Source organism: Geotrypetes seraphini, chromosome 4 (assembly GCF_902459505.1).
Source record: "Geotrypetes seraphini chromosome 4, aGeoSer1.1, whole genome shotgun sequence".
NCBI lineage: Eukaryota > Metazoa > Chordata > Amphibia > Gymnophiona > Dermophiidae > Geotrypetes > Geotrypetes seraphini.
Window position 1 is genome coordinate 267276983 of NC_047087.1, and position 855146 is coordinate 268132128.

Here is an 855146-nt window from a genome sequence, read left to right on the forward strand (position 1 = left end):
AAGTATCTTCCACTAAATTATATAGAAAACCCCACTGGCAACAAGAAATAGAGCTGTAAGGTCTAGTTTTTTATTTTTATTTTATAGGGTGAAAAGCTTCAGAATATGGAGATAGGTACCCAATCCAGGTTTTACCATGAATAAATTCTCTGGCTCCTGCTCACGTCACAGGCAAAACCCTATAGGTTCCTTTTATTTAATTTTATCTTTAACAGAATCTGCATGAAGAATCAGCATAGCCAAAGATATCGTTGCTATGAAATTCCCTGATGCAGCAGGAGCAAATATGGTCCCGCGAAATGCAGGCCGTGCCGGTTAGTGAAACGAAGCAGCGGTTCAGTGCTAAACAGTTAAGGAATTTGCTTCAATAAACTAAGAAGCTCCAGAAATAGAAGAAAATCAAGATTTCTTGAGATAAGTAACTGTTTTGATTAAATATATCACGGGCCGCATCGAGGTGGAAGACGATATCTTCTTTCTTAAAGGACCTTCGTCCACAAGAGGTTATCCGTTGAAAATCAAAGGCGGGCAATTTCATGGCGACGCCAGGAAGTATTTCTTCACCGATAGGGTGGTTGATCATTGGAATGAACTTCCACTGCAGGTGATTAAAGCCAGCAGCGTGCAAGATTTTAAAAAGAAATGGGATATGCATGTAGGATCTCTAGCGGGGTGAAGATTGAGGGTGGGTCATTAGCGTGGGCAGACTTGATGGGCTATAGCCCTTTTCTGCCGTCATATTCTATGTTTCTAATTATTCAGAACGGATTTCAATATCAGAATTCTAAAGATAATTTTGCAAGATTTGATGGTTCTGTGTATTATGAATAGTCTGTAAGGCTAAAAGTATAGAGTATGCCACAAAAAAACAGTTAAATGGTGGGTACCTGCTATAACTAGAAAAAAAACAAATCGCTATACGAAAGGTTTTTAAGAAACAATAGAAAGGAAAGAAGATAAAAATAAATAAAAGGAACTTATAGGGCTTTGCCTGTGACATGAGGAGCCAGAGAATTTCTTTACAGTAAAACCCGAAATGGGTACATAGCTCCCTATTCTGAGGCTTTTCACCCTATAAAATAAAAAAATTAAAATAAATAAGTAGACCTTACAGCTCTATTTCTTATTGCCAGGGGTTTTCTATATAATCATGTAAGGACAGACACACTATGCATTCTGTCAATTACTCCAGAACTACAAAAAAAGTTTAAAAGCTTTAATATGTGCAAAAACAGCCAGTTTTTATTTGTTGCAAGTTTTTAAAACTTTAATTGACACACGTGTTAAATTTAAGACATCTATACCAATTTCATTAAGCTGTGGGTCTCTGCCTATTATTAAACATCTCTCAGTTAAGTTGAAAGATCATAGCCCTAATCTAATGATTTTGTGAAATCGGTAAAGTAAGCAGCAGAAAAAAGTTTTTGATTTATTTTCAACCTGAATAAAGCTAATATTCCTTAGGTAATAAATATATTCCAAGGTTGTAGTATTTACGATTCTCCTAGCATAAAGCAGCAGAGTAGTGCTATTACAGATTGAATGTCTTCTATGAGAACATCCTCAAGGTTTTCCCCCGTCTCAGCTGGGTACAGGACTGCCTGCAAATTCTGGTCCAGGTACCTGTCACCCTTCAGAAAGGACAAGTCGTATAGTCCGCCCAAAAAGAAAACTCATCCTGCTGTCATGTATATGGGAGTGGAAGGGAGGAGGGGAACATTTCAGGATGGTTACAGGCATAGTGAAAATCCAGAACAGCTGTGTTCGTCTCTTCTCTTACCTTAAAGAAAATAAACAGAAAAAAAAAGCAGAACATTACTTCAATAAGTATACAACACATTAATAATGAACGGTGCAAGATAACTTAAAAAAAATTGAAAATATTTAAATAACTATCTATTGGACAATGACAGTTATGGTTTTTATAATGAATAATGCTTGCCAATTTTAAATCTCAAAGCAGTACGTCAATTATGGAAAAGGTAGCACATAGCATTATACTGAAAAGGCAGGAGCTAAATCCAAATTAGACCATGAAATAATTACAACAGGAAGCTGGGAGTGGTGGTAGATCACAGAGGATGTTCAAGAATCATAAGGAACATTCTCTGAACAAGTTCATCTTTTGATCAAACTTAAACAGGAAGTGGACAGGTGGCCATGCTGGTATTCTGCAAAACAAAGAGAAATGCAAAAAATAAAAAATAAAAAAAAATAGACAACCAGGGAAACCTTGGAGGCAAGTGAGAGCAGAGGAGTCAAAAGTCAAGATTACGCCTACCGTATCTCAATGTAACCCATTAATAATTTTCCCTTTGCCTTGATATTATATGTATAAGTTAAACTATGTATAGAAATGTTTGTATTTAGTATTTTAATTTGATCTGAATATTGTTTGTCTGTTCTGTTCCCTATATTTGATTATTTATGTAAACTGTACATCGCCTAGAAATTGTGATAGGCGATTAATCAAATTATATAATAAACTTGGAAACTTAGGATATGTCGCACAACTTAGTCCATGCTGTTAAACATGAAAATGATTACAAATTCATATTTGTTTCACATTTTTAGCCTTTTACCTCATTCCTTTGTTTAATTATTTTCATAGCACTAATTGTTACTGTCGGCGTTTCTTCAAGACCCAGCATACCATGATTTATCATACTCTGGTTCCTCATTTTTATTTTCTTCTGTCAGTCCTCTTTTTCATATTCTAAAATACTTTTAGCAACGTTGTCCATTTTGATATCATTAATTTGTTATATACCATATTTTTATGTCCCTTTTCAGGGTGTATTAGGTCAGTGCTTTGCTTCTTTACCTTTATTTCCTCTCTCCACTCATGGCACGGTATACATTTATATTGAAGCAATCAGCTTTAATATCCCTCTTTCCCTTAAGCAATTTTAGCCCTATCGCGCTGTTCACATTATTTTATTCTTTTCTTATATCCATTTTTAACTTTTTAATACAGAAATTGTTTTTAGCTTTTCATCTTTACCTATTTTAACCGATGAACTTTTATATTTTAGCTTATTATCAATTTATATTGTGGTTTAATACAAACCCTATCAACCCTGGTAGGTTTCTTTTACTTTATTAACTTTATTCACATTTTATCATGCTTCTATCAGCTCACTCATGTCCACTAGATAGCACTTTTGCACATATGCACTTTCATTGCTTCTCCCATGTTATTACACCATATTTATCTGCACTTATTTGCACCTTGGTTTGACCAGTAATTTTATGTGCTCATATTTGTCATGCATTACTTTATCACATAGTTAATCACATTATTTAGTTTATGAGCTAATTTTTTTACTGATCGTTTGTTTTTATTGTCTTATGACATCACATGTCCAGTTTTTATGTTTTCACATATTTGTAATTGCATATTCTTAGCCATCTTCATTTGTTAGGACCCCTGAGGAAGGCGTGTTTTCCGAAACATGGACCGTGTCGGGTCCTTAGGTTTATCTGAAGGATGGTAACATTAACCATATTTATTTTTGAAATAATAAACAAAGCCTGCATCTTGTACACTTTGGGGTTAATAATAAAAAAAAAAAACCCGTCTAAAAAGTGTCCTAAATGGCTACTTGGACAATCAAAAAGCCTGATCGTCCAAGTACCCATAACCAAAGCTGATTTTTAGACATATCTAAAAACAGCTTAGGCCTTTCCCCTGCCACTAAACGCACAGAGAGAAAAGAGGTGTGTTTAGAGGAGGGGAAAGGGCGGGCAGTGGGCGGGAGGTGGGCCGACCTACACCTAGGCATACAACAGGTATAACCAAAACATTAACAGGTTGCCTAGTCGGCACTTACACCTTTTTGACTTAGACGAAGTCAAACCAGGTCTAAGTGCCGAAAAAGGGGCCGCTGAGCTGATGGCTGCTGGCGTGATCAGTTCAGCGGCCCAGCAACCTACCCACCGCAAGCATCACAGCAGGAGAGATGCCTCATCTCCCCTACCGCGATGCCATCACTCCTCTACCCGAACTGCCGCAACCCACAGCAGGAGAGATGCCCTATCTCTCCTGCCGCTGGTCGCGGCAGCTTGGGTAGAGAAGTGATGGCATCGCGGTAGGGGAAATGAGGCATCTCTCCTGCCGCAATGCATCACCCCCCCCACACACACAACATCAGGGCAAGAGGGAGCTCAAGCCCTCTTGCCCCGCCGACTCCCCGACGATATCGGGGCAAGAGGGAGCCCAAGCCCTCTTGCCCCGCCGATTAACATCAGGCCAGGAGAGAGCCCAAGCTCTCCTGGCCCCAGCGATCCACCCCCCCCCCCCGTGATGGATTGGGCCAGGTGAGAGCCCAAGCCCTCCTGGCTCCAGCGACCACCCCGCCGCGATGGATTGGGCCAGGAGGGAGCCCAAGCCCTCCTGGCCCCGGCGATCCCCTATCCCCCACTACATTACGGGCAGAAGGGATCCCAGGCCCTCCTGCCCTCGACGCAACCTCCCTCCCCCCAACAACCGCCCCCCCAGAACCCCCGATCGCCCGCCCGCTGACCCGCGACCCCCCCGGCCGACCCCACGACCCCCCCACCCCCCTTCCCCGTACCTTTTAAAGTTGGACGGATGGACGGGTGTCAAAATAGAATGGGCCCGGATTGGCCCAGCCATCCTAAAGTCCCACCTATGCTCCCTCCTGGCCCAATCCATCGCAGGGGGGTGGTCACTGGGGCCAGGAGAGCTTGGGCTCTCTCCTGGCCCGATGTTAATCGCCGGGCCCAGGAGGGCTTGGGCTCCCTCTTGCTCCGATATCATCGGGAGGTCGGCGGGGCAAGAGGGCTTGAGCTCCCTCTTGCCCCGATGTTGTCGGGGGGGGGGGGGGTGTCGTGGTTCGACATGGCAGGAGGGCTTGGGCACCCTCCTGCCTGGATCGTTGTGGGGGCGGTATTTTTTCGGCTAATGCATGCTAATCCTGTGCATGCACTAAAAACACTAGCGCACCTTTGTAAAAGGAGCCCATAGTCACTGCTAGGTCAAATACACACAATACAACTCAACGGCCAACTATAAAGATCAGAGTATGAGATCAGATAATTGAAAAAAAACAACAACCCCACAACATATATATAAACCATATGTGGTAAATTCATCAAAAATCACTGAATGTAAGGATCTCAATTGACTTATGACAAATAGCATGAATTGTACAAATAGATTTCTTGAAGTTCACTAAAAAAAAAAAAAAAAAGGCATAAATACAATGTATTCAATTGAAACAGACTTAACATTTTCATTGGGGTATTTAGTTGTCTATAGTATTCATATATCCCCACCTAAGATGCAATATTAGAGAAATTGATCGCAGTGGCGTACCTAGCCTATGTGACACCCGGGGCCCATCATTTTTTGACACCCCCCCACACACACACATCTGTATGAAAAACATGACTTTTAGTAACAATCCACACGTCACACAAGAGTGTATCTAGGAAAAGGCAGTGAGCAGTGAGCAGTACAACATCAATACACCCATTGTAAAACTAAACAAGCCAACAAGCCAGACTAGTACAGATCAATCCTACACAGTCAATCCTAACAGAAAACCTTGCCTTTCAAACATAGAAAACACCTTCGCCTAGTATGGAATATGTAATCACAAACTAACCCCTCCACCTTTTATAAAACTGTAGTGTGCTTTTTAGCTATAGAATTCTGAGCATCAGAGCTGTTACCACCACGGCCGGTGCTAAAAAACGCTATACAGTTTTGTAAAAGGGGGGATAAAATAGAAATACGTAGGCAAAGGTTAAATTGAACCACCAAGAAGCTGGACTCTGCATACAATGCAACACCATAGAAATAGCGATTAATCTCCCATAAAGCAAAAAAATAAATAAATAATTTTTTTTCTACCTTGTTTTCTCTGATTTCTGCTTTCCTCATCTTCTTGTCACTCTCTTCCTTTCATCCACTGTCTACCCTCTCTCTGCCCCTTCTATATGGCATCTTCTCTCCTATTCCCCTTCCAGAAACTTTATGTCTCCCCCATTCCATCTCACCCTTCACCCCCATTTGTCTGGCATCCATCTTCTTCTCTTCCCTCCTCCAATGGTCTGATATCTCTCTCCTCTCCTTCCCTTCCCTCTCCCACACCCCCATGGTCTGGCATTTCACTCTCTCCTCTCCACTTCCATCAGCATCTGTCCCTTTTCTTTCCCTCCAACCCAATTCCATCCAGTATCCTTTTCCTGCACACCAATTCCATCAGCATTTGCCCTCTTTCTCTCCTTCCACCACCCTTCCATAGCACACTGATCCCCTTTCTCTCCCTCCACCACCCTTCTATGCTCCTCTCTCCCTCCAAATCAGCAAGGTCCTGCGATGACTGCTTCTGCTGCCTCTGCTCCAGAAGAGGTAAGTGATGTCTGGGGGGGGGCGTCAGATGCAGGAAGATGCGGCAAGGTCCCATGATGACTGCGGCTGCCGGTCCACCCCCCTCTAATGTCACCTGGAGTAGAGGCGGCAGACGGCAGTCATCGCGAGACCTTCCTGCTGGCTTCAGAATAAGTACGGTAGTCGCGCTGAGGTGCAGGTGCCATTTAGAGCAGCGCGGGAGGTTCCGGACCCGGCCGGCTGTGCACCCCCCTTGGGCTGGCACCCGGGGTGGTCCACACCCCCGCCCTTAGTACACCACTGATTGAATGAAATATCAACTTGCCTGTTGCTCTCTCTTATGCCCTTAGAACAGTGATCTGCGCTATTTTTCAAGCAGGGCCACACTGGCAAACAGACAAGCGTGAGTCAGAACCAGTGTTGGATAAAGTGACTCGTGTACAGCATCTCAGGCAATGAAACAAACAAGAGGGATCCCTGCAATTATGTACCCAACCCAGATGTTCAAGCATAATCAGATTAGCATGGAACTAAAATGAAGTTTAATTCCCTAGATTCACTCTCTTCCTGAGCCCATCTGGTCTCCCCCCCATATACTGCCCTGCTCAAAACTCTCCTCCAACCCTATCTTTATTTATTGGAATTTGACAACTGCCTTTTTGAAGGAGATTCACCCAATGTGTAAAGCAGGTACAGTTTAATATAAAAAAAAAAAACCTCTTAATTTTGTTAACAGCATAACAATAGTAAAAGGACGAAACATAAGCATAAATACGAACAATGAGGGAAATGGCAATGTCTGAATTGAAACAAAACAAAAAAGGTCATTTGCCCCGGGGGGGGGGGGGGGAGAATAACATGATAATATCCGATATGTACAACTTAACAATAGTAAAACAATCATATAGCAGAAATTCGATAAATGTGAAAATAGAAATGATTTTTAAAAAGTTGGGAAAAGGAGAAGCTTCTGCTCAGGATGATTCTAAAAAGGGGTATTTATTCATCAGCTTTGGCAATACAGAAACTGTACTCTACACCAGTGTTCTTCAACCTTTTTACATCTATGGACCGGCGGAAATAAAATAATTATTTTGTGGACCGGCAAACTAATAAGACTGAAATTTTTAAAAGCCCCATCCCCGCGAGCTCGGTCCCATTAACCATCTGATCCCATCCGCACAAGCCTCAAATAGTTATGATTTTATATTGAACATATTTTATTAAAGTATAAAAAGAAAAAATATTCTGTACAATTGTCATTTTATAAATATAAATAATACAGGGAAAGGATCAACAAAACCCCCGTCTCCCCTCCCCTTCACATATATCCCCTCTACTATCAAGAAAACTGAATAAGCCAAATTATTACAGAATGCTACACAAATAACATGCTAACAGAATACCACAGTCACACATGGCAGGAATGGTGTTAGGGGAGTGGAACTAGGGCAACTGCCTCCTGGTCAGAGAGAGCCCTAAGCCAGCTGAAAGCTAAACACGCACTGCCTGGGCTTTGCACTCCCCAGTTATGTCTAACATCAGCTCTAGCAGGATACATATTTTAAATCTGATATATTCTAATCACAAGATAGAAATAAAATTATTTTTTTCTACCTTTTGTCGTCTCTGGTTTCTGCTTTCATCTTCTTTTCACTCTCTTCCATCCAGCGTCTGCCCTCTGTCTCTTCAATCCAGCATATGCCTCTTCCATCCACTGTCTGCCCTCTACCCCTCCCCCTTCCATATGGTATCTGTGTTCTTTCTATGCCCCTCTCTCCTACACCAGATCTAGCATCTTTGTCCCTCTTTCCTTATTTTTCATCTGATTCCCCTTCTCAGCATCAATCTCTTTCTACTTTGTCATTCCTCTGTCTCTCCCCTTTCCCTCATCTGATCTCTCCATTCCATCCTGACTCCTTCCCCTCCTCTAATTTCCCTGCCAGCTGTTTCCTTCCAATGTTCCTCCTCCCCTGTCCAGCAGTACCTTCTCCCTTTCTTCCTCCTCTTATCCAACAGTAATTCTCATCCCTTCCCCTTCTCCCCTGTCCAGCAGTACCTTCTCCCTCCCCTTATCCAACAGTAACTCTCTTCCCTTCCCTTTCCCTTCTCCCCTGTCAGCAGTAGCCCCTTCCCCTCCCTTGTCTAGGAGCACCTCTACTCCCTTCCCTTCTTCCCTCTCCAGCAAATGTTTCCTCGATGTAGGCTAGCGGAAGCTCTGTGTGCTTTTAACTTGGCACACAGCTGCCCCTAAGCAGTATTTTAGCCGCGCTTTCATGAGGCAGCCTTGGGGCCTTTGGTAGGCCGGCCCACTTTGATAATGCGATGTGGGCTGGCCTATCAAAGGCCCCGAGGCTGCCTCATGAAACCGCGGCTAAAATACTGCTTAGGGGCAGCTGTGTGCCGAAGTTAAAAGCACACAAAGCTGCCCCTGCTTGTCTGGAGGTGCGGAGACACGCGGCAGGAGTAGGAGGTGGAAGGCAGGAGTGTCGGCATAGCGACGGCAACAGGAAGTTGCACGTCAGCTGACGCCGGCACTTTTTGCTGTGGCTGGGGACCTGAATCCTTCGCGGACCGGCAACATTTTTTTGCGGACCGACACCGGTCCGCGGACCGGCGGTTGAAGAACTGTGCTCTACACAGCTAGTGTTTCAGCACCTTACTACCTTCCAATCCAATAAATAATATTAATAATCTTACAAGCATACATATATACATGTTTACACACAAAATATGTTGATGCAAATAGAATATTAGGAATTATCAGGAAAGGAATAGAAAACAAAGGTGAAAATGTTATAACGCCTTTTATCGCTCTACGTTATAGCCGTACCTCAATACTGTGTGCAATTCTGGTCCCGTATCTCAAAAAACATATAGCGGAATTAGAAGAATTACAGAGAAATGCGACAAAAATGATAAAAATAATGGGACTTCTCTATGAGAAAAGGCGAAAGCAGCTAGGACTCTTCAGCATGGAGAAGAGATGGCTCAGGCTGATATGATAAAGGTCTATAAAATACTGAGTGGAGTGGAAAGGGTAAATGTGAATCATTTGTTCATTCTTTCTAAAAGTACTAGGACTAGGGAGCATACGATGAAGCTACTAAGTAGTAGATTTAAAACAAACTGAAGAAAATATATCATCACACAACTTAAAAACATAATAGCCTTACTGGGTCAGACCAATGGTCCATCTAGTCTAATATCCTTTCTTCATGGAGGTCAATCCAAGTCACAAGTACCAAGCAAAAACCCATATAGCAGCAGCATTCTATGCCACCGATCCAGGGCATTCAGTGGCTCACCCCATGTTTGTCTCAACAGCAGACTATGGACTTTTCCTCCAGGAACCTGCCCAAACCTTTTTTTTAAACCAGCTACATTGACTGCTCTTACCACTTTCTCTGGCAACACGTTCCAGAGCTTAATTATTCTCCAAGTGAAAAAAATATTTCCTCCTATTGGTTTTAAAAGTATTACTCAGTAACTTCATCGAGTGTCCCCTAGTTTTTGTAAAACCTGATGCAGTAAAAATCAATCCACTTGTACCCGTTCTACACCACTCAGGATTTTGTAAACTTCAATCATTTCTCCCCTCAGCCATCTCTTTTCCAAGCTGAAGAGCTCTAACCCCTTTAGTCTTTCCTCATATGAGAGCAGACTATGGACTTTCCTTCTATAAATGTCCAAACCTTTTTAAAATCCAGCTACATTAAACTCTCTTACCACATCATCTGAAACACGTTCCAAAGCTTAACTATTCTCTGAGAAAAAAAAATATTACCCTCTATACAGCAACAATACAAGAACTGTGGGACCAGATAGAAGATCTTGAAAAATGGTCCCACAGATATAACTTCCGATTCAAAAAGATACCAGAGTTTGAGGCATAGAAACATGATGGCAGATAAAGGTCGAATGGCCCATCTAAGCTGCCCATCCACAGTAACCATTATCTGTTTCTCTCTCTGAGAAATCCCATGTGCCTATTCCATGTCTTCTAGAAGTCAGACAGTTTCTTGTCTCCACCACTTCTTCTGGGAGACACTTCCACACATCTACCATTTTTTCTGAAAAACAAACAAACCTATTTCCTTTGATTACACTGGAGCCTATCACCTCTTAACTTCATCTTATGAACTCTCATTCATCCTATGACCTCTCAATTGAAAGAGACTCGACTCATGTGCATTTACATCATGTAGGTATTTACGGTAAATGCCTCTATCATATCTCCCCTCTTCTGCCTTTCCTCCAAAGTATACAGATTGAAATCTTTAAGTCTGTCCCCATACGCCTTATGACGAAGACCACATACCATATTAGTAGCCTTCTTCTGGACAGTCTCCATTATTTTTATATCTTTTTGAAGGTGTGGCCTCCAGAATTGTACACAATTTTCTAAATGAGGTCTCACCAAAGTCTTATACAGGGGCATCAATACCTCCTTTTTCCTACTGGCCATACCTCTTCCTATGCACTCTAGCATCCTTCTAGCTTTCACCGTCACCTTTTCAACCTGTTTGGCCACCTTAAGATCATCACACCCAAGTCCCGTTCTTCTGTCATGAACAAAAGTTCTTAACCCCCTAAACTGTACCATTCCTTCTGGTTTTTGCAGCCCAAATTCACGACTTTGCATTTCTTAGCATTAAATTTTAGCTGGCAAATTTCAGACCATTCTTCAAGCTTCGCTAGGTCTTTCTTCATGTCATTCACACCATCTGGGGTGTCTACTCTATTGCAGATTTTGGTATCATCTTTAAAGAGGCAAATCTTACCCGACAGCCCTTCAGCAATATCACTTACAAAAATGTTAAAAAGAACAGAACCTTGAGGAACACCACTGGTAACATCCCTTTCCTCAGAGCAATCTCCACTGACCATTAGCCTCCGCCATCTTCCACTTAACCAGTTCCTAACCCAGCCTGTCACTTTGAGGCCAATCCCTAGAGTTTATTTATTAACCATCTGCATGTCAGTGGTTAAAGAATTTTGTTTAACACTTTTGATGGACAATCTTAAAATACTGCAAGCACACTGTGGACTTGGTCAAGCATATGAAGGTATTCCTCAGGACATAGTGGTTTGTTTTGCAGACTAACAAAGGAAAAGATTTTGGGTAAAGTGCAGCAGTTAAGGGAGAAAGACCTGGTGTGGACCACATTGTTGAAGAGATGCTCTTTTCGAGATGTCACATAATTTATATGTATGGGAGGCTATTAAGTACAGATGGCTTTTCCCCTTTGCATTATGGATAATGGTGGCTGGTAAATCAAGGAGAGCCAAGACAGTGGATGACATCTGGGCAGCCCTTAAAGATCTGGACTTTAATAACATTCCTTTGCAATCTCAGCCCTGCCTGATCCAAGGACTGATTCTGCTTGGCAGACAGCTGTAAGAAATTGTAAAAAAAAAAAATATCTAAGTCCTTAGGTTGAGATACCATACCTGGATACTGACTTTGGACACTGTTTTTGTGTGGAGTTTATTCTCAAATGTTTAACAAAAACAAAACCCTGCCTTTCTGCTTCATCCACCTGTTTTTAAACTATTATCATTGATGCAACCAATCTTTTTGAATTATTGTTGGCAGGTTTGGAGCTATAATGAATGCAGTGTCCAGAGCACAAAGTTGCTTTGTACTATGTTTTTTTATTTTTATTTTTTAATTTGTTCTAGGTTTTAAAGTAAGAGTGTCATGGTCCATGCTTTGATGTTTGTTTTCTATATTTTATTTTAAAAGTTGTCTTTTAATTGATATTATACTGCTGTTCTATTAAAATTAAAAGGAAAGGGAAGATTTTTTTTAGTTTTCTTTTTTATTTGTCAGATTAATAATGTATGCTAGTCTTTCCGACGTGGTGCTACTTTCTTGGTAAGGGGGCTGATCCAGGAGAGTGATCAATGTCTTTTGAAAGGGGGAGGGGGGAGAAAGATAGGGGGGAGGGATTATTTCCATAGGATCAAAAGGAACTACATGAGCAGCAGTTTACAGCTTCAGCTACTAGTATGATGACTCAACAGAAACATTTTTAAATGATACAAAGTGACAATTATGGTTTGCTGGGTGTACATTCTAAAGTGTAGTACAAAGGGATATTAATAGACACCTATATAGAGAGAAATTAATTTGTACACTCTCCCAGCTGGGCCGGTTCCCATGGCAATTGAAGGATCTGGAAAATCAGGGTAAATGCCAATAGTGATAAAAGGATGTTTCTCCAGTTTTATGCTGCAGGCCCAGGGGCCATCCCATATCGTCAAAGTGCCCAATTAAAGGTCTAAGGACCCATTAAAATGTAATAAATGAAACAACTAAGTGGACAGTTCCATCAACTATCCCTTCATTGAGAGGAATACACTGCATTAGTGCATTTTTAAGTGCCTTTGCTATATTGTAAACAAAATATACCCAGCAAATGCCTCTTGTTCTGGTATCACAGCATGCATCCTAATAAGGGTGAAATTTCCTAAATTTGAGAGCATGAATACATTTTGTTTTCCACTTAATTCCGGAGCAAGAGGTACTAATAGTTATTTTGTTAAAAACACATCTCTAAACTAGTTTTGTCCAAGTACACTACAGAATGTTATTCCCTACTGCAGCTACATAAAATTATGTAGATAGTATACCACACCACAAACACAAATGCAATGAGTAGCCCTGATACTTTGCGGGGCTGGATAACTTAATGTGAGTTATATGACGTGGAAGGATTTAAGTAGCATGCCTTTACTGTCCAGTAGTGCTGCCCGATTCGAATTGATTCACCGATTCACTTCGGGTGAATCGATTCTAATCGATTTACCACACCAAAAAATCGGCCTCCCGATTCGTTGACTGACCATCCCCCCTCGTCCCTAAAGCAGGAGAGGCAGCGCTGCCTCTTGCTGGCCTGCCGCTCCTGCTTTAGAGGGCGAGTAGAGAGGGTCAGTCGGGAAGTGGCTTCCCCGCTGGTGTCAGGCTTCCCCACATCAATTTAACTAATTTCAGCAGCCTGTCCTGCATAAGATCGCTGGCTCTAGCGATCTTTACGAACTGCCATATGTCGTCCGAGTTGTCTTCTCTCTGCTGCAGTCCTGCCCCTCCTCTGACGTCAAAGGAGGGGCGGGACCGCAGCAGAGAGAAGACAATTCGGACGACATATGGCAGCTTGCAAAGATCGCTAAAGCCAGCGATCTTATGCAGGGCAGGCTGCTGAAATTACGTAAATTGAACACACAGGCCTTCCGGGGGAGGGGGGGTGTAGTCCTCCATAGAGGGGGGTGCAGGCCTTCCGGGGGGGTGGTACATGCCTTCGGGGGGGGGGGGGGGGGGGATGCAGCCTTCCGTGGGGGAGTACAGGCCTTCAGAAGGGACAGGCAGGCCTTCAGGGGTGGGGTGTAGGCCTTCAGAGAGGGTGCAGGCCTTGAGGGGTGGGATGTGGGCCTTCAGGGGGGGAAATGCAGGCCTTCAGGGGTGGGGTGTAGGCATTCAGGGGGTGCAGACGTTCAGGAGAGGGGATCCTGGTGTAGAAATACACGGATGGAGGGAAGGGGGCGGGGTTCAAAGAGACGTGCATATGCTGGACTTTGGGGGGAAGAAATAATGGGTCTAAAAACAGAGGAAAGGGAGAGAGATGGTGGACAATGGGATTTAGGGATTAAAGGAACAGAAAGGTAGACCCTGGGGAGAGATGCTGGATGAAGGAGGGAGGAAGGAGGGAAGAGATGTTGGATGAAAGGGTAGTTGAGAAAAGGTGGCTCTGTAGATGGAGATGAAAGAAAGGAAAGATGCCAGACCTCTAGGGGAAGGAAGGGAAACGGAAGAGAAGAACAGAGATGGCAGATGGATGGTTAGCATGGAGAAAGAAGAAAGAAGGAGACCCTGGCAAGCAAGTTATCAGAAGACAACCGGAGCCTGGGACCAACAAGATTTGAACAATGACCAGACAACAAAAGGTAGAAAAAATAATTTTATTTTCTGTTTTGTGATTACAATATGTCAGATTTGAAACATGTATCCTGCCGCAAACGGTGAGCTAGGATTTAACAGAGAGGAAAAATCTTTTTTGTTTGTTTATTTTGTTTACACCACAGCGCTAGTGTGGTTAGAAGAAGGCAAAGGGGGTGAAGAGGCTATAAAATAAACCCACCAGGATGTTTCATAAAAACACCCAATTGGGCAGGAAAATCAAATCGAATCAAAATTTTTTTCCCTGAATCGGGCAACACTACTGTCCAGAACAAATATTCAACCACAAAAAAAAGAACTTTAAAAATTCCTAAAGTTGACTACACTTCTCCCTCCAAATTCACGGGTTTAGGACTCACAACTTTGGTTATTTGAGAGGTTCTAAACCCTAACCCACCCCTGCCTCCCACTACCTCTCCACGCCTTACCTGGTGGTGTAGCGGTAAAGCAGGGTGGAGTGATCTTCCTACGCTCTCACCCCGTGCAATCAACAAAAATGGCTGCCGTGAGTTCCTGTGGTCTCAGGTAAGGTGTGGAGAGGTCCCAGAGGTGGGAGGGAGGTGGGGGTGGGTCAAAATCAGCCCTAAAGATATTCACAATGTTTCCATATTTGCAGGCCAGCTCAGCCCCTAACCCCCGCAAATTTGGAGGGGGAAGTATATTTTTCAAAAATGAAAATTATGCAATAGTTAAGGGAGGAAGTTATCATGCTGCCTTAGGGCAACAATCCATGCTAGCTGCCCCTTAAGGTGACTTAAAGACCATCAACACAGATTGTATAAGGGCAAGACAATAGTGAATTCAAAACATGCAAATGCATGTAAAGCAGTTCATTATTATATGAACTGTATACTGTGGCTTGCTCTGAGCACTGGGTGCATACCACAAGCTGCTGTATAGTCCAGTGATTCTCAAATGTTTTCTATAGTGGAACTCCTAAATATTTTTCAAACACTATGGAATCTCCCCCTCAAAGTAAGAACTAGAGAATGACACAGGGGACAAATTTTTCCCCGTCCCTGCGGGAACGGAGTTTCCCATCCCGTCCTCACAAGTTCTTTTCCTGTCCCCGCCCCATTCCTGCAAGCTCCATCCTCATCTGCACAAGCCTTAAAATCATAAGTGTCTGGGGCTTGTACAGTTAAGGCAGAGCTTACAGGAATGGGGCAGGGGTAGGGACAAAACACACGGGGATGGGGTGGAGAAATTGAGTTCCTGTGGGGATGGGGAAAAATTTGTCCCCGTGTCATTCTCTACTAAGATCCCACCCTTCCTGGCCTCTTGTATTACTGATGGTCTAGAGGAGGCAGAAGCAGAAGCACAAAACTTCTGCTGGAGGTCTCGGCAGCCATTTTGAGATTGGAGCTAGTATGGGCAGAAGCAACCGAGGATTGCTCCTGCCCCAACTAACTAGAACTAATAATAATAATAATAATAATAATAACTTTATTTTTGTATACCGCAATACCACAAATCAGTTCAGAGCGGTTTACAGGTTAAGAGACTGTACATTTACAGCGAAGTTACAGCATATCAGAAAAACAGTTCAAATCAATTTATGCATTGCAGGTGCAGAGAATAGTTAACAATTATTTGGTATAAACTAGTGAACAGTTACAAAATGATCCAATAATAACTTTATTCTTCTATACCGCCATAGGCGGTTCACACTGAAGAGAGCTGGACAGTCAGCGAGTTACAATATGTTGAAGTCCGGGATACAGTATATAGAAACTTACAAAAAGCATATAGAGTCTTACAAAAGGCAGAGAAAATACAGCAAACAGAGTCTTAAAAAGGCAGCAAAATATAATGTTAGACATTTCAGACTTGAAAGCAGGAGAGGACATATGTAGTATTAGGTGTAGGTACTTTTTTAGGTGACAATTCTGTTGAATAAGGCAGTTTTTATGGCTTTTCTAAAGGCATTATATGTCAGTCTTGCTCCATTTATGTAGCTGTCTAACCAGTGTTGTTGTTTGTTAGCTTGGTACATAAAAGTTCTATCCAGGAAGGTTTTCTATTTGCAGCCGGTAATGCTTGGGTATGCAAATAGGTTGCTGTTTCTGGTTTGACTCGTAGGACTGTATAGAGTGAAGTGAGGAAGCAGGTATGTAGGAGCTAGTCCCCAAACCAGCTTGAAACATATGCAAGAGAACTTGAATATTATTCGTGCCTCCATTGGCAGCCAGTGAAGCAGTCTGTAGTAGGGGCTAACATGGTCGCTCTTTTTTAATCCAAATATCAAGCGGACCGCTGTGTTTTGGACAATCCTAAGCTTCCTTACAGTTTTTTGGGGGGTATACCCATATAAACAATATTGGGGAAGAAAGTTCATGGAACCTAGTTTAGAAATTGCTTGTTTAGCCAATAAAGTAACCCCAACAAAAAGTTGGTGTTATTTCACTGTCTTGGCAGCACTGGAAAACATGACCCTTAGCGGTAGTAATGAAAGATTAACACTAGGGATCGCCGGTGCCACTTTGAATCCCAGCATTTGTGAGCCTTTAACAGGAGGGGCTTGAATGGGGGCAGGACACTGTGGCCACTTACATTACATTTGTGTGTCAGGCCCTTTAAGATATGGATGGGCAGCATTGGGCCACAGCTTGGTAGCCTGATATTGTTGGGGTAGCCTGACAATGTTGCTCACGAATATCATTATGCATTTACCATGAGAATTAGCAAGCTGTGGTACTGCGATATCACAGGTTGCTAATTTCTATGGTAAATGAACGTGTGGTAAAAGTTTGCCTTTTATTGCACCTTGATAACTTATCAAGTTTATTAAAATTTTGATATACCACCTTATCATTTATTTCAAGGTGGATAACTTATCCCCTAAATTAAGCTATTGAGTCATATCACTAAGGGCTCCTTTTACAAAGCCACGCACGCTAAACTGCTACTGCCTCCTCTTGAGCAGGCGGTAGTTTTTCGGCCAGCGCAGGGGTTAGTGTGTGATGAAAAGTCGTGCGGCTTTGTAAAAGGAGCCCTAAATTGTCACATCCTTATATGCTAAGTGAAAAGAGGTATGTTTGACTATCAAATAACATAAAATAACATAAAACTCACTTCTATATCGCAAATACCATTAAGTTCTATGGGGTTCACAAAGACTAATAATACAAATGAACAGACATCTAACTTCCGATGTATTTGGCAATTCCTTTCTCTCTCAATAAAGCAGTCGATACTCCTGGCATTTTACAAATAGTCAACATTACAGTTATAAAAGAATTAAACTATATAATCTTACAGGCCAACTAGGGGTAGTTTATTCTTACACACAGTTGACTGAAAAGTGCCTTGAATTAATTATAGGAGTGAGTTTAATTTACTGTGCAACAAGTTGTGTTTACTTGGTATGAAAATTATGTTCTAAAAGCTGGTGAGAGCGATCGGCACATACACAGAATACACCTACAAATTTTTTTTTTAAAGACTCCCAAATCAAAGATCGGCAGGAGGGCTACCTACACCCTCCCGCCGCCAGGGAGTGGGGGTTTCGGTTGGGCGGGAGAGTTGGGCATCTCTCCTGCTGTTGTGTTTTTTTATTTTATATTTCTTCAGCGCATGTGCCCATCTCTGTAACCAGCGATGGACACATGCAACGTTAGTGAGTCTTCGCTACTCTTCACCAACCTTATCTGCATGAGCGTTTTGGGGAGAATGACTCACTTTTTTTTACAATCGCTACTATAACAGATGTGACGGCAGCCCGTCATTTTTTTTTACGCAGTGTTTTGAAAATCTAGCCCTTAAAGATGTACCTTGATGACGCACATGGAGTTCCTATTCTATAACCCTGATTCTGTTACAGAATAGTAACATAACCTACTATATGTTTTCCTTACATTTAGGCACCCCACAGTTACACCAGCCTTAGAGCTGGCATAACTGAGCACACTTAAATACGTTAAGGGGGGGTGTAACTTATAGTACTGCATACTGAATTCAAAGGAGATGCACTCAGATCTGCATAATACAATTCTAGAGAATAAACAATATGATCTACTAGTAAAGACTTTGAAATCACAGAGCAAATTAGCTGTCACTGGAAAAAAAAAATGGAGGAAAAGACCTTAGAAGCCTTTGAGTCAGCCACGCAAGGGTCAGTTCTCTATAGGCTCAAAACTCAATCATTAGTCTGTAAAAACTTCCAAAATTTAAATAAATAGTTTCATTAAAATGAACACTTATGCTCAATATAGAGCTTAAAATACTGCCTAAAACTATCACTTTTCAGAAGTATAGCAAAGATCAACTGGCTTCAAAGGTATGATCTTTTGTATCCCAACAAGCCCATATCACCATTTATTTTTATGGTTTCTTCAGGGGTTTGAGATCATATGCAATAAGCATGCAATAAGCTGATGTGGTTTCCTATACACAATGTAGTGTGGAGATGACTTCTGATCTTTGGTATACTTCTAAAGATCCGACAGTTTGAAGAAGTACTTCAAGTACTCACTTTAATAAAATTATTTAATTTTTGGAGAATTTTTATTTTTTAACAGACCAGTGACTGAGCTTTTAAATTATAGTATCCCATCAAGTTGCATGCATAACTGGGAAGACACTAATGTCATGCTCATGATCTGACTACATGTATGGTCTCCTTCAGTGTGCACTATAGCCAGGGCTGTGGAGTTGGAGTCGAGGAGTCGGAGACAATTTTGGGTACTGGAGTCGACGTCCTGGGTACCAGAAACTGAGGAGTTGGCGTCAAAGGATTTATCTACCAACTCCACAGCCCTGCCACGGCTGCGGAGTCAGAGTTGGAGTCGAGGAATCGGAGACAATTTTGGGTACCTGGAGTCGGAGTCATGGGTACCAGAAATTGAGGAGTTGGAGTTGAAGGATTTATCTATCAGCTCCACAGCCCTGACTATAGCACTTAGGCATTTAGTTTGCTTGTGTGAAAAGGAGTACTTAACTTCAGATACCTAGTTATAGAATTATTTTTTAAGTTTGTACCTGAGGCAATGGAAAGTTAAGTGAATTGCTTAAGGTCACCAGGAGAAGTAGGATGTAAACCCTGGCTTCTGAAGAAAAAAGTGCCAGAAAGAACACAGTGATTTGTATTTTGCATTCCTAGGTTTTGAAATGCACTTGATTTTATTTTTAGAACTTTGACATTCATTGTCTCAACCAGGAAAGCTTCTCTTATCTCTCTGCCGTTGTAGGGAGGATTCTAGAACTGAAACTCTCATTTAACTTCATACATATTTTTAGTGATGAGAGATAGCACAATTTTTTGCCCCTGTTTCTCCTACATTTTACTGAGAAAACTAAATAGTTAAAATGGCAGAAGTTTTAGATAACATCCAACATGACATTTTGAAATAGCTCACAAAAAAATGAAACAAATCCAAAGAAAAGCTGAAGCAGTGCCCTAAGATGACAGAGGACTGAACTCTTTCCCCGGTCTTCTTGGGAATGAAAGCCAGGAGTGTATTTAAAAAGAAAAGGTTCTGAGATAACTTCAATACCAAGCTGCAAGAATTCTGATAACATACTTGAGGTGTATTTCCAAACAAAGGATCCATTCTGAGTACATGCAATTGGCGATTTTGTGGAGCCACACAAATATAGCAGTACCACTGTGTTATGATTTCTTAATGAGACCAACATAGATGTTTAACTATAATAAAGGGTTCATAACTGTCTGAATTCATTTCTGCCATGGTAAATTTACACTGAAGTTACAGCCAACTCATGAAACACTGAATTTTATGCAAACTACTTGAAAATGTGTTTATTTATTTAATTTGATTTCTATCCCGTTTTCCCGGGGGCTCAGAATGGGTTACAAAAAGAGAACATATAAAAATACACTCCTCATCTAAGCTGTTCACACAACATACACCTATGCATGATTTTAATTGAAGATAATTTTAGCAAACCCACTTAAGAGACAGCAAAATGTTGAAAGGAACCAAGAACCAAAAAAGTTGACCCCTTGGATCCAAAGAAGAATGAGTGTCCAAAACAAAAGAAAGTGTGGAGTCTGATGTTTACTGATACAGGCTTTATTAAAATTTAGAAGTATATTCAGTCTTTAAAACAGGAAAGTTCATCCATAACTTTGGTTATTGCAGAGGGCCCAACATGGTCCGTTTTTCGGTCCAAAAAGTCTTCCCGGAAGTAGGTTGACATATCCACGGAACCTTTGGAGAGACCAATTGAACCCCCGAGAAAGACTTTTTTTGATTGGAACACGGACCTTGTTGGGTCCTCTCCAATAACCAAAGTTGTGGATGAACTTTCCTATTTTAAAGATTGAATATACTTCTGAATTTTAATAAAGCCTGCATTAGTAAACATCAGACTCCACCTTTTCTTTTGTTTTGAAAGGAACCAAGAAAACAGGTATGACAGTAGATAAAATTAAAATGTTCAATGAATATTGCACAAAAAAATCTAATTTCAATTTTCTAATATGCAAGGTGGGTACGAGGAGGGTCCCCCATCCTACATTTAAGCCTAGTGATTAGAGCAGCAGGTTGAAAACCAAGGAAGCCAGGGTTCACATCCTATTGGTGTTCCTTGCGACATGGACAAGTCCCCTAAACCTCTTTTTCCCTTGGGTACAAAATACAGCTTGAGTTACTAATGTGTGCTTGCACTTAACACCACGTTATTAATAACTAGGAGGTCTTTTTACTAAAGCACACCAAAATATGAGCTTAGTGTGTTTTAACATGGGACCTTCCTGCGTGCTAAGACTATATTTAAGTTGCCAGTATTTTACTTATTTTAGCAGACTTCATATACCGCCAAAAGCCTACATATAAGCATCAAAGTGGTTTAAAAAATTAAACAGAAATAAAAGTAGAAGGAACAGAGCATGGTGTAGTTCATCTCAGAGAAAGAAGTAGAAAATAAACAAGTCTTTAAAACTTGTTTGAAGGAGGAGACTGTTTTTATCTTGGCAGGTCCTGCACTAATTTACATTAGCAAAAAATTTTACACCGGAGCACTTTCCACCTACTATAAACAGTAAAAGGCAGCAAGTTCTCCCATGTTAAGTCCAGATTATCCAGTTAGTGCATGCTAATCAGAATGTGCTACCTGGAATAATGCTGGAATGCCCATTCCCTGTCCACATTGCACCGCTCCTGAAAAAAATAGAAAGAAAAATAAACACCACATGATAAGCGAATTACCACAAAATGCTTTAACTCATTTTCCAGTAAGACTTTTTTGGTGCAATAACCGTGTATTAGGGCTTAACACCCTTTAGTAAAGGGCCACTAGATCTCATGCTAACCTAGTAGCTCATACTAACTCTAGCTGGTGTCCTTATATTTTGATATGTCTAGATGATTAGTGAACATGTGTCTTATTCAAGTTTTATGTATTGTATTATTGAATGTTTTCCATTTACGGTGAGGCTCGTTTTTGGCATGTAGTGTGATGTTATTTCTATGAAAAAATATGACTTATGATGTTTGAAAATATATTATTATAATCGATTGTATATTTGAATTGAATTTATAGAAATAAAGAAACATGATGGCAGATAAAAGGCCAAATGGCCCATCTAGTATGACCATCTACAGTAACCATTATCTCTTTCTCTCTCTGAGAGATCCCATGTGCCTATCCCAGGCCCTCTTGAATTCAAACACAGCCTCTGCTTCCACCACCTCTTCTGGGAGACTGTTCTACCACCCTTTCCGTAAAAAAGTATTTCCTCAGATTACTACGGAGCCTATCACCTCTTAACTTCATTCTATGCCCTCACATTGCAGAGTTTCTACTCAAATGAAAGACTCGACTCATGCACATTTATATTACATAGGTATTTAAACATCTCTAACATATTTCCCCTCTCCCACCTTTCCTCCAAAGTATACAGATTGAGATCTTTAAGTCTGTCCCCATATGCCTTTTGATGAAGACCGCATACCATTTTAGTAGCCTTCCTCTGGACCGACTCCATCCTTTTTATATCTTTTTGAAGGTGCAGCCTCCAGAATTGTACACAATTTACTAAATGAGGTCTCACCAGAGTCTTATACAGAGGCATCAATACCTCCTTTTTCCTACTGGCCTTACCTCTCCCTATGCACCTAGAATCCATCTAGTTTTTGTCGTCACTTTTTCAACCTGTTTGGCCACCTTAAGATCATCACATATAATCACACCCAAGTCCTGCTTTTCCGCCGTGCATATAAGTTCTTCACCCCTAAATTGTACCGTTCCTTCTGGTTTTTGCAGCCCAAATGCATGACCTTCTAGCTTCTTCAATATTTTGTAATTAATATGCATGAGAGAAATTTGAATATAATGGAGGAAACAGGCATGCAAATATACATATTCATTAGGGATAAAACGCAGACCTGATGGAACTGACAGACCTTGCGGATCTAAAACCGCATGTCCTTAAAAATCTGAGGTCCGTGCCACTTATATTTAGTTTCTGGCTCTGACAGACCTCGATGACAATTTAGCGCTGACGGATCCGTCTCAGCATAGGGAGGGAAAAGTATTAGGATCCGTCAGTGCCAAAATGTCATTGAGGTCTGTCAGAACCAGAGACTAGTGCTGGAGCGGCTCTAAAACGAATCCTTTAAACCGGTTTCCTGCAGCCCCAGTAAATTTAAAAATCTGAGGTCCACGGCTCTGACAGGCCTCAATGACATTTTAGCGCTGACGGATCCTAATACTTTTCCCTCCCTATGCTGAGATGGATCTGTCAGCGCTAAATTGTCATCGAGGTCTGTCAGAGCCAGAAACTAACTATAAGTGGCACGGACCTCAGATTTTTAAGGATGTGCAGTTTTAGATCCGTGAGGTCCGTCAGGTCCGCGTTTTACCCCTTCCCCATCCCAGATTTTATAAAATTTAGATATGTACGCCGCTTAGAAATGTGATAAACAGGTTAACAAATTTTAATAAACTTGAAACTCAGTGCTGAAGTTGACTCATGCAGTAGACATCTGCACACAGCATATTATAATATATGGCAAGGAGATTTTTTTACAATCACTTGATAAATCTTAACCTATTGTTAGTGTAGTCCTTAGTCACTTCCCTCTAAATCACTAACTTTCCTCTGTACTCTTTTCAAATCTCTAATCTTGTAAAGCTATATGGTGCCTATTTACATATTGTGGCCCCATATATACTGTAAATAAAGAGATTATTGATCCAATATTAACATATACTTCATTATATATATTTATGTATATGTATATTAATTCCTTTATTTTTACGATTTTTTCATTTGTACGGACCTTCGGATATTGACTGGACCATAAATAACGCCCAGCAATCTTTTGTCTTCATCAGTCCACTTTATTGTTTATTTAATGAGAACTCTAAAATTCATTTAATTTCATGATTATTCCTACTTTATAACTCCATATCTATTTCTTCATTGTATTTCATTTTGATGTACTTCATTTCTTACTATCTTTTTCTTATTTAATCAAATTAATTAGCTACTTAGCTTCGAGGTTAGCTATGAAAAGTTCATCAATGCCACCTCTCCCGACATGCATGTTTCAAACAACGTTTTTCTTCAGGGTCGAGGGGAACAATTAAGTATGTGCAGTTATGCTTAGACTGATGCTGGCTTTCAGTTTTAGCAATTTCATCTCCTACAAAAGGGCCGAGACATTTGGATGCCAAGTCATTGAAAGCTTACAGACCTCTTAGTTTGGGCATGCATGCAAATGTGGACAAAACCTACCGCACAAAGTCCTAGTGCTTTTGGATGCCGGTCTTATTTTGATTTTTGGAAATAAAAGTACTGTAATCCAATAAGCCAGTATTTACATACTGTGAAGAATTTTAGAGTCAAAATTTAATCTCCAGATGAGAAAAAGCAGCACAGAAGAGATGAAAAAAAAATGGGCATAATGTAATCGGTAAGACATTGTATTGAGTTCCATTTTCAGAGGAATATACTATTCTATGGGCAATGGAACTGCTTGACAGAATGCGGCCTCTAGCAGTGTGGCTGCTGCAGTCTTTGCAGTTCTATGACTGCTTGCTGACTCGGAACAGTTTGGGAATGGAGATGGGAGCAGTTAAGGGTAAGAAACAAGACAAAGACTTCATGCTGCCCTCTCTGTTGCCAGAAGAGAGCAGTTCTTGATTAGCAAGGCAAAAAGAGTGATGCATTGTGAAATGCTCCTGAAGGCTTTTTTATTTTTTGGTGGGGGGGCTAGAGATGGTGACAGCACCAACAGATTGGTCAAAAGTAGTATGTAAAAGGTTTCTTGGGAGCGTCCACAAACAGGTAGTGCAGTATTGGGTAAGTATGTGAAGCTAGGAAACGGGGTTTAAAAAAGGAACAAGGAAGGATTAGGTTCTTATCTCAATAATCCTCTTTCCTATAGAACAGCATACAATTCCTTAAGGATGGGTTGTGTACCTCAACTCATGAGTTAGACTGTAGAAGGCATCAATCATTTTTCTCAGCTCCACCTTTGTCTCCCTGGGCAGTACTCTCTCCCAAAGCTAAGCAAGCGATAACGCCTAAGAGGAAATGATAACAAGGAGGAGTTTGGGGGACTCCCTGATAATGTTAACTTTTGTTCTGCTCTGCAATAGGAACAAAAAACAGTAAACAAACATTGCAATTGCAAAACTAAAGGTGGAACCAACTCACCACCTACCTGCAACCAGCACTTATATAGCTCTGTGAAAGCAGCGTGCAGTGAAACTTACCCACTGCCTTACAATAATTTTATTTTCTTCTCTTTTGGCTGCAATGAGCCAAGCTACTAGAAATTGAGCCTGGACTATTATTCAACACAGGTTGTAACCATCTCTGACAAGGCAGGGTGTAAGGAATCCTATGTTGTTCTACAGGAAACTCCTGTGCAAACCTCATATGATTCCTTACGGATGGGACATACCAGAGCAGCCCCTTGAGTCTAGGGTAGAACAAATGAGCCTGCAACAAGCACCAAGGATCCAAAGGCCATGTCCGCCTGTGCTGACACATCCACTCTGTAAAACTTCATAAAGATATTAAGAGTGGACCAAGTGGCTGCCCTGCAAATTTCATCAGACAGCATGGCCCTGGACTCTTCTCAAGAAGCAGCCAAACTTCTGGAAGAGTGAGTTATCAAGGTGACTGGCAGTTGTTTATCATAGCCAATGTACACCGAGGAGATCGCCATGCGAATCCCGTGAGATAGAAGCCTTAGAGGCTGGTCTTCCCTGATGATTAGAGTTGGATATGACAAACAAATGGTCTGAGAACCTAAAATTATTTTGTCACCTCAAAATAGCGGAGAAGCACCCTCAGCCCCTCCAGCAACCTCAAAACCTTGTTCTGCTTCTTTTCACCTGTGGGTTGAAATGCAGGTAATCTCACTTCCTGATTAATATGGAATACCAAAACCACCTTCAGCAGAAAGGAAAGCATAGTGTGCAAAAGACATTCCTGCTTCCATGAATCTGAGAAAAGGCTCTTTGAATGATAATAACTGCAGCTCAGACACCCTCCTAGCCGAAATGATTGTGACCAAAAACACTGTCTTCACAGTCAGATCCATGATAGACACTTCCGATAAAGGTTCATTCAGAGCCTTAGTGAGGGCCTGTAATACGATATTAAGATTCCACATTGGAAAAGGCTGCTTCACCAGAGAGCGGAACCTCAGTGCTCTCTTTAGGAACCTGGCAAAATCTTGATGAGAGGCTCAATCTACTCTGGCCGGAAGCACAAAAAGACTAGCTACTTGAACTTTAAGAGATCCGACTGCCAAGCCCTTCTCTATCCCTTCCTAAGCCATAGATACTAGTATCCATTGTTAGTATCACCCACAATGCTATGTGGAGAGGAAGGCCTCTGGATAACGACTCCAGTTGGAGCCATTTTAAGCTCTGTCACACCTCCATCATCCAGGCTTACTCCTTCTAGAGTGAGTGACTGAGGAGACCAATGTGCCAGCAGTGAGCTCTGTATGGGGTGCAGATAAGCTCTTTCCCATGTAATCACCTCTATGGTCACCACCAGGGACCGAAGAACCTGTAGGTAACGCCAAGCCATAGCAGCCAGTTTCACTGAGATGTTTCAAGCAAGTAAACAGCAGTCCTGGTTAGGTAATTACATCAATGGAGCCAGGTTGACCTATGGCACATTTTGGAAAGAAATTAAGACTTTATTGTTTGATAGATTCATTTCCTAAAGAGAAGTTACACTAATTACAATAATTTTACTCTGTCTATTCTTAAGAAATATGTTGTACTTTTGCTATTTGTATTTCGCTGATTGTCCAACTCTCTTCAGTGTAAACTGCCTAGAAATCGTCTGATTGTGGCAGTATAGAAGAATAAAGCTATGTTATGCTATGTCTAGGATCTGGCATCTGAGCTTCAGTTTGTGTAGCTCTAGAAGAAACATTCGGCCCTCTGCTGAGTTTAATAGGATTCCCAGATACTCCAGACACTGAGCTGGTTCAAGGTGGCTCTTTCTGAAATTGATAATCCACTTGAGATCCTGTAAGAGCTGGACTACCTGAGCAACTGCCTGGTAGCAGTCCAGAAAGGACAGTGCTCTTATCAGCCAGCCATCCAAGCAAGGATAAACCTGGATTCCTGCCTTGCTTAGGTAAGCTGCTGCCATCACTATTACTTTGGTGAAGCTGTGCGGTGCAGTGGCCAACCCAAGGCAGTGCAACGAACTGCAAGTGCTTCTCTAGCACATGAAACCTGAGCAATTTTTTGTGATCTGGGAATATGCAAGCAAGCCTCTGTCAGATCAAGGGATGTGAAAAATTCACCTGGCGCCACTGAAGCAACGACTTATCTCACATTTTCCATCCGGAATATGGGAACTTTCAATGCCGCATTGACTGCCTTGAGATCTAAGATTGGCCCCAAATTGTCTTGAATCTTTCTTGGGCACAATGAAGTATATAGAGTATTTCCATAAGCCTGAGTCTGGAACCGGCTCTATGGCTCCAATTTGTAACAGTCTTTGTACTGTTGCTGTAACCTTAGCAGCCTTCTCCGATCTTCCTGCCAGAGAGTCCAAGAAGAGGTCCCAGAAAGGGCAATAAAATTCAAGCTTGTAGCCCTCTCGAATTATGTCCAGCACCCACTGGTCTGACGAAATCTGTGCTCAAGTCTCCCATAATTGCAAAAGTCTCCTTTTGGGAGAGGTCGGAGGCTGACCTGGAATCACTGGAACTTCTTAGAACTGGCTGCTGAACGCAAACTGGATGTCGGGCTCTCCTGGAGCTACCAAACCTTTGTCTAGATCCTTGATAGGAACTGCGTGATCCTCATGGTTTACTGTTTGGCAAGGTTTTAGGATGACGGCTCATTAAGAACATAAGAATTGCCACTGCTGGGTCAGACCAGTGGTCCATCATGTGCAGCAGTCTGCTCGCGTGGCGACCCCTACGTAAAAGACCAGTGCCCTAACTGAGACTAGCCCTACCTGCTCTGAAACTAATCATGTGAGAAACTGAATGTTGGGACCGAGTTTGTTCCGTCAGAGAGCAATTTGTTTTTAGAAATCATATTAAACTTTATTTAGACATTTTAGTGTTCCACTTTGTGTGCGTTTTTTGGTCCATTACACTTGTCATCAGGTCATTCAGTCCTTTGTCAAAAAGCATTTGCCCTTTAAAGGGGAGTCTTTTCAAAGTAGCTTTAGACACAAATCTCCTGTCCATTGCCTGATCCAGAGCATTCTGAGGAGGAGACTGAACATATCATAGATCGTGTCAGCCACATAATACACCCCACCAGGGCTACAGGGGGGGAGGGGGGGAACCGCCTCCTTTGCGCCCAGATTCTGGTGTAGCATTTTGTGGCAGGCTCATACCACAAAGGATGCTGTGGCCACTGTCTTAAAGCCAAAAGTCAGTGCCTCATATTATCTTTTGAGGAATCCACTCTGCGATCCTGCTATCCTTCATGATCACACTCCCTTTACTAGGCAGCGAATTCCGTTTAGTAACCTGCGCTACCAGTGAATCCACCTTAGGTGATATAAACAATTGCTGAAATTCTGAAGCCATGGGATACAATTTTGTCTTTGCTCTCACCCCCGTTAAGGGATCTTTTGGGGTGTCCCAATGCTGTTATCCTGGTAATCTCTGGGCAAGAAGGAACTGTGACTTAGTACTGCATAACAGCGAAAGCTGAACGGCCGAGACCTGTGAGGACTCTAGATCCCAACTCCCACAATGAAACTGTAATAACTTCACAGTTAAATCCAACAGTTTTGAAAAGTCTTCACACTTTCTAAACCTCTCCCTGGTCTACGGCTGCCATAGATTCCTGGATGTCTGCCCCAAACTGTGAAACAGAATCCTTCAAAGAGGATGTTTCCTTGGAGAGCAATGGCATAGTGCACGACCTCAAATCATCCCAGTCCTTTTCTGACTGGACCTCTGGTTCCTGCAGCTCCACAGACCGTGAAGGGGCTTCAGCCTGAGGAGGTAATCCTCTCTGTGCACCTCCCTGCTGACACCCTGTGGGTGTTCGTTTATATTTTTGGAAGGCTGCATACATCAAGGTCACAAAATTGAGATAAAAGACCTGATCTGGATCCTCTGGAGACCTCTGCCAGTATAAAATTTGCCTCCTCTCAGAGTCAGGCGCGTCCACACAGCAGCTCCAATTTGTAACAGCAGCACTTCACCATAGTCGTGGTTTAGGGGCTCTAAACCAGGGGTGTCCAACCTGCAGCCCAAGGGCCGCATGTGGCCCCATGAAGTATTTTGTGCGGCCCCGGTCAAGGACAATGCAGTGTTTTCTTCTTCTGTCCCTGGGTGTTTACCGTCTTGCCGGCTCCCTCCTCTGTCTTGCTGCAGCGTTTGTGCGGTCCCAGAAACATTTTTTTCGGCCAATGCGGCCCAGGGAAGCCAAAAGGTTGGACACCCCTGCTCTAAACTGTTTTGAGACCCAGCTCACATGCTTTCTGCAACTCATGACTCACAGAGGGACCAGAGGGAGCTAAGCCCATGGCTCTCACCCTCCATTGACATTCCTCAGGTGCCCATCCAGCACAAACGTAGCATGATGTAGGGGTCAAATTACCTGAGGAGTCTATTACAATCAATTTAAAACAAAATCAAGATGTTTTGGAAACAGATAGAGACTTTTAAAATAAAAATTGGGAAATCTAAGATGGCTGCCACAACAGCATTTTGGCACAAAAGAAAATGACCCAAGGGAGCAAAACTAAAAGTTAAAAATTGCAAAAAATGGGATTTTAGAGGTCAGGGGTCCTTGGGATATCCCTAGAAATCCTTAGTTTTGCCAATTTCTGGCTCACCCTGATTTTCCCATAGACAGTAATGAGCTGTACTCACAAAACTGCCATGTGCTGTGCCTGCATCAGCTTCTCACTGCAGCTGGAAATGGAGAAGAAATTTCTGCCTCAGACAAGCAAGAGTGGCTCCAGTTGCTTTTCTCTTCGGGATACTTTTTATTTAGGTTCCAAAACCTGAAACTCTCGACCCCTCACACTCCCACATGATTATTCTGGGGAGGGGGGGGGGTAGATGCAGCCAACCTCCACCAAGCCTCCCGTCTGTCACAAGGTCTAATTAGCCTGCACTCTAGCACCTGACTCCACAGGACCCTATTCCTGAGTTCCAAGTGTTAGAGAAGGCTGTCCAGACAAGTGTTCTTTTAAAAGTGTGGTTCTCTCCTGGCTTCAGACACTAACATCTGACCCTCCTCCCAAGCAGAGCTGTCTCAATACCACTGGGAACTTAGCACAGGGAAGCCTCAACAAAAATCAGATTAATACCCGAAAATAACAAATCAAGGGCAGAGAAGAGGAAAAGTCACCTCCTCAACTCGTTTGTAGAAGTTAAGACTGAAGAGAAAGGGTACTGCCCATGGAGAGTTGAGAAAAATGATTAATGCCTTCTACAATCCAACTCACAAGTTGGAGTACATAGCCCATCCATAAGGAATCATATGCTGTTTGCACAGGAACTAAGCATTTGAAAGTAAACATAACAGAGGTAACAGTTGATGGACACAGCCAGTTTTAGAAATATTGTAAGGTTTTGACTTTTTGTTATTATTATTTTTAATTAGGTAAAAATATCTTACCAGATGCAACATACTTTCTATAAAAACATCCAGATATAAATCTGATAAGATTAATAGACGTCATATTGTTTTTATATAGTTGGTACTGCTGGCAGCCTATTTTTATATACACTATGCAGAGTAGACGCAATGAAGAAAATTGCACGTTCATTAATACAATTTTTTATTCTCCAAGGCAAGGATATGAGACAAACTCTGCAGGCCCATTTTTTTATTTTCTTCAAATTTGATTAAAATTCTATATTTCAAAAACTAGAGAATTATGTAATACTGAAGAGTGACATCACCATCATAATTTGCTTTTTGAAAGCAGCATATCCCATAACCAGGGCTAGAAAGCTCTCAGCTGTCCAACACCTACTGAGGCTTAAGAGTCATCTTCATGTTTGGGCCCAGCTGGCCTGCCACCACTGCTGTAGTTAGAGAGGGTGTGGGCAGGCTAGAAGATGGGTCAAACTGGATTTTTTTTTTTCTTTTTAATCATCTACTATTTTACCAGGCAGGAAAATAAAAAGTGCAAGAAGAATAAATACAAAATAAACACAAAATATATTAATGAAATGACAGCAAAGGAAAACACACTACAGATTCTAAATAAACATTTACAACTTGAATTGCTCTCAGCTATATTCAGATAAGTTTTGATCTGTTTTGGTCTTCTATTTTTGAATACTCTTTCCTCTACCAGTCCTGCTCTGCTGTAGGAGTAACTTTTTCCTCTTTTTTTTTTTTTTTTTTTTAATATTGTCAGCTTTTTTGGAGCACTTGGTGATACATTTTTTTCAAAGTGCTCTTTTTTTCTGGTAATATCAGCTGATGATATGTTTCTGTGTTCAAGTGTGGCATAGTTTGCTTAGACAGCTAAGGCTGCTTTCTATGTGTGTTGAGTCTCTAAGGCAGTGTCTCTCAAACTTTCTCGAGCCAGAGCACACTAAAGGTAGCGGCCACGGCTTGAGGCACCCAGAAGTGCGCGGACGTCGCCCTGATATCACGCATATGCGTGACATCATCACTTCGACGTCTGCACATGTGCACAGGCCTTCCAAATGAGCCCTGAGATGCCAATAGGGGATGCCAGCAGGGAAGAGGGCCAGAGAGGAGAGGCACTGGCGCCAGCTGATTGCCTACAGCACTACTTCAAACTAAGTACCCCCTAAAATATCAACTGAGTACCCCAACCACAGACCTCCCTAGGCCCACCCAAGCTCTGCTCCAGATCCCATCCCCTTTCCTAATTGTAATGCAATTTTTCCATTCATTTTTTTTCTATAAACACAATATACACAACAGATATAAATTCTCAAAACTGACACATTTCAATCACTATATTGAAAATAAAATCATTTTACCTACAGGCTGCTGTAATTATCTTTAAAGGTGAGGCCAGGGGGGAAGCCGGAGGACGCTAGAGAGAAGGGGGAAACATGCTGGCTTTTGGCGAATCAGGCAACGCTTGCGCTGTACCATGTAGGAAAGTCAGATGGCAGGCGCCTCTCTTCCTCCTAAACTAAACTAAACCTTAAGTTTGTATACCGCATCATCTCCATAATGATAGAATTCAGCACGGTTTACAGGTAATACAATAAATGAGGGAAGGGCATAATAAGAAATTAGAGGTTATGAAGAGGATAGCTAGCTTTACATTTTAAATAGATAGCTTTACGTTTTGGAGAAAAGCCAGGTTTTCAGATGCTTTTGGAATAATTGGAATGAGCCTAGGTTCCGCAGCGGGGCAGGGAGGTTATTCCAAAGCTCAGTGAATTTGAAGAAAAGGGATTTCCCTAATTTACCTACATACATGACGCCTTTTAACTAGGGGAAAGATAGTTTGAGTATGGGGGCGGATCTGGTAGTGTCAGGTCTCGAAGAATTCCAAGATAGTAGGATTAGGGGAGGAAGAATGCCATGTAGGATCTCAGGAGACACACTAGTGTGCCCCAGCACACAGTTCGAGATACACTGCTATAAGGCTACTTTGAGTAATTCTTATGGTGTTTTTCTGTCTCCTGAAGCAAAGATAAGTACTTTGTTAATTGATTGTGTATAGTGTGATCTTCTCTTTTTTATACTACCACAGGAAAATAAATTCTCTGTTACACCTACAAATTGTCTGACTATAAGCAGGGAACGTTATCAGAGTGTAGTAAAAGGCAGGCTTTTGCCACACCTTGATTTATCATGGAATCATCAATCTGTGGTATCTCAGTCAAGTGCTTGACAACCCCCTTGTTAAAGGACCAACACTTCAAACCCCCTTTTGAGTTGTGCCCTATGAGATTTAGGCACTCGGGCTTATAGAATACCGGGGAGGGGGGTCGCAGTGTATTCGGTCCATAAGACACCCCTCCTTTTCAACCCCCCTAAGTCACTGTGTTATATTGGAAGAGCTCTTCTCTCATTCAGCGCAACAGACTACAAAAGGTATGGGATATAGCTTCTAAGAAATTTCTTGGGATGAAGAGGGTGAGTAATTTCTGGATATCTGGACTTTCTCTGTGAACTATGTTACACCATAATTACCAATCCTTTTCCAGGGCACATGACTCCATGTTTAGTGTTCAATATGTGCACTCTGTTATAGCTTTTCCTCTCTATAGTCCGCTGATATGAAGTGTCTGAAACAAGTCTGATAGACGATCTACTCACTTGCTCCTTTCAAGTCTCTTATTCTTTTACTGATTATAGCATTGATTGGGGAAGAGGGAGAGTAGTGAGGGGCTGCTATAAGCATGCCTTTTCTTTAGTTTACCCCGATTCAATATCAAATGAAGGGTTAGAAGTAAAATTGTTGATTTGCTTGTTAAAATGCTGACTCTGATCAGTAGGAGGAGCCCAGGGCAGTTTTCTTCTACCCCCTACTCCTTCCTCAACCCCCCCCCCCCCCCCGTGCCTCCCCTTCCCCTCCTGTACCTCTCTAGCACTTCACTGGTGCAAGCAGCATCTGCAACCTGCTGCCTGTGCTGGCCTCGGCTCTCCCTCCAACATCAGGGTGACGTCAGAGGTAGAGCAGAGGTAAGCGCAAACAGCTGGTTGGAGACGCCGCTCATGCTGGTGAAAAACCAAAGAGGTATGGGGGCAGAGAAAAGGTACCAGTGCACCCACCAAGCTAACACCTGGGGTAGTCCACCCTCCCCCCGGTACACCACTGCCTCTGATAGAGCTACCTTCCTTTTTTCTCTCGTTTCGTACGTTTGCACTAGAATCCATGCTCAATTTATTGCTTGTATTATATTTTAGAAATCTCTTTAAATAACTGCAGAAGGTACAGGCAGCGCCGCAGTAAGGTGCAGTGGTGCCCCCCCCCCCCCCCCCCCCCCTGTGACCCAGAAGTAATTCAGAGGAGAATCAGGCTGGTGCGAGCAACAGGCAGAAGTTGCTCACACTAGCGAAGATCTACAGAGGTACAGGGTGGAGTGAGGGGAGGGATGGAGCAATAGTGGTGTGGTGGGGTGGAGAGGTGCCGGTGCCCCCAACGGCACCCGGAGCGTTCCGCACCCCCCTCCTTACTAAGCCACTGACTGAATGGCCCTGTGGTTAGAAATGTCAGTCTTGTTCTAGGTGGCAAAAAACAGAGAGACAAAAGCTTGAATTGCCACTACGAAGGGGGGGGGGGGGAGGAAATCAGTGGGTTGTCCTTATGGAATATACTCTGCCTATTCACTCTGGTAGTGCTTGGCTGCCCCTACCACTTATATCTCGTTTGTGCACCTGTGTCACTAGACCCAACCTCTGCTATCAGGTGTCACCAACAAACTGAAAATATTAGCACCTTTTCAATAAAGCATGATAAAATCTCAGGGTCCTGCAATTTGTCAAAAGGTCTCCAATTTAATTGTTAAGCTCAATGTGGCTCTTTATATACCACTCTTGACATTTAACAACAAAATGGTTTACAGTAACAAAATGATTTATAATACTCAAACATCTTGCTAATATCACAAAATGGATGGGACGTCATATATCACCTTTTTATGCTAGATTACACCACACCACCTCATAGAAACATAAAAAGAAAAATTCATAGTAAGTTAGACAGAGGTCCATCAGACCTGATATCCTGTCTCTGACAGTGCCCAGACCCGGCCACAAGTACCCAGCAGATCTGCTCTTTATGATCCATTTCCCACAGTTCATTTCCAACAGCTCTCCTAAATCTGTTCTTAATTTAAGGGTCCAAATCAGTAAAACTGGTCTCCCATTCTGCATCTACAGTACGTGAAAAGACCCCTCAACGAATAACCTTAAGAGAAATTATGGCATAAAAAATGCTGTAGCCATGGAGGTGAAGGGGGCAAAAATTTCAGTACCTGTTGCAATGGTTGGCGAGGATGCCCAACCCTGACAGTGGAAGAGGTCCTCCTTCCAAGCCCTCCCCATGTTGTCTGAATAGTGAGGAAGTCAGCCGCATGCTTCCAGCCATCAATGCCAGCACTCCTTATGCATGCTCAATTGAGGTGCATGAACCGAGTTTGCACGAGAAGTGCGCTGTTGACTTCTCAGCTGTTCAGACAGCAGAGGGGCTCAGGCGTCTCTGCCAACCAAGATATTAATTTTAAGGTGTTGGGAGAGGGCAGAAAGAAAATGCACAGCTGCTTCCCCCACCCATTCCAAAATGAACTTCAAACTATGCTATTAAATATACCGCGGCCATCTTGGTATGTTACTGGGTGGTCGATATATGGGTGAAAAGCTATACAAAGGTACTCGAGGAACGCAGAGAGGGGAGACACGATCGAGACGTTCAAATATGTCACGGGCCGTATCGAGGTGGAAGAAGATATCTTTTTTCTTAAAGGGCCCACGACAACAAGAGGGCATCCGTTGAAAATCAGGGGGGGAGGGGAAATTTCATGGTGACACCAGAAAATATTTCTTCACCGAAAGGGTAGTTGATCATTGGAATAATCTTCCACTACAGAAAATTGAGGCCAGCAGCGTGCCAGATTTTAAGAAAAAATGGGATAGGCATGTGGGATCTCTTCATGGAGGAAGTTAGGGAGTGGGTCATCAGAGTGGGCAGACTAGGTGGGCCGGGACCCTTTTCTGCCGTCATTTTCTATGTTTCTATTACATTATTGTGGATGCTATTTTTAGATGTATATTTTAGATGTAACCTTATAGTTTGGTAGTGTATAGAACAAAGGGGATTAAATTAACATAACTTCTTGTTCATAGGGTTAATAGCCTTGAAGAAACCCTTCGGGTGAAACATGTTAGTCCCCGAGAGCTTGACCACTAATACAAAAGCTAAGTATTTAAACATCTTATGAACCTTAAATGGCAGATTTAACTAGTAGTTAGACGTGTTGCAAATAAGACCCGGTGAGGACTTGATGCATAAAGCACAGTTACTTACCGTAACAGGTGTTATCCAGGGACAGCAGGCAGATATTCTTAACGTATGGGTGACGTCACCGACGGAGCCCCGGTACGGACATTTTTACTAGAAAGTTCTAGTTGGCCGCACCGCGCATGCGCGAGTGCCTTCCCGCCCGACGGAGGAGTGCGTGGTCCCCAGTTAAGGTAAGCCAGCTAAGAAGCCAACCCGGGGAGGTGGGTGGGTCGTAAGAATATCTGCCTGCTGTCCCTGGATAACACCTGTTACGGTAAGTAACTGTGCTTTATCCCAGGACAAGCAGGCAGCATATTCTTAACGTATGGGTGATCTCTAAGCTGACAGAGAGGGAGGAGGGATGGTTGGCCATTAGGAAAATAAATTTTGCAACACAGATTGGCCGAAGTGTCCATCCCGTCTGGAGAAGGCATCCAGACAGTAGTGAGTAGTGAACGTGTGAACTGAGGACCAAGTGGCCGCCTTGCAGATTTCCTCTATAGGTGTGGAACGGAGGAAAGCCACAGAAGCAGCCATAGCTCTGACCCTGTGGGCCGTGACAGCACCTTCCAGTGAGAGGCCGGCCCGAGCATAACAGAACGCAATACAGGCAGCAAGCCAATTGGACAGCGTCCGTTTAGAGACAGGACGACCCAGACGGTTAGGATCGAAGGTCAGAAAAAGCTGAGATGAGCGGTGAGCCCTGGTACGGTCAAGGTAGTATGCAAGGGCACGCTTACAATCCAGCGTGTGCAACGCCTGTTCTCCAGGATGAGAATGGGGTTTTGGAAAAAAGACAGGCAACACAATGGACTGGTTGAGGTGAAAGGCCGAAACCACCTTGGGGAGGAATTTAGGATGGGTACGCAGAACCACCTTGTCATGGTGAAAAACAGTGAACGGTGGATCGGCGACCAGTGCATGCAGCTCACTGACCCTCCTGGCAGAGGTGATGGCAATGAGGAAAAGCACCTTCCATGTTAGAAGTTTGAGCGAAGTTGTAGCAAGAGGCTCAAAAGGAGGTTTCATGAGGACTGATAAAACCACATTCAGGTCCCAGACGACAGGAGGAGGCTTCAGAGGTGGTTTGACATTGAAGAGGCCTCTCATGAACCGGGAGACCAGAGGATGAACCGTAAGAGGTTTTCCGAGGATAGGCTCATGAAACGCGGTGATGGCACTGAGGTGGACTCTGATTGAGGTAGACTTGAGGCCAGCATCGGACAGAGAGAGCAAATAGTCCAGTACAGTTTCCACCGCCAATGAGGTGGGATTGTGATGATGCAGGAGACACCAAGAGGAAAACCGGGTCCACTTCTGATGGTAACATTGGAGAGTGGCAGGTTTCCTGGAGGCATCCAAAATGCGACGGACAGGCTGAGATAGATTCCCTGGAGAGGTCAGCCCGAGAGAAACCAAGCTGTCAGGTGGAGTGAAGACAGATTGGGATGTAGTAGAGACTGATGCTGCTGTGTAAGTAGAGTAGGAAACACAGGAAGAGGAATGGGCTCCCTGGAACTGAGCTGAAGCAGGAGGGAGAACCAGTGCTGTCGGGGCCACTGAGGAGCGATGAGAATCATGGTGGCCCTGTCCTTGCGGAGTTTGAACAAGGTCCGCAACATTAGAGGCAGTGGAGGAAAGGCATAGAGGAACCGATCCGTCCAGTCGAGTAGGAATGCATCCGGGGCCAGACGATGCGGAGAGAAGAGTCTGGAACAGAACTGGGGCAGCTGATGGTTGTGAGGAGCTGCAAAGAGGTCCACCTGCGGAGTGCCCCAGCGAGTAAAGATGGAGTGGAGTGTGGGAGGGTCCAGAGTCCACTCGTGAGGTTGAAGGATGCGGCTGAGATGGTCGGCCAGGGAGTTCTGTTCGCCCTGGACATAGACAGCCTTGAGGAAGAGATTGCGGGCTGTGGCCCAGGTCCAGATGCGGAGGGCCTCCTGACAAAGGAGGCGAGATCCGGTGCCACCTTGTTTGTTTATGTAGTACATGGCGACTTGGTTGTCTGTGCACAGGAGAAGAACCTGAGGGCAGAGAAGGTGCTGGAAGGCCTTGAGAGCATAAAACATGGCTCTGAGTTCCAGGAAATTGATGTGATGTTGACGCTCCTGAGGGGTCCAGAGTCCCTGGGTGCGAAGATCTCCTATGTGAGCTCCCCAAGCATAGGGGGAGGCATCTGTGGTTATGATCATGGAGTGAGGGGGTAGATGAAAGAGTAGACCCCTGGAAAGATTTGAGGAGTTCAACCACCATTGAAGAGATTGCTGAAGAGACGATGTCACAGAGATGGGATGAGAAAGAAGATCCGTGGTCTGTGACCATCGATTGGCAAGGGTCCATTGAGGTGTCCTGAGGTGGAGTCGCGCCAGAGGAATCACATGGACTGTCGAGGCCATGTGGCCCAGAAGGACCATCATCTGTCGAGCAGGAATGAATTGATGAAGGAGCACCTGCCGACAGAGGTGGAGCAGGGTCCGGTGCCGGTTGGAGGGAAGGAACGCCCTCATCCGATTAGTGTCGAGAACTGCTCCGATGAACTGAAGGCGCTGCGTGGGAAGCAGATGCGACTTGGGGTAATTGATCTCGAACCCCAAGAGATGGAGGAAAGAGATGGTTTGATGAGTGGCTTGCAGCACAAGTGGAGATGTAGTTGCTTTCACTAACCAATCGTCCAAGTAGGGGAACACCTGTAGGTTGTGAGACCTGAGAAAGGCCGCTACCACAATAAGGCACTTGGTGAACACCCTGGGCGATGATGCGAGACCAAAGGGCAGCACTTTGTACTGATAGTGGTGATTCTGTATCTGGAATCGGAGGTAGCGACGTGAAGCCTGATGGATTGGAATGTGTGTGTAGGCCTCCTTGAGGTCTAGGGAACATAGCCAGTCGTGTTGAGATAGAAGAGGGTAAAGCGTGGCAAGGGAGAGCATTCTGAACTTTTCCTTGACCAAACATTTGTTGAGGTTCCTGAGGTCGAGGATGGGACGGAGGTCTCCCGTTTTCTTGGGTACCAGGAAGTAGCGGGAGTAAAATCCCTGACCTCTTTGGTCTGGTGGAACTTCTTCGATGGCATTGAGAAGGAGGAGGGATTGGACCTCCCTGAGGAGGAGTGGAGTTTGGGAGGAGTGCGAAGCAGACTCTACGGGAGAATTGTCTAATGGAAGAGTCTGGAACTTTAGTGAGTATCCGTGACGGATGATGTTGAGTACCCACAGGTCTGATGTGATGACCTCCCAGCGTTGGAGAAAGATGGTGAGGCGGCCTCCGATAGGTTGAGGGAGAGGCATTGAAGGTTGGAGACTGGCTATGCCCTGGAGAAAGGAGTCAAAAGGGCTGAGGAGGTTTAGATTGAGGCAGAGGCTTGGTCGGCTGGTGAGATTGAGGGCGAGCCTGAGCATGATGTTGCTGGCGAGGACGGCGAGATTGCTGCTGAGGAGGATTAAGCGGTCTGGCAGAGAATCTGCGTTGATAAGAGGACTGAGGCCTGTAAGGTCGTGCAGGTTGAGTCTTCTTTTTAGGCTTAATCAGCGTGTCCCATCTGGTCTCATGAGCCGAAAGTTTTTGTGTTGTGGAATCTAGAGACTCTCCAAAAAGTTCATCACCAAGGCAGGGCGCGTTGGCGAGGCGGTCTTGGTGGTTTATATCAAGGTCGGACACCCTCAGCCAGGCCAGGCGTCGCATGGCCACAGCCAGTGCGGAAGCTCGGGAAGTGAGTTTGAAGGAATCATAAATCGAGCGCACCATGAATTTTCTGAGCTGAAGGAGGCTGGAAATCTGTTGTTGGAAAAGCGGGACCTTACGCTCAGGAACGTATTTTTGCAGGGCGGAAAGTTGTTGGACCAGGTGCTTCATACAAAAGGAGAAGTGGAAGGTGTAGTTGTTTGCCCTGTTAGCCAGCATGGCATTTTGATACAGGCGCTTTCCAAATTTGTCCATTGTCTTTCCCTCTCTGCCAGGAGGGGTGGAGGCATAAACACTGGAGCCCTGGGATTTTTTCAAAGTGGACTCTACAAGGAGGCTCTCATGGGGCAATTGAGGTTTATCAAAGCCCGGAATAGGGATGACTCGGTATAAACTGTCCAGTTTTCTGGGGGCACCCGGAACAGTAAGGGGGTTTTCCAAATTTTTATAAAACGTTTCCCGTAGGATATCATGTACGGGCAGTTTAAGAAATTCCTTGGGAGGTTGGTCGAAGTCCAAGGCATCTAAAAAAGCCTGGGACTTTTTAGAGTCGGACTCTAGTGGGATTGATAGAGCCGCTGACATCTCCCGAAGGAATTTCGTGAAGGAGGATTGCTCAGGCTTGGAAGTGGTATCAGCCATGGAGGGTTCCTCATCTGTAGAAGAGGCATCCTCCTCGGTACCGAGTGGGGATTGCTCCCATAAGTCCGGGTCCCTGATGGCAGGCTCAGTATGGTGGGTTTTAGAAAGGGACTTGCCAGAGCGCATGGATACGGTACCGGGAGATGAAGACCGGTGTCGATCCCTGTCCCGGGAGGAATGGTGCCGATCACGGTCCCGGGAAGACCGGAGTTGATCCCGGGCCCGGGAGGGGTCCTCCGCAGTGCAAGTCTGAAGCTCAGGCTGGGCAGATAAGACCGGCATGGAGGTGTTCATCGGTACCGAGGGGATGGACACCGGTGGGATGGTGCGAGGCTCGGGCCGGTCTGGTACCGGAAGGAGCGGTGCCAGCAGGGTCGGAAGGAGGTGTTGGAGTTGCTGCTGTAGCTGCTGCTGCAATTTGTCCTGGAGGATGGCCGAGATGCGATCCTCCAATGGGGGCACCGGTACCGTTTTAGTTTTCTTTGGTACCACAGGTGCTGCTCGACGCTCCGGCGATGAGGAGGCCGATGACGAGGCACTCACCGAGATCGGAGCGGAGCGTTTACGGGATCGGCGGGACGCCGGAAGGACCGGTGTCGCCGCTGTGGCTGGAGGGCGCTCCAGGGAAGTGGGAGGCTTCTTAGCCGGCTTACCTGGCGCTATCGACCCCGAAGAAGGGTCAGGCGGTGTCGATGTGGTCGGTGCCGATTTAGGCGGTGCCGTCGACGTCGGGGCCGGATCCATGGCAGAACCGGTGCCGAAGAGGATATTCTGCTGGATTTGCCGGTTTTTAAGTGTGCGTTTCTTGAGAGTAGCACAGCGGGTGCAGGTGTCAGCCCGATGCTCTGGACCCAAACACTGTAGGCACCAATTGTGTGGGTCAGTTAGAGAGATCGGGCGTGCACACCGCTGGCACTTCTTGAAGCCCGGTTGGGGGGGCATGAAGGGAAACACGGCCTCCGCGAAATCAAACCCGGAGGCTTGTATGATTACAACCGGCCCTGCCGGGGCCGGTTGAAAAAACAATGAAAAAACACGAGGTTTTTTTTTTAAACAGAAAAAATAAAGTCGAAAGGAAAAATTAGAAAAAAGGGTCAAAAAAGCGCGAGCGGGAAGGCAAAAAGAGAGTTTTCAACAGCTGTTGAAAGCACATGCGTCATCTTCGCTCCGCGGAAACGAAGAAACTGGGGACCAAGCACTCCTCCGTCGGGCGGGAAGGCACTCGCGCATGCGCGGTGCGGCCAACTAGAACTTTCTAGTAAAAATGTCCGTACCGGGGCTCCGTCGGTGACGTCACCCATACGTTAAGAATATGCTGCCTGCTTGTCCTGGGATAAAGCCAGATACTATGAAACTTTTGAGTATAATGGTGGCATCTCTGAGGGTCTTTTCTCAGTAAACAATTTAGTGAGAGCCTAAAGAGGAGGTCTAAATCGGATTATCCTCTAATGTGATGAAGTATTGAATTGCTCTCCTATAATTATTTATTATACTAGTGTTAAAGCTTGTTACATTAATGGGTGCTACAAAGCAGCCCCCTTTCCCTCTCCCCCTCCAGTTCCTCCCTGTCTCTCCGTGGTCCCCTTCTGTCTTCCACCCCCAGCACACGCGTCCACCAAAGCAGCCCCCTTTCCCTCTCCCCCTCCAGTTCCTCCCTGTCTCTCCGTGGTCCCCTTCTGTCTTCCACCCCCAGCACACCCGTCCCCCAAAGCAGCCCCCTTTCCCTCTCCCCCTCCTTTGAGAATTTTTACCTGCATGGGACACCTGCAGCATCAGCACCATACCTTCCAGACGTTCCTCTGTGCGAAACTGCCACCACCGCTCAAACTCCAGCGAACTGCCACCACCTGTTCAACTCCTTCACGCACCGCCTGCCTACGCGCACCGTCCCCGCAGTCTGTCCGGCTCCCTTAGTCCCTTGCCGCCCCCTTCCCTGCCCGTGGTCCCGACAAACGTCCTGACTCCAGCAGCGGCCGCAGTACTCTAAACACACTGCTTCGCGGCCTTCTACGGCCCTGATTTGCTCTGCCGTGTGCATATACTCTGTATTCCTTCTCAGCTATAAAAATGTGTTCTATTTTGTTACCAAAGATGATGAATTTTGCTAAGGTATTCTTTAATTATACAGAAAACACATTACCTCATGAACCCAGGACGGAGTTAATTTTTCCAAGATGAAAGCTCCATGGGAGATGCATTTTGATTTTGCTCCTGCCACCAAGGTGCTTTGCTGGAAAATCAATCCTCTCCAAGCTTCTCTCTCCCCTGCCACCTCCTTTCATCTGTCTGGATGTATTCCAAGGTGTTCTAAGCACTCAATGAACCTTCCTTTCTGAGCAAGTGAATCCAGTCCCTTCTTTTGTATTAATCATACAAACCTCCATGCGTGTATTTTCAAGGTAACTGTCTCAATTCTGTCATATTGCTATTTGGAAGTCTTCTGTTTCTCAGCAAAATGATTAGAAGTTGCTATGCTTGTGCTTTTAACTGCAATGATACCTTTTCCATACAGAGCTATTTATCTAAATCTACAACTTGATGAGTTCAATAAAAAGAGAGAGACAGCTTATCATTTTGAGAGAACTAGATTATACAACATAAATAACAGACAACATTTACATTTTTATTGGGGGGGGGGGGTTTATTTACATGAAACAAATGAAATGTTAAGTTCTGAATAAATGTGAAGCCACCACACTAGTACAAACTTGACAAAGTCCATAAGAAAGTGCTTATCTGTTGTGCATAGTAATGCATTCTGAATCACAAGTGTTGGGGGACCGAAGCTCAAAAGCTTACCGTGCAAGCAAGACTAGCTGTAGCCAGTCTAGCTTGCACGTTGGTTCAGCCTCCAATGCACAAATGGATTCTTGGTGGCTTCTACTATTCACGATAGCAGCCACAGATAATCCTATACAAATGCAAGGAGCTCATTTAGTCTTAAAATGAACATCCGGTGTAATGCACAGCAACGAACACCCACTTTTTAGTGTGCAAACTTTTCCGGAAGGTCTAAAACCTCAGCAGCATGAAGGTAGGAACATTTTGCCTGTATTTAGTGTCTACACATGGCTACTCTTGCAGGTTTTGTGTGCCCCACGCCTAACAGTCGCATCTAAAATCACCATAGAAAATCAAAATTAAGACTCTCAAACTCGCCTTAGCAACAGAAGCTTCAGTTGCAACTGGAAGGAAATTATTTTTATCCTTGCTGGTGCTTGCCTCTTGTTTGGAACGCCAGCAATTGTGGCCATGCACTCTACTGGGCCTGCGCACAAGAGCTGTGCCTACCGCTGAGCTCTTGCATACAGGCATTAGGCGTGGTTCCCCCCACCCCACCCTTTTAATGCCAATGATCAGCACAAGCAGTGAACATTAGTGCTGCCCAATTCACAATTCGAATCGGTTCACCGATTCATTTTGGGTAAATCGATTAGAATCGGTTCAAAACAAACAAACAAAAAAAAATCCGGCTTCCCAATTCGCCTGACCCTCCAACCTTGCCCCCTAAAGCAGGTGCGGCAGCTACCCCACCTGCTTTAGAAGGCGAGGGGGGAGGGTCAGTCGAGAAGTGCTGCTGTCGGCTTTCCCCCCCCCCCCCGGCGTCCGGCTCCCACCCCCTCGGCCATCCGCTCCCCCAGGCCTCCCCGCACTGTTTACTTTCCTACCGGAACAGCCTGCAAGCAAGATCACGGTGCTAAGATCGCTAACACCGCAATCTTGTTTGCAGGCTGTTCCGGCTGGAAGGTAAACAGTGCGGGGAGGCCAGGGGGGGAAGCGGAAGGCCAGTGGGGTAGAAGCTGGATGCCGGGGGTGGGGAGTGAGCAGTCCTTTGGGGTGGGACAGGCAGGCAGGCCTTCAAAGGGGGGACAGGCCTTCAGGGGTGGGATAGGCTTTCAAGGGGGGAAGGCAGGCCTTCAAAAGGGGACAGATCTTCGGGGGGGGGGACAGGCAGGCCTTCAGGGGTGGGATAGGTCTTCAAGGGGGAAACAAGCCTCCAAGGGGGGAGGCAGGCCTTCAAAGGGGGGACAGACCTTCAGGGGAGGGGGGCCCTGGTATGGAAGTACACGGAGGGAGGGAAGGGGGGTTCAAAGAGATGTGCATATGCTGGACTTTGGGGAGGAAGAAATGGGTCTGAAAATAGAGGAGAGGGTGCTAGGGAGAGAGATGATGGACAATGGGATTTAGGGAGAGAAGTTGGACGCAAGGGATGGTGTGAAGAGGGGGATAGAGATACTGGATAGGAGGGCAGTTGGGAAAAGAAAGGGAGAGATGGTGGACCCTGGGGTGGTGGGGAAGGAAGGAGAGATGCTGGATGAAAGGGTAGTTAAGAAAAGGTGGATCTGTGGAGGGAGACGAAAAAAAGGAAAGATGACAGACCTCCTGGGGAGGGAAGAGAAACGGAAGGGGAGGACAGAGATGGAAGATGGATGGTTAGCAGGGAGAAAGAAGAAAGGAGACCCTGGCAAGCAAGTTATCAGAAGACAACCAGAGCCTGAGACCAACAAAATTTGAATAATTACCAGACAACAAAAGGTAGAAAAACTAATTATATTTTCTGTTTTGTGATTACAATATGTCAGATTTGAAATGTGTATCCTGCCAGAGCTGGTGTTAGACCGCAAACGTGAGCTAGGATTTAACAGAGAGAGGAAAAGTCTTTTTTGTTTTTTTATTTTGTTTACACCACAGCGCCAGTGTGGTTAGGAGAAGGCAAAGGGGGTGAAGAGGCTGTAAAATAAACCCACCAGGATGTTTAAAAAAAAACACCCAATTGGGCAGGAAAATCGAATCAAATCGAAAAACCAATTCAATAGGCTGAATCAAATCGAATTGAATTTTTTTTTCCTGAATCGGGCAGCACTAGTCAACATATCATTTGCATGTTGTTTGTGTTGAACATCGCTTGATAAAATAAAACCACTGTGTAACCTGGTTTGCAGAATTCTCTGTATCTGCCCCGGGTTCTCTGGAACTGCAGTGAAAGAAACAAAAGACAGGCATCAGACTGGAAGCGCTGTAATTATAAAAAATAATTTTGTAACCTCCACTGCCTTCTGACTCCCCTTGCTTTTGCGACTATCAAAGCACAGAACTCCAAAAATTAATACCATGACCCCCAGTCTTCCATTTCTGATTGCTATTATCATATTATTGGGACTTCCTGAAACGAAAACCACTCGGATCTGGATTTCAATCAAGGCTTCTTTCTTAAAGGCAGCAGTTAGCAAGAGAGCTTAGCTTATGCTTGCAAAACTTACAAAAGGCAAAATATATCTTAAGATCCAGACACCTTCCTCTAGAGCAGTGGTCTCAAACTTGCGGCCCGGGGGCCACATGCGGCCTGCCAGATACTATTTTGTGGCCCTCAGTGTATTTATCATAATCACCAAAGTAAAATAAAACAGTTTCTTCATCATGTCTCTTTAGCTATAAATTACAATATTATTATTAAGATTTGTAAAGATTTATAAACTATAAAGAGTTTTACCTCAGGCAAAATTGTCATTTCTTTAATAAAACATTAACTATTTTTTTTCTGCGGCCCTCCAAGTATCTACAAATCCAACATGTGGCTCTGCATAGGGTTTGAATTTGAGACCACTGCTCTAGAGCAGTTTCTCTTAAACCTTTTGAGCCGGGGCACACTAAAGGTAGTGACCACGGCTCGAGGCACCTGGAACTGCACGGATGTCACCGTGATGACATCACACACATGCACGACATCCGCACATGCGCAGAAGCCTTCCAGACGGGCCCCAAGATGCCAGTAAGGGAAGAGGGCCGAAAGAAGGAGAGGCGCTGACTGCCTACAGCAGTGTTTCGCAACTACTTCACTATAGCACTGGTGATCCTCTGCAGGCTGCCATAATTAACTTTAAAGGGGAGACCGGGAGGCCAGGGGGGAAGCCGGAGGATGCTAGAGAGAAGGGGGAAACAAGCAGGCCTTCGGCAAATCAGGCAGCACTATGCAGCGCTGGCACCGTACCGCGTAGGCACGTCAGCTGGCAGGTGCCTCTCTTCCTCCTGAGTGTGCCCCGGCACACTTGGAATCTTAGGAGGCACACAGCTTGAGATACACTGCTCTAGAGGCTCCCAGTTCAGCCTCTGAAGACCTGTTAATGCACTTGCAGGACCTTGTCACTGACAGGAATGGGGCTGTAAGTTCAGGCTTTCTCCGGCCTTATAGCTCCAATCTACCCTTTGGTTCCCAGCCAGAGCTCCAGTTAAAACATATCGAAAGCATTTTACTTTTATTTTTTCATTGGTTTAACAGGAATTGCAATTATGGAATGTATGTGTATTTTCAGAAGCTCTGAACAACCTGCTTTAGTGAAACTTTCTGGTTGGCTGTAAAACTAGTACTAAGGGCATGTAGTTATGAGGGCAGAGAAAGGCTCTGGCTGGCACTGAGCCACCCTTCGTTTTATAGATAACTAGCTTCACCAAAATAGATCTTACAAAGCTTCCTGAATAAACAGATAAATGCCATAACAGGAATTGCTATTTAAACTGACGACAAAATGAAAGTTGAATAATTATAAATGGATGGTAAAAATGCTATGCCTCGCTCTTTTCAGATTAAGCACCACTGTAATTATGTATTTGCAGATAATAATCTCCCAAGGGCTTAGTTTTATTCCCCACAAGCACATCACTAAGTGATGGCAAGAGACAGCAGTGACCCAACTGTTTACTCACCTGGATTTTACATCCCAGCATGACCACCACGAACTGGCGGACAATACCACCACACCAAACCCAGTCTGGCATAATGGAGAGCCAAACACATCCGGTTTTAATACCAGCCCATTATTCCATGGCCGTTTACTGCTGCATCGATGTTGAAAACATATTTACTGACTAGTCAGAATTTAGGCTGCAGCAGTCAGGCTGATATGGGCTGCATTAAGATCTGGATATTCAGTGCTGAGCCATATCCAATTATTCAGGTGGCTGCTGGATGTTATCTGGGCACTGCTAACATTCAGTGCCAAGATAGTTATTTGAGAAAGTCAGAACTGCTATCCATGCGGTCCAATTGGCCAGAAAGTTATCCGGGCACCAGTGCTAAGTATCAGTGGTGGCCACATAACTTCTGGCTGTGCATCTGCTCCGCTTAGAGAATGACACAGGGAAAACATTTGTCACCGTCACCGCCCTGTCCCCACCGTCCCTGTCACCGCCCTGTCCCCGTGACCACTGTCCCCGCAGCATCCATACAAGCCTCAGTACTGCAATATTTAGCTTATTCCTTCCTTATAAATCAAAGTTCTGGTTGTAGAACTAGAAAAAGAGATGTTCAGCTGGCAGGGCTTTGTTTATAAATTTTTATTAACACAACTAATATACTACTTTATCCTAAAGAAAAAAAAAAATAGAATTTTTTTTTTTCCTACCTTTGTTGTCTGGTTTCTGCTTTCCTCATCTTCTCATTCAATTCCTTCCATCCACTGTCTGTCTTCTCTCTGGGTCTTCCATTTTCTCTGTCATTGTGCCTCTCCCTTCACTCCCCCCAATTGGTCTGGCACCCATCTTCATCCCTCCGCTCCCCCCATATCTGGCATCTTTATCTTCTTCCCTTCCAGCGTCTTCTCCTCACTCTGTTCCCCATTTCCCTTCAGCATCTTCTCCCCACTCTGTCTTCCACATTTCCCTTCAGCGTCTTCTCTCCACTCTCTGTTCCCCATTTCCTTTCAGCGTCTTCTCCCCACTCTCTGTTCCCCATTTCCTTTCAGCGTCTTCTCCCCACTCTCTGTTCCCCATTTCCTTTCAGCGTCTGTTCTTCTCCATCCCCCTTCAGCATCTGTTACTTCCCTTTCCACCACTACCCTTCCCTCTCAGCACCTCACCGCCCTTCAGCACCCCTCGTGCTGTCTGAGCATCTCCCTTCCTCCCCCTTACCTTTCCGGCGCATTTTAAGTTTACAGAGTAACTTGCTCAAGCAGCCGGAGTCCCATACCCGCAGTGAGCACTTCCCCCCCCCAACCATTTCGGCGGGTTACCAGCGGGTAGCTGCGGTAACAGCCACCGTGTCATTCTCTTGCTCTGCTCCCAAACCACCCAGCAATATCTGGGTAATGCCACGGCAGTTTGTGCATATTCTTAAATACTGTGTGCAATTCTGATCACCGCATCTCAAAAAAAAAAAAAAAAGATATAGTGGAATTAGAAAAGTACAGAGAAGGGAAATGAAAATTATGAAAGGGTTGGGGCAACTATCCTGTGAGGAAAGGCTAATGAGGATAGGGCTCTACAGCTTGGAGAAGAAAAGGATGAGGGGAGATATGATGAGATCTATAAAATACTAAATGGAGAAAAATGGGTAGATGCAAATTGCTCATTTATTCTTTCCAAAAACACAAGGACTAATGGGCATTTAATGAAAGTAAGCAGAAAATCTAAAACAAATTAGAGAAAAAATTTCTTCACACACGTGTAATTAAACTGTGGAATTCATTGCCAGAGAATGTAGTAAAAGCAATTAGCTTAGTGGGGTTTTAAAATGGTTTGGATAGTTTCCAAAAAGAAAAGTCCATATGCCATAATTGATGTGCATGGAGTGTACCCTAGTTTCTGTATTTTTGAAGCAGTAAACAATCAATTTGCTTTCACCCCTTCCACTCAATTCACGTTTTGAGACCTTTATCATAAAATAACATAAGAATAGCCATTCTGGGTCAGACCAATGGTCCATTAGCCCAGTATCCTGTTTACAATAGTGGCCAATCCAGGTCACAGGTACCTGATAAAACCTCAAACAGCAGCAACATTTCAAACTACCAATCCTCTCAATCGTCTCTTCTTAAAGCTGAAGAGCCCTAACATCTTTAGTTTTTTCCCTTTGTGCTCAGTTTCTTTTGGGGGGAGGAAAGAAAAGGGACGAGGATCAGTACTTTCTGCTGAGGTTTTAGATCAAACTGGAATCGGGATTAAGAATCCAGCATCACAGGCCAATCAGAACCTTAGGCTCTTCCCCGGTACATCCCAGGAAGCACCAGGAAGGAGAAGGCACACCATTTTGAAAAGGAGGGCCTTCGTCGTAAAGGTACCAGGGTGGGGGACCCCAGCAGCATCCCTCCTGCCTATCTTGTTCAGGGGATGGGGCAGGGCAGCAGCAGGTGAGGAGGGGGGGGGGGTGTCGGCAGGAGGGGTGAACATTTTCTTCTGCTGCTCTCCCCGCCTGTCAATCAGCTGAACCTGCAGGACTCGATGAGACCTGGGGTTAAGTTGATTGGGGCAGGGAGAGCAGCTTTGACAGAATGGAGGAGCTGTGCTTAGCGATTGCTCTTCTGAGCAAAAGTGCAAGACATGGTTCCTCTTGCTCTTGAATGGCGATTCTCCGCACAAATAGCATGCATATAATTTGCATGCTATTATGCTGAGAAATTGCCCATAAAATAAAAAAATCACTCCCACTATGGCAAGTTTTGAGAATCTGGCCCTAAGTCTCCAATTTAAGGAGACGTTACTGCTTGTAATCTTCATATTAAAAAGCTGCCTTTTCTATGGCAGAATGCTATGGTAACACCATGACAACACATAAAAATGAGGAACCTGTACAAGACAGGCAGTCCAAACAGAATACACAATCTTACATAGTTTATATAAAAAATAAAATGAAGCATCCCTTCCAGCCATGTAACAGGGCCTTTTTAACATAAGGCACCACAGCCTACCTCAGCAGGTTACTGGAATATACCAAAACATTTTCCCATGAAAGTTTGATGCAAAAGTATAAGGATAAAAATCAGTCGTTTCCTCTGGAATTTATGGCAGCAGCAGGTCCCAAGATAAGCCTATGTGGCAAAGGTGCTGGTGGTGTATCAAACAGCTCCTTATCTGCCAGCTTGAGCTTGCTGACAATACCTCGAGATTACCACTAGGAGTCAGAGGCAACATTTGGATTCAAGGCTCCTGATGGAACAAGAGCAGTTAAGAGAGTGTCCATGCCTCTTGCTTGACAGCAGGAAAGGCCCCCAGAAAGAGCTGTGGAGTTTCAGAAAGGGAGTCGAAAGAGGAGCTGTGGAGTGTTGTTGGCTTTTGCAATGTCCCTTTGCTTAAGGCCCCAGAATTTAAGTGAGAGCTGGCACTTGCAAGTGCCTTGGGTCAGGTGCAAAACTCAACATGGATTTTTTATTTTTTTTAATCTAGACATTTTAAATGCATCTTTCAAAATTGCCATAAGTTTCACCTCTTGTTTAGATTTAGAGGAAATTAAACTCTATAGATAGGTGGAATAGATGATTCTAGAAGCTCTAGGGAATCTAAAATATATTTTTTTAAACATTTCCTCAGCAGAGATATTGGAAACCTTGGAAAAATTAATCAGTCTCAGGTTCTTGTGTATAACATTTTCCATATTTTCTCAATATGTGATATACAATAAATTATCCTTAATCAAAACTATCTATGGATAAACAAGATCCTGGCATAACAACATTTTTGGAAACATCGTTTGAGGTACAGGCAATTCCTGCAACTTTAACTGTATTATTGACTTTTGAAGTTGATAGAGATTCGATACTGAAATTATTTTCCCAATATTTAAACTCTGTTCATGTCTTTTGCGTGCACATGCTACTCAAAAAAGGCTGCAATTTTTGCTCATGTGCTACAAAATTGGGGCAACTTTTTAAATCAAATATTAAGGTATATGAGCTGACATCAGAGGGAAGGCTTGTGGGTCAGCCATGTGCAGCATGTAAGAGCCGCTGCCCGCAATGTGTCCGTGCTGCTGAAGGCAGGAAGGAGCAGACCAACTGGATGGCCCTGAAGGGAACGAGCGTATTATTGCAAGTAAGGGAGAGAGGGGACATGATTGTGGGACAAAGGAAGAAAAGAGGGGGGGAGGAAATTGGGACAAAGGCTGGAAGGCAGGGAGGGGGGGCACAAACACAGGACATAGAAGGAAGGGAGGAGGGCACAAACTTAGGACACAGAAGAAAGGGAGGGGGCATGAACATGCAACAAAGAAGGGAGGGAAGAAGGAAGCATTAACTTGGGAGAATTGTTGGGCATGAGTGTGTGAGTGAGAGGGAGAGATGGTGCACATGAGGAAAGGAAGAAAGAGGAAAATTGTTGGGCACAGAGAGAAATGAGATGCATGAGGAAGAGAAGGATGAGAGGGAGAAATGTTGGATATGGTGATGGAGAGGGAACAGAGGGACAGATTGAAGAGGATGCAAGGGGGAGGAATTTTGGACATAGTGATGGAGGGAGAGATGTGGCATGGTGCTGGAGAGGGGTTATATAAGGAAAAATGGGCATGGGGCTGGTGGGCAATGGTGAAAAATGCTGCACATGATCCAGGGGATGTTGGAATGAAGAAATGTTGGATGTGGCAGTAGAGAGGGCGAGAGAGATGCACCATGGATTTCTCTCTTTCCCCACTCCCTTTAAAGCAAGGGAGGGAATGAGAGAAAGACAAATGGACAGTGAGAGGGAGACATGTTGTCAATGGGGTGGAGGAGAGAGGAAGAAAAGTTGGACTCATGGAGGGACAGAAAGAGATGTTGGTTGGGGAAGGGAATGAGGTCCAGAGGAGAGGAAGCATGTAGGAGGCAGAAAGAAAAATACTGGATGCACAGTTTAAACTGTATATATATTATATACAGTTTAAATTATATATATATCTATAATTTATATATATATATCTAAATGCTTCTAAAATCAAAATAAGCAAACAAAAACCCCCCACTCCTGTTCTACAATACCAAAATATATGAAATACTAACAAATAAATCTGCTATTCTCAAAAGTTTTTACCAGACTTCTGTACATAGGATAGGAAACTTTTACAGACCTATCTTCTGCTTCTGGAAAAATTACAATATTACCAGGAAAACATCAGTCTAAGACATTCTATAAAGACAGGTTCAATATGCCAAAAGAGAAAATTAGCACCACACCAATCTTTCGGCTACTACACACTCACCTGCCTTTATGTTTCACACTGTGTTAGGAGTTCTTTTATTTCTGGGGTTAAGTGTTCAGCAGCTCTAGCAGCCTCTGCAATAGCTTTCCGATACAATCCTTTCTTTTTGCGATTAAACCTCAGTTTGAAGAAGTCGCAGAAAGGGGAGAGTTTTGTAACTGATAAAAAAGATGTTGTCGGAGAACCAAACCATGCAATCTTTGCTTCTTGCCAGGCAGGTTCTCCGTTTTCCTTTTGGCTGATACTAATACTGAGAACTTGGGCAGGCCACCAAGGAGAACCATGGATTTTACCCCATACAACATCTCCCACAGAAACAGTTCTTCCTTCATCAGTGATGCACTTTGAAACATTTTTAGTGTGTAGTTTAACAGTTAACGGTGGGACAGTTTTACGCTCATCTTTGGAGGACGAAGAGACAGAAATTTCCTCACCAGGTAAAAAGTCACAGATTTCTAATGATGCTAGTTCCGAGCTGGATGATTTGGATTCATCTAAACTGTCATTACTACATACCGATATGTTTGAAGAATCTGCTTTTCTTGTGTGATAATTCATTACCAAAGTCAAGTCATCATGTCCATTTTTACTGTGGGGAAACACCTTGAAGTCATCTTCATCTCCTGAGCTTCCTGAACACATCTCGGGAAAACTTCTTCTTGTAGGTTCAACAGTATAAAATGCACCAGAATTGGATTTTCTAGGGCTCTGCAATGAATTCATTCCATCAATAAGTTCTGCTTTATAAATAGATACATTTTCTCCATCATTCATCCTATGAGGTTTCAGTCTAATTTTAGGAGGGGGAACATCCACACTTGCAAGCACAGGCCTCGTTAACTTCAGTTTCGGAATGGATGCAAATTTTCTGTTTGATGACTTTTCCACGAAACCATTGGTTTCTTGACATTTGTCAGAGTCTCTGTTTTTTTCTTGGTTCCCATCCCTATTCAGCAATATGCGCTTGGGACAAAATGGTTCTACAGACCCATGAACACGGGACGGAATTTTCACCACTTCTCCTTTACCTTGTGGAGTGCTGTAAGATATTTTTATTACTGGACTCCTGTGCACGAGTTCTCCAGGATACTTTTCTTCTTTCTTCTCTCTCTTATTTCTATGCTCCTCATAATCTGATTCATCATGTCTTTTTTTTACCTTATTCAGAATATTTAATTTGCCCACTGTTCTTCCTGCTTGCCCATCTTTGCCGTCTTCATTAGGGTCCAAAGTATTTTTGCATTTTTCACAAAGAACTTGCCTTGGTCTTAGTCTTATGGTGCTCATTATAAGCCTCCCAGAGTCTCTATTTCGAGACAATCGCCTCTTTGTCCTTTTTATAGTCCTTGGTGGAGGCTGAGGTACCCACTGGTTGTAAGAATGCCTTAACCATAAAGGGGGAGGAAAAGGAGCGCCTTCAAAATATGGGGGGCAAGGAGGTATACTTCCAGGGGACAGCAGAAGAGAAGGAACTAGACCATTGTTATTTTCCTTGGACATCACAGCACATCTTTCGGACTGTGACTCCACCTCGGATGCTGGCTCTACTTGCACTTCATTATCAAAGGGTCCGTTAGTGCAACTGTCACTTGGTGGTTCATCTTGCTTTGGCGACAAAGATGGAGGAATGCAAAACAACCCAGACCTGCATCAGCCAAGAAAGGTATATGAAACATTAGAACCTATTAACAAAAGATAATGAATAAAGCTTTAAAGGCAATATTTGAATTATCAACATATTGCATAGTTTGTTTAAACAAAAGTCTAGACAAATGCTAAACATTGTGGTTTTCAGATATTAATCAAGGACCCTCTTTACTAAGCTTCCCGGAAGTTTGGCATCTAATATGCCTTAATTTTGGTTCCAAATGCATGTTACGTGCAACACCACTGGGTTAACTGTTGGTGAAGGCAGCTGTGCAGAGAAACCACACAACTTGGAAACAGGGAAATGGAGTATGAGAAGCAATTTTGGGTGGAGTAGATAAAAATGTACATTGTAATATATGGTAAATTTATCATTTTAAACATATATTTATTGTTCAGGTTTTTTTGTTCAAATGTCAATTAAATATATTTTGTGGTCTATCAGTTCTAATTTTGTTCGTGAAAAATAGGACCAACTCCACAGCCCTGTCAGGAGGTCTAGTGAATGTACTACTATCTGCCACATTTGCAGTTAATGTATTCTAACATCCTTTGGGCTAGACCAGGGATTTCAAAGTCCCTCCTTGAGGGCTGCAATCCAGTCGGGTTTTCAGGATTTCCCCAATGAATATGCATTGAAAGCAGTGCATGCACATAGATCTCATGCATATTCATGGGGGAAATCCTTAAAACCCGACTGGATTGCGGCCCTCAAGGAGGGGCTTTGAGACCCCTGGGCTAGATGAACTAAGATATCGATTCAATTGCTGTTGGCCGATTCTCCAGCAGCGATAGATGTGCTATCAAATTTGCATGCAAAAGATTTGCATGGAGATGCAAATCATTTGAATGCAAACGCAACTGATCAATCGTCAGGAAGGGGGCATCAGCTTCAGGCTGGAGGCATTCTCCTATCCAAACTGTAGCTGATGCCCCCTTCCTGACGACGCTTTTTGCGAAACTCGGGTCGTAGGGAGGCTATGGGAGTTTCAAATTCGGGGAGTCTTTATTGAGATGGATATCTGTTACGAGCGCTGGATTTGAACAAAGCAATTGCTACCTTCTTTTTGCTTATTTGAAGATAAGTGTTTTTTCATTTCTTCTTGACAATTATTACTGTATAAGGAAGGTTTAGGGACTGTGAGTGCTATGATGGTCCCTGCTGTACAACCGGCGCTTGTACTTTTAACGGTACTTTATGCACGGATCGGTTGGTGACTGAGCACTTCACTTATATTAATGAATATTTATTACTATTACACAGCATATTGTGTTTTTTAGATATATATTGGTTCTATAACTTGAGGAGCATTTTCATGAAATCAATCAAAAGAAGCAACTGCTGGGGACCAGTCATACACATCTCTGCCGACTCTCCTGCTCCATTGCCGCCCTGCACTCTGCCCCGATCTTCCTGAAATGCTCTCTGCCCTTATCTTCCAACCCTGCTTTCTGCCCCAATCTTCCAGCCCTGCTTTCTGCCCCGATCATGTCCTCTCTGCCCCGAGCTCTGGATCTCTGCCGCCTTCCCTGCAGTACGAGCCCACCGGTTTAAAGAGGGGCTGCACACTGCAGTGCGGCACAGCTTTAAACCCGCGGGCTCGCACTGCAGGGAAGGCGGCAGAGATCCAGAGCTCGGGGCAGAGAGCAGGGCATGACAGGCTGACAGGAGAAAGCAGGCTTCAGTGTCGACGGGAAAACTTTTGGACAGAATACAAATCTTCCTGCTTCAAGAGAGCACCAAGCAGCAGAAAGGCGACAAGCCAGCGTCGGCGAAAAGACTGCTGGTGCAGGGGATAGCACTTCCCTGGGAGAGCAGGAGAGTCAGGGCCCAAAAAAAACCACACAAAAAAACAGACACAAAACGCATACGCAGACCATCTGCAGGGAAAGCAGATGGTCTGCGCATGCGTCAGGATCTCACACTAGCAATCCGTGTGGTCAGAGGGTGGCGTTCCTCCGATCACCCTCATTAGAATTTTTTGCTGTTGTGAACTAGTCGGGCTTGCTGGAATTGGCCACGGAAGTCAGGTTAGTGAATCTAGCCCTTAATGTGTTAAGACATTAAAATCTAGGTTATCCATGAAACTCCAGGTGCATGCAACACATCAACTGTATAGATTTAATATATATAAGCAATCTGAGTCTGTTATTCAACAAAATCCTTAAATTTAAGCAAGTGGTATATTCATTAAAAAAAAAAAAACATTTTCACAACAAAATAGCTGTAACAAGAAATGAGCATTACACTTTTCAGTACCAGAGTTCTGGCCTGCATATAATACAAATAAAATGTAACCCCCTCATTCTGTAGCACCTACATGTGTGCACCATTTGTGAATTCAGATTGTAGAATACTAGCACTTAGGCATGTGAAGGTAAAATTATGTCCTTACTTTTAGTCACAGCAGATGAATCCAGAGACTAGAGGGATTATATCCATCAACCAGCAAATGGAGATAGAGAAAACTGAGTTGTCCTCAGGTATATCTTGGATGCACAGCCTCCTGGCCAACCAGTATAGGTCTTCTATAAGCAGTTGAAATAAAGCATATAAAAGGCATGAAATATATGAGACATGAAACTTTTCCTCACATGCACTACCCAAACCACTGATGCTTTAAAATCGAGAATGCAATTTCAGCCAAAAAGCATGCCCAAACTGCGCCTGAGAGCGACAAATCCCGCAACAGGGCGTGGCTCTGGATTCATCTGCTGTGACTAAAGGAAAGAAAATTATCAGGTAAGGACATAATTTTACCTTCCTTGTCATCAACAGCAGATGAATCCAGAGACTAGTGGGATGTACCAAAGCAGTCCCACACATAGTGAGGGAAATAAACAAGCAAACTTGAAATCCCCCACCCCCAAATCCTGCTCTGCAGCACACGTCCAAAGAGATATGAAATTCCAGAGAGAATGTATCCCATGATCATATAGAGGCTAATCCTCATAGCACATGTGAGCAGGAGCAATCCTCGCCCGAGAGCACCACGCTGCAGAATTCATAGCTACAGTGCCCCTCCACGAACAGAATGAGTGCAAAGCAGCCTCCTATCGTGACCACCAGGCCCCAAATAACCTCCTGTGGAATGAAACCATCATGTCTGGCAATGGTCCTTAGCTGTTAGCAAAACCCATGAGCACCGCCGCCGACCAGACCCTCTCCCCTCGCAAGGTTCTAGGGCATCAAGCCTGAAAACATGACAAGTAAAGACTAACTGCAGCCCTCTCAAAGCACAAAGTCCACAGAGATCCCACAAGAGGCAAACTCCTGACCAAAGTCAAGAAGAATGCCACGAACTGACAGGTGTCTTCTCGAGTCCCAAGGAGATACCTTGGAAACCTCAGGCACTGAGGTAGCTGACCCATCTTCCAGTCCATTCTTCCACATGTATGACTAAGAAGGAGTGGAAAGAATAAACTCTGATCACGAGAGAAGGAGCTGTAAACTAATCCGCAACTAGCCTAACTGTCTGCCGAACAGGCTAATCAAGGTACACTAGGCCATAAGTGAACTGGTGCCTTGGCCAAGGCTAACCTCCCACCCGTGCGGCGGCAACTGGGGCTGGCTAGTCAGTGGCGGCAAAGGCAGCACTGCCGGAGGAGTCGTCCACGAATATGGTTTTTATAGGCAGGAGAGGGCAGCTAGGGCGCTGAGGCAGGAGAGGTCAGCTGGGGCACTGAGACAGGAGAGGGCAGCTGGGGTGCCAGCGGGTGCAAAATCACTTATGGTATGCTCCGACCACCTCTTCCTGTTGCTAAAGTCAGGCTACACCAATCAGGAGCTGCTTTGACATGCAGCTCTTGAGTGGAGTAGCCTGAATTTAGTACAGGAAGAGGCGGTCGGAGAATACCGCGAATTAGTGAATCCGCGCTTCGCAAACCACAAATTCATGGGGGAACACTGTATTTCTCCTCTGAGGCCTAAGCCACAGGAATATTTTTCTTTTCTGATCCAGAAAACTAAAGCTGGTAGCTACCAAACCTGGTTCGAAATCCACCGCAAAATCCAAGAGCTGTGAGGAACCCATCCAGCAGCCTGCTAGAGATAGAGTATACTGGTTGGCCAGGAGACTGTGCATCCAAGATATACTTGAGGACAACTCAGTTTTCTCTATCTTCACCTGCTGGTTGATGGACGTAATCCCACTAGTCTCTGGATTCATCTGCTGTTGATGACAAGGATTATAGAATATTGATTTTCACGCAACGGCAAGGGGGTGCTTAGGTGTGCATGACTTGGGCATCTCCCACAATTGCACACAAATTATAGTGCCATTTCTGTGCCAAACTGCAGCCTTTGGTGCACACATCCTATGCCCGCTACAGATATGGCATAAATGGATGAACCTAAATGCTGGCATGTAAATGCCAACTTACGCAACTATAACGGAATCTGGTGCCCAGATCCTGTTATAAAATTTACGCTTAGCATCCAGTATTCTGATACACTTCAAAGAACTGACCCCTCAGTTCATATGCAGCCTGTTTCCTTTGAAAGGGCATACTGGCAGCGGAGGCTCAATTGAGCATTAGATCTTGCACCACTTGGTGGAAAGCTGCCTCTTATGCCCACCACATACCAAAATTGTGTAACACTTAACTAAATCTCAACAGAAACAAAATAAAAAATATTGCATTATGTATACAGAAACCTTCACAACATTAGGATTTCTTTCAGTCCTTTTTTAATCACAGGAAAAGACACCAGTTACTAGCTAATTTATTGATCTTCCTTTTAGATCTTTATTTTTGGTGGGCATAGCCTAATTGTTAGAGCAAGGGGCTAAGAGCTAGGATTCAGCTCTACTTCTCCTGCTGAAGCTCCTTGTGCCATTTTCCATTCCACTGCCATAAGTAAGCCCTCTGGGGAAGGGAGCTGCATCCTGTATCTTAACTGTGGACTCACCTTGAGTGTGCATTTGAAAACATGCAGTGGTAGCAGTGTTTATACATAGTATGTCCTCATTTGCTTATAACAGTGGACAGACATTCTGTAAGGGTTATGGATTTGATATACTGCCTTTGTGAGGTACAACCAAAATGGTTTACATTTATTATATGCAAGTACTTTCTCTGTCCCTAGTGGGGACCAGAGAATTCCAACAATAAAAATTATTCCAAGCATCTGATGTGGACAAATAGTTTATAGTTTAATATTTCTATTCCGTTTTTATCCAAATCGGATTACAAATATTACATACATAATAAAAACACTTAAAATCACAACATATAAATCTCATTCATAAACCTATACAGGTAATGTATAAACATGAATGAATGAACTGGTTCACTTGAAGGATTTTGCTTGTTTTATACTCTTTTAACAGGACTATTTTTGGAAAAATTTGACACTGCCTAGGCCCTGGACTCATGTTGCTGTCCATTCATATCTCAGATCAATTTTGAATAAGAATTGCTAAAAGTGCCTAGAGCACTGCTTACAGTCAGCTGTAATTTCATGTCCCCTCAAGGAAAAATTATGCCTTACCTGATAAGTTTTCTTGTCTTTAGTCGGCGTCGCTGTTCTGAACCAGCAGGGTATATTATCCCTTCTCACCAGAAAATGAAGGCACAGAAAACTGAATTCAACCAGTAACATCACTGGCTATATTGTGCAATACTCAGTGAGCAATCCAGTACGCATCTGCCCAAGCAGCAGGAGGTCTTTTTTTGATAAAGTACCTAGGGCTAGATTCACAAAGGGCACGGATCAGATTCGATCCGTGAGGGATCCGATCCATGTCCGGGGGGGGGGGGGGGGGCTGATTCACGAATTGCCCTCATGCAAATGAAGGCAATCGGAATCACGCTCCCAAACGACCGCCGGGATTACTCAGTAGCGATCCCGACGCAAGCACAAACCATCTGTAGTCTGCGCATGGGTCTAAGAGCCGCAACTTTTTTGTTTTTTTACTTTTACTAGCCCAGTGAGCCCACAGGTTTACCACGGGCTCGCACTGCGGGGGGAAGGCCAGGGCAGCACTTGTGGCAGAGAGCCACGCAGGAGATTCGGGGCAGAGCAGGGCGGCAGGAGAGGAGATTTGGGGCGGGGCAGAGAGTCGGGGCTTAAGGAGAAGGAGAGCAGATTCGGAGGACTATAAAAGAGCACTCTCAATTAACTTATTAAATTAACTTTTTTTTTTTTCATTTATGGTAGCAGTTCTTAGTGATTGAATTTTAAGACTATATTCTTCTAAAGATATATTATAAGGATGTCTTCTTCAATTTCTTTCTGCCATGGGATTCTATGCATGTCAGGGATTAAAGAGCAGGAGAGCAGATTCGGGGCAGAGCAGGGCAGCAGAAGAAATCGCGGCAGAGTCGGGGCAGAGCGAGCAGGAGAGTCGAGGGCAGAGAGCTGGAAAGTCGGGGTAGACAGCAGGCAGAGCAGGAGATGGCAGTCGGAAAGTAGTGAACAACTGGTCACCAGCCGTCGCTTGTTTGTGATCGGCTAGCCCAGTTGATGTTGCAGGGTTCTTGTTTGTGAAACGCTGCCTGCCATCATTTCAATGCTGTTCCCCCTCATTTGCATGTGCGGATCGGAGGATGATCGGGACAGAGGTTAGTGAATCAGGTCGGAGGGAAATCGGGTCGCAAACTGATCAGTACACGATCGATTTGCTTAGTGAATCTAGCCCCTAGTCTCATCAAGCACTGAAGCTGCAATGGTAAGTGTAAGCAAGCAAGCAAACGACCACAGAGTGCCACCTGATACCCTGCAAATACCAGGGAATATCCATGTCATAGGAACCCCCATATGGCTGCCAATTAGAATCAGATCTTTTTATATCCTCACTTACTTTAAATAGGAAAACACAGAGCGTACTCAGAACCTCAGGTCAAGATCTTGCAAGGGAGGGATTTCAGAACAGCGATTCTGACTAAAGAAAAAAAAAAAAGATTAGACAAGACAATTTCACCTTTCTTACCGTCAGCTTACACTATTTTCAGTGGCACAATAAAGTGTGTGTGGGGGGGGGGAGGGCAGGCCGCCCCGGGCACCGTCTTGGTGGAGGCACTGGCACCTCTCTGACCACCCCTCATGCCATGCTCGCAACCTCCCTTCCCTGCCCCTCGTACCTCTAGCCTGTTGCTCATGTAGGCCTGGATCCCTCCAAAATCACTTCCAGGTCACGGGGCCAGGAAGTGGCATCAGAGGGAAAGCCAGCATGATCTGCAGGTGGAAAAGCTGCTCGCGCTGGCAAAGATTTAGAAGTATAGGGGTGTGAAGGGATGATACGAGTGAGGGGGTGGGGGAGTGGAAGGAATGGGGGGGGTGGAGAAGAGGGCACGGAGGTGCCACAGATCCGGGCGCCTCCCACCCTCGCTATGCCACTGACTATTCTGAACCAACAGGATGTACTGAAGCACACTTAATGGGCAAGGGAAGACAAGACTACCTGAATGACCACTCTGCTAAAGTAAAAATGGGCCCTGCTCAAAATACATAACCAGTAGTGCCTAGCAAAAGAACACAGCAAAGACCATGTCGCTGCCCTGCAAATCAATCCAGGCCTCTGCCCAGAATGCTGCCTTGAGCCCTGGTCAAGTGGGCCTTCAGTCCTGGAGTCACCAGATGACCCATACCAATTTAGGCACATTCAATAACCGCCTTAATCCACCTCACAATGAACACCTGAGAGGGCTTTTGACCCTTACAAAGGCCATGAAAGACCACAATGAGATGATCCAAGAGACGAAACTCGCCTCCTTCAGGCACCAGAGATGCACCTTCCGGACATTTAGTTTGTGAGTCTCTGGTCTGCAGGAGAAGAACCTCCCAACACAAAGGAGGGCAAATGCACTTCCTGATTTACACAGAACGGAACACCATCTTTGGCAGAAGAATTGAACTAGATTTATCTAATTTATTCATTCAATGTTCTATACCGTTCTCCCAAGGGAGCTCAGAATGGTTTACATAAATATATTCAGGTACTGAACCATTTTTCCCTGTCTGTTCCGATGGGCTCACAATCTATCTAATGTAACTGGGGCAATGGAGGGAATAAGAGATTTGCCCAGAGTCACAAGGAGCAGTGTGGGGTTGAATCCACAACCTCAGGGTGCTGAAGCTGTACCTTTAACTACTGCACCACACTCTCCCACTATATAAGGCTGTACCACACTCCTACACAAGGTCACCAAATCCTCTGCAAAGGACAGATACGGTTCTTGGCTCGATAAGGCCTGAATTTCAAGATCCTCCGAGCAGAGGTGATTGCTACCAGAAGCACAGTTGTGTTAGGTCCTTGATGGAAATAAAGCGCAAGGGCTCAAACAGAGCCCCTCACAAAGCTCAGATAACCAAATCGAGGTCCCATGATGGAAAGGAAGGATGAAGAGGAGGGCACAAACGTACCACTCCTTTCAAGAATCTAGCCACCTCCCTGTGGACAGCCAGAGATGTTCCCTTCACCTTCTATGCTGCCAGTGAATGATATGACACCCCCACTCTGGTTAATGGCATTTGCATGGGCTATTTTCTGTGTATATTTCCTACGGTCTTGTGAGCCACATAAAATTTAATGACAGGCTGCAAGTTGTCTGCCCCGGGATAGAGCAACAGCATAGTAGGCACTTACCCTATGTTGATCATTCTTATCCATTCAAAGCATGTGCCTTGAATGGATAAGAATGATCAACAGGTAGAGGCAATTTAGAATCTCTTTGTAAAACGTGTTAAGATTACGAAACAGGTTTATGAAATGCAGAGGTGTTAGGAAAATATAACCTAGGTGCTGAAGGGGAAATTTATTGAGTTGCGTTCATCTATGTTGGGGACATTAACTATAGTTTAGATTCTGTTGTAATAAATATGTTTCCCATCACACTTGGATTTCTATCCATAAGGATTCCATAGTGCACTATTTCCTGCAAGATGCATATCCTGTTGGACTATAAGAAGGCAATTAATAATTCGGCATCTCTTTTTAGGCATCCAGATGCTGTGCAGCGAGAACCTGTTCTATGCCGGTAGCTGGGTACCCTCATTCCATTACAGAATATCATCATGACCCAACGTTGGCGTGCCTACACGTACATGGCTGCAGTCAAACTAATCACATATATGGCTGAACCGTTGTCAAGTAAATGGAGTAAGGACATGGGTAACTGACAGTATTCTGCAAGTTACACAATGTGGCAGCTCTACATAAGAACATAAGAATAGCCCCACTGGGTCAGACCTATGGTCCATCAAGCCCAGTAGCCCGTTCTCGCAGTGCCAATCCAGGTCACTAGTACCAGGCCAAAACCCAAGGTGTAGCAATATTCTATTCTACCGATACAGGGCAAGCAGTGGCTTCCCCCTGTGTCTTCCTCAATAACAGACTATGAACTTTTCCTCCAGGAACTTGTCCAAAACTTTCTTAAAACCAGCTTCACTATCCGCTCTTACCACATCCTCTGGCAATGCATTCCAGAGCTTAACTATTCTCCGAGTGAAAAAAAATTTCCTCCAATGGGTTTTAAAAGTATTTCCCTGTAACTTCATCGAGGGTCCCCTAGTCTTTGTAATTTTTGACGGAGTGAAAAATCGATCCACTCCACTCAGGAATTTGTAGACTTCAATCATATCTCCCCTCATCCATCACTTTTCCAAGCTGAAGAGCCCTAACCGTTTTAGTCTTTCCTCATATGAGAGGAATTCCATCCCCTTTACCATCTTGGTCGCTCTTTGAACCTTTTCTAGCGCTACTATATCTTTCTTGAGATAAGGAGACCAGAATTGAACACAATACTCCAGATGAGGTCGCACCATGGAGCAATACAGGGGCATTAAGACATTCTTAGTATATCCATGCCCCTAGCATGTTGCATCCAAGCAAATGCCCTCTTGCACTTATGCATGCCATTACAGAATAGCACTCTATGCGAGTTAAGTGGCAGCAGGGCAACTATGTATATACTTACCCATAGAAATGCCAGTATTCTGTGCAATCAACCCAAAGGTTGACCCGATGAATCCACAGAGAGACGAAAGTCCAAAACAAAAGATGCTGTGGAGGCTGATGCAGACTTTATTTCAATAAGATAATCCACAATTTTGAACAATGAAGAGGACCCAACACGGTCCGTGTTTTTACCAAAATGTCTTCTTAAGGGATCCCAATGAAGTCTCTTCAAAGGTTTTGGGGATATAATGGCCTAAAGCCCATGTGCATTATCTTGCTGAAATAATAAAGTCTGTATCAGGAACATAAGCCTCCACAGCATCTTTTTGTTTTGTAGCATTCTGTGCAATGACATGTTCAAGTGCATGCAAATTCAGGCACTAGTTACAGAACCGTCCTTTCTGCCATTCTTATAATGGAGTGATGCCGGCTGCATATACTTTTAGCATAATGAATCAAAGAAAACTCCTCCCTTATAAATATCATTCAGAGAAAGCTTTACATATGGTAGGATTTAGCTCAGAGACACGGAGGGGCTATAAAGGGGCGGACCCCCAACCACCTCACCACCCAATCATCGCTTAGTCCTCCACACCTTTTAGATTTTTCTTTACTTATATTTTATCCAAACCAAAGAACCGCTACATAGCTAAGTGATTTATTTATAAGTGATATTGACTTTTAAACACTTTTCACTCCGTGTCTCTGAGCTAAATCCTACCATATGTAAAGTCTGACCTCGGTACCGGGAAAGATGGTAGAGGCGCTGATAAATGACCGCATAATTGATCACCTAGACGGACTCAATCTGATGAGGACCAGCCAGCACGACTTCAGCAAAGGAAGATCTTGCTTGACGAACGTGCTGCACTTCTTTGAGGGAGTAAACAGTCCGATAAGACAAGGGTGACCCAGTCGACATTGTACATCTGGATTTTCAGAAGGCGTTCGACAAGGTCCTGCATGAACGACTACTTTGAAAAATTGCGAGCCATGGAATCGAGGGTGAAATACTCACATGGCTTAAAAACTGGTTGGCGGATAGGAAAACAGAGAGTGAGGGTAAATGGACAATCCTCAGACTGGAAAAGCGTCACGAGTGGAGTGCCGCAGGGTTCAGTGCGTAGACCCATGCTCTTCAACATATTTATAAACGACCTGGAAATTGGTACGAGGAGTGAGGTGATTAAATTTGCAGACGATACAAAGTTATTCAGAGTAGTGAGGACGCAGAAGGATTGCGAAGACCTGCAATGTGACATAAGCACGCTTGAGAAATGGGCCGCGACATGGCAAATGAGATTTAACATGGATAAGTGTAAGGTGATGCATGTCGATAAGAAAAATCTTATACACGAATACAGGATGTCCGGTGCAGTACTTGGAGAGACCCCCAAGGAAAGAGACTTGGGAGTACTGGTCGACAAGTCAATGAAGCTGTCTGCGCAATGTGTGGCGGCGGCAGCAAAAAGGACGAACAGAATGCTAGGAATGATTAAGAAGGGGATCACGAACAGATCGGAAAAGGTTATCATGCCACTGTACCTGGCTATGGTACGGCCCCACCTGGAATACTGCGTCCAGCACTAGTCACCGTATATGAAGAAGGACATGGTACTACTCGAGAGGGTCCAGAGAAGAGCAACTAAAATGGTTATGGAACTGGAGGAGTTGCCGTACAGTGAGAGATTAGAGAAACTGGGCCTCTTCTCCCTTGAAAAGAGGAAGCTGAGAGGGGACATAATCGAAACATTCAAGATAATGAAGGGAATAGACTTAGTAGATAAAGACAGGTTGTTCACCCTCTCCAAGGTAGGGAGAACGAGAGGGCACTCTCTAAAGTTAAAAGGGGATAGATTCTTTACAAACGTAAGGAAGTTCTTCTTCACCCACAGAGTGGTTGAAAACTGGAATGCTCTTCTAGAGGCTATTATAGGGTAAAACACTCTCCAGGGATTCAAGACAAAGTTAGACAAGTTTCTGCTGAACCAGAATGTACGCAGGTAAGGCTAGACTCTGGTCTTTGACCTAAGGGCTGCCGTGTGAGCGGACTGCTGGGCATGATGGACCACTGGTCTGACCCAGCAGTGACAATTCTTATGTTCATACTTTTTACTCCCTCACTGATATACACTTCTCCCTTCAAATCTGCGGGTTCAGCATCCAAAGATTCGGTTATTTGCAATTTTTTTAATTTTAAAATTAAAGCTGTATGCCGGACCTTCCCACCTCCCTCCCGCTTTCCCCGGAATCCTTTAAGCCTTACCTGGTGGTCTAGTGGGTTTTAGGGGCAGGAGAGATCTTCCTACGCTCCTGCCCCGTGCAGATCACTCATAGGAAATGGCTGCTGTAGACTACGGGAGCTCATGGCAGCCATTTCCTATGAGTGATCTGCACGGGGCAGGAGCGTAGGAAGATCTCTCCTGCTCCAAAAATCCGCTAGACCATCAGGTAAGGCTTAAGGGATTCCGGGGGAAAGCGGGAGGGAGGCGGGGAAGATCCAGAGCACAGCTTTAATTCTGGGGGAAAGTGGGGGGTGGGTCAGAACCGACCCGAATATTATTCACAGTTTTTTTAATATTCACGGGCTGGCTCTGCCCCCTAACCCCAGCGAATATTGAGGGAGAAGTGTACCTATTTGGTATTTTGTTCCCAATATTGTTTTGACTGCGTATACTTTTAGCATTCCTACCCTAGCTGAGATCATTTTCAAGCACCATTCTGACCTCATGTGCACCTTTCTTTAAATAAGTCCCCTTATTTTCTTACTCCTATTACAATATCTATATACTCCATCTTTGCTTACACCCTATACTGTCTTATTAGATAAGAAACAATAAGGCATTACACTCAGCTTTTACTAACTGGGGTTTGGACTGTATGTTTGTAATTTTTGATACTCCAGATCCTCCATTTTTTTTGGAATTCATTTAGTACCATACAGTCCTATCCTTCAATCTTATTTTCAGACTTTTGCTATTCATATATAGGTAATTGAATGTACATTTTTTATTTGTATTTACAGTCTGTCTAGCAGTTGACAGAGGAATCACTTATTTTTCTCTGCTCTTTCCCAAAGTGCACTTTGGCTACTTCAGTCTTTATAAACAACATCTTGATGAGATATTTCTAAACTTCCCCATTTTGCTAGTATAATTTTCAAACCACGTGGCTACTGAGCAACTGTCAGCTTTTTCCCACAAACTAGTTTAAAAGCTTCAGAGCGGTGGTCAGAGAATTAGAGAAGCCAGGGTTCAGGTCCCACCACAACACCTTGTGATCTTGGGCAGTCACTCACCTTTCCCCTGCCTCAGATAAAAAAATACCTACAGAATCTGAAAAGTCGAGCTAAATCCAAATTCCCCTCTCTTGTTTTCAAATGTTAGCACCTGCAGTCTGCTTAAAGTGGAGACCCTTGCTGAATGTTTTAACCAGTCTCTAACAAAACTAAAGCCATACCATACCATATTGTTTCTTATACCCCTTAATGTCAACTGGGAATCAATGTGGCTTACATAAGATTAATAGGGTTAGCAACATAGACATTAGAGAATGACACGGGGAAAAAATCTGTCCCCTTCATTGCCCCACCGCTCCATCCCCGCCATCCCCTTCACTGCCCCGTCCCCGTTGTCCCCTTCCCCACAGCATCTACCCTTCCCTCTCGCCACCTCACTGCCCTTCAGCGGTCTGAGAATCTCCCTCCCTCCCCCTTACCTTCGTGGCGCGTTAGTAAATAAACTTAAGGGAGGGAAGGTGCACGGTCACTGATCGCGCGCGAACCCCTCCCTACGGCCAAATCTATCTCTCTCCCTCCCCCTTACCTTCGCGGTGCTTTAATAAAGAAACTTACTGAAGCCGGCGAAGCCTGCCTGTGCCTGCATTCGTGTGTTTGTGGGCAGAAGCTTCTCCTCTGATGCAACCGGAAGTTGCGTCAGAAGAGAAGCTTCCGCCCACACACACGTGACTGCAGGCAGACAGGCTTCGCCGGCTTCAGTAAATTTCTTTTCTAAAGTGCCGCGAAGGTAAGGGGGAGGGAGATAGATTTGGCAGGTAGGGAGGGAGGGAGCCGCTTGCGATCGGTGACCGTATGTCTTCCCTCCCTTAACTGCGGGGGCAAGGCCATTCAACGCTCCACAGGGCGGTGGATGGCCTTGTCCCCGTGCCCACAGTGAGCACTTTTTCCCCCCCACCATTTCAGCGGGCTACCCACCGTGTCATTCTCTAATAGACATTATGAATTATAGCAAGACTATAATGAAAACAGGTGTGTTTTTAGCACCTTCCTAAATTGAAAACTGGGAGGAGGTCTTACATAAGTAGGTCAGGAGGCAGTTCCAAATTTGGGGGCCTTGAAACTTGAAGGTGGATTCGAATAGTGATTTCCTACACCATCATATACAAATGGGCAAATTCTGTAAAGGATGTCTAAAGATAGGCGTTCATAATTTGGACATCCAGCAACTCAGGCGTCCAAATAAATTAGATAAGCAGCCCAATTAACAACTTTAACAAGCAATAATTGAAAGTTAGACATCCAAAGGCTCTGCGCGATTCACAAAATAGGCAGACAGAATTTTGTAGACACCCATCGGAAAAAGCAGCGCCTAACAGAATAGGCGTGGTTTTAATGTCAAATGGCACTGAGACCTCTTCCCTTTTATCACTGACTTAACACATGGTTCATAGTCATTTGCGCAGGAGACTTCAGGGTGCCGACATTGCAGTGCAGACAATTCGACGCAAGACCTCAGCGCGCCGCCGAAAAAGTTACTTTTAAAGAGCTCTGATACGGGGTGTAAGTGGGGAAAACTCCCCCCCCCCCCATTTACTTCATACTCTTCGCGTTGCACTTGGGGGGTTTGGAACCCTCCATTATAGAGTAAACTTAACTTTTTCCCGATTTTTTAGGGAAAAGTTAAGTTTTCTCCATAATGTGGGGGTTGCACTCCCCCCCAAAAGCAGCGCGAAAAGTATGAAGTAAAGTGGGGGGTTCCCCCCACACACACCCCGTCGGAGCTCTTTAAAAGTAACTTTTTCAGCGGCGTGCTGGGGTCTTGCGCCGAATTGTCTGCGTTGCAATGTCGGCGCTCTGAAGTCTAGTGCACTTTTATCTCGTCACCTAACATACAGACTCCAATGCTCTACCTGCCTCGGGAACAAAAACATTTCTGAATTGCTATCCTGAAGGTTCTGTAGATATCAATTTCCTCTCATAAAAGTCTTAGAGAATGACATGGGGACAAAAGTATAAAAAGAAACAATATTCTGTACAACTGTCAATTTATAAATCACAAATACAGAATAAGGATCAATTTGCCTCCCCTCCCACCACACAAATATCACCTCTACTATCAGGAAAACCGAACAAGTCAAATTACTGCAGAATGCTACATAGTAAATTTATGCTAACAGAATACCTTGGTCACATATAGAACACAAATGCCAAATACATAATGGCTGACCAAAAATGATGAACATACATTAAACTAAAATCCAAAGAAGCCACACCTTGCATGTAGTACAAGATCCATTTCCTCCTATACTATGCAAAATAAAGAGATTATGTACTTACCCTGGTAAGCTCTTTTCCAGTAGATAGGTGAGACATTCTAGGCAATAGGGTGTTGTTACCCATATTCGAATGCTCTGCAGAAGGAATCCACTCCGGATTTTTCACTCTGCCTCTGTAGTACTTTACTGATCGGTTTAGCACCTTCTACAGTTAGTACCCATGCACCGAGAGGCACCCAACTATGTGACACAGAGGCACCTATAATAACAGACTAAACAAAGTGTTCTGCTGAAAGAAATGAAACAGTACCATTAACTGCCAACACAGGCTCCTATTCCCTCCAAAAATGAACATAGAAATAAATTCTTCCCAGCCCTCAAGGGCTGAGAGGCCTCCAAGCAGCACCCTGGAGAAGCATAGACAGACTGAAACTGTAAACAGGCGGGGAGTCTAGAATGTCTCACCTATCTACTGGAAAAAAGCTTACCAGGGTAAGTACATAATCCCTTTTTCTGGTACATGATCGGTTTGCTTTGTGAATCTAGCCCAAAATTATTTAAAATTGGTTGGGGGGGTTGAAGATTAAATTGGATTAACAAAGGGCTAGATTCACTAAGACCACCGATCAACTTCCTACCACTTAGCGACCCCTTTACGACTCAATTTTCCTCTGACCCAATTCACTAACCTCTGTCCCGATCGTCCTCCAATTTGCACATGCAAATGATGGGGAAAAGCATTCAAATGCAGGCAGGGATTCACTAAAATAAAAAAGAAACACCAACTGGGCTGGCCTTTCCAAAAATAAGAGACTGCTGAGGACCAGTTGCTGAAGTCCTTTCCTAACACCCTGCTTTCTAGCTCTCTGCTCTGCTTCTCTGCTCTCAGTTCCGATCTCATGCCTGCCCTGAATCTCCTCTTCTCTTCTGCCTTCCCCGAATTACCTCTTCTCTCCTGCCTGCCTCGAATTGCTCTCGCCACGACTCTCCTGCCCTTCCCCCGCACTACAAGCCCCGCAGGTTAAAACCACAGGCTCACAAAGAAAAAGTAAAAACAGCTGAAAGTTAAAAAAAAAAAAAAAAAAAGGCATGTTTTACCCTGTTATTTGCTTCCTTCTTGATTGTATGTTCCTTATGCAATTGCTAATAAAGATATTTTTTTTTTTAAAAAAAGGTTGCTATTCTTAAGCATGCGTAGACCATCTACAAATAGTCTGCGCATGCGTCGGGATTGCTAGAGAGAGATCCCAACAGTCAGATGGGGGCGGGATTCCAATCGCCCTCATTTGCATGAGGGTGATTCGTGAATCAGCCCCCCCCCCCCCGAGCACGGATCGGATCCAATCCATGCCCTTTGTGAATCTAGCCCAAAGTCCTTAAATAAATTAAGCGTACTGAATTTTAAATTTGTTGACCTTTAAAAAGAATAAAAAAGTTAGTCTATTGCTAATGTCACAATTACTCACTCACGAATGTAAACCCCTGACTTGTTAAAATGTTTCCTCTTAACTTCTTAATTTGGATAAAAATTTCTAAATCGGAACAGGCATCTTGGGTGGGTGAATTTGAAACATCATTGACTACTTTACAGGATAAGCTCTCTCAACTTCTGAAAACAAGGCAATATCCCTTTTGTAAAGTGTTCAAAACATTGTTTCACCCACTTTGCAAGTTTACACATAATTAACCTCTCTATCTTTCTTTCAACAGCACATACACACTTTGGACTAGATTCACAAAGCAAACGGATCGTGTACCTTTTGCAACCCCTTTGCGCCCTGATTTAATTCTGGCCTGACTCACTTACCTCTCTGACAACCGCCCACCGATCCGCGCATGCAAACGAGGGCATGCAAAGTAGGCAGGGACGCGATTCACAAACCAAAACCCAGCAACACCGACTGGACTGGCCAAATCACAAACAAGTGACTGCTGAGGACCAGTCGCTCAAGCCCTTTCCGACTACCCTGCTCTCTGCCGCCCTGCTCTCTGCCCTGTCAGCCCCGGATCGCCTGCATCCCTGGAGCTGCCTGCCCCGACTCTCCCACCCTTCCCCGCAGTGCAGGCCCGTGGTTTTAACCTGTGGGCCCTAAGCAGGTTAAAACCACAGACTCCAAAAGTTGTTTTAAAAACAAAAAAACAAACAACTCTCTGCCGGGCCTAGAGGTCCAGCGTATGCACAGACCATCTACAGATGGTCTGCGCATGCATTGGGATCGCTATAGAGCTATCTGGGCAGGCAAATAGGGGCGTTCCTCCGATCGTCCCCATCTGCATATTATAGTTTGAGGAATTCATTGGACCTGCCCAGATCGGTCCCGATTGGGCAGGTTCGTGAATCCAGCCCTTAAAACAGGCTTTCTCCTCTTTTCAAGCACAATTTAAAGTCCTGTGCATTCACCAAAAGAGGATGCTTAGTTTCTGCTACCAGTTCTCCCACACAAAACCTCCAGCAATGCAAGTAAAATATTTTGTGATATTTAGCTAAAGCAGTGTCTTGCAAACTATTTCTAGTCGCGGCACACTAAACGGGTAGCCGCGGCTTGAGGGCACCCGGAAATGCACAGACATTGACGTGACATCATCACGTCGACGGTTGCGCATGCACGAAGAATCTGCAGATGGGGCCTTCAGCTGGCAGTGGGGGGGGGGGTGAGGAGGGGGTCAACTGGAGAGGTGCGGAGAGCAGTAGAGGCACCGGCTGTCTACAATGTCTATATGCCTCTCTACACGAGGTGCACACCCTGTAGGTCAGGGGTGCCCAAATGGTCGATCGCGATTGACCAGTAGATTGCAAAGTTAAAGCGAGTCAATCGCGTTGCCTTTGCAATCTTGTTCTTCCTGCCTCCCCAAGCCAGGCCAGGCACGTACAAGCGCCAGACCCACAAGCCTTCACTTCCGACGTCAATTCTGACGTCGGAGAGGAAGTTCTGGGCCAGCCAATCGTTGCCTGGCTGGCCTGGAACTTCCTCTCGGACATCAGAATTGACATCGGAGGTGAAGGCTTATGGGTCCGGCAATTGTACGTGCCAGTACTGGCTTGGGGAAGCAAGGAGAAATTGGTGTGGTGGCTTTGGGGGGGGGGACAAGGAGAGAGAAAGAATAGGGGAAGTGGAAAAATTGGCGCAGTGGCTTGGGGGCAGGGGGAGAGAGAAAGAAAGACAGGCAAGGGGAGACAGAAAGAAAGACAGAAATAAAGAGGGGGCAGGGGGAAGAGAGAAAGAAAGAGAGACAGAAAGAAAGGGGGGGGGGCAGAAAGAAAGAAATATTGGATTTAAAGTCAGAAGAAGGAAGTGCAACCAGAGACTCATGAAATCACCAGACAAAAGGTAGGAAAAATGATTTTATTTTCAATTTAGCGATCAAAATGTGTCCGTTTTGAGAATTTATACCTACTGTCTATATTTTGCACTATGGCCCCCTTTTACTAAACCGCAATAGTGGTTTTTAGCACAGGCATTCAGTGTAGCTCCCTGCGCTAAAAACCGCTATCGAGGTTTAGTAAAAGGGGAGGGGGTATATTTGTCTATTTTTGTATAGTTATTACTGAGGTGACATTGCATATTTTAAAGTCATCTGCCCTGACCTCTGAAAAAAACCCCAAATACAAATGATAATTAACATTTTCTCTACGTACAGTGTGCTTTGTGTTTTTTTTTAATTTTATTGTTGGTAGATCATTTTGACTTGGTCATTTTAAAAGTAGCTCGCAAGCCAAAAATGTGTGGGCACCCCTGCTGTAGGTAGTCGGCCGACACCAGCAACTCTCCTCCCACCAACATCTCGTGGCACGCTTTGAATCTTGCCGCAGCATATAGTTTGCGATTCACTGAGCTAAAGGATATAGATGAGCTAGGTGCTCCTCTGCATCTCATAGCTAAGAACTATAAAAATGGCTGCAAACCCTCCAAAAATTTTGCATGTTAGAGCCTCAGTCTTGAAATGAGCAAACATTCGATCCCATTAATACCAACCATCTTTTGTCCACAGTGGAATCCATTAACATTTCCAATCTTCTCTCTGACTCACAATGGCAACTTCCTGAACTGCTTAAGGGAACAGAAGGTACAGCAGAGTCATGCATTACTGACAAAGGCAACATTTTCGCTTCTCACACTACTGACAATGGAAATAATGAGCAACTGATCTCAAAGATGAATCAAGCTGCTGAAAACTATGGGCTCCTTTTACTAAGCTGCGATAGCGGTTTTAGTGCGTGCTTAGCACGTGCAGAATTGCCGCGCACGCTAGATGCTTACTCCAGCATTGAGCTGGCGTTAGTTCTAGCTGTGTAGCGTGGGTTTAGCGCGCGCTAAAATTCTGTGTGCGCTAAAAACGCTATCGCAGCTTAGTGAAAGGAGCCATATATATTGTATATACAGAGAAATAAAAAAAATTCAGTAATTTTTTTTTTTTTAAAGATAAAAACATGCCACATGGCTGAGCAGAATTAACCTCTTATACTTTACCATGAAGGGCATCCAAGCAAATGCTTTCACATCCTGATCTGCTTTAATCCGAGCTCTACCAACAGAAATATTTGCGATACGTTCTGCCAAACTTAATAATGAAGCGGTGTGTGCAGGAAAAGGAATTCTGCCAAACTTACGAGGTTGTAATGGGTCGGAAAAGGGAGAATGAGAACAGAATGAACTTAACAGCCGAGCATCTCACCAGGATATTTTGTAACCGTGATGGCACTAAGTCAAAAGAACATAAGGACTGCCATACCGGGACAGGCCGAAGGTCCCATCAAGCCCAGCACCCTGTTTACAACTGTGGCCAACCCAGGTCCCAAGTACCTATCAAGATTCCAAATAGTCTAAAAACCATAGAACACTGCAGGAAATAATTATTGTTAACTGAGAAAAGCCAACTCTGGAAAATCTACCAGTCAAAGTTAGGATTGAGAGAATGAGAGGCACTTTCTTCCGTGATGTACAAAATCAGATTGACTGACCAAGCTTTCTTATTACCCTTCTCTTATTTACCAAAACTAAAGGCCGGAGTTCAGAAAGGCTAGAACAAGCATACTTTTAAGTCTCCGATATCAAAATCGTTCAACTGACCTGCATTGGTAACAAAATTCATGGAGAGTGATCAAAATAAAGTTTATAAAAATACTCAGAGATATGGAACTCTGTAGGGAAAGCTTGAATACCTCCCTTGGGTGAAGAGTTCACCTTCCAGTCATTGTGATTTTATAAAAACTTTGATCACTAACTCCACAGAATATTGCTTAATTCAGTCTCAAAAAAACTTTCATAATAAAGATTTTTAACGTATTTGAGAGTCACTGTGTGTTATAATATGTTTAGAAATAACACTTAGCTTAAACAGGACTTGGGGGGTCCCTATGATTTTGATATCATAGCCTATTTCTGACCTCAGGTCTGTAATCATTGTCCCTGAATTTCACAGCAAATTTATTTTTAAGTCTCAGCAAAATTCCTGCTGAACAAGGACGTACACTGATAGGGATAGTCTCAGTCAGGGCGCTGGTCTTTGACCAGAGGACCGCCGCGTGAGCGAATTGCTGGGCATGATGGACCACTGGTCTGACCCAGCAGCGACAATTCTCATGTTCTTATGTTTCTCTCTCAACAGTCCCAAGTACAGTAAATCAAAATATACTGATTTTGTTAAGAGCTATTTTTCTTCTCCCACACTGGTGAGGGGAGGGGGGGGGGGACACACGTTATCACAGTTTGCAGCTATCAATGCAAAATATGGCAACTCATATTATGGAAAACTACCTATCATACAACATTTCATATGGCCCTTAAATCATCCAGTTAGCCCCATAATGATCAAAACAGAAAAGGTGGCCTCGTTCCAGAGATTCAAGGACAAAGCCCTGCTCTAGGACTGTTTAAGACAAGTTGCCTACCAATTTCTAATGCACCCCAACCCTGCAAATTATTCTCAGTATGGGCCATACAAGAGGATGACTTAAATTTAGACCAGGGTTACAATGTGGGATTAGTGTAAAAACGTTCTGTCTGGTCTGAGCTACCTGAATTTGTGCTTGCCTTCAATCGGGCACAAGCACTTACAACTGCCTTTGGCAGATGTAAGTTCCTGCACGCTAGTCTAGTGTTCTATAAAGGACACTCCATGTCGAATGACCTTTACAGAATATTAGCTTAGCACATATCATCTTGGCACCTAATTTGGGAGCTATTTATTGAATCTAGTTCCTATGAGGCAATAAGTTGCCAAGTGCGTGGACGTTTTTTTCCTGCACACATATACAGCAATTTGCACACGTTATTTGTGCAACACCTTTGTGAAAATGAGTTGCCTGTGTCCATCTTACCACTCTCTCTGCAAGAAACTCCCCAACCCCTATCCGTCCCATTTGTTCTATCTGCCTGTCCTAATTAGATCGTAAGCTCTTCTAGGCAGGGGCCGTCTATTACCTATTGAATATACAGCACTGCATACGCCTTTCAGCGCTATAGAAATGATAAATAGTAGCAGTAATGTGCACCTGTTTGTGTGAGCAGCTAGTGGTGAAATACCAAGTACTACTTCTGAAAATGCTCTACGAAGGCACCGTTTCCCTCCCTAAACTGCCTTTATCATTCAACTAAAAGTAGGCCTGGGGGGGGGGCTAAAACTGAAAATTTGTTTCGCCCTCCTCTTATGGTGGCTCCAGACAGGTCCAGGCCTAGGGTAGGGCGATGGGGGCTTTTGCTCCAGTGCAGTTGTTTAAATGATTCTTCTGTCACTGATCTGCAGGGGAGGAAGGGGCAACTGGAGCAGTGGCTGGAGGGTATGTCCTGGGCACCAAACTAGCTCACTCTGATGCTGGCTCCCTATTTTATCCCTCTTCTCTCTCATCCTACTCTTTATCTAGCACTGCTATACCCCAAAACCTCTCCCCTCCCCCCCCCAACCACATTTTCTACGACACAGGGGGCCTCAGGTACAGCTACAAACCCTAAAATCTAGCTCCAAAGCTGTTACATATTCTAAAAGAACCTCCCCCTCCCCCAAACGTAGCCAGACTGAGTGCAGGGTTCCGGTATGCCAATTTACCCAAGGTAAACGGCTTTAAAAAGATCATTTCAAGCTTAAATTTCTTAAAACTAGATTTCTTCAGATTTCAACAGCTAAAGGAGGTAAATTCTAACTCCCTTGTCCCACTGTAAGACAGACAATGCCATCTGGTTAACCCTTTCAGGACCAAGGGACCTATTTGTCCCATAACTTTAAAATCCTATAAATTTTGATTGGGATAGTCTACAGTTCTAAATTTGATATGTACGGATTCCATATGATACTGCCTTTATGTAAACAAACTGGCTCCGACATTCATTCATTAGCGTCGTTGCTAGATTGACGAGAAGATTCACTTGCCACACTGTCCATAAGCCAGAAGTGTGATTTTTTTAAATAAAAATAATGATATTTCACAAAAAAAATCAATTTTTTGGCATCTGCAAGCCCTTTTTACCATAAAAATGTCGTCAAAACCACAAAAATTGGCCTACGATCCTTATGGTCCTGAAAGGGTTAAAGGAGATTTAAGCCCATACAGTTAATTAAGAAAAAATGTCAAGGTTACTCTTAAAACTTAAAAACAGATTTCTTTTTTAAATAGAACTGGAAACATAAGGTCAGCAAGCCAGACGCCCCTCCCCCCCCCCCCGGGGAGGGGGGCAGATCTATAACTGGGCTCCATAATTTAGGTACCCACTTTAAGTCAGCACCAATGCACCTACCTTTAAGTGCTAACAGGTATGCCAAACCTATGACTGGCATAATACAGTAACACCTAAATGTGACATTTACATATATTTATTCATTTTTCTACACCGTTCTCCCAGGAGAGTTCAGAACAGTTTACATGAATTTATTCAGGTACTCAAGCATTTTTTTCCCGTCTGTTCCGGGCGGCTCACAATCTATCTCATGTACCAGGGGCAATGGGGGGATTAAGTGACTTGCCCAGGGTCACAGGGAGCAGCGTGGGTTTGACCCCCAGGGTGCTGAGGCTGTAGCTTTGACCACTGGCGCCACACTCTCCCCTGCCTTGCAATTGTGAGCACACTAAACCATTTTAGCACATAATTTCAAACAGCGGTTGGTCTTACTACTTTGGTGCTAATATCCTATACATTTAAGCACACAAGAAGCACTTAAGTTAGGTGACCGAAAGAAGGGATCATAGAATGAAGGGGATGGCGAGTTCAATAAAAGCAAGTTCCTAAATACAATAAAATGTGTTGTTCCTTGCACACTTAAAACAGAAATTCAACTGAAAAATTAAGTTTTGGCTTTTTAAGTTTTATCTCAACTTCAGTTTCTCACGTCGTCATATAAGTGCTCGCCTTTCTCGACCCAATTCCCTTCTCAAACATATGCCCTTGTTCATATTTTAGCTGTTGCTAGATTTGAAATGTAGCTGTATCATGCATGACTAGACGTATTTCTATAAAGATCAAAGCAGAACCTCACTTTATTTCAAGGCTTTATAACAAGATCAGGTTTCATTTTTCTTTCTTTCTTTGGAGGGGGGGGGGGGGGGAAGAAGGCAAGCTTTAAACCAGTGGTCTCAAACTCAAACCCTTTGCAGGGCCACATTTTGGATTGGTAGAAATAGTTAATATCTTATTAAAGAAATGACAATTTTGCATGAGGCAAAACTCTTTATAGTTTATAAATCTTTCCTTTTGGCTAAGTCTTACTAATAATATTGTCATTTATAGCTAAAGAGACTTATGATCAAGAAACTGTTTTATTTTACTTTTGTGATTATGATAAACATACCGAGGGCCTCAAAATAGTACCTGGCGGGCCGCATGTGGCCCCTGGGCCGCATGTTTGAGACCACTGCTTTAAACATAGCCCGCTTGGTTATTAATTAAAAACATTGCACTGCACTACACTGGGTATTGAAGAGTAGAGGTTTATACTTAAAAGTTTATTCTCTCATAAAATAAAAGGCTCCCCAGGATTCTGAAAAATAATAGCCTTCCATCTGTCTACTCTATTAACTGTAGTACTGTATATAAAATAACAAAGAGATCATGCATGACCTGTATCCCTTTAAACTGGTGGCATCTGCTTTGACAGATCATCAGGTCAAATCATTCACAAATTACTTTGGACTACTAGGCTAAAAGAGAATCTTAAGCGAACAGATGAAACCTGAAACAGCTGAGTGCACCAGCAGCACCTCTCACGAGCCCGGCCTAGTCCTTCTCCCCGGCCTGGCTCCAGCCTCGGGCCCGGCCCGGGATAAACTTTTTTTTTTTTTTTTTTCCCATCAGTGCACAAAGAGAGACGGTGGCTCGTTCGCTTACTTTTTGCTGCAGTCCAGGAGGAGGCCGGTGAAGCTGCGCTCGCCGTGACTCAAGGTGACCAGCAGCGTGTCGTTCACTACCTGCTCGACCAGCACCGGCACCCAGGAGCCGGCCTGCAGCTCCCTCCCACCGGCGTCCATGCTCGCCGCTGCTCCGTGCACACTGCCAGGTCGCCTCGGCCGCTGCCCCTCCCCCGCTCCGCTCTGGACGCTCACGCCAGGCGCGCCGATGACGCCATCGCCTCCGACTCCCTCTCGGCTGACGTCACAAGCCTCAATTGCCCGGAGCCGAATCCTGTAAGAAGTGAAAAGAAGGTGGAAAAGTCCAGGCAAAGGTGGTGCTTTTTTTTAATCGCACTAAAAAAAGTCGTTTTGGATTCTCCTAAATTTTTATGCTTTCCATATACCCTCCCCCCCCCTTCCCTTCATGCAAACATTAAGATTGCACGGATCTTTACGTAAATTGTTATTATTTAATTCGATCTATCATTTTAGTGGAGAAAAAAAAAGTATCTCATTGAACACATCTAAACAGAATGTGTCAAGAAATTTAACAGTAAGCATAAAGACACAATTTAATTCCTTCTCACCCACCAGCAGAGTACTGTATTTTCTATGACTGTACTTTCATTTTTTCCTTGAAATGCTCTTCGCCAGTTTAAAAATCTCCAGTATGTGGCTAGCAATGATACTAGGACAGGGGTAGGGAACTCCGGTCCTCGAGAGCCGTATTCCAGTTGAGTCTTCAATATTTCCCCAATGAATATGCATGAGATCTATTTGCATGCACTGCTTTCAATGCATATTCATTGGGGAAATCCTGAAAACCCGACTGGAATACGGCTCTCGAGGACCGGAGTTCCCTACCCCTGTACTAGGGGCTCCTTTTACAAAGGCGCGCTAGCGGTTTAACGCGCATAATACCACGCGCTAAACCGCCATCCGCGCAAGCTGCTACCACCTCCTCTTGAGCAGGCGGTAGTTTTTAGGCTGGCGCGGGGTTAAGGCGTGATGACATGTCTCGTGCGTTAACCCCGCTAGCGCGCCTTCATCAAAGGAGCCCTAGGACTGTGACATTGGAGAAGCTCAAAAAGTCTACGAACCTGCTTTAACTTGGGTGTTAGAGTTAGTTCAGGGATCTCAAAGTCCCTCCTTGAGGGCCGCAATCCAGTCGGGTTTTCAGGATTTCCCCAATGAATATGCATGAGATCTATGTGCAGACACTGCTTTCAATGCATATTCATTGTGGAAATCCTGAAAACCCGACTGGATTGCGGCCCTCAAGGAGGGACTTTTAGACCCCTGAGTTAGTTGATGTCAAAGGTTTTCTTTAATGAATCCCAAACACAGAACATGGGGCTCCTTTAATCAAGCCGCGCTAGCGGGGTTATCGCGCATGACTTTTCATCACGCGTCGACCCCCATGCTGGCTTAAAAACTACCGCCTGCTCAAGAGGAGGCGGTAGCGGCTAGTGCGGCCAGCGGTTTAGCGTGCGGTATTACGCGCGGTGAACCGCCAACACGCCTTTGTAAAAAGAGCCCCATGGTGTTTCAGCACAGCTGCAACAACTGCATCATACGTGTTTATTTTCCAACGCTGAAGTTATTGTGGGTATTTTTGACCCTTAAAGGCGCTCAGACCAAGTCTAATCCAAAACGAGTTTAGGAAGTTGCTTATGTTCGACTTATAAGAGAGCAACTCTGGTCTCTGTGAGTGAATTGTAAGGAGAAGCTAACACAAATAAGCAAAATCATTCAAAGCTTAAACAAATACAATGGTTCTTTGTTTTTCTTTTACAAGTCTAGGTGCCAGATTTACTAAGAAGTTTCTCCCATCTTTAGTCGGTGAGAAAAGCTATAATGCTTCTGGCCCTTCCTAGTCGTCATGACTGTGTGGAATTTCATACCTTATGAATACCAGTATTTTTGTATTTTCCCATCAACCACCACCAGCTGTACAGTGTACAGATATTTGTATTTTTACCTTCAGGCATGTTTTTACCAAGTTAGTCCTGGAACACCCCCTTGCCAGTCAGGTTTTCAGGATATCCACAATGAATATGCATGAAATTTATTTGCATACAAGGGCTCCATTATATACAGTTCTCTTTCATGCATATTCATTGTGGGTATCCCAAAAACCTGACTGGCAAGGAGATATAAGGAAATAGAGAAGCAGATCATCAACAAAATAGTCTTTTATTGAAATCTTTAAAAATGCTCCCAGGTTTCAACGTTAGCTGCCCGATATGAGCCCATTTCGCTGGTCAGCTGCTTCAGGGGCAAAGATAGCTGCATAACACAACCGATCACAATGCACTCACTAACGAGAAGCAGCCTGTCAAGATTTCCCTGCAGTTAGACTGCTTCACATTAATGAGTGCATTGCGATTGCTTGTGTTATGCAGTTATCTTTGCCCATAAAGCAGCGGAACAGCAAACATGGCCAGACCGGGCAACTACGGTACTTTTGAAACCTGGGAGCATTTTTTTTTTTTTAAAGACTATTTTGTTGATGATTTTCTTCTCTACATCAGGGGTGTCAAAGTCCCTCCTCGAGGGCCGCAATCCAGTCGGGTTTTCAGGATTTCCCCAATGAATATGCATAAGATCTATTTGCATGCATTGTTGTCATTGCATGCACTGGATTGCGGCCCTCAAGGAGGGACTTTGACACCCCTTCTCTACATTCTTCCATCTTGGACACTGCGGATCGATTGCCATGCTGTTTTCTTTGGCCAAGGAGAAATTCCAGGACCAAATTAGAAACACTATGCTAAAGCACCCATTAGGGGAGCTCAATAGGCCCAAGTAATAAGCAAACAGCAAATGGTCCATTTACTGGCTTGCCCTAAAATTGTGCAACTAATGCAAGTTAACATCTAAGTCAGGGGTGTCAAAGTCCCTCCTCGAGGGCCGCAATCCAGTCGGGTTTTCAGGATTTCCCAAAGAAAATGCATGAGATCTATTAGCACACAATGAAAGCTGCGCATGCAAATAGATCTCATACATATTCATTGGGAAAATCCTGAAAACCCAACTGGATTATGGCCCTCGAGGACGGACTTTGGCACCCCTGATCCAAGTTAAGACACATTGAACATGGGCAATTCTATAAGGAAGGCATCAAAAGCACACAGAAATGATCTGAACATTAGTGTACACATAGGTCTGCAGTGGCACTAAGGACTGCAGTGACTTGTTTATGGCCAGATCTAAGGGCCTTTACTCTATCCTCATCCTTCTTGACCTGTCTGCTGCCTTATACTGTTAATCACAGCTTACTCCTTGATAACGCTGTCCTCGTTTGGATTCCTTGAATCTGTCCTCTCCTGGTTTGCCTCCTACCTTTCCCAACGCACCTTTAGTGTATATGTTGGTGGGTCCTGCTATCCTGCTAGCGGTGGGCGTACCCCAGGGTTCTGTCTTAGGATCTCTTCTCTCTCTACACCTCTTCCCTTGGTGCCTTGATCTCCTCCCATGGCTTCCAGCATCACCTAAATGCTGATGACTCCCAGATCTACCTCTCTACACCTGAAATTTCACCTAAAGTCCAAGAAAAAGTCTCTCCTTGTTTGGATGACATTGCCACCTGGATGTCCTGCTATCATCTGAAACTAAATATGTCCAAATCTGAGCTGCTCCTGTTTCCTCCTAAACCCTCTGCTCTTCCTTTCTCCATCTCAGTAAATAATACTGTCATTGTTCCAGTCTCCTCTGCTCGCAATCTTGGAGTGGTCTTCGATTCCGATGGTCTCATTTTCTACGCACATCCAACAAGCCGCTAAGACCTGTCACTTCTATCTCTTCAATATCACCAAAAATTCACCCCTTCCTCTCTGGGCACTCTACCCGGACCCTTGTCCACATTCTTGTAAACTCACGCTTAGATTACTGCAATCTACTTCTAACTGGTATCCCGCAGTGTCACCTCTTCCCCTTGCAATCTGTGCAAAGCTCTGCTGCATGACTCATCTTCTACCAACCTCATTACACTCGTCACTCCTCTCCTTAAGAAAATGAAAAAAAAAAACCCACCTATTTTCTTTCATTTGATTTTACGTGGGGTTTCTGTTCCCTCTCTTTTTTTTCTATATTTGCTCATCCCTCTCCTTAAGTCACCTCACTGGCTCCCTATCCACCATTGCATTCAAGCTCCTATTGCTGACCCACAAGTGTGTTCATTCTGCTGTCCCTCAGTATCTCTCCTTATCTCTCACTGCCTAGAAGACTGATTGGGCGGTATAAGAAATTTAAAATAAACTTGAAACTTAAACACCTCCCCGAGAAGTCCGTTCCTCAGATAAGCTGCTCTTAGCTTTACCTTTCTCCTCCTTTGCCAATTCCAGACTTCATTCCTTTCATCTAGCTGCCCCCTAAGCCTGGAATAAATTACCTGAGTTTGTCCGTCAAGCCCCTTCCCTTGTTTAAAAGCAGACAGAAAACCCACCTTTTTGATACAGCCTTCAATCCTTAACCCTACTCCTCTGCCCTCCAACCCAGCCAGCTGATTAACCGTTCCCCTTAACTGTATCCATGACATCTTGTTTCAGTCTTTGGGAAGCAGAGCTGAGATTGTGATGTCACAATGCCTCATTCCACCAATAAGAGCCAACCTCATCAGTGATGTCACAATGGCTTGATTGTCCTGTACTCCCCTCTGCCCTCCTACCCAGCCAGTTGATTAACCATTCCCCTTAACTGTATCCATGACATCCTGTTTGTCTGTCTTGCCTGTTTAGATTGTAAGCTCTTTTGAGCAGGGACTGTTTTCTTTTTGGTGACTCTGTACTGCGCACGTCTGGTAGCGCTATAGAAATAATAATATTAGTAGTGTGAAGAGTTTCAGTGTTTGGGAAGCAGAGCTGAGATCCTGATGTCATAATGCCTCATTCCACCAATGCCTAAGAGCCAACCTCATCAGTGATGTCACAATGGCTTGATTGTCCTGTACTCCCCTCTGCCCTCCTACCCAGCCAGCCGATTAACCGTTCCCCTTAACTGTATCCATGATATCCTGTTTGTCTTTCTTGGCTGTTTAGATTGTAAGCTCTTTAGAGCAGGGATTGTTTTCTTCTTCTCTGTGACTCTGTGCAGTGCTGCGTGCATCTGCTAGCACTATAGAAATAATTAATAGCAGTAGTAGTAGTGTTTAAATGCCAGTATTCGAGCTAAATATTCTATCAACTTGTGCATCCCAAACCAAGCAGTTTTGGTTGCAGGCAAAACTGATTCTGCAACCAAAATCAATAGCTCAGTTTCGGCCGGAACCAAAATTGTGGCCCTGTCCCCCACTGCCTCCCCATCCTCCCTCTCCCTTCCTGCTTTAGTCTCTCCCTGGATGTACCTTGTAAAGGTCATTCTCAGTTTGAAAATGGCAGCTGGAACTTCCCATGGCAGTCTTGCAAGGCTGCTGAGGGAAGACACAGCCACCATTTTTTCAGCACAGAGGAAAAGGGCAGGAGCAATTCAAAATGCTTCTGCCCTGAAGACAAGATGACACCATCAGGGTCTTTACAAGGGCCTACTGGGGAAAGGGCATGAGGGTGGCATGGTGGGCAGCCCAGGGGAGACATGCTTTCTGTCAGGTGGGGAGAGGTCAGCTGGCAGCAGTAGGAGGCAGGATAACAGGGTCAAGTTTCCACTGAAATGCATGGCATTTCTGGTGGAGACCCAAAACCAGATTTCAGGTTTCAGTGCCAAATCTGAAGCCAAAATTCAGTCATTCTCTACTGAAACTTAAATGCAATGGATGCACACCTGGGCAGAGTATAGGTGGCCATACCCATCAGCCTTAGAAACAATAAGGTTTATTAGGTATAATCACACATCAAAACATATTTCATATATTAATATAAAGTCCTTTTCATTTGCTGCTGGACCCAACACGGTCCATGTTCTGGCTTTGGATAGAAGCCTTCCTCAGGGATGACAATATCATTCCAGTGGATGGCTCCAGGCTCGTGACCAAATGCACGAGGTCTTCGATGCCTGCACCCGCACAGCTACATAGCGTTCTTTGGGGCTTGTAAATATGCAATTCTCACTCAAAATCAAACAACGCTATGTGGCTGTGCGGGTGCAGGCATCGAAGCCCTCGTGCATTTGGTCACGAGCCTGGAGCCATCTACTGGATTGATATTGTCACCCCTGAGGAAGGCTTCTATCCAAAGTCAGAACATGGACCGTGTTGGGTCCAGCAGCAAATGAAAAGGACTTTATATTGATATATGAAATATGTTTTGATGTGTGATTATACCTAATAAACCTTACTGTTTCTAAGGCTGATGTGTACAGACCCTTCTCCACTGGTTTTCTTGTTCTGGCATATTTGACGTGGCATCATTTTCCTTGTTTATGTGGAGCATGGAGAAGATGTGTAAACTAAAGAACAAACATAAAATTGATCCTTTAGTCCCACAGGCGATGCAAATAACAGTGAAAACAAAAAGATCTGTGGAGATGGTGATGTTCAAGATGCAGGCTTTATTGAAAAATATATAATTGGATAATCCACATAAAATATATCTAGGACCTAAACCATAGAGAGCTATTGACCCAACACGGTCCGTGTTTCGACAATGATGTCTTCCTCAGGGGTCCCTATAAGTCCTGATATTAAAGCACGTGGATTAAACACTGAAAACAATGAGGAATCCTCGTTCGCGCAGAGTTACGCTCGGTATTGTTTTCAATGTTTAATCCATGGGCTGTGTTGAAACACAGACCGTGTTGGGTCCATACCTCTCTATGGTTTAGGTCCTAGATATATTTTATGTGGATTATCCAATTGTATATTTTTGAATAAAGCCTGCATCTTGAACACAGATCTTTTTGTTTTCGAAGGTGTGTAAACCGACACTCTCCAGAGAGTTAACACCCAGTAATGATCATTGCTTGCAGTAATGACACAGGAATGCCCCCAATAGTTAATGCTGAGATCTTGCATTCAATAAGGGCAGTTCTATAAAAGGAAGCCTATTTTATTAAGGAATGTAGGTGCTTTCCATTATGAAATACTAGCATAACAGGTAAAATATGCACATTTAACACACTATAATTTATGTAATAATAATAATAATTTTATTCTTATATACCACCAAAGCCATAATAGTTCGAGGCGGTTTACAATAAGAAGAGTTGGACAATCAGCGAAGATAGGTACAATGAAAAGTCGATTGAATACAAGTGAGCAGGATAAAGAGATAAGAGGAGCTGGGACAATCAGCACACAATCAGCGAAAATAGGCACACTGTGAAGTCGTCAAGTAATGTAAGCAGAGTACTAAGAAGGCTTGAGAGATCTTGGCTACAAGTCGGTTAGAGTATAACGGGAATAGGCTTTAGGAGATCTTAGGTTACAAATTTATTGTACAAGTTTGTTTTTACTAGTTTTCTAAAACTTAGATAGGATGAGGAGTGTGTAATAATGTTGCCAAGACAATTGTTCAGATGACCTGCTCGGAAAGTGAGTGTTCTGTCCAAGTATCTTTTATATTGGCAGGCCTTTATAGATGGATGGATAAACAAATGGACTCTGCGTGTAGGTCTAGTGGAACAATCCAAGTTGAAATGGGAAAGCAAGTACATAGGGGCCAAACCAAGAATGGATTTGAAGCTAAGACAGACAAATTTGAACAGAACTCTTGCCTCCAGGGGCAGCCAATGAAGTTCTTGATAGTAAGGAGTAATGTGGTTCCATTTTTTTTATACCAAAAATCAATCGTACTGCTGAATTTTGAATAATTTGGAGTCTTTGAATGGTTTTCTTGAAAGACCCCAAGTAAATGATATTGCAGTAGTCGAGCATGCTTAGAATGGAAGATTGCACCAGTAGACGGAATGAAGTTGCGTCAAAGTACTTTCTGATGGTTCTTAGTTTCCATAATGTCGAGAAGTCTTTTTTAACCAATAATTCCGTGTGTGCATCTAGAGTAAGGTCCAGAGTCACTCCCAGAATTTTTATGGAATTGACAATTGGAAAGTCTTGTCCGTTCAAAGAAATTGAAGAATCTTTGAATTTGTCATTCGGACTCGCCAGGAATAATTTGTTTTTTTCTGGGTTGAGTTTCAATTTGAATTCGGTCATCCATTGTTCAATTTGCTTTAAAATAGATGCCAGATGGTTCTTAGTCTCAGGAGACAGGTTTGTTAGGGGGAAAACTATAGTGATGTCGTCGGCAGAGATGTAAAATTTGACTTTTAGACTTTGCAGTAGATTACCCAATGAGGCAAGGTAAATATTAAACAGTGTAGGGGATAGGGGGGAACCCTGCGGAACCCCACATGAGTTAACCCAGCTGAAGGATAGTTTGTTGTCACTGTAAACTTGGTACGATCGTTGTATCGGAAAGCCCTGAAACCATTTTAACACGTTACCCGAAAGTCCAATTGACTCCAGACAGTCAATTAGGATGACGTGATCAACTAAGTCGAAGGCATTACTTAGACCAAATTGCACTTGTGCCCTGACTGAATAAGCTAATAATCCAGGCACAAGCATTTACACCAGCTCTATGGCTTGTGTGTCTATGTTTATTAAACTTTGATATCCCGCCAAATCTTACAACAGTTCTCAGCAGTTTACATAATTTAAAAAAATTCAATAATATAAAGAAAAGAACTCTAGAAAGCATAGGACAGCACTAAAAGAAACACAATCATACAACATGTAAACCATTATTTCAAAGAGTGTGAAGTGGTTAAGGAAGGCCTGTTAACTTCTCAATCAGTGAATGTGATCCATCAGAAAGGAATCTATGCCAAAAAAGCTAATTGAAAAAAATGGGCCTTTGATATTGTCTTAAAAGCCTTAAGATTTACTGCAGACTGAATATGGTTCGGAAGATGATTCCAAAGACTAGGTGCACTTATATACAGGAACATAACATAAGCATCACCCAGCTTTATGACCTCGCCCAAGCACCCTTCCCTGCCTTCCACCAATCAATTTAAACAAACCTAAATTGACATGCCCACCGCCCAATCCCTCCCCAATTACTTCCCCCCCCCCTCGCCCCACTAACCCAACAAACTCCTGGCCGATGGGCGACACAAGGGCTCTACCAGCTCTATTCCGCCAATCGACACAGGGGTCTCGGGCTCCCATTTAATGTTGCTTATCCTAGAAATAAGCACTAGATTTCCCCAATTCCCTCTTAATAACAGCTTATGGACTTTTTCTTGTCTAAAGCTTTTTATTTTTTTTTTTTTGTTAAACCCTACTAAGCTGACTGCTTTTTCCACATTCTCTGGCAATGAATTCCAGAGTTGAAGAGATATTTTCTCTGATTTGTTTTAAATTCGCTACTTGGTAGCTTCATTGTATGTCCCCTAGTTCTTGATTTCTGTAAAGAATAAACCACCGATCCACATCTCCTAGTTCCAATCCACTTAGCATTTTGAGACCTCTTAAAGACCTCTATCCTCCTCAGCTATCTCTCCTGCAAGCTAAAGAGCCCTAGCATCTTTAAAATTTCCTTAAGGGGGGAGTAGTCTCATCCCCATTATCATTTCTGTCACCCTTTATTAGCACTTAGCCAAAAATACCTTTTTAAATTCCTCTATATCTTTTTTTGAGATGGAATGAGCTAAATTGTACACATAATTGAGGTGTGTATTTTATCTGTTACATTAATATCTACTGTATAAAGCAGCGTATCGCAAATTGTGTGCTGCGGCACACTAGTGTGCCCCGGGAGATTCTGGTTGTGCCGCCAGGCGCCGTGGAGGAGGAGAGGCGGCGGCCGACTGCCCACAGGATGTGTGTCTTGCGGCGAGGCACATTCCGTAGGCAATTAGCCGGCATTTCTCCTCCTCTCCACGCCTTTTCTTTTTTAGCACCCTTCCCCTCCCCCCCGCTGCCATCGCAGGGCCCCATCTGGAGGGCCTCTGCGCATGCGCGGATGTTGATGTGATGACATCACGCATGCACGTGACATCATCACGTTGATGCCCATGCACTTTCAGATGCCCTCGAGCCGCCACCCCCAATTTATTAATAATAATAATAATAATAATACAGTGGTACCTTGGATTAAGAGCATAATCCGTTCCAGGATCATGCTCGTAATCCAAAATGCTCGTTTATCAAAGCGAGTTTCCCCATAGGAAATAATGGAAACTCTCTTTGATGCATTCCCCCCCCCAACGAGAACTGGCATTGCTCCCCCCGAAGATCCCCCCCCTGCGATTCGGCACTTCCCCGCCATGATCTTGCACCCCCCCACGTGATTGGGCACCACCCCCCCGCCATGATCCGGCACCCCCCCAACGCGATAGGGCACCCCCCTGCCACAATCCAGCACCTCCCTCATGCGATTGGGCCCCCCCCCACCACGATCCGGCCCCCCCCCCCGACGCAATTGGGCACCCCCTGCCATGATTTGGCACCCCCCCCCCTGACGCTTCTTACCCTCATCTGGGCACCGGCATGTCCTGTGCTTGGTGCCGGTGCCCGAAGATCAGCCTCCTCTTCTGCTAGGCCTTGAGCATCTGAGCATGCTAGGCCTTGAGCATTCAGAACGTGAACTCGCAGGCCTTGAGCATGCTCAGATGATCAAGGCCTAGCAGAAGAGATCGATCTTCGGGCACCGGCACCAAGCACAGGACATGCCGGTGCCGGTGCCCAGATGAGGGTAAGAAGCGTCGAGGGGGGTGCCGGATCGTGGCGGGGGGTGCCCAATCACGTCGGGGGGGGGGGGTGCCGGATCGCATCGGGGGGGGGGGGGTTGCCGGATCGCGGGGGGAGGGTGCCGGATTGCAGGGGGGCGGGGCGCTCGGTTTCCGCGGCACCGATTTTGCAAATGTTTTGCTCGTCTTGCAAACCGGTGCACTCATAAACTGAGGTACCACTGTAATTTTATTCTTATATACCGCCAAAGCCATAGATGTTCGAGGCGGTTCACAGCAAGAAGCGCTGGACAATCAGTGAAGAGTTTACAGTCAAAGTCAGCAATACAATCTTACATAATGAAGGAATATGAAAGCTATGTAGTTCATCAGGGTTACTGGTTGAGTAAACAGAGCTGAGAAGATTCTTAGTTAACAAGTCGACTGAACAAGCTCGTTTTTATCAGTTTTCTAAAATTTAGTGCGCCGCCGGCCCGCAAAAGCTTGTGAGATGCTGGTATAAAGGAAAGCAGGCACCAACTTTCCTTTCTCCCCTTTATAGAAGTGCCCTAATTGAGTGATCTCAACATGAACTGTTGAGGACATTCCTGTGCCATTACTACAAGCAGTGATCCCTACTGGGTGTAAACAGCATGAAGCAGAATTCAATTAGCTATACTTCTGGAGGTGTGGCAAATTTCACTGTGCTGTTTGCCACATTAGCAGTTAATTCCCCCCCCCCTGCTTTTTACTAAGCCGTAGCCCAGAACACTAAAGGCTGGATTCACTAACAATAGCGACTCAATCACTATTGGCCAATTCTCTGGCCGATTTTCCAACAGCATCACTGTTAAGTTTGCATGCAAATGATGTGCATGCAAAACCACCAACTCAGTCGCTCAGTGAGCGATTGACACAATGCAGAGCTCTAACAGTAGTGACAGGGGAAGCAGCCTCCTGTCACTAAAGTCAGGGCTTCTGCTTTTTTTTTTGTAATGGGTCAGATGTTCTGCGCGCCATCTGTTCCATTAAAATAGCCCTGCCCCACCCCGCTAGTACTCCCAAGCCACCGTCCCCCATCCCCCCCCCCCCGAACTCCAAAAAGATGGCAGGAGGGATGCCCACTCTCTGCTGCCATGAAGGACCTCCTCCCTCCACCCCCAAAGAAAAAGGCAGGCGGGTATATCAAATCTATGACCCTTTACCTTCTAAACAGGAAGTACTAAAGCTAACTCCGTGTAGTAGCTGCCAAGTTTCATATGGCCCAGCAGATGCTGGGAATATCAATAGTTGCTGTATGAAATTTGCTGGTTTTAAGAAAGGTTTAGACAAGTTCCTGGAGGAAAAGCCCATAGTCTGTTATTGAGAAAACACGGGGGAAGCCACTGCTTGCCCTGTATTGGTCGCATGGAATATTGCTACACCTTGGGTTTAGGCCAGGTAGTGGTGACCTGGATTGGCCACCATGTTAATGGGCTAGTGGGCTTGATGGACCATTGGTCTGATCCAGTGAGGCTATTCTTATGTTCTTATGCAGCTGCTGCATGGTAAACTCCCGTGTTAAGCCACGGTAACTTCAAAGTTTTACTGCGGTTTAGGCAAAGGTCTTCTCAATGTGCTTCTCTGATGAAGGAAGAAAGAACTAACGATTGTGCCATTTTCAGCTGAATAAGTATACTGTATTCTATTCTGATAATGTTGGGGGGGGAGGGGGAAATACCTTTCTTTTGCCATACCAATTTTTTTTTAAATGTCTAATGGACAAAATTCCAGACTACATTTATAAACTTACTCTCAACTGCCCACTGCTCACCACCCTTGCCAGCAGATTCTGTAAACGGTGCCTAAATCAGCCGGTGCCTACACAAACGGTGCCAGCCGCGTTTCAATCACGCTTAGGCACCATGAACCGAATTGCAGCCACCAACACCTAAGAATAAACTTAGGCACCGGTAATCTAGGCCAGAGCTTTAAAGGCCTAAATCTCTGGCACCTAAGATTTACAGAGAATCAAGCCTAGTGAAGCCTAAGGTCATCTCTGCCCCTAACTACGTCTACTTTGACCGTAGGCGCGATGCCAACACCTACTTTTCTTAACGAGTTTTTTTAATTGGTTTTAAACGGTGCTGTCCATTACCGTGCCAATTAAAGCAATTAAGTTAGTTCCCAAGTTTATTCACATCTTACTATCCCGCTCAAAGGGTCAAAACCTTCTGGGTGGCTTAAAATCTAAAATCCTAATTAACTGAAAATTACCCACCCCCTTCCAAAACCACAAAAGCGGTTTTTAGCTCTACGCTGCCCCCGACACTCCCCCCTCCCCCCTCCATAACTGTATCCCCCACCCTGGCATCCTGTTTGTCTGTCTTGACTGGTTAGATTGTAAGCTCTTTCAAGCAGGGACTGTGTCATCATGACTCTATAAAGCACTGCGTACATCTGTTAGAGCTCTGGAAATAATAGTAGTAGTAGATGAAAATAAATACACACAAATAGAAAGCACGAGGCGACGTCAGAGCATTGCATGTTAAAAGCCGTTGTATGTAAGTGAACATGCAGCTTTTCTTCTACAGACTTTGGAAGCTCACATATTAAGGGCTTTCTATGATTTCTGTATGCAGATACAGTACTTCAGTTCTGGGTTGGCAATGAAAACATTGCCTTAGATCAGTGTCTCACTAAACGTGGTGGCCGCGGCTCGAGGGCATCTGGATGTGCATGGACTTCGGCGTGATGATGTCATGCACATGACATGATCAAACGCGCATGTGCAAAGGTCCCTCCAGATGGGGCCCTGAGCCGCCCCAAGAAAGAGGCGCCGGTGCCAGCTGACTGCCCGCAGCAGGGGTGTCAGAGTCCCTCCTCGAGGGCCGCAATCCAGTCGGGTTTTCAGGATTTCCCCAATGAATATGCACGAGATCTATTTGCACGCACTGCGTTCATTGTATGCTAATAGATCTCATGCATATTCATTGGGGGAAATCCTGAAAGCCCGACTGGATTGCGGCCCTCAAGGAGGGACTTTTGACACCCGTGGCCTACAGGATGTGCCTCTCGCCACAAGAGGTCCCGGCGCCTCTCTCCCCCCCCCCCCCCCCCCGGCATCTTGCGGCATACAGTTTGCAATACTGCCTTAGATAATAGAGGATGGTCTTTGCAGGGCCTCCTGCAAATGAAGGTGGCACTTACACCAGGTAGAAGCAAAAACCTTGAGAATTTTGTTTTTAATATTGTCCCAGTGACCCAGCAGTTAAATGGCACAATCTGTTTACTAAACTAGAAGTTAAAACAGGGGTGTCCAACCTTTTGGCTTCCCTGGGCCGCATTGGCCCCCAAAAATGTTTCTGGGGCCGCACAAATGCGCAAACGCTGCAGCAAGACCGAGGAGGGAGCCGGCAAGAGGGTAAACACCCGGGGGCAGCAGAGGAAAACGCTGCATCGCCCTTGACCGGGACCGCATAAAATACTTCACGGGGGCAGCAGGTTGGACACCCCTGGGTTAAAATATTAGATCAGTGGAGGCAGTACAGTAACACATTTTTTTCTTATGTGTGCTTAAAGGGGTCAAAGCCATGCATTTACCCCACCGGCTTTATCATGAAATTTGAAAACATTATTTCAGTATTAAATAACATGAATTTGATTGGATATCTGGCTTTCAAGTTTTCTTTTTTTTAATAATGTTTTTATTGAATTTTTCCAAAATTATATAAACCAGCAATAAACCAGCTTTCAAGTTTTCTAAGTACTGCAGATGGCAGCAATCAGCTTTTCACATAAACTCCCCATACATCTTCCCTATTGTTATCTAGATGACTGAAGGAACAAATTGAAAGCAGGTTTCAATTTTATGAGGGTGAGAAATCTGCAACTTATTCCAGATGCGTTTGGTATCAAATAACATCGCTGGATCGTTTTTAAAATTTTGACAATTTATGTTCAGTGTTGACGACAAACAAATCTTGAACGCAAACTACACATTCTACTACCCCGGCAACAACGCTGTTTGTAAGTGCCTTTGAGATGGCCGTATGCAATTATTACATCTGTAAATCATTTCAGTAAGTTGAGACCCCGGATGCAGCTATTTTAACATAAGTCTGACGCGGATCTAAAAAAGATGCGCAGATCATACATAAAGTATTGGAATGTTTAAAAAAAAACCCAAACGGTTTAAAATGCTCAAAGCTTGTCACTTGGTATATTGAACTTACAGCATTGTGGCTCTTGCTTACTTGAATACTTCTTTCAGCCATTCTATGACGGTGCAGATTTATAAGATAAAAACTAAAAGAAAGGTTGCATATTCGCAGACGCTCACCCCAGATGAAATACGTGTCTACTGTAAACAGGAGAGAAAGTGGAGCCAGAGCGATAGAAAAGCCAGGGCTAACGTCTAACAGGAAACAACTGGTGGAACACAGGCAGGAAATAAGAGAGAGAGAGAGTGAGAAAGAGAGACGAAAGTCCACGGCTCTTGTTACCTGTTTGGTCTTCATCTTCAGCCCTTAGCAATTAAATGTTTGACAATATGAAGAGGTTACGTGACATTTACTTTTCAGACCATAGCTCCCTCTAGTGGTCAAACGGGAAATCAAAGATTGCACTTACCGTAATACACAACACAGGCACAGGGCATCGCTCAATCTTCCCTCCTTTTACTCTCTACATCCTCCCCTTAATACTTCAATCAACCACTCAGCCCAGTTTCTTCATGGGTTGTTGTTTTGTTTTTTTAACCAACCATAATACATTTTTAACATTGGAATAAATAGGCATTTTGCAGCTGCAGTTAAAAATCAACAAAGACTATGAACACTTTAAGCAAGATCCTAAGTAGGCACCATATGGTTTGCTGATAGGTGTCACTATATTGCAAGAAGGGATATATTTACCATGTGACAAGTATTAACATCTTCATCAATATTTCCCATAAGCAGCATAAGAATGCTTGCTCTGTTACCATTTAAGCAATTAAATAAATCGTTGTTGCAAATATATTGCTAAATCTATTAGGGAAGAATTTTTTATTCATACTTTCAGTCCCATAGCTCTGTGCAAAATGTGTAGTAAGGGGCAACAGGCCAGGATTTAATATGATACTTTTTTTCAGGGCCAGCATGCAGGGCCAAAATCAGTCATGCCAAGCGCTTGAAGGTAGTGCCACCTGGATGGAGCTAACTTAACCACTTACTGAAATTCATTATCTGGGCACACAGCTTCTAACTGCGTGCCTCTGGAAGATAGAGATGGCCCTCTGCCCTGTTGAAGCACTTACACTGTGTGTTAGCCCGGAAGGAGAACTTCTTGCCTTTGATTCACAATTTTTGATTATTTATACTATAATGGTGTTCTCCGCATGACTCTCTAAATATGACACATCGAACATCTCGGACCCCTGAGGAAGGAGTGTTTCTCTAAAACACGAACCGTGTTGGGTCCGTACTCCATGTATACAAGGCAGGGTTAATTTGTCGAGGGCCCCTAGACACACAAGTACACTGGGCCCCCTGCCCCACCCCACCCCACCATGCACCCAGGCAGAAACAGGAAGCTGCGTCAGAGGGAAGCTTTAGGCAAGCAGAACCGCTTGCACAATTACAGTTCCTGTTTCCTTTCTTATCCACGTTGCTTGCTTGTCTTACTTTCCGTCAATGGGGGGGGGGGCTGTGTTGCCGATCGGGGTGGGGCCGCGTTGCCAATTGATGCTGGAAGGGCCCATCACTGTTTAGAAAAAAAAATGTTGATTCCCTCCTTCATCGGGCCCTAGGCATGTGCCTACTTGGCCTATTGGTTAATCCTGCCCTGCATGTATATGAGAGCTGTTTTTTATGGATTACAATTTTGTATAGACTTTTAATAAAGATTCCTGCACCTTATACATTCTGCTCTGCAGTTCTTTTTTTTGTTTCTGCTGTTGAAGACTCCCAGGAAGTGCAGGGATTGGGATGGAGCTAGTTGGCCCCTTTGGAAATTCATGATCCAACCTGTGCAAGCAACCACTTATTCTCCTTCTGAGAACGACAGGGCTCCGATTGGCCAGTCATCCAGATAGGGATGCACCTGCAATGCTGCCCTGAATTGATATGCAGCTACCACCACCATCACCTTGGTACACATGCGATGTGCTCTTGCCAGTCCAAAGGGAAGAGCTGAGGACTGGTAATGGTTCTCTAGGACATGAAATCTTAGGAACTTTCTGTGCTCCAGAAAGATGGGAATGTGCAGGTAGGTCTCCGTCAAATCCAGAGAGACCAGAATTTCTCCCGGTGCCACTGCTGCTATGGCTGATCATTCTGTCTCCATGCGAAAGCATGGAACTTTCAGCGCGGCATTGACATGTGTAAGATCCAGAATGAGTCTCCAATCGTCTGAGCCTTTCTTGGGCACTATGAAGTATATAGAGTATCTGCCTGAGCCTGGATCTTCAGGTGACACAGACTCTATGGCTTGAATATCTAACAGCCTCTGAACTGTAGCTGTGACCTTGCTTGCTTTTTCTGGTCGCCCCACTGGGGAGTCCACGAACCAGTCCATTAAGGGCTGGATGAATTTGAGTTTGTAACCACTCTTATAAATCTCCAGTACACAACAATCTGTTGAGATCTGCACCCAGGCCTCTGCATACTCCGAGAGCCATTCCCCTATCTTGAGGGGAACTGCTGTGGACCTGGCTTCATTGTGCTTTCTTGGAGGATGTAGCGGGACAAAAACTGGAGACCTGATAAACTCTGTTTGGCTCCTTGGAAGGATCTCTGAGAGGAAGCTTCTCCTCCTGAGTACTGCTGAAAGTGCCTGGAGCCAAGAAAATCAGACCGCCTGGAGCCTTTAGATGTTCATGGTCTGCTGTCAGGCAGAGATTTTGGCCAACGATCTGCCACACTGGTCATGAGATTACCCAGTCCCTTTCTGAACAACATTTGTCACTTGAAAGGAAGTCCAGTGGCGTACCTAGGGTATGTGGCACCCGGGGCCCATCATTTTTTGACACCCCCCCCCCCCTCATGTAAAATTTTTTTTTTTTTTTTTTTTTTTGCAATAACCATGAAATGGAATAAATGGTCAGAATAGAAACAGGCAGTGAAAATTTTTTTTTTTTTTTTTTTTCCAAAGTATTTTTATTGAGAATGGCAAAAGGTCCAGACAAGCAACCATGGTCTGTACAGAAACTTATACATTATCAAAAAGAACACAGAATGAGAGTAACAGCAACAACAAGCATGAACAAGCCTCTCCCAAGAGAAAATTGCCAATGAGAGGCATAGCAATACACAACAAAAGGCCAAAACTTGGGGCAAGCAAACAAATCCCACCCCAGAACCCACAAGAATAATAAGCCGGACTAGACCCTCAGCCATATTTTATAATGAAAAAAACCCCCACAAGCAACAACACCCAGACCGCTCACCAGACACACCAATCCGCACAACAAGCACCCAAGAAACACCCAGCCACCACCCAGACAAAACTACCAGACACACCTACCCCACCAAGCCCAGACCCAACCCCCCCTCCCCAGAGAGTGCAAGCGCAAAGTGGACCGTGAAAAGGGCAGCTGCAGAAGTGGAAAGCCCCAGATAAGTAGGTTAGCTAAAGAAAGCCCACAGATAGAAGAAATCAGGATAACAGAAGTTCCAACAAATGCTCCCACAGAAAATTTTCTTTTATTGAACCTCATTTATGTAACCATTATTCCAAACATAACATAACATAAATTATGTCTGAATTGTCATGACATCAGAAGTACATATGGAGTAGTTGCAGGTGATGCTTGGGACAGTTCTGATTATGTTAGTTTGGTTTTATGTGTTTTTTTAATAGAAGGGTTTTTATTTCTTTTTTTAAGGTTTTGTAGTTTGTGGTCGAGGTCAATAGGTTGTAGAGTTGGGGGTCAAGTGTTGCAGCTCGAATGGCTAGGAGGTTGTCGAACAGTTTTTTTCTTTTGACGTTTTTGGTTGGAGGGTGTGTGAATGGTGCGTGAGTTCTCCTATGTCTGTTTGAAGTGGATTGAATTATTTAGCTGAAGAAATTAGTTACCCCCCCCCATTCCACACACATTAATTCTCTTCCATTTTTGTTCCCATTATAAAAAAACACTGATAAGTTCCCAGGAAAAAAATACATTAAAATAAGAAGTGAAAACAAAGGCCCCTACAGATGAGAACATAACATAAGAATAGCCTAACTGGGTCACACCAATGGTCCATCATGCCCAGTAGCCCATTCTCATGGTAGCCAATAGTGCTGCCCGATTCAGAGAAAAATATTTCATTCGATCCGATTCACCCTGTTGAATCGATTTTTCGATTAGATTCACTGTTAATGACACCGCTTTTTAAGTTTAAACAAAGTATAACAATAAATTTCACAACAACAATAAATTTCACAAAGTACTTAAAAAAAAAAAAATCACATTTTTCCATTAAAGCAGTTCTGGAGACATTTGCTTGAACAGTCTTTTTTCCCAGTCCATAAGCAAGCAATATGAAAAAGATTTCCTTAATTATCTACTCAAACATTTTTGCTATTTACTTTCATTGTACCTATACTATTATTCAGTAGAAAAAATGGACTTAACTGTGCAGGAAATGAATCTCCTCATACACCCACCATATAGTGCAAAAATGTGCAAAGGTCTGTTTTTTTCTTTCGATCACTACATAGCCTAATGCCACACAAGCAGCGCTGTTACAAACATATTCTGAAGGTCAATGCTAAGGTTGACAAAGTTTCCTTCCTTGGACCAGAAGGAGATACTGACAAACCACTGGAAGAGATTCTAAAACAACTACCCAGAAATAACACCCAAAGACCCACTCAGTGTGTGAACCAGTTGAGTGGAGTGGACTAACTGGGGGTGGAAATGGGCCCAGAGTTTGCTCAGCAGAATTTCCCAGACTACCTCTTCCTCTCAACACACTGACATGCTACCACCACCACCAACACTAGGAACACCTCACCGAGTATGCCAGCAATGCTTATAAACTTTATAAAACACATTATTATATTTTCTTATAAAGCATATATTTTAACTGAACTCAGCCTTGCCATTCACAAAAATAGAAAAGTTCCCATTTCAAGCTGTCTCATGTACACTTTTCAAATCTAACATATTGTAATCACAAAACAGAAAATAAAATTATTTTTTCTACCTTTTGTTCTCTGATCAATATTCAAATCTTGTTGGTCCCAGGCTCTTGTTGTCTTGCTTGCCAGGGTCTCCTTTCTCCGTGCTAACCATCCGTCTGCCATCTCTGTTCTCCCCTTCCGTTTCCCTTCCCTCTCCCGGAGATCTGGCATCTTTCCTTTTTTTTGTCTCCATCCACAGATTCACCTTTTCTCAACTCCCCACCACCCCAGGATCCACCATCTCTCCCTTTCTGTTCCCAACTATCCTCCTATCCAGTATCTCTATCCCCCCTCCACACCATCCCCTGTTTCCAAGTTCTCTCCCTTTCTGTTCCTTCCCTCCCTAAATCCCATTATGCACCATCTCTCTCCCACTCCTCTGTTTTTAGACCCATTATTTCTAACCCCCAAAGTCTGGCATATGCATGTATCTTTGAACCCCCCCCTTCCCCCTCTCCCTCTGTGTACTTTTACACCAGGACCCCCCCTCCCCCGAAGGTCTGTCCCCCCTCCGAAGGGCTACACCCCACCCCTGAAGACCTGCACCCCCCGAAGGACTTTACCTCCCACCCGAAGGTCTGTCCCCCTCTGAAGGCCTAAACCCCACCCCTGAAGGACTGCACCCCCCCCGAAGGCCTGCACCCCCCCTTGAAGGCCTGCACCCCCCCCTTGAAGGCCTGCACCCCCCCCTTGAAGGCCTGTCCCCCCCCCCTTGTAGGCCTGTCCCCCCCTTGTAGGCCTGTCCCCCCCCCCTTGTAGGCCTGTCCCCCCCTTGAAGGCCTGCCTGCCTTTCCCCCCTTGAAGGCCTGCACCCCCCTTGAAGGTCTGCACCCCCCCAAAGGCCTACACCCCCCCCCCGAAGGTCTGCACCCCCCTGAAGGCCTGCCTGCCCCCCTTGAAGGCCTGCACCCCTTGAATGTCTGCACCCCCCCCCCGAAGGCCTGTCCCCCCTTGAAGGCCTGCCTGCCTGCCTGTCACCCCCCTCCCCCTTGAAAGCCTGCTTGCCTGCCCGCCCGCCCGCCCCACCCTGAAGGCCTGATGCCCCGACCCACCCCGAAGGACCGCTCGCCCCCCTGGCCTCCCCGCACCACCTATGAACAGCCGCAGCAGGATCGCGAAGTCAGCGTCGGGTACCAGCCCTAAGGGGGTGTTCCCGGCCTTGCCGTTCAGTCCCCCGCCACCCCCGAAGGACCGCTCGCCCCCCTGGCCTCCCCGCACCACCTATGAACAGCCGCAGCAGGATCGCGAAGTCAGCGTCAGCGATCCCTGCTGCTTCCTGCGCCACGGTCCCCGCCCCTCCTCTGACGTCAGAGGAGGGGCGGGATCGCGTCGTAGGAAGCAGCGCAGGGATGCTGACGCTGACTTCGCGATCCTGCTGCGGCTGTTCATAGGTGGTGCGGGGAGGCCAGGGGGGCGAGCGGTCCTTCGGGGGTGGCGGGGGACTGAACGGCAAGGCCGGGAACACCCCCTTAGGGCTGGTACCCGGGGCGGCCCGCCCCCCCCGCCCCCCCCTAGGTACGCCACTGAGGAAGTCTGCTGAAAGTAGCTCACGAGTGACTTGGAGGTTTGCCAGTCACAAGAGATCTCTCCACATTCACAAATCGTCTCACACGCTTTTAGGAGGGTCATTTCATAAATAATGTACAAGTTGGCAACATTGGGGTGTGGATGATGCAATTGCAGTAAACCTTGTTTCACTTTCACTTCAGTGCTTGAAGCAGCAGGACGTGTGCTTAGGAGCTCCGTAATGTACATAGTGTGGCTGTGACAAGTGTGGGAAATGGAGGCTGCAGGTGTCTCGGGTACTATGTCTGTTGACGAACAGAGGTAGTACATTAAGATTGAAACTCTATGTGGCAAAAACCCGACAGAAATCCACAGTGCATTACATGAAGTTTGTGGTGAGTTAACAGTGGACCGTAGTAAAGTTTCTCTGTGGGCAACTCATTTTCGGAGTGGTCATGTGAGCATAGATGATGATGCAAGACCAGGAAGGCCGAAATCAACAACCGATGAACAATGTGTTAAACTCGGTGCTGATACTCTTGAACAAGATCGTCGTGCAACATGCGTGGAACTTTCTAAAACCATAGCGATTCCACCAACATTAGTATACCGAATTCTGACAAATGATTTAAAAAAGAGAAAAAATTTCTGGGCGATGGGTCCCCCACTTCTTGACTACTGAACAGCAGCAGAGACGCCTGGACAATGCAACCGTGCTAAAACAAAGATTTGACATTGAAGGTCAGGCATTCTTGAATTACATTGTTGCTATTGATGAAACGTGGGTCAGAGATTTTGAGCTGTAGCTGAAATCACAGTCCAACGAGTGGAGAGCTCCATCTCCTCCATGACCACAAAAACTTCGATGAGCTCAATCAAAAGTCAAACAAATGATGATTTTTGCTTATAATCATGAAGGCATCATCATCACAGACAAAGATCCATGTGAAAGAAGTGTCACAGCAGTGTATTATCATGATTTTTTGCAAAAAATGTGCAGAAAAAATGCACAAAACCCAACCTCAGTTGCTCTTGGCTGGGCCACTCATTCTTCACGACAATGCTCGCTCTCACATAGGGAATGTCATCATTGAAAAACTTCTCAAATAAGGCTGGGAGATGTTACCTCATGCTCCCTACAGTCCAGACATGAGTCCACTAGATTCCAAAGTTGAAACAACCTATGCATGGACATCGTTTTGCATCTCTTGAAGAGCTTTCTTCCGCCGTTACCCAAGCCATTTGGCAACTGAACAAAAACGGTGTCTTGGATGGAATAATGAAGCTTCCTGGATGTTGGGACTCATTCATTGCAAAGCAGGGACACTACATTGAAGGATTGAAAATAAATACTTGAAAATAAAATAAAACTTAAATTAAAAAAAAAAAAAAATAGTGTGCATTATTTATGAAATGATCCTCATATTTATTTATTCAGTTTTCTTTACCATTTTCCCAAGAGAGCTCAGGATGGTTTAGATGAATTTCTTCAGGTACTAAAGCATTTTCCCTATCTATCCTGGTGGGCTCATAATCTATCTAATTAATATACCTGGGGCACTGGGGGGATTAAGTGACTTGCCGCATGTTTTGACACAAGCATTACACAGATACTGAACAGCCACCATAGACTCTTGACAAAGGCAGAATTGCCGAAACATTGCCAGTGTCGAGTCCACTTGTTGATATCGTGCTGTTCCTCAATAAAGTACACTGTGGAATAACCCATTGCCGAGTGACTGACATTTTTTGCCTCACGACTCCTCCCATTGGATTGCTGTATTCATCGCTGAGACCTATCCGGCTTTTCTTCAAGTGAGGAGATAAGAAGAGCCATGTGTGCCGCAGATGGATGCAGGAAGGGCAGTTTCTTGTCTTAACCTCCTCATTCGACCTCCAGCCATGCTCCACTACCCCCCACTCACCGGTATGGCCACTGCCTTGATCTTGTCTTCTTCTGCAACTGGTTTCTCTCTCTAACTTCTCTACCTCACTGCTCCCCATTTCTGATCGTCATCGCCTTCACAATTACTCCCCCTCCCCCTAGCCATACCCAGTCATCCATGAGAGGTTTCAAAATCTTCATGCCCTCAATCCTTCCACATCCAGCAACCATTTCACCTTTCCTCGCCTCCACTATGTTACCCAAGTCTGTCCACGAGGCTGTCTCGTCGTGCAACTTTATTCTCTCCTCTGCTCTGAACACCCTTGCTCCCCCTTGTTCCCTGCTCTGTCAGGAGTACCAAACCTCAACCTCAACTCCCAGTAGCCACTACTTATGTTCCTGTGCCGACTGTTCAGGATGCCTTTGGCTCAAATCTCACACACATGCTGACTTCCTTCACTTTATGCTGATCTCCTTTAATTCGACTCTTAGACTGGTCAAGCCAGACTACTACATCCAGCTAACTCCCTTTCTTCCAACCCCTGCTGTCTCTTTGCCATGCTGAACTTCCTCCTCAAAGTGCCCCCCCCATCTCTCTCTCCCCAGCCAATGGCTGAATACTTCCATAACCGATGGATACCCCCTCCAGAAGGGGGGAGATGAACAATGCAGCTGGCACCTTACGTGACACCACTGAGCCTCCTACTGACGCCTAACGGCCTGTGCTCAAACCCCTGCTAAGCAGTAGGTGAGGATTAAAAGCAAGGACACCCCTGAGCTCCAAAAATACTTGTGCAGGCTGGCTAACAGGTACCACCGGGAATAGGCTTGTCAGCTGCAAAACTCAGTCTGCTTCTTCTCTACACAGGCAGAGCTGAAACCAAGGTGAAAGCACTGAAAACACCGAATAAAAATAAAAAATACTGAATAAAATAAGAAAAGGGGAGAGCAGAACAGAAACACTCTTTCTGGCTTGCCTGCCGAAGGGAAAAATTGCTCTCAATGAAGTAGGAGGAATCGGATCACAGAAAAAATCTGAAGTGGATTCCTTCTGCATATGGCTCGCAGCCATGGGGAGATTTATTTTTATTTTAAGGTATTTATATATCGCCTATCTAGTTATTTAAGTACAATCAAGTACTCAAGCATTTTCCCTATCTGTCCCGATGGGCTCACAATCTATCTAACATACCTGGGGCAATGGAGGATTGAGTGACTTGCCCAAAGTCACAAGGAGCAGTTTGGGATAACCTTCTTGTCCAGGATGACACACCTATTGCACTGGATATATTTCTTCCTATTTATTTTAAAAGTATTTCCCTTTAAAATGTCCCCTAGTCTCACCTTTTTTATATAGCCTTCAAACCATAACCCTACTTCCCAGTGCTCACTGCTCACCAGTGTTCCCTCTAAGCGGGCGGGTGTTGTGAGCAAACTTTTTTCACCGTGAGCCAAAAATATCGGGCGCCAGCAAGTTATGAGCCAACTCGCCCGATTCTCCTCTCGCCGCCCTGCCATCTGCCGTACGCCTCTTCCGATCGTGCGCTGTGACGAGAAACGTGTGCGCTGCGATGTAATATTTTGTGCGCCAGCGCACGCCAGCGCAGCTTAGCGGGAACACTGGTTCAAATGGTTTTATTTATTTCCCCAAATTTATTTTTGTTATACGCATTGAAAATATTTGATATTGCGTTTAAATCAAAATCTCAATAAACTTGAAACGAGTGCCCGTGAGATTGTGGGAGGGTTAAATACTCAAAACTTAGAAGTTTTTGCTACGCCAGCTTTCTGGTATCTTTACATACAGTGGCGTACCTAGCATATGTAACATCCGGGGCCCATCATTTTTTGGCACCCCCCCCCCATCTGTAAGAAAAACATGATTTTTAGTAACAAACCACACGTCACACATGAGTACCTAGGAAAAGGCAGCATCTTACATATTGCAGTGAGCAGTACATCAATACACCCATTGTAAAACTAAACAAGCCAGACCAGCACAGATCAATCCTACACCGTCAATCCTAACAGAAAACCATGTCTTTCGAACACACAGAACACAGAAAACACCTTCGCCTAGTAAGGAATATGTAATCACAAACTAACCCCTCCCTCTTTTACAAAACTGTAGTGTGGATTTTAGCTACGGAGGTAACAGCTCTGATGCTCATAAAATTCTGAGCATCAGAGCTGCTACCACCAAGGCTGGTGCTAAAAACGCTTCACAGTTTTGTAAAAGGGGGGATAAAATAAAAATACATAGACAAAGGTTAAATTGAACCAGCAAGAAGCTGGACTCTGCATACAATGCTTCACAGAAACAGTGACACATGTCTCCTAAAGCAATAAATAAATAGAAATTTTTTTCTACCTTTGTCTTCTGTGGTTTCTCCTTTCCTCATCTTCTTGTAACTCTCTTCCTTCCATTCACTGTCTGCCGTCTCTCTTCCCCTATATGGCATCTTCTCTCCTTCTATGCCCCTTCCAGAAACTGTATGCCTCCCCCTTCCATCTCTCCTTTCACCCCATTGGTCTGGCATCTCTCTCCTCGCCTTCCCTCTCCCACACCTCTCCTCATAGTCTGGTATCTCCCCTTCCCTGATTCTCTGGCATCTCTCTCCTTTCCTTTTCTTCCATCTTTCGTTCCCCCTCCATGCTCTCACATCTCCCCCTTCCTTTTCCCTTAGACTGGCATACCTTCCTCCTACGCTCCAAGCCCTGGCATCTCCTTTAATTCCCTCCCTCATCTTCCTTCTCCCTCCAGCTGGGTACCGCAACACTCTTCCCTGCAGCTCTGCACTTCCCCACAATTGCCATGCTTCGGTTCCTCTTCTTCCTTCCTTCCTCCCCCCCCCCCCCCGCGGGACCCTGCGGCACCATCAACTCTTACTCCCTCTAATGTCGGCCCTGCAGCTCCAGACTTCCTCGCACCTTCTCCCCTCCCCCTTTGGATCGCTATTATTTTAAATGTTATAGCCGCGGAGCTGTATCCATCAGTGGAGATGTCTAACCTCGGCCTGCCCCGGAACTCTTACTGCAGCAGCCGCCCGTCTAGGCAGGAACAGGAAGTCACTGTTGCAGTAAGAGTTCCGGGGCAGGCCGAGGTTAGACATCTCCACTGATGGATACAGCTCCGCGGCTATAACATTTAAAATAATAGCGATCCAAAGGGGGAGGGGAGAAGGTGCGAGGAAGTCTGGAGCTGCAGGGCCGACATTAGAGGGAGTAAGAGTTGATGGTGCCGCAGGGTCCCGCGGGGGGGGGGGGAGGAAGGAAGGAAGAAGAGGAACCGAAGCATGGCAATTGTGGGGAAGTGCAATCCCCCCAATGCGTCCCCTTACCTTACCTCCCCTTACCTTTGCGACGCGTGTGTGCGCTGTGAAGAGAAACTTTGCGCTGCGATGTAATATTTTGTGCGCGCGCACAGGCCAGCGCACCTTAGCGGGAACACTCACCACCCTAGCCAGCAGATTAACCATCCCCCCTAACTGTATCCCCAAACCTGGCATCCTGTTTGCCTATCTTGTCTATTTAGACTATAAGCTCTTTGGAGCAGGGACTGTCTCCTTCGAGACTCTGAACAATGCTCCTTACTCCTGGTAGCGCTCTAGAAAAAATTAATAGTAGAAGTAGAAGTTTAGGACCTGCAAAGGGCATCTTACAGACTGCTTTATCTTTTGTTTCATGAGTAAATCAAGGAAAATTTTTATCTGCAATTACATCACTTTCTTTTCCAGAGATAAATAATAATAATAAAAAAGATTTGACATCGATATGTGAACATTTCTTAAGAAAGAACTGAATATTTCATGGGGTATCCTAATTTTTTTCACATGATTGTATATCCTATTTTGGTAAGAATCTATATCATGCTTGTCCTTAATCAGATTTATAACTAAATACATAACAGGAAACATCTCATTGTAACTTCTCTTGTTTCTTGCGTTCAGTTTGGGTGAGTATAAAAAGCTAGTAAGTATAGGTTTTTTTGTTTTGTTTTTACACATTGTAACAGCATGAGCGAGGTGGGGTCTGGACCAGTACACAAACAGCCAGACACCGAGAAGATAAAGTAAAACTTCTTTATTAACTCAAAAAGGGAAATCCAGAACCTTGTTACTTCACAGGGCCAGGCATACATGGAAAAGTCTCTTATTCAAAAAGTTCTAAGAGAGGCCTGTAATTGACAGGACCCAAAAGCATGGACCATGGCTTGTGACTGCCACACCCCAAACACAGTCTTCCAAAAGTTTTCCTCTGTCAGGCAACAGGGTCTGGTGTCTGTCAGGCCTCAGAGCAAAATCACAGGTGTTCAGCAACAAGAGGTAGATAGCTTGGCTGAGGTAAGCTAGAGTATCTAAGGGTTGTAATCAGGGTATATACAAGAATCTCCTTCTCCCTTTCCCCTAGGCCCGGCCCCTTATACTTCCTGGTTCCTGTCTCCCTAACTCTTCCTTCCATGTCACTTCCCCCTAAAATAGAGCTACCTATACTGTATTAAGGTGGCTCTGGCACTGTGAGGGAGTATCCAGCAGGGGGAGTGGTTGTGTCCTATAGACTCTGTCACACAGGTTCTTGCAAAGTTTCTCTGTCAGAGAATATTGACTTGGGAACCTAAACATACCAGACTTCTTGAGAAGCCCTTGTTAAAATGGCTCTCTCAGTTATGAGCTTGTGCTTGCAGTTCCTGGGACTGGAGGGTAATAATCTTCTTTGGGTTTAGCAGAGGGCTGACAATTTTAAGCTCTGAAAATTCCCAGTGGGCCGCACTGGTTCATATTCACACAACCAAACTTAAAATTTTCAGTATAGGTTTAAAAATGGCAATAAGAATCAGAGGAATTATTGGTTGCTACACTTTTTGTTCAACTAGCGTTAGATTCAGATAGAGAATGGCTTTTGAAGTTGTTTTTTTTAATATAAAGATCTTTTGTTTCTGAATCAAAAAATAAGAATGTATCCAGATGTTTCTAGGATAACTCAGAAAAAAGGAAACAGTTTTTGCTCTTGAGACCACAGGTGTTAAAAAATTGGAGCTACGTTTATACTGAGATACCCCTGTAAATGTTTAGTTAATTTTAGGGGAGCTAAATATACTTTTTTTTAAATCTGCACAGTTATCGAGGTTTATTTTGGATAAGGAGGTGATGACTGCAAGTACCCCCATTTGTAACCAAGATAATGTTCCTAGTTAGTAAATTGGGTCCACTTCAGCCTGCTTAAAATGTTCCTGATAAAATGTTGGATTAAATAGTTTCCGATTTGTGATACTCTTCCCTCAATGATTGTGGACTAATTAACAGTAGAAAGAATGTTGCTTTATGTATATTGCTTTATGTGATTTAATGTATGGTGGACACTGTTTTATTTCATTATGATTGTTGTTATCATAAAATTTAAACTCAATAAAGATTATAAAAAATTATTATGGCCTGCAGATCCTTTGCTACCAGACAGATTTAGTAGGGCATCAGGCTGCCCAGTGGTATAAACTAATTTCTGAATTTTTGAATAAAAAACCAAAAAATAGTCTTAAAGATATTTGGAACATCGAGATTAAACAGGATATTTTTGTATCTCGGTGACCATGTATTTGGACTTGGAGGTTGAAATGTACAGCGTCAGCATCTATGAGGCAAACATGGTTATTTTTATTACATAGGATTTTCTGGACCCCAGTTCGTTTGCAAAAATTAGATAACTCAAAATTTAATAGATGCTGGTACTATCATGCTGATATTGGGACTTTAGATCATCTGTTATTTTTTTGTCCGCTGATATTTAGATTCTGGAAATCAATTTGGGGACAAATAAATATAAGCATAGTCAATGGAGATTATGGGGATGATATGCCTGCTATAGCTTCCCACTAACTGAAAAGATTTTATTTTATTTTTTTTTTAATTTGGATTCCTACACACCCCAGAGGCAGAACAGATTAGGTACTTTGCCAGAACCAGGGAACTGGAATATAATGAAAGAGAAAGCCAGTGATTAGATTAAGATGACATCACTGTTTTAAAGTGATACATTTGCACCTACATTGGCTTAAAGAAAAACAGTCATTGATTGTGATGTGACTATTCTTGATAGGAACAGCTTCGTTTGGTAAGGATGGCTCTATCAATATGATTAATGAGGTGATCATAAGAGCATGTCAGAGCAGAAACTGGTAATAGAAACTTAGACTGCAGACCTGTGATCTCCATATCCATCTCATAGCTCTTTTAGTTGAATTAAGTACGATTTAAAGGGTGTACACACATTTGGAATGGATATTCTTATAGAAGGGAGAAGTTCTCAACCAGCTAAAGGTGACCAGATGAGCTTGTAGAGGCTGAATATTCCACCAGCATCATTATTAGTCTCTGAAACAGATGGATTTTAGGAACTCAATGGCAACAAGGAAGCAGTGAACAAAGCTGCTTGGAAAAGTTTTATTCCTAAAAAATGTAATTTTTTTTTTTGGGGGGGGGAAGGGGTTGGTATCATCCTCAGAGGCTTAAGCAAAATGGACTGGGCCACAGAGACCATGATCTGACCAATATTTTGCCCAACACAGCATCAGAAACCAGACAGCTTGGTGGTGGGGCAGGAGATTGGTTTGTTTGGCCCCTCCAGTCAAAATGGTGTTCTACTGCCCTTGCCTGAAACAGCGGTAGAAATATCTGAAATATCTTTTTTTGAAGCACAATTAGTGGTCTTTATTTATTAAGGAGAATTAAGTCAAGACCAACTGCTTGAAACCAATAGATAGGGGTATTGTTGACCAGTGAGCAGCCTATTAATAGGGAATAGGACAGTTGTTCTGAAAGCTTCTCTATAGATTAGGAGGTGATAATTATTGGATTTTTGAAAAAGGGAATCTTCAGGCATCTCCTAGATGGCAATATGTGGTTATGAATTTTATATATTGCTTTACTGCGGGCAATGGAGGGTTGAATGATTTGCCCAGGGTCCCAAGAAGCTGCAATGAGAACCAAATCTGGTCCCTGGGTTCTCAACCCACAGCACCTAACCAATAGGTTACACTTTCAATATGCTTCATTGCCCAAGGAAAATTGGATGTGAAGCTCTATAATATGACTAAAAGCCAACTGCTTAGAAAGAGAAATAAAGAAGGATTTCAAAAGAGGACCTTAATTCACTTGAAGAGAGTATCATATTTTAACCAGTTCAAAGAATTCAAGAATACACCTATCACAAAGATCAAAACTCATACGAAGTGGGGGAAAAGTGTGGGAAAAGAATATTGATGGGTAATGGCTCCATCAATATTCTGCCCAGCTCAGACTCCATAAACTACAATAGTTGGGGCAGGGGAAGATATAGTACTTCTTAGCACCTCCAACCAGAAGCGATAAGGCTGGGACTCTAGAACAGTGGTTCCCACACATCAAGGAGGACCCCTAGGCCAGTCGGGTTTTCAGGATAGCCCTAATGAATATGCATGAGAGAGATCTGCATATAATGGAGGTGCCAGACATGCAAATCTGCTCCATGCATATTCATTAGGGCTATCCTGAAACCCCGAATGGCCTGGGGGTCCTCCAGGACAGGGTTGGGAACCACTGCTCTAGAAAGTACTGGAAAAAATATCCAGTGCAACAAGGTTTGCAGTCCATGCTAAAACCCAATTAAGACGATTGAAGAACACATGAAAGAAGTATAGAAAATTCTACACACATTTATGGCTTACTGGGATACAAACATGAGATGCATAAGAACATATGAACATAAGCACTGCACACTGGGTCAGACCAAAGGTCTATGAAATCCAGTATCCTATTTTCAACAGTGGCCAGTCCAGGTCAGATTTTATACTGCTTATCCGAGGAATAAGCAGTGGATTTTCCTATCTTTATCTTAATAATGGGTTATAGACTTTTCTTCTTTTTTTTTTTTCCAATTCTTTATTCATTTTCAAAATTACATAAAGTGTAAGTATATCTTCTTCTTCTTCTTCTATCTTCTATCTATCTATATACAGTGATGCCTCACACAACGGACGCCTCGCACAGCGCACGCTGCGCACAACGAACTTTATGTCTTGATTCGTACAACGAACTTCGTTTCACACAACGAAGTCGCCCGACCTGCATCCTTCCGCGCAGGCACTGCGCTTAACTGCCCTCTCTCCGCCTGGCTCCCTCTTGCCCCCCCGACTCCCCGACACGATCGGGGCAAGAGGGAGCTCAAGCCCTCTTGCCCCCCCGACTCCCCGACACGATCGGGGCAAGAGGGAGCTCAAGCCCTCTTGCCCCCCCGACTCCCCGACACGATCGGGGCAAAAGGGAGCCCAAGCCCTCTTGCCCCGCCGATTCCCCAACTCCCCGACAATATCGGGCCAGGAAGGAGCCCAAGTCCTCCTGGCCACGGCGACCCCCTAACCCCACCCTGCACTACATTACGGGCAGGAGGGATCCCAGGCCCTCCTGCCCTCGACGCAAACCCCCCCCCCCCCAACGACCGCCCCCCCCAAGAACCTCCGACCGCCCCCCCAGCCGACCCGCGACCCCCCTGGCCGACCCCCACGACACCCCCCAACCCCCTTCCCCGTACCTTTCTGTAGTTGGCCGGACAGACGGGAGCCAAACCCGCCTGTCCGGCAGGCAGCCAACGACGGAATGAGGCCGGATTGGCCCATCCGTCCCAAAGCTCCGCCTACTGGTGGGGCCTAAGGTGCCTGGGCCAATCAGAATAGGCCCGGGAGCCTTAGGTCCCTCCTGGGGGCAGGGCCTGAGGCACATGGGCCCAACCCGACCATGTGCCTCAGGCCCTGCCCCCAGGAGGGACCTAAGGCTCTCGGGCCTATTCTGATTGGCCCAGGCGCCTTAGGCCCCACCAGTAGGCGGAGCTTTGGGACGGATGGGCCAATCCGGCCTCATTCCGTCGTTGGCTGCCTGCCGGACAGGCGGGTTTGGCTCCCGTCTGTCCGGCCAACTACAGAAAGGTACGGGGAAGGGGGTTGGGGGTTTCGTGGGGGTCGGCCAGGGGGGTCGCGGGTCGGCTGGGGGGGCGGTCGGAGGTTCTTGGGGGGGGCGGTCGTTGGGGGGAGGGGGGGTTGGCGTCGAGGGCAGGAGGGCCTGGGATCCCTCCTGCCCGTAATGTAGTGCAGGGTGGGGTTAGGGGGTCGCCGTGGCCAGGAGGACTTGGGCTCCCTCCTGGCCCGATATTGTCGGGGAGTTGGGGAATCGGCGGGGCAAGAGGGCTTGAGCTCCCTCTTGCCCCGATCGTGTCGGGGAGTCGGGGGGGCAAGAGGGCTTGAGCTCCCTCTTGCCCCGATCGTGTCGGGGGTGCCAGGGACCACACGGAGTCACCCACCGTACCACCCGATTCGGGTAAGCGCAGGTATCGGTGGGTGGCTTATTTGCGGGGGGGGGGGGTGCCTTATTTTACATTTTTTTCTAAAAAGGGGGGGCTGTCTTATTTGATGGCCCTGCCTTATCATCGGGGAAACACGGTAGAAAAAAAAAAAAAAATGAACAGTTAAGTCCCAGTTTTTGCCGCTGAGACTCTGCCCTCTCTCACTGTAAAATTAGACTCTACTTAGTCTGTCTTTAAATTTAAAAAATGTGTGTTGTTTTAAAAAACAATTATGTTTTTAGATGTATCTAAATAAAAATAATAACCAAAAATTTATCTTTTTTTATGTCATCTTAGCATATTTTATGCTACAGAACGAATTATTTTTTTTAACATGTATTGTTATGGGAAAACACGTTTCACATAACGAACTTTTCGCATAACAAACTTGCTCCTGGAACGAATTAAGTTCGTTGTGTGAGGCACCACTTGTATATAAAATCGGAGGTATGTATGTGTGTATGTATGTATGTGCCGCGATCACGCAAAAACGGCTTGACCGATTTGAACGAAACTTGGTATGCAGATCCCTCACTACCTGGGGTGATATGTTCTGGGGTTCTCTCGGCCCACCTGCACACGTGGGCGGAGCTACAAACAGAAAATCAGATTTCACCCATTCATGTCAATGGAAAAAATGTAAAAAGCTGCCATTCTCACAATAATTCAAAAACGGCTTGACCGATTTGAACGAAACTTGGTATGCAGATCCCTCACTACCTGGGGTGATATGTTCTGGGGTTCTCTCGGCCCACCTGCACACGTGGGCGGAGCTACAAACAGAAAATCAGATTTCACCCATTCATGTCAATGGAAAAAATGTAAAAAGCTGCCATTCTCACAGTAATTCAAAAACGGCTTGACCGATTTGAACGAAACTTGGTATGCAGATCCCTCACTACCTGGGGTGATATGTTCTGGGGTTCTCTCGGCCCACCTGCACACGTGGGCGGAGCTACAAACAGAAAATCAGATTTCACCCATTCATGTCAATGGAAAAAATGTAAAAAGCTGCCATTCTCACAGTAATTCAAAAACGGCTTGACCGATTTGAACGAAACTTGGTATGCAGATCCCTCACTACCTGGGGTGATATGTTCTGGGGTTCTCTCGGCCCACCTGCACACGTGGGCGGGGCTACAAACAGAAAATCAGATTTCACCCATTCATGTCAATGGAAAAAAATGTAAAAACTGCCATTCTCACAGTAATTCAAAAACGGCTTGACCGATTTGAACGAAACTTGGTATGCAGATCCCTCACTACCTGGGGTGATATGTTCTTGGGGTCTAGTGACCCCCCTGCACACGTGGGCGGAGCTACAAACAGAAAATCTGATTTCACCCATTCATGTCAATGGAAAAAATGTAAAAAGCTGCCATTCTCACAGTAATTCACAAACGGCTTGACCGATTTGAACGAAACTTGGTATGCAGATCCCTCACTACCTGGGGTGATATGTTCTGGGGTTCTCTCGGCCCACCTGCACACGTGGGCGGAGCTACAAACAGAAAATCAGATTTCACCCATTCATGTCAATGGAAAAAATGTAAAAAGCTGCCATTCTCACAGTAATTCAAAAACGGCTTGACCGATTTGAACGAAACTTGGTATGCAGATCCCTCACTACCTGGGGTGATATGTTCTGGGGTTCTCTCGGCCCACCTGCACACGTGGGCGGAGCTACAAACAGAAAATCAGATTTCACCCATTCATGTCAATGAAAAAAATGTAAAAAGTTGCCATTCTCACAGTAATTCAAAAACGGCTTGAACGATTTGAACGAAACTTGGTATGCAGATCCCTCACTACCTGGGGTGATATGTTCTGGGGGTCTCGCGGCCCACCTGTACACGTGGGCGGAGCTACAAACAGAAAATCAGATTTCACCCATTCATGTCAATGGAAAAAATGTAAAAAGCTGCCATTCTCACAGTAATTCAAAAACGGCTTGACCGATTTAAACGAAACTTGGTATGCAGATCCCTCACTACCTGGGGTGATATGTTCTGGGGGTCTCGCGGCCCACCTGCACACGTGGGCGGAGCTACAAACAGAAAATCAGATTTCACCCATTCATGTCAATGGAAAAAATGTAAAAAGCTGCCATTCTCACAGTAATTCAAAAACGGCTTGACCGATTTGAACGAAACTTGGTATGCAGATCCCTCACTACCTGGGGTGATATGTTCTGGGGTTCTCTCGGCCCACCTGCACACGTGGGCGGAGCTACAAACAGAAAATCAGATTTCACCCATTCATGTCAATGAAAAAAATGTAAAAAGTTGCCATTCTCACAGTAATTCAAAAACGGCTTGACCGATTTGAACGAAACTTAGTATGCAGATCCCTCACTACCTGGGGTGATATGTTCTGGGGGTCTCGCGGCCCACCTGCACACGTGGGCGGAGCTACAAACAGAAAATCAGATTTCACCCATTCATGTCAATGGAAAAAATGTAAAAAGCTGCCATTCTCACAGTAATTCAAAAACGGCTTGACCGATTTGAACGAAACTTGGTATGCAGATCCCTCACTACCTGGGGTGATATGTTCTGGGGTTCTCTCGGCCCACCTGCACACGTGGGCGGAGCTACAAACAGAAAATCAGATTTCACCCATTCATGTCAATGGAAAAAATGTAAAAAGCTGCCATTCTCACAGTAATTCAAAAACGGCTTGACCAATTTGAACGAAACTTGGTATGCAGATCCCTCACTACCTGGGGTGATATGTTCTGGGGTTCTCTCGGCCCACCTGCACACGTGGGCGGAGCTACAAACAGAAAATCAGATTTCACCCATTCATGTCAATGGAAAAAAATGTAAAAAGCTGCCATTCTCACAGTAATTCAAAAACGGCTTGACCGATTTGAACGAAACTTGGTATGCAGATCCCTCACTACCTGGGGTGATATGTTCTGGGGTTCTCTCGGCCCACCTGCACACGTGGGCGGAGCTACAAACAGAAAATCAGATTTCACCCATTCATGTCAATGGAAAAAAATGTAAAAAGCTGCCATTCTCACAGTAATTCAAAAACGGCTTGACCGATTTGAACGAAACTTGGTATGCAGATCCCTCACTACCTGGGGTGATATGTTCTGTGGTTCTCTCGGCCCACCTGCACACGTGGGCGGAGCTACAAACAGAAAATCAGATTTCACCCATTCATGTCAATGGAAAAAATGTAAAAAGCTGCCATTCTCACAGTAATTCAAAAACGGCTTGACCGATTTGAACGAAACTTAGTATGCAGATCCCTCACTACCTGGGGTGATATGTTCTGGGGGTCTTGCGGCCCACCTGCACACGTGGGCGGAGCTATAAACAGAAAATCAGATTTCACCCATTCATGTCAATGGAAAAAATGTAAAAAGCTGCCATTCTCACAGTAATTCAAAAACGGCTTGACCGATTTGAACGAAACTTGGTATGCAGATCCCTCACTACCTGGGGTGATATGTTCTGGGGTTCTCTCGGCCCACCTGCACACGTGGGCGGAGCTACAAACAGAAAATCAGATTTCACCCATTCATGTCAATGAAAAAAATGTAAAAAGTTGCCATTCTCACAGTAATTCAAAAACGGCTTGACCGATTTGAACGAAACTTAGTATGCAGATCCCTCACTACCTGGGGTGATATGTTCTGGGGGTCTCGCGGCCCACCTGCACACATGGACGGAGCTACAAACAGAAATTCAGATTTCACCCATTCATGTCAATGGAAAAAATGTAAAAAGCTGCCATTCTCACAGTAATTCAAATACGGCTTGACCGATTTGAACGAAACTTGGTATGCAGGTCCCTCACTACCTGGGGTGATATGTTCTGGGGGTCTCACGGCCCACAACTCTATGTTGCTTGCTCAAGGGTGGGTTCACCCAAGAATTTATATGTTCTTGCTCCAGGAGGTGAAACTAAAATTGTTGTTTATAATCACGTTTTGCGTTAGTTGTATTGTATTCATTTTGTCAAATATTTCACATTATAATTTGAATATTGTACTTTTTATTAAGTTGTAAAAAAATAATTTCATTCACCACTATAAAGTATCTTTATTTGAATCCATTTACAGTGTTATTGCTATAATTAAATACCCGTGCAACGCCGGGGCATCAGCTAGTATCCAATAAAATTAACAATACACAATATACAATAGACTTTTCTTATAGGAACTTGTCCAAACCATTTTTAAACTGCTGTTTTGGGGGGTGTGTGTGTGTATTTTTTTACCACATTCTCTGGCAACAAATGCCAGAGTTTAGTTATAAAGGATGCCCACAAAAACACTCCTTGATTTTAAATGGTTACAAAATCCAAACTTATTGGAATATGTTTATAAATAAGATGACAGCAAATACAAGTCCCAAAAAGCATGGTTAGCAAGATCTTACACAGTCGCTTGCACTTTCACCCTTATATGCTGTAATTGGTGCCAAAAGATACAACCTTCAGACGATGCAAAGCGGGAAAATGACCAGGTGTTCCTCAAGTGGCCCCCGAGATCATCGGACATTACTGTTTGTGACTGACAGACATTACTGTTTATGAAAGACATAGTGCAACTATGGATGATCTGCAGGAATGCATAACTGAAGCTAGAAACGCGATCATGCCAGATATGTTTCGGAGAGTCTGGTCCGAGCTCCATTAAAGCATCGATGTTTGCTGAGTAACAGGTGGGGCACACATCGAGTGTATGTAATCAACAGATACCATATGAAACTTATGAGTTGATGAAACTGTAGCCTCAAAAGTGAAAGAATAAATTCCAATTCCAATAAATTTTGGTTTTGTAACCATTTAAAATCAAGGAGTGGTTTTTTTGTGGGGTTTTTTTGAAATAATTTTTATTGGAAAAGCAGCCAACACCATAACAAAGGATCATAAGTCACAACATTACAGTATAACAGTATGAGTGAATGAAGAACAGCAAAATAAACTGAGCACCCTGTATGTTGAGTGGAGAAATATTTTCTCATATTTTATTTTACATTTACTACTTAGTAGCTTCCTTGTATTTTTGAACAGAGTAAACAAGCTCTATCTGTTCCACTCCGAATTTTATAGACCTATATCATATCTCCCCTCAGCTGTCTCTTCTCCAAGCTGAAGAGTCCTCCTCATAGGGAAGTCATCACAATACCTTTATCCTTCTCTGTACCTTTTCTAATTGAGCTATATCTTTTTGAAATGTGGTGACCAAAATTGCACATAGTATTTGAGGTGCAGTTGTGAATGTAAAATTCTCAGTTTTGTTCTCTATTTCTTTCTTAATATTTCCTAACATTCTATTTGCTTTCTTAGATGCCATTGCACACTGAGCAGAGGGTTTCAACATATCAATGATGATACCTAAATCCTTTTCTTGGGTGGTGACTCCTAAAGTGGAACTCTGTATCATGTAACTATGGTTTGGATTCATCTTCCCTACATGCATCACTTTGCACTTGCTCACATTAAATGTCATCTGCCATTTGGATGTCCAGTCTCCCAATCTACCAGTGTCATTACGTCCTCCTTGGATGGGGGATCGTACTCATACCTGCCCTGCAAATCAGAAAACTGAAATTAACTTTTTTCTGAAATAGTCATTGAACTGTCACACCTGTTATCTTGGTTCCTTTCAACATTTTTTTGTCTCTTTAAGTGGGTTTGCTAAATTGTCTTCCATTAAAAATCATGCACAGGTGTGTGTTGTGTGAACAGTTTGGATGAGGAGTGTCTGTGTGGTACATTTTCAAGTAGTTTACATAAAATTCAGTGTTTCTTGAGTTGTCTATAATGTCAATGTAAATTTATCATGGCCCAAATGAATTCAGACAGTTATAAACCTTTATTAAAGTTAAACGTCTATGTTAGTCTCATTAAGAAAATCATAACACCGTGGTACTGCTATATTTATGTGGCTCCACAAAATCGCCAATTGCATGTACTCAGAATGGATCCTTTGTTTGGAAATACACCTCAAGTATGTTATCAGAATTCTTGCAGCTTGGTATTGAGGTCATCTGAGAACCTTTTCTTTTTAAATACACTGCTCATTGAGTTGGTTAATCCAGTGTATAAATGACTGAGATTTCCAAATGCAACCCCTGGCTTTCTTTCCACGAAGACCAGGGAGAAAGTTCAATCCTATGCCATTTTAGGGCACTGCTTCAGCTTTTCTTTGAATTTGTTCCAGTTTTGTGAGCTGTTTAAAAAATGTCATATTGGATGCTATCTGAAACTTCTGCCATTTTAACTATTTGGTTTTCTCGGTAAAATGTAGGAGAAACAGGGGCAAAAAATTGTGCTATATCTCATCACTAAAAATGTGTATGAAGTTAAACATGAGAGTTTCAGTTCTGGAAGCCTTCCTGCATAGATAGAGAGATGAGAACCTTTCCTGGTTGAGACAATGAATGACAAAGTTCCAAAAATAAAATCAAGTGCATTTCAAAATCTAGGGATGCAAAGTAAAATTCACTTTTGTATTCGTTCTTGCACCTTTTTCTTCAGAAGCCAGTGTTTACATTCCACTTCTCCTGGTGACCTTAAGCAAGTCACTTACCTTCCATTGCCTCAGGTTCAAACTTAAAAAGAGCCTGATTCTGTATAGGATGCCCGGTCTTAGCAGCCGCCTAAGCGGCTTTTGAGAATCACACACTGGCGTTCTATACAGAATCGCATCCCGCCTAAAAGCCCTGATTCTCTAACCAGTATCCATGTCACAGGCACAGGTTAGAGAATCGCGTTGCCACTGAGCTGATAGTGGCAAGGGAATCTCCCTGCCATGATCAGCTCAGTGGCAAGGACCCCCCATGCCCTCAACACTGTCTGCGGCAGGAAAAGTACCCAATTCCTCCTGCTGCCACCACTGAAGCCCCCTTGAAGTCCCATGGTAGGAGGAATGCCCACTCTCATGGGCCCATGGAAGTGGCTTTAGGTATCTGATCAATCTGAGTCAGGCCACTCCCTGTGCATCCCAGAATGGGAGGGGCCTTAGGCACCTGGGCCAATCAGGGCCTTAGGCCCCTTTCAGGGGGCCCCTTCCCAGGAAGCAAAAGGAAGGGGAAGGCCCGCCATTCTGAAGAGGCGGGCCTGCTGGCTGGAGCTGTAGGCATCCCTCCAGCTGGCGGTACTTCTAAAGGTACAGGGCAGGTGTTGGGGCGCCGGGGTGAGTTCTCTGTTCTGGGGGGATGCCAGGGGGTGGGGTTTCTGCTCTACAGGGATGTTGGGGTGGAGGGTTGTGCACTGGAGGGCTGGCCTGTTGGTAGGAGGGAGTGGTAATCCCTCCTGCCTATTGCAGTTGGGGGGGGATTTCAGATATTCTGGTAGGAGGGAGTGGGCATCTCTTCTGTCTATTGTGGTTGGGGGAGGTGGGCATCCCTCCAGTCGGGGAACTTTGAGGGAGGTTTCAGGAGTGGTGGCAGGAGGAACTTGGCACCTCTAATGCTGGGGGTTGTTTCGGGGTTTGTGGCAGGAGGGATTAGGCATCCCTCCAGCCGCAGACAGTGTAGGCAGGTTCAAGTGGGCATCCTTCCTGCCAGCAGACTTCAGGGGTTCCCTGCCATAGGCGGCTCATCTGATCATGGCAGGGAGATTTTCTTGCCATAAATCAGTTTAGTGGCAGCGTCTATTTGAAATGTAGGCCAGCATTTTAATGGTCTACATTTCAGAAGCCTAGGGCTGCTTAAGCTCACCGAAGGCCACTTCTGGGCAAAACCATATCCACACCCAGCCTTGGGCAAGCTTAAGCATCCCTAGGCACCTTCCTGTACCCGCATCAGATGTCTACAGTGTAGATGACATGCCTTGGGGGTTTTTCCCCCCCAGAAAACATGTGTCCCAATTGGCTGGTTAAACAGCGGTATGACGCCTACCACCGCCAACAATCAGGACGCTGTTTATAGAATATGGCCCTAATTCTATAACTAGGCACCTGAGGTTAAGGACTCCTTTTCACACAATATGTGTAAGCAAACTAAATACTATTCTATATGGTAAGTACTATAGTGCACAGTGAAGGGGACCTTACATGAAGTCAGATCATGGGCATGATATTAGTGTCTTCCCAGTTATGCATGTGACTTTATGTGATACTATAATTTAAAAAGTCAATCACTGGTCAGTAAAAAAGAAAAACCCTCCAAAAATTAAATTGAAAGAAAAATCCTCCAAAAATTAAATTGTTTTATTACAGTGAGTACTTGAAATACTTCTTCAAACTGTCGATCTTTAGAAGTACTGTATACCAAAGATCAGAAATAAGTCATCTCTACACTACATTGTGTATAGGAAACCACATCAGCTTATTGCACACGGACTGGGCACGTGATCTCAAACCCTTGAAGAAACCATAAAAATAAATGGTGATACGAGCTTGTTGGGATGCAAAAGATCAGTGCCTTTGAAGCCAGTTGTTTAATGACACTCTATGATCTTTGTTATACTTCAGAAGAGTGATAGCTTTAGGAAATATTTTAAGCACTAAATTGAGCATAAGCATTCATTTTAATGAAACTATTTAAATTTTGGAAGTTTTTACAAACTGATGATGAGTTTTGAGCCTATAGAGAGCTAACCTTTGTGTGGCTAACTCAATGGCTTCTGAGGTCTTTTCCTCCATTTTTTTTCCAGTGACAACTCATTTGCTCTGTAATTTCAAAGTCTTTACTGGTAGATCAGCTCTTTTCGTCTCTAGAATTGTATTATGCAGACCTGAGTGCATCTCCTTTGAATTCTGTATGCAATACTATAAGTTACATACCCCCTTAACATATTTAAGTGTGCTCAGTTATGCCAGTTCTAAGGCTGGTGTAACTGAGGGTGCCTAAATATAAGGAAAACATAGAGCGGGTAATGCTAGTATTCTGTATCAGGGTAGAATCAGGAATCAGGGAAGACTAGAATAGAAACTCCATGTGCGTCATCAAGGTACCTCTTTTTGTCTTTTGGAATTATGCGAGGTACTTGTGACTTGGATTGGCCACTGTTGGGAACAGGATACTGGGCTTGATAGACTTTCGGTCTGTCCCAGTATGGCAATTTTTATGTAACTACAAAGAGGTGCCCACTGCTAGATTGCCACTGTGTCTCAACCTCTCAAATCCTATCAGAGGGATTCAGATGTGATAATGTCTTGAATGTGCATGCATGAATGCTCAAAGGTCCATTGCTGACATTAGTTTTAAAGGGCTGTTTTTTGGTCGTTTTTGCTGATTTTTTTTTTTGGGGGGGATACAGTAGCAGTTGTCGAAAGTTGGGCACTCAATTTTGCTTGTAATTGGCTAAACTGGTGCTAAGAAACAATAATTGGCATTAGCAATTATTTGTCAGTTATTAATAGTTATACACAGATCTGCTCTGCACCCTATTCTATAACAATCATGCCTAATTTTCACAGAACACAACTCCAAAGGGGGCATGGCCATAGTTGAGTCATGGGCGGTTCAGGGCATTCCCAGAATTTAAGTACAATGTTATAGAATACCTGTATTTGCCATTATTTGGGCCCAAGTATTTACACTAACCTTTGACAGGCGTAAATGTTCACACCTAAAGTTAGGTGTGGCATTTGCGCTAAGCCAGTATTCTAAAAAGGCCGCTCTGTGTGTAACAGCTGGATAGAATACTAGCTTAGCATGGATCATCCTGGTACCTAATTTCAGGTGACCTATACAGAAGTTCCTTGATTGTACTGGCACTACATTGCTGCTTCCAAACCTGCCGTCATAGGCGGACATCTATTTTGTCTAGGTTTACGGCCGACCCCAAAAAGATGACTTCTGGATTCCAGGAACAACCTCTCAGAACTGAGCTTAAAAATGGCATTGCTCTTAGCTGAAGGAAAGCAAGGTTGAAAGCAGAGATGTAAGTAAAGTCTATAGCTTTGAGGCAAGCAGGGAAAATGAGACTAGGAGAACCTTATGATGTTTATCTGCTGTCGTATTTTCTTTTTATGAAATGAGCTTTTAAGACTGAATTTACCAGTGCTACACTTAAACTCTTTCCCATGACCTCCATGGATTATCTTGGTGGTGTACAGAACAGAGAACCACAATCATGTAAGTTGCATCACAATATTGTTGTTAAATAGTAAAATCAACATTTAGAGAATGCATGACAGCATATCGGTTTTTATTCTGCTCTTTTAATGTAGTCATTTAAAATGTCATGTTGCAGAAAATGTTATGAGGCTGTGCGCTGAGCACTTCTTCAGGTAAGGTCTCGCCCGTGAATGCAGTGAACCGATACTCCATTGGAAATTCTAGGTCTATTCTCCTTTGAATTAGCTCACATTGTAATTGTTCAGCCTAAAAATAAAAATGTATTAGAAATCACAACCTTCCACCATAATTAGAAAATACATCAGGGATAAGCTAACATTAAAATTTTTTTCAGTTCAAAAATGTTTATTGGTTTTAGTATATAAAAGTACAATAAATGAATGTTAACATGGCAAGAGACATGCACGCTGCAGCTAACCAAATTTTAACACTATAAATATGCATAGATTTCTTAATGATGTCCGGCTCCAATAATATGTTGAGGGGCATTTTCGATATAATGTCTAAAATCCAAGTTTAGACATTTTGGAGAAAATTTCCAAAAATCTAGTGATCATGACCATTTTAAAACAGGAAAATGCCTATTTTTTGTTTCAAAAACAGTTATTTCCTAGATATGGTTGTCTTCACTTCTATCTTTTTGAAACATTAAAAAACAACAACATAAAAACCAGCCAAATGAAAATGCACAAAAACCAACCCCTATTTGTCCTGTTTGTCTCATTTGATTAGATTGTAAGCTCTGTCGAGCAGGGATTGTCTCTTACATGTTTAATGTACAGTGCTGTATACATTTGGCAGTGCTATATAATTACTAAGCAGTAGTAATAGTAGTAGTAGTAGTAAAAACCAGCCATTGGAACATAGGCAGACCCAGCATTCTTGGTAGACTGGTCACACAGACATTTCAGCAGAGCAGTGGAGCACCCTAGAGGGCACTGCAATGAAATTTGCATAAAAGATCCCAGGTATACAACTCACTTACAGTATGAGGAGGGAGTCCTTCAAAACTTACCCAAAAACCTACTGTACCTAACTGTATTCCACCTCAATAACCCATATGCCTGCAAGTGTCACCTCTTAACTTCAACCCATGCCCTCATACTCTGGAGTTTCCTTTCATTTAAAAGAGACTGGCCTCATGTGTATTTATACCACGTGTATATTTAAATGTTTCTACCATATTTCTCCTCTTCTGCCTTTCCTCCAAAGTATACATATTGAGATCTTTGAGTCTGTTCCCATATGCCTTATGATGTAGACCACCGACCATTTTAGTAGCCTTCCTCTGGACTGAATCTAACCTATTTATATCTTTTTGAAGGTGCGGTCTCCAGAATTGTACACAGTATTCTAAATGAGGTCTCATCATACAGGGGCATCAATACCACCTTTTCCCTACTGGCCATTCCTCTCTTTATGCACCCTAGCATCTTTCTAGCTTTTGCTGTCACCTTTTCAACCTGTTTGGCCAACTTAAGATCATCACATACTATCACATCCAAATCCTGTTCCTTTTTCATACAGAAATGTTCTTCACCCACTAAACTGTACCATTCCCTTGGGTTTTTGCAGCCCAAATGTAATGCTAAGAAATGCAAGGTCATACATTTTAGCTGCTAAATTCCAGACCATTCTTAAAACTTTGCTAGGTCCTTTCTTATGTTATCCACACCATCAGGGGTGTCTACCCTATTGAAGATTTTAGTACCATCAGCAAAGAGCCAAATCTTACCAAACAGCCCTTCAGCAATATCACTTACAAAAATGTTAAAAAGAACAGGCCCAAGAACAGAACCTTGAGGCACACCATTGGTAACATCCTCAAAAAGATCTCCATTGATCAGTACCCTCTGTCGCTTTCCACTCAACCAGTTTTTGATCCAGTCTGTCACTTTGGGGCCCATCCCGAGGACACTCATTTTATTTATTAGATGCCTGTATGGAACACTGTCAAAGGCTTTGCTAAAATCTAAATATATCACATCTAGAGCACTCCCTCTATCCAATTCTCTGATCATCTTATGGCACACCCGTGCTCTATGTGGACACCCTGAGCAGCCGGGTAGTGGCACGATGTTCACTCCTGGCGTGGTCCCTTTAGAATTAGTGTATCCTTTCAAGTTGGTTGCCCCTAGGCAAATGCCTACCCAAGCTTACTTCCAAGGACTTTAAAGAAAAACACGTTTGTCAGAATGGCCTTGGTGCAAAACATAAGCTTTTATTCGGCCATTGGCCGTAGGATCATTGTGTAATCCAGGTTTCCCTGGTAGCATGAAAATAATACAAACAAAAAGGAAAAAGTTTCATTTCATTCACTAAACTCAATGGTTAGCTCTGGGCTTGCTTGACAAATCATATACAGTCCTTTAGCTTTCAATAAAGCTCAGTGGTGAAACAGTTGGCAAAAATAGCTTTTCAATGCAGAGCTACAGAAGAGACATTCATATTCATGCCTAAGAGACAGTCTGTGTCTTTCCCACAGTGCACTCACTCTCCAGCTGGGCTGGACTTTCCCCAAAGAAACGGAGCAGGTTTTACTCTCAGAGTCTTAATCTCTGTTCCTAAGAGGCATGCAGGCTAATTACATTACACAGTTGTTAGGAAATCAATTCCCAGCTGTGCTCTTGCACAGAGTCCTGAAACCAGGGAGCCTTAGGTTTTACCAGGCTGAATTTACTGACTAGCGTTTGGCTCAACAGCTCACATTTCATGTGTAGAGGAGAATACTATCCGTTTGTTAGAGTCCAGCAAACTATCATGTGGGAAACACTGCAGTTCAGGATTACATTTCTTTGTTAGCCCACACAGACAGTCTCTCAACAAGAGGAACACACACACAAAAAAACAACCAGCCAGAAAAAGAAACCATTTCCTCTGGCCAGCTCTCAACCACAGCACTATTATCTTCCACCACCATTGGCTCTGGGGGAAGGAATTCTTGAGACAAGTTACCAGCCTGCTCTTCAGTCATCTCCCAGTCAGTGCTGTTGAACTGCCCTACAGGGTCTGAGGCAAGCTCAGCCCCATTCTGCCCTTCCTGCCTCTGCTCTCGTCCTGCTGTTTCTGCCAAGCCTCTTTCTCCTCGTTTCTTCCTTCTTCCTCCCTAGCTCTCTACAGAGCCTCGCTTTAAGCTGAGGGAAGAACCACTCCCCCTTGGCTTCTGATGGGGGAAGGGCATTCCTTCCTCAGCCTGTGCCGTTTCTCTAAGGGAAACTGTTTGTGAGCTTTCTGCCTTACAGGCACTGGATAATAGAAAGGCAGATTCTTCTTGCCTGGCTTTGGGACTGCTCTAGGTAAGTCCAAGCTTTATTGTTCTATTTCCATTTCTTCTTCATCACTCACAGGATAGTCAACTAACTTATTGTCTTGGGCACTGACCTGGTCAGCCCTTCTGCATCGGGGTTTATATACTTTCCTACATTTTCCTGTGACAAACCTTGGGAATGCAGTAGGTTTGTCACACTAGTCAAACAAATTGATCAAATTTGTCCGACAAGACCTGCCTCTAGTGAATCCATGTTGTCTTGAGTCCTGTAATCCATTGTATTCCAGAAACTTTACTATTCTCTTTTTTAAAAGCATTTCCATTAATTTACTTACCACAGAAGTCAGAATTAAAGGTCTGTCGTTCCCTGCTTCTTCTTTACTTCCATTTTTGTGGAGAGGAATCACATCTGCCCTTCTCCAGTCCTCCAGTACCACTCCCGACTCTAGAGAAGCATTGAAAAAGTCAGCCTGCAGAGTAGCCAAAACTTCCCTAAGTTCCTTCAATACCCTGGGATGTACACCATTCAGCAGCAATACTTTGTCCACCTTTAGTTTAGCTAGCTCCTCACGAACACAATCCTCTGACAATTGGTCAGGGTCTACCATACTTCCAGCCCTATTTGCTTTTGACTTCTGTGATCCCACTCCCAGCGCTTCAACTGTGAACACAGAACAGAGATATTTGTTAGCAATTAAGCAAAATTCAGATACATTCTTCATCCATCCAGGAGGCCATTCAATGCATTCACCATCCTTTTCATTAAAAAAGTATTTTCCAAGGTTACTTCTTAGTCTGTCTCTTTTCACCTTCATCCTATGTCCCCTCATTCCAGAACTTTCTATCAAATGAAAGAGACTTGCATTTATGCCATGTATTCATTTAAACATCTCTATCATATTTCCTAAATCTGCCTTTCCTTCAATATATATATATTGAGATCTTTAAATCTGTCCTCATACACTTTATGGCGAACATCACCAACCATTTTAGTAGTGTTCTAAATCAACTCCATCCTGTTTATATAGAAACTTAGAAACATGAAGGCAGACCATATGGTCTGTCCAGTCTGCTTAACCATGCCATCTACTACCCCTTCTCTCCTTTAGAGATCCAACATATTTATCCCAAGCTTTCCTGAATTCAGTAATACTTTTTTGTCACCATAACCTCCACGGGAGTCTGTTCCAAGCATTCACCACCCTTTCCATGAATGTCCCTTCATTCTAGAGTTTCTTTTCAATTGAGAGACTCACCTCATGCTCATTTATGCCATGTAGGTATTTAAACATCTCTATCATATTCCTCCTTTCCTCCAAAGTATACATACTGAGATCTTTAAGTCTGTCCCCGAATGTTTTATGATGAAGATCACTGCCCATCCTGTTTATATCTTTTTGAAGGTGTGGTCTCCAGAATTGTACACAATATTCTAGATGAGGTCTCTCCAGTGTTGTATACAGGGGCATCAGTACTTCCTTTTTCCTACTGGCCATTCCTCTCCCTATGCATCCTTCTAGCTTTCACCGTCACCTTTTCTACCTCTTTGGCTACCTTAAGGTCATCACAATCAAATCTAAGTCCTGCTTTTCTTTCATGCACAAATATTTTTCTCTCCCTAATGCATTATTCTGCACTTCTTAGCATTAAATTTTAGCTGCCAAATTCCAGACTATTATTCAAGGTTTCTAACCCCAGTATTTCTCACATTGTACATATAAGTCCCAGAGAAGAGCGACTAAGATGGTTAAGGGGTTAGAGGAGCTGTCGTACAGTGAAAGATTATAGAAACTGGGCCTCTTCTCCCTCGAACAGAGGAGATTGAGAGGGGACATGATCGAAACATTCAAGGTACTGAAGGAAATGGACTTAGTAGATAAGGGCGGGTTGTTCACCCTCTCCAAGGTAGGGAGAACGAGAGGGCACTCTCTAAAATTGAAAGGGGATAGATTCCATACGAACGTAAGGAAGTTCTTCTTCACCCAGAGAGTGGTGGAAAACTGGAACGCTCTTCCAGAGTCTGTCATAGGGGAACACACTCTCCAGGGATTCAAGACAAAGTTAGACAAGTTCCTGCTGAACCAGAATGTACGCAGGTAGGGCTAGTCTCAGTTGGGGCGCTGGTCTTTGACCAGAAGGCCGCTGCGTGAGCGGACTGCTGGGCACGATGGACCACTGGTCTGACCCAGCAGCGGCAATTCTTATGTTCTAATGTTCATATATATGGAATACTTAAGGAACTCTATGGCAATTTTTAGGGAAAAGTTTTGAAGTCCTGTGCCTGGATGAGAGAAATAGATCTTACTGCTATAGAGTCCACAAAACAAAGAATTAAACAAGTCTGGCAAACAAATATTTCTAACTGAACCTTCCATGCCTGATAAAATATTTTTTTACAAAGTGCAGATCTGAAGATAAAAAGTCTATAGTTCTTAAAATATAGAGAAAGATGAAAATAATTATTTTGCTGTGTTGTCTACCAATATGGATATTGAGTGTTTAAGAAGGCAGACATGGTACTTACAGTTTCTAGGTCTCTTTTTGCTGCCTCTATTTCTGCTTGAACTGTCTCTTTTGGCATTTTCCTTCTTTCTTGCAGCATTAGGAGATGCTGTTTGATGCGCTGATCTAATTCAAGGACTCTGGAGGGTCTGTGCAAAAAATGGAATAGAGAGATTATAATTGCTTATCATACTAAACCTTCAATTTGATTTATAATTTAAAACATTTCAGTTCAAATTTGTTGCTTCATTTTTATATAGACCGAAAAAAACCTCATATCTTATGGGAAAGGATGGGACAGAAACCAAAGCATAAGGTGTCAAGACTCTGGAAAATAAGGGCCAATTGTACAGCCAACCCTACTGAAAATTGATGGGTGCAGTAACAGGAAATCATTAAGCAGTTAAGAGTTGACCAAGACACAACGTAATTCAACGAAGAATTACCAACATTTATAAAAATGGCAAGGAACACAATTACCAGCAAAACAGATCAATCAGTTTCATTTATTCATGTTTGGTTAAAGGGAGAGGCCAATAATGAAACTGCTCGTTGGGTTTCACCTTGACAAATGCTGCTGGCAGGGCCGCCATCAGGGCAGTACTACCAGTCCTGCATTCAGGGGCCCGGAGCTGACAGGGGGCCCGGGCTCCCCCAAGGTCCTAGGCAGTGTTCTAAGGCAGGGGCGCCAGTAGCTCGCCAAGGCAAAGTGAGTCGATCACCCAGGACTCACTTTGTCTTGGCGATCTAATCTATCGGGCCGATCAGTCTTCCTCTCCCCGACGTCAATTCTGCAGTCGGAGAGGAAGTTCGGGCCAGCCAATCGCTGCCTGGCTGGGCGGAACTTCCTCTCCAACGGCAGAATTGACGTCGGGGAGAGGAAGACTGATCGGCCCGAAGCAGGGAGAGCATTCGTCGGCATCGGCTTTGGGGCCTGTTATCCATTGGTGGGTCCTGTTCCCCGATGGCAGCGGCAGTGGCTTGGGGAACGGCAGGGAGAAAGAAAGAAAGGGGGCAGGCAGGGAAACAGAAGGAAAGAAGAGAAACAGAAAAAAAGAAAGAAAGGTCAGGGAGAGAGGAAGAAAAAGTTGGGGGAGGGAATGAGGTGTGGAGGGGAGAAAGCATACAGGCTGATAGAAGGGAAGAAAGATTGGATGCACAGTCAGAAGAAGAAAGTGCAACCAGAGACTCATGAAATAACCAGACAAGGTAGGAAAAATGATTTTATTTTAAATTTAGCAAAGTGGAGGCAGTATTACCACAGTTTTCAAAGGAATTTGCCCAAATAACTTAATAATTAACTGGATAAATTCCCAGAGATGAAAACTTCCCTTCACTTACTATGCACAGTTCTGAATTTATATCTGCTGTCTATATTTTACAATATGGTCCCCTTTTACTAAACCGCAATAGTGGTTTTTAGCGCAGGGAGCCTATGAGCGTCAAGAGCAGCGCTGGGCATTCAGCGCAGCTCCCTGCGCTAAAAACTACTATTGTGGTTTAATAAAAAGGATGGAGGGTATATTTGTCTATTTTTGTATGGTTATTACTGAGGTGACAATGCATAGAGTCATCTGCCTTGACCTCTTTGAAAAAACCCCAGAATAGGAATGATAATTAACATTTTCTCAGCGTATAGTGTGCTTTGTGTTTTTTTATTTTATTGTTGCCAAGTTTCCAAGTTTCCAAGTTTTATTGGTAGATCATTTTGACTTGGTCATTTTAAAGTAGCTCACAAGCTCAAAAAGTTTGGGCACCTCTGAGCTAGAGCGTTGAAACTGTGTATTTCTATTTTATCCCCCCTTTTACAAAACTGTGGAGCGTTTTTTAGCGCCAGCCGTAGTGGTAGCAGCTCTGATGCTCAGAATTCTATGAGCGTCAGGGCTGTTACCACTGTGGCTAAAATCCACACTACAGTTTTGTAAAAGAGTGAGGGGTTAGTTTGTGATGACATATTCCATACTAGGCGAAGGTGTTTTCTGTGTTCTGTGTGTTCGAAAGACATGGTTTTCTGTTAGGATTAACGGTGTAGGATTGATTGGTCTGGCTTGTTTAGTTTTACAATGGGTGTATTGATGTACTGCTCACTGCAATATGTAAGATGCTGCCTTTTCCTAGGTACTCATGTGTGACGTGTGGTTTGTTACTAAAAATCATGTTTTTCTTACAGATGGGGGGGTGCCAAAAAATGATGGGCCCCGGGTGTTACATATGCTACGTATGCCACTGTATGTAAAGATCAAAATGAATTGACCCCAAAATATCCACAAAGAAGAAAATCCAGAGAAAACAAAAAAAACTCTGTGGAGTGACGATGTTCCTAAATGGACTTTATTTGAAAGTATCAAAGTTCTAAAGGTACACTAAAATCATCCACATAAAATAATTCCATCCACATAAAAGTAAATCATCCACTTAAAAGCCTTAAAGGACCTAGTCCGCTCGGGATACAGGACCCAACACGGTCCGCGTTTTGACAGTGTCTCACTTCCGGTTCACCACACAATTGTTTCCCACTACATACCTTTATAGGACCCCCAGGGACCCCTGAAGAAGTCTTTTTGTCAAAACGCGGACCGTGTTGGGTCCTGTATCCCTAGCGGACTAGGTCCTTTAAGGCTTTTATGTGGATGATTTACTTTTATGTGGATGGAATTATTTTATGTGGATGATTTTAGTGTACCTTTGGAACTTTGATACTTTCAAATAAAGTCCATTTAGGAACATCGTCACTCCACAGAGTTTTTTTGGTTTTCACTGTATGTAAAGATACCAGAAAGCTGGCATAGCAAAAACTTTAAGTAAATTGTTATTCTTCTAAGTTTTGAGTATTTAACCCTCCCACAATCTCATGGGCACTCATTTCAAGTTTATTGAGATTTTGATTTAAACGCAATATCAAATATTTTCAATGGGTATAACAAAAAATAAATTTTGGGAAATAAATAAAACCATTTGAACAATAAACATACAAACATATCCATAGATGATTAAAATTACATAAGGATAAACTCCATTTGTTTAAAAATGCATTCTCCGCGCCTGCTCATAAATTTGTTGACTGGAAGGATCCAGCAATGTGGCCAGATGCCATTCAGGACAAAGACAGAGAAAGAATTGTGCAATTTGGATTAATGATGGAAGATGATTTAAAGCAAATGGCACAGTCTATGAGTAAAGATCTTGACGGACGTTCTTTTTATGAATATCTCCTCTATGACAAATCACCCAATGGATGTGAGAAAATTTTACGGGACTGGCTTAGGTTGAGCATTAGCAGAAAAGTATGTGTGTATTCGGCCCATGGAAGAAGCGGGGGGGGAGGGGGGGCGTCGGGGGCCCAATAGGATTGCTCAGTAAGGGGCCCAGAAATTTCTGATGGCGGCCCTGGCTGCTGGTGCACAGACACAGGGCATAATGTACCTGCATACTTTGGCCATGCTTAGGAATCAACTTTCCAGGAAGGTGGTTGAGTATGTCTGATTTATCTTGCTGCTATGGATTACCTCCATTATAGATTAGCAAATCTGCTTTCTCTGCCAACAAACAGGATGAATCAGCCACACAAATCCCTTTCCTAAGCGTTGTCGTACTCGATTTGTTTTAGTTTGAGGGAAAACTGGCAGGTGCACATACAAAGAGGATCTAATTATTAACTTAAAAGGAGTTGTAGAACTACTTATCTATATACACACTTGTCTTTTTGAGACAAATTGTCTAGACAATAATGAAATGGAGTGACTGGATGCCCATTGAGCAGAGATTAGCAAACAATGTTACTGTGGCTTTGACTTGATATGTCTTTACTCCACTATTTAGATTCAATCCTGCAAGGCTATAAAAAGAGATTAGGTTCTTAACTTGCTAATATCTTTTCCAGTAGATAGGTGTGTCATTCTGGACAAGTGGGTTATCTCCCTATGGCCGCAAGCCATCTGCAAAAAAGAATCCACTCTGGATTTTTTCTGTATCCTTCCTACTTCACTGAGAGCTCTACTACCACCTACAGTTAGTATCCAAGCATGCAAGAGCTCTTCTGAAATAAGGTGAACTAAGGAAATGGGAAAATATCCCAACTATTAAGTCTGTTCTGCTCAAATCAAGTTACACAATAACTATAAACAATGAAACAAAGCAACAAACATGCCAGCAGAATATTAAAGGAGCTCAAATAAGACCACAAAATACACCAGTAATAAATCACTCTGCATGGCACCAAAGGGCTGACTGGCTTCCAAGGATCAGAATTGAAGAAGAACATTCATAATGAGACAGTAGGCAGGCGCAGGAAATAAATGACAGGGCGGGGGTCCAGAATGACAGACCTATCTACTGGAAAAGATATTAGCAAGGTAAGAACTAATCTCTTTTTCCAGTGCAATAGGTGTGTCATTCTGGACAAGTGGGACTTACAAAAGCAGTCCCATAAATCTAGGATGGGATGACTATGTCAGCACGTAGCACTGAGGACCCAAAGGCAGAGTCCTCCCTTGCCGCTACATCCACTCTGTAAAACTTAGCAAATGTATGTAGAGTGGACCAAGCCGCCGCCCTACAAATCTCTGCTAGAGAGACTGCCCTAACTTCTGCTCACAACGAAGCTACACTTCTGGTCAAATGTGCCATCATGGAAACAGAGGACTATTTCCCACAAACAATGTATGCTGATTAAATGGCCCTTTGGATCCACCTGGAAATCGTGGCCTTAGAAGTTGGCGCTTCTCGCTTAGCTGGATTAGTCAGCACACAAAGATGGTCAGAGAGCCTAAACTCGTTGGTGACCTCCAGGCATTGAAGAAGTACTCTTCTCACATCTAACTTCTTCAAAATTTGGTCCTGTTTCTTGGAACCTGTGGACTGGAACGCTGGCAATCGAACTTGCTGATTGATATGAAATGCTGAAACCACTTTCATTAGGAATGAAGGAACAGTGCGTACAGAGACTCCAGTTACAGAGATTTTAAGGAAAGGCTCCCTACATGAAAGAGACTGAAGTTGTGAGACCTGCCTCACTGAGGTCACAGCTACCAGAAAAACTGTCTCGAGTGTCAAATCCATGAGTGATGCCTCTTTGGCTTGATCGGAGCTTGGCTGAGACCTTGCAGAACTACGTTAAGATCCCATGAAGGGAATGGGGTTTTGACCGGAGGTTTGATGTGCAGTGTACCCTTCATAAATCTGACTATGTCTGGATAAGATGTCAGCATAGATCTACGGCCTCGAGCCCTGTTATAGAGAAGATGCGGTATATATGCCTAAGGTTTAGTTTAGTTTAGTTTAAATCCTGGCAAATTGGACCCGAAGGGAAGCCACTGTTAGTCCCTTGTCAAGGCTGGCTTGGAGGAAAACCAACACCACAGAAATCGGAGTTGAAAAGAGCTCCACCTTTTCTTGGGCACACTACAGTTGGAAAATCTGCCACGCCTTAGTACAGTCCAAGACCATTGTCAATTTCTTAGAGCTTAGAAGAGTGGCAACATCCACTTCCGAGTACCCCTTACACATTAACACTTTGAATTCAAGTGCCATGCTGTAAAAGCAAAGCAATCCAGATATTCTATGCACACTGGCAAAAAAGATCTGGATGTACTTGCAACCCGAGATCGGGGTCAGTCCGAAGACGCACCAGATCTGTGTGGCCAGTCTGGAGCTATGAGAATGACTTTTCCTCAATGACTTGCAATCCTTTGAAGGATTCAGTCAATCATGGGCCACGCGGAAAAAACGTACAAAAGTACACTCCTTGGCCATGGCTGGACCAGAGCATCCATCCTTTTGCTGCTGGGCTCATATCTTTGATTGCAAAACATGTCCACTGCTTTATTCTTTGCCATAGCCATCAGGTCAAATTGCAGTTGACCCCAGCAGCAAACAATGGCCTGAAAAGCTGTGTCCAATAGCATCTGTTCACCTGGATCCAAGGTTTGTCTGTTGAGGAAGTCGGCTTGGCCATTGTCCACTCCCTCTACATGCACTGGTGAGAGCGCCTGCAGATAACATTCTGCCCAGGTGGGCCTCCAGACTCAGATGGGAACTTTTGATGCCCCCCTGCTGATTGACATAGACCACTGCTGTAGCATTGTTCAAGAAGACCCGGACCACCTGATCCTTTAGAGACTTCTGAAGCTTCACCAGCGCCAGCTGAATGGCTCAAAGTTCCAGCTGGTTGATCGACCACTTCCTATGAGTGGATAACCAATGTCGCTGAATTGGTCGATGGTTGCAATGAGCTCCCCAGTTGAGGAAACTGGCATCTGTCATTATGACAACCTAAAAAGAGATCTGAAGGAGCAGGCTCTTGGAAAGAGACTGTGGGTGAAGCCACCAATCCATGCTGGCCCTGGCCTTCAGGGTCCAAGGTAATGATTTCTGTAACGAGTCTGTCTGTGGAAACCAACGCATTAGCAATGATTGATGGAGAGGACGCATGTGAGCCCTTGCCTAAGGAACCACATCTATTGTTACCACCATGGAACCCATAACTTGAAGACAGTCCCATGCTGACAGAGCTGGCTTGGCTAGGAGGCATGTTATTTGAGAGCAAAGCTTCTGTCTATGTGCCTCTGGAAGATAGATTCAGCCTGCTGCCGTGTCGAGCAGAACACCCAAGTACTCCAGAGAGACTATGTCGCAGACAAATGACTTTTGATAATTCACAATCCAACTGAAACTCTCTAGGACTGCGATCACATGATCTACCATGTGCCGACCCTCAGAGCATGAGGGATGCACCTGCAACCCCATCCTTCACGCCACTACCATCATCACTTTGCTGAAAGTTTAAGGAGCTGTCACCAAGCCAAAGGTTAAGGCTAAGAATTGAAACCTGAGGAATTTTTTGTGGTCTGGGAAAATGGGAATATGCAAGTAGGCCTCTGCTAGATCCATAGAAGCCAGGAACTCTCCCGGAGAGACTGCCACTAAGACAGATCGAACTGTCCATGCAAAAACGTGGAACCTGGACATGTGTCAAGTCCAAAATAGGTCTCCAATTGGCACAATAAAGTATATGGCATTTCTGCCTGAGCACGGGTCTTCAGAAAGTAGAGGCTCTATGGCTTACATGTCTAGCAACCTGCTCAATGTAGCTTGCACCCAGGCTGCTATTTTCTGGGTGCCCCACAGAAGAGTCCGCAAACCAATCTGCCAGAGGCCAGGCAAAGTCTAGTTTGTAGCCATTCTGGTTGATGTCCAGAACCCGGACGTAATCTGAATCCAAGCATGAAGAAATTTCAAGAGTCGACCCCCTATCTTGAGAGGAACCTTCCCGGATCTGGTGTCAATGCAACTTCTTGCAGATGATACCAAAACCCGCAATAGAGCAGATACCCCTGATGGTGCTTTAGGATCCAGTTTAAATGTGCATGCATAATCTTTAAGCTTTTCTATGGAATATTTGATCCTTTTGTCCCCTTACGTTGAAATACCCTTAGACTTTGCCATTTGAGGAACACACAGATATAAATTAGCCTAACCCTTCCTTTAAGGGAATTAAATCTGCTGGAAAGCTCAGTTGATCTTTTGTTTTCAAGTTTGTAGAGATCTGAAATGAACTTCCTGACTCCATTAGGCTTTTAGGCCAACTGCAATTATTTCATAAATTACTGAAAACTTTGTTGTTCTCACAATTTTTAAATGGTTTAACTACAATCTCAATGAAATGATAATATTATAGTTATTTTTCTTATTCTTTTATTATGTACTTTAGTTTTCAATTAGTTCTTCTTTCTCCTGTGTTTTCTGCTCTTTACTCTAGTCTTAATTACATGTGAACCAAGTCAAGCTCCACAGAGAGATGACCCGGTATATAAACCAAAGATTAGATTAGATTAGGTTAGAGGGACCTACTGAAGCTTGATGAATGGTCTGAAATTTGGCAGCTAATATTTAATGCTAAGAAATGCAAGGTCATGCGTATGGGCTGCAAAAAACCCCAAAGGAACACTACAGTTTAGGGGGTGAAGAACTTTTGTGCATGAAAGTGGAGCGGGACTTGGGTGTGATTGTATGTGATTATCTTAAGGTGACCAAACAGGTTAAAAAGGCAATGGCGAAAGCTACAAGGATGCTAGGGTACATAGGGAGAGGTATGGCCAGTAGGAAAAAGGAGGTACTGATGCCCCTGTATAAGACTCTGATGAGACCTCATTTAGAATATTGTGTGCAATTCTAGAGACCGCACCTTCAAAAAGATAAATAGGATAGAGTCAGTCCAGAAACTGGCTACTAAAATGGTCAGTGGCCTTCGTCATAAGGTGCATGGGGACAGACTTAAAGATCTCAACATGAATACTTTGAAGGTAAGATGGGAAAGGGGAGAAATGGTAGAGACATTTAAATACCTACGTGGAATAAAAGTGCATGAGGCAAATCTCTTTCATTTGAAAGGAAGCTCTGGAATAGGAAGGCATAGGATGAAGTTAAGAGGTGATAGTCTAAGGAAATAATTTTTTTTACTGAAAGGGTGGTAGATGCATGGAATAGTCTCCCAGTAGAGGTGGTGGAGACAAAGAATGTGTCTGAATTCAAGAAAGCATGGTACAGGCATATGGGATCTCTTAGGGAGAGGAAGAGATAATAGATGCTGTGGATAGACAGACTGTATGGGCCGTATGGCCTTTATCTACCATCATGTTTCTATGTTTGTTTCTATAGTTGTTCAGAAGGCACCTGTTAGGTATTCTTAAAAGGAAAGTAGGCACTTAGGTGCAAGCATTTACACTAGCCATAGAGCTGGTGTAAACGTCTAAGCCTTAAGCTTGACGTATTCTTTCTTCACTGGTTCTTTTTTTCAAAAGATGCATTTCTTAGTTTATAATTCACTATAAAATATTCTTTAGATGTGCTTAAATACCTTTTAAATAACAAATTTAAGAGGTATTTAAGCACATCTAAAGAATTTTTTTATGGTGAATTATAAACTAAAAAATGCACCTTTTGAAAAAAAAGAACCAGTGAAGAGAGGACATGTCAAACTTAAGGCTATGAATTGCTTAAGCCTTGAGTGGTGTCACTGAGGTTCTGTGAAACATGTAGAAGCTTGTGATGACTGGTGTGTATTCCAATTGGATAAGCATATGAGTGATGATATAAGATTGAGGTAAATCCCAAGCTGAAAAGTATGTGCTGAAAAGACTATAATTAAGTACCAGTGACATGCATGGAACGTATAGTAAGTAGCCTGTAAATTACACGTAAGTGTGCAACCCCCATACTTTGCCCACTGGGTTGACATGTGCACTCCCACCTGTAAAATACACACCATGTAAATGTTAATGCCTACTTGTCTAGGAGTACATGACATGTTTTCAGTAAACAAATTAAATTCCTGTTGTACTGAAGAGAAATCCTAATTATAATTTTTCTAGGACATACTGCATACGCATAATAGAGTTAAAATACTTAGAAAAGGATACTAACCTTGCTTTTTCAATTTCGTTTACCGATTTCATTGAAATTATTTTTCTAATTCGCTCTTGTTGTTCAGGTACTTGCTGATTATTTTTTTGCCAGTTATCTATCGTGTGATCCGTGGCATATGGGGCACTTTTTGATATCTATGCAAAACAACACAGTTTTAGTAAACCTTAAAGAAAGGTTACTAATGTTTACAGAATGTATCCCACAAAGTCATACCCAGATATTTTTCTCAGCCAGAATGAAGTTAATGCCGGACCAAGTTTTATGTTACAACTCTGACTAGCAATAGTGGTGGAAGGTGGAGAAATGAATTGATACAGTATAGAATAAATATGTTTGGCTTTTAAATGTATTACTACATTATATAATGACCTAACTTTACTGAGGACATTCATTAAATAAACAAAAACACAAAAGGCATTTGTATCATACTGCATCCAATTTCACATGAGCTTACATCACTATATATTTTTTAAATTACTTTTCCACTTTCAGTAGAAGCCACATCAAAAAAACGATCTCTTTAGTTATTTGTTTTACACCAGACTAACAGTTTGCAGCTGTGCTTGGTTTAACCTGCTTAAGATTAACTTGTCTCTTGAATATCTGAGGGAGTATATTATCTCTGTTTCTGATGTGAAGTAAAGTGGTGATTGAGGATTGATTGTTAACCATAGAACTGATTGTAAACCCTCTTAAATCTAGAGTAAAGGGTGGTATATAAAGTATATGAATAGAATAAAATGTAAGAATTAGGAATGCATTATATATTTATGTAATAAGGGCTAGAATCACTAACCTCCTTTCCGTGTCCGATCTGTGCCCGATTGCATGCAGGCTGACAAATTCACTAAAGGCCTGCATGCAAATGGGGGCGATCTTTGGCACGCCCCACCCCCCCCACCAACCACATGGATCGCTGGAGAGCGATCCTTGAACATGCACAGACCATCTTCCTAGACTGTAGATGGTCTGCGCATGCGCTGGTGGTCCTTCGTGCCTGGTTTTTTTTTTTCTTTTTTTAAACTATTTTTTTTAACTTAGCGAGCCCGTGGTTTTAAACCGCTTTAAGCCCGCGGGTTAAAACCACAGGCTCGCACTGTGGGGAAGGGCAGGCGAGTTGGGGCTGAGCAGGGCTGGAGAATCGGGGCAGAGAGCAGGGTTTTAGAACAAGCGATTGGTCCTCACCAGTCGCTAGTTTTTTGATCGACCAGCCAGTCGGTAAGTTTAGTGAATCGCATCCTTCCTGCTTTGCATGCCGATTCCCCTCATTTGCATGCACGGACCAAGATCAGATCTGAGGAGAGGTTAGTTAATTGGGTCGGAGGGAAATCGGGTCGCAAACCGATTGGTACATGATCGGTTTGCTTAGTGAATCTAGCTCTAAGTGTTTTATCATTCTAAACTACTTAGACACTGATGTAAATTGTGGTATATCAAATTAATAGATCCAATCCAATCCTCTCCAGGCTGTTTGTGCTACTGTAGATGAGTTGCGGGTAGGTATAGACCAGGGTCATTGTTACTGTGTAATCTCAATGGATATATCTGTAGGGTTTGACTCATTAAACCATTATGGGTTGTTGGAGCGATTGAAACAAATAGGAGTTGAGGGCAAAATCTATGAGTGGTTGCCAATATCACACCGTATCATATATAAAATAGCTATCCTTTCTTTCAAGGCACAAACCACCAAAGAACCGGCCTTTATCCATAAACCTCTTATTTCACATGAACCTATAAGAGCTTTAAGATCCTATTCTCAGTACCTACTTCATATATCATCTTTGAAAATTATTAGCACACGTCGGGCTATCTCGTTCGCAATTATGGCCCCTACAATATGGAATTCCTTACTTCTTTATATTAGGGCAGAAAACAACTTAGATAAATTCAAGACCTACCTTTTCCAAGATGCATTTGACTGTTAATTGATTTGGTTTACAGCCAGAGTCATTCTTTAATCTTTGCTCCCTAGCTTCCCCATTGTGGTTTACCTTCTTTGTATTCTTTACTTTTAATTTGTAGTTTTCTCCATTTTCCTATTGTTTCTAATTGTTTATGTATTGTTTTGTGAGTATTTATTCATTTACTGTCTCTCCCTTTTTAATTATAAATTGTATAACGCTTAGAAGTTTTGATTTGCATTTCATCAAAATTTTAATAAACTTGGTTTAAGTCATTTCTTGATAATAGGAGATTGTGTATTGGTAGCAATGGTGAAATATCTGATGAATTTAAGTTACAGTTAGAGAATGACACGGTGAAAAAATTGGTCCCCGTCACCGCCCCGTCCCCGTCTCACCATCCCCGTCACCGCCCCGTCCCCGTCTCACCAACCCCGTCACCGCCCCGTCCCCGTCTCACCATCCTCTTCACCGCCCCGTCACCGCCACTGCCACCCCATTCACCGCCCCGTCACCGCCATTGCAATCCCATTCACTTTTCTTTATTTACGTATAAAGGAAACATTCTTTAAAACTTTAAAACTTAGTTAAATATTAGTTAATAACTATACAAAAACAAAACACGCAGAGAAAAAATTAATTAATAAAAATTCTCAAAACTGACACATTTTGATCACTAAATTTAAAATAGTTATTTTTCATACAGTTTTTCAATCACTAATCTTCCACCACCCCTGGGGCTAGCAATGCAAAAACAAACACGACATGTACTTTAAATGCTGCCGTAGACCCTGTAGACCCCCCCAACGGCCCTCCCGACAATCGCAGCAGAAGGGTACCCAACCCCTCCTGCCGGTCCTCCCAATGGCCTCCCCTAAGATCGCCGGCAGGAGGGTACCCAACCCCTCCTGCTGGACCCCCCCCCAACGAACCCTCCCACCCCGGAACCCCCTTAGTCTTACTTTTCAAGTTGGACCGGACAGCTCCTCGCTCGTCTGGCCAGCAGGCCTGCCTCCGTCCAAATGAGGCGGGCCAGCCCCTCCCCTCCCCTCCCCTGCCTCCCAATGGCCTCCCCTAAGATCGCCGGCAGGAGGATACCCAACCCCTCCTGCTGGACCCCCCCCCAACGAACCCTCCCACTCCGGAACCCCCTTAGTCTTACTTTTCAAGTTGGACCGGACAGCTCCTCGCTCGTCTGGCCAGCAGGCCTGCCTCCGTCCAAATGAGGCGGGCCCGCCCCTACCCTGCCCAACCCACAGGATCCTAGGGCCTGATTGGTCTAGGCACCTAAAGCCACTCCCGCTATAGGAGGGGCCTTAGGTGCTTGGGCCAATCAGGCCCTAGGATCCTGTGGGTTAGGCAGGGGAGGGGAGGGGCGGGCCCGCCTCATTTGGACGGAGGCAGGCCTGCTGGCCAGACGAGCGAGGAGCTGTCCGGTCCAACTTGAAAAGTAAGACTAAGGGGGTTCCGGGGTGGGAGGGTTCGTTGGGGGGGGGGTCCAGCAGGAGGGGTTGGGTACCCTCCTGCCGGCGATCTTAGGGGAGGCCATTGGGAGGCAGGGGAGGGGAGGGGAGGGGCGGGCCCGCCTCATTTGGACGGAGGCAGGCCTGCTGGCCAGACGAGCGAGGAGCTGTCCGGTCCAACTTGAAAAGTAAGACTAAGGGGGTTCCGGGGTGGGAGGGTTCGTTGGGGGGGGGGTCCAGCAGGAGGGGTTGGGTACCCTCCTGCCGGCGATCTTAGGGGAGGCCATTGGGAGGACCGGCAGGAGGGGTTGGGTACCCTTCTGCTGCGATTGGCAGGAAGGGTTGAAATGACAAATGAGGAGCACGGTGAAATAGCGGTTCCTAGAAGGGGGTACATTGGCCCGCGGGGACAAACCTGTTCACCGTTTCCGCGGTCGGTGAATGGCCTTGTCCCCGTCACCGCAGCGACTGCTATTTTTCTTCCCCGTTTTCGGCGGTGACCCGCGGCTTAAATGCGGTGGCCGCGGGTAAACCGTCACCGTGTCATTCTCTAGTTACAGTGTGGAGTTCTGCAGAGATCATCTTTATCTGCGACCCTGTTTAACATCTATATGTCCCCCTTTGGAGCCCTATTGGATGATTTAGGTGTCTCCTATAGAATATACACAGATAATGTTCAGGGTTTGTTTTTTTTTTTTAAATACAGGACTGGGGAGATCAGTTAGTCAAAGACCTAAACAAATATATGCAAAGGATTACAAAATGGATGAGTGGTAGAGGATTTGAACTTAATGTTAAAACCCCCCCAGAGATCTTGATTGTTAGTTAAGTAGATGAACATCTATGGCCTAAAGAGGTGTATGTATGTGATCATTTGATCAAGTTTTGTGAAGAAGTTAGAATACTTGATGTGCACCAACATTTAAGGCTCAGATTTCAAAAGTAGTTCAATCTGCCTATTTTACCTTGCGTAAATTGCTTCATTTGAAGAATGTAATATCAAATTGTGATTTGAGGCAGATACAGTCGACTCCAACTAACTGCACGTCGATTAAGCGCACACTTTGGTTATCCGCACCTGACCACCACGGTCCATTTTTTTACATTAAAGTCAATGGATGTAAAGTCTGGATAATTTCAATTCTGATATGCACACATTCCATTATGCGCACTGATGTCCGGTTAAATACAATTGCATTTTGACGTGGTTGAGCCGCGTGTTTTGGAACTGCAGCCTAGGCCAGGTGTTCAAACTTTCAGAACTGAACCATGGCGTCGCGTGGTCAAAAATCATTGTCTTTGGCCGAACGTGTTGATGTCTTAAAGAAACTTGACCAAAGGGAGAGTCAGGTCTCTATTGCAAAACATTACAGCGTTCATCCTAGCCAGATTTCTCAGATTTACAAAAACAAAGCAAGCCATATTGAAAGACTGGCAAAACAGCAATTCTACCAGAAAATGGAAAATAATTGGGAAGGCTGGAAACGTTGAACAGGCATTGCTGTGATGATTTGTTGAAGCTAGAAGTTGACAACTGCCAATCAGTGGACCTCTGCTGATGAAGAAAGCGGCATAGTTATCTGAAGAACTAGGCGTAGAAGACTTCAAAGCAACAAACGGATGCTTAGGGAGGTGGAAAGTTCATAACAGCATAAAATTTAAGAAGCAGCATGGCGAAAAACAAGATATGGATGAGTTTGATGCAGAAAGATGGGTCATGGAAGTGTTGCCATCAGTCATTGGTGCATATGAACCATGTGACATTTTCAACGCCGATGAGCTGGGCCTGTACTGGCATGCCATCCCTGACAGAACACTGGATTTCAAACACAGTGAAGCTGTTGGCATCATTGTGCCAAAGGAATGATTGACATTGCTGCTCAGTTGCAATATGGATGGTAGTGAAAAGCTCGAGCCACTGGAGATTGGGAAGAATCAAAATCCTCGGTGCTTCAAAAACATTAAATGCCTACCTCTTGAATATGAAAGCAACAAAAACACATAGATGACAGCGACATTGTGGATTGAATGGTTACAGAAGCTTGACAATCTGATGAGAAGGAGTAAGAGGCACATTGTAATGCTGTGTGATAACTGCACAGCACACAGCAATAACCAACATCAAACTTGTGTTTCTGCCACCAAACATGACCTCTTTGATCCAGCCAATGGACCAAGGAATAATCGCAAACTTCAAACGTCATTACAGGTCACTCGTCCTACGATATGTGATGGCAGTGATTGATGCAAGCATGGAATTCAGCTTCTGAGCTGCTGATTTCATGAGAAAAATGACGGTGCTCGACTCTCTTCATATGGTACGGGATACATGGAGTTGAGTCTCATCATCAACGATTTCAAATTGATATCGACGGGCAAGCTTCGTTCACGCATCTGATGAGACAACTGAAGCAGACGCTTCGTCCACTGAACTCCCAGTTGGACTCTCGTCACAAGAGTTTGAAGCTGTATATCGCCATTGACAAGATTTGCCCACATCATCTGACAACACTAATTCCGATATCCGTACAGTCATAAAGGATACTGCAGACAACCAAGAGTCTGATGACGACGGAGATACTACTGCTGTCATCATGACTAATGAACCAACTGCAGAGATTGTTTCCTTCTTGGACGCGCTGAAGTCCCTACACATGCTGCGTTGTTATCTGGAGATAAATGGCTGTCACGACTATGGACCGTTTTACAGCATCAGTAGTCAGATACACAGCCTGAATTGTGCAATCTGTGTGCAGAAAACAATGATTATTTCAGTAGAATGTTGGTTTCAAAAAAGGTTTATTGCATTAGACTGAACAGTACTGTTTCTATAACTGAACCATATTACCTTATATTTGCTGTGTTTTTGGTTGAATAAAAGTTTTATTGCATTTGACTACAGCTACTGTGATTTTTCATGACTAAAAAGGGTACTCTGATTAAGCTCACACTCTGTTTAAACGCACATGGTGATCCGGTCCAAAGGGCGTGCACTTAAGCGGAGTCGACTGTACTCCAAGACTTGGTACTATCACAGGTAGACTACTGGAATGGTATCTATTTGGGTCTACTGCTGGTGGGTATCAAAGCATTACAAATGATACAAAATTCTGCTGCATGGTTTCTTATTGGAGAGGCCTGATATGAGCATCTCTCTCCTATTTTGAAGAGAATGCATTGGTTGCCCATAGCATTTTGTATTAAATTTAAAGTTCTGAAATTCATACACCAGGGTGTTTATGATTTTCTGCCATATTATCTGGAAAAATGTTTGACATTGTATATTCCACCACGGAAGTTGAGATCTGAGAATCATAGGTTGCTGGACACAAAGAGTGAGAACAATACTCGCTATGTATGAACGAAGAGTTCTTATTTCTCTATAGCCAGACCACTGATGTGGAATGCTTTGTCTGGAATGTTACATAGAAACACGATGGCAGATAAAGGCCACATGGCCCATCTAGTCTGCCATCCGCAGTAACCATTATCTCTTTCTCTACAAGAGATCCCACGTGCCTATCCCAGGCCCTTTTGAAGTCAGCCAGTCTCTGTTTCCACCACCTCTTATGGGAGACTGTTCCATGCATCTACCACCCTTTCTATAAAAAAAATATTTCCTTAGATTACTCTGGAGCCTATCACCTCTTAACTTCATCCTATGCCCTCTCATTGCAGAGTTTCCTTTCAGAGACTTGACTCATGTGCATTTACATTACATAGGTATTTAAACGTCTCTATCATATCTCCCCTCTCCTGCCTCTCCTGAGGATTAGGCACTGGGCCAGCATTTCTCCCCTCAAGGGTCACCTGTGGAGTCTGATCTCTTAAGAAAGTCCTCAGAGTTCAGTCTTTGTAGAAATCTCCTGCAATTCAGGAAGTTGTTTAAAACCCATCTGTTCAAGCCTTCTCTAAGTTAATATATAACATCTTTTGAGTTATATTTTATTGAAAAATGGTATATTAAATTGAAGAATGGTGTTATTTGATAATTAGTTTGGATGCAGTCTTATTGAGAACCCGATGATATAATACTGTGACTTTGTATTGTCCTCTAATTGACATATGTCTTCTTTTAAAATGTTTATTTTATTATGTATAGAAATTTGTGAGCCGCCTTGGATAAAGGCAGATTAAAAATGTTTTAAATAAAATAAATAAATAAATATCCAAGTCTGACTGAACTGTAGATCCACTAATTGTATGATCCTTGTGATTCTTTCACTCATTTAAACAATTTTTAAACATCTTCTTGAGGCATATCTAAAGAATGTGCCACAGGTGCAAGCTCCATCACTTACAGTATTTTTCAAACTATTCTTGCAGTATCTCCTAGCCTAGAGGAAGTTCCGGGCCAGCCAATCGCCTCCTGGCTGGCCCGGAACTTCCTCTCCGATGTCAAAATTGACGTCGGGAAGAAGGCAAGAAGCAGCGGGCCAGGGTTTGAATAGGCGTGGCAGGGAGGCAGGCTGGCAGGCAGCGGCGGACGAGTGGGTGGGAGGTTTGAATCCACGGGAGGAAGGGGTGGGACAAAGGCAAGGCAAGACATAGGAAGGAGGCACTGGGGGCACTATGGACATGGGAAGGAGGCATTGGGGGCACTAAGGACACAGGACAGAGGCACTGGGGGCATATGGACATGGGAAGGAGGCACTGGGGGCACTAAGGACATAGGAAGGAAGGAGGGAGGGAATAGAAAGGGACAATTGTTGGGCCTGAGTGCAGAAAGAAAGAAATGAAAGAAAGGATACACAGACAGAAGGAAATGCAACCAGAGACTCATGAAATCACCAGACAGCATAGGTAGGAAAAATGATTTATTTTCAATTTAGTGATCAAAATGTGTCAACTTTGAGAATTTATATCTGCTGTCTATATTTTGCACTATATTTGTCTATTTTTCTATAGTTACTGAGGTGACATTGCATATTTTAAAGCCTTGACACCTTTGAAAACCCCTTAAATATAAATGATAATTAACATTTTATCTGCGTATAGTGTGCTTTGTAGTTTTTTTTTAAATTTTAATTAAAATAAGATATTATGTATATTATGTAAAATAAGATTAAAATTAAGATATTATATGTACATGAAAAAAGAATGGAAGAAATTTGGGGCGGGGCTAGGGCGGGGTTGGGGGGGTGGGACTGACAATTAATAGATGTCTCATTTTGATGAAAAAAATAAATGGTCACGTTACCTATGCTACATAATAAAAAGTCTTTGGGGAAAAGGAGGCCTGGGACTGAACTGTGGCTTGGGAGGAGAGGAAACTGGAGGGGGAGGCTGTGTTGACAGGCTAAGTCTGCCCTTTAGCTGTGGGTGTGGGTGTGGGTAGGTGGCAGTGTTTCTCTGTGAGCAAACTTTTAACTGGGTAAATAAATCATGAAAGTTTCTAACTGTGAGAGGTAAATTTTAACTGGGTAAATGTCTCATGAAAGTTTCTTACTGTGAGAGGTAGAAGGCTTGAGAACATGAAAAAGGTACCGTGTGTTGATAGCTTTTGATATGCGCTAGTGAGTGAGAAAACAAGCACAAAATAATGAAAAGAATGTGCCACAGGTGCAAGCTCCATCAAAGCTGCTCAATCAAAAACACAACAGGCAGCACTCTGTGACAATCAATAAAATGTTTCTTAATGGCTACCCTGAGCTTTATTTCTTTACTGTGTCTAAGCATTAGTACAGACGTGCCATTACAATCTTTTTGTATTATTTTTAGGTTGTTAGGTTTATTTATCCTCCTTGAGACTTTGCATGTGTTTTCATTAGATGGTAAGATCAAATCATAAATGTATACTGAAAATAGGCAAAGCTTTGTTTTTCTTGAAGTATAACATAGAATCCAAATGTGCCCAGCAAATTTTATGAAGCAGAAAAGTCCAGTGACATGCTATCAATTTTTATCCTTACGGCACAAATAGGACTTCAGATATTCACATCAAAATTCTTATCAACCATTTGCTACAGTAGTCAATTTCCTATTGGCAGGTGTAGACTGTACAATAGGCATAGTAGACAACTGCCTAGAGGATGATTACCCTGCACTAGAAGTTCACTCCAGAAGGCATATCATGACAGCTGGCCAGTGCAGGCTACCATCCTATCCTGGGCCAGCCATGATGTGAATTTGGAGAGGGCTACTAGCTGTTCAATTTCTTAGAGGAGTGAAGAGAGTAGCCCAATGAGAGCAATGATTTGAGAGCCAGGGTTCATCTCCCATTGATACACCTTGTGACCCTAGTGGGTCAACTCATTTCATTCTGCATCGCAGAATTTTGCACAGGAATCGGGAGGCAGTGAGAACCGACATTGCTGCTTTGCATCCACCTCCTTCCCCCCTCTCCATATGTTTATACACATTCTTCCTTTGTGTTCTCCTACCTACTTGCTCTCTTATTTTCCTCTTCAATTCCCTCATGCTCATTAACTTGCAGGAATCCCTGGTCATGTACTGATCACCACAAATAGAAGAGGAGAAAAGCAGTTGAGCAGAGGGCTGCATCCTATGGCTCTGCTACTCTACTGTTGAATATAAACTATGGTGTCCTGTGTGGTTCAAAGCTTCACATTCAGTGCCAAGAAATCCAGAAGGTGTCTACCATAGAAATGGACAAATATTACTGTGGCCATGGGTCACAGGAAGTGAGAGAAAACCTATAGTAGGAATGACATTCAAGTTAGTTAGGGAGTGAAACTGCTGGAGCAGGGGCTCAGTCTGAGCAAGGAAGAAGATGGATTGGGGGGAGGGGGTCATGCCTGGGGTATGGAGGATACATGCCTTCATGAAGAGGAATTCTAACCCCCCCCAACCCCTCCCCCCAAAAAAAAAACCAACAACAAACCCCAAAACTTGCAAATATAGAAAATGCAGGATTTTCAAATATTATGTGCAGAATTTTCTCAAAAGCAAAGATACTTACCTGTAGCAGGTGTTCTCTGAGGAAAGTAGGCACATATTCTCATATATGAGTGGTCATCCACGGAACCTGGCACAGACACTGCTAAATGCATAATCACTTAAAAAATTTTTAGACAGTGCCCGTACTGCGTGCATGCCAGTGCCTTCCTGCCTTACATTGGCTTGCGGGACCTGCAGTTCAGCAATAAAGTTAAGTTGCCAACTAGGGGAGGTGGGTGGGTTGTGAGAATATGTTCTTGCTGTCCTCGGAGAACACCTGCTACAGGTAAGTATCTTTGCTTTTGAGAAAATTGCTTTCTCTGAGGATAAGCAGGTATTATATTCTCACATCAGCATCTGACTCAGACGTTGGAGTTCATAGGAGCTCTCTTGGACACAATTCAAGGGCAAGCTTTCCTACTGTAAATGACAGTCAACATTCTCCTTCACTTGTGTCACAAAGTCTCCACCCTGCCAAGCATAACAGTACATCAAATGCTACACCTTCTAGGTCACATGGCCTCCAAAGTACATATCACTTTGTGTGCACTATCTCTACCTCAGAATCCCACAATGGAGTCTGTAAACCAAATGGTCTTAAGCCACAGGATCTCTGTCTGCTCCAATCCAAATCACTTTGGACCTCCACCACTCCCAATTGTGGATGGTTCCTTTCAACCTCCTCGCCATCAAAATCTCCTCAACACAGATACTTTGATATTAGACTGGGATGCTCATCTCAACGGCCTCCACACTCAAGGAATCTGGTCTCCTCATGAGAAAACTCTCCATATAAATCTTCTTGAGCTCTGAGCAATATGCAATGCTCTCAAAACATTCCAGGACCGACTCTTCCACCAAGCAGTCCTCATCCGGACCGACAATCAATTTGCCATGTTCTATCTGAACAAACAAGGAGGCATTAGATCTCACCCTTTTTGCATAGAAGCAATTCAGATTTGGACTTGGGCAATTGCTCATGGAATTCTTCTCAGAGCAGTTAATCTGGCAGGGGAACAAAATGTGTTAGCAGACTCCTTCAGCCTTACGAATGGTCTCTCAACATAACCTTGCCTAAGATTTTCTCTACATGGGGGACTCCAGACATAGACCTCTTTGCTTCCCACCACAACCACAAACCTCCGATCTTCTGCTCCAGACTGAATACTCCCAATCTCTTGGAATTGGATGTCTTCCTCATTGAGAGGGGGGATAGATTTCTTTGAGTGTTCCCTCCAATCCCTCTCATAAGGAGGACTTTATTCAAACTTTTCCAGGAGTGGGACATCATAATCCTCATAGCACCTGGTTGACCACATCAACCATGGTTCCCACTTCTACTAGACCCCTCGACTCAGGAACCCAGCCACTTGTAGCCGTTCCCAATGCTACTAACACAGAACAACATCTTTCTCACTCATTAGCGTTCACAGTATGGCTTCTTTCACTGGTTTCTTACCTTCACCCTCTCTGCTGCAGTCTCTGCTGTCATTGAAGCATCCAGAAAACCTTCCATGCAGCAGTGTTATTATTTCAAATGAACCAGATTTTCTGCCTGGTGTGTTCTTCATTCTCTTGAACTTGTCACATGTCCACTCCTATTTATTCTAGGATTACCTTATCCATTTCTCTAATTCTGGCCTAAAGACAAACTCTGTTCGAGTACATTGCAGTGCCATCAGTGTGTTTTATGGACAAGAAACCTTTATCTGTTCATCCCTTGGTATCCAGATTCATGAAAGGACTTTACCACACTAAACCACCAATCAACCCTCCACCTTTTGACTGGGATATCAACATAGTACTATCTGTTCTTATGAAGTCTCCTTTGCTCTCTCAAACTTCTCACTTGGAAAGCGACTGTTTTCATATGACTTCCAACATCAGATGTGATGCATTGCTGACATTCTGAGCTAACGCACAACAAATTTCCACTCACATATCAAAGAAAAACAAAATACATCTGGTAGTGAATGACCAGCCTGTATCTAAATATCAAGAACAGGGCAGGTAATGTAGATAAATCAAAAGCTAGGGTCCTGACACTTTCTCCTACAGGTTCATGGAAAACGGAACACGCAGGTAAGAGTGCGCATGCGCGTTTAGGGTTTTATTATATTAGATAAATGTTAATAAAAAAGAGTATTGTGCTATATGGAAGCAAGCTGGTGATAGTCACTTAATCAGAGACAAATTTAACTCGCTGCCTATACTTGACTTATAAAAAAAAAAGTCCTTGTTTGATAGCCTGACTTGGGCTCCTTTTACGAAGGTGCACTAGGGTTTTTAGCACACACACAAAATTACCACGCACTATCGTGCAAGGTAGCCAAAAATCTACTGCCTCCTAAAAAGGAGACAGTAAAGGCTAGCGCGCTCAGGAATTTAACGCGCGCTACTGAGCGCATTAAGGCCCTAGCGCACCTTTGTAAAAGGAGCCCTTTATGGTAGTAGTGGGAGACTAGTGCAAGGAGTCATAAGGCAGCAAAGAGGCTACACATTGTTCTGTAAGGAAGTCAGTAGCACCCTTGCCACATATAGATGCCTGCAGTTAGGCTATACCTATGTCTGGTGTAACTGCGGATACCTAAATTTTAGGTGCACTGATGCCAGATTATGCTAGTATTCTATATTGGAATTCTGATATTCGGCTATTATTTGGATAGGCTCTTACTATGTAGCATTGGGGCACCTAAAAGGAGGTGCCCACTTATAGAATTGCCTCCTAAATGTGTTCTCAAGGACTTTAAAGATTTTTAATAATTTTACAATGCTTAAGTATGCTTATAGTAGATAAAATTCTTCAGTATTTATAAAAAAGAAAAGCTGTAGTGAGGCCTGACCCTAATGTTTTCAGAAGGCCTTGCCTTTGTAAAATAAGCAAGCAATATTTTGACATAAATCATGGAAGCTTTGTAAATTGACCTTCAAATATTACAATCTGAACTTTAACTCGTGTTTTCAGATAATAAATGCAGATTTACTGCAAGTTCACATGGTGATGAAGGTCTTCCTAAAGCTTTTAGCTGACATTCTGGACTTACACAAGATTTGTTATTGTAATAAACTATGGATTAACTCACCTCTCACATTTGAAAAATCAAAGTTCTTGCAGTTCTGTTTATATATTTATCTATTCGCAATGGTAGTAGAAAGTGAAATCTTTCTTCATACTATGAGGTATCTGTATAATAGCATGGTACTCTACTTGTCTGGCTAGGAAACACTGAGATTTGAATCTGAACTCTTCTGGCTCTAGACCAAGGACTCAAATGTAGAGCTAAAGGACAGATTTTGTAATGAAAGATGGACACTACTCACTTTACTTTGGTTGTTAATGTACCTCACTTCATCATTCTGAAGTAACAGTAAAAATGTGTTATAGTAGCCTAATGTTTAGGGCACAGGGCTGAGAACCAGGGAAGCCTGATTCAAGTCCCACGGTGCCTCCTTATGATCTTAGGCAACTCACTTCACACTCCATTGAACTCAGATACAAGTTTACATTGTGAGCCCTCAAAGGACAGGGAAATGCCTACTGTACCTGAATATAATTCTCCTCAAGCCTCAACAATAATAGGTCCACAAGCAGCCCCCCAAAAATGCAAACAGTGGTCAAACAAAATCCCAGTCTAGAAAAGCAAGGACAAGAGGTCAAAAGACTAAGATTACAAAAGAGATCAGTATGGCAAGAGAGAAGTTTATTAAAATGTCACTCAAACCCCATGTTCTCATTTTATAAACATTCAAATCAGTCCTTTCAGGATCCTCAAATATATAGTAGATTATTTATGGATCATATTCTAATGGTATCATCACTGAAATTTAAAATGTTTTCTCATTCTGAAAACACCATGATGCTGTTAGGGTCGGGATATGATCTCTAAAGAATCGATATTTGAATATCCTAGGAGGACTGATTTGAATACTGAAAAGTAGGAACATGGGGGTATAGGCTGATGTTTGAATAAACTTCTTCCTTCCATACACTGGAGCCTTTTGTCATCCTGGACTTTTGGCCTGTAGTCCTGGCTTCTCCAGATTGGGTTTTTGTTTGCCCACTCACCTTGAGCTACAACTAAAAAGGTGTGAGCCAAATCCAAATAAATACATTTCTGGAAAAACTGACATGACCATATTCAGTGAAGATTTTTCCAGACACGGAATGGAAAACTCTCCTTTTGAATAAGATCATACGGCTGTAAAGAAAAATAGCAACTTACCTGAATAGCTTTCAGGATTGCAGGTGGTTTTATATTTAGGTACAGTAAGTATTTAACCTATTTCTGGAGGGCTCATAATTAAAAACAAACAAACAGAGTTAAAGTAGGATTTGAACCTGAATCTCTTGGTTTAACGATCACTGCAGTGCACTAACCACTAGGATACCCCTAACATACATTGCCTGCTTTGGTCAGAATGCCTTTCATACCTTAGGCCAGTGGTCTTCATTGCAAGACCCGAAAGACAATGGTGGTCCTCTGAGACCTCTGGGTGGCCTACAGAACTTGTGCAGAATATCATCCCCCCATTACCGTTGGGATCCAGCACTTTTTTACTCTTTTTGTTTCTAGCGCTGTACTCTTTGGGCCATGGACAGCGTGAATGAAGTAAACATGCTGCCTTCGGTGGTCCTGGAAGTGTTCCCTTTACTACAGCTTCCTGTCCTCATAGTAGGAAGCTCTAGCAAGGAGAAATTAGGTCCTTACCTGATAATTTTCTTTCTTGTAGTTCCTCCACATGGCACAGAAATGGATGGATTTATGCTCCTCTGCCAGCAGGTGGAGACTGAGACACTAATTTTTGGCTACAGTACAAGTGGGCTGTGCAGTCCCTATTACAATCAGTCTTAATGAAAGCAATGCAGAAAACAAGGCTGAAAAACATCCCAACTCCCCACTTACAAGGAGAAGACAAAGGGAAAACACTGATTAGAACACTGATTAGACATTGTTGGACACTGATTAGAACAAGAACTTTTCAGAAACACCTCACAGTTTGACAGCTAAACCAACCAAACCAAACGCCACTGCTCTTTAAACTCTCTGAACAACCAAAAAAACCCAATTCCTGCAGAAAAACCCATACTCTTCACAAAAACACCAAACAAAATGGGTGGGGGTCTGTGCCAGTCTGGAGGGACTAAAAGAAAGAAAATTAGCAGGTAAGGACCTAATTTCTCCTTCTTTAGCGTTCCTCCAGACCGTCACAGAAACGAATGGGACGTACCAAAGCAGTAGCCATAATGGGTGGGACTCCTGAAGAGCCGTCACAAAAACATGCTCACTGAACACCGTATCCAGACACACCTGAACGTCCACATGGTAGTGTCGAACAAAGGAATGGAGGGAAGACCAAACCACAGCTTTACAGATATCCACTGGAGGTACAAGAAAAGATTAATCCCAAGAAGCTACTTGACCCTGAGTGGAATGAGCTTTGAGAAATTCTGGAACAGGCTTCTTTTGGAGAATGTATGCCTTGATCCTGAGCCTTTTGAGGACCCACTAAGAGGACAAAAAGATAATACGACTTATGGAACTCCTGGGTCTGCTGAATGTAAGAGCAAAGGACCCTGCAGACATCCAACTTGTACAAATGTCTCTGCTCCAATGAGCCCTCCTGATTACCCAAGACCGGGAGGATCATGGACTGGTTAACATGAAACAGTGAGACCACCTTTGGAAGTAGAGAACCAGCTGCAGCATGAACCACTCCCTAGAAAATTCCAGGAAAGGAGGCCTACATGAAAAGGCCTGCAGTTCTGAAATGCGTCTTGCAGAAGTAATGGCCACCAAGAAAACCACCTTAAGAGTAAGGTCTTTTAACATACAGGCTTTGAGAGGCTCAAATGGAGGACGCACGAGCACAGAGAGAACTAGATTGAGATCCCAGGCAGAAACCAATGGCCGAACTGGTAGCCAGAGCAATTTTGCAGCTCTCAAGAACCGAATCACATCCAGAGAAGAGGCCCAACGCTTACCATGCAAGAGACCACGAAAGGAAGACAAAGCAGCAATCTGCACCCAAATGGAGGACCAGGCAAGGCCTCACTCCAGGCTATCCTGCTGAAACTCCAAGATCTGAGGCAAAGCAGCTCGAAGGGGAACCATGCCATACGTGGAACACCACTCTTCAAAAATATGCCAAACACGGACATAAGCCTGAGAGGCCCGAGAGCATTTTGCAGGCCTACATTTCAGGTGTCCATTGTGACTCTAGGGAGATGCCTATGGTCACTTAAACTTGCCCAAGGCCACTTCCGGGTGAAACCACGCCCAGCCTTGGGTGAGCTTATGTGTCCCTATGCTTCTCCCTAGACCTATGACAAATGCCTACAGTGTAGGCATCCTGCCTCAGGGAGGTTTTTTAAAAAAATGTGCGTCACGATTAGTTGCCAGATGGCGGCATGATGCCTACCATCACCTAAAGTCAGGATGCCCATTTGCAGATTCAGGCCTGAAACATTTAATTGAAGTTGATGATACTCAAATATCTGCCACCAGTTATTGAATGAAGGGTTTACACACTTTTAATAAGGATACTTAGGGGAGAAGTTATCAATATAAGCTACTGTTAAGACATGTTATTTTACTGTTAGCCCCAGTTATTAGTAACTAGGTCTCATTGCATTAAAAAAAAAATCTGTGCTAAAATAATATGAGTTACTGATAAAATAACACATCTTCAGAGCAGCCCATGTTGATAACTATGCTCCTTATTTTTGATTCTTTTTTTTAATAATCTGAAAAAAATAAGCCCACTGACTTATTCATTCAGTGAGTTTCTCTCTCTTATAAGTTGTACTAAATTACAGACCTTCCTTTTTATCAGCACTGTACCTACTATACTACTGTCTGCAAGCTACTGTACCTGGTCTCTAATTCCATGTGGGAAAGTGGATGGCTTTTCCTTTTTCATTTTCTTCTCTTGCATCGACTTGGATTGTTTTCTCCATTCACGAAGCAATTCTTGATCTCTAAAGTGAATATATTTATAAATTAAAATTTAACACGTGAAAACAGTAATATTGTACAAGGTGACCACAAAAACACTCCTTGATTTTAAATGGTTACAAAATCAAAACTTATTGGAATATGTTTATAAATAAGATGACAGCAAATACAAGACTGAAAAAGCACGTTAGCAAGATCTTACACAATCGCTTGCACTTTCACCCTTATAAGCTACAATTGGTACAGATGTTACAATCTTCAGACAATGCCACATGACAACATGACCAGGTTTTCCTCAAGTGGCCCCCGAGATCACCGGAGAGTACTGTTTGTGACTTTTTCCTTTGGGGGTACGTGAAAGACAGTGTACGTACTTCTACTATCCACGACTATGGATGATCTGCAGGAACGCAATACTGAAGCTATAAACGTGATTACGCTGGATATGCTTCGGAGAGTCTGGTCTGAGCTTGATTATTGCATTGATGTTTGCTGAGTAACATCAAGTGTATGCAATCAACAGATACCATATGAAACTTTGAGTTGATGAAACTGTACCTCAAAGGTGAAAGAATATTCCAATAAATTTTGGTTTTGTAACCATTTAAAATCAAGGAGTGTTTTTGTGGGCATCCTGTATATTAGAAGTTTACTTGTCTTTTCCATGTAACTGTTTACCGTATTTTTCGCTCCATAAGATGCACCTGACCATAAGACGCACCCTAGATTTAGAGGAGGAAAACAAGAAAAAAACCATTCTGAACCAAATTCTGTACTAATATATACCAGGCTCTCCACCTAGTCCCCTTCACTCCTTGACAGGCTCTGCACTCTGTCCCCCCTCTCTGCCAGGGTCCCTCCTCCCCTCCCTGTCTAACGTGAGACGCTATGAGTTTTGTCAGATTGAATTGCTCCATGTGCCAGTTTTTAGATTTCATTTTAAAATTGGTACTTTCCAAGTGTTTTGGCATCAAGTCTATTTTTTGTTCTGTGATTCTTAAGACTCCTGAGGCAGGCCTGTTGGCCGAAACATATACGTGTCGAGTCATTGTATCATTGATTGTGCCACGATGATATTGGAAGAATAAAGATCTCTACATCTTCAAATGAGTTTGTGGACACTTTTTTTAGTGCACATCATTCTTTTTTGGACAATCCCATTCTTGGTTTCTGGTATTTTATTTGTGGTTTTGTTGTTCCCCTGTTTTGTAGGACTGAACTTTATCCTTCTTTGAATTAGCAAAGTGTACTTATTTGTTTGTGAAGGCAGTGAACCTTAACACATAGAGTCCTTAAGTTCTACATTATAAAGGAGTGTGGATGTCAACTTATACCTGCAAATTTTTTAGTGCCACAATTTTGATAGTGGTGGTGTTTTTTTCTGATCTAAAAAAACAAACTTAAGTCTTTTTCTCCACACTATTATTTTTTGTGAAGTATATTTTTGTGAAATGTAGGCTTATCTGATGGTTAGGTTCTTGCCTTATCTTTTTGAGGTGTGTAGGAGTAGTGATTGTGATGGAGGATGCACACCTTCTTCCTATTGTTTGTAGTGCTATTGTAAGAGCCCATGTCTTAAATGTAAGCACTTTTTGGCCCCTTACACTAATGCTCGTAAGTGGGCCCCTTACTTTGCCTTATAGAATAGACTTGAAATAGGAACCATAACAAGTGCTTTTATTAGGTGTCCTGTTATAGAATTATCCTCCACATGTATTAGAAAATGCAGAATATAATAAGTGCATTTTTTCCTATAGACACAAAAACAAGGGGGGAAAAATCCCTTTAGGACATCTGCCACATTACAAATGATGTGTTTTTATTTTCTAGGCTAGGTTCAAGTTACAACATGAGAACATGGTTCTTAAAAGTAAGTCTAAATCACTTAAAAGTTATGAAATAAACTATATGACTTGCAACTATGGGAGGAGCATTAGGCATCTGAGCCAATCAGAGCCTTAGGCCCCTCCCCAGTGCATCCCAGAATGCACTCGGAAGGGGAAGGCCCACCATTTTGGTGTGTCAGACCTTAAATGAGGCTGCTGCAGCAGCTTTGATACCCAAAGCTAGAGCTTCAAATTGCCTCCTAAGTACTGTAACGGAGCCGGTACCTGTGCCTTCAGTGTTGCCGGTCTCCGCTCACCTGAACGCCACCTCGACGTGCTTCCTTTAGGTAGGAAGTCCCGCTGGACCACTCTTCATAACTCAAGCAATATAAATGATACAAAAAATGAGTTCATGGAGCAAAATCAATTGCTTTATTGAGGATTGGAATGAGGGAGTCTGTTTTCACACACAGTCCTGACTCCACAATTATAGGGAAAATCCATAAACAAAAATATAACTGAGTCCAAACCACAAGGCTCAGCTATCACCTTAATGCAGGTAAGTAAAGTTATCATATAGTCCAAACACACATCCAAAATGCTGGTTCATTAAACTTCAATAGTCTTTCAACAATATAGCAGGCACTGCTGGTAGTGCTGTAATCAAGCCCTGAAGTTCAGCTGGCTTCTTCCCACTCAGCTTAACTGAACTGATGTGGGGGAGGGGAGTAAGTGAATCCACTATAAACTTTTCTGAATAACAGAATGCCACGAATGGCCCCACTAACCCTCCTTGTATGGAAAGTGGATTCTCCCCAAATATCTCCTCACTTCCCTCAGGTAATTACCACAGCCAGAAGGAAAAATAATTACACTTCTGGTCTTCAGGTATTCAAAGTTTAGTACAAAAAGAAAAACGTTTTTTTTTTTTCTTTCTTTTTTTCTCCTGCTTCCCTCAAGCAGGGCAGTCACAGCCAGCACAAGTCAATTAAAGGAATACAAGAATCAAACATTCCTTCTCACACAGTGTAAACCCAACCCAGGAGGTTTATAAATCTTACAACCCTCAGCCCTGCCACTTAACTCATTTCCATTGGCACCTCTTCAGGCAGACTGAAAGTTTCTCCAAATTCCATGGGTTCCTCACTGAGTAGCTGGCTGGCCAAAGGGTCTGTGTCAGGCTCCTGCATTTCCCAGTCAGGAACACCTTCACCAGGAGAGATCCTTTCCAGGTCTGGCCCTGAGTAGACTGCCCTCCTCCTTCTCAGAGCAGCCTCTAAAGTACCCAGGGGAATCTGACCTGCCCTTGGAGGGGGGGGGGAGCTTTCTGCCGATTTCCCCTAGCTGTCTTTGGGAGCCTAATCATTCCCTTCAGCTGGGAGAAGCCAGGGGAAGGGAGCTCTCTCTGGGGCTGTTGTGGGTTGTCCCAACTCTCCTCTTCCCCTCCCTGGAGCTCAGCCCCACCTGAATTAAAGGGCAAGCTAGGTTTTTCCTTAGGCTTGGTCACAATCCTATCCCCATGATTTGCCCTCTGGATCACTGGACCAGGCTTGACAATAGCCTGCCCTGGCAAAAGCTGCATTTTAGGGATAGGATTGTGACAGTACCACATCTATTTTACAATTCAGCACATCCTTTAACATCATACCTCCCTCCTACTAGGGAGGGAGGTACATTTTGTCACTTGAGCCACCATGGAATCCACTTTCAGTCGAGTAAACAGCTGCTGAAATTCCAGAGCCATAAAGTCTGGGCATAATCTTGGCTACCCTTAAGGAACCTTCTGGAGACTCCCATTGCTCAGTGATCAGCAAGGTGATGTTCTGGTGCACAAGAAAAACTGTAGACAACATTTATGCCACTCATGACTGTGCACTGTGAGGTTGATGCCTGTTGAAGTTCTAGTTTCAATTCTCTGAGCGCATCCATAATAACATGAGGAACTGTAACCAATTTGAAAAGCCGCCACACAGAGGGATCCTTGCCCTGGTTGAGCAGGACTATTGCCTCCTGACTTCCAGTCTCTGAAAGGGAACCAGAGTCTTCTAGGCAAGAAACCACACTCTGGGAAAGTAAAGGCATGGAGACCAATCTCCAATCCTCCCAGTCCTGGTCCGCATGGTCACTCAGGCTAGGAATGAGATTCCTTAGTGGTAGGAAGGATTCCTAGGGAGGCCTCTCTCCTCAGTCCAAGGCTGGTGTACTCACAGGCAGTGCAGAACATCCCAGACCTGTAGTTCCAGGATATTCCACAGGATGTTCACAAAGTCCAGGGTAAGCTCCTGAACAGGACGCCCCACAGACCCCTGCAAGACCTCAGACTGGCTTCTTTTGGGCTCTGACACTTCAATGAACTTGTGTTTCACATAATTACAGTTCAGGATCTCCGTGAAGGATTTCTTCCCAGCTACCTGGACCCCTGCCATTTCCCAGTCCTAAAGGACTAAGGGGAGATTAAGCCCAAAGCTCTCGCCCCTCCCTCTGTTGCTCCGCAATACACGGTGCATGGTTGTACCTCATCTGGCCATTCAGCACAAAACTGGCATGATATGAGGCAGAACAGGCAGGGGAGTCCATCCCAATTGATTTTGAAGCAAATTGAGGAGTTTTGAGGCAGATAGAGGCTTTAGGAAAAAAAGATTGTTTAAAATCCAAGATGGCCATTGCCAGTGAATTTGTGCCAAAAACTGCCCATGGAGGCTCCCCTGAAGTTCAAAACCTCTAAAAAGCAAATTTTCAGACACCCCCCCCCCCCCCAAAAAAAAAAAAAAAAAAAAAAATTCCCCATAGGGAGTAATAGGCTGTACTCACTATGCTGTGCTGGTGCCTGCCTGAATGGAGGAGACTTTCTGCCTCAGTTCCTGTCAGAATGATCCAAAACTAGAGATCTTCGGGCTGCCAGTCAGTCCAGCATTGACCATAAGCTCAACCCCCAGTGGATCCTCAAATCATGACCAGGTTGGGGGGAAGGGAAAAATATAGCCTGCTCCCTGAAGCCCGAAGGAATTAACGCAGGGGCTCCACAGCCTGCACTCAAATGTCTGATAAATCACAAGACAATTTAGCTCCCAGGGAGACAGTCCCCGAGTCTCCAAGTTGCGCAGAGCAGGCTGGCTGAGCAGGCACATCTGGGGAATGCCCCACAAGCTGCAGACCGCTTTTGTGGAATCTATGTCCTCTCCCAAGCAGAGTAGCCCAAATAAGGGACTTCTCTAGGCACCTAAGCCTCACAAGATGTATTTAAAAAAACACCCGAAAATAATAAAACCGAATAGAGCAGATCAGAACACACTTTCTCAGTTCACTTGCACTATACTCCACTGGTGAAGGAGCAGCTGAAAGATGTGATTGACATCCCTCTGCAACAGTTTGCAACCAGAGAATCAATGTTACTTACCGTAACAGTTGTTATCCAGGGACAGCTGCGTGCTTCTGCTTGCCAGTCTTCGGCACCTTGAGCACCACCAGTGGAACTGTCGGGGTCGATACCTGCTCCGAGGAGACGGAGGAAGGCTCCGGCGCCGAAGCCGGGGCCGAAACCGGTGTGAACGATGCTGGTTTCAGGAGGCCGAAGCAGCCGGGGAGGCAGAGGGCTTCGCGGAAGGAGTCGTAGCACCCGTCGATGTCGATGTCGAAGCTGCAGGATCCGATGAAGCTTCCATCTTGAACATGGACTCCCACAGCAGACAGCGGCGCTTAAACGCTCTCGCAGTCAAAGTGGAGCAAGGCCGGCACGATTTCAGGAAGTGATCCGGTCCCAGACACTGTAAGCAGCGTCGATGAGGGTCCGTGAGCGAAATCGCGCGCTGGCACTTGCTACACTTTTTAAAACCGGTAATCGGCCGGGACATAGGCCGGAAAAGCTCCGCCGCAAGGTCGAAGGCGCGCGGCCGACCCGGTATCGGAAGGAAAAATTTTTTTTTTTTTTTGAAAAAAGAAATCAAAGAAAGAAATAAATGCACAGGAGAGCCAAAAGAACTCAACCCGCGGCAAAATAGAAGGCAAAAAAAAAAAAAAGATTCAATGGGCGCAAATTGAAGATAGACTTCTCAGCTCCGCGGAAGAAAAAGAACTGAGGAGACACGCCCAGAGCATCGGGCGGGAAGGCACTGGCGCATGCGCGGTGCGGGCATCTCAAAACTTCTGAGTTTCTTCAAGCAAGACATGCTTGCAAGATGTCCGTATCGGGGCTCTGTCGGATGACATCACCCACTAGTGAGAATACCTGCCTGCTTGTCCTGTGATAATATTCATCTAGGAGTACAGATTTTTATGCTTATTTAACAGAATTCTCAAATCACTGGATGGCATTTGATTCTAGGATATTGTTTTATAGATTCCTGAAGTTTAAAATCTGTAATCATATCCTTATATACTGTTACATGAATGGATGCCTTTTATTAGCAAGTGGTAGTAGTAATAACTTAATCTTCACAGAATTGAATTACTGTAATACAATTATATACCATGTTTATCATGTTATGTTTTTACCATGCTAAACTTGTAACCCATTCTGAACTTTCCTGGGAGGATGGGATATAAAACAAAATAAGTCAATAATACTTACTTTCTCTTCTGTTCAAAGAATGCTTGTTTCTCTTTTATTGCCTTTAATGCTGACAATTTGCGTTCCTCAATTTTCTTTTTCTGTATTTTTAATTCATATTTTGAAATTTTAGGAATTCTCTCTTTCGAGATAGATGGCTTCCTTTGAAATAAAGATACAAATACCACTGCTTAACATGCAGTTGTTATATATAATATTTATGAGTTTTGCAAGAACTCATCCACAGAGCAGCATGGCAGGGTAGTGTCCAGCATTTATGCATGCAACCTATAGAATGCCTTATGTTATGCACTAAAGTGCTGCATTTAGGCATGGACATTTATGCTTGCTATTGACATGGCATAAGTAGGTGTAGGCAGAAGATACTGATTTGCACTAATATTCCATATGAACATTTAAGACACTTAAGAGGGTTCCAGTGATGGTGTGCAGGTGGAGGGTATTATATCTTCACCAGTGTGTGTGTAAAGCGCTGGAGAATTTTCTCCCTTCGCTTATCCTTCACACGGAGGATCCCTCCTTCACATATTATATCTTGGATTGTATATTGGTGCTTGAGATAGAGTGGGCCGCTCTGAGAGTCTATTAGACTTTTCACTGCTTTATGTGGTTTTTATTTAGTATTTTTTTTAATTACTGTGTGCTCTTAAGAGTCACAGCACAGCAATTTGGGTGCTTAACTTGTAGCATCCATTCAAGGAATTACCCCCTTATGGGTAATTCAGTAAAGAACTACCTACTTTTAGGTGTCAGGAAGGCATGTAAGTGACCTCTTATAGAGTACCAGCTAGAAAGAAAGTACGTGCCATGATTTGGTGGTGGGCATCCACATGTACTGTATAGAATTTGGACAAAATGTAAACGGCAAGCTAGGGTACATGTGTAAATTATAGAAGGCTATCATTTATGCATGTACATACTAATATCTAGATGTGAACAAAATTCTGAATACACCAGCACAAATCACTCACATCCCACAATCAAAATAGTAAATCCATTTACTATTTTGAATGTGGGATATGAGTGAATTGTGCTGGTATATTCTGAATTTTGTTCTTTGATTTACCTTGCACTGTGAGGATATTTGACTCATAAAATTGAAATATCTATATGTGAGCATTTTACACCACTATAGGGCTAGTATAAGTGATCATGTCATCATTTGTGTTTGTTTCCAGCCATTTGCTCTTAAGGGCGAAAAAATTGCTTACTTTTCTTCATGGAAAAGGCTTAAAACAGGTAAAGTGGATGGGATTTGATAAGCTGCTTTTTCTGTGTGGTTTACACAATCAAAGCGGTTTACATATGAAGTGTTAAGTGACTTGCCCAGAGTCACAAGGAGTTGCAGTGGGAATCAAACTCAGGGTGCTACGGCAACTGCTCTAACCACTAGGCCACTACTCCATATTGAGTACATATAGTAGGTATCCAGTTATAGAATTACCCTTTCAAGGCTTAAATTAAATGCTTTTTTGGACCAATAAGGGCATAGTTATCAATATGAGTTACCTTGAAGACATGTAATTTTAATCTTAACTCCAGTTATTGGTTACCATTGGTTACACACAATGGGACCAACAGTAAAATAAGGCATGCTATTTTATCACTAATTTGTGATAAAGGAAGCTCATGTTGGTAACTATACCCCTAAAGTAGGCATTACAAAAAGCCCATGGAGGGCAATTCTAAAATAAAGGGGTGCCTTTTTAGAACTTACTCGCATTACAGGTATACATGCATATATATGTTTAGGCACAGCACATGCCAGCCAGAGAGCTAGTGTACATGCTCATGACTAGATTTAGGAGATAAATATGTAAATTATACTTTTCTATAAGTTGTACAGCCCATAGTCTGTGCAGCCCAGACTCCACCATGTAAACACCCACCTGAAAAGTATCAAAGATATGCACGTACATACAGAATAGCACGAATCCAGATTATTGCAAATTTATGTGTATATGAGTGCACATATGAATATAGACGATTGGAATATCAGAATGTAACTTTAGGTGACTCCTAATAGAATTACCTCTTAAATGATCAGCTTTCTTAGTGGAGTACTGGAGTGCCTCAGGGATCTCTACTGGGACCAGTGGGTTTTAAATAGATATAAGATTCTGGAAAAGGGAACACTAAGTGAGGTGATCAAATCTGTAGATGAGACAGAATTATTAGCTGTGAAAAATTGCAGGAGGACCTCATGAAACTAGGGTACTGGGTATCCAAATAGCAGATGACCTTTAATGTTGTCAAGTGCAAAGTGGTAGTAGGTGCCTAGGGGTGTATGTGCATGTGTATATAGAATAATGGATGCCTGCTGTAGGGGTGGTGGTCTACAGGGTTTTCATATGGCTACCAGAAAAAGGAGGACGGATTGAGACATCTGGATTTTACTTCCATTGAAAGCAAAGGGAATAAAGAGGACAGATTGAGACATCTAGGTTTTATTCCCACTGAAAGCAATGAAAGTAAAACTGGGATGTCTCAATCTGTCCTTTTTCTGGAGTCAACTTATTTATGTAAATTAGAAAATCAAAATAACTATACTATATATAAATGAGTAAATTAAAAAAAGAACAAATATAGTAAAAGACATCTGTGATAAGGTTCAATATCACATATGCAACACATATGACATCACACTGCAATGTGGTGTTTGCTGTGTGTAGCACTGGGCTTTGCCAGTAGGAGCTTGAAGAAGAGGATTTAATACACTGGATAACTGAATGAAGCTGTAATCTGCTAGTGAGCCTGATAAGGGCCATTTCTTTTTCCTTTTTTTAATTAATTAATGATTTTTCAATACAATTCACATGGAAGAGTAAATAATGGATTCCATCAGACATATGAAATCAACAATCTATAATAATAAAATGCTAGCCGCGCATGCGCACTCTCGCCACGTGTTCCCTGAGATCTGATCTGTCGCACTAGGCGAGAGTGCGCATGCGCGTTGCACGTCACCAGCTGACGATCGCCTCCACAAGCCAGGACTGGGGCACAAAGAGCGCCTCCTGCCCCCCCCGGGACGAACCAAAAAATGGAGCCGAGAGGAGTCCAGCAACTTTCCGAACCGGCTCTTGCGATGACCCCGCCGCCCGGGACCCGAGTCCTTTGCTGCCCCACCCTTCCCTTCCCGTGGACACGACTATGAACCTGGCAATTCCAGCGTGTGCAGCAGTCTTCACACGCTGCTTCGGGCCCTTCTACTGCCCTGATTTGCTCTGCCGCGTCTCTGATGATGTCATCAGGGACGTGCCAGAGTAAATCAGGGCAGTAGAAGGACCCGAAGCAGCATGTGAAGACTGCTGCACACGCTGGAATTGCCAGGATCGTAGTCGGGACCGCGGGAAGGGAAAGGGGGGTAGAGGAAACGCTAATGCTGCTGCACAGGGAAGTGGTGCGGGGGGAGGGAAATGGAGGGGGAGGGAATGCTGCTTTGTACAGACAGAGGGGGAGGAAGGGAGACAGAAAGAAAAGAAGAAAGACACAGGGGCAGGGAGATACATAGAAAGAAAGACAGACAGACAAAGGGGGCCAGGGACAGAGAGAGACAGAAAGAAAGACAGCAGGAGGAAGAGAGAGACAGAAATAAAGACAGACAGACATATATTCTAGCACCCATTAATGTAACGGGCTAAAATACTAGTAGTAAAATAAAAGATAACACTTCCATATGGCCCACATTATGAGAGGATATAAACTGAATTATATGACCAATAAATTTAAAAGAAACTTAAAAGGCTTAAATTAAGTGCTTTTTTGGACCAATAAGAAATGCCTTCCTTCTAAGCTGAGAAGCTAGAGCCACATCTGGAAATATTAATACTGCATCTCCACAAAATTTTGTATTCTTATTTTTAAAGAATCTTTTCATAATTAATACCTTTATCAACTTCACTTGAATAAGTCAGCAACAGGTTAGATCTAATTTGCACCACATCCTGTGAGTCCTCTAAAAATCCAGTTAGGTCAAAATCAATTGGAGCTTCTTTTTTAACTTTGACATGATGGTGGTTGGAGAAAATATTTTTGCCAGTGCCTTTGAAATAGCTTATTTGCAAAACAGGGCCATTGTCGGGTCTGGCTAAAGAAACTGTTGGTGGATATGTATTGGAATTAGCTTGTGAATAACTCAACAGTATTCTCTTTACTATGAACCAATTTATGTACTTTGGATATGTTACGTACAGTACTGTTTTGTAGACTTTTTTGGATCTTGAATTTTGTCCCTGGGTACTTCTATGTTTAAGAAGATAGTACTGCATGATTATATGAAGATTGATGTTTTGAACATTTACGCTTTGTGGAGATTTTTTTCTCCCTAGAAACCAATGCAATGGCATAGGGAGGTTGGATCCCAGAGTGGTGGTGCCCGGCATCACTGCACTTTGCACCTCCCCCCCACTCTTCCTCACCTCCTGTGTACCTCTTGTTTATTGGCGCGAGCAGTACTCCACCTGCTGCTCGCGCCAGCCTCGGCTTCATTCTGATGTCATGTCCTGGTCCCGTGTACCTGGTCTCTTTTTTTTCCACATGTGTTATAGTAACCTTATCTTAGCAGTCTTTTACTGTACTTGCTTTTTTGTAATGTAACCTTATATAAAACCATATTCTTCTGTTTTAGTTTTTATATTCTGTACTGTTTAAATTAATGATTGTAAACTGCAAGAATGTATTGACGAATGGCAGTATAAGAAGAACTATAATAAACTTTACCAAGAGTGGTGAGGGATGGATGGAATAAGTGTGTAAGTAGATTAGGAGGTTATGAGCGAGTGAAGACAAAGTGTGGGTGAATAATAACAAAGAACAAAACAGTAGAAAAAGACTGTGTGCCCTATGCAACTTCCCATCCATATCAACTCGAGCTATCTATTCCCTTCCTCTCCCATAGAGAACTTCTGTAGTTGTTTTGGTGATGGGTCAAAAGCGTGCAAGACAATTGCGCACAGACAATACCACCCAGACAATCACGCGCGGGATGTCAGCATGCTGGATTTAAACTGTATTTTAAAGTGCTCGGAGGGGGTGTGTGTGGGGGAACCCCCTACTTTTCTTAGAACTGTTGGCGCTCCCAATGGGGTGGGTGGGGAACCCCACATTACAGAGGAAACTGTAATTTTTCACTAAAAAAACAGGGAAAAAGTCTGTTTTCTCTATAATGGGGTATTCCCCCAACACCCACAATGGGAGCGCCAACAGTTCTAAGAAAAGTGGAGGGTTCCCCCCCCATGATCCCCTCAGAGCGCTTTAAAATACAGTTTAAATACAACACGCTGACATCCTGTGCGGGATTGTCTTGGCGGCATTGCCCATGTGCCTTTGTCTCGCTCGGTTTCGTCTATGTACCATTGTTTCAGGTTTCTTTGAATTCAGATATGGTCCTTGTCTCCAGCACTTCCACTGAGAAGATCTTCCTTGCATCTATCACCCTTTCTGTAAATAAATATTTCCTTAGGAGTGGAGGCATAGCCCAATAGAGCAGTGGATTGAGAACCAGGGGAATGATGGTTCAAATCCCACTTCCAAGCCTTGTGATCTTGGTTGTCGCCTAACTCTCATAGCTTCAGGTACAAATTTAGATTGTAAGCCTCCGAGGAGCACAAAAGTACCTATTATATCTGAATGTTACTTGCCTTGAGTTACTACTGAAAAAACTGTAAGAACTAAATCCAAGCATCCTTTCCCTCCCTTTAAATTATTCTTGAATTATGTATGACAGAGAGATAAGGACAGAGCTATGGGGTAATGGGTAGTGTCAATTGAGTGAATAGAAGCTGCCAACTTTCACATAATACAAAGTTAAACACATTACTCTGCAAATGCAAAATTATTATTTATTTAGCAAACTACAAATAACAAAAAAGTAAATACAAGTGAACGCTGAATACCCTTACAGTTGATTCATTGTGATTATTTTCATAAAGTTGTTAATAAGGCCCCAAAAAGTTGATTAATTGACCTATTAGACCTTAATCATGTGAAGAAAAATCCAGAGTAGAATCCAGAAAAATCCAGAGTAGACTTGTTCTGATCCTTCTAATTGCTCAGGCTGTGACATTTTTTGAACATGTACAGGAGAACAACAAATTTCTCTAAGCAGCTGTCTGAGCATTTGAAAATTAAGGTAAATTCACTTTTAGAAAAGAGGGGAAAGCTATATAAAAAAATTCATTGAAAGGTTCCAGCTAGCAGTTTCAACTAAGCTAACAAGGGACTTTATGGTCAAGATCTGGAAGACCAAGAAAATTCTCTAACAGAAAAATATATGATAAAACCTCCTAAAACCTGGTAAGATTTTCACAACGGAACCCACACATCACTGCAAAACCGACTTAAAGGTTTAGCTAGACAATGAAGCAGTTGTCCACAGGTTCACAATACTGCATTGCTAACACAACAGTGATATGCATGTGAGAGTTGTTAGAAGAACAGCTTTTCTATGACCTCATCAGAAAAGCCACATCTAAAGTATGCCAAAGAAAACCATGATAAGCCTAAAACATTGTGGGCCAAACTGCTAACAAAAACTGAACTGTTTTGCCAAAAAGAAATAACGCAAGATATATTTGGAGAAAGAAAAAAAACAGTGAAGCATTTGAAAAAAAGAACAAGTGTGGGAGGGTAAGTTCTGTTATGCTTTGGGATTGTGTGACATCTAGTAGCACAGGCCAACAGAAGGGCACCTCGACTTCGAGAAAGGACAGTCAAACAAAGAAAGGCAAAGGTGGTATTTTTTTCAACCAGTGATAAAGGTCTTTATTAAGCAAATAATAGACCCAATAAGGATCCCTGTTTCGGCATATGGAGACACCTTCCTCATGGGACACGTGAGTAGTTGAGCAACCGCACAGTGCTTCACTGAAAGTGAAAGTAAAAAGACACAAGCAACTAGAGTGCTGTTAAGTCAGGGGGCAAGTGATCACATAACCACGTTGTTTTGAAAAAACACCATGGGCTCCTTTTACTAAGGTGCGCTAGTGTTTTTAGTGCACGCACAAAATTATCACGCGCTAACCGCAGGCTACGCTTCTAGAATAATGCCAGCTCAATGCTGGCGTTAAGGTCTAGTGCGCACGGCAATTTAGCGTGCGCTATTTCGCTTAGTAAAAGGAGCCCCATATGATCACTTGCTCCCCGAAATAACAGCACTATAGTTGCTTGTGTCTTTTTACTTTTACTTTACAGGGATCCTTGTTGGGACTATTATTTGCTTAATAAAGACCTTTATCACTGGTTGAAAAGACACCACCTCTGCCTTTCTTTGTTTGACTATCTAGTAGCACAGGAAATATTAAATATCCCATAATCAGTGAACTATTACAATCAAAGAAAATAAATTCTTGAGTTAAGAAATCATTAAATAAGAACAATTAAAAAGCTAGGAATATCTCAACATCAGTACAGAAAATATAAAACAAAACAGAGATTGGATAGAAGAATCACTACTACAGCTGGTTATGCGAATTACAACCCATATGGGTCAACTTCTACCAGAATAAAGTTTAAATGTGTTTGTATTTCATCACTGCAGCAAAGGAGGTTGCAAATGATCAATATCTTTACTTAAATTAGAGTGGGTACAAATCTGTAATTTGGATTATCTACTTGGATGACTATTGGAGACAATTTGGAGACTATATTGGGACTCTCTTGCTCCAAATATACACAGCTACTTATTGAAAATTTGATATGATTTTTTTTGTCTTCATATTTTTCCACCTGTCTGCAAGTTTTGTTGTATTCAGGGGATGGGTGGGAAGGGGAAGAGGATGGGTGGAGGGCATAGGTTTATTGGCTTGGCATTGAGTTTTCTGGTTATATTTTAATAATAATAATAATAACAACTTTATTTTTTCTATATCGCCATAATCTTATGACTTCTAGGCGGTTCACAGTGAAGAGAGCTGTACAATCAGCAAATTACAATGTACAAATAGGGAAGATGTCATTGAGAAGTCAGTGATTATAGAGTACAGAATAGTAAGAATTATAATATTAATATGTTACAATATAATATTACTTTCACACCATGTAAGGCCAACAATAGAACTAAGAAATCTACTCAGCTCACTCTCAGAGACGAAGATTAAATTACTCAAGAGCCCACATTTAACACCCAGAGCGAATCATGGATGTTTAAACTATTGTTAGGGCCAACAACAATGCACCACTCCTTGGATATACCTGGTGCTGAAAATTCACAAACGTCTGAAAAAACCCCCAGGGCATCCGATCATTTCTTCTAAACAATCAATTCTAGAACCCCTTTCCACTTTCGTGGATTATCATCTAAAACCGATAGTGGAAACCAGTCAGTCTTATATCAAGGATACAAGCCATTTTTTGTCATGGTTACAAGATTTAGTATTGCCAGATGAACCGATCATATTAGTAACCATGGACGTAGTATCTTTATACACTTCTCTGCCCCAAAGCCAATGTCTACAGGTAGCTCAAAAAGCCCTAGATGGTAGACTTCGTCCGCATCAGTGCCCGACAGAATTTATCATATTGCTGCTGCGATTAGCCCTAATGGAAAATTTCTTCACGGATGGCAACTCCTTATATCTACAAAAAAAAGGAGTAGCCATGGGAGCTACATGTGCTCCCTCCATAGCATGTTTATACATGAAATATTTTGAGGAATTGTTCATTTATGATAACCAATGGGCTAGTAACATTATTGGATGGAAAAGATACATCGATGATGTGTTTCTAATATGGGAAGGTTCAAATCAACAACTTAAATTGTTTTTTGAATGGGTCAATACACGAGATCCTCATATACAGTTCACCATGCAACAATCAATCACAGGCATCAACTTTCTAGACACATGGGTTTATATATATCAAAGGAAATTAGAGACCAAATTATATATAAAACCAACTGATACATTTAGCCTACTTGAGTATACCAGTTGTCATCCAGCTAGACTTAAGGATAGCTTACCTTTTTCGCAATTCTTAAGGTACCGTAGGATTTGCTCTCATACTCAGGACTTTAAAGTGTCAGCTAAACGTCTGGCTAAATCTTTATCTGACAGAGGCTATCCTAAGAGGGTGGTTAAAACCAGTTACAGGAGGGCGAAAAATAATCACCGCGAATGGTTACTAAGTTCTAACAGGGATAGAAGTAAACAGAATGCCAGCAATGAACAGTTGATGACTTGCGTCCTTAGACATAATACTCAGTCTGAGGCATTATCAAACATCATTCACAGTCATTGGAGAATATTAAAAGGACATCCATGCTTTGAGGATGTCCATTTACGACTAGCGTATACCAGGTCTCGCAACCTCAAGGAGCACTTTAGTCTCAAGCCAGATATGTATAGTCCAAGAGAGAGCTCCCCGGGTCATCATTCTAGCTGTGGAGGGTGTCAAATTTGCAGCATGACAACTCAGGGTTCTACATTTGAAAATCCTCTCAATCATAGGATATACACCTTAAGGCATAAAACATCATGTAGATCAGATTACGTAGTGTATATGATTAAATGTCCCTGTTCAAAATTGTACATAGGGAAGACCACTAGACAACTCAGAGTGCGCATGGCGGAGCATAAATCATGTTTACATCTGCAAAGAAAAGAGGCTCCGCTGGTATCCCATTGTTTATTACATCAACATACATTTCAACAACTGACCTGTATGGTCATTGATCAGGTGCTAGAATCATGCAGAGGAGGAGACATGAGCAAAAAGTTATTGCAATTGGAACAAAAGTGGATAGATAGGCTCCACACAGTACAACCTAAGGGTCTAAACATAGCCGTTAATTGGCAAGCTTTTTTCAACTAAGAGTCCAATTTCAACATCAGATTTTAACCTTTAACTTTAAATGTTAATTTCCATCAAGTATCAACATTTAGTGTGATCATAATTTCTTGTATTGGATCAATATTACATTTTCCAACCCAGGTTGGCAAAGATCCTGAAGGGTCCGTGTTCCGGATATGACATCAGACGCCGCCAGCGAACTTAAAGATTGAGGTTCGCGTCTGGTGTCTCGGTCATTTTCCTTCTGTCAAGATCATGGCAGGGTCGGCATAGTCCGTATTGCTGAATTACAGTTAGCAAAAATACTAAGGAGAAAAGTAAGTGTTTTGTAACATCACTAGTTAAACCTACGTAGTTTTAGTATTTCCTGAAGGTAGTGAAGTCACGTGATATTTTCTTAGGACATTTGTACTAAGGAATTTCAAAATAATATATAGAAATTTGAGTATTAAGTGCTTGATAAATAGATGAATGTCTGTTCTCTTTATAGATTGGCTGTTTATAAAATAGTGGTTCTGAAGAAGCCCGTAGTAAATTCGTGGGGCGAAACGGAGATCCTCCGTCTGCATTTTCATCAAGTGTGGACGTCAGTCGGCTCATATCATTGAGCTAAGTACCACACTGTTTATAGCATTTTCAGCAGAAAATAACAGTATTATATCTTACAAAAGAGCACTAGATAGAGCATCTGATATAAACAAAAAAATATATTTATTCAGAAAACTTGAGTAAAAATCAAGTAGTATTTATTGAGAAAACAACAAAAATTAAATAAATATAATATAAGGCTCACAGAGAAAATAAGGTTATATGCGATGATGGCCCTAACAATAGTTTAAACATCCATGATTCGCTTTGGGTGTTAAACGTGGGCTCTTGAGTAATTTAATCTTCGTCTCTGAGAGTGAGCTGAGTAGATTTCTTAGTTCTATTGTTGGCCTTACATGGTGTGAAAGTAACAATATAATATTAACATGTTACAGTGAAGGGGGCTGGATAGCCAACGAATTTCAGGATACAGATGGTGAGGAAGTCACTGAGTGTTCAGTGAATACAGAATGCCATTAGTGGGAATACGCAGTATCAACATGATGAGTATTAGCTTTAAAAAGGAGAGAGTTGTCTGACTAGTAAATGAATCTATTGAACAATTAGTTCAACATGAAGAGAATTAGCTTTAAAAAGGAGGGAGTTGTCTGACTGGTAAATACATTTTGTGCTTTTATCTAATAAAAATAATTAAACCTTTGAAAGTGTGAATAAACATGTGGATAAAGGCGAGCCAGTTAATGTAGTGTATCTACAGTAGATTTCCCAAAAGCTTTTGACAAAGTTCCTCATGAGAGGCTCCTGAGAAAATTAGAGTCATGGGATAGGAGGCAATCTTCAATTGTGGATTAAGAATTGGTTATTGGACAGAAAACAAAGGGTAGGGTTAAATAGCCATTTTTCACAATGGAGGAAGGCAAATAGTGGTGTGCCACAGGGATCTGTACTGGGACCGGTGCTATTTAACTTATTTATAAATGATCTGGAAATTGGAATGTCGAGTGAGGTGAATAAATTTGCAGATGACACTAAACTGTTCAAAGATGTTAAAATTATGCAGTCTGTGAAAAACTGCACAAATACCTTAGGAAATTGGAAGACTGGGCATCCAAATGGCAGATGAAATTTAATGTGGACAAATGCAAAGTGATGCACATTGGGAAGAATAATCCAAATCATAGTTACTGGATGCTGTCTATTTTGGGGGTCAGCATTCAAGAAAAAGATCTGGGTGTCATAGGTAAGTTAAACTCTATATTATGTTCGTTGGTATTAGACCCCTAGTATGTATCGAGTTAGGTTATATAACCTTGTTTCACATACTTGTACTGTAACTATGTCAAATTGTAACCTGTTAACTGTATATTATGTATGTTTACCTGTAACCCATTCTGAGCTCTTTGGAGAAAACAGGATAGAAAACAAATTCAATAAATAAATAGTGGACAATACACTGAAACCTTTTGCCCAATGTGTGGTGGAGGCCAAGAAAGCAAACAAGATGCTAGGAATTATTAGAAAAGAGATAGTAAACAAGACTAAAGATGTCATAATGCCTCTGTACTACTCAATGGTGCAACCTCACCTTGATTATTGCATTCAGTTCTGGTCTCCTTATCTCAAAAAAGATATAGCGGCACTAGAAAAGGTTCAAAGAACAGCGACCAAGATGATAAAGGGAATGGAATTCCTTTTGTAGGAGGAAAGACAAAGAAAAACTTGTACACATATTTTATCATTTCCATCATTAAGAGGAGTTCAGTCTAAGACTCATCTTTCTCATTTATCTTTACATCATTTTGGAATGATCTTCCATAAAGTCTAAGAAGATGGACATCTTATTTTATTTTTGGGAAACTGTTAAATACTTTACTATTTCAAACTTTATTTGAATAATTGAACATATTTTTCTGGTGTTCATTGTATATGAGTAAGTCTATTGTTAAACTGCATCAAGCCCTAAATTTGGAAAGGGAAGAGGCAGTATACAAGTTGAAAGATTAGATTAGAGGTATTTCTTGACAGGGATGGGAGATGGGGTACTGCTAAACATGGGGAGCAGGGAAGGGAGAAGTGGTACTGCTGGACAGGGGGAGAGGAGGGAAGGGAGAAGGGGTAATGCTGGATGGGGAGGAGGGGAGGGAGAAGGGGTACTACTGAACATGGGGAACATGGAAGGGGGAAGCAGTACTGCTGGACAGGGGAGGTGGAGGGAAGGGAGAAGGGGTGCTGCCGAACATGGTGAGCAGGGAAGGGAGAAGTGGTACTGTTGGACAGGGGGGAGAAGGGAAGGGAGAAGGTGTACTGCTAGACATGGGGAGCAGAGAAGAGGTACTGCTGGATGGGGGGGGAGGAAGGAATGGAAAAAAGGGATAATGCTGGAGGGGGGAAGGGAGAATGGGTAATGCTGGACAGGGGGAGGGGGTGGGGTACTTCTGGACAGGGGGGAGGTAAAAGGAAGGGACAAGAGGTGCTCCTGGACCTGGCAGAAAGGGAGGGAAAGGAAAGGTGCTATATACTGGAGGGGAGGGTAAAATGGTGCATAGGGAGAGAGCATTTTGGGTTGGGGGTGGGAAGGAGGGATGACACTTGAGGGAAGAGGCAAGGACAGAGAGAGAAAGTGTGCAGGGGGCAGAAAGTGTTGGACTCATGGAGAGGGCGAGATGGATGGGGAGGACAGAAAAGAGGGAAGGAGAAATGTTACACTCTGGGGAAGGGGGAGAGGGCAGAGAGTGAAAAGTTGGACTCATGGAGGGGGGAGAGAGAGAGAGAGAGATGTTGGTTGGGGAAGAAAGGAGGACCAGAGGAGAAGCATGCAGGAGGAAGAGAGAAATAAATGTTGGACTGGTGGAAAGGAGGGAGAAATGTTGAACTGGGAAGGGGCCAGAAAGGAGGAAGGGAAGGGTGATGGACTGCAGGGGGCAGAAATGAGGAAGGGAAAGAGAAATGTTACACTGGGGGAGGGGGGAGAGGAGAGATGACTAAAGGGAGACATACCAGACAAGGGAATGGAAGGGAAGGAGGGGAGCTTGGTAGTGCTATAGAAATAATCATAGTAATGGTAGTAGTAGAGAGAGATGCCAGATTATGGGAAGGAGAGGAGAGAGATGCCAGACTGGGAAGGGGGAAAAGGAAGGAGAGATATGTCGGACCACGGGGGAGGGGGGAGGAGAGAGATGTCATACCATGGAAATATGGAGGGAAGGAGAGAGAGAAGGGAAGGTAAGACATGGAAAAGTAGATTTTGAGAAGAAAGCAGAAAAATGGAAATATTGAATGTTAAGTTAATGCCAAAGATGGATGTAAAGCAGAAAGTGAAGACAGAGAGAAAAACAGTCAATGGATAAGAAGGCCCTGGAAACATAGTTAAAAACATAGGAAAATAAGGTCACCAGACAACTAAGGTAGAGAAAATGATTTTATTTTCAATATAGTGATTGAAATGTGTCAGTTTTGAGAATTTATATCTGCTGTGTATATTGTGTGTATCTGAAAAATGAATGGAAAAAAATTGCATTAGAATTAGTAAAGGGGGAAGAGCTTGGGTGGGTCTAGGGTGGAGTTTGGGAGGTCTGTGGTTGGAGGTACTCAGTTGATATTTGTTAGACTTCCCTGCTGGCACGCCCTACTGGCATTTCAGGGCCTGTCTAGAGGGCCTCTGCACATGCGTGGATGTCAGTTTGATGATGTCATCATGGCGACATCCGCACATTTCTGGGTGCCTCGAGCCGTGGCCACTACCTTTAGTGTGCCCCGGCTTGAGAAAGTTTGAGAGACACTGGATTAGGCTCTCATAAAATCAAAAACTCCAACAGTTGTTTGAGTTCAAAGAAAATAATTTCAGCCTTCACATGCCAATGCTTAGCAGATGGATTTAGGGTCTACAAATACAGAGCTCTGGCTAAGGAGTCAATTAGAATTGATGGGTGTGAAATGTTATAGCTATGCAGCTGATATTACTATTCTTCTTCCAGTTCTTATATTACCATCAAAAGAAACTAAGGGCTCCTTTTACTAAGCTGCGATAGCGGTTTTAGCACTCGCTTAGCGCACGCTGAATTGCTGCACGCGCTAGACCTTAACGCCAGCATTGAGCTAGCGTTAGTTCTAGCCACGTAGCGTGGGTTTAGCGCGCGCTAAAATCCTGCGTGCACTAAAAACGCTATCGCAGCTTAGTAAAAGGAGCCCTAAGCATATTGATGAAGTAATGAATGTAGTTGAAATGTGGATGATAGATTTCAGATTAAAATTGAACCCTAAGAAAACTAAGTTCTTTTTTGCAAATTGTTCAAATTTGAATGAGGATAATATTGTTATTAGGGGTAAATTTTTCCATTAAATTCCACTATTAAGATCTTAGGTGTAATATTGGATCAGAAATTAACTATGAAAACTCAGATTAATGAAGTTATATGAAAGGGTTTTGCTGCTTTTTTGAGATTTCAATCACGTTCGTTCTTATTTTAATATTGCATATTTTGATTTTTATACCAATCATTGATACTTAGGGGCTCATAATCTAAACAGAAATACGCCCAAAATCCAGCCTAAATCGGCACTTGAACAATCAAACAAGTCGTCCAAGCGCCGATAATCGAACTGGGTTTTGATTGTCCAAGTGCTGATAATCGAATTGGGTTTTGGACGTATCTAAAAACGACTTAGGCCTCTTCAGTGCTGCTGTATGCCCAGAGCTAAAAGGGGCATTTTAGGAGGAGTGGCGAGAGTGGGATTTGGGCGGGACATGGGCCGGATTAGACTTAGTCGTACTGCAAGTATAACTGAAAGTTTAACGAGGCTGTCCAGACGGAACTTGTACGTTGTGACTTAGACCATGTAAAACTGGGTCTAAGTGCCCAGAATGTATCCAAAGTGAACAGATAACCACTGCAGGAACAAAGTACAGACCCACACACACTCCCCCAGTGATCACTGGGGGAGTGGCTTCTGCTATTCCACAAAGCATTTATATACCTTGATGCTTTCTACCTATTCATGATACGTGCCTCATGTGTACCTTTGAAAATGCTATGTGAATACCATCTCCTTCCCCAATCACAGCTTAGGAATGCCTCTTAAAACTAGTTGTGCATACTTTTAGTCAAGCTAAGGAGGGCAATTTTCACAGTGGCTAGTTTACCTGTGTTAATGGCTTTAAAAATTGTCTTTTACATGTGCAATATATAAAATGTGTAAAATCTCATACATAGAATCACATGAGTTATTTACAAACTATATATATTTTTTGTTACCTGGTACTATTATTTGATGTATTCTGGGGAGTTTCTTCTTGTCTTCTGGACATTAAATCTCCATGAATCATGGTTTGAAGTTCTATATCTTGTCTTAAAAATTCTTTCATTTCTTCTTGGATAATCATTTGCTTCAGCTTTTCAAATCGTTTCAATTCTTCTTCATTCGACCACTCTTCTGATGATTCTAAACTGGATTTCATTAAGTCCGACAGCTGCAGTTTTTCAATAGGTGGCATCTCTTCTGAAATAGAACATAAATGCACACTTTTTGGAAAACAAATACATATATAAGAGGTAATATTCAGCCCATGGAATTCAGACATTTTTAAGACACTGCCAAAGGCTGAACTGAGCACAGATATTCAATGTTGGGCCATAGAATATCCAGGTCACAGTAACTATATTTCATTTGATATCAGACCAGTGTGTGGTTAGCTCAGTGGATAAAATTAGGAAAGCCTTAAGCATGTCTCTTTTCTTAGCCACAGATAGAAAGTGCTAGTACTTGTTACAGTGGGTAAAACCATATGCCAGAATGTATATTTTTACTCACATATACTGCACAATACACTGCCCAAGTCTCAGTCTGCTTTGCTGATATTACATAAGAACATAAATCTAACCATATTGGGTCAGATCAATGGCCCATTTAGCTTAGTATCCTATTTCCAACAGTGATCAATACAGGTTCCAAGTACCTGGCAGAAACCCAAATATTAGCAACATTCTATGCTACCAATCCAAGGGGAAGCAGTGGCTTTCCCTTTGTCTGTCTCAATAGCAGGCTATGGATTTTTCCTCCAGGAACTTGGCCAAACCTTTCTTAAACCCAGCTATACTAACCACAACATCCTCTGGTAACAAGTTCCAAAGCTTAACTATTTGTTCAGTGAAAACAAATTTCCTCCTATTGATTTTAGAAGTAACGTAATTGAGTATCCCCTAAATTTCATAATTTTTGAAATAAATGAAACAATTTTTCACTTTATCTATTCTACACCACTCAGGATTTTCTATACCTCAATCATATCTAACATAAGAACAGCCTTACTGGGTTAGCCCAATGGTACATAAAGCCCAGTAGCCCATTCTCACGGTAGCCAATCCAGGTCCCTAGTACCTAGCCATAACATAACATAATAACATTCCATGCTACCGATCCAGGGCAGTAGAACAAAAATAAAGTCACCACTAGTTCATCAATACACTTAAGGAACTAATTTTTGTTTAGAACTCTGCTCAGAGACATGAAGGCTGAAAACTCGGCCTCACCTACCAATCATTGCAGTGTTCAAAAAAGATTTTAAATTTAAAGTACCTTTGAATATGCTAGCTAAAAGCTATGCTGAGAGAATAAATACTTCCATGAGTTTTATAGTTATGAAAAAAAACTTAGCTTTGAATAGTGACTGGTTCCGACGTGCACGTTTCGTGGCTGCGTCAGGGAACCGACAATACAGCTGGATTTGGAGCTGGTAGTGAAGTCACATGCACTTAAAAAGCTAGATCTCTCAAAAAGACGTTTCTTCTCTAATGTCTCAAACATATATATATTTTTGACCGATCCAGGGCAAGCAGAGGCTTCCCCCATGTCTTAATAACAGCAGCCTCTTTTTCCAAGCTCAAGAACCCTCACCTCTTTAGCATTTAATCAATCAAGAGGAGTTCCATCCCATTTATCATTTTAGTTGCTCTTTAAACTTTTTCTAATTCTACTTGATCTTTTTTTGATATATGGCAACCAGCATTGAATGCAATATTCAAGGATATGACTGCCTGTATGTTCCAATGCAGTTTGAAACTGAACATGACCAAGACTGAGCTTCTGATCTTTCCCCTAAACCCACCTCTTCTCTTTTCCCATTCTCTATTTCTGCGGATAATAATATTATCCTTCCTGACTCCTCCGTTTTTAACCTTGGAGTCATTTTTTAGTTCTCTCTCTTTCTCTGCTCACATCCAACAGACTGCTAAAACATGTAGTTTCTTTCTCTATAACAGGGGTCTCCAAAGTCCCTCCTTGAGGGCCGAATCCAGTCGTGTTTTCGGGATTTCCCCAATGAATATGCATGAGATTTATGTGCATGTACTGCTTTCAATGCATATTCATTGGGGAAATCCCGAAAACCCGACTGGATTCGGCCTTCGAGGAGGGACTTTGGAGACCCCTGCTCTATAACATTACCAAAATGTCTCTCTTCCTTTCTGAGCACATTACCAAAACCCTTATCCATGTTCTAATTACCTTCTGCTCAGATTACTGCTATGTACACCTAACAAGACTCATATTAAACCAGGTGTTTTACCTTTAATCTGTTGCTATGCTGATATAATCCCTCTCCTCAAGTTACTTCATTGACTCCCTATCCATTTTTGTATACATTTCAAACTCCTCTTATTGATTTACTAGTATATTAATTCTGCATTTCCTCAGTATCGTCTCCCTACACCCCTCCCTGGGAACTCCATTAATCAAATATGTACTCTTCTCCAACGCCAAGCTAGACTCTGCTCTTTTCATCTTGCTGCACTATACTAGAGACTAACGCAGGGACAAAGATTCATCCCCATTCCCTCCCAGCAACCAAAGATTTTTTTTCCTTTTCCAAAGTGTTCAATGTCTATCTCATGCATGAGCCCAAGGCTCAATGCAGCACACCATCATGGGATCTTCCTAGGTGCATAATTAATAGTGCGGAGTGTAAAAGAACACACTCAAATAATAATGTGAACATGCTAAATTTCTGGAGCAAGCCCCTGACCAGGATGCCCAGAGGGCCTCAGGATTAATAGTAGATCCTACTACTATTACTACTTATCATTTCTACGGCACTACTAGACATACACTGCACTGTACATCAAAACAGAGAAGAGGCAGTCCCTGCTCAAAAGAGCTTACAATCTAGTCAAGACAGATAAACTGGACAAGGTGCATCTATACACAGTGCTCAGGTGTGGGAATTACAGAGGGAATGATAAGACAAATATTGGTACTTAGCAGGTGGTTTGGACTTTGGAATTGAAAACAGCTTCAAAGAAGTGGGCTTTATGTCCTGATTTGAATACAGTACTCCTCTGAAATTCACGGGGGTTACATTCCAGGAACCCCCCGCAAATTTTTAAAAACCGCGAATACGGTTTTTAGGCAGGGGAGACAGGAGAGGGCAGCTGGAGAGGCAGGAGAGGGCAGGCGGAGCGCCGGCGAGTGAAGGAAATCACTCGCTGTATGCTCCGACTTCCTCTTCCTGTACTAAAGTTGGGCCTCACCAATCAGGAGCTGCTTTGACACGCGGTTGGAGCATACAGCGAGTGATTTCCTTCACTCACCGGCGCTCCGGCTGCCCTCTCCTGCCCGGTCATTCGCGGTCAGAAAAAACCATGAATGACCGGGACCATGAACCGCCGACCGTGAATTTGCAGGGGATCTCTGTACTGCCAGAGACAGAGCCTGATGTATTGAGTCAGGCAGTGTGTTCCAGGCATACAGTGCAGTAAAGTATTTATTTGATATTTTTAGCCCGTCCTCCCAAAGGAGCTTAAAACCTGTTACAAATCAGGCACTCAAGTATTTTTCCTATCTGTCCAGGTGGGCTCACAATCTAGCTAATGTACCTGGGGCAGTGGAGGATTATAAGTGATTTGCCCAGGGTCACAAGGAGCAGCACGGGCTTTAAACCCACAACTTCAGGGTGCTGAGGCTGTAGCTCTAACCACTACGCCACGTTCTCCTCAAAGGACAGATCTCGAGTTGTCCTTAGAGAAGAGTACAGATAAAGACTTACCTGATGAGTGGAGTGCGGGGGAGGGAGGGGGGGAGAAGAAGTATAATACTGAGGAGCAGTGGCGTACCTGGCATGTGTGACACCCGTCATTTTTTGGCACAGTCCCCCATCTGTACGAAAAACATGATTTTTAGTAACAAGCCACACGTCACACATGAGTACTAGGAAAAGGTAGCATCTTACATACTGCAGTGAGAAGTACATCAATACACCCATTGTAAAACTAAACAAGCCAGACTAGTACAGATTAATCCTACACTGTCAATTCTAACAGAAAACCATGTCTTTCGAACACACAGAACACAGAAAACACCTTCGCCTAGTATGGAATGTCATCATAAACTTACCCCTCCCCCTTTTACAAAACTGTAGTGTGGATTTTAGCCACGGTGGTAACAGCTCTGACGCTCATAGAATTCTGAGCATCAGAGTTGCTACCACCACGGCTGGTGCTAAAAAATGCTCCACAGTTTTGTAAAAGGGGGGATAAAATAGAAATACATAGACAAAGGTTAAATTGAACCAGCAAGAAGCTGGACTCTGCATACAATGCAATACCACAGAAACAGTGACATCTGTCTCCTAAAGCAATAAATAAATAGAACATTTTTGTTCTACCTTTGTCTTTTCTGGTTTCTGCTTTCCTCATCTTCTTGTTACTCTCTTCCTTCCATCCACTGTCTGCCATCTCTCTGCCCCTATATGGCATCTTCTCTCCTTCTATGCCCCTTCCAAAAACTGTATGCCTCCCCCTTTCTTCTCTCCTTTCACCCCATTGGTCTGATATCTGTCTCCTCTCCTTCCCCCCTGCTCTGGCATCTCTCGCTCCGCTCCCTTCCTCCTGTTCTTCCCTCGTCTTCCTTCTCAATTTATTTTCTGCCTCTGTCTAAATTCTTTTTTACTATTCAGTCCTCAATGTCCCTCTTTCACTGTGTCTACCTATAGCTTGCCACCTCTTTCCCTCACCCCTTCCAGTAACTAACTCTATCCTCTTCCCTCAATCCTGCATGTGCCCTTTTTTTCTTTCTCCTCCCCACTTCCTTCCAGCATCTGCTCCCCCTTTCCCTCACACTTCCATTCAGCAGCTGTCCTTCCTCTCCCCACTTCCATTCAGTGTCTGTTTCCCTCTCTCTACCCCTTCCATCTACTGTTCACCCTCTATCTCACTCCTTCCATTCATTGCCCTCTGTGCTCTTTCTATCCAGTGTGCACCCTCTCTCTCTCTCTTCTATATGGCATCTTCCCTCTTTCTATGCTCCTTCCATAAACTATCTATTCCGTGCCCCTTCTCTCCTTTGTACATAATTGATTTCAACTCTGTCACCTCTCCGTTTTTCTCTCTCTGTCACCACCCCTCCCCTATGCTCTGCCATCTCTCTCTTCTCCTTTCTTTCCTTCCCACCTCACGGTCTGGCATCATCCCTTCCCTGATTCCCGGCATCTCTCTCCTTTCCTTTTCTTCCATCTCTCCCTCCCCCTCCATGCTCTGACATCTCCTCCTTCCTTTCCCCCTTCCTTTTCCCTTGATCTAGCATACCTTCCTCCTTCCCTCCATGCCCTGGCGTCTCTTCTTCCCTCCAAGCCCTGGCATCTCCTTTCATTCCCTCCAGTTGGGTACAGCAACACTCTCCCCAATTCTCTCCCCCTCTGCTCTCTTTCCTCCTTTTGTCACCCAAGGCCTGGTGTCCTGAACTTCATCGGGCAGCAGCAGCATTCACAATTCATTGCTATTGCCCGCTTCAGGCCTTCCTCTCTGTCGGGTCCTGTCTTCATGAAAATAGGAAGTAGGCAGGACCCGGTAGAGAGGAAGGCCTGAAGCCAGCAACAGTAACGAATTGTAGAAGCTGCTGCTGCCCAAAGAAGGTAATGGCGCCAGGCCTTGGAGTACTGAGGCAGACCGCTTCTCCCCCCTCCCAGCCGAACCCCCGCTGACACTCCTATCTCTCCTCCCCCCAAGTGAACCTTTCTGACCCTCCCAGCGAGAGCAGCAAACCTCCCTCCAGTAGCGTCAGCTGCTTCGCGGCTTTCTCCTGCCGGTGAAGCGTCACTGATGATGTCTTTAGTGACGCGGCAGAGGGAAAAGAAAGCCGCGAAGCAGCCGATGCTACTGGAGGGAGGTTTGCTGCTCTCGCTGGGAGGGTGGGAGCGCAATAGGGACCGGGCCCACTGTGCAGCCCCCTAAGGCTGCACCCGGGGCGGACCACCCCACCGCCCCCCCCCCCAACTTGGTACGCCACTGCTGAGGAGCTGCAAAGCGGAAGGCCAGTGAGAAGCAGGTTGCTGTGATCTAGGTGAGAGGCAATGAGGGTACGGATGAGGGTCTTAGCCGTGTGCTCAGAAAAGAAGGGTCTGATTTTAACGATATTATAGAGAAGAAATGACAGGTTTAGACAGTCTATTGGATATGTGAATGAGAGAGATGAGTCAAAGATTATCCTGAGGTAGCAAGATGATGAGATGGGCAGCTGTGCTTCACCGGGGACGCACTTTCACCATTTTCAGGCTCCAACCAGGATTTTTGACCTGGAACTCCAGCCATCTAGGATCCCATATACCCAGATGGACTAGAGGAGGCTAAGCCAGTGGCTCCCGCCCACCTCATGTGCCATGTGGGATACGGAAAGTCCTCATCTAGCCATCCATTGCAAATCTGGCATAAATTTTGGGTATCCTGGCCTGAGGAGTCCAAGACAATTTTTTGAACCAAACTGAGGTATTTTAAGGCAGATAGCAGCTTTTATTGCAAAATCTGGAAATCCAAGATAGCCACCATTGCAGCAATTTTGGTGCCCAAAATGGCCTGTGGGAGCTATATATAGGGTATAAAATTATGGGGAATAGGGTTTTAGAGGTGGGAAACCTTGTCTCTAGCCCCAGAAACCTTCAAAACCACTTTTGGAGACTCCCTCCCCCCTGATTTCTCTCATAGGCTATTACAGCCTGTACTCACTGTGGCATGCAGGTGCTGGGAGCTGTCTAAATTGCAACCAGAAGAAAGAGCACACTTCTGCATCAGACAAGCCTGGAAAACCAGACAGCTTACTTCTTCAGACTGCCCTTCAGTCCCACCGGCCAGGCTGAGACATCCACAGGAACTCACGTGCGAAGTTGGGGTGAGAAAATGCAGTCAGCACCCGATCCTGGTGGAAAACTGCCAAGGGGCCAATCAGCCTGCGCTCAAGCACTTTGCGAACCAAACTTGGAGTGAGCCTTGCTCCCAAGGGAAAGGCCCCTGAGCTACTAAACTGTTAATGCAGGCTGGCCAAGCAGGTACCATGCAAAGCAGGCCGCCTCTTGGCTAGACTTCTGCCATCAGATTCAGTGTCCGCTCGCAGCCAAAGATGTCCTATAACAGTAGGGGTGTCAAACTCAAACACATAAGGGGCTGAAATCTAAAACATAGGCTAAGTCACGGGCCAAATTATTTATTAAGATACTTAGGGGTCCTTTTATTAAGGCACACTAACCGATATAGCGCGTGCTAAAGATTAAATGTGCACCTTAATAGGAACTTGCTTCCTTTCAACATAAGAGAAGAAAAATTACTTAATAAGTTCAAAGGCCTACTAAAAAGTTGGCTGTTTTAAGAACGCCTTTAACTGACCCATTTAAAATCATATGACCTCATTCTGGAATTTATCTGGACATGGAACACTGTTAAGCAGAAATTAAGTGAGTAATATTTCCTAACCTTTTGTCTCCTTACCCATCCTTTTTCATTTATTTTGGAATTGTATTTAATCCAATTTTTTTAAACCTCCTCCTTCTCAATTGCATTTTTATGTCATAATTGTTTTTAATGTCCTGTTTGTTGGATATTTTATTTTTCCTATTTTTAATCTTTGTAAAATCGCATTGGATTTCGATATTGCGATTATATCAAATATCTTAAATAAACTTGAACCCTTAATAAAAGGACCCTGTGACAGTGTGTATGAAACCCTGCCACTTCCCCTGCGTGACACTGCTGCTCAGACTCAGAATAAACCTCAGGAAAACCTGCCTAGATTGTCTCACAACCACAGCAGCACTGAGAAAGAGTTTCCCCCAGGGAGGGGGGAGGGGAGAAAAGGAAACCAGGAAGTGACTCAGGGGAACTTCAAAGGTCAAGCCAGACCCAGGGGGAGAGAAGGTGTGCTAGAGCAGTGTTTTTCAACCTTTTTTGGGCAAAGGCACACTTGTTTCATGAAAAAAATCACGAGGCACACCACCATTAGAAAATATTAAAAAATTTAACTCTCTGCCTATATTGACTATATATAAAGTAATTCTCTTGAATAGGAATCAAATAAACACAAAGAAAGTATTTTATAATTACTTTATTACGAAATAAAAATTATAAAAATTATAAAATACTTTATTCAGTGCGAAACCTGGGCCTGTTTGGCTGAACACAAAGCTGATATTCTGGCTGGAATCGAAGAAAGACACACACGTAGCTCTTCGTCAACAGCTCTCAGTCTCTCTCTGTATTTGGTTTTTATAGCATACAAAAATAGACAAATATACCCTCCATCCTTTTTATTAAACCACAATAGCAGTTTTTAGCGCAGGGAGCTGCGCTGAATGTCCAGCGCTGCTCTTGACGCTCATAGGCTCCCTGCGCTAAAAACCACTATTGCGGTTTAGTAAAAGGTGACCATATTGTAAAATATAGACAGCAGATATAAATTCAGAACTGTGCATAGCAAGTGAAGGGAAGTTTTCATCTCTGGGAATTTACCCAGTTAACTATTTGAAAACTGTGGTAATACTGCCTCCACTTTGCTAAATTTAAAATAAAATCATTTTTCCTACCTTGTCTGGTGATTTCTGGTTGCACTTTCTTCTTCTGACTGTGCATCCAATCTTTCTTCCCTTCTATCAGCCTGTATGCTTTCTCTCCTCCACACCTCATTCCCTCCCCCAACTTTTTCTTCCTCTCTCCCTGACCTTTCTTTCTTTTTTTCTGTTTCTCTTCTTTCCTTCTGTTTCCCTGCCTGCCCCCTTTCTTTCTTTCTCCCTGCCGTTCCCCAAGCCACTGCCACTGCCGCTGCCATCGGGGAACAGGACCCACCAATGGATAACAGGCCCCAAAGCCGACGCCGACGCATGCTCTCCCTGACGTCAATTCTACAATCGGAGAGGAAGTTCCGCCCAGCCAGGCAGCGATTGGCTGGCCCGAACTTCCTCTCCGACTGCAGAATTGACGTCGGGGAGAAGAAGACTTATCGGCTCGATAGATTAGATCGTCAAGACAAAGTGAGTCCTGGGTGATCGACTCACTTTGCCTTGGCGAGCTACTGGCGCCCCTGCCTCGGGCCCCCTGTCAGCTCCGGGCCCGGCGGCCCTGCGGCACACCAGGCAACATCTCGCGGCACACTAGTGTGCCGCGGAACAGCGGTTGAAAAACACTGTGCTAGAGGGAACATAGGAGCTGGAGAAGCTGGTTGGAAGGACTTGGTATGGACAGAATTTGTAGGAGGTAAGACTCTACTGCAGGGGTGCCCACACTTTTTGGGCTTGCGAGCTACTTTTAAAATGACCAAGTCAAAATGATCTACCAACAATAAAATAATTTTTAAAAACCCCACAAAGCACACTGAAAGGCAGAGAAAATGTTAATTATAATTCATATTCCGAGTTTTTTTCAAAGAGGTCAAGGCAAATGACTCTATGCAATGTTGCCTCAATAACAGCCATACAAAAATAGACAAATATACCCCCTCCCTTTTTACTAAACCACATAGCAGTTTTTAGCGCAGGGAACTGCGCTGAATGCCCCACGTTGCTCTCGACGCTCATAGGCTCCCTGCGCTAAAAACCGCTATTGAGGTTTAGTAAAAGGGAGCCATAGTGCAAAATATAGACAGCAGATATAAATTCTCAAAATGGACACATTTTGATCACTAAATTGAAAATAAAATCATTTTTCCTACTTTTGTTGTCTGGTGATTTCATGAGTCTCTGGTTGCACTTTCTTCTTCTAACTTCTTCTCCCTTCACTCTGGCTGCACTTCTTCTTCTGACATCTTCTCACTTCAGCCCACTCCTGCATCCAATATTTCTTCCCTTCTTTCAGCCTCCTATATGCTTTCTCTCCTCCAGACCTCATTCTCCCCCCAACTTTTTCTTTCTTTCTCTTTCTCTCCATGCCCACTTTCTTTCTGTCTCCCTGTTCCCTCTTTCTTTCTGTTTCACTTCTTTCTTTGTCTCCCTGTCCCCCCTTCTTTCTGTCTCCCTGCCTGCCCCCTTTGTTTTTTTCTCCCTGCCCTCCCCCAAGCCACTAGGTTTGTCACCGCTACCGGGAAACAGGCCTCCAAGCCACCACCGCCCCAAGCTTTCCTTGCAGAAGCCTTGCGCTGACCAGGGTTCCGCTCCCCTTCAATTCTGATGTGGAAGAGGACGTTCCGGGCCAGCCAGGCACGATTGGCTGGCACAGAAATTCTTCTCCGATGTCAGAATTGACGTCGGGGAGAGGAATGCTGGTCAGCGCGAGGCTTCTGCAGGCCCAAATCTCCGGACGCCCAAGGCCGAGGAAAAGAAAAAGCCAGTCTATAAATCCTTCCATGAGAACCATTCCAGTCTCCTTTCAGCAGGGCACTTACAAAAATGTGTAGCCCCCCCCCCCCCCTCCTCACCTTCCCATTTTCAGGCTCAAGATGCCAGAGCAGCAGCAGTTCTTGCATTTTTGGGCAGAGCACTTCCTGCTCCCGACCCCCTTTCTCCAGTCTGGCGGCTTGATTCCGCCAGGGGCAGCTGGCGCTCAGCTGTCCAGTGACGTGACTTCCCTAGACCTCCCTCCAGCCTTCTCCCAAAGGAAGTGACATTATCCCCCAGTCTATCAAAGATTTTCTATGGGAGAAAGCAAGGGTGTCAGGTCAAAAGCGCGCCGGGACAAAGGCGCGCGAGGAAGATGGGTTCTGGCAGTCGGGCAAGGAAGGATGCAGCGAGCATGAAGTGATGACCGGTGGGGAACCTCGGGGAGAGGAAGGCTGATAGGCCGGTCGATCGGGACGGCAACATGAGTCTATCACGGAACCCGGGATGGGTTCCGTGATTGATTCGCATTGCCTTCCCGAGCGACCGGTCGATCGCAATCGACGTATTGGGCACCCCTGCTCTACTGCATTTAAAAACCCTGCATTTGTTCAGTACCTGCTAAGACCTGGGACCAAATGCTGCCTAGCTGTTTCCTGCACCTAAAATAAAGACTGGGGCATGTTAAGCCTTATTGAGTTTAGGACTTGTGTTTGGGAAAAGACTGGGAAATTTATAGGAGCCTGTGAAGAAATAGGCTCTGCACTACTGTTTAATTAAAGAGTTTGTCTTGAATGCCCAGAGTGTGGTCTGTCTGTCCATCTGTGCAACCCTTCTACGGAACACGCTGCATACCTCTATCACAGACCCCTTAGTCTTAGTAGGCATATAGGGTTACAACTAGAGAATGAGACGGGGAAAAGTTTATCGCCATTCCAGCCCCGTCCCCGCGAACTCAGTCCACATCCCTGCCCCATCTCCATGAGCTCAGTCCCCGTCCCTGCCCCACAAGCTCGGTCCACACCAAGCAAACTTTCCCATCCGCACAAGCCTCAAATAGTTATGATTTTATACTGAACTTATTTTATTAAAGTATAAAAAGAGACTATTCTGTGCAATTGTCATTTTATAAGCACAAATAATACAGAGCAAGGATCAACAAAACCCCTGTCTCCCCTCCCTTTCACAAATATCCCCTCCACTATTGTGAAAACTGAACAAACCAAATTACCACAGAATGCTACATAGAAAAATCAAGCTAACAGAATACTTTAGTCACACATGGCAAGAATAATGTTAGGGGAGTGCAACTCGGGCAACTGCCCCCTGGTCAGAAAGAGAGCCCTAAGCCAGCTGGAAGCTAAAGAACACAGCCTGGGCTTTGCGATCCCCAGTTATGTCTAATACCAGCTCTAGCAGGATACATATTTAAAATCTGAAATATTCTATTATTTCAAATCTGAAATAAATTTATTTTTTCGACCTTTTGTTGTCTGGTAATTTTATTCTTCAAATCACATTGGTCTCAGGCTTTGGTTTTGGGTTCCTTCTGTCTTCATCGTGGCATGGCTGGCTCCTGAAGGTAAAATAGGCGATGCCGAGTCTGACACGGGCACAATTTTTTTTACCACAGGAGCAAGACTTTTCACCGCTCCCACAGGGCGGTAAAAGGTCTTGTCCACGTTCCAGCAGGGCAGTGAAAGGTCTTGTTCCCATTCTTGCAGTAAACCAGTTGAAAATGTCTCCATTCCTATGGATTTACTGCAGTGACCACGGTTTACCACGGTAAATGGTCCCCATGTCATTCTCTACTTACAACCTCTCCAACCCCACGCTGGCTCTGTGATTAAAAATACTTTTCCTCTCTCTTTTAGGTTCTAGTTCACGCTTGTTGTCTAACATCAGCTCTGGCAGGATATACTGTACTGTACATTTCAAGTCTGACATATTGTAATCACTAAACAGAAAATAATTTTTTTTTTCTATCTTTTGTTGTCTGGTATGTAACAATAATGTTTGTCCCAGACTCTGGTTGTCTTCTGATAACTCGCTTGCCAGGATCTCCTGCCCATTTGTCATTTCCTTCTTTCTCCGTGCTAACCATCCATCTTCGATCTGTGTCCTCCCCTTCCGTTTCCTTTCCCTCACCTGGAGGTCTGGCATCTTTCTTTTTTTTTCATCTCCATCCCCGCAGCTGCAGCGATGGGCCCCACCATCCCCATATCCAACATCTCTCCTTTTCTTAACTACCCTTTCATTCAGCATCTATCCATCCTTCCCCACCACTCCAGGGTCCACCATCTCTCCCTTTCTCTTCCCAACTACCCTCCTATCCAGTATCTCTATCCTCCCTCCCTCCACACCACCCCATGGGTCCAACTTCTCTCCCTTTCTTTTCCCTCCCTCTCTTCCTCCATCCCATTGTCCACCATCTCTCACCCTCTCCTCTGTTTTTAGACCCATTATTTCTTCCCCTTCCCTCAGTCCGGTATATGCACGTCTCTTTGGACCCTTCCTTCCCTCCCTCTGTGTACTTCTACACCAGCCTGCACCCCCCCCCCCAAAGGCCTGTATATTTTTTACCCTTCTTTCTAGCGTCCTCTGGCTTCCTGGTCTTACCTTCAAAACAGCCTGCAGAGGATCGCCGGTCGGCTGTTGTGATCCTAGCAGGCTGCCATCGGCCTCCGCAGCATGTTCCCTCTGCCGTGGTCCCGCCCCTCCTCTGACATACGGGACCGCAGCAGAAGAAACATGCTTCGGAGGCTACGGCAGTCTGCTAGGATCGCTACAGCCCACTGATGATCCTCTGCAGGCTGCTTTGAAGATTAGACCGGGAAGCTGGGAGAGAGATGGTGGACAATGAGATGGAGGGAGGTAAGGAACAGGGTATTTTTTTGTGGGCCAAATTTGGTCCACGGGCCTCAGTTTGACACCCCTGTATAACAGGGATCCTCTGCAGCACTGAAAAGTCTCACAATAGGATAAATAATTAGTAATAGTAGTAGTATTTGGAAGAGCATTGTCCACACATACAAACATATTCAACCACAGAAAACACAGTTTAAATAAATTATGTGAGAGGATAATTCTCAATGAGATACTGAGAGCAGACTCCAAGCAAATGAAATCAAAAGCAATCATCAGTCTGAAAATCCAATATACTATAAGTTTAGTTTTTGGATGTGACAGCATGGAGTTCATTTTTGAAGCATATGGACTTCTCAAAATGCTCCAATAGATGTCCATGTGCTTGAAACATTCAGCACTACAGGATTTCCAAATATTTGTAGCAGGGGGGCATGTTTTAGACAGGACTAGGGAGGGCCCAAATCAGGACATCCAATAGAAATTACTGAATGAGAAGAAACGTCCAAGCCAAAAAGGATGTACTAAGTTAGATCTATTTCAGTCACATCCAGGGTACAAAAAGGTGCTCTGATTGAGCAGCTGATCACTGGAGTGATTAAAGCAGACCCCTGTTTAATCTCCCAGTTTTTGCTGTTCCCCTCCCTTCCCCCTGAAAGTGAAACTGAACGGGATAAGACACTGTGACAGCTTCAGGTATTATGGGCATTCTTAGCAAAGTAGAAAGCAAGTCTGAAGTAGCCAAATGGACTCTAAACTAAGAAACCCAGGTTCAAACCCTATTTTAACTCTTGCTTTATTATGAGCTCTCCAGAAACAGAAAAAAATGCGTGAAGTATATTTAAATATATACAGTAAATCACCTGCAAGCCTGGCTAGTGAAGGTACAATGCTGTATATATTTTTCTGTTCCTGGAGGGCTCACAATTACAAAATAAAAGAGTTAACATAAGATTTGATTCTGGGTTTCTTGGTCCACTGGTCTACATCTCTGCTCTGCAGGGACATCCATGTGGCCATTTTCTAAGAATGCTAACAGATGTCCTTGCCTCAGCTTTTTTTCCAATTCATATGTTGGACATTCCAGTTTGTAAAATAGCTGGACATGCTGGACATCCATAGCACAAGGATATCCATTTCATGCATTTTCAAACCGGTAATCCTGACATATTTCCTACTGGAAAATACATGTGAGATGGATGTCCACTTTGGATTCTATGAGCTGGACATATCTATTCTGACTTGGATGCCTTTTTGACAATGCCCCTCCATGTGATTAACACAAATTGGTTGAAAAAAATGCTATGAAATTTTTTTTTATATTCAGTGGGAGTTATCCAGATTAAGGAGTCCTTTTATTAACACAGGTCAATGATTAGTGAACATTAAATGCTAAGACACCCATTATATTGCAATGGACATCTTAGCATTTTTTGCATGCTAATTGTCAATGGCCTAGATTCACGAAGCCTACCTTTGCTGGGCGATCTGTGTCCGATCCGTTTACGAGGCTTCTTGGGCAATCGATTGAGCAAGCCTCCTCATTCAAATTAATGCACTCAGAGGCATGCCCACACAGTCACTGGACAGATCGCTGCAGAGCGATCGGGACGCATGCACGGACCATCTTATTTTCTTGTAGATAGTCTGTGCATGCGTTGGCTCTCGGTACAAACAGGGGAGGGAGAGGGGGGACGAAGAGGTTATGAGCTATCTTTACAAATCACGATGAAAATATTTGCAGACAAGCACACAATAAGGTTGCCTGTACTTGTAACAGGGAATGCTGACATGCCTGCTCCAACACATGCCGATTTTCTGATCGCCTCTGACCCTGCAAATGACGTGGCGATCAGCCAGGGCTGGTGGCGAGAAGTGCAGCCCTGCTTTTAACCCGTGAGTTACAAACATGGACTCGCCACGGGGCATGGCAGAATAGGGCAGAGAGGCAAGGGGAGAAGAGAGCAGGGCAGCATGGTGGAAGAGAGGAGAGCGGCAGAGAGCTGGGCACTTGTTTCAGGGCTGCAGGGCTGGGATTTCAGGCAGAGAGCAGGACAGTCCCCAGCAGTCGCTTCTTTTGATCGGCCAGCCCAGTCGGCATTCCTGAAGTTTTATTTTGTGAATCACTTCCTTCCTATATTTGCATGCAATTTCTTTGCATTTGCATGCGCAGATCAGATCAGGCAGAAATCGGATCGGGATTAAGGTTAGTGAATGGGAGCGGGGTTGCAATGTGATCGCATACCGATCGGTACACGATTAGTTTGCTTTGTGAATCTAGGCAAATGTGTGTTAAATCAGTTAGTTCACCTTAGTAAAAGGACCCCTAAATGTGTTACATAGTTTATCAAAGTCACACTGAATAAACATTTGAAAGCTAAGTGGGAATTTTTTTCCTGTTTTTTGCCATTGAAAATCAGTTTGAGTGTTTGAACACCACGTTCATTTCAAGTCTTCTCTAAAACAAGTCATACACAGTGATGGGGCGGTGGGTTTGGCTATAGGAGCTATCGTTCTTGGTCAAATCTCACAATTCTGAGTGTATGTGAATACTAGAATTAAATAGTATATCAACATAACTTTAAAAAACTTTTTGTATCAATCAATTTGTCTGCATAATAGTCAGCACTGAAGAACTCCAACCCTGCTTATTCTTATGAGGTACATTTGGTGCAGGTAAGGATTTGGCTGGACAAAATATACCTACTTCACAGGAAGGGAAATTTGAACCATGAAGATGTTCTAATTCTCTAACTCATCTAACAAACCTTTGAATAGGAGATGGTCAGAATCATTTTAGAAAGGTCATAGAAGCTGGAACTGAAATGTACAGGTCATACATCTCAAGTTTCACTAGTATTTAAGAAACACTGATATAGAGACTGTTCTAAAATACTGGAGAAGTGGGTATTTATGCTCCAAATGCATGAGGCACAAACATTCATTTTAGAAAAAAAAAATGTAGACAATTTCAAAGGGTTGAAAACCAGCACATGAATGTGTATGTGCTGGCACATACATATTTATCTTAGTCCATTTAAAAATACGAGTATAAACATCCGTTTTCCTGATGTGGTATTCCTTGACAGTTTGGCCTTTTGGGGGGAGGGCACAAAACCAATGGAGAATTAAGGGGGTAACCTCCCCTAATCCCTCCAGTGGAATGTTTCTCAATCAGAGAAGTATGACAAAAGCTAAATGTGCTGTCAAGGGTTTTTCCTATATCTAGAAATTCAAACCGGGCCACACCTGAATACTGGCACTGAACATGCAGGTATAAAGTGGCTGTCAGCACTTATTTGGGTACCAACTATATTCAGACAGTACCAGGATAACCACCCAGAGTTAGGACATACATTTTGCTGGCCAGAGAGTGGCATTGAGGGAATAGTCTCAAAGGAGAATCCGTCCAGTTCTCATGCAAATATAACTGAACTACCTACACAAGACATCTGAGTTGAGCATTCAAAATACTGAAGGGATTTATATGGGTGGACATAATATGGCGAGTAGGAAGTGGAGAAATATACTTTAGTATGTTTTATGTAACAAACTGGATGCTTTATATTTTAAAGTATATTTGGTTATGACACTATAAGGTTTTTATTTTTGCAATATGAATTTTTATTACCTTCAATCTCTGCATCTGCCTTCAAAGATAGACATGTCTTTTCATTCCGGAGAAAATAAAGAATAACTTGAAGACCTTTCTGCACAATATACTCAGGTGGAAACTCAATAGGGCAATGTCTTAGATTCAGGGCCGTCAATGAACTTAAATCACCTAGAAAATGAGTTTACATTTATAAACTTTCAAAACATATATAGATAAGAAACAATAGTCCCTGAGTTAATTGCTAAATCATACTGCCCTCTTCTGGGTGTTTGTCATTTAAGACTGTACTTAGAAAAACACAGTAAATGTTATGATGCAGAGACTGAAATTCTTTATTTATGTTTATTTTCATCATTAAGGATTCCTTTTACAAAGCCACAGTAGCGATTCCCACATGGCATATGTGACGACGCCCATTCAATTCCTATGGTCTTTGTCACATTTGTCTCAATGGGAATTGCTACTGCGGCTTTGTAAAAGGAGCCCTAAATATCTTACATCAGGTAATTCAACAGAAAGTTATTATAAAACCATTCTGATCTCCCCCCCCCAAAAAAAAAAAAAAAAGATAAAAAGAAAAAAACCCTCTCAGTCTCATTCTTCCTTTGCCTCGAATTTAGGGTGGTCTTGAAAATTCACCTTTTCGGCTTGGCTTTTGTGAGTGTCTAACCTGCAAACAACAAAAACATAACCCAGCCCATGTGCCTAAGGCCACGCCTACAGAAGGGGTCTACGGCTACTGGGCCGATTCAGGTTGGCCCAGGCGCCTCAGGCCACACCTGTGGGGGGGGTTTGAGGTACCTGGGCCAATCAGGCCCTAAGGCCCGCCATTCTGAGGATGGCGGGCCTGCCGGATGGGCTTGGGACCTGTCCGTCCGGCCAACTTGTTTACAGGTACGGGGGTTGTTTGGGGTGGGAGGGTGTCGCAGGGTCAGCGGGGGGGGTCTCGCGGGTCAGCGGGTGGGGGGGAGGTGTTCGGCAGACCAATCGGGGGTTTGGGGGGCGGTTGTGAGGGGGGGTGTAGCTGGGCAGGAGGGCTTGGGATCCCTCCTGCCTGGTTCGTTGTCGGGGGGGATTTCACCGAGCAGGAGGGCTTGGGCTCCCTCCTGCCCAGATCGTTGATGGGGGGGTGTCGCCGGGCAGGAGGGCTTGGGCTCCCTCCTGCCTGGATCGTTGTCGGGGGGGGGGAGGGGTAGATTCTGACCGGTGTTGTTTTTGACAGACACCAGTTACAGAATCCAGGTTTTAGGTGAAGTACTGGTCCCTCCTTCGCCTAAAAGCCCTTGTTTTGGGCTTTTGGGACTTAGGCTTTTATTAGGTTGATTATATGGTGTAAATTTAGACGTAGTGGTGGTCTGGGCATTTAAATAGCTGAATGTAGAGGCAGGCCATTATAAAAAAAAAAAACACCTCCTTTTTGGACGGTTTTTTTTTTTTTTTGTTTTGTTTTTTTATAATGGACATTTTCCCTGCTTCTACTTTCAACGTTTATGGCCTTAGACCAAAAGGGGACTTAGACATTTTTTTTAATTATGCCCCTCCACATTCCTTTTTCTTCTCCTTCTTTATTCGTTTTCAATTAACTTTTGCTATCAATTTCCTGTCTGATAAATTGGCATTCCTTTCTATTTCATGACTTGGGTGCAAACTCCTTTGTTTTGCCTTAAGAAGGGTGGTATATCAAGCACATAAACATATAAAGTCCTCACAATTACAATATTATAAATTGTATATGCTTATACTGTATATTTAATATCCATGCATTCAGATCAATAACCATTGCTATGATATAACAAACTTTTACAAAATATGCCATTATTGATGAGTGCAATAATACTAGCTTGATACTGAATGTACATAAGAGTATAAGAGTTGCCATATTGGGACAGACCAAAGGTCCATCAAGTCCAGTATCCTGTTTCTAACAGTGGCCAACCTGGGTCACAAGTACCTGGCAAACAGTAAAACACTTAAACAGATTTTATGCTGCTTATCTTAGAAATAAGCAGTGATTTCCCCAGGCCCATCTTAATAATGGCTTATGGACTCTTCTTTTAAGAAGTTAGCCAAACCTTTTTTAAACCCTTCTAAGCTAACTGCTTTCAACACATTCTCTGGCAATGAATTCTAGAGTTTAATTACATGTTGAGTGAAGAAATATTTTCTCTGGCTTATTTTAAATCTACTATTTAGTAGCTCCATTGCGTGGTCTCTAGTCCTAGTATTTTTGGGAAGTGTAAACAAGCGATCTACATCTACTTATTCCATTCCACTTAGTATCTTATAGACCGCTATCATATCTCCCGAGCTGTCTCTTCTCCAGGCTGAATAGCCTTAGCCACTTTAGACTTTACTCATAGGGAAGTCATCCCATTAATCATTTTTGTCACCCTTCTCTGTACTTTTTCAAATTCCATTATATCTTTGAAATGTGGCAACCAGAATTGCTCACAGTATTCAAGATGCAGCCGTACCATGGAGCAAAACAAAGGCAGTACAACATTCTCATCTTTGTTTTCCATTCCTTTCCTGATAATTCCTAATATTCTATGTGCTTTCTTAGCTGCCACTGCACACTGAGCCAAGGGTTTCAATGTATCCTCAATGATGATGCCTAACTCTTTTTCCTGGTTGGTGACTCCTAACATGGAATCTGCATCATGTAGCTATAGTTCAAGTTATTTTTTCCCTTATGCATCACTTGGCACTTGTTCATATTAAACATCATCTGCCATTTTGATGCCCAGTCGCCCAAGGCCTTAAGAATAGTCTTACAGGGTCAAACCAATGTTCCATCTAGCCAAGTAGCTCGTCTTTACAGTGGCCAATCCAGATCACAAGTACCTGGCAAAAACCCAAATAGTAGCAACATGTCATGTTACCAAACCAGGGCAAGCAGTAGCTTCCCTCATATCTGTCTCAATAGCAGACTATGGACTTTCTTCCAGGAACTTTGTAATTTTTGATGGAGTAAAAAAATAGATCCACTTATACCTGTTCTAAACCACTCAGGATTTTGTAGACTTCAATCATATCTCCCCCTCAGCCATCTCTTTCCCAAACTGAAGAGACCTTTAGAATTCTTTAGTCTTTTCTCATATGAAAGAAGTTCCATTCCCTGTATCATCTTGGTTGCTCTTCTTTGAACCTTTTCTAGTTCTGCTATATCTTTTTTGAGATAAGGTGACCAGAATTGAATGTAAGGTGAGATCGTACCATGGAATGATACAGAGGCATTATAACATTCTTAGTCTCATTTACTATCCTTTTTCTAATAATTCCTTTTTTGGCCATCACCGCATATTGGGCAGAAGGTTTCAGCATGTTGTCTACAATGACACCTAGATCTTTTTCTTGGGCGCTGACCCCAAGGTGGACCCTAACATCTGGTAACAATGATTTGCGTTATTCTTCCCAATGCGCATCACTTTGCATTTGTTCACATTAAATTTCATCTGCCATTTGGTCCTCTTGCAATTTTTCACAATCTTCTTGCAATTTAACAACTTTAAACAACTTTGTTTCTTTGGCAAATTTAATTATCTCTAGTTATTCCCTTCTTTAGATCATTGATATATTTGTTAAAAAGCAGCGGTCCCAATACAGACCCCTGGGAAATCCAACTATTTACCCTTTTCCATCTACTATAATAAAATGCTAAGCGCGCATGCGCACTCCTACCTGCATGTTCCGTGATACGTAGGTCCATGGCAGGCAGGAGAGCACATGCGCGCTTACAACGGGCCCACACTCAAACGCTGTGGCCTACTCTTTTACACTGCACGCCCGAACTCAGGAGCCGCACCTGTTGAATTTATTAAGAGCGGCGGCAGCTCCTCTCAAGAGCCTCCCCAGCATTCGAGTGATGTAGCTGACTCATAGTGCACACCCGAACTCACAGCCACACCTGTTGAATAAGGCGCATGAAGATGGGGATCGTGGGAGGAGGCGTCTCGCCAAGTGCTGCACAGGGACTGGAGGGGGAAGGACATACCGCTTCTCCTGCACATACCGGCACAAACCTCCCTCCAGCGTTGGCAGCCGCAGCACGCTAAACAGGTTGCTTCGCTGCTTTCTCCTGCCGGTGAGTCCCTCTGCCGCATCACTGATGACATCATCAGTGACGCGACAGAGGGACTCAACGGCAGGAGAAAGCCGCGAAGCAGCCTGTTTCGTGTGCTGCGGCTGCCAATGCTGGAGGGAGGTTTGTTGTTAAGGTCATCTCGCTGGAAGGGTCGCATGGGAGGGAGAGATAGGAGAGTCAGCGAGGGTTGGGCTGGGAGGGGAGAGAAGCGGTCTGCCTTGGGTGCTTCAGGCAGCAGCAGCGTTTACAATTCGCTGCTGTTGCCGGCTTCAGGCCTTCCTCTCTGGCGGGTTCTGCCTACTTCCTGTTTTCATGAAGACAGGACCCGTCAGAGAGGAAGACCTGAAGCCGGCAACAGCAATGAATTGTGAATGCTGCTGCTTCCCGATGAAGTTCAAGGAGGAAAGGGAGCAGAGGTGGAGAGAGTGGCTTGGAGGGAAGAAGAGATGACAGGGCATGGAGGGAAGGAGGAAGGTATACCAGACCAAGAGAAAAGGAAGGGGGAAAGGAAGGAGGAGATGCCATATGGAACAGAGAGAGAGAGAGAGATAGCGGACACTAGATGGAAAGTGAAGAGAGGGCAGTGAAAGGAAGGGGCAAGACAGAGGGTGAACAGTAGATGGAAGGGGTAGAGAGAGGGAGACAGACACTGAATGGAAGTGTGGGGGACAGGGGGAGCAGACGTTGGGAAGAAAGTTGGGAAGAGAAAGAAAAAAGGGCACATGCAGGATTGAGGGAAGAGGATAGAGTTAGAAATAAAGATAGACAGACAGGGGGCCAAGAAAAGACACAGACAGAAAGAATGACAGACAGACAGACAACGTCCAAGGAGAAAAAGACAAATAAAAAAAACAGACAGACATCTACTCTAGCACCCGTTAATGTAACGGGCTAAAACACTAGTTGAGAATATTGACCATTACTGTTTTTAATCTTTTAACCAATTCATAATCCATAATAAGACATTATCTTCTATCCCATGACTTTCTAATTTCCTCAGAAGTTTTTTATGAGTTGTCAAATGCCATTTAAAAATCCAAATACATAATATCAACCAACTTACCTTTATTCACCTCTTTGAAGAAATGTAATAGATTGGTGAGGCAAGATTCCCGTGACTAAATCCATGTTAGTTTTTTCTCATTAATCCATGCTCTAATTTTGCCTGGCACAGATATCACACTCATCTGTCTAAAATTTGCATTATGTTGGTCACCCTCCAGTCTTTGGGTACCACACTGGATTTTAAAGATAAATGATCAATTCATAACAATAGCTCTGCAAGTGAATTTTTCAGTTCTATCAATACTCTGGGATATATACCATCCAGTCCAGACAATTTGCTACTCTTCAATTTGTCAAGCTGCCCTGCTACATCTTCCAGGGTTACTGAGATTTGTTTCAGTTTCTCTGACTCATCAGCATCTATGAAGACCAAAGCAAAAAATTCATTTAGGGCTCCTTTTACTAAGCTGCGGTAGCATTTTTAGCGCACGCTGCAGATTAACGCGCGCTAACCCCCGCGCCAGCTCAATGGAGGCGTTAGCGTCTAGCACGTGCGGCACTGTAGCGTGCACTAAAACCACTAGTGCAGCTTAGTAAAAGGATCCCCTAAACTCTCTGCTATGGCTTTGTCTTCCCCGAGTGCCCCCTTTTATCCCTCTGCCATCTAGCAGTCCAACCAATTATTTTCCCAGCTTCTTGATTCTAATATACCTAAAAAAAAGTTTTTACTCTATGTTTTTGCCTCCAGCACAATCTCTTTTCAAGGCCTCTCTTTGCTTTCCTTATCAGCACCTTGCATTTGACTTGCCATTCCTTATGGTGTTTTATATTATTTTCAGTTGGATCCTTCTTCCACTTTCTGAAGGATTTTCTTTTGGCTCCAATAGCTTCTTTCACCTCACTTGTTAATCCTCACCGGCTGCCTTTTGATCTTCCTTCCTCCTTTTTTAATACATAAAATATATCTGGTCCAGGCTTCCAGGATGGTATTTTTGAATACCATCTAAACCTGATGTAAATTTTTTACCTTTGCAGCTGTTCCTCTATGGAAAACAAACAAACAAACAAAAAAAAAAACACCTTTCTCCTGATATTGCCATAGTCTCCTTTTTTAAAAGTTAAGTATTACAAAACAGCCATATATAAATTTCATCTACATATTATACAAAAAAGTGCTCAGTGCCCATACATCTTGTCACAAAACAGATGTCTCTTCAAAAGCTTCTTAAAAACAGTCACATCCTTTTGCTTTCTAATGTACAATGGAATCGAATTCCACGCTTCTGAACCAGTGCAAGAAAAAGATCCCATTCTTGTAACTTGCAACCTTACCTGCCTTAAAGTAGGGATGTGTAACTCCATGTTTTGAGCAGAGCGTAAACTACATGATGACACATTCTCAGATATACAGTTGATTAAATATCTCGGCGCCATACCATGAAGGCAAAGATAGGTTAATAAAATCAATCTTCAACCAGTATAGTTTCACATAAAACTCAGACACGGTCAAATTTCCCAGTACCAAACAGAACGTGAATAATCAAGTTTTGTGTAACTTGTAGCGCATAATCCGCACTCTTGGAAACACCTAGCAGCACCAAGTTACAATAGTCCAAACTGGACAACAATCACAAGGCTGCTAAGGACGAGGTCTAGAATTGCATCGTCTCTTGTTGGTTCCTGGCGCAGCTGCTCTCTAAGGCAGTCCTTGATTTCAAGGAATTTTACCTCTCTAGCATGCCCTGATATTACATTTACCCAGCCAATATCAGGGTAATTGAAATCACCCATTATTATTATGTTACCCAGTTGTTATGTATACAATTTTGTTAGAGCTAGGGTGTTCAGGTTTTAATGAAGTACTTTGAGGGGAATTCTATAAGGGGGCAATTGGATTCAGGTATGCGGAAATGCTTATTTGAATCCTATTCTATAAAGAAAAGTGGCCGCCTACTCTTCTTTATAGAATATGTTATGTTGATCAAGTTTTCTATCCTGCCTTTACCTATTCAGTTCTAAATCGGATTACATCATAAGAGGTTGGGTCAGTTGCCCAGGAAGTTACAATGGACATGGACATTCAATAGGGTTGCTAGTGCAGGTAGATCAGTACAATTATGAATACAGTTAGGTCATAGTTTCTAATACATAGTTATAAGTACAAGTAGGTCATTGTTGGCTCATTGTTTTTTGCCTAAGTGGCAGAAAATGTGCCTATATTTAAGCTGGTATAAATGGCTATGCCTAATTAATAAAATTTTATAATCTATGCACGCATGTGCCCCACCTGCGCTCATTTAAATTCCAACCAGATCAATGCCCATCTTCAGCATACATGCCATCACATCAAGATGCATACTTACAGAATACCATTTAGCTGGAAACCACTCATTTACATGTGTATGTGTTCACATACAGAATTTCAGCATTTATGTGCATTCTTGCTGCTTGACACTAGGCATCTCCTTACTTATAGAATTACCCCCTATATCTGCATTTTTATTAGGCAGTCTCCCACCAAAACAATTTTGTTACTTTATATAATTATTTCTACTAATATCAAGTTATTTTCTGCACCACATTACTATAAAAATATTTATCTATGCGTTTATTGCCACCATATAAACTGAATTTCTAACTGAAATAATGAGCTATAAGCTAAAGTGTCCTCAGAGTAAGTGCAATTGCCAAAGTGCATCATCAAATAATTGTGTGCAGCAGAACAGAAAATAGATGCAATTAATTTTATAATGCATATGAAAATGCTGCCATTAAAAAAGAGGGTTCAGCAAACAGGATTAGAAAATTCTCAGAATGGAATTACCAAGATTCAAATTAGTTTAGGACTATGTAGTTTAACATTTATTTTTATAGGCAGATGTCGCTAAAATGGCTGACAGCAGTTAACACACACTCCAGAGATTCTCAGCAGCCACAATACCATCCATTGTCTTATTGTCCAATTATGCTTCTGGAGTATCTTCAGCAACTAAATCCCAGCTCCTCTACTACCTTCTCCCTTGTGTTTCACTTTTTCTCTTCCTCCTCAATTCCTATTGTCCTATTGTCCTTTGTACTGATCTCTCACTTTCTCCTCCTTCTTCCATAGCACATCCTTCCACAGATTTGCCTCATATCAGCTTCACAATCCATACCTCTCCCCCTCTCACTATACAGTGCATATTTTATCAGGGAAACCAAAAAAATTAAAAGGGGGAGGGGCAACACACAGCAAATGTGTGTGCAATCTATAGATATTAATTTTCAAACCATTTAGATTGTATAAATGACAACTTATGAAAGCTGTGCTATTAACTACGAAAGTTGTGCTATTAGCTAGATTCTTCAAAAGATCAGATTTCCCATTTCATGACTCTCTAGCCTCCTCCTTTCCTCTAATTCTTAAGTCTCATTTCTTGTATATGATATTATTCTTACTGTTTTAGATATTCTAAGAATAGTACCACCCTTTTACAAAACCGCGCAAGAGGTTTTAGTGCTGGCCGGCACGAAGAATGCTCTGCGCTGCTCTGATGCTCATAGGAACTCTATGACCATCAGAGCGGCACAGAACATTCAGGGCGCCGGCTGGCACTATAACCTCTTGCGTGGTTTTGTAAAAGAGGAGGGGGATAATTTGCACACTTTTTATTATTCATATATGAAATCTGAGCATCTCTCTAGGAATAAATAAATAAATACCACCATATAGCCATAATGTATGTGCATTCAGCAGTAATTTATCCCAACTCCCACCCCCACCCCTTTTACAAAATCGTGGCAAGGTTTTTAGTGCCAGCTGTGACGGTAACAGCTCCAATGTTCATAGGAATTCTGTGCAAATAAATTCAAAGTTATGTGCAGAAAATTAGCAAAATTCTGCAAGTTTGTCAAAATTTAAACAATATTTTTGCTAATTATTACCCATATTCCATTTAAAACAGTTACAATAAAATGTTTTTCTTCTACCTTTGTTGTTTGGATATTTTATTTTTTCCATCAGGTTGGTTCCAGTTTCTTTTTTCTGCTTTCCTATTGTCTGCTAATTCTCCTTCAAAAGGCTGCTACCCATTTGTCTTTTCTACTCTTTCCTGTCTGTTCCCTCACTACACCTGCCTCAGACATATTGATCATTCCTTTTTAGCTCTTTTCTGTCTCTCTCACCCTTGTTCTCTTTTCCACTTTTCAGATACCTATCACAATTCCATCTTCTCTCCCATTCCCCATCTTATGCCTTCCACAGTCCTCCATCCCATTTCATCTTCAATGTACCTCCATTATCATATTTTTTACCCTCTGTTATATGTATCTTCTTATCTGTTTCCTTAACACCTTCTCCTTCCCCTCAGGGTTCTACTATTCTCAGCATCTTCTTTCCTCCACCCTTATAGTCCAGCATCTCCTCCCCACCCTCATAGCCTGACATCTCCCTATCTCTTCCCTGTTGCACTTTCCCCCCATGGTCCAGCATTTCTCCCACTCTCTTCCCTCACTCTTATTTCCAGGCATCTCTCCATCACTCCATTCTATTCCTGGATCCATCTCCCTCCTTCTTCCCTTCCACCTCCTGTATATCTGTCTATCCCTCTCATCTACTCCAATGCCTCTCTCTCTCCCTTCCCTGTGCCCTATATCAAATCGCTCTATCCCCCTCCATGCACCATCCTTCCCTTCCTCCCCTCCATTATGTGCAATTTCATCCTCTCCCCTCACCATGCATGTCTCCCTCTGATCCCCCCTGTGCCACCAACTTTCCTTCCTCTTCCCTCCCCCTGTGCCAGCAACTTTCCTTCTTAAAGTTCCTTGCACCCCCTTCCCTCCCCCTGTGCCACCAACTATCCTTCCTCTCCTCCTCTATACTCCAAGGTTTGTTTCTTCAGGTCGCGGTATTGGCAGTGACTCTCACATGTTGCCTGCCACTATCCTGAAAAGAGAAAATTGGCCCAGTATATACTAATCTCCAAATCTTATAAGGAGAACATAAGATACAACGATCCTCAGAGGGTGAATTACCCACAGGTTCAAGTGAGTCGCTCTCACTCAACCACGATCTTCACTGGATCATATACATATCTCTATTTAATTTGTTATTTTTTTATTTTTTTATATATAACAATATTAAAGTTTTGTTCATACTTTAAATGACTTAAATTAATGACTTAGCTTGCTATTTTAGATAAGGGAGCGCCTCCACCAACACATGTTTCACAATGCTTTCCTCAGGTTTGAGCCTCCCGATTTGTATCTGAAAAATATATAAATATCAAATATTACTCCCAAAGTTCATTTTGTCATGTTCTTAAAACAACATTTATAACTAAAAGTAATAAAACTATTTAATAATGGCCAATCAAGACCAATAGCTTTTTCAACTTACTCATGTGTGAAATGAAAATCGCTCCGTTCGAGTAAATTTCATAGTGAACGAGCGCGTCTGTCGTCAGATCCGGTTTTAACCCCAAGAGGAGGGATCTCAACCAGAGAAACGTCACGTACTTTTTTGATTTACCAGACTTAATTCAAAGCTTTCAGCGGACTCAGACTACTGACATCCAGTCAATTTCTTCGTTTAATCCATGAGGAGATAAAGCATTCAAAATAAAAATCCATTTCTGTTCTTTGATGTTAAGAGCTGATTTATAATTCCCACCCTCCTTCCCTATTTTTACAAAATCAATAATGCGCCATCTAATGTCATGCCAAGAGTGCTGCTTTTTTATCCAATGATTCACAATAGGTGCTGTATCAGTTTCTGTATGAACTCGCGATTTATGTTCATTCAGCCGGGTTTTAATCGAACGCTGAGTTCTTCCAACATAAATCAAGTTACACGGACACTGGATAATGTAAATGACATTGGTAGTATTACAAGTAGTGATGTCCTTAGATTGAACCACCAATCCCGTAGTGGGATGACACCAAGATTCTCCGGGGATGGTGAAAGGACACCATTGACATCTGCCACAACTTGTGTGATACCCTCGTTGAGAGGGGGCTGAAGTACTTTGCAATATTTCTCCTATATTTCGGTGTCTCTTGAAAGCAAACAACGGTTTTTCAGGCATATCCTCCAATAGGACATCACTACTTGTAATACTACCAATGTCATTTACATTATCCAGTGTCCGTGTAACTTGATTTATGTTGGAAGAACTCAGCGTTCGATTAAAACCCGGCTGAATGAACATAAATCGCGAGTTCATACAGAAACTGATACAGCACCTATTGTGAATCATTGGATAAAAAAGCAGCACTCTTGGCATGACATTAGATGGCGCATTATTGATTTTGTAAAAATAGGGAAGGAGGGTGGGAATTATAAATCAGCTCTTAACATCAAAGAACAGAAATGGATTTTTATTTTGAATGCTTTATCTCCTCATGGATTAAACGAAGAAATTGACTGGATGTCAGTAGTCTGAGTCCGCTGAAAGCTTTGAATTAAGTCTGGTAAATCAAAAAAGTACGTGACGTTTCTCTGGTTGAGATCCCTCCTCTTGGGGTTAAAACCGGATCTGACGACAGACGCGCTCGTTCACTATGAAATTTACTCGAACGGAGCGATTTTCATTTCACACATGAGTAAGTTGAAAAAGCTATTGGTCTTGATTGGCCATTATTAAAGTTTTATTACTTTTAGTTATAAATGTTGTTTTAAGAACATGACAAAATGAACTTTGGGAGTAATATTTGATATTTATATATTTTTCAGATACAAATCGGGAGCCTCAACCCTGAGGAAAGCATTGTGAAAAATGGCATGTTGGTGGAGGCGCTCCCTTATCTAAAATAGCAAGCTAAGTCATTAATTTAAGTCATTTAAAGTATGAACAAAACTTTAATATTGTTATATATAAAAAAATAAAAAAATAACAAATTAAATAGAGATACGTATATGATCCAGTGAAGATCGTGGTTGAGTGAGAGCGACTCACTTGAACCTGTGGGTAATTCACCCTCTGAGGATCGTTGTATCTTATGTTCTCCTTATAAGATTTGGAGATTAGTATATACTGGGCCAATTTTCTCTTTTCATGATATATTGAAGGTTCCAATTGGTGGTATAGCCATTGTGTTATCATTCTATGGCCTGCCACTATCCTGGCAGTATCCACTCTGTCACGGACAGACTTCCATGTCAGTGGCAGGCAACAAGCAGGAATTGCTGCTGATACTGCAACACCACAAAATTTGATGCTGATATGGCTGGCATGGTGAGATTCTGCGTGGGAAAAGGGAATTCCATTCCTCCCTCCCATCCCCCCGTGCAGTAGTTTTCCATCTCTCCCTCCTGTCCCCATGTGCAGCATTTATCGATTAACACCCCCCCGGCCTCAGGAAACCTCAACTTTTGGGCCTCCTAAAGCAGCAGCAGCAGCAGCAGCAGCAGCAGCAGTGAATAGGTTGCTCGCAGCCTGCCCGCCAGGGCTTTCCTCTGCTGGACTGATGTTTGACATACAAATTTGGCATGCTCGTTTATGCACAATTGATGCTAGGAAGAAGATGGCTTCTTAGCAGGCTTCCCCAATGTAGGAATCATATTCAATGTTGATTCCAGTACTACCGATACTGAGGGCTCAGATTTATCCCTGGAATCCATGTTGGAGCTGAACAGCTTCTCACTGGATGCGATGAGCTTTCAATGAGCGTATTTGTATGGTGGAGCAATGAATACAGGTGTCTACCCGATGCTCAAGGCCCAAACACTGCAAACACCAACTATGCGGGTCAATGATTGAGATAGGACAATGGCACCAACAGCATTTCTTAAAACCGCTCGATGGTTTCTACATTGATGGAAAAATCTCAGCAGCAAGATTAAACTCAATGGTAATAATGAAGTAGGAAACACAACCGCTGAGGCAGAAAAAAGAGAGCTGAAATGCCCAACTGAGGTACAAATATATATATATATATATATATATATATATATATATTGTGATATTTCCGCTCCCAGATACGATCATGTCAGAGTAAAACCCAATACTAAATCCTTTGACCGAGACCAGAGACTGACCGAGAATGATCAGGCAGGAGATCCTGAAAGCAGAGCTGCCTATCCTGAGCCATCTGAACCTGAGCAGGTGCCAGAATACAGGTTAGCTCCACGTCCTAGTAAGAAACCCAGCCCCCTTAAGAGGTTTAATCAGGCTCCCAATTGTATTCTGCCCAGCAGCCTGGGGGGGGGGGGGGGGAGCCAAAGAGCATGAAAGCTAGGAACACAGACACATAGAACAGGGAGTGGCACAAACACTCTTAAACAGCTCTCCAAGGCAGTAAGGGAGGCTGCACATGAGGACCTGGCAGAGAAGGTTCTCCAGGCCAGGCAAAGGCCAGACCTTGCACAGGAGCCTATGGAATGGGAGAATTCAATTGACCAAGAGTCAGCAGAGCAGTTGGGTGTTCCAGAAAACATGGACACGGCTGAATGGGTGCTGCCTGGAGCTGAGAATGTGGAAGCCATGGATGTCAGCTTGGCAGTCTCTCACTAAGGACTGGAGGTACTGGTTTCCATAAGAAGATAGTTATTGGGACTGTTTGTTTTGGTATAAAAGTTTTGGTTCTACTGAAAAACCAAGCTGAGAGCAGTGCTGCAGCAGCATTCAGCATTAATTACATTGCTGCACTCCAGGTGTGTAAAAGCCAGGGGAAACTGAAAGGAGTTTTCTTTTGGGCTTGTGGAGCAGTTTCCCTGTTTCCTGTTATACTCCAAGGGACTTTCAGAATTGGGGTAGGATCCCGAAGATCTAAGGGTTGGGATTCTGCGGGAGCTTGTTAAAGCTATTTAATAAAGGGGAACCAGCAATTCTGTGGTCCAACAGCGAGAAGGACTGGAGAGTAGCTATTGCTGGAATGACAAGAGCCTGCAGTAATGCCTTACTTTTCTTTTTATGTTTGAAGTTTGCTTTGCAATACAGAATATAAGAGCCTGGTGAAGAAACTGGATTATATGCTGAAAAGTCCAGGACTCAAGAATATTCTTGAGGACTTTTCCTTTTTGGGACTAGTTTTGTTTTCTCTTGCTGAGAGTGTGGTTCAGTGCTGGGTGAAGCAGCTAGAACCGTTATTGTGGACTTCTATGGACTTACCTAATATAAGAACTGCTGTTCTTCCATTGAACTGTTTTGGGAGGATAGAAACTTTTTCCCTTTGGAGCAAAAGGAAGATAGTGCTAGTGCTTCCTTGTATGATTTTGGTTTTCTATTTTTTGTTTTTTGGTGACAAATTAAACCTTGGACATTTTTGATTTGACTTGGCTCTCACTGTGATTTATTGTAGCGAAGCCCAGAGTATTGAGACACCAGTGAGGTCTTCCACTTTGGGGGCCACGCCAGGGTCGTGCTGCCGCCTGTCGGTGGTCCTCCACAAGCTTCCAGAGACCCCGGCAGGTAACAATATATATATATATATATATATATATTTTTTTTTTTACAGATCAAAAAAGAAAGAAAGAAAAGGAAAATGAGAAAAAAAGGCCAATGCCAAAAGTAATGTCGTTGATGGAAAGGCAATGCAGGCTGGACAGAGTCCAGAAAAACAGTACTTCACTCCACGGAAAATGAAGAAATGAGGTACCACAAGCTGGCATCAGGTGGGAAGGCACTCACATATGCGTGGTGAAGGCAGCCATGAAGTTTCTAAAAAAAATTAAAGTGCAAGTACACTTTTACCACTGTCTGTACTGGGCTCCATGGATGACGTCACCCACACGTGTGAATATGCTGCCTGCTTGTCTTAGGATAAAGAGCATATTTTTTAAACTCAGAATGCAAAAAATATAAACTAAGTGATACCTTAGAAGAAAAAGATAATAAATGAGATTGAAGAAAGGGATTAAAAGAGGAGGCAAGAGAGTCATGAAATGGGAAGCCTGATATTTTGAAGAATCTAACTAATACAATAGCTTTCACAAGCTGTCATTTAAAAAAATCTAAATGGTTTGAAAATTATTCTCAGTCAAAAAAGCACAAAGTATCACTATAAATGAAGTACTTACCAAGCTCCACGGGCAGTGATTTTATAGGATTTCCTTCTAGAAGCAGAGATTTCAGTTGCCTTTATAAAAAGATAGAAGGTGGTCAAAATATAAAATTATAAAATTAAACAGCAACCATCAGCACAGGTTGAGTAGAACTATTAATTATTTCTTTTCACTCCACTAACTGTAACAAAGATGGGAAAAGATTGATTTTATTTTATGAAATGATTACAGTTCCCTAGCACAGAATGCGGGAAACAGTAAGACTATGACATTTAACAGTGCACAAAAGTCTATGCCTTCTAAAAGCCTACTCCTGGTTGGAGACCTGTGTTTCAGTGTTCCAATTCTATGGCAGTCTCATAGGGAATGACCAACAAAAGAGCCCAAAGAGAGGAGTACTAGAAAGTGAGTCTGGAAAACAAGTCTCCCCTGACCCAAAAAGAAGAATCTCTTCCCTTCACCCTTCTTTTTGGGTCAAGGGAGACTTGTTTTCTAGTCTCATAGGGAAAGCATCCTTAGATAGCAAATCGGTATTCCGATTCTGGAACAGTTGATGAATCTTGTCTACATTTTAAGTGTTTTGAATGAGGATAATTATGTTTACCTTCTTCATGTATCAGTATTTTCCTAGTGAATGTTTTTAACCATGAGTCAGATCTTGTGTCCAATAACCGTGAGGTAGATGCGGTATATAAGAATCCATGTTATGTTTATGTTATGTTAACCTTAAGGTAAGCAGTACAGCAAGTTCAAGCTGGTGGCCATAGACAATGAGATACTAATGTATGTAGGAAGGAGGTATAACTATTACAAAATGTGATTTATCTGTGTATGTTGTTGGTGAGATTATCTTTGGAGAAAAACATTATAACCAGAAGTATTTTTTTCATATTTTTATGTTAAACGCTCTGCTTGATTTCTTTAAAAAAATGAGTTTAAATAATGATTTATATTGCTGGGCTATGTAGGGTTATGTCATGTTGCTTTGTTAGAAGGGGGTTATTTTAAGATTATTTGCTTACTCTTGAGCTTTCTTTTTTTTTCTTCTTTCTGTAGCTCAAAAGGGAGCTGATTAATTATACTTTCTGAAGTCAAAGCACTTCTGAGATATTAGTTTTGTCTCTCCCTCCCCTATCTTCCAAATCTTGTAAAACAGTCCCACTCATGAATTAGCTGGATTGGAATTAGTGTTTGGTATCAATTGGAAGGGAAAATCAAGGAAGTAAATAGGTTAATATTATCTATAAAAATGGAACAATTAATTATTTTCAGGGGTTTTTGCTTAATATTTTACTAAATCTTTGAGGAAACATACTGGTTCACATATCTCTGATACATAATCTTTAAATAGTAGTATTAGCAAGATAAACTGCTGCATACCCAATAATAGAAGGGAAGTCAAGCGACAGGATAATACACAGGGAATCAGAAAAGAGAAAACTGGAGCCCAGATGAAAGAGGCCTGCTGACTTAAAGAATAGCTGAGAAAAAGGTAGGGACTTTGGTAAGGTGTTTTCTATTTTCTTTTTTTTTATTATTCTTCTTTTATTTTTATTGAGTTTAATATACTTTACAAGTATAAACTACTTGCTATAGAAATACAGAGTCATGTTCCAACAAAGATAGCATCATAAAGCATTGTAACATATCAAATAACAAAATTATGAAACTTAACTCTTCCTTAGACCTCAATCGAATTAAGAGAGAGAAAGGAAAAAGAAATTACAGGGAATAACATTCCAATAAAATTCAAAGAAAAGACTTAAATGTCTACAACCCGGCTTTATTTCTTTGAGCTACCTCCTACCACTAGATAAACCCTTGAGATCTAGAAAAGATTGTAGATGATCTGGTGTGAATAACACATATTTTAAACCCATAAACTTAATTGTTTTCTATTTTCTTTCAACAAGTACCAAAGCTACAACTGAAATTTAGCTGGGAAACATTATTTATCAAAGCTGTTACCCCCTGTTAAATTTCTGCCTGTCCAAAGAGACAGTGTGATCCAAAGTGAGGAACTGGTTCTGAATGCAAGATGCCTGCAGGTTGAATCCCTCTTAAACATATGGAAGAACTGAACAAAAAGGCAATGAGGAGCAAGAAGCATTCGTGATGAGAAATACATCAATTAAATACTTTTTTAGAGGTCAAGGGTCTCCAGCAGACAAAAAGATGAAAACATGCTGAAAGAGGACAACTTGACACAAATAATGAAAAAATGGACCTAAGCCTGCAGTATCAACACTCCACCTACCCTCAAACTAAAGAATTAGTATGCAGCCTAAAGAAAAGTAGAAGGCTACCTTTTAGTCTTTCTGGGAGGAGAGGAGAGGAGCAGAGGACATATTTCTCTCTGAGAGGAAAGGAGATGACATATCTTTCAGAGAGAAGATAGGAGGCAGGATATTTCTCTGGGTAAGTATACATTATTTTGTTCTGAGATTTGCTATTTTGGGGAATAAAAGCTAAACTGTAGGTTTCTTTATAAAGATAGTTTTAGATCTTAAAAGAACACGATTTACTTATCTAGTTTCCATACAGTAAAAGCCTACAATAGTTTTTAAACTTGAACTTTCTGCCAGAGATAGTCTCTGGCAGGCAGGGTCTAACTTAGTCTGCATTAAAAAAAAGAAAGGTAATGTATAGTGCTGCTTACGTCTAGTAGCGCTATAGAAATGATAAGTAGTACTAGTATTGCTACCCTGTTAATTTTCTCGTAGTACTAGTATTGCTACCCTGTTAATTTTCTCATTTTCTCTACTAGAGGCACAATAACAATTACAGTTCAGTGTTTCTCAACTTGAAGCCAAGTATTCCGTAAGTCTAACAAATGTCAACCAAGTACCCCCGCCCAGGCTCCACCCCTGACCCCACCCCCATAATAATAGTTCTAATTGTAATGCAATTTCTTCCATTCATTTTTCATATATAATATAATCATATACACACAATATAATTGTATTAATACATAATGGTAACCACCAGACAACCAATCCAAACATGATGCACCTTTAAAGTCTTGGTTTTAGCCTTCAAGACATTCTACAACATGATACCAAACTATATAGCATCAAAACTACAAATTTATGTCCCCAACCGATTACCGAGATCCCAAGCAGAAAAACGGCTGATCCTACCACTTGGCTGCTCTTTGCCCGGAAACGCTCTTATTCACATTACATACTCAGACTATGGCACATCATCCCCCTATCCATTAGATTGTTAAACAGTCTATGGAACTTCAGAAAAGTCGTGAAAACCTTCCTCTTTACAAACCCAGCTCTTTAACAACCTGTGTCTGCACCTCTGACTGATGGATCTCAAACCACCGCCTAATATACCAAACGGACCCTCACCAAAACTTGTTTGCCACCGCATGCATAACTTGAACTACTATAAAACTTACAAATCACTCCAAACGAAATCAAATTGCTCCATATTCTAAAAACAAACCTCATTCTCAGTAAAACTTATCTGTGACACCCACAGGATCAAAAATCGCCATACTTCAATGATGCACACACCTGCAAAGCAAAAGCTATTTTACCTCTATTTTAGGCTATGTCTATACAGAAAATGCTGGAATTTAAACTACCCTATGTCCACTAAGGGTTTTTTTTTGGTTTTTTTTACTAAGGCACACTAGCCAATTTAGCATGCGCTAAATGCTAATGCGTCCATAGAATATAATGGGCACGTTAGCATTTAGCGCACACTAAATCAGCTAGGGCATCTTAGTAAAAGGACCCTTAAGTCTGTATTTTCAAGTCTGTATGTTATGACTATAATGTAAAAGCTGAAATTTAAACCCCCTATGTCCACCAAGTCTATATTCCATACTAAAGTTTGTCCTGCTTATACTGTGAATGTAACTCTTGTGACTTGTTCTGAGCTCTTTTGGGAGGACAGGCTAAATAAATAAATGATTTTATTTTCAATTTAGTGATCGCAATGTGTCCGTTTTCAGAATTTATATCTGATGTCTATGTTTTGCACTAAATTTGTCTATTTTTCTATAGTTGTTACTGAGGTGACATTGCATATTTTAAATAGCCACTAATGACCCAGATATGATGAAAACATAATATGTAAAAAGATTAACACTTTCAATATTGATTATGTTAATGTCCAATGATGTAAAATAAGAACAGCATAGGCTATAAACTCAATCAAAAAATGAAGGAAAAAGCCTCAGAAAGGGCCCTCCACCTCACCAAAACGTCTTTAAAGAAGTGATCGAGCGGTCACCTCACTGGCAAAAAAGCTTCACTATGTGTTAAAGTTTCACAAATACATGCTGCCTCAGGGTGTATCCCGATTGATCAGACTGATCAGGCTGTGCTGTGCTTCGATTTGGCGTCCCCTTTTTGAAAGAAGTCTGATCAGTCGGGATACACCCTGAGGCAGCATGTATTTGTGAAACGCTAGCCACCATTGGTGTACCAATCAGTGAAGATAAGTTGAAAATTTTCCTCTATCATTTAACTTTCATTAGCGAAGCACAGCACAGCATAAGGCTTTAACACATAGTGAAGGTTTTTTGCCAGTGAGGTGACTGCTCGACCACTTCTTTAAAGCCATTTTGGTGAGGTGGGAGGGCCCTTTCTGAGGCTTTTTCCTTCATTTTTTGATTGAGTTTATAGCCTATGCTGTTCTTATTTTACATCATTGGACATTATCATAATCAATATTGAAAGTGTTTATCTTATTGCATATTTTAAAATCATCTGCCTTGACCTCTTTTTGAAAAAACCCAAAACAAATATAAATGATAATTAACATTTTTTGTGCATACATAACATTAGTTTCTTTTAATCCATCAATACCTTGCGGTTCTAGGCAGATTACAAAAGGAAGAGATTCTGCTCATTTCCAGAAGATTACAGGGAAGCTATTGGTTGTAAAATTTGGAGTCTGGTGATGGAGTGAGGATATTGGTTGTATCAGGAGTTTGTCTTGACATATTTCTTGAACAGCCTGGTTTTTATTTCCCTCCTGAAGGTTCTGTAGTTTGGTGCTCAAATCAGTAGATTGAAGATGTAGTTGTCTAGTTTCGCTGCTTGCATGGCGAGTAGTCCATCATGTATTTTTTTTACGCTGAATGCCTTTGATTGGGGGGTGGGTGAAAAGTGTCTAAGTTTTCCTTGGTCTGGAAGAGTTGTTCCAAGTTAGGCAGGTGTTTAGGTAGGATGGTAGTATACATTAGAATTTAAAAAGTATTCTTGCTTGTGAAGATGGCGGCACTCACAGAGCGTTTGTAACATTGCTCGCGGGGCTGCCAACTTTGTTATTTACTTTTGAGATGCCGCATAAACAGAAGGGAAGTGTGAGGATGCCTGCCTCCTCGACATCCTCACTGCCATTACGGCAGCACCTGATTGAACATTTTTTGCCCGTGGTCTGCATACGAATAGGCGAAATGAGCCCCACTTCGAGAGAAGTAGGAGAAGGACCTCTCTCCTTGGGGCATGAGATCTCATTGTTGCTACTTCCAGATGCTCCTCCCTGTCCAACTGAAGCTGCTGCCAAAGTAGCTGGGAAAAAGGCAGCTGAAGTTGTCCCGGACCCCGCTGAGGAAGAAAGTTCAGTAAATGAGCTTCTAATGAGGGATACTATCATAGGGGCATCGGCCCCCACCAGAGAGGTGACATTGGAGGCAAAAAATTGGACATTGGAAGGTGCTCCAAAAACTGGATATGGCAATCCTGAAAACATCGAAGGAGGTAAAGGCTCTTGGGGGAAAAATGGATGAAATCTCAAAATGTTTAAAGCAATCTAATTCTGAAATGAAAACTTCAGTTACTCAACTACAAATTAATACATGATTTTTTTTTAAAAAGTATTCTTGCTTGTATTGGTAGCCATTGTGTGTCTTGGTATGCTGCGGTGATGTGGTCGAACTTCTTCAGTGAGTAGATCAGTCTGAGGGCTGTGTTTTGCACTGTTTGTAGTTGTTTTATCATGGTGGTGGGGCAGGGTAGGTATATGATAGTGCAGTAGTCTTGTAGGCCTAGTATTAGTGCCTGGACCAGGAGTCTGAATTGTGTTCTATCGAAGAATTTTCGAATTTGCCTTAGGTTATACATGACTGTGAAGGCTTTTTGGACTGTTTTGTTGATATCTAGTTGCACAGTACAGCCTCTATTGTCACCCCTAGTACTTTTAGGTGGGGTTGTTTGGGGTATGAGATGGAGTTTATTTCAAGGTTCATTATGGTAGGGGTTCTGTCATTTTCAAGAAGTAGGAACTTCGTTTTGTTTCGGTTTAGTTTTAGTTTGTGATTTTTCATCCATTGTTTTACTTTTTCTAGTGTTTTGTGTAGTGTGTTTATTGCTACGGGGGCAGTTGGTCGAACGGAAGGAAGATGATGTTGTCTGCATAGCTGTATGATGTTATGTTTAGTTGGTCTAAGCAGGTGCCTAGGGAGGCAATATATAGATTGAAGAGTGTTGGGGACAGTGGGGATCCTTGGGGCACACCACAGGGGTTGTACCAGGATTCTGATTTTTCTTTGTTTTTACACTGTAATTTCTGGATTGTAGGAATCTTTGGAACCATGAATGTACCCTGCCTGTGATTCCTATTCTCTCCAATATTTGTAGTAGTATGTTGTGATCAACCAGATCAAATGCTGCAGTGAGATCTAGTTGTACGATTAGCATTTTTATTTTTTTGCCTTTGCTCAAGTGTTGTCGGGCTGAGTCCAGTGTGCTTTGTGTATTTTTTAAAAATTTTGTGGTTACTGTTTTTATAATATCATATTAAAGAAAAACAAAAAAAGTAAATTAAATTGCAAAATAAAAATAAATTAATAAAAGAATTGCAATTAATAACAGGGATTGCAATTCGATTAATTTGAAGGTTTTTTAAGATCGATGAATGAAACCCCCATCCACAATTGAGACATTTTGAGATTGTAATGATCTTTTGGCATGGATTTCTGAGATCCTTTTTCCTTCATTATTAAGCACTTTTTTTGACAAACTTTTTGAGTGTCTAGTATTTGCTGTAGTTTATCTCATGTTCACTACAAATGCACACAGTATTATAGTATTTGGGGGATTCACACCTAATTTACATGTGAGGATTTACACCAGGTTTCAGTTGGTGTAAATCCTAGCACCCAAAGTGGGGTCCGTATCACAGTGCTCTATGTTATTGAATAAGCAGTAAAACTTATAATTATTAGGAGTTCAATATATCCACTACTGGTATTTCAGTATAACTACTATTCTTGGAGTTACCAGCTTTATTTCTTTTTTGTATATATATACATATATCTTATCTTAAAAATATTCACATTCTATCTATATAAGTGTTCAGTCTTGTATTTCCTGCATGAAGACCATAGCAAGAATATTCCAGGACCATCATTGCGCTTATAGGTCCTTCAACTCAATCATACTAATCACCCTAAATATTTCTAATAAAGTTAAATAAATATTTTTCACTTATCTCAATCAGCTTGAATGATGAGGTGATTAGATAATATTGCTATGGCTTCATGATGATTTTTTCTTCTTTGCCAGTTTAATATAGTGCAAAAGTGCTATTCATGTGCTCCTCAACTCAGTCCTGAGTTTTGCCCCTTTGGCTTCATCAGGAGGAGTTCAATACTGATCAATCTTTCCACCTCGGGCAGGATATCATGTCCTTTTCTCTTTAGCGTCCCAGATTAACCGCTACCCAAATTCTGAGCACCGTAAATAGCACTCAGCGTGCATTTTTTTTCAGCATCCACATTTGAATCTAGTCCTAAGTGGTCTCTAGCACATAACTCAGTGAATAAAAGCATGGGTGGGGAAAGGGCAGGTAGTTAAATTGTGTGTTAAAGGGCTCCAGTTACACGTGCTGACACATCTGCTATTGACATTGTGGAAGTGGGCATGCTTAAATGTTGTTGCATAAATGCCCAACTTACTCTAGTAATCTATAACTGAATCTGGGCACCCTGATGCAGTTACAGAATTAGTGCTCAGCACAGTGGCATAGTGGGGGTGAGCGGCGCCCCTCTCCCACCCTCTTTCCTGTCCCCCCATCGCACGCACACACACCTCTTCCCCGTACCTTTTTATCTGCAGCATGAGCAGCCACGTGTCGGCTTTGGCGCTCTCTCTGATGTCACTTCCTAGGCACGGGTCCTGGAAGTGACCTCAAAGAGAGTGCCGAAGACGATGCCAGCAGCATGTTTGTGGCTGCTCGCACCAAAATTAAAAAGGTACAGGGGGAGGGGAAGGGGTGCACACATGGCAGGGGGAGAGGTGGGAAGGGGGAGGAGAGTAGGAGGGGTGCCAACACCCCGAGGAAGACCGTGCCCAGGGTGGACCGCTCCTCTCCCGCACTCCCTTTACTATGCCTCTGGCTCAGCTGCTGCATTATGGTGCCTAACTTTTGATGCCCATTATAGAATTGTTCCTAGTGCTGATGTATCCCATTTGACACTATTTAAGAAAGAAAATGAAATAATTTATTTTGCTACCTTTTTAAAAATCAAAGAGATTACCTGTGAGTTCCAATTCCAGAGGGAAGGGCCGCAATATTATTGTTTCTGAGATCTAACCAAAGAAGGTTTGGCAGTTGCTGAAAAAAGTCTTCTGGAATTATGGACAAGGCATTTCCTTCCAGATGCAAATGCTAGCATAAAAATATATATATATTCATTTCAAGTCACAGCAAATGTGTACATACTTTCTCTTGAACAAGAACAATAAAGGAATAAATGCTGAGTGAAAGAAAAGCCTGTAGAAAGGCAAAATGTTGCAATGACAGAGAATCAGAAAATGGAGTGAATAATGTAACATCTAACACTAGCTATTGTCAGTATTATATTACTGTGTGCTGGCTGTGTCCAGAGTGCAAGCAAAGGATTCTGGGATATTATATTAGAGTAAATCATGTAACATAAGAACATAAGAATTGCCAGTGCTGAGTCAGACCAGTGGTCCATCATGCCCAGCAGTCCTCTCACACGGCGGCCCTCTGGTCTAAGACCAGCACCCTAACTGAGACTAGCCCTACCAGCAGAAACTTGTCTAACTTTATCTTGAACCCTAGGAGGGTGTTTTCCCCTATAACAGCCTCTGGAAAAGCGTTCCAGCTTTCTACCACTCTCTGGGTGAAGAATCAGCAAATACACCATACAAAATATTAGGACAAAAAGGTCGAGAGTACCAAAAGTACAAAACAACTTTTTGAATAAACCCCTGTTCCAACTCCCATACACCCTCCACCCCAGAATCCCCCCTCAAATCCCTCACCATACCAGAAACAAACCAGAGAGACTGCTGAGCAAGCTGTGTTCTTATGCCGCTCAGCAAGCACCAAACAGGGCAACCTCACCTTAATCACCTCCCCCATAGAATCGATCCCCACCCTACCCAACTAACAAACCACACTCACCTGTCCATCCACACCAGCCATCCATACTCAGCCAAACAGCAAAACATCCATCCCGGGAAAGCAGCCAAGGGCTCACGGTATCATCAGCTAAAATGAGTTTAAAACCAGACTTCTGCCCCTAGGGGAAAGCGATTGAATATAGGAGTCCCAGGTCTGCAAAAAAAACTTTTTTCCTCTGGAAGGATAATCGGGCATGGTGTTGCTCCAAAAGCATCAAGTTATGAAAATGATTCCTCCAAGCCCAGTAAGCAGGTGCGGTCGCTTGCATCAAGACACTAAGTATGATCTTTTTTCCTATAATCGCAGCCTTCCGGATCAGCATCCGATGTCCCGAGCAGACACCCTCAAAGATTCATACCGTTCCAAAAGCAAGCCCACCGGCGACATTGGAAGAGATTGGCCAAAAAGCCTTTCCAAAAATCGGATTATGGCCCTCCAAAAAACTTTCACGTGAGGGCACCCCCAAAAGGCATGAAAAAAAGAATTACAGCCCTGTTGACATTTAGGGCAGGCTGGAGAAGAAATACCCCCGGCTTTATGCACCCGCTCTTGGGAAAAATATGCTCTATAGACCACTCGAAATTGGCATTCCCTCAGTTCGGCGCTAATAGAGAGGAAATGCGGTTAATAAGGGAAGGAAAATTCAGAGACTCGACAAGTATACCCAGATCTCTCCCCCAGCGATGCTCCAAAGCCTCATAAGACTGCTGAGGAGAGAGGCAGCGTAGAGCGCCATGTAACACAGACACCGTCAGGCCACTAGCATTAAACTGGGCAAAAAAGAGACGAAGACAACGGCCCAAATGAAACCGTACGAGCCAAGGACTCCACATAATTATGAATTTGTTTATAGGCAAATAAACCTCCCACCCCCAAGGAATGGAGCATGGAAAGATCTCCCCAAGATTTCATAGCCCCCTCAGAGTCCAATAAATGTTCAAGATAAAGTAGACCCTCTCTGGACCTTCTTACAAAGACGGGGTTATCACTTCCAGGAAGGAACTGTGGATTACCCCGAATAGACAACTGATCCGAAACCTGATGGTCCCCTCCCAGCAACCCAATCAGGGCTCTCCAGCAGAAGCGCCAAGAGCGAAGAAGAACACTGAACCGAAATACGGGGGGCAAAAGGAGAACGGGTATCTGAGATAACAAAAACAAGTGCCAAGGTTGAAAAAGAGCTGATTCAAAGTTCTGAGAAATATAATCATCGCTTCGTAAGCACCAGTTATCTAAGTAGCGAAGCAAGCAGACCTATATCTGGAAGTCCCAAGCCACCGGTCCTCCTCGGGCCAAACAAATAAGTAAGCGAGATCTGAGACTTCTATGCTGACATTACCCTGCCAGAGAAAGCGAGTCAACTGCCTATGAAGCTGTTGAAGATCCCTGCGTCTAAGACAAAGGGGCAGCAACTGAAGCACATATAGCCAGCGGGGAAAAACAACCATCTTATACAACTGAACTCTACCATAGAAGGAAAGAGGCAGGGACATCCACTGCGCAAAACTACAAGTCGTAGCGGCCAACAAAGCATCTACATTAGCATGACATAGCCGTCCCACACAACTCGTGAACTGCACCCCCAAATACTTGAACGAACCTTCCACCCAACGAAAAGAAAACCGATCCGGCCACTCCCGACGCACAGAGTCTACAGTAACTAACACCAAGGATTTATCATAATTAAACTGAAAGCCAGAAAAATCACCATACTCTTCGAAAAGCGACATAAGAGTGGGGAAGGAAGCCCATGGTGACGTCAAATGAACTAACAAATTGTCGGCAAATGCCAAGATCTTAAATTCCCAGACAGACTCCCCGAACCTCCGTATTGGCAGTGATCTCGCGAATCAAGGGATCTAACGTGAGCACAAAGAGGCGACAAGGGGCAACCCTGTCTAGTACCCCTCTGAATCGGAAAAGCCTCCGAGGAAACCCCATTGACCAACACTGTGGCTTGCGGATTATGATACAACGCTTTCACCGCGGCACTAAAGAAGCCCCCCATACCATAATGTTGAAGAGTACAAAACAAAAAGTCCCACAAAACTCTATCTAAGGCCTTGTGGGCATCAAAACTGACCAACAAAGAAGGAACCCTTTCACGCTCCACCCACTCCAGGGATGCTAGAATAGTACGCAAATTCCAAGTGGAAGACCTACCCTAAACAAACCCGACCTGAGGGTCCGCAATAAGCGAAGGCAAAATCATCGCTAGCTGGTTGGCCAATAATTTCGCAAAAAATTTTGCTTCAGCATTCAAAAGGGAGATGGGGCGGTAAGAGGAGGCCATAAGAACATAAGAACATAAGCAGTGCCTCCGCCGGGTCAGACCACAGGTCCATCCCGCCCAGCAGTCCGCTCCCGCGGCGGCCCAAAACAGGTCAAGACCTGTCTGAATCATCAGAAGGGGCTCCCTTGCCACCTTGGCTTCCCATTTAAGTCCTGCCTTCCTATCGAAGTCCTAGCCCTCCGGTCTTGCACATGCACGACCAGGTTAGTTTATACTCATTACCTGATTTACTTCCTATACTTGTGTTACCTCCCAGCTCCTCCCTCAGTATCCCACGATCCCTTTATCCCTCAGGAATCCATCCAATCCCTGTTTGAATCCTTGTACCGTATTCTGCCTGATCACTTCCTCCGGTAGCGCATTCCAAGTGTCCACGACCCTTTGGGTGAAAAAAAACTTCCTTGCATTTGTTTTGAACCTATCTCCCTTCAGTTTCTCAGAATGTCCCCTCGTATTTGCTGTCCCCTTCAGTCTAAAGAATCTGTCCCTATCCACCTTCTCTATGCCCCTCATGATCTTGAAAGTCTCTATCATGTCTCCCCTGAGCCTCCTTTTCTCCAGAGAGAAGAGCCCCAGCCTATCCAGCTTCTCGGCGTATGAGCAGTGTTCCAGCCCTCTTACCATTTTCGTTGCTCTCCTTTGGACTCTCTCAAGTACCGCCATGTCCTTCTTGAGGTGCGGCGACCAATACTGAACGCAGTACTCCAGATGTGGACGTACCATCGCTCGATACAAAGGCATGATGACTTCCCGTGTTCTGGTTGCTATTCCCTTCTTTATGATGCCCAGCATCCTGTTGGCTTTTTTCGAGGCTGCTGCGCACTGTGCAGATGGCTTCAGTGATGCATCCACCAACACACCCAAGTCTCTCTCTAGTCTGCTGTCTCCCAACAATACCCCCCCTAATTTGTAGCTGAACAACGGGTTCTTTTTCCCTATATGCATGACCTTGCATTTGTCCACGTTGAAGCGCATTTGCCATTTGTTTGCCCAGTCTTCCAGCTTGTCCAGGTCCCTTTGCAGGTCCTCACACTCCTCCCTGGTCGTAACTCTGCCGCACAGTTTGGTATCGTCTGCGAATTTTATAACCTCACACTTTGCCTCCTTTTCCAGGTCATTGATGAATATGTTAAAGAGTAAAGGCCCCAGCACCGATCCCTGTGGCACACCGCTCGTGACTCCCCGCCAGTCAGAATATTGACCCTTTACTCCAACCCTCTGCAGTCTTCCCGACAACCAGTGCTTGATCCATCTGTGCACATCCCCTCCCACCCCGTGGTTCCACAGCTTCTTAAGTAGCCTTTCATGTGGCACCTTGTCGAAAGCCTTTTGAAAGTCGAGGTAAATGATGTCTATGGGCTCCCCATTGTCCACCCGACTGCTTATTCCCTCAAAGAAGTACAGAAGGTTCGTTAGGCACGACCTTCCCTTACAGAATCCGTGCTGGCTTGTTCTCAGTAGGCCATTTCTCTCGATGTGCTCGCAAATGCCGTCCTTGATCATAGCTTCCACAATCTTCCCTATAATTGAAGTAAGGCTCACCGGCCTGTAGTTCCCGGGGTCACCCCTCGATCCCTTCTTGAAGATGGGTGTGACATTTGCCAATTTCCAGTCCTCCGGCACCTCACCAGTTTTCAAGGATAGGTTGCAAACATGTTGTATTGTGCCCGCTATTTCATGTCTTAGTTCCTTCAGAACCCTTGGGTGGATCCCATCCGGGCCCGGTGATTTGCCGCATTTTAACCTGTCTATCTGTTTGAGGACATCCTCCCTACTTACCTCTATGTGCTCTAATTTTTCAGTCTGTTCCCCACTCATGAGCTCCTCTGAGTCTGGTATATTAGATTTGTCTTCGCTCGTGAAAACCGACGAGAAGAACGTGTTCAACCTCTCAGCTACCTCTTTATCCTCCTTAATCACTCCCTTCCTGTCCCCATCGTCCAACGGCCCTACTTCCTCTCTCGCTGGTCGCTTCCCCTTAACGTAACTGAAGAATGCCTTGAAGTTTTTCGCCTCCTTGGCCAGCCCCTCTTCGTATTTCCCTTTTGCTTTTCTAACCTCCCGGTGGCATTCCTTTTGGCATTTCCTGTGCGCCTGGTGATTTTCCTCTGTTGGGTCCTTTTTCCATCTCCGGAAAGATACTTTTTTGTCCTTTATCGCCCTCTTTACTTCTATTGACATCCAAACCGGGTCCTTTGATCGCTTGTTCTTGCAGCCTTTCCTGAAGTTGGGGACGTACATTCTCTGTGCTTCTTGCAGGGTGTCCCTGAATAGGGTCCAGGCGCTTCCCACAGTCTCCATCCTAAAGATGTTTCTGAGCTTCCTCTCCACCATTTCCCTCATAGCAATGTAGTTCCCTTTCTTGAAGTTCAGCGCAGTTGTTGCGGTCCTCCTAACTATGGGTGTCCCTCTTTCTAATGTGAATCTGATCGTGTTGTGATCACTGTTGCCTAGTGGTCCTCCCACTTCTACCCCTCTTGCAGGCCCCCCTAATCCGTTTAGGATGAGGTCAAGAGTAGTACCCCCTCGCGTTGGTTCTTTGACTAGTTGCTCCATGAAGCAGTCCTTCACAGCTTCTACAAATCCTATCTCCCTATTGCAGTTGGAGTGACCCGTACTCCAGTCTATCCCTGGGTAGTTGAAGTCCCCCATCACTGTTACATTTCCAGTCCTGCACTCCTGTCTCAATTCCGCTTCCAGGTCGTGTCCGACTCCCTCTGGTGTACCAGGTGGTCGATAGTACAGCCCCAGTTTTATGCCCGCACCCTTGTTTCCCGGTAATTTGACCCACATCGATTCCAGCCCCTCTGCCTTCGTTGCCATATCCATCCCGACCGAGTGGATAGAGTCCTTTATATATAGTGCTATGCCTCCCCCCTTTTTGTGGGTCCTGTCCCTCCTATAGAGCTTGTACCCCGGCAGCGCTACATCCCATTGATTTTCCTCTGTCCACCAGGTTTCTACAATTCCAATTATATCCAAGTTCTCCCCCTTGGCCATGACTTCTAGTTCACCCATCTTGGCAGTGAGGCTTCTTGCATTTGTGTATAAGTAAAACCACAATCTGAGCTACCTGAAGAGAAGGCGGAAAAGCCCCAGCATGGACTGCACCATTAAACACGTCAACTAGAACAAGAGCAACGTCCGCGAGTAGAAGTCGATAAAACTCATTCTGAAAGCCGTGGGGCCCCGCCGCCTTATGCAACAGGGAACCTCCAATGACCACCGTTAACTCATCAACCGTGAAAGGGGCCTGCAATCGTGCATTCTAAGTCTCCGACACCACCGGGTGAGAGACCTGATCAAGGTATAGCTCCCCCACCAGCGCAGAAGCCGGTGGAGCAGCGTACAACTCCTGAAAGTAATGTTGAAATACCGCTGCCAAATCTTCATCCCTGTGGACCAGCTCCCCAGCAGCCGTATGAAGTTGCAGAATAGGGGAAAATCCCATAGCACGCCGAATTAGGTTAGCCAACAACTTCCCGCTTTTATTAGCATGCAAATACAGTTGATATTTATAATAAGCCAAAGATTTCATAGCCCGGTTATGGAGAAGTTCCCTCAATGCCAGTTGCGAGGCCATCAGGAGCGCCCTATTTACTCCAGTAGGATTATCCCCATAGCAGCGACGGTCAACCTGAACCTGACGTTCCAACCAGAGCACCTGACGATCGCACCATTTTTTCTTTCTGCTGGAGTAAGCAAGGATCTCCCCCCGCAAGACAACTCTAGCAGCTTCACAATAAAGAAGCGAGTCCCCCCTATGAGACACATTATGAAAAGCATAATCTCTCCATTTGTCAACCAAAAAAGAATGGAACCCCTAGTCAGAATAGAGCGAGAGAGGAAACCGCCATTAAAAGCCCCTAGGGGCTTCTCCAGGAAACTCTAAAGTATCATAGCATAATCAGAAACATCATACCCCCCGATCTCCGCTGAGCTTACCTGAGGAAACAAGGAGTCTGTAAGCAGCCAATAATCAATACGGGACTGCGTTGCATGGGCGCTAGACGTATGAGTGTATTCGCGATCTCCAGGATGTAACACCTGCCACACATTGATCAACGATATGGACGAGGCAAATAATGGAAGGCCTCTGGTCGGGGCATACCTGTCAAGGGGAAGGGGATTAGATTGACAATAGTGGGATCAAAAAGTTGGTTAAAATCTCCCCCCATCACCACAGGAAGGTCCTGATGGAGGAGTCTGGTGAGAAAAGACATAAAGGATTTATCCCAAGTGTTAGGAGCATAGATGTTACACAATAGCAAGTCCTGCCTATTAAGAGTGACTTTAGCTAAAAGAAAGCACCCCTGCGGATAAGACCAAACCTTGTGAGTAGTAAGATGCAGACCTTTGCGGTATAATATGACCACACCTGCTCTCCGGTGCAAACTTGGGGACTCCAAAACCTCACCAACCCACCAACGGCGAAGCTTAACATGTTCCTCAGAAGAGAGGTGGGTCTCCTGCAAAAAAGCTATATCAGTCTTCTGTCGATTCAGTGCACTAAGAATTTTTTGACGTTTAACAGGAGAAGTGATACCATAAAAATTCCATGATACAAACTTAATCACCATAAAAAGTTAAGAATAGGGTAATAGAGAAAAGAACCTCACATAGTACCAAGGAAACCGTCCCAGCCAGCGGTTTTTCCCCAGAACCAAAGACCGCCCACTGCCCTAGAAGAAGCAAAACCAATCCACTGCCTCCCGGGTCCCATACGCACAACCAAGCACACCCATTCACAACCATACATATACTCTCCCCAACCCAAACCTCCCCACTACCCCCCACCCCGGTCCACTCAACACCCTCCCACCCCCTCCTCCTTCAAAACCCCCACACCCCAGGTCCAATGCAGTGAACTGGGAAAACCCAGAAACGAGTCCCACTGAAAGGCCCTCCCGAGCCCACCCCCCAACCTCCATGGAAAACAAGTGGTTCCCCGCCGGGCAAAAACTCCAGCCTAACATAAAAAGGGCAGAGAGAGAAAAAAAAAAGGAAGGAAAGGAAGCAACTACACCAAACCAGAACCCAGCTAATCCCAGCGAAGCAGGAAAATCTATGCCTGTAAGCATAAATAGAACAAAACAGGAGGCAAGAACAAATAAACACACAATGGCAAGAAACCAAAATCCCTACACATGAAGAATAGAGCAAGGAAGTCCAACATCTTGACGGACAATGTCGGCAGAAACATAGCCAGAAATCAGCTGGAGTCCTTGGATAGGGAACCGGCAGAAGAAAAGCAACCAACTACAAGGCATCCAACAGGACTTCTCCACCGGCCGCCAGCGGCAAGGCCCCTAGGCTCCCTGAGAGCCATAGCCACAGCGGAACAGCATGGTCTCCAGTCAGGAAAAGCCCAAGAACCTGGAACAAGGAAGATCAGCAAGATCATGGTCCCAGAGCAGCTCCTGCCAGGCATTGCACGACTGAGGCAGCGGACGCCGAGTCAAAAAAATGAGACCGACCCTCATGTTGAACTTTGAGACATGCAGGGTAGAGAAGCGCAAACTGGATATGCAGTGCATGGAGTTGACGACAAACCTCTGCAAACTCCTTCCTCCGGGCAGCCAATTGAACCGAGAAGTCCTGGAAACATAGAACTTTCTGATTGTTATATGACAAGGGGCCCTTCGCCCGAATAGCCCTCAGGATCTCCACTTTGTGGGCATAGTTCAGCACCTTAAAGATCACCACCCTAGGACGGGCAGCATCTGGGCGACGCATACCCAAGCGATGTGCCCGCTCAATCCGCAGGGGCCCCGCAGTTGAGGAGAGCTGAAGAGACTGGACCAACCAGGATTCCAGTGCAGCTGGCCATCCGTCAGATTCAGGGATACCAACGAGCCGCAAATTGCTGCGTAAGGAGCGATTCTCCAGGTCCTCCACCTTAAGCTTCAGCTGTTGAATTGTATCAGTCACCATCATCTGGGCCTCCTGCTTGTGAATGGCGGAATCCTCCAACGCAGACACCCTCTGCTGAAAATGCCAAACTCCGCTCCCAAATGGCTCACAGAGTCATCTAAGCCATCTAATTTTTCGGAGAGCTTTTGGAGCTGAGAGGTGAGGGTGTCCTGAATTGCCGCTTGCACCTCCGTAATAATATCAGCCACCCATTCCGAGCGCGGTGAAGGTGGAGACACGAGGGCCGACTCTGCCATCTTGGATTTGGCTCCGCGAGGCTTGTCCCGATCTTTGTGGGTCACTCGCACCTTGCACAGAGAGCAAAATAGCCCAATCCCCTGACCAAACAGAACGAAAAGGCAGGTTAGTCAAAGCACCACCGATAAAGCTGCCGACGGAGCAAAAAAACAAGAGCAGGCCCAGGAGCTCCTCTCACGCACGCCCGTTCACCATGACGGCATGACTCCTGGTGGGATATTATATTAAACAAATCTGATCCCGGGGAATGTCTACAGATAGAATGCCACTAAATGACTTCTAAAAGATCACTACTTGATATTAACAAAGAATCTTTTGCATACTAGGGAGTATCCTGCCGCGATCAGCTTAGCAGCCCCAGGAACCTGCCCACTCCTTGCTGTGATCGCAATCCTTCCCCCCATCCCACCCAGGAACTGCCGCAAATACCAGCAGGAGAGATGCCAGGCCCTCCTGCCCACGAACACCCTCCAAGAATTCAAGACATAGTTGGACAAGTTCCTGCTAAACTGAAACGTACGCAGGTGAGGCTGAACTCATTTGGAGCACTGGTCTTTGACCTGGGGGCCGCCACATGAGTGGACTGCTGGGCATGATGAACCACTGGTCTGACCTAGCAGCAGCAATTCTTATGTTCACCCCACTCCTTTGCCTAAAAGGTCTGGATTTGGGCGTTTGGGACTTGGGTGATTTTTTGATCAGTAATGTGGTATAGGAATAGACGTAATGGCAGTCTGGGCCAATACATTGCTAAACATGCAGATAGGCCATTCTCAAAAAAAACCCCTCAATTTGGACTTTTTTTGAGAATAGACATTTCCCTGCTGCCAACTTCAATGTCTACTGACTTAGACCAAAAGGAGACTTAGACCTATTTTTTTTATGCCCCTCCACATTTCTAAAGCCTATACCAATAAAATATATGCACCACCTGACTCTTGTCTCATCTTACTTCCCACTGCCTCTGAAGAAGCCTGAGCCTGGGATCCAAAAGAGACTAGAACATATAGAAAACACAAAAGATTACAGCCATAATCTGGAGGAAGAAAGGCTCTCATGAGGGTGGTGTCTAGGATGGCCCCAATAAACTGCAGATCTTGAGTCAGAATGAGATGTGATTTGGGGAAGTTGACTTTGAATCCTAGAACTTGAATAAAATAAATGATCTAAGATGTTGCTTGGACCACTTCCTGAGACGACACAACCTTGATCAATCAGTCATCCAGATAAGGAAAGACTTGAAGGCCGTGCGAACAGAGAGATGCGGCCACTACAATCAGGCACTTCATGAAGACTCTGGGAGTTGTTCTTAACTACTTGGATTTTTTGTGACTTATGTTTTTATATTTAAACTAAACTAAAACTTGGATTTGTAGACCAGGTCATCACCAACAAAGGAGCTCGACTCAGCAATAATTTAAAAACAAACAAACACTAAAACATAGAAAAAGGGAAAAGAAAAACAACAAAGGGAACATAAGTCAAAGAAAAAATAATAGGAATGATTTCCAAAATGATTTGCAAACAAGATTGTTTGCAAAGTTTTACAAAATGACAGCTAAAGACCCTATAAGACCCCTGAGAAAGGCATTTTTATTTTGCCGAAACATGGCCCGTTATGGGGTCATTTTTATTATATACATTATTTGGTTCATATCCTGTGGGTAACTTGTGACAATATACACTCTTTGTGGATTGTTTTTATGATTATTGTGTTTTAAGTTATTTGGACACTTGTTAAACTACAAACTGGTACATTTGATGTTCTTTTCCACAATCCTTTTATTTTACCCTTTAAATTGCTCCCGGGAAGGAAAAACAGCAACATCTCTTGAAGTGTTGGCCTTTCAATGTTTAACACAGATTGTGAGGTTTAGTACAGGCTGCACTATTCATTTGGTGTAAAGAACAACTTTGCTTGCATCTGCATACTTCACATCTCATTATTATTTGCATGCGGTGTAGTAGAAAAATCCCCCATTAACACGTGCTTCTTAGATTTGATTAACCACGCTTTACAAGCTCATATTATTACCAATTAATGCACATTCATAATTAATTGACACAATGTAGCTTTGTAATTGGATCCTTAGATTGTAAGCTCTTTGGTGAATCAACTTGTATCTGATTTTGAATAATGCTATCTACTGCTTAGAACATTTTTTTGAAAGGTACAGAAAAATGAATTTCCAAATACTATCTTTGCACAACTGTCAATTATTTTACATGCAATTAATATACCCTCACATCAATGACTGCTAGATTCTTGCCCAAAGTTTGGAAGCCCTTGGAATAAGACAAAATATTGATGTTCATGTCTGAAATACTTAGCCTGAGCAAACAAAAAGACATCCTTTCGCCCTTCAATAAGAACATAAGCATTGCTTCTGCCGAGTCAGACCATGAGTCCATCATGCCCAGCAGCTTGCTCCCGCGGTGGTCCCCCCAGGTCCATGACCTGTAAGTGATCCTTTACCTACAACTTTTTGTTCTCTAATCATTTAATATCCTGTATAGTAACCCTCTATCTATACCCTTCAATCCCCTTTTCCTTCAATAAGAACATAAGCACCCTGTTTTTACTTTTGACCTTATTCTGAACAAAAATATATTCAACACTTAAGTAAAAATATATGAATCAGAGAAATAAATTTAAATATGAAAATACATAACATTATTAGCACAGAGTAGAATTAATTTACAAATGTAAATATAAGCATTCACAAAACTTACTTGAACATTAGAAACTTTGTAGAGGTCTTTATCAATATAGTGAATATTTTTTCTACTAAGGTCCAGAGTGCCTGAAGAAGATGATTTTATGTTATATATATTGCCCCTAATCTCATCAGGTAAACTAGAATCATTGGGAAATTCTTTCTTAATAATTTGGTGAATTTCATTGCTCAAATTATCTCCAATGGCTTCTGTTTCTATAGGAATGCAGTCTATATCCATTTGTCACTAAAATATTGATTCAATGTCTCCACATTCTGCGACTAGTAAGCAGCAACCTAAAAGTAATGGCAAAAAAGGACTGTTTTAGAAGCCTCAAATAAGAGAATAAGCTTTATAACATTTGAATTAAAATACACTTTGTTATGCATTATCAATTCATTGATATCAAGCCAGGATAAATTTACCTTTCAATTTCTAAAGCATTTCTCAGGTATTCTGTGAACACCAGCTCCCAAAGAAAGAGAATATTAGACCATTGTTTCTCAACTTCTTCAAGCCATGTACCCCCTAAATCTAACACATCAATTGAGTACCCCCGCCCCTGACCCACCCCCATAATAATAGCACTAATTGTAATGCAATTTCTTCCATTCATTTTTCATATACACACAATATAATCTTATTACTTTATAATGGTAACCATAACATTAAAAAAAAATACAAAGCACACTGTATGCAGAGAAAATGTTAATTATCAGAGGTCAAGGCAGATGACTTTAAAATATGCAATGTCACCTCAGTAACAACTATAGAAAAATAGACAAATATAGTGCAAAATATAGTCAGCAGATATAAATTCTCAAAACTGACACTTTTTGATCACTAAATTGCAAATCAAATAATTTTTCCTACTTTTGTTGTCTGGTGATGTCATGAGTCTCTGGTTGCACTTCCTACTGACTGTGCATCCAATATTTCTTTCTTTCTGTCTCCTGCATGCCTCCTCTCCTCCAGACCTCTTTTCTTCCTCCCTCCTTCACCCCTATTGGCCACATGTATCCCTCTCTCTCTCATTGTCCATCTGTCTTTCTCTCATACTCTCCCTTGCTGCAAAGGGAGTGGAGAGAGAGAGAGAGAGATCATGTGTAGAATTTTTCACCACTGCCCACCAGCCCCATACCCATTTCTCCGTCTCTCACGCCTCTCCAGCACAATGCCACATCTCTCCCTCCATCACTATGTCCAACATGCCTCCCCCTAAATCCCCTTCAATCTGTCTCTCTGTTCCCTCTCCACCACCATATCCTACATTTTTCCCTCTCATCCTTCTATTCCCCATGCATCTCTATCTTACACCTTTCTCTCTATGCCCAATTTTCCTCTTTCTTCCTTTCCCCATGTGCACCATCTCTTTCCCTCTCACTCACACACTCACGCCCAATTTTCCCTTTCTATTCCCTTCCTCCTACGTCCCAAATTAGTGCCCCCTTCCTCCCTCCCTTCTGTGTTCCTTGTTGATGCCCTCTCCCTTTCTTCTGTGTCCTGAGTTTGTGCCCCCTCCCTGCCTTCCAGCCTTTGTCCCAAAATTGGGCCTCTCCCATGTTCCAATGTGCTCCTTCCCCCACCCTCTTTCTCCCTTTGTCCCAAATCATGTCCTTTCTCTCCCTTACTCGTTCCAGGGTGGCACTCGCTTCTTTCAGGGCCATCCAGCTGGGCTGCCCCATTTGTGGTACTTGATGCAGGGACGTGCGGGCAGCGTCTCACAAGCCTTCCCTCTGACATCAGCTCTGATATCAGAGAGAAGGTTTCTGGGTCAGCCACATGCAGCATGAAAAAGCCACTGATACATCCCTGCAACAAGTGCCGCTGAAGGCAGAAATGAACAGCCCACATGGAAGGAGGTAACTGGATCCCCCGCTGACCCGGAAGGCTTTCCTCCGACATCAGCTCTAACATCGGAGGGAAGCATTCTGGGTTGGCTTCGGTGGAAGGGGGTGGGCAGGAAGGAGGGCACGGGATTCCTTGTGGCAGCGGCGACTTCAGCGGAGGGGGCCAGGCAATAAGGAGGGCATGGGATCCTCGGTGGTGGCAGCCATTAAGGAGGAAGGGGGCGGGAGACCTGTGCAGTGCCGCATACCCCCAACAAGCGGCTTGCGTGTTGAGAAATACTGTATTAGACCATTCCTTTTAGAGTTATAATATTAAAGTCCCCTTTTACAAAGCATTTTAGCATAGGCCGATGTGGTAAATGTGTTTGGGGATTTTGCTGCGCAGTATTCACTAGCGCCGCTTTGTAAATTATTTCATAGTAGATGAAATTCTATTTCAGTTTCCATATATTGCTGGACTATGATAGAATTATTTATAACAAAAACAAAAAAAAAATGAACAAAAGAATAGGTTCTTACCTTTGCTAATCTTCTTTCATGTAAATCCACACTTTATTCCGGGACTAGTTGGTTATTTCCCTCCACCCACCAGGACTTTGTAGGAAGCCTCAAACTTCAGTGAGCTAAACTCCTCCCCATCATACCTCATCACTGTGCCTGATCCTCAGTCAGTCTTAAAGCAGCCAGGAACATCTGAAGAGGATAATAATAAGAGAGAGGGGAATGGGGAAACTCACCGGCAAATAAATCAATTCTGCTCATAACAACAAATGAAAAAGAGCAACAATGAAAAACGAGAGAACAGGTTATAAAACGACAAAACAGTGCTATAAAGAAACACAGCCTGCACTGTCAGAAGGGGGCCCCTGAACCTGGGACCCTCCGAAACTAAGTGCTAAACCCATTCTGATGGCACGTTTATAAAGGCTGGTCAGAAAACAGAAATCCAGCTTACCAGTACTTATAAAGGCAGATGATCAGTGAATCAGCATAGTATAGGGTGGGTTCCCAGAATAAAATCTGGATTTACAAGAAAGAAGATTAGTAAAGGTAAGAACCTAATTTTTCATTCTTGTGAAATCCACTTTATTCTGGGACCGGTGGGATGTAACAGAGCAGACCCGAAAATTCAGAGTAGGACTGATGAGTTGGCTGCCAAAACAGAGGCACTAAAAACAGCATCCTGCTTGGTCGCCACATCGATCCTGTAAAACTTGGTGAATGTATGCAAGGAGGACCAGGTAGCGGCAAATCTTGCCCAGACAAACAGCTGACTCTGCCCAAGAGGATGAAACATCTCTGGTTGAATGAGTCCGCACCGCAAAGGGGGGCTTCTTGCCAGCCGCCACATAAGCTGCAGAAATGGCCATCCGAATCCACCTAGAAATGATGGCCTTAGAAGTTGGCCTACATTTGCAGGCAAGACCTGCCAAAACAAACAGATGGTCAGAGAGACAAAACTCATTGCTGACTTCCAGATACTGCAACAAAAGCCTGTGCACATTCAGGGACCGCAACACCCAGTCCTGCTCCCTTGAACCAGAGGAAGCAAAAGCAGGAAGCTGGACTCCCTGATTCACATGGAAAGTAGAAATCACTTTTGGAAGAAAAGAAAGAACAGTACGCCGCATCACTGTGGAATCTGTAATACAGAGAAAAGGATCACTGAAGGAGAGGGCCCAAAGCTCCAAAACTCTATGGGCTGAGGTAACAGCCACTAGGAAGACAGTCTTGATCATGAGATCCATCAAAGATGCCTGCTCCAGAAGCTCAAACGGTGGACGAGTCAAAGGAGGAGAACCAGATTAAGATTTAAGGTTGGACAGGGAAGGGGCTCTTTGTCAGCTCATCTGGATGTAGCTTGGTTTCTATGGGGTGCTCTGCGACTTAGGCCTCCCTTGAGCCAACAACTTTTTGTGCTTTTGATAAGCTGCATACATCAAAGACACAAGGGTCAAAGACCTGACCTGGAATTTCCAGGGCGCTCTGTCAGTCTACCACATGTCTCCTCTCAGGGTCAGGGGCATCTGTGCAAAGACACTTCATTGGTGATGCTGAGTCACGGTTTAGAGAATCTAACTGGGCTTTGCGACCCAAATCATGAGCTTTCTGCCCTTTCTGTTCCATAGAGTGACCAGAAGGTCTAAGCCCATAGATCCTGCCCCCCCTTGTGTGCCCCATGGCACATGGAACAAGGATATTCCTCAGCTGACCATCCAACACAACGCTGGCATATGGGCTCTAAACCACCTGAGGGGTCCATAACAATAGATATTCACCAAAAACAAGGCAATTTGATGCAGGAGGAGGCTTTTAAAATAAAAATTGGGAAATCCAAGATGGCTACTGCAGCAGCAGCATTTTGGCACCAAAACGCAACCTGTGGGAGAAAAACTAAAAGTTAAAAATTATTCAAAAATTGGATTTTTGAGTTGGAGGACTCTTGGGTAAACTCTGAAACCCTTAACTTTGCTTAGATCAGAGCCACCCCGATTATCCCAGAGACAGTAATGAGTTGTACTCATAGACCTCCCATATGCTGTGCCTGCATCAGCTTCTCAGTGCAGCTGGAAATGGAGAAGGAATTTCTACCTCATACAAGCAAGAATGGCTCCAGTAACTTGTCTCTTCAGGCTGCCTTTTATCCAGGTTCCAAAAACCTGAAACCCTCGACCTCCTCACGCTCTCACATGATTCTTAAGGAAGTGGGGAAATGCACTTCACCTCAGTCAAGTCTCCTGGCCAGTCACGGGGTCAAATCAGCCTGCGCTCAAGCACTTGACTCCACAGGGGCAAGCACCGCTCTCAGGGGATCTAACCCCAAGCTCCAAGTGTTAAAGCAGGCCAGGCAGCATGTGCTCTTTTTAAAAGTGTGGTTTTCCCACTTACAGACTCCAACGTCTGACCCTTCTCCCAGGCACAGTTGTCCCAGGACTAGTGGGAACCTCTTAGCACAGGGAAGCCTTGATAAGACTGGATTAAAACCCCCAAATAAAAAAATCTAGTTCAGATCAGAGGAAAGGCTATCTTCTAAAGTTAAAACTGAGGAGAGAAGGTGCTGCCCGGAGAGACAAGGGGGGCAGAGAGAAGAAAATGATTGATATCTTCTGCAAGCAGCTCGTAAGTTGGCTAACCTCAGAGCCCTGATTGGAAGCTTGCATATGGCAGCACTCAAACAGTAATAGGCATCAGCTTGTACGACATTTACATAGAATCTGGAATCTAGAAAATGGTTTATGCATACTATGTAAAGTCATAGGTTGTTCCATAATTCTGTTATTCTGGCATTTTTCTTCATCACAGTCTACAATATTGGGAAAACAGAGAACGCTTTCAAATTAAATTGATGCTAAAGGAAATAATTGAGGTACACTTTTATACAAAAATATTTCATGGGATTGTGAGTTATACACAGATGGATGGCTATGGTATGCCCCTCTGATTATTCACATATTATTATAAAGAACTTTTAGTTGTGATCTGAACTTTGTGTTCTTCCAATTTTTGGGTTTTTTTTTTGCATTGTTAAAGGAAATAAGGCATTGTGTATCCAGGGCTGGTACAAGAGTACTAAGCACCCTTGGCGAACTTGTAGCCTCAGACCCCCCTCCTGTTAACTTTCAGGCCTCTAATCTGCTCCCTTTTCCAGAAAACATCACGCTTTTAAACTTTAAAAAAATTTTGTGTGTATATGTGTACCAAACACTCACTAATGTGAAAGTGATCTCTAAAAATCAAGTTCAAGTTTCATGTTTATTCATGGCTTGATATACCGACCATTACATGTATCTGGGTGGTTTACAATATTAAAAATTAGAAAGATCTAATATAATTTTTTTTTAAATTATTATTTATTTATAAATTTTCAAATAAAATTCACAAGAACATCTTGCTACATGAAACATGAAAGAGAAGGAAATTATTTCAAAAGAACAAAAAAGAAAATTTCTTACAATATAACCAAATCTTAATCCCCTTTTCTTAGACTACAATTTCAATAAGGGTAGTCAAACATATTAAGGGAAAAATTAATTACATATCATTTGCAGTAAAGCTTAGTGTGAATCAACGACTAAGTCAATAAATCCCTTTTCCATTCATTCCTTGATTTTCTTAATATCTAGAAACTGCTTCAATTGTTCTGGAGAATAAAATGCATATTTGACACCCAAGTACTTGACCAGGCACTTACAGGGATAAGCAAGAAGAAATGTAGCACCTAATTGAATTGTCTCTTGATGCTAAGAGAGGAAATCCTTTCTTCGTTCCTAGGGCTCCTTTTACGAAGGCGCGTTAGCGGTTTAACGTGGGTAATAGTGCACGCTAAACCGCCGGCCGCGCTAGCCGCTACCGCCTCCTCTTGAGAAGGCGGTAGTTTTCCAGCTAGCGCGTGATGAAAAGTCGTGCGCGTTAAACCCGCTAACGCGCCTTCGTATAAGGAGCCCCTAGTCTTACCTAATGTTTGGGCCAGCCTTGCATGTATTATTGTTCTAAAGGCCTGAGATCTAACATTGAAGAACTGCATACATTTTTATGACCATAGATTTTAAGGGTGCTCTAGTCACATGGTAGTAACTTTATAACAAGGGACCTAAGACTGTGCCTTTATAAAATAGCCTTCTCAAATCCTCCTGCACAAAGTTACACCTGTTTGAAGGCAAGAGTAACTTTGCATGTCCACATGTGTATATTTTATAAAAATGCATGAATAAGTGTCAATCTTGCTCCCACTCAGCCCATTTTCCTCTCCCCTCTCCAGGAACACCTACACACACATATATCACATAAAAGTTGATGCTATATTTTCCAGGCACCTACTGTTATGCATGCATACAATAGGACAATTTTATAAACACCTACTTGAGTATTTAAAACACTGTTCCACATGCTCAAGTTGCTTATAAAATTATCCACAAGATGTACACGTTGTGAAATAAATATTTTTAGATAAAGAATATTTTTATCGAGCTGGAAAAAACAAGTGCCAGCTCAACTGAGTGACTATATTTCAGAATTTTGCCACATGATGGCAGATAGAGAAGTGAGGACTGAAAAGAGAAGACATAGAAGTACGCCTGGACCCAAAGCCAAAGAGAATGAGAAGGGAGACGAAGCTGCTGGGGCCAAAAAGGAGCAACTGAGGCTTAAGCCATGAGGTGAGAAGAGCATCAGGGAACTCAGGCAAGGCCTGCAATGAGGAGCAATTCACTGCCAAATTCTATATGTGGAGCATAAACTTAGGTGTGCAATTAAATGCCCAGTTTAGAATAGAGTCAGTTATACACATATCATAATTAATTAATTTGCATTACTAGGGCCACCTGCACAAGAAGCATGCCGTAAGCCCAAAGTGTTCCGAAGTATCTATGGGTACTGGACCCTGTGTTGGGAGATCCACCTGAACCTTCAATCTGAGGCCTTTGTCTCTCTGTAGGTAAACTAGAACCATATACCACAGTCTGCAGGGCCAATTGGGTGCCACTAGGACAACCAGCCTTGGATGACTCACAGTCCTGCAAATGACTCAACCTAGCATGGACCATGGGAGAAATATGTAAAAGAGCCCCTTCTCCAACCACAGCTGGACCATTGCATCCAACCCTGCACTTCTGAGCTCATATATTGTGTTTGCTGCTGAGGCTATGAGATCCATCGCTGAACATTGGTGTTGAACACTTGTGGGGAGAGTGAACACTCCCCTAGGTCGAGTATCTGCTGACTAAGATAGTTGTCCTGAACATTCTTCACTCCTGCAATGTATATGGCTAAGCCTACAGATGAGTTTCTGCCCACCAAAAGAGGAGCAGAGCCTCTAGACATAATGGGGCCCTCCTAGTGCCTCCTTGTCAGTTGATATAGGCCATCACTGTTGCATTGTCTGAGAAATCAGTGTTCCCGCTAAGCTGCGCTGGGGTGCGCTGGCGCACAAAATATTACCTCGCAGCGCACAAGTTTCTCGTCACAGCGCACACAGTGTAGAGCACAGTTCTTCAACAGCCGGTCCGCAAACAAAATCTTGCCGGTCCGCGAAGGATTCGGTCCCCGCCGCAACGAAAGGCCGGCGTCAGCTGACTTGCAACTTCCTGTTGCAGTCGCTGTGCCGGGACTCCTGCCTTCCACCGCGTTTGCCTCCTGCCTTGTCTCCGCACCTCCAGACCAGCAGCGGCAGCTGTGTATGCTTTTAACTTCGGCACAGAGCTGCCCTTAATCAATAGTTTAGCGCGGTTTCATAAGGCAGCCTCGGGGCCTTTGCTAGGCCGGCCCACATCGCATCATCGAAGCGGGCCGGCTATCAAAGGCCCCGAGGCTGCCTCATGAAACCGCGCTAAACTATTGATTAGGGGCAGCTCTGTGCCGAAGTTAAAAGCATACAGAGCTGCCGCTGCTGGTCTGAACTCTTGGGCCGCTGAAGGAGGGCAAAAAGCAGCTGTCCTGGAGGTTTCCCTTCCTCTCGCCTTTACAGGTTCCTTTTTTTCCACCTTTTTTTTTTTCCTTCAAACGGCAACGGGCCCCAGCATCGACATCAATCAAGTAAGTTCCACTGTCAATCAAGCGGTTCTGCTCGGCCAAAGCTTCCCCTGTGACATGAGCCACCCTCAGGGGAAAGAAAGTGACCCACAAAGGTGAGGGGAAGGGGGGCAGATGATGGAAGTTGGGGGGGGGAGAGAGAGAGAGAGAGAGAAGGGGCAGATGATGGAATGGAGGAGGTGAGAGAGAGAGAGAAGGGGACAGATGATGGAAGTGAGAAGAAGGGAGAGAGAGCAGAAGGCAGATGGATGTCAGTTGAGAAGGGAGAGCAGATGCTGAATGGAAGTGGGGAAAGAACACATACTGGATGGAAGGAGGAGATAAATAAAGGGGGAAGAAAATAGTAAGATAATGGAGGGGTGAGGGAAAGGGGTGACAAGCTGTGTGTAGACACAGTGAAAAGAGGGAAACGGGACTAAATAGTAAGAAAGAATTTAATTTAGATGGAGGCAGAAAATAGAGAAGGAAGACCAGAGAAGAAAAGGGAAGAGAGAGCAGAGAATGATCAGATCTGAGTGGAGGAAATGAGAAGAGAGATATGCTAAAAACCACAGGGGGGAGGGAAGGATAGAGATGCCAGACCATGAGGGGAACAGAAGGAAGATGATGGATGCTAGACCAAATTGGGGGGGGGGGGGGGGGGCAGGAGGAGAGATGGCAGGGAAAGACAGACAGTGAATGGAAGGGGCAGATGCTGGACTGAAGAGACAGAGAAGGTTATCATGCTGCTGTACCGGGCCATGGTACGCCCTCACCTGGAGTACTGCGTCCAGCACTGGTACTTTAAGAAGGACACGGTACTACTCGAAAGGATCCAGAGAAGAGCAACTAAAATGGTTAAGGGGCTGGAGGAGTTGCCGTACAGCGAAAGATTAGAGAAACTGGGCCTCTTCTCCCTTGAGCAGAGGAGATTGAGAGGGGACATGATAGAAACATTCAAGGTACTGAAGGGAATAGACTTAGTAGCTAAGGCAGGGAGAACGAGAGGGCACTCTCTAAAGTTGAAAGGGGATAGATTCCATACAAACGTAAGGAAGTTCTGTGGTAGAAAGCAACATATTTATTTGGCTCATAACTTGCTGGCGCCCGATATTTTTAGCTCACAGTGAAAAAAGTTTGCTCACAACACCCGCCCGCTTAGAGGGAACACTGTCTGAGAATGCCCTGACTGCCTTGCCTCTCAGGGACTTCGGGACTGCAATGCCAGCCGATTGCCTCTGAGTTCCAGATGATTTATGGTCTACTTTTGCTGAGTTGGGGAACTATTTATTTATTTAAAAACTTAATATACTGCCTGGAGTCACAACGGTTCCAATTAAACATACCCAAAGCAAGAAAAACAAAAAACAGTAAAAAAAACATTCTTCAAAACATCAACACATATGAAAATCAAATTTACAAATCCTTCAATAACATATTTAAAAGAATACAAAAATGGCTGACAACTTTAGGAAAGACAGATCAGAAATATGCATCTACAAACAGTTTGTCTTCTTGAAGCTATAATGATCTGCACAAAATCTTAATTGCCCAGTAAGCTTGTTCCAATATGATATTCTGGCAATGGAAATCATTTGGAATTGAGTTGCCATATATCTTACATTATCAGCTCTCAATGCTATCAATTTCATTTCCCCCTCAGATCGTGGTGCCCTTGGAAGTTTATAAATCTCCCATAGAGATTGAAACCAGAATGGCACGGTTTGATATACTATTTGATGTACCAGGGACAGCACTTTAAACTGAATTCTTTGCTCAGTCAGCAGCCAGTGCAAGCTTTTCAATGTGGGAGTTATATGGGCAGCCCTCGTTACCCCAGTAATCACCCTACAACCCTGAACTAGGCGTTTGTTTCAATGACCACTCCCCCTAACTATAAAGGCTGGCATTGGTTGTCAATGTCTCCCAGGAGGATATACAGAGAGAAGCTGTCTGCAGCCACCACCTTAAGCTGTTCCTCACATCCAGTGTCCATGGAAGCAGTTGCTGAAGCGAATCTATCTGAAGAGACCAGGAGATAGGAGAGAGTCTTGAAGGGGACTCATGTGTTTCCTGGCCCAAGGGACCACCTCTATGGCTCCCACCATCAACCCCTGGATGTGCAGATAATGACACACCATCAGAGGTGGACTCAGAAGCAGGTCCAATATCTGCTTCTGGAGTTTCTGTCACTCTCATTTAAACACGTTAAGAAGAGAGTGGACCTAGTCTGTATCAAATCCTGAGAATCTTCAAGAAATCCAGTATGATCAAATTCAATAGATACCAATTTATCCACACCCTGTTCAACTGGGAGGTTTTTTTTTTTTTTTTGGGGGGGGGGGAGGGGGTTGGAATATAATAAGAGCAAGAAAGAAATTGTATCAGCATTTTGTAACCCTAAGACCTCCCTAAGATATATCTGAAAAAGAATCTCAGAGAATAGCAATTAGGTAATAGGAAAATTAATCAAACACAGATTTATAGATCTTGCAGCATTCTCCATCATTTCAAGGTTTAAATGTACATTATAGGAATCTTTAACAGCAGAAGTAGAGTGTAAATTAGAAACCTGTTTTTCAACCACCAACATTTATTTATCAAGAATCTGAATCAAAGTAGCCCACTGTCTGATCCAGAGCATTCTTTGGGCAGAGACGGAATAAGCAGATACTTTGCTCATGTTAAAAACTTCATATAGGGTATCTGCTAAATAATCCACCCCCGACAGTAATACCTTAGGGCAAGGGTAGGGAACTCTGGTCCTCGAGAGCCATATTCCAGTCGGGTTTTCAGGATTTCCCCAATGAATATGCATGAGATCTATTTGCATGCACTGCTTTCACTGCATATTCATTGGGGAAATCCTGAAAACCCGACTGGAATATGGCTTTCGAGGACCGGAGATCCCTACCCCTGCCTTAGGGTATGCGTTCTGTTCCACGGATGGAGTCTGGCACAGCATTTTATGGCAGGGGTGCACCACGAAGGAAGCCTCAGCTGCCGCCCGCCACCACTTTCAGACTTAGAGCTAAAGCCTCAACTGTCTTTTGAGGATCAAGTCCACCCTGTAATACTGTGAATCCTTTAAGATCATTCCTCCCTTACTAGGGAGCAAAGTACACTTAGGGCTCCTTTTACGAAGCTGTGTTAGTAGCTTTATCACACGCACCTTTTTAGTGCACGCTAACCCCATACTAGCCGAAAAACTACCGCCTGCTCAAGAGGAGGCGGTAGCGGCTAGTGCAGCCGGCAAATTAGCACGCGCTACTATGTGCGTTAAACTGCTAACGTGGCTTCGTAAAAGGAGCCCTTAGTTACATGCGCTACTAACAACTCCACCTAGGTGGGGTAAAATGCTGCTGGAAATCAGGAATTATCAGGTACAATTTTGTCATAGCATTGGCTATCCTCAGAGGGCCCTCTGGTGCTTCCCAGTGCTCCGTCAGCATCATGGTTATCTTTGGATGCGAAGAAAAAATATGGACTTGGTCTTAGATCTGCTCATAAGTGAAATTTGAGCTGTGGGAGTTGCAAAATTTAATTCCCACAAAGATTCTCTAATAATAAAAGTTCACATAAGCTTCAAACAGCAAACTTATACAATCAGAGTTAAATCCCTCACCTGGATCTCTGCAGGGGAACTTCTTGTACCCCCATAGGTTCTGAGGCATCTCCGCATTTGCCGCTGACATTGAGTCACCATATGAGGGCTCTAGGGGGGATTTATGCCCCCCAAAACAAGTTTCTTGTGACTCTAAGACCTTAGAGGTACCAGAGGGGGGCTAAGCCCAGTGCTCCCGCTTCCCTCACATGCCCCACAGCTCCTCAGCCAGCCAGCCAGCCAAAACAGGCATGATACAGGAGTAGAAAGGCCTGGGGAGCCCATAAATATAATTTATTATCAAAAACAAGGTGTTTTGAGGCAGGTAGAGGCTTTTAAAATACAATCAGGAAATCTAAGATGGCCGTTGCAGCAGCCAGAAAATGGCCCGGGAGAGCTATATAAAACTTCCAAAAATGAAGAAAATAGTTTTTTGGAGGAGGGGGACCCTATAGGAAGCCCCAGAGACTTTCAGAAGTCCAGTTCCTGAACCACCCTTAAGTCTCCCATAGATAGTAATAGGCTGTACTCACAGAACTGCTTGGTGCTTTGCCTGCATCAGCTCACACAGCAGCTACGTAGACAATGGAGAAGATTTCTGCCTCAGACAAGCTTCTAGAATTCTTCAGCCACTTGTCTCTTCAGGCTTCCTTTTAGAAAGGCTCTTACAGCCTGAAACCCTCGACCCCACTAGTTCCTAATGTATCTTTGGGGGGAGAGGATGCAGCTGGCACCCACTACAGTCCTCTGGACCAACACAGGGACACTCAGCTTGTACTCAAGCACCTGACAAATCAGGGGCAAGCTTAGCTCCCAAGAGAACATTCCCCGAGCTGCCTAAAAGTTAGTGCAAGACAGCTAGATAGGTTCCTTGTAAAAGGGTTGCTCTCCCGGCTATAGCCCTCTGGTCCAGAGACTGTATCTTCTCCCAGGCAGAGCTGTCCCAGGAATCCTGAAAACCTCAGAAACACTAGGAAGCCTCAAAAGTAGGATAAAAACCTGAAAATAATAAATCAGATGTAGAGCAGATGAAAAGACACCTTCCCCTACCACTTGCAAAGGAAAAATTGAGGAGCTGAAGCACTGCCCAGTGACACAAGGAGGTGGAGTTCAAAAATGTAGTTAATGCTTTCTGCAAACTTCACTGGTGAAGGGAAGGAACCCACATGTGAAGCCTACTGAACCCTTTGCACTGGAAGGTAGCTCTTGCTCTTAAATGGCTATCATTTAATCCACAGTTACCAGGGTATATACTGTAGTTCTCACAAGCAGAAATTGATTTTTTAAAAGGGCTAGATTAAGTCATCGTAATAGCCCCCCCCCTCCCCCCGGTACTTTTCAGTTTGCCTATGCCTTAGTCCAGCCCTGCCCAGAGGCAAGGATCAGCCAGAGGAGCACCATCAATGATTTATTCTCAGGACACCACCATTCCAGCATCTGCCTTAGCTCCAGTTTACTAGATATGACTATGTATATATTTTAAGAGTCTTTATCATATTTGAAAAAAATGAAGTTAGTCTCTGCTGGTTCTGGCACTTTAAAGATAAGTATCTTGACCCATTAGAGTTTTATAACCAAGCATGAACACTTTAGGCCACTGTATCTAAAACTGTGTGCCTCCTGAGATTTCAGGTGTGCTGCGGTACACTGGGGAGGAGGAGAGGCGCCAATGCCAGCTGACTGCCTACAGGATGTGGCTCTCATGTTGAGAGGCACATCCTGTAGGCAATCAGTGGGCACCAGTACTTATCCTTCTCTTGGCCCTCTTGCCTTCTGGCACTCCCCACTAGCATCTCAGGGCCCGTTTGGAGGGCCTTCAAACACACACGGACATCGACATGATGATGTCACGCATGCGTGTGATGTCATCACGGCGATATCCACGCACTTCCAGGTGCTTCGAGCCACAGCCATTACCTTTAGTGTGCCGCGGCTTGAGAAAGTTTGCAGGACACTGCTTTAGGCTTTTGAACTTGAGCACATAGGCAGTTTCAACATGCAATAAAAAAAAACAACATCAAATTTATACTCACCAGTTGCTATAATTATAAAAAGTGAAAATTTTGATGTAATTGCAGTTTGAAAAAAAAACAAACCAACCCAACAACAAAAAAACAGACACCATATTACTTATATTAATGCTCCCAGTTATTTAAGTAAAAATCCTATTTTATAGGCTCCGTGCAATTAATTGTTTTTCATAACTAGTAAATTTTGTACTTTTCATCAAAATAATATGCAATATATAATTGCAGCTTTTTTCCTTAAACATTGCCATAGCACATACTAACTCTGAATACAACCCATTCAATAAGATCACTATGCCAAAACTGCTTTTGCTAGACTCCATTTCCCCATCCTTCTTGGCCTCTCACCTGACAATCAACCCTGCCAAACTCCTTTCCCAATCATTTCCAGGCTTCCTCCCTGCCATATATACCCCCTAACCACACCCCTGGCTCTTCCTCCTTATCCTAGGCTCGATGTTCCCTCCTTCTCATGGGCTTCACCCAGTCTCTCCATTCTCACCTATTCCTCCCTTCCCCACTTTGGGCTAGATTCACTAAGCCCACGGATCCGATCCGATCCGTGGCTGGGGGGCTGATTCATGAAGTGTCCTCATGCAAGTAATTACAATCAGAGGCATGCCCCCAAACCTACCACACGGATCACTGAAGAACGATCCCGAAGCAGGGGCAAACCATCTTCTTTGCCTGTAGATGGTCTGCACATGCGCTTGCTCTCCGTAGAAAAAACTTTTCTTTTTTTTAATTTTTAGCAATGTTTGTGCTTTATTTTACTCACCAGCGATCCCGGTTCCCTTCATGCCCATGCCGGCAGCCATGCCAGCTCTCTCGGCTCTCCCGGCTGACCCAGCTTTTCTGTACTGTACCAGAGGAGACCAAAATGAAGTCCGTGCCGCCCCGACTCTTCTGCTTTCTGCCGCCCTTCCCCACAGTGAAGCCCCGCTTTAAACCTGTGGGTTAAAACCACAGGCTCACACTGCAGGGAAGGGCGGCAGAGAGCAGGAGAATCAGGGTGGCAAGAGCAGGAAAGTCGGGGCGCTGATTCCTTTTGGGGCACAGCGGCAGAGATGCAGGCATTTCCTCCATAAGCAAAACAAATAGCAGGATAACTATTAATGTGGGTTGCCTTCTTTAGAGCCAAAAGGATTTTTTTTTTTTTTTTTTTGCAAACTTTAAGGAATTTTTCAGCTGGGTTGGAAAAGAAGGAGGCAAAGCAGCAGAAAGCAGGGTTTTTGCTGCAGGGCAGGGATTTGAGAGCAGGAAAAGACGAGAGCACTGGTCCTCAACAGTCGCTTCTTTTTTGATCGGCCAGCCCAATCGATGTTCCTTAAATTGTTTAGTGACTCGCTCCTTCCTACATTTTCATGCCATTTCCTTCATTTGCATGCGCGGATCGGATCAGAGGTTGATTGGCACCAAGGTTAGTGAATCGGGTCAGAGGAAAATTGGGTCGGTACACAATCGCAAACACGATCGGTGGGCTTATTTAATCTAGCCCTTTGTAGTTTGTGTTTAGAAGAGGGAAGGAGCACACAATAGCAAGCAGCAGGAAGTACAGATGGGCTTTAGAAACGGCAAAATTGTTTCTTTAAAAGATAAATTTTTGCACAACAGCACATAAAATACCTAATTCGCATATGTGAAAAGACATAAAAGCTTTTGTTTCAGAAACTCTCTATGTTGAATTACTAATTTACTATTCCTACCACTACTCATTTTTAAGTCTTAAGTGACAACCGGATCCAAGTACTTTTAAATCTCCCCAATCAGCTCTGTTCTGTGCATTTCCCAGACCTTATTCCGAACGTGCATTACTATATGAACCTTCTCATATAGGCTGTGGGGAAACATGAAAAATGCGAGAGATTATTTAGGTTGAAAAAGAACAGTGCATTTTAAATTACAATTGAAACCCTACTTCTTTTTCCACCTGTAATGTGCTCTTTCTATGCAGCTCCTTTACAGTATACTCCTACCCCAACAGCACCAAGAGGAAACACTGCTCCAGTGTTACCCACAGGTTGCTAAGGCTATTTTAATGTTCCCTTGGCAACCACAACAACAAGAGGAAATGCTCTACGGATGCCTAGAAGTTACATAATTCCTGAAAACGTGGAGTTTGAGAAGGCAGTTCCAATCTGTCAGATCTCTGGAATGCCGAGTCCTGTGTCAGCTGTTCAGTCTCATCCCTGCTTAATTATCAGACCATTTTGATGGACTGCAGCTGCCCCCACTGTCCGTCATTTCAACAGCACGCTAGCCTTTTCACAGCCAAACGTAGTCGAAGAACCAAACTAGCAGCAACACCACCACCGCCACCGCCAAATATCGTTTTTCCTCTCTCATTTTATTATTCATTTCTATTAAGTTTCACAATATAGAACAGAACACAGACTACTATGTTATCCTTAATCATGGTTGCATCCAAATGTTATTGAAAAAAAGAGTACCCCAAAAGGGGAAATAATAGAAAGTAAGTTATAACTGTTTATGATGTTTGGCAAACTTTGGGGCCCTTTTACTAAGCTGTGATAAGCACTATAGTGGCTAACAGTTTAAAATGGCTTAAAGTGCCTGGACTTCCTGGTAATTTCCAAGTCTGCAAGCTAAGTCAGAGTGCTAATAATATTTGTTATTTTTTTGTTGGGGGAGGGGGTGTCTGAGGGGTAGAAGTGAGTATTGCACTAATTAGGGAAGGGGTAAAACATGGACCTTGCAGATCTCAACCGCATGTTCTTAAAAATCTTCATTTATTGACAGCTGTGGTTTCAGATTTCATGTCTGCAGGTCCACGTTTTAGCCCCTCATTCTACCACTGTAACTGTTGCTGTTTCTGACCCCACTGATCTGTGCTGACAGTCTTACTAATAATAATACATTTGAGGAAACATTTCAGCTAAGGGAGGTCTGCATTTTAGCCCAGAGCTGTGGCAGGAAAATGCATTTTTGCTTGGTTCAACCTGGTCTTCAACCCAGATCGGCAGGGCCCAAGACAGCTGTCTTAACCTCTAGGCTATTTTCTTAGTATGTGAAATAATAAAGTTTTGCCTCTTTTAGTCTTAGCATAGGTTATCGCTCTGACAGACCTGCATGACACTTTAGCTCTGATGGATCCTACTGCTTCTCCCTCCCTATGCTGAGACTAAAAGTGGCAAAACTTTTGCCCTGAGGTCCGTGCCACTTTTAGTCTCAGCACTGGATATTCAGCACCAGCCAGTATCTGGATACCAGCACTGAATATCTAGTGGTTTTTTACTCACAGAGATGTTGTTTTTAAAAATGCTGACCACTGCAGGATTAATATTAATTGGCCCTTAGGCCCAAATTCTCTAAACATTGTTTTAATTGGTGTTAATTGGCGTGGTCATTGATCATGTCATTTATTTTCAAACATTTTTTATTGATAGCAATGGAGAGTCAATGATACAGCATAACAAGCAAAACATTACTAATAGGAAGACCAAAACAACAATGCAAGGAATAAGGCTCCAGCTATCAACAGTTTTATATTAAGGCCTAATTTAATGTAGTCTTTCCCCACCCCAACCCACCCCAAGCAGCGCCCCTCTCCCAAACTCAATAGCCTGACAAATCCATAATACAAAGGAACCCCCTCCCCACCTTGACACCCACATCAAATCCTACAGTTGTACTCTCTTAAGACCAAGTTTCTTAAAGTCCCAGAGGGAACTAAATCAACCCCCCTCTATCCAAAAGTAAAACCAGAAAGCTATCCATCAATGACTTGAATGCAACTGAGGGACAAGGTTGCTAGCTCATGGTCCCAGCATGTTTAAGAGCAGACTACACCCCTGTGGGGCTAACAAATCTAGATAAACCACCCAGGTGAGCAAGAACTATACACACCATTTTGGTTGGAGTTCAACTGCATGAACCTTCCAGGTGGCCAGGTGGACCGGTGCTCTCCACCTCTAAAATGAAGGTATGACGGCCAAAGTCCAGGATTGTAATTTGTGAGCCAAGAGACCCACCTTACGACAGAATAAAGTCACTCCCCTCCCCTTCGGCACCCCTTGGAAAGCACCCGGCAGAACCAACAATAACTGCCCACAATGGGACACTGGAGGAGAGAGCACAAGTATCGCACCACCACCCCCCAGTAGCTTTGAATAGGCCAACAGTCCCAAAAAAAGAATGTGAAAAAGAATTGGGCTTCCTACCAGATTTAAGGCACGGAGGGGGGAGGGGAATCAAGACCACCAATTTTAGAAAGTTGAATTTGAGTGAAATATAACACCCTTGCATAGCATTCACACAGCCCTCCTCCAGTAACTAACCTAGGAATCTCTTTGATATTGCTTAATATATCTTAGTGTTGTCAAATCGATATGAAGCTCAGTCTAGAGAGCTGCACGGGGACGACAGGAATCCCGCAGGTTCCCCCTTCGGGTCGCGGGGATCCCGCGGGGTTGGAGGCAGCGAGAGAGAGGCTCCTCTTCTTTTCCTACCTGCGTCCTGCAGCACACACACTAGCCGACCGGAAGTCTAACCCCCGACATCAGAACTGGCGTCAGAGAGAAGGCTCCAGTCAGTCACGTGAAGGGTAGCGAGCAGATCTCTTCCTGGCTGAAGGACACATAGCTTTCACCTCTGTCCAGCTGATGAGGGGCCTTGCAGTCCTTTTCCTCCAAGCACCCATGAGCAGTGGAAAGGCTGGTCAGAGGTGGCGTACTTGGCCGCTCTGTAGAGCAGGGGAGCGGTGTTGGAGAACAGCACCTACCCCCCCCCCCCATCTTCCGAATGGTTCTGCCCACTGGAAGCCGAAGTGTTCATCAGAGCCTTGCAGCCCTGCTGCACCCATTCGCAGATGGACCAACATGGCGGGATGGCTGGCTTGCTCCAGCACCGTGCACACCGGGGCATACATGGAGCAGAGGAAAAACTTGAGCTCCGATGAGCAGTGTACCTTTACCAGCGGGTAGAACTGGTGCACCTCCAGGCCGGCGTCCTCCTGGTCCTTGTGGCCCAGCAGTTCCAGTTAATTAACAGGTAACAGTAACTGAAAAGGCACCAGTTACTGTTTGTTTGGACTTTTACTGCTTTATTTTCATGATGCCAGTTATGGAAAAATGCTCAATATATAGGGCCATGACGGTCTGGTTGTAGGCGATGTCCATGCACAGGGGGATGGAGATGGGCTGGCAGAAGCCATGGTCCTGGATGGAAATGCCCCTTTCCCCGTGGAACTGGCACGCCACCCAACAGTTCAGGAAGGGTAGCAGTGGAGAGGCCGGACGGTGCCAGATTCCAGGGACAGGCATGGCAGGTGAATCGGAACAAAAAATTACTGCAAAAAAAAAAAAACTTGGGGGGGGGGGGGGAGAAATCCTCAATTCTGTGGCTTGTGGAGACCAAACGGATCCGCCGTGCAAAGAAAGTTTTCAGGACACAAGCTCATGGGCACTCAGTATTTCCAATAGGCCCTGCATGCTGCACATAACTGATGCAAAGCCTTTCCTCTGACGTCAGCTCTGACGTTGGGGGAAGACTTCAGTCGGCTACATGTTCGTGCTGTAGGCAGGAAAAGAAGACGAGCCTCTCGGCTCGAGCTGCCTCCAACCCTTGCTGTTATCTGGATGCAAACGTGGGACACAGAAGGGGTCAAATGTGGGAGGCAAACACGGGACACAGAAGGGGGGGAGGGAGTGTGTTTTGGGACACAGACCTTCAAGGCATGAGCTTGGGAGAGAGGATGAAGGAAGGTAGGGAAAGAGATGCTGAGGTGGGGGAGGGAATAGAAAGGGAGAATTAGGTGTGGGTGTGTCAGTGAGAGGGAAAGAGAAATTATTGTGTACATGGGGAATGGAAGAAAAGAGAATTTTTGGTCATAGGGAGGGAGTGATGTGATGGAAAGAGAACAGTGGGACAGAATGAAAGGGATGCAAGAGGGAGGAATGTTGGTGGGTTGGTGGGCAGGGGCGAAAGATGCTGCACATGGTCCGGGGGATGAGAGAGGGATAAATGCTGGACCATTGTAGGAAGAACCAATGGACAGCAACAGAAGAATTTACAGAAGATGGGAAAGCAGAAAAAAGAAACTGGGACCAACTTGATGGAAAAATAAGTCTCCAGATAACAAAGATAACAAACAGAATTTATTGACTAAAATATATTAGCTTTGGGAAATGTATATAGCAGATGTCTTTGTATTGTGTTCAAAAGAAAAGGAAATGCATTTCTGGTTTTATTTCTACAGTGTTGAAGTACTTGCTGACCCTTGCTTTGGCTGGTGGGGATCCCCAAGCACTGCCAGCAAAGGACCTCCTCTAGAGACGGCCAGAACTCCCCTCCACCAAGCGCAGCAGTTGCTGGCAGCATCCATGAGCCACTGAGATGTCAGCATCTGTGACTCAGGGACACTACTACTGCCTGCCAAACTTGGCAAAAGGGACCCTGGCCAACTGCAGAGGAAGTCCTCAGCTGAAAGCTTGGCGGTCCTCATCAGCTGAGTATTTATATTTTATATTTACATTAGAGGCTCTGGTAGAAACCCATTTACAAAGCATGTATTCTTCCCAATTAATATTTCCAAATTAATAAAGTGTCTTTGCTTATTTGTAAATGGATCTCTACCAGAGCCTTTAATTCAGTAGCATAATTAAATGAAATAACTATTTCTGAAGTTTATAGGGACGGGCAGGGACGGAGGGGATTCCTCACGGGGACGGGTGGGGACGGAGGGGATTCCTCGCGGGGATGAGTGGGGAGAGAGGGATTTTTCACGGGGACAGGTGGAATTTTGGCGGGGACTGGTGGGGACGGGTGGAATTTCTGTCCCCGCACAACTCTCTAGCTCAGTCTCCCACCGTGCCTTCATTGAGCACAGATCTTTGGGACTCACAAAGTGAGTCAAAGCCTTGTGTAGCTTCAACTCTATCAAAAAACATTTGAAGCTGAGGACCCAAATAAGGGAGCAATTGCATTTTCAGCAGGGATGCTATATAGTGCTTAGCCTGGCAGAATGCAAATGTGTCACCCCATTGAGTCCCAACTGAGGCACAAGAGAAGCCACAGGGATTAACTGACCCACCTCATCCAAGAGATGCTCTAAGAGCGAAATACCACCAGCTCCCCATCGCTCAAAAACTGGATTGCCCATCCCAGGCTCAAAAGCAGAGTTCCTTTGTAAAGGTGTGGTGACTAAAGCTCACACCAGAAACTCACATGCTGCTTGCATAGATTTCAAAAGAACACTGGTGTGGATTCTGCAGAAGGGCTGCTCATGGTAGGTGTAATAATGCGAATCTAGAGTATGCGATGTAAAAGGTGGATTCAAGAGAAGTGGGGGTATACTGATGCTCCAAAGAGCCCATCCTTCAAATGGCGCAACATACAAGCTATATTGGAGCCCAAATCGGGGAGACCTAACCCCCCCCCTCTAGCCAGTCCACCACAAGATAGAGATGCCATAGCTTAGGTTTTCATCTGTTCCAACAGAAACGGGAAAACAACCTAACTCCCTCAAGTCTCTCTTCATTAACTTCAGAGGCAGCACTTGCAGCACATAAAACCACCACAGAAAGATCACCATCTTTGATCAATGTGATTCTACCTAAAAGGGTAAGAGGAAGATCCTGCCACCACTCCAGCTGAGCCCGTGTATTCTGTAAGAGCAACGGGATATTGACTGAATAAAGTTTATTCACCTGCGACAGGAGCTGTATCCCCAGATATCTGAATGATTTTGTTGCACAGCATAATGGAAAAGAGGGACCCCACTGACCCAGCAAAGTTGCTGAAGATGGCAATGCCTCTGATTTAGAAAGATTCAGCCAGAAGCCTGAGAAATCACTATACTTCCGAATATTCTCCAATAAAGCCCCTAAGGAACAGAGAAAGCGGCCAATTTAAAAAAATTAACCTGAAGGGAGAGGAGGTTGAGGCGCCGTGACTACCTGTTGAGACAAACACAAGATCTCCCTGCCTCGCACTTTCCTAACCTGACTAACGCCTCGGAAAACTGGGATTGTTCACCCTCGAGAAGAGAAGACTGCGAGGGGACATGATAGAGACTTTTAAAATATTAAAAGGATTCGACAAAATAGAGCAAGAAACATCGTTATTCACATTGTCCAATGTGACTTGGACAAGAGGTCATGGATTGAAGCTGAGGGGCACCAGGCCTAGGACAAATATCAGGAAATTCTGCTTTGCACAACGAGTGGTGGACGCTTGGAACGCACTCCCGGAGGAGGTCGTGATGGAGACCACCATTCAGGGATTCAAGGGCAAGTTGGATGCACACCTTCTCGCAAATCACATTGAGGGATACAAGTAAACAAGGTTTCTCAACAGGGAACACCTGACTTGGCCTCCGCGGGTGCGGGTCGCCGGACTGGATGGACCTAGGGTCTGATCCGGCGAATCCATTTCTTATGTTCTTATGTTAACATAACTGATAATATGCCCCATAGTATGGCTTTCACGACTACCCAATATAAAAACAGATCATCCACATGGTATTGATAATCCCGCTAACATTTCAGCAAAGAATCATAAAATTTTGAGTCACCTGCTAACCACAAAGGATAGGCCCAATGGGGATGTCGCCCAAGCATGCCCAGAGGCATCCAGTCCATCCAAACCCAGGCATGATCAGAAATCGCATATGGCCCAATCTCCATCTTCGCAATATGTATAAAAAGTTCCCTGGACCCCCAACAGATAGTCAATGCAAGACTGCATAGAATGCGCTTAAGACAAGTGGGTAAAATCCCTGTCAGTCGGATGTAAAACCCTTCATACATTTATGACATCCAGAAGTTGACACAAGTGGGGAAGGCCTCTGGGATCCGATGACAGGCCCCTGATAGGAGGGACCAATTTGTCCAGAAATGGATCCCAAGGAGTGTTGAAATCGCCGCCCAGCACAATTGGGATCGAAGTATGTGAAAGCAGAATAGTCTGCAATCTCTTGTAAAAAAAAAAAAAAAAAGTGATCTTAAGTGTTAGGAGCATATACTGTACATTGCCCAGCAACATGCATTGGCCCACAATTGTGCAGAAAATAAAGCGGCTCCCTGGATGAACTGCAACCATGGCTGAGAGGCCACCCCCTTAAGGAACAAAATCGCCACTCCACTTCTCTTTCCCTGCGCCACCGCTGCAATACAAGTATTTACCCAGCTTCTTTGAAACGTAGCGTGTTCAATTTGGGTAAGTTATGTCTCCTGAAGCATCATAGCATCTACATTACATTACATTAGTGATTTCTATTACGCCATTACCTTGCGGTTCAAGGCGGATTACATTCAAACTAAAAACAAGAATTACATTCAAAATTTGAAAGAATAGAATAACTTTGTAATTTTTGTAAAATTTTAATTCATTTCACTGGGGAGTTAACACCTCTCACATTCCAAGTCACAATGCGAACCATCAAAAAAGACCAAGTTGTGGAAAAAAACAGAAGATCAAAAAAGCTATACACATGTCCAGAGCTCCTTCCTAGTCACCGAGCCCTGGACCGTAAAAGTTGCACACCTGAGAGAGTGCAGTGAAACACAATATTCAACTTTTAAATAGTTACAGAGTGAAACCATGAGCCAGACAAGTCGATACCAGAGAAATAATCAGAACTGAAACCCCATTAACACTGTTCCGTATCTCCACCCCATTATCCCACAGAAAACCCCTTGACTTCACCTCTTCCCTTAACTGACCGTGTCATTTGAAACTGGGAGTGTGTGGCACAGTGGTTAGAGCTACAGCCTTAGCACCCTGAGGTTGTGGGTTCAAATCCCATACTGCTCATTGTGACCCTGGGCAAGTCACTTAATCCCCTTATTGCCCCAGGTACACTAGATAGAGTTTGAGCCCACCGGGACAGATAGGGATATATGATAAAGTACCTGAATGCAAACCACTTAGGATATAAGTGATATAAATAAATAAATTTAAATAACCATAGGTGCCTCCAAAAAAGGACACCATAACTGCATCTACAGAGGCACCTACATAACAGAAAAGCAATTTCTAGACTGTATAACCATTAAGTTCTATGTAGTTAACAAAAGATTAAATAATAAAACTACAATTGAATGAAAAGAGAACCTAAAAGTTGGTGGTTAATTGAACAAAAATTTGGAGAACAAATAAAGTTTTGAATTGTTTCCTACAATGTAAATAAGAAACAGAGGACAATAGTAACTGTTTGAAATCTTTATCCCAAGTGTCTGCTTGATAAGAAAGAATGTGCTCATGATAACATAAAATAAAAGTTTCAAGTTCAAGTTTATTAGGATTTTTATATACCGCCTATCAAGGTTATCTAAGCGGTTTTTACAATCAGGTACTCAAGCATTTTTCCCTCTCTGTCCCGGTGGGCTCACAATCTATCTAACGTACCTGGGGCTATGGAGGATTAAGTGACTTTGCCCAGGGTCACAAGGAGCAGCGCGGGGTTTGAACCCACAACCCCAGGGTGCTGAGGCTGTAGATCCAACCACTGCGCCACACAAATTAGCTGTGGTTTACATCGAAAATGATCTTAGGCGCAGCTAGACGCCTCTGTAGACATGATTCTCATCAAACATAGGCGCCAGGAATGTAGGCCTTCAAAACCCTGGCCTATATTACCAGTGTATATGTTTAATGGTAGGCATGATTCTGCAAATGGTGCTGTAGCATGATAGAAATACTATCAGTGACATTTTCTAAATTGCCCGCCAATGTAGGCAGTGATTGCAGAATCTGGCCCTTAACAATTAGAACACTCTGACAGGTAAATGTATGTATGCATGTATTTAACAATCTTATATTCCGATAAACCTGTACAATACAGTTCTCTGTGGTTACACCTTAAACTAGGATAAATTGATGAGGCTGCACAAAACATAAACACAAATTAATATACATTGTTAATTAAAGAATGATCTTTAAAATCTTGAGAAAAATAGGAACACTGTAAGTGATCTTCTGAAAATATATAAAAAAAATAACATTTGCAGCTTGAAAAGAAATGGGCAATAAAGCTCCAAGGTGCAGACTGGCAATAGAAATAGCACAGCTTTCTGTTCCAGCTACATTATTACACTGCTTTCAGAGAGGGATAAATAACTGCACAGTTAAATTAGAACACAACTACCAGAAGGGTGTATGGTGTGCCAAAAACTTATGCAGATAACGGGCCATCCTCTTGAAAGAATGCAAAAATCAAAGAACATATTTGAAGTTTAACCCTTTGGTCTACTGGGAGCCAATGAAGCACCAGCAGCATAGGAAAAATGGATTCAAAATATTTACTGCCTGTCGAGACAGGCTGCAGTGTTCTGCACCAACTGGAGAGCTTTTAAAGAGGTTGGAAGAAAGCCCAAATATACCAAGTTGAAATTGTCTAAACCACATAGAAACACAGACTGGAGGAGGTTTCTAAAATCTATACAGGCAGGAAGTCTCAGGATTGAAAGGTAAATTGGATAATTTCACTTTAGATGAGGGAGATTACTAACAGTAGATTGGGTTAGCAAGCATATGGGTAAAAGCTAATTTGACTAGCATCTGCCTGTGGTTGTTATCCATCTGGGAACAAATGACCTGGCCAACAACTCCACACTTGCAGCACAGAAAGCTTTTCGGGAGCTTGGTGAGGGCGTGAAACCTTTTGTAAAGACTTTAGCTTTTTCTGAAATACTGCCTGCATATGGAAAAGGAGAGCAAAGAGTGAAAAACACAGAGGACTTTAATAGATGGCTCAGAGCCTGGTGTCATCAAGAAGGCTTCAGGTACATAGGAGGATGGGGAAATACATGGAAGGACAAGAAGCTATATTGCACTGATGGGCTACATATTACTACAGCAGGAAAAAGAAACCTTGCAGAGAAATTTAGACAATATTTTTCTAGGCATTTAAACTAGAAGGTGGGGGTGGTGTATGTACGAAGGATAATTATAGAGACCACCCCTGGCAAAAGAAAAGATGTGATAGTAGTAAAGACTGCAACATAAGCAATATTACCAACTCATTTCTTAGTATTGCAACGGAAAGTGAAACGACACAAAAATCCATACGAAAAAGGAGATTATCGCTGAAAAATAGCTGGAAAGCGATGACCACAAATGCTCGCAGTCTAAGCAACAAAGTTCATGATCTGCAAGCCCTGATATTAGAGGCAGATCTAGATATTGTTGCTATCACAGAGACATGGTTCAGTGAATCACATGGATGGGATGCAAACATACCGGGATATAATCTTTTTAGGAAGGACAGAGATAGTCAAAAAGGTGGAGGAGTAGTTCTCTATGTAAAGATCAATATCCAAGCGACCGAAATGCAAGGGACTTGGGGAGAGGAAGAAGCGATATGGATTGCTCTGAAAAGAGAAGATGGAACTTCTATCTACGTGGGTGTAGTCTACAGACCTCCGACTCAATCGCAGCAAATTGATAAGGATCTGATTGTGGATATCCAAAAGTTTGGAAGGAAAGAGGAGGTTTTGCTGTTGGGAGATTTCAACCTGCCGGATGCAGACTGGAATGTTCCGTCTGCGGAATCGGAAAGAAGTGGGGAGATTGTGGATGCCTTTCAAGAGGCTCTGCTCAGACAAATGGTGACGGAACCCACAAGGGAAAAAGCGATATTGGATCTGGTCCTCACAAATGGAGAGAGTATCTCTAATGTTCGAGTGGGTGCTCACCTGGGTAGTAGCGATCATCAAACGGTTTGGTTTGATATAACGGCTAAAGGGGAGAGCGGCCGCACGATACTTAAAGTCCTAGATTTCAAACGTACGGACTTTAATGCAATGGGAAAGTACCTGAAGAAAGAGCTGTTAGGATGGGAGGACATAAGAGAAGTGGAAAGACAGTGGTCTAAGCTGAAAGGAGCGATAAAAATGGCTACGGACCTTTATGTAAAGAAAATCAATAAAAACAAGAGAAAAAGGAAGCCGATATGGTTCTCCAACCTAGTGGCTGAGAAAATAAAGGCGAAAGAGTTGGCGTTCATGAAATATAAAAAAACCCAAGAAGAGGAGAGCAGAAAGGACTACAGGGTGAAACTGAAAGAAGCCAAGAGAGAGATACGTTTGGCGAAGGCACAGGCGGAAGAACAAATGGCTAAAAATGTAAAAAAGGGAGATAAAATTTTTTTCAGATATATTAGTGAAAGGAGGAAGATAAAAAATGGAATTGCTAGGCTAAAAGATGCTGGGAACAAATATGTGGAGAGTGATGAGGAGAAAGCAAATGTGCTAAACAAATACTTCTGTTCTGTGTTCACAGAAGAAAATCCTGGAGAAGGACCGAGATTGTCTGGCAAAGTTACACGAGAAAATGGAGTAGATTCTGCGCCGTTCACGGAGGAGGGTGTTTATGAGCAACTTGAAAAACTGAAGGTGGACAAAGCGATGGGACCAGACGGGATCCATCCCAGGATACTAAGGGAGCTCAGAGAGGTTCTGGCGAGTCCTATTAAAGACTTGTTCAACAAATCTCTGGAGACGGGAGTGATTCCTGGGGATTGGAGGAGAGCGGATGTGGTCCCAATTCATAAAAGTGGTCACAGGGATGAAGCAGGAAACTACAGGCCGGTGAGCCTCACTTCAGTTGTTGGAAAAATAATGGAAGTTTTGCTGAAAGAAAGGATAGTGTATTTCCTTGAATCTAATGGGTTACAGGATCCGAGGCAACATGGTTTTACAAAAGGTAAATCGTGCCAAACGAACCTGATTGAATTTTTTGATTGGGTGACCAGAGAGCTGGATCGAGGACATATGCTAGATGTAATTTACTTGGATTTCAGCAAAGCCTTTGATACAGTTCCTCATAGGAGGCTGTTGAACAAACTTGAAGAGCTGAAGTTAGGACCCAAAGTGGTGAACTGGGTCAGAAACTGGCTGTCAGACAGACGCCAGAGGGTGGTGGTTAATGGAAGTCGCTCGAAGGAAGGAAAGGTGACTAGTGGAGTCCCTCAGGGTTCGGTGCTGGGGCCAATCCTGTTCAATATGTAGGTAAGTGACATTGCTGAAGGGTTAGAAGGAAAAGTGTGCCTTTTTGCAGATGATACCAAGATTTGTAACAGAGTAGACACCGAAGAGGGAGTGGAAAATATGAAAAAGGATCTGCAAAAGTTAGAGGAATGGTCTAATGCCTGGCAACTAAAATTCAATGCAAAGAAATGCAGAGTAATGCATTTGGGGATTAATAATAGGAAGGAACCGTATATGCTGGGAGGAGAGAAGCTGATATGCACGGACGGGGAGAGGGACCTTGGGGTGATAGTGTCCGAAGATCTAAAGGCGAAAAAACAGTGTGACAAGGCAGTGGCTGCTGCCAGAAGGATTCTGGGCTGTATAAAGAGAGGCGTAGTCAGTAGAAGGAAGAAAGTGTTGATGCCCCTGTACAGGTCATTGGTGAGGCCCCACTTGGAGTATTGTGTTCAGTTTTGGAGACCGTATCTGGCGAAAGACGTAAGAAGACTTGAGGCGGTCCAGAGGAGGGCGACGAAAATGATAGGAGGCTTGCGCCAGAAGACGTATGAGGAGAGACTGGAAGCCCTGAATATGTATACCCTAGAGGAAAGGAGAGACAGGGGAGATATGATTCAGACTTCCAAATACTTAAAGGGTATTAACGTAGAAGAAAATCTTTTCCAGAGAAAGGAAAATGGTAAAACCAGAGGACATAATTTGAGGTTGAGGGGTGGTAGATTCAGGGGCAATGTTAGGAAATTCTACTTTACGGAGAGGGTGGTGGATGCCTGGAATGCGCTCCCGAGAGAGGTGGTGGAGAGTAAAACTGTGACTGAGTTCAAAGAAGCGTGGGATGAACACAGAAGATTTAGAATCAGAAAATAATATTAAAGATTGAACTAGGCCAGTTACTGGGCAGACTTGTACGGTCTGTGTCTGTGCATGGCCGTTTGGAGGAGGACGGGCAGGGGAGGGCTTCAATGGCTGGGAGGGTGTAGATGGGCTGGAGTAAGTCTTAACAGAGATTTCGGCAGTTGGAACCCAAGCACAGTACCGGGTAAAGCTTTGGATTCTCGCCCAGAAATAGCTAAGAAGAAGAAAAAAAAAAAAAATTTAAATTGAATCAGGTTGGGCAGACTGGATGGACCATTCGGGTCTTTATCTGCCGTCATCTACTATGTTACTATGTTACTATGGTATGGTTTCTGTGGTAACAGTTACTAAATCAGGAGATAACTTACAAAGTGGCTGTTGCAGGAAACAGATTTTTATCAAACTCTTGGACAAACATCAAGATGCATACTTGAATATTAATCAGACACCATGGACAATATGAACTGGCTTTTTGATGGATGAGTAAAATATTAAAGGTAGGGCTTCTCAAATCTAGCTTTACAATGCCACAGCCAGTCAAGTTTTCAAAATATCAGTCATGAATATGCATAAGATAAATTAGCATGGATCAGATTTCCAATGTATGCAGTTTCTGTCATGCATATTCATGGATGATGCCCTGAAAACCTGATTAGCTATGGGATCACCAGCACAGGATAGGGAAACCAATAGAGCCAGGCTGACCTAGGCACCTTTCGGAAAGTATTTAAAACCGTACTGTTTAACCGATTCATCGCCTAATCAGAAGCCACACTAAATTTATTTTTTCTTTCTGTCTATTCCTTGTGTAATATGTTGTAGCTTTACCATTTGCTTTCTGTAATTCGCTGATGTGAGCCGCCTAGAAGTCATCTGACTATGACGGTATAGAAGAATAAAGTTATTATTATTATTTATTATTGAAGGCCTCTGGCATAAAAAATACAGAGTTTAGAAATAATCTAGACACAGCAGTGAACATCTGCTAGATTGAACCAAATAACTCCTTAGCTGAGAAGGGGATTCGCATGTGATGAGTATTTTCCATTAGTCCACCATTTACACAGTTCAGGATTTTTTCAGAGTCAAGGCAACTTCTTTATATCGCGTTTGACTACAGTTGTCCTATAATTTTCCATGAATTCCTATGATTTGGAGTTGTTCTGTGTATAGATCTGGTATCTACCAATATTTAATAAAATCTAACCCCCTTTTACTAAGGCACGCTAGCCGATTTAGCATGCGCTAAATCGGCTTGCGCGCCTTAGTTAAAGGACCCCTAAGTGCTGAGTTGTGTCAGCTCATGTATGTTCAGATTGTTGTTCTTGACATTGAAAAACAGAGGATGTCTTGTCAGGGCAGGATTAATTCATCGAGGGCCCCTAGGCATGCAAGTATACTGGGCCACCTGCCCCGCTCCACCCCACCATGCGCCTAGGCAGAAACAGGAAGCTGCATCAGAGGGAAGCTTTGGGCAAGCAGCACCGCTTGCAAAATTACAGTTCCCGTTGCCTTTCTTACCCGCGTTGCTTGCTTGTCTTTCCGTCGATGGGGGAGGGGGCTGCATTGCCAATCGGGGTGAGGGGGGCGCATTGCCGATCGATGCTGGAGGAGCCCATCGCTGTTTGGAAAAAACAATGTTGATGCCCTCCTTCATCGAGCCCCCCTGACCATTTCGAGCCCTAGGCACGTGCCTAGTTGGCCTATTGGTTAATCCTGCCCTGTGTCTTGTTAAAAAGGTAAATTACTTCCTTGTGAACTACAACATGGTATCCACAGGTTTTAGATGTACAGTGATGTGGTTTCCATGCTTAAAACACAAGCGTATGTGATCAAAAACAGACTTGAGCAAATGCTTTATTTATTTGTGAATTTTTATTGAATGACATTTGCTCAATATTGAAAATGACTTATGCACGAGACTTCTGAAGTTACACAGATATGTCATTTGCTTTCAAATCCCTCCTCCTCAAAGAGATAACTTACAGCTGCATAAGTTGGTAGAAAAGCAAAGGTCACACAGATAAAATGGGGTGGCATTAGCTGTGATATACAGTTGCTATCTAGATAATGCATCTGTACTGCACTGTATAAGTCTGAAAATATAGAGGGCTGACTGTACCATTAGCCAGACTAGGCAGTAGTCTAGGGTTGTACCCTCCGGGGGGGGGGGGGAGAGGGAGTGAGAGGCATCAAAATAAATCAATAAATCCTAATAAGCACACAAACTCAAAGGATCATCGGCGCATACCTTTGTCTGAAGGGAAGGTGGGCATTTTTCAAATATCTTGTATCTGAATTATTCTGGAATGATTGCAGCTTTGAGAGGAGCTTGTGATAGGCCTCCAACACTGCTCCCCAGACAAAAGTCTACTTCACTGTGATGTCATTACCAGTAAGCTGGTACCCCATTTCCACCCAAATAATGATAATTTAACATTTCTGAACATAAGAAAATTGCTGGGTGGTGACATTAGCATTACTGAGAGATATGACCTAAATCCAAATCCAAAATCCACTACCAAGTATAGTGTGAGCTTAAGTAATATTTTTATTTATTTTTATTTTATTGCATCTTTATTGTAAACTGCTTTGAACCTCACGCTATAGCGGTATATAAGAAATAAAATAAAATAAATCAATAAATAATATAAAACACTACAAATGTCTCTCAGGACCTACAGAGCAATTACAACATTCCATAATAGCAGTAACTTCCACAAGTCACACATGCACCTACCTAGGAAAAGACAATACCAAAAACACTGCAGTGTCCACTAAAACATCAATAAACCTATTGGAAAGCTAAATAAAACAGATCAATCATGCACTTAGGGCTAACAGAAACCTATGTCTCTTTCAAACATGCAGAACAGAGATCTTCACCCAGCATAGAATAAGTAACTACAATATAGCAATAAAAATTAAACTGAACCCCCCAAAAGCTAGACTCTTCATACAAAGCAATACCAGAGAAAGAGAAAGCAATGTGTGTCCCACTGACTGTACTCTGCAAAATATAATGACAGAAGACTGACATATTTCAACCACTACATTACAAATTAGCAAATGCAAATTTTAACAAAAAGGAAAATGATACCATTTTATTGGACTAAATGTAATTTTCAATTAGTTTTCAGAGGCCAAAACCTCCTTCCTCAGGTCAGGACAGTGCACTACTATTATGGTATCCTGTTCTGACCTGAGGAATAATATTTTTGTCTCTAAAGTTAGTCAAAAGGATATTAAAATTAATCCAATAAAAAGATAACACCTTATTTCCATTTTCTATTTTTACTTATTAATGTTTATTAACACAGCTACTTTATCTTAAAACTAAAACTAAAATTATTTTTTCTACCTTTGTTGTCTGGCTATTTACTTTTTTCAATTGTATTGGTACTAGTCTCCGGTTTCCAGCATCTCCCCTTTTACTTATCCTCTTCCATCATCTCCCTCATTTCTGTCTCCCCTCCACAACATCTACCCTCTCTCTCCCTTGTTCTATCCAGAATCTGTCTTCCCCACTTCTACATAGCATGTTTCTGCTTTAAGATACTTTTTGGCCTAGCCCCCAGATATATAACTGACCTTTTCTCTTTCTCAACCAATCGACTTAAGAGAAGCTCAAACTTGAATTTTGTTTCTGCACTGGTTAAAGGATGTAAATTTAAAAGACATCATCAACATCTCTTCTCTTATCAGGCAACTTTATGGGGGTAAAGATCTGAAACAATTACTCATGCTTGCGAATACTTATGGGGAATTTAGGAGACACTTAAAAACATATTTGTTCCTAAAGTACTTAGGCAGCTACACTGCACAATCTTTCCCCACAATAACTGACCACTAAATCTTAACTTTGTTAGTACTACTCAATCTGTATCTTTTTTAATCATTGTAAACCGCATAGAACTTCATGGTTCTGTGGTATATAAACTGTTATTATCATTATCATTATCTGCCCCCTCCCTCTTTCTCCCCTTCCATCCATTATCTTCCTCCTGTCTGTATCCCCTTCCATCCAGTGTTGGCCACCTCTTTATCTCCCCCCACAATCATAGAGTGTCTCCTTTTCATTCAGGGTCTCCCCTTTCACATCCCCCTTCAATCACCTACCATCTGCCCTCTTTCTCTTCCATCTTTTATAAAGCACCTGCCCCTCTCTCCCTTTCCATCCAGTATCTTCCTCTCTCTCATCTCCTCCATCTTTCATTACATCTGCCTATTGTCTCTTCTTTACCCTGGCTGCTGCTTCTTTTGCCTTCCCATCCTCCCTCCAATGGCCACCCCAACCACTGCTGTTGCTTCTCTAAATGAGCAGGAGCAGCTGCAAAACAGCCCATCTCATTCTCCTTGGTCTGCACTCACAGTTCAGTCTGCATGGCTGCTGGTCACGCCCCTCAGTCGTCATCTTCCAGTTCTGGGGCTGCAAGTGGGGCTCCACGGGAGGGAGTGGGCACGTTGCCGATCGATGCTGTTTTGCCACTTCTGCCGCTCATTTAGGATAGTGGCGGCAGGGAGGTGGGAAAATGCTAGTCCTGGTATGCAGCAGTCCTAAATTGCTGCGTAGGGTCTTCAAAAGAGGTGTGCATCTGCACAGCTTAGAGCAGGGGTGTCAAAGTCCCTCTTTGAGGGCCGCAATCCAGTCTAGTTCTCAGGATTTCCCCAATGAATATGCATGAGATCTATTTGCATGCACTGCTTTCATTGTATGCTGATAGATTTCATGCATATTCATTGGGGGAAATCCTGAAAACCCAACTGGATTGCGGCCCTTGAGAAGGGACTTTGACATCCCTGGCTTAGAGGGAACATTGGGTCACACTCTTCTCCTCCTTAACCAAAAAAATGATTTCCCAAACCACCCAAAAATCATTTTTCTTCTGTCCCCAGAGGGTACTTCTACACCTACCCCTCATATCCCATATAGCGATCTAGGTAAATCGCATTAATTTACTTGTGGGTTCCAATACAGCTTAACAAGTTTTATAAACTCCTACATAACCAGTATTATACCAAATTAACATTAGAATCTCCTCATAAGGTTCCCATTTCATGGGTACACATTTTCCAACATAGTATTTATTGTTTCTTTATCTTTTAGAATCATAATGTTTTCCTTCATCTAATAAAGGGTAAACACTCTTCTCTTCTGCACTCATACTCTCATTATGCATTTCTTATCACACAATTTGTTGGGATTTACATTTAAGTTCTCTTAACAATGTGATAACAGATTATTTCTATTAGTAGAACATTATATGAATTTAACTTTCATTAAGTTTTCCTGTATTCATCTCAATGTGATAATAGAACATTACCCATATTAGCAGCACATTGAATGTTTCTTTCCACATCTTATCTTCCAACTACTCATTCAACAAACTGCAAAGCCTTAATACTTCCTTAAAGTTCCATGCCCATACACGTCTGTCAAATATCACACAACATTTAAGATATCATAGTTCTTTTTTTTGTTGTTGTTTAAATCTTTATTGATTGTCAAACTTTGATAGTGCAATACAATTGATAAATCATAAAATACTGCGTAGAACACACTAACTATACAATTATTACATTAAACAATCATTTACTCCCATCCTCATCTTAATTATTAATACAATAAAACATATGATGGGATTTCAATATTATAATTAAATAATTTAACTCCTCAAAGTACATTTCCCTCCCTCCCCCCACCCACCCACCCTCCCTGGATGTGTAAAGAAATCTAATGAAAAGAGAAGAAACATGACCCTTATTGTAATGCAACAAAAGTAGTCAATGAACTCCATACATCATTAAAGGACTTACTAGTCCCCAAATGTTCCGCCATCATTCTTTCATACTTATATGTGGTACACACATTTACCCATCAAAAAGGGTAATTAATCCTATCATGGTTCTTCCAATTATGTGTGATCAGTTGAACAGCTATTCCTGTCATGATCAGGAAAAGGCGACTTTTATACTTATCTAAAGTAGGCTTAACATGTAGTAATGTACCATAAATTACAGCTTCATAGGTTAAGGGAATAGATGACTCAAGAATAAGATTTATTTGTCCCCAAATTGACTTCCAGAAACTAAGTATCAATGGACAAAAATATAACAGATGATCCAAAGTTCCTATATTAATATGACAATGCCAGCATCTATTAGATTTAGAATTATCTATTTTTTGTAATCGAACATAGTTCTAATAATGCAACTTTATTTCAAATACGTTAACATTCTTCCTTATATTTTTTGCATAACACATACTTATACAGTAAACCCCTGCAAATTTGCGGTTCGCGAATCACAGACTCAGTTATTTGCGGTATTTTTTGACCACCACTTCCTGGTACTAAAGTCATGGTTACACCAATCAGGAGCTGCTTTGACATGCTATCTGGTGTACCAAAGCAGCTCCTGATTGGTGTACCCTGACTTTAGTACCAGGAAGAGGTAGTTGGAAAATACCGCAAATGATTTTCATCATCCGCCAGCACCCCAGCTGCCCTCTCCTGCCTTCGATCAGCCCTTTAAACTGCATTTGTGGTTTTTCAAAATTCTTTGGTGTTCCTGGAACAGAATCCTTGCAAATTTCGGGGGAGTATTGTAACTCACAACATTATCTGTACATATCATCTCAAAAGCCAACACAAGAATATATCTTTTCCTAAACCAACAGGCTCCTACAACTGCCTATATCCCACTCCACTACTCCTCTAATTAAATATACAGAACTTACTTCTGTCCATGGTCAAACTGTTTCACCCATACCATAATGGGTTGGGCTTCTTCACTAAATATCCCCCAGGTAAGGTACGAGTAACACTAAAAAATTTCTTAGTATAATGTCTGTCCGCCATAACTACAAAATGTTTGTGGATGGTGTGCCCGACTTGCCAATCGAGCCATTGTTGCTGCATCACCCCGATACTGGCATCTTACGGGGTGTAATCCTTGCAGGTTGGATCAGGTCACATTCGAATGAAGATTTCCTCTCAGATCAAGGCTTCCCTCTGGGTCTCAACTACCACCATAACATAGATAGGAACATAGGGGTACCAAAGTTTCCATAGGTTCCATACTAAGTGTTAGAGATAACACTCTGATGTACTCAACCTTGGAAGCTTTTTCGCTATAGTCCTCCCCTGCTCCACCCAGGGTTCCCAAAGGTACTCCTAGGGTATAGGAACAATTACCTCCTTCTGTAGTCCTTTGGACTCTGCACTGTCCATTCAGTAGCCAGTTCAGTTGGCAGAGCAGGGTCCACTTCCCCCAGTGTGAAACATAGAAATTGAAAAACAGTCTCTGGTTGGGGTAGTCCTGTTTCCAGGTCCTTGGAGATACACCACATCTTTCCCGAACTTCATTGCTTATGCACAAGACCCTCAAAAAGAGATCAGGATAGTTTTCCCATCATATGGAGAGGAACAACCGCAAGGGATACTCTCCCCTTAGTTCCTTATTCTTTGGAAGGTGGCATTACTCCTTCATTCCACTCCTTCCAGAGACTTCTGATTCGCCCTGTGGGTCGTGCTGTTTCCCCACCACCACATGGGTGGTTGAGACTCCTCTCTCCTGACACAGGAGTGGTTGAGACTCCTCTCTCCCGACTACACCCTCATGGTTATACTGGTTTTGAGTTTTCTTTATCTCAGATCTTTACCCTGAGGGACCCCAGCCCCAAAATTTAGATCTCCCAAACCATACTCCTACAGAGGGTTCCAGGAGCTCCTCTACATCCAAGATGCCATGTGCTCCCAGCTAATCTGCAACTGAAGAACTTTTCTTCTAGCAAGGACATTATCTACTCTGCAAACAGACTTCCTGGGCCTTTATCATAGTGAGGTACTTTTTTTATTTTTTAGGTTCAAACAATTTTTTATTGATGCAAACAGCAGTAAATACGCCAATGCACCCATGGGTGCACAGTACAATCAGTGATGCATCATATACAATAATATAACAAGCATGTACAGAAGAAGAGTATCAGCAACCAAACTCTCCCCCTTCCCACTCTACACAGGGCAAGCGAGACTAAGGGGGCAGAAGGCACTCCGAGTGAGGTGCTTTTAATCGAGCTTAAATTAATAATTCTGCTTCTCTAACAATATTTTATCTTGTGGCACATTTCCCTTGTTTAAACAAACCTAAATTGTAACTAAAATTACTGCATTGCCTGCATAATCATATAAACACATTTTGCTCTATAAAAATAAAATTCTAGTTCCTCCTTAAATGTTCTAAGTGTCTGTTCTTAAATATTATACACAGCTAAGTTATAAGTAGGCAGTGCATTCCCCAAATTAACATCTACTTATATATATTATTCTCTCTTCTTGTGTTATAGCTCAAGGCAAGTTACATTAAGTATAGTAGGTATTTTTCATGTTCTTGGAGGGCTTATAATTTTTAAGTTTTGTATCTGAGGCAATGGAGGATTAAGTGGCTTGTCCAAAGCAATATCAGTGGTATTTGAGCTCTAGTTCTCAGCTGGCTGCTCTAACCATCCTCCCCTTTTACTAAGCTGTGGTAGAGGTGTCTACTGCGGCTCAGAGCGCTGAATGTTAAACACTCATAGAATTACTATGAGTGTTGGAGCATTTAGCGCTCTGGGTCACGGTAGAGACCTCTACCACAGCTTAGTAAAAGGGGAGGGGGTATGTTTGGCAATCAGCAAACTAAAGGCTAGTGGAACTGAAGTCTGGTGGCCCTTTGGCAAAAACATTGCTATTTTAAAGTTGTAGTGCAGTGTGACATATTGAGAATGGAGAGGGGAAGGGTTTAAAACTTTTTCACATCACTATATTCCTATTTAAGTTACTTTTTAATATTGTTTTAATACGTATATGATTATAAATATAGTTTATGTACAGTTTTATATTTTATTTCCAGTTTGATGGACTCAATTAAGAAGAAAATAATTTTTACGTTTTCGTGATAAAGTGATTTCCTTGGGTGCCTCTTTTCAGTTAAGGTTTCCATGCAAGTGTTTTGTATTGTTTCAGAATAATGAGTATATATTTTATGACCCTGATCAGCTGCGTTTCTTTTTAGAAGGGAAAAGGATTTCTTTTGCACCCCAGTGAATAATAGAGTAACTCAAGTCTGTAATTAAAGCCAAACTTAATCTGCTCTAATTTCCTTTAATAATATTAATAAGTTGTTTTCTTTCCTGGAAGAATTTTTTTCTTGTCTCTTTCCTCCTTTATTTGAGGACTATGTATTAAGGTAAATTGTTTCTTAAGCCAGCTTTGGCTTTAATTATAATTTCCAAATCCAATAGTTAACTGGATGTAGTAATTTCTGTATATTTCCTGTTAAGCACAATTATGTACTTAAACGAAAATCAATCAATCAATAAAAATTTTTTTTAAAAAATTCTCAATTTTTTAATATACAATTTGGTATAATTTTCAAATATTGCTTGCCTTTGCATGCCCCACTACCTCAGCCCAAATCAATTTAGAGGGCTTAGCCTTAGAGGGAACACTGAGACCTAGAGAATGACACGAGGACATAATTTGTTCCCGACCCCATGCTTAACCGCGGGAAACCATCCCCGCGTCGTTCTTTAAGGAGATAGGGAAGAATCAGAGTATGAATGGCACAGCCACTGACTCTCAAGCCTTGCATTGAAGCTTGCTGTTGTAGAAGGACCAAGGTTGAGATAGACACTACAGAATGACAGTCTCTGGTATCCAGAGCAGATATTGTGATGTCATAATGCCTAAGAGCCAATCGCATCAGGGATGTCATAATGGCTTTATTATCCTATACTTGGCTCACATAAGAATCAGAGTATGAATAGGCACAGCCACTGACCCTCAAGCCTTGCACTGAAGAATGCTGATGTAGAAGGACTGAGGTTGAGATAGACACTAAAGAATAACATGGGATGGTTTCCCATGGTTAACTATGGGGATAGGGAAATATTCTGTCCCCATGTCAGGTGACCCCCCCCCCCCCCAGAAAAATACAAAACAGGCAGGAAGGTATGATCAGATTTCTTCCTACTGGTTAGACCACTTGGTTTACTTCTCTAAGGCTTCTCTCTCATGAAAGCTATGATCAAGAATCTTGATTCAAGATAAGTACACTAGTACTGAAGCTCTGCTGAGTGAGAAATAGGGCTCATATGAGTGTGTCACAGTCCTAATGAGTGAGACTTGGCATCTCTGAGAATGTCATACATTTCAGATGTCACCTGGCAAGTGGAGAATTCTAGTAAGACTGCTTAGCTGCTTTCTTTACTTGGAATTGTTTTTTTTTTTCCATAGGAAATGGATTCCAAAGAGCACAGGTTTCATTAGACTGTCTTTTCTTCCACAGAGTACACACTATATAAAGCGTAGGCAGAAGTGATCTGAACACACAGAGAGACCTTTATATTTAAAACAAAAGACCTTTATTTTTGTCTTTAATAAGTTGCAGCATGACACAAGATATATGGTTGGAAACACTGTTTTTTTGACACAAATATTAGGCTTATGTGTTAAATTTATCAGCAATCACACAGTAAATAACTACTCTAAATAGCATTGCTGCAATTAATGCTATTGGAAAGTCAAAAAGGAAAACAAATATCTTAGCAGTAGTAATTGGAGGTCACGGATCAGGGCTGAATAGTAAGTTTGAAATGCAAATACCAGCTTGTTATAATCAGAATGTGTGAACTTATGATGCCACTGTGCAAAACCTAAAGGGCTATCAGGGGTGGGCAACTCCGGTCCTTGAGGCCGGAATCCAGTCGGGTTTCAGGATTTCCCCCAATGAATATGCATTGAAAGCAGTACATGCAAATAGATCTCATGCATATTCATTGGGGAAATCCTGAAAACCCGACTGGATTCTGGCCCTCGAGGACCAGAATTGCCCACCCCTGGGCTAGTTTCACTAAAGCCCACCGATCATGTCCCGACCACTTTGCAACCCTGACCCCATTCACTAACCTTCCTCCCAAGCATATCCACATCCGATCCGATCCGCACATGCAAATGAGGGGAAACGGCACACACAGGAGGAAGGGCCTTGATTCATGAAACAAATTCAGGCACACCGACTGGGATGGCCAATCCAAAAACAAGCAACTGCTGAGGACCAGTCGCTTGTGCAAAAATCCTGCTCTCTGCCCCGACTCTCCTGCAATTGTCAAGCAGCAAGCGCTAATCTGCAGTAAGAAGGTGCACTTTTCCAGCCTGAATGCTAAATTAGAAGTTTGCAGAAGAGTCAGCTTGCTCCCATCAAAAAAAAAGGAACTATAAAATCTAGGGCAGGGGTGTCAAAGTCCCTCCTCGAGGGCTAGAATCCAGTTGGGTTTTCAGGATTTCCCTAATGAATATGCATGAGATCTATTTGCATGCACTGCTGTCATTGTATGCTAATATATCTCATGCATATTCATTAGGAAAATCTTGAAAACCCGACTGGATTACAGCCCTCAAGGAGAGACTTTGACACCCCTGATCTAGGGGGAACTGGGCAAAAGTGCTCCGAAAGCAGACCTGCTCTCTGCCGCCCTGCCACACTTCGAGCCCATGGTTTTAACCCATGGGTTTAAAGTGGGGCTGGACTGCGGCATGTTCTGTTCTGTTCCAGAACACGCCGCAATGCAACCCCGCCTTAAACCCTCGGGTTAAAACCACAGGCTCGTGAGAAAAAAAAAATCAATGCGCGAGGAAGAAAAAGTTCATGGAAAGCAAAGTAATTTTCGGAGAGCAAGCCCATGCACAGACCATCTACAGGCAAAGAAGATGGTCTGCGCATGCGTCAGGATCGCTCTTCTGTGATCCGTGTGGTCGGTTTGGGGCGTGCCACTGATTGGCCTAATTAGCATTCGGACACATTGTGAATCAGGCACCCAGCCACCTCACGGATCGGATCGCCCACGGATCGGATCGGATCAGATCCGTGAGGTTTGTGAATCTAGGCCAAAGAATGGTGATGAAATTTTATGCCATATTATCTAGTTTTAGTAAGGACATTTTAGGTATGTTCTCAATTTCTTCTAACCCTTTCCTGTTATATGAGTGAATTGATAACACAGCACATAGAAACAAGAGCTATACCATACTGCATTGGGAATGGAAGCTAGAAACCACAACTGGCCTGAAATATCCCTACTAGAGAACTAGCTAAGACGGCAGATCTACATACATAAAATGTCACTACCATTTTTTAGGTCTGATATTTCTAGGATTAGAGCCATATAAAAATTGCAATATTGTAGGACCTGCAGTTTCTGTGAAATTATAATTTATGTATAACCTTATCAATCAGTTATGTCCCACTGGTCAGCCACCAATCATTTATGCCCCACAGATTGCAGTCCTGAGTGTACGAACCACAACTATTTGAATTTCATCCTATAATTCAGGAAGGACTCTAATTCTGGTCAACTAAATTGTTCAGTAGATCAAATCATTATTTTTCCTGTTTATTATGTAAGCACTAATATGCATTTTGTACTAAATCATTGTGTTTCTAGCTTCATAAAACATTCACATGCATTTAATACCCAGGTAGATTACCCCACAAAACTGCGACATCTTCAAAGATGACTCTCTTTTCCTGAATTTCAATTGTTTATTGCAATGTAAGTAGAAAAGTACTTGCGGCATAGAGAGAGGTTGAAACTGGAAATGGAGTCTTTGCACTGGATATTTACAGCTCAATAGATATTGTAGGGAGATGGGTGTGGAAAGTTAGTAGAATTAGTTGCTTTATTATGGAGAATGGGTTTAAAGGAAAAGGGAAGTTTGGATGGGAATGCTTGTAGAGCAGGGGTGTCAAAGTCCCTCCTCGAGGGCCGCAATCCAGTCGGGTTTTCACGATTTCCCCAATGAATACGCATGAGATCTATTAGCATACAATGAAAGTAGTGCATGCAAATAGATCTCATGCAACTGGATTGCGACCCTCGAGGAGGGACTTTGACACCCCTGTTGTAGAGAAAGGAAAATATGGGAACTAAAGGTAGGGTAAGAAAGAGAGTCCACTTTCTCAGGAGGAGAGGGCAGAGATGAGCTGCATGCTGTCAGATAAGATGCAGGAGGGAGGAAGAGGCAGACCCATAAGCAGGGCTTGCTTAACCTATACAGTGGACCAGTTGAGGATTTGGTCCAGGACACCTGTGAAAAAGAGCGCCAAATGCCTCTTAAAAATTTTAACACACATTAATGCAAGTTTCTCTTCCTCAGGGCTTTTTTTTGTGCTAGTATCATACCATGAGTCAGCCCGAGTTCCACATCTCTTGATTCCATTTCTCTTCCCCCAGGACAACCTTCGAACCTGCTAGTTTTCCTCTCTCCCTGGACACAGCATCATTCTTTCCCTTGTCATCCACCCTCACCTTGCGATTGATTCCCTTACTCCTGCCCCCAGGCATCCCTCTAACCTGCCGGTCTATTCTTCATGGTGTCAGAGATTGATGAAGGACACCACTTGCCAGCTCCAGAGACTCTCTCTCTCTAGCAAGTCCTGCCTCCTATGATGTAACTTCCTGTTCTTGCATAGGCAGGGGTTGGCAGGTGGTTCCCTGTTTCAGTTGCTGACACTGTGAAGAAGGAACCAGCAGGTTAGAGGGCCACCTGGGGGCAGAAGCAAGGGAATCAATCATGAGGCAAGGGCAATGGACAAGGGGGAGAATGATGCAATGTCGGGGTGGGGGGGAGGGGGAGAAGAAACAGATACTTGACTGCGAGATAGGGCCTGTGTGGTGAGGAGAAAGGAGACATGGAATGGCTGCTAAAGAAAGAGGCTTTAGTTATTTGAGAGAAGCAGGTATTCAGAGGGCAGATAGGAGAGTGAGAGAATGGGGGTGGAGGGTGGTGAAGGTTCAGAAAGGCAGGAAGAGGTGTCAGAAGAAACAGAGAGATGTGGATGGGGGGTGATATTTGAAAAGGAGAGAAGTTGGAAATAGACAGAAAAAAGAAGATGGTGACCGTGGATGGAGGAGAGGGAAGGTGAATAATTGTGACAGTGGTGGAGAAAGAGAAGGGAAGAAGTGGTGGACCATAGATAGAGGGAAGAGATGGGGAGGGAAGATGGAAGGAAAAGGAAAGGAAGAGATGGGAGGAGATTGTGCCCATGAATGAGGAGAAAGGAAGGGAATGGAAGAAATGAAAACTAGATATTTTTGAAATGGAGGAAGAAAAATGGAAGAGTTTAATGTGAAAGATTGGTTTAGAGCAGAAAGTAAAGGAGGAGAAAAATAAATAAACAGTGAATAAGAAGGCTCTGGAAACAGAGTTGACAGCACAGAACTGTGCTGCATGTACAGAGATGCAGCACCAGAGTCAGAAAATGAGAAATTAGAAAGATAAAATCACCAGACAGCAAAGGTAAGATAAATGATTTCATTTTTAGTTTAGTAATTGAAATGTATCAATCTTCGGAATTTACATCTGCTATCTCTATATTGCACTGTACTGGGGACACTGTATGCGATAAATCATGCAATCAAAATTTTTAATTGTAATTAATCATGTCAATATAATTTTTAATTGCTATATAGCCCTAGAGCTAGCTACTGTTCAGACAGAGAAAGAACAGTAGAGAATAACAGAGGCATCCAGCCCTGTACTAGAAAGTCAGCAACCCCTAGAAAGCATCCCACAATACACAGGGAGAGCTTTAGGAGCTCATTCTTAAAGGGACAGTTGGAATAACCTGCTACAGGCAATGCATACCTGTCAAAAGCCATTTTAAACATAAATTTCAACACAAACAGCCTGTTTTCATGAATATGGGGGCAGAACAGTATTGTCATTCCTCAGTGTGAATAACTAGGTAGCATTGTGAAACATCTGTCATGTACCTGCCACTCAACCTCCCTCGCCTTCTCTTTTTCTACATGTTGTCTCCATACAGATGGAAAATCTGAGAAAAGGAGCTGGTATCTACAACAGAACAAATAGAATTACCTCCCAGGGGGTGAGACATCAACTGGAGACAAAAGCAGGTGAGAAACAATGCAGAAACCATTGGCTCCCTCTCCACGTCTCACTCATCTCTGTGGTAGTTACTTGGGGGCAGGTACTCATCTATGGTGCTACAAAGTACAGGATGATGAAAATGCTAAAAGGGATGGGACAACTTCCCTATGAGGAAAGGCTAAAGTGACTAAGGGCTCTTCAGCTTGGAAAAGAAACAGCTCATGGGTAATATGATAGAGGTCTGTAAAATACTGAATGGAGTGAAAAGGGTATATGTGAATTACTTGTTTACTCTTTCCAAAATACTAGGACTAAGAGGCATGTGATAAAGGTACTAAGTAGTAGATTTAAAACAAACTGGAGAAAATATTTCTTCACACAATGTATAATTAAACTCTGGAATTTTTTTGCCAGAGAATGTGGTGAAATCAGTTAGCTTAGCAGGGTTTTAAAAAGGTTTTAGCTAATTTTCTAAAAGAGAAGTCCTTAGGCCATTATTGAAATAGCTTGGGGAAATCTGCTTAGTCTTAGGATAAGCAGCATGAAATCTGTTTTACTACTTGGGATCTAGCTAGGTTCTTGGGACCTGGGCTGATACTGGGCTTGATGGACCTTCGTTCTGTCCCAGTATGACAATTCTTATGTTCTTATGTCCCCTCTGAGGGAGAGGACAATGACTTCCTGCACCACTCCCCATTTCCCCTCTTCTCCCTCGAACAGAGGAGATTGAGAGGGGACATGATTGAAACATTCAAGGTACTGAAGGGGATAGACTTAGTAGATAAAGATAGGTTGTTCACCCTCTCCAAGTTGGGGAGAACGAGAGGGCACTCTCTAAAGTTGGAAGGGGATAGATTCCGTACAAACGTAAGGAAGTTCTTCTTCACCCAGAGAGTGGTGGAAAACTTGAAAGCTCTTCCGGAGTCTGTTATAGGGGAAAACACCCTCCAGGGATTCAAGACAAAGTTAGACAAGTTCCTGCGGAACAAGGACGTATGCTGATAGGAATAGTCTTAGTCAGGGCGCTGGTCTTTGACCAGAGGTCTGCCGCGTGAGCGGACTGCTGGGCATGATGGACCGCTGGTCTGACCCAGTAGCGGCAGTTCTTATGTTCTCTGCCAGTTCAAGAGCCAGTTGAAACCCACCTTTGCCTGCACCTGCCTCTGGAATTGACGCTATGCTGAAAGAGCTGGCTATGATGTGGAAAACTATTAACCACATTCTACAGGCACCAGAGGTGGCTGTGGAGAGCTCTAGCATGGTCAAGGGTGCATTTATGCCACCCTAGAGAATGCTAGGATCTGAGAACCCCACACCTCTCAGCACCCATAGTTTGCCCCACCTCCTGATACAGCTCCTGGAACTCTTGGGGTAGTCTCCCTCTCTTCTTCCCCTTTGACCACAGTGTTCTATCCAACTTCCCTAACCCTTTTTGTTAAGTGTATATAGTTTTTTTTTTTTATTAATCTTATTTTTGACACTTTTTTATATTTTTATTTCTTTTTTTATCATAATTTATTTTTATGTGCTATTGATGATTATATAGGTTTTATTTTATATTTTTATTCTATATTGTTACGATATTATTCTATACATTTTATATAAAAGAGTTTGTTAATATGAGTGTTCTGTGTTCTCCTTTCAATCTGCTCAGGGCCTCTGTGTCAAACTGTCCTACAGAAAGTTGTCACAGATGTATCTCACAGAGCAGCTCCCACAGGTGGTTTTGTGGTACAAAAAGATGTATTGATAGAAGTTGGTGTAGATGCTGCACTGGGACTTGAAACCAGTTCTGTAGCTTCTAAGCCAGCTGTGCTAACCACAAGGTACAGCAGCAGGCTGAACACCAAGCTTTTCATTGGAATTTGTCCCTGTCTCTACAGATAACGGTGGGAAACCTTCCCCATGTCATTCTTTAAGAAGGGGAGAATCAGAGTATAAATGGGCACAGCCACTGACCCTCAAGCCTTGCATTGAAGAATGCTGGTTGTAGAAGAACTGAAGTTGAGATAGACACTAAAGAATAACAGTCTCTGGTATCCAGAGCAGATAATGTGATGTCATAATGCCTTATTCCACCAATGCCTAAGAGCCAATCATTATCCTATACTTGGCTCACATAAGAATTAGAGTATGAATAGGCACAGCCACTGATCCTCAAGCCTTGCACTGAAGAATGCTGGTGTAGAAGGACTGAGGCTGAAATAGACACTAAAGAATGACATGGGATGGTTTCCTGCGGTTATCCACAGGGACGGTGTCGTGACAAATTTTACCAAGTCATTCTCTAATTGCATAGTTAGGTAGGACACATCTCTGTGAAGCACCAAAATGTTGCTATGTCCAGGAACAGGATTCCACTGTATAGCAATGCAAAACGTACTCTTAAGTCCCAAATGATATATGTAAGCAAACTTAAGCACTATTTATAGAACCTGCAAATATCAGCACCAAACAGTACTCTATAAATGGTGTTCCAAGTGGGGCACTGTTTATAGGTTACCACATAAAACCAGGATCCATACTGAACTTTTAGGCACAAGGATTTACATCAGCTCATACTGATTAGCATTCTATGTGAATTTTAGGGAATGACAAGAGAAACATAAATGCAGTGCTAATATAAAATTGAGCACAGGGAAAACGTTTCTCTCCCTAAGATGGCTGACAGGCAAGGAATACATGGTAAGCCTAGCTTGTTTTCTATGAAAACAGGATTCATCTTTGGTTGTTATTTTCATGCCACAGTGTTTAAATTGGACCTAAGTAAACTCAAGAAAAACCAGGGTACATGTGCATGGTACATGTGCATGTGAAAGTCTTCTATCTGGTCAAGCTGATATTGTATTCTCAGGAGGAGAGGACCTGAGGTTAAGCAGCTCACTCTGAGCTCTGATCTATTGAGCTGGACAAATGAAGCACCTGAAATAGGGGGTCATGTGATGGAAATATCCAACTGGGCCAATGAAGAGAGACCAGGTTGTTTGTGCTGTCCCATCCTCTATTAGCATCAGCTGTACCCTAGGACACATGGAATATGGTGTAGGCATTTTCCATTTAGGTCCATTATGCGGATTTGCTTTATGTCATGAACTTGTTCAAACTTGTTCAACCGATTTGTAACGTAATTGCTTCCATTGCCCTATCACTTCACTCCATCTGATTTTTACCACGATCTCTCATTTCCGCTCTTCTCGGCCTACTTGTATTGATGTCTGTCCAGTGCCCCTATTCTCGCTGAGTGTTTGCAGCATGTTCCAGCTCTCTTATTCCTTTATCCGCTTCATGTACTTAAAACCTTACTTTGTACCTATCTTCTCTGATTGTCCAGCTCCTCTTATTGTAAACCGCCTCAAACTACTATGGCTTGGGTGGTATATAAGAATAAAATTATTATTATTATTATTGACCCATGAAAAAAAGAAGAAAATTGGTGAATTCCTTTTCCCTAATGCTTCTTGAAGCTGAACAGAGAGATAAACTTTGGGTTAATATGCTTTGTTGATTTTATAGGCCAAAAGTTACTGAGAACAATGAAGCCTGGACCAATCAGGCCTTGGGCATAGCGGGTCCGCCCATCCCCACTAATCCTAAGGCCTGATTGGTCCAGGCTTCTAGAGCCTGGCCAATCAGGCCTTAGATTTAGCGGGGATGGGCCTGGAAGGGGCGGGCCCGTCTCATTTCCATGAGGCGGGCCTGTCGGCTGGACGGCAGCAAGACCCGTCCAGCCGACCAACATTTAAAGGTTAGTTGGGGAGGGAGATTAGTTGGGGGGGGGGGGGCGTTGGGCTTTCCGGCAGCCTCCTGTCGGCGATTACCAGTTTGGGGGGGAGGGGGGAGAGGGGGTCCGGGGTTCCGACAGGAGGAGTTGGGCATCCTCCTGTCGGCGATTACCAGTTTGGGGGGAGGGGGGGTTCAGGGTTCGGGGTTCCGACAGGAGGAGTTGGGCATCCTCCTGCCGGTGATGGGACAGGCGGCCGCGGCCGCTATACTTATTGCAGCAGGGAAATCCCTTGCCGCGATCAGTATAGCGGCCGCGTCTACTTACAATGTAGACCAGCATTTTGCTGGCCTACATTTTAAGCGTCTCTTCCTCTACTAGGGAGACGCATAGGGCTGCCTAGGCGAGCTTAGGCGTCTTACGGGCCTCCCTAGGCTCCCGGAGGCGCCTTCAATATAGGCGGCCTGCCTGGGGAGCATTTTTTTAAAAAACGTGCATCCCGATTGGTTGATTAGACAGCTTTAGGACGCCTACAGCTGCCTAAAATCGGGACGCACTTTGTAGAATCAGGGCCTAAATGCTGAAAGTAGAAGCAGGGAAAATGTCCATTCTCAAAAAAAAGTCCATTTTTTTTTTAGAATGGCCTGCTTCTACGTTCAGTTGTTTAAATGCCCAGACCACCACTATGTCTAAACTTACAACACATAATCAACCAAAAAAAGCCTAAGTCCCAAACGCCCAAAACAAGAACTTTTAGGCGAAGGAGGGGCCAGTCCTTCGTCTAAAAGCTGGATTCTGTAACCGGTGTCTGTCAAAAACAACACCAGTTACAGAATCCACCCCCCCCCCCACCACACCCACAGCAACGATCGGGGCAGGAGAGATGGCTCATCTCACCTGCCGCAATGGCGAGCGCCCACCTCCCCGAACTTTGGGGTGAGAATCGCAGCAGGGGAGATGAGGTATCTCTCCTGCTGCGATCCTCACCCTGAAGTGCCGCAGTTCGGGGGATGATGCCATCACGACAGAAGAGATGCCCAATCTCTCCTGGCGTGACCCCCCCCCCCCCCCCCAAACTGATATGGGCAGAAGGGAGCCCAACCCCTCCTGCCACAACGCAGCCCGCCATCCCCATGATAGGAACGGGCAGGAGGGAGCCCAACCCCTCCTGCCCTGGCAAACCCCCCCCGATCGGATTGGGCAGGAGGGAGCCCAACCCCTCCTGCCACAGCGAAACCCCCACCCTCCCCGATCAGATCGGGCAGGAGGGAGCCCAACCCCTCCTGCCCCGGCAAAACCCTCCCCGATACCATCCGGGCAGGCGATAGCCAAACCTCACTTTCCGCTGCGACCCCTCTGCCCCCCACCCCCACTAAGAAACAGGCAGGAGGGTCCCAGGCCCTCCTGCCCCCGACGCACCCCAAACTGCCCCCCCCGAACCCCCACCCAACCGCCAACCCCGCGTTCCCCCACACCGACCCTGGGACACCAGCCCTTTACCTAAAAGAAGTTGGACGGGTCCCAAGACCGTCTGCCCGGCAGGCCAACCATCTGCCGAATGGCGGGCCTTAGGGCCTGATTGAGCCAGGCGCCAAAGGCCCTGTCCACAGGTGGGGCCTTAGGCGCCTGGCCCGGAATTGGTAATTGCCTTAGGTAACACATGCTAATACTTGTGAATATATGCTAAATGAATATATCACTATCTGAGTTTTATTCATTAGCTAGGTTAACTTTAATCCTAGGGTTAGAAAACTGCATCATTTTCTGTTCAGTTCGCCTGCAAGACATCTGAGTTTCAGCATATTAAAGAAATGGAAATTTGCAATATTTTTTTTTTTTTTTAGATTATTGTGATGAAATTGCTGCATGGACTTAGACAGTGATTGGCTTATTTGGACTTTAACTTTCTAATATATTGCAACAGCTTGGAAAAAAAAATCACAGCCACTATGGGCTCCTTTTACTAAGGTACGCTAACGTTTTTAGCGCATGCACAAAATTACTGCACGCTAAACCACACGGTACACTTCTAGAATAACTGCAGCTCAATGCTGGCATTAAGGTCTAGCATGCGTGGCAATTTAGCATGCGCTATTCCATGCGTTAAGGCCCTAACGCACCTTAGTAAAAGGAGCCCTATATGTTTTGACACTAGTTTTATAAAAGCATTTTTTTTTGTCCATGAAATTATATTAAGTTTTGTGAGAACAAAATATAATACGGTATGGAGAATTGATAATATGAATTATACATCATCAGTAAACAGGAATAAATAAAAAAAATCAAATATAAACTGTAAGTATAAACTTTAATGCATGGATTAGAAAGCTGGAGTCAGTTCTTATTTTTAAAGTGTTAAAAATGAGAAACCTGTTTATCCCAAGTACTTTATGTGAGGCAGCAAAGACATATACCTGTGGCTAGCCTGCTTGAGTTTGCTAGTCTCAGGGAGGATGCCTCCTTTTGGATTTGAGTGTAGTTATAGCATGTGCCAGAGGGTGGCATAAATAAGCCTTATTAGGCCTCAGTTTGTCATGCATCTACACCTGGAGCTGCAAGGAAAAAAAGGCAGAGAAATGTAGTGCTCGGGCTCTGTGGAGCCCTGTGCAGAGCTGGTTTTGCAGGCGAAGATCAGCCGTCCTTCCCTGCAGCTCCCGGCGTTGTGCCTGCGGGGGACCCGGGAGCCCTTGGCTAAGTGTTGCCGCTGAATTTGCAGCCTGGCAGGAGCTAGACGACCGAGCAAAGACAAAAAGACCGAGAGAGAGAGAAATAGAAAGAGAGATCCATCTTTGTAGGTGCTCTGATCGCTGGCACCCAGCTTCCCTCAGGTTTCCGGCACATAGGGAATGCTATCAGGATCCCTGCCGAAATGTTTCACTGGAACAAGTGGCGAAAAAGGATGGGAGCGAACACTTCCTCCAAAAGACCTGTTTTTGATGACAAGGAGGATGGTGAGTGTATGTGTGTGTATATATATATATATAAAAAAGAAGACGATAAGATTATATACATTTATATGTACAGCTCCCGGGCACTAGAGAACTGCTTTTGGCATGGGGGTTTTTTTTCCTGTTCTTTTCGTGTTTTGGTTCCCTAGTCCTCAGAGCAGTGAGGGAAGATCTAGAAACCTGGGACCTCAACTTTCACATGCAAGTACTATAAAATACTGACGGCAATTGGGAGGCAAATGATAAAAATCTGCTCCAACTGGGTTTAACACTAACTCAGACCAATGACCTCACGGATTCTTCATGTGAGATGCTATATGAATGGGACATTAATAAAATACGATATGAAAAAGTGTTTGGATTCATCTGTGTTGTACAGTACATGTGAAGTATATTATATGGAGGTTCACCGAGACATTTTACCATAAATCGCCTAGTTTTCTTTGTATGGCGTTTGTTTAAGACGACTGAAAATGAACGCAAACTTTTCAGACTATCCTAAGCTAGCATTATATTGCTAACAGTTCATTAGTGAAAGCCAAAGCCCTTCCCCTCATTCTATGATTTTATCATTCGTGAAGCCAGATTGGCGATTGTATATTTTATTATTTTACTTTTGGTCGTATTTTATAAGCGGTTTTCATGTTTGCCACCACTCCATGATGCATAATATAAAGGGAGCAAGCAAGAGGTGCGCTATCTGTTCAGCGTCAGTGCAAATTGGATTTGTAGCGTAGTGGATTAGTCCAGCGATCCAAACTGGTCATCCTCAGGGGATTTACTGCAAATTACATAAGAGTCTGCAATTTGATCCCAGAAATCCATGCATATTGCTGCTGGATTTCTTTCGCAAAGCACCAGCCCAGTTCTGCAGCACTGATGCTTTCATGCTGGAATGGCAAACCTTATTACGTTCACTTTAACGTTTTTATTGTTTGTAACTTTTTTGAAGAACGTTTTGTTCTAGGTTTTAACATTTTTTAATTCTGCATATTTAATGAGATTTCTTAATTGAATAAATACACCAACTGCTCTGCACCTTGACCATAAACTCATGGCATAGTTTATCCAGTAAGACTTTAGGGAAGTTAGCAGGAAAAAGTTGGGGATCCAAGTTGATTAGCAGCATTCTTGGAATGCCTGTATGGAACAAGTGCGTATATACTAAGGGCTCCTTTTATTAAAGTACGCTAGCGTTTATAGCGCACACAGGAAATTACCACTTGCTATGCTTCTAGAACTAATGCCTGCTCAATGCTGGCGTTAAGGTCTAGTGCGCGGGACAATGTACCACATGCGTTAAAGCCCTAGTGCACCGTAGTAAAAGGAGCTCTAAGTGAATCTGAAATATGAATGTTTTATGATTTTATTTTAGTTTTTGGTTTTGAAAATGTTTGATATCATAGTTATTGTACTATGTATTTACTTAAAAGCATTGTCTGGATCTGTGCACATTATACTATCATATCGGACAATCCTGTAGAGCAGGGGTCTCAAAGTCCCTCCTTGAGGGCCGCAATCCAGTCGGGTTTTCAGGATTTCCCCAATGAATATGCATGAGATCTATGTGCATGCACTGCTTTCAATGCATATTCATTGGGAAAATCCTGAAAACCCGACTGGATTGCGGCCCTCAAGGGGGGACTTTGAGATCCCTGCTGTAGAGTGTCATAGAACCTCAACAATCAACTGTAAATTTTGAGGAGAAATTGCAAGATTTTTCTAGAACTTTTTGATACGATTAAGTATATCAATCTTTATGTTACCATTCAACAAACATATTTTCTGAAACTAAATTAACTTGGCATTACAGCTAATGAATTTAATATTTATTTTAAACTAGAAGGGAAATTTGCACGAGTGATAAATTTATTTTTCTTCCAATTGTAAATGTCATAATCCCAGACTATAAATTTGCAATAGCCTGTGTATTTCAGGCACAATTAATGATATTTTCTGGTCATTGAATATGCGTGGCATACATGGGAAGCAGAGCAATAGCACTTGTGTTCTTAAGCTGAGAGAGAGAGAGAGTGTTTTGATTGTTGGAAAGCCACACTGCAGTTCCGTAGTGATCAGCTCTTCGCAGAATAAAGAAACACAAATTTTGTGCAGGAAATTGTGCTTTGTCTTTCTTGTTTCATTTTCACACTGGGGTGTGAACATGTTGACTTCTGAAACAGCTAAGAAACCTGTGCAGATGCTGGCTTTTATCTGTGGATAAATGCATAACTATCACAAGTTTTCCCATGTGGACCCTTCAACCATTGTATAGATTTTTGGGTTTTTTTTCTGGATCTTGATCTTGAATGATTTTTGGAAATTGTTAGAATAGTGTAATTTTAATTTATATATACCGTATATACGTCGATCCGAACATAAGTCAAGACCCCCTTTTCCCCTCTCAAAAAGGAGGAGAAAAAAAAAATAATAAAATAAATGGTTGACTCGAATATAAGTCGGGCGGCTTAATATTCAAGTGCCCTGCCCTGTCAGGAGCTTCAGCTAGAGCATAAACAAGGCATTTGCAGCCAGTGTAAATAGTTGATTTGCTTTCAGAAATTTTAGGGCTCCTTTTACTAAGGTGCGCTAGCGTTTTTAGCGCACACAGGGAATTACCGCGTGCTACACCGCGCACTACGCTTCTTGAACTAACACCAGCTCAATGCTGGCGTTAAGGTCTAGCGCTCATGGCAATGTAGCGTGCGCTATTCCGTGCGTTAAAGCCCTAGCACACCTTAGTAGAAGAAGCCCTTAGTTTGGCATTCAGATCCCCTAGAAACTGAATATCCTGCAACTTAATATTTTATCACAAAATTAAAAAGCAGGGTAGTCACATAGAGAGAACAGGAGCTTTTTCTTTAAAAAAAATGAAAATTTAGAGAATGTATTTGGTAGAAATCCATTCCTTAGTTCATTGTGTAGTAAGTGTGCTTGTATGTAGTGTGTTCTCAGGGGGCTTGATAGGTGCACACATACCACAGCCCCTTCCCTGCCAAGCTCTGCACCCAACCCCTTTCCACCCCGTCAGGCACTTCACCCAGATCCCTTCCTGCCAGGCATTGCACCCAGCACCCTTCCTTCCCTCTCTCCCTCCCGCCCAGGTTCTGCCCCTTCCCTGCCCTAGCCTCATCTTGCTTATCCCCAGTGGAGGTGTAGCGGGCAGGAGCAAACTTTCCAAGTTCCTGCCCTGCTGCTAACCAGCTGCCGCGAGTTCCTTCGGCAGCTGAGCGGCACGAGTAGGAGCGCGATTTGGTGCTGATGCTCGGTACTGAGAGGCTTCCTTACTGGCTCCCGCGATTTCTCATGAGAATTCGCTCCTGTCCACTGCACCTCCACCATGGATCGGCAAGATGAGGTAGGAGGCTAGGGTAGAGAGGGGGATCAGGGGGCAGAGCTGGCAGCGGTGGCCTGCAATAATTCTGGGAGGAGGTGTATTGTTGGCTCTAATATAAACCGGTACCCTATTTTTGGGCCATTTTTTTAACCCAAAAATCCTGGTTTATAGTCGAGTATATACAGTAGTCTGAAAACTCTATTCTGAATAACTGTGAAGAACATTAGTGTCCAATATAGAAGTCAATTGTTCAACATTATTGAGGGGTACTAAACCCAAGGGAAGTTTCCCCTTCCTAGACACAGTCAAGGAGTTTGCTCAATATTGGGGGTGCTCAAAACATAGAAACATAGAAATAGACGGCAGATAAGGGCCACGGCCCATCAAGTCTGCCCACTCCAATGACCCTCCCTATCTATCTTTGCAGATAGATCCCACATGTTTGTCCCATTTGGCCTTAAAATCTGGCATGCTTCTGGCCTCAATAACCTGAAGTGGAAGACTATTCCAGCGATCAACCACCCTTTCGGTGAAGAAGAACTTCCTAGTGTCACCGTGCAGTTTCCCGCCCCTGATTTTCCACTGATGTCCCCTTGTTGCCGCGGGACCCTTGAAAAAGAAGATATCCTCTTCCACTTCGATGCGATCCGTGAGGTACTTGAATGTCTCGATCATATCTCCCCTCTCTCTACGTTCCTCGAGTGAGTAGAGCTGCAACTTCCCTAACCGCTCCTCATATGGGAGCTCCTTGAGTCCCGAGACCATCCTGGTGGCCATTCTCTGGACCGATTCCAGTCTCAGTACATCCTTGCGGTAATGTGGCTTCCAAAATTGCACACAGTACTCCAGGTGCGGTCTCACCATGGATCTATATAGTGGCATAATGACTTCAGGTTTACTGCTGATGAAACTCCTGCGTATGCAACCTATGATTTGCCTTGCTTTGGATGAAGCTTGCTCAACTTGGTTTGCAGACTTCATGTCATCCCTGACAATCACCCCTAAGTCTCTTTCTGCTTCAGTTTTTGTCAAGATCTCGCCATTTAGGGTGTAAATCTTGCATGGATTTCGGCTTCCCAGGTGCATGACTTTGCATTTTTTGGCATTGAAACTGAGTTGCCAGGACCTAGACCAGCGCTCCATTAGAAGTAGGTCATGCATCATATCATCTGCCATCGAATTATTGTCTGTTGTGCTCTTGTTCACTACATTGCTTCGCTTGGCATCATCGGCGAATAATGTTATTCTTCCTCGGAGCCCTTCTGTCAAGTCTCTTATGTAGATGTTGAACAAGATTGGGCCCAGGACGGAGCCCTGTGGCACTCCACTTACCACCTCCGACATTTCGGAGGGGGTGCCATTCACCACCACCCTCTGAAGCCTACCTCCAAGCCAGTTCCCAACCCAATTTGTCAATGTGTCGCCCAAACCTAAAGAACTCATCTTGCTTAGCAACCTGCGGTGTGGTACGCTATCAAATGCCTTGCTGAAATCTAGGTAGACAATGTCCAGGGACTCACCAGCATCCAGCTTCCTCGTCACCCAGTCAAAGAAGCTGATCAGGTTGGATTGGCAGGATCTCCCCTTAGTAAATCCATGTTGGCGGGGATCCTGTAGTTTCTCCTCGTCCATGATTTTATCCAATTGGTGTTTGATTAGGGTTTCCATTAGTTTGCTCACTATCGATGTGAGACTCACTGGTCTGTAATTTGCCATCTCCATCTTGGAGCCTTTCTTGTGGAGTGGGATGACGTTAGCTGTCTTCCAGTCCATCGGGACGTTACCTGTACTAAGGAAGAGATTGAAGAGCGCGGACAGCGGTTCTGCTAGGACATCACCCAACTCCCTGAGCACCCTAGGGTGTAGGTTGTCAGGCCCCATTGCCTTGTTGACCTTGATTTTTGACAGCTCGCAATAGACGCTGCTGGGTGTAAACTTGAAATTACTAAATGGGTCAACTGATTTAACCCTTGTCTGTGGCTGAGGGCCGATTCCCAGCGCCTCGCGGGTGAAGACTGAGCAGAAGTATTCATTTAACAGTTGGGCTTTTTCCGAGTCCGTTTCTACATAGTCTCCGTCTGGTTTTCTGAGACGTACTATCCCTCCCGAGTTCTTATTTCTGTCACTGATATACCTAAAGAAAGATTTATCTCCTTTCTGGATGTTCTTTGCTAGAGACTCCTCCATGCGGAATTTGGCCTCCCTAACTGCTGCTTTGACGGCCCTTGACTTGGCCAGATATTTTACTCTAGAGTCCTGTGTCCCTGATTGTTTGTAAAAAATGAATGCTTTTTTCTTCTCTTTGATGATGTCCGAGATCTCCGTAGAGAACCACTGTGGCTTGTTGTTCCTATTCCGTTTGCTTACTGATTTAACATAGCGGGTTGTTGCTTCCTGTATGGTGGCTTTCAGAGTTGACCACATTTCTTCCACGCTGTCAGTGTCTGCTTGGCTTTGTAGCGCCTGGTGAACGAAGTCTCCCATGTCTTGGAAGTTTGTGTCTTTGAATTTGAGAACCTTGGTCATTGAGGTAGATTTTGTGAAACCTTTCCTGAGATTGAACCATATCATATTGTGGTCACTGGTACCCACAGAGCTGGCTACTATGGTGTCACATGTACCAGATGCAAGTCAAGTTGAATTTATTGGCACACAACTAGGGGGATGTAGTTCCAGTGTCCTCTCAGGTTCATCGTCATATTTGAAGTTGGATATTTGAGGCTTTTGACACATACTGCTTGCAGTAAACAGATAGCACGGTATTTAGTAATACAGCAAACTGTAAATCACAACTATTATACATTAATTGATATATATTGTCACACCACAAGCTCTACCTAGTTTGCAGGTAGCCTGCACGGTGTCTTTTCTGAGGCCTTGGCGTGGCTTCCCTAGGAAGAGGGAAGACTCTCTTCAAGTAGGTAGGACTCATGCACTGTTTCACCCAGTCAGAATGCTGTTATAGAAAAATGGAAACTTAGGCCAGTGTAGTACTTTTAAACCAAAATCAGATTTTTATTGGTTTGTTACATAAGCCATATTGGACTTTCCAAATAGAAACAGTCCTCCATAGAACATAAGTAATTGTTGCAGTTCAACAAAAAAAGAATGAAAGCAATTTTTCTGGATAAAGTTCCTCTTTCAAAAGTTCCTTTCCTGGTCTGAGCAATACTTGCTCCAGTATGGTCCTTTCAGGTAAGAGTATTTTATGAAAGTTAATACTTCATAACTTCCTGTCTATATGAAAAAGTTCACAGGCAAAAGAAATTAGATCAAGAGCCCAAAATCTAAGCCCCAGCTTCAGAGCTTGGGAGCTCCCAGCGCTCAGCCCCAGCTCTCTTCAAGGGATTTATCTCAGATTTTTAAACAAACAACACAGCAGGGATCTGGAGATTAGCTTTCAGCTTCAATGAGCTCCTTCTAACCAGAAACTCTTATCACTATTGCTTCTTGATTAGCACCAGCTGCACACAGTTCCCTTCTTGAAAGAAAAAACACATAATGCCAGCAAGGCAATGCTTCCCTGGACAGCTTACAGACACTATTAAAGACTGGCATCCATATCTTCTGGACCAGCATGCATTTCCCCAAAAGGGGTAGAGGTATCCATTAATTCTTCTATGGAAATAAGCACAGGGTCTGAGCTCACACCTGGCAGTTCTTCAGCCATTTTTACATCGTGGTTGCTGCTTGTGTGAGGGGAATGACTCCTCTCTTCCACCTCCTGCTTGACTCCTGACCTTACCTCAGGTCTGTATTCCTGCTGTCTATGTTGCCAGATCTCCCTCTCCTTTGCTCTCAGAGCAATGAGCTTAAATTGACCCAACCCCCACACTTCTCTCCTGGGAAAGAGGCTTGGCTCCAGCTCATCCAGGTAGTGAGCCTGATTACCCCTACTGGGTAACAAGGGCTGAGCTTTCCTTAAAGGAGCATGTCTCAATTTCCTGCCCTCATGGACCTTACCAGGTTTTCTACTTCTTTTAAACCTGGAAAGCACATACTACTGTGGAAGCTTACACTTCTGCCTTCCATTAGCTGATTCATCAATTCCCCCTTGTACCTCATAAGAATAGCCTTACTGGATCAGACTAATGGTCCATCTAGCCCAGTATCCCATCTTCACAGAGGCCAATCCAAGTCACAAGTACCTGGCAAAAAACCAAATAGTGGCAGCATTTAATGCCATAGATCCAGAGCAAGCAGTGACACCTCCCATGTGTGTCTCAAAAGCAATTTATTGGCTTTTCCTCCAGGAACTTGTCCAAACCTTTTTTAAAACCAGCTACATTAACCGCTCTTACCAAATCCTCTTGCAATGCATTCTAAAGCTTAACTATTCTCTGAGTGAAAAAATATTTCCTCCTATTGTAGGGTCATGAAATGGTTAACTGTTGTTTGAAATACTGCTTTGGTCTACATAGCTGGAAACAGTGTACAATCTGCTGACATCATCAGCTTGAAATGTATGTCCCTGCCTTACCACATTGTAAGCTAAATAGATAAGAGTTTGAGCCATGAAGTACCCTGCCCTCCTAAACATGTAACAGTTAGAACTGCAAGGCTTAGATAAGCAGGTAAATGAACTAGCTTCCTATAGGACTATAAATTGTACCCCTGAACCTATCGCAAGTGCTGGCTTAGGACCAATAATAATTGTAGAAAAGTTATAGAAGTAACAAATGAGAAGTTATAGATTTTGCATATATTAGTTTGCATATGTTTAGTGAAAAGGGCATAAAAGGCCATGCATTTCCTGTTTCTGGCACTCTTGTAAGCAGGCTGCTCACTGCACAAGAGTCCAGCATGCTGTAAATAAAACTCTTGTACTTTCTTCACGCCTCTGACTTTGTGTGTCCAAGTGACCTTTCACTATTGGTTTTAAAAGTATTACTCTGTAACTTCATCAAGTGTCCCCTAGCCTTTGTAAATCTTGATGCTGTAAAAAAATCGATCCACTCGTACCAGTTCTACACAGCTGAGGATTTTGTAGACTTCAATCATATTTCTCCTCAACTGTCTCTTTTCCAAGCTGAAGAGCCCTAACCTCTTTAGTTTTTCTTCATACGAGAGGAGTTCCATCCCCTTTATCATCTTGTTTGTTTTTCTTTCAACCTTTTCTAGTGCCGCTATATCTTTTTTGAGATAAGGAGACTAGAACTGAACATAATATTCAAGTATTACCATTGAGCAATATAGAGGCATTATAACATTTTAGTCTAGTTTACCATCCCTTTTCTAATAATTCTTAACATCTTGTTTGTTTTTTGGCCTCCAGCACACATTGGGTGGAAGGTTTCATCGTATTGTCCACAAGGCACCCAGATCTTTTTCTTGAGTGCTGACCCTCAAGGTTGATCCCAGCATCCAGTAACTATGATTTGGATTATTCTTCTCAATGTGCATCACTTTGCATTTGTCCACATTAAATTTCAACTTCCATTTGGATGCCCAGTCTTCCAATTTCCTAAGGTCTTCCTGCAGTTTTTCCCAGTCTGCATGCATTTTAACAACTTTGAACAGTTTAGTTCATCTGCATATTTAATCACCTCACTCATAGTTCCAGTTTTCAGATCATTTATAAATAAGTTAAATAGCACCAGTCCCAGTACAGATCCCTGCGGCACTCCCCTATTTACTCTCCTCCATTGAGAAAAATGGCCATTTAACTTTACTCTTTGTTTTTTGTTCGAGAACTAATTCTTAATCCACAATTGAACATCGCCTCCTATCCTATGACCCTTTAATTTTCTCAGGAACCTCTCATACAGGGTTAAATACTCACATCATTCATATGCCTTCTAAAATCCATGACCAGGTCAGGTCTTCCCGACTCCTCCTGATCATTCTTTGAGTCCTCCCTGGACTCCGTACACCTAGGTCCTCCCTGGGCTCCATCTCCTCCAGGCCCTTTTCAAGTCCTTCCTCTGACACTCCATTGGCCCTCCAGGTCTTTGGCAGCTTCCAGTGCCATTTAGCGGTCACTCTGCTGGTTGCCATTGGCCCAGCTGGTCCCTCCATTGGATTCTCCTTAGAACTCTGGCCAATGTTTCCAGGGTCTACCAAGTTGCTTCCTGGGGAGTCTTCTGCCAGCCGTTGGTGTCATCATCAGTCTCTCTACCAGTCACCACCAGCCCCACTGCCGATTAACCACCAGACCCCCTCAGCCTTGGACCTTGGACTCCAACTCTTCTAGCTGCATCTTGTGGGGCCACCACTGGTCCCTGTAATCCCCAACCTTTTGGGTCTCCACTTCCTGGATACTTCTTCATCGGTCCCACCACCAGTCATCAAGCATGAGCCCCTCCCTGGTAGCATAAAATGAATAAACAGCCTGCACATACAGTATACAGAAGTAAAGTGTTTTTACTTATCTTTTTAACCAGTCTTCATTATTTTTTCTAATGCCATTATGGGTCCTTCTATCACCCAGCAGCAAACATTTAGAGCAAATAGTTCACTCTGTGCAGAGTTGCTGCTTCATGGAAGGGGTAAAGCGTGGACCTGACGGACCTGGCGGATCTAAACCCGCACGTCCTTAAAAAAATGAGGTCCGTGCCACTTGTAGTTAGTTTCTGGCTCTGACAGACCTCGGTAACAATTTAACTCTGATGGATTCGTCTCAGCATAGGGAGGGAAAAGTATTAGATCAGCATAGGGAGGTCCGTCAGGTCCATGAGGTCTGCGTTTTACCCCTTCCCCTGCTTCATGCATCACTTCTACCTTTTCTGTCAATATGCATAGATCAGTGATATTGGGCAATGTGAAGTTTTCTGTTGGCCGATAGAGGGACAGAAATGGCATTAGAAAGTCCTGCATGGAACTGTATTAAATGCCGTGCTGAAATCTAAGCAAAACACATTCATTGCTCTCCCTCATTCCAATTCCCAGGTCACCCAATCAAAGAAATTAAACAGATTCAACTAAGACCTATCTCTAATAAAATCATGCTGCCTGGGATTTTGTTTTTCAGATATTGTGCTACAATGGCATAGCCACGGGTGGTCCCAGGTGGGCCTGGGCTTACCTCCTTTGGGCAGGCCCACTCAAAATTGTGGCACCCCTGCTATGCCTGGCAACAATCCTCAAGTCCTACCAGCTGAACAAGTCCTCAACACTCTCCTATGCTCTGCAGTCAGTGGCTCTCTCTATGGCCGCTGTTACATCAACCCCCCCCCCTCCTTGCGCATGCTCATTTTTTGTGCATGTGCAAAAACTAAGCATACATGGGGGGGGGGCTGGTGTAGCAGTGGCCCAAGGACAGTGCTGCCAAATGCAGAGCATAAGGGAGTATTATGGCCTTTGGAGTAGAGAGTTGCGCGGGGACAGAAATCCCATCCATCCCCGCCCGTCCCCGCCAGGATCCTCTACGTCCCCACCCGTCCCTGTCAGGATCCTCTCTGTCCCCACCCATCCCCGCAAGGAATTACCTCCATCCCCATAAAAAGCAGCAATTACTTCTGACCGAATCATCAATTCCACAGTTTCTTTTGCTGTTTTCCTTGTGGAATCTCTTTGGTGGAACCCTTTTTTTTGTTTTCTGTTCAGGTAATTAACTTATAAACTCCCTCTTTTACTAAGGCTGACGTGTCCATTATATTATATGGATGAACCCTGCTTCCAAAGCCTTCCATCCCCATGGGAGTCCCACTGGCTAGAGGGGGGTCCCCATGGGGCAGAGGGGGGTCCCTGTGGGAGTCCCGTGGGTTGGAGGGGGATTCCTGCGGGACTCCCGCGGGACCTGCAGGATTCCCGCGATCCCCGTTCCCATGCAGACCTCTACTTTGGAGAAGGATTCCTTCAACTGACAGGGCTTGGGGATCCCTGCCAACTCATGTATTCATATTTTGAGTTGGAGGTCATTGGGGGTGTGGCAGGGTCTGAAGAAAAATTTGCTCTTCCAACATTGCGCCTATGACTGTTCTATTATCCACTGTTTTAGCAGTGCATCCATTTACAGTGGATAATAGGACAGTGGCATAGTCATAGGGGCAATGTTGGAAGAGCAAATTTTTCTTCTGCCCCTGCCACACGCCCAATGACCTCCAACTCAAAATATGAGTACATGAGTTGGCAGGGATCCCCAAGCCCTGTCGGTTGGTCTGATCCAGTATGGTTATTCTTATGTTACCACAAAAGTGAAAGCAAGGAGGAGGTGGTGCATTGCACGCCAGGTAGTCTGACCTCTTGTGGCAAGTGGCAACTAAATTGAGGTCGGAGCAGACCGCGAGTGAGCGAGCCCACGATTTGTGAACCGTGAATTCGCGGGGGAACACTGTACGGCTTTTCTATGGTTACAAACCAAGCACTTTACATATTATATGCAGCTACCTATCTTGTACCTGAGGCAATGGAGGTGTAAGTTAGAGATACAAGGGGCTGCGGTGGAAATTGAACCTTGTTCCCCGGTCTTCAGGCTGCAGCACTAACCATTAGGCTACTTTTCCAATATAGCCCCCTCTGATGCACATTACCAGTCGCTGGAACAGTTGTCCCTGTAGAGCACAGGTGTCAAAGTCGGTCCTCGAGGGCTGCAATCCAGTCGGGTTTTCAGGATTTCCCCAATGAATATGCATGAGATCTATTTGCATACAATGAAAGCAGTGCATGCAAATAGATCTCATGCATATTCATTGGGGAAATCCTGAAAACCCGACTGGATTGCGGCCCTCGAGGAGGGACTTTGACACCCCTAGAATCTAAGATTTCTACACTTCTAAATGGCCCTGCAGCAAGGATGTTCCACTCATCATCCAGACAAATCAATTCCATCTTGGCTACAATATTACTTATTAACTGTTATAGTAATGCAATTCAGCAATATAAAACAACTGGTCGTGACTTAAGAAACATCATGTTCTGCAGGATTTAGTTATCTGAATCTCTTTGGACCTCAGATTGCCGTGTGGTAGCGTAACTTACACTGCCTCACATCTTCACAGGACAACTTTATATAAGATCTATAAGACAGGTTGATCAGACTTCTAAATCATATCACTTATCTTTACATTGTAGCATATAGCTTCACCCCTTCCAACGCGTTTCAGAAACTTTCTTCAAGGTTGTTTGTTTTTGTTTTTTCCCAGTATTTAAACTGGGAATATACTCTGTAGTAACTTTCATTGCTAGCACAACCAGCCTGCATGTCTCTCATATATATATATATATATATATATATATATATATATAAACATTAGCAGGGAAGATGGAAAGAATGCCATACTTTCCCTACTGATATATATAGGCTTAAAATGTTTATATGCAATACATAAAGGGCTCCTTTTACGAAGCCGCGTTAGCGGTTTAACGTGTGTAATAGCGCACGCTAAACTGCTGGCCGCACTAGATGCTGGCGTTAGTTCTAGCCGCGTAGCGCAGGTTTAGCGTGCGCTAAAAAGCTGCATGCACTAAAACCACTAATGCAGCTTTGTAAAAGGAGCCCAAAATATTTATATGTTTCTATGTTAAACTGTTTATATGTAATGCAATATATATATGTATGTATATACAGTGAAACCTTGGATTGCAAGTAACTTGGTTTGCAAGTATTTTGAAGAACAAGAAAACATTTGATTAAATTTTAACTTGATATACAAGCAATGTCTTGCAATACAAGTACATACAGCATACACACATCACAACTGATCCGATGGTTCTTTTCTCTCTGACGCTGCAAAAGTGTAGTGACTATTCTGAACAAGCAAAGTCTTGCAATACGAGTGCATACAGTATACATGCGTCACATCATCACAGCTGAGCCGATGGTTCTTCTCTCTCTGATGTTGCAGGAGTGTAGTGACTGTTCTAAACGAGCAAGGTCTTGCAATACAAGTACGTATAGTATTTTGTATTAAAGTTTTTGGGTTGTTGGACAAATCGTCTGAGTTTCCATTATTTCCAGTGGGGAAATTTGCTTTGATATACAAGCATGCTTCTGGAACGAATTATGCTTGTAAACCAAGGCTTTATTGTATACATATATATATATATTTATATAGGCTTAAAATGTTTATATGCAATGCCCTAGACTCATAAAATTGCATAAAATCATGTTTCTGCTTTGAGCAGGGAAATGCGGGGAAGAAAATGAAGACGACAGGGACGGGGAGGGGATGGGGGATGAAAATGCACTTCACTGCAGGGATGAGAATGAAAATGCGGGGACGGGGATTAATTTTTGTCCCCACGTCACTCTCTACTCCGAAACTCACCCACCACCTACTGTACCATGAAGTTTTTGTGGGCTCACCCTTCTTACCACATGTGTACTAGTTAGAATGCATTCCACTGTACCGACCACCAGGCTACTCCAGGAAGCTGCTCTAATAGGACTGGCCGTAATATCTGAAGCTGTCACACAAACAATGGTGTAGCGAGCGTGACTCACTGCTCTTTTCTCCACACACACTCTTCCTGACACCCCTGCTGTGTGCGCGCCCCCTTGCCTTTTTAATTTTCCAGGCTGCATGAACTGCGTGAACTTTCTGCCCGCGTCATGCCAGCCATTCCTCTGACGTCGCTTCCTAGGTGCGGGGCTCGGAAGTGACGTCAGAGAGTGGTGACACTGACGTGGGCAGCACATTCATAATCCTGTTCACAAAGGGGAATATTAAAGAGGTACGAAGGAGGGGAAGGAGTGCCGCCCGCAGGGGGCAGAGAAGAGGGAGGGTGCCTGTGCCCTTACAAAGACCGCGTCCAGGGCAGACTGCCTCTCCTCCACCCCCTTACTAGGCTTCTGTATACAGGCTAGTATGTACTGTTTCATTCATACCTTTGAGGGGTGTGAGGGGGTCAGTAACCATGCCTTTCTGCCTCCAGTGGTCATCTGGTCAGTTTGACCACCATTTTGGTACATATTCCTTACTGAAACAGGTCTAGCCTCAAACGTCCAAGTTTTGCCCTGGACATTTTCTGCAATATTCCATTATATCAGAAAAGCATCCAAATCAAAGTCCACCATCATCTGCCCAAAACATGGCTCCAACACGCCCCCTTGACATTTAGACATATTTGAGACAAACAGCATAGCAAACTGTCTAAGAAAAAATCTGTTTTGAAAATGGCAATTTTTGGATGTTTTAGCAAATAAAATGTCCAAATACCAATTTATGCCAATTTATGGACATTTTTCTCTCTTGAAAATGAGCCCCATAGTGGCACTTTTCTCCCTTTTCTTCCAAACTTGTCCCAAATACATTATAGTCTGGTATAACTATATCACGTCTGTATTCTCTTCCATGATTACAGTCTCTATATACAGGACCTTATTTCCCATACAACAAGCATTAGCATGAACAGCTTTCTAGAAGTTGTACTTATCTTGGGGTTTTGTTCACCCATACTTGATGACGCTGGTTTAAAGTCTTCTTCACTAGGTTAGCCATTCTGCTGCAAATGACATTTTGTTTATGTTTGTTTATTTTATTTATAACCCACCTTTCACAAGTATCAACATGCACAATAAAATATACATAAAATACATATAGAAAACACAAACAAATACGTGACCAGCTCTTACATAATCATATATGCCTTAATGCCCATATTTCATGTCACAGAATAGATGGCTTTTCAGTAAGTTCTTAAAAACATCAAAATTACTCTGCTTTCGAATGTACAAAGGTAACCGATTCCATTCCTGAGGGACCTGCAAGAAAACATGCTTACACGTGAGGTATTCAGTCTCATTTCCCTTATTGGTGGCACAAACAAGTCACCATGATGAACAGAACGCAACTTGGTAGTGGGACATAAGCCTGAATAATACCCACCAAACTTGTAGGAGCCAAACCGTGCATACACAAATAAACCATCACAAGCAGTCTAAAGTATATACAGTCTTCTAACTTCAACCAATTGTCCTTTCTTTGATAGAAGGATGCCATCTTTACTTGGCAGCCCTTGGAATATCATCCCATGGTCCATGGAAACTGAAACACTTTTGTAACACCATCCATGTTGCCATGCTTCCTTCTCAAGCATGCCAGTCTCTTTTCTCGGCCTTTGCCTTTAACAGGGAGGATCTACTGTGTCTGTTAAGAAGAACTTGGTAGAAGTAGCTGAATGTCAACTTGCATTATACCACGTAATGAGCTTTTGTATATTGTAAAGGGAATATGCTATTTTCATAAATAAAATTTCTTGTATGCTGGGGGATGGGGAGGAAAACAGTTTCCTTCAATTCTGTGGGGTCTGCAAGAACAGATCAGTTTTTTGTGTCTCTAAGACTGTAATGGATCTTTGCTACCATGTTTCTCTGAAAATAAGACAGTTTCTATTAATTTGGGGTCAAAAAATGCACTAGGGCTTACTTTCGGGGATGTCTTATTTTTTTCATGTAAAACAATTCTCTCCCTTCCTCTCCACCCCAATTCTTCCTCTTTCCTTTCTAACCCCTCCCCCTGTTCAGCATCTTTCCTCCCCTCTCACCCATCCCCTTGTGTAGCATCTTTCTATCCCTCCCTCCCTCCCATCCCCCTGTGCGACAGACCTCCACCAACCCTCCCACCGTAAGACTGACATACCTCCGCTCTGAGGCCTCCTAAAGCAGCAGGGGTGGGGGTTGCTGAATCGACGAGTCCAATTTTTTCAGCAAATCAGGCAGCACTAGTATCAGGGATGGAGTCAGGGAGTGTCGGGGATATTCGGGAGGGGGGAGCTTCGGGGGTCGATCTTAACTATGGCTTATTTTCAGGATAGGTCTTATTTTCAAGGAAACAGGGTAGCAAGGTTGGGTTCTGTATGTGGGTTCTCTTTTCTATTTCATTCAGCAACAACTTTTTATTGACCATGAGGTAAACTAATGAATTGGAAAATTGTATTGATTGCTATTATTATAAATTATGGCAGCATTGAGACAAGTGTGCAAAAGACAATACATTTTAATAACTTAATCTATCAAAGCTTAGTAATATGATTAGGAAGGCAATATATTAAAGCTGCAACATGAAAACATAATACAGTCTGAATATAATACAGTATAATCATAGCTAAAGATGCTGGGTTCTAATTTCACCTGCAAAAGGGAAAGCACTAATGGACCTTAAGAAATAATAATTTTATTTTTGTATACCGCCACACCACATAGGGCTCCTTTTACGAAGGTGCGCTAGCGATTTTATCGCATGCACCGGATTAGCGCACGCTATGGCGCGCGCTAGCTGAAAATCTACCGCCTGCTCAAAAGGAGGCGGTAGCAGCTAGTGCATGGGCAATTTAGCGTGCTATTCTGCGCGTTAAGCCCCTAGCGCACCTTCGTAAAAGGAGCCCATAGTTCTAGGCCAGGGGTATCCAACCTTTTGGCTTCCCTGGGCCACATTGGTCGAAAAAAATGTTTCTGAGGCCGCACAAACACGCAAATGCTGCAGCAAGACAGAGGAGGGAGCTGGCAAGACGGTAAACATCCAGGGGTAACAGAGGAAAACACTGCATTGCCCTCGACTGGGGCCGCACAAAATACTTCACGGGGCCGCATGCGGCCCTTGAGCCGCAGATTCGACACCCCTGTTCTAGGCAGTTCACATATAGAGGAACTGTACAATCAGTGAATAAAATACAATTAACTTAAAAATATATATAAGATCAAATTAAAATACACATTTTAAAATATCAGTATACAGTTTACCAATCAAAATTGAAACTTCAATTTACCACACAGATCAGTTTTCAACAGCTTCCTAAAAGACGTATAAGAATATGCCTGAGAAATAATGGTACATAACCATTAATTCATTTTGCCTGCCTGAAATGCAAATAATTTGTGAAAAAAATCTCTTATATGAGCAAGATTTTATGGTTGGATAAACAAACAGATAGTGTCCTCGAGTGATCCTGTTTGGTTTATATTGTTCAAAACATGAAGACAGGTAAATAGGAGCCAGACCAAATAAGGTCTTAAAACAAATACAACCAAACTTGAACAATATTCTTGCCTCAAAAGGCAACCAATGCAACTGTTGGTAAAATGGAGTAACATGGTCATGTCTTTTCAGGCCGAAAATCAAATGAACCGCTGTGTTCTGAATAAGAAACAAAAATGTATAACAATCTTTCCTCAGTATTTTAGTTAATTAATTAATTAGCTATGATTTGATACTTTTCGTATGTTAACATAAATAGCTTTACAAAAATATTAACACTTTGTCTAGGGTTTACTGTCTACGGAAAACATCAGTGAGAATTGTTTGTGAGGATACAAATCCTTCTCTAGACAATGATTGACCCTGGTAAGTTTTGAGTTCGCACCAGCACAGCTTGATCCATCGACCATTGCTTTGCTTTTGCCTTGGCTCTCCTGCAAATAATGAGTTTTCAAAAGAATTTGCCAGGGACTGGATGGTCAGCGTTACTGCATTCTTTTTAGCCGATTATCATTAATGCGATCCGGGATGTTTCGTGTGCTCGGAAAGGCATAAATGTTACTAAATGGGAAGTCGTACTGTTGGCAGGATTTAATGGTCTCTGAAAAAAAAATTGTTCAGCGGTGCACTGGAAATCTGCTGCTGTGAATACCTTAAAGAGTCATTTAGGAGTCCTCTAATGCGGGTTGAAATGGTTCAGAGCACAGATGTTGCAAAGAGCTATACTGGGTTATTAATAGATTTGAGTTATAATATGTATAAGCTTGTTTTGCAACCAGCACAGGGTTAGTACATTGAAACAAAAAACACTTTGGACAGCTGAAACTTGTGGTCTCATATCAACAAAATTTTTACTGTGTGGTGATTTTTTTATAGTGTTTATAGTGTTTTATATATATATATAAAAAAAATGCAGAAACTGAAGGATAAAGCTGAACTGTTTAACAATTATTTCTGTTACATAGTAACATAGTAGATGATGGCAGATAAAGACCCGAATGGTCCATCTAGTCTGCCCAACCTGATTCAATCTAAAAATTTGTTGGGGGTTTTTTTCTTCTTCTTAGCGATTTCTGGGCAAGAATCTAAAGCTCTGCCTGGTACTGTTCTTAGGTTCCAACTACTGAAGTCTCCGTCAAAGCTCACTGCAGTCCATCTACACCCTCCCAGCCATTGAAGCCTTCCCCAGCCCATCCTCCCCTAAACGGCCATATACAGACACAGACCATGCAAGTCTTCCCAGTACTAGCCTTAGTTCTTATTATTTTCTGATTCTAGATCTTCTGTGTTCATCCCAAGCTTTTTTGAACTCTGTCACTGTTTTCTTCTCCACCACCTCTCTCGGGAGCGCATTCCAGGCACCCACCACCCTCTCCATAAAGAAGAATTTCCTTATATTGCTCTTCAGTCTCCCACCCCTCAACCTCAAATTATGTCAAATTATGTCTTGTTCTGTGTTGACAGATAAAAGACCATTTGGTAGAACTGCAGAAAACAAATGCTAATTTGAATGGATGTATGGAAGACTGGGAGGGATTCTCAGAAGACTGTTTGTGAGGAGCTAGCAAAATTAAAAATAGACAAAGCAATGGGACCTGATGGGTACTCAAGGAACTCAGGTTCTGGTGGCTCCGTTATCTCATCTTTTCAATGCTTCTTTAGAGTCTGGCATGGTCCTGGAGAACTGGCGAAGAGTGGATGTAGTCCCTCTGCACAAGAGCAGGAGGTTGGGAATTACAGGCCAGTTAATCTGATCTTGGTAGTGAGTAAACTAATGAAAATGCTTCATAAACAGAGGATTCTGAAATTTCTAGAATCAAATGGACTGCAGGACCTGAGGAAGAATGGTTTTACAAGAAGCGGGTCTTGTCAGACAAATCTGACTGACTTCTCTGACTGGGAGACCAAACTGATATGGGAGGGGTGCTAGATGTGGTATATTTGGGCTTTAGCATAAACAATTGATAAATAATATAAAATAAGTGCCTTTGGTATGGGCCCTAAAGTGATGAACTAGATTAAAAGATGGTTAAGTGGAAGGAGACAAAGGGTACCCTTTGGAGTTTGCTCGGAGGAAAAGGATGTTGTAGAGGAGTGCTGCAAGGATTTGTCCTTGGGCTGGCTCTTTTTACATCTTTTGTGAGTGATGTTGTAGAAGACTGTCTGGCAAAGTTTGTCTTTTTACAGAATCTCTGTAATGGATTAGATACTCCAGAGGGTGTAGATAACATGAGACGGGATCTGGTAAAGCTTGAAGAATGGTCCAACAATTGGTGACTAAGATTTAATGCTAAAAAATGCAGGGTCATGCATTTGTGCTGCAAAAATCCAGGAGAACGGTATAGTATAGGAGGTGAAGTACTTCTGTGTATGAAAGAAGAGCGGGACTTGGGGGTGATTGTACCTGATGATCTCATGGTAGCAAAACAGGTAGAAGAAGTGACAGTCAAAACCAGGTAGATGCTTGGGTGCATAAGGAGAGGAATGGCCAGTAGGAAAAGGGAGGTAATAGAATCATTCTATAAGTCTCTGGTAAGGTCCCATTTGGAATAATTCTGCAATTTTGGAGACCACACCTTCAAAAAGATATAAATAGGTTGGAGTCGGTCCAGAAAGCTGCTACAAAATTGATTAGTGGTCTTTGTCTTAAATCGTATGGTGACAGACTTAGAGACCTTAATATTATACTCTGGAAGAAATATGGGAGAGAGTGGATATGATAGAGAAGTTTAAATATCTCTGTGGCATTAATGTACAGGAGGTGAGTCTTTTTCAAATAATGGAAAACTCCGGAAAGAGAGGGCATAAGATGAAGTTAAGAAGTGATAGGCTCAGGAGTAATCTAAGGAAATACTGCTTTACAGAAAGGTTGGTAGCTATGTGAAATAGTCTCCTGATAGAGGTGGTGGAGACAAAGACTGTGTCTAAATTGAAGAAAGCATGGGACAGGCATGTGCAAAGAGGAGGAGATAGTGGATGCTATGGATGGACAGATTCATGTAAACCATTCTGAGTTCTCCTGGGAGGATGATATAGAAAAAATGAATAAATAAATAAATCTGCCTTCATGTTTCCATGTTTCTAGCAATCCAATAAATAAGGCTTGTTTCAGATGTGGATGAATGTGAAGGAAGCTTCTTAGTAGTACTACATTACAGCTCTCTCCTGTAAGCATACCATGTGAGTCAGGTTTTCAGGATCATCACAATAAATATGCATGAGATACATTTGCATAAAATGGGTCTATTCAATATGCAAATTTCTCTCATGTAAATTCATTGTGGTAATCCTGAAAACCCAACTGGCTAGGTGTGCCTCCAGGAGAGGGTTGAGAAACACTGCTATATAGGATTAAAAACAATTTGTGGGCTTCACAAAAGCGCTTTTCTCCCTAAGGGGTCAGCGCCCAAGAAAAGGATCTGGGTGTCATTGTAGACAATACAATGAAACCTTCTACCCAATGTGTGGCGGTGGACAAAAAACCAAACAAGATGCTAGGAATTAAAAAAAGGATAAGGTCTTAATGTTTCCCGATGTGGTAAAATCTACTCAACACAGGAGGAAAGCCTTTTTTGCTTTACGACCTAAGGTTCTTGAAATTGATGCTACATTTTTCTTAAAATTTCCCTGCAAATGTTTATTACATATCCAAGAAAAAAATTATGTTTTTTGGGACCCAATTCAATTAGAATTATTTCTTAAAGGGAAAGAAACCTGACTTGTTTATTTGCTAATCTCAATGGGGATTTATATATGAGTAGCACTAATATCTATCACGTATATAGGTTGTGAAAGGGGGAAAGGTTTTCCCTCTTCCACTCCTATTTCTGATTTCTTGTTGTTGTCTGAACTATAGAGTTGTCTTCCTTCAAGTTGTGGGCTAGATGGATATTCACCTTAATTGGTTTATTTGATTTTGACAGTGTATTAGTTGCTTTGGAATCCATATCTTAATTATGTTCATGTTAATGTACTATGATGAAAATATTTCAATAAAAAAGGGATTGTTAGCAAGACTAAGAATGTTATAATGCTCCTGTATTGCTCCATGGTGTGACCTCACCTAGAGTACTACCGTATTTTCGCGGATATAACGCGCGCGTTATACGTGATTTTACGTACCGCGCATACCCCTCGCGCGTTATATGCCTGAGCGCGGTATACAAAAGTTTTTAAACATAGTTCCCACCCCGCCCGACGCCCGATTCACCCCCCCAGCAGGACCGCTCGCACCCCCACCCCGAACGACCGCTCGCACGCGCTCCCACCCGCACCCGCATCCACGATCGGAGCAAGAGGGAGCCCAAGCCCTCTTGCCCGGCCGACTCCCCGACGTCAGATACATCCCCCCCCCCGGCAGGACCACTCGCACCCTCACCCCGAAGGACCGCCGACTCCCCAACAATATCGGGCCAGGAGGGAGCCCAAATCCTCCTGGCCACGGCGACCCCCTAACCCCACCCCGCACTACATTACGGGCAGGAGGGATCCCAGGCCCTCCTGCCCTCGACGCAAACCCCCCTCCCTCCAACGACCGCCCCCCCCCAAGAACCTCCGCCCGTCCCCCAGCCGACCCGCGACCCCCCTGGCCGACCCCCACGACACCCCCACCCGCCTTCCCCGTACCTTTGTGTAGTTGGGCCAGAAGGGAGCCCAAACCCTCCTGGCCACGGCGACACCCTAACCCCACCCCGCACTACATTACGGGCAGGAGGGATCCCAGGCCCTCCTGCCCTCGACGCAAACCCCCCCCCCCCCCAGCCGACCCGCGACCCCCCTGGCCGACCCCCACGACCCCCCCACCCCCCTTCCCCGTACCTTTGGAAGTTGGCCGGACAGACGGGAGCCAAACCCGCCTGTCCGGCAGGCAGCCAACGAAGGAATGAGGCCGGATTGGCCCATCCGTCCTAAAGCTCCGCCTACTGGTGGGGCCTAAGGCGCGTGGGCCAATCAGAATAGGCCCTGGAGCCTTAGGTCCCACCTGGGGGCGCGGCCTGAGACACATGGTCGGGTTTGGCCCATGTGCCTCAGGCCGCGCCCCCAGGTGGGACCTAAGGCTCCAGGGCCTATTCTGATTGGCCCACGCGCCTTAGGCCCCACCAGTAGGCGGAGCTTTAGGACGGATGGGCCAATCCGGCCTCATTCCTTCGTTGGCTGCCTGCCGGACAGGCGGGTTTGGCTCCCGTCTGTCCGGCCAACTTCCAAAGGTACGGGGAAGGGGGGTGGGGGGGTCGTGGGGGTCGGCCAGGGGGGTCGCGGGTCGGCTGGGGGGGAGGGGGGTTTGCGTCGAGGGCAGGAGGGCCTGGGATCCCTCCTGCCCGTAATGTAGTGCGGGGTGGGGTTAGGGTGTCGCCGTGGCCAGGAGGGTTTGGGCTCCCTTCTGGCCCAACTACACAAAGGTACGGGGAAGGCGGGTGGGGGTGTCGTGGGGGTCGGCCAGGGGGGTCGCGGGTCGGCTGGGGGACGGGCGGAGGTTCTTGGGGGGGGGGGGCGGGGGGGGGGGGGGGGTTGGCGTCGGGGGCAGGGGGGCCGGGGATCCCTCCTGCCCGTAATGTAGTGCGGGGTGGGGTTAGGGGGTCGCCGTGGCCAGGAGGGTTTGGGCTCCCTCCTGGCCCGATATTGTTGGGGAGTCGGCGGTCCTTCGGGGTGAGGGTGCGAGTGGTCCTGCCGGGGGGGGGGATGTATCGGACGTCGGGGGGGGGCATCAGGCTTTCAGGATGGGGACAGACCTTCAAGGGGGGACAGGACTTCAAGGGAGGACAGTGCACGGAAGTCAGGGGGGGTGAACGGAGAGTCGGGACAGGCACGGAAAGTCAGGGCGGGCGAAAGGAGAGTCGGGCAGCATGCGCGTTATATGCCTGAGCGCGGTATAGAAAAGTTTTTGTACATATCATCGTGATTTCTGCGCGCTATACCCCTGTGCGCGTTTTACAATGGTGCGCGTTATATCCGCGAAAATACGGTACATTCAATTCTGGTCTCCTTATCTCAAGAAAGATTTAGTGGCACTAGAAAAAGTTCAAAGAAGAGCGACCAAGATGATAAAGGGGATGGAACTCCTCTCATATGAGGAAAGACTAAAAAGGTTAGGACTCTTTGGCTTGGAAAAGAGATGGCTAAGGGGAGAAACGATTGAAGTCTACAAAATCCTGAGTGGAGTAGAATGGGTAAAAGTGTATCGATTTTTCACTGCCTCAAAAATTACAAAGACTAGGGGAACACTCAATGAAGTTACAGGGAAATACTTTTAAAACCAATTGGAAGAAATTTTTTTTGACTCAGAGAATAGTTAAGCTCTAGAACTCATTGCCAGAGGTTGTGGTAAGAGTGAATAGCGTAATTGGTTTTAAGAAAGGTTTGGATAATTTTCTGGAGGAAAAGTCCATATTGAGAAAGACATGGGGGAAGCCACTGCTTGCCCTAGATCGGCACATTGGAATGTTGCTACTCTTTGGGTTTTGGTCAGGTACTAGTGAACTGGATTGGTCACCGTGAGAACGTGCTACTGGGCTTGATGGACCATTGGTCTGACCCAGTAAGGCTATTCTTATGCTCTTAAACATCATTCTTTGGCATGGTTCACCAGCTTCTGTGTCTGTGCCTTTTATGATGAGAAAAGAGTTTGAAAAGCAAAGGTTCAAAGTCCTATGCTGTGCTTAAAATTTTTTTTTTTCCTGATTAACCCCACCCTTCTTTCTCTTTAAGCCAGCTATCATTTTTGACAGTCCTCTTTATAGGGAGTGGGGGTTGTCAGAGCATCATTTTCTTCAGAACCTGGGGCACACCTGTAGGTACTGCTGGTATACAATGATTGATTCCTTTTTGCAGAGGTTGAGAATGTGGAGGAGTGGCCTAGTGGTTAGAGCAGTTGCCTCAGCACCCTGAGATTGTGAATTCAATTCCCACTTTAGCTTCTTGTGACTCTGGGCAAGTCACTTTAAAACTTCATTGACAAAATAAGTGTCTGCCTAAAATATATAAACTGCTTTAATTGTACCTAAATGGAAAAAGCAGTATAGAATTTCAAAATTAAGCTTAGGTTGCATTCACTAGACCAGTCCTTCAATCTAAGCATCTTAAAAATAAGAGTCAAAGCTGTTGTCACTTAAATCTGGTATTTGTGATAGGTGAGAATGTCACTTCCTGTAAAGCTGACCAGGAAGTGCTTTCTGGGTAATTTTGCTTTGTGATGATTGTAGACCTGTTCTTATTTTTAAGCTCCAGGTTTTGAAACAATTCAGCTTTATTACATTTCCTTTTTCTACTCTCTGGTACTGAAGCATTTCTTATTAAAGTGCTCAGAGCAATTACATAGCGTTCTGGTGTCCTCACATTTGCAGGAACACCATTGTTGCTATGGAGACCTCAAGATATTCTGGCAATAATCTGAAAAGAAAAAAAATATTAAAAACCAATTAATACTTTCAATTAGACATGGGAAGTTATGTATGAATAAATTGAATTTTAAAAACTGTACCTGTAATCAGCCAAAGTATTTTACCATTTTATACAATTTTGTCAAAGTTGAAACTTAGGTTTCTTCCCTTCTACTTTAATAAATGCACTTATTCTACCAGTCTTGAAAAATCATTTTCTCCTATCCACAGTAGCGTGGCAGATGATGGCAGATAAAGACCTGTATGGTCTATTCATTCTGCCCAATAAGATAACCTCATAGCATAAACTATGATGCGATATTACATATGCATACTTGATCATGATTTATCCTTGCCATTTTCAGGGCACAGACTATAAAAGTCTCTAACTACTGAAGTTGTCATCAATGTCCCACTCCAGCTCTTCCAAATCTCTCCAGCCATGATCGGGGCAGAGACTATAGAAATCCGCCCAGCATTGTCCTTATTCTCCAACTACTGAAGCAATCCATCAAGCTAGTGCCTTTTTCTTCTTTCGTTTACTTCCAAATTTCTTGACTGCTTTTCCTATTTTCACACTCTTAACTTTTGTTGCTCTTACTCTATCCTTGACCCTTTTCCTCCAACTGCCGCACATCATTAATAGAAGCTGTGTCCAGGGATAAAGTATCAATTTAACTTTTTCTGATCAACTCTCAAGTTGCTACTCTGTCCTCCTGTTTCTTGATCCCTTATAAGTTTTCAGTATCATTGACTACTGTTTGTTTTTCCCCATTCTTCCTTTGTGAGATTCAGCAACTCTGCTTTGCTATTTTATGGTCTTCTCATAGCTCTTAGTCACTCTTTTATGCTTCCCTCTCGCTGTCGTATTTTGACAATGCTTTTCTTTTCACCTTGCACTCTTTCTGTAGGTGACTTCATCCTGCATTTATGTTCAAATGTCCCTACAGCCAATGATCTCTCTATCTATTTTCTACCCTTGACCTCTCATCATGTCTAGTCTTGAGTTTCTGATTGGTAAATATTACATTACATTACATTACAATAGTACATTGTTTTTAGTTTGTCTATTTTAGCTGATTTTAACGCATTTTTAGTAAATTGTATTTTATCTATTGTTTTTTTAGTTAATTGTATTTTACTTACTGATTGTATAATTTTTTACTGTATGTGACCCGCCTAGAACTATGTGGTATGGCGGTATACAAAAATAAAATTACAGTGGTACCTCGGAATCCGAACGCCCAAGAACTCAAACTCTTTGGAATCCGACCTTTTTTTGTAATAAATTTTGCCCCAGAATCTGAACTCTGCTTTGGAATCCGAACACCCTGCACATTGTATGTGTGTGTTTCTGCCCCAGAATCTGAATGCTGCTTTGGAATATTTGTTAATATTTTACCTTAAAATCCAGTGTATTTACTGTTCAAATTTGAGTTTGTGGGACCCAGGAATGCATTAATCCAGTTTCTATTATTTTCAATGGGAAAAATTGTCTTGGAACTCGAATGGGGTTCTGGAACGGATTAAGTTCAGATCCCAAGGCATCATTGTATTATTATTATTATTGATTTGTTATGGGTTAGTTCTTCATGGATATCATATCTCAAATGCAAAATGTCAGAAACTGAATAAAATCTTTATTCTACTTTATTTTCTGTTCTTGATTACAATAGATGACACCATACCATCTCCTAAGCCTGTTGTAGGAATTCCATTTAAGTTCCCCATTTTGCTCTTCCTATCTGCTCCATTAACAAACATAATTTCATTTCGATTTACAACATATATAAAATCAGTCCTTTCCTCTTTCTTTTCACTACTAAAATCCTAGTCCATACCCTGATTAAAGACAATATGTGGGCTTCACAAAGGTGTTTTCTGTGCAAACATCATTCTTTGGCATGGTTCACCAACTTCTATGTCTGTGCCTTTTATTGGCTACTGCAAGCTCCTTCCTTCTGATGTCCCTATCTCTCACATCACATTCTTTGCTAGCAAACCTTATGGAATGTTGCTGCAAAATCATTTTCTTCTACTGTAAATCTGTCTCTCTCTGCCTCCCCCTCTTTGAGTCTCTTCATGATTCCCCATCTCTCACATCACATTCTTTGCTAGCAAACCTTATGGAATGTTGCTGCAAAATCATTTTCTTCTACTGTAAATCTGTCTCTCTCTGCCTCCCCCTCTTTGAGTCTCTTCATGATTCCCCATCTGTTGTCCTATTAAATTCAAACTTTTCCTTTTTATCAAGGCTTTGTATTCATCTGCCCAGCTATAGGTCTTGGCCCTTATGTCTCATTAAACCCTTTCCCACATGGAGAACTTAACACAAGTCTATCTCCTTTTCATTCTCTTCTTTAATTGCTGATTTATATTCATTTGATATTGCACCTTTTCATAGGATAAGACACATGGCCGATTACGTGCAAACTCTGCCAAAATGGAAACGTATTGTTTATAAGTATTGTTGGGACCACCATTCAAACAAATATAACTGATATAAATCATAAAAGACAAAGTGGAGAAAAACAGATCTCAATATCTTGGTTCTTGGACCCGCAAGGTGCCCATTGGAACCCATATCATCATGGGTCTGTAAAAAAAATTCCACAAAACATAACCAATAATCACTCACACTAATTCTTTTATATTTTTCTTCAGTATGTATTATTTTTCATTAGGGGTCTGCAGCAATAAACTTGAAAAAAATGATGGCAACAAAAGTGCAAAGAAATGCTTGTGGATGCCGCAACCACAGCGATAATATTAGATCCAATCATGTCCCAGAAAGTAAACATAAAGTCACTTGGCCCACAACGTATCTTCAGTATATTCCAAAGTAACTGAAACAGGCTGTCCAGACGATCTCCCGTCCAGACCTTCTCCCGACAAGGGTCCACCTGTTTCGCTGCTTTAAGGCGCTACCTCAGGGGAAATTAAGCAGTTTTCATTCCAGTTGCATTGCACTGCCGAACACCAAAGCAAGGTTTTTAAAAATGGCCAATTTTGCTAACCTATACTAAGCGTTCTCACCTATTGTATATTAACAGTCAACATTAATGCACATTTTTTTTTTGTTGTTGTTAAATCATTTTTATTGAGGTCAGTCAGGGAAACAATGGAAATACAATAAGAACAGAAGCAAACAGAAGGGGCTGTGTACAGAGTAATACAATGTAATCATCATCAAAAGCAGTGAACATATTAAGGAGATAAAGACCACAATATGAACAAACAAGAAACACAAAAGAAATAAGGAGGAGGAGCCCTTGCCCCCCCCCACCTAGAATTTATCAAAAAGAATGAGTACATGAGTGTGGGGCCCCAGAGCACACCAAGCTCCGCAAGCCTGAGAAGGGAAATAAGAGGCAGAAAACTCCAAGCTGCTCTCTTAAGACACACCAACCGCAAGATCATCCCGGTTCCCCCATTTGACCCCAGAAATTTTCAATGTATAGTACCAAACCTAAGCACAGGGCCTCACTGTATCACAGAGATGCTTTATCTATCTGACTTTGCTAACGGTTAAACGGACGATCCTACAGTACTGGACCCAGGACAGGGATATCCCCTTGGATTTCTGGCTCAATGAGATGTCTGAGCAGGCACAGTTTGAGCTCTGCTATCATAAACGCAGATCCGGGCATACTTGGCTCTATGGAGAGTGTTCCTGCAGTTACCTCTAGTCTCTCGACATGGGTTGGGGGGAGGATAAGAGGGGTGTCTGCATGGGGTGGATGTGTGCTGACTGAATGATTGCTTGATTGGTTTGTGCTGAATGGTGTGGGTGTTGTATATTAATGCGCATTAAGTCCCTGATTCTACTGTACAAAAGGTGCCTACTGAATCAGGCGCCTAACTTTATTATTTTTTTTTAATTGACGACCTGTAACCCATTCTGAGCTCATTGAGGAGAACGGGATGGAAAACGAATTAAATAAATAACTAAATAAATAAATGGTGCTGATAACTGAAAGCAGCATTAAAAATCAATTTAAAAAATGAATTAGCTGGTAAGATGCCTAACTCGGTAGGATTTACACCTAGGTGCCTACACGAAAAGTAGGCATGGTAAGGGGCAAAGTTTGGGCATGGGCTGAGTTAGGCCAAGAAAACTCTGGCTTAATATATCAGCACCTTACATTATGATGCCTACTGGCACCTAAGTTGACTTAAGCTCCGCTAGGCGCAATTCTACAAAAGGCACCTAACTTTGATTGACATATGGCGGAGGCTGATTTGCTTGGCAAGACAGATGTTGGGTTGTATCCGTAGAAGTTTCGTCAGCCGGAAGCCTGAAGTCATAATGCCATTGTACAGAACCATGGTGAGACCTCATCTGGAATACTGTGTGCAATTCTGGAGGCCACATTACCGTAAAGATGTGCTGAGAGTTGAGTCGGTTCAACGGATGGCCACCAGGATGGTCTCAGGGCTCAAGGATCTCTCGTACAAAGAGAGGCTGAACAAATTGCGGCTCTACTCTCTCGAAGAATGTAGGGAGAGGGGAGACATGATTGAGACGTTTAAATATATCACCAGACGTATAGAGGTGGAGGAAGATATTTTCTTTCTCAAGGGACCCTCAGCCACAAGAGGGCATCCGCTCAAACTCAGGGGAGGGAAATTTCATGGCGATACCAGGAAGTATTTCTTCACCGAAAGAGTGGTTGATCATTGGAACGAGCTTCCGGTACAGGTAATCGAGGCCAACAGCGTGCCAGATTTTAAGAGTAAATGGGATGCCCATGTGGGATCCCTAAGAAGGTAGAGTTAAGGAGTTGGGTTGTTAGGAGTGGGATCTCTAGGAAAGTAAACCTAGGGGGGTGGGTCAGTTGGGTGGGCAGACTTGATGGGCTATGGCCCTTTTCTGCCGTCATTTTCTATGTTTCTATGAGTTACTACTGCTACTATTAATTATTTCTATAGCGTTACCAGACGCACGCAGCGCTATACAGAGTCACAAAGAGTAAGGAAACAGTCCCTGCTCGAAAGAGCTTACAAAGGGCTAGATTCACTAAGCAAACCGATCGTGTACCGATCGGTTTGTGAGCCCTTTGCGACCCAATTTCCCCCCCAACATGATTCACTAACCTGTGTAGCAACCCTCTTCTGATCCACACATGTAAATGAAGGGAACAGCATGCAAAATAGGCAGGGACAAGATTCACTAACCATTTTTTAAATCCGACTGGGCTCGGAAAAAGCGACTGCTGGGGACCAGTCGCAAACGTCTTTCCTACTCTCCTGCTCCATAGAAGTCCAGCTTATAGCCCTGCTCCCTGCCGGCCCTGCTCTCTGCTGCCCAAATCTCTGCTGCCCGATGTTCTTCCCCAGATCTCTCCCCGAATCTCCGCCCTGCTCTGTCCACATCTTTCCTGCCTGCTCGCCCTGACTCTCTCTGCCTCCCCTGACTCTCCTGTTCTCTGCCGCCCTTCCCCACAGTGCAAGCCCATGGTTTTAAAGCAGGCCATCACTGCAGGGAACGGTGGCAGAGAGCAGGGCCGGCAGAGAGCTGGAGAGTCTACAGTAGCCCACCCACCAGCACCGTATCAGCCCCGACTGGCCCACTGGCCCCACCACCTAACCCATGACCGGCCCACCCCCTGGTTGGGCCAGGTGGCTGGGCCAGGCCCACCTCCTCAGTGTACCTAACAAATCGTTGGGAGCAGGCAGGGTGCCCGGTCCGTCCTGCTCCTGCTGTTCTACCAGCCGCTATGCCATAGTGGCCTTAGGCCACGCCCCAGTGCATCATCTTATGCATGGGGAGGGGCCTAAGGCCCTGATTGGCTGAGGCACCTCGGTCTCCTCCCTTGGGGAGCAGTCTAGGGAAGTCTCTGATCAATCAGGCCTATCAAGCCTGTCTATCCATAATAAACCTTGGGGGAGATACAATATGATGCAAATGAGACTTGCATTACCATTCAGATGCCTCATCTAGCCATGAAAAATTGCATGTCAAGGCAATTAAAGAGCTCACATGTATACGTCATTTGCGTGCATGAATCTACAGAATAACTGCGCTTAAGTGGTGGCAATGCAATTAAGTGCCAGTCTGTAAAGATGCCTGCGAATGGTATAGTGCATAAATGCAAAGGAGGCATTTAGAAGGATGAAGGATGGGAGAGGAGTGGGCGGTGCTACCCTTACACGTACCGCTTACACAATATTGTAATTTACACATAACCTTGCTACCTTTAAATGCAAACAGTTATATCAGGTCTATGGCAGATGTAACTACAAGCGCCTGGATGTTAGATGCCCCCATACTGGGTTGTGCTAATATTCTATAATGGAATCCAAGTGTTTGAATGCCCAATTATAGAATTACATAACATAACATTTGTAAACCGCAAAACCTTGCAGTTCTATGCGATTTAGCAAACTAAAAAGACTGAACAATCTCAGTGATTAACAAGTCAATTCTACAAGAATTTTGCAAATAAACTAGATTTTAACAATTTTCTAAAATGCATATTTATTTTAAAGATTTCTATACCGCCAAAAGTCTCAGCGGTTTCCAGAGACATAAATAAAAAAACATAAAATTACACATAACAATTCAAAATCATATAAGATAAAGAGATAATAGTCTGTGAAACTGTATCCAAACTAGCTGCTTGGTAAGACAGTAGTTTTTGTAAAAATCTTTTATATGAACAGCTATGAACTGAAGGGAAAACAAACAATGCAGTGGCTGGCAATGAGCAATTGGGATTGATGAATGTTAATTGATCAGCTAAATAATTGGGTGTGTAACCATGCAAGGCCTTAATAACACTTGGTTCCAAACTTGAAAAACACCCTAGTCTCTACTGGCAACCAATGAAGTTCTTTATAATAAGATGTAACATGATCTGTTTTCTTCAAATTAAAAGTTAAATGCACGACGATATTTTGTACAATACGTAATCTTTGAAATTTTTTTGGATAACCTAATTATCCTATGTGCCCTGTAGCTCAACCAGTCATTAAGCTGGGAACCATAATGAATATTGTATAGTTTTGTAGAATTTCATAGTGAATTCTGGGTATGTTCTGGATGTTATATTCCATCATGCTGCAATGACTTGGTTTCTTTGTAAGGCATATGCGCTTATGGAATCGTGGTGTACGGTTCACACTGAGTAACATTACTCTATTATGCCTTGGCAGGGAAGCTCTTCTTACATAATTTAGCTGGCAGGTTTATTGTTTGACCAGCTGCCAAGTGTTTTATTTTGTAGATTGTTTGATTAAAGTGGAAAAAATGAAGTAGCTTTGATGATCTATTTTCTGCTAGCTCAGTTGCAAATTGTAATATCTACAGCTTCAAAAAACTCAACTAAAATAATAATCTCTGCATGCCAAAGGAGGAAGAAACCAAAATGCCAGAGATCAATTGGAATCAAAAAGTAAATCGGTCAAAGCTATATGGAGATTTGTTGCAATTATATGCCATTATGTTCCACCCCCACCCAAAAAATCCAGCCAGGAAGAGAAAAAGATGTACAGGTGTTATTGTCAACACTATCCGTAGTGAGTCTGTGAGCATGGGTATTATTTTCTTCTTTTGGATTAATATAGATAAGCAAAAGATGAATTTGATTGAAATGTGACTTCTTTCAACCTCTTACGTGTTCAACCTCTATGGTGACTTCTTTCAACCTCTATAGCAGTTTTATAGCCGTGGGGGCCAATAAGATTCATGCAGTCAAAATCGGCTTTTAACTGCCCAAGTCTTACTGATTAAAAATTTCTTCCTTCTACTTAATGGCTAAATCATGTCTACATAACATTGTTTTTGTACATAGGCTAGGCAGGCCATAAAGGGGCCAGGCTAGGAAATTCCTGAGCAGAATTTTCAAATTTAATCTGTTACGTGTAGGCAAAAAGGGGCAATTTGAAATTGAATGGAAATTGGAAGGATGTTGTGGATGTAGTCTTTTTTAGAACTGGGAATACAAGTGCTGTTTCAAAAGCAGATAGATAGTATAGACCCTAATGGAAGACTCTCTGCAATTATTTGATGAATGGAGTAAATCTAGTATGAAACTAGTACGGAAGCAACATTTTAGGAAAAATATATGTTGGAAAAACTAAGGGCCCTTTTGCAAAGCCACAATAGTAATTCTCCCAAGGCAAATGCACTGAAGCCCATAGGAACTGAATGGCTTCAGTGCATTTACCATGCAAGAATCACTACCATGGCTTTGTAAAAGGGACCCTAAATTAGACAGCCATACAATAGATTTAATGGATTAAATGAGGTATCTCTAGTGGAGTGCTCATTTCAACAGGCTTATGTATTAGGTAGTGTTTGCAATGATGACTTTTTCATGATTGGCTTTCTCTGTCATGGTTCTGCCAATAAAGTTTAATTTAAAAAAGGAAATAGTATAGAGAGCTTGATAGGAGTATATATGACAACAAGGTCAACACTTTTACATAGAATGATAAATTAGAGCATCCTAGTAGCAACTGTGCACACATTGCATTTCTTATTTCCTTCCATTATATTACACTAAGTAACACAATCTTTGTTCCTGGGCAGTAAGGGGCAAATTCTATAAATGGCATCCCGATTGTGGGTGGACTACTGCTTTCTAACCACCAATCGGGAGGCACGTTTTAAAAAATAAACATTCCAGGCAGGCTGCCTACATTGTAGGTGCATCCGTGAGCCTAGGGAGACGCATAGGGCTGCCTAAGGCTGGGTGTGGGCGTGGTTTTGCCCAAGGCTAGGTGTGGGCATGGTTTCACCTGGAAGTAGCCTTAGGTGGCCCTACGTGTCTCTCTAATCCCTCGATAGGTGCCTGAAATGTAGGCCAGCAAAATGGGGCCTAAGTACGGCATGCTTGTAACATAGAAACATAGAAATAGACGGCAGATAAGGGCCACGGCCCATCTAGTCTGCCCACCCCAATGACCCTCCCCCACCTTTCTCTGTGAAAAGATCCCATGTGTCTATCCCATTTGGCCTTAAAATCAGGCACGCTGCTGGCCTCAATAACCTGAAGTGGAAGACTATTCCAGCGATCAACCACCCTTTCAGTGAAAAAGAATTTCCTGGTGTCCCCGTGCAGTTTCCCGCCTCTGATTTTCCACGGATGCCCCCTTGAATGCGGGACCCTTGAAAAAGAAGATATCTTCTTCCACCTCTATGCGGCCCGTGAGATACTTGAATGTCTCGATCATGCCACCCCTCTCTCTGCGTTCCTCGAGTGAGTACAGCTGCAACTTATCCAGCCGTTCCTCGTACGGGAGATCCTTGAGTCCCGAGACCATCTGGGTGGCCATTCTCTGGACCGATTACTAGTATTGTTTGCTGCATGGCAAAACCCTACTGTGCCTTAGTAAAAGGGCTCCTAAGTTTACTCAGCTTGAAATCAATCTGGAATGTTCTGCAAGAAAGGTAAATTTCAGAATTTCAATGTCCCGGTCTCAAAAGCAAAGTCTGAGAGGAATGATAGCCATATTTTGTATGTGATTTTATTATGCATGTTTTACTGTAAGCCGCTTTGGCTAAAGTGACATATAAATGTGGTAAAAAAATAAATAATATTCTTGTGTATTTATAAATTGCAATATATTTCAAAAGAAAGTTAGGCATTAGAGGTATTTACCATTATATAGGTACCAAGTCATAAGACATTCATTTATCATAAAACAAAGTTAAAGGGTATGTTCTAAATTAAGACATCTACTGCCCGATAGTAAGTCATTGGCAGAATGTGGCATCTAAACTGCTCACAGTCATGGGCTGACCTGACCCCATGCTCGGCTCCCAGCATTGAATATCCAGGTATCAACGATCGCCTGGAAGTTAACTGGGCACTGGTCGATATTCAGACTGGTGACTGGTTATCTTTAGCACGCAAAGTTAAGACAGCCTTTTTGCTATCCTATCTTTATGCATTTACCTAGCTGTTTAGCAGACTGAAAACCACTGCTAACTGGCTAAGTAATTGCTCCACCCACATTCTGCCTCTGGCCCGCCCTGAGCCCACCCCAGGTGCTGAGTCTTTCAGTGAGGTTTAACCAGATAGGAGCCTTTATATCTGCTTAAGTTTAAACTCATTTTAATATAATTGGAACGGTTTTTATAAATATGTATAGGGTATGGAGGCAGATTTAGAAATAGTGTACAAATTGGAATTGAGATGTTCAGGTCAGGATAGGGTTACCAGACATCCGGATTTCCCCGTACATGTCCTCCTTGCAGAAAACGCGTCTGGGTGTCTGGACGGCTTTTCAAAACCCGTCACTTTGTGAGCCATGAACAGAAAAAGTTTGGGAACCAATGATCTATATCAGCGGTTCCCAACCCTCAGACCACCAGTCCTGTCGGGTTTTCAGGATAGCCTTAATGAATATGCATGAGAGAGATCTGCATATAATGGAGGTGCCAGGCATGCAAATCTGCTCCATGCATATTCATTAGGGCTATCCTGAAAACCTGACTGGCCTGGAGGTCCTCCAGCACAGGGTTGGGAACCACTGATCCAGATAATATTTGAACAACTTTTTTAAAATTTAGAATCGTTATCCAAATATTGTCACTCTAGGTACAGGGGTCTCAAAGTCGCTCCTTGAGGGCCGCAATCCAGTCGGGTTTTCAGGATTTCCCCAATGAATATGCAAGAGATCTGTGTGCATTCACTGCTTTCAATGCATATTCATTGAGGAATTCCTGAAAACCCGACTGGATTGCGGCCCTCAAGGAGGGACTTTGAGATCCCTGCGAGTAATTCATTGCTCTACATATGCAGTGTCCAGGCATCATTTTATTTATTTAATTAGGGCTCCTTTTACTAAAGTGCGGTAGCGTTTTTAGCGCACGCAGGAAATTACCATGCGCTATACTGTGCGCTACGCATCTAGAACTAACGCCAGCTGAATGCTGGCGTTAAGGTCTAGCGCACGCAGCAATGTAGTGCGCGCTATTCCGCGCGTTAAAGCCCTAACGCGGCTTAGTAAAAGGAGCCCTTAGTTTTATATCCCGTTCTCCCCAACGAGCTCAGAACAGGTTACAGGTCCAGATAATACTGCGCCTGCCTATAAGGATATTCAGGGATGGGGGAAACTTATTAAAGGGCACTACCGCGTTGGCTCATGCTAAATGCTAAAGATGCTTATTCCTTTGAACACCTTTAGTATTTAGCACCTGCTAATTGTTATTTATTTATTTATTTCTAACATTTCTTAACCGCCTATAACTAAGCGGTTTACAGCATAAAACATTCACAATGATTCAAAAAGCAACATATAACAGTACTTTCAGTACACACATTTAGGGCTCCTGTTACTAAGGTGCGCTAGCGTTTTTAGCGCGTGCTGAAGATTTACGCGTGCAAACTATGCGCTAAATGAAAAATACTAACGCAAGTTCTATGGAGGCATTAGCGTTTAGCATGCGCGGCATTGTAGCGTGCGCTAAGTGCACACTAAAACCGCTAGCGCACCTTAGTAAAAGGAGCCCTTAATCCACTAAAAATAGCAGGGAAGTACAGTAGGATTACATATCATCAATCGTTAATGAATCAAGAGCATTATTCATAGTTCAGAATCCTCTTTAAACATCTCCCTTCCACATAGCATCAGAGGAAGGCACTACTAACGCATTTACTAACACAGTTAGTGTGTGCTAACGCGGTAGCACCCTTTGATTAATTCCCACCTGAAAGATCGGGGAATATCTAATCTAATCTAATCTTTGGTTTATATATAGGGTCATATCCCAGTGGAGCTTGACTCAGTTCACATATAATTAAGTCTAGAGTAGATAGCAGAAAATATAAGAGAAGGAAGAACTAATTAAAAACTAAAGTACATAAGAAAAGCATTAGAAAAATAACTATTATAATATCATTTCATTGAGGCTATAGTTAAACCATTTAAAAATTGCGAGAACAACAAAGTTTTCAGGAATTTACAAAATAATTGTAGCTGACCTAAAAGCCTAATGGAGTCAGGAAGTTCATTCCAGATCTCTACAAACTTGAAAACAAAAGATCGACTGAGCTTCCCAGCAGATTTAATTCCCTTAAAGGAAGGGAAGGCTAACTTATATCTTTGTGTGTTTTTCAAATGGCAAAGTCTAAGGGTATTCCAACATAAGGAGACAAAAGAATCAAATATTTCATAGAGAAGCTTGAAGATTATGCATTCCAACGCAAGCAGTGTCTCACTTCCGGTTCACCACACAATTGTTTCCCATGTATTCACCTTTATAGGACCCCCAGGGACCCCTTAAGAAGACTTTTTGTCGAAACACAGACTGTGTTGGGTCCTGTATCCCTAGCGGACTAGGTCCTTTAAGGCTTTTATGTGGATAACCTAATTTTATGTGGATGAATTTATTTTTATGTGGATGATTTTGGTGTACCTTTGGAACTTTGACTCTTTCAAATAAAGTCCATTTAGGAACATCGTCACTCCACAGAGTTGTTTTTTTTTTGTTTTCTCTGGATTTTCTTCTCTGTGGAAATCTTGGGGTCAATTCCTTTTGTTTTTTGGAATGATTGGCCTGCCAGACAAATAGGAGGTAGGTTGGGGGTAGAGTGGGGGTTTGGGTTAGGGAGAGTGGGATGGGTAGATAATGGTATGTTTCTGTTAAGAATTTTCTTGTGTATGTTTACATATGTTTATAATATATTTATGCATTGCATTTCTCTGTAGAATGTAAAAATTTAATAAATACTGAACTAAAAAAAAAAAAATTCCCACCTCAGTGGCTCTATCCATGTAGCTCTTCTGAACATCCTTCTGGCTAAGGGAATTATGGATAGCAGCTGCCATCATCTGGATTATTCCTTTTGAATATCAGGTCTTTTAGATTATGCTACATATTAACAGATTCTGTGGATAATTTAATATTGCAAAATGCCGTGAGGTGGCCTCACACCTAAAGGAAGTGATAGACATAATCCAGGCATAAAAAAGAGGTTAAAAATGAATAATGCATAATGCCCTTTTCTTTGTTTTTCATTAGTATTATGTTGTGATTATGTTTTGGCACATTCCTGTCTCCTTCCAATATGTTTTGAAAAAAACATATAAAGTGCTGATGAAACATTTGAAAATATAGTTAGTGTACTGTTCCCCTACAATGTTTCTGCATTGCTAAATAAAGTCCCTTGTGTACATAATAAAAACCTGTTAGATACTCTGAGTAATATCTTTTATAAAACAAATTCAAGGCTGCTGGGTTGTTGTTTTTTTTTTTTTTAGTAATGATATGCTAGAATATATACAAATTATATGTGGCGCTATAGTTTGAGCATATTACATGCAGTCCTTAGCAAGTGTGCCTCTTATGAAAGTGTGAAGCTTTAACTGCATAGGTCTAACTCAATATTCTGCTCGTAGATAATGAAATATTGAATTATTATTACTTTTTAAATGTGCATGCACCTATGAATGTATTAAACATTCATGACTGCCAGCACAACAATTTCTGAATGCCTCTTATTGGCAGAAGAGTAGAAAGGCATTTTTAATGGACCAGATCAATTAAAAAGCGTTCCTTATGGGTTCTTAATGTGACACTAACCTTCAGAGTGCAGTGTTTATGTGACTATGATGTCATAGAGAAACCAGCATTTGGTGTTATATTACAATGCTGAATGCAGTACCAGCCTGTAAGCTTCATCTCATGGAGACAGAAAGAATTTAAGTAATATTGCTCACATGGTGATGAAGGAAGGAGATGAATGTGCTTGGTGGGGTCTTTTAAGAAGGGAATAGATGCTCGAGAAGAGGCAGGAAGGCACAATGGTGAATAATTGCACAGGGCACAGTTACTGGGGTACGGTGGGCAGGGGTACAGTATGTGTGGAAGGTGTGAGTTGGAGATGCAGCAGTTTCTTTCCCTCTTTGAGCAGCGGGTATAAGATTTGATGGGTGTTGGTGTGCTGGGTAGGTGTATACCTGGGTGATTGTGGGTGTGATTACTTGGGAGGTGTTTAAATGCAAGGGCGTTTGTGGAGGGACGTTTTTGATATGACATCCAAATGCGAGTTTGGATGTTTTGGGGCACACACCCAAAAATCCAGTAGTGAACTGAACATGACCATTTTGGAAACAGAAAAACGTCTCCATGTTTCAAAAATGGCCTTTTCTCAGATGTTCTTGTCCTCAGCGTGCCTATCTTTTTGAACCATAAAAAAAAAAAAAGTCTAAAAGAAAAATGCACAAAACAAGCTATTGGTATATAGGAGGGGGGGTCAGCATTTTTAGTACACTGGCCACACAGTGGCTTTATATAAAGGGCCCTCAAATTTTCTCCTATACATCGTTTTGAAAATTACCTTCACTCTACATAAAGTATCAGAAGCATTTAACTTTGTCCTTCCTCAGCTCTTTTCTTACTGTGAATGGTGATAAAAAGTCTGTTGGGGGAAGTTATCACATGGTGTCATTTTAACATAACAAAGAAATCTCTAAAATTACAGAAACTTGCAAAGTAAGAATGAAATTCAATTTAGAAAAGAATAGGCTAATTAAATGATTTATCCAACTGGGGCAGGAAAGAACCTTGTCAATTTTATTTCCAGATATCCTTTTAATTACATGAGATGGTCTGTGACTATGTTTTATCTATAATCAAAAATTAGATTTACATATTTACAGATTACAATGGCTCAGTTGTAAAATGTAGTTAATACATTAGAAACGGAAGTATGACTAAGAAAAAATAACCAAGAATAACATAGGGTTAGATTCACTAACCTGCCCAAATCGGAACAATCTGTTTCCGATTCGGGTAGGTCCAACGAATCGCACATGTGTGATCCGCAAGCATGCGCAGACTCGTCTGAGCCGCAACTTCTTTTTTTTTTTAAACTTTTGCGAGCCCATGGGTTTAACCTGCTTCGGGTTAAAGCCATGGGCTTGCACAGGCAGTCGGGGCAGGCATGTCTGGGGTCCAACTCTCCTATTCCTATGTGGCGGCGGCGGCAGCAGCCTCTTCCCTCCTTCCCTTCAGTGTGAGCCTGTGGGTTTAAAGCTAGTGCTGCACTGCGGCGTGCAGCCCCGCTTTAAAACCACGGGCTTGTACTGCGAGGAAGGGTGGCAGAGAGCAGGAGAGTCAGGGCAAACAGGTAGGAGAGATCGGGGCAGGCAGGCAGGGGGTTCGGGTTCGGGGCAGGCAGGCATGTTCGGTAGCAGGCAGGCAGGCGCTTTCGGGGCTGCAGGAGATGGGTTTGACAGGTTAGAAAGTAGGGCGGCAGAAGGCAGGGCAGTCGCAAAGGGCTTCAATGACTGGTCCTCAGCAGTCGATTTTTGCAAGCCCAGTTGGATCGAAAAAAAGTTTAGTAAAACGCGTCCCTGCCTACTATGCATGCAGTTCCCCTCATTTGCATGCACGCATCGGAATCGGATCGCTACACAGGTTAGTGAATACTGCAGGAGGGAAATCTGGTTGCAAAGGGCTCGCAAACTGATCGGTACACGATCGGTTTGCTTAGTGAATCTAGCCCATAGTAACATAGTAAATGAATGCAGATAAAGACCTGAACTGTCCATCCAGTCTGCCCATTAGTTATACCCATTAAAAATACATGATTAAATTAACTTGTCTCTTCTTTGATATTTCTGGGTCATAGACTGGTATTGTTCTAGGTTCCAAATGCTGAAGTTGCTGTCCAAGCTCTCTCCAGCCTATCCAACCATCCTGTTTGCAGGGTATCTACTAGTGCTGCCCGATTCAGGAAAAAAAATTTGATTCGATTCGATTTTCCTGCCCAATTGGGTGTTTTTTTTCAAACATCCTGGTGGGTTTATTTTATAGCCTCTTCACCCCTTTTATAAAGCCTCACCCCCTTTGCCTTCTCCTAACCACACTGGCGCTGTGGTGTAAACAAAATAAACAAACAAAAAAGACTTTTCCTCTCTCTGTTAAATCCTAGTCCACGTTTGCAGTCTAACACCAGCTCTGGCAGGATAAATGTTTCAAATCTGACATATTGTAATCACAAAACAGAAAATAAAATTATTTTTCCTACCTTTTGTTGTCTGGTCATTATTCAAATCTTGTTGGTCCCAGGCTCTGGTTGTCTTCTGATAACTTGCTTGCCAGGGTCTCCTTCTTTCTCCATGCTAACCATCCGTCTTCTATCTCTGTCCTCCCCTTCTGTTTCCCTTCCCTCCCCCGGAGGTCTGGCATCTTTCCTTTTTTTTTTGTCTCCATCCACAGATCCACCTTTTCTCAACTACCCTTTCATCCAGCACCTTTTCATCCAGCATCTCTCCCTCCTTCCCCAACTCCCCAGGGTCCACCATCTCTACCTTTATTTTCCCAACTACCCTCCTATCCAGTATCTCTATCCCCCTCCACACCATCCCTTGTGTCCAACTTCTCTCCCTTTCTGTTCTTCCCTCCCTAAATCCCATTGTCCACCATCTCTCTTCCTCTCCTGTTTTTAGACCTATTATTTCTTCCCCCCCCCAAAGTCCGGCATATGCACATTTCTTTGAACCACCCCTTCCCTCCCTCCCTCCGTGTACTTCTACACCAGGGCCCCTTCCCCTGAAGGTATGTCCCCCCTCTTGAAGGCCTGTCCCCCCCCTTTGAAGGCCTGCATCCCCCCCGAAGGCCTGTACCATCCCCACCCCCAGAAGGACTGCACCCCCCCCACAGAACGCCTGTGTGTTCCCCCTGGCCTCCCGCGCACCATTTACCTAATATCAGCAGCCTGCAGAGAAGATCACCAGTGCTAGTGATCTTTGCAAGCTGCCAAAGGTCTTCCGAGCTGTTTCCTCTGCTGCGATCCTGCCTTTGACGTCAGAGGAGGGGCAGGACTGCAGCAGAGGAAACAGCTCTGAAGACCTATGGCAGCTTACAAAGATCGCTAGCACCGGTGATCTTCTCTGCAGGCTGTTGATATTAGGTAAATGGTGCATGGGAGGCTGGGGGGATGCTGGACACCAGCGGGAGGCCAGGGGGCAAGCCGGACACCAGCACTTCCCGAATGACTCTCCCCCCTCGCCCTCTAAAGCAGGTGCAACAGAGGCCGGCCAGCAAGAGGCAGTGCTGCCGCTCCTGCTTTTGGGGGCTTGGGGGGAGGGTCAGTTAACAAATTGGGAAGCCAATTTTTTTTTTTGTTTAAAACAATTCGAATCGATTTACCCAAAGTGAATCGGTGAACCGATTTGAATCATGAATCGGGCAGTACTAGTATCAACCCTAAAGTCTGGACAATAACATCTTCATGTTCCAAGTTAGTGGAGTTCCCATTGATGCCCTCCCCAGCCCAATCCTACACCAAATCATCACATATTGGACACAGACCATGCAAGTCTGTCCAGCACTGGCCTTAGCGCTTTAATTTACATTCTTCGTTTTCTAATTAAAGATCCTCTATGTTTATCCCATGCTTTTTAAAATTCCTCCACCATTTTCCTCTCCACCACTTCTCTCGGGAGGGTATTCCAGGCATCTACCACCCTCTCCGTCAAAAAATAATTTCCTAATATTGCTCCTGAGTCTTCCTCCCTGCAATCTCAAATTGTGCTCTCTAGTTTTACCATTTTCAATGGAAAAGATTTGGTTCTATATTAATATCTTTCAAGTATTTAAACATCTGTATCATATCTCCCCTGTCCCTCCTCTTCTCCAGAGTACACATATTTAGGCCTTCTAGTCTCTTCTCATACTTCTTTTGGTTGAAACCCCTTACCGAGCAGAACTTGGTATTTCATCAGGTGAAAAGGAGTTAACTCATGCTGACTAGATCCTGAGCTGAAAGGTAGGCACACTTAACTGGAGAGGAGTAGCCTAAATCATTCTGAGCTCCCCTGGGAGAATGGTATAGAAAATGGAATGAATAAATAAATATATCATTTATTTTTATCATCAAAATGGGACATCTATTAATTGTCAGTCCCGCCCCCAATCCCACCCTAGCCCCACCCTGATTCCTGCCCTAGCCCCGCCCCCAATCCCGCTATCTGGCTGGCCCGGAACTTCCTCTCTGATGTCAGAATTGACATTGGAAAGAAGGCTTCTGGGCGGCAAGCAGCGGCGGCGGACCGTGGGGGAGGGGTTGAACGTGGCTATAGAGAGGTAAGAGAGACTGGCAAGCAGCAGCGGCTGCGGACCCGGGGGGGGGGGGGGGGTGTTTGAATCGAGCGCAGGAGGGAGGCTAACTTAGTGGCAGGGAGGGAGGGGAAGCAATCACCTGTCCTGTAGGCTCCGCGCATAGCTTCGGCACACTGTCCCTGAAAACGGGACATTATGAAGATGTGTGTGGATAACGGGACAGGGGATCTAAAAACGGGATGGTCCTGTTCAAAACGGGACATATGGTCACCTTAATTATACAGTAATTACACTGGTCAACAAGCATTTTGCTACTGGATTTCTGTCACCTGTACCTTAACAAGGGCTACATGCTGACTATAAATCTGAAAACAGTTTTTATCTATCACATCCTGTTTTTACGTTATGTGTCAGTTTGTGTTTATATCATTTTCGTCAATAATGCTACCATGAAATGTCAGTATTTTACTGTTTCTGTAACACATTATTGCATCGTAGGACAGCTCATCGATCACATATACCATAAGAACATAAGAATTGCCGCTGCTGGGTCAGACCAGTGGTCCATCGTGCCCAGCAGTCTGCTACCGTGGCGGCTCTTAGGTCAAAGACCAGTGCCCTGAGTCTAGCCTTACCTGCGTATGTTATGATTTAGCAGGAACTTGTCTAACTTTGTCTTGAATCGCTGGAGGGTGTTTTCCCATATAACAGCCTTTGGAAGAGTTTTCCAGTTTTCTACCACTCTCTCGGTAAAGAACTTCCTTATGTTTGTACAGAATCTATCTACTTGTGAATTTTTATATTTTGTTTGTTTTTTGTAAGATATTATAATTATTATGAACAGACAAAAGGCTGTGTTAACCATCTGCGGACGAGGTCATGTTAACTATCTGCGGACAAGTTACTGCACAAGATCAGTGAAAGAATCTGTCCAGCAGACTTCAAAGTGCATACAACCATTATTTTGCCTGTAAGGTTGGCGGCCAAGATAAAGCGTGGGCACCTCATGTGTGCTACACTGTCTGCTATTCCGGATTAACAGCATTCATGCTGGTTGTTCAGAATTTTCTTGGTAATTATAGATCAGAGAATTATGCTGAGCTTGTGGAGAACATGCATCTAGTAGGTGCCAGAATATCATTTAAAATGAACTTCTTACATTCTCATCTCAACTTCTTCACACCCAATCTTGGTGATGTCAACGATGAGCATGGGGAAAGATTTCATCAAGATATCAAGGTGATGGAAAGCAGATATCAGGGAAAGTTCAATCCCAGACTATTGTTGGTTTTTGCAAAGAGAGACAAAAGTAAAGTACAAGCGTAAAAGCAAGTGTCTCAAACATTTCTGAACATGCTGACATCACTTTTGTGTGAGCTAAGAGAGGTGTAAATATATGCTGTAACATGTCTCTTTATTGTCTTCGTGTTTTTTTCAGAGTAAACTCCTTAACACAAGTTTGGAGGGACACAGTTCATACTTGCAATATTGTGCTGATATGGCAAACTGTCTAAAAAACCAGTAACGTGTATCTCAGAAACCTGACATGCTAGCTGAATTTCAGTTACAGATCTGATATCTACATCATTAAATTAACTAAGAACACTTCTTAAGTTCTCAGTAGCAAAGAAAAACTTTTTTTTGTTGACCAGTGTTATCCATACTAATACCTCACATCATCTCTGACCACCTTTATACTATCTGGGCAGGGCTGGGGTGATCCAGAGGTGGAGTCAGAAGTATCCAGTCACTGTCAATATTTAGTCCTGGTGGCTGGATGACAACTGGTGGCAAGTTGGGTCATGTAAAAGGCTGTCCCAGTTTGCCCATCTAACTGAGTACCAGTGCTGAATATCTGGATAACTTCTAGCAGTCACTCATGAACCACTCTTTGTTCTGTCTCCAAAGTTGCAAATCGATCACTTATGTTCCGAGTAGCTGGACCTTTACTATGCAACTCGGTTCCAGATTCTATTCGTCTGACCATTGAGTTTTTGGCATTTCGGAAAAGTATGAAAGTCCATTTTTTTCAACCTGCGGCAGATAGACGTCCAAAAAAGATAGACGTAAGATAGACTCGGTACGTTTCATCTTCTAGTTCTCCTTTCAAACATAACATATTTTTTTACTTTGTATTAATGGTAAACTGTACAATTCTGATATCTTAGAGGAAAAAGATACAACACAGCAGTGTTCTCTGTCTGCCATTCCCTACCTCACTGATATTCCCAGATCAACTCCCACTAAAACTAATATATTACAGAAAATATATAGTTTACAAAATGGTATACTGTGTTTTGATTATCCTTTTCATCATCCTATACTTTGGGTTAATTATGTGAAAGCTTACAATGCTGAATGACTGATAATAAATCAGTAAAGAGTATAAAAAAATCAGTATAATTAAAAAAAACAAAAACAAAAAAACATCGTACAGACGTCTATCTGGCGTCTAAGCACTGCCATTTGGAGACGTCTAGATGACGTTTCAGTAAGCCGCGTCTATCCTGCGCTCAGCGCCTGTACAGACGTCTACCAGACGCCTAAGTAGCGTTTGATTGGCACTTGCGTTTCCTGGACGTCTAAAGCACGCCTAAGTTAGACGTAGTATAGAGAATTTACCCCTAAGTGTCTTAAATAAATATTCAGCACTGGAAATCTGGCCGTGGCTAAGCACTGAATATCCATTCTAAATCAGTTCACAGCAGACAGTATTTATAAAGAACTGGTTGCCACAAGCTGAATATTGATCAAAATATTCGTTTGGCAGAAGTGTGTGCTCTGGTGCATACATTCAATTTGCCGAATTTTTTTCTAGGTAATGCAGCACTTCAGTGAATCTTTTTTCATTTCTAAATGTACCCGCAATCTATTATAGATACATAGCTGAATATGGCATTTTTTTATTTTACTTTAATAAAATATTTATATCTATATGAAAAATGTATGTATGTTTTCAGTTTTATTTCTTATCCATAAAATCATCTGAAGTTATCATAAAAAACAAACAAACAAAGATGCAGTAGTAAATCCCAGCGCAGCATATGTGACGCAGCTCGTAGGAATTGAATGGGCTGTGTCACATTTGCTGCACAGAAATCGCCACTGCAACTTTATAAAAGGGGCCCAATGTTTCTTAGGGGAGAAAATATTGCTCATAGTTTCTCACTAATATCAACCTTTAAATTTGATAATAATAATAATCATTTTATTCTTATATACCGCCAAAGCTATAGAAGTTCGAGGCGGTTTACAGCACGAAGCGCTGGACATGAGCAAAGAGGTTACAGTCAAAGTTATGCACCATGTGAGAGGCCGAAATGAACATATAAATGAACATTAAGATCTTATAGTCATTTCTTATACCGATCCTTTTTGTACCATCAGGGTACATATTCGTATTCTATTGTCCACTAAGGTTATATTGATATTATTAGAGTTTGAATCCAGGTTGAGAAGGATCAGTGTGACCTGGAGACTAAGAAATCACTGTTTGCATAATCCATAAAAGCATTTTATATTTCTGGAATAAAAAGTATTTCATACATGTTTTCTTGACCAAGGGGTCAAGACTTAAAGGACAGACTTAAAGTTTGTTTACTTTGGAGGATAGGTGGGATGGGGGAGGTATTATAGAGATGTTTAAATACCTACATGGCATAAATGTGCATAAGGTGAGTCTCTTTCGATTGAAAAAAAGCTCTGGAATGAGTGGGCATAGGAGAAAGGTGAAAGGGGATAGACTAAAGTACAAGAAATACTTTTTTTCATGGAAAGAGTAGTGAATGCGTGGAATGGCATCCCTGTGGAGGTGGTGATAAATATATCTGAATTCAAGAAAGCTTGGAATAAGTGTACAATACATTGGATTTCTAAGGGAGAAGAAGATGGATAGGTAGACTAGATACGCTATATGGTCTATGCCATCATTTTTCTCTGTTTACTAAGCTTTATTATGCACTAGCTTGGTAGATGTTAGTACTGATGTGTGATAACCTCTAGTATACTACCAAACTAGCCAGTGAGGTAAAAAAGAATCTGTGCTTATAGGTGCTAGCTTAGACATTAAAGCTGAAATCTTCCCAATGTAGAGCTGCAGGGGAAAGCAGGAAGTAAGGCTGTGTCTCCTCAGCTACTGCTCCTGCCTCACCCTGCAGTCTACTAGTCAGACATTCCTTAGCCAGCCAATGAGCTATAGCTTAGGAGTTAGGACCAGTAGCTTAGGAGACACCATTGGTCAGATAGTCAGCCAATAGGCTTCAGGGAAAAGCAGGACAGAAGGTTGAAGTCTCCTAAGCTACTGATCCTGCTTCCCCCCTGTGGCCTATTGGATGGCTAAGGAATATCTGAACAGTATAGGTCAGACAGGCTTTGGTCTACCATAGAGAGGGGGGAGAAGTGCTGAGGGAACCACTGGGAATAGGGTTACCAGATTTAATTGATAAAAAAGAAGACATGTGGCCATGTATCATTCCGCTTCAGTCTCTTCCCACCCTGTCCCCAGCCCTACCCCGCCCCCAACCCCACCCACACACAAACTTTGTCTCTTCTTTTCTGAGCTCAGGGCCTTGTCGGGAGGACCTCTGAGCATGTGCGGATGCAACATGATGACATCATGTTGCATCCACATGTGCTTGAAGGCCCTCCAGATGTGGCCCAGAGCTCAGGGCCTTCTAAAACCTGGACAAACTGCCGGATTTTGGAAATCCCCCCAGGCATCCAGACAGTCCTCTAAAAAGAGGACATGTATGGGTTTATCCGGTAACCCTAACTAGGAAAGGAATGAGAAATTGATGGAAAAGCAGGCAAAAGAAAGAGTAGACTTAGGCACTGGTAGATTGTGAAGGAAGAGATATGGACTGTGAAAGGGAGAACAGAGCTGAAGTGAATGGAAACTTGGGAGGGGGGGGGACATGGGCTGTGATACAAAGAAGTGGATGAGAGATGGGCTGAGAAAAGAAACAGAGGACAGCGACAGGAACTGTGTGAAATTTAAAGAGAAGGGGGCTGATAGGGGAGATTTGCAGGGAAAAGGGTTCTGAGAAGAGTGAAGATAAGATTGCAAGGAAGAAGCACTGATGGGTGAAGAAAGGGATGGAAGTGGCAGTGCTCGGAGTTGTTCTTGCATTAAAAAAAACATATTTCAAGCTTAGATATTTAATTAAACATTTACAAGGAAATGCCAACAAAAATGTTGCTCCAATGATCAATGTTTCTGATTTCATTGCCAAGAACAGCTTCCTCCTCTCCTGCGTGTTCCTCGAGACGTCAGGAAAAATCCACACTTTTTCCCCCCAGAAACATCAAATGAGGATTCCGAAAATATAATTTCAAAATTGCATTTAAGTCTTTTTCAAAGGCTAAGGGCTCCTTTTACTAAGCTGTGCTAGCGGTTTTAGCGCACGCAGAGTGCACGCTGAATTGCTGCGCACGCTGGCGCTAATGCCAGCTTTGATCTGGCATTAGTTTTTGGCACGTAGCGCGGGGTTAGCGCATGCGGCTATGTAGCGCGCGCTAAAAACGCTAGCGCGCCTTAGTAAAAGGAGCCTTAAGGAAACCATTAATGTCGCTCTTTCTGCTTCTGACTATAGTGTAATTTCTAGTAATTCCGTGACATTGAAGGGATCTGCTGTAGTAGGAGATCCTTCACCTGCAACCAAATCTGGTTGTTTTTTTAATAGGTAGATAGTAAATCTGATTCAATGGAGGTTTATGCTCAGGTGAATATTTGCAGCGATTTGTGTTGAGAGTGGGCATTGAAGAACACACAACACTTTGCAGTATGTGCAATGTATATTGTTTATTAAAATTAAATATTTATTAAAAAAAAAAAGGAAATAAGATACTTTGCTAGATAAACTATTGGTCTGACCCAGTATTGCTATGCTTTTGCTCTTTGCAGGATTTTGTATTACTTCTTTGGTACTGAAAGGGAGTTTTCTGTAGCAGTTACTGAAGTGACATTGCATCTACCTTGACCTCTATGAAAAAAGCAGAATATAAATGATGGTTAAAATTTTCTCTGCATGCAGTGTGCTTTGTGTAGTTTAATTATGTGGTTACCATTATGTATTGTTAATAAGATTATATTGTGTGTATGTGAATGAATGGAAGAAATTGCTTTACAATTAGTACTATTAATATGGGGTGTGGTCTAGGGTGGAGCTTTCGGACTCCCCAAACAAAAAAGCTCTGTCTATGCATTTAGATACAGGCTGGTCATCACAAGCATTCACTATCAGATGTATTTTGTTTTTCCCTTTTTTTCCTTTGCTGGGTGAGGGGAAATTTGTTGAGTTATGAGTTGAGCAGCCCCAATCATTTTCAAAAACTGGCTCCTATGCCTGTGCTGTAGGAATGGGTGTGACAGAGGTGGAGCAAAGGATTGCGCTACTGTAACATCTAGGCTGCAGGCCACAACTGCAAATAGTGTGGCTGCACTTACCACTACCTCAGGAAGAGATGGCAAGGTGTAGCTGCACTTACAGCAGTCCAATAGCATGCTGCTGTTTTAATCTCCCCCCCCCCCCATCATCCACATACAACCAATACTCTTAGAATCCTTGTCCCCAATGCCCTATGAATTCTCAAAGTGTAAAACCCCATCTCTGGATAACAGCTCTCCAGATCTTCTGCTACTCCTACGCCTTCATTCCCCTCCCCCACCAGGACCAACACAGGATCACCATTGGAGGTCCAGGGTGACCTAGGTGGAGCAGTATCCTTCTCATAATACTTCTGCTAGGAAGACAACCTTTCATACAAGAAGAAAATCTCCTTATGTGGAAGGATGCTCCCTTATGATAATACTATGAGACTGCTGCTAGGAATTTTGGAAGGGATGTTATTAAATGAGAGTACCCAAGAAAGGGACTTGGGGGTAATGGTGGACATGACAATGAAGCTGACGGCACAATGCGCAGCGGCCGCTAAGAATGCTAGGTATAATCAAGAAGGGTATTACAACCAGAACGAAAGAAGTTATCCTGCCGTTGTATCGGGCAATGGTACGTCCGCATCTGGAGTACTGCGTCCAATATTGGTCGCCGTACCTTAAGAAGGATATGGCATTACTTGAGAGGGTTCAGAGGAGAGCAACACATCTAATAAAAGGGATGGAAAACCTTTCATATGCTGAGAGATTGGAGAAACTGGGACTCTTTTCCCTGGAGAAGAGGAGACTTAGAGGGGATATGATAGAGACTTACAAGATCATGAAGGGCATAGAGAGAGTGGAGAGGGAAAGATTCTTCAAACTTTCAAAAAATAAAAGAACAAGAGGGCATTCAGAAAAGTTGAAAGAGGACAGATTCAAAACAAATACTAAGAAGTTCTTCTTTACCCAACGTGTGGTGGACACCTGGAGTGCGCTTCCAGAGGAGTAATAGGGCAGAGTACGGTACTGGGGTTCAAGAAAGGATTGGACAATTTCCTGCTGGAAAAGGAGATAGAGGGGTACAGATAGAGGATTACTGCACAGGTCCTGGACCTGTTGGGCCGCCGCGTGAGCAGACTGCCGGGCACAATGGACCTCAGGTCTGACCCAGCGGAGGCATTTCTTATGTTTTTATGTATAATCCAAGGTGGGAGAAGTCTAGTACAGTTCATACCCCGGTCCCACTGAAATTCTGATGAAGACTTCTGAGTATGTTCTGGGGGGTTGAGAGGAGGGTGTGATTGGAGGAGGTGTTTAGTCCAAGGGGCAGGATTTGGGACCTTTTGGAGGGTGGGAATATGAACCTGGGGAGAGGAAGAGAATTGGAGATGGGTTTGAGCAAGAATGGGGATGGGACTGGAGATCAAGGATATTGGGTGGGGGGATCGGATGTGGGGAGTGATGTGTTGGGGTTTGGTGGTAAACTATCACATCAGTTTCTGACATCTGTGATAAGAAAATTAATGGAAACACTTTTAAAACAGAGAATGGTCAAGTTTCTGGAATCCTTTGGATTACAGGACCGGGGGCAACATGGATTCATTAGAGGAAGGTCTTGTCAAACAAATCTGATAAATTTCTTTGACTGGGTGACCAGAGAATTGGAAAGAGGATGTGCACTAGATGTGGTGTATTTAGATTTTAGCAAAGCCTTTGACAGTGTTCCACATAGATGTCTAATAAATAAACTGAGTGACCTTGGGATTGGTCCCAAAGCGACGGGCTGGGTCAAGAACTGGTTGAGTTGAAGGTGACAGAGGGTAGTGATCAATTGAGATTACTCTGAGGAAAGGGATGTTACCAGTGGTTTGCCTCAAGGTTCTGTTCTTTTTAACAATTTTATAAACGATATTGCTGAAGGGTTGTCGAGTAAGATTTGCCTCTTTCAAGATGATATGAAAATCTGCAATAGACACGCCGGATGGTGTGAATAACATGAAGAAAGACCTGGTGAAGCTTGAAGAATGGTCTGAAATTTGGCAGCTAAAATTTAATGCTAAGAAATGCAAGGTCATGCATTTGGGCTGCAAGAACCCGAGGGAACGGTACAGATTAGGGAGTGAAGAGCTTATGTGCATGACAGAAGAGTGGGACTTGGGTGTGATTGTATGTGATGATCTTAAGGTGGCCAAACAGGTTGAAAAGGTGATGGCAAAAGCTAGAAGGATGCTACATTGCATAGGGAGAGGTATGGCTAGTAGGAAAAAGGAGGTATTGATGCCCCTGAATAAGATTTTGGTGAGACCTCATTTAGAATATTGTGTACAGTTCTGGAGGCAGCACCCTTCAAAAAGATATAAAAAGGATGGAGTCGGTCCAGAGGAAGGCTAGTTAAATAGTATGTGATCTTCATCATAAGGCATATGGGGACAGACTTAAAGATCTCAATCGGTATACTTTGGAGGAAAGGCCGAGAGAGGGGAAATATGATAGAGACGTTTAAATACCTACGTAATGTAAATGCGCATGAGTCGAGTCTCTTTAATTTGAAAGGAAACTCTGCAATGAGAGGGCATAGGATGAAGTTAAGAGGTGATAGGCTCTGGAGTAATCTAAGGAAATACTTTTTTACAGAAAGGGTGGTAGATTCATGGAACAGTCTCCCAGAAGATCTTCATCTTCTGGTGGACACAGAGACTGTGTCTGTATTCAAAAGGGCCTGGGATAGGCACGTGGGATCTCTCGGAGAGAGAAAGAGATAATGGTTACTGCGGATGGGCAGACTAGATGGGCCATTTGGCCTTTATCTGCTATCATGTTTCTATGTTTCTTCTTTTTTATTAAATTTCCTTTCTTTTGAGTGGGCTTGCACTCAGACAGTGGTGGATAGCACAGGTGCAGTCATGCGGCTTGGAACTGCATGTAACTTGGTGCCATGCGATAAGTATCTGCCCTGTGTAGTAATTGCATAGCAGATGCTGTAAAGGCCCCTGCATTTACCACAAAGGCTTTACACTTTACCCTGTGACATTTTTTGTTATTATTGCACAGTAAATTCTAAAACTTGCTATGCTTTATTAAAAGAGCCCCGATGGTTTACTATACGTTTCTAACTGAATCAGAATAACTGGGTGTATAAAAAAAAAATAATAATAATGGAAATGCCATAGCAGGCTGAACTACTAAATATAGAAAGTGCCATTTTAGTTAAAATGTTTGGCTTGACTCCCAGGAATATATTTAAAAAAATACAATAGTAAGGTATATTCTTTAGATGGAAAGAATCATGAACTTGATACACTACAAATATTTTGGAACAGCTGGTAGGAACCTTATGGTTTATAGAAGAAGGGGCTACCACAGACACTCCATTATACCCTCAACTTCATCCACAGAGCAATTCCCCAAGCTTTATTACCTCAAAATTAGATGCTGATTTTATGCAGTGCCAATGATTTTCCTTTATGGAAATAAAAGTCAGCAAATAGGTTGTAAGTAATAACTTTTTACTAGAGTAACTTAATATATCTGTGACAAACTTTCAAGAGTTATCCTGTCTTCATCAGGTGAGTGAACAGACAATGTAATAGCACTGGGTTTAAACAGTTTGGGGCTCATAATAATAATAAAAAACAAAACACGTTCAAAAAGTGACCTAAATCGATACTTAAAGACAGATCGTCCAAGTACTGATAATCAAAGCTGGTTTTAGATGTATCTAAAACCAGCTTAGGCCTTTACCCTGCCTCTAAATGCCTAGAGCGAAAAGAGGCGTTTTTAGAGGGGAAAGGGTGGGAGGAGGGCCAACGTACACTAAGTATAACCAAAAGTTTAACAAGGTCGCCCAGTCGGGACATATACATTTTGACTTAGTTCAAGTCAAAAAAGGTATAAGTTCTGAATAGGGGCCGCTGAGCTGATTACGGCTGCCACGATCAGCTCAGCAGCCCTGGCAACCTGCCGACCTCCACCCCACAGGAGGGGGCCTAAGGCAATTTGGTAAATTCTGGTTGGCCCAGTCGCCTAAGGCTCCTCCTATAGGTGGGGCCTTAGGCACCAGGCCTAATCAGGCCCTAGGCCTGTCATTCGCAGGGTAGCAGGCCTGCCAGCTGGCTGGGCTTGGGACCCATCCATCCAACTTAAAGTAAGTTGAGGGGGGTGTTGGGGATTGGGAGTTTTGGGGCGGTGTCAGGCATCTCTCCTGCCATGGTTTGCAGCAGTTCGGGGGGGAGGGGGGATCACAATGGCAATCACGGCAGGAGAGATTAGGCAACTTTCCTGCCGTGATCATTGCGGGGGAGGGGAGAGGGGGGGGATTCTGAACTGGTGTTGTTTTTGACAGATGCTGGTTACAGAATCCAGCTTTTAGGCAAAGGACCTAAAAGGTCTTATTTTGGGCATTTGGGATTTGGGCAATTTTTTGGTTGATAATGTGATCTAAGGTTAGACATAGCGGTGGTCTGGGCGATGAAACTGCTGAATGTAAGGCAAGTCTCAAAAAAACCCTCAATTTGGATATTTTTTTTGAGGATGGACATTTTCCCTGCTGCTACTTTCAATGTTTAGGGGCTTAGGCCAAAAGGGGACATAGACTTTTTTTTAATAAATTTATCTAGGTCTTAGGTACCTGATTATGGGGGTAGATAGATGTGATTATAAAATATATACAGGTCATGTGAAAAAATTAGGACACCCCATGAAATATTCAGTTCTTTCTTAAGAAATGTTCACATATCGATGTCAAATCTGGTTTTTTTTTTTTTTAAATCTCTGGAAAAAAAGTGATGCAATTGCAGGTAAATAACAAAAAGGTTCCTTGATTTACTCAAACAAAAGATATCCTCAAAAATGTGTATTCTAATTGAGGAATAAATTAGCATACCCTAATATCTAGTGTTACCCCCTTAGGCTGAAATAACTGCAGTGAGTTGCTTCTGATAGCCATCTACCAGTCTCTGACATCGGTCTGAGGAAAGTTTGACCCACTCCTCAATGCAGAATTCTTTCAGCTATGATATGTTTGAGGGGTTTCTTGCATGTACAGCCTGTTTCAAATCACCCCACAGCATCTCAATGAGATTAAGATCAGGGCTTTGACTTGGCCACTCCAGGACTCTCCATTTCTTAGTTTTCAGCCAGTCCTTGGTGGATTTACTGGTATGATTTAGGTCATTGTCATGTTGCAGGGTCCAGTTCCACTTCAGCTTTAATTTTCTTACAGATGGTCTCAATGTTCCTCAAGCACCCTCTGATACACGGTAGAATTCATGATAGATTCTATGATATTGAGCTGGCCAGTCCTGTTGCAGCAAAGCATCCCCAAACCATGACACATCCACCTCCATACTTCACAGTTGGTAAGAGGTTCTTTTCCTGGAATGCTGTATTTGGTGTATGCCAAACATGTCCCCTTTCTGTTGATCAAATAATTCAATTTTAGACTCATCTGTCCATAGAACACTATTCCAGAAGTCCTCGTGTTTGTCTATGTTCTCTCTGGCAAACTTCAGTCTGGCATTGATGTTTCTCTTAGAGAGTAAAGGTTTCCTCCTTGCACATCTCCCATGCAAGTTAAATTTATGCAGTCTCTTTCTGATTGTAGAGGCATGCACTTTCACATCAACAGTAGCAAGAGCCTGCTGTAGATCCCATGATGACATTTTAGGGTTTTTGGAGACTTCTTTTAGCATCTTGTAGCCTGCTCAGGGGGTCAAATTGCTTAGACAGCCAGACCTGGGCATATTGGCAGTTGTTTGGATAGTCCTCCACTTGTACACTATTTTCCAGACCTTGAAATGGCTAATGTCAAATTCTTTTGAGATCTTTTTAAATCCTTTTCCAGGCTTATAAGCTGCTACAATTTTCTTTCTGAAGGCCTCAGACAGCTCTTTTGATCTCACCATGGTGTTCATGCTCACCACAGCAGTCATGAGCACACCAAACTAAATGTCTGAGGTTTAAGTAGGACAAACCTCCTTCAAAATACTGATTAATGATATTCTAATAATGTGCACCTGATGTGATACACCTGTGTGGATTTGAGCCACTTTAAGTGGGAGGATATGTGGGGGTGTCCTAATTTATTCCTCAGTTAGAATACACATTTTTGTGGATATCTTTTGTTTCATGAGTAAATCAAGGAAAGTTTTGTTGTTTACCTGCAATTACATCACTTTTTTTCTAGAGATAAATTAAAAAAAGATTTGACATTGACATGTGAACATTTCTTAAGAAAGAACTGAATATTTCATGGGATGTCCTAATTTTTTCACATGACTGTAGTTTAAAAGACCTATATTTGTCCTTTTGTGTTTGATTACTGAGAGAAGAGTTATTACATCTAGTTCAGTGGAGTAGCATTATTGATGCACTTGAATTCTTCAGCATATGTTTCTTGATGCATGCTGCACAGGCTTGAATTTTCTGCTCAGGAAAGCTCATTAACTGTGTGGCATTTTATGAAGAGGTACCATTGGTAACAAGTACTTATGTTACGATGAGAGGAAGGCTTAATTTAGATGAGGCATGCTAAGTGTTGTCTGTCTTGAGAAGTGGTTGAAGCAATGTGCACCCAGGTTACCTCCAGGAGCACTGCTAGAAGAAAGGGTAGGTTTTTTATTTTTTTTTTGTGGATAGACTTCTGAGTTAGATTTGGAATTTATTTTTTTTTTTCAAATGAAAGCTTTTATTGAAAAATATACATAGGTATACAGCAATGACACACAGCAACAGCAAAGCGCAAAGGAAAAGATCAACAGTGCTATCAGCAAATTAAACAGTAGTTATAACCCCAACATGTCAAAAACCAACCACAAATCCAGCAAAACCACAGCAAAATCCCCCCTCCCACCCCCCCAGGGATAAAGCACAATGCCCACACCCACCCCTTTGGGTAAAGGATCTCCTAACCCCACCTATAAAAGATTTGGAATTTATGAACTAAAAAGAATCTTCAGGTAGGCATTGTTAGTTGTCGAAGGGCGCTTCGACTTAGGCGCTGCTCTGAGTTTCACACAAAACTTAACTTTTTAAAAATCATTTAACTTCAATGGTTTGGTCAATTACCAGCAGCACAGAGAGGGACTGAGCACACCAAACACAATACAGCAAAAAAAGCCCAAAGGGCCTCAATGAACAGGGACTTGTCTTTATTGACCCAACATGAGCCGTGTTTCAGCATACAACACCTGCATCAGGGGTCGGCCAATAAGCAAAATGCAATTATCAAACTTTGGGGATCAGAATCAGTCTTAAAACCCAAGCACAGAGAATAATATATTAGTCATGTGTTTCACATTAATGCTGAAGCAACACAGAGGCTCTGTGCAAACAAAAAGTGGCAGGAGGGATACCCACTCCTCCTGCCAGGTGAACTCCCCCACTGTGGCAGAAAAAATGGCAGGAGGGATGCCCACTCCTTTCTGCCAATGGAGGCCCCCTCCCCCACACCAAGCGCCCTCGAACCATCCCCTCCTAAAATAAAGGCAGGACAGATGCCCACTCCCTCCTGCCACTGGATACTCCCCCAAACTTCCCCCACCCTGAACTCCCCATACCTAAGTGAGAAGTTGAGAGCAGGATGGATGCTCGGTCCCTCCTGTTCCGAGACCCGCCAGTCCAAAATGGCGGGTCTTCCCTTCCTCGGTACATCATGTGATGCATGGGTAGGGTCCTAAGCCTGATTGGCTCAGACACCTAAGGCCCTTCCCAAGATGCAGAGGGAGGAGCCTAAGGCCTGATTGGCTCAGATGCCTAAGGGGAGGGGCCTTAGATGTCTAAGCCAATCAGGGCCAGACCTGGGCATATTGGCAGTTTTTGGATAGTCCTCCACATAATGCACTGATGCACTGGGGGGGTGGAAGGCCCACCATTTTGGAATGGTGGGCCTCAGAGCAGTAGGGGCCGAACATCCCTCCTGCTCTCAACTTTTCACAAAGGTACCGGGGGGGGGGTTTTCAGGGTGTGAGGTTCGGGGGGAGCATCCAATGGCAAGGGGAGTGGGCATCCCTCCTGCCTTTTTTCTTTGTGAAGGGGAGAGTTTAGGAGATGGTTTGGTGGGGGGGGGGGCTGGTGCAGGGGGCCTCCATTGTCAGGGGGGAGTGGGCAACCCTTCTACCATTTTCACTGCCATGAAGGGGTCTCCTAGTGCATTTTCATGGGGAGGGCCTCATTGGTGTGTGGGGAGAGGGGCAGCATGACTTTTTTTTTAATGGGGCAAATATTGTGTGTAACACATGCACATCTGTGCCATTAAAATAAAAAATCCCCAACAGCTGAGGGGCTTCCCTTGACATTCAGCTGTTAGGGTGTCCCCAAACCAGCTCTCAACACGTGTCAGTCACTCTCAGAGTGGCTGATCAAATAGGGATTACCACGAACCTCTGTGCACTGTTGGTGCATCAATCGCTATTTCAGAGTCTGCCCAAAAATCAGTCAACAGCGATCCGTGTTTTGTGCATCTAGCCCTGAGTAGGTAGCTATCATTTGTTGAACACTGGAACAGCCTATAGCAGGGGTGGGCAACTCCGGTCCTCGAGGGCCAGAATCCAGTCAGGTTTTCAGGATTTCCCTAATGAATATGCATGAGATCTATTTGCATGTACTGCTTTCAATGCATATTCATTGGGGAAATCCTGAAAACCCGACTGGATTCCGGCCCTCGAGGACCAGAGTTGCCCACCCCTGGCCTATAGTATTGTGACCTTTTCAGATTAGCTTTGATTTTGATTAAAGAAATGTGAACATTTCACCTAATAAGAAACCATTAAAAATCCAGTAAAGATGAGGAGTGATACAGGAGACGAAAAACATTGTTAATTATGTAGGCATTTTATAGCAACAGTGAGAACTCTAATTCATAACAAGCATATTTCAGAATTTATGAGGAGCCTCTATTTAACCTTTACTGCTTCATGCTTGTTTACAAGCGAGTGCTTAACACTTAATTGTGCAAAATCCTCAGGAATAAGTGATGCACAGATTGAGTGATTAGATTTCCATTGTAAGAAGTTTAACTGCAGTTATTAAAAGCTCACATGCCTAAAGATTATCCTGAAGAAATATGCTATGTAAATACAACATTTCAATAAGAATTTGGATTTACCTAGCACCTTTTCATTCAAGCATCTAAGCATCTTTTTTAAGAAGTATATATGTGGTGTCTTCTCTGGGATGAATAACCTGGCAATATGTGAGAAATCTTAAAAAAATTTCCACACTTTTATTTTTTTAACACTATAAATTAATTATCTGAAAAACAAATTACACCGCTTTTCCACATACTCACCCTGTTTTGTGATACATTTTTCCCAATGTCCTACTAACTTTATTAATACCAGCTAAAAAGAATGTTTTTGATTGAGCCCGTAAAAACATGAAAATGTGGAAACCTTTTGAAAAACCCTCGCATTTATGACATAAGTACTTAAAAAAAGACTGATGGGAAAACAGTTACTATTATTTCTTCTCTTAAATGTTTTTTTACAAGGTTCCAAGCATTCCAAGCATCCACCACCCTCTCTGTAAAGAAGAATTTCCTTACATTGTTCTTGAGTCTACCACCCCTCAGCCTCAAATTATGCCCTTTGGTTTTATCAATTTCCTTTCTCTGGAAAAGATTTTGTTCTATGTTAATACCTTTCAAGTACTTGAATGTCTGAATCATATCTCCCCGTCCCTCCTTTCCTCTAGGGCATACATATTTAGGGCTTCCAGTCTCTCCTCATACATCTTTTGGCACAAACCTCCTATCATTTTCGTCATCCTCCTCAGAACTGCTTCAAGTCTTCTCATATCCTTCGCCAGATACGGTCTTCAAAACTGAACACAATACTCCAAGTGGGGCCTCACCAACGACCTAGATAGGGGCATCAACACCTTCTTTCTTCTACTGGTTATGCCTCTCTTTATACAGCCCAGCATCCTTCTGCCAGCAGCCACTGCCTTGTCACACTGTTTTTTCACCTTTAGATCTTCAGACACTATCACCCCAAGGTCCCTCTCCCCATCCCAGCACATATGGTTCCTTCCGATTATTAATCCTCAAATGCATTACTCTGCATTTCTTTGCATTGAATTTTAGTTGCCAGGCATTAGACTATTCCTCTAACTTTTGCATATCCTTTTTCATATTCTTCGTATCATCCGCAAAAATGCAAACCTTTCCTTCTATCCCTTCAGCAATGTCTCTCACAACCATATTGAACAAAATCGACCCTAGCACCGAACCCTGAGGGCCTCCACTACTCACCTTTCCTTCTTCTGAGCGACTTCCATTAACTACCACCCTCTGGCATCTGTCCGACAATCAGTTTCTAATCCAGTTCACCACTTTGGGTCCTAACTTCAGCCCTTCAAGTTTGTTCAAGAGCTTCCTATGAGGAACCGTGTCAAAGCCTTTGCTGAAATCTAAGTAAATGACATCTAGCATATGTCCTTGATCCAGTTCTCTGGTCACCCAATCAAAAAATTCAATGTTGCCTCGGATCCTGTAACCCAATAGATTCTAGGAAGTTCACTATCCTTTCTTTCAGCAACACTTCCATTATTTTTCCAACAACCGAAGTGAGGCTTACCAGCCTGTAGTTTCCCGCTTCATCTCTGTGACCACTTTTTATGAATAGGGACCACATCTGCTCTTCTCCAATCCCCAGGAACCACTCCTGTCTCCAGAGATATGTTAAACAAGTCTTTAATAGGACCCACCAGAACCTTTCTGAGCTCCCTCAGTATCCTAGGATGGATCCCATCCGGTCCCATCGCTTTGCCCACCTTCAGTTTTCAAGTTGTTCATAAACACTTTTCTCCATGAATAGCACAGAATTACTTAATTTTCTTGTGTAACTTTCTCAGACAATCTTGGTCCTTCTCTGGGATTTTCTTCTATGAACACAGAACAGAATTATTTGTTTAGCACATTTGCTTTTTCCATATATCGGTTCTTAGCATCTTTTAGTTTAGCAATTCCATTTTTTCATCTTCCTCCTTTCACTAATATATCTGAAAAACTTGTTGTCTCCTTTTTTTTTTTTTTTACATTTTTAGCCATTTGCTCTTCTGCCAGACATATCTCTCTCTTGGCTTCTTTCTGTTTCACCCAGTAGTCCTTTCTATATTCTTGTTTTTTTTAATATTTCAGTTTTTTTTTAATATTTCAGGAATGCAAAATATCTGCCCCATTAAATAAAAAAAAAGCAAAAGCCCACACCGCTCGCAACAGCCCTCCGCCAACGACCCCCGACAATCACTCCCTCTGACAAACATGCACCCCCCGTCATGCGGTGACACACAAATGGTTGGAGGGATGCCCACTCCCTCCTGCCACCGCAATGCCCCTTCCCCTCCCCTGTGTCCATACCTTGCATTGGGAGCAGGAGGAACCGCAAACACCTCCTGTTTCTGCTCCTCCACCCGGCCTGCTACGCCACTGGGCCTTAGGCCTCTCCCCGTGCATCATGTGATGCATGGGGAGGGGCCTAGTGCCCTGATTGGCTCAGATGCCTCATGATCCTCCCTTGGGAGGAGCCTCAGGTGTCAGAGCCAATCAGGGACTTCCTTAGGAAGGATCCTAAGGAAATCCCTGAGCATGAGATGTTTGAGCCAATTATCCACAGAATCCACCTCTCTCCAAATCCCTCACCTGCAGGCAAAAGACTATGCCCAGCAAGCATAGCAACACTTCGTGTAGCTCTCACTTGAGCACATCCAGGCATTGTAAGGTCCTGACTACATAGGAAGTGTGCGTCAAAGGGAGCGGAACTCATCAATACTTGAAACATTCCTGAGCAGGAGACTCTAAGGAGCACCAGTTCCTCACCCAGAAACGGAAGTCTCGAAGAGAGGGGGACCACAGGAGTGAGGGGGCAGGAAAGGGATAGGGGGAATGGACAGCAACGAGGCACTCTGTGCTGCAGCCTATCCCTGGCTTTAGCATCTCTATGTCTCTTGCACCCTGTGCAACCGCACTGCTCACACATACCTTGCTTCGGCCCTGCCTTTGAATCTAACCTTGGATCTTGCTATGCCTGGCATGTTAGACCTGTTCTTTAGCAAAGGGATTCTGAGCCAGAGGTCAAACAGGGTGAATTTTGTAGCAATTTATTGAAACTTTTGAGACAGAATGAAAGAAGTTATTAGGTCAGTTATCGGTAGTTTAACTGTGTACTACTGTAATTTCACTGACATGCTAGCAGTTAGCAGTTAACAGTGACATTTGTAGCTGTCAGCAGTCACTAGTAGACATTTGGTTTAGGAAAGGAATGTGAGGGTTTCATTGAGGAATCCAGGTACCAGAAAAGGTTAAACACCCCTACCCTAGAAGAAGCGAGGCCTACCCATGCATAAATGAGCTTTATTACTTATTTTTAACAGTTATTTAAAATTATTAATAAAAGGCTGTCTTCCTGTGGTTGATAGTTTGTGCACACCCCACCATGATAAATTATCACTTCTTTAGAAGTGACAGAAGCTTAACCCCCTGTGGTGCCTATTAAACCCAGCAGGGAGTGGGTGGACAAACATCCAAGGGCTGAAGGATGCTTTATGTGAATATTCAGAAAAAACTACTTTAAAATACAGTAAGTGAGAAAAAAAATAATTTCATCTTGCACATTATCTGCAGGTGTGGAGATTGTGTGGGGGGTGGCAGTCAGAAATTGATGTAGATGAGTGCAAAACTGAAAGTCCTGATTTGCATGTTTTCCTTCCTACACTGCAAACCTCTTCTTAGAAGAGCTAAATTTGTATACCCCAAGAAAGGAGAGAGGGATTTAATAGAGATACTGAAATACTTCAAATGTATTAATAATGTACAAGAAGCAAACCTTTTCCAGCAGATAGAAAGTTCTAGAACAATGGTTATGATTTAAAGTTCAAGGAGGGCGGTAGACACAGGAGCAAAATGAGGAAATATATCTGTCTATAAGTGGGCCACCCAGTGTACACTATAGTGTGGAGCAGTGCTTCTCAACCCAGTCCATGGGGCACACTCAGCCAGTCAGGTTTCAGTATATCCATAATGAATATGCATGAGATCGATTTGCATGCCCTACCTTCTTGGTATACAAATCTATTCAATGAATATTCATTGTAGATATCTTGAAAATCTGACTGTCTGAGTGTGCCCCGAGGAATGGGTTGAGAAGCACTGGTATAGAGCAGGGTTTACCAAGTCCAGTGGCTTACAAGGGTGGGAGGCGCCCAGTGATGTGGTGCCCCTGCCTCACTCTCTTCTCCGCACCCCTGCCACGCATACTCCCCTTCCCTTGCCCCATACCTGTTTCGCTTCCCCGGCTTGAGCAGCATCTCTAACTTGCTGCCCACGCCGGCGTCAGCTCTCCTTCTGATGTCACTTCCTACTGGCGGGACCCGGAAGTGACATCAGAGGGGAGCACCGAGACTAGCCCGAGGAATAGGTTGCAGCTGCTGCTCATGCCGGCAAAGAGCTTGAGGTTCGGTGGGGGTGAATTGAAGGTGCGTGCACGCAGTGGGGGAGGAGTGGGAAGTAGTGGGAAGCAGAGAGGAGGAGAGGTGCCGGCGCCCCCACCAAGATGGCACCCGGGGCGGACTACCCCTTCCCCCATACTTTGCCACTGCCCAATTTGTCCTGGAGTATCCCTTTTGCTGGTTAGGTTTTTAGGATATTCACTATGAATATGCATGAGATTGATTTGCATGTGTTGTCTCCATTGTATGCAGATCTCTGTCATGTATATTCATTGTGGATATTCCAAAAAACCTTACTGGCAAGGGGGTACTCCAGAAATGCCTTGGGAAACACTGGTGTAGAGGAACTAGATTCAATTACTGGATCAGGTTTTCCACTCCCTGGGCCAGTTGGGGTTGGGGATACAATTGAGCCCATATTCACAGCTCATGAATCAACGGCAATAACCAGTAACTGGTTTTAGGGCCCTCGTTAAGGAATGTTGCTGCACTGATTGGGAAAGTGAAATATAATATGGGAAACAACCTGGATAGTTGTGAATCAGACTTGTGATGTCAGTTGACGGAGAATAGATGCCACGAAGCAGGAAGAAATTCCAAGGCTGTTGTATCATTGCTGTTATGATTGCAATCACTGTTCCAGACAGGCAGTCTGGATATTTTCTTGAAAGTTTATATCACTGGTATTGTAACCGCAGTTTTGTTTTGGTTTATTGTAATCGCCCCTCAATGAAGATTACTCCAGTGTGCAGGCTGTGCTAATTCCTTCTTGAAAGCCCATTGCTGTTTTGAGCTGATAGATTGTAAGCCCACCGGGACAGATAGGGAAAATGATTGAGTACCTGATTGAAACCGCTTAGATAACCTGATAGGCGGTATATATATATACCTAAATAAATTAAAAAAAAAAAAAAAAAAAGCTGCAACTTGGCAGTTTAAAATGTCTTCAATTTAATTTGATTAACTTAATTATAACCTACCTTCTTGCAGATGTATACAGCTCTACCTATAGTTCTGAAAAAAGATCAAGACCAGCATAGAAATGTACATGATGGAACTTTCAGGGCAGATATACCATGGGTGTAGTTTGGGGACGGGAACAAAGGAGCATTGATCTCCCAAATGAATTGCTGTACCTGGGCAAGGGTAAGGAATATAAATGAGCAGTGTTACAGCCACGAACAGCATTAGCTCTACTCCCTGCTCCTGCGGTCTGGAAAATCTCTCATTCTTTATTCTCCCCGTTCAGTTGCCTGACATCTCTCATTCTCCAACCTACTATCCCCGGGCACACTGCGAACCTTGCCTGTCTGGAAAGCAGCACTGAAGATGCTACTTCTGGATGGCACAGGCCTCCTCTATGCTACTTCCTGTTTCTGGTTCATATCAAAGTGCATATGTTGCTTGTTGACATTACACACTACACATTTATGAAAGAAGTTGTTTCTGACACAATGAAAAGCGCTGAGATGAGCATTAAGGACTCAATTTTGTAAATGGTACCCAAATTTGGGTGCCAAAAAAATGTACACTAAGAGATATTCTATAAATGGTGCTCAAAGTTGGGTGCTGTTTATAGAATAGTACTTAACATCAGGACAGTGGTGAAGTAAGGGTGGGATGTGCCCGGGGTGGTGGCACCTCCTTGCCCTCTTCTCTGCCCTCCCTGCTCCTTCTACGCTCCCCCCCCCGCTACATGCGTGCCCCTTCCCCCAAATCTCTTTAACTTCACCACACTGAACAGCATCTACAATCAGCTGCCTGTGCTGGCCTTGACTCTCCCTCTGACATCACTTCCTAGTCCTGTGACCAGGAAGTGACATCAGAAGGAGAGCTGAGGCTAGTGTGAACAGCAGGTTAGAGCTGCTGCTTGCAGCGATAAAGAGTGATCAGGATAATTGCACACAAGCGTACTTATAGCTATTCTAGGGTTGTAAAATGAAATGACAAAAATAATGATGCAAAATATTTTAATAAAATCCAAAATCTTTTTTTTATTGGTTATCAATATTAGATCATAAGAATTATCAATTAATTATCAATTGATTATCATTTTTATCATGAGAATTATTACAGAAGCCAAAAGCTGCCTTGCTCATAATAAATTCCAAAGTTTTACCAGTTACATATCCATATATATCCTAAATGACGACATTCCTTCGTTACAATCCAACTGCAATCTAATTGGTCCACATTATTTGTTTCCATATAAGGCTAGCTTCATATAGGCGTGTCACAAATAACATTCTTATACCTAAAAAGTTACATTCTCACATTAAGCTTACATCTATCTATATATATAAAATCGGAGGTATGTATGTGTGTATGTGTGTGTGTATGTGTGTATGTGCTGCGATCACGCAAAAACGGCTTGACCGATTTGAACGAAACTTGGTATGCAGATCCCTCACTACCTGGGATGATATGTTCTGGGGGTCTCGCGGCCCACCTGCACACGTGGGCGGAGCTACAAACAGAAAATCAGATTTCACCCATTCATGTCAATGGAAAAAATGTAAAAAGCTGCCAACGCAAAAACGGCTTGCCCGATTTGAACGAAACTTGGTATGCAGATCCCTCACTACCTGGGGTGATATGTTCTGGGGGTCTCGCGGCCCACCTGCACACGTGGGCGGAGCTACAAACAGAAAATCAGATTTCACCCATTCATGTCAATGGAAAAAATGTAAAAAGCTGCCAACGCAAAAACGGCTTGCTCGATTTGAACGAAACTTGCTATGCTGATCCCTCACTACCTGGGGTGATATGTTCTGTGGGTCTCGCGGCCCACCTGCACACGTGGGCGGAGCTACAAACAGAAAATCTGATTTCACCCATTCAAGTCAATTGAAAAAATGTAAAAAGCTGTGGGACCGATTTGAACGAAACTTGGTATGCAGATCCCTCACTACCTGGGGTGATATGTTCTGGGGGTCTCGCGGACCACCTGCACATGTGGGTGGAGCTACAAACAGAAAATCAGATTTCACCCATTCATGTCAATGGAAAAAATGTAAAAAGCTGCCAACGCAAAAACGGCTTGCCCGATTTGAACGAAACTTGCTATGCTGATCCCTCACTACCTGGGGTGATATGTTCTGTGGGTCTCGCAGCCCACCTGCACACGTGGGCGGAGCTACAAACAGAAAATCTGATTTCACCCATTCAAGTCAATGGAAAAAATGTAAAAAGCTGTGGGACCGATTTGAACGAAACTTGGTATGCAGATCCCTCACTACCTGGGGTGATATGTTCTGGGGGTCTCGCGGCCCACCTGCACACGTGGGCGGAGCTACAAACAGAAAATCATATTTCACCCATTCAAGTCAATGGAAAAAAATGTAAAAAGCTGTGAGACCGATTTGAACGAAACTTGGTATGCAGATCCCTCACTACCTGGGGTGATATGTTCTGGGGGTCTCGCGGCCCACCTGCACATGTGGGCGGAGCTACAAACAGAAAATCATATTTCACACATTCAAGTCAATGGAAAAAATGTAAAAAGCTGTGAGACCGATTTGAACGCAAATTGGTATGCAGATCCATAACTACCTGGGGTGATATGTTCTGGGGGTCTCGCTGCCCACCTGCACACGTGGGCGGAGCTACAAACAGAAAATCAGATTTCACCCTTTCAATTCAATGGAAAAAATGTAAAAAGCTGTGGGACCGATTTGAACGAAACTTGGTATGCAGATCCCTCACTACCTGGGGTGATATGTTCTGGGGGTCTCGCGGCCCACCTGCACACGTGGGCGGAGCTACAAACAGAAAATCTGATTTCACCCATTCAAGTCAATGGAAAAAATATAAAAAGCTGTGGGACCGATTTGAACGAAACTTGGTATGCAAATCCCTCACTACCTGGGGTGATATGTTCTGGGGGTCTCGCGGCCCACCTGCACACGTGGGTGGAGCTACAAACAGAAAATCAGATTTCACCCATTCATGTCAATGGAAAAAATGTAAAAAGCTGCCAACGCAAAAACGGCTTGCCCGATTTGAACGAAACTTGCTATGCTGATCCCTCACTACCTGGGGTGATATGTTCTGTGGGTCTCGCAGCCCACCTGCACACGTGGGCGGAGCTACAAACAGAAAAGCTGATTTCACCCATTCAAGTCAATGGAAAAAATGTAAAAAGCTGTGGGACCGATTTGAACGAAACTTGGTATGCAGATCCCTCACTACCTGGGGTGATATGTTCTGGGGGTCTCGCGGCCCACCTGCACACATGGGCGGAGCTACAAACAGAAAATCATATTTCACCCATTCAAGTCAATGGAAAAAATGTAAAAAGCTGTGAGACCGATTTGAACGCAAATTGGTATGCAGATCCCTAACTACCTGGGGTGATATGTTCTGGGGGTCTCGCTGCCCACCTGCACACGTGGGCGGAGCTACAAACAGAAAATCAGATTTCACCCTTTCAATTCAATGGAAAAAATGTAAAAAGCTGTGGGACCGATTTGAACGAAACTTGGTATGCAGATCCCTCACTACCTGGGGTGATATGTTCTGGGGGTCTCGCGGTCCACCTGCACACATGGGTGGAGCTACAAACAGAAAATCTGATTTCACCCATTCAAGTCAATGGGAAAAATGTAAAAAGCTGTGGGACCGATTTGAACGAAACTTGATATGCATATCCCTCACTACCTGGGGTGATATGTTCTGGGGGTCTCGCGGCCCACCTGCACAAGTGGGCGTAGCTACAAACAGAAAATCAGATTTCACCCATTCATGTCAATGGAAAAGTGTAAAAACCTGCCATTCTCACAGTAATTCCAACTACCTGGGGTGATATGTTCTGGGGGTCTCGTGGCCCACCTGCACACGTGGGCGGAGCTACAATCAGAACATCAGATTTCACCCATTCATGTCAATGAAAAAAAAAGTAAAAAGCTGCCATTCTCACAGTAATTCAAAAACGGCTTGACCGATTTGAACGAATCTTGGTATGCAGATCCCTCACTACCTGGGGTGATATGTTCTGGAGGTCTCGCGGCCCACCTGCACACGTGGGCAGAGATACAAACAGAAAATCAGATTTCACCCATTCATGTCAATGGAAAAAATGTAAAAAGCTGCCATTCTCACAGTAATTCCAACTACCTGGGGTGATATGTCCTGGGGATCTCGCAGCCCACCTGCACACATGGGCGGAGCTACAAACAGAACATCAGATTTCACCCATTCATGTCAATGGAAAAAATGTAAACAGCTGCCATTCTCACAGTAAATCTAAAACGGCTTGACCGATTTGAACGAAACTTGGTATGCAGATCCCTCACTAACTGGGGTGATATGTTCTGGGGGTCTCTTCACCCAAGAATTTATATGTTCTTGCTCCTGGAGGTGAAACTAAAAATGTTGTTTATAATCAAGTTTTGTGTTAGTTGTATTGTATTCATTTTGTCAAATATTTCACATTATAATTTGAATATTGTACTTTTTATAAAAGCTGTAAAAAAATAATTTCATTCACCACTATAAAGTATCTTTATTTGAATCCATTTACAGTGTTATTGCTATAATTAAATACCCGTGCAACTCCGGGCATCAGCTAGTATTTTATAAAAATAAGAAATATATAGACAGATATTGTAATATACTCACAAAACTATTCAGCTTTTAAATCCTTTCCTGTAAAAATCAGTGTGTCCTCTCTATACTGAGAATATTTCTGTCTCACTAAGACTGAACAAAGAAAAAGATGGAAAGAGCAGTTAGCTCCCCCTCCCATCAATTCTACGAGTAGAAAAAAGTTGCTTAAGGTCAGAGGTCAAACACCAGCTGTAGCCTTATCAGGATCTCTTCAGGATTTCAGATATATGAAAATCAAAATAAAATATATTCTTAATCTATACTTGTTAACTTATTCTTGTTAACTTATTACCTATAGCTACCTAAGTAAATTTCTATTGTGTAATTTTACTGACTTACTAAAACTTAAATTTGGATCAACACATACCATGATACACATATGGTTTTGATTTGTCTTTCCCACAGCAAAACTCATGGCAAACTTAGGGCCCCCTGGTATGTGGATACCAGGTCAAAAGCCAACTCCTGTCTGCCTATATCTCCCTGAGGATTGGCCTAGTTCAGGCTGGTCACTCTTCAAAACAAAGGAGTCCTATAAACTTAAGCTTTTCCATCTGGGGTAAATTTGGTATGGTAGTTATCAATCACAAAATGTCTTAGCCTGCCTTCTTGTACCCTCAAGCACATGAGACATGTGTCAAATCAATATGTTAACTTAGATTCTCTATCTTGAACTTTTGTATTTCTGATTATTTTATTCCAGCTTATCCAATTTTCATTTATTCATTTATAGCTACTAATCCACATTCTCACCTGCTCTTGGATTAGGCCCTATCTATCAACAGGTTTTTCTAACTAGTAAATCCTGGTGCAATGTGAGAAAATGTAATAACTGAATTTTTTTATTATTTCATGTTTGCTCACCCGTACCTGTCCAGGGAAACCAAGCTGGCCCTCCTCAGAACTACTTAAGGCATAGGACAGGTCAAGAGTTAGAGACACGGGGGAGGGAAGGTGCATGACGGGGAAGGTCTAGGGAAAGACCGGGGGGGGGGGGAGGGACAGAGAGGGGAGAGGTGCCAGTGCCCTCACCAAGATGGTGCCTGGAATGGTCCACTCCCCACCCCCCTTACTATGCCACTGCATTAGTATCTGTGCCCAATTTTAGGTGCAAGGATTTACATCAACTGAATGCTGGTGTAAATACCTGTGCCTAAATTAAGCACAGTCCCCCCAATTCTCTAACACTAAGCACATCCTAGAAACAACCCTGACCATGCCACTCTCATGACCATGCCCCTCTCTTCAGATTCACGCAGAAAAATTTATACATACATCTTTATAGAACAGTGACTATAAAGATACTCGTGCAAATTCCATTCATTGGCAATTAGTGCTGAGTGCCCAGTAGTCAGAGCCCAGTAGTCAGAGCTTATTTAATTACACGAACAATTTGGGTGCACATCCAAATTTATGTGCATAGTTTTGAGAACCATATATAGAAATAGGGGGGTAACAGTACATCTAAAAGTCTGAGATAAATCCAGGCAACAGACCCTGATTTTAAGAGTGAGGTTCATTCCTGTAATCGTTGTGGTATACTCAAAACTAACCCATCTGCGGATGCTATGCTGGAAGATAACAAAGTACTTGCTTTCACTGATTGCCATTTTTCCTCCCAAATCCGGCATTTGTACATACAGAGCCTGTGTATTTCTAAGGTCCACACAATGGCATAAAATAGGGAACTATGAGAAATACTGGGGCACCGGAGAAAGAAGAAGTGCTAGCTAAAGAAGGAGGGAGAAAGAGATATCAGGCTGCAGTAGTGAGGGGAAGGGGACAGTGACAGAGTGTGCTCTCATTGCTAATTCATGTGGATGTGAGTGGGGGCACATGATTTTGGTGATGGCTCATTTCAGTGAAAAAAAAAAAATCTTCATTGTTCAACAAGCCGGGTTCTATATCTGGCCTATTATTATTATTATTTATTTTTTAGATAACCATAATAAATATGCATGGTTGCAGATATGCAAATAAATATGCCCCCCCCTGAAATATTTAAACTAAACTTATGAGAAATACAGCTATAAATAATACTTAGGGGTGTAAGAAAAGCCATAATAATAAATATGTATGGTTGCAGATATGCATATGCTACGGTATGTAACAGCCCACACTGCCCCCTCCCCTAATGAAACATTTAGGACTCCTTTTATGAAGGTGCGTCACGCGTTTTAGCGCACACACTGGATTAGCGTGCGCTAGCCAAAAATCTACCGCCTGCTCAAAAGGAGGCAGTAGTGGCTAGCGCATGCGGCAATTTAGCGCATGCTATTCCACGCGTTAAGGCACCAGCGCGCCTTTGTAAAAGGAGCCCTTAAACTAAACCTATGAGAAATGCAGCCATAAATAATACTTAGGGGTGTAAGAGAAGCCATGTTGAGCCAGATCAAGACCCATCAGCTCCAGCATTCCATCTCTGACAGTAGCCAATTCAGCATACAAGTCCCAGCAGATCCCAAAAAGTAGATCTACTTATCATAGCTCCTTTTCAGGGTCAAACAATAGCTCTCTGAAGTCTACCTGGCTCATCATTTATTATGGGCTTTTCCATCAGGAACTTGACCAAACCTCTTGGAAACCCCCTCTACGTTAGCTGCCTTAACCACATACTTCAGCAACAGATTAATTATGTACTTTGTGGAAAAACAAGCTTCTGATGATTTGTTTTCACTCTACTGGCCATTAGTTTCGTGGACCATCTTGTTTACGTGCTGTATCACAGGAAGGCGGTATATCAAGTCCATGGCCCGTTACTAGGGTTACCAGATGCACGCATGCTCGGAGGCCCTCTAGACATGGCCCCAAGCTCAGGGATGGAGAGGAGACAAGGTTTGAGTGGGGGCTGGGGGCAGGGTGTGGCAATTGGGTCCACATGTCCTCTTTTTTTACTTAAACAAATATGGTAACCCTACGCTTTACCCTTTACAGCCATTTCCTATTTTAACTTTTCCGCCCCACTCAAGATTTTATAAACTTAACATAACATAACAAAATTTCTTATATACCGCAGCTACTTCGCGGTTCTGTGCTGTTAACCAAAAATTAAAATACAAGTATACATGGTATAAACACAATTAATTAATTAATTAATTTAAATATTTACCAAATGGATCAGTCTTCATAAATTTTCTAAATGCCAAATAAGAAGTACAGATAGAAAGATACATACTAATTTATTTATCCCATCATGCTGCCTGATACGCTAATGCTGCTTATACACACATCTTTTTACAGAAGGAAAATCAAAAAGCCAAAAATGACGTAGATGTTTTCTATTGGCAAATATAAAATGATCCATGAAATAACTGGGTAATAACCCACTGATTGGTACACCTAACTTACCCCCTCTTTTACTAACACATAGCGTGGGTTTTAGCGCCGACAGCGGCAGCAACTGCTCTGACGCTCATAGGAATTCTATGAGCGCCGGAGCAGTTATTGCCACTGCCACTTAGTAAAAGAGGGGGTTAATTTTAAAATTAGCTTAATTGGTGCCATTAATGAGCTCATAATTAGTAAAAAAAAAAAAAAAAAAAAAAAGAATTGGGTGGTAGATGTCTAACTTAGTAGACACCTACTGCTTTTGGGTCGGCACCTACCAGAAAGTGGGTGTGGTTATGGACAGATCTTGAGCGCATTTTGTGGCTAGATGCCTAAACTGGCTGATATTTAGGTCAAGAAACCCTGGCACAAATAGAGGGTGCCTAAGATTTGATGCCTAGCGGTGCCTGAGTCCAATTTAGATGCAGCTAGGTGTGATTCTATAAATGGTGCCTAACTGAATATGATCAGCCACTATGCACAGCGTTCCTCGGCACTTATTTTTTAGGCACTGTTCATAAAATCGGGGCTTTATTGAATAATACTAGGTGAATCTACAGGCCCCAGAAGGAACCAAATATTAGGTCGCTGGACAAAAAGGAAGTGGAGGGACTGTGTCATGTGGACAACTGGTAGGTTGAGGAACTGCACCTTGAAGAAAATTTCAAACTCATTCAAAGCAATTAAAACAGTTTTTTGGCTGGGATGGAGAGTCAGACGGCACACGGAGCCAGAAGCCTGATTAATTAGGAAGGCTGCAGCTGGGAAAGCGAGAGATGAGTTAACCTCAGCTTGCATGACCTATGGAGGAGATAAAAGTGACTAGGAGTTCAGGAACTCTGTTCAAAAAAAAACAAAACAACCTACTCAGGTACATTATAAGTAAAAGTGTGCATTTTATAAGTATCCTGTAAAAGCAGGGATACTGCCTGCTTAAATGGTCTGTCAAGCAGAGAAACTTTCTGCAAAGCATAGGCTTAAGCAGTCAGCGGGGTAGAGTGATTTGTAAAGCAGTAAAGCTATAATTCTAGGGAAAACTGGGAACCCAGTAGGGAACAAAAGGAGTTTGGTACAAGTGTTTTCCCAGAATGCCCTGATAATAGGTATCAATAGTAAATTTACCCCTCTAATCACTTGTATTAAATATCCATGTGATCCTCAGCGGGTTCTTCCCTCATGCATCATAATAGGCATGAGCCATCATCTTCACCAGATCATTTATGCATATATTTTTTAAAGTTATTTTTTATCTTTTTATCTATATATATATATATATATATATGTATAAATATTTTTAACACTTATCTTAGAATTTATTAAACACATATATATTTATAAAAATTAAAAGATAAAAAAATAACTTTAAAAAATATATGAATAAATGATCTGGTGAAGATGATGGCTCATGCATATTATGATAGTAAAAACCCCAAGACAAAATATCCTTAAAAGACACTAAAATATAAGTTGGGCGTGCTCTAGGACATTGCAGGAAAGTTAACTCCCTATACTCCACCAAAAATATATAAACCTTAAATCTAAAATCTAAGGGCTCCTTTTACTAAGCTGCGTTAGGGCATTAATGTACAGAATAGCACATGCTACAATGCTGTGTGCGCTAGACGCTAACGCCAGCATTGAGCTGGCGTTAGTTCTAGCCACGTAGCTTGGGGTTAGCGTGCTAATCTGATGCGTGGGCTAAAAACACTAGCACACCTTAGTAAAAGGAGCCCTAAATTTTTAAGATAAGGAGCACCCTCAGCGTGAGTTTGAAAGCTTTAAAGAGCGACTCAAGGAGCAGCTCTAGTGCTTAGAATAGCAAAGCCAGCAAACACAGAGCAGAGAATCTTGGAGAGAGCGAGAACTAGAAGGCCTTGAGCATGCGCAGATGCTCAAGGCCCAGCCTAAGGAAGAGGGAGGATTTTCGGGCACCAGCATGTCCTATGTGTTGGTGCTGGTGCTGGTGCCACATCGGGGTAAGAGATTATGCGTTGGTGGGTGGGTGGGTGAGTGGGGGATGCTGGATCGTGGCGGTGGCGGGGGGGGGGGCGATGTGAGCGGAGGGGATGCTAGATCGTGGAGGGGGATGCCAGATCGTGGGGGGGAGGGGGATGCTGGATCACAGGTGGGGGGTGGAGCAGCGCCGGTGGCCTCAGGGGTGGGGGGTAAGTTGGAGCAGCATCGGTGGCCTTGGGGGTTGGGGGGGTGGAACGTATCAAGTGAGTTTCCCTTACTTCCTATAGGGAAACTCGCTTTGATATACGAGTAAATTGGTTTACGAGCATGCTTCTGCAACGAATTATGCTCGTAAACCAAGGTTCCACTGTATATATAAAAGTGGAAGACAAAAAGTTCACTGACCTGCAATGCCCAAATGCCTAACCCACTGACCTGAACAGAGAATGAAAAAATTAGTCACTTGTCCCTCTAGCTAATTAGCTGAATAAAGGTGCTGTAGTCAAATAGTAGCAAGGAGAGGCCAGCTTTTTTTTGGATCAAAGACCAAAGTTAAGCTGCAGTCCTCTTTCAAAGCGGCTCGACCCAGCAGGGTTTCAGGGCCATAGCCCCTTCCTCAGGAACCGAACAGGCCAACACAACTGTAGGTCAGAGTGATTCCAGGCAAGCAAGGCAAAAAGGGGAATAGCCCGCTGAGGATCACATGGATATTTGGATATTTAATACAAGTGATTAGAGGGGTAAATTTATTATTGATATTGAGTTTGAAAACTCCATGACAAGAATAGCTTCTAAATATTGATCTCTGATAATAGGTATGCCCATAAAAGCAATTTATTTTTTGATTTTGTGGCCATAACACTGACCAATAAAGCCTGCTCAATAGCTTTAAAGGAAATGTATTGAAGATGGGACGGTGAATGGTCTTTTCTCCAAGGTAGAGCCTTTACCTGTTAAATTTGCCATACTGCCTTATTTGTAGCCCAGGTGAAGGTGGTTTACAAGCTTATAAAAACAATGGGAAAGGAACTCTATAATTAAAATAGGATATTGATTATTTAAGGTATACATACATGTATAGTAGCTTCCATTCATCATGTTTCTCCTCTATTTTTAATACTCTCCATTTTTTATCTCTATTTTATCACTCATCTCTAAGGCACAGGTTCCATGATATGCAGTAATGTTTTTCTCAGTTCTGTACACCATCTCATGGGCCGCATCGAGGTGGAAGAAGATATCTTCTTTTTCAAGGGTCCCACGGCAACAAGGGGGAAAATCAGGGGCGGTAAACTGCACGGGGACACCAGGAAATTCTTTTTCACTGAAAGGGTGGTTGATCGCTGGAATAGTCTTCCACTTCAGGTGATTGAGGCCAGCAGCGTGCCTGATTTTAAGGCCAAATGGGATAGACATATGGGATCTATTCACAGAGAAAGGTAGGGGAGGGTCATTGGGGTGGGCAGACTAGATGGGCCGTGGCCCTTATCTGCCATCTATTTCTATGTTTCTATTCTAGATGCTTTTCAGCAGTCACTTCACACTTGGCCGAACATTTCAACCTATTTTCCACAATGACTCCCAAATATTTTTCTTTGATGGTGACTCCTATGTCAGAACCCAGCGTTTGCACCTGCATCAGGGTTTATTTATCTCATATGCATCATTTTGCAGTTGTCTACATTAAATTTCTTCTGCTGTTTGGATGCACAGTCTCCTAGCTGTGAAAGATCCTTTTACAAGTTCTCTTGGGACTACCAGTCATCTCTGTATGAGAATCAAAGTAGCTCAAGATAAATGGTTTTCTCCTTTCATCTGCTCCCAACCCTAGTTAGCCAATTCTGATTCAGTGCTTTGAACTATCAGTTCTGAATCATGTACTTAATAAATATGGGAACCCATCCGTTTGCTGTTATTGTATTTCACTACATATGATGCATTCTTCCCACAAATGAGGCAGGGAGCTATTTCTGATCCAAATCTCTATGACAAATGCATCAGATTATAGTGTGTCAAGAAACATAATAGAGAGATGCTTAGATAGGTATCCAAGAGCAACTCACACATTGGCTTGGAGTATAGGATTGTTTTTTTGTCCAGCACTTCTCAAACTTGTTTTTAAGTGCTCCCAGGTAGTTGGGTTTTCAGGATATCCAGGATGAATATGGATGAGATATTTTCTTGCACCACCTTTATTGTATGCAAATATATCTTATTTTATGTATTTATAAGGACTTTCTTCCTGCCTTTTTGAAGAAATTTACTGAAGAAAGAGTACAGAAATCAGTTAGCTTAGCAGGGTTTAAAAAAGGTTTGGCTAATTTCCTAAAACAGAAATCCATAGGTCATTATTGAGATGGCTTGGGGAAATCCACTGCTTATTGCTAGGATAAGCAACATAAAATCTGTTTTACTACTTGGGATCTAGCTTGGTACTTGGGACCTGGGTTGGCCTCTGTTTGAAACAGGATGATGGGCTTGATGGACCTTACATCTGTCCCAGTATAGCAATTCTTATATTCTTATGTTCTTACAGCAAGAATAAACTAATCATAGGCAATAGATAAATACAGCAGTAAACATTTTAAACCACAATACACATTATGGTATAATATGCTACTCACAATGCCAATACAATATGGGGCTCATAATTGAAATGAAAATACATCTAAAAACCTGCCTAAATCGGCACTTGAATGATCAAAAAGACAGGTCATCCAAATGCCGATAATCGAAACGGGTTTTAGATGCATCTAAAAGCAGCTTAGGTCTTTTCACTGTTGCTGTGTGCCCATAGTAAAAGGGTATGTTTTTCAAAGAGTGGTTAGGGCGGAAGATGGGTGGGATGTGGGACGGCCTAGACTTAGTCGTCCTGCAGTAATAATCGAAAGTTTAACGAGACTGCCTAGACGGAACTTATACGTTGTGACTTAGACAATCTAAAAACAGGTCTTGGTGCCCAGAAGTTATCCAAAGTGACCAGGGACAAAGTACAGCCCCCTACACACTCTCCCAATGATCACTGACACCCCCCCCCCCCCCGCTATAAAAATCAGAATAAAAACATACATACCTGCCTCCAGAACATCAGCACCTAGCATAGGAAAGCCTAGTAGAGCTACAAAGAGGTGGATTAAGTAGTCATAGAGAGGAGGACCCTGGCCCATAAGCCACTCTAACCACTGCATTCATGGTGGAAAATGTAAGCCCACCAAAAAACCCCAAACTCTACTGTACTGCCATATGGGTGGCACCTGTAGCCATAAGGGCTATTGGGGTAGTAGACAAGTGGATATAGGTTTGGGGGTGTTTTGGGGGGCTCACCATGACCTATAAGGGAGTTGTGGTGAGATGTTTATGTGGCATCCTTTTTGTGAAGTTCACAGCAGTACCCTGTAAGGTGCCCCACTACTCCGTTGCCATGTCTGGGTGTCCAGTCCATCATTTTGCTGACCCCTCCCATTTCCAAAAGGTCTCGTTCTAGGCGTTTTAGACTTGGACAATTTTTTGGACGAGAATGCAGTATAAAGATAAATGACTTGGCGGTCTGGATGATCAAATGGCTGGACAATTTTTTGGATGAGAATGTGGTATAAAGATAGATGACTTGGCGGTCTGGATGATCAAACGGCTGGACATAGAAGTAGATGATTTTTTTAAAAAAGAATATTTTGGATGCATTTTTCGAGAATAGACTTTAGACGCCGCTGACTTTGGACGACTAGCGCCTTTGGCCAAAAATGGACTTAGATGGTTTTTTTTATTATGCCCCTCTATACATTAAAAGGTGTTAACATACTGTACACCATAGGATGTGAACAGAAAATGATCACTTAGATAGATAAGATGGAATAACAGGAGTTAAATAGAAAAATAAAAGTGCATATTTATTGATAATATTTTGATAATCCAGCTGGCATAACTGAGAGGCACTGTTGTAGTACAGAAGATGATACATATTGTATCCGAACGTAACTGGCCTTGAACTATGATTGAAAAGATGTGAGCTCAATCCATATACATAAGCAGCAAAAACATTTGCCTTTTCATAATACACCTCTATTCATCAGTTCATGTACAGTGAAAGTTTTAATGACTCTACTCAATTTATGCGAGGCAGCCATTAGTGAAGCCACTTTGCATAGAAAATGCCATAAATTGAATAATATAAATATATAGATACGAGGGTAAATAAAAAAGTAAAGACAAAATACATTTAACGGCTTTAATAGAAGTAACTGTGAGCAATTGAACATATCACATTTCCACATAGTCAATATGTAAGATGATGCATTTGTTGCATCATTCAACTAGCTTCTGCATTCCTTCAGAGAAGAAGTTTTTCGGCTGCTCCTAAAGCCAGGTCAGCACCACTCCCCTTATTTCATCATGCTTTTTCTTTTGCTCTCCTGGTCGCAGTGATGCACCCATGTCTCGTCAACGGTGACAATTCTCTCCAGAATACTCGGATCTTCATACCGTTTCAAGAACTGGGTCGCAACCTCCACATGCTGTTGCTTGTGCAGATTAATAAGCTGTTTGGTAACCCATCGTATGCAGACTTTCTGTATCCCGAGTCATCTTGCATTATGGCAAATGCAGATCCATAGTAGAGAATGACACGGGGAGCGATCCACGCAGGGAGCCGCGGTGTGGCAGCGGTTTGGCTGCGGGCTATGGAGACTCCATAGCCAAATCACCGCAGACACGGGGACAAAAGTTTTCACCACCAGCAAAAACGGTGAAAAGATTTGTCCCCGCAGGCAAATGTCCCCCCTTCTATGTACCGCTATTTACCTTGTCTTCACCGTGTGTCTTTGGTTCGGGACCGGGTGTCAGATTTTTTCCGGCCGCCATGTTTGTCTCCGCCATGTGGTCTGTCTCCTCCAACTCTCTACCCGACTTGCACGTTGCCGCATTGACTCCGCCCCCTAATATACAGGCTCTTCATTGGTCAGTTCTTTTTGCTCAAAGAAGGGAACCAATCGCTACTGCGCACCTGATATTTAATGGGTTGTAGTGCAGCAGTAGCGATTGGATTTCGGACCTGAGCCCAGGATTTGAATTTTGTTTGCAGTCGCTGCCTCGATTGGATTCACTCATTTCACTAGGAGGAGCTGAAAGCCTGAAAACTTCGTCAGGTACAAGTAAGTGTTCTCCCCGGCTGATTTAGATGACCGCCCAGCTAATCCTGCTCCTTCCCGGGCTGACTCGCCGCCGAAAATTTTGTTTGACGCCTGCCTTTTTTTTTTTTTTTGCCAGCATGCTTTTACTTGCTTTGGGCCTTCCTCGTTGCCGGATCCTGCCTACTTTCTGTTTCCGCGAAGGCAGGACCCTTCTCTTCCTTCCGAAACCAGAAGTAGCGTCCCTGGGGGGAGTGGGGGGGGGGAGAGAAGAGAAGGGAAGCCGGCACGCACACGATAGAGCCCCGGAGGGAAGCTTACAACTTGCTGCTTTTACTTGCTTCGGGCCTTCCTCGCTGCCGGGTCCTGCCTTCGCGGAAACAGAAAGTAGGCAGGATCCGGCAACGAGGAAGGCCCGAAGCAAGTAAAAGCACAAGTGTAGTGGTATACCATTTGAGAAAACCAAACACATGGACATCAGACCCGATTCTGCTTGCTCTTTTAAAGCTCCGATCCAAGCAACCTTGGTGCCTATTGTGGAAGATAAAGTAGTCAGCCAGTAAGAATGAAATCAAGAAAGTTCAAGTTTAGTCAAGCTGTGATTTGAACTTTATAGGCATTTGTTTTTCATCCTTTAACTGGCAGGCAGAAGGATGCTCCATTTATTAATCTTGCAGAGTCTGATACAGGAAAAGCTAGAAGTGTATCAGGATTTAAGGAGCTTGGGGTGTGCAAATCTACTTAATGCAGAGATTACAGTAAAACGAAATCACTTTTCTATTTCACTGCAGCTCTATGAGGTTCTTTTGCCCTTAGCTATAGTCAAATGATGGACAGGAATATGTTTATTTCATTTAAGTTAAGGGAAAACAATATTTTTTCTGAGTATCCTTTAAATAATGGTTCACAAATTAATTCAGCCTGTTTTAAGGCTGGGTTTTGTTTTTCACATTATTGCTTCTGTTTTTATAATCCTTAAAAAAAATAAGGGGCATTTCTCCAAGTGGGTTCTTCCTCGTAGGCACCCTAAGACTGTACAGGGAATGCCTATTCTATAGCAATGAATGGGCTCCCAGAGGTTCCTTTACAGAATGGTAGCATATAGCCTTAGATTCAGGCGCCTTACAGTTAAAGCAGCCATAGAGCTGACGTAACTAAGCATGTCCACTTGTGGGAGAAATGATTTTATTTTCAGTTTAGTGATCAAAATGTGTCTGTTTTGAGAATTTATATCTGCTGTCTATATTTTGCACTATGGCCCCCTTTTACTAAATCGCAATAGCGGTTTTTAGCACAGGGAGCCTATGATCATCGAAAGCAGTGCAGGGCATTCAGCGCATCTCCCTGCACTAAAAACCGCTATTGCGATTTAGTAAAAGGGGAGGGGGTATATTTGTCTATTTTTGTATAGTTGTTCCTGAGGTGACATCGCATAAAATCATCTGCCTTGACCTCTTTGAAAACCTGCGGAATATATATGGGGTGAGGGAAGATTAGTGATAGAAAAATTGTATGACTTTTTTGAAACATTATCACCTCAGAAGGCTGCTGTTAATGAGGTGGATAGCTATCTTTGTTCTACTGATGTTGATGCTGATGTTTTAAGATTTTGGAGAAATAAACAAGAATGCTGGCCAAAATTAGCAAAAGTTGCACGAGGGATACTGTGCATTCCAGCTACCAGCACATCTTCAGAGAGGGCATTCTCTATTGCAGGAAGGACTGTGGAAGAAAGGAGAACTAGACTGAATCCAGAGATTGTGGATGATTTGTTGTTCATCCACGGGTTAAAAAATAAGGACAATTAAAAGTACAGGTTGTGTTTTGTTTTTGTATAGTTAACTAAGTTGTAAAGTTGTAAAGAATGTTTCCTTTATACGTTAATAAAGATAAGTATATAAAATCATACCTGTTTGAGGCTTTTATGCATGCTGCGGTGACGGTGACGGGGCGGTGAATGGGATGGCAGTGGCGGTGACGGGGCGGTGAAAGGGATGGCGGTTACGGTGACGGTGCGGTGAAGGGAATGGCGGTGACGGGGTGGTGCAGAGGATAGTCGGCCGGGGACGGGGCGGTGACGGGGACAAATTTTTTCCCCGTGTCATTCTCTAATCCATAGCTGATATCCAAATTTGCAGCCATGTATCTGTCGGTCTTCTCTAATCAAGGCATCCACCCTGTCAATGTGTAGTTGTGTGCATGATATTGATGGGCGACCAGAACGACCTTCATTGGTTACATCTGTTCTTCCCACTTTAAACCTTTTTACCCACTCATAAACCTTTCTTTGATTCATGGTGCTATGTCCATACTGAGTCAATTTCTGACAGTGAATTTCTACAGATTTCATTCCCTCTGCCCAAAGGAAGCGCACTGCTGGACAATGTTCTTCGATGGTGCAATCTTGCAATGGAGCATCTACGTTTCTGACCTCATACTACATGACTAACGGCCGAGCGCTGCACTGTGCGTGGACAAACTATCAAATAGGCAATGTCTGAGTATGTATGTTGCTAGCTCTGTTCCGATTATCATGTAATTTAACAATTGCCTTTAATTTTTGATTTGCCCTCGTACAAATGAATTCATGATGGAGTTCCAAGGGGTTCACTGTACTGGTGATTTTGTGCTTGATCATGCCAGACCATTGGGCCAAAGAGAAGTAGGAGGCCTCAGCAACCTGCACTGGTTAGCGAGAAATTGGTGTTGGCACAGCAAAGCCAAGACAGTGTCTCCTCCCTATTGGCTGAGATACTGTTGGTGAATATGGTAGAGAGAAATTCACTCTTGCATGCACAGCCTTTGTTTCCCGATCCAGCATCAACCTCCACCTCAACTTGGCTATCATTCCTCTATTCCATTTTTGGTTTTCAGAAAATCATTCTCTAAAGTACTAAAATTTATCACTCATGGATTCCCAGATATTTGAATTGGAACTCTTGTACTTCACTTTATACATTCAGATTCCTTGGGGCTGATATTCAGACTGCAGGAAGCAGCCTAGCTACTTCCTACAGTGGGTGGTGATCCTGGATATTTAATGCTGGGGCTGTATCTAGCTACCAGCATTGGATTTCTGGGTTAAATGCAGCTTCTGATGACAGCCAGCCAAGCCAATATTTATGGGCTGGCAGCTAAGGCATAGTGGCTGAAGATAGACCTGCATTTAGGGTAGGCCTATCTGGCCGCCAGGCTTTAGCCGATCAGCTAATAAATATTGGCGGTGTCTGGCTATGTCGCATGAAATAGCTGGTCACTGGACAATCTGCTGACTGGGATATTCAGCGGGAGAGAGCCACTATTTCCAGCCGGCTAAATACCGTTGAATATTGGGTAGTTTGTTACTGTCATTCCTATTTCAGATACTCCTGCTAGCCCACTGTAAATAATAAGTTACTTACATATACCCTTAGGACCATCTATTCTTGTCAGTAGCATGTGGTCAGGGCCTTCAGGGGATTCACCCCATCCCCTACAGGCCCCGAGGGCACTGCTCTGACTTTGATTAGTTGAGCAGGCAATAGGCAGATGCTGCTCAGCCAAATTCAGATCAGTACTGTCAGGACCTTCAGGGGGTTCGGAGAATCCCCAGCTCAAGAGCCCTGCTTTTTGTTTGTTTGTTTGTTTGATGCATTTTGACTGGTTGAACAGGCTGCCTACTCAACAAATCAACCTTCATCAAGCAAAAAGTACATAAAATAATAAAAGAACAGGGCTGTAGAGCTGGGAATTCACTGAGGGCTCCTTTTAAAAAGGTGCGCTAGCGTTTTTAGCGTACGTACCAGATTAGCACGCGCTTGCTGAAAAACTACCACCTGTTCAAGAGGAGGTGGTAGCGGCTAGTGTATGTGGCATTTTAGCGTGTGCTATTCCATGTGTTAAGGCCCTAACGCACCTTCGTAAAAGGATCCCTGAATCTCCTGAAAGCCCTCACTGCATGCCACTGATTCTTTTGCTTATTGACCGTACTGGCTACTGGAGTTAATTAAAATTTAAAAAATTCATTTCTGAAAACATAGACCAGTATATTTTTACCACTTTGGTTAGCTAATAAATCAGCCCCATCTAGAAGTTAGTTTAGAAAGTAGCCAGATATATGAACTTGATTAAGTATTCTACCCTGGTGTGCAGCAGTGAGGATATTTATAGAAGCACGTCCTCGATTGCTGGGAAGATGAATGAAGGTAGGTTTCTTTCCAGGCAGTAGTGAATATGAGATAAAAAGTATTTCATTTGTGCTGTGTTAGCCCTCGTATCTTTTTAATATATGAGAATTTTCCTATTTTGCTATTTATTTATTTTTGTTAGTTTTGCTTAAGATTATTATAGGAAGCCTTGTTCATTTCTTTACAATTTACAGAGTTCTCTTGGGGGCAATTTTTCCAAATGGTTTAGTTTTGCACACATCTGGTACAATTCTACAGTATATATGGTGCTCAAAATTGAGTGTGCAAATTTGGGCATGTGTTTGAGTGCAACTTAATTGAGTGCTAACAATCAATTATTGGTGCTAATTGCCATTAATTAAAATTTATGCATGCATTTATTTTTTTTAATTCTTTATTCATTTTTAAACTTTCAACAAGAAAGTTATAAACAATCATATCCACTTTAATATCACTTTTAAATCATACATTTATTAAATCATAATATAATTTATCCCTCCCTCCCATATATCAGTATAGTTTCAAAGAATTTGAAATTGAACCCTTCCACCCCCCCACCCTATACTTCAATTAATAAAAGGGGAAGCTATAAATATATTAACTATAATCAATCTTTACAATAATTTGTTAATGGCTCCCAAACTTCAATACATTTTTTATACCGTCCCTGTTGAATAGCTAATATTTTTTCCATTTTAAAAAATATGGCACAATGAATTCCACCAGAAATTATAACTTAATCTATCATAATTTTTCCAGTTTTCAGCAATTTGTTGAATGGCAACTCCTGTCATGATAAGTAATAATTTATTGTATTTAGAGCATATTTGACTCATTTTTAGGCACCAGAATTCAAACATAAGAATAACCTTACTGGGTCAGACCAGTGGTCCATCGAGCCCAGCAGCTCACCCCCATGGTGGCCAATCCAGGTCCCCAGTACCTGGCCAAAACTCAAGGAGCAGTAACATTCCATGCCACCGATCCAGAGCAAGCAGTGGCTTCCCCCATGTCTTTCTCAATAACAGACTATGGACTTTTCCTCCAGGAAATTGTGCAAACCTTTATATGCGGAGCTAAAGAGGGGGGAGCACCATTGAGAGTGGCATGGGCAGATTGGGGAAGTTTCTGGAATTTCTAAGTGGTTTTATAGAATAAGGTAGGTCTGTGCATAATTTATGCAATATAATTTGCACCCGGTATTACTTGTTGTAGATCCTCACACTTAAAAGTTGGCATGGATCCCAATGCTAAATGCTACTCTCTAAATGATGCCCAACTCTGAGTGCCATTTGTAGAATAGCACTTAGGGAGAATTTATCAATGGATGCCCACTAGTATATTCCTATGGGTAATTTTAGTATTTAGGGGGAAATTCTTTAAGAGGTGCCCAAAGACAGGCACTCAACTTAATTCGTAAATTGGCTTCAATTATGAGCTTTAACAAGATCATAATTGAAAAAGAATATAAATTGGGCAACAGGTGCCTATCTTCTTGGGCATGATTCTACAAAAGGTAGGTGCCTATTGAAAGGTACCTAGTTGTGCTTAACCAACAAAAGTTTTATGCGTGGGCCGTGATAGGCAGTTGCCATTGTTACCCCACATAGATAGTCATAGATGTTGTAATTCCTGTTTTGCATCAGTGTACTTAGGATTCAGCATTATTGTTTAAACCCCATGTGGTGTCCCAGGCATTGTTTAAACTTAATTTACTACGTAAATTAAGAGATTATAATAATAATAATTTTATTTTTTATATACCGCCAAAGTCATAGTAGTTCGAGGTGGTTTACAACAAGAAGAGCTGGACAGTCAGCGAAAAAAAAAATAACAATGAAGTCTTTGATTACATAAAGTCACAATGTAGGGATATCGAGTACATGTGATAAGAGTATGGTACAGGGGAAGGTTTAAGAGTTCTTGGTTACAAATCGGTTAAACAAGTTGGTTTTAACTAGTTTTCTGAAGTTAAGATAGGATGAGGAGTGCTTGATTATGTTGCTTAGCCAGCCGTTCTGTTGACTTGCATGGAAGGCTAGAGTTCTGTCAAGGAATCTTTTGTATTGGCAGGTTCTTATTGTAGGGTGGCTGAATATATGTATTCTGCGTGTAGGCTTGGTGGAACAATCCAATTTAAAATGGGAGACCAGGTATAGGGGGGCCATACCAAGAATAGATTTGAAACAAAGGCAAGCAAATTTGAACAGCACTCTTGCTTCTAGGGCAGCCAATGGAGTTTTTGATAGTAGGGGGTTATGTGATCCCATTTTTTTATGCCGAAAATCAGTCGCACTGCTGAATTTTGTATGATTCAGAGTCTTTGAATGGTTTTCTTGAGGGACCCCAGATTGATGATGTTACAATAATCGAGCAGGCTTAAGATGGAGGATTGTACCAGTAGGCGAAAGGATGCTGTATCGAAGTACTTTCTGATGGTTCTAAGTTTCCATAGTGTCGCGAAGCCTGTTTTTAATCAGTGACTCTGTGTGAATATCTAGTGAGGTAACGGTCTAGTGTCACTCCCTGTTGTCTGTTGACAACTTCAAGACCATTATTAGTGTGCTGTTGACTCCCCAGTATTTGACTATTGTAATGCTCTGCATCTTGATTTACCAAAATGTGTGATCCAGGCTTTACAGTTAGCTCAGAATGCTGCCGCACATATTATTGTGCGAGCGTCAAAATTTGATCATGTCGTCCCAATTTTACGAGATTTGCACTGGTTGCCAATTTGTGCGCTTGTTGAATTTAAGGTTTTGCGTGCAATTTTTAAGCTTGTGAATGACGATGGCCTACCTTTAGGTGCCTCTTATAGAATGTCTCTATTAGTGCATCCTTATTGTTAGTGCGCATTAACGCAGTTAGCATGTTCTAAATCACTTAATATCCATTGTTGAATTCCCCTTTAGTGTGAGATTTTATTGGTGATGAACCTCACTCCTAAGTTAGGGTATGCGGCCACTGCTGGAAACAGGATACTGGGCTTAATGGACCTTCGGTCTGTCCCAGTACGGAAATTCTTATGTTCTTATTTATACCGTAGTATAGTGTATCGCAAACTGTGTGCCTTGGCACACTAGTGTGCCACAGCAGATTCTAGGTGTGCCCCGACGAGATGCTGGTAAGGAGGAGAGGTGCCTGCAATGGCTGACTGCTTATAGGATGTGCCTCTCTCAGCGAGAGACACGTCCTGTAGGCAATCAGCCAACGATGACTCTCCTCCTCGCCGGCATCTCTCCTCCTCTCCCCACATCTCCCCTCTTCCAGGATCCCCCACCGAAGTGACAGCTTCGGGGTCGTGGCCGGAGGGCTTCTGCACATACATGAACATCAATGTGATGATGTCAGGCATGCACATGTCGTCATTTGGCAACAACCACGCACATCTGGGTGCCTTCCAGCTGGGGCACCAGGTTTAGTGTGTCACCAGCCGAAAAGTTGGCGGGACACTGAGTTCAGAAGATGTAAAAGGTTTAGGCAACCAATTCAGGTGTGTTTGGAAATTTTATTTCTGTATCTTTGTGACACATGTTCTTGATCTCGGATGCATTTCTTTGTACTTGAGAATCTTCTCTTCATAGAGTAATCACTGGAGATTGTTCTTTGTAATTGCAGGTTCTCTGTTTGGTGGACAATGATTCAGTTATCTGTAAATGTAAAGCACATTTTATCTAAAAAAAATAAAAAATGAAATGAGAAAATTCTGCAGATATAACTGTCTCTCTTCAGTGGTGCAAAGTGAAGTGAAGGTCACTTTGTTCAGTTGAAAATGTTTTATTTTTCTTCCCACTAATTTTTCTTCAAGACATTTTTGTTATGCTCCAAGGATTCTTTAAACTGAAAATAATTCTTTCTTAATAATACCACTAGGGAAAGGATCTTAATGTTACATATAATTTTTTTATTTATGCATTTATTTATATTTATTTTATATCATGAGTGTCTATGCAAAATAAAGTCAAATGTAAAAAGTGGAATATAAAGATCCTCAGTAGTCACAACTTCAAAAAACTATAAAGGAGTTGGAAACTTGATAACCCAAAAGGATTTAATAAGTGTGATACATCCTTGGACCTATTAAATAATAATGTGCAAAGTCACCACAAAAATATTTGTAAACACACCCGACTAGCACTTAGCCCTGTGGATAAAACACAAAAGTATTTTTGCAAATCAAGATGAATCAGAAGGGAGAAACAACTTCTAACATTCAACATGTGGAGAAACAATATCAATACTGGGAGTACAAAAAAGTACTTATCTCCATTGGCGAAGTTGGCAATCAAAATGTTCCTTTCAAAGTCCGTGTTGGAATTCAGCTCTACAGAGCTCCGTTGCGGAGGCATCAGCCTCCTTCCTCAGGTGCAAACGCACTGGAAGGCGGCAATATATGCCGGAAGAATAGTCTAACTAAACTAAACTAAACCTTAGGTTTGTATACCGCATCCTCTCCACAATCGTAGAGCTCGGCACGGTTTACAGGAGTTGGGATAGAGAGGAACTACAATGAGGGGTTAAAGGTCAGAGTAAGAAGAATATTTAGAGGGCATAGTATGCCAGAGATGGAGTAAGTATCACCTATTTGAGAATAACCAGGTTTTCAGATGTTTGCGGAAAAATTGGAGAGAGCTCAGGTTCCGAAGAGGGGAGGTAAGGTTGTTCCAGAGCTCAGTGAGTTTGAAGGGGAGGAAGGTCCTAGTTTTCCTGCATGGGAGATGCTTTTTAATGAGGGGAAGGATCATTTTAATTTGTGGGTGGGTCTGGTGGTAATAGGGTTTGAGGAGTTCCATGAAAGTTGGATAAAGGGAGGGAGGATGCTGTGTAGGATTTTGAAAGCTAGACAGGCACATTTAAAGTGGACTCTGGCGATTATCGGAAGCCAGTGAAGCTTGGACAGGAGCGGAGAGACATGGTCAAATTTGATTTTTACGAAGATAAGCTTAGCCGCGGAATTCTGAATCCGCTGAAGTCTGTGAAGGTTTTTCTTAGTTAGGCTTAAGTAGATAGAATTGCAGTAGTCCAATCTGGAAAGGATGATGAATTGGACAAGGATGGAAAGGATGATGGATTGGACAAGGACAGGAAACAGGATCTTACTTTCCTCAGCATGTGCAGGCTGAAAAAGCATTTTTTTTTACTAAGGAATTGAGGTGGTCATTGAAGGACAATGTAGAGTCAATGATGATGCCCAGGACCTTGCTTGAGAACTCAAGCTGCAGAGTGGAGCCAGAGGGCAGTGGGATGGAGGTGGGTAGTTGGTCTAGTTTTGGGCCGAGCCAAAGTAGTTTTGTTTTGGACTCGTTCAGTTTCATTTGCACAGTGTGGGCCCAGGATTGGTGGTTCATTATACAGGAGGTTGGTGAGGTTCGAGTCAGTCTCGAGGAGGACGAGGATGTCATCAGCGTAAGTGTAAATTGTTTCTAGGGGAGATAGATGGAGGAGTTTTAGGGAGGACATATAGATGTTGAAGAGAATAGGAGATAGAGGTGAGCCTTGCGGGACTCCACATAACGGTTTCCAGGGGGGGGATGCGGTGCCATTCATGTTGACAGTGTAAGAACGAGAACGTAGGAATTTTGAGAACCAGTCTAGGACTGTGGAGTTAATGCCTATCTCAAAGAGTTGGTAAATTAAAATATCATGATGGACAACGTCAAAAGCAGTGGAGAGGTCGAATTGTAGGAGGACGGCGAACTTATTACGAGCATGAAGTTGTTGAACCTTTGAGATTAAGGAGGATATTAGGGATTCGGTGCAGAAGTTGGGACGAAAGCCATATTGGTAAGGTAGGAGAATAGCAAATCTCTCTAAATATGATGAGAGTTGGGTAGATATGATGGACTCTAGCATCTTGGTTAGAAGAGGGATATTTGCTATTGGGCGATAGCTGGATGGTGTGGAAGGGTCAAGGTCAGATTTTTTCAATAATGGGGTCAAGGTAATGTGACCCATTTCTGGGGAAAAAAGGCCCAAATGTAGGGCAGAGTTTATGTGTTTGGTAATAGATGAGATGGCCTGTGTGGGGATTTTCTCATATAGGTAGGAGGGGAATGGGTCCAAGGAACAATTGCAGGATTTCAGTTTGAGGCAGAGTTTGAGCACCAGGGATTCGGATACGTGCTCAAAGGAAGTCCAGGATCTGTCCACTGGGATAGGGTTGGAGACCGTTAGGGTAGAATTGGAGTTGGTGGATACCAGAGAGTTGTAGGAGACTGTAGGTGGGAAGGAGCATCTCAAGGTAATGACCTCGTCGTTGAAGAATTTTGCCATAACATCGGCTGAGGGAGAGAAGGAGAGCAAGGTGGAGTCTTTTTTGGAAGTTAAGGAGCACCAGATGTTGAATAGTGTACTACTCTGGTTGTTGGATCTGGATATTTTGTCACCGTAGAAGTTCTTTCTTGCTTTTTTTAGTGCTGTATTGTACAACTTAATATTGACTCTCCAGGACTGTCTATCTGTAGGGGATTTAGATTTTTTCCATTTGCGCTCCAGAGCTCAACATTTCTGCTTTAGGTCTCTATGATATGGGAGGTACCAAGGGGCCTTATGGGAGTAGGAAATGATTTTAGTGGAAAGAGGGGCGAGGGAGTGGAAGGTAGACTCAGAGAGCGTGACCCAGTTATGCCAATTGGTTTCTGAGTCTGCAGGCTTAGGAGCAGAGGGGAATAGGCTGAGAAATTTAGTCCAGAATAGATTGCTCGTAATTTTTTTGTGGAAGGTAATGGAATTGGAAGAGCGGGATGGAGCCCCAAGATGCGAAATGAAAAAGGGGAGACAGAAAGACCCTAAGAAGTGAAACTCCAATTGGATGGAATAATATGGCGCTTCGGCATGGAAAACATTCACGATAATCCTGCAGATCAAGGGAAAATGTGATGAGATCAGAGGAAAACGTGATGAGCTCATCCTCTGCATCATAGCATGTAGATAAAATTAGCCAATAAACACAGGAGCTTAACAAAGCCCGCTAGATATGCTCAAATTCAAAAAAAGTTAATAAACTTAAACAATGAAAAATAAGAAAAAAGAAAGAAAAAATTTGAAAACATTTGAAAAAAATAATAGAATGCCACTCTATCATATCATTTAACCCATTAGGTCATACACAGTTCAATGTAAATATACAATATTGCTCCTGAATAATCAATCGTTCAATTTTGTTGCCACAATAATCGTCGGGGATTTGTTCTATCTCCAGCTATTTAAGATCTTGAAAAGTATGTTGAAGTTGCTGGCAATGTGGATCCAATGGAGCTGATTGTGTACCTGTGTGTATCCTGCTTTTGTGTTCTGTTAACCGAGTCCATATTTGACGTTGAGTACATCCTACGTAAATAAGAGAACAAGGACATATAATTATGTAGAAAACCCAGCTCGATTTACAGTTAGTTGTAGTTCTAAGAGTGTAAGTGATGGAAGTACTGGGATTTGTCCAATGAGTAAGCATTAATGAATTATGGCACATATCACATTGGCCGCATGGTGAATGGGAACCTGGATTGACAGTGATGCGAGTATGTGACGTAAATGTAAAGTGAATCAGCTGATCAGCAATGTTCTTAGGTCGAGTATATGCGATGCTTGGAACATCCTGAAACACTGAAGACAATTGTAACACATGCCAGTGCCATCTGATACTCTTGGAAATAGTTGATGCTTGTTCTGAAAATGTAAGATGTCATTAATGATAAAGCATGTCATTAATGATAAAGACCTGTGTGGTCCATCCAGTCTGCCCAACAAGATAAACTCATAACGTAAGGTATGATATAACATTGCATAAGCATACTTGATCTTGAATTGTCCTTGCTGTTTTCAGGACACAGATTGAAGAGGTCTGCCCAGCACTGAACTTGTTCTCCAACCACTGAAGTTGTCATCAAAGTCCCCTTCCAGCCGATCCAAATCTGTTCAGCAATGATCAGGGCACAGACTGTAGAAATCTGCTCGGTACTGTCCAGCCATGATCACTACCTGCACTACCATCTACACTTTGCCTTTCCTACATTTAAAAATACTTTAAAGACATATCTATTCATGGAGGCCTTTGGCAATAGACTGGGTGGGGGTTTAGCTTCTATCAGAAAGGATAAAGCTATAAGCAATAAGATTACCACCACTATATGATTGTCTGCCTCCTGTTACCCTTATTATTTGTAATACTGTTCCCTTTCATTTGTACGCTAAGATTAGCGCACTCCCTTATAGTGGGGGAAAAAAAAGAACCTAGAAAGCCCTTTTTCATGGTCATGCTAAAAATGGCCTTAGCATGTGGGAAAGACCTGAGCAAGGTTGCACTAAGACCAATTCTTACCATAGCTTTTTTGTAAAATGACCCTTAAATTTGTTCCTGAGGCAATGGAGGGTTAAGTGAGTTGCCCAAGGTCACAAAGAGCTGCAATGGGATTTGAATAAAAAAGTACTTTATTTATGTACACTAAAAGGCTGTAGTCAGCTCTGTTGCTTCACAACAGAGCTGACTTTCTTTTAAACAGAGTCTCTTTCTCACAATATTGTCCCAGTCAATACTCTTCATGGGGCTGGCTTCTACCGAGACCCAAACACTGTGGCAACTAATGCCGTTTGAGGACCCTTCTGGACACCCCCCAGATTCATATACTTTAGGAATATTCTGAAAGGTTCTTTCCTACCATTGTTGTCTTCTTTCCACATTTAATCAACTCCTGGAGGCTGATTGGACACACATAGGGCTCCTTTTACTAAGGTGCGCTGGCGTTTATAGCGCACGCAGGAAATTACCATGCGCTACACTGTGCGCTACGCTTTTAGAACTAACGACAATGTAGCACGCGCTATTCCGCGCGTTAAAGTCCTAGCGCTCCTTAGTAAAAGGAGCCCATAGTTTCCAACCCAGGAAAATACTCAGACTATTCCTTTTCCTTGGCACTTCCCTCAGGTACAACATAGCCTTCTCTCTCACGTTATATCATTTACTGGGAGTTCTTCTTTCAGCTGCCCCCTAGACGTTTCTTGACTCAGACCTCTCTCACTACCCCATTTCAACTATTACTACCGCTAATCATTTCTATAGCACTGCTAGATGTATGCAGTGCTGTACATTAAAACATTCAAGAGATAGTCCCTGCTCTGTAGAGCTTACAATCTAATCAAATAGACAAGCAGGACAAGTAGAGAGTCAGGAAGTTTCTCATACATGGGTGCTTTACAAGTGAGTGGGAGTTAGGAGTTAAAAGCAATCTCAAAACCTCCATAGAGACCTCTTGCCTCAGGACCTCCCTGATCTGTTCTACTTTAAGGCATGGAATCACCTCTTTGCCTGAACCCCGCCCCTCTGAATCAGCAGGTTTAACTCCACCTACCCTATGGTGGCTCACTTTCAGTCTCAATGAGTGATTCTATGGGAACTTGGCCACGTAACACCCCTCCCAGGGTTACCGGATTTTCTGGAATGAAAATCCGAACCCACGGCCTTGCCCCCAGGCCCCCAGTTCTGCCCGGCCCAGCCCCGTTCCACCTGAATCATACCCTGTTCCACCCCGCCCCCCTCTCAACCTGTATGCTTGGCGGGAGGGCATCTGTGCATGCACTGGTATGATGTGATGATGTCACATGCATGCAAGTGATGTCACCATGTTGCACCGCGCATGCGCAGATGCCGTCCCGACGCCACTGCTAGCTGGAAGGTTTTCAAAACCCGGACAAAATGCCGGGTTTTGAAAAGCCATCCAGACCCCTGGACATGTCCGAGGAAATCCGGATGTCTGGTAACCCTAACCGGTGACAGGGACTAAATCGCGCGCCGACAACTGAGCGCAAGGTTGACGGCAAGCCAAAGAAAAGCACTATTTTAAAGGGCTCCAACGGGGGTGGGTGGGGGGGAACCCCCCACTTTACTTAACAGACATTGCGCTGGTGTTGTGGGAGGTTTGGGGGGTTGTAACCCCCCGCATTATACTTAAAACTGAACTTTTTCCCTAAAAAACAGGCAAAAAGTTTGGTTTCAAGTATAATGAGGGGGGTTACAACCCCCCAAACCCCCCACAACTCCAGCGCAATGTCTGTTAAGTAAAATAGGGGGTTCCCCACCAACCCCCCCCGTCGGAACCCTTTAAAATAGTGCTTTTCTTCGGCGCGCCGTCAACCTTGCGCTCAGTTGTCTGCGCTCAGTTGTCGGCGTGCCGTTGTATCGCGCGATTATGTCTATGAACCACCCTAACCCCACCCCACTTCTTCACAAGCATAATAAATAAATTGAAATAATGTGATTCAGTTTATTTATTAATTTATTTCTGAAACTTCAGAGTTGTAGATAATTGCATTACATGCTTTGGCTGTACTGTGAATGTGTGGTAATGATCCTTGTTCTGCATTAACAGCATAACTACCTTACTTAAAGTGCTGGAAATGTCCCCAGTAGATAATGCAGATGTTATGCAGCTAATGTGGGTTTATTTTTTACCTTAGTCCAAGTTAATTAATATTGTTTAATTATTTAAAAAGTTTTTAGACTGATTTCCCAATGTTGAGGATACGTTGAAACCCACAGCTCAGTGGGTGGTGGTGGCTAAGAAAGCAACTAGAATGTTAGGAATTATCAGGAAAGGAATGGAAAACAAATATAAGAATGTTATAATGCCCCTTATCACTCCATGGGGCGGCCGCACCTCGAATACGGTACTATATGAAATACTGCTCGCTGTATCTCAGAAAAGATATAGTGGACTTAGAAAAGGTACAGAAAAGAGTTATGAAAATGATAAAAGGGATGGGACGGCTTCCCTATGAGGAAAGGCAAGAGTGGCTAGAGCTCTTCAGCTTGGAAAATAGAAGACTCAGGGCATGATACGATAGAAATCTATAAAATACTAAGTGGAGTAGGGGGGTCATGCAATGAAGCTACTAATTGGTAGATTTAAAACAGGGATCTCAAAGTCCCTCCTTGAGGGCCGCATTCAAGTCGGGTTTTCAGGATTTCCCCAATGAATATGCATTGAAAGCAGTGCATGCACATAGATCTCATGCCTATTCATTGGGGAAATCCTGAAAACCCGACTGGATTGCGGCCCTCAAGGAGGGACTTTGAGATCCCTGATTTAAAACAAACTGGAGAAAATATTTATTTGCTCAACGTGTAATTAATCACTGGAATTTGTTGCCAGTGAATGTGGTGAAAGCAGTTAAAAAAGGTTTGGATAATTTCTTAAAAGTCTGTAAGTTCTTATTAAGATTGACATGGGGAAATCCACTGTTTATTCCTTGGAAAATCAGCATAAAAGCTGGGACCAAGAGAAAAAGGAATCACTTAGAACAGTGGTTCCCAACCCTGTCCTGGAGGACCACTAGGCCAATCGGGTTTTCAGGCTAGCCTTAATGAATATGCATGAGAGAGATTTGCATATAATGGAAGTGACAGGCATGCAAATCTGCTTCATTCATATTCATTAGGGCTAGCCTGAAAACCCGATTGGCTTGGTGGTCTTCCAGGACAGGGTTGGGAACCACTGACTTAGATGAAAGACAAAGGGCTTCTTTCACTAAGCTGCGCTAGCGTTTTTAGCGCACGCTAACCCCGCGCTATACAAAAAAAATACTAACGCTAGCTCTATGGAGGCGTTAAAATGTAGCGCGCGCGGCAATGTAGCACGCACTAAAACCACTAGCGCAGCTAAGTAAAAGGAGCCCAAAATATTGTTTGGTGACACAATCATGCTCCACCCCTTGCTCCACCCATATGTAAGCTCCCTTGCAGTTATACACTATGAGGGGCATTTTCAATAAGACGTCTAAACCTGACTTGGATTTTTTTTTAAAACGGCCCAAAATTGGGTGGAGAAAATGTTAATTTTCGATCCCACAAGACATCTATCTTCTTTCAAAAATAGCGCACCTAGACGTTTTGTCAAGCTAGATGTCTATCTTTTTTTTAATGGCCCAGCTATATGTTTTGTCTAGCTAGATGTCTAATTGTTTTTGCCGTTATTGAAAAAAGTCCAAAACAAGTCATTTGTATTTAGGAGGGTCCAGCATTTTTAATGGACATGCCAGCAGAGCAGTGGGACACCTTAGAGGGCAATGCAGTGGACTTCACATTAAGGATGCCTGGTACACATCTCACCATAACCCCCACACGTTATGTGGTGAGCCCTCAAAACCTACTGTACCCACCTGTCTGCAACCCCAGTAGCCCTTATGTCTGTAGGTGTCACCTATATGGCAGTATAGTGGGTTTTTTTGTATGCTCGCACTTTCAAACACTATTGTACTAGTTAGTTTGGCATATGGGCCTGGGTCCCCTTCTCTGCAGTCCACTGCACTGCCCACCAGGCTATTCCAGAGACCTGATTGCAGCTTACTAGGATTGGCCACAGTATCTGCAGTTGTCATAGAGACAGAAATGTACTGTTTCATGCAGATATTTGGGGGGTGGGGGGTGGAGTCGGTGACTACTGGGGGAGTGTGTACAGGCCTCCAGTGATTATCTGGTCAGTTTGGCTACCTTTTTGGTTGGCTCTTATTCTTTTTAGAAACGGGTTTAGCCCAAAATGTCCAAATTGTGCCCTGGATGTTTTGTAAAATGTTTGATTATTGCTGTAAAACATCCACGTGCTAAGCCCGCCCTAATCCCACCTAAACTACACCTCCTTAAGATTTAGACACACTGGAGACAAAACAACCAGAAAGACATCTAAAAAGTCAGATTTGAAAATGTCCACGTGGACGTTTAGACTAGTAAGACATCCAAGTGCCAGTTTATGCTGACTTTTAGAAGCTATGTTCTTTGAAAATTAGTCCCTATAGCACTTAGGTACTACCTTATAGAACAATGTCTATTCCTCATCTCTCCCACTTTCCCACTGCCTAGGTTCTCTCCCAAACCACACCTCCAAAATGCCCCCTTCAGATTTAATAATAATAATAACTTTATTTTTCTATACCGCCACAATCTTGCGACTTCTAGGCGGTTTACATTCAAGAGAGCTGGACATTCAGCGATTTACAATATGCAGATATTTAGAGGAAATACAGAGTACATCAACTTTAAGAATGCGAAAGTATTAAGTGTACAGTACGCTAAGACATTTTCAAGAGGACCTGTTAGAAAAAGGTCGCGAGTTCCAAAAAAATACATCGAAAAATTACAATATACAGTTTAGGAATTTTCAGAGGGGCATATTAGAAGATATGTCCCGGATTGCAAAATACGGTTTGTTTAGACACATTGCAGACAACCACCATATAAATCAGTCTACAAAATGGGTTTCAAAATTAGCAAATTGGAAGGGTTTGGCAAGAAAAATGTCCCATCTGCCCCTTTATGCCACTTTTTAGACATTTTTATTTTTTGAAAATAACATAACACAAACATTCATTTCTATACCGCAATACCATTAAATTCTACGCGGTTTACAAAATAGAATTTAAAAAACTGCATATATACAGTTGACTGTAATACATTAATTTCCTAAGAATCTTGTAAACACATACGTTTTTAATTGCCTCCTAAAATGCTGGAGATTGTTGAACTTCTGATTAGAGAATGACAAGGTGACAAAATTCATCACCGTTCCCGTCCCCGCGGATAACCGCGGGAAACCATCTTCATGTCATTCTTTAAGGAGAGAGGGAAGAATCAGAGTATAATTGGGCACAACCACTGACCCGCAAGCTTTGCTTTGAAGAATGCTGGTGTAGAAGGACTGAGGCTGAAATAGACACTAGAAAATGACATGGGATTATTTCCCGCGGTTATCCGCGGGGACGGGAACGGTGATGAATTTTGTCACCGTGTCATTCTCTACTTCTGATCCATAATGAACGAAGACAGGAACTGTGGCATAGCTAACTGTGGCATGTGGAAAGCTAACTTAAAGCAAGACTCTGTTTGCTGGAATTGTTTGAAAGAGGAAGGAACTCTTGATCATATGTTATTTCATTGTACTCTAGTCCGCTCTTTTTGGACCTATGTCTGGAACACCATACAATCTATTACTAACTGCTCAGAAGAAATCTCTATAGACATTGTAATCCTTCGATCTCAACACCCATGTTTCACACAATCAAATTGTCCACCTAAACTCATTGATACCATGTTGGTGACTGCTCTCATGCACATTCTAAAAAATTGGAAATCACCCTCGCTATTAGATTATACCTTTTGGTGGAACTCTCTGAGTATGTATCATAGATTTGAATCCTATGCATATGAGAAGAGAGTTACATTCCGAACCTACATGAACTTGAAATACAACAAATCTCCATGGTCATTCTTAGACTCCTATGTACGCTCATCTTCTTAGACACTCCTGTTATCCTTTTCTTCTCCTCTCTTCTCTCTTTCATTTTTCTTTCCTTTTTCTTTTCTGCTCTCTCTCATCTTTATCTTATATATCCCTTACATACATTTTTAATAATTGGAGCCTTTGCTCCTATACAGTTAAACATAGATTTATATATTTTATATACAGAAAGCTTTATTTTGTTTCTATGTACTTTAAATGATTCTTGTATCCTTTAAAATACTTAATAAAAATTATTGAACTGAAAAAAAAAAAAAAGAAGTCTGTAATATAATGAATGTTAGCTTTGTTAGAATGGCTAAATGAACTACTTTGGATATGCACTGAGAGGAGTTTTCCTCAGCTTCATATTTTTAATGGCATTTTGTTCTGAGAGGAGTTCCATTATTACTGGATCGTTTCTTTGCAACAAAGAAACAAGGCTTACTTTGCACACAAAAAGGAAGCAGAACTGTGGAGCGGGTGCAAAAGGAGACGATGGGCTGGACTGGGAGTACAGTGATCAGTCTCTGCTTTGTTCCAGGCTCATCCTGTTCTTAATGAAACTGCAGGGAAATACTTTCAAAACCAATAGAAGGAAATATTTTTTTCACTCTCAAAACCAATAGAAGGAAATATTTTTTCACTCAGAGAATAGTTGCCAGAGGTTGTGGTACAAGCGGATAGCGTAGCTGGTTTGAAGAAAGGTTTGGACAAATTCCTGGAGGAAAAGTCCATAGTCTGTTATTAAGACATGGGGGAAGCCTCTGCTTGCCCTGGATTGGTAGCATGGAATGTTGCTACTCTTTGGGATTCTAGAATCATAGAAACATAGAAAAAAGCAGCAGAAAAGGGCTATAGCCCACCAAGTCTGCCCATTCCAAGTATCCCCTCCCCTGAATTTACTCCCTTAAAGATCCCACATGAGTATCCCATTTTCTCTTAAAATCTGTCACGATGCTGGCCTTTATCACCTGGAGTGGGAGTCTGTTCCAATGACCCACTACTCTTTCGGTGAAGAAGTACTTCCTGGAGTCGCCATGAAACTTCCCTCCCCTGATTTTCAGCGGATGCCCTCTGGTGGTCGAGGGTCCCATGAGCCAGAAGATATCATCTTCTGACTCGATGCGTCCCGTGATGTACTTATATGTTTCAATCATATCTCCCCGTTCTCTTCTTTCCTCAAGTGAGTACAGCTGCAATTTTTTTAATCTTTCTTCATACGTGAGATCCTTGAGCCCCAAGACCATCCTGGTGGCCGTTCGCTGAACCGACTCGATCCTCAGCACGTCCTTTCGGTAGTGTGGTCTCCAAAACTGAACACAGTACTCCAAGTGAGGCCTCACCATGGCTCTGTACAACGGCATCATAACTTCAGGTCTCCTGCTGACGAAACCTCTGCGGATACACCCCATCATTTGTCTTGCCCTGGAGGAAGCCTTCTCCACTTGATTGGCAACCTTCATGTCCTCACTAATGATCACCCCTAGGTCGCGTTCCGCCGTGGTCCTAACCAAGGTCTCACCATTTAGTACATAAGTTCTACGCGGGTTTCTCTTACCCAGGTGCATTATCTTGCATTTTTTTAGTATTGAAGCCTAGCTGCCAAGTAGTTGACCATTGTTCCAGCAACAGTAGGTCGTGTGTCATATTATCAGGTAATAAGCTTTTGCCTACTATGTTGCAAAGTTTGGCATCGTCGGCGAACAGTGATACCCTTCCTCTAAGTCCTTGCTTCATATCTCTTATGAATAAGTTAAATAGAATCGGGCCCAGGACCGAGCCCTGCGGCACTCCACTGATCACGTCCGATGCTTCGGATGGGGTACCGTTCACCACCACCTTCTGAAGTCTACCGCTCAGCCAATCCCCAACCCATGTAGTTAGAGTGTCTCCTAATCCTATCGATTTCAGCTACTCTTTGGGGATTCTGCATGGAATGTTGCTACTATTTGGGGTTCCGGAATCTTGCTTACTCTGAGATAATGGAATGTTGCTATTCTTTGGGTTTTGGCTAGTGATCTGGATTGGCCACCGTGACTACTGGGCTTGATGAACCATTGGTCTGACCCAGTAAGGCTATTCATATGTTCTTAAGGAAGTAGTTTCTCAAATAAATTATTCAAGTATCTGTAACTTTCACTTTTTACTTCAGTGTTGTAGTTTCCATTCTTTTCTTGTAATTTTCATAAAAGTATTTATTTATTGGGATTTAAATTCCTTTATGAAGAGATTCACTCAAGGCAGTGCACAGCAGATGCAGTACACATCTTGTTTCTCTTCTGTTACAACACAGTTTTCTTCAGACAATTTATAAGCATATAAGAAGCAGTAATTTAAGGGCATGCATGAGTCATAGGGTAGTCTTTCATTATCTGGGACAGGAACATTCCATCTGTACGATTGCAAAGCCTTGTCATTGATTGCTATGGAGGACTCATAGGTTGTCAAATCTGCTAATCTGGTTTACACTTGGAAAGATTTTTTTTTTTTTTTGGCAATTAGCAATTTTTATGCATTCAGCTCCCTTTAAATTAGTAGGTAAAAAAGGCCTTAGGTGAAATTCTTCTGCAAGCAGACTAATGACACGGATGACTGTGTGATATGTCTGTTATACTGTGCAATTATATTTTATTTCTCCCACCTCACCATCATTTCCTCAGTGTACTCCCCTCTCGTTCACCTGCTTGAATTGCAAGCCAGCGGTCACTGTCTCTCCGTGTCTGGTATGATGGGCTCTGCCTGTTCCAGGCATAAACTGGTCTTTGACGGTTGGAAGTTCAGAGGTCTGCTAGAGCTCACCTTGCCGAGCGCAACAGCAGCCCTTCAGTCTTTGGCATAGCAGCGCTTTCCATGCTTCCTCTGGTACCCTCCTGATCCCTCTTTCTTCCTCAGTTTGAGAAATACCGTGATGGATGTCAAGAAGAAAGAATTTGAGGTCCTTTTTCTTTGAAGTGCATTAAGCAGTTAACTTTTTTTTTTTTAAATCATTTTTATTAAAGTCAACCAGAGGAACAAACAGGATACAGGATACACAGATGCATAACAGAAGCGTACATGGTTGTGTGTAAATGCAGTAACTTGACACTTAGCAAACTCTAATTTCTATACAAACTGCATAGTGTGAAATGGAGTAGGAAATGGTCATAGACTGTCCCTTAAGGTTACTGTACAGAAACTCACCAAGAGCTAACTGTAAATGCAGCGGATAGCATGATGCAGTTGACGCCCCCTCTGTAGGTGGCATTAAGTGCATCTGCATTGTTTGCAATGCAATTAACACACAATAGTTTTTGCAACTAATGCAGTGGTTCCCAAACCTGTCCTGGGGAACCCCCAGCCAGTCAGGTTTTCAAGATATCCCTAATGAATATGCATGAGAGAGATTTGCATATAATGGAAGTGACAGGTATGCAAATCTCTCTCATGCATATTCATTAGGGATATCTTGAAAACCTGACTGGCTGGGGGTCCCCCAGGACAGGTTTGGGAACCACTGAACTAATGCATGGTAACACTAAATCAGGGCTGCCTAAGCCCGGTCCTCGAGATCTACTGGCAGGCCAGGTTTTCAGGATATCCACAATGAACATGCATGAGAGAGATTTCCCTACACTGCCTTCTTGGTATGCAAATCTCTCTCGTGCATGTTCATTGTGGATATCCTGAAAACCTGGCCTGCCAGTAGATCTCGAGGACCGGACTTTGGGCAGCCCTGCACTAAATGATTCTTTTTATGGGGGAGGGGCAAGTATGTTGACCAAAAGATAAAGATTTATTGTTGTGGTGGGACTTCTTAGCAAATCCTGATCTGAAGTGGTTCTCAGCAGTGGCATAGTAAAGTGGGTTGGGGGTGGGGGTGGGGGGTCCACCCTAGGCGCTGTCTTGATGAGAGCACCGGCACTCATCTTCCTTTCTGTCCCACGCTCCTTCCTTCCCTCACACCTCTTTAATTTTCCTGGCGTGAGCAGTATCATGGACGTTCTGCCCCAAAATAGTGATGTCATCATTTTATCTCCTGGGACCTCCTTGGAGGTCAGCAGGGGTAAGAATGCTAGCTCAGATGAGGTTGCATTGGAATCTGTGTCTGCTGAGTTAGGTCCCCACCCAGAAACCGTGTATATATTCCCCCTTCCCCCCCCCCCCCCAAGATCTCCTGCTGAAGCTTTGGAAGTTGATATAGGTTTATGTATCCCATAACGCAAAGGAAACACACAACCCCACGTGTGAAAATGTAAACTGAAAAAAGGAGTGGGGAAGGGACACAGTCAACTAACTTCAGGGACAATTTATTGAAACTACATAAATAACTGATAAATATATAACATCTACAGGCATAACAAAGAGTCTTTATGGGAGTGGGGTCTAGGGCGGAGCTTGGGTGGGTTATGGGGTGGAGCTTGGACTGGGTCTGGAGAAGAGCTTTTGGACACCCCCCCAAACAAAAAAGTGTTCCACTTCCTATGGCCCAACCAACCAACTTCCTAATTTCTGAGCGCCGTTTTGCCCCTGTATCCGAGAAGAGCGTTATCTTATTTTGTTAAGTGCCAATTTGCAGATGCATGCACCCGTGCGGCTTTTGCGATCCAAGGGGGTGGTTTTGTGGCGTGTTGAATTTGGACAAGATATGCTTAGAATAGATGAGGAAAGGTTATTTTTTCACTGGTGGGGCCCATGATTTAGAATTAGTTTTTGACACAAATGACTTAACAGGGCAATATTTAGAAAACAACTGAAGGCCATCTCTTCTGATATAAGCAACTCTCTTGAATGGAGTAGGATAAGTGCATTCCTATGTGAAGTATATAGTTCTGTGTGGTAATTTTTGGGGAGATTTGAGGAAGTAGGGAGTCTGAGAGAGAAATTTTTGTTATTCCTTTTTGTACATCTGTGGGAGTTGTTTCTCCATTATGTGTGTTTTCAGTGTGCTCACCCTTTGGATAGAGGTAGAATAAAACAGCTTTACCATTAAACCATTATGAAGGAGTGCTGAAAAGTTCTCAGCCCAACCAACCAACTTCCTAAATTTTGAGCGTTATTTTGCTATTGTAGCTGAAAAGAGTGTTATTTTATGTAATTAAGTGCCAACTTGCAGAAACAAAATTCTCTGTTTTGACATTGCTTCAGATCATTGATTGAAACATATCCACATTATTCTCTTCTTGGGCTGAGTTTCAGCATCTGGTAATCAGAGCTGAGAGATTGTGAAGTCATAATGCCTCACTCCACCAATAAGAGCCAACCTCATCAGTGATGTCACAATGGCTTGATTGCCTTATACTTGGCTCACTTTTGTTACATATGAGGGAGTGCTGAAAAGTTGTCAGCCCAACCAACCAACTTCCTAAATTCTGAGCGTTATTTTGCCACTGCAGCTGAAAAGAGTGTTATCTTATGTCGTTAAGTGCCAATTTGCAAAAACAAAATTCTCTGTTGTGACATTGTTTCAGAATCATTGGTTGGGCTGAGAACTTCTCAGCACCGCCTCATACGTGAAAAAAGAGCTTGTCTCGATGGGTGACTATAACAACGGGCTGGATGGCCCAAGTAGTCGCCCAGACTGAGACAGTTTGTAAGGGCATGGGGAGGTAGCGGGGTAAGAGAGGGTCGGAAGTAGAAAAGAAGGACTTGGTTTCCCGCCAGGAAGGGATGGGTCGAGCAAGGGGAAGCAGGGCATGATGGGAGGGCGTTTAGAGGTTGCATGCCTCCGAGGAACAGCGTGTTTCCCTGTCCCTCAGAGGCAACTTTTCAGCACCCCCTCGTACGTAATCATTTGTAGTAACAGAATTGAAAAAGAGGACTGAGGTGCTGCAGAATCAATAGAGAGAGCGTGGTACACTAACTTATCAGTGCTTACTTTTTCTTTTAATAGTTTCAACATCTCTCTCCTGATTCCCTGCTGGTTATTTCAGAAGCTTAGTACATATATTCCTGGAATTGTAAGAAAAACTGGTAGGGAGCCGGGTGATACTGATTTCTTCTCTAGCTGTGACAGGGCCAGTTTTAGTAACCTGTTGGAGTCCTCTTTGCAGGAGACATCCAGTAGAGCTACAATGACTGTCTCCTTTATCCAGGTCTCTGACAAAAATATATAATTTTGACGTTAATTTTAAGTTTAAAATAGTACTTTTTTTTCATGGTTATAATAAGATTTCCTGATCTACCTGCTGTACTGCAAAAGATTAAGAGAGAATTTCTCACCCTAAGACTCAGATTTCTAGCTTTAGAAATGGGTTTCTTCATAAAATGCCTACTATTCAAAGCTATTAATGGAGAAAGCCCAACCTACTGGAACAACCGACTAACCCAATCCACCTCAACCAGGCACAGGAGAACCCACTCACTATTCACACACCCACAAACCAAAAATGTTAAACGAGGAAAATTATATGACAACCTAATGGCCAGCAAAGCAGCTAAACTCTAAGTACTTTCTCTTCATCTTAATTAATCTTACTTATTGCATTTCTTCTGTTTATACTGTAAACCGCTTAGAACCTCACGGTACAGCGGTATATAAGAAATAAAATTATTATTATTATTATTATTAAACTAGACAGGCAAATCACCAATCTGTTGTCTTCGACCACAGACTACAAAACCTTCAAAAAAGAAACCAAAACCCTACTCTTCAAAAAATACATAAAACCTATCTAACACGAACAGTTCCTTCTCAAACTCCACCTACCACACACTCCAGCCATATCTAATCTCAAATGTTTCTAATTACCCAACATGTATCTCCTTAACTTCTCGACAATTCTTAAGGAATTCTTACGACAATTCTTATGTAATGTAACAATTCTTGTAACCTGACAACTCTTGTGTAATCCGCCTTGAACCGCAAGGTAAGGGCGGAATAGAAATCACTAATGTAATGTAATAAAATTGCATAGGAGACAAATTATTAAGTAGCAATCCATGCATATAAGTTTTTGCTCTCTTCTCAGTTGAAAAATTTATATACGAGGATGGTTTGAAAAGTTTGTTTAAAAACCAATTTAAACAATGTCGTCTCCATCAGGGCTAAGCACATAGGGCTCCTTTTACTAAGCTGCATTAGCGTTTTTAGCGCAAGCAGCATTTTTGCACGCGCTAAACCTGCGCTATGTGGCTAGAACTAATGGCAGCTCAATGCTGGCGTTAGCGTCTAGCACGCACGGCAATTTAGCGCACGCTATTCTGCGGATTAATGCCCTAACGCGGCTTAGTAAAAGGAGCCCTAAGTCCAGTGAGTTTCCAGGGTGTTTTCTGTAAGCTACCATTCCTATGATATGAGAAAACTGGAAACTTGCTGGATTAAATCTGCATCACTTGATGGAGACTACGTTGTTTAACTTGCTTTTTTCCCCAAACTTTTCAAGCCACCCTCATAGAGTTAAAGTACTGTTTTTTTGCTTTGAGAGTGTTAAGTGGGAGGCCATAAGATGTTTGGCCCCAAGATTACTATGTAGGGGTGGGCGTCCAAGTGGCAGATGAAATTTAATTAAACCCAATAATCATGATCATCACACAAACATCCTATAAAAAGCTGTTAAAATATGCACTATTGGTTCTTTTAGCTTGTGTGGTTGTTAGTAGAGAATGACATGGTGACAAAATTCATCACAGTTCTCATCCCCACGGATAACCAAGGGAAACCATCTCCATCTCATTCTTTAAAGAGAGAGGGAAGAACCAGAGTATGAATGGGCACAACCACTGACCCTCAAGCTTTGCATTGAAGAATGCTGGTGTAGAAGGACTGAGATCGAGATAGACACTAAAAAATGACAGTCTCTGGTATCCAGAGCAGATATTGTGGTCATAATGCCTCATTGCGCCAATGCCTAAGAGCCACTCACATCAGTGATGTCACAATGGGTTTATTATCCCATACTTGGCTCACATAAGAATCAGAGTATGAAAGGACACAGCCACTGACCCTCAAGCCTTGCATTAAAGAATGCTGGTATAGAAGGGCTGAGGTCAAGATAGACTCTAAAGAATGACCTGGGATGGTTTCCCGTGGTTATCTGCAGGGACAGGAATGGTGATGAATTTTGTCACCGTGTCATTCTCTAGTTCAGTGGTTCGCAACCCTGTCCTGGAGGACCACCAGGCCAATCGGGTTTTCAGGCTAGCTCTAATGAATATGCATGGAGCAGATTTGCATGCCTGTCATTGCCATTATATGCAAATCTCTCTCATGTACATCCATTAGGGCTATCCCGAAAATCCAATTGGCTTGGTGGTCCTCCAGGACAGGGTTGGGAACCACTGCTCTAGTTGTCAGGACCTATTGTATTGCTTTGAGTGCATTTGCTCCAAGAAGCTACTGCCCGGAGCAGATGACTAGTTGGGTCTAATGACTAGGCTGGCTCTGTTACTTCAGTTCATCCTGGGAGAAATGTGATTACAAAACGAAGGACATACACTGAATGAGCATCTCTCTTACCCTCCTCATCTATTTTCTTATGCACTAAAATGAAACACAACAGTATCATCTCCCCTTTTATGCCCTGTAAGAATGAAGGGCAAAGGATGAGAATTTCAGAGGATGTGGCAGCATTGAACTGCTTTAAAAATGAAAACAAAACAAAACCAAAAACCCTGCATAAAATAATATTGTTGCTTCTCTGGTGTTTCTGAAAGGATAGAGACAGAGTGGAAGCAATATGAGACAGTTTTCAGTGGAGAGTTTAACTGTGCTAAAACAGCTTTCCTTAGAGGAAATCTGAGCAAAACCAAAGCATTTTTTTGACTGATTTCTGTGACATAAAGGAAGTTGGAACTTGAACAGGAAGATATATATAAATATTTAGGAGTAAAGTACAACAATTCAGCATAAATTACTGAGAGCAGTACCAGTAAGGAATATTACAGGACATTAAAATTGATATTTAAAAGTGCTTTAACATCTCAGAATACACAAGCCATCAATCAATCATCATGCAATTTTCCTTCTCTGATGAAGCTTTAGAATTGGCCTCTTAAATATCTTGAAAAACAGTGTAACCCATACTTGCCTGGAGAGCATCAAGATAGGTTATTTAAAATAAATCTTAGAGAGATCAGTATCAGAACTAGCCAGAGCATTTTCTCCTTACACTCAATAATGTAGTCAAGGTCAGAATGTACTCATACGTTCTTTTTTTTTTTTTTTTCAAATTATCTTTATTAGCAACTGCAAAGGGACATACAACCAGGATCAAAGTAATCAGAGAACATAGCAGGCAGAAAAACAGCACTGGAAAACAAATGTTGCTCAGTACAAGAACCACTGTGATTTTATTTCTTCAGGCAAAGCTCTGGACAGTGTTCAATAGCAACTAAGGGAAGAAGTTTACTTGAAAAAATAACTTCAGCATTTACAGTAGGTAGTCGATCTTGGTTTGGAGCCTGTTAGGGGTAGGGGCTTTTGCTACAGTCTTGTTCCAAATGTACACCATCTGAGGGCCCCACTCTTCAGATGATCAATTCGCTGTAAGTCATTTAGGAGCTCTTTTGCTAAAGCTTATCATAGGCTAATGGAATAAGCATGCATTCAATGCTAAGAAGCCTATTTCTTAGCATTGACCATGCGCTAATTCCATTACCGTATTTCCTCACATATAGGCTGCCCCCTTGTATAGGCCGCCCCTATGTATAGGCTACAAAAAATGCCTATACGAGTTTAAAAACTGGTAGATAAGCCACCCCATTGCATTTTCCGCGGTTTATCTACCAGTAACTGGGGCAGCCTATACAAATTTTAAAAATCATCCCCTCCACCTTACCTCCCTCGCTGGACGGTCTGAATCACTGCCGCCTCGAATTGCGGCCTGTGGTGCAGGGTAGGAGAGATCTTTTCGATCTCCATCCCGGCCCCGCGCTGCTTCCTGCTTGCTGATGCCATCAGTTCAGTTCTCACGGGACTGTATATTGTACTGTTGCTTCTCATATGTTTTGTATTTCATTGCTGAATTGTTCAGTTTTTCTTATTTTGTGAACCGCCTAGAACTCCTTGGGTATTGGCGGTATAGAAAAATAAAGTTATTATTAAGTTAATATTATTATCTATTTGTCTTTGGATATGTTGCTGGGACCCTCATCAGTTCCTTTTGGCTTCTCAAGGCAGTTCAAATTAATGCTCTGCTCTGTCTTCTCTTGTGAAGGCAGTGCTGGTCCTCATTCCAGTTTTCACCATAAATCAGCACAGCCGCTTGAAGAGCCCTGATACAGGTTGAGTCTTTAGCTACCTGCAGGCCGTGAGTGAGTCTCACAGAAAATAGAATAGTCTCTGTTTCAGGTTTTACTCCAACCAGGGGAAGGAAAACTTCCAGAACTTGGAAAGATGAATGCTCACGTGTTATAAACTCAAAGGGAGCAGAACCTCTTTTCAGTGAGACATCCTCACCAAAGAATTGCCACATTCTCCTTCTTGTTCGGGGTGGTTCTCAACTCAGTCCTTGGGACATGCTTAACCAGCCAAGTTTTTCACAAAGAATATATGTAGGACAAGTTTCCAAGTTTATTAATAATTTAATATACCAACCATCAGCATGTATTTGACTGGTTTACATAGCTAAATTTAATAACCTCACATTTCGTCCCCATCAACGACCTGGAGACGGGGACGAAATGTGAGGTTATTAAATTTGCTGATGACACCAAACTCTGCAGCAGGGTTAGAAACACGGAAGACTGCGAGGACCTGCAAAGAGACCTAACGAGACTGGAAGAGTGGGCAAAAAAGTGGCAGATGAGTTTTAACATAGAGAAATGCAAGGTCATGCATGTAGGGAAAAAGAACCCGATGTTCAGCTACAAAATGGGAGGTATCACTGCTAGGGGTGAGCAACCTTGAAAGAGACCTGGGGGTGATGGTGGACACAACATTGAAAGCATCAGCACAATGTGCGACAGCCTCAAGAAAGCGAACAGAATGTTGGGTATCATTAAAAAGGGTATCACGACCAGGACGAAGGAGGTCATCATGCCGCTATATCGTGCAATGGTGCGCCCACATCTGGAGTACTGTGTCCAGTACTGGTCGCCGTACCTCAAGAAGGACATGGCAGTACTTGAGGGGGTCCAGAGGAGAGCAACTAAATTGGTAAATGGTATGGAAAACTTTTCATACGCTGACAGGTTGAAAATGCTGGGGCTGTTCTCCCTGGAAAAGCGGAGACTTAGAGGACCCCCAGAACATATCACCCCAGGTAGTGAGGAATCTGCATACCTTCAAAATCCTGAGGGGCATAGAGAAGGTGGACAGGGACAGATTCTTCAGACTGTGGGGAACCACAAGTACAAGGGGTCACTCGGAGAAATTGAGAGAGGACAGGTTTAGAACAAATGCGAGGAAGTTCTTTTTTACCCAGATGGTGGTGGACACATGGAACGCGCTTCCGGAGGTTGTGATAGGCCAGAGCACACTACAGGGTTTCAAGAAAGGTTTAGATAGGTTCCTAAAGGATGAGGGGATTGAGGGTTACAGATAGATGTAGAGGTAGGTTACAGAAATGGTCATGAACCACTTCACAGGTCACAGACCTGATGGGCCGCCGCGGGAGCGGACCGCTGGGCGCGATGGACCTCTGGTCTGACCCAGTGGTGGCAACTTCTTATGTTCTTATATATATATATATATATATATATATATATATATATATATATAAAGTAAATATATAAAGGGGAACATGAAAATTTGAACAAGACATTGACATAACTGGACATGAGAGGGAAAAAAGGGAGAGGAGAGTTGATAATTACATTGTGAAAAATAAAAATAAATAAAGGTACGAGGGGTGGGGGGTCACTTCATAGAAGCAATTTTGTTTAAAAAGAAATTTGTTACGGTCGAAAGAGTGTTTTAACTTGTACTATGTACGTGCATGCACTGCCTCCATTGGATAGAGACGATGAGGAGTGTATGAACAATATGAATAGATGTCTGAACATGATTCTGGGCTGGTTACACCATACGCTATGGGTGGATGATCAGCAATTGAAGTTTCAGGATTCATTAGTAGTCTAGGGGCTTATTTGAGCCCATTGCTGGAGATGAAGAAACAAATTGGCCTTGTGATATGATTTTGTTTTGGTCAGACAAGGTACACGTGCATCGATTTCCAAAGGGAGCTAGGGAGCCTTTGGCCTATAACCTCCGGTCATTGATGGGATGGCATGATTGGATAATATAGTGGTAAAACAAAGGGTGAAAATTGGGAAGTCGATAAACCTAACAAGCTACACCTAGAAGATATCATACCAGAGCCTCAGTAAATCATTCAGTGAAAAACCAAAGGAATTATGAGAAAGCTGCAAAGAGGCAAGTAAATCTCTTCTTAGCTGTATTTAGTCCTTCTTATCATAAAAGTTCTTGTTCTATTGTGGGAAGAAAGTGAGGAAGAAATCTAGAAAGAAACTGGCAACTGTATGCATGCATGTTTCATAACTTAAAACAAAAGAAACCCTTGCCAGGATTCTCTTAGACCCTCTGACATGCACTGAATATTTATCATGAATATGGTGCTAAATATAAAAGTTAGGGGGATGGGAGGAGGGAAGATGACGGGAAGGCAGACACCACAGACATGATACGCTTTTAAGCTGTCTTCACTTCACTATGTAGATTATAAAAAAGGTTTTGTAAGGAAGAATAAAGATTGTGCCTCTCATATCATGTTATACTGCATATAATAAGTTCCTCAGTGTAAAATTCACAAATCTTTTTCCCATACGCAGAATCTAAGAAGACATTAATAAATCAGCTCCTTAGTCATTATCACCTCCTTACTGATCTCGTCTTTGAGGTTTTCCACTTCATTGCTCAGCAAACTCGTTACTTCAAATCTCTCAGCTACCCAAATGCTCTGACTTATTCTTGTCTATGTGACTCTACTGCACAAATGTCTTTTCCTTCTATGTCCTTGGGTGTTTTTATGTTGCTTCTCTCCATGTTCTTGGATGTTTTATATATATATATATATTTTTTTCTCTCACTTTCTCTGGGGTGCACTGGTACTCCTTCAGTTCGATGATATTTCTACTTTGTGAGAAACTCCATTTTTTCCTATATACGCGGGTGGTTTTCTTCATAAACGATGATAAGTGGTTCCAAAACCCGTCTGGTATTCAGGATTTCCATAATGAATATGCATGAGGTTATTTGTATATTCTGCCACTTTCCTTCACCGACAAGCTGCATAAATCATTCATACAAGTGGGTGATGTCATCTGACAGCACCAACATTGTTTGCCCTCTGGGATCTTATAAAACCCTGTTAGGATTTTCTGAGCATGCATTGGATTTACTGTACTGCCGTCACCTCATGAGAATCCTCAGTTTAATTTCATCTGTGCTGTTGCTTGGACATGGTTGTGCTCTCTGTTTTCTAGTTTTGCTATAATTTTCCATGGAGACATGATTGTCCAATCACATTTTTGTATCTCATTATTGTCTGGCCAATGCGGCTTTGTATAGGAGGGGGTAAATTATATATAAAAATGAGTGATATCTGATGGTGTTAACATGACTAACCCTCTCAGAAAAAATATAAAGGGATTCAATTCTACAACTAAGTGTTTCTATTTAGGTGTCCCAAAGATATATGGAGAGTTCCTATTCGGTAATGGCATCTGGGAACTCAGATGCCATTATAGAACACTTGCCTAACCTGACATTAGTTCGCCTAATATTAAGGACCTACAGTTGCATAATCCACAGACTTGGTGTTAGTATGATCACATAAATATGGCAGAGATGTGTGTAAATGTGCAAGTGGAAGCCCTACTCATGTCCACAAATCTCCCAATCGAGTCTGACAGGGTCATTATACCCACATTACTCCTCTCTCCTCAGGTCACTTCACTGGCTCCTGGTCCATCTCCATATACGAGTCAAACTCCTCTTACTGACGTTAAAGTGTACTCACTCTGCACCTCCTCAGTATCTCTCTTCTCTTGTTACTCCCCATACTCCGCTCATCAGACAATTCTCTCATCTCTGTACCCTTCTCCTCTACCACCAACTCCCATCTCCGTCCTTTCTACCGTGCTGTGCCAGATGCTAGGAACAACCTGCTTGGCTTGCTACATCAGGCTCCAACTCTGGCGGTATTCAAAGCCAGCCTAAAAGCCCACTTATTTGAAGCTGTGTTTAAACACTGTCCCAAGCAACATATCTGTCTGTCATTCCCTTAATAGTCCCCTACCAACTTTTCGCCCCCTCTATGTATCTGTCATAATTAGAGTGTAAGCTCTTCTGAGCAGGGACCGTTTCTTGCATGTATAATGTACAGCACTATGTGCGCCTGGTAGCACTATAGAAATAATAAATTGTTGTTAGAGATTGAACAGTGGGACAAATGAAAAGGGATGCAAGAGGGAGGAATGTTGGACATGGTGGTGGAAGGAATGTAAGGAGAGATGTGGCATTGTGCTGGGGAGGGGTGATAGAAGGAGAAATGTTATGCATAGGGCTTGTGGGCAGGGGCGAAAGATGCTGCACATGGTCCGGAGGATAAGAGAGGGAGAAATGTTAGATGTGGCAGTAGAGGGAGTGGGAGAGTTGCACTCTGGATCCTCCCCTCTCTCTCCATTCCCTTTGCAGCACAGGAGAGAGGGAATGAGAGATGGACAGTTGCACATGGAGTGGAGGACAGAGAGGAAGAAATGCTGTGCAGGGGTGGGGAGGGAAAAGAAAATGTGCTTTGTGTAGTTTAATTTTGTGGTTACCATTATGTATTGTTAATAAAATTATATTTTGTGTATATGAAAAATGAATAGAAGAAATAGCAATTACAAGTCATACTATTACTATAGGACTGAGCTTGGGTGGGGTCTGAAGTGGAGCTTGAGAGGGGTCTAGGGCTCAGCTTTTTTGCCCTCCCCCCAACAAGATAGCGTTCCGCTGCTTATGCTCCTGCGTATCTTCAATTTAAAGGAATGGGGGCAGAGGATTGTTGGACAGGGGGGGGGAGAGCCCCCTGGTGGCAGGAGTCACTGAGAATCCTTTTGTGCATTGGCAGAGCAGCTTTCTGTGCCAGTAAGAGTGCATTAATAACTTTTACTGCCACAGAAAGCTTGTGAACATCAGGGTCTGAGATTGTTGTCTTTCTGGTCTTGCTATTTGACCAATAACAATGTATTTATCTAATGCCTATAATGCTTAAATGCCTGAAAAGGTTTGACATTATTCGCCGATGACGCCAAACTGAGTAATGTAGTGGGCAAATGCACAACAGACGAAGATTCAGTGCCCGACAACATGATGCACGACCTACTCCTACTGGAGCGATGGTCTAGGACATGGCAACTCAACTTCAATGCCAAAAAATGCAAAGTTATGCACCTGGGCAGCCAGAATCCATGCAAGTCTTATACCCTTAATGGCGAGATCCTAGCAAAAACGGTAGCAGAACGAGACTTGGGGGTAATCGTCAGTGAGGACATGAAGTCTGCCAATCAAGTGGAGCAGGCTTCGTCCAAGGCAAGACAAATCATGGGCTGCATACGAAGGGGTTTCGTCAGTCGTAAGGCGGAAGTCATTATGCCATTGTATAGATCCATGGTGAGGCCCCACCTGGAATACTGTGTGCAATTCTGGAGGCCGCATTATCGCAAGGATGTGCTGAGACTGGAGTCGGTGCAAAGAATGGCCACCCGGATGGTCTCGGGACTCAAGGATCTACCATACGAAAAACGGCTTGACAAATTACAGCTATACTCGCTCGAGGAGCGCAGAGAGAGGGGGGACATGATCGAGACGTTCAAGTATCTTACGGGCCGCATCGAGGCGGAGGAAGATATCTTCTTTTTCAAGGGTCCCACGACAACAAGAGAGCATCCGTTGAAAATCAGGGGCGGGAAACTACGAGGTGACACCAGGAAATTCTTTTTCACTGAAAGAGTGGTTGATCACTGGAATAGTCTTCCACTGCAGGTGATTGAGGCCAGCAGCGTGCCTGATTTTAAGACCAAATGGGATCGGCACATGGGATCTCTTCACAGGGCAAAGGTAGGGGAGGGACATTAAGGTGGGCAGACTAGATGGGCCTTGGGCCCTTATCTGCCGTCTATTTCTATGTTTCTATGTTTCTATGACTTCTCTCGCTGTTTATATCTAAGAATGGACCTGTAGTTTTAAAAAATCTGTTCTGAAGTGATTTTATGCAACTAACAATTGTATAGTACTATTTTGCTTTAGTCTTGAATGACAAGCTATGGTCTTAAGTGTTCTAAATGTTGAAATTGAAATTTATTGATTAACCAGTAATTTAACAGAGGAAGGTAAGCTGATTAGCCAACCCTTGCAGCACTCAAATACAATGATTTAGCAACTAGGAATTGAGAGAAAGGTAATTTAAGAATAGTGATGGCCAAATTACATGGCATTAATCAGGATCCCCTGAGTGGAATTGTAATAGCCAATTTGAAACATCACTTGCTAGCTGGGAGTTTTTATGGATCATTGGTTTTTGTTTTTTTTTTTCATTTCCTGTGTTTGAAATAGCACCCAATGTCACACTACAAAGTATTTCATTTTGTCCGACCATATTTATGCTCTGTAAATCTCTACCAAAATGAAAAACCCAGAGGAAGAACACCGCAAAATCAAATTCTATAATAGGGTGTCAGGTCAAAAGCGCGCCGTGACAAAGGGGCGCCCAGACAATTGAGGGCAGCGCACGCCGCCCTAAATTACTGTTTTTAGTGCTCCGATGGGGGGGCGTGGGGGGAACCCCCCCACTTTACTTAATAGACATCGCGCCGCGTTGTGGGGGCGTTTTGGGGGGTTGTAACCCCCCACATTTTACTGAAAACTTTACTTTTTCCCTGTTTTTAGGGAAAAAGTTCAGTTTACAGTAAAATGTGGAGGGTTACAACCCCCCAAAACGCCCCCACAACGCGGCGCGATGTCTATTAAGTAAAGTGGGGGGTTCCCCAACAAAACCCCCGTCGGAGCCCCTAAAAACTGTAATTTAGAGCGGCGCGGCGGCATGCGCTGCGTTCAATTGTCAGCGCGCGCTTTTGTCTTTCGCGCCGTTGTCTATGAACCCTATAATAGTTCTTCTAGTGAGCACTGAGGGAGAAGCAGAAGCCACTCAAACAGGACAACTAACCTCCCTCCTTTACTAACGCATAGTGCAGGTTTTAGCACCGGCAACGGCGGTAACTGCTCCAACGCACATAGCGTTGGAGAAGTTACCGCTGCTGCCGGTGCTAAACCTGCGCTATGCGTTAATAAAGGAGGGGGAAAATTATTATTTATAGTGATACGATATAGATATAGTTATTTGTGTGAGTGGATTCTGCTTCTCCCTCAGTACTCACTTGAAGAACTATTATAGAATCTGTAAATTTCTACTGCATTCAAGTCCACAAGCTTGCTTCTCAATAAGTAGATCACAAAAGAAGATTTTGAAGATGATTAGTGGACCATAAACTATGGTCTGGAAATCATCGCTTGATTTTGGGAGGAGGCACATTGAAACTTCATTGGCTGCATGCAGGCCTTGTATAATTTGTGCCCTACAGGCCTACAAGCTAGAAACATAGAAACATAGAGTATGAGGCAGAAAAGAGCCGTCGGCCCGACAAGTCTGCCCACTCAAAGAACCCTCTCCCTAAGCATTTCCCCGGAGTGTACCCACATGTTTATCTCATCGTCTCTAGTCGAGCACGTTGCTGGCCTCGACAACCTGACATGGAAGACTATTCCAACGATCAACCACCCTTTCGGTGTAGAAGTATTTCCTGATGTTACCATGAAGTCTCCCACCCTTGAGTTTGAGCGGGTGCTGTCTTGTTGCTGTGGGACCTGTAAGGAAAAAGATATCTTCCTCCACCTCAGTATGGCCTGTAAGATATTTGAACGTCTCTATCATGTCTCCCCTCTTTCTGCGTTTTTCGAAAGAATATAACTGTAGCCTTCTTAGACGTTCTTCATATGGGAGATCCTTGAGTCCTGAGACCATCTTAGTGGCCATTCGCTGAACCGACTCCATCCTCTTCACATCCTTCTGATAATGCGGCCTCCAAAACTGAACACAGTACTCCAGATGAGGTCGCACCATGGACCTGTACAATGGCATTATAACTTCAGGCTCTCAGTTGATGAAACTTCTCCGGATGCAACCCAGCATTTGTCTAGCTTTGGTTGAAGCTTTCTCTACTTGATTGGTAGTCTTCATATCTTCACTAATGATTACACCTAGGTCCCGTTCTGCGACAGTCCTTGTTAAGGTTTCATCATTCAGGGTGCATCTGCAGGTGTTACCGCTACCAAGGTGCATAACCTTACACTTTTTAGCATTAAAACTAGTTGCCAAGTATTAGACCATTTTTCTAGTAAAAGTAGGTCCTGCCTCATATTGTCGGGCACGGTTGCGCTGTCCACTACTTTGCATAGCTTAGTGTCATCGGCAAATAATATAATTTTACCTCGAAGTCCCTGAGGCAGGTCTCGTACAAAGATATTAAATAGTATCGGACCCAAGACTGAGCCCTGCGGCACTCCACTGGTCACTTCCGACGTTTCCGAGGGAGTACCATTCACCACCACCCTCTGAAGTCTACCACTGAGCCAGTCTTTAACCTATGAAGTCAATGTTTCTCCTAGTCCCATTGTATTCATTTTGTTCAATAACCTATGGTGTGGGACACTATCAAAGGCTTTACTGAAGTCCAAATACACTATATCCAGGGACTCTCCCCTATCTAGTTGTTTCGTTTCCCAGTCGAAGAAGCTTATCAGATTGGATTGACAAGACCTTCCCTTTGTAAAACCATGCTGGTGGGGATCCCTCAGCCTTTCGTCATCCAGAATCATATCCAATCTGTTTTTAATCAACGTCTCCATAAGTTTACACACTATTGATGTGAGACTCACCGGTCTGTAATTTTCAGCTTCTGACCTGCATCCCTTTTTGTGGAGCGGAATGACGTTAGCAGTTTTCCAGTCCAAGGGGACTTTTCCCTTGTTTAGGGAAAGATTGAAAATCACAGCTAACGGCTCTGCCAGGACATCTCTCAATTCCCAAAGTACCCTGGGGTGTAGATTATCCGGTCCCATGGCTTTGTTCACTTTTAGCCTCGATAGCTCATGGTAGACGCTTCTCGCGGTAAATTCAAAATCCCGGAACGGGTCCTCCAAGCACTCCCTTGTCTGCAGCTGCAGTCCGGATCCCAGCGCCTCACTGGTAAAGACCGAGCAGAAGTAGCTATTGAGTAGTTCGGCTTTATCTGAGCCTGAGTCTACATAGTTACCATCAGGTTTCTTGAGGCGCACAATCCCGTCTGTGTTCTTTTTTCTGTCACTAACATACCTGAAAAATGATTTATCTCCTTTTTTAACATGCCTAGCCATATTTTCTTCCATCCGGAGTTTGGCATCCCTGACTGCTGTTTTAACAGTTCTAGATTTCACCAGATAGGCTTCTTTAGTTTCCGGTCGTTGTGATTGTTTGTAGGATACAAATGCTCTTTTCTTCAGCTTTACTAGTTCCGAGATCTCTGCGGAGAACCACTGGGGTCTATTATTTCTCCTTCGTTTACTCACGGTTCATATGTAGAGGTTGGTTGCTTCCTGCAGGGTAGATTTCAGAGCCGACCACAGTAGCTCCACATTGTCCGTCATGTCCTGATTTTGCAGTACCTCATAGACAAAATCTCCAATGCTCTGGAAGTTAGCTTCCTTAAAGTTAAGGATCTTTGTCAATGTATATGACCTAGTGACTCCCTTCCTGAGATGAAACCACACCATGTTGTGGTCACTGGAGGCAAAAGCATCTCCTACCAAAACCTCTATGACACTGTCTCCATTGGTGAGTAACAGGTCCAGAATCGCCTGATCCCTGGTGGGCTCCAATACCATCTGTTTGAGGCATGCTCCCTGTATGGAGGCTAGTAGCCTTCTGCTGCCGCTGGCCGTAGCGGTAAGTTTGTTCCATTCTACATCAGGCATATTGAAGTCCCCCAACAACACAGTGTCTCCACGCAGAGTGATGGTCTCGATGTCTTCGATTAATCTTTTGTCTATATTGTCTTGTTGTCTTGGAAGTCTGGCATTTGTCATTGCCCCTGGCAAGGTTCACCCAGAGGGATTCCCCCATATACTTGACATCTATTACCCTGGTAACTTTGATGTCCTCTCTGATGTATATTGCTACCCCTCCTCCGGTTTTTCATACTCTGTCTCGACGGAGCAAGTTATATCCTGGTATAGCCATATCCCATCCATGGGACTCCAAGAACCAGGTTTCTGTTATCGCCATCACATCTAGGTCGGCATTTCTCATTTCTGTTTCCAGTTCCAGAATTTTATTGCCCAAACTACGTGCATTAACGTACATAGCCATTCATTCACTATATTTGTCCGGTATGCATGGAGATTTTCTCGTTTGAGTTAGTTTGTCCCCCTCAGTATTGTCTTTGATGCAAATACTTCCCTTAGACTCAAAGGTGGAGTGAATATTTACCCTACCAGGATAAAGATGGAGTGAATATTTACCCTATCTCCCCCAGCTCACCTAGTTTAAAGCCCTCCGGAGCAGGCAGGCCAGACATCATCCAAAGACATTCTTCCCTTGCCAGTGCTTGTTTTTCTTCTTATTTTCTTCATTCAGAGCCTTTTTCCATTCTTTAAAGGATGTTTTTTGGGGCTCTTTCACTTCACCTTTTAACCGCCGGTTCTCGTTTCCACCTTTGCTGATACGTGCAGAGAAGGTTAATTCAAAAATGAAAATTCTAAACTTTAAAAAACACACTTTGTCAAGATGGGGAATTACCTCAAGGAGGGGTTAGCTGATTAGGAACATCTGGGGGATACAGAGAAACCTAGGGAAAAACTGAACAGGGATATTTTATGATCAACAAACATTTTTGTTAGAAAGTTAAATAAAATTAAGAGGAAAAGGTGGTTGCTTTGGATCTCAAAATAGTTGCTGAAAAGGTAAGGAAGAGGTCATAAGAATATAAAAATGGCCTTACTGAGTCAGACCAATGGTCCATCTAGCCCAGTAGCCCATCTTCATAGTGGCCAATCCAGGTCACTAGTATCTGGAAAAAACAAAAATACAGTAGTAGCAACATTCCATGCTACCGATCCAGGGCAAGTAGTGTCTTCCCCCATGTCTGTCTCAATAACCAAGTATCGACTTTTCCTCCAGGGAAATGTCCAAACTTTTCTTAAAACCAGCTATATTAACCACTCTTACCACAACCTCTCGCAACACGTTCCAGAGCTTAACTATTCTCTGAGTGAAAAAATATTTCCTCCTATTAATTTTAGAAATATTTCACTGTAACTTCATTGATTGTCTCCTAGTCTTTGTAATTTTTGACAGAGCTGCACTTGATCTGATATATGATACTATTTTCTTTAATCATCTAGAACAGGGGTCTCCAAAGTCCCTCCTTGAGGGCCGAATCCAGTTGGGTTTTCAGGATTTCCCCAATGAATATGCATGAGATCTATGTGCATGCACTGCTTTCAATGCATATTCATTGGGGAAATCCTGAAAACCCGACTGGATTCGGCCCTCAAGGAGGTACTTTGGAGACCCCTGATCTAGAACATCTGAGAATAACAGGGATTGCTCTGCCCTGATTCACATCATATCTACAAAATAGGACTTTTTCGAGTTCACTGGTCAAATTCTTTGTCCAGCATATAAAACCTTCTCTGTGGTGTACAAATCCTGTTTAACATTTTCCTAGCCCTATTTATCCTTCTACCACAAATACTTGTTACTACGTTCTGTATTTACTATATTTGAGGACATCCAGTTATTTCCCTTAGTCTCGAACTACATCTGCTAGCATTAAAATATCTAGTACTTTGAATGTAATTTGCTGAATGGTTTACCAATAATAGGTTGAAGCTAAATCCTTCTAGCTCTGTTGCTCTTCTCTCTTCTTGGAATAGAAACACCAACTCTATGATGTCTCCCAACAATAAGGGGTCCTTTTACTAAGGTGCGCTAGCGTTTTTAGCGCACACACAAAATTACCGTGCGCTAAACCGCGCAGTACGCTTCTAGAATAATGCCAGCTCAATGCTGGCGTTAAGGTCTAGTGCATGCGGCAATTTAGAGTGCGCTATTCCGTGCGTTAAGGCCCTAACACACCTTAGTAAAAGGAGCCCTAAATGTCTTTGAAATTCCTTTAAAAGAGTCTGTCCCAATTTTCAGCATTATTACAGATAATTGCTTTACATTCATAAGTCATATTTGTTCTTTGGTATTGAAATTGCTTTTTACATTACATCAAACCTGTATGGCCTGTTCATTCATTGACACTCTTCACGTACTAATTAATTCATTAGTACTACATTATTCCGGATAGATTACTATAATTCTCTACTCCTTAAACTACCACAATATCAACTTAGGAGGCTTCAACACATTCCAAATACTGCAGTGAAATTAATCCATGGAGCTAAGAAATATGACTGTGTCACTCTTCTTTCAATAACAGAACACTGGTCATGCATTCACTATCATTTAATTATCAAAATCCTGGTTTTAGTTTGCCAAAAATTTTTCATTTTTTTGGTCTTCCTTTACTCCTTTATAGGTCCCTTACTTTGCATACTCTGACCTAAACGTTCCATTCTTCCCAACAACAATTGCTTGAAGTTCCTTCTCACCTACCAGTCCATTCACACTTGGTGAGGATATTTACCCTTGCAGTAGTTACTGCTACTCTCTTGAACTTAATTCCATTTGAATTCTGAACTGAACTTTATTTTATAAATTTCAAGGCTTTTCTTAAAACTCACTTCTTTGTTCAAAAATTTCCATCAGTTACTTAATCCCTAGCAATCTTGATGGAGGTTCTGGCTAAAATACCCCTTGATTACAATATACACCTCTTGTCCTACAGCTGTTTTGCACAACCTCCCTCCCATATGTGTCATAGAGTAAGTTATATCTCCTCTCTCCCTACATTATGTTAACTAATGAAAACTTGGCCTCCATTTGTGTCTTAATCCTTCACTTCCATTTTTAGTATTATTAATTGCCTGTTATAAAACTCTTAAATATTTATGTGAATATGAGGTATATTAAACTCTTTGGTGATTGGGCTCTTTACCATGGTATGTTTGATATAGGATGCCTAGATATTTATAGGTTCCTTGACTGTCCAGTCCCTTGATAATGTTTTTCTGGGGCATGTCAATGCCTTCTCTGTCAACCATTTTTCTCTTTTTCATGCCTAGGGTGACAATTTTGTCTAAGCCAAATTCCACAACAATACCTTCACTGAATATTTAGACCGTATTTAGCAACAATTTTATTTTCAGTTGTGGTTTTCCATAGAACTTTAAATCATCTATGTACAGTACAAAGATGTGAAAGTTTTGGAGATGTTTTTCCTATCTGGTAGCCTAAGGCTGTCTTTTTCAGTGTAAATGACAGAGGAATCATAGTGATAACAAACAACAAAGGTGACATTGAGGCTCTCTGAAATATTCTTCTCCTGATGTTCACCTGACCTACTTCTTCGCTGTCAACTGTCAGTTCTGTTTTCCACTAGCTCGTTGCTTTCTGCACAGATTTTCTGGTATTGTCATTCACTCCAGTTATTTCCAGGCATTTCAAAATCCATCTGTGTTGTAGTACGTCAAATGCCTTCTTGTAATCAACCCAGGCTACATTCAAGATCATTTCCCAGTATCATTTTAATTAATCAGAAGTTGATCTTTCATGCCTCTGCTGCCTCAAAGGTTTCCTTTTTGTATGTGTGTGTGTGAGGGATAATGACTTGTTTGAGGGGGGGGTGGATCTGATAGAGATGGAAACCTTTCTGTGTGTGTGTGTCGGGGAGGGGTTTCAGATGGATGGAGTTAACAGTTCTGTAATCAGGGTTTACATGTGTAGGTTTGCAAGATATTTATTTTGTATGTGCAACCATGTATAGGTGCAAGTTGCTATTTGCCACCTACTTATGTAAGTGGCGGCACACATGTGCTTTCCCTGTGTATGTATTCCATGTGTAAAATTTTAAAATTGATCCTCATTCCACACATAATGCGGACCGCCCCCCCCCTACCCCCTAGGTACGCTACTGCTCTCCACCACCTCTCTCGGGAGCGCATTCCAGGTATCTACCACCCTCTCCGTAAAGAAGAACTTCCTAACATTGCTCTTGAATCTACCACCACTCAACTTCAAATTATGTCCTCTAGTTTTACCATTTTCCTTTCTCTGGAAAAGATTTTGTTCTACGTTAATACCCTTCAAGTATTTGAACGTCTGAATCATATCTCCCCTGTCCCTCCTTTCCTCTAGGGTATACATATTCAGGGCTCCCATCTCTCCTCATATGTCTTCTGGTGCAAGCCTCTTATCATTTTTGTCGCCCTCCTCTGGACCGCTTCAAGTCTTCTTACGTCCTTTGCCAGATATGGTCTCCAAAACTGAACACAATACCCCAAGTGAGGCCTTATCAATGACCTGTACAGGGGCATCAACACCTTCTTCCTTCTACTGGCTATGCCTCTCTTTATACAGCCCAGCATCCTTTAGATCTTCGGACACTATCACCCCAAGGTCCCTCTCCCCGTTCGTGTATATCAGCTTCTCACCTCCCAGCATATACAGTTCCTTCCGATTATTAATCCCCAAATGCATTACTCTGCATTTCTTTGCATTGAATTTTAGTTGCCAGACATTAGACCATTCCTCTAACTTTTGCAGATCCTTTTTCATATTTTCCACTCCCTCTTCGGTGTCTACTCTGTTACAAATCTTGGTATCATCTGCAAAAAGGCACACTTTTCCTTCTAACCTTTCAGCAATGTCACTCACAAACATATTGAACAGGATCGTCCCCAGCACCGAACCCTGAGGGACTCCACTACTCACCTTTCCTTCCTCTGAGCGACTTCCATTAACCACCACCCTCTGGCGTCTGTCTGACAGCCAGTTTTTAACCCAGTTCACCACTTTGGGGCCTAACTTCAGCCCTTCAAGTTTGTTCAATAGCCTCCTATGAAAAACCGTATCAAAGGCTTTGCTGAAATCTAAGTAAATTACATCTAGCATATGTCCTCGATCCAGCTCTCTGGTCACCCAATCAAAAAATTCAATCAGGTTCATTTGGCACGATTTACCTTTAGTAAAGCCATGTTGCCTCAGATCCTGTAACCCATTAGATTCAAGGAAGTACAGTATCCTTTCTTTCAGCAACACTTCCATTATTTTTCCAACAACCGAAGTGAGGCTCACCAGACTGTAGTTTCCTGCTTCATCCCTGTGACCACTTTTGTGAATAGGGCCACATCCGCTCTCCTCCAATCCCCAGGAACCACTCCCGTCTCCAGAGATTTGTTGAACAAGTCTTTAATAGGACTCGCCAGAATCTCTCTGAGCTCCCTTAGTATCCTGGGATGGATACCATCTGGTCCCATCACTTTGTCCACCTTCAGTTTTTCAAGTTGCTCATAAACACTCTTCTCCATGAACGGCGCAGAATCTACTCCATTTTCTCATATAACTTTGCCTGACAATCTTGGTCCTTCTCCAGGATTTTCTTCTGTGAACACAGAACAGAAGTATTTGTTTAGCACATTTGCTTTTTCCTCATCACTCTCCACATATCAGTTCCCAGCTTCTTTTAGTTTAGCAATTCCATTTATCATCTTCCTCATTTCACTAATATATCTGAAAAAATTTTGTACATTTTTAGCCATTTGTTCTTCCGCCTGTGCTTTCGCCAGATGTATCTCTCTCTTGGCTTCTTTCAGTTTTACCCTGTAGTCCTTTCTGTACTCCTCTTCTTGGGTTTTTTTATATTTCACGAACGCCAACTCTTTCGCCTTTATTTTCTCCGCCACTAGTTTGGAGAACCATATCGGCTTCCTTTCTCTCTTGTCTTTATTTATTTTCTTCACATAAAGGTCCGTAGCCATTTTTATCGCTCCTTTCAGCTTAGACCACTGTCTTTCCACTTCTCTTATGTCCTCCCATCCTAACAGCTCTTTCTTAAGGTACTCTCCCATTTCATTAAAGTTCGTACATTTGAAATCTAGGACTTTAAGTATCGTGCAGCCGCTCTCCACTTTAGCCATTATATCAAACCAAACCGTTTGATGATCACTACTTCCCAGTTGAGCACACACTCGAACATTAGAGATACTCTCACCATTTATGAGGAACAGATCCAATATCGCTTTTTTCCTCGTGGGTTCTGTCACCATTTGTTTGAGCAGAGCTACTTCTTTCTTATTCCGCAGATGGAACATTCCAGTCCGCATCTGGCAGGTTGAAATCTCCCAACTGCAGCATCTCCTCTTTCCTTCCAAACTTTTGGATATCCACAATCAGATCCTTATCAATTTGCTGCGATTGAGTCGGAGGTCTGTAGACTACACCCATGTAATCTGGTGCGTGCGCTAAAAACGCTAGCGCACCTTTGTAAAAGGAGCCCATAGTATCCTACTCTGAGGTCCTTCCTTACTATAGGGTGTTTTAACACCTAGTGCTTTTTTCCCCCTCTAATTTCTTTTATATCCAGTTCCTTTTTTTGTTGCCTTCCCCCGCCTTTTTTAGTGGGCTTGGAAATTAATACTCAATATGGTCTTGTTTTTCTAGTCTAGACTTATTTCCTTATTGATGATATGATTGTACGAACATAAGAATAGCCTTACTGGATCAGACCAATAGTCCATCTCGCCCAGTATCCTATATTCACAGAGGCCAATCCAAGTACTATTTGGTAAAAACCCAAATAGTAGCAGCATTCCTTGCCACCGATCCAGGGCAAGCAGTAGCTTCTCCCATGTCTGTCTCAACAGCAGTTTATGACTTTTCCTTCAAGAACTTGTCCAACCCCTTTTTAAAACCAGCTACATTAACTACTCTTACCATATCCTCAGGCAATGCATTCCAGAGCTTAACTATTCCCTGAATGAAAAATTATTTCCTCCTAATGGTTTTAAAAGTACAGTATTACTCTGTAATTCCATTGAGTGTCCCCTAGTCGTTGTAAAATCTTGATGGAGTAAAAATTCGATCCACTTGTACCCGCTCTACAGCACTCAAAATTTTTCTGTAACAAAATATTTTTTGTTATATTAAAAATTGAATAAAAAAAAGAAGAAAGACATTACATTAACATTCTCTGACTTAAAGTGTCAAATGCTGTTGACATATCCAACAATAATAACTAACTGCAACTGTGTTTGGGCCCAGTTCTGCTCTGCGCTCTCTCTTCTCATCTTCTGCTTGTTGGCTGTGCTGTGGATGCCGCTGCTTTCATCGGGCACTGAGTTGGAGTGGTTCTTGGGGACCGCAGCTTCCCTTTCGTGCTGGCGGGACTACGTTGTACCTGATGGCTAGGACCAAGGACAGATGACCCACTATATGTACTAGAACAGGGGTAAGGAACTCCGGTCCTCGAGAGCCGTATTCCAGTCGGGTTTTCAGAATTTCCCCAATGAATATGCATGAGATCTATTTGCATGCACTGCTTTCAATGCATATTCATTGGGGAAATCCTGAAAACCCGACTGGAATACGGCTCTCGAGGACCAGAGTTCCCTACCCCTGCATTAGAAAGTTAATCAACTTTGGACATGGAGGTTGAAATGTACAGCATCAGCATCTATGAGGCAAACATGGTTATTTTTATTGTATAGGATCTTTTGGACCCCAGTTCATTTGCAAAAATTAGATAGCTCCAGATCTAATAGATGCTGGCACTGTCATGCTGATATAGGGACTTTAGATCATCTGTTATTTTTTTGTCCACTGATATTTAGTTTCTGGAAGTCAATTTGGGGACAAATAAATATAGTTTTAGAATCGGATATTCCATTAACATACGAAGCAATAATTTGTGGTTCTATATTATATATTAAACCTCCCCTTGATAAATTTAAAAGCTGTCTTTTCTTGATTTTAACTGGAATTGCGGTTCAATTAATCACAAAAAATGGAAAAGCCATGATAGATTAATTTATACAGTTTGGTGGACAAATGTATGTAATATATATAAATATGAGAGAGTAAACACAGAATGTTTGGGGTTTAGTGTTTTATTTAACAAAATATGGAGTGCATTGGCTTTATTTGCTGCTTCACATTAGAAGTTAAGGTATTACCTTCTGAGTTTTATCATTACACATCTGGGATGGGAGGGGGGTAGGGTAGGGAAAGGTACTGGAAAAATGGATATTAAATCTTCATATTATTGTAATAAAGATGTTTAGTATTATTAATATTAATAATTGATGGAAGGGGGTGGGCATAGTTATGATTCTATATATTATTTGTTTGAAATAGTTTATTCTCTGTAATAATTTACTATTTTCAATTAAATGTATTACACGGTTGTAATTTAATAAAATAATAATTTTATTTTTTTTTAAAGAAAGTTAATCAACTCTTTGAGGCCTATGTCACTGAGGAATGATATGAATGAACAAATATGTGGATGGGATGGTAATGATATATTTTTATATTTATTATATTTTATCATACGAGCATCTTTGATTATAGTTTTTGAAAATGTTCTCAGCAATTTCAAAGGGGCCAATTATTCAGTGAGTCAGTGTGCAGATAAGCTGGATAAGTCTTGACCATTGAATATAACTGGTTAAAGTTACAGTAATAACTTTAGACTGGCTATGTGTATTTGTGTGGCCCAGCTTACTTGGTCGAATATAAGCAGACAGCTTTGAATAATGGTGCTGTTGGGTTAAAGTAAATCTCTGTTCCCAGTATTGGATAAATTTTGTTAGTTGATGGAGTGTGTGTGTGTGTGGGGGGGGAGGGGGCGGCGGGGGAGGGAATTCAATTTCTAAGTAACTTAACTCCCAAAGTTACTCACACACGTCTTTTGAATATTGACCTCAATGTGCGTGTTTTATGAAAATTCAAATTCTGTTGAGCTACATCATTTAAAATATCATTTTTCAAAGCCTAAAATCTTATATCTCACAGCAGCATATTGAGACAGTCAAACTGAAAATAGAGCATCTCAGGTTTTCTTGACGTACAGTAGGGACACTGTCAACTATATCCTTGGCTGTCGGCCTGGATTGTAGAAAATGCAGACTGAATCATTAGTAAATAGACTCCATTTCCCTATACCATGCTACCATCTAGTCAATTATTTATGCAAAAATGATTTATGTTTCTGTTCTCATTAACAAGATAGAAGTCATTTTTTAATCTGAGAAAATAAATGTTAAGGCAAACCAAATAATTTCTATTACTGTACTTGAAAAGAAAGTGGTGGGTTTTTGTTTGTTTGTTTGTTTTTAATATGGCTCTAGACATGTGTGCTATGTTACAGAGACAACAATAAATCAACAATTTTATTGAACATATAAAGTGACAGCTCTTTTGTCCTATGTAATGACAGGGTACAAATATTGATGACTCAGTATGATATTACTTTTCCAAACAGTGGCATCGTTGTTTTGTTTGACTTTTACAGCTGCCATGCTGTCCCTTCTAAAAGGCATCGATGTTTAGGTTACTCTCAATTACTCAGTTACTATGGCAACATGAGTCATTACAGCAGCTGAGAGAAAACTGGTTAAAAAGGGAGATAACACCTGGAACAAAGTACATTTGTATTTTGAAACAAAGCTACTTATCAAGGTAAATGTATTGAATAACATTTTTCTCTGTTGATACTTTGGGCCCAGTTTATCGCTGGAAGAGTAAAAAGGTTTCCAGTATGGCAGAGAGAAATTGTGTAGTCTGATCTTAATTTTAGATTGGATTGCTTGATTCAATTGGACCAATTATTCAGTGCATTTGTTCTCTATATTTAAAGGCAAGTAAAAAAGCATTGACGTGGAAAGTTAATGCATATGCAGTTCTTGAGGACTTGCATTTCTTTTGGATGTTTCATTTATGGATTATAAACAGAGCTTCTATTTTTAGGCATTTGTAAACAATATATTTAGATGTTAGGTTCCAGCTGATTAGGGTTTTTTTTGTAAGGTACTACAATTTGCTTATCAGTATTTTCATGGTGCCAGAACTTACACTGAATAGTTTTTCTGTTAATTTAAGGCTTCCAGGGTGGACCCAAGATGGCGGCGGTGTGCTATGCTGGTTGAGGTTGAGTTTTGAGATCTCTGAATTTCTTTGAAAATATGCCGCATATTAAGCGCAAAGGCACGGTTCGAACGGGTCCCTTACCTTCGGGCACATCTACGCCGATGCGCCAGACGCTCCTCGACTTCCCAGCTAGATCTCCTTCTGAAATCGGAGTGTGGAGAGCCGTGGCGTCACCTTCTCGGGACTTGGTTGGCACGCCGGAGCCGGAAGTTTCTCTCTCCCCTCCCGACCTCTCTACTCCTCCGTGTCCTGCGATGGAGACGTCTGGGCTTGAAGGAACCCCTGATACCCTGGAGGTTGCAGGAGTTCTCCTTCATGAGGGAAGTGCAGCCGGACTCGATACCGCAGTGGAAAACAAACAACTAGGATTTGAAGTTTTTGCTTCAACTCCCTCGGAGGTCTCCCTTGTGGATGTCTGGAGACTGCTCCAGAAAATGGATGGGACAATTCGGAAGTCTACAGAAGAAACTACTAACTTGGTAGGCACAGTTAACTCTCTAGTTAAAACAGTTGATGATATTAAAAAAGACATGGATCAGAAATTTCTCCAAGTTAATGAGGATATTCCATCTTTAACAGCTGTTAATGAAACTTTAATAAAAGACAAATTAATGATACATAAAAAGATAGAACAACTGGAAAACTATAACAGAAGATTAAATTTAAAATTACTGAATTTCCCCAAAACACTGAATATATCACCGGTTGAAATGTTTAGAAATTTTCTTACACAGAATTTAAACTTCACACCTGAAATGTTTCCGCCATTAAATAAGATTTACTACTTACCAACTTCTTCTAAAAAAAAAGGTGTTGAAGAAAATGTAACGGAGCCTCATAATCAGGCTCAAATGGACTTAGGTAATATTTCAGAAATTTTGGAATCACCGCTGGTGCATATTGAGGAGAGGGCAACTCTGCTTGTCTCATTTGTGTTTCAACAAGACTTAAATGCGACAATGAAAACGTACTTCAGGAATGCACAGAATCCTTTCATGGGTCAACGGGTTTGGATTTACCCGGATGTCAACAAGGAAACCCAAGAGAGGAGGAAACTTTTCCTAAATATGAGACAAGAAGTAAAGTATTTGGGAGCAAATTACCAACTAGCATATCCATGTAAATGCCTCATTAAATACCTTGGAGTGAAGTACACTTTCTTCGTTCCAGACCATTTACGGTCGTTTCTGGACTTAAAGAAGATCAACAAGGGTTAGATTTGGTCAATAAGTCTATAGAGGAGAATAACCGTTAATGCCTGTTTTGCTATAATGATTGTTTGTTGGATTTTATAAATCCTTATTTGCTTTGGGCCACCACACTGCATTTTAAGTTGGGGTCTAAGAAGAAGCTATGAATGTTTTGTTTCATTAATACTATATTACCTTGTATTTTGTTTCTCTTCGTTTTGCCTAAACAAGTGTTGATGCTTGCTTTATATTTTTAAAAAACTTATAAATAAATAATTAAAAAAAAAAAAAATCTAAGGCTTCCAGGAAGAACCCAAGGGGTTACAAAGTATGGACACTGGGGAATCTCTGTCCTAGGAGAATTTTAAAATTCTGTGCACAATGTTTTAAAATTCTGAAACATTCTGCATAGTTTATTTGTTGTGTATTTTTATAGAATTCCCCCATCATAAGATCTGAAAACCCTTCCTGCCTTTTCTCTTCTCAGGCTCTAGCTTCCCCATTCCCTCTCTCAGTCCTACTGCAGTTCTCGCTCCCTCTAACTCCCAGTAAGACTCATAATTCTGTCTGCCCACAAAATCTCCTTTTACATGCAAATTCCATCTCTCATTCTTCCTCCCCTCAGGCACACACCACCACCTCTCGATCTTTCTTCTCTCTTCCCCAGCTGCCATTGTATCTCTCATTTTCCTTCCCTCCACTACACACCCTTGGTTTGATCTCCCACACATCCCTATGGTATATTCTCACCTTGCTGTGCTCCAACCCCAATTCCCAAAGCACACTCTCACTTGCTCCCCTCCATCTCCATGGCACACACTTACCAGATCTACATAAGAGAAATCTAAATTTCTCCCTCTCAGTCCCCACCACAACAGTCCAATCTCTCCTCCTGGCTCTCCTTATAACAGTCCAATCCCCCTGCCCCTCCCCCCCCCACACTTCCCAGCAGGCCCCTCAAAGCCTAGCTCAACAGACCTGATGGTCTAGTAATCATCGTGGCAGGAGCAAAATCTCACTGACCTCTTGTGGCTCTTAATTGAAAATGGCCACAAATAACCTCTGGAAGTTGATGGACTACCATATATTTCTTCACAGAAAGGATACTAGATACATAGAGTGGACTCTTAATGAAGATGGGGTAGGAAAAACTGTAGTAGAGTTCAATAACTCATGGAATACGCACTGTAGATCCTCAGATGTGAAAAAGTGAATGAACAGCTAGATATCAACTGAGGTTTATGGAATGGCACCAGTGAAAAATAAGGGCAGCCTGGATAGGCCTTCAGCCTTTGCCTACCATCACATTCTCGCCTAAATATTGGGCCCAGGATCATTAAGGAAGAAGAAAGGATAGCAGATGGCATGGAGGGGCAGACTGTATAGCCCAAATGGCCTTTATCTGTCTTCATTTTCTTCTGTTTCTATCATGTTGTGATCTCTGGTAAGCAATGTGAGTCTTCTGAAGGAAAATATTTGCTACACTGTAGAGCAGGGGTGCCCACACTTTTTGGGCTTGTGAGCTACTTTTAAAATGACCAAGTCAAAATGATCTACCAATAATGAAATTTAAAAAAAAAAACCAGAAAGCACACTGAAAGGCAGAGAAAATATTAATTATCATTCATATTCTGGGGTTTTTTCAAAGACGTCACGGCAGATGACTCTATGCAATGTCACCTTAGTAACAACCATACAAAAATAGACAAATATATTCCCTCCCTTTTTACTGAACCACACTAGCAGTTTTTAGCGCAGGAAGCTGCGCTGAATGCCCAGCGCTGCTCTCGACGCTCATAGGCTCCCTGCGCTAAAAAACACTATTGCGGTTTAGTAAAAGGGGATTATATTGTAAAATATAGGCAGCAGATATAAATTCAGACACATTTTGATCACTAAATTTAAAATAAAATAATTTTTCCTACCTTTGTTGTTAGGTGATTTCATGAGTCTCTGGTTGCACTTTCTTCTTCTGACTGTGCATCCAATCTTTCTTCCCTTCTTTCAGCCTCCTGTATGTTTCCTCTCCTCCAGAGCTCATTCTCTCCCCCAACTTTTTCTTTCTGTTTCCTTGCCTCCCTTTCTTTCCTTCTCCCTACCCTCCCCCCAAGCCACTCAGTTTGCCACCATCAGGGAACAGCCCCAAGCCACCGCCGCCCCAAGCTCTCCCTGCAAAAGCGTTGTGCTGACCAGCATTCCACTCCCCGTCGTCAATTATGACATAGGAGAGGAAGTTCCGGGCCAACTAGGCATTTCTCCCCATTCCATCCAGCCTGAGCTCTTGATCTAGCATTTCTCTTCTGTGTCTGTCAGAATTACCATTCCACCTATTTTCCAGCATCACCCTTCTTTGTGTCCATCTCACCTATATCCCTATCTCACCACTTTTTCAGAATCTTCATTTGTCTCTGTCCTTGTCTTTACCCCATGTTCACCATTTGTCCTTTCAATATCTTTATCTCCCCTCCCTTTTTCAGCATTACTTCTATGTCTCTATTTCACCTCCTCTTCATGTCCCCTCTGTATCTCTATCCTTATTCAGTAGGTCCTGCTTACCCTTTCTCTTCTTTGTGTCACTATCTCCATTTTCAGCTTTCCGCCCTTTTCTTGTAGCCAGAATTTTTCCACCCTCCCTCCACTCCAGCCCAGCCCGGTATGAAATATTTCCTTTTGTTTCCCTCCCCTCTCTCTTTCTCTCTCTCATTCTCCTCCCTCACCCACAAGTCCTGCATCTGGCCTTCTCCCTTCCACCTGCATCCAGCTGCACACCCTGTGGTCCTCTTCAGCAACTTGTCAGCAACGGTGATCAAGATAGGCTGCCCACATCGAGGCCTTTCCTCTGCGAGTCCCACTTTTGTAAAAAAAGGAAGTTGAAACAAGCTGGACTTGCAGAGGGTAGGCCCCGACGTCAGAAGTTTGTGTTGATCGCTGCTGCTGAGTTGCCGAAGAGAGCCGCGGAGCAGGGAGTATGGCCGGATGCAAGTAGAAGGGAGAGGGCCAGATAGGAAGGCTGTAGAAGCTCCGGAGCATGACACTGACCCCATCCAGGATGATTTCTTTTTCAGGCTGCTGCTGCCACCACCGCTTCCCCCCCCCAAACCGAAATGACAAAAAACAGACTAAACTGGATGCCCGGCGTCATCATCTTTGATATCGGGGAGAGGAAGGCTGATCGGCCGGTAGATCGGGATGGCAACACGAGTCTATCATGGGATGGGCTCCGCGATCGACTCACGTTGCCTTCCCAATCTACTGGTCAATCGCGATCGGCGTATTGGGCACCCCTGCTGTAGAGTGATGGAGGTTGCTTACATTCTTTTTTGCAGTATATGAAAGGTAATATTTTGCATGCTTGATAAAGAAAGATTTAGGTGCTTTACAAATTTTCTTTGCATTGGAAGTAACTTCATTAATGCCACACTTCTGGCAGCCATGAAACTATGGCAACGTACATATAATTGCTAAGGAAGTAGTGAAGCTTGGCTTAATATGCAACCAGCAGTCTTTGGAAGGATAATAGACTCAGTTAGATTAGTTTAGAATACATAGTTCATTTAAAGTTAAATAGCTATTAAAACTCAATGCCCTGGAAAGTTCAGAGATGGTCAGGGTTTAAAAAAAGCTTTGGATAATTTTCTAAAAGAGAAGTCCATAGGTCATTATTGAGATGGCTTGGAGAAATCCACTACTTATTCTTAGGATAAGCAGCATTAAATCTGTTTTACTCCTTGGGATCTTGCCAGATACTTGTGACCTGAGCTGACCACTGTTGGAAATAGGATACCGGCCTTGTCTATCCCACTGTGGCAATTCTTATGTTCGTATGTCAGAATTAACAGTCACTGTAAATTATCCAATAAATCTTAGGGATATAAAGAAAGGAGGTATTCCTACTAATAGCAAAAACAAGAACCTCATTCATGAAAGTCTACCTGGATAAGATGCAACAATCAACCACAAAATAATAAAATTATTTTTACTGTTTTTTTTTTTCATTTTTCTGGGGTTTTTTTCCTTTCAAATTGTTAAGGAGAATTTCAGTTGAGGGAACTGACTAAGAATGGCGGTATAGCCCCGAAACATACGTGCAACGTACCCTTAGGTCAAAAAGCACGGGTGTGCCGCTACATCACCATTCTCCGTAACATAATTTTTTTTTTTACAAAAAATGCGACATTCACTGTGTTACTATTGACACTCACATCAATCCAGGGAGACTATTTTTGCTGGAAAGTCAACAAAGCTGAAAGTAAATATACTTTGTTTGAATTTTTTGAAAGTACAATCTATCATCCATTATTTGAATAAATCAAAAGATATATAATGAATGCAGAGGCACTTAGGCCCTCTTTAACTAAGGTGCATTAACCGATTAACGTGCGCTAATCGAATTAGTGCATAGTAAACGCAAAAGCGTGCATGTTAGTCTAATTGGTTAGCGCACCTTAGAAAAATGCATTTTTTTATGTCTGCGCTTAAAATGGCCTTGGCACGTGAGAAAGACCTACATAAGGGCCCACTAAGACCACTTTATATCACAGCTTTAAGGACCCCTTGGCACCATGACCAAGTATATGAGCTATTTTGAACACATCAGTCCAAGAGGCATTTAACTTCAATAAAGTCAAATTCATTACAGTTAAAATATATGAAATGAAGACTACTAAAAAAAATTAAGCCTTCAAAGCAATTTAAGGGCCCTTTTACCTAATGCTTAGCATACGTTAATGGACATTAGGTATAAAATGAGATGTGCAGGACCACTTCCCCATGCTGCTCATCCACGTCGGAACGAATGACACTGCCAAGAACACCCTGGAAGACATAGCCAGAGACTTCGGAGCTCTGGGAAAGAGGCTGAAGCAGACAGGAGCACAGGTAGTATTCTCTTCAATTCTTCCTGTTAGGGGCAAAGGAAGGGACAGGGAAGAACGTATCCAGAAGACGAATGAGTGGCTACAACGTTGGTGCCGGGAAATGAACTTCGGATTCCTGAATCACGGAGACACGCTACAGGGACTACAGGGACCAGACGGACTCCACCTGACCAACAGAGGTAAGAACGTATTCGGACACCGACTAGCCAGCCTACTTCGAAGAGCTTTAAACTAGGTAAGTCGGGGGAGGGTACCCACTTTTACACTGGAGCAGAAAGTAACAATCCTGATGTGGCGACCAAAAACTTTGATTCTAGCTCCATTGCAAAAGATTTGCCAGGAGACACTTTAACTCAAATGGGTGGCTCTCTACAGGAGCTTAGTAAACACAAAGTGTGGAGAGCTATGTATGTTAACGCACGCAGCCTAGGGAACAAACTTCTAGAACTGGAAACAGAAATAGTTAATGCAGACCTAGACGTAGTGGCTATATCCAAAACGTGGTTTACAGACTCTCACGGGTGGGATACTACTATACCAGGATACAACCTGCTTCGCAAAGACAGAGAGGGTAAGTTAGGAGGAGGGGTAGCACTATACATCAAAGAGAACATCAAGACAACCAGGATCACGGATGTCAAGTATACTGGGGAATCCATCTGGGTAAACCTGGCCAGAGGCGGAGAAAAATGCCTGTACCTTGGTGTGGTATACAGACCTCCAAGGCAATCGGAGGACATGGACACAGAATTAATTGAAGACATTGAGAACATCACATTACGGGGGGACGTTGTTCTGTTAGGAGACTTCAACATGCCTGATGTAGACTGGAACACACTCTCAGCGACAACTTGTGATAGTAGGAGGATATTAACGTCCATGAAGGGAGTACGGCTCAAGCAAATGGTACTAGAGCCCACTAGGGCCCAGGCCATCCTGGACCTGGTACTTACGAACAGAGAAAGCGTCTCGGAGGTCTCGGTGGGAGCAACGCTAGCCACCAGTGACCATAACATGGTATGGTTTAACCTTAGGAAAGGCTTCCCTAGATCACACACTAAAACGAGGGTACTCAATTTCAGGGGCACTGACTTCGCATGCATGGGAGATTTCGTCCATCAGACTCTGCAGGTTCAAGAAGAAACTGATAATGTGGAAGCCATGTGGTCAACCTTGAAATCGACTCTTCATGAGGCAACTATCTGCTACATAAAATCAGTAAATAAACAAACAAAAAAAAGAAACCCCAATGGTTCACTGATGAGGTCTCGTACCTCGTCAAGGAGAAGAAAAGAGCATTTCTCTCATACAAACGCACCGGGGAAAAAGAAGCAAACACTGAATACAGGACAAAGTCTGCAGCGGTCAAAACAGCAGTCAAGGAGGCCAAACTTCGAATGGAAGAAACTCTAGCAAAGAACATTAAGAAAGGGGACAAATCCTTTTTCAAGTACATTAGCGACAGGAAAAGGAACGCAAACGGGATAGTACGCCTTAGAACGCCAGATGGAAATTATGTGGAAACAGATTCCGATAAAGCCAAACTACTGAATGATTACTTCTGCTCAGTCTTTACCTGCGAGGCACCAGGACACGGGCCACGGCTGGAAACAAAGCAAAGTATGGAAGATCCATTTCAGAAACTCGAGTTCACACCTGCTGATGTTTACAGTGAACTGTCAAGACTTAAGGTGAACAAAGCCATGGGACCGGACAATTTGCACCCAAGAGTGCTCAGAGAGCTAAGCGATGTTCTGGCGAAACCGTTAGCAGTACTCTTCAATCTCTCCCTAAGTACGGGGAGAGTCCCCCTGGACTGGAAAACAGCCAACGTCATTCCTCTGCACAAAAAAGGTTGCAGAGCAGAGGCTGCAAATTACAGACCAGTAAGTCTCACATCAGTAGTATGTAAACTCATGGAAACTTTACTTAAAGGTAAACTAGACACGATTTTGGACGAGGGGAACCTAAGGGATCCCTGTCAACATGGATTCACTAGGGGTAGGTCATGCCAATCCAATCTGATCAGCTTCTTTGATTGGGTGACGGGAAAGTTAGACTCGGGAGAGTCTCTGGACATAGTGTACTTGGATTTCAGTAAAGCTTTTGACAGTGTCCCATACCGCAGACTATTGCACAAGATGAAGTCGATGGGGTTAGGTGAGAAACTAACTGCATGGGTCAACGATTGGCTGAGTGGAAGACTTCAGAGGGTGGTGGTCAACGGCACCCTCTCTGAGACATTGGAAGTGACTAGCGGAGTGCCGCAGGGCTCGGTCCTGGGACCATCCCTTTTCAACATATTCATAAGTGACTTGACCCGAGGGCTTCAGGGTAAAGTAGCACTGTTCGCCGACGACGCCAAACTGTGTAATATAGTAAGTGAAAGCATTCTAAAGGATAATATGACGCAGGATCTGATCACGTTGGAAAACTGGTCCTCGACGTGGCAGCTGGGCTTCAATGCTAAGAAATGTAAGGTCATGCATCTTGGTACTAGAAATCCATGCAGAACTTATACCTTGAATGGAGAAACACTGGCTAAGACTTCAGAAGAACGGGACTTAGGAGTAATCATCAGTGCAGACATGAAGGCTGCCAAACAAGTTGAGAAGGCCTCATCTAAGGCAAGGCAAATGATGGGATGCATCAAAAGAAGTTTCATTAGCCGCAAAACTGAAGTCATAATGCCACTCTACAGAACCATGGTGAGACCTCACCTGGAATACTGTGTGCAATTCTGGAGGCCACATTACCGTAAAGATGTGCTTCGGGCTGAGTCGGTCCAGCGGATGGCCACTAGGATGGTCTCCGGACTCAAGGGTCTCTCATACGAAGAAAGACTGGGCAAGTTGCAGCTCTACACTCTAGAGGAGTGTAGGGAAAGGGGTGACATGATTGAGACGTTTAAGTACATCACAGGTCGTGTCGAAGTGGAAAACGAATTATTCTTTCCCAAGGGACCCTCGGTCACAAGGGGGCACCCGCTCAAACTCAGAGGAGGGAAATTTAATGGCGACACCAGGAAGTATTTTTTCACAGAAAGGGTGGTAGGTCACTGGAACAGACTTCCAGTGCAGGTGGTCGAGGCCACCAACGTGCTCGACTTTAAGAATAAATGGGACATCCACGTGGGATCCCTACGAGAGTTAAGGAACTAGGTCATCAGCATTCAGACCTAATGGGGTGGGTAAGTGGGGTGGGCAGACTTGATGGGCTGTGGCCCTTTTCTGCCGTCATCTTTCTATGTTTCTATGTATAAGTGCGGCTTATAGAATAGTGCTTTTTTCGGCACCAATTTTTGGGTCACCTTATACAGAATTTAGCCCTAAGTAGCTTGTCCAAGATCACGAAGAGCATCTGTAAGAGATGCAAGAATATGAACCCCAGTTTTCCTGGTTCATAGCTTGCTCTTTCCAATTAGCAACTCCTTCACAAAATTATTGCAAGCCACATAGGGCAATGCTTAAGAATTGATTTAGGCAGGGTATAAATGTAACAGAACTTAGAACCTATTGTATATAGGATTGAAATAAAGCACTGTATATAGATTTATATTAGCTGGTGCAATAGCCCCTGCAGTGTCTAAAGGCACTGTTTTGATGGTAATTTAAGAGGGAGAAATGAAGAATGCGTAATTTTTGTGTATATTCATATTTTGTCATTAGTGATCAAAAGAGCCTAATATTGTTGGCAAAACATTAGCAGTTAACATCAAGAACCATCAGATACCAGTCCTGCTGTGTTATAATGCGCAGCACGCACAAGAAAGGCTTCTCTGATGTTGCTATTTTAAGACCTTAGCATGGTTTAATGGAGCTTTTTCTTTGAAATTCCTCAAATCCCAAGTCACACCCATTATCTCATAAAAGACGAGTGACCTTTTTTTTAATATATTTGGTATATTACAGAGAAAGATGTTGTGTTGTATCAATTAACCTTTTGCAGCACTGTGCATGAAAGGTACAAAAGTGGTGTAAAATTACAATACATTATGAAACAAGAAATGACTCGACTGATCTGATTCCCTAAACTTTTCTTCTGCTGATAGAGAATGGAAAACCATTTTTCAATGACTTCAGTTTATCAACAAGGATAAACAGTGAGAGGTAGATAAGAAATTGCCAGATAAGAAATTAGGTACATGCACAGTAAACATTTTCAGTTTGGTGGATATTTCAGTCACCTGCTCTGTTCATCTTCAAGCTCCAAATTATTTAGATTATTCAAGTCTATTAAAGTCAAGGTTGCATAAAAGAGCCCGAGAGCTAGTCTCGATGGGCGACTCTAACAGTGGGCTGGATGGCACAGGTTGGTTGCCCGTAGTGAAAGTGAGTCTAACTAAAAAAAGTCTTCAAAGACTTCAACTAATTTAGAACACTGCGGCCAAGTTGATCTTTGCAAAATGCAAATTTGACCATGTTTCCCCACTTTTGGCCAAAATCTACTGGCTCCCAATAATTTCCAGGGTTCATTTTAAATGCTCCTACCTAGCTTTTAAAATCCTACATGGCATCCTCCCTCCCCTAATCCCACTATCTTGGAACTCCTCGAGTCCTGTCAATACCAGGCCCACCCAAAAACTTAAACTATCCTTCCCCTCACTAAAAGGTATCCTCTGTGTGGGAAAATCTCTCTTATTCAGAATCACAGGGCTTTGGAATAACCTTACTACCCCACTAAGGAATCAGGTCTCCTTCCAACTATTCTGTAAGCACCTGAAAACTAGGCTTTTCACAAAATGTAATGCTCTCCTTCCCCCTATAATCAACCACCAAACCCAATGTGTTATACCTTCCTTTATTAAGCTCTTGTAAACCGTGCCGAGCTCTATATTCATGGAGAGGATGCGGTATATAAACTTAAGGTTTAGTTTAGACTGCTTGAAAGGCTTGGAGGGAGGTAGTAGGGTAAAAGTGGAGGAGATGAGGTAGGTGAGGAGGGAGGTGATTTCCCGCCAGATGGCCGGAGAGTGATTGGCTGCAAGAAGGGAAGCAGGGCATGATGGATGGGAATATATAGTCTTCATGCCTCTGAGGAACAGTGAGCTTCCCGGTCCCTCGGAGGCAACTGTCCCCTCCCACCCTCCCCTTTTGATTATTGGGTTCGCTTGAGGGATTCGGTGTTGTAGGGTTGTCGCAGCGGCGGTAATCCTGAGCTACAAGGTTTTGGCTCATCGAAAGATGAGTTGGTATTTGGTAGGCAGTTCAGTTGAGTGGCGATGCCAAGGGTCAGGTGACCCTGAAAGGGGGGGGCAATGGAAGTCCATGCCTACTCCCTAGGCTCACCAGGGGATGAGCAGTTAAGGGGAAATGAGCTCAGGTGAGCGAATTTGCCTTGATGCAGGTAGCACAGAATGGGGCATGGAGGTCCATGCTATCCCCTAGGCCCTTGCTGATGTGGCGGAATCTGGATTTACAATTTTGAGTTCTTGTCAAATTGCAATGTTTTGTAGCTCGGGAGCTGAAGCAATTGTTGATTGTTTATTGGTTGTCCCCAATAAACTAAACTGTGGCCTGGTTTTACCATCAATAATGTGTCTGTGGTTTATTTATTGTCCACGTTATTGTTGTGAATATATGAACTTTGGTAAGCAAGTACAGCGAAGGGCTTTGTGATGTGGGGTGTGAGAGGTGACAACTTAGCCATTCCAGATCCATATATTAGCAGCTGTGCACTCTAAACAATGGGGTTTTCTATCAGTTTTTAACCAAATGCTTATCAATTGCTGTCAGGCACCAGCCACAGAAGGATCATGACTATAAGATATCAAAAGTGGCATGAAGTTCCCATGGAACAAAAAAAGAGACATTAGTGTCATAAAACTCCATGTCACTGTCAGAGGGCCACAGTAGCATGAAGGCACCTATACAAAGGGTAAGTGGCAACACAGCACCAGCATAGAAACATGATGGCAGATAAAGGCCAAATGGCTCATCTAGTCTGCCCATTCACAGTAACCATTATCTCTTCCTCTCTCTAAGAGATCCCACATGCCTATCTCACACCTTCTTGAATTCAGACGCAGTCTCTGTCTCCACCATAGTTTCTGTCTCTACCTGGAGACTGTTCCATACATCTACCACCCTTTTTGCAAAAAAGTATTTCCTTAAATTACACCTCTTAACTTCATTCTATGCCCTCTCATTCCAGATCTTCCTTTCAAATGAAAGAGACTCGACTCATGCGCATTTACGCCACATAGGTATTTAAACATCTCTATCATATCTCCCCTCTCCCGCCTTTCCTCCAAAGTATACAGATTGAGATCTTTAAGTCTGTCCCCATACACCTTATGATGAAGACCACATACCATTTTACTAGCCTTCTTCTGGACCGACTTTTTCCTACTGGCCATACCTCTTCCTATGCACCCTAGCATCCTTCTAGCTTTCACAGTTACCTTTTCAACCTGTTTGGCCAATTTAAGACCATCACATACAATCACACCAAAGTCCCGCTTTTCTGTCATGCACAAAAGTTCTCCCCCCCCCCTAAACTGTACCGTTCCTTCAGGTTTTTGCAGCCCAAATGCATGACCTTGCATTTCTTAGCATTAAATTTTAGCTGCCAAATTTCAGACAATTCTTCAAGCTTCAGTAGGTCCTTCTTCATGTTATTTACACCATCTGGGGTGTCTACTCTATTGTAGAATTTGGTATCATCCACAAAAAGGCAAATCTCACCTGACAGCCCTTCAGCAATATAACTTACAAAAATGTTAAAAAGAACAGTCTCAAGAACAGAACCTTGAGGTACACACCACTGGTAACATCCCTTTCCTCAGAGCGATCTCCATTAACCACTACCCTCTGTCATCTTCCACTCAACCAGTTCTTGACCCAGCCCGTCACTTTGGAGCCCATCCAGAGGTCACTCAGTTTATTTATTAGACGTCTGTATGAAACACTGTCAAAGGCTTTGCTAAAATCTAAATATACCACATGTAGCACACCCCCTCTATCCAATTTGCTGGTCACCCAGTTAAAGGAATTTATCATATTTGTCTGACAAGACCTACTTCTAGTGAATCCATGTTGCCTCTGGTCCTGTAGTCCACCGGATTCCAGAAACTTCAGAGGGAAATTTTAAAGTAGCACCAGCATTGGAAGGAAGACTCCAAAGGTACTGGGAGAGAAGTAAAGCAGCACAAACCTTAGTAAGAAGACCCAAAAACACTTGGAAGAGGTAAGGTGGCAGTAATATCAACTAAAAGACCCCTATGCATTTGGAAGAAGTTAAAGTTATACCAAGAGTATTAAGTCAGGTCATTTGTTTTGTGTAAAAATTAGTCCAGATGAGAGATAAATGAATGAGTATCTTGACTGTCTCCATTGACAGACTTGTCAAACAGAATTTGATGGCAAGTGCCTACTCTCTCTTACACTGCCAGAAATATCATAAAGGACCTACGGTTCCTTCTTTCAAAAGAAGTTTGAAACATACTTTAAACATTCATCTGTACTGTGGCTTAGTCTACTACAACATCTATGACTATATGGAACAATGATAGGTTTAAAATTGAAAATAAAATGATCAGTTGAAAATTATGGCAAGAGGCTGATAATTTGGACTCTCAAGCAATTAAAAATCTGATTCTGAATGGATGACTTTTTCTGAAATTCAAGATTAGCACCAAGTACCAAATAATCAATCTTTTAAACGGACACAACTCCAACACTGTATAAGGGCTTTTGTTAAAACATCTCAGCTCATTAGCAAGATACTAAGCCTATTGGAATACATCAATAAAATATCATTCAAGAAAGGTGCTGTATCACCTTGGTATAAAGTGTTAAGGGACAATAAATTTCATAGACCTGGTGGCACTGAGTCTACTTGGGCACACAAGCTCAAAATGAAAATATCTGATAAACAATGGGAGCAAGTTTGGCTTTATGTATACAAAACCTTGAAATCTACTGCTAGTATTCAAACTATATATTTTGTTTTACATAAAGCAATATGGACCCCCCCCTACAAATTGAGCAAAATCAGGGCTAATGAATCAAATAAGTGTTGGTCTTGTGGTAAGGAGATGGGTACTTTGGTTCATTTGCTTTTCCAATGTGATTTGTTACAATATTATTGGCAAAATGTTTGGAATACCATCTGCTCATTGGTCAATATTAAAGAGCCATTAACCATAAATATCATTTTGCTGGGTCGGTTTTGCATAAATATATCAATCATGGATGAACAGGCCAAACTTGTATGAATCCTGCTCAACTAACAATAAAGATGATTCTTACTCATTGGAAGGACTTTTCAGGGGTTGATTACATGACTTGGTGGAATCCAGTAATCCTAACTGCTAAGTTTGAAAGAGTGTTTGCGGTTAAAAAAAAAAAAAAAAGGGTTGTTTGCACATATTTAAAAGATCTGGAATCCTCTCATAAAATACAGTGGCATATCACATGTCACATATCACATATCACATTAAAATGAATATCATTTTATTGTATTGGTAATAAACATCCATGCTGTTAGTTTCTTGTGATAGTACATGGTAGCTTTTAGTGCTACCGTTATATGTATACTGATCTTTGTAAACAAATCTGTTTATTATTTGATTGTGATCTGTTTAATGATCTGTTCTTATTTGAAAATCTTAATAAAATTATTGAACTCAAACATAAATTAAATGACCGGTGAGGATACCAATGCATAAAGCTTCCTGTATAAAAAGTATTTTCTAAGGGCAGAGGAGTGGTGTTTCTGAGGCCAAATAGAAAGTTTGTGTGTAAGAGAGTAAAAGTGAGAGGTGAATTAATCAGCCATTGGGTTTACCACGGCAGTACTGGTGACGATACTATGTTTGTGATCTGAGTTTATATCGCTAGACAACGACTGAAATTAGAGGGACCATCTTTAATACTGAACGTGCAAATCATGTTTATGCATATTCATTGTGGATGTCCTGAAAACCTGACTGGCAAAGGGGTACTCCAGGATCGAGTTGAGAAACAATTGGTTTATACAGTAGAATCAGGCTCATCATACATAAATAGTGACTCCACTTGCACGCCTCCCAAATTCTACTCCAGAACACATCAGTACCTGAGTAACATATAAAGTGCATTCTTGTCACTGTTCACACTTTTACATGTGAAAACCATGGGGTGATTTTTATGAGATCTTTTATGCCATAATACAGGGTTTAATGATTGAAAAGGTCCTTTCATAAAATTATTCTTAAAGAGTTTTCATAATCTCAAAAGCCTTTTCCCTTTTTTTCAAAAGCTCACGTCTGCCATGGGCAGCCTTCCATTCTCACCAAACTGTGGTGTCTGTATTCTCCAACCTATTAAGATGGGGGATGGATGGAGGATTGCAGTAATTTTCCTCTTAGCTTGTGCTAATCGCATGTTATTTATCTTTTTATTATGGACAGCCCTGCCTGGCTTCTCTTTCAGGGAGGAAATCTGAGAGTAATTCGTTTGTGAAAGCCTGAGTTCTGAGCCTCATTTATAATGTTTTAATTCAATCTACTGAATCTTCCTTTCAAACAGACACATGCAGCACAAATCATAACTAGTTCCAAAACACATAGAAACATGATGGCAGATAAAGGCCAAATGGCCCATACCGATGACGAGTCAAAAGTTCGCGGGACAATCGCGCGCTTACAAGAGCCGCTCAGACAAATGTGTGCAGGACATCAGCGCAACGAATTAAAAGTTAACTTTAAAGTGCTACGATGAGAGATGTGGGGGGAACCCTCCCACACTTAGAAGTGTTGCCGCTGCCATTGGGGTGGATGGGGGGGAACCCAAAATAGTTTCCTTTCAAATGAAAGACTCTCAACTTATATGTATTTAAGCCATGTAGGTATTTAAACATCCCTATCATATCTCCCCTCTCCCACCTTTCCTCCAAAGTATACATATTGAGATCTTTAAGTCTGTCCTCCATATGCCTTATGACGAAGATCATGTACCATTTTAATAGCCTTTCTCTGTCTCTGAACCAACTCCATCCTTTTATATCTTTTTGAAGGGTGCGGCCTCCAGAACTGCACACAATATTCTACATGAGGTCTCATCAGTACCTCATTTTTTCCTACTGGCCATACCTCTTCCTATTCACCCTAGCATCCTTCTAGCTTTTGCCATCACCGTTTACAACCTGTTTGGCCACCTTAAGATCATCACATACAATCTAACCTAAGTCCTGCTCTTCTGTCATGAACATAAGTTCTTCACTAGAGAATTGACACGGGGAAAAAATCTGTCCCCGTCACTGCAACCGTCCCCGGCCCACCATCCTCTGCACCACCCCCGTCACCGCCGTTCCCTTCACCGCCCCGTCACCGTCACCCCCCGCCAATCCTTTCAACCGCCCCGTCACCGCCACTGCCAACCCATTCAACCGCCCCGTCACCGTCCCCGTCCCCGCAGCATCCATATAGGCCTCAGTACTGCGAAACACCATGAAGACAGAAGAGAGTCCTGCCACTACTACTACTGCACTGAGAATCTGTTTCAGTGCCTCTGCCCTATAGTAAAAACATAACATAAAATAAATCAATTGACTTGTCCTCCCTTGCCATGACATGTCCCCCATGTTCACCTATAGCTCGAATCAGGTCAATTATGCACACTAAAAATGCAGGAGGATCTGGAACGTGAGCTCAGGCAGGCAGTGATACAAAAACAGCAGACACCCGACCGACTGCAGCGTTCCGCCATCTCCCTCCTTCCACCTCACCTTAGATGTAGAGTATGTCGGCTTTCTTTTTTGCCCAGCCGCACGCGTGGCTGCTCATTTGTTCAATATTCTCCTCTGATGCAACTGGAAACAGGAAGTTGCAAGAGAGGAGAAGATTGAACAACTCGAGCAGCCGCACATGCGGCTGGACGAAAAAGAAAGCCGGCATACTCTACATCAGTGTTTTTCAACCTTTTTACACCCGTGGACCGGCAGAAATAAAAGAATTATTTTGTGGACCGGCAAACTACTAGGACTAAAATTTTAAAACCCTGTTTCCGCCCCATCTCCACAAGCTCAGTCACCTCAGTAACTATAGAAAAATAGACAAATATAGTACAAAATATAGACAGCAGATATAAATTCTCAAAACTGACACATTTTGATCACTAAATTGAAAATAAAATAATTTTTCCTACCTTTGCTGTCTGGTGATTGATTTCACGAGTCTCTGGTTGCGTTTCCTTTTGTCTGTGTATCCTTTCTTTCTTTCTGCACTCAGGCCCAATAATTGTCCCTTTCTATTCCCTCCCTCTTTCCTTCCTATGTCCTTAGTGCCCCCGGTGCCTCTTTCCCATGTCTTTAGTGCCCCCGGTGCCTCCTTCCCATGTCTTTAGTGCCCCCAGTGCCTCCTTCCCATGTCTTTAGTGCCCCAGTGCCTCCTTCCCATGTCCTTAGTGCCCCTTCCTGTCTTTAGTGCCCCCAGTGCCTCCTTCCCATGTCTTTAGTGCCCCAGTACCTCCTTCCCATGTCCTTAGTACCCCTTCCTGTCTTTAGTGCCCCCAGTGCCTCCTTCCCATGTCTTTAGTGCCCCAGTGCATCCTTCCAATGTCCTTAGTGCCCCCAGTGCCTCCTTCCCATGTCTTTAGTGCCCCAGTACCTCCTTCCCATGTCCTTAGTACCCCTTTCTGTCTTTAGTGCCCCCACTGCCTCCTTCCCATGTCTTTAGTGCCCCAGTGCCTCCTTCCCATGTCCTTAGTTCCCCTTCCTGTCTTTAGTGCCCCCAGTGCCTCCTTCCCATGTCTTTAGTGCCCCAGTGCCTCCTTCCAATGTCCTTAGTGCCCCCAGTGCCTCCTTCCCATGTCTTTAGTGCCCCAGTGCCTCCTTCCCATGTCCTTAGTGCCCCTTCCTGTCTTTAGTGCCCCCAGTGCCTCCTTCCCATGTCTTTAGTGCCCCAGTGCCTCCTTCCCATGTCCTTAGTTCTCCTTCCTATGTCCTTAGTTCTCCTTCCTGTCTTTAGTGCCCCAGTGCCTCCTTCCCATGTCCTTAGTTCTCCTTCCTATGTCCTTAGTTCTCCTTCCTGTCTATAGTGCCCCCAGTGCCTCCTTCCCATGTCTTTAGTGCCCCAGTGCCTCCTTCCAATGTCCTTAGTGCCCCCAGTGCCTCCTTCCCATGTCTTTAGTGCCCCAGTACCTTCTTCCCATGTCCTTAGTGCCCCTTTCTGTCTTTAGGGCCCCTAGTGCCTCCTTCTCATGTCTTTAGTGCCCCTAGTGCCTCCTTCCTATGTCCCTCTCACTGCCTCCCCTCTGGCCTCGGTCTGCAAATTCTCAGCATGTGCAGCGTGCTAGCATGAGCCTGCCTGGCCGAATACAATAATGCAGTAGATATTCTGGTTTTAGCCCCACCTTTAGAGCAGGACTACCCGGTAAAGCTTTTAAACCATGATTCGTGGCAACGATTTGAATATATCTGAATTCTGAAACAAATCAGACTTGCTTTTACAGCGATATAGGTATCATATAAAGTGTAAATACACCCTCTCTCCCCTTCCTTTGTAGTTATCCCATCCACCATACCAAGAATTTTTGTCTCACCCCCACCCCCGAAGCCTGCCTGCCTGCCTGTCTACCTTTCTCCCTCCCTAGCCTAAGCCAGCCTGCTGCCTCCCTGCCGCTCAAAAAAAAAAAAAAAGCCTCCCTCTTTTTCCTCTTCTCTTACCGCCATGCTACAGCTGCTAAAGCCGGACGTTTTCTTTCCGACTCAATTCTGAAGTAGGAGAGGACGTTCTGGGCCAGCCAGGCAGCGATTGGCTGGCCCAGAACGTCCTCTCCGACGTCAGAATTGACGTCGGAAAGACTTCCTGTCGGCTTTAGCAACGAACTGAGAGCAGGGGGAAAGGAGAGACTTTTTTTTTTTTTTCGCGCGGACCAGCAGAAATTCAACGGGCGGTTGAGGAACAGTGCTCTTCATCAAAGGTGAGGTGGAGGGAGGGAGATGGCCGGGTGGGGACCGCGCGATCCTTGGTTGCCTCACTGCGGAGACAAGTCCATTCACCGCTCCACGGGGCGGTGAATGGCCTTGTCCTCGTCCCCGCAGAGGCCGCAATTTTTTCTTCCCCGTTTCAGCAGGTTACCCGCGGCTAAACACGGCTAGCCGTGGGTAACCCGCCACCGTGTCATTCTCTATTCTTCACCTCCTAAACTGTTCCATTCCTTTGGGTTTTTGCAGCCCAAATGAATGACCTTGCATTTCTTAGCTGCCAGATTTCAGACCATTCTTCAAGCTTTACTATGTCTTTCTTCGTGTTATTCACACCATCCTGGGTGTCTACTCTATTGCAGATTTTGCAGCACAAACCATAACTAGTTCCAAGACATGTGGTCAAAAGTTTTCTCTGTGTGAAAGCCTATCGTGAAGGATTGGACTGCACACATATGCATTATTTTCTGCTGTGTTAGTAGATTTCTAACATTCATAACCACAGTTCTCATCTATAGAAACACAACCTACTCTTTTGAGATTGAGGGATAAGATTTTATTGACCCTAGCCTAGTAGCTATCTTTAGCATATACTTTAATAATAATATTACTACGTAATGATGGTCTACAGAAGGCTGCCTATTTTAAATTCGTCCCTTTCTAAGAAATGACCATTATTAGAGACTTTTTTTTAAAGTGTGATAAATTGCATGATATACAGTTTCCTTAGATAATCCAAAGTAACTTTAGAGAATTCTGAAATAAATTCATTGGGCACCATTTCTTTATTATTTTTAAGCCAATCACTTCCAATATCTCATATTGCTCAATTAACTCATCTTCAGGGACTTGTACTAAGTCTAGTAGTAGTATAAAAATTATAAATAGTAGTAGCAGTAGTAGTGAAGTTAGTCTAACCCATCGAAAAGGCATTCCTTTTCCCAAGATCTCTCCATTTTATGATTCTTTACAAAGATATTAGAAAGCTTTATTGATTTGCCTCATGGCATTACACATTTCAAATTCTTATCTTTCATCTTTGAGGTAAACATACAGCCAGGGCAACTGGTCTGGTCCCACATGCTATAGGTGTCCGCTATGCCTAGCTGAAGAAGAAATAGCCTACTGGTGGCTTTGGGGGTCCCTTCCCAAATTGCTGCTCTGGATCCTAGCATAAGACCTACCCTGTTTAGAATAATTTGATGTTTGAACTGTCCATATACCTACTTTACTGAAATATTTAAGCAATGCTTGTAAAACTGTATATTTAATGTACACTGATGTATAAACATGTTTAATGCAGACTATAAAACATAAAATGTCTCCCAGTGCTTCGGGATCATAGTCCCCCAGATTTCTATAATGATTGGCGCCTAAATTTTCAACAAGCATCATCTGACATGGTGACATAATTAATCACTGTTCCCGCGGATAACCGCGGGAATCCATCCCATGTCATTCTTTAGTGTCTAGCTCAACCTCAGTCCTTCTACACCAGCATTCTTCAATGCAAGACTTGAGGGTCAGTGGCTGGGCCCATTCTGGTTCTTCTCTCTCTCCTTAAAGAATGACATGGGGATGGTTTTCTGCGATTATCAACGGGGAGGGAACGATGATGAATTTTGTTACCTTGTCATTCTCTATGCAAATTGGGGCGCACACGTCATAGAACAGTGCCAGTTGCACACCTAACTTTTAATTGTTAAATTAGGCACCAACTGGTATCCAGAGATAAATTTCAGATCTTTAAATTAATACTTCCACAGTTACAACCAGCCTTTCTTAGGCTACCACTTATCCCTCTCTTACGTTTTTACCCATTTATGTTACTTTTCAATCACATTTGTGGTTTTACCCTCCTTCCTTTTTTTTCCTGCAAGTGACTGTCATGCTTTTGTTTGGTATGATTTAAGGAGGGTTTCTTTACCCTAATTCTTTTAATATAAATCGCTTAGAAATGTTTATAAGCGTTTTATCAAATTTTAAATAAAAAATGGAAATAGCCCTTAAATGTTGTTAATTGTCACTAATTTTATGCATGGAACTGCACTTAGTCACTACTCTAAACATAATTCGGATTCTATATATGGTACTCAAAATTGCACATACAAAGTTGGGCATGCGCCCAATTTGCATGTGCAATTTAATTAGCGAGCCATTTAGTGCCAATAATTGAGCACTAACAATTATTCGTGCTAATTGGCAACAATTTAGATTTGTCATGCGTTTTGCTAAGTGCTGTTCTATAAACATGAGTGTGCAAATCTTTTAGAATACAATTAAAAAAGGGGCATGTCCATTAGAGGGGTGAGGGTGGGTCAGGCGTGTTCACTAAAGATGCGCACTTTGTTATAGAATTCAGGGGATCCATACCTAACTCACATGCCGAGATTTACAGGTTGGGCGGGAATCCTGGCGTTATGTGCTTTTCTGTAAATGGCACCCAACTCAGAGCACCATTTATAGAATAGCACTCGGCATGCATTTTTTGGGGTGCCATTTACTGAATCTAGGGGCTCATAATAAAAAAAAAACTAAAATGTCCCCCCAAAACACTAAATTTGGCACTTAGACATCCAAGTGCAGCCAAACTAGACAACCAAATCGCCAATCTACTGACGGCATCCCTCGACTACAAGACTTTTAGAAAAGAAATAAAGACCATACTCTTCAAGAAAACTCTGAAAAAAGAAATAATACCGCAAGTCTCAAACTCCACCTCTCACTAAAGCCAACTACCCCAAACAAATAACCTTACCCATTTCTCATTCTTTTTGAAAATGACCAATTTTTTTTTGTAAGTTCTTGTTGTAATACATCTTGGATAATTCTTTTGTAATCCGCCTTGAACTGCAAGGTAATGGCGGAATAGAAATCCCTAAAGTAATGTAATGTAATAATCAAAACTTTTCCTGGATGTCTAGCAGGACATTTCTCCTCCTATGCATCCAAGTTCCAGGGGGCATGCTGGGAAGTGTGGTATGGGCATGTTTAGGGCAGACTCTGGGCATGCTTTACTTGGACATCTTGCAGTGATAATCAAACCTTTTCTAAGACATCCTGGATGGAACTTAGATGTTTGGAGTAGAGAATGACACGGGGAAAAAAATCTGTCCCCGTCACTGCCCCGTCACCGGACCAACGCCCCCTTCACCATCCCTGTCCCTGCCGTCCCCTCAACCGCCCCGTCCACTTCACCGCCCTGTCCCCATCCCCGCCGTCCCCTTCAATGCCCCGTCCCCGCAGCATCCATCTTTCTCTCTGGCACCCCAAGCGCCTCTTTCTGGTCACAAGTTTAGCATGTCATCAAACAGATTTTATTAATATTAATATACTCAATTTTAGAGCTCTAGCTATTGGAGATTCCCTAACCGCCTGGCAGAAATCCTTACTTAACACTTTGATGGCAATCACCATCCAAATGATTCTACACAACTGGAAATCTGCAAATTAATTGAATAGCACATTCTGGTGGAATACAGTCCTCATGATGCATTTATACGAATCCAAAGCAGCCAAATTCTCCAACAGACAAACTATAGTCAATAAGATATGGACCCCCATTGTGAATTTTTCTTACTAGCCAATGACATTTCCACCACATTATCCTGCAATTATATTTAACATCAAACTATGTTGTGATATACAGACTCCCTATTATATACAATTTTTGGGTAATCACCCTCTTGCACACTCTTTTATTACCCTTTAATGGTTGAACCTAGTGCTATCTCCTCCCTCTCCAGGTTTGATTTTTGATTCTCACGGAATTACCATGTGTGACTACATAATATATTCATACTTTTCTGATAATGTATCTGTTTACCTTTGTATTCATGCATTGGCGTACGCCGTATTTGTATTACCTGTTCTGTTTTGTTTGAAAAACATTTTTTCAATAAACATATTTGAAATGTAACTTTCCCACCTATGACTTAATATACTTTTGTTTCCAGTGTATCCATATTTCTATTGCATTTGAACTCGCTTGCAAGAAAGTTAAATGAGGAACTTATAGGATACTCTAGAATGGATTTCTCAACCCAGACTTCAGGATATACCCAGCAACTCTTGTTTTCGGGATATGCACTGCCTCTGTTATATGCAAATATATCTCATACATGTTCATATCATGAAAACCTGACTGGCTTGGTGTATCTCGAAGACTGGCTTGAGAACCACTGCTGTAAAGCTAGTGTTCTCAATCCAGTCTTCAGAATACACCCAGACAGTCAGATTTTTAGTATATCTGCATAGTGAATCTATAAGAGATGAATTTGCTTTCCCTGCCTTCATTAAATGCAAATCTATCTTATTCATATTCAGTGCGGACATCCTATAAATCAGACTGGCTGTGGCAGGACTGGGCAGAGGTTCTCTACTTAGTCCTTAAGACATAGGTTTTCAAGGTATCCACAATGAATAAGAGATATATTTGCATGCAGATTTATCTCATGCACATTCATTGAAAATTTGGTTAGCTGAGTGTTTCCTGAGGCCTGGGTTGAGAACCTCTGCTATGAATGTTAGGATTGATTTATCCCATGTATCTTTGGGCTTTGGAACATGAATATCTTCATATATATATATATATATATATATATATATATTACAAATATAAAGAGTAGTCAAAAAATATTTGACAGTACTTAAAAAAAATAGTTCGGAGTCAATATTCAGCTGTGGAATTCTGAGCATTTTGTTCATCATCGATGACTTTCTTCCTGGATATTGAAAGCCGGAACCTGTGTGGGCTTTGGCTTTGAATATCTGATTGTTTTTAAGCTGGCTAAGACATAGCTACTTAAGTTGATATTTCTCACTTAAGCGGCCACGGGTTATCGCATAAAAAATAGGACAGACTTTTATGTGGCACTATTTATGCAGTAAATCTGGTCACTTAATGGCTGAATATCAGCTCTTAAGTGGCCAAGTGCTGACTCTGTCCCCAGAATGCCCCCAACATAGCTGGCCTTGAGTTCAATGCTAACCTCAATATTCAGTGGCATTTAGCTGTTTAAGTGCTGCTGAATATTAGTGGATAACTCTGACCAAGTGATTTAACTTGTCAGTGGCTGGCTAAATTGCTTTGAATATGGAGCCCTACATGTCTTTCAGCGTGCAGAAGGCAAAGCCACCAATCGAACAAGAGGTTATTCACCCCATAGTTACACCATTTCATCTTGTCCAGCAATCCTCCTGGGGTATTTTCAGAAGTCTTCTTGCTGTAATCAAACTTCTAAGCTATGGGAATGATTTTGTCACTTTTATTATTGTTGTGTGACCAGTTTTGTAAACACAGCTTGGATGAGCTGTACTATTTCACATCACATGCCATGGGAACAAAAGGTACCAAAATGTTCAGCTCTGTAAAAATCACTGGCTGCAGTTTCTCAAAGCAAAATTTGCTTTTAGAGAGAAATACCCTCTTTTCTGCAGCAGATTGTGGCATTCATCTTTTTAAAATTGATTTGCCAGATTGAATCCTACACAAGCAACTCTCGCTTACCACATATGCCCCTTTTTACTCTCAACTCTTATTCATTTTCTCAGTGTCATACATGCATTAACAGTACATTCACCTTATACAGACCTGCAAGATGGACTCTGCTTTCAGCCAGGAAAGTTTCTTTCATATTCTAATGCATTAAAATGACAACATGAAAAAGTGGAACCAGTGATTATTTTGAAGCCTACTCTTGGTGTTATCAATTACCATATTACACAAGGGCATCTGTTATATCTGAGGTTCCAAAAATATTTTTCATGTGTAAGTATTCTTTTTGTATGCTATGATTATTTGACAATCTCTCATATTGGATTGTTTCTAAGTGTAAAAGTAGAGTAAGTGATGTTAACTGACTGCCCACCTGATATGATCCACCCTTCAGACATTTTCCTTCCATCCATCAGAAGTCCCCCCCAAACAGAATCGAAAGGAGGACGCAGTCTTACCTTCTCTTGGCTTGGTGTTCTCTGTGGCCTTCTTATATTCTAATGCAGATTTCCAACAAAAATCAGCTTGCAGAAAACCCAAGTATAAGTGACCACTGGGGTTAGGAGCATGGAATGTTGTGACTAGTTGGAGTTTTGTCAGGAATTTGTGACCTGGATTGGCAACTGTTGGAACAGGATACTGGGCTAGATGGACCATAGGTTTGACCCAGATGGCTATTCTTATGTTCAAGTTCCTGGAGGAAAGGTCCATGTTCTGCTGTTGGGACAGACATGGGGGTCACTGTCTGTTGTGGGATTATTGGCATTGAGTGTTACTACTATTTGAGTTTCTGCCAGGTACTTGTGACCTGGATTGGACACTGTTGGAAACAGGATACTGAGCTAGATGGACCATTGGTTTGTATGGCTATTCTTGCGTTGAAGTTCCTGGAGGAAAAGTCCATAGTCTGCTATTGAGACTTACATGGGCAAAGCCACTGCTTGCCCTGTGATCGGTTGCATGGAATGTTGCTTTTATTTGGGGTTTTGCCAGGTGCTTGTGACCTGGATTGGCCGCTATTGGAGGCGGGATGCTGGGCTAGATGGACCATTGGTCTAACCCAGTATAGCTATTCTTATTTTTATATATTCTTTTACCTTAAAAATTTATGCAAAGCCCACAGGTAAAAAGTACATGCAATCTTAGACCTAATGTGGACAGTTTGAAAAACTGATCCTCTAATTATTGGGCTAATAACTTAAAATACATTTTACTGTCCACAGAAATGAGCCTAGAATTGTGAGTAAATAGTAGGAGACTAGATTCAATAAATGTCATCCAAATTTGGGTGCTGAAAAAAAAATCTGTGCGCCGAGTTGCATGCCATTTACGGAATAGTGCTTAGAGGTAATTTCCTTGCCAAACTTTGGGCACGAGGATTTATACCAACTGAAACCTGGTGTAAATCCTGGTGCATAAGCTAGGCGTGGATTTCTGGTATTCAGTAACACTGCACACATGCTTAGTGAGTGCCCCTGACATGTCCCTCCCTGCCCCTTCTATGGTCAAACCCCTTTTGAGTTGTGCGCACAGTTTGCGAAGAGTGCACACTCTCTTTGAACAGTGCATACTATTTATGACACAAGAAAACCCTGAAATCGTGGGGTTTTTTTCTCTATCAATTCAGGCTGGCAATAACACAAAATATGGAAAATATTATTGACATTTTTCATACAGTTTCAAATACACATTCACAATACTGCCCTATGATCTTCTCCCATGCTTCAAAATTGACTGTATAACTGGAGAATGACACAGGGACAAATTTGTCCCCATCCTCACAGGAACTCAATTTCCCCGCCCCCCATCCCCACAGGTTTTGTCGCTGTTGCTGTCCCTGCCTCATTCCTGTAAGCTCTGTCTTAACCGCACAAGCCTTGAACACTTATGATTTTAAAGTGTCTGAGGCTCGTGCAGGTGAGGGCAGAGCTTAGGCATTGGTGGAATGAGGCATTATGACATCACAATCTAAGCTCTAGAATGATGCTACTTATGATTTTAAAGTGTTTGAGGCTTGTGCAATTGAGGACCGAGCTTAGGCAGTGGTGGAATGAGGTATTATGACATCACAATCTGAGCTCTAGAATGTTCCTACTTATGATTTTAAAGTGTCTGAGGCTCATGCAGTTGAGGACAGAGCTTGCAGGAATGGGGCAGGGACAGGAAAATAATTTTCTGGGATGTGAAAATGTGTTCCCGCAGGGACAGGGAAAAATTTGTCCGGTGTCATTCTCTATGTATAACGCCTCTTCTTATCAAATACCACTGGTTACCAATTCACTGCCATATTCAATTCAAGATACTCACTTTGGCCCATAAGGGACTTCACTGGCATTCCTTCTCTCATCAGTCACAGTTGCACATACCCATGCCAGAGCTCTTTGCGCTCTCCAAGATGGCCACCTGCTTATCTTCACCAGTCTCTTGCACTTGTCTAGACTCCATTTTCTTTTACTGCTTCTACTATTATTTCTGGAGTGCTACCAGATGTACACAGTGCTGTACAGAGTTAGAAAAGAGACAGCCCTCGCTCGAAAGTGTTTACAATCTAAATAAACAAGTTGGGATGGTTCATCTGCTGGCTAGGGTAGTGACCAGTGGGCAGTAGAGTTATGCATTGAAGGCTATATCAAAAAGGTGGGTTTTCAAGTCTACTTTCAAACAAGGTAATGGGTGTGACGGATGAAATCAGGTAGTTTATTCCAGGCATATGGGGCATCTGGATGAAAGGAACAATGTCTGGAATTGGCAGTGGAGAAAGGTACAGATAAAAGCAGCTTATCTGAGGTACTGAGTTATCGGGGAGGGGAGAGAGATAAGAGAGGAGAGAAAACTGAGGGGCTGTGGCATGAACATACTTGTAGTTAATAACAGGAGTTTGAACTGTATGCAGAGGTGGATAGGGATGTGCAGCTCCACTACACTGGATCGCCCTCCATACAGAACTCTCCTTGCCCAAATTTAAAGCAGCACTTAAAGCCTACCTCTTCAGACCCGCTTTGATGAGTAGGTGCAGTATTGGGTGGCTGCCATGATATGTTCCTTTTACTGGCCTGTGCCTATGATATCCCTTCTTCCACACCCTTAATTCTTCCCTTTATTTCTGTCCTATAAGCAATGGATGTTCCTTTCCTTTTACCCTTTGTTTATTTTCATTGCAAACTGTTTCACTAACCTGGTATAATACTGTGTTTTATATTTCTGGTAATCTTAGTTCCTGTTTCCTGATTAGGCCCAGTAGCAACAGGCACAGGATAGGCTTGATCGTTTCTGCCTTCCTTCTGGGCTTGTTTCCTACTGGTTCAGTGTTATACTTGTCCAGTTGTGCATCAAAAAAACAATGAAAAAGCCTACAAACAACACAGGATAAACAAAATTATTTTTCCCTGCACACCTTAATATACATCTAAGTTGGATGTTCAAATTATATATTGACCATATGGTTGAATATTAACCTCTTTTCAGTATTGATTAATGAATTATTTATGATCTTTGGCAATATGTTATTTCACTCCACATTTTTGTTGTTTATCGTTTTTGATTTTTCAGTGGGGTTTTTTTTTTTGGTCTTTTTTGATTTTGTGTTTGAATATTAACCTCTACATGTACAACCTTAATTTGCATATAATAGGTAAAAATTGTAATGCTAAAAAAATCTCTTTATATTTGGCCAGGCAACAAGGAGCAGCATTAGTATATTTTACTATTTGTAGCCCTAGATTTTTATTGAATTTTTATTCCCAGGATCATCTTAAGATTTATGAAACTAAAAATAACAACCTTCTTTAGGCATTTCATAATATTATTTGTTTATGATTTTGTTGCTTTCACATAAAGCACAACAAATATGCCAAAAAAATCTGCAATGATTCATATGGAGTTATAGAACTACTGTATAAACAGAGAAATAATACAGGTATGTGCCTCTTATGAATTAATAGAAAAATTTGCAGAAAAGAGTATCTTTCAAATGCAGCAGGATCCTAATATTAATAGATGTGTTTGTTGAAACAAGCGTTTCTCAGTTCTTCCTCCAAGCTGATCTGACTTTTCAATTACATATAATGAATATGTATAAGAAAGAGATTTGGACGTGTGCTGAATCTGGGGACCAGAGTGGGAAAAATCTGCTATTTTAACTATTCATTAGGGATAGCCTCAAAAGCAGACCAGAGGAGAAGGAGGGATGAGAACTGAGTTTTGAAGTTCAGAACTACTAAATGAAATAGAAGAATTTCTATATTTAGTAATTTAGAATGAGACGTATTTTATTTATGCAAAACTATTCACACATTTTATTCTTAAACTAATGTTTAAAAAATAAGGCCTGCATTTATGTCTAAGCAAGGCAGAATAGATTTGATTTTCTTGTGATCTTTATTACTGAAGTCAAAATATGTGTAACAGGAAGGTATTACATACAGGCAATATTTGGGAAAACATTTCTAGAACAAACTGAACCACAGATGATACAAGGACTGCCAAAACAATATAACTGTACAAGCAAGGATGGGCTTGCGGGCCTTGGAAACACAAGCACATAAAGATTGGAAGGTGAAAAAATTCAATGTGCAGGGAAATGGTGACCTGTTTCTTTCACAGGTTAGAGCAAATAAATACAAAAGGGAAAAACTCAATCCGTAAACGTATATAAAGTTCCCTCTTTCTCTTGTGGCCTTCTCTGTAAGACCATGGCGTGCACTAGGCTCTGACCTAGAGTCCCAGAATTAAGTGCTATATCTCAGTATTCAGCACGTTTGGGCTTAGCTGTTAGTTCCAATAATATAGTTCAGCGGTTCATAGACAACCCCGCGAAAGACAAAGGCGCGCGCCGACAACTGAGCGCAAGACGGAGGCGCGCTGCCGAGAGAAAATTACAGTTTTTAGGGGCATCCGACGGGGTTTTTTTGTTGGGAGCCCCCCCAGTTTACCTAATAGAGATCGCGCCGGCGTTAGGGGGGGTTTGGGGGGTTGTAACCATCCACTTTTTACTGTAAACTATAACTTTTTCCCTAAAAACAGGGAAAAAGTGAAGTTTTCAGTAAAATGTGGGGGGTTACAACCCCCCAAACCTCCCACAATGCCCCCACAACGCGGCGCAATCTCTATTAAGTAAAGTGGGGAGCCCTAAAAACAGTAATTTTCTGCGGCATGCGCCTCCGCACTGCGCTCAGTTGTCTGCGCGCGCCTTTGTCCCGGCGCGCTTTTGACCTGACACCCAGTTCTGCAGTGTCCAGAAAAATGGACAGGTCGTCCAAGTGCCGTTAATCGAAATGGGGTTTTTAGACATATCTAGAGGCATTTTAAGCCTCTGATGCCGCTGTGTGTCCAGAGCGAAAAGGGGCATTTTTCGAGGGTGGGAGGTGGGCGGGATGTGGGCCAATCAAACTTAGTCACCATGCAGCGATAATCAAAAGTTTGACTGCCTAGACGGAACTTATACGTTGTGACTTAGGTGATCTAAAAACAGATATAAGCGCCCAGAAGGTATCCCAAGTGACCAGATAACCACTGCAGGGACAAAGTACAGACCCCCACACACTCCCTCAGTGATCACTGACCCACCCACCCCCATACTGCCATAAAAATCAGAATAAAAACATACATACCTGTCTCCAGAACATCAGCATCTGGCATAGGAAAGCCTAGTAGAGATGCAGAGGTGGCCTTTAAGTAGTCAGAGAGAGGAGGACCCTGGCCCATAGCCACTCTAACCACTGCATTCGTGGGTGGAAAATGTTAAGCCCACCAAAAACTCCCAAACCCTATTGTACTGCCATATAGGTGGCACCTGCAGCCATAAGGGCTATTGGGTAATAGACAAGTGGATATAGGTTTGGGAGGTGTTTTTTTTTTTGGGGGGGGGATCACCATGACCTATAAGGGAGTTGTGGTGAACCATAGAGAGGAGGACCCAGGCCCATAAGCCACTATAACCACTGTATTCATGGTGAAAAATGTGAGCCCACCAACCCCCCCCCAAAAAAAAAAAAAAAAAAAAGCAACCCAACAACAAGCCAAAACTCTACTGTACTGCCATATAGGTGGCACCTGCAGCCATTAGGGCTATTGGGATGGTAGACAGGTGGGTATAGTAGGTTTTAAGGGGCTCACCATGACCTGCAAGAGAGTTGTGGTGAGATGTTTATGTGGCACCCTTTTTGTGAAGTTCACAGCAGTGCCCTGTAAGGTGCCCCACTACTCTGTTGCCTTGTCTGGGTGTCCAGTTCATCATTTTTCTGACCCCCTCCCATGTCCAAAAGGTCTCGTTCTAGGCGTTTTAGACTTGGACAATTTTTTGGTCGAGAATGTGGTATAAAGATAGATGACTTGGCGGTCTGGATGATCAAACGGCTGGACATAGAAGTAGATTTTCATAAAGAAATATTTTGGATGTATTTTTTGAGAATGGCCTTTAGACACTGCCGACTTTGGGCGACTAGCACCCTAGGCCCAAAACGGACTTAGACCTTTTTTTAAAAAAATTATGCCCCTCCACGTCCTTTAATCTATCGTAAAGACCTGAGCACTCGTTATGGGACATGAGGAATAGTTAGAGAATTTAGATAACTGGGCTCAAGCGTAATGAAAGGCTTTGTGTGCTAACATTAAAATTTTAAAATCGAATACGATCTGATATCAACAACCAGTGATATTGCAAGTGTGGTGTGATAAGAAACATGCCTAAGAACAGGTTTTTATGGTCTACTGTCTTTACATGTGGATCTGAATGTGAGAATAAATATTTAGATTTGGTTTGAGCAGCACAAGAAAAGCACATAGCACTTATATAGTTTTGGACATTGGGCACTCTCAATGAACTGTAGCTAGATGTTGGGTTTCCAGTCCAATAGTGCAACTGGAAAAAAAACACATGAAACAACAAGGGAAAATGTAATTTCAAATGAATGCATAACCCTACAATTTACATATATAAATTGCAAATGGGGATTCTAAACTAAGGAGGTCCTTTTTACTAAGGGCTCCTTTTACAAAGGTGCGCTAGCATTTTTAGCACACGCACTGGATTAGCGTGCGCTATAGTGCGCGCTACCCGAAAAACTACCGCCTGCTCAAGAGGAGGTGGTAGTGGCTAGTGCGCGCTATTCCGTGCGTTAAGGCCCTAACGCACCTTTGTAAAAGGAGCCCTAAGGCGCGCTAATCGATTTAGCGCATGCTAATGATTAGCGTGCGCTAAATGCTAACGTGCATATTATATTCTATGGATGCTTCAGCACTTAGCGTACGCTAATCGTTAGCGTGCGCAAAATTGGTTAGCGCGCCTTAGTAAAAGGACCCCCCCCCCCAAGAGCCTTGTGGGCCATTTGATTAAAGTGCACCAAAATCATGGCTCAGCAGCTCATCATAATACAAGCAGTTTGACTGTCATGAAACAAAGATAAGTGCTATCACTTTTTTTTTCCACATTTAAGGCTCCTTTTATCAAGCAGCGGTCAAGCCTTTTACTGTGGGTCAGCAAGGTAAATGCTCCTTCACTCATAGGAATTGAACAAGCATTTACCTCGCCGGTCCGTGGTAAAAGGTTCTAACTCTGCTTGATAAAAAGAGCCTTTCGTTATTGGTGGTGACATTTCACGTATAAAATGGTTTCAGTTATGTGCTATGATTAGAGCTTGCGCAGACCGTTGGTTATACTCCGACTTCATGGTCGTTTCTTTGAGGATTGGATCTTGTAGTTGGAGACCGTCCCTCTTTTCATTTTCAAGTTCATTTTTTTGTTTATAAGAAGATATTTCTCTGCAGGATTTTTTTTTTTTTTTTTGGGGGGGGGGGGGGGGGGGCCTTGTATCGTGTTGTCGTTTTCCTCCAGACCTGCACAATTAAAGACTGCTGGAATTTCTCTCCACATTGTGTTTCAAGTTAGCTCTTCATAATACAGGATTTTACTATGTGCAGAACCTTTTGGGAATGATCCCTCTTTTTTTTTTTTCAAATTGCAGGTCATGCGCTAATGCAACCATTAGCGTGTAGTACTTGCAGGATGTGAGTGCAGGACCACTTATCCCTCTCCAATTCAGGAGTTGCTAAAAGCTCTGTGTTACCTGGCTAACACTTCCATGACCACTCAGACAAAAATTCAGAATAATGTGATAACGCATGGTTGAATATGTGATAACAAGCAAACTATTGCATAATCCCCTGTGTTTGTGCAGTAGTCTGTTACTGTGCACTAATCGCACATTGAGCACTTATTGCCTTTTAATATAAGGGCCCCTTGCTGTGGTATAAAACCGTAGGACTTTTTTTATTTTAGCTCTCCAACATTTTTCTTTGATTTTGTGAATAAAAATAGCATCCGTGAAAACACCGAACCCACTCACTGTATATCCAAGAATTATAATGGCCTATTTTTAACAGAAGCTTTCTAAGTTGTGAACTTGACTTTCTAGAATATGTTTTGTTTTCTAAAAGATATTTTTTTTATTTATACAAAAATACCTCTCCTCTCTCTTGAAAAAATACTTCTTATTTTTGTTTTTCTGCACCTACATCGGGATTTGGAACAAAAACTCTTAATAAATTTATTATTGGGTAAACGGAGGATTAGATTTAAAAAAAATCTTATCATGAGATGCAGTGGGATGTGCCCCTGAGTTTGCCCCTGAGGAAGATCGCGAAACGGGGTACCTTGTAGGGCAATCAGCCAAAGCACCCCTTGAAGAATATGCCGGAATTCGCGGACTCTTTGAGATAAGTTCCGTTTCAAATTGATTCATTAATTATGCACAGTTGGGAACTTTTCTCTTGTCTGTTATGCAAGACAGGTTCAGTGATTGAGAGGGTCTATATGAACTTTTGATATATTTCTCTCTTTTATACATTCACACTTGGACTTAAATTATATTTTTATATAAAAAATTGGATAAATAAATCACATTCGGGTTAGCGTTGAATGATGTTTGCGGGGAGACCCAGCAGTGCGCTGTAGGGTGTACACATATATTGTGGATAACCCCCGGTGAATCTCCTAGATACTAATGGAGATTTGAACAGACTGACTAGCTACCCAAATAGAATAATAATTTATTCATTTGTTTACACACAATTTGGTGTGCCCAAGGTGAGGAGTGTGAAAAAAACTTGTTGAGGCATTGGAGCAGGTCTTTTTGGTACCACGGCAGAGAAGGAGGAGCAGATGTCCTCTTAAAATCCCATATCCTGTAAAGTGATATCTTTGGTATCCTAGTCAAGTGAAAGGGAATTTAGGGCTTTTTTTTAATGACTGCTAGAATTCTGCATTATTTAGCCGCTACTTGTACCCCACAAAACATTTCTAGTCAAATTGATATTTTTATTATATGGCTTTTACAACGTGGCTATTTTCAGTTATCCTTTCACTGAAGATTTTAATGGAATCAAAATTTCAAGGGAAAACTCTGATTGAAAGGGGTGGAAGAATCAGCATTTCAGGAGGGGACAGAGGTATCCCCCATTCTTATGCATTCTTCTCTTTCTACCCTTCCCCAATCTCATTTTTTTTTCTTTTGCTTCCATCCCTAACCCTGTTTTCCATCCCTCATGCCTCCAACCTTGGTATATTCTGTTAGCACCAACTCTTGGCTTCAATTTTCTCTCTTGCATTTACCCTTATCGCCAATCTCTTTTTCTCTCATTCACATGCATACAAAAAGACAGAAAGCTGAGTCAAACCCCCCCTCCCCCAGTGTTCTCCCCAGAAATTTTTTCCAGCCGGGTGGCATGAAAAAGTAGCCGGATGGGGTGGGACGGGGAAATTTTGTGGTGGGGAAAATTAAATGTGTACTATTTTTATTAGTTTATTATCATTAATTATTTTCCAACCTTTTTTAAGGTTCAACACTTGTGCCAGAATATTTTTATTAAATTTAAAAAGTATCCAATACAGGATCCTGCAACCCTAACAAAAATTTTAAATAACAATTGTTATGACATAAACCAAGCACCACAAGTATTGTCGCTGTCAGGAAGAAAAGTGAAAACAATGAAAAAAAATATATAGGAAACCTAATGAAGAAAAAGAAAAAAATATTCCTCGTCATCAACAGCAGATGAATCCAGAAACTAGTAGGATTACATCCATCAAGTTTCAGCTTTGAAGGTACACCTGGGCCCTCCCAGCGTCCCTACCTCACCCTCTTCAAGTTAACACCTGGAAACCTCCCAGGTCCCTTACTCTACTAGATGTGGTGCCTTCTGGACTACAGGGGTTCCTCACAGCTCCTGGATTCTACGGTTGATTTTGAAAGATATTTCTGTGGCTTAGGCCTCAGAGGAGAAATGTTCCTGTGGCTTAGGCCTTAGTGGAGGAGAAATGTTCCTGTGGCTTTAGGCCTCAGTGGAAGAGAAATGTTTCTGTGTCTTTAGGCCTCGGTGGAGGAAAAATGTTCCTGTGGCTTTAGGCCTCAGTGGGGGAGAAAGGTTCCTGCGGCTTTAGGCCTCAGGGGAGAAAGGTTCCTGCGGCTCAGGCCTCAGTTGAGCTGCGGGATGGGGGCTGTACAGTGCCATTTTTGGGGCAACACCTGGCTCTCGGGTCTCTTCCTCTCTCCCCCCTTGAAGAACCTGGCTACCTAAGTTCCATAAGCTCACTTGTTCTGTGGGCGCGGGGCTAAAGAAGTCACCATTCTCTTTGGAGAGGTGCTGGTGGGAGGAGTTTATTACTACTTTGTCGCGTAGGACAGCCGAGGTTGCTTCAGCCGTAATCGTGCACGGGCAGCAACAGGCCCTGAGGGCGGTCGGCCAAGGCCCTTCCCTCCCGCCACGAAAAAGGGGGGTGTCACTGCAGTTGCCAGTGCCACCGCTGTCAGTCTTTCTCTCCTCTTGGAGGAGGGATACCGCCTCCGGCAGTGATTTCCTTTGCCCTCACTATTCAGCAGGCCCTAGTTGAGGTTGGCCTTGGCTGGGTCACCATTTTACTGGCAGCCTAGTATACCTTGTTTAATCCCGGCCGGCTGACAGCTGGGGCTAGGCTAGTTGTGGGCTAGCTGCAGCTCTTTCTCTCTGGATCAGAGTTTTTTTCTTTCCACTCCTTCTGGGTCATTCACGTGGAGGAGTGGGCTAAAAGTTGGATCAGATATCTCAGTGTCTGATGTTGTTGCTGTATCTATTTGGGGGCTCTGGGAAAGGCACTTGTCACTTCGGGGCCCAGGTACAGTTTTGTTGTATTGCTTCTCCTCTGGCATTCTTCTTGACTTGGTCAACAGTTTGCCTCCTGAGGGAGCTGTATAGATTTGTGCTTCAGAGGCCTTCAGTTAGAGGAGGAGTCTTCCCTTGTCCCATTTCCAGGCTTGATCCCTAGACCCTTGCGAGGAAAAGGTCTAGTCTGCGGTGGTGCTCGTGGGTTTTGACATCAGCTAAGGATCATTGCCAGGCATGATGGTTCCATTCCACAGGAGGATATTTGGGGCCTGTCAGATATGATGGGAGGCTGCTTTGCACTCATTCTATTCGTGGGATGTAGCTGTGTTTTCCACAGCATGGTGCTCTCAGGCAAGGATGGCTCCTTTTCACATAGGCTAGGGAGGGTAGCCTCTGTATGATCGTGGGTAACATACTCTCTGGAATGTAGTATCTCCTTGGACACGTGCTACAGGGCAGGATTTGGGGGCGAGGGATTTCCCGTTCGCTTCTTTATTTCTCTCCCTATGTTTGGACTGCTTTGATACATCTCACTAGTCTCTGGCTTCATCTGCTGTGACTAAAGGAAATAAAATTATCAGGTAAGGACATAATTTTACCTTCAAAGCCAACTTGCATATGCAGAAGGTGTCTTCAGTTAAATATTTATTCTTCTTTTTTTCCTAGAGGCCCAGTTGTCTGCAGCTTTCCCATAATCAAAGTCCTCAGGATCTGGGCCCTCCAAGGAGATCAGCATGAGATTATTTAGTGTGCTTTGATTCATGCGATTTCTCAAACATGACTTGATTCTTTTAAGGGCAGAAAACCCCCTTTCACATTCAGCTGTGCTCACTGGGATCACTAGCCCAATATGAACTAGTTTGGCTAAATTTGGAAACGACTCTTTGAGCTCTGATGTTGTTGCCATTTTTAGTAAAATTTGTTTTGGATTGAAGTCTTTGTATGATTGACTTCTGACCATTTTTGATGCAACTGTCCATTCTTGCCTGCTACTTTCATATTTTAAAATTGGAGGGCTACCATTTTTGGAGTAATGAGCAAAAAGAATTTCAGCAGACTCGCTTGAATCGTGAGTTTCTGCATTGGAAACTTTTGAAAAGCTGGAAATAATTGGCATGTCAGGGAATCTTGCATCTAGGTGCTTGACAACTGTCTCTAGGTATTTATCATATATTGCAATTTTGAATGCCATTACATCATTCTGTGTATAGACAATGCGGAGATTTAACCATTCTTCTGCCAGACAAAGATGAAGGCTTTGAAAATATCTCCCAAGAGTGTCTTTCAACTGCATGATGGACAATTTTGTGGCGAGCAAAATTTTGGTAAGATTGACATCTTACCTTAGATAAGTTGGACAACAAAGGTAATACATCTGAAAGCATCATCAGAGAGGAAACAAAATTGTACTTTTTAATACATCTGCTTAATCCTTCAGCTGTGATGTCATTTCGTTCAGTGGCCTCTCTTTCCAGCGCAGCTATGACACTCATCATGCACTGTCGTAGTACTGTACTGCAGAGGCATGAGACAGCCATCTAGTGTCACTGGCCATTTTCAGCTTAATCTGGGGAATGTTCAGAATATTTTGCATTTCTGTTAAACCAGCCATCCTAACTGAAGAATTTTGGAAGAAATAGAACAGCTGCCTTAAGATGTCATTCAGTTTTGTTAAATAAGGTATGGAAGCTGCTGCTTGGGCACTTGCAAGGGCCAATCGATGGTTTACACAGTGGCAGTTGACCAAGAGTCCAGATGTTTTATCTTTAAGCAGTTTTGCCACACCTTTCTGTTTCCCAATCATAACAGCTGCTCCATCTGACCCTAGTCCAATCAGATTAGCAGTTTTCAAGCCTAGTATGTCCATAGTCTCACTTAGTGTGTTGGTTATAGTCTCCGCTTTGCCATCACTCATATTGCAGGTTGATATAAAACTAATTTTGACCTGTTTAGTGACCTGGCAAACATATTTAATGTAAATAATTAATTGTTTTACAACTGAGATGTCTGTGGTTTCATCACACAGAATATTGAAAAAATTTTCAGCGTGCATATTTTTCAGTATGTTAGACTTTATTTCTGATGCTAAGACATCCAGCAGCTCTTGCATTATTCTTTCTGAGGTGTAATGTGCATTTTTACCAACATTGAGATGTTGTAATAAGGAACAACCCATTTCTTTACAGTGTTCCAACAGCTTTTCAAACAACGTTGTATGTGGTAACTCATTTTTTGCCAACCAATACATGGATCTTAAAGCTCCCACAAAGGCATCTCTCTGTATGTTATTTAACATAGATACAGATCTTTCAATTTGACCGATTCCAGTTTGCTCTAGTACACGCTTTCCTAAAAGATCAGAAGAAGACTCAATGTGTGTTTTACTTTTTTCATGGTCCAGCAAGCTTTCTTTTCGAATTCTTGTGCATGGCACATTTACCCAAGGTAACTCCCTCCTTGGGAGGTGTTTGTTTGAATATTTCATGCACAATGAGCACCACATACCATTTTCTTTGACCATTAGCCAATCAAACTCTTTAAACCATTGTTTGTTTATGCCGGATAAGCGGTGCTTAGATTTATCAATTGGCAGAGAGTGTGCTGAAAAGATTTCCCCTGATGGACCAGCCTCTGCAATGTCTTTGAATGAAATTGCCATATCAGCAGTTGACGCTGCACCTTCATTGGTTTGTGGCGTCTCTTTTCTGAAATAACTGAGCAGTGTTGTTTTCTGAACACTTTTTTTTACTCATGTTGGTAAAATGAAAAGTACCTATGAATAAGACTTTTGAGTGGTAACGTGGGAGCCTATTGGTTATTCAGTGCACACTTACACTATGGCACGGCAAGATATGAACAAAAAAAGGAATGGCAGATGTGTCACTTTAACAGGAACCAGTGAGTGCTACAAGGATTTTTATTTTTTGCTCGTCTGGGCTTAACCTGCCCCAAACACTCTGTGATGAAAGAAGAGGGAAAGGCACAGCCAAGTCTGGCCCTGGACTCTTTTTTTTCCCCTTTCTGGAGGACCTACTGCTATTAAATATTTCTATAGCGTTCTCAGATGTACGCAGCGCTGCAGAGTCACAAAGAGGGAAAAGCATAGCCAAGTCTGGCCCTGGACTCTTTTTTTCCCCTTTCTGGAGGACCTACTGCTATTAAATATTTCTATAGCGTTCTCAGATGCTCGCAGCGCTGCAGAGTCACAAAGAGGGAAAAGCACAGCCAAGTCTGGCCCTGGACTCTTTTTTCCCCTTTCTGGAGGACCTACTGCTATTAAATATTTCTATAGCGTTCTCAGATGCTCGCAGCGCTGCAGAGTCACAAAGAGGGAAAAGCACAGCCAAGTCTGGCCCTGGGCTCTTTTTTTTCCCCCTTTCTGGAGGACCTACTGCTATTAAATATTTCTATAGCGTTCTCAGATGTACGCAGCGCTGCAGAGTCACAAAGAGAGAAAAGCACAGCCAAGTCTGGCCCTGGACTCTTTTTTTCCCCTTTCTGGAGGACCTACTGCTCTTAAATATTTCTATAGTGTTCTCAGATGCTCGCAGCGCTGCAGAGTCACAAAGAGGGAAAAGCACAGCCAAGTCTGGCCCTGGACTCTTTTTTTTCCCCCTTTCTGGAGGACCTACTGCTATTAAATATTTCTATAGCGTTCTCAGATGTACGCAGCGCTGCAGAGTCACAAAGAGAGAAAAGCACAGCCAAGTCTGGCCCTGGACTCTTTTTTTCCCCCTTTCTGGAGGACCTACTGCTATTAAATATTTCTATAGCGTTCTCAGATGTACGCAGCGCTGCAGAGTCACAAAGAGGGAAAAGCACAGCCAAGTCTGGCCCTGGACTCTTTTTTTTCCCCTTTCTGGAGGACCTACTGCTATTAAATATTTCTATAGCGTTCTCAGATGCTCGCAGCGCTGCAGAGTCACAAAGAGGGAAAAGCACAGCCAAGTCTGGCCCTGGACTCTTTTTTCCCCTTTCTGGAGGACCTACTGCTCTTAAATATTTCTATAGTGTTCTCAGATGCTCGCAGCGCTGCAGAGTCACAAAGAGGGAAAAGCACAGCCAAGTCTGGCCCTGGACTCTTTTTTTTCCCCCTTTCTGGAGGACCTACTGCTATTAAATATTTCTATAGCGTTCTCAGATGTACGCAGCGCTGCAGAGTCACAAAGAGGGAAAAGCACAGCCAAGTCTGGCCCTGGACTCTTTTTTTTTCCCCTTTCTGGAGGACCTACTGCTATTAAATATTTCTATAGCGTTCTCAGATGTACGCAGCTCTGCACAGAGTCATAAAGAGGGAAAAGCACAGCCAAGTCTGGCCCTGGACTCTTTTTTTCCCCTTTCTGGAGGACCTACTACTATTAAATATTTCTATAGCGTTCTCAGATGTTCGCAGCTCTGCACAGAGTCATAAAGAGGGAAAAGCACAGCCAAGTCTGGCCCTGGACTCTTTTTTTCCCCTTTCTGGAGGACCTACTGCTATTAAATATTTCTATAGCGTTCTCAGATGCTCGCAGCGCTGCAGAGTCACAAAGAGGGAAAATCACAGCCAAGTCTAGCCCTGGACTCTTTTTTTTCCCTCTTTCTGGAGGACCTACTGCTATTAAATATTTCTATAGCGCTCTCAGATGTACGCAGCGCTGCAGAGTCACAAAGAGGGAAAAGCACAGCCAAGTCTGGCCCTGGACTCTTTTTTTTCCCCTTTCTGGAGGACCTACTGCTATTAAATATTTCTATAGCACTCTCAGATGTACGCAGTGCTGCAGAGTCACAAAGAGGGAAAAGCACAGCCAAGTCTGGCCCTGGACTCTTTTTTTCCCCCTTTCTGGAGGACCTACTGCTATTAAATATTTCTATAGCGCTCTTAGATGTACGCAGCGCTGCAGAGTCACAAAGAGGGAAAAGCACAGCCAAGTCTGGCCCTGGACTCTTTTTTCCCCCTTTCTGAAGGACCTACTGCTATTAAATATTTCTATAGCGCTCTCAGATGTACGCAGCGCTGCAGAGTCACAAAGAGGGAAAAGCACAGCCAAGTCTGGTCCTGGACTCTTTTTTTTCCACCTTTCTGGAGGACCTACTGCTATTAAATATTTCTAAAGGTCTACCAGACAACGCAGGCTGCACAGAGTTAAAAGTAGGAAAACAGTCTCTGCTTGAAAGAGCTTACAACTTTTTTTCTCTCCAAAAATACCCTGCTGAAAGCACAGAGGTAAGTTAGAACCATCAACCTAACCCGCCCAAAACTTTCTGCCTGGTCACTCAGCACAGCGGGAAACAAAAGTTCGGTTGTTGAAGGGGCGGACCTTTGGAGCGTGGGCGAAAATGTTTTAATAGATCGATGTTTTTTAAAACACTATGCAAATTACCCTTCCCTGCTCACGGTGAAGGAGTAGGTGCGGGGAAGGGGTAATTTGCATAGCTTGCTAAGGCGTTGAACCAATCGAAATACAACCCCTTGGCGCGCTATGCAAATTACCCCTTCCCGCCCGTACTCCACCGTGAGCTGTTGCGTGATTCATGGAAAATCCGTTGGTCGCTAATGCTGGTTCTTCTGCTCATACTCAGTTAGACCTGATCTAAGCGGAAGAACAGGCATTATCCGAAGTTTGCATGCTGAATTAAATGCTGCTGAAGTTGTGGTTCAGGCAGGAAAGGTATGTTTATCTTCAAGTACGGGGTGCAGGCAAACCGGAAGAAGCAGGCGCTTGACAATTCATGCACGAACCACCGCCGAGTCGCAAGTCCGATGTCAGATCCCGGAAACCGGTCTGGCGCGGTCTCTGCAGCTGCAAAATGGCAGCCGGGCGCTCACTTAAAGTAGCTGGGCGATGCGCCCGGCTGGAATATGCTAGGGAAAACACTGCCTCCCCCATCACCTTTCCTTACCCCAGGGGTGCCCAACACGTCGATCGCGATCGACCAGTAGCTCAGGAAGGCAACGCGAGTCGATCGCGGAGCCCATCCCGGGCTCCCTGATAGACTCGTGTTGCCGTCCTGATCTACCGAGCCGATCAGCCTTTCTCTCTAGGGCCTTTTAGCTGGGCGGTCTTCCCAGCTGTCATCTGCTGCTGCCGCCGCTGCTGAACATAAAAAACCCCCCCCAAAAAAAACGGCTTGGAGATTTCAGCCCATAGCGAACTTATGCTCCGTGGCTCTAATGTGTGCGTGCCGGCTTCCCTTCTCTTCCCTCCGAAACCGGAAGTTATGTCGGGGGTGGGGGGGGAGAAGGGAAGCCAGCACGCACATGTTGAGAGCCCTGAAGAAAGCGTTCGCTATGGCCTAAGGCGGGAGACAGGTTAGTGAAGCATTTGCTCTTCTTGCTGCCGGGTCCTGCCTACTTTCTGTTTCCGCGAAGGAAGGACCCGGCAGCATTTCCCCCAATAGGTCGATCGCGATCTTGGGCCAATCAGCCTTCCTCTCCCCGACGGCAGAATTGACGTCGGGGAGAGGAATGCTGGTTGGCCGAAGCAGGGAGAGCTTGGGGCGGCGGCGGCTTTCGGGCCTGTTATTGGTGGCGGTTTGGGTCCTGGTCCCCGATGGCAGTGGCTTGGGGGAGGGCAGGGAGAAAGAAAGAAAAAGGGCAGGCAGGGAGACAGAAGGAAAGAAGAGAAACAGAAAAAAAAGAAAGGGAGGCAGAGAGAAAGAAAGGGCAGGGAGAGAGGAAGGAAAAGTTGGCGGAGGGAACGAGGTCTGGAGGAGAGGAAGCATACAGGCTAAAAGAAGGGAAGAAAGATTAGATGCACAGTCAGAAGAAGAAAGTGCAACCAGAGACTCATGAAATCACCAGACAAGGTAGGAAAAAATGATTTTATTTTAAATTTAGTGATCAAAATGTGTCTGAATTTATATCTGCTGTCTATATTTTACACTAAGGTCCCCTTTTACTAAACCGCAATAGAGTTTTTTAGCGCAGGGAGCCTATGAGCGTTGAGAGCAGCGCTGGGCATTCAGCGCAGCTCCCTGCACTCTAAAAACTGCTATCGTGGTTTAGTAAAAAGGGAGGGGGGTATATTTGTCTATTTTTGTATGGTTGTTACTGAGGTGATAGTGCATAGAGTCATCTGCTTTGACCTCTTTGAAAAACCCTAGAATAGGAATGATAATTAACATTTTCTATGCGTACAGTGTGCGTTGTGTTTTTTTTTTAATTTTATTGTTGGTAGATCATTTTGACTTGGTCATTTTAAAAGTAGCTTGCAAGCCCAAAAAGTGTGGGCACCCCTGCCCTACCCGATCTCTTCTAACCTTTACCAAGCCTGTGGTCATCTAATAAGGCAATCTTTCAAATGTTCTCCATCCATCCACACATCCTCCTGCAGGCCATAGTGAGATTTCTGGCTGTCAGATGTGATTTAAAAAATGAGTGCCCCCATTTGGGGCTATCATTTTTCCTGGTTACAAATATAGGAAACTTCAGAGCTCACACAATTTGCATACATATTTAAGTGTAGTACCCAACAGATAAACTATAATTTGGTTACTTACAAACTTTAGATAAAGAACACCCAGGATAGAGTGGCATTGACTCTGGGGATTGTCCCTTGCACTTTTCTCTCAAGAGCATATTTTTTTTACAGCAATGCTTGCTTGTTAGCTAAGAACCCACAAAAATATTTGCAAGACGTGTCTCTGAAGCCATATGCAGAATTACTTTCTGTGAGCTCACACCCAGGTTATTAGAGATTCTTTTAAAAAGCCGCACTAGTGGTTTAACGCACGTAATAGCGTAAATGCTAAACCTCCAACCGCGCTTGCCACTACCGCCTCCTCTTGAGCAGGCAGTAGTTTTTTGGCCAGCGCGGGGCTAAGCGCGTGATGAAAAGTCACGCGCGTTAACCCCGCTAGCGCGGCTTATTAAAAGGAGCCCTTAGTTTCATGTCCATTGGCTTTGTCCCACTGAAAAAAAACTTGATCTACATTCGTATTGTCAGAAGAAACTGCAAAGAAAACTTGTGTAATCTTCAATAGACCCAAATAACATTGAGCGACGCATTATCAACGTGGGCTACTATTAAGGAGTGCTATTTTATTTATTTATTTACACCCCCTTTTACTAAACCAAGATAGCAGTTATTAGCGCAGGGAGCCACACTGAATGCTCCGCGCTGCTTCTGATGCTCATAGAGTTCCTTTGAGTGTCAGGAGCAGCGCAGAGAATTCAGCGCAGCTCCCTGCACTAATAACCGCTATCACAGTTTAGTAAAAGGGGGGGGGGTAGTTATTTATTCACTTTTCTATACGACTAATGTACTATTTTAGCACATCCCATTTTATGAAATGAGTCCTAGTTACTAATAACTGGGGTTAACGGTAAAATAACTCTTCCTAACAGTAGCCCATGTGGACAACTTCCTCCTGCAACGTTATGCAATTTTTCAGAATACTTGGGCCATTTTTAGTATCTCAGCAGTATTTTATCACTGAAAGATTTCTCAGATTTCTAGGGATTGGTCTTCTGATCATAGGATTTGATGTCCTCAGTATCCACACACCTTTCTTCATCAGGTGTGTAACAGTCTTGTAGGCCTGGGTCATGTGCTATCTTTGAGCTATCCACATGAAGCAAGAGAAGTCTTGAATGCATTTCTTCCTCTGTCTGTGCCAATGCTTTTCAATCCTCTCCTGGAGAAAAGGACAGGTTGTTCACCCATTTCCAAGGTAGAGAGAGTGAGCAGGCACTCTCTAAAGTTAAAAGGGGATAGATTTCGTACAAACATAAGGAAGTTCTTCTTCACCCAGAGAGTGGTGGAAAACTGGAACGCTCTTCCTGAGGCTGTTATAGGGGAAACACCCTCCAGGACTTCAAGACAAAGTTAGACAGTTCCTTCTGAACCGGAACATATGCAGATAGGGCTGGTCTCGGTTAGGGCACTGGTGAGCGGACTGCTGGGCACGATGGACCACTGGTCTGACCCTGCGGCAGCAATTCTTATGTTCTTAGGTACACCTAATCAAGCAGGTTTTCAGAAATTCTACAATTAATATACATTACAGAAATTTACATACAATGGTCTCCTATAAATGCCATTCTATCACATGGATATTTATTTATGAATCCTGAAAATCAGACTGGCTAGGTCTGCCTCCGAGAGAGGGTTGAGAAACACTGCTCTATGCACCTGCTTTCCAGATTTTGCACTCTGCCATAGAATATATCAAACTCGGTGTCCAGCCATTCCTTGCACACTGAAGTCCAGCATTTCCTTGATATTCAGAGACATGAAGTCCTGGTTCTCATAATCAAGAAGGAATTCATTTCATTGAGCTCTGTTTTCATCACTGCTGCAGTTTTTCCAAAGTGGGAGTAGAGTATCTTCTCATGACAGTGTACATGTGCCAGAGGCGCATCGCACTGAAATCATCATCATCAAAACATTTCTTGAGCAGAGTAGGTGGAAACATCTGAAGTAGCCTTCTGATTTCAGAAAACAAGGATAGTCATAGTATCTTTCTATGAGAGAACAGGTTTTTTTATATTTAGTATCTATAAAATGACAGTGTACTTTCAAAAGCTCGGTCTGAACACTTCTGGTGTATCAAGCAGTCACATACTGTAAATGTGTCTAAATACAAAAAAAGTCCACTCTCTTCTGACATCAGGAAGGTAATTAAGGACCATATAGTTGACAAACTAAGCAAGCGGAGAAAAAAACCTCAGTTCAAGCCACAAAAGGCTAGGGAAACACTAACCCGCAAGTACATACAATAGTGCAAGCATAATATGTTATCCCGTAACACTTTTTGTGCTGTTAAAGTTTTTTGTTTTCTGTGGTGAACTGCGTATTATCATTGGAAAGACTTTGCAGTTCCTGGCGTCTGGTGAGGAGGGGACCAGCAAATTGTTATAGTGAATTTCAAGCGGAGTTTTTTTTTATGACCTATGACTGTTACGGGATCACTGATATGTTTTTGTCATGAGGTTATAAATTTGCTTGAGGTGACTTTTTATTGAATACCTTTCTTAGTTGTATGATCTGCTTTTTCTTTTCTTTTTCTTCTTTTTATGCAGTTTTTATGACATTTTAAATTTGTTGTTTCTGTGAGTGGTTTTTCTAGCTCTTGTTACATAGTTGTATTTTTCTGTGTCTTTGTCCTGTTTAGTTGTGGGTAGGTTTTTTTTTTTTTTATTATGTATGTAATTTTGGAACCTGTTTAGCATTGCTAGATTTACAGGATTTTAATATTTTAAATAAAAATAAATAAATGGTTTTAAATGTCTCCTGAAGAATTGATAGGTACTAGAAGTTGTGATTTAGGCCCTCTTATACCAAACTGCAAAAACGGTTAGCATGCCTTAGTAAAAAGACCCCTAAATTATAGTGAGTATATGTTTGGGCAAACTGGATGGACCATTTGGGACTGTATCTGCCGTCATTTACTATGGTACTTTGGATTTTCAAACTGAAAGAATTAATATGTTAGCAAGAAATAAAGGGTCAACTTTCAAATAAAGGGGCCAATAATAATAATAATAATTTATTTCTTATATACCACTATACCGTGAAGTTCAAAGCGGTTTACAATAAAGATACATCTGACAGTACATGGGATAGAAACGGTTTACAATAAAGATACATTTAGTCAGTACATGGGGTGCAAGTGGTTTACATTAAAGATTCATTTTGTCAGTACATGGGATACAAGTGGGTTACAGTGCAGAAAGCTGTGCATTAGAGCTTCTAATGTGAACTTTCTGAAAAAAAAGTACTGCCAGAATGCAGTAATCATTGACCACGTAAATTACCTCTGCATTAAAATCGTGACAGTAATCCGCAGCTCATTGCAAAATGTCCTCCTGTCTGTCAGTGGTGAGTGGTGATTGGCTCATGCACTGACAGGAAGGTTGGGCTAAAAAAAAAAGTCATTGGATCTGCATTAGACCCTTTCACCTGGTAGTCTAGCAGCCCCCTTTCCCCCAAAATCAAATGTTCCAATCTAACACCACTCCTGATTTAAAACCAAAATGCCCCAGTAGTCTAGTGACCCCTCCCCCTGTACCAAACCAGTCCAGCCTGATCCCCTGACCACCCCCACCCCTGACATCAAACCAAAGAGACACCTTGCCTCCACCCATCCTGATCCCCTGACTTGCCATTAAAAGAAAAAAAAAAACCAACAATACCAAACCCTGGTTTTTAATGTCACTCCTTTCCCCCTGCTCCCCCCTGGCTCTCCAGACTCCTTCCCAGGGTATACCCTTAAGAGGCAAAATTGATGCCCATTTGCTCCTGCCATACAGTGCATACTGGGAGTCACCCTATGGAATCAACTTACTAAATAAAGGAATTATCCTTTAGTGGCTAACCTTTGACCAGATTGATCCCATGGGTACATCCTAAGGTGCACTGATTGAAGTCAGGTGTCAACATTTTTCAATATGTTGGTGCTAATGCAGGAGCGAGTAGGTGTCTCTCCTGCCTCTTGAAGGTACACCTTTCGGAGGTTGGGAGTGCTGCTAGATATCACAAACATTTTTGTAATGGTAGGAAGGGGGAGGGGTTAAATGGGGGATGGGATCACTAGACAACTAGACCTTTTTTAAAAATCTTTATTGATTTTCAAACTTTGATAGTGCAATACAATTAATTTAACATAAAATACTGCATAAAACGCACTATTAACTACACAAATAATACATAAAACAATCATTTTCTCCCATCCTTATCTCAATTATTAATACAATAATATATATGATGTGATTACAATATTGTAATTTATATCCTCAAAATACATTTCCCTCCCTCCCTGGATGTGTAAGGAAATCTAAGAAAAAGAAAGATACATGACCCTTATTGCCTTGCAACAAATGCAGTCAATGGACTCCACACTTTACTAAATGAATTACTAGTCCCCAAATGTTCTGCAGTCATTCTTTCACGTGGTACACACATTTGCCCACCAAAAAGTATAATTAATTCTGTCATGGTTCTTCCAATTATATGTGACCATTTGATAAAAGGCAATCTTTTATTGCACCTTGATGAATTCCCCTTAATTCTTTAAGTACTTATGTAACTGCCTGCCTGGCGCCACCATGTGGAAGGACTGGGAAGGGGGTGCTACTAGACTGATTACACAGGAACTTTCTCTTTCCTCCTTAAAATAAGAAAATCGTAATTCTTTTCCTGTTTATACTTTATTTTTTTTTAAATATACAAATTACTCAGAAAGTTTGCTATTGGGTAGTATATCAACAGTAAAGTGCACTGAAATTTTGCTTACCACATTCTAATGCAGGATTTTTCCCTGTGTTAAGTGCAGATTTAATGTTTTTTAGGACTTTTGTTTGTTTTTTTTTAATTTTCAGATCTTTTATTTTTTATTAGCATAGGAGACCTGAAAAAAATTAATGTGGGAGCACTTACCACCCCCTACACTAAGGACCGCATTCTATAAACGGTGTTGGTGTTGACAGCCACCTAAAACCGGCTGCCGATCGTGTGTCAATCATGCATCGGCACAGTTTAGAGAATTGCGGCTGTTTTAAAAACAGGTGCCTTAAATGTAGGCCAGCATTTTACAGGCCTGCATTTAAGGCGCTTGACTTGCACCTGCAGAAGGGTTGCCTAAGGCCACTTCTATCATAAACCACACCCACCCTGACCTCAGTCATCCTGGTGCCTTCAACTGAGGCACTGTTCACTGCATCAATTCTTTATTATGTTTTTTAAACATGTGTCCTGATTAGTTATTTAGATTGCAATAGGATGCCTGCCGCCATGTAACTTCAGGATGCCGTTACTAGAATCTGGGCCTAAGTGCTCCTGCATTTATTCTGCGTTATCTGGTTAAAGTGCTATAATCATGGCCTTGCACGACAACTGCAAACCGCCAAACAATGTTCTTGCTCCCACTTCTTACCGAGCCACTGGAATCGTCTGCTGCCGCAGATCAGATCCCTTGAAGGACTTCTCAGTTTTAGGAAAGCAATAAAAACATACCTCTTCACCTAACTCTCCAGCCCATAACTGATGGATTACGAATAATATTATATTAGTACTAGGTCCTGGTATGTGCCGCGTTAGGATAAAAATTTGAATTGTAAATTCTTTCATGGTAACTATGGAAATTTAACCTGTAAATTGTACATTATGGGGCTCGTAATCAAAATTTTTAAATGTCCAAAATTCAGCCTGAGCCTGCACTTGGACGTCCTAATAGTAGGGACGTCCAAGTCAAAACCAACTTTCTGGATGCTCAGCAGCACTTCTAAGCTGCTGTGCATCCAGAGATCAAAGGGGCATGTTAGGAGGTGTGTTATGGGCGGGAATTGGGCGGGCTTCAACATGGATATACTCCAGCTATAATCAAAGCTATCCTAAAGGGAACATAGACACTGGCAATTAGACCTGTTTGAGTTGCGTCTAAGTTCCACAGTTTATTTTTTTATTTATTCAATTTTCTATATCGGTTTACATGTGTTTATTCAGGTACTCAAGCATTTTTTCCCTGTCTATCTCTGCGGGCTCACAATCTATCTAATGTACCTGGGGCAATGGGGGGATTAAGTGACTTGCCCAAAGTCACAAGGAGCAGCATGGGTTTGAACCCCCAATCCTAGGGTGCTGAGGTTGTAGCTTTAACCACTGTGCCACATTCTCCCCAAAGGTGCTCAAACTAACAAGACCACTGGAGGATTTAAGGCATGACCCCTCCTTATTCCCCCAGTGGTCATGACCCCCTCCCACCACCCAAAGAGCGAAATAAAAACCCCAAAACCCATAGGCTTCCCATCAGCTGCCCTCATTTGACCACTGGACACTAATTAACCAAGACACTTTATTCTCTTTGTTACTAGTTGGAGAATGCTAGTTGGTGAATGCAGGAACGTCTACTCTCTGCCCTTGACATGTCCCCTCTGAAAAAATGTTTTTAAAAATAGTTAACATGTACTTTGAGTGTGAAAACAGGCAAATTACCGTAACAAACTAATGTATTTTGTGGTAGATTGTTTTCCTACATAAAGCTCCATTAAGGGCTTAATGCCCTTTAGTGAAAGAGCCCTTTAATAAACTTGAAACTTCCAGTCAGTATGATTGGTATAAGAAAGCAGACTATCTAAAGTCAAAGAACAAAGACTTATATTAATGGCCTCTTTTACAAAGCTGCGCGGCAACAGCCCCGAAGCCCTTTAAATCTCTATGGGCTTCGGGGCCGTTAACGCAGCTTTGTAAAAGAGGCCATAAATGAAGCATTATCAGTTTCCTGTAAGACTGCATGAAATGGATTTCACTTTCTACTTATCATTTCATGAGTAAACAAAATTAACTATTGATTTTTAAAGTAGCTACTAGCTAAAATGTACTATTTTTAAATGAAAGATTTGCTATTTAGTGCAAGAATTGTTGATGGCTGTTCTTTGAGCCTTGTAAAACTATTTTTTTCAGCCTTTTGTCTTTTTCAGACACAATCTGGTCTTTGTTAACCTATCTGACTTTTTTGCTTTTCTGAAATAATCACCAGCTAAATACCCTAATAGGTTCTTTATTGCCATAAGATATTTGCCTTTCTTTCTTCATTCTCCCCTTGATGCAAAAACAATGAACTATGCAAATAAAGAGCATAGACAGATGGTAGGAGAATGGATGATTGGCATATTTTTGTAGAGTGTTTGAGAATAAGCTTGAAGCTCTAATGCATTTCTCATATTTAGTTACGTTTCAGCAGTGGCGTACCTGGGGGCACGTCCGCCCCAGGTGCAGCCTTAGGGGGGGTGCACAGCCGGCCAGGTCTGGAAAATTCTACCGGGCCGATCAGCCTGCCTCTCCCCGATGTCAATTCTGCCAACGGAGAGGAAGTTTGGGTCAGCCAATCGCTGCCTAGCTGGGCGGAATTTCCTCTCCGACGGCAGAATTGACGTCGGGGAGAGGAATGCTGGTCGGCCCGACAAGGGAAGATGCAGAGGAGAGCTTGGGGCAGCAGCGGCTTTGGGGCATGTTACCCGATGGCGGTGATTTGGGGGGCTATTCCCCGATGGCGGTGGCAATGGCTTGGGGGAGGGCAGGGAGAAAGAAAGTAAGGGGGCAGGCAGGGAGACAGAAGGAAAGAAGGGAAAAAGAGAAAAAGAAAGGGAGCATGAAGAAAGAAAAAAGAAAGGGAGGCAGGGAGAAAGAAAGGGCAGGGAGAGAGTAAGAAAAAGTTGGGGGAGGGAATGAGGTCTGGAGGAGAGGAAGCACACAGGCTGAAAGGAAGAAAGATTTGATGCACAATCAGAAGAAGAAAGTGCAACCAGAGACTCATGAAATCACCAGACAACAAGGTATAAAAAATGATTTTATTTCAAATTTAGTGATCAAAATGTGTCTGAATTTATATCTGCTGTCTATATTTTGCACTATGGCCCCCCTTTTTCTAAACCACAATAGCGGTTTTTAGCGCAGGGAGCCTATGAGCATTGAGAGCAGCCCTGGGCGTTCAGCACAGCTCCCTGCGCTAAAAACTGCTATTGTGTTTTAGTAAAAAGGGAGGGGGGTATTTGTCTATTTTTGTATGGTTGTTATTGAGGTGACAGTGCATAGTCATCTGCCTTGACCTCTTTGAAAACCCCCCAGAATAGGAATGATAATTAACATTTTCTCAGCGTACAGCGTGCTTTGTGTTTTTTTTTAAATTTTATTGTTGATAGATCATTTTGACTTACCAAAAAGTGTGTGCACCTCTGAGCTAGAGCGTTGAAGCTACGTGTTTCTGCCGAAAGGTCATCTCTGATGCAACCGGAAGTTGCATCAGAGACGACCTTTACGGCAGCCATATGCAACTACAACGCTCTGGCTGCTGTAAGAAGGCAGTTTAGATATTTCCGGCCACAGGGCAGGGAGGTTTATCGGACCGGGCCTGTTGTCCGGGCCAGGGGGGAGGGAGGAAAGCGCCACGAAGGTAAGTGGCAAGGAGGGAGAAAGGGACAAAAAGAGTGGTGGAGAGGAAAACAGGGTAAAACAGAGGGGGGAGAAATCACATGGGGAAGACAGAGTGGGAAGAAGATTCTGAATGGAAATGGGGAACAGAGAGTGGGGAGAAGATGCTGAAGGGAAATGAGGAACAGAGAGTGGGGAGAAGATGCTGCAGGAAAATGGGGAACAGAGAGTGGGGAGAAGACGCTGAAGGGAAATGGGGAAGAGAGAGTTGGGAGAAGACGCTGGCAGGGAAGAAGACAGAGATGCCAGACTATGGGAGGAGCGGAGGGAAGAAGATGGGTGCCCGACTAATTTGGAAGGAGGGAGAAAGGGAGAGGCACAGTAACAGAGCAAATGGAAGATGCAGAGAGAAGAGAGACAGTGGATGGAAGGAAGAGAGTAACAAGAAGATGAGGAAAGCAGAAACCAGAGAAGACAAAGGTAAAACAAAAATTTTCTATTTATTTATTGCTTTAGGAGACATGTGTCACTGTTTCTGTGGTGTTGCATTGTATGCAGAGTCCAGCTTCTTGCTGGTTCAATTTAACCTTCGTCTATGTATTTCTATTTTATCCCCCCTTTTACAAAACTGTGGAGCATTTTTTAGCGCCAGCTGTGGTGGTAGCAGCTCTGATGCTCAGAATTCTATGAGCGTCAGAGCTGTTACCACCGTGGCTAAAATTCACACTACAGTTTTGTAAAAGTGGGAGGGGTTAGTTTGTGATGACATATTCCATACTAGGCGAAGGTGTTTTCTGTGTTCTGTGTGTTCGAAAGACATGGTTTTCTGTTAGAATTGACGGTGTAGGATTGATCTATACTAGTCTGGCTTGTTTAGTTTTACAATGGGTGTATTGATGTTGTACTGCTCACTGCAGTATGTAAGATGCTGCCTTTTCCTAGGTACTCATGTGTGACATGTGGCTTGTTACTAAAAATCATGTTTTTCGTACAGAGGGGGGGGGGTGCCAAAAAATGATGGGCCCTGGGTGTCACATATGCTAGGTACGCCACTGCGTTTCAGTACAAACAAACAGATTTATATGGTATCACTCCCTCCCCCCCTCATGGAGCAGAAGCCTGAAGAGCTAGCAGGAGTCCCCAGATCTGGCTGGCATGAAGAGGGGAGCAATGGATTTAAAGTGACAGTGAGTGTCCCTATTTCCCCCTGGCAGGAAGAGAGAAGAAATTAGTTTAAAACACCCACATATGTTCCCAGGTCCTGCCAGGCGGAGGAGGTAATAAAGGAGTGAGTTGGGGACGAGGGTTAAACAAAATGGGAGGGGCTAGAGAGGCGAATATGAGAAGAGGGGTGCAGCTAAAGGGAAGGGAGAGAGCTTAAAGGAAGTGGTGATCCAGTGGAGGAAAGAAGTGAGGGGTAAAGGAAGGGGTAGGTATAGAGAGGAGAGAAGACAGGGATGGGTGAGGGGTGGAGCATAAGGGATAGAATGCAGGGAAAGAAAGGTGGTTAGTGCAAGGAGAGAAAAGAGAAAAGGGGAAGGAGGGAAACTGGGATAGTGCTTTTGGGAATAAGAAGGTAGGAAGAGTGCAGAAAAGGAAAAAGGAGGAGGAGGGATGGAGTGAAAGGGGGTAGCATGGAAAGCAAACAGAGTTTAAGGTTGAGTGGAAGAGAAAGGAGGAGAGGGAAAGTGTATGGGTCAGTGACAGAAAAAGAGGAAGACCAATGAAAGCTAAATTGAGGGAACAGTGGAAGAGAGTGAGATAAGACAGGGACTGAATGCAGGGAGACAGTAGAAAATGCAAAAAAAGAAGAAACCTTCACACTTGGAAACATGCCTGCAGCACCCAATGTAGAAACACTTACCTTGTGGTAATCTTTGACTCATCTCTCTCCTTCTCTTCACATATCCAACAGACTGCCAAAACCTATAGTTTCTTTCTCTACAATTTCTCTAAAATCAAACCATTCCTTTCTGAGTGCACTGCCAAGACTCTCATCCATATCCTTATCACCTCTCGCCTAGACTACTGCAACCTGCTTCTCACTTAGACTTCCACTAAACCATTTCTCTCACCTTCAGTCTGTAATGGAGGATTCTCTCCACTAATATTCCACTATCAATTGGTGTACCTCAAGTCTTTGTCATGGGACCTCTCCTTTTCTCCATCTATACCCACTCCCTCAGTGTTTTCAGTATCACCTCTATGCTGACGACTCCCAGATCTACCTGTAGCTAAAGGATTTTTAACTTACCTGGGGATTGATTTATGAACAGTTGTGATTTTCCTGATGCAGGAGCCAAAACCGTGAAACGCTGTTGGCGTCATAGATTTTCTTCCCGGCGAGCCCAAAATTCTTCCTGGCGAGCCCGAATGACAAAATCAAAGATTCATCAATTTCCTTGAATGGTCTAGTCTTTCCGATTGCGGATTCCATAAAAATTCTGGGAGTTACTCTGGATCGCTACCTTACCCTTGAAGCGCACACAGACTCGCTGGTCAGAAGAGGCTTCTCAACATTGTGGAAATTGAGAACCATCAGAAAGTACTTCAGTACTATCTCACTTTGCTTACTGGTACAATCCTCCATTCTAAGCTCACTCGACTACTGTAACATCATTTATCTGGGATCTTTCAAAAAAATCACTCAAAGACTCCGAATCATCCAAAACTTGGCAATCCGATTAATTTTGGGGTTAAAAAAATGGGAACACCTAACTCCCTACTACCAAAAGCTCCACTGGCTGCCCCTCAAAGCGAGAGTGGTGTTCAAATTTGCTTGCCTCTGTTTCAAATCCATTCTAGGTTCGGCCCCCTTATACTTGGTTCCCCATTTCAAATTAGAATGTCCATCTAGACCCACACGCAGACTACACCTATTTAACCACCTATCAGTAAAGGCCTGCCGTTACAAAAGATACCTGAACAGAACACTTGCCTTCCAAGCAGGTCAACTGAACGATTGGCTGGGTAACATTATCATGCACTCCTCATCCTATCTAAGTTTCAGAAAACTTGTAAAAACAAACTTGTTTAACCAATTTGTAACCAAGTCCTCTCAAACCTCTCCTCGCCAACCCTAACCAAATTGTTCCCAAAATCTCTTATGCCTCACCTCTGTATCATGCTCTCCTGTATTTTGATGATTTTACATTGTACCTATATTCGCTGTTTGTCTAGCTCTTCTTTGTTATAAACCGCCTCGAACTACCATGGCTTTGGCGGTATATAAGAATAAAATTATTATTACTATTATTATTATTATTATTTTGGAGTCTGCAAAGAAGCTCCGGGAAGGCTGGTTTGAATGCTTTGAATGTCTAATTGCTTATAGTGAGCACTGTTTGAAAGTAAATTTCTGCAAAATTGGGTTTGAATGCTACAACAAATATATTTGAAAAGATTTGTAAGTTTTCATAGCGAATACAGTTGGCAAATTGACCTAGTGGGTTTAAGGCCCTATTCACATCAGGATGTCTTCACTCCCTATGGCTTGCAAGGGAATTAATATGGATATACTCTTTCCCCCTTTAACAAAATATAATTAAGCATTTCTCTTTAAGGCTCCTTGAGCCCCTAAGGCAGGGGTGTCCAATGTCGATCCTCGAGGGCCGCAATCCAGTCGGGTTTTCAGGATTTCCCCAATGAATATGCATGAGATCTATTTGCATGCACTGCTTTCAATGCATATTCATTGGGGAAATCCTGAAAACCCGACTGGTTTGCGGCCCTCGAAGACCGACATTGGACACCCCTGCCCTAAGGGATATGAGACAAAATGCAGTTTTTAGTTTAGAGGCTATCTTTGCTCTCAGAAACCTCTCCTGAAGTTCAGATACTCCTCCTCAAGAACATTTTCAGAGGTAAAAAAAAGACTTCTTCCTTCGGAATCCTAGGCCACCTGGCCCAAAGCCCACATCCCAGGGAGTCAATTGGCTTATTTATGAAGATCCAGATGCCCTCATAAAAAGGAAAAAAATCAAACCTCCCTTTTTCAATGTGCAAAAACCTACCTTCCAGAAGTCAAAGCATTCTACTCTTGAACACTTGGCCTGGTTACAGTAGCAGAAAAAATAAAGCAAAAATAAAACATTCTTCTCAATTTGGGGATTTTATACTGCAAGTTGACCTTAAAAATACATTAGAATATTCTCTCCCATATTTATAGGGGACACACACTTCCATGCCTTGCCTTGCCTTCAGAGACAGTTTCTTGAAGGCAAAGAATAGCATGGAGGGCCATCAAAAGCAGAATTAATCTTTGAGGAACCAATACATCCGGAAACATTAGTGGCAGATTACATTCAAAGATGTTGTAAAGCCTAGTTAAATTATTAAAAAACATCTGTGAATGAGGGCAATATTCTACCATGTTAAAATGTATGTCTACAGTTTGTCAGACTACAGCAAATGTTATGTCTTGCATCAAAGCCCTCAACAACGTACAAAAGAACTTTTGAACAGTTGTAGTTGTATGATTCATTGATTGCCAGCATAGACAATTGAGTTAAAAAGAATTCATGCCTTGTGTAATTTTGACTGAAATCAATGGCAGTTCATTTAAGAGCTTCAATCTGCACCTAATGAAAGCAAAGCTGAATCTCTGCTGAAATGGCTAATTTAGTCTCATTTGGACATTAACACAAAGATGCTTAATTTTTGTGATACGTGTTTATTTATAGCACTAGTAAGTCTTACAGTGAAACACATGAAAAGAAAACATTAGTACTTCCCATATAAATCAGCAGCGTTCATTTATGCGAAGGGTAGGTAATTTTAATTGCTTGCTAAGCGTAATGCTTTGTATCCAATAGAACAAGTATTGTGTCTAGTTTCAGCTGATGCTTGCCTGTAGCAATTTTTAAAAATTAGCATACTGTGAACATCTTTGATTTCTGTAATTCTAATTCTTTTCTTTTCTGAAACTTTGCTTTTGTGTTGCTGTCTGCTTCTCATGTTATTGAATTAGAACTAATATCAGCTGGGGTTTCCTCAAATGTAACTTTGAAGAATAATTGCTGATTTTGTTTTATTCATGGATGAATACAAATCTTTGCCTTTGATATTAATGTTCTGGTATACAAAATTTTTGCTCCCTATAATAAACTGTTTTTAAAATTTTTCATATTCTGATTGCGAAGCTCGGTGATGATTCTCATCCGTAGGAGGGGCCCTGGGATAGGCAACTGGTCAGAGTCCAAGGATGTGGCAAGAACCATCATTGAAAGAAGTGCTCCTGGCTCTACAGCAGTGTTTCTCAACCTGCGGTGCGCGTACCCCAGGGGGGCACGCGGGCGCCTGTTGGGGGTAGGCGGCCTGGTTGCTACCAGGGATCTCTCCCTGTCTCTCACCGGGAATCCCTGCCTGGGTCCCCCTGCTGAAGCCGCTGTCGGGATGCCTCTCTGCTGCCGTCAGCACGCGCGCTGCACAACTATTTCTGGTTCAGGCAGATTTCTTACATCCTCCTCTGTAAAGACCAAAGGAAAGAATTCATTCAGTCTCTCCACTATGGCCTTATCCTCCCTGAGTACACCTTTTACTTGATCATCCAAAGGTCCCACAGAAATGGAAAGTATCACTTAATAGTAATTTTTCTCAATACAGACAAGTAAATACTGGAGTGCTTCTGGGATCAGTACCGGGGCTAGTTTTTTTTAATGTATTTATAAATAATGGAAAATAAAATGACATATGTGGTGATCAAATTCATAGATGACACAAAATATTAATAGATGACTCAAAATTATTCAAAGTTCATAAATCACTAGCAGATTGTGATAAATTTCAGATTGACTCAGGGCTAGATTTGCAAAATTTCATGCTAAAAACTGATGGGCCACTGTCGCAACCATTATAGTAGCAATTTAAAAAAAAGTGAGTCTGTCTCCAAAAAACACTCATGCAAATGAGGTTGGTGGAGAGTAGCGAAGATTCACTAAATTTGCATGTGCCCATCACAGATGGGCACATGTGCAGAATAAATGTAACTCCCCCCCCAAAAAAACCAACAATAAATCGAGCCGCTGAAGTCAAGCAATCCTCCATTCGACAAAGATGCTCACTTTCTCCCACCAGCAAGCAACATCCCCCCCCCTCCGACATTCAGAGAGATGCCCACTCTCTCATGCCGCCAAGCAATACACACCCCAACACCCCCTCAGTAGTGGGAGAGATGTCCACACTCTCCCACCACCATGCAACCCCATGATCTCTCACGTTACCTGGATGGATCTTAAACAACCTGGGCCAATCAGAGACTCAGGCCCCTCCTCAGATGCACCAAGAGGGGCCTAAGGTTCTGATTGCCCCAATTTGTTTAAGGCCCCTCCTTTGCATCAGGGAGGGGAAGGGCCACCATTTTGAGAGGTGGGCCTGCTGTCTGGAGGGAGTAGGCATCTTTCCGGCCAGCCATTTAAGTAAGGTAAGGAGGAAAGGGTGAGGGTCATCAGAGACAAAGGGTGGTTGCGTGGTGGCGGGAGAGAATGGGCATCTCTCCTGCTGCCGGGAGTGCCAGGGGTATGTTGCTTGGCAGTGGGAGGGAGTGGGCATTTCTCCCACTGCCAGGGGGGGTCACTTGACATCAGCAGCGGGAGTGAGCATCTCCCCCACTGCCGGGAGGGGAAGATGCTTATTAGTGTCAGCGACATGGCAGGAGAGAGTGGGCATTTCTTCTGCCAAACTTCAATTCAGGTGCTTTATTTTTTTTTATTATTATTTAAATTTGCATTGGGGGGCTTAGCAGTATCGGGTGATTGTGTGACTCAGCAAGAGAGAATGGGCATCTCTCCTGCTGATCTTCAATTTGTTTTTTTTTGTTTTTTTGTTTTTATTATTTTAATTCACGGGGGGGGGGGGAATCTGAGCTGCACCTTTTAATTTTTTTTTAGTAATTGTTCAATTAACTTTCATGGCGCCGTTGATTTAATTTATATCATGTTAATCAGGTTTTCCTTTCCACCTTTACTTTTTCAGTTCAAGGTCGGATTACAAGAGATTGGGCCAATTACCCAGGAAGTTACAATGGACAATTTGACACAGACTTCCAATATGGTTGCTAGTACAGGTAGATCAGTACAACTATTAATACAGTTAGGTCATATAAATACAAAGTTACAAGTACGTGATCATTGGCCCCTTCGTTTTGTCCCAGAAGTTGCATGGGCTTCTACAATTGCCATTCAGTTACTTTAGGGCTGGCTCCCTGTCTTGGTAGAGAAATACTCTTAAAAGTTTTCCGAACCTGAGACAGTGGTCACAAGATTGTAGTGTAAGTGGTAGTTGGTTCCAGCATTTTGCTAATTGATATTGGATGGATAAGGTAATTTTCCTGGTAGACTTTATATTGTTGCATGCTAGGAATTTTAAGTGGATTGCAAATTCTCTGTTAAGACGTGTAAATATGGTAATTTGTAATGGTTTTTTTTGTTTTTTTTCAAAGTAGGTTGGCCAGAGCTCTGTGATATATTGATCCATCAGATTATTTGTCAATCTGTTAGAAAAACATCATGAGATTGCAAGTTAGTCAAAATACCGCTGTTTGTTTGATATTTAGTTTAGATAAATTCAACCATGTGACAAAATATTACCAAAAATTGCACTGTCTGCCTATTGAGGCGAGAATATTGTTTAAGTTTGGTTGTATATGTTTTAAGTCTTTACATGGTCTCTTACCTAGTTATTTTCTTGACCACTTTGAATTTGTTAATAGAAAACACCCTACACGGGGTTCACAGATATTTGACTTTCCATCTATTAAGGGATGTGTTTACAAACGATTCTTTGGCAGAATTCTATCTTATCAGGCTGTTTATATGGGATAAACATCTTGGTAATTTTATATTAAGTTCCAACACCTATCTGGCATTTAAAAAATTGTTAAAAACATACTTATTTTGTAATTTTTTTTAACTAATGGATTGTAATTCACTGTAAATGTCCAGTATCTTTACTCAGTAAACCACACAGAACTGAGAGGTACCTGTGGTATACAAGCATATTGTTATGTTATATTCAATTGCTAACTCTTCTATATTTGGATAATCGTAATGTCATTTATCTTGGTCTTCCTAGTACAGCGATTAAATTGTTACCATAGAATGCCTCTGCCTGTATAATTACAGGTTGTCGAAAGTATGAACATACGGTTTCTCTAGCTAGCCCTAATGGAGCTTCACTGGTTTCCAGTGAAACATTGTATACTCTTAAAATTCTTTGTGTGTTGAAAGTGAGAGGCCACAGATAATATGTAATTACCTCAAATGTCTTCCATCTTAAAAGAGAAAAAAAAAAACAATTAACGTATTAGTTCTATGAATTTCTGAAATGCTCTGTAGGCAGGCACACACTCGATAGGAAGAGCTGTCCTTCTGAAATAAGGATGCCTTGGGACCTCATAGATCAAGCATTGTGAAATGTATTTCTGGAGTGCCCTGATAAATTGTATGAACCCTCTCGCAGTTTTTGTTCATGTGAGTAGGAGTTTCTGTTAATTTCTTTATTATGCTGCTCTTGGATTCATAGTGTGGCAATATGCTCTGTCCAAATTTTATGGCAGCAAGAAAAGGAATCTCTTTCCTTTAGGAGATATTTAAAGATTTATTTTGGTGGATATTATGGACATGATTTTTAACTATTTTCATTATTTTATACTAATGTGGTTTTTAGCCTATTGAAAATGTAGGTTTTTGCTAAATATGTAAAACTGATGCACATATTTTTGTAGTTCATTGTAATTAGCCTTTTGTTTTTCCCTCTTTAACGCCACCCTCTTACACCCTGTATATCTTTTATCTTTCCAGACCCCAGCCTAAGGGCTCCTTTTACTAAGTGCGCGCTATATTGCCGTGCGCGCCAGACCTTAACGCCAGCATTGAACTGGCATTAGTTCTAGAAGTGTAGCGCACGGTGTAGTGCGCGGTAATTTCCTGTGTGTGCTAAAAACTCTAGTGCACCTTAGTAAAAGAAGCCCTAACTGACTCCCTTCTCTTCTTACCTTAAGAAGCAATCTAAAACTTGTGAACCCAGACCATTGTACAACTTTTCTGTACTCATATAAACCCAGCTACTTCCACCTGGGATGCACCTCTCATCTCTTGCTACTTTTGACTCTCTTCAGGGACACTTTTGAAAAATGCCCATTATTAAAGTATAAGCTACCTCTAGGAGATCTCTTATGATAGTCTTCACAGCCACAATGTGAACTCAGCCTAGGCCCATCCACCCTACCCTAGGCTCATATTACATATATAGACCCACCCAATCACCCGCCACCTGTTTCCCAACCAAACCCAACAAATACAGAATAAAAGTAACTTAATTAAAAATATAATTTAACAACCCCAATGCTATACTTTAAACTTATAATAATCTTACCCATCATGTCCTTTCCTATCCCAGTTATCAACTAGGGCCAATATACTGACCCCAAAAAACCCTCCCAATATAGCCCCCACAACCTGAGAGAAATCTCCTTTTCTTCATACACCCCCACAACAAAAAAACATATCTATCACCCTCATAAATGCCAGACCAATAAATAACAAAGAAATCATAGTAAGAGACCTCACAGATAAAAACTGGGATATATTCCTGACTACTAAAACCTGGCTTAAAGACAATGATAGTTACACCAGGTATATGTCCCTTACACTGTCACATTTTGGCAAGCTCCCATACACACAAAGGAGAAACATCCATTACCTGCCCATGACAAATGGATTGCAGAGAAATGTATATTGATACTAAATCTCAATATAGTAACATAGGAGATGACGGCAGATAAAGATCCAAATGATCCATCCAATCTGCCCAACCTGATTCAATTTAATTTAATTTTTTTTTTTTCTTCTTAGCTATTTCTGGGCAAGAATCCAAAGCTCTGCCCGGTACTGTGCTTAGGTTCCAACTACTGGAGTCTCCGTCAGAGCTCACTTCAGCCCATCTATACCATCCCAGCCATCGAAGCCCTCCCCTGCCCATCCTCAACCAAACAGCCATATCCAGTACTCCCCCGATATTCGCAGGGGTTCCGTTCCAGGAACCCCCGTGAATGTTAAAAAACCACGAATACGGTTTTTAGCAGGGGGAGATAGGAGAGGGCAGCCGGAGAGGCAGGAAAGAGCAACCAGAGTGCCGGCGAGTGAAGGAAATCACTCGCGGTATACTCCGACCGCCTCTTCCTGTGCTAAAGTCGGGCCTCACCAATCAGGAGCTGCGTGATTTCCTTCACTCGCTGGCGCTCCAGCTGCTCTCTCTTGCCTCTCTGACCGCCCTCTCCTGCCCGGTCGGAAAATACTGTGAATTACCGGGACCGCGAATAACCGACCGCGAATGACCAGGGGAACACTGTACAGACACAGACCGTGCAAGTCTGCCCAGTACTGGCCATAGTTCTTCAATGTTTACTATTATTTTCTGATTCTAGATCCTCTGTGTTCATCCCATGCTTTTTTTAAATCTGTCACCGTTTTCTTCTCCACCACCTCTCACGCATTCCAGGCATCCACCACCCTCTCCATAAAGAAGAATTAGGTTAAAAATTTGTATTGAAAAAAAACATGCACTGCCAAGGATAAACATGCAAATTGTAACCTGGAAAATCTAATTGTTTGTACTAGATCTCTAGCTTGTATCAAGTTAGGATACAACCTTGTCTAATAAACTTCTGTAATTTCGAAACATAGTATTTAGAAAATGACGGCAGAAAAGGGCCACAGCCCATCAAGTCTGCCCACCTAACAGACCCACCCACCTAGGCTTACCTTCCCAGAGATCCCACTCCCAACGACCCTACTCCTCAACTCTACCCTCTTAGGAATCCCACATGGGCATCCCATTTACTCTTAAAATCTGGCACGCTGTTGGTCTCGATTACCTGTACCGGAAGCTCGTTCCAATAATCAACCACTCTTTCGGTGAAGAAATACTTCCTGGTGTCGCCATGAAATTTACCGCCCCTGATTTTGAGCGGATGCCCTCTTGTGGTCGTGGGTCCTTTAAGACAGAAAATATCCTCTTCCACTTCGATACGTCCTGTGATATATTTAAATGTCTCAATCATGTCTCCCCGTCTCCCTATGCTCTTCGAGGGAGTAGAGCCGCAATTCATTCAGCCTCTCTTTGTACGAGAGATCCTTGAGTCCTGAGACCATCCTGGTGGCCATCCGTTGAACCGACTCGACTCTCAGCACATCTTTACGGTAATGTGGCCTCCAGAATTGCACACAATATTCCAGATGAGGTCTCACCATGGCTCTGTATAATGGCATTATGACTTCAGGCTTCCGGCTGACGAAACTTCTACAGATACAACCCAACATCTGTCTTGCTTTAGAAGACGCCTTCTCCACTTGATTGGCAGTTTTCATGTCTGCACTAATGATCACTCCTAAATCTCATTCCGTTGAAGACCTAGCCAAGGTCTCACCATTCAAGGTGTATGTTCTGCATTGATTTCTGATGCCGAGGTGCATGACCTTACATTTCTTAGCATTGAAGCCCAATGCCAGGTCGAGGACCAATGTTCCAACAAAAGCAGGTCCTGCGTCATACTATCGGGCAAATTGCAATTGCTTACTATATTACATAGTTTGGCGTCATCGGCGAATAATGTTATTTTACCTTGAAGCCCCTGAGTCAGGTCCCTTATGAATATGTTGAAAAGGAGCGGGCCCAAGACCGAGCCCTGCGTTACTCCACTGGTCACCTCCGATGTTTTAGAGATGGTACCGTTAACCACTACCCTCTGAAGTCTACCACTCAGCCAATCAGTGACCCATGCGGTTAGTATTTCTTCTAACCCCATTGATTTCATCTTGCTCAACAGCCTGCGAAGTGGGATGCTATCAAAAGCTTTACTGAAGTCTAGGTACACGACGTCCAGGGATTCTCCCAAGTCCAGCTTTCTTGTTACCCAGTCAAAGAAGCTGATGAGATTGGATTGGCAGGACCTACCCTTGGTGAAACCATGTTGGCTGGGGTCCCTTAGATTCTCCTCGTCCAGGATTGTGTCTAATTTACGTTTGATTAGTGTTTCCATTAGTTTACACACTATTGATGTGAGACTCACCGGTCTGCAATTTGCAGCCTCTGCCCTGCAGCCCTTTTTGTGCAGTGGAATGACGTTAGCTGTTTTCCAATCCAAGGGGACCTTCCCCTTACTTAGGGAGAGATTAAAGAGCACGGATAATGGTTCTGCCAGAACATCACACAACTCACTGAGCACTCTGGGATGCAGATTGTCCGGTCCCATGGCTTTGTTCACCTTGAGTCTTGTCAGTTCACCTTAAACATTACCAGGTGTGAACTCGAAATTCCGAAACAGGTCTTCCGTGCTTTGCTTAGCCTGCAACTGTGGACCGTGACCTGGTGCCTCGCAGGTGAAGACTGAGCAGAAGTATTCATTCAGTAGTTCGGCTTTATCGGAGTCTGATTCTACATAATTCCCATCTGGTTTTTTAAGGCGTATTATCCCGTCTGTGTTCCTTTTTATGTCACTAATATATATGAAGAAGGATTTGTCCCCCTTCTTAATATTCTTCGCTAGAGTTTCTTCTACTCGAAGTTTGGCCTCTCTAACTGCTGTTTTGACCACTGTAGACCTGGCTGTATATTCTAGTTTGGTTTCCCTATTCTCCGTTTGCTTGTAGGAAATAAATGCTTTTTTTCTTCTCTTTAACAAGGTGCAAGATTTCCGTGGTGAACCATTGGGGTTTTTTGTTTCTTTGCTGTTTATTTACTGATTTGATGTAGCGGCTTGTTGCTTCGTGTAGGGTAGATTTCAGGGTTGACCACATAGCCTCCACATTATCGGTCTCAGCTTGGTTCTGCAGTGCCCGATGGACGAAATCTCCCATGCATTCGAAGTCTGTGCCTTGGAAGTTGAGTACCTTTGTTTTCATGTTTGATCTAGGGAAGCCTTTCCTGAGGTTGAACCATACCATATTGTGGTCGCTGGAGGCTAGCGTATCTCTTACCGAGACCTCCGAGATGCTTTCCCCATTGGTGAGTACCAGGTCCAGGGTCGCCTGTGCCCTAGTAGGCTCCAATACCATTTGTTTGAGTCGTGCTCCCTTTATGGAGGTTAATAGCCTCCTGCTGTCACTGGTCGTCGCTGAAAGTGCGTTCCAGTCTACATCGGGCATATTGAAGTCACTTAGCAGTACAGTGTCCCCCCGTAGGGTGATATTTTCTGTCTTCAATTAATTCTGTGTCCTTGTCTTCCAGTTGTCTTGGAGGTCTGTATACTACACCAAGATACAGGCATTTTCCTCTGCCTCTGGCCAGGTTTACTCAGAGGGATTCCCCGGTGTACTTGACATCTGTGATTCTGGTGGTTTTGATGTCTTCTTTAATGTATAGTGCTACCCCTCCTCCTAACTTGCCCTCTCTGTCTTGACGAAGTAAGTTGTAACCCAGTATAGCCATATCCCACCCGTGAGAGTCCGTGAACCAAGTTTCGGATATCGCCACTTCGTCTAGGTCGGCATTCATTATCTTGGTCTCCAATTCCAGAATTTTATTGCCTAAACTGTGTGCATTAACATACTTAGCCCTCCATACCTTGTGATTGCTAAGTCCCTGTGGGGAGTTTCCCACCTTGGTTAGTGTGCCTCCTAGAGAGTTGTTTGTAATGTGGGTACTTACCTCAAACTCAGAAGTGGAGTTTCGACTCACTGCAACCTGTCAACTATATAATGTGTATGTTTAACCTGGAAGCTGTTCTGAACTCTTTGGGGACAAAGGGATAGAAAATGAATTTAATTAATTAAGTCTATGTGTTCACTTGCACACAACCTACTGTAGATTTACTGTGATAGATGGTTTAGAAATGTAATAATATAGAGGAAATGAAATATGCTACTCCATTGCTTTCTGATAAACCATGCATATATATATACCTCACTCACTTCTAAAAATTCAAGAACCATACGATCCTCAGTGAGGCCACCTCCCCACTCAATGTGTTTTCATAGCGGGCGGCTTTACACCTCAAATCGTCATTGGATCTTTAATTTTTTTAGTTTTCCCAGTTTATATATAAAGTTTGTTTCCGTTTTACTTTTTTAAATCGTTCATTTCTTAAATATTTTATAAATATCAACTAAAAGCATTTTACTTAGCTTTAGTTTGTTTAACTTCTGGTCACAGTTCACAAAACGGGAGATAACCGACATGTTTCACCCATGGGTTTTACTTCGGTTTTATCAAGGCTATCACTCCCTCATAACTCACACTCCATTCTGAACAGACCCTTTTCTTTTCCAGAGAAAAGGGTCTGTTCAGAATGGAGTTGTTTATACCATACTCCTTTAATCTGTGGAAAATGTGGTAATAAAGTACCACATAATCTGGTGAAAGAATAATGCAAATGATTAAAAAGCAAAATCAGATTATCTGGAGTCGGTCTGTAATATATGATGAACTATGTAAACTGATTTAAACTTAATTCGCCTCTTAACCGATAACCAATGAAGATTCTTATACGCTAAGCGGCTCATAATCGAAAGAGAAATACATCCAAAAACCAGCCTAAGTCGGCACTTGGACGAACATTTCTCAAAAACGTCCAAGTGCCGATACTAAAAATGGGTTTTGGATGTATTTCTAAACGACCTAGGCCTTCATAGTGCTGCTGAACGACCAAAGGTAAATGGGGCATTTTGGGAGGAGTGTCGAGGGCGGGAGTTGGGCAGGACATGGGCTGGCGTAGACTTAGTCGTACAGCATGTATAACCAAAAGTTATATAGCCCACGATCAACGGAACTTGGATGTTGTGACTTAAACCACAGTTCTTCAATCGCCGGTCCGCAGAAAATTTCTGCCGGTCCGCGCAGGGCCGGCGAGATCAATTCGGCAGTTAAATTTCCTGCCGACTGCGGTTCCTGCTCACTAATGTTCCTCCCAGCCTCAGGCGATTAAGACAGGCTGCCGACGTCGGGGCCTTCCCTCTCTGAGTCTCGCCTGTTCGGAAACAGGAAGTTGAAACAAAATAGACGGGACTCAGAGAGTGAAGGTCCCGACGTGGCAGCCTGTCTTGATCGCCGCCCCTGTCGAGTTGCTGAAGAAGGCCGCGGAGAAAGCTGCAGATTCAGGTGCAGGTGGAGGGAGATGGTCAGCGTGTGCGAGCAAGATCCTGGGGAGCCTTCACAGTGACTTCCTCCCCTCCCACCAGCTCTCCTACTTGCCAGGGCAGTGATTTACCGGCAACTTTCTGCAGGCAAGTACTGAGAGCTGCTGGAAGGGGAGACAGCCACTGTAGGAGGCAGGGAAGCTGCTGGATAAAGGGAGAGCTGTTACTGGACTTGGAGAGAGTTAGAAGGAGAAATGCTGCTGGGAGGGGAGGAGGGAAAGGGATGGGAAGAGAAGAGAGTTAATGTTGGATAGAGGGAGGAGGGAAGGGAGAAGAAGGAGAGATGCTGCTGGAAGGGGAGGAGGGAAAGGGATGGGAAGAGGGTTAATGTTGGATAGAGAGAGGAGGGAAGGGAGAAGAAGGAGAGATGCTGCTGTGAGGGTAGGAGGGAAAGGGATGGGAAGAGAGTTAATGTTGGATAGAGGGAGGAGGGAAGGGAGAAGGAAAAAAAGGAAGGAGGGAATGGAGAAAGAAAAAAGGAAGGAAACAGCTGGCAGGGAGATTACAGGAGGGGAAGGGGGTCAGGGTGGAATGGAGAGATCAGATGAGGGAAAGGGGAGAGAGAGGAATGAGAAAGAAGAGAGACATTGATGCTGGAAAGGGGGTCAGCAGAGAAATGAGAGAGGGATAAAGATGCTAGATCTGGTGTAGGAGAGATAAAAATGAAGAAGGCAGTAAAACTGGAATGAATGATGTCAAAAAGGAGAGGAGGAACAGGCTGGATGGACAGGGAAGAGGGGCATAGAAAGAAGTCAGATACATATGGAAGGGGGAGAGGGCAGACATTGGATGGAACGGGCAGATGTTGGAAGGAAAAGAGTGAAAAGAAGATGAAAGCAGAAACCAGAGACAACAAAAGGTAGAAAAAAAATAATTTTATTTCTATTTTGTCATTAGAATATATCAGATTTGAAATATATATCCTGCTAGAGACATAACTGGAGACTGCAGTATTCTGTTAGCATGATATTTCTATGTAGCATTCTATAATAACTTGGCTTGTTCAGTTTTCTTGATAGTAGAGGGGATATATGTGAAGGGGAGGGGAGACAGGGGTTTTGTTGGTCTGTGCTCTATATATTTGTATTTATAAAATCACAATTGTTCAAAATATTGTTTCTTTTTATACTTTAATAAAATACGTTCAATATAAAATCATAATTGCGGCTTGTGCAGATGGGATCAGATGATTTGCGGGGACCGAGCTCGCGGAGATGGGGCGTAAACGGGGTTTTAAAATTTTAGTCCTAGTAGTTTGCCGGTCCACAAAATAATTATTTTATTTCTGCCGGTCCACAGGTGTAAAAAGGTTGAAGAACACTGACTTAGACCATGTAAAACATGGTCTAAGTCACAAAAACCCACCTAAACTCACCAGATAAGCACTGCAAACACATAAAACAGACCCCCACACACTACCCCAGTGATCACCGACCCCCCCCACCCCATAAAAATATTAATCACACCTTTAAAATTCAGCCTCCAGACCATTATCACCTGGCCGCCTAGCATAAGAAAGCCTAGTCATCCAGCATAGAGGCAGCTTAAGTTGTCTTGGGGGTGGGTTAGAGAGGAGGACCCATGCCCATAAGCCCCTGTAATCACTGCATTGATACTTAAACATGTGCACTCCCTTATACACCCCCAAAACCCTTTTTTACTGGCATATAAGTGGCTCCTGCAGCCATAAGGGCTATTAGTGTGGTAGACAAGTGGGTCTAGGGGATTCTGGAGGTGGTTTGGGGGGCTCACCATGACCTATAAGGGAGCTGTAGGGAGGAGAAGACATGGCACCCTTTTTGTGAAGTTCACAGCAGTGCCCTGTAAGGTACCCCACTTTTTAGGTGGCATGTCTGGGTGTGCAGTCCATCACTTTGCAGACCCCTCCCACGTCCAACAGGGCTTATTCTAGGCGTTTTGGACTTGGACGAAAAGTTGGATGAAAATGTGGTGTAAAGATGGACGATTTAGCGGCTTGGACGATCAGATCGGCAGGACGTATAATTAGACAATTTTCGAAACAAAAAAAATTTTGGATGTATTTTTTGAAAATGTGTCTTAGGCTGTTTTTTTTTACTTTGGATGACTTACGAGTTGGACGTAAACAGACTTAGACGCCCCTTTCGATTATGCCCCTCCACTGCAACACTTTCATATCTTTTTAGACCAAAAATTAATCTACCAGCAGTATTCTGGAGCAACTGCAATTTTTTGATCAGTTTTGATGTTAAGTTCAAATATAAAGAATTACAGTCATCAAGTTGAGGTAACACTAACATCTGAACCAACAGTGCAAAATGATGTTCAAAAAAACACGACTTCACTAACCAGAGGGGTCCTCATTCTTAAAGGCACAGTTGCAATAACCTGCTACAGGCAGTGCATACATGTTAAAACTAAAAGCAATGTTAAACACACATTTCAACACAAACAGTTTACTTCCATTAATATTGGAGCAGAACAGCCTCTATATTGTTGCCAGCCTCTGCAATTTTATGGAGGGAAGTTGTGTGTCATGGAGTTCTTGTTTCTGATGGCAATGCTGATCATGGGGGTTCAAAGGACATCCTTGTTAGGAAAGCACACCTGTATTTTGCCTGCAAGATTATTGTTCTTGTCCCTTACTAGGAAGAGATACAAGGCCAGATTATGTTCCTTCCACCTCTCCTGTTTATTTAAGCCATCAACCTCCTGCACATTATGAAATTCCTCTGTAACACATGTGGTGTTCCTGTTGGTAATAAGCACTGTTAGATTTGCTACTTTTGTGTAGGTGACAAATTAATTATACTTTATGCCCTAGGTGATTTTTATTCCTGACATCCCCTTTCTCTAATGATAATTTTCATTGCACGTTATAGTTTACAGACAAAATGAATTGCACATTGAAGGGGAGGGAGGTGGATGGGGGTCAAGAGGTGTATGACTATATAAGGAGGCAAAGAAGCATGAGTAATTTATGGGATAAAGCAAAGAGCACAAGACTGAGTGAGGGAATTAGAGATCTTATGGTGTGTGAGTGGAAGGGTTGGGGAGGAAGAGTGTGTGAGGGGATCAGGGGACCTGGGAGAGAGAGTGAGAAGAGAGAGGTAGGTATATTGTCCCTCCTTACCCTGATCCCAGAACCCCTTTCCTGATCCTAAATTCTCTGTCTGCCTTTACCCCAATTCCTTTTCTTTTTTGTTCTCTTCCTGCATTTCTCGTTCTCTTTCCTCTACTCCCTGAACTCTCTTTCATCCCTTTCTTCTTTAACCCATCTCTTCAACCCCTTCTTCTACTCCTTTTGCTTGAGAACTTCTCTTTTCCCCCCTCTTCTGAGATTTTTCCTCCTTCCCCATCCTCAGATTCCTCTCCTTTCCTGTTCTCTACTGTCCACTTCTCTTCACAACCCTGATCACCAAAATCCCTCATCCTGCCAAACAATGTTAAAGTAAAGAGGCACACAAATAAAGCCAGAAAATTATCTTTGTGAAAATGTACATATGTATATATATGCAAATTTATGAAATTATGCCACATAATTTTCACGGAATTTAGAAAAGCCTGCCATAGAATTTGCTAACACTTGCCACAAAATCTTGTAAAATCCATCCCAGGAAACCAAGAGACAATGTGCATAATCACTTCCTTTTTCTAAGAGCTAGATTTCCTTTCTTCTGGGTCTGGCCACTGCCTTGTCATACTATTTTCTATCTTGAAATTATTTGAATATAATTACTCTAACCTCCACACCCTCCCCCCTTTTCTAAAAGCATAGCGTAGTCTTTAGTGTCAGCCGCGGTAGTAACAGCTTCGACACTCAAGGAATTCCTATGAGCGTAGGAGCTGTTATCACCTTGGCCAGCACTAAAAACCACACTAAGGTTTTGTAAAAGGGGGGGGGGGGGAATGTACGCTCTGTAACCAAGTCAGAGGAGAAGATTATATATAACATATTTATCTAGCTGAGAAGTTTGAGACCCTAGGGAACATCAGGTTCAAGTTTTGTTCAGTTTGGAGGAGGTCAAGCATGGACCCTTGCTCCACTTGATATGGAATAACCCTAAGGATAAATATAAAAATTCTATATAAAAAGTCTGTTACTACATCATTTCCTTATCAAGCAGTTACAGCTTGGTGTTCATCACTGACTAAATTACAACTGGCTCCTTCTTACTGGCTTTCCCATAAGGAATTCAAGACTTACTTATTTAGAAAGCTTCTACTCCAAGGTTTTCTACTATCCTGTTATAAGATACATGCACTGTATATATGTTATGATATCCACTTTGAACTAGAGGTCTGCACGGGAACGGGGATCGCGGAAATCCCGCGGGTCCTGCGGGAATCCCCCCTAACCCATGGGACTCCCACGGGGACCCCCCTCTGGCTCACGGGACTCCCACGGTGACCCCCCTCTAGCCAACAGGACTCCCACGGGGATGGAAGGCTTTGGAAGCAGGTTCATCCATATAATATAATGGACATGTCAGCCTTAGTACAAGAGGGGGTTTATAAGTTAATTACCTGAACAGAAAACAAAAAAAGGGTTCCACTAAAGAGATTCCACAAGGAAAACAGCAGCGCAAACACAAAAGAAACTGTGGAATTGATGATCCTGTCAGAAGTAATTGCTGTTTTTTATGGGGACAGGCGGGGATGGAGGTAATTCCTTGTGGGGATGGGAGGGGACGGAGAGGATCCTGGCGGGAACGGGTAGGGATGGTGGGATTTCTGACCCCCGCGCAACTCTCTACTTTGAACCTGTTTCTCAGGGAGTTAGCAGAATACAAGAACCATTACCATTAAAGTTTGTATATTTGAATAAGCTACCTAATCCTTTGGGAAACAAATCACTTCTTGCTGTATTTTTCCTCATGGAAGGGTGTTCAATACCAGGGGGTGCTGAAAAATTCTCAGCCCAACAACCAACTTCCTAAATTCTGAGCGTTAATTTGCCACTGTAGCTGAAAAGAGTGTTATCTTAGTTCGTTAAGTGCCAATTTGCAGAAACAAAATTCTATGTTTTTGACATTGTTTCAGATCATTGATTGAACCCTATCCATGTCATTCTCTTCTTGGACGGGCCGAGGACTTTTCAGCACCCTCTCATATAAAAACGTTTTTAAATCCACTTTTTCCTACCAGGCTCCCCAAATTTGGAATAATATTCCTCTAATTGTTAAACAACAGCAGACTTATTCTCTATTTCATAAATATTTAAATACCTATAATTGAATTGTATTGCTGTGTTTTATAATTCTTGCTGTATATCACTGAGTCAAATTGAGGGGCTTAAGTAAGTTAATATTCATGTGATTGCAATTTTGATTATGTTTATTTTCTATATATAGTAGTATGTAAAATACAACTTTGTCCAAGTATAATATATAATCTCAACATATGAAATTTACAACATTTTTCATACTCTGGTAAATAAGAAATTGACATAAAGCAGCTAGAAACACAGCAAAGAAATTATGATGGCAATTTTCAACAAGCTAACTGGTTGCATGGTACATGGGTACATTTGCACCTTTGTAATTTATAATGAATTTTCAAAGGAAATCTATGGGCTCCTTTTACTAAGGTGCGCTAGTGGTGTTAGCACGCACTTAGCATGCACTATATTGCCGCATGCGCTACACTCTAACGCCTCTATAGAGCTTGCATTAGTATGGTTGCTTTTCAGAAAAGAAAGATGTCCCAATAAAACCCAGCATAAATTGGCACTTGGACATCTTACTGGCAAAGACGTCTAAGTAGTAGACCTGTTTTAAAAGCGAATAAGGGCCATAAAGATAACCAAACTTACCAGAGGACAACTGGAGGGATTAAAGCATGAACCCCCAATACTCCCCCAGTGGTCATTGACCCCCTCCCATCCACAACCACAATGATCTGAATGAAACAGTACATACCTGTCTCTATAACAGCAGCACAAGCTATGGGAAATCCTAGTAGAGCAGCAAGAAGAAGTCTGGAGTAGACTGGTTTGTGGTGTATTGAACCATACAGAGAGGTACCCAGGCCCATAGCCCACTCTAACCAAGTTTATTCCAAGTTTCCAAGTTTATTAGAAAAATTTGATTAATCGCCTATCACATTTCCTAGGCGATGTACAATCTCATAAAAAATCACTACATGTATGGTGGAAAATGTGAACCACCAAAACCCACCAATATCCTACAATACGGCCATAAGGGCGGCCATGGGGTGGTAGATAGGTGGGTTTAGAAGGTTTTGGGTGCATTTTGGAGGGCTCATCATACATTGTAGACAATACGATAAACCTTCCATCCAAAGTGCAGTGGTGGCCAAAAAAGCAAACAACATGCTAGAAATTATTAAGAGAGGGATAGTTAACAAGACTAAGAATGTTATAATGTCTCTTTATCGCTCCATGTTGCGACCTCACCTGGAGTATTGCATTCATTTCTGGTCTCCTTATCTCATGAAAGATATAGCGGCACTAGAAAAGGTTTGAAGAAGAGTGACCAAGATAATAAAGGGGATGGAACTCCTTTCGTATGAGGAAAGACTAAAAAGGTTAGGGCTCTTCAGCTTGGAAAATAGATGGCCAAGGGAGATATGATTAAAGTCTTCAAAATCCTGAGTGGAGTAGAACGGATACAAGTGGATCAATTTTTCACTCTGTCAAAAATTACACAGACTAGGATACACTTGATGTTACAGCGAAGTACTTATAAAACCAATAGGAGGAAATATTTTTTTCACTCAGAGAATAGTTAAGCTCTGGAATGTATTGCCAGAGGTTGTGGTAAGAGTGGATAGCGTAGATGGTTTTATGTAGGGTTTGGACAATTTCCTGGAGGAAAAGTCCATAGTCTGTTATTGAGAAAGACATGGGGGAAGCCACTGCTTGCCCTGTACTGGTAGCATGGAATGTCGCCACTATTTGAGTACTTCCGTTCTATAAACTAGGTTCACCACTGACATCTAAATTTGGAATTCAGCTTATAGAACAGCCTTTTAAATGTATACAGTAAAATCATACTAGATCAAAAAAAAATGTAAAGGAAAATAAGAAACATTTATGAATCAAATTCTATTCTGAATAAGGTAAAACTCCACAAAAATCATTAATACAGTCATGTGAAAAAATTAGGACACTCCATGAAATATTCAGTTCTTTCTTATGAAATGTTCACATATTGATGTCAAATCTTTTTTTGTTATCTCTGGAAAAGAAAGTGATGTAATTGCAGGTAAACAACAAAAAATTTCCTTGATTTACTCATGAAACAAAAGATACCCACAAAAATGTGTATTCTATCTGAGGAATAAATTAGGACACCCTACACCCTAATAGCTAGTGTTATCCTCTTTGGCTGAAATAACTGCAGTGAGACGCTTCTTGTAGCCGTCTACCAGTCTCTGACATTGGTCTGAGGAAAGTTTGACCCGCTCCTCAATGCAGAATTCTTTCAGCTGTGAGATGTTTGAGGGGTTTCTTGCTTGTGCAGCCCATTTCAAATCACCCCACAGCATCTCAATGGGATTAAGATCAGGGCTTTGACTCGACCACTCCAGGACTCTCCATGTCTTAGTTTTCAGCCAGCCCTTGGTAGATTTACTGGTATGTTTTGGGTCATTGTCGTGTTGCAGGCTCTAGTTCTGCTTCAGCTTTAATTTTCTTACAGATGGTCTCACGTGTTCCTCAAGCACTCTCTGATACATAGTAGAATTCATAGTGGATTCTATGATGGTGAGTTGGCCAGATCCTGCTGCAGCAAAGCATCCCCAAACCATGATACTTCTACCTTCATGTTTCACAGTGGGTATGAGGTTCTTTTCCTGGAATGCTGTATTTGGTGTATGCCAAACATATCCTCTTTTCTGTTGTCCAAATAATTCAATTTTAGACTTATCTGTCAATAGAATACTATTCTAGACGTCCTGGTGTTTGTCTACGTTCTCTCTGGCAAACTTCAGTATGGCCTTGATGTTTCTCTTAGGGAGCAAAGGTTTCCTCCTTGCACGCCTCCCATGCAAGTTAAATTTGTGCAGTCTCTTTCTGATTGTAGAGGCATGCACTTTCACATCAACAGTAACAAGAGCCTGGTGTAGGTCCTGTTTTTAGAGTTTTTAGGGTTTTGGGGGGTTTTGGAGACTTCTTTTAGCATCAAGTGGTCTGCTCTGGGAGGATATGTGGGAGTGTCCTAATTTATTCTTGAGTTAGAATTCACATTTCTGTGGATATCGTTTGTTTCATGAGTAAATCAAGGAACATTTTTGTTGTTTACCTGCATGTACATCACTTTTTTTTCCCAGAGATTAAAAAAAAAAAAAAAAAAAAAAAGATTTGCCATCGATATATGAACATTTATTAAGAAAGAACTGAATATTTCATGGGGTGTCTTAATTTTTTCACATGACTATAGATCCAAGATATAATGGGATTTCAGAAAAAAAAAAAAAAAAAAAGCAATAAAAAAGCATCTAACCTCCAACAAAGAAAATCTGCAGTGCCCCACCCAAGAGCTCTGTATATGAACATTAAATATCAGGAAGAAAAAGGTTCCAACAGTCAATCCAAGGAGGCCAAGGAGGTAGTCAAATGGTCAGATTCAAAGAAAATATATTTAACAAACTGAAAATTCACATTGCTGTATATAATGCAGTTCCTAACTGAAGCATACCAAGATGCTTAAGGAGAAACTGTTATTCTTTGTATGTATTTCTAGTTACATCTGGAAACATTTGAATCCTAAGACTTAAAAACAATTTATCAGTGTTCTTGAAGCCAGTCTAAGAAATCTAAGATGCCAGTCACTATCACAACTCATAATCAAGGTGGCAGATTCCATGTGAGGTCTACAATAATGCAGCAGCATTTTATATATCCATCTCAATATCTTCAGCCTTCTGAGATTAAACACTTTACTTCTGTGAAGTCAGGTAATAAATTCACACGAAAGGTGGAAATTATTCTGTGGCTTATTTAAAACCTCTAGTTGACACAACAGGTAATGAAAAGAAATTCAGCAACTGAAGCATAGTAGCATTTCCCAAATTTTACATCTAAAGTCAATGCAGAAACATCTTTGACCAGAATCGATTGAAGATCTTTAGTCAATTCCAATGACCTACGAGGAACGACTTAGGAGACTTGGGTTGTTCTCCCTTGAGAAGAGGAGACTACGAGGGGATCTGATCGAGACTTTCAAAATACTGAAAGGATTTGACAAAATGGAGCAGGGAAAGCATTTATTTACAATGTCCAATTTGACACGGACAAGAGGACATAGACTGAAACTGAGGGGGGACAGGTCTAGGACGAATATCAGGAAGTTCTGTTTCACGCAGCGAGTGGTGGACACCTGAAATGCTCTCCCAGAGGAAGTAATTGCAGAATCCACCGTTCTAGGATTTAAGGGTAAACTAGATGCACATCTCCTTAAGAGTGGCATAGAGTGATACGGATAAGGGTAAATTAGATGCACATCTTCCTTGAGAAGTACAGTGATATGGGGTGCCTCCGTGTATGCGGATCACCGGACTTGATGGACCCAGGGTCTGATCCGGAGATGGCAATTCTTATGTTTACCAAAGCAAAATTTAACCAGTGCTAGATCCTCAGAATTTTGTTCCACTTTTTATATTTTCAAGTTGTTGCATTTTCTGAGCCAAATCAGAAACATTTACCCAAATTTATAACGATTTCTCAAATTGTTTCTAAAGTTATTGCAGCTAGCTGAGCCAAATAAAAATTACAGAATCAAACCTGTAGCTCCATTGGTATTTCCAAACTCAAGAGTTTCAGCTCGTGTTATTCATTGAAGAAACGTGTATCCTCTGCTGTTCCAACTACCACCTTTCCCCCTTTTTTCTTTTTGTTCTCTCTATTTCTGATTTAGGTTTTTGTCTAATGTTTAGGAGTTCTTATATTCTTTTGAAATGGCTGCCTTTTTGTAGATTACCAATTTCTCAATCAATGATGGATATTACAATTTTAAGGAAACATTTGAGGTATATGAACTCATAAAATATTTTTTATTTCTAAGGTCTACAAGTATCTCTGCTATTTCATTAAGAATTTGGTATTTATTTATGTACATTGGTTTGTTCTCCATTTTCAATTTCATATTTTATATATTGTGTATATATATATATATATATATACACACAGCAATATATATATATATATATATATATATATACACAATATATATATCTTATATAATAAAACCCTAAGCACACATGCACACTTAGGATTTCGTGTTGCCTGCCGCTGTGGTGTGTGATCCATGGCAGCCAACCCAGCGGCAGGGAACATTCTGGCCACTCCCCTCTACCCGCCCTCACTCACCCTGGAAGCCAGGCAAGCTCTCTCCCTGCCCGCGTCCTCGGCAGGGAACACACCTCGGCCCTCACTCGCCGCTGCCACCGCTGCTGCTGCTGATCCTCCTGTAAAGAGCAGCCTGCGATGGTGGCTGGCTTTACCGAACCTCGCAGGCCACTCTCCAACTCGGTAGCACGTTCCCTCTGACGCGATCCCGTGCGTCAGAGGGAACGTGCTACCGAGGCTGGAGAGCGGCCTGCGAGGTTCTCTAAAGCCAGCCACCATCGCAGGCTGCTCTTTACAGGAGGATCAGCAGCATGAGAGGAGCCGCCGCCGGCACTTTTAAAGCTTAAAACAAAAACCTTCGGCTGCAGCAAGCCAGCCCGCGGGAAGGAAAGGGGGAGGGGCCGAACGGAGCAGGCCAGATCACAGGGAGGGGCCGAACGGAGCAGGTAAGAGAAGGGAAGAGAAGGGAATTGCTTCACAGGGACCTGGAGGGGAAGGGAAATACCGCTGCTGCTTCTGCAAAGGAAAGTTGGGGGAGGGGGCAGGAGAGACAGAAAGAAATACAGACAGAAAAAGGAGGCCAGGGAGAGAGACAGACAGAAATAAAGACAGACAGGGGATCAGAGAGACAGACAGACAGACAAAGAGTGCCAGGGAGAGAGAGAGAAAAATAGCAGGAGGGAAAGAGACAGAAAGAAAGGAAGAAAGAGACAGGAGCAGGGAGAGAGACACAAATAAAGAAAGACAGACAGGCATATATTCTAGCACCCGTTAATGTAACAGACTTAAACACCACTTGTATATATATATATATATATATATATATATATATAATTGTGTGTGTGTATATATATATATATATATATATATATATATATGTGTGTGTGTGTGTGTGTTAAAATGTTTTATGATTATATTTATTATTATATCATTTTAATTTGTTTTGTATAAACTCCTGATGCAGGCCAAGTGGCCAAAACATGATTGTGTTATGGCCAGTTCCCAAGTTTGTATTAAAGACCTATAGCAGCATAAGGTTATCTCCATTGTGTTTTTGGTTTGTTTCTTAAACTATGATTATTGTGAAAGTATGTGTACATTTTTAGTTGAATATAAGAACATAAAAGTTGCCATATTGGGAAAGACTGAAGGTCCATCAAGTCCATTTCCAACAGTGGCCAACTCAGGTCGCAAGCACCTGGCAAGATCCAAAGAGTTTATCCAAGGAATAAGCAGTGGATTTTCCCATCTTAATAATGATTTATGGATATTTTCATTTAGGAAATTATCCAAATCTTTTTTAAACCCTGCTAACTGCTTTCCACATATATTTTGTATCTGATATATTGCCTATTGACACAACCATCTGAGCAGTTCATATCTCGTCAGATACTCATTTTCCCTATCTGGTGGGCTCAATCTAGTTAAGGTACCTGGGGCAAATGGAGGGTTAAATGACTTGCCCAGGGTCACAGGAAGCAGTTTTAGAATCAAGCCTGCAACTTTAGGGTTGCTCTAACCCCTAGGCCACTCAGTGTGCTAAGGTAGCAGCTCTAACCCCTAGGCCATTTCCTGGTTAAGACCAGGAAATCTAGAAGGTTAGACAGTTACCTGGTCAGATCCCTTTGAAAACTAACCAGTGCCCATGGGCCGATATAAATGTAGGCTTTTCCTAATTATGACCTTGATAGCCATGCAAATGATAACTCGCAACTGGAAAAATTGGGAGCGCCTCAATTTCCCTTTTTGGGAAAATGAATGCTGATATATTGGGGCATAGCAATATATTTAAACTGGTTTGGGGCCCACTGACATCTTTTATTACCTCATTATAGTTGTTTGTAAGTCTTAATTTTTGTTTATTTCCTTATGCACACCAGGGAGGAGGGAGAGGATGGGGGCCTTATTTTTATCTTAGGTTTACACCTTTGAATACATACACCCAGGGTAGGTGGTAGGTGGGTGGGATTGCATTGTTATTCTACATAAGGAAAGGTTAGTGAATGATTATTTGTATTATATGTATTTGTGCTCTTATTGATTAGACGGATGGGTGACTTAAAATGCTTGCTTAGAGATGTTTGTAAGATGAATATGCTTTTATTGTTTTATTAGATGTTCAATTGATTATTTGCACTGTTCATATTTGGAAAATCAATAAAGTTTAACAACAACAACAAAAAGAAAAGTGACCAGTGTGCCACTAGAAATATGCAGCAGCCACTTACACCAGAAGTAGCCTAGTGGTTAAAGCACCTAAAGAGGCCAAGTTCAACTTCTATTGCTGCTCCTTGTGATCTTAGACAAGTCACTTAAACCTTCTATATAGGGCACTGATTTATAGAATAGGTAAACATACATGCATGAATGCTATCACAGACTGGCATTTATGTCCATTGCTAGGTTCTATTCTATAAAATTAGCATAAGAATAAAAAATAGCCATACCGGGTCAGACCAATGATCCATCTAGCCCAGTATCCTGTGTCCACAGTGGCCCATCCAGGTCACAAATACCTGCCAAAAACCCAAACACTAGCAGCATTCCATGCTATCGATCACAGGGCAAGCAATGGCTTCCTCTATGTCTGTGTCAATATTAGACTATGGACTTTTCCTCCATGGCATATAACAGCAGAGCATACTTAGGCGGTTGCAAGTAAATTTTGGCATATCAGCTCTGCTTTCAACTACTATCCTATAATAGGTTAGACATGCATTAATGCCATTGTAGAACTGGTGCTAAACACTCTTCTTTGTTGCACCTACTTTATAGAATTGCCTCCTAAAATTAGATTGCGAGTCCTCCAGGGTCAGGGAAATACCTAGAGGGCCATTTTCAAAAAGGATTTCTAAGTCCTACTTGGATGATTCCTGCTAATATATATATATATATATAAATATATATATATATTTTTTTTTTCCAAAAATCGTCTACTTGGACGTCTTGGCAGTCAATAGCACTTATGGCTGCAGATGGCACCTCTATGGCAATATAGTAGGTTTGGGGGTGAGCTCAAACATTCTACCATAAATGTAGTGGTTAGAGTGGCTTATGGGCCTGGGTCCTCCTCTCTATGGTTCATTAGCCCACCCACTAGGCTACTTAAGGTCTACTGGGCTTCCCCATACTAGATGCAGCTGTTTTAGAGCCAGGCATGTACCTTTTTATTCTCATTTTTTGTGTGTTGGAAGGGGGGTCAGTAAGCACTGGGGAAGTGTGGGAGTGTCTTACCTAGATGTATGCAGTGGTTATCTGGTCAGTTTGAGCACCTTTGTGTCACTCCCTTCTTAAACAGGTGTAGTTCCAAACGTATAAGTTCTGCCCAGGATGTCTTGCAAAATGTTTGATTATCATTGCAAGACATCCATGTCTAACCCACCCTTGAGACCCACCCAAAGTCCACCCATAACATGCGTCCACCACACCCATCTCATGCTCTGGACGTACAGAGGCTGGGACACCTCGCCAGACATACAGAAAGACAGTTTTGATTATCGGCACTTGGATGTCTTGGCGATTAGGACATCAAAGTGTTGATTTAGGATGCTTTTTGGACAGCATTTGGCTATGGGTAACCAGTGGGCTGATGATATTGAAACAGTACCCTCACTGGGGGGGGGGGGGGGAGAGGAGGGGATGCAGGTGAAGGGCTCTCACAAAGCTTAGGGGAAACGTTGCTTCCATGACCAATCTTTTGGGCTTCATTCAATATTTTTGATAAATCCATTTAAATATAGCTGTTAGAGGGGAGTGTGTGGCACAGTGGTTAGAGCTAAAGCCTTAGCACCCTGAGGTTGCAAGCTCAAATCCCACACTGCTCCTTGTGACCCTGGGCAAGTCACTTAATTCCCCAGTGCCCCAGGTACATTAGATAGATTGTGAGCCCACCAGAACAGAGAGGGGAAAAATGCTTGAGTACCTGAATGTAAACCGCTTAGGTTATAAGTGGTATGTAAATGCTAAAAATAAATAAAGTATGAAAGTTCAGAATAAAAATATAGCAATCTCCCGATTTTAACAACCCTTCAAAACTGTCTTTATAAATGAATGCCACTTTATAAAGGAAAGCACTGCTTTAGCTTCACAGATTATTAAAGGGGCCATTATTTCTAAATTCAATCACAATTTTGCACGGCTGATAAAGGCTCCTTTCAAAATGAATAAAGTATAATAATGGCTGCATTCCAAAACTCAAACTTACTTGTGAGCCACCGTACTTATGTGCAGCTTTTCACATTTCCAAATAGATTGACATAAGGAAAGTGCTGTTTTACAGTCCGGTATGAAAGAATGAATCATTTTAGAAAGAACTTGAGATTCCTTCTAGGCACCCTGTTAATACTGGCAAAATAGTTTGACATCTATTTTCATTACACAATCAATCATAACTGTTCTATGTACAGAGCAGTACATCTCATGCTTTCACTTCATAGATGAAAAATCATGTTATAAGTGAAAGAAATGACGTGTTTTATTATTCTCAGAAGGATTGTTGCTTATATTTTATTTTATATTCCGCATTTCCTACAATTCTATGCAGATTACAAATTATTCAGGTACTCGAGCATTTTTTTTCCTATCTGTCCTGACGGGCTCACACTCTATCTAATGTACCTGGGGCACTGGGGGATTAAGTGACTTGCACAGGGTCACAAGGAGCCGTGTGGGATTTGAACCTATAACCCCAGAGTGCTGGAGCTATAGCTCTAATCACAGCATTACACACTCCCCATTAGCTACAACTCTTTTTTTCAAAGACTATTAGGGGATAATGTTATATTTTTTCCTGTACTGTTTTATACATTTAAAATGTCTTTTGTAAAGTTACCCCAAATGTATGTACCAGTAAAAGTAGACGTGATAATAAGAAAGCACACACTTTGATGTGATCTGCTTGGTTCATAGTCAAAATCGCGTGAGACAACGGCACGCCGACAACTGAGCGCAGACTACTGAGCGCAAGGTTGACGGCACACCGAAGAAAATCACTATTTTAAAGGGTTCCGACGGGGGGTGGGGTGGGGTGTTGGTGGGGAACCCCCCTATTTTACTTAACAGACATCGTGCTGGTGTTGTGGGGGGTTTGGGGGGTTGTAACCCCCCTCATTATACTTGAAACCAAACCCCCCACAACGCCAGCGCAATGTTTGTTAAGTAAAGTGGGGGGTTCCCCCCCACACCCCTATCGGAGCCCTTTAAAATAGTGCTTTTCTTCGGCGCGCCATCAACCTTGTGCTCAGTTGTCTGCGCTCAGTTGTCGGCGTGCCGTTGTCTCGTGCGATTTAGTCCCGTCACCAATCTGCTTTTAGGTGTTTTTATTTATTGATTTGTTGTTTTTTTAGCCTGTTCTCCCAAATCAGATATTCAAGCATTTCCCCTATCTGTCCCGGCAGACTCACAGTCTATCTAATGTACCTGGGGCAGTGGAGGATAAAGTAACTTGGCCAGGGTCACAGACAGCAGTGCAGGGTTTGAAGCTACAACCTCAGGGTGCTGAGGCTGCAGCTCTCTAACCACTATGCCACACTCTCCTCCTTAGGGAAAGTAGGTAGGGCGGTACAGGGATGAAGTTGGAAAGTGTGCTCACAGTTTTAAAAGTATGCATACAGGATCCCCTCCCCCCTCCCCTTATAGAGGCCTGAGACGGAGAAAGCAACTACAGTTTTGATCAGCACAAAGAAATAGTAAAGGACAGGAATTCCCCCAAGGAAAGCTTCTCGGACAGTCCCAGTAACAACTTCATCCTTCCAGGAGATGTAAGATACACACAAAAAAAGTATGCATATCTGTATGTATTTTATGAGGGTAATTCTTTAACAGAGTACAAAGAAACAGAAAGGGTAAAGGTTCCTAAGAACTACTCTAAAAGTGAGTCAAAAGAAAAGATAGGGATGAGCTGGTAAGCTCCAACTTTTGGTCAAAATATAGCCTGGAGTTCAAAGTGTTGGTGACAAATTATTTACGTATATTCATAGGTACAGTTCAGTAGATCAGACTTGACATAGAACTATGTTTCGGTAACATAATGCCTGCCTTAGGAGTCACTAACATGGTTTTTTTTTTGTATTACCAGTTTTCAAATTTGAATTACAAAGAACTCAGTCCAAGAGAAATACATTACAGCAATTAACAAATCAACACAGGCGAACAGTGCATAACTAAAACAAAATAATATTATCTTGTTTTTACTTGTGAGCAATGCATTTATTTCCTCATGGTTCAGAGCAATTCTGAAGCAAGACCAAAATCTTAACCATCATAAGATTGCTGAAAGGTTCAGAAGGCCCAGAAAGAGCATTCAGAATTTTTTTATTTTATTTCTTCCGTTTGTGCTTCGCACATACCTATACAAGTTCTAGGCGACATTACAGAGGAAGGGGTTAGAAGAGGGTAGGAAAGACTATGGAGAGCAGGAAGGAGTGGAGGGGAGAGAAGCATGTAGAATATTTCATAGAAATTTCTAACTTTACAGATAGGAGCACCATCTGTGTAAATGCTATCTAAATGAACTAAAGTAATATGTAAAAAGGAATAGGAGGAACCGTTAAACAATAGAATTCAGGGAAATTCAATTAATAAAATAAAAACAATAGGGGTAATAACAATGGGATAAAAATTAAAAATAATTCATAAATCAGGCTGCCACATTTTGAAGGACTCCTGCTGGAAACGCTTTCTCAGTGCAAAATAAGGTGTTTGTGTTTCTTTTCCCTTAATGCACATAAGCATATGTGAGCTGGATATAAACAAATTATTTGTCACCAGCACTTTGAGGCCCAACTATTTTTGACACATGGTTGGAGCCTGCCAGCTCATTCCTACTTTTTTCTTTTGACAAACATTTTGAGTAATTCTATAATACTGCATCTATTTGGAATCTATCCTTTATAAAAAAAAAATTATGCCTCTTTTTATTTATAGAATACTAGCATAGGAAGTCAAATATGTGCCTATATTTTAGGTGCAGACCTTAGATTGTGTGGGCCCTAGATTGTGAAAGCATCTGTGTATAGTTTGCACACTTGTATAGACTCTGCCTGTATGAACACACGTATGCAAAGTACATGCCATTGAATAGTGGTACAAATTTACAAATAGAGCATAGCTAGAAACCACTCATTTATGCATAGATGTGATCACATGTGTGCTTGAATGACTAACGTACTGGCATTTACACATGTAGCTGGTGCTTAAATCTGTGTGACTCCTTAGAGAATTAGCCCCCCCTCCCCCATCTATGTGCATAAATTTACACCCACTCACAAGGTAGGTGACTGCATTTTGCAGGATTTTCTGCAAGTTTTATGAGGCTGTTTTATGTGGAGGGCTATTTTTGATATATCTAAATTTGAGTTTAGACGTTTTCAGAAGTGTGTCCAAAAATTGAGTGGAGAAAATGGTCATTTTCAAAACAGTAAAATGTTTATTTTTTTTCCAATAGATGCCCTTAACATATCTGTATTTTTTGACCATTTTCAAAATAAGAAAAAAAAAACCATAACCAAATGAAATTTTACACAAGCCATTGGGATACAGGAGGCGCCAGCATTTGTAGTAGACTGATCACACAGACATCCCAGCAGAGCTGTAGGGACACCTTAGGGGCACTGCAGAGAATCTCACATAAAAGGTCCCAGGTACACATCTTACCATAACTCCCTTATCGTATAGGGCGAGCCCTCCAAAACCCACCCAAAAACTACTGTACCCAATTGTACACAACACCAATAGACCTTAGGCATGCAGGTGTCACCTATATGCGAGTACAGTAGGTTTTGGTAGGCTCACATTTTCTACCACAACTTTAGTAGTTAGAGTAGGATGTGGGCTTGGGTTCCCTTCTCTGGCATCCTCTGCACTGACCACCAGGCTACTCCAGAGACCTGCTTGCTGTTGTACTAGGATCACCCATACCAACTGAAACAATCGTGCAGGCAGGTATGTACTGTTTCATTCACATCTTTGGGGGATGAGATGGGGGTCAACGACCACTGAGACAGTGTGGGGAGATCCTGTTTTCATCCCTCTGGTAGTCATCTGGTCTGTTCGGGCATCTTTACCACGTTCGGTGTGTTTGGTTTGGAGTGTGGACCTTGTGCACGTGCTTGCTTTGGACACTAGTTTGGGGAGTACAGCACCGAACATTGTTTGGGGATTGAAGAACTCGGTAATGGTGTGGTCACCACCCCCAGCTGCACTTTGAGTGACGAACGTCTTGGAACATCAGCATGAGATAAGTCCTCTCTTTTTTTCATATATGAATTGTTGGCTGGTAGGGGATGGTGCTATGAGGTGGCAGATGTAACCATTACCTGGTGATATGGTTTATATCAATTACTGAGCACCTTTTTTTCATACATAGATTTTTTTTGTTTTATGTTGGTGAGACCCATTATTTTTTGTTTTTATATACTAGGTTTGCCATGCTATGTATGCCATGCTATCCTTATAAACTATATATAATACTATGTTTGCCATGCTATGTTAACCACCCTTGTTATTCAATGTTTGTCATACTATGTTTGCCATGCTCTGTTTTGTCATACAACGCTCGTCATGCTATGTCTTACCATACCATGTTATGTTATGCTTTACCATGCTTTGTTAACTGTTTTTGCTATCTCTGTCAAAAAATGTCCTGCCATACCATATTTGCTAATACCATTTTAAATATGGATGTAAACCTGTAACCCGTTCTGAGCTCCCCTGGGAGGATGAAATATAAAACCAAATTAATGAATTGATTAATTAACACTGGCGCTAGTCTAGTGCTAACTGGTTATAGCGCCTTAGGTTCTGTGCATTGGCCCATTAAAGATTAAAGAGTTTATCACCTCTGCAGAGATTTTGTGGGTTCCAGCACAAATTAATGAGTCCTAATCAGTCTTCTTGGGTTTCCATCAAGGTACAGCCAACTATAAATGATAACTAACTGATAATAGCATTGATAATTGGATAAAGGGAATTGGCAATCCACCCTGCAATGAGAGAAAGATCTTGGTGCTAGGTGCTCTAAAATTGTCATTAAATCCTGTGGGTTGCTGTGGTGCTGGTAAATTGTCCCATTTGAAAACGACAATCGATGTTGAAACAATTTCATGTGCAAATGAGTTTTGCGGAAGTCCACCATAATCCCATCCGATCAGTCATTGGAGAAAGCAACTGATGCATGCACAGAGCCGGCAGGGGAAGCCCTGAAGCAGCCTCCTACCACTCAGCTTTTCAGGGCAGGAAGAGTATGTTTTGTGTTTTATTAAAACTTGTTATACTTTTTGTTCTTACGACAGGTTCAAGTAGTTTACAAATACAGCTTTTTTTTTAAATGGGCACAGATGTTGTAATGCCTGCACAATATCAGTACCCATAAAATTTTTTAAAAAACCCAAAAAACCTTGCACTTTTTTAACACTACTGGCACTTCCAGACCTGTCAGAGATTTTGGAGCATTAAAAACCAGCGCTTCATTTTGTGCATCATCTAGGCATCAATTGGAGTGCTGATTTTAATATTCATGAGCTCATTGTAATTCATTTACATATGATTATTAGAGGCTTCTACAAACCACAGAAAAGACCACGATTAGTCATTTTGGGCATCAATAGCTGAAATACTTTGACTCTAAACCCGTAAAAACTGGTTTAGCATCGCTCATTAAATGCACGATGAGTTTTGAGCATATGGGCTTGGGAGAACTGTATTTGACCTCAGCCAACCTCAGATGTAATAGAAGTTTAGTGGCATAACACACTGATGAAATAAAGCAAAGTTAAATATAGGAGAGACTTTTTGTATGGTTTTGCTACAGTTACTGTTTAATGGATGCCTTGCCACAGTTGGTTATAATTGACTAAAAAGACATTAGTAAGATTGAGGTTCAGAACAAGCTTGCTGAGCTGACTGAGTTATTGAACGTGGAGAGCTATAAAAGCCTGAATCACTTCTTTGGCCTTCTAGCCAACACCGGCCGCAGCCTTGGTCCTGAAATCAATAAATTTCATTGAATATCCAGATTTCATTCCATGGGGCAAACATTAGACAGCCGCTTAGGCAAAAACTTTAACTCGAGGTTACACCAGATTAAGATAGACTTTATTTTTTTTTGGGGGGGAAGGGGGTTAAATGCTGCGCTACCCCAGTTTCCAAAGTTGATTAATTCCCAAGGTTGATTAATGACCAGGCTAGCCCCAATATGAATTCCTACTCAGATCAATAATGGATATAACCTGCACAAAATAAATAAATAAAACACCACCACCACCACAGACCTTTGTGTTTGGCTCTGTTATTGACTGCAGAAGTATTTTTGGATACTGGACCTTGTGGGGAGCAAATGCAGTTGGGCATTGCTGCTTCCCTCTAGGCCTCCTTAACCTAGTTGTGCCCTGGGCTTTTATACTTCCTGGATTCTCCCTTATGGTCTCACCCCTCTTGTGTCATTCCACTGTGTAAGACCACTGATTCAACTCAGATTACCTAAAAGTATTGGTGTTTAAAGCAAATGTTTTGCATTTAATTTAATGTCCAGTTGTTTTTCTGCTGGAGCGCGCCCATTATACAATTAATGGAAGCGCTCCAGCAGCATTACAACTAAGGACTAGCATGAAGATTAATTTCACTGAGACATTTAAAATCCAACTAGATGAAATTTAATGTGGACAAATGCAAAGCGATGCACATTGGGAAGAATAACCCAAATCACAGTTACCAGATGCTATGGTCCACCCTGGGGGGTTAGCGCCCAAGAAAAGGATCTGGGTGTCATTGTAGAAAATATGATGAAACCTTACGCCCAATGTGCAGCAGCTGTCAAAAAAGCAAACAAGATGCTAGGAATTATTTTAAAAGGGATGGTTAAGAGGACTAAAAATGTTATAATGCCTCTGTATTGCTCCATAGTGTGACCTCACCTGGAGTATTGCGTTCAATTCTGGTCTCCTTATCTCAAGAAAGATATAGTGGCGCTAGAAAAGGTTCAAAGAAGAGCAACCAACATGAATAAGGGGATGGAACTCCTCTCGTATAAGGAAAGATTAAAAAGGTTAAGGCTCGTCAGATTGGAAAAGAGATGGCTGAGGGGAGATATGATTGAAGTCTACAAAATCCTGAGTGGAGTAGAATGGGTACAAGTGGATCAAAAATTACAAAGATTAGCGGACACTCAAAGTTACAGGGAAATGCTTTTAAAACCAATAGGAGGAAATATTTTTTACCTCAGACAATAGTTATGTTCTAGAACGCATTGCCAGAAGTTGTGGTAAGAGCAGATAGCACAGCTGGTTTTAAGAAGGGTTTGGACAATTTCCTAGAGGAAAAGTCCATAGTCTATTATTGAGAAAGACATGGGGCAAACCACTGTTTGTCCTGGATCGGTAGCATGGAATGTTGTTACTTGTTCGGTTTTGGCCAGGTATTAGTGACCTGGATTGGCCACTATGAGAACGGACTACTGGGCTTGATGGACCATTGGTCTGACCCAGTAAGACTATTCTTATGTTCTTAGGCCTTTTCTGCTTTTGAGAAAGTTTCTCTCTCTTTCTTCTTTTGATCTAGTTGTCTTTAGACTCTTCCTCTTTCTATATTGTGGTCTTATAAGGAGGTAGAGATCTTTGAATTTTTTTTCTTCTGTTAATGTTTGCAATTTTTCCTTTTCTATTGAGTAGAACTCTCTATCCATGTTTCTTGTGCAAGTGGATTAACTTATAATGTAATATATGATAACAATATTTTTTTTAAATTCTTTATTGATTTTTAATCAAAAACAGTGTCATACAAATGAAAGAACAGTAGGTATTACATACATTACACTAATATCTGTACAGGTAACATAGATATCATTCAAGAATCTCATATAATAATAGCAGAATATAACCTAATATATAATACAAATGAAGAATAAAGTTACCCAAATGTCACTATCAATATTTACTCCCTCCTTTCACCTTCCACCCCCCCCCCCCCCCGGATGTGTAAAGATAAATGAACCAAAGGAAAGATATGATAAATATACATTATTATATTTTTACAAATTTAGTCAATGGGCTCCAAACTTTATTAAATACCTCACTAAATCCCTTACATTCTGCGTTAATTCGTTCATATCTGTACTTCGTGCACACATTCACCATAATTCACAATAATTTAAAAAAACAAAAAACTTTATGCAGAAACCTTGCAACTTTGGACCTTTGTCCTAATTAACTGCTAGAGACTATTCTCATAACATAATTAAGATTGTTTGCAGTTGCTATATCAAGTAGGCAAGTTGAAATTAATGCATTAACAGGATTTAAAGACTTAAGTATTTCAGTCAACTGTTTGAGGGCTGTAATGGAAGTCTCAGGTGGTCCTGTGACCTCGCATTGGAGACCACTGTTCTACAGGATCATTTGGGGAGGAGTGGTAGCAGAATGATCATGATTGTTGATTCAGTTTTCAAAATCTTAGGGAAGAAGCTAAAGGTATGCCTAGGGTGCATAACACCCTTATTCCAGCCCTGATCGGAAGAAAAGTATTTAACATCATGTAGAACTACTACTACTACTATTAATTATTTCTATAGTGCTACCAGCCACACGCAGCACTGCAAAGAGTCACAAAGAGTAAGAAAACAGTCCTTGCTTGAAAGAGCTTACAATCCAAATAGGCAAGACAGACAAAAAGGATGTCATGGATACAGTTAAGGAGAACGGTTAATCAACTGGCTAGGTATGAGGGCAGAGGGGAGTACAGGACAATCAAGCCATTGTGACATCACTGATGAAGTTGGCTCTTATTGGTGGAATGAGGCATTGTGACATCACAATCTCAGCTCTGCTTCCCAAAGACTGAAGCAAGATGTCATGAATACAGTTAAGGGGAACAGTTAATCAGTGAGCTGGGTTGGAGGGCAGAGGAGTAGGGTTAAGGATTGAACGCTATATCAAAAAGATGGATTTTCAGTCTGCATTTAAACAAGGGAAGGGGCTTGACAGACAAACTTGGGTAATGTATTCCAGGCATAGGGGCCAGATAGATGAAAAGAACAAAGTCTGGAATTGGCAGTGGAGGAAAAGGGTAATGGTAAGAATGACTTATCTGAGGAACGGAGTTCTCTAGGAAGTATATAAGGAGAGAGAAGCAATGAGAGCTATTGAGGGGCAGCAGAATGAACACACTTGAACGTCAGCAATTAGATCTTGAACTGTATGCGATGGCAGATAGGGAGCCGGTGAAGTAACTTAAGGAGAGGGGTGGCATGAGCATAGCAAGGTTGGTAGAAGATGAGTTACATAGCAGAGTTTTGCACAGATTGCAAGGGGGAGAGGCGACACTGAGGGATACCAGTTAGGAGTAGATTGCAGTAATCTAAGCTTGAGGTTACGAGAGCTTGAACAAGGGTCCGGGTAGTGTGCATAGAGAGGAAGGTAAATTTTGGTGTATTGAAGCAACAGGTCTTAGCAGCTTGTTGGATATACATAGAAAACAAGAGGTCAGAATCAAAGCCCATCCAAGGTTGTGAGCAGAGGAGACTGGAACAATGACATTATTATTTATAGAGATGGAGGAAGGAGGAGGAGGAGGAGCAGATGGTTTAAGAGGAAAGTGGAGCAGCTCAGTCTTGGACATATTTAGTTTCAGATGATGGTAGGACATCCAGGCAGCAATGTCAGCCAAACAACCAGAGACTTTTTCTTGGACTTTAGGTGAAATTTCAGGTGTAGAGAGGTAGATCTGGGAGTGATCAGCATATAGGTGATACTGGAAATCATGGGATCAGATCAAAGCACCGAGAGAAGAAGTGTAGAGAAAGAAGAGGTCCTAAGACCGAAACCTATTGCCTTTTTTTTGAGGGGAAAAGGTCAAAGTGGTGTACAAATAAAAATAAAATAAAACCAATTTAAAAGTCTAGGAAAATGAACTCCATTTACAATAGGAAAGCTAGCACATAAACCAGAACCACTCACACAGTTATACTAAAATATTAAATAACCTTAAACGAGGCCTCAGCAAGGTTAGTCAAGAAGGGGATAGGTTAAATGCCAATGAGAAATAGTAGGTTTTCAGTAAAGACTTGAATTTCTTCAGGGAAACTTCTTTATTTAATGTTGCCAATAAGGCATTCCATGGAAACGGGACAATGAAAAAGAAAGCTGATCGTTGTGTTGACTCCAGATGTGCTCTTGATAGGAGTGGCAGAAATAGATGGAGTTTAAGGGTTAGGGGGTTGCTACTGAATATCTATGAGGGGGATGCTGAAAAGTTCTCAGCTCAACTAACTTCCTAAATTTTGAGCGTTAATATGCCACTATAGCTAAAAAGAGTGTTATTTTTATTTTACAAAATGCCAATTTGTAGAATCGTAATTCTGTGCTTTGACATTGTTTCAGATCATTGATTGAACCATGTCAATGAAAAGTGTGGAATTTTCAAGTGTGGAACTCCGAGCATTCATGAGGTTCCTATTCTTGCAGAAGAAACTCCAAAGGAAATCCATGAATGTATGATGCAAACATTGAGTGACTAATGCCTATCGCACTCCACAGTGAAGAAGTGGTGTGCAAACTTTCAGTATGGAGATTTTGAGACCAATGATAAAGCAAGGTTTTGGAGGCCTCAAATGGTGTCAGCTCCTGAAATTGTTGACTAGGCCCATGATCTGATTTTGGCAGATTGGTGAATATTGGCTGAAACAATCTCTGAAACATTACAGATTTCCAGGGATTGTGTTGGGTGTATAATCCATAAGCAGATTGGTATGTAGAAGCTGTCAACCAAGTGGGTGCCCAAATATTTGAAAGCTGATAAGAAATGACATCCTGTGGACACTTCCAAGTTGATTTTGCAGCATTTTCAGCAAGCTGATGCCAACGTTTTGGAATGGCTATTTACTATTGATGAAACATGATTATACCTCTATGATCCTGAGACAAAACAATCCATGCAATGGTAGCACTCAGGTTCTCCAAGGCCAAGGAAATTCAAGACCCAGAAGTTAGCAGGAAAGGGACCAAACAGTTAATGCAGTATATTATTGTAACTTGTGCCAATCAAAAGAGGCACTGAAAGAAAAAAGAAGATAAAGCTCCTGCTCATAAGGCTGGCAAAATGATGGATGTTTTGATGCAGTTGGGGATTCAGTGCCTAGACCATCCACCCTACTCACCAGATCTTACTCCATCTGACTATTTTCTGTTTCCAAACCTTAACAAAAGTTTGAAAGGGCTACAATTTTCGAGTGATTCAGAGGTGATTGCAGCAGCAGAGCAGTATTTCAGTGACCAGACATCGGAGCATTTTTTGGAAGGGTTACAGAAACTTCAGACACAATGTGCCAAGTGTGTTGAACTTAGGGATGAATATGTGGAATAACTGGTAAGTTTCATGGCTCTATGGCATTCCCTTCTTGGTTGGGTTTAGACCTTTACAGCACCCCCTCATAGGTACAAATATTGGGGAGCTTCTGTAAGATACCTATCATTTGGGGTCATGTGCATCCTTTATACACGTACAAATGATACAATATTGTGCCTATATAGTCAATGTTTCGCTATTGCAATGCATGCACACAGTTCAATCAGGCGATATTATTACTACCCTGTAATATATGCTGTGCTGCCAAAAAAAAAAAAAAGCAGATGGAAAGGATCCAGTTTATAAAAATAAATTAGTTTTAGGCTTATGTTTTAAGATCAGATTATTCTAGCATTGAGAACCATTTACTGACTACCAATACTGTCACTCTCAGTTCAATTATTTTTTCTCCTTAGTCTTTAAGGTATTAAATGATATTTGTCCTAAATACCTGAGAGAGCACCTATTGATATATGCTCCATGGAAAATGCGCTGTTTTCTGACAGAACTCGCCTTTACATTCATTTTCAGTGTGAAGCATGATTAGTTGAGGTCAAGAAAAAGCCATTCTCTTTTATTGAGCCTGGACTATTGAACATCAATAAGAAAGAAGAAGCGTTTAGAAAGCCATTTAAAGCTAGGCTGCATGCTTCTGCATTATAATATATGTTGGGATGTACTGGGATCGATATTCAGCCTGCAACCGTGAGCATTTTTGGCTAGCCACAAGTGTTATTCCTGGATATTCAATATCGGGCCATGTCTGGCATCAGCATTGACTATCCTGGTTTATGCAGCCTGCCCTCTTATGCAGTTAAGTATGATATTCAGCCCTTAACCACATAAACAACACCACATAGATTGCGAGCCCATCAGGGACATATAGGGAAAATGCTTAGAGTACCTGGTTACTATTGGGTGAATCTCTTCATAAAGGTACTTAATAAATCCTAAAAAAAAAAAGAAAGAAATATAGGATTGACTTTTTTTTCGGTTTAATTTGACTTCTAAATTTATTTTATTTTAGGCTCTCTTTTACTAAGCAGTGGTAAAGGTTTCTACCTCGGATTTGAAAAAAAAAAAAAAGGGGGTTATTTTATTAGGTATTTATATACTGTCTATCCAGATACTCAAGCATTTTCCCTATCTCACAATCTATCTAATGTACTTGGGGCAATGGAGCATTGAGTGACTTGCCCATGGTCACAAGGACGAGCATGGGGTTTGAACCCACAACCGCAGGGTGCTAAGGTTATAGCTCTAACTACTAGGCCACTCATCCTTCCTAAATTTAGGGGGTTAAATGCTGACTCCATCCACCCACTACCAAGACAGCAGTCTATGTTTCCTATCTAAGTTTCCTTCAGAAAGCAAGATTTAAAACAGCACACACTTCTTTTGAAGCCATGCATCAGCATAATAAAGTTCTGTCCTTAGAGAGACACCTACAATAGAAAGAAATCATGTTTATTTAATAGTATCTTTCTTACAAGTGTACTCCAAAATACTTTATAGTCACTGCGGGAAATATCACAAAATAATACGCTCAATGTTTGGGAAAGGCTCAAAGACTGAGAAGAGACACAGGAGCCTATAAATATTAAAGCATACAGAAACAAGGGTTCATATTCAGCATGGTTTAAGTAGCCAAGAGAGGCTTACTACCATTGTTCAGGCCTTATTTCTTCTGTTTACTCCCCCCCCCCCCTTCACTCCCAGAATTCCCACTAGGCTGCCTTTTGATGGTAAAATCCAGTCTTCATCAGCTGCAAAATCCATGAGCATTTTTGAAACTCATGGGCCAAGTAATGGCACTTTTGGCTACTGATCTCATAAGATTTGTAGCCAAGCGATGTTGTCCTGTAAGCTTTAAAAAAGACTGAGATGCCTAGAATATATGACTTCTTCTCCCATTTTCTTGAGTGTCAAGGAACTCTAGCTGTGGCAGGGCAGCCAATGAAAAATGGCTTCTTTAGAAGAAAGCAAAACAAGAGGACAGACTCACAGATCTATGCTATCACTCGCCCTAGCAGTAATGGTAAATTAAACACATCATGCAGCCTAGCAAATGTCCAGAACAGAATGCTAATGAAGCAAGAACACGAGGCTTGCAGAACAGGACAAGGCAAAACAAGAAACGACAAAATCTGGATCAGGAATCTGGCACAGGAACAGACTGGAAGCTGGTAAAAGGCAAGAAGCAGGATGAGACAAATGACAAGATCCAAAGCAGCAAACAAGAACACTGACAGGAATGTGAACAAGTCAGGCAGATAAACCCTCAGCTCTCAGTGCCCAACAAAGATAGGTAAGATATAGAACCTAATAAAACAAGGACAGACCAAGAAAGAAGACACCAGAGAACACACTCATCCCACCAAGACATAAAAGAAGGGGACAAAAGAAGCAACATGAAATCAGAGATCAAGGGCCAGATTCTGCAAACAGCATAGTAATCGGCTGGTGCCTTCAAAAATGGCGCCGGTCATGTGTCAATCGTGTTACAGCGCTGTTTGCAGAATTGCGGCTTATGTCAAAGATAGGTGCCGCAAATTTTAGGCCAGGGTTTTAAAGGCATCTATCTTTGATGGAGAATCATACCTAGCAGCGCCTAACACCAACTTTGCCCATAACCACACCTACGTTGATACTAGGTACCATTAGCCACCACCTCTAAATGCGATTCTGGTGCCTACTCCTTGACTCCAACCTAACACTTTCCAAGGGCCAGATTCTGCAAACAGCATAGCAATTAACTAGTGCCTTAAAAAATGACGCTGGTCATGTGTCAATCATGTTACTGCTTGCTCTGGATCGGTCGTATGCTACTATTTGGGCTTTGTTTTGTCAGGTACTTGTGACTTGGATTGGCCTCCGTGAGGCCGGAATACTGGACTGGATGGACCATTGGCTATTTTTATGTTCTAATGCTGTTGAGATGAATCAATAGCATGGAATGCTGCTGCTATTTGGGGTTTTGTCAAGTACTTGTAACTTGGATTGGCCACTGTGAAAACGGGATACTGGGCTAGATGGACCATTGGTCTGACCCAGTATAGCTATTTATATGCGCTTATGGCACTGCTATCTAGGTGGGCTCCCATTCAGACTTTAGAGTCTAGACACACTTTCTCCATTTGTGAGCACAAGATACAATATCACTCCTTCTTCATGGTTTCCATCAGCCTTGGTCTGAGCCGAGCACTATGAAAAGCATCCGTGATCTCTCTACTTCTTTCTGTTTCTATATTTGGGACATTCCAATCTGCATAACATAACATATAATTTTATTTATATACCGCAATGCAGTGGCGTACCAAGGGGGGGGCGGTGCGCCCCGGGTGCCAGCCCTAAGGGGGTGTTCCCGCCTTGCCGTTCAGTCCCCCGCCACCCCCGAAGGACCGCTCGCCCCACTGACCTTCCTGCACCACCTGTGAAGCAGCCCGCAGCAGGATCGCGAAGTCAGCGTCAGCGATCCCTGCGCTGCTTCCTGCGCCACGGTCCCACCCCTCTCGCGAAGTCAGCGTCAGCGATCCCTGCGCTGCTTCCTGCGCCGCGATCCCGCCCCTTCTCTGACGTCAGAGGAGGGGTGGGACCGTGGCGCAGGAAGCAGCGCAGGGATCGCTGACGCTGACTTCGCGATCCTGCTGCGGCTGCTTCATAGGTGGTGCGGGGAGGCCAGGGGGGCGAGCGGTCCTTCGGGGTGGGTCGGGGCATCAGGCCTTCAGGGTGGGGCGGGCGGGCAGGCAAGCAGGCTTTCAAGGGGTGCAGACCTTCAAGGGGTGCAGGCCTTCAAGGGGGGCAGGCAGGCCTTCAGGGGGGGTGCAGGCCTTCGGGGGGGGTGTAGGCCTTTGGGGGGGTGCAGACCTTCAAGGGGGTGCAGGCCTTCAAGGGGGGGAACAGGCCTTCAAGGGGGGGACAGGCCTTCAAGGGGGGGACAGGCCTTCAAGGGGGGGACAGGCCTACAAGGGGGGGGACAGGCCTACAAGGGGGTGGGACAGGCCTTCAAGGGGGGGTGCAGGCCTTCAAGGGGGGGTGCAGGCCTTCAAGGGGGAGACAGGCCTTCAAGGGGGGACAGGCAGACCTTTAAGGGGGGACAGGCAGACCTTTAAGGGGGGACAGGCCTTTGGGGGGGGACCATGATTTAGAAGTACACGGAGGGAAGGGGGTGTTCAAAGAGACGTGCATATGCCAAACTTTGGGGGGGGGGGGGAAGAAATAATGGGTCTGAAAATAGAGGAGAGGGAGAGAGATGATGGACCATGGGATTTAGGGAGGGAAGGAACAGAAAGGGAGAAAAATTGGACACAAGGGATGGTGTGGAAGAGGGATAGAGATACTGGATAGGAGGGTAATTAGGAAAAGAAAGGGAGAGATGGTGGACTCTGGGATGGTGGGGAAGGAGGGAGAGATGCCGGATGAAAGGGTATTTAAGAAAAGGTGGATCTGTGGAGGGAGATGAAAAAAAGGAAAGATACCAGACTTCCTGGGAAGGGAAGGGAAATGGAAAGGGAGGACAGAGTTGGCAGATGGATGGTTAGCATGCAGAAAGAAGGAGACCCTAGCAAGCAAGTTATCAGAAGAAAACCAGAGCCTTGGACCAACAAGATTTGAAATATAACCAGACAACAAAAGGTAGAAAAATTAATTTTATTTTCTGTTTTATGATTATAATATGTCAGATTTGAAATGTGTATCCTGCCAGAGCTGGTGTTGGACTGCAAACGTGAGCTAGGATTTAACAGAGAGAGGAAAAGTCCTTTTTGTTTCTTTATTTTATTTATACCACAGCGCCAGTGTGGTTAGGAGAAGCCAAAGGGGGTGAAAAAGCTATAAAACCCACCAGGAGTTTTGAAAAAAATCACCCAACTGGGCAGGAAAATCGAATTGAAAAACCAATTCAATAGGGCTGAATCGAATCAAAATTTTTTTCCTGTATCTGGCAGCATTAGTTTGCGCTACTGTCTTAGACTTTAGGACCTGGGATTGGGGAGAGATGGCATCCTCAGTACTTTATAATGCAAGTGAAACGAGGATTTGGTCAGACTTTTAAAGGGTCTGCAGAAAAAAAATATTGTATAGGCCGGGGACATGAGACAGCAGGAAATGGGAACTTTTCTTCCTTCTATTTTTGTGAATGGAAAGGCTGAGGATGTCAGAGAGTTCAGTTAAAATATGTGCTTTATAAGAAAATATAATAATGTGTTTTTTAAAGTTTATAGCATAGCTGGCCTACCCAGTGAGGTGTTTCTAGTGGTGATGGTGGCAGCGTGTCAATGTGTTGAGAGGAAGAGGTGGTCTGGGAAATTCTGCTGAGCAAACTCCGGGCCCATTTCCACCCCCCAGTTAGTCCACTCCACTCAACTGGTTCACACACTGAGTGGGTCTTTGGGTGTTGTTTTGGGATCTCTTCCAGTGGTTTATCTCCTTCTGGTCCAAGGAAGGAAACTTTGTTATCCTTAGCATTGACCTACAGAATATGTTTGTAACAGCGCTGCTTGTGTGGCATTAGGCTATGTAGTGATCGAAAGAAAAAAACAGACCTTTGCACATTTTTGCACTATATGGTGGGTGTATGAGGAGATTCACATTTCCTGCACAGCTAAGTCCATGTAAAGTTACCTTGTGCTGTATTTGACATCTAGCAAGATCTCTGTTTGAAAGGAAAGATCTAAACTTAAAAATGAAGTGGCCAGAAGTTATGGTAAAAGCAGATAGTGTAGCTGGTTTTAAGAAAGATTTGGACAAATTCCTGGAGGAAAAGTCCATAATCTGTTATTAAGACATGGGGGAAGTGTCTGCTTGCCCTGGATCGGTAGCATGGAATGTTGCTACTCTTTGGGTTTTGACCAGGTATTAGTGTCCTGGATTGGCTACCATGAGAATGGGCTACTGGGCATGATGGACCATTGGTCTGACCCAGTTAGGCTATTCTTATGTTATGTTCTCATCTTTAGGGGCCTTTGTTTTCACTTCTTATTTTAATGTATTTTTTTTCTGGGAACTTATCAGTGTTTTTTATAATGGGAACAAAAATGGAAGAGAATTAATGTGTGTGGGATGAGGGGGTAACTAATTTCTTCAGCTAAATAATTCAATCCACTTCAAACAGACATAGGAGAACTCACACACCATTCACACACCCTCCAACCAAAAACGTCAAAAGAAAAAAACTGTTCGACAACCTCCTAGCCATTCGAGCTGCAACACTTGACCCCCAACTCTACAACCAATTGACATCGACCACAGACTGCAAAACCTTCAAAAAGAAATAAAAACCCTTCTATTCAAAAAACACATAAAACCGAACTAACACAATCAGAACTGTCCCAAGCATCACCTGCAACTACTCCATATGTACTTCTGATGTCATGACAATTCAGACATAATTTATGTTATGTTATGTTTGGAATATAAGAAAATTTTCACTGCCTGTTTCTATTCTGACCATTTATTCTGTTTCATGGTCATTACAAAAAATATTTTTTTACATAGGGGGGTTGTCAAAAAATGATGGGCCCCGGGTGCCACATACCCTAGGTACGCCACTGCCCAATGCACCGTGCAGTTTGATGTGGTTAAACAGGAGTTAACTGAAAATCGTACATAAGAGTTAAGTATACAATTACACGTAACATAGGAGTACAAATAACAAAGGACCATGGAAAGGTCAGAGTCGAGAGCAAAGGAAGTAGGGAGTACAAGGAGTGCTCAAGAGATGAACAGAGGTAGGGTCTAGGTACAGATATAGAAAAAGATACCCAAGAGGGTAGGTGAGGTGAGGGAGCAGATTGAAGAGTAGCGAAAGTCCATAAAGAGTTAAGTATACAATTACAAGTAGCATAGGAGTACAAATAACAAAGGGCCATGGAAAGGTCAGAGTCGAGAACAAAGGAAGTAGGGAGTACAAGGAGTGCTCAAGAGATGAACAGAGGTAGGGTCTCAGTACAAGTATAGGAAAAGAGACCTGAGAGGGTGGTTGAGGTGAAGAGGCAGGTTGAAGAGTAGAAAGAGTCTGTAACGAGAACAGTAATTTCTCTTTTGCTCCAACTTTTGGATATCTATGATCAGATTTTGTGTATTTATTACTTGGAGGTATTTGAATGTCTCTATATTATTGTCCCCTTTCCTCTTCTCCAAGTGTATGTGTTAAGGGAATAATACAAGATAGTGATCATGTAATGTGTGTTCATTTACCAACACGTAGCTTCATGCCAATACTGCCTAACAGTGACCTGAAGAAACATTTGTTAGACTATGAAACGATGGCAACCATCGGCTGCATTGAGCACAGATAGAGATAAGCATGTGTTGGCTGCACAGAGCACAGTTTGAAATAAGTCCAGCATTAATCAAAGCAATTGGAAAGCTGATCCTGATTGGGACGCTACACAGATAAGCACTTTTCTATTCTATCAATAGCTAGTGCAACTGCAATATACATTTGGAAAAGTTTCAGGAGGGGTGTTGTTGTTTTTATCTGGCCAATGATAGAAGCGTGCAGGGGAGCTGGTATATTTGACAGCTCTCTCCTTCACAGCTCCAGGACAGCGTCATCTCCCGAAGCTTCTGAGGCCCTTTTCCTCCTTAAAGGAAGCATTAAGGCACCACACTCAGTTTTTACTTGAGTTTATAACTATTTGTTTGTGTTAATTTACCATAACATAAGTATGCAAATACATCAAAATCACCTGATTATTATTCAGATCAAACAATGCAGATCGCTGCAGCAATGCAAAAGGGAAATTTACCATAGAAGATTTATTTATTTTAATATTTATGTACCACTGATAGCCTAAGTGCTTCATTCAGGTACTCAAGCATCTTTCCCTATTTGTCCCGGTGGGCTCACACGCTATTGAAAGTACCTGGGGCAATGGGGGATTAAGTGACTTGTCCATGGTTACAAGGAGCAGCATGTGATTTGAACCCACAACCTCAGGTTGCTGAGGCTATAGCTCTAACCACTGTGTCACACGCTCCCCATATTGCTGCAGGAAAATATGCTATTTTACTGTAGTTTAGAATAGTGGTTCCCAACCCTGTCCTGGAGAACCCCCCAGGCCAGTCGGGTTTTCAGGATAGCCCTAATGAATATGCATGGAGCAGATCTGCATGCCTGGCACCTGCATTATATGCAGATCCCTCTCATACATATTCATTAGGGCTAGCCTGAAAACCCGACTGGCCTAGGAACCACTGGTTTAGAATATCCCCCCCTTGGATCTTTAGGTCTATCTCCATTTGGTTTGTGGTGAACACCATTGACTATTTTGGCAGCTGCTTTCCAGACTGACTCTACAGTGTACTGTATATCTTTTTGAAAGTATTGTAAGTAAAGTCTCACTAGCAATTTATACCAAATCTCCATGCTTTTCCTACCAGTTATTTCTCTACCTATTGTGGCTACTGCCAGTGTGTCCGCATGAACTCTCACTAGCAGGCCACTGTATTTTCCACAAACTTGCGTAGAGACAGGTCAGAGTTCATCGATGTTTTATTATTATTATTGTTGTCAGAATGCGCCGTTAGTCAATTAACATTGCACACTAGGGTTTCTCCCAATCTCCACAATGCCCTTCATTCAGTGATTAGCTCAGACTACAATTTCCACAATGCCCTTCATTCTCCTTCCTGGTTCAGGCAGTTCATTTGCAAATTCAATAGCTCATTCTGTTATGCACCCTTTTCTCAATAGCATACATTACATCACAGTTCAAAAGGAAAACTTCTCTCCCAAACAGGGCACGGCTCTCAGTAGCCCAACACTCACTGCCCCAGCCAGCACGGCTGAATAGAAAAAGAAAAAGGAAAAAAACCCAGAAAACCACAGTTTAAACTTCATTCTTGCCTTGCAGTTGCAGCTCAAAACCACTCCATGAGTTCTGGCTCCATTTCAGCCTTCCACTCACTGGGATCTTGCTGCATCGGTTCTCCTTGTAAGTTTAGGTCAGCTACCGGCAGAGTTTCCTCTGGTAGCTCTTTCTTTTCTATCTCAGGAGGAACATTGGAGAGTGGTGTGCTGGTGAACTCTCTCCCCCTTTCCTGATTATTTGAGCTGAATTTAAGTTCCCTGTTGCTAAAGGTGTGCCCAGATTCACCTAGCCTCCTTTTGTCACCAGATGTCAGGTGTTTCAGAAATTCCCCTTCTGTTTCTCAGTGCTTGAAAAGGGCAGCTTTCTCCTCCCCCACCTGAATTCTCCTGAGTCAGGGGAAGTTTTACTCCAGTGCTTTGACTCTGCATAGCTTCTCTCTTTTCTCTCCCTTTCCCCAACCTTGCTCCTTATTGGAGCTCAGGCTACTAGCAGGCGCCTTAAGACAAGGAATATAAAAGCTGCTTTATCTCCTAACACAGGAGATGGCTTGAGCACTGGGAATGTTTCATCAGCATGTGCAATGTGTCTGCCACACTATGCATACATGTTTCCAAGTTTTGGCATTTGTTATCCCACCATTATGAAGATACCCGAGTGCTTACAATTCTAATGCATAGCATAAGAGAAAGAGAGGGGCAGAGGTGGACACAGCAGATAGGTAGGGAGAATCTGAAATTACATAATTTGATAGGAAAGAGTAGAGTAAAGAGGGCTGTTTTGTTATTTTGCCGGCCCATAACATACAGTTTATTTGTCTATGCAATGTAGACTAGATGGATATTTATGATTTATATGTAAAAATCTTGGCATAGTCAATTTAAGGGCTCCTTTTACTAAACGGCGGGCCGGTGAATTAAATGCTCTGATACTCGTAGGAATCTTATGAGAATTGGAGCATTTACCTCTCTGGCCCACGGTAGAAACCTCTACTGCCGTTTTTGTAAAACCAAGCGTAAATTTATAAGCATCACTGGTAAATGAGTAATAAGAAACTAGGTGAAATTCACAAATTATTTAATTGTTAAGGTTCGATTGCTTTATAAATATTCTGTACATGTTATTTTTATGTAAATCACTTAGATGTCTTATAGGCAAACTTGTGGTATATCAAATGCAAATAAAAGATAGATATTTGCAGTTATTGAATGAGTGATGCAGGTTCCCACCAGTCTATCTGTCTTTCTTTCCCCCTGCGACATTATCTATTCCCCTATCCATTTATCTGCCCAGTCCATACCCCCCTCCCCCCGCCGTGTTTCTGTCCTCATTCCTTTCCCATCCAATAAAAATGAGAAGGAACAGAAAAATATGCTTTCACGCCTGAGCTGAGTCAACCAGTAGCTTTTATTCATATGGGAAAATGCAGAATCACAATTATTACAAGATCCAACATGGCCAATGTTTCAGCGAGCAGATGCCTTCCTCAGGGGTCTAAAAACCAACAAATACCAATAAATATAAATTAACAGGTACCAATGAAATATTAAATGCAAAATGCAATAAATGCAAAAGTAAATAAAAAATAACATACAGTATAAAATATATTTATAAAAATATAATACAAGCTCCAAAATGATAAAATATTTCAAAGAAGAGGACAAATCTACATATACCATTATCAATAAATATTAAAAGATAAATGAATAGATAAACTACCTAATGGCATGCTAGAGAGAACATATGTCTCTAGAACTGCTATATAAAAGAAAGTAAATGAATCATAAAAGATAAACTCAAATGCACACCAATCCTCCCTCTAATTTTCGCTGGTGCAAAAATGTTCTTTTGTGCAACTTATTTTGGTCTCCTATTACAAAGCCGTGGTAGAGGTTTCTACCGCGGCTTGGTGAGATAAATGCTCTGACACTCATAAGAATTCTATGAGCATTGTAGCATTTACCTCAGTGGCCCATAGTAGAAACTTCTACTGCAGCTTTGTAAAAGCCAGAGTTTATAAGCTAGTTCAAATTTGCGCACTAGGATTCAAGTGTATCTTGGTAAACATAATGCAAATAATATTAACATTTCAAGTGTTAAGGCCCCCTTTTATCAAGCTGCGTTAGGGATTTTTATTGCAGGTTGCTGTGGTTAAAGCTCTAATGCTCAGTGACCCACAATAAAAACTCCTAACATAGCTTGATAAAAGGGGGCCTAAGTAATTGACAGGGTGTTGGAGCATTTGCCGTGCAGCACTTGGCTTCATGGCTTTGTAAAAGGTTAATGATATTCAGCCCATAGCTTTTTTTAAAGAATGCAGAAAAAGTGTGAAAGGTACAAAGAGACGGAGTCACATTTATAGGAAAGCAAACTTTATTTCTAGACCTGACAAAGCCCATGTTTCAGCAAGTGCCTGTGTCAGGGGTCAGATGTTGTCAATCAATATACAAACTCCTCTGTTGAAAATGGTCCAGCATATACAGTACAATTTCAGGGTTACTTCTGTCAGCATAGCAGGCTTCAGACTCTGTCATCCTTTACCTTGACCTCCTTACATTTGCTGTTCTACAGTATACATTGGACCGTTTTTGATAGAGGAGTTGGATGTTGATTGACATCTGACCCCTGTTACAGGCACTTACTGAAAGAACATAAGGATAGCCTTACTGGGTCAGACAAATGGTCCATCAAGCCCAGTAGCCTGTTCTCACAGTGGCCAATCCAGATCACTAGTACTTGGCCAAAACCCAAAGAGTAGCAACATTCCATTATCTCAGAGTAAGCAAGATTCCGGAACCCCAAATAGTAGCAACATTCCATGCAGAATCTCCAAAGAGTAGCAAGATTCTAGAATTCCAAAGAGTAGCAACATTCCATGCTACCGATCCAGGGCAAGCAGTGGCTTCCTCCGTGTCTTTCTCAATAACAGACTATGCACTTTTCCTCCAGGAACTTGTCCAAACCTTTCTTAAAACCAGCTACACTATCCGCTCTTACCACATCCTCTGGCAACACATTCCAGAGTTTTGAAATAAAGTTTGCTTCCCGGAGAATGTGACTCTGCCTCGTTTGTTCTATCTACGACCTTTTGCACTTTTTCTGCTTTGTGGGCCTTTGTGTTACCATTTTCCCTAGTGTACTCTCTTTTTAAAAAAATGCCAACCACTGTAGTCAAAATTATAAGGCTATTCAGCACCGGTATCCAGATACTGGCAGGTATGAATATCTAGTTTCAACACACACTGGTGTTACTATCTGGTTAGCAGCAATATTGAAACCGAAAAGCAGATAGCCAATTGGATAAAGTTAAGATAACTAAACGGATAATTACAACAGCAAAAAGGCTATCTGTTTAGAGTTCTGAATATTGTTGTTAACCTGATAATTACTGGCTTTGACCAAACTCCACCCACAGGCCACCAGACATTTTACAGATAGTGCCATCCTCCTAGAAAAGCCCAGAACGGGTTACAAAAGTACATCCATAGTAGTTGACAAACAAAATAAGTGAAATCTTATATATATATATATATATATATATATATATATATATATATATATATATATATATATATATATATATATATATATATAGGCAGTGTTCCAGCCCTTTTACCAGTTTCGTTGCTCTCCGTTGGACTCTCTCAAGTACCGCCATGTCCTTCTTGAGGTGCGGCGACCAATACTGAACGCAGTATTCCAGGTGCGTCCACATCTGGAATACTGCATTCAGTATTGGTTGCCGCACCTCAAGAAGGACATGGCGGTACTTGAGAGAGTCCAAAGGAGAGCAACGAAACTGGTAAAAGGGCTGGAACACTGCCCATACGCCGAGAGGTTGGATAGGCTGGGGCTCTTCTCTCTGGAAAAAAGGAGGCTCAGGGGAGATATGATAGAGACCTTCAAGATCATGAGCGGCATAGAGAGGGTGGATAGGGACAGATTCTTCAGACTGAAGGGGACAACAAGTATGAGGGGGCATTCGGAGAAACTGAAGGGAGATAGGTTCAAAACAAATGCAAGGAAGTTTTTTTTTCACCCAAAGGGTCGTGGACACTTGGAATGTGCTACCGGAGGAAGTGATCAGGCAGAGTACGGTACAGGGATTGGACGGATTCCTGAGGGATAAAGGGATCGTGGGATACTGAGGGAGGAGCTGGGATGTAACACAAGTATAGAAAGCTAACCAGGTAATAAGTATAGAAACCCAACCAGGTCGTGCATGTGCAAGACCGGAGGGTTAGGACTTCTATGGAAAGATAGGACTTCAATGAGAAACCAAGGTGGCAAGGGAGCCCCTTCTGGTGATTCAGACAGGTCGTGACCTGTTTGGGCCGCCGCGGGAGCGGACTGCCGGGCAGGATGGACCTATGGTCTGACCCGGCGGAGGCACTGCTTATGTTCTTATGTTCCTATTATCACTTACTATCTGGGAACAAATACTGGGGGGGGAGGGGAGGTGACATATAAAAATGATTGAAAACAACAGATTTTAGTGTCTACCCCATAGTTTTCATAGTATTCGGGCTCGCAGAGATGAATACTCAGCATAACTCTGAAACGCATGGACAGATTTCACTTACTATGTGGGGAAAAATACTGTGGGGATGGGAAGGGGTGACAAGTAAAAATTATCGAAAACCACAGATTTTAGTATCTACCCCATAGTGTTTTTGGGCTCGCTGAGATAAATAATCAGCATAACTCTGAAACACATGGAGAGATTTCAACCAAACTTGATATACATATCACTTACTATCTGGGGACAAATACTGTAGGGGTGAGGAAGGGAGTGACATGGGTGGGGGGACTGGGGTGGGAAGGGGGTGACGTTGAAAATGACAGATATTAGTGTCTAATCCATAAACACATGGACAGATTTCAACCAAACTTGGTACACATATGACTTACTAACTGTGGGAAAAATACTGTGGGGGTGGGAAGGGGGTGACATGTAAAAATGATTGAAAATGGCAGATTTTAATGTCTACCCCATAGTGTTTTCAGGCTCGCTAAGATGAATACTCAGCAAAACTCAAACGCATGGAGAGATTTCAACCAAACTTGGTACACATATGACTTACTCTCTGCCCTCTAACCCAGCCAGTTGATTAACCGTTACCCCGAACTGTATCCATGGCATCCTATTTGTCTGTCTTGTCTGTTTAGATTGTAAGCTCCTTTGAGCAGGGACTGTTTTCTTCGTGACTCTGTAAAGTGCTGTGTACGTCTGGAAGTGCTATAGAAATAATTAGTAGTAGTGGTAGTAAATCCCACTTTAACTCTTTTATTTTGTAATTGTGAGCCCTCAAGGAACAGAAAAATACCTGCTGTACCTGAATGTATACCACTTCAATAGCCTTCAGGTTTACAGGTGACTAACATATTTAGATATAGTAAGTATTTTTCTGTTTCTGGAGTGCTCATACACACAAAAAAAAGTCATAATGCCGTTGTACAGGGCCATGGTGAGACCTCATCTGGAGTACTGTGTGCAATTCTGGAGGCCACATTACAGTAAAGATGTGCGCAGAATTGAATCGGTTCAGCGGACAGCCACTAGGATGATCTTGGGGCTCAAGGGTCTCTCGTACGAAGAGAGACTGAACAAATTGCAGCTCTACACTCTCGAGGAACGTAGGGAGAGGGGAGACATGATTGAAACATTTAAGTACCTCACGGGACGTGTCGAAGTGGAAGATGATATTTTCTTTCTCAAGGGACCCTCGGCCACAAGAGGGCACCCGCTCAAACTCAGGGGCGGAAAATTTCATGGCGACACCAGAAAATATTTCTTCACAGAGAGAGTGGTTGATCATTGGAACAAGCTTCCAGTGCAGGTGATCGAGGCAGACAGCGTGCCAGACTTTAAGAATAAATGGGATACCCATGTGGGATCCCTACGAGGGTCAAGATAAGGAAATTGGGTCATTAGGGCATAGACAGGGGGTGGGTAAGCAGAGTGGGCAGACTTGATGGGCTGTAGCCCTTTTCTGCCGTAATCTTCTATGTTTCTATGAGTTAAAGTGGGATCTGAACCTGGATCCCTTGGTTCAATACGCACTGCACTAACTACTAGGTTATTCATCAGACTTGTTTCCTGCTTTGCATAATATAAGAAGGTGTCAAAGAGCTTGATACCCCCATCCCTTTCAGTTTCATTTTCAGCGGAGAGGTAGGACACTGGAGGATTAAGGAGGTGTCATGCCTCAATCCCTCCAGTGGTCATCTGCTTAATCGGAGCACCTTTTTGCACCCTGGATGTGACTGAAACAGATCTAACTTAGGGCATTTTTCCCATTCGGTAATCGCTGTTGGGTATCCTGCTTTCGGTCCCTCCCTAGTTCTGCCCAAAACATGCCTACAACATGCCACTTTGATATTTGGACATACTATAGCATTGGACATCCTTTTTCTGGGAGTTGAACATTTCAAGCACATGGACATCCATTTGGGCATTTTGAGATATCCATATGCTTCAAAAATAAGCTCCTTGTATGTGCAAGGAATATGCACACTAGATGAATCTTCAATCTTGTGGCCTTCCCCTTCCTCCCTTCTGTGTAAGTCAATATTCTCGACATTCATGTTGTGGAACCTCACATGCTAAACGTACATGTAGTCACCATGATTAAGTGCTTTTGAACATTTGCCTTTCTCTGAATGACAAACAAATGAGTATATAGGATTACTTGTACATGGTATTTTAGACAAGAGTACCAAGAATTATAGCAATATTATATCCATTTTTTATTGGCATAATGTTATTTATAAGGGTTAAATGTGTTCCTTGTGCACATATATCGCTTCAATACAAATAGTGAAATACATTGGTATTAGATCCCATAAGTCTACAAAAAAAGAAAATAAAAAAATCCCCTACTGAAAATGTTTATTTTCCTTTATAGTGAACCTGGATCATTTCCAGATACTTCGAGCAATTGGTAAAGGAAGCTTTGGAAAGGTAAGACAGTCTGACTGATTTTTTAATTAAAGTGCTTGACAATCAAATTTAAATAGGAACATAAGCAGTGCCTCTGGGTCAGACCAGAGGTCCATCATGCCCAGCAGTCCGCTCATGCGGCGGCCCAACAGGTCCAAGACCTGTACAGTAATCCTCTATCTATACCCCTCTATCCCTTTTTCCAACAGAAAATTGTCCAATCCCTTCTTGAACCCTAATACTGTTCTCTGTCCTATCACGCCCTCTGGAAGCGATTCCAACTCTTCAGTATTTATGATCATATGCATTTTACTTTTTTTTTTTTTTTTTTTTATATTTGGTTCATCAAACTATTATTGAAGAAAAATTCAGCCATGGAAAGAAAATGTGTGGACTTAAATAGGAATTGTGTTGTCTTTGTAGATACTTGCTGCATCATGTAGCACTTTTTAGTGATGATAATATTTTTATATATTAATTTTATGTAAACTACATAGATGTTCTCCCATTGCGGTATATCAAGCGTAAAATAAACTTGGAAACTTGGATTTTGATTGCAAAGAATGCTAACACATATCACCTGATGGTATGAGCGCCCCTAAAACTGAATTATTCATAAGTACTTTAGGGACGAATTCATCAATCAGCATTACGGCCCTTACTGTGACTTAAACAGACCTAACGCTAAAGTGCCAAAAATAGCGCAGCATCTCATTATTATGCTAATCATCTAATACAACATGCAATGATAAGTTGGCTTAGGGCCAAAAAATTTATGGTAAAATAACCTCAGCTCTTTGCTCCTTATATGGAAACATGACTCCTCGCGGTAATTTTGTGAGACAGCTACTAGGGGCACAATTTTGTTGGTAGTACTGGAGAGTAATGCTGCCTGATTCACAATTTGAATCGATTCGAATCGATAATAAAAAAAAAATTGTCCTCTCTATTCGGTGATTGACCCTCCCCCCTCACCCCCAAAAGCAGGATAGGCAGTGTTGCCTTTTGCCAGACGGCTGCTGCCGCTTCTGCTTTAGAGGGCGAGAGGGGAGGGTCAGTTGGGAAGTGCTGCAGTGTCTGGCTTCTCCCCTGGCCTCTTGAACATCCATTTACTTAATGCCAGCAGCGGAGCAGCCTGCAGAGAGCATCACCAGTACTTTAGCGATCCTTGCAGGTTACCAAAGGCCTCAGGAGCTGTCTTCTCTCTGCCACAATCCTGCCTCTGATGTCAGAGGAGGGGCAGGACCGCAGCAGAGGGAAGACAGCTCCAGAGCCCTATGGCAACCTGCAAGGATCGATAAAGTACTGGTGATCCTCTCTGCAGACTGCTCCGCTGTTAGCATTAGGTAAATGGATGTGCGGGAGGTCAGGGGGGAACACGCAGGCCTTCCGGGGGGCTGGGGTGCAGGTCTTCAGGGGTGGGGTGCAGGTCTTCAGGGGTGGGGTTCAGGTCTTCAAGGGGGACAGCCCTTCGGGGGGGGTGCAGACCTTCAGGGGTAACAGGCCTTCGGGGAGGGTGCAGGCCTTCAGGGGCAACAGGCCTTCAGGGGGGATGGGGACAGTCCTTCAGGGGGTATAATGCAGGTCTTCAGGGGGGACAGGCCTTTGGGGAGGGGGGCTTGGTGTAGAAGTACACGGAGGGAGGGAAGGGGGTTTCAAAGAGATGTGCATATGCCGGACTTTTGGGGGAAGAAATAATGGGTCTAAAAACAGAGAAGAGGGAGAGAGATGGTGGAAAATGGGATTTAGGGAGGGAAGGAACAGAAAGGGAGCGAAGTTGGACACAAGGGATGGTGTGAAGGGGGAATGAGATACTGGATAGGAGGGTAGTTGGGAAGAGAAAGGGAAAGATGGTGGACCCTGGGGTGGTAGGGAAGAAGGGACAGATGAAGGATGAAAGGGTAGTTGAGAAAAGGTAGATCTGGGGATAGAGACAAAAAAAAGGAAAGATGCCAGACCTCCGAGGGAGGGAAGGGAAACGGAAGGGGAGGACAGAGATAGAAGATGGATGGTTAGCATGGAGAAAGAAGAAAACGACAAATGGGCAGGAGACCCTGGCAAGCGAGTAATCAGAAAACAACCAGAGCCTGGGACCAAAATGATTTGAATAATGACCAGACAACAAAAGATAGAAAAAATAATTTTATTTTCTATTTTGTGATTACAATATGTCAGATTTGAAATGTGTTTCCTGCCAGAGGTGGTGTTAGACCACAAATGTGAGCTAGGATTTAACAGAGAAAGGAAGTCTTTTTTGTTTGTTTATTTTATTTACACCACAGCGCCAGTGTGGGTAGGAGAGGGCAAAGGGGGTGAAGAGGCTATAAAAGGGGTGAAGAAGCTATAAAATAAACCCACCAGGATATTTGAAAAAAAAAAAAACCACCCACTTGGGCAGGAAAATCAAATCGAATCGAAAAATTGATTCAATAGGCTGAATTGAATCGAATAAAATTTTTTTTTCCTGAATTGGGCAGCACTACTGGAGAGACCAGAAGTGATGGGGCATCACTCTTGCCTGCCTCCCCAGACTCCCTCTGGACCACCATTGATAGTCACCAGGGAGGTTGTGGGGGTTCAGGGGGCCCTACGTAGGAGTGGGAGGGGGTCTGTGCATTGTGGGGTCTGTCAGGGCAGTGGGAGGGGGGGTGTTAGGTTGCAGAATTCAGCCTGCAGTCCAGAGTGATAATGCTTTTTTTTAAATGTGTTTCTTTGTAAAATAGATTTTGCATAACAAATAGACATATTATGTGAGCAATGGTAAAATAAAATACATAAATATCTCCCCACTGAAAATTCCATCTGTGGAATAGTAAGGAAAATGTACATACACACAAACACATCCACATACACACAAACACAAACACAAACACATCCACATACACACAAACACATCCCTGACAAGACAGGGTTCTTTAAATGTTATCAGCTTGCAGCTGGGGCTGGACACTAATTAGCAGCTTGTAGCACTGAAAAAATAATTATTCTGTTAATGCAGAATTTACCAAAAAGACTAAGGTAGAAGCTCCACTTTATTTGGAAAGTCAGATACTCAAACCTGTAATTTGTGTGGTGAATCACGGAATGGGCTTTGGCCTAATTGTATGGATTTAATTTTCAGTCACATTGTTCAACCTTTCAGCACCCAAAAAGTGGGACAGTAAAACAAAGTCAGTGAGAGAGGGAAGCACCTGCTAAGTATCAATTTCTGTTAACAAAGTGTGGGCCACACTGTTATTAGTGTGAGTTGAGTTTTCAGAGAAGCATTCTAAAATAAAAGGAGCGCTCAACTAAAGAAAGATTGTTAAAATGTGCTGTGCAGAATATTCAAGATACCTATTAAAGCAGCAACATTTGCTAGAATCTTCAAAATATCAGCTTGCCAGTTTCTTGGCTCAGATGCCTCGTTGTTTAGTCTTATTTCTAGGTTTCCTTTTCCGCTACTGGGTCAAACCAGTGGTCCATCATGCCCAGCAGTCCGCTCACATGGCCGCCCTAACTGAGACTAGCCCTACCAGCGTATGTCCTTGTTCAGTAGGAACTTGTCTAACTTTGTCTTGAATCCCTGAAGGGTATTTTCCCCTATGACAGCCTCTGGGAGAGTGTTCCAGTTTTCCACCACTCTCTGGGTGAACTTCCTTACGTTTGTACGGAATCTATCCCCTTTCAACTTGAGAGAGTGCCCGCTCGTTCTCCCTACCTTGGAGAGGGTGAACAACCTGTCCTTATCTACTAAGTCCATCCCCTTCGGTACCTTGGATGTTTCGATCATGTCCCCTCTCAATCTCCTTTCTTCGAGGGAGAAGAGGCCCAGTTTCCCTAATCTTTTGCTGTACGGCAGCTCCTCCAACCCCTTAACCATCTTAGGCGCTCTTCTCTGCTGCATATTTGCATGTTTTGCTTTTTGTACACTGAATTTTTTTTTTAAGTGTAAGGCACCCAATTTGCAAGACTTTTCTTCCACAAATCTCTTTCTCAGCATCTCATGCTGTATATTTATTCCGTATAAAAGTATTGTTTAATCACAACCTGGGTTAAATAAGTCTCTGCTGTAAGTTGCTAACTTAAGGAGGCCTTTTTTGAAGGCTTGCATATTATTTTCACTTGCAAACAGAAGGTTTATACTTGTAAATGGCCCTATGTGTGTTATGTTGCGACTTTAGAAAACTGCTACTTATATATTTATATCCATGACACACATAAGAATAGCCATACTGATTCAGACCATACTGTGTCTCTGTTGCCTCTTATACAAACCAGATATTTTAAGAATAGAATGCCCAAAAGAGCAAGATTTAAAGGCTACACATGCCCAAGATATAAATTACAAAGTTTTAGAATTAACAGTCAAGTACTGGACTAACCCCTTGTGACAGAGTGTATGAAACCTGTCACTTCGCCTGCGTGACACTGCTACTTAGACTCAGAATAAACCTCAGGAAAAGCCAGCACTCCCCCTCCTGACTAAATTGTCTCACAACCACAGCAGCAGTTAGAAAGAGGTTTCCTCAGGAAGGGGGGAGGGGAGACCCAGCTAGACCCAGCTAGACCCAGTAGGAGAGGTGTGCTAGAGGGAACCCAGGAGCTGGAGAAGCTGGTGGGAAGGGCTTGGCACTGACAGAGTTTGTAGGAGGTACTGCATTTAAAAACCTGCCTTTGTTCTAGTGCCTGCTAAGACCCGGGACCAAATGCTGCCTGTTTCCTACACCTAGAATAAAGACTGTTTTGGGCATGTCACACCCTATGGAGAATGGGACTTATGATTGGGAAAAGCCTAACTGTTTTCTGTGAAGAACACAAACTTATAGGAGCCTGTGAAGAAACAGGCTCTGCGCTACTGTCTAATTAAAGAGATTTTTTTTTTTTCTTGAATTCCCAGAGTGTGGTTTGTCTGTCCATTTGTGCAACCTTTCTCCTGAGCAAGCTGCCCCACTCTATCACACACCCCTTTCAAGGAAGCTGTGTTAGGCTATTTTATCATTGGTGGTCGGCAATAAAAAAACCTAATCCGGCTTCATAAAAAAAAGGGGGGGTTAAATTATGTGTGTAATTGACCTTATTCTATAACTTGCAAGCGCAAATTTGCAGGCTAGTTGGAAAACTGAGTGTTCAAGTTTATAGAATTAAGGAGGAAAACACAACATAAATTTGTATTTATATATCACATAAACCTTGTGATTCTATGCGGTTTACAAAAGATGCAAAACTGACCAGTGTCAGCGAGCTACAATAAGACTCGAGAAGGAGACTAACAGCAGAGATACAAGGGTGGTTGACTGCATATATTTACAAAGTGGTTGAAAGCTTAATGACAAGGGGCTGCCATATAACTTAGCTTCAGCAGTAAACTGTAAGGTTTAGAGGTAGGTAGTTGAGATTTACAAAGGTGGCATAGCAGACCAGTCATCAGTGACAAGCGAGGCTAGCATTTGAGGTAGCTTCCAAGAGTATCTAAGAAGGACTGCTGAAAAGGGTACCTGAGTCTAGGTGCCCCAACACCATGAGCTTAGCACCAATTCTAAAACGACTTCTTGTACCATGTTTCTGTAACAGAATACTCATCTGTCATGCTCATCTATAGGTGCATTCTCTTACATCATGCCAATAGTAGGTGTACGTTGCATGTTTACGTGCATAGTTTATAGTACAGTGTTCCCCTGGTCATTCGCAGTCGGCGGTTCACGGTCCCGGTCATTCGCTGTATTTTACGACCGCGAACCACTGACCAGGAGAGGACACCTGGAGAGGCAGGAGAGAGCAGCCGGTGCACCGTCGAGTGAAGGAAATCACTCACTGCATGCTCCGACCGCCTCTTCCTGCACTAACGTCGGGCCTTACCATTCAGGAGCTGACTTGACACGCAGCTCCTGATTGGTAAGGCCTTACTTTAGTGCAGGAAGAGGCAGTCGGAGCATACAGCGAGTGATTTCCGTTACTCGCCGGCGCTCCGGCTGCTGTCTCCTGCCTCTCCCGCTGCCCTCTCCAGTCTCCCCCCATGAAACACCATATTCATGGTTTTTCAAGATTCAAACGCCGCCACCGCCAAAACCCATGCTGCACGCCAGTAATGGAGGGGGTTAGTCTTAGTAGAAGTATAGGGAAACAACTTCTCCAACCTTACGCCAGCTACAAAATTAATAAAAAAAAGACTTTTCTTCTCTTTTAGGTCCTAGTTCACACTTGCTGTCTAACACCAGCTCTGGCAGGATACACATTTCAAATCTGACATATTGTAATCACAAAATAGAAAAAATATATATTTTTTTTCTTGCTTTTGTTGTCTGGTCATTTGCTTTTAGTCCCAGTTTCTCTTTCTGATTTTGTCTATCTTTTAATTTTCTTCCCAGTGGCTGCTGTCCATTTTTTTCTCCTCTTCTCTCTTGTTCCAGTCCCTGTCACCAACATATTGATTTTTCCTTTTCAGCTTTTCTCCTTTTTTTCTTTTCTGCCTCTGTCCACTCAAATCTCTCCCTTTCTCATCCTTCTCGTTTTTAAATTTGCAGCTACCTATCAATTTTCCATCTCCAGATTTAACTTCTCTCCCTTTCTCTTCCCAACTGCCCCCATCCCATCTCTCCCCCTGTCTGCCAGCCTTCCTCCCTCCTCCCAGTTCCACCATTTCTCCCTTTCTCTTCCCAACGGTTCTCCCTTCAAGTATCTTTTTCCTTCTTTCTCCATACTACCCCAGGTCCAACCTCTCGCCCTTCATCTCGCTCTCTTCACAGCCCAGCATGCCTATCCCTCCAGTGCCAGTCCATCTCTCCTCACAGCCCGGCGTGTCTTTCCCTCCAGCATCTGTCCGATGTCACTGCCAAGCCAAGGAGTCTGCCGGACTCAGTGATTTGACAGTATTGTATGTGGCTACCCCTCCTGCTTTTCGTCTGCTGTGGTGTGTCTCCAATGACGTGCAACTTCCTGTTTCCGCCCGGGTTGACTGCGGCGGACGGAAGACAGGAGGGGGAACCATGGACAACACTGCCAAATTGCTGCCAAAGCCGGCAGACTTTCTGGCTTGACGACGATATTGGACCAGCATGGGAGGGAGGACTCACTGGGCTGTGAGAAGGGGAAGTTAGGGAGTATTGCTGCGGGCCATATAAAAAGGCCAGGTGGGCCTTGTGTTTGACACATGTGCCCTAGAGGAAAGGAGGGACAGGGGAGATAAGATTCAGACGTTCAAGTACTTGAAAGGTATTAACGCAGAACAAAATCTTTTCCAGAGAAAGGAAAATAGTAAAACCAGAGGGCATAAATTGAGGTTGAGGGGTGGAAATTCTTCTTAACGGAGAGGGTGGTGGATGCCTGGAATGCACTCCCGAAACAGGTGTGGAGAGGAAAACGGTGACAGAGTTCAAAAAACCATGGGATGAACACAGAGGATCTAGAATCAGAAAATAATAGTAAATATTAAAGAACTAAGGCCAGTATTGCAAGGTCTGTGTCTGTATATAGCCGTTTGGTTGAGGATGGGCTAGGGAGGGCTTCGATGGTTGGGATGGTGTAGATGGGCTGGAGTGAGCTTTGACGGAGACTTCAGTAGCTGAAACCTAAGCACAGTACCGGGCAGAGCTTTTGGATTCTTGCCCAGAAATAGCTAAGAAGAAAAAAAAAAATGGAATCAGCTTGGGCAGACTGGATGGACCATTCAGGTCTTTATCTGCCATCATCAACTATGCTACTATTTCCTATTTTGCAGTGGCACTAGACACATACTTTAAAAAAATGTACCTGTCAAGTTAATATGTAAGTGCTCTTTGGACATGGAGGAGCGTTTGAGAGGTCAATTGTACTTACCTCACTGGTGTTTAAAACACTTCAAAAAGCCAAAAATTAGAGATTTGGAGAATGGACCTTTAAATGTCTCCATTTGGATTTCCAGTTTTAGGAAATCCAGCCCTTGAATGTGCCAGCAGTAGTGTTTGCATGGATTGCTACTACTATGTGGAATTTTTTGGCTAAAATTATTTGGGCTGAGATGAAATTGAAGATATGTAAGAGCCCCTTTTACAAAGCCACGGTAGTGATGCTGCTGCGGTAAACACACCAATGCCCATAGGAATTGAATGGGCTTTGATGTGTTTCCCATGGCTTTGTAAAAGGGGCCCTAAGATTTTATTGAAGATGTATTTTTTTGAACTGGCAAGTAATATCAGTCCAAAATGGAGTGGAAGGTTTATATACATAATTCTCTTCTTTTTTTCCTTTCCCATTGTATGAATGATGTAGGTCTTTACTATTGTATTTTATGGCATTCTTTTCTGTTTATGAATTTTGTTTTTATTTTGTAAATCATTATATCCTGGTGGGCTGGGTGCAGTGGCATAGTAAGGAGGGATTTGGATCTCCCCGGGCGCCATCGTGGTGGGGTTACTGGCACCTCTCCACTCCCTCATGCCGCCACACTTGCGCCCTCCCTTCCCCGCCCCCACACCAGTGTGAGCAACTACTCTGGCCTGCTGCTTGTACAAGCTTGGCTTCCTCTGAAATCACTTCCGAGTTGCGGGGCAAGGAAGTGATGTCAGAGGGAAAGCCAACACCAGCGCAAGCAGCGGGCCAGAGAAGGTGCTCATGCTAGTGAAGATTTAAAGAGGTATAGGGGTGGGAAAGGAGGGCATGAGTGTGGTGTGGCGGGTGCGGAAGGAAGGGGTGGGCACATGGAAGGGGGAGGAGGGTGCCACCACCCCGGGAGCCTTCTACCCTCACTATGCCACTGACTAGGCAGTATATCAAGTTTTAAATAAACTGTAAACTTGTATGTAAAAGTGCCAGATTGAAAGTCCCAAATGGTACTGCTCTTTTTTGAATGTTTCTTTCTAAAATGGATTTCTGCTTTACATGCTGTCCTGTACATATGCTTAAAGATATTTTATAAAAGACTCCACCCTCAACAAATCTTTTGTAAAATACTCTGCAAATGGCAAATGTCTAGACTTCTCGGCCCCTTTTACTACCTAGAGAACCTATGGAAAATCAGAATTCAAACATCTGAAAGAGTTATTTTCTTGATTTAAACAGCTATTGCTGAAGTGTCATTCAGTTGTTTAAGAGAATTGTAATTGCTTTCTCTCTGTTATTAACTTAGCTGGGGGAAGCTTAATTGCATTAGCATACAAATTAGTCTTGTTCTAAGTGCTGTTTGACAATTTCTGCTTCTTCTTTTTTTAATGCACTCTTCTAAGGAAAGAGGTCACATCTTTCTGAAACCTTGCTCAGTTTAAAGTGATTTGGGAGATACTTTACAAACGAATGGGAATGAGATTTCATGTACTACCTTTTTGTGGTTACAATCAAAACTGTTTACATATTATATACAGGTACTTATTTTATAGCTAAAGCAATAGAGTCAAGAGAATTGTCAAGAGTCACAAGGAGCTGCAGTAATAACCAAATCCTGGTGCTCAGGCCACACTATCTATTAGACTCCTCCTCCAGGTATCTATATACAGTATATAAAATCGGATGGATGTATGTATGTGCCGCGATCACGCAAAAAACGGCTTGACATATTTGAACGAAACTTGGTATGCAGATCCCTCACTACCCGGGATGATATGTTCTGGGGGTCTCGCGGCCCACCTGCACACGTGGGCGGAGCTACAAACAGATAATCGGATTTCACCCATTCATGTCAATGGAAAAAATGTAAAGAGCTGCCAACGCAAAAACGGCTTGCCCGATTTGAACGAAACTTGGTATGCCGATCCCTCACTACCTGGGGTGATATGTTCTGGGGGTCTCACGGCCCACCTGCACATGTGGGCGGAGCTACAAACAGAAAATCAGATTTCACCCATTCATGTCAATGGAAAAAATGTAAAGAGCTGCCAACGCAAAAACGGCTTGCCCGATTTGAACGAAACTTGGTATGCAGATCCCTCACTACCTGGGGTGATATGTTCTGGGGGTCTCGCGGCCCACCTGCACACGTGGGAAGGGTGGGTTCACCCAAGAATGTATATGTTCTTGCTCCTGGAGGTGAAACTAAAAATGTTGTTTATAATCAATTTTTGTGTTAGTTGAATTGTATTCATTTTGTCAAATATTTCACATTATAATTTGAATATTGTACTTTTTATAAAGCTGTAACAAAATTATTTCATTCACCACTATAAAGTATCTTTATTTAAATCAATTTACAGTGTTATTGCTATAATTAAATACCCGTGCAACGCCGGGGCATCAGCTAGTTTCCAATAAAAGTAGAAGACTGTGAGCCTAAATTTATGCATCACTTGCACACTTAAAACTTTTAGAGTACTACTAGCACTTAGAAGGGTAAATGTGCACAGATGTGTGCAAGCGCTGGCTGAGCGGCGGCTGAGTCAGTGGTGCCCCTCCCCGCCCCCCCTGCCGGTGTGAGCAGCATGCCCACGCTGATGTTGGCTCACCCTTTGACATCACTTCCTAGGTGCGGGTCCCAGAGAGCGCCGATGTCAGAGAGAGCACCGATGCCGATGCGGGCAGCAACCTTGCGCTGGGTAGAGAATGGCATGGGAACAAATGTTTCCCCGTCCTTGCAAGAACTCAATTTGCCCGTCCCTTGAGTTTTGTCCCTGTCCCTGCGCCATTCCTTCAAGCTCCATCCTCATCTGCACAAGCCTCAAACACTTTAAAATCATGAGGGTTTGAGGCTTTTGCGGTTAAGGCAGAGCTTACAGGAATAATAAGATATTCAAATTAGTTTGGGGTCCATTGATGTCTTTTATCTTTATCTTTATTTTCCGTTGTTTTTCACCCACACCCACACATCCGGGGGGGTGAGGGGTGGGTGGGAGCGGGAGAGGGGGTATATCTTTTGTTTTGGTATTATTCCTGATGGTAATGATGGATGGGGAGGGAATTTTTATCTTTTGTATAGGATACTGATTGATTATAAGTGCTTGGTTATTTGTTTATAAATTGTATTGCACTTTTTGTTGGCATTAAAAACTAAATAAAGTTAAATAAAATAAAATAAAATCACTATACCTGGCAACTTTATTTGGTTTAATATCTGGACAGTGGTCTCACTATTACCATTAGGATCTTTCAAGAAAACCCTTTAAAAACTCCGAATCATTCAAAATTCGGCGGTACTTCTGATTTTCGGTTTAAAAAAAATGGGAACACATAAGTCCCTATTATCAAAAACTTCATTGGCTGCCCCTCGAGGCAAGAGTTTTATTTAAATTTTCTTGTCTCTGTTTCAAATCAATCATTGGTTTGGCCACTGTGTACCTGGTTTCCCACTTCAATTTGGGCTGTACTATCAGGCCCACACGTAGAATCCACATATTTACACCAGTGGTTCCCAACCCTGTCCTGGAGGAACACCAGGCCAATTGGGTTTTCAGGCTAGCCCTAATGAATATGCATGAAGCAAATTTGCATGCCTATCACTTCCATCATATGCAAATCTCTCTCATGCATATTCATTAGGGCTAGCCTGAAAACCCGATTTGCCTGGTGTTCCTCCAGGACAGGGTTGGGAATCACTGATTTACACAATAAAGGCCTGCCGCTACAAAAGATTTCTGGACAGAACTCTAGCCTTTCAGGCAGGTAAACTGAACGACTGGCTGGGTAACATTATCATGCACTCTTCATCCTATCTTAGTTTCAGAAAATTAGTAAAAACAAAACTGTTCAACCATTTTGTCACCTAAGAATTTGTTGTTCATTACCTCGCTTAATCTGTATACCAAATTCATTGCTTCTACATTGTAACTATGTCGCTGACTATCCAGCTTTCCTTATTGTACTGCATTCATTGTACTTGTATTCATTGATTCTATTTTGTAATTTATATCAATTCTATTTTGTAACTATATCGCTGACTGTCCAGCTCCTCTTATTGTAAACCGCCTCGAACTACCATGGCTTTGGCAGTATATAAGAAAATTAATTATTATTAATTATTATTATTATGTCATGGATTCTATATTTAGTGTTGAAATTTTGCTGCAGATTCAAGATGTGCATGCAACTAAATTGTGTAGCGGGCCATTAGTTATCAATTAATTGGCTTTAATCAATTAAAGCTAATTGGCATTAATTTGGATTTACACGCACATCTTCATGCATGCTATTCTGTAAATCTGGGTGCCTAAATCCCATAGCATACAACTCAAAAGGGGCATGGCCTGGTCAAGGGCATGTCAAAAATTTGCATACAGTGTTATAGAATAGCACCATATATGCACCAAAATACCACAAGTTGGAGACAGCATTTATACTGGGTTTCAGCTGGTGTAAGTATTAGTGTTCAAATTTAGGTGCAAGAATCAGTTTACCATCTTGGAGCGCTCTTTATAGAACTGTACTTTTTCCAGCACCGATTTTTGAGTGCCATTTATAGAATTCCCCCCTATATGCATAGTGGCGCCAGTGACTGATGAGTCTAAATATCCCATGCCAGCTGCTATCTAGAGAGTGGTACTGAATACCTGGAATTAATTCAGTAATGGCAGCTGGTGTTTTAAAAAATATGCTGACCATCTGATCAAGATGTTTGGCTTCTTAATCTTTAAGCAGACATCTTTGAAGGATTTGCTTTTATGAGTCCCTGGTCCTGGTTTACTGAGGAATTGTCATTTACCGGTACATCTTGCTTCCACTTCTACTTTCTATTTTTAACTGCAAACATCAGATGTTAACTAGGTAAAAATAGTGAGATTTGGTGAAATTATTACTTCAGTAAAAGTAACAAATGTTATCCTGTACTTCATGCTTTTTTCTCTACAATGTTGCTAAAATCCAGCCTTTTCTTTCTGAGTACACTACGAAGACCCTCATCCATGCTTTCGCCACCTCTCGTCTGGACTACAGTTTCAAAAAAGTGGGCTTTCAACATGGGTTGACTATCACCAGAGATGGAGCCCAACATACTGAGTCAGGCCGATTGTTCCAGGCATACAGCATAGCAAGGTAGAAGGCATGGAGTCGGGAGTTGGCAGTAGAGGAGAAGGATACCGACAAGAGAGGCTTACCTGATGAACAGAGTTCCTGAGACAAAGTTTAGGGAGAGATAAAAGAGGAGAGATACTAAGGAGCTGCAGTGTAAATATACTTGTAAGTCAATGAGGAGTTTGAACTGTATGCGGAAATGAACAGGGAGCCAATGAAGTGACTTGAGGAGAAAGATAATGTGAGCATAACAATACTGGCAGAATATGAGGCATGCAGCAGAATTCGGAATAGATTGAAGGGAAGAGAGATGACTTAGTGGAAGACCTGTGAGAAGCAAGTTGCAGTAGTCCAGGCGAGAGGTGACAAAAGCATGGATGAAGGTCTTAGTAGTGTACTCGGAAATAAAAGGCTGGATTTTGGCAACATTGTAGAGAAAGAAGCAAGTTTTGGCAGTCCTTTGGACATGTGAAGAGAAGGAAAGAGATTAGTCAAAGATGACTCAGAGGTTGTGAGCCAACGAGACAGGGAGGATGAGAGTGTTATCCACTGACATAGGAAGGGAAAAGATGGGTTTAGGAGGAGAGATAATGGGTTTGGTCTTGGCCATATTTAATTTCAGATGGTGGTGAGGTATCCAGGTAGCAATGTCAAGCAGGCAGGCTGAGACATGGGCCTGGATTTGCGAGTTGTCAGCATAGAGGTGATACCGGAAGCCATGTGAGTAGATTAGAGCACCAAGGAAAGACGTGTAGATGGAGAAACAAAGAGGTCACAGGACAAGAGCCCTGAGGACACTGACCGATAGCAGAATGGTAGTGGAGGATCCTCCTCCAGAGCTTCAGCTAAAAGTACAATGGGAAAGATAGGAAGAAAGCCATGAGATAACAGAGCCCTAAACCCAAGTGTGGACAGTATATTGATGAGTAGACGGTGATCTACAGTGTCAAACGCCGCAGATAAATCTCTTGGTAAAACTCAGCAACTAACTTCCAGGTCTCAACCTGACTAATTGAACTGGATGCTTGTTCCTTGGCCATCAGAGCAATATCCTGCAGGCAGCCCAGAAAATAGAGGCTTAGTATGAGTGCATGCTCCTATTTCCTGGGCTGCTAGAACATGTTCTCACACTCAGCATGTACTCTTTGAGATTTCAAACTGTGATCCTTGCTGGGCTTCCAGAGCTCAAGGTAAGCAAATGGCAACAAATCTGTTGTAGACTCTGCAGGCAGAGGGTGGCCATTGGCCTGGAATCTGTGAGTACCAGGAGAAGTGCTGCAGTGCAAAGTAGGATGGGAAACCAGTCACAGAAAACAGGAATGTGCCTGTAGCCAGAAAAATGATCCAAGCCTGTGGTCAAAGAGGAGTCACAAATTAAAGATGAGTTAAGCCTACAAACAAATGAGATTGAGAGAAGTAGGAAGCGGTAAAGGGATAGGTGAGCCAAATCTGCATAGAACAGCAACCGGCTAGGGAAAAGTGCATTGGAGCTTGCGAGGAGCAGAGGGAAAGAGAAGGCTGGGTCAAGGGAAAATGAGAAGCAGAACAGGCTAAAAATATTTAGGGAGTGAAGTAGGCAAATAGCTATTAAACTCCCTGCCCCAAATATAACATGTCAAATTATGCCTATGCAGGAGGAAAATAATAATAAAAAAAATGCAGAGGGAGTGTATGTGGAAGGAAGAAGACAATGAAGAGCAAGGGAGAATAAGATATTAAGGGAACATGAAAAATATTAGGGGAATAGAGTGTGGTGCAGAAGGGCTGAGGGAAAAATGCTGTGATTGGCCTAAAAGAGAGTGTGAGGGAGACATTATGATGCTGAGAAACTGAGAGGGAGGAGAGAGAGCGTGGCATGATCCTAGCTTTTAATTTGCCCACATTAACCACCCTGTTCTTGACATTTAGATACAGGCTGGTCATTCACAACCAGATGTATTTTGTTTTTCCTTTCTTTTTTTTTTTTTTTGCTGGATAAGGGGAAATTTGTTGTGAGTTTTGAGTTTAGCACTCCCAATCGTTTTGGATCCTATGTGCTTATCCCATGATTTCTTACTACTGCTTATTATTTCTATAACGCTAATAGATATATACAGTGCTGTACACATTATATAGAAACATAGAAACATGACGGTAGATAAAGGCCAATGGACCCATCTAGTTTGCCCATCTGCAGTAACCATTATCTCTTTCTCTCTCCGAGAGATCCCATGTGCCTATCCCAGGACCTTTTGAATTCAGACAGTCTCTGTCTCCACCATTTCTTCTGGGAGACTGTTCCATGCATCTACCATCCTTTCTGTAAAAAAGTATTTTGTTAGATCATCTCTGCCCCAAGTGGGTTCATAATCTAACGTGTGTGCTCTAATGTGTGTTTTGTACTTGAGGCAATGAAGGGTAAGTAACTTGATCAGGGTCATAAGGAGTTGCAGTGGGAATTGAACCCAGTTCCGCCACTCAGTGCTTTAGGCTATTCCTACAGATATAGACTGGGAGACTGTTTCATGCATCCACCACTAGTTTCCTAAAGAAATATTTCCATAGATTACTCCTGAGTGTCCATTCACCTTCACCCTTGAACTCTTGATCCAGAAATTCCTTTCAATTGAAACAGACCTACCACCTGTGTATTTTTATGATGGAGATATCTACGATGGTGTGGATAACATGAGGAAGGCATTTCCCACACAGGAAAGCTAGGGACCTCCCTCCACTTCAAAATCACTGAGCTCTGGAACAACCTTACCTCCCCTCTTCGGAACTTGAGCTCTCTCCAAGTTTTCCGCAAACATCTGAAAACCTGGCTTTTCTCAAAAAATGAAAGTCTCCCTCCAACTTAGGAATCAAGGAAACTCTTATATCTTGGCATCTCAAGTCCTGTAAATTTTCTTCACACTTCTACCTCTAACCCTCTGTTGTAGTTCCTTCCTATTTCTCCTACTGTAAACCGCGTCGAGCTCTACGAACGTGGAGATGATGCGGTATACAAACCTAAGGATTAGATTAGATTAGATTAGATTAGATTAGGAAGAACTTAGTGAAGCTTGTGGAATGGTCTGAAATTTGGCAGCTAAGGTCTAATACTAAGAACGTTTCTGCACGAAAGAGGAGCGTTCGAGTGTGATAGTATGTGATGATCTTAAGGTGTCCTCAAAATTTGACTAAAACGCAAGAGAAAATATCCCAATGGATATAAGGGAGAACTACTTAAGGATCTCAAGCGCTCACAGCTAGAGGCTCGATGTATATTACGAGCCAGTAGCCATAGGGTGAGCTATCACTGGTCCTGTAGAATCTCCTAATTTCTCTGTTTTATCAAAACTCCTTTATTAATTTTTATTAATTTTTTTAAATGTTTATTTTATCCTTATTTTGTTCTAAAAAACCATTAAATATTGTGCAAATTTTGTTTGCCTATTTGCTTATTCGCATATTAGCTGCATCCAACAAATCATTTTTAAGAGTTGTTAACGTGGTGATATCTTCATTTATCAAATAGTACTTTCTCATTCAACAATATAGGAATTCTGAAGTACTTAGCTTCTAGACATGACTTATCAAATAGTACTTTCTCATTCAACAATATAGGAATTCTGAAGTACTTAGCTTCTAGACATGACTAGTCATGTCTAGAAGCTAAGTACTTCAGAATTCCTATATTGTTGAATGAGAAAGTACTATTTGATAAATGAAGATATCACCACGTTAACAACTCTTAAAAATGATTTGTTGGATGCAGCTAATATGCGAATAAGCAAATAGGCAAACAAAATTTGCACAATATTTAATGGTTTTTTAGAACAAAATAAGGATAAAATAAACATTTAAAAAAATTAATAAAAATTAATAAAGGAGTTTTGATAAAACAGAGAAATTAGGAGATTCTACAGGACCAGTGATAGCTCACCCTATGGCTACTGGCTCGTAATATACATCGAGCCTCTAGCTGTGAGCGCTTGAGATCCTTAAGTAGTTCTCCCTTATATCCATTGGGATATTTTCTCTTGCGTTTTAGTCAAATTTTGAGGATATTTTAGTGTGTTTCACAAGAAATTTTGAGGTGTTAATGATCTTAAGGTGACCAAAAAGGTTGAAAAGGTAATGGTGAAAGCTAGAAGGATGCATATGGGTGCAAAGGGAAAGGAATGGCCATAAGGAGAAGCCAAACTTTTCATGGCTAGTCCCAACAACAAAATAACAAACTCATTGCTTCATCTTAATGGTCATGACTACCCAATTATTAAATCTGTCAAAATTCTGGGAGTCACACTAGACCGACATTTAACACTAGCAGAACACACAAACTTAGTGGTACAAAAATGCTTTTTTACATTGTGGAAATTAAGAACCATAAAAAAATATTTTAATCCTTTATCATTCAGGCTATTGGTGCAGGCATTAGTTTTATCTATTTTAGACTATTGTAACATCATCTATTTAAGAGCACCCAAAAAAATTCTAAAAACTATACTCTTCAAGAAATCCCTTAATAAAGCTTAATACCATGATAAAGCTTAACCCCCCTCTTACCATCCCCTCCCTAACCCCAGATCCTACTTTTCCCTCTCTTGGAAACCTTCTCTGATCTAACGTTGTAACCCTTCTTCCACAGCTCTTTTTGTAATCCGCTTTGAACCGAAAGGTAATGGCGGAATAGAAATCTGTAATGTAATGTAATAATTCAGAATACAGCTGTTCAATTGATTTTTGGTTTAAAAAAGAATGACCATATTAGTCCATATTATCATTTACTTCATTGGCTGCCTTTGGAGGCAAGAGCATTATTAAAATTTTCCTGTATCTTCTTTAAGCTGATATCGGGATTGTCTCCAGCTTACCTTTTTCCCCATTTTGTGTTGCATAGACCATCAAGAGAAACTAGAAACTTCTACTTATTTGCTTATCCAAAAATTAATGGGTGTAGATATAAGACCTTCTTAGATAGGACCCTAGCATTTCAAGCTGGTAGGCAACAATCTTGGTTAGGTAAAAGTATTCAGAAAGCTATGTTAATTAAGACCACTTTGTTCAATAAGTTTATTACTTAGTGAGTTTTATTATTGAAATTCTATTTTACAAATATTTGTATTTTTTTACTGTATTATTGTATTTTGCTGATTGTCCAGCTCTTTTTAGTATAAACAGCTTAGAACTTTTGGTTATTGCGGTATAAAAGAATAAAGTTATTATTATTATTATATGCTGAAGGTAAAAGTGAATATACTCAGGAGTAATATATGGGACTTTCTTTATGGAAAGGGTGTAAGATGTATGAAACAACCTCTCAGCAGAGGAAGTGGGCAAGTTGACTGGACTGAAGCAACAAGTGTCCTCCTTCGTATGGGAGCCATTTTGTTGTTATTCTTTGTTCCTTTTACATAGAGGTTGTGCTGTTTACACTTTAATTCTCTGTTCCTCTCTGAATTATTTTTTAGCATCCTATATGCTTTTCTGCCTACTGCTGCACACAGAACTGAAGCTTTCAGCAGATTTTCTGGACTGATTCTTTACCTGACTAGTAACGTCTAGTATGGAACCCAGCTTATATATGTTATAGGGATTGGTGCACTAAAGTTTATTAATGTTATCGTAAGTGTTAATGAAAGATTTTTTTAAAAAAAAACAAGCTGCTAGAATGTGTGTGCTAGGCAATTTAACAGCACTTATAATACATGTAAATTAGCTTGCAGCAGGTTTAACATTGCATCTATGCTACTCATCACCTATTAGTGCAACAAAAAAATTATGCATGCAAATCACTTTTCAGGAACACTGGTGGAGAACTAAATTTGGAGCTTCTTAGAGGGAATATTGGCCCTGAGGGGGAGGAGGTCAGGAAGGAAGGCACCTGGAAAGGGGTTGCACTTAAAAAGGAATGCCCTTATTTGACAATATTTTTATTTTACTATCATTTTTATTAGAAAAACATAATATATTCATAGTACAAACTGTACATCCATGGAAGAAATAGTACTACTATAATATAACTGAAAGATTCATCCATCCATGCGCATATTCAGCATTTCCAACCATTCATCTTCCCTGTCTCCCTCCTCCTCCTCTTCCCTTCTTTCCTCAACTCCTAACAAACCATAGAAACTCTCAACTATGTCACAATGTTTTGCAGAAGTAATAGTAACAACTCATTCTGTCAATCAAGTTATAAGACTACATATTTTGGTTAAGACAGATTGGTACTGAGAGCCAAAACTGAGCATACCCATTTCCTTTCCCATTAATTTCTTGGGTAAGTTTATCAAATGATCTGAGCTCTTCAATCACCTGATACCAAGCCTCCAAACTAGATCCTCTGAGTTTTCACATCTTAGCTGCCATTATTAAGAGGTAAGACAATGTCATTAAGGGCTTACCCTGTGATGTGCTTGAAAGAACTAAGCCAAGTATATTGTACATAGACCTTTATTTTATACTTTGGTTACAAATAGGGCAATCTCACCAAATATGTTCAGCAGAATTTCTTTGTCTACAGTTTCTCCATCAGAACCTTCAATCCTCAGGAACAATGTCTTGCGATCAGTAGGGCGTCCCATGTGCCCTATGTATAATCTGAAATTTAAGTTGTTTATAGTTTGTGATAATGGAGCATTTACTGTATGTGCAATATTGTATATCTAACCTAGACATGGGCAACTCCGGTCCTCGAGGGCCAGAATCCAGTCGGTTTTTCAGGATTTCCCCAATGAATATGCATGAGAACTATTTGCATGCACTGCTTTCAATGCATATTCATTGGGGGAAATCCTGAAAACCTGACTGGATTCTGGCCCTCGAGGACCGGAGTTGCCCATGTCTGATGTAACCTGTAGCAATAAGGAAACTTAGGCATCTATGTAACTTTATAAAATAGACATCTGGGTCTATCCTAGTAGCAGAAATTGTCATGCACAAATCTACATCCACTCCAAAGAAGGTGTGAATTTGTGCATGTTTTGTATGTGTGTATATGTGTATGTTATATGATACATACATACATTGCAGCTCTGCTCCTGCTCTGCCCAAATTGTGCCCACGGGGATGTGTTCATGCAGTGCCTGTATAAGACTGCACAATCTTTATCAGTGTATATATTTACCTTTGTATAAGCCAGGGGTGTCCAATGTCGGTCCTTGAGGGCCGCAATCCAGTCGGGTTTTCAGGATTTCCCCAATGAATATGCATAAGATCTATTAGCATACAATGAAAGCAGTGCATGCAAATAGACCTCATGTATATTCATTGGGGAAATCCTGAAAACCCGACTGGACTGCGGCCCTCGAGGACCGACATTGGACACCCCTGGTATAAGCAGATGCACAATCGTATAAGATCAGTTTTCTGCACGTAAAACTTGCTTTGCACATTGTGGCCGGGCATGGGCTTGATAGTGAGGAACTAGCTTCAAGCCATCCTGTTCAAATACTATTTTGAGTGGATTTTGGAGTTGGCAGATAATAGGGTACTGGAAAAAATTTATAAGTTCCAAAAGCACCTTCTGAATCAAATGCTTTTATTGAGTCGTATATTTCGCTTCCAAGCAGTTAAAGAAAACATCACGGGAACAAAAATAGGATCTTCTCCAACATAAGATCTTTAGGCAGGCTATCCCCAGTTCAATTTAAAGTTCAAATACTGGTTTGGTTCAAAACAAAAACATTCTTCTGTTTCCACTCCCTACCCTCCAGACGGGCTTTGGTCTGCACCTACTCCAGCTAGGTTAATCAAAGCAAGGCAAATTGACATCTTCATTAGTCCTATTCCATTCTTTAATTTTTTTATAGTTTATGCAAACAGACCTGATAATTACCATTGAGCTTTTATTATACTGCCAAATTCAATGGTATGGGATCAAATCACCCTCATTCAGGCTTTAATATTTCAGAACACTCTACAATGTTACATTTACTACAGCAGACTGGACACCTTCCACATTTCTCTCTTCTTGCTCATAAAGGATTTCCCTGCCTTACGTTCGCATAAGATTATTCAACCAGTCCTTTTACTCATTCACTGAGAAACTGTTACTTGGGTCTTTGTTACACGAGCAGCTTCTACATTTGGTGGCAGAACACAGCTTTTATATTACTAGGCCATTCCCCCGAGCAATGTCACTTTGAGACCTTTAAACTTTTAGTCCTAGCCTTCAGAACTACAGGTTAAACAGTGCAGCAAACACTAACATATTACTTCCAAGTCAGTAAACTTTCAGTCTTTAAACATTATCAATCTCCATCATGCTTTCAGAAGGAAAGTAATCTGAACTGCCTTCACTAAATTCCATGGGCTCCTGCTCATTCATAGCCCTATCATCTTCAGAACACACATACATGCCATCATCCTGAGTTTCTGTCCCAGGGTATTCTACCTTAGGCTCCAAAATCTGTCTGTCTTGCTTTCCTTCTTGCACTGGACATCATCTCCAAGTCAAATATGGCTTGACTTCAGACTTCAGGTTCTGCTGCTGCCAGCTGCTGCTGCTGTCTTCTCATCTCCTCTGCCTCTTTTTACTAGGGAAATTAAAGCCAGCAACAGGTGTAGGCTTCTCCCTAATTGGCTGAGAGTTCCTGAGAGTAGTGCCCTTGTTTAAACCTTTCTGCTTGTGGCACTGTGTGTCCTGACTGTCAGTAATCCCTGAATTTATCTTTCCAAGCTTCAAATATTTTTCTGGTTCTGACTTTGTCTTGCAGGACTCTGAACGATAAATAAGTAATTGGCTGCTTAGATTCATTTTTCAAGGTACTTTTTAGGTGTGCCCCTTTTTCTCTGCCCAAGTCTGAAATGTGGAATGGGTTTATGTCTGCCAGGGACCTGAGTTGGCTTAGCTGCTATGTTACCAGTATCTGACTTCTCTAAGTTTTCACTGGAGCTCCCAGGAACTACCCTCTGACAACAGAAAATATTCTATAAAATCCGTCCCATTCATGTTAGGGCCTTTCCCACACACCTTTAGCCACACAAAGAAAAGCTGAAAAAAGAAGATATAGGGCCATATTCTATAAACAGTACCAACTTTAGGCACAGCTAGGCATCCTAATTGTAGCCGCCTAGCGATGATTAAGTTTGGGATCTGAGCCTAACTTTCATTTTAATTGGCTTAATCGGCTTGACATTAAAAGGGAGCTGAAACTGGTGTGAGCAGCATTCGTGCCAGTGAGTATGTGGGGGAAGAGAGGAGGAGAGGCACAGGTGCTTCTGCAATTATGGAGCCCGGAGTGGTCCGCTTCCCCCCCCTATCCGCTCCCCCTTACTATGCCACTGCCTCTGTCCATTTAATTTTTTCATACTATCAAATCCTCAATTTCCCTATGTTTATTATGTCTACCTATATCTTGCCACCTCTTTCACTCACACTGGCTCTCCGTCTGCTATTTCACTTCCTCTTATTCTCACTAACTATATCCTCTTCCTTCGTCTAGCATCTTCCCTCTCTTTTTCCTCTGCCATTCAGCATCCGTCCTTTTTCTTTATCCCCTTTTCCATCAGCATCTGTCCCCTTTTTTTTCATCCAACATCTGTCTCCTCTTTCCTTCCAGTTTCCATCCAGCGTCTGTCTCCTCTCTCCTCCACACTTCCATCCAGCATCTGCCCCTCCCTCCTCCCTGCTTCCATTCAGCATGTGAAGGAGGGGTTTTTTTTTTTGCCAGTGATAATACTGAAAATAACTTAGATTTCTACTTTGCTAGACATTGTTACGTTAGTGTGAAGCTTTTTTTCTCCCTTTTAAAAGTATTCAGCTTCTGTAATGTCGGTCACTAATCACAAGTGAACAACCTCTGTTTGTATGACTTGAGCTTTAAACCCCTTTGGGTTGTTATCCGTGAACAATTCTATATATTAGTATGTACAATACAAATACATTTTTCCAACAGAATGCAAAAGAACATACCCTCCTATTCCTCAATTTCTTTTCTGGTGCATTTGTTCCCTGTGTATGACAGGTAATATAAAATGAAGGTTCGGCAACACCATTGACTCATTTTTTTTTATTCACATTGTAAGCTTTTGTCACTTTCAGTGGCTAGAGATCAAGTTTCACTCTGAATAAGATATTGTGACGTGCTAAAGAAACTGAATGCTTGTCCTATTTTCCTGAGACTGTAGGGAAAGAGGAAAAGTGATTGTTGTACGTTTCTTCTTCTCAGGATAATCTACAAAAACAGGGTGATATTGTTTCTATCCTCCAATGCAAAGCATGCATTCCTCAAACAAGATCCTTGGCAAAACTTGACTTCTTTCCCTGGGCTAATTGTAGGTGGAGTGTACCTGAGGCTTATAATTTTAGGTGTTAGCTGATACATCCCTTTTTGAAGAGCGTGAACAAGCGATTCAAATCTACCCTTTCCACTCCACTCATTATTTTATAGACCTCTATCATATCATCCCTGAGCCGTGTCTTCTCCAAGTGATGAGCTCTAGCTGCTTCAGCCTCGTCTCATTTTTGTCATCCTTCTCTGTACCTTTTCTAATTCCACTATAACTTTTCTGAGATATGGTGACCAGAACTACACACAGTATTCGAGGTGCGGCCATACCATAGAGCAATATAAGGGCATTACCGTATTTTCACGCAAATAACGCGCACCCGTATAAAACGCGCACACGGGTATAGCGCGCAGAAATCACAATGATATGTACAAAAACTTTGGTATACCGCGCTCACGGGTATACCGCGCATGCTGCCCGACGCTCCTTTCGCCCGCCCTGACTTTCCGTGCGCTGTCCCGACTCTCCGTTCACCCCCCCTGACTTCCGTGTACTGTCCCCCCTTGAAGGTCTGTCCCCATCCTGAAAGCCTGATGCACCCCCCGACGTCCGATACATCCCTCCCCCCCGAAGGACCGCCGACTCCCCAACAATATCGGGCCAGGAGGGAGCCCAAATCCTCCTGGCCACGGCGACCCCCTAACCCCACCCCGCACTACATTACGGGCAGGAGGGATCCCAGGCCCTCCTGCCCTCGACGCAAACCCCCCTCCCCCCAACGACCGCCCCCCCCCAAGAACCTCCGACCGCCCCCCAGCCGACCCGCGACCCCCACGACCCCCCCACCCCCCTTCCCCGTACCTTTGGTAGTTGGGCCAGAAGGGAGCCCAAACCCTCCTGGCCACGGCGATCCCCTAACCCCACCCCGCACTACATTACGGGCAGGAGGGATCCCAGGCCCTCCTGCCCTCGACGCAAACCCCCCTCCCCCCCAACGACCGCCCCCCCCAAGAACCTCCGACCGCCCCCCCAGCCGACCCGCGACCCCCCTGGCGACCCCCACGACCCCCCCACCCCCCTTCCCCGTACCTTTGGTAGTTGGCCGGACAGACGGGAGCCAAACCCGCCTGTCCGGCAGGCAGCCAACGAAGGAATGAGACCGGATTGGCCCATCCATCCTAAAGCTCCGCCTACTGGTGGGGCCTAAGGCGCGTGGGCCAATCAGAATAGGCCCTGGAGCCTTAGGTCCCACCTGGGGGTGCGGCCTGAGGCACATGGTCGGGTTGGGCCCATGTGCCTCAGGCCGCGCCCCCAGGTGGGACGTAAGGCTCCAGGGCCTATTCTGATTGGCCCACGCGCCTTAGGCCCCACCAGTAGGCGGAGCTTTAGGATGGATGGGCCAATCCGGCCTCATTCCTTCGTTGGCTGCCTGCCGGACAGGCGGGTTTGGCTCCCGTCTGTCCGGCCAACTACCAAAGGTACGGGGAAGGGGGGTGGGGGGGTCGTGGGGGTCGCCAGGGGGATCGCGGGTCGGCTGGGGGGCGGTCGGAGGTTCTTGGGGGGGGGCGGTCGTTGGGGGGGAGGGGGGTTTGCGTCGAGGGCAGGAGGGCCTGGGATCCCTCCTGCCCGTAATGTAGTGCGGGGTGGGGTTAGGGGGTCGCCGTGGCCAGGAGGGTTTGGGCTCCCTTCTGGCCCGATATTGTCGGGAAGTCGGCGGTCCTTCGGGGTGGGGGTGCGAGTGGTCCTGCCGGGGGGGGGGGATGTATCGGACGTCGGGGAGTCGGCCGGGCAAGAGGGCTTGGGCTCCCTCTTGCTCCGATCGTGGATGCGGGTGCGGGTGGGAGCGCGTGCGAGCGGTCGTTCGGGGTGGGGGTGCGAGCGGTCTGGCCAGGAGGGTTTGGGCTCCCTTCTGGCCCGATATTGTCGGGAAGTCGGCGGTCCTTCGGGGTGGGGGTGCGAGTGGTCCTGCCGGGGGGGGGGATGTATCGGACGTCGGGGAGTCGGCCGGGCAAGAGGGCTTGGGCTCCCTCTTGCTCCGATCGTGGATGCGGGTGCGGGTGGGAGCGCGTGCGAGCGGTCGTTCAGGGTGGGGGTGCGAGCGGTCCTGCTGGGGGGTGAATCGGGCGTCGGGCGGGGTGGGAACTATGTTTTAAAACTTTTGTATACCGCGCTCACGCATATAACGCGCGAGGGGTATGCGCGGTAGGTAAAAACGCGTATAACGCGCGCGTTATATGCGTGAAAATACGGTATAACATTTTCCTCTTTGTTTTCCATTCCTTTCCTGATAATTCCTAACATTCTATTTGTTTTCTTAGCAGCTAACGCATTTTGAACTGAGGGTTTCAACATATCCTCAGCAATGACACCTAAAGATCCTGTTACTGGGCAGTGACTCCTAAATCAGAACCCAGCATCACATAACTATAGTTTGGGTTCCTCTTTCCCTTATTCATCATTTTGCACTTGCTCACATTAAGGGCTCCTTTTACAAAGCCGCGCTAGCGGCTGCCCTGCGCTAACTGCCCCGAAGCCCATAGAGATTTAAAGGGCTTCGGGGCTGTTGCCACGTGGCAGCCACTAGCGCGGCTTTGTAAAAGAGGCAATAAATGTCATCTGCCATTTTGACGCCCAGTCTTCCAGTCTCACAAGGTTCTCATGCAATTCTTCATAATCCTCTTGCGATATAACAACTTTGTGTCATCAACAAATTTAATTATCTCACTAGTTATTTCTATCTCTAGTTTATTATAAATATATATAAAAGAAGCAGTCCCAGCACAGACCCCTGGTGAATCCTACTATTTGCCCTTCTCCACTGAGAATATTGACCATTTAAACCTACTCTGTTTTCTATCTTTTATTTAACTAGTTTGTAATCCATAATAGGACATTACCTCTTATCCCATGACTTCCTAATTTCCTCAGAAGTCTTTCATGAGGTACTTTGTCAAATGCCTTTTGAAAATCCAATATCAACAGGTTCACCTTTATCGACACATTCATTCACCCCTTCAAAGAAATGCAGCAGATTGGTGAGGCAAGATTTCCCTTGGCTTTCTCTCATTAATCCATGCTTGCATACAGTATATATTCTGTCATTTTCTTCACTACCATTTTGTCTCTACCAGTTTGCCAGATACCGACATCAGACTCACCAGTCTATAATTTCCCAGATCACCTCTAGAACCCTTTCTAAAAATGGCATCACATTGGCCACCCTCCAGCCTTCTGGTACTATGCTGTTTTTTAAAGAAAAATTACAAATTACTAACAATTGCTCTGCAAGTTCATTTTTTAATTCTACCATCCAGTCCAGGTGATCTGCTACTGTTCAATTTGTCCAATTGACCCATTACATCATCCAGCATTACAGAGGTTTGTATGAGTTTCTCAGATTCATCAGAATTGAATACAATTTCTGGCACCGGTAACTCCTCCACATCGTCCTCGGGTGTTCTTGAGTTTGGCAAACAGGTGGCTGAGGGGAGATATGATTGAGGTCTACAAAACCTTGAATGGTATAGAATGGGTTAAAGTGACTGATTTTTTTACTCCATCAAAAATTGCAAAGATTAGGGGACACTCAATGAAGTTACACGGAAATACTTTTAAAACCAATAGGAGGAAATATATTTTTTTAATTCAATGAATAGCTAAGCTCCGGAACTCATTGCCAGAGGATATGGTAATGACAATTAGTATAGCTGAGTTTCAAAAAGGTTTGAATAAATTGCTGGAAGAAAATTCCATAGTCTGCTATTGAGATAGACATGGGGGAAGCTGCTGCTTGCTCTGGGATCGGTAACATGAAATGTTGCTACAATTTCAGTTTCTGCAAGGTACTTGTGATCTGGATTTGGTCATTGTTGGAAATCGGATACCGGGCTAGAAGTACCATTGGCCTGACCCAGTAAGGCTATTCTTATCTTCTTATTTCATATGCCTGTGTTTAGGCATTATTCATAGACTTGCTCATTTATACTTTTGATACCTTACACTCTTTCTAGAATGTTTAACCTTGCAGCATATTTAGAGTAATTTGCTTCCTGAAGTCCTCTTCTGTATACATTTTTATCTCACAGCAATCTACATATTTCAACTTCCAGTTGCATCTGAAGAAGGGGAACTATATGGTTTCAAAAGCTCCAATAAAATATATCGCAACCAAGAGCACAGATATCCATTATTTTCCTGCTTTAATCATTAATTTTGCTTGTCTGCCAGCATAGCTTTTTACTCCCTTTACAATAGTTTAAATCCAATTTCAGCTCTCTACCATCTCTTATAAGTTTTTATGATGCTCTGACATGTTTGATTTGTGCTGCTGAAATACATTTTCTTTAAGTTAATCTGCTAGTTTTGTTAGCTTTGGGGTGATAAAATCTGTTAGCCTGGTAGTTGGATAATAACATCTTGCCGAGTTGACTCACAGTATAGATGTGTCCTTAAAATGACTCATGCAGCACTATTCATAACTCTTAAAGCTATAATGATGGATGTTTTGGAGGGGGAAATACTTATAATGAAACCAATTAAATATATGCCATAAATGTGATATTATGAGTGGAATGGAATATTATGTGATATTATGAGTGGAATGGAAACCTATATTCCTTTTCTGCTGCATTTTAGAAGCATTCATAATTAGGGCTCTATAATAGAATTTTATTATGGATATAAGAATGAAAGACACTCTTCTGAGCATCAGCCCCTGTCTATAGTAATTTGTAGATCTGGAAATGCTCCACTTATGACTTGAACTTTCTGGCTTGAAAAAAAACCCATAATCCGGGATTTAGGAACAGCTTCCTGATTTTCTGGAGCCCAGCAAGTTTAACCAAAACAAAAGCTAAACCCATACTACCTCTGCTCTACATCCATTGCATTAAACAGTTAAACAATTACAGACAGTACAATTGAAGGGGGACAGGTTTAAAACAAACGCAAGGAAGTTCTTTTTCACACAGAGGGTGGTGGACACATGGAACACCCTTCCGGAGGCCGTGATAAGAAATAGCACAGTACAGGGTTTCAAGGATGACCTGGATAGGTTCCTGGAAGACAAAGGGATTGAGGGGTACAGATAAGAGCAGTGGAAGGTTTAGAGATAAGTGTAGAGGTAGGCATAAAATTAGTCAGGGACCGCTGATCAGGCAATATGCCTGATGGGCCGCCGCGTGAGCGGACCGCTGGGCTGGATGGACCTCTGGTCTGCCCCAGCGGAGGCGACTACTTATGTACTTATGTACTTATGTGTTTTTAACCCTGTATGTTTGTCCTTATTTTAACAGAGGAGGTACCTGGGGAGCGGATAAGTGATGGGTGTTGACCAGTTGACCCGATCACATAATCACAACAATAGAGATGGGGATTCAACCCCATATCCCACTCTAACTACTACACTTGTGGTGGAGCGTGTGATCTTTCCAAAATCCACTTAAATCCTACATATAGGTGACACCTACAAGCATAAGGGCTATTAATGTGGTATTCAGTTGGGTCCTGTAGGTTTTGGGTGGGTTTGAGAGGGCTCACCATGCACTATAAGAGGGTCATGGTGAGATATGTTACTGGGTTATGTGTTCACTGCAGTGCCCCCTATAGTGCCCCACAGCTTTGCTGGGAGTCTGTGTGACCATCCTACTACAAATGCTGGCCCCTCCTACGTCCCAATGGCTTGTTCTGTGCATTTTTCATTTGGATGTGAATTTTCTTTCTTTTTTTTTTTTAATGGTTAAAAGATAGATGCACATCTGAAAAATGGCCATTCTCAACAAAAAACAAAAACAAGATAGATGTTTTGCAGTTTTAAAACTGAGCATGTTTGGTACTGGATTTTCGTGCTTCTTCCACAAAAATCTAAACTCAGATTTAGACATCACATTGAAAATGACCCTCAAAGCAAATGAACTACAGATGATGGTGACATAAGATGTGACATGGCCATGTTTTGGCTGATGATTGCATCAGGGGGGTCATATAATTCAATCAATGTATCTCAGAAGTGAGCGTCTAAAGATCATAGTTCAAACAAAGTAGTGATAAGTAGTGCTCCAGCACGTTAGGAAAAAAATAGTAAATCTCAGTTATCTGGGCATTGCAAATCTTCAGATAGTTAACTAAGGGGTCCTTTTATTAAGGCATGCTAACCGATTTAGCGTGCGCTAAATGCTAACGTGCCCATAGAATATAATGGATGCCTTAGCATTTAGCGTAAAAAACAAAAGGAATTGACCCCAAAATATTCACAAAGAAGAAAATCCAGAAAAAAACAAAAAAACTCTGTGGAGTGACGATGTTCCTAAATGGACTTTATTTGAACGTCCATCACTGAAATCATTCACATAAAATAATATCATCCACATAAAAATAAATCATCCACATAAAAGCCTTAAAGGACCTAGTCCGCTAGGGATACAGGACCCAACACGGTCTGCGTTTCGACAAAAAGTCTTCTTCAGGGGTCCCTGGGGGTCCTATAAAGGTGAATACATGGGAAACAATTGTGTGATGAGCCGGAAGTGAGACACTGCTTGCATTTAGCGTGCACTAATCTTTAGCGCACACATTAATAAAAGGACCCCTAGGTATGCTGGATTGCACAAAAAGCTGTCTGGTTACTATCTGAGTATGGCACTAATATTGGCAATGCCCGGATAACTTCTGGTGTCACCAAACACCTGAATATTCAGTTCCAGGGTCTGCATAGAAGCCAGCACTGTATATCTGGGTCTAATTTAGCTGTAGCTGGTCAGCGTATAAATAAACACTGACCACTGTCAGTTGAATATTGCGCCTTTAACTTTCTGTAATATCCTGTCAAGCTGCTTGGGGTTGCTATAAGACCCTCCCCCCCCCCTCCTGGACAACAAAACCAAATTCTCCAATGACCTGCTTCAGCTAGATCATCCAGGGACATCTGAATCAGACATTGAAAAGTGGGGACCCCCAAAATGACAATCTTTTGTGCTAAAGAGCTGTGGCGAAAAGTAACTTTAAAAGCCTTTTCTTGAATCAGTTTGAAATACTTTTGATGCTGCAATTACAAGAGAACAGAAGTGCCTTGTTAGATACAGGTCTTTAAAGACAGTAGAATATAACTGGGTAGGAGGTCTACCCACAGCTTTGAGTACATTGACTGTCTGTCTAACATGTATTCAGTAATAGGCTACAAACAACAAACTCTCCCTGAACTCAACAGTAGAAAAAGAGATTCTACGGATTTCTTACACAAATGGATAGGTAGCTGACTTCAAAATACCATTTTGGAAGCATGAACTCCACCTAAAATTACAGACTAGGAATCTTGGGATACTGCTAGACTTGTCATATTTATTCTGCAAATTCAAACAGCCTTTGAAAACAGCTTCTTCTATCACCTGCGACAACTGCAAAATTTCTCTCTGTTATATCAAAAACAGAAGGCTGATCAGAGTGGTAAATACTGCCGCCACTACTACTACTATTAATTATTTCTATAGCGCTACCAGACGCACGCAATGCTGCACAGAGTCACAAAGAGTAAGAAAACAGTCCCTGCTCGAAAGAGCTTACAATCTAAACAGGCAAGACAGAAAAACAGGATGTCATGGATACAGTTAAGGGGAACGGTTAATCAATTGGTTGGGTAAGAGGGCAGAGGGGAGTACAGGACAATCAAGCCATTGTGACATCACTGATGAGGTTGGCTCTTATTGGTGGAATGAGGCACTGTGACATCACAAACTCAGCTCTGCTTCCCAAAGACTGAAACAAGATGTCATGGATACAGTTAAGGGGAACGGTTAATCAGCTGGCTGGGTTGGAGGGCAGAGGAGTAGGGTTAAGGATTGAAAGCTATATCAAAAAAATACCAAGATAACATGATGTGAGCATATCTTGTTGCTTGAATGCACTGATATATTCCTATTAAAGTATGTTATTTCAATTGTGCTGACATCATGAGTTTCATATGTGCTAGGTAAATGTGCTACCAGGCAGCCTAATTATTGTATCATTTGTACTCTGTAGGTATTTATCACATTTCTGTTATAAGATTGTTCTGCTATGCCATTTGAATGTTTATATTTCTATTACTACTAATCATTTTTATAGCACTACTAGACATATGCAGTGCTGTACATTAAAACACAGAAGAGACAGTCCCTGCTCTAAAGAGCTTATAATTTAGTCGACAGACAAACTGTAGGAGGGGCCTAGGGGATCTGGCCAATCGGAATCTTAGGCCACTCCCAACGCATCCAAGAATATACTGGGAGATGGGCCTGTTGGTGATCATTTGGTGAGGTCACGGCGGCTATGGGCAGGAGGGACTGGACATCCCTCCTGCCATGATCATTGAGGGGGGAGATGGTTCCACGATTCTCTAACCAGCGTGAGAATTTGCGGGAGCCATTCAGGAAGCCGCTGAGCAATACCAAGCAGGAGTGCGGAACTCGCAGCAGCGACTGACCAGGCTAGCAGCAGGGCAGGAGTGCGGAAAGCTCGCTCCTGCCCATTACTACCAGAGATTCCAGTGGCAAAGGAGGTACAATGGACAGGGAAGGGAGGGGGGACAAGGTGCAGAGCCTTGCGGCCCGGAAGAGGCCTGAAATAAGTCTGGTAGGGGGAAGGGTGGACGCTGGTCCAAATATAATCCGGGACCCCCATTTTTGGGCCAATATTTTGGCCCAAAAATCCCATTTTATATTTGAGTATATGTGGTATATCCTTTCTCCTGTCTTTCCTGTAAATTATTTTTCAAGTGTATATTTCTTTGTCACACTTATATTCAGTCACTATCCCATCCTATTCTACTCTCTCTTTCTTTGTCAATTTCATTTCCCTAATGCCGTTCACGTTTTCATTGACACCTATTTTTTTCACGGCCATTTACAAATTTATTTTTATCTCACCATTCTCCTCATAGATGAGGAATAGATTGAAAAAGTCACTTTCACTCCAACATGTGTAACTCTGAAGGAGGGGCAAAAGGTGGGAAAACGTATAGCAGTTGTGTTAAAGGAAGGCTGTTATTAAAAAAAATCTAGCTTTTGCTGTGATACAGATTTGAGTTTGTTTCATACTAAAGTAGTGTGTCTCAGAGAAAAAAAAAACAGCATAATGCTTAACTGATAAATATTACTATGTGCATGAGCTAGTTGAAATTCATGTCCATGGAAAACAGGCATAAAAATGGTTGTAACTACTACTACAGATCTGGAAACATGAAGGCCCAGTGGGCATAATTATCTACAATTACTGAAGTAACTTAAAAAAAATTGTAGATAGGAAACTGATTTCCAGTGTTTAAATAGAAGATCATGCAATCTCACGTTCTAAGCATTTGTTAATCTAGCTGTGTCTCTTCAAATGACAGACCGACATCCTTTCATCTGCAAAACTAGAAACCTTTTATTTACAAAGATTTTAAAAAAATTGTTTTCAAACAAACTGTCTATTATTTATACACATAACAAATCATCCTATGAGTCAGTTTCACAGTTTGCTAGTTTCAGATATACATATTCACTATAGCAGTTCAAATCAGTGATAGTTCAAGATTGAAAACTGAATAATGTGGTATGGAAATAAAACTGATTCTTATTTTTTTCAAGCACATTTTGAAAATACTTTGTTGAATGTTAATAGGTGAAAAATACATGCATACTTTTTACGCCACATACGTAATTGCTGGATGTTCGATGCATGAGCATACTTCCACTTTGAAAATTATCCCAGAAAACATTTCTGAACCAATTTATACTTATTAACTGGTGCAGATATGGTTTCAGATGAAAAATGCATACATGCTTTAGAGTGTGCAGTGATTAATTGTTCTTTTTTAAAATTGTGGATACTTAGAAGGGCGAGGCCTTTCCTACCTAGAGAGGATTTCTTGCTGGTCATCCAGAATATTGGTTCTGATCAATTTAGATTACTGTAATGCGCTACACTTGGGTCTCCCTGCTGTTCAGTTAAAGGTCCTACAGGTAAAACAGAATGCCGTGGGCATGTTTTGAATTCTTTTCTTTTCATGTAGTGGGTATGTTTTGTATTATTTTCTCTTTTCTCTTGATATCTATTCATATGGTTAGCGGATTTCATTTTTAGAGCTGTATCCCAAATGATGTCACAATATCTCCATTTCTTTTGTTGCAATCATTAATCTGAGCTTGTCTGCATTTGTTTTGAGATCCTTTCAATAGCCATCCACAAGTTGGCAAATTCCCCCCGCCGATTTAGCACATGCTAAATATTAGCATGCGCTAAACGCTAACATGCCCATAAAATAGAATGGACGCGCTGGCACGTAGCAAGCACTAAATCGGCTAGGGCGCTTAGTAAAAGAGGGGGTTTATGTTGTATCTAAAACAATGCTGTAATACTCTTTTCCTTTGTGCTTACATTTATTTGATCAAGGTCAATTGAACTCAATTTAAGTTTTTATTATTGTTTTTGTTTTTATATTGCATATTTTAAATTTTAATGTTCCAAGTTAGTTTTTATGATCTGCCAGTCTTTTTCAGTTATTTATTACATATTATTTTATTTATGTTTTTGATTGTTGTAATAAATGTATATATATATATGTATAATATGTATATATGTATAATAAATATATATATTATTCTAGATTGTTATCTACACCCCTGATGCAGGCTTCAGTGTTGAAGCCAAAACACAGACCGTGTCGGGTCTGAAAGGATATGCAATATGGACTGATGATTATATGTACAGTACATGTGTTGTATTCAATAAATGGTTAAACTCAATTCTATCACAGGTTGATGTGTACAATTCCCTCCCCACTTCTCCTTCTCAATTTATTCTTAGCCTTCTTAATATACCCATGTCTCTCCATTGTTGCACCAATTGCATTGGCTTCCTGTGGAAACTAAAATACAATTGAAGCTTTTTTAAAATTAATTCATATATAATATGCTTTGGAATTCTTCTGTTGGTTAACTAGCCGAGGTTTTGCAGATGCATGCACCTGTGAGGCTTTTGCGATCCAAGGGGGTGGTTTAGTTGCGTGTTGAATTTGGCCAAGATATGCTTTGAATAGATGAGGAAAGGTTATTTTTTCACTGGTGGGGTCCATGATCTAGAATTAGTTTTTGTGGCAGATGACTAACAGGACAATATTTAGAAAACAACTAAAGGCCACCTCTTCTCCTGATATAAGCAACTCTCGTGAATGGAGTAAAATGAGTGGCTCCTATATGGAAGTTATAATGGTAATTTGAGGGGAGATTTGGGGAAGTGGGGAATTTGAGAGAGAAATTTTTGTTATTCTGTTTTGTACATCTGTGAGTGTTGTTTCTCCATTATGTATGTTTTCAATGTGCTCCCCCTTGGATATAGGTGGAATAAAAGAGCTTTAAACTAAATTAACTAAACCTTAAGTTTGTATACCGCATCATCTCCATAAAGATAGAGCTCGGCACGGTTTACAGGTAAATTCAATAAATGAGGGAAGAACATAAGAAATTAGAGGTTATGAAGAGGAGAGCTAGCTTTACATTTTAAATAGATAGATTTACATTTTGGAGAAAAGCCAAGTTTTCAGATGCTTTCGGAATAATTGGAATGAGCCCAGGTTCAGCAGCGGGGCAGGGAGGTTATTCCAAATCTCAGTGAATTTGAAGAAAATGGATTTCCCTAATTTACCTGCATACATGACGCCTTTCAACGAGGGGAAAGATAGTTTGAGCTTGTGGGCGGATCTGATAGTGTCAGGTCTCGAAGAATTCCAGGAAAGTGGGATTAGGGGAGGAAGAATGCCATGTAGGATCTTGAATATTAGGCAGGTACATTTAAAGTGAATCCTAGAAATCACCCGAAGCCAGTGAAGTTTTGACAGAAGTGGGGAAACATGATCGAATTTGCTTTTTGCGACGATCAACCTAGCTGCAGTGTTCTGGATCCGCTGAAGTCTTTGAAGATTTTTCTTGGTTAGACTTAGATAGATGGAATTACAATAGTCCAGTCTGGAAAGAATGATTGATTGTACAAGGACAGCAAAATGTTGCTTTACCATTAAACCATTATGAGGGGGTGTTGAAAAGTTCTCAGCCCAACCGACCAGCTTCCTAAATTCTGAGCATTATTTTGCCACTGTAGCTGAAAAGCGTGTTATCTTATTTCGTTAAGCGCCAATTTACAGAAATGAAATTCTCTGTTTTGACATTGTTTCAGATCATTAATTAAACCATATCCAAGTCATTCTCTTGATTGGGCTGAGAACTTTTCAGCACCCCCTTATATTATTATTATTATTACCATTAAAATGCAAACATACTTCTTCGTGTCTTCAATATGCATTGTTTTCAGTTCCTCAATTTTATATATATACAGTATATATCTATATCTATCTATCTATCTATCTATCTATATCTATCTATATCTATTTATATCTATCTATCTATATCTATATATAATGCAATGCAATGCAATTTATTTCTTATATACCGCTAATTCCGTTAGGTTCTAAGTGGTTTACAGAAAATATACATTAGGGTGCATTAAAATTATAAGTAAGATAGGTACTTAGAAATTCCCTTACTGTCCCGAAGGCTCACAATCTAACTAAAGTACCTGGAAAAATGACAATTAGTAGAGTAATAAAGAAATAAAAAATAGAGATAGAGGAGAAAAATAAGAACCCCCCCCAAAAAAAAAAATATATATATATATAACAGCTCACCAGTCTGTTAGAAAAGGTGGCATAGCTGATTGTCTCTCTAGGCAGACATGTCTGGTGATTCACTTGTGAAAAATTAATCAACTATGACTTGAAAGATGCAGTCTACAAATTTTTGATCTGCCAGTGAACTAGCATTGAACTACTACATGAGCAGTTTTACCAAGAGCTCAAAATCTTGGAACTGAACTATGACAGAAGCCTGATCTGAGATTGCTTTTAGGAGAATGCTAGCAACCTGACACTATGGTACTGGATTTTTAGAGACAGGAATATAATAGAAGTGTGCACGAAAAAAAAGAAAAGAAAAGTTCTTTTGCTTAGTTTCTTGAGTCTTTACAGGTTTTTAATTTTGTTTCTATACATTTTAATTTCAGTGCTGTTAATTAAGAGGTGGCTGCTGCTTCTGCCCAAACAAATATACCGGTACTTGGTTTTAAATGGCACTTTCATTTGTCAGCACTGATTAAGCCAATTTTTTTAAAAAATTAACTCCCTCTTTATCAAAGCCGGGCGACAAAATCTCCTAAGCCATTTAAATCTGTATGGGCTTTAGGGCAGTTACCACAGAGGCAGTGTCTAGCGTGACTCTCCCCCTCTTTTACTAAGGTGCGCTATGCTTTTTAGCGCACGGTAAATATTAGCACGTACTAAACACTAACGCGTGCATGTTATCCTATGGACATATTAGCGGTTAGCACATGCGTTGATTTAGCACATGCTAAATCCGTGCTAAAACGCGTGGAAGGGCATAATCGAAAGGGACGTCTAAGTCCGTTTACGTCCAATTCGCAAGTCGTCTAAAGTAAAAAACAGTCTAAGACACATTTTCAAAAAATACATCCCAAATTTTTTTTGTTTCAAAAATCGTCTAACTATACTTCCTGCCGATCTGATCATCCAAGTCACTAAATTGTCCATCTTTATACCACATTTTCGTCCATCTTTTCGTCCAAGTCCAAAATGCCTAGAACAAGCCCTGTTGGATGTGGGAGGGGTCTGCAAAGTGATGGACTCAACACTCAGACATGCCACCTAAATAGTGGGATACCTTAAAGGGCACTGCTGTGAACTTCAGAAAAAGGATGCCATGTCTTCTCCTCACTACAGCTCCCTTATAGGTCATGGTGAGCCCCCCAAACCACCTTCAGAATCCCCTAGACCCACTTATCTACCACACCAATAGCCCTTATGGCTGCAGCAGCCACTTATATGCCAGTACTAAAGGGTTTTGGGGATGTATAGGGGAGTGCACATGTTTAAGTATCAATGCAGTGATTACAGGGGCTTATGGGCATGGGTCCTCCTCTCTATGGGTCCCTAACCCACCCCGAAGATGACAAGCTGCCTCTGTGCTGGACGACTATGCTTTCCTATGCCACGTGGCCAGGTGATGATGGTCAGGAGGCTGAATTTTAAAGATGTGATTAATATTTTTATGGGAGTGGGGGGGTCGGTGATCACTGGGGTAGTGTATGGGGGTCTGTGTTATGTGTTTTCAGTGCTTATCTGGTGACTTTAGGTGGCTTTTTGTGACTTAGACCATGTTTTACAACGTCCAAGTTCCATCGATCGTGGGCTGTATAACTTTTGGTTATACATGCTGTACGACTGTCTAAGCCGGCCCACATCCTGGCCAACTCCCGCCCTCGACACTCCTCCTGAAATGCCCTATTTAGCTTTGGTCGTTCAGCGGCACTATGAAGGCCTAGGTCATTTAGAAATACGTCCAAAACCGGTTTTTAGTATCGGCACTTAGACGTTTTTGAGAAATGTTCGTCCAAGTGCCGACTTAGGCCAGTTTTTGGACATATTTATCTTTCGATTATGAGCCCCTTAGAGCCCCTTTGTAAAAGTGTGGGTAAGTTAGGAGCCTAGATTGGGCCTTATTGCCCTAGGCGTGCCGATTGAGGTCAGATTGTGCCGACTGAGGCCAGAGTTTTGTTTAAGTTTGCTTGTATCTGTTACAAATCTATTTTGGGCTTGTCACCTGGATACCTTGTCTCCCATTTTTCTCTGAACCACCCAAATAAGGTCACACGCAGAGTTTGTTTATTTACATTTCCCTTCTGTTAAATTATGTTGTTCCAAAAGATTTCTGGAGAGAACTCTCTCTTTTCAAGCTGCTAAATTGAATGGTTGGTTCGGTAAAATAATGTTAGGATCTTGTTCTTATCTCGATTTTAGAAAATGATTGAAGACCCAACTATTTGAAAAACTTGTATCCTAACTGGTTTTCTCTTATAAAAATTCTATGCTTCTTTTATGTAAGGTATCACCTTTTAAATTGCATTTTTACTGTACGATCAGTTCTTATTTGTTGTAAACCGCTTAGAACCATTCTTTTAAATTGTACTTTTAAATCATATTCTCCACTGTAGGATCAGTTCCTGTTTATTGTACATTACTTAGAATTGTATTTTTGTTTTAAATTGTACTTTTCACTGTAGGACTAGTTATTATTTGTTGTAAACCGCCTAGAACCATTTTTTGATTAGGCAGTATATAAAAATAAAATGATTATTATTATATCAAGAGCAGATGATGATTCTGATTTAGAGATTACAATGTACCCTACTGTCTATGGGAGCTATTCATAAAATCAGATTAATAGTTCTAAAGTTATTAGTGGGGAGACACAGATACTGGAAGAGAGGAGAGGCAGATATGCACAGATATAATGAGTTGGAAAGGCCAGTTTTCCAGCAGGAAACCAGCTAACTAGGATATCAAGAACAGACTATTTGTAATTATAGAGATATGTCAAACAGTGCAAATAAAACTCATATTTTTGTGAATATATTCTCTCAGCTAGATCATGAATTTGCATACTAGCACCTCTCATTAGTCTTTAAAAGCACGTGTCCCGTCAAAAATGCCATTATTTGTTCACCACGGGGTCAGTATTTTTGAATAACTTTAAACTTTGCCTGAATGTGCCTACAAATAAACTACCACATGGTATAAAAATAAACAAAAAAGAAATAATTGTGTTCCTGCAGTGCTTTAATAAAGGATACAAGTGAGTCGTGTGACGACTGTGGCACATTATACTCAATTCCTTTCATTATCTGCAACCCCTGAAGATTTTAATTATTTATAGCTTTATAGAAAACAAACAAACAAAAAATCATTGTCTGTACACCACCACTGCTACCTTCTTTTACAAGAACTGTCTTTATCATCTGATTCCGGTCCTTGCTGTGGAGTAATTAGGAAGAAAAATATTTTAGAATGATGATGGAGGATTAATAGTAGGATTAATGTACTGTAAAAAAAAAAAAAATTGTGAACATAAAAATAGTTTAGCGTTCATTAACTTACAAATTAATGCATACTCAATTGATTTACCTAGGTAGAAAGTACTATTGTGCCTTACATTTTATTTGGTAAAATGCCAGCAATAATGCCCAAAAATTCATCTAAAGTACAAGGCATCATAGCACGAACTGGCTGCACAAATCTCAAATTAGCAACGTAGAGAGGCATTTTTGATAGGATGTCCAAAAGTTGGGTTGGGAGAATGACCATTTTTGAAACCAAGATGTCCATCTTTTTTTTTTTTTTATGACTCGTCTAGACATTCTGGCCCTTAGGATGTCTATGGGGTCCTTTTCTAAGGCACGCTAGCTGTTTTAGTGCACACTAATTATTAGTATTTAGCACGCACTAATATTTAGCGTGTGCGAAAACAGCTAGAGCATATTAGTAAAAGGACCCATATCTTTTTTGGTCATTTTTAAAAAATCAAAACAAGCCCATTTGGATGTTGGAGGGGCCAGCATTTAAATGGACTACCACATAGACATGCAGTGGGGCACTTTTAGAGGCCACGGTTGTGAACTTCACATAAAGGGTGCCAGGCAGTGGCAGCAGAATATTTTTTGTTTGGGGGGGTGCACAAGCTCTGCCCCAGACCCTACCCCAGACCCCTCCCCATAATAATAATAATACTAATTGTAATGCCATTTCTTCCATTCATTTTTCATATGCATGCAATATAATCTTATTAACAATATATAATGGTAACCACAAAATTAAATTACACAAAGCACACTAAACGCAGAGAAAATTTTAATTAACTATAATTTACTGCAGTGTATCGCAAACTCTGTATCACGGCACACTAGTGTGCCTCCTGAGATTTCAGGTGTACCGCGGCACACTGGGATGAGGAGAGGTGCTAGTGCCGGCAAGAAGCACATCCTGTAGGCCAGGGCTGCTCAAGTCCGGTCCTCGAGATCTACTGGCAGGCCAGGTTTTCAGGATATCCACAATGAACATGCATGAGAGAGATTTGCATGCCAAGAAGGCAGTGCAGGCAAATCTCTCTCATGCATATTCATTGTGGCTATCCTGAAAACCTGGCCTGCCAGTAGATCTCGAGGATCGGACTTGGGCAGCCCTGCTGTAGGCATTCAGCTGACACCAGTGCCTCTCCTCACTGGCCCCACAGGTGTTTCAAGCCCATCTGGAGGGCCTTCATACATGCATAGATGTTGATGTGATGATGTCACGCATGTGCGTAACAACATTACGGCAATGTCGGCGCACTTCCTGATGCCTCGAGCCACGGCCACCATGTGGCCCCACATTTTTTATAATCTGCTTTTTTTAGTTACTGGATGTATAGCACAGCTTAGAGGGAACATAGCTCCCTCTGTATAAGCACAACTCTTAAAAAATGTGTGGGGGGGGGGCAATAGGGGTACTTTTGAACACAGCAGGGAAGGACTCCTTCATTGTCTACTAGTGCTGCCCAATTCGCCGATTCAAATCGATTCACCGATTCACTTTTTTAAAAATTCAGACTCGCCAATTCAGTGAGCCCTGACACATGACATACCTCTGGGCCTCTTAAGTACCATATATTCTCGAATATAAGTCGATCCGAATATAAGTCAAAAAGGAGGAAAAAAGGTTGACTCGAATATAAGTCAGGTGGCTTAATATTCAAATGTCCTGCCCTGTCAGGCTCTGCACCCAGCCCCCTTCCCTACATCCCTCTCCTGTCTGGCACTGCACACAGCATCCTTCCATCCTCCCCTCCCCTGTCAGGCTCTGCACCCTTCCTTCCTTCCCCTGTCATACTCTGCACTCTTCTTTCCAGACTCTGTCCCCCCCCTCCCTGCCCTATCTTCATACCTCTGCCGATCTGGTTGAGGTGCAGCGGGTCTTCTGCCCATCGCTGGTGGAGGTGCAAAAATCCCGGTTTATATTTGAGTATATATGGTAGCAGCAGCGGTGGAAGTGACCAGCTTGGCAGATGCAGTGCGGTGAACAGGCTTCTCTTGGCCTGCTCCACTGGGGCCTTCCCTTTGTTGTGTCACTTATGATGTCATTGATGATACGGCAAAGGGAAGCCTGTTCACCGCATTGCCTTTGCAAAGCGGGTCACTGCTACTTTAGGAGGCCCGAAGGGGGATGGGGGGGTCAGTCGGTCGGTCGGTGCTGGACAGGGGAATAGGTGAGATGGAAAGCTGCTTCACAGGGGGTTGGGAAAGAGGGATGAAAAGCTGCTGCACAGGAGGATGGGAGGTAGGGATGAAAAGCTGCTGCATTGGGGGAGGAGAGAGGTGGAATTAGTGGAGATGGGATGGAGGGGAGGAAGGGAGAGATGCAACAGAAGTAGAAAGGGGTGAGAGGGAGACAAGCACAGAGAAGAGAGAGGGAGAAATGTTGGACATAGGGTAGAGGGCAGATTCTATCGAGTGGTCTGCCTTTCTATATAGTTTCCTGGTTCCATACTCGCCACAAAAAACTCTACGATCTTCACAACAACTGTTATTAGTCATTCCCTCATTCTGACACCTCTTCCTCAATTTTCATAGGAATTCTTCATTTTCTGTCATGGATCTCACTCTGAAATTTTCTGCCTTTTTATCTCAGTTTCAAAGTAAAAATTTTAACAAAAAATAACGATAATAATAACTTAATTCATATATACTGCCAGACTATGCCAGCTCTAGGTGGTTTACAACAGAGAAACTGAAACAGTCAGCGAATTGTACAGAATCATAATAGAATACATGACAAACATAATGAACAAAATAGTAAAAATGGTTAAAAAAAACTTACCGTATTTGCCGGCGTATAAGACGACTGGGCGTATAAGACGACCCCCCAACTTTTAGTTAAAAAATAGAGTTTTGTGTTATACTCGCCGTATAAGACTACCCCTTCTTCCGCACACCTTCTCTACCGCCTCAGGTGCAGCACAGCCGGCCAGGTTCCCTTACTTTTGTGGCACTTCCCCGACCGACCGACAACAGTCCCGGTCCGACAAACCTCCCTGCCCTTAACCGCAAATCTAAATTACCTTCTTACAGCTGCTGTAAGAAGGTAATTAGATTCGCGGCTACAGGGCAGGGAGGATTGTCGGACCCGGGCTGTTATCGGTTGGTCGGGGAAGTGCCACAAAAGTAAGGGAACCTGGCCGGCTGTGCTGCAACCGGGGCGGGGCGGCCGCCCCTCTCTCTTGGTAGCCACTCGAACCGCGAGGCTACTCTCCTTCTCCTTACCTGCCATGCCTGCAGCACAGAGCCGAACGGAAGTCTTCCCGACGTCAGCGCTGACGTCGGAGGGAGGGAGGGCTTTGTTTAAGCTTTGTTTAAGCCCTCCCTCCCCTCCGACGTCAGCGCTGACATCGGGAAGACTTCCGTTCGGCTCTGTGCTGCAAGCAGAGAAGGTAGGGAGAAGAAGAGCCGCGTACATCCAGAAGACTGAGCATCCAGCCCCGCAGGAGCCCCGCGACCCTCGGAGGCGTCCCCATGGGATCCCCGCGACCCTAGGGGGCGTCCCCACGGGATCCCCGCGACCCTAGGGGCGTCCCCATGCAGCTCTGTAATGTAAAGTAAGGACATGTAAAACAGTACCCGGCGTATAAGACGACCCCCGACTTTGGGTTACAAATCTATCAAATAATTGTATTTTTACTAATTTTCTAAAAGAGTAGTAAGATGAAATACATGGAATAATTTTACCTAGCCAATTAGGTGCCAGGAAACATTCATGCCCAGTGCTGTTCTATAAAGGGAACTCCAGGCTGAGCACTCTTTATAGAATAGTTCTTAGCATGTATTCTAACACCCAACTTTGGGTGTGAGGACTCACCAACTGAAACCTGATGTAAATCCTGGCTTGCAACTTCAGTGTGCAGCCCCCAAATTCTATAAAACAACACATAATTCTTTGGAATGCCCCTGGCCAGTCCAAACCCCTTCCGTAGCCAAGTCTCGTTTTGGGTTGCACACGAGAGAATTTGGGCAGGGATCTTTATAGAATCATGTGTAGCCAGATCTTTATGCAAATCCAAATTAACTTTAACAACCAATGATTGATCGTTAATGGCTCATTAACATTTATTTGCACATGGATCTCAGGATCACTCCCAAATTTGGGTGCCATTTATAAAATCCATGGGTATATGTGCATACATGCTTGTGTATGCTATTATTCTAAACATTTCCATGCATTCATATAAATAGAAATATAGAAACATGATGACAGATAAAGGTGAAATGGCCCATCCAATTTGCTCATCTGGAGCATTCACTATCTCCTCCTCTTCCTAAGAGATCCCACGCTTCCTTGAATTCAGACACAGTCTTTATCTCCACCACCTCTACTGGGAGACTATTCAATGCATCTATCAACCTTTCTGTAAAAAAGTATTTTCTTAGATTACTCCTGAGCCTCTCACCTCTTAACTTCATCCCATGCCTTCTTACTCTGGCCTTTCCTTACAACTGAAAGAGACTCACCTCATTCCTATTTATACCACATAGGTATCATATCTCCAAGGTAGGAGAGGAGAGATGTGATAGAGACATTTAATGTGAGCACCTAGTTTACAGAACTGCTTTTTAATTGCTGCAGCTCCATTATGTTCAGTAAGATGATTCCCATGTTGAGATTAGCATGGCCCACCACTCAAATACACACAAACAAGTTTTGTGTAAAGGGGGCAAGTCTAGTTTTCACCATTCTTGCATTCACTCGAATGGTTTGGCACAACTGTAGAAAGAACATGCTTTGTACAGGAATATAATTCCTGCGTTTCATTTTGGGTACCCTGTAGAAACATCTTTATTGAATTTTAAACACTGGTAGTTTCTACATATTTCTGAATTCACTGAAATAAGTGGAAAACAGCAAATGCAGTGTTTGGTTCATCTCATTCAATCAGGTGGATATTTTTTGTGAGACACAGTATTTTAAGAGTTTCGCAAGTGGTTTATAATTCCTTACTGATATGACTTTCTAATTAAGTGTTTGCAAGTTCATGTGCATGCTATAATCAACTGAACAAATTGATAAGCTATAATTGTCTCACTATTATTATGGGGGCGGAAATACAAGTTCAGTACATGACTTGACCCTTCTGTAACACACGCTTATGTCTATCAGCAAGCGTAATCCTGTATTTTATTGTGATAGATAGCAATTATTAATGCAGTTTCTAGGACATTGAAATCTCAAATTTGTAGGTAGATGTAGCACCAATTGCAGGTCTATAGTAATAGTGACCCTTCTCCATATATGTTCTTCCTCTCTATGTCTGAATGAAAGGAAAGAAAATTGACTACTGATAAAATATCTGGTTGTGCTGACAGATATGCACTGTACTATAAATAGTATTTATTCTACACAAAGATGATAGAATGCTTAATAGGGTTGTCCCGAAAAACCTATAGTACATTATGGGATCTGAGTGTGCAGTGTTATATATAGTGCGTAGCAAGATGTGTTCAAATCTCAGTTGATGTCAATTAAGATGTATGGCCATCTTCTTAAGATGCATTCCCAACTTTGGGTGCCATTTATAGAATCTGGGGTAGCTGTCTAATGCACAAATTTCATTTTAATTTGCTTAACATGCTGTTACTATACTACTTATACTACTCACAGTGGAGCAGATAATTGCATACCGTGATCCACTGTGACCTGTAATGGCTCATAAGTGCCCACCCCATTCCCAACCTGTACACTAGTTTTGAAACATTCCTAGTCATAGGGAGCCAATGCTTCATTCTTTGCCCTAGTATCATAGTTAATAGGTCTGCCAGACAAAGTAAACAAATTCTATTGACTCAAATGGTGTATCAGCTTGATTCTGTATAAATTCATGGAGTTCTAACTCCAACAGTAATCTGAACAGATGTAAGTCAGGGAAGTTGCCATTATTTAAGAGAGAGAGAGAGTGTGTGTGTTATGAATTTTCATTCTGGGATTACACTTTTTCAGTCCTTTCTCCCTGATGTCTAGTCTAGCCATTACAGTGATAAATCTTTATTTAGTCCATCAATCATAGTTCCCTCTAAAACTCAGTGAGGTCATTATTTAAAAGTGCTTATGTGGTTGGCAATGGGGGGTAGACCTCTTAAATAATTTGCTTATTCTAAAATTTTGGCAAGTAGAAATCCTCCTCCATTCCCTCCCCCCACAAATTATGGCCATTCAAGTCACTATAAGAGCAGAATGTGTGTCTCGATAGGAGTGAGGTTTGAGGCATTTTGAGGGTGGGGTTAAAAGTTATACTGGGGTCTATGGATCTATACTGCAGCAAACAAATAGTAACAGAAGGTTCCAGCCCCTGCAAAACTGCTTTCTCTTAACTTCTGCCCCTTAGGCAGGCCTCTTGCCTGTCTACGTATCCCTTCTGTTCTGGAATACAAGGCTCTGTGGTTCCCTTTCAAAGAAACTACCTTCCCTCCTGCCTGAGGGAAGGATGCCTGATGCTTTTCAGGCCCTTTCTTTCCATTCTGCCTCAGGTAAACATGCTCTATGTATTCCAGACCATTTCCTTCCCTCCTGCCTCAGGGAAAACATCTCCTATGCATTCCAGGCCCTTTCTTTCTTGGGAGCCTATGCATTCCAGGCCCTTTCTTTCTGCTGAGGAACTGGTGTGAAGTAACAGCTTTCAGAGTTCCCTCTCCCTCATGGACACAGTCAGTCTTTTCTCCTGCTCTTCCTGATTGATTATAAGGGTGTCAGGTCAAAAGCACGCCGGGACAAAGGCGCGCCGACAATTGAGCACAGCGCGGAGGCACACGCTGCTCAAAATTACTGTTTTTAGGGCTCCGACAGGGGGGGCGTGGGGGGAACCCCCCACTTTACTTAATAGACATTGCGCCGCGTTGTAAGGGCGTTGTGGGGGGTTTGGGGGTTGTAACCCCCCACATTTTACTGAAAACTTCACTTTTTCCCTGTTTTTAGGGAAAAAGTTAAGTTTACAGTAAAATGTGGAGGGTTATAACCCCCCAAACCCCCCATAACGCCGGCGCGATGTCTATTAAGTAAAGTGGGGGGGTTCCCCAACAAAAACCCCCATCGGAGCCCCTAAAAACAGTAATTTTGAGCGGCGCGTGCCTCCGCGCTGCGCTCAATTGTCCGGGCGCGCCTTTGTCTTTCGCGCCGTTGTCTATGAACCATTATAAGTGCTTATTTTATTATTATTATTTGTATGTATATTGTATTGCACTTTTTGTTGGCACTGAAAACTAAATAAAGATTTTTTTTTTAAAAAAAGGTAAGTACTGTAAGTTTCCCTTTTAGCTGTGTATAATCCCTAGTGTTTCTCTGCTTTTCTTGAAGGTGAGACTATGAGATTTTTCCTTCTAGGATTTGTCTTACACCTGGTCTCGCTGCCTTCTTAAATGCCTGGCTACCAAAATGTCTCCTGGCTGCTTGCCCCTGTTCAAGAAAGCATTTCATGCTGCAAGAAGTTATTCTGTATATGTATTTTTATAATATTTTTAAAAATTCACATTACAGTGTTAATTTAGAATCTTAGGTCTCAAGGGGTAGGAATGGGAAAGGAGCATACAAAATTACTTATGGTCTACTTCAATGCTGAAAACAAACAGCGAATAGACTCTAGTGTCCAATGCCTTTTATTATATGTCAAGACTCGACATGATTGTGTTTTGGCCCAAATGGGCCTGCCTCAGGAGTTTGAAGTCTGAATATTGATGATGTACAATAATATCCTTCTCTGTCAGTCACAAAAGCAATTTGGTAAAACAGAAAAGGGCTCTGAGAGCCGACGTCGCAGTCCTAACAGAAAGTTTGGCCGCAAGTGCTTGTGCGCAATTTTCCTCCAATGTTAACATGAATGTTTGTGACACACATTAACATTACTTCATGGTCTTATCATAGAAGTTTAGTTACATCTCACAAATGTAATCAATTACTTCCATTATGTGGTAGCACATATTAGTATCTGTTATTAGCATGCATAATTGAGATCTGTGTTGTATCATAGAGTGCTTATTTTTATATTATTGACACTAAAGATCAGTGCTATGAAGAAATAGAGTGGCTTATTAAATATACTTCTAAGTGAAGAATGGATCAACGTCCAGAGTAAGGACCACATGAGGTATTTGATAGTGAGACTCTTCCATCGATATTATTGCACAATAATTTATGCCAGATATTCAGTAATTAGAGAGCAAGTTGGTAAATTTATTTCTACATTAGCAGTGTGTATTTTTATGGGGCATTTTCATAATATAAGTTCTAATGGGAGAAAAGCAATTTAAAAAAGAATCTAATTATGCTGGCTAAGAATGGATGCCAAAAATACAATAATGCATGGTTCTCTAATAGATACATTTGATTCTGAGCTTAATTCTTCCAGTTGTTTATAACTTGGCCATTTCTTTTGCAAGCCTGCTGATCCATGCCATCTACTATCACTTCCTCTCTATTAGAAATCCTGTTTACTTGTCCCAAGTTCTCCATCACCTCCACAGAGAGGCCATTTCACAAACACAACCTTTTTATGAAGAAGTATTTTCTCTGGTTACTTTTGAGACTGTCCCCTTTCACCCTCATTCTATAATCCCTCATTCCAGAGCTTAAAGAAACTTGCCACCTGTGCATTTACGTCATGGAGGTATTTAAATATCTCTATCATATCTCCTCTCCTGCCTTTCTTCCAAAGAGATCTTTATCTTTGCTCCCATATGCTTTATGACAAAGATCACTGATCATTTTAGTAGCTTTCCTTTGGACTGTTGATGTCTTTTTAAAGGTGTGGTCTCCAAAACTCTACACAATATTCTAAATGAGATCTCACCAAAGTCTTATATGGAGGCATTGAAACATCTTTCTAACTTTCATCATCACCTTTTCTACCTGTTTGGCCACCTTAAAATCATCATGTATGATCACGCCAACTCTAGCCTGTTGCTTGCTCCAGCCTGGGTTCCCTCTGAAATCACTTCTGGGCCGTGGGGCCAGGAAGTGATGTCAGAGGGAAAGCCAACGCGAGCAGCAGACCAAAGAAACTGCTTGGGCTGGCGAAGATTTGAAGAGGTACAGGAGTGGGAAGGGAGGGCGCAAGTGTGGCGGGTGGGGGGCAGTGAGGAGGGTAGGGGGGAGTTGGTGCGGAAGGAGCGGGAGGGGGTGCGAGAGGATAGAGGAGAGTGTGAGTTTGGCATGTGCTACACCACTGCTCATATTCAAGTCTTTTCTCTTTTGACTTCTGGCACAGACTTCATACCGCTTTGGCAACTTTCCATACTATATTGGTTTCTTCTGAACTTCCAAGTGACTTGCAAGAGACATTATGGAGACAAATTGATCCTTTCTCTGTGTTTGCTGTGCTTGCCTAATTACTAATGTCTACTTTGCTAAAAAAAAAAAAGTTATTGGATGCCAAGCATTACCAAGATTAATTTATCAATGGCTTACTCTCTCATGTTATGAGGACATCAATTAAGTGATATTATTTTAGCATCAAAAAGGGGATCCCATTGGCTAATGATTTATGGGTAACACCTAGGTACATTCGTCTTATTTGGGATGCTTCTTTTAGAATCATCTTTAGATTTTTGGTTTTAGAATCTATTGTAAAACAGGATTATTTGGGAATAACTTTACATCAACAGCAAACAGCACTACAACGGAAGCTACTCTAAATCATTTCAGTACTTGCAATGCCAGGTCATGCTGTTTTAAGTCCCATGTTAACAATTGCACAATTAAGAGGCCCTTTTACTAAAGTGCACTAGACTCGGGGCTTAACACTTTAACCTTCTGCCGATTAACAGGAGGGCTTTCCTGCTTGTTAAGCCCAAATTTTACGCAGCACTGTTTTAGGGCTTTTTTCCCTTTTTTTACGGGTTGGGTGTTAATGTTCCCATTCGTTTGTGGTACCTGCAAAAAATTTAACCTAGGAGTGGCCTAGTGGTTACAGCTGCTGCTTCAGCACCCTGAGGTTGTGGGTAGAGAATGACACGAGTGACAAATTTGTCCCCGTCCCCGCAGGAACTCAATTTCCCCCTTCCTGTGAGTTTTGTCGCTGTCCCTGTCCCTGCCTCATTCCTGTAAGCTCTGCTTTTACTGTACAAGCCTTGAACTCTTATGATTTTAAAGTGTTTGAGGCTTGTGCAGATGAAGACGGAGCTTGCAGGAATGGGACAGAGACAAGAAAAGAACTCAAAGGGACGGGAAAATGAGTTCCCGTGGGGATGGGGAAAAAATCTGTCCCTGTATCATTCTCTAGTTGTGGGTTTGATCTCAGCACTGCTCCTTGTGACCCCAGGCAAGCCACTTAACCCTCTATTACCCCAGATATACTTTGAGTACCTGATAAAAAAAAATACACTACCCCAAACTTGTCCATGATAGGATGGTATGGCAATAAACATATAAATATTTAGAAGGTGCTAAATACTCCTGCATTAATCAGTTATTGTGTGTTAGTTATAACACACTAGTTGCCCACTTTCTGCCCACCCCCTTTAAGAGGAAAATTTAAAAAAAATTTTTTTCAGTGTAGCACACAAAAATGGAAATACTGCACATATTTTAACACATTTATGCGGTAGCCTGTTCTTATGCACTAAATGCATATTAATTCACTTTACTAAAAGGGCCCTTAAGTTAGGGTTGCCAGATTTCCTCTTAAAAAAAAAAAAAGAGGACACCTGGCCATGTCCTGTTCTGCCCCATTCTGCCTCCAGCCCCATCCTGTTCTGCCCCGGCCCCCATACAAACCTCCAGTTTCCTTCCCTGAGCTCTGGGCTGCGTCATGAGGGCCTCTGCACATGCACGAATGTCGACGTGATGATGTCATGCATATGGCATTATCGCGCTGACGTCCGTGTATGCAAAGAGGGCCTCCAGACGCAGCCCCAAGCTCAGGGACTTCCAAAATATGGACAAACTTCCGGGTTTTGGAAACCCCTCTGGGCACCCGGACAGTCCTCTAAAACGAGGACATGTCTGGGTTTTTCCGGACGACTAGTAACCCTGCCTTAAGTTAAATAGACCTCCAAATTAGGCTCAGCTGGCAAATGAAATTGTTGGATTGGAGTCCTGGTCCATTCAATATCCAGAACTCTGTCCAAGAGATCTCATTAATCTGCAGAGCTAAGAGAACGGCTTTGTGCTTTTTCTGTGTGTCCTATATACACTAACTAGGCTTGATGAGAATAGAGTTTGCATATAAAGTCTACATTTTGATGCATAAACTGAAAAGTATTAATGCCTCCTTTTCTGCTGTGTGTTATGCAAATCTTTATGAGGACAACAGTCTCTAAAGTACTGATATCACAAGGCCAATAAATGCAGCATCCATTCAACCTGAGCAATGATATTGTTCTTAATGCAGTGAGTGCTGCTGCATTGGGATCTAGGGATGTTTCAGTGTTAATTTATGTTCACAGTTCAAAGACAGCTGTAAATTATTCACTGTAAATAATTAGATCCTTTTCTGTGCCACAAGTTTTATCATACATGTAATAAGGCAATCACTTGGCTATTCTCTCTACAATAACTGATTATGTGTTTTCAGTATACTGAGTAGGTCAATATAATTAGCACCATAATCAAAAATTAAAGATGTCCAAAATCCCACCTAAGTTGGCATTTGGATGTCCTAATCACTGGGATATCCAAGTACCAATTTTCAAAAGCATCTTGCGAACACAATCAAAGCTTTATCAAGACGTCTTAGATGGAACTTAAATGGCAAGAGCTAGACCTGTTTTAGAAGCATCTAAGTGCCTCAAAAGTAGGACGTGCAGGACGCTGGGGACAACCTATTACTATTGCAGGAATATTTTGACATCATTGGGGACATTTTCTAATGGGACATCTAGCTTAGACGTCCTGCGAGTCATATAATCGAACCAACTTAGAAGTTTTAGAAGCCATATAATCGGAACTCTTGGATGTCCAAAAGAATGGATTTTGGATGGCAACATTTCAGATGTTTATTTAGTTCATTTTCAAATCCTCTTGTTCTTCCTGAACTTCTTTTCAATTATTAGCTAAATTTTTGAACATCCAATTGTGGACATCCTGTGGCGGACTTAGACATCCTATTGATTATGCCCCTCCATGTATCGTGTGGTTATGCTGTATTACATTAAGAACAACTAGAAGACAAGATTAGAAGCACAGACCTTATGGCACCAGAATCTTCTGGAGGTTTGGAGATACCTGCAGAGGCTTATGGAAGTGAAGGAGGGGTTTTGTGCTTGAGTGCTGATGTTTCTGGCGGCAGAATAAACACCCCTAAGTAATTTAAGCCCCTGCTTTGCCCACCAAAATTGTCTTTGGTACTCTCCTGCCTCTGACATTCCATCTCACAAGGAGAACCCCTATTTTTATTCATGCCAAGCCTGCCACTGTTTCGAAGTTTTAAGAATCAGCCTGCCTATGCCCTTATGGGAGGAAACCCAAAGGCATTTGCTTTTGCAACAAGGATTCAGGAGTTTCTGGGACCAGAACCAGAACTAACAAAATTGCTGTCTGGCATTGTATGGGGTTCTGTAACTAAAGCGTGCCATACATTGGTGCGCCGATAATTTCACACAGGACGTATGTGTGCCACCGGTTCCGCCATTTTAAACCGGTAACGTTACCACTGTGAGGGTGTATGGGAGGAAGGCCCCCAGTACATGTAGAAGACCTTGCGCTCCTGTTGGGGGGGGGGGGTTGGAGAGGTGAACCCCCCAAGTACACCTAAAACTTCCATTTTCCGTTCAGTTTTCAGAGTTCGGAAGTTTTTAAGTGTTTGGGGGGTTCCCCCTCCCAACACCTCCCCCAATGGGAACACGAGGACTCATACATGTTCCCCTCACACACACCTCCCCTCACATCACTAACATTACAGGTTTAAAGCAGCAGGACCGGCGGTGCCCATATGCCTGCGCACAATTGTCAGCGCGTCTTTGTCAGAGCACTTTTGTCCTGCGCTCAATTGACGGGTCACCATTTTATAATGGTATGAGGACATGCCCTGTAAGCTTCAACCCTTTTACTGTAAGAGGTGTGATTAAAAAATATGATGAATACTGCTGCCGAGCGCCATCCAGAGGAAAGGCAGGGATCTTCAATATGGGGCATCAAATGCAGAGGAAATGCCATAGGAAATCAAACAAAAGCAATTCCCTTTTTCTATTCCCAAACGCAACTCCTCGGTTATTGTTAGTAGAAGTGTTTCTACACTGTGCGCTTTTCTGAATCCAAATTGTTCCGCGAATCTTACTAATTGAGGTAGAGCTGCATTTTCCATAACTCTAGCCATAAATGGTAGAACTGATACTGGTCTAAAATTGCACATTTGTTCCTTATCAAGCCCATCTTTGTTAAAAAAACAACAACCAACAACCCCCCCCCAAACCCCTCCTTTTGTAATTTTCCTTGATTGTCTTATTTGCCTTCAATTATTGTATTTCCATCCCTACACTTGTATTGATCCTGTTTGTCCTGTAAGTCATGTATTTGGTATTTGAATGTTTGTTTCCCTGTATATTGTCATAAACTGTTTTTAGAATTGTGCATCGCCTTGAAGAATATATGATTAGGCGATCAATCAGATTTAAATAAACTTGAAACTATTGGCTTTACTGTACCGGTTTTACAGCTTTCAGGGAATAATCCAGAGCTAAGAGTTATTTATTATTTCTGTCAATGTTGGAGCAACTTTTCCGGCAGTCTGGTTTAAAATTAAAGTATTTTGTTTTGATACCTATTGCTCCTCCCCCCCTTTTATGAAGCCATGTTATCATTTTTTTTTTTTAAAGCGCTGGCCACAGTAGTAGTAAAAGTGTCAGAACTTTTACTGCCGCAGCTGGCAATAAAAACTCTAACGCTGCTTCATAAAAGGGGGAGGAGGAAAGAAGTTAGGTGCGTAAACCCTTCATTCCCGAACTTTGCCAAAGTCACACTCCTCTACTCTAATTTGCAAAATACTGTATTTAAAACTTTTTTTTATTATAATGTATTTCTCAACTGTGCCCCTTATTTTCACAATTGCTTCCCTGTTCACTATTTTTGAGTCAGCCAGCTTATTTTCTCCTTATCCGTTTACAGTTTAGAAAGATGTTGGAGACACAACTGTATGTGGCAGCTTTCCTCTGAAACTTTGCTAGTAAGCATATTTGATAAGAAATTTGAATTGTGCTTACTGCACCTTATTATGTGGGGATGGATAATACGTTAATTCATTGAGTTTTCGATGTAACTTAAGTGGATTAAATCACTATGGGCTCCTTTAACTAACCACGTGCTAAATGAAAAATACTAATGCAAGCTCTATGGAGGCGTTAGTGTTTGCGCTAAAACCGCTAGCACACCTTAGTAAAAGGAGCCCTGTGTGATTATGATGTAACTGAATGCATTTTGTAACTGTATTGTCCATGAACTATTGTGAAAGTTTTAATTGTTAACCACTTAGTTATAGGCGGTCTAGAAATTTTAGAAATAAATAAATCTTTAAAAATTGCTTTTGAGAATGACATGATTCTGTTTTGATCATTGGCACATAGTCTACAGGTAAAAGCCACCTGCATAGTTTGCATCAATGCAGTTTCATTACTGTTCTCTAAGGTATAGTGGAAAGCACCAGCATTTCAAAACAACTGGAGATGCCAAACACAATGCTCAGCATTGGGGGTACTGAGCACCCACATTGCTGGCTCCTAGGATTACAATTATGCTGATTGATATGAATATTTGCTATAGAGTTATTTATTTAAATAATTTCTAACCTGCTTTAGCCTAAGCAGTTTACAAAATACAAACATAATCATCAAATAACATACAAACATATAAACAACTAAAACAAATTTCCAATATACTTATAAAAATACCACTGCCCATTCAGTTAAAGGCCTCCATGAACAGAGTTGTTTTCAATATCTTCTGAAATTTCTGAATATCTTAATGGTCCTGTCAAATTATTCCATATTGATACCCCTGCTAATGAAATTACCGATGCTCTTGTATTTTCATAATGTGCATTTGAGAACTCATGAGTTAAAGATCTAAGAGGCTGATAAAGTGTCATCACTTGTGTCAGGTTCCAAGGAATCTTATAATGGATCACTTTAAAAATCAATACAAGGACTTTAAAAGCAATGTGAAATTTGACAGGCAACCAATGAAGTTTTTTCAACCATGGTGTAACATGTTAAAATTTGCGTCCGCAACACATCAAACGCGCTGCAACATTATGAATTATTCTTTTTCACTGCGGAGGTTAATAGGAGTACAGAAATCTCAGAAAGGAGCATTCTGGAGGAATAAGGTGGATGGTGCTCCAGAATGGAATCGCAGGTTTTTCTCATTGAAATGGTGTGTGGGAGGGGTGGGGGCAGAGAGGAAACTGAGAGTAGATCAATAAATGTTTAAGTGAGATCAAAACTGAAAGATGACCATATGAGTTCTTGGGTGCAGAACCACAAAACAGAGAGAGAGAAAATGGTGAATGGTTTTTGTGCATTCATGTGTAGCAGTGAAGTCAGACTTGGTGATTCTCTTAATAGCTTTTTCCATTATGTGGACATGCTGGCTACTGCTGAAAATATTTAAGGTATGACTGACTATATTTAAGTTGCAGACTTTGGCTTTTAGGCTGGGAGCACTGAGGTTTCATACCCATTCTTGTTCAGCATTTGCCGAAGCCACACGTTATAATGCTGACTGATAACCCTCTATATGTACTTGAAGAAGGTTGAGGCTAATAGGAGATATAGACGATAAAATCTAAGCAATGAAAACTATTAATTTTAAATAATTTATTTAAATAGTGTGTGTATCCCTCAGTGTTATTGTTAAGCTATACAGACGATGGAACAAGCAGAAGACCAGGCTTTAATCAATCGTCAGGCTATTTTCCAAGCCACGCCCACACCATCATAGGTATAAATGTGCGTGTGGTGAAATTAACACAAAAGTGCTCTCAAGTGAAATGTATATACAGTATATAAATAGGAATATATCTCCAATGAGCTCCAACCTAATTAATTGCTCAAAAACGGAATCAAAAAATCAAAAAGTAATACTTAGCTCAAAAAATGTGTCCATAGTTCATCTTAGAGTTTTTTTAAAAGTTAATCCTTTATAGGAAGACGCTCCGGTAAATCCCAACTGTGGAAAAATTCTTTCAGGCTCTACTAAGCCTAGTTTCAGGGAAGTCCCTTCCTCAGGAACCTTTCACCTGTCGCCACTTAGGGCCTGTTTTACAAAGCCACGTTAGCGGTTGCCGTGTGGCAACAGCCCCGAAGCCCTTTAAATCTCTATGGGCTTCGTGGCTGTTACTGTGCTGCAGCTGCTAGCGCGGCTTTGTAAAACAGACCCATAGTGTTCTGTATTAACCTTTTCCTATCGTAATAAATTTTACGTTACGCTGGTTCCAATCGTAATTATTTTAGCAAAGTTTTGTATTATTCACCATTATCATTTACGGCTATTGTAAACATAATGTAAATAAGTCATAAGTGTAAATTCAAATATTTTGTATTCCTGGCTCTTTATTAGTCCATACAGACTGTTTATCCACGATGGCAACGACATTTTTGGAATGTCCCGTCATCCGGGACACACGATAGGAAAAGGTTAAGTTTAAATCAGCATTGCATAGCACAAACTGCACCAAATTTATAAATAAATTACAAGGTCAATTTTTGAAAAATGTTTAAAAAATAATTATAAAAATATACAATACACAAGTACGGTCATATTAAAACACAATACTATGGGCTCCTTTTACAAAGCCGCGCTAGGGCCTTAACGAAATAGCGTGCGCTAAATTACAGCGTGTGCTAGCCGCTACCGCCTCCTTTTGAGCAGGCAGTAGATTTTCGACTAGTGCGCGCTAATCCGGTGCGTGCGCTAAAACCGCTAGCACACCTTCGTAAAAGGAGCCCTAAGTTTTGGGGGGTTTTTGGATCGATGAAATAATTCAATCCAAGGATAACCAATAGGCAATGTAGTCTATGGTTTGGATTTCTGAGATCCTTTTTTCCTCCTTATCCACACACGCACATTTAGATTTGTGCATAGTGACATGCATTCTTATCTGATAGACCTTTATAAATTTTTTTTTCATAAATTTATTCATTAATTACATCATATAACAAATACAGGAAATACAAAATTCAGACATAAAGTAATTACCAATCATTTTAAATTTTCCAGTGCACATTATTGGGACTGATTTTCCACCAGAAGGAAATCACATAATAAAATTAGGAAAATATAGTTATTCCTCATATAATCAGGCTTAATTTATATTGTGCTACATCACAAACCCTCAACCTCACCAATTTTCTCATTGGAATTAACAGGGGATTTATCTAGAAGAAAATTTTCCAATTGATTTGGATTCACAAAGACAAATTTAGTATTCTCATAAGTCACTAAACACTTACAGAGAAACTACAAAAAGAATAAAGCTCCCACTGCTAAGACACAAGCCTTAAGCTGTAAAAACATTGTTTATGGCCAATCAGGAACTTCCTTAGATTCCTCCCTAAGGAATTCCCTGATTGGCTGAGGAATCCCGGGCTCCTGGGCGTGGCCTAGGGCCGGTATTGCAAAGCGGCCAGGCAGAGAAGAAGGATCAGGAGGACTTTGTGCTTCCTCCTGCTCCTGAAGATATCACAGAGGCCTAAGGAGCAGGCGGGATCGGGCATCCCTCCTGCTCCCAATGATTTTTCAAGGTACGGGGAGGGGGAGGGGGTGGCTCTGGCCGGCCGGCCAGCCAGGCTCAACCAGGTGTGGGCCCGTCGGGGTGCAGTGGGTCAGTCCGGGGTGAGTGAGTGGGCCGTGCCATGCCATGTAGGTGGCAGGAGGGAGGCCTATGGAGCAGGAGGGACTGAGCACTCCTCCTGTTCCCAACTTTTATGTACGGGAGGGGGGGGAGCAGTGGACCGGGCCAGTGGGTGGGCAATTTTAGACTCTCCTGCTCTCTGCTGCCCTTCCCCGCAGTGCAGCCCCGCTTTAAAACCACGGGCTCGCACTGTGGGGAAGGGCGGCAGAGAGCAGGAGAGTCGGGGGAGCCAGATAGGGCAGGGCAGGCAGAGAGCAGGAGTGTCGGGGGAACCAGAGAGAGAAGAGTCGGGACAGAGCAGTTTTATACCCAAGCGACTGGTCCTCACCAGTCACTTGTTCTTTATTGGCCAGCCAGTCGGGGTGTAAGGGAAAAAGTTTGGTGAATCGCTACCCTCCCAAATTTGCATGCCATTTCCCTCATTTGCATGAATGGATCGGGATGGGATCGCTAAACACATTAGTGAATCGGGTCAGAGTGAAATCGGGTCGCAAAGGGTCGGAACACGATTGGTTTGCTTGGTGAATCTAGCCCTTAATTGTTTAACAAGCCTAATAGGTGCTGATAATTGACAATTAACACCTCATAATTTTTGCTAATTGGCATGAATTGGCATATTCTGTGCAACTTTGAAACGTGACATGGCTAGGTGAGAAGCATGAGTGGATTATGGGTATGCCTAAAAGTTAGGCACACTGTTATAGAATATGCCCAAATGCATGCACAGGTATTTAGGCCTGTTTCCTTGACCTACACGGGTGCTCCTAAAAGTTGTGACACAGTGGCGCTTAATGTGATTCTATTTAAGTGTGAGTACCTCTTATAGAATTGTGCTAAGCACTGTTCTAATTGATGCAGATTTTTTTGGGCGCCAGATATACAATTTATACCTTAATGCTTCCAGGACGTATCCAATTAGCAGAGCATATGTATCTTTGAATCTTTGCCTCTGTTTTTAAATAGAAATATTTTTGTTACCCTTTTAAAGAAAAGGCTCATAGTTGGAAAAGGCTCATAATTACCTGTAAGTTGGAAATGAGAAGGCCCAGCATGCCTTAATACGCTTGATGTTCCTTGCTGTGGCTTTTGCGGTTCCAAAAGTATCACGCAGTGATTCCTGCAGTGACAAAGTCATAAGAATCTTCAAATTTCACTCACTCTTCTATGCTTTCCATGTCTTTGTGGGAGGTTTAGAATTCAAACACAATGCTTGTTTTCCATTAAAAATCAGCCTTAAATCATGAATTAAATAGATAAATATTGAAGCAAATAAAAGCATTGCAAGAATCAATTTATCTTCTGCTTCAGATTTGGAATCAAATAGTATGCTTTGTCACTTATTTCATCCTCTAAGAACTTTACTGGTTCCCCTATTTTTTAATTTTAATTTAAAGTTTTGTATTTTATGAAATTTTAAAAAAATATTACAAGATACACAAAATATTACAACAAAAATGTTTATAGGAAATATAACAGAAATTAACATTACAATTGTGGACTATTGGAAAAATACAAACGGGATGGTACAAGCACAAACCACAGGAGAATTTCTAAAAGACAATTACGACTAATTAGGACATTTCTCTATCCAAGTGCCCTGATAAATCACCGAACCAGCTATTGTTCTCTGGACTCTAGACACATCACTCTCTATAGATCTATTTATCAAAAATAATAAGTATCTTTTACTAAGTTGCGATAAGTGCCTGTGCATGCTTACTGCACCTTAAAATGGCTTACCAAGGAATGCACTCAGGCATCCTATGTTAAGTTCTAAACTATTCTCGCTAAAAATATTTTAAAATTCTTATTGGAGGGGCAAGTCTGGGGTCAGAGAGTGACCCTTACCGTCTACATAATAGGTTTCAGTAAGTGCACATGCAACAATTCTTTGTAATGGTCGTATGCTAAAGGCAACATTAGTATGTGGCCATTAATAGGAAGAAAGAAAATTGGCCATTTTTTGACTAAAAATGGCCTTAACATGCAGGAAAAACCTGCTTTTTGGCACAGCTTAGTAAAAGGACCCCAAAGTTAATTGTTGGTGTTCAATAAAGATGCTGTATAGTTCACACAATTCATTGACCTAACATTTATAAAGAATTCAAAGACCAAACAAAAAGACTACCCAACTGTAAATTATAGGACGCAGTTAAAAAAAAAATTGCTTCCTTCTCTTTCAAGTGGCTTTAGAATCATCAAGAAAAATCCATATATGAGAATCCATTAAAAAACCCCACTCTAACCTTGAAGAGCATCCTCATTAATCAGTTTCAGGCAAGGCTGATGCAATTGTTGAGGGGTCTGAGCTCAAAGAGGGGTCAAGGGTAGGTATCCCAAGTCCCCTCCATGTGGCTTTGTGACTGCTATGAAAAGCATTCATTCAAAATCTTCACAATATATCTTCCAACTACAATTGTGCAACAAGTAATTCAAATACATATAATATTACAAGAAAAGCACAATAAACTTTTCATACATTAATGTACAATTATATTTACCCCCCACCCTCCCCCCTAATCTATATATATAAAATCGGAGGTATGTATGTGTGTATGTATGTGTGTGTGTATGTGCCGCGATCACGCAAAAACGGCTTGACCGATTTGAATGAAACTTGGTATGCAGATCCCTCACTACCTGGGGTGATATGTTCTGGGGGTCTCGCGGCCCTCCTGCACACGTGGGTGGAGCTACAAACAGAAAATCAGATTTCACCCATTCATGTCAATGGAAAAATTGTAAAAAGCTGCCAACGCAAAAACGGCTTGCCCGATTTGAACGAAACTTGCAACACATCTTCCTTTTCAGTTTAAGAGATTGCAAATTCCAGTGAGACTTGCATTCTCTATCACAATCAACAAATCACAGGGACAGACTATTACATACTGTGGAGTGGATTTAAGATCCCCCTGTTTTTCCCATGGTCAACTCTATGTTGCTTGCTCAAGGGTGGTTTCACCCAAGAATTTATATGTTCTTGCTCCTGGAGGTGAAACTAAAAATGTTGTTTATAATCAAGTTTTGTGTTAGTTGTATTGTATTCATTTTGTCAAATATTTCACATTATAATTTGAATATTGTACTTTTTATAAAGCTGTAAAAAAATAATTTCATTCACCACTATAAAGTATCTTTATTTGAATCAATTTACAGTGTTATTGCTATAATTAAATACCCGTGCAACGCCGGGGCATCAGCTAGTAGTCAAATAAAATAAAAACCTTCAAGAAACTATCCATAAATTCCCTTAATCAAATTCCAGTACAACTCCCTTCCCACTCCCTCCCACCCACCCTGAATGTGTATGTTTACAGGTCAATGAAATAAAATCAGTTATCATTCCTTACAAAATTTAGCCAATGGCTCCCAAACATCCATAAAATTCCTGTAACGTCCCTGCTGTATGGCCATGAAATGTTCCATTTTAAAAATATAACAAAAGGATTCCCACCAGAATGTGTAATTTAACCTATCCCAGTTCTTCCAATTCTTTAAAATAAAATAAATAAAAATAAAACAAACCAAAACAGAAAACAAAAAAAACAAAACTACTGTATACAAAATTATTTTAAACTGCTCGGACCACCAATCTTAGTGCTTAATAACAGTAACAAATGTAGGTTGTCAGAAGGACCATCATAGCACTTTCAAAAGTCCCTCTCACCACCAAATTCATCCAATAATTTAAATACACCTGTTGTCATTATACACTAACTTCACTTATCTTATTATATCTTATCATCATGATGGCGGTGTCTTTCCTCGACTTCCTACTTCTGCACCTTCACCGTTTTAATATCAACCCGAACCAGTGTCCATGTCAGTCTCCCTCTACTTGAGTTTTGCAAGAAACTGCTTCATCAGGAGGGAACATTGGCTGCACTTGTTAAGGAGGACCCACAAAACCTCTGACTCTGACAGCAGCCATACACTTTTGTCTAGTTGAAACTTGAGTCACTGGGCATTCTTCCTTGATGTAGGGATTGCCCTCCCTTTGTGGACTCTCCGATTAACTTTTGCCCTTAAAGACTTGCTCCTAACTCTTTTTAATGAAAAATAGGGTTCTCAGAACTCAGGGCATATGTCTACCTGTCTACCCTGGATAAGGTTACCAGATTTTACTCCCATAAAATACAGACCCTATAGGACAGGGAGGAGCTTGACTAAGATGGCGGTCTGAAGCTCTCAAGGAGACGCTGTCCTGTTGAACTTCAACTTTTGCTATTTACCGATGGTAAAGAGGAAGTCAAAGCTCCGAGTGTTCCTGGATGAAACTCAGTAACAGTCTGGCCCAATGGACATCTTCGTCGAGTGCGGCTTGCGGACACTACAACCGGGAACTTCCTCAGCTAGAGAACGAGTGCAAGCTGAAGCACCAGAGTTCTCCTTTGAGGGTGCTACTCTGTCCCCGGATGAGCGCACGCTGCCGCCCCGCCCCAACACAGTGGAAGAGCCGTTGGCTCGGGACGTCTTCCTGCCGGTTGTGGAGAGTGGGAGTTCCTGCCCTGGTCTGAGGTAGGATGAGCTGCAGGAGATGTTAACACAGCGACTGGCGGGGGGAGCTCGGCTGACCCATGAAGTTTCTGCAGTGGCTGCTGTGGGCACAGGTACCTTGTTGGTAACAGGGGCTTCTGGAGCAGAGTTGTTTCCCGTACAGAGACCTGAGGTAATCAATTTAGAATCCATCTGGAATGCCATTGCTAATTTGAATGCTTCTCTGGGGAACCAAATACAACAACTTTCTACTAATTGTACTAAGGTACTTTCAGAAAATCTGGAACTCAAAAATAAGGTAACAACGTTGGAAAATAAATCTGAAGATTTTGAAATTCGGATGAAAATTTTGGAAGCGCAAGCTTTAACTTGAGTTAAAGACAGTGCAAACTTACATTTCAAGCAAGAAATGCTGGAAAATTCCATTAGGAGATGTAACTTGCAGGTTATTAATTTTCCCAAAGTTTTTCCAATAACTGCTTCAGTTATGTTTAAAAGATATACGACTGAGATTCTGAAGGTGCCAGAAACTTCTTACCCACCTCTTTTGAAGACTTATTACCTGCCAAAAAGAGTTAAATCTCAAAATCCAAACCAGCAGAATTTATCTGCTGATAGTTTGGATCTAACTAATTTCCTTGAGAAGTCGGAGACTGAGGTTCAGGTTGCCGCTGCTTTGATGGTACAATTTGCTACTGACTCTGATAGAGAATGGATGTTGAAGTTGTTTTTTAAACATAAAAATGTTCCATTTCCGACTAATACTATCGGAATGTTTCCCGAATGTCTCCCTCTACCCAGAAAAGACGAAAACAGTTTCTTATTTTGAGACCACAGGTTACTTAGTTAGGGGCTACTTTTGTTCTACATTTCCCCTGTAAATGTGTAATCTATATATATAAAATTGGAGGTATGTATGTGTGTATGTGGGTGTGTATGTGTGTATATGCCGCGATCACGCAAAAACGGCTTGACCGATTTGAACGAAACTTGGTATGCAGATCCCTCACTACCTGGGGTGATATGTTCTGGGGGTCTCGTGGCCCACCTGCACACGTGGGCGGAGCTACAAACAGAAAATCAGATTTCACCCATTCATGTCAATGGAAAAAATGTAAAAAGCTGCCATTCTCACAGTAATTCCAACTACCTGGGGTGATATGTCCTGGGGGTCTCGCGGCCCACCTGCACACGTGGGCGGAGCTACAAACAGAAAATCAGATTTCACCCATTCATGTCAATGGAAAAAATGTAAAAAGCTGCCATTCTCACAGTAATTCCAACTACCTGGGGTGATATGTCCTGGGGGTCTCGCGGCCCACCTGCACACGTGGGCGGAGCTACAAACAGAACATCAGATTTCACCCATTCATGTCAATGGAAAAAATGTAAACAGCTGCCATTCTCACAGTAAATCTAAAACGGCTTGACCGATTTGAACGAAACTTGGTATGCAGATCCCTCACTAACTGGGGTGATATGTTCTGGGGGTCTCTTCACCCAAGAATTTATATGTTCTTGCTCCTGGAGGTGAAACTAAAAATGTTGTTTATAATCAAGTTTTGTGTTAGTTGTATTGTATTCATTTTGTCAAATATTTCACATTATAATTTGAATATTGTACTTTTTATAAAGCTGTAAAAAAATAATTTCATTCACCACTATAAAGTATCTTTATTTGAATCCATTTACAGTGTTATTGCTATAATTAAATACCCGTGCAACGCCGGGGCATCAGCTAGTGGTTTATAAAGAGGACAGATGTGTCTTCTATGATCCACAGCAGCTATCTAAATTTATTTCCAATAAGAATAATTCTTGAGAAATTATGGGTATGTCTGGTTCTTATTTAGCTCAGAAAGAATAGTTCAAGAGCAATCAGACTGCATCTTTATTTTCCGTCTATTTTATTTACTTATTTGTTAAAAATTTCAGCTCATTATCAGCTCCTCTTCTAGTTACTGGTGAACTAATTATACTATGTAATAATTTTTTTTTCTCTTAAATTCTTAAATGTTAATCTAATGTTTGTTTCTGTTTACATTGTATTTTTTCTTTGATTATCAATTTGAAAATTGTCAAATATTAAAATCAATAAAACATATAATTATAAAAATATAGACGTATAGCCCTGCCCCATTCTGCCTCCACCTCACCCCCCAGCCCCGCCCCCTTCAACCTGTTCTCGTCCTCAGGACCAGGATCAGGAGGGCATCCAAATTTTCAGCTGCAACATGATGACATCACACAGATGTCACAGCTTTGCATCCGCGCATGTGCAGATGCCCTCCCAATGCGGTTCCATAGTGGAAGCTTTTCAAAACCTAGATAAAGTGCTGGATTTTGAAAAGCCATCCGGATGCGCGGATGTGTTTTCTAAAAAGAGGACATGTCCAGTTAAATCTGGGTGTCTGGTAACCCTAACCCTGGAGTAAGGATTTCTAGTGTCAGGATTTCTGCTCCTTCCTGCCAGGGCTCAGGGAACAGTATGCCCATGCCACCTTGAGATCCCTTACATTCTTTCCTCCCCAGGGTGATGTGGTTGTCACAATACTCAACATAACATACAATATAAAAATGTAGATATTGTGAATGACCTAGTTCAAGAATGTGACAAATGATCCTGTCTCTTTTTGGGTGGGAATCAAGGAATGTAATGTAACTACACGGTACTATTTATTTGCAGCAACCAAAAAACAGACAGCTACATCAATCCATAGATCAGAGAATATCATGGTATGCGGTGATAATGCGGGCATATACAAATAACCAAATCGAAATGTTTCTGTCACATTGACTTTGATTTTATTTATTTATTTTTCCCAATTATATTTTGTGTATAACTAAGTTGATCTGCTGGGTTGGGCCCATGTGCTTAAGGCTCTGCCCACAGGAGGCGCCTAAGGCTACTGGGCTGATTCCGGTTGGCCCAGGCCCCTCAGGCCCTACTTGTGGGCGTGGTTTGAGGCGCCTGGGCCAATCATGCCCTAAGGCCCGCCATTCGATGGATGGCGGGCCTGCCGGACGGACGGGCTTGGGACCTGTCCATCCGGCCAACTTTTTTACAAGTATGAAGGATGTTGGGGTCGGCGGGAGGGGTGTTCAGTGGGCCGATCAGGGGTTCGGGCTGGCAATCGTAGGGGGCTGCATTGGGGCAGGAGGGCCTGGGATCCCTCCTACCTGTATCTTAGTGGGGATAGGGGGTAGGGGGTCACCTTGGCAGCAGGGGTTGGGCTCCCTCCTGCCCGGATCATTGTCAGGTGGGGTGGAGGTTGCCTGGGCAGGAGGGGTTGGGCTCCCTCCTGCCTGGATCATTGTCGGGTGGAGTGGGGGTCACCAGGGCAGGATGGCTTGGGCTCCCTTCTGCCCGATTCGACCGGGGGGGGTTAGGGTGGATCGCAGCAGAAGAGATGGCTCATCTCTCCTGCCGCGATAGCACTTGGTGGCATAACTATCGCGGCAGGGAGATGAGCCATCTCTCCTGCCGCAATGGGGGTGGGTAGGTTGCTGGGCCACTGAGCTAATTGTGGTAGCCGCCATCAGCTCAGTGGCCCCTTTTTGGCACTTATACCTGTTTTGACTTGGGCTAAGTCAAAACGTATAAATGCCGACTAGGCAACTTGTTAACACTTTTAGTTATATCTGCTATACGCCTAGGTCTAGGTCGGCCCACCTCCCACCCTTTCCCCTCCTCTAAAAATGCCCCTTTTCACTTTATGCATTTAGAGGCAGGGGAAAGGCCTAAGCTGGTTTTAGATACATGTAAAACCAGCTTTGGTTATGGGTACTTGGACGATCAGACTTTAATCTCCCAATGGAACCAATTAATATGGTAGATAGTGAAGACTTATTATTGATTGAAATTTTGCGAGGTTGCCACTTGACACAAGTTGTACTTGATGTCTCACATAAAGTGTGTAGTGTTAAAATGGAAAATACATGCATATTTTCTCTTTTAAAACTAACATAGTAGCATAGTAAATGACATCAGATAAAGACCTAAATGTTCCGTCCAGTCTGCCCATAAGTTATACCCATTAAAAAATACATGATTAGATTAACTTGTCTCTTCTTTGATATTTCTAGGCCATAGACTGTAAACTGGTATAATGCAAGTCTGGGACACTGGTATCTAAGAGGAAGGTAAAAATTAATGAGGGAACGGACAGAATGGGAAAAGCATTCCAAACTATGTGTGTGGAATGGCAGGTATCAAAGTAGGCACTACAGCTCAAGAAAAGAATCTTGTGCTCTTGTGATCTATGAAAGGCCTACAACAGAGGAAGGAGTGGCCTAGTGGTTAGAGCTACAGCCTCAGCACCCTGAAATTGTGAGTTCAAACACCACACTGGTCCTTGTGACCCTGCTAAGTCACTCAGTCCTCCCTTGTCTCAGGTACATTAGAAACATAGAAACATAGAAAGATGACGGCAGAAAAGGGCCAAGGCCCATCAAGTCTGCCCACTCTATAGACCCTCCCCTTAATATTAGCCAATGTTCTACCCTGATCCACTTAGGGATCCCACATGGGCGTCCCATTTATTCTTAAAATCTGGCACGCTGCTGGCCTCGATTACCTGTACTGGAAGCTTGTTCCATTGATCAATCACTCGCTCCGTGAAGAAATACTTCCTGGTGTCGCCGTGAAATTTTCCGCCCTTGAGTTTGAGCGGGTGCCCCCTTGTGGTTGAGGGGCCTCTGAGAAGGAAAATGTTATCTTCCACTTCTATACGTCCGGTGATGTATTTAAACGTCTCAATCATGTCTCCCCTCTCCCTGCGTTCCTCGAGAGTGTAGAGCTGCAAACTGTTTAGTCTTGCTTCGTACGAGAGACCTTTAAGCCCTGAGACCATTCTGGTGGCCATCCTTTGGACCGACTCGACCCTCTGCATGTCCTTGCGATAATGTGGATTCCAGAATTGCACGCAGTATTCCAGATGAGGTCTCACCATGGTCCTGTATAATGGCATTATGACTGCAGGCTTTCTGCTGACGAAACTTCTACGGATGCAACTCAGCATCTGTCTTGCCCTTGATGAAGCCTTCTCCACCTGATTGGCAGATTTCATGTCTGCGCTGATGATTACTCCTAAATCTCGTTCTGCTGAAGTCCTGGTCAAGGTCTCCCCGTTCAAGGTATAAGTTCTGCACGGGTTTCTGCTACCCAGGTGCATGACCTTACACTTTCCAGCATTGAAGCCCAGCTGCCAGGTTGAGGACCAGCTTTCCAATGTACGTAGGTCCTGCGCCATACTATCTTGTAGCTTGCCCTCGCTTACCATATTACATAGTTTGGCGTCGTCGGCGAATAATGTTACTTTACCATGAAGCCCTTGAGTCAGATCTCCTATGAATATGTTGAAGAGGAGTGGACCCAAGACCGAGCCCTGCGGCACCCCGCTGGTCACTTCCGATGTCTCAGAGAAAGTACCGTTAACCATCACCCTCTGAAGTCTGCCACTCAGCCAATCATTGACCCATGCCGTCAGAGTCTCTCCTAACCCCATCGATTTCATCTTGTTTAACAGTCTGCGGTGTGGGACGCTGTCAAAAGCTTTACTGAAGTCCAGGTACACTATGTCCAGTGATTCTCCTTCGTCCAGTCTTTTTGTTACCCAGTCAAAGAAGCTGATGAGGTTTGATTGGCAGGACCTACCCTTGGTGAATCCATGTTGATTGGGGTCCCGTAGATTCCCTTCGTCCAAGACCGTGTCCAATTGGCGTTTGATCAGTGTTTCCATGAGTTTGCATACTATCGATGTCAGACTCACCGGTCTGTAATTTGCAGCCTCTGTCCTGCATCCCTTTTTATGTAGAGGAACGACGTTAGCTGTTTTCCAGTCCAAGGGGACTGTCCTTGTACTCAGTGAGAGATTGAAGAGCACGGCTAACGGTTCTGCCAGGACATTACCTAACTCCCTGAGCACTCTGGGGTGCAGATTGTCCGGTCCCATGGCTTTGTCCACCTTGAGTTTTGTTAGCTCAAAGTAAACCTCGCTGGGTGTGAATTTAAAATTCCGAAACGGGTCTTTTGTGTTTGACTGTGGCTTCAATTGAGGGCCGGACCCTGGCGCCTCGCAGGTGAAGACCGAGCAGAAGTATTCATTTAGTAGTTCGGCCTTTTCGGGATCCGATTCTGCGTAATTCCCGTCCGTTTTTTTCAGGCGTACTATCCCGTCTGTGTTTTTTTTTCCTGTCACTGATATACCGGAAAAAGGATTTGTCCCCTTTCTTAATGTTGTTTGCTAGAGTTTCTTCCACTCGAAGTTTGGCCTCCCTGACTGCCGTTTTGACCTCTGTGGACTTTATCCTGTGTAGCAGTTGATCTTCGCTTTTCCCCGTGCGTTTGAAGGAAGCAAATGCGTTTTTCTTCTCCTTAACGAGACGCGAGATCTCTGCGGTGAACCACTGGGGTTTTTCTTTTCTTCGCCGTTTGTGTGATGATTTTATGTAACGGCCGGTTGCCTCGTGTATGACAGATTTCAGGGATGACCACATATCCTCCACATTCCCTGTCTCAGTTTGGACCTGGAGCGCCTGATGGACGAAGACTCCCATGCGTGCAAAGTCTGTTCCTCGGAAGTTGAGTACCTTTGTTTTAGTGTTTGATCTATAGAAACCTTTCCTCAGGTGGAACCATACCATGTTATGATCGCTGGAGGCTAGCTTATCTCCCACGAAGACTTCTGAGACGCTTTCCCCATTGGTGAGTACTAGGTCAAGGATCGTTTGGGCCCTAGTGGGCTCCATTACCATTTGATTGAGGCGTGCTCCTCTTATGGAGGCTAATAGCCTCTTGCTGCCGCTGGTTGTTGCTGAAGGTGTGCTCCAGTCTACGTCCGGCATATTGAAGTCTCCCATTAGTACAACGTCCCCCCGTAGAGCGATATTTTCTATGTCTTTGATTAGTTCCGTGTCCTTGTCTTCCGGTTGTCTTGGAGGTCTATATACCAAACCAAGATACAGGCATTTTTCTCTCCCTCTGGCCAGGTTCACCCAGAGGGATTCCCTGGTGTACTTAACGTCCGTGATTCTGGTGGTTTTGATGCCTTCTTTAATGTATAGCGCTACCCCTCCGCCTACCCTGCCCTCTCTGTCTCGACGAAGTAAATTGTAACCCGGTATAGCCATATCCCACCCATGAGAGTCCGTGAACCAGGTCTCGGATATCGCCACCACATCTAGGTCGGCATTCACTATCTCGGTCTCCAATTGCAGAATTTTATTGCCTAAACTGTGTGCATTGACATACATGGCCCTCCATCCCTGTGTTTGCTAGGGCTGTCATGCGTATTATGGGTGCTTACCTTGGACTCAGAAGGGCGGTTGTGTCTCGCCTCCATAGGATGATTCCTTACTGCTCTGGAATGTGAGTAGATACCCTCACATTAGATAGATTAGATAGATTACTCTCCCCCCTCCCCCCCACACACTTTTATGAAGCCACATTAGGCTTTTTTATCACTGGCCACGGCGGAATTAGCTCCAATGCTCATAGGAATTCTATGAGTGCCGGAGCTAATACCGCTGTGGCCAGTGATTCAAAATCCTAACGCGGCCTCGTAAAAGGAGCCCAAAATGAATAGATAAAAATAAATAATGCAAACCACGGGCATCGGGTAATAGAGAAACTGAATGTTAAAAGATCCTCACCAAAGTGCTGTTGGGTGTATAATTGTTTTCCTGAAATATTTGTATTTTACAAAAGATGAAAATAATTGATATATTCATCTCATAGCTCTGTTGATTTGCAGGATGAACCTCAGCAGCAAATGTATTCTTTCCGAATATAGTACCCCATATCTTCATCACATGCCCAGACTCCTACAAAACTAAAACAATGCCAAAACAGTAGTCATAGTAGTTGTAACCACATATTTTCTGAATGCATTAAGAAATGTTGATGAAACTCGTGCCTAAATTGTCAAAGAAAATGTACATAATGTCCATGAATAATACTTTACAAATGCTTTCTGGTGAAATGAACATGATGTACTTTGGCTAGTCAAGTTATGCTTAGTAGTTTATGTACATAATGTTATAAACGCATTGAAGGCAGAAGGAGCCGGCAGAAATTATCTCCCATTTCTGTCAAGTTAATGTGCAAATGGAAGGATGGTCCAACAAAATCCATGAAACATCTTCCAAGCATTTCTTGGAGGTTCTCCAACTTCATGTTGAGCCTTAGTGTTTCAATATTTTGTTTCCCTTGGAGAAACTCATAGCATTTTTTTTTTTTTTTTTATTGATGCTTGACCATTGTACTTACTCTGTTGGCATTTTGGCCCAAACGGAAATCCTCGGAACCCACAATATTGCATGATGTGGCTGTGCTGTTCCTACTACACTCAGCAATAAAAAGATATTAGTTCTAGCCGCGTAGCGTACTGTAATATCCTGCGTGTGCTAAAAACGCTAGCGCACCTTAGTAAAAGGAGCCTCAAGTGTTTTCAATTGCTATGCGCTAATGGTGACATTAATGCTGAAAATAGAAAAAGCCATTTTACCACTGTTAATAGTAATTTCTACAGTGCGGTACACGTTATAGTAACATAGTAGATGATGGCAGTCTGCCCAACCTGATTCAATTAAAATTTTTTTAATTTTTTTCTTCTTAGCTATTTCTGGGCAAGAATCCAAAGCTCTACCCGGTACTGTGCTTGGGTTCCTACTGCCGAAATCTCCGTTAAAATCTACTCCAGCCCATCTACACCCTCCCAGCCGTTGAAGCCCTCCCTAGCCCATCTGCCACCAAATGGCCATATACAGACACAGACCGTGCAAATCTGCCCAGTGCTGGCCTTAGTTCCTTGTGGGCACACAATCTGTTTTTGCACCTGTTTTAATGCTGCAGTCCAAATGGTTGGAGCACATGGGGGAAAATCGCATAAGGGCAAGCTGTGGCCATTTTCTACTGCGGCTTTGTTAAATGGCATCTAAATCACCCATCCAAAATGCTCTTTGAGTTGGCATTTACAAAACTGCTTTCTAAAGAGGCATATGTTATTTATTATTATTTTAGAATTTATATATCACTTATAGCCTAAGTGGTTTTACATTCAGGTACTCAAGCATTTTTTCCCTCTCTGTCCTGGTAGGTTCTAATGTACCTGGGGTACATTAGAACCTACCAGGACAGGATTAGTGTCTTGCCCTGGGTCATAAGGAGCAGCATGGAATGCTTTTTTCCCCCTCCTTTTTATTGCTGAGCATAGTAGGAGCAGAACAGCCACATTTTAAGACTGTTTTAAAAATGTTTTTTTTTGGAGGGGGAGGGTTCAGTTAGCTTTTGGATCAGACATTCCTCAGATTGATCACATATATTAACATTATGGTTCTATTTACATGGTTTTATTTACGTGGTTGGAAGAAGGAACATCCAGTGAACATCCAGTGAAATCATCAAGTTTGCAGATGACACAAAGCTATACCGGGCAATCAGATCGCAGAAGGAAAGCGAGGAACTCCAGAGCCACTTGAATCAATTGGAGAAGTGGGCAGATAAATGGCAGATGAATTTTAATGTGGAAAAAAGCAAAGTGATGCATTTAGGCAGAAAAAATAACGATCACAAGTATAGTATGTCTGGTGTAACTCTGGGAAAGACCGAACAGAAAAAGGACCTGGGTGTATTGATAGATAGGACCCTGAAACCGTTGGCGCAATGTGCGGCGGTGGCGAAGAAAGCAAATAGAATGCTAGGCATGATAAAGAAGGGAATTACGAGTACCGTATTTTCACGCATATAACGCGCGCGTTATACGCGTTTTTACCTACCGCGCATACCCCTCGCGCGTTATATGTGTGAGCGCGGTATACGAAAGTTTTCAAACATAGTTCCCACCCCGCCCGACGCCCGATTCACCCCCCCAGCAGGACCACTCGCACCCCCACCCCGAACGACCACTCGCACGCGCTCCCACCCGCACCCGCATCCACGATCGGAGCAAGAGGGAGCCCAAGCCCTCTTGCCCGGCCGACTCCCCGACGTCCGATACATCCCCCCCCCCCCCGGCAGGACCACTCGCACCCCCACCCCGAAGGACCGCCGACTTCCCGACAATATCGGGCCAGAAGGGAGCCCAAACCCTCCTGGCCACGGCGACCCCCTAACCCCACCCCGCACTACATTACGGGCAGGAGGGATCCCAGGCCCTCCTGCCCTCGACGCAAACCCCCCTCCCCCCCAACGACCGTCCCCCCCCAAGAACCTCCGACCGCCCCCCCAGCCGACCCGCGACCCCCCTGGCCGACCCCCACGACCCCCCCACCCCCCTTCCCCGTACCTTTGGAAGTTGGCCGGACAGACGGGAGCCAAACCCGCCTGTCCGGCAGGCAGCCAACGAAGGAATGAGGCCGGATTGGCCCATCCGTCCTAAAGCTCCGCCTACTGGTGGGGCCTAAGGCGCGTGGGCCAATCAGAATAGGCCCTGGAGCCTTAGGTTCCACCTGGGGGCGCGGCCTGAGGCACATGGTCGGGTTGGGCCCATGTGCCTCAGGCCGCGCCCCCAGGTGGGACCTAAGGCTCCAGGGCCTATTCTGATTGGCCCACGCGCCTTAGGCCCCACCAGTAGGCGGAGCTTTAGGACGGATGGGCCAATCCGGCCTCATTCCTTCGTTGGCTGCCTGCCGGACAGGCGGGTTTGGCTCCCGTCTGTCCGGCCAACTTCCAAAGGTACGGGGAAGGGGGGTGGGGGGGTCGTGGGGGTCGCCAGGGGGGTCGCGGGTCGGCTGGGGGAGCGGTCGGAGGTTCTTGGGGGGGGGCGGTCGTTGGGGGGGAGGGGGGTTTGCGTCGAGGGCAGGAGGGCCTGGGATCCCTCCTGCCCGTAATGTAGTGCGGGGTGGGGTTAGGGGGTCGCCGTGGCCAGGAGGGTTTGGGCTCCCTTCTGGCCCAACTACCAAAGGTACGGGGAAGGGGGGTGGGGGGGTCGTGGGGGTCGCCAGGGGGGGTCGCGGGTCGGCTGGGGGAGCGGTCGGAGGTTCTTGGGGGGGGCGGTCGTTGGGGGGGAGGGGGGTTTGCGTCGAGGGCAGGAGGGCCTGGGATCCCTCCTGCCCGTAATGTAGTGCGGGGTGGGGGTAGGGGGTCGCCGTGGCCAGGAGGGTTTGGGCTCCCTCCTGGCCCGATATTGTCGGGGAGTCGGCGGTCCTTCGGGGTGGGGGTGCGAATGGTCCTGCCGGGGGGGGGGGGGGATGAATCGGAGGTCGGGGGGGGGGAACGGAGAGTCGGGACAGCGCACGGAGAGGCGGGGCAGTGCACGGAAGTCAGGGGGGTGAACGGAGAGTCGGGACAGCGCACGGAAAGTCAGGGCAGTGCACGGAAGTCAGGGGGGGTGAACGGAGAGTCGGGACAGCGCACGGAAAGTCAGGGCAGTGCATGGAAGTCAGGGGGGGGTGAACGGAGAGTCGGGACAGCGCACGGAGAGGCGGGGCAGTGCACGGAAGTCAGGGGGGGTGAACGGAGAGTCGGGACAGCGCACGGAGAGGCGGGGCAGTGCACGGAAGTCAGGGGGGTGAACGGAGAGTCGGGCAGCATGCGCGGTATAATCGTGAGCGCGTTATACCAAAGTTTTTGTGCTTATCATCGTGATTTCTGCGCGCTATACACGTGTGCGCGTTTTATACGGGTGCGTGTTATTTGCGTGAAAATACGGTAGATCAGAGAAAGTTATAATACCGCTCTACAGAGCCATGGTCAGACCGCACCTGGAATACTGCGTCCAGCATTGGTCTCCATACCTAAAGAAGGATATAAAACTGCTAGAGAGGGTGCAGAGACGAGCAACGAAGCTAGTGAAAGGTATGGAGAACCTGGACTACGAGGAACGACTTAGGAGACTGGGGTTGTTCTCCCTTGAGAAGAGGAGACTGCGAGGGGATCTGATCGAGACTTTCAAAATACTGAAAGGATTTGACAAAATGGAGCAGGGAAAGCAGTTATTTACAATGTCCAGTGTGACATGGACAAGAGGACATAGACTGAGGCTGAAGGGGGACAGGTCCAGGACGAATATCAGGAAATTCTGTTTCACGCAGCAAGTTGTGGACACCTGGAATGCTCTCCCAGAGGAAGTAATTGCAGAATCCACCGTTCTAGGATTAAAGGGTAAATTAGATGCACATCTCCCTTGAGAAGCATCTAGTGATATGGGGACTAAAACTATGCCAGGGTACACCTGGCGGGGCCTCCGTGTGTGCAGATCACCAGACTTGATGGACCCAGGGTCTGATCCGGAGATGGCAATTCTTATGTTCTCATGTATGTGTGATTGAATAGGTATTTCCTGTACATTAAGGAGTTCCTTTCCTTTTTCATGTTGTAAGCTTCGGTGAGTTATCAAATTTTAATAAGCATAAACTTCATGTGATATCATGGGTTGTGAGGATTTCAATTTCAGCCAAAATGCCAGTAGAGTAAGTACAATGGTCAAACATCAATACAAATGCTAGGAGCATCTCCAAGGGAAATAAAACAAACATTTTTAAACAGAGTTTATAGAAACATGATGGCAGATAAAGGCCAAATGGCCCATCTAGTCTGCCCATCCGCAGTAACCATTATCTCTTTCTCACTCCGAGAGATCCCACGTTCCTATCCCACATCTTTTTGAATTCAGACACAGTCTCTGTCAACACCACTTCTTCTGGGAGACTGTTCTATGCATTTACCACCCTTTCTGTACAAAAGTGTTTACTCCGGAGCCTATCGCCTCTTAACTTCATCCTATGCCTCTCTCATTTGCTTGTTTTGCATTTCATTACTACCTAAGAACATGAGCTTTGCCATATTGGGACAGACTGGAGTCCGGTGAAGCACAGAATCCTGTTTTCAACAGTGGCCAAGCCAGGTCACAAGTATCCGACAAGACCCCAAACTATAAAACTGTTTTTATGCTGTTTATCCTAGAAATTATCTACCCCCTCCCCCAATTGTTTTAGCAAATTACACGCTACATAATTTAGGGTCTATCTAGTAGCTGGGATAGCAGTTCAATGCAAGACTTACCATGTGCTAATAGCCCAGACCCAAGATAACATTTATCACTGCTCATTAACTCTTATTGCACAGGAATTCCCATGTTAAACAGCTAATGCAGAAAATGCCATGATAAGAACATAAGAACATAAGCAGTGCCTCCGCCGGGTCAGACCATAAGTCCATCCTGCCCAGCAGTCCGCTCCCGCGGCGGCCCAAACAGGTCACGACCTGTCTGAATCACTAGAAGGAGCCCCCTTGCCACCTTGGTTTCCCATTGAGTCCTATCTTCCCATCGAAGTCCTAACCCTCCGGTCTTGCACATGCACGACCTGGTTGGGTTTCTATACTTATTACCTGGTTAGCTTTCTATACCTGTGATACATCCCAGCACCTCTCTCAGTATCCCACGATCCCTTTATCCCTCAGGAATCCGTCCAATCCCTGTACCGTACTCTGCCTGATCACTTCCTCCGGTAGCGCATTCCAGGTGTCCACGACCCTTTGGGTGAAAAAAAACTTCCTTGCATTTGTTTTGAACCTATCTCCCTTCAGTTTCTCTGAATGCCCCCTCATACTTGTTGTCCCCTTCAGTCTGAAGAATCTGTCCCTATCCACCCTCTCTATGCCGCTCATGATCTTGAAGGTCTCTATCATATCTCCCCTGAGCCTCCTTTTTTCCAGAGAGAAGAGCCCCAGCCTATCCAACCTCTCGGCGTATGGGCAGTGTTCCAGCCCTCTTACCAGTTTGGTTGCTCTCCTTTGGACTCTCTCAAGTACCGCCATGTCCTTCTTGAGGTACGGCGACCAATATTGAACGCAGTATTCCAGATGTGGACGCACCATCGCTCGATACAATGGCATGATGACTTCCCGCGTCCTGGTTGTTATGCCCCTCTTTATGATGCCCAGCATCCTGTTGGCTTTTTTGATGATGTGTGTAATATGTAGGGAATTTGGTGATGGTCTGTTAATGTAGCTAATCAAACAGAGCACTTATATTATCTGCTGCAAATGTCACACCTAGGGTGGTATGCCAGAAGAGTAGGCAGTTGACCAGCAGATGGAGCATCATAGCAGGAACCTCAACCAAACACAGAAAGGACTTCAACAGACACTTTAATTAGGCATCAAATTCAGCACACAAACTCTGTAATCCTTCCCTATCTGGAAGGTAACAGTTCAATCAGCAGAATTAGGAATCCCAACAGAACCAAAACGCCCAACCAAATTTTATATGCAAAATCAGAAAACCAAAAGAGAATCGAGGATAGATCCCGGATAGGAGCCCAAAGCAGAGAGCATCAGTTTAATCACCAAGGAAACAAAAAGTGTTTATGCTCTCTTAACCTTTTTAAAACATAGGGATAATCCCCACCCTTTCCCCTTAAGGGCTCCAACATTGTGCTTAGGCAAAAGCCTAGAACAAAACAGTGTCCCAAAGTTCTCAGTCCTTAATCCACATGGAGTATTGGCACAAAAGTTTTCTTGGAAAAAAACAAACAAACAAAACTGCTGATAGAAGTTCACAGTTTTAATAGCATACAATTCTCTAGTCCCCACAATCTACCGTATTTTCGCGGATATAACGCGCACCCGTGTAAAACGCGCACACGGGTATAGCGCGCAGAAATCACGATGATATGTACAAAAACTTTTGTATACCGCGCTCACGGGTATACCGCGCATGATGCCCGATGCTCCTTTCGCCCGCCCTGACTTTCCGTGCGCTGTCCCGACTCTCCGTTCACCCCCCCTGACTTCCGTGCACTGTCCCCCCTTGAAGTCCTGTCCCCCCTTGAAGGTCTGTCCCCATCCTGAAAGCCTGATGCCCCCCCCCCCCGACGTCCGATACATCCCCCCCCCGGCAGGACCACTCGCACCCCCACCCCGAAGGACCGCCGACTCCCCAACAATATCGGGCCAGGAGGGAGCCCAAACCCTCCTGGCCACGGTGACCCCCTAACCCCACCCCGCACTACATTACGGGCAGGAGGGATCCCAGGCCCTCCTGCCCTCGACGCAAACCCCCTCCCCCCAACGACCGCCCCCCCCAAAGAACCTCCGCCCGTCCCCCAGCCGACCCGCGACCCCCCTGGCCGACCCCCACGACACCCCCACCCGCCTTCCCCGTACCTTTGTGTAGTTGGGCCAGAAGGGAGCCCAAACCCTCCTGGCCACGGCGACCCCCTAACCTGTCACACCCCTAGCCTTAAAGCTCGGTTTGTGCCAGGCAGGGGTTTGTCTAACCCTATTACAACTGTCAGAAGAGCTGATCAATGTAGCAAGCCAGAGGGAAAGAATAGGGAAGATGGTGCATTTCCCTTTAAATCTCAGGTAGCTGAGCTCCAGGGAGTGAAAGATGCTGAATGTAACAGCCTGGAACAGCCTGAGAACACTCCCTCCTCTCCTGCCAACTCTCAGCTGCAAAAGCTGATTGCTGCTCCTGGGAGAGTTAGGAAAAAGCTGCAGGCTGGCCCTCCCCCTCAGAGAACTGGGCGTGCCCGGCTGAACGTAATAGAAGCTGCTCTGAGGGGAAGGAAGTCAGTCTGCCCTGAGCCTGCTCAGGAAGGAGGTATTCAGGATAATGCTCCTGATCCTCACAGCTCTGCTGATGTGGAAATGCTAGAGTTTGATACTGACCCTGAGACTAACCAGCCAGCAGAGCTTGAATTTATGGATTGCCAGGAATCTGCAGTTTGTCCTGAAGGTATGCCTATGGAAGAATAATAGGATACATGTTTGTGAAACTTTTGGGTTTTTTTCTTCTAGCTCAGGTGAGCAAATTGTTTGAACCGCTTCTCTGCAGCTGTTTACAGTTGAGGGAAGAAAGAGAGCAGTGCTGCACTTCTCCCTTTAGGGGAACTTTTGAAAAGAAAAAACGTTTTCTTTAATTGCAGAAATCTGCTCTGTTAAGTTTACTTTTGTGTTTGAATGCTGAAGAATGAGGAAGTAAGTGTGGGGAGAATCCACTGTACATCTGGATGGGATTGTGGGGCCATTTGGGCATTCCGTGTTAACAGATATTTTGGTGGATTCGCTTACTCCCCTCCCCCACCAACTCCTTTGGAGCTGGCTGGGGCCAAGCCTATTTTACTCTCAGGCTTGGACACAGCACTATAGGCAGTGCTAATAGCAACCTTGCTAACTGCCTCTCTTTTTGAAGATAGCAGTATTGTTTTGAAGATTTATCTTGGCCACTGATGACAAACGTTTTTGTAAAGTGTTTTGGTTACTTACCTGTATGGAGATGAGAGCTGAGACATACTGTTTTTCATCAACTCTGATTTTGTTTTGAGGTATTTGTATTGGTGACTTGGAGTACAGACTGAATGGAAGTTGGCTCCCAATACAAGCGCCAATAAAAGCGACTTGTAGCATGAACTATAAAACTGACTCTTTTGAATTTTTGTTTTCATGCTTTACCAATGAACATTGAGCCCAGCAGGACTTCCAACTTTATGGAAGCACGTCAAGTGTGAGTATTTGTGTGCTTGGACCGGAGCCTACCTTATCCACAGGCGCCGGCTCGGACCACAATTGGTATCAGGAGTGGGATAGAGCGCCTCCTGCTGGACATTTGGAGAATAGTTGGAAAAAAAAAAATTTTTTTTTGATATTATTGGAAAAAAAAAAAAAAAAGTTTTTGGACTTTAGCTAATTTGTTGTGTTAGCTTGTTGTTTTAGTTTATTGTTTTGGTTCCTGTCCGGGTGTGCCCAGTATCCAGAGTCGTACGACGGGAAGTACAGAGGGAACACGCGACCAGAAGGATCTTACTTTATCGGTGGTGAACCTGAGTCGGAGGAGGTCCTCAGCACTGATATAGGAGGACAAAAACGCAGTAAGCGACTGGGGGCCAAGGAGGCCTAAAAACAAAAGGCGTAGACTCACCTTTCTCTCTGGTAAGGTACTTGACCAGGGGGGGTGAGGGAGATTGGCTACCTCAGTAAAAAGTATCGCACTTGGGTTGGTCTTTCTCTTTGTTTCTGTTTCAGGCCGGGGAGAAGATGGACCAGCAACAACTGATGGCGTTCCTGGCAGCGGAGAGACAGAAACAAAGCGAGGACTTGCAGGCTGTCTTGAAAACCAATCAAGAACTTTGGTACAGATCCCAAGAGCTGTCTCGCCGTCAACATGATGAGATGGTACTGGCCATGGGGGAGCAAACCAAGGTACTTTCGCAAATTTTGCAAAGACCCCCGCCAGCTACGGGTAGTGACTCAGGACTGAGTGCCATTCATCAAACCACAGGAGCAGCTACCCCCCTCTCGTTGGTAAATTTGTGTAAGATAACTCCAGCCGATGCGCCCGATGAATTCCTGGTCGCATTCGAGAGGGTAGCTACTGCTGCTGGTTGGCCTCAGGGTCAGTGGGCTGTTAGGCTGCTACCCTGTTTAGCGGGAGAAACTCTGTCTGCTTTTCAGACATTAGCCCCTGAATTGGCGAATGACTACCTGGCAGTAAAAAATCATATATTAGAATATCTGGGGTATACGCCTGAACATTACCGTCAGCGTTTTAGGGCGACGGTAATGCAGGATAAGGAGAGGCCCAAAGCGCTTGTACAGAAATTAACCAAACTGGCAGAGAGGTGGCTTGGCCCATGGTTGGGGAACCCCAGAGCATTAGTGTTGGAGGTGATACGTGAGCAATTTTTGCAGTCCGCCCCGAAGAACCTGCGAGGATGGGTGCAAAGACAGGGCTGTAAAACTCTAGGCCAAACCCTCGAGGTGGCAGAGGCCTATATTGATGCTCAGGGTGCCTATGAGGAGGAACGTATTACTGTGCCTCTGATGCGTGGAAAGGGGAAGGTTGACAGGGAACAAGGCTTCCAAAGTAGAACCACAGAACTCCCTAAGGCCAAGGAACCCCAGCAGAAAGAAGCACTTAGGTGTTATCGCTGCGGGAAAGCAGGCCATATCCAAAGGGCCTGTAGGGTGCTACGGGACCTCGTAGTTACCCAGGGAAAGGACGCCCCTATTATCCCTGAGGCATATAAGGTGTTAGTATGTGTGTCAGGAAGGGAGGTGTCGGCCTTGGTTGACACTGGGGCCGATCAATCGATGATGTCCACCCGGTGTTTTCAACACCTATTCCCTGGGGGGAAGAGACATGAGAAGAGAGATACGGTCACTATTAAGTGCGTTCATGGGGATAGTGTGCAATACCCTCTCCGGGATATCACTGTCTTGAGCGCAGATAGAGTATACAAGGTAAAGATTGCTATCGTTCCGGGTGCTCCCTATGATCTGATACTGGGCAGGGATTGGAAAGGCCTGGAGGAATGTCTCCAACCCAAGCAAGGTTTGGTGGGAACTCGCTCTCAGGGCCCTGTAGTCTCAATTGAGGAGGAAGAGCTAGGGACCATCTTTCCCTTTGAGGAAGGGGTGGTGGAAGAGAATACCCGGGCTCCAAATCCCCATTCCCGTGCTCAAAATCAGAGGCAGAAACGTCAGAGAAGCCAAGCATTAACGAAGGCTAGTGGGGCTAAGGACATCCCTTGGCTTCCAAAGGAGCTGGTGAAGCTATTTCCCACCTTCCCAGACGAACAGAGAGCAGATGCATCCTTGTTAGAACTTTGGAAGCAGGCAGCTGTCCCTACGAATAACCCGAATTATTTTAAAGTAAAACAGGGGTTATTATATAGATGTGTGACAGGTAAAGACCCGCGTGATAACAGAGAACAACTAGTGATTCCCCGGGGTTTTAGAAAAGTAGTCTTACAGACAGCACATGATCACCCCCTCTCAGGACATAAGGGAGCGGCAGCTACGGAGATTCAGGTACTGCGTAGGTTTTTTTGGCCAGGGGTATCTAGAGATGTTGCAGATTTCTGTAAGTCCTGCTCTACTTGTCAGAAGCTTTCATTGAGTAGGCCAGCCAGAGCCCCGCTTATTCCCATTCCTAAAGTAGGGGAGCCCCTTACACGATTAGCTATTGATATTGTGGGACCGCTAGAAAGGACTCCCCGAGGGTTTACCTTTATATTGGTAATAATAGATGTCGCCACTAGGTACCCTTGGGCTTTTCCTTTGAGGAAAACGACCTCGGCGGCCCTCATGAAAGAATTAATGGGGCTTTTTTGCATGGTGGGTTTCCCTCGCGAAGTCTTGACCGATCAGGGAAGCAATTTTCTCTCGAGGGAAATGGAGAAATTCTGGCAAGGCTTTGGGATCCGTCACCTAAAAACTTCAGCATACCACCCCCAGGCTAATGGGTTGGTGGAACGGTTTAATCAGACGTTAAAACAAATGCTGAAGAAGGTTGGGAGCCAAGAGAAAAAAGAATGGGACTTGTATATCCCCTTGGTACTGTTCGCGGCACGTGAGAAAATACAAGATTCTCTAGGGGTAAGTCCCTTTGAGATGCTGTTTGGCAGGGTTCCTCGGGGAATATTAGATATTGTCAAGGAACATTGGGGGTCCCAAGAGGGAGAAGAGACTAATGTTATATCCTATTTGGCCCAGTTAAGGAAGAGACTAGGCCAAGTGGCCCACTTAGGAAAGCGTAATCTAGAGTGGAGTCAGGAGAAACAGAAATATTATTATGATAAGAAAACCCAGGAACGCCATTTAAAGGTGGGAGACAAGGTACTCATATTAGTACCCTCAGACCCCCATAAGTTCCTAGCGGAATGGAAGGGACCTGCCACTATTGTAAAAAAATTGAATCAAGTGGATTATCAGGTCAAGGACGGGAAGAACAGGATACAGACCTATCATATCAATTTGCTAAAGCCATGGCGGGATAGGGAAATATTAGCCCTGTGGGCTGATCAGACTCCTGACGATGATCTGGGCCCACAAATTGCCGATATGGACCAAGCCGAGGGGGTCAATATAGGGACCCAGCTTTCCAGTGAGCAAGCGGAGCAAGTACGATCCCTAGTACAGGAGTTTGAAGATGTGTTTTCCCCCATACCTGGGCGTACAGAGGTGGTGACTCACGATATTGTGACCACCCCGGGGAAAGTGGTGAGGGTCAAACCTTATAGGCTTACTGAGGGGAAGAGAGAGTTGGTACAGAATCTGGTGGAGGAGATGCTGACACTAGGGGTTATCGAACCATCGCAGAGCCCCTGGTGCAGCCCCATTGTCATTGTTCCGAAGGCTGATGGAACCCCCAGATTCTGTATCGATTTTCGGCAACTTAATGAAGTATCTCAGTTTGATGCCTTCCCTATGCCCCGGGTTGATGATCTGTTAGATCGGCTGGGTCAGGCGCAATACCTCTCAACCTTGGACTTAACCAAAGGGTACTGGCAGATTCCTCTAACGTCCCAGGCCAGGCCTAAAACTGCCTTCAGCACTCCCCATGGACTATACCAATTTAAGAGAATGCCCTTCGGACTTCATGGTGCTGCCGCGTCGTGTCAAAGAGGAATCACGGAGGTTCTACGTGGGCATCACCATTATGCGGAAGCCTACTTGGACGATATTGTTATCTTCTCCTCTGACTGGGCGCAACACATGGAGCACGTAAGGGCAGTTCTGGATTCCTTGAGAAAGGCGGGTTTTACAATCAATCCCAAAAAGTGCTATCTAGGCCAGAAAGAAGTGAAGTACCTGGGGTATGTAGTGGGGAGAGGGCAAGTTAGACCCCTTGTTGATAAGGTGAGATGCGTGAAGGAATATCCTTTACCCCAGTCAAAAAAACAGTTGAGAGGCTTTCTGGGGCTTCTCGGCTATTATAGGCGTTTCATTCCTGCGTTTTCCACAAGGGCCGCGGTGTTAACAGATATGTTAAAGAAAAACAGGCCCGACAAGCTTCGATGGGAGAATAGCGGGAGACAGGCTATCGAGGACCTTAAAGCAGCCTTATGTACTAACCCGGTGCTGGTATCCATAGATTTTACTAAACCCTTGGTCTTACAGACAGACGCGTCAGGGACAGGGTTAGGGGCAATACTAAGCCAGGAGGTCCAGGGGATGGAGCATCCGGTTTTGTTTCTGAGCCGCAAACTTTATCCCAATGAAAGGAATTATGCCACAGTTGAATTGGAATGCTTGGCAGCCAAATGGGCGATGCAGACCCTGGAGCATTACCTGCAAGAGCGGGAGTTCACTCTGGTAACGGACCATGTGGCGCTGAAATGGCTCAACACCATGAGGAACAACAATGCCCGTCTAACACGATGGTATCTGGCCATGCAGACATTTAGATTCAGGGTAGTGCATCGCCCGGGCAAACTAAGCACAAACGTTGACACCCTATCCAGGATGCAGGAGGAGAGCCATACGCCCCTGGAGGTTAGGGAAGGTCAGAAGCAAAGGGTGAGCCTTAAAGCTCGGTTTGTGCCAGGCAGGGGTTTGTCTAACCCTATTACAACTGTCAGAAGAGCTGATCAATGTAGCAAGCCAGAGGGAAAGAATAGGGAAGATGGTGCATTTCCCTTTAAATCTCAGGTAGCTGAGCTCCAGGGAGTGAAAGATGCTGAATGTAACAGCCTGGAACAGCCTGAGAACACTCCCTCCTCTCCTGCCAACTCTCAGCTGCAAAAGCTGATTGCTGCTCCTGGGAGAGTTAGGAAAAAGCTGCAGGCTGGCCCTCCCCCTCAGAGAACTGGGCGTGCCCGGCTGAACGTAATAGAAGCTGCTCTGAGGGGAAGGAAGTCAGTCTGCCCTGAGCCTGCTCAGGAAGGAGGTATTCAGGATAATGCTCCTGATCCTCACAGCTCTGCTGATGTGGAAATGCTAGAGTTTGATACTGACCCTGAGACTAACCAGCCAGCAGAGCTTGAATTTATGGATTGCCAGGAATCTGCAGTTTGTCCTGAAGGTATGCCTATGGAAGAATAATAGGATACATGTTTGTGAAACTTTTGGGTTTTTTTTCTTCCAGCTCAGGTGAGCAAATTGTTTGAACCGCTTCTCTGCAGCTGTTTACAGTTGAGGGAAGAAAGAGAGCAGTGCTGCACTTCTCCCTTTAGGGGAACTTTTGAAAAGAAAAAACGTTTTCTTTAATTGCAGAAATCTGCTCTGTTAAGTTTACTTTTGTGTTTGAATGCTGAAGAATGAGGAAGTAAGTGTGGGGAGAATCCACTGTACATCTGGATGGGATTGTGGGGCCATTTGGGCATTCTGTGTTAACAGATATTTTGGTGGATTCGCTTACTCCCCTCCCCCACCAACTCCTTTGGAGCTGGCTGGGGCCAAGCCTATTTTACTCTCAGGCTTGGACACAGCACTATAGGCAGTGCTAATAGCAACCTTGCTAACTGCCTCTCTTTTTGAAGATAGCAGTATTGTTTTGAAGATTTATCTTGGCCACTGATGACAAACGTTTTTGTAAAGTGTTTTGGTTACTTACCTGTATGGAGATGAGAGCTGAGACATACTGTTTTTCATCAACTCTGATTTTGTTTTGAGGTATTTGTATTGGTGACTTGGAGTACAGACTGAATGGAAGTTGGCTCCCAATATAAGCGCCAATAAAAGCGACTTGTAGCATGAACTATAAAACTGACTCTTTTGAATTTTTGTTTTCATGCTTTACCAATGAACATTGAGCCCAGCAGGACTTCCAACTTTATGGAAGCACGTCAAGTGTGAGTATTTGTGTGCTTGGACCGGAGCCTACCTTATCCACAGGCGCCGGCTCGGACCACAAACCCCACCCCGCACTACATTACGGGCAGGAGGGATCCCAGGCCCTCCTGCCCTCGACGCAAACCCCCCTCCCCCCCCAACGACCGCCCCCCCCAAGAACCTCCGACCGCCCCCCCAGCCGACCCGCGACCCCCACGACCCCCCCACCCCCCTTCCCCGTACCTTTGGTAGTTGGCCGGACAGACGGGAGCCAAACCCGCCTGTCCGGCAGGCAGCCAACGAAGGAATGAGGCCGGATTGGCCCATCCGTCCTAAAGCTCCGCCTACTGGTGGGGCCTAAGGCGCGTGGGCCAATCAGAATAGGCCCTGGAGCCTTAGGTCCCACCTGGGGGCGCGGCCTGAGGCACATGGTCGGGTTGGGCCCATGTGCCTCAGGCCGCGCCCCCAGGTGGGACCTAAGGCTCCAGGGCCTATTCTGATTGGCCCACGCGCCTTAGGCCCCACCAGTAGGCGGAGCTTTAGGACGGATGGGCCAATCCGGCCTCATTCCTTCGTTGGCTGCCTGCCGGACAGGCGGGTTTGGCTCCCGTCTGTCCGGCCAACTACCAAAGGTACGGGGAAGGGGGGTGGGGGGGTCGTGGGGGTCGGCCAGGGGGGTCGCGGGTCGGCTGGGGGGGGCGGTCGGAGGTTCTTGGGGGGGGGCGGTCGTTGGGGGGGAGGGGGATTTGCGTCGAGGGCAGGAGGGCCTGGGATCCCTCCTGCCCGTAATGTAGTGCGGGGTGGGGTTAGGGGGTCGCCGTGGCCAGGAGGGTTTGGGCTCCCTTCTGGCCCGATATTGTCGGGAAGTCGGCGGTCCTTCGGGGTGGGGGTGCGAGTGGTCCTGCCGGGGGGGGGGGGATGTATCGGACGTCGGGGAGTCGGCCGGGCAAGAGGGCTTGGGCTCCCTCTTGCTCCGATCGTGGATGCGGGTGCGGGTGGGAGCGCGTGCGAGCGGTCGTTCGGGGTGGGGGTGCGAGCGGTCCTGCTGGGGGGGTGAATCGGGCGTCGGGCGGGGTGGGAACTATGTTTAAAAACTTTTGTATACCGCGCTCAGGCATATAACGCGCGAGGGGTATGCGCGGTAGGTAAAAACGCGTATAACGCGCGCGTTATATCCGCGAAAATACGGTAGTTGGCTCCACAAGTTTATTAATCCTGCTTTTGTGGGAAAGGAATTCCACCCTACCCCCTTCTTCCTCTCATAAGAACATAAGAATAGCCTTATTGGGTCAAAATTACTAGGACTAGGGGGCCATGCAATGAAGCTACTAAGTAGTAAATTTAAAACAAACTGGAGAAAATATTTCTTCACTCAATGAGTACATATTTATTATGTATGTAAGATTTTTGTTACCCACTTAGAATTGTAGATTTGCGGGTTATAAGTATTTATTTAAATAAATAATTAATTAATCTCTGGGATTTGTTGCCAGAGAATATGGTTAAAGCAGTTATCTTAGCAGGGTTTAAAATTTTTGAAAAGATGGATTTGGGAAAATCTACTGCTTATTTCTAGGATAAGTAGCATAAAATCTGTTTTGCTCTTTTGGGATCTTGCCAGGTACTTGCAACCTGGATTGATCACTGTTGGAGACAGGATACTAGGCTTAATGAACCTTTTGTAAGTTCCAGGATTACCGTATTTTCGCGGATATAACGCGCGCGTTATACGTGATTTTACGTACCGCGCATACCCCTCGCGCGTTATATGCCTGAGCGCGGTATAGAAAAGTTTTTAAACATAGTTCCCACCCCGCCCGACGCCCGATTCACCCCCCCAGCAGGACCGCTCGCACCCCCACCCCGAACGACCGCTCGCACGCGCTCCCACCCGCACCCGCATCCACGATCGGAGCAAGAGGGAGCCCAAGCCCTCTTGCCCGGCCGACTCCCCGACGTCCGATACATCCCCCCCCCCCCCGGCAGGACCACTCGCACCCCCACCCCGAAGGACCGCCGACTTCCCGACAATATCGGGCCAGGAGGGAGCCCAAACCCTCCTGGCCACGGCGACCCCCTACCCCCCCCCCGCACTACATTACGGGCAGGAGGGATCCCAGGCCCTCCTGCCCTCGACGCAAACCCCCCCCCCCCAACGACCGCCCCCCCCCCCAAGAACCTCCGCCCGTCCCCCAGCCGACCCGCGACCCCCCTGGCCGACCCCCACGACACCCCCACCCGCCTTCCCCGTACCTTTGTGTAGTTGGGCCAGAAGGGAGCCCAAACCCTCCTGGCCACGACGACCCCCTAACCCCACCCCGCACTACATTACGGGCAGGAGGGATCCCAGGCCCTCCTGCCCTCGACGCAAACCCCCCTCCCTCCAACGACCGCCCGCCCCCAAGAACCTCCGACCGCCCCCCCAGCCGACCCGCGACCCCCCTGGCCGACCCCCACGACCCCCCCACCCCCCTTCCCCGTACCTTTGGAAGTTGGCCGGACAGACGGGAGCCAAACCCGCCTGTCCGGCAGGCAGCCAACGAAGAAATGAGGCCGGATTGGCCCATCCGTCCTAAAGCTCCGCCTACTGGTGGGGCCTAAGGCGCGTGGGCCAATCAGAATAGGCCCTGGAGCCTTAGGTCCCACCTGGGGGCGCGGCCTGAGACACATGGTCGGGTTTGGCCCATGTGCCTCAGGCCGCGCCCCCAGGTGGGACCTAAGGCTCCAGGGCCTATTCTGATTGGCCCACGCGCCTTAGGCCCCACCAGTAGGCGGAGCTTTAGGACGGATGGGCCAATCCGGCCTCATTTCTTCGTTGGCTGCCTGCCGGACAGGCGGGTTTGGCTCCCGTCTGTCCGGCCAACTTCCAAAGGTACGCGGAAGGGGGGTGGGGGGGGTCGTGGGGGTCGGCCAGGGGGGTCGCGGGTCGGCTGGGGGACGGGCGGAGGTTCTTGGGGGGGGGCGGTCGTTGGGGGGAGGGGGTTTGCGTCGAGGGCAGGAGGGCCTGGGATCCCTCCTGCCCGTAATGTAGTGCGGGGTGGGGTTAGGGGGTCGCCGTGGCCAGGAGGGTTTGGGCTCCCTCCTGGCCCGATATTGTTGGGGAGTCGGCGGTCCTTCGGGGTGAGGGTGCGAGTGGTCCTGCCGGGGGGGGGGATGTATCGGACGTCGGGGGGGGGGCATCAGGCTTTCAGAATGGGGACAGACCTTCAAGGGGGACAGGACTTCAAGGGGGGACAGTGCACGGAAAGTCAGGGGGGGTGAACGGAGAGTCGGGACAGCGCACGGAAAGTCAGGGCAGTGCACGGAAGTCAGGGGGGTGAACGGAGAGTCGGGACAGCGCACGGAAAGTCAGGGCGGGCGAAAGGAGCGTCGGGCATCATGCGCGTTATATGCCTGAGCGCGGTATAGAAAAGTTTTGGTACATATCATCGTGATTTCTGCGCGCTATACCCCTGTGCGCGTTTTACACAGGTGCGCGTTATATCCGCGAAAATACGGTACTACTCTTATGTTCTTATACTATTTTGTAAGCTTGATAATTTACTTTGCACAGATGACCCTAACAGAGATAACAACAGCATTGATATTCAGAAGATTTATCTAGTTAACTTCAGGAATAAACTGACAAACCTTGAAGTTTAAAAATTCAAGTCTGCTGAACAGATATCTGTTAACCAGATATCTCAATAATCAGCAAAAAATTATCCAGATAAGTGAAAGTGGACTGGGAAGCTTTCCAGAGGCTGTTAAATAGTTTACTGGATAATGCTGATATGCAACAGTATCCAGTAAAATTATTTGGTTAATGTGACCTAAGATAACCATTACCGTATTTTCACGCATATAACGCGTGCGTTATACACGATTTTACAAACCGTGCATAACCATGCGCGTTATACATGTGAGCGTGTTGTACAAATTTTTTTTTCATTCCGATCTGGCATCCCCCCTGCGAACCGGCATCCTCCCCTCCCCCCCGCTCGTGTCACCCCCCCTCCCCCGCGATCCTACATCCCCCCCAGCACCGCAAAGACAACTCTTACCCGATTGGGCACCAGCACCGGCACCAGCACCAATGCACAGGATGTGCCAGTGCCAGTGCCCAAAGATCCTCTCTCATTGGGCTGGGCCGGGCTTGGCGGTGCGAGGGAGATCCTTCTTCTTCTCTCTGCTGCGCTGGACTGGGCTTTGAGCATTTGCGCATGCTCAAAGCCTTCTGGTCTCGCTCTCTCCGTGATAATCTCGGAGAGAGCGAGACCAGAAGGCTTTGAGCATGCGCAAATACTCAAAGCCCAGTCCAGCGCGGCACAGGGAAGAAGAAGGATCTCCCTCGCACCGCCCAGCCCAGCCCAACAAGGGAGGATCTTCGGGCACTGGCACTGGCACATCCTGTGCATTGATGCTGGTGCTGGTGCCGGTGCCCAATCGGGTAAGAGTTGTCTTTGCGGTGCTGGGGGGGATGTAGGATCGCGGGGGAGGGGGGGGTGACGTGAGCGGGGGGGGGAGGATGCCGGTTCGCAGGCCAGAAGAAGGAGTAGGCAAGAGGAGGTTTTAGCAGCATGCGCGGTATACGCGTGTGCGCACTATATTAAATTTTTTTTACATAAATTTCTGTTCCCCACACGCTATACCCGTGTGCGTGTTTTACACGGGTGCGCGGTATATGAGTGAAAATACGGTACATCCCACATGGTTCATATCGGGACATTATATTCAAAGGACTGATTTAACTGCATAAGTCAGCTGATTATCAAGTTATCTACATAATATGATAATAATAATAATATCTTTATTTTTATATACCTCAATACCACAAACAGTTCAGAGCGGTTTACAATAAAAATAGACTGCATATAGACAGCGATATTACAAAAAGCAATTTGGAGATACATCAGAAGGATATGAAAATCATACAGATTTATCCAAAAGATAAAGTTGTAACTGTTTTTCTGAAGGTTTGGTAAGAAAATGCATTTAAAATAAACTCACTTAGGAAATGATAATATCCTGTCTAGGAACCTCACGTAAACACAACCCTTCCAAGATGGAAAGGAGAGTAGATGGACACTATGGGCTCCTTTTACGAAGGTGCACTAACGGTTTTAGCATGTGCTACACTCTAATGCCACCATAGAGCTTGCTTTAGTATTTTTCACAGGGCTAGCACACACTAATCTTCAGCATGCGCTAAAAACGCTAGCATACCTTAGTAAAAGGAACCCTACCTGTTCGACTGGTAATAGCAGAGAAATCAAAATGGTATAGAAGGTAAATTGGAGCTGAACCTGTTTAAAGATTTGAAGCAAAGGCAAGCAAACTTAAAAATAACCCTGGCTTCCAGAGAGCGCTAATGTAGTTTTTTTTAAATAATAGGGACTTACATGATCCAGTTTTTTAGCTGGAATATGTTACCACAGAATATTCATAAAGCTTTGGGAACTGCAATCGAGTAGACCTGATCATAGCAAGTCTCATAAACTGCAGAGAATTTGCAATTCAGATATGTTTGGGCTGAATTGAAAACAAACAGAAAAAGGAGTAGCTAATGGTTAATGAAGCTCTCACTGAGTGAAGTGATCAGACTGCAGAAACAGTCCGTATCTAATTATTATTCGTATTCAGAATGTTCATGCTTTGCTCCATTGACTTTTATACACCATACTTAACAGACAGGGAAGTACAGGAAATCATGGGCCTACTCTTATTCACAGTCACAGAGTGCAAAAAGCACAGCAGTTTATTAGACATCTGTAGTAAGTATTCTTATAAATTCTGAGGATGGTGCACCAGAAATTTTTTTTTTTTAATAAGGTTGAAACTCATTAGGCACAGAGGTTTAAAGTTTAGTACCTTGCTTCAATCATTACATCACATTAGTGATTTCTATTCCGCCATTACCTTGCGGTTCAAGGCGGAGTACAAAAGGAGTTATCTGGCCATTTCCAGAGGAATTGAAGAATAGAGCGAGTTGCTTCAGAGAATTGGGATGAGTCTTGCGGTGTTAGTTTGTCTTCAAGGATATCTTGAATAGCATGGTTTTTATTTCTTTTCTGAACAATTTGTAGTCTGGGGTCGTTATCAGTAAATTGGAGAGTTGGCAGTCTAGTTTTGCTGCCTGTGTGGCTAGAAGGCCATCGTACAGTTTTTTTCATTTGACGTCTCTGATTGGGGGATGCGTGAATGGTTTGTGGGTTCTCCTATGTCTGGTTGAGGTAGTTTGGATTAGGCTGTGGTTTAGGTAGGCTGGGCTGTCTCCGTTTATGGTTTTAAATATTAGGCAGTAGAATTTGAATTGTACTCATAGGACCAAAATAGTTATGGAGAAGTGTATTTAGTAATCGAAAAGTAGAAATGGGCAAAAAACTCATAATTTATAATAACAGTCTTACATCTTGTTCATAATCCTAAATCTTAACTAATGTTGCAATGTATGGAATTGAATTTGTACATCAAATTGTTAAGATTCCAGAATATCAGGAAAAAATGTTTTTGGTGGGATGCCAAATGGCCACCAGGCTTCAGCTTTGCTAGCTGCTCCTTGAAATCTTGGACAAGTCACTCAACCATCCACTGAGTCAGGTACAAAATTTAAACTGTAAGCCCTCCAGGATGATGAAAATACCTACTGTATCTGAATGAAACTTGCCTTAAGCTATTACAGTACTGAGAGAGGTATAATCTAAATCCCAAATCCAGTGACAGGCACACTGTGAAGTAAAAGCAAAAAATTGTGATGTCCAAGATGAAGGCTTTATTAAAACAAATAAATGATCCACATAAAAATGTCTAGGGCCTGAACCGCTGGAAACATATGGTCCATATGTTTCCTGCAGTTCAGGCCCTAGACATTTTTATGTGGATTATTTATTTGTTCTAATAAAGCCTTCATTTTGGACATCAACTCTCTACAATTTTTTGCTTTTGGTTGTTTTTCCTTTTGTGGAGGAATCACAGTCAACTAACTTGTTGTGCTGAGACAATGTGAAGTAATACAGAACAATACAAATGTCACCCATGCAGTCTCAGCAGCCATTTGAACATCTTCATACTGATGTGGCTCTCAGAAAGAGGGGTAGGAGTTGGCTCTTTCCTGTCCCCGAAGAAGCTACTAGACTACCGGGGATAATAAGGAAGAGCGGGAGGGTAGGGGGGATCAGATCGGCATCAGGATTGCACCACTTAGGCGGGCAAGAGGGAGGGGCAAATGGCAGGGTCGGCATCAGGATTGCACCACAGGGGGTAGGCGGGAGGGAGGTGTGGATGTCAGGAGAGGGGAAAGAGGGTTGCGGATGATGGTTCAAGCATCTGCAGGGGCAGGAAAAGAGTTGGGCTCTTTCCTGCCCACAAAGAAGCCACTAGACCACTAGGGATGTAAAAATGTAGGCTTGGAGAGTGTGCCCTGAGTCCCCATTACTGCGGTATTACCATGGCAGCAGTTCCCATTCCCGTATCACTTCCAGAGAATAGTTAACTGCTACCATGGGAATACTGGGCGAGAACGGCAATGCTTTCTCATTACCATGGGAATTACCACTTTAACCCTGGAATTACCATGTCACCATGTACTTTGAGCCTCTCTCTCTTAGTGTACAAGCAACTGCATTAACTACTGCAGGGATATTTGCGTGGCCATGCTAGATGGATGTTCATGACCCTGTTTTTTTATCATTTTAAAACTGGATGTTTCACTTTGTAAAATGGCTATTCATTTTGGACATAAAAACATCCTCTCTCACAGCCATAATCAAACAAGAAACCTAGACATTTTTCCTATTTGATTATGGCTGTTAGATGGTTGGGAATTTTTCTTTTTGAATGTTATAAGCAGGATTTTTTTGAACATTTTTTGAAAATGCTCTTCATAATGTCTCAAATTTTCAAAACTTATCCTTATTTAAAGCTGTTCCACCCCACTACTCTATTATTAAAAATAAAATTAAGGTTATACCAAGTGGGGATGTATTTGTCATATTTATCAGCACTTTCATCTTCCAGTGTTTAAGCTCCAGTGGGAACAACATGCTCTGGAGAAGACTGGTTGGGATAGATGCAATCACCAGAGAGTGGTAGGAAACTGGAACACTCTTCCAGAGTCTGTCATAGGGGAAAACACCCTCCAGGGATTCAAAACAAAGTTAGACAAGTTCCTGCTGAACAAGGACGTACGCTGGTAGGGCTAGTCTCAGTTAGGGTGCTAGTCTTTGACCAGAGGACCGCCACGTGAGAGGACTGCTGGGCACGATGGACCACTGGTCTGACCCAACAGCGGCAATTCCTATGTTCTTATATTCTCAAGGCCACGCCAAACTGGCTTGCGCTGGTTTTGTTTATACTTTGAATCACAGTGTTCCCTGCCTTAGGAGGAAAGAATTATGATACCTTTGAAGATAAGGGACGTTAATTCCACCTTTACATTTTGGCAGTTTAAATTGCAAAACAGCTTGGAAAACAGCAATTGTTCATCCAATTTTAAAGAAACCTATGCTTGATCCCGGTAAACCAGAAAATTATAGAACAGTTTCAAATGTACATATCTTGATAACAGTACTGATGTTCTTGTACTGTTGGATTTGAGTGCTGCTTTTGATAAATTTAGGCCATTCAATTTTATAAGAACATAAGAATAGCCTTACTGGGTCACACCATTGGTCCATCAAGCTCAGTAGCCTGTTCTCACGATGGCCAATCCAGGTCACTAGTATCTGGCCAAAACCCATGCCACCGATCCAGGGTAAGCAGAGGCGTCCCCCATGTCTTAATAACAGACTATGGACTTTTCCTCCAGGAATTTGTCCAAACCTTTCTTAAAACCAGCTACACTATCCGCTTTTACCACAACCTCTGGTAACACATTCCAGAGCTTAACTATTCTCCGAGTGAAAAAAAATATTACCTCCTGTTGGTTTTAAAAGTATTTCCCTGCAATTTCATTTTACTGAGTAGGCTATTTTGGTTTGGGGTAAGGAATGTTGCTTTGTCTTGGTTTAGATCATTTTTGGAAGATAGATATTAATGTGTTGTGGTAGAATCTGAGATTCAAAAACCAAGCCTTTACCATTTGGAGTTCCTTGGGGTGCTTTTTTGTCAGCCTTATCTTTTAACCTCTACATGAGACCTAGTGTTGAAATTGCAATTAAATTTGTGATTTGTATTCATCCTTTTGCAGATGATACACAGCTGTATGTTCCACTGGGCTCTGCTCATGAAAGTTAGCTGAAGAAATTACATAACGATTTGACTGCAACTAAGGGTTACTTGGTACTGAATAGGTTCCAGTTAGATCCATCAAAGACTGAACTTTTGTGGATTTATAAAGTTGTACCAATTTATGACATAATCCGTCTTGGGGTGGTGCTACTGTAGTCGCAAAAGATCAAGGCCCTGATTTTATAAAAGACACCTAGATAAGCACACGTAAAGAGGAAAGATTTTTCTTATCTCCTCAGTCAGATCTTTGCATCTTGATTGGGCACATTGTTGTACTTATTCTCATTCCATTTTTTTTTCTCGAACAAAGTACCTTCTTTTTGTAGATCAATTAATGATCTACTAATATTTAGGGAAGCCGTTCAATATTTGTTGTTCAGTGAAGCTTTGTTTAATTTTAGTGAAGTATTTTATTCACTTGATTTTATTATTTTTGTTTATTGTGATTTTTATTATTTGATTATGTATGTTCTGTAACCTGTTCTGAGTGTTATCAGGAGGACAGGCTAAACGGTAAATAAATGAAAATAAATAGGTTTGGCCAGTGTGATCTGTGAGGGTTTCTTATGCAATAGAGGTCTTGCAAGTAAATGTTCTACAGTAACAAGCCATATATCCCAGCAGGCATTTCCAAGGGAAACATGCTGAGAAAATAATTAAGTTTGGGGGTAATGACCAATTTAATGACTGAGTCTTCCCAACCACAACAAATAGATTGGAGACATCTGGTCTGGTTGCTAAATTCTCTGTCATTGCACTCAATGACTTTTTATTTTTGATCATTAGCTCTTCATGTGATCTACCAAATCATATACCTAGATATTTTATGAAATCCTGTTCCCAATGAAAAGGAATATTTTGGCAAGTTATTTAATAAGAGGCACTCTGTTTTATCCCAATTTACTCTTGATTCTGTTGTAGCAGACTGAGGAATTCAAGGAGAGTTTGCATGAATTTTTCCATGCTTCTGCTTTAATTCACCAATAGAATAAAACCCACTTTAGGCTCAGGACCCCCTCCAAACCTGGCTGACCTCATTTGTAGGGCAGACGTTTCAATAAGAAATACATACAACAGTAATATACAACAGAAACTGGAGTTTTCAGTAAAGATATGAGTTGGGTTCCCCAAAGCAGGCGACCAAAACCTTGTCCATGTTTGGACCCTCAGACTATTAACATCCCCCCTTTTACTCAGCTGCGGTAGAGGTTTCTACCGTAGCCTGGGTGCTAAATGCTCCGACTCTCTTAGGGATTCTAAACGTGTTGGAGCACGTAAAGCCCCAGTTGGCAGTAGAAACCTCTACCGCGGCTTAGTAAAAAAAAAAAAAAAAAAAAAAAAAGGGGGTAGGTTATTAAAAAAAAAAAAAATTATGATTGAAATAAAAAAAATAAAAATTTATATATGCAGTCATTACATCACTAGCCTAAGATAACCTAACCTCTGTCTCTGGGTTTCTGAGCACATTCCACATCATCCTATATAATAAAAGGCTAACTCGCGCATGCGCAGTCCTATTTTCGTGTTCCGTGTGCTGTAGGTCTGTGGCCGAAGGAGTGCGCATGCGCGCGAATACGTCACCACCCGATCGCCTCCACAAGCCGGACCGCAGCCAGACGACGTTCTCCGTTTCTCCTGTCGCCGCCGCCGATCTCCGTTTCTCCTTTGCCGCCCACCCCCTTCTCTTCCCGTGGGTCCGAATGGCGATTCAAGCAGCGTGTACATCAGTCTCCACACGCTGCTTCGGGCCCTTCTACTGCCCTGATTTGCTCTGCCGCGTCTCTGATGATGTCATCAGGGACGTGCCAGAGTAAATCAGGGCAGAAGGGCCCGAAGCAGCGTGTGGAGACTGATAAAAGCGCTGCTGGAATCACCACCTTTGTAGTCCGGCCCGCGGGAAGGGGAAGGGGAAGGGACAGGGGCGGGTAGAGGAAACGCTAATGCTGCTGCACAGGGAACTGGTGGGGGGGGGAGGGAAATGGAATGCTGCTTTGGACGGACAGACAGACAGAGAGAGGAAGGGAAACACAAAGAAAATAAGAAATACACAGGGGCAGGTGCTCAGGGAACTGGTGTGGGGGGAGGGAAATGGAGGGGGATGGAATGCTGCTTTGGACAGACAGAGAGAGGAAGGGAAACACAAAGAAAATAAGAAAGACACAGGGGCAGGTGCACAGGGAACTGGTGTGGGGGGAGGGGGATGGAATGCTGCTTTGGACAGACAGAGGGAGGAAGGGAGACAGAAAGGAAAGAAGAAAGACACAGGGTCAGGGAGATACACAGAAAGACAGACAGGCAAAGGGGGCCAGGGACAGAGACAGACAGAAAGGACAGCGGGAGCCGCGTCAGGAGGGGTGCGGGATGCGGCAGTGGGAACTTTTCCAATGGGTGCAACTGGGCAGCTGTCGGGAACCTCTGATCAGGGGCAGAGCAAGGTAAGAGTATCATAGGGATAAGAAGGAGGAGGGAGGATAAAAAAGGAAGGGATGCCTACTGCTGGACAGGGGGAGAAGGAAAGAGATGCTGATGGACAGGGGAGGTGAAGAAAAAAGAACGGAGGACTAATGTTGGACAGGGGGAGAAGGAAAGAGGTGCTGCTGGACAGGGGGGAGGTAAAACAAAGGGAGAAGGGCTGCTGCTGCATAAGGAGAGCAGTGAAGGGGTGGTGGTGGACACAGTGGAGGTAAAAGGAAGGGAAAATGGACAGGGGGAGCAGGCAAGGGGTGGTGATGGACAGCCAAGGAAAAAGAAAGGCAGAAAGAAAGAAAGCGGCTAAGGAGAGAGAGAGAGAAAAAAAGACAGACACACACACATATGTTCTAGCACCCGTTAATCTAACGGGCTTAAAGACTAGTTTATTATAATGTGCAATGGTTTTGAGAGGATTGATCCTAAACGTGCTATTTTAGTAGAGGTGTTTACATTAAGGTGTTTGTTAAGGTATTGTTATTACCTCTAGTGCAGGGGTAGGGAACTCCGGTCCTCGAGGGCCGTATTCCTGTTGGGTTTTCAGGATTTTCCCAATACATATGCATTGAAAGCAGTGCATGAAAATAGATCTCGTGCATATTCATTGAGGAAATCCTGAAAACCCGACTGGAATACAGCTCTCGAGGACCGGAGTTCCCTACCCCTGCTCTAGTGTAATATTTGTGATTTTCTCCCCAACTTTTGTTATTGAGTGACCTCATTTGTAGGCAGGCAAGCTGATGTCCTTCAGACAAACTTTCTGACTTTCCAGAGTGAAATAGTCAATCCATGAACATATAAAACCTCTGAAATCAAAATGATAAAATATTTTGACACTTACCAGACAGGACTTTGCAGAGATCTGGGCTTCTTTTCCCACTTCAAAGACATTTAAAACTGCTCTGCCATCTTTCTGTCTCCTGTCCACCCCTCCCACCCCTCTATCTTCCTATCTCTGAAGTGCTTTCATGTTTTCCTTATATACACTGATATTTGTCAACATTTGCTTATTTCTGATCTGATCTGTCTTCGAAAGCTCATCATAAAAATGCATTGAGTTAATCTAATAAAAAAGGTATTACCTTATTTCCTTTGGGTTTGTTGTTTTATTTATTTATTTGTATTATATTGACTTTCCAGAGAAAGCTGGAAGATAAAGAAAAGTGTTAGAACAAAAGTAGTGCCAGTATAATCAATGGGAGGCTCCGGTGGCAGCAGACTCCTCTCTGATTACAAAACAGGACTCCACATAGGAGCAATGACTTAGGGCTCCTTTTATTAAGGTGCACTAGCATTTTTAGCGCGCGCTGCTCCCATGCTACACGTAAAAACTAACGCCAGCTCAATGGTGGCGCTAGCGTCTACTGCAGCTTAGTAAAAGGTTTTATTCCTTGTTATTGACCTGTCATACGCTAAGGAGAATCTTCAAACCTTGCATTATCCATGTAGAGCTCAGTACTTCACAGCCTATTGCTGGTCACCCAGACTAGCAAACTATTAGGCTGCAGGAGATAAATAGAAGTATGCAGTTGTTAGATACGCTGCCCTGTCAGGATTGCTAGAAGATGGGGACCCCTCTGCATCCCTTCTGATCACAAACTCAAGGGCAGTCTGATTTACTGTGTGAATCATAGCAAGGCACTGGGACCAAAACTTTTGTTGCTCAGGAACATCGTAAGGCTGAAGGATTGAACCATTAATCACCTCTGCAGAACTATTATGTGGGTACAACTAATAGGATACCAATCAGAGAATTAATGGTGGAGCGTAGTATCCCTGAGCTCATCAATTCTTCCTGCCAACTGTAAGTGATAAACTGCTCTTTAGAGAACTGACCATCTAATTAAGGTCAGTCGATTGTCCTATCTGCCTCCTGCAGTAGGAAGATGCTAAGAACTATGTTTGTCTCATGTTACTTGGCCCTGGTTCCCTCCTACCCCAATGATCTTACTAGGACCACCAATAAAACAGAGTCTGGGAACCTACCTTGACCTTGAGGGAGTTGGGAAGTGGTGGGGAGGGGGGCTTATTCAGGAGGGAGAGGAGGTGCTCTGATGCTTATGGGCTGAGGTAAGGGGGAAGAGAGAGGAGGGGCAATTTCAGAAGCTAGGAGGGGGATCGGGAAGGCTTTAAGGCCTAAAATAGTTATGCGGGTCCTGGACGATATTCAGTGCCAAGGCCTGCATAGCTAAGCAGGTGAAGTTAGGACAGCTTTTGAGCTGTCCTAAATTCACCCACTTAACTATACAGGTTTCAATAAGGTGGAGAGGTGAAGCAGACATCCCTGGCACTTCCCAATTGTGCCCCCTTTTTTTTAAGTTAAGGACAACAAAAGATTATCTTTACCAATTTGGCATTGTCTAAAATGTCAGAATATCTGGGGCTTGAATGTTTCTTTTTATCACACTTGTGTGTCTTTGGTACAAATTACAAGCAGGTCTTAATTGCTTTATATTTCAAGTTGGCCGGAGTTTCACTGGATGCATACTGAATGCACAAAAATCTTTCTGTTTGCATTGATCTTTTCTATTCTACAAAACAAACAATTTCTAAATTTATCCATTTTCTCCTCTCCTTTGTTTCATTGGAAAAAAAAATGTAATCTGGTCATGCTTTAAGTGATTAAGGAAAGTAGTTATTAAGGTGTGGTAAAAATAGGGATTTACCATGGAAGTGGCTAGCATGTTGTAGCAGCTCAGTATTACAGGATAGTCAGTCATGTGACATGAGAATAACACTGCTTGTGATGAACCTCACAATCAGTGTCGATATACCATTGGGAGCAATGGTACTCAGAGCACCTGGGCGCTTCTTAAATGGGCCAGCATTCGTAATGAGGAACTGTCCCTCTCCCTCTTTCCTCCAAATGATATCCCACCACCATAAAGCCCCCACAATGATGTCTACTCCACCCTGAAGAATCCCTTCCCAATCATCCCAAACTTTCTTAGCCCTTCCCTGATATCTAGTGGGTTCCAAGCTGAAGCATCCTCAGTTGCTCCTGCCCCTTGTACTGCTGGGTTCAAAATGGTGCCAGTGACCTTTAGCGGTAGTCTCATATTACTACTAGTCTACAAAGAGTCATGCTGCTGTATAAAAGTGAAAAAAATGCTCCCAGTTTTTTTGCTGATAGTATTTTCCAAGAATAATACGGCTTGCCGTGTTTTTCATAAGCTGTATAATTTAATGTACATAGTAATGAGTTGTTTTGTATGCATTTCTGAGCTTTTCATCTCATAAAGATAAAAAAAAGAGGTCCAAATCGAGTAATAGAGGGAGGAAGGGAAAAGAGCTGGATGCCAACGAAGCGCATGGCAGTAAGATGAACAACACCAGCTGATGCTGCCTTTCAGTTAATAGAAAGAGTTCTCACCATCATTCCTCTGAGACATTAAAGCAGGTTTTTATTCAGTGTGCTGGTTGCATATGTGATGCCCACTTCAAGGAGGCTCTGGAGTCCCCTGAAGGCACTCAGTGCCTCCACCTGGGGAAAAGAAGTGTTAGTGGGTGGGTTTACCTTCTTTTACCCACCAGGAAAAATCCCAAAAAGCTTCTATGAACAAGATTGGCTAATAAATTAAACAGTTTTATTTGACATATGTACATTGGCCTAATCATAAAAGTCAATTCTCATAAACAGCTTTCAACAGGTTCAGTTTTCACACACTCCAATGGCATCCTATATAATAAAACCCTAGCCGCGCATGCGCACTCCTATCTGCGTGCTTCCATGATCCATAGGTCTGTGGCCACAGGCGTGTGCATGCGCGAGTCCCAGTCTTACACCTACCTACACTCGCCGGCAGGACTCACCACCAGCACTGGATTCCCTGCTCTACAAAGACGGGGGTCGTAGGAGGCCCGAAATCACCCGAACTCACAGCCACATACCGGCACAAACCTCCCTCCAGCGTTTGCAGCCGCAGCACGCTAAACAGGCTGCTTCACGGCTTTCTCCTGCCGGTGAGTCTCCTGCTGGTGACATCATCAGTGATGCGACAGAGGGACTCAACTGCAGGAGAAAGCTGCTAAGCAGCCTGTTTAGCGTGCTGCGGCTGCCAACGCTGGAGGGAGGTTTGTTAAGGTCATGTCGCATGGGAGGGAGACATAAGAGAGTCACCAGGGGTTGGGCTGGGAGGGTAGAGAAGCGTCTGCCTCGGGTGCTTCAGGCAGCAGCAGCAGCGTTTACAATTCGCTGCTGTTGCCGGCTTTAGGCCTTCCTCTCTGGCAGGTCCTGCCTAAGGACCCACCAGAGAGGAAGACCTAAAGCTGGCAAAAGCAATGAATTGTGAATGCTGCTGCTGCCTGATGAAGTTCAAGGAGGAAAGGGAGCAGAGGGGGGGATAATGGCTTGGAGGGAAGAAGACATGGCAGGGCATGGAGGGAATGAGGAAGGTATGCCAGACCAAGGGAAAAGGAAGGGGGAAAGGAAGGAGGAGTTGTCATATGGAACAGAGAGAGAGAGAGAGAGAGAGGGCAGACACTGGATAGAAAGAGAAGAGAGAGCAGTGAATGGAAGGGGCAAGACAGAGGGTGAACAGTAGATGGAAGGGGTAGAGAGAGGGAGACAGACACTGAATGGAAGTGTGGGGGACAGGGGGAGCAGACGTTGGAAGGAAGTGGAAAGGAGAAAGAAAAAAGGGCAAATGCAGGATTGAGGGAAGAGGATAGAGTTAGAAATAAAGATAGAGAGACAAGGGGCCAGGGAGAGACACAGACAGAAAGAATGACAGAGAGACAAATAAAAAAAAACCAACCAGACAGACATCTACTCTAGCACCCGTTAATGTAATGGGCTAAAACACTAGTTAGTCTATGTTTTAGGTATTCAAAACCATTAACTTCTTGTCTCTCAAACCTTTAAACTCAGTTCTGTTTTAGTCTTTTGAAAAACCTATAAACCTCTTTTCCATTTCTGACTGCCAGCAGTATAGCTGCAAGTTCTTCCCAAATTTCTCAGTTTAGTCAATAGGTGGGCATGTCTTTTTGCCAAAATCCCTCCTTTCTTTTCTAATCCACCCTCACCCAGACCCCAAGATCTCACCCATCTGTTGAAGCTCTCAGGGGTAGGTAAATGCTTTTCTTCCAGGCAGGTGGACCTGTACCTACTGTAGTCTTGTGTTTGTTCTCCTCCAGCCCTAAGGACTGTTTTCATCCCAAGAGCTCTCCTCCACTGACTGCTTCTAGGCAGCCTTCCCCCTTTCTGGTATACTAGTGCCAAATGCATCCCAGTAGTCATATCCCTCTGCTGGGCTACTAGTGTCAATCGGTAGCCTTGTCCCTCTTCAAGAAGAGCCTCTCAACAGGGTTCCCCTGCTTCTGTTCTTCCCAGCCCTTAGTCATTAACATTGCTCTTTTCTTCTGCCCTTAACCACTCCCAAAGACTGCTTGCCTTAAGCTTAGCTCCCAATAGCTGATTGTCTTTTTTTCTTTAGGAGAGCCTCCAGTAGTACACTTTTACCGATACTAAGAATGCAAGCTCTCATAAAAGCTCTTTAGTAACCAGCGATAGGGTTTCCCCTCTATAAAGACTATCTTCCAAATGAGTATAATGCACAAATAGAGGCACATTTTCAAAGCACTTGGACACATGTGAAGAGGCATTTAAAAAATAAGTCTACGTCAAACTTGGATGTTTCCAGCTGAACATGGAGGTACAAAAATGGTAATTTTTGAATGGCAAACTGCTGGATGTCCAAATATAATTTTTAAAAAAATCATCTACTTAGATGTCTTGGCCACTGAAATGTCTAACTTTATACACAATTTTTTTTATCAGAAAAACATCCATGTTGAAAATATCCTAATCCTGACCATTTGAACATGGGTGAGGCCAGGATAGTAATGAACTGGTCACATAGACATCCGAGAGAGCAATGGGACACCTTAGAGGGCAATGCTGTGAACTTCACATAAAGGGTGTCAGCTGTATATCTCCCCATAACCCCCTTATCATTTAAGTTGATTCCCCCTCTCAACCCACCCCCATAACCTCCTGTGTACCACCTCTCTATGGTTCACTAGCCCACCCACTAGGCTACTTAAGACTCTTGTGTGCAGCTCTACTAGGCTTCCCCATACCAATGCTGCTGTTTTAGAACTAGGTATGTACCTTTTTGTTCTCATTTTCGTGTGTTGGAAGGAGATCAGTGAGCACTGCGGGAGTGTGGGGGTGTCTTACCTCGATGCATTCAGTGGCACTTAGGCCCTTCTAAAACAGGTGTAGTTCCAAACATAGAAGTTTCATCCAGGAACCTATTTTGGAGGCGCCCAAGAAATAGGCCAGCTCTAGGCACAATTAAAAGTTAGGCGCCTAGCTGAGTGCTTAAGCACGCTTAAGAGCAGTGATTCTGCAACAAGGTGCCTAACATGCATAGCACCTATTTTTTTGAAGGCCGCCTAAATTTTTAGAGGCGCCTGTTACAGAATTGCGCTTTCTTGATAGGCGCCTATGTTTCCATCAGTGCCAATTAAAAAGCTAAATTGAACTTGTTATTCAATTTAGATAGGCGCCTATCTAGGTGGGCACCTCAAAAATAGGTGCCTAACTTTAGGCCCTGGTTACAGAATTTGGGCCTTAGTGCTTTGAAAATGAGCTTCATACTGTATAACTCTATACAGTGCAAAACTCATTTCCACCAAACTCCAGCCCCCTGAATCTGGGGTTAGTTGCCTTCCCACCATTTTCCCCCTCTTTTGAATTCACGGAGAGTAAATTTCCACTTCTCCTATTCTGATTCAGCTCTTAGTTTATATCCCTACATTCATTTGGTCTCACAAGCTTTATTCACATTCATGAAATAGCCCCTTAAAAAGTATACCATTCCTTCCAAATGTCTGTGTGTTCATCCTTCAGTGCATGATTTACATAAGGTGTTATCCATCCCCCTCTACTAACATGCATTACGCTAATATAAGACTAAATTCTATATATGGCACCCAAATTTGGGCACTAAGAAAATGAGCACCAGAATTTATGCCAACTGAAATCTGGTGTAAATCTGCGCAAATATGCCTTATTGTATAACACTATGCACAAATTCAAGGAATGTCCTGACCCACCCATGCCCACATCCCCTTTTTGGTCTGTCCATAAAATTTTGCACATGTATCTTTATAGAATCCTGACTGCAAAGATGCATGTTTAAATCTAATTATTAAAGTAGTGTTATTATTATCACCCTTTTTGTGATTATAATTCCCTCTCATAATAAGTTTAAATCTAATTATTGCCAATGAATGCCAATAATTAACACCCAAATATTGATGCTAATTGGCTCATCGTTCAATTAAATTGGGCATGCACCCAAATTTACTTGTGTCATTTTTAGCACCATATATAGAATTGGAAGGATAATGTTCTTTATTAAGCTTTAACATGCATTAAGGGGCAAATAACATGTGCTGTGACAAAAACATCAGATCATGTCACACCCTTACATTAGCTTTCCTCCAGTGGAGGCTAGATTAATATTTAGGAGATTAATTATTAAGGTGTGTTAATTCCCAGTGATCAATTTAACTGCTACATTTTACAGCAATTGTGGTCTCCATCAACTAACTATTATCAAATGAATTGCAGCATTCTTTCTGAAGGTTATCAGAACATGGATAGCTGAATCAAGTTCTTCACACTAAAAATGGATGGCATTAAGTGGCTCGAAATATCTATTTTACATATAGTCAGATACATCGAGTGCAGCGCATATTGCAGGCAGCGTTAGAAGGATATTTGTGGATGCTGGTTTTCTTTTAGTCATCGGCACACATTTAATGTAATACAGGAATAAGTCTCGAAGACTGCGTATATATTTTTTACAGATATCATCTCGACATAAGTTCAGACTCCAGAGGCAGGCCCGTTAGGGCCGAAACACGATCGTGTCGAGTCTTTCCATTCAATAAACAAGATTGAACACCATACAGTCACCTTTGTTGTTTTTTCTCCCTTTTTTTTTTTTTACCAACAATCTCACTGGTTGAATATTACCACTTATACATAGAGAATCTACAACCAGATGCATATTAATTTTTAGACTTCAGCGGTGATACCCAGGATTGCTAGAAACATTTATCCACATTCTTCATCGGTCTCAAGAGTTTATAAATAGCATTTTTTTAAATTTCTTTTATACATCAAGACTCTATCAGAGGAAAGCTAAAATTAACTTAACTTTGCTTAGCTTTTCTTGGTTGCTGAAGAACGTGGAGAGTAAATCTCTGAATGAATGTTTCTAGCAATCCTGGGTATCACTTCTGAAGTCTAAAAATTAATATACATCTGGTTGTAGATTCTCTATATACTAGATTTTTGTAGTCAGCCCCTTTTGATTTGTTTTATTTGCTTGTCAGTCAACTGTATTTAACAGTTTATTAGTTAAAAAATCATGATTGCTAAGGGTTACAAGAGAAAAGGAAAGCAAACAAGATCAGAATGTAACCTAGCAATTAACAATACTGCAAAAAGAAAATAATTATCTCATACGACTTCATGCATTTCAGTTTGTTTAAGAACAAACAAGGCAGTGGCGTAGTAAGGGGGACGGTCTGCCTCGGGCGCAGTCTTCCTCGGGGTGCCGGCACCCCTCCTCTTCTCCACCCCCTTACCACTCCTCCCCCTGCCGTGCCGGCGCGCCCGCACCCCTTCACCTTACCTTTTTAACTTCGGTATGAGCAGTGATGAACTTGCAGCCTGCGTTAGCTTCGGCGCTTTCTCTGACAATTAAAAGCTAAGTACCCTTGAAATATGCTAGAAGGGTTGTTAAATAAAAATTTAAAAGTAAAGTTTGTTAGTGAGGAGGTAGTACATGAAGCCTAGGGCAGTGAAAACGTTTGAGCCCAGGTGGTACTTCTGAGGAGCTGGGGATTATATATTGGAGGTGCGGAATTTGAGATATATACTGAGCTTGGTATATATCTTGGTGAGAGTTTGACTTTAAAATGATAGCACAGTAGTCTATTTTACATTAGATACACAAGGCTATGAATACCCTGATTCAAATATACCAGAACGACTACTTTAAGGGCTCCTTTTATCAAGCCGCACTAGCGGTTTAACGTGTGTAATACCGCGCGCTAAACTGCCTCCTCTTGAGCAGGCGGTAGATTTTAGGCCAGCGCGGGGGTTAACGCGCGATGAAAAGTTTTGCATGTTATCCCCGCTAGTGCGACTTGATAAAAGGAGCCCTAAGACTTTGAACAAACAACTTTCTTGTACCCAGTCTTTATAACAATCTCTTTGGTGCTCCAAGTGCGTATATATGTAACTTATTTTGTAAACTTAATTTTACTTATGCTGGTTCACTGATGGAACTTGCTGTTGATTATATTCTTGTCTTCTTTTTTTCTTTTGAGTAAAAAATGCTGGCGGTAACGATACGAAATACTGGAGTTGGCAGCTTGTGCCCTGATATTTTTTTTCCTATTAAAGTCTGTTGACTCTCCTGGAAAAACTTCAAGTATACATCCTGGGTATGCTATCTGTCATTAAATGTGTTTAGTTCACTGACTAATTAGTTGTTTGTTGTCAAACTTTAGCCGGTTTTTGAAATTTACTAAAGCATTAAATAAAACAAATTTAGCAAAAGCAATTAAACTCTGTGGGACCTACAAAACAAGAAAGGTTTAAAAAAAAAGGCTTGGATAATTTCCTAAAAGAAAAGTTCATAAGCCATTATTAAGATGGGAAAGTCCACAGCTTATTTCTAGGATAAGCAGCATAAAATCTGTTTTGCTCTTTTGGGATCTAGCCAGGTACTTGTGACCTGGATGAATCTTCGGTCTGCCCCAGTATAGTAATGCTTACGTTCTTATGCTCATAGACTATATAAAGCATTTTCCTCGTGGATACAAATGTTTAAAACCCTTTGATAACCAAAGTCCAATGTGTACTGTACGAGGGCCCATGAAATGTTCTCAGCCCAACCAAGAAGAGAATGATGTGAAGCCATGAAACTTACAAATCGTTCCACACTTTCATAATACTTTTCATTTCAATGATATTAAATGACACTGATTCAGGATTGCATCTCATTTTACACTTGCACTGATGACAACTTCCTGGTTTTCCAGTCTTCCATTCTTCCCCAGATTCTTCAAATCTCCAACAATGTTTAAAAATTATGGCTACCTGGCTCACAGAACACAAAAATGTATGGCTTGTTGGCTAACCGGCTGCTCCATTTATTCATCAATTGTCCCAGTTCTCTTCAATTCTCCAGTTACAGTAGTAGAATGCAAAAGATATTTGGGTGTCCATTTGGATAGGGCCTTATCCTTTCACAATCATGTGTCTCTTGTCGTGATGTCAGGGTTTCTGGCTTTGTGTCATTTGAGACCTTAAAAAAAATTATTGACCAGTCCATCCTACAAGACCCGCTTACATGCTTTTACACATACTCATTTTTAATTATTATTATTTTTCTAAATTCTTTATTGATTTTCTAAACTTCAAAAGTGCAATTCATAAATATATATTATATAATAAATTAATAAAAGCACATTCAACTTACAAATATGAATAACCAACCATTTTCTCCTCCCCACCCCCCACCAAATGATTATTCAATAAAACACAGAAACATAGACTATCCCAATAACCTTACCCTATTCAGATTAAAAAATATCCTCCCACCCCAGGTGGACATTCTCAAAAGTCAAATTAGGACAGAAATAGCCTCCCCCCCCCTTTCCTGGATGTGTACGAAAATAAACCAAAACTGACTCATAATCAAAGACCTACTATAGTGAGGTAATATATGATGTCAATGGCTCCCAAATCATCTTAAATAAATTACTGTGCCCCAAACTATCAGCATTCATTTTTTCATATCTATAGCTGGAGCACAAATTTGTTCACCAGAAAGGAAAATTTAGGCGGTCATAGTTCTTCCAATTTTAGGTTACCATCTGCATGGCTATCCCGGTCATGACAAGAAAAAGGTGGCATTTATAATGATCCATAGGGGGGTTTAACATGTCAACTTCAAGATTAAGACCAGCTGGAATAATAATGTTGATCTCAAAAATGGCTTTCTGTTCAGCCTGTCGTAAAATATCAGCACATAATAACAAACTATTATTAATCTTGACTGGGGTTGCTATTCAGCATATCACCAATAACTGGAAAAACTATACTAATCTTAATTATACAGTTTGGTAGAATTCGGTATGCCATATTTTTAAGATGGAAAGAGCAATTGCAATACAGAAAGGGAACTATAATAATTTTATAAAGATCTGGGGACCATTGGAACGATATTGTAAGGAGTAAACATCATTTTCCTTGGATGAATATATGTACACATTGGGGGGTAGGAGGGAGTTTTTCTGGAAATTTTACTATATTATGTGTTTATATTATATTTATGATATAATTGATTATAATATTTGAAAGAAGGTAGGTGGGACGGAATATAATTTTTATGTTTGTAGAATTATATGAGAATTACAAGTGTTATTGTTGTTACTAATGATATATTCCTGTACGCTTGCTGTAAGTTTTCAAAATGAATAAAGAATATTTTTTAAAAAACCAACAAACCAACATGTAATAACATTCTACATATGACCGCCTCATATGTCAGTGGAATTGATGATTCCAATATGTTGTTAATCGTACCCCATATTGACCTCCAAAAGTTAAGTATCAAAGGACAATAGAACAACAGATGATCCAGTGTCCCTATGTTCATATTGATTACTGTATCACCATTCACTCTGTTCTTTCCTCAACTGAACAGAAACATCTCCAGGTTTTACAAATTACTGCCGCTAGACTCCTTTGTAATGCAGGTTGTTGCGTTCACCATACCCCACTTCTAAAATCTCTTCACTGGCTCCCACACTCTCATTGTTTGCAATTTAAGATCTTATGTTTAGCCTACAAAGCCCTCCATCAAGACATTCTGTCTTACCTTTCAAACTTGATTCTTTTTTACACCCCAGTAAGATGATCTCTTTGCTCCCTTGACGCCAACTGGCTGGTCCTCCTCCCCCCCCTCCTTCTAGAGCCTGTTATGAGTCCAGGCATTTGGCCTTCTTTTTTGTGGCCCCTAAGCTGTGGAATGCCTTGCCCCAAGCATTCCAGAGCCTCCCAACTTACTCCAGATTTAAGTTAGCCCTAAAAATTTACTTTTATTAGCAGGTCTTTAACTAAAATTTTTGTGAATGAATGTGATTTATCTGTATTCTATCCTACGTAAATATTGGAGTTCTTTTCTGTTTTACCCTAGGTTGTGCACAGCTTTGACAGTTGGAATTGCGATATAGCAAGTATTGAAATAAATAATTTATAAAATCACCCCAAATTAGGTGCACACTTGGGGCTTCTTTTACTAAGGTGCGCTAGCGTTTTTTGCACATGTACAAGATTAGCGTGCTAGCTGAAAAATTACCGCCTGCTTAAAAGAAGGCAGTAGTGGTTAGCGCGAGGGGCATTCCGGAACTTGGAGGCGAGGAGGATGGCAGTTTGAGTGCAGAGCTCCTCTCCCTGGACAATCTGCCTGCTTTTAAATATCAGCAGCAGTGGGAGATCAATTGCTTTTACACCTAAGCAGCAACGGGACCAACCCACCAAAAACCCACAGTCCCGGTCCTGCAAAAATATGAGCTCCACCCTCCCTGCAGTTCGCTAGGAAAATCAACTGCTTTTACACCTAAGCAGCAGCAGGACCAGCCACCACTACCAAGAGCCCTTTGCCCCGATCCAGCCAGGCATGTGAGCTCCTCCCTCTACAGTCCATTGAAGAGATCAATCTACCTGCTTTTAAATATCAGCAACAGTGGGAAATCAACTGCTTTTACACCTCAGAAGCAGCGGAACTATCCACAACTACCAAGAGCACACAGACCCGATCCAACCAAGAGTGTGAGCTCCACCTCCCCCTGCAGTCCACTAGGAAGATCAACTGTTTTTTACACCTAAGCAGCAACAGGATCAGCCACCACTACCGAGAGCCTTTTGCCCTGATCCAGCCAGACAAGTAAGCTCTTCCCCCAGCATTCCGTTGGAAAAATCAATATGCTTGCTTTTAAATATTATCAGAAGTAGGAGATCAACTGCTTTTACACCTAAGCAGCACCAAGACCAGCCGCCACTATCGAGAGCTTTTGTCCCAATCCAGCCAGACGTGTATGCTCTTCACCATACAATTTGTTGGAGAGATCAATCTGCCTGCTTTCACCGTGGGCCTCATCTGGGGCAGCCTCCTTGGAGCGGCTGGAGCACGGGCAGTATGTCTGGGAGGGAATGCATGGATGGGAGAACATCGCAGGGGAGGAGACATAGGCATCCTGGGACTGTCTGCCAAGTCTCTTCCCTGAAGAAGTCCTTTCTGGAAACGTCAATCGCTCCTCCTAAACTTACTTGCTCCACTTCATCACTGACGCTGAAACCGTGGATTGAAGACAAAGTTTTATTTTATTTTTCTTTCCAGCTTAAGATTTATCTTTAATCTTATCTATTGTTTTGCCTTTTGTCTTTGTTTTGTTCTATTTCTATCATTTAAATTTCTCCAGAATTCTACTGTTCAACGACTCCCCCTTCTGCTTCTATTCCTTTCTCTCCTCTCTTCTACCTTCCAAAGTATTTAGATCAATGCTGTCTTGTTAAAATGTTTATTTTATTTTTATTTTTCTTCTAACTCTACTTTTCACTTCTCTATTACCCTCCAGGTACTTTAGTTAGATTGTGAGCCTTCGGGACAGTAAGGGAATTTTTCAAGTACCTTTCTTATTTCTAATCTTAATGTATATTTTCTGTAAACCGCTTAGAACCTAACGGATGTAGCGGTATATAAGAAATAAATTACATTACATTACATTACATTTTAGCACGCGTTAAAACCGCTAGCACATCTTTGTAAAAGGAGCCCTTGGTCTTTACACATAAGAATATTGTTTTTAAAATTATTCTTTTTTTGTACAGTTCCACGGAGACTTCTATTTCACCTGTACTTTTCAATATCTTTATGAGTTCTGTACAGACATTGGTTCTATCATGTGAAGATCTTGTAGTCTCTTATGCTGATATTTTTTTTTTTTGTTAATTCTAGTGGATAGGGCTATTGCAAATGTCAATATTAAGATCAGGGACTGTATTGGAAAACTTGAAAAATGGGCTCTGTCCTATAAATTGAAACTAAATACAAATAAGACAAAAGTTTTATGGTTTAATTATCAGTTATCTTGGGTACCCTACATCAATCAAATTGGAATATGGAGCTTCTCTTAAAGTTGAAAAAAAACAACCTTAGGGGTTATTTTGGACCCTTCCTTGACATATAAGGATCAAATTGCAAATTTATGGAATAAAACCATGTATGTAAATGCCATATAGGTATTTAAACATCTCTGTCTCACAAGAAAAAAACAAAGAGTAATAGAAAAAATCCCAAAATTTAACTACAAAATATTACTCACCAGAGATGGGTTACACTTCCCCGATAACCATTTCACAAACCAGTGGAGAAAAAGCTTCAAAAATTTCAATGCAGCAGGAAATGGTTATCAGGGGAGTGTAACCCATCTCTGGTGAGTAATATTTTGTAGTTAAATTTGGGGATTTAAACATCTCTATCATATCTCCCTTCTCTCACCTTTCCTCCAAAGTATACATATTGAGATCTTTAAGTCTGTCCCCATGCACCTTATAATGAAGACCACACACCATTTTAGTAGCCTTCCTCTGGACCGACTCCATCCTGTTTATATCTTTTTGAAGGTGTAGCCTCCAGAATTGTACACAATATTCTAAATGATGTCTCACTAGAATCTTGTACAGGGGCATCAATACCTAGGAAAAAGAAGATATATGTATTAAATATCAATTTAACTCTTCTTTTACATACGCTGCTATTGTTATTTGGAATGATTTACCTATGCCAGGGGTAGGCAATTCCGGTTCTTGAGAGCCAGAGCCAGGTCGGGTTTTCAGGATATCCACAATAAATATGCATGAGATAGATTTGCATCTCAAGGAAGCAGTGCATGCAAATCAATCTCGTACATATTCATTGTGGATATCCTGAAAACCTGAGCTGGCTCCGGCTCTCGAGGACCGGAATTGCCTACCCCTGACCTATGCAAATAAGGACAGAAGTTTGTTATTGGAAATTTCATAGAATGTTGAAGAAACATTTTTATATGATAGATTGTAAAGTTAGTATTTTTAGTTAAAGAATTATAAAGATATCTTTTTATCCAAGGAACTGTATTTTCCCATAGAATTATGTCTTCTTTTTGATGTAAATCACCTTGAACTAAATGGTATTAGAGCAATTCAGAAATATTGTATTAGATTAGATTTCCATAAAACTATTACTGTACACAGCATATGCTTTACACTTTGAAAATGACTTTTATAAAACAGTGCATAGTTATACATACATCAATGTTGTCATGATTGATCTCTATATACCTTTTTATCTAAATCCACTCACAGTCATATTTTAGCTGTTAGCTTTTGGATTAAGAGCCACTTTTCTATGAATAAAGTACTAAGTAATCTTAGCAGTAACAGTTTCTCAATTCACTGGCAGTGACTTTTTACTCTGGAACACCATGTTATATTTCATTGTGATAATTGCAATTCATGCTTTCCTTTTTTTTCAATGTTCAAACATCACTTTCACTTGAAGGCCACTGTAATTGTTCTACTGAAATTTTGAGTAATTCCATTAGTAGTTCTGGCCTAAGAGGGTCCTTACATGAGAGTCGTAGCAGTCTAAAGTATGTCTAATCTTCAGTATCCACACAGAGTTCAAAACATTATTAGGGGATTAGGGGGGCCTGCAAGAGGGGTAGAAGTGGGAGGACCACTAGGCAACAGTGATCACAACGCGATCAGATTCACATTAGAAAGGGGGACACCCATAGTAAGGAGGACCGCAACAACTGCGCTCAACTTCAAGAAAGGGAACTATGTTGCTATGAGGGAAATGGTGGGGAGGAAGCTCAGAAACATCTTTAGGATGGAGACTGTGGGAAGCGCCTGGACCCTATTCAGGGACACCCTGCAGGAAGCACAAAGAATGTACGTCCCCAGTTTCAGGAAAGGCTGCAAGAACAAGCGATCAAAGGACCCGGTTTGGATGTCAACTGAAGTAAAGAGGGCAATAAATGACAAAAAAGTATCCTTCCGGAGATGGAAAAAGGACCCAACGGAGGAAAATCACCAGGCGCACAGGAAATACCAAAAGGAATGCCACCAAGAGGTTAGAAAAGCGAAAGGGGAATACAAAGAGGGGCTGGCCAGGGAGGCGAAAAACTTCAAGGCATTCTTCAGTTACGTAAAGGGGAAGCGACCAGCGAGAGAGGAGGTGGGGCCGTTGGACGATGGGGATAGGAAGGGAGTGATTAAGGAGGATAAAGAGGTAGCTGAGAGGTTGAACACGTTCTTCTCGTCGGTTTTCACGAGCGAAGACACATCTAATATACCGGACTCAGAAGAGCTCATGAGTGGGGAACAGGCCGAAAAATTGGAGCACATAGAGGTAAGTAAGGAGGATGTCCTCAAACAGATAGACAGGTTAAAATGCGGTAAATCACCGGGCCCGGACGGGATCCACCCAAGGGTTCTGAAGGAACTAAGACAAGAAATAGCGGGCACAATCCAGCATGATTGCAACCTATCCTTGAAAACTGGTGAGGTACCAGAGGACTGGAAATTGGCGAATGTCACACCTATCTTCAAGAAGGGATCGAGGGGTGACCCCGGGAACTACAGGCCGGTGAGCCTGACTTCAATTATAGGGAAGATGGTGGAAGCTATGATCAAGGACGGCATTTGCGAGCATATCGAGAGGAATGGCCTACTGAGAACAAGCCAGCACGGATTCTGTAAGGGAAGGTCGTGCCTAACGAACCTTCTGTACTTCTTTGAGGGAATAAGCAGTTGGGTGGACAATGGGGAACCCATAGACATCATTTACCTCGATTTTCAAAAGGCTTTCGACAAGGTGCCACATGAAAGGCTGCTTAGGAAGCTGTGGAACCACGGGGTGGGAGGGGATGTGCACAGATGGATCAAGCACTGGTTGTCGGGTAGACTGCAGAGGGTTGGAGTGAAGGGCCAATACTCTGACTGGCGGGGAGTCACGAGCGGTGTGCCACAGGGATCGGTGCTGGGGCCGTTACTCTTCAACATATTTATCAATGACCTGGAAAAGGAGGCAAAGTGTGAGGTTATAAAATTTGCAGACGATACCAAACTGTGCGGTAGAGTTAGGTCCAGGGAGGAGTGTGAGGACCTGCAAAGGGACCTGGACAAGCTGGAAGACTGGGCAAACAAATGGCAAATGCGCTTTAACGTGGAAAAATGCAAGGTCATGCATATAGGGAAAAAGAACCCGTTGTTCAACTACAAATTGGGGGGGGCATTGTTGGGAGACAGCAGACTTGAGAGAGACTTGGGTGTGCTGGTGGATGCATCACTGAAGCCATCTGCACAGTGCGCAGCAGTCTCGAAAAAAGCCAACAGGATGCTGGGCATCATAAAGAGGGGCATAACAACCAGGACGCGGGAAGTCATCATGCCATTGTATCGAGCGATGGTGCGTCCACATCTGGAATACTGCGTTCAGTATTGGTCGCCACACCTCAAGAAGGACATGGCGGTACTTGAGAGAGTCCAAAGGAGAGCAACGAAACTGGTAAAAGGGCTGGAACACTGCCCATACGCCGAGAGGTTGGATAGGCTGGGGCTCTTCTCTCTGGAGAAGAGGAGGCTCAGGGGAGATATGATAGAGACCTTCAAGATCATGAGGGGCATAGAGAGGGTGGATAGGGACAGATTCTTCAGGCTGAAGGGGACAACAAGTACGAGGGGGCATTCGGAGAAACTGAAGGGAGATAGGTTCAAAACAAATGCAAGGAAGTTTTTTTTCACCCAAAGGGTTGTGGACACTTGGAATGCGCTACCGGAGGAAGTGATCAGGCAGAGTACGGTACAGGGATTCAAACAGGGATTAGACGGATTCCTGAGGGATAAAGGGATCGTGGGATACTGAGGGAGGAGCTGGGATGTAACACAAGTATAGAAAGCTAACCAGGTAATAAGTATAGAAACCAAACAGGTCGTGCATGTGCAAGACCGGAGGGTTAGGACTACGATGGGAAGATAGGACTTCAATGGGAAACCAAGGTGGCAAGGGAGCCCCTTCTGGTGATTCAGACAGGTCGTGACCTGTTTGGGCCGCCGCGGGAGCGGACTGCCGGGCAGGATGGACCTATGGTCTGACCCAGCGGAGGCACTGCTTATGTTCTTATGTTCTTATTCTATTTCTGTATATACTGGAATAGTAATCAGGTGCTCTGAGTATTTTCTCTCTCTGTCCTGGCAGGCTCACAATCTAACTATAGCATCTGAGGCAATGGAGGATTACGAGACAAGCCAAGGGTGCCGGGATTGAACCCACAATCTCAGGGTGCTTAGACAGCAGCTCTAACCACTAGGCCCCCTCCTCTACTCCACTTGTTGTTGTTTTTTTGTTTTTTTTAAAAGAATAACTACAACATTTTTTAAACACTATTCAGAATATAAAGCAATATAATCAAGGACCTATCCACCCCCTATTAAACCCACAATACCAAAGAGAAGATTCAATTAGAAAAAAACATAATAAACAATGGACCTGATAGTCAAAGGAATTATGCTCATAAATCTGAGAATTATGCTCTTAAATTGGCCTCGTTGAAAATTTACTAGAGCATAGAGGGCAATTCTACTGGCATTTAGGTGCGTAACAACCCCTTAAATCTATAAAATTACTTTCTTAGGGGTTCTAATGCAGCTTAAAATGGTTTACTGTCGGACACACCCAGGCGTCCTGTGGTAAGTTTGGCATTAATAAGCGCAAACCACGTGCAAAATAATAATTTTTTTCCATGGAGGAGGCATATTGGATGGTACAGAGTGGGCATTTCTGCACTATCTACTTTATTATACACTAACTAATTAGTGCAGGATTAGCACAAGAGCTGTTACCACCTACAAAATGGGTGTAGGTAGTACTCATTCATTAATTTTTGTTAATGGTTATACACTAATGGCGCTAAAAGGGCTTTATTGAACACATAAAAAATGACTCGACATGAGGAAAGACTAAAAAGGGTAGGCTCTTCAGCTTGGAAAAGAGACAGCTGAGGGGAGATATGATTGAAGTCTACAAAATCCTGAGTGGTGTAGAATGAGTACATGTGGATTGATTTTTTACTGCATCAAGATTTACAAAGACTAGGGGACACTCGAGGAGGAAATATTTTTTTCACTCAGAGAATAGTTAAGTTCTACTACTACTATTAATTATTTCTACAGCGCTACCAGCCATACTCAGCGCTGTACAGAGTCACAAAGAGTAAAAAAATAGTCCCTGCTCGAAAGAGCTTACAATCTAAACAGACAAGACAGACAAACAGGATGTCATGGATACAGTTAAGGGGAACAGTTAATCAGCTGGATGGGTTGGAGGGCAGAGGATTGAAAGCTATATCAAAAAGGTGGGTTTTCAGTCTGCTTTTAAACAAGAATTCTGTTTTGGAATGTGTCGCCAGAGAATATGGTAAGAGCGGTTAATGTAGCTGGTTTTAAAAAAGGTTTGGACAAGTTCCTGGAGGAAAAGTCCATAGTCTGCTGTTGAGACAGACATGGGAGAATCCACTGCTTGCCCTGGATTGGTGGCATAGAATGCCACTACTATTTGGGTTTTTGCCAGGTATTTGTAACTTGGATTCATCTCCGCGAAGATGGGCTCCTGGGCTAGATGGATCATTGGTCTGACCCAGTAAGGCTATTCTTTTTTTTTTTTTTTTTTTTTTCCAGTTCAATAATTTTTATTAAGTATTTTAAAGGATACAAGAATCATTTAAAGTACATAGAAACAAAATAAAGCTTTCTGTATATAAAATATATAAATCTATGTTTAACTGTATAGGAGCAAAGGCTCCAATTATTAAAAATGTATGTAAGGGATATATAAGATAAAGATGAGAGAGAGCAGTAAAGAAAAAGGAAAGAAAAATGAAAGAGAGAAGAGAGGAGAAGAAAAGGATGACAGGAGTGTCTAAGAAGATGAGCGTACATAGGAATCTAAGAATGACCATGGAGATTTGTTGTATTTCAAGTTCATACAGGTTCGGAATGTAACTCTCTTCTCATATGCATAGGATTCAAATCTATGATACATACTCAGAGAGTTCCACCAAAAGGTATAATCTAGTAGCGAGGGTGATTTCCAATTTTTTAGAATGTGCATGAGAGCAGTCACCAACATGGTATCAATGAGTTTAGGTGGACAATTTGATTGTGTGAAACATGGGTGTTGAGAGCGAAGGATTACAATGTCTATAGAGATTTCTTCTGAGCAGTTAGTAATAGATTGTATGGTGTTCCAGACGTAGGTCCAAAAAGAGCGGACTAGAGTACAATGAAATAATATATGATCAAGAGTTCCTTCCTCTTTCAAACAGTTCCAGTTTATTTATTCCAGGCTATTCTTATGTTCTTATGTGGTTGGGCCACTTGGTCTTCCTCGGGAATCTCTTTCTTTTTATAAACACCATAAAATCCTTATTGATTGAAACAATGATATTGTAACATTCAAATTTGATACAGAAACATGTAGTAACACCAGAATTCTGTGGTGATTAGAATAATCAGCTGCTGTTTGTAGAAAGAAAGAGATTCCTGAGGCAGGCCAAGTGGCTGAAACACAATTATGTTGAGTCATTTCATATTTGTATATTAATGTGATGGTGCCAAAAGGACTTTATCTTCACTGTGCTTGGTATCTGTATACTTCTGTAATTGTGCTTAAATTCAGGGTTTTTTTTCCCTCATACTCTAATGGCAATATTAGCACATGTCCATTAATCTGAAACATTGAAAATCAGCCATTTTCTGGCTGTGGGGAAAATGTCCTTAGTACATGGGAAAAACCCATGTAAGGGTGTGATAAGGCCAACTTTTCCTGCAGCTTGGAAAAAGGACTCCTTGTTGCCTAAATTTATACTCAAAATTTGCTAAACTCTTAAATTTAGGCGTATAAAAAGTGGTGGCAACAGGGGCAGATTTGGGCAGAGGAAAATATTTAGCAGCTTAGCTGTGACTTTCAGCAGTAGGCTTGTAAATTAGTTTCATAAATTAGGCAAATGATTGGCAGTCCTAAATTTATAAGCGTGCACTTCTAAGCTCCTAAATTAAGATAAATTTTTAGTTGAAAACTGTGGTCCACTGACATTAGCCATTCTGTGTCCCATTCTCATCACCATCCTTAGATCGCAGACTAAAAGGAAGGTAAAATCTCTTATTAACTTAAGGGACAGCCTCCACTGGAATTTTCAGATTATCAATTAAACATTTCTTGAAGAACTCACTGGGATTTATGGTGATACATATTGTGGTGCATCAAATGTTTCTCAATCTGTTCCAACCTTTGATGAAACATGTACACAAATGAAGAGTCAAACTGTTTCCAGTCACCCCAATCTCTTCAAGAGATCTTTCAAGCTCTCTTTCATCATTGTTACTTGATTACTTGTTACTCACAATCACATCCAATTGAATAATAGCCTGTCAAATTGGTTTCAGGGCAATCAACTCAGGTCTCTCCAGCCTCTCCAACTGCATGGATACTACTATACCTGTTTGCTGGTTTTCTACAGAACTTGACTAGTCTTCCTCCAGTTCTGTTCTGGGCTTTCCCGTGTTCAGCTGAATTGCAAATTGCCGACTCGCTACTGTTTTTCAATACTTCTCCTGTCTCTGTACTCTCTGGTCCATTTTCAGAAAGCATTACCGTAATCTATAAATTCTCTCACATACTTAAAGGAAAGCAAAGTTTTTTAAAAGTCCAGATACAATGTTACTTAACTTAGAGCAGTGTTCTTCAACCACCAGTCCATGGACCAGTGCCGGTCCACATAAATTTCCTGTCAGTCCACAGGGCCAGCACGTGCATCAGGCCCAAAACAGTGTTCTTCAACCGCCGGTCCACGGTGCTATCGATGCGGCGTTATTTTCAAACCAGCTCCCTCTTCCTAACTGATTCAGTGCACAAAGCCACGGGCAGTGGCTCCTACGGGCATCCTGCGCCTGAACCGGAAGCTTTCTCTCTGACGTTGCAACGTCAGAGGGAAGGCTTCCAGATGAGGCACGGGACATGCAAGGTGCAATTAGTACTATTATGGGGGCGGTGTCTGGGGTGGAGATTGGGTAGAGATGGGCAGGGTCCGGCCCACAATTTAGCCCAGTGTTCTTCAACCGCTGGTCCATGGACTGATGCCGGTCCACAGAATAATTCTTTTATTTCTGCCAGTCCATAGGTGTAAAAAGGCTGAAAAACACTGACTTAGAGCATATGAACAGCTTTCTCCATGCCTCTTCTGAGTTTACCATCCAAATATCCATAATTACTTAAGATTTTTGAACATGTCTTGAACAAACCTGCTCTACCTCAGGATTACATTCCATTAGGTCAATATTAGAGGTCCATTATTGCTTCTGACTGCAAGACTAAAACAAAAGGGTATCAGCATTCTATTTATAAAAATCATCTGATATATCTCCTATAGTCTAAAATGGAATTTCAAATCCACCAATCAAACTCCAGTTCATATTAATGACAGCTATTCAACTTCCATATTTAAACTTTTTGATTTGCACTAATCATACTATATTGTTCTCTATTTTTTAATGGATGCTCATGATCTCCCTATGCCAGTCTACTATAATATGATCAGTCACTTTCCAATGGCAATCTTCGATGTATGTTGATGTTCCATAAAAATGGTTTACTAGGGGGAAGGGGTTGAGACTGATCTGTACTTGGTCTACTGTGGCGTTCATTGAGCCAAAGTTTAATTAGATAGATGGTATGATAACAGGCATGGACATATAATAAAATGGATCACAAAAGAGGAGTCACATATAGCAGGGCTGCCCAAGTCCGGTCCTCGAGATCTACTGGCAGGCCAGGTTTTCAGGATATCCACAATGAATATGCATGAGAGAGATTTGCCTGCACTGCCTTCTTGGTATGCAAATCTCTCTCATGCATGATCATTGTGGATATCCTGAAAACCTGGCCTGCCAGTAGATCTCGAGGACTGGACTTGGGCAGCCTTGACATATATTATCATATCTTGCTTTAAATGTTCCTCCATCCTTAATATGCAGTATATGCAGTCATGCATATGGTGAAATCAATTGTATAGCTTAAGACATTTTATTAATTGTGGTGGATCGAAAATACTAATAAAGGAATTTCCAGGGCAAATCTATATTTTAAATACTACTACTACTCCAGTATGATAGTAACATTTTTTTATAGTGGACCATCAGAAGGTAAATATTGCAGCAAACTATTTTAACACCTAGAATAAATGTTCACCGTGAATTGTCATGGTGGGCAGACTGGATGGACTGTGCAGAACTTTATCATCATTTACCCCCTCCTTTACAAAGCCGCACTCGCATTTTTAGTGCCAGCCAAGGCGGTAAGAACTCTGATGCTCATAGGACTTCTATAAGCATCAGAGTTCTTACCGTCACTGCTGGCACTAAAAACACTAGTGCGTCTTTATAAAAGAAGGGGTTTACTGTGTTACTGTGTCATCAATAATTTTATACATGGAAAGGCTTTTTAGAAAGGACATCACATATGGATATCCATCTCAAATGTATTTTAGAACATGATTGAATAAAATAATTTGTTGCCTTAAAATGTATTTACCCATTAGGCAGACTATATCCTGTTCTAAAATATATTTGAGATGGATACCTTTATATTTTAAGCCAACAAATTATTTTATTGAACTTCTTTTCCACAATGATTGTGATCTATATCAATATGAATATCTAACATATTATTAGTAACAGAACCACAATGCATTATAAATGTCAAATTTTGATAATTAACAATTAAAAAGCTACACTTTCAAAGCTTTCCAAATATATCATCCAGAAATTGCTTCCATATATGTTTGTATTAAAAATTTGCTGCTTAAAACTTACCTACAGATAGTGATGAGTTGTTCCTTTGCTTGCTGAACAATATCTGTCTCAATCTAAAGCTGTACAGTTAGACCTCATACTAATTTAAAATAACATTAACTTTCTGAAAATAAAATTATATCACTCCAAATGGTATCGGCCTTTGAAAATACTACCACCCTTATCAGTTCACTTGAAGAAGTTTCTTAATTGCTTTATTCTCAATTTAATTAATTTTCTTGCTCATTTTGATGTAGGAAGTAGGCCTAAACCTTTATTTGATACATTCTGTACAACATAATGCACCAAAGATGAAATATTAATAATCATGCTTGATTCCTGAAACTCTGTGATCTTGTAAACTGGGTCTTGAAACTGCATATTTCTATAAAATGGTCTCCTATGACACATCCATATGATTTCCTCCCCCTCTGGTCATCTCCATTAAAAAAAAAACCCTTCTAGAAATATTAGTTGTTTGATCCTGGTAGAAGTCATCACTATTTTTATCAGATTCTTCTGAAGAGTCAGCTAACAAATCTTTCTTGCCCTTCATAGAAATAAAATCCTTTCTCATCCATGGATACATTTCCTGATGATGGCAATCTCATTCTATTTCAATTTCTTAATTTTAATTTGACACAAATGTTCTTTGAACTCCATGATAGTCTGTTGGAGTTCATTATTTTTCTGCTATATATTCAGCCATATTTTGTTTAAGTTGTTCTTACTATTTAAAGCCTCCATAATGTCTTTTCCCACCTTGGATGTAGTCTCAAAATTAGCAACATTAAATCAAGGCCACATTTATTCAAAGTAGAGTTCTATTTCTCAAGAAATCCAACATCATGAATGAAAATGTTGGTACATTTTTGATGGGTCAATTTTTCACAATATTTGTGGCAATTTACAAATTGAGCAAAAAAAAACAAGAGTACAGCATGCCTAGAGGGAATTGATATTACATTATAAGAAGCATTTCAAATGGATAGATTAACCTCTGCATTCCCTTTTTGAATGGTTTCAGCCCAAGTAGTGAAAACTGATTCATATATTCTTGCATGTTTTGAGTATACATATGGAATATGATGAATTTCCATTGGGGAACTGATATCTAATCTAATTAAGTATGAATTCAGGTTGTCGACCATGCTTGTTCGTGATGACATTTGAATATAATAGTACATGATTAGATGTATCCTATGGACAATAGAAGATTTAAAGCAAGATATGATGCGACATGTGACTCCTCCTTTATAATCTACTGTATTGTATGCCAATGCCCTTTTGAATATATGAGTCATCCTACCAATCTGATTAAATTTTATCTCATTAGACTCAATACTAGAATACTCTCAGACCCCCTAGTGAATCACCTTTTGGAAAATAAACATAATATTTGAAGATTGCTAATATTTTAGGAAACTAGCAGAGGGAAACCATGAGTGACAATTATAGGGAGCAATATAATGTTTATATATATAAAAGACGGTATATCCAGAGGCACTAAATATGTCATTAGTATGAATTGGAGCTTGGTTGTGGATTTGAAATTCTATTACAATAGGATGAAATCTATCAGTTGATTTTTGTAAATAGGACGGTGATGCCATTTTGTTTTAGTCTTGCAGATTGAAATGTTGATGGATCTATGGTGTTGATCTGACTGAATGTAACCCTGATTAGTTTGAACATGATATACTGGGAAACTTCAAATTATTGTGGATATTCAGATGATGAACTCTGACAATGAGTGAAAAGGATCATTCATGTGCTCTAGGTAAGATTGTATCTAAACTTTTTTCTTTTTCTTTTATTGATCACCTGTATGAGTATGGAAAGACTTATAGATTAATGTTTTTTTGAAAATGAACTTTACATCGTAGTCAGCTATGTATACTGTACTAATCCATTTTTTTTATGAGCAATATTGTACCGCCATTAAATTTGGGTCATTGAGTATGTTGATACGGTGATAGATACTTTGACAAATCATTTACTGTTGAGATATCTCCCATAAAGTAAGTTAGGATGACTGCTTAAGTTGGTATTGCACCCATAAATTTTCTGCAGACCTATAGCTGCAAAACAAGAATATTGAGATGCTTCCCTTCAAGTTGGAGGGCCTTAATGCACCGAATAGCGCGCGCTAGATTGCCATGCGCTAGCTGCTACCGCCTCCTTTTGAGCAGGCGGTAATCCGGTGTGTGCAATAAAACTGCTAGTGCGGCTTTGTAAAAGGACCCCTAAATGTTGAGAAGTACCGCTAAAGCTTTGGCGGTGCTACAGCGACTCTGTGACAGGGTGAAGCAGTGCTCCGGAGCTACAGTGAAGAAAAGCATCTAATTGAATTTACACAATTTGGTGACTTTTAAGGTGACAGTAAAGCTGAAGAGATTGCTGTCATTTGAATTTAATTAGAGATACTCGAATGAGAGTGGCAGGTTGTGATAATTCACATGGAGGGTGCTTTAGAGTAGGGATTCTGTATGCTATTTTTATTTTATCCTAGCAAGATATACACAGCTTTGCTGCCACAGAAGATACTGATACAGATTGCTACAGAGTGAGCCAGGGTTTTGCCTCCATTTATGTTTATTAAGAGAGGATAGTAGGTGGTCCAGTTCCTGAGATCCAGGCATCCAGTCTCAAGTGGTACACCGGAGCAGCAGTTCAGCGGAGACCTGGTACCCACCGCAAGAAAGCGACAAGAGCCTGAAGTGTGAAGGTTTGGTTTTAGAGTACAGTGGTACCTCGGTTTACGAGTGCACTGGTTTGCGAGTGTTTTGCAAGACGAGCAAAACATTCGCAAAATCGGCGCCTCGGAAACCGAGCTCACCTCAATTTGCGAGCAGCGCCCCCCGCGATCCGGCATCCTCCCCTCCCCCGTGTCCGGCATCCCACCACTCGCATCGCACCCCCCCCGCCGCGATTTGAAATCCCCCAGCACCCACCTGAACACGCTGCTTACCCCCATCTGGCCACCAGCACCAATGCACAGGACATGCTGGTGCTGGTGCCTGAAGATCTACATCTTCTTCTTTGCTGGGCCTTGAGCATCTGCGCATGCTCAAGGCATTCGAGTTCACGCTCTCTCCGAGATCTCCGAGAATCTCGGAGAGAGCGTGAACTCGAAGGCCTTGAGCGAGTTTCCCTTAGTTCCTATGGGGAAACTCGCTTTGATATACGAGTATTTTGGTTTACGAGCATGCTTCAGGAACAAATTATGCTCGTAATCCAAGGTACCACTGTATTTTTACTTGGTGTGTACAACCAATACTTTTCACTTGTTGATATTTACCTGTTTTGAAGGGTCATTGTTGGAAAGGGTTCTAGTGCCTGCAAGAGAACAAAAGGCACAACACTAAGGGCTCCTTTTACAAAGGTGCGCTAGCATTTTTAGTGCACGCACCGGATTAGCGCGCGCTAGCCGAGAAACTGTCGCCTGCTCAAGAGGAGGCAGTAGTGGCTAGCGTGCACTGTTCCGCGCGTTAAGGCTCCAACGCACCTTTGTAAAAAGAGCCCTAAGTTAAACAAGTTGAAGTTTAAAAAGAAGTAAGAGTGAGCAGAATACAAAGAAAGAGGATGCTTACCTGTACTCAGGGGTTTCCTTGATGTTTATGTAGGAAAAGACCAAAACAATATATTATACAATATATATTACATATATTGTGTGTGTGTATATATATATATATATATATATATACAATATATATACACAATATATTATGCAATATATTATACAAAGAACCTTATAATTTATGAGACATAGTGAAAAGAGTATTTGAGTGGCACTTATCTGAGAGGTTCCTTTAATACTTATAGGCCACTGGATGGAACCTGAAAAGAAAAGAGACAAGTTAATTGAACTCTTTATGCAGGAATAGAGCTGTTAATGAGCATTTTAAGTGTTTTTAATGTGTTTTAACTAGAATAATTAATTCATGCACTTTAACTGATCTAGGTCAATTTTATCTGGTTTTTAATGATTTTAATTCTGTTGAATGCACTTTAACTGTTGGAAAGCTTTTTCAAACGGAGATTCATCTAGATGGAATCCTGAAACAAATTTGCGTGTAATAAAACGTGTTAATTTTGAACTGTAAACTGGTGTGAAGGTCTCATTCCTACTGGTTTCTTATGCGGTACCCTATGCACACCTAGGAGTTTCTTCAAAAACCTGTAGCAAATTAGTGGAAGTGGGCCTTGACCCAAGGGACCTAAATTTTACCAACTGACCACTGTGATATTTTGACCTTTTGCTGTGTGACTCTGTCAGGGTTGTGCTAAAGCTAGAAGGCGCTACACTTTCAAATGAGCCCTCTCTACACCTTTGTTAATATTAAACCACGTGATGGTCGTTGGATGCCAGAAGATTCCTACTGTAACATCAGAAACACTGTCGCCATGGCCTCATCCTGCTTGGGTTCCATTACCAACTGCTTGAAAAGTTCTCCTTTTAGTGAATACAGGATCTCACTATTTCTAGGACACCCCACAGTAGGGCTACCCCCAATCAACATCTGGCATATTAAAATAACTTATTAATAATACTTCCCCTTTTATATCTATATTTTGAATATTTTCAATTAAATCTCTGTCCACTTTTTTGGTCTGTGAAGGAGGCCTGTATATCACACCAATGTAAATACATTTTCTATTCCTTCTTTCCACATTGACCCACAGTGCCTCTTTCTTACTCTGTAGATCCTGCAATTGTGTGGCTTTAATATGATCTTTAACATATAATGCCACACCCCCTCCTCTTCTTCTTACCCTGTCTTTCCTGAACAGATTATAGCCCGGTATAACTATATCTCAGTCATGGTTCTCCATGAACTGCATCAAGCACATGACTCTTTTTACCCTGTAATAGAGAATGACACGGGGGAAAAATTTGGCCCTGTCTCTACCCTGTCCCTGCGAGCTCGGCCCCCATCCCTGCCCCATCCCCACAAACTCGGTCGCCGTCCCCGCAGACCATCTGATCCCATCCATACAAGCCTCAAATAGTTTGATAGTGAACTTATTTTATTAAAGTATAAAAAGAAACAATATTCTGTACAATTGTCATTTTATAAATCAAAGTTCTGGCTGCCGAACTAGAGGAAGAGATCTTCAGCTGGCAGGACTTTGTTTATAAATGTTATCAACACAACTAATATACTACTTTATCCTAAAGCAAAAAAGAGAAAAGAAATATAATTTTTTTTCTACCTTTGTTGTCTGGTTTCTGCTTTCCTCATCTTCTTGTCATTCTATTCCTTCCATCCGCTGTCTGCCATCTCTCTGCCTCTTCCACATGGCATCTGCTCTGGTACTGTGCCTATCCCTTCCATCTCTCCTTCCCCCCCCCCCACCCCTCCGATTGGTCTGGCACCCATCTTCTTCCCTCCACTCCCCTCATAGTCTGGCATCTCTGTCTTCTTCCCTTCCATCTTTCCTTCCCTCCCCAGGTCTCTCCTCCTTTCCTCTCCTCAGATCTGGTATCTGTTTCTCCAATCCAGCATGTGCCCTTTTTCCTTTATCCCCTCCTTCCATCCAGTATGTGCTCCCCTCTCTCTCTCCCCCACACACACTTTCCTTCAGCGTCTTCTCCCGTCTCTCTCCTACCCACTGTTTCTCTGAAACTGAAAGCAAAAAAGGGTGACCGTAAAGGAACATTTTAGCAACAAATGGCAACAACAGTGGTTTGAGACCATTAGATTTAGCTTGTATTTGTGCTGTACAAGAAGTATTTATTTATTCAAAAATTTATATACCATATATTAACTATATGGTTTACAAAGATTGTAATCATAACAGGTTAAACACCACATTTAAACACAATTGCAAAACAGCACTCATAAAAACCTAACACAGGAAAGCACTAACAAACAATTGAGTTTTCAGCATTTTCTTAAAATTCATCCTCCCACACAGAATCGCAAAATTCCAGGCAAAGCATTCCAAAGCTTGGCACCTGCCACAGACAGCATCCCTGCACCAATCCTAGTTTCATACTATTTTCTGATCTCAAACACCTTTTAGGCTGATAAATTTTGAAAACTCCTTGTAAAACAGCCAGGGAGACATGATATAAAATCTGATATATAGTTGAAAGAATCTTAAAGTGAACTCTGTGCTGCATGGGTAACCAACGCAGTTGCTTCAGCACGGGGGTTATGTGAGTCGTTCTTGGGACTTCTTTTTCAACACTCACCCAGGTTCAAGAAATCGATGTGAAAAGAAGCACAAAATAAATCTAAGACATAGATTAAAACGAGTCTCCACACATATTACTTTAACATTGCAGCGCCCTCTAGTGTTATCCTTCTACTAACTGATAATGTCCTGAAGTTTACTTCTAATTTTATGTCTGCCTTTGCCTGGGGTTGATATGTCTCTAATATGACCCGATATAACATTTAAAACTGCTCCAATTTATTGATAAATATCTTATCCCATATTACCCACCCCGCAGTCTTAGATCATCTAATCATAAATTGCTCCCTTCATATAATAGGAACCAGAAGGCATGACATTTTCTCAGTCGTAGACCCTCAAATTTGGAATACCCTACCAGTTTTTATTAGAGAAGAAGTTAATCTCGGACCTTTCAAAAGCCTACTCAAGAGTCATTTATTTAAAGAAGCTTTTAACATTTGATTTAAATTGAACAGTATCCTTTTTAACTCCCTTAAGGAATTAAGCATCAACGAGCCCTTTCCTTTTGTTTTTTTCCCTTATTTGTCTTTCGTTCCTATACAAATTGTATTTCTAACCCTATTTCCTTTTGTCTCCCGTCTGTCTGTCTCGTTTATCCCTTTTTAATATGCCAATTATTAGTTGATGTTTCTTTGTAATTGCTTTCTTTTTATAAGTATTAATGGCATTGTTAATGGCATTTTTATTATGTTCATGCTCTTTTTTATATATATTGTAAACTCGCTTAGAAATTAGAAAGCGATTAAATCAAATTTTAATAAAACCTTGAAACATAGAGGAATAGTTCAATGGAGTGTTTTTTTTTTTCTTTGTATCTGTTTCTTGTTTGATTTTAACGGAACTACCCAAAAAATAGTTTCATGTTGTTACCTGTGTCATTTAAATGAAATTTTGTTTTGTTTGGAGTTATTTTTCATTATAGAAACAATATCATCTAGGACAGTGGTTCCCAACCCTGTCCTGGAGGACCACCAGCCAGTCGGGTTTTTGGGATAACCCTAAAGAATATGCATGAGAGAGTTTTGCATATAATGGAGGTGGCAGGCATGCAGATCTGTTCCATGCATATTCATTATGGCTATCCTGAAAATCTGACTGGCTAGTGGTCCTCCAGGGTTGGGAACCACTGATCTAGGAGGTACCCTCCTTCGGGAAAAAGTACACACTCTTTTGGAAAAATTGTACAAAATCTGTGCATTGTTTTGAAAGATTGAGCATTGTTAATGACAAATGAAAAACCAACACATGTTTTTCCGGTCAGTTTGGAGAAAATAAAACAACATGGGAAATGTCTTTGATATTTACAATGTCATTTCAGACACATGCAGGTCCCTAAGGGCTCCTTTTACGAAGGTGCGTTAAGCATTTTAGCGCACGCACTGGATTCTATCACCTGCTCAAAAGGAGGCGGTAGCGGCTAGCGCACGTGGCAATTTAGCATGTGCTATTCCGTGCGTTAGGACCCGAGCGTGCCTTTGTAAAAGGAGCCCTAAGGCTCTGTTAGATTTTTATTTTATTTATTTATATACGACTTATATCCTAAGTGGTTTTACGTTCATGTACTTTATCATATTTCCCTATCTGTCCCAATGGGCTCAAACTTTATCTAGTGTACCTGGGGCAATGAGGGGATTAAAGGGCAAATTCTATAAGAAACACCCAAAAGTTAGGCGCCGATTTAGGCACTGTTCAGCGCGATTCAAGTAAAATTGGGTGCAGAGGAGGGCGACGAAAATGATAGGAGGCTTGTGCCAGAAGACGTATGAGGAGAGACTGGAAGCCCTGAATATGTAATACCCTAGAGGAAAGGAGAGACAGGGGAGATATGATTCAGACGGTCAAATACTTGAAGGGTATTAACGTAGAATATAATCTTTTTGAGAGAAAGGAAAATGGTAAAACCAGAGGACATAATTTGAGGTTGAGGGGTGGTAGATTCAGAGGCAATGTTAGGAAATTCTACTTTACGGAGAGGGTGGTGGATGCCTGGAATGCGCTCTCGAAAGAGGTGGTGGAGAGGAAAACTGTGACTGAGTTCAAAGAATCGTGGGATGAACCCAGAGGATCTAGAATCAGAAAATAATATTAAAAATTGAACTAAGGCCAGTTCTGGGCAGACTTGCACGGTCTGTGTCTGTATATGGCCATTTGGTGGAGGATGGGCTGGGGAGGGCTTCAGTGGCTGGGAGGGTGTAGATGGGCTGGAGTAGATTTTAACGGAGATTTCGGCAGTAGGAATCCAAGCACAGTACCGGGTGGAGCTTTGCCCAGAAATAGCTAAGAAGAAAAAATATTAAAAAATTTAAATTGAATCAGGTTGGGCAGACTGGATGGACCATTCGGGTCTTTATCTGCCGTCATCTACTATGTTACTATATGTTACTATGTTTAGTGAATCATGCTGCGCGGCACCTATTTTGAAGGCGCCCATTATATAGGCCAGCTCTAGGCACAGCTAAAAGTTAGGCACCTAAGCGAGCGTTTAAGCGTGATTCTGTAAGAAGGCACCTAAAACGTAGCCACACACACGCCTACCATGCATAGCACCTATTTTTTTGAAGGCCGCCTAAATTTTTAGAGGCGCCTTGTTACAGAAGACCACCTGCGCATCCATCCTCGGTTCAGAGAATGGCCACCCGGATGGTCTTGGGACTCAAGGATCTCCCGTACGAAGAACGGTTAGACAAATTACAGCTATACTCGCTCGAGGAGCGCAGAGAGAGGGGGGACATGATCGAGACGTTCAAGTATCTCACGGGCCGCATCGAGGCGGAGGAAGATATCTTCTTTTTCAAGGGACCCGCAGCAACAAGAAGGCATCCGTGGAAAATCAGGGGCGGGAAACTACGAGGTGACACCAGGAAATTCATTTTCACTGAAAGGGTGGTTGATCGCTGGAATGGTCTTCCACTGCAGGTGATTGAGGCCAGCAGCGTGCCTGATTTTAAGGCCAAATGGGATCGACACATGGGATCTATTCACAAGGCAAAGGTAGGGGAGGGTCATTAGGGTGGGCAGACTGGATGGGCCGTGGCCCTTATCTGCCGTCTATTTCTATGTTTCTATGTTTCTTGATAGGCGCCTATGTTTCAATCAGTGCTGATTAGAAAGCTTAATTGAGTTTGTTATTCAATTTAGTTAGGTGCCTATCTAGTTGGGCGCCTCCGAAATAGGTGCCTAACTTTAGGCGCTGGTTACAGAATTTGAGCCTAAATGACTTTTGGGCTCAGCAGACTTGCCACTCTTTGAATGAAGAAGATATTTGAATTGCGAGGGAGAGAAATAAGTGGTGTAGTTTATAGCTTTTGTGCGCATTTTATGCTAACACTCACCCGATCGCAGTTCTAGCACACTAGCGGGAAGTGATTTTTTTTTAATTATTATTTCTTTATAAGTTTCATAATACAAATACAAGAATCCTCTTGTTACAGTAACGCAGAAAAGGAAATTTTTTTAACATACATAATCAATTAATATGCAATAATTCAAAAGGTAATTAATCAATCCTTCTTAGACCACTAAATTTTAGAGGAACAAGAATCTGAGAGATAAGGAGATCTCCAACAATATATAATTATAAGGAAAGAAAATGGCTTAACATGACTTTTTCCGGTATCATCCAAAATACAGCTTACATATGAGTGATCTTTTTCTCATCCAGAAGACTACGAAGTTGCTCAGGCACAAAATAAACATACTTAGTTCCTTGATATTTAACCAAACATTTACAAGGGTAACTAAGCAAAAAAGTAGCCCCTATTTTGATTGTCTCTTCTCTCATAGCCAAGAATAATTTTCTCCTTTCTTGAGTGGACTTAGTTACATCAGGGAAAAATCCATATTTTTTTCCCCCAGAAATAAACTCTGGAAGAAACGAAAGTATATTCTCACTATCATAAAAGTCTTGTTCAAAAACAAATGAAATAAGCAAAGTACCCCGATACTGAATTTCATCCTGTGATGTTTCAAGTATACCAGTTACATTTTTTAGATCTATTTCCTTGGGAAAGGAATTTTCCACTTTTTTTGGTAGGAAATATGTTTTGTTAATCGGTGGTATTGATTCCGTTAAATATTTTTTAAAGACATCAATTGGTGCAGTCAAATTTAATTTAGGAAAATTCAGTACACGTAAGTTCAGTCTTCTGTTGAAATTTTCAAATTGTTCAATTTTACGATGTAGAAACAGTCTTTCCTTAACCATAGTAACTGAGGTTGCCTGCAACGATGAAATATCTTTTTCTACTTTTTCAAACTTTTTAGTAGTATCCGATTGAAGATTTTGTACAGAAGTAGATAAGAACATAAGAACATAAGAACATAAGAAGTTGCCTCCGCTGAGGCAGACCATAGGTCCATCCTGCTCAGCGGTCCGCTCCCGCGGCGGCCCATCAGGTCCATTGCCTGAGCAATGGTCTATACCTATCTGTACCCCCCAATCCCTTTTTCTTCTAGGAATCTATCCAAACCTTCTTTGAATCCATTTAGTGTTTTCTTGTCCACAACAGCCTCTGGAAGCCCGTTCCATGTATCTACCACCCTCTGAGTGAAAAAGTACTTCCTAGCGTTTGTTCTAAACCTGTCCCCTTTCAATTTCCCCCAATGCCCCCTTGTACTTGTGGTGCCCCTTAATTTGAAAAATCTGTCTCTGTCTACTTTTTCTATGCCCTTCAGGATCTTGAAGGTTTCTATCATGTCTCCTCTAAGTCTTCGCTTCTCCAGGGAGAAAAGTCCCAACTGCTTCAATCTGTCAGTATATGGGAGATTTTCCATTCCCTTTATCAGTTTGGTTGCTCTTCTTTGTACTCCCTCAAGTACCGCCATGTCCTTCTTGAGGTACGGCGACCAGTACTGGACACAGTACTCCAGATGCGGCCGTACCATTGCACGATACAGCGGCATGATAACTTCCTTCGTCCTGGTCGTAATACCCCTCTTAATGATACCCAGCATTCTGTTTGCTTTCCTAGAGGCTGTGGCGCATTGCGCCGATGCCTTCAGTGTTGCATCTACCATCACTCCCAGGTCTCTCTCCAGGTTACTAACCCCTAGTGGTGTTCCCCCCATTTTGTATGTGAACATCTGGTTCTTTTTCCCCACGTGCATGACCTTGCATTTTCCCACGTTGAAGCTCATCTGCCATTTTTCGGCCCACTTTTCCAGCTGCGTTAGATCTTTTTGGAGCTCCTCGCAGTCTTCCTTGGTTTGAGCCCTGCTGTATAGTTTGGTGTCATCTGCAAATTTAATGACTTCACACTTTGTTCCCGCCTCTAGGTCATTTATGTAGATATTGAACAAGAGCGGTCCCAGCACCGACCCCTGCGGAACTCCGCTCGTGACCCCTTTCCAGTCTGAGTAGTGACCCTTTACGCCAACCCTCTGTTTCCTGTTTGCCAGCCAGTTTTTGATCCATCGGTGGACCTCCCCTTGTACCCCGTGGTTCCATATCTTTTTAAGCAGTCTCTCGTGTGGCACCTTGTCGAAGGCTTTTTGGAAGTCAAGGTAAATGATGTCTATAGATTCCCCTTTATCCACCTGGCTGTTCACTCCCTCAAAGAAGTACAATAAGTTTGTGAGGCATGACCTACCCTTACAGAAGCCATGTTGACTTGGTTTTAGCTGCCCATTTTTTTCGATGTGCTCACAGATGCCGTCTTTAATCAGTGCCTCCATCATCTTTCCCGGAACTGAAGTCAGGCTCACCGGCCTGTAGTTTCCCGGGTCCCCCCTTGCGCCCTTCTTGAAGATGGGCGTGACATTTGCTATTTTCCAATCCTCCGGGATCTCTCCGGTTTTTAATGATAGGTTGCATATTTGTCGAAGTGGCTCCGCTATTACATCTTTTAGTTCCTTGAGTACCCTTGGGTGAATGCCATCCGGACCCGGCGATTTGTCGCTCTTTAGTCTGTCAATCTGCTTGAGTACATCCTCTTGGCTTACCTCTAAGTTGACCAGCTTATCGTCTTGGTCTCCTATTACGATCTCCTTGGGTTCCGGAATGTTGGTTATATTCTCCATCGTGAAGACTGACGTGAAGAACTCATTTAACCTGTCAGCTATCTCTTTCTCTTCTTTTACAACTCCCTTTCGGTCTCCATCGTCCAATGGTCCCACTTCTTCTCTCGCCGGTTTCTTCCCCTTGACGTATCTGAAGAATGACTTGAAGTTTGTTGCTTCCTTTGCTAGTCTCTCTTCGTATTCTCTTTTTGCTTTTCTAACCACTCGGTGACATTCTTTCTGGCGTTCTTTGTGCCCTTTTTGGTTCTCCTCTGTTTGGTCCTTTTTCCATTTTCTGAACGATGCTTTCTTGTCGCTTATCGCCTTCTTCACTGCACTTGTTATCCACACTGGGTTTTTTGTTCTATTTTTTTTGCACCCTTTTCTGAACTTGGGGATGCATATGCTTTGTGCTTCGTGCACAGTCTCCTTGAGTAAGGTCCAGGCTTTTTCTACGGATTCCGTTTTCCCTATGTTGCCTTTGAGCTTCTTTCCCACCATTTTTCTCATGGCATCATAATTTCCTTTTTTGAAGTTGAGTGCCGTCGTTGTGGTTCTTTTCCCCTTTGTTGATCCAATTTCAAGCTTGCACTGGATCATGTTGTGATCGCTGTTACCTAGTGGGGGTAATACCGCCACCTCCTTTGCTGGCCCCCCTAGTCCGTTGAAGATTAGGTCAAGAGTGGCATCGCCCCGTGTTGGTTCCGTGACCAGCTGCTCCATGAAACAGTCCCTCGTGACTTCTATGAATTTTGTTTCTCTTGCGCAGTTTGAGTGCCCAATACTCCAGTCTATCCCAGGATGGTTGAAGTCCCCCATGACCACCACATTTCCGCTTTTGCATACCTGTTTCAGTTCAGCCTCCATCTCCTGGTCGATTTCTTCCGGTTGTCCAGGTGGGCGGTAGTACAGACCCAGTTTAATGTCTGCTCCTGCTCCTCCCTGTAGCTTAACCCATAGTGATTCCAGGCCATCTGCCCGTACTGTTGTTTCCGTCCTGGCTGATGGTATGATAATTCTTCAAGTTTACTCAGGCCGCCTCGAGTCTCTGGAGAGTCTGCAGTATGCTTTCCAAAACCACCGCTGAGGAATCGCTGTGCACAATTCCTGTTAAAGATACTGACTCAGCGACTCGGGCAGCGTCCTGGCCTCCTCCATCTGGGGACGCCATGCTAATCAAGCTCTCGGCGCTCCCACATCGGGCGCTGCCCTGCGCTGGATTCAGCAGTAGTCGAGCTGTTGGGGGAGACAATGTTGTTTCAAGGCCCAAGGCACCGGTGGCTCCTTCCAGCGGTGCAGCAGCAGGCAAAACTCCCCCTTCTTCCATAACCGGCGAGCTCATCAAAAACCGGTCCAAAAGCGCTTGTCCGGGTGTGGAAAGGTTCCCCAGAATAACGCCTTTGCGTTTAGTATGTAGCATGATCGAAATCAGACCAACGAATGCTGCAAAACCTGAGGTAAAATGGACCCATTCTCAGCCAGCTCTCACGCCAAAGCCATCTTGTTGATTAGCTGGGAAGTGATTTTATGGTCACTCCCGAGTACAGCTGTTAGGCTCCTCCAAGCTTATGGTAGTTTGGATTGCAGGATTTAGCTCTGAAGAGTTTTTTAAACCAAAAAATATTTAAAAATTACAAAATAAATTGTTATTAATTTAAAAATAATTATTCAAAATTATAAAATATATTAATTAGTTTAAAAAATCAGTAGAGAATCAATAGGAGGAGGAGGTTTTTGAGCCAATGAGGTAGCTCACTATTACAGTCTGCTTGAAAGCTAAAGGCTGGAGTCTGAGGGTCTTTCCTCCTTCCTTTGTGATACCCTTTGAGCTGAATGAAGATTATAGTAAAAATTAAACTGATATTTAATTCCTTTTGAATAAGGAACAAGTGAGAATATCCCCTAGGTGTTTGGATTGTTGAGGAATTAGTTTCCTTAGGGTTGTATGATTGTGGAGTGTTTCACTTGGGATTAAGTGACTTGCCCAGAGTCACAAGGAGCAGTGAGAGATTTGAACCCACAACCTCAGGGTGCTGAGGCTGTAGATCTAACCACTGCACCAAACTACTTTTTTTTTTTTAAGTGCATGCTGAGTTTAGACCTTAGCAGATTTCTTGCATTTTTATAACTGTCATAAATGTTAGCACCTAAAGCTGACATTACTATGCATAATTTATAGTATTCTGTAAGTTTTAAGTGTGTAAATATCAGTGCCACTTATGTCCCACCCATGCCCCTCCCCTCTAAATGCCTCCCCTTGCAATTATATGGTAAGCCATGTTTGGCACACCAGCAAATGACACATTTAGGCAACCTATTATAGAATGAGGAGGTAATGGAAAAATTGGTCACATAGGACTGGAGGTTCCAGAGAAATAAGCTTACTTGCCAAATTCATTTTCATGGAAGAAGCAGGTCCAATTTCTGAAGCACAGAAACTTTATTATGGTGTAACACAGAAGTGAGGGAAATACACCTTTTAAAACTGTCTTCTACTTCTTTACTTTCCCAGTAACAGACACATACAGAGCCAACGCACATACAGATATATACACACACTCAGACAGTATAAAAAGAATATAATTCCCATGTGAACAACAGTAAAGTAGAATCTCACTTAACCGGAACTCTCACCAAACCGGTGGGGAAAAAAATGTTCCCCGAAGCACCAGTGGCAATGCTCCTGAGCCGCAAGCCTCCTTCCCTCTTTGAAGCCCTGAAGAACTACAAGTGACGGCAGTCCTGAGCTGCAAACCCCACCTCTCTCCCGACCTGAAGCAGCAGTGGTCCTGAGCTCCAAAGCCCTCCTCCTTCCCTCCCTCAAGCTCCTTAGTGGCAGGAGGAGGCGGTTCTGAACCATGAACCTCACTTCTGATGCACCAGAATTTTGAGGCTGCCTTCTGCTGACAGGTTGTGCTTCAGGTAAGGAAGGGAGAGAAGGAAGGAGCGAGGGGGTTTGTGGCTCAGGACCGCCACCTTCTTCTGCCACTTTAGGGCTTGAAGGAGGGAGGGATGAGGGATTTATGACTCAGGATCGCTTCCGTGCTGGTGCTTCGGGGAGGAAGGGAGGGGGTTGGAATTGAGACTGTGTTAGAGAAGGTTTCTAATACTCTCAATTAACCAGAAAACCAGATATCCGGTATCAACCAATTCCCGTGGGTGCCGAATAACTGAGATTCTACTGTATGTAGGAAAAATGAGAAAAATGATCATGTAAAGAAGATATGATGCAATTCAAAAGTCTTTAAAGAGAGATACTGCATTCATCCAGATAAGTCCATGGCACAGAGATAAAAAGACATGACACGGCCATGTTTCAGAAACAATGCCTGTGTCAGAACTCAGAAGAATGGAAAAAAGGATCCGAATGAAGAAAATAAGAAGAAACACAAGCACAGGCATGTTAGATGCAAAGCATTGATAAAGACAGAAATTTGCAAAAGAGGCAAAAACTCATAACAATTTTTTAGGTACATCAGAGCAGAAAACCTGTGAGGGAATGATCAAGGAGCAAAAGGGTCACTCAGGGAAGATAAGGCCATAGCGGAAAGACTGAATGAATTCTTTGCTTCGGTCTTTATGGAAGAAAATGTAATCTGAACTGGAAATGGTTTTCAAGGGTAATGATGCAGAGGAACTGAAAGAAATCTTGGTGAATCTGGAAAATGTACTAAGCCAAATTGACAAGTTAAAAAGTGATAAATCGCCAGGACTGGTGGTATACATCCCATAATACTAAAAGAACTCAAACATGAAATTGCTGACCTGCTGTTAGTGATCTGTAACCAGTCACTAAAATCATCTGTAGTACCTGAAGATTGGAAGGTGGTCAATGTTATGCCAATTTTTTAAAATGGCTCCAGGGGAGATCCGGGAAATTACAGACCGGTAAGCCTCACTTCAGTGCTGGTCAAAATAGTAGAAACAATTATAAAAAATACAATTGTGGAACACGTAGACAAACATGATTTAATGAGATGGAGTCAGCACGGGTTCAGCCAAGGGAGATCTTGCCTCACAAATTTGCTTGACTTCTTTGAAGGTGTGAATAAACATGTGGATAAAGGTGAACCGGTTGATATAGTATATCTAGATTTTCAGAAAGCTTTTGATAAAGTTACTCACGAGAGGCTCCTGAGAAAATTAAAGTGTTATGGGATAGGTGGCAAAGTTCAGTTGTGGATTAAGAATTGGTTATTGGATAGAAAACGGAAGGTAGGGTTAAATGGTCATTTTTCTCAGTGGAGGAGAGTAAACAATGGAGAGCCGCAGGAGTCTGTACTAGGACCGGTGCTATTTAATTTATTTATAAATGATCTGGAAATTGGAATGACGAGTGAGGTGATTAAATTTGCAGATGACACTAAACTGTTCAAAGTTGTTAAAACACATGCAGATTATGAAAATTTGCAGGCGGAGCTTAGGAAATTGGAAGACTGGGTGTTCAAATGTCAGATGAAATTTAATGTGGACAAATGCAAAGTAATGCACATTGGGAAGAATAACCTGAATCACAGTTATCGGATGCTAGGGTCCACCTTGGGGATTAGCTCCCAAGAAAAGGATCTGGGTATCATCGTAGACAATATGATGAAACCTTCCGCCCAATGTGTAGTGATGGCCAAAAAAGCAAACAGGATGCTAGGAATTATTAAAAAGGTATGGTTAACAAGACTAAAAATGTTATAATGCCCCTGTATCGCTCCATGGTGTGACCTCATCTGGAATATTGCATTCAATTCTGGTCTCTTATCTCAAGAAAGATATAGTGGTGCTAGAAAAGGATCAAAAAAGAGTGACCAAAATGATAAGGGGATGGAAACTCCTCTCATATGAGAAAAGACTAAAACGGGTAGGGCTCTTCAGCTTGGAAAAGATACAGCTGAGGGGAGATATGATTGATATCTACAAAATACTGAGTAGAGTAACAAGTGGATTCAATTTTTTACTGCATCAAAAATTACAAAGACTAGGTCACAATCGATGAAGTTACAGAGAAATTTTCTTTCACTCAGAGAATAGTTTAAGCTCTGGAATGTGGTAAGGAGCGGACAGCGTAGCTGGTTTTAAGAAAGGATTTGGACAAGTTCCTGGAGGAAAAAATCCATAGTCTGTTATTGAGAAAGACATTGGGGAAGCCACTGCTTGCCATGGATTGGTAGCATGGAATATTGCTACTCTTTGGTTTTGGGCCAGGTACTGGTGACCTGGATTGGCCATTGTGAGAACGGGTTGGTACTGGGCTTGATGGACCATTGGTCTGACCCAGTAAGGGTATTCTTATGTTCTTATGTCTCAATCTGTCCTCCTTTTTCTGGAGCCATAGGTTAACCCTACTCCATCATCTCCATAAAAGGCATTGCACAGCCAGTTCCTGCCCCTCCAAACTTTCTGTGTAAGAGGGAATGGAAATCTGCCAGTCTTGAGCATTTGCAGATGCTCACCCCTCCCTCATTCTCTGCTGGCCAACCTTGCAATTTCTCTTATGCAGATGTAGTTGCCACCCCAGGGGAAGAAAATGAAAAGAAACACCCAACGGCGAGAGAGGCAGGGGAGGAAAATATTTGGGGTACCATGGTGCCTGTGGCTCTTCTTGTTCTGAAGTCTATGTTGTCCCTTATATGGAAAAATGATCCCCTTGTGGTAGTACCACGAGAGTACTGCTAGGAGATGCAGGCTCCATTTTTGATCCTGGCATCAGCAGGGCAGGAGTGACTGGGGATCACTACTGCATATCCTCTAGACTAGCACGGATATTTTAAGGTACAGTTTAGGAAGGATTATAGGGGATGTGGTGGGTCTTCCTGAGCTTAGGATAGCTTTTGGGTGGAGGCATTCCTGAGGGGTGTGTTTGGGGCATTACTGGGGACCTTGATGGTAGGGCCTAAGTAGGGTACTGTTACTACAGGTGTTGTCCCTTTAAAAGCAGCCAGGAAGCATCAGGCTGCAGCTTGGCAATCTGATGCTTCTGAGCAGTAAAATGACCCCAGATAAAAACTGGGATATTATATCATGATTTAAGAGCCATAATATGACTTATGATGGGCATCTGATTTTCTTTGCAAGTTGATTTATGAAATTTGCATAGTAGTGAATTGCATTGCTTGCATTTGCACATTTTGAAGCATGTCACTATGAATCCTGCAGTGGCTTAATTATTGCCATGTTAGGGCAGGACAAGTTGCATTAGAACCCTTTAAATTGGATTAAGGGGCAAATGACTATTAATAGTAATCATTTCTAATCTAATCTGGGATTTATGAGTCACACGATGCCTAAAAAGGTTCAAGGCGAAGTTCAGTGCAGTTCAAAGAGATACAAATTAGTGCAGCACAAAAATGTCAGTGGTGGTACATTACATTGCTATAGCCCTACTAGACATGCATGGCGGTGTACACATTATCCCCCTTTAACAAAACCGCAAAAGCAGTTATTAGCGTAGGCTGTACTCTGAATGCTGTGCGCTGCTCCCGACACTCATAGAGTTCCTATCATACGTCAGGAGCAGCGCAGAGCATTCAGAGCACTGGCCTGCGCTAAAAAACCGCTTTTGCGGTTTTATAAAAGGTGGGGTATATGCAGGTATTTTCTATGTCTCTAGTGGGCTCACAATCTAAATTATTTGTACCTTGGACAATAGAGGGTTAAGTGACTTGCCCAAGCTCACAAGGAGCTGCGGTGGGAGTCAAAGCCAGTTCATCAGGATCAAAAGCCCACTGCACGAACCATTAGGCTACTCCTCCACGTAACCCAAAGCCCTAGCACAGCTTGATAACTTTCCCAGGTACATTAGATCGATTGTGAGTCCACTGGGACAGTTAGGGATAATGTTTGAGTACCTGACTGTAAACCGCTTAGACCACCTTGATAGGCAGTATATAAATACCTAATAAGATAAAAATATAAAAATAGAAAACTTCCCTTTATAAATAATATTGCACTTCTATGAATTCTTCAGTGTTGGGAATATATCTCTATTTCAGACATCAAGATAACTGCTTTTTTAGACCATTTCTAGCAAATTAGGATGGAAGAATATCATCCATGCATTTTTTGTTATTGCTGATGTTACATAGTGAACCACCAAATGAACTGAGACAGAATGTTCATTTGAATTGATTTAGAAAGTGGACTGAAAGCACATCTTTTTAAGTAGAGCTTTCCACACTCCTGCCCCACTGTTAGAAAATGAGTAAGTGACTGATTTACGCTGTATTAATGTAAGATATTTTAGCTTGGTGCTGTATTTGTATTATTGTTTAACTGTTAAAAAAAAAAAAACCCCAAAAAACGCCTGTAATATTTAATCTGTATTATTTCTTAATTTGTTATCCTCTTAGACTTTTAGATAATGCAGGATAATAAATTTGTAAATAGTAAACAGATAAACACAGCACGGCATGTAATCTATTAGCATTCTTAATGCCACATTAAATACCTAGCCAGAATTTTAATAATTTAAATAATGAAGATTGAATTTTCCTTAAAGCAAACTAGCCTTCACATACATGGGACCGCAGCTAAAAGTGAAACAATAAATCCATGGTGCATTATAGTGTCTCACTTTGTGCCACAATTGGATGACAGCTGATAAGAGATTATCATAACTCTACAGAGAGGCTAATGGTGTCCTTTACTAAGGGTGCGGTAGCTGAATTAATCACGCACTAACTATTTAGCGCTTTGCTAAACCTAACGCATCCATAAGACTATAAAGGGTACTGTTAGCACATAGCACGTGCTAGAGATCAGTTACTGTATGCTAAAACACTTAAGGCTCTATTTACTAAGCTGCACTAGGCGGTTTTAGCGTGCACGGCACTGGCATGCACGCTAGACGCTAACGCCTCCATTGAGCTGGTGTTAGTTTTTCTGCATAGCGTGGAGTTAGCGCGTGTTAATCTGCAGCACGCACTAAAAAATGCTACCGCATTTTAGTTGCGTGTGCTGCACTTAGTAAAAGGAGCCCTTAGCGCACCTTTGTAAAAGAGGGGTGGTAAGTAGCTTATCATTCCCAATTTAACCCCCCCCCCCCTTTTACAAAACCATAGCATGTTTTTTTAGCACCAGCCGCAGTAGTAACAGTTCCAACGCTCATAGGAATTCTATGAGCTTGGAGCTGTTACCACCATGGCTGGTGCTAAAAATCGAGTTAAGGTTTTTGTAAAACAGGGTGGGGTTACAGATTTAAAATTTCTGCTAAAATTTGTATCAAAGCATTTATTTGGAGCACTCTATTTACCATATAAATTATTGTACAAATCATTAACCAGAGGGTTCCTTTTGCTAAGGTGCACTAACCAATTTAGCATGCACTAAGGACCCCAGTGTTATTTTCAATTGCAGTACAAAAAATACAAAGAGGGATTTTTCATTTTTCCTGGTGGCAGGGCAGGATTAATTCTTCATTTGGGGCCCTAGGTACCCAAGTACATTAGGCCCCCCCCTGGACCTGCCCCTCCATGGCCCTGCCCCCCTCCTTGCCTCTGCCCCCTTCTATGTCCCCCCTCCCTGCGAGAGTGTACCTCTTGGCCCAGCTCCAAAAAGTCCAGTAGCACCTTATCCTTCCTTCTTCATTATTCAGTGCAGCCGAACTCGCAGTCTTCAAAAGGCAACGGGCAGCGGTTTCTACACGCTGCCCACAGCTGACCCAGAAGCTTTCCCTCTAATGCAAAATCCCAGCATCAAGAGGAATGGCTTCTGGGTCAGCAGCGGTAGTGTGTAGGAACCGCTGCCCAGGGCCTTTTGAATACTGCGAGTTCGGCTGCACTGAATAATGAAGAAGGCAGGAAGAAGCAATACTTGGATGCCTGGAGCCAGACACAGAGGCATGTACACTGATGTCATCAGAGCATGCAGCATTCTGGGCCCCCCTGAACTTTTCGGGCCCAAGGCACGTGCCTACTTGGCCTACCCTTTAATCCTGCCCTGCCTGGTGGTGTAGTCAGAAGCAGGTGTGATGCTCCAGTCAAGCAGCCATTTGAGAGCAGAGCTAGAATGGTTAGGAGTAATGGAATTGTTCCTGCCTCAAATACACTCCTAGACCTCCAGGGATTATGTTAGGCCAAAGGTGGCCTGCGGGTGGAGGGGGAGAGGCACTTGAAGTATGGGGGTGAGGACATGAAAAGGGGCAACTCCTGTTGGGGCAGGGAGAGGGTCAAAGTACAAATGTTCATCTTCCACTGAAAACACATGATTATTTTTGGACTGAGGTTGAAAACATGACCAAAAATTAAACTAGACAATAGGGTTGGCATGTGGAAAAAGATAAATCTGGTATTTCCTGGTTGCTGTTAGCTGCAAAATAAAAAATAAGTGCAGCTACCATCATCCTGGAAACAACCCAACATTAGATCTAAGCAGAGAATTCACAGGAGCCATTGAGGAAGCCGCTCAGCGCCGAGCAGCAGCACCAAAGCCCGCTTCCTGCTCAGTACCACTCAGCGGCTGAAGCCAGAACTCGTGGCAGCGACAGACAGGGTTAGCAGTGGGGCAGGAGTGTGGAAAGCTCGCTGCTGCCTGCTACACCTCTGGACCACATGGGATTCCAGCGGCAAAGGAGGTAAGATGGACAGGGTAGGGAGGGGAAGCAGGGTGTAGAGCCTGAAATTAAATCTGGGGGGGGAAGCGCTGGATGCTGGCCTGGAATATAAACCGGAACCCCCATCATCAGTGATGCAACAGAGGAAAGACCCCAGCGGGGAAGGCCACAAAACAGCCTGTTCAGAGCGCTGCCACTGCTGCTGTTTTTGTAGGTCTCAGAGGTATGATATGTAAATCTCACGGTGGGAGGGTCGGTGGGATTCTACTGCAAAGGGGGATGGGAGGGAAAGATAGAAAAATACTGCACAAGGGGATGGGTGAGAGAGTCAATGGGGTTCTGCTGCACAGGGGGATGGGAAGGAGGGATGGAGAGATAGAAAGATGCTGCACAAGGGGATGGGTGAGAGGGACAGAAAGATGCTGCACATGGGGGGAGGGGGTAGAAAGAAAAGCAGAAGAATTTGGGTGAAGGAGAGGAAGGGAGAGATGATTGTTGTACATGGAAAAAAATAAGACAACCCCCGAAAATAAACCCTAATGAATCCAAAATTGATATGATACTGCCTTATTTTCGGGGCAACATGGTAGATAATAAAATTGCCCTTTATTATAATATCCTATAATCTAGCTTTTCCATTATGAGAGCCTATTTTAAGGAACCTCTTAAGATGTTTAGATTCCACCAAATTTTGGTCATCGCAAGGATATAGCTGAAAACCTACATCTTTCTATTGAAAAGGATTTTGCGTATCTGGTTGTTATGTAAATATGCTCTCATTTGCAATATTAGATTTTATGAATTTTATCTTAATGAATTTTTATATAGAAAAACATAGGGAAATATAATACAACCATTTACAATGCTGCCTCTGTCTACTGATTCTCTCTCAGGCTTCCTGTTGCCTAAATCTGAAACTAAATACTTAATTTAGAGACATTCATTAGCCCATCCTAAGGCACAAGGAAATGCTTCCTATTGCCATTCAATATATTCTTTCATAAGGTAATTTAAGTCAGTCAGATTGCAGATATTTATACCAAATATTATGTAAATTTCATTGTTCTTAAGTGAAAGAATAAGAGAGGTTGACATTCTTTACTACATTAATCTGCATTTCTATAATTTTTTTTGTGATTTTAGGTGTGCAATTGTACAAAAGAAGGACACGGGAGACGATGTATGCCATGAAGTACATGAACAAACAACAGTGCATTGGAAAGAGATGAGGTTCGAAATGTATTTAGAGAACTAGAAATCCTGCAGGACATAGAGCATGTGTTCTTGGTGAATCTCTGGTGAATATTTCTTCTTCTGATGCATACTTTTTTTTGGCTGCATGCATTCACTGATAGATGTACGCTTTTATGTTCTTGAAGCAAACAAGAACTATACAATATATTGGGCACTTATAAAAGGCTTCCTGAAGCCTCAGAAGTGATTGTTGTTGAGTCACATTATTTGCTGTCTAATAAGATATATCATCTTGGAGCTGACTTCTTTCAGAGGCTTAAAAAAAAATAGGGGTCTATTATTCAAAATAATTTATCCAGTTAACTTTGGGAATTAAGTAGATATATTTGTTTTCAAAGTTCCCAGGCTATTAGATAGATATCTTTTGGTCAGACATCTCAATGACTTTCCAAAATTATATTCTTAAAACTAGGAGTAGGTGGGAGAATAGCAGATGTGAAGTCAAACTTTAGACAGAAAGTGACAATATTCAGTTAGCCAGTTAAAGTTGGTTCATAGACAACGGCGCGAAAGACAAAAGCGCGCGCTGACAATTGAGCGCAGTGCGCGCCGCCGCACCACTCTAAATTACAGTTTTTAGGTGCTCCGACGGGGGGTTTTGTTGGGGAATCCCCCCAGTTTACTTAATAGACATCGCGCCAGCGTTAAGGGGGGTTGTAACCCTCCACATTTTACTGTAAACTGAACTTTTTCCCTAAAAACAGGGAAAAAGTGAAGTTTTCAGTAAAATGTGGGGGGTTACAACCCCCCACAACGCGGCGCAATTTCTATTAAGTAAAGTGGGAGAATTCCCCCCCAAGCCCCCCCATCGGAGCACTAAAAACAGTAATTTAGAGCGGCGCGGCGGCGCGCGCTGCACTCAATTGTCTGGGCGCGCCTTTGTCCCGGCGCGCTTTTGACCTGACACCGTTAAAATTATCTGGATAAGTTGGCCATAGATTGCAAGCCTAGAATATCCAGATAACATTAAAATATCCAGATACCAGCATCCACTGACTTATCCAAATACCTTCTCAAATAAGATACCCAAATTAGTTATGTGAATATGATTAACCATATATTGTTTGCCTGGAAATTGATTAACCCTATAATTTATACTATGTGGAGGTCCATATTCAAAAAGGATGTCTAAGTCCGATTTGGATGTTTCCCGCTAAAGGTCCAAAATTGGAAGCACAAAAATGTCCATTTTCAAAAGTCAAACTACTAGACATCCCCAAATATTTTTTTTAATCATCTACTTGGACATCTTAGCTGCCAAAATGTCCAGACCACCAGCTTGTCTAACTTTATTCACCATTTTTGACCACAAAAACATTCCAAGTTAGCAATGTCCACATCAGCACCATTTAGAAATGGTGCATCATTTAGAAATTGCATCACTCGCTCAACTAAAAGGGTAATACAACATTTTTACAATGTGATGGAAACTAAATGGAGGGACACCTCATTGATCTCACTATGGAACAATGACATCTTTAAAATCCAAAATATCACCTTAAACTGGTCTATATGGCAGAAGCATGAGATCTGCACTCTACAAGATCTTCTTACTCATAACAACTGGATGTCCTTTGAGGAAATTTGTAATAAATCTAGTCTACCACCCAACCAGTATACTAAATGGATGCAACTAAAGCAATGTGTTAGTGCAGCATTTCCACTTTGAATAAATTAAAGTCTACACCTGACCTTCTACACCAAAGTATTAATATCACTCCTCTTAAAGGTGTTGCCTCCAAATGGTATGGAATACTGTGTCGAGCTCTACCGGTATCTGTATCAATGCAACTTGGCAACCTGATTTAGATATATTCACAAATGATGAAGTATGGCAAGTGGTGTGGACAAGATTCTTTAAATCAATTCGTTCTGCTTCAGTACTTCAATCAACATATTTTTTTTTTACATCAGGATCACTGAACTCCACGGTGATGGGACAAAAGTGTGCGAGATTGCAGCACTGACAATTCTGTGCAAGACACCAGTGCGCCGCCTAAAAAGTGACTTTTAAAGAGCTCCGACAAGGGTGTGGGGGGAACCCCCCAACTTTACTTCAGACTGTTCGCGCTGCTGTTGGGGGGCTGTGGGGGTTGCAATCCCCGACATTATAGAGAAAATGTAACTTTTTCCTAAAAAATTGGGAAAAAGTTAAGTTTACTCTATAATGGAGGGTTCCAACCCCCCCACCCCCCTCCCCAATGGCAGCGCGAAGAGTATGAAGTAAACTAAGGTGTTCCTCACTCACACTCCACGTTGGAGCTCTTTAAATTGTCGGCGCTGCAATGTCGGCGCGCTGAAGTCTCACGCACGAATGACTATGAACCGAACTCCACAGTAGATTGCTAAATTCTCACATAAAGTTTCAAATTTAAGGTTGTCATGTGAGAAATATGTGGGTACATTGCCTCATATGATATTTCAATGTTCTCAGCTCAAGATTTATTGGGACAGAGTTTGGAATACCATTTCCTCAATATTAATGATCCAAGAGCTGCTGAATCTTAAAATTATTGTTTTAGAACAGCAGGGCCTCACGCAACCCCTTTCTGAGCTCAATGCTCGCTTACTTAACATCCGTAAAGTAGAATTTCCTAACATTGCCTTTGAATCTACCACCCCTCAATCTCAAATTATGTCCTCTGGTTTTACCATTTTCCTTTCTCTGGAAAAGATTTGTTCTACGTTAATACCCTTCAAGTATTTGAACGTCTGAATCATATCTCCCCTGTCTCTCCTTTCCTCTAGGGCATACATATTCAGGGCTTCCAGTCTCTCCTCATACGTCTTCTGGCGCAAGCCTCCTATCATTTTCGTCGCCCTCCTCTGGACCGCCTCAAGTCTTCTTACGTCCTTCGCCAGATACGGTCTCCAAAATTGAACACAATACTCCAAGTGGGGCCTCACCAATGACCTGTACAGGGGCATCAACACCTTCTTCCTTCTACTGACTACGCCTCTCTTTATACAGCCCAGCATCCTTCTGGCAGCAGCCACTGCCTTGTCACACTATTTTTTTCACCTTTAGATCTTCGGACACTATCACCCCAAGGTCCCTCTCCCCATCCCTAATAGTGATTTATACGGGGGGGGGGGGGGTTGTGTTTTTTTTAAATAACATTTATGTTCTTTTGTGATGTGGCACAAATTTGTATTTTATTAAGTAATTACTTGTTGATACTATATGGTTGAGATTTTCAACATTTTTCTGGGGTCCTATGGGACACCTATGGGAAAGGGATAGTTGCTAAATTTCTTAATGCACTTTTGCCTCCTATCAAAGATTTATTAGAAAATCCAGTCAATCAAGAATTTCAGTGTGATTCTTTGTGATCATGCAGGAATCCTTGATTGGCCAGGATCCCAATAAGCTGCAGACTAGAGAAGGGTCAACATTTTTCGCCAAATCTAAAACAATCTTTCCTTTGTCATCTACGGTAGAAAGTTAGAATGTGGCCAAAAGTTCCACATTCTCCACCTTCCTTAACCAGTATGTAATCGAAAGTCATATGGTTTTGTGCAGCATAAGCACTAATTCTAGTAATTTCATCTTGCAAATCATCAGTGGCTTCTGCTAAGTCTGCAGCAGCAATTTCTATCCATGCTTGAAGGTGAAGTATAGGCAGGGCCGGATTTAGATGAAAAGAGGCCCTAGGCTATTCCACTTATGAGACCCTTTCACCTCCCATTTTTAAGTTTGTAAATTACATGAGAGATAACAAAATACATCATTACAGTGATATATATCAATATGTTAAATGAAACATGTTGTTATTGGTACAAACCTTTATAAAAAATGTGACACGGATAATAAATAAAAAAAAGTCGAGAACACTTATTTGACATTTATTCTCAGCACCATATATAGTACTTGTAACAATAACTAATCAAACATAACACACAACATTGCCCCTTCCTATGTCCATAGTGCCCCCAGTGCGTCCTTCATCACCTCACCCCCCCTCTGATGCCCACCTGCCTCCCATCCCCCTTCCATTGAACACCCCCATGCCATACTGCCTGCCTGCCTTCCATTAAACCTCCCCACCCTCCTCCAATGCCAGCCTGCTTGCCTTCCATCCCCCTTCCACTGAAACCCCCCACCCCACCCCACGATGCCAATCTGGGCCGCCCTGTCCTGACGGATCCACATTTTGCCTCTCTCCCCGCGGGACTAGGCTTTGCCCAGCTGTTTCTGGACTGACGTCTTTCCCTCCCCGATCCTCCTCCCAGGGCAAAAAAAAGAAAGGAAGAAGTCGAGTCGGTGCCCCGTTGCGGCCAGAGCCGGTTCCGATCCGGAAGCGTAGAATTTCTCCTTATTTTCGGTTCAGTGTTTTAGTGTTCACTGTTTTTAGAATAGTGTAATTTTAATTTTGCTAACAATTTAATGTAGGCCCCTCTTGATCTTGAGGCCCTAGGCTGAAGCCTAGTTAGCCTATAGGAAAATCCGGCCCTGTGTATAGGCAAGTATTTCCTTAGGTTACTCCATAGCCTATCACCTCTTAACTTCATCCTATGCCCTCTCATTTCAGAGCTTCCTTCCAAATGAAAGAGACTCAACTCATCCGTATTTATGCCATGTAGGTATTTAAACATCTCTATCATATCTCCCCTCTCCCGCCTTTCCTCCAAAGTATATATATTGTGATCTTTAAGTCTGTCTCTACACGCCTTATGATGTAGCCTTCCTCTGGACCGACTCCATCTTTATATATCTTTTTGAAGATGCATTCTCCAGAATTGTGCACAATATTCTAAATGAGGTCTCACCAGAGTCTTATAAGGGGCATCAATACCTCCTTTTTCCTACTGGCAATACCTCTCCCTAGCATCCTTCTAGTTTTTACCATCACCTTTTCAACCTATTTGGCCACCTTAAGATCACATACAATCACACCCAAATCCCACTCTTCTGTCATGCACATCAGTTCTTCACCCTCTAAACTGTACTGTCCCCTCGAGTTTTTGCAGCCCAAATGCATGACCTTGCATTTCTTAGCATTAAATTTTAGCTGCCAAATTTCAGAACATTCTTCATGCTTTGCTAGGTCTTTCTTCATGTTATTCAAACCATCCGGGATGTCTGCTCAATTTCACATTTTGGTATCATCTGCAAAGAGGCAAATCTTACCTGACATCCTTCAAGTGTTTGAATATTGACACTATAATCATTCTGTCATTTTTATGTGTAATTACTATTTGCCGTTTTTTGCAGCTTGAAAAGAAGCAAAAGGCCGGTGCAAAAAATTTTGACAGCCTTTCAATTAGTGCTTTTTAATGCCTACTTTGGCAGAATTAATGGCTTCAGATATTTTCATTGTAGCCAGCTTGGTGGCAGAAATCATGGCTTCGGATATTTTCTGTAACTAGCTCTTTTAATTTTTAATTTTGGAATATTTTCTGCACTCTACCTTACAGAACTGTTCCAGCTGAGAAATATTCTTAGGTCTCTTTGCATTCATGTAATGTTTAAGATCTTTACTAAGGAAACAACTAAAATATCAGAGACCAGCTTCAATGAAGCAGTTCACTGGCTTCTGTTGGAGTGATTTTTCTTTTTTCTTCTCTTTGGAGTGGCGCTACGGTGGAAAAATGTGTGCCTCGCTGCCCTGTCAACTCAGCTTCTAGATCCCGGCCAGCAGAGAGGCAACTGACAGCTAAGTGAATGTTTTTTAAGTGTCAACTATCTAAGTGACTGTTTTTCTCAACAGAGTGCTTGATGCATCTTTGATCTACTTGAGATCAGAACAAGATTTATATATATTACTGTTTTTGGGGGGTGCCTTCTATTATCTTTTTTAGTATGACTAGTTTTTTTCTGAGCAAAGGAATTTTCCTCTTTTTTGAGGTTTTTGTTTTTTGCTTAGTTTTTTTCCGGGTCTAATTTGGCCAATGATAATACTGCTGGACTCCATAAGAGCACTGCTGTAGCCACCTTGTGTTGGTTTGGTGCTTGTTGAGTTTTTTGAGTCAATGTTTATAATTTTGATTAACGATTTCCTCCCTAACCAATAAAGATTTCCTATCATTATTATTTCAGTGGTTGTAAGCCAGCTGTTTTTGTTTTGTTAGTGAAATGTTTAAGATCTTACCATACATTATCAATAATAATCTAATCTGGAGACTGTGAAGTGCATTCCAAAACTTTCATCTTTCTTTCCTGTGATACTTAATTATTAAATATCCAATCACTTTTCAGATTTAATTTCTTCATTAGACGTCAGACATAAGAATTACAATAATGGGTCACATCAATGATCTATCTAGCTTAGTATCCTGCTTCTTACAGTCCCCAAACCAGGTCCTAAGTATCTGGCAGAATCCCAACAAGCAGCAAGATTCCATACCATGGATAAGCAACGGCTTTTCCTGGGTTTACCTTAATAATAGTTTACAGACTTTACCTCCAGAAATTTGCCCAAAGCTTCTTTAAATGTAGCTATACTAACTGTGTTTACCATATTCTCTGGCAATAAATTGCAGAGATTAATTCTGCATTAAATGAAAAAAATATATTTTTCCTATTTGTTTTAAAAGTATCATACCGTACTTGTACCCTACAATTATCCACAAGGAATCATTGTGGCTTACATAAGAATTGCCACTGCTGGGTCAGACCAGTGGTCCATTGTGCCCAGCAGTCCGCTCATGTGGCGGTCCTTAGGTCAAAGGCTGGTGCTCTAAATGAGTCCAGCCTCACCTGTGTATGTTCCAGTTTAGCAGGAACTTGTCCAACTTTGTCTTGAATGCCTGGAGGGTGTTTTCCCCTATAACAGACTCTGGAAGAGCATTTCAGTTTTCCACCACTCTCTGGGTGAAGAACTTCCTTACGTTTGTATGGAATCTATCCCCTTTCAGCTTTAGAGAGTGCCCTCTCGTTCTCCGTACCTTGGAGAGGGTGAACAACCTGTCTTTATTTACTAAGTCTATTCCCTTCAGTATCTTTAATGTTTCGATGATGTCTCCTCTTTTCAAGGGAGAAGAGGACCAGTTTCTCTAATCTCTCACTGTACAGCAACTCCTCCAGCCCCTTGAACAATTTTAGTCGCTCTTCTATGGACCCTTTTGAGTAGTACTGTGTCCTTCTTCATGTACGAGGACCAGTTCTGGATACAATACTCAAGGTGAGAGCGCACCATGGCCCAGTACAGCGGCATGATAACCTTCTCCAATCTGTTCGTGATCCCCTTCTTTATCATTCTAGCATTCTGTTCGCCCTTTTCACTGCCACCACGCATTGCGTGGACTGCTTCATCGACTTGTCGATCAGAACTCCCATCTCTTTCCTGGGAGGTCCCTCCAAGTACAGCCCCAGACATCCTGTATTTGTGCTTGAAATTTTTGTTCCCGACATGCATCACTTTACACTTATCCACATTGAACCTCATTTGCCATGTTGATGCCCATTTCTTGAGCTTGATTATGCCATGTTGCAGATTAATAAGGATTCATAAAAGTAACATCAAGGATCAGTTAATATAGAGTTCATGTCTTGGATTACAGTGAGAATAGATGTGTCTTTAATGATTTCCTGAATTGAAAGTAGGAAAGGATCTGTCGCAAGCAGGTTGGAAGGCAATTTCAAATCTTGGGGCCTTGGAACTTGAAGGTATTTCAAGTTTCAAGTTTATTAGTTTTTTATATACCGCCTATCAAGGTTATCTAAGCAGTTCTACAATCAGGTACTCAAGCATTTTCCCTATCTGTCCCAGCGGGCTCACAATCTATCTAACGTACCTGGGGCTATGGAGGATTAAGTGACTTGCCCAGGGTCACAAGGAGCAACGGCGGGGTTTGAACCCACAACCCCAGGGTGCTGAGGCTGTAGCTCCATCCACTGTGCCACACACTCTCCTCCAAGGTAGACTCGAGGAGTGATTTTTTTTTCCAGATTCAATGTGGAGAGGGAAGAGACAGTTTGCAATGCTGGGTCATTGAGTTTTCCCCATATATAGCCTTGTGGTTCATACATGCGACTTTAAATTGGATTCTGCTCTTAACTGGCAACCAGTACAGCTCCACCAGTAGAGGACTAGCCCTCTCAAACCTGGTTTTTTGAAGGATCAGTCTAGCTAATGTGTTCTGGAGCAACTGTTTCTCACTGGCTTTCCGCTAAACCATATCTGCTACACACCACATTATGCCTCTCCTCAAGTCACTTCATCATCTCCCTATCTGTTTTTGCATACAGTTCAAACTCCTCTTACAAACCTACAAGTGTATTCATTCCACAGCTCCTCGGTATCTCTCCTCTTCCTTCTCTTCTGAAAATCCAGATATACAATGTCGACCGGGTCACCCTTGTCTATCTGCCTGTTTACTCCCTCGAAGAAGTGCAGCAAGTTCGTCAAGCAAAATCTTCCTTTGCTGAAGCCTTACTGGCTCATTCTTATCAGATTGTGTCCATCAAGGTGATCAATGATACAGTCCTTTATCAGCGTCTCTACCATCTTTCCCGGTACCGAGGTCAGACTCACCGATCTGTAGTTTCCCGGATCTCCCCTCGAACCTTTCTTGAAGATCGGCGTAACATTCGCCACTTTCCAGTCTTCATGCTATCATGAAGCATTGGAGAGAACATGAATAGCTATATTTTGGACAGTTTTCAAACGACAAAGCAGATGTTGAGGAAGACCAATAAATATGCTGTTACATTATTCCAGTTTAGACATTAGCTGAGTGTAGAGTACAGGCTTCTGAAGAATCTCATCTTTGAAGTATTTTAGACTGTCTCAGCGTAAAGAAGCAGGATTTGACTAATGATGAAATATGTTGATCAAAGGATAACCTTTGGTCCAGAATAATTTCTAAGTAGTGAAATCGAGTCACAAGAGAGACAGGAGTGTAATTTACCCTCTCCACCCCCACCCCCTCCAAAGCTTGGAAACATGAAAGTCTTACTACCTGCACTTTCAGAGAACTTACCATCAGCCCTTTCTGAAGTCCCTCCTGCAAAAAGTCCAAGAATACCAAAATCAAAGCTTGCCAGGGCTCTACATGCTTCAACGCACACCAGTGCTGAAATGATTTCCAGGCAATAGCATAAGCTGCCGCTGTGGAGAACTTCTTAGAACTGAACAACATGGTAACAACCACATCCAAATAACCCTTGCTTGACAGAGCCATGCCATAATCCTAAAGAGTTCCAGATTCTCGATAGGAACCAGTCCCTAATGAGAAAATCCACTTGGACCAGAAGTCTGAGGCCTTCATCCCTCTGGAGATGAACTAGGTCTGCATACTATGGTCTGCGGGGGTCACTAAAGCTACCAAGCTTGGATGGATCGCAATCCTGCAAATGACTCAACCGAGCATGGACCACAGGGGAAACATGTAAAAGAGCTCGCTCTCCAGCCAAGGTTGGACTAACGCATCCAACCCCTCTCTTCTGAGCTCGGATCTTTGGCAGTAGAAACAGGGTGTCTTGGTGTTCACTGCCAAGGCCATCAGATCTATCTGTGGAGGCCCCCATTGCCAAACTATGGTGTTGAATGCATGTGGAGACAGAGACCATGCCACATGTTCAAGAGGCTGCCAACTAAGAAAGTTTGCCTGTGCATTTTCCACTCTTGCAGAAAACAAACTGAGGGGGCAGGAGCAGCTCCCTGGGAAACACGTGAAGTTGGAAAACATGAGTGCCAGTTTTCTGCAAGCAACTTGCTAATTCAGATACAACTCTACTAGCAATGGTATCAAGTTCCAACAATATAAAGCAAAACAAACACAAACTTGTAAAACTTGGCTGAAACAATCAATATAGAGTGTACTTTTTATGAAACCCTCAGAGTCCTGCACTATTCAATAAATGAATTGAAACAGCTAGCGGCAGGTATGCAGTTTATCTTTCATCTTTCATATATAATTTGAGCAGGTGAACTCTCATATAACATCCTACTTCAACCCACACTGAAATATGTGCAATGAAAATACAAATATAACCAGCGACACTTATCTTTTAACTGGTCACTTGGCGTTTAGCATGAACGCCTAGCCCATAAATAAGAGGCCCGACGGGACCCGTTTCGCCGATTAAGGCTTCTTCGGGGGTCTGTAATTCAGGTTGTGGAAAAGATTCAAACAATTAATACTAACTCACTATACACTCGAACAGACAAGTGTATCTTTCTTGAAATAATTCACGGTACTCACTGTAGACAGCTTGATCTGCCCTTAGCAGATCAAAAAATGGCGCCGGCAAACTGCCGGAACCGCGCATGCGCTTAAGAGTCAAAAATCAATGACATCATGAAATGACCTAACGGAAACTATAACATTGCTGGCTTCACTGTATTTAAAGAGAAAATCCATCGATATTCTTTTTGGTATAATTTCCTCTGTTTATCACTATCTCTCTTTTGGGACTCAACTTTATCAATACAAAAACACTTTAGATCAGTGAACTTGTGCTGAAATTGGACACAATGTTCTACAATGGGAGCTGTTAATTTCTTGTTCTTTAAATTTGATTTATGCTCCGATAATCTAACCTTAAATTGTTGGGTTGACATACCGACATACCATTTAGAACAGGGGAAAACTATTACATATATGATGTGATCTATGGTGCATATCATGAAATGTCGAATGGTAAACCTCTTCCCATTGCTCGGATTGATGAATTCTTTTGTAGGGACGGTCACTTCACAGAAACTACATTTCCCACATTTCACGTCACCGTCTGCGCATGCTCAGAGGCCCTCCGGACATGGCCCCAAGCTCAGGGAAAACGAGATGAGGTTTGTGTGGGGCAGGACTAGGGGTGGAACAGGGCAGGGCAGGGTTGTGGGTGTGTCACAGAAAAACATTTGCTCCATTAGTGTGCTGGAGCAAAAAAAAAAAAAAAAAGATTTTTGGGGCACTGCTCTAAACTCACCGTGCCTTTAACAATTGATGCTAAACCAGATCTTACTGGTTTAGCGTCAAGGTATTTTACATACTAATGCACACAATGGCTCACTGCAGTCTTTGCCATGCTTCCTAGCAGCCTGTCTCTATTATGCAAATGCAGTACAGCGAAGTCATTAATATTACAATGAGCACACCGGGTGAAGCAGAAACTGAAACGCCAACTTTTAACTCTCCAAAATTACCGACTGGTCTGGGGTGCTGGTACTATTAAAAGTGTGTTGGTGCATGTGGTTGGGGCTGGGACTGACGTTACATGACATGGAAGTTCAACAGAAGTATCTTTTTAAAATTGCTTAGCCAGTAATGAGGAGTAAAAGGAATTTTTGCTATGATGTCCTACGTTTTTGTCCATTTGTGGCTTTCAAGCGACAGAGTCAATCAGGGTTGCGATATACGTATATAAGTGTGTTAAAACTGTGTCTCAAGCACGTGTTTAAAAGGTGTGTCATGCATGTTTGTTGAAAGCTGCCATTGGCTTGTTGGTAGTTCTCCACCCTCTCCCCTTCCTTCTCCCGTACTCTCCATCCAATAGCATCATCAATAAGGCACACCTATGACTGATGCGACAGCATAGCATTTCCTGACGCTGCGACATTGCATTTCCTGTTGCATGTGCATATTTATGCCTCTTTCCATGGACTATTCTGTGCATGTGTCAGTCGCTTTCTCCAATGTCTGATCCATGGACCTACGTGAACTTCATTTGCATGCTAGGTTCTTTGGGCATCACTCGTCATTTTGAAATTGTTAAGTTTACCGGCACTAAAGTGGCCCATGGGATTTTAACGCAATTTTAGAGCATCTGGGCCAAAGTTTCTAGATACTAAGGGCAGAATGCACAAAGCTCAGGCAACCTAGTACAAAACACCAGGTTGGGATCATGCCAGGCTATGCTCAGCAACAATAGTATGCAAATTATATGCATGCTATTTGTGCTGAGTATCCTAGTGAAAGGGGGAGGAACTGTGCCTGGTGCCTGCATGCAAGAACTGAGCAGTAGGCACAGCTCTTGTGTGCGGGCTCAGTACAGTTCCTGAATGCCGGAGCTCTCGAGTAGGTTTATTTATTTTTTCTTACATATAGATACAGCCATTGTGCATGTTATCCAAGTTTCCAAGTTTATTATAAGATTTGATTAATCGCCTATTCCAAATTCTAAGCGATGTACAGCTAAAAATTACAAAGTCAAGGGAAGCATACATGACTAACAAAATTATTACTAAACATATTAAAATATCATTAAATACATAACATAATATAACATGACTAAACATGACTGACAAGACTATTTTTACATACGAGATCAAACAATGGGAAAGTTACAGGAAGAAATACAATCTAATATAATAAAATGCTAGGCCGCACATGCGCACTCAAAAGTCGTGTTCCCTGATCCGTCGCGAAAACACGAGTGCGCATGCGCTGCCCCTGCTGCGGCAGCGGCTTTCAAATTGAAAAAAAAATTTACACAGTTGTGGCGGCCTTCCTCACCCCCGCCTCTCACTCTACATGCTACCGGCTCCTCTCTAGAACTGCACCAGACTCTGCTGTTCTTCGGTCTGCCCTGCTCCTTGCCTTACTATATTTTTAAGTTGAAAGACGAGGCAGCGGCTCCTCTCAGGATCCCCACCTGCGTCGGAAGTCCAATGCAGTCGGGTATCTTGAGAGGAGCCACCGCCACCGTGTCTTTCAAAGGCAAGGAGCAGGGCAGAACGATCTTCAAAATGGCGGCAACTCGATCTCCGTTCCTCCGGGGGAGGGGGGGTCTGGGAGGAGAGGGATCGCAGCCACTCAGCGCACCCAGCGAGGAGCCCAGCGACTTTCCGCTGACCGGGACCCGAGTCATTTGCCGCCCCCCCCCCTTCCCTTACCGCGGGCCCGACTGGCGATTTAAACAGCGTGTGCATCAGTCTTCACACGCTGCTTCGGGCCCTTCTACTGCCCTGATTTGCTCCGGACGTGCCAGAGTAAATCAGGGCAGTAGAAGGACCCGAAGCAGCGTGTGAAGACTGATGCACACGCTGTTTGAATCGCCATGTGTAGTCGGGCCCGCGGGAAGGGAAGGGGGGGGGGGGCGGCAAAGGACTCAGGCCTGCGTTTGTAGTCGCGACTGTGGGAAGGGAAAGGGGGTAGAGGAAACGCTAATGCTGCTGCACAGGGAACTGGTGTGGGGGAAGGGAAATGGAAGGGGGAGGGAATGCTGCTTTGCACACACAGAGAGAGGGAGGAAGGGAGACAGAAAGAAAAGAAGAAAGATACAGGGGCAGTTGCACAGGGAACTGGTGTGGAGGGAGGGAAATGGAGGGGGAGGGAATGCTGCTTCGGACAGACAGACAGAGGGAGGAAGGGTGACAGAAAGAAAAGAATAAAGACACAGGGGCAGGGAGATATACAGAAAGACAAACAGACAAAGGGGGCCAGGGACAGAGACAGAAAGAAAGACAGCGGGAGTCGCGTCAGGAGGGGTGCGGGATGCCGCAGAGGGAACTTTTCCAATGGGTGCAACTGGGCGGCTGTCGGGAGCCTCTGATCAGGGGCAGAGCAAGGTAAGTGTATCATAGGGATAAGAAGGAGGAGGGGGAGAAAAAGGAAGGGACACCTACTGCTGGACAAGGGGAGAAGGAAAGAGGTGCTGATGGACAGGGGGGTGAAGAAAAAGGAACGGAGGCCTAATGTTGGACAGGGGGAGAAGGAAGGTGCTGCTGGACAGGGGGGAGGTAAAACAAAGGGAGAAGGGCTGCTGCTGCATAAGGAGAACTGTGAAGGGGGGGGTGGACACAGGGGAGGTAAAAGGAAGGGAGAATGGACAGGGGGAGCAGGCAAGGGGTGGTGATGGATAGCCAAGGAAAAAGAAAGTCAGAAAGAAAGAAAGCGGCTAAGGAGAGAGAGAGAGAGAAAGAAATAAAGAGAGACACACACACATATATTCTAGCACCCGTTAATGTAACGGGCTATAAGACTAGTTGAATATAAAAGAAACAATTAAGGTAAATAACACATTGGGAAAAGGGGAAGAAATTTATTGTAATTTAAGGAGAGATTAAAAACATAAGAAATTCAGTTAATCACTAAAAGCGTCTTTAAAAAGGAAGCCCTTAAGTTTGCTCTTAAATTTGTCTAGAACTCTTTCCTCTCTTAAGTAAATTGGCAGGGCATTCCAAGCTTGGGGAGCCGTAACCGAGAAGATAGAATGACGTTATGTGTGTGTGTGTCCCACCTATCAGCTGTGTTCTGACCATAGACATGGAATAGACAATGACACGGGGACAAATTTTTCCCCGTCCCCGTGGGAACTGATTTTCCTGTCCCGTCCTGACAAGTTCTTTTTCTGTCCCTGCCCCATTCCTGCAAGCTCTGTTCTCATTTACACAAACCTCAAACACTTTAAAATCATAAGTGTTCAAGGCTTGTGCAATTAAGGCAGAGCTTACAGGAATGGGGCAGGGACAGAACAGCGACAAAACTCATGGGGTCAGGACGGGGAAATTGAGTTACTCCCGACCTGCCAGAACAATTTCAATGGTAAGAGATGGGCATTCCCTTCTGTGCCTTACAAGGAGTGCTCATTGTAATACTAATGAGCACAGGGTTCTCGGTGGCTGCTATTGTGATTGGCAAAAGCCCCCTCTCCCTCCCCTTTTGTGCATCAAAGGCTGAGCTGCCTTGCAAGTAAGGCTGGCTACAACCAGTCTTGTTTCCATGGCAAACTTTTGAGCATCAGGGCCTAAGTGCCTGCATATATTTGCAGCAATGAGGGCTTTTCAATCACAGCCCCCGTAGACTACCAATATATTGAAAGTTTGGCTGTTCATCTTTTTAAAAATAAATATCCTTTGGAAGGAATATATTTTTATGCTGTTAACAAATTAAGAAAGCATCATCATGTGGATAGTAAAAATCATTTTAAAAAATTCATCAATCGTAACTGGGGTAACTACAAGAAAGCATCTTCGAATAGCTGCGTCTTTAGTAATTTTCTGAACCTACCCTTTTCGTATCTGACCCACCAAGGAGTTTCATAACTTAACTCCTGTGCAACAGAAAGCCGTTTAACCAGTCTCGACGAGTCTTGGATTCACGGACATCATCTGTAAAGCTAAACTCTCAGAATGCAAAGATCTTTTGGGCGTATAAATGAGGATATTACTTTTAAGACATTCTGGGATATTTCCATACCTTCAAATGTCTTTTAGAATCAGTTCTAAACGGTGTGTTGCTCTTGACGTACGCGCCGGTAGGACACCCACTGGTGCCTATGTTGGAGTGCCATTTCAAGAATATGGGCCTAATTTTTTATTGTCCGTTGCATGTGCAATTTCCCTTATAGATTACTAGCATACGTTCACAGGTAGACGCCTAACTGTAAGTGCAGAAACTTATGTTAGCTTGTGGCTAGTAAGCACTTGCCCCTCTCCCCCGCCCCACAGCCAGAATTAATCATGTAACTGCTAGTATTTTATACCATTTAAGCGAATGTAGATGCCTTCCTCTGATGCTATGTGGAAGGGAGATGTTTAAAGAGGATTCTGAACTATGAATAATGCTCTTGATTCATTAACGATTGATGATATGTAATCGTACTGTACTTCCCTGCTATTTTTAGTGGGTTAAATGTGTGCACGGAAAGTATCGTTATATGTTGCCCTTTGAATCATTGTGAATGTTTTATGCTGTAAACCGCTTAGTTATAGGTGGTTAAGAAATTTTGGAAATCAATAAATTATGCGGGTCTTTCCCACGGGTTAAGGCCATTTCTTCTGCAATTTTCCATTTTCCAAATTAAAGCCCAGCCATTAATTAAACTTACGGCCTCTTTCACAAAGCCGCGCTAGCGGCTGCGCTGCACTAACGGCCCCGATGCCCATAGAGATTTAAAGGGCTTCGGTGGTTGTTGCCGCGCGGCTTTGTAAAAGAGGCCCGTTAGTATGTGAGCCCTTAACACAGCCTATTTTTATAGATAAGGGCTCATGCGTTAATCCTGCGCAGGAATGCTGATGTGCCAACCGATTAGGGCAGCAACACCCGCTCTCTACTCCCAGACATGCTCCCTTGACTGAAAATTAAAAAAATATTTTATAGCGATAAGCTCTTTTAAACCGCTCTAAGCAGGCATTAGTGCTCGTCACAGCTTAGTAAATGGACCTCTAAGGGCTCCTTTTACGAAGCCGCGTTGGCGGTTTGACGCGCGTAATAGCGCATGGTGAACTGCAGGCCGCGCTAGCCGCTACCACCTCCTCCTGAGCAGGCGGTAGTTTTTTGGCTAGCGTGGGGGCTAGCGCGTGATGAAAAGTCCCGTGCAATAGAGCCGCTAACGCGGCTTCGTAAAAGGAGCCCTAAGTGTAAAGCTGTGTATGCAATTTTATAGAATTAGGAGGATAATGGCTTACAGAGCTTATTATATAAGGACCCTTTTACTAAGGTGCGCTAGGGCGTGTGGTATGGCGCGCGGTAATTTCCTGCATGCGCTACAAATGCTAGCGCATCTTAGTAAAAGGAGCCCTAAGTTGCGGAAAAGCATTTTTAAAGTGTGGTTGCCACAGGTTAAGAACCACTACAGCGGGACACACTCAGGCATCACACAGTAGTTTGGGGATTGACACGTACTTTCCTCACACTAAAAATACTTTATACCGTGTTTCCCCGATGATAAGGCAGGGCCATCAAATAAGACAGCCCCCCCTTTTTAGAAAAAAATGTAAAATAAAGCACCCCCCGCAAATAAGCCACCCACCGATACCTGCGCTTACCCGAATCGGGTGGTACGGTGGGTGACTCCGTGTGGTCCCTCCGTCTACCGTATTTGCCTCCATGGCTGCGTGCCGCGCCTCGTCATGAAGTGAAGAGGAGGAAGTGACAGGACTGCAGCGCGCGCACGTGACTCCGCGCAAGGAAACACAGGCAGCTTCCCTCATCCCTTCCTAACGGAGACTGCAGGAGTTTGTTCACGGCCAGAACATCCAATACAGGTAATAAAATTCTGTTTTTTTTCAACAATGTACTGTAGTCTTCTTCATGGGTAAATAAGGCATCCCCCCGAAAATAAGCCCTAGAGCATATTTTGGCCTTCCAAAAAAAATAAGACAGTGTCTTACCATCGGGGAAACACGGTACTTTTTAGCGCTGGGGGGGGCATGTTTTGGAGTCAGAGAGTAGGTATGTTCTGTGCTAATCAGTTAACACATAACACATTGCCGCATGCCATTAGATTAACATGTGATTAATGCAGGAGCTCTTACTGTTTAGAAAATAGATGTTGGTAGGGGCTCCCACACTAATGGCCATGCGCTATGAATGAAATTATTGCATGACCATTAACTGAGAAAATAGGGAATGTGGCCATTTTACAGCCACGCTAAGGGCTCCTTATACAAAGGTGCGCTAGCGTTTTTAATGCATGCACCGGATTAGCGTGCGCTAGCCGAAAATCTACTGCCTGCCTAAATGGAGGCGGTAGCAACTAGCGCACGTGGAAATTTAGCGCGCGCTATTCCACATGTTAAGGCCCTAGCGCGCCTTTGTAAAAGGAGCCCTAAATGTCTCCATATACAGGAAAGCCCCGTGTGGGGTTACAGCAGGCCACATTTTAGCACAGTAAAAGGGCTCCCTAATCTCTATTTGTGAGAACAGTTTTTTAATTGCATATTTATAAGTAAATAGCATTACATGCACCTAGATCATCCTCTCTCATTATGGCATTTAGCTCCCATTAGGGAGGAATTTTGCATGGGATCAGAAAATAACATACTGTAGATTGCATATATTTTTTAAAATTTATTCTTTTAAAATATACAAAAACAAACTACAGCTTAAGAACCATTTATACGGCAATGGTTATGTCTATAACAGAAAACAAACAAACATAAATCTAGACATATTGGTACTGATGTTATGGTACCAATAACAGTCAAGCAAAAATGAGAAAACCCAGGGGGATCAAGAAGCGAAGCAAGCAACAGGTAAGGGAGAAAAACGGGAAAAGGAAAGTACGGTACATTGTATTTTCAAGTTTATGCACTACTGAGATTGAACCCTTTTTACAAAATCGTGAGTTCCAGCACGGCGATGTGACGTAGCCCATAGGAACTGAATGGGCTGCGTCATATTTGCCACACGGGAATCGGTACCACAGCTTTGTAAAGGAGCCCCAAGTCTATAAAGTTTAATTTGGGTTCTAGCTGCATATATGTATTTACAGTTTCTTTTATTGTAAACCGCCTAGAAGTCGCAAGATTGTTGGCGGTATATAAGAATAAAGTTATTATTATTATTATATGCAGGAATAAATGAGCAGTTTCCATCTAAGCAGTATTCTGTAAGTACACACCTATATGTAATGACACATACTTTGGGGGTGTGAATTCATATGGGTAGAATATGGCTGAGGCACACAACTTCACGCGTAGATTTTAAGATCTTATAATCTACACGTGGTCTTTTACAATCTAGGCACGATCATTTATACTAGTGGAGTGGATGAAGTGATTATTGGGTATTATTTTTTTATTATATATTTAATTTTAATAAATCATTCTAAAGAAAGAAAAAAGTTCATTGTCTCTGAATTAAGTGGAGGGGATAAAACTGGGCATGCCCCATCAATTAGCTTAGAGACGTAGCAGTTATTGCATTTTAATTTTGGTCTTTAGCATATAGTTACTGCAACATTTTAGCATAATTTTATAAAATGTGCTCATAATATAGAATGGATTTCTTTACTGTTTGTTTACTTTTTCCAGGTATTCATTCCAGGATGAAGAAGACATGTTTATGGTAGTAGATTTACTCCTAGGTGGAGATCTTCGGTATCATCTACAGCAAAATGTACAGTTTACAGAGGATATGGTGAAGCTTTATATTTGTGAAATGGCCCTAGCTCTTGATTATTTACGAAGTCAACACATTATACACAGGTAATATAAATATGTCCTATGTTTGTACTAAATAATATACAGTAAACTCTCAGTTATCCGACACCCATGGGGATTGGTGGATGCCGGATAACTGTAGTTTCTGGTTGCTTGAGAGTTACGGTAAAAATAGTTTTGTCTCCCTTCCCACCTCACTCTATTATCTCCCCATCCCCACTTTTAGGTCCAGTATCTATTCTTCCCTTCTTTCTGGGTCACTTTCTCTTCTCCTTCTCCCCCTACTTATGGGTCCACTTATCTCCCCTCCCCTACACCCTGCTGGACCCTCCCTCTATACACACACCTGGCCCACCTCCCCCATCTCCCCTCCCTCCATGCAAGTCTGGCATCCTGGACTCCCTTCACTTACCGAGCAGAGACAGTGCTGAAAACAGGCTGCTCGTAGCCAGCCCCAGCAGGGCTTTTCCTCTGATGCATCAGAAGTGATGGGTCAGAGGCAAGGCCCTGCCAGGGCTGGCCGCAAGCAGCCTGTTTACAGCACCGACCAGCTGCTGCTGCTGCTTGAGATAAGGAAGGGAGGGACGGGGATGGGGAGGGTTGCAGCTCAGGACCACTGTTGCTGCTGCTGCTTCAGGACTGGAGGGAGGGATGGGGTTGAGTGATCGCAGCTCAGGACCACTGTCACTGCTTCAGGGCTGGAGGGAGGGGGAATTCATGGCTCAGGACTGTTGCCACTACTGCTTCGAGGATGATTTTTTTTTTTAATGGTTGAGTAAGAGTGCCGGTTAATCGGGATTCTACTGTATTGAGTAGTTTGTGAAGCAGAGATCATGAGATAGTCAAAAAACCCAAGGAGCTCTTTAACTAAACTATGTTACACATTGAGAATAAATTCTCCTCATTGTGGTCTCCTGTATGTATAGTACCTCAATGTTCTCCACTGTCTCCTATATTATTTAATATATATATGACGACATTGAAATACTTGAAACTATTTATCTCAGAATAAATTTTTATGTATGCTGATGATATTTTCATCCTACTTGAAGTTGATCCATCATTATCAACAATAGATATTAATTCTTGTATTTCTAGACTTCAAGACTGGTCTTCTCCTGTACGTATGAAATTAAATGCTTCCAAAACCAACTATTATGGTTTGATTCAATTACACATAATCTTCCGCCTTCTATAAGATTAAGTTCAGGTGATTCTTTAAAGATTGAATATTCATCTAGAATTCTGGGATTTGTTTTAGATTCTACTCTATCTATGGCAAACCAAATTAATAATAATAATAATAATAATAATTTATTTTTTTGTATACCACTATACCAAAAGTTCAAAGCGGTTCACAACAAAGTAAAAAACACATACAATCAATATATATAGAGTACATTAAAACAGTCAAAAATGCATCAATTAAAAAGTTAAAAAGCAAGGAGAAGTTAAACAGTACTACTACTAAGATAATAAGATGTAAAGATATCAAACATGCGTGTCTTTAGTGATTTTCTAAAATCAGAATAAGAAGTAGCCTCTAATTAATAATATATCTAAAAAATGTTATTTTAGTTTACGGATGCTAAGGAAAGTTTGTTATTTTTTTCACCAGCATCATTTTGTAGTGTTGATTCAAGCTATAATATTGACTTATTTGGACTATGCCAGTTCCCTTTACATTGGTTTAAGTAAAGGTAATTTAAAGAGATTACAATTTATTCAGAATATGCCAGCTAAAATAATTTTTGGGAAAAACAAATACGATCATGTTACTCCATTGTTGAGAGCTCTGCATTGGCTTCTGATTTATTGGAGGGTTCAGTTTAAATATGCAAATGTTATTTTTAAGAGTTTATATGGGATTTTTTTCCCTATTCCTTCCTCTTTCTTTTAACTCTTATCGCTTTAACTCTACGAGGTATATACATAAATTCAAACTATTACTTCCCTCTATTAAAGGGATTCAAACTTTAGGTAGGCTTTCACATTCTTTAGTCGTTACAATGGTGAAGATCTGGAATGACCTTCCTCCAGACATTAGAATTCTTGCCTCATTAACTCGTTTTAGAAAAACCCTGAAAACATATTTGTTTACAAAATACCTTACAGATAATTGATAGAATTCTCACTTAATCTTTATATGTTGATAGTTACCGATTCTCTTTTTCTACTGTTCATCACTAATCTCTGAGATTATCTTTTGTTAACCGGTTCGAGTCCCTTCGAGAAATGATCCGGTATATAAAATCAAGGATTAGGTTAGATTAATGTGAGAAAAATGGCCTAAAATGCAGGACATGGTAAAGTGTTTTGCATTAAATTTACCATTTGTACATTCTAACCACATGTTATTTATTTATTTTCTTTTTTAGGAGATTGCATGTCATGGATGGAGAATAGGTTTGGAAGCACTGTTCAGCTAGCAGGCTGACATTAGCATGCGCTAACTGAATAATGCCGGCTTAACATGGCCAGAGAGTGAAATAAATGAAAAAAACCAAATTTACAACTGTACTTGAAATGGGCGTAGCACATGGGAAAGTCCCGGATTGGGACATGCTAAACCCATTTACTAGTGCAGTTTAGTAAAAGACCACTTGAGTATCTAGTTTTAGGAACCAAAGTTGGACTCCCAAGTGAAAAACTTATGTTCTGCTGAAACTAAATAACAAAGTTTTCAAAACTTTGACGTTGAAAGTTTGCTGAAAATAGGCATCTAACTTTAGGTACCCGAATTTATGCCTATTAGGCACTTACCTAATGTTAGGTGTTTGTTATGCACCAAGGAACTGATATTATAAAGGGTGCCTGAAGTTAGTCATTTCTATGGGCGCAGCATGAGTTAGGCACCACTAAGCACAATTCTACCAAAACTTAGGCCCTTGAAATGTAGGCCTTTAAAACCCTCGCCTAGCTTAGGCTCTCTTTTGCTAAGCAGTGGTAGAGGCAGTGTCACAGTAAAAACGGGGGTGGGGGGGGGGCAGACCGCCCTGGGCACTGTCTCACTAGGAGCACAGCACTCTCCTCCCCCCCTCACACTACATTTTCACCTTCCCTTCTCCGCCCCCCGTACCTCTTTTAAATCTTTGCCAGCGTGAGCAACTACTCTAGTATGTTGTATGCAGGCCAGGCTCCCTCTGAAATCACTTCTGGGTTGCGGGGCAATGAAGTGACATAAGAACGTAAGAATAGCCTTACTGGGTCAGACCAATGGTCCATCAAGCCCGGTAGCCCGTTCTCACGGTGGCCAATTCAGGTCAATAGTATCTGGCCAAAACCCAAGGTGTAGCAATATTCCATGCTACCAATACAGGGCAAGCAGTGGCTTCCCCCATGTCTTTCTCAATAACAGACTATGGACTTTTCCTCTAGGAACTTATCCAAACCTTTCTTAAAACCAGCTACGCTATCCGCTTTTACCACATCAGAGGGAAAGCCAGCGTGTGCAGCAGGCAGAGAAGCTGCTCATGCTGGTGAAGATTTAGAGGGACAGGGGTGGGAAGGGTTGGTGTCAGTGTGGGATGGGGGCAGAGAGGAGGGTATGGGGTTGGCACAGAAGGAGAAGGAGGAGGGTGGAGAGGACATGGGGGGCACCACTGCCCTGGGCATCTCCCACCCTCGCTAAGCCATTGGGTAGAGGCTTCTACCATGGCCCGGGATGCTAAATGCTCTGATACTGCTCCAATGCTCATAGGAATTCTATGAGCATAATTGAGCAACAGAGCAGTGTTGGAGCATTTAATACTATGGGCTGCGGTACAAACCTCTACCGCAGTTTAGTTAAAGGGGGTGTAGGGGGTTAAGGGGCTATTTACTTAGATCTAGCAAATAGGGATTTTTTTTCAATCTGAGCACCTAAATAGTGCAACCTATTTTTATTAGGAATCTAAATTTAGGGGGAAATTATTAATGTTTATTAAAATTTGGTATCTCACAATTTACAACAGATTAATGACTTACAAAACACAAGAAAATCAATTAAAAAAGAAAAGAACACCATTATCAATAGGAAATACCTAATCTAAGTATTGAAGAAAGGAAAAAATCCTCTTTATGTTGAAGTTTAGTGAATGCAGTCTTATGTCCACTGACAATCTAAATATTACCTCAAATTAAATGCCAAATTGAAAAAAAGAAGAGTTTTCAACATAGACTTAAATTTTATAAATGAAAGTTCACTTTGAATAACTTGTGGAAGATTGTTCCATAAGAATGGAGATAAAAAGAAAAAAAAAAACATAATTACAAGTTGATTCATAATGAGCCATTTTTGGTGAAGGAAGTACCAGTCAACTGACCGTAATGTACATGTTGGAGTATATGGATTGGTTACAGCAGCCAAGTATGATGGAAATGCATAATGTAGAGCTTTAAAAGTCTCACAAAAAATTTTAAATTTAGATCTATAGTGTACAGACAACCAGGGCCCAATTCTATAAAGGGCACCTAACAGCACCTAAGTTTCGCCTAAAGTTAAGCGGGAGTTAGGCATCCAAACTAAGTGGTTAATGAGCAATGGGTCTTAACAAGTGATAATTGGCAGATGGGCTTCCAGAGGATGTAGACCTGAGTTTCAAGATGCATCCACAATTCAGTAGGCGCCCTTTGGGAAAAACTGTGCCTAACCATATAAGGATGGGCGTAGCATGGGAGAGGCTTCGATGTGGACGTCTCTTCACTCATTAACATATATTTGGGCGCCATAGTGCATCCATCTAATACGGAAATTGTAGGCAAATGAAAACCAGGTCTACTTTTCAGTGTGGTTTGGGCTTTAGATAGACGTGAGTTCTATGGATGGAATATAGGCGGGTTTTGGATGTTCTTGATGTGATCTTCTAAATAGGGTTTAGGGATTTATTTTTGCTTTATTAAGCTCAAAATACATTTAATAAGCCACCACTTAAATAGGGCACATCAATACAAATATGTTGCATGCCAAACCTACTAGTTTTCTGGCCAAACAGCAATGTTATTTGCTAATTAGAGCACATGAAAAACACAGCTTTAGGTTTCGTGCTAAAAAAACAACCTTTTTTTTCTGACTAAAAATGCTCCAATGAGCTCATTCTTCAAAGAGATGCAACTACATGACATAAATATATATTGAACAGATAACTTAATTTGCAAAAGGGTATAACCAGAAAAAAAACAGATACAGACCTTAGCATGGCTTCTAGTTCATTGGAAATGGAGTTGTGCAGCTGCACAATGGTGACCTCATTGTGAGATCATCAAAGTGCACCTACAAGGTAGAATGCCACAATTAAAATAAACTGCCACAATATAAATCGGCAAGTTTTTTGAAGACAAGTCAAGCAAGGTATTTCAATTTCAATATCCTGTAAATAATCCTCACTTCTGTATTCCTTATTTCAAGAAGAATTCTTAGCAAGTATTCAAAATTCTTGATTTTCTCCAGCACAGTAACTTCAATAAAGTCAAGCACTCTCAAATACTTTCAAAAGATCAATAAAGTTCATATTTTATCATTCAAATATGGGAAGGAGTTGACCTCTGCGGCTACATCTGTACCAAATTAAATCTTGTATGGTGCAGACTTCAATGTAGTTAGCCTTCTCATCAGTCAGGATCTGACCACCTCCAATTTTTAACTATGTACTTTTTCTTTTAAATATAATTTCAGATATAATTTAATTCCATTTCACTTATAATTAGTTTAATAACTTATCTTAAATTCATAGCTGAATGGGGCTTTTGCACTTCTAGCGTCTCTTGTCCGTTGAATGTGCAGAGCTTCCGACTCCGCGGACTGCTCCCCTCGCGCCGCTTCAGCTGTTGTTGTGACAACGCCGCCATGAAACATCTGCCCTACTTCTGCTGGGAAGAGGTGGTGAGGGGCTTCAGCCGCAGTCTCAAGATCCCCACTAGACCTGCCTTGTGCAATTAAAATAGGAACATGTCCTATGGGCTGTTGTTTAGGATTTGAATCCATGACCTCTGTAAGATGAGCACAGGGCTTTTACCCTTTGAGCCACAGCAGCTCCTAGTCAGGTGTCTGTGATATCATAGTTTAGTGATATGCTAAGGTACCATCATATGGCTAGGATATCCTAAGCTTTCATGGTAGGAACCCCCTGACTAAAAAGAAGCAGCTTAAAAAGGATGTCTAAAAAGGTTAACGTCCACATAATGCTGAGCATCGCTTAGCATTCTTAAGCAAGATTCTGCAACGTGTGCCTAACGAGGGCGTCCAAATGTAGGCACACTTTGCGGAATCAGGGCCCCAGTGTAAACTTATCAATAGAGGAGTGATATGATCATATGTTTTAGCTTTGAATAGAAGCCTAGCTGCTGAATTTTGTAATATCTGTAACCTACATAAAAGTACTGCTATGATTCCACAATATATTGAATTACAATAATCTAACCTTGATATTACAAAGGCATGAATAAGTGTGTGAATGGAGTCAAAATCTAAGGTCTTACTGACTAAATGAATACATGAAAGCCAGTAATAACATTATTTTTAATACCTGCCTTATCTACTATTAAAAGGAGAGTTTACTGTCAAAAAGGATGTCTAGATAACAAAATATCTTTGCTGGAATCAAATCAACAACATATAATCCCATATTTTTCGCTCCATAAGATGTACTTTTCTTCCCCCAAAAGTGGGTGGAAATAAGGGTGTGTCTTATGGAGCAAGTACTCCCCTCCCCCCCGTACCTTTTTTTTTCCTTCCATTGTTCCAGTGCTCCTGCTAATGCTCCTGCCCCTCCCTCGCTGGATGGCTGTCCTCTTTTCCGGCACCCACATTAATATCTATGGGGTGCTTTTAATAAGTTGTCTTAAGTGCTAATGGAGTTTAAAATGGCAGACTATGGGACATGCTCAGACATTCTGTGGTACGTGCCATTTTAGCATGTGCTAATCCACGTTCCCAAAACTTTTTAAAAATTTTTGGGGAAGGATTGCATCAAGGGACATTCATGTGCTAAACAGCGTATCTACATTACTTTGTGCCAACTGGTTAGTGCAGGATTACCCAGTGGAAGTGGTAGACACTAAGAGGGGCATAATCGAAAGGAACATCTAAGTCTGTGTTCATCTAACTTGCAAGTCGTCCAAAGTAAAAAACAGCCTAGGACACATTTTCGAAAAATACGTCCAAAATTGTTTTCTTTCGAAAATCGTTTAATTATACGGCCTGCCGATCTGATCATCCAAGCCGCTAAATCATCCATCTTTATACCACATTTCTATCCAACTTTTCGTCCAAGTCCAAAACGTCTACAACAAACCCTGTTGTACATGGGAGGGGTCTGCAAAGTGATGGACTGAACACCCAGATATGCCACCTAAATAGTGGGGTACCTTACAGGGCACTGCTGTGAACTTAACAGAAAGGGTGCCATGTCTTCTCCTCACTACAGCTCCCTTATAGGTCATGGTGAGCTCCCCAAACCACCTCCAGAAACCCCTAGACCCACTTATCTACCACCCCAATAGCCCTTATGGCCTCAGGAGCCACTTATTTGCCAGAATAAAAGAGTTTTGGGGGTGTATAGGGGAGTGCACATATTTTATTATCAATGCAGTGATTACAGGGGCATATGAGCATGGATTCTCCTCTCTATGGGTCCCTAACCTACCCCCAAGATGACTTAAGCTGCCTCTGTGCTGGTCAACTAGACTTTCCTATGCCAGGCGGCCAGGTGATGATGGTCTGGAGGCTGAATTTTAAAGCTGTGATTAATATTTTTATGGGGGTGGGGGGCTCGGTGATCACTGGGGTAGTGTGTGGGGGGTCTGTGTTATGTGTTTGCAGTGCTTATCTGGTGAGTTTAGGTGGGTTTTTGTGACTTAGACCATGTTTTACATGGTCTAAGTCACAATGTCCAAGTTTCGTCGATCCTGGGCTGTATAACTTTTGGTTATACATGCTGTATGAATAAGTCTAAGCCGGCCCATGTCCCGCCTAACTCCTGCCCTCGACACTCCTCCCGAAATGCCCCGTTTAGCTTTGGTCGTTGAGCGCACTATGTAGGCCTAGGTCGTTTAGAAATACGTCCAAAACCCGTTTTTATTATCGGCACTTGGACTTATTTGGGAAATGTTCGTCCAAGTGCCGACTTAGGCTGGTTTTTGGACGTTTTTCTCTTTCGATTATGAGTGCCTAAAAATGTATCTAAATTCAAGAAGAGGTCCAAAGAAGAGCGACTAAAATGATAAAGGGAATGGAACTTCCTTGCAGTTGAGGCTCTTCAACTTGGAAAAAGACAGTCGAGGTGAGATATGATTGAGATCTACAAAAACAGAAATGGTATAGAACAGGTAAAAGCGATTGATTTTGTACTCTTTCAAAAATTACAAAGGCTAGGGGACACAATGAAGTTACATGGAAATACTTTTAAAATAAACAGAAGGCAATTTTTTTTTCGCCCAAAGAATAGTTAAACTCTGGAATTTGTTGCCAGAGGATATGCTAAGAGCAGTTAACGGAGCTAGGTTTTAAAAAGGTTTGGACAAGTTCCTAAAAGAAAAGCCCATAGTCTGTTATTGAGACAGACATAGGGGGAAACCACTCCTTGCCCTGGGATCGGCAGTATGGGATGTTGCTACTCTTTGGGTTTCTGCCAGGTGCTTGTGACCTAAACCTGCCTCTGTGGAAACAGGGTACTTAGTTAGATGGATCATTGGTCTGACCCAGTTTGGCTATTATTACGAGTGTTCTTATATACCCCATGTGCCCTTATTGCCTACAAAATGGGTGGTGGTAAGTAGCTCATGTGGAAATTTTTATTAATTGAAGCATGCTAATGGAACCAATAGCACATGCCCACAAGATGAAATATGCCCTCATTCAAATAAACATGGAAAACCCACCAAACTGGAATGAGAAAAATGCATACACTAAAATGATACCTATTTGTTCAGCTAAAGAAGGAAGTAAAGGACTTCAGTGGCGGTTTGGACTCTTAGAAACAGAGAACAAACCTACCGTACTCAGGTTCAGTCATCAGTCATAAAACCTCGATTATCACATATTCTCTCATATGGTCATTAATATAATAAATGAAAAATTGGCCTTAGTGCATGGGTAAAACATGTGCAAGGGCATGCTAAGAACACCTATGCTCCTATATGGCATAGCCAATGCTGACCATGGATATTCAGCATACTATTTAGTAGAGACCGCCTCAATGTTATCTGGGTAGTGCTGGGGTGGTGTGTGGACAGAAAAAGGGTAAATGTGGGAACCAGAGAGCAGTGATATATAGGCTACTATCTAGATAACTGCACTAACTTTATTTCCATTGCTATCTAGATAGCAGATACTGGCAACAATGACTGCTCTACTCAGATATTCCGTGCTATTCTGTAGCCAGAACATATCACAAAATATCCATGTTTTACTGCATTTAGATGCTATAGCCAGCATTTTAAAAACTCCGGTCCCTCCCCCCTTTTTTTTTCAAGCTATGCTAGAGGTTCTTAGCACAGACCAGTGAGGTAAGTGCTCTGACATTCATAGGAATTCTATGAGCGTCGGAGGATATACCGCGCCAGCCCATGCTAAAAACCTCTAGCGTAGCTTGATGAAAAGGGCTAAATATTGTAATTTTTAAATAAAAATTGTATGAAATTTTTTATATACTGTCTTAACCATTAGTTCTAAACTGTTCACAAATAAATTTCTTTGTAAATTATTGACCACTAGTCTTTAAGCCCGTTACATTAACGGGTGCTAGAATAGATGTGTCTGTCTTTCTTTCTGTCTCTCTCTCTCTCTCTTTGGCCGCTGTCTGTCTGTCTTTTTTTGCTGTCTGTTTCCTTGACCACTGTATGTCTGTCTGTCTTTTTTGCTGTCTGTCTCCTTGGCTGCTGTCTGTCTGTCTGTCTTTTTTCTGTGTGTGTCTCTCTCTTTATCCGCTGTCTGTTTTTTTTTTTTTCTTTTAATCTCTCTCCCTGGCCCCCTGTCCTTCTATGTGTGTCTTTCACTGCCACCTTTTCTGTCAGTCTGTCAATGTCCCATCTGTTTGGCCCCCTGTCCTTCTATGTGTGTGTGTGAAGATGTCAGCGGGATGTCGGGGAATTTTGGGGATGTTGGGGGGATGTCAATTTTCGTGCCCCTTCTCCCACCTACCTTTTTATTTTTTTTATTGCACGTTGTGTTGGAAACGGCAACCAATGCAGAATAACCGCTGCTGGGTAAAGTAAACAGCCACTCGCAGCAAATCAAACGTGCGCGCATGCGCCGTACGCTTTACTAACTTCTCTGCTTTACAATACAATTTCTCTGCCAGCCACAGAGCTACGGATGCACGGATCCACCAGGTTTGAAGTGCGCATGCGCGCTAAGGGAATTATTATAGCGGATAGCAGTAGAATATTGACCCATTCAATTTTTTGATTATCCTTTATGTTCATAATCAACTGTCAATATCAAATATTAAAATCTGTGCAATCTACATTAGCATACCCCTCTTTTACAAAGGTGCGCTAAGCTTTTTAGTGCGCACTAAAACATATGCATGTTATCCTATGGACGTGTTAGCGGTTAGCACAAGTATTGATTTAGCACGTGCTAATCTGCGCTAAAATGCTTAGCGCGCCTTTGTAAAAGAGGGCCATAGTGTAGTATTCTTCAGAAGCAGTCTCAATATATGACATTAGGTACATGATGACTCACCAAGCAAAATACTGTATTGCTAAAATAGCTTCAGGGCTGATAATTTGAAGAGACATTTGGTTTGATTTTACTATATAATAAAATATCTTGTATAATTAAAAATGACATTACCTTTGCATTTCTTCAGAATTATTTATTTTTAGTTAATCCTTCTTTCAGGAAGACACCCACAGGCAGATTCTGTATAGGACGCCGGTTTTAGCAGCCGCTTAAGAAGCGGCTGAGAATTGCACACCGGCATCGTATACAGAATTACGGACAGATGCCTAACCCCCCTGTGATTCTCTAATTGGCACCCATGTCACAGGCGCTGGTTACAAAATTGTGCCTGCCTGATTAGAGATCCTTTGACATCAGCTGATCATGGAAAGGGAATCCCCAATCAGCTGGCCAACAGGCCTCCCTGAAGCCATGGCTTTGGGAAGTCTTACAGGTCCAGCTGATCGGGGAGAAAATACCCCTGCCACGTTCAGCTGAGTGGCTGCAGCAGAGGACCCCCCAACATCATTAAGAGTGATGCCCACTCCTTCCTGCCGGAACTCTTGCCCGCCCCCCCCCCCTGTGAAGTCTCCCAGTAGGAGGGATGCCCACTCCCTCCTGCCAGAAGCCCCCCGGAACTTTCAACCCCCCAACCGGTGACACCCCCTTCCAGATCCCGTTAACACTCCCTGCAAGCATCTAGACCCCTGACCGCACACCCATAAGCCACCCCAATACCCCACCCCCACCCCTCCATACCCTTGTAGGAGAAAGTCCCTCCGGCCAGCAGGCCCACCTCTTCAAAATGGTGGGATTCCCCTTCCTCTTGCAGAGTAGTTTTTTTGCAGTGACAATTGATGTAATGGTTTTATGCTCATTTTCTTAATATCCACATTTGTATTTCTGGATTAAAAACATCATAGGATCCCTGAAGAAGGTGTGTTCGTCAAAACACGGACTGTGTTGGGTCTGTGAATTGTTACTGTTCAAATTTTTGATGCAATAAAGCCTGCATCAAGAACATCTTTCTACATAGTTTCTTTTGTTCTATGTCTCTGAGTACCATTTGCCAGGGTTGGCAGAGTGATTGCCTGGGTATTATTTGTCTGGACGGGGGCTTACTACTTTGTTGTAGTTGTACATAAGAACATAAGAATAATCTTAATGGGTCAGACCTATGGTCCATCAAGCCCAGTAGTCCGTTCTCACGGTGGCCAATCCAGGTCACTAGTACCTGGCCAAAACCCAAGGAGTAGCAATATTCCATGCTACCGATACAGGGCAAGAAATAGCTTCCCCCATGTTTTTCTCAATAACAGACTATGGACTTTTCCTTCAGGAACTTCTCCAAACCTTCCTTAAAACCAGCTACGCTATCCACTCTTACCACATCTTCTGGCAGTGCTTTCCAGAACTTAACTATTCTCTGAGTGAAAAAAAATGTTCTCCTATTGGTTTTAAAAGTATTTCCCTGTAACTTCATTGAATGTCCCCTAGTCTTTGCAATTTTTGATGGAGTGAAAAATCGATCCACTTATACCCGTTCTATTCCACTCAGGATTTTGTAGACTTCAATCATATCTCCCCTCAGCCGTCTCTTTTCCAAGCTGAAGAGCCCCAACCATTTTGGTCTTTCCTCATATGAGAGGAGTTCCATCCCCTTTACCATCTTGGTCGCTCTTCTTTGAACCTTTTCTAGCACCACTATATATTTCTTGAGATAAGGAGACCAGAATTGGTGCACATAGTGGTGTTTGTGGGGGTAGTGAGATGCATCTGTGGTGTTGGGTGATGGATACACTAATGCACTGGTGGCGGGAGAAGCTATGCAGCAGGTGGAAGAGAGTACTGAGGGAGTGTCCTACAGGAGATACTCCTATATGAGAGTGTTCAGGGCTAACTCCTGCTTCCTGGATCTGACAGACAAGGAATGCATCCAGGACCTGTATGAGCAGCTCAAACCCTCAAGAGGCCGTACCCACAGGAATTATTCCATCCACATTCATCTCAAGGTCACTGTCTCCCTCACATTCCTGCCCACTGGGACCTTCCAGTTTGTCCTAGTAGCCAACACAGGCCTCACCCAGCTCACCATCTCCAACTACCTCACCAAGTTCCTCCAAGCCTTCCTTACCCACACCCCAGACTACAAGTCACCTTCCCCAGATTTTCCACCCCCAACTCCTACCTGCATCATTTCTTTTAAAATTATGGTGGATGTGCTTTCCTGTTCTGTAGGAAAATTGCACAGTCATTGGAAAAATCCTGTTAAGAAATTGTTGTTGTTGAATCAAAACTTCTTTTGTTTGCTGAATTCCAGATTACACTAATATACTGTATATTGGAATTCTAATTAGATAAATTCAATTTTTTGTGAGTTAAAAGAAAATAAATGCAGACAGCAGTCTAGCTGAAAGAGGTATTTATTTAGTCATAAGAACATAAGAATTGCCATAATGGGACAGACCGAAGGTCCATCAAGCTCAGTATCCTGATTCCAACAGTAGCCAAGCCAGGTCCCAAGTACCTAGCTAGATCCCAACTAGTAAAAGGTTTTATGCTACTTATCCTAGAAACAAGAGTGGATTTTCCCCAATCCATCTCGATAATGACCTATGGACTTATCTTTTAGGAAATTATCTAAACCTTTTTTTAAATCTTACTAAGTTAACTGATTTCACCACATTCTCTGGCAACAAATTCCAGAGTTTAATTACATGTTATTTGACAAAATATTTTTTCCAGTTTGCTTTAAATCTACTACTTATTGTAGTAACTTCATGGCATGTCTAATGTGACCATTTATTTTTTTCATCAAAACGGGACATCTAGTCAGTCCCGCCCCCAACCCCACCCTAGCCTCACCCCAATCCTGCCCCCAATTCCGCCCCCAATTTCTTCCATTCATTTTTCATGTATACATAATAGCTTATTAATTCATAATGGTAACCATAAATTTTTTTTAAAAACACAAAACACACTATACGCAGAGAAAATGTTAATTATCATTTATATTGGGGAGGGTTTCAAAGATGTTAAGGCAGATGACTTTAAACTATGCAATGTCACTTCAGTAACTAAAGAAAAATAGACAAATATAGTGCAAAATATAGACATCAGATATAAATATAGTGCAAAATATAGACAGCAGATATAAAGTCTCAAAACTGACACATTTTGATCCCTAAATTGAAAATAAAATCATTTTTCCTACCTTTGCTGTCTGGCGATTTTATGAGTCTCTGGTTGTGTTTCCTTCTGTGCATCCTTTCTTTCTGCACTCAGGCCCAACAATTGTCCCTTTCTATTCCCTCCCTCCTTCCTTTCTATGGTCCTTAGTGCTCCCAGTGCCTCCTTCCTATGTCCTTAGTGCCCCTTCCCATGTCCTTAATGCCCTCAGTGCCTCCTTCCTAAATCCTTAGTGTACTCAGTGCCTCCTTCCTATGTCCTTAGTACCCCTTCCTAAATCCTTAGTGCCCTCAGTGCCTCCTTCCTATGTCCCCCTCACTGCCTTCCAGCCTTTGCCCCACCCCCTCCCCCAAAGCCAGCTTGCCTGCTGCGCCAAAGCCTGCCTGCCTGCCTAATTACCTCCTTCCCTCCCTCCAGCGCCCGATTCAACACCCCACCCCCCAGATCCGCTGATGCTGCCTGCCAGCCTACCTCCTTCCCTCCCTGTCGCGCCAATTCAACCCCCCCCAACTGTCTGCTACCGCTACACCTTCTTCTTGCATGCCCCCTAGTCATAGTAGTCTTGAAAAGTGTAAACAAGGGATTCATATTTGCCATTTCCACTCCACTCAGGGGCAGATTCTCAAAACTAAAATCTGCCTTTAACATGCTCACGAAACCGGTTCCAGTATGTATTTTAGCGGCAAATTATTAGAACGGCTTACCGTGGTCTTTTCTGAGTTTTCTAGCAGTCTGCGATACTGCCATGCAAATGTAGTACAACAAGGTCATTAATATTAAAATAAGCACTCTGAGTGATTCTCCATAATCGCCAAGTGATTTTCTAACCTTGTTGTGCTACATTTGTGGCCAAAATTTGCTGACAGGTCTGAGCTGTCATTGCCTTACTTTCTGATCAGTGCCTGAGTGCTGATTGGCTCAGGCACTGACAGGAAAGTAAGTCTTCAGAGCTCAGACCTGTCAGAAAATTTTACTGCTGTCAAGCAACTCCCCGACAGCAGTGGGAGAGATGGCCATTCCCTCCTGCTGCCAAGCAACATGCCCCACGACACCCCCCTCCCGGCATGGAAGAGATGCCCACTCCCTCCTGCTGCTGAGCACCCCCCCCCCCCCCGACACCTCCCAGCAGCAGAAGAGATGTCCACTCCCTTCCACTGCCACACAACTCCCCTGACACACACACCCCGTGCCTCCGATGACGCCCCGCCTCTTTCCCCTTACCTTGTTTATGATGTTTGACCCTAGGGATGCCTATTCACTTCAGCCAGCAGGCCTTCCTCTTCAAAATTATGGGCCTTCCCTTCACCGGTGCATCCTGTAATGCACCTTTGAGGGGCCTAAGTCTCTGATTGGCCAAGATTGTTTAAGGACCTCCTATGGGATGGGCCTTAGGCATCTGGGCCACAGAGCCTTAAGCCCCTCCCTGAATACACCGGGAAGGGGCCTGAGGCTCTGATTGGCCCAGAGCCTTAGGCCTTAGGCCTCTCCCTGGTACATCTGGGGAGGGGCCAAACAACCTGGACCAATGAGAGCCTTAGGCCCCTCCCCAGAATTTATAAGTGAAACATAAAAACATTCCAATGGCAGTCTCACAGAAAGAGGGAAGGGGTGAGTAAGGTGAGAAACGGGGAAAGATGGATGGGTGATAAGAGGGTGACAAAGCACAATAATTTTATTCTTCGTATCCTCATATTTTGCAGTAATGTGACTGCTGAAGAGTACACCCCTTTCTTCTGTATATAGAAAATATAAGTTATTGTTCTCTTGTTTCTTTTTTCTTTTTTTTCAGGGATGTGAAGCCAGACAACATTCTTCTCGATGAGAAAGGTCAGGAAACATAGTATATACTTTTGGTACATTAGTCATATTTATTCATGTAATTCTTACAGTATATTTTATTTATTTATTTAAAAATTTATAAACCGCCTAAATATCCTAGGCAGTTTACAATCAACATACAAAATAATTAAAAACAATACATCACATATTCGATGAAAGCTATCCTGCCACCTACCCTACTGACCATTCTTATTTTACTCCCACAAATGCATTAACAAACATGAATTCCAAATTTATACTAGTGTTCTCTTATTCAAAGATAGTACTGTATTTCCCCATATAAGGCCTATTTATGGGTTTTGCAATCCAAACAGTTGGTGCGGCTTCCTTATATGGGTTGGCCTATCTAATGACATCGTAGATAAGCTGCCCCATTAGTAGACACCCACCCACACACTGTACTTTTTAAAATAATGCATCTCCCTTGCTGGTCTCCTGCCTTCTGCAATGTCACGGCAGTGGTGCGGGGCAGGAGTCATCTTTTCAGCATCTAGCCGCCACCGCGCTGCTTCCTCACTGCCTGCGTCAGGTCTCACGGGACTCACGAGTCATTGAGGAAGCAGCGCAGTGGTGGCTTGATGTTGAAAAGATCGCTCCTGCCCTGCACCATGGTCGCGACATTGCAGGAGGCAGGTGGCAGTTGTCGGAGGTACGATATTTACCGGTGAGGAGGGATGTATAGGCCGCCCCATGTGGTTTTAAAACTCTTAGATAAGCCACAGCTTGTAACATGGGGCAGTTTATCTAAGAGTTTTAAAACATTTTTTGCGGCCTATATACTGGGGCGACCTCTCCAAAAATCATCGTCACCCCAATCTTAAAAGACCCATAAGGAGCAACAGATCAACCATCCAACTACAGACCCATAGCCTCAATTCCACTATATGTCGAGCTAATGGAAGGCCTTGTAGCTAAACTCCTCACCAACTACCTAGAAAACCACAATTTGCTCCACCCTACACAGTCTGGATTCAGAACCAACTTCAGCACAGGTTCGATGAATAGACATCGACATGGCAGCTGAGGCTCAACGTGGACAAGTATAAAGTGATGAATGTCGGTAACAAAAATCTCATGCACGAATACAGGATGTCCTGGGCAGTACTTGGAAACACCTCCCAGGAAAGGGACTTGGGAGTTCTGACCGACAAATCGATTAAGCCGTCCACGCAATGTGCGGTGGCAGCAAAAAAGGCAAACAGAATGCTAGGAATGATAAAGAAGGGGATCACGAATAGATCGGAGAAGGTTATCATGCCACTGTACCAGGTCATGGTGTGCCCTCACCTGGAGAACTGCGTACAGCACTGGTCCCTGTACATGAAGAAAGACACGGTACTACGCAAAAGGGTCAAGAGAAGAGCGACTAAGATGGTTAAGGATTGGAGGAGCTGCCGTACAGTGAAAGATTAGAGAAAATGGGCCTCTTCTCCCTCGAACAGAGGAGATTGAGAGTGTACATGATTGAAACATTCAAGGTACTGAAGGGGATAGACTTAGTAGATAAAGACAGGTTGTTCACCCTCTCCAAGGTAGGGAGAACGAGAGGGCACTCTTTAAAGTTGAAAGGGTATAGATTCCGTACAAACGTAAGGAAGTTCTTCTTCACCAAGAGAGTGGTAGAAAACTGGAACGCTCTTCTAGAGTCTTTCAGGGGAAAACACCCTCCAGGGATTCAAGCCAAAGTTAGACAAGTTCCTGCTAAACAAGGATGTACGCTGATAGGGCTAGTCTCAGTTAGGGCACTGGCCTTTGACCTAAGGGCCGCCGCATGAGGACTGCTGGGCTTGATGGACCACTGGTCTGACCCAGCAGCGGCAATTCTTATGTTCTTACTACTAGGATCCCTTCTGGACACAGCTAGACAACACCTCAGGACAGGCAAAAATAATGCTGATTATTCAACTAGATTTCACTGCAGTATTTGACCTGGTGGACCACGACATCCTGCTACAAATACTAGGTACAATAGAAATCACAGGCAAAGTACACACATGGTTTCAAGGATTCCTACAATCCAGGACCTACACAGTAAAGACAAACAAAAAAAAATCAGAACCATGGTCCAATCCCTGTGGTATACCCCAAGGATCGCCATTATCCCCAACACTCTTCAATCTCTACATTGCATCCCTCGGCACCTGCCTAGACAAAGTAGGCTTAACCTCCTATAGCTATGCAGACGACATCACCATTCTCCTTCCTTTTGATCAGTCAACACACACCATGACAGACACACTACACAGAACTCTAGAAACAGTGGCAACGTGGTTGAAAGAACACAAACTAAAACTGAACCCAGACAAAACAAAATTCATACTTCTCGAAAAAAAAATAACAAAAAACCCAACCATAACAAACCTAGTAATAAACTCAATCACATACCCCATTCAACCCACTTTAAAACTTCTGGGAATGACGATAGACAGATGCTGCACCATACAACCACAAATCAGTAAAACAATACAGAAATCAGTTGTGATCATGAGAAATCTAAGGCAAGTTCGAAAATTCTTCAACAGAAAACAATTCCAGCTCATGGTCCAGTCCCTAGTCCTAGGTCTCTGACTACTACAGCATCCTATATCTCCCCTGCCCCGCAACAATGATAAAACAACTACAAACAGTACAAAACACAGTACAAAACAAACAGTACAAAACACAGACTATATTCACTAAGAAAATACGACCACATCACCGAGGCATAACTCGACTCACACTGGCTCCCAAATCAAGCAAGAATACTATTTAAATTCTACTGTCCATTATAGCCACACAGGCTGCAAAACTAGACCACCAACTCTCCAATCACAACCCCAGACTACACAATTTTCAGAAAAGAAATAAAAACCCTGTTATTCAAAAAATCCATGAAGACTAACTAACACCGTATGAAACATTTCATTCCTCTGAAGCAACCCGCTCTACTCTGTAATACCTGTGGACATGTCCAGAAATACTCTTCTGTAATTCTGAAATCCTCTTCTGTAATCCACCTTGAACTGCAAGGTAATGGCGGAATAAAAATCACTTATGTAATGTAAATACAGTAATCTGATTAAATATAGTCTGTTGACAGATATGAATGCATGAGTATGTGCCAAAAAGAAAAAGGAACAATTGATACCTGGATAAGTGCCACTCACCAGGTATAAGGTCTTTTGAATGTTATACCCCATCTTGTATAACCTTGTTGAATTCTAATAATTAACCAATATTTTCAGTATAAGGAATCTTATTGCTGCTGTTCATGTATAATTTCTTCTCACTCACCCATGAAGTGAAGAAAAGGCATATGAGAGTTGGAATATCAAAAAAATATATTTAATTATATAAAGAAGAAGATCAGGAAGATCAGAATTGACCAGTTTATGGAGTCAAAGGCACAACCATAAATCTCCTTGTCTTATGCCTGCAACACTTGTAATTGCTTCTGTGGTATTTTCTCTGTAATGGGACTAACAGTCTTTACAGAGAGGCTAGGATCTTTTAATTATTCCTGATGATGCACAGGGTTCAATGGGTCTGAAAGCTGTAACTCCTCCAAAGTACTTCTTGAAACTCCTGAGCACATGTCTGATGATAAACAGGACAGGAACAGTTTCTCTGACCAGTTGTGATTCTTCACTGCCTCAATCAGAAGTCTAATAAAACAGTCTCCCCCCTGAGTAGAACTGGTTCTAAATGGACTTTTTGTAAGAACATACATTTTCAGTTATCTGTTTGAACATTTTCAGAAAGGAAAGACAGGTTGAAAAGCTCCTTTACTCAGAGTTCTTGTACAATACCACTTTATTCTGGGACCAGTGGGTTATTTCTGTCTACCTGCCAGGACTTTGCAGGAAGCCTCAAAATTTCAGAGACATTAAGCTCTCCCCCTCATATCTCATCACTATGTCAGTGCCTCAGTTCCTCAGTCTTTCTTCCTACAAGCCAGGTTGTAGGAGCTTATATTTTCTGCTCATGTTTAATTTTGCATATTTTGCAGTCGCGGTTTTCACCCTCCTGCTGTGTAGGCTCCCTGCGGTGACATCCTTGACTGCGGGAGATCGTAGATCTTTGGAAAAGGTCTGCTTCTAGGGGGTTCCCTGCTTGTTAGTAAGGCCCCTGGACAGCCTGCACATCAGATCAGGGCTCAGGGACCGTTCCCTTAGGAGCTTGCTCACTCTTGCTAGTGGGCAGAACGCAGGCTGAGCAGTTCCGTGAAGGAGTGAATGGAATTGGAACCAGACTGTGTTCCTCCACCAGGTGTCTGCGTGGTGTGTCCGAGGGTGGTGGAGGTCTCCGGCTACGGTGGTCAGGACGGTGGGGAAATCAGAAGATTTGAAATCCAGAGTTCCAGTTCTCTGAGGCAGAGAATTTTTTTTTATTATTATTTTATTTCTTATATACCGCTATACCGTGAGGTTCAAAGCGGTTTACAATGAAGATAGATTAAAAATACATTAAAATTAAATAAATAAAAATGGTACTTTGGATTTCCCTAGCTGTCCCGAAGGCTCACAATCTAGCTAAAGTACCTGAGAAAACAATAAATAAAAATAAAGTAAATTCCAGTCAGACAATAGGTTCTGATGTTAGAAGTTCATAAAGACGATATGTCAAGAGGCGAAAGCTGGTATGCTCCTTGAGCCCTGACATATGCAGCCAAGCCAACACACAATATTTCACCCATGAGGTTTCCCAGGAAGTAGTAATGAGTGCCAAAATGCAGGCTAGTCATTTAGATCAGAGTCAATGCAATGCTAAAATGCAGGCATGTCATTTGGATCAGATGATCTCTGCAACAGCCAGACAACCGCCACTATCATCTCGGTGCATCAGCTGCATTAAACGGTCAACTGCCACCATTCTCAGATCCGATATCTAGTATGGTATAGAACCCTGCTGGATTGGGGGAGGGGCGAAGCTGTGCTTCTGCTGCCTGCCGCTGGTATCGGTGTGGCCCCGGCGTCTCCTTGTGCTCACCGTTATCCCCTGCTGGATCAGGGGAGGAGCAGAGCTGCGCTCATTAAGTCCCTGCTGCTGATTCTGCTGTCTGCCGCTGATTTCGGTGCGGCCCCAGTGTCTCCTCGTGCTTAACCGTTAGCCCCTGCTGGATCTGGGGAGGGCGGAGCTGTGCTCTTAAGTCCCCGCAGCTACTTCTGCTGCCTGCCACTGTTTTCGGTGCGGCCCCAGCATCTACTTGTGCTAACCGTTATCCCCTACTGAATCAGGGGAGAAGGAAGGAAGGACGCAGAAAGGGCCTCTGCTGAAAATGCAGCATTCTAGGCCTTTAGGTTTATAGACAGTTATGCTGCGATTCTATAACTGTCAAACTCCTCCTTTCCAAGATGTTTTCTGACTCACCTGAGTGAAAATTAAAAGAAAAAAGTGCAGAACCCTGTAAAACTATGAATAAGGTATATGAAAGGAACAAAATAAACTAGAAATCAACAAAGAAAACTAAATATAACAAAAAACTTAAAAATATAAGAGAGAGACACTGAAGCCCAGGTTTTACTCAGGCAACATTCTAGAATCCTCTGTCTAGGATCTGTCTGTGAGCTGTTTTCAGCTCTGTCTGCCGTGTTTCCCAATCAGCAGAAGTCACAGTGAGTACAACCTGAATCAGCAATTTTTTTGGGGGGGGGGTCTTAAAAAGAGGGTGGGTCTTAAAAAGGGGGTGGGGTGGTTTCCCTGCATGCCCGGCATCTCCCCACCTCTAAAATCTCAAAATTGTTATAATCCGGGATATTTTTAATCAAAATCAGCATCCGCGGCAGCTAACTTGGACTTTTCCTGATTTAAATTTAAGCATATTTTTTATATTTTCAAGCTTCATTTTTGAAAGAAAACTGCCTAGATGGCCTCCGCAGGGCAGGAAGAGATGGATTCATGTCTCATTTGTGATGGATGGCTGTTGGATGCGTAGCCGTGTTCCACTTGTGCAGTGGCCCATGAGATGTGTGAGGCTTGCCTGGATTCAGTGCCTTCGACCTCCAAGAAGGGTCTTTTAGTGTGCCTTCTGCCCTGACTCACACAAAACTGGCATCGGGGGACCCAGGGGAGTGCACTGGCAACATTTCAGTGAAATGTAAGTGCGTCTCTGGTGAGAAGTCTCACAAATCCTCCAAACAGTCCAAAACTAGTATGCAGAGATCAGCTCCCGCCACAGAGGATGTCCCCCCCCCCCCCCTGAATTTGTGAATATGCTTTATCAGTCATACTTAGATAAAAAGTCTCTGCCTGTTTCCCTTCTATTGGTTCTTGTGCTGGTCACAGGGACCTCGTGCCTTCCTTCGGGGGTGCCAGCAAGTAAGTCAACTGTGCCTGCGGTTGCAACAGACACCTTTTCCATACCTTTGCTTTCGCCAGTAGCAACTACGGCGGTTGGAGATGCAGCAAACTTGGCAGATCAATGCTGCTGTTTATTTCATAATCAAATCACTCAATATCTCCCAGTATCTTGCTAAAAATTAATTCAATAAATATATTCATATCAAAATCATTTTTAGTTAGATGTAGAATTCTCAGACGGCTCGCTATTCCTTTCAATAAAGTTCATACAGGAATAGAATCGGCCAGAATTCTTCATTGGATCATTTGTACTTAAATTTTGTTTTTTTTAAATATATATATGTTTTCTATTCGGTTTTCTTTAACATGCAAATTTAATAATCAGTGTGCAAACTCAGCAATAGTAAACGTTGAATACTGTGCAACTTCAGCAATAATATAATAGTTTTCTAAAGAACTTATTTTAAGATATATGGGAACGTCTCCACCGACATGCCATGTTTCAAATTTTTCTTCAGGGTCGAGGCTCTCAGCATGAAATTCTGAAAGCACAAAAAACTGTATCAGATCCCGTTTATATAGAAATTCCACATCTCACTATAAGCAATTGATAACAACGTAAAAATAAGAGTATTGTAGCCAAAACCAGCAAGATACTAGGAGATATTGAGTGAGTTGTTTATTTCATATCATTTATTCCTGAATAATCCACCTATCTTTACATGCTATGAAATATGAAAATAATACATTGTAAAAAGGTGAGCGAGAGAAAAGCTGGGGTTGCATTCTTCTGGTCGTTTAGACGTGTTCATTAGTTCACCAGTATAACATATTGGAAGTACATGAACTCAAAAATATGTTGAAACTGAAATCAATAACTCTCTAGTGCAGTGGTTTACACCGAGTGCTCTCCCTCCCCAGGACCACATGCAACCCCCAAAGTCCTCCATTGCAGCCTCAAACATTTGTCTGAAATGCTCTTAATATCCTGTAAATGCAGTTAATTTCAATCTTGCCCACTTGGATAAAGTAACAGCAATCTTTTAAGTGTGTTAATCAGGTGTCTCATTTATGGAATTTGCTGCTGTTGACAATGCAAATAAAGTAGAGTCTTTATTTCCCTTGAAGTGTTTTACAAATAGCATTATATCGCTGGCCAGCGAGGTAAGATGCTCCTATGCGCATGAGAATTCCTGCGAGTGTTGGATGCGTTTACTTCGCAGGGCCCGCGATAAAAACCTCTAACGTGGCTTTGTAAAAGGAGCCATTAATTTTTAATGTTTAATACCCAGGCCAAACAAACAGGTCAAAGCGGTTTACAAAATTAGTGGTTTATGTAAGCTTGAAATCTTTTGGTGGCCTTTAAATTAATCTTTATTAATTTTCAAATCAGTAAAAAGTACAGAACATTATACATCCAGTAGCCATAACAGTAAGCACTTATTTTCAATCAATAAAATTACATAAAGAATAACCCCTCCCCTTAGTATTACTTATGCATGTATATATAAACAAAGAATACAACAAAGAAATAACCCTCCCCACCCAACCTCCCACCCTACCCTGGATATGTATAGAAATTCACTAAAAGTAAAAATAAGAGACAATTATGATGAAGTGATATAAGCCTTCAAGGGGCCCCACACCAATTTAAATGCTTTACTATGCCTTAACATATCAGCATTCATCTTTTCATATCTATAGCATAAGCACAAATTTGCCCACCAGAAAGGAAAATTAAGGCGATCATAATTTTTCCAATTGCGAGGGATCATCTGCTTGGCTATCCTAGTCATAATAAGGAGCAGTTTGCCTTTATATCGGTCCAAAGGGGGTTTAAGATTTAATAACGTCCCACATATGACTACGGAATTGATGACTCCAATATTATATTAATCTGTCCCCATATCGATTTCCAAAAATTAAGTATTAAAGGACAATAAAACAACAGATGATCCAACGTCCCTATTTCAAGATGACAGTGCCAGCATCTGTTAGACTTACATAGTAACATAGTAACATAGTAGATGACGGCAGATAAAGACCCGAATGGTCCATCCAGTCTGCCCAACCTGATTCAATTTAAATTTTTTTTTTTTTTCTTCTTCTTAGCTATTTCTGGGCGAGAATCCAAAGCTTTACCCGGTACTGTGCTTGAGTTCCAACTGCCAAAATCTCTGTTAAGACTTACTCCAGCCCATCTACACCCTCCCAGCCATTGAAGCCCTCCCCAGCCCATCCTCCACCAAACGGCCATATACAGACACAGACCGTGCAAGTCTGCCCAGTAACTGGCCTAGTTCAATATTTAATATTATTTTCTGATTCTAAATCTTCTGTGTTCATCCCACGCTTCTTTGAACTCAGTCACAGTTTTACTCTTCACCACCTCTCTCGGAGCGCATTCCAGGCATCCACCACCCTCTCCGTAAAGTAGAATTTCCTAACATTGCCCCTGAATCTACCACCCCTCAACCTCAAATTATGTCCTCTGGTTTTACCATTTTCCTTTCTCTGGAAAAGATTTTGTTCTACGTTAATACCCTTTAAGTATTTGAACGTCTGAATCATATCTCCCCTGTCTCTCCTTTCCTCTAGGGTATACATATTCAGGTCTTCCAGTCTCTCCTCATACGTCTTCTGGCGCAAGCCTCCTATCATTTTCGTCGCCCTCCTCTGGACCACCTCAAGTCTTCTTATGTCTTTCGCCAGATACGGTCTCCAAAACTGAACACAATACTCCAAGTGGGGCCTCACCAATGACCTGTACAGGGGCATCAACACCTTCTTCCTTCTACTGACTACGCCTCTCTTTATACAGCCCAGAATCCTTCTGGCAGCAGCCACTGCCTTATCACACTGTTTTTTCGCCTTTAGATCTTCGGACACTATCACCCCAAGGTCCCTCTCTCCGTCCGTGCATATCAGCTTCTCTCCTCCCAGCATATACGGTTCCTTCCTATTATTAATCCCCAAATGCATTACTCTGCATTTCTTTGCATTGAATTTTAGTTGCCAGGCATTAGACCATTCCTCTAACTTTTGCAGATCCTTTTTCATATTTTCCACTCCCTCTTCGGTGTCTACTCTGTTACAAATCTTGGTATCATCTGCAAAAAGGCACACTTTTCCTTCTAGCCCTTCAGCAATGTCACTTACATACATATTGAACAGGATTGGCCCCCAGCACCGAACCCTGAGGGACTCCACTAGTCACCTTTCCTTCCTTCGAGCGACTTCCATTAACCACCACCCTCTGGCGTCTGTCCGATAGCCAGTTTCTGACCCAGTTCACCACTTTGGGTCCTAACTTCAGCCCTTCAAGTTTGTTCAACAGCCTCCTATGAGGAACTGTATCAAAGGCTTTGCTGAAATCCAAGTAAATTACATCTAGCATATGTCCTTGATCCAGCTCTCTGGTCACCCAATCAAAAAATTCAATCAGGTTCGTTTGGCACGATTTACCTTTTGTAAAGCCATGTTGCCTCGGATCCTGTAACCCATTAGATTCAAGGAAATACACTATCCTTTCTTTCAGCAACACTTCCATTATTTTTCCAACAACTGAAGTGAGGCTCACCGGCCTGTAGTTTACTGCTTCATCCCTGTGACCACTTTTATGAATAGGGACCACATCCGCTCTCCTCCAATCCCCAGGAATCACTCCCGTCTCCAGAGATTTGTTGAACAAGTCTTTAATAGGACTCGCCAGAACCTCTCTGAGTTCCCTTAGTATCCTGGGATGGATCCCGTCTGGTCCATCGCTTTGTCCACCTTCAGTTTTTCAACTTGCTCATAAACACCCTCCTCCGTGAACGGCGCAGAATCTACTCCATTTTCTCGTGTACTTTGCCGGACAATCTCGGTCCTTCTCCAGGATTTTCTTCTGTGAACACAGAACAGAAGTATTGTTTAGCACATTTGCTTTCTCCTCATCACTCTCCACATATTTGTTCCCAGCATCTTTTAGCCTAGCAATTCCATTTTTTATCTTCCTCCTTTCACTAATATATCTGAAAAAATTTTTATCTCCCTTTTTTACATTTTTAGCCATTTGTTCTTCCGCCTGTGCCTTCGCCAACGTATCTCTCTCTTGGCTTCTTTCAGTTATTACCCTGTAGTCCTTTCTGCTCTCCTCTTCTTGGGTTTTTTTATATTTCATGAACGCCAACTCTTTCGCCTTTATTTTCTCAGCCACTAGGTTGGAGAACCATATCGGCTTCCTTTTTCTCTTGTTTTTATTGATTTTCTTCACATAAAGATTTTCTTCACTTAGAACTATCTAACTTCTGCAATCAAACTGGGGTCCAAAAAGTCCTATGCAACAAGAAAAACCAAGTTTGTTTCATTGATGCTGACGTTGTGCATCTCATTCTCCAAGACCAGATTTGTGGCCATTGAGTAGCAGAAATTTGTTCCTTAATCTCCTTGCTCCAAATATTTTTTTAAAGAGGTTTTGTTTTTTTATTCATAAATTCAGAAATTAATTTATACCACTTGGCGGCCTGATGCCCTAGGAAATCAATCTGGAAGCATAAGCACGGCAAGCTATACTGATTTTTGAGATTTTGCCAATCAGGGAACCCTTTCGGAATGGACTGCTTCAACTGCAACCATTTATATGTTTGAGATTTTGAAATACCGAATGACTGTTGCAGTCGTGAAAAATCAAGCATTTTTCCATTAGATATCACATCCTCTAACGTGCCTGCATCCAATGCTTCCAGAGGATATTGGAATTCAACCACAGGGACTGACATGTAGACTGTTGTATCGGCTCAGATGTTAAATTATTTATGAATTGTAAGGTTTTCCCTGTAGACAATTGTCTTTATAAATATGTGGTAATTTAATACTCAAAACATGACACAATCTCAATGGGGACATCATTTTCCATTCTAGGTAAAGCCAATCCGGAAGATGTTCCAAAACCTCAGGAAGGATCCAGTACATACCCTGCCGCATGATAAAAGCTTGATGATATCTATAAAAGTTTGGAAAATTTACCCCACCCACCGCAATTGGTTTTTGTAAAGATACTAAAGCTATTCTAGCATTTTTACCCAGTCAAATAAATTTCGTGAGAATGCCATTTAATTTCTTATAAAAGGACCCCTGAATAAAAAACAGCAGCATACTCATTTGGTAGCAGACTACAGGCAAATCATCATTTTTACTGTTTGAACTCTCCCCCACCATGAGAGATGTAAAGGGTTCCAATGCTCACACATTTCTTTGACTTTCAGCAATAAAAATTTTTCATTTACTGTCGTGTCTTCCAGTGTTTTCTGTATCATAATGCCTAAATATTTTATACCCTCTTCCTTCCAAAGGAATGGGAATGATTCAAATAATCCTTTTGTACAATGTACATTAAGTGGCAAGACCTCCGATTTACTCCAATTTATTTATTATTATTTTTTTTTAGTTCAAAATTTTTATTGGATTTTAAAAATGCAAACAATGGTCAGGGATAGGATGCAAAATGTAACAAACAAAGGATGCATAGAGACTAAACAGGAATATATGCATCTGGGAGAGAATTAAACTCTACTATAATAAGATTATGCAAATAACCCAGCATCAATGTAGGATAAAGGAGGAAGAAAGAAAAGAAAAGAAGTAGAGGGAAAGGAAGAGAAATATAGGTTAATCTGTCTGCCGAAGGAACTTTGGATCATATGTTATATCATTGCACCACACTCCAATCTTTCTGGTCTCGTGTCTGGAAAACTATTAAAGCTATTACCTTGTGTCCACATGATCTTCATTTTGATATGATTATTCTACGCTCACAACATCCACATTTTGCTCATTCGATCTGTCCTTCTAAGCTGATCGACACGATGTTTGCCACGGCCCTTATGCACATTCTTAAAAACTGGAAATCAGCCTCTCTTCTGGATTACACTTTTTGGTGGAACTCACTCTGTCTATACCATCGATACGAACAATTTGCATCTGAAAAACTAAATATAACAAGACTATCGAGATTTGCTACCTCGTCCTCCACTTTAAAATCTCCTTGGCAATATTTGGACACCTTTATGCAATCTCATTCTCAATCTCTTCCTTGACTGTTCCGACTCCTGCTGATCATTTTCTCATACTCCAATTTATTTTATATCCAGAAAATTTTTCAAATCTATCAATCAATTCCAGTAAATGCAGAATGGTGGATTCAGGATTTTTCAAATGAAGCAAGATATCATCTGTATAAGCAGAGATCTTATACTCCTGACCTGCATAAGGAATTCCCTGTATCTCATTCGCCTGCCCTAAAGCCAGTATCAAGGGTTCCAGAACAATATCAAAAACAAAGGAGACAAGGGACAACCCTGTCTAACTCCCCTCTCCAGACAAAAAAGCTCTGAGAAAGTATTATTAATATATAATCTGATAGAAGAGGAGCTATACAAGGTTTGAATCATTTGTATAAATCCAGATCCTATACCAAACCAATCCATTGCTTCATACATGAATGTCCACTCCACATGATCAAAGGCCTTCTCTGCATCCAGAGAGACAGAGAAAGCAGGATCATTTATATTTTTTGACAAATTTAGCAAGTGAAATGCCAATCTAGTGTTATCAGATGAATGTCTGTGAGCAACAAAACCAGTCTGGTGCAACCTAATCATATAAGGAAGAGCTTTGGCTAATCTTAGAGCCAATAACTTAGCCAAGTTTTCCATCCACATTGATCAACGAGATAGGCCTATAGTTCGAAACCAACATGGGATCTCTATATGGCTTTGGCAAAACTATGGTTAGAGATTCAGCCCTAGTACCTAAAATACAACCTTTAGTTAGTTGTGACTGATCTAAATTTAAAAGATGGGGTAGTAGTGTATTTTGAAATGATTTGTAAAACTCCACCGTGAATCCATCACCACCTAAGCCTGAGCCTTAAAGCTTTCTTATATTCACACTGCAGCCCTTTACATGAAAAAGGATAGAGACCAATACTCTAGTAGGTTATAATTAATGTTTTTTCATTTCTCTGTAGGAACTCTATGAGCGTCGGGAGAAGCATTCAGTGTGGCGCCCTGTGCTAATAACTGCTATCGCAGTTTAATAAAAGGGGGGAGGGGGGTTATGCTTATATTTTTGTAAACTTCCTAAGTATAGGTGGTTAAACATTTTTTAACTAAATAAAAATAAGTTCATTTCTCACTGCACTTTAGATAAGGATTCATATGATCTTTCTAGGTTTATAAAGTTTTGTGTGATTTTTTTTTTTAAACTAGATTATTGAAAAATAAAATGTATAGGCATATCAATGCATAAGCATAAAATCCAGCTCTACAAAATAAAGAACAAACAGCCTGCAAAATACACAGAAGAGTAACCCAACAAGGCATACCCCATAGCAAACCCCCACTCCCACCCCCAGTGCTAAAGAAATCAAAACCCATCTGACATTTGGTAGTGGATAAGCGACATCATAAAATTACTGCTTGTAAACATGGCACAATGCATAAGCTTGATCACATTTGGCATCAGTTTGAACTGTGGGAGTGCCAGCATTGATATCTGTTTTTGTCTGTACACCTCTGAATTTTTAAGGATGTTATTCTGTTTCAGGTCATGCTCACTTAACAGATTTTAACGTTGCAACGATAATTAAAGATGGCGAAAGAGCAACCGCTTTAGCTGGAACCAAACCATATATGGGTGAGAATTAAGCCTGTTTTCACGTCTGTTATATTAACTGTGGTTCATTATTGGAAATATAAAGCCATAGAAAAAGAGGGGGCAATTTCGAAAGAGGTTGGGAGGTGCAGAACTGCAGGCCTGTTTTCAAAGAGAAATTCCAGGTGCAGTTTCCCTTTGAAAATGTGGGCTTTAAGGTATCCATAGACTTTCTACTGCTTTCTCATAGGTGAAGCATCTGACCCCCTGTTTTACTAAGTTGCGCTAAAGGCTAATGCGTCACGTGGTTAGCGTGCGCTATTATTTAGCATGTGCTAAAAAGCATAGTGCACCTTAGTGGTAAAATACCCAATTAAAACTTTTGGTCATATTAAGGGAAGCCAGTCAGCAAATGGGCAGTCTTCTCCATCTATATGTCCATAAGCTGCTCTTATACAAAGCAAAGGTGTTTTGAATAGGCTAAGTCAGTGTTCTTCAACCACCATGGACCAGTGCCGGTCGACAGAAATTTCCTGCCGGTCCTCAGGGCCAGCACGTACATCAGACCCAAAACAGTGTTCTTCAACCGCCGGTCCACGGTGCGATCAATGCGGCATTATCTTCGAGCCAGCTTCCTCTTCCTAATTGATTCAGTGCACAAAGCCATAGGCAGTGGCTCCTACGGGCATCCTGCGCCTGAACCGGAAGCCACCTCTCTGACGTTGCAACGTCAGAGGGAAGGCTTCCAGATGAGGCACGGGACGTGCAAGGTGCAATTAGTACTATTATGGGGGCGGGGTCTGGGGTGGAGATTGGGTAGAGATGGGCGGGGTCTGGCCCACGACTTAGCCCAGTGTTCTTCAACCGCCGGTCCACGGACCGATGCTGGTCCACGGACCGATGCCGGTCCACAGAATAATTTTTTTTTATTTCTGCCAGTCCATAGGTGTAAAAAGGTTGAAAAACACTGGGCTAAGTAACCAATTGTTATAGACCTCTTATGCTTTACAGAGGGTTCTCTGCTCAGTTATTTGCCAAACTGATATATTAGATTCTTTTTTAATAAAAGCAAAACAGAGCCTGTTTGCTACCTGACTATTTCAGTAGACATGTTAAACGTGCTGTTAAAATGCTATGAACTTATAAGCTGGTATTCAGCCGGCGCAGACAGTGGGCTTTTTTTTTCCACTGCTGGTGCTAAAACTGGAAACTCAGTGCTGATCCCTGTGTGTGCTTCAGCATTCTGTTTACTGTATTTTTTTTTTAACCAGTAGTATATGCCCGGTTAAATCAATATTCAGACTAATGCATGAAGATAGGACAGCTATTTATTTATGGGATAAATATAGCCAGCTAGCTCTGAATATTGGGAGGTAACTGGACTCTGCCCCTGAAATGCTCCCAGAATGCCGCTGACATCCACTTTGGCAATAACCAGTCATTTTAAGCACCACTAACTGGTTAAGCGCAGCTGAAACTGACTGTATAACCGCATACAAGTGAGTTCACCTGTCTGCGGTCATTCCCAGCCAGTTAACTCACTTAATTAATAATAAGTAGAACACGGCCATGCTAAAGAGACAGTAATCATTACAGTATAATTCTACGTATCATAAGAACATAAGAATTGTCATATTGGGTCAGACCAAAAGTCTGTCTAATCCATATCTTCATTTCTAAGGTCTTAAGTAACTGTAAGAATCCCCAAAAGAAGCAATATTCTTTTCTACTGACCCCAGGGATAAATAGTGATTTTTGCTGTTTCCACATTTTAAAACCCACCAACAATTTATGGACTTTACCTCCAAGAATTAATCCAATTTTTTTTTTTTAAACCTAGATATTCTAACTGCTTTCACCACATCCTATGGCAATGAATTCCAGAGCTTAAAGATCTGTTGAATGAAAAATAATTTCTCATATTTGTTTTAATTGTATTATTATGTCACTTAGTCTTTGTACTTTTTGAAAGTTTAAACAATCAATTTGAATTTACCTGTCCAATTCACAAAGTTGAGGAGCTGATTAGAGCAGTATCCAGACCAAAGTCCAGCTCTCCTCCCTCTTCCATCCTTGAAAATAAAATACTCAACTTGATTGCCTTCCTCACCCCCAGCTGGCAAACTGGCCAGCAGACTTCCTTTCCAGGAATGCTTACTAAGAACATAAGAATAGCCCAGTAGCCTGTTCTCACGGTGGCCAATCCAGGTCACTAATACCTGCCTAAAACCCAAGGAGTAGCAATATTCCATACTACTGATCCAGGGCAAGCAGTGGCCTCCCCCATGTCTTTCTCAATAACAGACTATGGACTTTTTCTCCAGGAATTTGTCCAAACCTTTCTTAATGCTATTACAGAACAACACAACACGCATTAAACTACACATCATAGCCAGGGAGTCAAGTTATACAGTATTAAAAGTCTGGTTTGTATGCTGCCAGGGGAGTAATGGAAGAGGAAAACTTTGGGGGCCTGATTCTATATACAGTGCCTAACCGCACCTAAGTTATAGGCGCCAATCAGCCACTAGGTGTCCTTTATAAAATCACACCTAGCAGGGTCTAGGCATCCTTAGGCATTGCTAGGTGTCGTTGAGGTGGGCGCCAATATATTAGTTTACCGATACCTATCTCGCACACCTAGTAACGCCTACATTTATCAAGCCTTTTCTCCGTCCCCTTGCCATGGCTACTTTTCAGGTAGGCTTTTTAGGTGCCAGTGGGCAGCTGGATTTAGGCATTGCTAGGCGACACGTGGATATCTGTTTGCAACTTTAATTAGTATTGTTTTATAATTGATATCTAATACTGTGGTCAATTACCAAGCCATTTTAAACAACTAAAAGACAATTTGGTTAGATGAAAATTTTAGTTAGACATCTCTAGGGCACCTAGTAGCACCTAATCTAGACGTCATTTATTGAATCAGGCCCAGGGTGTATGTGTGTGAATTCCCATGGGGGTTTTTCCCCTGGGGGGAAGGGACTGAATATCACTGTTATACATATAATAGGCTAAAAGTCCTTGCTGTGTCCAGCTCCATCCAAATATTACTATGGCAGACAGATGTGACACTATCCATGTAAGAGGTCATTCTGTGAAGAGAACACCAACATGTGGAGGGGCATAATCGAAAGGGACGTCTAAGTCCGTTTACGTCCATCTCACAAGTCGTCCAAAGTAAAAAAACAGGTTAAGACACATTTTCGAAAGATACGTCCAACTTTTTTTTCGTTTCAAAAATCGTCTAATTATACGTCCTGCCGATCTGATCGTCCAAGCCGCTAAATCATCCATCTTTATATCACATTTCCGTCCAACTTTCCGTCCAAGTCCCAAACGCCTAGAACAAGCCCTGTTGGACGTGGGAGGGGTCTGCAAAGTGATGGACTGCACACCCAGACATGCCACCTAAATAATGGGGTACCTTACAGGGCACTGCTTTGAACTTCACAAAAAGGGTGCCATGTCTTCTCCTCATTACAGCTCCCTAATAGGTCATGGTGAGCTCCCCAAATCACCTCCAGAATCCCCTAGACCCACTTATCTACCACCCCAATAGCCCTTATGGCTGCAGGAGCCACTTATATGCCAGTAAAAAAGGGTTTTGGGGGTGTATAGAGCAGTGCACATGTTTAAGTATCAATGCCTTGATTACAGGGGCTTATGGGCATGGGTCCTCCTCTCTATGGGTCTCTAACCCTCCCCCAAGATGACTTAAGCTGTCTCTATGCTGGACGACTAGGCTTTCATATGCCAGGCGGCCAGGTGATGATGGTCTGGAGGCTGAATTTTAAAGTTGTGATTAAAATTTTTATGGGAGTGGCGGGGTCGCTGATCACTGGGGTAGTGTATGGGGGTCTGTTTTATGTGTTTTCAGTGCTTTTCTGGTGGCTTTAGGTGGGTTTTTGTGACTTAGACCATGTTTTACATGGTCTAAGTCACAATGTCCAAGTTCCATCTAGGCTCTGTTGTAAAACTTTCGGTTATACATGCTGTACGACTAAGTCTAAGCCCACGTCTCGCCCAATTCCCGCCCTCGACACTCCTCCTGAAACACCCCGTTTAGCTTTGGTCGTTCAGCGGCACTATGAAGGCCTAGGTCGTTTTTAAATACGTCCAAAACCCGGTTTTATTATCGGCACTTGGACGTTTTTGAGAAATGTTCGTCCAAGTGCCGACTTAGGCCGGTTTTTGGATGTTTTTCTCTTTCGATTATGAGCCCCTTAGGGTCCAGAAATGCTTGTAAATGACCAGAATACAAGCATATGTGCATGTTTGAACAAGCATTATATATACCAATATTTCAGTTACGCTCCATGCAGGGCAGGATTAACCAATAGACCGAGTAGGCACGTGCCTAGGGCCCGAAATGGTCAGTGGGGCCCGAAATGGAAGGAAGACATCAACATTGTTTTTTCCAAACAGCGATGGGCCCCTCCAGCATCGATCGGCAATGCGCCACCCCCCCTCCCCCCGATCTGCAATGCAGGCCCCCATCCCGATTGGCAACCACCCCCCCCTTCGACGGAAAGTAAGACAAGCATGCAATGCGGGTAAGAAAGGCAATGGGAACTGTAATTATGCAAGTGGTGCTGCTTGCCCAAAGCTTCCCTCTGACGCAGCTTCCTGTTTCCGCCTGGGCACATGGTGGGGTGGGGCGGGGCAGGGGGCCCAGTGTACTTGTGTGCCTAGGGGCCTTCAACAAATTAATCCTGCCCTGGCTCCATGGTGCAATCTCACTTTGACTATTGTGTTCAATTCTGATTGCTCTTTCTAAATAAAAGATATAGCAGAATTAGAAAAAGTTCAAAGAAGGGCAACAAAAATGATAAAAAGGATGGAACTCCTCTCATATGAAGAAAGGCTGAAGAGATTAGGGCTCTTCCGCTTCGGAAAAAGATGGCTGTGGGGGAGGGGGAAGGTATGATTGAGGTCTACGAAATCCTGAATGGTGTAGAACGAGTAAAAGTGAATTGATGTTTTACTCTTTCAAAAAGTACAAAGACTAGGGGAGGGGACACTCAATGAAGTTACATGAGAATACTTTTAAAATGAATAGGAAGAAATGATTTTTTACTCAGTGAATAGTTAAGCTCTGTTACACGTTGCAAGAAGATATGGTTACAGTGGTTAGAATATCTGGGTTTTAAAAACGATTGGACAATTTCCTAGAAGAAAAGTCAATAGTCTGCTATTGAGATAAACATGGTGGAAACCACTGCTTGTCCTGGGATCAGTAGCCTACAATCTTGATGCTATTTGGGATTTGGCCAGGTACTTGTGACCTGTATTGTCCACTTTCAGAAGCAGGATACTAGGCAAGATGGACCATTTTTCTGACCCAGTATGTTTGTATATACATGCTATTCTATAAGTTGCCTCCTAAATGTTATGATAACGTATGGAGTTTGAAGGTGGACTTATGCATGAATGGAGCTGAGTAGAGCATAGGTGAGGTATGCTTATGTTTATTAAGAATTTGTTATACCACTCCCGCATTTTATTGACCTGAGCGGTTTACAATGAAACAATTAAATACATAAAGGAACTCCACTGAACATGTTCAGATAGGCAAGGTAGAGATAGAGATAGATACAAGATAAATACACATCCTAACAAGTAGCCCTTACGGGTGAAAACAAAAATTACTTTAAAAATAAATATAAAAATAAAGTAACCCCCTCTTCTACAAAGCCGCGCGGCAATGGCGCTGAAGCCCATAGAGATATAAAGGGCTTCGGGGCCATTGCCGCATGGCAGCTGCTAGCGCAGCTCTGTAGAAGAGGGGGTAAGTTTAAGAACATTAGAAAATTAAATATAGAAAATTAACTAAAGTGAAAATAAAGGTCCAAATGAGCTCAGTCCAGTGCAAGGCAACAACAGGACACAATGGCTGAGACAAAGGTGAGGCAGAAGAGGCAGAAGGATCCCAATGGCCGAAGGCATCATGCCGAGGAGAACTGGAGGAGCAGACAGGCCACAGGAGGTCCCTCGATGAAGAAGATCCCTTAGACAGGCAGCAGGCCATTTAGCCATCTTGGAGAGAGGGGGGTGAGCAGTTTGGATCTCGGCCTCTGCCGCCTGTGTGCAAGCAGAATTCAGAGCAAGTGATACAGAAGGAGGCGGACCTGTCGCCATCAATGGAATTAACATATGTCCATTATAGAATACTTTAAATTTTGCACATTTTTTTCATAGTAATCTAGGTGCAAACATTTTCACCAGCTCTATGGCTGATATAAATGGTTGCTTGTATACAGGCATATTTTGCATGTTAACACTAGTATTCTATAAAAGAAAGTAGGTGCTTACATATAGGCACACCTCTATGAAGTTGCCCTCCTTGCATCTCTGAAAATCCACAGATAGGAGACATGTATGTTTTGTGGTGGCTGCTAAATTTATAAATCCTGTGTGTTTTATGGGGTGTGGGTTCTCTCTTAAAGCTCCAGAAATTTTCCAGTCCTTTGTCAATGGTGGTACAGGATATTCCTTTGAAGTTGACTGGTGGTCTTTGGGAATAATGGCTTTTGAACTACTTCGTGGATGGGTAATGCTCTTATTATTATCGTCTTTTATATTCTTGAACTTTGTTCTGAATTTTCAGTGAAAAAAACTGAATCAGCTTGAAATTGGTGAACAGTAATGCCAATTTACTAAGCCTGAAGGGCCTGATTCTCAAAACCGCACCATAAGTTAGGTGGCAGTAGACCTGTTAGAGAATTGTGTCAGGGGCCTGCCATCAGCTGATCATGGCAGTGGAATTCCCATTCATCTGAGGCAGCAGGACTCCCCAATGCTGTGGCTTTGGGGAGTCCTGCTGGTTCAGCTGATCAGGGATTCCCCTGTCATGATCAGCTGAACCAGCAAGGAGATCCCCATTTCCTCTCTCCCTCCCTCCCATCCATCAATCCTCCCACTCCCCCTCGAAAGACAGCCCCTTCCTGACACCCTAACACCCCACACACCTCCTGATACCCCTCCACATTCCCAACTTTCCCCAGACCCCCTCAAACATCTTCACACCCTCCCGTACCTTCAATGAAACATTAGTAGGAGGGATGCCCACTTCCTCCTGCTGATAGGGTCGCTTCTTCAAAATGGTGGCCCTTCTCACTCCCAGTGCATCTTGGGTTGTACTGGGAGAGGCCTAAGGCCAATCAGGGTCATCTAATAACTGAGAAGATGATTCCAAAGTATATTTTGCAATAAAATCATAAAAATCATCTGCATGATAGACAATAAAAAAAGAATACATATTATTTGTCCTACCAAAGTGAGAACTTGAGCCTTACATGCCAATATTTCTGAAGACTCCAACAAAATGATTCTTCTAAGGTAACATTAAAGAACTCCTTATATATCAGACCTATCCCTCCTCCTCTCTTATGTTGTCTACAAATAGAGAGGAATTTATAACCCGAAGGACATATATCATTCAATATCAGGTATGTCAGATTTTAACCATTTCTGTTAAAAATAAGAAACCTGGTTGATGATCAATTAACCAATCTCTAATTAACTTTGTTACCAATAGAGTGAGTATTTAAATAATAATTTGGTACAGGAACAATTTCAGGTTCCTTAATTTGGTTCAGTGTTTTAACATATCTTTTACGAATTATACATTTACATTTGATGGATTGGTTAATGTTAATAGAAATAGTAATTTCTATTACTTCACAAACTACAAGCTGAAGCATTTATATATATGAATATCATTAGTGTGGTTATGTAATAGAAATAGTAAACCACATGCCACTCAGTAGTAGGACAAGAGTATACATTTGAATCTTATCCATTATGCCAAAGATCTAAACACAATAAATAAATAACTAAAAAAAAATTAATCCAACTAACCCCCCCTCTTTTACAAAGGTGCGCTAAGCTTTTTAGCGCTTGCTAAATATTAGCACGTGCTAAACATGCGCTAAATGCGTGCATGTTATCCTATGGATGCATTAGCGGTTAGCACATGCATTGATTTAGTGCATGCTAAATCCGCGCTTAAACGCTTAGCGCGCCTTTGTAAAAGAGGACCTAAGTTACACCAGAAGTTACGTATAACGAGGTGCACCTGGAGGCTTGTCCTGCCCCTTTTGCACAATTGTTCGGTGTGACGCTGAGGCACGATGCCTCGGGAACAAGTCTGCTTTTTAGCATCCTAGTTCGATATCACTTCGGTTACCACGGGAACAGATCTGTTCCTACCTTCTCAGTTAAATGGTAAAGCAGCAAGGTGGAAAAATAAAATGAGTTGCAAAGTTATATAGTAAGTAGCGGCTGAAATAACACCTCAAGAGCAGGTCTGTTTTTCATCCTCCTGGTTCGATGTCACTTCCAGTTACCAGGGGAACAGATGTCACTTCCAGTTACCAGGGGAACAGGTGTCACTTCCAATTACCAGGGAACAGATCTGTTCCTGCCTCCTCAGTTAGATGTTAAAACTGCAAGGTGGAAAAATAAAAATTATTTGCAAGGTCATTAGTTCAAACCACAGTCGTACTTTTAACAAAACGTCCAGGGCACCATTTAGCTGTATACTTGCATGCTCTTTTCTTTCTTTCTGTAGAGACCATATGACATCCATTCAAGTAATCCCGTAGAATCTCTCGTTCAGTTATTCAGTACAGTGACTGTCCAGTATTCATCAATCTGGTCCAAAGACATGATTGCTTTATTGCGAAAGGTGAATATAAGTTTTAAATAATATTGTGAATATTTTGTGTTAGGTATACATTAACTGCCTCTCAATTCTGCAAGCCTGAGTCACTTACATGACTGAAGTAGACGGATATTTAGAGAAATTTGATGGTAGCATTTTTTCTCAGACTACAGAAAGGATATTCCGACCAGCCCAGTAGCTACTCAAGTATTTCCCATGGCTATTTATTCATATCCATGATCGTGTGTATATGCCACATATTGCAAAAGAGAGAATTCTATCTTTAACATGCCTCATTTAAACTTAAAAAAACTAAATTAAGCTAAAGCTTAATTTTATAGAACGGGTCTTCAACCAAAAGGTGCTCGACTCGGTTTACAATAATGTAAGTATAGTACATAAATATAGAAGAATAATGTAATTTAGAATGGCTTACCCCCTCTTTTACTAAGGTTCGCTAACTGATTAGCGTGTGCTAAATGCTAATGCATCCATAGACTAACATGCACGCATTAGCGTTTAGCGTACGCTAAATAGATTAAAGCGCGCTAATTGGTTAGAGCACCTTAGTAAAAGAGGGCCTTAGTTTCCAAAGTGTTTAGTAAGCAAGAAAGTTTTCAGAGCTTTTCGAAATAAAATGAAGGGACCTGGACTTCTAACTGAAAGCGGTAACTCATTCTAGAGCTCAGTTAGTTTGAAAGTGGCTGAATCTCTTGAAAGTTCTATTTTTACCCCTAATATAAGTTTTAATTTATTTGAACTCCTAGAGAGATGAGATCTATGTACATTCCAGTCTAAAGGAACCAAAGTAATAAAAATGCCAAAGAGAATTTTAAATGCCATAAAAACACACTTAAATTGAACTCTAAGGTACACTGGAAGCCAATTTCTTCATAGCAATAAGTCTATGGGGCTCATTTTCAAAAAGGATAGGCATTCAAAAGATGGCATAAACTGGCACTTAGATATCTTACTAGTCAAAACATCTATGTGGCCATTTTCAAAACTGACTTTCTAGACATATTTCTGGCTGTTTGGTCTCCAGTGCATCTAAATCTTAAGGGAGCATTTTAGAGGTGTGTTCTGTGCAGTCTTACAACTTGGATGTTCTGCAGGGATAATCAAACATTTAACAAAACATCCAGGGCACCATTTAGATATTTGGAGCTAGACCTGTTTTAAAAACAAATAAGGGTCAAAAAGGTGCCCAGATGACCACTGGAGAGATTGAGGCACGACCCCCTCTACTCCCCCAGTCGTCACCGACCCCTCCCATCACGCCAAGATGTGAAAGAATCAGTACATTCCAGTCTATATTACAGCTTCAGATGACCACAGAGACACAGCTCATCAGATCAGAGTGGTACTCGAAGGATACTGCTGTGAATGTCATATTAAAAAGTCCCAGGAACACATCACTATAACCTGTTTATATTGTATGGTGAGCCCTCCAAAGCCTACCCAAAATGTACTGTACCAAAATAAAGATGACACCTACAAGCATAAGGGCTATTGTTGTGGTGTATAGGTGGATACGGTAAGTTTTGGGTGGGTTTTGAGGGCTTACCATACAATATAAACAAGTTATAGTGATGTGTTCCTGGGACTTTTAAATGTGACATTCACTGTAATACCCCTAGTGTCCCTTTGCTCTGCTAAGACTGCTGACTGCTTGGGTGTCCCAATGGCTTGTTTTTTGTGTGTGTTTTATTTTGACATTTTCATATTTGACAATGGCCAAAAAATATAGACGCACTAAGGGCCAAATGTCTAGATAGGTCTTTTTTCAAAAAAAGATAGATGTCTTGTGGTTTTGAAAATGGACATTTTCTCTACTGGATTTCTGGACATCTTTCCCCAAATGTCCCAAAGAGGTGTAGTGTTTCCCGACCAGCGTTTGGTTTTTAACCCATCTGTGTCTACATATACGGCCTCTTTTACAAAGCCACACGGCAACACCCCCGAAGCACTTTAAATCTCTATGGGCTTCAGGGCCGTTAGCGCTGCTTTATGAAAGAGGCCAATAGTGTCTGCTGCACCCTGAAGAAGTGGGTGAAGCGTGATTCACGTAGGAAGGGGTGCTGCTGCAATATAAGCAAAGTCACTGCTACAGCAAGAATATAAGAGTGCAATACAATGACGATGTTTGATTGAATTAGGGAGTAAATAGCAAAAATAACAAAAGATATATTTATTAAAAAAATAAGGAGGATCAATGAAGAATGGAGCTATAATAGAGTTATTCACTCTAATAGCAATCTGATGACATTCATTGCAGTACCCTTAGAGTGCCCCTCTGCTGTGTTTGTGTGGCCATCTGAAGTTTGTAGCTCCAAACCACTATGAGGTTCACTAGGTTGAGCATAGAGTATGCGTTCTCATTGCTGATGGCTAAGGTATGAGATATAAATGTTTGCGGACCTAATGTGATAACATGTACAGTGGTGCCTCGCATAACGAACGCCTCGCACAACGAACGCTGCACACAATGAACTTCATGTCTTGATTCACACAACGAACTTCGTTTCACACAACGAACTTCACACAACGAACTTCGTTTCACACAACGAACTTCACACAACGAACTTCGTTTCACACAACGAACTTCGTTTCACACAACGAACTTCGTTTCACACAACGAAGTCGCCCGAGCTGCCGATGTATTGCATCCTTCCGCGCAGGCACTGCAGGCAGTCGTTAGTCACTGCGCTTAACTGCCCTCTCTCACTGTATACAGTCGTCCTTTTAAGATAAACTCAATATTTTTTATATATCATGGCTTCTAAAAAAAGCAGGAAGGTGATTTCTGTTGAAATGAAACGGGAAATAATTAGAAGGAGTGAATGTGGGGTAAAACAGTGTGACCTCGTCAAAGAGTTTGGCCTCAGCAAGACCACCATTTTCACCATTTTGACAAATTTATCTTTTTTTATGTCATCTTAACATATTTTATGCTGCAGAACGAATTATTTTTTTTAACATGTATTGTTATGGGAAAACGCGTTTCACATAACGAACTTTTCGCATAACAAACTTGCTCCTGGAACGAATTAAGTTCGTTGTGTGAGGCACCACTGTATATCTAAAACTGATACAGTCTGCAGTCTACCAGCTAATGTGAGCTGGGAATGTGTTTTTGTCCAATAGTTGACTGCACTCCTAAAATATCTTAACTATTTTGAGTGGTGGTTGATTTCCAAACTGATATTTAGTTAAGAGCAGTTATCACTTGAAGATAAGAAACATTTCAGTGTAAAGAAGAAGAATAAGCTTGTGTCAACAACTTCCTGAATTAGATTTTAGTGAAAAATGTTTCACAAGCTCACATGTGCCATCTACTGGTTGAACTGAAAGGCAAACTATTTGGACAGGAAAGAAAAAGTCATTACCATAGGAGACACACAGGAAAAAGGGAAGGGAATGCTAAAGATCAACTGTGGTCTCTGGCATTGCAATAGGAATAGAGTTGGGCAGCCTATATGAGCCTATAGTCTTTATCTGCCATCATATTCTGTTTCTGTGACTAGACATGTCAGTTGAAAGGAATTGGGGGGAATAGCACAGAACACTTTAGCAAATAAAGAAACAATTAGGGGGAATAGCAACATGGAGGAAACAGCAGTCTACTACCCACTTGGAACATGAAAGGGTGAACTCACGAATAATACAAAGAAAGGTGAATATATGACATACAGAAACTATAATAACACTATGGGCTCCTTTTACTAAGCTGTGCTAGCGGTTTTAGCGCACGATTAGCGTGCGCTAGATGCTAACGCCAGCATTAAGCTGGTGTTAGTTCTTGGCGTCTAGCGCAGGGGTTAGCACACGCTAATCGGCAGCATGCACTAAAAACGCTAGCTCACCTTAGTAAAAGGAGCCCTATATGTACATAGATGGTTATAAATAGGTAAGATATACATATATTTAATTTGTGTATTATAACACCATTACTTAAGCTCGTGTTTTGTAACATCTTTACCAAAGCTAATGTATTGTAGCACCATAACTGAAGCTCATGCGAACCACTCTGAATTGACTCCCCAGCCATTAGTAGTGGTATAGAAGCTTCCAATAAACATAATTATGATGAAGAGGAAATGGGTTCATATACTGATTCATATAATGGTTTCATATACTGTGCTATACAGGTAGGCAGAGTAATTTGCCTTTAGAATAATCTGACTTGTAGACAGCTTACAGGAAGTTATACTATAAAAGATGAACCTTAATCTTTTTTTTTTTGCTTCTGTGTGTGTATAGTATTCTTTCTTATCACTTTATGGGCAGCGTACAGAATTAAAACATATGTACAAAAAAATGTAAACAATAAAAAAAATAATATGCCTGCAAGTATCCATTGTACTAATCAAATCAACACATCTTCAAGATTTTATGCTACAAGTCTAGGTAAAAAGATGTGTTTTCAATAATTTTCTAAATAGTGATATAGAATTTATACTTCTCAAAACATATGGCAGAGCATTCCATAAACAGACTCCTTCAACGTGAACCATTGCAGATCTAAAAGTCTCAAGTTGAATCTGTATAAAAGATGGTTTGTCAAGAACCAATTTATCAGTAGACCTCAAAGCATGGGCAGGTCGATTAAATTTTGAGAGCAGATGCAAGGGCTAATGGTGCTTCATCAGTCAATGCTTAGAAATGAGAAAAAGAACTTTAAATTGAATCCAGAAACCTATTGGCAACCAATGCAATTCTTTTAATACTCATTCATATCCGAAAAAGCCTTAGAGCAATTTACTTAGACCTCAGCGATGCAGCAGAAAGCATACAATACTTCATGCAGACCGCATAGCAGCACCAAAATCGTCATTGGTCTTATTTTAACCTTTCTTTAATATATATAAAAAGAAAGGTTAAAATAAGACCAGTGACGATTTTGGTGCTGCTATGCGGTCTGCATGAAGTGTTGTATGCTTTTTGCTGCATCGCTGAGATCTAAGTAAATTGCTCTAGGGCTTTTTCGGATATGAATGTGTACTATAACTAGCCTTGGTAGATTATCTAATAAAGTGATATAGTCGATAGATTTTTTTAATACTGGCATAATATGACAAAACCAAAGAAGACCCATAAGTACCTTAGCAGCTCGCTTTCTGTAGAGCAGTCAGTACATTATTTGGAAGACCCAACAACAAGGCATTATACAGTAATAGTCAAAAATTGGTGAAATTAGTGCTTGCAGCACTGATCGATAACAAAGCCCTTCAGACATCTACTCAGGCTCAACTTAAAAAATACCTTTTGAATAATACTGCTTCCATAAGGCTTCTGTAAGCCTGGGTGCTAGGTGGTGGCCTAGAACTTGGCAAGATGATAAGCGGGGCACATAAAGTATTTTGTCAGGACCAGGGCTGGGCCCAATCTAAAGCTGGGAGGCCATGCAAGCTAGCATCTACTCACTTACATCAGATATGCATGCAAACTCCAAACATGATTTTTAACTCTCTCTCAGTTGTTTTTAAAAAAAAAGCAGTTTCTGTAAACAGTTCCAACTTATATACACAAGATATGCCTTACCTTCTCCTCACCTCCAAAAAGTTGTTGCATAAAGCAACAAAAGAATCACTGCACAGGGTAGGCTAATGGTATTCAGATATAAAATATACAGGTCATAAATAGCACAGTTCATATCAGGTGTTAAATGCAGTTTATATAGAATTACTTTGTAAATCTAAAACCTTTGCGGTGGAAAACTGTTACCAGTAGCTTGTTCTCTGTGTCCAATTCTTATACATTCTTCCTCTCTTCCAGAGATGTAGGTACCCATAGTTGTGCTACACTACCGTGGGCTCCCCTTAAACCACAGGCAGCAGAATTCTATTTGGTTTGGGGGGGCCCAGGAGCTTAGCCCTAGCCCCAGAAGAATCCTGTAGCATAGCCCATCATCATCTCCCAACTCCACCTCCTACCTCTTCCTAGCATTGTACTTTAAATCTTTGGGGGAGCCACTGTGCAGTGTCAATGAGCAGGCCTGCCCATGGAAGTAGAATGAAAGGTTCCAGGGCAGGTCTGCTCGTTGACGCTGTATGGTGACTGCCCCAAAGATTTAAAGTACAATGCTAGGAAGAGGTAGGAGGTGGAATAGACTAAGTAGATAAAGCCAGGTTGCTCACCCTCTCCAAGGTAGAGAGAACGAGAGGGCACTCTAAAGTTAAAAGGGGATAGATTCCGTACAAATGTAAGGAAGTTCTTCTTCATCCAGAGAGTGGTAAAAAACTGGAACACTCTTCCGGAGGCTATTATAGGGAAAGCACCCTCCAGGGATTCAAGACAAAGTTAGACAAGTTCCCGCTGAACCAGAACGTACGCAGGTAAGGCTAGTCTCAGTTAGGGCACTGGTCTTTTACCTAAGGGATGCCACGTGAGCGGACTGCTGGGCACGATGGATCACTGGTCTGATCCAGCAGCGGCAATTCTTATGTTCTTATTAAAGTGCGACATCGAGAAACAGGTGGGAGAGCGGACACCAACTAAGGACTACCATTTTTTGGAGAGGCCATGGCCCCTGGGGCCTTCCCCGTTCCAACGCTTATGCCTTTAAACTCTTTCCAAATGAGGCTCCACGGGATAAGAAGAGTCCTCATACCTTCTTACTTAAATCAAACCAGCACCGGGTTTTGGACCTGGGACTTGCCCCAGCCTCTGATTCCTTGCTGCTCTAGCAAGTGCCTATAATGTCTAGCCTGGGTGGTATAGACAGGCTAAATCTAAAAATCTCTCAGGTATCAGCTTCAGGCACAGGCAATGAAGGGACTCTCCTTCAGTATGTATTTCGGGAGAGATTCCAAAGACTAGAGCTTAAATCCTCTTTGGGGGTGTAACTACCGCCACTGTCGCATTCCTTCAGAAAATCTAAGAGCCATCTTGGCCACTGCTTGGGGTCTAAAATCCATAAATTACAAGAAGACCTTGACATGAGCCCCTGACAGCCATTGGTGCCCTAAAGTCTGCAAGACTCTCACAATCCCTGCTGAAGCTCTCTGCTACTGCAGGTACAGGGAGCTTAAACAGTTAAAAACACAAGTCACAAGTGTCATTCTCTTTAACTAGGGCTGCAAGTAGATGAAAGAAAACCCACAACACTAATAATGTACTTTTGCAAACCTGTCAAGAGAGCTGCCAGCTATCACTGGATAAGAACTGATAGCATTAGGAACAGTTAGGAGAAATATGGACACAGCTCTATATTGCATACTTTCTCCTATTGTTGCACTTAAATGATAATGACTATACCCAAATATCGATACTGTTGTACATCAAAATCTCTGTCATGTTTATAGATGAAGGAACCTCAGATGGGGCATTATTATAAGAAAGAAAAAAGTATTTGTTTTACTTAAATTCAATTTAAGTGTATCGGCCTTCATCCAACTTTTAATCATATTAAGATACAATACATACATAAGAACATAAGAATTGCCGCTGCTGGGTCAGACCAGTGGTCCATCATGCCCAGCAGTCCGCTAACGCGGCGGCCCTCTGGACAAAGACCAGCACCCTAACCGAGACTAACCCTACCAGCACACATTCTTGTTCAGCAGAAACTTGTCTAACTTTGTCTTGAATCCCTGGAGGGCGTTTTCCCCTATAATAGCCTCCAGAAGAGTGTTCCACCTTTCTACCACTCTGGGTGAAGAAGAACTTCCTTACGTTTGTACAGAATCTATCACCTTTCAACTTTAGAGAGTGCCCTCTTGTTCTCCCTATCTTGGAGAGGGTGAACAACCTGTCCTTATCTACTAAGTCTATTCCCTTCAATCCACCCTAAAACTACTAGGAGTGATGATAGACAGATGCTGTACTATGCAACCACAAATCAACAAAACAATTCAGAAATCATTTGTGGTCATGCGAAACTTAAGGCAAATCTGAAAATTCTTCGACAGAAAACAATTCCAGCTCATGGTCCTATCCCTAGTCCTAGGACTTCTAGACTACTGCAACATCCTCTATCTTCCCTGCCCCGCAATCATGATATAACGACTACAAACAGTACAAAACACAGCTCTCAGACTGATCTATTTGCTGAATATATAAGGCTACATCACCGCCGCATACCTCGACTCACACTGGCTCCGAATACAAGCACAAATTATATTCAAATTTTACTGTCTACTATTCAAAGCCATGAATGGAGATAGCTCAGCCTACTTGAACAACCGCCTTATCTGAACTACCTCAACCAGACAAAGGAGAACCCAGACACCATTAAATCACCCCCCCAATGAAAGGCATCAAACGCAAAAAAAAATGTAAGATGGCCTACTGGCCACGAAGGCAGTGAAACTAGACCATCAACTCTCCAATCCACTGATCACGACACCAGACTACAAAACTTTCAGAAGAGAAATAAAAACCCTGCTATTCAAGAAATCCATCAAGACAAACTAACACCGCAGGAAGCATTTCAAACTCCCCCAGATCCCACAACCTTCTAACTAAATTATCTATCTTGTAATGACCCTGATACAATGTCCAGATCTCCCCCGAAGTAACCTTCTCTACTTTGTAACTCTCCTGGAAATGTCCAGATAACCTCTTGTGTAATCTGCCTTGAACCACAAAGTAATGGGGAATAAAAATCACTAATGTAATGTAATAATCAAATACCCCAACAAGTTCTTCAATGAATCTTTCAGTGGAAAATGAAACTGAATGTCATCCACATATATTTGTGATTGTACGCCCAAACGGGAAGGGGTAAAACGCGGACCTGACGGACCTCGCGGATCTAAACCCGCACGTCCTTAAAAATCTGAGGTCCGTGCCGCCTGTAGTTAGTTTCTGGCTCTGACAGACCTCGGTGACAATTTAATGCTGATGGATCCGTCTCAGCATAGGGAGGGGAAAGTATTAGTATCCGTCAGCGCTACAATGTCACTGAGGTCTGTCAGAGCCGATTTACTGGGGCTGCAGGAAACCAGTTTAAATGATTCGTTTTGGAGCCGCTCCAGCACTAGCACTAGTCTCTGGCTCTGACAGACCTTGGTGACATTTTAGCGCTGACGGATCCTAATACTTTCCCCTCCCTATGCTGAGAAGGATCCGTCAGCACTAAATTGTCACCGAGATCTGTCAGAGCCAGAAACTAACTACAGGCGGCAAGGACCTCAGATTTTTAAGGACATGGGGGTTTAGATCCGCGAGGTCCGTCAGGTCCGTGAGGTCCGCGTTTTACCCCTTCCCCACCCAAGCTGGCTAACACACAACAAAGTGGAATCATATACTGTATATATTAAAAATTATTGCAGATAATGCAGATCCCTGAGGAACACCTGCTTGGACAGTATACCAGTCAGAAGAGTTTTTGCCAATGTCTGCTTGATAACAATTGGACAAGAAAATTTTAAACCAGTCCCATATGGAATTTTGAATTCCCAGATTAAGTTTACAGCAGTATAGTTAATCCTTAAGCAGTCCTCTGACTCTGACAGTCGGGTCCTCCCCTGCCCAATGCCTTTCTACCGCTCTCTGGAAACAATCATGGACTTCACAAGCATATTTACTAGACTGTAGCTGAGAAAAATGTGACTTCTAGCTTTCTAAGCACACAAAATTATAACTTACATAAAAGGTACAAAATACAGGAACCCACAGTGAGCATATAAGTGCCACAGAAGTTTGTTGCCATAATATATTTTTGCAGCTCTATAACAAACATCTAGACATCTTAATGGTACAAGCGTTACTAAGTAAGCATTATAATACAAGCAACAAGTAGAACAAGGCATAAGTGCATTTGTTTTATGAAATATTGTCCAAACTTCTAAATAATTAATTTATGGATAGACACACCTGGCATTTAACAGAAGTACTATAATGGTGAGATCAATAGGAGGAGTCTTAAATCTGGTCTGCCTCTTTTTTTTTTTTTTGTCAGAAATGATCCTTTATACAGTTGCCTTTTCAGTGGCATCATATCGCACTGAACAGCGTTGCTCTGTTTGCAATTCTAGTTATTGACTGTGAACCCTGAGCATCGCTTTTCCAGTCTCGTGGATGTTCAAACTTCGTCCTATTTATCGGATGTCAACTGGGAGGAAATATGTGAGAAAAAGGTGGACCCTGGCTTTGTTCCAAATGTAAGCAAAGTGACGGCCGGATCAAATTTCTTCTCCCTCTCCCCCACCTCTCCCCATATTGATTGTCAGGCTGCCTACGCAGTAAATAATGATGCAAGGAGAATGGTGCAAATAAGAACCTGTCTAAAATACATAAACCGCTTTGATTGTAACCACACAGAAAAAGCGGTATGTCAATCCCATCCCCTTTTACCCTTTACAGGTACTAACATAGGGGTGTAACGTTTCAGACTGACCAAAAAAAAAATCCCACTCTTCAAAGCATAGCGTATAAACAGGGGGAGGAAAAGGATCTCAGAAACCTGCTTGTTTTATTGATAATTTGTCTTAAAACCTTCTCCATTAAATCTTCATTGTTGCCGCTCAATAAGAAGCCCAGAAACTGACCCCCCTCTTTTACTGAGGTTCGATAACTGATTAGCGTGCGATAATCAAATTAGCGTGCGCTACACGCTAACGCATCCGTAAACTAACATGCATGTATTAGCATTTATCGCACGATAATCGGTTTGCACACGTTAGTAAAAGAGGGCCTGAATGTTATCGAAGAATAATTATGCAGCAGCTTACCCGAACCCTTGAGAAAGCCAGTAATTGCGGCGAAATGGGTCCCGTCGGGCTGTGGCTGCCTGCAACATTTAAGATAAAGTACCTTGAAGTTATATTTAATATCATTCACATGAATATGGTTTTAATGAAGATTCAATGGAGAAGATTTTAAGACAAATTATCAATAAAACAATTAAAAATCACTATAAGTAAAAATTTAAATAGGAAGGAGGAGGTTTTTCAGGATCAATGAATGAAACGTGGAACCTTGTCAGACTTGGCTGAGGTTTATTCCCTGACACCCAGCAGGTCTCTGAGCTCCTTTTCCGCCCCCTGTTTATACCCTATGCTTTGAGGAGTGGGATTTTTTTTCTCAGTTTAGAGTTTTTCCAGTTGGTCTCACTTGCCATCTTCAGTGTATATCAGTGTGTTAAGTGTCAGCTCACAATTTTCCACTATTTTAACAGAAAGGCCGCCTGCATTGTGATCCAACTTTTGAGCTGGAAGAAATGATCCTAGAATCAAGACCTCTGCATAAAAAGAAAAAGCGCCTAGCAAAGAACAAATCCAGAGATAATAGTAAGGACAGTTCCCAGTCGGTAAGTATAGCCTTGATGAAACTGGAAGGGTACAGGTATTGTTTTCCTTTGTGACAATCGCTTCATTCAAATGATTTGTGCTCAGTATCACAAACCTTCAGTCTAAAGAATTAGAGGGGCATAATCGAAAGGGACGTCTATGTCTGTTTTCATCTAAGTTGCAAGTCGTCCAAAGTAAAAAACAGCCTAGGACACATTTTCCAAAAATACATCCAAAATTTTTTTGGTTTCAAAAATCGTCTAACTATACATCCTGCCGATCTGATCGTCCAAGTCGCTAAATCGTCCATCTTTATACCACATTTTCGTCCAACTTTTCGTCCAAGCTCAAAACACCTAGAACAAGCCCTGTTGGACGTGGGAGGGGCCTGCAAAGTGATGAACTGCACACCCAGACATGGCACCTAAATAGTGGGATAACTTACAGGGCACTGCTGTGAACTTCACAAAAAGGGTGCCATGTCTTCTCCTCACTACAGCTCCCTTATAGATCACAGTGAGCCCCCCAAACAACCTCCAGAAACCCCTAGACCCACTTATCTACCACCCTAATAGCCCTTATGGCTGCAGGAGCAACTTATGTGCCAGCAAATCAGGGCAGTAGAAGGCCCCGAAGCAGCGTGTGTAGAGTCCTGCAGACGCTGCTTGAATCGGAAGGTTTCAGGACCCGCAGCCCTTGCTGGACCCGAAGCGAGCTCTGGGGGGTTTTGGGTTTTTTACGCGGGCCCAGCCAGAGCAGGAGGAGAAGCCTGGAAGCCAGGAATTAAAGTCCGCTGGGGGAGGGGAGGAGGGAGGACAGCAGCTCCTCTCCCTTCCAGCTCCAGTCTGGCCCCCGCTAACGTTGCCCTGGCCAGTTCACACTCCGATGCTGCGGGAGACGCGGTGCTGTATGGCATCTTCTTTCTGCTGCCGCAAGCGTGGGTTCTGGGGAAGGATGGCAGCGGTGGCGGCAAACTTACAGGAAGGGAGGGAAGGAGTACTATATACTGCAACTTACAGCCTTCTCATAAGATCTTCAGATGTGCTCCTTATAGATTTTGTGCTTCTTGGCTTTATCCTTCAGACGGCAAGAGCCGCCGCGGCCGACAGGCTCCGCGCCGCCGCGCACAAGCGCACTCCTACCTGCGGGTCTCTACAGCGCATGGAAAATGGGAGCACGCAGGTGGGAGTGCGCATGCGCGCATAGGGCTTTATTATATTAGATGGGCTTCTTTAGCGTTTAGTGCATGCTCATTGTTAGCATGTGGTAATGCAGTTAGAACACACTAACGTATTAGCACCCATCGATGAATCCTCCCCTTCCCCAATATTCAACACTTAACCAGCTATAAAGAACCACATATATATGACTGCCTTATATGCAGTTAAGGGCTGACTTCACGCTATGGGACGCCTCCAGAGTAGCCGGTTTTGGCATGAGCGTTAACTGGGCATTTTCAGCAGCACTGTCCAGTTAAGTGCCGCTGAAAATGCCCTGTTAGCCCCAGGCAGGAGATTTAAATAATTTTGAATATCGGACCCAAAATTATTTAAAAGAAGCAAACGTTCAGAGTCACTAAGGTCCCTTTCTAATGACTGTATGCACATCAGTAATACAAAAGCTAGGGGCAGTTGCGCTGTGCATGTTATCAGGCCAGTTACTGATTTGTGCTCTGCTGTTACAGGAAAATGAGTATCTTCAGGAATGTCTAGAAGCACTCCAGCAAGAATTTGTGATTTTTAACAGAGAAAAGTGAGTGATGACCAAGATGTACAGTGTGAATAGAGGCTAAAGAGGAATAAAAGCAAAAAGCTGATAAGGTCATGCAAAAAAATATGAATGTTGCAGGTTTTTCAGGTCTCACCAGCTGCAGAAGTCTAAGAGAACCTACAGAAAATATGTTTGTCGTTAAAACATGTCAATCCATAAACTGTTGATAATGTTTGTTTAAAACAGGGGTGTCCAATGTCGGTCCTCGAGGGCCGCAATCCAGTCGGGTTTTCAGGATTTCCCCAATGAATATGTATGAGATCTATTAGCATACAATGAAAGCAGTGCATGCAAATAGATCTCATGCATATTCATTGGGGAAATCCTGAAAATCCGACTGGATTGCGGCCCTCGAGGACCGACATTGGACACCCCGGTTTAAAATATTTTGACTCGTATGAGCTGAGCACCAACAAAACAAAGGCTGTGATTCATATTTCTGTGCACCTGACTGATCGTTAAACACTAGAGAAAAGAGAGCTGGGGCTAATCACTATCATTGTCTCCCCCACACCAGGGCTCGATCTTTCTAGAGCAGGGGTGTCAAAGTCCCTCCTTGAGGGCCACAATCCAGTCAGGTTTTCATGATTTCCCCAATGAATATGCATGAGATCTATTAGCATACAGTGAAAGCAGTGCATGCAAATAGATCTCATGCATATTCATTGGGGAAACCCTGAAAACCTGACTGGATTGCGGCCCTCGAGGAGGGACTTTGACACCCCTGTTCTAGAGGCTAACCTGTTCTTCTAAGACATTCTTAGAAGCTGCACCTCAACAAGCTAAGCATTCTTCCCAGAATGACATTAACATGGCCAGTGAGTCATCATCCAAGAAAGTACGACAGCACTGACAAGAAGTAGAAAGCAGCTCTTTCAGTAACAAAAAGATGAAAGTTTGCACTGAGTTTTCTGTAATTAATGTCACAATGTCAAGAAAATTATCTATAGGCTAATTTAAATATTTCTTTTTACCACACAAATATTTTTTTTCACATAAAGCCAATCCTGTTATATCCACTGTATTAACCACATTTATTAAACTTCAATCTTTTGTTTTCTATTCTTTGGTTTTGGGACCAGCAGAGATGAATTGCCCATATCGTTTTCATGGGAATTTCTTTCACTGTATATTCATCATCAATCCATCATTTAAATTTTTTATGCACAGCAATTTTGTCAAATCTCAGTGCTTTTTTAAATAGTTTTTAAAACAGTGTACATAGTAGAGGAATGATTACCCACACATTCCTCTACTATATATATATATATATATACTTAGAAGTAAACATCTTTTAATGGCCATATTCTTGTCCTATACCGATATATCCTATTAAATTTTATCAATTAATTTCCTCTGATCATACCTTATCTTGCAACGTCTTCATCTTTCTTCAGATTTGCTCGGCATATTTTCACCACTAATACGGTCATGGTCACATGATAATCTAAACCAATCAATGCAATGCAATGGAGGCGTGGCCTAGTGGTTAGAGCTGCTGCCTCAGCCTGAGTTTGTGGGTTTGATCCCAGCACTGTTCCTTGATACCCTGGGCAATTTCCTTAACTCTCCTTTGCCTCGTATTCCATAGCCAGATTGTGAGCTCACTGGGACAGATTGGGGAAATGTTTAGATTGCCTACTATTCAATGTAAACCACCTTGGGTGAATCTATATATAAAAAATCGGAGGTATGTATGTGTGTATGTATGTGTGTGTGTATGTGCCGCGATCACGCAAAAACGGCTTGACCGATTTGAACGAAACTTGGTATGCAGATCCCTCACTACCTGAGATGATATGTTCTGGGGGTCTCGCGGCCCACCTGCACACGTGGGCGGAGCTACAAACATAAAATCAGATTTCACCCATTCATGTCAATGGAAAAAAATGTAAAAAGCTGCCATTCTCACAGTAATTCAAAAACGGCTTGACCTATTTGAACAAAAATTGGTATGCAGATCCCTCACTACCTGTGGTGATATGTTCTGGGGGTCTCGCGGCCCCCCTGCACACGTGGGCGGAGCTACAAACAGAAAATCAGATTTCACCCATTCATGTCAATGGAAAAAATGTAAAAAGCTGCCATTCTCACAGTAATTCACAAACGGCTTGACCGATTTGACCGAAACTTGGTATGCAGATCCCTCACTACCTGGGGTGATATGTTCTGGGGGTCTCGCGGCCCACCTGCACACGTGGGCGGAGCTACAAACAGAAAATCGGATTTCACCCATTCATGTCAATGGAAAAATGTAAAACACTGCCATTCTCACAGTAATTTCAAGGGTCCCACGACAACAAGAGGGCATCCGTGGAAAATCAGGGGCGGGAAACTACGAGGTGACACCAGGAAATTCTTTTTCACTGAAAGAGTGGTTGATCGCTGGAATAGTCTTCCACTAAAGGTGATTGAGGCCAGCAGCGTGCCTGATTTTAAGGCCAAATGGGATCGGCACATGGGATCTATTCACAGGGCAAAGGTAGGGGAGGGACATTAAGGTGGGCAGACTAGATGGGCCGTGGGCCCTTATCTGCCGTATGTTTCTATGTTTCTAATTCAAAAACGGCTTGACCGATTTGAACGAAACTTGGTATGCAGATCCCTCACTACCTGGGGTGATATGTTCTGGGGGTCTCGCGGCCCTCCTGCACACATGGGCGGAGCTACAAACAGAAAATCAGATTTCACCCATTCATGTCAATGGAAACTATGTAAAAAGCTGCCATTCTCACTGTGACCAATTTGGACGAAACTTGGTATGCAGATCCCTCACTACCTGGGGTGATATGTTCTGGGGGTCTCGCGGCCCACCTGCACACGTGGGCGGAGCTACAAACAGAAAATCAGATTTCACCCATTCATGTCAATGGAAAATATGTAAAAAGCTGCCATTCTCACTGTAATTCAAAAACGGCTTGACCGATTTGGACGAAACTTGGTATGCAGATCCCTCACTACCTGGGGTGATATGTTCTGGGGGTCTCACGGCCCACAACTCTATTTTTCTTGCTCAAGGGTGGGTTCACCCAAGAATTTATATGTTCTTGCTCCAGGAGGTGAAACTAAAATTGTTGTTTATAATCATGTTTTGCGTTAGTTGTATTGTATTCATTTTGTCAAATATTTCACTTTATAATTTGAATATTGTACTTTTTATTAAGCTGTAAAAAAATACTTTCATTCACCACTATAAAGTATCTTTATTTGAATCCATTTACAGTGTTATTGCTATAATTAAATACCCGTGCAACGCCGGGGCATCAGCTAGTCTTTTCATAAAAAGGCAATTAATAAATATCAATTTTATTCACTCTATTTTGTATTTAACTCTTGTAGTACTGTTTTGTTTAATGTGAATATCCACAATTGTTTTTTGTAATGTAAATGTTGTTTTTTTGTCACCACCCTCGGACATCATTGTCGAAGTACGGACCATGTTGAATCCATAGTCCCCAATCATTTGGGTCCTAGACATTTCTTCATGAGGATTAAGGGCTCCTTTTACGAAGGTGCGCTAGCCAAAAAACTACCACCTGCTTAAAAGGAGGCGGTAGCGGCTAGCGCGTGTGGCATTTAAGCGTGCGCTTTTCTGCACGTTAAGGCCCTAATGCACCTTTGTAAAAGGAGCCCTAAATGTTTGTATTTTCAATAAAGCCTGCATCTTGGCCATCATCTTCTTCACAGTGTTTTTGCTTTTGGTTGCTTTCCTGTTCTGTGGAGCACCAAGGGTCAATTCTCGTTTGTTTGTGGTTTGTCACCACCCTCCCACCTGCTTACAACTGAATCTATTACCCTCCATTTAATGTCTTCTATAAGATGATTCTTTTCTATTCAGTGTTGCACTAATGTAGCTTCTAAATTCTTTCTGACAATTTTTGATTTGTGCTTGTTCAGTTTGATTTTCACATATCTGCTGCTTCTGCCTACATATACTCGTACTTTGTTGCAGGGACTTTTGCATGAGATAAACTTTACAGATCACACTAAAGCATTAACAGCCATGGATGTTTCTGCCTTCTATAGAAATACACCTCAAGAGGCAGCACTAAATATTGTGAATGAGACATAACAGAAGAGAACACCCACTTCCAGAATCTCTACCGAATTTTTGATGCACTTAGATGAATTCAAAATCACTCAGAATTATTTTTGGTTTGAAGGGGACTTCTTTCAACAGATCCATGGCATAGTGATGGATGCCACAGTTGGGTCTAGGATGACTCATTGCGGCCGTTTCATCATGGCCAGTTCAACACTGAACCATCCCATGAAACGCCCAGCGATGAAACAAACAAACCCTCCACTGAATAGGCATCCCTCACCCTCTCCTCCCAGATCATGGGGATTCAGCATTAGGGGGGGGGGATGCCTCTCAACACTTCCCAAAATATTCCCTCCCCCCCCTTCCAGATCAGAGAGTAACCGGGCAGTAGTTCCACCATAGAAGAAGAGAAGAGGACCTCCAATTAAAGATGTCCCAAGAGTTGATGACAGGCACAAGTCTACTCTACTGAAAGTTACAAACCAGTAGTATTTTGGAATGATGTCTCCTGCCAGACCAACTTTTCCCCTGAATGAAGAGGCTTGCTGGCTGGAGGGTTTACATGCTTGCCATCTCTTCACTAAGACAATTCATTGCAAGAATTAAATAAAGAAACAGAATGAATGGCATTGGTATTCTCCATTGCATTGATTGATTTAGAAAGATTATGGCCATGAAGTTATTAGTAATGAAAAAATGCCGTAGCCACTAGTAAATCTGAAGTAAGAAGTAGACACTGTAATATAAGGTGTACTGATTGAAGGAAATTAATTGATGATTTTTAACAGGATATCTTGGTAGAGGACAAGAATATGAATATTGTAAGATTTTACTTCTATGTATATATTTTTTAGGGGGACAAAGCCTTGAAACAGTGGTAGGCAAAACATGGATTTGTGTCAGCAAACATTCCCCTGAAATTTGAGCCTTTAATTGAGTTAAGTACACTATTTTTTAAAGCTATTAAAAAAAAGCAGTCTATCGACATAATTACTGCACGTACAAAATGATGAACTGATGATGAGTATAAGGCGAAATAAATTCCCATGAATACGATATGGGCAGTTCACCTCTGATGATCCATAAACAAAAAAAAAATAAAAGAAAATAAAAGATTGAAATGTAATGTAATTTATTTCTTATATACCGCTACATCCGTTAGGTTCTAAGCGGTTTGAAGAAAATATACATTAAGATTATAAATGAGAAGTAAGAAGGTACTTAAAAAAATTCCCTTACTGTCCCGAAGGCTCACAATCTAACTAAAGTACCTGGAAATTAATAAAGAAGAGAAAATAAAGATGGTTGAAAAAAGAAAAAAAAAAAAAATGTAATAAATATGGTTAATACAGAGGATATAACAGGATAGGCACAGTATCAATAAATTCATGTTGTCTTCTTCATGCGCATGGTGGAGGCATAACCCAGTGGATTGAACAGCAGGCTGCGAACACAGAGTTCAGATCTCTTCTCGCTCACTGTTGCTCCTCAGAAGGTCACCTTACCCTGCACTGTCTCAGGTGCAGTTGAGGTTAGGAGTCCTCTTGGGAGTGTTAACATTTGCTGTTTTATTTCTTTCATTAATATATTGACTTTTTAACTGTCTTTCCAATTGTAGCTCAAAGCAAATCCCAAAAAATATGAAACACACTTTGTAAAATGTAATGTAATGTAATTTATTTCTTATATACCGCTAAACTCCGTTAGGATTCTAAGCGGTTTACAGAAAAAATAGACAATAGGGTGCATTAAAATTATAAGTAAAATGGGTACTTAGCTATGTGATTAAGGGTGGAAGTCATCAAGCACGGTTAGAGCTTAAGTAGCGTTATTTGCCCCGCAACATGACCTAAGGGCCCTAATGTTGCTTGACTTACAAGGCGGTGCGGAAAAGTTCTCAGCCCAACCAAGACGAGAATGACATGGATAGGGTTCAGTCAATGATCTGAAACAATGTTAAAAGCATGGAATTTCATTTCTGCAAATTGGCACTTAATGAAATAAGATAACACTCTTTTCAGCTCCAGTGGCAAAATAACGTTCAGAATTTAGGAAGTTGGTTGGTTGGGTTGAGAACTTTTCAGCACCCCATCGTAAATTATCATGACGGTATTTAAGTTCATTAGGTTAAGTAGCAATGAAACGCAAAGCATGAAAATACATGTTATGCATCTCATTAGTATGCAGATATCTTAAGACTTTACTAGGGTTATTTCACTGCTTGGAAACATTGGGCCAGTAAGCCAACAGAGTAGGGTCCCCCCAGCTTACCACCCCTTCAAATGACATACAGACCCCTCTGGGTCAAAATACCCCTGACTGAGGCCCCACCCATCCCCCACAAGATTCAAATCTCATTCTCTTCCAAATAAGGAAACAAGACACCTAACAATATTCATGTGAGGCTACTGCTAGGGGCATCATTTTACAGAAGGTGTCAACTCCTACTCAAAGACTCCCTGGACCAACAATGCTTCAAAAGGTCGCCCTTTTAGGTATATAGACCTATATAGGCGAGGGGGTATTGAGGGGCCTTAAACCTTGTAGGGGTAGAGAGAGGAGTGGGAACTTGCATCTTTGGAGGGGTGGATGGTAGGTGGGGCCTCAGAACAGGGGGGCCTATATGTGTGCTGTCCCACAGGAATCATTATTCTTTTAAAACAGGATTCGGTAACCTGTGGGACTGAGATCCTGCAGGTTGATAAATCTAGCAGTAAATGAAGATATGGTAAAAGAAGATCTTCTACAGCACTATGATAATTTTCCCTCTAAATCCAAATCCGGGCACAGAAATTGCTGATCTTCCTTTCTCCCCCCACCCTCCTAATACAGAATAGGTAAATTTTGACAAATGTCTGGCCACAATTTATTCAGTTACGTGTGGGAGGGGAACTAGGCATTCCAAGGCAGGAGTCAACAGCAGTGATAATCACTATCCAGTTACATTTTTTTAGCCTATAAAAGTGGAGGGCAATTCTATAGGCAGCATGCCTGCAAATGCAGAATAGCGCCATTTAACACTCGTGCTTGCCCAAAGACCTATTCTGTAAGCTTACGTGTAAGTGGCATAGCACATGCACATGTTGTGTTATGATGTCTTGAAGTTTGTTTGTAGACCCACATAACTACCCAGAAGCAGGGTTTTTCTTAACCATGATGCTTACTGGTTATTAGCATTGGCAGTGCTGCTATATAGTGAGTAGGATAAGTAATCCTTTTTTCTTATATAAAGTGGATTTATTGAATTATTTTTAATAAATGTATGTTTTAACAATGACATTAGTACTTATTTTTGGAGGAAACGGGGCTTAGACAGGTGTTTGAAACATTTCTCTAATGATTGAAACATTTCTCTAGGTCTCTGGATCTGGAGCAACTGTTCAGTTCAGTTTATTTGATATATCGCAAATATAAAAAACAAATTTTAAAATCTAAGCGGTTTACAATTTAAAAAAAAGATGTAAGGGGAGTTTGGACAATTTCCTGGAGGAAAAGTCCATAGTCTGTTATTGAGAAAGACATGGGGGAAGCCACTGCTTGCCCCGGATCGGTAGCATGGAATATTGCTATTCCTTGGGTTTTGGCCAGGTACTAGTGACTTGGATTGACCACCGTGAAAATGGGCTACTGGGCTTGATGGACCATTGGTCTGACTATGTAAGCCTATTTTTATGTTCATATGGCATGCCAGTAATAAGTATAAACATAACTAATGGACGATACAGGAAAGAACTGAAATACAAGGATAACTAAGGAATGGTTACAATTTTTTAAAGGTTCTTGGGATGATAAAAAAAATAAATAAGGAAAGGGGAATAGTATTTCTTCTGCAAAAAGATAAATTAAATCAGTAGAAGGGAAGGAGAACTAAGTTTCCAAATTTCTAAAGTTTATTTAATCTTTGATATACCATTTATCAAATATATACCTAAACGGTTTATGATTTTCAAATATTATAAAAAAAGAGTAAAAATGAAAAAGAAAATTAGAAGGGTCCCCCCATGTTGACTTACTGGAACCAAAGGGAAGAAGCAGGAAATGGTAAGAGATTAAGTACATCAAGGAAAAAAAAATCATAAGAGGGAGGGAAGTGAGGGAAGGGGATTGAAACATGAGGGTAGGGTTCACTTCAAAAAAAGCGCTTTTCTTCGGTATTACCGACTCATGGAAACTGGACTCTTATTGAAGTGGAAAAAGTCAGAAGGTATAGGCGTCTTTGAAAAGGAATATTTTTAGTTTAGACTTGAACTTTTGAAGAGATGTTTCTAGTCTGAGGTCTGACAGGAAGGGCGTTCAATGTGTCGAAGGCCTGTGAGAAATAATAAACTTTTGATTGTGTGTTGCAGGAAATCCTATGACCTGTTTAAATTATCCACTAATGTCTTTTTTTCATTCCTTTTTCACTGCACATACTGGTAGTTTTACATGCAGGTTTATACAGTGATTTGTGTGCTTCAGGACAGTTTTTTCCCCCTTCTTTTCATTTTTACATGATTGATGGATCTAGGCACATCCTTTTATTCCTGCCATTGATCTACCATAAGTGGGTGATTTGGTGCACCAACGGAGGTTTGCACTAGTATTCTGTAACAGCATTAGGGCACCTGGATGCCAATATAGAATTGCCAAGAAGAAGGCACCAATTTACAGAATTGCTACCATATTGAAAAGGACATCTAAGTCCGATTTGGAAATTTCTCACTAGACGTCCAAATTTGGAGGTACAGAAATATCCATTTTTGAAAGGCGAACCACTAGACGTCCAAAAATTGTTTTTTAAAAAAAAAAAATTGCTCACTTGGCTTACTTGGACGACTTGGCCAACATGACATATAAACCTTAGGATGCCTAACTTTATACCCCATTTTTGACCACAGAAACGTTCAAGTCCAAAATGTCCAAACCCAGACCATTTCGACATTGAAGGGCCTGCATAGATATGCCAACAGAGCAGTGGGACACCTTAGAGGGCACTGCTGTGAACTGTATGGTAGAGGGTGCCAGATGTACAACTTACCATAACCCCCTTATAATTTATGCTGAACCCCCCCCAAAAAAAAAAAACAACCAACTACTATACCCACCTGTCTACCACTCTAGTAGCCCTTATAGCTACAGGTAGCACCTATATGGCAGTAGAGTAGGATTTTGGTGAGCTCACACTTTCCACCACAAATGTAGTGGTTAGAGTGGTTTATGGGCTTGGGTCCTCCTCTCTGTGGTTCATTAACCCACCCACCAGGTTAATTGAAACACTTGTGTGATGCTCTATTAGGCTTTCCCATATCAAGTGGTGCTATTCTAGAGATAAGTATATACTGTTTAATTCAGATCTTTGTATGATGGGAGGGGGTTAGTGACCACAGGAGTGGGGGGGGGGAAGTTACTTAATTCCTCTAGTGGTCATCTGGTAAGTTTGGGTACCTTTGTGGTACTTAGATGTTTCTAAATTAAGTCTAGCTCAAACTGTCTAAGCTTCATCTAGGGCAATGGTCTCAAACTCAAACCCTTTGCAGGGCTACATTTTGGATTTGTAGGTTCTTGGAGGGCTGCAAGAAAAAATAGTTAATGTCTTATTAAAGAAATGACAATTTTGCATGAGGTAAAACTTTTTATAATTTATAAATCTCATCCCCTCCCCCCCTCCCCCGAAGGCCTACATGTTCTCCCCCTTCTTTGCAGCATCCTCCAGCTTTCCCTTGGCCTCCAAGTCTTAGTTTTAGCTAATTACCACAGCAGAGAGAATCACTGGTGCTGTAGCATTCCTTGCAGGCTGCCATCGGCCTCCGCAGCATGTTCCCTCTGCAGCAGTCCCACCCCTCCTCTGACGTCAGGAGCAGGATCGCGGCAGAAGAAACGTTCTGCTGAGGACATCAGTCTGCAAGGATCGCTACAACACCAGCAATCCTCTCTGCAGGCTGCGGTAATTATCTGAAGGTAAGAGTGGGAGGCTAGGGGGGAAGCCGGAGGAAGCTGCAAAGAGGGGGCATCACTAGTACAGACCGAGGGCCGCAAAATAGTATCTGGTGGGCCGCATGTGGCCCCCGGGCTGCAGGTTTGAGATCACTGATCTAGGGCATCCTGGGAAAGGTTTGATTATAACCGTAGGCCATCCAAGTCTAACCCACCCAAAGCCTGCCCATAACATGCCTCCACACATGCCCCCTGGAACTCTGGATACACAGTGGGCAAAATGCCTAGCAAGACATTCAGAAAGTCGGCTTCAAAAATCAGCACTTAGATGTCCTGGCAATTAGGACATCCAAGTGCCTATTTATGATGATTTTGGACTTCTCTAACTTTTTTTATTATGAGCCCCTATATGTGTAATGTTAACATGTTCAGTCATTTGCATCACAGAATTGAGTGCATGTTTTAAGAGCTGATATTACAGAATGACTAGGGTTGCCAGATTTCCTCTTTGAAAAAAGAGGATGCCTGCCCCCCCCATTCCACCCCCAGTCTCGCTCCATTCCTCCTCAAGCCCTGCCTCCCGCTCGATCCTTCCCGAGGCCACATTTGGAAGCCTTCATGTATGCGCAGATGTCGACACAATGACATCACATGCATGCATGCATGCATATGACATCATCACAGTGATGGACACGCATGCGCAAAGTCATCCAGACGCGGCATCTGAGCTAAGGATTCCCAAAACCCAGACAAACTGCCGGGTTTTAGAAATCCCTCCGGGTGCCCGGACAGTCCTCTAAAAAGAGGACATGTCCGGGTTTTCCTGGACGTATGGTAATCCTAAGAATGACCAAATGTTACCACATTTCAGCCGTTTATAACCTTCCAAATGTTTTACTTAATTCAAAGGGATTGAACTTCAAAGCAATCTAAATAGCCAGAATCAGCTCCTGGCAAGTTAAATTGCTTTTGCAGGACTATCCACTGATATTTCGTGCCACTTAACCAGCTAGCATTGCTGAATGTCACCACACAATGCAATCCCGTACTCCACTATAACAAACAGAAAAAAAAACAAATTATAAAATGATTGAGAGCCCTCAGTTTTCTGTGCCCGTATAAAGAACACTGCCCTCCAATCGGAGCTCCTGTTTTCACCTTCCCATCGGGAATATGGTCCCGGAAACATCAATGGGGCCTCTTATACCATGGGAGCGGACTGCTGGGCATGATGGACGACTGGTCTGACCCAGCAGTGGAAATTCTTATGCTCTTATGTTAATAGCCATGTGCTTTTTATAAGAAGTGATGAATAATTGAAGGCAGATACAGTAAATGTATTGAGTGCCTCTATATTAGGAGGTTCTTGACATTTTTTCCCATAGTGCCCAGAGGCTATATTTTAATTCAGAAGTATTATTTCTGAGGACATCATTAGAGACCTTTGAGGCTCTGATTTAATAGTAATGGAACAGGAGACAAAGGAATATTGAATTTTGGCTGCAAAATAATATAGGGAACAGAAGAAAGTCTAAAAATATGTTGTATGCCAAATCTGATAATGGAGCTGGTTTAGAATCTATAAGAGACAGTGGCATACCTAGCATATGTGACACCTGGGGCCCATCATTTTTAGCACACACACACACCCATCTGTACGAAAAACATGATTTTTAGTAACAAGCCACACGTCACACATGAGTACTAGGAAAAGGCAGCATCTTACATACTGCAATGAGAAGTACATCAATACACCCATTGTAAAACTAAACAAGCCACACTAGTACAGATCAATCCTACACTGTCAATCCTAACAGAAAACCATGTCTTTCGAACACACAGAACACAGAAAACACTTTTGCCTAGTATGGAATATGTCATCACAAACTAACCCCTTCCCCTTTTACAAAACTGTAGTGTGGATTTTAGCCACGGTGGTAACAGCTCTGACGCTCATAGAATTCTGAGCATCAGAGCTGCTACCACCACGGCTGGTGCTAAAAAATGCTCCACAGTTTTGTAAAAGGGGGGATAAAATAGAAATATATAGATAAAGGTTAAATTGAACCAGCAAGAAGCTAGACTCTGCATGCAATGCAACATCACAGAAACAGTGACACATGTCTCCTAAAGCAATAAATAAATAGAAAATTTTTGTTCTACCTTTGTCTGCTCTGGTTTCTGCTTTCCTCATCTTCTTGTTACTCTCTTCCTACCATCCACTGCCTGCCATCTCTCTGTCCCTATATGGCCTCCCCCTTCCATCTCTCCATTCACCCCCATTGGTCTGGCATCTCTCTCCTCTCCTTTCCTCTCCCACACCTCTCTTCTGCAATCCCTTTCTTCCCTCATTTTCCTTTTCAATTTATTTTCTGCATCCATCTAGATTACGTTCTTACTACCCTCTCATCAATTTCCTTTTTACTGTCTACCTACAGCTCGCTACCTCTTTCCCTCACCATCTCCAGTATTTCCCTAACTCAATCTTTTTCCCCTTCATCTGCCCTCTTCTCTCTCCCCACTTCCATCATCTGCCCCTTCTCTCTCCCCCTTCTCTCCACTTCCATCATTTGCCCCTTCTCCCCACTTCCATCATCTGCCCTCTTCTCTCTCCCCTTTCTTCCCACTTCCATCATCTGCCCCCTTCTCTCAATCTCTCCATCCACAACAGGCCCATCTTTCTCCCTTCCTCACCTTTCCAATTTTGGCAACAAGATCTTCAAACCCCCCCCCCCCCCACGCGATGACACTTAAGATCGGCAAAGGGCCTCCATCTACCCCTGGCATCAACAGAACTTCAGATCGGCAACACGGTGCTGTTAAAAATGGAAACAGGAAGCTGAGTCAGAGGGAAACTTTTGACGTGAGCACTAGAAAATGACACGGGGAAAAAAATCTGTCCCCGCCACTGCACCGTCCCCTTCACCGCCATTCCCTTCACGGCCCCATCACTGCCATCCCATTCACCGCCCCGTCACCATCCCCGCAGCATCCATACAAGCCTCAGTACTGAAATATTATCAACACAACTAATATACTACTTTATCCTGAATCAAAAAAAAAAAAAAAATAGAATTTCTTTTCTACCTTTGTTGCCTGGTTTCTGCTTTCCTCATCTTCTCATTCAATTCCTTCCATCCACTGTCTCTCTTCTCTCTGCGTCTTCCATTTGCTCTGTTACTGTGCCTCTCCCTTTCTCCCCCCTTCCAAATTGGTCTGGCACCCATCTTCTTCCCTCTGCTCCCCCAATAGTCTGACATCTCTGTCTTCTTCCCTGCCAGTGTCTTCTCCCCATTCTCTCTTCCCCGTTTCCCTTCAGCATCTTCTCCCCACCCTCTCTTCCCCATTTCCTTTCAGCATCCTTCTCCCCCTCTGTCTTCCCCATGTCCTTTCAGCGTCCTTCTCCCCCTTCTGTTTTCCCCATGTGCTTTCAGCGTCCTTCTCCCCTTCTGTCTTCCCCATGTGCTTTCAGTGTCCTTCTCCCCCCTCTGTCTTCCCCATTTGCTTTTAGTGTCCTTCTCTCCCCCTCTGTCTTCCCCATTTGCTTTCAGCGTCCTTCTCCCCCCTCTGTTTTAATCATTTCCCTTAAGCGTCTTTTCCTCTCCACTCCACCTTTCCTCCCTTTCTCCCTCCCTGCCCCTTACCTTCGTGGCGCTTCCCCCTCCCCCCCCCCCGACCATAGGCCCGGTCCGATAAACCTCCCTGCCCTGTGGCTGGCGATGTCTAAACTGCCTTCTTACAGCAGCCAGAGAGTTGTAGTTGCATATGGCTGCCGTAAAGGTTGTCTCTGATGCAACTTCCGGTTGCGTCAGAGATGACCTTTATGGCAGCCACACACAGCTTCAGCGCTCTAGCTGCTGTAAGAAGGTAATTTAGACTTGCGGCCATGAAGGTAAGGGGCAGGGAGGGAGAAAGAGAGCTGTTTCAAGACCATTCACCGCTGAATTTTCTGGACATGGCCGGCTTTGCACCCCCTCTAAGGCTGCATCCGGGGCGAGCTGCACCAGGGGCGGACTGCCCCCCCCACCCGCCCCCCCCGACACCTTGGTACGCCACTGATAAGAGACCCAAAGTGTTCCTTGAAAATAAACAACCACTATCTACCAAAATAAATAAACAGAGTGGAAAACAAAGATGAAAATGTTATAATGCCCTTGTATTGCTCTATGGTATAGCCACACCTTGAAAACTGTGTGCAATTCTGGTTGCCATATCTCAAAAAAAGATATAGTGGAATTAGAAAAGATAGACAGGGAAATGACTTCCCTATGAGGAAAGGCTAAAGCGGCTGAGGCTCTTCAGCTCAGGGGTAATATGATAGAGGTCTATAAAATACTGAGTGGAGTTGAAAGGGTAGATGTGAATCACTTGTGTACGCTTTTCAAAAAATACTAGGCCTAGGGGACTTGAGATGAAGCTACTAAGCAGTAAATTTAAAATGAACCAGAGAAAATATTTTTTCGCACAACATTTAATTAAACTTTGGAATTCGTTGCCAGAGAATGTGGTGAAATCAGTTAGCTTAGTGGGGTTTAAAAAAGGTTTAGATAAATTCCTAAAAGGGAAGTTCGTAGGCCATTATTGAGATGGCTTGTGGAAATCCATTGCTTATCCTTAGGAGAAGCAGCATAAAATCTGTTTTATTTCTTTTGCTCTAGCTAGGTACTTGAGACCTGGGTTGGCCACTGTTGTAAGCAGGATACTGGGCTTGATGGACATTAAGTCTGTCCCAGTATTGCAATTCTTATGTTCTTAAATAAATCCATAATATCTAGCCCACTCATTATAGGAATAAACCTTTCAGTCAAAATATCTGGTTGGTCTCTAGAGCATTGTTTAATGATTTTCTAGGTTAATTGCACTTTCAGTGCTAGTAGTGAGCTATAATTTGGATCTAATTGTTGTAATTATGTGTATTAAAATGTTTTAAAATTATACAGTGGGATGCTTCTTCTTTATTCATTGCAGGTTGAAGAAAGGTCTTGAACGAGCAGCTTCAAGTTTTTCTCGTCTTGAGTCCACTGATGAAGCAGAAGCTGAGGGAGAAGCTGAGGAAGAAGCCGAAGGGGATGCTGAAAGGGACGTTGAAGCTGAGAGTTCAAATACAGCCATGTGTAGCTCAGTGTGTTCGTCTACGAGCAGTAGCTAGACCTACTATTTTTAGACGGGAGGTCACATTGTCACGTGACTCAAGCATATTATTCTCAGGTTGCTGAATAGATACTGCTCTTACAGTACCTCAGTTTCGAATTAGAGTGACAATTTGTTTTCTTAAACTGTAGCAGAAGTGGAATCGTAGTTCTTAAAGAACTGAATTCATGGTTATCAATGAATGCCAGTAATAAATGCTGGTTTCCCTACCCATGGCGAAAGATACTTGCTATGCAACACCTTAGGAAATAGCTTAATTAACATTTTTAGTGCTAGATTTGCTGATTGCGGCATCATTTAATATTTCAAGATGATGCAGTACACGTTTTCACAGGGTGATCTTTACTTGTAATGAACCAGAATGGGTTAAACTGTAAATAAAAAATAATAATAATATGAAGCATGAAGGAATTCCAGTTTAATTACTCACTGTAGTTTATACAGTACAAGGAAAGGTTGTAACTTTATGGAAGTATTTTGTAGGCCCAAATTTCTACTGGTAAACTATTGTATGGAAGAAAATAGTGTCTGTCAAATGTGCTATGCTGTTTTTCGGAGGTGTAATATAAAGTACATAAACTGTTAAACTTCTAAGGCAATCTCTAACTTTTTTCTAGCTGTAAATATTGCCCTATCAATTATTTTAGCAGCATTTTCTATTTTGGATTTTGTGGTTAAATCTACATTGTCTTTATGTGATGAATATGAGCCATTATACATTTTATTTTGAAAATATTCTGAAGTATACAACATCTCAATTTAACAGTATACATATTTAAGTTTAAACAAACAGGGATCCCACTAAGAGTTCTAAATGTTTCTTAAGGGAAGGGGCCTAACTTGAGGAAAATCACTATTTGTATTCTGTATGTGCCAAAGGTTTCAGAGAACATAAACAAGTAGTTGGTCCTATGGTTCTTGAGACAGAAAAAATATGTCTTTCGATACTCATGTTTGATTTATATATCATATTACTACCCCATAGATGCTAGATAATACAGCCCAGGTCCACCATCTTGATTTTTTTTGCTTAGTTTCCATTGCTGTATGCTTACTGTCTGGACTTCACATTATTCAGTATAAGCATTTTTAGCACAAAATATATTACTTATCTTTTTTTTTTTTTGTAGTACAGATTATATCCCCAGCATTATTAAAATGTACATAACCCTTCATATCCCTTTTTAGATATGGACTGTCACTTTTCTTATTTGACCAGAATCTGGAAGCAGGCAGCAGAAGTACAGGAAGAGAGGGTAATGTAAAAGTATAATTTGTGGAACTTTCCCCCTGTTTTACTAAGGTACGCTATGCATTTTAACCCACGCTAAATATACACACGGGCTAACTGCTAACGCGTCCATAGACTAACATGCACGCGTTAGCGTTTAGCGCATGGTTAGCACGTGCTAAAACGCTTAGCACACCTTTGTAAAAGGAGCCCTTTGTCTTCCTAATTTAGAAGTAAAGGTATGCGCATAAGGATCTATTGAGTACTTCCGATGACCACTATTGGAGACAGTGTGCGAGACTCAATAGAAAGTTGATTTGTCCCAGTATGGCGCTTCTTAATTTTTTATGTTCCTTTGGGTATTTGGGAGATTTATTTGGGGAGTGGAATTTTCTTTTCCCTATTTACATTTATCCCTAGATTCTATATGTAGCACCCAGATTTGGGTATGTTTCCAAGATGTGCACACAGCTTAACTGGCTATTGAGCCATTAAACATCAGTAATAGGATGCCAACAACTGATTCTTGATATTAATTGGCACCAATTAGGATGTGAGTGCATGCTATTCGATAAGGCTGGGAGCCTAAATACCAAAGTCTACAATCCAGAAGGGGAGCCTAGATGGGTCATAGTTGTTCCAAAAAAGTTGTGTGCAGTGTTATAAAATATTGGGTTTCTGTGCCCAAATTAGCTACCAAGATTTACACTAGGTTTCAGCAGGTGCCCAAACACATGCCCTTGATAGACTAGTACTTAGCACCAATCTTTTCTGATGCCAATTTCTGAGTTTGAATTAGAATATAATTTCCCCTTAAGGGGAAGATATTCTGATCAACTGAGTAAGAGAGGTCCCTACCTGGTTAAATAGCTGTGATTGAGTTGAGATATAATATTTACTGCCATATTACTGAACAGTGGCACTGAATAATGTATCTGACTGCCACAGGGCTATCTGGTTTGTGCTGGGGGTCATCTGGGGGCAGAGTCAGGGTGGGCCTGAAAGTTATCTAGGCACTACTAATATTCACTGCTGGCATCTGAATAACTCGCCAGATAAATATGACCAGATAAAAGTAGTCCTAATTACCGGTATACCTGTTTTATTTTTTAATCTGAGTACTGACACTGAATATTAGTGGTACCCAGAAAGCTTCCAGAGGATGCTGGCAGCTGGATATGAACAAATATTGAATATCCAGATCTAATTCAGCTGGCAGTGGCGTAGCGAGGGTGGCCAGCGCCCAGGGCAGTGGTGCTCCTATCCTGCCCTCTTTCCTACCCCCGCTGCCCATGCGTGCCCGTGCCCCTTCCCTGTACCTTTTTAACTTCGGCGCAAGCAGCGAAGAACTTGCTGTCCGTGTCGGAGCGGAAGTAACATCAGAGAGAGCTCCGAAGCCGACGTGGGCAGCAAGTTCTTCGCTGCCCGTGCCAAAGTTAAAAAGGTATGTGGAAGGGGCATGGGCACACGGTAGGGGGAGAAGTGAGAAGGGGGCAGAGAGGAGGAGGAGTGCCGGCACCCCAAGGAAGACGGCACCCGGGGCAGACCTCCCCCCTCACCTCCCTCTTACTATGCCACTGTGCAGTGGGTCAGTGTTTAGAAAGTATGCATGTACATTTTTAAAGTAAAGCTACGTGCACCAATTACCAGATGTAATGGTGTCCAGGGAAATGTTCAAAGCAGATCTTAGTATATATATTTTTGAGAATTGGTTTAACATTAGCATATGTTAGCCCACTAATTTATTCAAGAATTAAAGACTCCTTAAGTATGAAGGGCCACTGAAAAGTTCTCAGCTCAGCCAACAAAGTTGGGGCAGTCTCCATCAAGGCCTATATACTTAATCCAGTGATTTCCATTTTTGTTGTTCCATTGGAATAATACAGAATGAAAAAAGTGGAAAATCGCTGGACTAAGGCCCAGATTCTCTAACCGACACCAGTTTTTTAGGTGCCAGTAGGTGTAGTTTAAATAATGTTTTTAAGTGTGTTTCAAGGCACCTACTAGGGCCTATAAAATTGGCACCAGAATCCTTCCTCTGTAGGTGCTTTAGGCCACTTAATGTCACTGTGGGCGTGGCTAATGCCAGAAGTGGTGCTAGGCAGCTTAAAGTTCCTATGGAGATGCGATTCACATCAAAGGTAGGCACCAGAAATATAGGCCTAGAAAACCCTGGCCTACATTTTCAGTGTCTACCTTTGCCAGAGGTGCGATTCTGTACCTGGCACCATCTCATGCTTCACAAGTGTTTGACAGACACTTTTATGATGGCAATGCCACTGGTTATAGAATCCAAGCCTAATTGTATAGCCCTCGATGAAAACTGCCTCACCTTTGTTGGTTGGGCTGAGAACTTTTCAGCAGCCCCTCGTATGTTTGAAAAAAGGGAATCCATGAGGAAATGAGAAAGTAAAAACAGTTGCAAGAGTTAAAAGTCTGCAGGAACCATGGAGTTTGTTTAAAAATAAAGCATGCTCCCTGTTAAAGAAGGTTGAATGAAAAAAAAAACATATGCTAGGCATAGCTCAATTGTGTTCTTAAATACATTATTAAAATCAAAAGGCAAATATTAACAAGAGAAAATTTGAGGAGAAATTGATCAAAGGTACAAAAACGAATGATCCTCTGTGGGAGTCAGTTGGACTATTAGGTGACTAAGGCCCTTTTTTATTAAGGGCTTCTTTTACAAAGCCGCGCTAGCGGCCCCGAAGCCCATAGAGAATTAAAGGGCTTCGGGGCTGTTTCCGCGCAGCAGCCGCTAGCACGGCTTTGTAAAAGAGGTCATAAGGTGCACTAACCGATTAGCGCGCACTAATCTATTTAGCGCACGCTAAACGCAAATGCATGCATGTTAGTCTATGGACACGTTAGCGTTTAGCGAGGGCTAATTTTATTAGCGGGCACTAATCGGTTAGAGCATCTTAGTAAAAGAGGGGGTAAGTGATAAAATGAGTGCTAAAGAAAAAAAATGAAATGTACTCTTTGTATTTTTGGGGAATTATTAAAGTTTTTTTAATGTTGATAATTCATAGGGGCTGAATAAATCATATGGAATTTGGAAGAGGTACTAGAATAGTAGAGTCACAACCCCCCCCTTTTTTTTTTAGGAATTCTTTGAGCGTTCGAGCTGTTACTACGGCGGCCTAATGCAGCTTCATAAACGTGGGAGGGGTAAAATTAATAGCGAATCACCAGGACCTGTTAGTATTCATTCCAGAGTTCTAGAGGAATTAAGATATGAAACTGCAAAGCACTTCTGGAAAGCTATAGCTTATTATTAAAATCTGCAATGGTGTCTAGAAGACTGGAAGGTAGACAGTGTAATGCAAAAATAGTTGCAGGGTTATCCTGGAAATGTGGATCCAAAGGAAAATGGTGAAATCTATTGTTGAGAATGGAATTACTGACTACCAAGTGTCTGGGTGCCGGGCACCCTCAATATTGAGCAAGCTCCTTTATTGCTTCCAGGGATGGGTAATTTCTTTTAAGGGAAATTCTATACAGGGTGCCTAAATTTAGGTGTCAATTGCATGTAATAATTTGTAGAATAAACACATTTAAGGAGGGAGGGGGATTCATCAAGAAGTATCAGGGCTTTAAGTCATGGTAAATTGCAGATAAGGGGAGCAAAAACTATCGACCTCTTTTACAAAGCCGTGCTAGCGCTGCGCTAATGGCCCCGAAGCCCATAGAGATTTAAAGGGCTTCGGGGCTGCGCTAGAAGTTTTTAGTTCAAGCCGGCACGGAAAATGCTCCAATGTTTATAGAATTCTTATGAGCCAGCCCACGCTAAAAACCTCGAATGCAGCTTGATAAAAAAAGGGGGTGGGGGGTTGTAGCTCTCTTTGTGAAAAAAGCAATTATTTAAGAGGCTCAGATTCTGGCATGGAGAAAAGATAACTAAAGGGAAGATTTAATAGAAGTTTAGGAAATCATGAATACTATGGAACAAAAATGAAGAAGGGAACAATTTTTGCATGTCTAAATTGTATGAGTTTCAGGGAACACTCCACGAATCTGTTAGCAGATCTAAAACAAATTTAAGAAAGCATTTTTGGGTTTTTGGTCTTTTTTTCCAGTGAACTCAAAATTAAGCTGTAAAATCCATTGATAAAGGATACACTTAAAGCTGGTAAACTGTTGTGTTCACATAAAATGTAGGGCTCTTTTACTAAGGTGCGCTAGCGTTTTTAGCGCCCGCACAAAATTACCGTGCGCTAAACCACGCGGTACGCTTCTAGAATAACACCAGCTCGATGCTGGCGTTAAGGTCTAGCGTGCGTAGCAATTTAGCGTGCGCTATTCCATGCGTTAAGGCCTTAACGCATCTTTGTAAAAGGAGCCCTTAGTCACATTTCTGGCGGACAAATCCATTAGAAGAACAAAAACTGCAGTGATGATGTCCAGGACGCCACATCTTTAACAAACAATCATAAAAATAAGATCATAAAACAGTTTGTGTCCAAAAGGAATGATAAAACTGGACCTGGAATGATAAAATTTGGTCCGGTTTTATCATTACTTTTGGATACAAACTGTTTTATGAAATTATTTTTATGATTTTTTTTAATTTATTCAGTCAGTTTTCTATACCGTTCTCCCAGGGGAGCTCAGAAAGGTTTACATAAATTTATTCAGGTACTCAAGCATTTTTCCCTGTCTGTCCCAGCGGGCTTATAATCTGTCTAATGTACCTGGGGCAACGGGGGGGATTAAGTGATTTGCCCAGGGTTACAAGGAGCAGCGTGGGTTTGAACCCACACTCGCTGGGGGCTGAGGTTATAGATTTAACCACTGCGCCACACTCTCCCCTATGCTTATGATTGTTTATTAAAGACTTGGTATCCTTTACATCATCACTGCAGTTTTTGTTTTTGTTCTTTGACTCGATATTTCACTGCAGTTCTGTTGGATTCTTTGTTTGTTGTTGCCTCCTGGAAAATCCATTAACCATTTCCTTGAGAATGCCACATATGTGAATAAACCACAGGGGGGCGGGGGGTGGATCGCCCCTTTAGGTTCTACTGGGTACGTCCACGTAATGTGGATTGACTGCTGTTGGAAGCAATATGCTAGGCTCAAGAGACAGTGATCTGTCCCAGCATGACTCTTCTTAATTACTTATGTTCAGTGCTTATGTATAATTAGAATAAGTTTGTACAAATATTTTAGGGGATTTTATCTAATAGTACAACTAGCTTTTTTATTTTTTATAAGTGTAAAAAGTTTTAAATGTAATAAAATCTCTCTAACGAGAAAGAGTTGGCACTGAATGGAAGCTGTAGCTGTCCACAAAAGACTTACAGAATCATCAAATAGGAGCAAATTTATTTGAGTGTAAAGGGTGACATAGGCAAATTTAGGTGCTCGAGGGCAATGGCGTAAAAATGGGTAGGGAGCGCCCAGGTAGCCCCTCTCCCACTGCCAAAACTGGGACCCCCCTGACATCAAGCGCCCCATGCCTTCTGATCACCCCTCCCCCAAACTCCTGATGGTCTCATGGGCTGGGGGGAGTTCAGATCAGACTCCCCCAACTCGAGAACCCTCCACCCCTGACACCACCCCCTCCTCCATACCTTGAAGGGCCACCTATTCAAAATGGCAGCCCTTCTTCCCGGTGCATCCTGGATGCACCGGAAGGGTCTAAGGTCTTGACTGGCTCAGGATTTGTGACGATTAGAAGGCGGAGGGGGGCACTTGGTTTTGGGGTGTAGGAGGGAAGGGAAGCTGTGCATGTGGCAAGGAGTCTGAGAGGAGAGAGGTGCCGGCGCCACCACCATGATGGTGCCCGGGGCAGACTGCCCCCACCCCCAACCTCTCTTACTACGCCACTGCTCGAGGGTATGAGTAACTAGATATTTGTATACTTATCCATGGTGACTCCTCTTCAGTGCTCCAAACAACTGTTTTCAGGCAGTGATTCAGTTTTGTGTTGAGTATTAATCATCTGTTTTGAAAGAAAATGGGAAACACAATGAAACAGGTTTGATTTGTTTCCACACACACATGCACACAAGCACAAATCATTTTTTTTAAAAATTTTGTTTCATTTAGCTTGTGTTTAATGTATGTTCTTGGTAGATAGTGAGGTCAGTGTTCTAAGCCATGAAAAAAAGGTACAGCTTGATTTGCAAAATTTGCCTACGGAATGCAAATGAGCTCCTGCCTTCTCTAAATCCCTTAGCTAAATTGCATGAAAAATGTATCATAATGGGAAACTGTAAGGTGGAACAATGATTCCCACTCACTTCTGCCCCAGATCAGCTCTCTTACAAAATGGTGGAACCTGACCCAAAGCAGTACATAGGAAGACACTGCTTATGGGTCAGTCTTTCAATAAAGACATCTGAGGTATAATTATTTTTTTTTTACCAAATACCAGTTTGTGCACTGGTTTATAAAATGAACATTACTGAGCTGCTTTACACTTTTTACATCACAACAGCTCCTTAATATGTAGTTTACATAATTTAACAGGAGAACTTGTCTGCATGAAAGTTCACTACAAAGATGGCTTCTTTTGAGAAATTTGCCAGATTTTTTTCCACTGCTTAATTTGTGAATCTCCTTTCATGAAAAATATTCAACTTTAGTACAATAGGTGCTAAAACCAAAATATAGGACCCTTTCAATAAAGTGTGTGCAGTTAGGGGGAAAATTCTATTCTATAAATGGTGCTCAAATTTTGGTACCAGAAAAAATGAAGGCTAAGCCCGACTCCTGCCTCTCTACCTTTAGGTGACAGACTTAACCTGCTGAAAACTGGTGTAAATACAGGTGCCAGTGGTATAGGGGATGGACTGGTGCCAGTGGTAAGGGGGATGGACTGCCCCAGGTGCCGTCTTGGTGGGGGCGCCGGTACCTCTCTTCCCATCCCCCATGCCACACTCATGCCCTCCCTTCCCTGTCCCCCAAACCTCTTTAAAATCTTCACCAGCACGAGCAACTACTCTAGCCTGGCTCCCTCTGAAATCACCCAATTATTGATGATAGTTGATGATAGTTGTTAGCCAATTAATTTGTGTGAATATATTGGGAGCAAGCCCCAATTTTGGAATGCTGTTAGCACGCACAAATTTACACATTAACAACATTGTGCTTGGGGGTATTAACTAAGTGGAATATGGGTGAGAATGGGCACTTTGGATCCGATTCTATAAATGGTGCCTAACTTCTAGGCATGAGTTGGCGCAGTTGTCAATCAACCACTAGGCACAGCACCTGGGTTTGCTTAAGAGTCACTAGGCATCCCTGTGATAGATGTCAGTATATTACTTACTGGTGCCTAACTAGGATGCCTAACAATGCCTAAGTCAACCACTCCTATTCTCCACCCCTAACCATGCCTACTTTTCAGGTAGGCATCGTTAGGCATCATAGAGCACCTCAACTTAAGCGTCACTAAGGTATCATGCAGTATTTCATGTGAAATCTAAATTGATAATTAAAATAAATTTTTAATTGTTTTTTAATGGTGTTGTCACTTACCATGCCATTTAAACTAATTATATATATAAATTTTTAATAAATAAATAATAAATTTAGTTCTGCATGGAATTAAGTTGATGGGCATCCATTATTAATGCCTTTTATAGAATCAGGCTTTAGTGCAGGTCCACTTAGCACCTTCTAAATAGGAGGCACTAAGGCCCGGATTCTGTAACCAGTGCCTATGTCGGTGGCCACCTTAAAAGTGGCTGCTGATCATGTGTCAAATCTCTCAACAGCACCAGTTATAGAATCGTGTCTGATGCAGTCAAGATAGGTGACTGAAATGTAGGCCCAGAAATCCCTGGGCTACATTTCAGCCGCCTATCTATGCCGCGGCATCCTAAAGCCAGCCCACAGCACCCATAAGCTGATCATGGCAGGGGAAGTTATCCCCAATCAGCAGAGCATGCAAGGCACTCCAAAGCTGTGGCTTTGGAAAGTCCTGCTAGCTCAGCTGATTGGGGAAAATACCCCTGCTGTATTCAGCTCAGTGGCTGCAGCAGAGAACACCTTCCCCCGCCCCGACATCAGCAGAAAGGATGCCCACTCCCTCCCACTGGAACCCCCGAACCCCCCTCAAAGTCCTGCAGCAGGAGTAATGCACACTCACTCATGTTGGAACCCCCTGAACCCGCACTAAAAGTCTCATGGCAGGAGGGATGCCCACTCCCTCCTGATGGCAGGCTCCCTGAACCGATGACCCCCTAACCACAGATTCCCCCAAGCCTCTCACCCTGACACCCCTAAACCCACCCCAACCCTGCTCCCATACTTTTTGTAGTAAGGCCGGCTGGAAGGATGTTCTAGTGTTCTAACCTTGGGGGGTGATGTGCCATAGTCTGGGTATGAAATGTGAGTCGGAGCATTTGCGGGCTGTTTGGGTTTTGAGAGAGCAACCAGGTGGTATGGTCAGTCGTTTCTCTCTTTGGGATCTCAGTGGTCATTTTGGGAGGTAGATTTGTAGTTTAGTTGCCATATAGTGCGAAATCATTTCATGGAAGGTTTTGAAAGCGAGGACCAGGGCTTTGAAGACACAACGTTTTTGAATGGGTAGCCAGTGCATGGAGGCTAGTGCATGGGTAGCATGGTCACGGGTGCCTAGGTTTTTCAGGAGGCAGATTGCAGCATTTTGCACAGGTAGGAGAGTTTTGGTGGGGAGGTCCACTAGTAGTGTGTTGCAATAATCCAAGTGGGATAGTACAAAAGCGTATAGTAGCTGGGCGAATTCAGATTATGAGAAGTATGGACATGTGCATTTTAGCTGGCGGAGGTAGTAGAAGGAGGATGATACTAGTTTGGATACATGATCCATCATTGATAAGTTTGAATCAACAGTTACTCCTAGGCTGCAGACATTATCCATGGGCTTCAGGGTGTCTGTGCTCCAGGATAAGGACGGACGGGAGTATAAGCAAGGATCTTTGTGGATCCAGAGAAGTTCTATCTTGGACTCATTTAACTGTAACTTGTTCCCGGTCTTTATTTTGGTTAAACATGACTGGAGATTCTTGATTTGTGTGTCTCAGTGCCAGCCTAGTGGAAGGTAGAGTTGTAAGTTACATTACATTAGTGATTTCTATTCCGCCGTTACCTTACGGATCAAGGCAGATTGCACAAGAATTGTCCTGATGTTACAAAATACATTCGATGGATTACAAGAAAATTGTCAAGATACTAGTAAATGTCTAATGAGTGGTTTGAATATTTTTGATTTGCTATGTAGATGGTGTTTTGGGCGAAGTTTGGGGGGGTCTGGTTCTGTTATAAAGGTTTAATGTCAAAAAAGTGGATTTTGATTTGATGTTTTTCTGCGATGTTCAGTACTGGTTTGATATAGAGATTGAAGAGGAGTGGTGATAGTAAGGCTCTCTGAGGTACTCCATAATGGAGTGGTTTAGGTTCAGATAAGGATTTTCTCTACAGTACTCTCTGCGATCTGTCGTTCAGGAATGAGGAGAACCATCCAGGTGCGGTATCTCGGATTCCGATGGTCTTTAGCCTAGATAGGTAGCTACTCTAGCCCGCCTAATACCACTTCTGGCACTGGCCATGTCTACTTTGGTGTTCTGCGGCCTAAAGTGGCTACCTAGCTGCGATTCCAGCCGCCTTTTATTTATACATCGGTAGGCACTTCAACATTGACATTTTTTGCCATTTCTGATGATGTTTTTAAATTAACTTATAAGACAAGCAAAATAGGGAATGGAGGGAAAATACAAACAATGTCCAAAAAAAATTCACTCCATTAAAGAAAACCCACTATGCACCAAATTGAAATTAACCACGAAAGAAAAAAGCCTCAGACAAAAGGAGAGGTGAACCCACACTCTACCACCCAAGCATCATAGGCCAAAAAAAACCTTTTGCATATGGTTAATTGTAGCTAATGAGATCTTTAGAAAAGCACTAGTTAGCAAAAAAAGTTTTAATTGCAATAAAGCATACTGAAAATGGCAACAATCGTTTCATGGCTAAATCGCCACTGCCTCAGGGCCTTGATTGAAATCCAAACTAAGGGTTCCTTTTACTAAGCTGCGCTAGCGGTTTTAGCGCGCACTGCAATGTCGCGCGCACTAGACGCTAACACTGCCATTGAGCTGGCATTAGTTTTTGGTGCGTAGCGCAGGGTTAGTGCATGCGGAAATGTAGCGCACGCTAAAAACGCGAGCGCACCTTAGTAAAAGGAGCCCTAACTGTTAGGAGATCAATCCTGTGTATTGCCTAAAAGTTAGGTGCCTAACAGTTAGGTACTGGTTATAAAATTTCCCTGTAAGGACCATATTCTATATGTGATGCCTAATAACTCAGGCCCCGATTCTGCAAACTGCACCTAACGTTAGGCGTGATTTAGACGTCCGTGGAGTGCAAGTCATGCTCTGCGTTAGATAGGCGCCAGATACACGTCTCCAGTAATATATTTTTGTGAGTTGTATATGTCAATGTATTTAGTTAAATGTAAAAATATGTGGTTTTTACCAATTCTGTTCCATTATTTCAGGATTGTAAGCTTTAGTATAATAAAAACACAATATACCATCTTTAAAAGGATAATAAAAACACAGTATACTATCTTTAAAAGGATATTCATAATATATTATTTTAAGTGGGACTTGAACTGGGAACATCAGAGTGAATCTTGAAAAAATGTGACATGCTAACATGCTAACCTTCATTCTAATCTGCTGTGCTAGACAATGAGCCATAGAAGAATAGCAATTTTGGTTTTATTATACTGTTCCATATAGGCAGTTAATTCTGCTAGGATAGATGCCAGGAGACAACATAAGCTTGATCTTTCTGCCCTGTCATATTCTTTTTCTTCATTATGTCAGTATGCCATCTTGAAAAGGATATTTATATTTCATCTTCAGTGAGAGGTATTGAGTGACTGGGAGTTGAACTGGAAACAGCAGTGTAGAAGGCTGTTACTTTAACCACTGTGCCACATAGACAACTGTATAGCAATTGTAAAATGAACTCCTTCAAGCAGTGGAAAGAATAGCTGTTTGAGCGTTGTTTGGGCTTTAGCTAGACGTGGTTTAGGCTTCAGAAAGACGTTAGTAGGATAGATGCTATTTAGATTGCCCTGTTGGTCTCCTGTTGAATTTTGTTTGAGCCTCAGATAGACGTTTTTTTGAAAGGGGTTTTGTCAGATTTTGGACGTTTCCAAAGTGATTTTCTAAATACAGTTCAGGCATTTTAGTCTGTGATGCTGTCACCACATAAACAGGACACATCCAAACAAGCATATTGAATTTAAAACTGCCTAAAGAAACAATGTTATTAGCTAATTACAGAACATGAAATTCACAGCTTTAGGCTTCAAGCTCCAAACACCTCCTTTCTCACTAAACTTTTCTCCAATCAGCTCATTCTTCAAAGCAAAGAAAGCCCATAACTTCATTTGGCAAAGCTTAAAAACAGAATAAAACACAGAACAGACCTGAATGTGGCTTCTAGTTCATTGCAAAGGGAGGTATGCAGCTGCACAATTCTGACCTCATTGTGAAATCGTCAAGGTGCACATGCAAGGTACAATGCCACAAGTAAAAGACAGGCCAGGAGTTGAACTCACAACCCCTGCAAGATCAGCACAGAGCTTTTACACATTGAGCTACACCTAAGTTGGGTGTGGATAGTTTATATCTCTCATATAACAGTGCCCCTGACTTTTAGGAAAACCCATGCCTGCCCATGCTGCTTCCATGGTCACATCTCCTTATGAGATCTGCGTACCAGAATGTACTTGTACCACTCCATAGAATATGCGTAGAAAGTTGTGCATACAAATTCTAATTAGTGTCAATTATTACTTATTAATTGCCAATTATTGGTGATGATTGGCTTGTTAAACAATTAAGTTGCATGCACAAACTGGCAATGTGCACAGATTTTTGTGCACAACTTTGTTCGCACTATATAGAATCTGGCCCTAAGTGCATTTGTGTTAGTTGAGAGCAGAGAACCACGTGCTAATGAACATTTCAAGCTAAGTGTTGGTTTAATACCAGTATAAATTAATGTGAGAGCAATCACAGAAATTAAGCAATCAAACCAAAAGATTCAGGGGTGTTGAAGACTAATGATAGCCGCAAATGACCCAGATATCATGAAAACACAATGTATAAAATAATAAACACTTTCAGTAATGGTTGATGCTGTAATGTCCTATGACATAGGTTATTAAATAACTCAAAATGAAGGGAAAAGCCTCAGAAAAGGCCCTCCCACCTCCACTGAAGTGGTTTGTTAGAAGTGGTTGAGCGGTAACTTCATTGGCAATTTTGTAAAACGCTGGCCACCGTTGGTGTACCGATCAGCTGAAGATAAGTTGAAAAAAATTTTCTTCTATCTTTTGTTTTTCATTGAGCGAAGTACAGCATAAGGCTATAATTATATTGAAGGTTTTTTGCCAATGAGGTTACCGCTCAACCACCTCTAACAAACCACTTCGGTGAAGGTTCTTTAATAACCTATTCAGCATCAGCCATTACTGAAAGTGTTTGTTATTTTATTTGAAGACTAATGATAGCCCACCAATGGGTGATCGCACCAGTTCATTCTAACGTGCATCGCCCATGGACACTTGAACTCTTTTTTCACCCATTAAAAAACCTCAGTAAAATATCTATAGGATACGGCAATGAGTATATATATTTTGTGTGAGGCTAATTCTATAAATAACACTAAAAACTGTGTGTGGAAATTGGAGCTTGCATCCAATTTCCACCTGCAATTTAATTGAATAGGAAACCAATTAGCACCAATAATTGGGTACTAGTGTTACTTAACCCCAATAAAAATATACATGTGTATTTTTAGACGCTGAGGTCTGCAAATAGTTTTATATGTGGTTCCAAAAATGGGGCAAGGTCATGGGCATTCCTATAATTTATGCATGCTGTTATAGAATAAGAGGGATCTTGCCTAATTTAGGTGTGAGGAGTTACAGCAGGGTTTAGTTAAAATTAGGTGTGAATCCTGGCAATAAGTACTATTCAATAAACAGTACACAATGAGGGAGTTGTGAGGGCAAGATGTCAAGAGACCAGCCAAGGGTGTATAGTTGTGTGCGCTCGTCTCATCGTTGAGGCCTGTCCTTGGCTTCCAATTCAGTGCATTCAATAAACAGTGTTATTTATAAAATAGCGCTCAGTGCATTTTTAGCTGGCACTGATTTTTTTTGTACCGTTTATAGAATTAAGTCCTATGATTCTATAAATGGCGCCTAAGTGTGCCTTCATTATAGGCATTGCTCCATGTGATTGTCACTCAGTTGCTATGCGTCCTTTATAGAATTCCGCCTAGCGGCGCCTAGGCATGCTTAGGTGTCACTAGACATTCTAGAGTTGGCACTGGCACATTAGGCCAGATTCTACTTGGCCTAAAATACCAGCGCCTAACTCGGATGCTTAGCAACACCTAAGTCAACCAGGTCTATTTTCCACCCCTAACTATGTCTCTTTTTCAGGTATGCATCATTAGGCATTGGAGGACGCCTCGACTTAGGTGTCATTTGGCGTCCTAAGAGTTCTACACAGAACTCTTAATTTGTAATGTAATTTTGTGAGGGATTGGCTGCAAAACTGGTGTGGTCAATTACCTACTACTACTACTACTACTACTATTACTAATTTCTATAATGCTGAAAGGCATATGCAGCGCTTTACATTTAACATGTAACCAATGGTCCCCTGATCAGAAGAGCTTACAATCTAATTACCATGCCAATTTTTTAAAAAGTTGTGCACGGATTTCAAAGTTAGATATCGCTAATTTAGGAGCCTAGCAGTGCCTAATGTAGACATCCTATACAGACTTTAGCCCTAACTGCCTAACAGAGTTAATGTGGGACCTCTTACAGTCTCCAAAATAATCGGGAACAAGCACAACATATTAATCTGAATGTTAATGCGCAACTTGCAATTTAAAAAAATTAGTGGGAATGATCCTAATTGATGCTATGTTAAATTTGCATCTACCCTTATGTAAAATCCCGCATTAAGCTGTAAATTTTACCATGTTTTAGTAATAAAGCCCCTTCATTTGGGGCCTTTTATCAGATTTTTGGAAAGTTTATTAAGTGCATAATCCTTCTTCATGCTTTGTTTTCCTGATTCTTCAATTTAACTGTGTAAAAATATAATATCCTTCACCCATAAGTTTTCGTGCGATTATACTTTTTAATTTTGTTATATAAAGAATTCAGTCTGTTCGTTCAGTTGGTTCCATTTTTGAAACAGCCTTTATGCATGAATGGAGATCTTGAAATGGCTGTCTTGATAAACAAGTTCTCTTTTGGTCTTCACTCTGAGGCCTTCAGGACTGGGTTTTCAAGATATTTGTATTGAATACGCATGACAGTGATTTGCATGCTTATTACCTGTATTGTATTCAAGGATATTCACATGTATATTCATTAGGGAGTACCTGAAAACCTGTTGACAGCCCTTGAGATCTGGCAATTATGCCTCCTTGTTAATATCTTTCCAATTTCATACCTTTTGAGTGGGTCTCAGTTTGTCTTTTAAAATAGTTTGCTTGGTTGCATAAATACTGAATACCATTCAAACATCCGGATAAATGATGTTTATAGAAGTTCAAAACCTTCCAAGTGCTTTTATGCTGAGTTTCTTTTCTGCGAGTGAAATAAGGAACAATCGGCATAAAGCAGTTTCGTATGTAACTGAAAACACTTGTACTTTTTCACAGTTTTATGTGGAAACCTTTGCTGTAAGAGAAAACAAATGTGCAAAACTAAATTTTCATTAAAGAAAAAAATATGCTCTTTGAAAAGTGTTTGTGTGTTGATACAGCTTGCAAGCCAAATGAACAAGTCACTTAATCTTTCATCACTCCTGGTACAAACAAACCTAAGATTGTGCACTCACTAGGGACAGAGAAAGTACATGCATCTAATATATGTAAACTGTGTTGACAAAGTGGTATCTCAAATCTACATCCCTTTACCTTTTATTTTACAAACTGAAATGTCCAAATTATGAACGCCCCCAAAACCAGGGATGAGGATGTCTGGCAGCATTTTTATAGAAATTGGCCACACAGACACCCTTGCAGAGCAGATGGGCGCAGTGGCGTAGCGAGGGTAAGAAGCACCTGGGGTGGTGGCACCCCTCCTCCACCCTCTTCTCTATCTCCTCTGCCACATGCGTGACCCCCCTTCCCTTCCCCCTTCCAGGCGAGAGCAACAGCATGAACTTGCTGCCCGCATCGCGTCGGTTATCCCGCCGATGTCGCTTCCTGGGCATGGGGTCCGGAAGTGATGTCAGAGAGAGGTGACACTGACGTGGGCAGTGATTTCGTAATGCTGTTCGCGCAGGAAAAATTAAAGTGGTACGAGGGAAGGGAAGGAGCGCATGCTTACGGCGGGGAAGGCTGTCAGGAAGTGGGGTTGGAGAGGAAGGTGAGTGCCTACGCCCTTTACAAAGACCACGCCTGGGGTGGACCACATACCCCTTACTGCATCAGTGGATGGGCAGCCTAGTGTTTATGTTGATGTTTATTTAAGATTTGATATATTGCTCCTGCATTTTACTGACCTAAGCGATTTACAATGTATCAAACTAAAATGAAATTAGGTACTTGAGAAAAACTACCCCATCTGTCCCGAAGGCTCACAATCTAGCTAAAGTAACCTGATTAAAAAAAAAAATATGTAATACATTTCCAAGATCAAAACTCAAAGAAATAGAAAATAGACATAATGAAAGAAGATAAAAAATTAAAAATACAATAAAAGAAATGTAAGAGATAGAAAAGTCTCTGAAGTGGCCTGATAGCAAACACTCATATTTTAGTGCAGGTCTTAATACAACTCCCGGCACAGCACACTTCACAGATCCGCCACTGGCAGAACTTGAGAGCATCAAAGAAATGAACATTTCTAAAACAAATCCACTAAAACTGTTATATGAAATAAACAAATCCAAATCAACACATATCAGTACAAATTAATACAAATTAAGGCAGATTGCGGTCCCCATTCCATTATTCAATTTGGGAGAGCCATTTGAAAAAAAAAAAAAGTGCTTTTAGACGTCTCTTAAAATTTTGAAATGATTCTTCCTTCCTTAACTCTACTGGTAAATTGTTCCACCAAGTAGAAAACCAAGTAGAAAAATGCACCATTTCTTTTTTTTTTTCAGTTCAATCTTTTTATTGAAAGTTTTTTAGAAAATATAATAGAACCAGAACATAAACAACTTATACAACAGCAGAAAAGATACAGTCCATATCTATCTGAGTAAAAATTAGCAGTTACCAAGAATAGGGGAACCAAAACATATACGTAAGTACCTAGCAGGTAAAGTAGGTCGAAAATGAAATAAGTATGTTAAATGTCATATAAACCTTAAAGGCTTCAGTGTAATATATCAAATAGATAAGTAATTAATACAAACAATAGTCCATTACAGGGGACCATACTTTCAGGAAGTTAGTTAGTTAGTTTTCTCTGCCGCTATTTTCTCAAACTTAGAGTATAAACAGACTGAGTTCCACCAGTGGACATGAGAAAGATTTGAGAAATCTTTCCAGGAGGACAAAATAGTCTTGAAAGCAATTAAAATTAAACATGCAAGTAGTCTAGATTCATATTTATCCAGTTGTGTTTTAAGCACAGAAGCCCCATAAATAATGGTCTGATAAGAAATGGGTTCGTCAATGTGAAGTATCTTACAAATAGTAATCCAAATCTCATTCCAGAAATGTTGTAAAAAGGAACAATGGTATATCATATGTTTATAAGTACCAACTTGCGTTGAGCAGGACCAGCATTTATCTGATATGGAAGAGTCAATTTTATGTAATTTGCCAGGGGTCCAATACACTCTGTGATAGAGAAAAAGGATTAGTTGTAACATCGCCGAGGATTTCATCGCTTTGAAGGACGTCAACCATATATTCTCCCAATCAGGAATACACTTTGGTTGGAGGACATCCTGAGCCCAGATATCATATAATGCAGCAGGGGAGGAGAATCTTTTCTTGTGTATCAGTTTGTACCAGCTGGAAGCTTGCCCCGGAAGAGAGTGAAACTGGGTCACCCATTGTAGGATGGTAGGTTGGTCCTTTGAGAGTGAGGTGTGTTTGAGGTAATCGGTTAAACAGTGTGTTAACTGCAACCATTGGAAATGTTGAGATGCTGGTAGGTCATATGTCATAGCTAACCTGTGAAAAGATATGAAGCAGTCAGCATCTCTAAGTTGTTGAATGGTCCACAAGCCCAGACGACGCCACGTCTTCCATTCGATGTATTGACCTTGTATTTTCAAGTGAGGATTGCGCCAGATGGGTACTGACAGAGGGAGCAAGATCATCCACTATTTGAATAGCTGTCCTGGTTGCATTGAGAATTGGGCTCATCGATGTGGCATGATCGGGCCGCAGAAACGATAAAAATTTCAGATACTGTGCATCATATAATTTACGTTCCAACTTCAGCCAGATAGGGAGAGGGTCATCTCCTGGTTCCGCCAACCAATGGGAACCTTGCCTGCATAGGAAAGCCAGGTGATAACAATACAGGTCAGGAAAGTTCACCCCACCATGTTCTTTAGGACATTTCAGCTTTTTCAACGCTATACACGGAACTTTCTTGTTCCATAAGTATTGAGACATAAGCGATTCAAATTTCTTATATGTAGGTAAAGGAAAGAGAGCAGGTATCATTGAAAGTATGTATATGATTTTTGGGATCAACACCATTTTCAGAGAGTCTAAACGACCCCACCAAGATAATTTGAGAGGTGACCATCTCGAAGTGGTGGAGTTGATTATCTGTAGTATAAGTGTCGTATTCAGTGACAAGGTTTCCTCAATCGAAACTCCAAAATATATCCCCAAGTATTTGAGTTTTTCAGGTGCATATTTCAGATTCAGCTGTTTGACTACGTCTCCACAAGGAACCCCAGTCAGGGACATGACCTCTGTCTTAGAATTATTCAGTTTGTAGCCTGACACTGAGGAGTAATCCGTTATTGCATTGATGATAAATGGCAGGGAGTTCAAGGAGGCATACAATTGGACATCATCGGTGTACGCCGTCATTTTGATATGTAGTTCATCAATACATAGGCCTCGAATGCAAGGATCAGATCTCATAGCCAATAGTAAAGGTTCCAAGGCAAGGTTAAACAAGAGCGGAGACAGGGGGCAGCCCTGCCTGGTTCCTCTAGAAGGTGTGAAGAAGTCAGAAAAGACATTATTGATACAAAGACGGGTAGATGGATTGGAGTATAAGACTCTAATCATTGTGATGAAATCTTCCTGAAAGCCAAACCATGTTAAAGTCTGAAACAGAAAAGGCCACTCCACCCGATCGAATGCCTTTTCGGCGTCCAGAGACATAGTTATTCCCTCTGGCAGATAAGTCGGGGCCAGCAATAATACATGAGAAAAGAGCCGGGTGTTGTCACTTGATAGTCTCCCATTCAGGAAGCCAGTCTGTTCCATACTAATTAGTTTTGGTAAGACTGATTGCAGTCGGAGAGCAATTAATTTGGCATATAATTTGGCATCTATATTGATGAGCGATAGAGGACAGTAGTTTTGTACCCTCTGTGGATCTTTGTCAGGCTTCGGAATGACAATAATCACAGCCTCAGTAAATGAGCCCTTGGCAAAACCTTGTTGGATGAGAGATTGATAGTATTCCAACATTAGTGGGAGGAGAAGCGTTTGGAATGCCAGATAAAATTTGACCGTTAGGCCATCTGGTCCTGGAGCTTTTCGTTTAGCCATAGACTGTAATGTTTCAGTGAGTTGGGATAGTTGAAAAGGTTGAGCGAGGGAAATATTATCTTGGGCATCTAGCTTCGGACCAGTAATCTTATTTAGGTATTCTTGAATTTGACATTGATTCGGCATCTCCGTGGAGTACAACAGCTTATAGTAATCTTGAAAATGATTGCATATTTTCATACTGTCCGTCAACGTATCATCAGTATCTGTGCATATAGCGGGAATTTGAGTCTTTTCCATTATAATCTTCAAGTAATTAGCTAGTCGATGTCCAGCCTTGTTGTTAGTGGCGTAGTAAGAGGCCGCTTGAAGAAATACTTCTGCGGAAGCAATAGTACTAAGTTGAAGGTTGTATTCGTATCGGAGCTTGCTAAGTTGTTCAATTATGGTAGGATTTGTTAAGTCTACAAAGTGAGCTTGTTCCAGTATAGAGATATTTCGTTCAAGATCCCTCAAACATTGTCTGTCATCTCTCCTCTTTTTTGATGCATAAGCGATAATCTGGCCTCTTATATATGATTTGAAGGCGTCCCAGGTGATTTGCCACGAGGTATCACACACTTGATTCATCTCAAAGAATTCTTTAATGTGATGATTAACATGCTCCACGAACAACTGGTCAGACAGTAAGGTGGAATTGAACCGCCACATTTTCTGTGTTGTAGGTTGGAGAAGGTCATGGAATGACAATGAAATAGCTGAATGATCCGAGACCGCCAACATCAAGATGACTGAGGTGTTCAATTTCTCCACCAATGAGTAGCTGATTAAGAAGAAATCTATCCTAGAATAAGAGGCATGGGGTGCAGAGAAAAAAGTGAAGTTAGAATCTTCTTTATGTAGCAGACGCCAAGGGTCCAGTAATTTTAGTTGGAAGATTAGATCTTGAAGGCAATACCATGCCTTGGATTTTTTGTTCGGCACCATTGATTTTCTGTCTTTTTCTGGGCTCAGAATGAGGTTAAAGTCCCCACCTAGCACACAGGGACCATCTGAATAGGAGCCCACTTCAGAGGCTAATGACTCAAAAAATTCTGGACAATCCTGGTTAGGAGCGTAGATGTTATAGAGGTATAAGCATGAGCTGCCTACCAACAGTTTGACTTGGATCCATCTGCCCTCTGTATCATGAGCCGACAAAATTATTTGAAGATCTGGTCTCTTCCTAATCAGGGTAATAACACCATTTTTGCGACCTAAGGCAGGAGAAAATAGAGGTGCATGTGCCCATTTTGGCGCAATCTTGGAGGCTTCTAGTGCTGATAGATGAGTCTCCTGATAAAAAACTACATCAGGGTGGTGATTTTCAGTGTATCGTAGAATTTTGTGTCGCTTGATCGGATTGTTGAAGCCCTTCACGTTCAGGGAAAAACAGGTTAAAGACATATGACTATAGTATAACAATACATCATTAGGTAAGTGCAAAGACTAGATGAAACAGTGAAATACATTTTCAACCTCTGAATGCAGAACAGCAAACACAGAAAACCTGCAAAGGTTAGCTCATAAGGCACTGAGGCAATATATAAAGGTAACAGAACAATATCAAACATACTGTGGGTCAGTGAGCTGAAGGAGATAGTGCAAAAGAACAGCAACACTCCTGGCAGAAAACAAATAATGATACAGAGCATCATTTGCGTGATACCAACTAATAAAGATATTGACATCATAAGTTATCATGTTTTATCAATCAGAGTTGGATTCACGGATTCGATGAAGTCAGCTAACACTGAAGGGGAATGAAAATCTTTAGTCACGTTATTGTGAGTCACGAAGGCGAGCAGGGTAAAACATTCCAAATTTGGCTCCGATGGACTTAAGCTGAGGGCGATAAGAGAGGAGCAGCTTTCTTCTTATGGCAGTTTCCTTAGCCAGATCAGGCAGTATGAGAATCTTATTTCCTTCAAAGGTGAGTGGAGCATGCAATTTTGCATGCTGCATAATTTGAAGAACTTGGAGATGTTTCAGAAGAGATACTAGGATGGGTCTTGGATATTTCTTATGGATGGCATTAGGTTGTGGTAACCGAGTAGCGTTGCCGAAGTCCAGTTTAACATCGTCGTTCATTTTCAAAAGTTGAGGCAAGAGCGCAGCCAGGAAATCTTTGAGGTCGCAGGCCTCCCGACCCTCCGGTAATCCCAGGAGACGGAAGCAGTTCTGGCGCGCGCGGTTGTCAGCGGCCTCAAGCGCTCTTTCGAGCGCGGGTCTACGAGCAGTTTGTTTTTGAAGACACTTGATAGTCGATTCCGCTCCCACCACCCGAGCTTCTAAATCTGAAACTTTTTCTTGAGTGGTGGCAAAGTCCTCTTTTAGCGAGGCAAAATCAGAGCGCAAATCATTTATATCCTGTCTGGTGTCCACGAGGAGCTCCCGTATGGATCGTAGCTCGTCCAAGATGGCGGCCGCCGCCGCATCGTCAGTCTTAGCAACGGGAGCTTTACTCGGGGAGGCTGGCTCGGCGCTTTTGCGCTTAGAGGGCTTACCCGATGCCATGGATCGGCACGATTTCCCCCCCGCGGAATCAGCTAAGTTCAGACGGAATTAGGCAAGTATAGATGCTGTTATGATTCTGTATTTGATTTTATCGCCGGAGCATGTGCTGATTGCGACCTAACCCATCGGGCTCGCTAGCGCCCCCCCAAAATGCACCATTTCTAGTTGAGGCAAATTAAGCCTTTGAAATATGGGGAACAGCTACTCTATTGTCATTTAAAGATCTCAACAAGCGGCTAGGTGCGTAAAATAACATTAGATTAGAGAGCTATAATGGTTGCAACTCAAATAATGCCCTATGTGCCAGCATCAAGATTGTAATCCACTGTAATACAGTACAGTGAACTGTACTCTAGTTCACCCAGGTTCATATCCCCTTACATCTCTTTTATTTTAAATGCTTCTTTTTTAAAATTCTTTATTTATCATTTTATAATTATTTATCAAGTATAAACTTGTACAGAAAGTAAAATTTAAGTCAGAAATACATAACCAATTAATCAAATCAAATCAGGAATACAAACTTAGTAGCACATAACCATATTAATCAGAATTGAATCCACAACATAAAGTTTACTTAAATTTAAACTCAAGTCCTCTACAACGGATCAAGATGGAACAAGAGCGGATTTAATAATAGAAAATAATATATCATAGAAGAATGCCACAGCTAATTTAGACTGAGCTCAGGGTTCCCTAAAAATACTTCTTATCTAGGGCTAGATCTTATCTTTTTCTTTCTCCAGACGTGACAACGACGGGAAAGCCGTCAGCTGGAAAGACATATTTCTGTGAAGAATAATAATCAATACATTTGCGTGGGTGACGTAAATAAAAGATTGCCCCTAAGGCCAACACTCCTGGTTTTAATAATAGAAATTCTTTACGACATCTCTGGGTTTCTCTGGCAAGATCTGGATACATTTGTATTTGCATTCCTAAAAAAGGTTTTTTGTTTATTTTTAAAGAAAAGTCTCAATAGCCAATTTTTGTCTGGGGCCAGAGCCACTGTTAATAATAAAGTTGCAGGTACTGCCCGTTCACTATTTGAGGATTCCAATGAAGTGAACACATCCAAAGTTTCCTATACTGCTGTTTCTGTTGATTATTAGGGAGACAGTAGACCTGTGTAAATGGTGGTATTACTTCCTCAGTGAGTCCAAGAATTTCCAACATATATCTTTTCAGCATCTCCCGAGGAGTGATCATTGAGACCTTAGGAAAGTTCACCAATCTTAAATTATTACTGCGGGAAAAAGTTTCCAAAGACTCAAGCTTTGTCCTAAGATTGGTGTTATCTTTAATAAATGTTTCATGAAGCTGGTCTTGCATAACTCTTGGTTAATGCTGACAATTGCTTTTTTAGTCTCTGACGTTTCTATTTTCAAATTCTGAATATCCTTAGCTTGACCTTTTATTTTCTCCTCTATTTGAGTGAATTGAGGTTTTATTAATTTTGGAATGTTAACAACCAGGTCCCAGATAGATTCTAGTATTACCTCTCGGGGTTTGGGAAGCTGAGGAAAATGGGCTGCAAATTCTTCTCCTTGTAGATCACTCTCCTGAGTCTATCCGTCCCCTCCAGAAGTTGACTGCTCAGTCCCTGCATACAGACTGTCTTGTAAATGTAGTCTGACTCCAAGCTTCCTTCACGATTACCACGGCCTCCAGAGCAGGACATGCTCCCTCTTCGGAGAGCTCCCCCGCCCGCGGGGATTCGGTAACTTGAGGGCGTGGGGGCGGAGCCCTCATGTTGGAGCTTAGTGTGGTTTCTAGTCCCAGAGAGATCGCCTCCGTTCCGCCCATTCGGGGCGTCTCTAGCAGGACAACCTCCAGCTGCTGAAGGGCGCTCTGCATGCAGCGGATAAGCTCATCTATACTGCCCATTCCGGGTGCTCAGGAGCTCTGCAAGGCCCCAGCTGTGCTCCTTCCTCTCCGTTTGGGCATCTCAAAGTAAGTTTAGATCCAGCAAATGCAGAAAATATAGTGAGCTCCCGACGCTTGACGCTCAGCTAGATCAGTCGGCAGCCATCTTTAGCCTCTGACGCTCCTTTTTAAAAATTCTTTATTGATTTTCCAAACATCAAAAGTGCAAAACACAAATATGTATCCATATAATTAGTCAATAAAAGCACATTATCATACAAATATACATGAACAACCATTTTTACCCACCCAAGGACTACTCAATAAAAACACAAAAACATAGGGCTCCTTTTACGAAGGTACGTTAGCTTATATAGCGCACGCACCGGATTAGCGGGCGCTATAGCGTGCGCTAGCTGAAAAACTATTGCCTGCTCAAGAGGAGGCGGTAGCGGCTAGCACACACAGCATTTTACCGTGCGCTATTCTGTGCGTTAAGGCCCTAACAGGGGAGAGGGAGGGGACAGCAACCACTGAAGGATTCATGAGGGGTCATGCTTCAATTCCTCCAGCGGTCAGCAGCTGAATTGTAGCACCTTTTTATTCCTTGGACATCACTGAAACGGATCTAAATAAAAATGTCCTTTTTAGATGTGAACGTTTCTTCTGGTTCAAATATTGCTGTTGTACAGACAGTAGCTCCCTTCAGAGCCCAGTAAAATATACTCAGTCACTAGAATATGGTGGCTGGTACTTCCTTTCCATGGATTGTGAATGTAACCTTTGCACTATTCTCAGCTCCTATCAGCCCATGGAGCAAAAGCCAGGATTCGGATGCAAAGATTCACAGCAAGTACAACCCTACAATACAAGAATAGAAAGTAACCTGCACTGTGCAACAGGTAAAGTCGTCCTGGGCAGACTTACTAGATCATTTTGATCTTTTTCTTCTGTCATCTATTATGTTACTATATAAGAGCTGATCACAGGATACACAATGAAGGATGAAACCAAAATAACTTTATTTAACCAATGTCTAGAGCAGGGTTGCCAACGTCAGTCCTCGAGGGCCACAATACATTCAGGTTTTCAGGATTTCCCCCATGAGTCCTATTTGCATGCACTGCTTCCATTGTACACAAATAGATCTCATGCATATTCATTTATGAAATCCTGAAAAATCAACCTGGCGAGGCCTGAGGTTGGGCAGCCCTGGTCTAGTGACATACATAGAGGGACCTAATAAGGCCGTGTTTCAGCAACATCAATGCCTATCTTAGGGGTAAATAGGCTAGAGATGTTTGAGTCACTAGACAGCTATTTAAAACAATAAAAATAAAAATATAAATTATTTGCCTGTGCTAGCCTTGGTTCTCCCTCTGAGGTCACTTCCTGGTCCCACGACCAGGAAGTGAATTTAGAGGGAGAGCTGAGGCCAGCATGAGCACCTAGTTGGAGATGCTACTTATTCCGGTGAATAGTAAGAGGTACATGGGGAGGAGAGGTGCCAGCTCCCCAACCCAGATGACAACTGGAGTGGTCCACCCCCAAACCTTCCTAACTACGCCACTGATATGGGATAATTCTATAAGGAACCATATAGTTTTAGGCAGCAAGAACATGCTTGAATGCCAATACTCTAGTCATTTACATGTGCATGTTGACCCATATGTGTATAAATTACCTTCTTCTGGCTACATGATATTCTGTATGTGCCAGGGTCCAAAGGCACATACTTTGTAGATGGGCATTCACATAGGCCATTAAGGTGGGCAGACTTGATGGGCTACAGCCCTTTTCTGCCGTCATATTCTATGTTTCTATGTTTTTTTATTTAGACAGATCATGTGTGGAGGACACACTTACACGTCTTATAATCTACACACATTCTGCTGAAAATTCACAGGGTCAGGATAGGGTATTTATCCAGATAATGGCTGCCAGTCTGAGGCTGCTATCACTATCTACCCTCCAAAGTAGATGTTCAGAGTGGCTTACGTCAGTATTCTATTAAAAAAAAAAGAAAAAAGTACTTGTCTACTTTTCATTCTATGAGGGAGCGCTGAAATGTTCTCAGCCCAACCAAACAGGCTATGAGCTCCTTCTACTAAGCTGCAATAGCATTTTTAGCGCAAGCAGAATTTTAGCCCGCGCTAAACCCACGCTACGCGGCTAGAACTAATGCCAGCTCAATGCTGGCGTTAGCATCTAGCGTGCACTAGGAGCTCGACAAAACCGCTATCGCAGCTTAGTAAAAGGAGCCCTATGACATGGAAACTTACAAGTTATTCCACGTATTCACCCCTACGTTCAACACATTTGGCACATGGAGGGGCATTTTAAATAGGATGCCTCCATCTGAGTTTGATTAATCATTCACTGTTCCTCAGCGGGCCACCATGCGCTCAAACACTCTCATTGAGCATGGCTTTACGTCCCCACTCCTCATTGGAACCAGCGTATTTACTCTAATATGAGTCTTATTCAAATTCAGTTTTAAATATTAAAGTTTAAATACTAAAAGTACTTAGCTTTTAGTTAGATGTTGAACCGGGGAGTTTTAGTATGTACCGACATGTTTCGCCCGTATAGGTTGCTGGGCTTTATCAAGGTTCATACTCCCTGAAAGATATAAAACATAAAAACTAACGCTGGGGGCGGGATCCTATAAATCACATGATTGTGAATCAGTCCACCATTACGTTTGGACGTTATGGTGGTGAAAGAGTAAATGAGGTAAGGAGGGGAAATAATGGTTCTTTAAATTACTTTAAATCACTGTACACGATATCATTGATAAGATGTTAGGAAGGTTAACTATGGGAACTTAGTTTTTATGTTTTATATCTTTCAGGGAGTATGAACCTTGATAAAGCCCAGCAACCTATACGGGCGAAACATGTCGGTACATACTAAAACTCCCCGGTTCAACATCTAACTAAAAGCTAAGTACTTTTAGTATTTAAACTTTAATATTTAAAACTGAATTTGAATAAGACTCATATTAGAGTAAATACGCTGGTTCCAATGAGGAGTGGGGACGTAAAGCCATGCTCAATGAGAGTGTTTGAGCGCATGGTGGCCCGCTGAGGAACAGTGAATGATTAATCACACGTGTGAATGAAGGGATAAGGCTGTGAGAAAAATTCTCCCGGTTGAATATTATGTTAACTAGTCCTTCATTCTAAGTTATTTAGAAACTGGTGCTGAAGGCTACATTCCATCTGAGTTTGGACATTTTGAGAAAAACATCCAGAAATCCAGTAGAGAAAATGTTCATTTTCAAAACTGCAAGACGTCTATCTTTTTTTTTTTTTTTTTTAAATGACTTATGTAGACATTTTGACCCTTAGTATGTCTATCTTTTTTGGCCATTCTCAAATATAAAACGTTCACATGAAAAATGCACAAAACAAGTTTTTTTTTACATTCAAGCAACCTTCATTCTTAGCAAACTGTTCACAGACAGCTGAACACAGCAGAGGGGCACTCTAAGAGGAACTGTACTGAATGTCACATAAAAAGTTCAAGGTACACGTTACTATAACCTACTTATATTGTAAGGTGAGCCCTCGAAAACCCACCCAAAACTTGCTGTATTCACCTGTACACCACAATAGCCCTTATGCCTGCAGGTGTCACCTATATGTAGTTACAGAAGATTTTGGAGGACTCAACATACAATATAAGCAAGTTATAGTGACATCTGACCTGGGACTTTTAATGTGACATTCACTGCAGTAACCATTAGAGTGCCCCTCTTCTCTACTGTAGAGATATATATCAGCCATGTGAATCTGTAAGACAGGCTGGAAAGTAATGGGGTTTTTTTCACATTTCGCCCACCCCCTTGTGTTTCTTTCCTTTCTATGTTTGCTTTTCTTGTAAATATTGTATTTCACCAAACTTACCTTTTGTTTTTATTGTACTTCCTTAATTCATCCTGTCTATGAGTCCTTGAAAGTCTCCCCCCTTTTTTAATATTGTAAAATGCTTAGAAATCAAGATAGGCGTTTAAACAAATTTTAATGAAACTTCCCTCTCCTTTTTCCTTGCAGTGCCTCTAATTGGCACAAGTTACAATAGTATTCTGCATTAACTGTTTGACCCCTTGGAAGATAGTCAGTCATTACAACACCTTCTTGATCCCAACACACTGTGGCCATGACCTTTCCTGCTGACTTTTGGGTCTTGAATTTCCTTGGGCTTGGTGAACCTGAGCGCCGCCCATTACATGGAGTATTGTTTTGTCTCAAGATCATAGTATTAGTAACCATTTTTTAATCCACAGTAACTAGTCATTCCAAAAAGTTGTCATCAAGCTTGCAGAAAATGCTGCAAAATCAACTTGGAAGTATCCACTTGATGCCGTTTCTCATCATCATTCAAACATTTGGGCACCTAGTTGGCTGACAGCTGCTGCATACCCAACTGCTTGTGGATTATGCAACCAACACATTCCCTGGATATCTGTAGTGTCTCAGCAATTGTATTAATCGATATATGCTGATCTGCCAAAATCAGGTCATGGACATGGTCAACAATTTCAGGCATTGACACCGTTTAAGGCCTCCCAGCCCTTGCTGCATCTTCAGTCTTGAAATCTCCACATTGAAAGTTTGCACACCACTTCTTCACTATGTCGTATGATGGGTATTTGTCACTCATGTTTGCCTCATACATTCATGGATTTCCTTTGGAGCTTTCTTCTGCAGGAATAGGAACTTCATGAATGCTCGGAATGCCATACTTCAAACACTATACTTTTTGCTGACATGGTTCAATCAATGATCTGAAACAATGTCAAAACATAACATTACAATTCTGCAAATTGTCACTTTGCAAAATAAAATAACACTTTTCAGCTACAGTGGCAAAAATAATGCTCAGAATTTAGGAAGTTGGTTGGGCTAAGAACTTTTCAGTGCCCCCTCATAGAAAAGGCTTCAAATAGGTACATTCCCAGCACCTATAAATAGGTATCTCCTTACATGTTTATCCTCCACATGTCTAGTTAGAAATGCCCTATTTTCTAAATATAGTCAGGCTAGGTGCAGATTTTTAGCATCAAGCCAACTATGTTTAGTGGCTAAAATAGACTGCATAAATAACAGGCCTATTTTTAAACACTTGGAGGGGCATAATGGAAAGAAACGTCGAAGTCCGTTTTGGGCCTAAGTCACTAGTCGCCCAAAGTCGGCAGTGTCTGAAGTCCATTCTCGACAAATACGTCCAAAATATTTTGTTTTTCAAGAGTCGTCTAACTGTACTTCCAGCTTTTGATCGCCCAGACTGCTAAGTCATCTATCTTTATACCCCATTCTCGTCCAAAATTTCATCTAAGTCAAAAACGCCTAGATAAGGACTTTTTGGACATGGGAGGGGCCAGAAAAGTAATGGACTGGACACCTAGACATCTAAACAGAGTAGTGAAGCACCTTGTGATCCTGGGCAAGTCACTTAATCCTCCATAGCCCCAGGTACGTTAGATAGATTGTGAGCCCACCGGGACAGATAGGGAAAATGCTTAAGTACCTGATTGTAAAACCACTTAGATAACCTTGATAGGTGGTATATAAAATCCTAATAAACTTGAAACTTACAGGGCACTGCTGTGAACTTCACAAAAAGGGTGCCACATAAACATCTCACCATAACTCCCTTATACGTCATGGTGAGCCCCCCAAAACACCCCCAAAACCTACTAGACCTACCTGTCTACCACCCCAATAGTCCTCACGGCTGCAGGTGGCACCTATATGGCAGTACAGTAGGGTTTGGGAGGGGTTTGGAGGTGCACATGTTTCACCATGAATGCAGTGGTTAGAGTGGCTTATAGACCTGAGTCCTCCTTTCTATGGTTCACTAGCCCACCCCCCACACTACTTAAGCCACCTTTGTGCTGCTCTACTAGGCTTTGCTATGCCAGGTGCTGATGTTCTGGAAGCAGGTATGTACGTTTTTATTCCTATTTTATGGTGTTGTGAGGGGGTCAATGATCACTGGGGCAGTGTGTGGGGGTCTGTACTTTGTATCTGCAGTGCTTATCTGGTCACTTTGGATACCTTTTTGGCACTTAGACCTGGTTTTACATGGCCTAAGTCACAACGTACAAGTTCCATCCAGGCAGCCTCATTAAACTTTTGGTTATACTTGCAGTATGACTAAGTTTAGATCAGCCTACCTCCCGCCCAAATCCTGCCCTCACCACTCCTCCTAAAACGCCCCTTTTAGCTCTGGTCGTACAGCTGCAGCATCACTGAAAAGGCCTAAGTCATTTTTAGATACGTCTAAAACCCTAGTTCCCACACTTTTTTTGTGGACAGTACTATAACTGAGTATCTCAGTGGGGTACTCCAGATTAATAAGTTATAGTCCATCTATAATTTTCAACAAATTTTATTTATAATAAAATCAAAAATGAGAATTTTATTGATGCAACATGCATATTCCTATTGAATTATACAGAGGATAAGACAATTCCTTAAGTAACTATTTGTATAATAAATTAAGAAGTTTATAGAGCTGTACAAAATGTGACTGGCCTGAAAATGTACCTAAGTAAGGATTGTAAGAAACATCCACTTAAAAACTGTATAAACAATCATTAAAAAAAGTCTAACCAAAAATCTTAAAACATAAAAGTCCATTACATTTTTCAAATTCCAGAATAATAGTTTTAAAAAACAGTTGCCTTTTTTAAATGGCATTTCAACAGCAAATGATGATACAATTCAACAATGCTTTTGGAAGAGCACAGCTTGGTTTTTTTTCCCAATGAATGCTAGCAGAATGGAATTGAATTGCAGTGATTGAAAACACATGCTCCAGGCCTGCACAATTAAATCTAATATGGATGTTGTCATAAAAAAGTGAAAATAAAACACCCACAAATAAATAAATAATACTAATGTATACATTTTATCAAAACTGATAGATACTTAAAAATTATTAGATGAACTTCTTCGGTATAAATTAGTACAACATATTGTCTTAGGAGAATAATACATAGTTCAGTAATACATTGGTCAGTTTTATATGCCCTTGGAGTTGTTTGCATGCATTTTGTTGAACTTTTATAGTAAGTACAGTACTTGTAATAAATAATAGTTTTAATATCTGATAACATTACTGAATATATCTTGTGAAATCTTCACCTCTTTTCTCCTAAGAGAAGAATGAGAGATTTTGGCATTTGATAAATCTTAGAATTCATTTTCCTATTTTTACTAAGGGTAGATTTAAGATCACATTTAGAATTGTCATTATTCATATAAGGACAATTTTAAAAGCCAAGGTTTAATGTTCAAGGTTATTCAGGATTCTAAATTACTATGACAGGGATGTGATATTAGAACGACCACCAGGAGGAGCACATATTTTCTGAGCTGGACGTCTTGGAACATGGTCATCTGCTTGAGATCCTAGAATGAAATCATCAAAAAATGTATGTTTTAAAATAAGGACTGAAAATAACTTGTGATCTTTGAACTGGATTGCAATCTGATAGGCCTCTGTGCCACTTCTGTTTGAAAAACATCAATAAAAAGTATCTTGAAATGATACCCCCCTCCCCTGGATGCTGTAAACCAGTGTTTTTCAACCGCTGTTCCGCGGCACACTAGTGTGCCGCGAGATGTTGCCTGGTGTGCTGCAGGGCCGCCGGGCCCGGAGCTGACAGGGGGCCCGAGGCAGGGGCGCCAGTAGCTCGCCAAGGCAAAGTGAGTCTATCACCCAGGACTCACTTTGTCTTGGCGATCTAATCTATCGAGCCGATAAGTCTTCTTCTCCCCGACGTCCATTCTGCAGTCGGAGAGGAAGTTCGGGCCAGCCAATCGCTGCCTGGCTGGGCGGAACTTCCTCTCCGATTGCAGAATAGACGTCGGGGAGAGGAAGACTGATCGGCCCGAAGCAGGGAGAGCATGCGTCGGCGTCGGCTTTGGGGCCTGTTATCCATTGGTGGGTCCTGTTCCCCGATGGCAGCGGCAGTGGCAGTGGCTTGGGGAACGGCAGGGAGAAAGAAAGAAAGGGGGCAGGCAGGGAAACAGAAGGAAAGAAGAGAAACAGAAAAAAAGAAAGAAAGGTCAGGGAGAGAGGAAGAAAAAGTTGGGGGAGGGAATGAGGTGTGGAGGAGAGAAAGTATACAGGCTGATAGAAGGGAAGAAAGATTGGATGCACAGTCAGAAGAAGAAAGTGCAACCAGAAATCACCAGACAAGGTAGGAAAAATGATTTTATTTTAAATTTAGCAAAGTGGAGGCAGTATTACCACAGTTTTCAAAGGAATTTGCCCAAATAACTTAATAGTTAACTGGGTAAATTCCCAGAGATGAAAACTTCCCTTCACTTACTATGCACAGTTCTGAATTTATATCTGCTGTCTATATTTTACAATATGGTCACCTTTTACTAAACCGCAATAGTGGTTTTTAGCGCAGGGAGCCTATGAGCGTCAAGAGCAGCGCTGGACATTCAGCGCAGCTCCCTGCGCTAAAAACTGCTATTGTGGTTTAATAAAAAGGATGGAGGGTATATTTGTCTATTTTTGTATGCTATAAAAACCAAATACAGAGAGAGACTGAGAGCTGTTGACGAAGAGCTACGTGTGTGTCTTTCTTCGATTCCAGCCAGAATATCAGCTTTGTGTTCAGCCAAACAGGCCCAGGTTTCGCACTGAATAAAGTATTTTATAATTTTTATTTCGTAATAAAGTAATTATAAAATACTTTCTTTGTGTTTATTTGATTCCTATTCAAGAGAATTACTTTATATATAATCAATATAGGCAGAGAGTTAAATTTTTTAACATTTTCTAATGGTGGTGTGCCTCGTGATTTTTTTCATGAAACAAGTGTGCCTTTGCCCAAAAAAGGTTGAAAAACCCTGCTGTAAACACACGATCTTCCTCTGTGTTTAATGCAGGCCAACGTCAGGCAGTCTTGAAGCCTTCCTTTCAACACTCCTGCCTCCAAGGCAACAGAATGTTGCTGTTGGAGGAGGTGAGAGAAGGCCCCAGGCTGTCTAATGTCGGCCTGCATTAATCTTCAATGAAGAGTCACAAATTTACAGGACCGGGGGTGGGGGGAGCAGAGACGTACAGAAAAAAAACACAGATATGTAAAAAAAAACACAGAATGATGGCAGAACCACCAAAGAGGTCCTTGCGGGCTGCCATTGTCTTGCGGGCCTTGCATTGAAGACTACTACTCTCGATAGATCAGGAAAAATTTTCACTTTTGAACCCATGAACAATGAATCCATAGTACAAAAATATGAAGAAAAGACTGCATTCCAGTTTGGCTCCAAGCCAAAAGTCACTACTAAGGTAGTCCTTTAGATGATCACTCTAAGGATGATTCCAAAAAAATCTGTCACTCTGGAGAATTTCCTTCCTGTGGAATTTTTGACCCAGAATTTTTTCTGACTCAGAACTTTTCACACACCTCAAATTAGGATTTAGAAGCAACTATAGCACTGAGACAGTATTGGGCACATTGTTTTACAACATCAGACAGGAAATAAGTATAAGAAAATGGGTCCTTTTGACGCATTGTGATCCTCATGTAATCAAGTACTGTTGACTCTATCCCATATTTCCACTTGAAACTAACAGATAAAGATGAAGGATCTGCGCCTCCTTCAAAACTCTAGAGTAGCTAGGAATTATTTATATAACTTAAAGAATGTATTTTCCATATATTGATGGGGGTTGTCATTATTATAGGTGAGTAATTTCTCTATTATTTTCAAATGTACTTACCAGACAAACTGAATCCAGAATGGTGAAGGTTACGTATGGGTGCAGCCTGCATTTTGCCTGGGCAAAGTGTTATTCTTGAGGTAGGAGTAGGGGCCACAGATTTAGCTGTCACTGTGACATCATGAACAGGTCCATCATACAATCCCCTTGGGACGCCCCAGATCTCAGTCAGCTTGAATGGAAAATGATTTGTTTTAAAATCTTGTTTATGAACCAAGTTTTGTTAAAATTTGTTATCCCGCTTATCAAATTTATAAGTGGTTTTACAATAAAATTTCTAAAAATACAAAAGGGGGACATACAGACATTTGTCATTATATAAAAACAATATTTGTATTTACATGGACACTATGGACTAATAGAATTACAGAAGGTAGGCGGGAGGAAATACAATTTTAAAATAGGAAAGAAAGACGTAAATGGGTAATACAAATAGATGGGGGAATTAACTTCTGTGAAAATGGAAGGAAACAGTTTGTCATATATGCAGTTCTTGGTTTGGTTTGTTTTTATGTAGGTCTTCCACATTAATTTGTATGTAATGATCTAATAATATCAATAGAAGATTAATAACAGTGTAAAGAAAACACATTTAAATAGCTGAGATAAGAATGGAAGAAAAAAATCAAATGTACTTTTTGACTCCTAAACATAGTAGTACTGCGAGAGTACAGCTAGGGGTCATGGATACTATTTTCAACCCAGAGCAACTGGGGAATATTTCTGCCCCATAACTACTAGACCCGAAGGGATTGGGACAGATAGACCTTGAGGGGAGTCCTATGGAAGGAAGAGGGTCTTGGAGGAGGATCCTCAAGAGAGTGGTCGCTATGAACTTGTATTTAGGGGACCTCTTTGGGAAGAGTTTCCATCTTGGTTGGGATTCATAGAAGATGGTCAAGGGCAGGGAGAAGCACAGGGGGAGGAGGGCCCCTAAGATGATGCTCAGGACCACTGGGCCTCAAGTTAGCAGTGTTCGTTGCAAGTATCATTATTTGATTTACACAATAAAGTGTTTTGCATGCATTTGAATGCTTTATAACACATTATTGTTTTCCTTAGCAACGTAAACTAGCATGTGTTAAGGTAATATAATATTGCTGTTTAATGCTCATTAAGGAAGAAATAACATACATTATTGTCTTAATGCTGTTTAGGAGCTATCTTCCTCCCCCTCCTTAGTCAGCTAGAACCTTTGAATATTGACCCCTGGGGAAATATGCAATCAGTCCAATAACCGACATTGAATTTTAGAAAATTTGGCACTGAATTTTCTCTTTCTTGTGTCAGAATCTGCCACGGTGTTCCCACAGGAAACTGGGGTTATGATTAATAACGATGACAGGCTTTTCCACTATATGATACAAAGTCTTCCTTACCTTGTTCCTTGCCTTTATTCGTTTGTAAACAAAGTCTGGGAAAGTTTTTCTAGGGATGAAGCGTCCAGACCCTTGGCTGACATGGAGATTTCCATCATCCAGCACAACCTTTCCTTGGCTTATGACAACTTCAGGAACACCATGGCATTCCATCCCTTCAAATATATTGAATTCTACATTCTGGCAGTGCAAAAGCAAAACAAATATTTTGTTCACTGTGGTTCAAAACAATTTAAGACAACTGACATTGCCAAACTCTCATAGATTTGTGGGATCACGACAACTAGTTTTGCCTTCACTAGCAAAAATTCACTGGGCCTTGATTATGGAACAAGTTGCCAGGCATTTGGGGCCTGATTCTACAAACAGTGCCTAACCACGTCTAACTTGTAGGTGCTGGTTCATGTGGTTGTCAATTAATTGCTAGGCATAGGGTTACCATATTTTCTTTGTGAAAACCCCGAACACATGACCCCACCCAGTTCCACCCCAGCCCTGCCTCATCCAGCCTCTAGCCCATCCCTGAACCACCTCCAGCCCCAGCCCCACACAGCCTCCTCTCTTCTCCGACAAACTCCAGCTGCTTCTGGAGGGCCTGGAGCTTGCACTGATGCATGTGACATCATCCACGCATGTTCAAGGGCCTTCCAGATGTGGCCGGAGCATGTTGGGGGTTTTTCAAAACCCAGACAAACTGCTGGGTTTTGGAAAGTCTGTACAGTCCTCTAAAAAGAGGACATGTCTGGGTTTTCTCAGACATCTGATAACCCTAGCTAGACATCCTTTATAGAACCATGCCTAGAGGTACCTAGGCTGACTTAGACATCACTAAGCATCATTGAGGTAGGCGTAGGTATATTACCTGCCTAATTTAACAGCGCCAAACTTGCACGCCCAGCGATGTCTAAGTTTACCATGCCTATTTTCTGCCCCTAACTAAATCCCCCTCCCTTTAACAAAACCATTGCACAGTTTTTAGCACCGGCCAGCTCAACAAAGGAATTTTATGAGCATTGGAGTTGTTACCACTGCCACCGAAGCTAAAAATTGTGTTACAGTTTTGTGAAAGGAAGGGAATGTCTACTTTTGAGGTATGTGCCATTAGGCAGCAGAGGCATCTCGACTTAGGTGTTGCTAGGCACCACATGAATATCCCCACGCAACCTTAATTGATAATTTTTTTAAAAATTGTTTTTTGATTGAATTTTAATGATGTGGTCGATTACCATATCATTTAATCAATTAAAAAAAAATAAAATTTAGTTACGCGTGAATTTAAGTTGCGTATCAGTACCATCCATGATTAGGAAGCCTGATATCACCTAACCGAGGTGCTATTTATTGAAACAGACCCTTTGCGCTTTTCATCGACTGTTTCTGAATTTAAGAAAAATCTAAAAACATATTTCTTTGTACAAGCATTTGCAGATGAGAAAACTGCTAGAAGGGCAAAGATTCAGGGCTCCTTTTACTAAGATGCGCTAGCGTTTTTAGTGCATGCATGAAATTACCACGTGCTACACCGTGCGGTATGCTTCTAGAATAACCTAGCGTGTGGGGCAATTTAACGCGGGCTATTCCACATGTTAAGGCCCAAACGCACCTTAGTAAAAGGATCCCTCAGCACAGAATGTTTTTTGTTATATGTTTCCTTTTATAATTGTATTGTGAATATTTTATTGGTACCCACTTAGCTAATAAAAGGGCTATAAATAAATTTAGATAGATTAAAATGTGAAATCCACACACATAACAATGGGAAAAGGGAAGTACAATCTTGAATGGAAAGAACTTTAAGAGGGAAAAACATTTTCCACTCCACCTGCTGTTTCTCTATTACACTTTTGCACTAATTTCTTCAAATGTTGCTCTACAGTGATTATCAGTATTAATTCTGAGAGTAACTGTGGAGCACGGTTTAAATCACCAAAGTAATGGAGAAGAAAAAGTAATTGAGCAACATTTGAATAAATTAGTGCAAAAGTGTAATAGAGAAACAGCAGGTGGAGTGGAAAATGTTTTTCCCTCTTAAGGTTCTTTCTGTTCAAGATTGTCCTTCCCTTTTCCCATCGATCTGTGTGTGGATTTCACATTTTATTCTATCTAAATTTGTTTACCCAACCCATCTTTTATTTAGTTATTTAACTCATAGCCCTATTATTAACTAAGTGGGTACCAATAAAATATTCATAAGAAGAAATTCATACGAAATATTTAAAAGAAGAAATTAGTGCAAAAGTGTAATGGAAGAGCCTCAACCCTGAAGAAGTTTATATTGAAGCACGATCGTGTCAGGAGAGGCGCTCCTTTTACTGAGATTAAGCAGATAAGTGGCTTTTAATATAAAGTATTATAAAGATTGATTAAAGTAATAAACAGAAAGTTTGGAAAAGAAAAAAGTGATAACAAATGATCCGATGACGAATGCAGATACCAATACAAAACTCATAAATAAGCCTGCTGAGGTTCAAGAAAATTGAAAATCTGAATGGAGAGTTCCAGGGGAGATGTTTGTTGATTATTGACTATTGAGCATGATCCCTGGAAATATAGCCGATACATTTGATCTTATAATTCGGTTATACCTAAAAGTACACACAGATCAAGTACACATGGATTGGTTGCATGGAATGTTGCTACTCTTTGGGTTTTGGCCAGGTACTAGAGACCTGGATTGGCCACTGTGAGAACAGGCTACTGGGCTAGATGGAGCATTGGTCTGACCCAGTAAGGCTATTCTTATGTTCTTATGTATAGTAGGTAGGCTCAGGGGCAGAGCTGGACAATGTTACAATTTATGCACGCTGTGGTAGCATGGGTCGGGGCCAGCATCAACAAAGTACAGCTGCATAGGATTTTGCAGGTAAAACAAAAACACTTTGGGCTCCTTTAACAAAGGTGCATTAGGGCCTTAACGCGTGGAATAGCGTGCGCTAGCCGCTACCGCTCCTCTTGAGCAGGCGATAGTTTTTTGGCTAGCACGCGCTCTGTAAAAAGAGCCCTTTATTTATGTAATCATATAGAGAGAGAGAGAAGCCTGTTGCTTCACAGTCTTAATACTATGCCAATTAATTTTCAGTTTTATTAGGGTACCGAAACTAACTTGGGCATGATATATAGAATCCAGGGGACGGTGTATAAGGGTATACCTATCTACTAAAATGTATAAGTGCAAGAGTTATATATGCAGGCAAAGCATGGGTAGGACATTGGCATTTCCCCTACATAAGCACTCAACTTATAGAATACTGTTAGTGCCATGTGCTGCTTAGTGTGCTTAGGTGTGTCCATATATGCTTGCCATTGACTTGACGTACACGGGCATGCCTACATTTATGTGTGGTGATGTGAGTTTACACTACTATTCAGTGTTTGGGTGCCCAGATGCCATTTATAGAATAGGCATTCCCTGAGCCTACATCTACAGTATACATGCCTTTATAGAATTGCCATCAAAGACTGTAAAACTTCTGGGGACAGGTAAATACAAACTATAACTGAACATTTTTAGTGACCCTTGAAAATGTATGCACTCAATATAAATAAATAAATAAATAAATAAATGTGATCATTATGATTATTACCAGATTGTGGCTCTTTGCTGAAATAATTTTTACTTCTTTGGGGTTCCATATGACCAGGTCAGCATCAGAGCCCGCAGCAATCCGCCCTTTTCTAGGATAAAGATTAAAGATCTTGGCTGCATTCGTACTCGTAACTGCGACAAATTCATTCTCATCCATCTTCCCTGAAGTCTGAAAAGAGAAGAGAAAACTGCATTATGTAGTCTGAAAATAGCAGCAGCCCAGTCCTTTCTGTGTTTTTAATAATTTTGTGAATTTATATCATATACACAAAATTCAAAAACATTGAAAGAAATAAAAGCAAAGAAATGCAATTCATCCTCCATAATAAAGCCCTAAGTGCGCATGCGCACTTAGGACGGTGTGTTCCCTGCCACCGTGGTGTCTGGGTCTGTGCCTAATTCCATTTTCGAACACACCAGTGACTCCCCCCTCCCGCCCTCACTCACCAACCACTGCCGCTCCTCTTCAAAGCAGCCTGCTGAGGTTTGCCGGCTGACTGTAGCAAACCTCGCAGGCCGCTCTCCACCTCGGTAGCACGTTCTCTCTGACGTGAACCTCAGCAGGCTGCTTTGAAGAAGAGTGGCAGCGGTTCGTGCCGGTGGGCCAGAAGACACCAGGAAGCCAGGATGAAGGGAGGGTAAGAACAGGCATGCATAACAGGGGCAGGCATGGCACAACAGGGGGAGAGGGAAAGGGGGGTGATTTGGGTGGAGGGGTGTGCTGGGGGAAGACAGCAATAATGCTTTGATATGGGAGGGGGGAAACAGAAGGGGGCCATGGAGCAGGCAGGCATGACACAACAGGGGGCAGGGGAAGGGTGAAAGGGGGCTGATTTGGGGGGGGAGGGGTGTGCTAGGGGGCAGACCGCAATCATGCTTTGCTCTGGGGGGAAACAGAAGGGGGCCATGGAGAGACAGGCAGGCATGGAGCAACAGAGAAATACAGGCAGGCAGGGGGCCAGGGAGACAGATAGAATGAAAGACAGACAGCGTCCAATGAGAGACAGAAACAAAGAAAAAAAACCAGATAGACAGACATCTACTTTAGCACCCGTTAATGTAATGGGCTTAAACACTAGTATCCTATAAACATCTAACTAGCCCACATCATGGGGAGAGTAAAACCATATCCAAGATTTTTAAAAGAGAAGAATATCCATACTTCCTGATAAATCTTTACTGATGCTCTTCCAACTCATTATACGAAACATTGTTCTAGTAATTAAGGGGGTCCTTATATTAAGGAACACTAACCAATTTAGCGCATGCTAAGGATTAGTGCGCGCTAAATGCTAAGGCATCCATTATATTCTTTGGGCGCTTAGCATTTAGCGTGCGCTAATCTTTACCGCACACTAAATCAGTTAGCATGCCTTAAGTTGCAGTTGTTCAAGATGGAAAGTTTCTAAATGAATAGGACCCAGAAAGGTTTAATAATTTCCAGAATGTGAGACCAAATATTTAGAAGGAAACTTCAATAAGAATTAAGCAACCAAAGCTAAAACATGAGGCTTCAGCTGAAGGAATACTTTCCTATATAACTGAGTAGATTTAGGCACATCTGGAAAAAATGTTTATCCTTTGACCACAAAAAGATCCTTTATAACTCCCACCTCTTTGCCTAAACCAAACCTGGCCCCTCTTGGAAAAAAATAATAAATATTATCAGTCTACCTGCAGATACATCAATACTTCTTTAAATACTTCCTAATGAGCTCTAGAAGAGGCAAAAAATAAAACAGAAGGAAATTTAACAGTTTCAAATTGTTTGCTCTAATCTGATTCTCCATTATTATCTCCCATTAGACTCACTTTTATATTAGTGCTTGAATGGAAGACATACGTGGGGCTGCTGAAAAGTTCTCAGCCCAACCAACAACACTGGGGGCAGTCTCCATCGAGAGCATCGTCCATTGATTTTCCGTTTTTTTTTCATTCCATAATTTTCCAAAGGAACAAATAAAGTGGAAAATTACTGGACTAAGACCTCCTTTTACAAAGGTGTGCTAAGTGTTTTAGCGTGTGCTAAATATTAGCACACTAAACGCTAACGCGTGCATGTTAGTCTATGGACGCGTTAGCAGGTGCCAAAACGCATAGCGCACCTTAGTAAAACAGGGGGTAAGTGTATAGCCCTCGATGGAGACTGCTCCAACCTTATTAGAAACATAGAAAATGACGACAGAAAAGGGCCACAGCCCATCAAGTCTGCCCACCCTAATGACCCACCCTCATAACGTCACCCCGCTAGAGATCCCACATGCGAATCCCATTTTTTCTTAAAATCTGGCATGCTGGGCTGGGCTTAGAACTTTTCAGCAGACCCAGCTGATTAGCTTCCTGTCTTTTTCGGCCAGTGCTTGAATGGAAGACACACGTTCATCTACTTTGTCAATGAACTGCCAGCTGATTCAACTTCCCATCCTTTTTAGCCAGTTTATGCACAACATCCATATGCAGTGCAGGAAAAAATCCAATTGTGTTCCTAGTCAAAGTTACTGATATAGTGAAGTTAGTGGATTATTTGTATTTGGTGGTATATAAATAAAGATTGTATTGTATTTGTTTAATAATCAAAATTTAGGTTGAGCTGGTCTTATAATACAGTGGAGTTAATGGATTAGTTTATTTTATACATAATCCAAATTTAGGTCGAGCTAGGCTCCTAGCAAGGATTTTTGGAAAAGCCACATCTTCAGGTTTTTATGGAGCAGGGTAGTGAGTTCTATGTTTTTGTAGTTTGATAATTAAATGAGTTACAGTGGATCCTTTTATATTTTACTCCTTTTGGGGATGGGATGGAAAGGATAGTATCAGGTGGTTTGCGTTACATTGTCAGATATATCTTGATATATCTTCCTAATAGTTCTACAAATCTGGAGAAGCTATCGGAGTCTCTCCATGCAGAATTTTGAACATTAAACAGCAGAGTTTGAAATCAATCCACTTGTCAAGTGGGAGCCAATGCAACTCTATAAGTAGTGGTATGATATGATCGAATCTCGATTTGTAGAATACGAATCTTGCTGCTGTGTTCTGTACTAGTTGAAGTTTCTTTGTTATTGTCTTCAGAAGTGCAATGCAATATTCTAGTAGTGATATGATTATTGACTGCACCAGTATCCTATATTGTTGGTGGAGAAAATAGAGTCCAACCCTTCTCAACTGTTGTAGTGTGGCAAAAGACTTTCAAACTAGGTTGTCGATATGATTTTCAAATGTCAGTAAGCTGTCTAGGATGGCTTTCAAGACCATGGATGATTCCTCACTGTTAAGGTGGCTTCCATTTGCCAGTGTGATAGAGGGTGGAATCAGGTGTGTCTTTAGCCCAAATGATAGTAGATAGTAATTTAGTTTTTCCGGCATTTAGTTTAAGATGGTGTTTTGTTGTCTATTTTTGTGCTCTAATTAAGGTCTGGGATAATTTGGTAATGAAGTTTGTTGGGTTCAAGTTCACAGGAATTGCAAGGAGAATGTCATCTGCATATAAATAATAATAATAATAACTTTATTTTTCTATACCGCCATAGTCAAATGACTTCTAGGCGGTTCACATTGAAAGAAGGCTGGACAATCAGCGAATTACAGAATGCAAGAAGAGAAATGTTACATAAGAAATAGGGGTTACATGAGAAATTACATCAGGTTTGCAAAGGGGAAATATCATAGTGAGTGAAAGTCATCTGTTTAGGCGATGAATTTGTCGTTCTCTAGGCTTTAATATAATTGTCTTTAGAGTGGTCATGAAAATGTTATATAGCAGTGGTGAAATAGGGAATTCTTGTGGTATTCCATATGGTGGGGTCCAGTAGTCAGAGTAAGTTCTGTCCTTCATTACTCTGTATTGTCTCTGCAAGGAATCCTCGAAACCACTGTAGGACATGTCCTATGATTCATAGTTCAGATAACCTGTTTAAAAATAGACTGTGATTTACCATGTCAAATGCTGCTGAGACATCAAATTGTATTAATAGCATTTGTCTACCTTCACTTAGTGCTAATCTTAATCTGAACACTAGATCTAATAAAAATGTCTCTGTGCTATGTGAGTTTCTGAACCCATGTTGGGAAGGTAACGGCAGGTTCCAACACATAATGTAATATTTTAGTTGGGTCAAAACTACAAATTCAATCAGTTTAGTTATGAAAGGTATGCCAGCTGTCATGCTTCACAAAAATTTAAAAAATGATGATACAAGGCACTCTAATCCTAGTAAGTGCTTAAGGTGGAAAATTTATCTGCCTTGAATCCCAAAGGGGACCTATTTCCCTAAAGCTTTTTCAGGGGCTAAGTTATTGCACTAACATGGTGCAATTGTGTATATAAACTTTTACAGTGATGCCTTCCTGCAACAGTTTTATTTGAGAGTAGACAGCAATTCTCATCAGCGCTTCATTCCACACCATACAAACTCATAATTATGCGCAATCACCTACATACTGTACACCAGTGTTCTTCAACCACCAGTCCATGGACCAGTGCCGGTCCACAGAAATTTCCTGCCGGTCCATAGGGCCAGCACATGCATCAGGCCCAAAACAGTTCTTCAACCGCCGGTCCACAGTGCGATTGATGCGGCGTTATCTTTGAGCCAGCTCCCTCTTCCTGATTCAGTGCACAAAGCCACGGGCTGTGGCTCCTACGGGCATCCTGCGCCTGAACCGGAAGCCTTCTCTCTGACGTTGCAATGTTAGAGGGAAGGCTTCCAGATGAGGCAAGGGACGTGCAAGGTGCAATTAGTACTATTATGGGGGCGGGGTCTGGGGTGGACATTGGGTAGAGATGGGCAGGGTTTGGCCCACGACATAGCCCAGTGTTTTTCAACCACCGGTCCACAGAATAATTGTTTTATTTCTGCCGGTCCATAGGTGTAAAAAGGTTGAAAAATACTGCTGTACACAACACACAAGCAAACAGTGCATGCTGGGGTGACCTATAAATATTGTCTAATCAAGCTGAAATTTGACACGAGTAAGACATATCAAATGGACAAAAATAAGTGTGAGACAAGATTTGACATGGTTGATTTTGTTTGCATACTACTGTGGACCATCCTAGGGTCTTCATTGAGATTCAAGACAGATAGGTATTCCACCTTAAGCACTTACTAGGATCCTTATGTAGGATTAGAGTGCCTTGTATCATCATTTTTTAATTTTTGTGAAGCATGATATAATGCTATGAGTGTTGGAATAGTATAAGAGCATTTAGCACTCTGGGCTGTGGTAGATACCTCTACTGCAGCTTAGTAAAAGATGGCCTAACATATGCTAATTGGCAAATATAATGTATGGCATTGCTCTAATATAATTTAGTAAACAGGGTCCTCATTTTATTAAATATAAAAGTCCTCCTGGGAATGTAATATTTTAAACTACTATATTTTTGTATTTGCGAAAATAAACCTTCCAAGAATTCAACTTTAGTAAAAGTATTACTTCAATTTAAAACAGATCAGAGATGATCATGGCTATTATTCTCCTGAATAAACTCACAAAACCCTATGTAGTACAGCAAAGACTATAATTAATATGAGGGTAAAGCCCCTTCTAGAAACTTATCACTGTAGTGGTACCTCGGTTTACGAGTGCACCGGTTTGCGAGTGAACTCTCAGGCCTTGAGCATGCGCACATGCTCAAGGCCCAGCACAGGAAGCAGATCTTCGGGCACTGGCACCAACGCACAGGACATGCTGGTGCCGGTGCGGAGGCTACACTAAAGTAAGAAGAGGGTTCGGGTGGGTTGGGGGGACCTCAGGACGCGGCGGGGGGTGATGCCCGATGGCGGCGGGGGGGTGCCCGATGGCGGCGGGGGGGTGTCAGATTGCGGGGGGGAGGGTGCCGGTTCGCGGGGATGGCCTTCGGGGGGGAGCAATGCCGGTTCTCGTGGGGGGGAGCAGCGCTGCTAGCCTCGGGGGGAAGGGGGGGTAGGAACATATCAAAGCGAGTTTCCATTATTTCCTATGGGGAAACTCGCTTTGATAAACGAGCATTTTGGATTACGAGCATGCTCCTGGAACGGATTATGCTCGTAATCCAAGGTACCACTGTATTTAATTGGGCCACAGGCATTGAACTGGAATTTATATGAGCGCTGTTTGATATTTAGGACCAGCATCATGGCTAAATGTGTGCTGACTTTGAAATCTCACACGCCAACCAGGGCTGACATGATTTTTGTAATATTTTATGCTTACCACACATTTCTCCCAAATAACTGACATCCTTTCTTCAACTCCATTCGTTCCTTCTGGAATAAGGGTAAAGTTGTCCTTTCCAACAGCCTTCTGTGCTGAAGTAAATGTACAATGGGCACTGCCTGTAACCTGTAGGTCTCCACTAGTTGGAAACAGAACAAGATGTGTAAGCATAAAATTGATGGATTCATTGATCACAGCTCTTATACAAAAATGCTAAATAATAAATAAATTTAAATTAAATGTGAAGTGCTCAGACCTTATAACCAGTGTTTTAAGTGTTATCACCAAAACGAGGTTAACAAAGGGACCATCATTGCCTTCACTGTCCCTCGACCACCTGAATAATATTATCCAAAATCTCAATGTGAGTAAATTGATATAGATGATGTACTTATCTCTGGCAGATGGTAATCGGTGGTGTTAATCCTCGTTCAAACAAACGTAACCAAAGTGATGTGCTTTTAAAAGGTTTTGTTTCTCTATGTGTGCCTTTTACTTCATAGTCCCAGTCCCCCCGACCCAGGTTTCGTATCTTCGTCAGGGAGGGACATTGATACAAATGTTGGCTCACTGTAACTAGACCAGACCGCAAAGGAGGGTTACGTTTGTTTGAACGAGGATTAACACCACCGATTACCATCTGCCAGAGATAAGTACATCATCTATATCAATTTACTCACATTGAGATTTTGGATAATATTATTCAGGTGGTCGAGGGACAGTGAAGGCAATGATGGTCCCTTTGTTAACCTCGTTTTGGTGATAACACTTAAAACACTGGTTATAAGGTCTGAGCACTTCACATTTAATTTAAATTTATTTATTATTTAGCATTTTTGTATAAGAGCTGTGATCAATGAATCCATTATAGATTGTCATCACAGATTATATCTTTATTCCTCCAGTGATTTGTCTAGCATAAAATTGATGCCATGATAATTTGCTTGTCCCATTACCCTGTGCACTATCTTTCCTAGCCTGGAATATTTCTGTGTGGCAAATTCACGGCAATATGCAATGGGCCAGTAATTGGTTATCTTTAACTGGGTATTCAGCTACAATTCCAGATAAAGGGTGCAGTTATCCACAAGAGCTACGATTAAGGTATGCAATTTTACTGCTAACATGCTATTTTAACACAGGTTCCATTTTATGCAATGACATCTAGTTAGTAATAACTGGGGTTAGCAGTAAAATGACACATCTCAAAAATAGAAAAGAAGAGGGATTCAAAGTACAAACCACAAAGGAACAACCCCCAAAAAAGCACAAAGGGCCTTCAAATTCCAGGTAATCCTGCTTTAATGATGGGCCCAACACAGACCGTGTTTTGGTGTCTCCGCCTGCATCGGGGTCAGAAGGTCTTGTAAATCAGTATAAAAGATCAAAATACTCAATGAACAAAATTTTTACCCAAACTGGTGGAAAATAAACACACTCAGACTAACAGTTAATCTGGTGCCACAGAGAGTTTAGTTGAACACATGGTGGGGCATAATTAAAAAAAAAATCTAAGACCCCTTTTGGCCTAAGTCAGTAGACGCTGATGTTGGCAGCAGGGAAATGTCCATTCTAAAAAAAAAACGTCCAAATTGAGGAGTTTTTTTGAGAATGGTCTACCAGCATGTTCAGCAATCTACTGGCCCAGACTGCCACTACATCTATCCCTACACAACATTCCTGACCAAAAAAATTGCCCAAGGACCCAAACACCCAAACCCAGACCTTTTAGGCACTGGAATGAATAAATGCCTGCATCAAGAGCATCTTTTCCACTGTATTATTTTTTTGTTTTCAATAATTATTGATTGCTGTCATCAATTTAGCCAATTACTTTAGGTGCGGGTGTGCAGTCCTTTCCCAAAATTGCATGCCAAACTTTAGGCAACCTATACAAAATTAGGGGGCTAACTCTTTAAAAACTGAGGGGCATTCACAATTTGCTGCTGTTGCCGGCTTCGGACCTTCTTCTCTGTCGGGTCCTGCCTTCATGGAAACAGGAAGTAGGCAGGACTCAGCAGAGAGGAAAGCCCAAAGCCGGCACAGCAGCTAATTGTAAACACTGTTGCTGCCCGAAGAAGTTAAAGATGCCAGGCCTTGGAGCACCCAGGGCAGACCACTTCTCTCCAGTAGCCAAAATGTTCCTTTTCTGAGGGGCCCCCGACACGGCAGCCGGGGCCCCTCTGAAAAGGAACTTTTAGCTCTCCCTCCCATGTGAACCCTGCCGACCCTCCCACCGCGAAAAGATTGACAAACCTCGCTTCAGTACTCGTCAGCAGCCGCAGCACTCTAAACAGGCTGCTTCGTAGTTCGCAGCCTACTGCTGGTGATTCCCCCTGTCACGTCACTGATGATGTTATCAGTGACGTGGCAGAGGGAATCACCAGCAGAAGGCCGCAAACTGCGAAGCAGCCTGTTTAGAGTGCTGGAGTGAGGTTTGTCGATCTTCTTGCGGTGGGAGGGTCGGCGGGGAGGGCCCAGGTGATGACGCTGGGGGGGGGGGGCGGGATGATGATGCTAGGGGGTGGGGCTGGGACGATGATGCTGGGGGCGATGACTCTGCTGTGAATCCAGCGAGGGTGAGGGAGATGTCCAAACGGCCCTAAAGCACCGCACCGGCAGGCCCCCCCCTGACCATTTCGGGCCCTAAGCCCGTGCCTACTGGGCCTATCCTTTAATCCAGCCCTGATTGTAACCTCACCAATGAGATTGGCTCTAAGGCATTATGACATCACAATACGAGGGGTCGCTAAAAAGTTCTCAGCTCAAGCAAGAAGAGAATGATGTGGAACCATGAAACTTACAAGTTATTCCACACTTTTCTTGGCACTCTCCATTTAATTTCATATCATTCTCTTCTTGCTTGGAATGAGAACTTTTCAGTGGCCCCTCTATAAAATAGGCTTAAAACAGGTGTTTTTCTGGACTTCTCACGTAAGATTCTTATTGTAACATCAGGCCCTGTGTGTATAGAGAAAGAGTGCTAAGCATGGTATTTTAGATATTCAGCATTTAACAGAGCTTTTTGAAAAATACAGGGGAAATTGAACACATCCTGACCTCAAAACCCCTCTCTAAAACTTGTTTTTACATAGGCATTCATAAAGATTACATTTTAATGCTACAGTTGACATTCAAATTAGTATGGTGACCATGATAAATGTGGAACATGCTGGATGTGGACCCTATATATTCTAGCTATTGTGAATTGTGTTCCTTATGGATCATATCCCTGCATTTAACTTTCCAGATATACATATAAAATACTATACTTTGCCATGTTATGTTCAGTCATACTTAGACTGGTGATTAGTTACCATGATAACAGTGAACTGAGGTAGTCAGGTGTGACTGGATCTGGACTCAGTGGTGGAGATGTAACGTAAGCTGCAGCCTTGGTCCAATTCTTACTCCAGTAATGAGATCCATCAGTACCAAGGCTGGCTGTAATTGGCTCCCCATAGACGACTGTTCCTAAAACAAAGGAACATAAATGGATGTTTTTATGATTCAACATAGTTTTTAGATTTCAAGACAGAAATTACTTGTTTCATCATGTGTGCTTTAATGTCTCTATTATATTTTATAAATACTAAGGGCTCCTTTTACAAAGGCATAGTAAGGTGGGGGGGGCAAAGGATGGAATGCCCGGGCGCTGTCATGGTGGGGGCGCCGACACCTATCTGCCCTCCCACGCCATGCTTGCGCCCTCCATTCCTTATCCCTGTACCTCTTTAAAATCTTGGCCAGCATGACCAACTACTCTAGCCTGCTGCACGCGCTGGCCTGGCTCTCTCTGAAATCACTTCTGGGTCACGGGGCCAGGAAGTGACGTCAGAGGGAAAGCTAACATCAGCGCGAGCAACAGGCTAAAGAAGCTGCTTGCGCTGGTAAAGATTTAAAGAGGTACAGGGGTGGGAAGGGAGGGTGAAAATGTGGTATGGAGGTGCAGAAGGAGTGAGGGGGCAGAGAGGAAGGTGCAGAAGCATCACTGCCTTGGGCACCTCATACCCTCGCTACACCAGTGATTTGGGAGATTTTATTATTTCATAAGGCTTAATCATTCCATTGTCAATTTTGAGCACATATTTAGGTTCTTCCCTGGGTGAGTATATTATGAACAACAAGGTAAAATAAATTATTTCTTAATTTTTTGAAAAAAAAAAAAAGATGTAATCAACAGTGTGTGAAATGATTTCTTTAGTCTAATTCAATGCAATACTTTCCACTGCAATTGGACATAGGGAGGTGCAGGACAAAAAAAATGTGTTTCATTTAGCTTACCACGTTGTTTATGCAAATCTTCATTTTGTTCTTTTTCTGTATATTTTGAGGTCATGTAATAAATTATGTGCACTACTTGCAAACAGTGTGCATGCTCAGTGAAGATCAGGCACTATTTTTCAATAGTGTGCGTTATTCACAAATATGCTCTTCACAGAGAACACACTTAATAAAGAGTAAGCGCTACCTCTATTTATGAAAACTCTGGGTCAATGTTCAGCCAGCGAGGGTCAACTGGCTCTTAGACCTAGACGTCCAATTCTAGGCTGTGTCTGGGCAAAGAAATTTCATATCCAGGTCATCAGTTAGGGTTACCAGATTTTTTGTCTGGAAAATCCTGACCCCCCTAGATCCGCCCACAGGCCCGCCCCAGTTCCGCCCTGTCATGTCCCCAAGCCCCGCCTCCAATCCCACCCCAGCTCTGCCCCCACTTATTTCTCTCGTCGGGTAATGACGTCACACGTGTGTGCGCATGACATCATCACGTCATATCCAAGCATGCGCTGATGACCTCCTACACAAAGGAATGCTTTGTACCGGGTTTTGAAAAGCCATCTGGACCCCCAGACATGTCCTCAAAAATTTTATTGTATTGTATCCCTATTGGACAACTGAGGCTTGAGAGCCAATAACACCTTACTGCAGTGGTTCTCAACCCTGTCCTGGGGACCCCCCCAGCCAGTCGGGTTTTCAAGATATCCCTAATGAATATGCATGAGAGAGATTTGCATATAATGGAAGTGACAGGTATGCAAATCTCTCTCATGTATATTCATTAGGGATATCTTGAAAACCGACTGTCTGGGGGGTCCCCAGGACAGGGTTGAGAACCACTACCTTACTGTGTCTCTCTAGTAAGAAACTGTCTAGTAATAGACTAGCAATCCTTTTCTGCTGTAGTTCTATGAAAATAAATCTGGGGGTGCATTTCTACTTAGTACGTTTTTACTCTGTAATGTTCTATTTACCTTTCCTTTTTGCCTGAGCAATCACATCTGCAGTACCTTTGCTCATCACTTTAGTAATATATAAAGGACAGTTGGCTTGTTTGGCTACTGTAATTGCACGATAAGCTGCTTCCGTTTCAACCTGAAACAGAAAAAAAAAAATTGGAACTGTACTGCACTGGGAGCAATTTTCAAAACTACATGTGTTGAATCAAAGTCCATGGAAACATTTTTTTGTAACTTTACGAGAGGCCGCTGAAAAGCTCTCAGCCCATCCAAGAAGAGAATGATGTGGAGCCATGAAACTTACAAGTTATTCCACACTTTTCTTGACACTTTTCATTTCAATGAGGCAAATGCATCTAAGTAAATGGGCACAGGTAGAGGGAAACCAAGCCATTGGGACATCACCAATGAGATTGGCTCGTAGGCATTATGACATCACAATATGAGGGGGTCGCTTAAAAGTTTTCAGCCCAACCAAGAAGAGAATGATGTGGAACCATGAAACTTACAAGTTTTTCTACACTTTTCTTGGCACTTTTCGTTTCAATGATATGAAATGAAACTAACCTCCCACCCTCCTTTTACAAAACTTAGAATTCCTATGAGTGTCAGAGGTGTTACCACTGTGGCTGGCACTAAAAACCACACTACAGTTTTGTAAAGCCGGGGGGGTGGGGAGGGAGGGGGTAAGTAACAAAGAAAAGTGTGGAATAACTCATTTCATTGCTCCACATTATTCTCTTCTTGGTTGGGCTGAGAACTTTTCAGTGGCTCCTCATATTACCATTTTTATCAATTTCCATTTTACAAGTTGTGGTAAGTTATGGAATTTCATGGAAGTAGTTTAAACAGAATAAAAAAACTAAGCAGGTAAATGGAAAATGACATGCGAGGTTGAGGTAGAAGATTGAACAAGTGGCAACCATTCTATTGATAGAGCTTCCACTTCTCCAGGTTTATTTGGTTATACGGTAATGATATAAACCCTGGCATCATAAGGAGTGTGTGTGGGGGGGGGCAGTCCGCTCTGGGCGCAGTCTTTATAAAGGGCACCCCTCCTTCCTGACCCCTCCTGCAGCGCACATGCGCCCCTTCCCTCGTACCTAATTTTCCCTACGGGAGCAGCATTACAAACTTGTTGTCCGCCTCAGTGTCACCTCTCTCTTATGACACTTCTGGGCCACGTGCCTAGGAAGTGGCGTCCGAGGGATAGCCGACATGACACGGGCAGCAAGGTCATGCTGTTGCTCTCAATTGGAAAATTAGAAAAAGGTATGGGGAAGGGAAGAGGGGGTACACGACAGGGGGTTCAGGAAGGAGCAGGGAGGCAGAGAAGAGGGCAGGGGAGGGGCACCACCACCCCAGGTGCCACTCACCCTCGCTGTGCCACTGCTTATAAATATGCCCTTATTGCTAGATTTACATTGTCTTCCTGTAGACTAATGTGATAAGTCTACAGGATGGTGCCGGAAAATCTCCCTAATTTAATCAAGTTATTGGGTAGACATATTGGAAATCATAATTATAAACGATTAGTTATCTTTCCTATTAAGGGTATAAATTGTCTTATCGAGGGTCTTATTATTATTATCAATCGGTGCTGTTAATTTCTCTTGATCTGTCAGCAGCGTTTGATACAATTGATCACCAATTACTCCTTGCTAGACTTCAATCTATTGGGGTTACAGATGAAGTTCTAGCTTGGTTCACATCTTACTTTAGTGAGCGTACATCAATAGTTAATTTCAATAATTCTTCATCCCTTCCATCTCAAATTTCTCATGGGGTTCCACAAGGATCTATTCTTTCACCCTTACTTTTCAATATTTTTCTAGCACCACTGATGACATTATGCCAATCTGTAGGATTTCATGTTTTTGCCTATGCCGATGATATACAATTATTACACCCCCTAAATAATAATAATATAATTGAAATTTCGTCTATTAATGAGAAACTAGATCATGTACATCATTGGCTAGACAAAAACAGATTGGCTCTCAATATCAAAAAAACCAATGTTATGCTATTTCCCTGGAAAGAGAATTTTTCTCTTGTTCATCCGATTTCAATTCATAATGTTCCCCTACAATTAGTTAAAAATATAAAAATTTTAGGGGTAATTTTTGATAATAAACTTAATTTTCATGATCATATCAGTAACATTGTGAAAATCACCTTTTATAGATTACGTAAAATTCGTTCCATCTCGAAATTTCTTTGTGCTAAATCACTCACTATACTGATTCACTCTTTGGTGATGTCTAAACTTGATTACTGCAACTCTTTATTCAAAGGAATTGCACTATATGAAATAAAACGATTACAAATTATACAGAATACAGCAATAAAATTAATAAATAATTCTAAAAAATTTGATCATGTAACACCACTTCTCAAAGAGGCGCATTGGCTTCCTGTTAATTACAGAATCACTTATAAGTTATGCATAATTATCTTTAAAACTTTGATCAACAAGTCCCCTGCTTTTTTATATAGGTCACTTATTCCATATTCTGCAAAGAGAATTTTACGATCTAGCGAACAAAATCTGCTATCGATTCCATCATTAAAAATTATTAATACGCGGAGACAATTTATTTTTTCTTGTACGGCACCGCAAACATGGAACGCCCTCCCTATTACTTTACGGGAGGAGAAAGACCTTGGAAAATTTAAAACTGAGCTAAAAACTTTCCTTTTTAAAGATGCCTTTTCAACATAATTTTATGCTTTATGAATTATATATTATTTGGTTAGACCTGTTTTAACTATATTCCTTTTGTATTTTCCCTCAATGTTTCTTCTTTACTTTAAAAATTGTATTTCATCCCTCCATTCCTTATGTTTAACAATGTTAAATTTAGAGTATTTTAGCCATTATTTAAAAATTGTATGTACTGTAATGTATTACATTGTTATTGTTTTTCGTTTTTTAAATTGTAAATTTTAAATGTACATCGCTTAGAATATCCGATTAAGCGATTTATCAAGTCTCCTAATAAACTTGAAACTTGCACAATTGAGGTTTGGAATTTACAATATTACCATTAGATATTTATTTAATTTCTTTTTATGTAGTCTTTTGAAAGAAAAGCAAGTCATGGCTTTATGAAAAATTTTTGGAGATTAAAATAATGTTATGTAGTTCAGGTGGGATATATTATTTATATATGTATTATGATTTTATATAACTTGCTCTGAACCTGAATGAACGGGTATGGCAAGATATAAAAACATTGAATAGCATGGTGTAGGTTTTTTTTTTTTTGTTTTTGTATAATTCTGCATTGAATGAAGAATTTAGTTTCATGAGAACTTTTCTCGGGTACTGCAGCAAATTTCAAAGGCAAATTTACATGCCTTTAAGTGTCCACAGAGATTTACACCTGTTGTGTTGGTACTTTTCTGTGAAAAATAACATACAGAGTTTGAAAGTAGATATGTATGTAAGTCATGGCCTCCCACAGCCTAATCCCACTCCAGAAACGCCGCATATAAAGGCATGGAAACTGTGGAGTATCATATACTTTTACCCATATACCAGATGGGAAGTTTTTAAATAGTTCCTTTCCTTGCTCAAATGGTCATTTACTTTTGAAAACTGCTCTCATTTCAATGAATGGGGAACTTGGGAATCAAGATGATGAAAGCCTTACCTTGATAGTCAAGCCATTCTTCAACTTTCCTCTAAATGTCTAAACACAGATCGGGATGGGGAGGTGTTCCTCCCGCCTCCCGGCCTTTGATTACCTCGGCCTCAGACATTTGGTGAGTGTTGGTGCAGCATGCTTGGATGGAGAGATGCCATTGTTGGACTGGAGGATTTCTTAAGCCCTGACTTACAGTAACCCTTGAGACACCTGTGGATGGAGGGCATGACTGAGCTTTTTGCAACCCCCTTAGGAGAAGCCATCTGCAAAGGTGGAGGCAGGAGGAAGAAGCACATCCACTATAGTGGCAGGAGGTGAAGAACCTCTGTGGAAAATCGCTATGGCCTTGTAGAAGACCCGAGAGGATTCAGATGGAGATAGAGCCCCCTTACTTGGAACTACTGGGCATTGGAAGATGGTAGAAGGTAACCTTATCTTCCCTGCCAACTACCTTTTCCCTGCAAAAACTGGCAGTTTTCTCTATTGAAGAAATTTGGCATGCTACTTAGTCACTGAGAGGCACTTCTGCAATCAAGTAAGTGACATTAAAACTTTAATGAGTACTCAGGAATAGAGAGACTTGTTAAAGTAGAACAGGAATCCACTGTGTGTTGGGTTGGTGCTACATCTAAACTTCACCTACATACAATACCCTCACCAATTCTGTGAACTTTAAAGACTCAGGCCTTCGACAGCTTGTTTGGAGGTGATGTGTAAAAGTCGGTTTCTTTATATAGGTAACTGGGGGACAATGGGGGGGGGCTTTTTGGGGGGAGGGCTTGGGTGGGTAGTTTTTGGTATATTGTATTAAAATGTGTTTGATGACTACAGATTCTGGACCATTGCCATATTTGTGCCGATGAATCAGTCATGATTCTCATTATATAAGCTATGGTATTAGTTTGTAGCTATGATTTCTGATGACTGTTTGTGTGTCTGTTTTATCATGTTTTTACAAAATTATGTAAACCGTTTAGCTTTAAACGGTACAGAAATTTTTAAAATAAATAAATTTGTGGTGCTTAGTTTGTAGCCTAAGATGACTGTTTCGATGTTTACTATATTGTGCTTACCGGTTGTCATCAATAAAGAGCATAAAGTAGAACAGGAAAATATTAAGATTAAGAAAGATTTGACTCATTTGAAAGGAAGAGTTGATAATGTATATGTTTTACAAGCAACTATGCTTAAAGGTCAACAAACAGTGGCGTAACAAGGGCGGGGCATGGGGCAGTCTGCCCAGGGTGCTGGGGGCTTGGAGGTGCTGCCCCTCCCCCCCAAAAGCGAGTCTGCTGTCCACCTGTGCATGACCGCGGACTCCACTGGCCCCTGATCCCCTCTGATATCAAGTTCCTGTTCTGAGGTGGGAGACCAGAAGAGCCAACGTCCATGCTCAGGCGGATCACAGACCTGCAAATACTGAAGCACCCCCGAGCTGCCTGGAGGATAGGGTGCTCCGGCCAGAGGAAGTGGTGCTCCGGCCAGAGGAAGGGGTGCTCTGCCCCTCCAGGTACGCCATTGTCAACAAAACCTGAGGTTTACAACAGAAAATTTGGAAAATATAGCACATTCTACAAATCTGAAAATGTTCAATTTATCTAAATCAGTGGTCTCAAACTCGTGGCCCACCAGGTCATATTTTGAGGTCCTCGGTATGTTTATCATAATCACAAAAGTAAAATAAAACAGTTTCTTGATCATATGTCTCTTTAGCTATAAATTATAATATTATTATTAAGACTTAGCCAAAAGGAAAGATTTATAAACTATAAAGAGTTTTACCTCATGCAAAATTGTCATTTCTTTAATAAGACATTAACTATTTTTTCTGAGGTCCTCCAAGTACCTACAAATCCAAAATGTGACCCTGCAAAGGGTTTGAGTTTGAGACCACTGATTTAAATCGACTTTGGTTACCCCCAAGGACATGTTTCATGGATATTTGATAGAAATTTTGAATCTTCTGCAACAATCTCTCCCACCTATTGCAAAGATTTACTACCTCCCTCTTTGATAAGAAGCAAATTGATAATATTGAGGAACAAGAATAAAAGATGGACCCTTTGGATGTCTCAGCACTTTTGGAAGATTAGCTCTGAGGATTTAAACTGCCAATACCTTGCTTGTACAATTAGCTTAGGCAGTGGATAGAGACACTTTTGTCTATATTTCAGGCATTGTACAGTTCTTCTTTTGAATTTTGCTATTAAGATTTTTCCTTATGTCTCCCATGCCACTTAAAAAAAAGAAAGAAGGATGCAATTTCTCCTTTTTCATCCTATGCTAATATAAATGGGTGAGATTTTTTATTTGAAGTATCTTTATAAATGTATCACTAAGATTCATGAAAAGAAGTATGTTTTCTTTGAGCCTTCACATCTATCTGCTTTTGTGACTACCATAAGGCCTCTACGAGCATCAGTTGAGAGTTCCTCTATTGTTATATCACAAATTGCTGTTATTAATGAAATCTGGACAAGTAAGGATAGTAATTTCCCTTAGGAATGATTTTTTTTTCTTCTTTTGATTTTCTTCAATATTGTGAACTAAGATAGAGCTTGATCTTATTTCTGTATGTGTTTATTTTATTATTAATTTGATAAAGAAAATTAAATTACAAAAGAAAAAAAAAAAAAGAAAATCACTCTCAGTTGTCTGTATGAAGTGCAGAATTCTAAAGATCTCTGAGCTCTGTACTATGAGAGCTTTACTTACCTCTTCTGGATGGCTGAGAACATGGCCTTCTGGTCCTGTAATCCCAAGAGTCAGCAAATGCTTCTTTTCCTGAGTCATTCAAAGTTGAAGAGTCAAATGAAAGGCAAGCTTAACATTTATTTATATATTTGTGCATTCAATTTTTTTTTTTTTAGCTCATCCTCCCAAAAGATGCCCAAAATGAGTTACAAAGAACATAATAAAAACTTAAGAATAACCATACTGGGTCAGACTAATGGTCCAAAGAGCCCCGTATCCTGTTTCCGCAGTGGCCTATCCAGGTCACAAGTACCTGGCAAAAACCCAAATAGAAGCAATAAATATAGTTTAAAATCATAATATTAAAACAGCCTGAAAATTCTAATTCTCAAAGTCTAAATTAAAATAAATATCTTCTTTCAACCTTGCGGAATCACACAAATCATTTAATAACCTCACAGAGAGACTCTAACTTAAGTGATCTGAGGGCACACATAAGCGCCTCTCACTTTGTGAACGTAAGGAACATGTAGGATATATCTTGGGACAACATCAAAGAAAGTGTTCCCTAACTGGAAGCCAATGCATAGAAGCTAAAACAGGCAAGACATGGGTCTTGAATACCTAGATTTTTCAGAAGTCGAACAGTTGCATTCTGCACACATTGAAGTCTCAAACTCTTTGCAGGTAATCCTATAAACAATACATTAAAATAGTCCATACATGATATCACATATGCAAAAAGCAACTGTGCAAAACCAGATTCTGAAAAATACATACAATTGCTGCAAATAATAAAAAGAAATCAAGTTTCAAGTTTATTTACAATTTGACTGATCACCCAATCATATATTCAGGGCAATGCACAATTCTAAAAACAGTTTATAACTATATACAGGGGAACAAAAAGTTCATATAGCAAATGCATGACTTTCAAGACAGACAGGACCAGCAGGGTAAGTGGGATAGAAGTACAATAATTGGAAGCAAATGAGACAATCAAGGAAAATTACAAAAGGAGGGATTTTTGGTTTTGTTTTGTTGTTTTTACGATGTCTAGCAGTCAAATGCATCTTTAAAAAGAAAGCATTTTAACTGACTCTTAAATCTGTCAATGTTTCTTTCTTCTCTTAAGTAGATTGGCAAGGAATTCCACAATTGAGGGACCACAACTGAAAAAAATGTATTGTTTTCGTGTATTAATAGTTTTAAGTGATGGAACGGTTAGAAGCCAATTGGGGAACACGATTGGTGAAAGCTGACCCAGCATTGAGTACTTCACTTAAACTGCAAACCTGAACTTTTACCACTAATTCTGACTTTTCCCATAGGTGTTCAGTTTTAGATGCATTTAGCTGCAACTTATTCAGAGTCATCCAATTTTTTATTTCAGTTAAACAAATCTTCAAGTTTCACGAGCTGGTCCAAGTGAAACATGCAGTTGAATGCAATCAGCAAATGAATGGGCATGCATTCCATGTCTTAATGTGATGTCAACAACTGGTCTAATATACAAATTAAAGAGCGACAGTGATAAGGCACCTTATGGAACACCATCCTTCAGCCCTTTAGGCTCAGATATATTTGAAACAACCAGAACACTCTGTGATCTATGCTTCAAAAGATGCAAAACAAATTAATGCAACATCACAAATCCCTATTTCCTTTAACCAAGAAAGGAGTACGGCATGCTTTAGAAGAGTGTCAAATGTAGCACTCATAACCAGTAGTACCGATAAAACATCATCGCCTTTATCTGTTTAGGTCCAGCAATCACGGACAATGTCCAGTAAAACTGTTTCAGTGCTATGAAACTTCCTAAATCCCAACTGAAATTCAGAGAGGAAAACCCCCCCCTGCTTAGCCTCAAAATCAAGCCACTGAGTTAAAACGGATTGGTCTATCTCTAGAAGTATTTTGTTTGATTTTTATGCCTTTTAGTAATATTTAAAGAAGGAGCATAGCCAGCCCTCTGATTTGGGAGGGGGGGGGGTGGGCAAGGGTTGGCTTGGGGTCCAAAGTCTTTCTTTCCCCCACCCCTGCATTAAAAATAGCAGCTTTGTTGTTTGGATGCCATTGCAGTACAGAGCAAGCTGATGGCATGCCTTTAGCCACAGACATTGGGACTCTTTGCACATAAATATCTTGGCCCTTATTTTAGGAGCCCTAGTCCCAATTTGCATGTGTAACTACTAACATTTACATGTGTATCTCTCATATGCATATAAAACAAGATTTTTAAAAGCCAGTATTTACATGTGTATAACTGCACTATTTGGAGATTATAAGAGTAATTGTGGTTTGGGCATGGTTGGGGCAGGTCGGGTGGAACCAAAATCTAGGCATGGGCATGGTTTGGCCTGGAAGTAGCCTTAGGCGGACCTAGGCAGCAGTACGTGTCTCCCTAGGCCAGCGGGAGACATGTACAATGTAGGCCATAAAAATGTAAGCAGATGCGGCTGCTGAGTTTATCACGGCAAGGGATCTCTCTGCCACAATAAGTTTAGCAGCTGTGGCCGCTCGTCCCCCCTCCCTAACGAAGGTAGAAGGAGGGATGCCCGGTCCCTCCTGCCTGCCAACCCCCCTCCCTAACGAATGCAGCAGGAGGGATGCCAAATCCCTCCTGCCGGAATACCCCCCTCCATGGATAGCCCAGGCCACCACCCGAACCTCTTGTAGAATCTCTCCTAACCCCACCCGACACCCACCCAGACCCCCCCCCCCCATTTGTTAGCCGGATGGACGGGTCTTCCCTCTGGCTGGTCGGCAGGCCTGTCTCCATCTGAATGGTAGGCCTGCCCCTTCCTGATGCATTGTGGAATGCACTAGAGAGGGACCTAAAGGCTTGATTGGCCCAGGAACCTAAGGACCTGCCCATAAGAGGGGCCTTAGGCAGCTGGGCCAACCAGAATCTTAGGTTGGCCAATGTGCCTAAGGCCCCTCCCATGGGTAGCACCTAGGCCAATCAGAATTTTATGCCATTATGGATAATTCAATAAGTTAGAGGGAGGAAGAGTAAGCATAAATGATTATGAAATAAAGGTACAGGAAATGGACTTGAAATGATATCTAAATCATAAGAGGTCCTATGATCTGATTTCCTAGTATATTATGATAGGCTCACCTTTCTTGATAAGAAAAGTGTTTAATGGGAATCCTATGCATAATTGGAAAGTGAATGTGTTTAAGAGTTTTATTTCTAAACTAGCTTTATAGCCTGTTACATTAACGGGCTAGAATATATGTGTGTGTCTTTATTTCTTTTTCTCTCTGTCTCCTTAGCCGCTTTTTCCTGTCCATTCTCCCTTCTTTTTACCTCCCCTGTGTCCACCACCACCCCTTCACTGCTCCCCTTATCCAGCAGCAGCCCTTCTCCCTTTGTTTTACCTCCCCCCTGTCCATCAGCAGCACCTCTTCCTGCTCCCCCTGTCCAGCAGTAGGCCTCCCTTCTTTCCCCCCCCCATGTCCATCATCACCTCTTCCTGTTCCCTCTGTCCAGCAATAAGCCTCCCTTCCTTTTTTCCTCCCTGTCCATCATCACCTCTTCCTGCTCGCATTTCCCTCCCCCTCCAGGTCCCTGTGCAGCAGTAGCAGCATTTTCCCCCACCCCTTCCCTACTCTTACCACAATGTGGCCTGCTCCTTTTGGCCCCTCCGCCTTCCATTCCCGTGGTCTAGCCTGCTCCAAGGGCCCCCCTTTCCCTTATTGTGTTCTCCGCAGGCAGGCCCAGCTTCTCCCTGCACGTTACCTTTTTTTCATTCTGTTGCCCTCCCTCGCGTGGCTGCCTGCCTGGTCCCATTGAGCGGCTCGCAGCTGAAGTCTTTTTTTTTTGGCGCTTCCCTGCCCTGTGTTTGTTTTGGCGTTTGTCTCTTTGGCTGATGTATGTGGATTTTTTTTTTTCTGTGTCTCTCTCTCCTTTTATTTTTTTTCTTTCTTTCAATCTTTCTCTATTGCTCCTTGTCTTTAAGGGTTTTTTTTTCCTGTGTGTGTCTCTCTCTGTATATGGAGGTGCCATATGTCACCTATTTTTTTTTTTTTTTTTGTAATAACTGAAGTTTCACAGAGTAAGTTGTTTGTTTGTTTTTAATGTATATTACCAGCATTCCCTCCCTCTTCATTTCCCTCCCCCCACACTACTTTCCTGTGCAGCAGCAGCATTTCCCCTAACCCCCCCTCTTTCCCTTCCCGCGGACTGGTTGGCTCCCTTAGTCCCTTTCCGCCTCCCCCCCTTCCCTTCCCGCGGTCCCGACAAACCTACTACACCAGCAGTGTCTGCAGCACTGTACACACGCTGCTTCGGGGCCTTCTACTGCCCTGATTTGCTCTGCTTCTGTGCCAGAGTAAATCAGGGCAGTAGAAGGCCCCGAAGCAGCGTGTGTACAGTGCTGCTGGAGTCGGGACCGCGGTAAGGTTTCTAGAGAGTAGCTGAACAGGTCACCGGCAGTCAATGAAGGGCTGCTGTCCTCGGGGGCAGAGCCGCGGCAGGAGTTTGAATTTACAGTTTGCGGTCGGGCGGCCGTCCTCGCGCTCCGTCCACCGTGCGCGTGGGCTGCCTCTGCCCTCGGGTGCGCACGGCGGCGATGCTTGTGGCAGCCGTTGTGAAGGGGCAGCGTGGTGTGGTCTGTATTGTGAGGTGGAGAGCAGGGAAGGGTGCGCATGCGCACTTGTCTTGCCACATCCCGACAGAAAAGGGATCAGGGAACACGCGAGGCAAGTGCGCATGCGCGGCTAGCATTTTATTATTTAAGATTGCTGTAGAACTATTATTGATCAGCAGGTTTTAGCAATATAGGAAGTATTTAGAAAGATTGCTGAAAAATAAATTTTGACCATCTTGTTACCCACTTGTTCAATTAAGAAACCCAAATAGTAGCATGATTCCATAATACTGATCCCAGGGCACACAGTGGCTTCCCCATTACAGTCTCAATAGCTTATTAAGGATTTTTCCTCCAGAAACTTTTCCAAACCTTTATTAAACCCAGCTACGCTAACTACTGTTACCACATCCTCTGGCAATGAGTTCCTGAGCTTAACTATTCTTGAGTGAAGAAATATTTCCTCATATTAGTTTTAAAGGTATTTCCATGTAACTTCATTAAGGGCTCCTTTTACGAAGGTGCCCTAGGGCCTTAACGCGCGGAATAGCACGCGCTAAATTGCTGTGCGCACGAGCAGGCGGTAGATTTCCAGCTAGCACGTGCTAATTCGGTGCGTGCGCTAAAACCTCTAGCGCACCTTCGTAAAAGGAGCCCTAAGTGTCCCCTAACCCCTTTAGCAAAGGCTTTCCTCATATAAGAAGCATTCAGACCCCTTTATCATTTTGGTCACTCTTTTTTGAAACTTTTCTAATTCTGCTGCATCTTTTTTGAGGTACAGTGACCAGAACTGAGCTCAATACTTAAGAAAAGGATGCACTATGGAGCAATACAGAGGTATTATAAAATTCTTGGTCTTATTTACCATCTCTATCATAACAATTCCTATCAACTTGCTTGTTTTTTGACCTCCCCATGTGTAAATCCTCTTTGCTGTGAAATGCAGGCTTCTCTATATATGTAAACGCTGCTATTTACACATGGGGATGATTCTGACATAAGGGCCATTGCATTTCAACAGAATGACTGCAGGCACAGTACCTCTTCAATAATATCCCCATTTTCAGCATGGACTTGAGCAATAGCCCCGAGATCACGAATAATGCAGAAGATTTCATACATCTATCAAGAGAAAAAGAAGGCATAGGGTTGAAATAGATCCTAAGCATTTCTGCTGTTTAGTCCATGATAATCAGCTAGAATTCAATCATTTCTTACCTCAGCATCTGTGCACTGGTACTTGTCTTTATAAGCCATGTAGACAAGAAATGAATTGACACCTTAAAGCAGAAAAAGACATCTTTTTTCACATCAATTGCTGCATTATTTATATTATCAATCTATCTGACCAAGTGGTCCAAATAATGCAAAATAATTGGCATGTACTTTATTCCACTCTATTATAAGGGAGTACTAGAGAATGATACGGTGGTTGTTACTCGTGGCTAGCCACGGCTAGCGTTGGGTAACCAGCCAAAACGGTGACAAAAAAAGGTTACCGCGAGTACAGGGACAAAGCCATTCACCACCCCGTGGAGCGGTGAATGGTCTTGTCTCCGCAGTTAAAGGAGTGAGCACGCACGGTGAATGAGCGCGCGGTCTGGCAGCCTCCTCTCTCCCGCCATCCGGCTGTCCATGCACCTCCCTCCCTCCCTTTCCCATAGCTTCTCATTGTGGCAATTTCTATAAGGCTATGCGTTGTATTCAAGCCGGAGCCTTGAAATCACGTCGCGTGTGGCGCTGAAAAGTCACCTCTGAGGCAACTTCCTGTTTCCGGTTGCATCGGAGGAGACTTTTCAAGCAGCTAATGCATCGCGACTTCAAGGCTCCGGCTGCAATACAACACATAGTCTTATAGAAATCACCACAAAGAGAAGGTAAGAAGAAGGGAGGGAGGGAGATGCATGGCCGGCCAGCGGGAGGGAGCTACTGGACCGCATGAAGGGTGCTGGGGGGGGAATGGAGAGGAGAAGACGCTGTAGCAGCCTGAAGGGAACTGGGGAAGAAAGAGAGGGGAGAAGACGCTGGGAAATGGGGAAGAAAGAATAGGGAGAAAATGCTGGGAAATGGGGAAGAGAGAGTAGAGAGAAGATGCTGGGAAATGGGGAAGAGAGAGTAGGGAGAAGACGCTGGGAAATGGGAAGAGAGAGTGGGGAGAAGATACTGAGAAATGGGAAAGAGAGAGTGGAGAAAAGATACTGGAAAATGGGGAAGAGAGAGTGGGAAGAAGACGCTGGAGAAGAGAGAGTGGGAAAAAGACGCTGGGGAAGAGAGAGTGGGAAGAAGACGCTGGGGAAGAGGATAGATTAAGAATATTTGAATCGCTATCCCCTTTTGACTCTTCCCTATCAATCGCCCCTGCCTTTTCTCCTTACCTCCCCATCTCCCTTCCCCAATACCATCCACTTTGGTTAACTCCTTATACTTAAAGAACAATCTTCTCTCTAGGTTTGCGGGGACGGGACGGTGACCGAGCTCGTGGGGACGGGACGGTGACGGGGACCAAGCCTACAGGGATGGGATGGTAATGGGGTGAGCTAGCGGGGACGGAGCGGAACAATCTTCTTTCTAGGTTTGCGGGGACGTGGCGGGGATGGGACGGTGATACTTAAACATTCCAAGTTTCCAAGTTTATTATATAATTTGATTAATCGCCTATTCCAAGTTCTAGGCAATGTACAATTGCTAAAATAGCCAAATATGGGTAACAAATCACACAGACATAAATCTAAACAAATTAAAATGACAAATACAAACATTCCTATACAAAGTTTAAATCAATTAAATTAAGTGACTGATACATACAATATCAAAATAAAAGGGAAAATTATTAAGGGATTACAATCAATGTTTAATTCAATATATTTGGGGTAAAAACATTAGGAGGGGAAACAAATATAGTTTGTAATAAAATATTAGATAAAAAGAAACAAAAGCATTATGTTTATTCACTAGAAGCATCTTTAAAGAGAAAACTCATAAGTTTGGTCTTAAATTTGTCCAAATTCTTTTCCTCTCTTACTTAAACATGTGCATTCCCCTATACACCCCCAAAATTCTTTTTTTTACTGGCATATAAGTGGCTCCTGCAGCCATAAGGGCTATTAGAGTGGTAGATAAGTGGGTCTAGGGGGTTCTGGAGGTGGTTTGGGGGGCTCACCATGATCTATAAGGGAGCTGTAGTGAGGAGAAGACATGGCACCCTTTTTGTGAAGTTCACAGAAGTGCCCTGTAAGGTACCCCACTATTTAGGTTGCATGTCTGGGTGTTCAGTCCATTACTTTGCACACCCCTCCCATGTCCAACAGGGCCTGTTCTAGGCGTTTTGGACTTGGATGAAAAGTTGGACGAAAATGTGGTTTAAAGATGGACACTTTAGCGACTTGGACGATCAGATCGGCAGGACTAATAGTTAGATGATTTTCGAAAGAAAAAAAATTTTGGGACGTATTTTTCAAAAATGTGTCCTACGCTGTTTTTTACTTTGGACAACTTGTGACTGACGAAAACGGACTTAGACGTCCCTTTCGATTATGCCCCTCTACACAAATAAGTCTATGAGAAGACTGTGCGTATGGTTCCAATCTCAGGTCTTTTTTCCCTAAAATAAAAATTACTGTTGTACAGAGGTACTCCCTAGAGAATGACACGGGGAAAAAATTTGTCTCCGTCTCCGCCCCATCCCCACGAGCTCACCCCCATCACCGTCCCATCCCCGTAGGCTTGGTCCCCGTCACCGTCCCATCCCCGCGAGTTCGGTCACCGTCCCGTCCCTGCGAGCTCGGTCCCTGTCACTGCCCCGTCCCCGCAAATCTAGAGTGGAATACAGTACATGACAATTATTACAGTACATGACAATTATTTTGCATTATTTATAGCCACGACTGATTAGTTTTACAGCAAATCCTAAACAAACCACTGAAGTACAACTGTGATAAGTGAATTGAATTACGGTGTGCCAAGTAGAAAATATGTTCCTTTGTTGAGCATATACCCGCCTGATCTGCAACAGCCAAAAGAGTAATTGAAAAAGAAATTGAAGTACTATTTTCAGTTTGATCTTGCCATTGGCTCTTGTTCTTTTGGACTTGCAACTTAATTGGATCCAGGGCTTAGATCCTGGTGTCATGAGTCTTCAATCAGCTGCTCAGAGACTTTTTTTTTTTCACCCACCTTAAACATACCAATGGGAATTTTAGAACAGGGAGCCTTGGATAATAGGGCAACAAGGTGCGTATTTTAAACCTATTTTATAAAGAAAGATTCCAGCTGATAGTCAACATTATTTGGCTGGCCAGAAACAGTTCCTGTCTGGCCAAACAGCATATAGCCAGCTAGCCGCTGAAATTCAGTGAGAGACAGCTGGCTATCTGCCACTGAATTTCCTGTTCTCTGGATTGGCTGGAGACTGGTTATGTCATGTGACATACCTGGTTGCTGCCAATATTCAGCAGCTGGCCAACTAAGGCTTGCAGCTAGATAGACCTGATTTTTTGGATGGGTCTATCTTTGGCATCTAGGCCTTAGTAGGCCAGCCACTAGATACAAACCTTCACCTGAATATTCAATGCTGGTGGCTGGATAGATCTACTGTGACAGTGTGGCTTACGGACACAAACAGGTGTAGTGTAAGCAAAAATAAGCTTTATTAGTAAACCAGCAATTAAAGAATCACAGTGTGTTCCTGTCACAAATTCAGGCTCAAACACGGCAACAACCACATTGACAATTATTTTCTTGTTTCTTAGCAGCTCTGTCTTGTTAGGCTTCCTTAGCACAGTTTAAGTCACTCCCACATGTGTCATAATCCAAGTAAAGGGACCAAGTCTTAGAAATTGAGTTATTCAGCTGGCTAAGTAATCACGAAGATGCTGATTCAAATGCAACAAACCACATCTTTCTATCATTTCATTTGCCAAAGATATACCATTTTAATTAACAAATTGTTGTATCTGATAAATAGAACCCAACTGACATTGCTGCCTCATTTCTCAAGTAAGTGTGCACTAAGACTTAGTCCCTTTTCTTAGATTGTGACACAAATAAAGACTGGATCCAACCATGACAGTCAGAACCTGGGTCTTCACAGATATATGAAGGCACTTTTTTACCTTTGCAGTCTTCTTATGCAGTTCCTAGGCATCTACCGTACTTCTTAACCCAGGATGCAAACTTTGAATTGGGGCCACTTATTGCTTCCCTAAGTGTCCTCCATGGGTACTGTAGCCAAGCTACCACTTTTGGAAGATCCCTTCCCTTGGAGTCTCCCTCCAGGAGACTTTGTCCCTTAGGCCTCTCTGATCTGTCCCAAGGCATTTAACCACCTCCTTGTCTGAGCCTCGTCTCCCTGACTCAGCAGGTTAGCACCACCTGCTGTAAGGTGGTTTATCTTCAATACCAGTAGGGAAATGTTCATAAGGAAATCTACTAATATACCATTCCCTCCGTCATACCTACCTTCAAACTCCATGCCATTGTGTGACAGGGTAGAGTACTTGTCACTGGCTAGTGGAGGGAGCCAGAGCAGTAGAGCTCATTGAGCCTCAGAGAAGGGCTATTCCGCATAGAGCTGCAAGTGCTGTTAGGAGCTGTTCACTTACCTTGAGTGGATTGTGGTGCTGAAAAAAACAGCTCCCAGCACAGAAAGCTCAGAAGGTAAGGAGCTCCTTCAGGAACTGGGTGACCCTTGGGAGGAGAAATTCTGGCCTCTTGCCTAACTCCCAGTAAGCCCTGAAGGCCACTGCTGACTGATGCTGACAGGGGGTCCGGTGCAGCGGAGTAGAGTGACTGAGCTGACCAGTCCTGACAGGGGGGACTGGTGCAGTGGAGAATGGAAGCCCGGTGGTGGAAGGGTCTGTGTGGACCTATACACAGGCAGGAAAGAGCTAAGAGTAGCCAGAGGGACCGGTAGAGCCTGGGATCAAGGAAGTGGCTTAGACTTGATGACTGGAAGTAGGACCGGTGAAGTAGGATCCAGGTGGTGGAGACCCAAAATGCCAGGGAGTGAGGGACTGGTGGTAGACCCACAAGAGGCAGCTGGAATAGCTGACAGAGTCCAATGCTGAGGGGGGTCAGGTGGCTGATCGTCAGTGGGACTGACAGGGCTGGTGGCGACTGGCATAGAGACCGGTGATAGCACCAAGAGCTGTTAAGACTCCTCGGGAAGCAGCCTGAGACCCTGGGATCAATGACCAAGATCTAAGAAGCGTCCAGTGGAGGGACCTGCTGGGATGTGGCAGCTGGCGGAGTGACCAGTAAATGGCACCGGAAGCTGCCGAAGTTGGAGAGGACCAATGAAGGATCAGAGGAAGGACTTGAGAAGACCTGGAGGAGATGGAGTCCACGGAGGACCCAGAGAATGACCAGGAGGGTTGGAAACAATGAGGAGAAGCAATGAGTCACTTAATCCTCCATTATCCTAGGTATATGATAAGTGGCTGTATATAATATGTAAACTGCTTTGACCGTAACCACAAAGAAGTAGTATATCAAATCCCATCTTCTTTCTCTTAATTAGAGAAGTTAGGTATAATTTGTTTTATATTTTAATGAGGTGCTTATTGTACACATAATAGTTAATGATATACTAGATGAAAAGCACTCTGTTCAGTCCTACCTTTATCTTTTACTAAGGCTTCTAGCTCCTCTTTTAAGCTTTCATGCCAGTACGTGATATCAACATGCAGCGAATAATCACAGCAGACTTTACTATCTGCCCATCCCCTCCATTGATCATATGCATCAACCAGATTCATTCCAGGTTCTGGGACTACGTGGTCAACTGAAAAACAAAGTATTTGAAATGATGATTAGCTCTTTTGGATTCTCCTGAGTCTTCAGCAAAGCAGAGATTAGTGCTATCATATTTCATAATTTATACCTTTTAGTTATCAGGCCAATTTTTAGCAGGAAGCGATCAGCATGTTTTTAAACACTGACTGTGGCCAGTTAGATTCACCCTAGATATTCAATGCTGGGTCATGTGTGGGCAATGGCACTGAATATTTGGGCTAATTGTTTTAATACTAGCAGCAGGACCTTATGTGAATGCTGGCCCATATTCAGCCAGGGCCTGCATAATAGTTATGTGAGCCCCGGGTGAATATTAGCTGGATCCTCAAAGCCAAACAAATGAGGAAAGACCTTCCAGTTCCAATCCCCCTTCCTTCTGACCCCGAACCCCTCTACTCCCTCTCTCCAACCATGAAACCCCAAGCTCCTCCCCTCTTACCCCTGACTACAAATACCTCCCATTATCCAACATTTAGAATAGCCCCCCCCAGGCCTACTTGTCTACTGCCTACTGGTCCAGCAGGTGTGGGGGAGGCAAGAGTAAAGCTCAATTGCTCCTGCCTCTGGTGGCTGCCTGTCCAAAATGCAGGAGGTTGTGGCAGCCATTAGGGGCAGAAGTGAATGGGCGTCACTTCTGCTTCCACCACCCTTGCTGGACCAGCAGGGATTGCAGGTAAGCACAGGAGGTCTATCCTATATGTTGGGGATTATGTGGATGCGGGAAGGGGGATGAAAATCCGGACCAGAAAGTAGGGGAATTGGGACTAGAGGGAGTTGGGTTTGGAAAAACACTGCTTTTTTTTTTTTTTTTTTGCTACGCGGGTGCCTGCCAGTATTCAGCATGTAGCCACATAGATATGTGACTGAATTTAGGTCAGCTTTTGAGCTTTCCTAAATTTACCTGTTTAGCTATGCGATGCTGCAACTGAACTTTGCCAGCACCCAAAAAATATTCAATTCCTCTCTAATGCTGCTCCATGTATTAACCCTGACCTGCCAATTTTTTTATGGCCAATCAGAGCCAATATTCAGTGGCATAGTTAAGTGCCACTGACTATCATTGTTTAAGTAGATCAAAGCCTTTCCTGCCTACTTAAATCATTCTGAATATCAGGAAGATAAATTTAGGTATTTAGAAAACTTTTCTATAAATTCTTCTCCTTTTTTATATATCTATATACATATGTGTTTATAGAGTGTATATAGGAGTGGACTAGTGGTTAGAACCCCTGCATCAGCACATTGAGTCCCTGTGTTGCTCCTTGTGACCATGGGCAAGTCACTTAATCCTCTGCTGCCCCAGGTACTATTAGTTAGATAGGGAGAAATACTTAGAGCACCTGAATGTAAACCACTTTGAATAGAAGTGGTGTATAAGAAGTGTAAATACATATCGATCAGTCATTCCCAACTCAGTCCTCAAGGCACATCTAGTCCCATCGGGTTTTCAGGATATCCGCAATGAATATTCATGAGTTATATTTGCATGTACTTGAGGCAGTGCACGTACATTTATTTCATACATATTCATTGTAGAAATCTGAAAAAAAAAACCCCAATGGGACTAGGTATGCCCTGAGGACCGGATTGGGAATGGCTAATATAGCTAAATAGAAATCAAACATATAAAACCATTATGTCATTGATTCCCAAACCTCTCCTGGAGGAACCCCAACCAGTCAGGGTTGGCAGTCATATCTGAATAATAAGTGCTGAGAGCTAAACATTAAAGAATAACACAGGGACATAATTTTATTTATTTATTTTTAATATTTATATATCACTTATAGCCTACATGGTCTACATTCAGGTACTTGAGCACTTCTCCCCATCTCCCTTGGTTAACCATGGCATACCATCCCCGTGTCATTCTTTAAGGAGAGAAAAAAGAACCAGATTATGAATGGGCACGTCCACTGACCCTCAAGCCTTGCATTGAAGAATGCTGGTGTAGAAGGACTGAGACTAAGATAAACACTAAATAATGACAGTCTCTGGTATCCAGAGCAGATATTGTGATGTCATAATGCCTCATTTAACCAATGCCTAACAGCCAATCACATCAGTGATGTCACAATGGCTTCATTATCCTATACTTGGCTCACATAAGAATCAGAGTATGAATAGGCACAGCTACTGACCCTCAAGCCTTGCACTGAAGAATGCTGGTGTAGAAGGACTGAGGCTGAGATAGACACTAAAGAATAATATAGGATGGTTTCCCACGGTTATCCGCATGCACTGACATTGAATATCCAGCGATAGTTCAGTCCACGGCTGGAAGCGGGTTACCAGACCCTTACTGCCTTGGGCTGAATATCAACCAGCTCAATTATACTTCTCAAAGTTAATGATTTCCCCATAAATTGCCATTCCAATTCATTTGTTTATGCTGCAAAATGATGAATAACATGGTTCTATCCATCTGACTATTTGATATTTAGTTCACAGTAATGGCATCCAGTACATACGTATCATTGTTGTTCCTCCTGCAAGGGCTGCTTTAGTGCCTTGATAGAAGTCATCAGCAGCAATCATTCCCATTAAGGGCATTTGTAGTCTTGTGTGGACATCTATCCCTCCTGGTATAACCATTAGGCCATGAGCATCAACTGTTTTTATGCCACCAGGAACAATGAGATTTTCTCCAATTTGTCTGCAAAAGGTTTCAGGATTTGATGACAATTTAGACAAATGTGCAATTGTCAAAATGTGTTCTATCAAAATACTCAGGATTGAAAACTAGAACAATACAAAAAATAGCTGCATAGGGCAAGAAGAACTCGTCAATTTTTTTTACAAGTGTGCAACGATTAAAGAACAGATATTACGTTGGAGCATGACCCTAAGTTTGGACTCTCATTCACATTTCTGAGCATTGTTTGGTTTATAAATACAAGGAGAAGAGTTTGACAGATTTGCATTTACAATGTCATTATTAATACTCTCGGCATTAAACTATATTACACATTATTGTCCCAGATTTGTTGGGGATCACTGGAAATTAATGAGGAAATTCTATAAATGGCACCCAGACTTGGGCGCAAAAAAAAATTGGCGCTAAGCACTATTCTATAAATGGTGCGTATTTTTTTTATAGAATAATGCTTATGTGCAGGTCCCATGCCTAACCTTTGGCACTTACTCCTGCTGAAACCGGGTTTAAATGCCAGCATCCGAGCTACCCTTAGACCAAATTCTATAATTCGGCATGCAAATCTTCTTCACCCAGAGAGTGGTAGAAAACTGGAATGCTCTTCCGGAGTCTGTCATAAGGGAAAACACCCTCCAGGGATTCAAGACAAAGTTAGACGAGTTCCTGCGGGACTGGAACATGCGCAGGTAGGGCTAGTCTCAGTTAAGGCGCTGGTCTTTGACCAGAGGGCCGCTGCGTGAGCGAACTGCTGGGCACGATGGACCACTGGTCTGACCCAGCAGCGACAATTCTTATGTTCTTATGGACTCACTTTTTTCTACCTAGTTGCAAAATTGGGTTTAACTGTGTAGCTGGAAGCAGAGGAATGAGCACACTTTGAACCTGTGAGATTAGAGAGAGGTAGGTCAATAGTTATAAGCAGGCTTTCAGAAAAGTAAAAAGGTAATTTTCTAGCAACCTGTTTGCATATTGCTGCTTTGCAAAGCTGTACACAGGTTTACACTTGCTAGACTTTTTGTGACAGAATATACACCTACTTTTGAAAATTCAATACTATACTGTAAAATAAGTATAAACTAGAGAATGACATAGGGCCAAATTTTTCCCTGTCTTTGCGGGAACTCATTTTTCCATCCCGGTGAGTTCTTTTCCTGCCCCTGCTCCATTCCTGCAAACTCTGCCCTTCTCTGCCCAAGCTTCAAATGCTTTAAAATCATAAGTGTTCAAGACTTGTGCAGTTAAGGCAGAGCTTACAGGAATGGGACAGGGAAAGGAACAGCGCCAAAACTCACGGGATGGCGAAATTGAGTTCCAGCAGGGATGGGGAATAATTTGTCCCCGTGTCATTCTCTAGTAGAAACCCATTGCAGTCCTGCCCCTGGGTAGAGTACATGCATACAGCCTATACATATGAACTGCACTTCTGTGGGTAAAACACGGCTTTACCTGTGGGAATGGTTTAAACCAAGAAACAGAAAGTCAGGTGAAAAGTGGAGGATGAACTCAGATCCAGAAAAGTACAGGATTTGAGGTGGTCAGCAGCATGAGTTTCCATGAAGTATGCACCCAAAATTAAAGAAATCCTAAACTAAAGAGAGCAACAGTAAGAATTTTTTTTCTTAAGTGAATTTTCAGAGAAAATCTCAGAGGAGAAACCACTGGAGTGAGGAAGCTTTCATTGTGATACAGTACATCTGCCCTGGAGTTTCACAGAAGATAGAAATTTATCAGCTGAATTCAGATGTCAACTATGGGAGCCCCCACAACATAAGTAAACCCAGAGAGTAGCCTGAGAGGAAGGTTTGGGAGGTTTTAAAGGGGGAGGGATTGTGTTGCTTGATTCATTGTATTTGTCGCTGTTTTGATTTTTTAGGGATATCAGAAATTGCAACTTTTGCTAATTTGTTTCAATCCATCAAATACTTCAGAGAAATATTTTATTTTTAGAGCAACTATGGAATTCAATGTGTCTGTATTAGATGATTCACACAGAATGTTCCCTCCTGGATCCCTACAAAATGTCCCAAGCTCCAAGCGCCTTGAAGCAGGTCTGTCCGTTTGCAGAAGATCCCCATGGATTACCATGGGGTGTATGATGATTTCATATTTCCCTGATATGTTCCCTTGTCCTGTTCAGAGTTGGAAAGGGGGTTCATTATGTTACAATACTGAAAGATTCTTAAGTTCAAACTTACTTTATCAAGCCATCTTCTACATATATATCAGCAAAGAAAGACTGGTCATCATTGACTATCTTGCCTCCTTTGATTAAGAGTTGATCACCCTAAATGAAAAATAACATTGCCAGTGTTAATTCAAATTATTTATCCTAGCTTTATTTATCTTTACAGATCATTATCTTTTATGTACTGTATTAGTTTGTTCTGTTTCACAACGGAGATCAAGACACTTGGATTGAAAAGTGTTTTGTTCTTGCTAACTAGCACTTTGTAACTGAATAAAAGGTCTCATTAAAACTTAAAGATCCCCCCCCCCAAAAAAAAAAAAAAGAAAAAATAATAATATGTTTGTGGTTCAGGAAGACAAGTCTAAGAACCTGATTCATCCCTGGTTGCTTTTGCTGCTTTCTTTGTCATTCTTGCACTTATGAAATAATCAAGTAGTTGGTTGCACAGATACAGTAGAATCTCAGTTATCCGGCACCCTGGGGATTAGTGGACACTAGATAACTGTTTTTCTAGTTGCCTGAGAGTTACTATATAATACAGTACTGTTCAAGGAGTGTCTGCCAGATCTCACTTCCCTCCCTCCCACCCTGAAGCACCAGCATGGCAACAGTTCTGACCGCAAGCCACCCCCCCCCTCAAGTCCCAAAACAGCAGAAGCAGGAGGCAGTCCTGAGCCGCAAACCCCCTCGCTCCCTTCCTTCCTTACCCAAAGCACAGGATGCAGCGCTCAAAACAGGCTGCTCATGACCAGCCCCAGCAGGGCCTTTGCTCTGATACATCACTTCCAATCTGGCAGAGGAAAGGTCCTGCCAGGGCTGGCCATGAAAAACCTATTTTGAGCGTTGCCTCCTGCTGACTGGTTGTCGCTTCAGGTAAGGGAGGGAGGGAGCGAAGGGGTTCACTGCTTAGGACTGTCACCTGCTTCTGTTGCCTTGGAGCTTGAGGGAGGGAGGGTTTGCGGCTCAGGACCACTTCAGGGTAGAGGGAGGGGGTTTGCGGCTCAGGACTGCCGACGCTTCTACTGCTTCAGGCCTTGAGGAAAAGAGGGGGGATTTGCGGCTCAGGACCACTGCTGCGCTGGTGCTATGGGTAAGGAGGTAAGTGGAGGTTCATGGCTCAGGACTGTCACCACTTCTACTCCTTTAGAGCTTGAGGGAGGGAGGGGGCTCCCGGCTCAGGACCGCTGCTGCTGGTGCTTCGGGGGATTTTTTTTTCCCTCAGATGATTTTTTTGCCAGTTGGGTGAGAGTGCCAATTAACTGAGATTCTACTGTATGTGGAAGTGGCAATATGAATGCTATAGGTGAGGCAACCATATCACTGGCATGATGGAATGTTGAAATATTTAAATTGTGTCTCTCTCAACAGCTTGTCCAAGGCCCTGTTGTTGTGGGGAGCAATGGATTATAAAACCAGGTAAGTAAATAATAAAATCACATCTTTTTAAAAGACTCAAAATGGAATACAAATTATAAATAAGTATATTTTAGATATAGAAATAACCATAACAAAATATAATCACAATGGTGCAATACTAAAAACATACAAATAATAAAATAATGCTTAATAATTCATCACATAGGGCTCCTTTTACAAAGGTGCTCTAGTGGTTTTAGCGCGCGCTTAGCGCACGCTAAAATGCCACGTGCGCTAGCCGCCACCCCCTCTTTTTAAGCAGGCGGTAATTTTTCAGATAGCGTGCACTAATCTGGTGCATGCGCTAAAAACACTAGCACACCTTTGTAAAAGGAGCCCATAGTCACAGAACAGAGTCTGTACTTCAGAGATAGTACTACTAATACTCATGAATGGCCTACTGTAAATAAAATCCATATGAAGTCTATCAATCCTCATGAATACCCTACTTTCAGCTTTGGCACAAGCTAAAAATGAAAGAAAACTTCAGAAAACCTAGGGCTAGATTCACTAAGCTCACCGATCGTGTTTGCGATCGTGTACCGACCAATTTTCCTCCGACCCGATTTACTAACCTCTGCGCTGATCATCTTCCGATCTGATCCGATCCACATATACAAATGAGGGGGAACAACATATAAAATAAGAAGGATGCGATTCACAAAACAATTTCAGGAACACCGACTGGGCTGCCCAATCAAAAAACAAGCGACTGCTGAAGACCAGTCACTTGTTTAAAAACCCCTGCTCTCTGCCCCGAATCTCCTGCTCTCTGCCACCTCGCTCTCTGCCCCGACTCTCCTGCTCTCTGCTGCCCTGCTCTTTGACCCGACTCGCCTGCTTTGCACTAGTTCAGTCAGTAACCTTTTTCCTGTTTGAATCCAAGAAAATTGCTCCAATGTAACCAACCTCAATGTGCCCAATGCTAGTGTTTGTTCTTCTCCAATTTAAATATATATTTGCATTTGTCTGTACTATTTTCATGCTAGCTGACACCTCTAAAATTGCAGTCACGCTCTCTGCCCCGATTATCCTGCTCTCAACCGCCCTGCTCTCTGCCCCGACTCTCTTGCTCACCCCCTCAGTGCAAGCCCGTGGTTTTAACCCGCGGGTAAGCAGGTTAAAACCATGGGCTCAAGAAGTTAAAAAAAAAAAAGTTTCCAGCTCTGCCGGGCACGGAGGGCCAGCGCATGCGCAGACCATCTATAGGCAAAGAAGATGGTCTGCGCATGCATCAGGATCGCTCTCCAGCGATCCGTGTGGTCGGTGGGGGGGCATTCCTCCGATCGCCCTCACTTGAATAAAGACCTGTTGTGAATCAGTCAGCCTGCCACGAATCGATCATGACCAGGCAGGGTAGTGAATTTAGCCCCTAGTTCTGATAATCTAGAACAAGAAAACATAAAATCATTTCATGATCAGCATCAGACAAGTATACTCCTGCCAGTACTGTAATTAATGGCAAGTATGTCAGTAGATGGATTTGACTAAAAAATTTCTACTCAAAGGGCAAATATAATGTTGTTCTTTCAAACAGAACCCCCTCCCCTAAAAAAAAAAGCAATACTTTACTGATAAAGACTATGAGGCTGAAAATAAAGAACTTCATCATGTAAAACTATCAAAACATTATTTATTTTAACCATTTATATACCATCTACAACTAGACAGTTTACAAAATGCAAACATAAAAAATCCCTTAAGAATAAACATTGCAAAGCAAAACCATGCTGAGTTGGACAGGTACATTGAGCCCAGTATCTGGTTTCCAAGAGGGGCGTGTGTGGTGCAGTGGTTGGAACCACAGCCTCAGCACCTGAACTAGTCACTTAATCCCCCATTGGCCTAGGTACATTAGATAGAGTGTGAGCCTGCCAGGGCAGATAGGGAAAAAATTCTTGAGTACCTGAATGTACACCACTTAGATTATAAGTGGTATATAAATACTAAATAAAAGAGAAGACAATCCAGGTCACAAGTACACACAGATGCCAACATAAATCTATTTCTCATAATTCTTTCCAGGCATAAGCAACATCTCTCCTAAATCTATCTAGCTAATTATTTTTAAGGGTGTTTCCTCCAGGAACATGTTTATTGTTTATTTAAAGCTTTTACACCGCTAACTAATGACTATGAAGTCAATTCAGAGCAGTTTACATGAGCAGCTTTGATGGACATATGAACATTAATTTCAGTAATGATGGTACAGTACATGAGTTACAATATATGAACTATAGACAAGGAGTAACACTGCACTGCTGGACTTATGACAAAAGAGCTTAGTAATGATGTTACATACAAAATTAGATTGTTTCTGAAATGTCCATGGGATCTATTCACAGGGCAAAGGTAGGGGAGGGACATTAAGGTGGGCAGACTAGATGGGCCGTGGGCCCTTATCTGCCGTCTATTTCTATGTTTCTATGTTTCTATTATACATATAAACATTCTACATACCACCAAAGTGTTTATTAAGATAATACTTTAAATTGCTAGTGAGTAACCTTGGGGTTACTTTACCCAACGTGTGGTGGACACCTGGAATGCTCTTCCAGAGAGCGTAATAGGGCAGAGTACGGTACTGGGGTTCAAGAAAGGATTGGACAATTTCCTGCTGGAAAAGGGGATAGAGGGGTATAGATAGAGGATTACTGCACTGGTGCTGGACCTGTTGGGACGCCGCGTGAGTGGACTGCTGGGCACGATGGACCTCAGGTCTGACCCAGCAGAGGAATTGCTTATGTTCTTATGTTCTTATTTATCACTTATATAACGCTGAAGGATGATGCAGTGCTGTACATTTTGACATTTATTAGATGGTCCTTTCTTGGAAGCACTTACAATCTAATTTTGACAGACAGACATAACATATAGGGTTGGGGATGCAGAACCCAAGGTGAGAGGAGTTAGGAGTTGAAAGCACTCTCAAAGAGGTGGGCTTTTAACTGGGCCTTGAACACTGCAAGAGACAGAGCCCACTGTAGGGATTTGGGCAGCTTGTTCCAAGCATACGGTGCAGCAAGGTAGAAGGGACGGAGTCTGGAGTTGACAGTTAAAGAGAAGGGCACAGATAGGAGGGACTTACCAGCTAAGCGGAGCTCGCTGGGGGGGGAATATAGGGGGAGATAAGTGAAGGGAGATAGTGAGGGGCAGCCGAGTGAGTGTATTTGTAGGTCAGTAAGAGGAGTATGAATTGTATTCGGAAACAGAAGGGAAGCCAATGAAGTGACTTTAGGAGAGAGGTAACATGAGTATAGCGGCTCTTACGGAATATGAGTCGTTGCAGCAAAATTCTGGATGGATTGGAGGGGAGCAAGATGGCTAAGCAGAAAGCCTGACAGTAGTGAGGCATCCTTTATATAATCCTCTCTAGCAGTGCGTAGGTGTGCTTAGGTACTGCTAGGCATCCTGGAGGTAGACGCCAGTACGTTAGGTCAGGTACATTAGGCTAAACGCTAGCATTTAGCACATGCTATTAACATGGTTAGCATACATTAGATTGCTTGGCAACCATTGATGAATTCCTATTACTGGTTAGTGCGGGGATACTGTCTACAAAATGGGTTGCAGTAAGTGCTCATGCGGTAATTTTTTTAAAAAAAGGCCACACACTAATAGCAACATTAACACATGACAATACAAAAAAATAGAAAATAGGCCATTTTATGACTGTGATAAAAATGGCCTTAATGCACAGGAAAGACCCATGCAAAGGTGCGCTAAGGCCCCTTGTTACTGCAGCTTAGTAAAAGGACCCCACAGAGTCTGCTCAGTGAATCTGGTTTCTTGGGACCAGTGAAAGCCGAGGTTAAGGTCCATATCTCATTTTATGCTTCCCCTGGAAGTTTCTTTTCAAAACTGTGAGATCTTTAGGATGGCAGCTCCTATAAGGAGACACAAAAGAAGTAGGACTATTTTGCTTAATCCGTATCTGTTTTAGTAGTGATTACCTTGTGATTATTCAGTTTCTGGATAAATGAAACGCATAATCCTATCAGCGAGAACTGTGCTTGTTTTTGCTTACACTGAAATTATGAGTAATTAGACTCGAAGCTATCCTTAGATTAAAGTTTAGAGTAATTTTTTTTTTAGTTTGTTTGGTAATTATTAGCTTAATAAGTTGTTTAGGAGAATACTTTATATGAAATATAGAAAGATAGATATCTTTAGAATAGAAAAAAAACTGACATAAAACTAAGAGTCTAGAAATCAGGATAAAATCTGAAATTGACTCAGAAATGACCTTTTTCCATGCTCAACCCCATATTCCAGTACATTAAAACATTACCATGTATTGCAACTTTTATAAGTATGTTTAAATTGAAGTGTTGAATGTGCTGATTACTGATTCTTAGGAATTGTTGATACCCTCGGATAAAAAAGAAGTGTGTATGATATTACAAAACAAAAGAAAATGTTTTTAAAAATACATTTGTATTCTTATGGTTATAATAAACACAGAATGTCTTCTTTGCTTATGATGATTATGGGAAATGTAATGTTTCAAAAATGCAAATTAAAAAAAATGCAACAATGAAAAGATTATAATGTTACAAACCAATAGTTAAACATACTTCTGAATGTGAATCGAGAACATCTGTTGGCCAGAAAGAAAAAATGATACCCCAGCAGAGAAGCTAAGTAAATGTAAATTTGCATCCATTTGCATATACAGAAATTATGACTAATTAGAATTGCAGGTTGTTGCTAGTGAAGATGTCTGGGTTGATTTGCTTCTCATTGTTCTCTTCTGCATTATCACATGTAATCAGATGGTTTGGAACGAGCTCCGTGTTAGAAAACAAATATTTGCTGACTTTGGTGTTAATTAATATGGGAGTCCCGCAGCCAGCAAATGTTTTTGCAAAGACTGATTTTGAAATAAACCTAACAGTTTATGGCAGGATTCATGCTTTAAATACCAATTATAGTGTTTTCTAAACTTGGGAAGTTTGTTAATGGTCAAGACTGATTTCTGAGAGATACGGCTACTGTGGGATAAATAAGGGAGTACTAATGAGTAGGCCGAGGAGCCTATTTGCCAGATTATGTTGGTGCCAAAATAAATGTTATTCTACATTAAAGCATGCTTTAATGAGCATTAACACTGCATTATTTTACATACTTCAGTTTGTAAATCCACATTAATATGAACTTATAACAAAAATGGTTACATGAACTGCATCACATGCCAATGCTAGCTCTAATAGGGGCTGAAACTCCAGAGTGAGAGAGCATAAAATGAGATTAAGAGGTGATAGGCTCGGGAGTAATCTAAGGAAAAAAAATATTTTACAGAAATTGTGTGGTAGATGCATGGAATAGTCTCCCGGTAGAGTTGGTAGAGAAAAAAGATTGTGTCTGAATTCAAGAAAGCGTGGGACAGGCATGTGAGATCTCTTAGGGAGAGGAGGAGATACTGGATGCTGTGGATGGACAGACTGGATGGGACATTTGACCCTTTATCTGCCATCATGTTTCTATCAACCCCCAGTCCTTCAATTGAATTAGAAATCCCTATGAACGTGTCCCTCACCCTCAAGGAAAGATCAAGGCCATCCTCTGTTTTCACTGCTGACCTCGGTCAAGTAAATCCCTTTCTATGTTACTGGAAGGTTGTCAATTGATAATAAAAAAAGAAACACCAAAAACCCATAATGTTTTTCCTACTCCACCAATTCTGACAAGAAATATGTTACCTAATGCATACCACTTAACAAAGTTACAGTTCTGTGCATTACTGCATCAATGCAGGTAATCCTATGTACAGAGGTGAGAGTGTGGCACAATGGTTAAAGCTACAACCTCAGCACCCTGTGGTTATGGGTTCAAACCCATGCTGCCCCTTGTGACCATGGGCAAATCACCTAATCTTCCCCCCCCCCCCAATTGCCCCAGGTACACTGGATAGATTGCTAGCACACCAGAACAGCCAGGGAAAAATGCTTGAGTGCCTGAATAAATTCATTTGAGCCGTTCTGAGCTCCCTTGGGAGAACAGCATAGAAAACTGAAATATTAAGAATCCTGAACAGGAGATGATACATAGCTGGAACACTTATGAAAGACAGAAGATGTTCCAACAGCCTATGTTAGGAGTTGAACATCATATAGCAGGGATATAGAACTTTGATCCTCAAGGGCTAGTTGTACTGCAAGGCTGCTGATAAATGTTATGGTGGCCATTTTGAGAAAGGAACCTGTGATGGGCAGGAATGCAGGGATAGAAAAGTTAGGTCTGATGAGTCTATTGTGGTGGAGGAAGGGCCTGGTATGAGATTTACTGTATTTGGAGGAAATGAAGGGAATCAGCTTATATTCAGCTGAGGCCCACATATGTGTCTTATGTGAGTCCTGCCAGAATATCTGTCAGGACCCACACTAGCTCCAGCAGCCAGCACATGCCCGAATTAGTCCCGAATATTAGATGCCAGTGCCCAGAAGTGACCCAGCATTGAATATCCAAGCCTAATTCTGCCTGCGGCAGTCAGCAGAGCATCATATTTTGTCATTTTATTAAGTCCTTGCCAGTTTTCTCTTTTGAATATTAAGTAGTCATTTTTAATATGTATTTTGTTGGTATTTCCTCATTAATTTCTCATATTTTAGTGCTAAAAAAGTGTTACAGAGACTAGAATTAAGACTAGGTGTGAGCACAGATAGGCTTTTCTTGATTATGCGCTTGGTTTGTACAGATACCACTTTTGAGCATGCTCAGTGAGTTTGTTTGATTTTGTTCAATAGATGTACAATGCAAATCAAAAAGTGATAATCAGGCATATGCATAATTTAATAAGGCTTATACTATATGTCATGACTTAGAATCGGGTCATGCCTACATATCTCATTATACACTAGTTCAGGGGTAGGCAATTCCGGTCCTCGAGAGCTGGAGCCAGGTCAGGTTTTCAGGATATCCACAATAAATATGCATGAGATAGATTTGCATCTCAAGGAGGCAGTGCATGCAAATCCATCTCATATATATTCATTGTGGATATCCTGAAAACCTGACCTGGCTCCGGCTCTCGAGGACCGGAATTGCCTACCCCTGCACTAATTCAACTATCCGAGTCTCTGAAACAGAGATTTTCAATCTTGGATAGCATTCAAAATGTTATCCTGCCCATCTGTATTTATTTATTTAATCTGATTTCTATCCCGTCCTCCTGGGAGCTCAGAATGGATTACAAGCAAACATTCACAGTAGGTTACATTGGATAGTACGTTTGACAATACAGTTACTTAAGGACATGCCTGGAGGTAGGGATAATCATAGAAAATTCCAGGAAAAGTTACACTAAATTGGGCCTGAGTAGTCGCCAACTAGTGATTGTTGGAAGGGGAGAATTCAGAAGAGATTGTCAAAATCTTCACAACTTTTTGGAAAGCCATTGGTGAGTACTGTGACCTGATTTGTGGGGGGAGATGGTTCCAAAACTGGGGGATAAAGTGACTGTACCGGTTTCCAACAGGAGAGACCTTCCTATGGGCAATGCACAATCGTCTCTCAACTTCAGAGCGGAGGGGGCAGGTGGGGATGTACAGGTGTAGCTTGGATCTTATATAGACTGGGGTGGTGGCATGGAATCTTTTATGTGCTATTTCAAGGGCCTTGAATATGCATCGTTTATTGATTGGAACCAGTGTTCACTGTGGAGGGCTGGGGAGATGGGGTCATGGTAGTTGAGGCTTTATTGGAGGTGGATCACTGCATTTTGGACTTGCTGGAGGCATCTGAGTTCCTTTTTGGTTACTCCATTAAATATGAAGTTACAGTAATCCATCCTGAAGAGAACATAGGTGTAGAGGAGCTGATCTAGGTCTGGTTAGGAGATATAAGGTTTGATCCTTCTCAGTTGGTGAAGTTAGTAGAAGGAAGTGGAGACCACCTGTGAGATGTGGGTAGATTTGGACAGGTGGCCGTCCAATGTCACTCCAAGGCTGTGTACCTGTTCTGTTGTTGTTAGGGAGGTGGATTCCCATGATAGTGTTGGGCAAGTGTATTTGGTGTTTTTCTTTCTGATCCATAAGAGTTCAGTCTTTGAGGCGTTCAGTTGGAGCTTGTTATCTGTCATCAAAGTTGGAGGTTGGAAATTTGGGCCAATCAGTTTTCACCTAGTGGGAGGAGTAGTTGTATGTCGTCGGCATAGGAGTGGATTTTGATGTTGTATTTCTGGGCAATATCGATGACTGGTCTGATGTAGAGGTTAAATAGGAGGGGGAACATCAGGGCACCCTGGGGAATACCTACTATATTTACAACAGCCTCTTTTATGACTTGCCAATGTTTGTACTGATTCTAAAAATTTCATGAAAAATGAGAGCTTCTTAACATAACATAACAACAGATTTATAGACCACATAACCACAAGGTCAATGCGGTTAACAAAAGCTATGCTATGAAGACACAAATTATGTTAGAAAAGAATGTGATAATCTAATTGGTCAGGAATTTAGAAAAGAGAAAAGTTTTTAGCAGTTTTCTAAAGTGTTCATAAAAGCTGGACTTGAGTATCAGTGGCCAAAAATCTTTATCATAGTAAGCTGCTTGGTATGAGAGTATATGCTCAAGGTATTTCTTACTTTTGCAGCCCTTAACTGAAAAAAACGTAAAGAGGACATGTGATTTTCTGCTATTCTTATGTGACATTATAAGTAACTTTCAACCAAGTATAATGGAACTACTCCAAAGGCATTTTAATTTGAAAACCACGCGAGCCTCCACATGAAGCCAATGCAACTCACGATAATAAAGAGTCACATGATCGTACTTCTTCATACCATAAACCAATCTTACTGCCGTATTCTGTACCAAAGTCAGTCTAGCCATATTTTTCTTAGTGCTCATCTAATAAACTATATTACAATAGTCTAACACAGTGTTTTTCAACCGCTGTTCCGCGGCACACTAGTGTGCCGCGAGATGTTGCCTGGTGTGCCGTACGGTCAGGGCCGCCATCAGGGCAGTACCACCAGTCTAGGGAGGGGGGCGGTCCGCCCCACGTGGACAGGAGAGAGCTGGACGGGGGACCCGCGGAGTTCATTACATCTCGAGCCGCGAGGCTCGTCTTCTGTTCCTGCCTGCCCTGCAGCTAACATATAGCCGATCGCAAGCGTTCCCCGATGTCAGCGCTGATGTCGGAGGGAGGGCTTAAGCAAAGCCTGCCCTCCGACGTCAGCACTGACGTCGGAGAATACTTCCGTTCGGCTATTTGTGCGCGGCAGGGCAGGCAGGAAGCAGAAGACAAGCCTTGCGGCTTGAGCTTCGTTTTGCTGAGAAAGTTGTAAAGATGGGCTGGGAGGCAAACACGGAACACAAAAGGGGGGAGGGAGTGCGTTTTGGACACAAGGCATGAACTTGGGAGAGAGGAAGGGAGGGAAAGAGATGCTGAGGTGGGGGAGGGAATGGGTTTTTGGACACAGAAGGCATGGACTTGGGAGAGAGGAAGGGAGGGAAAGAGATGCTGAGGTGGGGGAGGGAATGCGTTTTTGGACACAGAAGAAATGGACTTGGGAGAGAGGAAGGGAGGGAAAGAGATGCTGAGGTGGGGGAGGGAGTGCGTTTTGGACACAAGGCATGAACTTGAGAGAGAGGAAGGGAGGGAAAGAGATGCTGAGGTGGGGGAGGGAATGCATTTTTGGACACAGAAGAAATGGCCTTGGGAGAGAGGAAGGGAGGGAAAGAGATGCTGAGGTGGGGGAGGGAATGAGTGTTTGGACACAGAAGGCATGGACTTTGGAGAGATGAAGGGAGGGAAAGAGATGGTTGTGTACACGGGGAAGAAAGGAGAATTTTTGGTCATAGGGAGGGAGTGAGGTATAGATAGTGGCATACCAGGGTGGGGGGGGCGGTCTGCCCCACCCCGGGTTTACGTCCCAAGGGGGTGCACAGCTGGCCACCCTCCAGTGTTGTCCCTAGGCCGGCAAACTGCGGCTCTTTAGCCACTTGAGTGCCACCGCCGCCAACGGTGTTGTTGGCGGTGGCAGCATTATAAAATACTTTCTTTGTGTTTATTTGATTCCTATTCAAGAGAATTACTTTATATATAGTCAATATAGGCACAGAGTTAAATTTTTTAACATTTTCTAATGGTGGTGTGCCTCGTGATTTTTTTCATGAAACAAGTGTGCCTTTGCCCAAAAAAGGTTGAAAAACACTGGTCTAACAGACCCAGAAGTAATGACTGAACTAAGATTTTGAAAGCAGCAGCTTCAAAACTGGATCTGATGGTGTGCAATTTCCATAGAGTGTAGAATCCCTTTTGGACCACTGCTTTTATCTGGTTCCTCATGCCAGTGAAGGTAGGTCTCTCATTTCTAATTCTGTTCCTTCTTTTTCACATAGCTTATCTATGTTCTTCTTCACTATGTATTACAATTCAAGGAATTGATAACTCAGAAGAAACTAATGAAGCAAGTAGCAGAGACAGTGAATGAAGTAGAAAGATGATTTACAGAAGAGGGTGATGCTCGTATATAGGGGCCTGTTTACTAAAACTGTGCATGCATTAATGGAATTAGAGCATGTTAAATGTTTCTATGCATTTACCAAACACTAACATTCCCCCCCCCCCTTTTAATCAAGCTGAGGTAGAAATTTTTAGCACAGGCCGATGAGGTATCGGTAAGTAGTACTTCAATGCTCATAGGAATTCTATGAACGTCAGAGCATTTACCGTGCTGGCTCACGCTAAAAACCTGATGAGCAGCTTGATAAAAGGGGCTCTAATTTTGTTAGTACATACTATGCTTTCGCCCTCTTCCTTTTGCAAATCATATCTTTCTACTTCTTTCACTGTCTCTCCTACTTGCTTCATTAGTTTCTCCTAAGTTACCAATTCACTGAAACACGTATAAAATTAACAAAATTTTGGTTTTAATAAGAAAACCATACATGCCAATTTGTAAATATATTCCACACAGATTTTCTTACATGATGTATATTAGTGGAAGTTGGTTGGTACTTGGCTTCATTCTTTTCTTAGGAACTTTTCCATACATGATCACTTTAATTTAACGATTCAACCATCCAACAGATTCTGTTTAGCTCTCTTAAACCTTATTTCTGTTCATATTCTGACTTCTCCCTCAAGTCCACTTATTTGTAATTGGGTCTGACCATCTGGAGACCACAACTGCATCAATTATCTATGAGTCACTGTGACAATGGATCCAGGGCTGAAGCCTGTTTAGCTGCATCATACACTGTCATTGTGTTTTTGCTCAGCTAAGCACTTTCAAGTCCAGATACCACAGTTATACCTTATGTTTATGTTTATTGAGAGCTTCTATATCGCTACTAATGACTGGGGAGTCAATTCAGAGGGGTTTACATGAGCTTCTGTAGAGATGTTACCACAGGGAATTACAAAGAGCTTCTGTGAGGTGTTACAATACTTGGGCTCTATGCTGAAATACATGACCCACAGGGCAAGTGTAACTTCTTCCAGAGCGGTACTCCCTGCTGCTCTGAAGTAGCTGGCAAAGCTCATTGAAAGAGCAGCATCTGGCCCAATCTTCTCCCTCCCCCACCCCAGGGAACTGAGAGTGCTGTTAAGTAGGACTCCTAGTATTACCAGCCCCACCTCACCCTTTCTCATCTAGAGCAGATGTTACCATTTGCACCTCATTATATCATTTGTGTGTTCCAACTCTATCAACCATCTGGGCATTTTGCACAGATACCACAAAACATTTTCCCCTAGTTGCATAAGTAGTTTTGTTGCTCCAAATATATGATGACTTGTAACACAGGATGTCAAACGCTTTCAAGAACAGGAGCATAATATGAGCATAATTTCAAACAGATGTACGACAGGCTTTAGTATGATTTTGTGTTTTACAAACAAAAAAGACTAAGATGATTATGTTGGAAGTGCAATTCACCTTTTAAACATGCATAAACTGGTAGTTAGACATGTATAATGCAAAAACATCTCGATCCCAGCATTACGAAGATGGAATATACATATCTAAAACTGAAAAGTGTGAAAATGGCAAAGGGGCATGTTTCAGGCCCAACTGGGTTGGAATTAGGGTGGCAGTGATATTGTAGAAGGACTGATTGGTAAAGTTTGTCTTTTTGCAGATGATACCAAACCTTGTAACAGGATAGACATGAGGCAGGATCTAGCAAAACTTAAAGAATGGTCTGGTAATTGGCAACTAAGATTTAATGCTAAAAAATGCAGATTCATGCACTTGGGCCACAAATCCAAGAGGTCAGTATAGTATGGGGGGAACAGTACTTCTGTGATTGAAAGAATTGCAGGACTTGGGGGTAACGTGTGTCGGATGATGATAAGGTGGCAAAATAGGTAGAAAATAAGATTAGAAAAGGCGATGGTCAAAGCCTGGAGGATGATCAGATGCATAGGGAGAGGAATGGCCAGTAGGAAAAAGGAGCTGCTAGTACCTTTGTATAAGTCTCTGATGAGGTCCAGTTTGGGAATACTATGTGCAATTCTGGACACTGCATCTTTAAAAAGATATAAATAGGATGGAGTCAGTCTAGAGGGCCGCTACAAAACTGATTAGTAGTCTTTGTTATAAAGCATATGGTGACAGACTTAGAGACCTCAATATGTATACTCTGGAAGAAAAGTGGAAGAGAGGGGATATCATAGATATTTAAACATCTCTGTGGCATTAATGTACAGGAGGTGAGTCATTTTCAAGTGAAGGAAAATTCTGGAATGAGAGGGCATGGCCTGAAGTTAAGAGATGATAGGCTCAGGAGTAATATAAGGGAATTATTTTTTACAGAAAGGATGGTAGATATATGGAACAGTCTCCTGGTAGAGGTGGTGGAGACAAAGACTGTATCTGAATTCAAGAAAGCGTGGGACATGCACGTTGGATCTCTTAGGGAGGGGAGGAGACAGTGGATGCTACAGATAGGCAGAACAGATGGGCCATTTGGCCTTCATCTGCCATCATGATTCTAAGTTTCTAAAAATATAAACACGTGTTATAAATCTTAGAAAGGGAATGTATATCTATTTATTAGTATTTAATGTTTCTACAGTGCTGAAAGGCATACACATATGTCTATGTCCAAAAAGATCAATGGGATTGGTTTTCAGAAAAGCCTTCATTTTACGCAGTGCTCTGCTGGAGGGATTAGGGGAAGCCACTTGCTTAGTCTCCCAGTGGTTGCTGTCTCCCCGAATGCAATACTGCCAAGGGATATTGGATTTGTTGACCACTTAAATACAATACACATTTCTAAGGAAAGGATGGGGGGGCGGCAGTTATCAGGGTGCAGTAAAAGGTGGGCTTATATCACACGATTTACCATATTAGTCACCAACCTGTATCACAAGTTGATGACTCACATGGTAAATGAATAATACTGCTTGTGAGCCTCTCGTGGGAACTATTATTTCATTCGCTTGGAAGCATCAGCTGCCAAACTGTGGTCCAGTGCTCCCAGTTCACATATTAAAGTGGCCAGAACATCCCCCTAAGCCAAAAACCCCAACCCTAATCCAAATCAAGTATTTCCCCAATTTGGTGCCCCTCTAGAAATAAATCCCCCATCTTGGAAGTATCCATTCCCCCACCAGAACCTCCCCCCCCCCCACAGTTCCCCCTACCCTGTTGAATGATCCCCTCCAGGCTTACCTTTGTCAAATCTCCAGTCTCTCCTTCCTTTTTCAGTGCTATCATCATACATGATCATGTTTCTGAATAAGGGCATAGATGTGCACAAACAGGTAAGTAAGATAAGGAGGTGTATATGTGGTGTAGTGAGGTGAGGTGGGGTGCATATGTGGGGAGAGTGTGTATATGTATTGTAGGTACTCTGCAGGAATGGAGTGGAGGAATGTATATGTGGTGTGGATGTTGGCTTGGTGATGATGCCAAAGCTGGCGACAGACCTATAGAAGACAGGAGAAGAAGGGGTACGGGGAATTCCCTGAAACCAGGTGTCTGATCTGAATGAACAATCACTGAATGAACAGTAATATAGTTAAGCCTCAGAGAGAAACAATTAATATAAGAAAATGACAAGTCAAATAAGAAGATAACAAACTGAACATTTATGGAGCTCAACATTCATCCCTATTAATCATATACACATACTCTTCATAATCCAACTGACTGACAGGAAATCATAGCTGTGGAGCTGACCATTAAGCCTGAGTCAGAAAGCAGGCGCATCAGATAAATTGCTGGGTGGGAGGTTCAGCATACCATCCCTATCTACTGGAAAAGGTATTATCCTTTGAATCTTTATTAAGTTTTCAAGGCTATTATAAAGCGCATAAAATTGTACATACATTAATATTCAGAATCAGCACTTACAATCCATCAGTAACAATACAAAATGAATTACCCCCCTCCCCATCCAAGGTATTATCAAGGTAAGAACCTAATCTCTTTTTCCAGAGCAATAGAGATGGTATGATGAACCATAGGGATATACCTAAGTCTAGGGTGAAAAAGATGAGCCTGCACATTGTACTGAGGACCAAAAAGCAGCATCCTCCTGTGCTGCTGTGTCCACCCTAAGGAATTTGGTGAAAGTATGAAGGGAAGACCAGGTCACTAATCTACAAAGCCCTTCAGAAGGAATTGCCCTTGCTTTTGCCCAAGATGAGGCCACTCCTCTTATTGAATGCGCCTTCAACAAGATAGGTAACTGTTTGCCGCAACCAATGTATGCAGAAAATATAGATCTATGAATCCATCTGGAGATGGTAGCCTTAAAAGTGGGTCTGCCGCCTCTCACCTGATTGGTTAAGACAAAAAGATGATCTGAGAGACAAAACTCATTGGTCACCTCCAGATAACACAATAGTACTCTTCTGATGTCCATAACCTTTAAGGCATTACCTTCAAGTCCTTGGGTCGATGTCAGCCACAATAGAGGTGATACTCTGGGCAAGGGCACATATGCACCCCCTCCAGAATGCCTTGTTGTCTCGCTGGTTGCCTCAGAGGGAATCCTAAATAGAAGCCACAAACAGCAGCAAAAAAGGTCTAATGGACCTTCAAAGTAACTAACTTCTGTCTCAAACACTGGACTACCAATCATATACCATATAAATAATATAATTGAGAAAAGGAGGGAGTCTCAGTGTGAAGGACCAGCGAAAGGAGAAAAATCTCCAGCACTCACATACCGAGGTGAAGGTCTAATAACCTCCACCTGCACACCATCATCGAATCCCTCCTGTGTGCACCCACCAACCAAATAAAAAATAAGGTGAAAAGGTGAAATTCAACAGTGATAATAATAAATCACATATTCACAGTGCTGAAACAGAGAAAAATACTATGAAGGTCCCTCCAGCTAACTCCCAGAATCAAAAAAGAAGAAAAACTTAGCTTGCAGGCATAGTCTGCAGATGAAAAACAAAGGCAAAGCAGCATTGTACACTGCTGAATCAGATGAAATTCAGAAATCGGTTCAACCAGCCCGGTTTCGGGGACTCTAGGTCCCTTCCTCAGGAGCCTGTAACTTTAGACGGACAGCACTCATTCAGCCATGAGCGGCAAGTGAAGCAAACAAGCCAGCATGGCTCCTCCCTCTCTCCGTGCTGGCTTGTTTGCTTCACTTGCCGCTCATGGCTGAATGAGTGCTGTCCGTCTAAAGCAGTGGTTCCCAAACCCTGTCCTGGGGGACCCCCCAGCCAGTCGGGTTTTCAAGATATCCCTAATGAATATGCATGAGAGAGATTTGCATGCCTGTCGCTTCCATTATATGCAAATCTCTCTCATGCATATTCATTAGGGATATCTTGAAAACCCGACTGGCTGGGGGTCCCCCAGGACAGGGTTTGGGAACCACTGGTCTAAAGTTACAGGTTCCTGAGGAAGGGACCTAGAGTCCCCGAAACCGGGCTGGTTGAAAAGATTTCTGAATTTCATCAGCTGCACTAGCGAGGTTAACGCTCGTGACTTTTCATCACGTGTTAACCCCCGCGCTGGCCTAAAAACTACTGCCTGCTCAAGAGAAGGTGGTAGCGGTTAGTGCGGCTGGCGATTTAGCGCGTGGTATTAAACCACCAGCGCACCTTTGTAAAAAGAGCCCTAAGTATCAATGGACAATAGAATATTAAATGATCTAATGTCCCAGCTTCGAGATGACACTGCCAGCATCTATTAGACTTAGAGCTATCTAATTTCTGTAAACGAGCTGGGGTCCAAACTGCTCTATGTAACAAAAAAAAAACCAAGTTTGTCTCATAGATGCCGACGTCGTACATCTCATCCTCCAAGCCCAAATACGTAGCCATAGAGACGCAGTAATTTGATGCTTTATCTCAATGCCCCAAATGTCACGCAGACCAGTCTTTGGTTTTTTATTCAAAAATCCAGATATTAATTTATACCACTGAGCGGCCTGGTGTCCCAGGAAGTCCACCTGAAAACATAAGACCGGCAGACTATGCTGATTAGTTAGATTTTTCCATTCAGGGAACCCCTCCTGAATGGCCTGCTTCAATAGCAACCATCTATAGTTTTGTGATTTGTTAAGACCAAATTTGTGTTGCAATCGTGAAAAGTCTTCAACTCTGCCATATAAAATTAAGTTTGCAATACGTAGCATTAGAAGGTAAATCACTCTGGGGATTCTCAGAACGCCACCCTGACTAACATAAATCAGTGTGGCAGCACTCGTATCTGATTCCACCCAGTCTTGTGACTTGCTACTTATGGAACTCGCTTTTTATATTTCATATTTTATTTTTTTCTTATTTGAATTCAATTCATATTCAGTTCATCTTCACATATATTTTCACTTATTATTTAGAATCGCTTTTATTTTGATTTATCATTTCCTGTATCCCCAAGTACTTATACTTAACAACTTAGCTTAACATGTTGTTGCACTGCTCCTCACCAACGCGTTTCGACTCTTCATCAGGACTGGGCGAGTGCTGCAACAACAACATGAGTTCTGCAGCTCAGCTTATCCAGAGACCATTTCAAATTCTACTCCAGCATTGCCTTGGGCTCACCACCCCCACCCACCACTACATTCCACTCTACCCCATTGCACCATTGTCTCTAATGCCCTACGCTACTACCCTACCTTACCCTAGCATTGCCCCAGACTCTCCATCCAACCTCACTTCACTCCAGTATTCCCTCAGGCTTACTCCACCCCACGCTTGCCTCACGCTTTTTCCCCCTACCTCACCCTAGCAGTGCCTCGGGTTTTCCTCCCTCACCACCCCATCCCAGCATTGCTTCAAGCTCTCCTACCCCTTACCAGTCATCCCCAATTCCACCCTTGCATTACTTTGCGCTCTCCTCCCACCACTCACCTTGTCCCTGGCATTGCCCTGGGCATCCCACCCCAGCATAATTGCCAGAAGGTTCTTTCTCATTCTCTTCCTCATTTAGTACCTTGTGTTCTCTCCCATTGGCATTTGTGCTGTACCCGCAGTAGTAAGAAAGACCCAGGACCAGCATTCTGCATGCGTGGCTATGTCCTCTATCAGCCCTACCTCTATCCTCCTCTGATACAGCTTCCTGTTTCGGAAGAGGATACGGCAGGGCCAACAGTGCAAACAGCAGTGCATGATGAAAGTCGGTCAAGCGTACCTTTGCTTGTTACAACTATAGCTCTGCAGAGGTACAACGGGAGCAACAAAGATGCAGAGAGAAGAGCAAAATTAAGAGAGAAGGTAAGGAAGATAGAGAACAGGGGAAAAATTCTTTGGTAGGTGGGAAGTTTGACAATGATGTCACTTCCTGAGGCTTCAAAACTGCCGGAACATATTCCACCCCATTCCAGCACAAATTAAGGCCTATCCCTCACACACTCATCTGTTCTTCTCCCCCTTTAGCCTTCCTTTTCCATCCTCACTTCCCCTGTAACATTCCTCCTTTCCTTTCATAAGCTTCTAACCTTTATTTCTATATTCAGGATACAGGTAGGGCCTTTGCTGTGACAGTCTCTTTTATTTCCTGCCAGAATGTACAAGAGGACACGGAATGAATCTGAGGGGGGACAAGTTCAGGACGAATATCAGGAAGTTCTGGTTCACGCAGAGAGTGATGGACACCTGGAATGCTCTCCCCGACGAGGTTATTGCGGAATCGACCGTCCTAAGATTTAAAAGCAAACTAGATGCACATCTCCTTATGTGGGGCATAGAAGGATATGGGTGACTTCAAATTATGCCAGGTGTACACCTGGGAGGGCCTCCGCATGTGCGGATCGCCGGACTTGATGGACCGTAGGTCTGATCCGGAGATGGCATTTCTTATGTTCTTATGTTATGTTCTTATAACCTATAAATTACATCTCAACCACTCACATTACTTCAATCAAAGATGCATAAATCTAATAACCTGCAAAAAAGATGATATTCGGAAAGTAAAATATTAACTCAAGAAGCAGAATATTAACTTAAAAAAGCTTGAACAAGCAAATGGGTCTTAAGCAACTTTCTAAATTGCAATAGATGTCTACAAAACCATAAGATACCAGACAATGCATTCCACATAAATGGTCCAGCTATAGAGAAACATGTATTTTCGGTCTGTACATGTCATAAAATATTCCCCATTGATGTGTCTAACAACCAACAATTCTGTGACCTTCACTGTATTTCATTTGACCCCAGCACCCCTCTGAGTGCATGCACCACTGGTTAAGAAACCATGGGCTAACTTGCCCCCTGACATTTTCTACTTTAGATCTGAAAACAGAAAGTGCCATATTGTCACATATTCTATTGAGTAGGTCCTATGATGCAGAATTTCAGCACCACATCACTGAACAGCGGCTGAGTTATGTAGTTTTACGTAAAAATCCAGAGGTTCAAAAGGCGTCGCTTGCCAAAGAATAAGCAGAAAACATTTGTGACCTTGAGAGAAAAGTCAAACGTCTCTTCCTATGACAGATCCTCGCAGTGTTTCTTGCACTGTGCGCCTCATTTTCTGCCTTCTGTACTGTATAGTCTGGCTATTGAAGGAAATGGAAGAAAGAGATGCAAGTGAGAAAAAAGAGGAGAATGACCAGGATTACTTTGCTAAACTGGGTTCTGGTAGCCTGAAACCTAGACAAAAGTACAGTGGTATGTTTTGCAACGTTGAAGGTGCTTTTGAAAACAAAACCATAAATTTTGATTCCCTAATTGTTGGCAAGAAAAGTGCCCAAAAGCTGACGGAGGTGATCAGAGCCAGACTTGCCAGAGATCAGACGGCCCGAGAGAAGCAGGGAATGAAAGCAACACTTGCAGCAGTGAGCAGCAGGCACCAGAGCAAGAAGATCTGACTCCAGGATACATTCAGGTAACATACAACATGTAAAAAAAGTCAGAATTTTAGGGCTCCTTTTACAAAGGTGTGTTAGGGCCTTAACGCATGCCAAATTGCCACGCGCGCTAGACCTTAATGCCAGCATTGAGCTGGCATTAGTTCTAGAAGTGTACTGTGGGTTTAGCGTGCGCTAAAATCCTGCGTGCGCTCAAAACGCTAGTGCACCTTAGTAAAAGGAGCCCTTAGTGAAACAAAGCAAAATTATAATCCTAGAAACTTAAAAACTGAGAAATTCTCTCCCCCCCCCCCAAAGAATGATTACTGAACCAAGAGAAATTTTTGTTACTTTCTCATTTCTTTTATCTCAAGCCAATGAATCTAAAGGAGTTAAGCGATCCTTATTTCATTTCTGGACTGCCAGAAAATAAATATGGATTGTTGCTTTTTTTCTGCTTACGAGTTTGTCCTGACTTTATATTGTCTCTTCTCCTGGCCTGCACTTTAGACTTAGTAGAGTTAAAGGCTCTTAATGGATTGCAAGCTCAGTCAAACCTATGAACAGATGGGGGGAAAAAAAAGGATGGGCCCTCCCCAACAGGTGCTATTGCTTGCTTGAAAGGTACCTAATATTTCATGAAACATAATCGACTCTGTTCTTCTACTCCAAGTCTACTATCCTACACGTCAACTGATAACCTCCCAAAAAGGAGCTATATCAAAATGGCATAAGTTGTTGCAAGCTACCACATTTCCTCATCTTAAGGGAACTGAGTCAACCTGGCAATTTGATCTTTAGACAGATGTTTCTGAACAACAATGGGAATAATGTATTTTTCGGACCATAAGACACACTTTTTCCACCCTAAAAAGGGAGTAGAAATAAGGGTGTGTCTTATGGAACTAATACCCACCCACCCTGCCCCCCATTTCAGGGCAGGAGCGATCTTCCTACACTCCTGCCCCGTGTAGATCGCCAATAGGAAATGGCTGTGGGGAGTTCACATCGTCGTCTCGAGAGACTAAGGGAACTCACGGCAGCTATTTCTTATTGGCGATCTGCACGGGGCAGGAGCATAGGAAGATCGCTCCTGCCCTGAAAGCCCGCTAGACCACCAGGTAAGGCCGGGATGCCGGGGGGAAGGCAGGAGGGAGGCGGGGGTGGGTCAGAGCCGGACCAGAAGATATTCGTGGTATTTCACCATTCGTGGACCGGCTCTGCCCCTATCCTCTGCGAATCCGGCGGGAGAAGTGTATATCCATCCACCTAAACTGGTGGGAGAGGGGCCGAGTATAACAGTACTAAGACTGGAACCTCCCTAATCCACTCTAAAGCCATCTTTCTTTACTAGTGGATTTTGAATATAGATTCAGCTATAATACTAAAAGGATCAATGACATAAGAACAAAAGTTTAGCCATACTAGGGCAGACTGGTGGTCCATCTAGGCCAGCATCCTGCTTTCAGCAGTGGAGCAACATTTCAGGCTTTCAATCTCATGGACAGCAATGGCTTTCCCCATTTCTATCTCAATAGTAGAGTATGGACTTTTTTTCTCCAGGAACTTGTCTAAACCTTTTTTAAACCCAGATATGTTAACTACTGTTACCACATCCTCTAGTAACGAGTTCCAGAGCTTAACTGTTCATTGAGTGATAAAAAAACATTTCTTCCCTCCTATTCATTTTAAAAGTATTACCATGTAACTTCATGGAATATGCCCTAGTCTTTATACTTTTTTGAAACAGTAAATAACCAGTCTCCCAGTAGATGTGGTGGAGAGAGAAACTGTGTCTGATTTCAAGAAAGCCTGGGATAGGCACATGGGGATCTCTTAGAGATGGAGATAATGGTTACTGTGGATGAGCAGACTGGTTGGGCCATTTGGCCTTTATCTGACATCATGTTTCTATGTAAATTCATATTTACCTGTTCTACACCACTCATGATTTTGTAGACCTTTATAATATCCACCCTCAGCCATCTCTCTCTCTCTCTCTATATATATATATATACACTGTATATATATTTTAGATATAGCAACCAGAACTACAAATAATATTCAAGGTGAGGTCACACCATGGAGCAATATAGTATACTTTGTCTTATTTTTTAAAGTCCCTTTCCCAATAATTTCTATCATTCTGGTAGACTGTACCAGGAGTCATTTTCAGGAATAAATGTGAATGCTTTTGAACTAACAATTCATGTTGCCAGTATTTCTTTGACTCCAATGCCTTGAAAATGAAATCACTAGAATGATGGCTGTGGCATTTAGTAAGAAATACCTTCCTCCATTGAAAAGTCCCATGATCCATTCTGTTTAATCTCTCTGCTTTATTCTCATTCCTTTCTTAGGGATAGATCAGCCGCTCTCTCCCTCAGAATTCAGTTGGGTGATCATTTCAATGCAAACTAAAACCAAGGCCAATCAAAAGCATGCAATATCGCTTCAGTTTTCCTTTTTAAAAAACCCCACACAATTCCTCATTTGCATTTTCGATGCTAATTTTAACACCAGCAATGAAACGTCCTCTAGCACACAGGAGTCTCCTGCAGGATTCATTAGTGAACCAGATTGCTTTTACCTAACAATATATTTCACGGATGCCACTTCTGAAAAATATGCGTGCCGTCGCTTTGATAGAGATTTCATTTACAAAAAAAAAAAAAAAAAAATCATCATTTCCACCAGCATCCCTATGCCTAGGTATGGCACCAGCAGTTGCTGAAGTAAGGTTAAAAGGCGACAATGAAATATGAATCCTAACACGAGAGGCCTTGTGCACTTGATACCTGAGCGGCTCAATCCCCCCCTACATAGCGGTCGGCATGGGTTGGCTCGCGACGGTGCTGGGCTCGCTCTTTCTCACCCTCCCAGCCCTGGGTTGGCTCGCGACGGTGCTGGGCTCGCTCTTTCTCACCCTCCCAGCCCTGGGTTGGCTCGCGACGGTGCTGGGCTCGCTCTTTCTCACCCTCCCAGCCCTCAGCCCTTACCGTGATCCGAGGGATGCTCTTCTTGCCTTGGTACGACATGGCCAGACCGCAGAAGAGAGACGAGGCTGCTGCTGTGCAGAGTCGCTCCCAGGCGTCTCGGGTCGAAAAAGAAAGCGAGGCAGGGACGTCAGACGAGGTTTCCCCTTTGCTGGGGGGGGGGGGGGGGGGGGGGAGGGGCGCCCGTGCTTGCTCCTCGCCTCGGCTGCTTTTTTCGCTTGTATATTCTTTGGCTGATGTGGGGGTGGGGTGGGGTTGTGAATGAGTCTTCTTGCTCAGCACTCTGGCAGCTGAGCTTCGGCTGGCAACTGCCTCATTAGTATTCTAGCCTCATCCTCATGCTCGCGTCGATAGACAACCCACCGAGAGGCCCTTCCCCTGTCAGCTACACCAGGGCTGCAGCAAGACGGGGGGGGGGGGTAGGGGGGGACAAAGGCCACCTTTTCGGCATCGAAGGCTAGCTGCAGGACAGGCAGAAAGCGAGTCTGAGGAGGGACAGGGAGATAATGTATTTGCAGAACTTTTCTTTTTGCTACATCATCGCTATCCATGATTATGACTACTCAGATGATGGAAAATACATATTTTGCAACTGGGTATCAATTGCAGGATGTTTCTAAGAAAACTGCGTTTTTGGTTGGGGTTTTTTTTTTTTTTTTATGCATGCAATATATTTTCTCTGTCGTTGCTCCACAATTGTGGAATTCCCTCCCAATATATATAAGGGAAGAGCGTCTTATAGACAAATTCAAAAGCAAGTTGAAATGCTTTCTTTTTAAAAATGTTTTTTAACTGCTTTTTTGTTTTAGAAATCCATCACTATTTTAATTAATTTTTACCAGATTTTTAGCGCTGTCTTTCCCCTCCTATCATTTTTTCCTTACTCGTCTCCTTTACTGTCAAAATATTGTATTTCTTCCCTCATTTTCCCTTAGGGTCTGTTGGCCTACGTTAATGAGGTCGTCTCCCTGTAATGAGAAATGTACTACATGTTTTTAAACTTGTTCATTGCTTTGTAGTATGATTAAGCGATCCATCAAATTTTATTAAAACTTGAAACTTGCTTATATCTGGATGTTTCTAAGACCTGCATTTTTAGTTCCAGATTTCTACAAAAGTCCCACAATAAACACCTTGTTGTCTCCAGCCTTATGGAAAGTTTAGGAAATAAAACCATTTTGCAAATTCAGTTCACCCTTTTTAATTCATTGATTCAGAACAGGGAGCATCATTTATAAAGTTGTACAGTGTAATCAGAAGACACTACAGAAACCAGTAACTAGTTCATTCCTCTGGAGGTAATTTTCCTAAAGCAATTTCCGTATTCATGGGATCTTGAACTTTCATCTAACCCTGTTTTCCACAGACTTCTCTGATGTCAAACGAACGGTTTTTGAAATTAATGAAATCAAAATTTAAATGACAGCAAAAAAAAAAAAAAAAAGCACAATAATAATACCCCGAGCTGCTGCCTCTTGGTCGGCTTTCTTTTTGATTCCAAAAGATTTCTATTAGAAGCAGTCAGTTTTCTTGCAATTGCAATGTCTTTCGCTCTGCTGTTGGCTAAAGACTCCGTTTCCAAGACCATTTGTATCTTTTGTATAAACTGAAATGTGTGAAGTGAGAAGTAGCTTCTTCTGAGTCCAGCACTTGCTCTAAAACAGGCCTTGAAGCCTTCTGCGACAGTTTATTGTTATTGCCTCTTGCCTTTCTCGTAAGTACCCACCTGCAGACAGGATGTCATTTATCTGCAGGCCAGGAGAAGAGACAATATAAAGTCAGGACAAACTCGTAAGCAGAAAAAAAGCAACAATCCATATTTATTTTCTGGCAGTCCAGAAATGAAATAAGGATCGCTTAACTCCTTTAGATTCATTGGCTTGAGATAAAAGAAATGAGAAAGTAACAAAAATTTCTCCCAGTTCAGTAATCATTCTTTGGGGGGGGGGGGGAGAGAATTTCTCAGTTTTTAAGTTTCTAGGATTATAATTTTGCTTTGTTTCACTAAGGGCTCCTTTTACTAAGGTGCGCTAGCGTTTTGAGCGCACGCAGGATTTTAGCGCACGCTAAACCCACAGTACACTTCTAGAACTAATGCCAGCTCAATGCGGGCATTAAGGTCTAGCGCGCGTGGCAATTTGGCATGCAGGCCCTAACACACCTTTGTAAAAGGAGCCCTAAAATTCTGACTTTTTTACATGTTGTATTAGTTACCTGAATGTATCCTGGAGTCAGATCTTCTTGCTCTGGTGCCTGCTGCTCACTGCTGCAAGTGCTGCTTTCATTCCCTGCTTCTCTCGGGCCGTCTGATCTCTGGCAAGTCTGGCTCTGATCACCTCCGTCAGCTTTTGGGCACTTTTCTTGCCAACAATTAGGGAATCAAAATTTATGGTTTTGTTTTCAAAAGCACCTTCAACGTTGCAAAACATACCACTGTACTTTTGTCTAGGTTTCGGGCTACCAGAACCCAGTTTAGCAAAGTAATCCTGGTCATTCTCCTCTTTTTTCTCACGCATCTCTTTCTTCCATTTCCTTCAATAGCCAGACTATACAGTACAGAAGGCAGAAAATGAGGCACACAGTGCAAGAAACACTGCGAGGATCTGTCATAGGAAGAGACGTTTGACTTTTCTCTCAAGGTCACAAATGTTTTCTGCTTATTCTTTGGCAAGCGACGCCTTTTGAACCTCTGGATTTTTACGTAAAACTACATAACTCAGCCGCTGTTCAGTGATGTGGTGCTGAAATTCTGCATCATAGGACCTACTCAATAGAATATGTGACAATATGGCACTTTCTGTTTTCAGATCTAAAGTAGGAAATGTCAGGGGGCAAGTTAGCCCATGGTTTCTTAACCAGTGGTGCATGCACTCAGAGGGGTGCTGGGAAAGGTCAAATGAAATACAGTGAAGGTCACAGAATTGTTGGTTGTTAGACACATCAATGGGGAATATTTTATGACATGTACAGACCGAAAATACATGTTTCTCTATAGCTGGACCATTTATGTGGAATGCATTGTCTGGTATCTTATGGTTTTGTAGACATCTATTGCAATTTAGAAAGTTGCTTAAGACCCATTTGCTTGTTCAAGCTTTTTTAAGCTAATATTCTGCTTCTTGAGTTAATATTTTACTTTCCGAATATCATCTTTTTTGCAGGTTATTAGATTTATGCATCTTTGATTGAAGTAATGTGAGTGGTTGAGATGTAATTTATAGGTTATAAGAACATAACATAAGAACATAAGAAGTGCCATCTCCGGATCAGACCTACGGTCCATCAAGTCCGGCGATCCGCACATGCGGAGGCCCTCCCAGGTGTACACCTGGGATAATTTGAAGTCACCCATATCCTTCTATGCCCCACATAAGGAGATGTGCATCTAGTTTGCTTTTAAATCTTAGGACGGTCGATTCCGCAATAACCTCGTCGGGGAGAGCATTCCAGGTGTCCATCACTCTCTGCGTGAACCAGAACTTCCTGATATTCGTCCTGAACTTGTCCCCCCTCAGATTCATTCCGTGTCCTCTTGTCCGTGTCAAATTGGACAATGTAAATAGTTTTTTCTGCTCTATTTTGGCGATTCCTTTCAATATTTTGAAGGTCTCGATCATATCCCCTCGCAGTCTCCTCTTCTCAAGGGAGAACAATCCCAGTCTCATAAGTCGATCCTCGTATTCCAGTTTCTCCATACCTATTACTAGCTTTGTTGCTCGCCTCTGCACCCTCTCTAGCAGTTTTATATCCTTCTTTAGGTTGGGAGACCAGTGTTGGACGAGATGGTATAATCTTATGATTTTTGCTGATGTATGGGATCTTTATGTCGTGCAAATCCTGAATGTATACTGTGAGCCCCCTTGGATAAAGGCGGATTACAAATGTTTTAAATAGAAAATAAGTGGGACAAAGCAAAAATAAACCAATGAGAACTGCAGTGAGAGTACAATGCAAAACCAAAACAAAACCCCCTTAGTTGAAGGATATGCTAGGCACACTCCCAACAATTATCACAAAGTCTTTGTACTTGGTGTGTTTTAATTTTCACTGTTAAAGCATGTTAAGTGCCCAAGCTCTGTTCGACATGTCGATGAAGCTGTCTATGCAATGTGCGGCGGCGGTGAAAAGAGCGAACAGAATGCTAGAAATGGTTAAAAAGGGGATGATGAACAGATTGGAGAGGGTTATCATGCCGCTGTACCGGGCCATGGTGCATCCTCACCTGGAATACTGCGTCCAGAACTGGTCGCCGTACATGAAGGACACAGTACTACTCGAAAGGGTCCAGTGAAGAGCGGGGATGGAGGAGTTGCCGTACAATGAGAGATTGAAGAAACTGGACCTCTTCTCCCTTGAAAAGAGGAGACTGAGAGGGGACTTGATCGAAACGTTCAAAATATTGAAGGGAATAGACTTAATAGATAAAGACAGACTGTTCACCCTTCCTAAGGTAGGGAGAACGAGAGGGCACTCTCTAAAGTTGAAAGGGGATAGATTCCATACAAATATAAGGAAATTCTTCTTCACCCAGAGAGTGGTGGAAAACTGGAATGCTCTTCTGGAGGCTGTTATAGGGGAAAACACACTTCAGGGTTTCAAAACAAAGTTGGACAAGTTCCTGCTAAACTGGAATGTATGCAGGTGAGGCTGGACTCATTTACAGCACTGGTCTTTGACCTGAGGGCCACCGCGTGAGCGGACTACTGGGCAGGATGGACCACTGGTCTGACCCAGCAGTGGCAATTCTTATGTTCTTATAAAAAAATAAATAAATAAATCCATATACTATAAAGTGCATACCGAGTCATACTAGATCAGGTTTAAATTTGTAAATATACTCAGTTTAATACTTTGAACCTTACCCATACCTTGAAATTTCTCTCCTACTTCTTGCTAATCAGGAAACTACATTGTTTGTTTGTTTTTTATCAGAACTGCAGAGAACACTATTCTTGCTTTTTTTTTTATTTTATTTTTTTTACAGAGCTAAGCTGAAGTCTGTCTGCAAAAACCAGATAACTTAGGAGCTCTGTTACTAATTAGCTGTCATCCAAAAGAGGGGCTTTCAGTCATGCAACTAAAAGGTGTTTTATAGCAGTGGTTCCCAACCCTGTCCTGGAAGACATCCAGGCCAATCGGGTTTTCAGGCTAGCCCTAATGAATATGCATGGAGCAGATTTGCATGCCTGTCACTTCCATTATATGCAAATCTCTCTCATGCATATTCATTAGGGCTAGCCTGAAAACCTGATTAGCCTGGTGGTCCTCCAGGACAGGGTTGGGAACAACTGCTTTATAGTAATATTTGGTTACAGATGAAGATGAAGGACTGTACCCCGAAAGTGGCATCCTGTAAAGCAGAAATCTACATTTCCTTGGCTGGTCTGTTTCTCCATGATTTGGGTTACATCCCAAAAAATCCTACTTATGGAATGAGATCATAATATGGATGGTTGAAAAAAGGAAGTAACCTAACGGTTGGTACAGTGAACTGAGAACCAGTGGAACTGGGTTCAGTTCCTAGTGCAGTTCTCTGTGATCTTGGGCAAGTCAATTTGGCCCAGATTCTATAAAAGGCAACTAGATTGGCACACCTAGCTGACTTAAGCACCTAACTTAATTAAAAACCTTAATCAGCGCTGATAAGCAATTAGCACCTCATAATTGGCTTAAATTAAAATTAAGTGGATGGTAGGTGCCTACCACTTTCAGGTAGGTGCCTAATCCAAGGTGCCTAACAGAAAGTACGTGTGGTTAGATGATCATAGTCATATTTAACACATAGGCATCTGTTTTGGGCTTAGGCGCCAGTATTTAGGCCTAAGGTTAGGACACATGTGCGTGTTGGGTGCCATCTACTCATACTCGAGTCCTTGATGAGTTATAGATCTAAAAAGAGATTGGTTTTGTGCTAGTCTGGTAAGGTCCTTCAACGTCATCCCCATGGTTGTTTTCAACATGCCCAGCCATATGATTGCAGGTTGCCCTCTTTGACTGGTTCCTTCGATCTTCCCAAACATAATGTCCTTCTCCAATGATCTTTCTCTTCTGACGGTGTGACCAAAATAAGACAGTCATAACTTCATCATTTGGGCTTTGAGTGACATAGCCGGTTTGATGTCTTCTAGAAGGTTAAGACACTTACCAGTGCCTAAGTGCACTTTATGCACCACAACGTATGATGCCTAATTTAAGATTGACATTACGTTATGTACTACATTCATTGGTGCCTATGTTTTAGGCACCATTTATAGAATCAGGGCCTTAGCCTCAATTGCCCCAGTGCAAAAATGTAGACTTAGCACCACCTTAGCACCTTAGAACCCACTAAATTCAGAGAAAATACTTGCATATAATTCCGTAAATGTAAACTGCTTTGGCTGTACCACAGAAAAGCAGCATATCAAATCCCTTGAGTGACTGTATTGTTTGCACATGGCCCTGCTTTTCAGTCTCTGTTGACTTATGCAAATGAGTCTTTGCAAATGGCCATGCATCCATCCACCCCCACCAGCTATGCCAGCCCTGGTGGGAACATTGTTCTCTTTTACATTGCCTTTTCTATATACAAGAAATATGTAATCTTTTGTGGTGAAAGGCTTTCACACATTGCTTACCTTAACTTCATCACTGAAATCAATGATTTCCCAGCCTAGTGCAGGGTTACTCAATTCCGGACCTCAAGGTTCACAGGCATCTGGAATACTGCGTCCAATATTGGTCGCCGTACCTTAAGAAGGATATGGCGATACTCGAGAGGGTATCAGACACGTCTGATAAAAGGGATGGAAAACCTTCCATATCCTGAGAGATTGGAGAAACTGGGTCTCTTTTCCCTGGAGAAGAGGAGACTTAGAGGGGATATGATAGAGACTTATAAGATCATGAAGGGCATAGAGAGAGTAGAGAGGGACAGATTCTTCACACTTTCAAAAAATAAAAGAACAAGAGGGCATCTGGAAAAGTTGAAAGGGGACAGATTCAAAACAAATGCTAGGAAGTTCTTCTTTACCCAACGTGTGGTGGACACCTGGAATGCGCTTCCAGAGAATGTAATAGGGCAGAGTACGGTACTGGGATTTAAGAAAGGATTGGACAGTTTCCTGCTGGAAAAGAGGATAGAAGGGTATAAATAGAGGATTTCTGCACAGGTCCTGGACCTGTTGGGCCGCCGTGTGAGCGGACTGCTGGGCATGATGGACCTCAGGTCTGACCCAGCAGAGGCATTGCTTATGTTCTTATGTTCTAGAACAGATTTTCAGGATAGCCATATGAATCTACATGAGAGCGATTTGCATACTAAGGAGACAGTGCATGGAAATCTTTCTTATGCATAATTTATTGGGGATATCCTGAAACCCTGGTCTCTCTATGTACCTCGAGGACTGGAATTGAGAAGCCTTTGGTAAAAGGTCCCTTAGGTTTGTACCTGAGGCAATGGAGGCTTAAATGATTTGCTCACCATCACAAGGAACCACCCAAAAATTTGAACCAGGCTTTCCTAGTTCTCAGCCTGCTGTACTAATTGTTAAGCTACTCCTGCAAAGCTTGGGAAAAGAGCACTCTAGAAATTGTGCTCAGTTCTCAAACTTTGCACTATTTTCACAAGTGTCTGCATGTTAGAGGTTGTTTTTGGTCTTCTTTTAACTGCAGAAAATTTAGGAGCCCTTTTATGAAAATGTGCTAGAATCTAAGTTTAGCATATTTTAATATGTGATTTTCCAATTCGCAAAGTCCAGATTCAATGCAGCATCGTTTAGCTTTAAAAAAAAAAATAAAATATATATATATATATATTTAAGCAGGTTGTGTGCTATTGTAGCCATTAGCATGTATGCTACCTGCTGTGGTTATCACAGAAGCATTTACCACCTCCTATTTGGAAGACACTAGATCAGTGTCTAGTGTCAAGACCCGGGGACCAATGGCAGCCTCCAGAGATCTCTTTGGCAGCCCGTATTGTCTTTCTGGGGGGTTTTATCCTGCTTCTCTACTTTCTACCCAGGCTCAGGATAGAAGGGAAAAGTAGATGGGGCGGGGGGAGTAGTGTATGCTTGAGAGACAAGGCATTTCTCAATAGACAAACAAGAAGACATTTGGAAATATTTACAACCATTGTGGACACATTCCAATGAAGTTTGAAGGTGGGCTGTGGGGATGGATATCATTACTGGTTGGCGGTGTCATGGCTCCACATGGGAAGATATTTGGTGGCTCTCCTTCTGCTCATTAGAAGCCAAAGTGATCCCAGCTTATAAATGAATGAAGACCACTGCACTTGATGTTCCTGTTTAACACTGCATTATCTGATTAGTGTGTAGTAATCAGAACACGCTTGCCACATTGCGCAGGAATGCTCACTCTCTGCCCATGACATATCCCATCTATAAAAATATTAAAAATATATAGTTAATGCTTTAATATGACCCTTAATTTACAAGAAAGTATAATTTTTAGAAGTAGCATTGAACAATTTCGAAAAGATCTTTAAACCTATTATTTAAACAATATAATATACATTACTGACTTTCATATTATTATGTAGTCATAAATGTATATCATATTATTTTTATTCATTAGTTTAAATGCTTGTATTAGTTACTTAGAATTTTATTATGTATGATGTTATTTTTATTATATTGTATGCTGAGTACTTAATTGTGTAAACCGCTATTATTATTATTATAATTTATTGTAAATACTCTTACCACCAGTCTGAAAGTTCAGGGTTCAGAATTAACCTATCAGATTAATTTTGGCCAACTTTTGAGGTCAGTTGTAGGTCAAAACCTTAAATAAAGGCCCCCTTTTATCAAGCTGTATTAGGGTTTTTTCATTGCTGGTCGCTGCGGTAAAAGCACCAATGCTCATAGGAATTCTATGAGCGTTGGAGCTTTTACCATAGCGGCTGGAGCTAAAAAAACTCTAACATGGCTTGATAAAAAGAGGCCTTAATGTGTAGTTTTGACCTATAGCTGACCTTAACCATGTGGCACTAAACACATCTCTGGTTTCATAGGACCGCATTCTCTTACCTTTTCTGATACAAACACACTCATTTACTGCTTCTGCAAAATTCATTATGTGGCAAGATTGCAGTCTTTGGTAAATGATTTCCCTTCTCCCAAAAAAACAATAAGTACTTTAAAAGCTTTAAACATAATTTTTTAATTAAAATTTACAATCAATAGTTTATATGTTTTACAAATAAATATAAAGTCTTTGATGTTAGTTATATGTATGTGTGTATATATATCACAATATAAAAATATGTGTAAAATTTGAAGTTGATCAACAGATAGTCCAATTTGAGGGCTGCAGATTAATATTTTAGCACTGAACCAAACATTACATATTTAGGTTATATAATTAAGAAATTATAGTAAAGAGGACAGAAATAATTCAAGTCATATTTCCCATACAAATAAAAATATTGTATATTTTTTTATACATATGTATATAATTTTATAAATTTACATTACGTCTTTTTTGTAAATATAAAATATACAGTTAATAAATACATGGTTTAATATACATATTTACAATATGGTTTCCTGAGTCTAAACTAAATCCATTATTGTGCTAAAACACGCTAGCCAACTTAAGGTTTTCTGGGTGGTACTGTGGATCCAAAACAATTTGGCATTAACTCCAAACAATTCTCAGGTACTATGGTTGTTCAACTACATGGGTTTATGTTTCCAAGCCGTGTAAGGCACTCAGGGATGTTCTGAAGGCTTCAGATATTACATGTTTAGAATACTTTAAATGACAGCCACAGTGCTTCCACAGCTTAAACAGTAAGGATAGACCTGAAATACTCAACATTCGTTCATATTTACAGTTAGCAAATTAACCCCCACTTTTATAAAACCGTAGCAGCGCCGTCCACGGTGGTAACAGCTCTGACGCTCCAAGGAATTATTTGAGCAGCGGAGCTGTTACCGCTGTGGCCGGCACTAAAAATCACACTATGGTTTTGTAAAAGGGGGGATAAAGTTGCAATTCAAATGGAATTTAGTTTAGACATATTTAAAGGCAAGTGATATGACATATTTAGGGGCAAAATCAAAACTTTAAAATGTCCCAAAGTCGGCACTTGGATGCCCTAATCACTGGGATGTCCATGTGCCGATTTTTGAAAATGTTTTTCTGGATGTCAAGTGGGATTTCTTAGCGGCTGTGCATCCAGAGTTTGAAAGGGCATGTTAGGAGGCATGCATTGGGCGGGCTTAGGGGCGGCTTAAACTTGGACATTTTGCTGCGATAATCAAAGTATTCGCAGGACATCCTAGATGGAACTTAGATGATGTGACCTAGGCCTGTTTTAGAAGCATATAAGTGCTACAAAGGTCCCCAAACTGACCAGGTGACCAGTGGAGGTAAGTATGAACCCGCAACATTCCCCTAGTACTAATCTCCTTCTGCCACTCAAATTTTTTTGGGAAAAAAACCCTAGTACATATCTGTCTCTAGAACAGTAGCATCTTCTATGGAAAAGTCTAGTAAGATCGCACACAGATGTCTTAAGAAGTCTAGTGGGTGAGCTAGTGGACCACAGAGAGGAAGACCCAGACCCTAAGCCCCTCTAACCACTAGAAAGTGTAAGGTCACCAAAACCCTACTCTACTGCCATATAGGTACCACCTGCAGCCATAAGGGCTATTGGGGTGGTAGTTTTGGTGGGGGTTCACCCTAAATTATAAGGGGGTTATGGTGAGATGTACTTGTGACACACTTTTTGTGATGTTCACAGCAGTGCTGTCTAAGGTGCTCCACTGTTTCTTGGGATGTCTATGTGGTCATTCCATTAGAATGCTGCCACCTCACACGTCTAAGTGTTATCCATTTGGACTTTTCTAACTTGAATGATTTTTGGGTCTAAAATGGGATATAAAGTTAGACATCCTGGCCACCTAGACATCCAAGTAGACAATTTTAATATACATACATATATATATATGCTTGTGGATATCTAGCGGTTTGGTTTTTGAAAATGGACATTTTTGTAACTTCTGACTTTGGATGTTTTGCAGGAAACACCCAAATTGTACTTAAACATTCTTTTCAAAATGGCCTTCATTGTACAATCATTTAGCAGGATTACAGTCATGTGCTATTAGAAGTCCAAACTCTAATTCAATGTTCCCTCTAATCTGAATGGTTGTGCACCTTCTTTCATCACGTAGCGTACCAGCTGCTGATTGTCATTCACATGGGAGAGCTCTATACATCCACCAATCAGGGAGGCAGAGAAAGTTCTCTGACTGGCTATGAAGCTCCAGCTCTTTCTCCAAGATTGGTGGATGTAAGAGCTCTTCCATTAGTGAGCCTTGGCTGAGACCTCCCTACTCAAGAGTCCAGTCAGGTCAAGCCCAACACCACTCACTGAGGCTGTGCAAAAGATACAGTGCAGGAGAGACGGCAGAATAACTCTGCAGCTCCAGAGCCTAAAAACTGCCTCAGCACAGCAGGTACCTTCCACCATTATATATATAACTTTTTTTTTTTTTTTTAAGACTCTGCTTATTCTGCAAGGGTGGGGTGTGTGGTCTACCCTAGTTTCAGTGCATAAGGGGAGGCAGTGCTCTGACAATTCCTTCAAGGGCCAGCATCAGGAACTTCTTCAGCAGCACAGCGTTCACAGCTTGCTGCTCTTGTTGGCTTCGAGCCTTCCTCTCTGCTGGGTCCCTCCTTCGTGGAAACAGGAGTTAGGTGGGACCCAGCAGAGAAGAAGGCCTGAAGCCGACAAGAGCAGTGAGCTGTGAACACTGTGCGGCTGAACTGGGAGGGTGGCAAAGAGGAGGAGGGAGGGGAGCAGAAGGGGGAGATAATTGCTGCACCTGACTGGGGAGAGGGAGGGAGAAGGAAAATCAGGGAAGAGGAGAGGGAGGGAGAAAAAGGAAGGAAGGAAAGGAGATGCCAGACCATAGAGGGTGAGGGAGAGATGCTAGGGCATGGAGGGAAGGAGACAGAGATGTCAGACCAAGGGAAGAGGAAGGAGGAAGAGATGGAAGGGAAGGAGAGAAGAGAAATGCTAGGGCATGGGGAGAGGGAAGGGAGGCAGATGCCTGACCAAGGGGAAAGGAAGGAGAGGAGATACCAGAGTATGTAGGTAGAGGGAGAGATGGAAGGGAAGGAGAGGAGAGGAAGGAGATGCCATTGCCAGGGTATGTCGGAGAGAAGGTAAAGAAGGAAGGAGAGATGCCAGAGCATAGGGGAGGTAGGGAAGGCAGAGAAAAATGGAGCGGGAGTGAAGCTGAAATGAATCATGTGCATAAGAAAGGAGGGGCACAAGACAGACAGTTTATGGAAGGGACATATAACAGGAAGATGCTATATGGAAGGGGCAGAGAGAGAGGGCAGACAGTGGATGGAAGGGGCAGAGAGAGAGAGGGCAGACAGTGGATGAAAGGGGCAGAGAAATATAGAAACATGATGGCAGATAAAGGCCAAATGGCCCATATAGTCAGCCCATCCGCAATAACCATTATCTCTTTCTCTTTCCGAGAGATTCCATGTGCCTATTCCAGGCCCTTTTGAATTCAGACACAGTCTCTGTCTCCACCACCTCTTCTGGGAGACTGTTCCATGCATCTACCATCCTATCTGTAAAAAAATTTCTTAGATTACTCCAGAGCCTATCATCTCTTACCTTCATCCTATGCCCTCTCATTGCAGCATTTCCTTTCAAATGAAAGAGACTCAACTCATACACATTTACATTACTTAGGTATTTAAATGTCTCTATCATATCTCTCCTCTCCAGCCTTTCCTCCAAAGTATACAGATTGAGATCTTCATCTTATGATGAAGACCACAAACCATTTTAGTAGCCTTCCTCTGGACCTATAGCATCCTTTTTATATTTTTTTGAAGGTGTGGCCTCCAGAATTGTACACAATATTCTATATGATGTCTCACCAGAGTCTTATACAGGGGAATCAATATCTCTTTTTTCCTACTGGCCATACCTCTTCCTATGAACCCTAGCATTCTTCTATCTTTCGCCGTCACCTTTTCAACCTGTTTGGCCACCTTAAGATCATCACATACAATCACACCCAAGTCCCGCTCTTCTGTCGTACACATAAGTTCTTCACCTCCTAAACTGTACTGTTCCCTCATGATTTTGCAGCCCAAACACATGACCTTGCATTTCTTAGCATTAAATTTTAGCTGCCAAATTTCAGACCATTCTTCAAGCTTCACCAGGTCTTTCCTCACGTTATTCACACCATCCAGCATGTCTACTCTATTGCAGATTTTGGTATCACCCGCAAAGAGGCAAATCTTACCCGACAAACCTTCAGCAATATTGTTTATAAAAATGTTAAAAAGAACAGGCCCAAGAACAGAACCTTGAGGCACACTACTGGTAACATCCCTTTCCTCAGAGCGATCTCCATTGATCACTACCCTCTGTCGCCTTCCACTCAACCAGTTCTTGAGCCAGCCCTTTACTTTGAGACCCATCCCGAGGGCACTCAGTTTATTTATTAGGCGTCTGTGAGGAACACTATCAAAGGCTTTGCTAAAATCTAAATATTCCACATCTAGCGCGCATTCTCTATCCAATTCTCTGGTCACCCAGTCAAAGAAATTGATCAGATCTGTCTGTCAAGACCTACCTCTAGTGAATCCATAGAGCAAGGACAAAAGGGGCAGAGAGAGAGAGGGTAAACAGTGGATGGAAGGGGCAGAGAGAGAGAGGGTAGAGGACAGGCACTGGATAGAAAGAAGAGTGAAGAGAATTAAAGCAGTAATGACAAAAGATAGAATATAATTTTTTGTTGTTGTTGCTTTAGAATAAAATACATGTAGTATTGTAGTTGTATTGATAAATGTTTATAAACAGAAAATGGAAATAAGGTAATCTTTTTATTAGACTAATTTTAATACATTTTTTACTAACTTTCGGAGTCCAAATCCCCTACCATAACAGCAGTATAATGTACTGATCTGAAGGAGGTTTTGGCCTTTGAAAGCTAATTAAAAAATGGATTAGTCTATTTTTTGTGTCATTTCTATTTGTTAATTTGTAAAGTCGTGATCATATGTCAGGTTTTTTTTTCAAATTTACATCTGCTATCTTTATATTTTGCACAGTATTAAGGAACATTTGTCACTGTTTCTGTGGTGTTTCACTGTATGCAGAATCTGGCCTCTTGGCGGTTCAGTTTAAATTTTGTCTACATATTTCTATTTTTAGTTTGTGATTACTTATTCCATACTGGCAAGGGTGTATCTATGTTCTGTATATATGAAGAGGACCTTATTTTCTGTTAGCATTGACTATGCAGAGAGAGAGAGGGCAGACAGTGGATGGAAGGGGCAGAGAGTGAGGGCAGACAATGGATGGAAGGGGCACAGCTGCTTCCCTGGCTTTACAGAAGGAGAAGAGGGCCAGGGCCTCCCTGTTGCCTGCCTGGGGGGTGAGGAGGAAGAGGCCGGGGCTTGACTGCTGCCTGCCTGAGGGGTAGGGAGGGAGGATGGAGAGGCAGGGGTCTGCCTGTTTGCTCTGCCCAATTAAAAATAGGGAGGGAGGAAGGAGAGGCTGGGGCTTTCCTGCTGCCTGCCTGGGGGGGGAGGTCTGCCTGTTTGCCTGCCTGCCTGGGAGGGGGAGGTCTGCCTGCCTGCTTACCTACCTACCTACCCGCCCGCCCTGTCCCATTCCTACCTTCCTGCTTGCCCTGTCCCTGCCTGCACTGTCCCTACCTGCCTGCCAGCCACTAGGCCTGCCTGCCCTGTCCCCTGTCCAGGCCTACCACTAGATCATCAGAGGGGGGGACAGGGTACAGAGCTTCGCAAGGAGTGTGGGGTTGGGTGCAGAGCCTGACAGGGAGAATTTGGTTCAGAATGTTTTTTTTCTTGTTTTCCTCCTCTAAATTTAGGGTGTGTCTTATGGTCAGGTGCATCTAATGGAGCAAAAAATACGGTAATTTTAAAGTGTTTAAGGCTTGTGCAGATGAGCACAGAGCTTGCAGGAATAGGACAGGAACCGGAAAAGAACTCACAGGGACAGGATGGGAAAATGAATTCCCGCAGGGATGGGGAAAAATTTGTCCCTGTGTCATTCTCTAGTTTGAAACTTTCTGTACATTCTTTTTAGTCTGCAGCAGGAAGTATTTATCTATTGTATACTACTGTAATCTTGCTGTTTCTTTAGAGCGTGATGCTTTTTATTCTGATAAATTTTTATTTACTCTAAGATTTGGGGCTGTTTGTAGAGCTTAGCACAACTTTGCATTTTCCCCATTTAGAAAATGCCTTTGTAAAATATTATTCAAATCTCTGAATAGCAATTGATGTCTCAACTTAATGCCAGAATCATATTAAGAAAAATGAGGTCACAGCCTGGGAAAAAAGAATAATGCTAGCACTCCACAAGAGTAACAGAACTGGAAAGATATACTCTCTGGAGTACACAAAATTTTCAAATGTATCCAAAAGGGTATGTGTGGGAAGCCTGGAGAGGCTGTGTGTATGTGAGTCAGGGAGAGTCAAACTTCCTGGAGTCTGCTAACTAAGCTGTGTTAAAGATTTAAGGTAGTTTTAACAGGTACTAAAATATAGCATCATATTAACAGTTAACACTACGGTTACCCTATGTCCAGATTTCCCCGGACATGTCCTCCTTTTTGAGTACATGTCTGGGGATCCGGACGGCTTTTCAAAACCCAGCACTTTGTCCGAGATTTGAAAAGCTTCCCTCTAAATCGTTGGGCAGGAGGAAATCCGCGCATGCGTGGATGCCACACGATGACGTCACGTGCACGGGTGTGTGCACATGATGTCATTGTGTCGCATCCTCGTATGCACGGATTTCCTCCTGCCCAATGAGAGCAGGCAGCGGGGGGGGGGGGGGGGTCAGTGCTGGGGCATACTGTGGCGGGGCTGGGTGGAACTAGGTGGGCATGGAAACGGATCTAGGGGTCCGGATTTTACTAAAGTAAAATCTAGTACCCCTAGTTAACACAATGTGTTAGCTGTTAGCATGGATTCATTTACACATTAATCCCCAAATTCTACTGTATATCTGGTGCCCTAATTTGGGAGCATCGCCAAGTGCATGCAAATTTATTGGCTAACGAGCTCTTAACTAACAGTAATTGGGTGATGAGCCGACGAGACAGGGTGGATGAGAGCATTATCCAATGAAATAGAGAACAGAGGAAGAGGAGAGGAGGGTTTAGGTGAAAAGATAAGGAGCTCAGTCTTGGTAATGTTTAATTTTAGATGATGGCAAGACATCCAAGTAGTAATACAGTTAGCCATACATTCAGACGTGTAGCTAACTACATTCCACGTTATCAGCCACCCAGTTAGCATGTGTTTTAATCACATGACTGCCTTCACCAATTTGCTAGGAATGCCCTCACTAGTTACCGTGGCTGTAAGCATACATGGATGCAAAACTAATATCATTTTGGTAAAAATGTCCATGTGTGTGTGTACATATCCATATGTGAGGTACCTATATAACAAAGGAGATAATTTGCAGTAGGGGGAGGGTGTGTATGTGTAAGAGAGGGAAGGCTTGTACAGATGAAAATGAAATGGGTGTATATATGTATATTTCAGAAGCAGTTTCAATTTCTCTGTCTGCACTACGGTCCTTTTATCAAGCTGCGGTAGAGGGGGGTTTAACACACGTAATAAAGTGCGTTAAACCGCCTGCCGCGCTAGCCGTTAACGCCTGCATTGAGCAGGCGTTAGTTTTTTTGCCGGACGCAGGGGATTGGCGCGTGATGAAATGTCCAATGTCCAATGTCCCGGCTTGATAAAAGGACCCCACTGTCTCTTGCATGTTTAATGTTCAACGCTACCTATGTTTGGTAGCACTATAAAAATAATAAACAGTAGTAGTAGTAGTAGTAGTTTTAACCCACATTGATATATCTTCCCTTCAAAATCTCTCCAGATTCCAGCTCTGAAAATAGGGAAAAACAAATCTTAGAAGAAACATGTATACCTGAAAATATGTTGGTGTTTAGATAAACAGTGATTCATGTAACATTCATTAAGCTATCCTTTTCTTTATACTGTATAATTTGATCTTGTTTGTGTATGAACATTAAAATCACCATAGTTGCCAAACTTTTACACATGCTTTTTCATTTCTGTACAAACAAATGCTATTTAGTTAAAACATATGATCAAAATTGTTCAATTTCTGTGTGCAAAATAAAAGCAGATTTCTTTTCACATATATACAGCATGCAGAAATACTGGAACAGAAATGAGAGGTGTTACACATTCCATATTCCTTGCCTTTATATATCTTTACATTCAGAACATTTAGCCAATGTATTAAACATTACTATACAGTTTTATATCCCACCAATTATAGCATTTGAAGTCCCAAGCATGCCTAAGTCATTTGGTTACTATTCTCAAGTTGACTATTTATTAAGCATTTCTAAAATGTCTTTATAGGCATACTCAGTTCAACAAAATAATGGCATCCAAGATGAAGCAAGGCTGTAATACCTTCCAATATTAGAAAATAAACAAAACTCTGAAGATAATGAGGTCAACGTTCAGCCACATTAAAAACATGGAGGCAGATTTTAGACAAAATATGGAGAAGTATGGAATTTCCATACCGTTTTAAAAGAGGTTCTCCCAAATATAAACCCCATTTTAAAAAGGACATAGAAGTCGCAATTCAGACATCCAGATTAGGTTGTTTCAAATTTCACTAGTATTTTAGAACAGGAACTGAAGATGTAGAAGCTGTTTTAAAATATAG

General features: G+C 42.6%; 5 protein-coding genes across 20 annotated transcripts; 2 read left to right on the top strand and 3 right to left on the bottom strand.

Annotated features, from left to right (window-relative positions):
* Nucleotides 1–1202: 1202 nt before the first annotated feature.
* Nucleotides 1203–93531, bottom strand: PWWP2B (PWWP domain containing 2B). 6 transcript variants are annotated; one of them, XR_004539295.1, is made up of 5 exons: nucleotides 93172–93411; nucleotides 78348–78641; nucleotides 51971–53615; nucleotides 21399–21445; nucleotides 1203–1780 (listed from the first exon to the last, which is right to left on the bottom strand). XR_004539295.1 is itself a non-coding variant. In XM_033942990.1 (4 exons), the coding sequence occupies exons 2-3, from the start codon at nucleotides 78485–78487 to the stop codon at nucleotides 51977–51979; spliced, it is 1779 nt and encodes a 592-aa protein (XP_033798881.1). In that variant the 5' UTR covers nucleotides 78488–78641; nucleotides 93442–93531; the 3' UTR covers nucleotides 1203–1780; nucleotides 51971–51976. The 6 variants fall into 6 exon arrangements, 5 of the variants coding, with proteins under 5 accessions (XP_033798881.1, XP_033798879.1, XP_033798880.1 ...); XM_033942990.1 differs by lacking the exons at nucleotides 21399–21445; nucleotides 93172–93411 and adding an exon at nucleotides 93442–93531; XM_033942988.1 differs by lacking the exon at nucleotides 21399–21445 and having other exon boundaries at nucleotides 93172–93408.
* Nucleotides 93532–120947: 27416 nt separating this feature from the next.
* LRRC27 (leucine rich repeat containing 27) lies at nucleotides 120948–246344 on the bottom strand. 7 transcript variants are annotated; one of them, XM_033942753.1, is made up of 11 exons: nucleotides 246195–246344; nucleotides 227753–228033; nucleotides 215660–215790; nucleotides 207169–207227; nucleotides 192098–192250; nucleotides 175298–175541; nucleotides 159708–159848; nucleotides 153232–153337; nucleotides 136089–136225; nucleotides 126691–126817; nucleotides 120948–121144 (listed from the first exon to the last, which is right to left on the bottom strand). In XM_033942753.1, exons 2-11 carry the CDS (start codon nucleotides 227975–227977, stop codon nucleotides 120995–120997), a joined length of 1473 nt encoding a protein of 490 aa, XP_033798644.1. In that variant the 5' UTR covers nucleotides 227978–228033; nucleotides 246195–246344; the 3' UTR covers nucleotides 120948–120994. The 7 variants fall into 7 exon arrangements, with proteins under 7 accessions (XP_033798644.1, XP_033798642.1, XP_033798645.1 ...); XM_033942751.1 differs by lacking the exon at nucleotides 246195–246344 and adding an exon at nucleotides 246024–246187; XM_033942754.1 differs by lacking the exon at nucleotides 246195–246344 and adding an exon at nucleotides 245593–245741.
* On the top strand, nucleotides 246289–634230 carry LOC117359614. Of its 3 annotated transcripts, XR_004539279.1 has the most exons (4): nucleotides 246300–246735; nucleotides 271398–271488; nucleotides 512974–513029; nucleotides 634147–634230. XR_004539279.1 is itself a non-coding variant. In XM_033942757.1 (3 exons), the coding sequence occupies exon 3, from the start codon at nucleotides 405073–405075 to the stop codon at nucleotides 406252–406254; it is 1182 nt and encodes a 393-aa protein (XP_033798648.1). In that variant the 5' UTR covers nucleotides 246289–246735; nucleotides 271398–271488; nucleotides 404990–405072; the 3' UTR covers nucleotides 406255–406409. The 3 variants fall into 3 exon arrangements, 1 of the variants encoding a protein (XP_033798648.1); XM_033942757.1 differs by lacking the exons at nucleotides 512974–513029; nucleotides 634147–634230 and adding an exon at nucleotides 404990–406409 and having other exon boundaries at nucleotides 246289–246735; XR_004539280.1 differs by lacking the exons at nucleotides 512974–513029; nucleotides 634147–634230 and adding an exon at nucleotides 403332–403397 and having other exon boundaries at nucleotides 246299–246735.
* Nucleotides 634231–655446: 21216 nt separating this feature from the next.
* On the top strand, nucleotides 655447–741271 carry STK32C (serine/threonine kinase 32C). The gene is given in 11 exon segments (XM_033942759.1): nucleotides 655447–655485; nucleotides 655487–655566; nucleotides 674167–674340; nucleotides 689916–689953; nucleotides 703832–703921; nucleotides 710329–710432; nucleotides 712455–712571; nucleotides 722531–722656; nucleotides 723673–723804; nucleotides 725469–725536; nucleotides 740481–741271. Coding segments are annotated over 11 exon segments (1149 nt in total). The 3' UTR covers nucleotides 740662–741271.
* A 30192-nt stretch (nucleotides 741272–771463) lies between these two features.
* Nucleotides 771464–837587, bottom strand: DPYSL4 (dihydropyrimidinase like 4). 3 transcript variants are annotated; one of them, XM_033941988.1, is made up of 15 exons: nucleotides 837395–837427; nucleotides 813760–813848; nucleotides 812376–812446; nucleotides 811380–811564; nucleotides 808733–808897; nucleotides 803335–803396; nucleotides 803158–803238; nucleotides 797540–797608; nucleotides 791187–791307; nucleotides 789252–789408; nucleotides 785932–786073; nucleotides 779732–779902; nucleotides 776148–776327; nucleotides 774769–774940; nucleotides 771464–772433 (listed from the first exon to the last, which is right to left on the bottom strand). In XM_033941988.1, exons 4-15 carry the CDS (start codon nucleotides 811501–811503, stop codon nucleotides 772342–772344), a joined length of 1536 nt encoding a protein of 511 aa, XP_033797879.1. In that variant the 5' UTR covers nucleotides 811504–811564; nucleotides 812376–812446; nucleotides 813760–813848; nucleotides 837395–837427; the 3' UTR covers nucleotides 771464–772341. The 3 variants fall into 3 exon arrangements, with proteins under 3 accessions (XP_033797879.1, XP_033797878.1, XP_033797880.1); XM_033941987.1 differs by lacking the exon at nucleotides 812376–812446 and having other exon boundaries at nucleotides 837395–837587; XM_033941989.1 differs by lacking the exons at nucleotides 811380–811564; nucleotides 812376–812446; nucleotides 813760–813848; nucleotides 837395–837427 and adding an exon at nucleotides 810249–810309.
* Between the last annotated feature and the right edge of the window lie 17559 nt (nucleotides 837588–855146).

What these genes read in the sequence shown, in the direction of transcription:
- DPYSL4 (XM_033941987.1), bottom strand. Translation starts at nt 837,433, where the DNA reads ATGTCGTACCAAGGCAAGAAGAGCATCCCTCGGATCACG. An exon ending in GTAGAAGATGGCTTGATAAA is followed by an intron (nt 811,565 to 813,759) that starts GTAAGTTTGAAC and finishes AACCTTTTGCAG; the next exon opens with ACAAATTGGAGAAAATCTCA. An exon ending in ACCAGTGCACAGATGCTGAG is followed by an intron (nt 803,239 to 803,334) that starts GTAAGAAATGAT and finishes TTCTCTTGATAG; the next exon opens with ATGTATGAAATCTTCTGCAT.
- PWWP2B (XM_033942988.1), bottom strand. An exon ending in CTCCTGGACTGCAGCAAAAA is followed by an intron (nt 53,616 to 78,347) that starts GTAAGCGAACGA and finishes TGGCTGATGCAG; the next exon opens with GTCTGGGTTGTTTTGCATTC.
- LOC117359614 (XM_033942757.1), top strand. Translation starts at nt 405,073, where the DNA reads ATGCCGCATATTAAGCGCAAAGGCACGGTTCGAACGGGTCCCTTACCT.
- LRRC27 (XM_033942753.1), bottom strand. Translation starts at nt 227,977, where the DNA reads ATGGATATAGACTGCATTCCTATAGAAACAGAAGCCATTGGAGATAAT. An exon ending in ATCACTGCCCGTGGAGCTTG is followed by an intron (nt 192,251 to 207,168) that starts GTAAGTACTTCA and finishes CTCATTTTCTAG; the next exon opens with GTGATTTAAGTTCATTGACG. An exon ending in GGCAGATGCAGAGATTGAAG is followed by an intron (nt 175,542 to 192,097) that starts GTAATAAAAATT and finishes GTTCTATTTCAG; the next exon opens with AAGAGATGCCACCTATTGAA.